General features: G+C 38.6%; 2 protein-coding genes across 2 annotated transcripts; one reads left to right on the top strand and one right to left on the bottom strand.

The window, feature by feature from the left end:
• The first annotated feature begins 100,724 nt into the window (after window positions 1–100,724).
• On the top strand, window positions 100,725–973,255 carry LOC134543156 (uncharacterized). Its single transcript, XM_063388061.1, has 5 exons — window positions 100,725–100,795; window positions 675,304–675,353; window positions 945,468–947,751; window positions 948,223–948,464; window positions 972,749–973,255. Exons 3-5 carry the CDS (start codon window positions 945,531–945,533, stop codon window positions 973,253–973,255), a joined length of 2,970 nt encoding a protein of 989 aa, XP_063244131.1. The 5' UTR covers window positions 100,725–100,795; window positions 675,304–675,353; window positions 945,468–945,530.
• LOC134529766 (uncharacterized) lies at window positions 661,330–663,754 on the bottom strand. The gene is made up of 3 exons (XM_063364183.1): window positions 663,697–663,754; window positions 663,168–663,330; window positions 661,330–662,975 (listed from the first exon to the last, which is right to left on the bottom strand). Exons 2-3 carry the CDS (start codon window positions 663,280–663,282, stop codon window positions 661,351–661,353), a joined length of 1,740 nt encoding a protein of 579 aa, XP_063220253.1. The 5' UTR covers window positions 663,283–663,330; window positions 663,697–663,754; the 3' UTR covers window positions 661,330–661,350.
• Window positions 973,256–1,074,590: the final 101,335 nt, after the last annotated feature.

Genomic DNA, 1,074,590 nt, shown 5'->3' with positions numbered 1-1,074,590 from the left:
ATTTATATTTTATTAAAATAAGAAAACCTGTGAAATGAAACATTTACTTAAGTAAAACCATTAATTAATAAAATGATTAACAATAATTTAAATTACAATACAGTGTTAATTTAAAACAAGACACTAGTATTCATCCCGCAAATGCAGCTAATACAAACAGTATTGATCAGCACAAAAAACAAATTGAAAAATAACCAATCATGTTGGAATTAATTAAACTTCAACTATTCAGTCTTTGATATTGTCATTGCTGGATCTTGAAACTACAAGATAAAACTATTCAGTCTTCTTCCTCGTCAGTGGCTTCCCATGGCACAACATCTCTTGCTTTTTTTGCTGCAGGTATGTCTTCAATGAATGACTTGTCTTCTGTAGGAATTATACCTTTTTGAAGGAGGTAGATCAAATCCTTTTTCTTGGCTTCAGAAACTTGCAGCCTTCGTAGATACTTCTTTTCAAGTTCAATGGTATTCCACGATAGGGTGATTTCTCGTCTTCCTTTGTGCAAGACATTTATTTCTTGAAATGTTACATCGCTGAGTTTGTATTTGAACCGAATTGTAAAAGGCAGTTTTTTCTCAAACCTCAACCACTTTATCTTCAACCAATTGACCCTTTGTCCACCACTGTCTTGATTCGTGTTGAGCATGACTTGAGAAGCCAGAGACTGCAAGTCGAACATGTTATGGAATGCTAAAAGTTTAACGTTGTAGGGTCCAGGTTTCTTGCGAGCCATCTGGATAAGTAGACTCCATTCTCTAGTCGTATAAACAGTTTTGTGTTTACGAGCACGTTCTATTGTTGCGTGCATTGAATCTGCTTCTAAGTAGGAGTGGCCAGGCTCCATAAATTTCATGTCAATTACTTGTAGGTGCTCCGACTTGTTGACACAATACAACATAGCAGCACTAGTGAACTTGTTCCGGTTTTGTCCTATGCAAGTGTCGGAGAAACTGGAAACTTGCACAACACTTTCAGGTAGTCTGAGTAGATAATCCAATAAACAGGTACCAATTTCCGATGCTCCCTTGGCACCATTGGTTTCATCCCAAAGGTAGCAATGACCGTCTCCTCCAGTTGGTTTGTGGCAGTCATAAATTGTGAAGTTGTATACCGAAAGTTTCCGTTTGTAGTAAATTTGGGCATCACCAGCAAAGGGAACTGTCAATATTGCTTGCAAGTCAAAAGAGATTGCCCTTCTTGAGACTCCATTGTCTTCAATTGCTTGTCTTTTATCATCCTCTTTCATCTTCATTGATTCAGCTTCATTTTCTTTGTGAACTTTCCATTCATATTCAATGGCAGTTTTATCAGTAGCACTATAATATTGATTACATTTTGAGCACTGATCCTTCTTTGGTTTATGAAAGCTTAGTTGTGGATCGAAACTGTTGAATATTTCCCTGTATACAAAGAGGGATGCAGGCTTCCCATCACATGACTCTCTGTAGAGACGATACATAGTAGCAACATTCAAATCAGCAGGAAGGTATAGCTTCCTAGAGTCTTTTCGACAATAATGAGATTGCAATTTTGGAAAGCTTTCTATATGTTTCTTGATGTTGGTTTTCATTTCATCTGTTGTGGCATTTGATGGTTTTTGTCCAACTCTTCTGTCAGTACCAGTGTAAGTACCACCTTCTCCTTTGAATTTCAGTGCTAAGTCTATAACTTGAAATGAGATTGCAAAACTGCTGCAAAAGAATTTCAAACATACTCTTTGCTTTTGTCCATCGTCATCAGGAAGTGTGTAAATGCGAGATTTTGTTTTCTGATGCAAGGAATCTGGATCTCGTTTCCTGCTTCTGGCAATGACATTTTCTGTCACAAGTGAACATATAAAAGACTTTTGTTTATGAGGGTGTGCAAGGGACCAATATTCCTTGCACAGGATATTTCTCCTTTCAGTAGAAATTTTGTCTGAACAATGGAATCTGCATTTGGAGCAGTTCACTTGAGTTGATTTCTTTGATGGCATTGTTCTTCCCTTTCTATCTTTATATTCCATTCCTGATGCACGTAACCTCTTTCGGATGTTCCTATTCCAAGTTTCTGGATCTGCTTTTCGCTTTCTTCCTCTTTTATTTTCTTGATGTGCTAGTTGTTCTCCTTGTTCATTAATTTCTAGTTCTTGACTATTTTCATTTGATTCTGTGCCATTGCTTGTAACTTCCTTGGACACAGAGGGTTTTGGAAGATTTTCTGATTCTGTTTTATTCATGTTTTCCACTCTGTCTGACTCGACTGTTGTAAGCATCTCTGTAAAGACCTGGTCAAAATGAGAAACATCAGATAACTGGGTATTATTTTCTACAGTGCTAGGTGTATATTGGGACTTCATTCCTTTATTAAGTGTAGTGAATTCTTCAAGTATAGGTGGATTTTTATATAGTTGTCCAATACTTGTATCCCCATACACATTTCTTGCATCTTGAACAGTGTCAGGCTTAAGTTCTGATAGTTTTGCATACCCTAGTGTGGCTGACTGATCTAGTGTGTCTGGTGTTGTGTACACCTCAACTTCTTGGAGATCACAGGAGATGATGTCATTCACCACTGAAAACAAACATTGTACCTGTAGGTTTTACAATGGCAATGTGATATGTACATACAATTGTCTATAATAATGAATTTTTGAGAGATTAATTTTACTTTCAAAAAATAATTATATGGCAGCAAAATTAGTATAACTCACTATACAATGGTTTTTTGTTAAGACTGTTATTGAAATATTTATACATTTTGTAGTGCCTTTTTTGGACCTGAGGCCATTGATTACACACATAGTTCCTAAAATTATTGTTCATTTTGAAAACTAATTACAGGTAGGCCAACACATGCAATGAAATTGAAAATTTATATTAAGAACAGGTAAAGAATTACTTACATAAACTTGAAGAGGTCATATCCCCAGTCTCTACTCTTTCTGTGCTGGTGGACGATTCATCCGATGTCAAAGAAGTTTTATCTGCACTTTCAGCAATTTGTGCTGTTTCAGTAGCAAGGTCAGACTCATTATACACCAACAAAATATTTTCCATATTGTCTGTCCTTGGCATAGGCTCAAAACTTCTTTCTGCAATATAAAAATCATAAATTTTACATTAACATTATATTTATTTTTTAATATTTATTACAGATTTAATCCTTTACTAAACTACCAAAACATTACAGTAAATACAAGTAATCACTTTGTTTAGAACAGTCATATTATTATTCACATTAATAAAAATTATTTATTAGTAGTTTTACCTACCTGTTTTATTTTTGTATCCTGTTAAGATTTCTGTTGGCCTTTCATTTCTGCTGGATTCCTGCTGTTTTTTATCCTTTTCTTCAAGAAAATTTAATACTATCCTTTTTCCTCTGTTATGTGCCATGTTTGGCATTAAATCCTTTGTAATTCACAGTACATTAAGATATTATTCTCAAACCATCCAAATAACAAGCACCACTTAGGTAAAACATCAACACCAGTAACAAAACACCAATATTAAAGCCTAGTCACATACTTGTATGTCCACAAGTACCAATAAGAGATTGTTTTGAAAGCACAGATATTATAGCACAAATGTTGCATGTCCGGACATACTATGTATGTGCGATGCCATCAAAGATCACGAATATTGTATGTGCAGTTGTAGCTGACATTAAACATGATGGCTGAAATCATAGTAGCACAAATGTTGTATGTCCGGACATACAATATCTGTGCTTCATGAATAAAAGCAACTTCGTGCAAGTTGTTACTACATTGTTTATACAACATCTGTGCACTATGACATCCTTTTATCTTTGGTTCATACTACAATATGACCCTGGATTTTCAATACTTCCAGTTTTTTTGGACATACTATATTTGTACACAAGATAGAGTAAGCTCTGACGATTCTAAATATGTATTTACCTTAAAATCAGCCAAATATGGACATACAATATTTGTGCGCTAAGCCATCGAAATAATGAATTTACTTCGAGTAAGGTAGCTTAAGAAATAGGCCTATTTCTGCAACCAGTGTCCCTGGCCTTTTAGAATTTTCTAATTGATTTTACTGACTTTAAAGTAAATATTAAAGAACTACAAAAATTTAACCGTACGATCCTCAAAGAAAATTCTAGGTGTCAATTTCAACTTGGTTGACAAACTTTGATGTTTGATCTAACTTTTACTTTTTCAAAGTTGTGAACAAATAATTTTAGCTATAAAAACAAGCTTGTAGCTTGGACATGTGTGGAATTTTTGAAATGTGTTTTTGTTATAAATGTGGTTTTTTATTGAGTTGTTATGAATGTTGTTTTTTGCTTTAAATTTTGTTGTTATCATCTTATACTGTACAAAATTGGTGCTAACAATAAGAAAGTGGCAGTCAGCTTTGCTCTAAGAGTTCAGCAGTTAATTAGGTGGCACACAAAAATCCGCACCACTCACCTTTCCTCCCTGTGTTTTCCTACAAACTGCTTTGTTTACCACAGTGGATCCCATAATGGATAGCATCTCCTTGCCAACCTTCGTCCTCATACATAGATTCCTTACTTGTGAGTTGTATCCACTTCATGTAATGTTGGGTTTTCCGTTTATTAGAGGTCGGCGGGTACCCGTCTTTCCAGGTATTTTTCGGGTAGTTAAATTACCCGTGGCTCGGGTCGGGCACTTTTTATACCCGAAAATTTTCGGGTCAGACGTCAAATAATGAAAAAAAAAATTAAATCTTGGTTAACTTGCCATTGCCGTGTCATGCTGCCACGGGAAATGACCTGCCGTGTCTATATATTATGCTGAACACACAATATATTTGCTCAAATAAAAAAAAAATACCGTGGGTACTTTTAAGTCTAGATAAAATTAGCTAGTAGGCCTAAAAACATTGTGAAAAACGTAACGTTTATAGTCAGCAATGAACATTTTAAATCGCAAAATATACATATTTTATAACATGGAAAGTTGCTTTTATTTCTAAACATATAATAATTTAAGTTTAGGCGTGTAAAAGTCCGAGTAATTATAGCAGCAGGAGACAATCTAAAATGCACGAGGGAAAAACGTAAACTCACGAATGTATAAACGTAACAGGAATGTCGGGAATATTACGTGGCTGCTTGTCTGATACTGTTTTTATGTCACAACTTAGCCGAAAAATACTGGTACGAGACATAAACTTCACAAGATAAAATGAGTGGAGTCTTGGTAACTGTTTTATACGTATTTTATAATTTCGGAAGTATTGTACAGTTGACGCATATTTTTTATACTAACCATTTATTTCTGGGATCGTAAATAATTAATTATTGGTATCAAGACATCAAGATGAACGTAAACTTGAACACGTCACGGCAGCGAGAAAACTGGTGCGTATACCAATAAACTGGTACTATATAAACTTAAATGTTCCTGCTTAAGAATATGTGTAAATAAGTGAATTTTAAAATTGCAAAACGAGGGTTATTATTACCGGTAGGTACCTATAAAATGCGTGTTTTCGTGGAAGTTGTAACTGTGAATTTTTATTCGTAATACAGTGGACATATGCCGGGAATGAAATGCACTTCATACGACTTCAGACGTGGTTATAATTCAATGAATACAATTGAATGTGAAAATAAATGTTACCCAATTATCCCTTCCCTATCTTACAAACCATTAGGTACTTATTATCTACCTTCCACACAAGTGCAAAACGAAAACAGCACTGGAATTATTCTGTTAACCGTATCCAAGTTTATCCCTTGATCCTATCGGCATGACCCTTTATATGTGGGTCTTGTTTTACATTATACTTGCTGTTTTAATTTAGAATGTTGAAAAATCCTGTACACAACACAAAATACCTAACATATCACGATGCAAACAAATTATGTCAGGTCTTGTAAAAATATATTTCTTTCGTATACATTTTACAATCATAATTATTTCCCCAGTGAATATATCTAGGATCTCTCGACCTACTAAATTAAAACAGCAAGCATCCTATACCACAAACTAATTCCATCAGGATCGGCTTAATTTGGATACGTGATACGAAACTATTAGTACAAAAATGAAACCTACACCAATGAAATGAAAATCGGCAAGTATTTTCCCGAAACGGGGTCTATATTATTTGATTATGAAATAAATTTATGAAAGAAATAAGTGTTCTCTAGCAAAAATGTCATCCCTATTTATTTGTTGGTATATAATTACTTCGTTAGTTTTGGCTTAATATATAACCTAACAAAATCATGAGTTCCAATACAAGAGTAAAGTTGAAAACACACGGTTTTGAATCGTAAATTGTAATTTTATGGTTTAATACAAAGCAGGTTTGACGTCAAAGTAGTTTTTGGTTAATTTAATTATATCTGTTGCAAGATAAAGTTTGCGGCATATTTCTTTACTGCAGCTGTAAATATTCCGAATCACAATACAAACAAACAGCTGACTAACATTCTACCAGAAAAAATAACTGTCTTGCAACAAAAGTTACCAAATTCTGTTTTATTTCATTACCAACACACCCATTATTACACCACACGCTTCGTCAGGTTCCGGTTAGCCAACCGCAGGCTAAGTATGAGTCATAATACACCCCTCTTTCGTTAACCGGAGGCTAGCTAACCTGAGGATTTAGCCGGAGGTCATAATATCGGCCCTAAGAGAAAATTTAAGAAAAACATGGTGTAAATATGGGCCCCCTTTAAATGGAGGCCCGTATTTACACCAGTGAAGGGTGCCCATATTTACACCATCATCACCAGAGAAATATGGCCTCTACCTCACATAACCTAAAAGCATGCTCGACTAGAGGGGTGCTTCTAAAGGTAGCTTAGGATCTCTGATTACCTAATACCACTCTGAAATTATTTTAAACTAACACAAAGTACATGAAAATAAAATGATTTCACATACCTGCCAAAGGTTTGCAGGCCAGAACAAACACCAATTCACACATTAACTGAAACTGTTTCCACACTTCTTGAAAGAAAGATTCCAACTGATTGCTGCTATCATATAGCAACAATGGCCGCTGTTTACATTACTGGCCGCCAGTCTGCAGCACCTCCCATATCCTCTTCTTGAGGGGTGTCCATATTTACACCTGTGCCCATTTTTACACCTTCTCCTCTACTAATTTTACTTTATTTTCGTCACATTGTAAATCTGCTAGGTTTCTTATTAGGTACCTACTGTTGTTTTTAATCATTTTTATAACACGGAAAATAATGCACATTTCAGTACTTTTGTAGGTTAGGTTAACCGTTTTAGTGAGCAATTAAAAACGAGCCTTATTTGACTTGCATTGTTTGTTTTTTCGGGTTAAACCTTAAGGTACCTACGATTCCACCGGTGTGCAGTTATTCTCAACGAATTGAGAGGCAAAGTCGGGAATACATAATAATGTCATTTCAGTGACAATGCAATTGTTTGGTATAATTGAGCAGATTATGATGTATATGTAAGTATAGGTACCTACTTAATAATACCGACGTATTTGGGCTCTTTTGATACATCTTGAGTAGTAGATACTTTTACCGTCATTCCCACAGCTGGCCATAGGCCTCACAAATAAAAGCTTGTCAAAACAATACATTTTTATTATCCTTAAGATAAGGTATACATGTAATACATAAGGTATACATAAGATTATACCTGTCTGTAATATCACTAAGACTTTGTTTTCAGGAAAATGCCACCAAAAAGAAAATATGACGACGACTATATTAAGCTGGGATTTACTTCAATAGAAATTAATGGAGAAACTAGACCGCAATGTGTTTTATGTGCAACTGTTCTTTCTAACGACGCTTTAAAACCGGCAAAGTTGGAACGTCATTTGAAGGCCGTGCATCCGAAGTTCTGTAACCATTCGCGAGAATTCTTTGAAGGCAAACTAACAAATCTTAAAAAAATGAAACTTGGACCCAGTGGAACAAGTTATTCAACATCTGCATCATTTGAAGTTTCAAAATTGATTGCGAAATCGAAAAAAGCACACACAATCGGCGAATCTTTAATAAAGCCCTGTATGCTCAAAGTTGCACAGGAGCTTTTAGGCGCGGAAGCTAAAAAAAAAATTCGTGAAATACCGCTTTCTAATGACACAGTTAAGTCACGCATTCAAAAAATGTCAACTGATATTGAAGACCAAGTTATTGACAAGATTAAAAACAGGCCTTATTTTGCATTACAATGTGATGAGTCTACTGATGTTTCGCAATGCTGTCAATTACTTGTATTTATTCGATTTTTGGAGGACAATAAAATGTTTAAAGAAGAGTTATTATTTTCTCATGAACTTAAAACGACGTCGCAAGGTGCAGATGTTATGAATGCTATAAGCCAATATATGGAGGAACATGGACTTATGTCGGAAAGGCTTGCCGGGTTTTGTACTGACGGTGCTCCTGCTATGCTTGGTTCTCGCTCTGGTCTTGCAGCATTGATAAAAACCAAAAATCCCTCCTCAATTACAACGCACTGCGTTATTCACCGTCAAGCATTGGCTGCCAAAACGCTCCCGGAATGTTTCACTATGGCTCTGAAAACTGCTATAAAAGTAGTTAACTTCATTAAAAAGAGCGCACTCAATATTCGTCTATTCAAACAGTTGTGTTCTGACATGAACTCTGAAAACGAAACTCTGCTTTTCCACACAGAAGCTCGTTGGCTTTCCAAAGGAAACATGCTGTGGAGGCTGTACGAACTAAGAGAAGAAGTACAAATATTCTTAACTAACAAGGAAAACATTGCTAGATCAGTTCTGCTAGCCCGAATATAAGGTTCGTTTTGCTTATTTGGTCAACTTTTTTGCGCAAATAAATAAATTGAACCTTCAACTGCAAGGGTCAGGAAATTTGAAGTTGCAAGGCATGAGCAACATATTTGCATATGAAGATAAAATCAGGGCATTTATTGCTAAAATCGAGCTATGGATCAATAAGGTCGAAAGAAAAAACTTTTCTGCATTTGATACGCTCAACCAAATTATTGACGGACTAGGTGCAGATATTAAAGAAGAAATTCAGAAGAACATGATGATCCATTTGACTAATTTAAAAAGTGAATTCAATCGCTATTTTCCTGACTGTGAGGACAAAAGTATTCAGAAACTGATCCCGAATCCTTTCATTGTCAACGTTTCAGAAGTCTCTGATGAAATTCAAGAAGAAGTGATTGAAATGCAACACGACACGAACTTAAAAGATACATTCGAATCAGGAATAAATCTTGAAGATTATTGGAGCCAAAAAGCAATTTCTTTTCCAAAGCTTCGAGACATTGCTATACGTTACCTAACTTTATTTTCATCGACGTATCTATGCGAGCAGGGATTTTCGACGCTTCTGATTATTAAAAACAAGCATCGAAATCGGTTGGATGCCACTGCCGACATGCGTTTAGCTTTGAGTAGCACTGAACCAAGAATTCAGAAGTTAGTAAAGAGTATGCAGCCACAAAAATCACATTAAATTAAAATCTGTAACTTTTAGATTTTTGCCAAATAATTAAGAAATGAGTGCTAATTATAAAATTGTGCTTGTTTTCTTTATCAAACAACCCTTAATTTAGGTTTTTAGGTAAACCAACTGGGTGGTCCCCGGCAAGACATACATTTGGTAAAATGGTCCCTCATAACTAAAAGGTTAAGAACCACTGCTATAATTGTTTCATTTTTAGTCATTCATCCAATGAAAAAACTATTTTTAAGTAGTGGGGCACACAAGTGTAAATTATGTTTTGTTAGTTTTTTGGGCCTGTAATTTAGAAAAAATATCTTCATAAACAATTTAGCACCAAGATTTATGTACTGCATGTGAATGTAACAGTAACAGAAAAATGAAAAACTTTCATGCAAGCCATTAACGACCAATATGCAAGTTAAAATAAAAATATTGGTAACAAACTAACGTCTGATAGGTATTCTACCATACTGACTGCGTCATTTAATCACTTAATGTTTTGTTATTTCGTAAATATATTAAGGGAAGGTTTTGTAACACTGTACAAAAATAACTGGTAAAAACATATTTCATTACAAAATAAAAATATTGTTCTCGTAAATACTAATATTATTTTATCATATATAGATTATATAAATAAATTTGAACGAGAAGACATTTTCTTATGTACAACAGCATGTCACAACATGAATCAGCACTGGCTTTTCTGAGAAACAGCACACATAGGTGTCATACACACCACAACATGGTTTAAGGTCAGTTAAGTTTTTGGCAATATGGTATGGTCTTTTCTGTATTTAAGCGTTGTTTTTAAGCTTTGTAACACAGTTTAATCATTATTTATTTCTAATACCAATTTTGTGATTTATATTTGTGGCATTGCTGCATAGCGATTTTTCGGCTTTATGGTGCTGTCCCCATGAAAGTAATTTTAATTACTAAAACTAATAACTATGTAAACAAGCTCTCAACCGTTGACTTAATATATTATTAATATATTTTGTACAGAATGATCATGAATTCCACAGACAAATTTCAGCTTTAGCTTCACCTCCAAAAAAATAAGTTGAAAATTTATATTTACGTCTTATGGTCTAAAATTCTTCCAAAGGATGGTATACATTTTTGAAGTTGGAACTAAACAACCAAATTATTGGAAATTAAAGATAAGTATTTAAGATTGGTGCATAGAAGATTAGGCTAATGTTTGCTTGGACAAAGTTTTACAATAACCGCAAAACATTTCACTAAAGTACTATGTTGTCATTTTAAACATTAACGGGTAACATCCTTATCCCAGATACATTTTTCTGATAAATAAAAAGCTATGTGGTTTTTAAAGGTGGATAATAAATATCTATGTCAAAATTAACCTTGCCTTGTATTATTGTTCTAAACACTACTATTTTTGAGATACCATTGCATAAAATTTCAAGTGAAAAACTGCAATGTCTGGCACCTGTTTAACACGCACAACATTAAAAAAGCATTGCTGCTTCTAATCAGGGGCTCTGATTGTTAATTAATGTATGGAAAACTATAACAACTGCAAATAAAATTAAAAACATGAATACATGACACATCAAACATTAATCACCACAAGAGAAAAATAATTTCCCACTTTTACCATTGTTACCTAGATTCAGATTCGAGACATACATTCAGCCACTTTTTGGGATTCCAATTCGAGGAAATTTGGAGTTTACCCATCACTAGTTTACAGTGAACAAAGTAAACTTAAGTACTGCACTTTGCGATTAAATGTAAGAGTATTTACACTCATATGACTGTTGAACAGCGCACCCGATTTTAGTCATACAGCATGACATGGGTGGGGCTAACACCAAACCAAGTGGCCTAAGAAGGCCCATAAATCACTCAAGAGGGAGGTAAATGTGGGATCTAGCTTCACACAGTGGTTAGGAAAGATTGTGTGGTGTCGGTGCAAGTCATAGCAAGCCATCAATACTATGCCATGCAACTTACTGCCTTCATTGTCCTTGACATGGAATGTCAACCACACAACTTATGTTTTGTGCAAGCAAAGCAGCAAACAGTACCTGTTCCGAGTAAGTTTTAGTATTTGGGATTTAGCAAGTAAGACTTCAACCACCCAAGACAGTGCGTGAGTGAGCTCATACTGTGGTCTCGGAGACTTGTACTTTATTTCATCATTCATTGGATGGTGATGCCAGTGCTAAATGTCTAAATAGTATTGTAAATATGTATTTATATTTGTGTTTAAATCACATCAAGCACAGGGTGTAATCGTATCCATTATACGACTATCATACCTTGGGACCCTGTTATAATTGTGACATATCTGGTTGCATAAAAAAAAAGCAATTGGGTCCTATGTAATGTTAAAGTGTTCCTGAGAGCCAGCAGTCTTGACTTGTACCAGATTGACATGTGCGTACGCCATCCAAAGCCCTTCATCACCATGTCGGAAGTGCCCAACCTGAAGATACCCTATTTGTCGGGCTCTGCCGTTAGGTGGTGCATGGCTTTTCACCTAACCCACCACCTGGCACCCACTTCCATTATTATCTCCCAATGCCGACTACCCCACATTCCTCAGTTTCAGGTCCAAGGGTAGTGCACGACAACTCCATTGCATGCTCAAACTGTCTTGAAGTTGACTTGATTTCTTGTACATCAGTCAAGAGGGCTTATGCATCTCTGGCTCACTCAGCCGCACCTCGAGTTTGCAGCTGCGAGGCATGATTGCTCTTGCAGTGTTTCAAGAGCCTCATTTAATTTACTTCCAGGAAATTTTATGCTATGTACCTCTCACGGTTATTCATAATTTAAACTAGTTGTCACTAATCAATATTAGTAATTATATTGAATGTTGAAATATATTTTCCTCAATACACACCCATCTGTAATTATCACATTACATTTTGATGCTTATTTCATATTAGCATTGGTACATTTAGTTACATTTTTGATTACATTTCTGTAAGTAGATATTTAACTTGAAAACTTAATTTAAATTGCAACATAAAATATTATTTATAAAAATACTTGTTCCATCGGATTTTAGGGAGCGAGTGTGCATTTTGTGTGGGGACCCGGCACAGAGAGCACAAGGCTAACCCTTGTGTGGTGCTTGGGAGTGCTTTTTACATTTTATTTCTCTGGCATGAAATGACATCTGGCATATTTCATTATTAAACTGTTCTTATATGAATAATTACAAAGTTTAGACATCTTGAATCAGTCAAAATATCTATTATCAAAACTTACCAAGATCCACAGGGACTGCTGCGATAAATTTAAAGGTACTGTTAACTGGAAAACAAGCTGAGCCAACAGTTAATGAAGAGTATATTTCTGAAATGACAGTTACATCATAAAACTGAAAAATACTTATTTTTAAAATATTTATATTCTTCACATAAATATTTTTTTCAACACTTTGAAAACATAAATCAATATTAAAAAAATTATTTGCTGATAGAAAATAATGAATATTCAACATCCAAACACTTACAAAAGATATGCCTTTTTTATATGAATATTTAACTCATCCCTTTAGTTAGTTACATTAACTGATATTCAAATTAAAAACACAATAATTTGTAAAATAATTAAGTGGAAACAGTAAAAGAAATAAATATGCAAACATAATTATAACATTATATAACATACTCCAACTACACAACAACATGGCCCTCTTTTCTGTAATGAGCCTCTACAAACATCAAAGTGCAGTGACTTACTGCAATAAGTAATTTCACTGCAGAGCTCGACTAAAAGTATCACTTAAGATTTCTCAGTGACACAGCACTAATGTTGAATTAACATAATAGCATAATACAAATACTTTCAAATCACACTGAACCAGAGAAGGTAACAAAAAGGTTTTATGTTGCACTGTTGTTCACAGAACAATAAAGGTAAACCTCATGTTAATTGTTGTGTACACATACACTTAAGAAAATGGACCTCAAAGATCGTGGTGTCCATACCACTTGGAATACTAACTCGGTGGCTATTACACTGGGTAATACCAGAGAATTGGGAACTTAATCCTTGATCATCATATGCTGCACAGAAGTTACAAAAAATAATAAATAAACGGTAGAGGTCTTCGGGTAGTGGATTTTTAAGCCGGGTCGGGTCGGGTCGGATAATTGCACAAAAAAATCGGGGTCGGGTCGGGTCGGGTCGGGTATTGTCTTTCTAACATACCTGATGAAACTGGAAATTGTTATTGCAAAATGTTTTTACTGTATCTTAAATACACTTTAAAAAATTAATAAATATAAGTTAAAACATTACATCAAATTACAAAATAAGCATTGCTCAACATGAATTTTTTTTATGCAATTCACATAAAAAAACAACCCTATCAAACAGTTTTTACTTAGCCTAATTTTTGATTTTGATGCAAAAAACCCAGTTCTTCTACATGTTCTGCTGACAGCCGTTCCCGCCTGTGTGTCACAACATTGCTAGCACTTGAGAACACACGCTCACTGGATACTTCTGTGGCAGATATTCCCAAAAATGATTTGCTGTTTTGGCGATGCTTGGAAAACGGCTTATTGTAGTTAAAAGGTTAAAACGTTATTTTAGCATTTAAAAACGTGTTCAAATCAGCATTACAGTAAAACCTCGTTCGTACGTACACCTCGGTCGTGCGTACAGATTTTCGAAAAAAAAAAAAAAAATTGAATATAAAAAACTGTAAGAACGTTAAAGTTAGGTAATTAAAATACAGTCCCATCCTGCAGCATTCAGAACAAATACAGGCTACATTACACATACGCATTGCGCCACACTAAAAATATTAAAAATAAAAAGGGCGGCAAATTGATGGAAATTACCGTCAATAGCGCGCCGTGCGCGGAGAAAGGTCATTGTACTCGATCAGCTGTTGTTACGGCGCGGCGTGGCCGCCGGCTGGCTCTCTCTGTTCTCTGAGCTGCGCATGCGCAGTACGCTCCGCCCAGACTTGGGACCTTCCATCAGCAGCCAGCCAATAGATGAGAGATTAGCGGAAAAAAATATAAATAAGCTCCACCTCCTGTGTAGCAGTTTTGTCCAGTTCTAATACCTACATAGCATACGTTTATGTACTTCGTGATCAATTAAAGTCAAATAATAATACACGACTCGACGAGAATAGAAAAGCGTGACTACACTTTCATGCCATGTAATTTTTAATAAAACTTTGACGAAAGCGAAGCATTTTACATTTAGTAATAAATTATTCCATCGCATCCTGCAAATATTCAATAGAATTCCTCAACTAGTCATCATCACTAACAACAACTAACCTCGCCTGATACATCGCCATTTTATTTTCTGTTGCTTAGCCTCCGGTTAAGCAGCTAGCGGCCGGTTCATCCACCCGCTAGGTTAGCCGGTACTTTAACTGGAAGGTAGACGTTAACAGGGAGTCATAAAACCGAAATAAGAGCTAGCGTGCGGTTAAATTTTAGCCGGAACTTTAGCCGGAGGTCATAAAACCGGCCCTTTAACAATTATAAGGACATTTAAAGTTCTCCTACCTCAAAGCATTTGTAAGTTTTATTTTATAATATATTGGGTTATGTGTAGCATATAACATTATATACTTTATTTTATTCACTTAGTAACAGCTAAAAAATCAATGTGAGGGCATTGTAGCAGTTTTTCCCAATTGAAATATGCTAGTAATTATTTTCTGGTTGTTGCTGAATGCCAAGGACTGAGAAGCGATATGAATGCAAGAACAAGAGGAATCGGTGGGATAAATCTCAGATGGTACATGCTATCGCATCTGTAAAAGCAAAGGAGGTTTCTGTGAAAGGTGCCGCAAGAAGATTCGGAGTACTACGTAGTACTCTGCAGAGATTTCTTAAACTTGATAAAAGCCCCGAGCAAGTGGTTCAAGAATCAAGGCTTGGAAGGAAACCATTTTTAAATGCAGAGCTCGAAAAACAGTTTCTTACCTCCTTGTGATGGAGCAAAAATGTTTTGGGTGCACTTTGACAGAACTGAGAAGAATGGCATATTTACTTGTCCAGAGAAATGGCTTTCAAAAATGGAGAGGCAGGACGAGCTTGGGCTGACCTTTCTCTTGAGAGACACAAGGATCAGCTATCAATTCGCAAACCCTGTGGAAAATCCAATGCTCGAGGTTTGGGTTTCAATAAAGAGAATGTAGCTGCTTTCTTTGATCTCTTGGCAGATACTTTTAACAAACACTCATTTCCAGCAGATCGAGTGTATAACGTGGATGAGACGGGACTGTCCATTGTCCAGAGCAGAATTCCTAATGTGATAGGGATGAAAGGGAAGAAACAAATTGCAGCTCTAACATCCGCAGAAAGAGGGGCTACAATTACAATTATCGCAAGCATGAGCGCTTCGGGTCAATATGTCCCACCAATGAAAATTTTCCCTAGAACAAATATGACCCATGCTCTGATGTGAGGCTGTCCCGATGGTGCAGTTGGTAGAGCCCATCCTTCTGGATGGGTTAAAAACAATTTGTTCTCAGAATGGTTCACTCACTTCATTGAGAAAACATGCCCTACTGAACAAAGGCCTGTTCTACTCATCTTGGATGGTCATTATAGCCATGCTCGTAATCCAGATGTAATTGACTTGGCAAGGCAGAACCATGTGACCATCATCTCGCTTCCTCCTCATTCCACCCACAAATTACAGCCCCTAGACAAGACTTTTATGGGCCCTCTGAAGTTGTAATACAGCAAGGCAATGAGAGTATGGTTGCAACAGAATGGGCATCCTCTCACACCCTATGATGTTATTGAGGTTTTTGGCAAAGCCTATGTTCGTGCCCAAACGGCTGAGATAGCAATAAATGGGTTCAGAGTAACTGGAATATACCCTATGAATCGCTATATCTTCAATGACGCTGACTTTATAGCTGCTGAGTTGGTAGCAGGAAAAACTTGCTCCATAGTGGCAAATAATGTTTCTGAATTATGTGATCCTCTACTTGCTTTCTCTGGACCATCAACACCATCTGCCTCTCCTTCAAGTTATCCTGATATACAAGTACATCAGGCTCCTTCTATGCCAGTTGATGAGGCTCTTGAAACACCAAAATGTTCCACAGGAACTTCAAATGCAGTTTCACCATTTGACATATCTCCTGTCCCCAACATTAAGAGGAGAACCACCACTCGGGGGTGCAAAGCAGCAGGGGACACCCTCATCACTGGATCACCATACAAGATGCAGTTGACCAAATCGCTTGACGAAAGTGCTCACAAGAAGAGGTCGTTGAGTTTTCCCGGGGCAAGAGACCAGCCAGGAGGTAGGGGCAGAAAGACAAAAGGCCTTCAGAAAAAGAAAATTCAACCCACGAAAAGCTACATTTCATCATCGGACTCATCAGACTCTAGCGACCCTCCCCTTGTCAACAGCGATGACGACTTGAATATAAACGATGGGGATACACCAGACTCGAGCGATGCAACTTGCATCTTTTGCGATATGAAGTTCTCTGAAGACACTCGTGGAGAAGTGTGGGTTAAATGTGTTATGTGCCAGATGTGGGCACACTTAGATTGTGCCGGGGCTGAAAGAGACATTTATGTTTGCGATTTCTGTAAATAATTTTTGGTGTGGTGTTCTGTGTAACATTTTGAATTATTTATCCATTTTTAAAAAGGTTTTAAATATTTTTTTTTGGAGAGTGCCCATATTTACACCCCATTTTTCCAGAGGCCTTTTTTAAAGCTTTCGGTATATCTTTGTTTTGGAATTGAAATAATATATATTAATAATAGTTTTGCCACCTATAATGTCGTAAATATGTAATAGTAGTTCATGAAAGTCAATAATCTAGAATATTTTTAAAATAAATTAACTTTAAGACAATAAATAAATAAATATGGTGCCCATATTTACACCTTTTCCTCTAATCCGCAATTAGTTGTGTGGCATACCTAAACCAAACAAATAGATAATATTTATTTTACTTACCTACGTAGTATTTATATCTGGAGTAGTTATTTACTTTAACTACCTTCGTGCACTAAGGAAATTTGCTTTTTGCTGACGAACTTTAAAAATTAAACCAAGTAGTACTGTAGTAGGTAGGTACTCGTCACTCTCTCAAGGCCACGTTACAAATCCCTACCGCTCATTACATCGTCGACGCTACAAGTGACGATCGGCAACCCGCGCCGATAAAACAAAGAACGAATGGAACGAAACCGCCACCCCCCGCCCTCTTGCACCGCATTTCGCCTTCGGACTCGTGCCACGCGCGGCTCGCGTTGTTTCGACTCTACTCATTACATCACATATTATTAGGATGGCTTCGCGGACCACTTGGAATGCCTCCAGGGACCACCAGTGGTCCGCGGACCACCGGTTAAGAACCACTGATTTAGAGGTATAAGATTAAATAGCATATAAGTCTAAATAACATTTATTATACATTTTTTTTCAGTATTACTCCATAGCCACAATGCACCCTGCAGCCGGCTCGTGATCAGATCTGCATCGGGCCGACCTCTTTGATATTGTTCGTGATGAACCCTTGGTGACCCTCAGTTGCCCGCACACCGCTCTCTATCCCCACCATCGGGGGTCGTATACTTCTTGCTGGCACCAATGGCAATGCGCCTCTCCCAGCAGCTAGCCTGTGAAGATTACTCGCTCTGGCTCAGCTCCAGTGCTCGTCTATCTCATGGCAGTCTTCAGACTAGAGCTGGCTGCTTATCTTGTTCCTCAGTTTTTCAGCTTCTTTCGGTTCTGGGTTGAAACTCTACCTCATATCTGGCAGGGCGCACTTCTGCCGCAATTCCAGGACCTGGGAGTGACTCTGACTCGCCCTTCAAACATGACGTCACTGCTGCCTCGCGTTGCTCAGTATCAAGTGCTTAATGAAGCACCCCTTCAGCAGACTCTCGTCTGACTGATAAAGGGATAACATCATCGCCGATGAGGGCCGCGGGGCCCGAATGCCGCAACTTGGCATCGAACTCCGCGACCCTTTAGGATTATCAGGTGGCTTCCTGCCGACCCATAACCTCCTGTTTTGCCTACTGTGAATTCGGTTTTGACTTTATGTGAATGACTTTCTAAATAAGCTGCGAAGCTGTGTTCTGTTGCAAATGACCTGGTATAATCTACTTTAATTTCGTGTGGTGACTCTACTTTAAACTCGTGTGTTGTCCAGCCCTCCCTTTAAGTTTAAAATTTAAATTCAAAGGGGGGGAAGGGGGGTGAATATTAATTTAAGCTGAGCAGTTGGCCTTAGCTGCTCAGTTTGTTTTGATTTTTATTTACTTGCTTGAAGAGCGTGTTGATTTATTTATTTGCGTGTGGGCAAAGGCTGGACTGATTTACTGTGTTAGCTAGTGTGTTGTGTGTGTGGCGAGGTTCCTAGACCGTGGGCTGCTGACCCCCTCCCTTTAACGGGAAGAGGGGCTAGGCCGGCGGAGGGGACAGTCGTGACTCGTCGGTACTCAGCCCTCGGTTGAGGCTGACTACTTCATGACTGACTACGATTTGCATTTTGGTGTTCCTGCAGAGGCTGCTTGAACATTATTTTCACTCGTAGGATGTTGAATACTGGCTCTCTTAAATATTTCATCAAATACTTACTGACTCTATCCAATATATACCTTGTCGAATAATGCATCTCTCCAATATCTGATCTGTCCAATACTGCCTCTGTCTTATATTACCTGACCAATACTGCATTTGTCCATTAATGCCCCCGTACAATATTGCTTCTGTCCAATACTGCCCCTGTTAATTCTGCCTCTGTCAAATTAATACAAGTCCAATACTGCCCCTGTCCAAAAATTAATCCAACCAATATTATCACTGTTCAATACTGCCTGCATTCAATATTGCCTCTGGCCAATTCTGCTTCTGACTAATGTGAGAATATAAAATGTCCGATTTATATACATCTGTGTGGGCCACGATAAAGGATTCTATTTTATAATCTCTGAGATAGGTTGTGTTTCATATTTACGAGACTGGTAAGTATGAAAATTAACATGGCCTTAAATCTCAACTAAGTTAATATTGAATCTGCAGGGGTTTAAAATTTAAAAGTTTACTGGATTCGTTGATTTGAACTAAACATTAGAAAATTAAAATGAAACACCACAATAGGATAGAAGTTAATGTCAGAATTGAATTAATATGTATTATTTACAATCTATCCATCATCAAATTTCACACTAGACTCCTGGCATTTTTCCTAAAATTTTGCACAAACTTCACTAATGTTTCCCCTTCTCTTTAAAATCGGAAACATTTTCCTACACTAATTCCTCTCTCAACCACTTTGGGCGAACCTTCTCCTATACACCCTATCTAACTTCTTCCCATAAGTATATCACGTGCAAACCCATTTTATCATGACCTCTAGTACTAACCGTGAACATTTAATGGTAGGTATCACATTGAATTAACTCAGACTCATCAACAAATATTTTTGGAACATAGGTACTTTGAAAACATGGTTAATTTGTAAACTCTTGCACATTAATTTATCTTGCATATTAGAAACCAACCAATTCTACAGGGTGTCCCAAAAGTAGTGTACCCATTTGAAACTCAAATAAACTGGGAACCATAGTAGTTATAATTGTTTTGTTTGTTGCCGATTGTTGCTGTGATATTGGAGATTTATCATGAATAGATGGAGCCCGAATGAACGTGTGTCCATAGTTGAACTTTACTTCACGCATGGGCATAGTTTTGTGCAAGCTCAGCGGGCGTACAAACGAAAATTTAATTTTCGCGCCGCACCATCAAAACACGTCATAAGAAGATGCATGAAACATTTCCGAGATAATGGAAATGTTGCTGATAGACCCAGAAGTGGACGTCCAAGATCGACGCGAAATGCAGCCAATATTGACAATGCCCGCACATCAGTGACAAACAGTCCCAAGAAATCGCTTCGTCGTCGTTCTCAAGCACTTGGCATATCAAAATCTTTGTTACACAGAATCTTAACTGCTGACTTACACACATATCCATACAAAATTCAAATCGTCCAACGATTATTGCCTACCGACCTGCCCAGAAGACTGCAGTTTGCGAATGAATTTCTTCAACTGGCAGAAGAACCCAATTTCCACATGAAACTTCTCATGAGTGACGAAGCCCATTTTCACCTGAGTGGCTTTGTCAATAAACAGAACTGCCATATTTGGGCAACTGAACACCCGGAAATGATTCATGAAACACCCCTCCATGAGAAACGTGTTACAGTGTGGTGCGGGATAATGGCACATCGTGTTTTCGGCCCTTTATTTTTTGAAAACCTTGACGGGGTGGCCTTCACTGTGAATGGTGAACGCTACCGTGACAATTTGAGCACATTTCTCAGACCATTATTGGCTTTGGAAAATGACGAGGTCTGGTTTCAGCAAGACGGTGCAACCTGCCATACCGCTCGGCTGACCATGACACTTCTTCAGGAGATGTTTCCAGTACGGGTCATGTCCCGTAATGGAGACATTAACTGGCCGCCGAGGTCACCGGATCTCACCGCCCCCGATTTCTTTCTGTGGGGTTTTCTCAAGGACAGTGTCTACAGAAATAAACCACGGACACTTGCTACCCTCAAAGACAACATTCGCATGGCAATCCTCGACATTTCCCAAGAAATCTTGGCGAAGGTCATGCAATATGTAGTGCTAAGGATTCATCACTGCCAAGATGTGAATGGTGGGCATATGCCCAATGCTGTTTTTCATGAATAAACCCCTGACTATAAGCTGCAAAGTGATATAAACATTTCCATTGTAACTGCATTATTAACTATAGTATCTGTATTTTAAATGGGTACACTACTTTTGGGACATCCTGTATTACCTATACTCCCCCTACTCACTTGCTCCAGCGATTCGTCACTTTTTTAAAAAATAAAAGCTGAAAATTTCTTTTCCATGGTGCCCATTGTATCAAAACCCGCTGCCTTTAAGTTAACCATCAGTTTCTCTTTGCATAACCTATATATCCAAGAACAGGCCATAATACCTTAAAGTAACAAAGTGGTAACCTGTCTTAACGACTAAAATCTTTAGCAGAGTGGTGCAGTGTCCTTTTGAACAGGCAGCACACACATCAAAAACTATGCCCCGGTTCGGATAATAAGCAAATAACATAAAACAGCAACTGAACAACTAATTACCTCACCTGCGAATTGTATCTGTACCATGAAGTAGGTACCTAGCATTGCTCTTAAAGACTAATTCATTAAGTAAACAAAATTCAGGAATTGAGTCGTACCTACTGAAAAACGAATGCAGAGAATACATTAATCCCAAAATATAAAAAGTCGCCATAAGTTGCCACTTTATTAACTTACTGACGTGTCCCAGGCAGAGGGGAGGAGCGGGAGCAGTCCCCGAGCAGGGGTCGCTGCCGAAGAGCAGGGAGAGGTAAAAGCGGTCCTCCAGAGAGGTCGCTGCCTACTAGATGAGGTAGGAGTCTTAGTGGTCCTCAATATTTGGTCGCTGCCTAACTAACACAGCTCAAGTAGGGTAGATGGGGGCACAATGAAACAAGGGGCACAATGAAACAGTGGTTGTTTCCTCCATATTTGAAATAACAGACTGGTGGCACTGTTGGTGGTTGGGATTAGTACTACAACATAGAACATTGGACCAAGTACAAGATGCTATCATGTATACTATGGATAGCACGTGACTTTAGTTGTTTTGGTAGCTCAAAAGTAAAAATTTTGTATTTATGTTAATTTTATATTACAAATATTGTTTTGAAAGCATGTGTTTGTTGAAGAGACTGTTGGAAAGGGTGTAGATCACTTTTTAATCAATGTAAGTATCAGAAGTGTGTGTTTATATTAATTTAGAGGTTAGGTGTGTTTAATAGTAGAGTGTTTGGAGGGGCACAATGAAACACTTTATAATTGTTTTGTTTCATTGTGCCCCAGTTGCAATATGCTTGTTTTTATATTTATAGTAGGTAAATTTAAAATCAATATCTAATTCATGTAAAATAGTACATATTTACCAATGGCAATAAAACAAACCTGGTATGTTTCAGATTACATCATGGTTCGAAACAGAGTGAGAAAAACGGAAAAGGGAAACTTTTCCGAAGGTAACATGTGTGAAGCTGTGGCATTAGTTCAAAATGGTTTCAGCTTGCGCAAAGCTGCGACTGCCAAAGGACTAAAATATGCAACACTTTGTCGGTATGTGAAGAAGAAAAAATTAGCTGGCCCAGAGGTAAGCGTTAGGATGTGCCCACATTATGACTGTAGAAAGGTTTTTACCAAAGAGCAAGAAGACGATTTAGCGAAATATTTGTTGACATGTTCCAAGATGTATTATGGCTTGACAACAAAAGACTGCAGACATTTAGCTTATGAAATGGCAAATGTAAATGGAATAACCTGTCCAAAGAATTGGGAAGAGAAAAATTTAGCAGGCATAGACTGGTTTTCAAATTTTATGAAGAGGCACCCTGATATAAGTCTTCGGTCTCCAGAAACATGCAGCTTGTCAAGAGCTACTTCTTTCAACCAAATGAATGTGAATTTGTTTTTTGACAACCTTGAAAAAGTGTACAAAGCACACTCTGAATTTGCTGATGGAACTAGAGTGTTCAACCTCGATGAAACAGCTACATCTACAGTCCAAAAACCGCAGAAAGTCTTGGCTGAAAAAGGGTCGCGGCAAGTAGCAAAATGCACGAGTGCTGAAAGGGGCACAACTGTTACTACTTGTTGCATTGTAAGTGCTAGTGGAAACACAGTTCCTCCTGTAATGGTATTTCCCAGGGTGCATTTTAAACAACACATGATAAAAGATGCTCCAGCTGGTACATTAGGACTTGCCACACCCTCAGGGTGGATGAATTCAGAGCTTTTCATTGAAGTCATGAAGCATTTCGTTCGCCATACTAACAGCTCTAAAGATTCTCCTACACTACTTTTATTTGATAATCATGAGAGTCACTTGTCTCTTGAAGTGATAAATATTGCCAGGGACAATGGGGTAACAATTGTAACCTTCCCTCCCCATTGTTCCCACAGGTTACAACCTCTGGATGTTGCTGTATACAAAGCATTCAAGTCGTTCTACAATGCAGCGGTTGATACCTGGATGATGCAACACCCTGGTAACACACTGACACTATATGACATGGCTGGCATCGTGAAAATCGCTCACGAAAGAGGCTTGACACCAGGAAACATTATGTCAGGTTTCCGAAAATCAGGAATTTACCCTTTTGATCGACATATCTTCACAGACAAAGATTTCCTCTGCAGTTTTGTCAGTGACAGAGCCCTACCTGAACAGGAACAACGTGAGCAAACTCTACCAACAACTTCTCTGCATTCTACAGAAATGGACCCATCAGCATCCCTTCAGTCTACAGAAATAGTTGAGCTTTCAGTGAATGAAGCTACAGATAATTCAGTTGTTTCTGAAGCTGCAAAAGAGGAACTTGCATGTAATTCTTCTGAGCAAAGAATCACACCTAGCAAAAATGGCAATTGGACAACTTACAAAAGCCCAGAGTTGTTCAAGGGTTATCCGAAAGCTGGCAACCGGAAACGAAAATGTAATCAACTTAAAAAACAAAGCATGATTGCCACTAGTACTCCAGAGAAAAATAAACTTATAGAAAAGAAGAAGCTGCTTGAAAAGAAAAGGAATGTGACAAAAAAGAAAAGTAGAAAAACTCTGTTCAAGGCACATCCTACTGAGTCCACAGACGAGGATAGTCCAATGGAGGTTCCTTACGCAGATTCTGAAAATGATGAAGAACATATTGATGATCTGAGAGAAGAGTTGTGTCCTAAAAGTTTTGAAGACATTGAGTGTAAACCCATCATTGGAAATTTTGTTCTCGTCGAATATGATATTCCGGGAAAGAAAAGTAATTTCTACATAGGAGAAGTGATGAAGGATAAAAATACTGAGAATGATTATGAAGTCAGTTTTCTTCGTAAAAGCAACAAAATGGCCAATAAGTTCATAAAACCTCAAATCGAAGATAGAGCAGCAGTCAACATCTCTCAAATACGATAAGTTTTCTCACAACCCACATGCTATGGGCAGACAAAGAGACAAAAGGGTTATCTTTCTTTTGATTTTGAGTTTTCACGTTTGAATATTAAGTAGGTGAATTGAAGGCGAGGTCTTCTAAGGACAAATATTTAATTTAATTTTGCTGTAATGTGTACATATCTTGTAGTAGTGTCAAAATGTTTTTCTACTGTTTATTGTATTCACAGAAATAATGTTTCATTGTGCCCCTTAATGTGTTTCATTGTGCCCCTATCATGGGGCACAATGGAACAAATGCAATGGGTTAGAAAATATTATTTTGCTAAACTGTTTGTGGCCTTATCTTCAATTTTGTGTTTTAATTTGATAACCTATTCATACACATGTAGTGTAAAATTTTTCTGTTAATATCCATGCATAAAACTTTGTTCTTTTCAGCTTTGTAACTTTATTGTTTCATTGTGCCCCTATCTACCCTACTTTGCCACTTTTATTTACCCAGAAATTACTGGGAAGAGCTTTCTGCCTGGCTTAGCTCAGCCAGAGTAAATATACAATGTATGTACATATTCATCAGGGAGGGCACATCTGTACCCTTTCTGTGCATACATATTCGAATTACAATACTATTTACATTCACTTGTATAATTTAAAGGCTTTTTGTTACAACACTGTCTATTTACATATTTGTCCTGAATTAGGCTGGGCAGGTAGACAAAGTTTCCTTAATTTACATTCCCCTTTGTCTGCCATCTAGGGGCGGTTGGCGAACTAACTTTCCTTCCCATAGATTATGTAGTATGGGTGGCGCACTTGGGGCTTGTGCTATCATACCAGCCGAGGCCAAACTGGTGGACATGACAAGTAGATAATGTTGTTTGTGTAGTGCAAAGTGGCCACATTATCTGTAGTGTGTGATAAAATGAATGTATTCCATGGTTATTTTGAAGAAAAATTATAAGAAAATGTAAGCTACCCAGGGAAAATTGGATAAAAGAATAATTTTGGTAGACAGCCGTATATATTCCAATTAAATAGTCTTTTAAATCAAACTTTTGCAGGAAATACAGGAATTTTTGATATAAGTGACTTTGGAGTATAACAAAACAAAAAAAAATAAAAAATATAAAAATCTATTTCGACCCCCGAGAAGGGGTGCAAAAAATCAAAGTATGCAGTAATATGCTGTCAATTCGTGTTAACAACCTGCTACAACGATTACAGCTTAACATGTTGCGTAGTGGGTTTTTAGCACAATCATTCCTTCTCATGACAAAATTCTTGCCACAGTATCTACAGCGGCTTCCTTCCGATTCAGCTGCAGATAACAAACCATGATCCATGGATACTTGTTTACAACTGGAACCATTTCTTAAATAGAATTTTTAAATATTTCATCAGCGAGAGTTTAGTTATCTAATGCAAAGCAAATAAATGCAAGTAGTTCTGGCTGTCATCAACAGATGTCGCCACCTGTTGCTTGCAGGTAAATAATATCTATTTCATTAATGCGGGATGCGGAATGCTCACTATCGATCGCAAAGGAAGGTTGGCTTCGCTAGACTCCAAGGAGAAGGATGTTCGTCCTTCCTGTTAGTGCTTCTTAGATTTCTCAGAGATTATTATTATTAGACTGAGTAATGATATTTTTTTTTTTAAATTTCCACCTGATAAAAATATTACAAGTGTTGATTAAGTAGCAGAATTTCACTAATTAAATGCAACCTTGAATAAAATGACATGCCTCATTAAGTAAAAATCCTTCATGCAGAGATCAATTTATCATCAGTAACCAGAAGCACTCGGAGAAAACCATCAGATGTCTAGTCAGGAATAATCAGAAGCACCCAGAGAAAACCATCAAAATATTTTCAAGAATAAGCAGGAGCACATGGAGAAAACCACCATAATATTGTCAAGAATAATCGGAAGCACTTGGAGAAAACCATCAAAGTATTGACAAGAATAATCAGGAGCACACGAAGAAAACCACCATAATATTGACAAGAATGATCAGGAGCACCCGGAGAAAACCACCATAGTATTGACAAGAATAATCAGGAGCACACGGAGAAATCCACCATAATATTGATAAGAATAATTGGAAGCACACAGAGAAAAACCACCACAGGTTTTCTATGATATCTTAAAATTACAAAAAAAAAATTAATAAAAATTTTCAAATTCAAAATGATAAAAAATACAATTATTCTGCTAGCTTGTGAACTTCTCTTTGATGTGCAAAGTTAGAGTTCTAGTACAAGCCAGAATTTAATTTTTTTTATCGTTTTTATATTAAATTTTTTTTTTATGTAATTTTATGATATCAAAGAAAACTTGTGGTGGTTTTTCTCTGTGTGCTTCGAATTATTCTTATCAATATTATGGTGGATTTCTCCGTGTGCTCCTGATTATTCTTGTCAATATTATGGTGGTTTTCTCCGGGTGCTCCTGATCATTCTTGTCAATATTATGGTGGTTTTCTTCGTGTGCTCCTGATTATTCTTGTCAATACTTTGATGGTTTTCTCCAAGTGCTTCCGATTATTCTTGACAATATTATGGTGGTTTTCTCCATGTGCTCCTGCTTATTCTTGAAAATATTTTGATGGTTTTCTCTGGGTGCTTCTGATTATTCCTGACTAGACATCTGATGGTTTTCTCCGAGTGCTTCTGGTTACTGATGATAAATTGATCTCTGCATGAAGGATTTTTACTTAATGAGGCATGTCATTTTATTCAAGGTTGCATTTAATTAGTGAAATTCTGCTACTTAATCAACACTTGTAATATTTCTATCAGGTGGAAATTTAAAAAAAAAAATATCATTACTCAGTCTAATAATAATAATCTCTGAGAAATCTAAGAAGCACTAACAGGAAGGACGAACATCCTTCTCCTTGGAGTCTAGCGAAGCCAACCTTCCTTTGCGATCGATAGTGAGCATTCCGCATCCCGCATTAATGAAATAGATATTATTTACCTGCAAGCAACAGGTGGCGACATCAGTTGATGACAGCCAGAACTACTTGCATTTATTTGCTTTGCATTAGATAACTAAACTCTCGCTGATGAAATATTTAAAAATTCTATTTAAGAAATGGTTCCAATTGGAGAAAACTGATAGTTTGTATCTAACATTAGTCACAGAAGCTACCATGGATCATGGTTTGTTATCTGCAGCTGAATCGGAAGGAAGCCGCTGTAGATACTGTGGCAAGGATTTGGTCATGAGAAGAATGATTGTGCTAAAAACCCACTACGCAACATGTTAAGCTGTAATCGTTGTAGCAGGTTGTTAACACGAATTGACAGCTTAAAAAGACATGGTAGAACATGTAAAGCCAAGCCTGCTTACGGCATAGAGGACATCAATGGATCCACTAGACTAAAGAAGAGTGATCTGCATTACGACAATAATTTTCCTTGTCCTGAGCGTGATGGTATTAGCTCACCCGATCGTGACGAAGAACATAAATTGAAGGATGATGATGTTATCGGGAAGACTGAAACTAATGGAAGTATCAACACCGTGAAAAGTGAGAATACATTCAAGCCTATATTCAGTAGATCCTCCATACTTTGTAAAAATGATGGACTCCTAAAAAGGAAGCATGAAGATGATGAAGACACTTCGACATCAACGATATCGAGTTCTTATGGAAATCTGGGTGAATATGATGCCTTCTACGGTGATTGCTATAGTGACTCTGAAACTGGTGACGTGATCGAAGACTGTGCTGAAGCATTTAAAGCAGGCAAGATCGAAGACTGTGATGGTGTACTGAGACCGGAACGATGGAAACATCGTGTTATAATAAATAAATCTAATCAAGCTTGTGATAACTGGCTCGATGATGAAAGTTACCCTGAGGTTGGTGTTAAAACGGAAGACACCAGAGATCATAATATTTATTATAAACATGCAAGGAAGATGGTGGTAGAAGAGATTGGTTACACATCATGGAAAGATCCAAACATATTGGTTGACCGGCTAAGACTGTTGGTAGCATCTGTTCGTAGAGGAAACTACTCACATATCGAGGAAGTATCGTCCATACTTAAAGACCTGCGGAAAGCTGGCTACATACAATAATCATTTGTTTAACTGCCATGTGTGTACTATTGAAAAATAAATGAATTATTTATATTAAAAAAGTATGTTTTATTTATTGTATTCTGATTTTCCAACTAAGCCTGTGTGTTTCCACAACTGTATGTGTGATCATTCCGTTTCCTGTGTGTTCGTTCCGTTTCCTGTGTGTACTGTGTGTACGTTCTGTTTCCTGTGTGTACGTTTCGTTTCCTGCGTGTACATTCCGATTTCTGTGTGTACTGTGTGTACATTCCGTTTCCTGTGTGTGCGTTCCGATTTCTGTGTGTACTTTGTGTACATTCTGTTTCCTGTGTGTGCGTTCCGATTTCTGTGTGTACGTTCCGTTTCCTGTGTGTACTGTGTGTTCATTCCGTTTTTTCCTGTGTGTACTATTTCTTCATTTCGTTTCTTGTGTGTACTGTGTGATAATTACGCTTATTGCACGTAAATTGCATGTATTGCACGTACATTGCGTGTTGGAGCTGATGGAGCTTTTGGAGCCGAGTAGACTTGTATTCTTGTAGCTTCAAAGACATGTAGTTTCTGAGCCACGCGGTCTTTTAGCTATGCAGTCTCGTAGCCACGAATAACTCGTAACCATCTAGATTTTTTAATACTCGTTGCCTTGTGGCCTCATAGTCTCTTAGACTCGTAGAATTCTAGCCGAATATATTTGGAGTTGATGAGACAAAAGACAGTTGGAGTCTATGACTGTAGGAGCCAATGACTGATGGAGTCACTAGACTGATGGAATCAATAGACTGATGGAACCAATACATATTGAAGCCAATAAATATTGGAGCCAATGAATATTGGAGCCAATGACAAATGTGCTGCCTTTTCGATGATGGTGCTGCCTTTTCGTTGTCGGTGCTTCCAAATGTGCTGCCTTTTTGTTGATGGTGCTTCCAATTGTGCTTCCTTTTTTGATGGTGCTTCAAAATGTGCTGCCTTTTTTATTATGGTGCTTCCAAATGTGCTGCCTTTTCGTTGGCGGTGCTTCCAAATGTCCTGCCTTTTTTTGTTGGATTCTTGGTCCTCTTATAAGCGTAAAAAACATGATCCGTTGGTTCAATTGAATATAATTAGCTGACAATGAGGAAGGTCGTGAGGTTCGTAAATAACTGGTCTATACGTCTGACATTGATTATGACCCGGTCTCTCGGTCCGGAGACGCTTGGTATATATGTATGGCTTTGTACATGAACGGTTTATAGATTATTCAGATTATCGAAAAACTAGACTTTTATGTTAGGCTTATCGACAACGTATTTAATTCGTTGAACATTGTCGTACATTGACTTGAGTTGTTTTTTGTAGAGTGAATAGTAGTAAATAATAGGGGCGCCGAGCGCAGGGTACAGGGTGTGGTGCATGGTGCTAGTCAGCCATGTTGAATTCTGACGTCACGGCGGCCATCTTGGATGGTTGTGACCTTGACCTTTGACGTTGACCTTGACCTTTGACCCTCAAAATTCGCCAAAATTAGGCAAGAATTGCCCAAAATTCCTCAAAAATCGCCAAAATTTCCATTTCTGTGGAAAAAAATTCCGCCAAAAAATTTCAAAAAATGCCTCAATTCAAAAAAAGGATTTCGAAAATCCTCAAATGCTAATTTGTCTTAGAAAGAACCCAAATGCCTAAAAGCGGCTTAAAACTCCTAAGAGCTAGCCGCTTTAAGCCACCAACCTTGAAAATAAGAATGTCACGGCAGCCATTTTGAAATATGACATCATAGTTGCAATTAACGTTACGGTCGCCATCTTTAACTTTTTTATTTACTATAAAATTTTTATGAAAAAAAATTTAAAATTTATAAAAAAATTCACTTAATAAAATTTTTAATAAAATATATTTAAAAACAAACATTTACGACACGGAGCTCAGAGTCCCCGGTTCGAAACCGGTGAGGGCAAAAAAATAAAAATATCGACAGGCTCCTTCCTCAATGGTGGATGCTGGCAGACTGACTCCCACCACTTTTTTTTCAAAGCATATACATCGCCAATGAGCATGAAGTCATGTCCGCCATCTTTAAAATCCGTAATTTTAATGCTTGAGATTCGGGAAAAAGTTAAAAATCATTAAAAAAATAATCAACCTAATTAAATAATAAAAAAATCCTTAAAACCACCGTTGCACTTTTCGTCACGGCCGCCACCTTGTCATCATCTGCTGGAGATCACCATCTTGTTTTCGTCCGCTAGAGTGTGCTGATACCATGTTAGTATAATTATCTGGTCACCACACCTTTGAGCTTGTCATTGAAATTTACCTTGACCTTGACATTTGTCCTTGAACTTGAAATATCCCATTGACCTTGAACTTTGACCTTGACCTTGAACTTTGACCATGACCTTAAATGTTGACTTTGACCATGAAATTAGACCTTGACCACGAACTTTGACCTTGACCTTGTACTTTGACCTTGATCTTGAAATTTGACCTTGACCTTGAAATTTGCCCTTGACCTTGAAATTTGACCTTTACCTTGAAATTTGACTTTGTCCTTGAAATTTGACTTTGTCCTTGCCGACCATCATGGATCCGACATTTTATGTTCAGTAAACGCTACCAGGAGGTACCACCTGCTGGAGTACACCATCTTGTGTGTGTACTCGTATTATAGAGTACATTTCCATCTGGATAATTTTATTCTAACCCGCTACAGTGCAGTAATCATTTATTACCGAGGTGCTTCCGCCATCTTGAAATTCGGCCGCCATCTTGAAATCGTGTAATAATGTAGCTAGAAAAGCAGGAAAAAAATTCTAATTCATCAAAAAAATCACTCATTAACTTACATATTGATTCGAGCCGCTCCAGTCCTTGGTTCGATACTCGATCGATGCAATAATATTTAATTTTATGAAAAAAATAATAATTTAAATAAACCACATTCAACATTCTTAAAGAGTCTTTAAATCCTCTACTACCATCATCCTATCAGTACATCAAGACCAACATCTTGGAATATTCGTAATAATTAACCTAAAAATTCAGGAAAAAGTTAAAAACTCATTAAATAAATGTGCAAACAATATACTGATTAATTAGGTCGACTAAGGTCCTTGGCACGATCCTGGACGAAGCTAAAATAAATTTAATTTAAATACCAGAAAAGTGTAAGGTTCGAGAAATAAAACACCACAAAGTCTTTTACAAACATAATATTTATTACACAATTTCTATCCTACTACAGGATCACTTGCGAAAGCCAGCAATCTTATAAACATTTAGCCCTGCATAGACGTGCAACGACTACTTCTTAGCTCCAACAGCTCCAACTGCTCCAACAGCTCCAAATGGCTCCAACAGCTCCAAAAATGCTCAAAATTCTCCAAAATATTCCAAATGGCTCCAAATACTTCAAAAGGCTCCAACAGCTCCAACAGCCTCCAAATGCTTAACACAGCTCCAACAGCCTCCAAATGCTTAACACACAGCTCCAAATGCTCCAAATGGCTCTAACAGCTCCAAATGGCTCCAAATGCTCCAAAAGGCTCCAAATGCTCCAACAGCCTCCAAATGCTTAAGACAGCTCCAAATGCTCCAAATGGCTCCAACAGCTCCAAATGCTCGTGCTAGTGCTAAAATTACTGATCTAAATCAAGATAATAATTTAAAATTTAAAACAAACGAAGGAAGTTGTAACCACATTAGAAATGAAAAAATATTTACTCCAATATCTAGTCATCTCCATGAAAATGTGAAAGATGGAGAACCACCCGAAGCTTACAAGGACGAAGACTTTGATGAATCATCTGAAGCGGGCATGATTGAAGATTGTGGTGACACATCTGAGGCTGACATGATTGAGTACTGTACTGAAGCACCTAAAGCAGGCAAGATCGAAGACTGTGATGGCGGTCTGAGACCAAAACGATGGAAACGACGTAATAAAATAAATTATCCTGATCAAGTTTGTGATGCTGACATGATTGAAGACTGTGGTGACATCTTAGAAGCTGGCATGAACGAAGACTGTGCTGACACATCTAAGGCTGACATGATTGAGTACTGTGCTGAAGCACCAAAAGCATGCAAGAGCGAAGACTGTGATGGTGGCTTGAGACCAAAACGATGGAAACGTCGTAATAAAATAAATTATCCTGATCAAGCTTGTGATAATCACTGGCACGATGACAAAAGTGACCTTGTGGTTCATGTTAAAACGATAGACACCAGAGATAATAATATTTATTATAAACATGCAGGGATGATGATGAACGCAGCAGAAGAGATTGATTATACTTCATGGGAAGATCCTAACATATTGGTTGACAGGCTGCGACTACTACATGGATCTCTTTGTGCAGGAAACTATTCGAACATTAAAGAAATATCCTTCATACTCAAAGAACTGAGGGAAGCTGGCTACATACAATAATGGCTTAAATTAAATGTATGTGTATAAACTTGAAGATAAATAATATATTTTCTTGCCAGATGGTATCTACCATTTATCGAAATCTGATTTCTAAATAAAAGTTATAACTGAAAGGTGTAAAAAACGTTACCACTGCCAGTCAAAATGTATACTAATAAAGTCATGTCAGTAATCATGCCAAGTTCGATAAGAAAAGTAATTGGAATCAGTTGGAACCAATTGAAGATGGTGCTGTTGGAGCATTTGGAGCTTTTTGAAGCATTTGGAGCCTCTTGGAGCTGTTGGATCCAATTGGAGCATTTTGAGCTGTTGGAGCCATTTAGAGCATTTTGAGCTGTCTTTAGCATTTGGAGGCTGTTGGAGCCATTTGGAGCATTTGGAGCTGTGTGTTAAGCATTTGGAGGCTGTTGGAGCTGTGTTAAGCATTTGGATGCTGTTGGAGCATTTGGAGCCTCTTTGGAGCTATTGGAGCCTTTTGAAGCATTTGGAGCCTTTTGGAGCTGTTGGAGCCATTTGGAGCATTTGGAGCCTTTGGAGCATTTGGAGGCTATTGTAGCATTTGGAGCCTTTTGGAGCATTTGGAGCATTTGGAGCTGTTGGAGCCATTTGGAGCATTTGGAGCTGTGTGTTAAGCATTTGGAGGCTGTTGGAGCTGTGTTAAGCATTTGGAGGCTGTTGGAGCTGTTGGAGCCTTTTGAAGTATTTGGAGCCATTTGGAATATTTTGGAGAATTTTGAGCATTTTTGGAGCTGTTGGAGCCATTTGGAGCTGTTGGAGCAGTTGGAGCTGTTGGAGCTAAGAAGTAGTCGTTGCACGTCTATGCAGGGCTAAATGTTTATAAGATTGCTGGCTTTCGCAAGTGATCCTGTAGTAGGATAGAAATTGTGTAATAAATATTATGTTTGTAAAAGACTTTGTGGTGTTTTATTTCTCGAACCTTACACTTTTCTGGTATTTAAATTAAATTTATTTTAGCTTCGTCCAGGATCGTGCCAAGGACCTTAGTCGACCTAATTAATCAGTATATTGTTTGCACATTTATTTAATGAGTTTTTAACTTTTTCCTGAATTTTTAGGTTAATTATTACGAATATTCCAAGATGTTGGTCTTGATGTACTGATAGGATGATGGTAGTAGAGGATTTAAAGACTCTTTAAGAATGTTGAATGTGGTTTATTTAAATTATTATTTTTTTCATAAAATTAAATATTATTGCATCGATCGAGTATCGAACCAAGGACTGGAGCGGCTCGAATCAATATGTAAGTTAATGAGTGATTTTTTGATGAATTTAGGATATTTTCCTGCTTTTCTAGCTACATTATTACACGATTTCAAGATGGCGGCCGAATTTCAAGATGGCGGGGCACCTCGGTAATAAATGATTACTGCACTGTAGCGGGTTAGAATAAAATTATCCAGTTGGAAATGTACTCTATAATACGAGTACACAACAAGATGGTGTACTCCAGCAGGTTGTACCTCCTGGTAGCGTGTACTGAACATAAAATGTCGGATCCATGATGGTCGACAAGGACAAAGTCAAATTTCAAGGACAAAGTCAAATTTCAAGGTAAAGGTCAAATTTCAAGGTCAAGGTCAAATTTCAAGATTAAGGTCAAAGTTCAAGGTGAAGGTCAAAGTGCATGGTCAAGTTCAAAGTTCAAGGTCAAGTTCAAAGTTCAAGGTCAAGGTCAAAGTCCAAGGTCAAGGTCAAAGTCCAAGGCAAAGGACAAATTTCAAGGTCAACGTTCAAGTTCAAGGTCAAAGTTCAAGGGCAAGGACAAAGTTCAAGGTCAATGGGATATTTCAAGGTCAAGGGCAAATGTCAAGGTCAATGTCAAATTTCATGGTCAAGGTCAAAGGTGTGGTGACCAGATAGTTATACTAACATGGTATCAGCACACTCTAGCGGACGAAAACAAAATGGTGATCTCCAGCGGATGATGACAAGGTGGCGGCCGTCACGAAAAGTGCAACGGTGGTTTAAAGGATTTTTTTATTATTTAATTAGGTTGATTAATTTTTTTAATGATTTTTAATTTTTTTCCCGAATCTCTAGCATTAAAATTACGGATTTTCAAGATGGCGTACATGACGTCATGCTCATTGGCGATATATATGCTTTGAAAAAAAAGTGGTGGGAGTCAGTCTGCCAGCATCCACCATTGAGGAAGGAGCCTGTCGCCATTTTTATTTTTTTGCCATCACCGGGTTCGAACCGGGGGCTCTGGGCTCCGTGTCGTAAATGTTTGTTTTTTAAATAAATTTTATTAAAAATTTTATTAAGTGGAATTTTTTATAAATTTTAAATTTTTTTTTTATTAAAATCGGATTGTAAATAAAAAAGTTAAAGATGGCGACCGTAACGGAAATTGCAACTATGACGTCATTTTTCAAAATGGCTGCCGTGACATTCTTATTTTCAAGGTGGGCGGCTTAAAGCGGCTAGCTCTTAAGAGTTTTAAGCCGCTTTTAGGTATTTGGGTTCTTTCTAAGACAAATTAGCATTTGAGTATTTTCAAAATCCTAATTTTTGAATCGAGAAATTTTTTGAGATTTTTTGGCGGAATTGTTTTCCACTGAAATGGAAATTTTGGCGATTTTGGAGGAATTTTGGGCAATTTTTGCCAAATTTTGGTGAAAATTGAGGGTCAAAGGTCAAGGTCAACGTCAAAGGTCATGGTCACAACCATCCAAGATGGCCGCCGTGACGTCATAATTCAACTTGGCTGACTAGCACCAAGCACCACACCTTGAACCCTGCGCTCGGCGCCCCTATTATATTCTACTGTGAATGATTAATAAATTCCGCGAAAGGTAATGGAAAACAGAATATAAAATTTATTTAATTTTAGTTACAATTGTCATTGTTCAAGTATCGAATCGAGGGCAGGAACTGATCTAATCAATTTGAAAATTAATAAGTGATTTTTTCGGTGAATTTTGGAATTTTTCCCGCATTTCTAGCGCCCAAATTTCAAGATGGCAGGAACCTCAGTAATAATAAATTATTACCGCACTGTAGCGGGTTAGAATACAACTAGCATGATGGTAAGACGAGTACACACGCAAGATGGTGTCCTCCAGCAGACGAAAACAAGATGGTGGCAATGACCACTAGCAGGCGGTAGCTCCTGGTAGCACGTACTGAACATAAAATGTCGGATCCATTATGGTCGTCAAGGTCAAAGTCAAAGATCTATGTAAAGGTCAAATTTCAAAGTCAAGGTCAAATTTTAAGGTCAATGTCAATGTTCAATGCCAACAGCTGAGGTCAAAGGTATGGTGAACAGAAAATTATACTAACATGGCATCAGCACACTCTAGCTGACGTAAACAAGCTGTTGGTCTCCAGCGGATGAAGACAATATGGCGGACATGTCGTCATACCAGCTGACGGTATATACCTTGTTATTGTTGGTGGCGGTTGATCAGTCTGTAGGTGGCTTCTGTGAAGGATGGATTTTTTTTGCCCTTAGCGGTTTCGAACCAATGACATGGATCGATCGAATCAATCAGTATATTTATTGTAAATTTATTTAATGAATTTTGAACTTTTTCCCGCATCTCTAGCATTAAAATTACGGATTTTCAAGATTGCATCCAAATGACAATATGGTCGGTGTCACAGTAATAATTAATGATTACTGCACTCTAGCAGATAAGAATCAAACTAACATGGCGTCAGCGCACTCTAGCCGACGATACAATGATGATGGCTTCCAGCAATGAAGACAAGATGGCGGACATGATGTCATACTACCTGACGATATATATACTTTGACATAAGGGGTGGGGGTCAGTCTGCCTGCAGCCACCACGGGGGAAGGACCGGTCGCCATTTTTATTTTTTTTGCCCTCACCGGGTTCGAACCGAGGACTTCGAGCTCCGTGTCGAAAAAGTATGCTTTTTAAGTTTTTATTCAAATTTTATTATTTAATTTTTTTAATAATTTTTAAATTTTTTTCATTAAAATCGGATAATAAATAAAGATTTTAAAGATGGTGGCCATAACGGAAATTGCAACGGTGATGTCATAATACAAAATGGCTGCCATGGCATCCTAATTTTCAAGGTCATGACCTCGGCGGCTTAAAGCGGCTAGCTCTTAGGACTTTTAAGCCACTTTTAGGATTTTGAGTACTTTCTAAGGCAAAATGACTTTTGACGATTTTCGAAATCTAAATTTTTTAATTGTGGAATTTTTTGAGAATTTTTGACGGGATTTTTTTTACAGAAAAATGGAAATATTGGCAATTTTTGAGGAATTTTGGGCAAATTCCGGTCAATTTTGGCAAATTTTGAGGTTCAAATTCAAGGTCAAGGTCAAAGGACAAGGTCACATCCATCCAAGATGGCCGCTGTGACGTCTCAATCCAATATGGTGGTCGGCTTCTCTGGCTCCTCCTGCGAGCGCCTGTGGCCGGACATACATTTACATACTACTTACTTGGAGTAGAAATTGGTCATGCCAATGAAACGAGCAATGCCCTTGTGGTCTTTAGGGGGTTGAAAATCCATGATGGCCTGTGTACGGTTGGGATCTATTGTAACTCCTTTGTTTGAGAATAAATGTCCTAAGAAGGAAATTTCCTGAACTGCAAATATTACTTTTTTGGTATTTACTCTCAAACCTGTTCCACATAACCTGTGGAGTACTTCTGTCAGGTGGTTAAGATACTCCTCAAATAATTCAGAATATACCACTACATAATCCAAGAATACATCCATCACTACATCATTGAAAACGAACTTAAATTTTAAATCCCCTAGTACGTGGTCAAGCAGTCATGTTAGTACTTGTGCTCCGGTGGCCAGGCCAAAGGGAACTACTGTATATTGGCAGATTCCAGGGTACACAAAAACCAGTGATAGGTTTGGAATTTTGTGTCGGTGGAATTTGGTGATAGGCTGAATTAAGGTCGAAAATACTGAAATATTTTGCTGAACCAATGGCAGGTTGTTTTGAGGTCTGGGAGAGGAATGGCCTCTAAATTTATTTGCTGATTCAGCTTACGGTAGTCGACCACCAAACGGTGATCTTGACTTTTAGGTACCAGAAATGTGGGCGAAGAGAAACTGGAGGTTGAGAGCTCGATCACCCCCTCATCCAAGAGGTCCTGAATGTGGTCACGCATGATTTGCATTTTGGGACCCAGCAACTGATATGAGTGGCATCTTACAGGAGTTGGGTCCAAAAGGTTTATATCGTATTCCATTAAGTGGGTGCGTCCTACATTTTTTGTTAAAAATCTGAAAATTTGTCGCACAGATTTTTAGTCGCTGATTGCTTTTCATGGCTAAGATGTTCCAGAACTAAATTACCTGCATGCTCAACGCTTGTTGTTATATTGTTGGTGTGGCCTTGGAGTACAGATTATGGGCTAACCAAAGGGATGATAACATACTTATGAAATTTAAATTTAATATTTTGTGCATGTAGGTCAATCACCAATCCTGTTTTAGCAATAAAATCTGAGCTAAAAATATGTTCTGTTGCTAAATCATTACACACAAAGAATGGGAATGTCCATGAAAACAACTCAATTTTGACTTTGATTACCGCAGCGGTGTTAACGTGTAAGGGTTGCTCAGAGGATGTAAAACACCTCACCTTTGTTGATTCAACTCTCTTAATTAAATTTTTTTCCTGCAATTTTCGAAAAAGAGTTCCTGAAATAAGGCTGCGAACAGAACCTGTGTCAATTAATCCAGGTATTTTATGTGTGCCAATCAAGGTGCTGGCATAAGGAGGCGCAGTAGGGATTTTACCAAAAATGTTATGACAAGTATGCTTTCCTGGAACCTTCGGACAAATACAGGTTTTGCACTGAGTAATGTTAGGGAAAATGCTCATTGTGCTTCTTGGTTGAGCAATGTTTTGATAATTTTGTTGATTTAAAACCCTTTTCCCTTTTTGGAAAATTTTTCCTGTTCTACCCCTGTTCTGATTGTATGTTCCAGAATAATGACCTTTATTCTTGTTAAAATCTTTGTTAGCCATTAGGGGCTTCTCTGTCATTAAAGTGTAGGTAATGTTGGAAAGGCGATTCTCCTGGGCATATAGCTTATGTGGCGCAGAGTACTTATTCTCTGGCCACCGGGTTACAGGGTTTTTGAAGTTTTTGAAATCTGGTAGTTTTTGGTTCTGTTTTTCGTACGACATTCCTCAACTACATGCCCCTGTCGTTTGCAGAATTTGCAGAATAGGGTTTGTATTTGGGGGTAGTTGTATCTAACCTGTTGGTTGTTGTGAGATGACTGTTTGGATTTGAAATTGGTATTCATGTTTTCGTTCCTGGGCCCTTGCGGCTCCGTGTGAATTACTTGCCGACACCTTTGGTAGTCGGCATACTCGACATTTATTGACTGAATACACCATCGGTCTAGCTTTGCAAAATTCTGTGGTCGATTCGGGAAGACCGATCGTGAACGCACCGCTGGAGTAATTCCATCAATAATGTTAGTGATAATCTCGCATTCTGAAACTCCTAAACGAAGGACTTTGCGGCCAGCCTAATGTCTGATATGTAGTGGGGTAATGCTTCGTTTTTGTGTTGCAATCTATTGTACTACTATAGTCTCTGGTTTGTGATCATGCGAGCTGGAATAAAAAAACTCAGTACATCAGCATGATACTGGTCAAAGTTCCAATTATTCTCTATAGCCATAGAAGTTCGCTCACTCAGTGGGGGTTGAATCAATGGGAATATTACCTCAAACAGATGTTTATCTGGTATGTTACCCTTTTGGTGCCATTTGAGCAGGTGTCATAGAAATTCGATTAGTTTTGTTGGCTCTAACCCGTTGATTTCCGGGAAGCCTGTTAATACCTTTCTACTGGGTGGACAATTTTACCATAGACCTGATATTCGTGACCTGGGGTTGCGGGTGTTTGGACCTGTGTTTGTACAGGGGTGGGATTGATATTCTGTGTCTGTGAGAGATGGGGGTTGTTTCGGGGGAAGGAGGCTACTGGGGCTAAAGGAAGGTAGGTTGTGGAAGGACTGATCTGTGGCAGCTGCTGGTCTGCCTTAGGAACGGGTGGTACAATTACTGGTGGTGAGACAGTGGCTTCCAAGGTGCACGGGAAAGGCTGGGTTAGGGGTGAGACTTGGGTGCCGAGAGCCAAAGGGGAAGGACGATGTTCAGGGGTAGTTTGGATCGAAGAGAAGGCAGAAGGAAACTGTTGGTAGGGGTTGTAAGTGGTGGGGGAGGTGAGGGGAAGGTGCATCTGTTGGGAGGGATGAAAGGCAAAGCCTTTAATGGGGTGAGTTTAGGTTACCTTGGTAACTGGGTGGGATGCAGGTGCCATGACAGTTGCGGAAGGGAACAGCGTACAACCGGGAGGGATGGCTCATGAATGGAAGGGAGGGAAAGGAAACTGGTAGTGGGGGTGGAGAGTGCACGGGTGGTGATGCTGGTAAGGGTGAAGCCAGAGAGAGGATAGGCTGCAACACCTGTGGCCCTGTTCTTGGGACGTTGAGGGGTGTTGTCCTTGGATTGGGTTATGTGTTTGTATTACTTCGAGGCATTTGCAGCTGGGGACTGGAAATTAGATTTGCAGGCTCGGGAAATTTCTGTTCTAATAAGATAAGCTTGGTTTTTAACCTAAAGGTGAGCTTTGGAATTTTTGCCGACACTTCTCTTCTTCCTTGCAGGAAACTTCATTCAATTTACCCGGGGACAAAATTACTAAATTTGTGAGTCTGGTGGAGACTTGTGAAAGTCGTATAAGAACATGCAGTATGTTATTTTTGTTTGTTTCCGCATCCAAGGTATTGGTATAACTAGCAATGTCTTGGAACTTGCTAACCGATGTATTAAATTCGTCTAGGGCGTCCAGTGTCAAATTCGTCACTGATGGCTGTATTTGATCATGAAAAGCGGCCCTAAGTCGTTTTCTTAGTAATTGGGCCCACCTCTAATTCCGACACATTATGCTGCCAGCCTGGGCATTTTCGCCGCAAGACGTGGTCAGAATCCTATTGGTTAATATTAATGTTATAACTTAATAGTAATATTCTTTAAATTAAATTGGACGGGCTGACAGAAATACGAGTGTCTCTGTGCGTGCTACAGCATTTTCTCGCCAGTTCGCAACCGCAGTACTCGTCCTTCAACAGATACTCTGGTGTAATCATCTTACATTAGTTTCGGTACAACTTGATATAAAAAATTAGGGTGTAGAAACACCACTCATAACATATACTTAACCTGAACTTAAACCTAAGGACACTCTTAAACTTATAAATTACTTATTTTAAGTCTTACACTAATTTATAACAGAAAGCTCTTGTTGTTTACTCTGAACTCTGCCAGGAGTAAGGGGATTAGCAGATATGTTTGGGTGGTATATCAAAGTTAAAAAGGTTTTGATTTTATTAGTAGCTTATATAGCAAAAGGGGAAATTTTCTTAACAAAATTTACTGTTATAGGCGGAAACCATTGGGTACCTGTAACGATGGGCGATCGTAATAATCTGCGCCGATGTATCTATTGTAGTGAGACCCTTAGCAGGCCTCGAGTCGCGTGCCCGAGATAGCGGGTCTGCGACGTGTGTTATCACGGCAGGCGGACGTACTCCGCTTGGCATGAGGGGGGCTTGTTCTGCCGGGACAAGGTCGGTTGACGTCACAAGGGCGTTGGCCTTGCGAGGTCGCTGAGCGACAAGCGGTGAGGGGGAGGGTGGGTAGGCTAATGCGTGATAAGGCAGTCACGGGCGGTCCGATTGGACACGCTAGTTAAAGGGGAGTGGGTGTGTCAAGCAGCTGGGTGGTCTGTTAAACATAATATCTAGAAACTCTCTGGGGAAGAAAAAGAGTAGGGAGAGCGTGCCGACTCTGGAACATAGGCGAGGGGGGAGCAGGGTAATCCGGGGATTATCCCATTTTTTTATGGTTTTTACACATTTTTTATGGTTTTTTATGCATTTTTTTATGGTTTTTTATGTGCAAATCCAGTTTTTTATGCGCTAATCCAGTGGCTAATCCGGAGATCCGCAAATCCGCAAATCCGCAAATCCGCATATCCGCAAATCGCAAATTCGCAAATCCGCCATTTTGTATTTCTAGAAATTTCCACCAACTTCGAATCGTGACGTCATGATTCTGTGTCGTCTGCTGGAGGCCGCCATCTTGATTTCTTCTGGCCACCATCTTGTTTCGTCTGCTGGAGGCCGCCATCTTGTCTGACGTCATATAGTTCTGTTGGTCGCCACCAGGTAGCAGCAGGTATTATTTTTCCTTTAACTAAAATATTTTCAGTGCCGAGGCTGGGATTCGATCCATGGGACGTGAAAACAATGATGATGTCGAGGTTAGAAAGCAGATACGCTAACCACAGGACCACGAGACCAGTTGGGATATAGTGGAATAAATAATCTATATATGCTACGTACTGATGTCAAGTTTATGATAAAAGGGGGGAGGGTATTTTTGACTTCGTTAATGCATACCTAAGGTGCCACATTTGAAATTAAAATCATTATACAGCCGCCATCTTTAATTCCAGCACAGACTACCAGATGGCGCCAAAATCAAAAATTAGTTGCCAGAGGCGCCGCCATCTTGATTCTCAAGTTGGCTACCAGAGTGTGCCACCGTCGCCATCTTTTAGTTCATATAATCGATACCAGATGACGCCACCATCGCCATCTTTATTTCATATTTCAGCTGCCAGGGCGCAGCACCATTCGATAGGTCGAATGCTAATCGATATATTTACTTTTATTTCATATTTCAGCTGCCAGGGCGCAGCACCATTCGATAGGTCGAATGCTAATCGATATATTTAGTAACAAGTGTTGCTACCAGAGGGCGCGATATTTAAATTTAAAAAATATTAACAATTCTCCGCCATCTTGGATTCAATAGCCCCACCATCTTGGAAGCACATGATACACACAAGGACTCGTTCCAATACATGCACAGAGTGCACCGAAAAGATTGTTCCCTTACATGCACAGAGTGCACCATATTGAATGATCATGATATGTATTCCTTTATATGCATCAGAAGCAGGCATAAGAAATTTTTTCTTATAGGCATACTTTAGTGTTAGCTTTCCTGTAGTGCATTTAATAATAGTGTAAGCTCATTATTATTATTTAGTGATAGTGAATTTATAACTATGATGTGTAGTCTCATTCTCTTCGTCTCGACGTGGCGGAAGATTCTCTGGAGTGTAAGCTGAAAATAAAAATAAAAAAAACTTGTGTTTGTATTTATAGTGGTATGCTGCTTTCCACATCACCTTAGAGACTATGTCTCAGGAGGTACAGCATTAGATGCGTTAACTCCTTTTTTTTATACATGGTGAGTTTCCCCGAGAGGCCTATTTTCCATGTTTAACAAGGGCGCAAGCATTATGCTTCACCGTCACTCTCTCCGAAGCCGCTGTCCACTCCATCATCTGGCTCCACTTGCTCTTGAGCCTCCATTACAGCTTCAAGGCATGCTATAATACCGTTGTAAAGGTATGTTAGAAACTCGTATTCCTCTGGAAATGCAGCGAACAAATTGATCGCGGAGACCTCTAGATGGTGTACTATCGCATCTATATTCATGCCGATGCAAGCATGAAGCGCATATTCAATGCAATCGCGAATTTCCTCAAAAGCAGCCATGTTCATTATGGAATTGTCAGAGACAGAATGAAGACTATAGTTGCCCGGGTCTTGACGGAAAGATGACATGCAACAAAGTTTAACCACATTAGCATTTAAAATCAGGATAGACTGAAATTTACTTTAAATTATTAAACAGACTAGCATTTAAAGAAAGCTATCAGATTCACTATCTGAACCGTGTAAATAAGATGAGTGCAATCTCTACATGTTAAACATACCGATGGTTTTATCTCCACATGCGCAGTACAGTAGTGCATGAGTTCTGTCCAACATTCTTAATGAATCGAAGTTGGTTGCCATCTACCCAGTTGGCCACTCCGAGCGGAGGAGGAGTCTGGAGCGCTGTTGTTTTCCTACAACTCGATTCGGAGCAGCAATGCTTATTGAGCGTACCAAGGTTTGAGGATAGTACAAAAAAAAAATAAACTGGAAAATTATAAAATAAAAAAAAAAGTTAGAATCTCTTATTATGTGGGGAACTCAGGTTCAGGGATCTAGACGGTAATGTCCCCATGGAATCGTGCTAATTCCATCATCGGAAATGCTCCGCTTGTCGTCACCTGATGACAACGCCACCTTAGTCACGCATTCAGTACAAACAATGTGATTTCGTGAACGAAAATGATATTGAGTCCCCCAAACCCGTGAATTTGTTTGCAAGCAATCCAGATATTGCTCAAAAAGTAGCGAGCTGAGCACACTGGCCTTCACACCCTTGGCTTTAAGCGTAAAAGCACCATCGTCCATCTTGTATGCATAAAGTTTGGGGCGATGACCAACATACTCAGTAATGATGCATCCAGCGGCTTCATCCTTCATGACACCAGTCATGCCGTGGTTGACTGATGGAAACCTTTGAGCATTATCTGGAGCATAATTCGAAGTGTCGAATCGAGAAGCCAAATCGGGGAGAATCGAAGAATACACATTGCGACACTCGATGTGGTACAGAAGAGAATCGGTATCTGAGTAAAGCAGGTGCAGAGATGGAAAGGGAAACTTAACCTACATATAGTTATAGTGGAAATCATAGAGATGCAATTTGGATAAATCTAAGATGGCCACACCAGTGTAAAGGGTTTTGTTGAAGGTTACCGAACATTTGGCTAACTCAATGAGGACCAGATTCTCATCGACGATCCGCCTTGCCTTAAATGACGGACGACCTATCAACTCTGCCGCACCATATATGGTATCGTACCGCGAAACCACACGTATGTCACGCTCCCTACGCGGCGACTGCAAAGATTTGCCAAAAACGGAATTATTCATTAATTTATAGAAGGATTTCTCAAAGGGGTTCGCTGCCTGAGCACGGCAATTCAGATTATACCGTACGTACGACGCCATCCAGGATTTTTGTTCAAAGCGCAAAACACGATGAACATTGTCAAGAACGGCCCCGTACGTAAGGTAGTGCTGCAGTGTTTTTGCATGTAAAACATAGTTCTTTCGCGGTTCAAGTGTCAATAAGAGCTTTGACATATTGCCGTTCACCGGTACACCATTCACGGGTGCAAGCGGCAGGTCTGATAGCCGGTCATGACATTCACGCGGAAAGGATAGATCCACCTCTATAAAACACGAGCAGTCACCATCGGTGTCCATGGTGCTAAAGTTCCAGTTTGCATATTCGAGTTCCTGCACCCACTGGAAGTTGCCCACCGGAAGCTTACCAAGCATCGTATGACCATAGAGAGAATTTACATCGAAATACCAGGTGTAGGAAGACGGCAGGCTGGAGTCAAAATCGCTCATGTAAACATTGTTAGCCTTCGCATAGCGCCGACTAACGTTGGTGATCCAACCCCGAACAGCATTTTCCAAGAAAAGATAGATATCTGGATCGGTGACTAATTCCAGACACACCTCAGACTTGCTCAACAAACCGTCCCACGCAAGTGATGGGGCTGTAATGTAGTGCGTCGGATCTAAGCCATAGGACTGGCAACAAACTGAACGGAAATTCTCGAACACGTCAGCCAACAAACACGTATCCACCTTCAAATACTGCAACGCGTAATCGTTCAAAGTCTTACAGCGGAAAACGTTCCATGCAGATCTAGCGTGAGCATAGTCCATGTCACTCACGTCAGTCCCACTAAGAGCATTATGAAATGCTTCCCTAGGGGGTAGTGAGGTCGTCTGCAGTTCTGCCATACTAGTGACGAAATCGTATGGGAACACCCCTTTCCTACGAGCTAGATCAAACTGTGCATCTTCTGGAAACTGGACACGAGTGAGGCTCAGCTGAGCAGGCGAGAGATTACCTGCCAGAGTATCCAGAGATGAAGTTAGGAAGTTAAGGGAGTCAATGAATCTTAAACGCACTGTTCGAGTACCTCCTCTCGCATCATTACCGGTAATCGGTATGTACTTTGTTATGCTCTTGTAACTTTCAAGAGACGTGCCTATAACCCTGACCTTCCCGGGGTTCTCCAAAATGGAGAAACCGTCAGGTTGTGCAATATGACGTGAGACTAATGGTCTCATCAAAAAGTGGGCGTCATAATTCTGAAGGTTGTGGAAAATAGCCACCAGTTGGTTCTTCTGCAGTCTAAATGCAAGATTACACTTAGAATGCGCATAGCCACGAATCTCACCGGTCAGGTGGTCATGGTCCAACACTGACTTGTCACCTAGTGTCTTATTACATATATGGCAATGTGTCTGACTCGCCAACCGCGCAGCAACAGCAGGAGTCTGGGCTTTCATGGGAACGGTCTTAGCATAAATCGCGCACACCCACTTAGTCATATCAATCAAGGTAGAGACCATGTCGGCAACACAATTCTCCCCTTCAAAGTGCGCATATCTGGTAAGCGAAGCATCGTACGAACAAACTAAGAAAATGCTACATGCATAAGGCACGTGCTCGTTCACCGTCGTGGTGCTGGAGGCATCGGCCTCCGGTAAACAGGTGGACATCGGTTTCAAGTAGGTCTCTGTATCGCAATAAGCGACAAAGCCCATACGTTCCTTCTTGGATACATTTGTGAACTCGAGCCATTTGGTCTCCTCAGTCGGGAATACTGACCGAACAGCCGTGTGTTGGATGCACAAATCAGTGTGGGAGTTCAACTTGTCCGCAGTATGGAAATACTGAAGACAGCGGTCGCAAACCCACTTTGTATGTTGATCACGCGAGAGTTGAGAAGAAAGCAAGCGGGACAAATTCTTAATAGTCACGAAATGGAGATGAGCGGGAGCACCAGACGCACGAATAGCCAAAATATTCACATGGCGATCACATCGCATAGAGGTAATGCAAATCGGCTGGATACTTGCATCAGTGGGTTTGTTAAAATCCTCGTCAATAATCGTTCCCTGATCACTCACGCAAGAATAAATGTTCACGGAAATATTATTGAGACTCTCAAAGATCTTAACCTGATGCAGTGTCATGGGGAACGTCATACCGGTCAGTAGTATAGGATAGCCGGAGCTGGGACTGGCTTCTGGCTGTGGAGCCTGTGGAGCCGACCGCCATCTTGGATTGTGACGTCACGGCGGCCATCTTGGATGACCTTGACCTTGACCTTTGACCTTGACCTTGACCCTGGCGGCCATTTTGGATCCGCCATCTTGGATCCGCCATCTTCGATGACGTCATTTTGTTTTCTCGAACTTTCCACCATTTTGTTTTCCGCCATTTTGAATTATGACGTCACCGTTACAATTTCCGTTACGTCCGCCATCTTTAACTTTTTTATTTATTATCCGATTTTAATGAAATTTTTTTTTAAAATTTATAAAAAAATCAATTAATAAAATTTTAATATATTTTTTTAAAAAATTGTACTTTTTAGACACGGAGTTCGGAGTCCTCGGTTCGAACCATGTGAGGTCAAAAAAAATTAAAAATGGCGACAGGCTCCTTCCCCCGCGGTGGCTGCAGGCAGACTGACTTACCCCCACCACTTTTTTCAAAGCATATATATCGTCACCTAGTATGACGTCATGTACGCCATCTTGAAATTTGGATGCAATCTTGAAAATCTTTATTTATTATCCGATTTTAATGAAACAAATTCCAAAATTCATCAAAAAATTAACGTATTTGAATTCTGTTTGATTATATCGATGTACGTCCTTGGTTCGATTCCCGGCGAGAGTAAACGATCTATCCTTCCTCCATGAAATCTACCTAGACTGATCTACCACCAACAATACCAAGGTATATATCATCAACTGGTATGACATCATGTCCGCCATCTTGAAATCACCTGCTGGAGACCACCATCTTGTTTTCGTCCGCTAGTGTGTGCTGATACCATGTTTGTATAATTATCAGGTCACCATACCTTTGTCCTCAACTGTTCACCTTAAACATAGACCTTGACCTTGAACTTTGACCTTGACCTTGAACTTTGACCTTGACCTTGAACTTTGACCTTGACCATGAACTTTGACCTTGACCTTGAACTTTGACCTTGACCTTGAACTTTGACATTGACCTTGAAATTTGACCTTGACCTTGAAATTTAACCTTGACCTGGAAATTTGACCTTGACCTTGAAATTTGACCTTGAACTTTGACCTTGACCTTGAAATTTGACTTTGTCCTTGAAATTTGACTTTGACCTAGTCGACCATCATGGATCCGACATTTTATGTTCAGTACATGATACCAGGCACGACCACCTGCTGGAGTACTCCATCTTGTGCGTGTACTCGTATTATAGAGTACATTTCCATCTGGTTAATTTTATTCTAACCCGCTACAGTGCAGTAATCATTTATTACCGAGGTGCCCCCGCCATCTTGAAATTCGGCAGCCATCTTGAAATCATGTAATATTGTAGCTAGATATTCGGGAAAAAATCCAAAATTCATCAAAAAATTAACTCATTAACTTACATATTGATTCGATCCGCTCCAGTCCTTGGTTTGATCCCTGAATGATGCAAAACATTTAATTTTATATAAAAAATAATAATTTCAATAAACCATGTTCAAAATTCTTAAAGAGACTTTAAATCCTCTACTACCATTATCCTATCAGACATCAAGACCAACATATTGGAAATTCATAATTGTAATGCTAGAGATTCGGGAAAAAGTTCAAAATTCATTAAATAAATTTGTAATCTATATACTGATTGATTAGATCGACGAAGGTCCTTGGTTCGATCCCTGGCCGATACAAATCAACTTTAATTTAAAAAAGTACCAGAAAAGCGTAAGGTTCGAGAAATAAAACACCACAAAGTCTTTTACAAACATAATATTTATTACACAATTTCTATCCTACTACAGAATCACTTGCGAAAGCCAGCAAACTTATAAACATTTAGCTTTGCATAGACGTGCAACGACTACTTCTTAGCTCCAAATGCTCCAACAGACTCCAAATGCTCCAACAGCCTCCAAATGGCTCCAACAGCTCCAAATGCTCCAACTACCTTTTCTTTCAACAGCTCCAATGATATTGGGCTACAATGCTACGAGTCTAAGAGACTACGAGGCTACAAGGCTACGAGTCTAAAAGGATCTAGCTGGTTCCGAGTTATACACGGCTGAGAGACTGCATGACTAAAAGACCGCATGGCTACGAAACTACATGTCTATGAAGCTACATGGATACAAGTCTACTCGGCTCCAACACGCAATGTACACACAGTACACACAGGAAAACGTAATGTACACACAGGAAACTGAACGTACACTCAGTACACACAGGAAACTGGACGTACACACTGGAAAACGAAATGTACACACAGGAAATGGAACATACACACAGTACACACAGTAAACGGAACTTACACACAGGAAAACGGAACGTTTACACAGTACACACAGGAAACAGAACGTACACACAGGAAAATGGAACGTACACACAGTACACACAGGAAACGGGACGTACACACAGGAAAACGAAATGTACACACAGGAAAACGAAATGTACAAACAGGAAAACAAAATGTACAAACAGGAAAACGAAATGTACAAACATGAAAACGAAATGTACAAACAGGAAAACGAAATGTACACACAGGAAAACGAAATGTACAAACAGGAAAACGAAATGTACAAACAGGAATACGAAATGTACAAACAGGAAAACGAAATGTACAAACAGGAAAACGAAATGTACAAACAGGAATACGAAATGTACAAACAGGAAAACGAAATGTACAAACAGGAAAACGAAATGTACACACAGGAAAACGAAATGTACACACAGGAAAACGAAATGTACAAACATGAAAACGAAATGTACAAACAGGAAACGGAATGTACACACAGTACACACAGTAAATGGAACGTACACACAGGAAAACGGAACCTACACACAGTACACACAGGAAACGAAATGATCACACATACAGTAGCGGAAACACAGGCTTATTTGGAAATCAGGATACAAGAAATAAATCATACTTTTTTAAAATATAAATAATCCATTTTATTTTTCATTGGTACACACATGACAGTTAATCAAAAGATTATTGTATGTAGCCAGCGTTCCGAAGTTCTTTAAGTATGGTTGATACTTCCACGATATGCGAGTAGTTCCCTCTACGAACAGATGCCACCATCAGTCTTAGCCGGTCAACCAATATTTTTGGATCTTTCCATGATGTGGAATCAATCTCTTCTGCCACCATCTTCATTGCTTGTTTATTATAAATATTATGATCTCTGGTGTCTTCCGTTTTAACACCAACCTCAGGGTTACTTTCATCATCGAGCCAGCGATCATCACAAGCTTGATCAGATTTATTTATTATAACACGACGTTTCCATAGCTTCGGTCTCAGAACACCACCACATTCTTCGATCTTGTCAGCTTTAGGTTCTGCATCACAGTCTATGCCTTTGTAATCAGCCTCAGAGTCACTGTAGCAATCACCGTAGAAGAAAACGTCTTCACCCAGATTACTGCAAGAACTCAATAACCTTGATGTCGAAGTGTCTTCATCGCCTGTATGCTTCCTTTTCAGGAGTCCACCATTTATACAAAGTATGGAGGATCTGCTAAATATAGGAGTAGTATAGGAATGGGCATCCGACGGCAGGCGCAGGCGCGTGGATTGTGATTGTCGGTCCGCCATCTTGGATTGTGACGTCACGGCGGCCATTTTTGACTCAAAATTCCTCAAAATTCCTCAAAATTGACTCAAAATTCCTCAAAATTGACTCAAAATGACTCAAAAATTCCCGTTTTAAGAAAACATTTCCCGTTTTCGAGGGAAAAATTCCCGATCCGAGGGAAAATTAGGATTTCGAAAAACCACAAATGTCTTTTGCCTTAGAAAGAACACAAATTCCTGATATAGGCTTAAGCATCCTTAACTCAAGCCTCAGTTAAGCCTCTTTTAGGATTATGACGTCACCGTTGCTATTTTCGTTACGCCCGCCATCTTGAAAATCCGCAATTTTTATGTTAGAAAATCGGGAAAAAATTTAAAAATCATTAAAAAAATTATTTGTTCGAATTAAAAAAAATATTAAAAACCACTGTTGAAGTTATCGTTACGGTCGCCATCTTGGATTATATAAATGTTGCATATTTCGTTACACCCGCCATCTTGGTTGAGTACCATGTCATTCTTACACTTTACGTTACGACCACCATATTGGATCCTATTAATGTTGCAATTATCGTTATGGTCGCCATCTTAAAACTTAGACGCCATCTTGAAAATCCGTAATTTTAATGCTAGAAAAGCGGGAAAAAATCCAAAAATCATTAAAAAAAAAAATAACTAATCGAATTAAATAATAAAAAATCCTTAAAACCACCGTTGCACTTTTTCGTGACGGCCGCCATCTTTAAATCACCCGCTGAAGGTAACCATCTTGTTTTCGTCTGCTAGAGTGTGCTGATACCATGTTAGTATAAGTATCTAGTCACCATACCTTTGTCCTCAACTGTTGACATTGAACTTTGACCTTGACCTTGGACTTTGACCTTGAACATTGACCTTGACCTTGAACATTGACCTTTACCTTGAACATTGACCTTGACCTTGAACTTTGACCTTGACCTTGACATTTGACATTGACCTTGAAATTTGACATTGACCTTGAAATTTGACCTTGACCTTGAAATTTGACCTTGAACTTGAAATTTGCCCTTGACCTTGAAATTTGACCTTGTCCTTGAAATTTGACTTTGTCCTTGAAATTTGACTTTGTCCTCGTCGTCCATCATGGATCCGTCATTTTATGTTTAGTACAGCTACCAGGAGCTACCGCCTGCTAGTGGTCATTGCCACCATCTTGTTTTCGTCTGATAGAGGACGCCATCTTGTGTCATCTTACCATCATGATAGTTTTATTATAACCCGATACAGTGCAGTAATCATTTATTACTGAGGTGCCCACCATCTTGGAAATTCGTAATAACTAACACATAAATTCGGAAAAAATTCCAAAAGTCTCCGAAAAAATCACTCATTAATTTACAAATTTGATTCGATGGATTCGTGTCCACGGTTAGATTCTTGACCAGTGACAGTTGTAACTAATTATTAAATAAATTTTAGATTCTGTTTACCATTACTTTTCGCGGAGTTTATTGTCCATTCACTCCTAAATTCACCTAAAAAATCACCCATTCAAGTAATGATTGATTCGATACTTGGTTCGATCTATGGTCGAAGCTAAAAATAAATTTAAATACCAGATAAGTGTAAGGCTCGAGAAATAAAACACTGCAAGTTCTTTTACAAACATAATATTTATTTCATCATTTCTATTCTACTACAGGATCACTTGCGAAAGCCAGCAATCTTATAAACATTTAACCCTGCATAGGCGTGAAATGACTAATTCTTAACTCCAATCGGTTTATACTAGACAGAGACCAACCAGAACCTTTACTAACATAGTTCTCCTCTTCTTGACAGAGTTTCTGGATACCGTTTTTAACAGTTTGCTTCACATCGTCAGAACTGTAAATTACTGCAGCCGATGTCTTGAATGCACATTTCTTCAATTTGTTATCTAACGGATATGGCATTCCATATATACAGTCCAGCCACAAGTTATATTTTAATGGTCCGTTTGTTGCTACATCATCAGTAAGCTGATTGATTATGTCCTGTCTGATTTAATCATCGAGAAAAGTACAAATGTCCTTCGACTCACCGAACGTATTTAAATAATAGTAGTCTTTCAACGTTCCACGAAATGCTGACTGCGCCAAGTAGAAGCCATTATCATTCACCTGTAGAGCACCGACCACAGTCTTAGGTTTAGTTCCATGTCCAGATACCATAGCAATCGGTTGCTGCACATCTGTTTTTTTGCCTGTACGCTCACGAGCCTTCAACCTAAACCGAGGAGTTGAAATTTCTGCAGGTACTTCTGCAGTAGGCGCACGGACTTCACCTTTACATTTTTTCACATGTCGTCGCAAATTATCAATTCGAGTAAACCATTCATGACACTCATCACAGCGAAACTTCATGCGAGAAGGATTCTTCATGCATTTGCTCCGTTCATGTCTTCGTGCATCATGGGAAAATGCGAACGACGTATCACAGTAGCTGCAAGGATACCGTGGTGATGAAGACGAACCTTTCAGACCTGATCCAGATGTCGATGTTACTACGATTTTACCATCTCCAGGCATACTCTTATGAACATCAATGCATCGTTGTTGCACCGAAACCTTTACTTTCTGCCGCACAGCAGGACCTTTGCATGCCTTCATGTGCGTTTTCATATTATCTTTTCTAGCAAACTGCTTATGACATTTCTCACAACCAATCATTTTACGATAAAGGTTCTTAGCACATTCTCTCTTCTCGTGTCGTCGAGCATTGCTGTTGTTTGAGAAAATCTTGTCGCAGTAACAGCACCGATGTTCGTTAGTTGTCAAATCAGCATCCATTGAAGTCTCCATCGAGGTCGAATCGTCGTTCGTCGTGGTTTCCTGCACAGACAGCTCTGTAGTCATTAAGCTCTCTTCTGCTGGTGGTACCACGACTGATGAGGTCTCCTCCAATGTTGTCGTTCTCGTTGCCAACGGGATCTGCACCTTCTTCGTCGTCGCTGACGTCAAGGTTCCCGTAGACGATGGTACAACGTCCATCATGTTCGTCGTTAAAGTCGGTAAAGATGCCATCAAGTTCGCAATATCATGTAATTACGCGACTTATGCACCAGATGAATCAAATTAGGTGATCCTTGCAACGTCGTCGTCAGTAACAAACTGAGCGACCAGATGTCTAGGACTCGCTTATATACAAGCACCGGATGGAATAATACGCTAGTCAAATCAAGATCAATTTACTATAATACTAGAGTCAAATCATCATTAAAAATAGAAGCACCATCAAAAAGGCAGCACATTTTGGACGCGCCGTCAATAAAAAGAGAAGCACATTCTACAAAACGAAAGCTCATTTAACGAAAAGGAGGTACATTCGCACTTACATTAAACTCGATAGGATGCGATCGTCAGTGTTAAGCTAGGATATAATGTCTCCATCAGTCTATGAATCAACCAGTTTGTAGTTCTATAAGTAATTGGCATCAACAGTCTTTTGACTCCAATATTCATTGGCTCCAATTTTCATTGGCTCCAATATTCATTAACTCCAATATTCATTGACTCCAATATTCATTGTCTCCAATATTCATTGACTCCAATATTTATTGGCTCCAATATTCATTGGCTCCAATTTTCATTGGCTCCAATTTTCATTGGCTCCAATTTTCATTGGCTCCAATATTCATTGGCTCCAATATTCATTGGCTCCAATTTTCATTGGCTCCAATATTCATTGGCTCCAATATTCATTGTCTCCAATATTCATTGGCTCCAATATTCATTGGCTCTAATTTTCATTGGCTCCAATTTTCATTGGCTCCAATATTCATTGACTCCAATATTCATTGACTCCAATATTCATTGGCTCCAATATTTATTGGCTCCAATATTCATTGGCTCCAATAGTCATTGGCTCCAATAGTCATTGGCTCCAATAGACATTGACTCCAATAGTCATTGGCTTCAATATTCATTGGCTCCGACAGTATTTTGACTCCAAAAGTCATTGGCTTCTAAAGTCATAGGCTCCAACTGCTTTTTGTCTCATCAGCGCCAAATATATTTGGCTAGAATGCTACGAGTCTAAGAGACTATGAACCGCAAGACTACAAGTCTAAAAGGATCTAGCTGGTTACGAGTTATACATGCCTGCGAGGCTACAGAGCTACGAAGCTTCTAGAACTCAAGTTTAAGTGACCGCGAGGATACAGGACTACAAGTCTGCATGAGTACTTGACTACGAAGCTACTCATCTACAAGGCTCCAATTGACGCATCTGTCTTCGTCGGAATTTTCTCTTTTGATCCATCTGCTCCAACAGCATTATGTTATAAGAATTACAAGGCTACTTGATTACGTAGCATCAAGTCTACAAGGCTCCATTGCATCATTACTACGAGAATACAAGCCATGAGGTTACGAGACTATGCGATTGCAAGTCTTAAAGGTTACGTGATCGCGAGGCTATAGGACTACGAAGCTTCCAAAACGCATGGTCACGAGACTGCATGACTAATTGGCCGCGTGGCTACGAAACGTCATGTCTCTAACTGACTACAATAGCAATATTTAGTGGTGAGAGTTAATTTATCTCATGCAAAGGTACTTGGTGCAAGTAGTTCCGCTTTTCAACATTAGATGACGTCACGTGTTGCTTGCAGGTAAATAATATTTCCTTTATGCGGAATGCGGGATGCTCACTATCGATCGCATAAGAAGGATGGCTTCGATAGTCTCCAAGGAAAAGGAAGTTCATCCTTCTTGCTAGTGCTTCTCAGATTTCTCACGGTCCGCCATATTGGAATGCAACGTCACGACGGACATATTGGATGGATGTGACCTTGACCTTTGTCCTAAACCGCAAGATTGATCGCAAGCACACGGATTAACCATTAAAATATTGATAAGAATAATCAGGAGCACACGGAGAAAACCATCATAAAATTGGCAAGAATAATCAGGAGCACACGGAGAAAACCACCAAAATATTGTCAAGAATAATCAGGAGCACACCGAGAAAAACGACACACATATTCTTTGATATCATAAAATTACAGGAAAAAAATATTTAATAAATAACAAATAAATTAATAAAAAATTAAAATGACAAAAAAAATACCAAAAATACATAAAATTCTGGCTTGTACTAGAACTATATCTTTGCTCAACAATGAGAAGTTCACAAGCTAGCAGAATCTGTTTATGTATTTTTGGTATTTTTTTGTCATTTTAATTTTTTATTAATTTATTTGTTATTTATTAAATATTTTTTTCCTGTAATTTTATGATATCAAAGAATATGTGTGTCGTTTTTCTCGGTGTGCTCCTGATTATTCTTGACAATATTTTGGTGGTTTTCTCCGTGTGCTCCTGATTATTCTTGCCAATTTTATGATGGTTTTCTCCGTGTGCTCCTGATTATTCTTATCAATATTTTAATGGTTAATCCGTGTGCTTGCGATCAATCTTGCGGTTTAGGACAAAGGTCAAGGTCACATCCATCCAAAATGTCCGTCGTGACGTTGCATTCCAATATGGCGGACCGTGAGAAATCTGAGAAGCACTAGCAAGAAGGATGAACTTCCTTTTCCTTGGAGACTATCGAAGCCATCCTTCTTATGCGATCGATAGTGAGCATCCCGCATTCCGCATAAAGGAAATATTATTTACCTGCAAGCAACACGTGACGTCATCTAATGTTGAAAAGCGGAACTACTTGCACCAAGTACCTTTGCATGAGATAAATTAACTCTCACCACTAAATATTGCTATTGTAGTCAGTTAGAGACATGACGTTTCGTAGCCACGCGGCCAATTAGTCATGCAGACTCGTGACCATGCGTTTTGGAAGCTTCGTAGTCCTATAGCCTCGCGATCACGTAACCTTTAAGACTTGCAATCGCATAGTCTCGTAACCTCATGGCTTGTATTCTCGTAGTAATGATGCAATGGAGCCTTGTAGACTTGATGCTACGTAATCAAGTAGCCTTGTAATTCTTATAACATAATGCTGTTGGAGCAGATGGATCAAAAGAGAAAATTCCGACGAAGACAGATGCGTCAATTGGAGCCTTGTAGATGAGTAGCTTCGTAGTCAAGTACTCATGCAGACTTGTAGTCCTGTATCCTCGCGGTCACTTAAACTTGAGTTCTAGAAGCTTCGTAGCTCTGTAGCCTCGCAGGCATGTATAACTCGTAACCAGCTAGATCCTTTTAGACTTGTAGTCTTGCGGTTCATAGTCTCTTAGACTCGTAGCATTCTAGCCAAATATATTTGGCGCTGATGAGACAAAAAGCAGTTGGAGCCTATGACTTTAGAAGCCAATGACTTTTGGAGTCAAAATACTGTCGGAGCCAATGAATATTGAAGCCAATGACTATTGGAGTCAATGTCTATTGGAGCCAATGACTATTGGAGCCAATGACTATTGGAGCCAATGAATATTGGAGCCAATAAATATTGGAGCCAATGAATATTGGAGTCAATGAATATTGGAGTCAATGAATATTGGAGCCAATGAAAACTGGAGCCAATGAAAATTAGAGCCAATGAATATTGGAGCCAATGAATATTGGAGACAATGAATATTGGAGCCAATGAATATTGGAGCCAATGAAAATTGGAGCCAATGAATATTGGAGCCAATGAATATTGGAGCCAATGAAAATTGGAGCCAATGAAAATTGGAGCCAATGAATATTGGAGCCAATAAATATTGGAGCCAATGAATATTAGAGTTAATGAATATTGGAGCCAATGAATATTGGAGCCAATAAATATTGGAGTCAATGAATATTGGAGACAATGAATATTGGAGTCAATGAATATTGGAGTTAATGAATATTGGAGCCAATGAAAATTGGAGCCAATGAATATTGGAGTCAAAAGACTGTTGATGCCAATTACTTATAGAACTACAAACTGGTTGATTCATAGACTGATGGAGACATTATAGCCTAGCTTAACACTGACGATCGCATCCTATCGAGTTTAATGTAAGTGCGAATGTACCTCCTTTTCGTTAAATGAGCTTTCGTTTTGTAGAATGTGCTTCTCTTTTTATTGACGGCGCGTCCAAAATGTGCTGCCTTTTTGATGGTGCTTCTATTTTTAATGATGATTTGACTCTAGTATTATAGTGAATTGATCTTGATTTGACTAGCGTATTATTCCATCCGGTGCTTGTATATAAGCGAGTCCTAGACATCTGGTCGCTCAGTTTGTTACTGACGACGACGTTGCAAGGATCACCTAATTTGATTCATCTGGTGCATAAGTCGCGTAATTACTTGATATTGCGAACTTGATGGCATCTTTACCGACTTTAACGACGAACATGATGGACGTTGTACCATCGTCTACGGGAACCTTGACGTCAGCGACGACGAAGAAGGTGCAGATCCCGTTGGCAACGAGAACGACAACATTGGAGGAGACCTCATCAGTCGTGGTACCACCAGCAGAAGAGAGCTTAATGACTACAGAGCTGTCTGTGCAGGAAACCACGACGAACGACGATTCGACCTCGATGGAGACTTCAATGGATGCTGATTTGACAACTAACGAACATCGGTGCTGTTACTGCGACAAGATTTTCTCAAACAACAGCAATGCTCGACGACACGAGAAGAGCGAATGTGCTAAGAACCTTTATCGTAAAATGATTGGTTGTGAGAAATGTCATAAGCAGTTTGCTAGAAAAGATAATATGAAAACGCACATGAAGGCATGCAAAGGTCCTGCTGTGCGGCAGAAAGTAAAGGTTTCGGTGCAACAACGATGCATTGATGTTCATAAGAGTATGCCTGGAGATGGTAAAATCGTAGTAACATCGACATCTGGATCAGGTCTGAAAGGTTCGTCTTCATCACCACGGTATCCTTGCAGCTACTGTGATACGTCGTTCGCATTTTCCCATGATGCACGAAGACATGAACGGAGCAAATGCATGAAGAATCCTTCTCGCATGAAGTTTCGCTGTGATGAGTGTCATGAATGGTTTACTCGAATTGATAATTTGCGACGACATGTGAAAAAATGTAAAGGTGAAGTCCGTGCGCCTACTGCAGAAGTACCTGCAGAAATTTCAACTCCTCGGTTTAGGTTGAAGGCTCGTGAGCGTACAGGCAAAAAAACAGATGTGCAGCAACCGATTGCTATGGTATCTGGACATGGAACTAAACCTAAGACTGTGGTCGGTGCTCTACAGGTGAATGATAATGGCTTCTACTTGGCGCAGTCAGCATTTCGTGGAACGTTGAAAGACTACTATTATTTAAATACGTTCGGTGAGTCGAAGGACATTTGTACTTTTCTCGATGATATCAGACAGGACATAATCAATCAGCTTACTGATGATGTAGCAACAAACGGACCATTAAAATATAACTTGTGGCTGGACTGTATATATGGAAAGCCATATCCGTTAGATAACAAATTGAAGAAATGTGCATTCAAGACATCGGCTGCAGTAATTTACAGTTCTGACGATGTGAAGCAAACTGTTAAAAACGGTATCCAGAAACTCTGTCAAGAAGAGGAGAACTATGTTAGTAAAGGTTCTGGTTGGTCTCTGTCTAGTATAAACCGATTGGAGTTAAGAATTAGTCATTTCACGCCTATGCAGGGTTAAATGTTTATAAGATTGCTGGCTTTCGCAAGTGATCCTGTAGTAGAATAGAAATGATGAAATAAATATTATGTTTGTAAAAGAACTTGCAGTGTTTTATTTCTCGAGCCTTACACTTATCTGGTATTTAAATTTATTTTTAGCTTCGACCATAGATCGAACCAAGTATCGAATCAATCATTACTTGAATGGGTGATTTTTTAGGTGAATTTAGGAGTGAATGGACAAAAAACTCCGCGAAAAGTAATGGTAAACAGAATCTAAAATTTATTTAATAATTAGTTACAACTGTCACTGGTCAAGAATCTAACCGTGGACACGAATCCATCGAATCAATTTGTAAATTAATGAGTGATTTTTTCGGAGACTTTTGGAATTTTTTCCGAATTTATGTGTTAGTTATTACGAATTTCCAAGATGGTGGGCACCTCAGTAATAAATGATTACTGCACTGTATCGGGTTAGAATAAAACTATCATGATGGTAAGATGAGTACACACAAGATGGCGTCCTCTATCAGACGAAAACAAGATGGTGGCAATGACCACTAGCAGGCGGTAGCTCCTGGTAGCTGTACTAAACATAAAATGACGGATCCATGATGGACGACGAGGACAAAGTCAAATTTCAAGGACAAAGTCAAATTTCAAGGACAAGGTTAAATTTCAAGGTCAAGGGCAAATTTCAAGTTCAAGGTCAAATTTCAAGGTCAAGGTCAAATTTCAAGGTCAAGGTCAAAGTTCAAGGTCAATGTTCAAGGTCAAAGTCCAAGGTCAAGGTCAAAGTTCAATGTCAACAGTTGAGGACAAAGGTATGGTGACTAGATACTTATACTAACATGGTATCAGCACACTCTAGCGGACGAAAACAAGATGGTGACCTTCAGCGGGTGATTTAAAGATGGCGGCCGTCACGAAAAAGTGCAACGGTGGTTTAAAGGATTTTTTAATATTTAATTCGATTAGTTATTTTTTTTTTAATGATTTTTGGATTTTTTCCCGCTTTTCTAGCATTAAAATTACGGATTTTCAAGATGGCGTCTAAATTTTAAGATGGCGACCATAACGATAATTGCAACATTAATAGGATCCAATATGGTGGTCGTAACGTAAAGTGTAAGAATGACATGGTACTCAACCAAGATGGCGGGTGTAACGAAATATGCAACATTTATATAATCCAAGATGGCGACCGTAACGATAACTTCAACAGTGGTTTTTAATATTTTTTTTTAATTCGAACAAATAATTTTTTTAATGATTTTTAAATTTTTTCCCGATTTTCTAACATAAAAATTGCGGATTTTCAAGATGGCGGGCGTAACGAAAATAGCAACGGTGACGTCATAATCCTAAAAGAGGCTTAACTGAGGCTTGAGTTAAGGATGCTTAAGCCTATATCAGGAATTTGTGTTCTTTCTAAGGCAAAAGACATTTGTGGTTTTTCGAAATCCTAATTTTCCCTCGGATCGGGAATTTTTCCCTCGAAAACGGGAAATGTTTTCTTAAAACGGGAATTTTTGAGTCATTTTGAGTCAATTTTGAGGAATTTTGAGTCAATTTTGAGGAATTTTGAGGAATTTTGAGTCAAAAATGGCCGCCGTGACGTCACAATCCAAGATGGCGGACCGACAATCACAATCCACGCGCCTGCGCCTGCCGTCGGATGCCCATTCCTATACTACTTATAGGCTTGAATGTATTCTCACTTTTCAAAGTCTTGATACCTTCATTAGTTTCAGTCTTCCCGATACCATCATCATCCTTCAATATTTGTTTCTCGTCACGATCGGCGTGCTACGGCTTCCATCTTTTCTATATTAATAATATTATTTGTCGTAAAATCTCCGCATCCGTGTCACCATCACAGATGTAAATCATCATAGCTGTCATCAATATTATCATGAGCTGCATCAATATCACTCATTTTATGATATCGTTTCCACATTTCAGTTGTCAGTGATTAACCACAATCTATGATCTTGTGAGCTCCATTCTCATTTTCTTTAAAAGCCTAAGTGTCCAGTTTTATTGTTTAATCTGTCAACCCATCATCACAAACTCAATTAAATCATCTTAGTATATATAGAAAAAAAAATCATCAAAGTTCCTTTCATTTAATCTTAGGAACCGCATCATCCTTTCCACCTATAGTGTAGTTTCTTGAGACCAAGAGTCTTTCATTATATATACCATGCAGTGTTCTTCAAGAGATGTGGTATACTAACAGTTCTACATAAAAATCCATCCTATTAATGATTTGTTTACACATAAAAAAAAAACCTTCACGCTATTTTTTCGTGTTTTACTAAATTATTTCTTCGTCTAAAATAATTACCACACATAGTAATTTCTACAAAGGACACTTTGTCCAAGTCATTTTAACCATCATCTGTCTGAAAACAAACATGTCCCATCTATATCACAAAGTAAACGAGGGTTAGTGGAGATAGGTCAAACAAGTGCTAGTCACTCATAGGGTAAGAACCATGTGTTCGATACCTATCTCAGTCAATGTAGCATCTATGTATTTTTCTTACCTCATGTAGAACAATATCTTACAATGCATACGAATTTAAACTTATTCACGTGCGACTTGTCAAAAGTACATAAATTCAAGCACGTCAACCTCAAAAAAAATTCTCAAGGATAGAGACAGAGACTACACGATCGAGACACGCCTACTGTCACCCGCAAATGAACATTGACCCCTCGCGCGGGAGTTGCAAGCTAGCAGAATACTGCGACAGTCATATGTTTGCTCAAGACATGCATACATCACGTCGCTAGCCTTCCAACCCATTTCACGTAAAACTCCAGTGAAATCGTAATCCAGCATACGTAAAGTACTTGCTGGAACCACTTCAAAGTATACATCACTGAACCAGAGCAGAAAATTAGCTTACACATGTATAACTTGCTACCAAAAAAAAAAAATTTGTAGCACATATACGAGAGGAGTCGAACCCTTCATACCATACTGTGAAAGTCGATACACCGATAATTATAAGCGGCAAAATATTTTAAATCAAGACCCCGGCCAGTATATATTATTTTTTTCATGTTTTAAAAATTCATGTTAGTAATCAGCAACGAAGGAATGAGTAACTTGGACGAAGAACCGTTTACCAAGTATTCGGAATCTTACTGATACAACCCATCCAGTTCACCAGCATACCCCGAAGTGTGGTCAATTAATTGATTAACATTATTCATTTTTTTTAATATCACGTCCGTAGTGTACACCAATATAATACAGGTTACGATTTAAGACCATACATTTCCCTCAAGTCTGTTAGTTTTATTTCGGGGAGTAATAAATTATTTCTGTGAAAAAATAAATCAAGTTCCTATCAGATTTTCTCTAATGTTTCGGTATTACCTGTACCTGCACATTACCAAAACATCTCCCATAAAAAATCTTAAGAATGCAGATGGCATACTCAGACAAAAATAATTTTAACAAAAAAAAACAGTCTTCAGCATTATCGATAAAAAAATAATACACACAAACAAGACAAAACGGACATTTCAAATCCGACCTAAATTTCCTGTCAAATTTAGTTTATTGCATTAAGATAAACGTTGTAGGTTAGGGAAAAATATATAAAAAATTCTTTAATTCTATAATTTATTTAAAATTTTACATTTATACACATTAAAATCTGACATGGTATATATATCGTATACATTTCTCAGTCCATGCGACATTCATTTTTATTAAAATAAATTATTATAGTTCGTATTAAGAGTGACAAAATAAAATTAATTCATACAGATCACGATACATCAGTTCGAGAGTGTAACACATCAGAGGGCCAGAAATTATGCTAGAAACCCGTCTTTACAAAATTTATAATGTTTTTTCAAGTAAAATTTTCGTGTAACCTGTATTCCGCACTTCTCACACAGAAATTTTACAAGGTCAAGATTTCTTCTGCAGCCATGCTTTTCATGGATGCGTGTACTTCGTACTCGTTCAAAACGTTTACCACAGTAGCGGCACTGATAGAGATACTTATCGCAATTACCATCGCTTCCCCGATGTACAACTTGCAAATGAACTTTGCTTTTACAATGCCTAATCAAATTACTTTTGTTTGTGAAATGTACACCACATGACTCACACGGAAATGTCAAACGATTAACGTTTCTTCTACAGACATGATTTTCATGTCTTCTTGCATGTTGTCGGTATTTAAAACTTTTACTACAGTACGTACACAGATGTCTCATCGTTAGACCGTTAGTCACCGACGGCTCGGAAAGTATATTACTTTCAATGTGCACTGCTGTTGTAGGCGACGAAGCCCCGTATGTTGCATGAGCTGGAGATTTCCCAGTCAACATTGACAGATCATCTGTACTGGATGCCAAAGAATCTGAAGTATACACGACTGATGCAGAAGCTGGGAATTGCTCACAAAATGTTTTATTTACGAAATGCGGTGTATTTGCAGGTATCGGAGTCTCCTCTGCGTTCGATAATGAACACATTGAAGTCTCTTGGAGTGAAGAGACAGTAGATACAGCCATACATCGGGATCTCTGGAGATGGTAACTTCGTTACCATCGGAATCTCTGGAGCTTCCCTCATCGTTGTCATAGGGATCTGCTTCGTCATCATCGCCTCCGTCGTCAGGGACCCCGGTGAAGACGTGAGACCCTCCGTCAAGATCTCTGCAGTCGTTGACCCCGCTACCATTAGGATTTGTACCGATTTCAACGTTGCTACCATTGAGTTCGGATACACATCAATATTCATATACCAGACTTATATACAGCCAAAGACTCGCTTAAATAACAGTGTCCGCTTGTATAATACCCAAGTCAATTCATCATTCATTGTTATTACTTAAAAAAGTTAGGAATTTCAAGGAATAAGAATTTAAATTATATATACAATCAACTAATCACACATCCTACATACAAGGTTCATTTAGACCTACAAGAGGAGCAAGAGTCTGTAATCAATGGAACTTTCACAATCCAAACAAAATTAAACTACTCAAATGTAAATTTTATTATGTACAGCTACTCATATCATCCAACTGACTCCAAATGACTACAACACATGACTAAAATAATTTATACGATACCAGGCTAGGTCCAAAGTCAAATTTTTTGTACCTCTCATCTACAGTTCAGGGGAGCTTCAGTGCTGATATAGCTACAGCCAAGACATGCTCAGTACCATATATCTTCAAAGCCTTCAAAGTCGATCCTTGTTAAGCCTTACGACAAAAGTCTCCGAAACAAGAGACCTACTCTATAATTTTACTAGACATTTTTAAGCTTTTCATAGCACACATCGATAAAAATCTTCGTAAATAACCCAAAATATTATTAGACCACTAGCATTCGATTTATGCACATACTGTGGGTCACCAACATATTCATAAACATATGATCATTCTACATTAAGCTCCTCACTTACTTATATCAGCCTACTCGACTACACTCAGCACACATAAACTAAAAGAAGTCAAATATCATCCTATTATTTATTTGCATTCGAATATTTAACAGCATGCCGACTGCTAATTTAATAAGCTTGACAGTGAACATGTTAGCAAAGTTTACTTTTATATAGGACCAGGAATCCATTGAAACCTTCAGAACCTAGCTACACATACACAGTGCTGGATGCAAGGAATTCTACACTCATTAGCCATCATCGGCACTCATTTTCCATCATCGTCACTCAATTCAACACTCACTTTCCATCATCGACACTCAATTCAACACTCACTTTCCATCATCGACACTCAATTCAACACTCACTTTCCATCATCGACACTCAATTCAACACTCACTTCCCATCATCGGCACTCATTTCCCATCATCGACACGCAATTCAACACTCATTTTCCATAGTCGACACTCAATTCAACACTCAGTTTCCATATTCGACACTCAATTCGACACTCATTTTCCTTAATCGACACTCAATTCAACACTCATTTTCCATAATCGACACTCAATTCGACACTCAATTTCCTTCATCGTCACTCAATTCGACACTCAATTTCCACCATCGACACCCAATTCAACACTCAATTTCCATCATCGACTCTCAATTAGACACTCAATTTCCATCATCGACATCCAATTCGACACTCAATTTCCATCATCAACACTCAATTCAACACTCATTTTCCATCATCGATACTTAATTCTACATACTCTTTCCTTCTTCGACACTCATTTTCCATCATCAACACCCAATTTGACACTCAATTTCCATCATCGACACTCAATTCGACACTCATTTTCCATCGATGACACTCAATTCAACACTCATTTTCCGTCATCGATACTTAATTCTACATACTCTTTCCTTCTTCGACACTCATTTTCCATCATCTACATACAGTAAAATGGAAACTTTCCACACACACACTCACACACAGAGATATATATATATAAATATATTCATACTCAACTCAATTCTTTAAAGTAGCATACACATGAACTTTATTAGGGCATGAATAACGACACATTTTAATATCAATTTTCAAAATTACATTTATATAAAAAATACAAAAGTATAAAAATTCATCAGTCAATAAACATTACTAACTTATTATATATCCTGAAATTCTAAGTTCATCAAGAATAGTCCACGTTTCTTAGATAACTGATACAATTTCGTCATCTTGCGAAACAAGTAAAAGTCGCAACCTGTTCACCAACACGTTCGGGTCTTTCAACGATATATAATCAATTTCACTTGATGACACCATCTTCTTCGAATGTTTGCTGAACATATTCTGAAAATCGTTGTAATAATGATTATGATAATTTGTATCATCATCATCATCGATGCTGTCCACATCTTTATTAAACACACTGACATCTTCATCTTGCATATCACAGTATTTCGAATTTTTTGACATTGGAGTGCCATCATTGGCAACAAGCTTACTTGCTAATTTTCCAAAATAATATTCCAAAGTCCGTGGAAGTCTACTATAAGATGCCTTGTCACTTTTTCTGGAGATGTTACTTTCATTATCTTCTACCTTACTTATATCTCCAACACCATTTAAGCTATATCCTTTCTCAAGACCTGGAGAGATTTTAACACAATCGCTTTTAAGACTATGTCGATCAATTTCATTGTAAGACATACTGTCCCCGAGCATATCGTCTCCATCTTCGTACTTTACCTCCTGAACGAGCTTGGCTTTACAAGTTTTATAGTGTCTTTTTAAATTCTCTCTTCGTGTCATCCACCTACCACACTTGCCACAACTTAGTATTTGACGGAATGGACTTTTAACTCAATCGGTCTTTTCATGTCTACGAGCATTATAGCTTTTATCAAAGTATTTGCTACAGTATGTACATTGTCCTTCAGATCGAGATCGATATTTGAGTATCGTACCTTCACTAGACTGTATGTACTCCATAATGTTTGAATAGCCACTAAAAGTATTATTTAGGTACTTCGTATTTTTATGTATGAACATTCATCAATTATTTACGAAAAAAGATTTTTTTTTTCTCATTTTGACTAAAAAAACTCATGTTCCACGTAGTTTTACTACCCACCTTCATATTTCCTCATATGTTATGTTGTAAAAGCAACCAGAGTTGGTTGTAGGTTACGGAATGCTCACTCACGATCTCTTGAAAAAGGTGTGCCTCCCTAGATCTCAAGAGGAAGAACATTGACCTTATTTAAAAATTAGTGAATAATATCATGGCCTAGCAAGAATCACAAGATAATCTATTCACATATTAGCAACCATCATGTATCAGTTGTCTGTATATACAGTCTCTGTTGTCTGTATAAGTAGACAATGTTTTGTGTGGGATGCGGGATGCTCCCTAACGATCGCAACAGAAGGAGGGCTTCGCTAGAACTCAAGGGGAAGGGAAATCTTCGTGTGTGATAGCTTTTCCCATTTGTTTCAAGGCATAGTAATCGTCTGATTAATGAACTTTGGTTTTTGTGTGATTTCCACCTGTTAAAATTATTTTTTAAGTGTTGATTTGATAATATGACTTCGGAAATTTATACGAAACTCTGAATAAAATTATCCTGTCTTAGACACCAAGGACAATACAGTTTGTCTTTCATGTTAATGCTTCTCAGCTGTCTCAAAGCATATTATTTGTCTGAGTAAAGTTATTATTTTTTTAAATCCACCTGATAACAATATTGTAAGTGCTGATTTATTGACAGAATTTCACTGATTAAATGTAACTCTGAATAGAAATGACTTGACTCAGTAAGTAAAAAATTCTTCATGCAGAGATAGATCTCTCACAAATAATCAGGAGCACTCGGCGAAAAACATCAGATGTCTAGCCAGGAATAATCAGAATCACTTGGAGAAAGCCATCAATATAATATCAAGATTAATCAGAAGCACTCGGAGAAATCCATCAGATGTCTTGTTAGGTATAATCAGAAGCACACGGAGAAAACCACCACAATATTGTCAAAAATAATCGGAAGCTCACGGACAAAAACCACCATAGTATTGTCAAGAATAATCGGAAGCACACGGAGAAAACCACCATAATATTGTCAAGAATAATCGGAAGCACTCGGAGAAAACCATCAGGGAGGATGTCGTTTATAATCATCATAAAGTACCAATTTTTTTAAAAAGTCCAAATTTAATCCTGCTTAAGCAAAGAGTTCTAGCACAAGCCCGCTTGTGAACTCTTTGCTTAAGCAACATGAGAGTTCTAGCACAAGTCCGCTTGTGAACTCTTTGCTTAAGCAACATAAGAGTTCTAGCACAAGCCCGCTTGTGAACTCTTTGCTTAAGCAACATGAGAGTTCTAGCACAAGTCCGCTTGTGAACTCTTTGCTTAAGCAGGATTAAATTTGGACTTTTTAAAAAAATTGGTAATTTATGATGATTATAAACGACATCCTCCCTGATGGTTTTCTCCGAGTGCTTCCGATTATTCTTGACAATATTATGGTGGTTTTCTCCGTGTGCTTCCGATTATTCTTGACAATACTACGGTGGTTTTCTCCGTGAGCTTCCGATTATTTTTGACAATATTATGGTGGTTTTCTCCGTGTGCTTCTGATTATACCTAACAAGACATCTGATGGATTTCTCCGAGTGCTTCTGATTAATCTTGATATTATATTGATGGCTTTCTACAAGTGATTCTGATTATTCCTGGCTAGACATCTGATGTTTTTCGCCGAGTGCTCCTGATTATTTGTGAGAGATCTATCTCTGCATGAAGAATTTTTTACTTACTGAGTCAAGTCATTTCTGTTCAGAGTTACATTTAATCAGTGAAATTCTGTCAATAAATCAGCACTTACAATATTGTTATCAGGTGGATTTAAAAAAATAATAACTTTACTCAGACAAATAATATGCTTTGAGACAGCTGAGAAGCATTAACATGAAAGACAAACTGTATTGTCCTTGGTGTCTAAGACAGGATAATTTTATTCAGAGTTTCGTATAAATTTCCGAAGTCATATTATCAAATCAACACTTAAAAAATAATTTTAACAGGTGGAAATCACACAAAAACCAAAGTTCATTAATCAGACGATTACTATGCCTTGAAACAAATGGGAAAAGCTATCACACACGAAGATTTCCCTTCCCCTTGAGTTCTAGCGAAGCCCTCCTTCTGTTGCGATCGTTAGGGAGCATCCCGCATCCCACACAAAACATTGTCTACTTATACAGACAACAGAGACTGTATATACAGACAACTGATACATGATGGTTGCTAATATGTGAATAGATTATCTTGTGATTCTTGCTAGGCCATGATATTATTCACTAATTTTTAAATAAGGTCAATGTTCTTCCTCTTGAGATCTAGGGAGGCACACCTTTTTCAAGAGATCGTGAGTGAGCATTCCGTAACCTACAACCAACTCTGGTTGCTTTTACAACATAACATATGAGGAAATATGAAGGTGGGTAGTAAAACTACGTGGAACATGAGTTTTTTTAGTCAAAATGAGAAAAAAAAATCTTTTTTCGTAAATAATTGATGAATGTTCATACATAAAAATACGAAGTACCTAAATAATACTTTTAGTGGCTATTCAAACATTATGGAGTACATACAGTCTAGTGAAGGTACGATACTCAAATATCGATCTCGATCTGAAGGACATTGTACATACTGTAGCAAATACTTTGATAAAAGCTATAATGCTCGTAGACATGAAAAGACCGATTGAGTTAAAAGTCCATTCCGTCAAATACTAAGTTGTGGCAAGTGTGGTAGGTGGATGACACGAAGAGAGAATTTAAAAAGACACTATAAAACTTGTAAAGCCAAGCTCGTTCAGGAGGTAAAGTACGAAGATGGAGACGATATGCTCGGGGACAGTATGCCTTACAATGAAATTGATCGACATAGTCTTTAAAGCGATTGTGTTAAAATCTCTCCAGGTCTTGAGAAAGGATATAGCTTAAATGGTGTTGGAGATATAAGTAAGGTAGAAGATAATGAAAGTAACATCTCCAGAAAAAGTGACAAGGCATCTTATAGTAGACTTCCACGGACTTTGGAATATTTTTTTGGAAAATTAGCAAGTAAGCTTGTTGCCAATGATGGCACTCCAATGTCAAAAAATTCGAAATACTGTGATATGCAAGATGAAGATGTCAGTGTGTTTAATAAAGATGTGGACAGCATCGATGATGATGATGATACAAATTATCATAATCATTATTACAACGATTTTCAGAATATGTTCAGCAAACATTCGAAGAAGATGGTGTCATCAAGTGAAATTGATTATATATCGTTGAAAGACCCGAACGTGTTGGTGAACAGGTTGCGACTTTTACTTGTTTCGCAAGATGACGAAATTGTATCAGTTATCAAAGAAACGTGGACTATTCTTGATGAACTTAGAATTTCAGGATATATAATAAGTTAGTAATGTTTATTGACTGATGAATTTTTATACTTTTGTATTTTTTATATAAATGTAATTTTGAAAATTGATATTAAAATGTGTCGTTATTCATGCCCTAATAAAGTTCATGTGTATGCTACTTTAAAGAATTGAGTTGAGTATGAATATATTTATATATATATATATCTCTGTGTGTGAGTGTGTGTGTGGAAAGTTTCCATTTTACTGTATGTAGATGATGGAAAATGAGTGTCGAAGAAGGAAAGAGTATGTAGAATTAAGTATCGATGACGGAAAATGAGTGTTGAATTGAGTGTCATCGATGGAAAATGAGTGTCGAATTGAGTGTCGATGATGGAAATTGAGTGTCAAATTGGGTGTTGATGATGGAAAATGAGTGTCGAAGAAGGAAAGAGTATGTAGAATTAAGTATCGATGATGGAAAATGATTGTTGAATTGAGTGTTGATGATGGAAATTGAGTGTCGAATTGGATGTCGATGATGGAAATTGAGTGTCTAATTGAGAGTCGATGATGGAAATTGAGTGTTGAATTGGGTGTCGATGGTGGAAATTGAGTGTCGAATTGAGTGACGATGAAGGAAATTGAGTGTCGAATTGAGTGTCGATTATGGAAAATGAGTGTTGAATTGAGTGTCGATTAGGGAAAATGAGTGTCGAATTGAGTGTCGAATATGGAAACTGAGTGTTGAATTGAGTGTCGACTATGGAAAATGAGTGTTGAATTGCGTGTCGATGATGGGAAATGAGTGCCGATGATGGGAAGTGAGTGTTGATGATGGAAAGTGAGTGTTGAATTGAGTGTCGATGATGGAAAGTGAGTGTTGAATTGAGTGTCGATGATGTAAAGTGAGTGTTGAATTGAGTGACGATGATGGAAAATGAGTGCCGATGATGGCTAATGAGTGTAGAATTCCTTGCATCCAGCACTGTGTATGTGTAGCTAGGTTCTGAAGGTTTCAATGGATTCCTGGTCCTATATAAAAGTAAACTTTGCTAACATGTTCACTGTCAAGCTTATTAAATTAGCAGTCGGCATGCTGTTAAATATTCGAATGCAAATAAATAATAGGATGATATTTGACTTCTTTTAGTTTATGTGTGCTGAGTGTAGTCGAGTAGGCTGATATAAGTAAGTGAGGAGCTTAATGTAGAATGATCATATGTTTATGAATATGTTGGTGACCCACAGTATGTGCATAAATCGAATGCTAGTGGTCTAATAATATTTTGGGTTATTTACGAAGATTTTTATCGATGTGTGCTATGAAAAGCTTAAAAATGTCTAGTAAAATTATAGAGTAGGTCTCTTGTTTCGGAGACTTTTGTCGTAAGGCTTAACAAGGATCTACTTTGAAGGCTTTGAAGATATATGGTACTGAGCATGTCTTGGCTGTAGCTATATCAGCACTGAAGCTCCCCTGAACTGTAGATGAGAGGTACAAAAAAATTGACTTTGGACCTAGCCTGGTATCGTATAAATTATTTTAGTCATGTGTTGTAGTCATTTGGAGTCAGTTGGATGATATGAGTAGCTGTACATAATAAAATTTACATTTGAGTAGTTTAATTTTGTTTGGGTTGTGAAAGTTCCATTGATTACAGACTCTTGCTCCTCTTGTAGGTCTAAATGAACCTTGTATGTAGGATGTGTGATTAGTTGATTGTATATATAATTTAAATTCTTATTCCTTGAAATTCCTAATTTTTTTAAGTAATAACAATGGATGATGAATTGACTTGGGTGTTATACAAGCGGACACTGTTATTTAAGCGAGTCTTTGGCTGTATATAAGTCTGGTATATGAATATTGATGTGTATCCGAACTCAATGGTAGCAACGTTGAAATCGGTACAAATCCTAATGGTAGCGGGGTCAACGACTGCAGAGATCTTGACGGAGGGTCTCACGTCTTCACCGGGGTCCCTGACGACGGAGGCGATGATGACGAAGCAGATCCCTATGACAACGATGAGGGAAGCTCCAGAGATTCCGATGGTAACGAAGCTACCATCTCCAGAGATCCCGATGTATGGCTGTATCTACTGTCTCTTCACTCCAAGAGACTTCAATGTGTTCATTATCGAACGCAGAGGAGACTCCGATACCTGCAAATACACCGCATTTCGTAAATAAAACATTTTGTGAGCAATTCCCAGCTTCTGCATCAGTCGTGTATACTTCAGATTCTTTGGCATCCAGTACAGATGATCTGTCAATGTCGACTGGGAAATCTCCAGCTCATGCAACATACGGGGCTTCGTCGCCTACAACAGCAGTGCACATTGAAAGTAATATACTTTCCGAGCCGTCGGTGACTAACGGTCTAACGATGAGACATCTGTGTACGTACTGTAGTAAAAGTTTTAAATACCGACAACATGCAAGAAGACATGAAAATCATGTCTGTAGAAGAAACGTTAATCGTTTGACATTTCCGTGTGAGTCATGTGGTGTACATTTCACAAACAAAAGTAATTTGATTAGGCATTGTAAAAGCAAAGTTCATTTGCAAGTTGTACATCGGGGAAGCGATGGTAATTGCGATAAGTATCTCTATCAGTGCCGCTACTGTGGTAAACGTTTTGAACGAGTACGAAGTACACGCATCCATGAAAAGCATGGCTGCAGAAGAAATCTTGACCTTGTAAAATTTCTGTGTGAGAAGTGCGGAATACAGGTTACACGAAAATTTTACTTGAAAAAACATTATAAATTTTGTAAAGACGGGTTTCTAGCATAATTTCTGGCCCTCTGATGTGTTACACTCTCGAACTGATGTATCGTGATCTGTATGAATTAATTTTATTTTGTCACTCTTAATACGAACTATAATAATTTATTTTAATAAAAATGAATGTCGCATGGACTGAGAAATGTATACGATATATATACCATGTCAGATTTTAATGTGTATAAATGTAAAATTTTAAATAAATTATAGAATTAAAGAATTTTTTATATATTTTTCCCTAACCTACAACGTTTATCTTAATGCAATAAACTAAATTTGACAGGAAATTTAGGTCGGATTTGAAATGTCCGTTTTGTCTTGTTTGTGTGTATTATTTTTTTATCGATAATGCTGAAGACTGTTTTTTTTGTTAAAATTATTTTTGTCTGAGTATGCCATCTGCATTCTTAAGATTTTTTATGGGAGATGTTTTGGTAATGTGCAGGTACAGGTAATACCGAAACATTAGAGAAAATCTGATAGGAACTTGATTTATTTTTTCACAGAAATAATTTATTACTCCCCGAAATAAAACTAACAGACTTGAGGGAAATGTATGGTCTTAAATCGTAACCTGTATTATATTGGTGTACACTACGGACGTGATATTAAAAAAATGAATAATGTTAATCAATTAATTGACCACACTTCGGGGTATGCTGGTGAACTGGATGGGTTGTATCAGTAAGATTCCGAATACTTGGTAAACGGTTCTTCGTCCAAGTTACTCATTCCTTCGTTGCTGATTACTAACATGAATTTTTAAAACATGAAAAAAATAATATATACTGGCCGGGGTCTTGATTTAAAATATTTTGCCGCTTATAATTATCGGTGTATCGACTTTCACAGTATGGTATGAAGGGTTCGACTCCTCTCGTATATGTGCTACAAATTTTTTTTTTTTGGTAGCAAGTTATACATGTGTAAGCTAATTTTCTGCTCTGGTTCAGTGATGTATACTTTGAAGTGGTTCCAGCAAGTACTTTACGTATGCTGGATTACGATTTCACTGGAGTTTTACGTGAAATGGGTTGGAAGGCTAGCGACGTGATGTATGCATGTCTTGAGCAAACATATGACTGTCGCAGTATTCTGCTAGCTTGCAACTCCCGCGCGAGGGGTCAATGTTCATTTGCGGGTGACGGTAGGCGTGTCTCGATCGTGTAGTCTCTGTCTCTATCCTTGAGAATTTTTTTTGAGGTTGACGTGCTTGAATTTATGTACTTTTGACTAGTCGCACGTGAATAAGTTTAAATTCGTATGCATTGTAAGATATTGTTCTACATGAGGTAAGAAAAATACATAGATGCTACATTGACTGAGATAGGTATCGAACACATGGTTCTTACCCTATGAGTGACTAGCACTTGTTTGACCTATCTCCACTAACCCTCGTTTACTTTGTGATATAGATGGGACATGTTTGTTTTCAGACAGATGATGGTTAAAATGACTTGGACAAAGTGTCCTTTGTAGAAATTACTATGTGTGGTAATTATTTTAGACGAAGAAATAATTTAGTAAAACACGAAAAAATACCGTGTTTTTTTTTTTATGTGTAAACAAATCATTAATAGGATGGATTTGTATGTAGAACTGTTAGTATACCACATCTCTTGAAGAACACTGCATGGTATATATAATGAAAGACTCTTGGGCTCAAGAAACTACACTATAGGTGGAAAGGATGATGCGGTTCCTAAGATTAAATGAAAGGAACTTTGATGATTTTTTTTTCTATATATACTAAGATGATTTAATTGAGTTTGTGATGATGGGTTGACAGATTAAACAATAAAACTGGACACTTAGGCTTTTAAAGAAAATGAGAATGGAGCTCACAAGATCATAGATTGTGGTTAATCACTGACAACTGAAATGTGGAAACGATATCATAAAATGAGTGATATTGATGCAGCTCATGATAATATTGATGACAGCTATGATGATTTACATCTGTGATGGTGACACGGATGCGGAGATTTTACGACAAATAATATTATTAATATAGAAAAGATGGAAGCCGTAGCACGCCGATCGTGACGAGAAACAAATATTGAAGGATGATGATGGTATCGGGAAGACTGAAACTAATGAAGGTATCAAGACTTTGAAAAGTGAGAATACATTCAAGCCTATATTTAGCAGATCCTCCATACTTTGTATAAATGGTGGACTCCTGAAAAGGAAGCATACTGGCGATGAAGACACTTCGACATCAAGGTTATTGAGTTCTTGCTATAATCTGCGTGAAGACGTTTTCTTCTACGGTGATTGCTACAGTGACTCTGAGGCTGATTACAAAGGCATAGACTGTGATGCAGAACCTAAAGCTGACAAGATCGAAGAATGTGGTGGTGTTCTGAGACCGAAGCTATGGAAACGTCGTGTTATAATAAATAAATCTGATCAAGCTTGTGATGATCGCTGGCTCGATGATGAAAGTAACCCTGAGGTTGGTGTTAAAACGGAAGACACCAGAGATCATAATATTTATAATAAACAAGCAATGAAGATGGTGGCAGAAGAGATTGATTCCACATCATGGAAAGATCCAAAAATATTGGTTGACCGGCTAAGACTGATGGTGGCATCTGTTCGTAGAGGGAACTACTCGCATATCGTGGAAGTATCAACCATACTTATAGAACTTCGGAACGCTGGCTACATACAATAATCTTTTGATTAACTGTCATGTGTGTACCAATGAAAAATAAAATGGATTATTTATATTTTAAAAAAGTATGATTTATTTCTTGTATCCTGATTTCCAAATAAGCCTGTGTTTCCGCTACTGTATGTGTGATCATTTCGTTTCCTGTGTGTACTGTGTGTAGGTTCCGTTTTCCTGTGTGTACGTTCCATTTACTGTGTGTACTGTGTGTACATTCCGTTTCCTGTTTGTACATTTCGTTTTCATGTTTGTACATTTCGTTTTCCTGTGTGTACATTTCGTTTTCCTGTGTGTACATTTCGTTTTCCTGTTTGTACATTTCGTTTTCCTGTTTGTACATTTCGTATTCCTGTTTGTACATTTCGTTTTCCTGTTTGTACATTTCGTTTTCCTGTTTGTACATTTCGTATTCCTGTTTGTACATTTCGTTTTCCTGTTTGTACATTTCGTTTTCCTGTGTGTTTATTTCGTTTTCCTGATTGTACATTTCGTTTTCATGTTTGTACATTTCGTTTTCCTGTTTGTACATTTTGTTTTCCTGTTTGTACATTTCATTTTCCTGTGTGTACATTTCGTTTTCCTGTGTGTACGTCCCGTTTCCTGTGTGTACTGTGTGTACGTTCCATTTTCCTGTGTGTACGTTCCGTTTCCTGTGTGTACTGTGTGTACGTTCTGTTTTCCTGTGTGTACGTTCCGTTTACAGTGTGTACTTTGTGTGTGTTCCATTTCCTGTGTGTACATTTCGTTTTCCAGTGTGTACGTCCAGTTTCCTGTGTGTACTGAGTGTACGTTCAGTTTCCTATGTGTACATTACGTTTTCCTGTGTGTACTGTGTGTACATTGCGTGTTGGAGCCGAGTAGACTTGTATCCATGTAGCTTCATAGACATGTAGTTTCGTAGCCATGCGGTCTTTTAGTCATGCAGTCTCTCAGCCGTGTATAACTCGGAACCAGCTAGATCCTTTTAGACTCGTAGCCTTGTAGCCTCGTAGTCTCTTAGACTCGTAGCATTGTAGCCCAATATCATTGGAGCTGTTGAAAGAAAAGGTAGTTGGAGCATTTGGAGCTGTTGGAGCCATTTGGAGGCTGTTGGAGCATTTGGAGTCTGTTGGAGCATTTGGAGCTAAGAAGTAGTCGTTGCACGTCTATGCAAAGCTAAATGTTTATAAGTTTGCTGGCTTTCGCAAGTGATTCTGTAGTAGGATAGAAATTGTGTAATAAATATTATGTTTGTAAAAGACTTTGTGGTGTTTTATTTCTCGAACCTTACGCTTTTCTGGTACTTTTTTAAATTAAAGTTGATTTGTATCGGCCAGGGATCGAACCAAGGACCTTCGTCGATCTAATCAATCAGTATATAGATTACAAATTTATTTAATGAATTTGAACTTTTTCCCGAATCTCTAGCATTACAATTATGAATTTCCAATATGTTGGTCTTGATGTCTGATAGGATAATGGTAGTAGAGGATTTAAAGTATCTTTAAGAATTTTGAACATGGTTTATTGAAATTATTATTTTTTATATAAAATTAAATGTTTTGCATCATTCAGGGATCAAACCAAGGACTGGAGCGGATCGAATCAATATGTAAGTTAATGAGTTAATTTTTTGATGAATTTTGGATTTTTTCCCGAATATCTAGCTACAATATTACATGATTTCAAGATGGCTGCCGAATTTCAAGATGGCGGGGGCACCTTGGTAATAAATGATTACAGCACTGTAGCGGGTTAGAATAAAATTAACCAGATGGAAATGTACTCTATAATACGAGTACACGCACAAGATGGAGTACTCCAGCAGGTGGTCGCTCCTGGTATCATGTACTGAACATAAAATGTCGGATCCATGATGGTCGACTAGGTCAAAGTCAAATTTCAAGGACAAAGTCAAATTTCAAGGTCAAGGTCAAAGTTCAAGGTCAAATTTCAAGGTCAAGGTCAAATTTCCAGGTCAAGGTTAAATTTCAAGGACAAGGTCAAATTTCAAGGTAAATGTCAAAGTTCAAGGTCAAGGTCAAAGTTCAAGGTCAAGGTCAAAGTTCAAGGTCAAGGTCAAAGTTCAAGGTTAAGGTCAAAGTTCAAGGTCAAGGTCAAAGTTCAAGGTCAAGGTCAATGTTTAAGGTGAACAGTTGAGGACAAAGGTATGGTGACCTGATAATTATACAAACATGGTATCAGCACACTCTAGCGGACGAAAACAAGATGGTGGTCTCCAGCAGGTGATTTCAAGATGGCGGACATGATGTCATACCAGTTGACGATATATACCTTGGTATTGTTGGTGGTAGATCAGTCTAGGTAGCTTTCATGGAGGAAGGATAGATCGTTTACTCTCGCCGGGAATCGAACCAAGGACGTACATCGATATAATCAAACAGAATTCAAATACGTTAATTTTTTGATGAATTTTGGAATTTGTTTCATTAAAATCGGATAATAAATAAAGATTTTCAAGATTGCGTCCAAATTTCAAGATGGCGTACATGACGTCATACTAGGTGACGATATATATGCTTTGAAAAAAGTGGTGGGGGTAAGTCAGTCTGCCTGCAGCCACCGCGGGGGAAGGAGCCTGTCGCCATTTTTAATTTTTTTTTGACCTCACCGGGTTCGAACCGAGGACTCCGAACTCCGTGTCTAAAAAGTACAATTTTTTAAAAAAATATATTAAAATTTTATTAATTGATTTTTTTATAAATTTTAAAAAAAATTTCATTAAAATCGGATAATAAATAAAAAAGTTAAAGATGGCGGACGTAACGGAAATTGTAACGGTGACGTCATAATTCAAAATGGCGGAAAACAAAATGGTGGAAAGTTCGAGAAAACAAAATGACGTCATCCAAGATGGCGGATCCAAGATGGCGGATCCAAAATGGCTGCCAGGGTCAAGGTCAAAGGTCAAGGTCAAGGTCATCCAAAATGGCCGCCGTGACGTCACAATCCAAGATGGCGGTCGGCTCCACAGGCTCCACAGCCAGAAGCCAGTCCCAGCTCCGGCTATCCTATACTACTACGGTCGTATCAAAAACCTCGAGAGGATTAGGATACGATCCAGTACGAGTAACCATCCCAGCCGCCGGCGTCACACCTGCCATAACGGCATACAGAAAGCACATCTCACGGTCATTCTCGATGTTTACACAAGCTTTGCGGTTAGACAAAAATGCAGGCAACTTTGTATGCGCGGCCCCCACCGTGAATGGTCGGTATGCAGAGACATGTATGTCGAGATGTTTTACATGACTCAACATCCATCCAGACCCGCGCAAAGCAAACTCACTTACATGCTCCATAAGCACAGAAACTAATGTGAAACTGAAAATTTCTGCTAGGTCCTCACTTAACAAAACAGGGATACTTTTGGAGGCGAAGTGGAAGCTATCACTGATGGGCCCCTGCACAGGATCCTCCTTAATAAATACCGCGGCCAATGTAAGATAAATTTTGAATGGGCGGAGAATGCCACCCACTACGTCCAGAAAGGGTTCCCTGCACCTGGAGAGAAATCTATTAATGTTGGGGTCGGGCTGGGGAATATCATTCGCGATTCTGGAATCAACAAGTCGACCCTGGAATGCGGAATCTAAAGTGACGGGCTTCAGGCTAGGCAAAGAGGGAGGTGGCGTGTCTTCGATCTCTAGGTTGGATGAATCATCAGCCGACGATAAAATCACTGACTGAAATGATGATGAAGATGAAATCAGTGAATCAATAGATGATTCATCGAGCTCAGACATCGAAGGCTTGCTTTCCTCAAATCTAGAACGCTTATTAGAGTATGGAGAAGACATTATTATAAAAGGAATTTAAAAAAAATAAAGAAGGATACGCTCAACAAGTTAGAACCTGAAAAATAAATAAAAGATGCTTGCTCTAATATACTGAAACCAACAGCTGTATCATCACTTATTATTTTCCATAATATGTGTAAAAATTTGTATTGAAAAAATAAGTGTAAATATGAAATAATTGTATGTCATGAGAAAACTTCTTGTAATATTTATTTGTGAAGTATTTCAAGTTGTAAATAATGTAGAAATATTAAATGTTTAAGACATGTAAACAATGTGCAAGAAATTAATTATATGTCGGTATATTCTGAGAATGTAGAGAATTATTATTTACATGGAACATACTGTATTGAAAACAAATGTATATCAACTTCATATCACGTTTAATATTGTTTAAAGTTTGACAAAATTATTTAACTGTTTGCAAGCAAAGAACGAGCTCTGAATGGTTGTTTTTTTTTATAAATCGCGCATAGCATTCAGTAACAGAATGAAAGATGTATTAAAGAAATATTAAATACACGCATCCCGTTGTAAAAATAATTATGAAAACAAGTTGATTCTCAATCATTAATAAATAAGCGAAAACAGGAATAATATTCAAAGTGATATAATCGCAACAAAAAAAAAATAGAGTTTAGTAATTTTTCCGTGATAATACACAATTTAAGTAATATAAATACATGGATTTAGTTATTGCTTAATTTGACCGTTTTAACGTGTTTATTTATTTAAAATAGTGGACATATTGTTAAATAAGAACTGTAAACACAGTGCGCGAACGTGTTTTAACGAAACGAATGTACTCCATCTCGTGTTGTCAGTCAGAACTGACAGGACACATACCTTATCTGGAGAAGAACGTCTCTCTGCGGAGGAGGTATCGAGGCTGGCGAGGGCTGGCTGCGATCAAATGACGTTTCCGACCTCTGTGGCAGGTATATAAATCTGCGTCGGGCGATGACCTGAATTCTCGCGGAATCGCCTACTCTGTGTGTCGGCTTTAGATGACAGTTATAAACTGAAAATTATTAATTTAAGAAAGTTGAGTAGATTATATTTGGTAAAATCATTTAATAATATGGTGATCATGGAAAACTAGTTAAACTATATGTTTTTGTTTTAGAAAGTAGATTTTCTACCATTCACTTTTTTCAGAATTAAAATTTAATTAATTTTTTTATTATAGCTTACTGAAAACATATTTCTGCAATCGTTGTAATGCATTACAACGATTGCAGAAACTGTCAACCAAGTCTGTGACAGCATATAGACACCTCTTAGGTGCGACGACAGTTGTCTGGAAAAACAAATTCCTTTCTCTGAAAATAGAGAGCTTCATCCACGGGCTCGCGCACGTCAACCCGCTGGTCGGCCCAGGAAGGCAGGACGTTTCAATGCTAGCTTTTATTTTATATCAGAGGAATACTTAAATCATAACAATAAATCAGAGGTTACACATTAGTTTTATTGTAGTCAACATACATTTCGTGAACGTGCGGGCGCAGAGACTGATGGATAATTTGAATACATTTTTTTTTAAATTATACTAAACCAGAAAATTATATAATTGAAAAGAGCATTAATAAAAAATACAGTTACCTACACGTTCTTTACTTAAGTTACAAACAGTTTCGGTAATAAAATATGCATTATGCTTTTAACAATTTATTTTAAAACTTTATGCAAAACTGAAATATTACAAGAAAATCACACATAATGTTTGCATACAAACCTGAACATTTACATACAAAGAATATTAAAGTGACGATAAAAAAGATTTGAATGCTGACTTGAACATTTCCTTACACACAAAGAATATTATATTTACGTATTCAGCTGAAACATTTACATACACAAAGTGACAAAAATTCAATTATACTTTGCTTAATAATTCTAAAAGTAATGAGCGCACTGCTACCCGGGCCATCTCGTCAGTTCTTTGTACGGAAGCACTAGACTCTGTTTGAACTCCGACATCTTGACTCACCGGTCCTAAATGACTGAGATCTCTGGTTCGACTCTTGCGAGAGGCAGCAGGCTTTCGCTGTCGTCTGGTGGACTTCGGTGTCGCCTCGGTGGTTGGCTCAGCTACAGGTATGATGGATGTTGGCGAATCAGGGCTGATTTGAATGCATTCAGGGATAACCTGAACCGATTGGGTAGCTGTCTGGTTGAATGCGTGTGCGTAGACGTCTTCACTCGTGGCAGGCAGCACTGTATCGTGTCGAAGCATGTTAACAATACATTGTCCATAACCCGAGCAGTTAATTAATTCAAATGGTATGTCTTGAGGTCCTGGGTCGAGTATTTGTTTCGAGTGAAACATGCCGTCACAGCTTTCCGATATGTGTTTTAAATTGTCTTGACTCCACTCGCTGTAATCAACACTGCCTAGACCAGGATTTACACTCACGTATTTCTTGCTTGAATGAAAGTTAGACATCTTGCTTGGCACAGATCCTCACACCGACACAGTTTCAGCTCGACTGTCGACCCAGGAAGCGGCGATCCTATTTAAAAATATATTGCCCATCCGAATGAATAAATTGATTACGAAATTCCATAGAGTAGAGCATCTCGTAGAACAGTCCATTATCTATATCCCCATAGTTGCTTGCTTAGATGCGTCGACACCGAGAATTTGTTTTCTCGTAATAAACGACCTCTCGACAAGGAACACAAATGAGTACTGCAATGCGTGTCGTGAGGTGGGTTCCACATGCATGTAGCGGGATTATGCCGATAGTGTTTAATTCCGGTACACCATTCGGAGAAAGTACTTTCATAGTCTCTGTCACGGGATGTCTTGAGCTCATCAATAGTACAGGGAAACTTTGCCATTGGATGACTAAGATTTATTACACAGTCTTTATGCTGACAGTCGAAAACAGTCAAGAGAGTCACGGACTTGTATGGTCTATCAGCGTGCCACCTCAGTCGGAAATGAGTATTTTCGCGACAAAGTTCGAAATAAACGTATCGAAGACTACTCAATCCAATATCAAATTCATAGAACTCTACATGAAATTCAACACAGTTCAGACTTGCACGTTTGTAAAGATATCTATTTTCGGTATTGTCAAACAAAGTCGAAGGCTTCATTTCTTTAGATCGTGGATCAGGAGGATAATTAAAATATCTTGTCGCTTCATCCCATGTTAAGATGCTCGGTGCCCACAATTCATCTATTACGGCATCTTCTTGGCTTTGAGTTATATCATGGAATCGCGGTGATAACATGACTGACATAGGTATTGTCTTAGCTCTCAAACTTAAGCAAATGGGGTGAATCGATAAAGTTTACACTGAAGGAAACTACATGTCTCGTAGCAAACACTGTTTTCATAAGTTGTGTAGTGAACATAACCGTCACACTGCTCCTCCCAATGCACAACTGTCTCTGGGTTCGTGCTGCGTCTCAAATCACACCTTACTGCAGAATAATCTGGTTCTGAGGTTATAGTTTCAGTAGCGGCTGCTGCCTTAAGTTCTTCTAAGGTAGTAGGAAATTTACTGTCGGGTCTCAAGTAGTGCACAACACAATCTACCTGATTGCAGGGCGTCTCAATAAAGTCCGGAGCCTCCAGATCGCAATCGGTGCTCCAGTGATGATTGAAGTTGCAGACTATGAGGTGGAACTCTCCATCTCCGGTAAGGTATGCCACACGACGAAAGCCGGGTGACACGTCTGCGTAGCGTGCCGATGGATCGAACGTCATTTTTCTTGAATATATAGTGAGTCTACGCCCCGCACGACCGCGAACTGTACGCTGACTGTCGTACCCCGGGACGATGACCTCAATTTATAGCGCCTCCAGTCCAGACATGTTTACCGTTGCTTCACTTGTTGTTGATTCCATTTCGAGCGCGCCATCCAACATTCCAGGATCGCTGTGTTCTAGCATCCAAGCCCTAAGCAATGCGACGTTACGGCGAGACGATACAGGTCTTATGCTGTCACGATTTTGAGCATACATTATGTCTAATTTTTTGAAAGCCGGGCAGCCATATTCCTCTTGTGCATCCACTATGTGCATGTGTTTGAGACAGTGTTTACCCAACCATCTTTTCTGTTCGCTTCCAGCAACTATTACAGTTCCACTCAAGTGAGTTGTCAAGATGGTGGAAAGACTGTTGTAGGGAAACAATCCGTGTTCCCATTTTAAACCATGGAAATTTTTACTGAGCCACGCATTACTTCTCCGGTATTTACGACTAATGTCTCTCCACTCAAACGGCGGTTTGAATGTTCGCGTAATTATGTTCCCCTCAGAGTCAGCAATGCTAAGTTCCTTGGTAATAAAGCCATACTGAGAGAAAAATCCTTGCAGATTAACATACTTCATGGTGGCTGAGACACGACTGAGCCTCTACTATGCTTAACTCAGTATTTTAACAGCTTTGTCTCGTGGATTATAGGTGACAAGTCTGTCGTGCAATATTATTGCAAATGCTTGTGTTAAGATCGGTAGGTTGGCTGAGCTTGTGATCTCCAACTTGCAATCTATGATATTCGAAGGTATTTTCTCAGCTTGACGGCTTACATCAAACATGAATAACGTAGCCAGTTCCTTAAACTGATGAGGGTCAAGTAAAGGTGCATTCTGCTTTCCATAGTAAGACTCTTGAAAATTTGAATACATATCATATGCGATTAAGTAAAATCCATTGTCGAAGTTTATGTCCAAATCCGTGTACGGATAACTTTCTGAATTCAAGAATAGTTTTATATTCTTTATGTTGCAGTGGTCAAACCTCGATTTATCGGCAGCCATTACATTATGTTTAGCCGATTGAAAGCCGACTATTATGTATCGTGGTTTTTCCATCGAGAAGCTTGTCTTTACTGACCAGCTGACATTTTGTGCTTGTGGCATGCTGGGATATGTTTCAACAGACCAAGATCTAAATGCTATATCTATATTTCTGCCTTTCTCCACAAGCTTAAGCAGTCGCGTGCGTTCCGCTGGAGACACTTGGATGTGTGGTACGGCCCAATCGATAGAGTTTATGGTTAAATTAACTGCTTGAGGCTGCGCACTCGCATCTACGATCGAGTTAATGTACGTATTTTCTAAAACTATAATTAACTCTTGTTTGGAGTTTAGAAGTATACGGTGATAATCCTCAGCAAAGCCGAGGAGATGGCTTAGCGGAACACAGATTTCGAAAACACCATCGGCTGTTAGAGGCAAGCTATAGTTTTCCTCGAGACACCATCCCTCCATTTTGCTGATGGCGTATTCATCATGAGTTCGTGAAAGATAATTCTTCACTGTAGATACCACTCCTAGTGATCTGGTCTGGTCTATAAGAACGCCGTTCAGTTCAAATCCTATCCGATTGATCATATGTAATACACCATTGTTTATAATCTTTGCATGGTCCGGTTTCCGTCCGTCTGCCTTTACGAGTTTTCCACGTATACGCAAAAAGGATTTTGAGATGTTTGTGTATGCATCATGATTTTGAATCACTATACGGATTTCAGAGTTGGGGGCATAGGGTCCATTTAAGTATGGTTTGTAAATATGCAGTTCAGTTTTTGAAATAGAATCCTCAAATTGTGGTGCTTGCTCGACTTCAAGAACGGTGTTCTCCATGAGGATAAACTCTAAATCCAAGTTTTTTAAGGAATCTCACATTAACAGATGTTAGCCGCTTGATGTCTCGTCGTCTACTGGATAAGGACACACCTGAACCGCTCAATTTATGCTTAGAAAAATATTTCACTCCCATTGTTTTTTCAAATGCAGTCTTAGAGTTATTTCTTCCTTTCTTAGGTTAACTAAGCGTCCTTCCTGATCGAATATTTGAATGTCGAGCTCCGATATCGATTGAACGGTAACTGGGACATAAATGAGCGTGGTAGGTCGTTCATTTATCTTATATCCCGGAGGTACTATGGGGGAAAATTCATGAATAGTATTGTTTAATTTACCATTCAAGTATGTGTGTCCCACAGCATTGCTTGTAATTCGTATAACATTCACGGGGAATATATTTACAGGATTTGTCGATTCATGCAGCTCACCTGCTTTGTATACTTGAGAAGAAAATCCAAGCATTTCACCTAATGTATTTTTTCCACTAAAATCCACATGTATATTGTTGCTGAACATTATGCACTGTAAGGTGTTGGGGTTGCCTCGTAATAGAAATGATGAATCTGCAGGTAGGTTCTGTTTTATGTAAGCTTCCATGTCACTTATTTCATATGCACCTGTTGGTAATTGCATTTCATGATGTTCATTGTTTGCGATGTATCGAAAAACTTGATTATTTTCATCAATTATCGGTATCGAGTTATATGTTGTCAGATCGATCAATGCCATTGTCCACTCTCCATCCAATTGCAAGGGAGGGAAGTAGTAGGTTCTCATAATCGAGCTCTTCCCAGTTAAAATTAATGTTTTTGACATTTTGTCTAGTTTACACTACGTCTCGCGTTGTGTGTGGTCTCTCTATAAACACTCTGTCGCATATGTGGCTTATGATAACACTAATGCTTCTTATATATTGATACTAAAAATCTTAAGCATAAGTGACCGCAATTCCATGAATGCAACTTTTGTTGCCTGTCATAATTATAGGTTATGTTGCACTTGTTTAAATATCGTATCAGTTCCACTGGTGGAGGCAAGTCTCCGAAGCTATCGTAATATTCAACGTTAGGACCGGTCTTGACATAAGCAGTCCAATGCGTTCCCGGTCCTTTGGATGAGTCTAGATTCAAAATAGCACTTTCATTACGCAATGGTTTCTTAGGTAGCGAATCGCGCATGTATATTTGTCTAAAGTATGGTATTTTCAATTCTTTTATCGCCTTCATTAACTCGAGGTTTGTAAGAGCTCGCTTTGGTAAGTTTTTTGATTATCGCTTTCTGCTCCCGCGATTTTTCTTTCTTCTTCTTCCTTTTCGCTTTCCCCCACCACCCGACTGTGGAAAGGGGCGTAGATAAAGTCCTGAACCGTCTTTTTGCTGCACGTGCTATCGCTTGCATACGTGCCTGACTCCGGACATCGGAAACAGTTTTAGCAACACACGCAGCTCCACCAATTAAGCTGCCTAATGCAGCGAGTGCTGGAAATATAAATGGTAATAGACCACCCTTCTTCCCCAGGGCTTTCCTGACAGATTTACGGTTTCTCTTCTTTGATGATGAAAATCTTAAACCTGCACCAAGCTTACGTTTCACTCTCATAATCTTGTTAACGGTCCACGCGGATACTCTCTGTCCAAATTTAGTTTCGGGAGACTTTCTAATCTTCTCGGTCGTGTCAGCTAATATTTTATCCGCTTTATGTCTTTCAGCCAAGTTATTACTATTCGCATACGCAATATCGTGAAGACGACACGCCTCGTCTAGTGCATTCACACCACGATCACCTCTTGCTAGTCTCTCGGCTAGTCTCGTGCCAGGTCCACAGAAATTGTAGCCCGGAAGATGTGCCTCGAATGGTAGCTTATTTATAACAGAATTAACTAAGCCTGACCTCTCTTCCGTCTCATACAAGACATATCAAGACACTGAGTGGTTTCACTATAAGGATGACTGTTTTATAGTGTTTAGGTTTAGTATTAAGAATGGAGGTTGTTCAACAACAGCTCGCTTTACCAATTTCACTAATTGATGATGATGTGTTTAGTAAAACTGAAGAACGTCATGGATCTCTGTTACCAAATACCATACGGTGTATAGTGTCAGGTCCTTCGAATTCTGGCAAAACTTGTCTTATTCTTTCACTTCTAGAACACCCCAATGGGATACGTTTTAAGAATGTGTATTTATATAGCAAGTCCCTAGAACAACCAAAATATCAACGTTTAGCCCATGTGCTGGAAAATGTCGGGGGAGTGAAATTTTTTAAATTTCGAGAAAATGCTGATGTTTTAGACCCCAGTCAAGCCCTCCCCAACTCTGTGCTAATCTTCGATGATGTTGCTTGTGATAAACAAAGCATTGTTCAAAAGTATTATTCTATGGGGCGACACCACAAGATCGACTGTTTCTACTTGGTACAAACTTATACCCAAACCCGAAAGCAATTAGTGCGAGATAATTGTAATCTAATAATTTTGTTTAAAATGGACGATCTTAATCTAAAACATGTGTTTTCCGACCATTTCGGTACAGATATGAGCTTTGAGAGATTTAAAACTCTTTGCGGTCACTGTTGGAACAGTCCTAATGAGCATGGTTTCATTGTGATAGCTAAAGATTTTCCTCTACATAAAGGGCGTTACAGATGTGGTTTTGATCAGTTTATTGTGATAGGTTCATGAATCATGATGTCAAAGTTCGGTGGTGGTGGACTTAAACGATCGCACGACTCATACATGACGTTTACTCATGAAGGGGACTGCGACTTAAGCTGGAAACATTTGAAGAGAGTTGGTGATCCTAAACAAGATGGTGATGCTGCTAATAAGAAATATGTTGACGCAGTAAGCGGGGCTTTTACACATGCTTTGCATTCGATGACTGATGGTATGACACGACAAGTTACAGATATCAACAGATCACTTACTGTAACAAGAGATGTGCAAGTGGGGATTATGGAGTTCTTGCGCAATATGGAGGCTAAAGAACAGCATTTAATTGCTCAATTAAATGAAAGTCTTTCAGCTGTGTCGACAAAGTTGGGTGATATGTGCACCTCGTTGGAGAGCAGGTTAGATTTATTCGCACAAACATTTATAGAGGAACTAAATGATGCACTAAATGCTAACATGGTTGAGATGGTATTGAAAATTAATGCTGGAATTGTACAACAGCTTTCACAAATGAATCGCACTGTTGGTGTTTTGACGATTACTCCTGATGAATATTCTCGCGGTGTGTTGTCTAAGAAACCTTCACCTCCAAAACCAGCACCTGCAAAAACAGCATCTTCAAAACCAGCACCTCCAAAACCAACACCTCCAAAACCAGCACCTCCAAAACCAGCACCTCCAAAACCATCAAGCTATAGACATGCCTAGATCACTCACGTATTGATGCTAGTTGTATATAAAAGGGTGATATGCTATCGCTAACTTTGCAGTCATGGCTCTTGAGGCTAGTAAGTTGGAGCGCGTCATAGAAAATGTTCGTGCAAAGTATCTACTTGCCAAACGAGCTCGTTTGGAGAGGGATGCAATTAATGAAGAAATATTCAAGTCTGTTAATTCACGTTTGGATAAACTTGGACCTACTACATCGCTCGCACAGTCTATCGATACTGTGAAGCAGGATTCTGCGGAAGAAGCTACTGTGAAACAATGTTTAGAATCTAGCGACAGTGATGACTCGAACGCTATTCCTTTAAAACATCACGGTGTTCCATATGATGATTCTTTAGGTGGAGTGCAGTCTTATTTGCAGAGCTACAGCCTTCGCTCTGGTGATGGAACCTATGGTGTATCTACGACATAACCGCTGGTTTTTAGGGGACACGGAAGTATTTTTTCACGATAACAATATGATTCGCGTTAAAGATGAACTAATACAACCTGCTCCTGGTTTATTTGAACTTTTATTTCGCAGAGAGCCGCATACGTACTCGGAATCGGCCCTTAAACAATATGGTAATCTACTAGAGCTTACAAATGCTTATTTTAAAAAGAATGATCCTGCAACAAATCTCTATAAAAGCACGTCACATGCGAAATTTGATATCATTAAGCAACTGTTTCCACATATTGGTTCGCAGCAACGAGGAAGTGGATTGTTACATAAAACATTGGATTTAGGTCGTACACGAGAGTTCATTTATTGGAATGATCCGAATGAGATAGTAGATCGACTCAGGTTGTTAATGGCCTCGCAGGCTTCTGGCCACACCGGACACAATAACGAAATCCTTTCGATACTTGAAGAGTTACAAGAATCAGGATACATTGCAAAATGAGCGACGCACAGCGTGGGATTGCATAAGAGCTTCACCGAGGCAAACGTATTATATTTCCTCGCAGAAAGGTTTTAACATATGGACTCCATGATTTACTACAGATTGATTTGGTAGAAATGATACCATACAGTAAAGTGAACAGTGGTTACAAGTACATCCTGACTGCCATAGATGTGTACAGCAAACGTGCTTATGCAGTTCCAGTTAAACAAAAGACAGGTGTGATGGTTACTGCTGCCATGAGAAGTATTTTGAAAGAAGCAGGAAGTTTTAAAAGTATTCAAAGTGATGCGGGAACAGAATTTTATAACTCAACTTTCAGAGCTCTTATGAAAAGAAAAAATATTAATCATTATTCCACTCACAGTGAGATTAAAGCAAGTGTGGTAGAGCGGTTTAATAGATCTCTAAAATCGCTGCTTTTTCGCGAGTTTTCAGCTCAAGGAAATTATAAGTGGCTTAAAATTTTACCACAAGTTCTACGTGTCTACAATAACAGATTCCACCGCACCATTGGCATGGCTCCGAATCAAGTGAAGGATGAATCTTTGCTACAAAGTGTTTACAAATATGTAAAGACAATTGACCCTAGAAAACCTAAGGCTCGTGTGGGGGATCATGTACGCGTGTCACGAAACAAGAAATTTTTTGAAAAGGGGTTTACACCGAATTGGTCTCACGAAGTGTTTAAAGTAACAGCTATGAGAACCAGCTTTCCGCGTGTGTATAACTTGAGTGATATGGATGGAAATGAAATACAAGGTGTTTTTTATGCTTCAGAAATTCAAATTACAAAATACCACGATACATACTTGGTAAATAAAATTCATCGAAAGCGTGGTGAAAGATTCCAGGTGTCTTGGAAGGGGTTTCCCGATACCATGAGGACATGGGTAAAGAGAAACGATATGGGAGTTTAAGATTACATATACACATTTTATTTTACCTTATTGCTTGTTCTCAATCGAAGCATATTCTATGGAATCGTTTGTGTGGGCTGTTGTTGAGATTCTATTCCTGCAATGTATTTATAATGTGTGGACTACTTCCTGAACACGACCCAGCACTCTGCAGCTTGGGATCAACAAGCTGTGACGTCAGCCCGCGCTGGGCGCCTCATTGGAATGTGTAGCGCGACATCGGGGTTGTTGTCATCTTTCCATCAAGACCCGGGCAACTATAGTCTTCATTCTGTCTCTGACAATTCCATAATGAACATGGCTGCTTTTGAGGAAATTCGCGATTGCATTGAATATGCGCTTCATGCTTGCATCGGCATGAATATAGATGCGATAGTACACCATCTAGAGGTCTCCGCGATCAATTTGTTCGCTGCATTTCCAGAGGAATACGAGTTTCTAACATACCTTTACAACGGTATTATAGCATGCCTTGAAGCTGTAATGGAGGCTCAAGAGCAAGTGGAGCCAGATGATGGAGTGGACAGCGGCTTCGGAGAGAGTGACGGTGAAGCATAATGCTTGCGCCCTTGTTAAACATGGAAAATAGGCCTCTCGGGGAAACTCACCATGTATAAAAAAAGGAGTTAACGCATCTAATGCTGTACCTCCTGAGACATAGTCTCTAAGGTGATGTGGAAAGCAGCATACCACTATAAATTCAAACACAAGTTTTTTTTATTTTTATTTTTAGCTTACACTCCAGAGAATCTTCCGCCACGTCGAGACGAAGAGAATGAGACTACACATCATAGTTATAAATTCACTATCACTAAATAATAATAATGAGCTTACACTATTATTAAATGCATTACAGGAAAGCTAACACTAAAGTATGCCTATAAGAAAAAATTTCTTATGCCTGCTTCTGATGCATATAAAGGAACACATATCATGATCATTCAATATGGTGCACTCTGTGCATGTAAGGGAACAATCTTTTCGGTGCACTCTGTGCATGTATTGGAACGAGTCCTTGGGTGTATCATGTGCTTCCAAGATGGTGGGGCTGTTGAATCTAAGATGGCGGAGAATTGTTTGTAATATTTTTTAAATTTAAATATCGCGCCCTCTGGTAGCAACACTTGTTACTAAATATATCGATTAGCATTCGACCTATCGAATGGTGCTGCGCCCTGGCAGCTGAAATATGAAATAAAAGTAAATATATCGATTAGCATTCGACCTATCGAATGGTGCTGCGCCCTGGCAGCTGAAATATGAAATAAAGATGGCGACGGTGGCATCATCTGGTATCGATTATATGAACTAAAAGATGGCGACTGTGGCACACTCTGGTTGCCAACTTGAGAATCAAGATGGCGGCGCCTCTGGCAACTAATTTTTGATTTTGGCGCCATCTGGTAGTCTGTGCTGGAATTAAAGATGGCGGCTGTATAATGATTTTAATTTCAAATGTGGCGCCTTAGGTATGCATTAACGAAGGCAAAAATACCCTCCCCCCTTTTATCATAAACTTGACATCAGTACGTAGCATATATAGATTATTTATTCCACTATATCCCAACTAATCTCGTGGTCCTGTGGTTAGCGTATCTGCTTTCTAACCTCGACATCATCATTGTTTTCACGTCCCATGGATCGAATCCCAGCCTCGGCACTGAAAATATTTTAGTTAAAGGAAAAATAATACCTGCTGCTACCTGGTGGCGACCAACAGAACTATATGACGTCACACAAGATGGCGGCCTCCAGCAGACGAAACAAGATGGCGGCCAGGAAAAATCAAGATGGCGGCCAGAAAAAATCAAGATGGCGACCTCCAGCAGACGACAAGATGGCGGCCAGAAATAAACAATATGGCGGCCTCCAGCAGACGAAACAAGATGGCGGCCAGAAGAAATCAAGATGGCGGCCTCCAGCAGACGACACAGAATCATGACGTCACAATTCGAAGTTGGTGGAAATTTCTAGAAATACAAAATGGCGGATTTGCGAATTTGCGATTTGCGGATTTGCGGATTTGCGGATTTGCGAATTTGCGGATTTGCGAATTTGCGTTTGCGGATTTGCGGATTTGCGGATTTGCGGATCTCCGGATTAGCCACTGGATTAGCGCATAAAAAACTGGATTTGCACATAAAAAACCATAAAAAATGCGTAAAAAACCATAAAAAAATGGGATAATCCCCGGATTACCCCGCTCCCCCCTCGTCTAAGTTCCAGAGTCGGCACGCTCTCCCTACTAAAAAGAATACGTAGGCAAGGGATCTGGTTGGTCTCTGACTACAATAAACCGATTGGAGCTAAGAAATAGTCAGTTAAAGCCAATGCAGAAATAAATGTTTATAAGATTGCTAACTTAAGCAAGTATTCCTGTAATTAATTGGAATGATGTAATTAATTGTATTTGTAAAAAAAAAGTTTTTTTTAACCTGTCACTTTTATGTTAAATTAGTGCAATATTTAGTTAATTTACAATTCTTGCATCGATCATGTATCGAATGGAGGACAGGAGTTGAGTGAAACAATCAGTATATTAATAGCATATTTATTTAATGAATTTTGAAAAACTTCCCGAATTTCTAGCTAAATAATTACGTTTTTCTAAGATTGCGATCATAACAGCTTACTGGAAGGTGGGATATGAGGAACTTAAGTCTATTTTAGGATTTAAAACATGATTTATTGAATAATTTTTTTACATACAATTAATTTTTTGATTCACCCAGTGATCGAACCAAGGACAAGAAGCGATCGAATCAATCATTATAATAATTGCAGATTTTTTTATAAAGAATTTTGGTATCTTCCGGGAATTTCTAGCTAAATAACTACTTATATCCAGATGACAACCAATTTTAAGATAGCTGGGGTGCCACACTAATAATAATTTAATTCTGAACTTTAGAGGGTAAAAATTAAATTAAAATATCGGTAGTGCCCTCTGGCAGACGAAAACAAGATGGCAGCCTCAAGCAGACGAAAACCAGATAGCAGACTTCAGGTCATACTAGCTGTCGATATATATACCTTGGCATAAGTGGTGGGTCAGTCTGCGGGCGGCTTCCGTGGAGGAAGGACATGTTGCCATCTTTTTTTGACCTCATCTGGTTAGAACCGAGGACTCCGAACTCCATGACGTAATTGCAATTTTTTATTAAAATTTTTTAAAATATTATTTATGAAATTTGTTTATTAAATTTGATTAATTGTATGTTATATTTTTAGAATTTTTCGTTAAAATCGGAAAAAAAATAAAAAAATAAAGATGGCGGCCGTAACGAAAATTACAATGGTGAAGTCAAAATTCAAAGTTGCCGAAAATTCTAGAAAACAAAAGGTCGGAATTCAAATTGGCGGATGCAAGATGGCGGTCGTGCCATCCTAATCGTCAAAGTACAGCTTAGAGTGGCTAGCTCTTAGGAATTTTAAGCCAGTTCTAGGAATTTCGATTCCGTTGGAATTTTGAGGACTAAAACGGGAAATTTCCCTTATAACCGGAATTTCTCCCTCGATTTAGGGAATTTCTTTGAGAATTTTTGACAGAATTTCCCCCCCCCCCCCAAAAAAAAAATAAACCCTGGAAATTTGGCTGATTTTGGCGAATTTTGGGCAAATTTAGGCAAATTTGGGGTTATTTTGTGCAAATTTTGATGTTCGAGGTCAATGGTCATGTTCAAGGTCATACAAAATGTCCGTCGTGACGTCAGGTTGGTCGGTTATTGACACTATCCTCAATCCTCGCGCCTGGAGCCTGCGCTTGGACGCTTATTTATATACCTACTGATTACTATAGCTTTAGTTAAAACATTAAGGGTTACTTTCCAATTCCATTTAGGTAGCAGTTTAAACACTTTTAATCCATAAAAAATTGCATTCTTATTTTAACCCATTAGAATTTAAGTTCTAATATAAAGCAAAAATGTATTTAGTTATATATAGTTTAAGCAATTTCAGAGAGTTTCAAGTAATTAGCAACATCTTATTTTGCTTCAAACAAAATGCGAAACCCAATGACACACAATTAAAATTTAAATTTAAAAAAAATCTCCTATGTGACTGCCTACATTACCACACTTTGTCTGAACACTGGTATTCACTCCCCATGTTTAACTATTGCAATTTTTTCTAGGACAACTTCTTCAGTTCTTTCATTGTACAAACACTGCGTTTTGAGTTTGGTAGCAAATTGTGTCACCATTAAATTCTACTGGTTATGTGCTGTTTGTGGAATGCCATGAAAATGTTTATTAGAAATAAATATGCCTAACTGTATCGTGGATACTCCCGAGAAGCTAGTTCGCTGAGTAATTCGTTGGGTAACAGAAAATAAGTTCTTCATAAGAGAAAGCCCAGAACCGTAGCAAACGCCGTGCACAGCCTGTATAAGGCTCCTTGACGGTTCATCAGGGGGTTGTGAAGAGGGTAACCTAAGATTCACTGACATGGGATGACACATAAAAAAATCAAAAAAAAAAGTTCCGAAAATAAAGAACACAAACGAACAGACGTGCGCGAAAAGCGCGGGTTTTTAGTTTAACAATGTCGGCGATAAGAGATAAATTACAAAATTGCGTTTTAAATGAAAGCGAACAGATCGGATACGTGGATACATGGATACGTGGATACGTGGATACCGAAACAAATTATAATAATTTTTTGGATTGGTTGAAGAATGAAGGATATTCCTTTTCTATAAGAGATAGTACCGTGCATGTCAAAGCAGGTAATAAATATTTCTGTTTGAAATGTGTGATTTGATTATAGTTTATATTATGATGTACTTTGTTTATGTAGTATGAGCTGTAAAAAAATTATCTTTAGATTTTTATGGGGCTCATCTCTAGAATGCGATACAAGGGCACAGTAGCAAAGCTAGGATTTCTGTTTGTGGAGGGGGGGGGGAGTGCACAGATAGTTATTCACCCATCCCTTCCAATAAAGCGGGTGGTCCGGGGGCCCTCCCCCGGAAAGAAATATGATTTCAAGGTCCAAATAGGTGCTATTTAAGCCTTTTTCATGCCACATTTCAGAATATATAACTGGCAGAAAATACTATATATTTGTAAGAAAATTGGTTTGTGTGAACAATTTAATTATTATTTAAATGGCCTTCGAAGCTCTTATGCAAAATGCTTGCCAATTGAAACAATCAAACTGAAATGCAGAATCTTGGAATTTAGTTTACCGTCAAAAACAGAATGCTAGAACTTGACTGCTTCAAATTGCATTGTTGTAAGGGTTTTCAGCCTGAATACCCGACCTTGAGCCCTCTGTCATTGTAAGGGGAGCGGGGAGGGAAGTGTCAGCCCTTTGTTTGGGTGGATCGTAGCTTAGCTTGACCGACCTTCCAGACATCTACTTCAAGAATGTTACATGTTGCAGTGGCCAGTATTTTTAGGTAGTGAATTAACTGACTTATTTTTCCCTTTGGAGGGTGGGGGGGGCAGCCCCTGTGGGCCTCCCCCTCGCTAAGCCACTGCAAGGGCGCCCATACCTATGGGCAGGGGAGAGCCGTGTCCCCCCCATCATTCAGGAAAAGGAATAAAATTAGATCTTTTTGAGGATTTTTGCCAAATTTTGAGTAATTTTTGGCACTTTTTGGATATTTTTCAAGGTCTGCCCCCTCCCCTTACGAACTAACATATGTTCTGCCAAGAAATATTTAAGGCCATGTATGTATGTTTACCTGCTATTTTAAGTCTACCTAGAATTTCCAGCCATCTGCCTGGCAGGAAAAAAAGAGATGATGGTAATTGTCACTACCGTTGTTGATTGATGATTTAAAAGTAATATCAGTACTAATTCAATACTCTTAAGGAAATTATAAGACTGTACTAAATTTATTTGAAATATTTAAAGAGCTACTAGAACTTTAAAAAAAGAAAGGTAGGTATCAAAGTTATTTACCTATGTATGAAAAATAAATCACTCATTATATTTAAATAATTTTACTTATGACCTTAATCCAGAGTAATCTGTTGTACTGCAAATGTGTATATTTCCAGCCCAGATTAAGTTAAGAATTTATTTTAATTTATGTTTCTTTGTTCCATGTATATATTTTATTATTTGAAAACTCTTTGGATTTGATATGTAGGCCTATATCTATGTAATTAAAGCTATGTGACTAAAACGAACGTTTGAGAACCAGCAATTGCAAGGACCTCTCTAGGAACAATTGAAATTCAAACGGTAAATTGCTAATTTTACATCGTGTTTATTAATGCGAAATTTTATAACTGTTTTTATTTTGAATGTTATGTGAGATTTTGTGTTCCGCGCTATTTTTGCGCGCGGAATTGATGTATTTCACTTAAATTATTTGTAACTATCATTAGCTCTCGGCCAATCAGGAGCCGTATTTAAAATGTGGCACGCATTGTTAAACTACTTAAATTAAGAAGGTTTTAAAAAAATGTAATGGCCTTTCCATGAATGGACACGTTTCTGACATCATCGAAAATTTATCCTGAAGAATAGCTAATTAGAAATAGGCATCCGCACAAAAGGATGAAATAAACGGATTGTTTGAAGTGTCAGTGAATATTAATAGGGCTTTATCCAAAAGGATAAAGATTCTATGAGTGCATAAACATGTGAGTAAGAAATGACTGTGTCTGTTGCTCCATTTTGTTAGATACGAAACACGTATCACACCCATGCTTAGTTATTTTGCGGCCTGACTTCTAGAAAGACATTGAGAAACTTAAATATTGTAATATTAATTACGTGAATCTAATTTGACACTCGTTTTAACACACAATATTAATTACCCAGTGGTCTGGGAGAGAGAGCATCAAAGCTCTACCGACTTAAATTATTTTGATCTAGCCGAAGTAAAAATATGTTTAAATCATAATTATGTACTGAATCTGTGTATTAGATATTTAACCCGAACAAAAGAGACATTTGATTATTTAGTAAATGTGCGCATCGTCACTCCAGACAATTTCCCATATATATGTGTTCTGCAGTGCCAACAATTATTGAAATTTTGAAAGAAAGAAATATTTTTAATTTGATATAACCCTGAGATATTTTGAACTTCATTAATAAATAATTAAAATTACCGTTGTGTTTTTGTAATATTATATATAATATACTAATTATCAACTGTATCCACACCTATAAATATATGTGTATACCTGTGTATCTGTGTCAATACAAGTAAATAGCAACAAAAGTTAAGCTAGTAACTGTACATAATAATCTGGCGTCACAACTGTAAGAGACCTGTAGTAGGTAGGGTACATATTAAACTGACTACCAGCGTGAGAGACCCATGAGGAGTGGTACACTGTTAATTTTTTAGTTATTAATTTTGATGATAAATGATCAAAAATAGGGTAGAGGACCATTATTAAATTATGTTAAATGCTGTTATGTTGCTTTATTTCAAACCATCTAAATTTGTGGATTTCCACTGTAGACCCAGTTTTGTAAAAGAATCGGAATTGTTTACGACTTTTATAAATGACATTAGTTCAAATATATTTCTTTGTATATAGTGCACTATAATTCAAAACATATTGTACACCATAACGAGATACATTCAATAAATTGAGTAATGATCAATACAGGAAAAAAACATATTTTGTCACTAATTTTTACCATACCTCTATCCATTTCCCTGAGAAGTTATACATACATCCCCTGATACAGTAGTTGTGGAATGATATGGTGTGATATGTATTACATACAAGGGAATAAACTGCTTGAATGGTAATATTTGTATGTTCCTCTCTGAAAGAAATTATCTCAATATATGCAGTAATCTCTGCGAAACAATTTCTACAAAAGTCAGTTTAGTTTCTATGTACCTATACTAAATTGCAAATGTGTTCAGAAGATAATTATCACAATGAAATGAAAATTAAGTGATTTTGCTTAAGAGAATTTATTCACTGTCACATTTCTTCATCTGCTTTATAGCATCAGTCACCTTAAAAAATTATGTAACTTAAGCCTACGTATATTTGACAAGGTTCTTTCACTGAGAGCTTCAGAGTTATTTTGACATTCATGCTACTGAAAAATAACATTGGGAGATCACACATTAAAATATTTCGAGAAACAATTTTTATTTTAAGAAGGTATTTTTTTACATTTTATTGTACATCAGTTGTTCTTAATCAACACTCAATGCAATCAGTTATAAATAATATTGATAAAATCCTTGCCAATATACATGTGCCATCCACTGGAGTTGATGGAAAGCTAAAGTTCATTTCTTCATATGCCTGCAACAAGAAAACTTGATTACAGTAAATTGACCAAGGTTGATTGTTTCACGTGAAATTATAGATCGAAGTGAGTGACAACTTTATGAAATAAGAATGACAATATTTACAAACACTACATATTAGGATGTTAATAATTTAATCCTTTACATACATAAAAATTTCTGCGAAATAATTCTTTAAAATTCATTTACGACAAAAATATATGACATTCATTTTGTGGTGAATATGGTTCTCACACTAAAAACTGAAAACCTATTTAATCTTAAAAGCAGTAACAACATTATTCCAGCATTAACACTTTTCAGCAATTAACTTCAGCCAATCTCAGGTGTGAAGCAAGCAACATTGTATCATGCGCAAAGCACGAACTTCAGGCATTGAGTTTATCAAACATTGCAAGTAAGTATCAAATATACAGTTTTACTTCTTGCCAAAAACAAAGACTTACAAAGATATGTTTTCACACGAAAATAGATGGCAGCATGTTATTTATTGCGAGCTGATGGTACAAGCAATCAGCATCTAATGCATAATTCTAAAACAGGCTAATTGAAGAGTTTATAATTATTGTAATTTGGTTTATTATCCTTCAAAGGTGGGCCTATTACATGTAATTTCTTTTTAATTAAAAATTCTGATTCACTATGCTTTACACAGCATTAATGGAGTAGAAGGTACAGCCATCCACCTGTAGCATTTCATTTATCAATACAGCCATGATTATTTTTGCAAATTTTTGTCACTCCAGGTTAGTATCTTTTGGATAACGTCAAAAGTCACTGCTTATTGCAACAGGCAAATAATTATAATTTCTAGAAAAAATAATTTTTTCTCTCTCTTGTTCTTGGGGAAGTGGTTATAGTGAACAATAATGTATTTTATAGTGATTTTCAAAGCAGTTTTGCATGCTATGGTCTATTTTAAAAATACTTTAACGAAAGAATATCACATTGTTGAACTGAGCAACAAATTTACATTTACCCACTTTAATGAGCTCATTCACTGATACCAGAATCAGAGGCTTCCCACATTTTGGACTTGGTTGTACATGATGGATTCAACATAAATACTTATCACAGTATGATTGTAGCTAGTCAGACTGAATTACTGGTAATTGTTCTGTATCACGTATCTAAGTTTATCAATTGATCCTGATGGCATAATCCTATAAACATTGATCCTATGGTACATGATGCTTGCTGTTTTATTTTAGTACATGGAAAGATCTGCATATACAACCTTTTGATATAACAGTTAATAATGATCTTAAGTTGAATAAACAAGATAATTTCAATTGTGTTCAACTTACAATCATAATTAATTTTTATATAACAAGTTTTTGTTATGTACAGGATCTTTCGACATACCTACTTATTAAATTAAAACAGCACACATTTTATACCATAGAACAAATATTGACTGAATCATGCCATTATGATCACGGGATAAACTTGTATATGTGATATGGAACTTTTACGGAATTACTTAAGTTAATCTTTTATATAAAATACGTTGTTGTATTAGTAAGATGCTAATAATGATGTGTTCGGGGACTTAACACAGGTCCACTCACCTGAGTAATTCAGCTATCTGTGCCGAAACTTTCTTAAATTTTATCTCTTTAAAAAGAAACTAGAAATGTTATTTTTAAAAAAATTTAACTGCCGCAAAAAAAAATTAATTAAATTAAATTAATGCGGGATCTATAAACGGCTGACTTGAGTTTATACCATTTTTTATGTAGGTACCCATATTTTTTTTCTTCTCTCTTTCTTACTATTGAAATGTAAAAGTACTCTGTAATATTTAGTTTTTGTGGTTGTAGGTACATATGTTTGTATATATATGTATATATTTGTATTAATTGACTTGTTCTATATCCCAGAGTCCTTACATCCATATGGGATCTACAGATAAAAAACTGAATAAATAAATAAAACAAACTGGACCAGAAATACCATATTTCCTTACCTAGAAGTTCTTCCAAGTAGATAATAATAACAACTAAATCTTCCCACAATTTATGAATATTCTAAAAAAATGGATAGAATAGAAATCTTTTGCTTACCCAACTGTTGTCTGTTGTTTATTATATATTCGTGGTGAACTTAAAAAAAAAATATATATATATAGAAGATGCATGACTCCACTCGAACAGAATGTCGTCCCATGTCAGTGAATCTTAGGTTACCTTTCTGGAGATAGCTGAGGAGGGGTAGTGCGGGCTGAGGAGGGGAAGGCTGTGCCCGCCCCGCCAGAGGGATGAAAGCTTGGCCGGGGCGGTGTGCGCGCGCATGCGCACCTGCGGAACAGCTGCTCGTGACGTCACGCCCGCCCCGGTGGCCTGGTTCATTCAGAGCGTTGGTTGGTCAGCGCGCGGCGAGGCGGCACGAGGCGGCACGAGGCGGCACGAGGCGACAGGGTGAGTGGCACTGTTCGGGCAGCCTCGCATCGACCTGGCAGCCCCGATACAGGACGTGCAGCGCATGGTCTTAACGTCTTTGATTAAATTACATCTTTTTAGCCATTATTGGCATACGAAAATAATGACAATTCATTTTGAGGTTACTTTTAAATCCATTATACCAATTCAATATTAGATTTTAACATTCCACTGTTAGGTACGGACAGGAATTCAAGACCGAAATGTGCTGCCAGTTTCTCACTTGCCAACACCAGACACAGTAGCCTCGCCTTAATTTGGACGAACAAGCTAAACCTAAGTTTTTGGCTAATTAACACACCCATATTTATGCCAGCAGCGCAATTAAAGCGTGAGGGAACTTTCAAGCTAAAGTAAACATAATCTGAAGCAGCTTGGCTTCTGGTTTGTAGCCGTGTCCTTGAATAATTCACCGAAGTTTCGGTCAACATTGAAGTCGCCATCATCAGGTAGCAGTTACCTACTGAGGTTTTTATTATTTTTTATTTTTTTCCTAACCTAAATTAAAACTAAGTGTATTTGGGAGGGGTCTGGGTTAGGGAGAGACTAAGTGCGTCTCAGGCCGAAGCCTATACGCTCTAATCATGCAGGGGTTAGCCATGCGGGAGAGGGGGCATGCATCGTGTGCTAGGAGGGGGATTGGCCAGCCGCCGCCGATTCATCAAACTGCCATCCGGGGCAGTAAGCGTAGGCGAGGCCAGAAACCGAAGTTTCTATAACTCGCTAAGTGCATAGTAATTCAGGTGCACCCCACACTGGTGAAGAATCATTTGAATCGACGGCGGGGGTGCGTGTCTTTTGGGATAAGTTTGGCACACGGGCCTGTGTGTGCGATGGTAGGTTGTGTAATGCTATAAAAGTTACGTGTACCTAATTCGGCGGGGTAGAGAAGCTCCCCACCAGCTAGATCGGCTAACTGGCGTGATGTAGTGTCGTGTTGGTGTGCATTAGAGGCTTTATAGTGTGCTGTAATTTCAAGTGATCTAGTTAAACTCGGGTGTGGCGTGTAGTGTAAAGTTGTGTGAGCTGCTCCTACGAACTCCTGGGAACACAGAACATGCATGGGTAGTTAGCCCATTAGTGCATGTAACAGGTAGGTAGTTCAGGCCGACACTCGCGCAGGCATATAATCGTGTGGTATCGTTGGTGAACGGTAAAAGAAATTACTTATATTAGTAAACTTCTGGCCGCCTTAGGTACCGAACTATTGCGTTCCAACATAGCTCGGTCAAAGTTAGGCTAGGCCAGTATTGCTGTAGCTAGCCCCCTGGCTGTTGACTGCTTGAACCTGAAAAATAAAAAGTGGAGTTAGTGAATTGTATTTCCCATGTAGGTCGTCCTACATTAATTGGGTGGAGAAATGCCCTTGTCCAATTTTTTTATTTTATTTTTATTTTTTAAATTTTTTTATTTTTTTATTTTTTTAAAATCTGAACTTAAAACTACTGTACATGCCCCCAAAGCCCTGCCCTGACAGGCATGCATGCCTCTCGGCCCGGATTCTCAGCGATGGCTGGGACAGCTCCCTCTACCAGTTCACCTGCATGATTCTGCCTTGACAAGGTGCTACGACGTGTGTGTGTATTGTCGCGCGTGTTGTAGTGGTGCGGCTGTAAAATTTTACGTACCCCGGGGAAGGGAAAATATATTTATTAGGTGATGATAGGTTTACGGAACTAGCTTTGTTAATTCAAAATCCCATGCCTTCCGAAACGCGGCCGGCACTGGAGGTGAAGCCTGCCAGGCGGGTCGCGCCCTTCAGACATAGGGAGTCAGCCCTAACAACACATGCAGTGAACCCGAGGGGGTTGTACATACACCTGCGTGCTTAGGACCATTTTGAATTGTATAGTCAGTGTAAACTTTAAACTTTAAACTGTAGGCTCCGCGCGGTGTGAACACGCCCGAAGCTGGAGTGTGACTGTCCTGGGGACAGACGGAAAAATAGTTTTGTTTGGCGACCCTCGGTGGCCCGACCAATCAGCGCGCTCCAAGGCCCGTGGTCGGTCCCTCGCAGGCCCAAGCACGAGGTGTTCGGAATGCTATTTTATGTGATTTTAAAGTTATTGAAGACTTTTTTAAAAACTGAATCTATGTCGCTTTCGTTTTTAATTTAATTGTTTTAATTTAAACGAGGTTTTTTATGTTTACGTTGCTCGGACGGGTCGTAAATTGCTATTGAATATATCAGTGCGTTTTCGTGCTGTGGTAAATCTAGGTACATTTTATTGTTATTTTTTGATATTATTTCGCGGATGTACGGAATTTTAGGTTCGTTATTCTATAATATTTACACAGCCGACATACCGCACGCAAACTCCTACATACAGATGTATGCGGACGATACAGCCATAATTAAACAATCTGGAAACTTAAAATATGCCATGGTTTGCGTCCAACGACAGCTGACAGCACTTGAGCAATTTTACACTCGGTGGCGAATAAAAATAAATGCAGCAAAATCAACCATTACCTGGGAGGGGGTAGGTCTAAGGTCTAGAATAAGTAAGAATCAATATGTAATGTAATGTTTATGTATGTAAATATAATAGGCATAAGTGTAGAAACAGGGACGACACTTACCAAATTGGTAAAAAGCAATTTATTATAATTAGACTTAGCACACACAAACAAGCAGGCATAAGCCATTTTCAAATTTAAATTAAGTAGTATTATAACCTTGCAATCCCCATAGGCATGAGGTAAAGGTCCATGTGGATCAGGTACTCCATAACAAATTGCAAAGAGTCCCTGGGCGGCACTCAATAGAGTGCTGGCTCAGGGGCTCAAGCAGACAAAAAAAAAACCTCAGTAGGTAACTGCTCCCTGATGATGGGGACTGCAATGTCGACCGAAACGTTGGTGAATTAATTACCAAGGACACGGCTACAAACCAGAAGCCAAGCTTCTTCATACAATGGCCGTGAAAGCCTGCGAACATTATTAAACATAATCTGACAGTTTAAAAAGCCGCACACACTTTAATTCTACCCGGGAACAACCCTGGCACGGCAACTAGTATGTAACTGTTCACTGCGGTGACTATGAGACTATACGAGTCTGGCTGACTGAGCCAGTGGGGACGTCAAGTGCCCGAGAGGTCATATTGAGTGAGGATGTGACTCACAGCAAGGCAGCAGTGGACCAGCTCTCGGCCATACTGTTAGAAACTGCCGTCCGTGTAAGAAAGTACCTCCAATAAACGAAACGAAGAGTTCTTAATTCGTAAGCTGTAGATTGCTGCATTTTCGTTAAAACGGCGCCGTATTGCACTACTGAGTTATATGTCCCTTTTTAAACAAAGCACGTAGCAGTAATATGAGCAATTAAACAAGTTTGTAAAGGTTTTGTCAATATTTTTGCGATTTCATGTCCAAAATAAAGTGATTACAAATTTACGAATGTATCCTTAAATAAACTAATATATTTGGATAATTTGTAAGCAATGTCGTTCGCGATCCTAGGCGAAGATATGCAGCGATGTAGGCACAGTGTGGTGGAGGCTGGCCTGCTAGCAGAGGTCCGCTGCCAAATGGCCTGACCTCCAGCGAGGACACAGGTTCACGAACACTCCTCGTGGCAACTGGCCGAACGACTTGTTTGCGTGCGCCAATCGAGATAGCACTGAGCTGCTCGAAGCACGAACTAGTTACTACATTCACAGATAGTATGGCAATGTGGGCCACATAAACGAAAAAAAAAAATGTTTTCATTTAAAACCCTTTTTAAACACAATAAAAAAATTAAATAAAACTCTAATAATATGTAAGTAGTGTTGTAAAATTACTTTGTATTGCTGTTTATCAACAAGAATGTTTTTGTACCAGTGAGACTACCTTAAATGGAAAACCCAGAGTTTGCGAAATATTTAAAATGTTTTTCTCCAACTTGTTTAGTTCAGCGAGAGCTTAAAAAGGTAATTTTGTTTACCCAGTGTTGATTTGGTCGCAGGTGGATGTATGGAAAGTGATAACCTTAGGAGAATATGTTGCTAAGTAAATGTGAACCAGTTATAAATGTTACTAACATGACACCATTACTGGAGAATCATACCACATACGGTTTAAATTTAAATTAATAAAAACTTTGATATCTAAACAGTGTTAATATAATGATCTTTCAAATTCACTACTTTTCAGCACTTTAAATTTAGAATATTGTCAAAAAGCATTTTAGGAAATATTTGTACTGATAAGCTATTAGAAAAAAGCCGCACACTCGCTGCAGACGGTGGCACTAGTGCGGTCCAGTCCAGCTGTTCTCACTCGGCGGCGGGAAGCTTGACAGCCCGGTGTACGCGGCGTCGTGCCCTGGTCGATGAAACGTCTCAAAAAACAAGCGCGGCATTTTCCATTCAAAACGACGGACTCTTCAAGCTCTGCTTTGCGTCCGCAAGTAACTGACAGAATTTACTCATGCGAAAACACGAACTACAATGTGCCCGCCTGTGACAACACGGGGCTGCAATCTCATTGGTGGACATCGAGCTTTGCAAACTTCAGCGAAACTTCCTGAACCAGGTTTTTCCAATGAAAATATTTAATTATAATAAATATTAGTTAATGTGATTTATTTAAAATCTTTAGTGTGACGTTGACTTTACTAGAAATGACTTAAAGAGCTGGTTTTTACCTTTGCGAAGTTTGTATTCTTTTCAGAAACATATAAGTAGTAATATTTTCTATAATTTTGTCTTAAAAAGTATGTTATTATTTAAAATCTTTGTAGTAATGGACTTTCATAGCAGTTATTGATAAATTCCCAAAATATTTTTAACAGCTAAGTTATTCTCGAAATATCATTAGCTCTAGTTTATTTCTTCCAAAGCACCATATAAAGCACGAGTTTCTCATATTGTTGTGCTTGACTTGGCATTTGTAAATGGAATTACATGTGCTACCTCGACGTCGTTCTCTAGCATTAAAAATGAATAACTGTCTATTTTTTTCATTTTACCGATGGATTAGTGAAAGTATCATATACTGTACTTATAAGATAAATGTTAGAATAATATTAATAGGTTCCGCATGTATCTATATCTAGACAAACAGTGTTTTACCGATTGCGAGACAAATTGAATGAATGGCAGGGAATTACAAAATAAGTAACTTTTGTAATGGAACGATACAGGCGCAAAAAGAAGCTCGCAAATGTGATCTTGGCGGCCTCCAGGGGACACTACACTGGATGAGAGAAAGCGCGATTGCAGCGCAGTGGTGTTAAAACGCACCAATAAGCATGCAGAATAGGCTTTAGCTGCCAGAGAATTGAATAGTCTGCTCAGAATGTCTCTGACCAGACTAATTTGTTCAGCCTCTTGTTGACGGTATAGAAATAAGTATTTGGCGCAATCTTTGTCCTTCACATCAATTTGAACTATTCTGTACCTACTCAAACTAATTAAGTATAATTATAAACTCTGGAACAACCAAAAACGTTTTATGCCTCTATAGTTTATACCGACCGAATAAACCTATTTACTAACCACACGATCCTTTAACAAAAGTAAGTAAGACCTGTGTTCAAATAATTGAAGTAACACCGCCGTTTATAAATCCTTGAAGTCTACCTTGCTGCAGAATGAATACACGAAATCCTAGTGTCTCTAGTTCTGTATTTCAACCTGAACGGCCACTGGGGGCTGTGATTCACTCCAGACTGATTCCAGCAATGACTAGAACGAAGCTGGCCTTCGAGCTGAAGCCACGCACACTTACACGAACACACATTAACGTGTGTTTCTCCAATATTGCAATTGTGCGTGGTCAACACTTTGGAAAAGTCACTGTCCGCAAGGAAAGGGTATTGCACTGCACAAATATGCACATAGGCTTAGGGTATTGTGACATCCGGGAACAGAGCAGGGGCACATCCACTGGGAACCGGCTCTGTGTTCATTGTGTCGGTGATGTTGGGAATGGACATCTAACCCATGACCCTCAAAACACGGGTGCGAAGTTTTAGCGATTTCTTATATCGAGGAATCCATTAAAATCTTAAGGTTCACATTATCATTTAACATTTTGCCTTTTAATTAAATGTTACGAAGAACGTAAGCAGCTAAAACAAAACGTAAATTTCCGAAGTTCTTCTTTTACTGTGAACACGTAGGTTCCACACGTTAACGTTCCTATCTTATATGTTACCACACATGGCACTTATGGGGTAGTGTGAACCGTGGATCTCGAGAATCACAGAGAGCCAATGCACGGTTGGAAATGTAATTGAGGTCAAGACTTTTTGGGACAAGACATTTGATTCTATTCCTTGCTATATATCGCAAAATCTGTTCGTGAGCAATTGCTTCAAATATATATATATATATATATATATATATATATATATATATATATATATATATATATATATATATATATATATATATATATGATATGATCACTGCAACGTTCTTTCGATCCACCAACAGGTTTGAATCCTTTTATATTATTGTTATTGTATTTGAAACGTCGACCGAGCGGTAGTTTTCTATGCACAAGATGGCCGCCCAAGCCAGCTCAACAGTGTCGCGTCCGTGTAGAAGTCAGTAACATCTTGAAACAATTAAGTCCATGGGTGATAACTTCAAAAACTAAGTCCAAACTGCAGTTGAATATTTGTAAGTCTTCTGGCCTTAAGAAAATAATCAACATCTCACTGACAAAAAAAAATTCTATCACCAAAGATGATTCTTTCATGAATTATTCTAAGTCCGACTTTTGCAGGAAATATTCAATGACCAAATTATCTTTCCTCAGTTTCACATATTCTTCGTTAAACTTCTATCACCCAAGTAAAAATACCCAAAGGTTTTCATGGCGGCAGCATAAATTCGGAGCGTCGACCTGGAGCGTGGCAGCAGCCCCAACTCTTCCACTCGAAGACTGCGCCGGGGTCACTTACCGGGCTTATATACTCAGGTCACGGCGATTTTTGCGAGCCATAATAGGTAAACATGAAGTGTTATGGTGGCTTGTTGGTAGCCTACCTATTATGTACAATACTTGGTCACAAAGTGGAGTATCAACTAAAGCCTAGCTACAGGCGTCAAAAAAAACAAATTGAAGTTATGAAGAGAAAAAATAAAATATGGAAAGAAGGGGATGTGGTGCTATCAGGCGCTATAATGTGCAACAACCCACCAGAAGATAATTATTTCACGTATATATTAAGCAGTTTGCAAATTTTCAATAATTTTTTGTGTCAAACTTTGTTTCGCGTATTCCATTATTTTTATCTTTATTTTAGTTTATCATGGAAATAAATTTGGGAAAATGATAGACTCAAGATGATCAGACGAAAACCATGGATAGTGTTTTAAAGGAAAAAAGTTGGTAAATGCGCTGCCATCACGCACGGCATTCCTAGAAGGGCCCTGCGAAATCATCTCTTGTTAGGTGGTCGTTAGAAAATCGCAGGTGTGATGGATGTTCGTTCTATTGACGTGAAGCTAGCATTGAGCAAGCGCATCCTCAGATTATTTAATACAAAAATGCTGTTCACGCTAAAATTCTTAAAAAGAACTGTGTTAAAGTTTTGTCCAACTTGTGGGATAAAAAAATTCATTCAATTCCAACTCAGCATCTACTAAGAAAAAAATTGTTTTTGCAGTTTTTTTCAAGCCACTCAACAGTGTCCATAATAAGGTCACTAAAGTCAATTTATAACTAAGATGAAAAGCGAAAAAGATTTTTTATTGACGTGACAACGTCTAATAAATCGATGAACGCCGGCTGCACGCACGAAAAAGTGTCCCGTAACGCACATTGTCCCACTACGATTTGTCCCGTTACGCTCATTGTATTCCGCGACAACCAGGCACTCGTTAGTACATATTTTCCCTTGTTTATCGCGAGGGGCGTTATTATTAATGAATTTTATAAATAAAATTTCGTGCCCGAGGCCATAATTTCATATCATTTTGAGCACTGGAAGACATAAAAACGTAAAATATTCTCGACGAATTTTAATCTCGGCCCCAGCGCACCACGAGGATCTGGGTTGGAGACTAAAGCCAAAATTCTTTCTTAAACTTACTAATACTTATTTTATTAACTGCAAGGGAATTTTTATTAAATTCCACGTTTAATTTCACGACGAACAAACTTCGTCGTTAAATGTGTAATTGCGAAAAATCGTAAAACCTTCTCGACGATCTGGAAGTTAGTATAAACATGGAGGCCGACTAGCAGCCGACAATATATTTTAAATTTCCTGCCTACCACTATAAGAAATAAACATGGTGGACTACAGTAGTATAGCTTGGCCGGTCCGAGATCAGGATGCAGGATGTGGAGCCGAGAGCCGATCCACATCTCTGACGTCTCGTCCATCTCTGACGTCATGGCGACCATCTTGGATAAGCGTAACGGGACACAGCGTAACGGGACACAGCGTAACGGGACATATCGTAACGGGACATATCGTAACGGGACAAGTAGATCACGGCGGCCAATTTGGATCCGCCATCTTGGATCCGCCATTTTGGATGACGTCATTGTGTTCTAGAAAATTCTGGTGATGTGTTTTCCGCCATATTGGATGATGACGTCACCGTTGCAATTTTTGTTACGGCCGCCATCTTGAAATTTGGACGCCATCTTGAAAATCTTTAATTATTATCCGATTTTAATGAAAAAAATTCCAAAATTCATCAAAAAATTAACTTATTCGAATTCTGATTGATTATATCGATCACCGTCCTCGGTTCAAACCCGGTGAGTCCAAAAAAAAACTAAAAATGGCGACAGGCTCCTTCCTCAACGGTGGATGCAGGCAGACTGACTCCTAGCACTTTTTTTCAAAACATATATATCGTCAGCTGGTATGACGACATGTCCGCCATCTTGTCTTCATCCGCTGGAGACCACCATCTTGTTTTCGTCTGCTAGAGTGTGCCGATAACATGTAGTATAATTATCTGGTCACCATACTTTTGTCCTCAACTGTTGACATTGAACATTGACCTTGACCTTTGTCCATGACCTTGAACTTTGACCTTGACCTTGAACGTTGACCTTGACCTCGAAATTTGACCTTGAATTTAAAATTTGACCTTGACCTTGAAATTTGACCTTGACCTTGAAATTTGACCTTGACCTTGAAATTTGACCTTGACCTTGAACTTTGACCTTGACCTTGAAATTTGACCTTGACCTTGAAATTTGACCTTGACCTTGAACTTTGACCTTGACCTTGAACTTTGACCTTGTCCTTGAACTTTGACCTTGACCTTGAACTTTGACCTTGACCTTGAAATTTGACCTTGGCCTTGAACTTTGACCTTGACCTTGAAATTTGACCTTGACCTTGAAATTTGACCTTGACCTTGAACTTTGACCTTAACCTTGAACTTTGACCTTGAAATTTGACCTTGACTTTGCAATTTGACCTTGACCTTGAAATTTGACTTTGTCCTTGTCGACCATCATGGACCCGACATTTAATGTTCAGTACATGCTACCAGGAGCGACCAACTGCTGGAGTACGTCATCTTGTGTGTGTACTCATATTATAGAGTACATTTACATCTGGTTAATTTTATTTTAACCTGCTACAGTGCAGTAATCATTTATTACCGAGGTGCCCCCCGCCATCTTGAAATTCGGACGCCATCTTGAAATCATGTAATAATGTAGCTAGAAAAGCGGGAAAAAATCCAAAATTCATCAAAAAAATCACTCATTAACTTACAAATCGAATCGATGGATCCCTGTCCACGGTTCGATTCTTGACCAGTGACAGTTGTAACTAATTATTAAATAAATGTTAGGTTCTGTTTTCCATTACCTTTCGCGGAGTTTATTAATCATTCGCTCTACGAAAAACAACTCAAGTCAATATACCTGACCAACGAATTAAATCAGTGCCGATTAGCCTATTATGAAAGTCTAATTTTTCAATAATCTGAATAACATATAAGCCGTTCATGTACAAAGCCACACATATAGATCAATTGTCTTCAGTCCATAAGACCGAGTCATGACATTATCAGACGTATAGGCTAGTCATTTCAGGACCACATGAACTTCGTCGTTATCTAATTATATTCTATTAATCCAACGTGACATTTTTTAAACATACTAAAGGACCAAGTAACCTTGAAAAATATTTTAGTAACACCAAGAGGTTTTAAATTAGTAAATATTCAATCACTACATTTTGTACTACGCGCAATCAACAAAAGGGAAGCACTGACAACGAAAAGACAGCACCACCAACGAAAAGGCAGCACATTTGGAAGCACCGACAACGAAAAGGCAGCACATTTGGAAGCACCGTCATCGAAAAGGAAGCACATTTGGAAGCACCGACAACGTAAAGGCAGCACATTTGGAAGCACCGACAACGAAAAGGCAGCACATTTGGAAGCACCGACAACGAAAAGGCAGCACATTTGGAAGCACCGACAACGAAAAGGCAGCACATTTGGAAGCACCGACAACAAAAAGGCAGCACATTTGGAAGCACCGACAACGAAAAGGCAGCACATTTGGAAGCACCGACAACGAAAAGGCAGCACATTTGGAAGCACCGACAACGAAAAGGCAGCACATTTGGAAGCACCGACAACGAAAAGGCAGCACATTTGGAAGCACCGACTACGAAAAGGCAGCACATTTGGAAGCACCGTCATCGAAAAGGCAGCACATTTGGAAGCACCGACAACGAAAAGGCAGCACATTTGGAAGCACCGACAACGAAAAGGCAGCACATTTGGAAGCACCGACAACGAAAAGGCAGCACATTTGGAAGCACCGACAACGAAAAGGCAGCACATTTGGAAGCACCGACTACGAAAAGGCAGCACATTTGGAAGCACCGTCATCAAAAAGGCAGCACATTTGGAAGCACCGACAACGAAAAGGCAGCACATTTGGAAGCACCGACAACGAAAAGGCAGCACATTTGGAAGCACCGACTACGAAAAGGCAGCACATTTGGAAGCACCGACAACGAAAAGGCAGCACATTTGGAAGCACCGTCATCGAAAAGGCAGCACATTTGGAAGCACCGACAACGAAAAGGCAGCACATTTGGAAGCACCGACAACGAAAAGGCAGCACATTTGGAAGCACCGACAACGAAAAGGCAGCACATTTGGAAGCACCGACTACGAAAAGGCAGCACATTTGGAAGCACCGCCATCGAAAAGGCAGCACATTTGGAAGCACCGACAACGAAAAGGCAGCACATTTGGAAGCACCGACAACGAAAAGGCAGCACATTTGGAAGCACCGACAACAAAAAGGCAGCACATTTGGAAGCACCAACAACGAAAAGGCAGCACATTTGGAAGCACCGACAGCGAAAAGGCAGCACATTTGGAAGCACCGACTACGAAAAGGCAGCACATTTGGAAGCACCGACAAAAAAAAGGCAGCACATTTGGAAGCACCGACAACGAAAAGGCAGCACATTTGGAAGCACCGACAACGAAAAGGCAGCACATTTGGAAGCACCGACAACGAAAAGGCAGCACATTTGGAAGCACCGACAACATTAAGGCAGCACATTTGGAAGCACCGACAACGAAAAGGCAGCACATTGGAAGCACCGACAACGAAAAGGCAGCACATTTGGAAGCACCGCCAACGAAAAGGCAGCACATTTTGGATGCATCATCGAATAAGGAAGCACATTTGGAAGCTCCATCAACTAAAAAAGGCAAAAAGGAAGCACAAGTTACGAGATCTAAGTCTTAGTAAGAAATCATAATACAAGAAATAAAAACATTACATTCTTATAATTTAAATTATTTATTTTATTGCTTTACATTATACAAATGCAAGTAAAACAAGTCAATATTGTATGTAGCCAACATTCCTCAGTTCCTTGAGTATGAAGGATATTTCTTTGATGCACGAATAGTTTCCTGCACAAAGCGAACCATGTAGTAGTCTTAGCCGGTCAACCAATATGTTTGGATCTTTCCATGATGTGTAATCATTCTCTTCTACCACCATCTTCCTTGCACCTTTATAATAAATATTATGATCTCTGGTGTCTTCCGTTTTACCACCAACCTCAGGGTAACTTTCATGTTTGAGACGGTGATCATCACAAGCTTGATCAGATTTATTTAACATATTACGTTGTTTCCATCGTTTCGGTCTCAGGACACCGCCACATTCTTCGATCTTGGCAGCTTTAGGTGCTTCATCATAGTCTATGTCTTTGTCAACAGCCTCAGAGTCACTGTAACAATCACCGTAGAAGGAATCGTCTTCACCCAATTTACCGTAATAATTCGATGTTGATGATGTTGAAGTGTCTTCATCGTCTTCGTGCTTCCTTTTTAGGAGTCCATCATTTTTACAAAGTAGGAAAGATCTACTTGAATTCGGCTGGAATATATTCTCACTTTTCACGTTAAGGATTCTTCCATTGTCTTCATTCTTCCGTAAATCATCAACCTTCTTCAATTTAAGTTCTTTGTCGAGATCGGAAGAGCCAAGAAAATTATTGTCGTAATGCAGATCACTCTTCCTTAGGCTAGTAGATTCATCGTTGTCCTCTAGCTTGTACGCAGGCTTGGCGCTACAAGTTCTGCCATGTCTTTTTAGGCTCTCTCTCCGTGTAAACGACTTGCTACATCGAACACAACTTATCATATTGCGCAGTGAATTTTTAACACAGTCATTCTTCTCGTGTTGTCTTTTATTCTTTCTCAAGATAAATTCTTTACTGCAAAACTTACACCTATGTTCTTTTGAAACAGCGTCAGATCCCAAATCGGAATTCATATTAGTTACTGAGACTAATGCCAGATACCAATTGAGTGTTTTAAAATTAGATTCAATACTTAAATAGAAATTTTTTCATATTTCATCAGCGAGAATTAATATATCTCATGCAAAAGTACTTTATGCATGTAGTTCTGCTTTTCAACAACAGATATCGCCACATGTCGCTTGCAGGTAAATAATATTTAGTTATTTTATGCGGGATGCGGGATGCTCACTAACGATCGCAAAAGAAGGATGGCTTCGTTAGACTCCAAGGAAAAGGAAGTTCGTCTTGCATGTTGGTGCTCCACAGATGTCTCATGGCGTAATATTAATTTGACTGAGTAATGATATTTGTTAATTCCACCTGATAAAAATATTGCAAGTTTTGATTTAGTAGCAGAAATTATCGAATTAAATGTAACTCCAAATAAAATGACATGTCTCATTAGAACAAAAAAAAATCCATGCAGAGAGCGGTTTCTCAGAATAGTCAGAAACACTTGAAGAAACCACAGGAATGATTGCAAGAACACGGGAAAAACCATCAAAATATTGTCAAGAATAATCAGGAGCACACTGAGAAAACCACTATAATATTAACAATAATAATCGGAAGCACACGGAGAAAACCATCATAATATTGGCAAGAATAATCAGAAGCACACGAAGAAAACCGGCACAAGTTTTCTTTGATATCATTAAAATACAAAAAAAAATTAATAAAAAATAAAAACGAAAAAAAATTCAAACATTCTGGCTTGTACTAGAACTCTATCTTTGCTCAACAATGAGAAGTTCGGGTCCATGATGGTCGACAAGGACAAAGTCAAATTTCAAGGTCAAGGTCAAATTTCAAGGTCAAGGTCAAATTTCAAGGTCAAGGTCAAAGTTCAAGGTCAAGGTCAAAGTTCAAGGTCAAGGTCAAATTTCAAGGTCAAGGTCAAATTTCAAGGTCAAATTTCAAGGTCAAGGTCAAAGTTCAAAGTCAAGGTCAAATTTCAAGGTCAATGTCAAAGTTCAAGGTCAAGGTCAATGTTCAAGGTCAAGGTCAAAGTTCAAGGTCAAGGTAAAATTTGAAGGTCAAGGTCAAATTTCAAGGTCAAGGGCAAAGTTCAAGGTCAAGGTCAAATTTCAAGGTCAAAGTTCAAGGTCAAGGTCAAATTTCAAGGTCAAGGTCAAATTTCAAGGTCAAGGTCAAATTTTGAGGTCAAGGTCAAAGTTCAAGGTCAAGGTCAAAGTTCAAGGTCATGGACAAAGGTCAAGGTCAATGTTCAATATCAACAGTTGAGGACAAAAGTATGGTGACCAGATAATTATACTACATGTTATCGGCACACTCTAGCAGACGAATACAAGATGGTGGTTTCCAGTGGATGAAGACAAGATGGCGGACATGTCGTCATACCAGCTGACGATATATATGTTTTGAAAAAAAGTGCTAGGAGTCAGTCTGCCTGCATCCACCGTTGAGGAAGGAGCCTGTCGCCATTTTTAGTTTTTTTTGGACTCACCGGGTTTGAACCGAGGACGGTGATCGATATAATCAATCAGAATTCGAATAAGTTAATTTTTTGATGAATTTTGGAATTTTTTTCATTAAAATCGGATAATAATTAAAGATTTTCAAGATGGCGTCCAAATTTCAAGATGGCGGCCGTAACAAAAATTGCAACGGTGACGTTATCATCCAATATGGCGGAAAACACATCACCAGAATTTTCTAGAACACAATGACGTCATCCAAAATGGCGGATCCAAGATGGCGGATCCAAAATGGCCGCCGTGATCTACTTGTCCCGTTACGATATGTCCCGTTACGCTGTGTCCCGTTACGCTGTGTCCCGTTACGCTGTGTCCCGTTACGCTGTGTCCCGTTACGCTTATCCAAGATGGTCGCCGTGACGTCAGAGATGGACGAGACGTCAGAGATGTGGATCGGCTCTCGGCTCCACATCCTGCATCCTGATCTCGGACCGGCCAAGCTATACTACTGACTACATACGTTTTTAAAACTTCCACAACACAAAACAAAATTTTTATAGGCACATGTACAACATCTGAAATCATTATTTCCAAGATGGCCTCGTGGCTTGCGGTTAGCATAATAAAAACCTATTGAATTGAATTGGATTGACTACCAATCCAAAGGTTGATGGATCGAATCCCCGCCGTCGCGATACCTCCCATTTTTGTACTTGTAAAAATAAATACGGCGCGCGTGACACTACAAAAGTAATAAACATATTTGAATCAATGAGTGTAAATAAAAGTTAATTTATCAATTAAATTGTAGATTTCATTTCACTCCTTCTTTGTATCCATACAGAATAGTGATAAATGAATAAAAATGATTCACTTTCATTCATAAAAGTATGATTAAAAAAAAAATTACATCCTCAAAGAATAACATATTTTTAATGTCTAAATGGTTTGGTTGCAAAAACCTATTACGGCTCAGTCTCAGGCAGAATTGGATATTTCATTTTCTTCTGGATCAATCATTTCATCAATGTTTTGTTATGACGTTGTCACGTTAAACTATCGTCCGTAAATCGAATTTACAGACAACCAATTTTTTTTAAGTACGAACTGTTTTAGTGAAAAATTTAGCTAGAAGTAGTATAAAATAGCTGGTCCTACGCCGGGGTCCTGAGTGCAGATGGTTGATTGCCAAACGCCATATTGGATTGTAATGTCACGGTGTCCATCTTGAATAATGACGTCACCGTGGCACTTTCGTTACCGTTGCCATTTTGTATTATGACATTGGTTGACCTTGACCTCAGCCACCATCTTGAATTCTAGAAGTTTCTGCTATATTGGATTTCATTACGGCCGCCATATCGGATGTTTATGTCTCCATTGCACTTTTCGTTATGGCCACCTTCTTGAAAATCTGTAATTATTATCAGATTTTAACACGAAATTAATTTATATTTATAAAAAAATAATAACACTTTGATAAAAAAAATATACCATTTTGAGAATCCATAATTTGAATGCTGGAAATTCGGAAAAATTAAAAATGATATAAAACACTTATTATTTTATAGATTTTGAAACTTAACTTTGACATTGACCTAGACCTTTGATGTGGACCTTGAACTAAACCTTTGCAACTGACATTGGCCATGACCTTGAAATTGCCTTTGATTGACTTTGATTGACTTTGACATTGACCTAGACCCCAGCTGCCATTTTGGATTTTAAAAAGTTGCAATTTTCGTTAAGGCCGCTATCTTGAAAATTCGTAATTATTATCCGATTTTAATGGAAACAATTTAAAATTAAAAAAAAATTACCCAAAATTTTAATATTAGAACATTCACAATTTTTTTTAAATTGTCCGTCATATCAAAATTTTGTAAATATTATACAATTTTAAATGAAAAAAAAATCGATTGAATTCTTAAAAATTTTGGAGCAAAGACTGTTGGAGACATTTTAGCCTACTGTAAATTGAGGATTGCATCCTACTGATAGAATGTTTGTGAAAACGGGACATACTTTTAGTTACGTGTACATAATCAAGCCTGTATTGTAATATCCTACTTATCGTATCCATGTGTTGAGATCGTATTCCTGCTATGAGGTCGTATTATACCGAGTTGAATTATTGACCAAATCTGCGACCTTTTCGTTAAATGTGCTTCCTATTTGACGAATGTGCTTTCTTTTTAGAATGTGCTTCCTATTTAACGAATGTGCTTCCTATTTGACGAATGTGCTTCCTTTTTGTCGAATATGCTTCCATTTTGACTATTGTGTTTCATTTTGGTCAAATGTGCTTCTAAATGTGCTTCTTTTTTTGTCAAATGTGATTTTTTTTTGTATAAAGTGCTCCCAAAAGTGCTGCCGTTATGTAGAATGTGTTGTCTTTTTTTTTAATGTGCTGCCTTTTTTGTAGAGTGTGCTTACAAATGTGCTGTCTTTTTGTCCATTGTGCTTCCTTTTTTTGAATGTGCTCCAAAATATGCTGTCTTTTTGGTCGAATCTGCTTCCTATTCGATGAAGATAGAGTATCGATAAGTTTGTACTCAGGTCATGATTGACCTCGTGGATCAGTGACGACTGGTCTATATGCATGTCTTTGAACACGACTTGTTTGTAATGTCGGTCGCATATAAATGAATAATACCTTTTGGTTCGGAGATGATTGGTCTATGCGTATAATTTTGTACATGAATTGTTTAAAATGTTCGCCGAGTATTGACGAAAAATACCTCTTGGCTACCGACTGGACGTGTTTGACCACGTACTTGATGTGCCTGGCTACCAACTGGATGTGGTTGGCCACCTAATGGACATGATTTCCTGGCCACTGAATAGACGTGCCTGGCTACCAAATGGACGAACCTTGCCACCAACTGGACCAGCCTTTTCAGCCGACTGGTCGTGCGTGTCTGGCCAACCTACTGATGTGCATGGTCACCGACTGAGCGTACCTTACCAACAACTTGAAGGGTTAACCAGTCAAATCGACTGGTTCTACCTGGCCACCGACTGAATATACCTGGCCACCGACTGTATGTACTAACCAACAACGGTTGCTCCTAACCAAATACTGGATGTGCCTTACCAATTACTGGACATGTGTGACCACTGATTGGATGTAGCTGGTTAATCGACTTTCGACTTTCATGATGAAATGCCCTGAAAAAACATTACAAGACATGCAAAGGACTCGCTTCTCTTCTATGAAGACTGTACACATAAAGAAAATCTCGTATTTTCCTTGTTTTTTTTTGTACTTGTAGAATTTATGTAATAAATTTTTTACATGTAACTTTGCTGTTTTTTCTAGAACCTATTTTTTTATAATGTTAAATAAATTAACTTTTATTGCACCAAGCGAGGATCGAACAGAGAAAGCTATCGATGGAATCAATCATTATTTTAAAAAGAGTTTTTTTTAATGTTTTTGGAGTTTTTCCAAATTTATAGCTTAAAATGTACAAAATATTAAGTTAGCGGCCAAGACGGATAACAAGTTATCGGACGCCACAGTAATAAGTACTACTGCATTCTGATAGGCATAGATTAAACTAATAGGTCGGTAGTGACCTATAGGAGACGAACATTAGATGACGACCCCAACAAACATCAACAAGATGGCTGCCATGACATCGTACTGGCTGACGAAATATCTGCCTTGGAATTAGTGGTGGGATGTCAGTCTGCCGGTGACTTTCATAAATGAAGGAACCGTCGCCATTTTTAATTGATTGACTTCACCAGTTTTGAACCGAGGACTCCTAACTTCATAATGTAAGCGTGTTTTTATTAAAGTTTACTTAAGTAAATCATTTATGAATTTTATAATTTTTCTTGAATTTCTTGCAATAAAATAATTATTTTCAAGATTACGGGTAAATTTCTAAATGGCGGAGTTTTTTTATTTAAAAAAATTTATGAATTATTTTTTTATAAATTATAAATTTTTTTCCTGTTCTTCCGGGCTCAGGGTTCAGGGTGCAGAGCCAGAGCCATGGTGCGCCATCTTGGATTGTGACATCACGACGGTCATCTTGGATGACTTTGACATTTGACCTTGACCCTGGCGGACATATTGAATCCGCCATCTTGGATCTGTTACCTTGGAACCACCATTTTGTTTGGTTGAACTTTCAGCAATTTTGGCTTGTACTAGAACTCTATCCTTGCTCAACAATGAAGTTCACAAGCTGGCAAAAGTTTTTTTGTATTTTTTAGTTAATTTTTGTTTTTATTAGTTTTATAATTATTTTGTAATTTTTTATTTTTAGTAAATATATTTATTTTTAAAATTTTGTATGATATTTTTGTGATATTAAGGAGACTTGCGTTGTTTTTCTCCGTTTGCTCCTGATTATTTCTGCCACTATATTGTTGGTTTTCTCTGAGTGCTCCAGATTATTCCTGTCTAGACATCTGTTGATGATCTCCGAGTGCTTCTGGTTATTTGTGAGGAATCGATCTCTGGATTAAATAATTTTTACTTAATGAGTAATGCAATATTATTCAGATTTACATTTAATTAGTTAATTTCTTATAATATATCAGAACTTACAATATTTTTATCAGGTGGAATTCAAACAAAAATATCATTACTCAGTCCAATAATGTGTGATAAGATGGTTGAGAAACACTATAATTCAGAACGAACTTCCTACTCCTTGATGTCTAGCGAAGCCCTCCTCTTGCGATCACGAGAGATCATCCTGCATCCTACATAAAAACGAATAATATTGACCAATACGCAACACGTGGTATCATTTGTTGATAAAAAGCAGAACTACTTGCAACAAGTTACTTGTATGAGATAAATAACTCTCACTGACGGAGTTAAAAAAAAATTATATTTAAGTAGTGTTCCAATTGAAAACTCTCAATTTGCATCTAACATTAGTCACAGAAGCTACCATAGATACTGATTTGTTGTCGGCGGCTGAATTGGAAGGACACCGCTGAAGATCCTGCATTAAGGATTTTGACCTAAGAAGGAATGCTAGACGTCATGAGAAAAATGTTAAGCTATGGGCGTAGCAGGTTGCTAACACAAATTTACAGCTTAAAAAGACACGGTAGAACATGTAAAGCCAAGCCCACTTTCGGGATAGAGATCATTGATAAAGATACTACACTAAGGAAGAGTGACGTTATTAACTCTCCCGATCGCGACGAAGAACTTAAATTAAAGGATGATTAAGGTTTAAGGAAGACTGAAACCAATGGAAGTATCATCACTGTGAAAAGTAAGAATATAATGAAGTCCATATTCAGTAGATCATCCAAACTTTGGAATAATGATGGAAACTTAAAAATGAACATTTTAGACAATAAAGATGCTTCTACGTCAGTGATTTTGAGTTCTTAAAGTAATTCAGGTGAAGATGCTGAATTCTATGGAAATGTCGACAGTGACTCTGAACCTGGTGACGCGATCGAAGAATGTGCTGATGCACCTAAAGCCAGGGGCGTAGGAACCGGGGGGGGACAGGGGGGACGTGTCCCCCTGAACTTTTTGGGTGGAGGGGACTGTCCCCCCCCCCCAAACTTTCTAGACCGTGATATTTTTATTTTATAATATTATTCTGCCCAACTTTATTTGTAATTTCTTCACTCTCAAATTTTATCTTAAGGAAACAATAATAATTTTAACATCGATGTATCCAATGGTAAGATACAAAAAATGCTTAAAAAGCGCTATTTTGCACTTTTAAAATCAAAATTTTCCGGTGGAGGAACCCCCCCCCCCCCCCGACTTAGTAAGAGGGGAATGGGTTTACATGACATCAAAATCATTATTTGTCCCCCCCAACTTTATGAACACAGCTACGCCAATGCCTAAAGCATGAAAAATCGAAGACTGTGATGAAGCCATGAGACCAAAACAATGGAAACGTTGTAATAAAATAAATTATTCTGATAAAGTTTACGTTGATCGCTGGGACAACAGTGATATTAAAAGTATTTATAATAAACATGTATGGAATATGGAAGCAGAAGAGATTAATTACTTATCATGGGAAGATACTAACATATTAGTTGACACGTTAAGACTTCCACATGCTTCGCTTTGTGCAGGAAACTATTCGCACATAAAAGAAGTTTCCCTTATACTCACAGAACTGAGGGTAGCTAGCTACATACTAAATGACATATTTTACCTGCATTTTTTTTATATAAAATAATAAATAATATTAAAGATTTTAAAAGTTATTGTTGTTATTTCACGAGTTATTATTTCTAGGCCTGAGTTCACGCTACTGCATGTTCAATGTTTGCATTAAATACCCATTGCATGTTCTGTGTGTGTGAATGTGTGTACTTTGTGTTTATTCCGTGTTTGTCTGCTGTATGTACTGTGTGTTCATACCGTTTCCTGTGTGCACAGTGTGTTCATTTCATTTCCTGTGTGCACAGTGTGTTCATTCCGTTTCCTGTGTGTACTGTGTGTACATTTAATGTGTACTGGGTGTACTGTGTGTTCATTCAGTTTCTTATGTTCTGTATGTTCGTTCAGTTTCTTGTGTGTACTGTGTGTTCATTCAGTGTACTGGGTGTACGGTGTGTTCATTCCGTTTCCTATGTGTTCTATGTTTACTGTGTGTAAAGTGTTTTCATTTGGTTTCCTGTGTGTACTGTGTGTACTTGGTGTTCATTTCGTGTCCTGCATGTTCAGTGTGATCTTTTCTTTTGTTCAGTATGTATCTTGTCGTTAATTGCGCGTAGTCAAATCTGTAGTAGCTCTGTAGTAGCTCTGAATATTTACTAGTCAAAAACCTCTTTGTCTTGATATAACATTTTTCAAAGATTCTGGGTCCCCTTGTAAGCGTAAAAACATGATCTGCTGGTCTAAACACTTGTAATTGATTTTATCCATACTTTAAGTCTGACATTTCTAAGACTTTGTCTTTACTGGCAGAAACATGTTATATTAGCTATCGAAGAAGATGGTCATGAGGTATGTAAATGTCTGGTCTATACGACTGACATTGTTTATGACATGGTCTTGTGGTCCGTAGACACTTGGCCTATACGTGTAGCATTTTACATGAACTTTTCGAAATGTATTTTAAGTATTGAAAAATTAGACTTCCATGTTAGGCATAGCAGCAACGTATTTAATTCGTTAACGGTTATTTTGTCTAGTGATGATTTCCATAGAGTGAATGATTTATAAAATCCATGATAGTTAGGTAATGGGAAACAATATAAAATTTACTTTAAGCTTTAGTTATCCTTTTCACTGGCCGAGAAAAAAACCAAGGACAGAAAACAATCGCACCAATCATAATTTTATTAAGTGAATTTTTAAGGAATTTTGGCATTTTCCCAAATTTCTAGGTCAATAAATGCAAACTTCGAAGATGGCGACCTTATCGGCTTTTGGAGGCTGGTATTAGACGAATTTAAGCTGCTTTTAGTATTTCGAACATGGTTTATTAAGTAAATATTTTTTACACATATTTAATATATTTGCATCTGTCAAGGATGAAGCATGGTCAGCAATCCATCAATTCAATCGGTAAATTAATGAGTGATTTATTTGTTGAATTTGGAATTTTTCCCGAATTTATAGATTAATTATTACGCTTTCTCAAGATAGTGGACATAACGACGTACTGAAGGCTGGTAGATTAGGAGCTTATGCTTCTTTTAGTATTTTGAACATGATTTATTGATATAATTTTTTACATAAAATTAAAATTATTGCATCACCCAGGGATCGAACCATTGACAGGAATCGTTCGAATCAATCAGTAAACTAATAGTGTTTTTTTTTAATGATTTTTGATATTTTCCCGAATTTATGGGTCAATAATTACGAATTTCCAAGATGGCATCCAAATTTCAAGATGACAGGCGCCTCATTATCTAATAATAAATGAATACTGCACTCTAGTTGACAAAAATAAACTAAAATGATGGTATCGCATTCTATCATACGAAAACAAGATGGTGGCTTCTAGCATACGAAAAAAGATAGTGGAAATGACGTCATACTAGCTGGCGATGTATGTATATATATATATTTATATATATATATACATTGGCATAAGTGGTGGGAGGTCAGTCTGCCTACGAATTCCGTGGAAGTAGGGTCTGTTGTCATTTTTAATTTTTGCCCTCACCAGGTTCGAACCGAGGATATAAGTGCACGTTTTAAATAATATTGTATTAAATTTCAATTAATTAAAATTTTTATAAATTTTAAAATTATTTACACATATCTAGCAAAAAAATTACGGAATTTCAAGATGGCGTCTGTAACAAAATTTTCAATGGTTACATCATAACTCAAAATTGCGGAAAGTTCTAGTAAACAAAAATGAATGTTTAAAAATGGTAGAAAGTTCGAGAAAACCAATTGGCGGATACAAGATGGCGGTTCTAAGATGGCCGCCGGGGTCAAGGCCAATGCCATCCAAAATGGCCGCCTTAAGATCGCAATCCAAGATGGCGCACATTGCTACGGCTCCGCATCCTGAACCCTGGACCCGGAGGAACATTTATACACTACTACGGAATTATATGGTGGCGGTGGTAACGAAAAATGTAATAATGGCATCTGAGGTCAAGGTCCGGATATCAGTGGTTTAGTGCGGCTTGTTTTTAGGAGTCATAAGCTGCTTTTAGGAATTTTCAAGCTGTTGATTCAGTAATAAAATGGGAAATGTTCCCTCAAAACTAGAATTTTTCCCTCTAAATACGACGGAAATTGCTATTTTTCTGATTTTTGAGACTTCTTGGTGGAATGTTTTCCCTAAAACCGGGAATTTTGGTGAATTATATGAATTAGTGAAAAATTTTAGCAAATTTTGAGTAATTTTGTCAACTTTTCGTAAATTTTGAAGGTCAAGGTTAAGGTCAAAGGTCAAGTTCTTCCATGATAGCCGCCGTGATGTCACAATTGAAAATGGCGGTCTACTCCTTGACGTGACCCGGCTCCTAGCTTGAGATCTAGACGCAGGATATATAAAATTAAAATAATTAAATTTAACATAGTTTATGGTTACAATATATTTTTCTACAATTTATGATTACGACATTATTTTATTTTCACGAAAATAAACGTTGCAGGTTGGGTTTCAACGAAATATGTTGTAGTATTTATAAAACTTATATTATTATCAGATTATACATGCGGTACATTTCAGATATCTATTAAAATATAAAAAAAGGCAATATTGAAATTAAATATATATACAATAAGATTTACAAAAACCTAAAGTAACAACCTCGTGTTTCAAAAACGTGTAAAGATTGAATTTTTTTTGATATTATATATACCCATAATCTTTGTGTCTAAGTAAGTTTCGAAAATTTTAAATAGTGTATTAATTTTAGTTGCATAAACGGAAACGGTCTGTGCAAATAAAAATAATTTATTCCAGATATTTTTCAGGCACTCCTTTTTCTACCGTAAATTGTATCATAACATCCAATTTAAAGTTAAAGTGTCCGTGAAGTGGTTGGTTCGTACAATATATCTGAAAATTGCACACATAACCAACTGAAGTCGCAGAATATGTAGAACGTTCCTTTTGGTAGCCAAGCACGAAAATAACCTAACCGGCGGGTCTTAGTTCATTGTTTGCCTGGGTTCATGAGTTTGCCGTAAAAAGGAAACAGACGTTTCGGTTCCTTCAGCATCCATCTGTTTTCAGATTGATCAATTGTAGGAATACCGCGTTGCACTCTTCATACATATCAATTACACGTTAATTTCAAAAGTAAAATATATTCATAAAATTTGAATTTTCAAGGATACTTTTTGCAATGTATTAATAAATGTTACTTAAGGACTTTTAAATATGTGTTATTTTTAATTATTTGTTATTTATCGTTTACGTATACGTGACTCAGAAGCACTGTGGTTTTTGTAATTGTGGCACAAATGGTTCTTGGTATTGGCTTCCATATTTTAAAGGCGTTATAGTTCCCTGTTAAAGGGTTTCTTCAAGGTTAAATATAAGTGGTGAGTGTAGAGCATAATTTGTTTGCATCTTTAAATTGATAAAAAAATTATATTTCTGTATGCATATATTTTGATTAACACTACGTATAGGCTACTGATTTCTGAAAAAAATAATTAATTAATCAATTACAATTGAAATATATTTAACGCCTGTAAAAGGTTTTTTATACCATTGTATGTTTCAAGTATTTTTTTTTGTTAATATACACGTATTATTATGTTCAGAATTAAGGTCACATATTTGTTTATTTTTAAGATATTAGTGTTTAACCGAGTTCCTTTGACATCCCACACCGACAGAAAAACGCATAAAGAATTTATATAGTTTTTCCCACAGCAGGTATAAAATCCTGATGTTAGAAAAAAATTAAAGTGTATTTTATGAAGAACTAGATGACCCGGCGAACTTCGTACCGCCTAACAGTCAATGAATGTCGTGTTAACTTTTGGCTAAACTTAATTTAGGATTTTATTAATGTAATAAAATGAATACTAAAAATTCAATAAAAGTACAAATATCAAGTATTTCAATAGCGTGTCAGTAAGACGTTTGCTTTAATGAAGTTATGTATTTTGCTGCATGGGTTGCACTCGTGTTGATTCTCTTCAGTGAAGCACTTTGTGATATACAAAAATTTTCGTTTTGTTATCAGGCGCAAGAACAAATAAAGCGGCTGGTTTGCCAACACGTGAATCGGAAATTGAATTTGTTTAAGATCAAAGGGCATATCGGTTGGGATCATCGGAATCCTTGGAATGAGAACGTCCACACCTTTAAATTTTCCTTTGAGTATCATTGCGTGAATCACATTGATCATCAGTTTTATCACTAAACGCGTTAAATTGCATAGTTTTGGTTGGTTTATATTTCGAAGCATGATAACTACCGAGCCAACCTTCAGTTGTAAATTGTGTGGTAGTAAGCCAGGCACATGCAAAAAGTTTAAAAAGTCAGTTGGATAGTTGGTGGCTTCGTCTTCGTTTGTTACACAGTCAATAGATTTGAATGAATGCCGAACACCAACGATTTGATTTTGAATTCCGAAGTTTAAATCATCCACATATTTGTTCTTAGCCACCAAAATTTCTCGCTCACTCAACCATTTGTTATTTTTGTGGTTAGCAATGATGTTCGGGAACACTTTGTTGATGAGCTCGTCTTTCGATGAGACGAAATTGCAAAAATTCGGAGGAAATGAAATCAATCCGCTCGATTGGTAGACAGGAACACTGCCATTATCGATAGTCAGCAATTGCTTGGATAAATCTTCAACAGATAGATCTTTCAGCAATGTAACTCTCATGTTTGCTGCCAGCTGAAGTTTTTTCACATAGCGGCACAGATTGGGTGATTGGCGGCAAGCGTTTATTTCATCGGCAGATGTCGATCTTGGAATGATTGGCAGTGTTTGGCGAAAATCGCCAGACAGTAAAATCATTGCGCCTCCAAAACATTTCGAGTCATTCCGCAAATCTTTCAATGTTCGGTCAAGTGCTTCCAATGCGCTTTTGTGCGCCATTGTGCATTCGTTACAGATGATGATTTTAGATACTACTAAAACTTTGGTAATTGCGTAGTGTTTCGCAAAGTTCCATGTCAGTTGTTCAGTAGTTTGAAGGTTTAACGACAATTTTAACGCTGAATGAGCCGTACGGCACCCTTCTAACAATTTGGCCGCTATTCCAGAAAAAGCAACTGCTACCGCAATGTCGGATCTCGCACGAACAATGGTCAAAATCAGTTACACCGGGGACATCCAGGAAAAATAAGCACCATTTCCGTCATAAATTGCCTTCATTAATGTATCATACACTTTCTTCTGTTAGGGGTTCAACAGGGGTACATTTGTTTGAACCGATTGGTCTAATTAATGTCGATCATGTTCACATTCAATTTCCAACTCTCGATTAAATGCGTCATTCATTCCACGATCTGGCGCTGGCATTCCGAACATGAATAACAAACTGCCGCACATGAGGTAACACATGTATTCGATCAAGATCAAAGCCTGGTTATGCAACTCCTCATTCGCCTCATTTCTTGAACTTACACGAATTCGATGAAAAATATTATCTGACATATTATCCTTGTATTTGTTCCACAGGTCACGTGAATTCGATGTGAAGCATGTCAAAATGATGATAGCAAATAATGTGCGTATCTGACTTAAGAGATGCTGTAATAATTGCTTTAGCGATTGTTGTGACCCAATGAGTATTGTTTTCAATCAAATTGAGCTCTTGACATGCAGCACGAAATGTTGTGCATACTATACCATTAACAATTCGTAGTGATTAAAATGACGTTGGCCTACGAACATTCACCAGCAACAACCGGAAATAGAAGCATTCATCATTCTTCGGATGAACTGTGTAAATACGACCAAGAGCATCAGTATAGCGCACACCCGTATGAACAGGAATCACATCGCCTTGCTTCCGACGTTTAAATTTTTTCGTTGAAGCGTTCCAATTGTAATAATGTGGCATCTCCGAGTAAAGCAACGTTCGTGCAAACGGATCGCTTTGGCAATTCGCAAAGAAACTGGTCAATGTTGTCGCTGGAGGTGATTCAGCATGTTGAGCAAAATTCTACGCGGTGAAATAAACTCGTTGACCATCCTCCAGATGCACCGCCAAATGTTCAACAGAGGGATGGCGTTTGTGAATAGAGAATGAAAATCTACGCCAAATCGCCTCATTGCAGTTCACATATCGACCAACTTGATAGCGCGTAATTTCATCGTTGGTGGATGATTTGGTTGCCAAAAACCGCCATAACGCTGCCTTTCGCGATGCATTTGATGAACTTCACTGAATTGCAATACTCAACGTTGCAATGTTTCTTGAATGTTTTTGGAAAGAAGTGGCGAATATGGAATAATCCAACTGTTGTCGACCATGAAATTATTTCCTTTCACTTTCATGAAATTTCAAGAAATTTAATTAAATTTAATGATAAAAGTAAACAATACACCACAAAATGGGTAAAAACAATTGTCCCAAACATGGCGACGACAAACGGTATAGAGCTTTAGTTTTTCTTACTCTCTCTAATTTATTCGTTAGAATAGCTTCGCGGCAATTGCTTAGAGGACATAGAGAAATAACACTCACAGTTTGTACATCTGTAACTTTGTATGTCTATGGCCAACCTGCGTGACATGAGCTGTCAATTGCGGAATATGGTGGAGTTCCAAACCTAATTTATTTAAAAATTATTTATTTTTTAATTCTATCAATATTTTAATAGTTATTCTGCTATTCAGGGCGTAGACGAATTCAAAAAATCATAAAACATTAAAATCGGTCCAGTCGTTCTTGAGTTATAAATGGTGTAACTAACCCGACTTCGTTTTATATATAAATTTTTTCCCCGGGAACAGGATAAAAATCATCCTATGTCCGTCTCCTGGTTCTAAGCTACCTCCCTACCAATTTTCAGCCAAATCGGTTCAGCCGCTCTTGAGTTGTAAATGGTGTAACTAACACGATTTTCTTTTATATATATAGATTAAAATATATATACATATATTTATGCCAACTTAACCAAACATTGGTATGTTAAAAGAAAACTTTTTTCACGTGCACTTTTAACCTTCTTTATTTATGTTCTTAAAATAGTCTGTGTGTAAGTAAACTGTCAAATAAAATAACATGTATACTTTTGATTAAATCAAAATTAATTAAGGGTTACGGTAACAGCTTCAATGAAACGAACAATTTTACTGTATAGTTTTAGTTTGGCAACGTTTATAATGTTAGGAACAGAGCTTAGATCTTTCTAAAATAATTTATAAAAACTGACGAAAATTAGTCTTACACAATATAATCTTGTCGTTTCTATTGATATTATCTAGAATCTTGATATTCATTAAGAACGCTCAATAGAGACATTTAATATTATAATTTTAAGTTTCTGTGAAACACTGTCTTGTTCATCAGTTTTATAAAGAAAAGTTTTAACAGAATTTCCGTGTTTCTAAATTCTTAGGTCTTGTAATTTTGTGACCAATGGTTACATGAGGATAGACAGTAAACAAATTTAGGAAATCGAAAGTTGCAAAACATAATTTGTAGACATTAAATTAGTGTATAATAATTGTTAGCACTATAAAGTAGAAATTGTAATTATTTTCCGATGTTTAGAAATATATCCTTTTCGAGTGTAATAAAATAGAAGGTATAACAGAAAATGGGCTTCATGTAGGGTGCTATTAAGGGGCCCTTTTAATGAAAATACACGTCTTGTTTTAATACAAAATTTATGTTATTTCATTTGTTTTTTTCTCTAGTGCAATAAATATTAGTATAATTGGATGATTTCTGTAACTTTTTATTTAGCAAATCATATCCCATATTACTGTACCATGTATGAGAACGCTAGGTAAACGTATTTATTGTATGGAAAATATTTTGTTTTTACAAATAAGGTAGTAAAATAGTAATGAAAGTGTGTTATTTTTAAATATAAATATATTTTATAGAAACTTTACTAAATGAATGTCAACTTAATAATATAATATCCGTAAAGCTAAGTGGTTAATATCAATAATTGGATATTTTTAAATATTTATTATATGGGATTTTATAAATTTACAAGCACACAATACCAGACCATTCCAAATCAAGTGTTACACTTTTAAATAATTTATCTCCTTAATAAATATTTTTACGTTGTGTATCAACACAGAATGTGTTTGAATTTAATTTTACAAAATAGATGCTGAAAAGGATATTATTTTGTATTGACAAAATAATTTTGATAGGAGTAAGTTTCAACAAACTATTTTATGGTGATCATATTGTTTACTTAAGGTTATGAATACACTAAATGATTGAATAAAATAACTTTAACTGCATAGCAGACCCCATTGTTATTTTTTGTTCTGAACCAAATTCACCTTTGAAGGAATAATCACTGAAGAACTTTTCGAAGCAAGACTTTTTTTATCTTAAGGTGATCATTATCATGGAGATCTGCAATTAACAGCTATAAAAGTATAAATTAAAAGTTTATTTTTAAGATCCAGTCTGCTACAACTTTTAAGTAATATTTTTATGTCCATTCAATTTTACTTCTCAAAATAATATTGACGTATATTATTTTATGTAATTTAACGTAGTGTGGGGTTTGAGTAACAAATAGGTTTTATTAGGTTCACTACAATACTTGAAGAAATATGAGCTACATTTGAGTAGGTTTATAAAATAATAAGTTATCAATTTTTTTTAACATTTGATGGTTTAGACCTACTCATCGATATTCGCACAAATTGTCCGAGATAAGTAATTTTAACACTCATCACGGAAGCACTTATCAATGAAAAATCTATTCAAAAACACGATAAAAGATTCACATGAAGACAACCAACACTGATCTTCAATAGTGAAATATATTGTTCCTTATATATAAACGTAAATTTTTAAGTGCTGTAATTTGAATGTAAACGTACATTGGAAATATTAGATTTAATGTATCACAATTCAGTAAAACAAAAGAAAATCAGAAAATACAGGGTGTCCTATAGAATGTATCAGTTTTAATGGTATATTATATAAGTTTAATTTAGACTATTTACAACAAATCGTACTTCAAGTTGAAGGTAAATTTACCTAATGTTTCTTACAAATGTTCAATTTATACACCTATAGCTATACGACACTCATCAAAACTAAATATCAATTATTCCCACAGTATGATTAACACGTTCCGAATAACGTAGCCTCTTCAATTATTTGTCTGAACTCTGGTAATTCATTAAGTAGCGGCGGAATATAGACACGATATTGTATAGAGCCCTAAAAAAAGAAAAATCGCATGGTGTTATATCAATTGAACGTGGAGGCCAGCGAAAAAATATCGCTGTCGTCACGACCATTACGACCAATCCAACGGCCAGAAACTTTGACGTTCAACCATTCTTGTACAAAAAAAAATCCAATGGGGAGGGGCGCCATCCCGTTGTCAGATAATTTTACAGTTCCACCCTCTACTAATTACGCCCATGAGTAGCAATTTTACGTAGGTGATGCTGTAAACGAGGAAACAAAATAACGGTATTCGCACATGCACTTATCTAAAACGGTTTGAGTTACTCTTTAATTGTGACCTTGAACCAACACTCTACAACGCTTACAATTAATACTATTAAAAAAAAGACATTTTTTTATGAACGTACTGTACAAACAGTACTTCACCAATACGAAACAATTTAAAACACTTCGTACACAGCGAAAATAAGCAACGAACGGCGCCAAAACTGAGAATTTTAAACTAAGTATTATTTTCATTACAAGGTCGTAATTTATGGCAATTTTTTTTTCATTTTTTGTAAAACAGAATTTATTATTTTGATTTTATTTTTCATTTTAGGATAAACTCTATTCACCTCGTTTTTTGTGAACTTTTTCGTTTTTGATTAATTTTTCCCGCACAATTTTTAGTTTTTTAAAATAGTTTTTGCTCGTCAGTGTTCGTTCATTTCGTTGATTCATATATTGGCAGCGGAAAACATGAAGACAAATGGCTTTATACGATGTTCCCTCCAATACTATAAGAAGTGCTGGTATATAACTTCGTTTGAAATATGTGCTCATAAATAAATATGAGCTTAGCCAGGGTAAATGATTGAATCTGGAATGCTTTGGTGAGCACGGCCACCAATATACCAGCAGTAGAGAAGTATTTCTAGCTTGCGTGATGAGCTATGAGACCCCTGGCCTAGTTATTGTCATTAGTTCTCTCCCATTACAGTCTGCAATTTTTGTTACTACTAGCTAAGTACAGCAGATTTTGCTAAATGATTGTACGATAACAACGTTTTTCGTTCAGATTTTGTTTATTTATTTTTGTCAAATTAATTGTTATATTTTAAGATTTTATTATTGTAATTTCAGAATTATATTATATTGTTGAATACGTGTCTATAAGCTACAGCCACGAACAATAGAAACTCTGAGTTATAATTTCATCAACAATAGACATTACATCATTTACATCTTCTTAGTTTGCAATATATCATGAACTGGATTTATTTGAAATTGTTTTATGTTATTTTGGTATTTAACTGTAATTTATTGTTAGTTTATTTATTTTTCTCACTTACCTGTATCTTGCTGCGTACATGTGTACGAAGGCCTCCTGTTATGTTTTTACAGCAGCCAATCAGCAATCTGATTTTTAAGCTAACAATAAGACTTTTGTACAACAGGGAGAAATTGGAGAATAGAAAGAAAAAATGTTTGAGGCGTCCTTCATAAGGCTTAGCCCGATGCCGATGTGTAGAAATTTTTATATTATTTAACATATTTATTACATGTGGTGATAAGAAATAGTGCATCAGATTCTACACGATACCGGGGCGTGCCGTGAGTAAATGTGGCAGGAAATACCTACGTTGTACTTAATTATTTCCATAATTAGAGGGAAGCCTAATCATCGACATTATAGCCACACTTATATTAGTAATGCTACATAACGATTCAGTAACTTCGTTGGAAATTTTGTTTGAATTACGAGCTGTGCTACATGTCAAGATAATAGTAATTAATTCCATTATAGCATTTGCTAATTGACATTTTTCGAGGACATATTTAAGCTGGAATAATAGACCAGTGGTCTGCGTGTCAAGCTATCATTGCTCTCACTGAATTATCTAGCCGTGGTACATTTTAAGAGTTCATTTGTGATACAACTGCATAAAACTAAAGTAGTAAACATTTAAAGCTGAGTTAATCGTTTCCGGACCTATTTTCGTTTGAATGCAAGCAACGAACTTTTGAATAATCTATCACACCATAAATCCCGTCAGTTTGATCCAGTTATACATCACCAGGTCTGCCCTAATCACACCAAATAATATCTATAGTTTTTTTATTTTAACTTCCGTCAATACTAAGTCAATTGCATCTATGAGTGTGTTCTTGTGTATGTTTAGTATTAGTGCAGTGTAAGGGTATATGTATGTGTAATTTCAGTGTTAGTACTATATTAAATGTGTTTTGTGTCCTGTGCCCCAAACCATTAATATCTTTTTATTACAGTTTTACATATTTACTTTATACATTTCCACAATCTTCACACATATTACAATATTCTCAGTTTTTCTCAGTTTTATTTGTGTTTATTTCAAACTTATGTCAGTTGCATCCATCTTCTGGAAGTTATCTCCTGGGTATCTTAATACTAGCACAATATGACACTATCAGAAAGTCTTTATTAATACAAAAGAAGAAAAAGGCGCCCAATTATAATAATACTAGTAACATAGTTTCCAGTGAGAATAACAGTACAGAATACAAGTGAAAAAGCAACGTGTGGTGCTGTACAGAGAGTACATACAGCCATACACAAGCTGTGTTACCTCTACATGATATATTTTTATTGCTTAATTGAGTTCCATTCCAATACGTTTTATTATTTTTTGAATTCAAACTAAACAAAGTTTTAAATATTTTACACAAATTTGAAACTAACAATTTTACCACTAATATGAAGCTACATTTGTTATGTTTCTGCCTACCTCTTTGGCTAAAGTTTAGTGTGGCTTCGTCATATCTGATGTAAAGTGTCTTGCGCTTGTATTCTCTATGAGAATTAAATAATAATTAAATTGATAAATAAACACGGTGTCAGAAGTGCAAGGGTTTTTAAAATAATAATAATAATAATAAGGATTACTGTATAACCTTCGGAGCACAAAAGAACCTGCTGTTCCCAATACTTCAAAGACCATTGCCGATATGTACAATAATAATAATACAGGTCAGTTTAGAGTGTTTAGACTAAGCCCTTTGCAATTGGTCCAGACTCACCCAACGCGTTGGCAGAAATGGAGGACGATGTTTGTCTTAAATCTTAAGGCTACCGGGAAGAGGGACGAGGAAACTAAAATACGTTTGCAGATGAAGATAAAAAACTAGTTAGCTAAAACTCTATCAGCTGTCGACAAACATTGTGTACCACCTGTCAACTAAGAGATTGAGATCTATAAATTTAATAAGATTAGGCATACTTAGGGAGAGCCTTTTGACAGTTATCTCACTAAGCTAAAAACACAGGCTAACAACTGTGATTTTATGCGTTCTAAGGAAGCTTGTAAAACATCATTCGCTGATAGGATGATAGTAGGTCACATAGTGGCTTATATTAATGACGCCGAGGTACAACAGGGTTTATTTAAAGAAACTAAGCACCCTTGTACTAGACGAAGTTACACAAGTCTGCCGAGCTGCTGAAATGAGTAAGACCTATGAGAGAGAAATAAGTAATAATGTTAGTTCTAAATATGTTAGTGGTGAAGTAAACTACACTAAGAAGAAATATAACCAAAAAGTTAAACCTAGCAGAAAGGACACAAATGTCAAAGATGATGTTTTTGATGGTAAAAAATTTGGAACTTCACATGGACCGAGTTCGTGCCCAGCCCATGGTAAAATTTGTTCCTATTGTAAAAGGCCAAATCATTTTATGATTGGTTGTTTTGTAAGAAAACAAAAAGATAAAAATAAGAAAAGACAAATTAAAGTTAATGAAATTGATAAAAGTTCTGATTAGGATGACTCACTCTTTAACTGTGAAAGTGTTGAAGAGGTGTTCAAAGATTGTAATAATCTGTCAGAGCTATTATGGCCCTTATCGACATATTAATAATAGCTCTGGTAGGTAACGGAACTCTACCTTATGTGATGAGTCAGAGCGACGCTGGCGCTCTCTAGGTGTAAGCAGAGGAAACAAAGACATCGGTATCCAAGATGGCGGTCTCCATCGGAGCAGAAATAACCATTTTGGTGGACGTGACGTCATCCAAGATGGCGGCTTCCAGCAGACGAAAACAAAATGGCGGACATGATATCAGAAACGAAAATTGCTTTGAATTCAAATCCAAGATGGCGGACATGTTATTAGAATTCAATATGGTGACATAACGAAAATTGAAACGATCTATACTCCAAGATGGTGGCCGTAACGAAAAGAGAAATGGTGACACACATGTCTAAGATGGCAGGCGTAACGAAAAGTGATGCATTAGTGAGCGGGGCGCTCGATTTAAATATGGTGGATCCAAAATGGCCGTCGGTGTAAAGGTCAAGGTCAAAGGTTAGGGTCAAAGTTCAGGGTCAATGTAAATGGTCAAGGTCGTCTAAGATGGCCGCCGTGACGTCAGAGAGGTCTGTCATTTATCTATCCCAATCCACACCCTGCATCCTGTCACCGGAGCCCCATTTGTATACTACTTACGTTTAACTATATTCTAAAATATAATTATATAAGTAAGGTTATGTTATCATATTTGTATAAAAATTCAGCGACCATATGTTTGTTCTTGCATTTCAATACGCGAGTGTTTTAATAGTAAAAGTTTCAAAAAATCAAATATTAAAATTAAAAAATTTTCCGGGAAGTCTGTAATTTTCAAAGTAAGGAGCATGTTTTGTATTTATGGTATTTGGTTGGAAATAAACATATAAGGGTCTGAGGGTTTTTGGAAGAGAAAAAAATACGTTTTTAATTGATTTTTATAGGTTTTATTCACATTATTCTTATATGTAGTTCAGAACCTCATTATCTCTGGAAAGTATAGTGAGAAAGGAGATTAGACAATTCACGGAATTAATATATTCTCTTTTGAATGCACGCGCAAAAAAAAACTATTAATACCATCTTTTCTTTTCGCTTGACATAATACGCGTTTTACGAGATGGCTCACAAGAACTCATTGGAAGCATTAGGCGATACGTTGAAAGACTAGAGAAATAATGAGATTAAATTTGGTGGAACATTAGTGTTACCATCCTGTGACCTCAGGCAAACGCTTCCAGTAATACCTCGCTAAACACCAGTTGATGAACTGAATGCCTGTCTTAAATATTTAACCTTTTGTAGTAGAGTCAAAAAATTCATTTAACAACAAATATGAGAGTTCAGCTTCTAACCGATCCAACGGCTGACATATTTTCAAGAAAATTACTTTATGTCGACAACGGCACTGTACCTACAAATCCACAAACAGAAAAAATCAATTTTATATTTAATTTTTTTCAAAATCATGAATTCAAAAAAAGAAATAGTAGACACTTTTTCCAAAGGATCCAAAAAAAAATTATCGAAATCACGAATGGTTAAGCGAAAGAGCCATTCTAGCGTCTAAAAATGTCGACGTAAACGAAAAGAACAACATCATTCCAAACAGAATCGCAGGAGAAACAGTCACATACAAATCCATTGACTCCGTGATAAACCAAAGAGAAGTAATAAATTCTCCAACGGGATTTCTTAATTCACTCGATGTTACCAGATAACCGTCACACATTCTGGATTTGAAAAATTGTGTGACAATTATATTACTCCGAAACACGAATCAGCCAAAGTTATGCAACGCCTTACCATTAACAGTTAAAAAAAAATTGTGAAAAATCTAATTGAAGCAGCAGTTCTGATTGGACCTCATAAAGGTGAAAACATACTACTTCCAAAAATACCACTCATTCAGACCGACGTAGCGCTCAAGTTCAAACGGCTTCAATTTCCAGTACGCCTTGCGTTCGTTATTACTATCAATAAAGTGAAAGGGAAATCTTTGCAAGTGTGCGGTTTGAATTTAGAATACGAATGCTTCTCTCAGGGCAATTATATGTCGCATGCTCAAAAGTCGGTAAATCATGTGATATTTATGTTTATGGAAAAAAAAACGGACAAACGAAAAATTAAATCAATCCAGTAGCTTTAAAATAAAAACTTTTTTTATGTAAAAAACATTTTTTCCACTTCTTTTTCCTTTCATTCCACAGCATAGCTACAGCAACGCAAAGCAGTTTATTAAATTAAATGATGTGTTTTTTTTTCCGGTAAATATATGTTCGCTAGAATACGATTAACTTTCCTATTCATTTAATTTCAGACTGAGTCACAGCGAAGTGTGGACGGGTTTAGCTAGTATATAATATATCTATTATAAATACCTGTACAACGATTACACTATCAGGATATGTTATAAACAGCCGTAATACTAGTCAGAGCGCTAACTACCAAGCGAGTTGCCAGAGTAGCAACCCAGTATTTAACGCTAGTTGGAGGATCCAAGCGAGTGGCTAGTAACGGGCTCGGCCGCTTGAGAGCCCTAGCTAGTCAAGCTTATGCACATTGACCGCGCCTGACCCCTCCGCAACCCGGCACACTGGTGTGCTGCGGGATGCGGCCTGCGCCCGTGGTGTGCGGGCAGAGCCGTGGCTGAGGTATATCAGGTCCGATGTAGCACAGCGGAGCGCACCACGCTGCCACAAGTTATACAACACACAACATAGTTTATATTATCAAACATTTCTGTTACCTAAGCCTTCGCTTTTTAATTTAAAAAATAAATTTTTATACAAAAATATGAAAGTCCCACGAAATAGTGAAAAATAATCAGTTAAGTCTATAATACTTACATTGAAAGCTCAAACTTCGAAGCTGAGGCCGGTACATTTTTTGCATTTAGAAGGAGAAGGATAATGGTGCTTTGGACAGGCAGATTTTCAAACACATTTTAAAGCTGTGGTTTCGAATTATAATTGTAAGGGGCTAGTTTAATATCAAAAATAAAACCACAAACTGATACACAATACCAGATGGTAACTATTTTTGAGGGGAAAACAATGTATATAATAAACAAAAAGAATTAAATCAATATTGAGGTTAGCTGTGAGAAGATTTACTACATTACTATTACTATTTCTGAAGGAACCTCATAGTTTCCTCCCTCTACGGGAGTTATAGAGTTATAAATATATAATACTCTTTAATGTTTAAATAAAATAATTAATCTAAATAATTTCAAACTTAATTATAAAAAATAAACATTTACATAAACAGAGATAATGCTTTATAAAACATAAGTCAAATACGTTTCTGTTTCAGATGTCAACATTCATTACGTTATCGATAACGGGACCAGTTATGAGTAAGGGACTACCAGAACTTTAGTAAAGTAGACATTGATAAACTATTCGCTTAGAGAGACTTAAAACTATATACTTAATTTTGAAGTTACTACCGACTGAGTCTTAGATAAAAATTTAACTAACATGAACTAGAACTCCTGGTATGTTCTGAGGCCTCCCAGCCCTTTTTCTCATTGTAGATTAGATTGGCAATTTCACATCTAAACACTTATAACAGTGAATTTAAACGAAATAGATACCTGGGTGGCCGATGCTCGCCCAGTCAGTCTAAAACTTTACATCATGAAACGCGAACTCATTTTGCCCTAGGATTAGGCCGAACAGTTACATCCCTGACTTGTAAGCACTAACAGATTCGTTACCAGGACTGGCAGGAGTTTGCCCAGTGAGCCCCGAGCTCACTTTAAATCCTCCTTAAAAACCCTTGGCAACTCCTACTTTCCAGAAGGTTTCGGGCCAGCTGACCCCAAATTTCGTAATCAGGGTACAAACTAGCTGAGTTGACACCCTCGTGCCACGAGGAACATTACCCTAAGTTTCGCTACAGAGCGACCCAGAAACGTCAGCACGAAACAGCGCTGGACGAGTGGTCGGACTCACGCCACACATCGGTATGTGCGACGGCAGCACAACCACCACCCAGGCCGCCGCATGCTCCCTTTACCGAGTTGCGCCACCGTTCAGCTGTGGCGACACCCAACCAGCCTGACCCTTAACGGAAAATAAATAACTTACAACAAAACGGTGCCAAAGACGAAATTACATAAACCTAAAATTAAAAGATGTAATATAAAATGATTTTCGCACTATCATAAAGTGCTTCTCATGACGTCTGACCTTTCTGACTTCGGACCAAGAAAGACAGAAATTTTAAGACGGCTACGATGTAAAGTTCAGGAACGCGACCAAATAATTCTTTACTGAATATTGATTATTATAATATGATCACTCAAGATATACAGTTACCAGTTGACTGTAACAAACTGACGACATTGCAAATCACAGCAAATAAAATTTACCACCAGATGAAGACATTCAACTACGTGAAAATACAAACAATTAAAAACATATTCTAACATGAATTAAAAATGTTGACTTTACGAAACCAGGGACCATAGGTGTGATACTAGGATTCGAACCAAACATGTACGTTGCAGAAAAAACATACGACCAGTCAACTTTTTGCTCGTAAATGTTATAAGGATAAATGGCAATTTGGAAAGAAGTGAAATGTATCTCAATGGCATTCTTAACCACATGCTACACGAGTTTTTATTAATGCTTCAGCCAGTATCATTTAAGTTCCAGTCGTCGTGAAGAGTGCACATTAAATCGCCGCCCGAATCGTTGACCAGCGAGGAAGCTTGGTGAATTTTAGAAACGAATAATAATGTTAAGTCTTCACTTGAAGCGATGGACATAGCGTTTGTGGGATTGGACAGTTGTAAAATAAATCTCATTATTGTGCAGAAGACTAGTTATCTACCAGACGTTGGTGCATTAACACCTGTCAGAGTAAAGTTTCTTCTCAGTATAGGACAAGCGCTAAATAAATATGTAAGACGGAAGACCCGGTAATGTTTGATGACAATATTACGAAAATGGAACTGTAAGCGTACCTGCCTTACCTTCTTGGACCATACGTGCTAACATCTGAAGAACACATCGCTGTACAGTACCAATATATCTGTATTTTACCTTCGCAGTAGTTTCTACATACGAGAGAGACACTGACAAAGGCAGATAGTATGGTAGACATCCGAATACGATGAAAATCTCATGCAATAGTATTCTTCAAGCGCATTACATATGTACTAAATGGCATTGAGGTAGACCAGACGAGACATGTGAACTTAATATCCGCTATGAAAAATTACCTTTCTCTCACGCCGAACGAACTGTCTGCGGCAAAGAGGGCTGACTGGGGCCTCGAGGATGAATACAAGCTACGTATTTATGCCGAATGAAAGTTCGAAGTATATATTCTCTGTCCATGCTGCTCGTATTCACTGAAGACTACAAGCATGTTATCATTAATTTGAAACAATAGCTCACACTGCTTATAGCCAACACGCACACGAATACAATAGTCGCTGCTATAGATAATCTACAGGATGTCTCTCCAATACTACAGTCAAATCATTTGGATGCTGCCTCACACCCTAGTTAGCATGGTCGAAATTATCAAATGCATAGGTATAAATACATAGAAAATAGCAATTACATTGACGTACTATTCCGATCCTATAGAATCGAAATGTATCCTGGCTTGCCCCAGAGCCAACGTGTCAGTTGGGTAGTAAAATCCAGCTTCGCTATGAAAAAATCAAATACATCATCGTCAGGCTTCAGCAGGTGTGAGACACTTCGTCGTAAATAAATGTCAAATACATAATGTAAAAATATTTTTAATCAGTGAAAGCTATCCGTACCTGTACATGAACATAAACTTTAAAAATTGAATATTTTTTCTCGTATATCAAATATATGCCAAGTTACAGCAAACGTGCTATGGTCGCGGACATTAGCTGATATGGAGACCCCACATTTTAAGCAGCAATGTTTCGTTAACGATGTTTGATGTTTCCAAACAGGATAATCGAATAAATTCAAACATCATTGACTGTAGGACTGAGATATCGCCGAGCAGATATATTCCATCTAAAACACAGGCTTTCTGCCGTATATTTCACGATCGAATTGTATCGTAAATTGTCGATACAAGATTGCTTTCATTCCATCATAAATACTGATGAGTTTGCGAGGTTATTTTAGTTATGATCGAGCATTGCTAGCATCAAGATGTACTGCAACCTGCTGGGTATCCAGAGCTAAAATTGTTTCGTGCTCAAAGAGATTGCCATCACCTATGAAGATGATGGCAGTACTCGAACCCGCACCTTTTGGCTTCCATAAACTTGAAAACTAATAGATGAAAAATGTAAATAGAACTAAGAATGACATATACATATTACCACGGCCTGGAATGGTACGTAGGTAAAAGACTGCACTACCAAGTGAAAAAACACTCTTTACGGTTTACTACTGCAGAATCCGCGTGGCATCATTTACGTCGCTGGACCCAAGCAGTAGAAATAGATGAATAAGTTTTGCGATGGAGTAGATGAAATTACCTTCGTGCATCCTCCAACTAATTGCGCTCTTTCTTCGAAGAGTTGACTCCTCGCACTATACCACTTGTAGCACCAATGAGGCCACCGAGGACACCCAATGCAATCAAATGTGTAAATTTTCCAACAATTTTATTATTTTGTGTTTGTAAATTTTTCTTGATCATTCACACATCTGTAACAGTCTTGCGCGAGTAAGACATAGTCTTGCGGATCCCGGCCGCGACTTTTTCTCCTAGTCCTGCGTTTGGCGATTTACTAATAGCTTCGGCTTTCTGTGCCAGTATCTCGTCCGTCCTAAGCCAAGATTCCGTGTCCTTGCTTACGTAATAGGAATTATCGTGCTCATTTCACTAATCGTTAAGAAAATTTTTGCCCACATCACTGCCAGCTAGTCTTATGGCTGCAGACGGACTAAGGCTGTTTTTTCCCTGCACAAGCTTAGTGCAATGTATCGTGAGCAACCTAGGGTTTGTTTCAAGATTAAACGCTAATGGACATGTGCCTGTCACAACTCGCAACTAATGCGGAAATTGTTCTCTGAGTGAGAATATACTTGTTTGAGCTTGCATATACAAATGCGTGCAACAGTTTGTACTTTCATTTTTCATCCCACCTGGAAGATATTTCAGTTCCATCCTGCCAACGTGTATGTGAGCATAAAACCTAGCTCCAGCATTGTCGAGTAGAGCTACTGGGATGCTGGATATCTATGCACATATACGGAAACATACGGTGGATGCGCTCAGCACTGGCAGTTTGAGCACTTTTCTCTGATAGTTTACGGTGAATCTGGAAATTGTGCCATCTATCACACGAGACTCCATACGATCCTTCCAGCTGGCATCATGGAAGTAGTTGCTTAGTCTGTAAATGCAACACCAAACTGTACAGATTAAGACTGTTGCAACTTATTACGATCTACGTTGCATCTTCGCAGAAGCCCAAACGACTGGGGACACGTGCGTCTAGTTAATGCTCTGAAAGTGTTTCTTTACATAAACAAGATGCACCTGAGATCAGCAGTGGCCCAACTAGCCCCGAGTCAGTCATGTCACAGCCATAGTCTCAGGCGTCGTCGACCATGTCTCACTGAGGTATTCATCTACGATAGCAATGCCGAAGATGACTAGTCGGATATCTGTACTCATGAGCCTGCGATCAGCGAACCAGCTGGAACTGGTGTTGACGAAGGAGTAACTAGATTCAACGAGACAGTAGTTATAGTTGACGAGGCAGTCTGTGTAGAGTTAAAGACTCTGTTTACAAAAATGCTTATTGCATTAACTTAAAATGCATTTGTGACTTGTGTATCTTTTAAAATAAAACTAAACTTTTTGTGTTTTATTTCTAGAGTGTAAAGGTACCTGCAGATTAAATAAAAATAGCATCCTTAAATACAGTTAATTAACTTAAACCGAAAACAAAATTAAAATTGTTGTTGTTTTGACTTGCATATTATACCAGCGACTGTGCTTATACATATAAGCAGGGGCAAGAGGCAGTTTCCTCAGTTTGTTACTCGTTACGGTGGTGTGAGGATAGGCAAGTTTGACTCGTCTGACATATATTTTCCACATTTGGATATGCTTGTGGATTTGATGGTGTCTTTATAATCATTAAAACCAACCGATCTTGAAAGAAATTGTACCATCGATGGCGCAGATCCCGTTGACAACGACGTCATTAGTTGCAGAGATTCCGTTGGCAATGACGTTGACAACTCCAGAGATCTCCATTGAAGGCTTATCATCGTAACCGACAGCACTAGAAATGATTTTAACTCGTGCAGTGTCTGAAGAAGCAGTGAAATCAATAACCACGGAAGCAACAACTGCAATTTTTCATCACACAACGACACATATTGTGACAACATCAAGAATTGGAAGATTCGTGAGTATGGTATTCAATATTGTAACAATAACTCTAAATGTTTTTATTATCAGTGCAAAAGGTGTTGTAACCAATTCATACAATACAGAAACTTATAAAGGCACACCAAGAATATTAAAGGACTGATGGCACATTCACTAGGATAACACATCACTGTCCCTTTAACGAAACTGAGAACTCTCAGCTGTGTTCTAAATATGGTCATTGACTTTAATGTGGGACAGCCTCAAAATTACATTCCATAACAGTTATAGAACTCACGTCGCACTTAAGGAAGGCTGAAGGAATCGAGAAATGATAAAGTCTTTAATAATTGGTTTGTATGTATTTTTAGTAAAGTAGAATTTACATAATAAAATTTAGATTGTAAAAAATTGTTTTCTTTCTCAAACATGGTACTTTATGGTATAATTTTTAATTGAGGTGATATTTAATTAAATAAATATTTTAAAACTAAATAATTTTTTTTAATCGTCCAAGGATTGAACTGAGGACAGAAATGGATCAAATAAATCTATATATTAAGAGATCCATTTTTTAAAAATGATTTTTAAGTTTTTTCTGAATTTATAGGTTAATAATTACAGATTTTTAATATGGCGGACAATTTGGCTGACAACATGGCGTATGCCACGATGGTCTGGCGATTGACACTACTGAACACTACTGGGTAAAATATAAACCTAGAGAGTGGTAGCCCGCTCTGTCAGGCAATGTGTGCACTACATGACAATAGTGCTCCTAGTAGCTAGCATTTAATACAAATATAATACGTCAGATCGACCCCCATCCGGTACTGCTATTATTACTTAATATTAAAACAAAAATTGCAAGTCCGAATATGTGTTAAATTATATATAACTTATATAGTTCTTAGTCGGGTATATTTCTCGATGGACATGTAGTCAAAGGCGTATGTTTTCCGTGGCAGAGGTCCGAGCTGTCAGGGTTCGAATTACCTCGCTTCCAATATATTTCGTACAAAAAATTTAATTTTATGTCTATAAGGGTCATAACAGCACTAATAGGTAATTGCAACATCGACCTTACGTGCATGAAACTGAGTGACGTTAGCACACTTTAGGAAGAAACAGAACCATGATGGGAACCTCTGGCAGAAAAAAAATGACATATTTGAAATCAGAATCATACATGGTGAAAAGTTCTAGAAAACCCAATAACTGCATCCAAAACCAATATTACATCTATATATTATGATAAAAACATTAATTTTAATATCATGAAAGTCAGAAAACAAACAAAAATAAAAGTAGAGCATCCAGGCTGTTCTAATTTGTGTCTTGTTAAATCATCAGGAAAGTTATGTTTAACACATCTAACAAATGTCTTTGCAAAATATAATGTTTTAGAGGTTTTAATATTGTTTTAAAAACAATTTTAATATGGAAAAGGAATTTAAAATATATTTTAAAAACAAAACGCTTCTTTTTAGCAGTCCGTAGAAATGCATGAGAATTCCTCACAACACTTCTGGTTTAAGAGTTATGCTTGACATGTCTAACAGCAATCACCAATAATTATAGTTATTTTGATTAAATTTATATCATAGTAGTATATAATAGGGGCTCCGGGCACTGGGTCCTGGGTGTGGATTGAAGATTGTTTACATTGTGAAGTCACGGCGGCCATCTTGGATGGTTGTGACCTTGACCTTGACATTTGACCCTCAAAAATGATCAAAATTTGCCAAAATTGGGCAAAAATTGCCCAAAATTCCTCGAAATTCGCCAACATTTCATTTCTGTGGAAAAAAATTCCGCCAAAAAATCTCAAAAAATTCCTCAAATTAAAAATTTCTCTTTTCAAAGGAAAAATTCCCGTTTCGAGAGAAAATTTCCCGTTTTTAGTCATTAAAAAATCCCAGCAGCTAGAAATGTCCATATGTAGGCTTAAGCATCCATGTCTACAGCCTAAGATAAGCCTCTGACGTCATCATGGATTACGACTTCACCATTTAAATATCGGTTACGCCCGCCATCTTTAACTTTTTTATTTATTATCCTATTTTAATGAAAAAAATTTTAAAATTTATAAAAAAATCCAATTTGTAAAAATCTAATAAAAATATTGAAATAACAAACATTAACGACACGGAGTTCGAAGTTCGCGGTTCGAACCCGGTGAGGGCAAAAAAATTAAAAATGGCGACCGATCCTTCCCCCGTGGTGGCTGCAGGCATACTGACTCCCACCACTTTTTTCAAAGCATATATATCGTCAGGTAACATGATGTCATGTCCACCATCTTGTCTTCGTCTGCTGAAAGCCATCATCATTGTATCGTCGGCTAGAGTGCGCTGACGCCATGTTAGTTTAATTCTTACCCGCTAGAGTGCAGTAATCATTTATTACTAAGGTGCCCGCCATCTTTAAATTTGGCCTGCATCTGGAAAATCCGTAATTATTCAGCTAGAAATTCAGGAAAAGTTCCAAAATTTATTAAATAAATCACACATTAATTGACATATTTATTCGATGGATTCCTGTCCTCGGTTCGATACCCGATCGATGCAATAATGTTTAATTTTATGTAAAAAATAAAAAATTTCAATAAAACATGTTCAACATTCGTAAAGAGACTCTAAATCCTCTACTACCATCATCCTATCAGACATCAAGACCACCATATTGGAAATTCGTAATTTCAGTGCTAGAGATGCGGGAAAAAGTTAAAAATTCATTAAATAAATTTCCAATCAATATACTGATTGAATAGATCGACTAAGGTCATTGGTACGATCTAGGATGATGTAAAAAAATTAAATATAACATCAATTTAACATAATAGTAACAGGTTCGAGGAATTAAACACTGCAAGTTCGTTTACAAACATAATATTTATTACATAATTTCTATTCTACTACAGGATCACTTACGAAAGCTAGCAAATTTATAATCAATCATTTAGTTCCGCATCGGTGTGAAATGACTAATTCTTAGCTCCAATCGGTTTATACAAGACAGAGTCCAACCAGATCCTTTACAGACATAGTCCTCCTCCTCTTGACAGAGTTTCTGGATACCTTGTTTAACAGTTTGCTTGACATCGTTAGAACTGTAAATTACTGCAGCCGATGTCTTGACTGCACACTTCTTCACTTTGTCATCGAACGGATAAGGCTTTCCATATATACAGTCCAACCACAAGTTATATTCCAAAGTTCCATTTGTTGCTACGTCATCAGTAAGCTGATTGATTATGTCCTGTCTGATATCATCAAGAAAATTACAAATGTCCTTCGACTCACTTAACGTACTTGGATAATAGTAGTCTTTCAATGTTCCACGAAATGCAGACTGCGCCAAGTAGAAGCCATTATCGTTCACTTGTAATGCTCCGATCACAGTCTTAGGTTTATTTTCATGTTCAGATGCCACAGCAATCGGTTGCTGCACATCGGTTTTTTTACTTGTACGCTCACGAGTCACTAATCTAAACTCAGGAGTCGTAATTGCTGCAGGTAGTTCAGCAGTAGGCGCACGGACTTCTCCTTTACAGTTTATCGCATAGCGGCGAAAATTATCAATTCGAGTAAACCATTTATGACACTCGTCACAGCGAAACTTCATGCGAGAAAGATTCTTCATGCATTTGCTCCACTCATGTCTTCGTGCATCATGGAAAAATGCAAACGTCATGTCGCAGTAGCCACAAGGATGCCTAGTTGAAGACAAACCCGAACCAGATGTCGCTGTTACTGCAACTGTACAATTTCCAGGCATACTTTTATGCACATCAATGCATCGTTGTTGTATAGAAACCTTTACTTTCTGCCGCACTGCAGGACCTTTACATGTCTCCAAGTGATGCTTCAAATTAGCATTTATTGTAAATTGCTTGCGACACTTAATACAACCAAACATTCTACGATAAGGGTTCTTGGCACATTCTCTCTTCTCGTATCGACGAGCATTGCTGATGTTTGAGAAAATCTTGTCACAGTAACGACATCGATGTTCGTTAGTTGTTGACGATTCGCCATCCATTGAAGTCTCCATCGAGGGTGAAACAGCGTTCGTCGAGGGTTCCTGTACAGCCAGCACTATCGGCATTAAAAACTCTTCTTTTGGTGGTATCATGTCTGTTGAAATCTCCTCCAATGTTGACGTCGTCGTTGCCAACGGGATCTGCACCTTCTCCGTCGTAGCTGTCGTCAAGGTTCCCGTAGTCGATGGTACAACCTCCGAGTTCGACGTTAAAGTCGGTAAAGATGCCATCGAGTTTGCAAGAACAGGTAATTACGCGATTTATGCACCAGATTAAACAAACTAGGTGATCCTTACACCGCCGACATCAGTAACAAACTGAGCGTCCTGCTGTCTAGGACTCGCTTATGTACATGCACCGTATGGAATAATACGCTAGTTAAATCAAGAACCATCTACAATAATACAAGAGTCAAAGCAACATTAAAAATAGAAGGACCATCAAAGAAAAGGCAGCACATGTGGAAGCACCGACAACGAAAAGGCAGCACATTTGGAAGCACCGACAACGAAAAGGCAGCACATTTGTAAGCACCGACAACGAAAAGGCAGCACATTTGGAAGCACCGACAACGAAAAGGCAGCACATTTGGAAGCACCGACAACAAAAAGGTAGCACATTTGGAAGCACCGACAACGAAAAGGCAGCACATTTGGAAGCAGCGACAAATTCAAAAACTGATTCTGGCTTGGACTAGAACTCTATCTTTGCTCAACAATAAGAAGTTCACAAGCTAGCATAATCAGTTTTTAATTTGTTGTGTTTTTTTTCATTAATTTTTTTAATTTTTTTCTGTAATTTTATGATAACAAAGAAAACTTGTGGCGGTTTTCTCCGTGTGCTTCCGAATATTCTTGACAATAATATGGTGGTTTTATCTGTGTGCTTCTGAATATTCTTGTCAATATTTTGATGGTTTTTTCCGTGTGCTCCTGATTATACTTGACAATATTTTGATGGTTTTCTGCAAGTGCTTCTGGTTACAGATGAGCAATTGATCTCTTCATGAAGGATTTTTTTTATTTAATGAGTCATGTTAATTTATTTAAGGTTATATTTAATTAGTGAATTTCTGCGACTTAATAAACACTTGTAATATTTTTAAAAGGTGGAAATTAAAAAATATATCATTTCTCAGTCAAATAATAATTATCTCTGAGAAATCTAAGAAGCACTAACAGGAAGGACGGACTTCCTTCTCCTTGGAGTCTAGAGAAGCCATTCTTCTTTTGCGATCGTTAGTGAGCATCCCGCATCCCGCATAAAAGAACTAAATATTATTTACCTGCAAGCAACACGTGGTGACATCTTTTGATGACAGCCAGAACTACTTGCATCTATTTGCTTTGCGACATCTGTTGTTGAAAAGCAGAACAACATGCATAAAGTACTTTTGCATGAGATATATTAATTCTCGCGAATGAAATATGAAAAAAAATTCTATTTAAGTAATGGATCTAATTTAAAACACTCATTTGGTATCTGGCATTACTCTCAGTAACTAATATGAATTCCGATTTGGGATCTGGCGCTGTATCGAAAGAACATAGGTGTAAGTTTTGCAGCAAAGAGTTTATCTTGAGAAAGAATAAAAGACAACACGAGAAGAATGACTGTGTTAAAAATCCACTGCGCAATATGATAAGTTGTGTTCGATGAGGCAAGTCGTTTACGCGGAGAGAGAGCCTAAAAAGACATGGCAGAACTTGTAACGCCAAGCCTGCGTACAAGCTAGAGGACAACGATGAATCTACTAGACTAAGGAAGAGTGATCTGCATTACGACCAGTGGCGTAGCGTGGGTGGGGCGGAGGGGGCGGCCCGCCCCGGGCGGTAGCCCGCGGGGGCGGGTCGCCGGTGAAGCGGGTTGAGATCTGATCTATGATTCATTCATTACATGTGTCAGACACACAATAATGTTCCATTTTTATCTAACATTTTGCGCACCAACTATTTTTTAATATTTATTTAAAAGAAAAACTGCGAAATCACTGACAGAGCTCTTTATAACGTTTGTTTGTTTACATACGAACGACAACATCGCATCGCGCCGCGCCGCCCGGCGCGCGCGAGCCGAGTTGAGCGGCACTCCTTATTGTGTTCATTACTAATACAAAATCTTTTGTTTCACGCGTCGGCCCGTGTCGATGCCTCTCTTTCGCACTCATTGAATTTAGTACTACGCATTGTACTGTAAAGTTTGACCTTAACCCAGGGCAAACCAAACAACTTCCGCAAACCGGGACACAGTAAAACTCCTATATTGCCCCGTACCGCGAGCGCAGGTGAACCCAAAAAAATATTAAAACCCAAACTAATAGCAGGCTTAAAAAATACTAATAAGTTTGCGAACAGTGAGAGGAGGCAGCAAGTTAAAAAGACGCAAAATTTATATGACAACATTTAATAAATATATATATATATATCATAAAATCGTTTCATCACAAATACATAACCTACTACTACTTGTAAAAAAATTGATATATAATAATACTAAAAAATAATTTAACAATTCCCCCAAAAAATTATAATTTGATCATATACTTCAAAGCTCCGAAAATTAAATATAATTACCAAAAAGGCATTAAAAATATATAAGAACATATTGATACAAATACAAATACAAATATAGATACGCACCGGGCGTATCACCGCTGTAAATACCAATTAACATAGTCTAAATCTAGCAAAAAATTGACACACCTTAACATGCAAATAAATATACCAAAAATTTAGCAAATTACAAATTATGGGTTTACAAGCCCTTCTCAGTTAAGTCATTTTCTAACGGTCGACGCCTTTTTTCTTCTAGGTCTGGCAGGGATTGGGTGAAACACGCTGAACGTAAAATCCCAGTTTCAGTTTTATTAGTCCGTTAATTTAAATCCCAAAAATCCACAAATTATAGTTTCGCACCAGGGGTCAAAGGGGTCAACGGGGCAGTGACACGGCTGGCACTTACTTGCTTTTTGACGTCGTGATGTCCGGTCACCAAATACACTCGTTTGCTCACGAGTGTTTTTAATGGCAAACCCTTGCCATTATACATTACCGTAGCTGCAGGTAATTAATTGTACGGATATGACGAATCCTTCGCCATACCGTCTTGGAGTTTATTTTGGCGCACATAATTCATCCTTGGAAAATCCTCGCGATATTCACACACGCCTCACCAACCACTCGCGTTCATCGTACCAAAGCGTTCTAAATTATATAAATGAACCCCGTTCATATTCAAAAAGGAACACTCGTATACAGTTACTTCGATGTGGAACCATCACCATGGCCAACCCGCGTTTTACTTCACGTGCGCGCCCGCCTGGGCCTACCAGGCGACTCCGCTCGCCCGTCTCACCTGACGTCACACAATCAGCTGTTCTGCTCGCGCGCCGTCTAGCGCAGCGATTACCAACATATTCGGTAGTGTCCTCGAACTTTCCAGACCAATTTAATAACTTAAAATCTTAAACTTAAAAATAATAAGACTAAACAAGAATTACAAATTTCTTTTTTAAAACAACATATAACAAACTTAAATCCAAAATAACTCGTATTACCAGGGCATCCGAAAGATTAATAAAATACGTTAACCATTTCTGCCAACATAAACATTATCAAAGGTAGCAGCTGTAGCACACATGCTACAGTACTGATATTTGTTTGTTTTAGTGCATCGTGAAGTACCGTTACGCAATCACGCTTTACTCGTATGTTTGTTTCGCGAGATTTTCGGATACGGAACGAAAGTCATTTTGATTGTGTTTCGATCTTTTAAATACTGTTGAATCTTCTAAAACTAAACATTTAGAACTTTACCCAATCTTTGAACTAGTTTTTGAAAATGAAAAGAGTCAAAGAAAGCGGTGCGGAATTCCGCAAAAAAAGGCTAAGAAAGAAGCAGATGCGAAGAAGTCTCAAGGTGCATTACTGAAATATTTTAGTTCCAGTTCTGGTTCGAAAGCCACGTTAACGTCTTCGGTGGTATCCTGCAGCAGCGGAAGTGATTCCAGTGTAAGTAGGTATATGATTCCTCCATCTAGAATCATGCATGGCCTAGAATTACTCCAGTTATTTATTATTATTATTTATTTATTTATATATTGTTTACAAAAGTTACAATATTTCTTACATTAGTCTCGCAAAACCTATTCACCTAGGTATGTCTGCGAGTACGGAGTCACACTCGTTCATTAAATCTTATTTTATAATACACTTAAAATTGCTCTAATAGCTGTTTGAACATTGATTATTGTTTAAAAAGTATGGAGTATATTAACATAAATTACTTTGAGTTAAGGTACATCTTTTTAAGTTTACGACTGAATTTTGTCCTGCTACTTGAATTTAAAACTTCAATAGGGGATGTTTTGTAAATCTAGTAGTAGTCTAGGAATATTTTATTTTTATTTTTTTGTTTTTGGATAACTTGATTATTTGTGGTACCTGTCATACAAAGAAAACATAATTTTTCATTTAGCTCAAAAATGGCGCCAACGATTTTTCTCAATTTTCTCGTCATTTTATCTTTTAATAACATCTATAACATGGCTTACTCAGTCAGTTTTTACCGGGAAACTCTAAAAAAGGTAGCTGCCATACAAAATCATTTTTGTTTGTAAATTTTCCTATAAGCCCGGCAAACCGCGCCGTCACCAAAACCACTTTTGTTTTGTGATAGATAAAATACTTATTTGAAATTCGAACGTGTCCTCCGGCCAATATTCATGGGAATACATAACTTATTTTACAGGTACAAGAAGAAGACGTACCTGCCGTCGCAGTGGGAAGTAGTTCTGGTTCCACCACAGAGCAGGGTCAAGACGAAGTCGACTCATCAAAAGTACCTCAAGCATCTAGTCATAAGCCTGCAGAAAAGGTGAATGTTGCCAAAGAAGACATAATTGAAATCGTTCCTTCTGCTCCTGCCGAAATCAAAGATGTGAATCTCGACGATGTAGGTTGCTGGCCTTCTCCTATGACCAACGAAGTAAGAACGCTTCTAGTACGTCGCGGATCTGACTCAGTACAGCACATCGATTCCAAATTTGCCGATGTTGTTCGCTCAGGGACTTCAACGAAAGGCGGTAAAACTAACCAAAGAGTGGTTCTACAAACCATTATCTAACGGCGAAAAGATTCTCCGAACATGGATGGTGTACTCGCCTTTGAAGCAATCCTTGTATTGTTTTTCTTGCAAGCTGTTTGGCAATTCCGGCTCTAACTTCGCATCTGAAGAAGGATTCAACAAATGGTGTAAGCTAAATCCAAGAATAGGAGACCATGAAAATAGCCTGGGCCATGAACAGAGCTTCTTGAAATGGAAGGAGTTGGAAGTTCATCTGAACTGTAAAGCAACCATCGATCAGAAACAACAAGAAGTTTTCGAAAGTGAGGAGAAGAAGTGGAGGGATGTACTGTACAGGTTGCTGAATATTATCCAGTTCTTAGCCAAACTGGCCTTCAGAGGACATCGAGAAGACATTCGAGGAGATGATAGTGGCAATCGCGGGAACTTTCTGGAGTTAGTGCACCTCCTAGCTAAATACGACCCTCTTCTAATGGAACACCTGACAAAGATAAAGCTGGGAGCAAGAGTCTCAGTTTCGTATCTATCTCCAGAAACCCAGAATGAATTTATAAACTTACTGGGACAGCAAGTTCGATCCACCATCATCCGTCGTATTCAAGAAGCTAAATATTATTGCGTAATCTTCGACAGTACACCAGACATCTCCCACAATGACCAAATGAGCCAAGTTCTGCGATACGTACATATCGAAGGAGAAAATGTCGCCGTGGTAGAATCTTTCATTGACTTCTTCGAACCAAAAGGAAAAAAATGCAGAAGATCTCAGCAACGCTATAATCGCGAAGATAACATCAGACGGACTGGACATACAGTTTCTGAGAGGACAGGCTTATTACAGTGCTGCCACAATGTCAGGGATCCACAATGGAGTTCAAGCCCGGATTAAAGCACTGAATCCGAAAGCTATATTCGTTTCATGCACAAACCACTCACTAAACTTGGCTGGGGTACACGCTGCTTCTGAATCAGTGGATTCCGTGACGTTTTTTGGAACTCTGGAGAAGCTGTTTGCCTTCTTTTCCGCATCAACTGTTCAATGGAATGCTTTGGTTGCCGTCACAGGTCAAGCAGTAAAACGAGTCACTGAAACGCGCTGGAGCGCTAGACATGTAGCTGTCAAGATGCTTAAAAATAAGTTTGAGGTAGTTCTTGAGGTACTGGAACAATTAACAGATTCATCTCAAACTTCCGAAACAAGATCGGGAGCCAGTCTTCTCCTGACAGCCATGCAGTCATTTAACTTCGTAACTTTGCTTGGCTTTTGGGCTGCAGTGCTACCTGAAGTAGATGACGCACAGATTTACCTGCAGCAACGAGGACTAAGTGTGGATAAGTGTGCTCAGAAACTCTGCCCTTTGAAAACCCTCTTAGTGGAAAGTAGAGACCGTTTCGTGCAAGAAGCAATTGACTTTGCTAAGACTATCTGCGAAAAACTCGGAATCGAACTCAAAACGAGAAGAATTCGCAGGAAAAAACGCATGCATGGCGATGAATCTTCTGAAGATGCAGCTCTGTCTCACGAACAGGAAATCCGCCGAGAGATTATCACATCATTCGACAAAATCATTCAAGAAATGACGACTCGATTCCAGCAAATTCAAGAAATATCGGACAAGTTCTGATTTTTGATGCCAGCGAAACTTTTGGACAGCAAGTTCGAGTGTGATCTTTCCCATGTATTAGAAGACATCGACAAGGACGAGTTTCAGACGGAGCGGAAGCGTCTTCAGCAGTTTGTTGTTGTTGCCTGTTCTGAATCAGAGGAATATACAAGTGGTAAAGGACCACTGGAGCTCCTCCAGTTCATTCAAAAACTGAATCTCGGAATTTCGGTTCCAAATATAGTCATCTTGATTCGTATATATTTGACTTTGGCGATTAGTGTTGCAAGTTGTGAGAGAAGTTTTTCGAAGTTGAAGCTAATAAAAAATTACCTCAGATTTACTATGAGCTCCGCTAGACTATCAAACTTGGCTATATTGTCGATTGAACAAGAATTGGCTGCTAATATTGATTTTGACAAAAATATTTCTGACTTCGCTGCTCATAAGGCCCGTAGAATCTGCTTGTAAAACCGCTCATCCTATTTTAACTTCAATAAAAGGTACCTCATTACATGTGAAATTTAATTTTAATGAAGCACCTATAGAATGGGGGCGGCAAAATGGGTCTCCCGCCCCAGGCGCCGAGATGGCACGCTACGCCACTGATTACGACAATAATTTTCTTGGCTCTTCCGATCTCGACAAAGATTTTAATTTGAAGGAGGTTGATGATTTATGGAAGAATGAAGACAATGGAAGAATCCTAAACGTGAAAAGTGAGAATATATTCCAGCCGAATTCATGTAGATCTTTCCTACTTTGTAGAAATGATGGACTCCTAAAAAGGAAGCATGAAGACGAAGAAGACACTTCGACATCATCAACATCGAATTATTACGGTAAATTGGGTGAAGACGATTACTTCTTCGGTGATTGTTGCAGTGACTCTGAGGCTGTTGACAAAGACATATACTATGATGAAGCACCTAAAGCTGACAAGATCGAAGAATGTGACGTTGTCCTGAGACCTATACGATGGAAACGACGTGATATATAAAATAAATCTGATCAAGCTTGTGATGATCACCGTCTCAAAAATGAAAGTTACCCTGAGGTTGGTGGTAAAACGGAAGACACCAGAGATCATAATATTTATTATAAACGTGCAAGGAAGATTGTGGTAGAAGATGATGATTACACATCATGGAAAGGTACAAACATATTGGTTGACCGGCTAAGACTTCTTCATGGTTCGCTTTGTGCAGCAAACTATTCGTACATCAAAGAAATATCCTTCATACTCAAGGAACTGAGGAAAGCTGGCTACATACAATAATGGCTTGTTTTACTTGCATTTGTATAATGTAAAGAAAAAAAAAATTAAATATTAAGAATTTAGTGTTTTTATTTCTTGTATTCTGATTTCTAACTAAGACTTAGATCTCGTAACTTGTGTTTCCTTTTTGCCTTCTTTTTGTTGATGGAGCTTCCAAATGTGCTTACTTATTCGATGGTACTTCCAAAATGTGCTGCCTTTTCGTTGGCGCTGCTTCCAAATGTGCTGCCTTTTTGTAGTCGGTGCTTCCAAATGTGCTGCCTTATCGTTGTCGGTGCTTCCAAATGTGCTGCCTTAATGTTGTCGGTGCTTCCAAATGTGCTGCCTTTTCGTTGTTGGTGCTTCCAAATGTGCTGCCTTTTCGTTGTCGGTGCTTCCAAATTTGCTGCCTTTTCGTTGTCGGTGCTTCCAAATGTGCTGCCTTTTCGTTGTAGGTGCTTCCAAATGTGCTGTCTTTTCGTTGACGGTGCTTCCAAATGTGCTGCCTTTTCGTTGTCGTTGCTTCCAAATGTGCTGCCTTTTCGTTGTCGGTGCTGTCAAATGTGCTGCCTTTTTGTAGTCGGTGCTTCCAAATGTGCTGCCTTTTCGTTGTCGGTGCTTCCAAATGTGCTACCTTTTTGTTGTCGGTGCTTCCAAATGTGCTGCCTTTTCGTTGTCAGTGCTTCCAAATGTGCTGCCTTTTCGCTGTCGGTGCTTACAAATGTGCTGCCTTTTCGTTGTCGGTGCTTCCAAATGTGCTGCCTTTTCGTTGTCGGTGCTTCCAAAAAGTGCTGCCTTTTCATTAATGGTCCTTCTATTTTTAATTTTGCTTTGACTCTAGTATTATTGTAGATGGTTCTTGATTTGACTAGCGTATTTTTCCATACGGTGCATGTATATAAGCGAGTCCTAGACAGCAGGACGCTCAGTTTGTTACTGATGTCGGCGGTGTAAGGATCACCTAGTTTGTTTAATCTGGTGCATAAATCGCGTAATTACCTGTTCTTGCGAACTCGATGGCATCTTTACCGACTTTAACGTCGAACTCGGAGGTTGTACCAACGACTACGGGAACCTTGACGACAGCTACGACGGAGAAGGTGCAGATCCCGTTGGGACGACGACGTCAACATTGGAGGAGATTTCAACAGACATGATACTACCAAAAGAAGAGTTTTTAATGCCGTTAGTGCTGGCTGTACAGGAACCCTCGACGAACGCTGTTTCACCCTCGATGGAGACTTCAATGGATGGCGAATCGTCAACAACTAACGAACATCGATGTTGTTACTGTGACAAGATTTTCTCAAACATCAGCAATGCTCGTCGACACGAGAAGAGAGAATGTGCCAAGAACCCTTATCGTAGAATGTTTGGTTGTATTAAGTGTCGCAAGCAATTTACAATAAATGCTAATTTGAAGCATCACTTGGAGACATGTAAATGTCCTGCAGTGCGGCAGAAAGTAAAGGTTTCTATACAACAACGATGCATTGATGTGCATAAAAGTATGCCTGGAAATGGTACAGTTGCAGTAACAGCGACATCTGGTTCGGGTTTGTCTTCAACTAGGCATCCTTGTGGCTACTGCGACATGACGTTTGCATTTTTCCATGACGCACGAAGACATGAGTGGAGCTAATACATGAAGAATCCTTCTCGCATGAAATTTCGCTGTGACGAGTGTCATAAATGGTTTACTCGAATTGATAATTTTCGCCGCTATGCGATAAACTGTAAAGGAGAAGTCCGTGCGCCTACTGCTGAACTACCTGCAGCAATTACGACTCCTGAGTTTAGATTGGTGACTCGTGAGCGTACAAGTAAAAAAACCGATGTGCAGCAACCGATTGCTGTGGCATCTGAACATGAAAATAAACCTAAGACTGTGATCGGAGCATTACAAGTGAACGATAATGGCTTCTACTTGGTGCAGTCTGCATTTCGTGGAACATTGAAAGACTACTATTATCCAAGTACGTTAAGTGAGTCGAAGGACATTTGTAATTTTCTTGATGATATCAGACAGGACATAATCAATCAGCTTACTAATGACGTAGCAACAAACGGACCTTTGAAATATAACTTGTGGTTGGACTGTATATATGGAAAGCCTTATCCGTTCGATGACAAAGTGAAGAAGTGTGCAGTCAAGACATCGGCTGCAGTAATTTACAGTTCTAACGATGTCAAGCAAACTGTTAAACAAGGTATCCAGAAACTCTGTCAAGAGGAGGAGGACTATGTCTGTAAAGGATCTGGTTGGACTCTGTCTTGTATAAACCGATTGGAGCTAAGAATTAGTCATTTCACACCGATGCGGAACTAAATGATTAATTATAAATTTGCTAGCTTTCGTAAGTGATCCTGTAGTAGAATAGAAATTATGTAATAAATATTATGTTTGTAAACGAACTTGCAGTGTTTAATTCCTCGAACCTGTTACTATTATGTTAAATTGATGTTATATTTATTTTTTTTACATCATCCTAGATCGTACCAATGACCTTAGTCGATCTATTCAATCAGTATATTGATTGGAAATTTATTTAATGAATTTTTAACTTTTTCCCGCATCTCTAGCACTGAAATTACGAATTTCCAATATGGTGGTCTTGATGTCTGATAGGATGATGGTAGTAGAGGATTCAGAGTCTCTTTACGAATGTTGAACATGGTTTATTGAAATTATTATTTTTTACATAAAATTAAACATTATTGCATCGATCGGGTATCGAACCGAGGACAGTAATCCATCGAATAAATATTTAAATTAATGAGTGATTTATTTAATGAATTTTGGAACTTTTCCCGAATTTCTAGCTGAATAATTACGGATTTTCCAGATGCAGGCCAAATTTAAAGATGGCGGGCACCTTAGTAATAAATGATTACTGCACTCTAGCGGGTAAGAATTAAACTAACATGGCGTCAGCGCACTCTAGCCGACGATACAATGATGATGGCTTTCAGCAGACGAAGACAAGATGGTGGACATGACATCATGTTACCTGACGATATATATGCTTTGAAAAAAGTGGTGGGTGTCAGTATGCCTGCAGACACCACGGGGGAAGGATCGGTCGTCATTTTTAATTATTTGCCCTCACCGGGTTCGAACCGCGAACTTCGAACTCCGTGTCGTTAATATTTGTTATTTAAATATTTTTTATTAGATTTTTATAAATTGGATTTTTTTTATAATTTTTTTTTTTCATTAAAATAGGATAAAAAATAAAAAAGTTAAAGATGGCGGGTGTAACGGATATTTAAATGGTGACGTCGTAATCCATGATGACGTCAGAGGCTTATCGTAGGCTGTAGACATGGATGCTTAAGCCTACATATGGACATTTCTAGCTGCTGGGTTTTTTTAAGGACTCAAAACGGGAAATTTTCCTTTGAAACGGGAATTTTTCCCTCGAAAAGAGAAATTTTTAATTTGTGGAATTTTTTGAGATTTTTTGGCGGAATTTTTTGCACAGAAATGAAAATGTTGGCGAATTTTGAGGTATTTTGGGCATTTTTTGCAAATTTTAATCATTTTTGAGGGTCAAATGTCAAGGTCAAGGTCAAAGATCAAGGTCACAACCATCCAATATGGCCGCCGGGATTTCACAATGTAAACAATCTTCAATCCACACCCAGGACCCAGTGCCCGGATCCCCTATTATATACTACTTATAATATATTGTAATATGGGTGTTTTGTAAGCATCAAGTATTGAAATAAAATGACAAGGAATGACGCAAACAAAAAAACTGGAAGTTTTAGTACTTACTGAGACTTTTCTTTAGAATATACACTTCAATATACAATAATCCCTTTTGGGACAACCATTATAATTTATTGATCAACAATTTGCTTTTAAAGTCTACAATAAAACATATGAATGACTCTGAATTACATAGATCACCTCCAAGTCATTGAAACATATTTATTACCGGTATACAATAGTTCATCGTAGTAGCTCCATACTGACAATGTCTTATTTAATTTCTTAATTTATTCATGAAATGTGTCCTGATAGGTCCAATTTTAATAGTACAGAATAACCTAGAAATATTATACATAAAATACATAATTCACATTACCCAACATTAATCCATAGAGTGAGTTTCCAATACCAAAATAGTCAATAGTGTATGGTGAACACGAACCATTTGTTTATATGATAATGCAGCATTGTTATCATGCTCTAATAGACATAAAATATCAATCGTGGCTCCATGTTCTTAGAGTCACTGACCTTTGGAACTGTCCAATGTTAAACTACCATTAAATTACAAATAAAAATCAGAGATAATAATCCAAGTACAGTTAATACTTTGGCACAGAATGACAACCATGCTAATGTAAAACTAATTAAAGTTTGTCACTGTTATATACCGTAATTGAGTCTTTGATATTTTTTTTACTAGCCCACTACTAAACGGATTACTCGTCTAAACTCATTAGGGTTGCAATGATGATTATGTCTATAAAATGGCGCACGTACTTGGAACATTCTTGAAAACACATTCGGCAGGATGGCTACAAGGGATGGGTCAACAAGGTAACGACTAGGACTGCTTGGCATATATTCTTCTTTCTTCTTCACTTCCATGATGAACACTACGGCGAAGGCAGATCCCGGTGTCGGTAGTAGCTTGGATTGATGCGTGCGTGCCTCTCCTGGACCTCTGGCAGCCTGTATCACACCGCCTAGGTGTGGTTACTCCAGCCAAGCGTCTTACGGTGCGTGATCCTGACCTGGTCGCAGCCTCCGTGACAGAGTCCTGTTATCTTGGCTACCGTCGTAATGGATAGCAGCAACTCTTCTTCCCACCTCCGGACAGCTCCACGCGGTCCGTGGCGGTTTGCTGGTGGTAATTACTGTGGCCGTGGCAGGTGAGAGTGGGCCTGACTCTGCGGGGAAGGTGATTTTCGCCTGAGGTGTTGGAGGTGTTGTCGACCCTAGTTATCCGAGACATGATCCAACAGGTTTACAGAATGGGTGCATGGAAGCAAATATATAACCTCTCCACTCCAATGTCAATCCTCTCGTGGCACTGCTGTTGGTGGTGTGGCAGTGGGTATGCTGAGATGGGTTTCCTTGGCCTCTGGTCATAGCTGCATCTCTAACTAAAGAGTACTCTGCCGGGCGTAACCCCGCCTCACACTTCAATTGCTTGGCTGGGACCAGAAATGGTGAATGAGCTGAATCTGCGGAACAACAGATGTGATTGAAACCTTTCTGGGGGGTTCGACTGTCGAGCCCTGGTGTCTGGGTCCCAAAGGTTTCTCATAGTGAATGAGAAAATTACCACGCTATTGGTAAGGACTGAGAGTGCCACTGGCGTGAATGGGGGCACCCGGGCCTAAAGGGCTGTAAACTGTCTATGCTCCGCCTAGCAGTCGGGGAAGGTACCGAAAAACCTTCGAGGCCCTTCTGCTCTTTTACACAGCTAGGTGGTTAGTTCTAGCCACGGCTTTCGTAGTCACCGTCGGAGGAGTCCAGGCATGTCCGGGCCTTAATCGTCTGTAAGCCCGCCGGGCTGAGGTACGGTGGGTTGGAGGGTCATCCAAGGAGACGACATAGACCCAGTGGAGTCACTCCGATACACAGCTGGTCGGCTTGTTGACGAACAGTTCATGCCCAATAAAGACACCGAAGTTTGTGGTAGTACGGGAACGATCTGTGAAAGTGAAAGGTTTCCTGTTGAGGTTTCCTCTAAGGCCCTGGATATGATTGGGTAGGACACGTACTTGATGGTGGTGCTCCGATCACTTGGAGCAGACTATGAGGGCTCCCTAGCCCTTTGACATGTCGACTTTGTGAGTGACGACACAGCTTTGGTACTAGCCTGGATAGCTAGGAGAGGGTGGATAGGCCTCCACCGGACCACAGGTTCACTGGGTGTTTTGAGTAGTCCCAGTGTGATGTGGTAGATCGGGGTAGACGCCAGCAGTGTTGATAAAGTCAAAGGGCTAAGAACACAGCTAACTGTCTGGTTAGCTGAGTAAGGCAGGGGGCCGAGGTAGTGACTATGCTGGGATGGGAAGCCCTAGCCTATGATCATATCTAAATCTCCAAGAACTTTCCCGATTCGTGAATATGGCCTAATTCGTACTCTCACCTATGGGGCCCCCAGGCCGGTAGAGCTAAGGCTAAGATGGCTGGGTTTATAAACCAAAATGGGAGCAATCCCCTAAGACATTTTACTGTGGTCGTGGTCTAACATACGATGGTGGTAATATATAATAATAGGTATGATGCTAGGAGTACGAAAGTAGATTGTGTATGGGTCCGCCATATTGAATTTAGACATCACGGCAACCATCTTGGATGACCTTGACCTTAAAAATTTGCCAAAATTTACTAAAAAAAGACTAAAAATATACCCAAAATTTGCCTAAATTCACCAAAAATAGCAGTTTTTTAGGCAACAATTCCACTAAGAAATATAAAAATATATTTTAATTAAAAATACCATTTTATAGTAAAAATATATAAAACTTAATAATTAAAAAAAACAAAACCTCACAATATTTTTGCCTTTGAAAATACTAAAAATCCCCGAAGTGGCTTAAATAATTCATATACAATTTTCAAATAAGCCGCATAAGTCATGAATTAACCATTATGATGTCATGACCATTATTTTAAATTGTGGCATTTTGCAGCTATTTTCATTATAGACACCCTCTCAAAAATCGGTAATTATTATTAGAAAAAGTTGCAAAAAATATTAAAATATATAAAAAATAATAATTCTTATTTAAATAAAATTTTTCCATCAATTTAAAATTATGACACCATGACCGCCCTCTTGAAACCGAATAATTATTTAGCTAGATTCGGGCTAAAATTTAATGTTATAAAATAACTTAAAAATTGTTTTAACAACATTAAAAAAGAGCACTTAATCATTATACTTGGAAACCTCGGTTAGAACCCGAAGAAGATAAAATAAAAATTGCCACAGATCCTTCCTCCACGGAGGCCAAAGACAAACTGACCTCCCACCACAAATGAATAAGTGTATATTGCCTCAGCCAGTATGATGTTACGTTCGCCATCTTGTTTTCTTCTGCTGAAGGCCACCATCTTTGATTCGACATGTTGTTTTCGTCTGCTAAAGGATGCTACCTCCCATATAGTTTAATTTTTACCCGATATTGTGCAATAATTATATATTGTCTGGGCACCCGCCATCTAGTCGGCTGTCTTGGTCGCCATCTAGGAAATCTGTATACATTAAACTAAAGATTCGGGGCAAATTCCAGAATAATTAAAACAATCACTTATTAAAATAATGATTGATTTGAACGATATCCATCATCGTTTCAATTCCTTGTCGGGACAAAAGGTAATTTTAAGTAAATATATATTTTTCAGTTAAATAAGGCGAAAATCCTAAACACCATACAGGTTCCAAGTATACCAGCCTCAAGTAAGCCAAGGATGACATATTGGCAGCCATAATAGAAAATCGTAATAATTAACCTAGGAATTTGAAAAAATTCAAAAAATCATAAAAAAATTATTGTCTATTAATGTAAGTTTGAATAGATATAGATATATCCGTTATTTTTTGTTTCTCAGGTAGTGATATGAGTATGTATAACTTCAAAATGAAATTTAAATTCTGTCCCCATTATCTTTCGTTGAGTTTAATAATCATTCTCTCTATGAAAAACTACAGTATACAAGATACCTGTCTGACGAAATAATTACGTTGTTGGCATGCCTACCATGGAAGACTAATTTTTCGATAATTGGGATAACCTTCCATATCAGGTCTTGTACAATGTTAAGCGTTAGGCCAAGTGTCATCAGACCACGAGGTACTGACACGTACAATGTCAGGCGTATAGAGCAGACATCTATAACCACAATTCATTCTTCATCGCTATAGTTGATGTATATTAGTAGGAGTGACAAGCCATTACTGTATCAATGTAAACATTGAAATGTAAACATCGCGCCAGTACCAGCCTGGGGGCCGCCATCTTGTTTCGTGGAGGCCGCTATTGTTGTTGACATTGGCTACCAGGGCGCGCCACCGTCGCAGCCACTGGGGGCCGCCATCTTTTTTCATGGAGACTGCCATCTTAGTTCAGCCTTTAGTTACTGGAGCGCGCCACCGTCGCTCCGAAGGCGGGAATTGTATACAAAAAATCCCAGGCGGCGGGTGGATTCGATCCCTGGGACGCACCAACATCGTGGTTACGAGGCACATGCCTTGACCACTAGACCACGGGACCAGATGAAGTATGGGGAATTAAATAACGTACATATGCTTAAAAGAAGCTATGCTTCAAAGAAGCTATGTTTAAATTTCGAAAAATATGCAACCATACTAGCTATGCCTAAACCATTAAATTTCGAAAAAAAATATGTCTATAAACCCCTGCCATTATGCTTAACCACCATGTCTTTAAATTAAAAAAAAAATATGCTTAAAAGAAGCTATGCTTAAAAGAAGCTATGTTTAAATTTCTAAAAAAGATTTAACACTAGCTATGCCTAAATTTCGAAGAGCAAACCCCCACCACTCCACAACCACCATGTCTTTAAATTTCAAAAAAATATACTTAAAAGAAGCTATGTTTAAATTTCGAAAAAAAAAACATGTCTATAAACCCCACCCCAAGTATGCCTAAAACCTCCGCCATGTCTTTAAATTTAAAAAGTATCCTTAAAGGCCCTGCCATACTAGCTATGCTTAAATTTCGAAAAAAAAGGCTTAAATAATACAGTCATTCTAGCTATGTCTATAAAACCCCACCACCATTTTAGCTATGACTAAACCCCCTCCACTACAAGTATGCTTAATCGCAATACTTAATTCTCAACCGCCATATTTTAAAATTTCCAACAGCCATATTTAAATTTCGAAAAGCAAACCGTCATGTTTCAGTATGCTTAAAAACCCCACCCGCCATATTATCTATGACTAAATAAACAAAACCTCAAAAATCCAGCGCAGAGAGAGCGAGATGTTGCCCGCTGGAGCGTCACTCATAAACTGCGCAATTATAATCCCCACATCATATTATAAGCATTATAATGTCTTTAAAAACAACACTGTGTGTGTGTGCAACACGCCAAGTAATAAGCATAGTTAAAATTACAATATTGTGCAAGCAATGTGTTAAGCATAGTTAAAATTTATAATATTAAGCAAAGTTAAATTTTTATAATACTGTACAAACACTGTGTAGTAATTTGCTCTCGGCCAATGTGTTAAGCATAGTGGCTATTACTTTACGTCGAGTTACAAACACCGTGCTGGAAACCTCGCGTTTACCACAGAGAAACAAGGTCAGGCCATCGCTGCGTACAGGAAAGGAGCAAGCACAAGTAATATACAGAGGTGGAAAAAGAAATAATGTAGACAACACACGGGTAAAAAAGAATGTTGGTTTTATTTAATTTTAGGTATAAAACATGTGTGACGGACGACCCCAGGGACACGTCCCCGAGGGCCCCGCCAACTCTTCAACTCCCTCGGCCGCAGCGAACGCGCGGTCGAGCCATCGCTGCGGCCAACTTCAGGCTCACGTTCCCGCGGTGGCTGTGGCTCACCCTCCACCACCTCCTCCATAAAAAACAGCTCGGCTAGCTCTCTCGGTATAAGGGCCGACAAATCATCACGTGGTGACACAGCCATCTCGTGTTGGGGAGATCTGCAGAACAATACATACGCAGTAGCTACAGCATAACCCAAGTGTGAAACAATTACGCTAAGATTTGTAAAGAGAGAAAATAAATATGGGGTAATATAAATTACGTTAAGATTTGTAAATAGAAAATATGTTAACGTTTGTATAAATTACATTAAAGACATTCTAGCTTTAAATTAAAAAAAATCGTTAACGTTTGTATAAAATATGTTAACATTTCTTTTTGTAAAATAAATAACTTGTGTAAAAGAAATTACGTTAAGATATTTTAAAGAGAAAATAAATATGTGTAAAACAATTATGTGTGTAAATAAATTATGTGTGTATAAATTACGTTAAAGTAACTCTAACTTTAAATTAAAAAAAACTATATAAACGTGGTTAAATTACATTAAAATCATTATAGCTGTAAATTAAAAAAACATGTAAACAATTATACAAATTATGTTAACATTTCTTTTTGTAAATTAAATTACTTGCGTATTGTGACATACCAATAGGTTATTCTCCACGTGCAATGGTGGGAGGATCGGAGCGCTAGGCCACCCCTCACTCGGGGACGACAGCTGAGCTGAACGTAACAATGGGAAAGGGCTAATCGTGTTCCGGGGAAAGGCGTAGGAGTTTATGTCCCCAAGGTAGAGTGCTGACACCGTCTTCAGAAAGCCAACGCTTATCATCTCCTGAAGACAATGCTACCTTGGTCACACGCTCCGTAAACACAGTGTGGCCTCGCGATCGGAAATGGTGTTGAATCGCGAGAACCCGTGAATTTTGAAGCAAGCATTCCAGGTATTGAGGAAACAGGAGTGAACGCAGTGCGCTGGCCTTGATTCCCTTGGCCTTACGTGTAGAAGAACCGTCCTCCATCTTAAACGCGTAAAGCTTCGGGCGAAGACCAACAAACTCCGTGATGATATTGCCAGCGGCCTCATCCTTCATCACCCCCATTACACCCTTATTAACCAAGGGGAAGCGTTGCTCATTACCTGGCGCATAATTAGAAGTATCGAAACGGGAAGCTAAATCGGGGTGAATCGAATCGTAAATGTTGTCACACACAACATGGTAAATTAACGAATCCGTATCAATGTACAGGAGATGCAGAGACTGTGGAGGGAATTTCTTTTGCATGTAATTATAGTGAAAATCGTAGAGGACTAATTTTGATAAATCTAAAATGGCGACACCTGTGTACAACGGTCTATCAAAGGTAATCATCCCTTTTTGCATCTCTATGAGGACTAAACTCTCATCGATGATTCACCGAGCCTTGAATGTCGGACGACCAATCAGCTCAGCCGCCCCATAAATGGAATCGTATCGTGAAGCAATGCGTATATCCTTATGCTTTCGCGTATTTTTCAAACTTTTTCCGTAAACCGAGTTCAACAGTAATTTAAAAAACGATTTCTCAAAGGGGTTCGCAGCCTGGGAACGACGCTCAGCATTAAAGGCTATATAATCCCTCATCCAGGCCGCCTGCACAAACCGCAGCACGCGGTGAACCTGGCCGATGACCGCCCCATACTGAACGTAGTGCCGCCGTGACTTGGCATGGACAACATATTTAGTACGCGGTGCGAGAGTTAACAGTAATTTACTCATACACCCGTTTGGCGGTACGCCATTCACAGGGGCCAGAGGCAGATCTGATAGGCGATCGTGACAATCATCGGGAAAGGTCAAATCTACTTCCGCGAAAAATGATGTATCACCATCGATGTCAATGGTGTTGAAATCCCAACTCGTATACTCATCCCTGGGAACCCATTGGAAATTACCCACAGGATGCTTATCCAACATTGTGTGAGCATACAGTACGTTAACATCGAAATAACAAATGTACGAAGACGGAAGGCTCGAGTCGTGACTGGACATGTAAACATTGTTAGCTTTCGCGTGACGTCGACTTACGTTTGTAATACCTCCACGAACGGCAGACTCTAGGAAGAGGTATGTGTCCGGGTAGGTCACAAGTTCAAGACACACACCGGTTTTAATTAATAGTGCATCCCATGCGAGCGAGGGAGCGGTAATGTAATGAGCGGGATCAAGCGAATAATGCTGTAGGCAAACGAAACGAAACGACTCGAATATATCGGCCAGCAAACAAGTATCCACCTTAAGGTAACTAAGTGCATACTCTTTCAATGTGGCACAATGGAATACGTCCCAAGCCTTTTGAACGTGAGTATAGTCCAGATCACTCACGTCCGTGCCACTCATTACGTTATGGAACACATCCCTTGGTGGTAGCGAGGCAGTCTGCAAATGTTCACTAGACTTAACAAAGTCATAGGGAAACACACCTTTACGCGTAACTAACTGAAACTGTGCGTCATCTGGAAACATTGAACGGGTGAGTTTCAACTGATCCGGCGTGAGATTGCCAGCGAGAGTTTCCAGAGATGAATTTAAAAAGTTAAGTGAATCAATAAATCTAAGACGCACAGTGCGCACGCCTCCTTGCGCATTACCTGAGACAGGTATGTATTTAGTAATACACTTGTAACTCTCTAGAGTTACGCCTAATACTTTGACCTCACCAGGATTCTCCACAACAAAGGAGCTGTCCGGCTGTGCAATCTGCCGCAAAACTAAATGCTTCATTAAAAAGTGGGCATCATAATTTTGCAAATTATGGAATACCGCGACAAGCTGTTTCTTTTGCATCCTGAAAGCCAGGTTGCATTTCGAATGGGCATAACCACGTATTTCACCAGTCAAATGGCAGTGATCGAGCACCTTCTGCCCAGCCAATACCTTCTTACAGATATGGCAATGTGTTTGACTCGCAAGCATTGCCGAGATGGCTGGAGTCGGTGTCTTGATATGAATGGTCTTTGAATAAATATCACATACCCACTTTGTCATTGAAACTATTTCGGCGACCATTTCAACAATACAATTATCACCCTCAAATTGCACATACCTGGTCAAAGAGCTATCGTATCCACACACTAACAAAATGCTGCATGCATATGGTACATGTTCGTTTACCCGTGTGGTATTAGATGTCTCATCACTGGGTAAACAGGTGGATATCGGCTTAAGGTATGACTCGGTGTCACAGTATGCAATAAAGCCGAGGCGATCCTGTTTTGCAATATTTGTAAACTGTAAATATTTGTTCTCCTCTGTAGGGAAACAGGAATGCACTGCTTGATGCTGTCTGCAGAGAACAGTGTGTGAAGTTAACCTGTCTTCACTTGTAAAGTATTGAAGACAGCGCTCGGAAATCCATTTCTTACCATTACCTCGGGATATTTGTGAATACAATAATCTGGACAGACTCTTAATTGTTACAAAGTGTAGGTGCTCTGCCGCGCCACTAGAATGAATCGCTAAAATATTTACATGTCTCGCTCTTCGCTCAGAGGATACACGAAGAGGCTGGATAGAGGATTCAGACTTGCCACTAAAACATTCATCAACAATACTCCCCTTACTGTCTACGCAAGCATAAACGTTAACGGAAATATTATTGTTCCTCTCGAATGTCTTAATCTGATGGAGAGTGGACGGGAAACTCAAACCAGACGTATTGAAAGCCACAAGTGGATACGGATATGAACTGGCTCGGTTAACATGGGCTTCCGCCGGCATCACACCTGCCATAACGGCATACAGAAAGTAATGCTGCTCGGGACATTCAATATTGACACAAGCTTTCCTATTGGATAAAAACATTGGTAATTTCGTGTGCGGCGCGCCAACAGTGAAAACCCTATAGCTTGAAACATGTACAGCCATGTTAATCAATCGCTGTAGAGCCCACCCACTGCCACGAGCAGCGAAATCGCTAACGTTCCTTTTGACTTCCAGAATAAATACTGAATCATAGGTTTCCCCTACCTCATCAGAGAGCATTACCACGGCTGAGTGGGTTGTAAAATGAAATGTCTCACTCTCGCCTCCCTCCACAGATTCCTTAACAAATGAAGCCGAGAGTGAAATGTAAACTTTAAAAGGGCGTACCAAGACGGAAGTTAAGGCCAGAAAGGGAACCCTACATCTCTGTAGAAACCGGTCCAAATCGGGATCGATAGACTCAACATCATTTCCGATCCGAAAGTCCACTATCCGGTTAGCAAAAGCGGAGTCCAAGATAACTCTCTCCAGGGGAGGCAAGTCGCCAGCTTCACGCGGCTCCACCCCAGACGCCCGCGCGCTGTCGCGAGTGTCCGACGTGGAAGCCTCACTGGGAAGGGGTCGCTTTGCCTCGGGGGGAGTAGACATGGCGAGGAGGGGATAGACGGGAAGTTACGTTCAGAGGTACAAATAACATTCTGGAAACATAAACATCATTTGTAAATATTAAAGGAAACGGTCTTGTGTATACTGAGTGAAGCCTAAGCTACTTAAGCGTGACTGAGCGCAAACTATATGAACTTGTTACTCTGCGCGTGCCGTAAACGCGACTGAGCGCACTCCCCTCCGCTCCGCGCTGTGTTGTCATGGCAACGAGCCTTTCCCCGCCCCGCAGTCGGGAAGGGGAGCCTGCCCCGCGGTCGGGGAGGGAGTCCGCCCAGCCAGCAGTCGGGGAGGGGGTTACGCCCCGCGTAGAGACGTAGAGACGTAGAGATGTGATTAATAGAAATTGTGTAATACAACTAACACTAGCGGATGAGACTTACCTCACGTAGCATGCGCGGACATCAAATGCAAGCAATCACCTCCCGCCGGCGGTATTTATACATGCCCAGCTAGGTCAGTCCGGGTTGGACACACTTTCACCACACGTCCGTAAACATGTACGTCACACGGACGTTTTCCGTCTGAACACATTTATAAAAAAAAATTAATGTGGTTTTCAAGGTCAAGTGTGAACACATTAAAAAAAAAATATTTATGTGGTTTGCAAGGTCAAGAGTGAACACATTAGTTATTTATGTGGTTGTCAGGGTCAAGTAGAAAGAAAAATACATCGAGACATTTTTATGTTTTTAATAACCTACACTCGGAATAGAGTTACAAACCAAGTATTTTTTTACAAACTTATTACATATAAACAATTTATGTATAAACAATTTTTACGTAGAAATGATTTTTTTTTACGTATATACAATTTTTATGTATAAATGATATTACACGGAAAGTAATTTTTACGTATAAAAGTTACATTACATTGAAATTAATAAAATAAAAGTTACACTGAAAACAATTTTTACATATAAAGATATTACATTGAAATTAAAAGTTACATTGAAAACAATTTTTACGTATAAAATAAAAGTTACTTTTTACATATAAAATAAATTATATTTTATTTAAAAGGTCTGTAAGCAATTTGCGCAGTGCGGTTCTGGCAATGTCTAACACTCTTTCGTCCAATGCTTGGTCATTGCTCACCGCTAGACCCAGGTCGCCCTCATCACGGCCCCGCGCTCTGCGGGAGGAAGGGCGGCATCGGCGTAACGGCTCTACCGACGGCGGTGAAGTCTGGCTGCAGGCGGGCAATGGCAGCTGCGTCTCGAAGGCGTGTGCGTAGACCTCTTCACTTGTTGCGGGTAGAGTTGTATCGTTGAGTAGCAAACTAACGCAGCACTCGCCGAAGCCGTGGCAGGGAATCACTTCTAGAGGCAGGTCTTCCGGTCTTGGGTTGTGTATATGTTTCGAGTGCGCGGTAGAGTCACATTCTTCCGTAACATGTTTCAACGCTCCCTGGCTCCACTCGCTATACTCTACACTGCCTACGCTTGGAGTTACATCTGGATACGTGTTCCGGGGATTAAAGCTAGCCATCTTTACACTGTCACTGTTTCCGCATGACTGTTCACGCACGGACCTGCGTGTCTATTTAAAACAATATTTACCAGATGAATTATTTAATGTATTATGCAATCACAGCACTCTGAACAGTTCATTGCATGAGGAGGAGTGGCATCAAACGGCAACATTTTGGTGCACGACCTGTTACTTGGGTATTTAGGTACGAAGGCACTGAGAAGTTGTTTAATTTTAATATGTAGGCTCACCCCACCGGACACAAATGGTGACTACAAGGCGTGTTATGCGTTTGTATCCATACTGTTGGTAATTGCATGTCATAGCGAGAATGAGATTATCCGGCACACGTCTCGACATAACCGGATTCTTCAGAAAGTATTCTGGATGTTTCGAGGTCGTGACACATGCATGGGAAGCGTGCATGCGGATGGCTCAAATGGACAATACAGTCTTTATCCTCACACTGAAACACGCTCACACGCCGCATAGTATTATATGGCCATTTCGGTTCCCACCTCAATCGGAAATGCGTGTTGTCTCTGCAGTACTCGAGGTATGTGAAGACTTTGATAATGTTTGGATTGTTTTTATCAAAGAAGCGTATTCTGTATTCTAAACTATGCAAACCCGCATGGGTAAGCATGTATCTTTTTTCGGTAGGGTCAAACAGAGTGCATGCCTGCCTTTCACAATGTGTTGGGTCCGGCGGTAGATGCCACAGCGGGTAGAATACAGGATCATCGTGTATGTCTATAGCGTCAGGTATATAGTCTTCATCCCAGCGCCCAACATTATGTCTTGCTGCGATCGCTTCGCTCAGAGTACTTGGTTTGCAGTTAAGTAACATTGTTACACGAGAGGTTTGAAGCGGAGGAGTCTACACTGTAGGAAGCTGCACGATGTGTACCATCTACGATTACCATATATGGTATAGTGAATAAATCCACCGCACCTCTCTACCCAACGAATGATAGTCTCTAGCTTCTTGATGCGTGTCAGTTCACACGTTACGGAGGAATAATCCGGGACTGAACTTATAGTTTCAGTGTCGGCTGCTGCCTTAAGTTCTTCTAGCATTGTGGGGAAAGTAGTATCTGGCCGTATATGGTAAACGACACAGTCTGACAGCTTGCAGGGCGTCTCGAGGATGTCTGGGTTCTCCTCGTCGCAGTCACTCACCCAATGATGATCAAAGTTGCATATGTGTAGCTGAAAATGACCGTACGGGGTGACACACTGCACGCGGCGGAAGCCCGGCGTTACCTCCAGGTAGTGTGCTGTTGGGTCAAACGTCATTCCCAACGCGTGTGGGCTACCGTTTACTGGTTAGCTCTGGACCACCGAGCTATATTTATACAGACATCTCGTTTTTGTTTTTTACGTTCTCGCCACTTGCTGCGACCTTGGAGCCTACCCCTCCTCCTCCTCTGACATTTCCGCTTTCTCATCGCTCTCGGCAATGTTTTCAATCATCCATGCTCTGAGCAGCGCTGCGTTGTGGCGCGACGATACCGGTCTTGTGCCTCTGCGGTTGTTGCTGTACGTTTTATCTAATAACTTTAATGATGGGCAGCCATATTCACTTTGAACGTCCACTATGCGCACATGTTTGCGACAATATTTAGTTAGCCAACGTATCTGTTCTGCCCTGGCGACCATTATAGTTCCACTCAGGTGTGCCGCCAATATGTTTGGCAGACTTGTGTAGGAAAATATTCCGTCTTCCCATTTCAGATTGTGGAAGTTGTTGGTGAGCCACGTGCTTGTTTGTTGATGTTTTCTAATTAAATGTTCCCATGCAAATGGTGGTTGAAACGAGCGCGTTATCACGTTCCCTTCAGTGTCTGCGATGCTAACATCCTTAACGATAAACCCGTGCTGTGAGAAGAAGCCTTGGAGGTTAACACACTTCGCCCTGGCGGCTGAGACACGACTGAACATACATCGCGTTTAGCTCATTATTTTAATACTTTGATCCCTCTGGTTGTACGATACTAATCTATCGTGTAGAATAATTGTGTATGCCTGTGTTAGCGGCGGTATATTGTTTGCTGCGGTAATGTCTATTTTACAATCTATGACGGTTGAGGTTAGTTTTTCGTTTTGACGTGACACGTCGAATACAAAGAGAGGGGCCTTATCTTTAAATCCCTCCGGCTTAAGTAGAGGCGTATTTAGTCTACCGTAGTAGCTCGCTTGAAAGTCCGAGTACATATTATATGCAAGTAGGTAGTAACCATTCGTAAAGTTTATTGCTAGGTCCGCATATGGATACGCCTCGGAATTAAGATAGACCTTGATATTTTGTAAATTACAATGGTCGAATTTAGATTTGTTTGCGGCTAGAACATTATGCCTGCCGGTTTGAAATGCCACTACTATATAACGAGGGCGTTCGCTGGAGAAGCTAGATTTTACAGCCCAACTGACGCTCTGTGATGGTGATAAACTCGGGTAGACTTCTACTCCCCACAATCTGAAAGCCATATCGATGTCGCGGCCTTTTTCAACCATTTTCAACAGCCTTGTGCGCTGGGCGGGGCTTACCGTTACATGCGGAACAAGACAGTCGATAGATTGCAAACTTAATGTCACTTGCTGTGGCTGATCGCTTGTGTCCATTATTGCGTTAATATAACTGTTTGTGGTGATTATAACGAGCGTTTGTTTACAATTTATTAATATTTGTTTATAGTCTTCTGCAAAGCCTAGCAACAGGTTCAACGGAACACATATTTCAAACTCGCCTTGCTCTGTAAGTGGTAAACTGTAATCACCGTCCGGACACCATCCAGTCATCTTACTTACGGATTTTTCATCACGTGTGCGCGATAAATAGTTTTTCACCGTTGTCACAATTCCAACTTCGCGTACCTCGTCGATTGTCACGCCGTTAAGTTCAAATTATATTCGATTTATCATATGTAGTATACCATTGTTTACGATTTTTGCATTGTCTGGTTTCTGCCCGTTTGGTTTCGTGAATGCACCGCGAATTCGCAGAAACGATTTAGCAATGTGCGTATACACATCAGAGTTTTGGATTGCTATAACTATCTCGGAGCTTGGCTCGTACGGTCCCGCAATGTATGGCTTGTATGTGTGAATTTCACATTTTGAGATTGCATCGTCAAACTGCGGTGATTGTTGCACATCGAGTATACTATATTCCATTTGGAAATACTTTGAAACCTAATTTTTCTAGGAACCTCACGTTGGCAGGTGTTAACCGCTTGATGTTTGCTTTTGTACTGGCTCTATGCTTGCTCACCCCCGCCCCTTTATGCAAACCAAAGTATTTTACCCCCATACTTTTTTCAAATGTAAGTGTAGTGTAATCACCTCGTTTCTAAAGTTGATTAATTTACCGTTCTGGTCTATTATTCAAATAACCAACTCTTGTATTTTTTGCACGGTAACCGGACTGTAAATGAGTGTTTGAGGCGTATCACTGAGCTTATATCCTGGAAGAACGTTCGGGGAAAATTCGTGTATCGTACTGTTTGGTTTTCCATTAAGGAAGCTGTGGCCAATGATATTCGCTGTGATTCTAATCACATTTACCGGCATCACGTTTATGGGCTGGGTCGACTTGTGAATTTTATTCGCCTCGTAGACTTCCGGTTCGAATCCAAGCATCGGGGCTAGGGAACAGTCGCCGGTGCAGTCGATTTGTGCATTGCTATGCAATACGCATTGTAGAGTGTTTGGATTACCTTTCAACGAAATTATTACGTCTGTGGGTAGGTGTTGTTTAATAAACGTTTCAATGTCTAAGACTTCGTAGGAACCTATATGTAATTTAATTTCTCGCGTCAACTCTTCGTTCTTCAGCTTGTACCTAAACATCTGGTTGTTTTCGTCCACGTTTGGTATGGAATTGTATACGGTAAAATCCACGAGAGCGAGCTGCCATAACCCGTCACTTACGTCGATCGGTGGGAAGTGTGTTGAACACAGTTCCGATGTGTTTCCACTTAGTATTAGCGTGATGGACATGTTCTTTCGAAGCCGGTTCTATTATATACCGAGATGAGATACTTTATGCACAAGTGTCCGCAGTTGATTGAGTTTAACTTTTGCTGTCTTTCGTAATTATATGTTATTTTGCAGCCTCTCAGGTATCGCTGCATTTCTAAAGGGGGCGGCAGGTCTCCAAAACTATCTTAATACCGAGCCATACGACCGGCCTTGGCATACGCTACTCAATGAGTTCCAGGCCCCTTACTCGTATCTAAATTAAAAATACCGCTCTCGTTGTGATATGGTTTTGTGGGTAATTTATCCTTCATAAACACATTTCTAAAATGTGGAATTTTTTATTTCCTAATTGCTGTCTTTAAGTCTGTGGTGGTAAGAGCTCGCTTTGGCAGGTTACTCAGTATCCTCATTTCCTTTTCCCACCCCTCTTCCTTCTTCTCTGCTTGACCCCTCCCCCTGACTTTGGGTAGGGTTGCAGGTATATGCCAAAACCGTTTTTTGCAAGCGCCCACATTTTACTATTGTGCTGTGCGTTGTTTACGGTCTTGGCTATACCCGCCGCTCCGCCAATCAGACTGCCTAGCGCTGCCAGCGCTGGGAAAATGAAAGGTAGTAGCCCGCCTTTTTTCGCGCGGTTTTTCTTTGTTGAGACACCGCCGCAAATCTTTCATTTTACTCTCATTATCTTATTGACTCCCCACGCTGCGATCTTTTCACCGAATTTCGTTGCGGGATTCTTTGCTATTTGTGCGGCTTGTTTCGTTAATATACAGTCGGCTATATGTCTGTCACTTAGGTTATTACTTTTAGAATAGCTAATATCGTGGAGACGACACGCCTCGTCAAGGGAATTGACTCCTGTATCTCCGTGTGCTAGCCTCTTGGCGAGTTTCGTTCCCGGACCGCAGAAATTATATCCTGGCAGATGTACTTCTACTGACAGCTTGTTAATAACAGAGTTTATTATTCCTCCACCTCTTTGTACCTTCTTTCGTGTACAATGCATAAATAACACTTTACTGATTTGAGTTGGTATAAGTATGCGGTTTTTATAGTTTTCTGTTTAGTTGCGTAATGGAAGTAGTGCCACAGCGCGAGTCGCTGCCTGTGCGGATTACACAGGCTGATGAAGCCAGTGCTCACGAGTCGCGGCAAAGTTCGTTATTACCTTCGACAATAAGATGTTTGATTGTCGGTCCGTCCAAATGCGGAAAAACGTGTGTCCTACTTAGTTTACTCGAGGACCTGAACGGTCTTCGGTTCGAGAATGTGAATCTATATTCAAAATCGCTGCACCAACCAAAGTATAAACGGCTGGCTACGGTTCTTAGAGCGGTGGAAGGTTTAGGATTTTCCCGTATACGGAAAATGCTGATGTGGTACCTCCTAGCGAGGCCAGGGCCAATTCAGTGTTTGTGTTTGACGATATCATGTGTGAGAAACAAGGAATCATACAGCAGTATTTTTCTATGGGTCGACACGCACATGTTGATTGTTTTTACCTAGGTCAAACTTATGGCAGAATACCTAAACATTTGCTTCGTGATAATACGAATGTTATCGTGCATTTCCGCATGGATATGCTTAATTTGCGACATGCCTACGATGATCATGTAAACAGTGATATGGAGTTTCGCGCGTTTAAGGATATGTGCTTCTTGTGTTGGAAAAATGAACATGGTTTTCTTGTTATAGTAAAGGATTATCCTTTACTTAATGGCAGGTATCGTTGTGGTTTTGATCATTTTATTGTAGCGAGTCATTGAAGGATGTCCTACAGCGTATCAAAGTTTGGAGGTGGTCCTCTGAAACGTCAGCTTGACTCGTGTATATCTCGCGATCTTGATGGGAATTGCGATTTGGGCGGAACACTTTTAAAGTGTGTGGGTATGCCAAAGGATGCTGGGGATGGCGCGAGTAAACATTATATCGACTCGGTCGCGAGTGTATTCACTCGCACGGTGACGGAGGAGCTGTTGCGTCGGTTTACGGAGCTCAATTCGTCGTTAGTCAATGTACGGTATGTGCAGGTTGGTATTATCGAGATTTTACGTAATATGGAGGTGAAGGAGCAGCGGTCTGTGGATCAAATCAGTTCTCATCTGTCAGTACTGCCGACAAAGTTGGGTGATATGTATGTTACTTTGTTGGAGAATAAACACGATCTATTTGAGAATACGATTATAGAAAAGGTAAACGGTATCTTGGCGGAATTGGTAATGAAACTTACTGCTAGTGGCGCTGACATTTCACAACGTGTTTCTCAATTGGCTCGTACTATTGGTGTTGTTAAGAATGGTGTTGATGGACTGGTTTCTGCATCGACTGCGAGGACTGTTACTAAGCGGCCCACACCTCAGAGACCGCCTCCTAAAACTTAGACATTTTGTATATAAAAAGGCTTTATGCTGTATGGTTATCTTCAGTCATGTCTGCCGAGGCAAACGCTTTAGATCGTGTCATACGGAACATACGTGCCAAATATATTTTGACTAAGCGAGCGCGAATGGAGAGGGATGCCATTAATCAGGAAATGTTCAAGTCTGTTAATTCGCGTTTGGATAAACTTGGACAGTCGTTCGTGCAGTCTATCCCGCAACATGATATTGTTCCGAAACAAGAGTCTTCGAAGGTGAAGCCGGAACCGGTAATGAGTGATGGTTATGATTCTGACACTAGTATACGTCGCAATGTTATGAATGATTCATTGGGTTAATTACAGTCTTACTTACAGAGCTACAACCTTCGCTCGGGTGATGGGACCTACGGTCTCTATAAACGCAACAACCATTGGTTCTTAGGGGATACAGAAGTATTTTTTCACAATAATTTAATTCACGTCAACGAAGAATTGATACAGCCTGCTACCGGCTTATTCGAATTATTGTTCCGCCGAGTGCCGCACACCTACTCCGAGTCTGCCTTAAAACAATACGGACATTTACTAAATATTACAAATGCTTATTATAAAAGAAATGATCCTACGGCAAAACGTTATAAAAGCGAAACGCATGCAAAGTTTGATATCATTAGGGGATTGTTTCCGAATATTGACTCATCTCAGCGAGGAAGTGGCTTGTTACAAAAAACATTGGATTTGCAACGCACAAAGCAATTTATCTATTGGGACAACCCGAGCCAGCTTATTGCTCGCCTCAGATTACTAATGGCCTCGCAAGCTGCTGGCCATACCGGACATAGCAACGAGGTGATATCTATTCTTGAAGAGTTGAAGGAAGCTGGATATATCGCGAAATGAGTGTTGCACAATGTGGGATTTCTAATGAACTGCATCGCGGAGTTCGCAGAATTTTTCCTCGTAGACCTGTGTTGACCTATGGGCTTCGCGAATAATTACAGATTGATTTGATGGAGATGATTCCGTACAGCAGGATAAATAGCGGTTTCAAGTACATCCTTACTGCTATAGATGTTTATAGCAAACGTGCTTATGCGGTTCCAGTTAAACGAAAGACGGAAATATTAGTCACCGCGGCCATGAAGAGTATTTTAAATGAGGCGGGAAGTTTTAAGAATATTCAAAGCGACGCTGGAGCGGAATTTTACAATAAACATTTTCAAGCCTTAATGCAAAAGTATGCAATTAATCATTACTCTAGTTATAGCGAAGTCAAGGCGTCTGTTGTAGAACGTTTTAATAAAACTTTAAAGTATATGCTTTACCGTGAGTTCTTGGCACAAGGAAATTATAGGTGGCTTACACTTTTACCGAAATTACTTTCTGTCTACAATAATAGGTTCCACCGCACTATAGGCCTGGCTCCGAATGCTGTGAGGGAAAACTCTTTGCTATAACCAGTTTACAGATATGTTAAGAAAATAGATTCTAGACGGTTAAAGGCTCGCGTGGGTTCATACGTACGTATATCAAAACACAAGACGGTGTTTGAGAAAGGATTCAAACCGAGGTGGTCGCACGAAGTTTTCAGAGTGGTCAAAGTTACGAATAATTTTCCACGTGTGTTTCATTTGAGTGATTTGGACGGTAATGAAATTAAAGGTGGATTTTATGGTCCCGAGATTCAAGTAACAGCATATCCCGATACTTATTAAGTGAATAAAATTCATAAAAAGTGTGGCGAACGTTTCCTAGTGTCGTGGAAAGGTTTTCCCATTTCCGTAAAGACCTGCATTAATTACCGTGACGTTCGACTTTAGGATGTGGCTCGCCCGTCATTTCCCTTCCGGATTTGTTTTTCGACCTCGCTGCCAGTGTCCGATATAACAACTTTCCCGTCCTGAACCCTCCGGCGTTCGCGAGCGAGTCCGGGACTTGAGCTTTCACCTCCCCCCCTCCGGCCAGGCGCCGCATCGGTAAACACTTTCACTAGCGTCAGGCGTTTTGTAAACAGGTCCCCGCAGATGCAGCGCGGCCACCGGTGTGAGACCATGCTTGCAGCTCCCTACACAACATTTAATTTATATTTATTTTGTTACAGGTCGCCGGGGTGGGTGGGAGTGCGTTCGGGTGAGTTTTTTTTTATGTATGTTTATTTGCTTCATGCCGCATCTCCATTTTATTTTTAATTACTTAACGCTTCGTGTTAACTAGAGGGGTCCTAACTATGCTTAATACATTCCTGGTCGTACGAGCGAGGTTTCCAGCATGGCGTTTGTACTCGACGTAAAGTAATAGCCACTATGCTTAACACATTGGCCGAGAGCCAATTACTACACAGTGTTTGTACAATATTTTAAATTTTAACTTTGCTTAGTATTATAAAATTTTAATTATGCTTAACACATTGTTTGCACAATATTATAAATTTTAACTATGCTTATTATTTAAAGCATTTACACACACAGTGTTGTTTTTAAAGACATTATTATGCTTATTATATGATGTAGGGATTATAATTGCGCAGTTTATGTATGACGCTCCAGCGGGCAACATCTCGCTCTCTATGCGCGAGGTTTTAAAGTTATGTTTATTTAGTCATAACATGCTTATAACTTAAAGCATTTCCACACAGTGTTGTTTTTAAAGATATTATAATGTGATGCTCCAGCGGGCAACATCTCGCTCTCTCTGTGCGGGATTTTTGAGGTTATGTTTATTTAGTCATAGCTAGTATGGCAGGTGGGTTTTTTTTAAGCATACTGAAACATGGCGGTTTGCTTTTCGAAATTTAAATATGGCAGTTGGAAATTAAGCATTGCGATTAAGCATACTCGGTGTGGGGGGGTTTAGTCATAGCTAATATGGGGGTTGGGGTTTTATAGACATAGCTAGAATGACTATATTATTTAAGCATATATTTTTTTTAAATTTAGGCATACCTAGTATGGAGGGGCCTTTAATCATATTTTTTTTAAAGACATAGTGGTTAAGCGTAATGGCGGGGGTTTTAGGCATACTTTTGGTGGTGGTTTATAGACATATTTTTTTCTCGAATTATACGGTTTAGACATAGATAGTATGGCGGGGCCTTTAGCATTTTTTTTAAAGACATGGCGGTTGTGGAGTGGTGGGGGTTTATAGAAATATTTTTTTTAGAAATTTAATGGTTTAGGCATAGCTAGTATGGTTGCATATTTTTCGAAATTTAAACATAGCTTCTATTAAGCATAGGTTCTTTAAATTTGTACGTTATTTAATTCTCCATACTTCATCTGGTCCTGTGGTCTAGTGGTCAAGGCGTCCGCCTCCTAACCACGACGTTGGTGCGTCCCAGGGATCGAATCCACCCGCTGCCTGGGATTTTTTGTATACAATTCCCGCCTTCGGAGCGACGGTGGCGCGCTCCGGTAACTAAAGGCTGAACTAAGGAAAAAAGATGGCAGCCCCCAGAAGCTTCGATGGTAGCGCGCCCTGGTAGCCAATGTCAACAACAATGGCGGCCTCCTCGAAACAAGATGGCGGCCCCCAGGCTGGTACTGGCGCGATGTTAACATTTCAATGTTTACATTGATCCAGTAACTGCTTGTCACTCCTACTTATATTTCAAAGAACTTCTGAAATAGGATGCCATGACCAACACATGGTATTAAGAAGTAACAGTTGCAATTCTTGTTACGGGCTCCATCTTGAAAATCTGTAATTAATATAGTAGGAAATCGTGAAAAATAGTAAAATTCATAAAAAATTGATTAAAAAATTTATAATAAAATATTATCAAACACAGTTGCACATTTGTTTATGGACGCCATCTAGGGTTCTAGAAACATTGACAATTCGTTACACCAGTCGTATTGGACGTGTACAACATAATCGTGACACGTTTCGTTACGGACACCATCTTAGATTCTAGATCGTTGCACTTTTAGTTACGCCAATCATCTTGAAAATCCGCAATTATTTGATACTTGATGTATATTTAAAAAAGTTTAAAATTTTTCAAACAGTTTATAAAAAGTCTCTTAACTGACGAACGTATAGTTTCGATTGATTTAATTGCAAGCATATTTTCACAGCGTGTTTTTTTAACGGTTGTTTATTTTCCCATTTTTAGTAGTCGGTATATTTTTGGCAGCTTCTTGAGGGTTTATTGCTATATTTTCGTGTAAGGATAGTTGTGTCCAGGCGGTAGCTGTCCGGTAGTTGGTCGAGCTGGACTCAATGCTTCACGTTGCACTCTGCTATCAAGTGATCGGGGATAGCTGTTGCTTCAGCCCGGTTGGCATTCGACCGTGCATTGCTGCATACGCTCGTATCCGGTTGAACCGTCGTCTGGCAGCGGCGACTGCTGCGCTGCCGATACCGTTGATAGACGAGGGGAGCGGGACGCGGTTTGCTGCGGCAGCGCGTCCGCCTCCTTGTGGGGCAGCTGTGACCTGGCCGCACCGCGTTTTTAGTCAGGCATGTCAGTCGGGAGTGGTCTGCAGGATGAGTCTGCTGGGGAGAGTCAATCTGGAGTAGGCTGTCGGGGCATCGGTTATGAGGGTAGAGGAACCTCCAGAAGACCCTGAAGAGGTAGAGATTTGAAAGATAAGTATCCGTCCCCTTTTCGATGTAAGTATATATTTAAATGTTAATATATTGTTGGCCGACCCACTGTGAACTTTTTCATACCGTAAATTGTAGTGCTTGATAAGATTTAAATTAGGCCTTATTTACGATAACATTTCAATGATTAGATGGTTTTAAGATAAAGTAATCCAGTGAATTAATGAACTGGTGGTAATTGCCTTCTCAAGTTAAGGAGCTGGGAGTCCTCGTTTACAAATAACGTTGTTACAAAAGTTATTTGTTCGTTCACTTTTATTATTTTGATAAAAATTTATGATTGAAATAAATAAGGTTTAGAGTAGTATAGTTTGGGGGCGCCGGGCACAGGCTTCAGGCTGTGGATTGTGTGGAGTAGGATTGTCGGTCCGCCATAGTGGATTGTCACGTCACTGCGGCCATCTTGGATGAGTGTAACGGGACACCGCGTAACAGGACACAGCGTAACGGGACATAACGTAACGGAACAAGTAGATCACGGCGGCCATTTTGGATCCGCCATCTTGGATCCGCCATTTTGGATGATGTCATTGTGTTCTCAAAAATTCCGGCGATGTGTTTTCCGCCATTTTTAATGATGAAGTCACCATTGCAATTTCCGTTACGGCCACCATTTTTAACTTTTTTATTTATTACCCGATTTTAATGATTTTTTTAAAAAATTATAAAAAAAAATCCAATAATAAAATTTTAATAAATTATTAATAAAAAATATACTTTTACGACATGGAGCTCGGATTCCTTGGTTCAAACCCGACGAGTGCAAAAAAATAAAAATGGCGACCGATCCTTCCTTAATGGTGACTGCAGGCAGACTGACTCCCACCACTTTTTTAAAGCATATATATCGTCACCTAGTATGACATCATGTACGCCATCTTGAAATTTGGACGCCATCTTGAAAATCTTTATTTATTATCCGATTTTAATGAAAAAAATTCCAAAATTCATCAAAAAATTAACGTATTTGAATTCTGTTTGATTATATCGTTGTACGTCCTTGGTTCGATTCCCGGCGAGAGTAAATGGTCGATTTTTCCTCCATGAAAGCTACCTAGACTGATCTACCACCAACAATACCAAGGTATATATTGTCAACTGGTATGACATCATGTCCGCCATCTTGTCTTCATCCTCTGGAGACAACCACCTTGTTTTCGTCTGCTAGAGTGTGCCGATAACATGTAGTATAATTATCTGGTCACCTTACTTTTGTCCTCAACTGTTGACACTGAACATTGACCTTGACCTTGAACCTTGACCTTGACCTTGAAATTTGACCTTTACCTTGAAATTTGACCTTGACCTTGAAATTTGACCTTGACCTTGAATTTGACCTTGACCTTCAAATTTGACCTTAACCTTCAAATTCGAACTTAACTTTGAAATTTGACCATGACCTAAAAATTTGACCTTGACCTTGAAATTTGACCTTGACCTTGAAATTTGACCTTGACCTTGAAATTTGATCTTTACCTTTGAAATTTGTCCTTGACCTTGAAATTTGACTTTGTCCTTGTCGACCATCACGGACCCGACATTTTACGTTCAGTATTTGCTACCAGGAGCTACCACCTGCTGGAGTATGCCATCTTGTGTGTGTACTCGTATTATAGAGTACATTACCATCTGGATAATTTTATTCTAACCCGCTACAGTGCAGTAATCATTTATTACTGTGACACACGCCATTTTGAAATTTGGACGCCATCTTGAAAATCCGTAATTTTAATGCTAGAGATTCGGGAAAAAGTTAAAAATTCATTAAATAATTCACTCATTAAAGTAATAAAAGATTAGATCGATTCCGGTACTTGGTTCGACCCCTGACCGATACCAAACAACTTTAATTTTAAAAATTACCACAAAAGCGACAGGTTTGAGATAATAAAAACACAGCAAGTTCTTTTAAAAAATACTTTTATAACATCCATACTACACTACTACAAGTACATAAAAAACACAGACAAAGTACTAAAGTCTTGTGGATTCCTCGATTCAAACAGTCTTCTTATTGTACGGACTAAGCCTTTTACATGACTTTAAATGTCTATCCGATCCGTTCATCACCGCAGCCAGAGACGGACTGAAGTTCATATCACCAAGGTCCCACTTATATATTCTCATTTGCTGGTACAACACACGAGTCAAAACAATAACCATGTTCATTATACTTCTCGGAGCATTTTTTATAATGAAGATGTAAGCTATCAAGACGTGAAATTAGTTTTTTGTACTTATTGCACTGAAATTGTATTGTTTTAACATTATTAGAACAACTGCTTCTTTCATGTCTGCGAGCATTTGAGGTAATAGTAAATGATGCGTCACAGTATTTGCACCGACGCAATGTACGCTTTTCATTAGCGGAAGAATCCATTGCTGACGATGAAACTTCGGATGATGGTGGTATCACATCTGTTGAAATCTCCTCCAATGTTGACGTCGTCGTTGCCAACGGGATCTGCACCTTCTCCATCGTAGCTGTCGTCAAGGTCCCCGTAGACGATGGTACAACCTCCGAGTTCGTCGTTAAAGACGGTAAAGATGCCATCGAGGTCTCAAGAACAGCTAATTGACACGACTTATGCACCAGAAGAAACAAACTAGGTGATCCTTACACCGCCGACGTCAGTAACAAACTGAGCGTCCTGCTGTCTAGGACTCGCTTATATACATGCACCGTATGGAATAATACGCTAGTCAAATCAAGAACCATTTACAATAATACTAGAGTCAAATCTACAAATTAAAAAAGAGGTTCATTTGATCGAAAAAAAAATTCGATCTCTCCAATATACGCCAGGTTCCAAGAGCTACAATTCACGTCATCAGATCCATCTACATTTTGCTCCTATGCTTCAATTGACCATTAGCTGCAAGTGCTCCAACAGCTCCATCAGCTCCAACACATAATGTACGCAATGTACGCACAATACATACAATTTACATGCAATAAATGTAATGATCACACAGTACACACAGGAAACGGAACGTACACACAGTACACACAGGAAACGGAACGTACACACAGTACACACAGGAAACGAAACGTACACACAGTACACACAGGAAACGAAACGTACACACAGTACACACAGGAAACGAAACGTACACACAGTACACACAGGAAACGGAACGTATACACACAGTACACACAGTAAACGGAACGTACACACAGTACACACAGGAAAAGGAACGTACACACAGTACACACAGGAAACGGAACGTACACACAGTACACACACAGGAAACGGCTTGTACTAGAACTCTATCTTTGCTCAACAATGAGAAGTTCACAAGCTAGCAGAATGTTTGAATTTTTTTTTGTTTTTATTTTTTATTATTTTTTTTTGTATTTTTATGATATCAATGAAAACTTGTGGCGGTTTTCTCCGTGTGCTCCTGATTATTCTTGCCAATATTATGATGGTTTTCTCCGTGTGCTACTGATTATTCTTATCAATATTTTGATGGTTAATCCGTGTGCTTGCGATCATTCCTGCGGTTGCGGTCAAAGGTCAAGGTCACACCCATCCAAAATGGTTGCCGTGACGTCGCAATCCAAGATAGCGGGCCGTGAGAAATCTGAGAAGCACTAGCAGGAAGGACGATCTTTTTTCTCCTTGGATACTATCGAAGCCAACCTCCCTTTGCGATCGATAGTGAGCGTTCCGCATCCCACATTAATGAAATATATATTATTTTACCTGCAAGCAACACGTGGCGCCATCTGTTGACGACAGCCAGAACTACTTGCATCAATTTGCTTTGCATTAGATAACTTAACTCTCGCTGATGAAATATTTCAAAAACTCTATTTAAGAAATGGTTCCAATTGGAGAAAACTGACAGTTTGTATCTAACATTAGTCACAGAAGCTACCATGGATCGTGGTTTGTTATCTGCAGCTGAATCGGAAGGAAGCCGCTGTAGATACTGTGGCAAGGATTTTGCCATGAGGAGGAATGCTAGACGTCATGAGAAGATTGATTGTGCTAGAAACCCACTACGCAACATGTTAAGCTGTAATCGTTGTAGCAGGTTGTTAACACGAATTGACAGCTTAAAAAGACATGGTAGAACATGTAAAGTCAAGACTACTTACGGCATAGAGGACACCGATGGATCCACTAGACTAAAGAAGAGTGATCTGCATTACGACAATAATTTTCCTTGTCCTGAGCGTGATGGTATTAGCTCACCCGATCGTGAGGAAGAACATAAATTGAAGGATGCTAATGGCTTCGGGGAGACTGAAACTAATGGCAGTAACAACACCGTGAAAAGTGAGAATACATTCAAGCCTATATTCAGTAGATCCTCCATTCTTTGTAAAAATGATGGACTCCTAAAAAGGAAGCATGAAGACGATGAAGACACTTCGACATCATCGATAGCGAATTCATACGGTAATCTGGGTGAAGAGGATGTCTTCTACAGTGATTGTTACAGTGACTCTGAGGCTGTTGACAAAGGCATAGACCATGATGAAGCACCTAGAGCTGACAAGATCGAAGAATGAGGCGATGTCCTAAGACCGAAACGATGGAAACGTCGTGTTATAATAAATAAATCTGATAATGCTTATTATGATGACTGGGACGATTGTGATATTAACAGTATTTATAATAAACAAGCAAGTAAGATGGTGGTAGAAGAGATTGATTACACATCATGGAAAGATCCAAACATATTGGTTGACCGGCTAAGACTTCTACATGGCTCGCTTTGTGCAGGAAACTATTCGTGCATCAAAGAAATATCCTTCATACTCAAAGAACTGAGGAAAGCTGGCTACATACAATAATGGCTTCTTTTACTTGTATTTGTGTAATGTTGAGAAGTAATTAAATATTGAAAGTAAAAATTTAATGTTTTTATTTTTGTATTCTGATTTCCAACTAAGCCTGTGTGTTTCCGCTAATGTATGTGTGATCATTCCGTTTCCTGTGTGTACTGTGTGTATAAGTTTCCTTTCCTGTGTGTACTGTGTGTACGTTTCGTTTCCCGTGTGTACGTTCTGTTTCCTGTGTGTACTGTGTGTACGTTCCGTTTCCTGTGTGTACTGTGTGTACGTTCCGTTTCCTGTGTGTACTGTGTGTAAACGTTCCGTTTCCTGTGTGTGAACTGTGTGTACGTTCGGTTTCCTGTGTGTACTGTGTGTACGTTCCTTTTTCTGTGTGTACTGTGTGTACGTTCCGTTTCCTGTGTGTACTGTGTGTATACATTCCGTTTCCTGTGTGTACTGTGTGTACGTTTCGTTTCCTGTGTGTACTGTGTGTACGTTTCGTTTCCTGTGTGTACTGTGTGTACGTTCCGTGTACTGTGTGTACGTTCTTTTCCTGTGTGTACTGTGTGTACGTTCCGTTTCCTGTGTGTACTGTGTGATCATTACCTTTATTGCATGTAAATTGTATGTATTGTGCGTACATTGCGTACTTTATGTGTTGGAGCTGATGGAGCTGTTGGAGCACTTGCAGCTAATGGTCAATTGAAGCATAGGAGCAAAATGTAGATGGATCTGATGACGTGAATTGTAGCTCTTGGAACCTGGCGTATATTGGAGAGATCGAATTTTTTTTTCGATCAAATGAACCTCTTTTTTAATTTGTAGATTTGACTCTAGTATTATTGTAAATGGTTCTTGATTTGACTAGCGTATTATTCCATACGGTGCATGTATATAAGCGAGTCCTAGACAGCAGGACGCTCAGTTTGTTACTGACGTCGGCGGTGTAAGGATCACCTAGTTTGTTTCTTCTGGTGCATAAGTCGTGTCAATTAGCTGTTCTTGAGACCTCGATGGCATCTTTACCGTCTTTAACGACGAACTCGGAGGTTGTACCATCGTCTACGGGGACCTTGACGACAGCTACGATGGAGAAGGTGCAGATCCCGTTGGCAACGACGACGTCAACATTGGAGGAGATTTCAACAGATGTGATACCACCATCATCCGAAGTTTCATCGTCAGCAATGGATTCTTCCGCTAATGAAAAGCGTACATTGCGTCGGTGCAAATACTGTGACGCATCATTTACTATTACCTCAAATGCTCGCAGACATGAAAGAAGCAGTTGTTCTAATAATGTTAAAAGAATACAATTTCAGTGCAATAAGTGCAAAAAACTAATTTCACGTCTTGATAGCTTACATCTTCATTATAAAAAATGCTCCGAGAAGTATAATGAACATGGTTATTGTTTTGACTCGTGTGTTGTACCAGCAAATGAGAATATATAAGTGGGACCTTGGTGATATGAACTTCAGTCCGTCTCTGGCTGCGGTGATGAACGGATCGGATAGACATTTAAAGTCATGTAAAAGGCTTAGTCCGTACAATAAGAAGACTGTTTAAATCGAGGAATCCACAAGACTTTAGTACTTTGTCTGTGTTTTTTATGTACTTGTAGTAGTGTAGTATGGATGTAATAAAAGTATTTTTTAAAAGAACTTGCTGTGTTTTTATTATCTCGAACCTGTCTCTTTTGTGGTATTTTTAAAAATTAAAGTTGTTTGGTATCGGTCAGGGGTCGAACCAAGGACGGGAATCGATCTAATCAATCATTACTTTAATGAGTGAATTATTTAATGAATTTTGAACTTTTTCCCGAATCTCTAGCATTAAAATTACGGATTTTCAAGATGACGTCCAAATTTCAAGATGGCGTGTGTCACAGTAATAAATGATTACTGCACTGTAGCGGGTTAGAATAAAATTATCCAGATGGTAATGTACTCTATAATACGAGTACACACACAAGATGGCATACTCCAGCAGGTGGTAGCTCCTGGTAGCAAATACTGAACGTAAAATGTCGGGTCCGTGATGGTCGACAAGGACAAAGTCAAATTTCAAGGTCAAGGACAAATTTCAAAGGTCAAGATCAAATTTCAAGGTCAAGGTCAAATTTCAAGGTCAAGGTCAAATTTTTAGGTCACGGTCAAATTTCAAGGTTAAGTTCAAATTTGAAGGTTAAGGTCAAATTTGAAGGTCAAGGTCAAATTCAAGGTCAAGGTCAAATTTCAAGTTCAAGGTCAAATTTCAAGTCAAGGTAAAATTTCAAGGTCAAGGTAATATTTCAAGGTTAAGGTCAAATTTCAAGGTGAAGGTCAAATTTCAAGGTCAAGGTCAAATTTCAAGGTCAAGGTCAAATTTCAAGGTCAAGGTCAAGGTTCAAGGTTAAGGTCAATGTTCAGTGTCAATAGTTGAGGACAAAAGTAAGGTGACCAGATAATTATACTACATGTTATCGGCACACTCTAGTAGACGAAAACAAGATGGTTTTCTCCAGCGGATGAAGACAAGTTGGCGGACATGATGTCATACCAGTTGACAATATATACCTTGGTATTGTTGGTGGTAGATCAGTCTAGGTAGCTTTCATGGAAGAAGGATCGACCGTTTACTCTCGCCGGGAATCGAACCAAGGACGTACATAGATATAATCAAACATAATTCAAATACGTTAATTTTTTGATGAATTTTGGAATTTTTTTCATTAAAATCGGATAATAAATAAAGATTTTCAAGATGGCGTCCAAATTTCAAGATGGTGTACATGACGTCATACTAGGTGACGATATATATGCTTTAAAAAAAGTGGTGGGAGTCAGTCTGCCTGCAGTCACCATTGAGGAAGGATCGGTCGCCATTTTTATTTTTTTGCACTCGTCGGGTTCGAACCGAGGAATCCGAGCTCCATGTCATAAAAGTATATTTTTTATTAATAATTTATTAAAATTTTATTATTGGATTTTTTTATAATTTAAAAAAATAATTGCATTAAAATCGGGTAATAAATAAAAAAGTTAAAGATGGTGGCCGTAACGGAAATTGCAACGGTGACATCATCATTAAAAATGGCGGAAAATACATCGCCGGAATTTTCGAGAACACAATGACATCATCCAAAATGGCGGATCCAAGATGGCGGATCCAAAATGGCCGCCGTGATCTACTTGTCCCGTTATGCTGTGTCCCGTTATGCGGTGTCCCGTTACACTCATCCAAGATGGCCGCCGTGACGTCACAATTAACTATGGCGGACCGACAATCCCACTCCACACAATCCACAACCTGAAGCCTGTGCCCGGCGCCACCAAACTATACTACTGTTTAGTCCTCATAATTATCACGACTCGCTTTTATTTACAGAGTAATACCTTTTCAGTGTCTTTCAGTAAACTTTTACAAGGTCTGATAATGTTTAAACGTTCATGATTAAATCAGCTAGAGTTGAGAAGTTTCCACACTTTTAACAAAGGTCTTGGTTCCCCTTTTGCATACGCCCCTATGCTAGAGATGTTTGTAGGTTTCCCTGAGAGCCTGGATAGGTAGGCCTCACTGAATTCCAAGGTTTTGGAGGCTTTTATTTTAATTTTAAATTGAGTAGGAAAGTTTACAGTTGGTGAATTCACTAATCACAAATATAGCTACGTCACAATATAGACCAACTAAACATACTAAATGTCCAAATATCCTGAAAACGTTTTTATCAAGACCAAGAGTTTCGAACCAGTGAACATTAAAAGCTGTCTACGACTTGATTTCGAACATTTAAAGAAATCGACACATTTACAACAAAAAAAGAACACACAATACATACGCTGGACACGCAATAATTATACATGACCACAATGAAGACACTACACACACAGTGAACACACATGTCACACAATGGATACACAATACACACACTGGACACGGAATTGACATGCAATACACGAACTGGTCATGCAATAGATACACAGTAAACACTGGACAAGCAATAAACATACATGGCTGCAATAAAGACACTATACACACTGGAAACGTATCACACACACTGGACTCACTTTACACACACTGGACACACTGCAGACACGCAATATACACACAGTACACGTAATTGATATAAGTACACACTGGACACGCAATACACACACATAACCTCAATAAACACACTATACACACAGCAATTACAAGTATGACACATGCTGGACATGCAATACACATCCTGGACACGCAATACACACACTGAACACACAATGAACAGCCAAGGGATAAGCAATACACATATAAGACTGCAATGAATACACAATACACATATCAATGGACACATTGTACACCCACTGGATCGCAATGGAAACACAGTACATATTGAACACGCATTTCACAAACATGACAGGCAATAAAATCACAATACAGAACAGGACACTCAATGGACAAACACTTCACGCTGGACACATATTACACACACTTGATGCAGTGCATACGGGATACACACATGACACCCAATGGACATGAAATACATACACAGATCACACAATGGAAACATAATACACACACCGGATACCGAATTGACATGAAATACACACACAGAACACACACAATGGACTCACGATAAACATATTGGAGAAATAATGGACTCGTAATATATGTACTAGAACAATAATGTATACACAATACGCACACCGAACACTCAATGAACATGATAAGTACATATTTAAAACGCAGTCACGAGAACTCTGTCTTAGTTAGAATTCAGAAACCGAGGAATATGACTATCATTTTTGAAATCCAAAAATATATTTTATTTTTTTAATTTTAAACAAATGAATTGTAAAATAAGTAATTTTTGTATGTGGCCAGCTTTCTTCGGTTCTTTGAGTATGTGGATAGTTTTGTTGAGGAGTGATTAGTTTCTCTCAATAATCGATGCTATCAGTAGTCTCAGGCAATCGAACATTATATTATCATTTTCCTATGATGTATAATCAATCTCTTTTCGCTATAGTTATCTTCCTGGAATGTTTGTTGTAGATATTTTTACGATTGTTTCACTGATCTTCGTAATCTTGATCAGATAATTTATTTTATTAATTAGTGTCCATCATTTTGGTTTCACGGCTACATCATAGACTTCGGTCTTGCCAGCATTAGGAGCTTTATTGCTGTGTTTTGTCTTGTCTCAAGTTTCAAAGTCACTGTCGCCAACATCGTAACAGTCAACGTCTTCGCCTGGGTTAAAGTAAAAATTCGTAATCGTTTATATCGAATCTTTGTCATCATTTAAAGATGCTTTTTTAAGTGACTTCATTATTCCAATTATTAGGGCTATACATGATATGGTCTTCAAAGCGATTATACTTCCTTTTTTTCAGCCTTCCTTAAACCGTCAGCATCCTTACATTTAAGTTCTTTGTCGAAATCAGAAGCTATGAACAAAATCAAGTTAAAAACAAGGAAAATTATTTACACAATGCAGCACACTCTTCGTTAGTGTAGTGGCTTTTTCGATGTTCTCTGTCTCGTAAGTGGGATTGGCTTTTCTAAGGTATGTCGTGACTTTATAAGCTATCAATTAGTGTAAACAACTTGCTAATATAATCACAGTTTATCATTATGCATAGTGGTATTATAACTCAATCATTATTCGCGTGAAATATAGCATTTCTTCTCAGGACAAATTCCTGGCTGCAATATTTACGATGATGGCGAATGTGAATTTTTAAAATTGAGACTAGACAAAACACAGCAATAATGCTGGCAAGACCGAAGTCTATGATGTAGCCCTGAGACCAAAATGATGGACACTAATTAATAAAATAAATTATCTGATCAAGATTACGAAGATCAGTGAAACAATCGTATAAATATCTACAACAAACATTCCAGGAAGATAACTATAGTGAAAAGAGATTGATTATACATCATAGGAAAATGATAATATAATGTTCTATTGCCTGAGACTACTGATAGCATCGATTAGTGACAGAAACTACTATCTCCTCAACAAAGTTATCCACATACTCAAAGAACCGAAGAAAGCTGGGCACATACAAAAATTATTTATTTTACATTCATTTGTTTAAAATTAAATAAATAAAATAAATTTTGGATTTCAAAAATGATTGTCATATTCCTCGGTTTCTGAATTCTAACTAAGACAGAGTTCTCATGACTGCATTTTAAATTTGTACTTATCATGTTCATTGAGTGTTCGGTGTGCGTATTGTGTATATATTATTGTTCTAGTACGTATATTGCGAGTCCATTATTGCTCCACTGTGTGTATCGTGAGTCCATTGTGTGACCTGTGTGTGTATTTCATGTCCATTCGGTATCCGGTGTGTGTATTATGTTTCCATTGTGTGATCTGTGTATGTATTTCATGTCCATTAGGTGTCCTGTGTGTATCACATATGCACTGGGTCAAGTGCGTGTAATAGTATGTGTCCAGCGTGAAGTGTTTGTCCATTGAGTGTCCTGTGCCTGTATTGTGATTTTATTGCCTGTCATGTTTGTGAAATGCGTGTTCAGTATGTACTGTGTTTCCATTGCGATCCAGTGGGTGTACAATGTGTCCATTGATATGTGTATTGTGTATTCATTGCAGTCTTATATGTGTATTGCTTATCCCTTGGCTGTTCATTGTGTGTTCAGTGTGTGTATTGCGTGTCCAGGATGTGTATTGCATGTCCACATGTGTCATACATGTAATTGCTGTGTGTATAGTGTGTTTATTGAGGTTATGTATGTGCATTGCGTGTCCATTGTGTACTGTATATCAATTACGTGTACTGTGTGTATATTTCGTGTCTGTAGTGTGTCCAGTGTGTGTGTAAAGTGAGTCCAGTGTGTGTGATAGATTTCCAGTGTGTGTAGTGTCTTCATTGTGGTCATGTATAATTATTGCGTGCCCAGCATATATATTGTGTGTTCTTTTCTTTTGTTGATAATGTATCGTTTCTTTAAATGATCGAAATCCAGTCGTAGACAGCTTTTAATGTTCACTGGTTCGAAACTCTTGGTCTTGATATAAACGTTTTCAGGACATTTGGACCTTTAGTATTTTTAGTTGGTCTATATTGTGACGTAGCTACATTTGTGATTAGTTAACTCACCAACTGCAAACATTCCTACTCAATTTTAAATTAAAATAAAAGCCTCCAAAACCTTGGAATTCAGTGAGGCCTACCTATCTAGGCTCTTAGGGAAACATACAAACATCTCTATCATAGGGGCGTATGCAAGAGGGGAACCAAGACCTTTGTTAGAAGTGTGGAAACTTCTCAACTCTAGCTGATTTAATCATGAACGTTTAAACATTATCAGACCTTGTAAAAGTTTACTGAAAGACACTAAAAATGTATTACTCCGTAAATAAAAGCAGGTCGTGATAACTCTGAGGACGAAACCTTATTTAATTCAATCATAAATTTTGATCAAAATAATAAAAGTGAACAAACAAATAACTAATGTGACAACGTTATTTGTGAACGAGGCCTACCAGCTCTTTAGCTTGAGAAGGCAATTACCACCAGTTTATTAATTTACTGGATTACTTTATCTTAAAACCATCTAATCATTGAAATGTTACCGTAAATATGGCCCAATTTAAATCTTATCAAGCACTACAATTTACGGTAAGACAAAGGTCACAGTGGGTCGGCCAAAAATATATTAACATTTAAATACATACTAACATCAAAAAGGGGACGGATACTTATCTTTCAAATCTCTACCTCTTCAGAGTCTTCTGGAGGGTCCTCTACCCTCATAACCGATGCCCCGACAGCCTACTCCAGATTGACTCTCCCCAGCAGACTCATCCTGCAGACCACTCCCGACTGACATGCCTGACAAAAAACGCGGTGCGGCCAGGTCACAGCTGCCCCGCAAGGAGGACGCGCTGCCACAGCAAACCGCGGAGTCCCGCTCCCCTCGCCTATCAACGGTATTGGCAGCGCAGCAGTCGCCGCTACCAGACGAGTGTTCAACCGGATACGAGCGTATGCAGCAATGCACGGTCGAATGCCAACCGGGCTGAAGCAACAGCTATCCCCGATCACTTGATAGCAGAGTGCAACGAGAAGCATCGAGTCCAGCGCGACCAACTACCGGACAGCTACCGCCTGGACACAACTATTCTTACACGAAAATATATTAATAAACCCTCAAGAAGCTGCCAAAAATATACCGACTACTAAAAATGGGAAAATAAACAACCGTTAAAAAAACACGCTGTGAAAATATGCTTGTAATTAAATCAATCGAAACTTTACATCCGTCAGTTAGAGACTTTTTATTAACTGTTTGAAAAATTTTAAACTTGTTTTAAATATACATCAAGTATCAAATTCCTAGCATAATAATTGCGGATTTTCAAGATGATGGACGTAACTAAAAGTGCAACGATCTAGAATCCAAGATGGTGTCCGTAACGAAATGTGTCCCGATTATGTCGTTCACGTCCAATATGGCTGGCGTAACGGAATGCGCAATGTTTCTAGAATCCAAGATGGCGACCGTAAACAAATGTGCAACTGTGTCTGATAATATTTTTATTATAAATTTTTTAATAAATTTTTTATGAATTTTAATAATTTTCCCGATTTCCTACTATATTAATTACCGATTTTCAAGATGGAGCCCGTAACAAGAATTGCAACTGTTACTTCTTAATACCATGTGTTGGTCATGGCATCCTTTTTGAGAATTTTGCGGTTTATAGTGGTTTATCGTTAAGAAATTTAAGTCGTTTTCAGGAATAATGAAACCCTTGCCATTTGTATGAACTAAAACGGGAAATTTTCCCTTCATAACAGGAGTTTTTCCGCGAAATAGGGAAATTTTGAGGTATATTGTATCATTTTGAGTGATTTGGAGTAATTTTTGAGTCCTAGATGGCCACTGAGTTATGTCATAATCTACAATTGCGCACAACGGCACCGGCATGACAAACCGAAGCCAGGGCCCGGAGCCCTTTTTCTACACTACTCGGAGCGAAAGACAGTTGGAGTCAAAGAAAGACTGTTAGAGCCAAAACATTCTTGGAGCTAAATTCTTTTGGAGCGATAGACTGTTGGTGCTAAAAGGTTTTTGTATACGAAAGACAGTTGGTGCCAAATACTGATGTAGCCAAAGTTTGATTAAGCCAATGACTGTTCGAGCCAATGAATTTAGTAGCCGAAATACTGTTGGAGCCAAAGACATTCTGAAGTAAAAGACAGTTGGAGCCAAAATACTTTTTAAAGCCAAAGACGGTTGGAGCCAAAGACTGATGGGGACAAAGACTGATGGAGCTAAAGACTGATGGTGCCAAAGACTGATGGAACTAATGACTTTTGGAGCCATATACTGTTGGAAACATTATATTCTGTTGTAAATTGCGATTGCATCCTACTGACTTGAATGTTCGTAAAAAAATAGGCCCTTTTCTTTTAATGTACGTAGTGTGCTGAAACACCCCCCGTGCCTCAAAATTATATCATTTAAAATTGATAATAAAAAAACCTTTGAAACTGCTGGGTTCAAAAATATTGAGGAAATTAAAGTTATTTACCAGAGGGGGCACGATGTGGTAAACAAGACAAATTTAGACTCCCTGCATGCAAGCAACTTGGGAGCTAGTGGATCGTTAAATAGAATAAGGTACATAATAAATAAATAAACACCACATAAGTAGCTTGGTCTATAGGTTCCTTGTTTTATTTAAAAATGTAAATAATTAATTCGGTTTTCCATTTGTTTTGGCATTTGTAAGTTTCCCATTTAAGGGTATTAAAAATATATTTAAGTTATTTTAGAATGGGCCGGCCCGATATTATTAAAACAACACATATTCAACTTTAACAAATGACGATTACATAAACAAAAATTTGAAGTAAATTATCACACCAAAATTTGATTCGTACAATGATTACATAAATAATTAGTTTCCTTGATTCTACATGTTCTTGAGGATTAAGTTCTTAAGTCACTGCTTGCTGGTAGGCTATTCATTCGGTAAATGTAGTTCGTAGATAGAAAGGGGGGGAGATGTTTATTTTATATTATCACCCGGGTCTTCAAGGTAAGACATCGGGCCGGGAAAGATCTCTTCTAAAGGGACTCCGATCTCGAGGTCCAGGACAACAAGCTGGGAGCAATTTGTCTCCTCAGCACTTGGACCCTGTCTGAAACACAAGTGAAATTCCAAACGAATTAGACCTGCTTCTAGACAGTCAAACACAGTCGGCGCGAAGGCCAACAAACGGGAATTTGGGGAGGAAAAAGATCGAATAAACTCACCAAACAGGACTCAGGAGGTGTCTCGCGCCGACATCAGGATGGCGCGCACCGAGAAATCCGCGGAAGACAAGGCAGAAATCGAAATTTTTATTAAAATAAAAAAATAATAAAATTTAACTAAACATGGCTTTTTCTAATGATTACATCTGACTGGCTACTGTACAACTGGGATCACATCCCTAAACACAGCTGACTACATTTTTATTCGAACGAGTACGTCGTTGCCGAAAAGCCTCTTAGTGCAGAGGATGCCGAGAAGACGTGGAAGGTAGCCGAGGTCAGAGTACTAAGTGCGGGCGATGGCGGACAAAGCTCCTAATTAAAACGGGCGCTAAGGCCCTAGGGAAAAGGAGGGGGAAAGTTCGGTTTTGGACCGAACATTTCCGAAGGAGACCGAGGCGGGCGTGACAACAACACGACATGCGCGCTCTCTACCGGTGGTAACAGGAAGCTACATACAATCGACTATAACAGGCTGCGAGGAGGAAGCATAGGGCCTTATGGCATAGCTGGTGGTGCACTCTGGTGGCCTAAAAGGGGAACTAACAGAGGTGGTGAACTGAACCGCCGCCAGGTGTCACTGGCGTAGTCTCTGCTCGCTGGCCACCAGGGCCGAAGTTGCTTTTTCTGCCACTAGATGTCGTGGAGGTCTCTGTAGGATAAGGGAGAATGTCCTTGGAGTAGGCCATCATCTTGGCGAGGTTCACATCAGGTCACTGCTCCTAGCATAATTTCTCAGAACTAAGGGAGGGTGGAGAGAGAGGGGAGAGTGGACAGAAAACGCCACTAGACTGGGAACGGAGGTCCACTGGAGACTCGTTCGTGCCGAGACTCGCTACTCTCAGCAGGCCTCTAAGAAGTAGCAGCTTGCAGGCCAGAAGCTGCTCTCTGCGATTTTCGTCATGCAGGGAATTAATATTACAAACCCAGGACGTGACTGCCGGCGAGAGAAATTTCAACCGGGCTGCCCACGTCCACATTAGACTAGCAAAATATCAGATAGGCCCCTGAGAAAGGTGCTTCGGTCCAATGGCAAAAAGTTTAAATATTTAGCGTACACCAGCCTAAGAAAGTGTAAATCACTCCTTTAGTAACCAGATTATAATAAAAATAAAATTTCCAAAATAAATTTAAAAAAGGTGTCGAAATGCCTAATTTCCGGCACAGTGCTGGGGATCTTTAAATTTCACAAGGATATGAGAAATGAACAGAAACAAGGTGTGATTCAGTCTGAATATAATTATGTCAAATTTATATACGGATAATTTATAATAGATATAAAAGGTATTAACACACAATTTCAAATACATAATTAAAGAGCTTTTAGATATATTAAAAAGTATGGGCCGACCCTAAATTAGATTATAAAAGGCTTCATTAAAATACATAAACCAATAAAAAATACAAATATGTTCTAAATATCCCATTTAATATTTCTAAAGTCCAAAACAGATGCTTATATGATTAGTTTCTTCAGACGTCTTAATTTAAAGAATTTTCCAAAAAAGAAAAGGTTTATAAATACGGTAGCACTGGAGGTCGGTGCTTCGCTTCCCGGAGATCAGTAGTCAACATGCTGCCAGGGCGCCTGTTTGTTGAAGAGGAAGAGTGTGAAAATGCCAATTCGGTGTCCGGCTCTTGGACCCTGTCTGTGAACAGTCCAAATCAAACCTGATCAGAACTAGTACACAGACAATTAGCAAACTGGGCAGAAAATTCCCGCAAAAGATAAGGGGAGGTTGGGGAATAACGCCGATAGCAACTCACCAGACAGGGAAGTTGGCTTCTGGTTTCTGATGCGTCGCCAATCCGGATCTGGAGCTCGCGAATACGCAGCAGGCGCGGATGTTTCCATCATTTCAAAAATAAATTATTTAAAGAAAATTAGTGCTATTCTTTGTACTGTACAGACGGACTAAACTACTTAAAGAAATTTACAGGAATCGCATCCCTTGTCTAATCGACTACATTGTCGGTTGCGGCCGGATGGAAGTCTTGTAGTGCGTTTCGTCGATCAGCCGATAATCTCAAACAGTCCGTCTGCAATCGCGACGCGAAGTGTTCACGGAGGAGCCGCGTCTCGTAATTAAAAGTAAATGTTCAATCAAAAGTGGAAGGGAAGACTGGGGCGTCCGGACCGAAAGGTTACGAAGTTCCCCGAGTGGGAATCATAAAAAAACTCTGACTTCGATATCTCGAAGTTGGTAGCACTGGCCGATTTTAGCGCTACCTGTTGAGGGGTGTCTGAAATAAAAAAAATCGACTCTCCCAAGACTTTTGCTATAGCCTGGGGCTAATGGCGCAGTCGGTGCTGCATTCTGGCGGCCTACAGGGGAGGTAGCTGTGTGGTTAGCCAAGTCGCCACCAGATGTCGCGGGCGTCAGCTCTACGACCACGGCCGCTAGATGTCGTGTGTGGTCCATCGTTACACATATTATTTCAATGGCAAATCGTCCTTGAAGTCGGCCAACACTTGGCGATTCTGGGCTAAATTATTAGAATGAAGGGGGTTGAAGGTGGAGTAAGGGGGGACAGAAAACGCAACCAGGCTGGGAACGAGCCTCCTAACGTGACTTTCGAGGAGTGAAATTAAGACGTATGCGTGACGGTAAAAGCTATGGTAAGCTCGTCTCTCAGAAATGGTAACAACTCGTCCAGAGCTGTTGCAGGCAAATTTAGTCATGCAGGGAAATAATGTTACAGGCCGGGAACGTGACTGTAAGCGGGAGAAATGTCAAAGTGGCTGCCAACGACGTTTTAGACTTGCAAAAGATCAGATTGGTTCCTGAGAAAAGGTGCATCGGGCTACTGCAGAAAAGTTTAACTACGTAGAGTACACCAGCCTAACAAAGTGTAAATCACGCAATATAACCAAATTATATAGAAAAAAAATTTTAAATTAAATAACAATAAAAAACGTGCCGAAATACCTAATTCCCGGCACAGTAGTCAAGCCTGTATTATGGTATACTACTGACTATATTGTATCACACAAAGTGGAGTTTCTGGTATATGTGCTTCCTTTTAGTCAGATGAGTGTCCTGTGTGTGTTGTGTGTTCATTGCATGTACTGTGTGACCATGCGTGTCCATTACATGTCCTGTGTGTGGAATGTGTGATAATTGCGTGTCTCTTGCATGTCCTGTGTGTGTAGTGTCCATTGTGGGTCCAGTGTGTGTACATTTTATGTACTGTGTGTCCAATGTGGGTACAGTGGGTACTTTGTGTCCAGTGTGTGTAATGTGCATGTGTAATGTGTGTCCAGCATGTTTATTGTGTTCTTTTCTTTTGTTTAGTTTATTGCGTTTCGTTAAATGTGCATTGTCAAATCTGGAGTAGCTCTGATTATTTACTGGTTCAAAATCTCTTGGTCTTGATAATAAGTTTTTAAGGGTTCTTGGTCCTTTAGTAAGCGTAAAACATGTATCGTTTGTCTAATTTATTGTAATTGATATTATCGATACTTTAGGTCTGACAGTTGGGCGATTTTGTCTTAAATAATTGAAATATGTTACATTTTTATCGACGAAGAAGACATTGAGGTTTGGAGACGTCAGAGCTATACATCTGACATTGTTTATAACCTGTCATTGTGGTCCGAAGACACTTTGCCTATATGTCTAGCATTTTACGTGAACTTATTGGAAGGCTACTATGCATTCAAAAATTAGACTTTCATGATAGGAACAGCGACAACATATTATTTCGTTAGGCGGATATCTTGTCTAAAGTTGTTTGGCAATAAGTAGGGAACTTATTAATAAACTCAATGAAAGATAATGGAAAACTGGATTTAAAATTAGTTTCAAGCTTTAGTTACACCTATCACTGTGTGAGAATCTATTCAAAATTGTTATCGAATGAGTCTATAATTATTATAAGTGATTTTTTTTAATATTTTGGAATGTTTTCCGATTTTCTAGGTCAGTTAATGCACATTTCCAAGATGGCTTTCATATTTGCTTAAAGACTGCTGTTACATAAGGAAAATAAGTTGTTTTAGAATTTTGAATATGATTTATTGAATATTTTTTTTTGTTTATAATAATTTTTTTTTCATCATCCAGTTATCTAACCAAGGACAGGAACAGAAGGAATCAATAAGTATGTCAATGAGTGATTTGTGATGAATTTTGGTATTTTTCCCAATTATATAGTTAAATAAATACAGATTTTCAAGATGGAGTCCAAATTTCTAGATGCCGGGTGCCACATAATAATTAACGATTTCTGCACTCTTGAGGGTTAAATTTAAACTAACGTGGCGGCAAGGCACTCTAGCAGATGAAAACAAGCTTGCGGCCTCCAGCAAACGAAAACAAGGTGGCGGACGTGACGCCATACTAGATAGCGATGTATATATATAAATATAAATAAATAAATAAATAAATATATATATATATATATATATATACACCTTTGGCATTATTGGTGGGAGGTCAGTCCGTCGGTGGTTTCCGAAGAGGTAGGATCTGTTGTTATTTTTTTATTTTGCCCTCACCAGTTTCTTACCGAGGACTCCATGATGTAAGAGCGTTTTTTAAAAGAAAAATTTGTTTTATTAATTTTTTTTTATAAATTTAAAATTTTTGTATAATAATTACTGATTTCAATATGGCATTCGTAACGAAAATTGTAACGTTCTAGAATCCAAGTAGGCAGCAGTAACGAAACGAGCAACGATGACGTCATGCGCAATCAAGATGGCGGAAATAATGAAAAGTACAAAATTTTTAGAATCCAGGATGGTAAACGTAAATAAATGCGCTACGGTGATATTCTTAATTCAAGATGGTTAAATTTTTATTAAAATTTTATTAATTAAATGTTTTATGAGTTTTAATTACTTTCCGAATTTCTAGAATAAAAATTACGGATTTGCAAGATGGTGGTAATAACCATAATTGTAACGGTTACATCAGAATTACAGATGGAGGGTGGTACGTAAAAAGTTTTAAGAATTTTTATTAACAAGAGTAACATTTTTAAAAAGTGAGAGCCTTTCACGGAAATGCTTTGTGATCACAGGGTACAAAGTCGTAGACACTCATATTGCGTGTAAAATCTGGGGGTGCAATAGGATACATGAAGTAAGAAGTCAATGCTGAGGTTCCCGCAGACATTCACATGTCATACAAAATTGGTTGTCTGTAAAGTCGGTTTACGGACGATAGTTAAACGTGACGTCATTACAAAACATTGATGAAATGATTGATCCAGAAGAAAATGAAATATCATATTCGGCCTGAGACTGAGCCGTAATAGGTTTTTGCAACCAAACCATTTAGGCATTAAAAATATGATATTCTTTGAGGAAGAATTTTTTTTTTTTTAAATTTTTCTATCTTTTGTATGATAAAATATAAGTACCTCTGCATACTTTTATGAATAAAATTGAATCATTTTTATTGAATTATCACTATTTTGTATGGATACAAAGGAGTGAAATGAAATCTAAAATTTAATTGATAAATTTTATTTTATTTGCATTCATTAATTCAGATATATTTATTACTTTTGTAGTGTCTCGCGCGCAGTATTTATTTTTATAAGTAAAAAAATGAAACTATTGCAGCGGTCGGAATTCGATCCGTCATCCTTTGGATTGGCATTCAGCGATGCTAACCACATGGCCAGGAGGCCATATTTGAAACTATTGTTTCAGATGGTATATATACATTTATAAAAATTTCGTTTTGTGTTGTGGAAGTTTTAAAAACGTATGTAGTCCGCCATGTTTATTTCTTATAGTGATAGACGGGAAATTAATAACCGTACCGATTGTGCTGAAAATCGGTGGACGATCGTTAAATTACATAATATTACCTAATAATTCAAACGACGAAAATATGATTGAAAAGTCAAATCGATGGTTGTTCCAATCGAGTGGAAGAGAGATGCCACGCTTGCGTACAATGAGCATAACAGGACACATCCGTAGTCGGACATCCGTAGTGGGACAATGTGCGTTAAGGGAAACTTTTTTCGTGCGTGCAGCCGGCGTTCATCGATTTATTAGACGTTGTCACGTCAAAAGGACACTGTGCTTAAAAGCTAATTTTAAATATTCTGGGATCCAACTTTTAACAATCTATACCTGTTTAGAACTACACATTTTTAAATTATTACGAATTAATTGATATGTTTATGTTAACAGCAGAGCGAAAAAACCCGTAGAGTAATTACACAGGTCTGCGATGAAAAAGTTTTTAAAATAAATTTATCACAAACATTTAGAAGTTGGTCTGTATAAAGCAAATATAAACATTGTATTAACGTATCACGTCACATTCTTTTTGCATATATATACTAAATATATAATAGTTCGTTAGATCGGTAAATTCGTTTTTTTTTACAAAATTGATTCCATGATCTATATTTCTATTCTGTACTCTATGACCGACCATCCTATAGTCTGTTGTTACTAACCTGCCTTTCCCCTGTGAGAAAAAGTATAAAAAAGTTTTATGTAGTCTATTACTAATCATATTGGATTAAACTGCAAAAAAAGTGTTATAAAAGATTGTTTTATTAAATCTGTAACTATGGCTCCTCGGAGTTGCAAAAATAATCCAAATGCATGGTGCTATATTTGCGGACAATATACAATAGTTAAGCAAAGATTAAAAATAACAGACTTTGTAAAAAATGCTTATTATGCTTACTTCGGAATGAGGTTATGTTACCAAGAGAAACAGAGTGTTCCGCATACAGTATGCTGGCTATGTGTTGAAGTGTTAAGACAGTGGACTTGCGGTAAATAAAAATCATTGTCATTCGGTATTCCTATGTTGTGGCAGGAACAAAAAAAAATCAAACAAATGATTGTTATTTTTGTTTGACCAATGTATCAGAATATATTTCTAAAAACTGTGCCAAAATTGTGTATCCTGATGTTTCGTCTGTAACAAAGCAAGTTCCAAATGGACCCGAATTACCCATACCAGTTCCTACTAGCACTAACAGCTTCGAAAGGCCTTTATCACAACACTGAGAACAATGTGATCATCTGCAAAGCACCCTACAAATGACCCTCGACCTTTAAAACAGCAAGAACTGAATGGTTTGGTACGGGATCTTGGATTACCTAAGGACGCTGCAGAACTTCTCGGTTCTCGACTAAAAGACAATTTATTAGATGCTGCAACTACGCTCTACTGGTATCGAAGCAGAGAAAAAGAATTTGTGGAGTATTTTAAGAATGAGGATAATTAAGTATTTTGCTGTGATATTGGCGGTTTAGTACCAAAATTCAATATCGAATACAATACACAAGAATGGCGACTCTTTATAGATTCTTAAAAAATAAGCTTAAAGGCTGTCCTTTTGTATATCGGCAATTAATTTGCATCGATACCGGTAGCTCATTAGATTTATCTTAAAGAAACTTACGAAAACTTGAAAAATGTTTTGGAGTAAATAAAATACATCGAACACAAATGGTTAGTTTGCGGTGACTTAAAAATCATATGCATGCTTCTTGGTCAACAGCAAGGCTACACAAAATTCCCCTTTTATATTTGTGAATGGGACAGTAGAGCAAAAATAAAACACTGATTGGGAAATTAGAATGGAATTGAAAGTTGGAGTAAAAAGTATCATCAATCCGAGCTTGATGGATACCGAAAAAATATCGCTTCCACCACTTCACATCAATGGTTTGATCAAACAGTTCGTAAAGGCATTACCACAAGATGGAAATACTTTCAAGTATCTTTTTTCAGGTTTACCTAGCTTATCTGATGCGAAGTTGAAAGAGGGAATATTTAAGGGACCTGACACCAGGAAACTGATTAGGGATACAGAATTTGAAAAAGTGATGACAACCTTGGAACGAAATGCCTGGAATGGCTTTAAAAATGTATCTAAGTTTCTAGGCAACACAAAAGATTCTGCGTATAAAAATATTGTTCAGGAAATGTTTAACGCCTTTAAAAATTTAGGCTGTAATATGAGTCTGAAAATTAATTTTTTGATGTCTCACATTGATTGTTTCCCAAAATATCTAGGCGACTACAGTGAAGAACAAGGTGAACGGTTTCATCAGGACATAAAAGAGATGGAAAGAAGATATCAAGGCCGTTAAGACATTAATATGATGGCGGACTATTGCTGAATGATTCACAGAGATGAAATAAAAATCATAAACGAAAACCAACAAAACGCATCCTTTTTTCAAAAAGAAAACGTTTTTATTAATTGTTTTCTTCATGTATACCTTAATGTTGTATTTTAATATTTATACACTCAATAAAACTTTATAAAATATTCTAAACTGATTCTCATTCATTTTATTAAATTTTTGTTTTGTTCTTTTTCGTATTAAAATACTATATAATCTAAATCTGATAAATGTGACGTGGTATATATCATATGAATACGGTTTTCTATTACTTTTAAGACAATTAAAACAAATATTAACCATTTAACAAAAAACTTTTCAAAAAAAAATTCGCAGACCTGTGTTATTAAAGTCCTATCACACGATCAGTCAAGCTCACATTTAAGACTGCTCAGCCCGAACTGACAGTTTGGACTGAGTTGAGGCCCCTACACACATGATCAATCCACGTACTCAGTTCGACCGAACAGTCTGAATTGTCAGTTTGGACTGAACTGAAGACTTCCTCACACACTATCAGTATTGTGGTTACTGATGCTGTTGGTTCTATCGTTTCATCATAGAATATGGAAGACATTTTTGATGTTGCAATTGCAGTTCCATTTTTATTAGAGAAAGAAAAAAGCAAAGCAACCAAAGAGTATAAATAAAGATTTCTGCCAGGATGTTCAGCTTTTGGATTGATTCTTTGGACTGAGAGTTTGGACTGGCAATATGCTTTTCCACACATGGCAGTTCGAACAGAGGGCTCTCGAGCTCACACTCCAATTTAATTAAAAGTCATCAGTTCGTCAGTCCATCAGTCCCGACTGATTAGTCCACCGTAATTTCTCAAACACGTCAGTTCCAACTGTGAAGTTACAATTGTAGATAAGTCCGAACTGACAACTCAGACTAATCGTTTATGGGGCCCTTAGGATTAACTGCACACGAGAGCCGTGTAGTAACAAATTTGTGGGTGGATTAATCCATCCCTGCATGGCTTATTGCCAATAGACGTCACATTATTGCCTGTTAAGGGCATGGAATATTTTAGCCCTTTGTATGCCTGACAGTCAGTGACTTAAGTGTAGATAGAATACATGAAAATACGTCATGTTAAAAAAATTTACGTAAGATAATGGTTGGAATACCAATTATCACCAAATTCGCGAATTAATGTTCTTATCAGCTGATTTCAACAGTGTTAAATTAACGAATCGTAAGTCTGTCGTAATTCAATGTTAACCTTCCAGCTAAAGATGAAAATCATTCTGATTGCAGTTGCAAGAATGTATTTTGGGGGAGATGTTATGCAATAAGTCTTACTCATGTTTAAGCCTATTGTAATATTCCATTATTGAGGTTGCATTTGGAAATCAGTCGCGCGGGGAATGCCATGTCATCGCCGGAGCCTCAGACATCTCTAAGTCCTCATAGCGCCCTGAGAGCGCCTCTGAGCGCACATACAGGGTCTCACGAGGAAGAACTAGAGAACAGTTTCGTAACAAATTTAAAAATAAGTACCAGCCACAGAGTGATACATAGTTCATAACAGTCCCAAGTTTTGCAGAAACAGTTAGGATGTAGTACCTCCAACCCAGTTTCAAGGAATTGAGGATACCGAATTTTGGTTCCTTCAATCAATTTGGATTTCACTGCGTGCGCTACAAACCATTGGATGTCGCCTCGGTTCTGAGAGAAGTCGCGGTGACGGAGTCCGGTACATCATACGCCGCTCAAGTGTTACGCGTTATTGCGTCTGATCACTGAGGACCGATACGTGTGTATTTTTATAGAGAACAGAACGGACGTCGCTGGCGTATCGCAACTTTACTCCTTCCTGTTTTTACAAACGCCTACAGGAATATCAACATAATGGGATTGTCGCGCCATCCACCCGCGATGTGGTGGCGTGTCCAAACGGGTACGGGAGAAATATGTCCTCTCCGGTTTCATATCGAGCCCTCCGCGAGCCGTACGGTGATTTGCGACCGCAATTCGAAAAAAAAAAAGGTTTCGCGTGGGCGAGCAGAGTGCCGTAGGAGAGAGAAAGAGAGAGAGAGAGAGAGAGAGAGACAGACAGAGGATGGGAAGGAGTGCGCAAGGCAATATTTTCTGATCCGATATATTCCGATGAAAACAACCCTTCCGCTGCGGGAGCAGAGATCGAATGAATAAAATTCCCTCGCCCCTCGTCATCCTTCAGACTGCATCGAAGGATTATTTCATCCGGAAAAAGAAGGTGTCTATGTCCAGACACAGTATCCCAGGAACCACCACTGCTCAGACGGTAAATAAGGGAACTGGGTTAGAGATCGTGCTGCTGGCAATGCAGGCCGCATTAAGGAACGACGAGGGAGTGTCTGATACTACAGAATGTTTTGAGGAGGACTTAACGTCGTGCGACAGTGAGGGCGTGCAAGCAAAGAACAAGAGTGATGCTAGGAGTCCAGGGAGAACTGCAGGACTTATTTCACTATAGCCAAATAAAAAATGGCTTTTTCTCCAATTAGAAAAACTTTTTGTTACAAAAAATGACGTAGGCTTAAAAAAGATTTATTAAATATTTATGCAGATAATATATTAAAAATTTGGGCCGCTAAAATTGTTTGAGATTGGTTTTATATAATTTTAATAGACCATAACAATTGGCGTAGATAAATAATAGACTAGCTCATTTTTAAATTGCATTGTTTTTAATAATAATAGACGCGTGGACACAAGTGATTAGACTTGCAGGAATGTTAGATTAAAATCGCGGAGGAAGGATACACAAGAAACAGAGCGGGACTCCCAGAGAAGATCTGTGCCAGTGTGTCAAGCTGTCTTTCAGGAGGGAAGAATGCATTAACAAAACATTTTAGGACGAATAACTAAAGTAATTGAATGTATGTTAACTGTAGCAATCATAGAATCAAATTTTTATTATAATAATTTGAAATTGGTAAGATTTTTGCAAATTTTTTTGTATAGCTAATGCAAAATAATTCTTCCCCATTTTAAATTTTAAAGTAAGTAATTAAAATAAAATATATTGGTATTGTTTAAAAAAAAATCACTACAATTTGCTACCCTGTACCAATTGTTGACGAGAATATATTGTTTTTTTTTGTAAGTGCGTCTATGCACAAAAATTTTTTATCGTCATTTCTTACAGTTTTTTAAAAATAAAAATACATAACTCCATGTATGAATTTTTAATGGTAGTTGTATGATTTTCATGTATAATTAAATTACATTTTATGTTCAATAACAGCCTGTTTTTAACCTATGTTAGATTTGCTTGGGTATAAATAAAGTTTTTCATTGTTAAGATTATTTCACTTATTTATCACTAGCATAAATTATTTTGTAAGTATAACGATATATCAAGAATTTATCTTTCAAAATTAAGAAACTAACTTTGGCAATTTTAAATATTTATATTGAGAACATTCTACATAGCCAATTTTATGTGCAATCATAATTTTGCATATATGATATTTTTTTTGAAACTACAGTGCACTAGTAAGGTTAGATTTATTTAGTGCCGCAAAAATATCATTTGAAACATAATGTATGACTTTACGTACCTTTTGCTTCATGAGGATTTTTGTCAATGCATCCACAAGTATGGCATGGAGGTGAGTACAGACCTTGAATCAGGTCTGGTGCGCACCATCTTGGTATGCCATGTGCTGGGCAGTGACGACTTCTGTCATTAGGCACTGGGATCCTGTCTGCTGCCACATGCAGACTAGGGACCTCCTACTGGAGGTAAAACAGGTGTCTCACAATATGTTTTTCCTTCTCGTGCAAACTGGATAATGCGATTGTACATACATAGGAGAGGTGTTTATGGTTTCATAAATTGAAATGCATAACATCTTTTTTCTATACACCTAAAAATGTTTGATAAATCTCAAATGTTGATAGTGTTTCAGCATGAAGCACATTCTCAAACAAACCATTTCTTGTTACCTAAATTTAAGATGCAACAGATGGGGTTATAAATTCACAAGCGGGCGTAATATACCAGAGTTTTTATTCACAGAAATTTCAAAATCAAAATATGATACATGCCCATAATATTAAACGACGGGGATGTGATTGCTCGATTTGAGACATGATCTTAGAACTTGGAAGAGCTGTGAACACACGAGGTAACTGGCATTAATCATTATGTATGCTGAATAACAATTGTATAACATTTACAACTCATTCTGGTCCACACGAATTGAAAGAAGTTACACTGGTAAACAAAAATGAGCCTTCCAAACAAACTTTATTAACGTTACAAATCAACATCAAATAACGGCTAATGATACCTAGTTAAAGTCAGTCAAATATTACTGTTAAAAATGTAACGAATACCATGTTGTAATGGTCAGTGACGCGTAGCAGACAACGTGTACCTAAGGTGTAAGTCTTTGTTTTTGGTATGCACCAAATTCTTCGACAACCTCACTACCGCACTCGCCTCACCTATGCCATGGTGCACAGCTTGCCTTCTTTAAACTCGTCACACGAGTTGGAATATTTATAGCATCTCGACGAGCAATCCTTCTGACGTCACACTTACGTGACGTCTGCTCGTGAGTCTATTTCTAAACGGGAGTGCTCAAGTGCATCGTCCGTCAATTCTGGCGATGGCGGCAGTGGAGTCACGTGCGTCGTCTTTGGTGTCCATGCTGCTTCTCTCTTGCCAACTCCAAGGCAGGGGTTTTAATAAACCCTGCACACCAACAATCGTCTAGGCCTGAAATTTTCTTTACAAGGCTGGCTATAAAGGAACACATCTTCCGGCTACATAACTGTCAAATTTAACTGGACTGTTCTGTACGTTACCCTTCTTAGCTTTGCCTCTACCTCCCAGGCTTGCCTCGGGGCATCGCTAGTTGCAGCATCCTAAGGGGCCAATCACAAAGGCAGAGAAAATATATCTATTCAATACACTTACGAGTGCGGAGAGCCCACCCTGTTACAATTGTCTCAAAAGTCTACATGTCTAATCAAAATTAGCAGCACTATTTCACAGAATCATTGCCAGGCTCGATGCTCCCGTACATGGTTCTTGGGCGATAGCTGCACATCGTGACTTGCTATGCATTGGCTGATGACTGAACAAACATTTATACTGAGAACTTGTTTTTATTACATATCGACACAGGTAGTAGGAGTTGGTTTTTACAGGCCTCAGTGGAATATATTACCCAATAAGCTGTTTTATTCTTTAATTTATTTGCGAGGGTGTTCTTATGTTTATGTAATATTATACTCATGAACATAAAACGCCTTTTCTATACACAAGGCGTCTTATATTTAGTATAACAAAACATGTTAGAAATTTCCATTTACGATTTGACACAAGCTGTGTTTTCACCATAAAACTAAACCTCGAACGTTACACAATTACCATCCGATTTCCGGAGAGGGTTCTGCCCTGACAGTTTTGATGGCTGCTTGTGGTCAGCGCACTGTTTGTAAGCTGCGATTTAATATTTTCCACCAAGCTTGAGAAATTATTGGCTGACACAGATATACGGCACAATTCTTACTCTGTTACAAAAACAGATTCTGTTAGCTTGTGAACTTCTCCACCTGTTGAGCAAGGACAGGGTTCTAGAAAAAGCCAGAATTCTTTGTAATTTTGATTCATTTTTTTAAATTTTAAATTTTCGTTACTTTTTTCCTTTGATTTTTTGATATTAAGGAAATCATGTCTTTGTTTTCTCTGTGTGCTTCTTGTTACTTGTGTCATCCTGCCTCCAATGGTATTGTGGGGTGAATGCACAGACAGCTCAAGGCCGCGATACATTGCCATATAACACAGCACTGGGTGTAAGTCTTACCCACCATAATCTTAGGAATCAGAGCAGCATGGTGTGAGGATCTCCATGCTTCTGCAGCAGATTTGGTATATGGCTTACCCATACACCTACCTGGAGAGTTTCTTGTCGCCCATCCTGTTGCAGGACAACTCGAGGCCCCAGGCCTCATTCAAGAGCTTCGGCAGCACTTCCGTGAACTACACCAGTTGGTGTCACAATACATTATAAGCCGAGAAAATTCGTGTTCAAGGATCTTGCCACACCACCGAGGTCTTTGTACACTGCGGCGACCCAAAGGGTGCTTGCAACCTCCTCATGAAGAGCCTTTCCCCGTTGTTAGTCGCACAGGAAAAACTAAGACTCGCCAAATGCATGGTAGTCAGGCTAATGTTTCCTTAGTTCGCCTCAAACTAGTATACACCATCCGATACATCCTTCCAGAGGACCACGACCAGCCAAGTCCTGCTGCTGGGATGGCCGCTCCAACGAATCGTCCTGATGTCGACATCGTGCCTCCCCAATCTACACCACGTCAATCTGGCCACCAAATTAGTTTTGCCTGGCTGCCTCCAATGTGGTTTCTCGTAACTTATGAGCAAGTCACTGACGGTATGTCGCCAATACTTCTGTTGCGCTACGCCCACCTCATGGCTATCAGCAGGAGCTGTCATGTTGGTGTGTGTGCACATCCCCAGAGCTAGAATGCGGGGCACCCTCCAGGAGTCCCGTTAGCCCCGATGCCAAGGGGATTATCACCCCTCCTCCAGGGGGCTGCCAGGCCTGCGAGGAGAAAAGAAGCACCAGTCCTGGTCTGTCATTTATCAGGAGTAGGAGGAGTCGCTCGCTGTAAATAAATGCTACATTGTTAGCGCACTTGACGGCGCAAATAAATAGTGTACAGCAGTAGACAGATTGTTTAATTTAGGGTGTCCTACCTGCCCCTCCCGAATAATCAGTAGCATCACGGCTACACCTTATTATTTTCATTATTTATTAATTTAATTTTATATGCAACTATTTTTAATTTTGCTAAAATTTTTTTATTGATACTAGAGTTCGATCTTGAGACACTCAACAACAGCTTTGTATTATAAATATAAAACACTAACCTGAGGGTATGACATAATAATATAATTCACAAAAAATTAATACACTTTACCTTAAATATATATTAACATAGTGAAGTTACCAAAAAGAAAAAAGAACCTACGTGACGTTCAGTTTGCCAAACAAAAATATAATAAAGTTAATAAAACCGAGCATGCACCACACAACAAATGTACAATGGCAACTTTGATATTGACTATGACGTTTGATTTGTGTATTTCAAACATAATAATGTACCAAACTAAAGTTTGTGTTTCTAAGAAAATTATAAAATTAATTTCCATAATTAGCTACGAGAACTATCACTTTAAGTTTTAATGTACTTGGAATGGGCGCCTTATTTTAAAGTATAATGCAAACTTATCACAAATAATTCAGATGTGACATTAGTTATTTCGTAATGTTTTTCATGAACAACATTTTTTCCATTCATTGTATCACAAAGGGATTTCCAACAGAAAATACAATGCATTAAATTGTAAATAGTTACTGCTTATGTCAGAAATACTAATGATTCCAAGCGTAGCACGATTCTGCCAGGGTAATAAAAATATAATCGCAAATAGTTCATTCTTCAATTGTTAATTACTTACTCAGACACTTCTTTTCAAAAATAAATATAATTACTTGCTCTGGCTTAACTCAATGCTTGAATAACTGAACTTATGACTCTAAATTACTCAAATTCCTGTATACAATTAAATTAAACAGTATGTGATTCAACATGTAAGGTAAGCTAATTTAGCTAGGTTAAATAGTTATATGAATCAGTTGGCAATGTTTAGTCTAAAAATGATTTGAATCAAACATGAAGTTAAGTAATACCAATTCAATAAAATTAAAAGACATGGACACCAGGATAGTGGTGCAATAATACCCTTAAGAAACTGACAGTACCTTTAGCATTGTGATATCAAACAGAACTATTAAACGCTCCTGAAGAATAATCGATGTATCATACAGCTTTCAGCGGCAATTAGTACTCGCCACGAACCACAATCTCATTCTGATTTCTGGGTTTCAGCTGGTGACTCAAAGAATGGGGTCTTTGGTTGTATTCGGCTGTAGATGGCCTCAGAATGGTCACACAATGGCACTTCCTTCCTTACTTTGGTCGACGTAGTGGACTCATGCTTAACTAATGTGCTGAATGTCTTGATGTTATAGTCATTATTTTAAACAACACTACTAATCTTAATGTTCTTGTTGTAATTAATTCATTGTAGGATTAGTAGTTATATTGTGTCTTGCTGTGAACTATACTATCGAAGAAATATTCTGGTCTTCTTACAAATTCTTGCGATGAATCAAAAGTTATATTATTTTATTACAATTCATGAAAAATAATATTAAAACTCTTCACTAATTATCATAAAATTATTTAGTAGAGTCTTGTAGAACATGTATTTAATAGTTTACCTATCCTTAAATATGTTTATTACAATTAAATACAATCATTCATATATACTTCTGACATACAGAATGATTTATTATAGACTGAATTAGTTGTGGGACCTTTCTTGTTGATATCACATCAAACATAAACTGCAACAAAATTATTTCCTTGTACAAACTGTTTTCTTTACAATAAAATATAAATATGTATAATTTATGCACAACTTCCTATTTGATCATAGATATAGAAAATCATATATTTTACTATAAAAAAACATATGAAAATAAACAAACATTTAACATAAATTTTAATCTATTATTGAGAACACATGAACAGATAGTAATTATTACCAGTACAGCTGTTTTGGAAATTTAGCTGTTAAAATATTTTTCGCAGTAACCTCCTACAGAATATTTCTAATTTGTGATACATTAAAGAATAAGGATATTCTCAAATTCACAGTTTACATAAGGCAAAACAATTCTTTGTCAAAAATTATTTATAACATTCAATATATCAGCAAAAAAAAATTCTCCATATTTATCATTGATTAACTAACACAGTATATTTATGACATGGTATTTATTTTGGTATGTCGTTCAGGATTTAAAAGGTTGTTTGCAAATGGTTCTTAAACACTTAAATCAATAAATAAATGTCATTGATGACTAAAATAATTTAAGTTTTAACATAATCTACATAAGACATGAGTTCTGACATATCAAATGCAAACACAAATATACATTGTTCATGTAAAACGCTCTGTTATTAACAACTAACTGGAGTTTAATAACACTGTCATTAATTAATATTAAAATTATGTTATGTTTACAGTCCAAAAAACTTTGTATTTCCAATGTAACATTGCAATGGTTACGTAAGTCAAAAATCAATCTGTCCAAATTTGTAATCAAGGCGGTCTCGGAACCTGCCTCATTTCCTGCTGCCAGGGCAGCAACAAAATACACATACATATAAATATTCTTGTATCATTCAACATAATCATTCTGCAGTATTCCTCATACCGTCGGCCGAACGTCTGCGTATTTTCTCTGCAAAACAATATTATGTCTAATTTCTGCCGCTTCAATTCCGAACTAACCATGTTTATATCTTGAATGGCTACCATAGTACTATATAAATTAAATGCAGGTTTTTTCTTTTCGCGTAAAGGAAATGCACTTGTCCGTATTTTGCCATTTTTCTGCAATCACTAACATTCCCTGGTCGTCTCTTGCAGAAACCTTCCATCCACTGAAATCTAGGTTATTCTTAAACTTGGTAAGGAAATCTATTCCTCTTAGGATATATTTCACCAGACCGTTCACAACCAGTGCTGTAACTTGTTTCGTGTTTCCTAAACAATTTTCAATAAGGCCTGTTTATAACTGGACTAGATCGTGACGTCACTCCGAGTATCTTCGAAGCTGAAATCTGGAGTAAATGTAATTCAACTCCAGTACTTTCTATCATCGTTACACAATCAGAGCTGACACAAGATACCTTAGCTCTACTGTCTAACAAAACTGGAACTTTAATGCCATTTAAATGTGACTTCTAGACACAACGATTCGTGAGTTTTACAGTGATCATCAACCGGTTCTTCCATTAAAAATTCTCGTTCATTTTTATCCGGGAATATTGTACATATCCTTATGTCATTCACTCCAGGAATAGTGTCGATAATATTTTTCTTATTTAGGTACGTGTTCGTTTTGGAATGGCGTCAGGAACCTCGTTCCGCCAATTCCCTCTAGTTTTCCTGATTCTGTTGTGCATGGTTCATGATATGTGGCGGCCATTTTGTCGAAGCTGTGTCGTTATGCGTTTGCATGCCCGCGGCAGTGTTTCCTTCTTGTATTAACTTTTCTGGTGGGTAATATATCATATTATCATTATCATATTATTTGGATAAGTAATCCATACCGGTGAATTTTACTGCTGGGTCATGAGTCCGCAGCCAAAGCCCACCGCCATCTTGAATGACGATGTCACCGTTGCAATTTTCACTCCGGTCGCCATCTTGGATTGTAATGTCACGGCGGCTATCTTGAATGATCATCACCTTGACCTTTAACCTTGACCTTCCAAAATTTGCCACACATTTTCAAACAATGAATCAAATTTTGCCAAAATTCGCCAAAATTTTCAGTTCGTAGGGAAAAAAGTAAAATATAAAAAAATATCAACATTAAAAAAATTCCATTTTCGAGGGAACAACTTTTAAAAAAATCATAAAATTGAAAGTCGAAATGCCTCAAAATATAATTTCCTTAAAAAAAAATTATCATTTGAAGCTAATATTCTATGTTATCAAGCCTGCAATAAGCCTCTGTCGGGAAGCTTTGACTTCGAACTTGAACTCGGCCGTCATGATGATAGGGCCGTAATTTGTAAGCTAGAAAATCGGGAAAATTAGTACAATTTATTAATAAAATTACATAATTAATTTTTTTTTTAAATGTACTTATGCCACGAAGTCCTCAGCTCAATACCCGGTGAGGTTATTCTATTAAAAAGAGTGACGGATCCTTCCTCCACGGAAGCCACCGGCAGACTGACCTCCCACCACCAATGCCAAAGCAGATATTTATTCAGCCAGTAAGACGTCATGGCAGCCATCTGGTTTTCTACTGCTGGAGGGCACTGCTACCATATTGTTTTCGTGTGGTAGAGGGAGTTCCCCTCATATTAGTTTATTTTTTAACCACTAGGGTGCAGTAATATTTATTAACAAACAGTCAACTGTCACGAAATCTGCAATCTTGCCGGCCGCCTTTACCACCATCTAAAATCCGTAATTGTTAAGCTATAAAATAAAATAAAAATTAATTCATAAAAAATCGCTTAATACAATAATGATTGATTCGATCGATTCATGTCCTTGGTTTGATACCAGGCAGTACAGAACTACTTTAATTTATTAATTATATATGTAACAGTCTAAGGTCCAGGATTAAATGACTAAATAACATCAATATCACTTGAAACAGCAGGACAGAGAAGAGTAAGCACATACCAAGTGTCGGTCACCCATATGATAAGGACCATGTCATCGATACCCACCCGCCAACTTTGTATTATTTTTCTTACCTCATGCAGAAAAATAACTTCCAATACATATGAAGATAAAAGTATTCATGTACGATTAGTCAAAGTACCTAAATTCAAGATAGTTTGCCACAAAAAGTTTTTAAAATTCTCATGGCTAGAGATAGACGCTGCCCAAAGTAAGCCCGTCTGTCGCTGCGTGCCGCGTGTTAGGGAAAGATTTTCAAGCTTGCAGAAGTGTCGCGTGGCCGTCCAGCTGGCCGCTCGCTCGAGGCACGCGAAGCACTGACCATCACGGCAATACGTTAAAACATAACTCGGTACTTAAAAAGTAAGTGTTGGTTTGGCTTCAAAGTACCAAAAACGGAATGAGAATAGACAGTAGTAGTATATAGTGGTATGTTATGCGACAAGAATCGAAGTTAGGTGTGATGTGGGGTCGATGACCGAACATCCTACGTCATGACGGCCATCCAAAATGACCTTGATTGTGACCTTAAAAATTTGCCAAAATTTGCCAAAAAGATTCAAAATTTGGCAATAATTCGACAAAATTAACCAAAATTTCCAGTTTTTAGGAAACAAATTCCGACAAATTTTTTTTTTTTAAATATCTCGAAACTCAAAAAAGCTTTATTTCGAGGAAAAATTCCCTTTTAAATTAAAATTTCCTTTTTAATACTACAAAAAAAAAATCGAACTGTCACCATTGAGGCTTAAATTCCGCTTCCAATATGCCTCTTTAGGGGAGCTTTGACCATGACCTTGGCTGTTACATTAAAATTTTCGTTACTGTTACCATCTTCAAAACTACAATTTTTATGCTAGAAATGAAGTAAAAATTAAAAATAAATCATGAAATTTTTTTAAATAAATTAGCAATAAAAATGCTTCCTCCATTTTGAAATTGTTCCGCCAAATTCAAAATCCGTATCTATTTATTATGATATAAAATCGAGGAAAGTTTTAGAATTCATAAAAATTTACTTAATTAATTTTTTTTTCAAAAAAAGTCAAACAACATGGAGTCCTTGGTTCGAACACGGTAAGAGCAAAATAAATGGCGACGGATCATTCCTCCACGGAAGCCACCGGCAGACTGACCTACCACCACCAATGCCAAGGCATATGATAGGCCAGCAATAATGATGTCATGGCAGCCACTTTGGGTTCCCAATCTTGATGTCCTCTCTAGGTGGTCGCCAACTCATTTTCGTATGCTAGAGGGTGCTGTCACAATATTAGTTAAATTTTTGACAGATATATTGCTGTAGTATTTACTACCGTGGCGCCCGCCATCTTGTCAGCCGTCTTGGCCGCAATTCTGAAATTATAGAAATTTTAAGCTAGAAGTACGGAAAAAACCCAAAATCATTTAAAATTCGCTTGTTAAAATAATGATTGATTCAATCGATATCTTTTCTTGGTTAGATCCTTGCTTGAAGCAATAAAATATAATTGAATTAAAATTAACAAAAAATCACAGTTTCCAAAAAAACAAATACAAATAAAACATTTCGCATCTAAATTCTACAAGTACGTAAAAGAAGCACATTACAAGCGGTTCTTGATGTATACAGTCTTCTTAGAAGGCGAAACGAGTCCTCTGCATGCTTTGAAATGCCTTTTCAGGGTATACTACATGACGGACGACTAACCGTCACATCCAGCTGGTAGGCAGGCGAATCCAGTAGGTGGTAAGGCACATCCATTAAGTGAACAAGAGGTATTTTTCGGCGATACTTGTACATAAGCCAAGCGTCTAAGAACCATGGGTTATTTTAATTAATACTCCACCAAAATATTACAGAGGTCATGTTCAATTTCATGGTTTACAGACCAGACGTCACTGAACCATGAATCCAATTATGTTCTGAGTACAGACGTTTTGATGCTCATTCGTCAAAAGGAAGCACATTTGAAGCACAATCAAAAAGGTACCACATTTGGAAGCAAATTCTACAAAAAAGGAAAAACATTGGGGAGCACATTCGATCAAAATGAAGCACAGTTATAAGCACAATAAAAAAGGAGCAATTTTAGAAGAACAATCATAAAAAGGAAAGATATTCTAAAGCATAAATAAAAAAGGAAGCACAACCGGAAGCATATTCGACAAAGAGGAGGCACATTTTGAAGTAAAACCAAAAAAGGAAGCACATTTAAAAACACAATAAAAATAACATAATCAGAAGCACAATCAAAAAAGGAAGCATGTTTGGAAGTACTATCAAAAAAGAAAACACACTTAAAAGCACAATAAAAAGGAATCACATTAGGAAGTACATTCAAAAAATGCAACACCTTTGGTAGCATATTTGACCAAAAAGAAGCACATTTGCAAGCCCAATAAAAAAGGAAGCACATATAAAAACGGAAGCACAATTGGGAGCATATTCGATAGAAAGGCAGTACATTCGAAAGAAGATTCAAGAAAAGTAAGTAGGCTACACATATAAAAATTAAGGAAGCAAATTTAATAAAAGGAAGAATATTTAACGAAAAGGATACACATTTGTACGAAAATTCCACTTGGTTGGATACCATCGATCTCGTCGCAGGGGTATGGTACAGGGATACGATCTAGACACAGGAATACTATCATGCCACAGGAATACGATCCTGCCACAGTGATACGATCTCATCCCAGGGATAAGTTCTCGTGTAAGGGATACGGTCTCGTCACAGAGATACATTATCATCTCAGAGATACGCTCTCATCGGAGGGATACACTCTTATCGGAGGGATGGAAACCCATAAGAGGGATACGTTTTTGTCAGAGGAATACATTCTCTTTGGAGAAATACATTCTCGTCAGAGGAGTTCGTTCTCGTCAGAGGGTTACATGCTCGTCAGAGGGTTACATTCTCGTCAGAGTGATACAATCTCGTCAGAAGAATATGCTACCATCATTAGGTTATGTTATTATCAAGGGATACATTATTGTCAGATGTGTATGGCTCGTCAGAGGGATACTTTCTCGTCAGCGGAACTCATTCTCGTAGGAGAAATACCTTCTCTTCAGAGGAATAAGTTCTCGTCAGAGGATTATGTTCTTTTCAGAGGGATACAATATCATCAAAAGGATATGATCTTAACAGTAGGATACTTGACTACGCTTATGTAACGAAAATGGCTTACATTTACACGAACATTCAACTCAGAAAAAATGCGATTCTTTCAGTATGATATGATCGCTAATATACGGTAGGCTCAAACTGCTGCAACTGTCTTTGATTTAAACTGTCTTTGGCCCCTTCAGCTACAACGACACTAATATGCACGAAGAATTTCGTCTTCATTGATGTATAGCGAATATTTCCTCTTGCAATAGTGAGTGAGCATCACCCATCCCACATGGAAAATATTGTTTACCTCCATGCAACAAGTGGCGACAACTGTTATTGAAAATCAGAACTACTGGGTCATTAGTATTTAAAATCTGGCAATTATTTCTTGCTGTTGGATTACTCAAATTCGTATTTAAGTAATTGTTTGTAACTAAAAATCTCAGTAAACATATAGTCTTACTTGCAGAAACTATTTCAAAAGTGAGAGTATTCAACACTCTTTGAATCAGTTTCTTTTTGAGGTATGTAAGATGATTTTGATGTCACGTCAAAAACAGTCGGCATGATTTCTAAAGCTGTAGTGTTATTGACGGCATATATAAGACATTGCTGTGGTATTTCGTTCACTAAACCAAAAAACATTCGACGTCATGGGAAGGGCAATGTGTGCAAAACTTTATTTGCAGAAAGTGCTACTTTGCGTTCATTACGGTTTTAAATTGTGAAGGAATGATAAATTAAAAAAATATATATACATATGAAAACCTGTGAGGGTACTTTTTTTTCGTCTACTGAGAAAACGTGTGTTTTTTAACTGAATGTATGTGGTATTGGCAAAAACCAAATACTTGGACACCTGCACTTCTTGCATTGAATTGTATTGAGGTAACAGCACCAAAAAAACGGCACAAATATACAGTACTAAAGGAAATAAATGATGATAAGTTTTCTAAAATTAGTCATGAAGGATTTGATCCATTTACATAATTTTTTGATGGATTTGCTGTTACTCAAGTTGAAGGATTAAATAATATTGCTGAAAACCATGACTGCAACAAAAGCTATACAGAAAATGAGAAAAATTAGAGATATTTTAAGCTAGCAATGATGATGCACTGAGGCAAAAATGATGAAAACGACACGTTAAACTAAATTATTTTATTTAAACTAATGATGGTCACTATGGCAATGATGAAAGTGTCTGTTAGGCTGGTGTTAGAAAGGGAGATTTTAGAGATCATAAAAATCTGATAGTAAAAGTATAAGGAATATGAAAGCTGCAGAAGAAATTAATTACAATACATGGGGAAATCATAACATAATAGTCCACAGGTTTAAAGTCTTATTCGCTTTTCTTAGTGAAGTAAACGATTCATGCCTCAACGAAGTAGACAACATAATCAAAGAAATAATAACTACAGGCTGCATACAATAAAAACCTGTTTTGCCTGCTTGTGTTTAAAACTAAAAAAAATATATGGAATTATAATAATTTCCAAAATTTATTGTTATATTTCTCGTAATCTGATTTCTAACCAAGACTGAGTTTTTGTAGTAATATGCAAGTCGTATCCTACCAGTCATGACCCAATGTTGAGATCGTATCCCTGTGGCGAGATCATATTCGAGCCCTATCCCTGTGATGTATATCTCTGTGAAGAGAACTTATCACTGTGACTATTACATATACCTGTGATGAGATCGTATCCCTGTGGCGAGATCGTATCCCTGTGACAAGATCGTACCCCTGTGACGTGTTGGTATCCTTGAGTCGATATCGTTTCCTTGTGCCGTATTCCTGTGATGAGATTATATTTCTGTGATGAGGTCATATCCCTGTGACATTAACTTATCCTTGTGGCGAGATCGTATCCCTGTGCCATATCCCTGTGATAAGATCATAACCATGTGATGAAATCGTATCATTGTGACTAGAACGCATCCCTGTGAAGAGAACGTATCCATGTAGCGAGACTGTATCCATGTTTTGTGAATGTATCCCTGTAGTCAGTAGTTTCCCTGTGGCCATAATGTTTTTCTGTGACGATATCGTATAGCTGACTTGAGATCGTATCCTTGGGCGAGATCTTATCCCCATGGCGAGAACGTATCACTGTGCCGTATCCCTGTGACATGATCATATCCCTGTGATGAGATCGTATTTCTGTAACGTGAATGTATTATTGTGGTGTCTCTAACCTTGCGAATATTAAAAAAAACTTTGTGGTTAACGAGCTTGAATTTCTCTACTTTGGCTAGTCTTACGTGATTAAGTTTAACTTTATATGAATTCGAAATTATTTTTCTACACGCGGAAATAAAAAAAAATACAAAGTAGGCATGTGGGTATTGATCACATGGTCCTTATCACATGAGTGACTGGCACATTGTGTGTGCTAACTCTTTCTCTGTCCTGCTGTTTTGTGTGATATTGATGTTTTTTTTTAGTTCTTGTATCTCGGACCTTACACTGTTTAATATATAAATAATGCATTAAAGTAACTCTGTACCACCTGGTATCAAACCGCGGACATTAATCGATCGAATCGATAATTATTTTAAGAAGTTTTTTGTTGTGATTTTTGGATGTTTTACTTAATTCTAGCTTATTAATAACAGATTTCCCAGATGGCGGCCAGGACAACAAACAAGATGGCGGATATTGTAACAGTTGACTTAATAAATATTAAAATCTCTAGGGGTTAAAAAATAAACTAATATAGGGGAGTGTCCTCTAGCATATGTAAACGATATGGCAGCAGCACCCTCCAGCAGACGAAAACAAGATGGTTGCCATGATTTCATACTGGCTTTGTTATTAGTGGTGGGAGGTCAGTCTGCCGGTGGCTTCCGTGGAGGAAGGATCTGTCGTGATTTTTAACCGAATTACCTGAGAGCTCTGTGGTATAAGTACATTTTAAATTTAATTAAGTATTTTTTAAAAATAAATTGTAAATGTTTCTCGATTTTATAGCCTAAAAATAATTTATTTTCAAGATGGCGGCCGTAACGCCAATCAAGATGCTGGCCATGGTCAGTTCGAGTTCAAAGCTTCTCTCCAGAGGATTATTGGAGGCTGGATAACTGTAATTTTAGGCTCAATTTGGAATATTTTATTTTTAAAAGGAAAAAAATATATATCTTGAGGCAATTCGAATATCAAATTTATGATATTTTTAGTCGGTTTTTCCCTTGAAAATGGAATTTTTTAAATTTAAGAATTTTTTTCTAGATTTTTAATTTATTTTTCTTTGCCTAAGAACTGGAAATGTTTGCAAATTTTGAATCAAAGATCAAGGTAAAAATATTATGTCAAGGTCATCCAAGATGGCCACCGTGACGTCACACTTCAAGATGGTGACCGTAACGAAATATGCAACTGTGACGTTATATTTTCGGAGGAAAATAACTATTATATTTGCGTTCGTTTCCTTTATTAAGTATGTTAATAATATCTAAATTTTCATATCTTTAATACGTCAACAGTTGCTCGTTAAAATCTAAAATATTATGAAACTGCCTGTCCGTGAGTTGCAAATGGTACTTTATTGGAAGTTGCGATAAAATCATAGCGAATAATTCTTCATCCTCCATGTTTGCAGTTTATTTACCTTCTACTCTCGTGCATTTCACTGTTTTGTGCTTCTAAACTTTTATTTTTTTAGGGTCGAATTTCTCAGCGTAAAGTTAGTAGTATTTATATATTTGTATGATATGGCGATGGAACCGGAGCGTGGAGCGTCAAGCTGGTAAATGACTGACCACCCTGAAATTACGGTGGCCATCTTGGTTTCAAAATTCCTGAAAATTTACTTAAATTTCCTATAAATTCCTAAAAAAAATTATATTTTGAAGGAAAAATTCCCACTTTCATGGCAAATTACGAGGGTTATTTACAAAAAAAAAATCTGAAGAGGCCAAAATTCCTCAGAATCCTTGACCGTAAACTTTAAATCTTCAATTTTAAAACGAAATTTTCCGAAAACATTCCATAAAATATAAAAGAAAATTGCTTACTTCAAATGTTTAGTTACTTAATCGATTTCGGTCCTAGGTCGATCCCCTGCGAGAGTAAAAATGTAATTTATTAATAAAAAGTTTAAAAATGTTTAAACACAATTAATTAAAATTATAAAAATTGTTTTTTATTTAACACCCGCCATATTGGATTTTAGAATCGCTGCAATTTTCGTTACGGCCGCCATATTCTAATCTGTATTTTTATCCAATTTTTATGAGAAAATTTTAAAAATAATTAAAATTAATAATTTTTTTAAATCATTAGTGCACTAACACATGGAGTCCTATTTTTGAACACTTGAGGACAAAATAAAAATGGCGATGGATCCTTCCTTCACAGGATCCACCGGCAGACTGACCTCCCACTTCTAATGCCAAAGCAGAAAGTATGTCTTCGGTATGACGTAATGGTAGCCATCTTGTTTTCGTCATCTGGAGAACGCCATATTGTATCTGAATTATTGTTTTTAATATGCCAGAGGGGCGCTGTCGCCATATGAGTTTTATTTTTAACAGCCAAAGTGCAGGAATAATTAATCATTGTGGCGTCTGAAATCGTGACATTTGGGCGCCATCTTGGAATTCTCTATTTATTAAGATACAAGTTCGGAAAAATTCCATTAATCATAAAAAAACACTTGTTAAATTATTACCGATATTATTATATCGATATTGATTATATATCGATCGATATCCTTCCACAGTCCGATCCTTGACTGATTTACTAAATTTAATTTTACTTTAAAAAATATTATTTAATTAAAATTAATAAAAAGTGACAGGTTCAAAAAATAAAAATACCATAAAATTGCAAATAAAATTTTATTACATATTTTCTGCAAGTATAAAAACAAGGAAACTACTAAAAATTCTCGATTACTACAATCTTTTTACAGTACGAAATAAGTCGTTCGCATACCTTGGAATGTAATTTCAGGCCATATCTCATGACAGTTGATTACCACATATAGCACACAGTACAGAGTTCTCAGTTTCATTGAGAGGACATTAATTTATTTCATGATGTCTCGCACTGAACATGTACACAGACGCACCATAGTATTTGCACTGGCGGGATAAAATTCCATCATTCATTGTAGTCTACTAGTTTGCTAATGAAATTTCAATTGATGGAACAACACCTTTTGATGCCTCCTCTGCAGTTTGCATCTGGTATTAGTCACAACATAAGCTAACATGGATCCTGATTAATTTTTCGTAGCTGTATAAAAAGGAGACCACTGTAGATACTACAGCAGGGAGTATACCTTGTGAAAAAATGCTAAACGACATGAGAGGACCGAGTGTATTTTGGGTCCTTGCCAAAAAACCATTTAGTTATAGTCAGTGTCAGAAATACTTTGGTCGAAGATATGTCTTGAATAAACAGCGCAAAACCTGAACAACTAGGGTGACTAAAGGTAACGAGGACAGGTCTAAAACACCAAGGAAGTGGAATTAAGGTAAAATATTAGACGACTATAACGATGACGAAGAATATAAAAATGGCAAATGCTATAACTGCTATCACAGATCCTGCTAATAATTTAAAATTGAAAACCAACGAAAAAAGTAGCATCTTTATGGGAGATAAAAAGATTTTTCACCAAATTCTAGTCACCTCCATGTAATTTTGAACAATAGAGAACTACCAGAAGCTGACTAGATAGAAAACTATGATGAAGCAAGATCGAAAAATTCGAAGAAGCCCTGAGACCAAAATTATTGAAACATGGTGATAAAATAAATAATTCTCTTAAAGCTCACGATCACTAGGACAATAGTGATCTTAAAAATATTTATAATAAACATGTAAGAAAGATAACAGCAGCAGAAGAGATCAATTGCACATCAGGGGAAGATCCTAACATATTGATCGATCGTCTGACTACTGATGGCTTAGCTTAATGCAGCAAACTATTCACACCTCAACAAAGTAGCCATTATACTCCAAGAACTTAGGGAATCTGGCTAAATGCAATAATGATTAGTTTTACTTGGATACGAATAAAATTAAAAAATTAATTATATTTTGGATTTTAAAAGCAATTGTTTTATTTCACGATATCTGATTTCTAACTAAGTCTGAGTTCTCAAAATATAAATTCTAACTTAATGAAATGGAGAGTAATAATAGTCATTCCCGCAATCAGATCAATTTCTATCTAAATTAAATTGAATTCATTTGGTGCCAAATGCAATTAGAGCTGTTGGAGTACTTGGATAACTTGGATCTGTTGGAGCAATTGGATAATTTAGAGCTTTAGAGCACTTGGAGCAATTGGAGCGTTGAAGAACTGAGAGCACTGGTGCTTTGGAGCACATCGAACATTGGAGCAATTGGAGCACTAGGAGCAATTGGAGCATTTTGATAATTTGGAGCTGTTATATCAATTGGATAAATTAGAGCTTTGGAGCACTTGGATAAATTGGAGCAATTAGAGCATTGGATCAACTGGAGCATTTGCGCACTTGAATAAATTGGAGCACTTGGAGCATTTGGTGCTTTGGAGCACTTAAAACATCTGGAGAATTGGAGGAATTGAAGCTTGGGAGCATTTGGAGCTTTTGAGCAGTTGTAATTTTGGAGCAGTTGGAGCATTTGTAGTCATGGAGCATTTATAAGCTTGGAGAAATTTGAAAACTGGAGTAATTGTAGCATTAGAATACTTGGAGCAGTTTGAGCATTTAGTCTTTTTCGTTGAATTGGATCGTTAGGTATGTAGTAAGGTAGATTGGCCTTGTAGTTCGGGAGCGTTTAGTCTCTACGTTTGACGTCTTACAGGACCTGTTTGAAATGTATGCTATGTATCGAAAATAAGACATCTTGGCTACTGACTTTATGTACTTAACCACCAACTGGAGGTGGCCGACCACCAACTGGTCAAGTTAGCCTGACCAAGCGGTTGGTTTTGTCTGGTTATCTAACTGTTGGTCACTGGATGCGCCTGGTTAATGGACTGTCATGTAGAAATGCCCTGAAAACACATGTCAATGCTTGTAAAGGTCCTGTTTCACCTTCTAAGAAGACTGTAGAAAACGAGAATAATTTGTAATTTGCTCTTTTTGTTACTTGTAGAAATTACATACATTCTTTTATTTGCTATTTTTATGTTTTATTTATTGAACCTGTCATTTTAATGACAATTTTAATTAAATTAACGTTTTTGCATCCATCAAGGATCGAACCGAGTACATGAAGAGGTCGAATATATTAGTATATTAATAAGTGTTTTTTTTGATGTTGTGTTCGGAATTTTTCCGAATTTATAGCTTAATAATTACGAATTTTCAATATGGCAGCCAAAATGCCATCGGTAGCCTATTGGCGACTGGTAGAAGGGGAATTTATATAGTTTTTATAATTTATAACCATGTTTTATCAAATAGGTTTTTTCTAATATAAAATTTTTGTATTTATCTAGAATCGAACTAAGAAAACAATTAAAAATAATCAATAATTATTTTAATAAACGAATTTTTTGAGGATTCTTAAGATTTGTTCCGAATGTATAGTTAAATAACTACAGATTTTTAAAAATATGTATTCCAATGTGGCAGTTGTGGAATAATCTAAAATGGCTGCCAACCTCGTTATCATAGTCAACAAGCAAACATGTCCTAAAATGGCCGAATCTTTACGTTTGAAAAGCCAACAAGCCAACAAGCCATCAAGCCATCAAGCCGTAGTTCCATAAGAAATAAATAGAATAAATAGAAAATTCTTCTATATACTACTCATGTTGTTCGTTCTTAGTTTGTATCTACTAGTTCATGTAAATTTTGATGTATGGCTTGTTAAAAAAAAAACTTAACTTTTCTCTTTCACACTCCATAAGGGTAAAATGGTAAAATAGTGATAACAGTAATAAGTTTTTTATAATGTTTACTATTGTTACACACTGTTTTATTTTCTGCTATTTAAATTTTGGTGAAACAAATTTTTAAATTAAAACCAACTTTTCTCCATTTTTAACCCCGTTACGTCGACTTATATAAAAAAAACTAGCTGTACCCTGCCACGCTTCGCTGTGGCACATTGTGATTGAATAGTTGAGAAATGAGAAACAAAACGAAGAATACCTTTCATATAAGTTTAATTTTGCAATACTTGTGGATATACAATATTTGTTGTTTTTCCACTGTATGCGTAGATTAAAAGACCATTTGGTTTTCCGACTCGGGAACACGCAACATACAGTTGTCCATGTGAAAAGCAATCCGCATCTAAATCTAAAGCACACAATTATAAATATTGACCTTGAGATTTATTGATTGTTATTGCAAATGACAATCGAATTGGGAATTGCAATCTTTTAAATTGAAATGGTGTATCGGTCGGGATCATGGGTATTCAAGGAATGAGGACATCTTCACCTTTGAAAGGCCCCGTTAAAATCGTTGCTTCCACTACGTTATTCATTAATTTCCTAACTGAAAGTCGCGTGCCGTTGCAGAGTTTTGGCTGATTAATATTCCGCAAGAGGATAATTGGCACACATATTTTCAATTTAAGTATGTGTGGTGGTATCCCTGGCAGATCAAGTGAGTTTAAAAATTCCGTTGGATAATTAACTACTTTGTCTGCTTCCACAACGGTGTCTATCGACTTATATGTAATTTCAACACTTTGAATACTGGATTGAATAACATTATTAAGTTGATAGACATCTTTATTCTTTGCGGCAAGGATAGCTATTTCACTGAGCCAATCGTGATTTCTATGATTTTTTTGAATGTCAGGAAATACTTTTTCAATCAGTTCTTCTTTCGATGTTACTAAATTACAAAAATGATCGGGAAATGATATTCGTCTAGACGTCTCATGGACTGGCAGCTGTCCGTTTCCAATTTCCAGTAACTGTCGTGAGAATACCTCAGCTGATGGATCATTCTGCAACTGGACACGCATATTCGTAGTCAACTGCAATGTACGTACGTGCCGCCATAGTGTTGAATATTTCAGGCAAGCATTTATTTCGTCTGCTGGTGTTGATCGAGAAATTACAGGCAATGTTTGCCTAAAATCTCCTGCGAGCAATATCAATGCATTCCCGAATGGTTGAACGTTTCCACGCAAATCTCGTAACGATCGATCAAAAGCTCCAAGCGATTTTTTATGTGGCATCGTGCATTCATCTCAAACAATTAGTTTACATTTTTGTAATACTTTTCCTATACCGGATGCTTTGGAAATATTGCACGTAGGAGTCTCGATGATTTGCATGTTTAATGGCAACTTTAGAGCTGAATGCGCAGTTCTTCCACCTGGTAACAATGTCGCAGCTATTCCAGACAAAGCAAGAGCTAAGGTTATGCCATTTTTTAATCGAACCGTTGCTAGAATCAATCTAATTAGGAATGTTTTCCTAGTTCCCCCAATTCCGTAATTCATCATTTGCATTATGCGATCATAAATGCCTTTCTGTTCACGCGTTAATTTGGGAATGTTCGATTGGACATATGTCTGAAGATCATCAATGTTATAACTCTGTTCACGGCGTAAATCTACATCAAATGCAGCAGTCGCAGTTTGGGTTGGTGCTGGCATTCATAATTGACTAAGAACTTTATTTGTCTTCAATATTTATAAATGCTTCGTTTAAATGCATTCTGTTAATTCTAAGGTCATTTTGGCATTTTCAAGGCGTACTCTATGCAAAATATCCTCAGCCATATAAGATCGATATTTTTCCCATAAGTCTGTGGGAGATGAAGGAAAGCAAGCGGTCAATATAATTGCGAATAATGCGCGAATTTGGTTTGGATGCAATAACCATCTACACGCAATCCCACATCAAGTGGTGATAGATCCATACAAAACATAACCTCTACTTACGATTGATGCAATTGTTGTTATTGGCGATAGAAAATATTAATTAAATAAAAAAATAAAAAAATGGTATAGGGTCTAAGGAGTTCAAAAAATGAATAGCCTAGAACCATGTACATGCAATCCCACATCAAGTGGTGATAGACCCATACAAAACATAACCTCTACTTACGATTTGGATAACGGCGCAGCTCAATCGAGACACGATCACACTAAAGTACCTCATTCATATTGTATAATTAGTCCCATACCGGTACGCTTAGTCATTTTTTTAATTATTGCACCTCACAATAAAAGCATTCTCATTGTAATAGCCAATTTCCGCTCGCTTCACTTGACGTAGTTTTTTCCATTGCTAAGAGAAATCCTTTGGCATGGAGAAACGTTTCCATAACAGAAAATGCATGTTTTTTTGTTTTTAATGGTGAGAAAACACATTAATAAAATGGCGCAGTTACTTTTTCGCGGTCGCTGGTATGTTGCTGACGTGAAAAGTAGATAAAAAAAATCCTTGATGCGGGTTGTATATAATGGTAAAATTTCAGCTTGATGGGTGCAGAACTTTTTGAGTTTTTGAAGCGTACACAAACCAACATAACATTTATATATATATAGATGTACAGTACGTAAGTATCTTTATATGATCGTTGTTTCTACTCATTTTCTTATCTGTTGTTATAGAAGATTCGGAACTTTTCATTTTCATCTTTAAAATTAAAAGGTGTTGGTAATTGTACTATAATGAAACCGAATATACTTTCTTATGTTTTATTAGTCTCAGATATATTAATTATTATTTTTAAAAAATATTTACCTCTTTTTTGTTCCTTTTCCAAAAGGTTTTCCATAATTTTTTACAATGTAAATGTTTTACTACCATTAGGGTAAAGGCAGGTAAGAGTGCGCAGTCCCTAAGAGCGCGCAGTATAAATATATTTAAGTTGGTAGCACTGGCCAGAGAAGTCGATAGGTGGCTCCTTGAAGCTTGTGTGTGTGTGCTTTACTGCGCTAAGAAAATTTGTAGAATCGGTTTATTTCGTATGTAAGAGGTAAGAATAACATTTGCTTTCTCCTGATGTAAATATGAATAAGAGTATAATAGTCTTTATAAGTAATACATCAACCAGGTACCGCGAATCATATTATGGTAATCTCAAGCTTAGAGTCTATTGTTTACGATAACGTGGTAACGGGCGGCCAAAGTGAAGGTCTGCTGCTATCTGTTGTACAAACGTTGCACTTGTGCGGGTGCCTCTAAGAGTGCGCAGCAATGCGTTCTCTTAGAGGCCGAATTGTCTACTGCGTACTCTTGGAGGCCGTTTCTGCATGGCAAAATATTACTTTTACATTTAAACGGTTTCTTGTTGCAGAATTTATTTCACTGACGAAAATGACCTCCAAAAAGTATACTAGAAAATCAGACAGGAAATTGATTTTTACTGAAGAATTAATTGATGATGCTAAGAGACAAATAGAAGCCGGCGAGAGCAAGAAGAAAGTCGTTGCATCTCTGGGCGTGAATGAGTCAACACTTAGGAAAAGACTTAAAGCAGTAAGAATTATGTACACTTATTTTTTAGACACATGATAATTTCATGCATAATTTAATTTTTGTCGGAGGATCATTGGTGTGAAAGGGTAATAAATGTTGCAAACAGATGAATAATAACTATTTCACCAAATTTTACATTATTTTATGACTTAATAGTTTTAATGCCAGAGTGAGAAATCTATCAACTATTTAGGGCTACCTACTTTCATTTTTTATACATAAAAGCGTTTAATTAAAAAAAAAAGCATAAACATCTTGTGAACAGCAGCACTGCCAAGATTTATTCATTTATCGGCGAGATAAGGTTTTACTGTCCTTTAACAGCGAGATCTTAGGAGCGGGTGAGGGTGAAGTGAGGTGAAGGGACATCACAACATCCATGATCGAGCTAGGATTCGAACCTACCTAGGACTTCTCGCACCATAGAATGGCAACTAACCGATTATACTATTATGTTTGTTTCAAGGGACGGTGCCCACTTCTCTTGGGCGTCACTAACAAGTTTTTACTCCAGAGATTGAGAAAGAGCTAGCTGATCACATAAGAGAACTAGACAAGAGATTTTATGGTATTGGTAGGAAACAGCTCATGCTTTTAGCGTTTGAATTCGCGGAAAAAAATAACATTGATCACAGGTTTTATAAAACAATAAAACAGGCTGGTAAAATTTGGGTTCGTGCCTTCTGCAAAAGGCAAGTTTTGGCACTACGTACTCCAGAGAAATGTAGTTTAGGGAGAGTCATTGTATTTAACAGGGTCCAGTGCAGGAGATTTTTTGTTAACTTGGCCAGTGTTTGTGCTTAAAATAATTTTCCGGCTCATCGAAAATTCAATATGGACGAGTCTGGTATTTCCACTGTACCCAATCACATTCCAAAAGTAATTTCTCCTAAAGGGAAAAAGGTAGTTTGTAAAGTTTCTTCAGCTGCATGAGCTCCACTGGTACGTTTGTTCCTCCAGCCATGATCTTTGCCAGGAAGAGTATGAAACCTGAACTGTACACAAATGCACCAGAAGGAACATTGCCTATGATTTACATGAACACGGAATTTTTTGTAGAGTGGCTGAAACATTTCTATGATTTTTTGAAGCTAACAGAGAAAGATCCAGTGCTACTGATATTGGATAGCCACGTATCACACTGCAGTATTGAATCCGTAAATTTCTGCAGAGAACACTTCATAACACTGCTGTCATTACCACCACATGCTAGCCACAGACTACAGCCACTAGACGTCGGTTTATTTGGGCCTTAAAAGAAAGCCTTTGCTCAAGAAGCAGAAAAGTGGTTGGTGATTCATCCAGGGAGGGCAATCACCCAGCATGACATTGCAAAAATTTTCACATGTGCTTACACGAGGGTAGCAACGATGGAAAAGGCAATAAATGCTTTTAGATCAACAGGTATACATCCTTTCAATCCCGATAACTTCTCTGATGAAGACTTTGCACCTGCTGAAGTGACAGACCGTCCTCAAGAGCAACTGTACGTTACTGAAGAAGACCCAAACTCACCAGAAAATTCAACAAGTCTTGAAACTGATGAACCCCTCACTCAAACTTATGATCTGGCAGAACACGATTCCGTTGCGTAACTACAGCGAGTTCCACCCTCAATGATAACACCACTACCAAAGTGTGTCATTTCAAGGAAACGAAAAGTGGCAGGTAAGAAGTCTGAAATAATGTCTTCATCGCCATTTAAAAACTCTCTTCTGATAAGCAAGACGGCTAAGAAAATTCAAACAAGAAAACAAGTAAAGAAGGCAGTACAGTTCGACAATCCCGCTGTACCATCAACTTCAGCGGTAGGCCTACATGCAGTTGAAGAAGAAACTGATGTCAATGTTTTTTGTCCAGGTTGCGATGAACGTTATCAAGAACCGATTTTAGAGGATTGGGTACAGTGCGGCAAATGTAAACAGTGGTGGCACGAAGATTGCTCAAGCTATGAAGGGTCTGGACACTTTAAATGTGATGGGTGCTGATGCGTACTCTTGGAGGACACTGTGTGCACTCTTAAGACACCAGTCCTCCAAGAGTTCGCAATTTCAATTTATGCAAAACTTAAGTTTTTCAGTTGCAAAGGATTTCATAACTGCTTGTCTTATATGTTTCGTAAAATATAAGTAATAGTGTTTCATTTATAATAATCACTTTTTGTGTAATACTTAATATCTTAAGTTTACAATTAAAAACAACTTAAGTGCGTACTCTTGAGTGCCTTTACCCTATACATAAAAAATTGGCTCATGTAAAATAAAGTTGTAAATACGTGCAAAGATGAAAGTTTATCTCAGAAGACTTTCGAGGCAGATTGAAACACGCTAAAGGAGTTTACAGAAATTCTTGATATTATTAATTTATTTCACCTCGAGAAAGAACGGGAAAGAGAGAGAGAGAGTGAGAGAGAGACGGGGAGAGTTTTCTCTATGGGACAGAGCGTGGACAAAGCTCTGTGGAACAATGAGTTGTTTGCGAGCAGGATGAGTGCGCAGCGGTGTTGTAACTTGATAAGGGCGGGTACGTGCGTTGGCAACAATGGCCCCAGATAGACGGCACGGAGAAGAAAACCTATTCTATGGGGTGGGTAAAATAAAGCAAATGTCACCTCCATGACATAATCACTCGCTGTTTAAACAGCCAAAGATTACTCACTTGTGTCCGGAATATGATTAAGATTTGAGTCTTGATTTCCGAGAGAAAATTTTAACTTACTCTTTAAGCCAACGAGATTTTAAATACTATTTACAATATAAAATACACCAATAAAAATTTTTATGTTCAAACTTTTAACATAAATTTTAATGTGAAACAAAATTTATCTACTGTAATATATAAATTATAACATTACCTAAGATGCGTTTATCTGGGCTATATTATTATTTTTTTAAAAATAAAAATGTAAACTATAATAAAAAAACTGTAACGTTTATAAATGAAATTTTTACATTTAGTATGAATGGTAAACATTTATGTTATGTTAGGTAAAAATCTTCTATACTTACTTGTTAGGATATATGTTGCTGTTTGGAGACGGAAACAAATACTAATTCAAAAGCATTTATGCTAAAAAGTTCTACTTCTTGTATATCGAAACAACGTTCTGTGAAACCAAATTCCAACTCAGTAGCTGAAGTGGGTGCTTTTTCATCTTCAGAAGTATCGTCTCTTATGTACTGAACTTCGAAGCTTTCAATTAGTAACGGCTGGTTGGAAATATAACAAGGCGTTCTGGAGAAGTATTGGAGCTTTAACGTCTTTCTCTACTTATATAAGCTTGCGTCATGTTTGTGAAGAGACCATTGAAACACGGTTCCTTACTGAGGCATAGGGCATCTTACAGTCATATGACCATCTTGAATTAAGTGAGTTTAAGTTGCCAACTTGCCGTATACAGAGGCCAAAACTCTGTGGCAAAATGACACAAACTAAATTTAGAAACGATTTTAACAAAAATGTGTTTTAGTATATTTATATTTAGACATTGTTCTGAAAACTGAAAATTTTGGTTCCTACCTTTTTCAAATGTAAGAATTATGAAACAAAAATACATACATTAATTTTTTGTAATTTTACTTATAGTTTATCGGAATTTCAGGTGAAAATGATTTTACTGTGCCATTTAGACTCTAAAAATGCGCAACAAACTATTCAATACAACTCATTCATGGCCTTTCATTTAGAATGCTACAAACATCCGTATCTCAGAAAAAAAAGTTTAAAGATTAAAAAAAAAATTAAATGGATAAACCAAACAACTACAATTTGTTTATATAATTTTCAGGTAAAATATAGTGTAAACTCAATGACAAGAATTGAAAGTTTCAATGAATTTAGACTCGTAATAAAGTTATCTTTAGTTAAATAACGTAAAAAAAAAAAAAACTTCACAAAAATTTTTTAAAATAAAAATGTGGATAAACTTTTCTTTGAAATTGTCACTAATCTTTCCCATCTCAAACCTTTACGTTTTCTTACGTGTTACAAATGATATTTCTTAGAGAATGAATGCTATAAATGCTACCACCATCATAAGAATGTTGCTCTCAGAAAGCACAACTATTTCTTCATTATTGTTTTAATCAATATATTCAATTATATTTTTGTCAGCCAGAATATTCCAATAGCCATATAAAGGTATAAAAAACCCGAAGAAATTCAAACGATAGAAATTTTTTCCCTGCAGAAGAAATAAAAATAATTAAAAAAGGTATGGTCTCAAGAAACTTCTATCAAATTATAACTGAACTTCTCATAATATCTTATACGTTTCTCTAGCATGTGTTATCAAAACAGAAGCCAATGTAAAGTCGTGAGAAATATCTTACAGATGAGAGCGACTACTTTCTGATATTTAGAAGTCTTTCCCTGCTATCTAGACATTTTTTTGACCTGCCAGTTTAGAGACGGCCATATGATGCTGATATTGCTTCACACAGTGTCTCACGAAGCAAAGTGTTTTCAAAATATTTTATATTATGAAGATTTTCGAATTTTATGTATTTAAAATTTTAAGGTCAAGGCCAAAAGTACCTTAAGTTTTCTGTTGCTGTAGAGTTGTCATTACTAATTATCAGTAAGACGATCAGCTTATAAACATTTTTACTGCTAGCAGTTCGGCAAACAGAACTTCGCAGGAATTAAATCAAGAGCTGAAGAAATACGATTAAATACCATTCTAAGCCGTTAAAAACAAGAAAATATTGCTTAATAGGTAAAAAACTGACATAAAATGGATATATAATTTATTAAGTATAAAACTACCCTCAACGCTACATGCAGACTGCTGGACACTCATTTGTATTTTCACATACAGACTTCAAAAGCGCTTGCAATTAACATAACACGTTACTTTTGTTAGGGTCGTTACAACTGGAAATGCAAAATATTCTGGAAACCTAAAACGTTATTCTTGCGTGGCTGTCACACCCCCATTCCGAAGCTCTGCAGAAAAAAGGAAAAAAAAAGGCTCTTTGTTTAGTTCCACCTTCTCGCTGCCCCTGACTTTGTTGTCAATGAATAATAGTCTACACACTGCGGTGTTCGCTCGAAGAATGTCTCCGTTTTATCAGACGTGGTTTAAAATAACAGACAACGCGGTGGATTATATTTGAACAAAAAATAAACAATAAATACTATATTGTTGTGGTTAAAGTAAAATAATAAATACCTCTTGGCATGTGCCAGGCATTTCTGTACCTACTGACACATTTTATTATTTCATAAACACAATGAAAGCAAAAAAAAAAAAAAAGGTATAACATTTTACGATTGTGTCTCGTGTGGTAGAGGTGTTTGGATATGCAATCAGTGTATGCGTTCAGTGCACCTTAACTAATCCCTATTTTACATTGAATTATATAATTATAAACCTTTTTTACTTTGAGTTTTATATATATAGTACCGCTACAGTGTTATAGATGTTTATTTTATTGTTATGTAGTATGGCGACCATAATGTGCTTGTAATAAGATGGCGGCATAGAATTCTCCAAGTAAGTTCTTGCAGCTCAGTTCCACAGAATAGTATTCTCTTTGCATAAGAGGAAAATCAATTTATTTAAATCCACATTTGTGTGATTTATTAGAGTATTACCAAACAGTGTACTCTATACAATAAAAAAATTTCAAAGCAGTCAAGAGGACTGCCTAAAGTGAAAACTTAAAACTATAAACAAGCAGTTGTTATTTTTGGATATCCAAATTAATTATGACACACCAAATTTGTTTTGATCACGTTAGTAAAATAAATCCCGAATTACTATAAAATACGCATTGCATAGTACTTGTAGGTATTAAAAAAATAAATGAAGCTGTTCTTAATTTTAAGGTTATATTGCTACAAAGACTCCGTTTTTCACACAAAATCGAGGATCTAAAAATTATATTAAAAGTAGATATTTAGAGAGAATATCAATATACTTAACGTAAACAACATTTTTTCCTAAACTTCAAACGATATAATTAGTAATAATATAAGTTTCTATTATTAATATTAATAATAGAATTAAGAAATTACAAATATAATTTGAAATAAGAAATATTAATTTTGTAAAATATAATTGTGTAAAATTAGAAAATATTTTTTGATAAAAATCAGAGAATTTTTCTCAATTCTCAATTTTTACGAAAAAATATTATTACACAACAAATTTGTTTTATCACGTTAGTAAAATAACTCCTAAAGTACTATAAAATACGCATTGCATAGTAAATGTAGGTATTAAAAAAATAAATAATGATATTCCTTATTGTTAGGTTATATTGCTACAAAGACTCCGTTTTCTTCGTTATTAAAACTATATATATATATATGAATATTAATATATTTTATACTCACTTTTTACTGCAGAGTAATCTTATACTTAAGATTAAAAATAAAAATCGAACAAAAACACAATTTGAACTTTGTATACACACATTCAATTCACATATGCACATCACTGATGTACAGGTACTGAAGACGTGCACTGGCTGCGTGCGCACCACTGAGTGTATATATATATATATATATATATATATATATATATACACACACACACACACACACGTTCATGTCACGTGACCATGTCGGTGACGACTTACATGAATTTACTCCCTATCCAAACCTTCCTATAGAAGTTTTCACTTCGAAAATGTTCATTATAATAATAAGGGTCCTCTAATAATTAATAGATATTGTACTAAGTTGAGTTTTGAGATCATTTATTTATTGAATGTCGTTAAAATGTTTCCAAGTTTCTAACATAAGTAAATAATATTTACCATCCTAACTATGTGGTCTTAAATTGAACACAAAAGAAACAAGACGATATGTTATAACATTTTATTACATGTAGCACAAATTCTGATTTCAACAGCACAAATAAACACTAATGGAGGACTAATTAAAAAAGTAGTTTTTAGTTATAAATACTGATATGTGGTCCCTAGCTGCCTATTTGCTATAAAAATATCATCTTATTTGTTTACTTAACAAAAATTTCCAAATTTTAGCTGTAAGTGGCAATAATTGTGCACTAATGTGTAAAATAGAATTAATTCTAAATATTTAATTTTTTTGATTATTGGTCTCCAACCAGATGTAAATTTGGCGATAAATATACTAAATACTAAAACTTTTTATGAAATATAGCACAAATTCTGTTTTCTGCAGCACATATTAGCACTAATGAACACTAATTTTTTTTACAAAGTTTCAGTTAGAGTTTTTGTGTAGTCGCCAGCTGTCAATTTGGTATTAACATATCAAGGGCCATATATTTGGTGATTACTTAGCATAATTGTTATAATTTAGGCATTAAGTGGCACTAATTGAGCACTAATTCTTGAAATATAATTTTAAAGAAATATTAGTTTTAAGGTTGTTTAAATAAGCATGTTACTATCAATTAATGTAAAATTTTAAAGTTTACTACTCACTTAATACGAAAATCATTATGCTGTGTCTCAAGATTTACAGAAAAACTAATCGACAGTAAACATTTTGTAGCTAAAGTTAAAATAACTTAATATATTTAAATCACATGATCTGTAGTATTTCATTGTGATTTAAGAGCAAACCCTGGGTTTGTAATATTTTGGACTACCAGTTTCGACATCTTGTGTCGTTATCTATGTGCGAATTACTTGTTTGAAGGTGACCTTGCTGTTGCTCTTCTCCCGTGGTCAACCATCATGTAAACATCGTAGTTTAGTTTGTTATTTCAAACCCACTTGATTATGTGGTAATTTTTTGCCCCATGCCGCCTTTTGGGTGAGTTTTGTTGCTTGATTCCTCCTTTTAGGAATCGTTTTAAGTAACTTATTTTTGAATGATGTCTTATATTTTTTGCCATTCATTCTAGTGGTTCTTAGAAGCTTTGAGACTTCCAGGCCCATGGGTAACTAATTTCCTTAACTTTTGGAACAGGAGTGAGTCTTTCTCCTCCTCCTCTTGTGGACTCAAAATGCTGCCAGCAATGTTATGAAAATCTGTGAAAAAAAAAATTATTTTCCGCTTCAAGAACGTTTGCGCATGAATTTCCCTTTTTTTCACCTCTACACAGCAATCATTGCATCGAAATTATAATTGATTTAACATAAATTAAGGTCATTTTATCATAAAATTTAATTGTTTTCAAAATTGTGAAACGAAGTCTTTTCTAATTTGGTGTTACTCCTAATTAAGTGCAATTTCCACATTGGTGTAACATTTTGCTTAGAAAAAAATTGTTATTGTAGTAATTCGGTTTTCTTGGAGGGCACCAAAACTAAATTATATAAGTTAAATTGAAGTCATTATGTGACATAAAATAATAATTCAAAATATAAATATATAATACGATAGAGATACTCTATTTAATAATAAACGATAGTATGACCACTAAGTTTTTTTTTAAAGAAGCATAACATTTTTTTCCTTTTAGTATTAATTTAATAACACTGGTTGAAATTGTGCTCTGTTGTTTGAGCCAAGTGTTAAGTCAGTCGGCGAATTTATTTATTCTGATACTTATCTCTCCACACGTAGGATGGAATGCTTTTGAGCCAATATTTCGAGGCTTCACTCTAGTGTCTTTTATGAGGTAAATCTAGCCAAGCAAGGGTACTGGCAGAGTGGCAAAATTCTGGTTTCTGCGGCACAAAAAATATTAATGGAACACAAAGTTTGACCGTGTTTCATTTCGGAATTATAATGTGAGGTCACCAGCTTTCAATTTGCTATAAATATATTAAGGGATATATCTTTTAAGTTTACTTAAAACAAATTTTAAAATGTTGGTATTAAGTGGAAATAATTGAGCACCTATTGTTGAGATAGAATAGATTCAAAAAAATTAGTATTTTCTTTGAATGTTTGCAAACAGATGTCAATTTGGCGACTTACCGGTATATACTATATGCTTTAAATTTTCCTTTAAGGTAGCACAAATTATATTTTCTTCGGCACAAATAAGCACTAATGGAGAAATAATTTTAGACAATGTTTGATTAAAAAATTTTTATGTGTGGTCGCCAACTGTCAATTTGATATAAACATATTAAGGGCTATATCTTTTTTTTTAATTTAGCAAAAATTTTGAAATTTGGTCTGTAAGTAGCATAATTTGAGCAATAAATCGTGATATAAAATTGATTCCAAAAATTGATACTTTCAATTATGGTCACCAATTTGATGATCCTACTATGTGCTATAACTTTTTATGTAATGTAGCACAAATTCTGTTTTCTACGGCACAGATTATCACAAATTGAGCACTAATTTTTGAAAAATTTTTAAACTCTAAATTCCAATCGCCAAATTGACACACCGTCGTTGGGTCAGGTTTTCGTCACCTGCTGCAGTTGATAGAGGTATCACCATACAGTGAAGGTCTCCGGAACATAAGAAACAGCTATCCAGACGTCACTAGAACGAAAAGTGCCAAGTCTCACAGCAAACTCTGAACTGCAAACATGTCTGTGTGGCGGTTAGTAAACAATTCCATACGTATGCAGGTACTCATAGCCCCTGGAAACTGCTGGATAGGATATCCTCCGAGTTTTCTCCCTTTTTTGATGTCACACCACGCACACCACAAGCCATGCGGGAAGATTATGCAGCCGAGGTGCCAGACACCACTCGTCCGGTAGCTGCGTGTCGTAGCCGCTCTACCCAAGGCCTGCGGTAAGGCTAGACGTCAGTCCTCGGCTCTGCCTGGCTGCCGGAGACCTTCTCTGCGTCATCTACTGCCTCGTGCAGTAGACGATGTCTGAGTAGATGGCACCACGGTCCGTGCAGTTCGCCAACATTCGTAGGAATACCGTAGTCACACGCTCAACAGATGTTCCCTTACCCTGCTAAATCACTCGCGCGCTATCACATATGGCATCAATAATATTAAAAAATTCCTTGTGCCATAACAGGATCTGGATCCTATACCGAAAACCTTAACTTAAACGGATGGTTCACCGAGCGAAAATCTTCACATATACAAATCTTAATTTCGTTGATACATTATCGTAGAGGGGTTGAACTCTACATCCCCCACCACTCAGCTGGTGTGTATATAGACTGGATTGGCCGTAGGAAGCGGTCAGTGGCGAGTTGTCTTTCAGAGAGGGGGGTATATCGCTGCAATCTGTAAGGCAAACACGTTTTTAAAGCCTCCCCTTCCTTGGCCTACCCCACGCTGGGCGAAGACATTTTGGAGTGACAGCGTTGCCAAATGTACTGGATTTTCCCCCGCCCCTCGCACTCCTTCAGCTTGGTGACCAAGCCTGCCACGAGTGACTCTACTGTCCGAGCCACGGAGGGGCAGCTGCTCTGCTGTCCCGCGGACCTCCGAGCACGTCTCGTAAAAGCAATATGTGCGTAAATTCAAAACAAAACTCTTCCTAATGAAATTCATATATTAACTTCATCAAAATATAATAGAATTACGAGCATTATTTATTGTCACTTGTTATTGCTATTTTTCGGCTACGTGTAAGGATTTTTGTTTTTGTATCTGAACATTTAGGGAAATGGCAATGGGAGAAATGATAAAAATTCACAAACCATGACACGTAATTTAGAATTCTATTTGAACATAATTGAAATGTTTTTATAATAACATAAATCAGAAACATGTTCAGATGAAAAAGTTCATTTTATTTTTTTCATATCTTAAAGTTTTAAATATATACAATTCCGAACATTTTAATATTATTTTATTTATAGTTGATTGAACTTGAAAAAAACGTGCGTCGTAATCTATATTATTACTTGATGGTGAGTAACTTCGTTGTATTGGAGCAATGGATAACTTTATCATTATTAATAATTACGTTGTTCAGCAATAATTATAACGACCAATAATTTAAAGTGTCAATGAACATGCGCTGTGCTGATAGCTAGAGTACCTACTGGAGTTAAACAATTTAATAAAAATATAAGGTTCACGGAATGTTTCTAATTATAAAATATGAAAATGATAGCATTAAAGCCAATTATTGTTGACTGTCGTATTTAAGAATTGGAAGATGAATACAACATATATTTTCCAGTGATTAAAGTATAAAACGCTTATGTATATTTAAAGTAACAAAACCAGCTATCTGGAGCTGTAACTTATGTAATTTATTAATTTATCTTTCAATAAACCTTTAGAAGTAAGTGCCGCGGGATATGCAGATGCCTACATTACTGAAAATAGAATACCGATGGTGATATTTATAACCACTTGTACACAAATAAAATATACATTCGTAGATGTAATTTATAATGATTGGAAGCTAGTTTCATTTAAGTAAAATGAAAATAATTATAACAATATTTTTTAAAACTAAACTAATTACAAAGTTGAATGAATTTTACATCAGAAGGTTTCAATAACTTAATTTTTCCACACATAAATTAACACTATTAGGGAATGTTTTACACTGCAGAATCCTTGTCTTTCAAGAAGAGTAAAAATAATGTAAAATTCTAAACTTTCTTAATGTATATTTTTTGGCAATTTATGTATATGTGTACATATTCATGTATATAATGAAAAAGTACATTTATAACGGTAATGTCAATGGCTATGTTCGTTCCAGAAACATTTGTGTGGTATTAGTATCTCTGTAGTAATTATAGTAAGTTTAATGTTTTGTAACATTTATGAACGTAAATAAATGGCAGACCAGTACATAGTTGCTTATGATGAAGTCATGAATCTTAAAACAAAACAAAAACAATGTCAGTGTTTTTCAAAAGCACAGTTAAAACAGCTCATAATTTTACGCGTATTGTTTCAGTAAACATTACCTGTGATAAAAACTAGTACTACGTATACAGCAATTGAAATATTAAAGAAACTATACTAGTATAAACACACTTTTTTATTATTCAACATGCATAAACATATAGTTTCTACTTATTAGGAACTGCGGTTCCACAACGTGGAACTATGTTGGTACTACAAGGTGTAGCTGGAAAGCAATGAGCGAATAACATTTTTTCTCTATTTTAGTGGTTTATCTTTTATTTTAATAATCTAGAAGCCAACAGACAGATACTTATTCAACAGTTCACGGCATATTTATTCCAATGACAGAAATATTACAATAAATAATAAAACGTTAGCGTAATCTATATATAAACTCTTAATGTATATAATCATAAAAACCATTTAGGCTTACCTAAAAACGTTTGAAATCAGCTTTTTAAAAATTAATTGCTCGTAATCTGAAAATGAAAGAAGGTGTTCGCATTTTGGTATACACAGAGTTTGGTAGGTAGTATATGATGAAAAGAATTTTCTTAACTTATCATATTTAGAAAATCTATGTTTTTGAAACTGGTTGCTGTTAAAATTTATTTATTTACTTTTATGTCCACCATAGAAACATTTATTTTTTTATATATCCAACATTGTAACAGTTTCTCTTTGTTTTACGAGTGCACACAGTCAACTAAGTTATTTTGACATGTAGCGGAAGATATTAAAAGCACATAGAGGTTAACCACGCCTCTCGAAATAGTTCATTTAGGACGAACCAGTGTAATTATATGACTTGGAAGGCCCCCTTAAAAAAACATTCTTGCACATAGGTTTTAAAAATTGCAGTTGTCAACATTTTTAGTCATTACAGAAAAGAGGCTGTGGACATGTAGTGAAACCACGAACTGTTTGGTTGATGAAAAGACCATAAACTACTCTAATGCCACTAAAATGTCTTAAATGACGGCAAGGTGAAACTCGCACTTAAATTAAATAAAATATTGCTTGACACTCCACTAGAATTGAAGATTTCGTTTCAAGCAGAAACACTTGGAGAACTGTGCCCATGCATGATGCTAAAGTAGTATATTTTAGGGGCGCCTGGCACAGGGTCCAGGGGGAGGTGCGAGGTGCCGAGCCACATCTCTGACGTCACGCCCATCTCTGACGTCACGGCGGCCATCTTGGATGAGCGAAACGGGACACAGCGTAACGGGACATAACGTAACGGGACAAGTAGATCACGGCGGCCATCTTGGATCCGCCATTTTGGATGACATCATTTTGTTTTCTAGAAAATTCCGGCATTGTGTTGTCCGCCATATTGGATGATGACGTCACCGTTGCAATTATCGTTATGGTCGCCATCTTGAAATTTAGACGCCATCTTGGCAATCCGCAATTTTTATGTTAGAAAATCGGGATGGATTCCAAAATTCATCAAAAAAATAACTTATTCGAATTCTGATTGATTATATCGATCACCGTCCTCGGTTCGAACCCGGTGAGTGCAAAAAAAAAACTAAAAATGGCGACAGGCTCCTTCCTCAATGGTGGATGCAGGCAGACTGACTCCTATCACTTCTTTTCAAAGCATATATATCGTCAGCTGGTATGACGACATGTCCGCCATCTTGTCTTCGTCCGCTGGAGATCACCATCTTGTTTTCTTCTGCTAGAGTGTGCTGATACCATGTTAGTATAATTATCTGGTCACCACACCTTTGACCTTGACCTTGAACTTTGACCTTGACCTTGACCTTTGACCTTGAAATTTGACCTTAACCTTGAAATTTGACCTTGACATTGAAAATTGACTTTGACCTTGAAATTTGACTTTGACCTTGAAATTTGACTTTGTCCTTTAAATATGACATTGTCCTTGTCGACCATCATGGATCCGACATTTTATGTTCAGTACATGCTACCAGGAGCTACCACCTGCTGGAGTACGCCATATTGTGTGTGTGTGTACTTGTATGATAGAGTACATTTCCATCTGGATAATTTTATTCTAACCCAAACCAGTGCAGTAATCGTTTATTATGGAGGTTCCCCCGCCATCTTGAAATTCGGCCGCCATCTTGAAATCATGTAATAATGTAGCTAGAAAAGTGGGAAAAAATCCAAAATTCATTAAATAAATTTGTAATCCATATAATGATTGATTGGATCGACTAAGGTCCTTGGTTAGATCCCTGGCCGATACAAAACAACTTTAATTAAAAAAAAACAACAAAAAAAGTTTTAGGTTTGAGAATTTAAAAACACCACAAGTTCTTTTAAAAAAATTGTATTACATAAATTCAATACACTACTAAAAGTACAAAAAAACACTGACAAATTACCGAAGCCTTTTGGATTCCTCGATTCAAACAGTCTTCTTATTGTACGGAATAAGCCTTTTACAGGACTTTAAATGTCTTTCAGATCCGTTCATCACCACAGCCAGAGACGGACTGAAGTTAATAGCACTTATATAGTCTCATTAGCCGGTACAACACATGAGTCAAATCAATAAACATGTTCATTATACGTCTCGGAGTATATTTTATAATGACGATGTAAGCTATCGAGACGTGAAATTAGTTTATTGCACTTATTGCACTGAAATTGTATTCTTTGAACATTATTACAACAACCGCTTCTTTCATGTCTGCGAGCATTTGAGGTGATAGTAAATGATGCACCACAGTATTTGCACTGATGCGAAGTACGCTCTTCATTAATTGAAGTATTCAATGCTGATAAAACTTCAGCTGATGGTGGAACAGCACACATTGAAGTCTCCTCCAGTGTTGTCAGAGGCGTTGCCAACGGGATCTGCTCCAACATCGTCGGCGCCGATGTCATGGTTCCCGTAGTCAATGGTACATCCTCCATCGAGTACGACGTTAAAGTCGGTAAAGATGCCATCGAAGTCTCAAGAACCGGCAATTACACGACTTATGCACCAGAAGAAACAAACTAGGTGATCCGTACACCGTCGAAGGCAGTAACAAACTGAGCGTCCTGCTGTCTAGGACTCGTTTATATACATAAACCGGTTGGAATAATACGCTAGTCAAATCAAGAACAATTTACTTAAATACTAGAGTCAAAACATCAAAAAAATAGAAGCACCATCAACAAAAAAGGAAGCACATTTGGAAGCACCGACTACGAAAAGGCAGCACATTTGACAGGACATACAACGAAAAGGCAGCATATTTGGAAGCACCGACTACGAAAAGGCAGCACATTTGGAAGCACCGACAACGAAAAGGCAGCACATTTGGAAGCACCGACAACGAAATGGCAGCACATTTGGAAGCACCGACTACGAAAAGGCAGCACATTTGAAAGCACCGACTACGAAAAGGCAGCACATTTGGCAGCACCGACAACGAAAAAGCAGCACATTTGGAAGCACCGACTACAAAAAGGCAGCACATTTGGAAGCACAGACAACGAAAAGGCAGCACATTTGGAAGCACCGACAACGAAAAGGCAGCACATTTAGAAGCACCGACAACGAAATGACAGCACATTTGGAAGCACCGACTACGAAAAGGCAGCACATTTGGAAGCACCGTCATCGAAAAGGCAGCACATTTGGCAGCACCGACTACGAAAAGGCAGCACATTTGGAAGCACCGACTACGAAAAGGCAGCACATTTGGAAGCAACGTCATCGAAAAGGCAGCACATTTGGCAGCACCGACTACGAAAAGGCAGCACATTTGGAAGCACCGACTACGAAAAGGCAGCACATTTGGCAGCACCGACAACGAAAAGGTAGCACATTTGAAAGCACCGACTAGGAAAAGGCAGAACATTTGGAAGCTCTATCAACAACAAAAAAATTCAAAAAAGAAGCACAAGTTACGAGATCTAAGTCTTAGTTAGAAATCAGAATACAAGAAATAAAAACAATAAATTCTTATAATTTAAATTATTTATTTTATTGCTTTACATTATACAAATGCAAGTAAAACAAGCCATTATTGTATGTAGCCAGCATTCCTCAGTTCCTTGAGTATGAAGGATATTTATTTGATGCACGAATAGTTTCCTGCACAAAGTGAACCATGTAGAAGTCTTAGCCGGTCAACCAATATGTTTGGATCTTTCCATGATGTGTAATCATTCTCTTCTACCACCATCTTCCTTGCACCTTTATAATAAATATTATGATCTCTGGTGTCTTCCGTTTTACCACCAACCTCAGGGTAACTTTCATGTTTGAGACGGTGATCATCACAAGCTTGAACAGATTTATTTAATATATCACGTCGTTTCCACCGTTTCGTCCTCAGGACACCGCCACATTCTTCGATCTTGGCAGCTTTAGGTGCTTCATCATAGTCTATGTCTTTGTCAACAGCCTCAGAGTCACTGTAACAATCACCGTAGAAGGAATCCTCTTCACCCAATTTACCGTAATAATTCGATGTTAATGATGTTGAAGTGTCTTCATCGTCTTCATGCTTCCTTTTTAGGAGTCCATTATTTTTACAAAGTAGGATAGATCTACTTGAATTTGGCTGGAATATATTCTCATTTTTCACGTTAAGGATTCTTCCACTGTCTTCATCTTCCGTAAATCATCAACCTTCTTCAATTTAAGTTATTTGTAGACATCGGAAGAGCCAAGAAAATTATTGTCGTAATGCAGATCACTCTTCCTTAGGCTAGTTGATTCATCGTTGTCCTCTAGCTTGTACACAGGCTTGGTGCTACAAGTTCTGCCATGTATTTTTAGGCTCTCTCTCCGTGTAAACGACTTGCTACATCGAACACAACTTATCATATTGAGCAGTGGATTTTTAACACAGTCATTCTTCTCGTGTTGTCTTTTATTCTTTCTCAAGATAAACTCTTTACTGCAAAACCTACACCTATGTTCTTTCGATACAGCGTCAGATCCCAAATCGGAATTCATATTAGTTACTGAGACTAATGCCAGATACCAATTGAGTGTTTTAAATTAGATCCAATACTTAAATAGAAATTTTTTTCATATTTCATCAGTGAGAATTAATATATCTCATGCAAAAGTACGTTATGCATGTAGTTCTGCTTTTCAACAACAGATGTCGCCACATGTTGCTTGCAGTTAAATAATATTTTGTTCTTTTATGCGGGATGCGGGATGCTCACTAACGATCGCAAAAGAAGGATGGCTTCGCTAGACTCCAAGGAAAAGGAAGTTCGTCTTGCATGTTGGTGCTCCACAGATGTCTCATGGCGTAATATTAATTTGACTGAGTAATGATATTTGTTAATTCCACCTGATAAAAATATTGCAAGTTTTGATTTAGTAGCAGAAATTATCGAATTAAATGTAATTCCAAATAAAATGACATGTCTCAATAGACCAAAAAAAAAAAAAAAATCCATGCAGAGAGCGGTTTCTCAGAATAGTCAGTAACACTTGAAGAAATCACAGGAATGAATGCAAGAACACGGAAAAAACCATCAAAATATTGACAAGAATAATCAGGAGCACACGGAGAAAACCATCATAATATTGGCAAGAATAATCAGGAGCACACGGAGAAAACCATCATAATATTGACCAGATTAATCAGAAGTACTTGGAGAAAACCACCACATGTTTTCTTTGATATCATAAAATTACAGGAAAAAATATTTAAAAATAAAAATAAATTAATAAAAATATAAAAAAACAATAAAAAAAATATAAATTAAAAAAATGCATAAATTTCTGGCTTGTTCAAGAACTCTATCTTTGCTCAACAATGATAAGTTTACAAGCTAGCAGAAACTGTTTATGCATTTATTTTAATTTTTTAATTTTTTTATTAATTTATTTTTATTTTTAAATATTTTTTCCTGTAATTTTATGATATCAAAGAAAACATGTGGTGGTTTTCTCCGAGTACTTCTGATTAATCTGGTCAATATTATGATGGTTTTCTCCGTGTGCTCCTGATTATTCTTGCCGATATTATGATGGTTTTCTCCGTGTGCTCCTGATTATTCTTGTCAATATTTTGATGTTGTTTTTCCGTGTTCTTGCAACCATTCCTGTGGTTTCATCAAGTGTTTCTGAATATTCTGAGAAACCGCTCTCTGCATGGATTTTTTTTTTGGTCTATTGAGACTTGTTATTTTATTTGGAGTTACATTTAATTCGATAATTTCTGCTACTACATCAAAAATTGCAATATTTTTATCAGGTGGAATTAACAAATATCATTACTCAGTCAAATTAATATTACGCCATGAGACATCTGTGGAGCACCAACATGCAAGGTGAACTTCCTTTTCCTTGGAGTCTAGCGAAGCCATCCTTCTTTTGCGATCGTTAGTGAGCATCCCGTATCCCGAATAAAAGAACAAAATATTATTTACCTGCAAGCAACATGTGGCGACATCTGTTGTTGAAAAGCAGAACTACATGCATAAAGTACTTTTGCATGAGATATATTAATTCTCGCTGATGAAATATGAAAAAATTTCTATTTAAGTATTGGATCTAATTTAAAACACTCAATTGATATCTGGCATTAGTCTCTGTAACTAATATGAATTCCGATTTGGGATCTGACGCTGTATCGAAAGAACATAGGTGTAGGTTTTGCAGTAAAGAGTTTATCTTGAGAAAGAATAAAAGACAATATGAGAAGAATGACTATGTAAAAATCCACTGCGCAATATGATAAGTTGTGTTCGATGTAGCAAGTCGTTTACGCGAAGAGAGAGCCTAAAAAGACATGGCAGAACTTGTAACGCCAAGCCTGCGTACAAGCTAGAGGACAACGATGAATCTACTAGCCTAAGGAAGAGTGATCTGCATTACGACAATAATTTTCTTGGCTCTTCCGATCTCTACAAAGAACTTAAATTGAAGAGGTTGATGATTTACGGAAGAATGAAGACAATGGAAGAATCCTTAACGTGAAAAGTGAGAATATATTCCAGCCGAGATCAAGTAGATCTTTCCTACTTTGTAAAAATGATGGACTCCTAAGAAGGAAGCATGAAGACGATGAAGACACTTCAACATCATCAACATCGAATTATTACGGTTAATTGGGAGAAGACGATTCCTTCTACGGTGATTGTTACAGTGACTCTGAGGCTGTTGACAAAGACATAGACTATGATGAAGCACCTAAAGCTGCCAAGATCGAAGAATGTGGCGGTGTCTTGAGACCGAAACGGTGGAAACGACGTGATATATTAAATAAATCTGTTCAAGCTTGTGATGATCACCGTCTCAAACATGAAATTTACCCTGAGGTTGGTGGTAAAACGGAAGACACCAGAGATCATAATATTTATTATAAAGGTGCAAGGAAGATGGTGGTAGAAGAGAATGATTACACATCATGGAAATATCCAAACATATTGGTTGACCGGATAAGACTTCTACATGGTTCGCTTTGTGCAGGAAACTATTCGTGCATCAAAGAAATATCCTTCATACTCAAGGAACTGAGGAATGCTGGCTACATACAATAATGGCTTGTTTTACTTGCATTTGTATAATATAAAGCAATAAAATAAATAATTTAAATTATAAGAATTTAAGGTTTTTATTTCTTGTATTCTGATATCTAACTAAGACTTAGATCTCGTAACTTGTGCTTCCTTTTTGACTTTATTTTTTTGTTGATGGAGCTTCCAAATGTTCTGCCTTTTCGTAGTCGGTGCTTTCAAATGTGTTATTTTTTCGTTGTCGGTGCTGCCAAATGTGCTGCCTTTTCGTAGTCGGTGCTTCCAAATGTGCTGCCTTTTCGTAGTCGGTGCTGCCAAATGTGCTGCCTTTTCGATGACGTTGCTTCCAAATGTGCTGCCTTTTCGTAGTTGGTGCTTCCAAATGTGCTGCCTTTTCGTAGTCGGTGCTGCCAAATGTGCTGCCTTTTCGACGACGGTGATTCCAAATGTGCTGCCTTTTCGTAGTCGGTGCTTCCAAATGTGCTGTCATTTCGTTGTCGGTGCTTCCAAATGTGCTGCCTTTTCGTAGTCGGTGCTTCCAAATGTGCTGCCTTTTCGTTGTCGGTGCTGTCAAATGTGCTGCCTTTTTGTAGTCGGTGCTTCCAAATGTGCTGCTTTTTCGTTGTCGGTGCTTCCAAATGTGCTGCCTTTTCGTTGTCGGTGCTTCCAAATGTTCTGCTTTTTCGTTGTCGGTGCTGCCAAATGTGCATCCTTTTCGTAGTCTGTGCTTCCAAATGTGCTGCCTTTTCGTAGTCGGTGCTTCCAAATGTGCTGCCATTTCGTTGTCGGTGCTTCCAAATGTGCTGCCTTTTCGTTTTCGGTGCTTCCAAATGTGCTGCCTTTTCTTAGTCGGTGCTTCCAAATGTGCTGCCTTTTCGTTGTCGGTCGTGTCAAATGTGCTACCTTTTCGTTGTTGGTGCTTCCAATTGTGCTGCCTTTTCGTAGTCGGTGCTTCCTATTGCTTTTCCTTTTTTGAAGGTGCTTTCAAATGTGCTTCCTTTTTTGTTGATGGTGCTTATATTTTTTTAATGTTGTTTTGACTCTAGTATTTTAGTAAATTGTTTTTGATTTGACTAGCGTATTATTCAAACCGGTAATGTATATAAACGAGTCCTAGACATCAGGACGCTCAGTTTGTTACTGCCGTCGACGGTGTACGGATCACCTAGTTTGTTTCTTCTGGTGCATAAGTCGTGTAATTGCCGGTTCTTGAGACTTCGATGGCATCTTTACCGACTTTTACGTCGTACTCAATGGAGGATGTACCATCGACTACGGGAACCATGACGTTCGCGCCGACGATGTTGGAGCAGATCCCGTTGGCAACGCCTCTGACAACACTGGAGGAGACTTCGATATGTGCTGTTCCACCATCAGCTGAATTTTCATTAGCATTGAATACTTCAATTAATGAAGAGCGTACTTCGCATCAGTGCAAATACTGTGGTGCATCATTTACTATCACCTCAAATGCTCGCAGACATGAAAGAAGCGGATGTTCTAATAATGTTCAAAGAATACAATTTTTGTGCAATAAGTGCAATAAACTAATTTCATGTCTCGATAGCTTACATCGTCATTATAAAATATACTCCGAGACGTATAATGAACATGTTTATTGATTTGACTCATGTGTTGTACCGGCTAATGAGACTATATAAGTGCTATTAACTTCAGTCCGTCTCTGGCTGTGGTGATGAACGGATCTGAAAGACATTTAAAGTCCTGTAAAAGGCTTATTCCGTACAATAAGAAGACTGTTTGAATCGAGGAATCCAAAAGGCTTCGGTAATTTGTCAGTGTTTTTTTGTACTTTTAGTAGTGTATTGAATTTATGTAATACAATTTTTTTAAAAGAACTTGTGGTGTTTTTAAATTCTCAAACCTAAAACTTTTTTTGTTGTTTTTTTTTAATTAAAGTTGTTTTGTATCGGCCAGGGATCTAACCAAGGACCTTAGTCGATCCAATCAATCATTATATGGATTACAAAATTATGTAATGAATTTTGGATTTTTTCCCACTTTTCTAGCTACATTATTACATGATTTCAAGATGGCGGCCGAATTTCAAGATTGCGGGGGAACCTCCATAATAAATGATTACTGCACTGGTTCGGGTTAGAATAAAATTATCTAGATGGAAATATACTCTATAATACAAGTACACACACACACAATATGGCGTACTCCAGCAGGTGGTAGCTCCTGGTAGCATGTACTGAACATAAAATGTCGGTCCATGATGGTCGACAAGGACAAAGTCAAATTTCAAGGACAAAGTCAAATTTCATGGTCAAAGTCAAATTTCAAGGTCAAGGTCAAATTTAAAGGTCAAGGTCAAATTTTAAGGTCAAGGTCAAAGTCAAGATCAAGGTCAAGATCAAGGTCAAGGTCAAGTTTCAAGGTCAAGGTAAAAGTTCAAGGTCAAGTTCAAAGTTCAAGGTCAAGGTCAAAGTTGTGGTGACCAGATAATTATACTAACATGGTATCAGCACACTCTAACGGACGAAAACAAGATGGTGATCTCCAGCGGACGAAGACAAGATGCCGGACATGTCGTCATACCAGCTGACGATATATATGCTTTGAAAAAAGTGGTAGGAGTCAGTCTGCCTGCATCCACCATTGAGGAAGGAGCCTGTCGCCATTTTTAGTTTTTTATGCACTCACCGGGTTCGAATTGAGCACGGTGATCGATATCATCAATCAGAATTCGAATAAGTTAATTTTTTGATGAATTTTGGAATTCATCCCGATTTTATAACATAAAAATTACGGATTTCCAAGATGGCGTCTAAATTTCAAGATGGCGACCATAACGATAATTGCAACGGTGACGTCATCATCCAATATGGCGGACAACACAATGCCGGAATTTTCTAGAAAACAAAATTATGTCATCCAAAATGGCGGATCCAAGATGGCCGCCGTGATCTACTTGTCCCGTTACGTTATGTCCCGTTACGCTGTGTCCCTTTACACTGTGTCCCGTGACGCTCATCCAAGATGGCCGCCGTGACGTCAGTAATGGGCGTGACATCAGTGATGTGGCTCGGCACCTCGCACCTCCCCCTGGACCCTGTGCCAGGCGCCCCCAAAATATACTACTTGCTTACGTAGTTATTTAGTTTTCAAGACATATTAAACTGACATAAGTTATTTATGGTCACCATCGCATACTCTCTGCATTAAGAGTTTGAGTAAACCCTAAAGTTAACTTTATTTATTCCTTGCTTTATTCAACCATTGGCATAAAGTAAAGAACCATACCACCATACCTTCTACCTGTCATGAAAACCCATTGTGCTATCATATTCTTATGATGATGAACAAGTTGTCTTTATCCTCTCTTTCAACTTTCAACATTGTTAATATACCTACAGCAATAACAATACATACACATTGTCAGAATTCAATGTAAAATAGTGAAACATTGTAAGTTGTAAAAATAACTTTGCTGAGATGATAGTAGTTTCAAAAAACGGATGATAAATTGCGTTCATATCTACATGATTAACGATATTATCATTACTATCGCGTAAGCTAATATTAAAAAAAAAAACTACGTTTCGTCATTATATGTTAAATGAAAATCATTTATTATTTTAGATTATTTCATATTTTGTTTATTACGAAACATAAAGACCATTATAAATTACTATAGGAATATCCGAAAGTTATTAATAACATTTAATAAACAACATAATAATAAAAAGTATATTGTAAAAACATTTTGTTCAATATGTGCCTACATGATGAGTATATAAGTATATATGTTGTGGTATAGCTCAGCGTACCCCAACGAAGTAGTCACACATGAAGTGACACTTGCACCTGAAGTGACTGCCACCCGCGCTAAACTCATGTGTAGCAGGTGTATAACCCAACAGCCGCTCCAAGTTGTACCCAGTCCGCTCGCGCCCCAGCCAGAGCCGCACAGTGGATCGGGTAACCACGTGACTGAGGAGTGGACACGTAACTGATCACTAGACATCCTTCCCTTCCGACCGTCCAGAGCGAAGTATGAGTGACCACGAGGTTCTGGATGGTCGGAGAACGTAGGGGAAGGCGACCCGAGGGGTATATAAACCCCCGATCTCGGACTGCCGGCAGACCATCAGGCGACGACTGCAGCGACCAGCGAAAGCGCTGCACCGCCGCAAGAGGAACTGACGCCGTCCTGCCTGGATCACCTAGAAGACCGCCACACTACCCGAACAAACACCGAAGTCCGTTATGGTACGTAGCCTCCATGAAGGGTAAGCTGGACTTAGTAATTTTTCGTCGTCAGTCGGATTTAGCCCACTTCGGGAGGAGGACGCCGGAGCGCAAAGAGGTAGTCAGAGACTAAGTGTCAAGGTATTCAAAAACGAGTAGAATATCGCCTGTGTGGCAACCAAGAGACTCGTTGGAAAATTTGTTATGGAGGGCACTTTGTTTTCGCCTGTGCGAGACCGAGTCGGACAATAAAATTGGGGAGCGATACGGGCAAGTGCATGTAGATGACAGTGTGGTCAGACCGAGCCGGTTAAAGCAAGGGCAGTGAGAGACCACTACCGATTTTGGCTGGAGTACACCAGCATTGACACGCACATCATATAGGAGTGTGCACTTTGAACTTACGAGTCACTAGAAAGGTTTGTGCCAGGGGCGGACAGATCGACAGCTCAGCTCAGAGGATTCGTGGCCTGTCCTTCGCAACTCTCTCCGTAGTCATCAAGGGAACTTCAGGTTTCGAGACTAAAGCGCACCAACGAAGTCCATTCAGGGCGTCGTAAGGGAAGCAAGGCGCTGGATGGCCGGTGCGTAACCTACACTGGCGACTCGGTTAGCGACGCCCGGGACAGGACGACCCAACTTGTGTTGAGGCAAGTATCCGGGCGTATTGGACCCGATAAAACGAGGGGTTTATTTACAAGTACATTTTGTTACAAGTCACAAGGCGGCTCTGAACTTAAGACTTTGAACACACAATGATATTTTGGGAAAACCAAGATTTAATATTCTTTTGTAATCTTTCTTCTTTATATTTATATTTGATGTATTTTGACTCGCTATTGGTACTTAGAGGAAAGCGAGCTAAAGAACTTAAGAGATTTTCTATTCTTTGTAACAGTTAAATATGCTGTCATGTTTTGTATAATACTAATAATAACTATTTTTTGTGTTGACAGCCAGAAGTCATACTCAAGTGTGACAAGTCCAAGAAAGGGTGATTCCATTACCAGACAACCTGAATGTATCGTATTAACATGTTTATTGTTTTATTGCATTCTTTCTTCATATTAATAAAATTTGCTACTCTCACAATACAGTTTTTTTGGTGTCACTCTAATTAACTCCATTGTTTCTCCAACCCGGAGGCAACATATGCATACTAACTTCATGTGTTATGCAAAATTTTGTTCTTAATTAATAGTACTATGTCAAACAAGAAAAAATAATGAGCAAGTGAATTCTAGGTAAGCTTTGTATCATTGATACCAGATTTATTATTATTATTATTATTTATTTCCTCTAGTCTCCTGGTGATGTAGACCTACGCCGGACGTATATCCTCGACGCTACCTTTCACGAGTGTTGGACACGGGTAATACAATCTGGTCAAATAGAGAACCCAACTCGTAGTACAAGTAATGGGGTGCCTGCTCCCGGTTTTTTTTTTTTTTTTTTTTACCCTGATCTCGCTGTGATTTAGAACGCTCCAAACTCCCCCTTTCCTCTCTTTCAACCTGTTTCCTCGCCCTTCCTTTTCCGACGTACGGTTTCGTCCTTACCCCATAAGCGTTTCCAACCCTCTCCACGTTCCTCCCCCCCCCCCCCAACCTAGGAAATTATGTAGGCTCTAATATAAAATCAAAGTATAGGGGATGAAAAGTAAATTCCTATCGAGTTACTTTAAATGTAAGCACAGGTAAATGTTATGACTATTTGAAGGGAATGAAAATTTAACATTTAAAAAAGAAATTAGGATTTCTTATATCTTTCGTGCATTTATTTTCTCTTTTGTCGTTGAAATGTACCCTGGCTCTCTGGCTTGCTCTCCTTCTAACTACTCGTTTATCAACTATTTTTGGTACTAAACACTCTTTATAGAAACGCGTAAGCTAGACAGCATTTAATTTCACCAAAAAACTCATTCTGCTTTATATTTTAACGAACAAAACTTGATTTGCACAGTTATCACAAACTAGACACCTGAAATATATGTTGTTATATTTAAAGTTATCTTTATATGATAAAACTCACGAAGCGTGCTTTCCAGCTATAACATATGTTTGCATTTTATTGGAAGAATAATATTTTATTAGTTTTGGATAATTAATGAAGCCTATTAGCTATGTCTGGATTAAACATACTTTTCTTCAAATGTAACATATTCTGAGACCACCACAATTTACATATTTTGGTATTAGACGTGCTGGCCGCACTAGGACCAACTCATGAACTCTTTTCACACGAGCGACTTCTCGCCCATAATGTACTTACTTTGGTGATGACTGTGCTCAGCTAGTTGCTGTGTAAATTAGCATTCATAATAGATGAACACAAGTAATCTCCCCCTCTTTTTAAAACGGGTCGCAAGCTTTGAGGAGAATGCTTTAAGGCATTCTCTGTGTGAAAATCCTACTCTTGTTTGCTTGACTTACCAAAATAGGCTGTGACCAGACCAATTTTAAATACTCTTTCAACTTCAGTGAGCACAATAGATAATGCGGTATTCAGAATTCTAGCAGTTATTAAAATTGAGTTTTATTTATATTGTTGATTTTATAACCGATCACATAACCGGGAACCCAGTTAATCCAAATGGCTGAATGCTGCCAGAAAGAGGAGAGTATTTGCACCATCTAGCAACTGAAAGGAGCTTAGAAATCGGAATCCCAGTGTCCGATTATGCAGTGAAGTGTAATGGCTTTATGCTGCCATTTCGCTACATTTCACAGCGAATAGGTTGCGCTTCCTAAGAGGGAGCAACCCAACGAGAATTGCTTCCAATTATTTTCGGTCTTTGAACTTCATTTAAACCGTACTCTGGTAATGGCTCCAGATCTCCAATACCGCGATGCGGCATCTGCCCGAGGCCAGCTCTGCTGTGACCACGCCGCGGAAGCCCGGATCCATCTTCGTTTGTTCTTTACATATCGCAACTTGGTTCGTACCTGAAAACATCTCGCAAACTAAGAGGAATTGGGAAAATAGCATCACACCATTTTTAAATTTATTTTCAAATTTTGAATTGTTAACTTAAGCCACCAAAAATATTTTATCATAAAAGGCCAGATTTGAATAATTGACAATAATGTTAAGTCCCCTAAAGTAATGAATCAATTTTGTTTTAAAAAGTGAGATTGTCTTTCAGTACTCGCCAGTGATGTTTAAACATATACCCACGGTACCTAGCAATTCCTAATGTTCTCATGTTATTCATATTGCAAATAAACTTATAATACGAAATTCGGACACGAAATTTAAAAGTAGAATTTTTTTTAAATATTGGCGAGCGTGATAAATGTACTAGACAATAAAATATTCCCTTTTCAAACAGATATGAAATTTTCTAGACGAAAATCACACATTTACTTTCTGCGCCCATCGCTAGAATTCGCTTCCTGAATCGTAAATATTGCTTGTCACCTTCACCCGCAGATAGCAGCATGAAACAATGGAAACTTTAAACTATTAGAAACTCAACTCATAAAAGAAAAAAGAAAACATGAAAAAACCTTAATCCCGGCTTTGGACCTGATTTTCGACAAGGAATTTTATTAAAATACGGTCCATCTGGTTCAAATTAACTGAAAAGTTAATACAATAACTTTTCCGCATACGTTAGGAGTTATATTTATATGAAATTACTAAATAATTTAAACACACATTTAAAAAAAACATTTTAAAACACATTTTATAACACTAAAATTGTGTTTTTGTATTTTTGATTTTACTTAAACGAATAAAATAAGTCTGTAAATAATTACTACAAACAAACCTGTATCTTAATGAACTGATTCAAAATTATTATTTTATAATATTATAAAACAATTTCTTGAATTTATTATAAAAGTTAAAACAAATTGCAGTGACGAAATATAAACCACATCCCTCGCAGTTATTAAGCCGCTGTCTACCGCTGTGTTGCCGATCCCGACGACATGTATCAATGAGAATACGTATTACAATAATTGTAACGATTGTTTATTTAGGTATATTTAAACTTGAAATTACTTTTTATCATGACTATTTTGTTTACCAAATAAATTCCGGGGTAATTTCACTATTATAAAGATTCATTTGGCGCACCAATAAGTTTGGTATTCACCTTAATGTTTATGAAAGTGACTATTTACGGGTTTATGTTTCTACATGTAAGTCCATCATCTTTTTGTCACACTTCCGTTTATCGACTTACATTTTGTTTTCACTAAATTACTCCTCCCAAATGCTGTGTACCGAGCGCTAAAATGTTTTCACATCAAAAAAGCAGTGAATTGTATCTGTGACAATGCAAACCAAAATTCAGTGGCCCCATTGAAGATTGTCAGTGTTTTGATCAGCAGGGCTCGTTGAAGGTTTATCGGCCCTCACTACAGGCTGGTGGGAAACACTGTAGGCGTGGCAGAGCTCGTCTTACAGGCGGGGGAGGCTCCGACACCCGCTCCACGCGACTCTGCTCGGCAGAGGGAGCAGTCCTGTGGCCGAGTGCTTCTCAGGCGCAACGATACACTTAATCACAACAAACTGCTATAAAGTGACATGTCTACATAGAGGTGATTAGATACGATGAAAGACGGTGACTAGGGCTAGGTAATTTTCGGTAATAAATCTGAACGTTTATTAGACAGCAGCGGTTTCTTCCTTGTGATTGGCGACAGTCTGCAAGAGAAGCCATTGCCATATTCGGCCGAGCCATTCAGGGCGCGTTCGCTTCCCCACAGAGCGGCTGTGATTGGCGGGCTAACAGCATATTGGCACCTGACAGAAACTCAACCAATAGCGAAACACAGCCGATGCTACGGTTTCGTAAAACCTAACTTGTCTCAAAAGCATTTCGCGAAAAGTACATATCCCTAGGGATAACTAGAGACCTACTAAATTTGGGATATTTTTTGGGGCCAGGTATAGAAACCACATAATTATAAATTATTTAGTCAGTGTCGTTCTCTAATTGGCCGCTACCACATTGTACCTTATGCCCTGATTATTCTCGATCAGGTATAATGTTCCTTGTAAGTTTGAGATTGGTTTATAGTTCTTCAGGCTGTATCAGGTATCACATAGAAGGTATTGATTGATATGTATAATAGTTTGCAGCCTGGACTGTTTCTTAATGATTAGGCAACTTCTGCAGGTCCCTAGTAATGTCATGCTAGTGCAGCGTCCAGAATGAACAGATGTGGGAAACGGGAGAACCTTGAGAAAACTCACTGGCCCGTGGCATCGTCCGCCTCGTTTCCTCCTTGTGAACAATCCGAGTGACCCCCGGGAGGCGAGTGTCTCAGCTCTCCAGACCGCGGCGTCAACTGCTGCTGGAGATCAGGGTTTGTTCTTTACCCAAAATAAAATAATACATTATAATTTAACACATTATGTTCTCTTTTGAAAAGCCCTGATTATATTCCACACACTAAAATATTCTATACGATCTATTCTATACGATCCTGTAAAATAATAGTCATATTTGAGGTATGTTTGTGTTTATAAGCCTAGCAAGAATACAGTGTAGCTGGAGTGTAAGGGTACACTAAGATTTAAGAATAGCTGGCCGTTATTTTCGCTGTTGCATAAAAAATCCGTTTATCTCCTTTAAGTTTCATGGAGCACCACAATATGACGACGTTTTTTGGTGAAACTGTAGCGCTTGCCTGTTGAGATCTTATTAGCTGTCCCTTCATCTCTCTTAGCCACACAGTGAACATAGATCTAGAGCGCATTTGGGATATTAACTAGAAGCCAAAGTGTAGAAACAAAACTTCATTTTCACCATACTGGTGTAGGTGAATTCTGAGGCCAAGTATGTGAACTTATATTTCCATAGCTAGTTTAATTGATATTTATTAAACGGTAAATATTTCTTTCTCGTATTGAAATGAGAAAAAAGATGAAAAATTGAGTTTTAAATTGTTTATTATGTACATGTTGATTTGGGTTGCTATAAACATAATTTCACAGAAAAAGGTTCGTTTACAACAACTTTTAGGGTACAAATACTTAAGGTGGGTAATCAACTACATGTTGATATTTTTAAAAAAAGTTTTCGTCATAACTATAAGCTATGTATGTTCATTTAACGGAATAAATTTCTTGCATTTGTTGTTCTATTACAAAAAACTTTCAATAAACTTTTTACTGCGTGTGATATAACTGCTGTAAAAAGTCGCCAAGTGATAGTAATTGGAAATACGTGCGCGAATTTTAACATTCATTATATAAAACTAATTAAATATATGCGTCTTCACTACGTCATCACAATTGCCGAGTCAAAAGAACTTGTCCAGTACGTGCCTGGCTTGTGAAGCCTCCTAAAGACCAAAGGCTTGCCTTCTTACTTCCTGTGAGCATAGCCTTAATAAAAACAGGCAAATAGAAGATACAAATGAAGTAGTGTACAAATGTATGTTCTGGCCGTGGCTCTTGGCTGGAGGTGCTGGTGCTGGCATTCAGTCTGTGTATCCCGACGTCACGGCAGCCAGCTTAGATGACCTTGACCTTGACCCATGACCTTAAACTTTAAAATTTGCTCAAATTAGCTAAATTCGCAAAATATTTCCAGTTTTTTGAACAAAAATCATAAAAAAAAGTCTCAAAATAACTGAAAATAGCTAAAAAAAAATTATTTCCAGGAAAAAATTACCATTTTGAGGAAAAATTTCCAGTTATAGTCATCGATATTTCAAAAATTCGGAATTAAAAACCTTCAAAGGAGTTTTGCCTTAGAAAGAAAACAAACTCCATAATGAGGCTTAAATTCCCCAACGACAAGCCACCCTAAGCCTCTGTCGGCCATCTTGGATGACAGTGGCCTTGATCATATCATTAAAAATATTTAATTTTTTTACCAAAAAATTTCGAAAAAAATCCAAAAAAATAATTTGAATAATTGATTACTTCAAATTTTTAGTTACTTAATCGATTTCGACCCTCGGTTCGATTCCCGGCGAAAGTATACATATAATTTATAAATATATTAAAAACATTCTTAAGAAAAAAAATAAAAGTAATAACAATTTCTTACGTCACACCCACCATCTGAAAAAAAAAAGTAATTTTTATGCTTGGGTTCCAACAGTCTTTAGGCTCCAATAGTCTTTTTGGCTCCAAAAAACATACGCCTAGGTGCTATTTGGCTAATAGACTAGGAGGCTACGAAGCTACGACACTACAGGAATACAAGAGTACTACGCTACAAGACTACTACGCTACAAGACTACTAGGCTACTAGTCTACGAGGCTACAAGTCTAGAAGTCTACATGGCTACGAGACTACATGACTCTGTCTTGGACTCCATTCAGCTGAGAGATAATTTATTTATCTCATGCAAAGGAACTTGTTGCAAGTAGTCCCAATTCTTGCCAACAGATGACGCAACGTTTTGCATGTAAGTAAATATTATTTATTTCTATTATGTGGGAAACGGGATTCTCACTAACGATCGCAAAAGAAGGAAAGCTTCACTAGACATTAAGAAGAAGAAAGTTCATCTTGCATGTTAGTGCATCTCAGCTGTCTCAAGCATATTATTTCACTTAGTATAGGATGTATCTTTTTGAATTACAACTGATTGGTAGCAGAAATTCACAATTTAATGAAACTCAGAAATAAAAAATATTGCCTTACTAGGTAAAAAATTTTGAATTCGCACATTAATTTCTCATAAATAACCAGAAGCACGTGGAGAATCCACAGGAATGACTAGAAGCACTTGGAGAAACCACAGGAATAATCAGAAGGACATGGAGAAAACCATCAAAATATTGTCAGAAATAACCAGGGGCACATGTTGAAAACTAAAGCACGTTTTCCTATACATCAGAAATTTACAGATAAAAAAATAAATTGAAAATAATAAAAAATAAAAAAACTCAAAATGAATGAAAAATTACAAAAAACAGCTACAGGCATTTTGTGAACTTCTCCGTTTATGAGCAAGGATAGAGTTCTATAACAAGCTCCTGGTAAATTCTGACAATATTTTGATGGTTTTCTCCGTGTGCTTCTGATTATTTTTGTGGTTTCTCCAAGTGCATGTTTATCCAAGCGAGACATAGAAAAAATCACTGCTTGTGACAAGTTATGAGGATCTCTCCTCCTTATTGATAACCCAGCATTCATATCCTATAAGGATTTCCAGGCTGGGGCCCCCATGGGCACGGATACGGATACGCCGTATACGCAAATGGAAAGCCGTTAGAGGTGCGGCAATGCCCAGAGACTGCTTATGACAGTAGCAGTGCCCTTCCTGTGCGTGGGGGCTTCGGGAGGCTCTAGGCCGCGCGCGACGGGAAGGCAGGTTCGCGACCCAGTTGCCGCTATACAGTCCGAGCAGAGGAAACCACTCACGACTAATTAGATTGAACTGAAATCGCCATGGTCTTCAATTTAATCACTGAGATTAGATTTGATACTCTAGTGATTTACTTTAATTAATTTGTGGAACAGATATTCGCAGTTGGTGCTTACACAAAAATTTCCTTATTTTTTTTTTTAAATATCTTGCCTGCGGGGAGGGGAATGGATAAAATGACTTAGCCCGATGTTTGCTTTCGAATTATTTTATTTTTTTGGTAAGAATTATATATATGTGTGTGTGTGGTTTCAGGGGGATATATCTTCCCCCATCACCGCTACCCCCCTCTGGCCACATGCATATACTCTTAATACGCAGTACAACTCAGCTTTCATGAAGTGGAACCCCCCCCCCCCCACTCTAGTGTATTACTTTGTCACTGGCATGATGGTTGGAGTGTCTGATTTTTAAAATTGCTTTGTTGGCCAAGCACTTTCCGGAAGAGACTTACAGTAGTGTTATGAACGCAGACCGGCCCACGACGGGCGCCAGGTTCGGAGATGGCTGGCTGCTCCACACGGCTACTGAAGTCACGCGCCATCCACTTACGTAAGGCATGCCACACGTGCCTGTCTGAATTACGAGGGTCCTCGCTACCCCCGCTGCCCCCTTTGGCACCCTGGCACCGTCGCGCCTCAGGCCACTGTCAATAACACTTTTAATGTCCTGGGAATTCCGCAGGTTTCCCGAGGCCGCCGCGTGGAGTGACACGAAAAAACACGGCCTTTATGAACTTTTCGGGCGTCGGTTTGGCCTAAGGTGATGCGACATTTCCAACACCCCCAGTCGGTTCCCGAAAGTCTGCCAAGAGTATAAAAGCAGTTACGCCGGCATCCGCGAGAGTTTCGAGCGAAGATAGTGGATAGTCTCCTCCTCGGGGACTGATACTTGTAATACCCGTGCGATCAGCGACAGGTGAAGAGGGCAAGTGGCCCTTGCTAAGCGAACCAGACCTATCGGGAGGCGATACCTGCGAGTGAAGGCCTGGTGAGCCAGTCGGCTGCGACGAGCGCTAGTTGGGGTCAGTACTGCGGTGCAGTGTGGGTAAGTTTGCGAAGGAAGCGGACAGAAGTGGACAGAAGAGCGAGCCACTGTCAAGCCAAGCTCCAGTGGAAAGTGTTAAAGTTTCAATGATCAGTGCAAGACTAATTGTTGTGGAGGGTAATCTTGAGTGCATTAATTAAATTTATGGTTTAAACATTAGTAATATATAAAACTGAACCCATTAATTAAACTTTACCTTACAAACCCACATTATAATCGTAACAATATAAATATTTAAGTTCAGTCATAAATATTGTAATTTTGATTCCTGAGCAAAATGTATGCTTTGAAAAATGTTTACTTACGAAAAGAATAAAAATGTGTAGTTATTTATATTAATGTAACTTTTCTTAAAAATTATTATGATTGTATAATGCCGATAGTGAATAAAGAAAATTTACAAGTTAAAATAATTTATTTTATTTTCAGTGCAAGCTGATTAAAAAAAAAATAATTTTTTCCAGTGTATTATCTGATAAAACTGAAGTGTAAACTATTGCTAAATATAAAAACAATTAAGGAGATAATTTAAAACTCGCAGTTAAATTAAGTTTATTGCAAACTTTTAATAAGCACACAAATTAGGAAAATATATGTTAAGAAAATTAAAAAAAACCATCTGATAAAACAGTTATTAAATATAATTTTGAATATTTCTTCTTAGTTGATGTAAAATAACCCCGGCAAGAAAACAGTTAAACCAAAACTCCCACAGCTTCAAAGTATTTTTTTGAACACTAAAACAAGACAGTAGTATAGAGAAGTATTACCTGGGACACGGGTTCTGGGTGAGGTGCGAAGTGCTGACCGAGCTCTGACGTCACATCCATCTCTGACGTCACGGCGGACATCTGGGATGACCTTGACCTTAGACCTTGACATTCAAAATTATTCAAAATTAGCCAAAATTTAGCCAAAAAACGCCAAAATTCGCCAAAATTTCCATTTTTTTTTTGGAAAAAAATCCCGCCAAAAATTCTCGGAAAATTCCACAATTATAAAATTAGGATTTCGAAAAACCTCAAAAGTCATTTTGCCTTAGAAAGAACACAATGTCCTAAAACTGCTTCAGAATCCATGTATAAAGTCTCCGATAAGCCGTTTATAGGAATTAGGATGCCATGACCGCCATCTTGGATTATGACATCACCTTTGCAATTTACGTTACGACCGCCATTTAGTAAATCCGTATTTTTTATGTTAGAAAATCGGGAAAATTTTTAAAATTCATAAAAATATTAAAAAATCAAATTTAATAAAAAATATTTAAAAAAATTAATGTACACTTACATCATGAAGTCCTCGGTTTGAACCCGGTGAGGGCAAATAGTAAAAATAACGACCGATCCTTCCTCCACGGAAACCGCTGACAGACAGACTGACCTCCCACAATTTATGTCAAGGTATATATATATCGTTAGCAAGTATGACGTCATGTCCGCCATCTTGGAAATATATATTAATTATCCGATTTTGAAGATAAAAGTTTTAAAATTGATAAAAAATAATCAATCAAAATTCGATTAAAAGAAAAACAGTTGCATGTTTGTTTCGTTACGGCTACCATCTGGAAAATCCGTATTTCAATGCTAGAAATTAAAAAAATAATCCCAAAAATTTTTAAAAATTGCCTACATCAAATTTTAAGTTACAAAACGAATTCGGTCTTCGGTTCGATTTCCGGCGAGAGTAAACCAGTAATTTATTAATGTATTCAAAAAATTGCTATTAAAAGTAATAAAAATGTCTTATGTCACACTCGAAATTTTGAATTGTCACCACTGTATCAAATATCTTTACGGACGCCATCTTGAAAATCATTAATGAAAAAAGTTCAAAATTCATAAAAAAATAACTTATTATACTACTGTCTGATTAGATCGATTCCTGTCCTTGGTTCGAATCAGGTAAGAGCAAAAAATATTAAAAGAACGACAGATCCTTCTTATATGGAAGCTACCTAGACTGACCTCACACCACCAATAACAAGGTGTATATCGTCAACTGGTATGACGTCATGTCCGCCACCTTGTCTTCGTCCGCTGGATGTCGCCATCTTGTTTTCGTCTGCTAGAGTGTGCTGATGTCATGTTAGTATAATTTTCTGTTCACCATACCTTTAACCACCTTTGACATTGAAATTAGACCTTGACCTTGAAATTTGACTTTGACCTTGACGACCATCATGGATCCGACATTTTGTGTTCAGTTCATGCTACCAGTAGCTACCACCTGCTAGAGGACATTGCCACCATTTTGTTTTCGTCTGCTGGAGGACACCATATTGTGTGTGTACTCGTCTTATAGAGTGAATTACCATCATGCTAGTTTTATTCTAACCCGCTAGAATACAGTAATAATTTATTATTACTGGGGTGCCCGCCATCTGGAAATTTGGGCGCCATCTTGGAAACGTGCAGGGTGTCCATAAAGTCTTTCCCTCATTACAAACATTAATAACATGAAAACTACAAATGCTAGCAAACTGCAGTTTGGACGAACCTTTTTTGTAACTCATAAAGTTTATTTTACAGACTAGACTAGACAACTTCTACATGTGCACCGTTGGTGGCCCGCAGAACATCAAGGCGATATTCGATTTCTTGCCACGTTTTCTTCAACTTTTCGTCTGAAACAGAAGCGACTGCCTCTGTTATCCGTTGAACCAGTGTTCTAACATCAGGCACACGTGTTGCATACACTTTATCTTTAACAAATCCCTAAAGAAAAAAGTCGAGGGGGGTAACATTAGGTGATCTCGGTGGCCAGGATGTTGGTCCATCGCGTCCAATCCAACGGTCTGGGAATGTTTCATTAAGGAATTCACGGACATTCAATCCCCAATGTGGTGGTGCACCATCCTGTTTGAACACAACCCAAGGCTGAAACTCTTCGTAGCTGAGGTGCTGCATAGAGTTCCAACATGTCTAGGTAGATGTGCGCTGTTATTGAGCTCTCTGCAAAAAAAGAACGGCCCAAGGACTTTGTTTTGCAGAAGAGCGCACGAAACATTGACTTTTGGGCTATCCCTCTCATGTTCCACAATTGAATGAGGATGTTCGGACCGCCATATACGCACGTTATGCCTATTCACTGTACCAGACGTATGAAATGTTGCTTCATCGGAGAAACACACACGCTGTAGATATACATTATCATCGTTAATACGATGCAACTTTTCTGTCGCAAATTCAGTGCGACGTTTGTGGTCATTTGGTTGTCTTTTGTGTAAGATTTTGTGCACTGTTGAACGTGCAATACCAAGTTGACGGGAAGCCTGACGTGTCGATTTGGAGGGGCTTCGTTGGAATGCTTCTTGAACAGCGTGGACAGTGTCATCTGTTACAGAAGGATGACCTGTTCGCGAATGGTGGCCCACACTACCTGTCTCATTAAATGTCTCATACCAAGCTTTTATGCTCTTGTGATCAGGTGGTAGACGTCCATACTCCCTTCGGAAATTGCGCTGAACCGTAACAGGGGACCTGCTGTCGTGATACCACAGAACACATTGAGCCTTTTCTTGCATGGAGGTCATTGTGCCTTTCACTCTTCACACACGACTTACCAAAAACATACACACAAAAAAACTTAGCACACTACACTACACGTTCTTCCATACCGCATTTCGCTAGAATTTGTAGTTTTCATGTTATTACTGTTTGTAATGAGGGAAAGACTTTATGTACACCCTGAGTAAATATTTAGCTAGAGATTCGGGAAAAAATCCAAAATTCATCAAAACATTCACTCATTAAAGTAATGATTGATTCGAAACTTGGTTCGATCACTGGACGATATAAAATTAATTTAATATAACATCAATTTAGCATAATAGTGACAGGATCGAGAAATAAAACACAGCTATTTCTTTTACAAACCTAATTTATATTACTTAATTTCTATTCTACTATAGGATCACCCTGCGAAGATTAGCAATCTTACAAACATTTAGATCTACATAGGCGTGAAATGACTAAATATTAGCTGCAATAGGTTTATACTAGACAGAGACCAGCCAGAACCTTTACTGACATAGTCCTTCTCTTCTTAACAGAGTTTCTGGACACAATGTTTAACAGACTGCTTCACGTAGTCAGAGCTGTAAATGACTGCAACTGATTTTTGAATGCACACTTCTTCACTTTGTCATTGAACAGATATGACTTTCCATATATAGAGTCCAACCACACATTATATTTTAAAAGAACATTTGTTGCTACATCATAAGTAAGCTGATTTATAATATTCTGCCTGATACCACTAATGAAAATAAAAATGTCTTTGTCTCCAAATGCTCAAAGACTCCAAATGATGAATCAGCTCTAAATTCTCCAACAGAGAAGCTCCTCAGCTCCAGAGCTCCAAAGCTCCAAAAGCTCATAAACTCCAACAGCTCCAAAATCTGAAAGCTCCAAAGCTCCAACAGCTATAAAGCTACAACAGCTCCAAAGCTCCAAAATCTCCAAAGCTCGAACGCTCCAACGGCTCCAAATGCTGAATCAACACCTAATGCTCAATCGGCTCCAAATACTGAATCAGCATCATTTGCTCCAAGAGCTCCATCAGCTCCATTTGCTCCAACAAGAAATGTTTACGCAATGTACACGGAATGAACGCATAGTACACACAGTACACACAGTAAACGGAACGAACACGCAATGTTCACACAATTGACACGCAATGTACGCGCAATACACGGAATGAACACACACAGTACACACAGAAAACGGAATGTACACACAGTACACACAGTAAACGGAACGAACACGCAATGTTCACGCAATTGACGCGCAATACACGCAATGCACACGCAATTTACGCAGTGTACACGCAATGACTACGCAACGTTCACGTAAGTCAAGCATTTAATGAAAAGGAAGCACATTTGGACGGAAATTCTACAAAACGGAAGCGCATTTAACGAAAAGGAGGTGCATTCTCACGTACATTCAACTCGGTAGGATGCGATCGTCAATGTTAATTTGGGATATAATGTCTCCAACAGTCTATGAATCCAACAGTTTTTTGTTCCAAAAGTCATTGGCTCCAATAGTCATTGCCTTCATTAGTCTATGAATCCCACATTCTTTTGGCTCCAACAGTCATTTACTTCAACAGTCTTTGGCTCCATCAATCAATGACGTCAAAAGTATTTGACTTCAAATAGTCTTAGACATAGCGCTATTTGACTACAAGACTAGGAGTCTACGAAGATACGATACTACAGGACTGCACGTCTACATGAGTACTTGACTACGCAGCTACAAGTCTAAAAGGCTCTAATTGCTGCATCTGTCTTCGGCGGAATTTTCTCTTTGGCTCCAACTGCTCCAGCAGCATTATGTTGTAAGGTTACAAGGTTACTTTGTTACGTAGCTACAAGTCTACGAGGCTCCAAGGCATCAAGACTACGCGACTACGACTCAAGGTTACGAGACTACGAGTCTACAAGTTTACGCGACTACGAGCCATGAGGTTACGAACCTACGCGATTACACGTCTACAAGGTTACGAGACTGCGAGGCTACATGACTACGAAGCTTCCAGAACACAAGGTTACGTGATTGAGTGGCTACAGGACTACGAGGCATCTAGGACACAAGGTTACGTGGCTACGAGACTACTTGGCTCTGACTACAATAGCACCATTCAGTGGTGAGAGTTAATTTATCTCATGAAAAATAACCTGTTGTAAGTAGTCCCTATTTTTGTCAACAGATGACGCCTCGTCCTGCTTGCAGGTAAATAATAATTAGTTATTTTATGTGGGATGCGGGATACACACTAATGATCACAAATGAAGGAAGGCTTCGCTAAGCATCAAGGAGAAGGAAGTTCGTCCCTCCTGTTATTTTGTTTCAATTCCATCTGATAAATTTATTGCAACATTGGAAGTGCTGATTTAGTAGCAGAAATTCACTAATTAAATGTAACCTTGAATAAAATTACATGACTCATTAAGTAAACATGCCTTCATGCAGGGATCGGTTTCTCAGAAATAATCAGGAGCAAACGAAGAAAACCATCTTAATATTGACAAGAATAATCAGGAGCACACGGAGAAAACCGTCACACAAATAATTATAAAAAAAAATGCGCGGTTTCGATGGCCTTCAGGATAGTCTGCACATATCCCTGTACACTCGGGAAAATAACGCCAGTTCATTGGCTGCCGACTTGTAAGTCGTCTCAGCTGGTTTGTCTGTGATTCAACTCTTATTTGGTTGAGGGTTTGTAACTGGTTGAGATTCGTCCAGATGAACAGTAAGCCAATAGCAAAATTATCTAAGAGGTATATGTGTTTGAATTCTAGCCTATCACCGAATGAATCCGCGAATTTTGTCAGGTCTCTACAAATGAGAAGTTCACAAGCTGACAGCATCTGTTTTGTATCCTCGTTGCCTCGTAGACATTTAGCCTCGTAGCCAGTTAAAGTTTTGTAGTCTTGTAGTCCTGTAATATCGTAACTTCGTAGCCTACTTGTCTAGTAGCTAAATAGCAGCTATGCATAATACGTTTTGGAGTTAAATACTTTTGTCGACAATGACTGATGGAGCTAAAAATACTTTTGGAGTTAAACTAGTGTTGGAGATATAGACTGTTGGAGACAAAGACTGATGGAGCCAATGAATGTTTGACCAATGGCTTTTTGAACGAATGACTGTTGGAGACAATGATCGTTGGAGCCAATGACTATTGGAGCCAATGACCGTTGGCGGCATTATATCCTATCGTAAAATTGACGAACGCATTATACTGAGTTGAATGTTCGTGAAAATGTACGTCGTTTTCGTTAAATGTGCGTAGACAAGACTGCAGTATCATATCGAACTGATGGGACCGAGTCATGCTGATGAGATAGTATTTAACCAAGTTGAATTTTTGTCCAAATATACTTAGGTACTTTTTTCATGTTCTTGCTTTTTTAATGTAATTCCTCTATTTTACTAATGTGCTTTATTTTTAAAAACTGCTTCCTTTTAGTCGATGAATGAGCATAGACAAGTCTGTACTCAGGAAATGATTGGCCTCATTGTTCGGAGACGAATGATATAACAGCGTGATATTAAACATGACCTTTTTAAAGTTATGGTGCATATAGGTGAATGAAACCTCTTGGTTCGGAGATGCTTGGTCTATGCGTATGATTATCTACATGAACTGTTTAAGATGTTCGTCGAGACGAAAAAAATACCTCTTGACTACGTTTTGGATATATTTGACCACCTATTTGATGCACCTGGCTACCAACATGATATGACTTGCTACCTAATGGTCATACGTTCGTGAACGCTGAATAGACATTTCTGGCTACCAGCTGGGCGTGTATTGCCACCTACTATACGTGCCTAACCACCGAATGCATGTCTGGCCACCAACTGGTCATGCATTGTTGCTGACTGGACATGCCTAGCTGATAACTGGACATGTCGGCCACAAACAGAATGCGCCTGAGTAGGTATATATAGTTCATCCTGGGGCAGGGGAGGAGGGAGGGGGATTTCGGGGATTATGTCACTTCCTTCGACCATGCACACACGAAAAAGTGTCACGTTACGTTCATCAGCCATGTACGCACGAAAAAATGTCCCGTTACAGTAGTAGGATATAGCCGTTTCTGGGACAGGCGCAGGATCCAGGATCCGGCGGGAATCTTGGATGACGTCATCGGCGACCATCTTGGACTCAAAAATTCCCTAAAATTCCTTAAAAATGACTCAAAATGACTCAAAAATTCCCGTTTTAAGAAAAAAAATTCCTGTTTTCGAGGGAAAAATTCCCGTTTCGAGGGAAAATTTCCCGTTTTATTCCTTAAAAATACCAGCAGCTATAAATGTCCATATGTAGGCTTAAGCATCCATGTCTATAGCCTCAGATAAGCCTCTGACATCATCATGGATGATGACGTCACCGTTGCAATTTCCGTTACGGTCGCCATCTTTAAATTTACTATCCGATTTTAATAAAAAAAATTTAAAATTCAATTAATAAAATTTTAATAAAAAATATTTTAAAAAAACATACATTTACGACACGGAGCTCGGAGTCCTCGGTTCGAACCCGGTGAGGGCAAAAAAAAAATTGGCGACCGATCCTTCCTCCACGGAAGTCACCTACAGACTAACCTACCACCACCAATAACAAGGTCAACTAGTATGATGTCATGTCCGCCATCTTTCTTCGTCTGCTGGAAGTCATCATCTTGTTATCGTCTGCTAGAGTGCGCTGACGCCATGTTAGTTGAATTCTCACCCGCTAGAGTGCAGTAATAATTTATTATTGATGTGTCACCTGCCATCTTGTCATTTGGCCGCCATCTTGGAATTGTGTAATTATTTAGCTAGAAATTCGGGAAAAATTCCAAAATTCATTAAATAAAACACTCATCAATTTACATATTGATTCGGTCAGTTGCTGTCCCTGGTTCGATACTTGATCGATTCAATATAGTTTAATTTTATGTAAAAAATAATAATTTCAATAAACCATGTTCAACATTCTTAAAGAGACTTTAAATCCTATAAACCATCATGTCCGCCGTCTTGGAAATTCGTAATTATTTAGCTATAACTCGTGAAAAAGTTTAAAATTAAGTAAATAAAATACAATCAATATACTGATTAATTAGATCGACTAAGGTCCTTGGTACGATTTAGGATGATGCAAAAAAAATTAAATATAACAACAATTCAACATAATAGTGACAGGTTCGAGGAATTAAACACCGCAAGTTCTTTTACAAACATAATATTTATTACATAATTTATATTCTACTGCAGGATCGATCACTTACGAAAGCTAGCAAATTTATAATCAATCATTTAGTTCCGCATCGGTGTGAAATGACTAATTCTCAGCTCCAATCGGTTTATACTAGATAGAGTCCAACCAGAACCTTTACAGACATAGTCCTCCTCTTCTTGACAGAGTTTCTGGATACCGTTTTTAACAGTTTGCTTCACATCGTCAGAATTGTAAATTACTGCAGCCGATGTCTTGAATGCACACTTCCTCACTTCGTCTTCGAATGGATACGGCTTTCCATATATACAGTCCAACCACAAGTTATATTTTGATGGACCGTTTGTTGCTACATCATCAGTAAGCTTATTGATTATGTCCTCTCTGATATCATCAAGAAAAGTACAAATGTCTTTTGACTCACCGAACGTATTTAGATAATAGTAGTCTTTCAACGTTCCACGAAATGCAGACTGCGCCAAGTAGAACCCATTATCATTCACTTGTAATGCACCGAGCACAGTATTAGGTTTATTTTCATGTCCAGACGTTATAGCAATCGGTTGCTGCACATTTGTTTTCTTGCTTGTACGCTTACGAGTCTCCAAACTAAAGCGAGGAGTCGAAATTTCTACAGGTAGTTCTTCAGTAGACACACGGACTTTACCGTTGCATTTTTTCACATGCCGTCGCAAACTATCAATACGTGTAAACCATTCATGACACTCATCACAGCGGAACTTTATGCGAGATGGATTCTTCTTGCATTTACTCCTCTCATGTCTTCGTGCTACATGAGAAAAAGTGAACGACATATCGCAGTAGCTGCAAGGATACCTTGCTGATGAAGACAAGCCTTTCAGACCCGATCCAGATACTGACGTTGCCGCAGTTGCGCCATCTCCAGGCATACTCTTATGAACATCAATGCATCGTTGTTGAATAGAAACCTTTACTTTCTGCCGAACAGCAGGACCTTTGCATGTCTACATGTGCGTTTTCATATTATCTTTTCTGGCAAACTGCTTATGGCATTTCTCACAAACAATCATTTTACGATAAAGGTTCTTGACACATTCTCTCTTTTCGTGTCGTCGAGCATTGCTGTTGTTTGTGAAAATCTTGTCACAGTAACAACACCGATGTCCGTTAGTTGTTGAATCACCAGCCATTGAAGTCTCCATCGAGGCTGAAACGAAGTTCGTCGTGTTTTCCTGTGAAGCCAGCACCACCGGCATTAAATTCTCTTCTGCTGGTGGTACCACGACTGTTGAAGTCTCCTCCAGTGTTGTCAGAGGCGTTGCCGTCGGGATCTGCTCCAACATCGTCGGCGCTGACGTTAGAGTTCCTATAGACGATGGTACAGCCTCCATCAAGTTCGACGTTAAAGTCGGTAAAGATGCCATCGAGTTCACAAGAACAGGTAATTACGCGACTTATGCACCAGAAGAAACAAACTAGGTGATCCTTACACCGATAACGTCAGTAACAAACTGAGCATCCTGCTGTGTAGGACTCGCTTATATACATGCACAGGATGGAATAATACGCTAGTCAAATCAAGAACCATCAACAATAATACTCGAGTCAAAACTACTTTAAAAATAGAAGCCCACTCAACGAAAAAGGCAGCACATTTGGAAGCAAATTCGACATATGAAATGGACACGCAATGCACGCACCTGCAGATTTTATCACAAAGTTAACATTTAAATTTCATTCAAGCGAAATAGCAAGCCAATGTCACATCATCATATTAACATCCTATTGGTCATACTATCCTCAAAATTTCACAGTATTATAAATCACACCAGTTATAGACGGACTTATGGTTTCTAACACACAACAAATCAGTCATTTTTCTTTAATAAATTCATATTTTAAAATGCAGAATATACATGGTAAACGAAGAACCAGGTACGTAAATATTTTATATACTTTATGCACACTGTAGACGCCAAGAGCTTGAAAGTACATATGTAAGAAAGATATTTAATAAAACTCATATTAAATTGTATATTTATTCCCATTAATACACATCAGATCAAAAAAAGTAGGTTTTATTATATAAACCTCGCATTTCTTAGTTCATGTTTCTTTGAGGACGTATAAATTTTCAGCATTTCGCGAACCAAGTAGAAGTTTTAACCTATTCTTCAATCATTTGGATTGTCTCTCGATGAACAATTGGTCTCATGTTCTACGGCTTCCATCTTCTTTACATATTTGTTATTATTAGTCTTAAAATCCACGCATCCGTGTCACTATCACAGACGCAAAGTTATCATCATCATCATCGTAGCTGTCATCAATATTATCATGAGCTGCATCAATATCACTCATTTTATGATGTCGTTTCCGCATTTCAGTTGTCAGAGATTTACCACAATCTATGATCTTGTGAGCTTCACATTATTCTCTATTGTTTTGTAGACATGGTTAGTTACATTCTCGTTTTCTTTAAAAGCCTGTGTGTCCAGTTTTATTATTTAATCCTTCATCCCATCATCCCAAACACAATTAAATCATCGTAGTATACAGAAAAAAAAATCAACAAAGTTCATTTCATTTAATCTTAGGAACCACATCATCCTTTCCACCTATAGTATAGTTTCTTGAGCCCAAGAGTCTTTTAATATATACCATGCAGTGTTCTTCAAGAGATGTGGTATACTTCTAGTTCTAAATACAAATCCATCCTATCATTGATTTGTTGACACATTAGAAAAAAACCTTAAATTTAATTTTTACGTGTTTTATTAAATTATCACTTCGGCTAAAAATAATTACCACACATAGTGTGTTATTACATTTCCTTCTTCATCTGCAATGCTAAGTTCCTTGATAATAAATCCATACTGACTAGAGAAGCCTTGGAGGTTTACACATTTCATCATGGTGGTCGAGACGAGACTAAGCCGGTAATGTACTGTCAGGTCTTAGATAATAGACGACACAATCTACCTTTTTGCAGGATGTCCCGATTATGTCCGGAGCCTCCTCGTCACAATCACTGGTCCAGTGATGACCGAAGTTGCAGACCTCTAGATGGAAGTAACCATCCTCGGTGACGTAGTGCACACGGCGGAATCAGGGCGTTACTTCCGCGTACTTTGCAGACGGATCGAACGGCATTTGCTTGAATTTGTAGCAGCAGCACTATACCCACACGACTATGTGTTGACTGCTGTGTCTAGGGTGTCGACCTCAATTTATTCCGCTAGGACCACCCTCCAGTCCAGTCACATGTACCGTTGCTTCCGTTGTTGTCCCCCGCCTTGCTGGCGACCTCCAACATTCCAACACGGTGATCAACCATCCAAGCCCTAAGCATGCTAGCATTGTGTCTTGAGATCGGACCTGGACATCCAAGTTACATAGAGTACAATATACTCTGAAATACATAATAAAGAGAAAATTGATATAAATAACATTATACTTTGCTTAATAGTTCCAGAAGTAATGAACGCACTGCTTGACCAGTGACCGGTGTAACTAAATATTAAATATATTTAATATTTTATTTTCCATTACCTTTCGTGGAATTTATTAATCATTCACTCTACGAAAAACAACTCAAGACAATAAACCTGGCCAACGAATTAAATACAGTACCGCTATGCCTTACATGAAAGTATAATTATTCGATAATCTGAATAACCTATAAATCGTTCATGTACAAAGCCACACATACAGGACAATTGTCTATGGACCATGAGACCGAGTCATGACAATATCAGACGTATAGGCTAGTCATTTCAGGACCGCAGGACCTTCTTCGTCTTTAGATATTAACAGTCATTTAGACCATCATGAAATTTTAATACATACTAAAGGACCAAGTGACCTTGAAAAATATTTTAGTAACACCAAGAGGTTTTGAACTAGTAAATATTCAGTCACTACATATTTTACTACGAGCAATCAACAAAAAGGAAGCACCATCAACGAAAAGGCAGCACAATCAAAAAAGGCAGCACATTTGGAAACACCATCAACAAAATGGAAGCACATTTTGGAAGCACCATCAACGTAAAGGCAGCACATTTTGGAAGCACAATCAATAAAGGCAGCACATTTGGAAGCACCATCAACAAAAAGGAAGCACATTTGGAAACACCATCAACAAAAAGAAAGCACATTTTGGAAGCACCATCAACGTAAAGGCAGCACATTTTGGAAGCACAATCAATAAAGGCAGCACATTTGGAAGCACCATCAACAAAAAGGAAGCACATTTTGGAAGCACCATCAAACAGGCAGCACATTTGGAAACACAAGTTACGAGAACTAAGTCTTAGTTAGAAATCAGAATGCAAGAAATAAAAACATTAAATTTTTACTTTTAATATTTAATTTATTTCTTAACATTATACAAATAGAAGTAAAATAAGTCATTATTGTATGTAGCCAGCTTTCCTCAGTTCTTCGAGTATGAAGGATATTTCTTATATGCACGAATAGTTTCCTGCACAAAGCGAGCCATGTAGAAGTCTTAACCGGTCAACCAATAAGTTTGGATCTTTCCACGATGTGTAATCAATCTCTTCTACCACCATCTCACTTGCTTGTTTATTATAAATACTTTTAATATCACAATCGTCCCAGTGTTCATAATAAGCGTTACCAGATTTATTTATTATAACACGTCGTTTCCATCGTTTCGGTCTCAGGACACCGTAACATTCTTCGATCTTGTCAGCTTTAGGTGCTTCATCACAGTCTATGCTTTTGTCAACAGCCTCAGAGTCACTGTAACAATCACTGTAGAAGACATCCTCTTCACCCAGATTACCATATGAATTCGATATCGATGATGTCTAAGTACCATTATCGTCTTCATGCTTCCTTTTTAGGAGTCCATCATTTTTACAAAGTAAGAAAGATCTACTTGAATTCGGCTGGAATGTATTCTCACTTTTCACGTTAAGGATTCTTCCATTGTCTTCATTCTCCCATAAATCATTATCGTCCTTCAATTTAAGTTCTTCGTCGAGATCGGAAGAGCCACGTACATAATCTCTCTCAAGACAAGGAAAATTATTGTCGTAATGCAGATCACTAATCCTTAGTCTAGTAGATCCATCGTTGTCCTCTAGCTTGTACGCAGGCTTAACGTTACAAGTTCTATCATGTCTTTTTAAGCTCTCTCTCTGCGTAAACGACTTGCTACATCGAACGCAACTTATCATATTGCGTAGTGGATTTTTAACACAGTCATTCTTCTGGTGTTGTCTTCCATTCTTTCTCAAGATAAATTCTTTGCTGCAAAACTTACACCTGTGTCCTTTCGATACAGCAACAGACACCGAATCTGGATTCATATTAGTTACTGTGACTAATATTAGATACAAAGAGACAGTTTTCCATTTGGAACCATTACTTAAATATAATTTTTTAAATATTTCTTAAGCGAGAGTTAAGTTATCTCATGCAAAGGTACTTGTTGTAAGTAGTTTTGCTTTTCAACAACAGATGACACCACGTATTGCTTGCAGGTAAATATTATTTCTTTCTTTCATGCGGGATGCAGGATTCTCACTAACGATCGCAATAGAGGGATGACATCGCTAGACTCCAAGGAGAAGGTAGTTTGTTCTCCCAGTTAGTCTTTCTCAGATTTCTCAGGGTATATATTATTATTTGACTGAATAATGATTTTTTTTTTAAAATTCCACCTAGTAAAAATAAAATAGAAGCACTCAGAGAAAACCATCAGGGATGATGTCGTTTATAAACATCATAAATTACCATTTTTTTAAAAAAGTCCAAATTTAATCCTGCTTAAGCAACATGAGAGTTATAGCACAAGCGGGCTCCGAGCTCCGTGTCGTAAATGTATGTTTTTGTAAAATATTTTTTATTAAAATTTTATTAATTGAATTTTAAATTTTTTAAAATTAAAATCGGATAATAAATTTAAAGATGGCGACCGTAACGGAAATTGCAATGGTGACGTCATCATCCATGATGACGTCAGAGGCTTATCTGAGGCTGTAGACATGGATGCTTAAGCCTACATATGGACATTTCTAGCTGCTGGTATTTTTAAGGAATAAAACGGGAAATTTTCCCTCGAAACGGGAATTTTTCCCTCGAAAACGGGAATTTTTTTTCTTAATACGGGAATTTTTGAGTCATTTTGAGTCATTTTTAAGGAATTTTAGGGAATTTTTGAGTCCAAGATGGTCACCGATGACGTCATCCAAGATTCCCGCCGGATCCTGGATCCTGCGCCTGTCCCAGAAACGGCTATATCCTACTACTGTAACGGGACATTTTTTCGTGCGTACATGGCTGATGAACGTAACGTGACACTTTTTCGTGTGTGCATGGTCGAAGGAAGTGACATAATCCCCGAAATCCCCCTCCCTCCTCCCCTGCCCCAGGATGAACTATATATACCTACTCGCCTGGACACTGATTACTTGCTTGGTTTCTGAATAGAAAGTCTTAACTTCCAACTGGATACGTCTTGTCACCTACTGGATGTGCTTTTCTAGCCACTCAATATACGTGCCTGACCATGGACTGCAGGTGTCTAGCCAACAACTACTGGATGTGCCTGGCCACCGACTGGATATGCCTGACCATTAACTGATCGCGTTAGCCTTACCTTAATATGGAAGTGCCTAACCAACTGGACGGGTCTAGCCAACACCCTGAATTTGGCTGTATGCTAAATACATGCCTGACCACTGTATATACAAGCCTGGCCAACGACTGTACACGCTTTGCCACCAACTGAACGTGCCTGTCCGTCAAATACGTGCCTGGCCATAGATTAAATGTGCCTAACCACCGACTGGATTTGCCTGGCCGCCTATTATGTACCTGTCTACCTACTGAATAGACATGCCTGGTTAAACAACTGATATGTATAACTACACGAAAACACATGTCAAGGTGTGCAAAGGACTCGCTTCGCCTTCTAAAAGACTGTCAAAAAATCGAGTAACACTAGTGATTTACTTGAATATATTTGTAGAATTTATGTAATAAATTTTTTATTGAATATTTTACTTTTTCTCGAATATTTAACGTTTAAGAAAATTTTAATAATATTAGTATGCTTTTAGCTGAAATTATATTGTTTTGCATCAATCAAGAAAAGAACGTTCAAATCAATAATTATTTTAATAAATTATATTTTTTATAAATTTTGCTTTTTGTACCAAATTACTAAGTTACTAATAACGAATTTCTAAGATGGCGGACTTATCGGCATTTAAAAGGCTGGTAGTAGAGGAATTTAAGTCACTTTTAGAAATTTTCATCATATTTTATTCAATAAATTTTATTTTTACATAAAATTAAAATATTTTTATCGGTAAAGAATCGAAACTAGGACAGAAATCGATCGAATCAATCAGTATATTAACGAGTTATTTTAATTATTTTTGAAAATCTTTCCGAACTTCTAGCAATATAATTACGAATTTCCAAGATGGCTCCAAAATGTAAAGATCGTGGGTACCACAGTAATAATAATGATTACTGCACTCTAGCAGGTAGAAATTAAACTAAGATGGCGGTAGTGCACTCTAGCAGACAAAAACATGGTTGTGGCCTCCAGCAGACCGAAACAAGATGGCGTATATGACGTCATACATGCTGATTATATATATACATACATAATTATATATACCTTAGCATTATGTCAGTCTGCCGGCGGCTTCCGTGGATGAAGGATCTGTAATCATTTTTTTTGTTTATGTTCTCGCCAGGTTCGAACCGAGGACGTAAGTTCGTGTTTTAAATAATAATTGATGCATTTTGATTAATTAATTTTTTTATACATTTATATGTTTTACATTAAAATCTGAAAAAATTACGGATTTTAAGATGGCGGTCGTAACGAAAAGAGCAACGATCTAGATTCTAAGATGGTGTCTGTAACGAAACGCACAAATATTATGTTATACACCACCCAAATGGCAGGTGTAACAATATGTGCAATGTTTCTAGAAAACAAGATGGCGACCATAACGAAATATGCAACGGTGATTATATATACTATTTTATCAATTAATTTTTTTAAATAATTTTAGAATTTTTCCTGATTTTCTAGCATAATAATAAAATATATTTAAGAGGGTGGCTATAACGACGAATGCAGCAATTAGGTCAAAATTTAATATGGCGGGTGGGTTTTTAGAAATTGTTATTATTACTTTTATTTTGTTAAGAATTTTTGTTAGCTTATTATTTATGAATTACATGTTTACTCTCACTGGGAATCTAACAAAGGACCGTAATCGATTGATAACCAAACAATTGAAGAAAGCAATTTTTAAAATATTTTTTTTGGAATTTTTTCGAATTTCTAGGCCAAAAATTAAAGAATTGGAATTTTATAGTCAAGGTTAAAGTCATCCAAGATAGCCCTCAGAAGCTTAAAGAGACTGTAGATATATATTCTTAGGTCTTATAATTGAATTTGTGTTCTTTCTATTGAAAAGGTCTTTTGAGTTTTTCCCAAATCAAAATTTTTGAATTTTCGAGGAATAAAACGGGAAATTTTCCTTCGAAATAGTGACATTTATGGAAATTTCGAGTCAATTTGAGCTATATTTGGGTCGTTTTGAGTCCAAGATGGCTGCCATGACGTAACAATCAAATATGACGGTCACACCAAGCATCGCACCCTGCAACCCTGTCTCAGCTGCCCCATTTATATACTACTTTATGTGCAGTGAATAACCTGTCTCATTGTTGGTTGTTGGGTTGGATAGTAGTTTCCAGTGTGGTTGCGTAAGCTTCTGCCTTATCGCGATGCTGGAAAGATATTCCCGTGTCAGTTTGGAGTGGAAAAAAATTTTTACGATTTTTTCAGGAAACGTCTAGTCATGGTCCAGGCTTGGTGTCCTGGATCTCGAGTCTCTCGACTTTAAGACAAGGGGGTTCCATAGTCCTAGGCAGCGATGGTTGACTTGGCCAAGAAAATACTAAACTTCGCTGGCCGAAGCTAAAATTTTGAGAGTGAATCATTACGATGCGCGCGTACAATGCAAAAAAAAAATGTTGACAGGAAGATGGTGGACCCAAGTGAATGAAAATAAACTCGTATATAGTTACTCTCATAAAAATTAGGGGCATACCAAACGAATTTTTGTGGTAAATGACACTTTATTACAGTGAAAATACCATGCAATATATTTGGCAAACTAGAATAGTCATAGTAAAGAGTAATTTAAAGTTTTAAAAAACCTAAGGTTACTGGTATTACAACATTTATAATTCATATTCTCCTCACAATATTCTGTCAGACTTCGTAGCGCAGTTGTTGTAGTGGGTGGTTACCATGGTGAAGGAACGTGGTTGTAAGCTTGGTAGAGGATTTTTTTAAAATTTTAAATTATAGATAACTAGATTGTAAAAGTTTGCTTTAAGTAAATATATATAAATACATTTCATTTATTTATCATATTTATATAATATTATTAAATACATAGTTAAATTCATTGAAATGATTATTTCATACTTGGTAAGCCTATATCCTGTATTTTAAATTAAAGTAATTTATTTAATTACTTTTGTTAAAAAATCAATTTTCATTAATTCGCATGGGCAATAAAATTAAACGTTAAATAATTCTACTATAATTAAATACATAATAATGTATAATCATATAACGAGTGAGGAAACAATATAGTATTAACTTTTAAAATTATGGCTGGCAGTATTTTAATAAAATTCCTGGTGAAAAATCAGTTCCAGGCCAAGGTTTGGTATTCTTTCAAATATTTTTCTTTTTTTATCGGAGAAGTTTTATAATATAATTCAACATTTCCCTCTACAAATTGAATGATTCGATATTCGACGTAGCTGCTCCAGTAGCGATTTCTAGAGATGGATGTGAGTAGTGTTCAATAATTTAGTGATTGATATTGAATAATGGTCCATATAAATAAAAATAATTATTTAATATGAATGTTTGTGATAGAAATTGTGTTTATAATTTATTTAAGTATATTTTCAAGTGTTTTATATAAGTTATATTATAACATATGTACAGGTGCTTACTGAAACTTTCTATTTAATATTTTATTCCAACTGCATAAAGCAAATTGAACACATTTCTGCACTAAAGACTTGTAATACCTACCTCTTTGGAACTGTATATCTGTGAATTTTCTTTTAGTGTCATGTTTAACAATCTTTTATCTGTGTGTTCATGGTTATGATCAATATTGCAGTAATTGGTGTTAGAGATGACATTGTGCTAGCTCTGATAAAAAAAACCCTTTAAGCCTTTAAGTTTCTTTTAATCACTACATCCTAGGTACACTATCGTACAAATTTAAGAACAATTCCAGCTAATAACATGAGTTAACATACCATTCGAATAGTGTGCCAAACAAATAGACAACAAATCTGGTTGCTTAACTTAACTGGAGGCTTAAAGGGTATTTGCATCACAGCTAGCACAATGCCATCTCTAACACAAATTACTGCAAAATTTATCATAACCATGAACACACAGATAAAAGATTGTTAAACATAACACTAAAAGAAAATTCGGTAAATATGTAGTTGGGCGGTATTTGCAAAAAAATGTTAAAAATCCGAAAATAATTTTATTCTATGCTCTTTAACCTTCTCGTTTCATTAAACCCAGCGGTGATAAGAAATTTCAAATACTTTAGGATATATAGAATTTTTAATTTTCTTTGTAGGGCGATATTTGTTTAAAAAAAAAATTTGAAATTCCAAAAATACTTTTATTCTATGCTCTTTAACTTCCACTTTTCATTGAATCCGACGGAGATAAGAAATTTCAAATACTTTAGGAGATATCGAATTTTTTAATTTTCATCACAATACCTGTGCATTCATGCGGCGTTAAATATTGTTTCTTGTTTACGAGTGTACATTTTTTTTTCGCGACGTAGGTTAACTACTACATCATTTTCTACGAATGGCAAAGGAATTGTACCCACCTCTAACTTAGGTGAGTTTTTAACGTTTCAAATTTTAATATTTCATTTGTTATTTGGATATTGTTGCGCAAGTAATAAGTAAAAAAAATTACGTGAGTACCTACTGTTCATACTTTGTCCCGGTTTGTTTGCTCAGGTCAGTTACATTATAAATACTTTAAAACCAAACAAACATTAAAATTAATTAACATTTTTTTTAATGTCCGCTTGGTTTGAAAGTATTTGTAATTTAACAGACATGACATAATCGACCATTTTAATTAATTAGGCATTCACGAACACACGGCAAAATAAAAAAAAATGGCTAAGGTCGAATGATTCTACAGGTCTTGTATTGCAAAATAAGAACGGCGATATCTCCTAAAGTATTTGGAATTTCTTAACTCCGCCGGGTTTAATGTAAAGAGGAAGTTAAAGGGCATAGAATAAAAGTATTTTCGGATTTTTAACATTTTTTTCGCAAATACCGCCCAACTACATATTTACCCGGAAAATGTCTCCGCAAAACAGGAAGTTTTTCCTTCGAAACCGAGAATTTTTTTGACGTGACAACGTCTAATAAATCGATGAACGCCGGCTGCACGCACGAAAAAGTGTCCCACTACGGATGTCCCACTACGGATGAGTCCTGTTTGCTCATTGTACGCATGCGTGGCATCTCTCTTCATGCTCATTGTACGCATGCGTGGCATCTCTCTTCCACTCGATTAGAACAACCATCGATTTGACTTTTCAATCATATTTTCATTGTTTGAATTATTAATATTATGTAATTTAACGATCAACCACCGATTTTCAGCACAATCGGTACGGTTATTTAAAAGTAATGTTGAATTTTCAAATACGTTTTGAACCAACAATGGTGTTTTACAGTTACACATAATAATTCAAATTACACCCGGGATCTTTTGAACAATGTTTTAAAAAATGTTGTAACATATTATAAAAAGGTTTGGTCTATTTGGGATGCGTATTTGTTATAAAATCGTGTTATAAAAACGAAATAATATTATTCCCCTAACGTGAACAAAATTTTTATAAATAGGTATGTACAATCTGACACTATCAATCTAAGCAAGGCTTCGTGGCCTTCCGGTTAACGTTGCAAACTTCCAATCTGAAGGTTGTCGGTTCGAATCCCAGCAGTTTTTGAAATTTTTTTTGTACTTGCAAAAATAAATACAACATTTCAAAAGTAATAAATATATTAGAATTAATGAATGCAAATAAAAGTAAATTTATTAATTAAATTGTACATTTCGTTTCACTCCTTTGTATCCATACAAAATAGTGTTGATTCAATAAAAATGATTAAATTTTATTCATAAAAGTATGCAGAGGTAGATTTTATCATACAAAAGATAGAAAAATTAAAAAAAAATCTTCCTCAAAGAATATAATATTTTTAATGCCTTAATGGTTTGGTTGCAAAAGCTATTACGGCTCAGTCTCAGGCCGAAAATGATATTTCCTTTTCTTCTGGATCAATTATTTCATCAATGTTTTGTTATGACGTTGTAACGTTAAACTATCGTCCGTAAACATACTTTACAGACAACCAATTTTTTTTTTCAAATTTTTTTTTAGATTTTCATCACAATACCTGTGCATTCATGTGGCGTGAATGATTGTTTCTTGTTCACGAGTATGAATTTTTTTTCGCTACGTAGGTGAACGACTACATCATTTTCTACTAATGGCAAAGGAATTGTACCCGCCTTTAACTTTGGTGAAATTTTAACGTTTTAAATTTTAATGTTTTATTTGTTATTTGGATAATTTCTTAACTCCGCCGTGTTTAATGAAAAGAGGAAATTAAAGAGCATATAATAAAAGTATTTTCGGATTTTTAACATTTTTTTTTTCGCAAATACCGCCCAACTACATATTTACCGAAAGGCTTTTCTATCATTATGGAGGAATGATAGATATAATTAAGCATGGCCCATTTTATGGCCTCACATATATTCTTAGTATATATCCAAGTTGAAGACTCTTTAGAATTAAAACCAAAAGAAGCTAAAAGTATTTCTGATATATAGTTTGTGCGACAGGAGTGTTACTCCGAAGATATTCAATTATATAAAAATCAGTGCTTGATATAGTAATTTGCCACAGCCGTTGTGGTATCTTCTGGGTGATTTTAACTGCTGACAAATTGAAATTATATAACTATTTTTGATAGTATCTATTAATCAGCAATCTATGATTAGTAATTTAGACGGCAATAGTTAAAAGCTAAAAGTAGTATATAAATGTTTTTCCGGGGACAGCGTTCAGGGTGTGTTGTCGGTATCAGTGACCGCCATCTGGGATTGTGAAGTCACGGCTACCATCTTGGATGATCTTGACCATAACCTTTGATCTTGACATTTAAAAGTTGCCAAAATTTGCAAAATCTGCCAAAATTCTCAGTTTTTGCAAAATAATTCTATCAAAAAATCTAAAAAAAAAAAAAAAAAAAAAAAAATTGTAAAATAAAAATTTCTCCGTTTCGAAGGAAAAACTTCCTGTTTTGAGGAGTTAAGAAATTCCAAATACTTTAGGAGATATCACCGTTCTTATTTTGCAATACAAGACCTGTGGAATCATTTGACCTTATCCATTTTTTTTATTTTGCCGTGTGTTCGTGAATGCCTAATTAATTAAAATGGTCAATTATGTCAGGTCTGTTACATTATAAATACTTTCAAACTAAGCGGACATTAAAAATAATGGGAATTAAATTTAATGGTTGTTCAGTTTTAAAGTATTTATAATGTAACTGACCTGACGAAACAAACCGGGACAAAGGATGAACAGTAGGAACTCACGTAATTTTTTTTTTACTTATTACTTGCGCAACAATATCCAAATAACAAATAAAACATTAAAATTTGAAACGTTTAAAACTCACCTAAGTTAGAGGTGGATACAATTCCTTTGCCATTCGTAGAAAATGATGAAGTCGTTAACCCACGTCGCGGAAAAAAAAAATGTACACTCGTAAACAAGAAACAATATTTAACGCCGCATGAATGCACAGGTATTGTGATAAAAATTAAAAAATTCGATATCTCCTAAAGTATCTTGAATTTCTTATCTCCTTCGGGTTTAATGTAAAAAGGATGTTAAAGGGCATAGAATAAAAGTATTTTCGGAGTTTTAACATTTTTTTCGCAAATACCGCCCAACTACATATTTACCGTTTTTGTTTTTTGGGGGCCACCATTTTGTTTTCTTGTACAAGAGTGTGTTACCACCATGTTACCTTAATTTTTGCCCACCAGAGTCCAGTAACCATTTATTATTACTGTGGCGTCCGCCATCTAGAAATTTGGGTGTCATCTTGGAAATCTGTTTTTATTTAGATATAAACTCTGTAAAAATTACAAAATTTATTAATAAAATCTGCCTTTAATTTAACGATTGATTTGAGTGATACCTGTCCTTGGTTAAATCCCTATATGACGAAAAAAATTAATTTTATGTAGAAAAATAATAATTTCAATGAATATGTTGAAAATCCTAAAAGAAGCTTAAGTTCCTCATATATCAGCCTCCACTAAGCCGTTATGACCACGAACCTGGATATTTTAACTTATTTACATAAAAATTCGAGAAATATTCCCCAATTCGTCAAAAAACCACTCATTAATTTTCTTATTGATTCGATCGATATCCGTCCTTGGTTCGATACTTGGTCAATGCAAAAAAGAGATTTTGTAAAAATAATACTTAATAAATATGGGGAATATTGCAAATCCAGCATCGTTTTCTTACCAATCGGTCTCGAGGAAGCAGTTATGACCACAATATTGGAAATTCGTAATTAATTAGCTATAAATTCAGGGAAGAAAAATAATTTACAAATAAAAAATTTATTTTATCATTTCTATTCTACTACAGGAACACTTCCTTAAGTTACCAAACTTATAAACATTTAATTCTGCACCGGCTTGAACTGACTAATTCTTAGCTCCAAACGGTTTACTGAAGAAAGAGACTAGCCAGATCCTTTGCTTCAATAGTCTTTTTCTTCCCGACAGAGTTTCTCGATACTATTAGGCCAGCCAACAAGAGGCAAAGTAAGCACTTTTTACCAGCAGACCTGCAAACTTGATATATGGGTAATTCGAGGACGCTGAATCGAATGGAGCTATTTTTTTTTTGAAATTGGACGTGAAGTTTTTGGAGAAAAGGGTTAAAAAAAATTGTCTCAGTTTTTTCCAGAATATAGGCGTTTAAGCGAAAAAAGTTTCAAACAAAAGTTGTGGAGAATTAAAATATACTTTAAAAAGGCTCCCAGGTCCATCTGCGTATTTGCAAATACGAGCGAGAAATATTGGAAGAAAGTAGTAAAGCTGTTAATTGTAAAAGTGGGGCTAGTGTACGTGCGAGCGTACGTGTGAACTAAACACAAACGACTATTCTCGGGCCTCTCCGTCATGACTAGCCAGTGCGAGTGAGACAGAACCAATTGAACTCTCTTTTTATTATTTCACGCGTTAGCGAGTATTTTTCGTCTTTGGCCATCGAGTGCCGAGCGTTCTATAGTTATCCTTATTAATATTATAATTGCGAATGTGAGTTAGTTTATTTGTTTTGTTTTTTTGTTTCACTTTCACGCGGAAACTACACAACCGATCATCATGAAATTTTGTGTGCATATTTTCAAGGGTATAGTAAAGGACAGAGAACACTTTATATATGAAAAAAAAAACATTATTTTTTTCCGAAGGGTAAAAAAATTAATATTGGTAGGCTATGTATGAACGTCCGATTGTGATTTTGAGTAATTTTAAGCAAATTTAACGCCATCTGGTGTTTCGATAAGTAAATTAAATAATTTGCCAATTTAATAATATCATTCCTGTGGTCAATTCACTATTCATTTTTATTTTTCTGTCACCACCAAGCAATACTTAAACTTTTTTTTGAGGTTAGGTTTTTGTTTATTTTCATCGGTGATTGTTGTTTGGACATTTTTGCTGAAGGTTATGTTTACTTTCAATCGAATTTTGTAATTTAGTGAAAATGATGTGGATCTAATTACTCAAGTTTTCCCGGACTTGCAGCAAAATTTTAATAGTGATCGGTGGTTGTACGCAAGATCAATATTGGCACCAAAAAATTTATATCGTTTATAAAATGTACACTTATATTTTAAAAGAGGTTCAAGGCAAATTGAAGGAGTATTTGTCAATATATACAATCATGGATACAGAACAAAGCACTTCATATCCTGCAGAGTTTTTAAATTCACTTGAACTTTCGGGTGTACCCTCACGTAAACTTCAAATGAAACTAAATGTACAAGTTACGCTTATACGAAATCTAGATGCTCCTCGACTATGTAATGGAACGAGTTTTCGTATCACACAATGGGGGCAGAATATTTATTTATTTATTTATTTATTGTACGTTAATACTTTGAACTTTTTAAAATTTAGAATTTGAAAAAAAATCTTGTAATAGATAAATATATTTCAATAAAGCTTGTTGACAGTTTTTAAATCTCAATTGTATGTTAGAATTTTTAAATACTGATGATTCCAGTCACGCAATAAAAAAAATTGGTTGTCTGTAAAGTCTGTTTACGGACGATAGTTTAACGTGACAACGTCATAACAAAACATTGATGAAATGATTGATCCAGAAGAAAAGGAAATATCATATTCGGCCTGAGACTGAGTCGTAATAGGTTTTAGCAACCAAACCATTTAGGCATTAAAAATATTATATTATTTGAGTAAGAATTTTTTTTTTAATTTTTCTATCTTTTGTTTGATAAAATCTACCTACCTCTGCAAATTTTTTTGAATAAAATTGAATTATTTTTTTGAATTATCACTATTTTGTATGGATACAAAGAAGGAGTGAAATGAAATGTACAATTTAATTAATAAATTTACTTTTATTTGCATTCATTAATTCAAATATTACTTTTGAAATGTGGCGTGCGCCGTATATATTTTTACAAGTACAACAATTTTTTTGCAGCTGACGGGATACGAACCGACCACGTTTAGTTTCGAAGTTTGCGATGATAACCGCAAGGCCACGAGGCCATACTGGAAATTAAGTGTTTCAGATGTTATATATATTTATAACAATTTTGTTCATGGTAGGGGAATGATATTATTTCGTTTTTATAACACGATTTTATAACAAATACGCATCCTAAATACACCAATCTTATTAAAATGTGTTACAATATTTTTTAAATCATTGTGCAAAAGATCCCTGGTGTAATTTGAATTATTATGTGTAACTGTAAAACACCATTGTTGGTTCAAAACGTATTTGAATATTCAACATTACTTTTTAATAACCGTACCTATTGTGCTGAAAATCGGTGGACGATCGTTAAATTACATAATAATAATAATTCAAACGACGAAAATATGATTGAAAAGTCAAATCGATGGTTGTTCCAATCGAGTGGAAGAGAGATGCCACGCATGCGTACAATGAGAAAACAGGACACATCCGTAGTGGGACATCCGTAGTGGGACACTTTTTCGTGCGTGCAGCCGGCGTTCATCGATTTATTAGACGTTGTCACGTCAAAAAACAATTATTATATTATTTTATTTATTGCAAGGATCTTTGATAATTATTTAAGGACATAACGCGAGCGAAGCCGTTGGTAAAAGTTAGTATATATATACGTACAAACGCGCTTTCTAAATCGAATCGTGATGCTTATGGCACGTCGTTTTATTATTTATTGTCAAAAATAGTGAACCATATATAAATAAAAATAAAACAATATTTCATTTTAACAGAAACCAATAGTTTCCGGAACCATTTTAATAATTATTTATTAATTTATAATTATTATTTAATAATTTTTAATATCCCTTCATTGATTATTTGAAAATTTGTAGTCAGTCATCAACTGTTACTAATATTGTGTTAATTATAACTCATTATAGTTCGTTTATAGTTATCTTAGCGTTCAAATAATTAATGTTATACTTTTATTTTCGTTGAAAGTGTTTACTAATTTTGGTCAAGTCTTTCCTTAATATATTTGAAATTATTATTTTAATGTATTTTCTCTTACTATATACATACATAGTATAGAATTAAGACGTAATGTTTTAAGAGTTTCAAACTATACTTGCTTAGATAAGCGCAACTGTGTCTAAATGTCTGCTTAATAATTTTGCTTATACATCAAAAATATTTACCCAAACATTTCAACATATCTTTAGAAGTTTTTTTTTTGAAACTTTAAGATTTCTAAAATAAAAGAAATAGAAATAATGAAATGTCTACGCTAGAATATTGTGGACATAACAGAATATACAAAGGTCCCGCCTACAATATAAAAACATGTACGTACAGCAATTGTTTTGGGAACCACGTGACAACCTCATGTAAAATAGAAGCGGAGCAAATTGTTTCCATGTTCCCAAAATATTAACAAAAAAATAGCTCATAGAACGTTCAACTTCGTGCAAATTTTGTAATGAAAAATTCATTCCTTACAACAGAAATTTTTAATATAATTTATTATAATCATAATTATGTTACAATTTTAAAAAATTAAAAATCATATATTTATCAATAATACATTGATTAACAATTAGTAAATATTAATTTATATTTCTTAATTTTAATAAATTGAAAATACACTATCAATCAATAATTATTATTGAAAAGTTAATTGATAAACAATTATTAAATGATAAAAAATTAATTTCATGAATTTATTAACCAATGATAAATAAATGCTAAATGAAACAGAATTATTAATAAAGAATAATAATAAATAATAAAAAAAAATTAATCAATAACCGAAAATTTACAGAAATTCTAAGTGAATATAATATGTCCGAGTTCTTTCGATTACAATTATAATTGTATATGAAAATAACATATGCGAATATTGAACTTACCTAGATACATATAGTTAAAAAAAAAGTTTGAAGTGCGTAGATGCAGCATACCAAATTCACACAGCACAACACGTTTGCAAACCGAGATATTTAACGTTCAAACAAAGTTTCTGCTCCGAATCGTCCTAAGGCTCAATACACAATTCAACAAAAAAAATGTAATAATTACAACAGTAATAACAATCTGTACACGAAACGAACACAATACTATACACGAATCCGGAGCGCCCCGTTTTTGACGTAACAACGTCTAATAAATAGATGAACCCCGGCTGCACGCACGAAAAAGTGTTCCGTTACGTACATTGTCCCGTTAGGCTGTGTCCCGTTACGCTCATTGTACGCTTGAGCCACATCTATCTTCCACTCGATTGGCCTATGAATTTACTATTTTATTAAATAGGTTAAGGCGGGCTTTTCAAAAGTAGCTTTTAATTTTAGTACTTTAACTAAACTAAAATATTTAAACTTTAATTAAACTTCTTTGTATCCATACAAAATAGTGATAATTCAATAAAAATGTTTCAATTTTATTCATAAAAGTATGCAATTATTTCATCAATGTTTTGTTATGACGTCACGTTAAACTATCGTCCGTAAACCGACTTTACAGACGACCAATTTTTTGATCAGTCACCTTGTTCATAGAACTATCACTTTTTTTATTCATAATATTTTCAATAATTTTAATTTGGGAATTAAAATTATGTACATAACTGAATGTCCCAAATTTTAATGTGAGAATTAAAATTATAAATATAATTTTTTACAGTTTTAATTCTGTATATAATTTTGAATTCTGAATAAAATTTCGTGGAATTAAAAGAAAGCACCTAATTTGATTTTAAATATTTGCTTTATTCACATCGTGAAAATTGGCAATGACTATTTTGTGTGGGCCAAATACAAATTACGTGCGATATAAAAGTTATTTTAATTAATTTAATTTTTGTAATAGAAGAATTGAAATTTTTAGTTTGAATTAGCACGCAGTCGTAGTATAATTTTAATTCGTCGAATTTAAATTCCAATTATTTTGTGATACAATAATATTTTTTTCCTGCAATTTAAACGACTTTGAAGCTGAAAAAATGCATCAATGTTTTCTTATACCATAATTAAAATTAACTAAAATTATATCGAAACAAAAATCAATTCTAGGTTTTTAGTATCCTTTCCTGTATATTTAAAATTAATTTTATGTATAGACATAAAACTATACTTTTGAAAATTTGTATACAATTTGATATACAAATTAATATTTTATGCGGCAAAAAATCTATAAATAAAATTTTATAAAATGCAGTATTTACTAAGAATATTTTATAATTTTTTTATTTCATCTTAAAATAATACGTAATCAACATGAAGAACAAATAAATTTTTGTGAGGCAAAAAATTTATATCATTTAATTATATCAATTAATTTTATGTCCAGACACAAAACAATTTCATTATTTTTACTCTTGACTGAAAAAAAATGGTTTCGAAAACTATTAGTTTCTGTTAAAATGAGATACTGTTTTATTTTTATTTATTTGTGGTCACTATTTTTGACTATAAATAAGAAAACGACGTGCTATAACCATCACGATTCGATTTAAAAACGGCGCTCTCATACGCTGATATATATAGATATATAGAACGCTCGACACTCGATGGCCAAAGACGAAAAGTACTCTCTAACGCGTGAAATAATAAAAAAAGAGGTCAAATGGTCGTCGCACTCGCACTGGCTAGTCATGAAGGAGAGGCCCGAGAATAGCCGATGACCCTTCGTTTGTGTTTAGTTCACACGTACGCTCGCACGTACACTAGCCCCACTTTTACAATTAACAGCTTTACTACTTTACTTTCTTTCCAATATTTCTCGTTCATGTTTGCAAATACGCAGATGGACCTGGGAACTTTTTTTATGTATTTTTTAATTCTCCACAACTTTTGTTTGAAACCTTTTTCGTTAAACGCCTATATTCTGAAAAAAAAACTGAGTCTAATTTTTTTAACCCTTTTCTCCATAAACTTCACTTCCGATTTAAAAAAAAATTAGCACCATTCGATTCAGCGTCCTCGAATTACCCTTACATCAAGTTTTCAGGTCTGCTGGTAAAAAGTGCTTACTTTGCCTCTTGTTAACCGCTGTTGCAGATAAACCTTTATTTTCTGTCGTACAGCACGACCTCTGCAAGTCTTCAAGTGCGTTTTCATATTATCTTTTCTTGCAAACTGCTTATGACATTTCTCACAGCCAATCATTTTGCGAGGAAATTTCTCGTGTCGTCGAGCATTGCTGTTGTTTGAGAAAATCATGTCACAATTACGGCATCGATGCTCGATAGTTTTTCGAATCACCAGCCATTGAAGTCTCCCTCAAGGGCGAAAAGTCGTTCACCGTGATTTCCTGTGCAACCATCACTGAAATGATTGATCTAATTTCTGCTGGTGGTACCACGCATGTTAAAATCTCCTCTAGTGTTGACTTCGACGTTGCCAACGAGATCTACACCATCATCGTCGTCGCTTACGTTAGGGTTTCTGTAGACGATGGTTCAACTTCCATTGAGTTAGACGTGAAAGACGGTAAAGATGCCATTGAGTTCACAAGAACAGGTAATTACGCGAATTATGCACCAGATGAGACCAAGTGGGTGATCACTACACCGTCACCTACGGTAATAAATTGTTAGTCCCGCCGTCTGGGGACTCGCTCATATATACCCGCAACCGTAGGAATAATAAGCTAGTTAAAACATGAACTTAAACTGGAATAAAAGAGTCTAAACAACATTAAAATGGGAGCACATTAAATAAAGATAAAACATTTGGAAGCCAATTCGTCAATTTAAATGGTCACGAGTAGTATGTGAATGGGGCTCCGGCGCCAGGCGCCGGCGCGTGTATTGTGATTGTCGGTCCGCCATTTTGGATTGTGACGTCACGGCGGCCATCTTGGATGACCTTGACCTTGACCTTGACCTTGACCTTGACCTTGACCCCGGCGGCCATTTTGAATCCGCCATCTTGGATGAGCATAATGGGACACAGTGTAACGGGAAACAGCATAACGAGGCACAGTGTAACAGGACACAGCGCAACGGGACACAGCGTAACGGGACATAGTGTAACAGGACAAGTAGATCACGGCGGCCATCATGGATCCGCCATCTTTAAATCGAGCGCTCCACTCATTATTATGAAATTTTCATCACGACAGTATATTGATTTTTTTCTGTTCCACTGGAGGCCGCCATCTAGGATACCGTCGACTTTGTTTCTGTTGTTTGTTCATAGATAGCGCCAGCAGCGCTCTTGATTTTTTCTGTTCCACTGGAGGCCGCCATCTTGGATACCATCGACTTTGTTTCTGTTGTTTTTCCTAGATAGCGACAGCGTCGCTCTTGATTTTTTTCTGTTCCACTGGAGGCCGCCATCTTGGATACCGTCGAATTTGTTTCTGTTGTTTGTTCCTAGATAGCGCCAGCGTCTCTCTGTCTCATCACATAAGGTCTATGTTCCATTACCTACCAGAGCTATTATGGTCCTTATCGACATATTAAATTTAATTTTTTATGCAAAATACATTGGAAGCGCTGTCATTCGAACCAGCGCAGCTCTGATCTCTAGGTTGGAAAACAAACACCATTGACCGCTCGGCCATCGAGACATTTACTAGGCTGAGAATTAAATAGGGTATATAAAAAAATAACATGCATATTCGGACTTGTATTTTTTTTTTAAATTTTAAGTAATAATAGCACTACCTGTTCGAGACAGAACCACCATCTTTTTTTATGATGTCGACGTTGCAATTTCCGTTACGCCCGCCATCTTGAAAATCCGTAACTTTAATGCTAGAAATTCGGGAAAAATTTCAAAATTTATCAAAAAATTCGATAATTAAGGAAATTATTGATTTCTGTCCTTGGTTCGATCCCTGGCGGATACAAAACAACTTTTATTTAAAAAATACTACAAAAGTGATAGGTTTGAGAAAATAAAAAACACCGCAAGTACTTTTAAAAAAAACTTTTATTACATCAATTATAACCTACTACAAGTATAAAAAAATAACTAAAGTCTTGTGGATTTCTCGATTCAAACAGTCTTCTTATTGTATGGACTAAGCCCTTTACATGACTTGAAATGTCTATTTAGTCTTTCAGGTCGACATATTGGTACACCACAATTTTCACACAAAGCCGAATTATCGACTTCATTAAAAGGACAGTGATATATTTCATGTTGTTTTGCACTTCGAATAGTTGCTAATGTTTTGTTACAAAATATACAGCTTGATTCTGATGAATGTACACCGAGACTATCACAATTCCTGAGGTGACGTTTTAATCTTCCATAGTGTTTAAACTTGCTTAAACACCTGTTGCACTGATATTTAATGCTATCAGAGTTATTACTACAATTGTGTATTACATAATCACGTAATTTCAAGTTTTTAATCTTGTCACAAAACATACAGTTGGGCGATGGAACACCATTGGATGCTCCTTCCTTTATCAATGACACTGGAACTGTTGACAACCATTGTAACACTGCTGACATGTTAACTTCTGAAGCCTTTGAGGTCTGCTCTGCGGAAGATGTTGCACGCGTCAAAATCTCCTGCTGTGCTGAGAGAGCAGGTGTAGTTGTAGACGACGTTGTCATCGTGCTCTGTACGTATGATGGTAGACCTACGATCCAGGTCGGTGTTGATACTGGTAATGATGCCATCAAGTTCTCAAGAATAGCTAGATACTGGTCTATTACGTTAGCCAAGTCTGACTATCCGATCCGTTCATCACCGCAGCCAGAGACGGACTAAAGTTCATATCACCAGGGTCTCACTTATATATTCTCATTAGCTGGTAAAACACATGAGTCAAAACAATAACCATGTTCATTATACTTGCACTTAACTTTCTCGGAGCATTTTATATAATGGCGATGTAAGCTATCGAGACGTGAAATTAGTTTACCGCACTTATTGCACTGAAATTGTATTCTTTTCAGTAAATTATTCGGACAACTGCTTCTTTCATGTCTGCGCGCGCTTAAAGTGATAGTAAATGATGCGCCACAGTATTTGCACTGATGCGATGTACGCTCTTCATTAGTTGAAGTATCCTCTGCAGTCGGTATCGGGATCTCCACAGCTGTCGACACCGCAGCCATTGAGCTCTCCGTTGTCATGGTCTCCTCTGCATCTGGTATCGGAATCTCCGACTCCATCATCGTTGCTGTCAACGAGGTCCCTGCTGCTGACGGTAAATAGTCTATCCCGGTCGACATTGGAGCAGTAACTAAATCTCACGAAACTTACTGAAGAGAGCAGGTCCGTACTGCACCGCGGCCAGAGGTAGACTGAGGGTCCTGTCGTCTGAACCTCACTTATATACCCGCGGTCTTCTGGAATACTACATGAGTCAAAATATTGTCTGTATTTAAAATTAATTTTTATTAGGTAACTAAAAATTATAGAAATAAAAACACACAAGTTCAGGTATTACACATTTATTTATAAAAATTACACAAGTGCATGTTAGGTTCAGTAATTAAGAATTTTCGCAAGCAAAGTTTTTAATGCCGCACGAACTGCCTCTTCGACTCCGGTTCCAACTGGTTCGCAGGTCATGGGATCAGGAACACAGGTTTCCAGCTGGCCATGTTCTGCGATGTCGTCATCTCGAGCGAGACATTGTCGATGGCGTCTGTGACCGCGTCTGCGCCTTGGCTTTACTGCAGTGCTAGTTGGGACAGATTCACTGCTTGAACTTCGACGACGAGACGAACGTCGTTTGGACGTCTGCGTAGAAGCATCACAGGTCGCAACAGGTTGCAACACGCTCATGTATGGTGTTGCACGTGCAGACGAGGCGACTACCTCAGCGATGCTAGCAGGAAGGATTGTGTGCGGTCTCATGTGATAGACGGCACAGTTTCCAGGTTCGCAACAATCTAATAGCTGCTGAGTCGGTTCGTAGGACACAGGAAAGTGCGCAAACCGCCAATGCTGAGCGCCTCCATCACAGGTTTCTGTATATGTACGTAGATACCCGGCATCCCAGTAGCTGTACTCGACACTGCTGAAGCTAGGTCGCACGCTCACGTACACGTTAGCAGGATGAAACGTAATCATCTTCTTACAGGTCGAACGATAACTGAAGGCACGAATGGATGTATGACATTTATATATGCGGGCTCCTACTAACACTGTATGTGCCATTTCTGCATTAACTGCGAGTATGTACAGGCACAGACACGTTCAAACTTGTCACGTGGCTGCATGTCGTATAATGCAATAAGCTTGCGTAGGGGACAGCCATATTCATCCTGCAAATCTACAATTTCAACAGGAGCTTCACACACATCTCGTAGCCATTTCCTCTGTTCAGGTCCGGCAACGTATATTGTTTCGTTTTGAACTAGTAAATCTTGCAGTGTGTTTTTCACTTGGTGGTATGGGATTTTACCTTCGTCCCACTCTAGTCCGTGATAATATTTATATAGCCATTCGCTCGACCGTTTACTTTTTTCGTCTAGTATTTTCCAAGGATGCGGAGGTCGGAAGCTGCGAGTTCGAGTCTTGTCTCCAGAGGTGACGCTAATTTCTTTGAGAACAAAGTCGTTTTGGCTCTGGAAACCTTGCAGGTTGCAGTACATATTGACGCTAGCAATGCTCGGTCGTAACTGAATTACTATCGCAAACGAAACAGTATTTAAGTCAGAATTTTCACAGGTTTGTCTCGACAATTGTACGATGCAAGCCGATCGTGAAGTATCAGACAAAAAGCATAGGTGTTTGGTGGAATATTTCTGCTAGTCGTTATCTCGATCCTACAGTCGATGATGTTTGAATTTAATCGATCATCCTTTTTGGAAACGTCAAACACCATTAACGGAGCCTTGTTCTTGAAACTGTCGGGACTCAGTATCGGTGACTGTCTCCGCCCATAGTAAGCTTGCTGAAACTTGACATACATTTGATATGCGAGAAGAAATCTTCCACTTTCAAAGTCCATGTTCATATCAACGTACGGATAGCTTTCGCTGTTTAAAAATATTTTTACATTACTGAATTGACAGTTATCGAATAAGGAGCGACTTACTCCTGCATTGAGCTGTCTTCCAGTCTGAAGCTCGACGATGATATATCTTGGTAAGCCAGGATACATTTCTAGGCTCCAGGATCGGAATGGCACATCGAAGTTCTTGCCATTTTCTATGTTCTTTAACATCTTGACTCGTTCAACGGAGCTCACTTGGATGTGGGGCAGCATCCACTCGATAGACTGTAGTTTTAGCGAGACATCTTGATGGTTTTCTGCAGCGGCGACAATTGCATTAATGTGCGTGTTGGCTAGAAGCAGTACGAGCTTTTGTTTCGAATTAATGATTATATGCTTGCAGTCCTCAGCGAATCCAAGAAGCATGGACAGAGGAACACAAACCTCGAACTTTCTTTCGGCATAAACCAGAAGCTTATATTCATCCACGAGAGCCCAACAGACCATCTTTGCAGCAGTCAGTTCATTTGGCGTGAGAGAAAGGTAATTTTTCATAGCAGATGTTATGCCTACATCTCTCGTCTGGTCTACCTCGACGCCATTGAGTACATATGTAATGCGCTCGATTAGGTGAAGAATACCATTGCAGGATATTGACGTCGTTGTCGGATGCGTACCATCCGCTTTTGTCAGCGTGCCTCTTATACGTAGAAATGACTGCGAAGGTAAAGTACAAATATCTTGGTGCTGTGCAGCAATGCGTACTTCTGATGGTAGTGCGTACGGCCCGAGCAGGAAAGGCTGGTAGTTGTGCAATTCCATTTTCGTAATGCTGTCATCAAAAATGACCGGATCTTCCACGTTGAGGATTTCGTCTTCCATATTTATTCGGCACTTGTCCAATACTAAGAAGATACTTTATGCTGTCAGGTGTTAATGCACGGATGTCTGGTAGAGAACTGTTCTTATTCACGGTAATTCGATTTCTTTTATAACTGATCGGTGTTATGAACTTTATGCCCATCGCTTCAAGTGCAGACGTAATGTAATTTCCTCGTCTTGAAAATTCACCATTCGTCCTCGCTGGTCAACGATTCTGACGACGACTTCATGTGCGCACTTTGCGACGACTGGAACGTAAATGATACTTTGCGGTACTTCGACCAGTTTATATCCTGGCGGGACCATCGGTGAAAACTCGTGTAGCATGTTGCTTAGTCTTCCGTTGAGGTACGTTCCACTTGCCAAATTACAGTTTATTCTTATGACATTCACAGGCAAAATGTTTACTGCGCGTGTAGATTTGTACGTTCTTCCTGTATCATACACCTTTGATTCGAATCCTAGCATCGAACCTATGGTCCCAGGTTTTGTAAAGTCGAAAATTTCACTGCATGTTAGAATGCTTTATTGAGTGTTAGGATTTCCACGCAGTTGAAAGTCTATATACTGTGGTAACATATCCCTGATGTAATTTGCAATGTCGTCAATTTCGTAAGATCCAACAAGTAACTGTATTTCATGAGCGGTCCCATCACTTTTCAGGAAGCAGATCTTGCAATTTTCTTCGTCGATATTCGGTATGGCATTATACGTTTGAAAATCTTCGAGTCCGATACACCATTCTCCGTCTAAATCCAGAAGCGGGAAATGAACCGCCCGAAGCTCAGATGTGTGACCTGTCAAGGTAAGTGTTATCGACATGACTAATAATATATCATCATTGCACAACCTTTAAGTAGCAATTTTTTTGTCCGCTAATTTTTTTTAGTTAAAAAGCGAAGACACAAGTGTCCGCAGTTTGTTTGATTAGGTTTCTGTTCAGTTTCGTAATTGAAGAACAATGTAGTGGTCCGACCCAGGTACCGTCTAAGTTCAGGCGGAGGTCTAAAATTACTGAAACTGTCGTAGTACTCGGCCATTTTTCCAGATTTTATGTACGCCACCCAGTGCGTTCCGTGACATGCCGACGTGTCTAAATTAATTATGGCGCGTTCGTTGGTTTTTGGTTTGCTGGGTAAAGTGTCTCGCATAAACATGCCACGGAAATTTGGTATTTTCAGTTGGCGTGCGTACTTTATTAAATCTACGTTGGTGAGCGGATGTTTCGGTAGAGAACTTAGGATTTTAGTTTCTTTCTCATGCCAAGACCAGATTTGTGAGGACGTAAGTACAGTCCTGCACCATTTTTTTTACCCATGGCAATGGCTTCCATGCTTGCATTATGTCGCTGTGCTTCTTTTAACTGCTTGCGCTCATTCTTTGAAGTGTTGACTGCCCGCACTATACCACTCGTTGCACCGATGAGGCCGCCGAGAGCACCCAATGCAGGCAAAAGCGGAGGAAGAAATCCTCCTATAATCTTCTTGTCGAGAGTCTGTAATTTTTGCTTGGCTTTTTGTACGCCTGCTCCAGTCTTGCGTTTGGTCTTGCGTGAGTTAGTCTTTGACTTGTTGGAGCTGGTTCAACGAGCACCCAGTCCTAATTTGATCTTTGCCTTCATGATTTTAGATACGCCTCAGGCCACGATTTTCTCCCCTAGACCCGCGTCCGGAGATTCACTTATTTCTTCGGCTTCCTGTACCATTATCACGTCGGCCCGGTGTCTGGATTCCAGATCCTTGCTGAGCGAGTAGGCAATATCGTGCTGCTTGCACTTTTCGTCGAGAGAATTAATGCCAACATCACCGCGAGCTATCCGTTTCGCTAGTTTAGTGGCGGGGCCGCAAAATCTGTAGCCGGGAATGTGTAGCTCGAATGGTAAATTATTTATCAGCAAGTTTACGAGTCCTGCACCGCTGTGTTTTTTGTTCTTACCTCTTCGAGTCATTGCGCGCAACTGACCAGAAAGTATAAATACGCTTCTTTTATACAATTTTTTGTCAGTACAGTGCAAGTCGTGAAGCAAGATGTTTGTTTGCACGTGCGCATTACGCAAGACGATGAAACTAGCGGTCGTGAATCACGACATGGTGTATTATTACCGTCCACCGTACGTAGCATCATAGCAGGACCGTCAAACTGTGGCAAGACGTGCGTTATACTGAGTTTATTAGAGGAGCCAAACGGTCTTCGGTTCGAGAACGTTTACTTGTATTCCAAGTCGTTGCAACAGCTAAAGTACCAGCGCTTGGCCACTGTTATACGCTCGGTGGAAGGACTGGAGTATTTTTCGTTTAGCGATAATACTAATGTGGTACCTCCAAGCGAAACCAAAGCTAATTCTGTATTTGTTTTCGACGATGTAATGTGCGAGAAGCAAGGCATTATACAAGAGTACTTTTCCATGGGCAGACACGCCAAGGTAGACTGCATATACCTGTGTCAGACGTACAGTAGTAATCCAAAACATCTCATACGAGATAATGCGAATATTAAAGTGCTTTTTCGCATGGACGAACTTAATTTACGACACGCCTACGACGACCACGTATACACTGACATGTCATTTCAGGAATTTAAATACATGGGCTCCTTGCACTGGAAAGACGAACACGGATTCATAGTCATCGTAAAGGACTGGCCTCTATATAAGGGCAGGTACAGACGAGGTTTCGATCAGTTTATCGTCAAACATGAGTCATAGCATTTTGAAATTCGGTCGTAGCAGCAGACATACTGTATGCCACGACTTTGATATCCGCAAATACACTATACTACTGGCTCAAAAAGTAGAAAGTGTGAAAAACTAAATAAAAGAGTATCTCGTTGCCATCGACCAGTGTGTTGAAGCCTCGGATTCGCGAATTCGCGACATGATCGAAGTATCGAATGCACAAAGACGTGAGGAATGGAGGACTTTACAAAGTAGTCTGAAAGCATCACTATCGCACTTGACAACTAATTCAGATTTTACCACACAAAAAAAGAAGTTTCTGCGAATGAATAATAAAGTATAATTGGAGGACTTGCAATATGTTTTCAGCCGGTACAATGTCGGACCTGGCCAGTGACCTTCATCGAGCTATACAGTCTGTTAGTGAAAAATATCTACTTGCTAGACGAACCAGACTTGCACGTGAGATGTAAAATGAAGAGATATTTAAGCTAATCACTAGTCGCCTCGACGAACTTAAAAATAAGGAAGAACCAGCCACCATTGTGAAGACAGAAGTTTAAGATGAAATGCCATCTGTAAAGAAGAGAAAGTATAAACCAGATCGAGAAGAAGAGGACTTAACGAGTACAGAGACCATGCACAAGAAAAAAATACCGAAAAAGGGACACCAAGTTAATTCAATGGTTCGGCCATACCTGATATCTTTTACGAGTCGGAATAATGACACGACCTACGGAGTGTACAGAAAACATAATAAGTGGTTCCTCGGTGCTAAATAAATATATTTTCTACCAGGAAATATCGTTCGCGTAGAAGAGTTCAAAACGCGCGGGACTCCGGGTCTGTAAGAATTGCTGTTTCGCAGGGAGCCTAAAGGATATTCTCACAAAGACTTACAAGAGTACAAAAAGCTGCTAGAGCTAACCAATGCACATTTTCGCGATAACGATCCAGATAGTGGTGTATATAAAGACGACGATCATGAAAAAATCGACATTCTCGCTAATCTCTTCAGTGAACTAACAATACATGGAGAAGGTTTAAAATAGTTAAAGTGGTCAGATATTTGACTGTGTATATTGGGACGACCCAAATGAATTAGTTGATCGCCTTATAATTCTACATGCTTCGCTAAGTGTAGGAAACTATTCGCACATCAACGAAATAGTCTCCATACTTGAAGAACTGAGGGAAGCCGGCTACATACAATGAGTCGAACCGGAATCGCTCACGTACTTCATGTTCCTGCTAGACGAAAATACCTTCGTCGCAAAGTCATAGTTCGTGGAATAGATGATTTATTCCAGGTGGACCTTGTTGAGATGATACCATATTCCCGATTGAATAAAGGTTTCAAGTACATGTTGACAGTCATCGATGTTTATAGCAAGTTCGCTTGGGCTAGACCTGTCAAATCAAAGACTGCAACTGAATTAGCAAAGGCCATGAACAATATTTTGCGTGATGGACGTGTACCGTCGCACCTGCAAACGGACCTCGGGAAAGAATTCTACAATGCAACCTTCAAGGCTTTGATGAAGAAGTATGGCATCAAACCTTACTCTACATTTAGTAACGTCAAAGCCTCCGTTGTCGAAAGGTTTAACAGAACTTTGCGTTCCAAGATGTGGCAGCAGTTCACGGCTAACGGAAATTACAAGTGGCTTGACATCTTGCCGAAACTAATAAGCGAGTATAATTCCAAGGTGCATTCTACCACGAAAATGAAGCCAAAGGACGTAACGGACAATCGCCTGCTTCAAACAGTGTTTTCCAACACGAAGAAGAAAGATCCACGAAAGCGTAAAGCTAACGTCGGTGACATTGTGCGAATCTCCAAGCAGAAAGGTATCTTCGAGAAAGGTTTCACTGCGAACTGGAGTCCCGAACTTTTACATGTGACACATGTTCGTGAATCAGAGCCTAGGACCTACTTCCTCGAAGATTTGGACCACAAACCTATCCATGGCGGCTTCTATGCCGAAGAGATTCAGCCTACGTTGTATCCCGATACGTACTTGTTGGAGAAGATTATAAAACGAAGAAATGGACTGTCCTACGTCAAGTGGTGGGGCTTTCCACCTCGTTTTAATTCGTGGGTGGCAGATGCAGACATCGAGAAATCCATAAGACTTTAGTAATTTGTCTGTATATTTTTTGTACTTGTATTGTGTAGAATTTATGTAACACAAGTTTTTTTTAAAAGTAATTGCACTGTTTTTTATTTTCTCAAACCTGTCACTTTTGTGGTATTTTTTAAATTCAAAATTGTTTTGTATCGGCCAGGGATCGAACCAAGGACAGAAATCAATAATTTCCTTAGAGCGAATTTTTTGATGAAATTTGAAATTTTTCCCGAATTTCTAGCATTAAAATTACGGATTTTCAAGATGGCGGGCGTAACGGAAATTGCAACGTCAACATCATAAACCAAGATGGTGGTTCTGTCTCGAACAGGTAGTGCTATTATTACTTAAAATTTAAAAAAAAATAATTCAAGTCCGAATATGCATGTTATTTTTTTATATACATTATTTAATTCTCAGTCTAGTAAATGTCTCGATGGCCGAGCGGTCAAAGGCGTATACTTTCCAACCTAGAGATCAGAGCTGCGCTGGTTCGAATGACAGCGCTTCCAATGTATTTTGCATAAAAAATTAAATTTAATATGTCGATAAGGACCTTAATAGCTCTGGTAGGTAATGGAACATAGACCTTATGTGATGAGACAGAGAGACGCTGGCGCTATCTAGGAACAAACAATAGAAACAAAGTCGACGGTATCCTAGATGGCGACCTCCAGTGGAACAGAAAAAAATCAATATGGCAGTCGTGAAGAAAATTTCATCATAATGAGTGGAGTGCTCGATTTAAAGATGGCGGATCCAAGATGGCCACCATGATCTACTTGTCCCGTTACGCTGTGTCCTGTTACACTGTGTCTCGTTACACTGTGTCCCATTACGCTGTGTCCCGTTACACGCATCCAAGATGGCAGATCCAAAATGGTGGATCCAAAATGGCCGCCGGGGTCAAGGTCAAGATCAAAGGTCAAGGTCAAGGTCAAAGGTCAAGGTCAAGGTCATCCAAGATGGCCACCGTGATGTCACAATCCAAGATGGCGGACCGACAATCACAATCCACGCACCGGCGCCTGGCGCTGGAGCCCCAGTCACATACTACTGTCACGCAATACACACACTGGACAAACAATGGATACAAAATACACACAGAGGATATGAAGAGTACACACAATCACGCACACGACACGAAGTGTTCACACAATTACACACACGACACACAATGCACACGGACACACATTGGACAAACAGTACACGCAATGGACGAACTGAACACACCAGACACACAGTACACACACACTGGACACACAATGTACACGCAATTACACACACACTGGACACGTAATGAACACACAATGTACGCACTGGACACACAATGTAAACGCAATGACCACGAAATATAAACACCAAACTCGCAAAGTATACGCATTTACCACGCAAATGCAACGCAATGACCATGCAATGTACACACCAAACAGTACGCACTGTACACGCAATGTACACGCAATGACCACGTAACGTACGCACTGGATAAACAATAATCACGCAAGTACTAGGCAATGTACATATCAAACACGCAATGAACACACCAAACACACACAATGTACTCACCAAACACATAATGTACACACAGGAAAAGCAATGTACACGCAATGACCACGCAATTTACACACCGAACACAAAATGCACTGAACCGAACATGCAATGTATAGACAGGACACGCATTTAGTAGTAAGTAAATGGGGTTCCTGGCACAGAGTTCCGACCGCCCTATTGGATTTGTGATGTCTCGGCGGCCATCTTCGATGACCTTAACCTAGACCTGTGACATTAAAAATTTGCCAAAATTTGCCAAAATTTACCCAAAATGAGCCTAAATGTCCAGTTCTTTAGAAAAAAATTTCAAAAATTTTTCAATTCTAAAATTAGGATTTCGAAAACCTCAAAATACTTTTTGTCTTAGAAATAATACAAAATCCTAAAAGAGGCTTTAGCATCCATATCTGCGGCCTTCGATAAGCCTCTGACTTCATCTAGGATTATGATGTCCTCTATATTGTACACAGGCTTGGCATTACAAGTTATATCATGTCTTTTAAGACAACTATGGATCTACTAGTCTATAGAAAAGTGACCTGCATTACGTCAATAATTTTCCTTTTCTTGGAAGAGATTATGTTAAGGGCTCTTCCGATCTCAAAAAGAACTTAAATTGAAGGATGTTGATGGTTTATGGAAGAACGAAGACAATGGAAGAATACTTAATGTGGATAGTGAGAATACATTCAAGCCGAATTCAAGGAGATCTTTCCTAATTTTAAAAAATGGCGGAATCCTAAAAAGGAATCATGAAGACGAAAAAGAAGCTTTGACATCAACGATATCGAATTCTTACAGTAATATGGGTGAAGACGATGCCTTCTACAGTGATGGCAACAGTGACTCTGAGGCTGATGACAAAGGCCAATACTGTGATGAAGCACCTAAAGCTGATAAGATCGAAGATTGTGGAGGTGTCCTGAGACGAAAACGATGGAAACGTCGTAATAAAATAAATCATCCTTATCGAGCTATTAATGAACACTGGCTTGATGAAGATAGTTACCTTGAGGTTGGTGTTAAAACGAAAAACACCAGAGATGATAATATTTATTATAAACATGCAGAGAAGATTAACGTAGCAGAAGAGATTGATTATACCTCATGGGAAGATCCTAACATATTGGTTGACAGGCTAAGACTTCTACATGCTTCGCTTTGAGCAGGAAACTATTCACACATCAAATAAATATCCTTCATATTCAAAGAACTTAAAGAGGCTGGATACATACCATAATGACTTTTTTAACTTGACGTGTATAATGTTGAGAAATAAAATAAATATTTTAAATATAAAAAAATTAATGTTTTTTTATTTCTTCTTTTCTGTTTTCTAACTAAGACTTAGTTCTCGTAACACGGCTTTTTTTTTCATTGTGCTTCCAAATGTGCTTCTTTTTCGATGATTGAGCTTCCAAATGTGCTTCATTTTGATAATTGTGCTTCCAAATTTGCTTCCTTTTTGATGATTGTACTTCGGTTTTATGATTGTGCTCCTAACTGTGATTCCTTTTCTATGATTGTGCATCCTCTTTGTCGAATGTGCTTCCGATTGTGCTTCCATTTTATTGATTGTGCTTCCGATTTTACTTCCTTTTCTATGATTGTGCTTCCGATTGTGCGTCTTTTTCTATGATTGTTCTTCCTTTTTCGTTGAATGTTCTTCCAAATATGCTTCCTTTTCGATTATTGTGCTTCCGAATGTGCTTCCTTTTTGTTGATTGTGCTTATTAGAATCTGTAGTATCTCTGAATGTTCACTAGTTTAAGGTCTCTTGGTCCTTTAGTATGTATAAAATATGTAACGATGGTCTAATTGGCTGTAATTTGCAAACGACGAAGGACATGAGGTTCGGAAATGTCTAGCCTTTACGTCTGACATTGTTCATGACCCGGTCTCTTGGTCCGAAGACGCTTGGTCTATATGTATGGTTGGCTTTGTACATGAACGTTTTAGAGGTTATTCTAAGTATCGATAAACTACACTTTCATGTAAGGCTTAGTGACAACATATTTAATTCGTCGTACAGGTATATTGTCTTCAGTTGTTTTTCGTAGAGTGAATGATTAATAAACTTCACGAAAGGTAATGGAAAACAGAAAATAAAATTTATTTAATATTTAGTTATACTTGTCACTGGTCAAGAATCAAACGAAAGACATGAATCCAACGATTCAATATATAAATTAATAAGTGATTTTTTCGGTGAATTTTGAAATTTTTCCCAAAGTTCTAGGTCAATAAATACAAATTTCAGAGATGGCGGTCATAACGGCTTACTGGTGGCTGGTAGTAGATCATTTTAAGTCTATTTTAGGATTTTGAACATGATTTATTAAAATTATTATTTTTTACACAAAATTAATTTTTTTTTTGCGTTGCCTGGGGATCTAACCAAGGAGAGGAACTTGTCCAATGAATCAGTATATTGATTGCACATTTATTTAATGAATTTTGATTTTTTCCCCCAAATTTCTAGGTCAATATGTATACAATTCCAAGATGGCACCCAAAATTACGATAACGGTTGCAGCAGTAATAATAATTTATTACTGCACTCTAGTGGGTAAAATTTTACTTAAAATAATGGTAGCACACTCTGGTAGACGAAAACAAGATAGTGGTCTCCAGCAGACATAAACAAGATGGCGGACATGACATCATACCAGCTGATGATATATACCTTGGTATTGGTGGTGGGAGGTGACTTCTGTGGAGAAAGGATCTATCGAAATTTACTTAATACTGCTTTAACCCTGTTTGAACCGAGGACTTCAAGGTGTAAGTACATTTTTAAAAAAGTATTTTATAAAAATGTGATTAATATTTTTTTTTAATTTTTGAAATTTTTTTCCAAATTTCTATCATAAAAATTATGGTTTTCCATGGTGGTGGCCGTAACGAAATGTGAAATTGTTTTTTTTTTTAATATTTTTTATTAGAATTTAATTAATAATTTTTTGTTAATTTAAATTTTTTTCCGTATTTCTAACATTAAATTTACGGATTTTCAAGATGGCGGAAATGATGTCATACTAGCTGACGATAAATATTTACCTTGAAACCATTTTTCTTTTTTTTTGCTCTCACTTGGTTCGAACCGAGGACTCCTAGTTCCATGTCGTAAGTGTACGTTTTTTCATAAAATTAAAACAAATATTTAATTTTTATTAATAAATTTGATCGATTGAATTGTTTTTATGAATTTTAAAATGTTCTCCGATTTTCTAACATAATAATTACTGATTTTCAAGATGGCGGCCGTAACGGAAATTGCAACAATGGCCTCATTATCTTAAATGATGTCAGGAGCTTATCGGAGGCTGTAGACATGGATGCTTAAGCCTCTTTTCGGATTTTGTGTTCTTTCTAAGGAAAAAACTATTTTGGTGTTTTAGAAATCCTAATTTTCAAATTAACAACTTTTTTTTTAATTTTTTGGTGGATTTTTTCCAAAACCTAGAAATTTGGGCGAATTTCGGGTAAATTTTGACAAATTTGGGCAAATTTTGAAGGTGAAAGGTCAAGGTCAAGGTCAGCCAAGATGGCCGCCGTGACGTCAAAAATCCAAGATGGTGGTTGGCACCAGGCACCTCACCTTGAACCCTGTGCCAGGAACTCTATTTATAAACTACTCACGCATTTAACGAAAAGGACGCACATTTGGACGAAAATTCTTAAATAAAGGAAGAATATTTAACGAAAAGGACGCACCTTTGAATATAAATTCGAGTATAAGAATTACATCTAAATAAAGGACGTACATGTGTAAGCATTCAAATCATTAGGATGCGATCGTCAATTAGCGATAAGATATAATGCTTTAAACAGTCATTGACTCAAACGCTTATTGGCTCCAACGGTTTTAGGCTCCATCAGTCTTTCGGCTCTTAAAGTCATTGGCTTCATCAATTATTGGCTCCACCAGTCATGAGCTCCATCAGTCATTTGCTCCAGCAGTCTTTTGTTTGGCTCCATCAGTCATTGGCTTAAACACTCATTGGCTCCACCAGTCATGGGCTTCATCAGTCATTTGCTCCAGCAGTCTTTTGTTTGGCTCCATCAGTCATTGACTTAAACAGTCATTTGCTCCAACAGTCTTTTGGCACCAGAAGTCTTTTTGGTTCCATAACGTCTTAGGCCTACCTGCTATATGGCTATTATACTAGGATGCTGCGAAGCTACCACACTACAGGACTACAAGGCTACTAGTCTACATGACTACTAGGATACAAGTCTACGAGACTACAAGTCTACAAGTCTATGTGGCTACGAGACAAGTTGACTCTAAGTGTCTTGGACTCCATTCAGACACGAGTGTTAATTTATCTCAAGCAAAGGTTATTTTTTTAAGTAGTCCCAATTCTTTGCAGCAGATGACACAACGTGTTGCATGTAGGTATATATGATTTACTAGCCGAACCCGCCCGCTTCGCTGGACGTGAAATAAAGTAACTGCATTGAAGGCAAATAATTTAGTAATGACTGTTATATGCAAGACCCCATTAAAATTCGTATAGTAGTTGTGTAAAAACCGCGTACGAACAGACAGACAGACAAAAAAAGAACTACTGTTTTACTATAGTAAGATAGATAGATTATTCTTACATGTTCGCATCCATGCAGTATATGAAAAATCAGCATACATAGCCCTAAATATAACTATACGTAGCTGCTGCCCACGACTTTTTCCGCATGGAATTTTGTATTATCTTGCACCATTTAGAAATTTAAACATTATAACATAACAGTTGATACAGTTGTAGTAGTTTTCTTATGTTCACAAATGATAATTTTTCTCACCTCTATTTCAGTCTTTGCAATAAAAATATGTTACTACCTAATTTTTGGGTAAATATGTTTATACTTTCAAATATAATGTCGGGAAGACACTTCATAAAATTTCTTTGTAAACCACACTTACTGTTTTCCCGTCTTGAGCTAGAATGTAAACATTTTCTGCAGTACTGACCCGCGAGCAAGCCACATACATATGGCCGTGGGAAAAACAATCAGACCTTAAGTCTACACCAGCTGCCTTAAGGCTCTGACCCTGAGACTTATTTATTGTCATCGCGAAACAAACTGCTATTGGAAACTGTGTGCGCTTGAACCCGAAAGGGAAGTTATTCGGGATGATCGGTATGCGTGGTATGAAAACAGTTTCACCTGAGCCACATCCAGTAAGAATCTCAGATTCGATTATATTTCGGTGTAGAGCAGTTACTTTAAGTCGGATTTCATTGCACAATTTTGGGGGAGTAAGGTTCTTTAGAAGCATTATTGGAACAACGACTTTGAGAACAATTTTGTGAACAGGAATACCACTTGCAGTGAGAGAACTCAAAAACTGAACTGGATAATTTGTGGCGTCGTCCTGATTAGGGATGCTGTTAAACGATGTGTAAACCACTTCAGGCCCATTCAATTCGTTAAAAATTTTTTCATTGAATGCAGCAGCTTGGTCATTTCTTGGAGTGAGTATGGCACGTTCACATAACCACGTATGTTCCTGATGTTGTATGTTTGACAGATTCCCGAGTGTGTTTGACAGATCCCCGAATACCGAACGTATGAGTTCGTCTTCCGAAGATACGACTCTGCCAAGTATTTCTGGAAGCGTCACCTGACCGTGTTGCTCAGGGAGGGGACCTTCTCCAACTTTTAATAGAACACCGGAAAATTCTTCCGCATGAGAATTACCACCCAGCTGTGCTCTCACGTTAATTGTTAATTGCAGTTTCTTTATTTGAGGCCAGAGGTAAGAATTTTTCAGTGAAGCTTTGATTTCATCGGCTCTAGTCCCTCGACTTACAACTGGTAGAGTTTGCCGAAAATCTTCAGAAAAGAGTAGTGTGACATTCCACATTGGACTTTCATCGCGCCTAATGTCCCGTAGTGTCTTGTCCACAGCTTCAACTGCTTTTTTATTCGCCATCGTGCATTCATCCCAAACGATTAGAGAGCAATCTTGTAACACTTTTGCCATATCACAATTTCTTGTTATCTTACATGTTGGGGTTTCATTAGTGTCTAAATCAATTGGAATTTTTAACATAGCATGAGCTGTTTTTGCACCAGGGAGTAAAGTAGCTGCAATTCCTGATGAAGCCACTGCCAGGGCAATCTTACCTTGTCGCCTGATCTCAGCGAGAATTGCTGTTGTCACGAAGGTTTTTCCAGTACCACCAGGGGCGTCCAAAAAAAATAGCTTCCCTTCATTATGAAGTACGCTTCGTATGACTGTTTGAAATATATCCATTTGTTCTAGATTGAAACGACCACACTGGTCATTTACTGTGGTGGTCAATGCTGCAGTATTGTAGCTAGTCTCAGCAACATATTCGCGATTGAGGCGTGGTTGATCGGGTAGAATTTGGGGAACAGGAAGGCCATATTCACTTACGGAGTTGCCCCCAATCGAAAACACAATATCTTGAATGGAACAGAAGCAACTTGATTGCTCTTTCGTCATTCGTATCAATTTCCTTGTCTGAATTGTGTTGTAGGAGGCATATGAAGTCTTCAGAAAGATATGTCTTGTATTATTGCCATAATGCCAAAGGATCTGAAACACCACAGAACTCCAACATCACAGCGAACAAATGACGCAAGTGTTTGGGACTATCGCTGACACAGGCCTCTTCAAGAGTTTCGTCCCAATGTTGGTCTCCTTCAAGCAAATGGAGTGCCCTGCTAGCTGTTTGAAATGTTGCATGCTCTTCGCCATTGACTTTTCAAAAAGGTAAATGAAGTGGGCCCTCGAATAGTATGCAACAACATGCGCAAGTAATAGCATTCACCATTGTTGGGGTGAACGGTGTAAACTCACCCTAAAGAAGCATCTCTACACACTCCTGGAAATACCTTCACCAGCTGACCATGTCGTCGACGATTGAAAACACGTCTTCGCTTGTCAAAAGTGTAATAAGATGGTACTTCTTCGTAGGTTAGCGTTTTTGCAAAGTCATCTTCTTGACACAGCTTGAAAAAAACCAAAAGTGAGGTTTGCCTAGGATTTTCCACATGGTCTCTTACATTTCCAGGGTCAAATTATATGCGCTGACCATTTTGCAGATGAACATCCAGATGCATGACCGTGGGATGTCGCTCGTGTATAGAGAATCCTAGTATTCGCCATATGGCTTCAGAGGTACTTATATAGCGTCCGGTTTGGTACCTGGTAACTTCGTCTCGGTCGGTTCCTTGCAGAGAAAATGCCGCTTGGTCGCTCCCTTTGTTTACATATTTACAAATGTACTTTATTGCTGAAACACTGTTGCAAATTTCCACATTGATGTGTGCACAAAATGTTTTAGAGTAAGGGCGAGTAAGGAACAATCCAGCTTTTATTGATTGTAATTTACTGTCCGCATACTCTACTTTCTCCAGTGAACCCACCCTGTTCTGGGGAACGACGTCGATACATGGGATATCCATTTTCACCTGTTAGTATGTGCTCTGTAAGTGCGCGGGGATACATTTTCGTACAGTGGCCACCTTTCATGCAGGGAGAGCTCCTATTTATGGTACCACAGGGGCCATGCACCATATGTGTTTTTACGATGTGGTAAAGCACTGGGTCCTCTATGGGATCAGGAAATTCGGCACTTATCAAACTGTCGATATCAATGGGACATATTTTTTTATGTAACCAGAGTAGGATATGTGCGTGAGGAAGGCCGCGTTTCTGCCATTCGACACTATACATAAAACACAATGCTGACAAAAAACATTTTCTTTAGTGAGTAAATCCACCAATAATTTCAATTTTAAATGGAATACTCTCGTGACCACATCATGACGATCATAAGATGCTTGGCATGTCAAAAGTGCTTGTGTGATTTCAGGCCATTTTGGGTTTGTGGTAAACATGATAAATAGATCTGGGCGGCCATATTTTCGGACATAGCAGAATGCATCTTGCGTACGCTCGTGCATATAACGTGGCTCGCCTGTGAATCTGGATGGAAGGATCACTAAACGGCCGAGATTCTCTAAGTCAGCATCTTGTTGCATAGCATCTCGTAAATGCACATATTCTTCAGCGCGCAATTGTTTTTGGTTGGTCCGTATGTACACTAAGCACTCAGTCTCGATTTTGACATACATATCGACAGTAAACTAACTGAACAACCCCCGAAATCTTTGCAAGTAGACAAAGCTATCGTGTCTTACTTGCAGAAAAAAAGCATAAAACTGTTGCGCTGATACTTTTTTATTCAAATTGGGCTCTCTTGTGCTGGGGTTAAATTGAGGTATCCCAAAGTTGTATCCATTTTCGCCATGGCAATACCTATATTAATGGGTACTGCAATGTGTCATAAGCCCGGTGTGTTTCGCAGATGCGTTGAAGGCGATCGTCTCGAGTGCGCAACACGATATCACGACGTTTACATTCTTGATCTACTAAAACAGCTGCAACCTTATTTGTGACTGGAGCATTGTATCTGCCACGATGTTCAGTAGTGGGTCGGTTGTCTGCGTTAATGACAAATTTGTAATCATTGTTTTTTCCTGGAGGTATAGATTCCAATAAGGATTTAAAACTTTGCAACATATGGATTCACTTGATGCAGCATATTTTGAAGAATATTAATAAGGGTACCATTTAACTGTGGAAAGTTTTGGTTCCTAATATTTGCCTGTTCTTTATAGTCTGACACAAAATATATTTGAAGAAACTTTGGCTCATTTTCAGGCAGCAGCGAACCAATAAGATGTCAAACCTGACCCTGAATCTTAAAGGTAGGCATGAAATTTCCCTCTGATATTTGTTTTACTCCAAATGATGTCATTTGAAAGGCACTATTGAATGCTCGAACATTTTCTAAAAAGTTTCGTGATTGTGGATGGTCACCTTTTAGTAGTGCTTTCAAGATCTCAGGGGGGTTGTTAAAAATTTCGATATTCACTTTTCCATTAGAGCAACACATCCCACTTTTTCTTTTTGCCACTTCATAGCTTTACAAAACGGACAGATAACAATCATTCCCCCGATTGAAGCAAAGGTAGCATAGTTAATCATTTCTGTATAAGTAAATGCACTCTTTTCTTTGTCAACCCAAGGACTTCATGCTCCGTAACTGCTTCTTGGGTATCATCAGAGTCTTCAGATGAAAAGGAAATTCTGTTTAGCGAGTACTGTAATTGATCAACATTCAAGTGGCGCTCACAGTGAGTGCTCAACCTGCATTCTCTTTCTGTGAAAGTCTCGGATGCGCGAGACAACCTATGGCGCTCACGGTCAACTGTCAGTCGGGATTCGCGTTCTGTAAATGTTTCCGAAGTGCGAGACAACGTGTGGCACTCACGGTCAGTGCTCAACCTGCATTCTCTTTCAGTAAAAGTCTCGGAGGCGCCAGACAACCTATGATGCTCACGGTCAACTGTCAGACGGGATTCGCTTTCTGTAAATGTTTCCGAAGTGCGAGACAACCTGTGGCGTTCACTGTCAGTGCTCAACCTGCATTCTCTTTCAGTAAAAGTCTCGGAGGCGCGAGACAACCTATGATGCTCACGGTTAACTGTCAGATGGGATTCGCTTTCTGTAAATGTTTCCGAAGTGCGAGACAACCTGTGGCGTTCACGGTCAGTGCTCAACCTGCATTCTCTTTCAGTGAAAGTCTCGGAGGCGCGAGACGATGACTGACGTTCCCGCTGAGAGCTTAGTCGTTCGTTTCTTTCTCCATTAGTTTCTTGAGATCTAATAGTTTTCAATCTTTTTGCTGCTCTAGTATTAGAAGACAGATTAGACATTTTTCAAGTCATTTTTTTTTACAAACCTGCAAAACAAACAAAAAATATGTAAATCCATGTTATCTTAAAAAATATATTACATTAAATCCAAAAAAAATTAACAAAACTACAAAGATAAATTCGTAACCATCCACATATATAGCAAGATTCAGAAGGTATATAGTTTATTGGTGAGATATTATTAAAGTTATTCTCAACATGTACTCGGCAGCTATGCAGATTTAAAGTTTTAAAACAAAATATAAAACACTTAAACATAATGTTTTGGTTGTATCGAATTGGAAAATCGATAAAGTGTAACATTATTGGTGAATATTAAACAATGAAACATACTTTACGTACTCATTCCTTGTGGCCCCCAGGCCACATTTATGTTATTTATTTATTTTAGTTATTATTGATTTTACGAATTATTTCCATTTTAAATTATTTCTTTTTGTTAAATCTTATTTAATGTTATTTTGTATAATAATTTAATTATTGTGATTTTTTCCTTTTATAGTTTTATTCTGATTTGGTGTCATTCTAGTTTTATTGTTTTTCAATATATATATATATATATATATATATATATATATCGATTGTGTTTTCATGGCCGGCTACTGGGAGCGCGGGTTCGTTTCACCAATGACGTCATGAGTGCTCGAGTGCCGGTGAGCCCGGACTGAACTGTGGGCCGTGGTCTGTTGGTTTTTTGGAGTCGCCGCGACCGGACGTGTGCCGCGAGGCAAGCAAAACGGCTTTTCGACTCCGCACCGCCCAGTCCTCGCCGGGGCCTGCTGAGATGGGGACTGGCCCTACCCTGAGGCGTCTTCAGCGGCAAGATATTCGAAATCTACTCTTAGGTAAAGAGGCGACACATAGCTTTGGCAGTAGCGGGTTTTGGATCAAGATTTATTATTAAAAAGAAGCATAGTTTTGCGAGGCGAACTTTTATATGAACTGTGTATAACTGTGCAAGCTTATGGATTAGACCTTCTCGTTCTATAAAATGGGTCAATGCTACTTTGCTGAACTATGATAAATGTGGAGTGTAGAAATTGCTGCTATGCCCTGAAGAGATTTATTATTTAAATTATGTTTACCTGCGAGATTTGCCCTCAGAACTAAAAACATTTTTAGTGCAGCCGCCTCATTGCGACTGAGTGATATTTTGCATGGCGCATTTGACTGAACTATATCTACGCATTTTCTGAAGGTCACGGTTATCAGCTGTTTGATTCTTGGAAGCAAGACGTGCAAATATTCATGATCGTGCACGTGTATAAATCCGGCTCCCAGTAGGACTTTTTTTTGGAACTTTTATAATTAATTGTTTTTATTATGTAGTATTTTTATAGTATTTGTATTTTCTGATTATATAGGTATTTTGGATCTTTTGAAAATGATATTAATATTAAAATTTTGAGAAGCCTTAATCTGTTTGATTGTTGAAATGAGCCAAAGTCTTGCTGTATACGTTTGTAGTTTTTTTCTGCCTTTCATAGCTCGACCGCCCGGGTGCGACTTTTTTTGGAGCGAATTACCTTTTTTTGGTTTTGCCTGTTTTTTTATTGTTAGTTACCCAGGGTGAGTCGGGGACGGGACCTCCCTTCCTATTTGACCGGAAGGCGGGTTTCATCCTTTCAGCTATTATTTCTTATCTTTGTTGGCAGCTTGAAGATATGGAAACCAACCCGAAAACTCACACAATATAAAACACAAACTTGCAGCTAAACACAACCTTACATATTGTTACAATTCTCAGAAAAACACGCAAACACAACAAACAAAGATCCTGATAAGAATAAAGGAAATAAATTTGTAATGATTCATAGATTGATTTTCAGAGAGAGAGCGAGAGAGACACCTATTGCATGTCTATAAAACTAACTTTTTTTTATGAGAGCAGTTTTTAATGAAATAAATCATGAAATCATTCAACGATAAAAGCTGTTTATTTAATTAAGCGAACGGGTTTGCCCGAAGGAGAAAATTGACGCGGCGAGACCTCGTGGACATAGAGAAATGACACACACTCACTATTTATGTGTCTCTGAAACATGATTTTTTTCTGCAATTTAAATTATAATATACAAAAAGGGTATTGAAAGTTGAAACAAATATGGCGACACTACAAACTGTCAGGATCTTTATTTTTTCCTACTCTCCACTTAGTTCCTTACAATAGCAAAACTTAATGGCTTCTTATAATAATTATATTGTGTGTCATAAAATTAAGATTTCTTTTCTTTCCTTGAGCCAATTTTGATGAAATAAAGCTTATATTTCTTTCTCTGCTACGCTCAAGTAAACTTGAAAACCCCATCAAAATTTGTATAGTAGTTTTGTAGAACACCGCGTACAAACAGACAGACAGACAGACAGAAAAAAACTACTGTTTTATTATAGTAATAGATTTTATGTGGGTTGCGGCATGCCCACTAGCGATCGGAAAAGAATAAAGGTTTCGCAAGACATTAAGGAGAATGTAGTTTGTTTTGCATGTCAGTACATCTCAGCTGTCTCAAGGAATATTATTTGACTGAGTAGGTAATTGATGTTATTTTTTGTTTGAAATCCACCAGATAATAATTTTTTTAGTGTTATTTCGAAGCAGAAATTTACAATTTAAATGTACCTCAAAATAAAATTACGTGGCTCATGAAGAAAAAAAAAATCGTGCAAAGATTGGTTTCTCAGAAATAACCAGGTAACACGCAGCATATAAGGAAAAGACTCGACATCATTAATAAGGAGAACACGAAGAATACTATCAAAATATTGGCTGAATTCATCAGGAGCATAAGGAGAATACTTACGCACGTTTTCCTTTAAATCAGAAAATCATAGATAAAATAAAAAATAAAAGATAATAAAAAAAATTACAAAAATAGTTCCTGCCAGGTTGTGAAATCCTCCGTTGTTGAGCAAGGATAGAATTCTAAAGCAAAGCATGATTACTAGAATAGTAGTAGAAACGTAGTAGAATAGAAATGATAAAATAAATTGTTTTTGTAAATAATTTTTCTTCCCTGAATTTATAGCTAATTAATTACGAATTTCCAATATGGAGGTCATAACTGCTTACTCGAGACCGATTGGTAAGAAATGGAAGCTGGTTTTTGAAATATTCCCCATATTTATTTAAAGTATTATTTTTACAAAATCTCTTTTTTGCATTGACCAAGTATCGAACCAAGGACGGATATCGATCGAATCAATAAGAAAATTAATGAGTGGTTTTTTGACGAATTGTGGAATTTTTCTAGAATTTTTATGTAAATAAGTTAAAATATCCAGGTTCGTGGTCATAACGGCTTAGTGGAGGCTGATATATGAGGAACTTAAGCCTCTTTTAGGATTTTCAACATATTTATTGAAATGGTTATTTTTCTACATAAAATTAATTTCTTTTTTGTCATATAGGGATTGAACCAAGGACAGGTATCGCTCAAATCAATTATTAAATTAATGGCAGATTTTATTAATTAATTTTGTAATTTTTACAGAGTTTATATCTAATATAAACAGATTTACAAGATGACACTCAAATTTATAGATGGCGGACGCCACAGTAATAATAAATGATTACTGAACTCTGGTGAGTAAAAATTAAGCTAACATGGTGGTAACGCACTCTTGTACACGAAAACAATATGGTGGCCCCCAATAAACAAAAACCAGATGGCTGATGTGATGTCATACTAGCTTACAAATGTTCCTTGGTATTAGTGGTGGGAGGTCAGTCTCTCAGAGGCTTCAGTGGAGGAAGGATTTGTCTTCATATTGTTACGATTTACCGCGGGTTCGTAAAGGATAGCCCAATTAAAGATTTTATTACACTACACAGTTTTATTTATTGCCACTACTTATGTCACTTAAAGATAATCTTCTAAAATGGTAAATAATTAATTACGCTTAAAGAAATGTCTGTTACCCAGTCACTCGTTCCACACACCTCGCTGGGCCGCACCTCTTGCGCTACTCTCGCCGCAGCACCCCTCGTGGATCTCCGCCGCGGGACTCCGTCACCGCACTGCGCCGCCGCCGACGCACTTGCCTTAGCCGAGGATCCGCTCGACGCCTCGCTCGCAACTTCGCTCGGGACTCCGCCGCACCCGCGGCACTATCGCCCAGAAACGTCGCCGCGGGAAAACTCCCGACTCCACTCACTCACTCACTCCCTGCCATGGAACCTTCGTCCAAGGACTTCGCCACTCTGCCGCACCCGCGGCACTATCGCCCCGGAAGCTCCGCTGCGGGAAGTCTCCCACCTGAACTCTCTCTCTCTCTCTCTCTGAACTCTGACTGACTCTCTCGAGGCCGCCGTCCTCGTTTTATCTATCAGCCGCAATTTCCAGAACTTGCCAGCGCGGCCGGGGCCTGTCGCGTCATTCCGCGCCGACACGACGGCAGCAATCTCTCGAAACACGTGTCGGCGGCTCGCGTAACTCCACAGCTGTCAGGTTTCAGTTACGTGTCAAAGGCACTGGCCGCGCGGGGAGTGTTATGAAGGGGAAGGGGGGGAAGCAACAATCCTTGTGATCTTCCAGGCGCGCGCGGCACATATCATGTTGCAGCAGCCGCCAGCCAACTCTGCACCTGCACGTGTCCCGGCCTTGCTCTCGTTCGTAACATTATTTTATTATTGCCCTCACCGGTTTCGAATCGAGGACATAAGTGCATTTTTAAATAATATTTTATTGCAATTTTTTCTTACTTTTTTTATCAATTTTATATTTCTTCCTTTTTAAATCTGATGATAATTACGGATTTTCAAGATGGCGGGCGTAACTAAAAGTGCAACGATCTAGAATCAGAGATGGTGTCCGTAAGGAACGTCCAACGATTATGTCATACACATCTAAGATGGCGGACGAAATTTAATGTACAACGTTTCTAGAATCCGAAATAGCGACTGTAACAAAATGTGTAATAGTGTTTTTAAGTATATTTCATTAAAATTTTATTAATTAACTATTTTTAAAATTTTTAATTTTTTCCCTGTGTTTATGGAATAAATATTACGAATTTTTAAGATGGTGACCATAACGAAAGTTGAAACAGATACGTCTTAATACAAGATGGCGGCTATGGCATCCTAACTGTCAAGGTGTTGCTTAGAGTGGCTTGTCATTAAGGAATTTAAGCAATTTTTTTTAGGAATTTCGAAGCCGTTGATATTTTTGAGTACTAAAGCGGGAAATTTTCTTTCAAAGCGGGAATTTTTCCCTCGAAAGATAGATTTTTTTTTATATTTTTGAAAGATTTTTTTACAATTTTTTTATAAAAACTATAAATTTTGGCGGATTTTGACGAATTTTGGGCAAATTTAGACATTTAAGGAAATGTTTGCATATTTTGAAGAACAATGTCATTGTGAATGCTAAAAGTTAATGTAAAGGTCATCTAAGATGGCCGCCGTGACGTCACAATTCAAGATGGCGGTCACCGACACCGACATCACACCATGAACCCTGTCTCCTAGGAACTTTTACATACTACTGCTAAATCCAGAGTTATTGAACTGTGATTAAGATACCTCGGCCTCTAACCGATTCCCGACTGAGCATTACATTTTATAAAAAATTTTTTTGCTGTAATCTAGAAAATTAAGAACTTATATTGTTTCATGAACAATTATAACCAAACTTTTAGCTTTTGAAATACTGAACACCTAGCATAATTTCTTAGCTAAGGAATAACTATATTCTTGTTTATATTAACATGGAAGGTATTTTTTTCTAAATAACAAGAATATATAATATTTTTTAAAATTGTATTTCTATTAAAGATAACAAGTGTACTAAAATACATTGTGCATGATTGCTGTTGTTAAGTTTATGTGTTTTTATGTAGTTTAAGAAAATAGAATATAATAAAAACATTAGAGCTGTCAGAACTTTGGGCGTTTAATACTGATTTCATAAAATTAATAAGAATAAATATCACCAAATTTAATGAATGTTATACGACACCATATTATTTAAATACTTATTACTAAATTTTTCACAAACAAGTCATTTAATGTTCGGAACATTCAGGATACACCTAACCAGCCGAAATCACAAGGTTGGCAGAAATGTGAAGAAACGAGAATAGCTATCCATGTCGATATCAAGATGAACCACGCCAAAGTAAATACCAATCATTCAATTCGAAAGGATATCGTTACCACATGAAGCCTAGACAAAACACTTTGTGGGGAAAGGGTAAACGAGCTGATAGAGATAACGAGGAATGGTATCGTTCAGCTCCTAACCATTCTGAGAAGGAGAAAAGGAGGTCAGCAACTCCTGAACATCCACCCATGTCACCATACCATGAAGAAAATCGAAATACGAATAGCACATGCCACCCAAACGAATCTCTGTTCAGATGAGCCCTGTGTAGCAAGCGTTCTGACGCAACACGAAGGCCCCCAACTTCATAATTATCTCTCCATCCATTTAATCCTCAGCAAACAAAAGAAACCAAGAAGGTTAGTTTGTCAGACAGGAGCCGTTGTGTCTTACAGTTCCCATGTTCCAGCTGTCTGAGAATACATCCTTAACCGTTAGCTGGAAGAACAACAACTTTTCATTGGTGCAACAGACCAATGGAGATATCTAGAGGTTACATTAGAGGCGAGTGATATGTAGTTTTCCCGAATGCCAGTTCGTATGCCAGCTAACTCTACACGAATCTTTAAGTCTGGTACGTTCAGTGAAAATTCCACAACCTTATATACCAGGATGTAGAGAAAAAAATTATTACTCTGTCAGACATGTAAGAGTTGATAAGAGAAAAGCTTGTAGCAGAAGCCAAAATCAGACAGAAAATAAAACTTTGCTTCAAGGATCAAGAGCTTCAAAATTTGAGATTTCATGCTGATAAACAAAACGTTCCTGCTAGTAGAAAATGGGAAGATATCACTAGGAAATTAATTTTGTTGTATTATAGTCCCTACCGTGTAACCAATGTACACAGAGAGAACTGTTACACTCTCAAGGAAATTGAGTCAGGGATAAACATAGGTAACTTTTACATAAGTCAATTAAGACCCTATAAATAACCCATAGTTTGATTTGTACAACTACTGATACAGTACTTTATATCTAGGTAAACTAATGCTGTTATAGTAAAAATTTTCAATTATAAATTTAATTCGTATAAAAATCGCTATTACTTAAGAGAGCAGGAAGACCTGTGTATACGACAATGTTGTTGCTGATGTTATTACTAATAATCTTGGGTTTTGGTCGGCGAATGTAAGTTGCTAGCTGATCTCATGCGAAGTGGTGGATAATGATACTTTCGTGTGTTCAGTGCACTAGCGTGTGAGGTAAATTGAGATGATATGCTCCTAATTGTAGCCATTGGGTCCTATCGAATTATATATTTATGCTTTTTGTGTAAGTGTTTTATAACTCAAGTTTCATGTTCACGAGCAAATACGACGTTATGTATATCCATGTTAATAAAATTATTTGAAAGATTTTGGAATTTTGAATGAATGCTATATTATAATACATTTATTGATGACATGGTAATACGGCTGTGTATGTTTAACCATACTCTGAAAATTAAAAACTGTATAAATATGGGTTATTGGTGAAATAAAGGACAAATTTGTTACTATTGACAAACCGAGATTAACACATTAAGGTGCAAAATAAAAACAATTTGTTTTTAAACAACGTCTCCATACATTTATAATATATAAGTGATCTGGCTTTCAAATATTTTAATCCTAATTCACTACACACTTATTTTAATTTCTCTAGGAACTGATAATCTGCTGTGTAGTTGTAAAATCCATCTTTTACAACACATTCAAGTGAGTCATCTTTTACTCACTAACAACAGATGTAAGACTATAACATCTAAAAATAACAATTGAGAAAAGAAAATTAAATGAGATTTAAAATTTAAATGATAAAACTTAAGCTTTATAAATTATAAAAATATAAATATTAGTATTTTTATTGTATGACATAAAACTGCATGTTACTCACTACAATTAAGTTTAGGTAATTTCATACAGAAACACTGGTTTGTATTAGAATATAAAAGATAATTTTTATTAATTGTAATTATATTAAGGATAAGGTGGTACTTAACTACATAAATGCAAGTTTGTTGCTCAGTTTATGTGTTTTTATGTTGTTAAGAAACATAGAATATATTAAAAATAATAGATTTGTGTCCAATCTTTGGACGTCTAAAACTGATTTTATAAAGTTAGTAATACTAACTACCACCAAAGTTAATGAATGTAACATGACAATACTATTTATGTACTAATTAGTATATTACTCACACCAACAATATACTTATAATACAGTCTATTGATAGATATACAGAGTTAGATAGTTACGTACTGCAACAACATCCAGGGTGATAATTTGAGAGTTGACAGTAGATAACATAATAACAATAACCACTTCTCAAAGCAAGGTTAATTTCCTTTATAAGTATGTAAATAATTATATTTATAAATTATTACATTCATTTTAAAAATAATTAAAATTAATTATTTTAAATAAACACTAAGCATATTAATTGGTTTTCATTGTTAAATAAAATTCATCTATGTTATTTTACTAAATTAAGTTATTAAGTTTTACACTTCATTACAATAATATTGAATACTGAATATATTTAGTTATAAGTTTAAACGCGCGTACGTAAGTACAAACATCTTTTCTCTATCTTTTTTTAAGTTCTTCGCTGGTTGTCTACCCCCAGGCTCCGTAGCTAGTTCAGGCGCCGCAGGCATGCGCAGCTTACGTTTCGTCACCGCAACGTAGAGACGTAGAGGCCAAGGATGAGGAGGGGGGAAGGTGCAGATAGCAACAAAGTGTTTAAAAGATTGGAACTAAGAATGGATAACGACATATTAAATCTAACCGCCTACAAAAGTTGTGGATTCCATAAACTCTTAACACGGTGCAGAACCTTACATCGCGAGATTATAGACCTTTCAGCCAGACTTTCCAGGCTCAGTGCAGTTCACAGGCCCTGACAGGTGGTGGCATGGGTTGCAAGTCCAGCCAGCTGGTTCGCTTCTAGCGCGTTTCAAAACTGGATAATATTTTCCCGGGCACAGGACCTAGGGTTGTTGTGTCCATTCACCTCAATGGCACGGCAGTATCTACATGCCAGGAACACCTCAGAGAGCTCACGTTTGTCAACCCTGCGGCTTTGCCTGGGCTATCAGTGTTGTGCGACAGACATAGTTTAACAATGATTATGAAAAATAACAAGTTACGATTTTCAGATATTATAGTTTTAGTCGCAGGTGTAGACCAGATATAAAATAAGCTCTAACATTCTTGTAAGAATACAAAAGTCAAAATAGCAAAAAATTTCAATTGTGATTATGTTTCCCACATATTTTAGTAAAAACATGATGTAACGTTAATATCTGGGCCCATAAATTTTCGAAACAAAACTTTAACAAATAATACAATAGTATTGAAACCTGAATCAGAATTTGGTCTTAAATGTAATTCGTTTGAAAGAAATAATAGCTATATGTGAGACTCAGACTTAATTCTAACACCTATTAGCTAACAATGACTGCAGAATATCAGGAAATAGTGTGTTTGATATACAGGCATGGGCGTGGATCATGACGAATATAATAAACACGTGCAATTAAACAAGGCCAACAAACAACTTGCTGATACCTCACCCCTAACGCTGACCCCTAACAACTATCGAAGGAGCTGGGTACGACGAGCAAGTCCAGCTCTCTGTTCACCCACCTTCTTGAGTTGCTCCATTATCATGCCATTATATTTTCCAACACAGGTTTAACACATGTTCATATATAAAGGCCAATGTATTTCATGGTTTGTAGCCAATTTCGTCAACACCTGAGCTCCATGATATTATCTTTTTTTTTTTAAGTTAAGAAAATTTATCAACTAAATTTTTTCTATGAAACTGCGTCATGATGAATAGGTTTGGAAGTTTATTTTCTGAGCTTACACCATTCGAAAAATATAAACAATTTCTGATAAATTTAAATTTTTTAAAGATTTGTTAAACATTTAAAATAAGAAAATGAAAAAAAAAATTGAACAGGCTATGGCTTCAAACATACAGAAGCTGCTGGAAGTTTAACACGCAGCGAGCATCGACTGTGGATTCAAATATTGGAGCCACCCAGGACTGCCCAGGAGCAAAAAAAAAAAACGGCTAGATGTCTCGAGGTTACAGCGAGAAGCGCAAAATATGCTGGGCAAGCACACTGAGGTCACAGTTCGGAGTGCAAGTTCTTGTAGGGCAAACAGCTAAGGTCACAGAGCGTAGCAGGAGTTGTGCTGGTGAAAGCACAATGATGACACATTGCGGAGCGTTTGTTGTGCTGAGGCAAGTAAACGTAGGTCACAGGCCGGTGTGGAGGTTATGCTGGGGCAAGCACTTTAAAGTCACAGTGTGGAGTAAGAGTTATGCTAGGTAAGCACACCTAGGTCACAGTGTGGAGCAGGAGTTATACTGAGGCAAGCACACTGAGGTCACAGTGCGGAGCAGGATTTATGATAGAGCAAGAACACTGAGGTCACAGAGTGGAGTAGGATTGGTGCTGGGGCAAGCACACTTAGGTCACAATGTGGAGCATGAGTTTTGCTTGGGCAAGCACACAGAGGTCACAGTGCGCAGCAGAACATGTGCTGGAGAAAGCTAACTGAGTTGACAAGTCGTCACGTGATACGAGTCTTCAGTCGGCCGGGGATCCGCTGTCTGTTTACAAATGAGGTTTGACGCTTGGGTTGGCTTGACATTGTTTGATTCACTTAACCATACTTTGTCTTCATGTTATGTGTCCGGAAGTGTCACTTCAGTTTCCTTTCATCTTGTAATTGATTAAATATATTTAATATCCAATGCAGGACAGAAGCTATTACTCAGGTAGGCAAGTAGGCAAAAATTTTCCCCCTCCTCAAGAGTTTAAATTTATTTTGTCAAGCACCTAAATGTATTCTTGGATAATGTCTGACAGAATATAAAGCATGCTGGTAGTAAAAATTATGCTTATGGGACAAGAACTATTCACTTTTATTTTTAGTTAATGATAGTAATTCATAGAATAGTTAATTGTGACTCACAATGATTCCGGAACGCAGGGGCGTGTAGAGTGACTCGACCAGGTTCTAGTGGACGTGTGACAGACCCCCTCTCCCTGTGCACAGTGTCCGGCAGAGGACTGGCTGCGAGCAAACAGTAGTGATTGATTGGCTGCCGGCGCGCTGTTGTCTGAGCGCCTCTCCGTGCGGCCGTCTACGCAGGCAGGCGCGTCCTGCCATGGTTGGACGAGTTCAGCGAAGAAGCATATATACCGCTATTACATGTATTGTTTTTTACTGAATTTCACAATAAAACGTAGCATGGATAAAAAAAAAGACGATGGTTTGTCATGGTAAAGATTCAGTGTGTTCTAGGATTTACACACACTATTTATGATTAATCTGGATTTCGTCTAAAAATAACCACTTTTGGAATAAAGATCTCTATCAACCAAAATGGTACGGGGATGTTACATACTTACTTCAAACAAACTATGTTTCTGACTGTAATACCCCAAGTGTCTTAAAGAATAATTAAGTAATTAGATAAAAAGATTTGGAAGCTCTGAATACTGGGACCCTCAATTGATAACTATAAAAGTCAACAACAGAGGCGACACTAGGAGTAAACAAAGAAAATTTAGGGACTCCCTACAAATACTTGGGAGTAAAAGGATCGTTATTAAATATTAAATAAATAAAAACAACTGTTACGTCTATAGACTTCCTTATTTTATTAATCATTGTTCTTTCTTTTTTATAGATTAAATTTTCCTTAGTAAAGTCTGTTTTTCATTGATAAGTGATCTTATTTACATAACTCACAATTACACTTATTATATGATATTCCTTAACGTTATATACGATAGGGCCGGCCCTGAATGTATAACAAAAATTAAAATATTTAAAAACAAGAATGAAATTAACATTGGTAATTTTAAAGGTTGTACATATAGTCCTTCCAAAACATAATATAAATTTCTTCTCCTCGAACTGCTTTTTACTGTCCGCTGTCTTAACTGGGTTACACTATTTTTGAGTTCGTGAATAAAAATATAGAATTATGCGGGTATCACCCGGGGCTGTAGGTAGATAATGATCGAGGTAGTAGGCCTAATGATGTTGGATTCTGCGCAGGAACCGACTCCAGAGGTTCTGGCAGAGGATTTTGGTTGCCCCAAACTTGGAACCCTGTCTGAAACAGAGGTCCAAATTCCAAAGAATTAGACCTGTTTCCAGACAGTATACTTAAATGGCGCAAAAGGCCAATAGAGGGAAATTAAAGGGGGGGAATGACGTCAAGACTTACCAAAACAGGGTGTTGGTCCTGGCGCTCAGGAGAGGGTGTCTCGTCTCCGCAAACTCGAACCACGATTCGCGGTAGCCACGGAAGTCATCACGAATAATTAGAAGATAAATTATATAAAAATACTAAGTTTCTCTACTTTCAAATAAACTACTGACTGGTTAATAATTTTTGCTAGGGACTCCATCCCTCTAGTCTGAGAAGACTACATAATATACGATGTCGATGATTCGCCGAAGATCGCAGATACAAACGGTACCAATCAGTCAGGAGGCGCGCACCGAAGTAAGTTCAGAGCGGGATATCACTAGAATATCATAAGCGCGGGATCCCTAGAGAATGGGAGGGGGGGTAGGCTCTGAGCCGAAAATTACCGAGCCCACCCGAAGGTGTCTGGCATAAAAAAATTAGATCTTACTGGAGTGACTGCGCGACTGAGGCGCTATCTTTTGGTGGCGAGCAGAAGTACTAATAAATCGACGTGTGGCCGACGAGTGTGTCAAGCTAGGGGGTTAATGGAGTAACCAGTGGTGCCACCTAGCGGCCTGAGACATAAGGAGGGGAAAGGTTGTCGTTACCTCCGCGCGAGCGCGGTAGTGTCGGCGCTGCCGACGCCTCACAAGTGGCATTAGTTACCACAGCCGTCGCTAGGTGTCGCTAAAGTCCAGAATCGTAACTGCGGCTGTCAAGCCTGAGATGGCCTTGACTTCGGTTAACGTACCCGTGCGGTCGTCGCTCCTAGCCACACTTCTGAGAAGAAAGTGGTGGGTGAGCAGGAGGAGGAGGATGGCTTCAAAAAATGCATGGTCTGTGGGACACAAGGCCCACGGGATCCTCCTGTCGTGTCTTGCTGCTAGTGAACCTTATACCGATTCGTGACAGAGTTAGCAGGGCTCAGCACTGCTTCACAAGCTGCTGTAGGCAAAAGGTAGTCACGCGAAGAAATAAAGTTACCGGCCCCGACGTGCCTGGAGGCGGGAGAAATATTAGCCAGAATGCTAGCCTAGCATGAGGCTGGGAAAGAGAATCAGCTCGCCTCTGAGAACAGAGGCTGAGGGCCTGGCCATAAAGAAAATAAGATGAGAGAAAAAGAAAAGAAAAAAAATATACTTTCAAAAATATTCAAGATTACAAAATTTTAAATAAAACGTGCCTAAATCCCTAATACACGGCACATACTCCCCCGCGTTAAAGCGGAGCTTAGGGGAAAGCAAAAACAAAAAACAAAAACTTCAGTAGGACGAGTTACCAGGTTCGCCTGTATCCTACTACTTACATGCTAACATACAAAAAAAAGATTAAACACTCTTATGAACTAATGTGCACATTCTTAATGACTAACATGATTAAATTCATTATCTTAAATAAAATTATTAACTTAAGTGGCCACTTAAACTAACACCTTATATTAAGTTTTCTTACAAACTAGTACCATGGATTTTTATTGTTACTTAATGTTACTACCTAGGTTTTGTATTCTTCGGTTAAACTCCTTATTGAGTCTTAAATATATATAACTGTATGGCATGCCAAGGCTTAGAGAAAGTAATCGCTCCTATTTTAAATTCGGATGCGCTTTCTTAAGGTGGGAGATGTGCGCTCGTGTCACATACTCTCCGGAACTGGGGTCGGCTAGACTCACAGTCACTGGGGATAGAAATCGTTGAATCTGTAATGGTCCAGTCCAGCGATACGATAACTTGGCCGATCGCTTATCGATGGCCTTACTCTGCGGGTGTGCTTTGCACATTACCGTGTCACCTACCCTGTAGGGGTTAGGGGAGCGGTACTTATTGTACCTTCTCTGACTTGTTTGGTGAGCCAAATTTAAATTCCTACGCGCCTTTCTCCAAATCTCCGTGATGTCCTTGGGATCATCCGGCAGTAGGTCTTCGAGAGACCAAAGATTGGAAAGGGGTGTGTTGGGCTTATAAGTAAACATAATCTCAAATGGGGTGGATTTGTGTCCTTCATGTCGGGCATAATTAAATGCCATCTGTAACCAAACCAAATTACTGTCCCATTTTTCCTGCGCATTCGCGTGGAACGCTATGAGCGCCGAACGAAGATTTCTATTAAATCTCTCCGCGTGCGAGGGTTTCGGGTAATATGGCGATGTCGTCACATGTTGTATACCATGCGAGAAACACATGTTCTTGAAAGTTCTGGATGTAAACTGTGTTCCGTTGTCGGATACAATTATGTTCGGTAATCCTGAAGTTTTAAAAATGTGATTTTGTAATGCACGCACAGTGGTGTCAGCTGTAGCCTTACGGAGTGGAATAAGCCAAACAAATTTCGAAAAGGCATCTATGCCCACAAGAAGCATAGAGTGTCCGGATTTGGATCGAGGAAATGGCCCTACAAAATCAATAAAAAGTTTTTGCATAGGCCTTTCGGCTACTTCTGAGGCAAGAAAACCGTACTGTGTATTTTGTGCAGGTTTACTTAGTGCACATAGCTTACATAACTTAACTCGCTGTGTAATGTCCCGGTGCATTCCTTCCCAAATAAAATGGCGTCGGATACCTTGAATGGTTTTATAAATACCTAAATGAGCACCGAGAGGTGAACTATGGTAATATGTGAAAATCATATCACGCAGATTTTGTGGAAGGACAATTATAAGGTGCCTTGACTGTTGTGTACGTTTATGTAGAAGACCTTTAGCTAACTTATAAAATTTCGGAGCTGTACCAGTTTTAACTTGTTCAATTATTTTTGCCAAATATGGGTCGGCTTGTTGATGTGTTTGTATGTCCTGAAAAGCTAAGGGGAAATCGGTTAGGAGTGCCTGACACGAAATCTGAGGTTCCTCCTGAGATATTGTTTCGGAGGGGTTCTCGAACATTCGAGAAAGTGTGTCAGCCACAATGTTTTGAGTACCGCGAATAAGTTGAATATTAAATTTGAGAGAAGAAATTTTGGTGATCCACCTTCCAAGTTTTCCTAATTGTTTAGGGTGAGCTAACAGCCAAGCGAGTGCCTGATTATCAGTTTCCAATAGAAATTCCCTATGTTCCAGAAACTGTCGGAATTTATCAATACCAAAAACTACTGCTAAACATTCCAACTCATACACTGAAGATGCTTTCCTTTCCTGAAAAGTTAATGTACGTGAGGCGAAGGCAATGGGTTGCCTGGCGCCATCTATTTCCTGAGACAATACCGCCCCTATAGCAACACTTGAGGCGTCTGTTTGTAAAATAAAGGGTTTACTAAAATCTGCCATGCGCAGAACAGGTGGATTCGCTATAGCTTCTTTCAAGAAATTAAATGCCTTGTCTTGTTCAGGACACCAAATATATTGTGTATTTTTCTTACGTAATGCATTCAAAGGTGCCGCATGCTCGGCGAAATTTGGTATGTATTTGGCATAAAAATTAGCCATGCCAATAAAACGAGCTATGCCCTTTGTGTCTTTAGGTGGTTTGAATTCCCTGATCGCCTGTGTTCGTTCTGGATCAATTGTAACACCTTTGTGTGATACCAAATGTCCAAGAAAATAAATTTCGGAAGCAGCAAATTTTACCTTTTTTGTATTTACAGTGAGGCCTGCCTTGCGCAGTCTTTCAAGGACAAGAGTAAGATGCTGGATGTGTTCCTCAAAACTTTCTGAATAAATTACAAGATCATCTAAATAATTGTAAACAAATTTAAATTTAAAATCTCCTACTACTTGTTCAAGAAGTCGTGTGAGTACTTGAGCACCTGTGGCAAAGCCGAAAGGTACCACATTATACTGGTAAAGATTCCAAGGTACGCAAAATGCGGTAATAGGTTTTGAGTCTTGCGTGAGTGGGATCTGATGGTACGCCGAATTGAGATCGAACACACTGAAATACCTGGCCTTACTAAACCAATGAAAGGCTGAGTTCAAATCTGGGAGGGGTGTTTGCGGTATTTTAATCTGTTTGTTCAGTTTTCGATAATCAGTGACGAAACGTTGTTCCGTGCCCTTGGGCACTAGAAATGCAGGTGAACTTAAAGGAGAATTAGAAGGTTCTATTACCTTATTATCTAACATTTTCTGTACGTGTTTTCTCATAATTTCCATTTTAGGACCTAAAAGTTGATAAGGGTGACTTTTGACTGGCGTGGTATCAGTCAATTCAATTTGATATTCAATTAGGTTAGTTCGACCTAATTTCTTAGTTAGCACATCTGAAAATCCATTACACAAATCTCGAATAGCAACTTGTTTACTGGGCTCGAGATGATCCAGGGACAAAGAATTTCTCTCGTCAGTGTTGGTAGAAACATTAGTAATTTGTCCTGACCTTTTATTTTCAGGTTCCACGAATGATATGACAAAATTTTTATTAAATTTAAATACAACACTTCCTGCTTGTAGATCAATTAAAATACCTGTTTTAGCGATGAAGTCGGAGCCTAGAATAAGCTGCGTGGCTAAGTTTTCTGCCACAAGAAAAGGGAAATTCCAAGTGAATAATTCTATCCTGATTTTCACTATAGCCACTTTGGATATACTAATTGGTTCGTCCGCTGCAGTAAAACAGCGCACATCCGTGACTTCTGTTTTCAGAACCTGCTTGTTCTTCTGTAATTCCCTAAACAAATCGCCTGAAATAAAACTACGAGTAGCTCCTGTATCTATCAGACCAATAATTTGATTTTTGCCAAACATTGCTTTAGTGTATGGTAATACAGTTCGGACGTGGCCGAAAATGTTGTGACACTTACGTTTTCCTTTGTTAGTCAGGCTAACACATGTTTTGCAAATTCTTGTGAATTTCTCAGAATTTTCTTTATGATTAATTTGCTGTGTTATAATCTTCTGTTTGTGTTTTCTGTCTTTTTCTGTGTATTTCTTTCATTTATTTTTCTTGTGTTTTTGTTTTCCTGTGTTATACCTTTTTTGATTTTCATCTTGTTTTTGTGATTCGTTAGTATGCACATTATGAACAGAAAAATTCCTCTCGGATGAAGTTTTAGGTGGACCAGGTAGAAATTTGCCTGGCCACCGCCTTACGCGTTTTTTGCCTTGTTGAAATTTGGTTTGAAATTTTTGTGGTTACATTGCTCAATGTAATGTCCTGTTTGCTTGCAAAAATTACAGAAAGGTGTTTGTTGTTGTATGTTCTTGTTTGAACTATACTTATTATTTCTGTAGTAGTTTGTTTTCTGTTGTGGGTGGCTATTCTGTTGTTTCGTGTATGGAAAACTATTTGCAGTTTCTGCCTGAGAATCATGCTTATCCACGGACTTCGCTGACCTGTTTCTCTGAGTGTCTGCATATTCGTAACTCATGGCCTGTATACAGAGTTGATCTTGTTCTACAAAACTCCGTGGCCTAGCCTGAAAAACAGCGCGTGAGCGCTCTGCCTGATTTAGTCCGTCTACTATGCAACTAACTATTTCGCTCTCTGATACGCCCAATCTGAGAACCGCCGCGGCTTCTCTGATTGATGCTACATAGTGCGGCAATGCTTCATTACTTCGCTGTAGCCTGTTGTACCATTCCAAACGGTAATTTGTCAAAAGTCTGGCAGGTATAAAAAAATTCAAAATTTCTTCGTGGTATTTGTCAAAAGAGTAACTATTTTCTATAGCTTGACTCGTTCTTTCACTCAGTGGTGGTTGGGTGTAAGGAAAAACTATCTCCAACAACTGTTTGTCAGGAATGCCCCCTTTCTGTCTGATTTTAAGTAAGTGCCTTATGAATTCGATTAATTTATCTGGGTCAAGACCACTTGTTTCTGGAAAACCAACAAGTAATCTCTCGACTGGATGGGCAATTTTCCCATAACAGCTATACTCAGCCGCCCTTGGAGTAACTGGTAATGTTGTTTCTGGTTGATTCTGCGTTGATGGCGGAGGTGGGGATGAAGGATGTGCAATTTGCGCGGTGGGGATGGTAGGGATCGGAGTTCCTTGCCCGGATGTCAATAAAGAATGAAACTGGGAATATGGATTAAAATATGGCTGGTTTGTGGCGAATGGGAAAAACAAATTTTGTTGTGTTAAAGGATGTGGATTTGCAGGCAAGTTACCGGAAAATGTGACACTGGTGATGGGAGCTGTAGAAGCATGTATGCCTGAGGAAATTTGAATGGTGGCTGCTGAGATGGGAGGGTTTGAAACCGTGATAAGTGATTGAGATGTTGATGTTGATGAAATGGGCGGAACCTGCCTTGTTTGACACAAAGATACTTGTGTGTCGGGTTGCCTTATTTCCTGATGAAATTCCGGATTTTCACTCTGGAGGTCCTGTTGAGTTTCTAATTGAGCTGCCCTAGCTTTCAATTTAATTTGGAAGGCGTTTGTCTGTTGCAGACAACGACCTAGCTCTGTTCGATAAATACCATTGAGCACATCTGCGGAAATTACCACAAGATTTTCCAGTCGTCTGGTGACATGCTCTAATCGCATAATGTGTCGCTTTACATTGGGCAAATTCTCTTCCACATCTGAATAACTTACGAAAGCAGCTATGTCGTAAAATTTGGAGCAAGCTATGTTGAATTCCTCGAGGATTTCTAAATTTAGATTATGTACTGAGGTAGGTAACTTATCACGTACTGCGGCTCGAAGCCTTTTTCACAGCTCTTGCGCATTTCCAGTAGTTGGTAAATTACGCAACTGCAACTCGTAACTTAATTCATCTACTAGTAATAGCTCCGGAGTAATCATCCTGTCCGGATTCATAGTATTACACAAAACAAAACACTACCCTCTTAAAATTATCTCTTACTTTAAACTTATAAATACACTTAAATATAGCTTATGATTAAAACAATTGCTTTATTGCGTGGGAAGTATGTGCCTTCATAATTTATTATTATTATTACTACGCGCGTCGGGAAATGAACAGTGTATTCGGGTGTAACAAGCTGTCAGGTTAGCTTGCACAACATGGTACCTACAATGAACGTCACGTCAGCCGGCAGGACTGACCTTGGCGCGTAGCACCTTTAACAAGGGGAGTGTGGGGGGGGGGGAGTATCTTGTCCAGCGGACACGTCTCTGTTGATAAGCCACGCGCGCGGGCTGAGTCGCGTGGGTGGGCAGCCAACTGCCTCTCGGCGCGCGCTCAGATGTAAACACAGAGACCGACGTGCAACAAAACTTATGATGATTTTAAAATTCAAGGGTCAATTTAGCTACTACGTGTATCAGCGGACAGTTCACAAATTACTTACTACAAAAAGATTCTAAGTGACAAAAAAAATATAAAAACAAATTTTTTATTCAATTTTTTTTTTAATTTTAATTTTGGGTATGACCTTTCAACTTAGGTATGCCTATAGACGTAACCACGCTCTGCTACCATTTTGTAATACCCCAAGTGTCTTAAAGAATAATTAAGTAATTAGATAAAAAGATTTGGAAACTCTGAATACTGGGACCCTCAATTGATAACTATAAAAGTCAACAACAGAGGCGACACTAGGAGTAAACAAAGAAAATTTAGGGACTCCCTACAAATACTTGGGAGTAAAAGGATCGTTTTTATATATAAAATAAATAAAAACAACTGTTACGTCTATAGACTTCCTTATTTTATTAATCATTGTTCTTTCTTTTTTATAGATTAAATTTTCCTTAGTAAAGTCTGTTTTTCATTGATAAGTGATCTTATTTACATAACTCACAATTACACTTATTATATGATATTCCTTAACGTTATATACGATAGGGCCGGCCCTGAATGTATAACAAAAATTAAAATATTTAAAAACAAGAATGAAATTAACATTGGTAATTTTAAAGGTTGTACATATAGTCCTTCCAAAACATAATATAAATTTCTTCTCCTCGAACTGCTTTTTACTGTCCGCTGTCTTAACTGGGTTACACTATTTTTGAGTTCGTGAATAAAAATATAGAATTATGCGGGTATCACCCGGGGCTGTAGGTAGATAATGATCGAGGTAGTAGGCCTAATGATGTTGGATTCTGCGCAGGAACCGACTCCAGAGGTTCTGGCAGAGGATTTTGGTTGCCCCAAACTTGGAACCCTGTCTGAAACAGAGGTCCAAATTCCAAAGAATTAGACCTGTTTACAGACAGTATACTTAAATGGCGCAAAAGGCCAATAGAGGGAAATTAAAGGGGGGGAATGACGTCAAGACTTACCAAAACAGGGTGTTGGTCCTGGCGCTCAGGAGAGGGTGTCTCGTCTCCGCAAACTCGAACCACGATTCGCGGTAGCCACGGAAGTCATCACGAATAATTAGAAGATAAATTATATAAAAATACTAAGTTTCTCTACTTTCAAATAAACTACTGACTGGTTAATAATTTTTGCTAGGGACTCCATCCCTCTAGTCTGAGAAGACTACATAATATACGATGTCGATGATTCGCCGAAGATCGCAGATACAAACGGTACCAATCAGTCACGAGGCGCGCACCGAAGTAAGTTCAGAGCGGGATATCACTAGAATATCATAAGCGCGGGATCCCTAGAGAATGGGAGGGGGGGTAGGCTCTGAGCCGAAAATTACCGAGCCCACCCGAAGGTGTCTGGCATAAAAAAATTAGATCTTACTGGAGTGACTGCGCGACTGAGGCGCTATCTTTTGGTGGCGAGCAGAAGTACTAATAAATCGACTTGTGGCCGACGAGTGTGTCAAGCTAGGGGGTTAATGGAGTAACCAGTGGTGCCACCTAGCGGCCTGAGACATAAGGAGGGGAAAGGTTGTCGTTACCTCCGCGCGAGCGCGGTAGTGTCGGCGCTGCCGACGCCTCACAAGTGGCATTAGTTACCACAGCCGTCGCTAGGTGTCGCTAAAGTCCAGAATCGTAACTGCGGCTGTCAAGCCTGAGATGGCCTTGACTTCGGTTAACGTACCCGTGCGGTCGTCGCTCCTAGCCACACTTCTGAGAAGAAAGTGGTGGGTGAGCAGGAGGAGGATGGCTTCAAAAAATGCATGGTCTGTGGGACACAAGGCCCACGGGATCCTCCTGTCGTGTCTTGCTGCTAGTGAACCTTATACCGATTCGTGACAGAGTTAGCAGGGCTCAGCACTGCTTCACAAGCTGCTGTAGGCAAAAGGTAGTCACGCGAAGAAATAAAGTTACCGGCCCCGACGTGCCTGGAGGCGGGAGAAATATTAGCCAGAATGATAGCCTAGCATGAGGCTGGGAAAGAGAATCAGCTCGCCTCTGAGAACAGAGGCTGAGGGCCTGGCCATAAAGAAAATAAGATGAGAGAAAAAGAAAAGAAAAAAAAAATGTTTTCAAAAATATTTAAGATTACAAAATTTTAAATAAAATGTGCCTAAATCCCTAATACACGGCACATGACAAAGGATCATATGTAAAATTATAGTGAAATAATAAATAGCGGGGTAAGGCGAGTAGAGCGCAGAGTCCAGGGAGAGGTGCGAAGTGCAGGTCAACGACCAGCGACCATCGTAGTAAGTGACGCCACGGTGGCCATCTTGGATGACCTTGATCTTTGACCTTCAAATGCTACAAAATTTACCATGTTTTACAGTTTGAAACCAAGTTTAAGGCTGAGATGCCTGAGGTGCCGACCGCAATTTTGGATTCTTACGTCACGGCGGCTATCTTGGTTTACACTGACCTTGACATTTGACCTTGACCTTCAAGGTTTGACAAAAATTACTAAAATTTTGCCAAAATTTCGCCACAATTCGCCAAAACTTCCATTTTTGAAACAAAGTCACTTATAAAAAGCTAACAAAAATTGTAAATGATAAATTTCTTTAGTTCGAGGGAAAAATTACCATTTTGAGGACAAATTTGCCGTTTTGTTCCTAAAAAATGTTAAAAGCTTGAAAATTCCCCCAAACGGCCCAAATTCCCCGCAGACTAGCCGCCCTAAGCAACCGAGGTCATGAACACCATCTTGGTTTCTAGAACACTCCTTCATCTTAAATGTGATGTCACTGTTGCAATTTTACCTACGGCCGCCATCTTGAAAATTCATAACTATTATTATATTTTATTGGGAAAGATTTTAAAATCGATAACATATTATTAATTAAATTATTATACAAAAAAGCTACCTACATTTGGAAAATCATTCGACATATGGAAAATTCGTAAGTTTAATGTTAGAAATTCGGGGCAGTTCCTGAATTAATTGAATAAATCATTCATTAATGTTCCAATTAATTTGATCGGTTTTGGTCCATGGTTTAAAATCTGGCAGTACAGAGTTAATTAAATGTATTTATTATATATTAAACCGACTAAGGTCCAGAATACAATAACCAAAAATATTGTCAATATTACATGAAATAACAGGAAAAGTAGTTCGTAGACACGACAACTGCCAGACACTCATGTTGTAAGGATTGCGTGTTCGTTACGTAACAATAATCTCAGTATTTTTTTCTTGCATCATAAAAACAATTCAATTCCAATATAGGCAATGTTAAAAGTAATCTCTTAAGGCAAGTCAAAGTACCCAATACAAGCTAGTTTACAACAAAAAAATTTAAAAATTCTCAAGGCTAAAGACAAAGGCTGTGCAGACGAGAACCGTCAACTGGAGCGCGGGGAGGGATTCACAAGCTTGCAGAAGTGTCAGGTGCCCGACCACCTGGCCTCAACGCAAGGCGCACAGGCCTCGGTCCCAAACCATTTCGCTTACATTTATAAACCTCTGCTGAAATCATAGCCCGGGACATGAAAAGTACTGTTTGACTCTCCTCCAAGTACGAAAAAAAGGAACGAGAGTAGAAAACGAGCCTGACAAAAAACATTTGCGCCCAGAAAATTTTTCTAGTGCATATACCAGAGACGAACCCAGGCCATGTGCCACAAAAAATACATCGCTACAAATAATAAGAAACAACAAATCTTCATACAGGCCAATTAAATCAGAACCACGAGACCTTCTGTTTTCAATACTAGATGTACATTTTAAACAGGATATGTACAAAGTCATCCGCATAGGCTAAGCGTCTCCGAACCGAGAAACATGGTTCGACGATACTTACGAATATTTTAAACAGGTGATTTTCAATATCAGGCGTATATACCAGGTGTCTCAGAACCACGAAATTAATCTGGACCTGACTCAGTCTTGACTACACACATTTAACTAAACGATACACATTCAACAAAAGAAAATAACACACAATACACACAATGAGCATCCAATGAAGACGCAATGCATACACCGAACATGCAATGAACAAGCAATACACAAACCAAACACGCAATGGACACGCATTAAACACACTGGATATGCAATCGACACGCAATTAACACACAATGCACACACTGTACACGCAATGGACACCAAATAATTGCAATGACCATGCAAAAAATCACAATACACACACTTGACACGCAATAAACACGCAATGTACACAACAAACACGCAATGAACACGCAATTCACACACCGAACACGCAATGGACATGCAATACAATTAATGAACATGCAATACACAAGCTTGACATGCAATGAACACGCCGAACAAACATGCACACACCAAACACGCAATGGACACACAATGAACACACAATACACACACTAGATATGCACAAAATTGCAATTCACACACTGGACACACAATGGACATGCAATACACACACTTGATACGAGATGAACGAAACAGCTGCATGGAGAGACATATGTTTCACTGCCCGAGGGTTACTGAGCGGGAAACAGTTGCATGAAGAGACAAGTGTTTCACTGCCCGAGAGTTCCTAAACGGAAAGCAGCTGCACGGAGAGACACGTGTATCAATGGTAAAGGATTACTAAGCGGAAAACAGTTGCACAGTGTAACACGTATTTCAATGTCTTAGAGTTGCCTTGTTGCGGAGAGACTATGTATTTGGTTATTAAGTTGGTGATCCTGCCTCGGATGCTAGTCATTACCATAGTTCCGACACCTCAAATGATAGGCAACTTCTCCCGCAGGACACAGCACCACTCCAAAGACTGAGCAGGAAACAGATGCACGGAGGGACACGTGATTTTAACGTCCGCCGTGAGCACGGGACACTATGCAATGTCTCTACGATTGACCGAGGAATGAGAATGATTTGCGGAACCATTCACATCGCTCGGAGCGGTGCTAAAATGAAAAACAACGTTCGGGCGTCACGTATCTGGGGTCGAGCGATCTCGCATTTCCTTCGAACCTGGGCGCGTAAAATGAGCACACTGGTGATGTTTACGAAAGCAGGGGAGGAACGAATAATATCTTCCAGAGTCTCGTTAATAATTTACATGAATTAAACGTGCTACATTGCGAATTCCGTTTGCAGCTCACTCATGGGGAAAATTAATAATCGCTCCGGTGTCTCTAAGTTGTATAGAGCGAAACATCGGCTAGAGTTACATGTGTGCGGTCGTGGTAACCAAGGGCAGAGGCGGGCATCTGTAATAAACCTTCCCAGCCGGCTTTGCACTCCTTGCTGGGTAAACACGCAGCCTTGCACTTGTGGCGCTATCAAAAACAGGAATTAATAAAAAACGTAGACCGCTTTATCCGCCCATATAATTTGGCGCTCACTGGTCGGCCTGCTCGATTCGGCAAACAGAAAGTGTAATTAACGAGAAATAGAATGCCGAAGAAAAATTGCAGGTTGACTGTTTATTTTAATTACAAATCTACGAGCAACTCCGGTTCAGGATGAGAGTGCGGAACGAAGCGAGCTCTTGTTCCAAGAGCAGAACTGAGGGCAACGCCTCTCAGTCCTCAGACGGGCCTTGACCTCTCACTCTGACGTAACCCGAGACCGCGGCGGAGCGACGGGACTGACAGAAGATCGATTTTCGCATCTCGCACTGCTACCGCGACAGGCGAGCAGAAGCAAGAATGAAAGTTACTGAAGCATAATAAACTTGTATACTTGTAAACATGTATACTTGTTGTTTTAAGCTAAAATCCTCTTGAGTTGGACAAGTGCAAAAACAAGAATTATTCAGAGAAATATATACTTAACTAATGCCCCTACATATTTTAAAATAATATTTTTCAATAAATAAATGTTATACAAGACCAATTCCTAATAAATTACTTCCTCTTTTATCTAAGTAAAACTTTTTTTTCATGTAGTAACACTTTTCCACCCTTCACGTTGATTCAATAGAATTTTTGTACGGTACGTGTTATTGAGTTAATAATGTGCTCGTTTTTGTTTTAGCACTCCATAACTCTACTAAAGTGACTAATATTTATAGTTCTAAATGTTTTTACTATTTACGAAAACATTCTGAACACATTATTTTACAGGCGAATTTTATCCTTAGGTTTTGAGTTAGGACTAAATTACTACATAATAACGTTCCTGTATATTAAAAACTAATTGGTTCTTGATATATTTCTGAAAAGTTTTCGAACAACATAATATGACATTAATACACAATCATAACCCAAGTTCAACCCTGAAATTTTATTTCATTCTATATTTACAATTCATTTGTATGTCAGAGATGGATCTATATTTTATGTGACCAATGCTGGCGTTAGTTAACAAGAAATAATTTTATTTAACTTTTCTTTTTAATTACTTTATTTTTTATTTAATGGATTGTAAAATAACTTAGTGGATTATGAATTGAAATAAAGAACTTACTGTAAATAAAACACGCTATATTTGTACCTAAACCTGGCCATATCTTCCATATGTCAGGGAGAAATGACTTTGCGATGCAGGGACAACTTGGGATCTTTTAACCACACGTACATATTAGTGAAAAAGTCACAGAAAAATATTTTACTAAAACTGTTGCTTCTAGAATTTTAATATCAATAAACGATATTGCGTATCCATTACTGCTACAAATATTTAGCATTTCCACATAACTGCATGGGAAGGGAGTCACCAAAAATCAACAACAGCTGCCTCTAGAGTATGACATTTTGATTTTAACCCATCAAAGAAATTAGTCAAGTAGACCATTTTTGATCGTTCAGACATAACAACGTGCCTGATGGCACGTTTTCCTCCTAAACTTGTTACTTGTAAATTTCATTTCTTATTGAAATTGTAGAGACACGTCTGATGCTTTGCAACGTGCAGCTTTTCCTGAGATAGTCCATACTTTTGCTCTGACACCCGTAATTATATTGAGATATGTACAGTCGTTCTAAGTTATACTCCTAGTATATTGTTTTTGTATTCAAACGTATTTATTTACATTATAAGATATAATATATTATATAAGGGTAGTTTGTTTTTATTAGTAGGAGCTCTGGGGAAATGCTTACGCTCTGTGCTGGACTTAGTTCTGTAACGAGTGACGTCATTGGTGGCGGCTAGCAGCGAATAAAGTGGGCTTACCGCTGCTTGTGGCAACCGATGGAGTTGGATGAGCAGCTGAGATCATGATGTAAGCGAGCCCAGACGTTTAATCTGAGCAGTTAGAGGTGGGCGTGCCACTGGTTGTAAAACTCGCAAAGCACGTCGTATCCGACATGACTGTTGATGTCGACACAGCATGGAGTAATGTGGGAGTAAAGAGTTTCAGGAAGGGTCACGGGATCAGGATTATTCATGTGCGCGCAGTTACAGAGGTAGAAACGGATTAGCGAGCTACATAAAAGTGGCTTTCAAGCACGTCTTTGCTTGACCAGGTATGGGTGATTGACAAATTGCAAGCTTAAATAAAATAATTAAAATGAGAAACGAATTGCTATAGTTAAAAACCAATGGCTCACAACAAACTGTGCAGGGACGGACGCGTTCTTTTGTCCAGTTGTGAAATTACAACCAATGATCATCCCTTTCTTATGATTTTACATATATCACGTATTTAACCTACACTTTCACACTGCCCCTAACCTTTAACACTGACATTTATATTTTACTTCAATTTATACTTTTGATTTAAATCTATATCCTGGACATAGGTTTCATATTTTATGTTATCCAGGTATCAAAATAATGTAATAAACTTTTTTGTTCTCTTTGGTATTGTGGACGATATAAATATTAAGACATAACATAAACAAAGAGTTTTCGCACAATCTACACTGTGAATAGTCTTTTACACCAACATTTTATTGATGTTGGTTTATTTTCTAAATCTTTAGGATTATACGATACGGGAGTTCAGAACTTACAAGCACTAAAGATCGTTACCATAATATTTTTTAATACAAGTTAATAACCCACGGCTTCGCTCGCGCAATTTATGATTATTGCTAAAATATTACCATTGAAAGTAAATTATGTGATTAATTCCATACATTTTTACTAAATAAATTGAAAAAATATATTTTCGGGTGCATAAAACATTTATTTCATAACAAAACTGTATAAGAATAGTACTTTTTAATTGTTTATGCGTAGTTCTTTTTATTTTTAATAAAGATTATGTAAAGAATTTTAAAACTTATTTTTTTAGAGCGTTTGAGGAATTATTTTACATTGATGAAATCACACCTACGTTTTTTATTCATTTCATGAGGAAGACAATAAAAAAAATATTGAACATAAACCCATTCAATTAAAAATAATTTTACACCATCGTTTACACTAACACTTTCATTCAGTATGGTTAAAGCTAAGATTCAAATAATTAAATAATTCCACCTTATTAAAAATACCTTCCATTATTTAAGGATATAAGTTATTATAAAATCGAATCTTTATTTGGAAAATAAAAGAGGTATTAAATTTTACAATTTAACATTTGAGTAAGTTCTTGGTTTCCTTAGCATTACTTTAACAAATACCCATAATTTATTACCCCTCTCCTCATTTCCCACACGGGTGCAAACGTAAAAATTCGGAAATACGTAAATATAACTATATTCGTTAAACTAAAACAAACTAAATCGATCATGTTTTTTGCTTTTTAAGCGGATGGGAACACCAAAATAAATATAATAAACTTATATTTATATTGATTTATTTTTTTTATAATACATTCCTTCACCTTTTCATTTTTTAAGTAATTATTCTTCCTGTTACAACTTATAAGACGATATTTCGGAGAACTTCAAATAGATTGAATACATTTTATCAGAATAAAATGGTAAGGTTAAATCATAAAAATATATTAAACATTTAAATAGTATCCCTACTTCAGCGATATGGAAAAAAAAGAGTTCGCAGATTTTACATGTTTATAAATTATATCACATAACTTACATCCCACTTGATAAGCTTCAGAGATACGACTTTTATAATAAAAAAAATTGGTTGTCTGTAAAGTCGGTTTACGGACGATAGTTTAAACTTGACAACGTCATAACAAAACATTGATGAAATGATTGATCCAGAAGAAAATGAAATATCATATTCGGCCTGAGACTGAGCCGTAATAGGTTTCTGCAACCAAACCATTTAGGCATTAAAAATATTATATTCTTTGAGGAAGAATTTTTTTTTTTTAATTTTTCTAATTTTTGTATGATACTTGTATCATACTTTTATGAATAAAATTGAATCATTTTTATTGATTTATCACTATTTTGTATGGATTCAAAGAAGGGGTAAAATAAAATGTACAATTTAATTAATAAATTTACTTTTATTTGCATTAATTAATTCAAATATATTTATTACTTTTGAAATGTTGCGTGCGCCGTATCTATCTTTACAAGTACAAAAAAAATTCGCAGCTGCCGGGATTCGAAGCGACAACCTGTGGATTGAAACTCAGCCATGATAATCGCACGGCCACGAGGCCATATTGAAAATAATTGTTTCAGATGTTATAAATTAATAATATTCCACGCACGATATTTGTTTGAATTTCTTTTAACTAGCATATTCTCTGTTGGACCCGAAATATTTACACGCTCGTGGGCTCATAACTATAATACGGTGTGTGATTTAGTTGATCAAATAATAACTCATGACAAATAATTACCAATGTCAACTAAAGTGTGAAAAGTATCATACCAGCAATAAATACACAGCTAAAACAATACTCATACAACACTGTTTAAATATACTTATTTACACTAGTAATTAAAATAATCCGTACTTGTAAGAACGCCATTTCCTTGCGAATATACTCCCGTGGCACACTGCACAACAATAACCTGAGCAGTACGCCGGCACATGCCGGCAGAGTTCTCTGTACCGTCCGCAATATACCAGAGAGATGCCACGCATGCGTAAACATCCAGACGGAGTTCCAGCTGCGCCTTCGTGGAGGACAGACGTGTCCCGGAGCAGCTCCTGCAGTCTCGCTTGTTTTGTTGTTGATAGCACTTCTCAGTGCTATCACAGCCGACAGCAGACAATCTAGAAAGGTCCCTGTGTGCCTAGTGCGCACAGGCGGTAACAGTTGTAGCTGTACAGGTGAAGGTATAGACGACCGACGAACTCAGCGACACCCGGGGTGTTAGAACCCCTATAGCCTAGCCACGAACCCGGCTAACTAGCCCCGGGGGAGTGGTCAGTGGGTGCAACTGAGCGTTAGGACTGAGTGACCACTGACATCAGCGACATGGACGAAGGCCCTTCAGGCAGTGGCGAGCAACCAGGCTGGACCACAGTGTCCAACAAGAGGGCAAAGCGTGCCCACAGCGATCGAAATGAGGACAGCAGCGACGAGGAGGGCCCCGCCCCTACTCCCGCCCCCCAAGCGCCATCAGCGCAAGCGACCAAGGCTCCAAAAGTGAAGCCATTATTTGTGTTCCTCGATGCAGGCCACCAGTATCCGAGGGTCAACCACGCCCTGAAATCAAATCTGGCAGAGAAGTTTGTCTGTCAGAACCGCGGCCGCGATGTACTCATGGTCCACACGGCCAATATTACAGAGTACAAAAGCGACAAAAGCGACAAAAGCAGCCAAAGAAAAACTGAACAGGCCACAAAAATGGCAATGACAAACAAAAACACCAACAACCGACCCCAGCTGCCCCAGCTGCCCCAGCTGCCCCGACCAAGGAAAAACCCGCCGCGGCCCCACGACGAGTGACGTTACCTGCAGCTGCCCAGACCATGGTTGTCGACACAGCCCCTGTGTCACCACCTCCCCCACCATCACCCGCCACCGACACGCAGGTGCCACTCCTGGAGGATGTCCAATCCTTCCTCCTCAACAATAAGGCCTTGAGGGCCAACACGCAACTGCGCGGTGCCATCGGCCTACTCTGCCAACTGATGGCAATCTGGCTCGACCCAGCGAAATCCATGGCCGATAAAATCCGTGCAACCATGGATTGCGTGTGTGCGCTCGCCGACACCATCCATGGCGGCGACGAATAATGCGGCCCCGGTTCACAACACAAACCCGGCCAGTAGTTTTAAGTTAAATTCCCTCCTATTCTGGAATGCACGTGGCATTAAAAATAAATTAAAGGAATTAATAAACCACCTGGATAAATATAAAATAAAAATTGCTGCGATAAGTGAAACGCACTTAAAACCGACAGATAGACTAACCATTTTAAATTATGTAATATACAGGCGCGACCGCGATGCCAGAGGCGGCGGAGTCGCCCTGGCAGTACACAACAGTATCAGGCACTCTGCCTGCCAGCTCCCCGATTTTCAAAATTTAGAAGCAATAGGTATTAATTTGACTATTAACCGCCAACAAATTAAACTCATTTCAATGTATGCGATCCCTGGTAGGTCCCTCAGCGTGGCGGATCTGGACGCTCTGTATGGGGCGGCCCCGAGCTTCCTCGCTGTAGGCGACATAAATGCAAAACACATAGAATGGAACTGCAGGCGTGCTACAGCGAACGGCAGATTACTCTACACTCACCAGCTTAATAAAAACTACCACGTACATGCTCCCTCAGAGCCCACACATGACTCTGGTCGACTGAATAGCATACCCGATATATTAGATATCGCCCTAAATAAGCGTGTCAACACGGGATTCGAACTCGAGGTTGTACACGACATGTCATCAGATCATTTCCCTGTTCACTTAATCTTTGATGACGCAACTGTAGATAAAAACCCACCGCGCAAAGTTAGGGATTACAAGAACGCAGATTGGCAACGATTTAAACATTACTTAATGATTAATCTCCCTGACGCGGCCGAAATTAATATTGAGAATAGCGAAAATCTAGATTCCGCGATAACTGAATTAACTGTAAAAATCCAGGAGGCTAGATTAGCGCATGACTAGCTGCCAGAGTACATCCGCAGCTTGATCGCACAAAAGAATCGACTGCGGCGCGAATACACGCGGCGCCGTACACAACAGACGAAACGCCGAATCAATGAACTCAAAACAGTCATATCCGATGAAATCTCACTCTGGCGCAGCAGCCAGTAGGAAACAAAAATGTCAAAACTCAAGACCCAGGATGGCAGTACCTGGGCCCTGACTAAAAGAATTCTAAACAAAACGGATACAATCCCGCCCCTGCAAACAAACAACGGCGTAGTTTTTCAGCCCCAACACAAGGCACAGGCCTTTGCCGACACACTAGAAACAGCCTTCCAGCCTAATCTGCAGCCCTGCGATAGGCAATTCACCGCACAAATTTACCGCGAACTTCGTATTAAATTGCGACAGCCTACAGTCTCCGAGCCCTTGCGAACACAAGCACACGAAATAATGCGAGCAATCAGAAAAATGAAGCCGCGCAAAGCTCCCGGAAACGATGGCATACAAGCTGTTGTTCTTAAACAACTCCCAAACGAAACACTTGAATACTTAGCGGAATGCATAAATGCAATGTTTCGATTAAATACTTTCCCCTCTCAGTGGAAAGAAGCACAAGTTATAGTCTTCCACAAGCCGGGTAAAGACAAAACACTACCACAAAACTACAGACCAATCAGCTTATTAAGCACTGTGTCGAAAGTCGCAGAATGCATTATACTAAATTGTCTCAACAGATACATTTGCGATAACAACATACTGCCTAACGAACAGTTTGGCTTCCGCAGTACTCACTCAACAGTACACCAATTAGTGCGTCTCACAGAAGAGATAACAAGTGCATTTAACGCACACGATTATATAGTCGCAACGTTTATAGACGTAGAAAAAGCCTTCGACAGAGTTTTTCATGCGGGGCTGATTTATAAACTCTATCAAACAGGATTTCCAGACTGCTACATCAAGCTAGTCGCGTCCTACCTAGCAGACAGAACATTCAGAGTATTCACAGAAGGAGCTCTATCAGACATCAAACAAATACGAGCAGGAGTACCACAAGGTAGCATTCTAGGCCCTGTCCTATTTAACATATACGTAAGCGATATGCCACGCCCAACACACCGACTTGTCAAACTAGGCTGCTATGCAGACGACACGGTGCTGTATAGCAGGTCTCACAACCTCCAGCTAGCCACAGACAGACTACAAGTCGCACTCACAGAGTTCCAACACTGGTGAACGACCTGGCGAATCAAAGTAAATACAACAAAGTCAGAAGCAATTGTGTTTACCCGCAAACGCATTACTCCTGCCGAAAACAGGCCACACATTAGTTTGTTTGACGAAAACATCCCTCACAAAGACGTAGTTAAATATCTAGGCGTATATATGGACAGGAAACTGCTTTGGTGCAATCACATAGACGCCAAACGAACGCAAGCGCTGGCTAGAATCAGTGCCCTATACCCAGTCATGAGTAGGCGACGCGGCAGCAGTCAAAAATGGCTTGCTGCTTTACAAAGCTCTTATACGCCCTATCATAACATATGCAGCCCCTGTCTGGGCAACCGCAGCTCGCACACATTTGTTGAAACTCCAGCGAATTCAAAACAAATGTATTCGAATCGCTACAGACGCCCCAGTGTACTGTCCTGTAGAAGCTTTGCATCGCGAAACGGAATCGGAAACTTTGCAAGACTTTTACATTCGTACAACACAAACATTTTACGATAAATGCATAAACAGCTTAAATCCGCATGTTTCATCACTTGGGAATTATGATCCAGACATAACACAAAAATACAAACGCCCGAAATCAATCCTCGCGCATCGCCCCCCGTAGCGATGCGCGATTGGCTGAGCAGCCGGCCAATCACAGCTGCCTGCGACGGCCGAGGCCAGACCCCAACTACGTGGTTGCGGACTGGTGGGAAAATTTCGCACATACACTCGTGCTGCTGGCAGTTCGTCATAGATAGATTTAGTAACTAGCTGTAATCACACTAAAAATTTCGCGTTAAACATGCGAAACTCCTCCCCTACCCCTGAACAACACACACAATTTAGATTATAGGTGCCAAAAAAAAAATACATATATATATATATATATAGTAATACAAAATATATAGTTTTAGTCATTTAGCTTTAAGTACATAACATTCTGCGTTAAACATGCGAATTCACACCACAACACCACCAGCGATAATAAGGACACACAGTGCCAATTCAAAATAGTGCGAAGCACGCAGGTGTATGTACTAACCGACCTCTGGGTTCACTGCCTGTCGTGTTAGTGCTGACTCTCATGTCTGATGGCATCGCCCGCCTGGCAGGCCTCACCTCCAGTGCCGGTTGTGTTCTGAAAGGCATGAGATTTTGAATTGCAGCTTTAATAAATTAACAAAATTTCCTTCTTCGTAATATTAAGTGGGCTGGCTGGCAGCCTGGCGGGAAACGACTAAAGTCGCCCCCGAAACAACCAGTGCCACCCAAAACAATGCGGACAGCAATGTCCAAGCCCCCAACCCCCCCCACATGGTAGACTCTTTTCTACTCTGTCCAACTATTCTTCCAGATCCATCCTTCTGTTTCCCGTAAGCCTCCTGCTTGATATTAATGCATTAAATTTTGCATCCCGCATGTCTGAGCCCAGGGTTTTCCCTGTGTCTATGCAGGTTTTACCTGGGCCCAACTTATCTAGTTTTAGTCTAGTATAGTCAGTGAGGGGAGTTAGTCATGGCGCCAATCGCTGCCATGGCTGGCCAATCCCCTCCTAGCACATGATGCATGCTACCCCTCCTGCATGGCTAATACCCTGCATGATTAGAGCGCATGGGCTTCGGCCTGAGACGCACTTAGTCTCCCTCCCTAACCCGGAACCCTCCCCAACACACTAGATTTAATTTAGGTTAGGAAAAAAAAACATCCAGACACCGTTGAAGCAGACCTGGCCATCGAGTGGAATGCTACTGGCTGGCGGTGCCGAGTGCCGGGCAGCAAGGTAGCTCAGCTAGAGGCCGGGTCTAGACCTAGCACCATTATTATTTTTCTCTTTCTTCTAGTTTAAGGCTGGCTGACTGGCAGCTTGGGAAACGACATAATGTCGCCCTAAAAACCAGTGCCACCAACCCAAAAAGTGGACAGAAATGTCCAAGCCCCCAAATTGCTTAGTAGATACTTTCTATTCCGTTCAACTCTTCTTCCTGAACCATCCTTCTGTTCCTGTAGCCAACCTGCACTAATAATGCATTAAATTTTGCATCCCGCATGTCAGTGCCCAGGGTTTTCCCTCTGTCTATGGAGGTTTTACCTGGGCCCAACTTAACTCTAGTTATAGTCTAGAATAACCAAGTGAGGGGAGTTAGTCATGACGCCAATTGCTGCCATGGCCGGCCAATCCCTCTCCTTAGCATATATGCATGTTCCCCTCACCGCATGGTACCCCCTGCATGTTTAGAGCGTATAGGCTTCGGCCTGAGACGCACTTAGAGTCTCTCCCTAACCCAGACCCCTCCCAAACATACTTAGTAATTAATTAGGTTAGAAAAAAAAATACATCCACAGCTTAAATCCGCATGTTTCATCACTTGGAAATTATGATCCAGACATAACACAAAAATACAAACACCCGAAATCAATCCTCGCGCATCGCCCCCCGTAGCGATGCGCGATTGGCTGAGCAGCCGGCCAATCATAGCTGCCTGCGACGGCAACACCACCAGCGATAAGGACACACAGTGCCAATTCAAAATAGTGCGAAGCACGCAGGTGTATGGTCAGTCCCCTCGGGTTCTCTGCCTGTCGTGTTAGTGCTGACTCTCATGTCTGATGGCATCGCCCGCCTGGCAGGCCTCACCTCCAGTGCCGGTTGTGTTCTGAAAGGCATGAGATTTTGAATTGCAGCTTCAATAAATTAACTAAAAATTTCCTTCTTCGTAATTTTAAGTGGGCTAGCTGGCAGCCTGGCGGGAAACGACTAAAGTCGCCCCCGAAACAACCAGTGCCACCCAAAACAATGCGGACAGCAATGTCCAAGCCCCCAATCCCCCCTCATGGTAGACTCTTTTCTACTCTGTCCAACTCTTCTTCCAGATCCATCCTTCTGTTTTCCCGTAAGCCTCCTGCTTGATACTAATGCATGAAATTTTGCATCCCGCATGTCAGAGCCCAGGGTTTTCCCTGTGTCTATGCAGGTTTTACCTGGGCCCAACTTATCTAGTTTTAGTCTAGTATAGTCAGTGAGGGGAGTTAGTCATGGCGCCAATCGCTGCCATGGCTGGCCAATCCCCTCCTAGCACATGATGCATGCTACCCCTCCTGCATGGCTAAAACCCTGCATGATTAGAGCGTATGGGCTTCGGCCTGAGACGCACTTAGTCTCCCTCCCTAACCCGGAACCCTCCCCAACACACTTAGATTTAATTTAGGTTAGGAAAAAAAAAGAATAAAAACATCCGTAGTGGGACAATTTTTCGTGCGTTCAGCCAGCGTTCATCGATTTATTAGACGTTGTCACGTCAAAAACATTGGCAGCCTTTTCACCCCTTTTGCTGTCGAATAAAAAAAAATCAAACAGTATTTTAAATCACAATTTTGCACGTTATTTTGGATCAGTTTCTTTTCTTCATCTTAATTTTTGACGTGACAAAGTCTAATAAATCGATGAACGCTGGCTGCACGCAAGAAAAATTGTCCCACTACAGATGTCCCACTACGGATGTGTTTTTTTTCCTAACCTAATTACTAAGTGTATTTGACAGGGGTCTGGGTAGGGAAGACTCTAAGTGCGTCTCAGGCGATTTATTTTTTTATTTTTTTCCTAGCCTAAGTTAATTCTAAGTGTGTATGGGAGGGTCCAGGTTAGGGGAGGACCTAGGTGTGTCTCAGGCCGAAGCATATACACTATACCATGCGGGGTTTTAACCATGCAGGACAAGGGCGCGTGCATCGTGTGCTATTGGGGTTTACTGGCCAGCCATGGCTGCGATTGGCGCCATGACTGACGCCCCATTGGTCGCCTAGCTTAAAAGCTAGCTAATGTGACCCAGGTAAAACCTGCATGGACACAGGGAAAACCCTGGGCCGGTTCATGCGGGGATCAATTATCATGCATTAAGCAAGCAGGTAACTACTGGACAAGAGGGAAGAAGGGTCCAGGTAAGAAGAGTTGGAGGGGCTGAAAAATCAACCATGCTGGAGTTGGGAGCTTGGGCCTTGCGGCCCGCATTTAATGTTTGGGAACTCCTGGGTTCTTATTAACCAGGGGCACAAGCGTCCCCAGGGGCGGGCGACTTCACTCGTCAGCCCAGCCACAGCTGCCCAGGCAGCCACAAATAAAACAGAAGTGGGCAGACGAGCCAGTAAACCGGCTCGAACTGCAGGCGCACGGAGCGAAAGGCAGCCTGACGTTGCGCCATCTTCATCTTCCTTCTTCAGGTTAACAGTAGTACTTTTCAAGCCAGGGTGGGGGAGGGAACCAACCTCGCCACCCAAAATCCCCGAGACAGTTGAAGGTCGCGCTGCTCGAGGCTACTACTGCCACAGCTACACCAGCCCCAGCTGAAGGTTCCTGATGTCTTCCTTCAGAGTTCCGATGCATTTCAATTCCGTTGTGCGCGCAGCAGTTCACAGCTCCGCAAGTTCCAGCCCGCAGTTCGTCTACACTTCGCATCCAGGGCACATCGAGCTCCCCTGCGGTGCCTTCGCCGACGAAGCTGCTTCCTGCCACGCGCCGAGCTGCATTCAGGCTACCTTTCAACCCGATAGCCGTCATAACGACTCCACAGGCCGGCCATTGGTCCGCGGACTGCTATTGGTTATTCGCAGCCACCCCAGCGAGATTGCAACTCTCGAGCTGGGATCCCGTATCCGCCACCCGCGGGACGCGGTCGGTTGCAGTTGGCACTGCTAGGCCGCCCCCAGTACGCCCACAAATTACCCACGCACTGCCAGCCTTCGGTTACCCCAGGGGTTCCCAAAGTGTGCGCCTCGGCGCCCTGGTGTGCCGTAGAAAGTTAAGAAGGGCGCCGTGAAGCGATTCTCTTTAGCATTCTCCGAAACCTCACCTTAAGATGAGCTTGTTGTCTCACAAGACCTGTTGACCCTTTTCACAGAACAACTTTCGAAGCTCATTGAATGGTTTTCAAAATACTTTGCCGAAGACGATGTCGATAAATATGCGTGGATCCAAGACCCATAACATGCACAAGCTCCGCCAAAATATACATCGGAAGAAGAAGAAAGTCTCATTGAACTCTCTTGCGACAGCAGCCTTAGAACTAGATTCTCACATGTTCCGAATTGGTGGAGTTTTGGATATCGGTTCAAAATGAATATCCCACTTTAGCTTCAAAAGCTATAAGAATTTTCATTCCTTTTGCAACATCTTATTTGTGCGAAGCTGGATTTTCAGCTGTAGCTGTACTCAAAAGCAAATATCGCTCAAAGATCAATGTGGGGCAAGAAATGCGAGTAGCAGTGTGAAACCTTATTTCATGTTTTGAAAAAATTTGTGAAGATCACCAAGATCGCCCATTACATTGACTAGCTAGGTATTTATTTTTGTTGTTCTTGTAGTCTCTCTTGAATGTTTTTGTGTTAATTTTATATTCTTATAAATATAAATATACAGTTCAGATTCATATCGTGGATATTTTAATTTTTGCTCTTATCTACCTAACTAGTATCATTGTACCTATCTATTTCGACGAGCCAAATAGGTTAGGGCGCCGAGACCAAATAGTAAACATGTATGTGCGCCGCGGACTGAAAAAGATTGGGAAACCCTGGGTTACCCAATAGGGCGCAGGGAACTCCCAGCCGACAGCCCGCGAGAGAGATGCGCACGCCCCGAGAGACTACCGCCGACGCGTCTCTGGCCGCCGCCAATCCATCATATTGCCATCCGGGGCAGTTAGGGCCGTATTCCAAGACACAAAAATAAGGGTTTAGGTGTTGAATATGCAATACCTGTACCCTAACCATATTCCAAGTGCACGATAGGACACGGCCAGTCCCTTATTTTTAGGGCACTGATTTTTGGTGTCCTATCTGTTGCCGATTTGATCCAAAACTGTACATATATATATATCCTTTTTAATGAACTTTAACGGAACTTTTACGATTACAATTTGCCCCCACCCCCTTAATATCTTAAATAACAGCAAACATAAATACGGCCAAAAATTCATCGTTTATTCTAGTACAACCAAAATTAAATATTTTATTTCACATTATAAGGTAAGTTGGTGTAACTGGGCCCATGGGGTAACTGGGCCATCCCCTCCCAGATTTTCCCTGAACATATAAGAGGGAAATTGAACTCTGTTGTGGCAACACTGGTAAGCAGAAGTATACAAAACAACAGCCATTTGGTCTCCAGCTTGATTGAAGAATGTTTTATGGCTGCTAATGTTTTTTGTATTTGTGATCGCAAAACATGTCTCTACAAAGGTGAATTCAAAAATTTTTGGTAAGTATTTTTTTATCTCTTGAAAATCGAATGTAAGAAATTTTAGCTCAGTTAATGTCAAAATAACATTCCGTGTAGTGTTTTAACCTATCGTGCATTTTATAGGTCTGTGGAGTGTTATGACCCAGTTGCCCCATCATATTTAGTGATTTGGGGTAACTGGGCCATACATTCAGGGAAACTGGGTCCATGTATGGCCCAGTTACCCCACACTGAACCACTTATGCTTATATTAAATAAGTTGCTACTAACCTAACCTAATGTAAGTAACTATACTATTTATGTTATTTTAATAAGTTGCAATTAAGTTAATCAAGATGAAGGCCTGTTTAGGTAGAATTTTGTTGGAGAAATTTATTCTTTTAAAGCTTGTAAAAATTAAAAAAAAAAAAAGAGTTTTTTCTTACAACTCATCCAAGAACTAAATTATAACTTAATAAGTTACTTTTTATGTTATAAACCATGGTAAGGAAGTACTACCGGAGAACAACCAAGGGTGCAGACCAAGAAAATTCATACTCCCGAGAGGTTTTAGAGTTGGTGCTTGCAGATGTGAGGAATGGAAACCGCACACAAAGAGAAGCAGCGACATTTCATGGCATTACAAAAAGTACACTGCGTCACTACATCCATGGTTTGAGAGGTTCAGGGTCTATTTCGAGAGATGGGTTTGGGGGAGGTGGAAAACTTTCAATTCCACATGTGTATGAGGTTCAACTTGCAGATTGCCTAAGAGTGTTAGAAAAATGGGGATTTGGACTGTCAAGAGATGAAGTCATGGACATGGTGCAATCATTTGTTCAACAAAACAACATAAAAACCAGATTTAAAGAGGGTAGGCCAGGTCCGGATTGATTCATTGCTTTTAAGAAAAGGCATAACCTATCAATAAAAAAACCACAAGGAGTAGAATATGTCCGCATGTCTCAAGAAAACCCATTTGTAATCAATGGATTGTTTGATTTGCTTCAGAAAACAATTGAAGAGAATGTTTTGATCAACAAACCACACTTGATATTTAACTGCGATGAAACAGGGTTTGGACACGACCCAAGCAAAACCAAAGTTGTAGGTGGCAAAGGTGTAAAGTGCACTAGAACAATAAGCTCTGCTGGGCGTGAAAATACCACTTTTCTTGCGTGTTGTTCTGCTGCAGGAGACAAGCTTCCTCTCCTTTGTGTCTTCAAAGGGAAGAATGTAATGGAAAGCTGGATTGACACAAACTCTGATGCCCGTACTGGTTATGCAGCTTCAAAAAGTGGGTGGATGGATGGAGAGATTTTTTTAAACTGGTTTAAAAAAGTGTTTCTGCCCAACATACCAGAAGAACGGCCTGTACTTCTTATCCTTGATGGGCACAAGTGTCAATTAAGTCTCCCTATGATTTTAAAGGCAGTGGAACATCAGGTAGTGCTCGTAAAATTGCCACCTCACACGACACACGTCACTCAGCCCATGGATGTTGGAGTATTCAAAGGTTTGAAATCAGATTGGGATAAGAAGCTGACCAAGTGGCAGAGACAAAATCCTAGGAAAAAAATTCCTAAACAGGAATTTGTAAATATTTTGACATCTACATTTTATGATGTTAACAAACAGAATATCACAAATGCCTTTAAAGCATCTGGAATTTATGATGAAGAGACAGGGGGCCCAAACAGGCAAGAAGCAATAAAAAAGTGCAAATTCAAACCTTGTGAAGTACAGGCTTACAACAAAGCACAGCTCAAAAAGGTTGCAGATGCCAACGAAATTCATGATGACCAGACAGATGCCGACAAGATCCCTGATGCCCACACGGATACGGAACACACTCCTTATGACTCGGCTGATGTTGGAAAGACTCCTGATGCCCAGGCAGATGCTGACAAGATTACTGATACAGACAACAGTACTCATGACCATCCTGATGCAGACAAGACTCCTGATGGCCAGGCAGGTGCCAACAATACGCCTAATGCTCATAGAGTATCTGACAAGAGCTCTGATGTTGAGATGCCCAACAATGTAAATGTAAAACGAAGTTTTGAAGACATCATTGTCGAAATTTTCCACAAAAACAAAACTCGAGAAGATTCTGGCAAGGAATCTGTCAAGCCAAAAAGGAAAAAAGTAAGCTCGGGAGCTGAAATTATGACTGCATCTGAGTACATAGAAAAAAGACAGGAAGAAAAGAGATTGGAAGATTTGGCTTTACAGCAAAAAAATACAAAAATAGAAGAAAAGCTCCTTAAACAAAAGAATAACATTGTGAAGAAAAAACTCAAAGACAAACTGGAAAGTAAAAACAAAAAGGGAAGCAGCAAATTGAAGATGCAATGCGAGGAAAAAAATCAGTAAAAGAAAAGAAAGATTGTATCTAAGCCACTGACTTCAGTACATTTAGAAAACCCATTGCCTTCAACTTCTGGCCTCTGTAAGTTTAAAAAGGCGAGACCTTCAAGTGTGAATTCAGACTCTGCTTTGATGATGGCTCATCAGGTATGAGCATTGCGGACTGTGAATCAGACGAAGTTGTGCCCGGTATCTCTGTTATCAAAGATGACTATGTTATTGTATTGTATAATGGTATAAAATATCCTGGACAAGTTGTCGATTTAGATAGAGACCAAGTGCAAATAAAACACATGAAGAGTGCTGGTTTAACTTACTGGCGATGGCCAGAAGAGGAGGACATTTTGTGGTATGAAGAAAAAGATATTTTAAGATTGATTAGACCCCCAATCCCTATGAACAAACGTGGAATTTTTAGTGTTCCTGAGTTAAAAGGTTGTTTATTTGAGTATGAGTAAGTTTACTTATTTTACATTATATTTTTTAACTGTTTTTGTATTAATTTATAGCTGATGTTCACAAAAATCAGTCTTGCAACATTGGTAATTGCTTTGAAAAATTATTTCTAAATGGGGGTAAATTTTTATTTTTATTTGTACATTTGCAAGCATTGGACCCAGTTACCCAGTCACAGATTCTGTAGTTTCTTATAAGAAATAGACTTGGGTGGTCCACTTACCCCCATTATCAGGGTAACTGGGCCCACCTGTATTTAAAAATTATATAAAATATTTATATATATAATAAATATAATAAAAATAAATATCACAGCTTAATCAGACTTCCTAAGAATTACTAACATACGTGTCATACATGGATTTTTGAAAACTATACATTTTAGTAAAATTATAATGTGTTAAAAGTATAGTATATGAAAAAAGTTGAAAATCTATGGCCCAGTTACCCCAACTTACATTCCATAGTTTTAGAAAATAAGCTAAAATTACGGTGGATTCCACGAAGTACAACTGTTTATACCTCGCACAAGTCCTCGTTTATTAAAACGGCTGCCTATCTGATACCTTACAGGGGTTCAGTTAGGATACGTTTTGGAATATGACCCGATAGTTAGGGTACGGCAGTTGCCCAACAAGGCAGTGCATATTCGCTACCTTACTCAAACGTCTTAGAATACCGCCCTTAGTGTGTGCGAGACCAGAAACCGAAGTTTCTATAACACGCTTAGTGCATTGTAAATAAGGTGCACCACACACTTTTGTAAAATCACATAGATCAACGGGCGGGGCGCGTGTCTTGTTGGATAAGTTTGGCACACGGGCCTGTGTGTGCGCTGTTAGGTTGTGTAATGCTATATAAATTACGTGTACCTAATTCGGCGGGGGAGAGAAGCTAACCACCAGCTAGATCGGCTAGCTGGCGTGATGTAGTGTCATGTTTGTGTGCATTAGAGGCTTGATAGTGTGCTGTATTTGCAAGTGAACTAATTAAACTCGGGTGTGGCGTGTACTGTAGAGCTGTGCGAGCCACTCCTCCGAACCCCTAGGAACACAGAACATGCATGGGTAGTTAGCCCATATGTGCATGTAATAGGTAGTCCTGGCCGACACTCGCACAGGCATATCATCGTAGAGTCGTGTTGGTGAACGAAAAAAGAAAATACATAGGTTAGTACTCTACTGGCCACCTTAGGGACCGAACTATTGCGTTCCAATATAGTTCGGTCAAAGTTAGGCTGAGCCAGTATTGCTGTAGCAAGCCCCCAGGCTGTTGTCTTCTACACCTGAAAAATAGAAAGTGAAATTAATAAATGAAGGTCATCCTATTCTATTATTGTTCGAGCAGAGAGATGCCCTCGTCCAGGTTTTTTTTATTATTTAAATTTTTGAATTTTTTTATTTTTTATTTTTATTATTTTATATATTTTTTATTATTATTTTATTTCTTTTTGTAGTTAAATCTTAATTAAAAACTACTATACAAGCCCCCTGCACCACACCTTACCACCCTTTACAAATTTTTAGGTTATGAACAGAGGCAGGCGGATGCTGAAAGCTCGTGGACCAAGGCTCATGAAGTGTTTTGATGTGCGGAGAGGTTAGTTTCAGTATAAACAGGGCTGACTGGTCATGCACACTTACAATACACTATGAGAGTATTACTCAATGATTTAAAAAAGGAATTTTCAGATAAATAATTTATTTGAATAAATTATTTTAAGTAACACCATGACTCGATAATCTCAATTACATTTTAATTCTTTTGTTAACATAATACTGATTTTATTATATTTAAATTTTATCTTAACTGGGGCCCCTTTACAAAAAAAAAAATTCACACAACCTTTTTAAAACAAAATAATAATTACATGATGAATTTCATAAATAACATATTTTTTTTTTTTTTTAGTTTATCAAAATATCTTTAGTCCATGTTACATTGTTTCGTTGTTTCAAAATTATATATTAGATAAAACGTTGTTCCGTTGGTTCGAATAAATTTCTTTAAAATAGAAGAGAAAACATGTCTGACGAGAAGTCCGATGAGGTTAAGTCCACGAAATTTTTCACATAGGTAGTGTTGAAGAAAACAAAAAAGGTTAGTAATTAATGCCAAAAATAATAAAATAGCCGTCGGCTTTCCTGATTTAGGTGCGGTCACTTCATTTTGCTTCCGGGCTGTCGAGGACAGGCCCCAACACCACAGCACAAGTTGGCTCAAGTTAACCGCATGGCCGGTATCGTGGAACCGCTAATTAACATAAAAATAACAAAGAATATTAACACGCCCGGTGCTACAAACATTTCCCTAGGTTCTTAAGAAATAAGACAACAAAACTTACTACTTAGTGCGGTTGAAGATGCTTAATGCATCTTAAAATCTCAAAATCTCACAAGAAAGAATTTGGCGTTACGAAAACATGGTTCAAGGTGCTGGAAAAGACCATTTGTGGTCGGCAAATGCAAGACGAAGAAGGACATTGAACATGGCACTCGTAGAGAGTACTTTTTTGAAAAAACAAAAGCTCGATAATTACTGGGGTATTAATTCTATTACAAAAAAAGATTGACTTATAATTCCTTAAATACACCTTCACATATTTACTGTAGTATTTTAATTGTGAACACATTATTCATAATAGATTCAAAAAAAATACATGGACACAAAAAACTTGATGTGTTCAAACATTTAAATTACACATAATTATAATTATTACAACTTCGTTCAGAATTAACTTTTAAATATTTAAATAACACATTACCATTAACAAATACCAATATAGAATACTGAAAACGTGTGGAAACCAGTTCGCCCAAAAAAAAAAGAAAAATAATTATAAATAAATAAGTTGAGCAAGTGCCACCAACATTACAATGGCACATACTCCCCCCCTCAAAGCAGACACTACCGGGAGGCAACAACAAAACTACACCATATATCCCACAAAAATTAAAACTAAATCCTTGACCACAAAAACCCATTACATACATATCATAATAAAAAAAATATTACAAACTACTCCACATTGGAGGATGAAGCTACGGGTATTAAGATGGTTCCAGAAGGAATGGGGGGTGAGGGATTAGAAGAGGTGGTCGAGATAGACCTAAACTTGAACCATAGAGTAATACATAGGATAAAAATGCAAAGGAAAACGAAGACTGACAAAATCAAAGCAATGACATTAAAATGAGAATTAGTTTCAACATACTGGTGAGGACGTAAAAGCTTAACAATGTCGTGGAATGGAGCACCACTAGGCTGAGAAATCAAAAGTTTGTTAATATCTTCCACAATTGAAGAATTGAAGGATACATTTGGTAACTTGGAAAATATCAGCTGACTTAAATTGACATTAAATTTAGGTACATGTACAATGGGTAGAGACATATAAAAGGTTAGAGAGGAACTGACTGAACCAAAGGTTTTAAAGAAAGGACTAACAATGTCACAATGAGATGCATTACTTATGTAACCACTACCAGTTATTGAAATAGTGAAAGGTACAAATGTCTCCTTAGTAGATTTACATAAAAAGGTTACATCAATGGAGAAATTCGTTGCAAACAACCAGAGTGTGTTGCTCTTCTGAAAAAAAGGTAGATTTAAAGGTACAACTGAGTTATCACAAAACTCAAAATTAGGTTTTCCAAGAAAAATATTGAACTCACAACTATTTATATGAGATTCAAAGAAAGGAAAGCTGGATGGGCACAAAGTAATACTGTGTTTTACACAACCAGATAATAGGTTAGAATTAATAGATGCAAAATGTTTCCTGTCAGGACTAATCAACAACACATCGTGAATCTTAAGTAATAGATAATGTTGCAATTTAGGGAAGAAGAAAGGGTTAGCAAAAACTTTGTATGATTCGAAAGTACTATCCTTATTAGATAACGGCACATTGACAATGACTTTTAGTGAACAATTATAAATGACTGCCTGGACTGTGCTCAGACCATAAAACATATGAAGGTTTTCAAAAGTGACTGGTGCTAACATGTATAATGGTAATGAAATTAAATGTTGAATATTATCCAACAAGGTAAGGAATGTGTTAGGTGGTAACAAGATTGAACTTAATCTGCCGTGAACACTATTTTCGATAGACTGTCTCAAATCAGATAATTCTAAGCGGGCACTGGATAAAGATTCACTTATTCTAAACAAAAGTGTATTCAAATCAATTCTCAAATTCATTAGCATTATTTTGTCCCAAATCTCATGTAGTGAACTATTCAAAAGTTTATAAAATTCATTATGACTGGCCAAATAGTGTTTTGCTAGGTTACTCATCAATTTAGTGTTATTGAGAACTCTTTCTTCCAAACTGTTAACCACAAGAATATGGTGTAGGACATTGCCAGAAATTTCATCTTGGTTTTCTTCCACTGATTTTAAACGTCTTTCCAAAATGTCTAAATCCTCACTGTCCAGAGTACCGAAAACAGTTTTCAAAATCTTGCCACCAAAATTAAAAATACCACGTTTTATTCTCCTTGAAGATTCTTCAGGTAACAATGAAGTTAAAGCAATTGTCTCTGATCTATAGGCCACAAAATTTTCCTTGAGTTGATGAATTACGAAGGCGAAGTTTTGATTCCAAGAGCTGTTTTCACTGAGAATGACATTGTTGACCTGAATTACTTTATTTAAATCTGATTCTAACTCCTTGTTTGCATGTTCCAACTGAAGCAAATTTTAATTCAATACGATAGAATAAAAATTGTCTGAAAACAGAAGATCATCTTCTTTCTCAAAGAGAACACCAGTATGAGTTGTTACCGTAATGTTAGCTGAAGTTAAGGTGAAGACACAGAGAAGAATACCAAGTGGTCCAAACATGGAGTATAGACATCAATCAACGGAGTGGACCAAGAGAGCGGACCGCTGCACTAAAACATAAAACATAAAGAACAAGTGCGGATAGCATTTCATTAGCACAAAAAAATTTTTTCTAACATCCTCCTCTACCAATGATTCAAAATAGAAACCTACAAACAAATGAATACTTGAACATAACACTTCAAACTAGGAAAACCCTACAACCAAACTTATTCCCCAAAACTAACATACAAACAATTAAGACTTGTCGCGACAACTTAAAACTAGGTACCATGGATTTTATATTTTTATATTTTATGTGCACATACATGTTATTACATTACTTTTACTTTTCTTTACTCAACTTTATTAATTTTCTTGTGTAGATATGTATATTATATATATATAGGCCTATATTGATTTATTTAAAAAAAAAGTTTCTTGGGACTCAAAGACTAGGATCGGTGGGTGATCAGGCCACGATCGACTGAGCCAAAGGCCCAAACGAAACTGGGGTGCAAATTCCCCTAACTTACTGAAGACGACGAATGATATTTCTTTAAATGAGAAATGTGGGCTCTGGTAACATAGGATCCAGTGTCTGGATCGCACAAACTTGCCGTAACTGGGGTTAGAAAACGCTGTATCTGGTAAGGACCTGACCAGCGAAACGATAACTTTGCCATTCTTTTATCTACTTTCTTACTGATTGGGTGTGCTCTGCACAAGACGAGATCACCTCGTCGAAAAGGATTATCAATTCTGTTCCTGTTATATTTGACTCTATATCTCTCATGAGAGCGCTTGAGATTTCTGAGGGCGGCTGCCCAAACTTCCTTTATGTTTTTTGGGTCATCTGGTAACAATTCATTAAAGACCAAAGATTTGCTAATGGATTATTAGGAGTGAACGTGAACATAAAATTATATGGTGTAGACTTATGTGATTCATGGCGTGAGTAATTAAAAGCCATCTGAAGCCAAACTAAATGTTTGTTCCAACTATTCTGATCTTCGGCATGAAAAGCGATTCACGCTGATCGGAGGTTTCGATTAAACCTTTCCGCATGCGAAGGTGGCGGATAGTACGGAGACAGACAAATGTGACGTATACAATGGGTGAAACACATATTCTTAAATACTTTAGAAGTGAATTGAGATCCGTTGTCTGAAACAATTGAAACAGGTATACCAAAATTTTGAAAGATATTGGTTTGAAGAGCTTGTATTGTTGAGAGTGCATCAGCTTTCTTTAACGGGATCAACCAAACAAATTTTGAAAATGCATCTACACAAACTAGCAACATATTATTTCCTTTTTTACTTCTTGGTAATGGTCCCACAAAATCAATGAATAATTTCTGCATTGGTTTGTCCGAAACTTCTGAAGACAACAAACCTAAATGTGTATTTTGAGCTGGCTTACAGAGGGCACAAAGTTGGCATCGCTTAACTCTCTCTGCAATTTCACCATACATGCCTTTCCAAACAAATTTTCTTCTGATAGCCTCAATTGTTTTATAGGTACCCAAATGTGCACCAATAGGTGATGAATGAAAATACTGGAAAACAACAGGTTTCAAGACTTGAGGTAACACAATACGTTTCTGATGATTTAGAATTCTGGAATATAAGACACCATTAGATAAAAAATAAGGTTTTTGGGGTATACCAGATTTTAAATTCTGAACAATCTTCCGTAATTCTTGATCCTCTTCTTGATGCAATTGAATGTTTTTGAATGTTAAAGGAAAATCTGTTAGAAGAACTTTACATTTGTTTTCCTCTAATGAGAGATTATGTTGTGTCTTATCAAACATACGTGAAAGAGCATTTGCAACAACATTTTGAGATCCTCGGATACGTTGAACCTTAAATTTTAGTGAAGAAATCCTCATTACCCAACGACCAATTTTGCCCAACTGGCGGGGATGTGCAAGAAGCCATGATAATGCCTGATTATCCATTTCTAAAAGAAATTCAGCATGTTCTAGATAGGGCCTAAACTTGTCAATACCGAAAACTACTGCCAAACATTCTAATTCATAAATTGATGATTTCTGTTCCTGCTGAGTGAGGGTTCTAGATGCGAACGCTATGGGTTGTCTAACACCGTCAAATTCCTGTGCCAAAACGGCTCCTATTGCTGAACCAGATGCATCTGTTTGCAAAATGAAAGTTTTAGAAAAATCCGCCATACGAAGAACTGGGGGACTTATTATGTCTTGTTTCAATGATTCAAAAGCCATTTGTTGGTCATCACCCCATTCAAACTTTGTGTTTTTCTTACGTAGCTTATTAAGTGGAATTGCTTTTTCCGCTAGGTTAGGAATGAATTTGCCAAAAAATTGTATCATACCAATAAATCGTGCAACACCTTTTACATCTCGTGGAGGAGGAAACTCTCTAATAGCTTTTGTTCGTTCAGGATCAATGGATATTCCACGTGAAGAAATTTTATGTCCTAAAAATGAGATTTCTTGTACTGCAAACTTAACTTTCTGTGGATTAACTGTCAGACCAGCTTTTTCAAGTCGAGACAGAACTTCCTTTATGTGTTGGAGATGGTCATCAAAATTTTCAGAGTAGATGACGAGATCGTCTAGATAATTGTATACGAACTTGAATTTAACATCATGAAAAATTTGGTCGAGTAAACGGGTAAAAACTTGTGCGCCTGTTGCAAGACCAAAGGGCACACGAGTGAACTGATATAGGTTCCACGGTACACAGAAACTTGTAATAGGTTTAGATTCATGTTTTAGAGGTATTTGGTGATAAGCTGAGTTTAAGTCTATAGTAGTGAAGAATTTGGCCTTGGAAAACCAGTGAAAGGCTGAATGCAAATCTGCCAATGGAACTGATTCGATTTCGATTTTTTGATTCACACGGCGGAAATCAACTACCCTGCGTTGTTTACCATTGGGTTTTGGTACTTAAAATGCAGGACTGGCATACTGAGATGTGGATTGTTCAATTACTCCTTTATCTAATAATTGTTGTACCTCTTTTCTTAGAAGATTCATCTGGGGTGGTGCTAAACGATAAGGATGACTTTTAACGTATCCATTGTCATGGAGTTTAATTTCATACTCGAGAAGATTTGTAAGTCCTAAATCAGAAGTGAGAACTTTAGGAAATTTTTCACAAAAATTTTTGGTGGCATTACGTTGATGCTCAGGTAGATGACTCAAAGAATCAGAATTTTCATCATAACTTTGTTTAACACTAATTTCAGCAAGGCTATTATTCAACTGGGATACACCTACAAAAGGCACCTTGAGGTTAGGTTGAAATTTGACAAAAATATGTTTCTCCTGCATATCAAGAATAAGACCGGATTTTGTCATGAAGTCAGCGCCGAGGATGAAGTCTAAACCAACATTTTTCGAAACTAAACAAGGGAACATCCACGTGAAATGTGCTATTTTCAACTTTATGACAGCACAACAAACGATAGGCAAAATTTCATTAGATGCAGTGTAACACCTAAATTGACCATTGTCAATAGATCAAACAAGGTTAGCTTCTTTTAGTTTATTCAACAATTGATAAGAGATAATGGACCGTGTGGAACCTGAATCCACAAGAGCTTGTTCTCCAAACGTACCAAAAGAAATACTGACACGAAGAACTGGAACAACATTGGATCCTACTAAATTAGGTGAACTAGAATGATTAACCTGATCTGGAACTTTTCTCCTTTTTATTGGTGTACCAAAATACTTTTGAAAAAAACGTGCTACTTTCATCTGCTGAAAAATGTGAGCATTATATTGAGAGTTTTTGGGTGGGCCAAATTTGCAGGGGGAACCGCTCACCTTAAATCCCTGCTCCAGGTGTTTTTTTTGTTGCAAAAATCTACAATTACTAACAACATGATTATTTCTTTTACAATTTGTGCAAAACAAGTTCTGAGGTGAACCTCTTGAGTTTGCTGGCAACTGAGCTCTGTTATGTAAATTCACATTACTGTTAGGGTAGTATCGGTTAGGTTGTGTCGTGTTGCAGGTACTTGTGAAATGTCTAGCTGGTTTGTAACCTGAAAAATGGGGAGATTGCATATCTCTGTTTCTGTCAGCAAATCTTATGTTCTGTGAGTGAATACACATCCTGTCAAGTTCAGCGAAAGAACATGGCTTATTCAAAAAGACTAAACGTGATCTTTCTTCAGGGGAAAGTCCATCAAGTATATTGTTTACTATTTCCAGTTCAGTGACTTTAAGACGAAAAATAGCCGCGGCTTCCTTAACATCATTAACATAAACAGAAAGGGTTTCACCAGGCTTCTGTAGACAACTGAAGTGTGTTTGTTGAAGTTGTGTGAGCAATCGTGATGGAATGAAGAATGTAAGAATGTCATCATGGTAACTATCAAACGAAAGATTTTGAGAAATAGCCGCTCGAGTTCGTTCGGCCAAGGGACCCAACGTAAAAGGGTAAATTACCTCCAAAAGTTGTGTTTCGTGCACACAATGACTCTGTCGCAACCTGACAATGTTTTTTAGAAAATTTAACAGGGGTGTAACATTAAGACCATCTGTGACTGGTAGTTCCTTCAACATATTTTCAAGAGGGTGTGTAATCTTGCCAAAAACATTAGGAAGAGAAAAGCTACTTGGTGTCGTTACCGGCTGTGACGTTCCAGGTGCTGTACAAAATACTACACGAGAATTAGAGCTCCTGGGTGGTAATGATGTAGTGTTGGTTAGGTTCGTGAAATCCACAACTTGATTAGTGGTACTTGGAACAGGATCCAAATTCAACATGGAAGGCCCTGGGACTGGTTTATAAGGAAGGTTTTCATTATTGGAAGTGGGCAATGCTAAACCCGCGAATTGGTCACAAACTTGTGCCATAGTGGCTGAAGGGGTAAGATCTCGCAAGAGTGAAAATTCTGTTTCTGACTTGTTTACAATATCTAACAGTCTCTTAACCTCAATTATAACATTTTGTAAGGAGGCAACTTGGACCTCAGACAATACAGAGGCATGAACCTCTAAAAGCAATTGAACACGTCTGTGCAAATGAGATAAACGATTTCTGACTCTGGGCAAGGTAAGGGCAAAGTTTTCATCATCAGTCAAATTAGTGACTATCTCCTGTAAAACTAAAATTTTACTCGAGCACACATTGAATTCTTAATGGGGTCAATACTTTTTAAATAGTCTTGAACAATAGGTACATCATTATTAATTGCTGTACGAAGTTTCTTACGCAAAACAGCTGCTGTGGTTTCTTGGTGCTGAACACCACGCAAATGACACTCAAATGTCAACTCATCCTTTAAAAGGAATTCTGGGACTACTGTCGAAGGCATGATAAAAAAATACAAAATATAAACAAACAACAAAATAAAACAAATTAATCCGAAATTGTTGTCACCTCCAGAATAGCACCGCTGTTGAGGTAGGGGCACATGCAAGACCAAAATCTACACATGCACAAATGCACATCAAAACAACTTCAGAAACACAGGCTCTGCTACCATTACTGCACCACACCTTACCTCCCTTCACAAATTTTTAGGTTATGAACAGAGGCAGGCGGATGCTGAAAGCCCGTGGACCAAGGCTCATGAAGTGTTTTGATGTGCGGAGAGGTTAGTTTGAGTATAAACAGGGCTGACTGGTCATGCACACTTACAATACACTATGAGAGTATTACTCAATGATTTAAAAAAGGAATTTTCAGATAAATAATTTATTTGAATAAATTCTTTTAAGTTACACCATGACTCGATAATCTCAATTGCATTTTAATTATTTTGTTACCATGATACTGATTTTATTATATTTAAATTTTATCTTAACTGGGGCCCCTTTACAGAGAAAAAAAAATTTCACACAACCTTTTTAAAACAAAATAATAATTACATGATGAATTTCATAAATAACATATTTTTTTTTTTTTAGTTTATCAAAATATCTTTAGTCCATGTTACATTGTTTCGTTGTTTCAAAATTATATATTAGATAAAACGTTGTTCCGTTGGTTCGAATAAATTTCTTTAAAATAGAAGAGAAAACATGTCTGACGAGAAGTCCGATGAGGTTAAGTCCACGAAATTTTTCACATAGGTAGTGTTGAATAAAACAAAAAAGGTTAGTAATTAATGCCAAAAATAATAAAATAGCCGTCGGCTTTCCTGATTTAGGTGCGGTCACTTCATTTTGCTTCCAGGCTGCCGAGGACAGGCCCCAACACCACAGCACAAGTTGGCTCAAGTTAACCGCATGGCCGGTATTGTGGAACCGCTAATTAACATTAAAATAACATAGAATATTAACACGCCCGGTGCTACAAACATTTCCCTACGTTCTTAAGAAATAAGACAACAAAACTTACTACTTAGTGCGGTTGAAGATGCTTAATGCATCTTAAAATCTCAAAATCTCACAAGAAAGAATTTGGCGTTACGAAAACATGGCGTCAAGGTGCTGGAAAAGACCATTTGTGGTCGGCAAATGCAAGACGAAGAAGGACATTGAACATGGCACTCGTAGAGAGTACTTTTTTGAAAAAACAAAAGCTCGATAATTACTGGGGTATTAATTCTATTACAAAAAAAGATTGACTTATAATTCCTTAAATACACCTTCACATATTTACTGTAGTATTTTAATTGTGAACACATTATTCATAATAGATTCAAAAAAAATACATGGACACAAAAAACTTGATGTGTTCAAACATTTAAATTACACATAATTATAATTATTACAACTTCGTTCAGAATTAACTTTTAAATATTTAAATAACACATTACCATTAACAAATACCAATATAGAATACTGAAAACGTGTGGAAACCAGTTTGCCCCCAAAAAAAGAAAAATAATTATAAATAAATAATTTGAGCAAGTTCCACTAACATTACAATGGCACACCCCAGAGCCCTGCCCTGACAGGCATGCATGCCTCTCGGCCCGGATCCCCAGCGACGGCTGGGGCAGCTCCCTCTACCTGTTCACCTGCATGATTCTGCCTTGACAAGGTGCTACGATGTGTGTGTGGCCTGTCGCGCGTGTTGTAGTGGTGCGGCTGTAAAATGTTACGTACCCCGGGGAAGGGAAAATAAATATTTATTAGGTGATGATAGATTTACGGAACTAACTTTATTAATTCAAAATCCCATGTCTTCCGAAACGCGGCCGGCACTGGAGGTGAAGCCTGCCAGGCGGGTCTCGCCCTTCAGACATAGGGAGTCAGCCCTAACAACACAGGCAGTGAACCCGAGGGGGTTGTACATACACCAGCGTGCTTCGGGACCATTTTGAATTGTATAAGCGGTGTAAACTTTAAACTTTAAACTGTAGGCTCCGCGCGGTGTGAACACGCCCGGAGCTGGAGTGCGACTGCCCTGGGGACAGAGGCCCAGGTCAGTTGATAATGCTGACATCACAGTCTGCAACATGTGCGTCGCGGAACTGATTTTGTCATCATTGCCGTTGGCGATCCGCCGCGCCGGCCCGAGTGCCTGTCTTTGGCCTCAAACCAGGGGCTCACTAAGAGTCCGAGGCGGCGTTCTGCCCCCTTCTTACCTCTTGTTTTGTGTTTGTGTATTATGTTTTGGCGTTTTTGTGAAATGGTTTTGCTCCCTGTGCGGGATTTAGCTTGCTGCATGCTGTGACGTTTGAGTGTGTGTGTGAGTGACTGTGAGTGTGTGAGTGAGTGATTGTGTGTGTTTGTGTGAGTGATATATATGAATGATGGTGGGTTGTGATTTATGTGGAGTTGTGATAATGCTGCGCTTCTAGGTTCCGCCATGAGTGCCTTGAGTGCTTCGAGTGCCTCCCCCCCCCCCCCCGCAGTTGTTACACTCCTGCAGAGGGGGGGACACACACTTCCCGCACCTGTGCTTCTTCTGCCACCAGTCGCTGCTGGTTTTTGTATTTCACTTCGTATGGGTCTGTGAGTCGAGTTGCGGCACACAGGGGGGGCACCTACATGGGGGCGCGGTAGGAGGGGCCAGCCAGGCTGGTTCCTCCCCCCCCCTGCCACACCTCCCACGCGGGCCCAGGAAAGGCCCACGCTGACGTGATTTAGGCTGTGACACCCCTATTCCCTCAGGACTTAGTTTGGTTTTTATAAATGGCGCTGGCCGGTCCGGTTATGAAGCGAGCCGCCCGCGCCATAGCCGCAGCTGCCTGGAGTTGCGTCCGCGGCAGAATTGTGCTGTGGAGGGCACGCCTCGGACGCCCTCGCGGGTACCACACGTGGCACAGGAATAGTAACAGGGGTGTCCAGTCGTTCGGGTCTTTCCCTGCTGCGTGCTGGTCGCCGGGCCCCCGCGGCGGGGGACAGCCGCCCCCCTGTGCTCTTGCGTGATGCGTTGTGTCGCCCTCTGCCCTCTGTGTTGTTCTGTGTCCTGTCATTTTGTTGTCTGTCCTGTTGCATCTTTCTTAGTCAGGGGCTGGTAGTCGTAGTCTGCGGTAGGATACTTCCTCGTCTGGGTCGTAGTCTCCAAGCTCTCGCACCAGGGCGTTTCTGTGGGCCTCTGCGTTCCCGTAGAAGCGTGCGTTTTGGGTGACAATGGTGTGTGCTATGGTATGAATGCGGGTGATTTCATGGAGTGTGGTGGTACGTCTGTATCGGCTGCACCCAGTGATGCGTCGCAGTACTCTGTTCTGCGCTATTTGAACTAGCTTTATGACGTGGTGGGCTGCGTAGCCCCATGTTTCTACGCCATAAAGCATAGCTGGGCGGATGATGCCTTGGTATACGCGGGCCTTCGTCCGGAAGGGCAGCGACCTCCCCTTCAGGAGGAGGTACAGCGCGCCCACCATCTGTCGGCACCGCGCAACTTTGCCCTGAATGTGGTTGTACCAGAGTAGCTTTGAGTCCAGTGTGAGGCCCAGGTATTTGGCCGTCTATGCCACAGGAATGGCGGTGTCAAATAGTGTGAGAGGTGCGGGGAGCTGCGGCCTGCGATGGGTGAAGAGGACTGAGACTGACTTGTCGGCATTGGCCTTAATTCGCCAGCGCTCCAGCCACTCTTCTAGGACGCGCAGGTGGTCCTGCATGATGTCACGGAGGCCCCCGACGTCCCCCCCCATCGCGTATATGGCAGTGTCATCCGCGAATAGCTGCGTCATGCTGTCAGGTGACGTTGGAATGTCTGCGACATACAGTGCGTACAGGAAGGGACTGAGTCTCACCCCTTGGGGCACTCCGCTCGTGATGGGCCTGGGCTCTGAGAGGGCCTCCTCTACCTTCACTCTGAAGGACCGTCCCACTAGAAAACTGGCAACAAGGAGGACGTACCTCAGTGGGAACTGCCAGTCGAGCAACTTGGCGAGGAGGCCCTCGTGCCAGACCTTGTCGAAGGCCTTCTCAACGTCCAGCAAACACTGCGAGCATGTGTTCTCTGGCGTTGAAGACCTGGGTGGCTGCTTCAGTGAGCCTAGCCAGCGGGTGAGCCGTGGAGTGCCCTTCCCGGAACCCAAACTGAAAATCCGGGATCACTCCCAGCTCCGTCGCGTGGCACTTCAGCCGAGTGAGGATCGTCTTCTCAGCCAACATGCTGAGCGCACTCAGGAGGCCGATTGGCCTGCGGTTCTGCGGGAACACCGGGTCCTTCCCAGGCTTTGGCAGCGTGATGACGTGGGCCTGTTTCCAGGCCAGCGGGAAGTACCCGGTGCGCAGCATCGCCGTGAGCAGCGCCACCAGGAAGGTCACCGCCTTGTCAGGGAGTTTCTTCAGCATCATGTTTGACACTCTGTCCGCTCCCCGTGCCTTCCCCGGCGGCAGCTCCCTGAGCGCGTGACTCACCTCGGCTGAAGTGACGTGCTCTTGCTCGTCAAGGGGCGCCGCCACCAGTCTGCTGAGCTGTCTGTGGACCATCCCCTCGGTCTCGTCAGTGAAGTCGTCGTCTTGTGGGTTATCGTTGGGCATAAACTGTCGCACTAGTGTCTCTGCTAATGTCTCTGATTTGTCCCCTGGAGAGTAGGCCATGCCGCGCACTCCATGGATGTCGGGGATTGGCCGGCGTGCCTGGTCCCCTTTGAGTGACGCGGCTAGCCTCCACACCCCTCCTTTGCTGTTGTTCAGTGAGCGTAAGTTTTCATCCCATTCAGTCACTCTGAGTCTGTGTGACAGCTGTCTCAGTTTTGTCTTTAGTCGGTTGTACGTATTTTTGTGTACTGGCAGTCTGGTGCGTTGGTACTCGTGTCTCGCCGCGATCTTGTGGCCTATCAGTATCTCCACCTCCGGGTGTTCCTCTCTGAGGCGCACCCGGGGTGGTGCCGCTGTTGTGGCGCTCTTTTCCGTCTGTTTGATTGTGGTCGTGAAGCATCCCACGGCCGCGTCCACAGAGTCCTGTGTCACTATGTCCGTCATGGGGTAGTCAATGTCATCCAGCAGCATCTCGTACATAGTCCAGTCCGTTTTGTGTATTAGTCTGGGCATTCTGTTGAGTATTGCGTGCGTTTGTGTGGTCATTTCGCACAGTACCAGGTTATGGTCGCTGTCCAGTTCACTGAGTGACGTCAAGGTGAAAGTGTGACTCGTGATGTTAGTGATTATTATGTCTAGTACGTCACCGGGTCCCCCCTGGTACAGGTAGTGCGTGGGTGTCTCGGGGGCCAGTACTGTGTAGCCGTTGGTAGCAGCGTAGTCATCCAGTCGTCTGCCCGCGGTGTTTATGCTCCGGGAGTGCCAGTTGGTGTGTTTAGCGTTTAAGTCACCCGCTAACACGAAAGTGTGGTAGCGGGATGTCATTTATGTCAGGTCCTCGTCTTGCAGTGGCTTGCCTGGCGACTGATACACCGCTGCCAGCAGCATTTCGCCCCCGGCCAGTGGCGGATCCAAGATTTTGGTTTGGGAGGGGCTTGACCCAGCTGAGGCTAGGCTTTATCAAGGCAAACACTAAAACAATAGTGGACCCAGATGCTTTTGTAGGGGGCTTGAGCCCCTTAGCCCCCCTCTGGATCCGCTACTGCCCCTGGCTGCGGGCATAAGCACAGCCAGGCACTCCATGCTGCGCAGCTGCGGTCGCGGCGCCTGGTAGTGTCTTAGTCCGTGCTTCACTAGCACCACCACACCGCGCCCCGAATCGTCCCTGTACGTGGTGTACCCGGGGAGGTTGGCGTGTCTTTTCTGCGTAATCACTGTCTCTGTGATTAGTGCCACTGCAACAGCGAAATAGTTTTGTTTAGCGGCCCTCGGTGGTCCGGTCAATCAGCGCGCTCCAAGGCCCGCGATTGGTCGGTCCCCTGCAGGCCGCCGCGGGATGCTAATTTATGTAATTTTAAAGTTATTGAAGACTTTTTAAAAACTGAATCCATGTCGCTTTGGTTTTTAATATTTATCGTTTAAACTTAAACTAGGTATTTTATGTTTACGTTGCTCGGACGGGTCATAAATCGCTATTGAATTTATCAGTGCGTTTTCGTTCTATGGTAAATCTAGGTACATTTTATTATTATTCTTTGATATTATTTTGCGGATGTACGGAATTTTAAGTGCGTTATGAATAGTTTCGTTACTCGTAAATCTATTGCAATCTAAAATGGCCCTTAGGAAATTATTCTGTTTAACTTGTAGCCGATTTATATGGTGATTTGCAGCATAGCCCCAGACCTCGCACCCATACAGCAACTGCGGACGTACAATTTGAGTGTAAAGTTGGACTTTTTTCCTGCGTGGTAAATTAGACGCTTTTAACATTGGGTACAGGCTTCTTAAGGATCCTGTTGCAATGTTTGTTGCTCGAGCAATGTGTTTGCACCATAGTAGTGTTCTGTCTAGTGTGAGTCCTAGATATTTTGCCTGTGTAACATTAGGAATGGGTTGATGAAAAATTTCTAGCTCCCTGTCTGGTCAGCCTCTACATTTTGAAATTACAAGCGTGGTTGATTTTGCTGCATTTATTTTTATTCGCCACCGAGTGTAGAATTGCTCAAGTGCTGTCAGCTGTCGTTGGACGCATCCCATGGCATATTTTAAGTTTCCGGATTGTTTAATTATGTCTGTATTGTCCGCATACATCTGTACGTAGGCGTTTGCGTGCGGTATGTCGGCTGTGTAAATATTATAGAAGAAAGGAGAGAGAGGGGAGCCCTGCGGCACCCAAGCTGTGAGTTCGCGAGTAGTCGATTTAGCCCCGTCCAGAGCAACATAAAAATTACGACGCTATTAATAGTGGGCCACCAGGTATATATATGTGTCTGGGAAATGAAAGTTTATGAACTTTTGAATAAGGCCCGGAATCCAGACTTTGTCGAAACTTTTTCTGCGTCGAGCATTGTCATTACAGTGTAAGTTTTAGATGTGTTATTAAATTCGTCCGTAGCAGCTTCTACGATATTTATTAAGGTGTGGATTGTTGAATGACCTTTCCTGAAACCAAACTGAATGTCTGGAATCATGTTGTGTTCCTCTGCATGTGCTTGGAGGCGCGAGAGTAATGCTTTTTCAAAAATTTTACTCATGCTGTTTAAAAGGCTTATGGGTTGCCTGTTTTCTGGAATGGCTGGGTTTTTCCTTGTTTAGGTATTGTGATTATTTTTGCTAGTTTCCAGGAGTAAGGATATGTTTTATGTGTTCGTATAGCGTTGAATATCGCCAGTAAATATTCAAGTGCCTCTATAGGGAGTTTTAAAAGTGTTTCTTAATTCATTGTGTCCGTGCCGCCTGATTTGTTGTTCGGACTGACTTTAAATTGCTTTAAATGTTCCCTTAATGTTATTGGTTGAGGGACAGATTGCGTGCCTGTTTTTAGAAAGTTATTTACCCCTTGTGTTGTTGTTAGGGTGAACTGCCTGTCATTAACGTCTGTGTTCGGGGAGAATTGTTTTTCTAGTAGGTCTGCGTTGCGTTGGCCTTGTCCTCTGCGATGTATTTAGCCCTGGTGGCTGTTATAATAGCTGGAGTTGAAATAAATTTTTTGTTACTGCAAAGCCAGGAAGATAGTCTCCACATTTCCTGCGGTTTTGTGGCTACTTCGTTTATTAAGTTTCCGAATTGATTCATTTTTTCCTGTTTTTTTATTTATGCTGTACGTGATTATTTAGTCTTTTGAATTCGTTTCTGGCTTCTGGTGTGCGGAGTCTTTGTGCTCTGTTTCTGGCTTGCCGCCTAAGAGATATGTGATAATCCAGATCGGGGTAGTGTGTTCTAGTGAACTGCCTTTTTGTTTCAAAGCGGGAGTGTTTTTTATGGCATTTTTTACTGTGCCTGTGAAAAGTTTTACGTGTGGATTTATTCCGTCAGTTGAACTTATTTGGGGGGGCTAGTTTAGCGTGTCTTTGAGTTCTTCCTTTAACCCGTCCCAATCTGTGATATTTAGGTTATTATTAAAGAGCTGAATGTTGGAGGTAGCATTGAATGTTAGTTGTGCTAGCACCGGTAAGTGATCGGAGTTTAGTTCGTCCAGAGTTTCTATGTTTATCTGAGCGTTTGGTATGTTTGTTAGGGCTATGTCTAAAATTTCTGGTGTGCCGCCGTTTACTAGATAGCATGTCGGGGTGTCAGGCGCAAGAATGACATAGTTTCCTGCTACTGCGTGTCCGTGAAGAATGTTCCTGTTTGCGTTTGTTTGTGTGCAGCCCCAGTCAGTGTGTTTGCTGTTTAAGTCTCCTGCAATAAAAAATTGATCCTCAACTTCCATTAATTTATTGAGGTCCTGTGGTGTGAGTGGGTCTTGTGGCGTCTTGTATACCGCAGACATGCAAACATGTGAGTATTTTTACGGACGTTTATGCTAGTGGCCTCAATATGTTCTAGTCCATTTATAGTTACCGGGTGGTGGTGAATGCCGTGTTTAATTAGGATGGCTGTACCGCCGCCGCGGAGTGTGGTGCAGTCTGTTCTGTATATTGTGTAGCCGCATATGTACGCTCGCATGTGTGGTTTTAGAAAAGTTTCAGAGAATAAAGCGACATCGATCCCGTATACAAAAAGTATCTGTTCCAGTTCATAGATTTTATTTTGGAGGCCGTTTGCATTAAATATTAAAACCTGTAAAGACTTCCCCGGGTTCTGTTCCATTTAAGGTTGTAGCGAGAATCATGAGTGCAGACAATATTATAAACTGTTTTTCTTGTAGATATGTCGCAGCTCGGATTTTGTCGAAAAGTGGTTTCAGTTGTGCGATGAGCTGTGTAAAGTTGCAGAGTTTTAGAATTTCTGCCAGCTCGAACATGTCACTAAAGATGTTACCTTCAGTTCTGTTTTGTGATGGGGTGTGTGTGTTTGGTGCGGGCCCAGCCAGCGTTTCCGAGAAAGTCTTTCGGGTGTGCGCGAGCTCTGTTGTTGTCTGCGGGTGCTGCTGTGGCTTGTTAGTTGTTTGTGCGCGTGGTTGCACGTGCACGGGTTCAGAGGGGGGGAAATCCGCCTGACTGAGAGTGGGTGCCGCCTGTTTGGGTGTCTGCGGTGCGCTGGCTAGTCTCTGTTCCCTGCTTGCCACGATTTTCAGGAACACGGGGCACTGCTTCCATGCTGCGGTGTGGCCTTGAGTGTTGCAGATAAAGCAGAACTTGTCTGCATGGTCGTACCTCTTACAGTCCCCCCCTCGTGTGTTTCTTCCCGCACCTAACGCATTTTGGTGGGTTATTGCAGCGGGACTGTGTGTGGTCTAATTCACCACAGCTTTTGCATTGTGCGATGTCTTGTGGGCGGGATTTATATTTCTGTACCACTACAGAGGTGCAGTACAGAGTTTTCAGCGACGTGATGTTCTCCGCGGGGGCCGCGAGTGTCAAGCAGAATGTCCCGGATCGGATGGCTGATTTCGAAGTTTCGCATATTGATAACTGTGAACCCCTTATCTGTTAGTTCGCATTCGATTTCGGCTTCCTCTACTGCGGGGTACAAACCCTTAATTACTACTTTGGTGTTTCGCTTCTCCGGATGTGCGAAAGTGTGATGGTGAAAGTTGCTGTTCTTTAGGAAATTTAGGGCTTTTGCGTACTCTTCCTTGTTCTCAAAACTAAGCCGGATCTCCCGCCTGCGCGTGGTATTGTTTTTGAACGGGACTCTGTGCAGGTTCAAAAACGTCGAGATTTCTTTTAGTTTGTGAGTTTCTCTGACCATGATAGGCACACCTTTGTACCTATTCGGTGTTGCGGAGTGTTTTGGAGTAGTTTGCGATGGTGTTGTACTTTCCGGCTGTGGTTTTTCCAGGGGGGCGTTCCTGTTTGACGTACTGACCGTGGCTGTGACTGAACTGTCTGCACTTTTGTCGTAGTGCACGCTTTCGTTGTTGTTCAGCATGACTTTCCTGCTTCCCCTCCCCCTGTCGATTGAGCTGCATCGTGGAGCTCGCTTCCCTCCGACCTGCCTGAAGTCGTGTTCGTCGTCGTCCGCTAAGTCGCGTTTGAGATTCGCACTCTGCGCCTCCATTGGTGTGTGTGTCTGGTTTCCCTTACCCTGTGCGTCCGCCATTTCCTTGTCGCGAATTCGCGGGCTATCCGACCCGCCGGTCGCCTAATACCTAAGGGCAGTGGTGGCTGACAAACACTGAATATGAATCAGCGAAGCTAGGTATACGAGAGGCTGTCCTCTCTGCACCACTGCCTGGTGCGAAGTGCGCATGAGTCTCAGGCCGCCGATCCATCATATTGACATCCGTGGCAGTAAGTGTGTGCGAGACCAGAAACATAAGTTTCTATAACTCGCTAAGTGCATTGTAAATCAGGTACACCCCACACTTTTGTAAAATCACTTGGATCAACGGGCGGGGCGCGTGTCTTGTTGGATAAGTTTGATACACGGGCCTGTGTGTACGCTTGTAGGTTGTGAATTGCTATATAAATTACGTGTACCTAATTCGGCGGAGGAGAGAAGCTAACCACCAGCTAATTCGGCTAGCTGGCGTAATGTAGTGTCATGTTGGTGTTCATTAGAGGCTTGATAGTGTGCTGTGTTTGCAAGTGAACTAATTAAACTCGAGTGTGGCGTGTACTGTAAAGCTGTGTGAGCCTTTCCTCCGAACCCCTAGGAACACAGAACATGCATGTGTAGTTAGCCCATATGTGCATGTAATAGGTAGTCCTGGCCGACACTCGCACAGGCATATCATCGTGTGGTCGTGTTGGTGAACGAAAAAAGAAAATACATAGGTTAGTTCTCTACTGGCCGCCTAAGGGACCGGACTATTGCGTTCCAATATAGTTCGGTCAAAGTTAGGCTGAACCAGTTTTGCTGTAGCTAGCCCCCAGGCTGTTGTCTTCTACAGATGAAAAATAGTAAGTGAAATTAATAAATGAAGGTTGTCCTATTCTATTATTGTTCGAGCAGAGAGATGCCCTCGACCAGGTATTTTATTACAATTATTTTTGAATATTTTTTTAAATTAATTTTATTTTTTTATTTAATTTTTATTTTTTTATATATTATTATTATTATTTTATTTATTTTTGTAGTTAAATCTAAATAAAAAAACTACCATACAAGCCCCCAGATCCCTGCCCTGACAGGCATGCATGCCTCTCGGCCCGGATCCCCAGCGAGGGCTTGGGCAGCTCCCTCTACCAGTTCACCTGCATGATTTTGCCTTGATAAGGTGCTACGATGTGTGTGTGGCTTGTCACGCGTGTTGTAGTGGATGACTGTAAAATGTTACGTACCCCCGGGAAGGGAAAATAAATATTTATTAGGTGATGATAGATTTACGAAATTAGCTTAGTTAATTCGAAAACCCATGTCTACCGAAACGCGGCCAGCACTGGAAGTGAAGCCTGCCAGGCGGGTCTCGCCCTTCAAACATAGGGAGACAACCCTGGCAACACAGGCAGTGAACCCGAGGGGTTTGTACATACACCTGCGTGCTTCGGACCATTTTAAATTAGCTAGGAGAGAGATTTGCAGAGAAGTTAAGATAATTAATTGGCTATTATTAAGTGGTAAGGTAGGTGTGTATTTTATTGTTATGATTCAAAATCTCATGCCTTTCCGAAACGCGGCCGGCACTGGAGGTGAAGCCTGCCAGGCGGGTCTCGCCCTTCAGACATAGGGAGTCAGCCCTAACAACACAGGCAGTGAACCCGAGGGGGTTGTACATACAACTGCGTGCCGCGGACCATTTTGAATTGTATAGGCCGTGTAAACTTTAAACTTTAAACTGTAGGCTCCGCGCGGTGTGGACACGCGCGGAGCTGGAGTGTGACTGCCTTTGGGCCACCGATCCATCATATTGCCATCCGGGGCAGTTAGTGTGTGCGAGACCAGAAACCGAAGTTTCAATAACTTGCTTAGTGAATTGTAAATCAGGTGCACCCCACACTTTTGTAAAATCACTTGGATCAACGGGCGGGGTGCGTGTCTTGTTGGATAAGTTTGGCACACGGGCCTGTGTGTGCGCTGGTAGGTTGTGTAATGCTATATAAATTACGTGTACCTAATTCGGCGGGGGAGAGAAGCTCCCCACCAGCTAGATCGGCTAACTGGCGTGATGTAGTGACGTGTTAGTGTGCAATAGAGGCTTTTCGGTGTGCTGTAATTTCAAGTGACCTAGTTAATTTCGGGTGTGGCGTGTAGTGTAAAGCTGTGAAAACCGCTCCTACGAACCCCTGGGAACACTGAAACATGCTAGGGTAGTTAGCCCATTATTGCATGTAACAACAGGTAGTTCAGGCCGTCACTCGCACAGGCATATCATCGTGTGGTAGTGTTGGTGATACGGTAAAAGAAATTACATAGATTAGTAAACCCCTGGCCGCCTGAAGGACCGAACTATTGCGTTCCAATATAGTTCGGTCAACGTTTGGCTAAACCAGTATTGCTGTAGCTAGCCCCCAGGATGTTGTGTTCTAAACCTGAAAAATGGAAAGTGAATTTAATAAATGAAGGTCGTCCTATTCTATTATTGTTCGAGTAGAGAGATGCCATCGTCCAGTTTTTTTTAAAATAATAATAATTATTTTTTTTATTTTTTTAATTATTATTTTAAATCTAGACTTAAAGCTACTGTACATGCCCCCAGAGCCCTGCCCTGACAGGCATGCATGCATCTCGGCCCGGGTCCCCAGCGAGGGCTGGGGCAGCTCCCTCTACCAGTTCAATTGCATGATTCTGCCTTGACAAGGTGCTACGACGTGTATGTGTATTGTCGCGCGTGTTGTAGTGGTGTGACTAAAATGTAACATACCCAGGGGAAGGGAAAATAAATATTTATTAGGTGATGATAGATTTACGGAACTAGCTTTGTTAATTCAAAATCCCATGCCTTCCGAAACGCGGCCGGCACTGGAGGTGAAGCCTGCCAGGCGGGTCTCGCCCTTCAGGCATAGGGAGTCAGCCCTAACAACACAGGCAGTGAACCCGAGGGGATTGTACATACACGTGCGTGCTTCGGACCATTTTGAATTGTATAGGCCGTGTAAACTTTAAACTTTAAACTGTAGGCTCCGCGCGGTGTGAACAAGCCCGGAGCTGGAGTGCGACTGCCTTGGGGTCGGGCGGAAAAACAGTTTTGTTGGAGGCCCTCAGCGCCCCGACCAATCAGAGAGCTTCTAGGCCTGTGATTGGCTGGGGCCCCGCAGGCACCCGCACGAGGTGTTCGTAGAGCTATTATATGTAATTTTAAAGTTATTGAAGACCTTTTAAAAACTGAATCCATGTCGCTTTTGTTTTTTATATTTATCGTTTTTATTTAAACGAGGTTTTTTATGTTTACGTTGCTCGGACAGGTCGTAAATAGCTATTGAATTTATCAGTGCGTTTTCGTGCTGTGGTAAAACTAGATACATTTTATTATTATTCTTTGATATTATTTCGCGGATGTACGGAATTTTTATTGCGTTGTGAATAGTTTCGTTACTCGTAAATCTATTGCAATCTAAAATAGCCCTTAGGAAATTATTCTGATTTACTTGTAGACGATTTATATGGTGATTTGCAGCATAGACCCAGACCTCGCATCCATATAGCAACTGCGGGCGTACAATTTGGGTGTAATGTTGGAGTTTTTTCCTGCGTGATAAATTAGGTGATTTAACATTGGGTACAGGCTTCTTAAGTATCCTGTTGCAATGTTTTTGCTCGAGCGATGTGTTTTCCCCATAGTTGTGTTCTGTCTAGCGTGAGTCCTAGATAGTTTGCCTTTTTTTATTATTAGGAATGGGTTAATGAAAAATTTCTAGCTCCCTGTCTGGTCTGCCTCTACGTTTTGATATTACAAGCGTGGTTTATTTTGCTGCATTTATTTTAATTCGCTACCGAGTGTAAAATTGCTCAAGTGCTGTCAGCTGTGGTTGGACGCAAACCATGGCATATTTTAATTTCCGGAATGTTTAATTATGGCTGTATCGTCCGCATACATCTGTACGTAGGTGTTTTCGTGCGGTATGTCGGCTGTGTAAATATTATAGAAGAAAGGAGAGAGAGGCACCCCAGCTGTGAGTTCGCGAGTAGTCGATTTAGCCCCGCCCAGAGCAACATAAAAATTACGACGCCATAAATAGTGGGCCACTAGGTAAATATATGTGTCGGGGAAATTAAAGTTTATGAATTTTTGAATAAGGCCCGGAATCCAGACTTTGTCGAAAGCTTTTTCTGCGTCGAGCATTGTCATCACAGTGTAAGCTTTAGATGAGTTATTAAATCCGTCGGTAGCAGCTTCTACGATTTTTATTAAGGGGTGGATTGTTGAATGACCTTTCCTGAAACCAAACTGAATGTCTGGAAACACGTTGGGTTCCTCTGCGTGTGCTTGAAGGCGCGAGAGCAATGCTTTTTCAAAAATTTTACTCATGCTGTTTAAAAGGCTTATGGGTCTGTTTTCTGGAATGGCTGGGTTTTTCCTTGTTTAGGTATTGTGATTATTTTTGCTAGTTTCCAGGAGTCGGGGTAAGTTTTATGTTTTAGTATAGCGTTGAATATCGCCAGTAAATATTCATGTGCCTCTAGAGGGAGTTTTTTAAGTGTTTCGTAGTTTATTGCGTCCGTGCCGCCTGATCTGTTGTTCGGACTGGCTTTAATTAGCTTTAAAAGTTCCCTTAATGTTATTGATTCAGGGACAGATTGCGTGCCTGTTTGTAGAAAGTTATTTACCGCCTGTGTTGTTGTTAAAGTGAAATTTCTGTCATTTACGTCTGTGTTCGGGGAGAATTGTTTTTCTAGAAGGTCTGCGACTGCGTTGGCCTTGTCTTCTGCGATGTATTTAGTCCCAGTGGCTGTTATAATAGCTGGAGTTGAAATAAATTTTTTGTCACCGCGGAGCCTGCGAGATAGTTTCCACATTTCTTGCGGTTTTGTGGCTACTTCGTTTATTAGGTTTCCGAATTGATTTATTTTTTCCCGTATTAATTTGCGCTGTACGAGATTATTCAGTCTGTTGTATTCGTTTCTGGCTTCTGGTGTGCGGAGTCTTTGTGCTCTGTTTCGGGCTTGCCACCTAATAGAAATGTAATAATCCAGATCGGGGTAGTGTGTTTGAGTGAACTGCCTTTTTGTTTCAAAGCGAGAGTGTTTTTTAATGGCATTTTTGACTGTTTCCGTGAAAAGTTTTACGTGTGGATTTATCTCCTCAGGTGAATTTATTTCGGGGGGCTGATTTAGAGTGTCTATAAGTTCTTCCTTAATCCCGTCCCAATCTCTGATTTTTAGGTTATTATTAAAGAGTTGCATGTTGGATGTAGCATTACAAGTTATTTGTGTTAGCACCGGTAAGTGATCGGTGTTTATTTCATCTAAGGTTTCTGTATTTAGCTGAGCGTTTGGTATATGAGTTAGGGCTATGTCTAAAATTTCTGGAGTGCCACCACTTACTGGATAGCATGTCGGGGAGTCAGTCACAAGAATGATGTATTTTCCGCTGCCGTGTGGCCGTGTAGAATGTTCCCATTGGCGTTTGCTTGTGTGCAGCCCCAGTCAGTGTGTTTGCTGTTTAAGTCCCCTGCTATAAAAAATTGATCCTCGACTTCCATTAATTTATTAAGGTCCTGTGGTGTGAGTGGGTCTTGTGGCGTCTTGCATACCGCAGACATGCAAACATGTAAATTTTTATTACGGACGTTTATGCTGGTGGCCTCAATGTGTTGTTGTCCATTTATAGTTATCTGGTGGTGTAGAATTCCGTGTTTTTTTAGTACTAGCTGACCCGGCGAACTTCGTACCGCCTTAGCGTAGCAATGATGCACTACTTTATTTTGTATAGCTGACCTATCTTAGGTATGAGTACCTATTCAATTTGAACTGGAATCTATAATATCCTTCATATAAAAATGAATCCATAATTCCCTGGTATCACTATAACTGAAAAGGACTTTACTAATTTAAGTAAATAAAAAACAAAATATATATTGTCAAAATAGTGTTTATTCCATAGGATTCAATAATTCCACTAATGTTTTTACAAATTGTTATTGAACAACTTGGCATTTTTAAGTAAACAATGAGCTCAATACCACGCGCGCTCTATAAATCAACTAATAGTCTCTGTACCCCTCACTGCTTCTCTCTACTCTAATGCTTTTTGATAAACTATATTTTTAGTTTTATGTTCTGGCGCGTAAATAAATAATGTTGATGGTTTTCCGACACGGGAACAGGCGACATATAATTGGCCATGTGAAAAACATGGATTTTCTAGGTTGATGCCACATACACTTAGCGACTGCCCTTGCGATTTATTTATTGACATTGCAAATGCAAGCCGCACTGGAAACTGTAAACGCTTAAAGCTGAATGTCATAAGGTTACTTTAAAAATATTTATATTGTAAAAAGTGTTGGGTTAGTTTGGAAATAATTTTATATATGGTAGTTCAGTATTCTTAAATTTTCTAATTTTCCGTTAAATTTTTTCTTTCATAAGAACCTTCTCGTGACAATAACAAACACAACAAAAAAAGAATTAGTGAAATCGGTTCAGTCATTTACGCGTGATAGCGTGACCAAGGGAAATAGGAATTCATTATTCTTAAATTTTCTAATTTTCCGCACAATTTTCTTAATTTTTTCTTTCATAAGAACCTTCTCCTGACCATAGCAAACACAACAAAAAAAAAATTAGTGAAATCGGTCCAGCCGTTCACGCGTGATGCCGTGACCAAGGAAAACGGGTTTCATTTTTATATATATAGATAGATGGCTGTACCGCCGCCGCGGAGTGGGGGGCGGTCTGTTCTGTATATTGTGTAACCACATTTCGCATATGTGGTTTTAGAAACGTTTCAGAGATGAAAGCGACATCGATTCCGTAGACAAAAAGTGACTGTTCCAGTTCATAGATTTTATTTTGGAGGCCATGTGCATTAAATATTAGGACCTGTAAAGACTTCCCCGGGTTCTGTGCCATTGAGAAAAGTTAGTGCTGCCGAGTAGCCCTCTCTGGACTGAAAGCTGAGCCGCAGTTCCCTACGCCGGGTGATGGTGTTTGAGAATCTTACTTTGTGTAGGGTTAGGTTTTCCGCAATCTGTTTGAGCTTTGTGGTGTCTCGAACCATGATAGGCACACCTTTGTACCTGTTTTGGGTTGCCTGTGTCTGTGTCTGTGGTCTTGCCGGTGCTGTGTCGTCTGGTATTTGATTTGCCATATGACTGTTAATTTTGTCATGTGCAGGTATTCCAGACAGTCCTGCCGTATGTGTGAGCGTTGTATCGCGTCTGGTTGTGTGCGCGTCTTCGTTGTTTCCTAGTTCTTTCGGTCGCCTGCTTTGGTGTCCCGTTGATCTGCTGCGCGGAACTTTTTTCCCCACCCCCGCCTGTTGAAGTTCAGTATCCTGGTCTCGAGGTCGTTTGGTGTTCGTGGTTTGTGTTTCCATGGCCGCGCTGGTCTGGATTGTGTTGTTGTTGGTCGCCATCCCTGTCGCGGTTCCGGTTCGCGGGCTATCCGACCCGCCGGTCGCCTAAAAACCTAAGGGCAGTGGTGGCTGACAAACACTGGTATTAACAGCGAAGCTAGGCCTTAGAGAGGCTATCCTTTCTGTACCACTGGCTGTTGCGAAGTGTGAGTCTCAGGCCGATTTTTAAAATTTTTTTTTCTTAACCTAACTAAAAACTAAGTGTGTTTGGGAGGGGTCCGGGTTAGGGAGGGACCTAAGTGCGTCTCAGGCCGAAGCCTATCACGCCTTAGTCAGCTGGATTAGCCATGCAGAGAGAGGGTCACATGCATCGTGTGCTAGGAGGGGATTGGCCAGCCATGGCAGCGATTGTTGCCATGACTAACTCCCCTCACTCTTATCTCTAGTCTAACTACTAGTTAAGTTGGGCCCAGGTAAAACCTGCATAGACACAGGGAAAACCCTGGACACTTTCATGCGGGATGCAAGTTTGCATGCATTAAGTGTAGGAAAGTACAGGAGACAGAGGATGGTCGGGATGAAGAGTTGGCCAGAGTAGAAAGAGTCTACCATGCGGGGGTTGGGTACTTGGACTCGAGGTCCGCCTTGTTTTTGTCGAGGACTGGAATTGGCTGGCCAGGGACGCAGGCGCCCCCGGCGGTGAGGGTAACACGAACCACTCACATCCGCTCCAGACAGCAGCACCTATAACTAAAAGAAAGAGAATTTAACATCCTACAGACTAGACTAATTTTAGTAAATACATGTTCCGCGGGCTAACATGCCTTAACATGTGTTATAACGCATGTATGGGCATTAAATGTTTTCATTACGTTAAGTATCCGCGAGCTGAGACATGGGCCTTACTCCGGAGAAACTATAGCTTCAGGTCGCCTGTCGCCTGTCAATGGCTGTTGGCACTTTGAGAAATTAGTTCGTCCGTCATTGCTTAACCCATTATCACAGCATCTACGCATCCAGAGCTACGAATAATTAACTTAACACAGTGTATCCGCGAGTTGGCGCGCCAGGAAACACTCAGGAAGAGGGGACAGCACTTGTTGCCTATCGCCAGTAAGGGCAGTCGGACGGTCAGCGAAACTATCCGATTCCCTCATCGCGAGCCCTTTAGCCCCAACTTCTACGCTTTATTTTCTACGAGGTTGTGTGCGTGTAGTATTAACTGTAAATGTGTAATTAAAAATAACTAATACTATGTTTTTTATTTTTTTTATTTTTTAGATTTTTAGATATTTTTTTATAAACATATATTATATAACATAATATAGGCTAATATTATTATACTAACGTCTATTCACTAGTTATAGTGGAAGAACTGTCGGCGTATGGGTTTAAGGCGAATGGTGAAAGAGCATTCGAATTTTATTTTTAAGTGAGGTTTTATATGCGTGCCACTTTCGAAGGACGTCGCCCATTAGCATACAGCATTCCACTCGTATCGGTATCCCCAACTCGATCGGTGTTTATTTGCACTGAATGCCCAGGCAGGCGCCTCCAGTCATGGCACGCAATCTACAGTTAGTTGTGAATTTAGGTCTTCAACTCGCACTTTGGCATGGCCATGCCCATTCATACAGACAGCTTGCCACCCTACGGAGCCAGTGTATATTAAAGCCGTCTGCAAAGCAGGCCCATTGCCGTACGAGGCTCTTCATTGCTGAATAATTGCAGCCTACCTGTTTATTTAGTATTTATAGTTAAATAATTATTTTTGAAAGTATTACTCGCGTAGGAAATTTTCCGTTCAGACAGGGCTGGGTTCCGCGCGCGTGAACCTGTGCGCGACGTGATTGGTCAGCGGGCCGGCCAATCACAGAGCAGCTAGGGCGGCCTGTGCGCCAGGATTGAAATAGACATTTTGTATTTGCGATAAAATTCCGGGTCGCGGTCTCCGAGAGAGGAAATATACATATTTGTGCTCAAGTGACTCTTATCATAGAATTTCTGTGCAGTCCTGACATAATAATCTTTCAAGAGTTCGAGTTTAAGCTCCCTGTGCATAGCCCTGACGGGGCAATACACAGGCGCATCTGTCGCGATACGAATGCTCTTGTTCTGTATTCGCTGCAACTTTATTAAATGGCTCTCAGCCGCAGTTGCCCACACTGGTGCTGCATATGTTATTATGGGCTTAATGAGCGCGTTATATATTACTAAGCCATTTTTAACAGAGCTCCCGAGTCGCCTACTAATGACTGGATAGAGTGTCATGAGTCTTGCGAAAGCTGCCTTTCTTTTGAATTCTATGTGATCACGCCATAGTAGTTTTCTATTAATGTGTACTCCTAGATATTTAACTACGTTTTTATGCGGTATTATTACATCAAAGAGTGTTAAGCGTGGTCTATCTTCTAATTCCGGTAGATGTTTGCGAGTGAATGCTATGGCTTCTGAATTTGTCGGATTTAATTTAATTCGCCATTTTGTGCACCAATTTTCAAATAGATATAATGCAGTTTGCAACCTTTCAGCAGCCAAACTTAAATTCCTAGACCTACTAAACAGAACCGTATCATCAGCATATAGTCCTATTGGACATATCTATGTTCAGGTCTAGGCAAATCATAAATGAAAATATTGAATAATACAGGTACTAAGATACTGCCTTGCAGGACTCTGGGTTTGATTTGTTTTACGTCTGACTGAGCTCCTTCAGTCGTGACTCTAAATGATCTACCGCTTAAATATGAGGCCAGTAGTTTTATATAACAGTCGGGAAAGCTTATTTGATAAAGGTTATATTTTAATCCCGCATGAAATACTTTGTCGAATGCTTTTTCGACATCTATAAATGTTGCTATACTGTATTGATTCCAAGTGAACGTATCTATTATTTGTTCAGTCATTCGCACTAGTTGATGTGTTGTGGAATGCTGGCTACGGAAACCAAATTGCTCGTCAGGTAATACATTATTATTTTTAATGTGGGTGTTGAGTCTCTGAAGAATAATATACTCAGCCACCTTTGATAATATATTTAATAAACTAATAGGTCTATAATTTTGTGGAAGAGTTTTATCTTTACCAGGTTTTTGAAAAACAATTACGTTCGCTTCTTTCCATTGCGAAGGGAAGTATTGTAAATTAAATATAGCAGTTATTAGGGCTGCCAGATACTCAATAAATTCTTCTGGCAGCTTCTTAAGTACAATTGCCTGGATGCCATAATTTCCAGGGGCCTTACGAGGTTTCATAAACTTAATGGCTTGTTTAACTTCCTGCGACTGAGTTAAATAAGGCTCTGTGGTTAGGGGTTGATTTAATTTTAATCTAATTTCCCTATAGATTTCGGAAGTAAATCGCGGGTCGCAGGGCTCGAGATTTGGTGTGAAACCTTGTTCGAGTGTATTCGCGAATGGTTGAGCTTTATCTATCGGGGTGAAGGCGACACCAGTGGGGTCTGCAGCGGAGGAATTTTTTGTATTTTGCTGAGAAACCGCTTTGTCATATTCCAGGTGCTGTTATCTTGCACATGGAGTTTCGAAAATTTTTCGTCCCATTGGCTACTCCTCCATAGAGTAATTTCATCGGAAATTACTCTTTGTAGTTCATTAATGCGCCGTTTGGTATCTCGTTGTCGACGCCTGATAACTCGCGCCTTAGTATATTTTTCTGAGAAATTAAGTTGCGAATATACGCCGGTAGTACTTCCTGCTTAAAATTAACCTCCTTTTCTGGAATGCACGAGTTCATCGCAAGCTGTATTTGTTCTGTAAGTTCAATTACTGCTGAATCTATATTTTCTTTAGTTTCAAAGTTGGCAGCATCGGCTGCAGGTAAATTATCAATTAGTCTGGTCTGGAAACCTCTCCAGTCTGCTTTTTTATAGTCTCTGACTGTTCTCGGCGGATTGATGTCAGTATCCACGTCATCGAATATTAAGTGAACTGGGAAGTGATCAGATGACATTTCATGAACGACTTTGAGTTCGAAACCCGTGTGAACTCGCTTGTTTAGTACAATATCTTATATGTCTGGGGTTTGCCTTATTGCTCCACTATCATGAGTTGGCTCTGAGGGAGCATATATTTGATAATTTTTATTTGACTCGTGCCTTCGCAACACGAAATCATTGGCCGTGTTGCGTCGGCAGTTCCAGTCGCTATGTTCAGCATTAATGTCTCCAACTGCTAGAAACGCAGGAGCTGATTGATATAAGATATCTAAATCTAACTCTGTTGGTGTTCTGCCTGGTTTTGCATACATAGAAAGTAGGATTATGTTTTGATTATTTATTTTTAAATTTATGGCTACTGCTTCGAGTTCATTAAATACAGGTGCTGTACTCCGGTCACTTCTAGGGCCTTCACTGCCCTGTGGTACTCTGCCACTGTGGCGGTGTGTACCATGAGTTGGTCGTGCCCCCTACTTATGCACGACCACTTTTCAAGCAGGGCTGCATCTAATGCAGCTTTTATGACCGGGTAACTATGTGCCTGGTCGACAAACACAAACAGGGGTTTAACATGCATCTTATTGGGTGCCTGAGGGGCTGGTTCTGCTGAGGCAGGGCACGAACCTGCACTCGGGCTGGGGGCCGGCTGGCTCGCCGGGTCTTGTGTTCAGCGTGCCCTGCTTGGAGTATGCCGGTTTCGCATGATGAGGGGGGGGGGGGGCGGATCCTGCTCGTTTCCCCCGTTTTTGATTTTTTGCTAGCGACAATGGTGAAGACATCATCGCTAGTCGAGCCATCTGCACTTTGCATCTCCGCCTCATCGTCGGAGGGCAGAGGCACATCTACACACTCTCTCTCTAAGTCGCTTTCCTACATCCTGCAGCCACGTGACATACCCACTGACCAACAAAACCCGGACGAGTCCGGGTTTGCGGCTAGGCTATAGGGGCAGCTGCTCCCCAGGCGTTTCAAGCGCTCACTCTATTAATACACTCTCTGAATACCACCTCTGGCCAGTGCACTAGTGCAATGGCATTTACCAAGCGCGGAGCTCCTCTTCGCACGTCCTTCCTCGGCCAAGGCTCAAGGCAAACTCCTCGTCTCAGGCCGCCGCCGATCCATCATATTGCCATCCGGGGCAGTAAGTGTGTGCGAGACCAGAAACCGAAGTTTCTATAACTCGATTAGTGCATTGTAAATCAGGTGCACCACACACTTTTGTAAAATCACTTGAAAAAACGGGCGGGGAGCGTGTCTTGTTGGATAAGTTTGGCACACGCGCCTGTGTGTGCGCTGGTAGGTTGTGTAATGCTATATAAATTACGTGTACCTAATTCGGCGGGGGAGAGAAGTTTCCCACCAGCTAGATCGGCTAGCTGGCGTGATGTAGTGTCATGTTGGTGTGCAATAGAGGCTTGATAGTGTGCTGTATTCGCAAGTGAACTAATTAAACTCGGGTGTGGCGTGTACTGCAAAGCTGTGCGAGCCGCTCCTCCGAACCCCTAGGAACACAGAACATGCATGGGTAGTTAGCCCATATGTGCATGTAATAGGTAGTCCTGGCCGACACTCGCACAGGCATATCATCGTGTGGTCGTGTTGGTGAACGAAAAAAGAAAATACATAGGTTAGTTCTCTACTGGCCGCCTAAGGGACCGAACTATTGCGTTCCAATATAGTTCGATCAAAGTTAGGCTGAGCCAGTATTGCTGTAGCTAGCCCCCAGGCTGTTGTCTTCTACACCTGAAAAATAGAGAGTGAAATTAATAAATGAAGGTCGTCCTATTCTATTATTGTTCGAGCAGAGAGACGCCCTCGACCAGGTTTTTTATTATTATTTTTGAATATTTTTTTAAAATTAATTTTATTAATTTTTTATTTAATTTTTATTATTTTATATATTTTTATTATTATTTTATTTATTTTTGTAGTTAAATCTAAATAAAAAACTACTATACAATCCCCCAGAGCCCTGCCCTGACAGGCATGCATGCCTCTCGGCCCGGATCCCCAGCGAGGGCTGGGGCAGCTCCCTCTACCAGTTCACCTGCATGATTCTGCCTTGACAAGGTGCTACGACGTGTATGTGGATTGTCGCGAGTGTTGTGTTGGTGTGACTAAAATGTCACGTACCCCGGGGAAGGGAAAATAAATATTTATTAGGTGATGCTAGATTTACGGAACTAGCTTTGTTAATTCAAAATCCCATGCCTTCCGAAACGCGGCCGGCACTGGAGGTGAGGCCTACCAGGCGGGTCGCGCCCTTCAGACATAGGGAGTCAGCCCTACAACACAGGCAGTGAACCCGAGGGGTTTGTACATATACCTGCGTGCTTCGGACCATTTTGGATTGTATAGGCCGTGTAAACTTTAAACTTTAAACTGTAGGCTCCGCGCGGTGTGAACACACCCGGAGCTGGAGTGCGACTGGCTTGGGGATTTTTTTTTAATTTTCCTAACCTAACTAAAAACTAAGTGTGTTTGGGAGGGGTCCGGGTTAGGAGGGACTTAAGTGCGTCTCAGGCCGAAGCCTATACGCTCTACTCATGCAGGGAGTACCATGCAGACAAGGGAGCATGCATATTGTGCTAAGGAGGGGATTGGCCAGCCATGGCAGCGATTGGCGCCATGACTAACTCCTCTCACTTGACTATTCTAGACTAACACTAGAGATAAGTTGGGCCCAGGCAAAACCTCCATTGACAGAGGGAAAACCCTGGGCACTCACATGCGGGATGCAAATTTCATGCATTAATAGCAAGCAGGTTGGCTACGGGAACAGAGGGATGGTTCAGGAAGAAGAGTTGGAAAGAGTAGAATGTCACTACTAAGCAAGTTTGGGAGGGAACTTGGACTTTTTGTCCGCATTATACTTTATTTGGTTGGGCGCTGATCATTAGGGGGCGACTTCGTCGTTTCCCACCAGGCTGCCAGCCAGCCTAGATTTAAAAAAAAATTCGTTTACGCTGTTGTATTTAAACTAATGTAAAGTAACATTAAATTAACTTAAAATAAACATTTAAGATTATGTTCATTTGGTAGCTTAATTTAATCGTGCTTTTTCGCGAGCTGATGCATTGAGCCAGCACTCAGGAGTGGATATAGCCTCAGATTGACCGAAGTCGGTTAATGAAATTATCCAGTCCTTCATCGCGAGGCTCCAGCCTAAGCTTCTACGCATTCGTAGGCTACGGAGTGTGTATAGTAGACTGTCACGAGCTGGTGCATCGAACCTACACTCAGGAGTGGATATAGCCTCAGGTTGACAGAAGTCGATTAGGGAAATTATCCAGTCCTTCATTGCGAGGCTCTAGCCTCAGCATCTACGCATTCGTTGGCTGCGGAGTGTGTATAGTATACTGTCACGAGCTGGTGCATCGGACCTACACTCAGGAGTGGATATAGCCTCAGGTTGACCGAAGTCGGTTAGGGAAATTATCCAGTCCTTCATTGCGAGGCCCTAGCTTCAGCATCTACGCAATAGTGAGCTATGGTTGTGTGAAAATATTAGGGCCGCTGGGGGGGGGGGGGGGGGGGGAAAGGCCTTAAGTTAAATAATTATAATATGGTTTAAGATAATATAACTTAAACTAAATGAGCTGCCAGCCTACATGCGTGTGGTGCGCGTGTCATTTTGTGGTACAATATGGGCGCACACTGCCTGTCTTTGTGAGGAGACATAGGCAGATTTGTTTCCGCCAGTCCGTAACTATTATGTTTTGACTGGCGTGGAACTGCCGCGTGTGCACGCGCCCAGGCGCGGGAGGCGAACTAGTTTTGTTGGAGTGGGGTCGCGCGCTGATTGGCTCTCAGTCGCGGCCAATCGGAGGGCGTCTCGCCCGCAGCTACGGCGGGCGGTGCGCGAGGATTGATTTTGGGCGTTTGTATTTTTGTTCTACGTCCGGATCATAATTTCTGAGAGTAGAAACTAATGGGTTTAAACTATTTATGCATTTATCATAAAAAGTTTGGGCTGTACGAATATAAAAGTCTTGCAACGTTTCCGTGTCTGTTTAGCGATGCAAGGCTTCTACTGGGCAGTATCTCGGGGCGTCTGTAGCGATTCGGATGCATTTATTCTGAATTCGCTGCAGTTTTAATAAGTGCGAGTTTGCTGCAGTGGCCCATACAGGGGCTGCATATGTTATTATAGGGCGAATGAGTGCTTTGTAGAGCAGGAGGCCTGTTTTTACCTTGCTGCCACATCGTCTACTCATGACTGGGTACAGTGTGCTAATTCTAACCTGAGCTTGTTGGCGCTTGGTGTCAATATGATGACGCCAGAGCAGTTTTCTGTCCATGTGGACACCTAAATATTTTACCACGTCCTTGTGCGGGACATTTTCCGCAAACAAACGCAGCTGGGGCCTAGTGTCTGTGGGCGGGAGATTTTTTCGTGTAAACACGATAGCCTCTGACTTGGCTGTGTTTACCTTAATTCTCCAGGTCGTACACCACTGCTCGAACTCAGTGAGTGCTACCTGAAGTCTGTCCGTGGCTAGTTGGAGGTTATGGGATCTGCTATACAGCACTGTGTCGTCTGCATAGTAGCCTAACTTTACTAGGCGATGTGCTGGGCGTGGCATGTCGCTGACATACATGTTAAATAATACAGGGCCTAAAATGCTACCTTGTGGCACTCCGGCTCTGATTTGTTTGATATTGTATGTAGAACCTTCTGTTGTTACTCTGAAGGTTCTGTCTGCTAGGTAGGATGCTATTAATTTGATATAGCAATCCGGGAAGTTAGTTTGATAAAGCTTGTAGATTAGCCCCACATGTGTCAAAGGCTTTCTCTACGTCTAAAAATGTTGCTACTACGTAATCTTTTACATTAAATGCACTGGTAGTTTCCTCAGTGATTCGTACAAGTTGGTGTACTGTCGAATGTGCTCCGCGAAAGCCGAACTGTTCGTTTGGGAGCAGGTTATTTTCGTGAATGTGTACCTTAAGTCGATGTAATATAATACATTCAGCGACTTTGGAAACGGTGCTTAATAGACTTATTGGCCTGTAGTTTTGAGGCAGTGTTTTGTTTTTGCCCGGTTTGTGGAAAACAATTACATTAGCTTCCTTCCACTGGGCGGGAAAAATATTTAGTCGGAGCATTGCATTAATGCAAGTGGCTAAATATTCTAGGGCTTCTTTACGTAGCTGTTTCAGGACTACAGCCTGAATACCATCGTTACCAGGGGCTTTGCGTGGCTTAATTTTTTTGATGGCACGCTTAACCTCCTGTGCTTGTGTCAGTAGGGGTTCTGATGTAGTGGGCAGGCGCAATTTTATCCTAAGTTCGCGATATATTTGCGCTGTGAATTGCCTGTCACAAGGCTGCATGTAAGGTTGGAAGGCAGTTTCTAAGACGTCAGCGAAAGCTTGTGCCTTGTCTTGTGGTTGGAAGGCCAGTCCATTGTTTGTTTGGAGTGGCGGGATTTTTTCCGATTTATTTAAAAATCGTCTGGTCATATTCCAGGCACTTCCGTCCTGAATGCTGAGTTGGGCTATTTTTTCTTCCCATTGGCTACTGCGCCATAGGCTTATTTCGTCAGAAATAACCGAGTTTAACTCGTTTATTCTGTGTTTTGTGGCTCGTGTGCGTCGCCAGGTGTACTCACGGCGCAGTCTGTTTTTTTGCGATATAAGATCGCTGATGTATGCTGGCAGCTCGTCGTGTGCTAACCTAACCTCTTTTTCTGGGATTCACTTGTTTATACCGGCCTGGATTTGATTAGTTAATTCGGTTACTGCGCGTTCTAAGTTTTCGCTATTTTCGATAATAGTTTCGGCCGCGTCCGGTAGGTTTATTGTAAGGAAATTTTGAAAACCTTGCCAGTCTGCATGTTTATAGTCTCTGATTTTGCGAGGTTGTTGTGAGCTCGTGGTTGTGTCATCAAAAATTATATGCACGGGAAAATGATCAGAAGACAGATCGTGCACAACTTCAAGTTCGAAACCTGTATTAACTCGTTTATTTATGACGATATCTAAAACATCGGGTAGAGTATTCAGTCTCCCTGAGTCGTGAGTGGGCTCAGAAGGAGCATGAACATGATAATTTTTATTTAATTGGTGGGTGTAGAGTAGTCTTTCATTTGCAGTTGTGCGCCTGGAATTCCACTGTAGATGCTTTGCATTTATGTCCCCGACTGCGAGGAAGCTGTGGGCTGCATTGTATAGGGCGTCCAGGTCCGCAACAGTGAGGGACCTGCCTGGGATTGCATACATTGAAATTAATTTAATTTGCTGCCGATTTATTGTGAGATTTATGCCTATTGCTTCTAAATTAGGGAAGTCCGGGAGCTGACAAGTGGTATGTTTAATGCTATTATGTATTGCCAGAGCTACGCCGCCGCTTCTGGTATTTCTGTCGCGTCTATAGATAACATAATTTAAAATTGTTAATCTATCTGTCGGAATTAGGTGCGTCTCGTTTATTGCCGCGATTTTAATTTTATATTTATCCAGGTGGTTTATAAATTCCGGTAATTTAGATTTAATACCGCGTGCATTCCAGAAGAGGAGGGACTGCAACCTAAGACTATTGGCCAGGGCTGGTGTGAATCCCGGGACCTGGTTATTCGCTGCCAGTGAGCTCGTCAGCGAGCGCAACGCAGCAGTCCATGGTCGCACGAAGCTTGTCGGCCATGGACTTGGACGGGTCACACCAGATGGCTATCAGTTGGCACAGTGGTGCCAGAGCCTGCCTAATGTGACTGTTTGCCTGAAAGGCCTTGCTCGTTTGGAGGATATTTTGCATATCCTCCATTTGTAGGGGCTGGGCGCTGGGGGCGGGAGCAGCTGGGGCAGTTTGCACCACTGGAGCTGCGTCCACGGCCATGTGCTCGGCCGCGGGAGACGCAGGCTGCCTCTGGGCGGGCTCCGCCTGTCGCGGGGCGGGCCGGGGGGCCTGCTTGGGCGGGACTGCAGCTGCATCCTGTGTGGCCTGCAGCTTGTCTTGGGCGGGCTGGCGTGGCTTGCCTTTGCCATTTTTGTGCCCAGTCCAGTTCTTTTTGGGCTGGGTCTGGCGCTGTCCGCGGGGGCGGGGGTTGTTGGCCAGGGCAGGGTAGGCCATGTCATCATGACTGGCCTCCCAGTGCTGCTGCAGGGGGGCGTAAGTGTTGACGCTTGCTTGCAGCATGTAGTCCCCGAAGGTGGGGGGCGGGGGGTGCCTCGGGCCCCAGGGGTTCTGCCTCGGGGGTCCTGGGGGGTGAGAGGGGCCTGGTTGGGGGGCCTGAGCCTACGCCTCGGCTCGCTTGTTGGCCCGGATGTCGCGGCGAGACTGCTGCTCGCGCGCCTTGCGGACGTCCGGGGAAAGGTGCCTGCGGGTCTCCTTCTTATACTCACTGCACCCCCTGTAGTTGGCGCAGTGCTTGCCCTCACACAGAGCACATTTTTTGTACTCCGGGTTGCCACCATTTGGGCAATCAGTGGCCTTGTGTGGGCCGCTGCACCATCGGCAGACAACATTTACAGCGCAGCCCTTGCCAACGTGTGTAAAACGCTGGCAATTGCTGCACTGGGCAGGACCTGACGGGCGTCGGTAGTCATCGACGCGGATTCTCATGCCTGCGAATTCCTGCAGGGCTTGAATTGTCTCGGTCGGGCATGACTGGGGCACTTCTATTACGAGTGCGTCACATTTCTGGCGCCGCTGCCGGTTCTCCAAGAACCAGCAGTTTTGCACAGGGAGGCTCAGTGCAGCGAACTCCTGCTGCAGGAAGTCCTGAGGCGTGTCGTGGTGGATGCCAGGCAACACGAATTTTTTGGGCACTTCGTCCCGCTGAAGCAGGACGGAGTGCTGGGCGCCTATGGCTTGTAGGGCTTTGACTGCCCGATGGTAGTCAGTAATGGACCCTGTGTGGACCATTAACTCGTTCCGGCCGCGGTTCTGGCAGATGAATTTCTCTGCCAGCGAGTCCTTCAGTGCCTTGTAGACACGAGGGTATTGGTGCCCCTGGTCTAAGAAGACGAAGAGGGGCTTGATATTTCGTTGTTTGGTCTCTGCCGCAGGTGGCTCTGTGGGGCCTGCTTGGTGGGGGGAAGGGGGGGGGCCCACCTCGCTGTCGCTGCCTACAGCGTCCCCGTGAGTACGCTTCTGGCGCTTGCCGGCGGTTTGCCAGCCGCCTTGGTCGCTCTCCATCGTTACTTCGCCTGTAGCCATTTGCTGGCCTTGGGCGGACAACCTATGTTCACACAGGCTCGCCCGCTAACCAAATCAGCCCGGTAAAACCGGGCTGCCGGTTGTGCTGCAGGGGCTGCTACGCCAGCCGAGCTGCCTGTGTGCACCCTTTATACTCTTAACCTGCACAGACAACTGTTACCGCCTGTGCACCCAGGGCGCACAGGCTCTTCGCTTGCTGGCTGTGTTAGCACTTAAAACTGCTAACACAACTTGTAGATTCTCTTCAGCACTTCTGCGCACGTCTCCACGCCGGAGCTGCTCCGCTGCCAACCTTCCTCCGCGAAGGCAATCGAGCAACCTCCCTTTTCTCTCCCTGCCTTGGGGTCGGGCGGAAAAACAGTTTTGTTTGGAGGCCCTCAGCGCCCCGACCAATCAGAGAGCTTCTGGGCCTGTGATTGGCCAGGGCTCCGCAGGCCCCCGCACGAGGTGTTCGAAGAAGCTATTATATGTAATTTTAAAGTTATTGAAGACCTTTTAAAAACTGAATCCATGTCGGTTTTGTTTTTAATATTTATCGTTTTAATTTAAACGAGGTTTTTTATGTTTACGTTGCTCGGACGGGTCGTAAATCGCTATTGAATTTATCAGTGCGTTTACGTGCTGTGGTAAATCTAGATACATTTTATTATTATTTTTTGATATTATTTCTCGGATGTACGGAATTTTAAGTGCGTTGTGAATAGTTTCGTTACTCGTAAATGTATTTTAATCTAAAATGGCCCTTAGGAAATTATTCTGTTTAACTTGTAGCCGATTTATATGGTGATTTGCAGCATAGCCCCAGACCTCGCATCCATATAGCAACTGCGGACATACAATTTGAGTGTAAAGTTGTAGTTTTTTCCTGCGTGGTAAATTAGGTGCTTTTAACATTGGGTACAGGTTTCTCAAGGATCCTGTGGCAATGTTTGTTGCTCGAAAAATGTATTTTCCCCATAGTAGTGTCCTGTCTAGCGTGAGTCCTAGATATTTTGCCTGTGTAACATTAGGAATGGGTTGATGAAAAATTTCTAGCTCCCTGTCTGGTCTGCCTCTAGGTTTTGATATTACAAGCGTGGTTGATTTTTCTGCATTTATTTTAATTCGCCACCGAGTGTAGAATTGCTCAAGTGCTGTCAGCTGTCGTTGGACACAAACCATGACATATTTTAAGTTTCCGGAATGTTTAATTATGGCTGTATCGTCCGCATACATCTGTACGTAGGCGTTTTCGTGCGGTATGTCAGCTGTGTAAATATTATAGAAGAAAGGAGAGAGAGGGGAGCCCTGCGGCACCCCAGCTGTAAGTTCGCGAGTAGTCAATTTAGCCCCGTCCAGAGCAACATAAAAATTACGATGCCATAAATAGTGGGCCACCAGGTAAATATATGTGTCGGGGAAATTAAAGTTTATGAATTTTTGAATAAGGCCCGGAATCCAGACTTTGTCGAAAGCTTTTTCTGCATCGAGCATTGTCATCACAGTGTAAGCTTTAGATGTGTTATTAAATCCGACGGTAGCAGCTTCTACGATTTTTATTAAGGGGTGTATTGTTGAATGACCTTTCCTGAAACCAAACTGAATGTCTGGAATCACGTTGTGTTCCTCTGCATGTTCTTGAAGGCGCGAGAGTAATGCTTTTTCAAAAATTTTACTCATGCTGTTTAAAAGGCTTATGGGTCACCTGTTTTCTGGAATGGCTGGGTTTTTCCCTGGTTTAGGTATTGTGATTATTTTTGGTAGTTTCCAGGAGTCGGGGTAAGTTTTAAGTTTTAGTATAGCGTTCAATATCAGAAAGTAGATATTCTAGTGCCTCTAGAGGGAGTTTTTTAAGTGTTTCGTAGATTATTGCGTCCGTGCCGCTTGATTTGTTGTTCGGACTGGCTTTTATTAGCTTTAAAAGTTCCCTTAATGTTATTGATTCAGGGACAGATTGCGTGCCTGTTTGTAGAAAGTTATTTACTGCCTGTGTTGTTGTTAAAGTGAAATTTCTGTCATTATGTCTGTGTTCGGGGAGAATTGTTTTTCTAGAAGTTCTGCGACTGCGTTGGCCTTGTCTTCTGCGATATATTTAGCCCTGGTGGCTGTTATAATAGCGGGAGTTGAAATAAATTTGTTGTTACCGCGGAGCCTGCGAGATAGTTTCCACATTTCCTGCGGTTTTGTGGCTACTTCGTTTATTAAGTTTCCGAATTGATTTATTTTTTCCTGTTTTAATTTGCCCTGTACGAGATTATTGAGTTTGTTGTATTCGTTTCTGGCTTCTGGTGTGCGGAGTTTTTGTGCTCTGTGTCTGGTTTGCCGCCTAAGAGAAATGTAATAATCCAGATCGGGGTAGTATGTTCGAGTGAACTGCCTTTTTGTTTCAAAGCGAGAGTGTTTTTTAATGGCATTTTTGACTGTGTCCGTGAAAAGTTTTACATGTGGAGTTATTTCCTCAGGTGAATTTATTTCGGGGGGCTGATTTAGGGTGTCTATAAGTTCTTCCTTAAACCCGTCCCAATCTATGATTTTTAGGTTATTATTAATGAGTTGTATGTTGGATGTAGCATTAAAAGTTATTTGTGTTAGCACCGGTAAGTGATAGGAGTTTAGTTCATCTAATGTTTCTGTATTTAGCTGAGCGTTCGGTATGTTTGTTAGGGCTATGTCTAAAAATTCTGGAGTGCCACCACTTACTGGATAGCATGTCGGGGAATCAGGCGCAAGAATGATGTAGTTTCCCGCTGCCGCATGGCCGAGTAGAATGTTCCCGTTGGCGTTTGTTTGTGTGCAGCCCCAGTCAGTGTGTTTGCTGTTTAAGTCCCCTGCTATAAAAAATTGATCCTCGACTTCCATTAATTTATTAAGGTCCTGTGGTGTGAGTGGGTTTTGTGGCGTCTTGCACACCGCAGACAAGCAAACATGTGAATTTTTATAACGGACGTTTATGCTGGTGGCCTCAATGTGTTGTTGTCCATTTATTATTATCTGGTGGTGGTGATTTCCGTGTTTTATTAGTATGGCTGTACCGCCGCCGCGGAGTGGGGGTCGGTCTGTTCTGTATTCTGTTTAACCGCATATGTAAGCTCGCATGTGTGGTTTTAGAAAAGTTTCAGAGATGAAAGCGACATCGATTCCGTATACGAAAAGTAACTGTTCCAGTTTATATATTTTATTTTGGAGGCCATGTGCGTTAAATATTAGAACCTGTAAAGACTTCCGCAGGTTCTGTGCCATTTTATGGTGTAGCGATATTCATGAGTGCAGATAATAATATAAACTGTTTTTCTTGTAGAGATGTTGCAGCTCGGATTTTGTCGAAGTGTGGTTTCAGTTGTGCGATGAGCTGTGTAAAGTTGCAGAGTTTAAGGATTTCCGCCAGCTCGAACATGTCACTAAAGGTGTTACCTTCAATTCTGTTGTGCTGGGGTGTGTGTGTTTGGTGCGGGTCCAGCAAGTGTTTCCGAGAAAGTCTTCCTGGTGTGCGCAAGTTTGGTTGTTGTCTGCGGGCGCAACTGTGGCTTGTTTGTTGTTTGTGCGCCAGGTTGTACGTGCGCTTGGTGGGAGGGGGGGGAAATCCGCCTGGCTGAGAGTGGGTGCCGCCAGTCGGGGTGTCTGTGGTGCGCTGGCTTGTCTCTGTTCCCTGCTTGCAACGAGTTTAAGGAACACGGGGCATTGCTTCCATGCTGCGGTGTGGCCCTGAGTGTTGCAGTTAAAGCAGAACTTGTCTGCATTGTCGTCCCTCTTGCAATCCCCCCTCGTGTGTTTTTCCCCGCAACTAACGTATTTTGGTGGGTTATTGCAGCGGGCCTGTGTGTGGTCGAATTCACCACAGCATTTGCATTGTGCGATGTCTTGAGGGTGGGATTTATATTTCTGTACCACTACAGAGGTACAGTACAGAGTTTTGAGTGACGTGATGTTCTCCGCGGGGGCCGCGAGTGTCACGCAGAAAGTTCCGTATCGGATTCGTTTCGGTGTTCCTACAGCATCGGGCCGGCTGATTTCGAAGTTTAGCACATCAACTACTGTAAACCCCTTATCTGTTAATTCTTGTTTGATATCGGCTTCCTCTACTGCTGGGTACAAACCCTTAATCACCACTTAGGTGTTTCGCTCCTCCGAATGTGCGAAAGTGTGATGGTGAATGTTGCTGTTCTTTAGGAAATTTAGGGCTTTTGCGTACCCTTCCCTGTTCTCAAAACTGAGCCAGAGCTCCCGCCTGCGCGTGTTTGTGTTTTTGAACGGGACTCTGTGCAGGTTCAAAAACGTCGCGATTTCTTTTAATTTGTGAGTTTCTCTGACCATGAAAGCCACGCCTTTGTACCTATTCGGTGTTGCGGAGTGTTGCGGAGTCGTATGCGATGGTGTTGTGTTTTCCGGCTGTGGGTTTGCCAGGGGGGCGTACCTGTTTGCCGTACTGACCGTGGCTGTGAGTGAACTGTCTGCGCTTTTGTCGTAGTGCACGCTTTCGTTGTTGTTCAGCGTGACCTTCCTGATCCCACTCCCCCTGTCGAGTGAGCTGCATCGCGGAGCTCGCTTCCCTTGGACCTGCCTAAGTCGTGTTCGTCGTCGTCCGCTCGGTCGCCTTTGAGTTTCACACTCTGCGCCTCTATTGGTGTGTGTGTCTGGTTTCCCTTACCCTGTGCGTCCGCCATTTCCCTGTCGCAAATTCGCGGGCTATCCGACCCGCCGGTCGCCTAAAACCTAAGGGCAGTGGTGGCTGACAAACACTGATCTCAACAGCGAAGCTAGGCCTTAGAGAGGCTGTCCTCTCTGCACCACTGCCTGGTGCGAAGTGTGACTGTCCTGGGGACAGACGGAAAAATAGTTTTGTTTGGCGACCCTCGGCGGCCCGACGTATCAGCGCGCTCCAAGGCCCGTGATTGGTCGGTCCCCCGCAGGCCGCCGCACAAGGTGTTCGGAATGCTATTTTATGTAATTTTTAAGGTATTGAAGACTTTTAAAAACTGAATCCATGTCGCTTTCGTTTTTAATATTTATCGTTTTGATTTAAACTAGGTTCATTATGTTTACGTTGCTCGGACGGGTCGTAAATCGCTATTGTATTCATCATTGATTTTCGTGCTGTGGTAAATCTAGGTACATTTTATTATTATTCTTTGATATTATTTCGCGGATGTACGGAATTTTAAGTGCGTTGTGAATAGTTTCGTTACTCGTAAATGTATTGCAATCTAAAATGGCCCTTAGGAAATTATTCTGTTTAACTTGTAGACGATTTATATGGTGATTTGCAGCATAGCCCCAGACCTCGCATCCATATAGCATCTGCGGGCGTACAATTTGAGTGTAAAGTTGGAGTTTTTTCCTGCGTGGTAAATTAGGTGCTTTTAACATTGGGTACAGGCTTCTTAAAGATCCTGTAGCAATGTTTGTTGTTCGAGCGATGTGTTTTCCCCATAGTACTGTTCTGTCTAGCGTGAGTCCTAGATATTTTGCCTGTGTAACATTGGGAATGGGTTGATGAAAAATTGCTAGCTCCCTGTCTGGTTTGCCTCTACGTTTTGATATTACAAGCGTGGTTGATTTTGCTGCATTTATTTTTATTCGCCACCGAGTGTAGAATTGCTCAAGTGCTGTCAGCTGTGTTGGATGCAAACCATGGCATATTTTAGGTTACCGGATTGTTTAATTATGGCTGTATCGTCCGCATACATCTGTACGTAGGCGTTTTCGTGCGGTATGTCGGCTGTGTAAATATTATAGAAGAAAGGAGAGAGTGGGGAGCCCTGCGGCACCCCAGCTGTGAGTTCGCGAGTAGTCGATTTAGCCCCGTCCAGAGCAACATAAAAATTACGACGCAATAAATAGTGGGCCACCAGGTATATATATATGTGTCTGGGATATTAAAGTTTATGAATTTTTGAATAAGGCCCGGAATCCAGACTTTGTCGAAAGCTTTTTCTGCGTCGAGCATTGTCATTATAGTGTAGGCTTTAGATGTGTTATTAAATCCGTCGGTAACAGCTTCTACGATTTTTATTAAGGGGTGTATTGTTGAATGATCTTTCCTGAAAATAAACTGAATGTCTGGAATCACGTTGTGTTCCTCTGCGTGTGCTTGAAGGCGCGAGAGTAATGCTTTTTCAAAAATTTTACTCATGCTGTTTAAAAGGCTTATGGGTCGCCTGTTTTCTGGAATGGCTGGGTTTTACCCTGGTTTAGGTATTGTGATTATTTTTGCTAGTTTCCAGGAGTCGGGGTAAGTTTTATGTTTTAGTATAGCGTTGAATATCGCCAGTAAATATTCAAGTGCCTCTAGAGGGAGTTTTTTAAGTGTTTCGTAGTTTATTGCGTCCGAGCCGCCTGATTTGTTGTTCGGACTGGCTTTAATTGGCTTTAAAAGTTCCCTTAATGTTATTGGTTCAGGGACAGATTGCATGCCTGTTTGTAGAAAGTTATTAACCGCCTGTCCTGTTGTTAAAGTGAAATTTCTGTCATTTACGTCTGTGTTCGGGGAGAATTGTTTTTCTAGAAGGTCTGTGACTGCGTTGGCCTTGTCCTCTGCGATGTATTTAGCCCCGGTGGCTGTTATAAAAGCTGGAGTTGAAATAAATTTTTTGTTACCGCGGAGCCTGCGAGAAAGTTTCCACATTTCCTGCGGTTTTGTGGCGACTTCGTTTATTAAGTTTCCGAATTGATTTTTTTTTCCCGTATTAATTTGCGCTGTACGAGATTATTGAGTCTGATGTATTCGTTTCTGGCTTCTGGTGTGGGGAGTCTTTGTGCTCTGTTTTTGGCTTGCCGCCTAAGAGAAATGTAATAATCCAGATCGGGGTAGTGTGTTCGAGTGAACTGCCTTTTTGTTTCAAAGCGATAGTGTTTTTTAATGGCGTTTTTTAATGTGTCTGTAAAAAGTTTTACGTGTGGATTTATTTCCTCAGGTGAATTTATTTCGGGGGACTGATTTAGGATGTCTATAAGTTCTTCCTTAAACCTGTCTTAATGTGTGAATTTTAGGTTATTATTAAAGAGTTGTATGTTGGATGTAGCATTAAAAGTTATTTGTGTTAGCACCGGTAAGTAATCGGAGTTTAGTTCATCTAATGTTTCTGTACTTATCTGAGCATTTACTATGTTTGTTAGGGCTATGTCAAAAATTTCTGGACTGCCACCACTTACTGGATAGCATGTCGGGGAGTCAGGCGCAAGAATGATGTAGTTTCCCGCTGCCACGTGGTCGTGTAGAATGTTTCAGTTGGCGTTTGTTTGTGTGCAGCCCCAGTCAGTGTGTTTTCTGTTTAAGTCCCCTGCTATAAAAAATTGATCTTCGACTTCCAATAATTTATTGAGGTCCTGTGGTGTGAGTGGGTCTTGTGGCGTCTTGTATACCGCAACATGCAAACATGTGAATTATTATTACGTACGTTTATGCTGGTGGCCTCAATGTGTTGTAGTCCATTTATAGTTATCGGTTGGTGGTGATTTCCGTGTTTAATTAGTATGGCTGTACCGCCGCCGCGGAGTGCGGGGCGGTCTGTTCTGTATATTGTGTAACTGCATATGTACGCTCGCATGTGTGGTTTTAGAAAAGTTTCAGGGATGAAAGCGACATCGATTCCGTATACGAAAAGTAACTGTTCAAGTTCATATATTTTATTTTGGAGACCATGTGCATTAAATATAAGAACCTGTAAAGACTTCCCTGGGTTCTGTGCCATTTTAAGGTGTAGCGAGATTCAGAATTGCGGATAGTAAGATCATCTGTCTCTTCGATACGTCTTTTTCAGCTCAGATGGCAGTGTAGTGTAGAGAGAGTGTAGCGATGAGCTGTGAGAAATTGCAGAGTTTCAGAATCTCTGCTAGCTCAAACAGATCACCGACGGTGTAACCCTCTATTCTGTTCTGCGCTGGAGTGTGTGTGGTGCGTGGTTCTTTCACGGCCTGCGAGTTTTTGCGCTACGGTCGTGTCAGCTCGGTGGTTGTTGTTGTTGTTTGTGGCTTGTTGACCACCTGGGCGCGCCGTTGTGCTTGAGCGGGGTGGGGGGGGGGGGGGGGGGAACTCCACCTGTCTGTGTGTGGCTGGCGCTTGTTGTTGTGTTTTTTCCTGCACGGTTTGTCTTTGCGGTCTACTCGCCACCATTTTGAGGAAAATTGGGCACTGCTTCCAGGCTGCAGTGTGTCCCCGCACTTTACAGTTATAGCAGACTTTATCTGCGTCGTCGGACTTCTGGCAGTTCTTGCGAGCGTATTTTTCGCCGCACCTGACGCAGCGCGGTGGCTTGCTGCAGCGAGTGTGTATGTGGTCGAATTCCCCACATCGTTTACACTGGGCCATATCTTGTGGGCGGGATTGGTAGTTTTGAATGTTCACTGACATGTAATGAAATTTTCACATGGCGAGTATGTTGTTGTTAGAGGCCGCGACGGTCGCGCAGAAAGTCCCCGACCTGAAACGCTGTGGCTGCCCCCCCCCCCCCCCCCCCAAAGACCGGGTGATTTCAATTTCAAAGTTTCTTACATCGTGCACCACGAAACCTTTCTCGGTCAGTTCCGCGGCGATGTCTGCCTCGACGACCTCTGGGTACAGTCCCTTAATCACGATTTTTGTGTTGCGCTCGTCGGGATGCGCAAACGTGGGGTGGAAGATGTCATGGGTTTTCAGAAATGCGAGTGATGTGTGTAGCTCTCCCTGCCCTCGAATGTGAGTCGCAGTTCTCTCCTGCGTGTTATTGTATTTTTGAACGCGATGCGATGCGCGTTTAGGAAAATTGCGATCTCCTTGAGTTTCGCAACCTCCCTGACCATGATTGGTACTCTCCTTGTACAGGTTGCCGGCCGCGGTTGTGGGCTGTGGGTGTGTCTTTGACTGCGGTTGAGTATCAGCGGGCAGGTTGGCCAGTGCGTTGAAACTGTTGTGGAGCGGGATCGCGGATATCCCTGCTGTCTGTGACTGTGCGGAATCACGCCTGGCTGTGTGCGCATCCTCGTTGTTACCCAACACCGTCTCCCGTCGCCTGCCGAGTGAGTGACTTCGGTCACATGGTTGTTTGTTCCGCAGGGCCTTTTTCCCCCCAACCTGCTCGAACTCGGTGTCGTCGTCAGATCGCTCGCGTTTGGCGTGTGTTTGCTGCGTCTTTATCATGTCGGGTGTTGTGTTCGTGCTCGCCATCCTTCCTCTGTCGAGGTTCGCGGGCTATCCGACCCGCCGGTCGCCTAAAACCTAAAAGCAGTGGTGGCTGACAAACACTGGTATTAACAGCGAAGCTTGGCCTTAGAGAGGCTGTCCTCTCTTCACCACAGCCTGGTGCAAAGTTTTTTGGCCCTGGGGACAGACGGAAAAATAGTTTTGTTTGGCGACCCTCGGTGGCCCGGCCAATCAGCGTGCTCCATGTCCAATGATTGGTCGGTCCCCCGCAGGCCGCCACCTTTTTTTTGTTAGTTCGTCATTCGCCATGATATAGGTGACCGCACTAAAAGCAATATCACACAATCACACTAAAGACTTCAACAAGTATAGCATAGCTACTTGTACTTGTAACAAAGTTTCTTCATCAATTTTTAAAATTATTCAGCATTATAATAAAAATAATTTGCTTTGAAAATACTCCGCTAAAATAAGTAGGATATTTGTTTGACTCGCAAGGGTTGACTTGCTGGCACCATGTTGTGTTTAGTGGTAAACAACAACTTGCAGCTGGTAAATTAGAAATCATTTTAAAATATTTGGTTGGAAAGAAAACGTGAAAATATAAAAATGTCTGGACGATATGCCTATGAGCGAAAATGTGCTGTAAGATGCTGTCGTTCAAAACCAGAAGAGCAAAGATTTTTTCTAATGAGTTTAGTGAATATTTTTATAAAATAGTGCATAAACAACTCCGTGTTCATCAGATTATTAATAATAAAGTGTACAATACAGCCTCCATTTCTGGCACAACCTATACATCGTCTTCTATTTTCATATTTCCTGTAAATAAAATGGAGTTATTGTCTGTAGTTCATAAATCAAAAGGTAAACGTTCATCAGGTTTAGATGCTGTACCTGATTTTATTATTTAAGACTTGTATTGTTTATATAGTTGACCCATTGTTATATCATTATTATGAATCTTTTATGCAAGGTTATTTTCCTACCTTATGGAAGTGTTCAAAAGTTATTCCCTTGCATAAAAAAGGTCCTCGTGACGCCTGTCAGAATTGTAGGCCAATATATCTTCTGTCCTCATTCTTAAAAATATTAGAATTATTAATGTTTAATAGATTAATGTCATTTTTTGAGAAAAATAAAATTTTAGTGGACAGTCAACATGGATTCAGGTGTTGTAAATTGACGATAACTGCACTTTATGAATTTATCAGCAATATAACTATGGACCTACACAGAATGAATCATCCTGTTGGGCTATTTTGTGACCTAAGTAAGGATTTTGGTAGTGTTAACCATAAAATATTAATTAAAAAGATAAGCACATATGGTGTAAGAGATACAGTGCTTAATTGGTTAACATCTTACTTGTCTCAGCGTTCACAAGTAGTCGTAGTACAACATATAGATCCCTTAACCAACATAAAATATAATGTTCATTCAGATAGGCAAAACATATCTGTTGGTGTTCCTCAGGGTTCTGTACTAGGACCTTTGCTTTTTCTTATATACGTTAACGATTTGCCTAAAAATGTTAAGAGTGGGAAAATTGTATTATATGTTGACGACACTAATATATCTATACATGGAGATAACCCTTTAAGTTTAATTGCAAATATTAAAATTTTAACTAGGGACATCATAGATTGGTTTAAGCCTACAGAATTAATTCTTAATAACACAAAAAAACGTGGCTGCATTTTAAACTTAATAACTTATACAATTGGCAAGACCCAACTGTATCGATTAATGGTGATAGTATATCTGAATCAAATTCAACCAAAATAATAGGTAAATATATTGAGAAGAACCTTAATTGGAAATCTCATATTGCTCATTTAACTAAAATAAATGAGCTCAATATTATTTTCTATGAGAACATTTTCAAAACGGACTAATCTAAATGCTTTAAAAATTATTTACTTTGGTTATGTTGAACCTCACGATATGGAATAATATTTTGGGGTAATTCCACGGACTCATCTACAATTTTTCAAATACAGAAAATATTTGTACGTATAATAATGCATGTAAATTATCGTACCTCATGCAGACAACTTTTCAAAAGCTTAGGTGTCTTAACATAACCATCGTTATACATTTATGAATTACTTATATTTGCTCATTCACAATTGAATGAACTGCAGAATTTCAATTTACATAATTATTCGACTAGAACAAATAATAATTTTCATATATGACAACATCGTACAAAATGTATTGCAAATAGTCCGAGATACTCTGCTATATGTTTTTATAATAAAACTTCCACCACATATTAAATCAGAAAACCAACTTTGTGTATTAAAAAAAAAACTGAAAGATTTGCTTTTGGAATTCAGTTTTTATTCTATTAATGATATTATGGAAGCAAAACTATGCTAAAAATGTATTATTATTATTATATAGTGTAAATTATTTGTTTTTTACTATTATTTGCGTTTATGTCTATATTATTGTACTTATATGTGTATTCATAATGTTTAATATTCTTGACGAGTCCTATACTACATGTACAATATAATTGTATATTTTTGTAGTCGACTTGGACATTTTAAAAAATAAATAAATAAAATAAAAACTTTTCTTCTTCTCGCCGCTGAAGAGTGTAAACATTTCTTCATATATTGGTTGATTTTTTGGTCATCATGATATTTAATGTATAAAATTCACTTGTCCAATATGTGTGTAAAAAATTGTACTCTGAAATGATCTGGCGAATGTAATAAACTAATTAGTAGAGTAAATTATGTTGTTTGACTCAGGTAAACTAGTAATACATATAAATAGCCTATTCAGGTTACCTTTGCATGGCATATATTCTGCATTTGAAAATAATCTGGCCCAAGTAGGTCATACCCTGACTTTGGAGCTTTCAGTATACCCTGTGACAGTTATGGCACTACAGCACCACAAAAGTGAGTGGGTGAAACCCTATCAACTGGAAAAATTACCTTGGTACATATTTACACTATTATACAGCATGAATTTGTTGTAACAGTGTTGTTTTTGATTGTTGAAATATAATTTTAACATTAATTTTGTAAATATAGGAAAACAAGACAACTATATTTGCAAATTTTATTGGCACCAGTAAACATGGGTTTAGGTTTTGTGTCTTGTGAACAGTGAACCTTTTAATTTGTTATCTTGAATGAAATTTAAATATATTGGTATAACATGTCTGAAGGTACATTTTTTATTTACAGCAAATTCAAGTTCCCCTATCCTTTTTTCAGAAAGTATGGCACATAAATGAGACATTCATTAATTCATTCATTGAAATAGGTTTCATATCAAACATCAGAGTGATCATGGCTAACTGTTTTTGCCAACTTTTGGACAGTTGTTTTGACATCTTGATCTACTAGGGCTCCCAGAAGCCAGATTTTTGCAAAACAGAGTACACAGCATTATTGATCCGTCTGGATAAATGTATGCTCATGACTTAGGCAAAAACTGCTATATTTAATTATTCTGCATTAGTTTTCTATATTCTGATTAAAAACCTGAATAGTTCAACAAATATTAACAGTGTTGATTATGGGTCACTGTTAGCCTACATTATATCTCAACCTTCAACATGCTTCTTATTCTGCAAAAAATATTCTGAGAAGTGGCGACTGGCAATGCAGTGCAACAGCACAATTTCACTGAGTAGTTTGTAAAGTATAAACATATTCTCGCTTATCAATATGTTAATGTATAGTCTGTATGGCTACACTGCTTCTCCGCCTGAAAGATTGTTTACCTACCTAGCTACTGCTGCCTTGTGAGGACCTGCCAAGCAGGGGTTTGGTCGGGCTTGCAGTGTGCAGAAAGATGTCATGGTCTGTAGGAACGCCACATAGTTTGTGGTGAAACTCTCCCTCCCACCTCCTTGCGAAGCCAGCTGTATGCGCTGGCCAACATTTAAGGCCCATTCTATAAGTGAGAATCTATTACAAAATGCAATTTTGGCCTATTTGTCTACCATGTAATTCAACATTTTGAGGTAGGTAATATGTTATTAATGTTTAACTGTGTATAAAACCATTTGGGGGGGGGGGGGGGTTGAAACTAAACCCAGTTGTGATCAAATTGGTTTTAATGGTAACAAATTAGGATTTAGTCAGGCCTACAGGAGAAAAAAACTTTTGTAACGAACATGATAACTAGATTCATTTCATAACAGAACAATCCTGACCTATATGTCAAAAGTGTAATTAAATGTATTCACACCTGGGTTAGAGGCCTGTATGTTTTTAAAATATAGGTACGTTTTATACATGCGCATGGTAACTTAAACCAAACAAAATGCTCACGAAAGTGATTCCATTCTGGCAATATATTTATTATGGTTAACATGACAGATGTTGGGGTTTCGTATGGTACAAACCAGATAATATCAGGCACCTTTTATTTATGTATTTATTTATTTACCTTAAAAATAATATTAGCCTTTCTTTGCAATTCAAAGCTTAAAGAAGGTTAAGTATTAAACGAGTGTAACTTTTAGAAATAAACATGCAGATATGCAATAGGTACGAGTTACGCCTGTTTAGATTTAGTACATAATTATTTTCCGAGAAAATTAATTACAAGCGTTTTATAAGGCAATATCAAAGTAATTGACCAATCTAGTTTAGAAAATAATATAAAGTAACATCCTTTGTAAATAAAGTATTGCTTCTCTGCATCTTTGGTTACAAACAAATCGTTAATTTTCTGTATGGCGGGAAAAACAAGCACGTGACAGATAAAAAAAAGGGCTTCTAATGAGCATGCGCCGCACGCTCGTTAGTTCAGGTTTCGCCACGACACACATTGCATCGCTGCGGTCGCTCCATGGCAGTCTGCTTATTGCGACACGCATTTAACATGAAAGTTACCACTCTTTCCGTAAGAGTAATGCTCGTTGGTTCGGACTATTATATTACTTGAAATAAAAGCTATTGAAGACCTTTTAATAACTAAATCGATGTCACTTTCGTTTTTAATATTTATTGTTTTAATTTAAACGCAGTGGCGAGGCGTGAGGTTTACATGAGGGGAAGCAATAACTCCGTTCACACCAAAACATGATGAGGTTGGGGGGGGGGGGGGGGTCTGGGGGCCCTCCGCCGGGAAAATATGGATTTCAAGGTACAAAATGGTGCTATTTAAGTAGTTTTCTTAACTGAACATTGACTATTCCACAGGTAGAAAAATTGACATTTTTTTTAAATACATTATTTTTGAAAAATAATGATTGACTTACATTATTCTGATAGTAAAATACCTACTCTACATTACTTATATACTAAGTGGGAGTGGAGTATCATCGTACGCCCACAAATCCCCCACGCAATGCCAGCCAACAGCCCGCGGGAGAGATGCGCGCGCCCCGAGAGACGACCGCCGACTGAAACGCGACATCGCCACCTGCCCTGCCGAACTGTGGCGGACATAGCCGAAGCAGTCGGCGGAAAAATTCCACAGTCTGCTTCGGCCATGTTCGCTCCAGTTCGGCAAGAAAGCGTTACCTTCGTAGCTTCTACCGCGTATTTTTCCAGCCAGAGGGAGAACTGGCGTCACCTCCCGCAACAGGAGCGGAAAGACAGAGAGCTGCAGTCCAAACGCGCATTGCGCGAAAACAAGCGAGCAACAGCCGCGGCTCAAGTCCGCCCGCCCCCACAACAAGCCGGCCCCTCAGGCTACTGCCCCCAGCCCCCAAGGCAGCCGTGGCGAGCCCCGAGCTACCCCGCCCCCCCCGCAATGGCAGAGCCCTAACCAATATTCAGTGCTGAGCGATAGGCATGAACTGGAGTATCCTGTCTTGGCAAACCCACCCAGACCTAGAGGCCAGCCCCTGCCCCAGAGGCCCCCGAAGAAACACCATTCGGGGCACAAAAACTGTAAAGGCCGGGCGCAAGGTCAAGTGACGGATCAGCCAGGTACTAAGGCGCCACCCAACTCCACCACTCCCCCCAGTGATTCCAAGAAAGTCGCGCCTGGGCAACAACAAGCCAGCCCGTTGCAGACTGACTCACCAACAGTAATGCCAACTGCTTCACCGCAGCTAAATCCCGCGGAGAAGCCAGCGATGGACGCGAGCCATTTTCTGAAGCTCGTAGGCCAATCGGATGCCATTACACAGGACCCTAACCTGGCACACGTCCTGGAACCAATGTGCATTTTAATGGCTATTTGGTGTAATCCGTCCAAGTCAATAGAGGACAAAATAAAAGCCACCACGGGCTTCGTGACAGCATTAGCGGCCAGCTTTAATGCCGCACACCCTTAATTTAGGTTCTGCCATTAATACTACCCCCGTAGACAGTAGATTAAATACCATCCTTTACTGGAATGCACGAGGAATTAGAAATAAAATAATCGAATTTACCGATCATTTAATTAAACATAATATTAGAATCGCGGCGATAAACGAAACACACTTAATTCCAACAGATCGTCTAACTATCTTAAATTACACTATTTATAAGCGCGACCGCGATACCAGAAGTGGAGGGGTTGCCCTACTAATCCACAGAAGTATACAACATAGTGAATTTCATTTACCTGAATTTAATAAATTAGAAGCTGTGGCAATTACTTTTAAAGTCAATAAACAACAAATTGTGCTTATTTCGATGTATGCACCACCGGGCAGGTCACTAACTGAAAACGAGCTGGACATCTTATATGGCTCAGCTCCCACATTCCTAGCAGTCGGCGATATTAATGCCAAACATAAAGACTGGAACTGTCGGAGCAATACAGCCAATGGCCTACTGCTGCAAAGACACGAGTCTAACAAAAATTATCAAGTACATGCTCCCTCAGAGCCCACTCACGATAGCGGAGTACTAAGGCACAACCCCGATATTTTAGATATTGCATTAAATAAGAGAGTTCAAACGGGATTCGAACTCAGAGTCTTTCACGAAATGTCGTCTGACCACTTTCCAGTACATCTACTATTCGATGACGTGGACACTGACATCAGTCCTCCGAGAAAAATTAAAGACTACAAGAAAGCCGACTGGAGAGGCTTTCAGACGTATTTAGTCGATAATTTGCCTGCAGCCGATGCTGCCAACTTCGAAACAAAAGATAACATCGAATCAGCAGTCACTGAACTTACAGTTAAAATTCAAACTGCAATTAACTCGTGCATCCCAGAAAAGGTGGTTAGATTTAAGCAAGATGAACTGCCGGTGTATATTAGGGATTTAATTTCTCAGAAAAATAGATTAAGGCGCGAATATACTCGACGTAGGCAGCGCGACATTAAAGCGAGAATTAATGAATTACAGAAAATAATTTCCGATGAAATAACTCTATGGAGGAGCAGCCAATGGGAGACGAAAGTCTCTCAGCTACAGGTGCAAGATGGTAGCACCTGGAGTATGACAAAGCGATTCCTTCATAAGATAGATAAAATACCTCCGCTACAAACACGCACTGGGTTCGCTTTTACACCGACAGACAAGGCACAAGCCTTCGCGAATACCCTTGAATTAGCCTTTCAACCTAATATCGAACCCTGTGACCCGCAATTTAATGCCAGAATATACAGAGACCTTACAATTAAACTTAATCAGCCTTTAACCTCAAAACCTTACTTAACTCAATCTCAGGAAGTTAAACAGGCTATCAGGCGTATGAAACCACGTAAGGCACCGGGAAACGATGGCATTCAGGCAGTAGTACTTAAGAAACTGCCCGATGAAATTTTGGAATACCTAGCTCAATTAATAAATGGAATACTTAAACTACAGTATTTTCCATCGCAGTGGAAAGAAGCGAATGTGATAGTTTTTCATAAATCCGGAAAAGATAAGACACTGCCCCAAAATTATAGGCCCATTAGTCTGCTGAGTACATTGTCAAAAGTAGCTGAATGCATAATTCTACAGCGACTAAATGCTCACATTAAAGAAAATGACGTACTGCCGGACGAACAATTTGGTTTTCGCAGCGCGCATTCAACAACGCATCAACTGGTCCGTATGACAGAACAAATAATAACTGCGTTCAATCAGAATAGCTATAATCTCGCAGCGTTTTTGGACATAGAAAAAGCCTTTGATAGAGTACTTCATGAAGGCTTAATTTATAAATTATATAAAACTGGCTTCCCCGATTGTTATATTAAATTACTGGCCTCGTATTTAGAAAATAGATCGTTTAGAGTCACGACAGAAGGAGCACAGTCCGATTTAAAAATAATTAAAGCAGGAGTCCCACAAGGCAGCATTTTGGGGCCGGTTTTATTCAATATTTATATCCACGATATGCCTAAGCCCGCACACCGATCAGTTCAGTTTGGCTGCTACGCGGACGATACGGTATTGTTTAGCAGATCTAGTATTCTAGAACTCGCAGCAGACAGATTACAAACCGCGTTAAATTCAATAGAACAGTGGTGCACAAAATGGCGAATTAAGGTAAACCCTACTAAATCAGAAGCTATAGTTTTTACGCGTAAACATCTCCCGCCACTTGAAGATAGACCACGACTAACACTTTTCAATGAGCAAATTCCTCACAAAAATGTGGTTAAATATTTAGGCGTACACATGGATAGGAAACTACTATGGCGCGATCACATAGAGGCGAAAAGAAAAACAGCTTTCACTAGGCTCATGACCCTCTACCCCGTCATGAGCAGACGTTTAGGTAGCTCTGTTAAAAACGGAATAATAATTTATAACGCACTAATAAAACCAATAATCACGTATGCAGCGCCGGTGTGGGCAACAGCAGCGGAATCTCACTTAATCAAGCTACAGAGAATTCAGAATAAGAGTATTCGTATTGCGACAGATGCGCCTGTGTATTGCCCCGTAAGGGCTATGCACAGAGAGCTCAAACTCGAACTTTTAAAACATTATTATTTCCGAACTGCGCAAAAATTCTATGATAAATGTGTCATAAGCAGAAACCCATATATTTCATCACTGGGCGAACAAGATACAGAGTTGAATGGAAAATATAAAATGCCAAATTCAATCTTGGCTCACAGACCTCCGTAGTGTGCTGTGGCTGGCTGAGCGATCGGCCAATCAGTCTCCCGCGAGTTGAAACTTAAATTATAGACATTAACGAATAATTTGCTTATTCAAAATGGTCCGAAGCACGCAGGTGTAGGTTCGGCTCCCGGGAGTTCACTGCCTGTTGTGTTAGGGCTGACTCCCTATGTCCGATGGGCATGGCCCGCCTGGCAGGCTTCACCTCCAGTGCCGGTTGTGTTTCTGAAAGACATGGGATTTTGAATTACAAGCTTGCAACAAATGCCAGAATGCGAATAGGTCTTGACTTAATTCACCTGTAACTTTATACACCGACAGTTCCTCTATATTTAACTAGTATTATAGTAGTAGATATTAGAGATTTGTAAATTAGTAATAAGTCCTAGATACTAAGTAATAGCCATCAAAAATATATATATTTCTAAAATAATAATAAAAAATCTATAAAAAAAATTTAAAAAAAATAAAAAAAATATATATATATTTTTAGTTCTTATTTTAGTTTTATCTTAAGCACTGCACGTCCATCCCTGATTTGGGTGTTTGCATATTTCGTAACGAAATGCCTAGTTTGTAAGTCATTTATCTTTTTTCTGTTTTAGTTTCTTAGTTTTTTTAGGTGCTGACTGGCGGCGGAGTGAGTGGTCAGTGCAACCACTCACCACCAGGGGCGCTTGCGTCCCTGGTCACTAAATCCAGTCCTGGATAAAAAACAAAGCGGACTACTAGTCCAAGTGCCCAACCCCCGCATGGTAGACTCTTTTCTACTCTGTCCAACACTTCATCCAGACCATCCTCTGTCTCCTGTAAACTCCTACACGTAATGCATGCCAATTTGCATCCCGCATGAATGTGCCCAGGGTTTTCCCTGTGTCTATGCAGGTTTTACCTGGGCCCACCCTATCTCTAGTTATAGTCTAGATTTAAGAGTGAGGGGAGTTAGTCATGGCGCCAATCGCTGCCATGGCTGGCCAATCCCCTCCTAGCACATGATGCATGCGACCCTCTCCTTGCATGGCTAATCCCAGCATGACTAGGCGTATAGGCTTCGGCCTGAGACGCACCTAGGTCCCTCCCTAACCCGGACCCCTCCAAAATACACTTAGTTTTAGTTAGGTTAGGAAAAAAAAAAAAAAAAAAGATAAAAATTTTCCAGCCAATCCCCTCCCTGAACCTTTGTACCATGCCACCCCCCCTCACGAAAGGAAACTACTGCGGCAGCCTTCCTGCTGAAAGCGGTCCTGCCAGCGCTTCTAAACCTAGCAACGCTTCTAAAACAGCATGTTTTTGTGTCAACGAGTTCTTTTTTTATAGCGCACAGCGCACAGTATTGGGTCCCAAGAAGATAGTGTAAAAAATACATACACCTAACTGCACGAGCCAAAGTAAAATACTATTCTGAATAAAATATTTATTTAAAAAATACAATGTCTGGAAACTGCCTGGGCAAGCACTGCTTGCCTTGCTTGCCCTGACGAGACGCCACTGTTTAAACGAGGTTTTTTATGTTTACGTTGTGCTCGGACGGGTCGTAAATCGCTATTGAATTTATTAGTGCGTTTCTCGCTGTGGTAAATCTAGGTATATTTTATTATTATTCTTTGATATTATTTCGCAGATGTACGGAATTTTAAGTGCGTTGTGGATAGTTTCGGTACTCGTTAATCTATTCAAATCTAAAATGGCCCTTAGGAAATTATTCTGTTTAACTTATAGCCGATTTATATGGTGATTTGCAGCATAGCCCCAGACCTCGCATCCATATAGCATCTGCGGGCGTACAATTTGAGTGTAAAGTTGTAGTTTTTTCCTGCGTGGTAAATTAGGCGCTTTTAACATTGGGTACAGGCTTCTTAAGGATCCCATTGCAATGTTTGTTGCTCGAGCGATGTGTTTTCCCCATATTAGTGTTCTGTCTAGCGTAAGTCCTAGATATTATGCCTGTGTAACATTAGGAATGGGTAGATGAAAAATTACAAGTTCCCTGTCTGGTCTGCCTCTGCGTTTTGAAATTACAAGCGTGGTTGATTTTGCTGCACTTATTTTTATTCGCCACCGAGTGTAAAATTGCTCAAGTGCTGTCAGCTGTCGTTGGACGCATTCCATGGCATATTTTAGGTTACCGGATTGTTTATTTATGGCTGTATCGTCCGCATACATCTGTACGTAGGCATTTTCGAGTGGTATGTCAGCTGTGTAAATATTATATAAGAAAGGAGAGAGTGGGGAGCCCTGCGGCACTCCAGCTGTGAGTTCGCGAGTAGTCAATTTAGCCCCGTCCAGAGTGACATAAAAATTACGACGCCATAAATAGTGGGCCACCAGGTATATATATATATGTTTCGGGGAAATTGAAGTTTATGAACTTTTGAATAAGGCCCGGAATCCAGACTTTCTCGAATGCTTTTTCTGCGTCGAGCATTGCCATTACAGTGTAAACTTTAGATGTGTTATTTAATCAGTCGGTAGCATCTTCAACGATTTTAATTAGAGGGTGGATTGTTGAGTGACCTTTCCTGAAACCAAACTGAATGTCTGGAATCACGTTGTGTTCCTCTGCGTCTGCTTGAATGCGCGAGAGTAATGCTTTTTCAAAAAAATTACTCATGCTGTTTAAAAGGCTTATGGGTCGCCTGTTTTCTGGAATGGAGGGTTTTTCCCTGGTTTAGGTATGGTAATTATTTTTGCTAGTTTCCAGGATTCAGGATATGTTTTATGTGTTCGTATAGCGTTGAATATCGCCAGTAAATATTCAAGTGCCTCTAGAGGAAGTATTTTAAGTGTTTTGTAGTTTAGTGCGTCCGTGCCACCTGCTTTATTGTTCGGACTGGCTTTTATTAGCTTTAATAATTCTCTTAAGGTTATAAGTTCAGGGACAGTTTGCATGCCTGTTTGTAGAAAGTTATTTACCGCCTGTGTTATTGTTAGGGTGAAATTTCTGTCATTTACGTCTGTGTTCGGGAGAATTGTTTCTCCAGTAGGTCTGCTACTGCGTTTGCCTTGTCCTCTGCGATGTATTTAGCCCCGGTGGCTGTTAAAATAGCGGGAGTTAAAATAAATTTTTTGTTACCGCGAAGACTGCGAGATAATTTCCACATTTCCTGTGGTTTGGTGGCTACTTTATTTATAAAGTTTCCGAATTTATTTATTTTTTCTGTTTTAGTTTGCGCTGAACGAGATTGTTTAGTCTGTTGTATTCGTTTTTTGCTTCTGGTGTGCGAAGTCTTTGCGCCCTGTTTCAGGCTTGTCGCCTCAGAGATATGTGATAATCCAGATCGGGGTAGTGTGTTCTAGTATACTGCCTTTTTGTTTCAAAGCAGGAGTGTTTTTTAACGGCATTTTTTACTGTGTCCGTGAAAAGTTTTACATGTGGATTTATTTTGTCAGGTGAATTTATTTCGGGGGGCTGGTTTAGCGTGTCTTTGAGTTCTTCCTTAATCCCGTCCCAATCTGTGATCTTTAGGTTATTATTAAAGAGCTGAATGTTGGAGGTAGCATTGAATGTTAGTTGTGCTAGCACCGGTAAGTGATCGGAGTTTAGTTCGTCCAGAGTTTCTAGGTTTATCTGAGCGTTTGGTATGTTTGTTAGGGCTATGTCTAAAATTTCTGGAGTGCCGTCGTTTACTGGATAGCATGTCGGGGAGTCAGGCGCAAGAATGACATAGTTTCCTGCTACTGCGTGTCCGTGAAGAATGTTCCTGTTTGCGTTTGTTTGTGTGCAGCCCCAGTCAGTGTGTTTGCTTTTTAAGTCTCTTGCAATAAAAAATTGATCCTCAACTTCCATTAATTTATTGAGGTCCTGTGGTGTGAGTGGGTCTTGTGGCGTCTTGTATACCGCAGACATGCAAACATGTGAGTATTTTTACGGACGTTTATGCTAGTGGCCTCAATATGTTCTAGTCCATTTATAGTTACCGGGTGGTGGTGAATGCCGTGTTTAATTAGGATGGCTGTACCGCCGCCGCGGAGTGTGGGGCGGTCTGTTCTGTATATTGTGTAGCCGCATATTTACGCTTGCATGTGTGGTTTTAGAAAAGTTTCAGAGAATAAAGCGACATCGATCCAGTATACAAAAAGTATCTTTTCCAGTTCATAGATTTTATTTTGGAGGCCATTTGCATTAAATATTAAAACCTGTAAAGACTTCCCCGGGTTCTGTGCCATTTTAAGGTGTAGCGAGATTCATGATTGCGGATAGTAGTATTATCTGTCGCTACGACATGTCGGGTTTGGCTCGGATGGCGGCTTAGTGTGGTGCGATTGTAGCAATAAGCTGCGAGAAGTTACACAGTTTGAGGATTTCGGCTAGCTCCAAGAGATCACAGATGGTGTTTCCCTCAATCCTGTTCTGTGCCGGTGTGTGTGTGGTGTGAGGTTCCTTCACGGCTTGCGAATATTTACGCTGCGGATGTGTCAGCTTAGTGGTTGTTGTTGTTGTTTGTGGCTTGTTGACCACCTGGGTGCGCGGCTGTGCTTGAGCGGGGTGGGTGGGGGGAACTCTGCCTGGCTGTTCGTGGCTGGTGGTTGTTGTTTTGTCTGCGCCTGTGTCTGCGCGGCTTGGCGCTGTGTCCTACTTGCAACCATTTTCAAAAATACTGGGCACTGCTTCCAGGCTGCAGTATGTCCCCGCACTTTACAGTTAAAACAAAATTTCCCCGTGTCATCAGACTTGGGCAGTCCTTGCGGGCGTGGTTTTCGCCGCACCTGACGCAACGCGGTGGCTTGCTGCAGCGAGTGTGGGTATGGTCGAATTCCCCGCAGCATTTACACTGGGCGATGTCTTGTGGGCGGGCTTGATACTTTTGAATACACACTGACGTGTAATGAAGAGTCCTGACTGCCAGTATGTTGATGTGTGAGGCCGCTACATTCGCGCAGCAAGTTCCTGACCGAAAACCCTGTGGTTTTCCTGTGGCGTCTGTCCGGGTGATTTCAAATTTGCGGACGTCATGTACTCAAAGCCCTTCTCCGTCAGCTCTGTGGCGATGTCGGCCTCGGCGACCTCTGGAAACAGTCCCTTGATGACTATTTTAGTGTTGCACTCGTTGGGATGCGCAGACGTGTGGTGGTGTATATCGTTTGATTTGAGGTATGAGAGAGCTTGAGAGTAGCCGTCTCTGTTTTCGAAAGTCAATCGCAGCTCTCTCCTGCGCATGATTGTGTTTTTGAACGCGATGCGATGCGCATTCAGGAAAGATGCGATATCCTTGAGCCGCGCCACTTCCTTGACCATAATCGGTACACCCCTGTACCTGTTACCAGCCGCGGTGGTGGTTTGTGTGTGTGTTTCTGTTTGTGGTTGAGTGTCAATGGGCAGGTTTGCCAGTGCGTTGAAGCTGTTGTGGAGCGGGATCGCTGATGTCCCTGCTGACTGTGACTGTGCGGAATCATGCCTGGCTGTGCGCGCATCTTCGCTGTTTCCTAACACTATATCCCGGCACCTGCCGAGCGAGTGGCTTCGGTCACGTGGTTGTTTTTTCCGCGAGGCTTTTTTCCCCCCAACCTGTTGGAACTCGGTGTCGTCATCAGCTCGCTCTCGCTTGGCGTTTGTCTGCTGTGTTTCCATAATGTGCTGTCCGGACGTACTCGCCATCCCTGTTCCCTGTCTTGAATCGCGGCTCGCAGGCTATCCGACCCGCCGGTCAACCTAACTCCCAAAAGCATAGGTGACTGACCAACACCTGGTGACAGGAGAGGCTATGCCTTAGGGAAGCTGTCTTCCCTGCACCGCTGCCTGGTGCGAAGTGTGTAGCGTCTCAGGCCGTCGCCACCGCCGATCCATCATATTGCCATCCGGGGCAGTTAGTGTGTGCCAGCCCAAAAACCAAAGTTTCTATAACTCGCTTAGTGCATTGTAAATCAGGTGCACCCTACACTTTTGTAAAATCACTTGGCTCAACGGGCAGGGCGCATGTCTTGTTGGATAAGTTTGGCACATGGGCCTGAGTGTGCGCTGGTAGGTTGTGTAATGCTATATAAATTACGTGTACCTAATTCGGCGGGGGAGAGAAGCTCCCCACCAGCTCGATCGGCTAGCTGGCGTGATGTAGTGTCATCTTTGTGTGCATTAGAGGCTTGATAGTGTGCTGTATTTACAAGTGAACTAATTAAACTCGGTTGTGGCGTGTACTGTAAAGCTGTGCGAGCCGCTCCTCCGAACCCCTAGGAACACAGAACATGCATGAGTATGTAACGTTTTGGCCCTGACCCTAGCCAACACGTACAACTCCCGCGCCTCGCCACACCGTCAAAAGACTCTAATGACTCATACCGCGAGCGCAGGAAAACCCCAAAAACAAATATTTGAATCCAAACCGATAGCAGACACAACAACACTACTAGTAAGATTTTGAACAGTGAGAGGGGACAGCAAGTTATAAAAAAAATGAGAACTTTATATGGCACCATTTAATAGTTAGATAAATATATCATAAAAGGATTTCTCACAAATCGCCGCGAACCACTTCCAATACATACTGTATCATATAAAAAATGTTTTATTAAACTATACACAAAATACTTCATTAATTACTACCAACGGTATACTCTGATCTTATATTTCGGAGCTCCGAAAAATTAATATAAGTACCCCCAAAAAAAATATTAATTATAAATATATATATATATATAACATATTAAAAACAACCTCTGACGCGCCAGGCTTAGTACAACTATAAATATTAAAGGATAAACTTTTGCATCTGATAAGCGTAATGTAACAACATATTAACACATATTAACATCTCACTAAATATCTTAAAAAATTTTATCTAGTTCCAAAATTTTGGCTTAAAACAAAAAAAGGGCCTTTCACAGTTTAAGTCATAGTCTAACGCTGACGGTCTTTTCACTTTAACGTCTGTCGAGTATAGTTATTTTTGCACGCGGAAGGTAACCAACTGCTGAACAATCAGGTTGCGTAGTAAGTTATTTAAATTTGCAAAATCCCAGCTTTATCATTTCTTGCTGCGACTAAAAAGGGTCAATGGGGCGGTGGCATGGCTGGCACTTACTTGCGTTCCACGTCGAGAAGTCCGGTCACCTGGTACACTCAGTTACTCACGAGTGTAAAATAATGGCGAACCATCACCATTAGACGTTGCCGTAGTTGCGATTTTCTGCTGCGACGATTTCCCGTCATGCTGGTTCGGAGGTGTTGTCGACGCACGTATTTCCTCCTTAATACATGCTCGCGATATTCACCAACCTCTTCACCGCTCACTCGCGTCCTACGTATACGGCTTCCCCAACCTTTTTCAAAAAGGCAAGCCGTTCATAATCGCTTCGTAGTGGAAGCATCACCACGGCCAACCCGCTTTATTTCGACACGTCCGCCGCCGGCTAGGCCCACGGGCCGACTCCCGATCGCTCGTCCTCTGACGTCACACCCACTCCATCTGTCCGCTGACGTCAGACACACAGCTCTTCCGCCACGTGCGTTCGCCGCGGAGCGATACAATCGATGATGTTCTCGAACCTTCCAGACCAATATCATAACTAAAGTCCATTAAAATTAACAAATTAAGAAGACTAAATAAAAATTACAGTTTCATCTATTTTTAACGTTAAACCAAAAATAACAAACGTAAATCAAAATAACTTCTATTACCAGGGAGGCCAAAAAAATAAATATAAAAAATCTACCATTTCTGCCAACATAAATCTCATCCAGGCCAGAGCTGTAGCAGACATGCTACAAATCACCCCGCTCAAAAAAAAAATTGAAGCAATTAAAGTAAAGGTTTTATCCGAACCATTATCGTTCTAGCGGTAATCATCCTAGGACCGAATAGCCTAACAAAATGTAACAATTAATAGGGCAAGTAAGAACAAGAATAAAGATAAAAAGGAGAGAAAACTACACAAAGTCACCTAACAAAGGAACAAAGTATTGACAAGATAGCACCAACAATTAACAAAGGTACAAAGACTAACCGCTATAACCGACAGTACTTAAAAAATAACAAAAAAATCATCATAATTCCTCTGGTACGTTCCTATTACTATCCACCTTTGCCTTATAACAAAACCTTTCCACATGGCCTTTTTTCCCACAATAATTACACTTAACCATACTATTGCCGCTATTCGGACAATTTACCTTATAATGCCCTTCCAAACCACATTTAAAACAAATCCTCTTATTCCCCCCAGGCCCCCTTTCTGCTTTATCATTCTTAAAGTTCCCTGAATCACGCCGGGCTTGCCACACATTTTCCACTTCTATAGCCCAGGTAAACAAATCCCTTACAGTTGTAGGCCTCTGTACAAATGAGCATTCCCTTCTTTTGCTGGCGTACATATTTTCAAGAATTATTTCTATTAATTCTTTATCAGTAAGGCCGGTCCCAAATACTCTATTCATGGATAATATACTTTCAACAAATACCCCTGTGTTTTCTTCCTCCCCTTGAAAACGGTACACTTTCTCTTTAATCAGTTTTTTCCTTACTCTACGAGGGAAAAGATTCTCCCACAAACAAGACTTTGTATGCTCCCAATCCATACAATTTTCCAAACAACGAACCATTATCTGTCTAGCTACCCCTCCACACTTTCCTACTAAACACCTTAACAAGTCCTTATCTTGGTCTAATATACCCAATTCCCTCACTTTTTCAGTTTCCACACAAAACTCGATCAACTCCCCAGCGTCCCCCCTTATAATTTTCGGAATATTGTTTATGTATTCTACCAGTTGATTTTTCTCAATTTGATTCACCCAACCCATTCTGTCACTGATCGAGCCACTAATGCCCGGTACCTCCTCCTCTCGGCCTTCGGGAAGTTCCACACGCAATTTGCTTTTTAAATGGGTTGAAAAAATTTTTCTGAGCCCGTCAATATCCAGGTCCTCGGCCGCTACTAAACCTGCCGCTCGAATATTAGCCAGCAATTCAGCTTTTCCTAAATTATATAACCAGCTTACGGCCATAGCTAGGCTGATGGTTTCAAGGATACTCAGACGCCCTATCAGTAAGGACCCACAACAACACTTGCCCCAAGCAGAGTGGCGCACTTTGTAACGTTTTGGCCCTGACCCTAGCCAACACGTACAACTCCCGCGCCTCGCCACACCGTCAAAAGACTCTAATGACTCATACCGCGAGCGCAGGAAAACCCCAAAAACAAATATTTGAATCCAAACCGATAGCAGACACAACAACACTACTAGTAAGATTTTGAACAGTGAGAGGGGACAGCAAGTTATAAAAAAAATGAGAACTTTATATGGCACCATTTAATAGTTAGATAAATATATCTTAAAAGGATTTCTCACAAATCGCCGCGAACCACTTCCAATACATACTGTATCATATAAAAAATGTTTTATTAAACTATACACAAAATACTTCATTAATTACTACCAACGGTATACTCTGATCTTATATTTCGGAGCTCCGAAAAATTAATATAATTACCCCCAAAAAAAATATTAATTATAAATATATATATATATAACATATTAAAAACAACCTCTGACACGCCAGGCATAGTACAACTATAAATATTAAAGGATAAACTTTTGCATCTGATAAGCGTAATGTAACAACATATTAACACATATTAACATCTCACTAAATATCTTAAAAAATTTTATCTAGTTCCAAAATTTTGGCTTAAAACAAAAAAAGGGCCTTTCACAGTTTAAGTCATAGTCTAACGCTGACGGTCTTTTCACTTTAACGTCTGTCGAGTATAGTTATTTTTGCACGCGGAAGGTAACCAACTGCTGAACAATCAGGTTGCGTAGTAAGTTATTTAAATTTGCAAAATCCCAGCTTTATCATTTCTTGCTGCGACTAAAAAGGGTCAATGGGGCGGTGGCATGGCTGGCACTTACTTGCGTTCCACGTCGAGAAGTCCGGTCACCTGGTACACTCAGTTACTCACGAGTGTAAAATGATGGCGAACCATCACCATTAGACGTTGTCGTAGTTGCGATTTTCTGCTGCGACGAGTTCCCGTCATGCTGGTTCGGAGGTGTTGTTGACGCACGTATTTCCTCCTTAATACATGCTCGCGATATTCACCAACCTCTTCACCGCTCACTCGCGTCCTACGTATACGGCTTCCCCAACCTTTTTCAAAAAGGCAAGCCGTTCATAATCGCTTCGTAGTGGAAGCATCACCACGGCCAACCCGCTTTATTTCGACACGTCCGCCGCCGGCTAGGCCCACGGGCCGACTCCCGATCGCTCGTCCTCTGACGTCACACCCACTCCATCTGTCCGCTGACGTCAGACACACAGCTCTTCCGCCACGTGCGTTCGCCGCGGAGCGATACAATCGATGATGTTCTCGAACCTTCCAGACCAATATCATAACTAAAGTCCATTAAAATTAACAAATTAAGAAGACTAAATAAAAATTACAGTTTCATCTATTTTTAACGTTAAACCAAAAATAACAAACGTAAATCAAAATAACTTCTATTACCAGGGAGGCCAAAAAAATAAATATAAAAAATCTACCATTTCTGCCAACATAAATCTCATCCAGGCCAGAGCTGTAGCAGATATGCTACAAGTAGTTAGCCCATATGTGCATGTAATAGGTAGTCCTGGCCGACACTCGCACAGGCATATCATCGTGTGGTCGTGTTGGTGAACTAAAAAAGAAAATACATAGTAAAGTACTCTACTGGCCGCCTAAGGGACCGAACTATTGCGTTCCAATACAGTTCAGTCAAAGTTAGGCTGAGCCAGTATTGCAATAGCTAGCCCCCAGGCTGTTGTCTTCTACACATGAAACATAGAGTTAAAATAATAAATGAAGGTCGTCCTATTCTATTATTGTTCGAGCAGAGAGATGCCCTCGTCCAGGTTTTTTTATTATAAATTTTTAAATAAATATTTTTTAAATAATTTTTTATTTTTTTTTTAAATTTTAATTATTTATATATATTTTTATTATTATTTTATTCCTTTTTGTAATTAAATATAAATTAAAAACTACTATACAAGCCCCCAGAGCCGTGCCCTGACAAGCATGCATGCATCTCAGCCCAGATCCGCAGCGAGGGCTGGGGAGGCTCCCTCTACCAGTTCACCTGCATGATTCTGCCTTGACAGGGTCTACGACGTGTGTGTGGCTTGTCGCGCGTGTTGTAGTGGTGTGGCTGTAAAATGTTACGTACCCCGGGGAAGGGAAAATAAATATTTATTAGGTGATGATAGATTTACGGAACTAGCTTTATTAATTCAAAATCCCATGTCTTCCGAAACGCGACCTGGACTGGAGGTAAAGCCTGCCAGGTGGGTCTCGCCCTTTAGACATAGGGAGTCAATCCTGGCAACACAGGCAGTGAACCCGAAGGGGTTGTACATACACCTGCGTGCTTCGGACCATTTTGAATTATCTAGGAGAGAGATTTGCAGATAAGTTAAGAGAATTAATTGGCTATTATTAAGTGGTGAGGTAGGAGTGTATTTTATTGTTGTGATTCAAAATCTCATGCCTTTCCGAAACGCGGCCGGCACTGGAGGTGAAGCCTGCCAGGCGGGTCGCGCCCTTCAGGCATAGGGAGTCAGCCCTAACAACACAGGCAATGAACCCGAGGGGGTTGTACATACACCTACGTGCTTCATACCATTTTGAATTGTATAGGTCTTGTAAACTTTAAACCTTAAACTGTAGGCTCCGCGCGGTATGAACACGCCCGGAGCTGGAGTTCGACTGCCCTGGGGCCATCATCATATTGCCATCCGGGGCAGTTAGTGTGTGCGAGACCAGAAACCGAAGTTTCTATAACTCGCTTAGTGCATTGTAAATCAGGTGCACCCCACACTTTTGTAGAATCACTTGGATCAACGTGCGGGGCGCGTGTCTTGTTGGATAAGTTTGGCACACGGGCCTGTGTGTGCGCTGGTAGGTTGTGTAATGCTAGAAAAGTTACGTGTACCTAATTAGGCGGGGGAGAGAAGCTCCCCACCAGCTGATCGGCTAACTGGCGTGATGTAGTGTCGTGTTTGTGTGCAATAGAGGCTTGTCTGTGTGCTGTAATTTCAAGTGACCTAGTTAAATTCGGGTGTGGCATGTAGTATAAATCTGTGCTATCCACTCCTACGAACATCTGGGAACACAGAAACATGCTAGGGTAGTTAGCCCATTATTGCATGTAACAGGTAGTTCAGGCCGTCACTCGCACAGGCATATCATCGTGTGGTTGTGTTGGTAATATGGTAAAAGTTATTACATAGATTAGTAAACCACTGGCCGCCTTAAGGACCGAACTATTGCGTTCCATATAGTTCGGTCAAAGTAAAGGTAATCAGTATTGCTGTAGCTAGCCCCCAGGCTGTCTTCTAAACCTGAAAAATAGAAAGTGAAATTAATAAATGAAGGGCGTCCTATTCTATTATTGTTCGAGCAGAGAGATGCCCTCGTCCAGAATTTTTTGTTATTTATTTATTTAATTTTTTTTAAATTTTATATTTATATATTTTTTTTAAATCTAGACTTAAAGCTACTGTACAGGCCCCCAGAGCCCTGCCCTGACAGGCATGCATGCCTCTCGGCCCGGATCCCCAGAGAGTGCTGGGGTAGCACCCTCTACTAGTTCACCTGCATGATTGTGCCTTGACAAGGTGCTACGACTTGTGTGTGGATTGTCGCGTGTGTTGTAGTGGTGTGACTGTAAAATGTTACGTACCCCGCGGAACGTGAAAATAAATATTTATTAGGTGATGATAGATTTACGGAACTAGCTTTGTTAATTCAAAATCCCATGCCTTCCGAAACGCGGCCGGCACTGGAGGTGAAGCCTGCCAGGCGGGTCTAGCCCTTCAGACATAGGGAGTCAGCCCTAACACAGTAGGGAGGGAACTTTCGGGAGCCACTATACCTGCACCTGCGTGCTTAGGACCATTTTGAATTAGCTAGGAGAGAGAAATGCAGAGAATGTAAGAGAATTAATTGGCTATTATTGTGTGGTGAGCTAGATGGTTATTTTATTATTATGATTCAAAATCCCATGCCTTTCCGAAACGTGGCTGGCATTGGAGGTGAAGCCTGCCAGGTGGGTCTCGCCCTTCAGACATAAGGAGTCGGCCCTAACATCACAGGCAGTGAACCCGAGAGGGCCGCACATACCTGCTTTCTTTGTACCATTCTGAATCGAAAGAAGTGGCGTTAATGATGCTGAAGTTATTTTGTAGCTTGTATTTTTTTTTAATTCTTATTATTATATATAGAAATTATAATTTTTTCACAATTAAAAATCCCACGCCCTTCCGAAACGCGGTTGGCACTGGAGGTTAAGCCTGCCAGGCGGGTCTAGCCCTTCAGACATAGGGAGTCAGTCCTAACACAGCAGGGAGGGAACTCCCCGGAGCCGCTATACCTGCACCTGCATGCTTAGGACCATTTTGAATTGTATAGGCAGTGTAAACTTTAAACTTTAAGCTGTAGGCTCCGCGCGGTGTGAACACGCCCGGAGCTGGAGTGAGACTGCCCTGGGATTTTTTTTTTCCTAACCTAACTAAAACTAAGTGTATTTGGGAGGGGTCCGGGTTAGGGAGGGACCTAAGTGCGTCTCAGGCCGAAGCCTATACGCCTTAGTCATGCTGGGATTAGCCATGCAGGGAGAGGGTCGCATGCATCGTGTGCTAGGAGGGGATTGGCCAGCCATGGCAGCGATTGGCGCCATGACTAACTCCCCTCACTCTTAACTCTAGACTAAACTACTAGATAAGTTGGGCCCAGGTAAAACCTGCATAGACACAGGGAAAACCCTGGGCACTTTAATGCGGGATGCCAAATTTCATGCATTAATTTCAGGCAGGTTCAATACGGGAGAAAGAAGGATGGTTCAGGAAGAAGAGTTGGTCAGAGCAGAAAGAGTCCACCATGCGGGGTTTGGGCGCTTGGACTTAAATGTCCGCATTGTTTGTTGTTCTGCAGTTCTGGATCTTCTGACCAGGGACGCGAGCGCCCCTGGTGGTGGCTGGCCACACCGGGCCACCCACTCCGCCTCCAATAGCACCTAAACTAAAAGAAAATTAGAACACCTTACTTACTAAATATACACAAACAGAACATATTTCACAATGTGTACGCTCTGCTAGTGCGGAGCGTAGGCTACATTATTTAAGATATTTATAGCTAATTATTTAATATGAATTAAACTATTATATTTTTGGTATTTTATTTGATTTTTTTTGTTTTTATTATTTTTAATTTTTCTCTCTTAGCCTAATATATTATATTACTTTATTTAGTATATTAATATCTACGCACTTAAATATAGTGGTAGAACTGCCAACATATACAGTCACAGTCGAATGGGAACAGAGCACTCGTATTATTGTTTTAAATATTCAAAATTTTAAGTATCCATGCCCTGCAGCAGTGGTACCCATCGGAAAGCAGCATGCCACTCGTATCGGCATCCCCAGTTCAATCGGTGTTTATTTGCACTAACTATCCGGGCAAACACGTATCACAGGACACGACTTCTACCACTAATTTTAAATTATATCGTCGCGACGCACCACAGGCCTACCATGCCCGGCAGCAAGCAGCATGCCACTCGTATCGGCATCCCCAGCTCGATCGGTGTTTACTTTCACTGAATGCGAGGGCAGAGGGCAGGTTCAATGCAGTACGACACTCTTTGTCGCTACGTTTGGTAGCCTAACTATTTATTATTGTAATTAAGTATAAATTAACTTGAAGTTACATTTTAATTCACGAGTAGTATTTTCATTGGCCGGACTAGTCGGCCAACCACAGCGCAGCTACGGGGGCCTGTGAGCCAGGATTGAAACCGGCATTTTATATTTCCGATGCAAATCCGGATCTTTGTCGCCAAGGGAGGAAATAAACGGATTTGCACTTAATTTACATTTATCATAGAATCTCTGAGTAGTCCTAACATAATAATCCTTTAATAATTCGAGTTTTAGCTCCCTATGCATGGCCCTGACGGGACAATACACAGGTGCTTCAGTCGCGATACGAATGCTCTTGTTCTGTATTCTCTGTAGCTTTTTCAGATGGGATTCTGCTGCTATTGCCCACACTGGTGCCGCATAGGTAATAATGGGTTTAATTAGCGCGTTATATATGGTTAATCCGTTTTTAACTGAGCTACCTCGTCGTCGACTCATGACTGGATAGAATGTCATTAATCTCGTGAATGCCGCCTTTCTTTTTGCTTCTATATGGTCGCGCCATAGTAATTTACGATCCATATGTACGCCTAAATATTTTACTACGTTTTTGTGCGGTATTTCTGCATTGAATAGCGTTAATTGCGGCCTATTTTCTAGTGGCGGGAGATGTTTCCGCGTAAAAACAATGGCTTCGGACTTTGTAGGATTAACTTTAATTCGCCATTTCGTGCACCAATTTTCTAGTGAGTTTAACTCAGTTTGAAGCCTTTCTGTTGCAAGATTTAAGTTGCGTGACCTACTAAACAATACTGTATCGTCGGCGTATAGGCCAAACTGTACTAGGCGATGCTCAGGTTTATGCATGTCGTGTATGTAAATGTTAAATAAAACGGGCCCCAGTATGCTACCTTGCGGAACGCCTGCTCTGATTCGTTTCTCGTCTGACAGTGCCCCCTCTGTAGTGACTCTGAACGAGCGATTGGCTAAATACGAGGCTAATAATTTTATATAGCAGTCTGGGAAATCGGCTTGGTATAGTTTATAGATTGAGCCTGCGTGGAAGACTCTATCAAAAGCTTTCTCTACATCTAGAAACGTTGCTACATTATAACTGTTCCATGTAAACGCTGTTACTATTTCTTCCGTCATGCGTACTAGTTGTTGCGTAGTGGAATGCGCGCTGCGAAATCCGAATTGTTCATTCGGCAATATGTTGCGTTCTTTAATATGAGTATTGAGTCGTTGCAAAATTATGTACTCAGCTACCTTTGACATTATACTTAGTAAGCTAATTGGCCGATAGTTTTGTGGCATTGTTTTATCTTTACCAGGCTTATGAAATACCATTACGTTGGCCTGTTTCCATTGTAAAGGGAAATATTGCAATTTAAACATGGCATTTATTAATTCAGCTAAGTACTCTAGAATTTCATCAGGCAGTTTCTTAAGGACAACTGCCTGTATGCCATCTATTCCCGGAGCTTTACGCGGTTTCATACGTTTAATAGCCTGCTTAACTTCCTGCGATTGAGTTAGATAAGGCTCTGAAGTTAAAGGCTGATTTAGTTTTATTCTTAATTCCCTATATATCATTGCACTAAATATTGGGTCGCAGGGCTCGATATTAGGTTTTAATGCTTCTTCTAATGTGTCCGCGAATGCCTGTGCTTCATCTATTGGTGTATAAGCGACTCCAGTATGGGTTTGTAATGGAGGAATTTTATCTGTCTTGTGGAGGAACCGCTTTGTCATACTCCAGGTGCTACCATCTTGCACCCGGAGCTGGGAGACTTTCGCCTCCCATTGGCTGTCCCTCCACAGAGTTATCTCATCGGAAATTATTCTTTGTAATTCATTAATACGCGCTTTAATGTCACGCTGTCTACGCCTAGTATGTTCGCGCCTTAGTCTACTTTTCTGTGATATTAAGTCCCTTATGTATGCCGGCAGCTCTCCCTGCTTAAACTTAACCTCCTTTTCTGGGATGCACGAGTTTATTGCAGTTTGTATATTTACTGTGAGTTCTGTTACTGCTGTTTCAATACTTTCTTTAGTTTCTAGGTTGGCAGCATCGGCTGCGGGCACGTTATCTAATAGATGCGTCTGAAAGCCTCGCCAGTCAGCTTTTTTATAGTCTTTGATTTTTCTCGGTGGATTGTTGTCAGTGTCCGCGTCATCGAATATTAAATGTACTGGGAAGTGGTCAGACGACATTTCATGGACGATTCTGAGTTCGAATCCCGTTTGGACTCTCTTATTTAAAACGATATCTAGTATGTCGGGGGTTTGCCTTAGTGCTCCGCTATCGTGTGTGGGCTCTGAGGGAGCATAAACTTGATAATTTTTATTAGACTCATGCCGTTGCAGCAGGAAGCCATTGGCTGTGTTGCTCCGACAGTTCCAATCCTTATGCTTGGCATAAATATCGCCAACTGCTAAAAATGCAGGAGCTGAGCCATATAATATGTCCAGCTCATTCAAAGTGAGAGACCTACCCGGCCGTGCATACATGGAAATAAGTACTATGTGTTGGTTGTTGATTTTAATATTTATTGCAACAGTGTCTAATTCATTAAATGCAGGTAAATAAAATTCTGTGTGCCTAATGCTTCTGTGGACCACTAAGGCCACCCCTCCGCTTCTGGTGTCACGGTCGCGCCTGTAAACATTATAGTTTGATATCGTTAATCTATCTGTTGGTATTAGGTGAGTCTCATTAATGGCCGCGATTTTAATCTTATATTTTAGTAAATGATCTGTAAACTCGATTATTTTGTTTCTAATTCCTCGTGCATTCCAGTAGATGATGGTACCTAAACTACTGTCTACGGGATAAGTGTTCGCGACAGGACCTAAATTAGGGGTGTGCGGCATTGAAGCTGGCCGCTAGTGTCTGCACGAAGCCCATGGTGGCTTGTATCTTTTCCTCAAGGGACATGGCCGCGTCGCACCAGATGGCCATGAGTTGGCACATCGGCTCAAGGGCCTGGGACAGGTTTGGGTCCTCAATAAATGTTTTGGACTGGCCCACGACCTTTAGAAATGCCTTAGGGTCGGGACCTGGCTTACGAGTGGAGCTGGGCTGCAGCGGAGCAGTTGGCAACACTGCAGGCGCTGACTCGATCTGCATTCCAGTGTCCTCGTGCTCGTGATTCACCCGGGGCGCCACTGGAATTGGTTTCGTGCGTGGTGCGATGGGGGGAGGGGGGCGGGGTGCGGCGGGGCAGGCTGTACCTGCCTTGGAGCAGGCTGTTCCTCCGGGGCCCTCTTCCCCTTTCCATTTTTATGTCCCGAATGGTGTTTTTTCGGGGCTCTCTGGGGCTGTGGCTGCCCTCTGGGCCTCCAAGAGTTGGCCACAACAGGGTATTCCAACTCGTACCTGTCGTCCAGCACCAAGTGCTGGTTGGGGCTCTGCCACTGTTGAGGAGCAGGACAGCTGGGGCCGCGCCATACCTGTCTGGGGGGCTGGGGCTGGTAGCTGGACGAGCCAGCTTGTTGTGACTGAAAGTGTGTTTGCGCCGCAGCTGCATCTCGCTTGTTTTCGCGAATTGCACACTTTGACTGCAGCTCCCTTTCCTTGTGTTCCTCCTGCGGGAGATAGCGCCAGTTTTCACGCTTGTAAGCCTGGCACCCTCTGTAGTTGGCGCAGTGCGGGCCCTTGCAGCTCGCGCACTTTGCCTTGTTCCTGTCCCCTCCCTCGGGGCAATTCTCTGTTTTATGGCCCTTGCTGCACCAGCGGCACACAGGGGATGCTCTGCAGCCTTTCGTGGGATGCCCAAAACGCTGGCAGTTGCCACACTGCATGGGACCTTTCGGGTGGCGGTAGTCCTCGACACGAATGCTGAGGTTACAGAATGTTTTTATGGCTTAAATCCTATCTGAGTTTACGGCCTTCGAGAGCTCGACCACAAGTTTATTTATTGGGCGCCTGGTTTGCCTGTTGCATAGGAACCAGAAGTTCTGTACGGGCAGGCCCATTTTTACGAACTCTGCCTGGATAAATTCTTTGTCGATGCTGCTGTGCACCCGACAAAAGACGAATTTATTAGGGATCTCGTCTGGCTGCAGAAGAACAGAGTGCTGCACACCTGCCTGCTCTAATGCCTGTACTGCACGATGGTAGTCCTCTATCGTGGCAGTGTGGATCATTAATTGATCGTGGCCTCGACTTACGCACGTCCATGTCATATGGAGAGCTGCGTCCAATGCATCTTTGATGACCGGGTAGCTGTGGCCTTGGTCTACAAATACAAACAGGGGTTTTACCTGTACTTTCTTTGCCTGAGGGGCAGGGTTTTGTGGCGCAGGGATCGTGCCTGTATTTTCACTCGCAGTCGGCTGGCTGGCTGAGGCGCCACCCTGTCGCCGCGGTTGTTTACGCGGACGCTTAGCGTGCTGGCGCGCGATGGCGGGGTTGGTGAGGGGGCGACGCAGCCTGTCACGGTTTTCCCCTGTTTTCACCTTCCTGCTCGAGACAGTGATGAATCCGTCATCGCTGCTCATCTCTGCCTCGTCCTCACTCGGCAAGGGCACATTAATTCCCTCCATCTGTATCTCTGTACTGTTATCTCTCTGTACAGTAGACATCCTACAACACACTCGCACCCACTGACCAACAAACCTGAAATTAATCGAGGTTGCGACTAGGCTGTAGGGGCAGCTACGCCCCAGGCGTTTTGTGTGCTTACACTCTTAGCCTATATTCTCTATACCACCTCTGGCCTGTGTACAAGTACACAGACTATAATAGTGCGCGGAGCTCCTCTTCTCACGTACGTCCTCCCTCGCGTTCCTGAAGCGACTCCCCTGCCCTGGGAACATACGGAAAAATAGTTTTGTTTGGCGACCCTCGGCGGCCCGGCCAATCAGTGCGCTCCGTGGCCCGTGATTGGTCGGTCCCCCGCAGGCCGCTGCACGAGGTGTTCGGGATGCTATTTTATGTAATTGTAGAGTTATTGAATACTTTTTAAAAACTGAATACATGTCGCTTTGGCTATAATATTTATCGTTTTAATTTAAACGAGGTTTTTTATGTTTACGTTGCTCGGACGGGTCGTAAATCGCTATTGAATTTATCAGTGCATTTTCGTGCTGTGGTAAATATAGGTACATTTTATTATTATTTTTTGATATTATTTCGCGGATGTACGAAATTTTAAGTACGTTATGAATAGTTTCGTTACTCGTAAATATATTGCAATCTAAAATGGCCCTTAGGAAATTATTCTGTTTAACTTGTAGCCGATTTATATGGTGATTTGCAGTATAGCCCCAGACCTCGCATCCATATAGCAACTGCGGGCGTACAATTTGAGTGTAAAGTTGGAGTTTTTTCCTGAGTGGTAAATTAGGTGCTTTTAACATTGGGTACAGGCTTCTTAAAGATCCTGTTGCAATGTTTGTTACTCGAGCGATGTTTTTTCCCCATAGTAGTGTTCGGTATATCGTGAGTCCCAGATATTTTGCCTGTGTAACTATAGGAATGGGTTGATGAAAAATTTCTAGCTCTCTGTCTGGTCTGCCTCTACGTTTTGAAATTTCAAGCGTGGTTGATTTTGCTGCATTTATTTTTATTCGCCACCGAGTGTAGAATTGCTGAAGTATTGTCAGCTGTCGTTGGACGCATACAATGGAATATTTTAAGTTTCCGGATTGTTTAATTATGGCTGTATCGTCCGCATACATCTGTACATAGGCGTTTGCGTGCGGTATGTCAGCTGTGTAAATATTATAGAAGAAAGGAGAGATAAGGGAGCAGTGCGGCACCCCAGCTGTGAGTTCGCGAGTAGTCGATTTAGCCCCGTCCAGAGCAACATAAAAATTACGACGCCATAAATATTGGGCCACCAGGTATATATATATGTGTTCGGGAAATTAAAGTTTATGTACTTTTTGATAAAGCACGGAGTCCAGACTTTGTCAAAGCTTTTTCTGCATCGAGCATTGTCATTACAGTATAAGCTTTAGATGTGTTATTATATCCGTCGGTAGCAGCTTCTGCGATTTTTATTAAGGGGTGGATTGTTGAATGACCTTTCCTGAAACCAAACTGAATGTCTAGAATCACGTTGTGTTCCTCTGCGTGTGCTTAAAGGCGCGAGAGTAATGCTTTTTCAAAAATTAAACTCATGCTGTTTAAATAGCTTATGGGTCGCCTGTTTTCTGGAATGGCTGAGTTTTCTCTGGTTAAGGTATTGTGATTATTTTTGCTAGTTTCCAGGAGTCGGGGTAAGTTTTATGTGTTAGTATAGCGTTGAATATCGCCAGTAAATATTCAAGTGCCTCTAGAGGGAGTTTTTTTAGTGTTTCGTAATTTATTGCGTCCGTGCCGCCTGATCTGTTGTTCGGACTGGCCTTAATTTTCTTTAAAAGTTTCCTTAATGTTATTGGTTGAGGGACAGATTGCGTGCCTGTTTGTAGAAAGTTATTTACCGCTTGCGTTGTTGTTAGGGTAAACTGCCTGTCATTTACATCTGGGTTCGGATAGAATTGTTTTTCTAGTAAGTGTGCTACTGCCTTGGCCTTGTCTGCTGCGATGTATTTAATCCCCGGTGGCTGTTATAATAGCTGGATTTGAAATAAATTTTTTGTTACCGCGGAGCCTGCGGGATAGTTTCCACATTTCCTGCGATTTTTTGTGGCTAGTTCGTTTATAAGGTTTCCGAATTGATTTATTTTTTCTGTTTTAATTTACGCTGTACATGATTATTTAGTCTGTTGTATTTGTTTCTGGCTTCTGGTGTGCGGAGTTATGTGCCCTGTTTCTGGCTTGCCGCCTAAGATAAATGTGATAATCCAGATCGGGTTAGTGTGTTCTAGTGAACTGCCTATTTGTTTCAAAGCGGGAGTGTTTTTTATGGCATTTTTTTACTGTGTCTGTGAAAAGCTTTACGTGAGGATTTATTTCGTCAGGTGAATTCCTTTCGGGGGGCTGAACTAGGGTGTCTATAAGTTCTTCCTTAAACCCGTCCCAATCTGTAATCTTTAGGTTATTATTAATGAGTTGTATGTTGGATGTAGCATTAAAAGTTATTTGTGTTAGCACCGGTAAGTGATCGGAGTTTAGTTCATCTAAGGTTTCTGTATTTATCTGAGCGTTTAGTATATTTGTTAGGGCTATGTCTAAAATTTCTGATGTGCCACCACTTACTGGATAGCATGTCGGGGAGTCAGGCGCAATGATGATGTACTTTCCTTCTGCCACGTGGCCGTGTAGAATGTTCCCATTGGCGTTGGTTTGTGTGCAGCCCCAGTCAGTGTGTTTGCTGTTTAAGTCCCCTGCTATAAAAATTGATCATCGACTTCCATTAATTTATTGAGGTCCTGTGGTGTGAGTGGGTCTTGTGGCGTCTTGTATACCGCAGACAAGCAAACATGTGAATTATTATTACGTACGTTTATGCTGGTGGCCTCAATGTGTTGTAGTCCATTTATAGTTATCGGGTGGTGGTGAATTCCGTGTTTAATTAGTATGGCTGTACCGCTGCCGCGGTGTGTGGGGCAGTCTGTTCCGTACATCCTGTAGCCACATATGTAAGCTCGCACGTGTGGCTTTAGAAAAGTTTCAGAAATGAAAGCGACATCGATTCCGTAGACAAAAAGTAACTGTTCCAGTTCATATATTTTATTTTGGAGGCCGTGTGCATTGAATATTAGGACTTGTAAAAGCTTCCCCGGGTTCTGTACAATTTTAAGGTCTAGCGAGATTAAGGATTGCGGATAGTAAAATCATCTGTCGCTTCGATACGTCTGTTTCAGCTCGGAGGGCGGCGTAGTGTGGAGAGAGTGTAGGGATGAGCTTTGAGATATTGCAGAGTTTCAGAATCTCTGCCAGCTCAAACAGATCACCGACGGTGAAACCCTCCATCCTGTTCTGCACTGGAGTGTGTGTGGTGCGTGGTTCTTTCAAGGCCTGCGAGTATTTGCGCTCCGGTTGTGTCTGCTCGGTGGTTGTTGTTCTTGTTGTTTGTGGCTTGTTGACCACCTGGGCGCGCGGCTGTGCTTGAGCGGGGTGGGTGGGGGTTAACTCCACCTGGCTGTGCGTGGCTTGCACTTGTTGTTGTGTTTTTGCCTGCACGGTTTGTCTTTGAAATCTACTCGCCACCATTTTGAGGAAAATTGGGCACTGCTTCCAGGCTGCAGTGTGTTCCCGCACTTTACAGTTAAAGCAGAATTTATCTGCGTCGTCGGACTTCTGGCAGTTCTTGCGAACGTGGTTTTCGATGCACCTAACGCAGCGCGGTGGCTTGCTGCAGCGAGTGTGTGTGTGGTCGAATTCTCCACATCGTTTACACTGGGCCATGTCATGTGGGCGGGCTTGGTACTTTTGAATGTTCACTGACATGTAATGAAGTGTTCGCACGGCGAGTATGTTGTTGTTTGAGGCCGTGACGGTCGCGCAAAAAGTCCCCGACCTGAAATGCTGTGGCTGCCCCCCGCAAGAGTCCGGGTGATTTCAACGTTTCTTACATCGTGCACCACGAAACCTTTCTCGGACAGTTCCGCGGCGATGTCTGCCTTGACGACCTCTGGTACAGTCCCTTAATCACGATTTTTGTGTTGCGCTCGTCGGGATGCGCAAACGTGGGGTGGAAAATGTCATGGGCTTTCAGAAATGCGAGTGCTTGTGTGTAGCCCTCCCTGTCCTCGAATGTGAGTCGCAGTTCTCTCCTGCGTGTTATTGTATTATTGAACGCGATGCGATGCGCCTTCAGGAAAGTTGCGATCTCCTTGAGTTTCGCAACTTCCCTGACCATGTACGGTACTCCCCTGTACCGGTTGCCGGGCGCGGTTGTGGGCTGTGGGTGTGTCTTTGACTGCAGTTGAGTGTCAGCGGGCAGGTTTGCCAGTGCGTTGAAACTGTTGTGGAGCGGGATCGCGGATGTCTCTGCTGTCTGTAACTGTGCGGAAACACGCCTGGCTGTGTGCGCATCCTCGTTGTTACCTAGCATCGTCTCCCATCACCTGCCGAGTGAGTGGCTTCGGTCACGTGGTTGTTTGTTCCGCAGGGCCTTTTTCCCCCAAACTGCTGGAACTCGGTGTCGTCGTCAGATCGCTCGCGTTTGGCGTGTGTTTGCTGCGTCTCCATCATGTAGGGTGTTGTGCTCGTGCTCGCCATCCTGCCCCTGTCGCGGTTCGCGGGCTATCCGACCCGCTGGTCGCCTAAAACCTAAGAGCAGTGGTGGCTGACAAACACTAGTATTAACAGCAAAGCTAGGCCTTAGAGAGGCTGTCCTCTCTGCACCACTGCCTGGTGCGAAGTGTTTCCTGTCCTGGGGACAGACAGCGAAATTGTTTTGTTTGGCGACCCTCGGCGGCCCAGCCAATCAGTGCGCTCCAAGGCCCACGATTGGTCGGTCCCCCGCAGGCCGCCACACGTGGTGTTCGTGATGCTATTTTATGTAATTTAAAAGTTATTGGAGACTTTTTAAAAACTGAATCCATGTTGCTTTTGCTTTAATATTTATCGTTTTAATTTAAACGAGGTTTTTTATGTTTACGTAGCTCGGACGGGTCGTAAATCGCTATTGAATTTATCAATGCGTTTTCATGTTTGTGGTAAATCTAGGTAGGGGAGAGTTGGGTAAAACAGGGTAGTTGTGTAGAACGGGGTACCACTGTTATTTTCCGTACACGTGCTGCTATCTTTGTGTACGTTTGGTAAGTTACTGCTGTATACGTCGTCACTAGAGTGAGGTAGTATGAAGTGTCGCACAGTATTCTTTCGTGCGTAATAATGGAAATTACAAATTAATGATGTTTCACCAAAAATGTTTAGCGTGTATTGGCTATAAAATATTTTTCAGTGGTTGCAGATATATTTTATGGTAAGTTGTATTCAAGTAAAGTATAATATTTGCTCTGTTGTGCCATATTAACCGATGTAATTGACGGGTGTTAAGATTTTCTGTTGCCGTTTTTGTTGAGATCCTGCATGTAGGGTAAAACAGGGTACACAGGTAATGGGTAAAACGGGGTAGTACCCCGTTCTGCCCACCCAGTTTCCTGTTTTAACCATCTTTTCGATCAATTGTGCAAATGACTTTAAAAATTAAAAACAGTTTTGTTATGCATGCTAAATGTTATACAGAGTTACCTACAGTACATTTATACAGTCACCCAAAAGTCTTGTATAGGTGAGAAAAAATTTGGAAACGTAAAAATGTTGTAGGCCCATGTAGGCTAATTAAATTGTAATTTGACTTTATCATTTTTTATATATTTTATAAATAAAGTGATTTATGCTATTTATAAAATATTAATGCAATGCAACTCTTGAAAGAGTATATATATATATATAATAAACACAAGAACGAACTAGCTGAGAGACATTATTAACTTAATAAAATTTCTTATGAATTTCAGGAGTTTTCATTATAATAGATTAAATATTTTCTTTTCGATTTTAACAGGTATAACGATGGGTAGAAATTATACCAGAAATACTAAGAGGCAGTCCTGGCCAGAGGATAGTATGGAAATAGCTGTCAGTGAAGTCATAGGTGGTACGATGGGATATACGAAGGCTGCAAAGACATATTGTGTTCCACAAAGTACACTGGAAGCAAGAGTTAAAAAGGCCCGAATTTCAGGCTCTTTAACCAATGTGGGGAAAAAAATGTGTGTTAAAATTTGGTACAAATTTAATTATAAAATACATATAATTGCAGCTTTATAATTTTTTTTAAATACCTTCTTGCATAACATCATTGTTTTACTAACAAGGGTAGTAGGTATTGATGACTAGGGCGCCGGTGCTGTAGATTTATACATTCAAAACTTTTATTAGGGTTCGCTGAGAGCATGGGAAGAAAACCAGGGGCTAACGCTTTCAACATTTTTGACAAAGCATAAACATTTATAAAGATTGCAGTTACTTAATATTTTGAGGAATGTTTCTTACGGTTATGAGACGTATTTGTTTGCAGGAATGGGAAAGTTGCCTGTGTTCACATCAGCTCAAGAGAAAGAACTTGTCGATCATATTGTGGAAATGGAAAACCGATTGTTTGGTATTACTATGAATGAACTGCGTGCTTTTGCTTTCGAGCTAGCGGATAAGAACAATATTACCAAAAACTTTAACAAAGACTCAAAAATGGCTGGGAAGGATTGGCTTTATGCCTTTCTGCAAAGGCATCCAGACATTAAACTGAGAAAAACCGAAGCAACATCATTAGGGCGAGCAATAGGATTTAATCAGGCATCTGTGAAAATGTTTTTTGATCTCCTGACCTCGCTGTATGATAAATATAATTTTACTGCAGGGAGAGTGTTTAATGTTGACGAGACCGGGATCACTACAGTTACAACAAAGCAATCTAAAGTTCTTGCTCTGCGTGGGAAACGACCGGTAGGTGCTTTGGTTTCAGCCGAACGGGGAACACTAGTAACTGCAGTAATTTGCATGAATGCAGCTGGAACTTATATGCCAAGCATGTTTATATTCCCAAGGGTGCGAGCCAAGCCATAGCTATTAGATGATGCTCCCTCAGAGAGCACAGCTGAGTTCCATCAAAGTGTGTGGATGCAGAAAGATCTATTCATCAAATGGTTTCAGCGTTTCATTGCTTTCACAAAGCCATCAGAGTCAGACCCAGTTCTATTGCTCCTCGACGGGCATGCTACTCACACAAAGAGCCTGGAACTAATTGAAATGGCTCGAAAAAACCATGTCCAAATAAATGGGTTCGTTTATATCCTGGACGTCCCATTACAATTAACCAGATCGGGAAACTCTATGGCGCTGCATTTATGAAGGCCGCTTCTATGGAAACTGCGGTAAATGGTTTCAGAAGAACTGGAATATTTCCCCTTGATGCAAGTATCTTCCCAGATTGGATGTTTCAGCCAGCTGCAACAACTGACTGAGCTAACTCCAGGCCTTCAGAACCGAGTGGAAATGACACTGTCGGTAATATTCCACTGACTGCTGCAACGACTGACCGAGCTAACTCCAGGCCTTCAGAACCGAGTGGAAATGACAGTGTAGGTGATATTCCAGTGACTGCTGCAACAACTGACCGAGCTTACACAAGGCCTTCAGAGTCCCATGGAAATGTCAGTGTTGGTAATATTCCTGGGACATATGGTTTGGTATCTTCACCAACTGAATCTCGTTTAGGCCTATCTGATAAAAACAATTGAAATGCTTCATCAAACAGTAGCTTCACAATTCCGCCGACTATAGTGGTGCCGATTACCCATGCCAAAATAAATCCTGCAGAAGGAAGAGGAGGACGACGTGGCAAGCCAGCTTCGCCAAAATCTTTAAAAAGTAGAAATGCCGGTGTGTCTAAATCTCAAAACAGTTCTAAAAAACATAAGAATAAAGAAGACAGCAACAAATCCATACCAACAGTAACTTTGTGTGTGTCTGATGATGATGACATTCCTTGCATGTATTGCGCTAAACAGTTCTCCACTTCAAAATCAGCCAAAATTTGGGTGCAATGCTTAAAGTGTCATTCTTGGAGCCATGAAGGATGTGCTCGTGTAGACACAGATGACTGTAGGCCATTTGAATGTGATTTCTGCCAGTTTGGAATATAGCCTCTGGCCTTATTTTGTGTTCTGATGGGCCTACTATGCACTTTAGGCTAATTAAACAATCATGTTTTGTCAGATATTTGGGTTAACCGCATATGCAAGGTTGTATTATGCATAATTAGATTATGCTATTAGACTAACCACTTCCTCAAAATTAACAGTGTTGTGTTATTGTTGTTCAAACAATGTTTGTGATTTTCCGCAAAACTAATGATTTTGTGAAGTTTTACTGCAAATACAGAGGAACATGTAAGGTGAAGGCTTATAATTGAATTTTTTTTTAATTCTGATATTTTTACTGACAGTTGTATTTATTTGTCATACAACATGTTGTTCAGAATTTTTTTATAATGTACATATTTAATCATTTTAAAATCTGCTTTCTGTAACCCGTTTTACCCAACCAGTTGGGTAAAACAGGGTAGTGTGCATACATTCAAATAATGAAAAATCTCTGCAATAATAATATTTCAGAAGACACGGTACTAGTTGCAGAATTAAACTCACATTCTAATCTACGCATGCTGATGGTTTCAGACAGATACAGCAATATTAAAACAATTAATTAAAGCGATTTATACTAAGTACCCCGTTATACCCTACTCTCCCCTACATTTTATTATTATTCTTTGATATTATTTCGCGGATGTACGGATTTTTAAGTGCGTTGTGAATAGTTTCGTTACTTGTAAATCTATTGTAATCTAAAATGGCCCTTAGGAAATTATTCTGTTTTACTTGTAGACGATTTATATGGTGATTTGCAGCATAGCCCCAGACATCGCATCCATACAGCAACTGCGGGCGTACAATTTGAGTGTAAAGTTGGAATTTTTCCTGCGTGGTAAATTAGGTGCTTTTAACACTGGGTACAGGCTTCTTAAGGTTCCTGTTGCAATGTTTATTGCTCGAGCGATGTGTTTTCCCCATAGTTCTGTCTACCGTGAGTCCTAGATATTTTGTCTGTGTAACATTAGGAATGGGTTGATGAAAAATTTCTAGCGCCCTGTCTGGTCTGCCTCTACGTTTAGTAATTATAAGCGTGGTTGATTTTGCTGCATTTATTTTTATTCGCCACCGAGTGTAGAATTGCTCAAGTGCTGTCAGCTGTCGTTGGACGCATACCATGGCATATTTTAAGTTTCCGGTTTGTTTAATTATGGCTGTATCGTCCGCTTACAACTGTACATAGGCGTTTGCGTGCGGTATGTCGGCTGTGTAAATATTATAAAAGAAAGGTGAGAGTGGAGAGCCCTGCGGCAACCCAGATGTAAGTTTGCGAGTAGTCGATTTAGCCCCGTCCAGAGCAACATAAAAATTACGACACCATAAATAGTGGGCCACCAGGTATATATATATGTGTCTGGGAAATTAAAGTTTATGAACATTTAGATAAGGCCCGGAATCCAGACTTTGTCAAAAGCTTTTTCTGCGCCCAGCATTGTCATTACAGTGTAGGATTTAGATGTGTTATTAAATCCGTCGGTAACAGCTTCTACGATTTTTATTAAGGGGTGTATTGTTGAATGACCTTTCCTGAAACCAAACTGAATGTCTGGAATCACGTTGTGTTCCTCTGCGTGTGCTTTGATTCGGGAGAGTAATGCTTTTTCAAAAAATTTACTCATGCTGTTTAAAAGGCTTATAGGTCTCCTGTTTTCTGGAATGTCTGGGTTTTTCCCTGGTTTAGGTATTGTGATTATTTTTGCTAGTTTCCAGGAGTCAGGGTAAGTTTTACGCGTTAGTATAGCGTTGAATATCGCCAGTAAATATTCAAGTGCCTCTAGAGGGAGTTTTTTAAGTGTTTCGTAATTTATTGCGTCGGTGCCGCCGGATTTGTTGTTCGGACTGGCTTTAATTAGTTTTATAAGTTCCCTTAATGTTATTGATTCAGGAACAGATTGCGTGCCTGTTTGTAGTAAGTTATTTACCGCCTGTGTTGTTGTTAGGGTAAACTGCCTGTCATTAACATCCGTTTTCAGAAAGAATGGTTTTTCTAGTAGGTCTGCGACTGCATTGGCCTTGTCCTCTGCGATGTATTTAGCCCCGGTGGCTGTTATAATAGCTGGAGTTGAAATAATTTTTTTGGTACCGACGAGCCTGCGAGATAGTTTCCACATTTCCTGCGGTTTTGTGGCTACTTCGTTTATTAAGTTTCCGAATTGATTTTTTTTTTCTGTTTGAATTTGCGCTCTACGAGATTATTTAGTCTGTTTTATTCGTTTCTGGCTTCTGGTGTGCGGAGTCTTTGTGCTCTGTTTCTGGTTTGCCGCCTAAGATAAATGTGATAATCCAGATCGGGGTAGTGTGTTCTAGTGAACTGCCTATTTGTTTCAAAGCGGGAATGTTTTTTATGGCATTTTTTTTACTGTGTCTGTGAAAAGTATTACGTGAGTATTTATTCCGTCAGTTGAACTTATTTCGGGGGCCTGATTTAGTGTGTCTATAAGTTCTTTCTTAAACCCATCCCAATCTGTAATCTTTAGGTTATTATTAATGAGTTGTATGTTGGATGTAGCATTAAAAGTTATTTGTGTTAGCACCGGTAAGTGATCGGAGTTTAGTTCATCTAAGGTTTCTGTATTTAACTGAGCGTTTGGTATATTTGTTAAGGCTATGTTAAAAATTTCTGGAGTGCCACCACTTACTGGATAGCATGTCGTGGTGTCATGCGCAAGAATGATGTAGTTTACTGCTACCGCGTGGCCGTGTAGAATGTTCCCGTTGGCGTTTGTTTGTGTGCAGCCCCAGTCAGTGTGTTTGCTGTTTAAGTCCCCTCCTATAAAAAATTGATCCTCGACTTCCATTAATTTATTGAGGTCCTGTGGTGTGAGTGGGTCTTGTAGCGTCTTGCATACCGCAGACAAGCAAACATGTGAATTATTATTACGGATTGTTATGCTGGTGGCCTCAATGTGTTGTAGTCCATTTATAGTTATCGGGTGGTGGTGAATTCCGTGTTTAATTAGTATGGCTGTACCTCTGCCGCGGAGTGCGGGGTGGTCTCTTCTGTATATTGTGTTATCGCATATGTACGCTCGCATGTGTGGTTTTAGAAAAGTTTCAGAGATGAAGGCGACATCGATTCCGTATACAAAAAGTAACTGTTCCAGTTCATATATTATATTTTGGAGGCCATGTGCATTAAATATTAGAACCTGTAAAGACTTCCCCGGGTTCTGTGCCATTTTAAGGTGTTTTTAGATTCAGAATTGCGGATAGTAAGATCATCTGTCGCTTCGATACGTCTGTTTTAGCTCGGAGGGCGGCGTAGTGTGGTGAGAGTGTAGCGATGAGCTGTGAGAAATTGCAGAGTTTCAGAATCTCTGCCAGCTCAAACAGATCACCGACGGTGTTACTTTCTATTCTGTTCAGCGCTGGAGTGAGGTGGTGCGTGGTTCTTTCACGGCCTGCGAGTATTTGCGCTCCGGTCGTGTCAGCTCGGTGGTTGTTTGTTCCGCAGGGCCTTTTCCCCCCAACCTCTTGGAACTCGGTGTCGTCGTCAGATCGCTCGCGTTTGGCGTGTGTTTGCTGCGTCTCCATCATGTCGGGTGTTGTGCTTGTGCTTGCCATCCTACCCCTGTCACGGTTCACGGGCTATCCGACCTGCCGGTCGCCTAAAACCTAAGAGCAGTGGTGGCTGACAAACACTGGTATTAACAGCGAAGCTAGGCCTTAGAGAGGCTGTCCTCTTTTCACCACTGCCTGGTGCGAAGTGCATCGTCTCAGGCCGTATTTTCATGTTTTTTTTCCTAACCTAACTTAAAACTAAGTGTGTTTGGGAGGGCTCGGGGTTAGGGAGGGACCTAAGTGCGTCTTAGGCTGAAACCTATCACGCCTTAGTCATGCTGGGATAAGCCATGCAGGGAGAGGGTCACATGCATCGTGTGCTAGGAGGGGATTGGCCCGCCATGGTAGCGATTGTTGCCATGACTAACTCCCCTTACTCTTATCTCTAGTCTAAACTACTAGTTAAGTTGGGCCCAGGTAAAACCTGCATAGACACAGGGAAAACCCTGGGCACTTTCATGCGGGATGCAAGTTTGCATGCATTAAGTGTAGGAAAGTACAGGAGACAGAGGATGGTCTGGATTAAGAGATGGCCAGAGTAGAGAGAGTCTACCATGCGGGGGTTGGGTACTTGGACTCGAGGTCCGCCTTGATTTTTGATTTTGTCCAGGGCTGGAATTCGCTGGCCAGGGACAGAGGCGCCCCTGGCGGTGAGGGTAACACGAACCACTCACATCCGCTCCAGACAGCATCACCTATAACTAAAAGAAAGAAAATTAAACATCTTACAGACTATACTAATTTTAGTAAATGCATGTTGCGCGGGCGAACATGCCTTAATAGTACTTTAATTAATTATAACTAAAACTATGTTTTTGTTTTTATTTACTTTTTATCTTTTTTAATTATTTTTTATTTTTTTTATTTTTTATTTTTTTATCAATATATATTATATAACATAATATAGGCTAAGATTAGTATGCTAACGTCTATTTACTATATATAGTGGAAGAACTGTTGGCGTATGGGTTTAAGGCGAATGGTGAAAGAGCATTCGTGTTTTATTTTTATTAATTGAGGATATATATATGCGTGCCACTTTCGAAGGACGTCGCCCATTAGCATATGGCATTCCACTCGTATCGGTATCCCCAACTCGATCGGTGTTTATATGCACTGATTGCCCAGGCAGGCGCCTCCAGTCATGGCACGCAATCTACAGTTAGTTGTGAGTTTAGTTCTTCACCTCGCACTTTAGCATGGCCATGCCCATTCCTGCAGACAGCTTTCCACCCTACGGAGCCGGTGTAAACTAAGCCGTCTGCAAGGCAGGCCCGCCGCCATACGAGGCTCTTCATTGCTGAATAATTGCAGCCTACTTGTTTATTTAGTATTTATAAGTTAAATAATTTGTTATTTTTGAAGTATTACTCACGTAGGAAATTTTCCGTGTAGGCAGGGCTGGGTTCCGCGCGCGTGAACCTGTGCGTGACTTGTTTGGCCAGCGGGCCGGCCAATCAGAGAGCAGCTAGGGCGTCCTGTGCGCCAGTATTGAAATAGGCATTTTGAATTTGCGATAAAATTCCGGATCGCGATTTCCGTGAGAGGAAATATACATATTTGCGCTCAAGTGACTCTTATCATAGAATTTCTATGCAGTCCTGACATAATAATCTTTCAAGAGTTCGAGTTTAAGCTCCCTGTGCATAGCCCTGACGGGGCAGTACACAGTCGCATCTGTCGCGATACGAATGCTCTTGTTCTGTATTCGCTGCAACTTTATTAAATGGCTCTCAGCCGCAGTTGCCCACACTGGTGCTGCATATGTTATTATGGGCTTAATGAGCGCGTTATATATTATTAAGCCATTTTTAACAGAGCTCCCGAGTCGCCTACTCATGACTGGATATAGTGTGATGAGTCTTGCGAAAGCTGCCTTTCGTTTGAATTCTATGTGATCACGCCATAGTAGTTTTCTATCCATGTGTACTCCTAGATATTTAACTACATTTTTATGCGGTATTTTTACATTAAAGAGTGTTAAGCGTGGTCTATCTTCTAATTCCGGTAGATGTTTGCGCGTGAATACTATGGCTTCTGAATTTGTCGGATTTACTTTAATTCGCCATTTTGTACACCAATTTTCAAATAGATGTAATGCAGTTTGCAGCCATTCAGCAGCCAAATTTAAATTCCTAGACCTACTAAACAGAACCGTGTCATCAGCATATAGTCCTAATTGGACATATCTATGTTCAGGTCTAGGCATGTCATAAATGAAGATATTGAATAATACAGGTCCTAAAATACTGCCTTTCGGGACTCCGGCTTTGATTCGTTTTACATCTGACTGAGCCCCTTTAGTCGTGACTCTAAATGATCTACCGCTTAAATATGAGGCCAGTAGTTTTATATAGCAGTCGGGAAAGCCTGTTTGACAAAGTTTATATAGTAATCCCGCATGAAATACTTTGTCAAATGCTTTCTCGACATCTATAAATGTTGCTATACTGTATTGATTCCAAGTGAACGTATCTATTATTTGTTCAGTCATTCGCACTAGTTGATGTGTTGTGGAATTTTGGCTACGGAAACCAAATTGCTCGTCAGGTAATACATTATTATTTTTAATGTGGGTGTTGAGTCTCTGAAGAATAATATACTCAGCCACCTTTGATAATATATTTAATAAGCTAATAGCTCTATAATTTTGTGGGAGTTTTATCTTTACCAGGTTTTTGAATAACAATTATGTTCGCTTCTTTCCATTGCGAAGGGAAGTATTATAAATTAAATATAGCATTTATTAGGGCTGCCAGATACTCAGTAGTTTCTTCAGGCAGCTTCTTAAGTACTATTGTCTGAATGCCATCGTTTCCAGGGGCCTTACGAGGTTTCATACGTTTAATGGCTTGTTTGACATCCTGCGACTGAGTTAAATAAGGCTCTGTGGTTAGGGGTTGATTTAATTTTAATCTAATTTCCCTATAGATTTCGGCAGTAAATCGCGGGTCGCAGGGCTCGAGATTTGGTGTGAAACCTTGTTCGAGTGTATTCGCGAATGCTTGAGCTTTATCTATCGGGGTGAAGGCGACACCAGTGGGGTCTGCAGCGGAGGTATTTTTTTCTAATTTACTGAGAAACTGCTTTGTCATATTCCAGGTGCTGTTATCTTGCACCTGGAGTTTCGAAACTTTTTCGTCCCATTGGGAACTCCTCCATAGAGTAATTTCTTGGGAAATTACTGTTTGTAGTTCATTTATGCGCCGTTTGATATCCCGTTGTCGACGCCTGATAACTCGCGCCTTAGTCTTTTTTTCTGGGTAATTAAGTCACGAATATACGCCGGCAGTTCGTTTTGCTTATAATTAACCTCCTTTTCTGGAATGCACGAGTTCATCGCAGGCTGTATTTGCTCTGTGAGTTCAGTTACTGCTGAATCTATATTTTCTTTAGTTTCAAAGTTGGCAGCATGGGCTGCAGGTAGATTGTCAATTAATATAGTCTGAAAACCTCTCTAGTCTGTTTTTTTATAGTCTCTGACTGTTCTCGGCGGAATAATGTCAGTATCCGCGTCATCGAATATTAAGTGAACTGGGAAGTGATCAGATGACATTTCATGAACGACTTTGAGTTCGAAACCCGTGAGAACTCGCTTGTTTAGTACTATGTCTAATATGTCGGGGGTTTGCCTTATTGCTCCACTATCATGTGTTGGCTCTGAGGGAGCATATATTTGATAATTTTTATTTGACTGGTGCCTTCGCAACACGAAACCATTGGCCGTGTTGCGTCGGCAGTTCCAGTCGCTATGTTTAGCATTAATGTCTCCAACTGCTAGAAACGAAGGAGCTGATTGATATAAAATATGTAAGTCTAATTCTGTTAGTGTCCTGCCCGGTTTTGCATACATAGAAATTAGTATTATGTTTTAAATATTTATTTTTATTTTTATGGCTACAGCTTCCAGTTCATTAAATACAGGTAATTAAAATTCTGAGTGCTGAATGCTTCTGTGGACCATTAAGGCAACCCAACCACCTCTAGTATCACGGTCGCGCCTATATATAATATAGTTTAATATCATGAGGCGATCGGTTGGTTTTAAATGAGTTTCATTGATGGCCGCGATTTTAATATTGTTTCTAATCAAGTGGTCTGTAAACTCTATTATTTTATTTTTAATTCCTCGTGCGTTCCAGTAAAGGATGGTGCTTAGTCTATTGTCGCCGGGGTTGAAGTCAACGACAGGGCCTAAATTACGGTTGTTGGCCATTGAAGCTGGCTGCTAGAGTGGTCACGAAGCCCATGGTGGCTTGTACTTTGTCCTGAAGGGACATGGCCGGGTTGCACCAGATGGCCATCAGTTGGCACATCGGCTCTAGGACCTGGGCCAGGTTCGGATCCTGGGTGAAGGTTTTAGATTGCTGGACAACCTTCAGGAATTCACTAGGGCCAGGGGCTGGCTTTTTTACGGGGCAGGGCTGCAGTGGAGCAGTTGGCTGCACTGCTGGTGCCTGCTCCACCTGCATGTCGGTGGCTGCAGGCGCTGCCCGCGTGATTGGCTGCTTTGGAGCCGTGGTAGGGGGGGAGGGGGCCATGTCACAGGCTGTTCCTGCCGCGGGCCGGCTGTTCCGCCGGGGATTTTCTCCCCTTCCCATTCTTATGCCCCATTAGGTTTTTCTTCGGGGGCCTCTGTGGTTGGGGCTGGAGTCTAGGCCTCCACTGATTGGCGACGACTGGGTACTCGAGCTCGTACCTGTCGGCCAATACTGCATACTGATTGTGCAGTTGAGGGACTGGGTAGCTGGGGGCTTGCCACTCCTGTCTGGGGGGCTGGGGCTGGTACCAAATGGGGCCCGCGTGTTGCGGGGGAGGGGGGACAGGAGCTGCGGCTGCATCTCGCCTATTGTCGCGCATTGCGCGTTTGTATTGCAGCTCGCGTTCCTTCCTTTCTTGCTGCGGGAGGTGGCGCCAGTTTTCTCGTTTTTAGGCCATGCATCCTCTATAATTAGCTGAGTGCGGGCCATCGCATCGCGCGCACTTCATTTGTGTTTTGTCTCCTCCCTGGGGGCACACCTCTGTTTTGTGGCCCTGGCTACACCAGCGGCACACAGGGGAGGCTCTGCAGCCTTTTCCAGAGTGGCCAAATCTCTGACAGTTCCCACATTGCAGAGGGCCTTTTGGGTGGCGGTAATCTTCAACGCGGATGTTGAAGTTGCCAAAGGTTTTCAGGGCGTAGATCCTGTCAGGATTTACAGCCTTTGGGAGCTCAACAACCAGCTTGTTAATAGGCTGCCTGGTCTGCCTGTTTTGCAAGAACCAGAAGTTCTGAACGGGGAGTTGCATTTGCGCGAACTGCGCCTGAACAAATTCTTTATCGGTGCTTCTGTGCACTCTGCAGAATACATACTTGTTGGGGATCTCGTCCCTCTGGAGGAGCACAGAGTGTTGCACTCCTGCCTGCTCTAGGGCTCGCACTGCCCTGTGGTATTCCGCCACAGTGGCAGTGTGCACCATTATTTGGTCGCGGCCTCTGCTGACACACGACCATGGCTCTGTCAGTGCTGCGTCCAGTACAACCTTAATGCGAGGGTAGCTGTGGCATTGGTCCACGAACACGTACAGGGGTTTAACCTGTATTTTTCTTGCCTGAGGGGCGGGTTCTGCTGTGGCAGAGCTCGAACCTGCACTCGTGCTGGGGGCCGGCTGGCTCGCCGGGTCTTGAGTCCGGCTTGCCGGTGTTTTACGCGCGCGCGCGTCCTGTTTGTTGTAGGCCGGGTTCGTGAGAGGGGGGCGAATCCTGCATGTTTCCCCTGTTTTGGTTTTCTTGCTAGCGACGACGGTGAAGCCGTCGTCACTAGACATCTCTGCCTCATCTTAACTGGGCAGAGGCACATTCATGTGCTCCTGTTCTGCATTGGTACACTCGTGGTCAGACATCCTGCAGCAGTACTGCTCACCCACTGACCAACAAAACCCGGACTAGTCCGGGTTTGCGGCTAGGCTGTAGGGGCAGCTACTCCCCGGGCGATTAGTGCACTCACTCTATTTGCTAACAACTGCTCCGCCTGCGCACTCTGGGTGCACAGGCTAACTTTCAATAAATTCGCTGGGTAGCACTGAAAAGTGATACACACAGCTTCAGTAGCGGAGCTCCTCTTTACGCGTCCGTCCTCGGCCAAGGCTCAAGGCAAACTCTGTCTCAGGCCGATTTGTATTTTTTTCCTAACCTAACTAAAAACTAAGTGTGTTTGGGAGGGGTCCGGGTTAGGAGGGATTTTTTTTTTCCTAGCCTAAGTTAATTCTAAGTGTGTAGGGGAGGGTCCAGGTTAGGGGAGGACCTAAGTGTGTCTCAGGCCGAATACTATACACTCTACCATGCGGGTTTTTAACCATGCAGGACAAGGGCGCGTGCATCATGTGCTATTGGGGTTTACTGGCCAGCCATGGCTGCAATTGGCGCCATGACTGACGCCCCATTGGTCGCCTAGCTTAAAAGCTAGCTAATGTGACCCAGGTAAAACCTGCATAGACACAGGGAAAACCCTGGGCCGGTTCATGCGGGGATCAAATAACATGCATTAAGCAAGCAGGTAACTACTGGACAAGAGGAAGAAGGGTCCAGGTAAGAAGAGTTGGAGGGGCTGAAAAATCAACCATGCTGGAGTTGGGTGCTTGGGCCTTGCGGCCCGCATTTAAAGGTTGGGAACTCCTGGGTTATTATTAACCAGGGGCGCATGCGCCCCCAGGGGCGGGCGACTTCACTCGTCGGCCCAGCCACAGCTGCCCAGGCAGCCACAGTTAAAACAGAAGTGGGCAGACGAGCCAGTAAACCGGCTCGAACTGCTGGCTCTCGGAGCGAAAGGCAGCCTGACATTGCGCCATCTTCATCTTCCTTCTTCCAGTCAACAGCCAACGACCTTTCAAGCAAGGGTGGGGGTAAGTCGTTCAGGCGAATGAAATATCTTGCGAGTAGGACCCTCTTGCCCCCCAAATTCCCGGGTCGGTTGAAGGTCGCGCCCCCCAGGCTACCACTGGCTCCAACAGAGCCCCAACCTGAAGGCGCCGCCATCTCTTCCTTCAGAATTCCGATGCTCTTCAGTTCCGTTGCGCGCGCGGCAGTTCACAGCCCGCAGTTCGTCTACACTTCGCATCCAGGGCACATCGAGCTCCCCTGGGGTGCCTTCGCCGACGAAGCTGCTTTCTGCCGCGCGCCGAGCTACATTCAGGCTACCTTTCTCCCCGACAGCCGTGATAACGACTCCACAGGCCGGCCATTGGTCCGCGGACTGCTATTGGTTATTCACAGCCACCCCATGAGATTGCAACTCTCGAGCTGGGCTGCCGTATCCGCCACCCGCGGGACGCGGTCGGTAGCAGTTGGCGCTGCTAGGCCGCCCCCAGCATGCACACAAATCCCACACGCACTGCCAGCCTTCGGTTACCCAATAGGGCGCAGGGAACTCCCAGCCAACAGCCCGCGAGAGAGATGCGCACGCCCCGAGAGACGACCACCGACTCCTAGGAGGGATTTTTTTTTTCCTAGCCTAAGTTAATTCTAAGTGTGTAGGGGAGGGTCCAGGTTAGGGGAGGACCTAAGTGTGTCTCAGGCCGAAGCCTATACACTCTACCATGCGGGTTTTAAACCATGCAGGACAAGGGCGCGTGCATCGTGTGCTTATTGGGGTTTACTGGCCAGCCATGGCTGCGATTGGCGCCATGACTGACGCCCCATTGGTCGCCTAGCTTAAAAGCTAGCTAATGTGACCCAGGTAAAACCTGCATAGACACAGGGAAAACCCTGGGCCGGTTCATGCGGGGATCAAATAACATGCATTACGCAAGCAGGTAACTACTGGACAAGAGGAAGAAGGGACCAGGTAAGAAGAGTTGGAGGGGCTGAAAAATCAACCATGCTGGAGTTGGGTGCTTGGGCCTTGCGGCCCGCATTTAAAGGTTGGGAACTCCTGGGTTATTATTAACCAGGGGCGCATGCGCCCCCAGGGGCGGGCGACTTCAAGTCAGCCCAGCCACAGCTGCCCAGGCAGCCACAGTTAAGACAGAAGTGGGCAGAAGAGCCAGTAAACCGGCTCGAACTGCTGGCTCTCGGAGCGAAAGGCAGCCTGACGTTGCACCATCTTCATCTTCCTTCTTCAGGTCAACAGCAGTACTTTTCAAGACAGGTCGGGGGGAGGGAACCAACCTCGCCACCCAAAATCCCCGAGACGGTTTAAGGTCGCGCCGCTCGAGGCTACTGCTGCTACAGCTACAGCAGCCCCAGCTGAAGGTCCCTGATGTCTTCCTTCAAAGTTTCGATGCATTTCAATTCCGTTGCGTGCGCAGCAGTTTACAGCTCCGCAAGTTCCAGCCCGCAGTTCGTCTACACTTTGCATCCAGGGCACATCGAGCTCCCCTGCGGTGCCTTCGCCGACGAAGCTGCTTTCTGCCGCGCGCCGAGCTACATTCAGGCTACCTTTCTCCCCGACAGCCGTGATAACGACTCCACAGGCCGGCCATTGGTCCGCGGACTGCTATTTGTTATTCACAGCCACCCCAGCGAGATTGCAACTCTCGAGTTGGGCTCCCGTATCCGCTACCCGCGGGACGCGGTCGGTAGCAGTTGGCGCTGCTAGGCCGCCCCCGGCACGCACACAAAACCAACACGCACTGCCACCCTTCGGTTACCCAATAGGTCGCAGGGAACTCCCAGCCAACAGCCCGCGAGAGAGATGCTCACGCCCCGAGAGACGACCACCGATTCCTAGGAGGGACAATTTTTTTTCTTCCTAACCTAACTAAAAATAAGTGTATTTTGTTTGGGAGGGGTCTGGGTTAGGGAAGACTCTAGGTGCGTCCCAGGCCGAAGCCCTTACGCCTAATCATGCTGGGTTTAAGCCATGCAGAAAGGGAGGCATGCATCGTGTGCTTTGCTCGGGGATTGGCCAGCCATGGCAGCAATTGGCGCCATGACTAACTCCCCTATCTTAATTCTAGACTAATTTCTAGATAAGTTGGGCCCAGGTAAAACCTCCATAGACAGAGGGAAAACCCTGGGCACTTTCATGCGGGATGCAAAAATAGCATGCATTATTAGCAGGCAGGTTGAGTACAGGAAAAGAAGGATGGTCCTGGAAGAAGAGTTGGGCAGATAGAAAAATTCTACTAAGCAATTTGGGAGCTTGGACCTTTTGTCCGCATTTGTTTTGGTGGGCACTGGTCTTTAGGGCAACATGTTGTTTTTCCCACCAAGCTGCCAGTCAGCTCGCGTACCTAAAATAAGGAAGAAGTGTAATATGTTGTGTACGCACGATGTTGTTCATTGCATTAATTAACCGCGAGTATTGGCACTGGGTCATGCTCCGGAACAGATACAGCCCATATCGCCAGTCGCCAGCAAGGGCAGTCGGCAGTTAATGAAACTATCTGATCCGTCATTGCAAGACCCTAGCCGCAACACCTACGCTATGAAGCTACGAATAATTAATTTGTATTGTGTTACCCGCAAGTTGATGTGTCGGGACACACTCTGGAGAGGACATAGCTTCAGATCGCCTGTCGCCAGCAAAAGGCAGTCGGTCGGTTAGAGAAATTGCCCACTCCTTCATCGCGGGTCCCTAACAACAACTCCTACGCTTTATTTCTAACGGTGTTGTACGGGCTGTGTGAGAGCTTGATGTAAGTGTTTGAGCTGCCAGCAGGCTCGTGTATTGTGCCCAGCGGCATGGCCACCCATTACAGTATAGCCACACTCGGCGCTGGACGGAATTCTCTGAACAGTCCGCAACCATTTGGTCGGGGTCCGGACTCTGGGCGCGCGCGCGCTGTGATTGGCCGGAGGGTCCGGCCAATCACAGCGCTCTACGGTGGTCGGTGCGCAAGTACCATTTTCGGTCGCTTAAATTTAATTATTTCATCTGGATCATATTGTCCTAGTGATGAAACAAGTGGATTTGCGTGTGTTGCACATTTGTCATAAAATGTCTGTGTGGTTCGGACGTAAAAATCATGTAATGTTTCTGTGTTCGTTTCCCGATGGAGAGCCTCGACTGGGCAGTATCGGGGAGCGTCTGTGGCGATGCGAATGCATCTGTTCTGTATTCGCTGTAGTTTTGCAAGGTGTGATTTAGCTGCTATAGCCCACACAGGGGCTGCATATGTAATTATTGGGCGGATGAGGGCGTTATAGAGCAGCAGTCCGTTTTTAACTGTGCCTCCGAGGCGCCTACTCATTACTGGGTACAATGCACACATTCTGCCATGTGCCTGTCCCTTCTTCGAATCTATGTGAATCCTGTATAGTAGTTTGCGGTCCATTTGAACACCTAAGTATTTAGCAACGTCTTTATGGGGAATTTGGTCGCCGAACAGGTTTAATTCAGGCCTGCGATCGTGTGGTGGTAGATTTTTACGCGTGAAAATTACAGTTTCTGACTTTGTAGTGTTTATTTTTATGCGCCATTTTGTGCACCAATCTTGCATTGAGCTGAGTGCGGTTTGTAGCCTATTTGTGGCTAATTGTAGGTTATGTGATCGGCTGTACATGACTGTGTCGTCTGCATAGCAGCCTAGTTTTACGAGGCGGTGTGCGGGTTTTGGCATGTCGCTCACGTATATATTGAATAAAACAGGGCCTAAAATGCTGCCTTGTGGTACGCCTGCATTAATAGGTTTGATGTCTGATTTAGAGCCCTCTGTGGTGACTCTAAATGTCCTGTTGGCCAAGTATGACGTAATTAACTTGATGTAACAGTCAGGGAAGCCTGTTTCATACATTTTATAGATTAGGCCTGCGTGAAAAACTCGATCGAAGGCTTTTTCTACGTCCAGGAAAGTAGCTACTACATAGTCCCGGACATTAAATGCGCTAGTTATTTCTTCCATTAGGCGGACTAGCTGTTGTACAGTGGAGTGTGCACTACGAAAACCAAATTGCTCATTGGGCAGAATGTTGTTTTCTCGTATGTATGTTTTAAGTCGGTTTAATAGTATACATTCTGCTACTTTAGAGAGTGTATTTAGTAAGCTAATTGGCCTGTAATTTTGCGGTAAGGGTTTATCTTTCCCTGGCTTGTGAAATACTATAACATTTGCCTCTTTCCATTGTGTCGGAAAGTAGTGTAGTGTTAGCATTGCATTTATGCATGCAGCTAAGTAATCAAGTGTTTCGTCGGGAAGTTGTTAAAGGACGATAGCCTGTATACTATCATTCCCCGGGGCTTTCCTAGGTCGCATGCGTTTAATTACTCGCTTGACCTCTTGCGCGAGTGTAGGGACTGGTTCAGTGGCGTCTCGTCAGGGCAAGCAAGGCAAGCAGTGCTTGCCCAGGCAGTTTCCAGACATTGTATTTTTTAAATAAATATTTTATTCAGAATAGTATTTTACTTTGGCTCGTGCAGTTAGGTGTATGTATTTTTTACACTATCTTCTTGGGACCCAATACTGTGCGCTGTGCGCTATAAAAAAAGAACTCGTTGACACAAAAACATGCTGTTTTAGAAGCGTTGCTAGGTTTAGAAGCGCTGGTAGGATCGCTTTCAGCAGGAAGGCTGCCGCAGTAGTTTCCTTTCGGAAGGGGGGTGGCATGGTACAAAGGTTCAGGGAGGGGATTGGCTGGAAAAATACGCGGTAGAAGCTACGAAGGTAACGCTTTCTTGCCGAACTGGAGCGAACATGGCCGAAGCAGACGGTGGAATTTTTCCGCCGACTGGTTCGGCTATGTCCGGTACAGTTCGGCAAGGCAGGTGGCGATGTCGCGTTTCAGTCGGCGGTCGTCTCTCGGGGCGCGCGCATCTCTCCCGCGGGCTGTTGGCTGGCAGTGCGTGGGGTATTTGTGGGCGTACGATGATACTACACTCCCACTTAGTATATAAGTAATGTAGAGTAGGTATTTTACTATCAGAATAATTTAAGTCAATCATTATTTTTCAAAAATAATGTATTAAAAAAAATGTCAATTTTTCTACCTGTGGAATAGTCAATGTTCAGTTAAGAAAACTACTTAAATAGCACAATTTTTTACCTTGAAATCCATATTTTCCCTGCGGAGGGCCCCCAGAACCTCCCCCCCCCCCAACCTCATCATGTTTTGGTGTGAACGGAGTTATTGCTTCCCCTCATGTAAACCTCACGCCTCGCCACTGGACTGGTTCTGCCACTACAGGTTGTTGTAGTTTTAGGCGCAGTTCCCTGTAAATGTGGGCTGTAAATTGCCTGTCGCACGGTTGATTGTGTGGCTGAAACGCAGTTTCAAGTGTGTTCGCAAAGGCCTCAGCTTTATCACGGGGTTGGAAGGCAATACCAGTGTCTGTTTGTAGTGGTGGTATTTTATCTGTTTTATTTAGGAGACGTCTGGTCATAGTCCAGGCACTATTGTCCTGGATTTTGAGCCTAGATATTTTTGCGTCCCATGTGCTCGCTCGCCAAAGGGCAATTTCGTCTGATATTACTATTCGTAATTCATTTATTCGGCGCTTGGTTTGGGCCGTTCTACGTCGTGTGTATTCGCGGCGCAGTCGACTTTTTTGTGTGATTAATTGGCCTATGTATGCTGGCAGCTCGTCATGCATTAACCTAATCTCCTTTTCTGGAATGCACCTGGTTACTCCGGTTTGAATTTTTGTTGTTAATTCAGTGATTGCTGCCTCTAGATTTTCACTGTCTGTTATGTTTATTTCGGCCGCGTCCGGTAGATTATTTCGGAGATAATTTTGAAAACCCCCTTAGTCGGCTTTTTTATAATCTTTGATTTTACGAGGCGTGTTTGACTCTGTTTTTGCATCATCAAATACAATGTGTACCGGAAAGTGATCGGAAGACATTTCATGTACAACTTCAAGTTCAAATCCGGAATTTACTCTTTTATTAAGTGCAATATCTAAGATGTCTGGTCGTGTGTTTTGTCTACCAAAATCATGCGTGGGCTCTGAGGGAGCATAGACATGATAGTTTATATTTAATTGGTGCATGTAGAGTAGTCTACCATTCGCTGTTTGGTACCTACAGTTCCACTCTATATGTTTCGCATTTATATCGCCGATAGCTAAAAACGAAGGGCCTACATCAAATAATAAATCTAGGTCTGCTATTGCTAGTGATCTGCCGGGTCGCGCGTAAATAGAAATTAATTTAATTTGCTGCCTGTTTATTACCAGATTTATTCCTACTGCTTCTAAATTTGGAAAGGGAGGAAGCTGGCATTCTGAGTGTTTTATACTCTTATGCACCGCTAAGGCCACACCTCCTCCTCTATTATTTTGCCTATCGCATCTGTATGTGACGTAATTTAAAATTGTGAACCGATCGGATTGTTGCAAGTGTGTTTCATTTATTGCCGCAATATTTATTTTATATTTGTCGAGATGATGAATAAATTCGTTCATTTTATTTTTAATTCCATTTGCATTCCAGAAAAGGATTTTGTGTAAGTTGGTATTGTTGGTCGATTGTGTTGTGTCGTGTGTCTGATTATTTGCTGCCATTATGGCTAGCAATAATTACTTGGACAAAGCCCATGGTGGCTCTGATCTTTTCTTTGAGCTCTGTGCCTGGGTTGCACCATATTGCCATGAGTTGGCACATGGGCACGATGGTCGCGGCCAGAATGGGGTCGGCCTTAAAGGTCTCTGACTGTTCCAGGACCTGGAGGAACTGGGACATGTCTGGGGCAGGTGCAGGTTCGCTGTGTGGCGCAGCCTGAAGCTCGGTCGCTGGGCCAGAGGCCAGGTCTACTGCCATTGTTTCGGCAGGTGCTGGGGCGGGGGGAGCTTGAGTCTTGACCCGCGGAGTCGGTTTTGGTGAGGGGGTAGGTGCCGCGGGTGTGGCCGGCTGCCTGTCTCGCTCTGGGTGTTTCGAGTGGGAAGCACCACCGCCATTTTTGTGGCCACTGTGGTGCTTCTTGAAGTGCGGCTTTGGTTGTCCCTGGTACTGCCGGCGTGGTCTGTAGTCGTTCGCGATGGCCGGGTAGTCTAGCTCATTGTAGGTAGGCCCCTGCGTAAGTGGGGCATACCGGTTTTGCAGTGCTGGAGCCAGGTATTGGCCGAGGTACTGCGGCTCCGGGTACCTGGGCGGGCCCCATGGGTTGGGCCTCGATGGTCCCTGTTGGCCTGACGGGCCTGGATGCTGGCCAGAGGGGCCTGGGTGTTGAAGCTGCGCCTGTGCGGCAGCCGCAGCTCGCCGATTCTCTCGCATGGCCAGTTTGGACTGGCGTTCGCGTTCCTTCCTCTGCTGAGGGGGGAGATGTCGGCGAGTCTCGGCCTTGTACACCGAGCAGCCGCGGTAGTTGGCCGCGTGAGGCCCGCCGCAGTTCGCGCACCTCACATGGTCGCGGTTGCCTCCGTGGGGGCAGTCGGGAGCGCGGTGTGGCCCGCTGCACCAGCGGCACACTGGCTTGGCGCTGCAGCCTCTGCCGACATGGGAGAACCGCTGGCAGGTGCTGCACTGTGAGGGACCCGCGGGGTGGCGGTAGTCCTCGACTCGTATCCGCATCCCCGCGAATTCGTTAATCGCGAGGATCGTGTCAGTGTTGCAGGTCTGAGGGACCTTGACGACCAGCTTGTCGCACTTCTGGCGAGTTTGTCGGTTTTCCAGGAACCAGAAGGACTGGACTGGAAGCTGCAATCCTGCGAACACGTCGGTCAGGAATTCGGCCGGGGTTTCTCGGTGTATGCCGCGGAACACGAATTTTTTGGGAATCTCGTCCTTCTGGAGAAGGACGGAGTGCTGGGCGCCGATCGCCTTGAGGGCCCTAATCGCGGTGTGGTACTCAGCAATGGATGCCGTTTGTACCTGGAGTTGGTCGTGGCCTCGGTTATACACCGACCATTTTTCCTGAAGGGAGTTCTTCAGGGCGCTGAAGATGGTCGGGTAGTTGTGCCCTTTGTCCAGGAAGACAAAGAGCGGCTTGATCTGTTGTTTTTTGCTTGCCTGTTGTGGCTGTGCGGGCGCTGCGGGCGCTGCGGGCGCTGCGGGCGCGCCAGGCGCTGAGGGCGCTGCGTATGGCGCGGGGGGTAAGGGGCAATCGGCCACGCCTACCATGTCGTCGTGATTGCGTTTCGGCCGCTTGCCCTGGACCGTTTGCCATGGGCCGTCGCTCGTGGTGTCGCCGGAGGGCATGGGAGCCATCGTCATAGAGTCCATCATGGTGCTCTTTGTCTTAGTCCGTCACAGCCTATCTACACCGATTCACCCACTGACCACAAGCGGCTAGGCCAAGGGGGACTAGTCCCCGGGTGTAACCAGTGTGTTGGGCGCTGTTTAGTCTGAGTCAAGTTAACAGCAACTTAAACCTTTCGCCTGTGCGCACTGGGCGCACAGGGACTGAGTTTGGTGGCTGTGTAGCACTACTAAGTGCTAGCACAACTTGGCGAGTCTCTTCACACGTTACTCCAGTGCAGCTCCTTAAAGGTCTCGAAGGTCTGGCAGAGCAGCTCCGTCAGACGTCCTCTCTCCTCGGCAGCGCAGCTCGGAATCCTCCTTTCCCCTCCTTTCAACTCTTTCTGATGCGCACGCCCCGAGAGACGACCACTGACTCCTTCATCCGGGAATTTTTTTTTTCCTAGCCTAAGTTAATTCTAAGTGTGTAGGGGAAGGTCCAGGTTAGGGGAGGACCTAAGTGTGTCTCAGGCCGAAGCCTATACACTCTACCATGCGGGTTTTAAACCATGCAGGACAAGGGCGCGTGCATCGTGTGCTTATTGGGGTTTACTGGCCAGCCATGGCTGCGATTGGCGCCATGACTGACGCCCCATTGGTCGCCTAGCTTAAAGCTAGCTAATGTGACCCAGGTAAAACCTGCATAGACACAGGTAAAACCCTGGGCCAGTTCATGCGGGGATCAAATAACATGCATTACGCAAGCAGGTAACTACTAGACAAGAGGAAGAAGGGTCCAGGTAAGAAGAGTTGGAGGGGCTGAAAAATCAACCTTGGTGGAGTTGGGTGCTTGGGCCTTGCGGCCCGCATTTAAGTTGGGAGCTCCTGGGTTATTATTAGCCAGGGGCGCATGCGCGCCCAGGGGCGGGCGACTTCACGTGAGCCCAGCCACAGCTGCCCAGGCAGCCACAGTTAAGACAGAAGTGGGCAGACGAGCCAGTAAACCGGCTCGAACTGCTGGCTCTCGGAGCGAAAGGCAGCCTGACGTTGCGCCATCTTCATCTTCCTTCTTCAGGTCAACAGCAGTACTTTTCAAGCCAGGGTGGGGGGAGGGAACCAACCTCGCCACCCAAAATCCCCGAGACGGTTAAAGGTCGCGCCGCTCGAGGCTACTGCTGCCACAGCCACAGCAGCCCCAGCTGAAGGTTCCTGATGTCTTCCTTCAGAGTTCCGATGCATTTCAATTCCGTTGCGCGCGCAGCAGTTCACAGCTCCGCAAGTTCCAGCCCGCAGTTCGTCTACACTTCGCATTTTTGCAGCACATCGAGCTCCCCTGCGGTGCCTTCGCCGACGAAGCTGCTTCCTGCCACGCGCCGAGCTGCATTCAGGCTACCTTTCACCCCGACAGCCGTAATAACGACTCCACAGGCTGGCCATTGGTCCGTGGACTGCTATTGGTTATTCGCAGTCACCCCAGCGAGATTGCAACTCTCGGGCTGGGCTCCCGTATCCGCCACCCGCGGGACGCGGTCGGTAGCAGTTGGCGCTGCTAGGCCGCCCCCGGCACGCACACAAAACCAACACGCGCTGCCAGCTTTCGGTTACATATTGTCCGAGCATCTCTCTGGTATGTTGCGGACGGTATAGAGAACTCAGCCGGCACGTGGCGGTGTACTGCTCAAGTTTCACCCCACCATGCTGCAGGGATAGGCGGGTCGCGCCGGTTGGATCACGCCTGCGCATGTCGCCACACACGGCTTGGGGCAGACGACAACATAGCGGGGTTTAAGGTTATTTTTGTGCACCGCGCCACGGGAGTTTATTCGCAAGGAAATGACGTTCTTACAAGTACAGATTATTTTAATTACTAGTGTAAATCAGTATATTTAAACAGTGTTGCATGAGTATTGTTTTAGCTGTGTAACTAAATATTTATTGTTGGTATGATAATTTTCACGCTTTAGTTTGACATTGGTAATTATTTATCATGGGTTATTATTTAATCAACTAAATCACACACGGTATTATAGTTATGAGCCCAAGAGCGTGTAAATATTTCGAGTCCAACTGAGAATATGCTAGTTAAAAGAAATTCCAACAAATATTGTGCGTGGAATATTATTAATTTATAACATCTGAAACAATTGTTTCAAATATGGCCTCGTGGCTGTGCGGTTATCTTCGCTAGTTACCAATCGATTGGTTGGCGGATCAAATCCCTTGCGGCTGAAATTTTTTTTGTACTAGTAAAAATAAATACGGCGCGCACGATACTTCAAAATTAATAAATATATTTGAATTAATGAATGCAAATAAAAGTAAATTTATTAATTAAATTGTATATTTCATTTCACTCCTTCTTTGTATTTATACAAAATAGTGATAATTTAATAAAAATGATTCAATTTTATTTTTATAAGTATGCAGAGGTAGATTTTATCATACAAAAGATAGAAAAATAAAAAAAAAATCTTCCTCAAAGAATATATTTTTAATACCTAAATGTTTTGGTTGCAAAAACCTATTACGGCTCAGTCTCAGGCCGAATATGATAATTAATTTTCTTCTGGATCAATCATTTCATCAATGTTTTGTTATGACGTTGTCACGTTAAACTATCATCCGTAAACCGACTTTACAGACAACCATTTTTTTTATTCCTATATATTTGATTCATTACTATAAAAACTAACATGCCCACGTTGTATGACTTTGGGATCGACAATCAAGAAATGGTAAAAGTAATCTACGTAATCATTTATTTACGTTATTCATGCTCAGTTTCTTACATATAACGTTATTCGCTATTGAGATATATTTTTTTAATGATAAAACCAAACCTACTCCGTATTCACACCCTTAAAAAACAATCCGAAAGCTTAAAATATACAATACGGAAATATAAATACGTGATGTTCTTTCTTAATTTCTAATTATTATATCTAGTTGATTAGTAAATATTCATTTTTTTCTTTAGGCTAATTTTAATCGCCGTACACCCGTTAGGTGTGGTATCATGGAAATATGTAAAATAAAATAATTTTAGTTTATTGTTTTTACCAGTACATTTACGTCTTCCTTAATGTGTATCGGAGGTACGATTTTATATAATAAATGTAAACTTACCTTTTTACATCCCCATGAAAAGACGAATTTTAATGAAGGCAATAAAAAAGCAATAACTAAAATATATGCCATTTTATTTTAGTTTATTACGTAGGCTACAGTCTTAATTTAATTGGAGGTTTTTTATTGAATTTTTTTGCTATACCTACCTACCCATTTTACGAACCTCGAGGTTTGAATTTCGCAAAATGTTAAAATTTGGTTGTTAGTTTTAGTTTGTTTATTATTAGAACCCAATGTTCTGTAATTCGCTTGATTACATTCGAAGTACATATTATTTATCTTGAAACTTTACTTACCCCGTTAACACAATTTATTGCTGGACATTCACCTAATACAAGTATTTTGGTTGGTAGTTTTTGTGTATTTATTATTAGTACCATTTAAATTTTGTTAATGCTTCGTTAGCTTATAATCTTAAAACCCTATTTACCTCTTTATAACCCCGTAAGGGTTAAATTTCGCAAAATGATAAAATTGTGTTTGGTAGTTTTCGTTTGTTTATTATTGGTACCCAAAATAATTTATTATGCTTGATTTCATTCGTAGATGTAAATATTAATATTTGAACCATACATACCTACTCTTTTTCACCCCTTAGGGGTTGCATATCGCAAAATAAAATAAATATGATAAAATGGTGTTCGTTAGTTTTCGTATGTTAATTATTGGTACCCAAAATAATTTATTATGCTGGATTTCATTCGTAGATGTAATTATTAATCTTTTAACCATACATAGGCCTACTATTCTTCACCCCTTAGGGGTTGCATATCGGAAAATAAAATTGAGGCCGGTAGTTATCGTATATTTATCATTGGTATGTACCCTATACCACTTATTTCTCTTCATTAAATTCGGATACATTTTTTAATCATCCAAATATATTTTCCTTTTTTTCACCCCTTGGTTAGAATTCCCGAAATATAAAACTCGTGTCCGGTAGTTATTATGGTGGAGATACAAACAAATCTCATTAAAGCGTTCCTCAAAAATAAGATACTTTATTAATTAAAGAAATATAAAATTTTTAAAGAGTTACTTAAAATAAATAACTTTAATTAAATAGATGTATCGTATTTTATCAAAATTTCCTAAAACAAAGTTTCTTAAATTCAAAAAGTATATCTTACACCAGTACGGTTACAGTCTCTAGTTCATATAATTATTTCTTTTTAAATTCAAATTTCAAATCGAGATTTCAAACAGCTGCCAAGTAAAGAGGCTCACTCCTAAGAAACGACTCGCATTCTGTCGTGCATATGTCCCGGCTAGTCGCGCTGTCTGCCCGCCCACGGACGACACCGCTCGCTGACTCGCCCGCCGCCGCACAGTGGTCCCAAATCCCAAATGGTTGGCCAAAAATAGAAAGTATTGTTGAATCGCTACGAAATTCGGTACTGGGTAGTTTTTGAGGTCGCTGAACACGAATATGAAATCAAAATTTTACATAAACAAAATGGCGGCCTAAAATTGGCGGACACTTTTTTCTAAATTTCATTCAATCGCTACGAAATTTGGTTCTCCAGGGTTTTTGAGGTCACTGAACACGATTATGTTGTGATGGAACTAAATAGTGTGTGTATGTGTATATCTATATATATAAAAACGTTATGTTGGTTTGTGTACGCTTCAAAATCTCAAAACGTTCTGCACCGATCGAGCTGAAATTTTACCATTATATACAACCCGCATCAAGTATTGTTTTTATCTACTTTTCACGTCAGCAACATACCCGCGACCGCGAAAAAGTAACTGCGCCATTTCATTAATGTGTTTTCTCACCAATAAAAACAAAAAAACACGCATTTTCTGTTATGGAAACATTTCTCCATGCCAAAGGATTTCTCTTAGCAATGGAAAAAACTACGTCAAGTGAAGCGAGCGGGAAATGGCTATATACAATGAGAATGCTTTCATTGTGAGGTGCAATAATTAAAAAATGACTAAGCGTACCGGTATGGGACTAATTATACAATATGAATGAGGTACTTTAGTGTGATCGTGTCTCGATTGAGCTGCGCCGTTATCCAAATCGTAAGTAGAGGTTATGTTTTGTATGGGTCTATCACCACATGTAGATGGTTCTAGGCTATTCATTTTTTGAACTCCTTAGACCCTATAACTTTTTTTTTAATTTTTAATTAAATTAATATGTTCTATCACCAATAACAACAATTGCATCAATCGTAAGTAGAGGTTATGTTTTTTATGGGTCTATCACCACTTGATGTGGGATTGCATGTAGATGGTTCTAGGCTATTCATTTTTTGAACTCCTTAGACCCTATACCTTTTTTTATTTTTTATTTTATTAATATGTTCTATCGCCAATAACAATTGCATCAATCGTAAGTAGAGGTTATGTTTTGTATGGGTCTATCACCACTTGATGTGGGATTTCGTGTAGATGGTACTAGGCGATTCATTTTTTGAACTCCGTACACCCTATACAATTTTTTTTATTTTTAATTTAAATTAAAATGTTATATCGCCAATAACAACAATTGCATCACATTCATAGCACAAGTGCGAAAATACAGATTTTTACCTATTAGCTGTGTACCAGTGACCGCGCCATCTGCCGTAATCGAGGAAAACACTCGCTGACAACCGCAATAGTAATGGCGCAGTCACATGACAAACAATATTCGTTTCCAATTACATGATAGGTGTGCCAATTATCCTCTTGCGGAATATTAATCAGCCAAAACTCTGCAACGACACGTGACTTTCAGTTAAGAAATTAATGAATAACGTAGTGGAAGCAACGATTTTAATGGGGCCTTTTAAAGGTGAAGAAGTCCTCATTTCTCGAATACCCATGATCCCGACCGATACACCATTTCAATTTAAAAGATTGCAATTCCCAATTCGATTGGCATTTGCAATCACAATCAATAAAGCTCAAGTTCAATATTTAGAATTGTGTGGTTTAGATTTAGATGCGGATTGTTTTTCACATGGACAAATGTATGTTGCGTGTTTCCGAGTCGGAAAACCAGATAGTCTTTATATCTACGCATACAGTGGAAAAACAAAAAATATTGTATATCCACAAGTATTGCAAAATTAAACTTATATGAAATGTAGTCTTTGTTTTGTTTCTTATTTCTCAACTATTCAATCACAATGTGCCACAGCAAAGCGTGGCAGGGTACAGCTAGTATATATATATATATATATATATATATATATATATATATATATATATATATATATATATATTAGATTGGGAATTTATGTAAATACAAATACACTCCGCATATTAATACTAATATATAGAAACTAACATTGAATAAGTATTACTTTTGTTTAAAACAAATTACGAAAAGATGGTAAGACTTAACTACAGAGTCCAATTGCTGTCCGAATCACTATCGTTATTGTCGCTAGAGTCGCAGTCATTCAATCTGAGTACTTTTTGGTTGTTCACAGTTGGCAGTATCAACAACGCCATTGCTTCACGTGATAATGATTTGCTTGACTTTGCTGGCAGCTTGCGTAAACTTGAGATAACAGGGTCAGACGCAATCAAAAGTCGTGCGAAAAGATCCTCCATATTCTGTTTTCTACAAAATTTCCGGGAAAGTCTTGTCTAAATGATTTTATGTATTTATTACAGCATTCCTGGGCTTCCTCTGACATCTGTCCTATTGGGAGCATCGAAAACCCTGTTATTTTCGCACCGTGAATTAAAAGTTTGTGCACAGTAGTGGGCATGTAATACCAAGGATAAAGTAGCACATATCTATGGGCTGTATCTACAGCCACACGATATCACTTGTAAGATCACGTGGAATCTTTTGATTAAATCTTCATATAGTCCCGTTATAAATGCGGAAACACTGGAATTTTGAAAGAAACGACGAGCTGTATTACCGTCATTCGTGCTACCAAATCCTTGTTTCGTCTGGTCAATCAAAAGTCCCAGTTGTTCACGGAAACCTTTTTGTATGGCCGTTTTACGACTTTCAATGCTTTTTTATCTGTTTGCCATTTTTTTATTTCTAATCTGTATGAAATATGTATAAGGCACTCGAAAAAACGAATCCACGCGTGCAGTGATGATAACCCATATTGTACATGATCTTCATTTATCTTTCTTTCTCTTCGAAATCTTGTCTATGTCATTGAATTCTTTGGATGTAGCATCGCAAATATATCATCGTTGACTTGATGCAGTATATGTCAGTGAATTACAAATTTACCATCAACCATTGTTAAGGCTAATTTGTAGGATATTGTGATTTATTTTCCGTACACAATCGCATGAAATGGTTGAAGCTGTTTGTTCTTTGATGTCATTCACTTCAGTGTGTGTTCCTTCTGCATTCTCTTTCAAAAACTCTATTTTTATCGACCTACAAAATCGAAGGGAAGATGGTCGTGGATTTTTCCACACGATTATCACTTCGTTATTTCCTTCAACAACAAAAATGAGCCGTAGTGGCACAAGCGATGTGAAGAAAATAGTTGCATCTGTTTTATCCCCTTCGTCATGATCGAATTATTGTTTGAAAATACTTTGCGCCAATGTTCCGTCACACCGCCATTTGCAAATCAAATCCAATTTATAAATTTCTTTGGATGGGAGGAAATTAAAAACTTTACTTTGCACCGTCAATATGCGATCTGCTGTATGACCTAACAGTGCTTGAAGTTTTACCGCAGCTTTACTTTCGGTGATAGTTATGTCATCTTTGTGCGGATAACATTTTTTTTTCGCCCCTAGCACAGATTTGTACGATGGATAAATTTTCGAATTACGTTCCAGTGCTACAGAGTGTATTCCCTGATAAACATGTTTGGACATACGGTATTCAATTATTAGAGAAAGAGCAGCATTAGCGGAATAACAATCGTGAGTATCGTTTGTGACAGTGTGTAAAGCTTGCTTATATTTGGACGCTCTGGTAGGACTGCCCAGCGCAGCGTCTTTCACTGCTTTTGCGGAGTCTAATTTCCCTGCACCTCGAAGACTCATGTGGGTGGCAAAGGCAAGCTCTTCGGCACTGGACTGGTTACGAATATCTGCACTTTTTCTTCTTTTCGACCGGTCACTGTAGTCTTCGAAGCTCTGCGAACGACGACCACGTCCAAGAACTTCAGCCGTATCCTTATTTTATGTTGAGACTTCCTTATTGATCCCAAACGCGAGGGCTGTGCTTAGCAAATCCATATTTTTTTTAGAAACCTCGCCTTAATTCTTTTAGCTATTTGCCATTTGTCTTGCAACTCACATAATAACTTACGAATGTTTTGTTTTTCATCTGAGGATAACGTGTAAGGACTATGGATTTTTTGGACAACGCAAACTCAATGACTTTGTACACTTCATTCGCATTATCATTTAAATGATTTGCCAGTAAATCGAACAGCTCCTGTCGCGTGAAGCCAATTGCAACCCCTTCACTGCTTATCCGAGAGCCTGAAAAAAATCAGTTCAACAGTGTAACAAATCTAAATAATTTGCAAGAATCAATAATGGTTTTGTTAATGAAAATAACATTCAAATTCTGTAGAATAAAATTATTTCTACACGAAGAAAGAAAAATGGTAACCATTACATTTAATTGCAGCCTACACATGTTACATATTACTTGCTTGACAAATTTTATGTATAAATGCGTGAAAAAATATTTTGACAATAAATCTTAATTTAATACATTTCAAACATTTTTACGATGCAGAACCATATTTTTTGGGTACAACACGATACAACTAGATTACTATACTGAACTGCAATTATTTAAATTATTTTCTCTTCGGGTATGAGAAATAAATCACTCAACATCACAGCATGTGCGCCGAAATTGCCGCACCTGAATTCTTGCATATATTTACAAAAACAGTCACTGTAACCAAAGGGGCAGTTTGGAGTAGCTAATTTTTTTAAAAGTTTGACTAAAGAATGTAAATAATGACGTGATATTTTATTCGTCACTGAATTATGTAGAATTATTAACTTTTACTTAATATCACAAAATTTTTTTTCGCCGCGAGCACAAAAATTTACAGTAGAGGTTCTCTTTTGTTTTTATTGGTGTGTGGTTTAAATGAACAATCCCAATGATGTAATAATAATGTACTTACTTCCAGAAGAAGATTCCATTTTGAAAATTTCAACTTGCTCAATTCCACTACACGTTATTTCACTTCAAATGCAACATAATTTTTACACCATAGCGCACGACCGATGCTACCTGCACGAGCAATCCGGTTCGACTGGCATTTCAACGGCTCAGTGCAACATCTGCCACTTCCCGTGCCTTGGAAGGGACGCCAGAAATACCCCTCTACCTGGCTCAACAGTTAGAATTCTTCAAATGTAAACTTCATTTTTCTATTTTTGGCCAGTTATTTGGGATTTGGAAGCACTGTGCACCGCCCGCCTTTGCGGATCAGAGCTCAGCTAGCGATGTTCTCTGGCGAGTCATCAGGACTACTCGACGATGGCTCCTGAATCTTACTCTTCACTGAAAGATGACACTCGCTCTGCGAGTACCCAGCCGGTGTTACTGGATCCCAACTAGCAACTCTCTGCGGTCTTAACGATAATCCTTGTGGTCGTGCAAGTGTAGTGGTTCTAGGATCCCTCTACTCCTTCAGCGAATAGTCACTCGTTTGAAGTGGACTCCAACCCGGGTCTTTTGCTCGTCGCTTTGCGGTAGAATTTCGGTCCACTCGTTTTTTATCGTCCACTCGCCCAGCGAGTGCTGGGTCGTGGCTAGTGGACTATAACCCATTTATTGTGCTGTGGTGTTGACGATATCTTCACCGATGACATCAGGGTTACTCGCTGTCAAGCCCCAGTAGATAGATTTTGGGACACAGGCTCCAGTAGTATACGAATGACGGTCCGAGATCAGGCTTCAGGCTGTGGTGCTGTGGTGCCGACCGCCATATTGGATTGTGACGTCACGGCGGCCATCTTGGATGGTTGTGACCTTGACCTTTGACCTTGACCTTGAATTTGATCCTCAAAATCCGCCAAAATTGGGCAAAATTTGCCCAAAATTCCTCAAAAATCGCCAAAATTTCCATTTCTGTGGAAAAAAGTTCCGCCAAAAAATTTCAAAAAATTCCACAAATTAAAAATTTCTCTTTTCGAGGGAAAAATTTCCCGTTTCGAGGGAAAAATTCCCGCTTTTAGTCCTTAAAAATCCCAGCGGCTGAAAATTCCTAAAACTGGCTTAAGCATCCTTAACTCAAGCCTCAGTTAAGCCATTTCTAGGAATAAGGATACCATGACCGCCATCTTGGATTATGTCGCCACCGTTGCAATTTTAGATACGGTCGCCATCTTTAAAATCTTCATTTACTATCCGATTTTAATGAATTTTTTTTTAAAAATTATAAAAAAATTCAAATAATAAAATTTTAATAAAAAATATTTAAAAAGCATACATTAACGACACAGAGCTCGGAGTCCGCGGTTCGAACCCGGTGGGTGCAAAAAAAATTAAAAATGACGACAGATCCTTCCCCCTAGGTGGCTGCTGGCAAACTGACCCCCACCACTTTTACCAATGCACATATACCATCAGGTAGTATGACGTCATGTCCGCCATCTTGTCTTCGATGCTGGAAGCCAACATCATTGTATCGTCGGCTAGAGTGCGCTGACACCATGCTAGTTTAATTCTTACCCACTAGAGTGCAGTAATCATTTATTACAATGACACCCGCCATCTTGTCATTTGGCCGCCATCTTGAAAATCCGTAATTATTTAGCTAGAAATTCGGGAAAAGTTCCAAAATTCATTAAATAAATAACTTATTAATTTACATATTGATTCGATCGATTCCCGTCCTCGGTTCGATACCCGATCGTTGCAATAATGTTTAATCTTATGTAAAAAAAATAATTTAAATAAACCATGTTCAACATTCGTAAAGAGACTCTAAATCCTCTACGACCACCATCCTATCAGACATCAAGACCACCATATTGGAAATGTGTAATTTTAATACTAGAGATCCGGGAAACAGTTCAGAAATCATTAAATAAATTTCCGATCAATATACTGATTAATTAGATCGACTAAGGTCCTTGGTACGATCTAGGATGATCCAAAAAAAATTAAATATAACATCAATTTAACATAAAAGTAACAGGTTCGAGGAATTAAACACCGCAAGTTCTTTTACAAACATAATATTTATTACATAATTTCTATTCTACTACAGGATCACTTACGAAAGCCAGCAATCTTATAATCATTTAGTTCCGCAGCGGTGTGAAATGACTAATTCTTAGCTCCAATCGGTTTATACTAGACAGAGTCCAGCCAGAACCTTTACAGACATAGTCCACCTCTTCTTGACAGAGTTTCTGGATACCGTTTTTAACAGTTTGCTTCACATCGTTAGAACTGTAAATTACTGCAGCCGATGTCTTGAATGCACACTTCTTCACTTTGTCATCGAACGGATATGGCTTTCCATATATACAGTCCAACCACAAGTTATATTTCAAAAGTCCGTTTGTTGCTACATCATCAGTAAGCTGATTGATTATCTTCTGTCTGATATCGTCAAGAAAATTACAACTGTCCTTCGACTCACCGAACGTATTTAGATAATAGTAGTCTTTCAACGTTCCACGAAATGCAGACTGCGCCAAGTAGAAGCCATTTCGTTCACTTGTAATCCTCCGAACACAGTCTTAGGTTTAGTTCCATGTTCAGACGTCATAACAATCGGTTGCTGGGCATCTGTTTTTTTGGTTGTACACTTTCGTGTCTCCAATCTAAAGCGAGGAGTCGAAATGTCGGCAGGTAGTTCAGCAGTAGGAGCACAGACTCCACCTTTACATTTTTTCGCATGATGTCGCAAACTATCGATTCGAGTAAACCATTCATGAAAATCATCACATCGAAACTTTATACGAGAAGGATTCTTTTTGCATTTGCTCCGCTCATGTCTTCTTGCATCATGGAAAAATGCGAACGACGTATCACAGTAGCTGCAAGGATACCGTGCTGATGTAGACGAACCTTTCAGACCCGATCCAGATATGGACGTTGCAACAGTAGTACCATTTCCAGGCATACTCTTATGAACATCGATGCATCGCTGTTGCACCGAAACCTTTACTTTCTGCCACACAGCAGGACCTTTACATGCCTTCATGTGCGTTTTCATATTATCTTTTCTGGCAAACTGCTTATGACATTTCTCACAAACAAACATTTTACGATATAGGTTCTTGACACATTCGCTCCTCTCGTGTTGCCGAGCATTGCTGTTAATTGAGAAAATCTTGTCGCAGTAACAGCACCGATGTTCGCTAGTTGTCAAATCAGCATCCATTGAAGTCTCCATCGAGGTCGTATCGTCGATCGTCGTGGTTTCCTGCACATCCAGCTCAGTAGTTATTAAGCTATCTTCTGCTGGTGGTATCACATCTATTGAAATCTCCTCCAATGTTGACGTCGTCGTCGTTGCCAACGAGATCTGCTCCACCATTGTCGTCGCTTACGTCAAGGTTCCCGTAGACGATGGTACAACATCCATCGAGTTCGAGGTTAAAGTCGGTAAAGATGCCATCGAGTTCTCAAGAACAGGTAATTACGCGACTTATGCACCAGATGAAATAATCTAGGTGATCCTTACACCGTCGACGACAGTAACAAACTGACCGACCTGCTGTCTAGGACTCGCTTATATACATGCACCGGATGGAATAATACGCTAGTCAAATCAAGAATCATTTACAATAATACTAGAGTCAAAACAACATAAAAAATAGAAGGACCAGCAACGAAAAGGCAGCACATTTGGAAGCACCGACAACGAAAAGGCAGCACCGACAACGAAAAGGCAGCACATTTGGAAGCACCGACAACGAAAAGGCAGCACATTTGGAAGCACCGACAACGAAAAGGCAGCACATTTGGAAGCACCGACAACGAAAAGGCAGCACCGACAACGAAAAGGCAGCACCGACAACGAAAAGGCAGCACCGACAACGAAAAGGCAGCACATTTGGAAGCACCGACACGAAATGCAGCACCGACAACGAAAAGGCAGCACATTTGGAAGCACCGACAAAGAAAACGCAGCACCGACAACGAAAAGGCAGCACATTTGGAAGCACCGACAACGAAAAGGCCGCACCGCCAACGAAAAGGAAGCACATTTGGAAGCACCGACAACGAAAAGGTCGCACCGCCAACGAAAAGGAAGCACATTTGGAAGCACCGACAACGAAAAGGAAGCACCATCAACGAAAAGGCCGCACCGCCAACGTAAAGGAAGCACATTTGGAAGCACCGACAACGAAAAGGCAGCACCGCCAACGAAAAGGAAGCACATTTGGAAGCACCGACAAAGAAAAGGCAGCACCGCCAACGAAAAGGAAGCACATTTGGAAGCACCGACAACGAAAAGGCAGCACCATCGACGAAAAGGAAGCACATTAATTTGTCATTGACTCCAATATTCATTGGCTCCAATATTCATTAGCTCCAATATTCATTGGCTCCAATATTTATTGACTCCAATATCCATGAGCTCCAATATCAATTGGCTCGAATTGCTCCAAAAGGTTCCATCAGCCTTTTGGCTCCAACAGTTTTTTGGCTCCGATAGTAATTGGCTCCAATAGTCTTTGGCTACAATATTCATTGGCTCCAATAATCATTGACTGCAATATTCATTGGTTCCAATATTCATTGGCTCCAATATTCATTGGGTCCAATATTCAATGGCTCCAATATTCATTGACTCCAATATTCATTGACTCCAATATTCATTGGCTCCATCAGTCATTGACAACTACAGTCTTTTGGTCCCAAAAGTCTTTTGGCTCCAAATATATTAGGCTAGAATTCTTCGAGTCTAAGAGACTATGAGACCACATGGTTACAGAACTACGTGACTACGAATCTTCAAGTTTACGAGACTGCGAGGCTACAGAGCTACGAAGCCTCTAGTACACAGGTTTACGTGACTGCGAGGATACAGGACTACCAGTCTGCATGAGTACTTGACTACGAAGCTACTCGTCTACAAGGCTACAATTACAGCATCTGTTTTCGTCAGAATTTTCTCTTTTGCACCAACTGCACCCCCAGCATTATGTTATAAGATTACAAGGCCGCCTGCTTACGTAGCTTCAAGTCTACGAGGATACTTGGATACGTAGCTTCAATTCTACGAGGTCCTAAGACTTCATGACTACGCGACTTCGAGCCATGAGGTTACGAGACTATGCGATTGCAAGTCTTCAAGGTTACGTCATCGCGAGGCTATAGGACTACAAAGCTTCCAGAACGCATGGTTACGAGAATGCATGACTAATTGACCGCATGGCTACGAAACTTTATGTCTCTAACTGACTACAATAGCACTATTCAGTGGTGAGAGTTAATTTATTTCATGCAAAGGTACTTGCTGCAAGCAGTTCCGCTTTTCAACATCAGATGACGTCATGTTTTGCTTGCAGGTAAAATAATATTTATTTATTTTATGCGGGATGCGGGTTGTTCACTATCGGTCGCATAAGAAGAATGGCATCGATAGTCTTCAAGGAGAAGGAAGTTCGTCCTTCCTGCTAGTGCTTCTCAGATTTCTCACGGTCCGCCATCTTGGATTGCGACGTCACGGCTGCCATCTTGGATGGGTGTGACTTTGACCTTTGACCGAAACCGCAGGAATGATCGCAAGCACACGGATTAACCATCATAATATTGATAAGAATAATCAGGAGCACACGGAGAAAACCATCATAATATTGGCAAGAATAATCAGGAGCACACGGAGAAAAACGACACATGTTTTCTTTGATATCATAAAATTACAGGAAAAAAATATTTAAAAATAAAAATAAATTAATAAAAAAATTTAAAATAAAAACAAAAAATACATAAACTGATTCTGCTAGCTTGTAAACTTATCATTGTTGAGCAAAGATAGAGTTCTAGTACAAGCCAGAATGACTGATGGAGCCAATTAATATTGGAGTCAATGAATATTGGAGTCAATGAATATTGGAGACATTGAATATTGGACCCAATGAATATTGGAGCCAATGAATATTGGAACCAATGAATATTGCAGTCAATGATTATTGGAGCCAATGAATATTGTAGCCAAAGACTATTGGAGCCAATGACTATCGGAGCCAAAAAACTGTTGGAGCCAAAAGGCTGATGGAACCTTTTGGAGCAATTCGAGCCAATTGATATTGGAGCTCATGGATATTGGAGTCAATGAATATTGGAGCCAATGAATATTGGAGCTAATGAATATTGGAGCCAATGAATATTGGAGTCAATGACAAATTAATGTGCTTCCTTTTCGTCGATGGTGCTGCCTTTTCGTTGTCGGTGCTTCCAAATGTGCTTCCTTTTCGTTGGTGGTGCTGCCTTTTCTTTGTCGGTGCTTCCAAATGTGCTTCCTTTTCGTTGGCGGTGCTGCCTTTTCGTTGTCGGTGCTTCCAAATGTGCTTCCTTTTCGTTGGTGGTGCGGCCTTTTCGTTGATGGTGCTTCCTTTTCGTTGTCGGTGCTTCCAAATGTGCTTCCTTTTCAATGGCGGTGCGACCTTTTCGTAGTCGGTGCTTCCAAATGTGCTTCCTTTTCGTTGGCGGTGCGGCCTTTTCGTTGTCGGTGCTTCCAAATGTGCTGCCTTTTCGTTGTCGGTGCTGCCTTTTCTTTGTCGGTGCTTCCAAATGTGCTGCCTTTTCGTTGTCGGTGCTGCCTTTTCGTTGTCGGTGCTTCCAAATGTGCTGCCTTTTCGTTGTCGGTGCTGCCTTTTCGTTGTCGGTGCTGCCTTTTCGTTGTCGGTGCTTCCAAATGTGCTGCCTTTTCGTTGTCGGTGCTTCCAAATGTGCTGCCTTTTCGTTGTCGGTGCTGCCTTTTCGTTGTCGGTGCTTCCAAATGTGCTACCTTTTCGTTGTCGGTGCTTCCAAATATGCTGCCTTTTCGTTGTCGGTGCTTCCAAATGTGCTGCCTTTTCGTTGTCGGTGCTTCCAAATGTGCTGCCTTTTCGTTGTCGGTGCTTCCAAATGTGCTGCCTTTTCGTTGTCGGTGCTTCCGAATGTGCTGCCTTTACGTTGCTGGTCCTTCTATTTTTTATGTTGTTTTGACTCTAGTATTATTGTAAATGATTCTTGATTTGACTAGCGTATTATTCCATCCGGTGCATGTATATAAGCGAGTCCTAGACAGCAGGTCGGTCAGTTTGTTACTGTCGTCGACGGTGTAAGGATCACCTAGATTATTTCATCTGGTGCATAAGTCGCGTAATTACCTGTTCTTGAGAACTCGATGGCATCTTTACCGACTTTAACGTCGAACTCGATGGATGTTGTACCATCGTCTACGGGAACCTTGACGTAAGCGACGACAATGGTGGAGCAGATCTCGTTGGCAACGACGACGATGTCAACATTGGAGGAGATTTCAATAGATGTGATACCACCAGCAGAAGATAGCTTAATAACTACTGAGCTGGATGTGCAGGAAACCACGACGATCGACGATACGACCTCGATGGAGACTTCAATGGATGCTGATTTGACAACTAGCGAACATCGGTGCTGTTACTGCGACAAGATTTTCTCAAACAACAGCAATGCTCGGCGACACGAGAGGAGCGAATGTGTCAAGAACCTATATCGTAAAATGTTTGTTTGTGAGAAATGTCATAAGCAGTTTGCCAGAAAAGATAATATGAAAACGCACATGAAGGCATGTAAAGGTCCTGCTGTGTGGCAGAAAGTAAAGGTTTCGGTGCAACAGCGATGCATCGATGTTCATAAGAGTATGCCTGGAAATGGTACTACTGTTGCAACGTCCATATCTGGATCGGGTCTGAAAGGTTCGTCTACATCAGCACGGTATCCTTGCAGCTACTGTGATACGTCGTTCGCATTTTTCCATGATGCACGAAGACATGAGCGGAGCAAATGCAAAAAGAATCCTTCTCGTATAAAGTTTCGATGTGATGATTGTCATGAATGGTTTACTCGAATCGATAGTTTGCGACATCATGCGAAAAAATGTAAAGGTGGAGTCTGTGCTCCTACTGCTGAACTACCTGCCGACATTTCGACTCCTCGCTTTAGATTGGAGACACGAAAGTGTACAACCAAAAAAACAGATGCCCAGCAACCGATTGTTATGACGTCTGAACATGGAACTAAACCTAAGACTGTGTTCGGAGTATTACAAGTGAACGAAATGGCTTCTACTTGGCGCAGTCTGCATTTCGTGGAACGTTGAAAGACTACTATTATCTAAATACGTTCGGTGAGTCGAAGGACAGTTGTAATTTTCTTGACGATATCAGACAGAAGATAATCAATCAGCTTACTGATGATGTAGCAACAAACGGACCTTTGAAATATAACTTGTGGTTGGACTGTATATATGGAAAGCCATATCCGTTCGATGACAAAGTGAAGAAGTGTGCATTCAAGACATCGGCTGCAGTAATTTACAGTTCTAACGATGTGAAGCAAACTGTTAAAAACGGTATCCAGAAACTCTGTCAAGAAGAGGTGGACTATGTCTGTAAAGGTTCTGGCTGGACTCTGTCTAGTATAAACCGATTGGAGCTAAGAATTAGTCATTTCACACCGCTGCGGAACTAAATGATTATAAGATTGCTGGCCTTAGTAAGTGATCCTGTAGTAGAATAGAAATTATGTAATAAATATTATGTTTGTAAAAGAACTTGCGCTGTTTAATTCCTCGTACCTGTTACTTTTATGTTAAATTGATGTTATATTTAATTTTTTTTGCATCATCCTAGATCGTACCAAGGACCTTAGTCGATCTAATTAATCAGTATATTGATCGGAAATTTATTTAATGATTTCTGAACTGTTTCCCGGATCTCTAGCATTAAAATTACACATTTCCAATATGGTGGTCTTGATGTCTGATAGGATGGTGGTCGTAGAGGATTTAGAGTCTCTTTACGAATGTTGAACACGGTTTATTTAAATTATTTTTTTTTACATAAGATTAAACATTATTGCAACGGTCGGGTATCGAACCGAGGACGGGAATCGATCGAATCAATATGTAAATTAATAAGTGATTTATTTAATGAATTTTGGAACTTTTCCCGAATTTCTAGCTAAATAATTACGGATTTTCAAGATGGCGGCCAAATGACAAGATGGCGGGTGTCACAGTAATAAATGATTACTGCACTCTAGTGGGTAAGAATTAAACTAGCATGGTGTCAGCGCACTCTAGCCGACGATACAATGATGTTGGCTTCCAGCATCGAAGACAAGATGGCGGACATGACGTCATACTACCTGATGGTATATGTGCATTGGTAAAAGTGGTGGGGGTCAGTCTGCCAGCAGCCAACTAGGGGGAAGGATCTGTCGTCATTTTTAATTTTTTTTGCACCCACCGGGTTCGAACCGCGGACTCCGAGCTCCGTGTCGTTAATGTATGCTTTTTAAATATTTTTTATTAAAATTTTATTATTTGAATTTTTTTATAATTTTTAAAAAAAAATTCATTAAAATCGGATAGTAAATGAAGATTTTAAAGATGGCGACCGTAACTAAAATTGCAACGGTGGCGACATAATCCAAGATGGCGGTCATGGTATCCTTATTCCTAGAAATGGCTTAACTGAGGCTTGAGTTAAGGATGCTTAAGCCAGTTTTAGGAATTTTCAGCCGCTGGGATTTTTAAGGACTAAAAGCGGGAATTTTTCCCTCGAAACGGGAAATTTTTCCCTCGAAAAGAGAAATTTTTAATTTGTGGAATTTTTTGAAATTTTTTGGCGGAACTTTTTTCCACAGAAATGGAAATTTTGGCGATTTTTGAGGAATTTTGGGCAAATTTTGCCCAATTTTGGCGGATTTTGAGGATCAAATTCAAGGTCAAGGTCAAAGGTCAAGGTCACAACCATCCAAGATGGCCGCCGTGACGTCACAATCCAATATGGCGGTCGGCACCACAGCACCACAGCCTGAAGCCTGATCTCGGACCGTCATTCGTATACTACTGGCTCCGGGTGGGTATTCGGAAATTTACGCTGGCTATTTGGATTACATCATTTCCGATCGCCATGATGGAATTAAATCATTTCCAGCTTGTATGAGCTTGATCTGAGTGGAGCTCCATTGGTACTCCAAATCTGCAAATGAAGTTGTTAACTATTTCATTCACAATGGTAGTGGCTTCTTGGTTAGGAAGTGGATAGGCCTCTGTCATTTACTGAAGTAATTCATTGCTACCATAATATACCGGTTACCATTTTAAGTCTACGCAAATGGTCCAGCGATTTCGATGTATATCCTCTCAAAGGTGACTCCTACATTGTAGGCCCTCACTTCCCCACGATTACAGTGTTGTGGACCTTTTTTAGTCTAGCATGCATCGCATTGTCTACAACAAGATTTCACGTCCTGACGACACCTCAATTAATAGTAGCATTGATGAGTCTTAGCTAGAGATTTAATCACCCCTTGATGACCACCAGATATACAATAATGGATTTCTTTCAACACCTTTGCCACAAGATGTTTTGGAAGGAGTAGTTGAATTGTAACTACTTTTACATTTGTACTTTCCCATGCTCTCATTAGTAGCTCATTCACCTTCTTCAAAGAATCCCACTGTGCCCAGTAAGCTTCCACAGCCCTTCTGTCACTGTAGATCTAATGCCATATTGGATGTCCAGTAGTACTCTCTAGCCAGCTTATAATAGGTGTCCGGTCAGGACCTTGCCACTGCTCTGCTTTCAAGCTGGCATTATACCAATTATTTTTCCTGTTAGTTATTGTTCGCTAAACATCTATTATCCCATCAGTTTTCTCTGCCCTATTGCAATTGCTTCAGTCCACCTATCAGCAAGGTCTTCGGGTGAGAGCATCGGATTTGCTGTAATTCGCCTCTTCCTGTGTTCTATCTGACGATCATATATTATTTTATCTGTTCAATTCACCTATCAAGTTGTCCTTCTGGATTCTTGAACTGTAATAACCACTTAGTTGCAGCATGCTCAGTGCGTAAAAGGAATATTCTCCGATATAAATATTTGTAGAAATGTTGTAGAGACTTCACTACAGCCAAGAGTTCTCATCTTGTGACGCAATAGCTGCGTTCCGGATTAGATAAAACTTTGCTGTATGATATTACACGTTCATTTGCAACTGGAATCTAGTAAGTACAGCACCCAAACCATACATAATTGCATCTGTGTCGAGAATTTAATCTCCGTGTTAAATCGTGTAGGCAAGTATGGGGCTAGTACATAGATTCCTTGAGGTCTTGAAAGGGAGTCTCACATGTTGAAGTGCATACCAATTGTATTTTATCCTCGGTCACCTGGTGCAATAGATTAACGATTGTCGAGAACTCGGGAGTAGTATAACTATAAAAGGGGCTCCGGACACACACTTCAGGCTGTAGTGCCTGTGGTGCGGCCCGCCATCTTGGATTGTGATGTCACGGCGGCCATCTTGGATGCTCGTTACCTTAAACTTGACCTTGACCATTGACCTTCAAAATTTGCCAAAAATTTGCCCAAAAGTAAAAAAAAATCGCCAAAATTTCCTTTGTTTTGGAAAAAAATTCGGCCAAAAAAATATCAAAAATTTACACAATTAAAAAATTAGTATTTCGAAAAACCTCAAAAGTCTTTTTGCCTTAGAAAGAACTCAAAAACCTAAAAGTGGCTTAAAATTCCTAAGAGCTAGCCGCTTTAAGCCGCCATCATGACCTTGAAAATTAGGATGCCATGGATGCCATTTTGAATTATGACATCACCATTGCAATTTCCGTTACGACCGCCATCTTGCATATTTTAATTTATTATCCGATTTTAATGAAAACAATTTTAAAATTCATAAAAAAATTCAATTAATAAAATATTAATAAAAAAATATTTAAACAAAACATACATTTACGACATGAATCTCGGAATCGTCGGTTAGAACTCAGTAAAGGCAAAAAAAAATGGCGAATGATCCTTCCACCACGAAAGCCGCTGGAAGACTGACACTCCCACCACAAATATAAAAGTATATATATCGTCACCTAGTATGACATCATGTACGCCATCTTGAAAATCCGTAATTTTAATGCTAGAAAATCAGGAAAATTTTTAAATACGTATTTATGAAAAAAATTATGATAAATTTAATAAAGAATCTTTTAAAACTTCGTTGCACTTTTCTTTACGGCCGCCATATTGGAAAACAGTAATTTTTATGACAGAATTTGGAAAAAAATTCAAAAATTATAAAGAAATTTTAATAATCACATTTTATTAAAATACTATTTAAAAACGTACTTACCCCTTGAAGTCCTTGGTTCGAACCTGGTAAGAGCAAAAAAAAATGTCGATAGATCTTTCTTCCATGGAGGCCACCTGTTGAATGGCCTCCCACCACCAATACCAAGGAATATATATCATCAGCTGGTATGGCGCCGTGCCCGTCATCTTGCTTTTGTCTGCTAGAGGCCACCACCTTTTTTTCAGCTATTAGAGTGCGCTGATGCCATGTTAGTGTAATTTTTAACGACTGAGTGCAAAATTCTTTTTTTATTACTGAAGCGCCTGAATTTTTGACATTTAGGTGCCATCTGGATAATGTGTAAATAGATAGAAATTAGAGGAAAAATCGAAAATTCAACAAAACAAATTTGCAATCAATATACTAATTGATCCGATCAGTCCCATTCCTCGGTTCGATCTCTGGACAAAGCTAAAAATAAACTTAATTAAAATACTAGAAAAGTGTCAGGTTATAGGAATAAAACACAAGTTATTTTACAAACATAATATTTATTACATAATTTCTATTCTACTACAGGAACACTTACGAAAGCTAGCAATACTATAAATATTTCGCCCTGCATAGGCGTGAAATAACTTATTCTTAGCTCCAATCGGTTTATACTAGACAGAGACCAACCAGAACTTTTACAGACATAGTCATCCTCTTCTGGACAGAGTTTCTGGATACCGTGTTTAACAGTTTGCGTCACATCGTCAGAACTCTAAATTACTGCAGCCGATGTCTTGAATGCACACTTCTTAACTTTTTCATCGAACGGATATGGCTTTCCATATATACAGTCCAACTAGAAGTTATATTTGAAAGCTCCATTTGGTGCCACGTCATCAGTAAGCTGATTGATTATGTTCATCCTGATATCGTCAAGAAAATTACAAATGTATTTTGACTCACTAAAAGTATTTAGATAATAGTAGTCTTTCAATGTTCCACGAAATGCAGACTGCGCCAAGTAGAAGCCATTATCATTTACCTGTAGAGCACCGAAAACAGTCTTAGGTTTAGTTTCATATCCAGATGTCATACCGATCGCTTGCTGCTCATCTTGTTTTTTTTTGTCTGTATGCTCACGAGTCTTCAACCTAAACCGAGGAGTCAAAATTTCTGCAGGTAGTTTATCAGTAGGCATACGGACTTTACCGTTGCATTTTTTCGCATGTCGTCACAAAATAGCAATACGTGTAAACCAAACATGACACTCATCGCAGCGAAACTTTATACGAGAAGGATTCTTCTTGCATTTACTCCGTTCATGTATTCGTGCTACATGGGAAAATGCGAACGACATATCGCAGTAGCTGCGAGGAAACCGTGCTGATGAAGACGAACCCGAACAAGATGTCGATGTTACTGCAATTGTACCATTTCCAGGCATACACATATGCACATCAATCATTCGCTGTTACACCGAAAACTTTACATTCTGCCGCGCACCAGGACCTTTGCATGTCTTCTTGTGCATTTTCTTTTTATCTTTTCTGGCAAACTGCTTATGACATTTCTCACAAACAAACATTTTACGATAAAGGTTCTTGGCACATTCTCTCTTCTCGTGTTGTCGAGCATTGCTGTTGTTTGAGAAGATCTTGTCGCAGTTAACAGCACCGATGTTCGTTAGTTGTTGACGAATCACCAGCCGTTGAAGTCTCCATCGAAGGCGAAACGAAGTTCATTGAGGTTTCCTGCGCAGCCTGCTCTGTAGTCATTAAGTTCTCTTCTGCTGGTGGTACCACAACTGTTTAAGTCTCCTCCAGTGTTGGCGTCATCGTTGCCAACGGGATATTTTCCTTCAACGTCGCCGCTAACGTCAGGATTCCCGTAGTCGTTGGTACAACCTCCATCTAGTTCGTCGTTATAGACGGTAAAGATGCCATCAAGTATGCAAGAACAGGTAATTACACGACTTATGCACCAGATGAAACAAACTAGGTGATCCTTACACTGTCGACGTCAGTAACAAACAGAGCGGTTTGCTGTCTAGGACTTGCTTATATACATGCACCCGATGGAATAATAAGCTAATCAGATAAAGAACTATTTACTATAATATACGAGTCAAAACGACATTTAAAAAAGAGGAACGTATGATCGAAAAAATTCAATACGGTGTGATATGTTTTTGTCTCATGAGTTCGATCCCACCAGTATACGCTAGGCTCCAACAGCTCCAAAAATACAAGGCTCCAATGCACTAAATTCTACAAAAACTCCAAAGCTCCAGCAGCTCCAAATTACCCATAGATCCAATGCTACAAAGCTCCAACAGCTCCAAACCTCTTACAACTCCAAATCTCCAATGCTCCAACAGCTCCAAATGCTCAATCGGCCACAAATGCTGAATCAGCTCCAAATGCGCAAACAGCTGCAAAGCTCCAAAGCTTCAAAGCTCCAAATGCTAAATGAGCTCCAAATGCTCGAACAGCTCCAACAGCTCCAAAAGCTCCAAAGCTCCAACAGCTCCATCGCTCCAAATTCCAAAGCTCCAACAGATCCAAAGCTCCAATGCTCCAATAGCTCCAAATTCTCAATACCTCCAACAGCTCCAAATGCTCAATCGGCTCCAAATGCTGAATCAACTCCAAATGCTCCAACAGCTCCAACAATCCAAAGCTCCGGCAGCTCCAAATGATCCAACAGCTTCAGAGCTCCAACAGTGCCAAAAGCTTCAATGCTCCATTGCTACAATGCTCTAACATCTCCAACAGCTCCAAATCTCCAACAATTCCAAAGCTACAATTCTCCAACAGCTCCAAATTCTTCAGAGCTTCAAACTCGAAAGCTTCAACAGCTCCAACAGCTCCAAATGATCCAACAGCTCCAGAGCTCCAAGGTTCCGTCAGCTACAAATGCTCCAACTGTCTATGGCTCCAACAATCAATGATGTCAAATGTATGTGACTCCAAATAGTCCTATGCCTTGCGCTATTTGACTACCAGACCAAGAGACTACGAAGCTACGATACTACAGAACTGCATGTATACATAAGTACTTGACTACGAAGATACATGTCTTCAAGGTTCCAATTGCCGAATCTGTCTTCGACGGAATGTTCTTTTTGGCTCTGACTGCTCCAAAAGCATTATGTTATAAGATTACAAGGTTACTTGGTTACGAAGCTTCAAGTCTACGAGGCTCCAAGGCATCATGACTACGCGACTACGAACCAGTGGTTACGAGACTACTCGACTTTTCAAGGTCATGATCTCGGACACTTAAAGTGGCTAACTCTTTGGACTTTTAAGTCACTTTTAGGATTTTGAGTTCTTTCTAAGGCAAAAATACTTTTGAGGTTTTTCAAAATACTAATTTTTGAATTGTGGAATTTTTTGAGATTTTTTGGCTGAATTTCTTTCCAAAATAATGTAAATTTTGGTGATTTTTGGGCAAAATTTGGCAAATTTTGAAGGTAAAAGGTCAAAGTCAATGTCAAGTTTAAGGTCACGAGAATCCAAAATGGCCACCGTGACGTCACAATCCAAGATGGCGGGCGGCACCACAGGCACCACAGCCTGATGCCTGTGCCCGGAGCCCCTTTTATATACTACTCTCGGGCACAAAATGTCTATGGTAAGTACAGAGTCCAGAGAAACTTCTTACTTCATGCTTATTCTTAGGTTGAGTCTACTCCTTAACAGAACGGATGTTCTCATGAATCACTTTGCACCCCATCCTGTGATACAATATGCCCCAGGAATGTTTCTTCATGCGAATAAAAAATCACTTCTTAGGATTAAACTTTAGTTGGGCATGGTGAAGCCTGTCGAATACATTTTGGAGATTTCGCAAATGTTCATGCACTGTTATTCCCACCCCAATAATGTCGTCAAGTTATACTAGGCATGTTTTCCAAGTTAAGCTATACAGGACAGTTCCCAAAACTCTCTCAAAAGTTGCAAAAAAGCATTACATAACTCAAATGGTAACACAGTGAACTGGAACAGTCCACTGCCTATAGTGAATGCAGTCTTCTCCTTATTCTCGGCGTGCAGCTCCACTTGCCAGTAAACAGTCTTCAGGTCTAGTGTAGAGAGACGTGAGAGTGTATCCAGTGTGTCAACGATACATGGGAGGGGGTAGCCGTCCTTCTTGGTGATGTAATTTAGCTTCTGGTAGTCCACACAGAACCTCAGTTGGCCATCCTTCCTCGTCACACAAACAACTGGGAAAACCCAAGGACTCGCTGATGGTTATAGTACACCACCCACTATCGTACCTGTGATCAACTATTCTTCTTCTTCCGGTTTTGCTAGAGGCAAACGCCTTAATATTTGTCATATTGGCTTTACATCACCTGTCTTGATGTGATGGTAGACCAGGCTTGTTCTCTCGAGGTCAGTATCCCCTAAGGAAAATACATCTTGGTTTCTTACCAGAAAAGCTGTGAACTATTCTATTTCTTCATCTGTTAGACTATTTTGGCATCACTTAAGTTAATGTTATAGATTTAGGTTCAGTGGTTGTACATCACATCTTATATGCAAGGAAGACTCACACTGGCCTAACCAAGAGAATGGTTCGTAGCTAGCTCTTGGGTTTCCCTGTTTAACAACCCTTAATCGAGTATTGTGTTTGGTTATCCTGAATAGTACAACCTCGCTGAATCTTGTAATTCTTCGAGTGATCAGGAATGTCTTTAAACCAAATGTCATAAAATGCTCTATCAAGTAGTTCATGTTGCCCCTAGGGTCTCCCATAATCCTAGCTTCTATTTCCTGCTCACTGTTTTCTGTAATTGAAACATATTCGGTAACTACCTCAAGCAATTGTTAAAAGTAGTGTACAGTATATGTCCGAGCACAGGGTTCTGGGTGAGGTGCTTGGTGCTTACCACTATCTTGGATCTGTGACATCACTGTGGCCATTTTGGACACAAAATTGACTTAAAATTACTGAAAATTCTTAAAATGTTCATGCATTTGAAGGGAAAATTTCCCGTTTTTGTCCTCAAAAATGCCAAGGCTTGAAAGGTCCATATTGAGGCTTAAGAATCCACATCTACAGCCTGCGATAAACCTCTGACATCATGGATTATGATGTCACCATTGCAATTTTCGTGACAGCCGCCATCTCAAACATATTTATTTATTATACAATTTTAATTAAAAAATTCTAATATTAAAAAAATTAAGGAATAAAATGTAATTTAAAAAAATATTAAAAAACACACGTACATTATGAAGTCCTCCTTTCAAAACCAGTGAAGGCAATAAAAAAATGGCGACCTTCCTCCATGAAAGCCACCGACAGACTGACCTTCCACCACGTATACCAAGGTATATTTATCGCCAGCTAGTATGACATCATGTCTGCTATCTTGAAAATCAGTAATTATTATGCTAGAAAATGGGAAATTTTTTTAAAATTCATAAAAAATATAAAATAATAAAATTTTAATAAAAATATTTAAAAACACTGTTGCACATTTTGTTATGGTCGCCAGTTTGGATTCTAGAAATTTTGCAAATTTCGTATATCCGCCATCTTGAATGTGTATGACATATTCGTTGCACATTTTGTTATTGACACCATCATGGTTTTATATTGTTGCATTTTTCGTTACTCTCTACCAACTTGTAAATCTGTAATTTTTGTGCTAGAAAATAAAAAAATAATTAAAAACTAAATAAAAAATAATTTAGTTAAATTTTATTTAAAACACACATTTACGTTCTCGGTTCGTAGGAAGCGCGTCGTTTGGCCTAAAATATTTGGCCTAAAACTGTTTCAGAACATTCACTTGGCCTAAATTTTTTTTACCTAAAGTCATTAGGCCTAAAATTATTTGGCCTAAAGACGTTTGGCCTAAACATATTTGGCCTAAAAACATTGAAGGCATCCATGAGATTCATAGGAAAGTGTCAGCAGTTGAAGTACTTTCACGAGAACCTTCAACCGCGTGTAACACAATCATTAAAAATTAATAAAATAATATGAGCTGAGTAAACAGTGTTCAAAAGTGTAATCCAATTAATAATAAACAACGATAGATGCAAAAGTTAAATCAGCAAGTATTTAAATTAACACATTTCGTTTTAATCGTGGGCAAAAGCCTCATGTTAGATCCTCATACAATTACACAAACCTTTTACATAGAAATTAATACTGGATAATTAGCAAAGGAATACAATGAAAATTATATAAAATTAAGTAATGTTCCCATAGAACAAGAGCACTAGTACAATTGTCACGGCGTGTGACCATTAATGTGAAGGCAAAATACGTGAACGTATTTTCAATATGACAAATACAATTAGTAATGGATAGTATTCAATAGTAAAGAATAATCTCGCGTTAAATTAACATCAACAAGTGCAAAAGAGAGACAACTTTCAATCATCGCAGCGACCGAGAATTACGTTAATACAGACAAATGCCTCATTAGACATTACAATACCCGTAAATGTTAATGCGGGCGACCACGGCCTAACCTACACTAGGCAAATTGCAACTTAAATCAAATGCATAAGATATCAAGAGAAAACCCACAATATGTAACAATTTAACACTACGTGATTACATACATTACGCAAAGGCGAAACACAAGCCTAAACACGAGTAACGACATGACGGGGAGAAACGTCAGACAAAATACGAGTAGCAATGCAAGCTATTAATAAAAAAAACGAAAAGGGTAATAATGCCAAAAGTAATTTCAAAGGTTACGGCCGAATAAACAATTTAGAATACTTTAAGAGTTTAGCTGTTACAAGTTACATGAATGTAAGGGTCACCACCTTACAAGCACTTACATGAAGTCTCCTCGCTGTCACACTCACTACATTTAACTATCTGACCTACATACTGAATTCAGTATGTACCAGCACCGACTGGCTATAACAACCTATCTACATGATATGCTAACCAACAAGAAGAGCCTTCAAGGCAATACACGTAGTTTTAAGTAAAACCGAAGGCGCCACGCGCATGCGCGGACACCTCAAGAGGGGAAGTCAAGCACAGCACTAGACGCAGGGAGGGGGTAAACGAGGAAGGGAAGGAGCGCTAAAGCCCACCGCGCGGCGCGAAGTTCAAACACAGCGCACCGACCACTTCACCATTTGACATAAATTTGTTTGGCCTAAGTCATTTGACCTAAAATAGTTTTACCTAAATTCGTTTGGCATAAAGTTATTTGGCCAAAAGTCATTTGACCTAAAATAGTTTGACATAAAGTCACTTGGCCTAAAATAATTTTGTGACACTTATTTGACCTTAAATTATTTCCTTTAAAGTCGTTTGGGATAAATATTTAGCTTGAAGGTATTTGGCCTAAATCTGTTTTTAGAATAATTACCTCTGATCTTTTAACAGGTAATTCTAGCAAATAGTAGAATGTTTTAGTTACTTCCAGCTATGATATATGTTGAGCTGTAGCATTTTTAGAGCAATAATTTACAACCCTTTATTTAGACATACAAAAATGTATAAAATGCACACAGAATTGCAGTTTACAAGATTATTATAGCTGTAAATTGCAAATTTGCTCACTAATATAAAACTTGTTTTGCGTTTGTAAAAAAAAAATAATGTAAGTGATAGCATATTGGTAGAGACGATGTAAAATAGCATTTATAAATGAGACTAATAACACCTTTTTAATTAAATAATATATGTAAATTACAAAAATTTATTATACTGAGCAATAAATTAAACAAAAAGCAATTTATTTAGCGAACAGTTGAGTCAGTTTTGGAAGGCCATTATTTGCACAAATTCTTTGTTATTTTTAAGTACTATCTTATACTGTGTTTATATAGATTATTATTATTTTGGTTACAAGAAAACACAAATTAATGTGAAATTACTAGTGCGTGCATAAAATACATTTCCATTAAATCTAAAAGAAATTATTTTCGAGATGCTTTGGGTTAAATTATAGCTGGTAATGTTTGCAGTTAATAATTGTACTGTCATTTAGATGAGACTATTATTTCGCTTCTCTGTTGTATTTTATTCTTCCAATTATCGCTGTTACATTGTGTGCACAACAGAACATTTGGATTACCGACATAAGTAACAAGGTATATTTTCTGTGCCCTACAGTTGATAATGGCAACATGCATTTTAACAACCGCTGCTGATGAAACCTACGTGTCGCTTAGAAAGTAGCGCCAGTTTGTTATCTTTGTCACAAATGGTTCCCATTTACGTGTTAAATGATTTGTCGAGTTAAGCAAATAGTGCATGCACTCAGTATGACGAAAAATTTAAATACACAAAAAAATACTGGATGAGTGAAAGTTTTTTTATTAAGTTGGTGCATCTCACTTAAGAAAAAAAGTTGCCTACAATTACTGACATTTTATTGGAAAATGTTTTTGATATCTACAACAATTTTTTGCAGCAAGTCATTTTTGTGTGGCAATAAAATTTTTCTGCTTAAAGCCTATTTGGAGCATTTTATAGCTAATTAGCAGAACCCGGTAGATATAGTTATGGCAGTGTAAGACAGAAGTTAATGCGCTGCAGCGCCATCTAGTTGATACACTACTAAACTTGACAGGATCACCCGCTGGACCGAACCCGAGATCGCCAGATGGTAGACAAAGATAGTTTCCGTGTGATTTATTGATGTTATGTTTACAGTTGGTTTTATGTATTCATTTAGGTACTGGATAATGATACTGATACTGTTAGTTCTTTATTAGGGAAATTACCTATCACCTAAGTAAAATATAGTTAAACAAGTTTTACTCATGTTATTTATTAATTTATTCTGGTTCACTCAACTCGAACCAAACAATTGTGATAAGGACAGTATGACAAGACACTCACATAAAACATGTGGTGCACATTATTGGACTTTTCTAGGGACGGGGTATTTATTAAACGAATTAACCTGAAAATAAAATAATCATTCACTAATTTCGCTTATTAAAATAACCGCCAGAAAATCAATATGTAAATAACAAGCAAACAAAAAACTTGCGAACAGAAAAGTTCATCAGTGTTTAATTCGATAAACTTATTTTAAGTTTTCTAGCCATGTTGAATGTTCGAAGAGTGTGGTAGATAGATAGAGATAGAGAGAGCTAAATGTGTAAGCACTACCTTTTGCCAGAAATAAAGTTACTTTCTACCATATGACCAAAAATTGTTTGGCCTAAAGTCATTTGACCTAATATTGTTTAGCATAGTCACATGGCCTAAAAATATTTAGCCTAATTTTAGGCCAAATTATTTTAGGCCTACTGGCGTGTACCCGGTTCATACGCAGTGAGGACAAAAAAAATGACAATAGATCCTACCTCCACGGAAGCCACTAGCAGACTGACCTCCTATGCCAGGATTTATATATATATTTATATACATCACCAGCTTGTATGAGGCCATGTCAGCCATCATGTTTTCGTCTGCTGGAGTCCACCATCTGTTTTTGAGTGATATAATGCACTACTATCATGTTAGTTTAATTTTTACCTGCTAGAGTGCAGTATTAATTTATAATTACTGTGGCATCGCCATATTGTAAATTCGTAACTGTTCAGCTATAATTTCGGGAAAAATTACAAAATTCATTTAATAAATTTGCAATAAATATACTGATTAATTCGATTTGTTCCTATCCTTGGATCGTTTCTTGACCGATGCAAATATTTTAATTTTAGTTTAAAAAAATACTTTTTTAATAAATCATTAGAAAAAAACCTAAAAGTAGCCCAACTTACACAAAAACCAGCCTTCAGTAAGTTTTTATGTCCACCATCTTGGATATCTGTAATTATGTAGCTAAGAATTCGGGAATAATTCCAAAATTCATCAAAGAAATCACTCGCTAATATAATGATTGAATCGAACGATTCCTGTAATTGGTTCGATCCTTGGTCAATACAAAAATGATAAGTAGCCTACAGTTATATTTAAATAATGATAAAGGTAACAGGTTCGAGAAATAAAGCAACACAAACTAAAATAAAAAATGTATTACATAAATTCTACAAATACAAACAAGTAAATGACTACCATTTCTCGATTACTACAGTTTTCTTAGAAGGCGAAGCGAGTCCTTGGCATGCCTTGACATGTTTTCTAATCAGTTATGTATAACAGTTGATTAACCAGGTATGTCTATTCAGTAGCAAGACATGTAATCAACGACCATGTGCATTCAGTTTGTGGCCGTCATGACCAGTTATCAGCTAGGCACATCCAGTCCATGGCCAGGCACGTATTTGACGTTAAGGCACGTCCAGTAGGTGACAATACGCGTGCAGTCGGAATGTCTATTCAGCGTTCAGGTACTAACGACCATTACGTGGCAAGTCATATCTAGTTGGTAGCCAAGCGCATCCAATAGGTGGTCAAACACATCCAATCAGCAGTCAAGAGATATTTTTTCGCCAATACCTACTCGACGAAAATTTTAAACAGTTCATGTAAAAACACATACTCATAGGCCAAGTGTCTTCGAACCAACAGGATTTATTCACCGAAATGCGACCAAAATTTTTAACATGCTATGTTCAATGTCACGACAATACACCAGTCGTCTCCGAACCATGAAATCAATCATGTGCAGAATACAGACTGAACGATCAACAATAAAATACTATGCACAATCGGAAGCACAATCAACGAAAAGGAAGCGCAATCGGAAGAACCTTTGACAAAGAGAAAGCATAATCGGAAGCTCAATGATTGAAAAGGAAGCACAATCGGAAGCACAATCAGTGAAGAGAAAGCACAATCGGAAGAACAATCAACAAAAGGAAGCACATTTGGAAGCAAAAAAAAAAGAACGGAAGCTGTATTACCTGAACTTAGTCTTAGGTAGAAATCAGAAGACACTAAAACATCAATATTTGAATTTTTTTTAAATTTAATTTTTCAAAATTATACACGTCAAGTAAAACAAGTGAATATTGTATGTAGCCAGACTCCCTCAATTGTTTAAGTATGGAGGCTACTTCATCGATGTGCGAGTAGTTTCCTCTACGAAACGATGCCACAAATGATCTCAGGCGACTAACTAATAATTTTAGGAACTTCCCATTCCATATAGTTTAATAAATTTCATCTGCTATCGTAATTTTCCTGGGATGCATGTTATTAAAATTTTTAAGATCAATTTCGTCCCAGTGTTTATCATAAGCTTGATCAGAATTATTAATTTTAACTCGATGTTTCCATTGTTTCGGTTTCAGGGCTTCATTACTGCTTTCGATCTTCCCAGCTTTAGGTGCTTCATTACAATCCTTGTTTTTGTCACCAGACTCAGAGTCACTGTCACCATTATCATAGAAGGCATCGTCTTCCAGATTACTGTAAGAATTAGAAATCGTTGATGTCGAAGGTTCTTCATCGTCTTAAAGCTTCCTTTTTAAAGGTCGCCATTTTTACTAAGTACGGAGGTTCTACTTGAATTTGGCCATTACTAGTGAATAAACTTGTGCACTGGATGGACTGTATCAGTAAGTTTCTGAATACCTGGTAAGCGATTCTTCGTGCAAGTCACTCACACCTTCTTTACTTATTACTAACAAGAATTTTGGGAACATTAATGTATACTAGCAGGTGGCTTGTTTTAAATATTTTGCTGATTATAATTTTCAGAGCGTCGACTTTCACAGTATTGTACGTGGCTTCAAAGTCTCTCGTACATGTACTAATAATTTTTTTGCAAATTTTTTTTGGCAAGTTTTAAATTAGTAGGCTTATTTTCTGGTCTAGATCCACGTTTCGTACTTGTTACTGATTCCGTCAAGTAATTTACCTTAGATTGATTATGATTTCAAACATTTTTTAATGTAATGGCGTAATGGCTAAGTGAGTAGTGCTTGTGTCTCCATCGAACATCTGGCTACCGAGGCATTCTGATAGCATGCGAGTCTCTCCCCGCACGTAGAGGGATCAATATTCATATGCTGCTGCCTCGTTCCGCAGCCTCTGAATCTAGCCACGGGAATTTTTAATTTTCTTTGAGGTAAACGCGCTTAAACATGGGTACTTTGACTATTCGTTTTTTAATACTTTTAACTTCTCGTGTATTGAAATTTATGTTTCTACGTGAGTCAAACAAATACAAAAACGTAGACCAACATTATTGCAGACGGACGACGGGAAATAATATTTTAAAGCATCATACAAAGTATTGATTATAAAGTACGACATCAATCACTACTGTACGTTTATCGGCGTGAAGGCATCGATAGCCGAACACACCACTCGTATGACAAAGAATAAACTGTAAGATAGAAAATTACAGCGAACGGAAATAACAAGTAGTTGGAAATCTTGCCGAAAGTAATAAGCGAGTGCAATTCTACAATACATTCTTCCACGAAAATGAAGCCAAAGAACGTTATGGAGAATAAGCTTATTCGAACCGTGAGTCTGATGTAAAGAGACTGGTTCCAAGAAAGAAGAAGGCCAATGTCGGCGACGTTATGCGCATAACAAAAAATCGAGGAATATTATATAGTCCCCATAAGGGAAGCTGGACTGGTGAATTATTTCGTGTTTTTGAAAAAAAGAAAACGTACCCTCGAACGTATTTTCTGGAAATCTTGAAAGACAAGAAAATTTCAGGCGTGATGAAATACAAAAAACCAGATTCCCAGACACTTTTATAATCCAAAAAGTGTGAAAATGTAAAAAGCGAAGGGTCTTAATTCTCTGGCTCTTCTATGGACCTGAGATTGATTCGTGGAATAATGACAAATATATTTTAAAACATTAAATTATTATACAAATAATTTTTTGTGTAAATAAAATTCATGTGTAAATTCAATATTAGAGGTTTTTTTTCTTTTCTGTAAACTGTGTGCATGGGCGGAACAGTGTCCCACGAGCATCGCTCCGTGTCATCTCTAATGGAGTGTTCATAGTTTCACCCCATAATGCGGCCCAGTAAGAGGCGTGGCTAAGGCTCTGATGTAGCAGCGCTCTCTCGTCAGTCAACGCACGTGCGCTTGCAATTTCTTCCCCTTCGCCACGGGCACACACGCTCAGTGTGTGAACTGTGTGTTCAGTGTGTGTACTATGTTTACTGTGTGTGTACTGTTCGTCCAGGTTGTTTGCTGTGTGTTCAGTGTGTGTACTGTTTGTGTACTGAGTGCGTACTGTGTGTCCAGCGTGTATTGTCTTTATAGTGTGTGTACTGTGTATACTGTGTGTTAAATTTGTGTAATTTGTGTACTGTGCGTCTAGTGCGTGTACTCTGGATATACTGTCCATCCAGTGTATATACTGTGTGTTCAGTGTGTGTACTCTGTGTACTGTGCGTCCATTGTATATACTAGGAGATCTTTTCTTTTATTGAATGTTTGTTGTTTCTTTTAATTTGCGTAGTCAAATACTTACTAGTTGAAAACCTCTTGGACCTATTGAAACCCTTTTATCCAGGGATTCTATGTCCTTAGGAAACGTAAAACATGTTGCGTTGGTCTAAATTCTTTTAATTGTTTTTATCGATACTATAGGTCTGTCCGTAGCGAGTCTTTCTTTTGACTGTTTGAAATATGTTATATTAGCAATCGACGAAAAATATTTTTTTTTGTCGAAGACCTCTGGTATAGCCTATACGTTTTTCACTGTACATTACCTGGTCTCATGGTCCGAAGACACTTGGTCTATACGTATAGCATTGTACATTAACTGTTTGGATATATTTTATGCATCGAAAAAAAAATTAGATTACCTTGTTAGGCAGCGCGTCAACATATTTATTTCATCGAACAGGTATCTTGTCCAGAGTTATTATTAGAGTGAAAGTTAAATAAACTCTATAAAAGGTAGTGGTATAAAGATTTAAATTTATTTCAAGCTTTAGTTATCCTTATCACTGACCAAAAATCAAACCAAAGATGGAAAACTATCGCTTTCATTATTATTTTAATAAGTGCCTTTTTGATGAATTTTGGAATTTTTTCAAATTTCTAGGTCAAAAAATACAAAGTTCCAAGACGGCGGATATATCGGCGTAAAGGAGGCTTGTATATTATGAAATTAAGCCTCTTTTAGTACTTTTCAACATATTTTATTAATTTCGAATTTTTTTTACCTGAAATTAATTTTTTTTTTTTGCGTTGACCAAGGATCGAAGCAAGAACGGAAATCTATCGTTAATCAGTATATTAATTGCAGATTTTTTTAAAATGAATTTTGGAATTTTTTCCCAAATTTGTAGGTTGGTTATTACAGAATTTTAAGATGGCAGACATATCGGCTTACTAGAGGGTGGTAAAGAAATTTAAGTCTCCTTTAGGACTTTTCACCATATTTTATTGAATACATTTTTATTTACATAAAATTAAAGTATTTGCATTACTCAGGGATCTAACCAAGGGCATGAAACCATCAATTCAACCATTAAATTAATGCGTTATTTATTTAATGCATTTTGGAAATTATTTTTAAATTCTAAGTTAATTACTTTAAATATTTAAGATAGTGGCCTGTATGTCATCAATGGCTTTCTAGAAGATGGAAGTAAAGGAGTTTAAGAATCATTAAGGACTTTCCACCATATTTATTGAAATTATTATTTTTACAAAAAAAAATTTTTTTTACACCAACTAAGTATCGATCCAAAGAAAGAAAATGATCAAATCAATCAGTATATTAATTGGAAATTTATTTAATATATTTTGGAATATGTCCTGAATTTCTAGCACAATATTACCAATTTACAAGATGGCGTCCAAATTTCAAGATGGTGGGTGCCACAGTAATAATAAATTATTCTTGTACTCTAGCGGGTAAAACATAAACTAATATGGTGGTAGCGCACTCTAGCTGACGAAATTAAGTTTGCGGACATGATATCGTACTAGCTGCTGATATTATATATATATATATATATATATATATATATATATATATATATATGCCTTGGCATTACTGGTGGGAGGTTAAATTTACAGCATCCTCCATGGGGGAAGGATAGTTCACCATTTTAATTGTTTGCCCTCACCGGGTGCGAAACGATTACTTTATGATGCTAGTGTTTTTTTAAGTAACAATTTATTAAAATTTGATTGATTAATTTTTTAATTTAAAATTTTTTCTAATTTTCTAGTATAAAAATGACGTATTTAGAAGAAATCGGCCGTAACGATAGTTGCAACATTAGGGAGGAGATTGTTTTAGGGCGGAAAGTTCTAGAAAACAAAATTGTGGAACAAAAAATGGCGGAATTCAAAATTGTGGTTTTCAAGATGGCGGATACAATATGGCCGTCGTGGTCATGGTCAAGGTCAAATGTCAAATACAAGGTCATCCAAGATGGCTGCCATGACGACACAATCAAACATGGTGGACCGGATTCACGGCTCCACAGCCTGAAGCTTGGGCTCGGAGGAACATCTAAAAACTACTATCCTTTTCCATTTTAGGGTATAACACATTAATTTTAGGGTATAAACATTTATGTTAATTGTTTTATATTCTTGAAATAATAATTCTGTAAATATCTTTTCTCTTGCCTTTTTTTCATTGAAATCATGAGAATTTTGTGTCTATGAAAATTATATTATCGTTTCTTCATAATTTCCCGTTATTTGGACTATTTTCTAGTTGGATGTAGCTTTAAAAAAATAAGATTAAACCATAATGATAAAAATTATTATTGCAGTAATTCAATCCTTCATTTCACAAATATAGTTCTGTTAAAGTTTAAAAAATATTTAAATTTTTAAAAATAATTTCTACCTAATAAATTTGTGTAACTTAGGAAATAAATAATATTTAAAAAAATTCAATGCCTGTTAAATAATTAAGAAGTCCCAAGGATGTGATTTAATTATATATAACTTCCTTAAATGATCACTCAAGTACATCTGAAGGACGCAAAGCCAAACTGTGAGGTACATAGCAAAAAAAAAAAATCAGAAAAAAACCCAATAAAAATACCATTTGAAATATTAAGTTAATTGTTTATAATAGCAAAATATACAAAATGTTTACAAAAAACCGACTTAAAAAATTACAAAATAAATTTATATGCACTAAAAAGTAAAAAAAATAATTGCGTACCTATTCTTCTACAACTTTATAATCAACTTACTTTTTCTACTCATCAATATGTAGGTACGATCTATGTGTTTACCACGCAATAAGGTAGGTAGGTACCTACCCACTTCAAAACTAACTCATCACATACCTATGAATAACAAACAATGACAACGTCTACTAAATCGATGAACGCCGGCTGCACGCACGAAAAAGTGTCCCGTTACGCACATTGTTCCACTACGATGTGTCCCGTTACGCCCATGCCTTTCCGCGGAAACCAGGTACTCGTTAATACATATTTTCCTTTGTTTGCCGCGAGGGGCGTTATTATTAATGAATTATAAATAAAATTTCGTGCCCGGGGCCACAATTGTATATCATTTTGAGCACTGGAAGACATTAAAACGAAAAATATTCTCGATTAATTTTAATCTCGGCCCCAGCGCACCACGAGCGTCTGGGTTGGAGATTAAAGCCGAAATTCTTTCTTAAACTTACTAATACTTTTTCATTAACTGCAAGGGCATTTTTATGAAATTCTACGTTTAATTTCACGACGAACAAACTTCATCGTTAAATGTGTAATTGCGAAAAAGTGTAAAACATTCTCGACGATCTTGAAGTTAGTATAAACATGGCGGCCGACCAGCAGCTGACAATATATTTTAAATTTCCCGCCTACCACTATAAGAAATAAACATGGTTGACTACATATGTTTTTAAAACTTCCACAACACAAAACAAAAATTTTATAAATATATATATACATCTGAAACTATTACTTCTAGTGTGGTATCGTGGCCGTGCGATTAGCATCGCTGACAACAAATTCAAAGGTTGATGGATCGAAGCCCCACTGCCGCTATACCTTTATTTTTGTACTTGTAAAAATAAATATGGTGCGCGCGACACTACAAAAGTAATACACATATTTGAATTAATAAGAGCAAATATAAGTAAATTTATCAATTAAATTGTATATTTCATTACACTCCTTCTTTGTATCCATACAAAATAGTGATAATTCAATAAAAATAATTCAGTTTTATTCACAAAATTATGCAGAGGTAGATTTTGTCATACAAAAAATAAAAAAAAAATAAAAAAATTACTTCCTCAAAGAATAACATATTTTTAATGCCTAAATGGTTTGGTTGCAAAAACATATTACGTCTCAGTCTCAGGCCGAATTGGATGTATCATTTTCTTCTGGATCAATCATTTCATCAATGTTTTGTTATGACGTTGTCACATTAAACTTTCGTACGTAAACCGACTTTACAGACAACCAATTTTTTTTATTTTAATAATAAAGAATAATAACTTGAAATTATACTAGTAATCAGTTTTTTGTTAAAATTTCTGTTAATTTTTCGATTTTTAATGAATATGACGTACACTAACTAAATGTCTGAATATGGGTAGACATACTAAAGGTGCTGCTCATATGAGACAGCGCCGTTAAAAGAAACAAACGAAGTCAGGAGAAACGCCTATATCAACAGAGGAAATCAACCTCGTGGACAATTTTAAAAGATACTTGCGAAGAGCGCAAAAATACACTTTCGAAAATGCGACATACGTTAAAAAAATTTGAACAGGTAAAATATCGAAAAACGTAGTCAGTAGTATGTAAATGGGGCTGCGAGCTAACGCTTCTAGGCTGTGGTGCTTGGTGCCGGTCAATGACCGACCTCTATGACGTCACGGTGGCCATCTTGGATGGATGTGACCTTGACCTTGACCTTGACCTTGAATTTTACCTTCAAAACTTGTCAAAATTCGCCAAAATGGGCAAAATTTGCCCAAAATTCCTTCAAATTCGCCAAAAGTTCCATTTTTTTTTGGAAAAAGTTCCGCCAAAAAATCTCAAAAAATTCCACAATTCAAAAATTAGGATTTCAAAAATCCTCAAAAGTAGTATTACCTTAGAAACCACGAAAATTCCTAAAACCGGCTTAAAAGTCCTAAGAGCTAGCCGCTTTAAGCCGCCGAGTTAATGACCTTGAAAAATAGGATGCCATGCCAGCCATCTTGGATTATGACGTCATCGTTGCAATCATCGTTACACCCGCCATCTTTAAAATTTTATTTACTCTCCGATTTTTATAAAAAAATAAAAAATTATAAAAAATTCAATCCATAAAATTTTAACAAAAAATATTTAAAAAACAAACATTTACGACAGGGAGCTCGGAGTCCTCGGTTCGAACCCTGCGAGGGCAAAAAAATAAAAATGGCGAACGATCCTTCCCCCGTGGTGGCTGCAGGCATACTGACCCCCACCACTTATGTCAAAGTATATATCGTCACCTAGTATGAATTCATGTCCGCCATCTTGAAAATCCGTAATTTTTATATTAGAAAAACGGGAATTTTTTTAAAAATCATTAAAAAAATTAACTTATCAAATTAAATAATAAAAATCTAATGAAATATTTCTTATAAACCACTGTTGCACATATCGTTATGGTCGCCATCTTGGATTATATAAAAGTCACATGTTTCTTTATGCCCCGCCATCTTGGTTGAGTACGATGTCATCGTTACACTTTACGTTACGGCCGTCATATTGGATCCTATTAATGTTGCTTGTTTCATTACGGCCACCATCTTGAAAATCTGTAATTTTAATACTAGAATTTCCGGAAAAATTCCAAAATTCACCGGAAAAATCACACATTGCATTATTATTGAAACGATATTTAATTCGATAAATGAACGAAACTAAAAATAAATTCAATTTAAATACCAGACAAGTGCCAGGTTCAAGGAATTAAACACCGCAAGTTCTTTTACAAACATAATATTTATTTCATAATTTCTATTCTACTACAGGATCACTTGTGAAAGCCAGCAATCTTATAATCAATTATTTCCGCATAGTTGTGAAATGACTAATTCTTAGCTCCAATCGGTTTATACTATACAGAGACCAACCATAACCTTTACTGACATAGTTCTCCTCTTCTTGGCAGAGTTTCTGGATACCGTGTTTAACAGATTGCTTCACATCGTCAGAACTGTAAAATTGTAACGGTTAATGTCTTGAGAGGACTTCTTCTCTAGGTCCTCGAACAGATACGATTTACCATATAAACAATCCAGCCACAAGTTAGAATTTTAAGGTCCGTACATTGTTACTTCATCAGTAAGCTGATTGATTAAGTTATACCTGATATCCACAAGAAAAATTAAAATTTTATTAGATCCAAATGCTCCAAATGGCTCCAAATAGCACCAACAGCTACAAATGGTTCCAACAGCTCCAAATGGTTCCAACAGCTCCAAATGCTCCAACAGCTCAAAATGCTCCAACAGCCAAATGCTCCAACAGCTCCAAAGAACTCCAAATTCTCCAAAAGGCTCCAAATGCTCCAAAAGGCTCCAAATGCTTAAACAGCTCCAAATGCTCCAACAGCTCCAAAAGGCTCAAAATGGATCCAACAACTACAAATGCTCCAAAAGGTTCCAAGAGCTCTAAATGCGCCCAAAACTCCACCAGTCACTGACTCCAACCGATTTCAATTACTTTTTTTTATCGAACTTGGCATGATTACTTGCATGTCTTTATTAGTATACATTTTGACTGGCAGTGGTGACGTTTTTTACACCCTTAAGTTATAAGTTTTATTTAAAAACCACATTTCGAGAAATGGTTGATACCATCTTGGAAAAAATATTAATTTTTCTTTCAGTTTATACACATACATTTAATTTAAGACATTATTGTATGTAGCCAGCTTCCCTCAGTTCTTTGAGTATGAGGGATATTTCTTTGATGTTCGAATAGTTTCCTGCACAAAGCGAACCATGTAGTAGTCTTAGCCTGTCAACAAATATGTTAGGATCTTCCCATGAGGTATAATCAATCTCCTCTGCTACATTCATCTTCCTTGCATGTTTATAATAAATATTATTTTCTCTAGTGACTTTAGTTTTTACGCCAACCACAAGGTCACTTTCGTCATCGAGCCAGTGATTTTCACAAGCCTGATCAGGATAATTTATTTTATTATGTCGTTTCCATCGTTTTGGTATCAAGCCACCATCGCAGTCTTCGCTCTTGCATGCTTTTGGTGCTTCAGCACAGTACTCAATCATGCCAGCCTTAGATATGTCAGCACAGGCATCGATCATGTCAGCATCAGATGTGTCACCACAGTCTTCAATCATGTCAGTATCACAAACTTGATCAGGATAATTTATTTTATTACGTCGTTTCCATCGTTTTGGTCTCAGTCCGCCATCACAGTCATCGATCTTGCCTGCTTTAGGTGCTTCAGTACAGTACTCAATCATGTCAGCCTTAGATGTGTCAGCACAGCCATCGATCATGCCAGCCTCAGATGTGTCACCACAATCTTCAATAATGCTAGCTTCAGATGATTCATCAAAGCCTTCGGCCTTGTAAGCTTCAGGTGGTTCTCCATCTTTCACATTTTCATGGAGATGACTAGATATTGGTGTGAATATCGTTTTATTTCTAATGTGGTCGCCACTTTCTTCGTTTGTTTTAAATTTTAAATTATTATCATGATCTAGATCAGTATTTTTAGCATTAGCTTTTTCGCCTTCGTTCCTCTTCCGCGATGTTGTAGCCCTGTCTTCGTTATATTTATTAATCTCAGTTGTACAGGTCTTGCAGTGTCTATCCAAGTAATATCCTCTACCAAAGGATTTCTGAGACTGACTGCAATGAAATGGTTTTTGACAAGGACCCAAATTACACTCGCTTCTCTTATGTCGTTTAGCATTCTTTCTCAAGGTAAACACCTTGCTACAGTATCTACAGTAATGGCGTTTTGATACAGCTACAGACATCGGACCAGGGTACATGTTAGCTTCTAGGACTAATGACAGATGCAAACAAAGAGTTTTAAATTTAATCCATTACTTAAATAGAATTTTTTAATTATTTCGTCAGCTAGAGTTAAGGTATCCCATGCAAAGGTACTTTTTGTAAGTAGTTCTGCTTTTCAACAACAGATGACGCCACTTGTCGCTTGCAGGTAAATAATATCTATTTCTTTTATGTGGGATGCGGATATTCACTAACGATCACAAAAGAAGGATGGCTTCGCTAGACTCCAAGGAGAAGGAAGTGTGTTCTTCCAGGTAGTGTTTCACAGATTTCTCAGAGTTTTTTATTATTTGACTGAGTAATGGTTGTTTATTTTTTTAATTTTACCTGATAAAAAAATTGCAGGTGTTGATTAAGTAGCATAAATTCACTCATTAAATGTAACCTTGAATAAAATGACATGACTCATTAAGTAAAAAATCCTTCATGCAGAGATCAATTGCTGATCTGGAACCAGAAGCACTAGGAGATAACCATCAAAATAATGTCAAGTATAATCAGGAGCACATGGAGAAAACCATCAAAGTATTGACAAGAATAATCAGGAGCACACGGAGAAAACCACTATAATATTGTCAAGAATAATCGGGAGCACACGGAGAAAACAACCATAATATTTGACAAGAATAATCAGGAACACACGGAGAAAACCACCATAATATTGACAAGAATAATCGGAAGCACACGGAGAAAACCACCACATTTTTTCTTTGATATCATAAAATTACAGAAAAAAATTAATAAAAAATTAAATATACAAACGAAAAAATACACAAACAGATTCTGGCTTGTACTAGAACGCTAACTTTGCTCAACAATGAGAAGTTCACAAGCTATCAGAATCTGTGTATTTTTTCGTTTTTATTTTTAAATTTTTTTAAATTTTTTTCTGTAATTTTATGATATCAAAGAAAACATGTGGTGGTTTTCATGGATAGACATTTCAAGACCTGTACAGCTAAGATAAATAAAGATAACGAAGACTGGGCTACAACATCGCGGTAGAGGAACGAAGGCGAAAAAGCTAATGCTAAAAATACTGATCTAGATCATGATAATAATTTAAACTTTAAAACAAATGAAGAAAGTGGCGACCACATTAGAAATGAAAATATATTTACACCAGTATCTAGTCCTCTCCATGAAAATGTGAAAGATGGAGAACCACCTAAAGCTTACAAGGCCGAAGGCTTTGATGAATCATCTGAAGCTAGCATTATTGAAGATTGTGGTGACACATCTGAGGCTGACATGATTGAGTACTGTACTTAAGCACCTAAAGCAGGCAAGATCGAAGACTGTGATGGCGGACTGAGACCAAAACGATGGAAACGACGTAATAAAATAAATTATCCTGATCAAGTTTGTGATACTGACATGATTGAAGACTGTGGTGACACATCTGAAGCTGACATGATCGATGACTGTGCTGACACATCTAAGGCTGACATGATTGGTTACTGATCTGAAGCACCAAAAGCATGCAAGAGCGAAGACTGCAATGGTGGCTTGAGACCAAAACGATGGAAACGACATAATAAAATAAATTATCCTGATCAAGCTTGTGATAATCACTGGTTCGATGACGAAAGTGACCTTGTGGTTGGCGTTAAAACTAAAGACACCAGAGATAATAATATTTATTATAAACATGCAAGGAAGATAAATGTAGCAGAGGAGATTGATTATACCTCATGGGAAGATCCTAACATATTGGTTGACAGGCTAAGACTACTACATGGTTCGCTTTGTGCAGGAAACTATTCGAACATCAAAGAAATATCCCTCATACTTAAAGAACTGAGGGAAGCTGGCTACATACAATAATGTCTTAAATTAAATCTATGTGTATAAACTTAAAGAAAAATAATATTTTTTTCAAGATGGTATCTACCATTTCTCGAAATCTGATTTCCAAATAAAACTTATAACTTAAGGGTGTAAAAAACGTCACCACTGCCAGTCAAAATGTATACTAATAAAGACATGCAAGTAATCATGCCAAGTTCGATAAAAAAAAAGTAATCCAAATCGTGTGGAGTCAGTGACTGGTGGAGCTTTGGCCAATTTGGAGCTCTTGGAGCCTTTTGGAGCATTTAGAGCTGTTGGAGCCTTTTGGAGAATTTGGACCCTTTTGGAGCTGTTGGAACATTTGGAGCTGTTGGAACATTTGGAGCTGTTGGAGCATTTAGAGCCTTTTGGAGCATTTGGAGCCTTTTAGAGAATTTGGAGCCCTTTGGAGCTGTTGGAGCATTTGAAGCTGTTGGAGCATTTGGAGCTGTTGGAGCATTTGGAGCTGTTGGACCATTTGGAACTGTTGGTGCCATTTAGAGCCTTTAGAGCAATTGGAGTCTTTTGGAGCTGTTGGAGCATTTGGAGCATTTGGAGCTGTTGGAACCATTTGGAGCTGTTGGAGCCATTTGTAGCTGTTGGAGCTATTTGGAGCCTTTTGGAGCATTTGGATCTAATAAAATTTTAATTTTTCTTGTGGATATCAGGTAGAACATAATCAATCAGCTTACTGATGAAGTAACAATGTACGGACCTTAAAATTTTTTCTTGTGGCTGGATTGTTTATATGGTAAATCGTATCCGTTTGAGGACCTAGAGAAGAAGTCCTCTCAAGACATCGACCATTACAATTTTACAGTTCTGACGATATGAAGCAATCTGTTAAGCATGGTATCCAGAAACTCTGCCATGAAGAGGAGGACTATGTCAGTAAAGGTTATGGTTGGTCTCTGTCTAGTATAAACCAATTGGAGCTAAGAATTAGTAATTTCACAACTATGCGGAAATAATTGATTATAAGATTGCTGGCTTTCACAAGTGATCCTGTAGTAGAATAGAAATTATGAAATAAATATTATGTTTGTAAAAGAATTTGCGGTGTTTAATTCCCTGAACCTGACACTTGTCCGGTATTTAAATTGAATTTATTTTTAGTTTCGTTCAGAGATCGAAACAAATATCGATTCAATATGTAAAGTAATGTGTGATTTTTTCGGTGAAGTTTCGAACTATTCCCGAAATTCTAGCATTAAAATTACAGATTTTCAAGATGGTGGCCATAATGAAACAAGCAACATTAATAGGATTCAATATGACGGCCGTAACGTAAAGTGTAACGATGACATCGTACTCAACCAAGATGGCGGGGCGTAACGAAACATGTGACATTTATATAATCCAAGATGGCGACCATAACGATATGTGCAACAGTGGTTTATAAGTAATATTCTATTAGATTTTTATTATTCAATTTGATAAGTTAACTTTTTTAAAATTTCCCGTTTTTCTAATATAAAAATTACGGATTTTCAAGATGGCGGACATTACGTCATACTAGGTGACGATATATACTTTGACATAAGTGGTGGTGGTCAGTTTTCCTGCAGCCACCACGGGGGAAGGACCGGTCGCCATTTTTTATTTTTTTGCCCTCGCCAGGTTCTAACCGAGGACTTCGAGCTCCGTGTCGTAAATGTTTGTTTTTTTTTAACATTTTTTATTAAAATTTTACTGATTGAATTTTTTATTATTTTGAAAATTTTTTTATTAATATCGGATAGTAAATAAAGATTTTAAAGATGGCGGGCGTAACGATAATTCGAACGATGACATCATAATTTAAGATGGCTGGCATGGCATCCTAATTTTCAAGGTCATTACCTCGGCGGCTTATAGCGGCTAGCTCTTAGGACTTTTAAGCCGCTTTTAGGAATTTTCGTGGTTTCTAAGGTAAAAATACTTTTGAGGATTTTCTAAATCCTAATTTTTGAATTGTGGGATTTGTTGAAATTTTTTGGCGGAATTTTTTCCCAAATAAATGGAAATTTTGGCGTATTTGGAGGAATATTGGGCAAATTTTGGCGAATTTTGATAAATTTTGAATTTCTAATTCAAGGTCAAGGTCAAAGGTCAAGTTCACATACATCCAAGATGGCCATCGTGACGTCACAGAGGTCGGTCATTGACCCGGCACCAAGCACCAGAGTCTAGAAGCCTGCTCTCGCAGCCCCATTTACATACTACTGTAGTCACCATCTCGACTTGATCAACGATCCTCTATCGAATGAGACGGAGGAGCAACGTGCCTACCGTCTCGGCTTAGTTTACTATCGTCTATTTAATAAGATGGAGGAGCTACGTGCTTACCGACTCGGATTGATTGACGATCGCTTATCAAATGAAACACCTGAAACTCGTTCACTTCGACTTAGTAGAATACGACAAGTCAGTCATGTTTGTAGGGAAATCGCAAATGAACAAACTGTTGAAGCTGCTATGAATATTTTCGCTGATGTACCATGTGCCGTTTGCAAATGAACTCTTTATCCACAACAGTGTTTTAATTTACGAGCAGGTTTGTATAGTAAGCTGTTACCTGAAGAAACGATTAATTTAGGTACAATAATCACCTGCACTGGCTGTTAAAATAATATTAGAAAAAGGAAAATTCCAGCAACTGCATATTGGAATAAAATGATGCCTGCAGAAGTACCGCCTTAATTAGCCAATTTGACAAACGTTGAAGAACGTATTTATGTCGCATTAAACCATTTTTAAAGATTGTTAAATTTAATAACGTTTTCAGTCAAAATTGGTGCAAATGGCAGGTCATTTTATATGCAAAAGATGTTGTGGAAATTGCTGAACAGTTACCACGGACACCACATCAAGCGGGTTTAGTTTTGGTAGTGGAAAGTCTCGAGAACCTTTCGTGTTCTAAAGAATTCTTCGTGGATATACAAAGACTGAATCGAGCATTAACTTGGTTAAATACCAATAACCATCTTTACAGAGATGTTCAGGTGCATTTTGAAAGTAACTTAAACATACCGTACCTCATTTAGTCAAATAGCTGAAAATTCTATTCCTGAACAGGATGCTGTTACTTCAGAATCATCTTCGAAACATTATGTCACTTTAAATAACAACCAGGCAATATAACGCGGATTATTTAATCAAGGTGATTTACGATTTAATTTATCTCTAGGTAAGCAATGCACTGGGATAGCGGCTGTTGCTTGTGCAGCATTCACTGTATTAGATCCAAGCACGTGGTCCAAAAGTAATATTGAATAAATTGTAATCATTGGCGATAAATACTAAAATGACTGGATTACTGCTAGAGAAAATCCTGCGCCCGGCGAAGTAAACCCTGAGTACCTTGCTGTAACAGATCTTAGTCCAAGACTTATATACAATAAAGAAAATTTATTGATCACTGTAGTCGAGGGAACAAATTATTATGGTCATATAGACAATGACAATAGTTCTGATGGATTCCCTAACATGAAAAATGCATCATTAAGTTTTTTTCAGAAAACACTCGAATGGTATACTTACAGCAAAAGCTATTTCGATAGCAGTATATTGCAAAACTTTGGGTGACAATCAAACTTACTTTTTGTTTGATTCCCACATGCGTGGTCCCAAGGAAGCTTCTGCTTCCATAAATGGCACCGCTTGTTGCATGTGATTTAGTGATCTGGACGATTTGCATGCCATTTTATGTCGCAATTTATTTATGTCCCAAAATAAAGTGCCAGAAGGAAACTTTCGGGATAATATTAATGTATTTTCGTTAAAATCATTAGTTATAACTCGAGACACCCAAATACAATCGTTTGCACCCATATTGCAACAATCGACAATAGTAAGGGCACAGAATCCAGCATGTACACCAAACGATTCCCTCCGATCAATAATACTAACTAGTAATCCCCTCCAAACAACAACACAAGTCATTCAGTCACTCCCAAGAACAATTCCAGTTACATCAAAAATTTTCAGTTACCAGTCAATGATTCCTCGGGCACCATTTATATCGAATCAACAAGTATGCTCCAAAACATAGATGATAATGTACCTAATTTTGAAAGTGTTGTAAATATGAATAGCCTGTAATACCCCAAGTGTCTTAAAGAATTATTAAATAAGTAGGTAAAATGATTTAGAAACTCTGAATACTGGGGCCCACATTTAATAGCTATCAAAAGTCAACATCAGAGGTGACACTAGGAGTAAACAAAGAAAATTTAGAGACTCCCTATGTACACTTAGGAGAAAAGGGATCGTTATTAAAGATTAATTAAATAAAAACAAAAGTTATGTCTATAGACTTCCTTATTTTATTAATCATGGTTCTTTCTTTTTTATAGATTAAATTTTCCTTTGTAAAATCTGATTTTCATTGATAAGTGATCTTACATAAATTCCTCACAATTACACTTATTATATTATATTCTGTGCTGGGGATCTTTTAAGGTTTCACAATGATATTAGAAATGAACAGAAAAAAGGCGTGATTCCGTCTGAAAATTAATTACTCCATACTGAGGAAAGTTATAACAGATAGAACGTACAATATAAATAACATTCTTAAACAACTCTCAGGTATATTCAGAAAGAAAGAAAAACTATGGGCCGGCCCGACATTAAAATATAAAAAGGTTTCATTAAAAAAATATACATAAACCAATTAAAAAATACAAATTTGTTAAACCATCCCAGTATATATTATTGAAGTCCAGAAATAATGTTTATCGAATGAACTTCGTCTGACGGTGTAGTTTAAGATAGTTCAGAAAAAGGTTAAAAGATACAGGAGCACCGGAGGTCGGGGCTTCGTTTCCTGGAGAACAATCGGGAACATGATGCCAGGGCAGTGGCGTAGCGTGCCATCTCGGCGCCTGGGGCGGGAAACCCATTTTGCCGCCCCCATTCTATAGGTGCTTACTTAAAATTAAATTTCACATGCAATGAGGTACCTTTTATTGAAGTTAAAATAGGATGAGCGGTTTTACAAGCGGATTCTACGGGCCTTATGAGCAGCGAAGTCAGAAATAACTTTGTCAAAATCAATATTAGCAGCCAATTCTTGTTCAATCGACAATATAGTCAAGTTTGATAGTCTATCGGAGTTATGTTCTTATATATTTTTAACGCCTTTTTGGTAATTATATTTAATTTTTGGAGCTCCGAAGTATATGATCAAATTATAATTTTTCGGGGGAATTGTTAAAGTATTTTTTTAGTATTATTATATAGCAATTTTTATAAGTAGTAATAGGGTATGTATTTTATGATGGATGCACCGATTTGTGATGAAACGATTTTATGATATATATATATATATATTAAATGTTGTCATATAAATTTTGTGTCTTTTTAACTTGCTGCCTCCTCTCACTGTTCGCAACCTTATAAGTATTTTTTAAGCCTGCTATTAGTTTGGGTTTTAATATTTTTTTGGGTTTACCTGCGCTCGCGGTACGGGGCAATATATGAGTTTTACTGTGTCCCGGTTTGCGGAAGTTGTTTGGTTTGCCCTGGGTTAAGGTCAAACTTTACAGTACAATGCGTAGTACTAAATTTAATGAGTGCGAAAGAGAGGCATCGACACGGGCCGACGCGTGAAACAAAAGATTTTGTATGAGTAATTAACATAATAAGGAGTGCCGCTCAACTCGGCACGCGCGCGCCGGGCGGCGCGGCGTGATGCGATGTTGCCGTTCGTATGTAAACAAACAAACGTTATAAAGAGCTCTGTCAGTGATTTCGCTTGTTTTTCTTTTAAATAAATATTAAAAAATAGTTGGTGCGCAAAATTCTAGATAAAAATGGAACATTATAGTGTGTCCGACACATGTAATGAATAAATCATAGATCAGATCTCAACCCGCTTCACCGGCGACCCGCCCCCGCGGGCTGCCGCCCGGGGCGGGCCGCCCCCTCCGCCCCACCCACGCTACGCCACTGTGCCAGGGTGCCTGTGTATTGTTGAGGAAGGGTGGTCAAAATGCCAATTCGGTGTCCGGCTCTCGGACCCTGTCTGGAACAGTCCGAATCAAAACTGATCAGAACATGTACACAGGCAGTATACTGGGCAGAGAATGCCCGCAAAAGTTAAGGGGTGGTTGGGGGGAAGTCGCGGATCGTAACTCACCAGACAGGGATGTCGGCTTCCATTTTCTGATGCGTCGCCAGCCAGGAACTGGAGTCCGCGAATACACGGCTGGCGCGGACGTTTGTACCATTTAAAAAAAAAAAAAATTTAAAAGAAAATAACTGTTATTCTTTATACTATGCAGATGGGCTAAACTACTTGAAAAAGATTACGGGGATAGCATACTTTATTTAAGCGACTACATGGTCGGTTGTGGCCGGATGAAAGTCTTGCAGAGCGTTGATCCGCCGATAATCACAAACGATCCATCTGCAGTCGCGACGCAAAGTGTCTCGCGAAAAACCACGTCTCGTAATTAAAAGCAAATGTTCAACCAAAAGTGGAGGGGGGACTGGGACATCCGGACCGATAGGTTCCGAAGTTCCCCGAGTGGGCATCATAAAAAACTCTGACTTTATGTCTCGCAGTTGGTACCACTGGCCGACTTTAGCGCTACCTGTTGCGGGGTGTCTGAAGTAAAAAAGAATCGACTCGCCCAAGACATCCTGCTAAAACCAGGCGCTAAAGGGGCAGTCAGGTGCTGCACTCTGGCAGCCTACCGGGTAAGTTAGCTGGGGGGTTAGCGAGTTTGCCACGAGATATCGTGGGGTCAGCTCCACAGGCTCGCCACAAGAGAAGAAGTTGCTATGTCCGCCGCTATATGTTGTGTGTGGTCCATCTTGGAACACACATTTTTATGCCAGTCGTCTTTGGATTCGCTCGCTGCCTGGCGAGGTGTACGACCGGTCAATGATCTTAGACAAATTCCTAGAACCGAAAGGGGAGGGGGTGGACAGAAAGCACAACGACGCTGGGAACGAGCGTCCAGTGGCGTAGCGTGCCATCTCGGCGCCTGGGGCGGGAGACCCATTTTGCCGCCCCCATTCTATAGGTGCTTAATTAAAATTAAATTTCACATGTAATGAGGTACCTTTTATTGAAGTTAAAATAGGATGAGCGGTTTTACAAGCGGATTCTACGGGCCTTATGAGCAGCGAAGTCAGAAATATTTTTGTCAAAATCAATATTAGCAGCCAATTCTTGTTCAATCGAAAATATAGCCAAGTTTGATAGTCTAGCGGAGCTCATAGTAAATCTGAGGTAATTTTTTATTAGCTTCAACTTCGAAAAACTTCTCTCACAACTTGCAACACTAATCGCCAAAGTCAAATATATACGAATCAAGATGACTATATTTGGAACCGAAATTCCGAGATTCAGTTTTTGAATGAACTGGAGGAGCTCCAGTGGTCCTTTACCACTTGTATATTCCTCTGATTCAGAACAGGCAACAACAACAAACTGCTGAAGACGCTTCCGCTCCGTCTGAAACTCGTCCATGTCGATGTCTTCTAATACATGGGAAAGATCACACTCGAACTTGCTGTCCAAAAGTTTCGCTGGCATCAAAAATCAGAACTTGTCCGATATTTCTTGAATTTGCTGGAATCGAGTCGTCATTTCTTGAATGATTTTGTCGAATGATGTGATAATCTCTCGGCGGATTTCCTGTTCGTGAGACAGAGCTGCATCTTCAGAAGATTCATCGCCATGCATGCGTTTTTTCCTGCGAATTCTTCTCGTTTTGAGTTCGATTCCGAGTTTTTCGCAGAGAGTCTTAGCAAAGTCAATTGCTTCTTGCACGAAACGGTCTCTACTTTCCACTAAGAGGGTTTTCAAAGGGCAGAGTTTTTGAGCACACTTATCCACACTTAGTCCTCGTTGCTGCAGGTAAATCTGTGCGTCATCTACTTCAGGTAGCACTGCAGCCCAAAAGCCAAGCAAAGTTAGGAAGTTAAATGACTGCATGGCTGTCAGGAGAAGACTGGCTCCCGATCTTGTTTCGGAAGTTTGAGATGAATCTGTTAATTGTTCCAGTACCTCAAGAACTACCTCAAACTTATTTTTAAGCATCTTGACAGCTACATGTCTAGTGCTCCAGCGCGTTTCAGTGACTCGTTTTACTGCTTGACCTGTGACGGCAACCAAAGCATTCCATTGAACAGTTGATGCGGAAAAGAAGGCAAACAGCTTCTCCAGAGTTCCAAAAAACGTCACGGAATCCACTGATTCAGAAGCAGCGTGTACCCCAGCCAAGTTTAGTGAGTGTTTTGTGCATGAAACGAATATAGCTTTCGGATTCAGTGCTTTAATCCGGGCTTGAACTCCATTGTGGATCCCTGACATTGTGGCAGCATTGTAATAAGCCTGTCCTCTCAGATTCTGTATGTCCAGTCCGTCTGATGTTATCTTCGCGATTATATCGTTGCTGAGATCTTCTGCATTTTTTTTCCTTTTGGTTCGAAGAAGTCAATGAAAGATTCTACCACGGCGACATTTTCTCCTTCGATATGTACGTATCGCAGAACTTGGCTCATTTGGTCATTGTGGGAGATGTCTGGTGTACTGTCGAAGATTACGCAATAATATTTAGCTTCTTGAATACGACGGATGATGGTGGATCGAACTTGCTGTCCAAGTAAGTTTATAAATTCATTCTGGGTTTCTGGAGATAGATACGAAACTGAGACTCTTGCTCCCAGCTTTATCTTTGTCAGGTGTTCCATTAGAAGAGGGTCGTATTTAGCTAGGAGGTGCACTAACTCCAGAAAGTTCCCGCGATTGCCACTATCATCTCCTCGAATGTCTTCTCGATGTCCTCTGAAGGCCAGTTTGGCTAAGAACTGGATAATATTCAGCAACCTGTACAGTACATCCCTCCACTTCTTCTCCTCACTTTCGAAAACTTCTTGTTGTTTCTGATCGATGGTTGCTTTACAGTTCAGGTGAACTTCCAACTCCTTCCATTTCAAGAAGCTCTGTTCATGGCCCAGGCTATTTTCATGGTCTCCTATTCTTGGATTTAGCTTACACCATTTGTTGAATCCTTCTTCAGATGCGAAGTTAAAGCCGGAATTGCCAAACAGCTTGCAAGAAAAACAATACAAGGATTGCTTCAAAGGCGAGTACACCATCCATGTTCGGAGAACCTTTTCGCCGTTAGATAATGGTTTGTAGAACCACTCTTTGGTTAGTTTTACCGCCTTTCGTTGAAGTCCCTGAGCGAACAACATCGGCAAATTTGGAATCGATGTGCTGTACTGAGTCAGATCCGCGACGTACTAGAAGCGTTCTTACTTCGTTGGTCATAGGAGAAGGCCAGCAACCTACGTCGTCGAGATTCACATCTTTGATTTCGGCAGGAGCAGAAGGAACGATTTCAATTATGTCTTCTTTGGCAACATTCACCTTTTCTGCAGGCTTATGACTAGATGCTTGAGGTACTTTTGATGAGTCGACTTCGTCTTGACCCTGCTCTGTGGTGGAACCAGAACTACTTCCAACTGCGACGGCAGGTACGTCTTCTTCTTGTACCTGTAAAATAAGTTATGTATTCCCATGAATATTGGCCGGAGGACACGTTCGAATTTCAAATAAGTATTTTATCTATCACAAAACAAAAGTGGTTTTGGTGACGGCGCGGTTTGCCGGGCTTATAGGAAAATTTACAAACAAAAATGATTTTGTATGGCAGCTACCTTTTTTAGAGTTTCCCGGTAAAAACTGACTGAGTAAGCCATGTTATAGATGTTATTATAAAATAAAATGACGAGAAAATTGAGAAAAATCGTTGGCGCCATTTTTGAGCTAAATGAAAAATTATGTTTTCTTTGTATGACAGGTACCATAAATAATCAAGTTATTCAAAAACAAAAAAATAAAAATAAAATATTCCTAGACTACTACTAGATTTACAAAACATCCCCTATTGAAGTTTTAAATTCAAGTAGCAGGACAAAATTCAGTCGTAAACTTAAAAAGATGTACCTTAACTCAAATTAATTTATGTTAATATACTCCATACTTTTTAAACAATAATCAATGTTCAAACAGCTATTAGAGCAATTTTAAGTGTATTATAAAATAAGATTTAATGAACGAGTGTGACTCCGTACTCGCAGACATACCTAGGTGAATAGGTTTTGCGAGACTAATGTAAGAAATATTGTAACTTTTGTAAACAATATATAAATAAATAAATAATAATAATAAATAACTGGAGTAATTCTAGGCCATGCATGATTCTAGATGGAGGAATCATATACCTACTTACACTGGAATCACTTCCGCTGCTGCAGGATACCACCGAAGACGTTAACGTGGCTTTCGAACCAGAACTGGAACTAAAATATTTCAGTAATGCACCTTGAGACTTCTTCGCATCTGCTTCTTTCTTAGCCTTTTTTTGCGGAATTCCGCACCGCTTTCTTTGACTCTTTTCATTTTCAAAAACTAGTTCAAAGATTGGGTAAAGGTCTAAATGTTTAGTTTTAGAAGATTCAACAGTATTTAAAAGATCGAAACACAATCAAAATGACTTTCGTTCCGTATCCGAAAATCTCGCGAAACAAACATACGAGTAAAGCGTGATTGCGTAACGGTACTTCACGATGCACTAAAACAAACAAATATCAGTACTGTAGCATGTGTGCTACAGCTGCTACCTTTGATAATGTTTATGTTGGCAGAAATGGTTAACGTATTTTATTAATCTTTCGGATGCCCTGGTAATACGAGTTATTTTGGATTTAAGTTTGTTATATGTTGTTTTAAAAAAGAAATTTGTAATTCTTGTTTAGTCTTATTATTTTTAAGTTTAAGATTTTAAGTTATTAAATTGGTCTGGAAAGTTCGAGGACACTACCGAATATGTTGGTAATCGCTGCGCTAGACGGCGCGCGAGCAGAACAGCTGATTGTGTGACGTCAGGTGAGACGGGCGAGCGGAGTCGCCTGGTAGGCCCAGGCGGGCGCGCACGTGAAGTAAAACGCGGGTTGGCCATGGTGATGGTTCCACATCGAAGTAACTGTATACGAGTGTTCCTTTTTGAATATGAACGGGGTTCATTTATATAATTTAGAACGCTTTGGTACGATGAACGCGAGTGGTTGGTGAGGCGTGTGTGAATATCGCGAGGATTTTCCAAGGATGAATTATGTGCGCCAAAATAAACTCCAAGACGGTATGGCGAAGGATTCGTCATATCCGTACAATTACCTGCAGCTACGGTAATGTATAATGGCAAGGGTTTGCCATTAAAAACACTCGTGAGCAAACGAGTGTATTTGGTGACCGGACATCACGACGTCAAAAAGCAAGTAAGTGCCAGACGTGTCACTGCCCCGTTGACCCCTTTGACTCCTGGTGCGAAACTATAATTTGTGGATTTTTGGGATTTAAATTAACAGACTAATAAAACTGAAACTGGGATTTTACGTTCAGCATGTTTCACCCAATCCCTGCCAGACCTAGAAGAAAAAAGGCGTCGACCGTTAGAAAATGACTTAACTGAGAAGGGCTTGTAAACCCATAATTTGTAATATGCTAAATTTTTGGTATATTTATTTGCATGTTAAGGTGTGTCAATTTTTTGCTAGATTTCGCCTATGTTAATTGGTATTTACAGCGGTGATACGCCCGGTGCGTATCTATATTTGTATTTGTAATTGTATTAATATGTTCTTATATATTTTTAATGCCTTTTTGGTAATTATATTTAATTTTCGGAGCTCCGAAGTATATGATCAAATTATAATTTTTTGGGGGAATTGTTAAATTATTTTTTTGTATTATTATATATCTATTTTTTTACAAGTAGTAATAGGTTATGTATTTGTGATGAAACGATTTTATGATATATATATATTTATTAAATGTTGTCATATAAATTTTGCGTCTTTTTAACTTGCTGCCTCCTCTCACTGTTCGCAACCTTTTTAGTATTTTTTAAGCCTGCTATTAGTTTGGGTTTTAATATTTTTTTGGGTTCACCTGCGCTCGCGGTACGGGGCAATATAGGAGTTTTACTGTGTCCCGGTTTGCGGAAGTTGTTTGGTTTGCCCTGGGTTAAGGTCAAACTTTACAGTACAATGCGTAGTACTAAATTCAATGAGTGCGAAAGAGAGGCATCGACACGGGCCGACGCGTGAAACAAAAGATTTTGTATGAGTAATGAACACAATAAGGAGTTCCGCTCAACTCGGCTCGCGCGCGCCGGGCGGCGCGGCGCAATGCGATGTTGTCGTTCGTATGTAAACAAACAAACGTTATAAAGAGCTCTGTCAGTGATTTCGCAGTTTTTCTTTTAAATAAATATAAAAAAATAGTTGGTGCGCAAAATGTTAGATAAAAATGGAACATTATTGTGTGTCTGACACATGTAATGAATGAATCATAGATCAGATCTCAACCCGTTTCACCGGCGACCCGCCCCCGCGGGCTACCGCCCGGGGCGGGCCGCCCCCTCCGCCCCACCCACGCTACGCCACTGCGAGCGTCCATGACGTGACTTTCGAGGAGTGAACCGAAGACGTATTCGTGACGGTAAAGGCTATGGTCAGCTCGTCTCTGAGAAATGGTATCAACTCGTCCAGAGCTGTTGTATGCAGTTTTAGTTATGAAGGGAAATAATGTTACAGGCCTGGGACGTGCCTGCAAGCGATAGAAATGTCAAACGGGCTGCCAACGAAGTCTTAGATTTGCAAAAGATACGATAGGTCTCTGGGAAAGGTGCTTTAGTCTACTGGCACAAAGTTTAACTACGTAGAGTACACCAGCCTAACAAAGAGTAAATCTCCCTTTAGTAACCAAATTATAATAAAAAATAAAATTTCCAAAAATAATATAAAATTATAATAACAAGATTAAAACAAAATGTGTCGAAATACCAAATTTCCAGCACAATTCTTTAACTTTATTTACGAGAGGGCTGGCCCTAAATGTTTAACAAAAAAAACAAATTTTTAAATAAATTAATGAAATTAACATCGCTAACTTTACAGGTTGTACATATAGTCCTTGCAAAACATCACATTAATTTCCTCTTCTCGAAATGCTTTAACTGTCTGCTGTCTTAACTGTGTTAGACTATTTTTGAGTTCGTAAAGAAAATGAGAGAATGATGCGGGTATCACCCGTGGCTGTAGGTTATCGGTGATCGAGGTAGTAGGCCTAAAGATGGTGAATTCTGCTCAGGATCCGACTTTAGAGGTTCTGGCAGAGGATTGTGGTTTCCCCAAACTTGATACCCTGTCTGAATTAGAAGTCCAAATTCCAAAGCATCAGACCTCTTTCCAGACAGTATAATTAAATGGCGCAAAAGGCCAATAGAGGGAAATTAAAGGTGGGGATGACGTCAAAACATACCAGAACAGGATGTTGGTCCTGGCGCTCAGGAGAGGGTGTCTCGTCTCGGAAAACCCGAACCACGATGCGCGGTAGACACGGAAGTCTTCATGATTAAGAAAAAATATATTTAAAAATACTAAGTTTCTCTACTTTTTCTAAACTACTGACTAGTTAATCTAAATTTTCCAGATAAGGACTTCATCCCTATAGTCTGAGAAGACTACATAATCCAAGAATCTATGCCGATAATTTGCCGAAGATCGCAGCTACAAGAGGTACCAGTCAGCCAGGAGGCGCGCATCGAAGTCCCTTCAGCGCGGGATATCGTCAGTATATCATAAGCGCGGGATCTCTAGAGAATGGGAGGGGGGTTAGGCTCTGAACCGAAAATTACCGAGCCCACCCAAAGGTGTCCGGCATAAAAAAATTATATCTTACTGGAGTGACTGCGCCACTAAGGCGCTATATTTTGGTGGCGAGAAGAAGCACAAAGAAATCGACTTGTGGCCGACGAGTGTGTCACTGCTAGGGGTTTATGGAGCAACCAGTGTTGCCACCTAGTGGCCCGAGATATAATGATGAGAAAGGTTGTCGTTACCTCCGCACGAAAGCGCTGGTGTCGGTGCTGCCGACGCCCACAAGTGGCATTAGTGACTACAGCTGTCGCTTGATGTCGTTAAATTCCAGAATCGTGTCTGCGGTTGTCAACCCTGAGATGGACTTGTATTCGGTTACCATCCCCAGGAGTTCACAAGCGGTCATCGCTCCTGGCTTCAATTCTGAGAAGAAAGGGTGATGAAGCAGGGGGGGGGGGGGATGGCTTCAAAAAATGCATGGTCTGTGGGAAGCAAAGCCCACGGGATCCTCCTGTCGTGTCTTGCTGCTTGTGAATCTTATACCGATTCGTGACAGAGTTAGCTGGGCTCAGCACTGCTTCGCAAGCTGCTGTAGGCAAAATTAGACATGCGGAGAATTTAAGTTACCGACCTCCGACGTGCCTCTAGGCGGGAGAAATGTCAGCCAGACTGCTAACTTAGCATTAGGCTGGGAAAAATAATCAGCTCGCCTCTGAGAACAGAGGCTGAGGGCCTGGTCGTAAAGATATATGATGAGTAAAAAAAAATTTCCAAATATATTTATGACAAAATTTTAAATAAAACGTTCCTAAATCCCTTATTTGTTGATGTGTTTGTATGTCCTAAAAAGCTAAGGGGAAATCGGTTAGGAGTGCCTGACACGAAATCTGAGGTTCCTCCTGAGATATTGTTTCGGAGGGGTTCTCGAACATTCGAGAAAGTGTGTCAGCCACAATGTTTTGAGTACCGCGAATATGTTGAAAATTAAATTTGAGTGAAGAAATTTTGGTAATCCACCTTCTAAGTTTTGCTAATTGTTTATAGTAAGCTAACAGCCAGGCGAGTGCCTGATTATCAGTTTCCAATAGAAATTCCCTATGTTCCAGAAACTGTCGGAATTTATCGATACCAAACACTACTGCTAAACATTCCAAATCATACACTAAAGATGCTTTCCTTTCCTGAAAAGTTAATGTACGTGAGTCAAAGGCAATGGGTTGCCTGGCACCATCTATTTCTTGTGACAATACCGCCCCTATAGCAACACTTGAGGCGTCTGTTTGTAAAATAAAGGGTTGACTAAAATCTGCCATGCGCAGAACAGGTGGATTCGCCATGGCTTCCTTCAAGAAATTAAATGCCTTGTCTTGTTCAGGAACCCAAATATATGGTGTATTTTTCTTATGTAATGCATTCAAAGGCACCGCATGCTCGGCGAAATTTGGTATGTATATGGCATAAAAATTAGCCATTCCAATAAAACGAGCTATGCCTTTTGCATCTATAGGTGGTTTGAATTCCCTGATCGCCTGTGTTCGTTCTGGATCAATTGTAACACCTTTGCGTGATACCAAATGTCCAAGAAAAGAGATTTCGGAAGCGACAAATTTTACCTTTTTTGTATTTACAGTGAGGCCTGCCTTGCGCAGTCTTTCAAGGACAAGAGTCAGATGCTGGATGTGTTCCTCAAAACTTTCTGAATAAATTACAAGATCATCTAAATAATTGTAAACAAATTTAAATTTAAAATCTCCTACTACTTGTTCAAGAAGTCGTGTGAGTACTTGAGCACCTGTGGCCAAGCCGAAAGGTACCACATTATACTGGTAAAGATTCCAAGGTACGCAAAATGCGGTAATATGTTTTGAATATTGCGTGAGTGGGATCTGATGGTACGCCGAATTGAGATCGAACACACTGAAATACCTGGCCTTACTAAACCAATGAAAGGCCTAGTTCAAATCTGGGAGGGGTGTTTGCGGTATTTTAATCTGTTTGTTCAGTTTCCGATAATCAGTGACGAAACGTTGTTCCGTGTCCTTAGGCACTAGAAATGCAGGTGAACTGAAAGGAGAATTAGAAGGTTCTATTACCTTACTATCTAACTTTTTCTGTACATGTTTTCTCATAATTTCCATTTTAGGACCTAAAAGTTGATAAGGGTGACTTTTGACTGGCGTGGTATCAGTCAATTCTATTTGATATTCAATTAGATTAGTTCGACCTAATTTCTTTGTTAGCACATCATAAAATTCATTACACAAATTTCGAATAGCAACTTGTTTACTTGGTTCGAGATAATCCAGGGACAAAGAATTTCTCTCGTCAGTGTTGGTAGAAACATTTGTAACTTGTCCTGACCTTTTATTTTCAGGTTCCACGAATGATATGACAAGATTTTTATTAAATTTAAATACAAAACTTCCTGCTTGTAGATCAATCAAAATACCTGTTTTAGCGATGAAGTCGGAGCCTAGAATAAGCTGCGTGGCTAAGTTTTCTGCCACAAGAAAAGGGAAATTCCAAGTGAATAATTCTATCCTGATTTTCACTATAGCCACTTTGGATATACTAATTGGTTTGTCCGCTGCAGTAAAACAGCGTACATCCGTGACTTCTGTTTTCAGAACCTGCTTGTTCTTCTGTAATTCCCTAAACAAATCGCCTGAAATAAAACTACGAGTAGCTCCTGTATCAATCAGACCAATAATTTGATTTTTGCCAAAAATTGCTTTAGTGTATGGTAATACATTTCGGACGGGACCGAAAATGTTGTGACACTTACGTTTTCCCTTATTAGTCAGGCTAACACATGTTTCACAAATTCTTGTTAATTTCTCAGAATTTTCTTTATGATTAATTTGCTGTGTTATGATCTTCTGTTTGTGTTTTCTGTCTTTTTCTGTGAAATCTTTCGTTTTTTTTTCTTGTGTTTTGGTTTTCCTGTGTTATGCCTATTTTGATTTGCATTTTGTTTTTGTGATTCGTTAGTATGCACCTTATGAACAGAAAAATTCCTCTCGGATGAAGTTTTAGGTGGACCAAGTATAAATTTGCCTGGCCACTGGCTTAAGCGTTTTTTGCCTTGTTGAAATTTGGTTTGTAATTTTTGTGGTTACATTGCTCAATGTAATGTCCTGTCTGCTTGCAATAATTACAGAAAGGTGTTTGTTGTTGTATGTTCTTGTTTGAACCATACTTATTATTTCTGTAGTAGTTGGTTTTCTGTTGTGGGTGGCTATTCTGTTTTTTTTGTATGGAAAACTATTTTTAGTTTCTGCCTGAGTATCATGCTTATCCACGGACTTCGCTGACCTGTTTCTCTGAGTGTCTGCATATTCGTAACTCATGGCCTGTATACAGAGTTGATCTAGTTCTACAAAACTCCATGGCCTAGCCTGGAAAACAGCGCGTGAGCGCTCTGCCTGATTTAGTCCGTCTACTATGCAGCTAACTACTTCGCTCTCTAATACGCCCAATCTGAGAACCGCCACGGCTTCTCTGATTGATGCTACATAGTGCGGCAATGCTTCATTACTTCTATGTAGCCTGTTGTACCATTCCAAACGGTAATTAGTCAAAAGTCTGGCAGGTATAAAAAAAATTACAAATTTCTTCGTGGTATTTGTCAAAAGAGTAACTATTTTCTATAGCTTGACTCGTTCTTTCACTCAGTGGTGGTTGGGTGTAGGGAAAAACTATCTCCAACAACTGTTTGTCAGGAATGCCCCCTTTTTGTCTGATTTTAAGTAAGTGCCTTATGAATTCGATTAATTTATCTGGGTCAAGACCACTTGTTTCTGAAAAACCAAAAAGTAATCTCTCAACTGGATGGGCAATTTTCCCATAAGAGCTATACTTAGCCGCCCTTGGCGTAACTGGTAATGTTGTTTCTTGTTGATTCTGCGTTGATGGCGGAGGTGAGGATGAAGGATGTGCAATTTGCGCGGTGGGGATGGTAGGGATCGGAGTTCCTGGCCCGGATGTCAATAAAGAATGAAACTGGGAATATAAATTAAAATATGACTGGTTTGTGGCGAATGGGAAAAACAAATTTTGTTGTGTTAAATGATGCGAATTTGCAGGCAAGTTACCGGAAAATGTGACACTGGTGATGGGAGCTGTAGAAACATGCATGCCTGAGGTAATTTGAGTGGTGGCTGCTGGGATGGGAGGGGTTGAAACTGTGATGAGTGATTGAGATGTTGATGTTGATGAAATGGGCGGAACCTGCCTTGTTTGACACAAAAATACTTGTGTGTCGGGTTGCCTTATTTCCTGGGGAAATTCCGGATTTTCATTCTCTAAATTTCCTAGTGATTCCGTTCCTAGGTTTGCTGCCTGGGCAATGTTGGCCCGAAGGTCCTGTTGATTTTCCAATTTGGCTGCCCTAGCTTTCAATTTAATTTGGAAGGTGTTTGCCTGTTGCAGACAACGATTTAGTTCTGTTCGATAAACACCATTGAGCACATCTGCGGAAAGTACCACTACATTTTCCAGTCGTCTGGTGACATGCTCTAATCGCATAATGTGTCGCTTTACATTGGGCAAATTCTCTTCCACATCTGAATAACTCACGAAAGCAGCTATGTCGTAAAATTTGGAGCAAGCTATGTTGAATTCCTCGAGTATTTCCAAATTTATATTATGTACTGAGGTAGGTAACTTATCACGTACTGCGGCTCGAAGCCTCTTTCGCAGCTCTTGCGCATTTCCAGTAGTTGGTAAATTACGCAACTGCAACTCGTAATTTAATTCATCTACTAGTAATAGCTCCGGAGTAATCATCCTGTCCGGATTCATAGTATTACACAAAACCAAAACACTACCCTCTTAAAATTATCTCTTAAACTTTAAACTTAGGTATACACTTGAATCTAGCTTATGATTAAAACAATTTTTTCATTGCGTGGGAAGTATGTGCCATTATAATTTATTATTATTATTATTACTACGTGCATCGGGAAATGAACAGTGTACTCTGGGTGTTACAAGCTGTCAGGTTAGCTTGCACAACACGGTACCGACAATGAAGGTCATGTCAGCCAGCAAGACTGACTTTGGCACGCAGCGCCTTTAACTGGGGGTGTGGGAGAGTGAGGCGTATCTCGTCCAGCAGACACATCTCTGTTGATAAGACAAGCGCGCGGCCCGAGCTGTGTGGGCGGGCAGCCAGCTGCCTCTCGGCGCGCGCTCAAATGTTAACACAGACACCGAAGTGCAGCAAAACTTATGATAATTTTAGAATTCAAGTGTCAATTTAGCTACTAAGCATATCAGCAAACAGTTCACATATTACTTACTACAATAATATTCTAAGTGACCAAAAAATTTAAAAAAAATTTTCAATTTTATTTTTTTATATATATTTAAATTTAAGGTATGACCTTTCAACTTAGGTATGCCTATAGACCAGTGGTTCCCAACCTTTTTTTGATCAGGGACCACTTTAATTTTATTATTATTAGCAGGGACCACAAGGTTAATAAATAATCTGTATCAATCTAAAAATAAAATAATCGTTCAATGTTAATCGAAACGTTAAACATAAGCAATCTAAAAAATCAAAATAAACATTAATTAACAGTGTTATGATTGAAAACATATATTTTTATTACAAAATTCAGTTTGCATCAATGAGATTTTTGAGCTTGCATCTTCTGTACAAGATCTTGAATTCTTGGGGTAATATTTTTGCTCAAAGCTACACACATATCATCACTCACTTTCAGTCGATTCCTGGATTTGTTTTAAATTACCAGTAATGCAGAAAATCCTTGTTCGCATAAATAAGTTATTGAGAAAAGCATAAGATAGCGCAAAGCGATTTCTCGAATTTTAGTATATGAAATTGCTTTCTTACACCAAAACGTCTCCAAAGAATCAGATTCAAAAGCGTCCTTACAGTTCCTGTCATTTTGTAATTCAATAAGTTCTTCTTGGATTTCTTCTGCAACTTCTCTAGCGTTAGTGCCAAAAGGGTTGCGTATCAGTTTTCGGTCCACATTTGCTTCTGTATTGTTATATTCTGGGAAGTAACGGTTGAATTCATCAACCAACATTTGCAAATGACATTTGCTGTTTTTTTTGTATGCTTTCCCTAAACATAACATACTTTTTGTCGTCAAGGAGTGCCTTCAATGTTGCAAACGCACTATAATTGCCCTCGCCAACTTGACTAATCTATAACTTAAGATTGCAAATAAAAGCAGGAAGTTTATCTTCAAAATTAAAAATATTTGCAACGCCTTCTAATTGTCTGTTTCCTGAACCTTGCATTTGCAAGTTCAACTTATTTAAGTGTGTAAAAATATCCACAAGATATGCCAAATGCATCTGGGATGTCAAATCAGAAAACTGTACTACTAAGTCTTCCATTTTTTTCTCACCTAGAAACAGCTCGTATAATCTTTCCAGCATATTGCATTTCGACAACCAATGGTTGGATTCCATTTCATCAGTGCACAGTTTTTTAAAAAGGCGTGAATTTAAGGTACTGCTTTTAATGACATTTACTACTTTTGTGGCCAATTTCATTGTATCATTAAGGCATTTAGGAAGAGTCTTGGAAGCTGACGCCTGGCGATGTAAGATACAATGCGATGTTTATGTTGACGGATTCCTCTGTTTGATTCACGTTGCTAGACCGGAATGTAATCCTAACATCGCAGGAGCACCATCCGTACAGAAACCGACTAGCTTTTCCCACATAATGCCATATTTCTGGAAATATCCAGTTATTATATTCATGATGTCGATACCTCTTGATGTCATTTCCAGTTCCTGAGAAAACAACAGTTCTTCTTTGATTATGTTGTCGTCGTCTAAAAAGCGGACAAAAACAAGTAACTGAGCACAATTAGAAATGTCAGTGGATTCATCGCACTGTAAAGCGATGAATGGCGACATTTTAATTCTTGAAACAAGTTGCTCCTCGATATCATTTGACACGAGTTCAATTCTAGCTTTCACTGTATTGTTCGTCAAAGATATATCTTGTATTTTTTTTTTTGCTTCTAACCCTAAAACTTCTTCGACGGCTTCAATCAAACAAGGTTTCACAAGAGTTTCTCCTATTGTGTGAGGCTTTTTTGATTGTGCTATTAATTTCGATATCTCAAACGATGCTACTATTTTTTTTTTTTTAGATGATGCATACCTAGTACCACTAGGCCCGAGTTTCCTTTTTTTAAATTCTCCAATTTTCCTTGAAATAACTCTGGTGGTCGGTCAGAAAAATTTGTATGAATCGTTTCTAAGTGACGTTTTAATTTCGCTGGCTTCAAGGCTTCGTTCGCGAGAACAGTTGCGCATATAACACATTGTGGTTTTATTTCTCCATTACTTTCTATCGAAGTAAATCCAAATTTAATGTAACTATTATCATATTTTCTTATAGGCGGCATTTTCTGAAAACAAACCAAAATGCAATAGAATGTACACTGTTATGCTTATATAATGTTTTATGCCAAGTAAAAGAATAAAAAAGAATAAAGCAAATTTTTTTCATAATTCATAAAATAAATCATTAAATAAATAAATATAAACTGGCTTCCAACAAATTCTAACCTCGCTATTATTATTTTACAAACTTAAATATTTACTACACAATTTAAATAATAATGTTGTCTAATCGTTAAACACAAGGGTCTTGGTAGGTACCTTAAATTTCCCTTAACCCTCTTGGTGCCAGCCTCAAATTGTCTAATTCTATGACGGTTATACTTAAAGTGCCAAGTCATTTTTAAATGAATTACATATCTGGAGTTAAAAATTAATAACTTTTTTACCTTTATTAACTTTTTACCTTTAATTACTTTGTTACCTTTAAGTATGGAAGTATAAATTTTTTACATCTTATAAATAAATTATTCTTTGTCAATTTTTTAAGATTAAATAAAAACATAATGCATTTGATATTTATTTCATTTTAAAGTTCTCGTGAAAAAGTTATATTATTTTTCATGGATTGGCGTGCGAATAGAGCAAGGTTATTAAAGTAATATTCTTGGCCCTAAGAATTTCGTGGGAAAATATAATCACTACAACTATTACAAAAATGATTTTCAACGCACAATAAACAACAATAAAGAATAGCTGGCAATTTATAATATCCAAGAAACTGCTTATTATTTTTTGATAAAGCAACTTAATTATTTGTTTGCCAGAAATATATAATTTTTGTAAATATTTGCAAAATAAATTTTTATAAGCAGAAACACATACTTATGTAGAAAATAATTAACACTTATTATTTACAAAAGAATCAAAATATAATTTTTTAAAAATAAAAGTTGAATTTCTCACAACGGAAAGTAAAATTCAAAATGAAGTAATGCGCACATACGCAGTACCAATCTGTTTCACATGCTGTTCGAAAATAGCATGAGAACCCTGCTCTCTATCAGGGAAGGAAGACAGAAGCGTGACAGCTCTGCTCTCTATTTTGAGTAAAAGCAACTCAATAGTAGGGCGAGTCAAACCGACAACGGTAGAGTGCGCTGCAAGTGACGGAAATGCGTTTTTTAAAAGAAAAAATATTTAGTCCGATTTTTCGATCCTCCAATTTTTCGTACGACACAGAAAAGGCGATCTATCCGACTTTGGCATTAAAAGAGTAAACGGTGTTTTTATTTCGTTATGAAAAACCTAAAACAGCATAATAACAATTCAACAATTTTATAGCATATTTTTAAGAATTTTTGTGGCTGGCTCCACTTTTTAATTTGGGAGGCCAGTGTTCTTTTACCATCTTAATTTTTAATTTCAAATCGGTTAATTTTAATATAATTAGGTTTTCAACTAACTGTACCTAACTGTTGTGAACATTTGTAATACATAAGAACAAGACTCGTACGTAAACTAACGTCCACATTCTGTTTTGTAATTGCATGTTTTTATTAAAAAAGTTTAACAGAGAAAAATGCGTAGCCTACTTACCCTGTTCATATTTTATAAAAATATCCATAAGAATATCGAGGAGTTACAGATGTTTACCCACTAAACAGCTAAACTGAATCACTAACACAACACTGCTGAGCAAAACAAAAGAAAGTGTACGATTGACTGACCGGCTTGCACCATAATGTTTAGTCAGTTGCTTGCCCTTCCCCCGGTCGCCTGCGCGCCGCGTTCGCTTTTGTTGACCAACGCGCGTTCATTCAAAGTTTGAAATCTTTCACGGACCATATTTTAGCTCTCGCGGACCACTGATGGTCCGCGGACCACTGGTTGGGAACCACTGCTATAGACGTAACCATTCTCTGCTACCATTTTGTAATACCCCAAGTGTCTTAAAGAATAATTAAATTAGTCAGTAAAAATATTTGGAAACTCTAAATACTGGGGCCCTGAATTAATAACTATCAAAAGTCAACAACAGAGGCGACACTAGGATAAAACAAAGAAAATTTAGTGACTCCCTATGAACACTTGGGAGAAAAAGGATCGTTATTATAGATTAATAAAACAAAATCAACAATTACATCTATAGACTTCCTTATTTTATTAATCATTGTTATTTATTTTTTATTTTTTTTCCTTTGTAACATCTGATTTTCATTGATAAGTGACCTTACATAAATTCCTCAAAATTATACTTATTATTTTATTTACGAGAGGGCCGGCCCTAAATGTTTAGCAAAAAAAATAATATTTAAAGAAATGAATGAAATTAACATCGCTAACTTTACAGGTTGTACATATAGTTCTTGCAAAACATCATATGAGTTTCCTCTTCTCGAACTGCTTTAACTGTCCGCTGTCTTAACTGGGTTAGACTATTTTTGAGTTCGTAAAGAAAATGAGAGAATGATGCGGGTATCACCTGGGACTGTAGTTTGACGGTGATCAAGGTAGTAGGCCTAAAGATGGTGGATTCTGCTCAGGTTCCGAGTTTAGAGGTTCTGGCAGAGGATTTTGGTTGCCCCAAACTTGGAACCCTGTCTGAAATAGAAGTCTAAATTCCAAAGAATCAGACCTGTTTCCAGACAGTATACTTAAATGGCGCAAAAGGCCAATTGAAGGAAATTAAAGGGGGGTATGATGTCAAGACTTACCAGAACAGAGTGTTGGTCCTGGCGCTCAGGAGAGGGCGCCTCGTCTCGGAAAACCCGAACCACGTTACGCGGTAGACACGGAAGTCTTCATGATTAAGAAAAAATATTAAGTTTCTCTACTTTTTCGAAACTATTGACTGGTTAATCTACATTTTCCAGATAGGGACTTCATCCCTATAGTCTGAGAAGACTACATAATCTAAGAATATATACCGAAAATTTGCCGAAGATCGCAGCTACAAGAGGTACCAGTCAGCCAGGAGGCGCGCACCGAAGTCCCCTCAGCGCGGGATATCGTCAGTATATCATAAGCGCGGGATCTCTAGAGAATGGGAGGGGGGTTAGGCTCTGTGCCGAAAATTACCGAGCCCACCCAAAGGTGTCCGGCATAAAAAAATTATATCTTACTGGAGTGACTGCGCGACTTAGGCGCTATCTTTTGGTGGCGAGAAGAAGCACAAAGAAATCGACTTGTGGCCGGCGAGTGTGTCACTGCTAGGGGTTTATGGAGCAACCAGTGTTGCCACCTAGTGGCCCGAGATATAAGGATGAGAAAGGTTGTCGTACCTCCACGCTACCGACGCCCACAAGTGGCGTTAGTGACAACAGCCGTTGCTAGATGTCGTTAAAGTCCAGAATCGTGTCTGCAGCTGTCAAGCCTGAGATGGCCTTGAATTCGGTTACCGTCCCCAGGAGTTCACAAGCGTTCATCACTCCTGGCTTCAATTCTGAGAAAAAAGGAGGGGTCAACAGGGGGGGTAAAGCTTAAAAAAATGCATGATCTGTGGGACGCCAGGCCCACGGGATCCTCCTGTCGTGTCTTGCTGCTAGTGAACCTTATACCGATTCGTGACAGAGTTAGCAGGGCTCAGCACTGCTCCACGAGCTGCTGTAGACAAAATTAGTCATGCGGAGAAATTAAATTACCGGCCTCCGACGTGCCTATAGGGGGGAGAATTATCAGCCAGACTGCTAACCTAGTATTAGGCTGGAAAAAAAAAACAGCTCGCCTTTGAAAACAGAGGCTGAGGGCCTGGTCGTAAAGATATAAGAAGAGTAAAAAAAAATTCCAAAAATATTTATTATAACAAAATTTTAAATAAAACGTGCCTAAATCCCTAATTTCCGGCACAAGCCCTTCAACAGATGATACAATGAGATTGACCGCCATTACAAGGAAAACTGCACCACCATTGAATTTGGAGCGTGAAAGCCATATGGAGGAATTGTGTCGATATTTTCTTTTTTAAAATGGCATAAATGGCTTTGGCGAGGAAAGAGATAATGCGTGAACCCCCCTTGACTATTTCCAAAACCGGGTAATGAATGTTGACAAGAGGTTCAACAGAAATGATAAGTTATTTTATGCTCTATCCATTGTTGAATATTTTCGTACCAAATCAAGTGTATCTGTATCATGTAAGATGCGAAAAGGTCATGGAGAGCAAACACCACGGGGACTTGTGGGTAACATGCATCTTACTATGAGAAATATTCGAGGATCATCATTATATTGGCAGAAATGTTATTTGAATGAATTGCAATGGTTAGAACTTTAGGGCCTCCCACATGGTTTTTAAAATTTTTCTGCAATGATTTAAATTGGTCAGATATGATAAAAGCCTTGCTAATCGCCGATGGAGGAAACATCGATGTGCCGAACGCCTGTCATTCTCGGAGTTCTTAAATCTAGTACAAAAACATCCGGTAGTGGTAGCACGACAGTTCACACTGCGTGTTAACGCTCTCATGCGATTCTTAAAGATAAATAATGTTTGCTTGGGTGGTCCTATTGAAGACTTTTGGTACCGAGTGGAATTTCAAGACCGCGGTAGCCCACATCTACATATTTTGGTCTGGTGTAGTAATGTTCAGGAATTCTCTACTCCAGAAGGAATTGCCATAATTGAAAAGGTGGTTTCATGTTCATTAAATCCTAATGACTCTACGTTGCGTAAATTAGTCCAGGATTTGCAAATTCATAAACTCACAGCGACATGTAAAAAAAAAAACCGCCAAGCTGATGGTTGTCGATTGATTTTCCAAAGCGAGCAAGTGATAACACAGTTTGTCTAGGGCCAGATGAAGCACTTGCTAACAACGGTCGATTCTGTTTTTTGAAAAGAACCTCAAATCAAACCATGGTCAACAATTACAATCCAGTTCTTTTAGGACTATGGAAGGGAAATATTGACGTCCAACTGTGTGGTAGTTTCACCGCTGTTGCGTACTACGTCGCAAAATATGCGAGTAAATGCGAACCACATGATACAGGTGATGTAAGTCGAGATGCTATTTCGAATGCTAAGAGACAAGGTGGTGATGTTTGGAAACAATTGTTATTAGTATCAATGACTATTTTAAGTCAAAGCCTGGTGAGTGCGCCCGAATAGGCATACAGATTTTGCCATTTGCCATTGAAAATGTCGTCGCGAAAGACTGTTTTTATAAATAGTTGCAGGCCGGAGGAACGTTTCAGACATCTGAGATTCGACAGTGATGAAACTAGTATTTATAAAAACAATTTTTATCATTATGTTTTACGCCCAAACGAGCTGGAGAATTTAACCCTTGCGTAATTTGCCATCCGTTTTGAAACTGTCTCTAACATGACATGGTCAGAGGACAATTGAGATGCAGAACTGAGGGACGAAGATACTACGCCAGTGAGGTATATCAGATTGCCGGACAACACTAGAATGCGTGTAAGAAATAGACTGGCAGTATTACGTACCCGCTATTATACAATTAATAGTGACAAAGAAGCATACTATTACAGTTTAGTAGTATGCCACATACAATTTTGTAATGAAGGCGAGTTACTGTTCGAAAATGAAACCGCTGAAGACTGTTTTATAAGGCGTCAAAGTGATCTTCTACCGTTGCACGGCAATGTCAGCGCAGAACAATTCGGTTACAGCAGGCTGTAACTCAAGCTACCGCACTTAATACTGCGCGTGGTACCAATGTCGGCAATGCACCCATGTTATGTGTTGGTGAACAAATTGTACATGACGATGATAACTTTTGTGAAGACATGGAAGAACGAGCCGTCATGACAGATTAATTGTTCCTGGGAAGCATTCGCGGAATAAATGTACAACACAGGAATTTATTTCAGAAAGTTTCAACGGCAATCGAAAACGATTTGCAAAGACAAGAAAGTCAGAAGTTACTTTCTATCACGGGCGGTGCAGGTAGTGGTAAATCATTTCTGTTGAAATTAATCGTGGAGTATATTAAGCGTTGTTACGCACCAACAGTAGATATACTACTGAAGCCTAACTTTGTGGAAGTTGGGTCCTTAACCGGAGTTGCTGCTCGTCAAATATTTGGCATAACACTGAATAGTATTTTCTTGCTCCCGATAAAAAAAAAATACTATGAAAACAAAAAAAATTATAGGTCAAAGACTCGAGAACGAAAGGCGTAAATGGCGCTATATAAATTGGCTAATCATAGACGAAATTTCTATGGTCTCTTATGAGAAACTAAGAATAATCCACCTAAGACTTCAAGAATATAAAAACAACTACAAATTATTCGGTAGAGTCAACATTTTGGTATTCGGTGAAATATTTCAGCTTCCTCCGGTGAAAGGGAATTGGTGTTTTCTGCAGCCATCGTGGTTTTCAGCGGAGGTTAATTTGTCGCATCAGTTTTCTTTTTGTGAACTGACCATTAACATGCGACAGCGCGATGATAGCGAATTCATCGAATTATTGAACAGTTTATGGGTACCTAGGTGAATTGACGACGGCTCAGCTGGAATTATTATGCGAGCGGTGCCACGTGCCTTTAAATGGTGAATTTGTGGATGGAGCTGCCGTTCGTATTTTCCCCACGGTGAGGCAAGTCGATGATTTCAACGAAAAAAATTAGCAAGGAAAATGTAAAGCTGCACCGAACTTATCAAATCAATGCAGTGGATGAGTCTCGTGAAGTAGCGACATATGGTAGAACACCACCAGAGAACGTAATTCCCAAAGATGTCAATAGCTGTGGTGGTTTTCTGCCATAAAAAAAAATTAAAATTGGCGTCGAATCCCGAGTGATGTTGAGACGTCACATCGCCCTATCAGAAGGACTAGTGAATAGAGCTATAGGTATAATAAAATCAAATGGCCGGCCTTGAGGAGAGATCAACTGGAGGATGAAGAGCTACCAGATTTGATGACGAATCTATTGGGCTTAGGCTAAACGATAGTAATGGTTGCATACCCATACCTCCATCTAGTACTACGTTTCAGGCATTAAGAGGTTACGGATATGTGGAGCGCCGTATGCTGCCTCTAATATTAAGCTGGGCGGTTACAGTCCATAAACAACAGGATACCACCCTCGAAAGAGCTGTAATCGACCGTGGTAAAAACACTTTGCAAAAAGGCAAATATATTTTGCACTAAGCCGTGTCAAAGTTTGGAAGGCAAAGCTTTATTATATTTGTACGCAAACAAATTATTAAATAGACCACACAACGATAGATCGTTGGCGGAAATAACGAGACTACGAAATCTGTCTTCCGACAATGAAGGTTACACATATTACACCTTAAGTAATGCAATTAGAACGCTTGCGTCATGTTGCAATGCAGCAAAGAACGTAAGCGCATTGCAATTTGATTACAGACAGTTAGAAATTCTGCAACAGATCACACCCTCAGGAGCGGAACCAGGGGGGGAGGGTGTTTTAGGAGTTCTAACCCACTACCCCCTTAGCCCCAATTATATTTTCTTATCTGAAAGCAGGTTAGCTAAACGCCTGGGTGTCTTACTGCTATCACCGGCCACTGCTCTGTAGGGGAAGAGTAAGCAAGCTTTACCGATTTTCCTTCCCTTCCCCTACCCTTGTCGCGAGCAGAAGCTATAACAGTAAAATAGAATAGGGGCTCCGGGGACTAGGTCCTGGGTCCGGTGCCAGGTGCCGAGCCACATCTCTGAATGTGACATCACGGCGACCATCTTGGATCCGCCATCTTGGATTACGTCATCGCAGACATTTTGTTTTATAGAAAATTTAGCCATTTTATTTATGCCATTTTTAATTATGACTTCACTGTTACAATTTATGCTATGGCCGCCATCTGGAAAATCTTTATTTACTATCCGTTTTTAATGAAAAAGTTCAAAATTCATCAAATAATTAACTTATTAGAATACCGATTGATTAGATCGATTCCCGTCCTTGGTTCGAACCCAGTGAGGGGAAAAAATAAATTAAAATGTCGACCGAACCTTCATCCAAGGAAACCGCTGGCAGACTGACTCCCTCCAACACTTGTGTCAAAGAATACATATCGTCACCTAGTATGACGTCTTGTCCGCCATCATGAAAATCCGTAATTTTAATGATAGAAAATCAATATAATTTTAAAAATTAATAAATAAATTAAACCTTCGAATTGAATAAAAATAATTTTATAAAATATTACTTAAAAACCACTGCTGCACTTATCGTTATGGTCGCCATCTTGGATTATATAAATTTTGCATATTTCGTTACGTCTGCCATCTAGGTTGAGTATGATGTCATCGTTAAGCCACGTCCAGACGATGCGATTTTTCGTCAAACTTGCGCTGTGCGCTGCACGCATGCAATAGCGCATGGCAAGCGCAAGCAGCCTGTGCGTCGAGCGCATGCGCGTTTACCTGGAAATCAGTAGCGCGTCTGGTAGCGCACGTGTTCCCGTTGTCAGTGGGTATCATCGGCCATTTCCGTGCGCTACGCCATGCTTGTCTACACAAGTGTGCATGTTTTAGTAGTTAAGAGTTGTTAGAGTTCAGTTAATTGATACTGTGATTGTGCATTGTGTATAACATAATGTCAGATAGCCAGGAAAGCACATTGCAGTTCATAGAAGACTACCGATACCGTAAACATGAACTCCTGTGAAACACTAGCTTAAAAGAATACAAAAACAAACAACTTCGTAGGGATGCCATCATTGAACTAGGACAAAAGTGTGGACTAAATGAAAAAGCTGTGAAAAATAAGATCAAATGCTTACGTTGTTTTAGCAAGGAGCATGATAAAGTCCGTACTGCTAAACGTGGCATGTCAGCGAATGCAAAGGAAGTGTCGTCATGGTTTTCATACAAAGCACTGTTGTTTCGGAAAGACACGGCCGTACCATTTTAGACTATGGACAGCATTGATAACATAACCAACAATGATGACAACAATGAGATGAATGAACTATAATGTAATGTTTTTGTGTTGTTATACATGATATATTTGTGATTGCTGACAAATATGTATCTGCACAAATATGCACTGTTACATTGCATCTACCACATGATGTGAGAATATTTGTAAGTTAAGGACTATGTCTACTGTGCTTGCAGCCACAGAGGGTAATAGGGGACTCAAAGTTGCAATTAATTATTTGTCAATGTATCTAATTTAAAGATAACTACCAAACAAAAAGTATCCCACTTGTACTGTCCTGTCTGTTAACATATTTCCGTACAATATATATTTAAATTCTCAATAATCATACTTTATTTGAAAATGTAACTTACCAATTGGTATTTCACAAAACTAAACGAGCAACATCGTGAATCAAGGTATCGCAAAATTGTTATATGAAATGTTACACATAATTCGCTTCGGGGATGATAAAAGTTATCGTCAGTAACTGTACATCCAGAATTTGTCTACTGTAGCTAAGTATGATTACTAATTTAAATACAGAAAGCGGTTATCAGAGCCCTAAATATTCAATTCTGATATATCATTACCTTCTAGTCTCATTTATGTTCTTTGTTGAAAGAATGTTTATACGTGTATCACTATGGATGAAAACATGAATCCAAGACAATCTGCTGAAACATTACACATCATGAATGGAAACGACACAATTACTTTGCAACGATTACAAATACTGGTGTTGCCAAGGAACAGACCCCACTCTTGACATAAAGTATTCGCGAAATTCGTTCCTGATGTCGTGAGCCCTCACGGAAGGCTTACGTGCCCAAGCCTGCAGGGGCAAAATACCGGTATCAGATGCCACTGTTTGCCTCCACAAACCATCAACAACATTGCCGGTACTAGCATCCTCACTATCCAGGGATCCGAATGGCACATACAACGTCCGGGAAGACTTCTGTTTTCGCAGAAAATTATGCAGATACACACAGCAAAGTACAACATATGCAACATTTGAAATAATTTTAATTTCTATTGGTTTCCTAAAAATTCTGAAAACTGATGGCAGCAAACCGAAAGCATTCTCAACAGTACGACGTGCCCTAGACAGTCGGTAATTAATTTGCAAATTCCGAATGCTTGAACACACCATCGTCTAAAATTTTCCCTTCGCATCCTACATTACAATATATAAAGTTGTAGTCTGCGTCCACAACTCCTAACAGTACTATACTATAACATCCTTTGTAGTTGTAGTAGTCGGTTGCACTACCTTCTGGACACTGTATCACGTGCTTTCCGTCAACAGCATCACAGCAGTTAGGATGGTTCCATTTTGCTTCAAAGGTACTCACAATTTCATTCCACTCTTGTTCACTTGATGGCATCTGAAATAAATTTATACTATTTATGCTATAAACGTACACATTTGCGTATATGTTAGTAGCAAATTTCCGCATGAATGTGTTGTGTTTATACTAGGTTTCGGAAGTAAACGAAGAAACGAATGCAGTGCACGATGTTCTTCTTACTTCTCATCTCGAATCTCCGATAGAAGGAACGTGTAAAGTTGTCAACACTACGAGTTCCAAATGAACAAACGAAAGAGTACGGTGACCAGAGCATTCAAGATCATGAAAAGTGTGTGTACGAACATGAAATAAACTATGTGCATGCTTCCTTTGCGGAATTTGTTGCTCACAAGATATGGAACCTACCATCTACTCGATTACAAAACATTGCTCACAACCGTATCACTAACATTCTCTTAGAGATCGAGTTCCTGGATGTTGTTCAATCAGTCATCTCTCCATTCCAACCACTTAATTACCTGCCAAGCACAAGTTCCACAGGTTCTTCATCGTCAGAGCAATATATAGAGCTGCGTGTGCCTAATCATGATGGAGCAGTTTATGGTTTCGGCAACAGCAGTGGTAGCAATGTGTATGTGCCTGACTAATATGTTCATAAATGTATTGAATGCATCCCGGTATTCTTATATTTTGTATCTCTATTTCCTTTTCATATATTTAACATCGTTACTTCAAACATCGTTACGTCAAAATCCTGTCGCGACATTCGCGTAAAGTTACTAAACAGCACTTCTCCGTCCCATTGAAGCTCTCGCAACATGTTATTTTATCTGCTTTTAAAGAACATTTTTGCCATAGTCTTCTTCTTATTCTTCTTCTTCTTCTTCTTCTTCTTGAACGAGACACAAACTGCAGCAACCACTGCACTATCGATGAACATTATTTCAACTGCACACCTTACATCCAGCGCAGCGTGTAGACAGGATCGAGCATTGCGTCTAAGCATGTGCGTCTTGCATTTTCATCGTGCAATATTGCATGCGCTAGAGGCAATAGCGCACAGCGCAAGTTGCACGAAAAATCGCATCGTCTGGACATGGCTTTACACTTTACGTTACGACTGCCATATTGGATCCTATTAATGTTGCATGTTTCGTTACGGCCACCATTTTGAAAATCTTTATTTATTATCCGACCTTAATAAAAAAAGTTCAAAATTTCATCAAATAATTAACTTATTAAAATAACGATTGATTTGGTCGTTTCCCATCTTGGTTCGAACCCAGCGAGGGCAAAAAAATTAAAATGTCAACCGAACCTTCTTCCAAGGAAGCTGCTGGCAGACTGAATCCCCCCACCACCAATACAAAGGTATATATCGTCAAATGGTATTTCGTCATGTCCGCCACATTGTCTTCGTCCGCTGGAGGCTACCATCTTGTTTTCGTCTGCTAGAGTGTGCTAGCACCATGTAAGTATAATTTTCTGTTCACCATACCTGTGACCTTGACCTTGAACTTTAACCTTGACCTTGAACATTGAATTGAACCATGAAATTTGACCTTGACCTTGAACTTACAACCTTGAACTTGACCTGGAATTTTGACTTTGACCTTAAAATTAGAACTTGACTTTAAAATTTGACCTTGACCTTGAACTTTGACCTTGAAATTTGACATTGACCTTTAACTTTGACTTTGTCCTTGACCATCATTGATCCAACATTTTATGCTCAGTACATGTTACCAGGAGCTACCACCTGCTCGAGGACATTGCCACCATCTTGTTTTCGCCAGCTGGAGGACACCATTTTGTGTGTGTACTCGGCTTATAGAGTACATTAACATCATAATTGTTCAAGTTTTACCCGCTAGAGTGCAGTAACCATTTATTATTACTCAGGTGCCCTGCCATCTTGGAATTTGAGCTCCATATTGAAAGTGTGTATTAATTGACTTATAAATTTAGGAAAATATCAAAAATTCATCAAAGCATTTACTCATTAAAGTAATGATTGAATATATCGATTCTTGTTCTTGGTGCGATCTTTGGACGATGCAAAAAAATTAATTATATGTAAAAAAGTAATAATTTTCATAAATCTTAATCAAAGTCCTAAAAGAGATTTAAAATCATCTCCTACCAATATCCTTTAAAAAATTAAGAACATCCATCTTAGATACTTGTATTTATTGAATTATTAGTATGGTAAAAATTCCAAAATTCACCGACAAAATCACACATTACTTTACATATTGATCGATACATATTTCGATCTAGGACGAAACAAGAAACAAATTTAATTTAAATACCAGAAAAGTGTCAGGTTCGAGAAATAGAACACCACAAGTTCTTTTACAAAAGTAATATTTATTATATAATTTCTATTCTACTACAGGATCACTTGCGAAATCATGTAATCTTATAAACGTTTATCCCTGCATAGGCGTGAAACGATTATATTCTTAGCTCCAATCAATGCTCCAACAGCTCCAAAAGCTCCAACAGTTCCAAAGCTTCAACTGCTCCAAAATCTCCAACAGCTCCAACAGCTCCAAATGCTCCAACAGCTCCATCTGCTCCAGGCAGCACATTTTGGCAGAAAAACAAAAAGTCAGCACATTTTGGAAGCACAAACAAAAAGTCAGCACATTATGGAAGCACAATTAAAAAAGGAACAATATTTAGAAACACCATCAACAAAAAGGCAGCACATTTGGAAGCACAAGTTACGAGAACTAAGTCATAGTTAGAAATCAGAATACAAAAAATAAAAATAAAAACATTGAATTTTTACTTTTAAAATTTAATTTATTTCTCAACATTATACAAATGCAATAAACAGGCCATTATTGTATGTAGCCAGCTTTCCTCAGTTCTTTGAGTATGAAGGATATTTATTTGATGAACGAATAGTTTCCTGCACAAAGCGAGCCATGTAGAGGTCTTAGCCGGTCAACCAATATGTTTGGATCTTTCCATGATGTGTAAACAATCTCTTCTACCACCATCTTACTTGCTTGTTTATTATAAATAATTTTAATATCACATTCGTCCCAGGATCACAATAAGCTTTATCTGATTTATTTATTATAACACGTCGTTACCATCGTTTCGGTCTCAGGACACCACCATATTCTTCGACTTTGTCAGCTTTAGCTGCTTCTTCACAGTTTATGCCTTTGTCAACAGCCTCAGAGTCACTGTAACAATCACCGTAGAAGGCATCGTCTTCACCCAGATTACCGTAAGAATTTGATATCGATGATGTCGAAGTGTCTTCATAGTCTTCATGCTTCCTTTTTAGGAGTCCATCATTTATACAAAGTAGGAAAGATATACTTGAATTCGGCAGGATTGTATTCTCACTTTACACGTTAAGGATTCTTCCATTGTCTTCATTCTTCCATAAATCAGCAACGTCCTTCAATTTATTTTCTTTGTAGAGATCGGAAGAGCCACGAACAGAAACTTTCCCAAGACTAGGAAAATTATTGTCGTAATGCAGATCACTCTTCCTTAGTCTAGTAGATCCATCGTTGTCCTCTAGCTTATACGCAGGCTTGGCGTTACAAGTTCTGTCATGTCTTTTTAAGCTCTCTCTCCGCGTAAACGATTTGCTACATCGAACACAACTCATCATATTGCGCAGTGGATTTTTAACACAGTCATTCTTTTCATGTTGTCTTCCATTCTTTCTGAAGATAATTTCTTTGCTGCAAAACTTACACCTGTGTCCTTTCTATACAACTTCCGACACCGAATCAGGATTCGTATTAGTTACTGAGACTAATGCCAGATGAAAAACTGAGTGTTTTAAATTAGATCCATTATTTAAATACAATTTTTTTCATATATCATCAGCGAGAAATAAGTTACCTCATACAAAAGAACTTGTTACTATTAGTCCCAATAATTAGCATGAGATGTCGTCACGTGTTGTGTTTTGTTCTTTTGTGTGGGATGCGGGATGCTTACTAACGATCGCAAAAGAAGGGTGGCTTCGCTAGACACCAAGGAGAAGGAAGTTCGTCTTGTATGTTAGTGCTTCACGGATGTCTCATGGTATATTATTTGACTGAGTAATGTATGTTTAAATTTTTAATCCCTCATGGTAAAACAAATGCAAATGCGGATTTAGTATCAAAAATTAACGAATTAAATGTAACTGCAAATAAAATGGCAAGACTCATTAGGTAAAAAATCCTTCATGCAGAGAGCTGTTTCTCAGAATAGACAGAAGCACTTGAAGAAACCACAGGAAATGTCAGGAGCACACGGAGAAAACTATAAACATATTGAAAAGAATATTTAGGAGCAAACGTATTGACAAGAATAATCGGGAGCTCACGGAGAACCTATCAACATATTGACAAGAATAATCAAGAGGAAACGTATTGCCAAGAATAATCGGTAGCACACAGAGAAAACCATTTCACTTTTCTTTGATATCATAAAAATACAGATTTTTTTTTAATAAATAGAATAAAATAAATAAAAAATTTAAAAAGAACATAAATTACAAAAAAAAAAAAAAAAAAAAACTTCTGGCTTGTACTAGAACTCTATCTTTGCTCAACAATGAGAAGTTCACAAGCTTGCAGAATCTTTTATGTTTTTTTTTTACGATGAGACATCCGTGAAGCACTAAAATACAAGATGAATTTCCTTCTCCTTGGTGTCTAGCCAAGCCACCCTTCTTTTGCGAACGTAAGTGAGCATCCCGCATCACACACAAAAGAACAAAATAAATTATTACTCAACACAACATGTGACGACATCTAATGCTAACGAACGGGACTAACAGTAACAAGTTATTTTGTATGAGGTAACTTAATTCTCGCTGATGATATATGAAAAAAATTGTATTTAAATAATGGATCTAATTTAAAACACTCAGTTTTTCATCTGGCATTAGTCTCAGTAACTAATATGAATCCTGATTCGGTGTCTGAAGTTGTATCGAAAGGACACAGGTGTTAGTTTTGCAGCAAAGAATTTATCTTGAGAAAGAATGGAAGACAACATGAAAAGAATGACTGTGTTAAAAATCCACTACGCAATATGATAAGTTGTGTTCGATGTAGCAAGTCGTTTATGCGGAGAGAGAGCTTAAAAATACATGACATAACTTGTAACGCCAAGCCTGCGTATAAGCTAGAGGACAACGATGGATCTACTAGACTAAGGAAGAGTGATCTGCATTACGACAATAATTTTCCTTGTCTTGGGATAGTTTCTGTTCGTGGCTTTTCCGATCTCGACAAAGAACTTAAATTGAAGGAGGTTTCTGATTTATGGAAGAATGAAGACAATGGAAGAATCCTTAACGTGTAAAGTGAGAATACATTCCAGCCGAATTCAAGTAGATCTTACCTACTTTGTAAAACTGATGGACTCCTAAAACGGAAGCATGAAGACGATGAAGACACTTCGACATCATCGATATCGAATTATTATGGCAATCTGGGTGAAGACGATACCTTCTACGGTGACTGCTACAGTGACTCTGAGGCTGTTGACAAAGGCATAGACTGTGATGAAGCAGCTAAAGCTGACAAAGTCGAAGTATATGGCTGTGTCCTGAGATCGAAACGATGGTAACGACGTGTTATAATAAATAAATCAGATAAAGCTTATTATGATCCTGGGACGAATGTGACATTAAAAGTATTTATAATAAACAAGGAAGTATGATGGTGGTCGAAGAGATTGATTACACATCATGGAAAGATCCAAACATATTGGTTGACCGGCTAAGACCTCTACATGGCTCGCTTTGTGCAGGAAACTATTCGTTCATCAAATAAATATCCTTCATACTCAAAGAACTGAGGAAAGCTGGCTACATACAATAATCTCTTGTTTTACTTGTATTTGTATATTGTTGAGAAATAAATTAAATATTGAAAGTAAAAATTTAATGATCTTTTTTTATTTTTTGTATTTTGATTTCTAACTAAGACTTTGTTCCCGTAACTTGAGCTTACAAAATGTGCTGCTTTTTCGTTATGGTGCTTCCAAATGTGCTGCCTTTTCGTTGATGGTGCTTCCAAATGTGCTGCCTATTCGTTGAGGGTGCTTCCAAAAGTGCTGACTTTTTTGATTGTGCTTCCAAATGAGCTGTTTTTCCGTTGATGGTGCTTCCAAATGTGTTGCCTTTTCGTTGATGGTGCTTCCAAATGTGCTGTCTTTTTTGATTTTGCTTCCAAAATGAGCTTCCTTTTTGTTGATGGTGCTTCCAAATTCTGCTGCCTGGAGCTCTCAGTTGGAGCTGTTGGAGCATTTGGAGCTGTTGGAGCTGTTGGAGCATTGATTGGAGCTAAGAATTAGTCGTTTCAGGCATATGCAGTACTAAATGTTTATAAGATTGTTGGATTTCGCAAGTGATCCTGTAGTAGAATATAAATTATGTTAAATATTATGTTTGTAAAATAACTTGTGGTGTTCTATTTCTCGAACCTGATACTTTTCTGGAATTTAAATTAAATTGGTTTTTATCTTTGTCCATAGATCGATCCAAGTATCGATTCAATATGTAAAGTAATGTGTGATTTTTTCCCAAACTAATAAGTCAATAAATACAAATATATAAGATGGTGGTCGTAATTGTTTAAAGGATAATGGTAGTAGAAGATTTTATGTCTCCTTTGGGATTTTGGTCAAGATTTATTAAAATTATAATTTTTTTAAAATATTTTTTGCATCGTCCAAGGAACGAACCAAGAACAAGAATCGAAGTAATCAATCATTACTTTAATGAGTAAATGCTTTGATGAATTTTGGATTTTTTCACGAAGTTATAAGTCAATAAATATACAATTTCAATATGGCGCTCAAATTCCAAGATGGCGGGGCACCTCAGTAATAATATATGGTTACTGCACTCTAGCGGGTAAATCTTGAACAAGTTTGATGGTAATCGAGTACACACACAAGATGGTGTCCTCCAGCTGGCGAAAACAAGATGGTGGCAATATCCTCTAGCAGGTGGTAGCTCCTGGTAGCATGTACTCAGCATAAAATGTTGGATCCATGATGGTCAATGACAAAGTCAAATTCAAGGTCAATGTAAAATTTCAAGGTATAGGTCAAAGTTCAAGGTCAAGATCGAATTTCAAGGTCAAGGTTAAATTTCAAGTTCAAAGTCAAAGTTCCAGGTCAAGGTGTAAGTTAAAGTTCAAGGTCAAATTTCAAGGTTCATTCAATGTTCAAGGTCAAGGTTAAAGTTCAAGGTCAAGGTCACATGTCAAGGTCAAAGTTCAATGCCAAAATTCGAGGTCACAGGTATGGTGAACAGAAAATTATACTAACATTGCTTTAGCACACTCTAGCAGACGAAAACAAGATGGTAGCATCCAGCGGACGAAGACAAAGTAGCCGACTTCACGACATGCCATTTGACGATATATACCTTGGTATTGGTGGTTGGGGGATTCAGTCTGCCAGCGTCTTACTTGGAAGAAGGTTCGGTCGACAATTTAATTTTTGGCCCTCACTGGGTCGAACCATGGACGGGAAACGATCGAATCAATCGGTATTTTAATAAGTTCATTATTTGATGAGTTTTGAACTTTTTTCATTAAAAACCAATAATAAATAAAGATTTTCAAGATGGTGGCCGTAACGGAAATTGCAACGTTGCCTTCATAATACAAAATGGCGTAAAACAAAATGGCGGAATGTTATATAAAACAAAATGTCTAAGATGATGTCATCCAAGATGGCGGATCCAAGATGGTCGCCATGAAGTCACATTCAGAGATGTGGCTCGGAACCCGGCACCGGACCCAGGACCCAGTCCCCGGAGCCCCTATTCTATTATACTTATAAGGTTGTGACGCCGTGACGGGTCCCAAGCCTTCAAATATCATACACCTACTGTATTTATCCAGTGCGATAATTATAAGCCGGTGTTGACTGGGCTTCCAAAAGTGTAAGGATCGCTGTGTGTGTATAGAATCGAGACGACGACATGGTGTCATGTAACTCTTCAAGCTAAAGCTAATTGTTTCCAGGAATAGTTCAGTTCTGCCGAAACCAAACCCTTTTTATTCCTCTTATTTTTGTATTGTCGACCTTCGAGCATGATTTATGATTTTGAGTTGACGTAAACAAGGCATTTAGATCGATAAAAATATCTTTAATTAATTTCTTACTTCATCACTCAAACAATTTTTTTATTAAAAAATTCATAATATTTTTGCCATTACAATATTTAAAGTTAAGTACCTAAAACTGCTAAAAAAGCACTATTTTACACCTTAAAATCCAATTTTTTCCGTGGGCGGACCCCCGGACTCCGCCGTTTTAATAGAGGGGGGGGGGGGCGTACTTCTTAATTCCCCCTATACACAAATCCTGGCTACGCCACTGTGGCACCCTTACTGTGAGCCGTTAATGAGTTCCATTGATCATCATATTCGACTACGACAATTACTTGACTATAACGACGTTACGGTAGGTGATTCAAATATCCTGATAGCTTATAAAAGATTCGGCCGAGTATCGTTAATTTGCTCCTAAGAATTGAAGAGTTCCGTTACTTTGCCATGGATCGCATTATCAGAACCTAACCAAACTCTCATCAAACTACCCTTGAAGTACATCATTTCCAATAAAAAAAGAATAATCGAAATCGGTTGGCATGATATTGAGTTATTCGTCGCGCACATACTTAATGCAAATTTAAGACATATGGTTTTCTCATGGATGTCATTGTCAGAACTGGACCAAATTGAAATGAGACCACACGGAAAGCACCAGCTTTCAAATAAAAAACTAATGCTCAAAATCGGTTCACCTAGTCGAAAGTTCTGAGGTAACAAACATGAAAAAAAAAAAATTCAGTCGAATTGAGAACCTCCTACTTTTTTGAAGTCGGTTAAAAACCATTATTGTGTCGAGATTTAGATGCTTTTTAGCTAAATATCGTAGCTTTCCCGGACGTGATTAGAGTTTAAGTGATATGATTGTTGTATGTGAGAGAATAGGAGGTAAAGGAAGATGGTTATCACGTGCGTTGATATAATGATATTCACCTGCTTTCCGTAATCAAACAAACTCTGTCTGAGCTATTATCAAATATTTGCGTAGGCTCGTGGTACCACAGCAAGACAAACACATCAAATTGCAAAACGTTTTAGAATTATTGAGTCAAATAAAAACAGTATTTATTTGGATACTAATAAAAGAATCTTTTTAATAGCAATGGCATGCGCATGCTTTTGAGTTCCTTACATTATCTATATTGTCTACATTTTAAGCACTTACAAAATTTAATACAATTTCTTGGACATTCGCCATTGCAGTTTTGCACTTTTTGTCATGGGAAAAATTCAAAATACAAAATAAGAATTAAAAAATGAAAAACATATACCCACATAAAACAAGCCTTAATCAGCTAATATCTAGCAGATAAACCCAAAGATGAACCTAAAAAGGGAATTATGAAACACAAGACGACAGCACAGACAAACACACTCAAAACTTAAATATCAGACAGCACAAGAATTGCGTAAAAGAAATTTAGTCATGACAAAAAAAAATAGCACAGATAAAAATATTTGGCTAACAACAGCGCGACAGTTTCAATAATATCAGTAAATGCCGACAGACAACAAAACCTGGACAACGCAGCAAATAAAATAACACAACAATGTGGATAATAAGATATTATGGACAACGACGAAAACACCGACGAAAACAGTAGGTTTTCTATGACAAAACAGTTAACGACGTTTACAGAACTGGAATCTGTTCCCGTAATCAGGCACAAAAAGACTGCAAACTGTGTAAAACTGCAATGCCGTATGTCCAAGATATTGTTTTAAATCAAAATTCCCCATTGCGTGAAACATTTAAAGAAAGTAGCAATTACTTAATTATTACACATTTGTTAATGGATATAAACATTAATAATTGTATCGTCAGTATAAACTTTGGCTTATTTACTAAACGTTAAAAGAATTATTAGACAGTCTTTATTTTATATTTATCTTCAGATAGGCCGATAAATACATTAAAAATCCAAATTATTTAGGCAAAATATATTTTCGCAGAGTTTCCTTCAATGGTAAAGACCAAGATAGGACAAAAATTATTTATAGTTTAATAGTTAGTACAATATCAGTTCGAATCAAATTTATTGTTTACGTTCTGAAACTTTTTGTTTGAATTTTCTGCATTAATGTTTTCAGTTTCTATAAAAAATTATTATTGATGCTTAACTCTTAAAGATAATTTTAATTGCGGTTTTTTTGTTCCGATTTCATAATAACATTAAAACCATGTGTTATTAAAAAAATGCTTCATTGATATGTTAAGGAAGAAACGGACAGTCTGCAGACATACTCCAGGGATATCAAGCTTGTGTACAACTCCTAACTATCTTGTACAATCCTGTCCTAGCAGTTGCCTGGGTCACACGTGTGGGTTGGTTCATCCCGTCTCAATTAGTTCTGCACCCGAGTATCCAAACTATCGCCACTAAAATTGATATCGGATTATGTTCTGGTGGTTTTTATACTCTATGAGCTTAGAAACTCTGTAAACTTTGGTAAGTTTAGAATTGTATAATTGGTTTTATGTTAAAATAAGTGAATTAAGTTTATCTAGCTATTATTTATTCCTCAGTTGTTTTTAATCTTATTTATAAAAATATAATTTATAGTGAGTTCAAATATGTTTTTGAGGATACAGAAAAATATATGTTTATTCAAATACCAAAAACAGTAAACCTCTCGTGAGAAAAGAATAAATGCTGTCGAAGATTCTTAGTGTACCCGCAATCACCACGAACCTCTTAATTCTCTTAAACACTTTGAGCTCGAAATTTCACAAAAATTAAAAATGTAATACTTTATACTCTCATTAAGTTGGCATAGTGTAGAATAAGTGATATAATTTCCTCGATTTTTGGCGCCGTGTTAGTCGAACTCAGCCCAATGTGCAACGATCAGTCAGATAGTGTCATGATAGTTCTCGTACTTTAATATAGCCGGCTTTTTAAAGTTTGCTAAAGTTAGTGCCTTGACAAGTTTGTATACTTTCCATTTATCGATACGAGTTGTGCCAAATCTTCAACACAAAATTTTAAAATAATTCGAATTTTTATTATATATAGCTAATATTCAACCAGATTTTGTTGTTTGTTTAGTCTCTAAAAGAAATGAGATTCACACACAAATATCAAATTATTTTAGCACTTGAACACAATTTATAATTTCTTTGCCTCTTAAACTGAAAATATCAATGCCTAACAGTCAAATATAATTTTAAATAAAGATAAAAAATTTCAGACAAATACTGATTTGCGTAAATATCAGATTCTGTCCTCTTTTCAGGATTTTTGATTCAGGGCGAGTGAGTACTCATTTTATACTGGAAATAGTTCTGTAAGGGTGTGATTTCAATAGGTAGATGAACATTCTCTTTTGAGTGATTTTAGATGCAAGTAATTCTAAAGTTCGTAGGAAGACAGTTTAGTGGTAAAGTAAAGTGGTTACATAAAATTTACATGGAATGGAATGAAAACATGAATCACATTAAGACACATGTTGGTAATTACACATTTAAGTAATTTAAGGATGTATTTAAATAAGTAAAGCACACACAGTCGATAAATAAAAGAAACAATTAAAAGTGTTCCGTTTTTTTGGCACTGATTGCGAATTAAATTGGAAATTTCTCAAGTAAATTTTTCTTAAGTTTATATGAAAAGAATTAGCTTATTATATGATTATAGTTTTCAGTGTAAATGCAGGTGATGATGTATTAGAATATAACTTCAAAACTAAACCTATGATGAGAGCACATTATATAGAATTTGAAGCTATGTATATAAAGCAAATTAATAATATTATAATCAGTTTTATTACTTTCTCTTCCTGGTTGATCATATTAGTTTAGAACCAAAGAAATGTAAACTGATTTATCACGATATTCAATAAATAGTTTTCAGCTACAAGCCAAGTTGTTTGGAGCACGGGTCTGTAAATAGAGAGGACCTTTGGGGCTGTAATTTTAACAAACTATTACGTTCGGACTAACATAAGTGTGTCATTCACATTCAAAGTTATGTATATTTTTTAAATGACGTAACTAGCAATAAAATTGCACTGTTACGATATTAGAGTGATTAATTTAACACGTACAGAGATTTTGTTTTGACAAAAACATTACAAAAGTTATATAATGAAGATGCCAATAGCCAAATGTCACACGTGCAGGTTCGTGTACTTGTTTATTTAAATTACGTTTGTCAAAGATTTTGCAAGTGTCTGTCTGGTGTATTAAAAATTTTAAGTTGTTTGCATTAAGATTTAAGAGTGGTGGGCCTCGGTAAAAGTTTACGTTCAAACTGAAACATTTATGTGTATTTGTCTGTGCACATGTGTTTGATTTTAACAGTTGGTTATTCAAAGATACAATTTTTAACCAAATTTATGTACAAATTTTGCGTTGTTTATAGCCAAAAATTAAAGTAAACCAATTTGTGTGTATTCTATAAGTTAGGTATTAATATTAATATATGAACCAAAATTGTTTATCATGAAATAAATAAGTTGACCTGACATTCTTAGTTTCGTATCATTAACAAATACAAATTTAAGTGTTTAATAAAACCTTACAAACATCATATTTGTCCATTTTTATTTTAAATAAGGAATTACAAATTACAAAATATTTTTTTTAACAAGTTTACATTTATTATTTAGATCTATATTCTTAACCTAAAAAATTATCTAGCCTAATATTATTTACTGAAATAGTGTGCATAAACTCTATAAATACATTTTGTTTCAGGCAATGTGTTTGGTAGCCAGAATCGCTTGTGGCTGATTAAAAAAATGATTTGTTTAACATGGTGGAGCTTACTGTGATCTTGGAAGATCTGTCTTATTTTGCCTTTGTTCCAATCCGTGAGACGCAAAACTACATTTAAATTAACTTTAGCGCTATGTCTTGCATTGCGAGGTAACTACACACAGTTGCAAAATGAGGCACGTTTCTATGCCAGTTTACTTTAAGATGTCATATATTTGTTACAGGTGTAAGCAGAAACCCGTAACTTTATTCCTACCCCACCTGTTTAAGCAGTAGTTTACGCCTGGTTGTACACCAATCGACATGCAAACATGTTTGTAAAGTTGCATGCATAGTCTTTTGCAAGGGGTAAACCTTTCCGACTTGTTCCACGTCAACATACGTGGCCGGCAGTCGACAGCCGACAGCGTGTCATCACACGCGGCCGTAACGGACCAGGTTAGCCGGACTACGATACATTGTTCTGGGAGGTCCTGTTCGGCGAAGTTCGTTGGAGCCGAGCGACTATATGTATGTACCCCTTTGGGGACTCCTTCAAGCATAGTACTCTGCTATCGCTACCAAATACCATATACCGAGAGCTAAGATGTTTAAACTTAAAAATTATAACTTCTTTTATTACATTATTTATATCTTCTAAACTATGTTTACCGTTCCTTAGTGCTGGTGCAAATAGCACATATTTGATATGCTGAAAAAATTTCAAACATTTAAATTTTTTTGTGACTCTAAGGCAAATTAACTACAGGATAAATCATACATTGATTGCCTTCAAATCCTTATTAGAGAGAATGTTGACCATTTATAGGATCTCACAAAATTTACCCAAAACTTTTAATATTTTTGTAATATATAAACATTAAAAGATTTTTGATAATGTAAAAATAATTTTATTCCCCCCTAAAAAAATTAAGTTTCCTATCTTTGTCTTCGAAGTTTAACTATAACTTAGCCGCCGTCAGTTATAAAAACAGGATCTAACTCCTTCCTGGACGAAGAAAAGCCGCTTGTCGTAAAGTGGCTCTCCCATCCGTGTTTACGGGCGAGTCGTGCCGCGACACCAACCGCACAAGATCAAAAATTGTTTGTATGGAAGGGCTGCCGGCTGCAGCGCCGTGGGGATGAATGGGGGCTGCAGAGCCCGCCGGACGCAGTGGGTGTGGTAGGGGTAGCATTTTGTTAGGGCGGGGAGGGGCTGGAGGGGAGGGCAGGCCGGATTAAGAGCGCTGCCGCGACGTGAATGGTTGGTTGCCGCCTCCAGGGGCTCGGCAGGAGAGATGCTCCTGTGTATCGATCCTAGCTGCGGGCACAACATGTACATCGTATATGTTCGCGCGCCAGGCGCAGCGCGCAGTTATCTCACAGCGCTGTCAGACACGCAGTCGACCAGGAGAGTTCGAGAGAGGCATATGCATGTACTGCGCTTTCTACTTCGGGGTGTATAAGATTTTTTATGTGTAAACATCTAAGATCTAGACATACGGCACTTTGTTGCAGTAATTTCGTGAATGATACGGAAGCCGATTAAACGAAAATTTGTAAACATGGTACTGCCATTTATACAAGTCTCAGAAGTTGCGGAACCGTATTATTCATCGGTATATATTAGGTTTTTGCAAACATGGTGGATGTACTAAGTGAATTGGCATGTGAAAGTAAACTTTATAATAGTACAACTAACCTTTAAAACATGATGTTATATATATATAAGCGAAATACCACTCACTGACTCACTCACTCATCACGAGATCTCCGAAACAATACACCCGATTGACTTGAAATTTATCATAGTTACTCATTTTGTGATGTAGACGCTCACTAAGAACGGATTCAGCGGAAATCCGGTCCCAAGGGGAGTTTCGGGGGACGTTAAAGATCATAATTCCAGTTTTTTTGTATAAAATCACCATGTTGTTGATGCTTCATTCGTCTCCATGGCAACGGATATCGCATTGTTGATGCCTTCTGCGTCTCCATGGCAATGGGCTCTGCAGTGGGGCACTCACAAGTGGCGCTTTTATAATTTCAATTTACTTCCGTTGTGTTGGTGAGTTTTAATGACACTTTTTTTCAATTCATATTGATATTTATTTGTTTGGATTAAAATAATGAAAGTAGAATATATTTTAATAGAAGGGAAATATATCCTTTTCCGAATTGTCGAGATTATAGGTGACGGAGCGTGTTTATTTTCTACTCTGTCCCTACTGATGTACGGCAACGTTTCAAAGGCTGACGAAATTAGAAACGAAATTGTTAAGCATGTAACAAATAATTGGACAAGGTTTCACTGCGTCACCCAAATGCCATCTGGCGCCCCTTATGATACTCAAGGTATTTACTGTACAGAAATGTCTAAGCATAACAGGTATGGGTCCATTTGCGAAATTATGGTAGCTGCAGAATTATTTCCTTATCAATTTCAAGTGTATCAAGGTGGCAGCCTCATGGCTTCCGTTGGAGAAGCGAAACAGGGTATAAAAAGACTACGATTTACGGGAAATTTAAAAACGGTTATTTCTATACTTTGATTGATGGTGGAGAATATATGTATGGTGGTAATGTTCATGTAAGTAGTGATAATAATGTGCAAAAAAGTAAAGAAAATGTGTCATTCATAGTGTCTCAGACTAACGAAGATGTGTTAGTGGAAGTTATACAGCCTTAATCAATATAAAATTAATTTATCAGGTTCAAGCGAATCTATTAGTAATAATGTAATACCTATTCAACCAAATAAAGGAAAAAAGGAGGAAAATATTTACAAATTCAATTAGGAATAAACAATTGAGACAAGCTGCTTCAAAATATTCTCAAAGTCATCCTGAAGTAAATAAAGTAGCTGCTGCGAAATATACTAAAAGTCATCCTGAAGTAAATAGAGAAGCTGCTTAAAAATATACTAAAAGTCATCCTGAAGTAAATAGAGAAGCTGTAAAAAAATACGTATCTCAAAACCAACATGTTCATCAGTCAACTATAGTTAAACACAACCAAATAAGGTCACCATATAAACTAGCACCTTGGCAATCTAAGACTTTGTCTGGCTTTCAATATAAAACGAATATCAATTATACAAATGATAAACGATTACCCTGTATTTATTGTCGTGCTTTAAAATGGATGGATGAACCTCAAGGCATGTGCTGCAGTGGTGGCCAAGTCCAGCTTCCTACAATTGAGCCCTACCCTGAACCTTTGTACAGTTTCCTTATCCATCAAGATCCGCTTTCAGAACATTTCCTTTCCACGATTCGAAAGTAAAATGGATGTTTTCAGATGACGTCATTTGGAGCAAAAGAAGTGAAGGAGGGAAATTTTATGCCAACATTTAAAATTCAGGGGCAAGTCTACCACAGAATAGGTAGCCTTATGGTTGAACCTCATCAACAGCCTTCGTTTCTTCAGTTGTACTTTCTTGGGGATGATAAACGTGAGAATGAAATCGGTTGTGGAATTTCTCCTGGTGTTAAACCAGAATTTGTCAGCCAAATACAGAAGTCTCTTCATAAACATAATAAATATATTTTGGATTTCAAGGCCGCTATCGATTCAGTTCCTAAAGACCAAAAAGAGTTCAAGGTTGTAATTAATGCCGATATAAAACCGCAAGGTCAACACAAGGGTCGTTTCATTGTTCCTCAAACTAATGAAGTAGCAGTTGTTATTGTCGGTCAGGCTTTTGAAAAAAGAGATATAATTCTTTACAGCATAGACAATAAATTAATACGGATTAGTGAAACAAATCGTGCATGCGATGCTCTCCAGTACCCTTTGATGTTTTTCCGTGGAAAAGATGGTTATTACATAAACATAATTAAATGTGACGCAAAGACTAGGGCTCCTCTCAAGAAGACTGTCTCTGCTTCTGAGTTCTACAGTTATAGGTTAATGGAGCGTGTTAGTGAAATATGCCATTTATTACTCTTTCGTAATCTCTTTAATCAGTTTTTAGTTGACATGTATGCTAAGATCGAAACTGAAAGTTTCAATTGGATTCGTAATAATAAAAACAAACTTAGGAGTGAGGAATATATCCACCTAAGAGACGCTATGGCAAAAAGAGATGGACAGTTTTCAGAACTTGGTAGAATGGTTGTATTGCCGTCTTCGTTCACTGGTGGACCCTCTACATGCATGAACGAACTCAAGACGCTATGACGTACATACGTCATTTCGGACATCCAGATTTATTCATTACATTCACATGCAATCCCAAATGGTCAGAAATTGAAGATCTTTTGAGACAAGGACAAAAATCTTATGATCGACACGATATCATTGCGAGGGTATTTTGATTGAAAGTTAAGCACATTATTAATATTCTGACAAAAGGATGTATCTTTGGCAATGTATGGTGTAACATGTATACTTTTGAATGGCAGAAGCGTGGACTTCCACATAATCATATTCTTCTCTGGTTGGAAGAAAAAATAAGACCTGACTCTATTGACGAAGTTATAAGGGCTGTATTACCTGATCCCGATCAGGATCAAACACTTAATGAAATTATTAAATCAACGATGAATCATGGCCCGTGTGGAGTCGTCAACTTCAATTCACCTTGCATGGTGGCTGGTGTTTGCACTAAACGATACTCAAGGCCTTTCTTAAAAGGAACTCAAACAGCTAAAGATGGATATCCTTAGTATCGAAGGCGGTCTCCGGAAGACGGTGGAATAACAATAAAAATTAATGGAAATGTTATTGATAATCGATGGGTGGTATCATTTAATCCTGTTTTGTCACATACTTTCAAAGCTCATATTAATATTCAGTATTGTAATTCAGTTAAATCTATCAAATACATCTGCAAGTACGTAAATAATGGTTCCGATCAGGCAGCGTTTACCATTGAAAATTTAAATGAGGTGTCTAGGTATGAAGCAGGACGATACATAAGTTCTGAAGCAGTCTGGCATATTTTTGGTTTCCACATTCACGAGAGATATCCTCCTGTTGTTCATCTTGCTGTTCATCTAGAAAATGGTCAAAGAGTTTATTTCACAGACGAGAACATTGTTAATAAAATCGAGAATCCAAAGAAAACAACGCTTATGGTTTTTTTTAGTCTCTGTAAAGTAGATGGTTTTGCGCGAACTCTTTTATATAGTGAAGTTCCAAATTATTACGTTTGGAGAAACAACGAATTTATAAGTAGGAAAAAAGGAAAGGTCATGACAGCTTTTCCAGAAATGAAAAAAATATAATATGTTGGGTAGAGTGTATTTTGTCCATCCCGATAATGCTGAATGCTACTATTTACGCCTTCTCCTACATGAGATTCGTGGTCCTACTTAATTCAGTGAATTAAAAACTGTAGAATGAGTAGAGAATCTGACTTTTCAAGCAACTTGCAGAGCACTTGGATTACTGGAAGACAATATTCACTGGGATCGTACTTTAGAGGAAGCTTCCATTTTTGATTCTCCTTACAAAATTAGAGAGTTATTTGCGATTATGTTGGTTTTTTGTCAAGTAGGAGATCCGATAAAATTTTGGACAAAGTACCTGGAAAGTTTAGCAGAAGATATCAAAAGACAAATGGAGAGAGAAAGTAGAGAAGTTTAACTGGTCGTTGATATCGTTTACAACCAATGTCTTATCCTTCTTGAAGATATTGTTACATCAATGTTAGGTAAGTCATTGTCAGAATTTGGGCTTCCAGTGCCATTAAGAGAGCAAAGCAACGTTTTTACTGAAGCAGTGCGGGCACTGCTTAGCATTCCTTCCCTTCCTTTCCCCTCCCTCTCCAACCACCCCTTCCTACCCCCCCTCTTCCTCCCTTCCCCGCCGTGCCACCAGCGCACTCTGACGTGTATTGTTCCCGGCCTATATAACCTCGGCACCCAGGCTATTTGCCGCAGTCTATCGGTCGTCTGACTCGAAGGCTGTCACTTGGGGCTGGCGTCGCGTTGGTATGTACTCGGCTGTGAAACTTAGCTACTGTAATTTTCTGTAATTAGTATGTTCTCTTATTCTTGCTTGCGCGTTGTGGCCGCGCTTTCATCTTTGCTTGTTTACCATGAGTTGTAATGTTTGTAAGCCATCTTGGACCCTTCAGGTCATTGCTTAATTTAATTCTTTGCCTTAGTTTCTTTTGCTCACGCCGAGTACTATCTGTAGCTTATGTAATATTGTTTTTCTGCGGTTGTATATGGGCACGTCACGATGGCTTTGGACACTTCTTTTCAAGCCGCATCGTAACAGTAATGGTAATTGTATGTAATTGTAAGTGTAATTTATTTCTTTCTTGTTGTTGCCTAGCGGCCCATATCATATGTGCTATGTCAAATGCGTCGTCAGTTGGCCCCATTTATCTCAACATTATTTTAACTTGTATCTGTATGAATGATTCCCGCGGGAATGCTTGATAAATGCATAGTTATTGCCTGTAATCAACTTATATATGTTTTGCCTCTATATAATTTATGAATAAATTATTGTTACGATTGTTACGATTGACTTTACTTCTTGCAGCTCCAGCAAATATCTGCCGTCGGTCTTAATGGAAAGACCCCTTGTCGTTATTTCTCCATTTAAGTTGTATCCCAGTTACCGCGGCTATGATGTATTGGAGCCTCGTAGACTTGTAGCGTAACCAAGTAGCCTTGAAATCATGTAACCTTGTGTTCGGGAAGCTTTGTAGTCCTGTAGCCTCGTAATCACGTAAGCTTGTGTTCTGGATGCTTCGTAGTCTTGTAGCCTCGCGATCACGTAACCATGTAGACTCGCAATCGCATTGTCTCGTAACCACATGGTTTGTAGTCATGTAGTCATGATGTCTTGGAGCCTCGTAGACTTGAAGCTACGTAAACAAGTAGCCTTGTAATCTTATAACATAATTCTGTTGCAGCAGCTGGAGCTAAAGAGAAAATTCCGTCGAAGACAGATGTGGCAATTGGAGCCTTGTAGAAATGTAGCTTCGTAGACAAGTATTTGGAGTATTTGGAGTCAAATACTTTTGACATCATTGATTTTTGGAGCCGAAAACAGTTTTAGCATTAGTAGCTGATGGAATTTTGTAGCTTTTGGAGCTGTTGGAGCTTTGGAGCTTTGAAGCATTTGGAACTGTTTGAGCTTTGGAGCATTTGGAGTTGTTGGAGCATTTGAAGCTGTTGGAGCATTTGGAGCTGTTGAAGCTTTTAGCATTTGGTGCTGTTGGAGCTATTAGCGCATTTGGAGCATTTGGAGCTGTTGCAGCATTTGGAGCTGTTATAGCATTAATGCTTTGGGAGCGTTTGGAGCTGTTGGAACATTTGGAGCTGTAGGAGCTTTTGAGAATTCGGAGCGGTTGGAGCTGTTGGAATCAATGACTGATGGAGCCAATGACTGTTGGAGCCAATGACTTATAGAAGTAAAAACGGATGGATTCATAGACTAATGGAGACATTATATCATAACTTAACAATGTCGATCGCATCATAGCGAGTTGAATGTATGTGAGAATGTACCTCCTTTACGTTAAATGAGCTTTAATTTTGTAGAATGTGCTTACTTTTGATTGACAGTGCGTCCAAAATGTGCTTCCTTTTTGTTGATTAAGCTTCCGAAATGTGCTGCCTTTTTTGATTGTGCTTCCAAAATGTGATGCCTTTTTGTTGATTTTGCTTCCAAAATGTGCTTTTTTTTGTTGATGGTGCTTCCAAATGTGCTACCTTTTTCGATTGTGCTTCAAAATGTGCTGCCTTTTTTTGTTGATGGGCTTCCAAATATGCTGCCTTTTTGTTGCTGGTGCTTCCAAAATGTGGTGACTTTTTGTTTGTGCTTCTAAAATGTGCTGCCTTTTGTTAATGGTTTGCCTTTTTGATGGGATTCTTGGTCCTCTTGTAAGCGTAAAAAACATGTTTCGTTGGTTTAATTGGATATAATTAGCTGACATCGAAGAAGAAGTTCGTGAGGTTCGGAAATAACTGGTCTATACGTCTGACATTGTTTATGACCCCGTCTGGCGTTCCGAAGACGCTTTCTCTTTATGTCTGAAAGGATTTGTACATGAACGGATTAGACGTTATTCTAAGTATCGAAAAACTAGACTTTCATGTTAGGCTTATCGGCAACGTATTTAATTCGTCGAACATTGACGTATATTGACTTGAGTTGTTTTTCGTAGAGTGAATGATTGATAAACTGCGTGAAAAATAATGGAAAACAAAATAAAATTTTATTTAATATTTAGTTACACCTGTCACTGGTCAAGAATTGAACCGAGGACAGGAATCCATCGATTCAATATGTAAACTATTAAGTGATTTTTTTCGGTGAATTCTGGAATTTTTCCCGAGTCTCTAGCTAAATAATTACATGATTTTAATATGGTACCCAAATATCAAGATTCCGGGCACCTCAGTAATAATAATTTATAACTGCACTCTAGCGGGTTAGAATAAAACTAGCACTATGGTAATGTACTCTATAAGACGAGTACACACACAAGATGGTGTCCTCCAGCAGACGAAAACCAGATGGTGGCAATGTCCTCTAGCAGGTGGTAGCTCCTGGTTTAATGTACTGAACATAAAATGTTGGATAAATGATGGTCGTCAAGCTCAAAGTCAAATTTAAAGGTCAAGGTCAAATTTCAAGGTCAAGATCAAATTTCAAGGTCAAGGTTCACTGCCAACATTCGAGTTCAAAGGTATGGAGAACAGAAAATTATACTAAAATGTCGCCAGCGCATTCTAGCAGACGAAAACAAGATGGTGGCATCCAGCAGAAGAAGACAAGGTGGCTTACATGACGTCATACTAGTTGACGATATATCTACCTTGGTATTTGTGGTGTGAGGTAGCTTCCATGGAGGAATGAACTGTTTTTTTTTTGCTCTTATCGGTTTTGAACCAAGAATGGGGATCGATTTATTCAATCAGTATTCAAATAAGTTAATTTTTTGGCGAATTTTGAATTTTTTTTATTAAAATATGATAATAAATAAAGATTTTCAAGATGGCGTCTTTAATGATAATTGATACAGTGGTGACCTAGTTTAGAATGTCGCGTGTGATGTAAGATGTATTTATTTCTTTTTATTGAGAATTTTATAAATATATTAATAAATTACTGGTTTACTCTCTTCGGAAATCGAACCGAGGACCGAAAACGTTTAAATATCTAAATATTTAAAGTAGGCAATTTTTTAAATATTTTTTGGAATTTTTTCGGAATTTATAGCTAAATAATTATAGATTCTCAAGATGGCAGCCGTAACGAAACATGGAACATTAATAGGATGCCATATGGCGGTCGTAACGTAAAGTGTAACGATGACATCGTACTCATCCAAGATGGCAGGCGTAACGAACAATGCAACGTTTTTATAATCCAAGATGGTGACCATAACGATAAGTGCAACAGTGGTTTTTAAGAAATAATTTATTAAAGTATTATTCAATTCGATTTAATAATTTTTTATTAATTTTTTTAAAATTTTCCCGAATTCCTAGCATAAATATTACGGAATTTCAAGATGGCGGACATGATGTCATACTAGGTGACGATATATATACTTTGACATAAGTGGTGGGGGTAAGTCTGCCAGCAGCTTCCTTGGAGGAAGGTTTAGACACCATTTTAATTTTATTTTTTGCCCTCACCGGGTTCGAACCGAGGACTTTTTATTGTGTCTCTTATATACACAAATTATTAAAATTTAATTAATTGTTTTTTTCAATTTTAATTTTTTTTCATTAAAATCGGATAATAAATAAAGATTTTCAAGATGGTGGTTGTAACCGAAATTGCAACATTGACGTCATAATCCAAGATGGCGGTCATGGTATTCTTATTCCTAGAAATGGCTTATCGGAGGCTGTAGACATGGATGCTTAAGCCGTTTTTAGGATTTTGTATTCTTTCTAAGGCAAAAGTACTTTGAGGTTTTTCGAAATCCTAATTTTCGAATTTTTGTGGAAGAAAAGGAGAAAATTTTCCTCAAAACGGTAAATTTTGAGTCATTTTGAGTCATTTTTGTGTAATTTTGAAGAATTTTTGAGTCCAAAATGGCCGCTGTGACGTCACATTCAGAGATGGTGGTTCATCTCCCGGCTCCGGACCCAGGACCCAGTCCCCGGAGCCCCCAAACTATACTACTGCGCCATATCACCAAGATTCCTGTAAGAATTAGAAATCGTTGACGTTGATGCTTCTTCATCGTCTTTAAGCTTCATTTTTAAGAGTGCAACATATTTTCCAAGTGCTTAGGGTCTATACTTGAATTTGGCTTGAATGTATTATAACTTTTTATGTTATGTATTTTTCCATTGTCTTCATTATTCTTCTATAAATCAACATCCTTAAATTTACGTTCTTTCTCGAGATCGAAAGAGCTGTTAACATAATCTCGTACAAGACAAGGAAAATTATTTATGTAATGCAGAAAACACTTTTTTAGATAAGTACAACAAATGTTTCCTCTAACTTGTAAGCAGGCTTGGCGTTGCAAGTTATGTTGTGTCTTTTAAAGCTCTCTCTTTGCGTTAAAGACTTGCTACAACGAACACAACTTATCATTTTGCTTAGCGAATTTTTAACAAATTCATTCTTATCGTGTTTTCTATCTTTTTTTTTTCTGAAGATAAATTCCTTGCTGCAAAACTTACCTCTGTTTCCTTTCGATACAGCAGCAGACATCGAACAGGGATCTATAGTAGTTACTGAGAATAATAGCATATGTTTACTAGGAGTTTTAAATTGGAACCATTATTTGAATATATATTTTTTTTATATCTTTCATAAGTGAGAGTTAATTTTTTGTTATAGGTACAAGAAACTTGTTGCCAGTAGTTCTTATTCCCGCCAACAGATAGCAGCCCGTGTTGTGTTGAGGTAAATATAATTTTTTTTTTATGCGGGATGAAGGATGCTCACTTTCGGCCATAATAGAAGGAATGCTTCGCTAGACATCAAGGAGAAGGAAGTATGTCTTGCATTATAGTGATTCTCAGTTGTTTTCAATCTTACTATTTGACTGAGTAACCGTTCTTTCTTTTTGTTTGAATTCCACCTGATTTAAATATCGCAAGTGTTGGTTTCGTAAAACGAATTCAGCAATTTATACTAAACTAAAAATAAAATTTCATGCCTCATTAATTTTTTTTTTCATGCAGAAATAGATTCCTCAGAAATAACCAGAAATATTCGGAGAACATCAGCATGTCTCGACAGCAATAATAAGGATCATACAGAGAAAAAAACGCACATATTTCTTCATCAATTTCAACATATTACAGAAAAAAATTTGAATAAATTAAATTATAAATGAAAAAAAAATTAAAAATTAAACTAAAAAAATTAAAAATTAAAAATAACTAAATAATATAAATTACACAAACAGCTTCTGCCATATTGTGAATTTTTCCTTTCTTTGTGCAGGGATAAAGTATTAGCACAAGACAGTATTTTTTTTAAATATAAATAAATGATGAGACAGCGATTTTGACGTTATCTAGGAGTAAACAGTAGAAAAAATGATTACGGTATTCAATATGGTAACCTCCAGAAGACGAATACAATGTGGCGGACATGATGTAAAAATCGAAAAAAGTGGCTGTGACATCATATCACAGATGGCAGACATGATATTAGGTAGAATTCCGGATGGCAGCCAAAACGAATATTGCAACTTGAAAATAATACATATCCAAGATGGTGTAATGGCAGCCATCTTGTATGACTTTGACTTTTGATATATGACCTTGAAATTGCGCTTTGACTTTGGGAACTTTACCCTAGTAGCATCTTGGATTCCGCTATATTGGTTTATGACGTACAAATTTTCCTACATCCTGTCGTAATTCGGGCCAAAACAAGTATTTAGAAATTCGCTGTGTGGTTTTCTCAATCCCTAAGTGACAAACAACTACTGATGTGTGAAAATAATTCAAAATCATAGGTTGTAGAATTTTCGGAACTACAGCTCTTCTTGCCCTACCAGATTTTCCAGTAAAATAGAGTAAACCACATTCCACTATGAAGGGAATTTCCATCTTATTATTTAAATCCTTAATGATGCTCATACAAAAGGGATCTTCCTGTTGGCACACCTGTACATTAAAATACGACTCTGGGATTAACTTAAATGCATTAATTTGTTCAATGTTAAGGGGAGTAATATCTTCTATGGCTTCAAACTCGTGTGGATTATACATGCGCGAGAGTGTATCTGCGACAATGTTATCTTTGGCCGGGACATGATGTATATTGAAGCGAAATTTAGATAAACGCAGAATCCACCTTCCGAGTTTTCCTAATTGCTGGGGATGGTTAAACAGCCAACTTAAGGCCTGATTATCGGTAAATAACTCAAATTCACGGGAGTCCAGATAACTTTCAAACTTCTCCAATGCGAACAGACATGCAAGGGCTTCCTTTTCATAAACACCAAGACGCTTTTTGGACTCCGCTAAGGTGCGACTTGCAAAGGCAATAGCTTTAATTTTACCCTCCTCTAAGTGTCCGAGAACAGCGCCTAATGCAACGCCAGAGGCATCCACTTGAACAGCAAAGGTTTTATCGAAATCAGGAAATATGAGTATTGGCGGAGAACTAAGGATTTTTTTTAACTCTTGAAAAGCCTCCTCCTGTTCAGGACCCCAAACAAAGGTTGTATTCTTTTTGCGAAGCGAGTTTAGCGGTGCACAAATGGTTGAATAATGCTTTATAAACCTAGAAAAATAACCTTTTAGACCCAAAAAGCGTTGGATTCCCTTAATATTTACTGGCCTAGGAAATTGCACGATAGGAGCTACCTTGTCGGGGTTCATCAATAATTTACCCTGGTTTATGACATATCCTAGGAATACCACTGAATTTTGTCCCCACTCCACTTTTTTGGGATTAATAGTTAAGTGTGCGGCCCTAAGCCTGCTCAAAACGTCTGTTATATGCAAGAGGTGGTCCTCAAGAGAATTACTATATATAATAATATCGTCAATATAGTGAAAACAAATTTATATTTTACATCAGCTAAAATATGATCTAACACTCTACTCATAGCTTGAGTACCCCAGGAAACACCCTTGGGGATCCTGTTAAATTCAAAATGACCGAAAGGGGTAGAAAAGGCCGTTTATTTTCTGCAAGAAGGATCTAAAAGACATTGATGAAAACTGTTGTTTAAATCTATCACGGAATAAATTTTTGCCTTTCCAAGGTGTTCTAGAGCACACTCTACTGTAGGTAACGGGTATACGTATTCATAAGCTATCTTCTTGTTGAGCGGTTTATAATTATGAGCTAATCGCCAATTAATGCCGTCTTTCTTACGGACTAAAAACGTCGGTGTGCTGAAGTCAGACGTAGAGGGCGAAATAACACCAGATGCTAATAAATTATCAATGATCTTCTGCATGGCTTGGAGCTTTGGTGGTGAGGGTCTGTATGGATTACTACGAACTGGGTGTTCGTCTCGCAAATAAAACTTGTAAGGTAATATATCGCATCGACCAATTTTTTTGGTGACTATATCCGGAAATTTTTCAACAACAGCTTCTACAGCACCCTTAATAGTTACGGCATCCATGTTACAGCATTTAACAACTATTTTACTATTTGTGTCAAACACAGGGGTATCTTTACCTTAGGATCAAAATCAAAATGCATATCATAACGACTCAAGTCAAGAACACAACGAGCTCTATTAAAAAAATCTAGACCTAAAATAAGATTAGGGGTTATTCCGGGTATTACCGCGAAACTCCACGACCAGGAGAAATGCTTTACCTTGAAGTGTATAATCACAGACACGTTCGACACCAAACAATTGCCATTCGCGACGCACAAATTAATAGGCTCACAAGCAAAGACTGATGCAGGAAACATTTTCGGATACATTTTCTTTAAACTTTCTAACAAACTTTGACTTATCACAGAGCGAGTCGCTCCAGTATCTACCAGGGCTGGGAAAAATTTATCTTTTATGCCAATCGGCAAATAATGCAAATAATTTTGATAAGAGGCTTTACGTAACAACCGACGGCGACGGCCCCTTTTCCGCCCCGTCACGGTCCTTTTCCCTGACAAGTAGCACGATAATGTTCTTTCCCATGACATTTAAAGCAAGTACGATTAGCCGGTTCAATATATGGACTGGTACAGTTCATGGCCGCTTGACCAAAATAACTACAGTTGGCACAACGTAGGTGAGTATAATTTGACTCACCCTGTGTTTGTTGACACGTCTGAGCGTCGACCTGCCGCGGCGCGCGAACAATGGCTACAGGTTGAGTTACCCTAGCCGCCGCCGGAGGCCCCCGCGAGGAGGACACACCAGCTGTATCCATAGCAGGTTTAACTACCATGCCAAACTGCTGACGGCGACTTTCCCTCCAATTACCGTAATGTTTAACATCCTTATGTCTATGAATTGCCCCACGCTGATCACTGGTATTAAAGGTCTGCTTAAATTTATATTTGGCCGCCAAACGCGTATCAACATCACTCGCCCACTTACGCAACGTATCAAACGTAACCGGTTGAGGTAGCATGCTAGCCATGCTCATCCCTTCTGGGGAGACGTTACCCAACACGAGATCTACTAATTCTGCTTCCTTAGTATATATTTCCAAGACAGAAGCATAGGCCACACACTATCGACGTACTGCGATACAGTTTCATCGGGACGTTGTAAACGTACGACATGATCACGTTTGCATTGCTCCATGACCTGAGGGGGACAAACCATACGCAAGACCGACTGTTTAAATGCAGGATAGGTTAACCCCTGTACAATGGCTTCTGTGAGGCTATTAACATATATGCCTGTACACTTAGTAATCCTTTCAACAAGGATGCATTGGGGACTAACTTTAATTTAAATATCCTATCAGCCTCCAGAAAAAATTTCATAACTATGTTAGGATCATTGGATTCTAAATTTGGGAGTTTCTTTATAGTGGTAAAATATAATTTATGGGCAAAAGGATCGGGAGTAACACTCACTTCCGGCTCGTTATGCCCGTCGCTGACCCCAGCTAGGCTGCTCGCCGCTTCCTCGAGTGACTCACAAAGGGAACGAACCAAACGAGACCGCATTTCAGCGACAGTGTCACGGCCCTCGCCGCTTAAACCATTTTCTTCAAGGTATTGGGTGAGTTCACCTTTATGTAGGCGATAAACCCACCCAACACCATCTCCGCGTCCGCTCGCAGCCATGAAACACAAAAACAAACACTCTAACTCTGCTGCCTAAGCAGAGTAGCGCAGAACTTGTAACCAATCCTCTACTGCAAGGATTGACTACACATATTACGTAGCAGGAGAAAACATGAAATATCCAAGATATTAAGGCAACAGTCAGAAGTGTTACAATGAGAAGTGTAACTGGCTACAAAAAGACATGAGGCTAGGTAACGATAGTGTAATATATTTTCTTGATATGAAATTTACAATCATCACAGCTGAAGTACAATAAAGAACGAACATACGATAACAGAAAGGTATCTTTATAAGAGATTCACTGCCATCTTTAAATATATATTCAATGCTTAACAAATGATGGCAAGAGACTAACATCACAATTTTCCCTAGTGAAACATCCCACGTATATACATAACCGTAACGCTTCAATATTCGTAAGAAATTGCGTGTACACAATATGTCTAATAAATGTGCCTCCTGAAATAACGTAAGGCTATACCAAATTCACGACTGCTTATAAAAGGCTTTACGATAATCATACATGATTATATAAACATGGACAAATACATATATTTATACTAGAGCTCTCAAGAAGTATTCTTAGGCCACCAGCTCTTAACAAGAATATATATATATATAAATATATTTACACCAACAATAAGCAGGTTCAATAGTACATAAAATATTTTTACTTGCGAGTAATATGGCAGCTCTACCAGTAGGTTAACTTTCATCATACGGATTAAAATATGTAGTAGTTTAAGCCATTCGGCGAACACGCGCATTTGTCACCTATGCTAACACGTATTATTAAATGAGTCAATTTACATGCGCCCAGTGTAACAGCGCCGCACAAGGACCACCACAAGCGACTCATGAATCGCCCTGAACTTTAAGCACCATGACTGAGGAAGTAGTTACACTGACTATTTACACTCGGCTGCGGGAAAATCTACGTGAGCATAACGTAAGAATGAGCATGAGCTAGACTAAGATCGTTCACTGACATATTCATGCGACGCGAGACTAAGACCGAAAGTTTAGCAACCACACAGGGTGAGTAGAGACCATATCAACAGCCTAACGACAATAGTAACCGCGCCGAGTGGTCAACCATGGTAACATTTGCTCGTCTCGACGGACAGCCATTCCCCTTATGAGAATGAACTGCGAGGAGGCCACGCAGAGGACACCCTTATATACTACTTAAAACACTAGGCCACTAGGGGCGCAAAATGTCGGCGGCGGGGAAGGAAGTTGAAAAGGATAGCTGGAAACGGGTGAGGGAATAGGGGGGGATCAAGGGGAAGGAGCGCCGTACCAGGGGCCATGCTGACTAGCGGTGCAATTCACTCACCCTAAGCTCCTCTAACCTGGGGACCTCAATAATTCAGTCACAATCTATAATACTTTTTCTTAAAATGGAGATCTCCCTAAGGCATCTCAAAACGTAGCTAAGAAAACAACATGTTCAACTCCACTGAGCAGGCTCCGGAACACCTCTTGAGAAGGAAGGCTGAAGTGCAGCTCACAGTCCCACTGGTACCGATCTTGAGCCCTCGCAGACTCATTGCCGCAGACGTCGCCGCTTCCAATAGGACCACTCTCCAAGATTGTCACACGAAACATACGCAGAGCACGGCGCATGGGGTGCCCCATGCATCATCTCAAGAACCCCTCCTCGGAGTATCGAACAATGGAGTGCAGAGGGCTGAGGTCACCCACAGGTGAGGTACACCCAGGGAGGTCTTCCGCAGATCTCGTTGGGCGTCTCCAAGGAATAATCACGGTAGTGACCCGCGAGTCCCACGAAGAAGGCCCCCGGCGAAGCAGCGAACAAAGGGCAGGATGGGAAAGAGATCGCGATCATACTGAAACAAGGAAGTAGAGCCGCACAACCAAACCAAAAACAAAACGGAATCAGATACACCAAAATATCCTACTTCCCTAATACACCCTACTGAATATAAGGCTTAACCTGAGAGTAGTGAGCCTTCCTAAATTTCCTAGCTGATTTACAACTTTTTAGTAACAAGGAATTTCTACCTAGAACACGGTCAACAATAAATGGACCCTCATAAAGAGGAATAAGCTTAACATTCATATGTGAGGCCAAATTAGGCAACTTGTAATGTCTACATAAGACCAAATCACCAACCTTAAACTCCTGCTCAACTCTATCCTTATTGTATTTACTGGCTACAGCGTCACGTGCCTTTTGTAAATTTCCCTCAACTGAATTAAGCACAGAATCAAGTTCATGGGCATCCAAGCTGGAGTCAATCGACGGCAAGCCCCACTGATTTAACAAAGGATGGGAGATTTCTCTTCCCAGGAAAGGTATACTGGGAGGGAATCCAGTCGAGGAGTGAGGAGTGGAATTCAACCCAAAGTTAATAAATGCTAAGTCAACATCCCAGCAAGTCTGCTCATCCCTATAGTAAGCGGTAAGAATTCCCTTTAACACCTTGTTAACTCTTTCCACCATATTGCCTTGGGGAAAATAGGGCGAACTAAAAATGGGTTATACAGACCATTGAAATAAAAAATTTTTATACACGGCTGACTGAAAGTAAGGAACGTTATCCGACACAATTAAATTCGGCGGGCCAAATAATTTATACACATGGTCAGTTAAGGATTTTACAATAGTTTCTGCCTTCATATTCCTAAGTGGTAGCAATAATACAAATTTTGAAAATATATCTATGACTACCAATAAACAAATGTTCCCCTTTTTTGAACGAGTGAGAGGTCCAAAAATATCAATGTTTATACAATGCCAAGGGACGGTGGTGGGGGGGGGGGGGTGGGGAGAGGGGTTTGCAGCAATGAGTCCTACATTTGAATTATGAGGAGGTTTTGAAATTTGGCAATCGTTACACAAACTTACAAATTTTCCTACATCCTGTCGTAATTTGGGCTAAAACAAGTATTTTAAAATTCGCTGTGTGGTTTTCTCAATCCCTAAGTGACAACCAACTACTGATGTGTGAAAATAATTCAAAATCATAGGTTGTAGAATTTTCGGAACTACAGCTCTTCTTGCTCTACCAGATTTTCCAGTAAAATTGAGTAAACCACGTTCCACTATGAAGGGAATTTCCATCTTATTATTTCAATCCTTAATGATGCTCATACAAAAGGGATCTTCCTGTTGGCACACCTGTACATTAAAATACGACTCTGGGATTAACTTAAATGCATTAATTTGTTCAATGTTAAGGGGAGTAATATTTTCTATAACTTCAAACTCGTCTGGATTATACATGCGCGAGAGTGTATCTGCGACAATGTTATCTTTGCCAGGGACATGATGTATATTGAAGCGAAATTTAGATAAACGCAGAATCCACCTTTCGAGTTTTCCTAATTGCTGGGGATGGTTAAACAGCCAACTTAGGCCTGATTATCGGTAAATAACTCAAATTCACGGGAGTCCAGATAACTTTCAAACTTCTCCAATGCGAACAGACATGCAAGGGCTTCCTTTTCATAAACACCAAGACGCTTTTTGGACTCCGCTAAGGTGCGACTTGCAAAGGCAATAGGTTTAATTTTATCCTCCTCTAATTGTCCGAGAACAGCGCCTAATGCAACGCCAGAGGCATCCTCTTGAACAGCAAAGGTTTTATCGAAATCAGGTAATATGAGTATTGGCGGAGAACTAAAAATTTTTTTTAACTCTTGAAATGCCTCTTCCTGTTCAGGACCCCAAACAATGGTTGTATTCTTTTTGCGAAGCGAGTTAGGCGGTGCACAAATGGTTGAAGAATCGTTTATAAACCTAGAAAAATAACCTATTAGACCCAAAAAGTGTTGGATTCCCTTAATATTTACTGGCCTAGGAAATTGCACGATAGGAGCTACCTTGTCGGGGTTCATCAATAATTTACCCTGGTTTATGACATATCCTAGGAATACCACTGACTTTTGTCCCCACTCCACTTTTTTGGGATTAATAGTTAAGTGTGCGGCCCTAAGCCTGCTCAAAACTTCTGTTATATGCAAGAGGTGGTCCTCAAGAGAATTACTATATATAATAATATCGTCAATATAGTTGAAAACAAATTTATATTTTACATCAGCCAAAATATGATCTTACACTATACTCATGGCTTGACTACCCCAGGAAACACCCATGGGGATCCTGTTAAATTTAAAATGACAGAAAGGGGTAGAAAAGGCCGTATATTTTCTGCAAGAAGGATCTAAAAGACATTGATGAAAATTGTTATTTAAATCTATCACGGAATAAATTTTTGCCTTTCCTAGTTGTTGTAGAGCACACTCTACTGTAGGTAACGGGTATACGTCATCATAAGCTATCTTCTTGTTGAGCGGTATATAATTATGAGCTAATCGCCAATTAATGCCGTCTTTTTTACGGACTAAGAACGTCGGTGTGCTGAAGTCAGAGGTAGAGGGCGAAATAACACCACATGCTAATAAATTATCAATGATCTTCTGCATGGCTTGGAGCTTTGGTAGTGAGGGTCTGTATGGATAACTACGAACTGGGTGTTCGTCTCGCAAATAAAACTTGTAAGGTAATATATCGCATCGACCAATTTTTTTGGTTACTATATCCGGAAATTTTTCAACAACAGCTTCTACAGCACCCTTAATAGTTACGGCATCCATGTTACAGCATTTAACAACTATTTTACTATTTGTGTCAACACACAGGGGTATCTTTACTTTAGGATCAAAATCAAAATGCTTATCATGACGAGCAAGTCAAGAACACAACGAGCTCTACTCAAAAAATCTAGACCTAAAATAAGATTAGGGGTTATTCCGGGTATTACCGCGAAACTCCACGACCAGGAGAAATGCTTTACCTTGAAGTGTATAATCACAGACACGTCCGACACCAAACAATCGCCATTCGCGACGCACAGATTAATAGGCTCACAAGCAAAGACTGATGCAGGAAACATTTTCGGGTACATTTTATTTAAACTTTCTAACAAACTCTGACTTATCACAGAGCGAGTCGCTCCAGTATCTACCAGGGCTGGGAAAAATTTATCTTTTATGCTAATCGGCAAATAATGCAAATAATTTTGATAAGATGCTTTACGTAACAACCGACGGCGACGGCCCCTTTTCCGCCCCGTCACGGCCCGTTTCCCTGACGGGTAGCACGATAATGTCCTTTCCCATGACATTTAAAGCAAGTACGATTAGCTGGTTTAATATAGGGACTGGTACAGTTCACGGCCGCGTGACCAAAATAACTACAGTTGACACAACGCAGGTGAGTATAATTTGACTCACCCTGTGTTTGTTGACACGTCTGAGCGTCGACCTGCCGTGGCGCGCGAACAATGGCTACAGGTTGATTTACCCTAGCCGCCGCCGGAGGCCCCCGCGAGGAGGACACACCAGCTGTATCCATAGCAGGTTCAACTACCATGCCAAACTGCTGACTGCGAGTTTCCCCACCAATTACCGTAATGTTTAACACCCTTATGTCTATGAATTGCCCCACACTGATCACTGGTATAAAAGACCTGCTTAAATCTATATTTGGCCGCCAAACGCGTATCATCATCACTCGCCCACTTACGCAACGTATCAAACGTTACCGGTTGAGGTAGCATGCTAGCCATGCTCATCCCTTCTGGGGAGACATTACCCAACACGATATCTACTAATTCTGCTTCCTTAGTATCTATTTCCAAGACAGAAGCATAGGCCAACACACTATCGACGTACTACGATACAGTTTCATCGGGACGTTGTAAACGTACGACATGATCACGTTTGCATTGCTCCATGACCTGAGGGGGACAAACCATACGCAAGACCGACTGTTTAAATGCAGGATAGGTTAACCCCTGTACAATGGCTTCTGTGAGGCTATAAACAAATAAGCCCTTACACGTAGTCAGTAATCCTTTCAACAAGGATGCATTGGGGACTAACTTTAATTTAAATATCCTATCAGCCTCCAGAAAAAATTTAAAAACTATGTTGGGATCATTGGATTCCAAATTTGGGAGTTACTTTAAGGTGGTAAAATATAATTTATGGGCAAAAGGATCAGGAGTAACACTCACTTCCGGCTCGTTACGCCCGTCGCTGACCCCAGCTGGGCTGCTCGCCGCTTCCTCGAGTGACTCACGAAGGTAGCGAACCAAACGAGACCGCATTTCAGCGACAGTGTCACCGCCCTCGCCGCTTAAACCCATTTCTTCAAGGTATTGGGTGAGTTCACATTTATGTAGGCGATAAACCCACCCAACACCATCTCCGCGTCCGCTCGCAGCCATGAAACACAAAAACAAACACTCTAACTCTGCTGCCCTAGCAGAGTTGCGCAGAACTTGTAACCAATCCTCTACAGAAAGGATTGACTACACGTGTTGCGTAGCAGGAAAAAACACGAAATATCCAAGATATTAAGGCAACAGTCAGAAGTGTTACAATGAGAAGTGTAACTGGCTACAAAAAGACATGAGGCTAGGTAACGATAGTGTAATATATTTTCTTGATATGAAATTTACAATCATCACAGCTGAAGTACAATAAAGAACGAACATACGACAACAGAAACGTATCTTTATAAGAGATTAACTGCCATCTTTTTTACTATATATTCAATGCTTAACAAATGAAGGCAAGAGACTAACATCACAATTTTCCCTAGTGAAACATCCCACGTATATACATAACCATAACGCTTCAATATTTGTAAGAAATTGCGTGTACACAATATGTCTAATAAATGTGCCTCCTGAAATAACGTAAGGCTATACTAAATTCACGACTGCTTATAAAAGGCTTCACAATAATCAAACATGATTATAATAACAGGGACAAATACATATATTTATACTAGAGCTCTCAAGAAGTATTCTAAGGCCACCAGCTCTTAACAAGAATATATACATATAAATATATTTACACCCACAATAAGCAGGTTCAATAGTACATAAAATATTCTTACTTGCGGGTAATATAGCCGCTCTACCAGTAGGTTAACTTTCATCATACGGATTAAAATATGTAGTAGTGTAAGCCATACATCGAACACGCGCATTTGTCACCTATGCTTCACGGATTATTAAATGAGTCAACTTACATGCGCCCAGTGTAACAGTGCCGCACAAGGACCACCACAAGCGGCTCATGAATCGCCTTGAACTTTAAGCACCATGACTAAGGAAGTAGTTACGCTGACTATTTCCACTCGGCTGCGGGCAAATCTACGTGAACATAAAGAAAGAATGAGCATGAGCAAGACTAAGATCGTTCACTGACATATTCATGCGACGCGAGACTAAGACCAAAAGTTTAGCAACCACACAGGGTGAGTAGAGACCATATCAACAGCCTAACGACAATAGTAACCGCGCCGAGTGGTAAACCATGCTAACATTTGCTCGTCTCGATGGACAGCCATTCCCCTAATGAGAATGAACTGCGAGGAGGCCACGCAGAGGACACCCTTATATACTACTCAAAACACTAGGCCGCTAGGGGCGCTAACATCGCGGCGGCGGGGAAGGAAGGAGAAAAGGAGGGCTGGACCTGGAGAGCGAAGAGGGGGGGATCAAGGGGAAGGAGCACCGTACCAGGGGCCATGCTGACTAGCGGTGCAATTCCCCCCTCCCTAAGCTCCTCTAACCTAAGAACCTCAATAATTCAGTCACAATCGATAATACTTCTTCTTAAAACGGTGATCTCCCTTAGACATCTCAAAACGTAGCTAAGAAAACAACATGTTCAACTCCACTGAGCAGGCTCTGGAACACCTCTTGAGAAGGAAGGCTGAAGTGAAAATCACAGTCCCACTGGTACCGATCTTGAGCCCTCATAGACTCAGTTGCCGCAGACGTCGCCGCTTCCAATAGGACCACTCTCCAAGAGTGTCACACGAAACATACGCAGAGCACGGAGCATGGGGTGCTCCATGCATCATCTCAAGAACCCCTCCTCGGAGTATCGAAGAATGGTGTGCAGAGGGCTGAGATCACCCACAGGCGAGGTACACCCAGTGAGGTCTTCCGCAGATCTCGTTGGGCGTCTCCAAGGAATAATCACGGTATTGACCCTGCGAGTCCCACGAAGATGGCCCCCGGCGAAGCAGCGCACAAAGGGCAGGATGAGAAAGAGATCGCGATCAAACTGAAACAAGGAGGGAGAGCTGCACAACCAAACCAAAAACAAAACGGAATCAGATACACCAAAATATCCTACGTCCCTAATACACCCTACTGAATATAAGGCTTAACCTGAGAGTAGTGAGCCATCCTAAATTTCCTAGCTGATTTACAACTTTTTAGTAACAAGGTATTTCTACCTAGAACACGGTCAACAATAAATGGACCCTCATAAGGAGGAATAAGCTTAACATTCATATGTGAGGCCAAATTAGGCAACTTGTAATGTCTACATAAGACCAAATCACCAACATTAAACTCCTGCTCAACTCTATCCTTTTTTTATTTACTAGTTACAGCGTCACGTGCCTTTTGTAAATTTCCTTAACTGAATTAAGCACAAAATCAAGTTCATGGGCATCCAAGCTGGAGTCAATCGATGGCAAGCCCCACTGATTTAACAAAGGATGGGAGATTTCTCTTCCCAGGAAAGTTATACTGGGAGGGAATCCAGTCGAGGAGTGAGGAGTGGAATTCAACCCAATGTTAATAAATGCTAAGTCAACATCCCAGCAAGTCAGGTCATCCCTATAGTAAGCGGTAAGAATTCTCTTTAACACCTTGTTAACTCTTTCCACCATGTTTCCTTGGGGAAAATAGGGCGAACTAAAAATGGGTTTTACAGACCTTGAAATACAAATTTTTTATACACGGCTGACTGAAAGTAAGGAGCGTTATCCGACACAATTAAATTCGACGGGCCAAATAATTTAAACACATGGTCAGTTAAGGATTTTACAATAGTTTCTGCCTTCATATTCCTAAATGGTAGCAATAAAACAAATTTTGAAAATATATCTTTGACTACCAAGAAACAATGTTCCCCTTTTTTGAACGAGTGAGAGGTCCAAAATATGAATGTGTATACAATGCCAAGGGGCGACGGGGGGGTCTGCAGCATAGAGTTCTACTTTGGAATTATGAGGAGGTTTTGAAATTTGGCAATCGTTACACGAACGTACAAATTTTCCTACATCCTGTCGAAATTCGGGCCAAAACAAGTATTTTAAAATTCGCTGTGTGGTTTTCTCAATCCCTAAGTGACAACCAACTACTGATGTGTGAAAATAATTCAAAATCATAGGTTGTAGAATTTTCGGAACTACAACTCTTCTTGCCCTACCAGATTTTCCAGTAAAATTGAGTAAACCACGTTCCACTATAAAGGGAATTTCCATCTTATTATTTAAATCCTTAATGATGCTCATACAAAAGGGATCTTCCTGTTGGCACACCTGTACATTAAAATACGACTCTGGGATAAACTTAAATGCATTAATTTGTTCAATGTTAAGGGGAGTCATATTTTCTATGGCTTCAAACTCGTCTGGATTATACATGCGCGAGAGTGTATCTGCGACAATGTTATCTTTGGCCGGGACATGATGTATATTGAAGCGAAATTTAGATAAACGCAGAATCCACCTTCCGAGTTTTCCTAATTGCTGGGGATGGTTAAACAGCCAACTTAAGGCCTGATTATCGGTAAATAACTCAAATTCACGGGAGTCCAGATAACTTTCAAACTTCTCCAATGCGAACAGACATGCAAGGGCTTCCTTTTCATAAACACCAAGAAGCTTTTCGGACTCCGCTAAGGTGCGACTTGCAAAGGCAATAGGTTTAATTTTACCCTCCTCTAAGTGTCCGAGAACAGCGCCTAATGCAACGCCAGAGGCATCCACTTGAGCAGCAAAGGTTTTATCGAAATCAGGTAATATAAGTATTGGCGGAGAACTAAAAATTTTTTTTAACTCTTGAAATGCCTCTTCCTGTTCAGGACCCCAAACAAAGGTTGTATTCTTTTTGCGAAGCGAGTTTAGCGGTGCACAAATGGTTAAATAATCCTTTATAAACCTAGAAAAATATCCTATTAGACCCAAAAAGTGTTGGATTCAATTAATATTTACTCGCTTTGGAAATTGCACCTTGTCGGGGTTCATCAATAATTTACCCTGGTTTATGACATATCCTAGGAATACCACTGACTTTTGTCCCCACTCCACTTTCTGGGTTTAATAGTTAAGTGTGCGGCCCTAAGCCTGCTCAAAACTTCTGTTATATGCAAGAGGTGGTCCTCAAGAGAATTACTATATATAATAATATCGTCAATATAGTGAAAACAAATTTATATTTTACATCAGCCAAAATATGATCTAACACTCTACTCATAGCTTGACTACCCCAGGAAGCACCTATGGGGATCCTGTTAAATTCAAAATAACCGAAAAGGGTAGAAAAGGCCGTATATTTTATGCAAGAAGGATCTAAAAGACATTGATGAAAACTGTTGTGTAAATCTATCACGGAATAAATTTTTGCCTTTCCTAGGTGTTGTAGAGCACACTCTACTGTAGGTAACGGGTATACGTCATCATAAGCTATCTTCTTGTTGAGCGGTATTAAATTATGAGCGTATCGCCAATTAATGCCGTCTTTCTTACGGACTAAGAACGTCGGTGTGCTGAAGTCAGAGGTAGAGGGCGAAATAACACCAGATGCTATTAAATTATCAATGATCTTCTGCATGGCTTGGAGCTTTGGTGGTGAGGGTCTGTATGGATTACTACGAACTGGGTGTTCGTCTCGCAAATAAAACTTGTAAAGTAATATATCGGATCGACCAATTTTTTTGGTGACTACATCCGGAAACTTTTCAACAACAGCTTCTACAGCACCCTTAATAGTTACGGCATCCATGTTACAGCATTTAACAACTATTTTACTATTTGTGTCAACACACAGGGGTATCTTTAACTTAGGATCAAAATAAAAATGCATATCATGACGACTCAAGTCAAGAACACAACGAGCTCTACTCAAAAAATATAGACCTAAAATAATATTAGGGGTTATTCCGGGTATTACCGCGAAACTCCACGACCAGGAGAAATGCTTTACCTTGAAGTGTATATACACAGACACGTCCGACACCAAACAATTGCCATTCGCGACGCACAAATTAATAGGCTCACAAGCAAAGACTGATGCAGGAAACATTTTCGGATACATTTTCTTTAAACTTTCTAACAAACTTTGACTTATCACAGAGTGAGTCGCTCCAGTATCTACCAGGGCTGGGAAAAATTTATCTTTTATGCCAATCGGCAAATAATTCAAATAAATTTGATAAGAGACTTTACGTAACAACCGACGGCGACGGCCCCTTTTCCGCCCCGTCACGGCCTGTTTCCCTGATAAGTAGCACGATAATGTCCTTTCCCATGACATTTAAAGCAAGTACGATTAGCCGGTTCAATATAGGGACTGGTACAGTTCACGGCCGCGTGACCAAAATAACTACAGTTGGCACAACGCAGGTGAGTATAATTTGACTCACCCTGTGTTTGTTGACACGTCTGAGCGTCGACCTGCCGCGGCGCGCGAACAATGGCTACAGGTTGAGTTACCCTAGCCGCCGCCGGAGGCTCCCGCGAGGAGGACACACCAGCTGTATCCATAGCAGTTTCAACTACCATGCCAAACTGCTGACTGCGAGTTTCCGTCCAATAACCGTAATGTTTAACACCCTTATGTCTATGAATTGCCTAACGCTGATCACTGGTATTAAAGGCCTGCTTAAATCTATAATTGGCCACCAAACGCGTATCAACATCACTCGCCCACTTTTGCAACGTATCAAACATAACCGGTTGAGGTAGCATGCTAGCCATGCTCATCTCTTCTGGGGAGACGTTACCCAACACGAGATCTACTAATTCTGCTTCCTTAGTATTTATTTCCAAGACAGAAGCATAGGCCAACACACTATCGACGTACTGCGATACAGTTTCATCGGGACATTGTAAACGTACGACATGATCACGTTTGCATTGCTCCATGACCTGAGGGGGACAAACCATACGCAAGACCGACTGTTTAAATGCAGGATAGGTTAACCCCTGTACAATGGCTTCTGTGAGGCTATTAACATATACGCCTGTACACTTAGTCAGTAATCCTTTCAACAAGGATGCATTGGGGACTAACTTTAATTTAAATATCCTATCAGCCTCCAGAAAAAAATTTCAAAACTATGTTGGGATCATTGGATTCCAAATTTAGGAGTTACTTTTAGGTGGTAAAATAAAATTTATGGGCAAAAGGATCGGGAGTAACACTCACTTCCGGCTCGTTACGCCCGTCGCTGACCCCAGCTGGGCTGCTCGCCGCTTCCTCGAGTGACTCACGAAGGTAGCGAACCAAACGAGACCGCATTTCAGCGACAGTGTCACCGCCCTCGCCGCTTAAACCATTTTCTTCAAGGTATTGGGTGAGTTCACCTTTATGTAGGCGATAAATCCACCCAACACCATCTCCGCGTCCGCTCGCAGCCATGAAACACAAAAACAAACACTCTAACTCTGCTGCCCTAGCAGAGTTACGCAGAACTTGTAACCAATCCTCTACAGAAAGGATTGACTACACGTGTTGCGTAGCAGGAAAAAACACGAAATATCCAAGATATTAAGGCAACAGTCAGAAGTGTTACAATGAGAAGTGTAACTGGCTACAAAAAGATATGAGGCTAGGTAACGATAGTGTAATATATTTTCTTGATATGAAATTTACAATCATCACAGCTGAAGTACAATAAAGAACGAACATACAACAACAGAAAGTTATCTTTATAAGAGATTAACTGCCATCTTTTTTACTATATATTCAATGCTTAACAAATGAAGGCAAGAGACTAACATCACAATTTTTCCTAGTGAAACATCCCACTTATATACATAACCGTAACGCTTCAATATTCGTAAGAAATTACAGGTACACAATATGTCTAATAAATGTGCCTCCTGAAAAAACGTAAGGCTATACCAAATTCACGACTGCTTATAAAAGGCTTTACGATAATCATACATGATTATATAAACATGGACAAATACATATATTTATACTAGAGCTCTCAAGAAGTATTCTTAGGCCACCAGCTCTTAACAAGAATATATATATATATAAATATATTTACACCAACAATAAGCAGGTTCAATAGTACATAAAATATTTTTACTTGCGAGTAATATGGCAGCTCTACCAGTAGGTTAACTTTCATCATACGGATTAAAATATGTAGTAGTTTAAGCCATTCGGCGAACACGCGCATTTGTCACCTATGCTAACACGTATTATTAAATGAGTCAATTTACATGCGCCCAGTGTAACAGCGCCGCACAAGGACCACCACAAGCGACTCATGAATCGCCCTGAACTTTAAGCACCATGACTGAGGAAGTAGTTACACTGACTATTTACACTCGGCTGCGGGAAAATCTACGTGAGCATAACGTAAGAATGAGCATGAGCTAGACTAAGATCGTTCACTGACATATTCATGCGACGCGAGACTAAGACCGAAAGTTTAGCAACCACACAGGGTGAGTAGAGACCATATCAACAGCCTAACGACAATAGTAACCGCGCCGAGTGGTCAACCGTGCTAATATTTGCTCGTCTCGACGGACAGCCATTTCCCTAATGAGAATGAACTGCAAGGAGGCCACGCAGAGGACACCCTTATATACTACTTAAAACACTAGGCCGCTAGGGGCGCTAACATCGCGGCGGCGGGGAAAGGGAAGGAGCGCCGTACCAGGGGCCATGCTGACCAGCGGTGCAACCTTGATTCCGTCATATTGTTTTCTAGAATTGTTCATCATCTAGGATTGCACTATCTTGAAACCGATTGCCTTATTCCCAAACCAACCTTCCGCCAGTTGAATTCTAACATAACTTCCAACATCTTGGATTATGATGTCACCACTACCATTTGTATTATGAAATTTTTTTCCCGCTGGCTGGGGAACAATAGGCAGGTAGTTTTTGATTTGAGAACAAGAATTTACGAAGCAAGCAATTTTTTCCAAAAATGTTGTACCAACTTTGGGGAATAGTACAAGTATTTATCAATTAATTTAAATGAAACAGCAATAGAGCATTAAATAAGCAAGGTGCCTAATGAAGGACATCTAAACTCTTACCAAAATAATACGTTCCAAAGGATTTACACAAGTTCGTTAAACAAATTTATTCGTTCAAAACAAGTAACATGCAACTAAGAAAATGACAGCGAAAATAACGAGTGAGTACAGTACCAATAGCAATGATACATCTTGAAATCATGCAGATACAATAACGTTTCCTGCATATCATGATCAAACAAAGCTTAACAGCACTAAATAAGATTCGTGATTACATTAGCAATAGCAATGACTAACCTTTAAATCATGCAGATGCAAAATACTGAACAATTCAGGCAATACACTAATGTTTCCTGCATATCATGATCAAACAATTAAAGCTTAACAGCCCTAAATAAGACTCGTGATTACAGTAGCGATAGCAATGATTAACCTTTAAAATCATGCAGTTGCAAAATACTGAACAATTCATGCAATACAATAATTCGCTAGATTCATGCAAGAGCGATATCAAAAGCAATTAATACACTGGTCAAAATTTAAACCGAAAGAGAGAAGCCTGATACAATTACCGCATCTGACAAAGGTTACAACAAATATTTTACATGACGACCTAACCTAACCGAACCATGTCATAGATTCACGAACCATCGTTAGTGCAAACTGCAATACAATTAAACAAATATATGACTAACAGTACATATTTACGACACCGCGGCGTCGGTAAATGCACCACATATATAGTTACATTAAAGCATTTAACTCGCAAAATTTATATAACTCCTTTTACATAGAGTGTGCCATGCACCGACCACTCGTGAACATTTAAAGTTTACCTATAAAATAGATAATACTGGGCAAAGGCAACACAGCCAATCAAAACGACTGAGCGACATTATGAAACAAAATGATTCCTACACGTAAGTAATGATAAGCAAAACAAAATTTCCAAAGGCAATCCGAAAACCAATTTAGAAAAAACCTAATCCAAAGTAAATCAATCACATACCCTCTTCGTGCTGCCCACACACGTCGGAGACCTGCTACCCTATTATTTACATGTTACCTCTTTCAAACCTGAAATATGAAGAACGTCAAACAGTCGTTGCAACTACCAGGGAGACCAAACGCTCGAGCGCATGCGCAGAGAGAAGACTGGAGTAGGGGAAAAGGAGGGGAGGCAGCACAGACCACCAGGGAGGGGACAATAAGAAGGAGAGGAGTATGGAGGGAAGATTCTTGTTTGTCGATGACGTCACTCAAATTTCTTCTTGCTGCCGGCACAATGTCAAACATAAGCGATACACTAAACTGATGGCATTCCACATATTATCTTATTTGCGTTTACAAATTAAATACTTCTTCAACAACTAAACTGCACTTGCTGGCAGCTGGTGACAGTTAACAAATAATTTCAATTATACTCATATTTAACATTAAGAACCATGTAGTCAGCAAAATCTACCAAAGCACAGAAACTAATTATTGTCTCGAAATTTAACAACTATTTTCTTTCATATTTAAGGTAAAAATAAACTATTTATACATTTATCAGGAATTCTGAAAAAATAACCAATTTTATTAAAGTCCATCTTATAATAAAAAAACCATGCAACATTATAAGCATCAGATAAAAAAACTGTAAGACCTTTTTATTACAAAACTACTAAATACACATATAGAGCAAACAAAAGTTATGACTACAGCATCTGTCCTTTCAAAGCTAAATATTTATTATTTAAATCATGATTAAGGGCTCTTCTTCCCGAAGCGGGACCCTCGACCGCCAGTGTATTTAGTGGTTAGTCACTCGCCTTAAGGTGAATAGCTGTTGGGGTGAATCCAAAGCGAGTTACTTTTGTCACCTGCTCGACTGCCGAGTGACACCCTTCTTTCCTGCGGTGCTGCACATGGATTTCGCTGACAGTGGCTGCTGGCTGGGCCCAAAGGCGACTTGGCATCCAGGACATGGATGTTATACGAACTTCACTCGTAGTCTCCAGACCACTGCTACTCGGGTCGTGGGCTAAGGAGTCTGGGTCCATGCGTGGAATGATTGCTGACCTATGACGTGTTGGAGCTGTAGCTGGCTCTAGTATCTGAGTGATGCTCTCGCCAGGACTCCATAACGGTTGTGTGATGCGAATATATAGCCTCTCCCGCTTACGGCAACCCATAGCCTTCTCGTGGCGCCATTGTTGACATAACAGATTTAGCCAATGCCGGGGTTGCTCACTCCTCTGACTTCCTCGGTGTGTTGGAACGAGTATTCTGGTAGGCTAGTAGGATAAGGAAGGGTGGCTACACCCATGGACCATCCAAAAACCTATCGGGATGTTTAAGACCCCAAACACTGGGTGGTGTCTCAAGGCATCGGGCTCACAGTGACGAACCCAGGTTGCGAATGGAATAGCGAAGAGTGGTTGTGTGGCTTGGCCACTGGGCCAACCCAGGCCTTAATGGCTGTAACACTTTGGCGGGGAGAGTCTGAGGTGAGTAACTAAGGATAACCCTGAAACTGGGACAGCACTCTTCCTGAATATAAATGGTGCCACGGTACTGAACCTTTACTAGAAGAAAGGTATTTTCCGATGAGGTTTCCTCAGACACCCCTGGATCGGTGTTTGTGATGGACTCGTAATGACAGTGGTAGCTCCTATGCTTGGAGCACACTCAGAGGAGTCCCAACTCTGATGACGAGTTGAATAGGTTAGCTATTTAACGCTCAGATACTAGCCTGTACAGCTAGTAGAGGTGGATGGCTTTGGCTGTATCACGAGCAACTGAGTGACCAAGGGGTCCCAGGGATGTGAAAGTTTTGGGTCCTTGTCAGTACCATTGGTTCCTCAGTGGGGGCTTGCACTGAAGGTGACCTGGGGTTATACGGTGGGTTTATGGTTGGTTCGGTGGCGCCGATGTTGGGATGGGTCTCCTCAACCTCTTGACAGAGCTGTTCGACTGTCAATAACCATACTTGGTTTGGAAACTGCGTACCCGTTTCTCGGCTGCCGGAGCCCATGCCAATGATTGGAATTTATTACAATTTTGGACAAGTAAAAGATACATCCTTCACTCCTTATCGTTTTTTTTCTCTGGAATAGTTACCAGGGGAGTGGATGTGCACGGCCTTGTAGACCGCGAGAGACTTGCTACTTGGTTCGACCTCGGACACACTCAGTATGTCTCGCACAAGTTCTGGAATTTACCGTCTAAATATTTATTGTCCCTGTCAGTAAGATTCCCCTCAGAATAACCTAGGAATAGATGGCAGTCGTAAACGAGCGATGTCAGTATCTCAGGCATACACGCACACCACTTACGATGCCATTGTGTATAAACAACCTGCTGTGCTACCAATTAGTACTTTTGGCACAACTATAAATTTGAATTTTTGAAAAATAATGTCGCCAGGCAATCATTTTCCGTCTAATGTTCACATACATTTAATCTTTGTCAGGCCTGTCTTCTCAATTATTGTTCCCAGCATAAATATCATTTTGTCTACTATCTAATGACCCAGCAAGTCCTATCGTATTATCCCCGCCTTTGCACACATTCCATCGCCTGTAATTCTTCCCCGAGCCGTGATAAGAATTGCTATGTCCAGCAAGCTATTAGGGCAGCTAGGTTCTGAGAGCCAGCCTTATGCGAGCGATTTCAGGCACACCCGCGGCTCATCTTAACTTACGTTTTTCTGTGTTTTTCTGGTATTAAGGGTAACTTGCGTTAGTTTTTTCAGTGTGCTCCTGATTAATCCTCCTAAATTCTGATGGTTTTCTCCAAGTAGTTATGATTATTTCTGAGGAATCTATCTGTGCATGAAGAATTTTTTACTTAATGAGGCATATAATTTTATTCACAGTTATATTTAAATGGCGGAATTTCTTTCAATAAATCAGCACTTACGAAAGTTAAATCAGTTGGAATTCAAACAAAAAAATATAATTACTCAGTCCAATAATATGCGATAAGATGGTTGAGAAACACTATCATGAAGAACAAACTTCTTTCTCCTTGGTGATTTCTTTCTTTTGCGATCGTAAGTGAGCATCCCACATCCCACATAAAATAAATGCATACTTTAAACCTCAAACCAACATGTGGCGTTCTCTGTATTACAAGAATCGGTACTACTAAACACAACTTCATTTGCAAGAAATAAAATAACTCTCGCTGCTGAATGGAGATATTTTAGCCTGTTGAAACCATGTATACTCGAAATTTATAGTCTCGTAGCCACGCGTACTTGTGTTCAGGAAGCTTTGAAGTCATGTAGCCTCGCAGTCTCGTAACCTTGTAGACATGTTTTCGCGTAGTCATGTTTCCTTGGAGCCATGTAGACTTGTAAGTAGTATATAATAGTTCCTCCGGCGCCAGGCTCCAGGCGCGGGTCAGTGACCGATTGCTCTGACGCCACGGCAGCCATCTTGGATGGATGTGACCTTGACCTTTGACCTTGACTTTGAATTTAACCCTCAAAACTTGTCGAAATTTGCAAAATTGGGCAAAAATTGCCAAAAATTCTACAAAATCCGTCAATATTTCCATTTCTTTGGAAAAATAATTCCGGCAAAAATTCTCAAAAAATTCCACAATTCAAAAATTAGGATTTCAAAAATCCTCAAAAGTCGTTTTACCTTAGTTACGACGAAAATTCCTAAAAGAGGCTTAAGCATCCATGTCTACAGCCTCCGATAAGCCTCTGACGTCATCTAGGATTCTGACCACCATCTAGGATTATGTGATCACCATTGCAATTATCGTTACGTCCGCCATCTTGAAAATCTTTATTTATTATACAATTTTAATGAAAAAAAATTAAAAATTAATAAAAAAATTCATTTAACAAAATTTTAATAAAAAATATTAAAAAAACATACATTTACAACATGGAGTTCGGAGTCCTCGGTTCGAACCCGGTGAGGGCAAAAAAAATGACGACCGATCCTTCCCTCACAGTGGCTGCAGGCAGACTGACCCTCACCACTTTTTACAATGCATATATATCATCAGGTAGTATGATGTAATGTCCGCCATCTTGTCTTCGTTTGCTGGTAGCCATCATCATGTTATCGTTGGCTAGAGTGTGCTGAAGACATGTTCGTTTAATTCTTACCTGCTAGAGTGCAGTAATTATTTATTACTGTGACACCCGCCATCATGAAATTTGGCTGCCATCTTGAAAATCTGTAATTTTTATGCTAGAAATTCGTGAAAAAATTTCAAAATTCAATAAAAAATTAACTCATTAAAGTAATGATTGATTAGATCTATTCCCGTCCTTGGTTCGATCCCTGACCGATAGCAAACAACTTTAATTTAAAAAAACTACCACAAAAGTGTCAGGTTTGAGGAAATAAAACACCACAAATTCTTCTAAAAACTTTTATTACATAATTTATATTCTACTACAGGATCAATTGTGAAAGCCGGCAATCCTATCATCATTTAGTTCCGCATCGGTGTGAAATGACTAATTCTTAGCTCCAATCGGTTTATACTAGACAGAGACCAACCAGAACCTTTACTGACATAGTCCTCCTCTTCTTGACAGAGTTTCTGGATATTGTGTTTAACAGTTTTCTTCACATCGTTAGAACTGTAAATACTGCAGCCGATGTCTTGAATGCACATTTTTTCACTTTGTCATCGAATGGATACGGCTTTCCATATATACAGTCAAACCACAAGTTATATTTCAAAGGTCCGTTTGTTGCTACGTCATCAGTAAGCTGATTGATTATGTTCTGTCTGATATCGTCAAGAAAATTACAAATGTCTTTAGACTCACTAAGCATATTTAAATAATAGTAGTCTTTCAACATTCCACGAAATGCAGACTGTGCCAAGTAGAAGCCATTATCATTCACCTGTAGAGCACCGAACACAGTCTTAGGTTTAGTTCCATTTCCAGATACCATAGCAATCGGTTGCTGCACATCGATTTTTTTGCTTGTACGCTCACGAGTCACCAATCTAAAGCGAGGAGTCGAAATGTCTGCAGGTAGTTCAGCAGTAGGCCCACAGACTTTACCATTGCATTTGTTCGCATGTCGTCGCAAATTATGTATTCGAGTAAGCCATTCATGACACTCATCGCAGCGAAACTTCATGCGAGTTGGATTCTTCTTACATTAACTCCGTTCATGTCTTCGTGCATCATGGGAAAATGCAAACGTCATATCGCAGTAGCTGCAAGGATACCGTGGTGATGAAGACGAGCCTTTCAGACCTGATCCAGATACTGACGTTGCCGCAGTTGTACCATTTCCAGGCATACTCTTATGCACATCAATCATTCGCTGTTGTATAGAAACCTTTACTTTCTGCCGCGCAGCTGGTCCTTTGCATGTCTTCATGTGCGTTGTCATATTATCTTTTCTGGCAAACTGCCTATGACATTTCTCACAAACAAACATTTTACGATATAGGTTCTTGGCACATTCGCTCTTCTCTTGTCGTCGAGCATTGCTGTTGTTTGAGAAAATCTTGTCGCAGTAACAGCACCGATGTTCGTTAGTTGTTGTCAAATCAGCAATGGCTACCAGCAAACGAAGACAAGATGGCGGACATGACGTCATACTACCTGTTCATAAATATGCATGGTAAAAAGTGGTGGGGGTCAGTCTGCCTGCAGCCACTGTGAGGGAAGGATCGGTCGTCATTTTTTTTGCCCTCACCGGGTTCGAACCGAGGACTCGGAACTCCATGTTGTTAATGTATGTTTTTTAATATTTATTATTAAAATGTTATGAAATGAATTTTTTTTTAATTATTAATTTTTTTTTCATTAAAATTGGATAATAAATAAAGATTTTCAAGATGGCGGACGTAACGATAATTGCAACGGTGACAACATAATCCAATATGGCGGTCATAATCCTAGATGACGCCAGAGGCTTATCGGGGGCTTTAGACAATGATGCTTAAGCCTCTTTTAGGAATTTTCGTGGTTTATAAGGAAAAACGACTTTTGAGGTATTTTGAAATCCTAATTTTTTAATTGTGGAATTTTTTTAAGGATTTTTTCTGGATTTTTTTCCCAAAAAAATAGAAATTTTGACGTATTTTGAGGAATTTTGGGCAATTTTTGCCCAATTTTGGCAAATTTTGACAAGTTTGTGGATTAACTTCAAGGTAAAGGTCAAAGGTCAAGGTCGCATCCATCCAAGATGGCCGCCGTGATGTCAGAGCAATCGGTCATTGACCCGGCACCAGCATCTTGCGCCTGGAGCCTGGCGCCGGAGGAACTATTATATACTATTCTTGTAGCTATGTAACCATCCTTGTAATCTTATAACTGAATGTCGCTGTAGCAGTTGGAGCCAATGGCAATTTAAACCGAAGACAGATGTAGTAATCGGAGCTTCTTAGACTTGTAGCTTCGTAGACACATTCTCTTGTAGTCATGTAGTCCTGTTGTCCTGTAGCTTCGTAGCCTCATAGTCTTGCAGCAACATAGCAGCTATACCTAAGACTGTTGGGAGCCAAATACTTTTGGCACAATGGGACCAATTAAAGATAGAGCCATATACCGTTGGAGCCAATGACTATTGTATGCAATGGGTGATGGAGTCAAAAAACTAATGGATCCAGTGTCCGTTGGAGTCATAGATCGTTGGAGTCAAATGACTGTTGGAGTAAAGACCATTGGAGTCAAATGACTGTTTGACGCATTCTTTCCTAACTTAACATTGACAATCGTATCCTACTGAGTTGAATGATCGTGAAAATGTACCTCCTTTTCGTTAAATGCTTTTCCTGTTTGTTGAACTTCCGACCAAATATGCGTCCTTTTATTTAAATGCTTGACCTGCGTATACATTAAATTTCGTTGTGTACATTGCGTGATACTTTTGTGTTCAGTGTGTACAATGCGTGTACATTGCGTAGTCATTATGTGTCCATTACGTGTCTAGTGCGTAGTCATTACGTTCCCAGTGCGTACATTACGTTTTCATTGGGCCCATTACGTGTTCAGTGTGTACATTGCGTGTAAATTGCGTGTCCAGTGTTTTCATTACGTGTTTGGTGTGTACATTGCGTGTATTGCTTGTACATTGCGTGTATAGACTGTTCAGCGCGTGAATTGCATGGTCACAATATTTGTCGAATAACCTTACAAATGTGTTACCTTATTTTAGTGTGTTTCGTTTTTATATGATGTTTCGACTTACGAATTATAGTAAATGGTTCTAGATTTGACTAGCATATTATTCTGTCGGTTGCATGTTTACAAGTAAATCCTCAGACAGTGGAACTTTCAGTTTGTTACTATCGTCGACAGTGTAAGGATCACCTAGTTTGTCTCATCTGGTGCATAAGTCACATAATTACCTGTTCTTTAACACCAAACTCGATTGAGTTGTACCATCGACTACGGAAACCCTGACGTCTGCGACGACGACAATGGAGCAAATCATGTTGGCAACGTCGCCTTTAATACTAGAGGAGACTTCAAAAGTGGTGGTACCACCAGTAGAAAAGAGGTTAATGACTTAAGTGTTGGCTGCATAGGAAACCAAGATGTACGACGTTTCGCCCTCGATGGAGACTTCAATGGCTGGTGATTCGACAACAACTAACGATCATCGATTTCGTTACTGCGACGGGATTTTCTCAAACAACAGCAATGCTCGACGACATGAGAAGAGAGAATGTGCTAAGAATCCTCCTTGAAAAATGATTGGATGTGAGAAAAATCATAAGAAGTTTACAAGAAAAGATAATATGAAAACGCACATAGAGACATACAAAGGCCATGCTGTACGGCAGAAGTTAAGGGTTTCTATACAACAGCCAATATTTGCTGTGCATAAGATTACACCAGGAATTGGTACAACTGCAGTAACATCGGTATCTGTTTCGGGTTCATCTTCATCAACTAGACATCCTTTGGCTACTGCGATATGACGTTTGCATTTGCTCTTGATTTACGGAGACATGAGAGGAGTAAATGTACAAAGAATCCTTCTCGCTTGAAGATTCGCTGCGATGAGTGTCAAGTTTAAGTAGTATAGGATAGCCGGTCCGGAAACATGGGTTCTGGGTGTAGAGCCAGGAGCCGAGCCACCATATTGGATTGTGACGTCAAAACGGCCATCTTGGATGAGCGTAACGGGACACATCGTAACGGGACAAGTAGTATAGTGACTTTGACCTTGACCCCGGCAACCATCTTCGATCCGCCATCTTTAAATCGAGTGCCTCACTCATTGTAATTTTTCTGTTCCAATGGAGACCGCCATCTTGGACACCGTCGACATAGTATCTGTTGTTTGTTCCTAGACAGTGACAGCGTCGCTCTTTATTTTTTTCTGTTCCATTGGAGACCGCCATCTTGGATACCGTCGACTTTGATTCTGTTGTTTGTTCCTAGATAGCGCAAGCGTCACTCTTGATTTTTTTCTGTTCCACTGGAGGCCGCCATCTTGGTTACCATCGACTTTGTTTCTGCTGTTTGTTCCTAGAGAGCGCCAGCGTCGCTCTGTCTCATCACATAAGGTCGAAGTCCCATTACCTACCATAGCTAATATGACCCTTATCGTCATATTAAAATTAATTTTTTATTAAAAATATATATTGGAAGAGCTGTGATTCGAACCATCGCAGCTCTGATCTCTTGGTTGGAAAACATACGCCTTTAACCGCTCGGCCATCGAGACATTTACCAGGCAGAAAATTAAATAAGGTACCTATATATAAAAATACAGTAACATTCATATTCGGACTTGTAATTTTTTTTATTTAAAGTAATAATAATATCACCTGTTCGAGACGGAACCACCATCTTGTATTAAGACGTAACTGTTGCAATTATCGTTATGGCCGCCATCTAGAAAATTCGTAATTTTAATGTTAGAAAATCGAGAAAAAAAATAAAAACCATTAAAAAATAATCAAACGAATTAAATAAAAAAATCCTTAAAACCACCGTTTCACTTTTCGTGACGGAAGCCATCTTGAAAATCCATAATTTTAATGCTAGAAATGCGGGAAAAAGCTCAAAATTCTTTAAATAAATTAGCAATAAATATAATGATTGATTAGATCGACTAAGGTCCTTGGTTCGAAACCAATAAGAGCAAAAAATAAAAATACAACATATATTTTCTCCACAGAAACCACCTACAGACACATCTACCAAGGTACATATATCATCAGCTGATATGACGTCATGTCCGCCATCTTGTATTCATTCTTTGGAGACCACCATCTTGTTTCCGTCCGCTAGAGTGTACCGATACCATGTTCGAATAATTTTATGGTCACCATGCCCTTGTCCTCAACTGCTGGCAATGAACTTTGACATTGAACTTGAACTTTGAACTTGACCTTGAACTTTGACCTTGGCCTTGAATTTTAACCAAGACCTTGGTCTTGAAATTTGACCTTGAACTTTGAACTTGACCTTGAAATTTGACCTTGAACTTGAAATTTGACTTTGTCCTTGTCGACCATCATGGATCCAACATTTTATGTTCAGTACATGCTACCAGGAGTTACCACCTGCTGGAGTACACCATATTGAGTGTGTACTCGTCTTATAGAGTACATTTCCATCTGGATAATTTTATTCTAACCCGCTACAGTGCAGTAATCTTTATTACCGAGGTGCCCCCACCATCTTGATTATTTGGGCGCCACCTTGAAATCATGTAATTATTTAGCTAGAAATTCGGGAAAAAAATCCAAAATTCTTAAAAAAAATCACTCATTAATTTACATATTGAATCGCTGGATTCCTGCCCTCGATGTGATACTTGAACAGTGACAAGTGTAAATAAATTTAATATTCTGTTTTTCTATTACCTTTCACGGAGTTTATAAATCACTCTCTTCAAAAATAAAACACAAGTCAATGTACGACAATGTTCGACGAATTAAATACGTTGCCGATAAGCCTAACATGAAAGTCTAGTTTTTCGATTATCTAAATAACCTCTAAACCGTTTATGTACAAAGCCATACATACATATAGACCAACCGTCGTCGGACCGAGAAACCGGGTCATAATCAATGTCAGATAAACAGACCAGTTATTTCCGAACCTCACGACCTTCCTCATCGTCAGCTAATTACATTCAATTGAACCAAGGAACCATGTTTTTTACGCTTACAAGAGGACCAAGAATCCAATCAAAAAGGCAGCACATTTGGAAGCACCATAATAAAAAACGAAGCACAATTGGTAGTTCCATCAAAAAAGGAAGCACAATTGGAAGCACCACCATCAACAAAAAGGAAGCACATTTGGAAGCACCATATCAAAAAGGCAGCACAATTGGAATCAGCATAATCAAAAAGGCAGCAAATTTGGAAGCACCATAAAAAAAGGAAGCACAATTCGAAGCACCATAATCAAAAAGGCATCCCATTTGGAAGCACCATCAAAAAAGGAAGCACAATTGGAAGCACCATCAACAAAAAGGCAGCACATTTGGAAGCACCGCCAACGAAATGGCAGCACATTTGGAAGCACTGCCAACGAAAAGGCAGCACAATTGGAAGCACCGACAACGATAAGGCAGCACATTTGGAAGCACCGCCAACGTAAAGGCAGCACATTTGGAAGCACCATAATCAAAAAGGCAGCACATTTGGAAGCACCATCAAAAAAGGAAGCTCAATTGAAGCACCATCAACAAAAAGGCAGCACATTTGGAAGCACCATAATCAAAAAGGAAGCACAATCAACAAAAAGTAATGTATCTAATTTAAAACATTCAATTGGTATCTGGCATTAGTCTCAGTAACTAATATGAATTCCGATTTGGGATCTGACGCTGTATCGAAAAAACATAGGTGTAAGTTTTGCAGCAAAGAGTTTATCTTGAGAAAGAATAAAAGACAACACGAGAAGAATGACTGTGTTAAAAATCCACTGCGCAATATGATAAGTTGTGTTCGATGTAGCAAGTCGTTTACGAGGAGAGAGAGCTTAAAAAGACATGGCAGAACTTGTAACGCCAAGCCTGCGTACAAGCTAGAGGACAACGATGAATCTACTAGACTAAGGAAGAGTGATCTGCATTACGACAATAATTTTCCTGGCTTTCCGATCTCGACAAAGAACTTAAATTAAAGGAGGTTGATGATTTACGGAAGAATGAAGACAATGGAAGAATCCTTAACTTGAAAAGTGAGAAAATATTCCAGCCGAATTCAAATAGATATTTCCTACTTTTTAAAAATGATGGACTCCTTGAAAGTAAGTATGAAGACGATGAAGTCACTTCGACATCATCAACATCGAATTCTTATGGTAATCAGGGTGAAGACGCTGCCTTCTACGGTGATTGTTATAGTGACTCTGAGGCTGTTGACAAAGACATAGACTATGATGAAGCATCTAACGCTGACAAGATCGAAGAATTTGGCGGTGTCCTGAGACCGAAACGATGGAAACGATGTGATATATTAAATAATTCTGATCTAGCTTGTGATGATCACTGTCTCAAAAATGAAAGTTACCCTGGGGTTGGCGGTAAAACGGGATACACCATAGATCATAACGTTTATTATAAACATGCAAGGAAGATGGTGGTATAAGAGAATGATTACACATCATGGAAAGATCCAAACATATTTGTTGACCGGCTAAGACTTCTACATGGTTCGCTTTGTGCAGGAAACTATTTGTGCATCAAAGAAATATCCTTCTTGCTCAAAGAACTGAGGGAAGCTGGCTACATACAATAATGGCTTGTTTTATTGCATCTGTATAATGTAAAAAACAAAAATAAATAATTTTAATTATAATAATTTAATGTTTTTATTTCTTGTATTCTGATTTCTAACTAAGACTTAGTTCTCGTAACTTGTGCTTCCTTTTTGCCTTTTTGTTGATGGTGCTTCCAAAATGTGCTTCCATTTTGATTAATGTGCTTCCAAATGTGCTGCCTTTTTGTTGATGGTGCTTCCAATTGTGCTTCCTTTTTTGATGGTGCTTCCAAATGTGCTGCCTTTTTTAATATGGTGCTTCCAAATGTGCTGCCTTTTCGTTGGCGGTGCTTCCAAATGTGCTGCCTTTTTGCTGAGGGTGCTTCCAAATGTGCTGCCTTTTTGATTATGGTGCTTCCAATTGTGCTTCTTTTATTTTATGCTGCTTCCAATTGTGCTGCCTTTTTGATTATGGTGCTTACAAATGTGCTCCCTTTTTGTTGATGGTGCTTCCAATTGTGCTTCCTTTTTTATGGAGCTTCTAAATATGCTGCCTTTTTGTTGATGTTGCTTCCAAAATGTGCTTCCTTTTTGATAATGGTGCTGCCTTTTTGATTGGATTCTTGGTCCTCTTGTAAGCGTAAAAAACATGGCCCATTGGTTCAATTGAATGTAATTAGCTGACGATGAGGAAGGTCGTGAGGTTCGGAAATAACTGGTCTATACATCTGACATTGATTATGACCCGGTTTCTCGGTCAGACGACGCTTGGTCTATATGTATGTATGGCTTTGTACATAAACGGTTTAGGGGTTATTCAGATTTTTCGAAAAACTAGACTTTCATGTTAGGCTTATCGGCAACGTATTTAATTCGTCGAACATTGTCGTACATTGACTTGTGTTTTATTTTTGAAGAGAGAATGATTTATAAACTCCGCGAAAGGTAATAGAAAAACAGAATATTAAATTTATTTACACTTGTCACTGTTCAAGTATCACATCGAGGGCAGGAATCCAGCGATTCAATATGTAAATTAATGAGTGATTTTTTTTATGAATTTTGGATTTTTTCCCGAATTTCTAGCTAAATAATTACATGATTTCAAGATGGCGCCAAAATATTCAAGATGGCGGGGGCACCTCGGTAATAAAGACTACTGCACTGTAGCGGGTAAGAATAAAATTATCCAGATGGAAATGTACTCTATAAGACGAGTACACACTCAATATGGTGTACTCCAGCAGGTGGTAGCTCCTTGTAGCATGTACTGAACATAAAATGCAGGATCCATGATGGTCGACAAGGACAAAGTCAAATTTCAAGTTCAAGGTCAAATTTCAAGGTCGAGGACAAATTTCAAGGTCAAGGACAAATTTCAAGGTCAAGTTCAAAGTTCAAGGTCAAGGTCAATTTTCAAGGCCAAGGTCTTGGTCAAAATTTAAGGTTAAGGTCAAAGTTCAAGTTCAGGGTCAAAGTTCATTGCCAGAAGTTGAGGACAAGGGTATGGTGACCAGAAAATTATTCGAACATGGTATCGGTACACTCTAGTGGACGGAAACAAGATGGTTATCTCCAGCGAATGAAGACAAGATGGCGGACATGACGTCATATCAGCTTATGATATATGTACCTTGGTAGATCAGTCTGTAGGTGGCTTCTGTGAAGAAAATATCTGTTCTATTACTATTTTTTGCTCTTACTAGTTTAGAACCAAGGACCTTAGTCGGTCTAATCAATCATTATATTTATTGCTAATTTATTTAATGAATTTTCAACTTTTTCCCGCATCTCTAGCATTAAAATTATGGATTTTCAAGATGGCTGCCGTCACGAAAAGTGAAACGGTGGTTATAAGGATTTTTATTATTTAATTAGTTTGATTAATTTTTTTAATGGGTTCTAAAATTTTTCTCGATTTTCTAACATAAAAACTACGGATTTTCAAGATGGCGGCCGTAACGATAATTGCAACAGTTATGTCTTAATACAAGATGGTGGTTCTGTCTCGAACAGGTGATATTATTATTACTTTAAATTAAAAAAATTACAAGTCCGAATATGAATGTTACTGTATTTTTATATATACCTTATTTAATTTTCTATCTGGTAAATGTATCGATGGCCGAGCGTTTAAAGGCGTATGTTTTCCAACCTAGGGATCAGAGCTGCGATGGTTCGAATCACAGTGCTTCCAATATATTTTTCATAAAAAATTTAATTTAATATGACACTAAGGATCATAATAGGTATGGTAGGTAATGGAACATCGACCTTATGTGATGAGACAGAGCGACGCTGGCGCTCTCTAGAAACAAACAGCAGAAACAAAGTCGACGGTATCCAAGATGGCGGCCTCCAGTGGAACAGAAAAAAAATCAAGAGCGACGCTGTCGCTGTCTAGGAACAAACAACAGAAACAAAGTCGATGGTAACCAAGATCGTGGTCTCCAGTGGAACAGAAAAATTAGAATGAGTTAGGCGCTCGATTTAAAGATGGCGGGTCCAAGATGGCGGATCGAAGATGGCTGCCGGGGTCAAGGTCAAAGTCACTATACTACTTGTCCCGTTACGCTGTGTCACGTTACGCTCATCCAAGATGGCTGTCGTGACACTACAATCCAACAACATTGTATCGGCTCCCGGCTCCACACCCAGAACCCGTGTTTCCGGACCAGCTATTCTATACTATTAGTTTAGTTTGCACGTATCGACAGTTTGCGACGATATGCGAAAAAATGTAAATGTGTATTCCGTGTGCCTACTGTTGAACTACCTGCAGAAATTTTGGCTCCTTTTTATATATTGGGGACTAGTGAGCGTACAAGCAAAGAAACAGATTTGCAGTAACCAATTGCTGTGACATCTGGACATGACATCAGTGGCGTAGCGTGGGTGGGGCGGAGGGGGCGGCCCGCCCCGGGCGGTAGCCCGCGGGGGCGGGTCGCCGATGAAGCGGGTTGAGATCTGATCTATGATTCATTCATTACATGTGTCAGACACACAATAATGTTCCATTTTTATCTAACATTTTGCGCACCAACTATTTTTTAATATTTATTTAAAAGAAAAACTGCGAAATCACTGACAGAGCTCTTTATAACGTTTGTTTGTTTACATACGAACGACAACATCGCATCGCGCCGCGCCGCCCGGCGCGCGCGAGCCGAGTTGAGCGGCACTCCTTATTGTGTTCATTACTCATACAAAATCTTTTGTTTCACGCGTCGGCCCGTGTCGATGCCTCTCTTTCGCACTCATTGAATTTAGTACTACGCATTGTACTGTAAAGTTTGACCTTAACCCAGGGCAAACCAAACAACTTCCGCAAACCGGGACACAGTAAAACTCCTATATTGCCCCGTACCGCGAGCGCAGGTGAACCCAAAAAAATATTAAAACCCAAACTAATAGCAGGCTTAAAAAATACTAATAAGGTTGCGAACAGTGAGAGGAGGCAGCAAGTTAAAAAGACGCAAAATTTATATGACAACATTTAATAAATATATATATATCATAAAATCGTTTCATCACAAATACATAACCTATTACTACTTGTAAAAAAATAGATATATAATAATACTAAAAAATAATTTAACAATTCCCCCAAAAAATTATAATTTGATCATATTGTCGCGTAGCTCAAAATTATCATTAATTTATTTAATTAGTTTATTTGTTGAAAATACAATTTTAAATTCTTTTCGCTAGTTCGGGACTTGGTTTCCCTCACGCTAAGATGGGGTAACACCTTTGTTTGATTTGGATCTTCGGGGGGCTGGAAGAGTGCGAGTCTTGCACGTCTTTGTCTGGGAACGCAGGCGTGACCGCGTTTCAGCCAGGCCAGCTGACACGTTGTTTGCTGCAGTTCCAGAGAAACGCGGCGCAGACTTGTTTGTCGTTTTTTTTTGAGGCCAGCTGAGAGCGCAGATTGTGCGCAGTCGCCGTGCGCAGGCGAGTGTCGCAATCTAGCGGCCGGTTTTCTGACTACGTGGGCAACCTGGCGAGGCCGACCGCGCGGCCGGCTTGTTGTAATAACTTTACGTGTTTGTAAAACACAGGAAAACTTCCCGTCAGGATGTTTTCCCCGTAGGGGTTTTGCGGCCAAGAAAATAGCTTAAAAGAGATGTAAAATGTTTTCGCGGGGCTGTAATCGAGTGGAAGGCTGTCATGCTGCCCGGCCGTGCGGCGACTTGGTAATGGTTAGGTGAGTGCTATCGGAAATGGCACCTGAGTGATGCCGGACTCTTAGCCTTCAGTGTTTCTTCGTAGTTAACTTTAAAAATTCTCGTTTGGTGTATTATTTGCTCTTATAAATAATTTGTTCTTAGAAACTTAGTGGTTTTAACGTGTAATAAGTTGAGCACTACAGTTCCCATTTTTATTTTCAAGTATAACTCGGTAATTTGTTTGCATCACGATCCTTGTCTTTTCTTGTAAATGATGACGTTATAAACTTAAACTAAATAATTTCTAAAATCCGTTTCGAGGTAGTGGATGTTCTTAATAAATTTTAAAAATGAAGTTGTGGAAGAGCTAATGAAGCTTGGTATCACTGGGTGGCCTGGAGGAAATTATTAGGATAATGTTAATGTGTTAGTACTACTAAGAAAATCTTATATGGTTTATTGTTTTTTATGTCGGAATATCTATAAGGCTGGTAGCGGACATGGAAGGTGCCTCCTTAGTTGTCAGCTCTATTTAATTGTTATAAATAAATGTGATTGTTCTATTGTTTTTAGGTTTCTCTTATTTTTTTCTCAGTATCCTGATTTTCTATTCTTGTATAAGAATACACCTACTAAGATTCAATCCTCAGTGAGATGCTCTATGGCTAGTTAATGTTTTGAGTTTCTTATGTTCTGAGCTACATTTTTGAAGAATTGAACCCCCCTCTGAAAGTGAGACGTGACAGAAATGGTGGAGATCGCCGGTTAGTAGGTATAAAGAATTTTGGGATACTGAAAAATAAATTAAGATAAGAGTGTTATGTGTGGTCTAACATTTTGATTTATTTTAGTGAAGAAGAAGAGCATGCAGTGCAGGTGGTGTATTAAGATTGATGTGTTTATAGGATTAATTGTTTAATGATAATAAAATTTATTTTAGGTTATTTCAGGAAACCAGTGGGAGACCAGGGATGGCTGTATTTGTCTAACAATAATTAATTTAAGGTGAAATGTGAAATGTATGCTTAAGTTAAGGACTAATGAAAATAATTTAAGGTGGAGTCTATTAGGGATGGCTAGTAAATACACAATTGAAATATTGGATGACAAAGTAAAAAACCCTGAGAACAGTGATAGTAGTTCTTCGTCAGATGATGAATCATTGAAAGTGTTAAAAGATAAATTAAGCGACATAAAACCAGAATTGAAAGATCAGAATTTAAACATGGAGACAGGCAGGTGTTTTGTGGACCCGGGATATTTTTTTGGAAAGAGATGTGAGGAGGTTGAGGAATTTTTAAAACAGTTTCGCAGAGCAGCCAAGGTAAATGGGTGGAATGAGCAAAAATGTTTGTCATACTTGCCTACATTTTTGAGAGGGCCTGCTTTAAAATGGTATGACAGCTGTGAGAGCACATTGGAGAATTTAACTACATTTGAGGAATTAGCAAATAAATTAAGGGATGCGTTTGTGAGAGTGGGTCACATAGAGGACTTAGAGTTAAGATTGCAGGCGCGAGTACAAGCAGTAGATGAACCTTTCGAGTCATTTGTGTACGACATATTGAATCTTTGTAACCGACTTGATGCTAAGATGAATGAAGCTAGTAAGGTTAGATATGTATTGCGTGGGTTAAGGCCAGACATTGTAGAGAAAGTTATGCTTTTCCCAAACAATACTGTGGAACAGTTACTAGGTAATTTGAGGAATATTGAGGCAGGTCTGTATTACGCTAAAAATCATGAGAGGACACAGTGGGTAAATTCGAAACAGGAACAAGTACCTATCAGAAATCTTAAAGAAATTCAAACACCAGAAAGAGAATTGTCATCTATCAACACGAGAATTGAGGACAGTTTGATAGAGTTTAATAAACAATTAAAACAATTACGCGGGGAACTGGATACCATGAGATTACAGGCACAACCAAAGTCACAGTTTAGAACTCAGGGAGGAAATTACAAAAATAACAGTACACTAACACAATACCATCGAAATCAGAACAACAATTTTTTTTTTAGGCAGACCCCAAGTAATTCATTTCCAAAAATAACTGACAGACCACAGTGGACCTCAGATGGTAGGCCGATTTGTTTAAAATGCAAACGACCAGGTCACTTGATACGAGATTGCAAAACATCACAACAGGGAAACTAAATAGGGCGAGAGTCGGTCGGGGTGACAACTCGTCCCTTGTTAACCAAATGTCTCTTTTACAAAATGACGGTATTTTAAGTCAGAAGACAAAAATGTTCGGAAAAGAAATCCCCGTTTTTATCGATACAGGAGCTGCGGTATCACTAATTGAGGATAGATTAGTACCGAAAAGTTGTTGGAAATCCGCAGAACCAAGAGGTTTTACAGGAGTCTCAGGAAGAGTTCAGAAACTTAATAAGATGGCCAAATTAATATTTAAATTAGGACAGTATGTTTATTCACATGCGGTAGGTCTGGTGGAAGCCCCAATAAAAGGGATCATTTTAGGATGTGATTTTTAAACCAAATATGGAGCAGAAATTTCTTGTAAGGGAGGCCAGAAAATGTCATTGACCATAACACGTCCTGATTGCTTCGTAAATACCACAAATACCGAAATAAGGGAGGTTAAAAGCCAAACCAAAGTAAAAAGAGACAAAATTCAAGTAGATCAAAACCAAAATCTGGTTAATCATAATGTAGGTCAGGATGGAACACAGGAGTTAAGCCAAATCGAGCCAGAAAATATTTTCAGGTTAGAATGTGTGACAGTTCACAATCATGTTAGAGTAGAGCCAAGGATGCATCATCTTATCGAAATTAATTTTGAAGGAAATAATTTACCTGATGAGGTGCTGATAGAGCCTAAGGAGGATATTTACAACAGATATTCTGTACTTGTACCTAGGAGTATTGTAAACAGAAAACAGCATACTCACATTTGGGTTACTAATACTACTAACCAGTCAGTTACTCTTCATAAGGGAATGAAATTAGGATATTTAAATGAGTTTGAGGAAACACCCAGTATCGAGAACAAAGAAGTAACTAAGGTATTACAAGCTAGAGATAAACATAATGTCGATTTTGATGTGTCTAAATTAAACATTAATCCAGAGTTACCAGAGGAACAAAAAAACAGACTGGTAGAGTTGTTGTATAAATATCAAAATGTTTTCAGTTGGGACCCCAGCCAGATAGGGAGAACAAAAGAGGAAGTAGTTTTTCTGGATACAGGGGACAGCACACCCATATCATCTGTACCTTATCGAGTTTCTCCTGGGGAACGGGAAATTATTCATAACATAGTACAAGAACACATTAAAAATGGGATTGTGAGACCCTGTGACACGAGTTGGTGTTCACCAGTTGTTCTTGTTAGAAAAAAAGACAACGATTATAGGATGTGTGTGGACTACCGTCGTTTTAACACTATTCTTAAGGATAATAAATACCCCCTTCCTCGAATAGATGATTTCTTAAGTCACTTGACTGGTGCTAAGTATTTTACTCACTTGGATATGAATTCAGGATACCACCAATTGAGAGTAGCTGAACAGGATCAGGAAAAAACTGCATTTGTTACCACCGATGGTACTTTTTGTTTTGAAACCCTTCCTTTTGGTTTGAAAACCGCTCCGTCAATTTTTCAGAGATACATGGATAAGACTTTGGCAGGGTTAAAGTGGGGTTCATGCTTAGTCTATTTGGATGACATTCTAGTAGTGGGCAGTACGTTTAATCAACATCTTGACCGATTAGAACAAGTTTTTAAAAGGATGCAAAATGCTAATTTAACCTTGAAACCGTCAAAATGTACCTTCGGTTATTTTGAAACCGATGTGTTGGGACATTTGGTTAACCATGAAGGGATTAGACCCCACCCCGATAAAGTAGTAGCAGTGAAACAATTTCCTACACCTAAGGACCAACGAGGGGTGAGAAGCTTTTTAGGCCTAGCTTCTTTCTATCATAAGTTTATAGCAAATTTCTCTCAGATTGCGAAACCCTTGTCGACATTGCTAAAGAAAAATGAAAAGTTTATCTGGACAGACAAGCAAGAACAAGCATTCCAAATTTTGAAAGAAAAGCTGATTTCTTCCCCCGTGTTAGCTCACTTCCAGGAAAACCAGCCCATTGAAATACATACAGATGCTAGTACCTTAGGGATAGGAGCCACATTGTTACAAAGAATTGATGGAAAATTACAACCTATTGCCTATGCCAGTCGAACTCTCACGTCAGCTGAGACTAGATATCCTTTAACTCACCTTGAATGTTTAGCCTTGATTTATGCTTTAGACCAGTTCCGGCCTTACATTTACCTGAAGCCATTCAAAATTGTAACCGATCATCATAGCCTATGTTATTTGAATCGTTTGAAATTTAATGCTCATAGCGCAGGAAGGTTAACCAGGTGGGCATTGAAATTGATGGAGTATGAGTACACTGTATGTTATAGTAGTGGAAAAACTCATGTACATGTAGACAGTTTGAGTAGAAATGCTGTCAACACAGGGACAGCCCTTGACGAAGAAAAATCCCTTGAGTTACCTGTTTTTGTGATGCATGATGTGGATTTAGCTAAGCTGCAATATTCTGATGTGAGTCTAAGACCTTTAATTTCTGAGTTGACTCAACCGTCAGGAATCGATAATAAGTTAAGCCGACAAGCGAAAAATTTTTCTTTGCTGAATGGTGTTTTGTACAAAAATAACTCTAACCCAAGTGGTAGAGACAAGCTATTAGTAGTCCCAGAAAGCTTAAAGGCTGAAATTTTGAGGGAAAGTCACGACAATCCCACTTTTGGCGGTCACTTAGGAGTAGTTCGCACCGCAGACAAAATCATACGTCGTTATTATTGGACCAATATGCTAAAAGAGATTCAGGCCTATGTTAGGAGTTGTAGGGGATGTCAGGGGAAAAAGGGAGTTCCTCAAAAGAAAGCAGGGTTATTAGAACCATTACCTATCTGTGAACCTTTCGAACGTATTGGTGTCGATATTTTAGGCCCTTTTCCAAAAACCGTGTCGGGAAACAAATACATTCTTGTTGCTATCGATTACGGTACTCGATGGGCGGAGACTAAAGCCACCCCCACTAGTAACGCCAATGACGTAGCTAAGTTTTTACTAGAAAACATAATTTGTCGCCATTCTGTACCATGTTCCATATTGACAGATAGAGGAAAAGTTTTTACTTCCAAAGTCGTTAATGAATTACTTAGGTTAATGGATGTACAAAGTTTGAAAACCTCAGGATACAGGCCAAACACAAATGGATTATGTGAAAGATTAAATGGAACAATAGCAATGATGCTATCTCAGTATGTGGCATCCTCACAACGTAATTGGGATGAATATGTACCCTTGGTCACTTTGGCATACAACACGGCGAGGCAGGAAACATTAAAATTTAGCCCATTTGTGCTCATGTATGGTAGAGAACCTGTATTACCCTCAGATGTTCAATTAAGTCAGCCTGTAGAAGATGAGGACAGCCTTCGACTGCGTACTCGTTGGAAGGAGATCCTGCGACAGTCCAGAGAGAATTTAAAGAGACAACAGGGTATCGATAAAAAAAGGTATGACCGCAGACGACGAGCGGTGACCTATAAGATAGGACAGGAGGTTATGGTGTACACACCTGTTCGAAAAAAGGGTTTGTCAGAGAAACTATTGCATAAATGGTTCGGTCCTTATGTTGTGGTGGACAAATTGTCTAATAACCTGTACAGGTTAAAGAAGACGAGTCGAGGCAGAGATGTTTACGAAGTTACAAACGTAGAGAGAATGAAAAATTTTTACAGTGTATAAGTTATGATAAGTTATGTAATAGAGATTTTTTTTTTGTGGTTGTGGATAACTAAATAAAACAAAGAGAGAGAGAAAAAAAAATAATTCGAAAGTTTTGTAACACTTGAAAACAAAAATCGAGCCTGTCTAATATTTAGTTTTGTATAGAATTTTTACAGAGTCTTAAGGCGTGATCATCTTCCGTACTGACGATGAGGATGCTACACATCGTCCTGGTGCTCCTGCAGCTGGGAAGCAGCAGACAACATCGACCACTACCTGAAGGAGCAGTGGGGGTGGTTGCGGGAGCGCATTTCGAGCCGATACCTCAGGTAACATTGTACACTTCATCGGTACCAGTAAATTTTAAGGTTGCTTGGCCAATGCAATTAGATGACATTCAGGATAGTATCAAAGAAATCACTTCTTGTCCCTCCAATAGTTCAAGTGAATGGTGTGTTATTTTCAAAGAATTAAAACATAGCTTAATTTATACTGACATGCTAATTAATAAGGTAAACGAAGCAGCAGGGGATGACGTATTGGATTTTCAGTCTCAAGTTCGGGAAAGACGAGGGTTAAATTTCATTGGAGAGTTTTTTCATTGGTGTTGTGACATTGCCGTCAATAGTCAATTGAATAATCTTTTCCTAAATGAACAACAAATGTCAGAACACATAAACAAGATGGAATCACAAATTTTAAACACTCATGAGGCACTGGCAAATATGAGCAACACTATTTTTGTTATAAACGAGGGAATGACCGGAATTCTAAAAAGAGTACAATCAAAATTCACAAATTTGTCTGATTACTTAAAAGACCTCCGAGAGACTATGATGACTAAGTTTTCAGGAATGGCTCAAGACATAGGACATTCATTCCAGTTTCAGGTACTGTTGGCCTCTCAATTAGCCAAACAAGCGCATACATTTACAAGATTAGAGATTCTGGACCAGTGCCGGTCAAATAAAATACCTGCCATTGTAGTTACACCAGCTCAATTGAAAGAGAAATTAAATATGCTAAATGAAATTCTTAATAGGGATGGTTATGTGTTGTCCATAAGTGTATCAGAAGTTCAGAAATATTTTAATTTACCCATTTGTAAATGTCAAGTTCACAAGGAAAATTTATACCTTCAAATTAAAGTACCAATTGTTAAACTAAATTCCAATTGGAGATTGTTTCAGTTCGTCGCAGTCCCATTTCAGTGGAAGAACTCAACTTGTCATTTGGATCATGCTCCAAATTTTCTGGCAGTGGATGGAGACCATCTAATCACTATTCAGGGTAGAAATTTATTAGATTGTAGACCATTTGAAGATAAATTGTGTTTTGTTCCCAGGTTCTCCGGAGACACCCTAGGTAGTGCTTTGTGTCCAAAGGCTCTTTTTCAGGGGATTACCGTTGAAAATCTTAGTACCACATGTGCGTTTCGATGCCATTCCGGAAACCAACTGATGATCACCCAGGCTGGACCAGAGCGGTACTTCCTAACAAACCCGTCAGGAAAATTAGACTTGCAATGCATGAAACATAACAATGAATCTTTATTTTTAGGAAGTGGAGACATCCTCGGAGCTTTAGATATAGAAGTACCGTGTGATTGTCGTTTGTATTTAAACCAAGAACTTAAAATTAACGAGTTGTATCCATGTGATGCGTTAACAAAATCTAAATTTCAATTGGTACATGTAATACCAGCTGCTTGGACGAAGTTACGTAAATTGAAAATTTTCCCTCATCCTACGTCAACACATACAGTTTTTCCATCCTTAATGGATTGTTTAGATGAAAATTGGCCAACTCTAATACCACATTTAAATTTTTCTTTGACAAAGTTTGAAACCCCTTTAGACCCGATTCATTTAAGAGAACCAGAAAACGTACCAAGATTTGTAATGAAAAACTTACAGAGTATTGCGCTTTCCATTGTAAGTAGTGTATTATTATTTATTATTATTAAAAATCCATATCTAGTAGGTATTGGAACGCTACCAAGAGTATCCGCCTTGGACAATGTTACTACCCTTGGCATAGAAATAAGTGTAACTGTAATTACTATATTGGTAATAGTTGGAATGTTTTTAGTTCTGTTATTAAAATATCTGAGAAATCGGAAACCCCTCAGTATGTCTGTAGAAATCTCGACTACAGTAGAAAATGCTGTTCCTTCTACCAGTGGAAAGGTAGAATTAAAAGACATACTAGCCAGAGATAATGGTTGTGTAGCTAAGTTATCCAGTGAAACTGGGGAGGAATTGAAAGTAACCATTTCCGTTTGTGATGATCAGTAGTGAATGAATTTTGTTCAATGTAAAGCTTTACCTACGATTAGAAAAATTAGAATTTGATTAATGTTTATGTGAAGGGGCATGCGCCCATAAATAATTTTTATAGAACCAAATAACGATGGAGGGAGAATACCAGGTTCAATAAGGGGAATTATGACGTCAGGACTATTCATTGAGAATGTAGCTGGGATCCTTTCCGTATTCCCATTTTCCACCATAACCCCCCCCCCCCCCCCCCTTGTGTTTTTATTATTCAAGAAGTGACATTGATAGTTTTCGTCAATCGAAGAGAATGACTTTTGAGGCGGACTTGTTAAGTGCAATTTCGAAAGGAGTGCTGTGGTGCAGCTCCATCCAGAACACTTGTCCCTTCTCGAGTTGGGAGAAGGCGCGTCGTTAAGGGTCAGCCAGATACCACGTGGGCCAGTTGGGAGAAGAGGATCTTCTTCTACCCATTGCTGCGGGCTGGTGCCCGTATCGTCGAATCGTGTGGTGATGCACGATTACCAGGAGTATCAGCGGTTTGGGAGTGGCCATGTCCAAGGACAGTGATTACGCATCGTGATAGGGTGTGGCCCCCCAAACAACAAATTTATCGAGAAGACTAGAATTATCCATCGTTTGAAACTACTGACCTGACGTTCAAAACAAAGTGTATAGCAAGACAAGGCCAGTGTAGTTATAAACTTTCAACCTACACGTGGACACAGTCAAGTTTTTGTTGTAAATTTTCCTATTAGGTACCTTACCTTATCCTTCCTCTACGAAATGTGGGGGGTAGGCTTTTCTTCAAGATGTTGAATATTGCAGATGAGTTACGAGTTTAGTTTTTGAATAGTTACTTGTTTTAAGAATCTTTAAAAGTTATTTTTGTGTTGATACCTGGTATGACCCTCCTTGGTTAGTTGTGTTGATCTATGTTGATCTCATGAATACTTCTTGATAAACACATGAAAATACGTCATTAACTTAAGTAAGATAATTTAATTGTTTGATTTGTTCACTATTATTTTGATGTTTGAGAGTTTTTTTTTTAGTTGTTTGTAATTGTATGACTCCTGATGCTGCTCATGTATTTTGTGTAGGAATGGTGTTGTGTACCGTGGATGACGAGCAGTTGGGATGAACGACGTCGGGATGGACCGGCTGGGAGAGGCAGAAGTTGGAGTGGGGTGTGATTCTGCAGCTCACAGTTCCGCTGGCTGTTCCTGTCTCTGCCCTGAGTTGGTGCATCTCTTCGCCGTATCCCTCCTGGCTGCTTGCTGTCCCAAGCAGTGCTAACATGTGAAATTTTGTAAAACACACTTGTCCTCCGAGAGGAAATTGTCAATAAGTGCTAGTAGAACTTAGAGTTGGTATTTATACCTAAACAACAACCACTGTAATCACTAATTTAAATTTGTAACTGGATCACATAGAAATGATAGGGACAATTGGTTTTTTTTTGAAGCAAACTTAAATATTCCCCAAGCATTGTTGTAAGCTTGTGGGGCACAAGCTCCTGCCGCCCGGGGTGATGTCGCGTAGCTCAAAATTATCATTAATTTATTTAATTAGTTTATTTGTTGAAAATACAATTTTAAATTCTTTTCGCTAGTTCGGGACTTGGTTTCCCTCACGCTAAGATGGGGTAACACCTTTGTTTGATTTGGGTCTTCGGGGGGCTGGAAGAGTGCGAGTCTTGCACGTCTTTGTCTGGGAACGCAGGCGTGACCGCGTTTCAGCCAGGCCAGCTGACACGTTGTTTGCTGCAGTTCCAGAGAAACGCGGCGCAGACTTGTTTGTCGTTTTTTTTTGAGGCCAGCTGAGAGCGCAGATTGTGCGCAGTCGCCGTGCGCAGGCGAGTGTCGCAATCCAGCGGCCGGTTTTCTGACTACGTGGGCAACCTGGCGCGGCCGACCGCGCGGCCGGCTTGTTGTAATAACTTTACGTGTTTGTAAAACACAGGAAAACTTCCCGTCAGGATGTTTTCCCCGTAGGGGTTTTGCGGCCAAGAAAATAGCTTAAAAAAGATGTAAAATGTTTTCGCGGGGCTGTAATCGAGTGGAAGGCTGTCATGCTGCCCGGCCGTGCGGCGACTTGGTAATGGTTAGGTGAGTGCTATCGGAAATGGCGCCTGAGTGATGCCGGACTCTTAGCCTTTAGTGTTTCTTCGTAGTTAACTTTAAAAATTCTCGTTTGGTGTATTATTTGCTCTTATAAATAATTTGTTCTTAGAAACTTAGTGGTTTTAACGTGTAATAAGTTGAGCACTACAGTTCCCATTTTTATTTTCAAGTATAACTCGGTAATTTGTTTGCATCACGATCCTTGTCTTTTCTTGTAAATGATGACGTTATAAACTTAAACTAAATAATTTCTAAAATCCGTTTCGAGGTAGTGGATGTTCTTAATAAATTTTAAAAATGAAGTTGTGGAAGAGCTAATGAAGCTTGGTATCACTGGGTGGCCTGGAGGAAATTATTAGGATAATGTTAATGTGTTAGTACTACTAAGAAAATCTTATATGGTTTATTGTTTTTTATGTCGGAATATCTATAAGGCTGGTAGCGGACATGGAAGGTGCCTCCTTAGTTGTCAGCTCTATTTAATTGTTATAAATAAATGTGATTGTTCTATTGTTTTTAGGTTTCTCTTATTTTTTTCTCAGTATCCTGATTTTCTATTCTTGTATAAGAATACACCTACTAAGATTCAATCCTCAGTGAGATGCTCTATGGCTAGTTAATGTTTTGAGTTTCTTATGTTCTGAGCTACATTTTTGAAGAATTTAACCCCCCTCTGAAAGTGAGACGTGACAATATACTTCGGAGCTCCGAAAATTAAATATAATTACCAAAAAGGCATTAAAAATATATAAGAACATATTAATACAAATACAAATACAAATATAGATACGCACCGGGCGTATCACCGCTGTAAATACCAATTAACATAGGCGAAATCTAGCAAAAAATTGACACACCTTAACATGCAAATAAATATACCAAAAATTTAGCAAATTACAAATTATGGGTTTACAAGCCCTTCTCAGTTAAGTCATTTTCTAACGGTCGACGCCTTTTTTCTTCTAGGTCTGGCAGGGATTGGGTGAAACACGCTGAACGTAAAATCCCAGTTTCAGTTTTATTAGTCCGTTAATTTAAATCCCAAAAATCCACAAATTATAGTTTCGCACCAGGGGTCAAAGGGGTCAACGGGGCAGTGACACGGCTGGCACTTACTTGCTTTTTGACGTCGTGATGTCCGGTCACCAAATACACTCGTTTGCTCACGAGTGTTTTTAATGGCAAACCCTTGCCATTATACATTACCGTAGCTGCAGGTAATTGTACGGATATGACGAATCCTTCGCCATACCATCTTGGAGTTTATTTTGGCGCACATAATTCATCCTTGGAAAATCCTCGCGATATTCACACACGCCTCACCAACCACTCGCGTTCATCGTACCAAAGCGTTCTAAATTATATAAATGAACCCCGTTCATATTCAAAAAGGAACACTCGTATACAGTTACTTCGATGTGGAACCATCACCATGGCCAACCCGCGTTTTACTTCACGTGCGCGCCCGCCTGGGCCTACCAGGCGACTCCGCTCGCCCGTCTCACCTGACGTCACACAATCAGCTGTTCTGCTCGCGCGCCGTCTAGCGCAGCGATTACCAACATATTCGGTAGTGTCCTCGAACTTTCCAGACCAATTTAATAACTTAACCCTTTCACTCCTGGTGTCCACTGTAATGGACACAAACTTTGAACGAAGTTTTATTTCAAACTAAGCGGCATTTTGCTCCACACAAGTATTGGAACGCACCCTTATTCAACCCAGCGCACTACCTGCTGTGTGGTGCTATCTTGTGACGAAGGTTGGAACTGCCTGGCCACTCTATCTCTTGCATGTCGTCATGGCGCGCAATAGACAAGGTATCATCATTTTGTCCTTACATTTTTAATATTATTTTTAAGTGGTTTTAAATGTTTTATCATTTGTGATTGCATTGCTAAGATAGAATGAAGTTGTAAAAATATGTATACCACTGTTAATCTAAAGGTTTTATCATAATATGACTTCAAATTGTTTGTCCATTAGAATGGACATATCGTTTGAAGAGTTGCAAATCGCCTTCAAGCCTTTTAAATACTTTTGTCCACTGGAATGGAAATTTATTTGATATACATGCAAATAAATATTATAAAACTTTACATATATGTATGAATAATGTATAATTAATAATTACACCTGTTTACAAAATAAATTCTAGTATAAATTTCATTTTAGAAACAGGAATAATTTGTTTTACTACATTTTGAAGAGTTAACTTTATGTTTACTTGTTTTTCAGAACGTTTCAATCTGTCGGATCCTAAAGACGTGGCACGTATTTTCGATTTATTGGAGAATGCCTACAACACTCTTGAAGAAGATATTCCTCAGAGAGATTTTACATCTCCTACAAACAACTTACCAAAACAAAGGATATAGGGTGGAGGCGAAGACCTTTCGACCCACCAAGTATTGAGTGGAATGATTCCGAGGTGTGTGATAGTGGAATATCAGAATTGACCCCTGTTCAGTACTTTAGTAGATACATTTCAGATTAAGACATTTCGACTATTTCATCCATGACCAACATCTTTGCTCTCCAACAAGGGACTTCTTTTATTCCAACAAATGACTTGGAGATACGAGCTTTTATAGGGTTGCACGCAGTCATGAGTTGTCTGAAGTATCCCAGGATAAGCATGTACTGGGAAAAATCACTACAAGTAAACATTTTTCCAGATACTATGACAGTAGATCGGTTTTACAAACTACGTTCACATATTCACATTGTAAACAATTTGCAACGACCAAACGATAATACTTACAAATTCTATAAAGTCAGGCTGATTTATGATGCAGTACGTTGTCGTTGCCTAGAGTTGAATGTGGAACAAAATGTTTGTGTAGATGAGCAAATGATTCCATTTCGAGGAACACTCCAGACAAAACAGTTCATGCGAGGAAAGCCAAATCCTTGGGGGATAAAAAACTTTGTTCTTTGTGTGAAAAGTGGCTTATGTTATGGTTTTCTTCTTTATCAGGGTAGTAGCACTGAAATCGACCCAAATGTGCTGAAAACATTTGGTTTTTGTGCAGCAATAGTGATACACTTGTCAATAAGACTGACAAAAGAGCATCACATTCTCTTCTGTGATAACTATTTTCATACCTACAACTTAGTTGAACAACTCAGGCAGCAGAAGTTACACATTGCTGGAACTGTTCGTGTCGCTAGGTTTGGTAAGCCTCAATTTTTGAGTGACAAAGAGTCAGCCAAGACAGGGCGTGGATTTTGAGAAGAGCTTGTGAGTCGAGATGGAGAAGCAGTTCTCGTGAAATGGACTGATAACCGCAGTGTACACTTGGCATCCAACTTCATCGGCACTGGTGAATGTGATGAAGTCAAGAGATGGGACAAAACTAAAAAATCTCATGTAAATGTGAAACGTCCACAATTTGTCAAAATGTACAATGAAAGCATGGGTGGGGTTGACAAATACGATATGTTAGTTTCACTCTACAGAATTTACTTGAAGAGTAGAAAGTAGACCCTACGTATGTTTTCCATGCAATAGACATGGCTATCGTGAATTCATGGCTCGAGTACAAGCAGGACAACAAACACATAAATGACAAGAAATTACTTGATCTTTTACATTTCAAGTTGAGGTTAGGCGAGTCACTGGTGAAAATGTACAGACCTACTTCAGGTTCTGCAAAAAACCGAGGGCGCCCGAGGCAAAGTGATAGTCCAACAGTAAAGTGCAAATCTCTTGAAAAGCGACCACTGGAAGAAGTTCAAAAATAATTGACAGATCATATGCCAGAGTATGATGATGCCAAAGAAGCAACACGTTGTAAAGAAAAGAAATGTCTTGGAAAAACACATGTTTATTGTGATAAATGTAAAGTTCATTTGTGTTTCGTGTAAGGAAGAAACTGCTTCAAGAATTTTCATATAAACTTGACTTCAAATTTACAGAAAAAATCTTCAAGTCAGAGTGTAATTTTCTTGAAAGATATATTCAGTGTGCATATCATCTGCTACTGACAATAATTCTTTGGCTAAAGAATTTTTTGTGATAAGTGTAAATTTATTTGTGCCAAATATGTGTTTGAAGAAATTTCCACAGACGTTTTCCATGGATCGTGTATCTAATGACTGAAAAAAAAATTTTGTTGTACAATTATCTTTATTTTTATACATTACAAGGGTAATAAATGTAATTGTAATAAGTGTACAGTTTTGTATGCTCTGTAAAAGACGGGACATGTTTCAAATCAGCGTTCACGGTCTGAAGCATAAAAACCTTTGTAAATGGAATTATTATAAACATGTAATTTCCTCAATTTGAGGATCAATATCACTTATAAATGTCTTAAACAGTGTTTATGCTAATATATGACTTGAATTTTCTGTGTCTGTAACAAATTTGGTGTATGTTTACTGATTTTATTGTAATTTTTTTACTTGCAGCATTAAAAATAATTTCACTCTAAATTGTCACGGTTGACTCTATATGTCCACTACAATGGACGTAATCAAATTGTATAAAAAAAATTAAATATTCGTTTTTATGAAACTATTTCTAGGGTAAATAAGTCATTTTAAAAAAGAATTTCATAGCCAATAATTTTTTTACCCAATAAAAAAAATTTTAGAGTGAAAGGGATATAATCTTAAACTTAAAAATAATAAGACTAAACAAGAATTACAAATTTCTTTTTTAAAACAACATATAACAAACTTAAATCCAAAATAACTCGTATTACCAGGGCATCCGAAAGATTAATAAAATACGTTAACCATTTCTGCCAACATAAACATTATAAAGGTAGCAGCTGTAGCACACATGCTACAGTACTGATATTTGTTTGTTTTAGTGCATCGTGAAGTACCGTTACGCAATCACGCTTTACTCGTATGTTTGTTTCGCGAGATTTTCGGATACGGAACGAAAGTCATTTTGATTGTGTTTCGATCTTTTAAATACTGTTGAATCTTCTAAAACTAAACATTTAGAACTTTACCCAATCTTTGAACTAGTTTTTGAAAATGAAAAGAGTCAAAGAAAGCGGTGCGGAATTCCGCAAAAAAAGGCTAAGAAAGAAGCAGATGCGAAGAAGTCTCAAGGTGCATTACTGAAATATTTTAGTTCCAGTTCTGGTTCGAAAGCCACGTTAACGTCTTCGGTGGTATCCTGCAGCAGCGGAAGTGATTCCAGTGTAAGTAGGTATATGATTTCTCCATCTAGAATCATGCATGGCCTAGAATTACTCCAGTTATTTATTATTATTATTTATTTATTTATATATTGTTTACAAAAGTTACAATATTTCTTAAATTAGTCTCGCAAAACCTATTCACCTAGGTATGTCTGCGAGTACGGAGTCACACTCGTTCATTAAATCTTATTTTATAATACACTTAAAATTGCTCTAATAGCTGTTTGAACATTGATTATTGTTTAAAAAGTATGGAGTATATTAACATAAATTAATTTGAGTTAAGGTACATCTTTTTAAGTTTACGACTGAATTTTGTCCTGCTACTTGAATTTAAAACTTCAATAGGGGATGTTTTGTAAATCTAGTAGTAGTCTAGGAATATTTTATTTTTATTTTTTTGTTTTTGAATAACTTGATTATTTATGGTACCTGTCATACAAAGAAAACATAATTTTTCATTTAGCTCAAAAATGGCGCCAACGATTTTTCTCAATTTTCTCGTCATTTTATCTTTTAATAACATCTATAACATGGCTTACTCAGTCAGTTTTTACCGGGAAACTCTAAAAAAGGTAGCTGCCATACAAAATCATTTTTGTTTGTAAATTTTCCTATAAGCCCGGCAAACCGCGCCGTCACCAAAACCACTTTTGTTTTGTGATAGATAAAATACTTATTTGAAATTCGAACGTGTCCTCCGGCCAATATTCATGGGAATACATAACTTATTTTACAGGTACAAGAAGAAGACGTACCTGCCGTCGCAGTTGGAAGTAGTTCTGGTTCCACCACAGAGCAGGGTCAAGACGAAGTCGACTCATCAAAAGTACCTCAAGCATCTAGTCATAAGCCTGCAGAAAAGGTGAATGTTGCCAAAGAAGACATAATTGAAATCGTTCCTTCTGCTCCTGCCGAAATCAAAGATGTGAATCTCGACGATGTAGGTTGCTGGCCTTCTCCTATGACCAACGAAGTAAGAACGCTTCTAGTACGTCGCGGATCTGACTCAGTACAGCACATCGATTCCAAATTTGCCGATGTTGTTCGCTCAGGGACTTCAACGAAAGGCGGTAAAACTAACCAAAGAGTGGTTCTACAAACCATTATCTAACGGCGAAAAGATTCTCCGAACATGGATGGTGTACTCGCCTTTGAAGCAATCCTTGTATTGTTTTTCTTGCAAGCTGTTTGGCAATTCCGGCTCTAACTTCGCATCTGAAGAAGGATTCAACAAATGGTGTAAGCTAAATCCAAGAATAGGAGACCATGAAAATAGCCTGGGCCATGAACAGAGCTTCTTGAAATGGAAGGAGTTGGAAGTTCACCTGAACTGTAAAGCAACCATCGATCAGAAACAACAAGAAGTTTTCGAAAGTAAGGAGAAGAAGTGGAGGGATGTACTGTATAGGTTGCTGAATATTATCCAGTTCTTAGCCAAACTGGCCTTCAGAGGACATCGAGAAGACATTCGAGGAGATGATAGTGGCAATCGCGGGAACTTTCTGGAGTTAGTGCACCTCCTAGCTAAATACGACCCTCTTCTAATGGAACACCTGACAAAGATAAAGCTGGGAGCAAGAGTCTCAGTTTCGTATCTATCTCCAGAAACCCAGAATGAATTTATAAACTTACTGGGACAGCAAGTTCGATCCACCATCATCCGTCGTATTCAAGAAGCTAAATATTATTGCGTAATCTTCGACAGTACACCAGACATCTCCCACAATGACCAAATGAGCCAAGTTCTGCGATACGTACATATCGAAGGAGAAAATGTCGCCGTGGTAGAATCTTTCATTGACTTCTTCGAACCAAAAGGAAAAAAATGCAGAAGATCTCAGCAACGATATAATCGCGAAGATAACATCAGACGGACTGGACATACAGAATCTGAGAGGACAGGCTTATTACAATGCTGCCACAATGTCAGGGATCCACAATGGAGTTCAAGCCCGGATTAAAGCACTGAATCCGAAAGCTATATTCGTTTCATGCACAAACCACTCACTAAACTTGGCTGGGGTACACGCTGCTTCTGAATCAGTGGATTCCGTGACGTTTTTTGGAACTCTGGAGAAGCTGTTTGCCTTCTTTTCCGCATCAACTGTTCAATGGAATGCTTTGGTTGCCGTCACAGGTCAAGCAGTAAAACGTGTCACTGAAACGCGCTGGAGCGCTAGACATGTAGCTGTCAAGATGCTTAAAAATAAGTTTGAGGTAGTTCTTGAGGTACTGGAACAATTAACAGATTCATCTCAAACTTCCGAAACAAGATCGGGAGCCAGTCTTCTCCTGACAGCCATGCAGTCATTTAACTTCCTAACTTTGCTTGGCTTTTGGGCTGCAGTGCTACCTGAAGTAGATGACGCACAGATTTACCTGCAGCAACGAGGACTAAGTGTGGATAAGTGTGCTCAGAAACTCTGCCCTTTGAAAACCCTCTTAGTGGAAAGTAGAGACCGTTTCGTGCAAGAAGCAATTGACTTTGCTAAGACTCTCTGCGAAAAACTCGGAATCGAACTCAAAACGAGAAGAATTCGCAGGAAAAAACGCATGCATGGCGATGAATCTTCTGAAGATGCAGCTCTGTCTCACGAACAGGAAATCCGCCGAGAGATTATCACATCATTCGACAAAATCATTTAAGAAATGACGACTCGATTCCAGCAAATTCAAGAAATATCGGACAAGTTCTGATTTTTGATGCCAGCGAAACTTTTGGACAGCAAGTTCGAGTGTAATCTTTCCCATGTATTAGAAGACATCGACAAGGACGAGTTTCAGACGGAGCGGAAGCGTCTTCAGCAGTTTGTTGTTGTTGCCTGTTCTGAATCAGAGGAATATACAAGTGGTAAAGGACCACTGGAGCTCCTCCAGTTCATTCAAAAACTGAATCTCGGAATTTCGGTTCCAAATATAGTCATCTTGATTCGTATATATTTGACTTTGGCGATTAGTGTTGCAAGTTGTGAGAGAAGTTTTTCGAAGTTGAAGCTAATAAAAAATTACCTCAGATTTACTATGAGCTCCGCTAGACTATCAAACTTGGCTATATTGTCGATTGAACAAGAATTGGCTGCTAATATTGATTTTGACAAAGTTATTTCTGACTTCGCTGCTCATAAGGCCCGTAGAATCCGCTTGTAAAACCGCTCATCCTATTTTTACTTCAATAAAAGGTACCTCATTACATGTGAAATTTAATTTTAATTAAGCACCTATAGAATGGGGGCGGCAAAATGGGTCTCCCGCCCCAGGCGCCGAGATGGCACGCTACGCCACTGCATGACATTATACCTAAGACTGTGTTCGGTGCATTACAGGTGAATTATAATAGGTTATAATTGACACAGTCTAAACTTCGTGGAACTTTGATATAATATTATTATCTGAATACGTTCTGTAAGTCGAATGACATTTGTACTTTTCTTGACGATATTAGGTTGATCAAAATCAATCAGCTTACGGATGACACAGCAACAAACGGTCCATTAAAATATAACTTGTGGCTGGACTGTCTATATGGTAAACCATATCCCTTCGATGACAAAGTGAAGTGTCTTTTCAAGACATGGGCTGCACTAATTTACAGTTCTGACCATGTGAAACAAGCCGTTAAGCACATTGTTCAGAAACTCTGTCAATAAGAGGAAGACTATGGTAATTAAAGAATCTTGTTTATCTCTGTATAGTATAACCCGATTTGAGCTTAGAATTAGTCATTTCACGCCGGTGCAGGACTAAATGATAATAAGTTTGCTAACTTTCGCAAGTGTTTCTGTAGTAGAAAATATATTATGCAAATAAAATGTATTTTGTATAGAACATTCGGTGTTTTATTTCTAGAACCTGATACTTTTGTGGTATTATTAATAAAATTTATTTTACGCTTCGCCCAGGGATCGATCCAAGAACAGGAATCGATCTATTTAATTAGTAAATTTATTACAGATTTGTTTGATGAAGTTTGGAATTTTTCCCGAATTTATGGGTTAATTATTACGAATTTTCAAAATGTTGGACTTAACGGCTTACTGGAGGCCTTTAGTAGAATATTTTAAGCCTCTTAAAAATATTTGAACATGATTTATTGAATGCATTATGTTTCACATAAAATTAATTTTTTTTTCATCGCGCAGGTATCAAACCCAGGACCGGAACTGTTAGAATAAATTAGTAATTTGATTGCAAGTTTAATTAATGAATTTTGGAATTTCTCGTAATAACTAGCTAAATATTTACACAATTCAAAGATGGTGTCCAAATTTCAAGATGGCTGGTGTCACAGTAATAATAAATGATTACTGCTCTCTGGGGGGAGGGGGGCTAAAATTTAACTAACATGACGTCAGCGCACTCTAGCAGACGAACACAAGATGGTCTCCAGCAGATGTAAACAAGATGGCGGATGAGGTCTTACCAGCTGATGATATATACGGTGTTTTCATAAGATTTTTTATTAAAATTTAATTACCTAATTAATTTTTTTATACATTTGAATTTTTTTCACTATAATCGGATAGTAGAAAGAGATTTTCAATATGTCGGGGTTAACGGAAAGAGCAATGGTGACGTCATAATTCAAAATGGCTGCCATTGCATCCTAATTTTCAAGGTCATGACCTCAGCGGCTTAGAGCGGCTAGTTCTCAGGAATTTTAAGTCTCTTTTTAGGAATTTGTGTTCTTTCTAAGGCAGAAAGTCTTTTGAGGTTTTTAAAGGTCTTAATTTTTTATTTATCATATGCTTTGAGATTTTTTGCGGAATGGTTTCCAAATACTACTGGAAATTTTGGCGAATTTTGGGTGAAATTTTGGAAAATTTTGAAGTTCAAGGTCAAAGGTCAAGGTCATTCAAGATGGCCGCCGTGGCGTCAGAGCAATCGGTCTTTGACCACATCCACAATTCACACCCAGAATCCTGTCCCAGGAACCCCTATTACATACTACTGCTGTGTAATCTAAGTTGAATTAACACCATCTAGCCTATTAACGCTGTAGAAAAAATATATTATTGATAAAATATATACACATAAACGGTATTTACTTATTTGTTAAAAAATTTATTGCGTTAGTAAATTCTCTGCAAATGTACACACATCTTGTTCAGATAGTGACTTGAGACTAAGTTCCAATAAAAGGTTAACTTCTTACCCTCGCAGCTGAGAGGACGTCAACGAAATTCATCTCAGGTGTTGCTGCCAGGTTTCAGGGTTCGACAGTTTGATAGGGACCTATGGTTTAGGCAACAAAAGAAATTATTTATATGATATTTTTCCCACCCAAAATTCTGTAAGGGTCCAATGCAAGTTCTTTTTTTTATTCCTGAGAAGGTGGTCTTTGTGAACGTTGTCATCGTAAGCACGTGAATAGACGAGGCAACCAGAGAAATAGACTTTAGAGATAAGTGAATTGCCAATAGTTTCCCCATATAATTTCAAAAGGAGTTTCGAGACGCCTAAGGCAAAAAAGTGCCTGAAGAGAACATGAAATGTCAGGTTCCCTGCATTGAAGTAATGCAGAACATGTAAGTAATGAAAGTAATGAAAAATAAAGAAATGCGTTGGTCACTTACTTATAGTCAGCACCAACGTTTCATTATAATTACCCAGAAGTATACTTTACCTTAGTGGTAGAAGCTCACCGAAGAAAATTTAGTAATTAAAAGAAAATTTACTGTTTATTTATACATAAATAATACATTTTGTCTTGAAAAATTGATGAATTCTGTACGCTTTTGAAATAGTAAATACTGTTTTGAGAACGCAATTATACAAAAATAAATTTCATTGACAATAAAAAGTTCAAACTGAATTTAAAAACATACCTCAAACGGTGGAATACAGAATGAACACAGCAAGCATTAAAACAAGTATGCAATTGAAAAGTTTATTTATTTTCAGTGAAAAAGGATAATTTTTCTACAAACATTTAAGGCCAAAACCTTAATTTATATCCAAGTCTACTGAAGAAGAGATTAAAGCATATTGCGGTTATTTAAATATTTTGAATTCACGTAAAAAAATAAATTGTTTAATAATTAATTATATTTAGTTATAGTACGATCTAATTAAGAAGTCATAGAAAAGTATGATTTTAATTTTAATTATTTTTTTTTTAATTTTCGTACATACAGAATCTTACTTAATGTTTTATGGTTATGTTAAAATGCTTGAAGGACTTCTACATAGGTATTGGTACCAGCCACCGTATGTCTTAAAAATACGCATCCAACTTAGGCTAAAATATTTATTCGCGCTAAAACAGCGTTTCATTTTTGTCTGTAGAAAGGTGTATTTAAAACGCCTTCATCGAAAATGTTGCCACTCCAGCTGCCCGCTTCAAGCGCTATACACCCGGAGTAAGTGATTGATAGGAACGACAATAGCTTGTGTACCAAGTGTCATGTCACTTTTACTCGCCAGTGACTGAGCAAGTTTGCGATATCTCCGTCATCCTGTAACTATGGGTATTCAAGGCGTGATGGCAAAACTGTTTTCACGCAAAAAATGACGAAGATTTGTCCTAGTTACGAAATGATTTTTAATGTTTCAAATTCAAAACTTTATTGCTATAAATTCATTATTACTAACTATTCTTGTACCCATAACAAATTTCAAACGCAAAGACATGTAACTTGTCTTACCCGTATTGAAGGGTTTAGAAGTTGCGAAATGACTAACAGAGTACTGAATTTCTGCCCTTACTATGCTAGAGCGTAATTTCTCTTTTAATATCAGGTCTTTAAACTCCATGCTGAAGCTAAGTAAAAATGAAGAGTAAAGTAGGTTTATGAACGCCACGAACATTATAGAAAAAAACTATAAATATTGTAATAGGAAACAAATACCTTAATTTAAGATTGAAAAAGCTAGTACTAGCAATATGTTTTCTAAAACAATAATCTTTAGGCAACAAACATGCTGCTCCATAAAACTCGGTACTTGGTCACCAGGCCGCAGTTGGCCCCCGACTCTGCGCTACCCACACACCCCAGCGCGACAGTGTGCCTACCCCGCGGGGGCGGCACCGTGTCGTTGAGGGGGGTGGGTGGGAACCGCGGAGTTGCCATGGCGACTACCAGTGACGTCACGGCATCCGCCCGGCCGCGGGGCTGCGCACCTGGGCACAACTCGCCTCCCCCCCTCCGGAGTGAGAGGGTGCAAGAGACGAGCCACCTCCAGGCATGCGACAAGCATATTAGCTAGCATTACCTACTATTGCACTCTACTGATTACTTCATACAGCTCACTGAAGATAAATACTTTACGGTTTTTCAAATGGCGTGTTATTTTGGTTTTCATTTTAATGAACTCTTTCATATTTCATTGTATTTACGACGTTATTGTCCAATTCGGCTTCTTCCTTTGTAACTGGTCAAATTAGGCTTCGTTTAAATTTAGAAGCAAAATACTTATGATATTAATTAATGTACGACTTTGGTTAAAAGTAATAACATTATAATTGAAACCAGATATAAATTTTTCTTTAGTATTTTTCGAGTCAAGTTAAGAGTTTAATTAAGATACATTTTTTCCCCCAAAAAACCAGTAGAAGGAATGTTTTCCACTTAGTAATTTTTATATCAAAACAGAAACTGTGAAATAAAAGTAAAAAGATGTGAAGTTATTGGTGGAGTAGCAGATAGCAAAAATAAGTAAGCGACCACGAAAAATACTTCGGGTAACTTTTGTGAGACTTACGTTTTCTGAGTCAGGCGCTGCTGAGGCAAGACGCTCTGATTACTCGTCGATGAAGTCTCAATATTTCTTTGGACACAAAAAGTACGCATGACTTTACAAACAAATATATTTGGTTAAAATATGCTCGATGGTTTCAGTATTCAAGGTTGAGTGTATGTCACTTGAGATATTTAGTCTCAGATTTGAATCTGTTCCCGGCAATAAGTATTTTCATTGTGAGTCAATTGGCAAGCAACCCCGTTGCCACTAAAGTATGTGTATTTTTGTATGGGGACACCAGCGGGTAATGGGGGAGCCAGAGGAGCAACAGCGGCCATCTTGGTTAACGTCACTTCCGTTGGCCATTATTGATTACAACACTTCTGGTGGTTATCATGGCTTAAATCTCTACCAGCAGCCATCTTGTATTCAGCATTTTTATTTTTCAAGAACTTTTCGCCATTTGTTTTCTAGTACTTTTCATCATGGGATCGAACACCCCACTCATATGCTTTACACTTTTCGTTATGATGGCATAATCATCAAAAGCCTTACTATTGAGTTCCACTTTTCGTTACGATGAAATCATCATTGAACGCCCCACGTCTAAGCATTGCAATTTTCATTACGACGACATCTTGGAACGCCCCACTCCAGTGCATTGAACATTACATTACAGTGTCATCAATTTGATTCCGTGTGCTGGAGGCAGCCATGTTGTTTTCGCCTGCTGGAGACCGCCATCTTGATTTCATCTGGTGTATGTCGCAATTTTTGTTTCTGGTGTTGACTCCTAAAGTACGTCAGTGTCGCTCTTCCTCGTGCATGTAAGGTCGAGTATTTATTTTTTAGCAGTGTCAGCCTTATAGACCAAAATATCCCCCATTTTAAAATATCCTTAGCCATGTTGTTTATGTTGAAGGTTGTGAGCACCATTTTTCTTAAGGATAAACAATTTATCTTAAATATATGATAATTTTTATTACCTACATGATATAGGTATATAAATTAATAAACATTATTTAGGTTACATATTATTAACTGAATTATCAAAAATAACCTTTAAACAATTCACTTCACATTAAAATCTTAATAAGAAATCTTTATATACAAAAATAAAACTAAATACAAATATCGAAACTATGTAAGTAAATGAAACTATTTACACCAAACAACCAAAATATTTACAGAAAACATAAAAATTACTTATTCGTCGTCCCCAACTCATCAGTGGGAGAGAGCGCATATCCTGCGCTTTTCACCTTCCCAAGTTATACCAGCTTTTTTGTGCTCTCACTGTTGAGAACATGCTGCCTTGAGCATATAGCCCTAACTGCGACCCTCTTTATGTGGTGGTTCTTCAAGGCATCCAGGCAACTACTAAAGGCAATACAGTATTTGACCATGCAGCGCTGGGAACCCTTTGCCTTCTTCTTGATCATGATATCACATATTTAGACGTACAGTTTAGCTTGCATGCCAACCAACTTGCTCATCACTTGCTTCTCACATTCGTCCTTAAATTTTCCAATGACCCTTTTGGTGATGGGGGAGAAACAAGTGTGGTTGGGAGGTTAGCAGCTGGTGTCTAACTTTGACATAAATTTAGGGTCAGTTTGGAGGTCTGAATAGAAGTCTTCTTTCTGGATCTCGTAAAAAAAAGTGTCTGCGTCCATGCAGACCAGTTTTATGTTTTCTTGGTACCAAGTCTTCATAGTGGTATTATGAAAGTCGTACATGAGAGTCTTTGAAAGATAAATTATGCGAGCCCTGCATAAATTGACTTTCCACAAACGATGTTCTCATGGTTCAGGTGGATAAGAGCCAAATTATATTAATATATCGTGCGGTCCTTGAAGGACAGGCGGCATACCATTTTATTCAGACGTTTCTCGGAGCACACCAACTCCATTTTGAGCATACTTATTTTGTTGTTACAAGTTTTTCCAAACGTGGAGTTCACAGTGAGCTTATAGAACTCCTTTTCGAACTCGTTGGCTACGGACTGGCGCCTGGTGGTACGTTTGTAATCATGCCGACTGTTCAAACTGGAGGACTCGGTGTATTTAAGTTACTCTTAGTCCAAGTTTTATTGCTTACTAGAGGTTTAGGTAGTGAACAATATAGTGTTCTTTATTGTCCAGTGTGGTAATCAATTTAGATTTATTTGAACCCGGCGGGAATATTACCGTCAGATGCTGTCTACAGAAAATTGAGGATGTACGATTTTGCTGGACTGGGAGAAAGGCTTGACTTAGTGCAAGAAACTTTTAAAGCTATATGTAATAGTCTCGAGCTTGAGCTCGCAAACTTGAGCGTCTAGTTATGCCTCTTAAAACTGTTCTTGCATAGATTTTTGGCAGGGATTGAAGTTTTTATATATTTTGAGGAAATGTATATATTTTGTGTTTATTAGGTATTAATAACTTTAATTTATTTTCCTTCAATTTATTTTTAAAGTAAATAATTCAAAATTAAAATCTGAAAAGTTTATTTTTGTTGGAAAGACTGACTTAAATATAGAATATTATATGATTTAAGTGTAAATATAAAGCAAATATTAAAAATATATTTTTCTATGCATCTTTTTAAACATGAATACGCCAAAACGATCATGCTTAAAATATGTATCAATAACTATATTGTTTGTGAGCTAGGAATTTGAAAAATTTCTGGTACTGAATCGTGTAAGACATAGGATGATGAGGTCACATGAAATTTAATGGAAGAAAATTTGTTAATTTGCTAAGAATTCCTAAATTAAAAAAAAAAACTTTAAAATTTATGTAATCATCGCATCGGCAATGACGGTACGATTAATCTAATATATATAATATATTTCTGAGTATATACATATATATAAATATTATATAAAAATATTAAATGTATATAAATGATAGTTATATAAATTAAACATATATTTATATATCAAAAATTAACATAATTATTTACTAAATTAAATAAAGTTAATAAATATTTCAAATAATTTTTTATTTAAAAAAATGGTATATCTTTAAGAAAACTGATGGTAGGAAATAGAAACATAACCTGTGCACGAGGAAGAGCGAAACTGATGTTCTTATAGGAGCTAATACCAGAAACAAAAATGGCAACATCAATAAAATAAAATAAATATAGCAGTATCCTGCAGACGAAAAAAAGATGGTTGCCTCCGTCAGGCGAAAACCAAATGGCTGTAATGCAAAATGCAATGCACAGGAGTAGGGCGTTCGAAGATAATGTCATCGTAATGGAAATTGTAATGCTTAGGAGCGGGGCGTTCGATGATGATTTCATCGTAACAAAAATTGGAACACAGGAGTAAGGCTTTCGATGATTATGTCATCATAACGAAAAGTATATAACACATGAGTGGGGTGATCGATCCCGTGATGGAAAGTACTAGAAAACAAAATGACAGAAAGTTCTAGAAAAAGAATATGGCGGAATCCAGATTGGCTGCCAGCAGTGACGTAAGCCAAGATGGTCACCGGAAGTGAAATAAACCAAGATGGCTGCCGGAAATGACGTCATTCAAGATAACTGTCGGAAGTGTCGATACAAGATTGCTGCCGTGGCTCCCTGGCTCCCCCACCTGCTAAATATACCTACTCACACAGAAGTACCAAGAGAAAGGGCGAATACATCTGTGTCCTCTAAACTATGCGCAGCCCCACCTTATCACCACACTTTCACAATGACGTATTCGCAGTGGATGTTCAGTTTCATTGTCACCACGGTTACAGAAATTGCACCTATTGGACAATTTTTGTGAGCAAATACTTATCCTGAAAAATTGGAGGATGTTCTTATCGTATCGGGTAAAGTACTGGACACACAACCGAACTTGAAGCACACTGGCACATTGGCGATTTAAACAAGTTGGAGAATAAAGTCAGAGCCTCTTGTTACTGACTGACAATATGGTATTCTGGTTAATTTTTTGGCGGAATTTGAACGTAAATCCGTCACCACGTGTGAACCTTTCTCAACCTCCGTTGTCACACAGCGATAATTTGAAAAATGATCGGTGTCGTGTCTCGTACAACATCCTAAGTGTGGCCAGTGTTGTTTCGAATCGCAGGGTCAGGTAATATAAACCAATGTAAAGTTTATTGAAATTTGTGACCATATCATGTAGACTAAACCCAAAAGAGGAAACGCAACCATCCCCGGTACATAGAGCAGTGCAAAGAGGAATATCCGGGTCAGAACTGATGGCACTCAGATCGCGCGCGACACTGAACAGCGATACGCGATCGATGCAAGACGGTGTGGACAGTCTGTGACGTCTGTCACTGCCCGTCTGGAGCACGCAGCGTTCTGCTGCACCAAGGATTTGTACCACACGCAAGCAAAATATTGGTGGTCTTAACATAAATAGGCTTATTTGCAAACAGAACTGTCAAATACCTGTGTCACAGTGGACATAGAGACTATAATGTCCCGGGGAAATAATGTGGTCCTAATTTAAATCAATTAAGAGTTTCATAGTTCGTGAAAAGTAAAATTAAATGTTTACTGTGCTTGAATACAATTAAAAGTTAGAATTTTTTATAAAAGAACTTGTTCATATGTACTATTTGTGAACAAGCGCTCATGCTGCTTTCATATAAGCTACATATTAACATTTTTATAGGTAAATCTATAACCGAAATTAATGTAATGTGCCAGTACATAAATCGGTGTTCATTCGGCAAAACACTATGAAACCCAATACGGGACAAACTATGGAAATCAGGGAAACCACTGTCTTCAGTGCTCCTAGTGATAATATTTTCGTAACTATCATTGCAGTTTATTTATTACGGTCGTGAAATTTAGGGAATATCAATACAGAAACTCACTCATGGAGTGAGAAGTAAGTAAATCGATGTTTCCAAGTTGTCTTACATTACTTGTGTATGTTTGAGCTGGGATGATAAATAACAGAGATTTATATTTTATGTGATATTTAAGATTACTCACATTATGTGAGTAATCTTAAATCTATATTGTATTTTTATTTTTATGCAGCATCACTGTGAGTGAATTACATTCGTTCCAAGTTCGTTGTTAGTTCCAATGTCACCGATAGATAGTAACATAGCAGTAAAAATAATAAATTTGTATACGTACATAAAACAAAACTTCTTACAATTGTATTACGTCTCACGTAAAATTAATACTCAACGTAGTAAACCAACAGCTGTAAATGATTTTATGAGCTATAATTTTAGTTTAACTTCTAAAACGATTATATAAAAAATAAACAATAACTCACTTAATCATGGGAGATACGAAGTTACCCAACAGAGAACCTTTCTGTGTATGTACGTACACATAAAGGTTCTCTGTCTGTGGGTAATAATGGGATACGGGAACAGCATAAGTAAAGCTTACAGAAGTGACATTAGACAGATTTTTCATTGTTTTTGTACCAGCTCTCGGGGCGTGCAGAAATTAAATGTAAACACGGCCGCCCACATGTTCTGTAATATATCTATCCCGAAATAATTCTTTTGAAAATTGTATGCGTCATAATACTTACTTGGTAAATGTTCCCTCAAAAACTTGAAATAAGCAAAAAATTTAGTATAACCTAACATCCGCATTCAGTCTAATCCAATTTGGTGCTATGGCAACAAAGAAATAAACGAGTTCGTTAAAAACCACACCATGTCGCTTCTGTTACTTGTTAATTCTGTGACACAGGTCAAAACATTGAAAGTGAATTACCCAAAAAAAATTGTGGTATGTGTCAATAGTACGTCATAACATTTCAATGTAATACACATTAAAATTATTTCGGTCAAGCATGGGGGGGGGGGACAAAGTGCACTATTTATCACTTTCCCTCGTTTGTCCCATGTCTCATTACTACCGCTCCTTACCCTATACCTATTTTTTTTTGTTTTGTACTTTCATACTGCCATAATAACCAAAAGTTTTTGACAGAATCACAAAACCACTGAATTTATGCTTGTACTAAACTGTCATATAAAGTATTTTTATGTAATTTTTTATGTTATGTTAAGTCGGTGTGTTTATATTTCAAGGCTCAACTAAAAGGACAGAGTTCACTACTGTCTTTTTTTGGACCACCCAGAAAGAAGAAGCGAAATGAGAGCTGGCAGCAAGAAGAGGATGAGACATCTGATTCGTCTTCTCATCAACTACCTGCTCCTTGCTCTCACTTGAGTGACCATGCTTCTTCGTCTAGGGCTGAATCTGTTTTCAAACGAGATGTTTCCGCTTTTTGTACTAAAGACTACGCTTGTGTGCCTGACCAATTACTCAGAAACGAACGTGATCCCTGTCATCATCCATCTCTAGCTATGAAATACTTCAAAGAGGGTCCATTTCAGCCGGACAAGTTAAAATTTCCTGTTACGGTTGGTCGGAAATTTAGGGCTGAGTGGTACAAAACATATACTTGGCTGGAGTATAGCCCACTGAACGACAAAGTCTACTGTTTCATATGCCGACTATTTCACCAATCAGAAATGGTAACAACATCTGAAGATGCTTTTACAGTCACCGGATTTTCCAAGGTGAAGAAGGCTACTGCAGCTTTCGAGAACCATCAGAAGAGTAACTAACACACATATCAGAAACAAAGAGAAATTTGCTTCACGTCAGCAGGCCGAAAAAGATGGAAGCATTGCCGAAAGGGTTATTGATAAATATTCCAACGACGTTCAAGAAAACAGACGGTATCTACAAGTAGTGTGCGAAACCTTGATATTTTGTGGAAGGCAGGCAATTGCCTTAAGAGGTCACGATGAGACCACTGCTTCAAAAAATAAAGGGAATTTTTGGGAGTTGATGGAGCTTCGCAGCAAAGACAGCATATTAATAAAACAATTCTTCACTGATCGACACAAAAACTTCCAGTACACAGATGGAAAATTTCAGAATGAACTGCTAACCATTATGGGAGAGCAAATGAAGACTCAAATCACTGATAAAATAAGACAGGCAAAAATATTTGCCTTGATTGCTGATGAAAAACAATTTATTTCCAGACTACAGCAAGTAGCTGTTGTGTTAAGATATGTGAACGACAATCTAGATGTTCATGAATCGTTTGTAGGATTTTACTATACAGAAAAAACTGATGGTGAATCGTTAGCAAATCTATTGAAGGATGTTTTAACTTCATTAAATTTGGAAGTACAAAACATACGAGCTCAATGCTACGATGGAGCATCAATTATGCGAGGGCCGTACAAAGGAGTTGCGGCAAGAATCCAGAAAGAAAACCCTTTGTCAATGTTCATTCACTGCAATGCACACATTTTAAATCTCTGCATTGTAAGTTGATGCACAGGGGTAACATCAATAAGGAATACTATTTCCGCTGTACAAACTTTGTACAACTTCATCGAAAAATCAGGCAAACAACACGGAATTTTTTAAAAAATTCGCAAAAGCACAAGAGTTTTCAGTGGTGGAACAAAAACATTGAAGTCTCTGAGTGACACCAGATGGTCCTTTTGCGTTGAAGCTGTACGTTAATTACTTGACAATTTTGAAACTACATTGACAGCTTTGAGCGAAATCGCAGCAACTGATCATACCTTTGGTGGCGAGGCCAGTGCCCTACTTAAATGCATGGAAGATTTAAATTTTATGTTTGATCTTTTGTTGTTAAGAAGAGTTCTTTCTCAGTGCAGCATCCTATCTAACTCCCTCCAAAGTGGTAGTGTGAGCTATGAAACAGTAAAAAGTGTGGCGAACAGCACTATTGATGTTTTGCTTTCTTTTAGGACAGATGCCTTTTTCACTCAACTGTTCAATCACTGCACTGAGGTAGCCGAACAGTATGGTTTCCAGCCAGCACAGTTACCAAGAAAAGGCAGAATACCACGAAAAATAGATGGTGGTAGTAAAACTCCCTTTGAAACTGTGGAACAGTTTTACAAAATTACTATACATTTCCCTCTTCTTGACATTCTTGTCCAGAAATACGAGACTGGCTGGATGAAAACAATTTAGATGTCCTAAATCACCTGAGTAACATTCTAGGTGAAAATAAAATTAACGCCTCTAGTGTAAATGTTGTTTGCAACTACTACAACATAGACAAGGAATGCCTCGTGGCAGAACTAGTGTTTTTATAAAATGGAAATTATTAATAACAAGTGCATTTAAGAAAGAGTGGTTGCATCTGCATGTGTAGGAAATAATGTGAAACATATTTTTCCACTAATTTTCGAGTTGTTTCGTTTGTATCTTACCATACCTATGAACTCGGCTTCTTGTGAACGATCCTTTTCATGTTTGAGACGGTTAAAAACATATTGCAGAAATTCCTTAGGATAAGAAAGGCTCTCTTCTTTGGCTATGTTAGCCATTGAAAGAGACATAAAAATTGACATATCGGATGTGATTACTGCTTTTAGTTCAAGTCGAAAGCGAAGATTACATTTCCAGTGAATGAGAAAAAGATGAAAAACTTAACTGAAATTGTGTGTTTTTTACAGTAAAATTACTACATTTTTTGTTACTAATGTCACTATACTATGTTTTCTGTAAAAAAAAACCTTCGCATTAATAAAGCTTCATATATTAATTATAATAGAGTCCGTGTTAAAATCATTTTTTTTTTATTGAGATTAAATCCCTCTCTTTTCGTCTACAGTAACTTATTCATAAATGCGGCCGAAAACTGCTTAAATAGCACCATTTAGCACCTTTGAATTCAAAATTTTTCCGAGAGAGAGTCCCCGGACCCCCCCCCCCCCCCCCGCTTTATTCGCTGGGTTGGTGTTACTTCATTTTCCCGTTGCCCCCCCCCCCAACCCCCCCCCCCGCAACAAAAATGCTGAAATCCCGCCCCTGGTTATGAGTGCATAGTCAAGAGGAATGTTTTACTTGTGGCCAGTTTCGGGAATATTTGTGGTCTTGCGGTGTACATATTAATTATTTAAAATTCACATTAAAATCGATTGTTATATCTTTTAACTAAACAGGTGAACGACAAATCGAACAAAAAATACAATATATAACTGTTATAAATATTGCGTCTAGAAGAATTTAATACCTCATTGTTTTGTGAAAGCAATCGCGTCGTATGTACCAGAAATACTGTCTGACGGATGGTTTTAATAGTGAAAATATTGTATGAACAATAGGCGGTACGTTACGTTTTGGAGGATAAATAAGTATTAGTTTTGTAACATCACTGTTTATGATTTTTTTTATTCCTAAGAGGTTAGCAATGTATAAATAATTTTGTTAAAATTCCAGAAAAACAAAATTTACAATATTTTGCCTAGATATATATAAGTATATTTTTATTTAAGCTGAAACTGATTTTTACCAAAAGTTTGAAGACATTTCAATTTAAATAGCAGAATAACTTTGCTAGCATAAAAAAGTATTTTAATAGTTATATTTAATATATATTTCTTACAGTGTTTCACTGTGAAACATACATCCTTGCAATGATAGTGGTAATAATATTTATAAACACTCATAGAAAGTAATTAACTTTAAATAATTTATCCCAATTTTTTAATCTTGAAACTTATTTCCGATATGTTTTATGTTTTGGAAAGTTTACAAAACCTAACTAAAACCGGTAATAAAATATACCCGTAATAAATATTTTTGTTTAATTGTAATGTACTGTTACAAATATAATGTGGGGAGAACTGGTTTCGTAAGTGATAGCCCAATTAAGTTATATTACTGCTTTATTAATTACTAATATTAACATTACTCATAAATTGTTATAATTGAAAATATCCGATCACCAATCACTCGCATTTAAACATGTTTATTCGCAAATGTCTGTCAAGTTCCACAGATTGTACTCCTCTCTGGATATAGGCTCAAAAGTGATTCGCCCCTTATCTCACGTCTGTCCACACACGCAGTATCGCGCCACTCAGTCCCACTCTCTCGATCCCGCACCACTCTCGAGGGGGTCTCTCACCCTCTTCGCCGTTGTCGCACTTACCTTCACTCGCGGACTCCCAGAAATCGGAATTGTCACAGAAATCCCGCGGAGCCCGGCGTCGCTGCTTAAATACTTGTGGCACACTTCTCGAAGGGACGAGAGTGACTGTGACATGTCGCTTCATACCGGGACGACCCCACGCACGGAACACCCAGAACAGTGATAGCAATTAACGCCACACCTCGCGGCGGCCACTGTAAGCCCGAAATTCCCAGGCCGCTAAATGTGACAATAGCTCAATGAATGATGGTGCGCGGGGAGCGGAGGGGGTGGGTAGCAAGAACTCTATAGTCCGGCCAGGCATGCATGGCATGCCTTAGATCAATGGTCGGCACATGACGTCAATGGCCATGCGTGGCCGCCAGCCAGCACCAAACCTGGCGCGTATCGTGGTCATGTGTCTCGCGTTATTTACATGGCCTCCTCCTTCAACCTGTTCGTCCCAAACAGGTAACACGGTCTTTTACTGGACAATGCTGCGAAGCCATCCTATGCATCAAGCAAGTGTACTGGATATGGCCCACTTCTTGACAGATGTAACATCACGCCCATCCTCCGACAATTCAGGACCATAGGTCAGTTTTGCGATTACAATGGGTCTCACTTTTCTTTACTTGCTGTAGTGACACTTCCGTTTCAATCGGGCAATCCCCCTGGGCATGTTCCCTTCCGGGCATCTCTATTGAATATGACCTCGTCGGCACGAAGAACATCGTATGCGACTTCCTGCTCCTTTAACCCGCAAGTTGTCACGCTCCTTATTCCCATTGTCACATCGATGTCCTTCCTCATTCGTTTTCCTTAAACGATTCATGTCATGCTGGAAATGCCCTTTTTCTCGACAAGTGAAACGTTGTGGGCGACCCCTTATTCGTCGGACCAGTAGATTCTTCTCTTATTCAATCACTGCATTACAAAATTGTCCTTCTCTCTTGGATTTCCTACCAATATTCGGACACGCGCGCCGGATATGTCCTAGTTCTTTGCAGACGAAGCACTGCTGTCGTCCCCTTGTTCTTTGAAACTGCAATCCATTCATCAGCTTTCTTAGGGTCTCGAGTATAATCTCTTCGTTGGTACTCGAGCAACCATTCGCTTTGAGGTAAGGTTCTATCACATCCTGTCTCACTCTGATACTCATGTTTCTTGAGGCAATGCAGGCACATTCAATTTGCAGGGCTTGAACAAGAGCATTGCGGATATTTTTGTGGCCGGCGAAACGAAGAGTTTTCTGAACCTCCACATCTCTGAGTCCATCTATAAATGCACTGGTGGCTAGCTGCTGGAGTACCTTTGTAGGTGTTTTCTAGATAGGTGAGGTGCACGAGTCGCTCAATGTCAGCTTCGAAATCTTGTAGTGTTTCTGATGATTTATGTTCATGTGTATTCAGGGCTGTTCTGTACACCTCGCCCATGTGTCGGTCCCCATACCTCAGCTCAAGGGTCTTACTAATACTCCATAGTCTAACTAATACTCCATAGTCTTTCTAGTCATGAAGTGGTATGGTATGTAGTAGCTCTAGTAGATATCCTTACAGGGCTAAAATGAGTGCCGCAGACTTTTCTTCCTCGTCCCAGCCATGCACTTTAGCAGGTGCTTCTAACTGTAGACAGACCATGACGACTGTCCATCAAAGTTGGGTGGCTTGAATTTTGATTGACCAGTTGCACCTTTTACGTTCATGTCTCCAGAAGAACTACTCCATCTCATAACATATGTAGCTTCCTTGATCATCCGATGGCAGTAGAATGTAAAAGAAACTCCGGGCACAGTCTTCAGGCTGTGGAGTCGTGTAGTCTACCGCCATCTTGGATTGTGACATCACGGTGGCCATCTTTGATGACCTTACCCTTGACCTTCAAAATTTGCCAAAATTCGCCAAAAAATTCCAGTTTTTTGGAAAAATATTCCGCCAAAGAATCTCAAAAAATTTGGAAAATAAAAAAAATTCTCTTTTTGAGGGAAATGTTCCCGTTTTGAGGGAAAATTTACCGCTTTTAGTCCTCAACAATACCAGCAGCTTGAAATTTCCCCAGAGCGGCTTAAATTCCCCATGGTCAAGCTGCTCTAAGCCGCTGGTGGGGAAGTTTTGACCTTGACCCCGACGTTTATATTAGATCCTATATCGTTGCACTTTTAGTTATGGCCGCTATCTTGAAAAACAGTAATTTTTATGCTAGAAATTTTATTAATTTTATTAATCTTATTTTAATAAAAAAATATTTCAAAAACGCACTTACGGCATGAAGCCTCGGTTCATCCCGGTGAGGGCAAGAAAATATGGCGATCGATCCTTCCCTCATGCTGGCTGCTGGCAGACTGACCTCCTACTACTTATGTGAAGGTATATATATCGTCAGCTAGTATGACGTCATGTCCGCGAGCTTGAAAATTCGTAATTTAAATGCTAGAAATTCGGGAAAAAATTTAATATTTATAAAAAAATTATTTAAATATTAATAATTTTTTTTATAAAACATCGTTACACTTTTCTTAGCAGCCACAAAATTGGATTCTAGATCGTTGCACTTTTCGTTAGGGCCGCCATCTTGTAAAACTGTAATTTTTAGGCTAGAAATTTGGAAAAAATTTAAAAAAATGTAAAAAAAAAATTATTAAAAAAATTATGATAAAATATTTAAAAAAACGGAATTACTTCTCGAAGGCCTCAGTTAGAATTTGGTAAGAGTAAAAAAAAGTAGATGGATCCTTCATACACGGAAGCCACCTGTAGTCTGACCTCCCATCACCAATACCAAGGTATATATAATCAGCTGGTATAACGTCATGTCCGCCATATTGTTTTCGTCTGCTGGAGGCCTCCATCTTGTTTTCGTCTATTAGAGTGCGGTACCATCATATTAGTTAAAAATTTAACCTTCTAGAGTGCAGGAATAATTTATTATTACTGTGCAACCACCATCTTGACATTTGGGCACCATCTTAGAATTGTGTAATTATTCGGTGGTACGACAAGTGACCGCAGCGACAAGCGACCGTACTCTTTTAAACCACACCTCAGGTAGAAACTCCGGCCAACCACAGGTTAGCACCTCCCACCACATTGTTTCCTCGGGGCGAATACCGTGGACACTTCACAGGGATTAGGGAGGAACTGGTTCTTGCTGTTTTCGACCAATGGAAATGACAGATCGAGGGCTGCCTCTAAACAGAAAGGACGATGAATACAGAAGTAAAAAGGCCTAAGTCGAATAAATGGTCGGGAAACACGCGGGCTACCTGAGTATAGTCCCGGACGGTTGCTGTGTGCGTCATATGGCCATGACGTCAACTGGCCGTGCTGGGCACATATCACACAAAAGTACGTAGTGAGTGAAGTCTATAAAAATAAGCATAACATTTTAACTGTTGTAGACGTAAGGCGTAGGAAAATTAATCATTACGTTTTGTACTGAAATAGTTTTCAAGCAATTAGCCTACTTTTGATTCCGAGAATAACGATATTTACATCTATAATATATATTCCTACGGCCATTTTGCAGCTGATAATAATTGTTCAAAAAAAAATTAACGTGTCGTAGAGGATAATTTTCTTAAAAAAAAGATACAAATAAACAAAATCAAATTTTAAAAATTGTTCTTATTTGCTTCTTTATCGCTTGGATATTTACAAAGTACCACTAAATCTGAATTCCAGACTTTAATTTCAGACAAGTAGATAATATTGTATCACTTTGAATTTCATTCCATCATCTACAAAGCGTTAGGGCTATCAGTTATCAGCCCTTTACTCTGTACGCAACACACAACTTAACAGTGACAAGTAACTGATTGTTAAATTAATTTTAAAAACAATTTATAACTCCTTTACTTGGTCGCGTGAATAAAATATCCAGATGCACAAATCAACGGTTTAGTATATACCCCCAATATAAAAGTGAAATGATATTACTATCTTTAATCAAATAAAGTTTGCTTATCCCTTCATTATGTATTCTGATACTCGCACGGAGTTAGGTACCTACAAATCCGGATAGTCATTTACGGCATTGTTTTCCTTCCATGCTGTTTGGGGCGATACATATTTATTTAGGGCCTACCAATAGCGCTGGCCTAAAATATAGCACCTAATTTAAAACCTTCGGTTTTGGTTTTTCATAAATAGCTATGGTCAATGTTTTTGACATGACGTGCATTTTTATTTGTTAAGATTATTGTACAGCCCAATGAAATGTAATATGGTTAATAACAAGTATTTTTGAAACTATAATTTTGAAGCACTGCTAAAGTGAGGGTATATGTTTTAGATAGTCTTGCTATTTGCAATGTAAATAAATAAGCGACACACTTAGGCTGTTGGGACCGAAGTAACTATTTATCTTTAAAAGAGCACTGTGTCATAATTCCATGAAATCACGTTATTACATTATGTACATTAACTATGCCTATTTAGTTTAATGAGTTCACCACCATGCTACCTTTCAATGCTTATAATTTTACCATTGCAATGAAATCGGCTAGCATGTATAGTGAAACGTACGTGGAGTGAAATTACGTTTTTTTTCTTTTACTTCAGAAACTCATTTCATTGTCGTTTTCAGCTAAGCACGAAACAACCTTAATTGCATACTCTGTTGCATACGATTCCCATTGTAATAATAATAATTGCATACTGCATAAGTCACAATTGTTAACTTTTCATACAAACGAAACTCGACAACTCTGCGTGCTTGGCTTACGATTTTCAAAATAAAACATTTGTTTTGCCATATTGAAACTAATCTTTTGTTGGTACAAGCCAATCTCTTAACGCGAAAGGGTAAAGAAGGGGTGGACAAAAATCTTTTCTCTCAAGCTATAATTCTGCTCTGAAAATAAAAGTTTTATGATAATTAGTGTAAAATACATAAAATAGAGGCTATTTATGCCTATTTTAAACCAGATCTTTAGTAATAATTACTTCAAAACTTGGTACACGAGTATCATAGCTTTTATTTGATTAGGTATATCTTAAATTGGCATTCATCTACTCAAATTATAGTATAATTAACTTATTGTTAGGCCTACGCGGTTCGTATCAGTTTCATTCACGATTTTAGTCGTATTAACTTAGAAGATAGTTTTTTTGAGATATCTGCGCTAAACACAGTAATTCTTGTGCATATTTGAAAAGTCGATAACCCCAGAATGTACGAGTCTTTACTTATATTTGTCGTGTAAGCGTTAGCTTTTCGAGAAAGTGTAGCATAAATATCTGTTTGCCTAATTTCCTTTCAGTTAAGATAGTTATAAAATGGGGCCTCGTCAGTTTTGGTACTGCGTACCCCCGTTTCAACTTTTGAAATATCATACACCTATTTTTGACAAAATTTCATTGCGGAAAGTAGCTATGTGGAACTGAAGGAAATGACACTGATACGACATATTTGGAGTAGGTACTACAGCCAACCAACCGATAAGTTTATGAACTGATGAAAATGACACAAGATGTAGTATAAAATTTAAATGCACGAAAAAAAAAAATAAGTTCATTTAAAAACTCGAAAGAAAATATGACTGCCATAAATGGAAAATTTTCATATTTTGTTGCATTTGCATTGAGGTATTCATAACTAATTATTAACAATTTTTGAATCCAATTAATTAGGCATAGCCTATATGATACTTTTGCGACAGCCAGTATTTCTGACATTATTTTATCGAAAATTTATTCCTAACTTACATAAAAAACTTTCAAATTGTTTTAATAATTTGACACCAGTGTATAAGCTCATTGAGGTGTATTTGTCCCAGTAGAAATAAAAATATTGCTTTAGTTTATTCTCTTCCGCACCTAAAACTGTTTCACTTTCAAAACTTTAATTCAATTAATCTTTAGAGGGAATATTGATATCAAACTTTCTTTTTTTCCCTTTCGGTAGTCTGAGATGATATAGATAACGCAACATTACTATAAATTATTGTTATATTTATTTATTTCCTGTTATAGGTATAGCCTATATACACCCAACAAAATAAACAAAGGCGGCAAAACCAAAAAAAAAAAAATTAAACTCAAAGAAAACTCTTCTAAATATATTAAAAAATGTATCACACGTAATGTAAAGTCAGTTGTAAAGTAAGAAAACTTTAGCCTTGCAATGTGGTAACCTTACTATTAATAGATACCAATCGTCATTCGGATTATTAAAAAGGTGCATTTTTTAGACATGACAATGTATCCATATGATAATTAACTGAGAGACTAAAAACTATTATTATATGAATTATAAAATATAATTTAATCCTAATATATTGAGCAATATAGTCTGAATTTATTATTAATTTAAGGCAAATTTTGCATGTATTACATTCCAAAGTTTGCTGGAGATGTGTGTAAATAGTGTGCTCCCGTATAAGTAATGATAAAACTTGTGAGAATTTTTTCAGCGTAATAAGTTGTAGATGATAGAACTCCATATTTGATAAAATTAGTTTATTTGTTAGTCACCAGAGAATTAAAAATTTAGATGGATACAAGTTTTCTGTTTAGTATATAAGTGATAAAGCAAGTTAATTAAGTAAAGAATATTTTATGAATGACTATTGCGAAGAGTGTAAATACTCAGAATTTATTTATTTTATTAATATTATCATTATTATTTTACTGTGTAGTAAAATTGTTAAATTATTTAGATATGCAGACATTATCAGACTCATCTGCAGATTTTATGCTCTATGTAAGTAAAATGTGAAATATGTATCGTGCGTTCCCAAGAAGACTTGTTTGTTTATTCATGGAAAAAATCTGCAGGAAAGGAAAAAATATTTGAATTATCATGGGTTTCCTTTATTGGGTTACAGAATTTTATTGATTTTTTTTTGTATTCCTACATTGTTGTGCATAAGAATGAAATCCTTCTATATTGTAGTGATGTAGTTTAATAATAAATGTTCTAACAATCTGGAAATCGTATTTGGTAATAGCCTTGCCTTGATGGCGCATTCGTTTTTATTTTCTCCACCATTTGTAGTGTACTAGGATTGCCTAATCATACACGCAGAGCTCAGAGACAACTAACGCCTTATGCAATCCAAAGGAGTTTAAAGGAAAAAGTTTTATTTAATATTTACATAATTTTTTGTTTGTTTTCAAGATAAGTCCTAGCGCCAATGTTCTATGAAACGTGAACCTTATATATATATATATATATATATATATATATATATATATATATAGGGTAAACTGAGGATTGGGTGCTTGTAATACTTGTGTTAGAATTTTTTTCCCTAACCTAACTAAAAATAAATTGGTTGTCTGTAAAGTCGGTTTACGGACGATAGTTTAACGTGACAACGTTATAACAAAACATTGATGAAATGATTGCATACTTTTATGAATAAAATTGAATAATTTTATTGAATTATCAGTATTTTGTATGGATACAAAGGAGTGAAATGAAATCTACAATTGAATTGATAAATTTACTTTTATTTGCACTCATTAATTCAAATATGTTTATTACATAACTAAGAGATTATTTTAACTATAACTTGTATACATGTTTGCTATTTAACTTCTTCCAATCTGTGTTATTCTATTAAGGATAGGACGATGATAGGAAAATTAGGAAACGAATGGGAGTGTTTTGAGCTGGGGATCTTTAGGTTTCACAAGGATATGAGAAATTAACAGAAACAATGTGGGATTCTGTCTGAATATAATTACGCCAAATTTATTTAAGGAAAATTTATAACAGATATAAAAGGTATTAACATACAATTTCAATTACATAATTAAATAGCTCTCAGATATATTAAAATATATGGGCCGGCCCTAAATAAGATTGTAAAAAGGTTTCATTAAAATACATAAACCAATAAAAAAATACAAATATGTTCTAAACATCCCAGTTTATATTCTCAAAGTCCAAAGCAGATGTTTATATGATTAACTTCTTAGAACGTCCTAATTTAAAGAAAGTTAAAAAAAAAAGTTTATAAATACGGTAGCACCGGAGGTCGGTGCTTCGCTTCCCGGAGATCAGTAGTGAACATGATACCAGGGTGCCTGTTTGTTGTTGAGGAAGGGTGGTGAAAATGCCAATTCGGCGTCCGGCTCTTGGACCCTGTCCGACAGGGAAGTTGGCTTCTAGTTTCTGATGCGTCGCCAATCCAGATCTGGAGCTCGCGAATACGCGGCAGGCGCGGACGTTACCATTATTTCAAAAATAAATTATTTAAAAGAAAATAACTATTATGTTGATTACTGTACAGACGGACTAAACTACTTAAAGAAATTTACAGGGATCGCATACCTTGTCTAATCGACTATATTGTAGATTGCGGTCGGGTGGAAGTCTCGTAGTGCGTTTCGTTGATCAGCCGATGATCTCAAACAGTCCGTCTGCAATCGCGACGCGAAGTGACCGCGGAGGAGCCGCGTCTCGTAATTAAAAGGAAATGTTCAATTAAAAGTGGAGGGGGAGACTGGGGGTGTCCGGACCGAAAGGTTCCGATGTAGTCTAAATGGAAAAAAAATGTTTTTATTGTATTTACAATAGGTTTTTTCCACATAGGCCTATATAATATATATACGTACATAAATAGGTATGTTCATTTTTGGTAGAATTTGTCTGATAGTGGTTACCTTCCTTACTATAAATTTTATAGGATGCCATCTTAATATAACAATATGTGCTTATGCAATCAGGGCAGTCTTTAGCCTATTGGAGGCCCTGGACACATTAGGATAATAGAGGCCCCTATGACTTTGATGAAGCACAACTCTGTTAGAATAGACAAAGAAAGTATGTAAGCGAGGTTCTAGATTTATTATTTTTTCTTTACAGTCATAGTAAATGTTCTGGATGCCTCAGAAAAGTCATAATATTTATTTTTAAAATACACAAGTTCCTTATGAATCAAAATTGCCAGATTGTGAGACATTTCTTCTCAGACAGAAAACTGTTGTAGCTCAACTGACACAGTTGTCGGTATTGGTGAAGTCACCGAAGTTGCACTTTCGTCATAGGAACGGTCGCTTTCTGATTCAGTCTAACAAGTTGGCAGATATTGGTGTAGAACATGAAGATTCAGAAATTCCCGCAATTTGTAACTGACCCGACTCATCAAGTGGAAGATTTATTATTTGATTGCTACTTACTGAAGTTTCTCCAGTATTAGTAGTCCTAGTAAAATATTATGTTAATTTTGGTAAGTTTCTAATTACTTCCTTCTGATGTACAGCTTCTTTTTTTTTCAGGTCCACTAGATATGACCGTTTCGATATCTTATATTATGATTCAGTATTTATTTTTACACCGAAAATAGTCGCTAACACAAAACAAAAACAGGTAAACGACGATTTAATTAAAGAATACATCAGAGCACAGTCAGCAACAACTACAAAACAAAAGTCACAACACTAGGGATGTTCGATCCAATCTGATACTTATGTGTTGTGCCGGAAATTAGGAATTTCGACACGTTTTTTTAATTGTTTATATAATTTTAAATTTATTTTTGGAAATTTTATTTGCTCTATAATTTGGTTACTTTAGGTGATTTTCAATTTGTTAGGCTGGTGTACTCCCCTAATTTAAACTTTGTGCCAGTGGACCGAAGCCCTTTCCCAGGGGGCCAATCTGATATTTTGCTGTCTAATGTGGACGTGGTCAGCCCGGTTGAAATTTCTCTCGCCTGCAGTCACTTCCCGAGTTTGTAATATTATTTCTCTTCATGACCAAAATTGCATAGAGCAGCTCCTGGGCTGCAAGCTGCTACTTCGTAGAGGCCTGCTGAGAATAGAAAGTCTCGTCACGAATGGGGCTCCAGTGGCCCGGTGTTCCCAGCGGAGTGGCGATTTCTGTCCACCCTCCTCTCCGCCCCCTCCCCTTTAGTTCTGAGAAATCAAGTCGGGAGCAGTGACCTGACGTGAACTTAGCCAAGACGATGGCCAAATTCAAGGACCTTCTCCCTGGTCCGACAGAGAAGTCCACGACATCTAGCGGCGAAAAAAGTAACCGCGGGCCTGGTCGCCAGCGTGCAGAGATCACCCTCGTGACACCTGGTGGCAAGTCAGCTCACCGCCTCAGTTAGTTCCCATTTACGCCACTAGAGAGCAGTGCCGCGGCGCCATATGGCACTATGCTTTCTTCTCGCGGCCTGTAGAAGTCGATTGTTTGTTGCCTTCTGTTCTGGCCGGTGGAGAGCGCGCAGGTCGTATTGTTGTCACGCCCGCCTCGGGCACCTCCGCATGTTTTCGGCTTAGAACCGAACCTTCCCCCTCCTCCCTAGGGCTTTAGCGCCCATTTTAATTAGAAGCCTTGTCTGCCATAGCGGGACTCAGTACTCTGACCTCGGCTGCTGACCACGTCTTCTCGGCATCCTCTGTGCTAAGAGGCTTTTCGCGGGAACGGCGATTTTCGGTTGCATAAAAGATGTAGTCAGTTGCTTAAGGGATGCGATCCTTTTTGTACAGTAGCCAGGCAGATGTAGTTTTTAGGAAAAAGTCATGCGTAGTTAAATTTTTTTATTTATATTTAATTCTTTAAATCTGGTTTCCTTCGCGCATCCGCGAATTCTCGGTGCGCGTCATCCTGATGTCGGCGCGAGATACCTCGGAAGCCCTGTTTCCACACCCTGTTTGGTGAGTAATCCGGTTTCCCCCCCCATATTCCCTTTTGTTGGCCTTTCGCGCCGACTGTGTATGACTGTCTGGAAGCAGGTCTAATTCGTTTTGAATTTGGCTTGTGTTTCAGACAGGGTCAAAGTTTCGGAGGAGAGAAATTGCTCCCTGCATGATCTTCGGGACCTCCAGCTGATTCCCCCCTTAGAAGAGTTTTCCTCTCGGTCCGACGTCATCCTGGGAAGACCCGGGTGATATGAGCTATATATATATATATATATATATTCTACTTGCATACAAGGAACTAAATTCATTAAAAAGATACCAACGAGCAGTGCTTTAAGATAGTAATCCTCAAGAACATGTAAAATCAAGGAAACTCATATATATATAATCGTTGGGAGAATCAAATTTTGGTGCTATACTTAAAATTTTGTTAATGTAATCATTTGTTTGTTATGGTGTAATGTGTATTGTTTTAAATAATGTAGGGGCGCCCCCTTAACTTTGTTAATTACTAAGATTTTTATTATCATGTCGAAATAATGCTAAAACAAAACCTCTTAAAAATAAACCAGGAAAACCTATAGACCAAGCTGTTTATATAGCGTATTTATTTATCATATACCTTCTTCTACATAACGATCCACGAACTCCTAAGTTACTAGTGTGCAGGGAGTGTAAATTTTGTCTTGTTCACCGCCTCGTGTCCCCTCTGGTAATTAATTTTAATTTTCTTAATATTTTGCCCAGCTGTTTCCAAGGTGTTTTTAATTAATTTAAAATAATATAATTTTTGGGCACGAGGGGCGTTACAGTGTATCGATACAAAAATCGATTGCATCGTATTTCATTGTCAACTTATATTTCAATATACTGCACCTAAACACTTTATTCTATACGAATATTATGATTAAGTTATTATTATTATTTATATTTTTAAAGATAGTAATAATTATAAATAAGATGAGAACATCCAGTCTCACAGTGTTTCAAATGAACTATCTAGGTGGACAAAATTATTTTTCGGCATTTTTGCATTTATATCGATCGGTTTGGTAATATTATAACAATATAAAGTATTTTTGTTAATAATAAACTTTATTATTGAGGTTTTATATAAAGAATTAAACATTTAGGAAAACAATGACAATATTTCATACAAGAATCCATTAATGAGGTAAAAATACAAATAAATGATAAAATAATTAAAAACCTGTGTTTTAAAAGAAATCAAACCACCAATTACACATTTATGCCACATAAAATACACATTATTACACACTGAAACAGAAAAAAATAGTTCTATAGCTAATCCTCATCAGAATCTTCCGAGGTATCAGTTATGTCATAATCGTTCTTGTTTTGTGGCGTGAGGTTTGAACATTGCAGAGGTCGAGGCTCTATCATAGGGGCTATAATCAGCTTTAATACTTCTGAACACAATTTACCTGTCTTCTTTTTAGGAACTTCTCGGAGGCTGTTGATTAGAGGATCAGATGTTATGATCAACATGGAAAGTAAGTCTCCATTTGTGGCAATACGTAAATGCTTTCTGGAACACGTTCATAAGTAGTGTTCACCCGAATTCATCATTTACTCTCATAAGTAAATGGGGGTGTGATGGAAGTTCTGGCCACAGTGCCTATAAACAAAAATTTGAATCCAATGAGAATAATGACGAGTATCTATTCGTATTTTCATTTGTTACACGTTCTCTCTGAGCTTCTACTAAGCGCTCAACAGTTTTACCGGTATCTACCACGGCTTGCAACTTGACTTCAGCACGAGTTACTGTCACTATAATGTGCTCCTCTGAAGGGTAACAGGTTTTTTTTAGCTTCCATAAAAAACCTAAATTAAGTCAATGACTATGCTACAAAAAAAGCAACCCTACCTTGTGTATTTTGTTTGCCTTTCACTGTAGAAAAAATATCCTCTTCCATCATGGTATATAGTAGAACTCTTGGCACTGCCGGGTAAAATTTCTGAATGATGTGTTTCATCTGTTGCCACATGTACTAGTGGCTGTAGAAGTTCATCAGTCTCTTCGTTAGCAGCAATAACGTCCTGATGTATGATGGGCTCGAATTCTACTTGAGGTTCTTCGCAGTGTAAACCATGCTCGTGACCATTCATGCTGACACTAAGCGATCTGCGACGCTACTTAGTTTTAATGATGAGAGTAGAGTACCGTTTTAATCCCGTGCAATGTGTCAACGCATTGTTGGTCTGCGCTAGTGGTACTGTTCAGGTATGAAAGATCACTCGTATTTCTGTCTCTCTCCCGTGTTGGACCTCTCTTTCTATTAGGCGTGGGTTTTCCCGCGTAAGATAATCTCCAAAGTCTCGTGACAGGATGAGGGTTGGGCTGCCATGTTACCAAACGTAAGCTATCAGGTAGATCCATTCCTGGAAGCGATGTGATCGCCTATTTCAATATGACTAGCCCGGTTATTGGCAGACCAACAAAGAAAGTAATTTGGTTACTATCAAATTTGAAAAACTCTAAAGAACATATATGATCTCTGAGTATATGTTTATGATTATTGGTGGTGAATCAATAACAATCAGTAACACTTTGCGTTAAGGTGATCCACGGTGTTATTAATAAACACAAAATTATACTTATCATTAATCTTAATTTTCACTCCAATTCAAAGAATAACACAAATTATTCACTTTTGTAATATTACTTGTTGTATTACTGGAAATGAAATTGTTTTCACATTATAATGTGGATTTTTACAAGAATAACTATATTCAGTAGAATGGTTTAAAGATTAATATTGCACAACCTGTGTAATAGGACACCTCTTCAAATAAAAGTTTAATATTTATATTGTAATAATATCTTGGAACTTGATATTACAAATATTGCTATATTCCAATGCAGCAAAGTTTTAACTTATTTTAGCTCAATCGGCACTCTTCAGTTAGTATGTCAGGTTATATGGGTGTAAGTAGGTGAATCAGAAATAAGATTGATAAACTGCTACCGAGTTATGTACTGCTACTAATTAGAAACTTGTGGAGTTGGAAAGATGTAACCAGTTCTCGTATTTCATAGTTACCTCAGGATATGCCGCAAGTTAAGGACAATACAACCTTAAGATAGGGTATTTCAAGTATACCGTGAACTGCGCATCTCAGTGACTACATTCGTACTGACGTAGTGATGTCATAGTTCTCGATCTTCACGATGATGGCTCCACAGGAACAGCGGCCCTCGGTGTGTACGGCTTGGTGTTGAACAGGTTACGATGTGGACAGCGATTGGTAGTTGATGGATCTCCAAACCGGTGATTCTTGATGACGACGAAGGACAGTTGTTCACATTCTTGATAATCATGTAGTTCTTTATTATCCTCGATGACGACTATGTAGTTCTTGACTATCTTCGATGACGACTATGTAGTTCTTGACTATGTTCGATGACGACTATGTAGTTCTTGAATATCTTCGATGACGACTATGTAGTTATTGACTACCTTCGACGACGATTATGTAGTTCTTGATGAATATTGGCAGCGATGAACTATAAGTTTTATATAAATTTTAGAATCGTACATCTCAAAGTCTCCGTCAAGTCTGCTGCTTATTTTTTTTATGCTCACTCTTCGAATTCACCATTCCTAATAAAAACCCTCCATCGACCTTGTAATTCAAAAGCAAGAATAGAAGAAATAGGCAAATAAGTATTTACAATCCAAAGATATCATTGCTAAAATTTACTATCAAGTATAATGAAAAGAAAAAGAAGAAAGTTCCCCAAAACACAAGTTGTGGCAATACTTCACAAATAAATATATACAAATTTTGAAATTAAATAAAATTTTCAATTACTATAAACTACTGGTTGGTTTATAGCGAGGTCATTTATCCCTGGTTTTCTGTTGCTTCAAGACATAAGCTGTCTGCGTTACTCTTCGGTGCTAGACGAGTCATACGCTGGCTTTCAGTGTAAAGCACAACAGCTTTTGGAACCTGGTAAACATGTAAGCAATAAGAAAATGATTGTAACTCTCCAATATAATTTTTTTACGAAAGGCGCAACGTTTAACCGAATTTAAATTAGGGACTAATCGCCCAAGAATCAAATATCATGGAAAAGACTCATTAATTGAATAAATGACTTTCGGCGAAGAATTTTATTTCACTATGATTCAAGCGGAACTTTATAGTGAATGGATGTTATCTAACATAATAATTTAGCCACGCAATTCGTATTTCGATTAAACAATAAAAAAGTATTATCATGGTATCAAGTTATTTGAGTAAGAATTTTTTTTAATAAAGTTCACTTCAGAACTTTAGTTTCTGTTCATAATTGTCAAGCTGAAAATGGTTATATGCTTTGATTTGTATATAAGCCTAACAATAAATCATATACACATGCTAAACAAATAGTTTTAAAATCAGTTCTAAAAAAATAGTCACAGAGAAGTAATTTTGTTTTTGTGATGATATTCCGTCAATTTAATATTAATTGAACACGTTTGAAATCATTTCTTGAAAATAACTCTGCCCATTATTGTATGATATAGTGTAAAATTGTCCAGTAAACTCCCAGCCAAGTTGGCAAAGCCAGCTCAAAAGTATAGTTTAATGCTTTAACAACTTATAAAAGGTGTAGCCTAATATTTTAATTGCCTGCTACTGTAATTGGTTTGTGTTTGCTTTATGTCAAAATTGAGTAATAAAATTAGTAAGTTGGCAGTCTTTAAGTTTGTAATGTTTTTACTTTTGTCATGATAGATGTTTGAAAACAAGTCGCTACGTCAAGTACAAAGTCTGTTTCGCTATTGAGCAGAATGATACAAAACAAGACAAATAAGATAGTAAGCAAGACTTTCAAAGGGTTCATATTAATCTTTACAATGTAAACTTATTACTTAGTAACATTATAAAATACACAAAATTGCACACTAAGAAAATATAGTGTGTTCTAAATATAACCCATGCCACATTGCGTGTTTTTAAACCCAAGCAAAGTTATGGATATTCCACATTTGCATACTTTGTAAGAAATAAACTAGTTTCAAAGAATTTTATATCCAGTGACAAATACCCAAAACCAATGTAAGAACAAGCTATAGGTACTTATTATTTGAAACAACTCGAGATAGGTAAATTTCTTCTCAGATTTGTCTACCAGGAATATTTATGTACTGAATAACATAATTTTGGGGTTTGGAGTGTAAGCCACTAAGTACACTAATACATAAAAATAATAAATAATCCGAGAAAGATAGAAACTCACTTTTATTTGGAAATTATTTTTATTTCATAAAATACATTAAATTATCAATTACTGAGACAAGGAATAACCTCGGAGACTTATTTTGACACATCTTTATATTATAAAAAAACACGGATCAGTTTCAATGCTTTTAGGGCCGAATTTCGAAAACCTGGTTTTAACATCCTTCTAAATTAATTGTTTGAGTTATCGATGCTCAGTTTCTTACATACAGATATATTTCCTACTGATATATAAGTTTTTTTATAGGTTTATAGGTAATAAAAATATAGCCTACGCCCTTTTTCCAACGTTAAAAGTTAAAATCCGTAAACTATGCTTTTTGATCATTCTTAATGCCTTACCCATTCATCTAGTAAATTTGAAAATAAGTATTTTTTAAAACAAACTTAACACTTACACATATCTTGGAAAAGTACTATAATTAAAATTTTTAATCTTTTTACTGCATAATTTACGTCATACTTAATTTGTTTTGGATACAACGATTTTCTTAAATCAAACTTTCCCAGTTTTCATCACCTTAAAAGGCAAACATCAATAAATGAAAAAAATAATGCAATACGTAACTCTACATAGATGAAAGTTGATTTCCTTTGTTTCTTCCCACTAGTTCTAATATAATCGGATTTTTTCTTTAAAAAAATTCATAAACCTTTTATCTACCTTAGGTTTTAAATTTTAAAAAAATACTAGTCTAACAGTGGTTAATAATTTTTGCACAATTATTATTGGTCTCCGATGTATTTTATAGTGCGTAATTTATTTCTAAAATAGGTATATCTAGTAGGTAATAGGTAATTTTAATAACAATTTTCATCCCTTTGCCATCCATTAGAGGTTGATTCATCAAAATGGTAAAATTGTGCTTGGTACCTAGTTTTCGTATGTTTATTATTGGTAACTTAGATACCTTACATTTTTTGGAACGCTTAATTAGTTTCAGAGTATCTTTAAATGAAATTTTATCCTTTTTCACTCCCTTAGGGGTGGAATTTCGGAAAATAGTAAAATTGTGGTTAGTAGTTTCTTTATTTTCATTATTTGTACCCAATACCTTTTTTATGCGTGATAAATATATAAAGCTGTTAACCCTTTTCTCTCTTAGGGGTGGTTAGTTGCAAAATTGTAAAATTGCGTTTGGTATATACGTAATTTTACTATTGGTAACCAAAATTTCTTCTTATTCTTTAATAGCTTAAGACATAAATAATATCTAATCTTAAAACAGTAATTACCCCTTTTAAGCCCATTATAGGTGGAATTTCGCAATGTGGTAAAACTGTGGTTGGTAGTTTTCTTGTGTTTATTACAGGTAGGTACCCAATATCGCTTCATATAGGGACTTGATTACCTTTAGAAGTTAATAATCATTTAAAACCATTTTTTGCCCTTTTTCACTCCTCAGAGGTAAGCATATATTTTGAAAAAAATTAGCAGTATTGTTGGTAGTTATGTATTGTTACCCAATACCTCTTTATATTATTGAATAGCTTTTGATGTTTATTGGCTAAATAACTTAAAACAATACTTACCTTTTTTCACTCTCTTAGGGATAGAACTAGGGGAATAGCTTTTTTCAATAGTTTTTTTTTCATTTAAGTGAATTTACAGACTTTTTTTAATCTTGAACAGTTTAATTTTTATGTAGAGACATCTAAAACTAACAGAAACGTTTGTAGCAATTAATATGATAAACTGTGTTGTAGGTACTCAACAAGGCATTCTCTAAGGCTGTAAGGTGAGATATCTCTATAGTAGTACCTACATGTTACCATTTTAATGTTTATTTCAGTTTATCTTCAAGTAATTATATTTTTATTGAACAGACAACAAACAGACACGAAAAAGTGTTAAGAAAGTGTTAAAATAGGCCTACGCACTAAAAAAAAGTTATGTACCTATGTTTCCGTTTCAAGTGCAATTGACAGGCGAAACTAATAAGATTATTTAAGAGAACTAACGGAAAAAAAATTTGTTAACCTAGAAAAATGGCATGGCACACACAAAAGACTTGCACTTAAAGTATTCAATAAAAGCGTAATTTTATTCGTTGAGATCTACTTACACCTATGCTTTCAGTTCAGAACTGGTTCAATTTATGTCATTGACACCACCTCACTTTCTGACGTGTGTTATGAAGCAGTATATTACCAAAGAGTACTTTTAATTTAAGATTCACGGAAAGCCAATTGATGTCTCTTAACTTCTTATGCGAACAAAATATCTTCATATTCGCGAGAGCCATACTGTTTCAAACGAAGCCCGTTTAGCCACGTGCATTATGATTTCCAAATGTAGTGTATAGTTTTAATTAATTATTAAACTAAAAAAAATACCTATTTTTCTAAGGAAAGGCATTTAAACCCAGCTATTACCTGTAAAACTAAAAGGAAAAGCTTTGTATCTACCATTCGTAATTTTACAAATCTTTGTCTTGCAGTTTTACTTGTGATATTTTTGGCCACTGGGTTTCCAAAGATTTAACATGTAAAAAGCACAAAAATATTTTAGAGTGTATGTTGGTGTTAGCAAATTTGAAAATTTTTACAATTTTACATATTTAAAACCCAAACAAATTATTGCGTTGTATAATTTTTTTAAAAAAATTACAATTGTGATGTTAATATTCTATGAACGATCTTTTTTTAGATTGACTATAAAATTAGGTATTTTTAGAATGTAATTTATACGTTGTTGGCGTTAACATAACCTTAGTCCAAGTCTAAAATTGCTTCGAGATTTTATGGCCTACAAATTGAAATTAATACCTAGAGTTGTGAGTTTTCATGAACAGGAATGCCGGCATATCTAGGTACCTGCGCGCGTAGTCTTCCCTGAGACAGCGAGCCTCAAGCGCGCGAGATATGGTTCAAGGTGTAGCTGCAACCTTGTGACGGGATATTTTTCTGCGCCTCCACCAAGATTGCTACTTGCGTTTATGCTGTTTTTACCCGCAGCTCTCAGAACACCCTTACTGAAGTACTCTTCCACAATTGGCCGACAAAATAGATGGGCGGTCATATAACGAGCTCTTAATCTTCTTATTGGTCAAACCTTCGAAGCAGGTAGACGGGCAGGCTATTCGCGCAGGGCCTGTGCGTGTGGAAGCCAGTAGAAACTGGTACGGTCAATTGTCGCTACGGACAACTTGCAGCCCCCATAATTATTCAACTAAAAATTCGCGAAAAATTCCAAAATCCTTTAAATATAAATTTGCAATTAATATACTGATTGATTCGATCAGTTCCTGTCCTTGGTTCGATCACTGGACGATGTAAAAAAGATAATTTAACTTATAATACTATAAAAGCGACAGGTTCGACAAGTTATTTTACAAAATAAATTTTAATACATAATTTCTATTCTACCACAGGAAATCTTGCGTAAGTTAATAATCTTATAATCACTTAGTCCTGCATCGACGTGAAATGACTAACTCTAGGCTCCAAACGGTTCACACTAGACAGAGACCAACCAGAACCTTTACTGACATAGTCCTCTTCCTCTTGACAGAGTTTCTGGACACCGTATTTATCAGTTTGCTTCACAGCGTCAGAACTATAAATCACTGCAACCGATGTCTTGAATGCACACTTCTTCACTTTGTCATCGAACAAATATGACTTTCCATATATAGAGTCCAGCCACATGTTATATTTTAAAGGAGCGTTTGTTGCTACGTCATCAGTAAGCTGATTTATAATATATTGCCTGATATCACCAAGGAAAGTACAAATGCCTTTGGCTCCAATTGCCCAATCAGCTCCAAATGCCCCAATAGCTCTAAAGCTCTAAAGCTCCAACAGCTCCAAATGCTTTATCAGCTCCAAAGCTCCAACAGCTCCAAAACTCCAAAGCTCCATTAGCTCCAAAGCTCCAACAGCTCCAAAACTCCAAAGCTTCAAAGCTCCAACAGCTCCAAAGCTCCAACAAATACTGTTAGCGCTCTTCCGTTATAGATGCATTCTTAATATTTTGATAGATGTTTCTCCAAACACTGAACTATCCCTATAACTAATTACTGGTTTTATCCATCTTCTTTTTTAGTTCTTCTTGAGTAGCCACGAGTTCATTACGCATATATTCCTGACACTTCATCTCATCTGGGTTCTTATTCATGTTTTCGATTTCGGTCTACATGAACATACTTAATCTCTTATTGGCCGTTCTTTATTTCACTCTTTATTTCATTTTTCATCTCTGCTTAACAATTTTTCATTTCACTCTTTATTTTATTTTTCATTTATGCTTAACAATTCTCCATTTCGCTCTTTTTCTCTTCTGGCCTATTATCAGTTTTTTTTCTTCATAACATCTTGGTTACGCTCCATTTTATAATTAGTTTCCTCTTGGGCCCTTTTCATTTCACTCAAATCAATTTTCCACTCGTCATTACATTCTTAAGCTCGTCGGTAGCCTTCTTTCTTGTCCACATACACTACCAATCTGTCACTATCAAGTCTGTCCTAAGATCTACAGTGTAATTTGACCTACTATATAAACTAAAATTCTTCCTAAAAGAAACACTAACTTTAATAACACTACACTCAATTTAACTCCAGTTCCTTACACTAATTTCAATCCCAAAAATCTAAGATTATATTTTTTTCTAACTCTCTATTAACTTTAAGACAATTATTTAATTAGGTCTATCCCACTCGACACCAAAAATGTTACGAGTATAATGTGAGGAGAACTGGGTTCATAGGTGATAGCCTAATTAGGTTGAAGGGTGCTTGCTGGGTTCGATTCCGTGCGATAACCGACCCAAACACCTCCAACTTGCCCCGCAAGGCCAGAAGGAAGCAAGCGCGATGTTAAGATAAGTATATATATATATATATATATATATATATATATATATATATATATATATATATATAACCTCTGTTCCTTTCCAGATATCAAAACTGTGTGTGTTCTGAACAAAACAATAAGGGGTAAACTAGTCCGATGCTACATATTAAAGACGAAAATAAATTTTCTTACATCCATCAAAAATATGTATACATAATATAATCAGGTTAACAAGGCCTTAGGCAATATGAATTAGACAGAAAATAATGACACTATAATGTAATCCTAACATATTCAAAGGTATAATATACATAAATGGGTTAATAAATATAGATATAAAATGTATATGAACTGCTTGCTACCACGTTGAACGCATTACAAGTGAAGCTAACACGATCATCTACCATCTAATCAATTAGGCAATGCAAGCCTCAAAATAGTGGTAAAGCAAAAAAAAAAAAAAAAAAAAAGCTACAATCATACAGCTTGCATTTAACTCCATCGGGCTTACGCAATGCGAAGGGGCCATACTAAATACAAACGGGAGGAACGCACGTACATGTTACGAAAATTAATTCTGGATCAAACAAAGAATTAAGCATTTACGAAAACAACTGACCATCGCAATATACATGCAAATAATCTAACGCAAACTAGGATAAGAAAGGTTACTAAGAAACCCTAGCCCACGCGACGAGGTACGATGGGACATGGTTTAAACAAACCTTATAAACTATCAAATGACACTATAACAGTTAAATAAAAGAGAATTTCAAGGCGGCCGCTAAAAACTAATAATTTATAAAAAAACTATTAACCAAATCGAGACCAAATAACATACGAGTACCTACCATGTCTCGTGGTCCGTACACGTTGCACATTTACCATCACGAAATTATGTGAACGTAAAACTACATGATCAGAGCAAGTTACTACCTAAACCAAGCTGAAAATATAAATGAAATCTAAGAAGTAAAAAGCTTGAAGGAGAGGTCTGGAAACCTTATATGGTTACGCCCTGAGTCGGGCGTCCATGCTCACCGACTGGAGGAGGGAAATTGAAACAAGGAGAAGGGAGATGTGCCTCTAAGGGGGGCGGAACACATGGGCCGAGGAGGGGGGAAGGAAAAGACGTCCGTTCCGCGCCAGTTTGAATTGCTGCGATATGGTATTACAACTAAGTTTTATTACAGTTTTCTTTATTACTAATATTTATATAACTGATAGATAATCGTACTTAACATTATATCCGATCACTAATCACTGGCACTTAAAAATGTTTATTCGCAAATGTCTGTCAAGTTACACAGCTCGCACTCCTCACTGGATCTAGGCTCAACAATGGTTCGCCCCTTACCACGGGACTGTCCACACACACACACACACACACACAGTCTCGCACTACTCAGTCGCGCCACACTCGAGGGGATCTCTCACTCTTTGCCGATGTCGCACTTCCCTTCACTCACGGAACTCTCCGAACTCTCCGAACTCGGAACTGTCGCGTAACTCCCAGGGAGGCCGGCGTCGCTGCTTAATAGTTGTGGCACCCTTCTCGAAGGGATGAGAGTGGCTGTGACTCCCGGGACGTCCCGATGTATGAAATACCCAGAGCAGCGACGCTTATTCAAGTCATTCCTCGCGGCGGCCTCTGTAAGCCCGGAATTCCCAGGCCGATACAGGTGACAATAGCCCGAGGCGGGACGTTGAGCGTTAGGCGGACGGAGGTGGGTATTGAGGATCCTGGTTATCCGGCCAGGCACGCGTGGCATGCCTTCCGTGATGGACGGTGCGTGACGTCAATGACCGTGCGTGGCCACCAGCCCGCTCCGAACCTTGGTGCGCATCGCGGTCTTGTCTCTCGCGTTCGTAACAGTACTAACCAGTATTAAGGCCTACAAACTTATACTGTAACCCCCCCCCCCCTTGTTTTATATATATGACACCTAAGCATCAAACTACGTAGTAACATGCGTTTAATTTATATTAGTTGGGAGATAAGGCCATTCTTTAGAATAAATGTGAGCTGTGTGCTTTAAAATTATTTTCTTTGCATCAAATATAGCATATTTATCAGAATAATTCTTGTCAATGCTGTTACCTCTGAACTGTAAACTTGATATGCCCGTTATACCAAAATAGTTCACTTTAATACAACTAGTTTTCCCTCCTATATTTTACGAAAAAAATAGACTTACTAGTATTTTTGCCAATTAAATTAAAATTAAGTTTATCATCACTAATTTCTTTTTCAAATTTAGATATAAAAATTAAAATGTTTCCGTTAATTGATCCTACAGTTTCTAAAACTTCCTGTGTATTTTAAATAATCTCGGTTGGGTCTAATTCATCTTTCAAGTGAATTTGCTTTACATGCTTAACAATTTATTTAATTTTTTCGCTTATGTCGAAGTCTCAACTTTGAATTTATTAAAGTAAAAATAAATCGAAAACGAAATGAAAATAACTGTAGCATAAATATTAAATATATAATAAATATGTTAGATTTAAACACATTGAAATTAATTCATGCATGGTCCCATCATTTTTTAGTTGTTAAAGCATTTTTCTCCATTTAAACCCGTGAAAGAATTGTACTAGTGTAATTCATGCAATTATCAGCTAGCAGCAATAATTTATTTACAAAAATGGTAAAAGGGACTTTAATTTACATAAAACAATATTTATCTTTACTTAATAAGTCCGTGAAAATATTTTTAACCACGTGAAGCAATATAAACCTGTCATAAGAGGCAAGGTTACATTTAAATTTCTCGCTACTTTTCTGAATAGTTTAGAACAACTCAAGTTAGTAAGCTTTTTTGTCCAGAGTTAAAAGTTTCTCTACGCTCCACATACTACGTGTCCGGTTTTGAGTTCTTTAGTATTAACATTGGTCGTTTCTCTATGACTACACCTGAGGGTTAAAAAAACCAGCGTTAAAGTAAAGACCATTTGGCTTAAGCAATTCATTAAAACACTTCAGAAAAAAAAATTTCATCATTACCTCTAAAATCTACGGCAAAAATTTGTCAATTGTTTTCAATATAAGAATATATTGCTACACAATAAATTAACGGACAGGAGCGATATGTTTTACTTGATTCTTTCAAGCGTGTTTACTTAATTATGAAGTTCGTTGAGAAACATCTGATTGGTCCCTTCAGGCTTTGAAAGATCGGGCGTTAGCAAGTTGTACCACATGCCAAAACTTTTCTTGGTCACTGACTGGCAGCTTGTGTACCAACACATTTCTGGCAAGTGCAGACATACTTATGGTGTGTGCTGCTGGTGTTCACGATTCAAGTCGGAGAATAACTTCTGCATGCTTACGTCGTACAGTGGCATTTTTATGATGACCTGCGTGGTAGCAAAATTTTATGTGTTCTCTCTATAGAAATAAAAATTTACTTATGTGATGTCCGTTTAAGTGACAGAAAAAGCGCAAATAACACAAAAATAAATATCGTATGATACTCTTTTAACTTTTATTTATTTGGGCTTTAAGGTAAACTGTTAAAGAAGGTGAAACAAATTAAATTCATTAAAAACTGTGTATCATTGATAACTGTCAAGCATTTACATGCTGTGACCACGACACTAACTCACAACTGGAGCCTGAATAACGGACAGCTGCTACTAGCTTACTTGTATAATTTCAAGTATTTATTCTTTTATTATTAAAAAAAAGTAGCATCTGTCAGCGAGTGCAGTAATAATAGGAATATGTAATAGTTCCTACTGGCACCGGCTTCAGGCTGTGGTGCCTGTGGTGCCGACCGTCATCTTGGATTGTGACATCACGGTGGCCATCTCGGATGAGTGTGACCTACACCTTTGACCTTGACCTTGATGCGGGCGGCAATTTTATATCCGCCATCTTGGATCCACCATTTTGGATGACGTCATTTTGTTTTCTCGAACATTCTGTCGTTTTATTTTCTGCCATTTTGAATTATGACTTCACCTTTGCTATTTCCGTTACGTCCGCTATCTTGAAAATCTTTATTTATTATCCGATTTTAAAGAGAAAAATTTCAAAATTCATTAAATAAATTTGTAATCAATATACTGACTGATTCGATCGATTCCTGTCCTTGGTTCGATACCTGGGCGATGCAAAAATTTTAAATTTATGTAAATATAATAATTCCAATATAACATGTTCAAAATTCTTAAAGAGGCTTAAAATCCTATACTACCAGTCTACAGTGAGCCGTTATGTCCACTATCTTGGATTTTTTGTATTTATTGACCCATAAATTTATAAAAATCAATCATTAATCCACATATAGAATCGATAAATGGACAATAAACAAAAATAACTTTAATAAATAAACTGTCACAAAAGTGACAGGTTTGAGAAAATAAAAACACTGCAAGTTCTTTTAAAAAAAGAAAAAAAAATTACATAATTTCTACACTACGACAAGTACAAAAAAACACAGACAAACTACTAAAGTCTTAGGATTTATCGATTCAAACAGTCCTCTTATTGTACGGATTAAGTCCTTTACATGACAGTAAATGTCTTTTCATTTTAGCAGGTCGACATATTGGTACACCACAATTTTCACTCAAAGACGAATTATCGATTTCATTAAAAGGACAGTGATATATTTCATGTTGTTTTGCACTCCGAATATTTGCTAATGTTTTGTTACAAAATATACAGCTTGATTCTGATGAATATACAGCCAGTCTATCACAATTCCTGAGGTGGTGTCGTTTTAATCTTCCATAACTTGCTTAACACCTGTTGCATTGATATTTAATGAGTTCAGAGTTATTATTAAAATTGGGTATTACATAATCCCGTAATTTCATGTTTTTGATCTTCTCATAGTACGTACAGTTGGGTGATGGAACACCATTGGATGCTCCTTCCTCATTCAATGGCACAGGCACGGTTGACAATCATTGTAACATTGCCGAAATGTTAACTTCTGAAGCCTTCGAGTTCTGCTCTGCGGAAGATGTTGCACCGTCGAAATCTCCTGCTGTGCTGAGAGAGTAGGTGTAGCTGTAGATTACGTTGTCATCGGGCTCTGCACTGTTGATGGTAGACCTTCGATCCAGGTCGGTGTTGATAGTAGTAATGATGCCATTGAGTTCTCAAGAATAGCTAGATACTGGTCTAATATGTAAGTCAAGTATGACTATCCGATCCACACGACAACGCGGTCAGAGACGGACTGAAGTTCTCATCGACAGGGTCTCACTTATATATTCTCATTAGCTGGTACAACACATTATACAAAACAATAACCATGTTCATTATACTTGCACTTAACTTTCTCTGAGCATTTTTTATAATGTCGATTTAAGTTATCGAGACGTAAAATTAGTTTATTACATTTTAAACACTCAAACAGTATTCTTTGAGCATTATTCGGAAACTGCTTCTTTCATGTCTGCGCGCATTTGAAGTGATAGTAAATGATGCGCCACAGTATTTGCACTGACACAATGAACACTCTTCATTAATTGAAGTATTCAATGCTGATGTTGAAACTTCAGCTGATGGTGGAACAGCACATATCGTTGTCTCCTTGGCAGCCGGTATCGGGATCTCCAACCCCATCATCATTGCTGTCATCGAGATCCCTGCTGCTGATGGTACACATTCTATCCCGGTCGACATTGGAACAGTAACTAAATCTCACAAAACTTACTGAAGAGAGCCGGTCTGTACTGCACCGCGTCCAGAGGTGAACTGAGGGTCCAGTCGTCTGAACCTCGCTTATATACCTGTAGTCTACTGGTATACTACCTGAGTCAAAAAATTGTCTGTATTTAAAAATAATTTTTAATTGGTACCCTAAAATTATAGCAATAAAACACACAACTTCAAGTTTTACACATTTATTTATAAAAATTACACAATTACATATGAGGTTACATATGAGGTTAGGAATTAAGCATTTTCGCAAGCAAATTCTTTAATGCCGCACGCACTGCCTCGTCGACTCCGGTTCCAACTTGTTCGCAGGTCACGGGATCAGGAACACAGGTTTCCAACTGGTCATCTTCTGCGACGTCGACATCTCTAGCGAGACATGGTCGATGGCGTCTGTGGCCATGTCTGCGCCTGGGCTTTGGCTCAGTGCTAGTTGGGACAGATTAACTGCCTGAACTGCGACGACGAGACGCACGTCGTTTGGACGTCTGCGTATAAGCATCACAGGTCACAACAGGTTGCAACACGCTTATGTTTGGTGTTGCACGTGCAGACGAGGTGACTACCTCAGCGATGCTAGCAGGAAGGATTGTGTGCGGTATTGTGACATATTGTTTTGACTGAAAGGTATTCATCTGCTATAGCATCCTACATAACCTCAATGTGTGGCATTGGAAGTTACCCAAGGACACTATAACACATGAAAGTTTCAGATATGTCGGATCGTTTACATTTACTGTACTATGTTATTATGTATTAACCAAAGGATTAGTATAAATTACTATAGAGACATGAGAATATATTTTCTTTTAGATTAACTTGGGGGTAATATTTAAAAATAGAAACTAACTCATTTTCAGACCATCAGTTATATTTGATATAAAAAAAACTTTATGAGTATTACAGTATTACTTAGTTATTTATAAATCTTCATAAACAATAAATAGAATATCACTTGTTACATTTGTTACTTGTTACATTTGTTACTTAAATTAAAAAAAGAAAATAAAAATATGGGACCCCAGAATATTAAATAAATATTAACGTTACTTTAATTCATAAATTTATGTTAGCAAAACAAAATAAAAAAACAAACGATGAAAAATTTATAAAATGAATTTAGGTAGGTTGTCCACATTTATTGCCGAACACATGCTTCATGCGAAGTATGAAAACGAAGAATCACTTTCCTGAATTCATGAGTGAGTGAATCCCGTAGCCGTCAGAAAAGAGAGGAGAACATCCTCTACTCCAAACAAAGGGTTACAAGTAGTTCATAGCATGGCAGGCATAGGGAAGGACTCCAGATCCATGACTCGTGGGCCGCTATAAAAACATTTCAAAAGACTAATTACATGGTGAAATATTTAAAAATAAATGTCCAGCATGATTTCCAGAGAAATCTGCGAAAACTCACCCAATAGGCGGCTACCCAAACTTGAAACTACCGCATGGATGCGGTGGATAAATAAAGAGCAGAAATTAATACAGTTTTTCACATGATGGTCACCAAGAAGAAGGAAGTGACCATAGATGGCATAACACAGTTAGCCAAACATAGTTACAAATGCACAATTTAAAGAATAGTTCCGAAAACTGAATAGCACACTGCCTTGACGAAAATATAATTAATTAAACTTTAAAATAATTAAATTTGTTCAGAGTTCTTTTCTTTGATTCTTGATGCACTTAAATTGGATAATAATTATGTGATAATAAAATACAATACAAATAGTTAGAACAAAACATACCTTCACTTAAAGACAAAATTACAAATAAATTACCCCCATAACAGAAATTCTTAAAAAAAAAAAAAATAAACCAGCGTTCAGTTTGCCGAAACAAAAAAAAACAACACACACAAAGAGTTAAGCAAAAACGAGTGTACGCCCAGCTGAATGCTGCAATGGCACACACTCCCTCCCTCAAACCAGACGCTACCGTCTTAAAATTTTTTTTTAAGTTGCCATCAAAAACAATTCAATTTACCAAAAAAAAGAGACATAAGAATTAATGATGTCAAAACTACAAAGACTGTATTAGATATAGAAATCAAGAACTTAAATCATTATACTGCTGAAGAAACAAACACCACAGACACAAGCATAAAACCCCTATATATTTACTGAGAAACAACAAAATATTATCCTTATAAACTCCATACTCAATGAGGAATATACACCTCTTCATACAAGTATTAAAACAAAATGGGGACTATACACCCCTGCATAATAAATATTTTTAAATGCTCGCTCAAGTAAGCTAAACAAAAAACTCTGTCTCGGAATCAACATAAATTAGCTGAACGTAGGATGCTCTCATACCTACGAGAGACAAAACTCAAAGCTAATGTGTAAATGAAATCGAAGATCAAAATACCAAAGGACAAAAAAATTCAGTGTGTAATTGTAGAAACAAGACAGGACAGAATGGTGGTACAAGTACCCAGGACAGCCAGCGTATGCTACAACAAAGAGGGACAACACCTCAAACAAAATGCCCGTCGGCTTAAAAAAAAAACTGGGAGGTGCCAAAATACAACAGGTCACACTCCCGATACTGGTCACTAAGATCCTGATCATAAGATACCGCTCTGAGTACTGCAGTTCATACAACACATCATGATAAAATTTAAAAAAATTTCCAAATAGAAGAATACCTAATCAAAGTTTAACAAAACTTAAATTGACAATACTGATCAAATACGAAAGAAATTTGAGCCACACAAAAAAAGAAAACAAAATTCTAAAATGCTTATTCAAAACGACAACACAAAATTTAAAAATGAAAAATAAGAAAATGGTCGTCTAAAGATGAATGACTAAGTCCCATACCTTAGACACTCAAGAGATAATTTAGCACCTGCAAAAGCAAGCTTGACCACTAACGCAAAATGTAACATGAACAAATTTAAGATTCAGCAAAAGGGAAGTGAATAAAAAACTGCCTGTAATTAATCTAAGAAAATGTTATAAGAAGAAATCAAAGTAGAAACCATACCTTACAATGAAGAATGTGCCACTATACGACAGTCTCACCAAGCGGAACTCCACTACACGAAATTCACCAGAGATGGCTGTAACGGTGAGTCGCAGCAACACCGAGCCGAAGCCGCAACCACCCTAGCAAACTCCATGCAGCAGACACCCCACCGGAAAGATGTCATACAGCAACAACCTAGTACACAAAATTAAAACAAAAGGAACATCTAAATTCAAAACAAAAAACTTGAAAAATAAAAAAAATGAAAAAAATGATTAAGTTTATGACACTACGCGGTGTAATGTGTGGAACACATGTGAAACAGCTGTATCGTGTGGAGAGATGTACAAGACACACAACACCTACACAACACACCACATCCCCACATGAACTAACACACACATAACCTATAAAACAGAAATTTCAAAAAGAGTATATGTTTTGGATGACAAGACAAGAAACAAAACGGATATATTAAAATGTTATTTTAAAAGATGACCCTAGCAAGACAAACAAAATAGAAAAGCAACAAATCAAGGTTAGCACTAAAAAAAATTAATTATTCAAAAAACAATAAAATCACAAAACAAATTATTAACCTAAAATGAAACTATTATTAAAATGAGTGATTAGATCTTCCATGGCAGACATAAAATTTAAAACATGACAGAGGTCACCAAAAATAAGTGTTGGTGAAGCCTAACACTTAGAGAATTGTCCGGGCTCAACAGCTCTAAGGACCACCACAAGAAAAATTAATTTAGCAAAAGTTTGCCCACGGGCTAAACTTGACCAAAGTCAACAAAACATTTAAACAAAATCTAATGTCGTCTGGAAGTCACTTACTCCAGACAATACAAAATTGTAAACATGCAATGCATTAAAACTAAGTATAAAACTTTCTATATTAGTGCTTAAAGAAAAGATTCAAAAGAGAAACGACAAAATTCTAACAGAAGAAAACCACTGACCTTTTACTGCATCTTACTGAAACAAAATAATTAAAACAAAACAAAGCAAAATAATGAAATTTAAATGAAAAAAATTAATAGGCTCAAGAGAAAAAAATTTAAATGATGATCCAACACAATTTAAGACAAAAAGAATATATTACCCAATTACTTGATTCAAAGATACTGCAGATTAAATACTTATAAAACAACATCATAACCTCAATTATTAACTTGTGCAATGAAAAGCACTAGAATACACATTAAATGAACATATGAAGAAAACGACAAAATGTCTCTGAAAAAAAATTAGATAAAAAACATACCCAAGATGACCTACAACAAAACATGGGCAAAGTAAACAACATTAAAATGATTAAAACAACCAGCTGAAAAAAGAACTTATTGAATGATGGCAACAAAAACAAAAAATACCTATCATGGTTAGGTTACGAAAAACGTGCCCCAATTGGTGATACACGAAAAGTAAACAAAACAACCTCAATTAAAAAAAATTCCCTGAAGTAACAACAGTAAACCACAGACCACTCAACACATGAAAATCTGCAAAATAAGATATTAAAAAAAAATTAAAGTATCATGAAAACGGGAAATAATAAGTATTCAAAAACTTCTCTGAACAAACAAAACTTGCATCAATATTTAAACAGAAATACCATTTAGAATTATGTTAATAAAGAATATGCAAATAATATTATCTATCATTAAAACAATTACAGTTTTGTACTTTAAAATATTAGCTAAGAGATTACAAAAAAAAATTAGTTTACCAATATTAAAAATACAATTAAAATTCATAAAAAGAATTATTTAAGATTGCAAAAGGTAAGAGATATCACACAAAAGAGAATGTTTATGAGTTATTTTACACAACAAAATATTTAAGGTTATAAAATCTTAAAATTAAAATTATGATTTAGTTTCTTCACAATTATATATAAAACAAAATAATAACATAGTAAACAGCAAACCCAAGCTCTGCTACCATTTTGTGACATATTGTTTTGACTGAAAGGTATTCATCTGCTATAGCATCCTACATAACGTCAATGTGTGGCATTGGAAGTTACCCAAGGACACTATAACACATGAAAGTTTCAGATATGTCGGATCGTTTACATTTACTGTACTATGTTATTATGTATTAACCAAAGGATTAGTATAAATTACTATAGAGACATGAGAATATAATTTCTTTTAGATTAACTTGGGGGTAATATTTAAAAATAGAAACTAACTCATTTTCAGACCATCAGTTATATTTTATATAAAAAAAACTTTATGAGTATTACAGTATTACTTAGTTATTTATAAATCTTCATAAACAATAAATAGAATATCACTTGTTACATTAGTTACTTGTTACATTTGTTACTTAAATTAAAAAAAAGAAAATAAAAATATGGGGCCCCAGAATATTAAATAAATATTAACGTTACTTTAATTCATACATTTATGTTAGCAAAACAAAATAAAAAAACAAACGATGAAAAATTTATAAAATGAATTTAGGTAGGTTGTCCACATTTATTGCCGAACACATGCTTCATGCGAAGTATGAAAACGAAGAATCACTTTCCTGAATTCATGAGTGAGTGAATCCCGTAGCCGTCAGAAAAGAGAGGAGAACATCCTCTACTCCAAACAAAGGGTTACAAGTAGTTCATAGCATGGCCGGCATAGGGAAGGACTCCAGATCCATGACTCGTGGGCCGCTATAAAAACATTTCAAAAGACTAATTACATGGTGAAATATTTAAAAATAAATGTCCAGCATGATTTCCAGAGAAATCTGCGAAAACTCACCCAATAGGCGGCTACCCAAACTTGAAACTACCGCATGGATGCGGTGGATAAATAAAGAGCAGAAATTAATACAGTTTTTCACATGATGGTCACCAAGAAGAAGGAAGTGACCATAGATGGTATAACACAGTTAGCCAAACATAGTTACAAATGCACAATTTAAAGAATAGTTCCGAAAACTGAATAGCACACTGCCTTGACGAAAATATAATTAATTAAACTTTAAAATAATTAAATTTGTTCAGAGTTATTTTCTTTGATTCTTGATGCACTTAAATTGAATAATAATTATGTGATAATAAAATACAATACAAATAGTTAGAACAAAACATACCTTCACTTAAAGACAAAATTACAAATAAATTACCCCCATAACAGAAATTCTTAAAAAAAAAAATAAACCAGCGTTCAGTTTGCCGAAACAAAAAAAAACAACACACACAAAGAGTTAAGCAAAAATGAGTGTACGCCCAGCTGAATGCTGCAATGGCACAGTATCATGAGATAGAAGGTGCATTTTCTAGGTTCGCAACAATCTAATAGCTGCTGAGTTGGTTCGTAGGACAAAGGAAAGTGCGCAAACCGCCAATGCTGAGCGCCTCCATCACAGGTTTCTGTATATGTACGAAGATACCCGGCATCCCAGTAGCTGTAATCGACACTGCTGAAGCTAGGTCGTATGCTCACGTACACGTTAGCAGGATGAAACGTAAACATCTTCTTGCAGATCGAAAGTCAACTGAAAGCACGAACGGATGTACGCCTTTTATATATGAAGGCTCTTACTAACACAGTGTGTGCCATTTCTGTATTAGCTGCGAGTTTGTACAAGCGCAGACACGTTCAAACTTCTCGCGTTGCTGTGCATCATATATTGCACTAAGCTTGCGCAGGGAAGGAGAGCCATAGTCGGTCTACAATTTCAACAAATGCTTCACACCACTTGCTCAGCCATTTCTTCTGTTCATGTCCGGCAACGTAAATTATTTCTTTTTGAACTAGTAAATCTTCAATAGTGTTTTTCACTTGGTGGTATGGAATTTTACCTTCGTACCACTCCAGGCCATGTTAGTATTTACATAACCATTCATTCGTGCGTTTACTTTTTTCGTCTAGTAGTTTCCAAGGATGCGGAGGTCGGAATGTACGAAATAGAGTCTTGTCTCCGGATGTGACGCTAATTTCCCTGAGCACGAATCCGTGTTGGCTCTAAAAAACTTTGCATGTTGCAGTACATCTTGTCGCTAGCACTGCTCTGTCGTAACTAAATTAATATCGAAAACGAAACAGTATTTTTGACAAAAAGCATAGGTGTTTGGTGGAATATTTCCGCTAGTCGTTATCTCGATCCTACAGTCGATGATTTTTTAATTTATTCGATCATCCTGTTTGGATACATCAAACACCATTAACGGAGCCTTGTTCTTGAAACTGTCGGGACTCAGTATCGGTGACTGTCTCCATAGTATGCTTGCTGAAACTTGGTGTACATTTGATATCCGAGAAGAAATCTTCCACTTTCAAAATACATGTTCATATCAACATATGGATAGCTTTCGCTGTTTAAAAATATTTTTACATTATGTAAGGTCCCTGATGGTAATATGGCCATGTTGGTAATATGGCCATTTGGCTGCCATTGACGTAGTTCGCGCGGATACCGATAGAATGTGCTTGCATGTTCTTCGGAATTTCATTGTCCAGAGTTTCCGGGTCTGGGCAGCACGCACACCACCTGGGAGACGCCATTTTCATGGGTTTTTGCTGCGAGCAGAGAACTCTTCTTATTTTACTCCGGTAAGTTTATATTTTGTTTTAATAGTGTACTACTAGATATTGTCAGAAATTTGATGTCTCAGTGCGTAGATTTCTATGCTTACTTAAATGTATTTTAAAAAGATTTATTACCTTCAACCATTTAAAAAATATAATCGACTTTTTGAATTGTCACCCAGGTTGTTGATATGGCCAACCATGTGGCCATATTAGCTGCAGTTGGCCATATTAGCAACCTTTTGTGAATGAAATGGTTTATACATAGGGGAGACCGGGGCTGGTTGTAACAGTTTCGCTATTTTATTTTTTATCTGATCATGGATAACATAAACGGCACTTCTGACTGAGCTAACTTATTCAGTAGTTATTCTACTTTTACAAAACAATTTTTACATAAATTTTCCTCTAGCATATTTTTCTGTACAAATCTAAAACCTCGGAAGTGTAAAGTGTTACAACCTGCCCCGAGGCGGGGCTGGTTGTAACACACATTGGGGTAGGTTGTAACAACATTACTACAAGGTAAAATATAATTTTTACTAGGATTACTTATAACAAATTACTACTTATACAATATATTTCAACAAAAATTATTATTTTTTCAATTGTTTAACTTCAGTTTGTCAAATATTAAATGAACAGTGGTCCTCACTCAGAGATTTCATCTGATTGGCAATTATGACAAATATACATTTTAGATTTTTTTGCACAAGAAAAATGCGACCATAACTGGCAGTTTAGACAACGAACCCACTCCTCTCCTGGTTTGCTTGTAGAGAATGATTCCAAACACACTAAACAAAAGCACTCGCTTTCTTCCTCTGATGAGCTGCACTCTGCTGATCTTCGTTTTAGAGAACGTTTGGGCGTGGATTTTGCAGGCATGCGCGTTTGTGATACATTCCCTTTTTTCTTAATCAAGCCTGGTGTTCCTCGTTTCGCAAATTCTTCTTCAATGGCTTTCTTCTCTGGAGTATCCGTCAAAATGGCACTTTTCCTGGTCTTTCTTCCTCCTTTCCTTTTCCTTGGAGCGACTTTAGGAAGAGGTAGAACCACTTCTGGAGAAAACTTCTCTGGTGTGTGGGAACAGTTAGAAAATGATTGAACTGGTGTTCCTTGTGAATCCCTGGACACATCGTGTGAACAACTTGGTGCTAAGTCTGGATCAGGCCTGTCTGTCACAAACGAAGGAGCGAAATCGGCATCCTGAAATATTTCCCTATTATAAGGATGTATTCCACATTTCTCAAATCCTTGTTGGATATTTCTTGGCGTTGTGGCAGTGGGAAAAGCTATCTTTAAGATTGAGGGAATATCATAGATTGACATAGGCTTAACTGTGCTCTCTGGTGTTTTGTTGTTCCTCAACCATGCATCCATTGCCGTATTGATCTGTTTTTTGAGTGGGGCAAAAACACTTCGATCAAGTGGCTGAAGGCGATGAGTGCAGTGAGGTGGGAACGATAACATTACAATGCCATTTTCTTTGGCAAAATCTAAACAGTCAGGAGCTAAATGCGACTGATGATTGTCTAGAAGGAGGAGGATAGGTTTCTCTGGGCTCGAACGAATACAAGAAACAAAATGCTTAAGAAAAAGCAAGAACTCTACCTCCGTAGTCCAGCCAGACTTATTTGCAGCACCTATACATCCAGTTGGACCATCTCTGATGAAGTGATCATAATACCTTACCCTAGGAAAAATAAACATAGGAGGGATAGCATTTCCAGCAGCATTTACTGCTACAGTTAGAGTAACTAACTGCCCTCGTTCAGATGATGTCATTGCTCCAATTTTTTTTACCCCCTTTCTTGCTACGATTTTTGAAGGATTCTGGACAGTAGTGACCCCGGTCTCATCTACATTCCAAATGTCATTAGCTGTGAAAGAATGGCGATCATAAACTTCAGAGAGTTTGTCAAAAAATTTGGAAACGTTGGCACGATTAAAACTAGAAGCCCTTCCCAAACTAGTTGCCTCTGGAGTCCGAATGGAAAGGTCTGGGTGGCGCTTTAAAAAGGAAGAGAGCCAATCTGCACCTGCTAGTTCTTTGTCACTCCATGTGTTTGGCATGGGAACATTATACTTCTTCCCACATAAGAATGCAAGATGACGTACATCACGTGGAGTGAGTCCAAAATATATGTCAGAACATGTTTTTATGTAGGAAACAAGAGCGATCTCTTGCAAAGGTGTAAATACCTGTCTGTTCCCATAATAACCAGCCAAAGGTTTCCACTCCTCTCGAAAATTAATATCGACTGCATTTAAACCTGAAACAATAGAAAAACCATACAGGCCTATGTTAATTTTGCTCCTGTTTTCACATAAGAAAATCTAAACTACGCAAAACCATATTTTTGTACTAATACAATAAAAAACGTTTACAACCCATTGTTGAGACGTATTTATGTTAGAAATCAAGCAGATGTAATCAAGAAAATTCATTAATGAATGCAACTTACGTTTGTTTTTCTTTTTTATGTACCTCCCAAGTGTCACATGGCAGATGTTGTACGTTTTCGCAGCATGCCTAACAGATCTTCCTTCTCTTACAACTTCAGCTGCTTTCTCCAACATGTCAATAGAATATTTTCCTTTGTCGGTTTTTCTTTTGTAGTTACGCGTCTGAAATTAAAATTTGACTGGAAGTTATTAATTACATCTACAAGATAAAACCGTTTAAAATGTATTTTTTTTCTTTCATAAAAGACTTAAAAGGAACAATAAATTAGGTAAACGTGGTCACGGGGTAGGTTGTAACAGTACGTGGGGCAGGTTGTAACAGATTAATTTCGCTGTTACAACCTACCCCATGTGACATCATTATAGAACACATTTAATTTTACCATATAGTTTGTATTTGTTTCCAATGCCAACAGAACATATCAGAACCTAAAGCTTAGGAGATTATTTTGCCCCGAAGACATTTTCTAAACTCCCTATACATTACGTACAATACGCATGTCAGTCTAACAAACAATATTTACTTACCTCGTCCAAAAACAAAATTTTCCTTCTTGTCGCCAGTGAAATCGTCCGACTGCCACAGTGTTACCACTCGCACTGAAGGCATCATAATGTGCCTTGATGGCTGAAACGATGATAAGCTCTTGTGGCTGGTCGTGGAACTATTCGCCCTGTTACAACCTGCCCCTGTTACAACCAGCCCCGGTCTCCCCTACTGTATGGCCCCTCGTAGGTAAATTGTTAATAGTGTATGTGATTTTATTATTTATTACGAGTTTATTTATTACTGGAATTAATATATACCTTTACAGAGACAAGTAAAAAAAAATTACAGAAAAATGTGTACCTCGCACAGGGTACCTAGGTATGTACCTAAAATGACAACTAAAAAAAAACACCTCAGATGCCATCACTGGGTATATTAAAATTGTTTCTGTCTGGTGCATTTTTGCCGGAAAATGTTTATTAAAGTGCACAATGGAAAATATATTTTTAAGAATAATATGTAAAAATGTAATGAAATGAAAATATCATGAAACTTGTTTTGCAGGAAAATATTTATTGAAAGAGCACACTGGATATTATATTTTCAATAATTCTATATAAAAATTAATTAAATTACATAAAAAAATCACGATACATTAATTATAGCGCCAAAAATAATAACTTATAATTAAATTGTAACTAATATTAATTCTTTGTTTTTGGTTTCAGAAATGAATCCCTTCAACCCACAAAAGAAGCGGGGTAGTTGGACACAATATGGACTCAGCAAGGCAGTAGATGCTGTAAGACTTGGCAACCTATCTGTTAATGCAGCAAGTAAAAGGTATGTCGTGACTAGGCGAACCCTTCGCCGTTATCTTTCCAATAACCAAGATGTTAAATCAAAATTGGGTTGTAAGGCAACACTCAAAACTGAGGAAGAGAGGGAACTTAGCAGGAGAATAATTCGTCTAGCAGATGTTGGTTATCCACTCACATCGAAGATGCTCAAGTTAAATGTTTTTAAATACTGCCGTGAAAATGGGATAACTCACCGATTCACTAAAGAAACTGCAGGTCGCTACTGGTTGAATGGCTTTTTGGCCAGAAATCCTGAAATTAGCAAACGAAAAGCTCAAAGGATAATCCTGCCCGAGCTCAAAAGCTTAACAAATTCATAGTTGGAGACCATTTTGAAAAATTAAAGAATGTCCTTGCTGAAAACAAGTTTTTAAACTTCCCTGAAAAAATATTCAACATGGATGAGAAGGGTTGTAGGTTACAACTGCACAAAGATCCAGAGGTTTTGGCGAAAAAGGGGTCAAAGCGCGTCCATATTGTTGCAAAGGAACGTGGCGAGAGTGTTACTGTTGTAGCCTGTGGAAATGCTACTGGAAATGTCATTCCCCCAATGATCCTATTTCCTGGATTAAGAAAAAATCCAGCTTGGGAAAAAAAATTACCTACAGGTTCAACAACAATAATGACTCGAAAAGGTAGCATGACAACCGAATCTTTTGTGTCCTTCCTGAATCACTTCTCTAGGTTCAAGCCAAGTGGGCCTTGTCTTCTGATATTTGATGGGGCTAAGTCACATTTAGACTACAGCATATGTGAAGTTGCAGACCAGAATGAAATTATTTTGTACTGTCTTCCGTCAAACACGACTCATGAGTTACAGCCTTTAGACAAAGGTTGTTTCCGAAGTTTTTAGATTTTTTGGGATCAGCACACACTCCTTTATTTTGATATGCACAAAGAACAGCAAGACATTTCCAAATTGAACTTTGCTGATGTTTTTACACCAACATGGGAAAAGTCCATGACACAAGCAAACATGAAAAGTGGATTTAAGGCTACTGGCATTTTCCCCTTCAATCCGTTCGTGATTCCAGAAGAGGCCTTTGCACCCAGCATAGCTACTGAGCTTCCGCCACCTAACACAAAAATGGCAGACGAAACTGTAACCACTTCTGCGTTGCAGGAACAACATAATGCCAATGACGACCATTTATTGGCAGGTCCGTCTGGTCTACAGACAAATGTTAGCCAGCTTGGTTCTAGACACCGCACCAGTTCATCATCTGATTCAGATATCACAGGAGACTTGGCACAACCTTTAAGTTCTTCAGATAACTCTGATAGTTTGCATATTCCCGAAAGTACTGCAAATCTGTCCAGGCGTGGTTCCATTGGAGAAATGCTACCTACACCAAAGAAAAAAAGGAAAACCACACGGGTTATGAAACCTGCTATAAACAACAGGGGTGTTGTACTGAATAAATCTTTATTTGAAGATAACAAGGATGTAAAGATAGATACCAGCAAGAACAGTGGAAACAGAAAAAAATATAATACAAAGTCTGTTCGCCAGATGACTGCTTCAAAGAAGTCTGAAAGTTGGTACTGTGCAATTTGTTGCAATGACGAAGTGAAGGATATGAGACTGTGCGGAGTTTGTGAAATATATGTCCATGAAGAATGTGTTAGCCTCAACAAAGAAGACAAAGATTTTTTTATTTGCCCGAAATGTTTATTATAGTGTGAATATTTTGAAAGAGACCAATATGTTCCTTGTTAATTTCATATTTTATCTACAATCTGACTTTCATTATCAAAAAATAATAAATCTGTATTTTTTATGTTTTAAAAAAAATATTTGCTGTTTATTCTTATGTATGTATAAGTAAATATTAGTTAATATTAATCAGAAATTCAATTTCTTTATGATTTGTGCTAATAAACATTAATTTTCAGCTTCCTATAAATCATTGGCCATATTAACATCACATGCTTTTAATATGGCCAAAATACATTTATTTATTATTTTGCAGTTATTTTATAATGACATGTATTAAAAAATGTTATGTTAATGGCTTTTGACAAGAAAAACCCTAGATATTATGTCCATCAAACACTTTTGGGGATTTCCCGAAAACGAGATAAAATAAAATTAAACAAAGCTTAACATGGCCATATTACCATCAGTGACCTTATATGTCATTTATCGAATGAGCGACTTACTCCTGCATTGAGCTGTCTTCCGGTCTGAAGCCCGACGATGATGTATCTTGGTTTTTCCGTAGCGACTATGAGGCAAGCCTGGATAAGTTTCCAGGCTTCAGGATCGGAATGGCACATCGAATTTCTTACCATTTTTTATGTTCTTCAACATCTTGACTCGTTCAATGGTGCTTACTTGGATGTGAGGCAGCATCCACTCGATAGACTGTAGTGTTAGCGAGACAACTTGAGGGTTTTCTGCAGCGCTGACAATTGCATTAATGCGCGTGTTGGCTAGAAGCAGTACTAGCTCTTGTTTCGAATTAATTTTATATGCTTGTAGTCCTCAGTGTATCCAAGAAGCATGGACAGAGGAACACAAACTACGAACTTCCCTTCGGCATAAACCGGAAGCTTATATTCATCCTCAAGAGCCCAACCGACCATCTTTGCAGCAAACAGTTAATTTGGTGTGAGCGAAAGGTACTTTTTCATAGCAGATGTTATGCCTACATCTCTCGCCTGGTCTACCTCGATGCCATTGAGTACATATGTAATGCGCTCGATTAGGTGAAGAATGCCATTGCAGGATATTGACGTCGATGTCGGATGCGTACCTTCCGCTTTTGTCAGCATGCCTCTAATATGTAGATATGACTGCAAAAGTTAAGTTTAGATATCTTGGTGCTGTACAGCAATGTGTACTTATGATGCGTACGGTCCGAGCAGGAAAGACTGGTACTTGTGCAATTCCATTTTCGTAATTATGTCATCAAAAATGACCGGATCTTCCACATTGAGGATTTCGTCTTCCATATTTATTCGGCACTTGTCCAATACTAAGAAGATACTTTATGCTGTCAGGTGTTAATGCACCGATGTCTGGTAGAGAACTGTTATTATGCACGCCAATGCGATTTCCTTTATAACTGTTCGGTGTTACGAACTTTATGCCTATCGCTTTAAGTGCAGACGCAATGTAATTTCTACGTCTTGAAAATTCACCAATAATCCTCGCTGGTCAACGATTCTGACGACGGCTTTATGTGCGCACTTCATGACGACTGGAACATAAATGATACTTTGCGGTACTTCGACCAGTTTATAACCTGGCGCAACCATCGGCAAAAACTCTTGCAGCATGTTGCTTAGTCTTCCGTTGAGATATGTTCCACTTGCCAAATTACAGTTTATTCTTATGACATTCACAGGCAAAATGTTTAATGCACTCGTGGATTCGTACGTTCTTCCTGTATCATACACCTTTGATTCGAATCCGAACATGGTACCTATGGTCCCAGGTTTCGTAAAGTCGACATTTTCACTGCATGTTAGAATGCTTTTTTGAGTGTTTGGATTTCCACGCAATTGAAAGTCTACATCCTGTGGTAACATATCCCTGATGTAATTTGCAATGACGTCGATTTCGTAAGAGCCAACAGGTAACTGTAATTCATGAGCGGTCCTATCGATTTTCAGGAAGCAGATCTTGCAATTTTCCTCATCGATATTAAGGTATGGCAAGATACATTTGAAAATCTACAAGTCCAATACACCATTCTCCTTCTGTATCCAGAGGTGGGAAATGAACCGTCCGCAGCTCAGATGCGTGACCTGTCAAGGTAAGTGTTATCGACATGACTAATAAATTATCATCACTGCACAATCTTTAAGTAGCAACTTTTTTGTCAGCTAATTTTTTTTTAGTTAAAAAGCGAAGACACAAGTGTCCGCAGTTTGTTTGATTAGGTGACTGTTTGGTTTCGTAATTGTAGAACAATGTAGTGGTCCGGCCCAGGTACCGCCTAAGTTCTGGCGGAGGCCGTAAATTTCCCAAACTATCGTAAAACTCGGCCCTTTTTCCAGACTATATGTACGCCACCCAGTGTGTTCCACGACCCGACAATGTATCTAAATTAATTATGGTGCACTCACGTGACTTTGGCTTGCTGGGTAAAGTGTCTCCCATAAACTCGCCTCGGAAATTTGGTATTTTAAGTTTTCGAGCGTACCTGATCATATCTATATTGGTGAGCGGACGTTTCGGAAAAGAACTTAGCATTTTTTCATGCGTTTCTTTCTCATGCCTCGACCTGATTTGTGAGGTTGCAAGTAGAGTCCTGCGTCGTTTTTTTACTCATGGCAATGGCTTCCATGCTGGCGTTGTGTCGTTGTGCTTCTTTTAACTGCTTGTGCTCATTCTTCGAAGTGTTGACTGCCCGCACTATACCGCTCGTTGCACCGATGAGGCCGCCGAGAGCACCGTATGCAGGTAAAAGCAAGGGAAGAAATCCTCTTATAATGTTCTTGTCGAGAGTCTGTAATTTTTGCTTGGCATTTTGCACGCCTGCACCAGTCTTGCGTTTGGTATTGCCTGAGTTAGTCTTTGACTTGATGGAGCTGGCTCGACGAGCTCCCAGTCCTAATTTGGTATTTGCCTTCATGGTTTTGGAAACGCTCCAGGCAGCGATTTTCTCTCCTAGTCCCGCGTTCGACGATTTACTAATATCTTCGGCTTCCTGTGCCAATATCTCTTCGGCCTGGTGTCTGGAATCCAGATCCTTGCTTAATGAATATGCAATATGGTGCTGCTTGCACTTTTCGTCGAAATAATTAATGCCCACGTCACCGCGAGCTAACCTTTTCGCTAGTTTAGTGCCGGGGCCGCAGAATCTGTAGCCGGGAATGTGTAACTCAAATGGCAGATTGTTTATCAGCGAGTTAACGAGTCATGTACCGATGCGCTTTTTGTTCTTACCTCTTCGAGTCATTGCGCACAACTGACCAGAAAGTATAAGCGTGTTTGATTATATACAATTTCGTCAGTACAATGCAAGTCGTCAAGCAAGAAGTGTGTTTGCCCATGCGCATTACGCAAGACGAAGTATTTAGTGCGCGTGAATCACGACATGGTTTACTGTTGACTTCTACTGTACGATGCATAATGGCGGGTCCGTCCAACTGCGGTAAAACGTGCGTTCTGCTGAGTTTATTAGAAGAACCAAATGGTCTTAGGTTCGAAAACGTGTACCTATACTCCAAATCGTCGCAACAGATAAAGTACCAGCGCCTAGTTTCGGTTCTACAATCGGTGAATGGTCTGGAGTATTTCCAGTTTAATGATAATGCGGATGTGGTACCTCCAAGCGAAAGAAAAACCAATTCCGTGTTTGTTTTCGACGATGTAATGTGCGAAAAGCAAGGCATAATACAAGAGTACTTTTCCATGGGCAGACAAGCCAAGGTAGACTGCATTTACCTGTGTCAGACGTTCAGTCATCTTCCAATACATCTCCTACGAGACAACGCGAATGTCATAGTGCTTTTTCGCATGGACGATCTTAATTTATGTCACGCCAATGACGATCACGTAAACACCAACATGACATTCCAGGAATTCAAAAACATGTTCTCCTTGTGTTGTAAAGACGAACACAGATTCATAGTTATAGTCAAAGACTGGCCTCTATATAATGGCAGGTACATACATGGTTTCGACCAGTTTATCGTCAAATATTAGTCATAGCATATCAAAATTCCGTCGTAGCAGTCGAGACTTATGTACTGCTCTTAAGTCTCATGACGACGTTATCAGCAAATACATTTCGCTACTGGCTCAAAAAGTAGAAAGTGTGAAAAACGAATTACTAGAGTATCTCGTGGAAGCCTCGGATTCTCGCATTCGCGACATGATCGAAGTATCGAATGCAAAAAGATGTGACGATTTGAGGATTTTTAAAGTAGTCCGAAAGCATCACTAACTTACTTGTCAACTAATTCAGATTTAGCCAAACACAAGGAAGAAGTTTCTGTGAACGAATAAAAAAGTATAAAAGGAGGTCTTGCAATATGTTTTCATCTAGTACAATGTCGGGCCTGGCCAGTTACCTTCATCGAGCTATACAGTCTGTTCGTGAAAAATATCTACTTGCTAGACGAACCAGACTTGCACTTGAGATGGATTATGAAGAGATATTTAAACCAATCACTAGTAGCCTCGACGAACTTAAAAATAAGGAAGAACCAGCCATCTATGTGAAGACAGAATTTGAAGATGAATTTCCAACCAGATCGAGAAGAGGTCTTAACGAGTACAGAGTCCATACACAAGAAAAAAATACCGAAAAAGGGACACCAAGTTAATGCAATGGTCCAACCATACCTGATATCGTTTATGAGTCGGAATAATTATACGACCTATGGAGTGTACAGAAAACATAATAAGTGGTTCCTCGGTGCTAAAGAAATATATTTTATACCAGGAAATATCGTGCGCGTAGAAGAGTCCAAAAGGCGCGGGACTCCGGGTCTGTACGAATTGCTGTTTCGCAGGGAGCCTTAAGGATATTCTCACAAAGACTTACAAGAGTACAAAAAACTGCTAGAGCTAACTAATGCACATTTTCGCGATAGTGATCCAGATAGTGGTGTATTTAAAGACGAAGATCATGAAAAAATCGACATTCTCGCTAATCTCTTCAGTGAACTAACAATACACGGAGAAGGCTTAAAAAAGTTAAAGTGGTCAGATATTTGACTATGTATATTGGGATGACCCCAATGAATTAGTTCATCGTCTTAGGGTTCTACATGCTTCGCTTAGTGTAGGAAACTATTCGCGCATCAACGAAATAGTCTCCATACTCGAAGAACTGAGGAAAGCCGGCTACATACAATTAGTCGAACCGGAATTGCTCAAGAACTTCATGCTCCTGCTAGACGAAAATACCTTCGTCGCAAGGTTATAGTTCGTGGAATTGATGGTTTATTCCAGGCGGACCTTGTTGAGATAATACTGTATTCCCGATTGAATAAATGATTCAAGTACATATTGACAGTCATCGATTTTTATAGCAAGTTCACTTGGGCTAGACCTGTAAAATCAAATACTGCAACTGAAGTATCCAAGGCCATGGACAATATTTTGCGTGATGGCCGTGTACCGTCGCACCTGCAAGCGGACATCGGGAAAGAATTCTACAATGCAACCTTCAGGCTTTGATGAAGAAGTATGGCATCAAACACTACTCTACATTTAGTAACGTCAAAGCCTCCGTTGTTGAAAGGTTTACAGAACTTTACGTTCCAAGATGTGGCGACAGTTCACGGCTAACGGAAATTACAAGTGGCTTGACATCTTGTCGAAACTAATAAGCGAGTATAATTTCCCGGTGCATTCTACCACGAAAATGAAGCCAAAGGATGTAAAGGACAATCGTCTGCTTCGAACAGTGTTTTCCAACACAAAGAAGAAAGATCCACGAAAGCTTAAAGCTAACGTCGGTGACATTGTGCGAATCTCCAAGCAGAAAGTTATCTTCGAGAAAGGTTTCACTGCGAACTGGAGTCCTGAACTTTTCCGTGTGACACATAATCGTGAATCAGAGCCTAGGACCTACTACCTCGAGGATTTAGCCCACAAACCTCTTCGTGGCGGCTTCTGTGCCGAAGAGATTCAGCCTACGTTGTATCCCAATACGTACTTGGTGGAGCAGATTAAAAAACGAAGAAATGGTCGATCCTACGTCAAATGGTAGGGCTTTCCACCTCGCTTTAATTCGTGGGTGGCAATGCAGAAATCGAGAAATCCACAAGACTTTAGTAATTGACTGTGTTTATTTTGTACTTGTTGTAGTATAGAATTTATGTAATAATATATTTTTTATTTTTTAAAAGAACTTGCGGTTTTCTATTTTCTCAAACCCGTGACTTTTGTGCCATTTTATTAATTAAAGTTGTTTTTGTTTATTGTCCATTTATCGATTCTATAGGTGGATTAATGATTGATTTTTTATAAATTTATGGGTCAATAAAAACAAATTTCTTATGATGGTGGACATAACGGCTTACTGTAGGCTGGAATATAGTATTTTAAGCCTCTTTTGCGAATTTTGAACATGATGTATTGGAATTTTTATACTTACATAAATTTAAAATTTTTCGCATCACCCAGGGATCGAACCAAGAACAGATGTCGATCGAATCAATCAGTATATAGCTTGCAAATTTATTTAATGAATTTGGGAATTTTTCTCTTTAAAATCGGATAATAAATAAAGATATTCAAGATGGCGGACATGGTGTGATACTAGGTGACGATATATATGCATAGTAAAAAGTGTTGGGGGGAGTCAGTCTGCCAGCAGCTACTGTGAGGAAAGGATCGCTCGCCATTTTTATTTTTTTGCCCACACCGTGTTCGACCCGAGGATTCTGAGATTCGTGCCCTTAATATTTGTTTTTTAAAATTCTTTATTAAAATTTTATTAATTGAATTTTCTTATAAATTTAAAACTTTTTTCATTGAAATTGGATAATAAATAAAGATTTTTAAGATGGCGGACGTCACGGAAATTGCAACTGTGACGTCATAATTCAAAATGGCAGAAAATAAAATGCCGGAATGATCGAGAAAACAAAATGACGTCTCTCAATATGGCGGATACAAAATGGCGGATTCAAAATAGCCCCCGGGGTCATGTCAAAGTCAAAGGTCAAGGTCACACTTATCCAAGATGGCCGCCATGAAGTCACAATCCAAGATGGCGGTCGGCACCACAGGCACCATAGCCTGAAGCCTGTGCCAGTAGGAACTATTACATACTACTAATAGGTTATGTTACAATTGACTAAAGAATTACCTATGGTGATTCATATAATTAATGATAGATATTTGATTACAGTTTATTTATATGAATACTTGTTCATAATTATATTTAAACTTTATAGCTAAACGCCAGTTAAAAAAATTAATTACAAGTCATCTACACGTGAACTGTTTCGTTGACTGTTTATAAAGTGAAGTGTAAAGTTAATGTGGTTTTCATTGCATATTACAATAACAATTTCGGCCATAAAGGTTAATTTTTCTTGCATTTTAAAAATCTGATTACTAGTATAATTTCAAGTATTTATTATTTTATTATTAAAATAAAAATGATTCAATTTTATTCATAAAAGTATGCAATCATTTCATCAATGTTTTGTTATGACGTTGTCACGTTAAACTATCGTCCGTAAACTGACTTTACAGACAACCAATTTTTTTGGCATTATAATATTTTGTGGTAGGTGCAATAACAACCCACTGCAAGGCAGTTTCAGTCTGCGTACAATAAGTTGTTGCTGATTTCAAAATATTGTAGGTAGACAGCAAAAGCAACTGCATTCCTTTGGAAAACATTGCTTTGCTACAAGTCCAAGTGCTGGCATAGCCCTTCCACCGGAACATGTAATAAACATATCATGCAGTAGAATGTAAGCTACTGATGAAAATCTTTTTGATTTTGTATTACATGGTCATGACTATTGGTTACCTAATAATGTTATCCTATTGTCTGCATTTGCTACACAAGTTGTTATCTATACAGCAGGATATGTTTTAAGAGCACTACAGAAGATCATGAAGTGTGAAGATTGTATTATTGTCCTTCACAGTGATTACACAACAGTTCGCATGAAACAAACTTTAATTTATAGAATAAATCAAGGTGGTTTGATATTTCCTTTGTCGAGTTTTTTACGAAAGGTTGCACATTGAAAGGATCTTTGCAAATATTCTGAAAGTCAATAAAAAAAAGTCTGAAATCCTTTAAGGTGCACTTTTAAAGTATTCCATAGGAAATTAAGGGTCCTTTAATAATGTAGATAAAACATAAAAAGATAATTTGTAATGTTACCAAAGTTTCGTTATGTAACTTATTCTACACAGCACAACATTTAACGTCACGTAATAGTTTAATATTTGAATGAAAATGCTAGAAGTGATATTTTCAAGTCATACGTTCTTACAATTCTCTGCGTTCTACTATATTTTTAAGTTATTTAGTGGAGGATGTTGTAGAAATTACCCAAGATTGAGAACCTAATTACACAATAATAATGACATATTTGAATCTCAGAGATTGTAATTAACTCAGACCTACTCTGTGCTCATAAATTTGATTCACGTCTATGCAGGCTATCGAAATTCCAACCCTAGCCACTTGAACATGAAGCCTAAGCGGCTACTGAAAAATACAATATTTAAATTGATTGATTTTCGTAACATATTTGAGTGCAAAAATTCATTCTTGATCTAATTACATGAAAGCAGTTTTTTAATACTGAAAATATTTTTATTACATTTTTGTTTCTTAGTTATTTATCCGAATCCATGGTTGACAATACATAAATTATGTGTTCATAAATTGGTTTTGAAATACATTGTTAAAGAATCTTGTTAATAAAATGCATTATTTCTGAGCCCGCCGCGATATTAAAACTAACTATTTAACTTGACCAACTACATCTTTCAATAATACCACACTATTACTTAAATATTTACTAAAGATAAAAATTCACCCTATAACCTGTCGACCCACTAAATGTAATACGTAAGCTGTAGTGTATCGTCTTGCAAAGTAATTCAAAGTTTAAATTGTCGGGGACTAGTTCCCCTATAAATATTGCAATTGCAGTCAACCTAATCCAAAAAAGTTTATTAAAAATTATTTTCGATGTTGGTGGAAGAACATTTAACATATAGACATTATCAAACTAAATTTGTTATGCAATTAGACGTTATATGCATAGAAGTTTAATTGTTTTATGATGATATATTTCAAAGTATTATGTAATTATATTTATTTATTTTTATTTCAGGAGAGCCCCAGCAATATTTAAGCTCGAGTTCAGCTTTTCTTCAACCTTCTGTGAGTAATATTATTTTTATATTTTAGCTATAGCAATAAGTTTTATCGAACCTTACTATACCTTGCCTAGTGTAAGTGGATTTAAAATTAATTTGTAGAAAAAATTCACTTTTTTTACTTCAGTATGTCATAATATATTGATTTTTATCCGTGTCACTTATAAGACATTGAAATGCGAACACCGAAATAAACAAATTATGTTTCTTGGTGCTCCTTTTCGGAACGAAAGAAGCTATAAAACAGAGATCATTTGGAGGGCAGCCAGCGCTAGTCTCAACCGATACTCGTCATGCCATCCATCATCGCATTACTGGCCGCCAGTTGGCAAGCCTGCTATCTCCATGCACGCCTCTGGTTGCGGTGGCCCGAAGCTGAGGCCACTTGGCAGGGCACTACAGTACTACCAACCGTAGCATGGGGGTTGCTGAATATTATTAGCACATTACGGACTGCCATTTGAAGTGCCTGCTATCTTAGGGCACGCCATTGGTAGCGATGGCCTCGAGATGAGGCCACGTGGCAGGGCACTCCAGTACTGCCAACCGTGGCGTGGACTTTGCCGCTTTTAAGAAACACATTTCTTTCAAAAATTAGGTACTTGATTTTATATCATTTTTTCAAAATTTAAGAACAAATCCATAAAATCCTTAGGTTTCATTTATACGTAACATTAAAAAAAAGATAAAATAATGGATTTAGGCTTCAATAATAACTATCAAATTAGATTTAAGCTTTTACTATTGGAGAAGAAATTTTGTGATAATTACTCACATAATTGGACAAAGGTCACATTGAAATGTACAAAAAGTAGTAGTGTAAGAATTGTGTTCCGAGCCCTCGGATATTGGATGTGGATTAATAATTGTTTACAATGTTCCTCCGAGCGCATATTCTCGGGAAGTATCGGTGTTCGTCATATTGGATGGTGACGTCTCGGCGGCCATCTTGGATGACCTTTCCCCTTGACCTTAACACTGGCGGCCATCTTGAGTTCGACATATTGGATCCACCATCTTTTCAAATGGAGCACCCCACTCACTAATGCTGCACATTGGTTACGCACAACATATTGGATGTGTATAACGTCATCGCAATTTTCGTTATGGCTGCCATCTTGAATTATAGAACATTGCAATTTTCGTTACGGTCGCCATAATGAATTCTAATAACACGTCCGTCATCTTGGATTTGATTTCATTGCCATTTTTCCGATTCTGAATTAATGTCCACATTTTTTTTCGTCTATCAGTGGCCACCATCTTGTATGACGACACGTCCGCTATCTTGGTTTTTTTCTGATCTGCTGGAGGCTGCCATCTTAGATACCGACATCTCTGATTCTTTTGTTTACTCCTAGAGAGTGTCAGTATCTCTCAGTCTAATCACATAAAGTCGATGTTCCATTACCTACCGGAGCTGATATGGTCCTTACCGACATATTATTATTTTTTTTTTTTGCAAAACACATTGGAAGTGCCGTGATTCGAACCATCGCAATTCTGATCTCTAGGTTGGGAAACAAAGAAGACCACAAGGAAAGAAGGGGGAATATTATGGTTTTATGAAAAATTAGTTAATAGTCCAAAATAGTAGTTTCACAGGGGGGTTATACTATAACATCGTGTACACTGCAATACAGTGAATGGTCAGAGCGCTATCATGCTGTGAACAAGTTGTGTACTCTGTAAAAAAAGGGGAATGTCTTCGTTGAAATACACAATAAGGGGGGAATGTCAGAGGTAAGATACAGCAAGGGGCAATGTCGGTTACAATAAAGTTTTCTTCGGGTTTGCAGCCATTTATATGGTTCTCAGTTTTTGTGTTTTATGTTTGTTTTCTCTGGTTTTCTGTGATAAGTTAAAAAAAAGGGGAATGTCTTCGTTGAAATTCACAATAAGGGGGAATGTCAGAGGTAAGATACAGTATAGGGCAATGTCGGTTACAATAAAGTTTTCTTCAGGTTTGCAGCCATTTCTATGATTCTCAATTTCTGTGTTTTATGTTTGTTTCTCTGGTTTTCTGTGACATGCTATTTGCTGCAATAGTGTATGTCCAATGTAATACTGTAATTAGTATCTCTATGGAGTTGACTGCATTATAATGTACTCCATGCAATAGTTTAGTTTGAACAAATCCGATAGGTTGCAGCAATCACAAAACAGAGACTATAGAGGAACTGACAGTTCATTGTTAATATTTTTTCTGTGTGGCCATTACTGAAGTGTTTACTAACAGTTAATGCAAGTTGTCTCAATTTTTAAGGTTGTTGTTTATAGGTTACCTCTTATGGTAGTTGTGTAAAATAATCTATTAAATATGTCAGGTAATGATGAAGATTCAGAAGAGGTGTTGAAAATGAACACTACAAATAAAAAAAGAAAGTGCTACGGACATGTTAATGATGTAATGAAGAAATTGCGTCTTTCATCCCACGAAACAGGACCAGAATGTAAGTGTTCAAGGTTTAATTGTTTTCCTGCAATTCCCTCTTGTGAAGTGAGACGACTTATCAAGGAATTTAATAGTATGGGGTCTGTAGACGAACAAAACAGTTACTTGTGTGGTATGATATCAGTTCATGCTATAAAAATCGCTGCCCAAGGCAACCAGAAGAGTCAGCTCGACTGCATGATAAAGCCTACACATATAAGGTAAGGATTATTCAAGATGGACAAGTTAAAGAGATGCCTGTGTGTTATAAAGCATTCATGTCACTTCATGGAATTTCAATGAAAAAAGTAGAAACGCTTCAGAAATAGCTGAAGCTAACCGGGCAATCGCCGAAAGATATGAGAGGAAATTACGACCACAAGCACTGCAGAATGAGAGATGATGTTACAGAATGTGTTGTAAATCATAGGTTCATTCAAAGGAAGAGAAAGCCATTACAGTAGGAAAAAGAGTAATAGAATGTACCTTCCAGAAAGCCTGAATATAAACAAATGTATGGCTTGTACTGTTATAAAAGGTATCCTTCAGTTTCATATAAGTTTTTTAGAAGAATTTTCACAACCAGGTTCAATATATCGTTTGGTTACTCTCGCAGTGACACATGTGGTATTTGCGATAAGTATCAGTCAGATAAAAAAAGTTACAACAAGAACTACTTTCACTGGTATCTTTAGAAGATAAACGATCAATAGAACAGAAAATGCGAAACATATAAATACAAAATGAAGTACACAAGACAAAAGCCCAATTTTATATGACAGAAAGAAGGCAAGATTTGAGAGCAAGAACAGTGTTAGGCCTACATATGAAGCTATCACAATGGACTTTCAAAAAACTTACCAGTTCCTAATATTAGCACAAATGATGTTTACTATCGGTGACAAGTAGTATACAAATGTTGGTCCTGCGCCTGGGTCCGGGGCGTGGAGCCGGAGCCGATCCACATCTCTGACGTCACGTCCATCTCTGACGTCACGGCGACCATATTGGACGAGCGTAACGGTACACCGCATAACGGTACACAGTGTAACGGGACATAATGTAATGTGACAAGTAGATCATGACGGCCATCTTGGATCCGCCATTTTGGATGCCGTCATTGTGTTCTCGAACATTCCGGCGATGTGTTTTCCACCATTTTGGATGATGACGTCACCGTTGCAGTTTCCGTTACGGTCGCCATCTTTAAAATCTTTATTTATTATCCGATTTTAAAAAAAAATTCAAATGATAAAATTTTAATAAAAAATATTTAATAATTGTACTTTTACGACACGGAGCTCTGAGTGCTTGGTACGAACCCGGTGAGGGCAAAAAAAATTAAAAATGGCGACCGATCCTTCCCCCATGGTGACTGCTGGCAGACTGACACCCACCACTTTTTTTTCAAAGCATATATAACAACATCTAGTATGACGTCATGACCGCCATCTTGTCTTCAATGCTGGAAGCTATCATCATCATTGTATCATCGGTTAGAGTGCGCCGACGCCATGTTAGTTTTATTCGTATCCGCTTGAGTGCAGTAATCATTTACTACTGTGACACCCGCCATCTTGTCATTTGGCCGCCATCTTGGAAATCCGTAATTTTAAAGCTAGAGATTCGGGCAAATTTCCAAAATTCATTAAATAAATCACTCATTAATTTACATATTGATTCGATCCGCTCCTGTCTTCGGTTCGATCCCTGACGATGCAAAACATATTAATTTTAAGTAAACTATAATAATTTTAGTAATAATAATCATCAAAGTCCTAAATGAAGCTTAGTTTCCAAATCAACCATCATCCTATAAGTCATTATGGTCACCATCTTGGAATCGTGTAATTATTTAGCTAGAGATGCGGGAAAAACTTCTAAATTCATTAACTTAATGTGTTATTTATATACTGATTGATTAGATCGAATAAGGTCCTTGGTTCGATCCCTGGTCGATACAAATCAACTTTAATTTTTAAAAATACCACAAAAGCGACATTTTTGAGAAATAAAAACACAGCAAGTTCTTTTAAAAAATTCAATACACTACTACAAGTACAAAAAAAACACTGACAAATTACTAAAGCCTTTTTGGATTCCTCGATTCAAACAGTATTCTTATTGTACGGACTAAGCCTTTTACATGACTTTAAATGTCTATCCGATCCGTGTATCACCAGAGCCAGAGACGGACTGAAGTTCATATCACTTATATAGTCTCATCATCTGGTACAACACATGTGTCAAATCAATAACCATGTTCACTATACGTCTCGGAGCATTTTTTATAATGACGATGTAAGCTATCGAGACGTGAAATTAGTTTATTGCACTTATTGCACTGAAATTGTATTCTTTGAACATTATTAGAAGAACCGCTTCTTTCATGTCTGCGAGCATTTGAAGTGATAGTAAATGATGCACCACAGTATTTGCACTGATGCGAAGTACGCTCTTCATTAATTGAAGTATACAATGCTGATGAATCTTCAGCTGATGGTGGAACAGCACATATCGAAGTCTCCTCCAGTGTTGTCAGAGACGTTGCCAACGGGATCTGCTCCTACATCGTCGGCACTAACGTCATGGTTCCCGTAGTCGATGGTACATCCTACATCGAGTTCGACGTTAAAGTCAGTAAAGTTGCCATCGAAGTCTCAAGAACAGGCAATAACACGACTTATGCACCAGAAGAAACAAACTAGGTGATCCGTACACCGTCGATGGCAGTAACAAACTGAGCGTCCTGCTGTCTAGGACTCGTTTGTATACATGAACAGGTTGGAATAATGCGCATAGTGAAATCAAGATCAATTTACTAAAATACTAGAGTCAAATAACATTAAAAAAATAGAAGCACCATCAACAAAAAAAAGGAAGCACATTTGGAAGCACCGACAATGAAAAAACAGCACATTTGGAAGCACCGACAACGAAAAGACAGCACATTTGGAAGCACCGACAACGAAAAGGCAGCACATTTGGAAGCACCGACAACGAAAAGGCAGCACATTTGGAAGCACAGACAACGAAAAGGCCACACATATGGAAGCACCGACAACGAAAAGGCAGCACATTTGGAAGCACCGACATCGAAAAGGCAGCACATTTGGAAGCACCGACAACGAAATGCAGCACATTTGGAAGCACCGACAACGAAAAGGCAGCACATTTGGAAGCACCGACAACAAAAAGCCATCACATTTGGAAGCACCGACAACGAAAAGGCAGCACATTTGGAATCACCGCCAACGAAAAGGCAGCACATGTGGAAGCACCAACAACGAAAAGGTAGCACATTTGGAAGCACCGACAACGAAAAGGCAGCACATTTGGAAGCACCACCAACGAAAAAGCAGCACATTTTGGATGCACCATCATAAAGGCAGCACATTTTGGAAGCACCATCGAATAAGGAAGCACATTTGGAAGCACCACCATCATAAAGGCAGCACATTTTGGAAGCACATTTTGGAAGCACCATCGAATAAGGAAGCACATTTGGAAGCTCCATCAACAAAAATGGCAAAAAGGAAGCACAAGTTGCGAGATCTAAGTCTTAATTAGAAATCAGAATACAAGAAATAAAAACTTTAAATTTTTATAATTTAAATTATTTATTTTATTTCTTTACATTATACAAAAGGAAGTAAAACAAGCCATTATTGTATGTAACCAGCTTTCCTCAGTTCCATGAGTATGAAGGATATTTCTTTGATGCACGAATAGTTTCCTGCACAAAGCGAACCATGTAGAAGTCTTAGCCAGTCAACCAATATGTTTGGATCTTTCCATGATGTGTAATCATTCTCTTCTACCACTATCTTCCTTGCACGTTTATAATAAATATTATGATCTCTGCTGTCTTCCGTTATGCCACCAACCTCAGATTAACTTTCATTTTTGAGATTGTGATCATCACAAGCTTGATTAGATTTATTTAATATATCACGTCGTTTCCATCGTTTCGGTCTCAGGACACCGCCACATTCTTCGATCTTGTCAGCTTTAGGTGCTTCATCATAGTCTATGTCTTTGTCAACAGCCTCAGAGACACTGTAACAATCACCGTAGAAGGAATCGTCTTCACCCAATTTACCGTAATAATTCGATGTTGATGATGTTGAAGTGTCTTCATCGTCCTCATGCTTCCTTTTTAGGAGTTCATCATTTTTACAAAGTATGAAAGATCTACTTGAATTCGGCTGGAATATATTCTCACTTTTCACGTTAAGGATTCATCCATTGTCTTCAGTCTTCCGTAAATAATCAACCTCCTTCAATTTAAGTTCTTTGTCGAGATCGGAAGAGCCAAGAAAATTATTGTCGTAATGCAGATCACTCTTCCTTAGTCTATTAGATTCATCGTTGTCCTCTAGCTTGTACGCAGGCTTGGCGTTACAAGTTCTGCCATGTCTTTTTAGGCTCTCTCTCCGCGTAAACGACTTGCTACATCGAACACAACTTAACATATTACGCAGTGGATTTTTAACACAGTCATTCTTATCGTGTTGTCTTTTATTCTTTCTCAAGATAAACTCTTTGCTGCAAAACTTACACATATGTTCTTTCGATACAGCGTCAGATCCCAAATCTGAATTCATATAAGTTAGTGAGACTAATGCCAGATACCAATTGAGTGTTTAAATTAGATCCATTACTTAAATATAATATTTTTCATATTTCATCAGCGAGAATTAATATATCTCATGCAAAAGTACTTTATGCATGTAGTTCTGCTTTTTAACAACAGATGTCGCCACATGTTTCATGCAGGTTAATAATATTTAGTTCTTTTATGCAGGATGCGGGGATGCTCACTAACGATCGCAAAAGAAGGATGGCGTCACTAGACTCTAAGGAGAAGAAAGTCCGTTCTTCCTGTTAGTGCTTCTTAGATTTCTCAGAGATTATTATTATTTGACTGAGAAATGATTTTTTTTTAATTTCCACCTGATAAAAATATTACAAGTGTTGATTTAGTAGCAGAAATTCACTTATTAAATGTAACCTTAAATTAACATGACTCATTTAATAAAAAAAAACCTTCATGAAGAGATCAATTGCTCATCTGTAACCAGAAGCACTTGCAGAAAATCATCAAAATATTGTCAAGTATAATCAGGAGCACACGGAGAAAACCATCAAAATATTGACAAGAATATTCAGGAGTACCCGGAGAAAACCACCATAATATTGACAAGAAAAATCGGAAGCACACGGAGAAAACCGCCACAAGTTTTCTTTTATATCATAAATTACAAAAAAAATTATTAAAAAATTAAAAATAATAACGAAAAAGATACAAACATTCTGGCTTGTACTAGAACTCTAACTTTGCACATCAAAGAGAAGTTCACAAGCTAGCAGAATGTTTGTATTTTTTTCGTTATTATTTTTAATTTTTTATTAATTTTTTTTCTATTTTTATGATATCAAAAAAAACTTGTAGCGGTTTTCTCCGTGTGCTTCCGATTATTCTTGTCAATACTATGGTGGTTTTCTCCGGGTGCTCCTGAATATTCTTGTCAATATTTTGATGGTTTTCTCCGAGTGCTCCTGATTATACTTAAAAATATTTTGATGATTTTCTGCAAGTGCTACTGGTTACAGATGAGCAATTGATCTCTTCATTAAGGATATTTTTTATTTATTGAGTCATGTTAATTTAAGGTTACATTTAATTAGTGAATTTCTGCTACTTAATCAACACTTGTAATATTTTTATCAGGTGGAAATTAAAAAAATATCATTTCTCAGTCAAATAATAATAATCTCTGAGAAATCTAAGAAGCACTAACCGGAAGGACGGACTTCTTCTCCTTGGAGTCTAGTGACGCCATCCTTCTTTTGCGATCGTTAGTGAGCATCCCCGCATCCTGCATAAAAGAACTAAATATTATTTACCAACAAGCAAAATGTGACGACATCTGTTGTTAAAAAGCAGAACTACATGCATAAAGTACTTTTGCATAAGATATATTAATTCTCGCTGATTAAATATGAAAAAAAATTATATTTAAGTAATGGATCTAATTTAAAACACTCAATTGGTATCTGGCATTAGTCTCACTAACTAATATGAATTCCGATTTGGGATCTGACACTGTATCGAAAGAACATAGGTGTTAGTTTTGCAGCAAAGAGTTTATCTTGAGAAAAAATAAAAGACAACACGAGAAGAATGACTGTGTTAAAAATCCACTGCGTAATATGTTAAGTTGTGTTCGATGTAGCAAGTCGTTTACGCGGAGAGAGAGCCTAAAGAGACATGGCAGAACTTGTAACGCCAAGCCTGCGTACAAGCTAGAGGACAACGATGAATCTAATAGACTAAGGAAGAGTGATCTGCATTACGACAATAATTTTCTTGGCTCTTCCGATCTCGACAAAGAACTTAAATTGAAGGAGGTTGATGATTTACGGAAGAATGAAGACAATGGAAGAATCCTTAACGTGAAAAGTGAGAATATATTCCAGCCGAATTCAAGTAGATCTTTCCTTTTTTGTAAAAATGATGGACTCCTAAAAACGAAGCATGAAGACGATGAAGACACTTCAACATCATCAACATCGAATTATTACGGTAAATTGGGTGAAGACGATTCCTTCTACCGTGATTGTTACAGTGACTCTGAGGCTGTTGACAAAGACATAGACTATGATAAAGCACATAAAGCTGACAAGATCGAAGAATGTGGCGGTGTCCTGAGACTAAAACGATGGAAACGACGTGATATATTAAATAAATCTGATCAAGCTTGTGATGATCACCGTCTCAAAAATGAAAGTTACCCTGAGGTTGGTGGTAAAACGGAAGACACCAGACATCATAATATTTATTATAAACGTGCAAGGAAGATAGTGGTAGAAGAGAATGATTACACATCATGGAAAGATCCAAACATATTGGTTGACTGGCTAAGACTTCTACATGGTTCGCTTTGTGCAGGAAACTATTCGTGCATCAAAGAAATATCCTTCATACTCATGGAACTGATGAAAGCTGGTTACATACAATAATGGCTTGTTTTACTTCCTTTTGTATAATGTAAAGAAATAAAATAAATAATTTAAATTATAAAAATTTAAAGTTTTTATTTCTTGTATTCTGATTTCTAATTAAGACTTAGATCTCGCAACTTGTGCTTCCTATTTGCCTTTTTTGTTGATGTAGCTAACAAATAAGCTTCCTTATTCGATGGTGCTTCCAAAATGTGCTTCCTTATTTGATGGTGCTTCCAAAATGTAGTGCCTTAATGATGGTGGTGCTTCCAAATGTGCTTCCTTATTCAATGGTGCTTCCAAAATGTGCTGCCTTTATGATGGTGCATCCAAAATGTGCTGCCTTCTCGTTGGTGGTGCTTCCAAATGTGCTGCCTTTTCGTTGTCGGTGCTTCCAAATGTGCTGCCTTTTCTTTGTCGGTGCTTCCACATGTGCTGCCTTTTCGTTGTCGGTGCTTCCAAATGTGCTGCCTTTTCGTTGTCGGTGCTTTCAAATGTGTTGCCTTTTCGTTGTCGGTGCTTCCAAATGTGCTGCCTTTTTGTTGTCGGTGCTTCCAAATGTGCTGCCTTTTCGTTGTCGGTGCTTCCAAATGTGCTGTCTTTTCGTTGTCGGTGCTTCCAAATGTGCTGCATTTCGTTATCGGTGCTTCCAAATGTGCTGCCTTTTCGTTGACGGTGCTTCCAAATGTGCTGCCTTTTCGTTGTCGGTGCTTCCAAATGTGCTACCTTTTTTTTGTTGATGGTGCTTCTATTTTTTTAATGTTATTTGACTCTAGTATTTTAGTAAATTGATCTTGATTTCACTAGCGCATTATTCCAACCTGTTCATGTATACAAACGAGTCCTAGACAGAAGGACGCTCAGTTTGTTACTGCCGTCGACGGTGTACGGATCACCTAGTTTGTTTCTTCTGGTGCATAAGTCGTGTAATTGCCTGTTCTTGAGACTTCGATTCGATGGCATCTTTACCGACTTTAACGTCGAACTCGATGGAGGATGTACCATCGACTACGGGAACCATGACGTCAGCGCCGACGATGTTGGAGCAGATCGCGTTGGCAACGCCTCTGACAACACTGAAGGAGACTTCGATATGTGCTGTTCCACCATCAGCTAAAGTTTCATCAGCATTGAATACTTCAATTAATGAAGAGCGTACTTCGCATCAGTGCAAATACTGTGGTGCATCATTTACTATCACTTCAAATGCTCGCAGACATGAAAGAAGCGGTTCTTCTTATAATGTTCAAAGAATACAATTTCAGTGCAATAAGTGCAATAAACTAATTTCACGTTTCGATAGCTTACATCGTCATTATAAAAAATGCTCCGAGACGTATAGTGAACATGGTTATTGATTTGACACATGTGTTGTACCAGATGATGTGACTATATAAGTGATATGAACTTCAGTCCGTCTCTGGCTGTGGTGATACACGGATCGGATAGACATTTAAAGTCATGTAAAAGGCTTAGTCCGTACAATAACAATACTAATTGAATCGAGGAATCCAAAAAGGCTTTAGTAATTTGTCAGTGTTTTTTTTGTACTTGTAGTAGTGTATTGAATTTATGTATTGAATTTTTTAAAAGAACTTGCTGTGTTTTTATTTCTCAAAAATGTCGCTTTTGTGGTATTTTTAAAAATTAAAGTTGATTTGTATCGACCAGTGATCGAACCAAGGACCTTATTCGATCTAATCAATCAGTATATAAATAACACATTAAGTTAATGAATTTAGAAGTTTTTCCCGCATCTCTAGCAAAATAATTACACGATTCCAAGGTGGTGACCATAATGACTTATAGGATGATGGTTGATTTGGAAACTAAACTTCATTTAGGACTTTGATGATTAATTATTAAAATTATTATTGTTTACTTAAAATTAATATGTTTTGCATCGTCCAGGGATCGAACTGAGGACAGGAGCAGATCGAATCAATATGTAAATTAATGAGTGATTTATTTAATGAATTTTGGAACTTTTCCCGAATCTCTAGCTTTAAAATTACGGATTTCCAAGATGGCGGCCAAATGATAAGATGGCGGGTGTCACAGTAGTAAATGATTACTGCACCCAAGCGGATACGAATTAAACTAACATGGCGTCGGTGCACTCTAGCCGACGATACAATGATGATGTTGGCTTCCAGCATCGAAGACAAGATGGCGGTCATGACGTCATACTAGATATTGTTATATATGCTTTGAAATAAAGTGGTGGGAGTCAGTCTGCCAGCAGTCATCACGGGGGAAGGATCGGTCTCCATTTTTAATTTTTTTGCCCTCACCGGGTTCGAACCGAGGATTTAGAGCTCCGTGTCGTGAAAGTACAATTTTTAAATATTTTTTATTAAAATTTTATAATTTGAATTTTTTTTATAAATTTAAAAAAAAATTCATTAAAATCGGATAATAAATAAAGATTTTAAAGATGGCGACCGTAACGGAAACTGCAACGGTGATGTCATCATCCAAAATGGTGGAAAACTCATCGCCGGAATGTTCGAGAACACAATGACGTCATCCAAAATGGCGTATCCAAGATGGCCGCCATGATCTACTTGTCACATTTCATTATGTCCCGTTACACTGTGTTCCGTTATGCGGTGTCCCGTTACGCTTGTCCAAGATGGCCGCCGTGACGTCAGAGATGGACGTGACGTCAGAGATGTGGCTCGGCTCCGGGTCCACGCCCCGGTACCAGGCGCAGGACCGACATTTGTATACTACTGTGACAGTTATCGCTTTATTCATTTAACATACACATTTTATCATCCGGTTATTCTGTATTTTATTGTTACCCAGAAACTGTTGGCGGCAAGGCATCTAACAAAGTAGCATCAATAATTCATCATTTCCTTTATTAGATACTGGATCCTGCAGTACAAACACTGGAGATTTTCTGCGACTCGTGTACTGGACAGAATAAAAACTGGACCATTTTCAGATTTCTGCATTATGTAGTATGTTTTGCAAAACGATTGAAACGAATCAAAGTTACTTTCCTCATACGTGGACATTCCTATTTGGAGTGTGACCGTAATATGGCATGTATTAATCAGAAATGCCCTGCTGAAACACCTGAGGATTGGATTGTTGAATTTGAATCAGCTCATTGTAAACCTTTTCCATTTCACGTTGTTGTGGTTGGTCAGTCTTTACTCCGAAACTGGTCTCAGTTTTTGACACCAATGTATAGATATAACTGTACATTTGCTACAAGACCCACATCATCCTCGAACTGTGGAGCATAGGGACACGTTCAATGGATACTGGGAGTCCTATGTCATAGTTCCTGCCAATATGCCACATTGTCATCAGTCACTGCAGAAAGGTGAATTCATCATGCCATAATACCTTCGTGAAGGTAAGAATGTTATATGATTGAGTGTAACTAATAAGAATGTGTTTCACACCTAAACTTTCGTGTGTTATGTATAACTACATACCGTAGATAACAAAATGAAAGACTAATTCTACTGTTGTCAGAACCAAACACCGCACATATTCCACCTGCCAAATCACAAAACTGCATGGAGGTCTACTATAAGACATAGTGTTGCCCTAAAACTGTCTCTGAATCTTATATTGTTCTGTAATGTATTTGGTACAAATAAGAAATTTAATAATATTTATGTACTATTTCCATAATATTTCTTTTTGTGGCAGATATGATATTAATATCATTGGAGAAATTTGAAGACCTCCATCACCTGAAACAATTTTGTAAGCCTGTAGGGAAGGAATACCTCGAAAGTAGTATGTTTTGAGGGCTTCTAGATCAGGCTTCAGGCTGTGGTGCTTGGTGCCGGGTCAATGACCGACCTCTGTGACGTCACGGCGGCCATATTGGATGAGCGTAACGGGACACATCGTAACGGGACAAGTATTACCTTGAACTTTGACCCTCAAAACTAGTCAAAATTGGGCAAAATTTGCCCAAAATTCCTCAAAAATCGCCAAAATTTACATTTCTTAGGGAAAAAATTACGCCAAAAAATCTCAAAAATTTTGATAAATTTAAAATTCCCGTTTTCGAGGGAAAAATTTCCCGTTTCGAGGGAAAATTTCCCGTTTTATTCCTTAAAAATACCAGCAGCTAGAAATGTCCATATGTAGGTTTAAGCATCCATGTCTACAGCCTACGATAAGCCTCTGATGTCATCATGGATTATAACGTCACCGTTGCAATTTCCGTTACGACCGCCATCTTTAAAATCTTTATTTATTATCCGATTTGAAAAAAAAAATATTTAAAATTTATAAAAAAATTCATGTAATGAAATTTTAATAAAAAATATTAAAAAAACACAAATTAACGACATGGAGCTCAGAGACTTCTGTTTGAACCTGAGAGTGCAAAAAACAAAATTTGCGACCGATCCTTCCCCCGTGGTGGGTGCTGGCAGACTGAACCCCGCCACTTATGTCAATGTATATATCGTCATCTAGTAAGACGTCATGTCCACCATCTTGAAAATCCGTAATTCTTATGTTAGAATATCAATAAAAAATAAAAAAATTATTAAAAAAATTAATCAACCGAATTAAATAATTAAAATCTTTAAAACCACCATTGCACTTTTCGTTACGGCCACCATCATGAAAATCCACAATTTTAATGCTAGAAATTCGGGAAAAAATACAAAATTCATAAAAAAAATTCACTCATTAAAGTAATGATTGATTCGAAACTTGGTTTTGATCCTTGGGTGATAAAAAACAACTTTAATATAAAAAAATACCACTAAAAGGCAGGTTTGAGAAAATAAAAACACTGCAAGTTCTTTTAAAAGAACTTTAATTACATAAATTATACACAACTACAAGTACAAAAATTACACAGAGTAATTACCAAAGTTTCGTGGATATCTCGATTCAAACAGTCTTCTTATTATACGGACTAAGTTATTTACATGACTTTAAATGTCTATACAGTTTATCAGGTCGACATATTGGTACACCACAATATTCACACAAAGACGAATTATCGACTTCATTGAAAGGACAGTGATATATTTCGTGTCGTTGTGCACTTTGAATATTTTTTAATGTTTTGTTACAAAATATACAGCTTGATTCCGATGAATGTACAGCCATTCTATCACAATTCCTGAGGTGCCGTTTTAATCTTCCATAGAGTATAAACGTGCTTAAACATCTGTTGCAATGATATTTAATGCGTTCAGAGTTATTACTACGATTGTGTATTACATAATCCCGTAATTTCAAGTTTGTGATCTTCTCACAGTACGTGCAGTCGGGTGATGAAACACCGCTGGATGCTCCTTCCTTCATCAATGGCACTGGAACTGTTGACAACCATAGTAACACTACTGACATGTTAACTTCAGAAGCCTTTGAGGTCTGCTCTGCAGAAGATGTTGCACGCGTCGAAATCTCCTGCTGTGCTAAGAGAGCAGGTGTTGCTGTAGACGTCGTTATAATCGTGCTCTGCACTGATGATGGTAGACCTTCGATCCAGATTGGTGTAAAAAAGGTAATGATGCCATCGAGTTCTCAAGAATAGCTAGATACCGGTCTATTATGTTATACAAGTCTAACTATCCGATCCGTTCATCACCACAGCCAGAGGCGGAATGAAGTTATTATCACCAAGGTCTCACTTATATAGTCTCATCAGCTGGTAAAACACATGAGTCAAAACAATAACCATGTTCATTATAATCGCACTTAACTTTCTCGGAGCATTTTTATAATGAAGATGTAAGCTATCGAGACGTGAAATCAGTTTATTGCACTTATTGCACTGAAATTGTATTCTTTTCACATTATTAGAACAACTGCTTCTTTCATGTCTGCGAGCATTTGAGGTGATAGTAAATGATGCGTCACAGTATTTGCAATGATGCAATGTACGCTCTTCATTAGTTGAAGTATCCATTTCTGATGATGAAACTTTGGATGATGGTGGTATCACATCGGTTGAAATCTCCTCCAATGTTGACGTCGTCGTTGCCAACGGGATCTGCACCTTCTCCGTCGTAGCTGTCGTCAAGGTTCCCGTAGACAATGGTACAACCTCCGAGTTAGACGTTAAAGTCGGTAAAGATGCCATCGAGTTCGCAAGAACATATAATTACGCGATTTATGCACCAGATTAAACCAAATAGGTGATCCTTACACCGCCAACGTCAGTAACAAACTGAGCGTCCTGCTGTCTAGGACTCGCTTATATACATGCACTGGATGGAATAATACGCTAGTCAAATCAAGAACAATTTACTATAATACTAGAGTAAAAACAACATTAAAAATAGTAGCACCATCAACAAAAACGCAGCACATTTGGAAGCAACACAATAAACAAGGCAACACATTTGGAAGCACCGCCAACGAAAAGGCAGCACATTTGGAAGCACCGACAACGAAAAGGCAGCACGTTTGGAAGCACCGACAACGAAAAAGCAGCACGTTTGGAAGCACCGACAACGAAAAGGCAGCACATTTGAAAGCACCGACAACGAAAAGGCAGCACATTTGGAAGCACCGACAACGAAAAGGGAGCACATTTGGAAGCACCGACAACGAAAAGGCAGCACATTTGGAATAACCGCCAACTAAAAGGCAGTACATTTGGAAGCAACACCAACGAAAAGGCAGCACATTTGGTAGCACCGACATCGAAAAGGCAGCACATTTGTAAGCACCGACAACGAAAAGGCAGCACATTTGAAAGCAGCGACAACGAAAAGGCAGCACATTTGGAAGCACCGAAAACGAAAAGGCAGAACATTTAGAAGAACCGACAACGAAAAGGCAGGACATTTGGAAGCATCGACAACGAAAAGGCAGCACATTTGGAAGCACCGACAACGAAAAGGCAGCACATTTGGAAGCACCGACAACGAAAAGGCAGCGCATTTGGAAGCACCGCCAACGAAAAGGAAGCACATTTTGGATGCACCATCATAAAGGCAGCACATTTTGGAAGCACCATCGAATAAGGAAGCAAATTTAGAAGCTCCATCAACAAAAAAGGCAAAAAGGGTGCGCTAGTTGCGAGATCTAAGTCTTAGTTTGAAATCAGATTACAAGAAATAAAAACATTAAATTTTTATATTTTAAATTATTAATTTTATTTCTTTACATTATACAAATGCAAGTAAAAAAGCCATTATTGTATGTAGCCAGCTTTCCTCAGTTCCTTGAGTATGAACGATATTTCTTTGATGCACGAATAGTTTCCTGCACAAAGCGAACCATGTAGAAGTCTTAGCCGGTCAACCAATATGTTTGGATCTTTCCATGATGTGTAATCATTCTCTTATACCACCATCTTCCATGCACCTTTATAATAAATATTATGATCTCTGGTGTCTTCCGTTTAACACCAACCTCAGGGTAACTTTCATTTTTGAGATGGTGATCATCACAAGCTTGATCAGATTTATTTAATATATCATGTCGTTTCCATCGTTTCAATCTCAGGACACTACCACATTCTTCGATCTTGTCAGCTTTAGGTGCTTCATCATAGTCTATGTCTTCGAAGAATGTGGTAGTGTCCTGAGACCGAAACGATGGAAACGACATGATATATTAAATAAATCTGATCAAGCTTGTGATGATCACCATCTCAAAAATGAAAGTTACCCTGAGGTTGGTGTTAAACGGAAGACACCAGAGATCAAAATGTTTATTATAAACTTGCATGGAAGATGGTGGTATAAGAGAATGATTACACATCATGGAAAGATCCAAACATATTGGTTGACCGGCTAAGACTTCTACATGGTTCGCTTTGTGCAGGAAACTATTCGTGCATCAAAGAAATATCTTTCATACTCAAGGAACTGAGGAAAGCTGGCTACATACAAAAATGGCTTGTTTTACTTGCATTTGTATAATGTAATGAAATAAAATTAATAATTTAAATTATAAAAATTTAATGTTATTATTTCTCGTATTCTGATTTCTAACTAAGACTTAGATCTCGCAAATTTTGCACCCTTTTAGCCTTTTTTGTTGATGGAGCTTCTAAATGTGCTTCCTTATTCGATGTTGCTTCCAAAATGTGCTGCCTTTATGATGGTGCATCTCAATGTGCTGCCTTTTTGTTGGCGGTGCTTCGAAATGTGCTGCCTTTTCGTTGTCGGTGTTTCCAAATGTGCTGCCTTTTCGTTGTCGGTGCTTCCAAATGTGCTGCCTTTTCGTGGTCGGTGCTTCCATATGTGCTGCCTTTTCGTTGTCGGTGCTTCCAAATGTGCTGCCTTTTCGTTGTCGGTGCTTCCAAATGTGCTGCCTTATCATTGTCGGTGCTTCCAAATGTGCTGCCTTTTCGTTGTCGGTTATTCCAAATGTGCTGCCTTTTCGTGTGCGGTGCTTCCAAATGTGCTGCCTTTTCGTTGGCGGTTATTTCAAATGTGCTGCCTTTTCGTTGATGGTCCTTCTATTTTTATTGTTGTTTTAACTCTAGTATTATTGTAAATGGTTCTTTATTTGACTAGCATATTATTCCATACAGTCCATGTATATTAGCGAGTTTTAGACAGCAGGACGCTCAGTTTGTTACTGACGTCGACGGTGTAAGGATCACCTAGTTTATTTAATCTGGTGCATAAATCGCGTAATTACGTGTTCTTACGAACTCGATGGCATCTTTACCGACTTTAACGTCTAACTCGGAGGTTGTACCACGTCTACGGGAACCTTGACGACAGCTACGACGGAGAAGGTGCAGATCCAGTTGGCAACGACGACGTCAACATTGGAGGAGATTTCAACCGATGTGATACCACCATCATCCAAAGTTTCATCATCAGAAATGGATACTTCAACTAATGAAGAGCGTACATTGCATCATTGCAAATACTGTGACGCATCATTTACTATCACCTCAAATGCTCGCAGACATGAAAGAAGCAGTTGTTATAATAATGTGAAAAGAATACAATTTCAGTGCAATAGGTGCAATAAACGAATTTCACGTCTTGATAGCTTACATCTTCATTATAAAAATGCTCCGAGAAAGTTAAGTGCGAGTATAATGAACATGGTTATTGTTTAGATTCATGTGTTGTACCAGATGATGAGACTATATAAGTGAGACCCTGGTGATAATGACTTCAGTCCGTCTCTGGCTGCGGTGATGAACGGATCGGATAGTTAGACTTGTATAACATAATAGACCGGTATCTAGCTATTCTTGAGAACTCGATGGCATTTTTACCTTTATCTACACCAACCTGGATCGAAGGTCTACCATCATCAGTGCAGAGCACGATGATAACGACGTCTACAGCTACACCTGCTCACTCAGCACAGTAGGAGATTTCTACGCATGCAACATCTTCTGCAGAGCAGACCTCAAAGACTTCAGAAGTTAAAATGTCAGCAGTGTTACAATGGTTGTCAACAGTTCCAGTGCCATTGATGAAGGAAGGAGCAGCCAGCGGTGTTTCATCACCCAACTGCACGTACTGTGCGATGATCAAAAACTTGAAATTACGGGATTATGTAATACACAATTGTAGTAATAACTCTGAACGCATTAAATATCATTGCAACAGATGTATAAGCAAGTTTATACTCTATGGAAGATTAAAACGGCATCTCAGGAATTGTCATAGACTGGCTGTACATTCATCGGAATCAAGCTGTATATTTTGTAACAAAACATTAGCAAATATTCCAAGTGCACAACGACATTAAATATGTCACTGTCCTTTTAATGAAGTCGATAATTCGTCTTTGTGCGAAAATTGTGGTGTACCAATATGTCGACCTGATAAACTGAATAGACATTTAATTCATGTAAAGGACTTAGTCCGTATAATAAGAAGACTGTTTGAATCGAGAGATTCACGAAACTTTGGTAATTTGTCCTGTGTATTTTTTTGTACTTGTAGTTGTGTAGAATTTATGTAATATAAGTTTTTTTAAAAGAACTTGTGGTGTTTTATTTTCTCAAACCTGCCACTTTAGTGGTATTTTTTCTTAATTATAGTTGTTTTGTATCACCCACGGATCTAACCAAGTTTAGAAACAATCATTACTTTAATGAGTGAATTTTTTTTATGAATTTTGTATTTTTTCCCGAATTTCTAGCATTTAAATGGTGGATTTTCAAGATGGTGGCCGTAACGAAAAGTGCAACGGTGGTTTTAAAGATTTTTATTATTTAATTCGGTTAATTAATTTTTTTAATTTTTTTTAAATTTTTTTACCGATATTCTAACATAAAAATTACGGATTTTCAAAATGGCGGACATGTCCTACTAGGTGACGATATATACTTTGACATAAGTGGCGGGGGTCAGTCTGCCAGCACCCACCACGGGAGAAGGATCGGTCGCCATTCTTTTTATTTTTGCTCTCTTTGGGTTCGAACCGAGAACTCTGAGCTCCATGTCGTAAATTTATGTTTTTTTAATATTTTTTATTAAAATTTCATTACATGAATTTTTTTATAAATTTTAAATATTTTTTTTCATTCAAATCGGATAATAAATAAAGATTTTAAAGATGGCGGTCGTAACGGAAATTGCAACGGTGACGTTATAATCCATGATGACGTCAGAGGCTTATCGTAGGCTGTAGACATGGATGCTTAAACCTACATATGGACATTTCTAGCTGCTGGTATTTTTAAGGAATAAAACGGGAAATTTTCCCTCGAAACGGGAAATTTTTCCCTCGAAAACGGGAATTTTAAATTTATCATAATTTTTGAGATTTTTTGGCGTAATTTTTTCCCTAAGAAATGTAAATTTTGGCGATTTTTGAGGAATTTTGGGCAAATTTTGTCCAATTTTGATTAGTTTTGAGGGTCAAAGTTCAAGGTACTACTTGTGCCGTTACGCTGTGTCACGTAACGCTCATCCAAGAATACCGCCGTGACGTCACAGAGGTCGGTCATTGCCCCGGCACCAAGCACCACAGCCTGAAGCCTGATCTAGAAGCCCCCAAAACATACTACTCTCGAAACCCTGCCCCATAAGACTACCCCAGCAGCAAACAACAAGAACAAAAGGAGAAGCAACATTAAATAGATTTACCCAGTTAACTGAATTGAGGTTCCTTGGACTGTATTACTGATAAATTTTAATGTTTTTATAATTTGAGGTGTTCGTGTGCTCTGTAAGGTTTGATTAAGTGTTGTTTTCAACAAACATGTGTAATTGTTTTCTGTGACATACCTCTTTCTTGTCGATTTTGTACTTGACATTCCTCTTTTTTGTTAACTGTTATATGTAGTTATGAGACAATCATTATAAATATCATTACTACAATACTATTAAGAGATATATTTTATATAGTTTTATTATCTGCAATGTTCACCAATTGTGGCAAAAAAGTTTCATTATGCATCAATAACATTATCGCACTAAACATACAGTGCTAAAACTTTAAATAGCTGTAGCCAAAAATTCCATTAACTTGAAATTCCTCTTTCTTGACTTGTGGTCTTTGCCTTTAACCAACCAGCCGTTGTGACAGTTACCAGACTAAGAATTAAATAAGGTTTATAAACGATACACACATATTGGAAAATTGTAATTTTTTTAATTTGAAGGGATAATAGCATTGCCTGTTCTAGACCGAGCCACAATATTTATTTTGAGTACTCGTTAGCAGGAGCGCTAGATAATGCACATCACATGCTAAAGAGCGCTGTCGCCATCTTGTTTTCAATACTTATTACTAGGAGCGCTAGTGTCACATAGTATACATACATGTTATCTGCTATATTGTGTTGCCTTCATATTAGTTTAATTTTTTAGCCACTATTAAGCAGTATTATTTATTAACAGAGACTGATATCTCACGGTATCCGCCATCTTGACATTTGCACAACATCCTAAAAAATTCGTAATTATTGACCTATAAATACGGTAACATTTCCAAAATTCATAAAAAAAACTACTTCTTAAAATCATGATTTATTCGTACGATATCCGTACTGAGTTCTATCCTTGATTGATGCAAAACTATTATATTCAGGTAAAGGCATTCTAATTTAATTAAAATTATCATAAAAGTTACAGGTTCGAGAAATAAAGCAACACAAATTCAAATAAATAATTATTACATAAACTCGACAATCACAAACAAGTAAAAAACTAACGTTTCTCGATTACTACAGTCATCTTAGAAATCGAAACGAATCCTTTGCGTGCCTTGAAATTGGTTTTCGATTCAGTTATACATAACAGTTGATAAACCAGGCATATCTATTCAGTAGCCAGGCATGTAATAGGCGGACAGGCACATCTAGTCGGTGGTTAGGCACATTCAATCCGTAGCCAGGCACATATTCGTCGGACAGGCACATTCAGTAGTTAACACGGCATGTCCAGTCATTGGAAAGGAATGTATATTTAGTGGTCAGGCATGTATTTAGTGTACAGCCATATTCAGGGTGTTGGCTAGACACTTCCAGTTGGTTAGGCACATCCATATTGAGGTCAGGCTAACATTATCAGTTAGTGGGCAGGCACATACAGCCGGTAGCCAAGCACATCCAGTAGTTATTGGCTAGACACCTCCTGTCTGTGGCCAGGCAAGTATATTCAGTGGCCAGGAAAGAACATACTGTATGTGACAAGACTTGTCCAGTTAGTAGTTTGGCCTTTCTATTCAGTTGTCAGGCACATAATCGACGTCCAGGTGCATTCAGTTTGTGGCCGTCATGACCAGTTGTCAGCAACAAGATACGACCAGTTGGTGGCCAGGCATGTATTCGGCGGTCAGGAACGTACGTCCATTAGGTTGCATGTCATAGTTGGTAGCCAGGCGCATCTATTGGTGGTCAAACACATCCAATCAGTAGTCAAGTGGTATTTTTTCGTTGATACTCGTCAAAAATTTTAAAAAGTTCATTTACAAAATCATATGCATAGGCCAAGCGTCTCCACACAAAGAGTTTTTTATTCACCGATTTGCGACCACCATTTTAACAGGTCATGTTCAATGTCAAACCAAAATACCAGTTATATCTGAACCATGAGGCTAATAATGCCCCGAGTACAAACTTATGTATGCTCATATATCGACCAAAAGATAGCAGTTTCTATAAAGAAAACACATCAGTAAGAAAGGAATCACAATCATAAAAAAGGAAGCACAATCAACGAAAAGGAAGCATGATCAAAGAAAAGGAAGCATTATCGGAAACACATTCGACAAATAGGAAGCACAATCACAGAAAAGGAAGCACATTTGGTACCAAAATCAACGACAAAGAAGCACATTTTAAAACACAATCAACGAAAAGGAAGCAAAATTGGAAGCACACCAAAAGAAAAGGAAGCACAATCAGAAGCACATTCGTCAAAAAGCAATCATAATAAACGAAAAAGACGCCGATTCAGGAGCACAATCAACGAAAAGGAAGCACAATCCGAAGCGTATACCACAAAGAGGAAGCACAATAATAGAAAAGGAAGCACATTTGTAAGCACAATTTACGAATAAGGAGCGCAATAACAAAGTAAGTACATTTAGAAGCAAAAAAAGGAAATACATTTACGATAATGTTTCAAATTTGAACTAAGACTCAAATCGGTAAAATAAAATCTCACTTTAATGAATCTGTCCTATCAATCGGATATGATACTACAGTCTTGTATATACACATTTAACGCTAATGACTTGCATTTACACGAACATTAAACTCATTAGGATAACTTTTCATCAGTAGGGTACGATCTCCAATCTACGATAGACCTCAACTGCTCCAACGAATTTTGGCTACATGGCTACAGGACTACTTGTCTACGAGGCTACAAGTCTACGAGGCTACAAGTCTACGTGGCTACGTGGCTCTTAACTGCCTTTGACTCCATTCAGCGGCGAGAGTTAATTTAAGTATTTGCAAATAAACCAGATGCAAGTAGTTCCTATTCTGGCCAACAAATGTCTTTACGTGTTGTGTTGAGATAAAAAATATTTATTTATTTTATGTGGGATGTTGGATGCTCACTAACGATCACAAGAGAAGGAAGACTTCGCTAGACACAAATGAGAAGGAAGTTCGTTCTTCGTCAAAGCATATTATTTGACTGAGTAATGGATTTTTTTTATTCTACCATTAAAAAGTATTTTTCGAAATAATTTGTTAGCAGAAATCACAATATATATATAACTAATAATAATATTGCGTGACACTTTAAGTAAAACATTTATCCGTACAGAGATATAATTCTCAGAAATAACCCGAAGCACTCGCAGAATATCAGCAGAAGTCTCGACAGGAAAAATAAGAATCACACGAAGAATACCATCAAAATATTGGCAGGAATAATCAGGAGCATACGGATAAAACTAACACGCGTATTCCTTAATATCAGAACATCACAAAAAAAAAAGCAAAAAATAAGAATAGTAAGAATTTAAAAATACATAAACAGCTTCTGCAAGTATGTGATCTTCTCTGTTGAGCATTGATAGAGTTCTAGTACAAGCAAGAACGTTTTTGTAAATTTTTGATTATTTTTTTTTATTATTCTAACTTTTATTTTATTCTTTTTTTTCTGTGATTTTCTGACATAAAGAAAAAACCCGTGTTGGTTTTCTCCGTTTGCTTCTGATTATTCTTGCCAATATTTTGATGGTATTCTACGTCGTGTGCTCCTTGTTATATCTGTCGATACTACTGCAGATATTCTGTGCGATCTTCTGATCATTTCTGGGAAATCGATCTGTGCACGAAAAATTTAATTTCTTAATGAGTCACGTAACTATGTTTTTAATTAAATTTAAATTTTGAATTTCTGCTACTAAATTATCACGGTGGAATTAAAAAGAAAAAACATCCAATATTAAGTCAAATCATATGTTTTGATGCTGCTCAGAAGCACGATCACGAAGTACGAACTTCCTTCTCCTCTTTGTTGTTTAGTGAAGACGTTATACTCTTACGATCTTAAACTAAAATGGCTGAATCACAATGAAGCAGACCAAACAATATGTAGGACGTGACGTCATACTAGAAGACGATACATATAAGGCTTTAGTGGTGGGAGGGTAGTCTGGGAGTGATTTCCGTGGAGTAAAAATATGTCATCATTTAGTATATTTGTTGTCCTCACCAGGTTCGAGCCGAGGACACCATGATTTAAGTGCATTTTCTATTAATTTTTTTTATAAATTGCAAAAGGTTTTCCAATTTTTTTGGAAAATGATTATTGATTTTCAAGTAGGTGTTTATGACATCATAATCCAACAAGGCGGAGTTTTTAATGTAAATTTTTATTAATTTGAATTTTTTAAACTTTGGTCTGATAAAAATTATGGATTATCAAGATGGCGGCCATAACGAAAATAGTAATGATCTAGGATTCACAATGGCGTAAGTAAAAAAAAATCATGAAAGCTAACACATCCAAGATGGTGGGCGTAAAGAAAAGTGCAATGTTGCCTAGATTCCAAGATGGCAACCGAAAAGTTATGTGCAACGTTTTTCATACTATTTTATTAAAATATTTACTATATATATTTATTTATTTCAAATAAAAATAACGGATTTTCAAGATCGCGGACTTAACGAAAATTGCAGTGAACTAGGATTCAAGATGGCGGACTTAACTCAACATGAAACAATGATGACATACACATCCCAGATAGCGGGCGTAATGAAACGCGTAACATTTTCTGGAATCCTAGATTGTGACCATAATATATGAAACGGTGTTTTTAAATCTTTTTTCATAAATTTTATTTTTTTTTATAAATTTTTAAAGAATTTTCTCCCATTTTCTGATAATAATTACGGTTTTTCAAGATAGCTAGCGGCAGAAACGAAAATTGCAACTTTGACGTAAATTACTTGAGGTCTGTAACGGCACTGTATCTAGAAATCCAAAACAGTAAAAATCACTTTTCCATTTAATTACTTCAATATCGTGTTTCCAAATAAATAATTATTAGATAGAGTTTTCCAAAGCATAGAAACAATTATAAAAATCACTTATGGTTAGATGGAAGAACCATTCAAGCGGATACAACTGTCAACATAAACGAAATAAACAATATCATTCTAAACAGAATCGCAGGTGAAACAATGACATACAAATCCATTGACTCTAAGAAAGCAAAGTGAAGAACTACATTTTCCAGCAAAATGTTTTTCATTCATTCGATGATACCAGATTACCTTCACACATTCTGTATTTGAAAATTTACATGCCAATTATATTACTCCGAAACATCATTCAGCCAAAGTTTTGCAAAGCTATTCGATTGGTAGTAAGAGAAATTATTAATAATATAATTGAATCAACAATTATGATTGGTCCTCATTAAGGCGAACACATATTACTTCGACGAATACCACTCATTCCGACCGACATAGCGTTCGAGTTCAAACCAATTCAGTTTCCAATACACCTTGCGTTCGCTATGACTACCAAGCGCAAGGGCAATCTTTGCAAGTGTGCGGTTTGAATATAGGAAACTAATGCTTCTCTCAGAGCAATTATAGGTCGTGTGCTCAGGAGACGGTAAACCATCTGATCAAAATGTTCATGTAGAAAACGGACAAACAAAATATGTCGTCCATCCACTAGCTTTAAAATAAAATAAAAATATTAGTGAAATGTTTTTCTTTCTTTCCTTTCATTCCACAGAATGGGACAACAACGAAAAGCAGTTTATTAAATTCATGGTGTGTTTTCTCGGTGAATCTATGTTTGCTAGGATATTTTGATTTACTTTCCTATTGATTCATTTCAGACAGAGCCACAGCGATAACGTGGACGGGTTTAGCTAGTGCTGACGTAATAAAGCTGAAGAGTTGGTTTGTTTGAAAGCGCTTGCAAGTCTTATTTAATTTTTTTTTTTTTAATTTGATTGCCCAAGTATTGAGGAAGGTTATAAGCCCTTCAAAATCTCGCTACGACTTTTAGGAGCCAAACGAAAATATGAAAAGTAAGAAACAACGGTAAGCGAAACCACTTTATTGCGCGAGTTTGTGATGCGATGCGGTGTGAGTTAGGAAACAATACCGGTAGTTATATAGATAGATTTTTATGAATATTTTTCTTAACAAAATAAAGCTGGTTGTTTCAAAATTTGTTGACAAACTTTAATATTCTTCTGCCAAGAAAACAGTTCTTGAAGTGAAATGAAGAGTTGATATTTAGTTTTATTCAAATTGCCTGGAAGAAAATCTCAGTTTTTTCGGCAGTCTGCAACATCAAAGCATCTGAGACTTTTGCGTGGAAATGAAACGGAAGATGAGCGTATGGATAGGTTGGACAGTAAACATAACATAACCGAACAAAACCGGCTCAGGTAATTGAGTGTTGAATGTTCTCAGCATTTGATCGAACAGAATGTAGATACCAACTTCCGCAAACCATGCTCGAGAATCAAGCGTTTAACTTTCACAGAGTTTAACCCAAGAAAGAGTGAGGACAAAAAATGTTATTGGAGCACGTAGTCAAATCTAATTACTAAATTTGACTTTTATTACTCAAACGTAGATTATTCCGATATATACGACGTTGACATTGGCAGATTGAATAATATTTGCAACAATTGCCAAGCATATAATTGGAAAATTGAAGTGCCCCGTTTATGTTGCATCAGCGATAAATTAAATATCCCTAAAACTCCGGAACCAATAACAGTTTAGAAAGAATTATTGTTAGGTATACGTTCAGACTAAAAAACATTTTAAGTCATACAAGAGTATTTAACACTCAATTAAAAATGACTTCATTTGGTGCCAAAGTATTCCATGCGGGGAATGTTATGTTAACATTTAAGATAAACTGGCAAGTTTACTACTTTTTGGGAAAATTCATTCCTGCTCAAAGTGCGCAACCCCATTTTTTGCAAATATATTTTGTTTCCCAAGCTGATCAGCTATTTTTGCTATCAAATTAAAATCCATGTCTACAAATTGACCTTATATACCATTTACAAAAATATATCGATCGTTAAACTTATAATATTAGATTTAAATATAATCTGAAGCCGATTGGAGACAAGTCCAGTCGACTACAGCTAACATAGACAAAAGAAGCAGGGGGGGTGGGGGGGTTAAATTAAAACCCAACGACAGTGGGGAGCTGGTTTTCTAAGCAAAAATGTTAAACTTTAGAAAATACCATTACAATTTTATTCACAATAAAATTGCCTCTAGAGCAAAAATGCAAAATTAAATGAAAAACAGTTTATAAACAGTTTATAATTCTCATTGGGGCAAATCCTAATGCGCTCCCGCGGGAAGCCAAAAACACATACAATCATACACACAAATACAAGGTGAGCAGGAGTAAAGCGGACATGGTGGCAAAGCGCTCAAAAGTGGCAGAAAAGGTAATATGGGCCGCCAGGCGAAAATACTGAAGGCAAAATCAAAAAGACAACTTACAATGCGGCTTGACAAGAAGTGTCCAATGCCATCGTGGCATGCCCAAATATAGCCGCAGAGACGTTACAAACATGCTACAGGAAGTACTCGGCGTGAGCAAGACAAACCCAAACCAAATGACCTGAAAGGTCCAAACATAGGTGGCGATTACATTTAACAGGGCAACAAATAAAAAATGAAGGCGCGGCCACGACGCGCAAGCAAGAACAATACCTTAATACAGACGTTAAATTTCACAGCCGAGTACATACCGAGACGCAGAGCCACCGCCGCAGTGACAGCCTTCGAGTCCAGAGACCGAACGACTGCGAGGAGTACGATTTTTTTTATTATTTTTTTCCTAACCTAACAAAAAACTAAGTGTGTTTGGGAGGGGTCTGGGTTAGGGAGGGACCTAAGTGCCTCTCAGGCTGAAACCTATCACGCCTTAGTCATGCTGGGATTAGCCATGCGAGGAGAGGGTCGTATGCATCATGTGCTAGGAGGGGATTGGCCAGCCATGGCAGCGATTGTTGCCATGACTAACTCCCCTCAATCTTATCTCTAGTCTAAACTACTAGTTAAGTTGGGCCCAGGTAAAACCTGCATTGACACAGAAAACCCTGGGCACTTTCATGCGGGATGTAAGTTTGCATACATTAAATGTATGAAAGTACAGGAGACAGAGGATGGTCTGGATGAAGAGTTGGCCAGAGTAGAAAGATTCTACCATGCGTGGGTTGGGCACTTGGACACGAGGTCCGCTTTGGTGTCTTCTCCGGGACTGGAATTTGATGGCCAGGGACGCTAGCGCCCCTGGCGGTGAGTGTAACACGAAACACTCACATCCGCTCCAGACAGCAGCACCTATAAAAAAAATTCTAGGAGTACACTAGGGGCCGGGCAATATACAGAGTGTATCAAAATTCATGTTACAACACTTGAGGGTAGAAAGCTCTTATTATTTGCAACCATTTTTGCCAGTGAACATGTTGCCGGAAACGCGTAGTTAAGCCCCTGTAGCCCCAGAAAGATTCAGCGTAGGCAACCAGTTGTAGAGTGTTATGTTGTGGATGTGCGGGCGTTCGAGTAGAGAAATAACCTTTTTAATCATGGCACAGGGCAAGGAGGGGAAGGAATGCTGTACAGTGCCAAAAAACGATGAAGGAGGAAGCAAATGCTTCAAATCTTTAAAACAGACCGGAAGACAATCTAAAACTAATTATCAACGCTGATCTAAAACGTCCCCACGATCACCGTGGTAGGTATAGTGTGCCGATTGTAGACGAAGTAGCTATTATTTTGGTAGCTTAAGATATAGGTTTGAGAGATTTCGTGTTAATAACTAGAGATGGTCGTCTTCAAAGATTTTCTGAGTTACATAGATCATATGACCTACTACAGTATACCCTGCTCTTCCCACGGGGATATGATGGGGACTGCATCAACATTGAACAACAAAATGGTGTGGCACGTCCTACCATATTTTCATGTAGGTATGTAATTTTATGCTTTTAGGCTTATGGTAAGAACAAATGTTATTAACAGTTAACATTATATCAGAGGATTGTTTAATCTATATTGTGCCGATATGGCAGCCAAAATTATATCTGAACGGCTTGAATTTATAAGAATGAATTCAAAAATTAATAGCTGATGAACATATACATCTACGAGATGTTGTTTTAAATTATCAAAATGTTAATGCTTCAAATATAGGTCAGTATGCTACATTCCCTTCTTATTTTACAGTGTCTCCCCGATATATAAATGAAAAGAGACCAGACTCCGTTATGTATATTAAAAACTTTGGGGTACCATAATTTTTTTATCACCACCTGTAATCCAGAATTGTCAGAAATTAAAATTAAGTTATTTCCATATCAAAAATCGCAATACCTAATTTGATTTCAAGAGTTTTCCTTTTAAAATTCCAAAACTTAACAGACGTCCTAACAAAGAAATTTATTTTTGGACCAACTGAGGTATTTGTTTATAGCGTTGAATGGCAGTAAAGAGGTTTACCGCATGTTCACATTTTGCTATGGCTAGGGACCGGAAAAATTCGCGGATTCAATGACCGCTAGGACAGCCTCCATTATCCTCTGCACTTCTCAAGTAAACAGGCGTGTTCATTGGTTACTAAATTTAGAGTCGTCTCCAGTGGCTAGCTTGTGATTCGACGCTTCTTAGGTCGATAGTCTCTTATTGGCCCAGGGGGCTCCAGTTAAACCACGATCCAATAGCAGAACCAGCAGAATTATACACATGTTTGAATTTCAGCCTATCACGAAATGAATCCGCGAATTTTTCCGGTCTCTAGCTATAGCTTACAAACATAATGTAACCAAATTCCATAGATGACGTAATATGGGCTAAAATACCCGATAAAAAAAACGATCCTAGACTTTACAACATTGTAATGTAAAACATGATGTATGGCCATTGTGGATCAAATAACAGAAAATGTTTTCCAAAATATACCCAAGGAGATTTATATCTGGTCACAAACTGGTGATGATGGTTACCCAACCTATAGACGTAGAGCTAGAGATATCGGGGGAAATATAGGTGTATTGCCTGTAAGGGAAACTGAAATTAATTTAGACAGTTTGTGGGTTATCCCTTATAATCCAGTTTTATTATCAATTTTGAATGCAAACATTAACGTGGAATTTTTCCAACTAGTCAAAGCTATAAAATATATGTGCAAAAAAAATTCCGATCAATCCACATTCACTTTACACAATAATAACAATGAGGTACAAAAGTATCTTAATGGACGCTGTATTAGCACTTCTGAAGCTATTTGTAGACTTTTTATGTTTCTTATTCATGAACACTTCGCAGCAGACGTTCATTTAGCGGTAAATTTGCAAAATGGACAAAGAATTTATTTTAATGATAAAAAAACCCTTCAAGATCGCGTTAATAATCCTCCTGCATCGACTCCCACTGGATTTTTCGAGCTCTGCAGAAACGATGATTTTTAAAAATTTTGTTATACCATAAAGAGGCCTAATATTCCGCCTGTGAAATGAATACACTTTCTAGGAAAAAAAGTCCAAGATGTTAATGGTTAGTTACCCTAGTGTAAATAAAGACGCAGCTTTAAGCCATTTTTTTTGTGTTCATCCAAATCAAACAAAATGTTTTTACTTAAAAATAGTATTAACTAGCTAAACCCGTAAACGCTTTTCTATTCCCTAAATTCAAACAGCACACATGCAATGATTGCCCTTGCGCTTTATTGATAATAATAGTGAATGCAAGGTGTTTTGGAAACTGAATTTGTTTGAACTCGAACGCTAAAACGGTCGGAATGAGCGGTATTCGTAGAAGTTGTACATCTTCACCTTTATGTGGTCCAATCAAAATTGTTGCTTCAACTATATTGTTCATCATTTCTTTAACTAACAATTGAATGGTATTGCAAAAATTTGGCTGAATGATGTTTAGCAGTAATATAATTCGCATGTAAATTTTCAGATACACAATGTGTGGTGGTTATCTGGTAACATCGAATGAATTTAAAAAATTATGTTGGAAAATTTAGTCCTTCACTTTGGTTTATCATGGAGTCAATGGATTTGTATGTCATAGTTTCACCTTCGATTCTGTTTAGAATGATATTGTTCATTTCATTTACGTCGACAATTTTAACCACTAGAATGTCTCGTCCACCTAACCATAAGTGATTTTTAAAGGTAATTGTTTCTATGCATTGTAAAACCCTATCTATTAATTCTTCTTTTAGAATACTTGATATTGAAGAAATTAAATGGAAAAGTGCTTTTTCCTGTTTTGGATTTCTAGTTACAGTGTCGTTACCGACCTGAATTAATTGTCAAGAAAATATGACTATAATGTATAAATGTATATATTGTATTGTTGATTACTGATATTTAATATATAATTATTAAATTTTCAATGATATTTTTTAAAATAAAAAAGCCTGTAGCACTCAGATATAATTTAGCTACCTATAAGTGAAAGAATTACCAGAATCGGATCAGTAGTTAAAGAGATTATATACTGCATACATGCTAATACTTCTTTATAAAAGTAGTGTAGATTTGTGTAGATAATAAAAGCGGTGTTGATGATTGTGCGAGGACCAACTTCTTTCGAACATCATAGAACTGTTAATGGCAATATTTTGGCAAAATATGAAAGCGCTTACAAGGGATTGGGATTATTAGAAGGAGATGAAAAATTGGGAAATTTATATTTCACATGCAGATAATTTTTAGTCAGCAAAAAAACTTAGAGAGTTATTTGTTATCATCTTAATAATTCACCATCCATGAAAGCTAACCAAATTATGGAAAAAAATAATTATATTTTATGTGAGGATATATTAAACAGAGTTCGAAACTAACATCATGACCCGCTAATGCAATACAATGATAAAATATACAGTGAAGGAGGATAAAATTTATGTAATATGCGAATAAACTGTAACAGATTTCGGACTTCCGACACAAATTTGCAATAAAACTAATGAAATGGACCCTCCAAAAGATATTTTGCAGAGGTCATCTGATTGAAATAAATTAAATATATTGTGCCGTGTATTAGGGATTTAGGCACATTTAATTTAAAATTTTGTAATCATAAATATTTTTGGAAATTTATTTATTTTTACTCATCTTATATCTTTACGACCAGGCCCTCAGCCTATGTTCTCAGAGGCGAGCTGATTTTTTTTCCAGCCTAATGCTCAGTTAGCAGTCTAGCTAATATTTCTCCCGCCTGTAGGCACGTCGGTGGCCGGTAACTTAATATCTCCCCATGACTAATTTTGCCTACAGCAGCTTGTGGAGCAGTGCTGAGCCCTGCTAACTCTGTCACGAATCTGTATAAGGTTCACTAGCAGCAAGACAAGACGGGAGGATCCCTTGGGCCCTGCGTCCCACAGACCATGCGTTTTTTGAAGCCATCCCCCCCCTGCTCCCCCACCCTTTCTTCTCAGAATTGAAGCCAGGAGCGATGACCGCTTGTGAACTCCTGGGTACGTTAACCGAATTCAAGGCCGTCTCATGCTTGAACGCCGCAGATATGATTCTGGTCTTAAATGACATCTAGCGGCGGCTATGGTCACTAACGCCACTTGGCGTCGGCAGCGCCGACACTAGCGCGTTCGCGCGGAGGTAACGACAACCTTTCTCCCCCTTATATCTCGGGCTGCTAGGTGTCAACACTGGTAGCCCCATAAACCCCTAGCAGTGACACACTCGTCGGCCACAAGTCGATTTCTTAGTACTTATTCTCGCCACCAAAAGATAGCGCCTAAGTCGCGCAGTCACTCCAGTAAGATCTAATGTTTTTTATGCCGGACACCTGTTGGTGGGCTCGGTAATTTTCGGCTCAGATCCTAACCCCCTCCCATTCTCTACAGATCTAGCGCTTATGATATACTGACGATATTCCGCGCTGAGGGGAATTCGGGGCGCGCCTCCTGACTGACTGGTACCTTCTGTAACTGCGATCTTTGGCGAATTATCGGCATCGCATCTTTTATTATGTAGTCTTCTCAGACTATAGGAATGAATTTCCTAGCTGGAGGATTCAGATTAGCCAGTCATTAGATTAGTAAAACAGTAGAGAAACTTAGTATTGCTTTATATATATTTTTTCCTAATCATGAAGACATTTGTATCTACCATGCATCGTGGTTCAGGTTTTCCAAAACGGGACGCCCTCTCCTGAGCACCAGGATCAACACCCTGTTCTGGTAAGTCTTGACATCTTCCCCCCTTTCATTTCCCTCTATTGGCCTTTTGCACAATTTAAGTAAACTGTCTGGAAACAGGTCCAATTCTTTGGAATTTGGACTAGTGTTTCAGACAGGGTTCCAAGTTTGGGGCAACCAAATTCCTCTGCCAGAACCTCTAGAGTCGGTTCCTGAGCAGAATCCAACATTTTTAGGCCTACTACCTCGATCACCGTCAACCGACAGCCCAGTGTGATACCCGCATCATTCTATCATTTTCTTTACGAACTCAAAAATAGTCTAACCCAGTTAAGGCAGCGGACAGTTAAAGCAGTTCGAGGAGAGGAAATTCATATGATGTTTTGCTAGGACTATATGTACAACCTGTAAAGTTAGCGATGTTAATTTCATACATTTCTTTAAATATTTTTATTTTTGTTAAACATTCAGGGCCGGACCTCTCGTAAATAATGTTAAAGAATATAATATAATAAGTGTAATTGTGAGGAATTTATGTAAGATCACTTATCAATGAAAAACTGTTGTTACAAAGGAAAATTTAATCTATAAAAAAAGAAAGAGCTATGATTAATAAAATAAGGAAGTCTATAGACGTAACTGTTGTTTTTATTTAATTAATCTATAATAACGATCCTTTTTCTCCCAAGTGTTCGTAGGGAGTCACTAAATTTTCTTTGTTTACTCCTAGTGTCGCCTCTGATGTTGACTTTTGATAGCTATTAATTGAGGGCCCCAGTATTCAGAGTTTCCAAATCTTTTTCCCTACTTATTTAATTATACTTTAAGATACTTGGGGTATTACAATATTAATTTTAAAATATAATCCATGTTAGTATATGATCAAATAAACGCTTATAATTCTGTTTTAAAAAGTGTTTTCTTTGACGAATGAAAAAAAAAAATTTTAGATGTTTCAGCTTGTATTTGCAAAACTTTTGGGACCAATTTAATATAAGCGAAAGTTAGGTCACAAAGAAAAATAGCCATAGCCATTGCGTCGTCAGGTATTGCTGCCATACTATTGTCAGAAGGAAGGACGGCTCATTCCACATTTAAAGTACCCCTTACAGTATTACTTTGAAGAGACTGTGTGTGCTCTATCAGTAAAAAATGGCTCATTGGGCACCGTCTTGCAATATGCAAGCCTAATAACATGGGATGAGTGCACTATGACTCATAGAGCTCACGTGTATGTCTTAGACATGTTGCACACACAGCGGATTTATCCGAGCGTACACCCCACCATCGCTTATGGTCGGATATTTTACCGTCGCTAATGGCCGGATATTTCACCGCCGGCAATAGACGGAAAAATTTACGTCGGTACCAGCAGTTGTAGTTTTGGAACCAATTTCAGTTCAGTTGTGTAGTCTGAAATGAACCAAGAGCAGCTCCTAGCATTGTTGTTATTCCGTCGTGGAATGAGAAGACGAAGAAAATTTCCACTGTTGTGGGTTCATCCAATTAATGAACGAAGAAATGAGGTTGGCGCATTCTACACATTGTTCAAAGAGTTAAGGAAAGATGACAAGTAATTCTTCAACTATTTCAGGATGTCAATGACTTTCTTTGACGAACTTCATGGTCGGCTAAAATATACCATTCAGCGCAGAAATAAAAAATGAGAAACTGTATTTTACCAGTAGAAATGCTAGCTATAACACTAAGGTAAGGTAAGGTAAGGTAAGTTGAAAATAATACGGGGTAATATAAAAAAAACATCCGTGCCAGAGACTGTATAAACTGTTGTAATAAAAAACATACAGTACCTATAATATAAAGAATAAATATGTAAGTATAAATTAAATAAAAGTACATCAATTTAGAATTAGAAATTGATGTCCATGGTATTTAAAGAAAGTGATCTTGGTGTAGAACATCTTCCACAAACTTCATCGCCAACGAACTCGGCAAAATGTTCAGCTGGTGAGGCTTGTGGTTTGTGCTGTTGTGATGGGTAGGAAGCCAGATCAGTGATAGTTCGAGATGTTTGTCTCGGCTGGCATGGTGGTTTAGGTGGTTCGTCTTGTGGGGGAATTAATGATGGAACGTAAGGTGGCACTTGTGGAAGATGGGAATATTGTGGGATCATAGAAAAATGTGGCTGAGTTGGCTGTGGAAATTTCTGAGGTTGGGGATCATAGTGTGGTGGGCGGAAATGATGCTGCTGGTGAGAAACGCGTTGCGTTGAGCATCCCTGATAGTAAGGCGTGGCAAAGTTCTGATTTTTAATATTGGAAATCAGGCGAAAGAAGTGTGTAATAGTATATCCTGCGCCAGGATTCAGAATGTGGAGCCGGGAGCCGAGCCACCATCTGGGAATGTGACGTCACGGTGGCCATATTGGACTCAAAAATTCCTCAAAATGACTCAAATATTCCCGTTTTGAGGAAAAATTTCCCGTTTTCGAGGGAAAAATTCTCATTGCGAGGGAAAATTAGGATTTCGAAAAAAAAAACCAAAAGTCTTTTGCCTTAGAAACCACGAAAATTCCTAAAAGAGGCTTAAGCATCCATGTCTAAAGCATCTGTTAAGCCTCTGACCTCATCTAGGATTATGACGTCACCGTTGCAATTTCCATTACGCCTGCTATCATGAAAATCTGTAATTTTACTTTTAGCAAATAGGGTAAAATATTAAAAATCATTAATAAAATTAATTAACCGAATTGTTTAATAAAAAATTAATAAAATTATTACTTAAAAACCACTGTTGCACTTATCGTTACGGTCGCCATCTTGGGTTATATAAATGTTGCTTGTTTCGATACGTCCCACCATCTTGGTTGAGAACGATGCCATCCTTACACTATACCGCCATTTTAGATCCTATTAATGTTGCAATTATCGTTACGATCGCCATTTTTAAAATCTTTATTTATTTTACAATTTTAATGAAAAAAAGTTGAAAATTCATAAAAAAAAATTAACTTATTAGAATTCTGATTTAATAGATCGATTTCCATCCTTGGTTCGAAACCGGTGAGAGCAAAATAAACCCATCAGATCTTTCCTCCACAGAAGCCACCTACAGACTGACCCCCGCCACTTGTTTCATAGCATATAAATATATCATCACCTAGTATGACGTCGTGTCCGCCATCTTTAAAAATAGTCGCCATCTTAAAAAACTTTATTTATAATCCGATTTTAATGGAAAAAATTCGAAAAATTCATCAAAAAATTAACTTATTAGAATTCTCATTGATTAGATCAATTTCCGTCCTTGGTTAGAAACTGCTAAGAGAAAAAAAATATCATATCATTCCTCCACAGAAGCCACCTACAGACTGACCTACCACCAATACCAAGGTATATATCGTCAGCTGGTATGACGTTTTGTCCGCCATCTTGTCTTCGTCCGCTGGAGACATCATCTTCTTTTCGTCTGCTAGAGTGTGCTGGCGACATGTTTAGTAAAATTTTCTGTTCACCATACCTTTAAACTCTTCTGTTGGCATTAAAACTTTGTCATTGACCTTGGACTTTGACCTTGACCTTGAACTTGTTATTTGACCTTGCCCTTGAAATTTGACCTTGACCTGGAACTTTGACCTTGACAATGAAAATAGACGTTGACCTTGAAATTTGACCTTGACCTTTATCTTTGTCTTTGACCTTGACGTACAACATGGATCTGATATTTTATGTTCAGTACATGCTACCAGGAGAACCACCTGCCAGTGGTCATTGCCACCATCTGGTTTACGTCTGCTGGAGGACACCATCTTGTGTGTACTCGTCTTACCATTATGCTAGTTTTATTATAACCTGCTACAGTGCAGTAATCATTTATTATTACTGAGGTTCCCGCCATCTTGAAATTTGGGCGTCATCTTGAAATCATGTAATTATTTAGCTAGAAATGCGGGAAAAATTCCCAAAGTCACCGAAAAAATCAATTATTATTTACAAATTGAATCGATGGATTCCTGTCCACGGTTCGATTCTTGACCATTGAAAGTTGTAGCTAATTATTAAATAAATATTAGATTATGTTTTCCATTACTTTTCGCGGAGTCCGTTATCATTCACTCTACGAAAAACAACTTAAGACAATATACCTGACCACAAATTAAATACAGTACCGATTAGCCTAACATGAAAGTCTAATTTTTTCAATTATCTGAATAACCTTAAAGGTGTTCATGTAAAAAGCCACACATACAGACCAATTGTCTTCAGACCATGAGACCGAGTCATGACAATATCAGACATATAGGCTAGTCATTTCAGGACCGCATGACCTTCGTAGTTAGCTAATTATATCCAATAAGTCCATGGTGACATTTATTTATACATACTAAAGTAGCAAGTGACCTTGAAAACATATTTTAGTAATACCAAGATGTTTTCAACAAGTAAATATTCAGTCACTACATTTTGTACTACGCGCAATCAACAAAAAAGTAAGCACCGTCAACAGGGCCGCAACTAGGGGGGGGGGGGGGGGGCAAGCGGGGCATACGCCCTGGGCGCAAAGCTTTGGGGGCGCCGAAATCGCTTGCATTGTAATTCCTACTACAACTGGTAAATGGTAAAAAGTTTTTTAACTTGAATGCCAGGAATGTCTAATATGATTTACAATATAACGTCTCAACATATTTAATGAACAAGTCTAGTGATTATACAGACTACTTTATGGACATAATGGGTTCATGCATGGAAGTTACAGTATCACAAAGACTGTTACATTTAGGTAGGGAAAATGCTTAAATGGCACCATTTTTCCGTGAGAGGGCCCCCAGACTCCCCGCTTTATTGGTGTGGTATGTGCAAAAAAAGAGGGGGGGAGGGGAGGCGCATGAATCCATTCATGCCCCGGGTGCCAGAGACTCTAGTTGCGGCCCTGACCGTCAACGAAAAGGCAGCCCATAAGAAGCACCGTCAAAAAAAGCAAGCACATTTTGGAAGCACTGTCAACGAAAAGGCAGCAAATTTGGAAGTACTGCCAACGAAAAGGCAACAAAATTTGGAAGCACCGACAATGAAAAGGCAGCACCATCAACGTCATTGACTCCAATTATCATTGGCTCCAATATTCATTGGCTCCAATATTCATTGGCTCCAATATTTATTGGCTCCAATATTCATTGGCTACAATATTCTTTGGCTCCAATATTCAGGGGCTCCAATATTCATTGGCACCAATTGCTCAAAATGCTACAACATTCTCCAAAAGGATCCATCAGTCTTTTGGTTCCACCAGACTTTTGGCTCCAATAGTCATTGGCTCCAATAATCATTGGCTACAATATTAATTGGCTCCAATATTCTTTGGTTCCAATATTCATTGGATCCAATATTCATCAGTCTAGTGACTATATTAGTCATTGGCTCCAACAGTCATTGGCTCCAACTGTCATTTGTCTCATCAGCTACAAATATATTTTGATAGAATTCAACGAGTCTAAGAGACTATGAGGAAACAAGGATACGATTCTAAAAGGATCTAGCATGTTACGAGTTATACATGGCTACGAGACAGCATGGCTAAAAGACCACGTGGCTACGAAACTACGTGTCTTTGAAGCTACAAGAAAACAAGTCTAATCGGCTCCAACTAATCAAGCACTATGTTATTAGGTTACATGACTACTTGTTTACGTAGCTACAAGTCTACGAGGCTACTTGGCTACGTATCTACAATTATACGTGGTCCCAAGACATCATGACTATGCGACTACGAGCCTTGAGGTTACGAGACTACGTGACTACAAATCATCAAGTTTAAGAGACTGCGAGGCTACAGAGCTACGAAGCTTCTAGAACACGAGTATACGTGACTGCGAGGATAGAGGACTACAAGTCTGCATGAGTACTTGACTACGAAACTACTCGACTACAAGGCTCCAATTGCCGCATCTGTCTTCTTCGTAATTCTCTCTTTTGCTCTAACTGCACCATCAGCATTATGATATAAGATTACAAGGCTACATTTGTGACCATGTGTGGTCACGAGACGTTAAATTAAATTTCCACCACCAAACATTTAAGAACATGAAGAAGCTTACCTTTCATGTTGACGTGTAGGAATAAACTGACATCTTGTGACGTCACGACTCATAGATAGGCAACGGCTGTGTGCGGCAGAAGACAGTGCACTTTCAAACAAAATACAATAGACAAAGTGGAGACTTCATTCCTACACAACATCGAATTCAGTGTTACCAACTCCGGATTTAGCAAGAAGAAGAATAAATCCTGGAAATTGGTTGTTTATCGATTATGTGAACTGGTATGAAGATCCTTCTAGAGCATTCGAAAATCATCTTTAAAAATCCCGAGATTTGGAGGGCAATAGGAGGGAGGGGGGGGGGTGATAAATTGGTATATAAGCTCGGAATTTTGACCAGTTAACGATGGAGCAGCAGGACCATCACCCACATCATCATGAGGCATTAGAGAGAGAGAGAGAGATTGACAGAAGGCAAGGTGTTTTGGAGAGCTAAATATGAGTGTTGTAATTATTTGTTATTATATGGCCAGTAGAGTTTAAAGTTTTGATAATGATGAAAATAACTTTGAGTAGTAACCATTGGACTTGTGTTTTGTGCGAATATGGTGCACCTGTTTAAACTTAGTGTTTCTTTAGGTGTTCATAATGTGGATTGGCAGTTGGTAAAATTTTGCTGCCCTCCTGTTCATTTGCATGTTGTTGGCGGCCATATTGCTTTCAATAACTTTTTTTAGCTCTCCAAAGACCTTTTCCTTGCGAGTTGTAATAGTTTGTTTATGTTTGGTCTAAAGACGTGAAGCATAATAAATGTTGGCTTTTCCAGCCTAGAGTTTGAAAAAAACCAAAGAAAGCATTAAAGTCAGATATATTTATTGTGTGTAAATTATAAAATATTTGTTATTTATGAGATCAAACTATTTGTTTACTATTTATGAGATATCTCTAGTCAATTATAAAATATTTGTGATATATTTATGAGATCTAACTATTTTTGTTCTATTTATGAGATATAAAGATTAACAATAAACTTGGAAAATATATTTGTGTTCGCTCAATGTTTTTGCCACCTTAGATTTTTCAGCATAGGTTTTGATTTTGGTTTTCATTTTGAATTTAATATGCAGGTTAGGCCCCATCTGGGAAAGTGTTACCTTGTGGAAGGAAACAAGAGTATGTGCTTGCAGTGGGAGTTGGGACTCTGATGGGGCCCGGCCTCATTTCCTACGCTACTCTGCTTACCTTTGCTCTTCCTCTTTTATAAGTGTGGCATAACATTGGGGAAGTGGTGATAATTGTTTCTTTGTGTGTGGAAAAGTTGCTGGGTGTTTGCCACAATGTCCACAGGACCTCGTACTGCATGGATCCAGTCCCTTAGCAAGGCTTCCCTGATCGCGTTACTCACAGATGCAGGGATAACCTGCCAAGAGAGTGACTCCGTAGACAGTCTACGAAGCGCGGCCCGCTGGTTAGTCAGAAAGGACAATGAGGCAGTTAGTGAACCGGGTGAGTCGATTCTGAAAAAGTTAAAATATCTCCCCAGTAGTGTGGTAGAAAGGGTTCCTCTGCTTAAAAGTCTTGGGTTGTCTTTGGTAGTAACATTTCTGGTAGAGATTCTGAAAGTAAGCAAACTTGGAATATGTAGTGACAAAGTAGTGTTTGCTTCGGCATTGCTAAAAGTTCCTGAGTTACTTCAGCCTATTTTCAGTGAAACTATTCACAAGAGCTGGGATTTTGCAAAATTAAGTCAGGAAGTTTTGAGGAATGTGGGATCTAGTGTGGCGATTCGGAAAATCCGAATGCAGATTCTGGATAGGAGTCAAAGTCCCCATCAATCCATGCGTTCATTTGTTTATGAAACAATGTGTTCAGTGGAAGTGTTAGGTTTTCCCTGTGAAGAAAGTTATTTAGTTGAATTGGTATTTCATAATCTGGCCCCAGCTTAACAGTCGTTTCTTCGTTTTTTCTAAGAAACCAGCTACATTGTCTGAGTTGCTTATATTGGTCACCCAAGTAGAATTAACCGATGCTGACAGTAGTTTGAGTATTGCTCCTAAACCTAAGGTCTCAACACTTCAGAAGTGTGAATTTTGCCATAGAACTAACCATATCACAGAGAACTGTTTTCGGCTTCAAAATTCTAAGCAGGTTGAAACCGAGAAAGGGAAAGTTTTTAATGTTAAGTAGACTAACATTTCTAAAGAGTCGAGCTCCCAGGCAGAGGTTCAGGCAGTGGATAATGTGAGACCCGAAAATGGGAATGGTTCGAATAGGATTGAGGAAAATAAGCAAATTAAATGTTTTTTGTGTGGTAAAGAAGGGCACATTCAGTATTATTGTCCGATTAAGAAAAAGCCGCAAGGTTTGAATTATGTTAACCAATACAATGAATCGATGAAATATGGTTTACTATATGTAAACACTGATATTTTTGGTAATGAGGTTCTTGGATTAATTGATTAGGGGCGTCTCCAAAAACAACTGCATCCACCTCGGCCTTGTAGCCACGCATCCGCAGCTGGTCGAGGAGCCCCTGGTAATTCATTGCTGAATGTCTCTTGTTGTAACCATTTGCTACGTATTTCCCCAACCGGGTCAGTTAAGGTATTTAAAAATGAGGTAATGTCATTCTCCCTTGCCGATGGAGGATTAGTAAAATCTGGTGCCACAGTTAAAGTTAAAGTTTAAATTGCAGGGTTCTCGTGGATCGTTTGTTTTCGGCTCTTGGAAGCTTTATCCCAAGATATAATATTAGCAATTGATTTTTTGGCTAAGACTCAAGCAAGGGTTGATGTTCGCAACACCAGTCTGGAATTTGGTTTTTGCCCCGGGATGCCGGTATCATTAGTGACAAAATCTTTTCATAATAGAAATGTTCAAATTTCTAGTTTAGATGAGTTTCAGGATCAGGAGATTGAAAATCTCAAAAAAGAATTTTCAGATGTACTTACTTCAAGTTTGGGGTACTGTAACAAATATCCGATAGTTTTAAAATTGAAGGATGATAATCCAGTAGCGTCAGTCCCCTACAGGGTAACACCCCCTAAGGTAAAAATATTGAAGAAAATAATTTCTGATTTCAAAACCGAGGGTGTCATAGAGGATTCAAACAGTGTTTACGCTAGTCCTGCATTCTTAGTACCTAAAAAGTCTCCAGGAGAATACCGTTTAGTTTGCGATTTCCGGAAAATTAATGATAAGATTGTTTTGGACACATATCCCATTCCATTGATAGATTCAGTGTTTCAGTATGTTGGTCAGGCCAAGTACTTTACTATATTTGATTTAAAATCTGCTTTTCATCAGTGTGAACTTCATCCAGATTCTCGTAAACCTTTAGCTTTTTGTACTCCATGGGGTCGGTATCAGTGGACTAGGCTGTCTATGGGAGGGACTTGTGGGCCTCAATCTATGTCCAGAATCTTGTATAAAGTGTTGGGAAAGTATGTGCATGATTTTGTTTTCACTTATATTGATGATGTATGCATCTATAGTTTAAATTTTGAAGATCAAATGAATCATATTCGTCTAGAAGCATTAAGGGAAGCAGGACTGACTGTAAATCCCAATAAGGTTGCTTGGGCAGAGAACCATGTGCGCTATTTGGGATTTATTATTTCCAACGGAGAATTGAGGACTGATCCTGACAAGGTGAAGTCAGTTTTAGCTTTCCATCCTCCTAAAAATTTGAAAGGAGTTAGGCGTTTCCTAGGGATGGCTGCTTTTTATGCCAAATTTATTCCTAATTTCGCTCAGCTAGCAGAGTTGCGCAGGAAATGAGGCCGGGCCCCATCAGAGTCCCAACTCCCACTGCAAGCACATACTCTTGTTTCCTTCCACAAGGTAACACTTTCCCAGATGGGTCCTAAGCTGCATATTAAATTCAAAATGAAAACCAAAATCAAAACCTATGCTGAAAAATGTAAGGTGGCAAAAACATTGAGCGAACACAAATATATTTTCCAAGTTTATTGTTAATCTTTATATCTCATAAATAGTACAAAAATAGTTAGATCTCATAAATATATCACGAATATTTTATAATTGACTAGAGATATCTCATATATAGTACAAAAATAGTTAGATCTCATAAATAACAAATAATTTATAATTTACACACAATAAATATATCTGACTTTAATGCTTTCTTTGGTTTTTTTCAAACTCTAGGCTGGAAAAGCCAACATTTATTATGCTTCACGTCTTTAGACCAAACATAAACAAACTATTACAACTCATAAGGAAAAGGTCTTTGGAGAGCTAAAATAAATTATTGAAAGCAATATGGCCACCAACAACAAGCAAAACGAACAGGAGGGCAGAAAAATTTTACCAACTGCCAATCCACATTATGAACACCTAAAGCAACACTAAGTTTAAACAGGTGCATCATATTCGCACAAAACACAAGTCCAATGGTTACTACTCAAAGTTATTTTCATCATTATCAAAACTTTAAACTCTACTGGCCATATCATAACAAATAATAACAACACTCATATTTAGCTATCTAAAACACCTTGCCTTCTGTCAATCTCTCTCTCTCTAATGCCTCATGCTGATGTGGGTGATGGTCCTGCTGCTCCATCGTTAACTGGTCAAAATTCCGAGCTTATATACCAATTTCTCACCCTTCCCTCCTATTGCCCCTCCAAATCTCGGGATTAATAGGGATGATTTCGAATGCTCTAGAAGGATCTTTATACCAGTTCACATAATCGATAAACAACCAATTTCCGGGATTTATTCTTCTTCTTGCTAAATCCGGAGTTGGTAACACTGAATTCGATGTTGTGTAGGAATGAAGTCTCCACTTTGTCTATTGTATTTTGTTTGAAAGTGCACTGTCTTCTGCCGCACACAGCCGTAGCCTATCTATGAGTCGTGACGTCACAAGATGTCAGTTTATTCCTACACATCAACATGAAAGGTAAGCTTCTTCATGTACTTAAATGTTTGGTGGTGGAAATTTAATTTAACGTCTCGTGACCATACACGGTCACACATTATTACGTAGCTTCAAATCTACGAGGCCCTAATACATCATGACTACATCACTATGAGCCACGTGGTTACGAGACTATGCGATTGCGAGTCTTCAAGTTTTTGTGATCGCGAGGCTATAGGACTTCGTAGCTTCCAGAACGCATGGATACGAGACAGCATGAATCATTGGCCGCGTGGCAACAAAACCTTTTTGACCCTAACTGACTATAATAACACCATTTAGTGGTGAGAGTTAATTTATCTCATGCAAAGGTACTTGTTGCAAATAGTTCATCTTTTCATCAAAAGATGAAGCCACATGTTTCTTGCAGGTAAATAATATTTATTGCTTTGCTGCATGACTAATTGGCAGCGTGGCTACGAAACTTCATGTCTCTGAATACAATAGTACCATTCAGTGGACTACCTGACTACGAATCTTCAAGTTTACAAGACCGCGAGGCTACAGAGATAAGAAGCCTCTAGAACACGAGTTTACGTGACTGCGAGGATACAGGAATACAAGTATGCATGAGTACTTGACTACGAAGCTACTCGTCTACAAGGCTCCAATTGCCGCATCTGTCTTCGTCGGTATTTTCTGTTTTGCTCCAACTACTCCAGCAGCATTATGTTATAAGAAGACATGACTACTATTTATTAAGCTACAAGTCTACGAGGCTACTTGGATACATAGCTACAATTATACGAGGTCCCAAAACATCATGACTACGTGACTACGAGTCATGAGGTTACGAGAATACGTGACTACGAGCCATGAGGTTACGAGACTACGTGACTACGAATCTTCAAGTTTACGAGACTGCGAGGCTACAGAGCTATGAAGCTTCTGGAACACAAGTTTACGTGACTGTGTGGATACAGGACTACAAGTCTGCATGAGTTCTTGACTACGAAGCTACTTGTCTACAAGGCTCCAATTGCCGCATCTGTTTTCGACAGAATTATCTTTTTTGCTCCAACTGCACCATCAGCATTATGTTATAAGATTACAAGGCTACTTGCTTACGTAGCTTCAAGTCTACGAGGCTCCAATGCATCATGACTACGGACTACGAGCCATGAGGTTACGGGACTATGCGATTGCATGTCTTCAAGGTTATGTGATCGCGAGGCTATAGGACTACGAAGCTTCCAGAACGCATGGTTACGAGACTGCATGATTAATTGGCCGCGTGGCTACGAAACTTCATGTATCTAACTGACTACAATAGCAATATTCAGTGGTGAGAGTTAATTTATTTCATGCAAAGGTGCTTGCTGCAAGTAGTTCCGCTTTTCATCAACATATGACGCCACGTGTTGCTTGCAGGTAAATAATATTTATTTATTTTGTATGGGATGCGGGATTCTCACTATCGATCGCATAAGAATGAAGGCTTCGATATTCTCCAAGGAGATGGAAGTTCATCCTTCCTATTAGTGATTCTCAGATTTCTCACGGTCCGCCATCTTGGATTCTGATGTCACGGCTGACATATTGGATGGGCATGACCTTGACCTTTGTCCGAAACCACAGGAATGGATGCAAGCACAGGGAAAAAACCATCAAAATATTGATAAAAATAATCAGGAGCACACAGAGAAAACTATCATAATATTGGCAAGAATAATCAGGATCACACCAAGAAAACCAACATTATATTGACATGGATAATATGGAGCACAAGGAGAAAACCGCCTCACATATTCGTTGATAACATAAAATTAAAACATTAAAAATAAAAAAAATTACAAAACATACAAAATATTCTGGCTTGAACTAGAATTATATCTTTGCTCATCAATGAGAAGATCTCGAGACAGAATTTTATGTATTTTTTGTTATTTTTTTATTTTAATTTTTTTAATTTTTTTTTAATTTTATTTTATCAGATAAAATGTGTGACGGTTTTATCCTTGTGCTCCCGATTATCCATGTCAATATTATGATGGTTTTCTCCGTGTGCTCGTGATTACTTTTAGCAATATTTTGATGGTTATTTCCATGTGCTTGCGATCATTCCTGTAGTTTCGGTCAAAGGTCTATGTCACGCCCATCTATAATGGCAGCCGTGACGTCTCAATCAAAGATGGCGGACCGTGGGAAATCTGAGAAGCACTAATAGAAAGGACGAACTTCCTTCTCCTTGGAGACTATCGAAGCCTTCCTTCTTATGCGATCGATAGTGAGCATCCCGCATCCCGTATAAAAGAAATATATATTATTTACCTGCAAGCAATACGTGGCGTCATCTGTTGATGAAAAGCGGAACTACTTGCAACAAGTACCTTTTCATGAGATAAATTAGCTCTCACCACTGAATAGTACTATTGTAGTCGGTTAGAGACATGAAGTTTCGTAGCCACGCGGCCAATTAGTTATGCAGTCTAGTAACTATGCATTCTGGAAGCTTCGTAGTCCTATAGCCTCACAATCACGTAACCTTGAAGACTTGCAATCGCATAGTCTCGAAACCTCATGGCTCGTAGTCTCGTTGTCATGATGCATTGGAGCCTCGTAGACTTGAAGCTACGTATGTAAGTAGCCTTATAATGCTGATGGTGCATTTTGAGCAAAAGAGAAAATTCCGTCGAAGACAGATGCGGCAATTGGAGCCTTGTAGACGAGTAGCTTCGTAGTCAAGTACTCATGCAGACTTGCAATCCTGTATTCACACAGTTACGTACACTTGTGTTCTAGAAGCTTCTTAGCTCTGTAGGCTCGAAGTCTTGTAACCTTGAAGATTCGTAGTCACGTAGTCTCGTAACCTCATGGCTCGTAGTCGCGTAGTCATGAAGTCTTGGGAGCTCGTAGAATTGTTGCTACGTATCCAAGTAGCCTCGTCGACTTGTAGCTACATAAACAAGTAGTCATGTAATCTTATAAGATAATGCTGCTGGAGCAGTTGGAGGAAAAGAGAAAATTCCGACGAATACAGATGCGGCAATTGGAGCCTTGTAGACGAGTAGCTTCGTAGTCGAGTACTCATGCAGACTTGTAGTCCTGTATCCTCGCAGTCACGTAAACTCGTGTTATAGAGGCTTCGTAGCTCTGTATCCTCGCATTCTCGTAATCTTGAAGATTCGTAATAGCGTAGTCCACTGAATGGTGCTATTGTAGTCTGTTCGAGACACGAAGTTTTGTAGCCACGCGGCCAATGAGTCATGCAGAAAAGAAATAAATTTAATGTACCTGTAAGCAACAAGTGGCGTCATCTGTTGATGAAAAGTGGAACAACTTGCAACAAGTACCTTTGCATTAGATAAATAAACTCTCCCCATTGAATGGTGCTATTGTAGTCAGTTAGAGACATGAAGTTTCGTAGCCACGTAGCCAATTAGTCATAAGGTCTCGTAACCATGCGTTCTGGAAGCTTCGTAGTCATATAGCCTCGCGATCACGTAACATTGAAGACTCGCAATCGCATAGTCTCGTAACCTCATGGCTCGTAGTCACATAGTCATGATGCATTGGAGCCTCGTAGAGTAAAAGCTACGTAGGCAAGTTGCCTTGTAATCTTATAACATAAAGCTGATGGTGCTGTTGGAGCAAAAGAGAAAATTCCGATGAAGACAAATGCGGCAATTGGAGCCTTGTAGTCGAGTAGCTGCGTAGTCATGTACTCATGCAGACTTGTAGTCCTCTATCCTCGCAGTAATGAAAACTCGTGTTCTAGAAGCTTCTTAGCTCTGTGGCCTCGCAGTCTCGTAAACTTGAAGATTTATAGTCACGTAGTCTCGTAACCTCATGGCTCGTAGTCGCGTAGTCACGATGCCTTGGTAGCTCGTAGAATTGTAGCTACGTATCCAAGTAGCCTCGTACACTTGTTGCTACATAAACAAGTAGTCATGTAATCTAATAACATAATGCTGTAGAAGTTGGAGCCGAGTAGACTTGTATTCTTGTAGCTTCAAAGACATGTAGTTTCGTAGCCACGCGGTCTTTTAGCCATGCTCTCTCGTAGCCATGTATAACTCGTTACCAGCTAGATCCTTTTAGACTCGTAGCCTTGTGGTCTAATAGTCTCTTAGACTCGTTGAATTCTATCCAAATATATTTGGAGTTGATGAGACAAAAGACAGTTTGAGCCAATGATTGTAGGAGCCAATGACTGATGGAAACAATAGAATGATGGAGCCACTGACTATTGGATCCAATGAATATTGAAGCCAAAGAATATTGGAATATTGGAGGAAATGAATATTGGAGGAAATGAATATTGGAGGAAATGAATATTGGAGCCAATGAATATTGGAGCCAATTAATATTGGAGCCAATTATTATTGTAGCTAATGATTATTGAAGCCAATGAATATTGTTGCCAATGACTATTGGAGCCAATGACTATTGGAGCCAAAAGACTGTTGGAGCCAAAATAATGATGGAGCCTTTTGGAGCCTGTTGGAGCATTTGGAGCAATTGGAGCCAATTAATATTGGAGCCAATGACAAATGTGCTGCCTTTTCATTGATGGTGCTGCCTTTACGTTTTCGGTGCTACCAAATGTGCTGCCTTTTCGTTGGCAGTGCTTCCGAATGCGCTGCCTCTTCGTTGATGGTGCTTGCAAAATGTGCTTCCTTTTTTTGACGGTACTTCCAAATGTGCTGCCTTTTCATTGACGGTGCTTACTTTTTGTTGATTGTGCGTAGTACAAACTGTAGTGACTGAATATTTTTTTAGTTGAAAACATCTCGGTGTTACTAAAAATTTTTTCAAGGTCACTTGCTCCTTTAATATCTATAAAAATGTTACTATGGTCTAATTGAATATAATTAGCTAACGACGAAGAAGGTCATGCGGTCCTGAAATGTCTAGCCTATATGTCTGATATTGTCATGACTCGGTCTCGTGGTCTGAAGACAATTGGTCTGTACGTGTGGCTTTGTACATGAACGCCTTATAGGTTATTCAGATTATTGAAAAATTAGACTTTCATGTTAGGCTAATCGGCACTGTATTTAATTCGTTGGCCAGGTATAATGTATTGAGTGGTTTTTCGTAGAGTGAATGATTAATAAACTCCGCGAAAGGTAATGGAAAACATAATCCTAAATTTATTTAATAATTTGTTACAACTATCACTGGTCAGGAATCGAACCGTGCACAGGAATCCATCGATTCAATTTGTTAATTAATAATTGATTTTTTCGGAGACTTTTGGAATTTTTCCCGCATTTCAAGCTAAATAACTACATGATTTCCAGTACTTATTATTGCACTGTGGCAAGTTAGAATAAAACTAGCATGATGGTAAGACGAGTTCACAAGATGGTGTGCTCGAGCAGACGAAAACAAGATGGTAGCAATGACCACTAGCAGGTGGTAGCTCCTGGTAGCATGTACTCTACATAAAATGTCGGACCATGATGGACGTCAAGGTCAAAGTCAAAGATCAAGGTAGTCAATTTTCAAGTTGAAGGAAAAATTTCAAGTTCAAGGTGAAGGTCAAATTTCAAGGTCTAGGTCAAATTTCAAGATCAAGGTCAAATTTCAAGGGCAAGGTCAAATTTCAAGGTCAAGGTGAAAGTTCAAGGTCAATGACAAAGTTAAATGCCAACAGACGAAGTTAAAGGTATGGTGAACAGAAAATTATACTAAACATGTCGCCAGCACACTCTAGCAGACGAAAACAAGATGATGTCTCCAGCGGACGAAGACAAGATGGCGAACATTACATCATACAAGCTGACTATATATACCTTGGTATTGGTGGTAGGTCAGTCTGTAGGTGGCTTCTGTGGAGGAAGGATCTAATGGATTTTTTGTTCTTAGCGGTTACGAACCAATGACGGAAATCGATCTAAACAATGAGAATTCTAATGAGTTAATTTTTTGATGAATTTTGGATTTTTTTCCATTAAAATCGGACAATAAATAAAGATATCCAAGATGGCGACTAATTTTCAAGATGGTGGACATGAGGTCATACTAGGTGATGATATATATGCATTAAAACAAGTGACGGGGGTCAGTCTGTAGGTGGCTTTTGCGGAGGAAGGATCTGCTGTTTTTTTTTTGCCCTCGCTAGTTTCTAACCAAGGACGGAAATCGATCTAATCAATCAGAATTTTAATAAGTTAAATTGTTTGATGAATTTTCAACTTTTTTCATTAAAATCGGATAATAAATAAAGATTTTAATGATGGCGACCATAACGATAATTTCAACATTAATATGATCCAATATTGCGGTCGTAACATAAAGTGTAAGGATGGCATCTTACTCAACCAAGATGGCGGGATGTATCGATACAAGCAACATTTATATAATCCAAGATGGCGACCGTAATGTTAAGTGCAACAGTGGATTTTAAGTAATATTTTATTAAAATGTTATTAAACAATTCGATAAAATATTTTTTTTAATGATTTTTAAAATTTTTCCCGATTTTCTAACATAAAAATTACAGATTTTCATGATGGGCATTACGGAAATTGCATCGGTGACGTCATAATCCTAGATGATGTCAGAGGCTTAACAGAGGCTGTAGACATGGATGCTTAAGCCTCTTTTAGGAATTTTCGTGGTTTCTAAGTCAAAACGACTTTTGAGGTTTTTCGAAATCCTAATTTTCCCTCGCAACAGGAATTGTTCCCTCGAAAACGGGAAATTTTTCCTCAAAAAGGGAATATTTGAGTATTTTTAAGTCATTTTTGAGGATTTGTGAGGAATTTTTATTCCAAGATGGCCGCCGTGACGTCACAAATCAAGATGGTGGCTCGGCTCCCGGCTTCACATCGTGAATGCTGGCGCAGGACATACTATTACACACTACTGGCGAAGAACCTTCACTTGGAATTAAAGCCACTCATTGCTATTGAAAGTTTGTGTGTTGTGAAGTAGACTATTAACGAAGTACATTTGGTGGTCAGGTTGTTGCTTTTTCTCTAAAATCTTCAAAATTTTCAAATCTACTTCATCCATCTTTTTTTTATTTTTGTTTTTTTCGTGGTTGAGAAGGAGGAGCGGATTCTGATGCTCTAATTCCGCATTATTGTACAGTGCTTTCAGTTTGCAACGTACCGTTGGTGTCATTATTGTTATTTTCTTCAATAAAACTCTCTGCTGTGTCTGCATTAGTGTATATTTTCTTCAGGAACTGAAGTTCGTCATAAAATATGTTTTTTCTTTTCTTGTTAGCTCCGGAACGAGTGATTTAGTTTTCTTTAATATTCTTCTCGGCCTTGGCAAAAGCATCACGTAGATATTTCAAAAGGTTCATCACTTCCTTTCCTGCGGAAAAAGAAAAAAGAAAGAAAAATGCTGTCTCTGTTGTACAGAATAATTTGGTACCTAGCAATATTTGAGTGGCCTTTGTTTGCGCATGTGCAGCAACTACTAATGTTTCTATTATGTTAGAATTTTATAAACGAATCCCAGGCTTATTTACTTTCAGAAGTGACAAATAAAAAATAACACTCTAATTTATTTATAGTTAATTTATGTTTTCTTAAATAATAATATTTACTACGCTTTTGTGATGATTTTTTTTTTTTTTGCGTTTTTCAGGTATATAGCAAGTGGAAGAACTTTCGGCGATCTTCATTATTCCTTTAGAGTAGGAATCTCAACACCAAGAGTGTTAGTTAGAGATGTTTGTCAAGCAGTGTGGAGGGACATGAAAAGTGAGTGCATACCATCCCCTACAAAACAAATGTGGGAATCAGTAGGAGACGGATTCGAACAAATAGCAAACCTTCTCATTGTATTGGGGCAGTAGATGGAAAACACATCCGCATCGTGAGTCCAATATAAAGTGGATCTAAGTATTTTAAATATAAAGACTATAATTCAATTGTGTTGATGGGCATTGAAGATAGTAAGTACCGATTTATTTTTGTGCATGTTGGTAGTTATGGCAAGGACTGTGACTCGTCATTTTCAAACAGACTCAGCTGTGGAAATCAATAGAAAGAAGTTAAAAAATGTTACCTGATGAGAAGTGCCTACCAGGTACAGGAAGTCCGAAAGTGCCATATATTTATTTTTTGCTGGTGATGCAGCATTTGGGCTACACAAACACCTGTTAAGGCGATTATGTCGAGCAAGAAGGTACATAGAGTGTGCTTTTGGTATTCTCAGCAACAAATGGAGGATCTTCCATCGACCTTTAAATTTTAAACCACAGTAAACTAATGATATTGTTAAAGCCTGCATTGTTCTTCACAATTATGTTAGGGATAGAGATGGTTACATAGTTGAGGATGCAACATTAATTGTAGGGATGGAGGAAATACCAGGAGAGAACACGATAATAGGAGGCCTGATAGCTAACAATGTGAGAAACATTCTTTGTGAATATTTGGTTTCAAGTGTAGGAAGGGTTTCCTGGCATATGTCCAAAGTGTAAATTGTTTAAACAATTTTCTTGTCATACTGTGTCTAATTTGTGAAATTTTTAAATAATGTAATATTTTCAATAAAAAAGGTAATATATTAACTTCACTTTTTTTTCAATTAAATATATTCCATTCCATCCCAAAATGATAGAAAGGCACAAATTATTAATGAATTGAATTATAAAAGGAATATGGACTTGACTTACCAAAATTGTTCGTTTCATTTTCTGGCATATGGTCGAAATCACTTCGTAATTCCACACACACAGCATGCCAAGCGATTTTCGTGGCGTTTCGGTCATTAAAAATGTCCAGAGTTTTATCCCATAGCACAGACTTTGCTTCCACTAATGAAATAAGGATTTCATTAAAAATTTCGTCACTCATGATAACAAAACACACGGGGGAGAGGATACGCGATGCGGAAACAGAAACAGTACGGTGCATGCAAGAGAGTTCAAATTATACTGCCCAAAACAAGAGCGGTAAAATCCGCTGTGTGTGCAAACGTGCATTTGGTCACGTAGGCCACTACTTTGAAGCGACAGTAAACCTTCCGTCGGCTCCAGTGGCACCGGGCGGCTGCACAGCTAACGCCGACGATAGACTTACCGATCGTTTTTTTTTTTTCGTAGAATGTGCAAGCTCCAATGTACTACAGTGGGCTACTAGTGGAACGGCGGCGACGGTAAAACATCCTCTGAGAAAAATCCGCTGTGTGTGCAACGGGCCTTAGATACAACTCTCAGAGACATAAGAAGCTCAAATAAATATATGGGTGGAATTACTTTGATGTTTTCTGATGATTTCAGACAAACATTGCGTCTAATAGTTAGGGAAACTAGAGCAGATATTATTAAATCTTGCTTAAAATCCTCCCCATTGTGGAAGTCGGTTGAATTCTTGAAGCTGAATACTAACGTCAAGAGTCAGGTGAGGAAAGTACAGATTTCCTAATAAAGCTCATTTTTATTTGTAATAGGAAAGTACCTGAATCAGACATTAATATTGAAATTGATAAAGACCTTGGTGATATCGTAACCAACATTGAAGAACTTATCTTTAAAGTGTATCCGAATGTGGCCAATATTCATGAAAAAAATTATATATGGATGTGTGAGAGGTCAATTACTTTAGCTGCCATGAATATAAGTGTTGACGCCATCAACGACCAAATAATGCCTAAATAGCAGGCAACTTCATACGCTACCTTGCCATTGATACCGTCATGGATCAAGAAGACGCCGAACATTAAACCATAAAATTTTTAAATTCATTTAATCCGTGAGGACAACCCTCACATTCTTTGAAACTAAAAACTGGCTTTCCAATTATTTTATTACGTAACCTTTGACCACCAAATTTATGTGACGGAACCAGACTTCAATTGAAATTTCTTAGAAACAATGTCATAATAGCTATAGTTTTGACTGGGCCAGAAGTTGGGCAAACGGTACTAATACCTCGCATTACGATGATACCCACAGAATTAAGATTTAGTTTAAAAATGTTACAATTACCCAGTGGCGTTTATTCAATAGACGCTAGGTAAGCAGTGCTTACCCTGTTGTTATGTTGCTTAGCGTAATGTAATAATTTTTGCTATCTGGTAATTTCATCTCGTGTGCCAATGCGATCTGATCACCGTAGCGGGCGCGTCGGGTAGCGTGTCACCCGGTTGTCATGGTAACGTGAAAGCCGGGCGGTTTATGCTGGCGGGCCTTTGGATGTGGGGGGGGAACGGTTCGCGTATCTTCGTGAGACTACTTCGGTAATGTTCGCTCAAGGCCCGCTCGACCAAGAGCAGCTGGCGTTGCGCTGTGTGCGCGCGCGTCGTGCAACAAACAAATACCGGTAAAAAAAATTATTTTTACAACTAATAACAACTTATAATGCAAGTTTTCATTGCGTAACAGTGTCCGTTTTAAGAACATTTTATTCTGTTTTGGTCTTTACTGTTTTCGTTTTAAGTGCTAGCCAGTGAGAATGTAAACTTAATCTGCGACTGCCGTCCATGTGCCAACCATAGAGTACCTCTATGGTGCCAACAAGGTAAGCTGTGAGTTCCGCAGCGTATGCTGTCCGGGATGGAGCAGGACTCTCAAACTGGCCCCAGCCGAGAACACAGTCACTGCGTTGTTTGCAATTTTTTGAGTACTGATTTTAATTCTTTTTCTTTTGAAGATAAAAAAGTGTTTGGCATTGGGGAGACCGACTCCTGATTTAGACATAAAAACAACAGGAAAATCTTTTGTTAGACATTTTAATTGTAATTTATATTCGAAAAATGAGTGGTTAACAGGCTGCCCATTACTTTGAAAACTTTTTTGCTGGCCAAGTGCATTTTATATTTCTAGAAATCCAAATTTTTCCGGGGGAGGGCCCCCGGACCCCCCGCCTTAAGGTATGTATGAGACAGCTCACCCACACAATAACTCCACAACACGCCACTGCAATTTCCTTTGAAGGTATCGTTTGCAGTCACTATAAGTAAAGCGCAGGACTTACTCTTAAGTATATCGGAATAGATCTGAGAGATTAGTGTTTTTCCCACGGACAGTTATGTGTCGCTTTATTTAGATCAGGTTGCGGAGAAAAATAGTATATAACATTACCACACGAAAGTATGAGTTAAACTATTGTATATGCTGAAGTACAATAAATAATTCTTAACTAATAGGATTTATTTTAAATAATTTAGTATGTATATAATATTTATGTTAACTTATTATTTAAAATTTATATGTAAAATATTTTAAAACAATTATTTGATATAAGGAAATATTTAATCAAATTGTATAAAAAAATTGTATTACAAATAAATAAATAAATAAATACCAAAAAACACCCGCGAAGTTGGTACATGCAGCAAGTTAGTATACTTACACTTGCTTCAGCGTCTGATTATGGGTTAAGGAGCGAGGAGCTGGTCATATACTCCGGCCGACAACTTGGATTGTGACGTTACGGAGGCCATTAGGGATGACCTTGACCTTTGACCTTGACTAACAAAATTGCCAAAACATTTATCGAAATTGCCAAACTTTGCCAAAAATTCGCCAAAATTTGACAGAATTCCGGTTTTTCAGGATAAATTAAAAAAATCTGAAAATTAAAAAATTCAATTTTCGAGGGGAAAACCCATTAAAGAATCAAATATTTAAAATTTGAAAAAAACTCAAAAGACTTTTGCTCGTGATAGAACAAAAATGTCTAAAAGTGGCTTACATTCTTTATCGGTTAGCCACATTTATGAACTTATGACCGCCATTTTGGATTATGTCACCCATGCAATTTTCGTTACGGATGCCATCTTGAAAATCTGTAATTTTATCCTATGTTAAGCGGAAAAATTTAAAATTATTAAAAAATTACTTAGTCAAATCTTAATATATATAAATCTCGTGTTACAATGTTTGTCCTCAATGGACTCCTAAACCACTTAACCGATTTCGATGAAAATTGGCATTTATGTGTAATTTTTTCCAACTTGAGAGATAGGATAGTTTTTATTTCGATTAATGGTCTTAATCTGATAATTTTAGAGTTTTCTAATGTGATGTATGTATGAGTTGGCAGAAAATCACCACGGCAACGGCTGTAGCATTGTTGATGCTTCATTCGTCTCCATGGCAACGACTATTTCATTGTTAGTGTAGTCCTCATCACTCATTAAATACAGACCACCAATTTTTAGATATATACAGGTAAATAACTATACACTGGTAGAACAAAGTCTGTCGGGATTTGAAAGTGATATAAATTATTCAAATTAAGAAGACAATTACTAACTACATCTGATTTCTAAAAAGGTCCAGTGAACTCTTTACCAAGTCAACCGATTTCGATGAAAATTGGCATTTATGTGTAATTGTTTCCAACTTGAGAGATAGGGTAGTTTTTATTTCGATTAATAGTCTTAATAATTTATAATTAATAATAAACTGATTATCAATGTTGATTGGTGTTTAAGCCCGGGAAACAGTGGGTACTTCGTTTCCATGACAACGTTGCGTGCTTGAGAGTCGGGAAACCATCGGTGCTATTCGTTTTTTCTTCGGTACATTACAAAGCATTGTATTAAGTTTTTGTCAAAATTAATTAATTTTCATTTTATTTCATTTATTATAACTGTAAATAGGAGATTTGGTCTCATTTCCCCCCCCCCCTTAAATACAACCGTGCGAAGCCGGGTCGGGCAGCTAGTTTTAACTATAAAATTTTTCTAATTTTTAAGTAGGTCCGCCATATTGGATACCCGTATATTTATGCTAGAATCGCGAAAAAGTTTACGATTCATTAAAAAATTAATTAGTTAAACTTTGATAATCTAAATTTTAAAAAGATACTAGGTTAGAACCCGGCGAAATCATTCGATTAAAAATGGCGATATATCCTTCCTCCAAGGAATCCACTAAAAAACTGACCTCCCACCGCTAATTCTAAGGAATATTTTACTTCAGCTAGAATAACGTCATGGCGACAATTTTTTTTCTGCTGGATGGCAGTGCGGACATTTTTTTTGCCTGCTATAAGGAACTACCACCTAATTAGTTTAATTTTTAACTAGTAGAGTGGAATAATAATTTGTTTAAAGGGCACCCCACCATCTTGTTAGTGATATTGGCAATCATCTTGAAAACATGTTATTTTAAGCTAGAAATTCGAAAACAAATTCTAAAAAAACATGAAAAATAACACCTAATAAAATAATGAATAAGTCAATATATTGGAGTACTTAATTAGACCCTTGACTGATGCAAAAATGTTTATTTTTGATAAAAACCACTTATTTAATAAATTATGTTCAAAATCCTCAAATCGGCTTAAGTTCCACATCTACCGGCCTCCAGTAAGCCGATATGGCCGCCATATTGGATATTTTTATTCAGTGACCAAGGAAAACGGAAAAAATTAAAATTTTTTTATCACTTGTTAAAATATGCATTAATTTATGTCCATTGTTTGATACCAGGCAGTATAGAGTTGATTAAACTTAATAACCAGGATATCATTAATAAAAAAACACATCAAAACCACATGAAAATTAGTATAGCTTAGCCGGTCCGCCACCAGGAATAGGTGCTTAGAGCCCTTACCGATGTCCGCCATCTCTGAATGTGACATCTAGGTGACTATCTTGGAAGACAATCTTGACCTTTGAACTTGATATGGACCCCGGCTGCCATCTTGGATCAGTAATCTTCGATATGCCATTTTTGATACCACCATTTTGAATTCTAGAACTTTCCAACATTTTCAATTATTAAAAAACAATTATTAAAATAAATTTTTATTATGGCTGCAGTCTTAAAAAATATGTCATTACCAATGAAAAAAATTGGGAATGGGTTTGTTGATTGGTAGTGTTGTTGCTGTTGCACACTCTCTTCTTGTCGGGCTTCGTGTAAATGGCAGATTTCGCACTCCCAGACGTTCTCGCGGACATCTTGGGTCGCCCCTGGCCAGTGGTAGTGTTGGCTGACTGCTTTACGGGTCTGATCGGTAACCGGGTGTCCCGCGAGGTCGTGGTCGTGATAGAAGCGTAGCACTGCTTCGCGGTCCTCGGGGGGCACATAGGTCTTCAAGCCGGTTACTTCCCCGGGTGACTCGCTCATCAGCCTCCCGTCCTGATTCTGCCACGTCGCGTAGCCCTCGCCCTCCACCCAGCCTAGGCGTCTCGTGACATGGGGGACAGCTGTGGTGCTTCGAGCACACAGCAGTCCAGATCGATTGCCATTTTCGGGGGCGTGTCTGCCTCGTCTATGTTCGCGGTGATGCGAGTGCACTTCGGGCATGCCGGCATGTGTTGGGGGGGGGGGGGGGGGATGTTTTCCCATTACTCTGTTTTGAGTGCCTCGCCTCGAGTGTCCGGCTCGCGCGACAACAGATCGGGCAATTGATATTCTGACCCCAGTATGTGCTCTACTCAGAAATCGAATGACTGGTGGAGCAATGCTCAGTGAATCAATTTGACTTTTAGTCCCTGCATGGTTTGCAGACACGTCAAACACCGACTGTCTGTTCGGAGTGTAAATTGTCTGCCTTCGAGTAGGGGCCAGTACACTTCACTGCCCAGATTACCACTTGGCACTCTTGTTCATTACTGTGGTATCGCCTCTCGGCTGGTCCGAATTTTTCACTGGCAAAATCCATTACTTGTCTGTCTCCTTATGCATCCACGTGGAATAGAACTGCACTCACTCCCAGTATACTAGCCTCTGTTTATAAGAACTGAGGGTACTCAGCATTTCCAATTTACTGCTCAGAATAAAAACAGTTATTGATTATACACTTGTGTTTGACTAGCAATAAATATTTATCACTGTTAAAATACACCCACAATAAAGAAAAACTGCACGTTTTACTTGTTATTCAAACGATTGTTCCATTTGGAAAATGCCAAATATATTAATTAAATATGAAATGTCTAACAGGTTACATTGGGTGAAGGCCAGTTTAACTCAATCGAATGCCCATTGTGCCATGGGGCCCCAACGGTAGCGTGCTTGAGGTGAGAAAATTTGTGAGGGGCGAGATTATTTGAGAAAAGTCTGGGATATAGCTGTATAGCCAGATTATTAAGCCTATGATTATTTGCAAGTTTTTTTGCGGATTTGGGGAGCTTCAGCTTCTGCGATTTTCTACAGTGGCCTAACTGGGGACAGTTCCCAATCTCGCTGACGATGTGGCCGAGGAAGTATACTTCGCTGGCCCCTATGAAGCATTTAGGGTGTTTGGCTGTAAGATAGTGGGTGGCCAACCGCTCCATCACTAGGGCCTGGTGAGAGCAGTGATCCTTCCATGTTTCCGAAGAAAACGATTTCATCATCGAGGTAGGCTATCGTAAACTGCCATATGTAGCTCTCTTGGACCCGGGCCATCGTGGAAGGTTGCCAGGACACATTTAAGGACGAACGACCTCGCTCGGAACTGGAAGCGCCTGCTATATGGTATGGTGAACTCCATCTTTTTCCTATGTTCCCATATGATCGGCACCTGCCAGTAACTGGACTTCAGTTCCAGGATGCTAAACACTCGATCCCCACCCAGCCCTGTTACATCTGATGGTAACCACACTCAGCGGCTGGAAGTCCATGCAGAACCGGAGGGACCAGTACTTTTTTGAGGGTAGTACTATGCCAGCATTGTATTGACTATTCGATGGCTCTATGATGTCATTCTGAGCATTTACATTACTTGTTCGCAGATTAATTGTTGTTTGCGAAAACCATACCCGTGTAGGGGGTCGTACAATGGTTGGTCTGTGGTGGTAGGGATAGAGAGCTCGATCTCTGTAGTGCGCCTGAGCGAGTCGGGCACAGCGAACATGTCCTGCCGCTCATGAAGAGCACTGTTTACCTGGTCTGGAAACTCCAGGGAAACATTGTAACTTGAGGTCGCCAGTTTGTGCGGGTGCTTGTCCCATGGCATACACTGTGAGTTGCTCTGTCAGGCCTATATGGATGCAGGTGGCTCCCATATCCAGCACTGCATCGTGTTCCGCCAACCACGGTTGACCCAACATGAACTGTTAGTGTAATTCCTGCATGACCACAGCAGTGAAATGAGTAATGAATTCCCATAGGCTCACCTTGACATCCGCATACCCGATAATATGGCTGGTATGGGTGGTGGTGTCTAGGTGCAGGTCACCACAGTGTGGGCTAAGTGCTCCGGGTGGCACCAGGGAGGGGTGAACAAACAAATGGCTCACCCCTGTGTCAACCAGGGAGGTTGTCAATCGATTGCTCACTTCCACTGGAATACTGAGTATGTTGTCCTGGGTTCAACTGATCTGTTCCAATATTGATTGTGTGTTGCTTCCTGTGGGGAAGGGCAGTTATACTACTGCTCCCCATCCGACCCATTTCGTGAAGGCAGTTTTTTTGGTTTTTGTCACTGTTTTAGTGGTTGCGCAGTTCCAGCATGTGGGTCGGCTGGCATCCGCGGGCAGTCGCTATGCCAGTGGCATGTCCCTTTGGGGGCAACCTTGACAACAGAGCGAGGGGTGATTGAAGTATCCTTTCCCCGGTGATGGGGCCCCTGGAATGTGTTGGGCTGCCGGTAGCGGTAGTGCCTCGTCAATTGCCCAGGTGCGTCGTGGTTGGAAAGATGGCCGGGCCTGCAGAGTGGGTTTTCTCCAGCTACTGGGTGGTCCATGGTCTCACCTGTGTGCTTCAGCTGGTTGTTGACACCAGATCTTTTAAAGGTTTTGTTCAGTTGCTACCTCTTACTGGATGTAGTATTCTATTGTCGGCATGTGGCTGACAGATAGGAAGGGCTTTAAGTCATCCAGTAGTAACATAATGACCATGGTTAGTGTGTGGATGTGGATATCTGGTGAAATTCGTCAGAACAGTAGCAGGTTGCTCGCAATGAAGTTCTCGACCAGATCTCCATCTCTCTGTGGAGTGCTGTAAAACTGTGATGCGCATTGTACTAGAGACGCCCCGGTTTTGATCCGGTGCCTGAACGTCTCTGTAAACTCCTGCCACGTGATGTCGAACCTTTTCCACAGGTTCCACCAGTTTCAGGTGGTAACACACAAGTCTTCGCTGGTCCTCTCCGCCCACTCGTCCTGTGGTACCCGCACCATGCCAGTCGAGATTCACACTGTTGAAAGTATGTCTCCGGGTCCTTGTGTGGGGCTCTGCCAAACTATGATAGTGTTAGCTGGCTCATCAGGGTTTAGGGTGGGGTTGTTCAACCCAGGTGGGTCGAGGTCAGCAGCTCCCTCATGTGTATCGTCCTCTCCATGACGTGGCAGGCGAGGTAGGGTGTTGCTTCTAATTCGCTGTTGGTCTGCATTTCAGATTCGCGCTTCATGGAGTCCATGGACTGCGGTTAGGTTTCGGGTTTAGGGACAATGTTAGTTACGTTTCTAGTTTTCCTTTCCAGATGTTGTCACAATTAATATCCCACTGTTGTGTTACTGGTTCGCTTTTACCTTGCACATGGCTTGACTTCGGTGGACATGTGCATGTGTCCCGACATTGCAAGGGCCCCGTCAGTATATCGACGTTCTGTGGTCTGAGGCATTGTGGACACATCGCCGGCAGCATTCTGTATATTTACACAGGGAATTAGGTTGCACGTGGATGCTCTGCTGACGTCGGTCAGCTGTTCACTCGCCAAGTCGTGGCCTCAAAGGCGGGGAACTGAGGGATGAAGGGCGATACGCGAAGGAGTGAAATGCGGTGGTTGGGGGGGGGGGGGGGTTTCAAAGCGATGTAGAGCGTGAAAGCGCGAGTAGAAGGGGGTTATGCATGAAGGTGGTGCGTTAATTGATGAGGGAGTTTGGGGTGGGGAAGGGCTGTGTTTCAAAATGTGGGAGAGAGAGATAAAACGTGAGAATGTACAAGAAGGGGGGGGGGGGGGGGGAGATCATTTCTACCCCTCGTTTCGGCGCTGTTTTGTCTGGTCTCGATTCCCTAGAACATCAAAAATGGCCGTTTTATTGCTCCTTGACCATTTTGTGTTGAATTTACAAAAAATTGCTTGATTTTGTTCTTGCATTTTTGCCCCACGTCAAGGGCCATTTGCCTTCGCCCGAGGTCTTGGGTCGGGACCCGAGATGAACCCAATTATTTCTGTCGGGCATTATTTTGTGGAGTTCGTTATCAGATGGTGTCAGGCTAGCTATTGAGGTTGTGTGTCTCGTCAGACCCAGTGTAGATCACTGAACTCACTGAGATGATATAAATATTAAATTTAGGCAGCGAAACAAATTTACTGGGTAAAAAGGTAAAAATAAAGCCTACTCATGTACACTATTCTTAAATGGTAAGCATAATTCTTCTCCCAGAGAATCACATGTTCTTTGTTGTGTTAGCTGGAACACTGGGGTGGATTCCACCACACACTTCATATAGTTGTTCACCACCAAACACTATTAATATTTGTCACATGTTTACATGCACTGTGGAGCACAATCATGAATGCAGTCATCATCATAATCAGGGCAAACCGTTTGCTTTTTGTTTTGTGTGTCCATCTTAGGCCGCATTCTGTTTTATACTGCCTGGAGACTGCGTCACGAACTTCCTCCATGCGGGCTGTGCGAGGGGTGCGTTCCGCCAGTAAGATCTGGTGCTGACGGGGTGGGTACCAGGCTTTACCGCTGCAGGAGGTACGACATCAGCTGGATATAGATTTTCGCTATTGAGCTGGTCTTAGCTGTAGGTATATACAGTCTGAAGGTCTCCTGAAATGGGGATGAGCGGTACAATAAATTGCATTTGGTCTTAGCTTGGTATCGGATAAAATATTGTAGTCATATGTTGTAGTCATATGTTATGGTCATTTGAAGTCAATTGGGGGTTATGGGTAGTTGTGCATAATTAAATTTATATTTGAGTAGTCTAAGTTAAGTGTGAATTCTGAAGGTTCCATTGTTTAGACTCTTGGTCCTCTACTAAGCTTAAATGTACCGTGTATGTATGTGGAGTGATTAGTTGATTGAATATAATTATAAATGATCTATTCCTTATATTTATAAAAATAATAAAATATTTTAAAATCAAATATTTACTGGAAGTTCAACAAACAATTCTTAAATATTTTGTCGTAATTTTTCTTAAATAACTATCACAGAGTAAGCTTGCCTATCGAAACACCTGAATGTTATCGACTACTGTATCCATGTTACTCCATATGATTATCTAATTTTTATTCCAAGAAGAATAAAATTCCATGTGTACATAAAATAATTTCCTTTTAATTTAGATATATCTCTGAGAAGGTAAAACCGCAGATTTTTTTCACAATCCGGTTTCTCGCAAAGAGTCAGTCAGTTAGGCTTGACTACAAAGGGAGATTTTACAGTTGCCAACATAGTTCAAACAGAACGTTACTTTAGACGAAATAATATTCGTTATTGTACTTTCAAGGAATATATCACACTAGCTGCAATACCCGGCGTTGCCCGGGATGAACACAGGGTGTAATTAGTAAATGTCTTCTTAATTTGAATGTCAAATGTGAAAATTAATTTATATCACTTTCAGATCCCGACAGACATTGTTCTGGCAGTTTAAAGTTGTTAACCTGGTCTGTAAGTAATTTAAACTTTATAAAGAATTATAGAAAAAAGCTGAAAAATAAGAGATTACTAATACTGAAAAGATTCCATTATCTAGCTAATGCTCGACCTGCATTGCAATGCCTCATTCAGTTTTGTTTTGTAATATGTTTGAAGTAGTTCCACATATATAAATAATCTATCCATTTCTCTATATATATTTATCTCTATCTACATATATATACATCTATGTATCTCTCTATCTCTATTTATCTCTTTATATCTACATACATACATCCCACTATCTCAATATCTTCTATATATAAGTCTCTGTGTAGCTCTATACATCTATAGGTATATCTCTTTATCTAACCATTTCATTCTTTATACCTCGCTCTATCTCAACTTATCTCTACGTCTCTATCTCACTCTAAATATATATCACTCTATCTCTGTCTCTCTTTATATTTAAATCAATTGTGTCATGCGTGCGCACTTATACAACAAAAACAGACGAAGTGCCGCTATATAAAATGAAATAAACACATTTTTTGACACGATTAGTGCTCGAACTATTGAAAAATAGCTATACCGTCTCAGTAACCTTCATGGGCATGCGCATAACCAATCACCGAAATTTCATCGCAATCGGATGAATGGTATAGGGACGCATACGGCACAAACAAACGAAAATTAAAGACATGACTAACGCATCAAACGATGGTGTGTTTAAAATTCAAGGAAACTATCTATTGACGAAGTTAAGAACAAAACTGTTATTAGCGCCTTTATTTTGCTAGCCGCTGCAAGCTCCACTAAGTGGACTGGTCTCACTAAGGAGAAAAATATTAATTTGCCAGACCTTACTATGTGTATTATCGTGTGTAAGACATAGAGAAATGACAATCACTCACTATATGTATGTCTATGACCTATGATTTTTGACGTGACAACGTCTAATAAATCGATGAACGCCGGCTGCACGCACGAAAAAGTGTCCCACTACGGATGTTCCACTACGGATGTGTCCTGTTTGCTCATTGTACGCATGCGTGGCATCTCTCTTCATGCTCATTGTACGCATGCGTGGCATTTCTCTTCCACTCGATTAGAACAACCATCGATTTGACTTTTCAATCACATTTTCGTTGTTTGAATTATTAATATTATGTAATTTAACGATCGTCCACCAATTTTCAGCACAATAGGTACGGTTATTTAAAAGTAATGTTGAATATTAAAATACGTTTTGAACCAACAATGGTGTTTTACAGTTACACATAATAATTCAAATTACACCCGGGATCTTTTGCCCAATGTTTTAAAAAATATAGTAACACATTATAAATAAGTTTGGTGTATTTGGGATGCGTATTTGTTGTAAAATCGTGTTATAAAAACGAAATAATATTATTCCCCTACCGTGAACAAAAATTATTTAAATATGTATATAACATCTGAAACTATTATTTTCAAGTATGGCCTCGTGTCCGTGCGGTCAGCATCGTTTACTTCCAAACCAAAAGTTGTCGGTACGAATCCCGGCAGTTGCGAAATTTTTTTTGTAGGTACTTGTAAAAATAAATACGGCGTACGCAACATTTCAAAAGTAATAAATATATTAGAATTAATGAATGCAAATAAATGTAAATTTTTTAATTAAATTATACATTTCATTTCACTCCTTCGTATCCATACAAAATAGTGATAATTCAATAAAAAGGATTAAATTTTATACATAAAAGTATGCAGAGGTAGATTTTATCATACAAAAGATAGAAAAATTAAAAAAAAATTCTTCCTTAAGGAATATAATATTTTTAATGCCTAACTGGTTTGGTTGCAAAAACATATTACGGCTCAGTCTCAGGCCGAATATGATATTTCCTTTTCTTCTGGATCAATCATTTCATCAATGTTTTGATATGACGTTGTCACGTTAAACTATCGTCCGTAAACCGTACAGGCAACCAAATTTTTTCTGTTATAAAATAAAATTATTACTTTTTCACTCCATTAGGGATGGAATTTCATATGAATATGGGGTCTATGTGTTAATCCAGGTTATAAGCTAGCTGTAGGCCAAATTTCATTCAAATCCATTCAGTAGTTTTTACGTGAAAGAGTAACAAACATCCAATCATACTTGCAAACTTTCGCGTTTATAATATTATTAGGATTATCTTTATATATATATATATATATATATATATATATATTTCTTGTGTGCGTGTGTATGTCACTGAACTCCTCCTAGATGGCTGGACCGATTTTGATGAAAATTTTTGTGTGAGTTCACGGGGATTCGAGGATGGTTTAGATTCACAATTTGATATTTTATCTCGATTCTGAGTTAAGAAAAAAACTTAAAAAAAAAAAAACACGCTTTAAAAGCAAAAACCTAAGCATTGTTGATAATTAGCCTCCATGGCAACGGGCTTTTGCATTGTTGTTGCCTTCTGCGTAATCATGGGAAAGGTTTTTGGTAACGGCAGTGGCGTGCCCAACAGGAGGGGTATGTATAATGAGAAGATACAAAATGTCCAGCGTAGAAATACTTAGCGCCATATCCATATCTCACAAAAAGTACATTTGGGCAGGACAATGTCTGTCGGGTCCGCTAGAGAGATAAAGAGAGATGCTTAGTATACGTTTAAAAAATTACATTATTAATAAATTAAAAAATTGATTGAGGCATTGCAACGCATGCCGGGCATTATCTAGTATTAATATAAATATTTCCGGGCCACATACAGATACAGCCTGCGCAATGTGTCCGTGTAGTGCACACACAAGTTTTCATGGATCAGTTTTCTTTTAGGTCGGTGATGGGGGAGAGTGTGTGCAAGCCAGTTCAAGCACATTCTGTTTCCTCGCTCACAGCTCTCAGCGAGCACATGTATCGTGTCTGTGCGTGTGTATGCATACGCAGTGACGTCGTTGGCCTTGAATGTGTCTCGTATCGATTCTTCCTTTCCCGCAATCATTTTTTAAACCGTTCCTTCGGTGGTGAGCGAGCGACGGGGTGAGAAAGGAGGAAGCGAGAAGACTTTGGGGGGGGGGGGGGGGGGGGGGGTTAACCTCTCAATGTCACCGCCGGCTCAACTCTGACCTTTCCGTACCAGAGCGTGCAGAACTGCCCTCGGCTGGGACTAGGTCCCTTTGCCGCCGCTCTGACGAGACACAGCAAGTCAGCGAGCACCTGTCATGACGCACAAGTATGCGAGCAAACTTTCCTTGTACTACCATACTGCATTTGGTCAAATCTTAGAATAAATAAGAAAAAAATTGTTTCTACATTGTTTGAGACACTTAAGTTTTACGCGAATAAACATATAGATTGGTGAATTATTTTTAAAGTTGATTAAATTCAAAGTGTTTAAATTGCAGTAAAAGCGATATTTATATAAATTAATAAAGAAATATTATTTAACTTGGCATGTTTTTAATTAACTATTAACCTGGAGCCAACTATTTTGGAGTTGAGTTTCATTACATTAGCAGTAGCAGCACAAAAGCTATATTCATTGATAAAGTATTCTACATAAATGGTTGAATGATTTCTTAAAGTTTTGGTATGGATGTGTTTACATTAAACAAGTGCTCTTTACGTTCGGTACGCATCCTAAGGCTTATCAGGATCAGTGAAGCCAACGGTAGCCCGTGATTATAGGCACTATTCAGCTGCAGTGTTGGCTTCGCAAGGAGCACGCCAGCCTTGCAGCGCGACCTCGTAGGTTCCATGTCTGTGGCTCACTCCGTGCTGTGAACAGTGCGGGCGTTTCATTGCAGGCGAGCCTTCAATGGATGAGTGTATCTCACCTACTTACAAGTTACGCCACTGCGCCTTTACAAATCATCGTTCAATATAACCCCTTAAAGAGTGTCTGTCGTTTATGGCACCAACATGAAGGTACATTCAGCCCTTAGACTCACATTTCGTTCGTGAAACAATGATTTATTAATAATACATATATGTGTGTGAACAAAACATCCAATTTATTTTATTTACTGAACTTATACAAGTAGCCAAACATGCAGGAGCCAGTACATACAAGTAATTTATCAGAAACGACAAGCAATTATCTTGTCGCACCAATGCAGTAACAGAACTAACCAGTGCTCATCACGCAGAAAAACAGCAATGAAATTAGTCCGTGTTCAGGTGAGGTGGTCTAGCGGAGCTGGTCCTTGACTCCAGTCTGAGTCAACAAACATTTATTTTATGTCATTTGACATTTGATAAATTAAGTATACTAAAATACCTTCACTTTTGGCTGATATACAATATTATGGCAAGCAATTCATATTATCGGATTTTATTGATGTTATAAAAAAATCTTAATGTGTATGAATAACACTAAAGAATCATATGTTCTAGAAAACTGAGGAGTCATCTTTTGCTAAAATTCACACAATGTAAGTTTCGGACACATTTTAATGAGCGTACACTAGTTTAAAACATTATTTTATATTTTTTAATGTTTTGAAATATTAAAAGTAAATAAATCCTGTGCAATAGAATTTTAGTTTTGCAATTATTTACATCACATTTAAAGTGCTAAACAAAAGTATTATTTACTCTGTCTCTTTCTCCAGCAATTACTGAATAAACTGTCCGCGAAACTGAAAATTGTAACTTTGACTTGAAACTCTGATTTTCTCATTTACTCGTAATAATTATCAAGGCAGCCAAACAAAATGTAAAAATTAATGTCCTACAGTAGCTGTGATGAAAATTCAAACTTACTTATGTATATTATTTTTGCATTAAAGTCAAGTTAAACTATTGTACTTGCCAGCACACTTAAAATAACCGGAGTCTTAAATTTATAAATGAAATAAACGCACGATAAAAATGAAATTTGGCCATACAACAAGCTTGAAAGCGAACCAGTAGAGCTCTAGAGTAGCAACTACAAAGACTGTTCTTTCTGTAGCATTCCCATCCACTATTTTATTCTTCTAGCATCGTTAAATTTAACAACAAAGTGTCACTGTTCATATCGATGGAAACATATTTTAGTTACAGAAACCAGCAGCCTGTCTCTACTTCAAAAACGATACATGACTACATTCTGTGGGCTTTTCGAGGGTTTGTCACGTTCCCAGAGCCCCATCTGCGTGAAGTATAGCATTACAGGAAGCCGTTCTTTTTCAGATATTTGAGTGTTAAGTCAGGAATATGATGACACACATATTGGAGGGCTACGAGACCTTTCCTGGTTGGGACCTTGCAAGTATATAAACGCAGAGACTGACCTGCGAGAGAGTGAAGTGAAGAGGGTGAGTGACTACTTGGTGAGCTATCATGGACGGCGAGCGGCGGAATTTGTGTGTGAAGATTGTTTCATCGGGGAATGAAGCATCCGAGTGTTCTCTGTGTGGCGGAAGGTTGAATAGTGGGAGGCAGTGTGTTGAGACAGAGTTATGTGATAAGAGACGCGCAATAGAGAGAGACACTGTCGAGACGAGCTACAGTGGGGAGAGTCCATTGTGGCTTTTATGAATGTATCATGAAAAAGTTTTCAGACAGTTAAACTGTTATAACGAAAAGAATAAGTATTGGGGTAAAAATAAAATTCTTTTTAATTAATTAGGTTATCTTTTCTGGACATGTTTACTCACTCGATACAATATAAACAAGTCAATAATTTATATTTTACAACATAATAAACCATGGATTTAGAAAATTGTCAGGAGACGGAATGCTTTTACATAGGTGATGTCACTTTATAACCTCGCCTTCGCCATATTGTATACGCTCAAAACTTTGCGGAAATAGTGATTGACCACGCGGGATTATGATTAGTAAGTATGAATTAGAATCTCTGTCGTTACAAACAGTCTCTTTCAAAAAAAAAATTAAAACTGTTTCCAAACTGAAAAAACAACACTTCAGTTAATGTTTTGGGCGTTTTACCAACATGGAGCGACATTGAGCTGAAGGAAAATAAACGGCTCCAGGCAGATAGCATGTAATAATGCAGACATGCCCACCTCCCGTAATAAACCACACTAAAAAACAGTTGCAGAGAAACCTCTGAAAAACTTAACAGTTCGAGGCCTCTTTTTTTTAATAATTGAAGTTCATTATAAAGTTAGTTGACAAACGCAAAACCCCGGGATGTCTTAGACCAGACTATAAGGAGCAGAAAAAAATTAGGATCGTAGGAGCCGCCAACACCAATCACGAAAACTGTTTCAATTCGATCAAAAGTAATATCAACATAGCTACAGCATTTCATTCATGCACACAAACTGTCTGTCTTACACACAGGTATCTATTAGCCTGAACGCTTTCATGGTCGTGTAATACGCCAACAAAAAGTTACTAAAGCCATATACGAAATCTTTATAATACTATAGAAATGGGGCTACGGGAACAGACTGTATGCTGTGGTGCCAGCCGACATATTGGATTGTTATGTCATGAGTGCCATCTTGGAAGAACTTGAACCCTTGTGCCATATTTTATTCAAAAAATTTGGAATTTGCCATATTGGATTCTGACATCACAGTCGCCATCTTGAATCATAATATCAATGTCACCATGACTTTGCCAATGTTAATTATCATGTTATCTTCCAAGAAGAGAAACAAGGAATATTTTTTTATAGAATGGGAGATATACATGCAATATACATTTATTTTTAAACTTAGTATAAATTATACAGAAGATGTATGACTTTACACATGTTTCCTTGGTAACAACGAGTGTTCTTTCTGTACAATGCTGTTCTCGCTCTCGAAGCACAACTGCTGTGAACACAAAAGATGAAATAATTAACAACCAGAGAAATAAACTACATAAAACATTAATAATGCTAGCTTATATAATGATAATTAAAATATCAATAAACAAAAGAAAAATTATTTACACTCTGGTCAATCTGTCAATACCTGGCTCTCAAAATCATTTCACATGCCAAGTTAAAATTATTATCAAAAATTAGTTAAATGCAAAATATAAAAGGTCATCACAAATATATAATTACTTAAACCAAATTATTTCTCATACAAGTAGTATATAATAGGGCATACTGGGACACGGGTTCTGGATGAGGTGCCTGGTGCCAAGTCACATCTCTGAATGAGACGTCACGACGGCCATAATGGATGTGCGTAACGGGACACAGCGTAACGGGACAAGTAGTACCGTTACTTTGACCTTGACCCCGGCGGCCATCTTGGGTTCGCCATATTGAAATCGAACGCCCCACTCATTATGATGAAATTTTCGTCTCTGTCGCCATATTGATTTTTTTATGTTCTGCTGGAGGCTGCCATCTTGGATACCGTCGACTTTGTTTCTGCTGTTTGTTCATAGATATCGCCAGCGTCACTCTTGATTTTTTTTCTGTTCTACTAGAGGCCACCATCTTGGATACCGTCTAGTTTGTTTCTGCTGTTTGTTCATAGAGAGCGCCAGCGTCGCTCTGTCTCATCACATAAGGTCGATGTTCCATTACCTACCATAGCTATTATAGTACTTATCGACATATTAAATTAAAATTTTTATACAAAATACATTGGAAGTGCTGTGATTCGAACCATCGCAGCTCTGATCTCTAGGTTGGAAAACATCCGCCTTTAACTGCTCGGCCATCGAGACATTTACCAGACTGAGAATCAAATAAGGTATATATAAAAATAACATGCATATTCGGACTTGTATTTTTTTTAAATTTTAAGTAATAATAGCACTACCTATTCGAGACAGAACCACCATCTTGTATTAAGACATAACTGTTGCAATTATTGTTATGGTCACCATCTGTAAAATCCGCAATTTAAATGATAGAAAATCGGGAAAATTTTTAAAAATAATAAAAAAAATTTAATAATTGAATTAAATAATAAAAATCTGAAAAACCGCTGTTGCACGTTTCATGACTACCGCCATCTTGATAATCTTTATTTTTTATCCGATTTTCATAAAAAAAATCCAAAATTCATTAAAAAATTAACTTATTACAATTCTGATTGATTATATCGATTCCCGTCCTTGGTTCGACACCGTAAAGGGCAAAAAACATATTCTTCCTAAACAGAAGCCACCTACAGACTGATCTACCGCCACCAAAACCAAGCTATACAGTTATATACCGTCAGCTGGTATGACGACATGTCCACCATCTTGTCTTCATCCGCTGGAGACCACCATCTTGTTTTCGTCTGCTAGTGCGCTCATACCATGTTAGTATAATTTTCTGGTCACCATACCTTTGTCCTCAACTGTTGACATTGAACTATGACATTGACCTTGAACTTTGACATTGACCTTGAACTTTGATATTGACCTTGAACTATGACCTTGAATTTGACTTTGACCTTGAACTTTGACCTTGTCATTGACCTTTGAACTTTGACCTTGAAATTTGACCTTGAAATTTGACCTTGAACTTTGACCTGAACCTTTGACCTTGACATTTGACCTTTACCTTGAAATTTGATATTGACCTTGAAATTTGAACTTGAAATTTGACCTTGACCTTAATCTTCGACTTTTACCTTGTCGACCATCATCGATCGGACACTTTAAGTTCAGTATATGCTACCAGGAGCTACTGCCTGCTAGTGGTCATTGCCACCATATTGTTATCAATTGCTAGAGAGTGCTGATGCCATGTTAGTTTAATTCTTACCTGCTAGAGTGCAGTTATCATTTACTATTATTGCTGTGACACCCGTCATCTTTTTATTTGGCCGCCATCTTGGAATTGTGTAATGAATTAACTAGAAATTCAGGAAAAATTCCAAAATTCACCAAAAATTTGGCAATAATTCTACAGATTGGTTCGATCCGCTCCTGTCATAGGTTCGATAATCGATCGATGTAATAACATTTAATTTTATGTAAAAATATATTAATTTCAATAAACCATGTTCAAAATTCTTAAAGAGACTTTAAATACTTTACTATCATCATCCTATAAGCCATCAAGACCAACATCTTGGAAAATTCGTAATAATTAACCTATAAATTCAGGAAAAAGTTCAAAATTCATTAAATAAATTTGCGAACAATATTCTGATTAATTAGGTCGACTAAGGTCCTTGGCAATATCCTGGAAGTAGCTAAAAAAATTTAATTTTAATAACAGAATAGTGTAATGTTCGAAAATAAAACACTGTAAGTTCTTTCTCAAACAGAATATTTATTACATAATTTCTATCCTACTACAGGATCACTTGCGAAAGCCAGCAATTTTATAAACATATAGCCGTGCATAGACATGCAACGACTACTTCTTAGCTTCAACAGCTCCAACTGCTCCAAATGCTCCAACAGCTCCAACAGCTCCAAAAGCTCCAAATGCTCCAAATGCCCCAACAGTTCCAAATGCTCCAACAGCTCCAAATGCTCCAACAGCTGCAAATGCTCCAACAGCTCCAAATGCCATATGCGCCAACAGCTCCAAATGCCAAATGTGCCAACAGCTCCAAATGCTCCAAAGACTCCAAAAGCTCCAACTGCTCTAAATTCCAAATGCTCCAACAGCACCAAATGCTCCAAAAGCTCCAACAGCTCCAACAGCTCCAACAGCTCCAAATGCTCAACAGCTACAAATGCTCCAACAGTTCCAAATGATCCAAATTCTCCCACAGCTCCAACAGCTCCAAATGCTCCAACAGCTCCAAATTAACCAACAGCTCCAATTGCTCCAAATGCTCCAACTGATTTGAATTAATTTTTTTTCATTATCGAACTTGACATGTTTACATACATGACTTTATTAGTATACATTTTGGAAGTCAGTGGTGACTTTTTTTACACCTTTAAGTGATAAGTTTTATTTAGAAATGAGCTTTCAAGAAATTATAATATCCATTTTGAAATATATATATATATATAATTTTTCTTCAAGTTTATACACATGCATTTAATTAAAACCATTATTTTATGTAGCCAGCTTCCCTCAGTTCTTTAAGTGTGAAGGATATTTCTTTGATGTTCGAGTAGTATCCTGCACAAAGCGAACCATGTAGAAGTCTTAGCCTGTCAACCAATATGTTAGTATCTTCCTATGAGGTACAATCAATCTCTTCTGCTACGTTCATCTTTCTGGTATGTTTAAAATAAATATTAGTATCCCTGGTAGTAGTATGTAAATGGGGCTCCGGAAACTGGGTTCTGGGTGTGGTGCCGGTGCCGGTGTCCGCCATCTTGGATTGTGACATCACGGCGGCCATCTTGGATGGTTGTGACCTTGACCTTTAACCTTGAACTTGACCCCGTCGGCCATTTTGGATCCGCCATCTTGGATCCGCCATCTTGGATGACGTCATTGTGTTCTCGAAAATTCCGGCGATGTGTTTTCCGCCATTTTGAATGATGACGTCACCGTTGCAATTTCCGTTACGGTCGCCATCTTTAACTTTTTTATTTATTATCCGATTTAAATGAAATTTTTTTTAAAAATTATAAAAAAAATTAAATAATAAAATTTTAATAAAATACTTATAAAAATCATACAATAACGACACGGAGTTTGGAGTCCCCGGTTCGAACCCGACGAGGTCAAAAAAAATTAAAAATGGCGACAGGCTCCTTTCCTCACAGTGGACGCAGGCAGACTGACCCCCACCACATGTACCAATGCATATACGAACTTACACCCCCCCCCTCATCCACCCTCCCCCCCTCCACCCCCCACCACTCCCTTCCTAAAAAAATTATTTTTCTCGCACATGACGACCAACCCCTCACCTTTTTTAATTTATTATTATTTTCTATCGTAATAGCCACCCTCCTCCACCACTCCCTCCCTCACCTTAACGTCATTCGCACCCCTACCCTCCTCCTCACCCCTATTCTACCTTTTAGCCTATAAATACCGGCCGCAGGACCCGGGAGCCTTCAGTTTTTTGCCTCAGTTCCTCCTCCGCTACCGAGTACTTACTTCGTGCGGCGGAGACGTCCGTCGACGCCGAGTACTTACTTCGTGTCGCGGAGACGGATTTTTGTTTTTTTCACGTAATAAATATAATCATGGTTTCGCTTGCTGAAATGCATGATTTCATCGGTGAACTAATCGCAGGTTATGAAGGGATGTCGTTCGATCAAATTCGCCAGTCACTAACTGCAACCATCATAAGTACCCTCGAAGCATTTCCCGGATGCGGGGAATTCATCCTGTATCTACACCACCGCATCCTGTGTACGGTGGAGGCGGCCATAGAGCTACAGCAGCAGCAGCAAGACGCACAAGACTCCGGCATCGAAGAGTGAGGCGCCATCGTCGCGGCATCCTCGTAACAAATCCAGCAATACCAACATGTCGACGTCGGGTGACAGCGTCGACGAGGGCCATCGTCGAAGCCCATCGATGTCGCCATCGTCCGACACGTTTTGGACATCTTTCGCAGAGGGACCGTGGCAGCCACACGTCCCAAACGAGGACGTCTCAGCCGTCGTGACGCGACAGCTGCCCCGGAGATCGTCAACGTGGTTCGCCCAGAGGACATCTTCTATCAGGTACCCAGACTTTGTCGACCACGCCGACGACGTCGACGACGTCGACGACGACGATGACGAAGATGTCATCACGTGGTGCTGGGACCTCTGTCCGGACCCACGCCCTCACGAGACTGAAAAGTGTGCCTTGTTCGACATCGGCCAAGAAAACTATTCTTTCGTACGATCAGGAGAGCAGTGTGTTCAATATCAAATGTTTTATCACGGTTCCACTACCGACGTGTTCGCCACGAACATTACGTATTTTGAATCGTGTCGCGACGACATGCACTTTAGGCTTAAATGGGATTCCAAGGATCCCTTCGGTACCGTGAAACCTATAATTGCATATGACTGTACGAACCCAAATTGTGTAATCAAACTATGCCATCCGCAAGCGTATTTTCCGTGTTCGATTGATGAACTAAAGACATCGAAAATCGGTAATCGTAAATATCGCTACAGTGAACAGTGCGGTGGACTAAAACATTGTAGGTACATGTACCACGATGATTTAGGTTATTGTTCAAAGTTTGAGACACCTTGCTGTCGTGAACTGTGTCCCGTGGCCAGATCAAAACTATTGTGCGACGCTAACTTTAATGCGGCAATGCATATTCATAGGCAATGCAAAATTCAACCGTCATATACTTTATAAAATATTATTATTATTTGAAGTTGTATATTTTTTACGCAGTGAATCTTTTTAATCAAAACGTGAACGAAGAAAAAAATTGACATGTTATTACAATTATTTTTGTTTTTTGCATCTTTGTAAAAAAAAACTTTGTAATCAAGAAATATTTTTTTAAAAATGTATATCTACAAAACTAAATTAAAATTCTTATAATGTTTTTGATGTTAAAGTATGTATAAAAAAAACTTGTTAAACAAATGAATATAAAAAAAATAATTCTATGTCTAAACGGTACGAAGAAGGTACTTGGTAGAGGGAGGGGGAATTGGGGCAAAAACTAATGTGTGAGCGTTTGTATGTATGAAACGCAGAGAAAATAAAATGGAAAAAAAAAATTTTAATGTTTGTGTTTTATCGTAATAATAAATCCCCCAAGTCACTATACACACATTGTTTTTAAAAACAAAAAAAAAATCTCTTCATGTTTATACTTGAAAAAAAAATACTTAAAAAAAATTATACATCATTATACTTGGAAAAAAAATTATACATATTTATACTTGTAAAAAAATGATACATATTTATACTTAGAAAAAAAAATTATACATCTTTATACATGTAATAAAAATTAATTCTTTTCATTTTTATACGTGTAAAGAAAATAAATTCTTTATTACTTTATACTTGGAATAAATATTAAAAGTTATTCTTTATAAAATAATTTTTGTAATATATTGTTAGCACGTGGCGACCAGCACACGAGTCCTTGAAGAGGACGTTAGGTCTCTGCCCCCAGCGCCGGGTCCCACGCTCCGGCGAGCCACATGGAGGGGGAAGATGCACCTGCATGGTCCAGGGGAGAGGAGGGAAATTTTTGCAAACTAAGATCTTCACCACCTCCACCCCACCTCCACCGCCGCGGCCAGGGGGACGCTAGGCCCCCACCACCGTCGCGGGCGCTGTGAAGGGGGTAAAAGTCGCCTCACTGTCCGGCCGACCGCGTAACGGAGCAGCCGCGCTTCATGCACGCACCCCGCATGACGCATTTATACACGTACAGAAATTAAAAAATTACAATTTATTACATACAAAGTTTTATTTATACAAAATATGTTTTACACACACAAGTATTTACACAAACTCATTGTTTTAAAATATCCTTTTCATCAATCCACGAGTCAAACTCTGGTCCATGATGCAACCATCGTATTAAGACCTTACCCTTCTTACGCCGTAACACTTTTTCAACGAGAAAAGTATCTGGATATTTAGTTTTCATAATCTCTTCTCCATAAAACGCCCCTGTTATACGTTTTCCCTTCAGATCCTCGAGAAAATAAGTACGCGGATACGTATTTTTTATTCTACATACACGAAATAGTTCACCAGTCCAATTCCCCTTGTAAGGTCTGTGAAAAATTCCGCGATTTTTCGAAATCCGCACAATGTCGCCGATATTCGCTTTTTTCTTTCGCGAATCTAGTATATTCGTCTTGGAGTACACAGTTCGAAGCAGTCGATTGTCCCTTACATCCTTCGGCTTGAGTTTCGTTGTAGAATGCACAGTAGAATTGTATTCCCGTACAAGTTTAGGAAGTAAACTCAGCCACTTGTAATTACCGTTCGCTGTAAAATTCCTATACAGTTTATTCTTCATCGTACGAATCACACGTTCTGCCATTGACGCTTTGACACCGCTAAACGTAGAATAATGCGTAATGTCAAACTTTTTCATCAATGCCTTGAATGATGCATTGTAGAATTCTTTCCCGTCGTCAGTCGGCAGTATCGAAGGTGTTCGTTTATGTTTCAAAATATTCGCCATGGCATTCGTAACTTCCACGGCGGTTTTTCGTTTTAAGGGTCTAGCCCACAGGAACTTTGAATAGGTGTCTATGACTATGAGAATGTACCTGTAGCCCTTGTTCACACGCGAATACTCAATCATCTCGAGCAGGTCAGACTGCCAATTGTCGTCCAATCCTTTGATTTTTATTTTTCGTCGCGGATAATTACGTCTTGCGGGTTTATGCAACTCGCCCGCAATGGCAAACTTTGACATGATCACTATTCAATATAACCCGCTTCCCGTAATTCTTCAAGTATGGAAGTGATTTCGTTGGTGTACGAATTATTTCCCACGCTCTGAGATGCCTGTAGCAGTCTAAGGCGATCAACTAATTCGTTCGGTTCGTCATAATATACATAGTCCAATTTTCTACCAGTGTCGAGTTTATAAAGTCCGGCCTCTTCGATGTCTAAGAAAAGACTAGCTATCAAGGGATATTTCTCATGTCCATAATCTTTGAACCGTCCCGTTTTCGGATCATTTTTCGCGTAAACGGCGTTGGAAGCATCTAGCAATCTTCTATATTTTCGCAAATCCACCTCTGAATATCGTCGCGGTTTTTTACGAAACAAAAGTTCGCATAATCCGCGAGTAAGTTTTATCACCTCTTTTCCACATTCAATATTATCGCCGGACACGAAATGTACTTCCTTCGAACCAAGGACCCATTTACTACCTCGTTTATGCACGCCATACGTCGCGTCGCTGTTTCGAGGCACAGAGGAGGCCAGGTACTCGCTAGCGAGAGGACCGACCTCGAATCCTTTTTTATTTCGCGGTTTCTTCCTAAGAGTTCGACCGACACGAACTTCGTCTTCGCTAGTAGATACGTTGGTATCGTCTGTTAATTGTGGACTTCGCTTTCGTTTGCCCGCGGACGTAGTTGACGGCTCCTCTTTTATTTCGATTTTAGTCGGTTTCTCGTTTTCGACGCCCCCTCGCCTGGCTATGAAGCTATCCAGACGCGCACTCAAGGGCTTCAATTTTTCCTCTCTTCGAACCTCGTCGCTTAATCTGTGTTGCTTGGCGAGCAAGTACTTTGTTCGTATGGCCTCGATGACTTCGTGCAGTTGCTTAGCCAAATCGGTGTTAACATCCATACTGTTTATTTCGAAGCACCTTTAGACACCAGACGTGAATTAAGTTTTGACAGAAGAGACTTTAGGTCGTCGCGTCTTTGTGCATTCGAAACTTCGATCATGTCGCGAATTCGAGAATCCGAAGCTTCCACGCGCTAGTCTATGGCTACGAGGTACACGATTATTTCGTCCTTTACGCGTTTTATTTCCTGGTCGAGTAGCGAAATGTATTTACGTATTTCATCATCATGTTTCACGGTGCATAGTTCGGTACGCGGAGCTCGACTGCTACGTCCAAATTTCGAAATGCTATGATTCATGTTTGACGATAAACTGATCGAAACCCTGTCTGTACCTGCCCTTATATAGAGGCCAGTCCTTTACGATGACTAGAAATCCGTGATCGTCTTTCCAACACAAGGAACACATGTCTTTAAATTCCTGAAACGACATGTCGGTGTTTACGTGATCGTCGTAAGCGTGACGTAAATTAAGTTCGTCCATGCGAAACAAAACTATGACATTCGCATTATCTCGCAGCAAATGGTTGGGTATTCTACCGTACGTCTGACACAGGTATACGCAGTCTACCTTGGCGTGTCTGCCCATGGAAAAGTACTCTTGTATTACGCCTTGTTTCTCACAAGCCACATCATCGAACACAAACACGGAATTAGGCTTTGCTTCGTCGGTAGACACCACATCGGTATTATCGCTAAACGGAAAATACTCCAGACTATCCACCGAGCGCAGAACGGCGGCCAAGCGCTGGTACTTTGGCTGTTGCAACGACTTGGAATACAAGTAAACGTTCTCGAACCGAAGACCGTTTGGCTCCTCCAGTAAACTCAGTAAAACACACATCTTGCCACAGTTTGACGTTCCCGCTATGATGCAACGTACGGTGGACGGTAATAATATACCATGTCGTAATTCACGACCGACAGTTTCATCGTCCTGCGTAATGCACACTGGCAAACAAACATCCTGCTTGACCACCTCCATCGCTACTGACGTAAATTCTATAAGAGCAATCGTATTTATTGATTTTAGGTCAGTTGCATGTAATGTCTCGAAGAGGCAGGAACAAACAACACATTGGCGCGGGACTCGTAAACTCGCTGATAAACACCATTCGAGCTACACATTCCTGGCTACAGATTTTGCGGCCCCGGCACGAAACTAGCGAAAAGTTTAACTCGCGGTGACGTGGGCATTAATTCTCTCAACGAAAAGTGCAAGCAGCACGATATCGCATATTGATTAAGCAAGGATCTGGAATCTAGGCACAGAGCAGATCAGATATTGGCACAGGAAGCCGAGGATATAAGCAAATCGCCGGACGCGGGACTAGGAGAAAAAATCGCGGCCTGGGGCGTATCTAAAATCATGAAGGCAAAGACGAAATTAGGAATGGGTGCTCGTCGCCGGACCAGGTCTCGCAAGACCAAGAAGCGCAAGACACAAAGATTCAATAAGAAAAAGGGCGTGTTTTTACCGCTGCTGGTGCCTGCTATAGGTGCACTAGGCGGGATCGCAGCGGCCGCGGCAAATATCGCTAGAGCAGTCAACACTAGCAAGAACCAGCTAAAGCAGTTGGAGGTAGCACGTAGACATAATTCAAGCATGGAAGCCATTGCGATCGGTAAAAAATAAACGGCGCAGGACTGTACTTACGACCTCACAAGGCAGGCCGAGGCATGAAAAAGAAACGCGTAAAGAGAAAATCCTAAGTTCCCTACCGAAACGACCGCTCACCAACGTAGATTTAATAAAGTACGCTCGAAAACTTAAAATACCAAATTTCCGCGGCGTGTTTATGCGAGACACTTTGCCCAGCAAGCCAAAGACACGTGAGTGTGCCATAATTAATTTAGACACGTCGGCGGGTCGCGGCACGCACTGGGTGGCGTACATAAAGTCTGGAAAAAAAGCTACTTACTACGACAGTTTTGGTAATTTACGTCCTCCGCCCGAACTTAGGCGGTACCTGGGTCGGACCACTACGATGTTTTACAATTACGAAACGGAACAGAGGCCTAATCAAACAAACTGTGGTCACCTGTGCTTGAGATTTCTGACCAAATATGAATTATATAAAATAAACGTACAGTAGCGAAAAACAATCAGTCATGTCCGTAACACTCATATTGACAGGTCGTAGCTCACAGCTACGAGTCACATTCTACCCGCCTCTGGATTTAGTCGGAGAATGGTGTATCGGACTCGTAGATTTTCAAACTTATAATGCCATACCTAATATCGACGAGGAAAACTGCAAAATGTGCTTCTTGAAAAGTGATGGAACAACAGCTCGGGAAGTTGTCATACCTACCGGCGCATACGAGTTGAGCGATATTACAAATTACATCAAGCAAGCCCTGTCTCCAAACACAATTTTCGAATTGCGAGATAATCCAAACACGCTACAGTGCGAACTTTACTGCAGTGAAAATGTCGACTTTACGAAACCTGGCACCATAGGTAACATGCTCGGATTCGAACCGAAAATATACGCAGCCAAGACTTTGCACGTCTCCACGCGACCTGTAAATATCATGTCGACAAATGTAATACGCATATACTCTAATTTGGCAAGTGGAACGTACCTCGACGGAAAACTAAACAACATGGTACACGAGTTTTCGCCAACGGTTTCGCCCGGATATAAACTGGTCGAAGTACCGCAAAGTATCATTTACGCCCCTGTGCTCGCCAAAACAGTACACGAAGTGGTAGTGGACATTGTCGATCAAAACGATAAACTAGTAAATTTTAGAAACGAAGAAATTACACTAGGTTTACACTTAAAGCGATGGGACTGATTTTCAAGACCTATAAATCAAAGAAGCGACACGAACCCAGGACCAGTCTGTTGCGAGGCCGCGGCGCGTTAACACCTCTTAACGTTAAGTATCTCCGCAGTTTAGGCTACAAAGTTCACAAGCATGGAAGATTATTTAAACGTGTCAGAAAAAGCTCAGTATAGCGACGATGTAAATAAATTTGAATATCACTGCTACGCACCCTACCTCCAAGGGCCGTACATGCCCGGTAGGGAAATACGCATCCCGGTACAGAAACAAGACGTATATACTCTACCCTGCCAGTCGTTTATTCGTATAAGAGGCACGCTGACAAAAGCGGATGGTACGCACCCGACAACTGCATATTTCGGACGAAACGGAATATTACATTTATTCGAACGAGTTATTTTCGAATTGAATAATATTGCGATAGATGAATCGTGGGACTTGGGCATTACCGCCACGATGAAAAATTACCTGTCTCTAACACCGAACGACCTGAGCGCGACCAAAATCGCAGGGTTTGGAATGGAACCCGATTTCAAAATTCCCATCTACGAATCTGGAAAATTCGAAGTTAGCATACCGCTTTCGATGCTTCTCGGCTTCGCAGAGGATTACAAGAAAATATTAATTCAAGCCCGCCAAGAACTCGTGTTAATTCTAGCGACATCGCACCTGAATGCCGTCGTGGGAGCACCCGGAAACGACCCCCAGCCGGTCGCAGTCACCGTCACGAGCACCGAGTGGTTTGTTCCGCACATAACCGTCAGCACGAAAGAAAGAGTCAGACTTTTAAGTTACGTCAAAAAGGACAAGACGGTCGAAATTGCGTTCAGGAGCTGGAATCTCGTAACGTGCCCCTTACTGACCCAGAATAGACGCAATCACTGGGTCGTCAAGACGTCGAGCAGTACGGAAAAACCTAGATATATAATATTAGCTTTGCAGACAGACAGACAAATGAACTTGAAAGCCGACAGGTCGGTGTTTGACCACTGTTTTATGGAAAATGTAAAATTATTTTTAAACAGCGAAAGTTACCCGTACGTGGACATGAACATTGATTTCGAAAATGGCGGTATTTCATTACCGTATCACATGTACACGCAGTTCCAATCTTCGTACCACGGACGAGAATCGCACCCGATTCTGAGTCCAGACACCTATAAAACATTAGCTCCGCTAATCGTATTTGACGTGAGCAATCAAGACGAATCGATTCGCAGTACTATGATTGATTGTCGATTGGAAATTTCCACGAAAGATGACGTACCGCCACTCACAACGGCGTACTGTCTAATCCTACACGACAGAGTAATTAATTACGACGCGTTTTCAGGTATCGTGAAAATATTGAACTAGATATAAATACGTCTGCATGTATCATCCCATCATCAGTCGGTTTCAGAATGTACTGCAACCTGCAAGGTTTCCAGAGCCAAAATGGATTCGTGCTCAAGGAAATTGGCGTCACTCACGACGGTCGGACTCGAACCCGCAGCTTCCGACCCCCGTATCCGTGGAAACTACTAGACGAAAAAAGCAAACGGTCGAACGAATGGCTATGTAAATATTATCACGGACTAGAGTGGGACGAAGGAAAAATTCCGTACCACCAAGTCAAAAACACACTTCAAGATTTACTACTACAAAACGAAATAATCTACGTTGCCGGACCCGAACAGAAGAAATGGCTACGAGGGCTGTGTGACGACGGAGCAGCTGAAATCGTAGATATACAGACCGACTACGGCTGTCCTTCCCTGCGCAAACTCTGTGCAATGTACGACGTTAAGCATCCAAACGACAAGTTTGAACGTGTCTGTGCCTGCACAAACTCGCAGCTAATGCAGAAATGGCACGCGCAGCAGTGCGAATAACTTTTTTTGTCAAATATTGGCACACCTGAATTTTATTTTTTTACTATAAATAGCTCGAAAACCGTGCTCTATCAATCAGTTGACGTTCGGACACGATGACGACGTTTAACCCGGAAACCGAGTACCTGAGTGCGAAACCAGACTACAGCTGTATTGAATACAGTTTCCTGGACGAAGAAGAAAATTTACGCACATATACGGAAATATGTTACGGTGGAGTATTACATTTCCTAATGGCTCATTCGCCACACAGTTATGAGCCATCCCAACAACAAATAAACTGTTGCGGGGCGGAAAAGTGTGTCGTGTTTAACCTCAGACCAACAACCGTTCTTCCATGCACCAAGGAAGAAATTCTCGGTACAACTCTACACGCATCCGACTGCACGCCAGAAGACTGTAGCGGTATCGACCCCGGCACCCCGGGCTGCAGTGAGCAGTCCAAACCCGAGGTTTCGAAGCGCAGCGACCTGTCCAAACCCGTCGCTTCGAAGCGCAACGACCAGTCCAGACCTGAACTCAAGACTAGGACTCGTCGTCGGCCCTCTCCCAGACTCGAACCGGCAACTCGACGCCGCAGCACCAAGAAACGTGGATTCAGCGTCGACACACCGCAGATCTACAGTGATAATGCTACGGACTTTTACGAATTTGATTCTGTAAAAACCATTCGTACCGCCCTGTGTTCTGTACTCTCTGCCTTGCTAGATGTTTTGAAGTAATAAAAAAATTAAAATAACTATTGTAATGTGTTTTACATATTTATTTATCCTTCCGTTTAAAAAAATAATAATGTGGGATTGAAAAGGTAATCGTAAAATTAAATAAAAACAATAATGTTTTACAGCCGGTTATGTAAATATGAAAGTGATGAAAATAACCTAATCTATACAGTGTCATAATATATAAATTTTCAATAAGTTGGTAATTATTTCGTCTGGAGCAAAGTGAGTATCGTGGTGAATCTTCCAGCTGCCAGGAGCTGAGTGAATCTGATTGGCCAGTGGATATCCCCACCATGCCGTCGGCCCTAGGCGGGGATTGTCAGCCGCCCTCCCGATTCCTGCAACATTCGCTCCGCCCACTTTTCCCCATCCCTTACCCTGATTGCAAAAAATCGTCCTGACCATGCTGCAGTTTTCGCAGCGCCTGATTGGCTTGGACCTGTAACCAAGGGGGGAATTTACCTATAAATTGCAGTGTGAGACGTCAGGGGCTTCACTTTTAGTCTCGCCGCCGTCACCGTATGTTCCCGTTTGAGCTTCGTTGCGACTCCTTCCGCCTCTTCAACTCCAGCAGCTTGGTAAGTACAACTTCTCCGTAAATTTTAACTTTGAAAATTTTGACGTAAATTTTAACTTTGAAATTTTTTCGTAAATTTTAACTTTGAAATTTTTCCGAACGTTTTCAACTTTGAAATTTTTCCGAACGTTTTCAACTTTGAAATTTTTCCGAACGTTTTCAACTTTGAAATTTTTCCGAATGTTTTTAACTTTGAAATTTTTCCGAACATTTTTCAACTTTGAAAATTTTTCCGAACGTTTTCAACTTTGAAATTTTTTTGAACTGTAATTTTTTTTAATCTTTTACATTACGGTCTCGCGTGTGTGTACGCCTTCGCTACGTCCTTCACTCAGTCAGCAAGCCTAACAGCTGGAAGATTCACCACGATACTCACTTTGCTCCAGACGAAATAATTACCAACTTATTGAAAATTTATATATTATGACACTGTATAGATAGGGTTATTTTCATCACTTTCATATTTACATAACCGGCTGTAAAACATTATTGTTTTTATTTAATTTTACGATTACCTTTTCAATCCCACATTATTATTTTTTTAAACGGAAGGATAAATAAATAAGTAAAACACATTACAATAGTTTTTTTAATTTTTTTATTACTTCAAAACATCTAGCAAGGCAGAGAGTACAGAACACAGGGCGGTACGAATGGTTTTTACAGAATCAAATTCGTAAAAGTCCGTAGCATTATCACTGTAGATCTGCGGCGTGTCGACGCTGAATCCACGTTTCTTGGTGCTGCGGTGTCGAGTTGCCGGTTCGAGTCTGGGAGAGGGCCGACGACGAGTCCTAGTCTTGAGTTCAGGTCTGGACTGGTCGTTGCGCTTCGAAGCGACGGGTTTGGACAGGTCGCTGCGCTTCGAAACCTCGGGTTTGGACTGCTCACTGCAGCCCGGGGTGCCGGGGTCGATACCGCTACAGTCTTCTGGCGTGCAGTAGGATGCGTGTAGAGTTGTACCGAGAATTTCTTCCTTGGTGCATGGAAGAACGGTTGTTGGTCTGAGGTTAAACACGACGCACTTTTCCGCCCCGCAACAGTTTATTTGTTGTTGGGATGGCTCATAACTGTGTGGCGAATGAGCCATTAGGAAATGTAATACTCCACCGTAACATATTTCCGTATATGTGCGTAAATTTTCTTCTTCGTCCAGGAAACTGTATTCAATACAGCTGTAGTCTGGTTTCGCACTCAGGTACTCGGTTTCCGGGTTAAACGTCGTCATCGTGTCCGAACGTCAACTGATTGATAGAGCACGGTTTTCGAGCTATTTATAGTAAAAAAATAAAATTCAGGTGTGCCAATATTTGACAAAAAAAGTTATTCGCACTGCTGCGCGTGCCATTTCTGCATTAGCTGCGAGTTTGTGCAGGCACAGACACGTTCAAACTTGTCGTTTGGATGCTTAACGTCGTACATTGCACAGAGTTTGCGCAGGGAAGGACAGCCGTAGTCGGTCTGTATATCTACGATTTCAGCTGCTCCGTCGTCACACAGCCCTCGTAGCCATTTCTTCTGTTCGGGTCCGGCAACGTAGATTATTTCGTTTTGTAGTAGTAAATCTTGAAGTGTGTTTTTGACTTGGTGGTACGGAATTTTTCCTTCGTCCCACTCTAGTCCGTGATAATATTTACATAGCCATTCGTTCGACCGTTTGCTTTTTTCGTCTAGTAGTTTCCACGGATACGGGGGTCGGAAGCTGCGGGTTCGAGTCCGACCGTCGTGAGTGACGCCAATTTCCTTGAGCACGAATCCATTTTGGCTCTGGAAACCTTGCAGGTTGCAGTACATTCTGAAACCGACTGATGATGGGATGATACATGCAGACGTATTTATATCTAGTTCAATATTTTCACGATACCTGAAAACGCGTCGTAATTAATTACTCTGTCGTGTAGGATTAGACAGTACGCCGTTGTGAGTGGCGGTACGTCATCTTTCGTGGAAATTTCCAATCGACAATCAATCATAGTACTGCGAATCGATTCGTCTTGTTTGCTCACGTCAAATACGATTAGCGGAGCTAATGTTTTATAGGTGTCTGGACTCAGAATCGGGTGCGATTCTCGTCCGTGGTACGAAGATTGGAACTGCGTGTACATGTGATACGGTAATGAAATACCGCCATTTTCGAAATCAATGTTCATGTCCACGTACGGGTAACTTTCGCTGTTTAAAAATAATTTTACATTTTCCATAAAACAGTGGTCAAACACCGACCTGTCGGCTTTCAAGTTCATTTGTCTGTCTGTCTGCAAAGCTAATATTATATATCTAGGTTTTTCCGTACTGCTCGACGTCTTGACGACCCAGTGATTGCGTCTATTCTGGGTCAGTAAGGGGCACGTTACGAGATTCCAGCTCCTGAACGCAATTTCGACCGTCTTGTCCTTTTTGACGTAACTTAAAAGTCTGACTCTTTCTTTCGTGCTGACGGTTATGTGCGGAACAAACCACTCGGTGCTCGTGACGGTGACTGCGACCGGCTGGGGGTCGTTTCCGGGTGCTCCCACGACGGCATTCAGGTGCGATGTCGCTAGAATTAACACGAGTTCTTGGCGGGCTTGAATTAATATTTTCTTGTAATCCTCCGCGAAGCCGAGAAGCATCGAAAGCGGTATGCTAACTTCGAATTTTCCAGATTCGTAGATGGGAATTTTGAAATCGGGTTCCATTCCAAACCCTGCGATTTTGGTCGCGCTCAGGTCGTTCGGTGTTAGAGACAGGTAATTTTTCATCGTGGCGGTAATGCCCAAGTCCCACGATTCATCGATCGCAATATTATTCAATTCGAAAATAACTCGTTCGAATAAATGTAATATTCCGTTTCGTCCGAAATATGCAGTTGTCGGGTGCGTACCATCCGCTTTTGTCAGCGTGCCTCTTATACGAATAAACGACTGGCAGGGTAGAGTATATACGTCTTGTTTCTGTACCGGGATGCTTAATTCCCTACCGGGCATGTACGGCCCTTGGAGGTAGGGTGCGTAGCAGTGATATTCAAATTTATTTACATCGTCACTAAACTGAGCTTTTTCTGACACGTTTAAATAATCTTCCATGCTTGTGAACTTTGTAGCCTAAACTGCGGAGATACTTAACGTTAAGAGGTGTTAACGCGCCGCGGCCTCGCAACAGACTGGTCCTGGGTTCGTGTCGCTTCTTTGATTTATAGGTCTTGAAAATCAGTCCCATCACTTCAAGTGTAAACGTAGTGTAATTTCTTCGTTTCTAAAATTTACTAGTTTATCGTTTTGATCGACAATGTCCACTACCACTTCGTGTACTGTTTTGGCGAGCACAGGGGCGTAAATGATACTTTGCGGTACTTCGACCAGTTTATATCCGGGCGAAACCGTTGGCGAAAACTCGTGTACCATGTTGTTTAGTTTTCCGTCGAGGTACGTTCCACTTGCCAAATTACAGTTTATGTGTATTACATTTGTCGACATGATATTTACAGGTCGCGTGGAGACGTGCAAGGTCTTGGCTGCGTATATTTTCGGTTCGAATCCGAGCATGGTACCTATGGTGCCAGGTTTCGTAAAGTCGACATTTTCACTGCAGTAAAGTTCGCACTGTAGCGTGTTTGGATTATCTCGCAATTCGAAAATTGTGTTTGGAGACAGGGCTTGCTTGATGTAATTTGTAATATCGCTCAACTCGTATGCGCCGGTAGGTATGGCAACTTCCCGAGCTGTTGTTCCATCACTTTTCAAGAAGCACATTTTGCAGTTTTCCTCGTCGATATTAGGTATGGCATTATAAGTTTGAAAATCTACGAGTCCGATACACCATTCTCCGACTAAATCCAGAGGCGGGTAGAATGTGGCTCGTAGCTGCGAGCTACGACCTGTCAATATGAGTGTTACGGACATGACTGATTGTTTTTCGCTACTGTATGTTTATTTTATATAATTCATATTTGGTCAGAAATCTCAAGCACAGGTGACCACAGTTTGTTTGATTAGGCCTCTGTTCCGTTTCGTAATTGTAAAACATCGTAGTGGTCCGACCCAGGTACCGCCTAAGTTCGGGCGGAGGACGTAAATTACCAAAACTGTCGTAGTAAGTAGCTTTTTTTCCAGACTTTATGTACGCCACCCAGTGCGTGCCGCGACCCGCCGACGTGACTAAATTAATTATGGCACACTCACGTGTCTTTGGCTTGCTGGGCAAAGTGTCTCGCATAAACACGCCGCGGAAATTTGGTTTTTTAAGTTTTCGAGCGTACTTTATTAAATCTACGTTGGTGAGCGGTCGTTTCGGTAGGGAACTTAGGATTTTCTCTTTACGCGTTTCTTTTTCATGCCTCGGCCTGCCTTGTGAGGTCGTAAGTACAGTCCTGCGCCGTTTTTTTTTTTACCGATGGCAATGGCTTCCATGCTTGAATTATGTCTACGTGCTTCCTCCAACTGCTTTCGCTGGTTCTTGCTAGTGTTGACTGCTCTAGCGATATTTGCCGCGGCCGCTGCGATCCCGCCTAGTGCACCTATAGCAGGCACCAGCAGCGGTAAAAACCCGCCCTTTTTCTTATTGGATCTTTGTGTCTTGCGCTTCTTGGTCTTGCGAGACCTGGTCCGGCGACGAGCACCCATTCCTAATTTCGTCTTTGCCTTCATGATTTTAGATACGCCCCAGGCCGCGATTTTTTCTCCTAGTCCCGCGTCCGGCGATTTGCTTATATCCTCGGCTTCCTTTGCCAATATCTGATCTGCTCTGTGCCTAGATTCCAGATCCTTGCTTAATGAATATGCGATATCGTGCTGCTTGCACTTTTCGTCGAGAGAATTAATGCCCACGTCACCGCGAGCTAACCTTTTCGCTAGTTTCGTGCCGGGGCCGCAAAATCGGTAGCCGGGAATGTGTAGCTCGAATGGTGTTTATCAGCGAGTTTACGAGTCCCGCGCCAATGTGTTGTTTGTTCCTACCTCTTCGAGACATTACATGCAACTGACCTAAAATCAATAAATACGATTGCTCTTATAGAATTTACGTCAGTAGCGATGGAGGTGGTCAAGCAGGATGTTTGTTTGCCAGTGTGCATTACGCAGGACGATGAAACTGTCGGTCGTGAATCACGACATGGTATATTATTACCGTCCACCGTACGTTGCATCATAGCGGGACCGTCAAACTGTGGCAAGACGTGTGTTTTACTGAGTTTACTGGAGGAGCCAAACGGTCTTCGGTTCGAGAACGTTTACTTGTATTCCAAGTCGTTGCAACAGCCAAAGTACCAGCGCTTGGCCGCCGTTCTGCGCTCGGTGGATAGTCTGGAGTATTTTCCGTTTAGCGATAATACCGATGTGGTGTCTACCGACGAAGCAAAGCCTAATTCCGTGTTTGTGTTCGATGATGTTGCTTGTGAGAAACAAGGCGTAATACAAGAGTACTTTTCCATGGGCAGACACGCCAAGGTAGACTGCGTATACCTGTGTCAGACGTACGGTAGAATACCCAACCATTTGCTGCGAGATAATGCGAATGTCATAGTTTTGTTTCGCATGGACGAACTTAATTTACGTCACGCTTACGACGATCACGTAAACACCGACATGTCGTTTCAGGAATTTAAAGACATGTGTTCCTTGTGTTGGAAAGACGATCACGGATTTCTAGTCATCGTAAAGGACTGGCCTCTATATAAGGGCAGGTACAGACAGTGTTTCGATCAGTTTATCGTCAAACATGAATCATAGCATTTCGAAATTTGGACGTAGCAGTCGAGCTCCGCGTACCGAAATATGCACCGTGAAACATGATGATGAAATACGTAAATACATTTCGCTACTCGACCAGGAAATAAAACGCGTAAAGGACGAAATAATCGTGTACCTCGTAGCCATAGACCAGCGCGTGGAAGCTTCGGATTCTCGAATTCGCGACATGATCGAAGTTTCGAATGCACAAAGACGCGACGACCTAAAGTCTCTTCTGTCAAAACTTAATTCACGTCTGGTGTCTAAAGGTGCTTCGAAATAAACAGTATGGATGTTAACACCGATTTGGCTAAGCAACTGCACGAAGTCATCGAGGCCATACGAACAAAGTACTTGCTCGCCAAGCAACACAGATTAAGCGACGAGGTTCGAAGAGAGGAAAAATTGAAGCCCTTGAGTGCGCGTCTGGATAGCTTCATAGCCAGGCGAGGGGGCGTCGAAAACGAGAAACCGACTAAAATCGAAATAAAAGAGGAGCCGTCAACTACGTCCGCGGGCAAACGAAAGCGAAGTCCACAATTAACAGACGATACCAACGTATCTACTAGCGAAGACGAAGTTCGTGTCGGTCGAACTCTTAGGAAGAAACCGCGAAATAAAAAAGGATTCGAAGTCGGTCCTCTCGCTAGCGAGTACCTGGCCTCCTCTGTGCCTCGAAACAGCGACGCGACGTATGGCGTGCATAAACGAGGTAGTAAATGGGTCCTTGGTTCGAAGGAAGTACATTTCGTGTCCGGCGATAATATTTAATGTGGAAAAGAGGTGATAAAACTTACTCGCGGATTATGCGAACTTTTGTTTCGTAAAAAACCGCGACGATATTCGGAGGTGGATTTGCGAAAATATAGAAGATTGCTAGATGCTTTCAACGCCGTTTACGCGAAAAATGATCCGAAAACGGGACGGTTCAAAGATTATGGACATGAGAAATATCCCTTGATAGCTAGTTTTTTCTTAGACATCGAAGGGGCCGGACTTTATAAACTTGACACTGGTAGAAAATTGGACTATGTATATTATGACGAACCGAACGAATTAGTTGATCGTCTTAGACTGCTACAGGCATCTCAGAGCGTGGGAAATAATTCGCACACCAACGAAATCACTTCCATACTTGAAGAATTACGGGAAGCGGGTTTTATTGAATAGTGATCATGTCAAAGTTTGCCATTGCAGGCGAGTTGCATAAACCCGCAAGACGTAATTATCCGCGACGAAAAATAAAAATCAAAGGATTGGACGACAATTGGCAGTCTGACCTGCTCGAGATGATTTAGTATTCGCGTGTGAACAAGGGCTACAGGTACATTCTCATAGTCATAGACACCTATTCAAAGTTCCTGTGGGCTAGACCCTTAAAACGAAAAACCGCCGTGGAAGTTACGAATGCCATGGCGAATATTTTGAAACATAAACGAAGACCTTCGATACTGCAGACTGACGACGGGAAAGAATTCTACAATGCATCATTCAAGGCATTGATGAAAAAGTTTGACATTACGCATTATTCTACGTTTAGCGGTGTCAAAGCGTCAATGGCAGAACGTGTGATTCGTACGATGAAGAATAAACTGTATAGGAATTTTACAGCGAACGGTAATTACAAGTGGCTGAGTTTACTTCCTAAACTTGTACGGGAATACAATTCTACTGTGCATTCTACAACGAAACTCAAGCCGAAGGATGTAAGGGACAATCGACTGCTTCGAACTGTGTACTCCAAGACGAATATACTAGATTCGCGAAAGAAAAAAGCGAATATCGGCGACATTGTGCGGATTTCGAAAAATCGCGGAATTTTTCATAGACCTTACAAGGGGAATTGGACTGGTGAACTATTTCGTGTATGTAGAATAAAAAATACGTAGCCGCGTACTTATTTTCTCGAGTATCTGAAGGGAAAACGTATAACAGGGGCGTTTTATGGAGAAGAGATTATGAAAACTAAATATCCAGATACTTTTCTCGTTGAAAAAGTGTTACGGCGTAAGATGGGTAAGGTCTTAATACGATGGTTGCATCATGGACCAGAGTTTGACTCGTAAATTGATGAAAAGGATATTTTAAAACAATGAGTTTGTGTAAATACTTGTGTGTGTAAAACATATTTTGTATAAATAAAACTTTGTATGTAATAAATTGTATTTTTTTAATTTCTGTACGTGTATAAATGCGTCATGCGGGGTGCGTGAATGAAGCGCGGCTGCTCCGTTACGCGGTCGGCCGGACAGTGAGGCGACTTTTACCCCCTCCACAGCGCCCGCGACGGTGGTGGGGGCCTAGCGTCCCCCTGGCCGCGGCGGTGGAGGTGGGGTGGAGGTGGTGAAGATCTTAGTTTGCAAAAATTTCCCTCCTCTCCCCTGGACCATGCAGGTGCATCTTCCCCCTCCATGTGGCTCGCCGGAGCGTGGGACCCGGCGCTGGGGGCAGAGACCTAACGTCCTCTTCAAGGACTCGTGTGCTGGTCGCCACGTGCTAACAATATATTACAAAAATTATTTTATAAAGAATAACTTTTAATATTTATTCCAAGTATAAAGTAATAAAGAATTTATTTTCTTTACACGTATAAAAATGAAAAGAATTAATTTTTTTTACATGTATAAAGATGTATAATTTTTTTTTCCAAGTATAAATATGTATCATTTTTTTTACAAGTATAAATATGTATAATTATTTTTCCAAGTATAAAGATGTATAATTTTTTTTAAGTATTTTTTTTTCAAGTATAAACATGAAGAGATTTTTTTTTTGTTTTTAAAAACAATGTGTGTATAGTGACTTGGGGGATTTATTATTACGATAAAACACAAACATTAAAAATTTTTTTTTCCATTTTATTTTCTCTGCGTTTCATACATACATATATATACATCGCTCACACATTAGTTTTTGCCCCAATTCCCCCTCCCCCCTACCAAGTACCTTCTTCGTACCGTTTAGACATAGAATTATTTTTTTTATATTCTTTTGTTTAACAAGTTTTTTTTATACATACTTTAACATCAAAAACATTATAAGAATTTTAATTTAGTTTTGTAGATATACATTTTTAAAAAAAATATTTCTTGATTACAAAGTTTTTTTTTACAAAGATGCAAAAAACAAAAATAATTGTAAGAACATGTCAATTTTTTTCTTCGTTCACGTTTTGATTAAAAAGATTCACTGCGTAAAAAATATACAACTTCAAATAATAATAATATTTTATAAAGTATATGACGGTTGAATTTTGCATTGCCTATGAATATGCATTGCCGCATTAAAGTTAGCGTCGCACAATAGTTTTGATCTGGCCACGGGACACAGTTCACGACAGCAAGGTGTCTCAAACTTTGAACAATAACCTAAATCATCGTGGTACATGTACCTACAATGTTTTAGTCCACCGCACTGTTCACTGTAGCGATATTTACGATTACCGATTTTCGATGTCTTTAGTTCATCAATCGAACACGGAAAATACGCTTGCGGATGGCATAGTTTGATTACACAATTTGGGTTCGTACAGTCATATGCAATTATAGGTTTCACGGTACCGAAGGGATCCTTGGAATCCCATTTAAGCCTAAAGTGCATGTCGTCGCGACACGATTCAAAATACGTAATGTTCGTGGCGAACACGTCGGTAGTGGAACCGTGATAAAACATTTGATATTGAACACACTGCTCTCCTGATCGTACGAAAGAATAGTTTTCTTGGCCGATGACGAACAAGGCACAATTTTCAGTCTCGTGAGGGCGTGGGTCCGGACAGAGGTCCCAGCACCACGTGATGACATCTTCGTCATCGTCGTCGTCGACGTCGTCGACGTCGTCGGCGTGGTCGACAAAGTCTGGGTACCTGATAGAAGATGTCCTCTGGGCGAACCACGTTGACGATCTCCGGGGCAGCTGTCGCGTCACGACGGCTGAGACGTCCTCGTTTGGGACGTGTGGCTGCCACGGTCCCTCTGCGAAAGATGTCCAAAACGTGTCGGACGATGGCGACATCGATGGGCTTCGACGATGGCCCTCGTCGACGCTGTCACCCGACGTCGACATGTTGGTATTGCTGGATTTGTTACGAGGATGCCGCAACGATGGCGCCTCACTCTTCGATGCCGGAGTCTTGTGCGTCTTGCTGCTGCTGCTGTAGCTCTATGGCCGCCTCCACCGTACACAGGATGCGGTGGTGTAGATACAGGATGAATTCCTCGCATCCGGGAAATGCTTCGAGGGTACTTATGTTGGTTGCAGTTAGTGACTGGCGAATTTGATCGAACGAGATCCCTTCATAACCTGCGATTAGTTCACCGATGAAATCATGCATTTCAGCAAGCGAAACCATGATTATATTTATTACGTGAAAAAAACAAAAATCCGTCTCCGCGACACGAAGTAAGTACTCGGCGTCGACGGACGTCTCCGCGGCACGAAGTAAGTACTCGGTAGCGGAGGAGGAACTGAGGCAAAAAACTGAAGGCTCCCGGGTCCTGCGGCCGGTATTTATAGGCTAAAAGGTAGAATAGGGGTGAGGAGGAGGGTAGGGGTGCGAATGACGTTAAGGTGAGGGAGGGAGTGGTGGAGGAGGGTGGCTATTACGATAAAAAATAATAATAAATTAAAAAAGGGGAGGGGTTGGTCGTCATGTGCGAGAAAAATAATTTTTTTAGGAAGGGAGGGGTGGGGGGTGGAGGGTTGGGAGGGTGGATGAGGGGGGGGGTTGTAAGTTCGTATATGCATTGGTACATGTGGTGGGGGTCAGTCTGCCTGCGTCCACTGTGAGGAAAGGAGCCTGTCGCCATTTTTAATTTTTTTTGACCTCGTCTGGTTCGAACCGAGGACTCCAAACTCCGTGTCGTTATTGTATGATTTTTATAAGTATTTTATTAAAATTTTTTTATTTAATTTTTTTTATAATTTTTAAAAAAAAATTCATTTAAATCGGATAATAAATAAAAAAGTTAAAGATGGCGACCGTAACGGAAATTGCAACGGTGACGTCATCATTCAAAATGGCGGAAAACACATCGCCGGAATTTTCGAGAACACAATGACGTCATCCAAGATGGCGGATCCAAAATGGCCGACAGGGTCAAGGTCAAAGGTCAAGGTCACAACCATCCAAGATGGCCGCCGTGACGTCACAATCCAAGATGGCGGACACCGGCACCGGCACCACACCCAGAACCCAGTTTCCGGAGCCCCATTTACATACTACTCCTGGTGTCTTCTGTTTCAACACAAACTACAAGGCCACTTTTGTCATCGAGCCAGTGATTATCACAAGCTTGATTAGGATAATTTATTTTGTTACGTCGTTTCCATCGTTTTGATCTCAAGCCACCATCACTGTCTTCGCTCTTGACCGCTTTAGGTGCTTCAGCACAGTACTCAATCATGTCAGCATCACAAGCTTGATCAGAATAATTCTTTTTATTATGTCGTTTCCATCGTTTTGGTCTCAAGCCACCATCACAGACTTCGCTCGTGCATAATTTTGGTGCTTCTGCACAGTACTCATTACGTCAGCATTAGAGGTTAGATCAGGATAATTTATTTTATTACGACGTTTCCATCGTTTTGGTCTCAGGCCGCCACCACAGTCTTCGATCTTGACTGCTTTAGGTGCTTCAGCACAGTACTCAATCATGTCAGCCTTATATGTGTCAGCACAGTCAACGATCATGTTAGCCTCAGATGTGTCACCACAATCTTCAATCGTGTCAGCTTCAGATGTTTCATCACAGTCTTCAGTCTTGTTAGCTTGAGGTGGTTATCTATCTTTCTAATTTTCATTGAGTCGATTAGATATTGATGTAAATATATTTTCATTTATAATGAGGTTGCTACTTTCTTCGTTTGTTTTTAATTTTAAATTATTGTCTTGATCTATATCAGTATTTTTTGCATTAGCTTTTTTACATTCTTCATAATCATTATTGTCGTCTAATATTCTGCCTTCGTTCCTCTTCCACTATGTTGAATCACAGTCTTCGTTAACTTTATTCATCTTAGTTGTACAGTTCTTGTAATGTCTATCCAAGTAATATCGTCTACCAAAGGATTTATGACACTGACTGCAATTAAAAGGTTTTTGACAAGGACCCAAACTACACTCGCTTCTCTCATGTCGGTTAGCATTCTTTCACAAGGTAAACACCTTGCTGCAGTATCTACCGTGATATCGGTTTGATACAGCTACAGGTAATGAACCAGGGTACATGTTAGCTTCTGCGACTAAAGGCAGATGCAAACTATTAGTTTTAAATTAAAACAATTACTTAAATAGAACTTTTTAAATATTTCGTCAGCAAGATTTAAGTTATCTCATGCAAAAGTACTGGTTGTAAGTAGTTCTGCTTTTCATCAACTGATGACGCCACGTGTTGCTTGCAGGTTAATAATATTTATTTCTTTTATGCGGGATGCGGGATGCTCACTAACGATCGCAAAAAAAGGATGGCTTCGCTAGACTCCAAGGAGAAGGAACTTTATTCTTCCAGTTAGTGTTTCTCAGATTTCTCTGGGCTTATTATTATTTGACTGAATAATGATTTTTTTTAAATTCCACCTGATAAAAATATTGCAAGTGGTGATTTAGTAGCAAAAATTCACTAATTAAATGTAACATTGAGTAAAATGTAATGTCTCATTCAGAGTAAAACTCCTTCATGGAGAGATCGGTTTCTCAGAAATAACGAGAAGCACTTGGAGAAACCACAGGAATGATCGGAAGCACACGGAAAAATCCATTAAAATATTGACAAGAATAATCAGGAGCACACGAAAAAAAAACCATCATAATATTGACATGGATAATCGGGAGCACACGGAGAAAACCACAAAACATTTTCTTTGATAAATTACAAAACAAATTATAAATATTAAACACAAATTACAAAACATACAAAAAATTCTGGCTTGGACTAGAACTCTATCTTTGCTCTATAATGAGAAGTTCACAAGCTGGCAGAATCAGTTTTTGTATGTTTTGTAAATTGTGTTTAATTTTTTTAATTTGTTTTAAAATTTATCAAAGAAAATGTGTGGTGGTTTTCTCCGTGTGCTCCCGATTATCCATGTGCATATTATGATGGTTTTTTTCCGTGTGCTCCTGATTATTTTTGTCAATATTTTAATGGTTTTTTCCGTGTGCTTGTGATCATTCCTCTAGTTTCTCCAAATGCTTCTGGTTATTTCTAAGAAACAAATCTCTCCATGAAGGAGTTTTACTCTTAATGAGACATGTCATTTTATTCAACGTTACATTTAATTAGTGAATTTTTGCTACTAAATCACCACTTGCAATATTTTTATCAGGTGGAATTTAAAAAAATCATTATTCAGTCAAATAATAATAAGCCCTCAGAAATCTGAGAAACACTAACTGTAAGAACAAACTTCCTTCTCCTTGGAGTCTAGCGAAGCCATCCTTCCTTTGCGATCGTTAGTGAGCATCCCGCATCCCGCATAAAAGAAATAAATATTATTTACCTGCAAGCAACACGTAGCGTCATCAGTTGATGAAAAGCAGAACTACTTACAACCAGTACTTTTGCATGAGATAACTGAACTCTTGCTGACGAAATATTTAAAAAATTCTATTTAAGTAATTGTTTTAATTTAAAATTAATAGTTTGCATCTGCCTTTAGTCGCAGAAGCTAACATGTACCCTGGTTCATTACCTGTAGCTGTATCAAACCGACATCACGGTAGAAACTGCAGCAAGGTGTTTACCTTGAGAAAGAATGCTAAACGACATGAGAGAAGCGAGTGTAGTTTGGGTCCTTGTCAAATCCTTTTAATTGCAGTCAGTGTCATAAATCCTTTAGTAGACGATATTACTTGGATAGACATTGCAAGAACTGTACAACTAAGATGAATCAAGATAACAAAGACTGTGCTTCAACATCGTGGAAAAGGAACGAAGGCAGAATATTAGACGACAATAATGATTATGAAGAATGTAAAAAGCTAATGCTAAAAATACTGATATAGATCAAGACAATAATTTAAAATTAAAAACAAACGAAGAAAGTAGTTACCTCATTAGAAATGAAAATATATTTACATCAATATCTAATCGACTCCATGAAATTTTGAAAGATGGATAACCACCTCAAGCTAACAAGACTGAAGACTGTGATGAAACATCTGAAGCTGACACGATTGAAGATTGTGGTGACACATCTGAGGCTGACATGATCGTTGACTGTGCTGACACATATAAGGCTGACATGATTGAGTACTGTGCTGAAGCACCTAAAGCAGTCAAGATCGAAGACTGTGATGGCGACCTGAAACCAAAACGATGGAAACGTCGTAATAAAATAAATTATCCTGATCAAACCTCTAATGCTGACGTGAATGAGTACTGTGCAGAAGCACCTAAATTATGTAAGGGCGAAGACTGTGATGGTGGCTTGAGACGAAAAGGATGGAAACGACGTAATAAAAAGAATTATTCTGATCAAGCTTGTGATGCTGACATGATTTAGTACTGTGCTGAAGCACCTAAAGCGGTCAAGAGCGAAGAAGGTGATGCTGGATTGAGATCAAAACGATGGAAACAACGTAACAAAATAAATTATCCTAATCAAGCTTGTGATAATCACTGGCTCGATGACGAAAGTGGCCTTGTAGTTTGTGTTGAAACAGAAGACACCAGGGATAATAATATTTATTTTAAACATACTAGGAAGATGAACGTAGCAGAAGAGATTGATTGTACCTCATAAGAAGATACTAACATAATGGTTGACAGGCTAAGACTTTTACATGGTTCGCTTTGAACAGGAAACTACTCGAACATCAAAGAAATATCCTTCATACTTAAAGAACTGAGAAAAGCTGGCTACATAAAAGAATGGTTTTAATTAAATGCATGTGTATAAACTTGAAGAAAAATTAATATTTTTTTCAAAATGTATATAAGTATTTCTTGAAAGCTCATTTCTAAATAAAACTTATCACTTAAAGGTGTAAAAAAGTCACCACTGACATCAAAAATGTATACTAATAAAGTCATGCAGGTTAACATGTCAAGTTAGATAATAAAAAAAGTAATTGAAATAAGTTAAAGCATTTAGAGCATTTGGAACCTTTGGAGCATTTGGAGCTGTTGGAGCATTTGAAGCTGTTGCAGCATTTGGAGCTGTTGAAGCTGTTTTAGCATTTGAAGCCTTTGGAGCATTTGGAGCTGTTGGAGCATTTGAAGCTGTTGCAGCATTTGGAGCTGTTGAAGCTGTTTGAGCATTTGGAGCCTTTGGAGCATTTGGCATTTGGAGCTGTAGGAGCATTTGGAGTCTTTGGAGCATTTGGAGCTGTTGGCACATTTGGCATTTGGAGCTGTTGGAGCATTTGGAGCTGATGGAGCTTTGGAGCTGTTGGAGCATATTGATCTGTTGGGGCATTTGGAGCATTTGGAGCTGTTGGAGCATTTGGAGCAGTTGGAGCTGTTGGAGCTCAGAAGTAGTCGTTGCACATCTATGAAGGACTACATGTTTATAAGAATGCTGGCTTTCGCAAGTGATCCTGTAGTAGGATTCAAATTATGTGATAAATATTATGAGTAGTATAGGAATGTTCCTCCTGAAACAGGCGTCAGGGTGTGGATTGTGTGGATTGTGATAGTCGGCCCCGCCATTTTGGATTGTGACGTCACGGCGGCCATCTTGGATGACTTTGACCTTGACCTTTGACCTTGACCTTGAATTTTATCCTCAAAACTTGCCAAAATTGGGCAAAAATTGCCCAAAATTCCGCCAAAAATCTCAAAAATTTTGATAAATTGAAAATTCCCGTTTTCGAGGGAAAAATTTCCCGTTTCGAGGGAAAAATTCCTGTTTTTAGTCCTCAAAAATCCCAGCGACTAGAAAGTCCTAAAAGATGCTTAAAACTCCTAAGAGATAGCCGCTTATAAGCCTCTGATGTCATTTAGGATTATGACCGCCATTTTGAAAGATGACGTCACCGTTGCAATTTGCGTTACGCCCACCATCTTTAACTTTTTTATTTATTATCCGATTTTAACGGGAAAAAAATTAAAATTTACAAAAAAATTCAAATAATAAAAATTTAATAAAAAATAATAAAAAACAAACATTTACGACACGGAGCTCGGAGTCCTTGGTTCGAACCCGAAGAGGGCAAAAAAAATAAAAATGACGACCGATCCTTCCCCCCGCGGTGGGTGCTGGCATACTGACTCCCAATACTTTTTTTTTTTCAAAGCATATATATCGCCACCTAGTATGACGTCATGTCTGCCATCTTGTTTCGTCTGCTGGAGACCACCATCTTGTTTTCACCCGCTAGAGTGCGCTGACACCATGTTAGTTAATTTCTTACCCGCTAGAGTGCAGTTATCATCTATTACTGTGACACACGCCATCTTGTCATTTCGACGCCATCTTGAAAATCCATAATTTTAATGCTAGAAATTCGGGAAAAGTTCCAAAATTCATTAAATAAATCACTCATTAATATACATATTGATTCGACCAGTTTCAGTCCTTGGTTCGATAACCGATCGATGCAATAATGTTTAATTTTATGTAAAAAAATAATTTCAATATACCATGTTCAACATTCTTAAAGAGACTTTAAAACCTCTACTACCATCATCCTATAAGCCATCAACACCACCATTTTGGAAAATTCGTAATTATATTGCTAGAGATTTGGGAAAAAGTTCAGAAATCATTAAATAAATTTCCGATCAATATACTGATTAATTAGATCGACCAAGGTCCTTGGTACGATCTAGGATGATGCAAAAAAAAAAACGAAATATAACATCAATTTAACATAATAGTAACAGGTTCGAGGAATTAAACACCGCAAGTTCTTTTACAAACATAATATTTATTACATAATCTCTATTCTACTACAGGATCACTTACGAAAGCCAGCAAATTTATAATCAATCATTTAGTTCCGTATCGGCGTGAAATGACTAATTCTTAGCTCCAATCGGTTTATACTATACAGAGTCCAACCAGAACCTTTACTGACATAGTTCTCCTCTTCTTGACAGAGTTTCTGGATACCATTTTTCACAGTTTGCTTGACATCGTTAGAACTGTAAATTACTGCAGCCGATGTCTTAAATGCACACTTCTTCACTTTGTCATCTAACGGATACGGCTTTCCATATAGACAGTCCAACCACAAGTTATATTTTAATGGACCGTTTGTTGTTACGTCATCAGTAAGCTGATTGATTATGTCCTGTCTGATATCATCAAGAAAAGTACAAATGTCCTTCGACTCACCGAACGTATTTAGATAATAGTAGTCCTTCAATGTTCCACGAAACGCAGTCTGCGCCAAGTAGAAGCCATTATCGTTCACTTGTAATGCTCCGAACATTGTTTTAGGTTTAGGTCCATGTTCAGACGTCATAGCAATCGGATGCTGCGCATCTGTGTTTTTGATTGTACGCTCACGAGCCTTCAATCTAAAGCGAGGAGTCGAAATGTCTGCAGGTAGTTCAATAGTAGGCACACGGACTTCACCTTTACATATTTTCGCATGTCGTCGCAAACTATCAATTCGAGTAAACCATTCATGACAATCATCACATCGAAACTTTATACGAGAAGGATTATTTTTGCATTTAACGCGCTCATGTCTTCGTGCATCATTAAAGAATGCGAACGACGTATCACAGTAGCTGCAAGGATATCGTGGTGATGAAGACGAACCTTTCAGACCCGATCCAGATATGGACGATGCAACAGTAGTAGTACCATTTCCAGGCATACTCTTATGAACATCGATGCATCGCTGTTGCACCGATACCTTTACTTTCTGCCGCACAGCAGGACCTTTACATGTCTTCATGTGCGTTTTCATATTATCTTTTCTGGCAAACCGCTTATGACATTTCTCACAAACAAACATTTTACGATATAAATTCTTGGCACATTCTCTCTTCTGATGCCGTCGAGCATTGCTGATGTTTGAGAAAATCTTGTCACAGTAACAGCACAGATGTTCGTTAGTTGTTGTCGATTCGGCATCCATTGAAGTCTCCATCGAGGGCGAAACGAAGTTCGTCGAGCTTTCCTGCACAGCCAGCACTACCGGCATTAAAGTCTCTTCTGCTGGTGGTATCAAGTCAGATGAAGTCTCCTCCAATGTTGACATCCTCGTTGTCAACGGGATCTGCTCCATCATCTTCGTCGCTGACGTCAAGGTTCCCGTAGTCTTTGGTACAACCTCCATCGAGTTCGACGATAAAGTTGGTAAAGATGCCATCGAGTTCGCAAGAACAGTTAATTACGTGATTTATGCACCAGATTAAACAAACTAGGTGATCCTTACACCGACGTCGTCAGTAACAAACTGAGCGTCCTGCTGTCTAGGACTCGCTTATAAACATGCTCCGTATGGAATAATACGCTAGTCAAATCAAGAACTATCTACAATAATACTAGAGTCAAAACAACATTAAAAATAGAAGGACCATCAACGAAAAGGCAGCACATTTGGAAGCACCGTCAACGAAAAGGCAGCTCATTTGGAAGCACCGACAAAGAAAAGGCAGCACATTTGGAAGCACCGACAACGAAAAGGCAGCACATTTGGAAGCACCGACAACGAAAAGGCAGCACATTTGGAAGCACCGACAACGAAAAGGCAGCACATTTTGAAGCACCGTCAACGAAAAGGCAGCACATTTGGAAGCACCGACAAAGAAAAGGCAGCACATTTGAAACCACCGACAACAAAAAGGCAGAACATTTGGAAGCACCGACAACGAAAATGCAGCACATTTGGAAGCACCGACAACGAAAAGGCAGCACATTTGGAAGCACCGACAACGAAAAGGCAGCACATTTGGAAGCACCGACAACGTAAAGGCAGCACATTTGGAAGCACCGAAAAAGAAAAGGCAGCACATTTGGAAGCACCGACAACGAAAAGGCAGCACATTTGGAAGCACCGACAACGAAAAGGCAGCACATTTGGAAGCACCGACAACGAAAAGGCAGCACATTTGGAAGCACCGACAACGAAAAAAGGCAGCATATTTGGAAGCACCGACAACTAAAAGGCAGCGCATTTGGAAGCACCGACAACGAAAAGGCAGCACCATCATCAAAAAAGCCACACATTTGTCATTGGCTCCAATATTCATTGGCTTTATTATTCATTGGCTCCATTATTCATTGGTTCCATTATTCATTGGTTCCATCAGTCTATTAATTACATCAGTCTAGTGACTCCATCAGTCATTGGCTCCTACAGTCATTGGCTCCAACTGTCTTTTGTATCACCAACTCCAAATATATTTGGCTAGTATTCTACGATTCTAAGCTACTATGAGGCCACAAGGCTACGAGTCTAAAATGATCTAGCTGGTTACGAGTTATACATGGCTTGCGAGGCTACAGAACTATGAAGCTTCTAGTACACAAGTTAACGTGACTGCGAGGATAGAGGACTACAAATCTGCATGAGTACTTGACTACGAAGCTATTCGTCTACAAAGCTCCAGTTGTCGCATCTGTCTTCGAAGGAATTTTCTCTTTTGCTCCAACTGCTCCATCAGCATTATGATATAAGATTACAAGGCTGCTTGCTTACGTAGCTTCAAGTCTACGAGACTACGACCCAAGAGGTTACGAGACTATGCGTTAACAAGTTTTCAAGGTTACGTGATCGCGAGGCTATAGGACTACGAAGCTTCCAGAACGCATGGTTACGAGACTGCATGACTAATTGACCGCGTGGTTTCGAATCTTCTTGTCTCTAACTGACTACAATAGCACTATTCAGTGGTGAGAGTTAATTCATCTTATGCAAAGGTACTTGCTGCAAGTAGTTCCGCTTTTCAACATCAGATGACATCACGTGTTGCTTGCAGGTAAATAATAATTATTTCTTTTATGCAGGATGCGGGATGCTCACTATCGATCGCATAAGAAGTTGAGCTACGATAGTCTCCAAGGAGAAGGAAGTTTGTCCTTCCTGCTAGTGCTTCTCAGATTTCTCACGGTCCGCCATCTTGGATTGCGACGTCACGGCGGTGATCTTGGATGAGTGTGACCTTGAACTTGGACCAAAACCACAGGAATGATCGCAAACACACGGATTAACCATCAAAATATTAGCAAGAATAATCGGGAGCACACGGAGAAAACCACCATAATATTGTCAAGAATAATCGGAAGCACACGGAGAAAACCATCAGGGAGGATGTTTTTTATAAACATCATAAATTACCAATTTTTTAAAAAGTCCAAATTTAATCCTGCTTAAGCAACATGAGAGTTCTAGCACAAGCCCACTTGTGAACTCTTTGCTTAAGCAACATGAGAGTTCTAGCACAAGTCTGCTTGTGAACTCTTTGCTTAAGCAACATGAGAGTTCTAGCACAAGCCCGCTTGTAAACTCTTTGCTTAAGCCACATGAGAGTTCTAGCACAAGTCAGCTTGTGAACTCTTTGCTTAAGCAACATGAGAGTTCTGGTACAAGTCAGCTTGTGAACTCTTTGCTTAAGCAGGATTAAATTTGGACTTTTTAAAAAAATTGGTAATTTATGATGTTTATAAACGACATCCTCCCTGATGGTTTTCTCCGTGTGCTTCCGATTATTCTTGACAATATTATGGTGGTTTTCTCCGTGTGCTCCCGATTATTCTTGCTAATATTTTTATGGTTAATCCGTGTGCTTGCGATCTATCCTGTAGTTTTGGTCCAAGTTCAAGGTCACACTCATCCAAGATCACCGCCGTGACGTCGCAATCCAAGATGGCGGACCGTGAGAAATCTGAGAAGCACTAGCAGGAAGGACGAACTTCCTTCTCCTTGGAGACTATCGTAGCTAAACTTCTTATGCGATCTATAGTGAGCATCCCGCATCCTGCATAAAAGAAATAATTATTATTTACCTGCAAGCAACACATGATGTCATCTGATGTTGAAAAGCGGAACTACTTGCAGCAAGTACCTTTGCATAAGATAAATTAACTCTCACCACTGAATAGTGCTATTATAGTCAGTTAGAGACAAGAAGATTCGAAACCACGCGGTCAATTAGTCATGCAGTCTCGTAACCAGGCGTTCTGGAAGCTTCGTAGTCCTAAAGCCTCGCGATCACGTAACCTTGAAAACTTGTTATCGCATAGTCTCGTAACCTCATGGGTCGTAGTCTCGTAGACTTGAAGCTACGTAAGCAAGCAGCCTTGTAATCTTATATCATAATGCTGATGGAGCAGTTGGAGCAAAAGGGAAAATTCCTTCGAAGACAGATGCGACAACTGGAGCCTTGTAGACGAGAAGCTTCGTAGTCAAGTACTCATGCAGACTTGTAGACCTCTATCCTCGCAGTCACGTTAACTTGTGTACTAGAAGCTTCGTAGCTCTGTAGCCTCGCAAGCCATGTATAACTCGTAACCAGCTAGATCATTTTAGACTCGTAGCCTTGTGGCCTCATAGTCTCTTAGAATCGTAGAATTCTAGCCAAATATATTTGGAGTTGGTGAGACAAAAGACAGTTGGAGCCAATGACTGTAGGAGCCAATGACTGATGGAGTCACTAGACTGATGTAATCAATAGACGGTTGGAACCAATGAATAATGGAACCAATGAATAATGGAGCCAATGAATAATAAAGCCAATGAATATTGGAGCCAATGACAAATGTGTGGCTTTTTTGATGATGGTGCTGCCTTTTCGTTGTCGGTGCTTCCAAATGCGCTGCCTTTTAGCTGTCGGTGCTTCCAAATGTGCTGCCTTTATTCGTTGTCGGTGCTTCCAAATGTGCTGCCTTTTCGTTGTCGGTGCTTCCAAATGTGCTGCCTTTTCGTTGTCGGTGCTTCCAAATGTGCTGCCTTTTCGTTGTCTGTGCTTCCAAATGTGCTGCCTTTTCTTTGTCGGTGCTTCCAAATGTGCTGCCTTTTCGCTGTCGGTGCTTCCAAATGTGCTGCCTTTTCGTTGTCGGTGCTTCCAAATGTGCTGCCTTTTCGTTGTCGGTGCTTCCAAATGTGCTGCATTTTCGTTGTCGGTGCTTCCAAATGTTCTGCCTTTTTGTTGTCGGTGCTTCCAAATGTGCTGCCTTTTCTTTGTCGGTGCTTCCAAATGTGCTGCCTTTTCGTTGACGGTGCTTCCAAATGTGCTGCCTTTTCGTTGTCGGTGCTTCCAAATGTGCTGCCTTTTCGTTGTCGGTGCTTCCAAATGTGCTGCATTTTCGTTGTCGGTGCTTTCAAATGTGCTGCCTTTTCTTTGTCGGTGCTTCCAAATGAGCTGCCTTTTCGTTGACGGTGCTTCCAAATGTGCTGCCTTTTCGTTGATGGTCCTTCTATTTTTAATGTTGTTTTGACTCTAGTATTATTGTAGATGGTTCTTGATTTGACAAGCGTATTATTCCATACGGAGCATGTATATAAGCGAGTGCTAGACAGCAGGACGCTCAGTTTGTTACTGACGACGTCGGTGTAAGGATCACCTAGTTTGTTTAATCTGGTGCATAAATCACGTAATTAACTGTTCTTGCGAACTCGATGGCATCTTTACCAACTTTATCGTCGAACTCGATGGAGGTTGTACCAACGACTACGGGAACCTTGACGTCAGCAATGAAGATGATGGAGCAGATCCCGTTGACAACGAGGATGTCAACATTGGAGGAGACTTCATCTGACTTTATACCACCAGCAGAAGAGACTTTAATGCCGGTAGTGCTGGCTGTGCAGGAAAGCTCGACGAACTTCGTTTCGCCCTCGATGGAGACTTCAATGGATGCCGAATCGACAACAACTAACGAACATCGGTGCTGTTACTGTGACAAGATTTTCTCAAACATCAGCAATGCTCGACGGCATGAGAAGAGAGAATGTGCCAAGAACCTAAATCGTAAAATGATTGTTTGTGAGAAATGTCATAAGCGTTTTGCCAGAAAAGATAATATGAAAACGCACATTAAGACATGTAAAGGTCCTGCTGTGCGGCAGAAATAAAGGTATCGGTGCAACAGCGATGCATCGATGTTCATAAGAGTATGCCTGGAAATGGTACTACTACTGGTGCATCGTCCATATCTGGATCGGGTATGATAGGTTCGTCTTCATCACCACGGTATCCTTGCAGCTACTGTGATACGTCGTTCGCATTTACTCATGATGCAAGAAGACATGAGCGCAGCAAATGCAAAAATAATCCTTCTCGTATAAAGTTTCGATGTGATGATTGTCATGAATGGTTTACTCGAATTGATAGTTTGCGACGACATGCGAAAATATGTAAAGGTGAAGTCCGTGTGCCTACTGTTGAACTACCTGCAGACATTTCGACTCCTCGCTTTAGATTGAAGGCTCGTGAGCGTACAATCAAAAACACAGATGCGCAGCATCCGATTGCTATGACGTCTGAACATGGACCTAAACCTAAAACAGTGTTCGGAGCATTACAAGTAAACGATAATGGCCTCTACTTGGCGCAGACTGCGTTTCGTGGAACATTGAAGGACTACTATTATCTAAATACGTTCGGTGAGTCGAAGGACATTTGTACTTTTCTTGATGATATCAGACAGGACATAATCAATCAGCTTACTGATGACGTAGCAACAAATGGTCCATCAAAATATAACTTGTGGTTGGACTGTCTATATGGAAAGCCGTATCCGTTAGATGACAAAGTGAAGAAGTGTGCATTTAAGACATCGGCTGCAGTAATTTACAGTTCTAATGATGTCAAGCAAACTGTTAAAAATGGTATCCAGAAACTCTGTCAAGAAGAGGAGAACTATGTCAGTAAAGTTTCTGGTTGGACTCTGTCTAGTATAAACCGATTGGAGCTAAGAATTAGTCATTTCACGCCGATGCGGAACTAAATGTTTGATTATAAATTTGCTGGCTTTCGTAAGTGATCCTGTAGTAGAATAGAAATTATGTAATAAATATTATGTTTGTAAAAGAACTTGCGGTGTTTAATTCCTCGAACCTGTTACTATTATGTTAAATTGATGTTATATTTCGTTTTTTTTTTTGCATCATCCTAGATCGTACCAAGGACCTTGGTCGATCTAATTAATCAGTATATTGATCGGAAATTTATTTAATGATTTCTGAACTTTTTCCCGAATCTCTAGCAATATAATTACGAATTTTCCAAGATGGTGGTGTTGATGGCTTATAGGATGATGGTAGTAGAGGTTTTAAAGTCTCTTTAAGAATGTTGAACATGGTATATTGAAATAAATTTTTTACATAAAATTAAACATTATTGCATCGATCGGGTATCGAACCAAGGACTGAAACTGGTCGAATCAATATGTATATTAATGAGTGATTTATTTAATGAATTTTGGAACTTTTCCCGAATTTCTAGCATTAAAATTACAGATTTTCAAGATGGTGTCGAAATGACAAGATGGCGTGTGTCACAGTAATAGATGATAACTGCACTCTAGCGGGTAAGAAATTAACTAACATGGTGTCAGCGCACTCTAGCAGGTGAAAACAAGATGGTGGTCTCCAGCAGACGAAACAAGATGGCGGACATGACGTCATACTAGGTGGCGATATATATGCTTTGAAAAAAAAAATAGTAGTGGGAGTCAGTATGCCAGTACCCACCGCGGGGGGATGGATCGGTCGTCATTTTTATTTTTTTTGCCCTCTCCGGGTTCGAACCGAGGACTCCGAGCTCCGTGTCGTAAATTTTTGTTTTTTATTATTTTTTATTAAATTTTTATTATTTGAATTTTTTTATAAATTTTAATTTTTTTCTCGTTAAAATCGGATAATAAATAAAAAAGTTAAAGATGGTGGGCGTAACGGAAATTGAAACGGTGACGTCATTTTTCAAAATGGCGGTCATAATCCTAGATGACGTCAGAGGCTTATAAGCGGCTATCTCTTAGGAATTTTAAGCCTCTTTTAGGACTTTCTAGTCGCTGGGATTTTTAAGGACTAAAAACGGGAATTTTTCCCTCGAAACGGGAAATTTTTCCCTCGAAAACGGGAATTTTCAATTTATCAAATTTTTTGAGATTTTTTGGCGGAAATTTTTTCAACAAAAATTGAAATTTTGGCGATTTTTGAGGAATTTTGGGCAATTTTTGCCCAATTTTGGCTAGTTTTGAGGATAAAATTCAAGGTCAAGGTCAAAGGTCAAGGTCAAAGTCATCCAAGATGGCCGCCGTGATGTCACAATCCATGATGGCGGGGCCGACAATCACAATCCACACAATCCACACCCTGACGCCTGTTTCAGGAGGAACATTCCTATACTACTATTATGTTTGAGAAAGAACTTACAGTGTTTAATTTTCGAACGTTACACTTTTCTGGTATTTAAATTAAATTTCTTTTAGCTTCGTCCAGGATCGTGCCCAGGGCCTTAGTCGACCTAATTAATCAGTATATTGTTTGCAATTTTTTTTAATGAATTTTGAACTTTTTCCTGAATTTATAGGTAAATTATTATGAATTTTCCAAGATTTTTGTCTTGATGGCTTATAGGATGATGGTAGTAGAGTATTTAAAGTGTCTTTAAGAATTTTGAACATGGTTTATTGAAATTATTTTTTTTTTACATAAAATTAAGCGTTATTACATCGATCGAGTATCGAACCGAGGACAGGAGCGGATTGAAACAATCTGTTGAATGATTGCCAATATTTTGGTGAGTTTTGGAATTTTTCCCGAATTTCTAGCTAAATATTACACAATAAAATATAGCAGCCATATGAAAAGATAACGGGTGTCACAGCAATAATAGTAAATGATTACTGCACTCTAGCAGGTAAGAATTAAACTAACATGACGTTTGCACTCTCTAACAATTGATAACAAGATGGTGGCAATGACCACTAGCAGGCAGTAGCTCCTGGTAGCATGTACTGAACTTAAAATGTCCGATCCATGATGGTCAAAGATCAAGGTCAAGGTCAAATTTCAAGGTCAAATTTCAAGGTCGATATCAAATTTTAAGGTAAAGGTCAAATGTCAAGGTCAAAGGTCAAATTCAAGGTCAAAGTTCAAGGTCAACATCATAGTTCAATGTCAACAGTTGAGGTCAAAGGTATGGTGACCAGAAAATTATACAAACATGGTATGATCGCACTAGCAGACGAAAACAAGATGGTGGTCTCCAGCGGATGAAGACAAGATGGTGGACATGTCGTCATACCAGCTGACGGTATATACCTGAATATCTTGGTTTTGGTGGCTGTAGATCAGTCTGTAGGTGTCTTCTGTGGAGAAAGGATCTGTTTTTTTTGCCCTCAACGTTGTCGAACCAAGGACGGGTATCGATATAATCAATCATAATTGTAATCAGTTAATTTTTTGATGAATTTTGGAACTTTTGTTTCATGAAAATCGGATAATAAATAATGATTTTCAAGAAGGCGGTAGTCACGAAAATTGCAATGGTGTTTTTTAAGATTTTTATAATTTCATTCAATTATTTAATTATTTTATGATTTTTAAAAAATTTCCCGATTTTCTAACATATAAATTGCGGATTTTAAAAATGGTGACCGTAACGATAATTGCAACAGTTACGTCTTAATACAAGATGGTGGTTCTGTCTCGAACAGGTAGTGCTATTATTACTTAAAATTTAAAAAAAAATACTTGTCCGAATATGCATGTAATTTTTATATATATATTATTTCATTCTCAGTCTGGTAAATCTATAGATGGCCGAGCGGTTAAAGGCGGATGTTTTCCAACCTAGGGATCAGAGCTGCGATGGTTGGAATCACAGCACTTCCAATGTATTTTGTATAAAAATTTTAATTTATTATGTCGATAAGTACCATAATAGCTATGGTAAGTAATGGAACATCGACCTTATGTGATGAGACATAGCGACGCTGGCGCTCTCTATGAACAAACAGCAGAAACAAACTAGACGGTATCCAAGATGGCGGCCTCCAGTAGAACAGAAAAAAAATCAAGAGTGACGCTGGCGATATCTATGAACAAACAGCAGAAACAAAGTCGACGGTATCCAAGATGGCAGCCTCCAGCAGAACAGAAAAAATCAATATGGCGACAGAGATGAAAATTTCATCATAATGAGTGGGGCGTTCGATTTCAAGATGGCGGATCCAAGATGGCCGCCGGGGTCAAGGTCAAAGTCACGGTACTACTTGTCCCGTTACGCTGTGTCCAGTTACGCTCATCCAAGATGGCCGTCGTGACGCACATTCAGAGATGTGGCTCGGCACCAGGCACCTTACCCAGAACCCGTGTCCCAGTATGCCCTATTATACCTAATACTCATACCCAACAAGCGATATTATTTCACTATATTTCTGTCAAAATCAAAAAATAAATCATTTTCAAGTGTTATACACAAATATTATTCTTTTTTAAAAATCCAATAATATAATAGTGATTGAATACATACACAAATAAAATCATGATTGAATAAATAACACGTGAACTTGAAAATAAATATTTTTATCCCAACAAAACCTATATCATTCAAACAACTGATCGTTTTTTTTTTTTAGAAATGCAACATCACGACGAGTATGACCACCTCTGCAAATAAGGCAAATACAGGGTTGACACTCGCATCAATGTCCTGGTTGATATCCGCGGACCGCCAACACAGTGTGTCGCACACTCGCTCCCGTGAACCACTGAGCGCGGTCTCCCCATCGACGGCTCGCTTCTGTCCCAGGAGCGAACCACAAGCACGACGAGTGCGGTGAGGGCTTGCCACTTCTCTCCTAAACACAGACACACACATATAAACATGTTACATCATTTATATAAAATTGCAGGAAATAAGTGCCGATTATAATCTACAAATAAAACTATAAATTATGAAGTACACTTTAGAGGTGGAAGTAATGAAACGAAGGAAATTATACGGCTACTACTTTTTAATCAGGTCAGCAACTTGTGGATCGTAAAACTAAGAGGAATAAATAATTATTGGTAAATAACAACCAGGTATCTGATGGTTTGTCTGTTTTCTTTTAATAGGTATTTGAAACATGTTGATATTATATATTCTTTTATTTGGTATTCCACATTGTGGTGATCACTGAAATTTAAACTACTGTTTTTAATTATCCAAGTCGTGTTAATCCTGTAGTTCCTACACTTTAATAAAATGATGTATTTTTATGTCAGTGTAAGTCTCAATAAATAAAATGCCCGGTAAGGTAAAATATTACTGCTAAGAAATTACTGTTCTGGCAAAATAATCACTGAACTGAAATTAGCGCCAAATTGATTTAGTTGTATTTCCTAAAACCTTCAAATTAAGTAATACAATATTGAAAAGAAAAATATTTCAAGAAAAATCCTTACATTTTAAGTAAATTTCAACTTATTAATTAATTGTATCCAAAACTAGTTACTGGTAGATACTTAAATTATATGAACATTCAAAAGAAAATAAATTAATTTTGCAAAACAGTAATTCGCCTCAGTAAACAAAAAAAATTAACTTTATCAAACTAGATCATTTTAATAGCACTAAGAATCATTTAAAATCTTTCAGGTTTAGTAAGGAAAAATGCTAAGTTTATCTGGAATAGTTAAAAAGTATACGAAATTAATGAAAGTTAAATTTAAATTATGAATTACAAAAACTTTAACAGAAATCAATGAAAATAAGTAGAATATTGAATACAACTAAATATTTCACAATATTACTGTATTACAAACTAAAACATACATATACCTGTAGCAACACTATATCATTACCATACATACATTTGGAGAAATATCTTGTCAATACAATATCTTCAAACATAATATCTGTATATAGTCTTTCCGAGTAGTTAGACGAAACTGGTGTACTAGAAGAATGATAATACTGCTACTGAAGGAAAACTATCTCAGTCCAGATAGTACGCAGCGAAGTATCAGATGCAGTCTTGTAGTAGTATGTGGTAGAATTAGTTTAAAATCAGCGACTCTTCATTTAACTAATCCCCTATTAATGTCTTTTCTAGTGTCAACTTCACATTCACTAATCTTGCTTCGTAGATAGTCTTTAAAACTTTGGTGTAGGACTTAAATAATTAATAAATATATTAACACATACAAATTGACAGTCCTTTTAAGTCTTGTTCATTCAATATTTTTTTCAAAGCTAATGTTCTTAATAAAACCTTCACTTTTTTGTCCCCCTGCGCTTGTTTTAAAATTAAAACATTTGATTACAAAAAGTATTTATTCTATAGAACAAAACATAACAGTTTCCAGAGAGATGTTATGAACAAGCAGAGAGTAATGCTGTAATTTAGAATAAAAATAATATAACTGGTGTTATTAAAAATAATACACTAATTAAATTGTCTATTAACAGAATTCAGTATAATTTCATTACAGAAATTAGTCTCCCGAAAATGGTCACCTATGTTGAAAAACAATAAAGTGTGGGCATTTTCATTAGGTACAACTGACAATTTAATTATAGACAGTATCTATATCTTAAATATATAAAAGTATGATTATTTAAAATAAAAATTTCAATGTTTAAATATAAACTTTCTATGACTTGTCCCGAAAAATAACAAATATTTCTTATAGATGATAATATTACATGAATTAACTCATGATAAATCAAATTCGTTACCTGTTAACATTCAAATCTCAAAATAGTTAAAATTATTCACACAACTTACTATGGGAAAAGGAAATGCCTGTCAGTCAAGTGATTACCGGTACTATTTTGCCATAATGAGTGTAAGTATATAACAATATATGATACATGATTTCATAAAATAAATAATAAATTACTTAATTGGACACTATATGTTATACGAAAAATTCCAGGCTATATAAACAAAATGCACTCCAGCATAGTGCGACTGATGCACAAAAATAAATTAGTACTCTATTATAAGTTGTAACATGGCACAGGTAAATTAAAACCTCGCTACAAATACATGAAATAGCGCACAACAGGCTGCTACAAATCAGATAACCCAAGAACTAGTTACACAACAAAATTTTTCAAGTGTACCAAACAAACACACTATCTATGAAATAGTCTATTTTTTTTTTGCGTAGTTTATGGTGTTTCAATAAAATAAATCTGAACATATACAATTCAAGAACAAAAATATATATAATTTCTAATACTTTACATTCGTTGGTCAACTAACGGCTTGAACCGGAAATAAGGCATTTCGTCACCTTTTTTTAATTTTTCTATAATTTTAAATTTTTTTTTAAGAATTCTTACTTTTTTAATTTATCTGGTTGTTAAGGGGGTGATTTACTTTTTGTTAGGCCGGCGTACGCCACGTGTTTAAACTTTGTGCCAGTGGACCGAAGCCCCTTTCTCAGGGGGCCAATCTGATATTTTGCTGTCTAATGTGGACGTGGGCAGCCCGGTTGATTTTATCCCGCCTGCAGTCACGTCCCGAGTTTGTAATATTATTTCTCTTCATGACCAAAATTGCATAGAGCAGCTCCTGGGCTGCAAGCTGCTACTTCTGAGAGGCCTGCTGAGAATAGCAAGTCTCGTCACGAATGGGGCTCCAGTGGCCCGGTGTTCCCCGCGGAGTGGCGTTTTCTGTTCACCCTCCCCCCCTCCACGTTAGTTCTGAGAAATCAAGCTAGGAGCAGTGACCTGACGGGAACTTAGCCAAGACGATGGCCTAATTCGGACATTCTCCCTGGTCTTACAGAGACGTCTCCGACATCTAGCGGCGAAAAAAGTAACCGCGGGCCTGGTCGCCAGCATGCAGAGCTCACCCTCGTGACACCTAGTGGCAAGTCAGCTCACCGCCTCAGTTAGTTCCCATTTACGCCGCTAGAGAGCAGCGCCGCGGCGCCATATGGCACTATGCTTTCTTCTCGCGGCATGTAGAAGTCGATTGTTTGTTGCCTTCAGTTCTGGCCGGTAGAGAGCGCGCATGTCGTTTTCTTGTCACGCCCGCCTCGGACACCTTCGCATGTTTTCAGCCCTGAGCCGAACCTTCCCCCTCCTCCCTAGGGCTTTAGCACCTGTTTTTATTAGAAGCCTTGTCCACCATAGTGGGCAATCAGTACTCTGACCTCGGCTGCTGACCACGTCTTCTCGGCGTCCTCTGTGCTAAGAGGCTTTTCGCGGGAACTGCGATTTTCGGTTGCATAAAAGATGTAGTCAGTTGCTTAAGGGATGCGATCCCATTTGTACAGTAGCCAGGCAGATGTAGTTTTTTTTAGAAAAAGTCATGCGTAGTTAAATTTGTTTATTTATATTTAATTCCAAAAATCTGGTTTCCTTCGCGCATCCGCGAATTCTCGGTACGCGCCATGCTGATGTCGGCGCGAGACACCTCGCGAGACCTGTTTCCACACCCTGTTTGGTGAGTAATCCGTTTTTTTCTCTCCCCAAATTCCCGTTTGTTGGCCTTTCGCGCCGACTGTGTATGACTGTCTGGACGCAGGTCTAATTCGTTTTGAATTTGACATGTGTTTCAGACAGGGTCAAAGTTTCCGGGGAGAGAAATTGCTCCCCGCATGATCTTCGGGACCTGCAGCTGATTTCCCCCTTTAGAAGAGTTTTCCTCTTGGTCCGACGTCATCCTGGGAAGACCCGGGTGATATAAGCTATATAAATATTCCACTTACATAGAAGGAACTAAATTCCTTAATAAGATATCAGCGAGCTGTGCTTTAAGGACGTAATCTTCAAGAAAATGTAAAATCAAGGAAACTCATATATGTAATCGGTGGGAGAATCAAATTTTGGTGCTATACTTGAAATTTTTGTTAATGTTATCATTTGTTTGTTAAGGTGTAATATGTATTGTTTTAAATAATGTAGGGGCACCCCCTTATCTTTGTTAATTACTAAGATTTGTATTATCATGTCGAAATAATGTTAAAACAAAACCTCTTAAAAATAAACCAGGAAAACCTATAGACCCAGCTATTTATATAGTGTATGTATTTATCATCTACCTTCTTCTACATAACGATCCACGAACTCCCAAGTTACTAGTGTGCAGGGAGTGTAAATTTTGTCTTGTTCACCGCCTCGTGTCCCCTCTGGTAATTAATTTTAATTTTCTTAATATTTTGCCCAGCTGTTTCCAAGGTGTTTTTAATTAATTTAAAATAATATAATTTTTGGGCACGAGGGGCGTTACAGGCTTGACTTGCACTGACTGAGAAATAACGCATGAATAAAAATAACGCATGAATACCTAAGCATATGTAATTATTCAATTTCTGCATGTGCTCCTCGAGTACAATATGCTAGCAATTGTGTGATTTTAAAATTGCCTACTAACTGATTGTTTTCGAGATCCAATAATTTGTAAAAATTTTCTCGTACAATATCTGAAATTTTGTAAGGTCTGTCGTAAAGTAGAAATAATTTTCTCGTGACATGTTCCCAACTCTTAATGATTGGATTAGTCTTCTTTAGTACTAAATCACCATTGTTGAATTTGCTAAATTTCTTCGATTATTGATGTTTCTTCCTTTGTTTGGCTGCGAATACCAATCGAGATTTAACTAAGGCACATAGTTCGTTTAAAACTTCACATAATTAAAACTGAATCAGAAACCATAAAAAATAAAGGTTTACAATCCCATCATTAGCGCTTAGAGCGATTAAAGTCCCGAAAGAAAAATTTCTGGTATTCCGATCTTTTCAACTTCATGATCTAAAGGTAATTCTGAAGACATTAAAATAAACTGGAGGACTGGGGTTTTGACTTTTGCTGGCCGAACTTACTGTTAACATAGTGTCAGGGCGCCTTACTTGTCCTGTTTGCTGGAGGAAGGACCCGAGGGTGGTGTAGTTAGGTCCACATCCGGCCCTTGGACCCTGTCTGCGAAAAAGCCCGAATTAAACGTGTTCAGAACTGATTCACAGACAGCAAAATAGGCAGAGATTGTCCACTTAAAAAGATGATGGTCGGGGAATAATGTTTGTCAAAAACGCACCATACAGGGAGGTGGCTTCTAGCGTTAGCCAGAGTGCGATGCTTGCGAACACACAGTTGTCGCGGATGTTTCCATAAATAAAAATGATTAGAAAATATTATTATTAAGTATTATTAATGAAGTATGACTATTTATATAAGGTACGCAGACTGACTACTGACTAATTACTAATTACGAAACGAGTAGTAGGAACAACATCCATTGCCTAGCCGATTACCTATTTAAACAACGACCGGAGTAAAGTCTTGTTCTGCGGCTCACCGACAATACTCTTTGAAGGGCAGAAATTTTGATCGAAAAAATACCTGTGAAGGGCGGAAATGGCGAGCAAAAAAATACCTGACAGGGGCAGAGAAAAAAAAATTCACGAATTAATTTCAACTGACTTATATTTAAATATTTATTACTTTTTATGTATACTACTGTGAAACATTCTTAAAATAACTTGTAAACAATCATAATCTATGATCATGAAAAGTGGTTAGACAACTAACCACAGCCCCACTAGGCAATCAAATGTAACAAACAGTACAGTAATGTTTTGTTTATAACCAACACTTTTCCAAGTAACTTTATCCTTCCATAACAGTTAAGCTATTTACTGTGATAACTTCTAAAACATTCCTTTCCTGCTCTAAGGCATAGGGGCACTTTACATACAGTGCACATCCACACAGTACGAACTGGTTTCTTCCTAGAACTGCAGACTGCACATCTCCTTGATGTTGAATGAACCGGTTGGTGCCCGCTGCTTTCATGGCGAATACTCTTGTCTACAAATGGTTTATGTGTCTTGATTGCGACTGGAGACATTCCTTTGCTTCCAGATGGAGTGGATGCTATCACAGCAACTATTCTTGGAGCTAGCAACCCTTTGTAAACCTCCCGACGAAAATCTTTGTTTGTAAATTGTTCTACAGGAAGTTCCTTGTGCATTATAAATGCGTTCGTAACACAACAGTCGATGAAATGAAAAAACAACCTCATCCACCACTTCTTACTTTTCCTGTTGATCGCATAATCTGATTTGAGTCTATCAAAGTTATCGACAAAATTCATGTGTGAGTTGTAGTCTTTCAAAACCTGAGGGCACTTGATGGTTGTTACAGTTCCATCTTTCATTTTGCGGTTGACAGAAGAAACATCCAGTGGATCATGGCATGTTGAAATCAAGTTCACTGCCTTGTTGTCCTTCCATCTGTACACAGCCACTCCATCTTCACTAACACGACAATCAAATTCACCCCTTTCAAGTTGTTTCTCATCCTTCAGTGCAGGTAGGTGTTTTCTTCTAGGGTTTATTGTTCCACACGCATATATTTCACTTTTTGACTTCAGGTTGCTGAACAGATCATAAGAAGAAAAATAATTGTCCATGAAAACAATGTGATGACAACCTTCGAGACCACTTAACAAATTTTGAACAACTTTTGCACCTAACCCTACTTCTGTTGCCCCTAATGTCTTTCCTGTGTAAATGTCAAACTTCAAATTGTAGGATGACTCATCGCACAACATCCATGACTTATAGCCCCGTTTTATAGGCTTATCTCGCATATACTGCTTGAGGGACGACCGCCCCTTGAACTTTACCATCGACTCATCAACTGCCAGTTTCTGGTGAGGTTGGTAACATTCAAAAAATCTTTTCGAAAGATGATCCAGCAAAGGCCGAAGCTTGTATAATTTGTCATAGCTTACACTATTTCTGTCTGGAGCTACGGTGTTGTCATTTAGATGCAGATGGCTCAAAAGGAAGCTAAATCTTTTCACAGTCATTAGTTTAGAAATGTAATTCTCACCGAGGTCAGGTTCAGAACTCCAATAGTCTCTATAGCTTGGTTTTTTGGTTATGCCCATGTATAAATTTATCCCAATAAATGTCCTGATTTCACATGCATCAGTAGGGACAAATTGTTTTCCTGTTTGGGTAGCATAAAGGTTTGTCTGAAATACAATATGGTTGATAAGCGTTTCATCAAAATACTCACAAAAGAGGTCCAATGGCTTGATATTTGCTTTGTTCTTTATTCTTGCTGCTACACCACTTTCTTTTGTGAAGGGAGGCACTGGAAGAACACGAGTATCTTGGGTCCATGTAACTGCGAAGCTGGATGAAGCTGTACGAGAGAGTACTTTAGAAACATTTGGCACATCACTGTCACTTTGTTCAGATTCACTGCTGCTTGACACTGTGTTGAAAACTTTTTCTTTGTTCAAATTCTTATTTATGTAAGTAGGATCAGATGAACTGTCATCGGAGTCTATGACACTATCTTCTTCTGAAGGTATTTCTTCAAACAGTAAACGGTAAATTTCATCCTCCGATAAACCTTTTTGCCGAGGCATATTAGATCTGTTATTTATGCTGAAGTTCTGGGAGGGCAGTGGTTAGCAGCACTAACCACATGCAAATACGCTGTCTGGAATAGAAACGAACATTTGTAAGTGCCCAAATACTATTAAAACATTTATATAAACACATTAAATATAAAAGCAAACACTTACCACACATATAATAGTAAAATTCCTAGTAAAAAGCACTATAATACGTAGCAACGCAAGAAACAATGGCGAGTCTGAGTAAAGTGGTGGCTCGAGTAATAAACAGGACATATAAATGTGGCGCGGTACTGTTCCTGCCATCTGTTGGGTCGCAGGACAACTACAACGTGTGGTTAGAGAGAATCGCCGCGACCCGTAAAAGGGAGCACACGAAAATAATGTGGTTAGAGGAAGTAACCACCGCCCACATAACGACTTTATTTTTGTGGTTAGCTACAGTAACCACCACCCATAAAACAGTATCATATTGGTGGTTAGTTGAGGTGACCCGCACCCTTCAAAGAGTTAAGACCTAACTGTTGCAATTATCGTTATGGGCGCCATCTTGAAGATCTGTAATTTTTATGCCAGAAATTCCGAAAAAATTACAAAAAATATTTTAAAAATTGCCTACTTCACCTTCAAATGTTTAGTTATTTAAAGGATTTCGGTCCTCGGTTCGATTTCCTGCCAGAGTAAACCAGTAATTTATTAATATATTAAAAAAATTCTCAATAAAAAGAAAAAAAAATTTCTTACACCATACCCGACATTTTGAATTATGTCACCACTGTATCATTATCATTATTGCCGCCATCTTGAAAATATTTATTTATTATTCCATTTAAATGAAATAAATTTCCAAAATTCTTTAAATAAATCTTTTATCTATATACTGATAGATTCAAACGATTGTCGTATTTGGTAAGAAACCAGTAAGAGCAAAAAATAAAAAAAACTTCAGATCCTACCTCCACAGAAGCCACCTACAGACTGACCTACCACCACCAATACCAAGGTATATTTATATCGTCAACTGATATGACACCATGTCCGCCACCTTGTATTCTTCCGCTGGAGGTCACCATCCTGTTTTCGTCTGCTGGAGGACACCATCTTGTGTGTGTACTCGTCTTATTATCATTACCATCATGCTAGTTTTATTCTAACCCGTTAGAGTGCAGTAATGATTTATTACTACTGAGATGCCCACCATCGTGAAATTTGGTCACCATCTTGGATTCGTGTAATTATTAACCTAGAAATTTGGGAAAAAATCCATAATTCATTAAATAAATCACTCATTAATTTACATATTGAATCGATGGATTCCTGTCCTCGGTTCAATTCTTGACCAGTAGCAGGTGTAACTAAGTATTAAATATATTAAATATTTTATTATCATTACCTTTCGTGAAAATGATTCATCATTCACTCTACGAAATACAACTCAAGACAATATACCTGACCAACGAATTAAAAACAGTACCACTATGCCTTACATGAAAGTCTAATTTTGCGATAATCTGAATAACCTATAAATCGTTCATGTACAGAGCCACACATACAGGCCAATTGTCTCCGGACCATGAGACCGAGTCATGACAATATCAAACGTATAGGCTAGTCATTTCAGGACCGCAGGACCTTCTTCGTCTTTAGATAATTACAGTCAATAGACCATCATTAAATTTTTATACATACTAAAGGACCAAGTGACCTTGAAAAATATTTCAGTAACACCAAGAGGTGTTGAACTAGTAAATATTCAGTCACTACAGATTTTACTACGCACAATAAACAAAAAGGTAGCACCATCAACAAAAAGGCAGCACATTTGGAAGCACACTTAAAAAAGGCAGCAGATTTGGAAGCACAATAATAAGTCAGCACATTTTGGAAGCACAATCAACAAGGCAGAACATTTGGAAGCACCATCAACAAAAAGGCAGCACATTTGGAAGCATAATAAGAAAGGCAGTACATTTGGAAGCACCATCAACAAAAAGAAAGCTCATTTTGGAAGCAAAATCAAAAAAATACAGCACATTTGGAAGCACCATCAACGGAAAGGCAACATATTTGGAAGCACCATAAACAAAAAAGCAGCTCATTTGGAAGCACAATCAATAACGTCAGCACTTTTGGAAGCACCCTCAACGAAAAGGCAGCACATTTGGAAGCACCATCAACGAAAAGGCAGCACAATTGGAAGCACCATCAACGAAAAGGCAACACATTTGGAAGCACCATCAACGAAAAGGCAGCACATTTGGAAGAATCATCAACAAAAAGGCAGCACATTTTTGAAAATCAAGTTACGAGAACTAAGTCTTAGTTAGAAATAAGAATACAAGAAATAAAAAAAAAATTAAAATTTTACTTTCAATATTTAATTTATTTCTCAACATTATACAACAACAAGTAAATTAAGCCATTATTGTATGTAGCCAGCTTTCCTCAGTTCTTTGAGTTTGAAAGATATTTCTTTGATGCACGAATAGTTTCCTGCACAGAGCCAGCTATGTAGAAGTCTTAGCCGGTCAACTAAAATGTTTGGATGTTTCCATGATGTGTAATCAATCTCTTCTACTACCATCTTACTTGCTTTTTTATTAGAAATACTTTTAATATCACAATCGTGCTAGTGTTCATAAAAGCGTTATTAGATTTATTTTTTATAACACGTCGTTTCCATCGTTTCGGTATCAGGACACCACCACATTCTTCGATCTTGTCAGTTTAGCTGCTTCATCACAGTCTATGCGTTTGTCAACAGTCTCAGAGTCACGTTAGCAATCACCGTAGAAGGCATCGTCTTCACGCAGATTACCGTAAGAAACAGATTCTGCTAGCTTGTGAACTTCTCATTGTAGTGCAAAGTTAGAGTTCTAGTACAAGCCAGAATTTTTGTATTTTTTCGTTTTAATTTTGCATTTTTTATTAATTTTTTTCTGTATTTTTATGTTATCAGAGAAAACTTGTGGCGGTTTTCTCCGTGTGCTCCTTATTATTCTTGTCAATTTTTTGGTGGTTTTCTCCGTGTGCTCCTGATTATTCTTGACAATATTTTTGATGGTTTTCTCTTAGTGCTTCTGATTATTCCTGACTAGACATCTGATGGTTTTCTCCGAGTGCTTCTTGTTACAAATGAGAGTTTGATCTCCACATGAAGATTTTTCACGTAATGAGTCATGGCTTTTTATTTGGAGTTACATTTAATTCGTTAATTTCTGCTACTAAAGAGTCAATATTTTTATAAGTTAGATTAAAAAAAACATTACTCAGTCAAATAATATACCATGAGACATCTGTGAAGCACTAACATACAAGACGAACTTCCTTCTCCTTGGTGTCTCGCGGAGCCATCCTTATTTTCGATCGTTAGTGAGCATCCCGCATCCCACATAAAATAAATAATATTTAACTGCAAGCAAAATGTGTCGTCATCTGTTTTTTCACAAGCAGAACTACTTACATCAATTTGCTTTGTATGAGGTAACTTAATTCTAACTGATGAAATATTTAAAAAATTCTTTTTAAGTAATGGATCTAATTTAAAACACTCAGTTTTGCATCTGGCATTAGTCTCAGTAACTAATATGAATCCTGATTAGGTGTCTGACGTTGTATCGAAAAAACACATGTGTAAGTTTTGCAGCAAAGAATATATCTTGAGAAAGAAAGTAAGACAACACGTGAAGAATGACTGTGTTAAAAATCCACTACGCAATATGATAAGTTCTGTTCGATGTATCAAGTCGTTTACGCGGAGAGAGAGCTTAAAAAGACATGGCAGAACTTGTAACGTCAAGCCTACGTACAAGCTAGAGGACAACGATGGATCTACTAGACTAAGGAAGAGTGATCTGCATTACGACAATAATTTTCCTTGTCCTGAGCGTGATGGTATTAGCTCACCCGAACGTGACGAAGAACATAAATTGAAGGATGGTGATGGCTTCGGGAAGACTGAAACTCATGGAAGTAACAACACCGTGAAAAGTGAGAATTAATTCATGCCCATATTCAGTAGATTGTCCATACTTTGTAAAAATGATGGACTCCTAAAAAGGAAGCATGAAGACGATTAAGACACTTTGACATCAACGATATCGAATTATTACGGTAATCTAGGTGAAGACGATGCCTTCTACGGTGATTGCTACAGTGACTCTGAGGCTGTTGACAAAGGCATAGACTGTGATGAAGCAGCTAAAGCTGACAAGATCGAAGTATGTGGCGGTGTTTGAGACCGAAACGATGGAAACGATATGTTATAATAAATAAATCTGATAACGCTTAATATGAACACTAGGACGATAGTGATATTAAAAGTATTTCTAATAAACAAGCAAGTAAGATGTTGGTTGAAGGGATAGATTACACATCATGGAAAGATCCAAAATTATTAGTTGACCGGCTAAGACTTCTACATAGTTGGCTTTGTGCAGGAAACTATTCGTGCTTCAAAGAAATATCCTTCATACTCAAAGAACTGAGGAAAGCTGGCTACATACAATAATCTTTTGTTTTACTTGTATTTGCATAATGTTGAGAAATAAATTAAATATTGAATGTAAAAATTTATTATTTTTTTATTTCTTGTATTATTATTTATATGACATAGTTCTCGTAACTTGAGCTTACAAAATATTCTGCCTTTATGTTGATGGTGCTTCAAATGTGCTGCCTTTTTATTGTGCTTCCAAATGTGCTGCCATTTTTGTTGATGGTGCTTCCAATTGTGCTGCCCTTTTCGTTGATGGTGCTTCCAAATGTGCTGCCTTTTCGTTGATGGTGCTTCCAAATGTGCTGCCTTTTCGTTGATGGTGCTTCCAAATGTACTGCCTTTTCGTTGATGGTGCTTCCAAAAGTGCTGCCTTTTCGTTGATGGTGCTTCCAAATGTTCTATTTTTTTATTGAGCTTCCAAAATGTGCTTCCTTTTTGTTGGTGGTGTTTCCAAATGTGCTGTCTTTTTAATTGTGCTTCCAAATGTGGTGCCTATTTTGACTGTGCTTCCAAAATGTGCTGCCTTTTCGTTTTTGGTGCGTCCAAATGTGATTCCTTTTTTGATTGTGCTTCCAAAATGTGCTTCCTTTTTGTTGATTGTGCTTCCAAAAGTGCTGCCTTTTTTTATTGTGCTTCCAAAATGTGCTGCATTTTTATTGTGCTTCCAAATGTGCTGCCTTTTTGTTAATGGTGCTACCTTTTTTTTGATTGTGCGTAGTAAAATCTGTACTGCCTGAATATTTACTAGTTAAAAACCTCTTGGTGTTATAAAATTATTTTTTAAGGTCACTTGGTCCTTTAGTATGTATAAAAATTTAATGATGGTCTAATTGACTGTAATTAGTTAAAGACGAAGAAGGTCCTGCGGTCCTGAAATGACTAGCCTATACGTCTGATATTGTCATGACTCGGTCTCATGGTCCGGAGACAATTGGCCTGTATGTGTGGCTTTGTACATGAACGTTTTATAGGTTACTAGCTGCAGTACCCGGCTTTGCCCGGGCTGAACACCGGGTGATATATTGTCCGCGAGTTACAGCAAAATGGATAGTGGTGGACATTAAGAAATGACACACAATTACTGTTTGTGTATTTGTGACCTATGGTTATCTGTTTACCCATGGCGATCGGTTGAAAGGTTTAGAAGTTGATGCGCTACAGCGCCATCTAGCGGCGAGTTTCAAAAAAAATGGTTCGCATAAAAACCTTCTCCATGATAAAAACACTTCGATGTGCCATCTTTCATGGCGATCGGTCAAACGGTGTAAGAGTTTATCGACGTCATACATGCCAACATCCAATTATATATTATTAGATTTCGAAATTTTGGGGCTTTCAGTTTTGAGGAGGTGGGGGGGGGGGGTGGTTGGGGGGGGGGGGGGGGGGTTTGGATGTTCAGGACCTCGAATGGTTTGGAACACTCCATCTCGAAAGAATAGATATTTGAAGTTCCTGAAATTGTTGTAATTTTGGGGCTTTGTTCCCAGAGGGGGGCGGGGGGTTCGAAGACCCTGAATGGCTCGAAAACACTTAAAATCGAAAGAGATAGATTTTTAAAAAATTTTAAACTTTCGAAATTTGGGGGCTTTAACCACCTATGGGGTGGGGGGGGGGGGTGTTATGTTGGGTACCCCGAATAGCTCGGAAACACTCCAAATCGAAAGAGATATAAAGGAGAATATAAGAATGTAGGCATTTACTGTACTCCTATCTACCATTATAACAATATTTACAAATAGAAATCTTATTACCTACCTATGAATAATTATCTAAATAAATTAATAAATAACTGTATGTTTAAGAATTTACGTACATACATAATAATATACTTCAAAGTATAAACGCCAAAAAAAAACTAAGGATGTTTGTGAAACTATTTTTTATTTGTCATAATGTTTAAAACATTTGTAGGATTTGTTTATATGTAAAACTGTGGTGGCAATATTCCGCTTATCCTAAGGAGTATAGAAACAATAGAGATATCACTCCCTGTACACACCACAAATCTTAGAATTAAGTAAAAAAAAAAAAAAAAAAAAAAAAAACATAGTCCAAAATGAAACAAAAAGTATAAATAACAACTAATTTGACAAAAAAAAATTATACAACTGTAATGACAATGTTAACATCCGCCTGCAATTTAATAGAAGTATGTAGGTAAGAATATATATATATATATATATATATATATATATATAAGAAATTAAATGAAAATAAAACATACATAAATAAAATTATCTCAAACTCAACCAAACACAATGTTTAATATGAAATAAAGGAAGATGGCAATTACACGTAACTATTATAATTAATAAAAAATAAACTTCCCTGAAATAGTAAAATTCAAATTTTTCAACAATATATTACATAATTAATAAATATTTCTGGTCTTCGGTCTCAGCAGCCCTAACACTCTTGACGCTCAGCAGATAAATTATAAACACTAAACCAAACTCCTTGCAAATAAGTAGGAACTGTAAAAAAAAAATAACAATATTTACAAATAAAAAATATTAGTAGGCCCTACCTATCTATGAATAAATTTCGAAGAAATTTATAAGTTTAAGAATTTATGTACCTACATAATATTAAACTTGAAACTATCCACACAATAAAAACCTAAGAATGTTAGTGAAACTAATTTTATTTATTTGTCACAATACCTAAAATACGTGTGTATCCAAAATGAAACAAAGTACTATAAATAATGACCAATTTGAAAAAAAAAAATATTGTACAACTCGAATGACATTGAAAACATACACGTGAAATGTAAAAGAATTATGAGTGCCCTAGGTAAGGAGAAAAAAAATATATATAGAAGAAATTAAATAAAAAAAATGGGTGCGTGTACATAGGTACGTGCATGAGAAGTTATACTTCTTTGGCATCATTAAAAATAGTTTTTAATTGCATGCAAAAATATTGCGTGGAGTCCCTCCGCGTGGAAGAAGTGAAACTTCGCAATGTGGAAATGAAAATAGGAAGGGGTAGAAATTGATTTTTAGTGAAATCATATTGTATCAAATCAAACTAAAAAATAAAGGAAATAAATTTGTAATGATTCATAGATTGGTCTTCAGAGAGAGAGAGATAGAGAGAGAGAGAGAGAGAGAGAGAGACACCTATTGGATGTCTATAAAACTAACTTTTTTATGAAAGCAGATTTTCATGAAATAAATCATGAAATCATTCAACGATAAAAGCTGTTTATTTAATTAAGCGGACGGGTTCGCCCCAAAGAGAAAATTGACGCGGTGAGAACTCGTGGACATAGAGAAATGACACACACTCACTATTTATGTGTCTATGAAACATGATTTTTTTCTGTAATTTAAATTGTAATATACAAAAACGGTATTGAAAATTGAAACAAATATGGCGACACTACAAACTGTCAAGATCTTTATTTTTTTCTTACTCTACTTACTTCCTTACAATAGCAAAACGTAACGTAATGGCTTGAAAGCTATTGCTCGGCAGACATAGAGGAATGACACTAACAGTTTGTATATCTATGACACACATTACATTAAATTAAGATTTATATTTTTAACCCGTTTAAAATTTTTTTTTAGACAAAAGATAGCCTATGTCCATCCCCAGAATATAATATATCTCCTTGCCAAATTTCATTACGATCCGTTCAGCCGTTCAGCTGGGAAAAGGTAACAAACAGACAGACAGACAGACAGACAGAGTTACTTTCGCATTTATAATATTAGTAAGGATACAGATTATCAAAAAATTAGACCATCATGTAAGGCATAGCGGTACTGTATTTAATTCGTTGGTCAGGTATATTGTCTTGAGTTGTATTTCGTAGATTGAATGATTAATCAATTCCACTAAATGTAATGGAAAATAAAATATTAAATATATAGTTACACCTGTCACTGGTCAAGAATTGAACCGAGGACAGGAATCCATCGATTCAATATGTAAATTAATGAGTGATTTATTTAATGAATTATGGATTTTACCCAAATTTCTAGGTTAATAATTACACGAATCCAAGATGGTGACCAAATTTCACGATGGTGGGCACCTCAGTAGTAATAAATGTTTACTGCACTCTAACGGGTTAGAATAAAACTAGCATGATGGTAATGATAATAAGACGAGTACACACACAAGATGGTGTCCTCCAGCAGACGAAAACAGGATGGTGACCTCCAGTGGACGAAGACAAGGTGGCGGACATGGTGTCATATCAGTTGACGATATAAATATACCTTGGTATTGGTGGTGGTAGGTCAGTCTGTAGGTGGCTTCTGTGGAGGAAGGATCTGAAGTTTTTATTTTTTATTTTTTGCTCTTACTGGTTTCTAACCAAAGACGGGAATTGATGGAATCAATCAGTATATAGATAAAAGATTTATTTAAAGAATTTTGGAAATTTTTTTCATTAAAATCAGATAATAAATAAAGATTTTCAAGATGGCGGGCATAATGATAATGATACAGTGGTGACATAATTCAAAATGTTGGGTGTGGTGTAAGAAATTGTTATTACTTTTTATTGAGAAATTTTTAAATATATTAATAAATTACTGGTTTTGCTCTGGCCTGAAATCGAACCGAGGACCGAAATCCTTTAAATAACTAAACATTTTAAGTAGGCAATTTTTAAAAAAAATACATATATTTTTTTTGGAATTTCTATCATAAAAATTACAGATTTTCAATTTGGTGCCCGTAACGATAATCGCAACAGTTACGACTTAATAGCCTACACGATGATGGTTCTGTCTAGAACAGGTGATGATATTATTACTTCAAATTAAAAAAAATTACAAGTCTGAATATGCATGTTATTTTTATAAATACCTTATATCATTTTCAGTCTGGTAAATGTCTCGATGGCCGTGCGGTTAAAGGCGTATTTTTTCCAACCTAGAGATCAGAGTAACTTTGGTTTGAATCACAGCGCTTCCAATATATTTTTTATAAAAAAATAAATGTAATATGTCGATAAGGTCCATAATAGCTATGGTAGGTAATGGAACATCGTCCTTAAGTGATGAGACAGAGCGACGCTGGTGCTCTCTAGGAACAAACAACAGAAACAAAGTCGACGGCATCCAAGATGGCGGCCTCCAGTGGAACAGGAAAAAAAAATCAAGAGCGATGCTGGCGCTCTCTAGGAACAAACAACAGAAACAAAGTCGATGGTATACAAGATGGCGGCCTCCAGCAGATTAGAAAAAAAATCAATATGGCACCCATGACGAAAAATTTCATCAAGAGTAAGTGGTGCGCTCGTTTTAAAGATGTCGTGTCCAAGATCGCGGATCCAAGATGGCGGATCCAAAATGGTCGCCGAGGTCAAGGTCAAGTCAAGGTCAAGGTCCCTTTACGCTGTGTCCCGTTTCGCTCATCCAAGATGGCCGCCGTGACATCACAATATAAACAATCTTCAATCCACGCCTGGGACCCAGTGCCAGGAGCCCCTAATTTATGCTACTTATACCTCATCAGTTATACAAAATTAACTAATTGCAATATGTGGTAATACTATTCAAACGCAAGTGATTAAAAGGGTTGGAGATGCAGGTTATTTTACTGTTTTAGCAGATGAAACTCAGGACATATCCCGAAGAGAGCAATTAGCGTTGTGTTTACGATATTTTGACTGCTCGACTGGAAAATCTGTCATCCGAGAAGATTTTCTAGAATTTATCAACGTAGAAAATGTTTCTGCTCAAGCGTTAGCGAAGACTATTAAAACGCATCTCTTAAGCTATAATTTATACATGGATAAATTTATTGGGCAAGGGTTTGATGGTGCTGCAGTGATGATTGGTCGCTTATGAGGCGTGAGAACAATTATCGCAGAACAATACCCAAAAGCGCAATTCGTACACTGTGTGGCTCACGTTCTGAATTTGGTTAAAGCGCATTCAAGTGAGGTACCTATGATAAGAAACTGTATCGGAACCAAAAAAAGTATAGTAAACTTTTTTCGTCAATCTCCACTTAGAGACAGTCTTATGAAGAAAATTGCGGATCAAAATAACTCATCTCATTCAATGCTTATCTCTCTTTGTGAGACGCGATAGACAGAAAAAACATGTGGCTGTATAGATTCGCAGAAATTCTTCCAGTAGTACGTACAGCACTTGAAACACTTCAGGATTCTGCTAATAGAAATGTCAGCACTGAAGCATACCAACTGCAAACAGTTATGGAAAACAGCCAATTCATCGTGTCATTTGTTGTACTGAGAAAAGTATTTTCATATTTAGTAATTCTAAATAAGGCAATGCAAAAGATCAAAGTAAATTTGATTAATATTTGCAGTTATGTACAAACAATAAAAAATACTTTACAAAATATTCGGAATAGAAACGAGTTCGCGATCCTTTTCGAGCAAGCAAAGAATATAAACGACATAAATGTTACAAGAACGACTGGAAGGCAAACTCAGCGCAGTAATGTTTCAGGAAAAACTGCTGAGATATATTATTGTCGAAATGTATTTTACCCTTTCATTGACCATGTGATTACAGAACTAGATGCACGCTTTAAAATATATAAAGAAACAATAGAAGGGATTCAAATGCTTCTGCCTGAGAAGATCAATAAAGACTCCAGGATAAGCGAAAGGCTTAAAAAAAATAGCACTATTATTTTTGGGAGAAACTGAGGCAAATAATTTTTCAAGTAAGTATGAAATATGGCAGAATCATTGGGAACATATGGCGAAAAAACCATCCACCGCACTAGAAAGTCTAGATCAGTGCGAGAATCAATTTTTTCCTACTATAAAAAAGCTGCTCACTATTTTGGCCACACTCCCAGTATCCACAGCAACCCCAGAAAGATGTTTTTCAACCTTAAAGAGGTTAAAAAACTGCCGGAGAAACAGTATGGGAGATGAACGACTAACTGGGCTTGCGTTGATGAGCGTTCATCGTGACATAACTGGATTCATATGAAATCATAAATATGTTGGCCATAAGACGTAAAAGGCTAAATTAAATACTTTGAAGTTTTCAATTTATTAACTTTTTTCCTCTAATTTATTATTTTATTTCCAAAGGTTTTTATGCCAAATGTTTTAATTGATTGTAGTTTTTTTTTATGTCAAAATGTTTTATGTTGATTGTGCAATATGGAAATAAATAAAAGCCGAAGCATCACAAACAAAGACAGAATAAAAATAACTATGCAGTTTTAAAATAAATATTGATATACAATATTATGTTTATGCTATATATCTTCTACTTTGTTACGTTTATTATAGTTAAATAAATTATTTTCAGACAATACTTACAAATTTTATTTTAATCTACTTAAAGTAACTATTGTTTGTATGTAGCTTAATTGTATCTAGCTGAACTAGTGTGTACCCATTTCATGTTTAAGTAATTGCTAAATGACTATTATTTGAGCGTTTATATTTTTAGCTTTTACCCGCGGAAACCACCAACCCCCCCCCCCCCCCCGGAAACATGTGAATGCTATTGCTACGGCCGTGAATCCGGGCTCCCATTCCTGTCGCACCAGACATGCAATGTGTGGATGTGGATTAAGTTTACTTAAGCATGGATCTCATTCTATGCCCGCCTTAACTTTTCTCGCCACGACATCGGCTTAATTTACCACTTCTCTCCTCTCTTCATAGTGTTCCTTGTAATCTTGTCGCCTGCCCCCTTTTTTTCTTACTGACAGGACTTAGAGACCACTACCCATGCTGTGGATTCTGTGCAACACCTTTCGGGCATTCCTCGAACTAAATTATAGCCTCTGGTAGTCCTGGATTTTGCCACCAGGGAGCATCACCTCTTGGCACCTCTTCTAACTCTAATCAAACCCCTTTCCTTGGGTTTTACTTATTTAAAGCTGTATTACACCGCTCTCTAGCACAAAGCCCTCTGTGTCAGAAAAAGTTGAAAACATAAGGCTTTATCCCCCCTCCTTATAGGCTCTGAGACGGATCTTAAATATGCTACCCACCACCTCTTTCCAGGGAGACTCTCGGTAACCTCACACATGGTCTGATCTGTGTTGCTTGTTTGCATTTTTGCTGTGACAGAAGTCACTCTTGAAATAACAAGGTTTGTAGTCCCTAGAGAAAAAGAGAGTTAGTTACTCTTTTTATTTTATTTCATGTCAAGATGTAGTAATTAAGAGTAATTTTCTGTGCTAGTATCTTTCACCTTGTTGCTAATGATACAGTGCTTTCTCGGCCTACCAGGAATATAGCTTCTGGATTTTCCCCACAGTGGTAAGTATACCTGTACTCTCCATGCTAAACCTTGAAATTCAGGCTTGTTTGCTTCATTTTGCCACTTCTGTTTATTCGTTAATTTCCTTGTTTTCTACCGCTGCTTGGTTTGGTCTTTGGCATTGGGGTTTACCCAGTATATGAAATGGCAGCCTCTTTTCCCGTCAAATTTCTCCCCTTCTGGGCTGATTTACCATGTCTCCTTCATGGAATCATGATATGCGCCCCTTAGCTACCAGCCGCGATTGCCTTGCACTGCTTTGAAGCCCCGCTGAGGACGCCCTCGCACGGGCCAGCGCACAGCAGCCAAGTGGCATTAAATGTGGTTTTTGCATCACCTTAAAGAACAGTTTAAATTCATTTTGTACTCTCTTACTTAAAAAATTAGAGTCAAATATAAAGTGCCGCCAATTAGCATTTATCAGCACAATTCCAAATTTGAATTTTTGAAAAATAATTTGGGCAGTCATTTCTGCAAAAAAAAACTTACACTTTTTCCACCTCCTGTACACTCCAATTTAATCTTTTTCAGGCCAGTCTCCCCAAACTGTTCCCAGAGGGAGATCAGATTGTGACCGAGCCCTGGCAACCTAGCAAGGGCGCTCGTCTTCTTTTCGCTTTGATGCATGGCCGTAGATTGTAATTCTTCTCCTTGCCGTGACAAGAAGTGCTATGTCCTGCAAGCTATTAGAGCAGCTAAGTTCTGTGAGCCAGCCTTACACGAGCTATTTCAAACACTAACACGGGATTTTCCTCAAGCCCTCAGCACACCTCGGGCCTCTGTCGAGAGAGTTTCCTTCTACCTCGAGCATATTTTCCACCCAACCTCTCTCCAGCATTTCCAGGGAACCAGGCCCAGTTCACTGGCCGGTCACCAACCCCGGACTAACCTCAAGGACACCCATCAGTCTGCGAAGGCACTGCCTCTGCCTTCTCATGGCAAATTTGCGAGTTATTTCCCCTGGGCTTTGGCACGCCCACTAAACGCCTGCCTCCTTGTGCCTCACGCAACAACCAGTGTCCTGTAATTCATTTCCAAGACACAGAAGAACTGCACTAGTACCCTCCATAATCTCTATGCATCTCGTGAGAGAGATAGGCGAGTCGATCTCTCCTTGTTTCGGACACCTCTCAGTAGATCGTGCTGACATCGGCCAGTACCACCAACTTCGATATATCGAAGTCAGTACTACTCGACCACCCCCACCCCCACCCCTCGGAAATCTTCAGAACCTTTCGGTCTGGAACCCGAAGTCTCCCCGCTTTCATTTGATTGACATCGCCTTTTTAATTACGAGCCACTGCCACCCCGAAAATACTTCACACTGCGAGAGCAGACTGACAACATCGTATTGTCGGTGAGCCGCAGAACAAGACTTTACTCCGGTCGTTGTTTAAATACACGATGGTGGTTCTGTCTCGAACAGGTAATGATATTATTACTTCAAATTAAAAAAAAATTACAAGTCTGAATTAGCATGTTATATCATTTTCAGTCTGGTAAATGTCTCGATGGCCATGCAGTTAAAGGTGTATGTTTTCCAACCTAGAGATCAGAGTAACGATGGTTTGAATCACAGCGATTCCAATATATTTTTCATATAAAATGAATTTAATATGTCGATAAGGTACATAATAGCTATGGTAGGTAATGGAACATCGTCCTTAAGTGATGAGACAGAGCGACGCTGGTGCTCTCTAGGAACAAACAACAGAAACAAAGTCGACGGCATCCAAGATGGCGGCCTCCAGCGGAACAGGAAAAAAAATCAAGAGCGATGCTGGCGCTCTCTAGGAACATACAACAGAAACAAAGTCTACGGTATCAAAGATGGAGGCCTCCAGCAGAACAGAAAAAAAATCAATATGGCGCCCATGACGAAAAATTTCATCAAGAGTGAGTGGGGCGCTCGATTTAAATATGTCGGGTCCAAGATGGCGGATCCAAAATGGTCGCCGAGTTCAAGGTCAAGTCAAGGTCAAGGTCCCGTACCTCTGTGTCCCGTTACGCTCATACAAGATGGCCGCCGTGACGTCACAATGTAAACAATCTTCAATCCACGCCCCGGACCCAGTGCCAGGAGCCCCTAAACTATACTACTGGTAGTACATGGCTCTGTTCTGTTGGTTTTGTGTAATTTAATGATTTTTGAGTGCTTCATCGCCAGATAGTGAACGAAAACGAAGAAGCGTGCGGAAATTTCCGTCATCAGGCATGGGTTCGTTTATTCCAATTTCTCCAGAATCTCGTGTCCCTCTTAACGCCATTTCCAGCCGCCCACAAAGAAGAATTGTTTCTATAATAGCTTTCGATCTTTTCTATTTTCTGCAGCAATCTTGTTATTTTCTACATTAATACACTGACTTACACCAAGCACCTTGCCTTCCGTAATCTTCATGAAATTTGCTGCTTGTTCGATAGCGAACTTATGATACTTCGTATCTGCATGGTGATCAAAGCTCTCTAAAGCTTTATTCCAGTTAGTAAATGGCTTACTAACAAAGGCTCCAAGTTCTTGGTGACCACGATCGCCTTGCATTTTTCCAAGTAAAACTCATACTTTAAAAAGTGCATGACATTTGAATAAACAAGCCACGAATATTTGGCAATCCAATGACGTTGAAAGGACAGATTCTTTTTACCAGTGACTGGAAACTTGAATGTATCCGGTGGAATCCAAGGTTCTTTTAATACTCTTAGTTTTTCCTCATCATTGTTTGGAGGATGACATACATATCTCCCAACATCATAATTCATGGATATATCCGGAGACAAATCTACCTTGGCTGTAAAAAAAAAATAAAAAAAATAAAAATCTACACAAAACACAACACTGTTTACATGAATATTAGACATGCATCAATGTTAAATATTTGAGTAAGTACATATATAGTGAAATTAATTGACTAAAAGATCAACACTTCACGTTTGCGTGTTAAACAAGTGTCATTCATGTGAAGTTCGTGGGATGGAGATCGGCTGTTGTTTTTGTTAATAAAATAATGTATCATAAATAGAAGTAATGTCATATTTATGATATTAATTTGTATGATGAAATAAATAGTTTACTGAAAATAAAACTAATTAACAAATTTCAGGCTTTGAGATATTTAAAATATCATAATAACCTTCGCTCCAAAACCCGATATTACCAATTTTGGATATCCGGCACCGGCAAGCCAGAGACAATGTTTTCTTACCTACATTACTGATGCAGTAGAACCTCTTTTTTACATATTTCAAGGGACCGGGGGGAAAAAAATGTAAAAACTGGAAAATCTTAAAAAAAAGGGAATTGTTAAAAAACTTTTTTTTATTATCTCACTATAATAGAAACAATAAGAAGCAAATATATCGCACTAAATAAAATGTCAAAAATGCTTATATTATTTATATATTTAAAAAAAATTATTCACACAGTAAAAATTTTATCCATTCAATCTTCCAATTCTTAATGATTATGCCTATTTAAAGCTGAACATGAAATTTCCAGTTCTTGAGTAAGAGATCTGATTTTGAAGCTACCCAAAATGTCCACTTATTTTTTTGATATTTCCTCCCTTTTTTTGGAGGGATTGGGGGGGGGGGGGCGGCTTTGTGTGTGTGTATAATCACGTATTGAACATTTAATTTATTTCGGATGTTTATTGGAAACAATTATATTTAACAAAAATAAAAGTCTTTCAAAAGATTGTTTACGTCTAGAAGTAAAAAGGTCAGTGGTTTCCTTTGAAATGTTTGGAAATTCAGTGCTGCGAACTGCCGTTTCAATAATATATCAAATCTAAACGATAATTGCCGAAAATGCACGAAGACACTTATTTTCAGGAATATGGTAAATTTCATAAAATTATTTCAAAAATGGCCCAGAAATCCACTGTTTAAGTTAAAAAAGTATTGACCATTTATTTCATGCAAAAGTTTTAGTTCATGGCTGTATGGTTTACCGTGGCACAAAAAGAAAAGTTTGTTGTTTACAAACAGCGAACAAAGAAGCATTTGACCAAACACAGAAACGTTTGATACATTAACTTGAGAAGCCTAAGATGTACAGCAAGTTCTGTTCCTGCCCGAACACGCCCGAATATTCACCTTCGGCCAACCTCGGGATTTATTTTAATTTGCGCAGAAAAAATTAATTCAAATATTAAAGTGGTCGGTTAGGTTGACTAAATTAAAACACTTTAAAACACTATGGACAGTTAGTAAGGTTAGTATAGCTACATTAAAATAAACAGAGAAATATAAATAGATATAAATAAACCCGAGGTTGGCCGAAGGTGTATATTCGGGAGTGTTCGGGCAGGGACAGTGCTTGATGTACATCTTAGGATAACACATTAACCCCTTTCAACTTTTATTGTTTATGTTTAGTATAAACTTTTCTGGTGGTTTGCTATTAAATGCAGCGCTGTTGCAACGTAATTTGCGAGAAATTATTTCGCATAAAACGGGAAAATAATGCATTAATATTATAGGGAAAATTACGATGTAAATAAAAAAGTTAATTACGTGAATTCGTTAATCCCAGGAACATAAAAATTAGGTTGCACTGTATATACTTAGGTGTTAACTGTTATTATTACAGATAAATATTACATAGCTACAACGGTAAGACTTACCTTTCTTCGCTTCATCGTTAATGTTTGTGGACGGGCCCGCGTCCGCTCCATCTACTTCTTTAAAACCCTTTATAGGTTGGTGGTTACCATACTAATCACCAACGTTTAAGGTCAATATCTCCTAAATGGCATATATATATTGGACGCTACTGCTGCCTTTCTAGTGCGTAGATGGTTGGTGATCAGTTTTATAACCACCTTCGCATTTATCCCTTTTACAGCAGTTGTGAGCAAAGTTTTTCCATTTAGGTGGTTACAAAACTGACCACCACTTGTTCAGGGCAGCCATTTTGAGGATATTTTGTCGCATACTTGTCAAACTTGTATTTGTTTCGTAAGTTTGTTCTACTCTGAGCTTGTGCGTTATATTTATAATGTATGCTGTTGAAAAATAATTTGTCGGCATTTCTCTTTATTCATAAAATTTTTTTACCACTCATAATATTGGCCAGTGTGAATATATATGTATGTAGTTATATTAATTATTTATTTATTTATTTTATAATTTGATGTTGGTAGAGTTTACCATCAGGTCATTATGGTAGAGTAATAATAAACATATTTATGCATAAGCACATAATATATTTACAATGAAGCGCTAAGATGATATTTAACATTTTTTGCCACTAATTGCATAGTTTTTGGAAGTTGTTTACTAAATGAACCACTATCGCCTTGAAGACTGGACTGATCAGAAAGGGATTTCACTCTCTCCTTTTTGCAAAAAAAAATCCAAAAGTGATACTTGGTTTGATGACCGTTTCATAATCATTTTTTAATTCAAGAGTAGACATTTAATAGCAACAATAGATGGCTTGAAAAAACATGTTGGCTAGCAATGGCGCGTGGTTCTATAAAGGTCGCGAGACTCGACTATTCAAATAGAAACTGTAAATAAATTTAAAATTATATTAAGGCAAAATAGCACTGAATGCTGAAGTGTCCTGTTGTATATACCAAAACTGTACAGTGCAAAATATGTATTAATAAAATACTTCAAACTGAACTGAAACTGACTGTTGTGCGCATGCGCAGTAAGCGCGTCGCGCGGGAGGCGGGAGCGGCGCATGCGCAGTATGAATGGTGCGCAGAAGTCGCGAGGGGGGATGTGCAAGGCGCAGTGTCCACGTAGCATTTATAGGTAGTTCATTGTTGTGACGCATGCTCATATTTTGTAGCACAGATAATATTATCCGTCATCAATATTCTACTAATTTTAATTATGTCGTATGCTAAGGGGGGGGGGGGGGGGGGGAATTCCGGACCCCCTGAACCCCCACCCCCCTTATATACGCCCATGCACGGATGTAACAAAATACGCAGTGCCTGCACCGGGCTTTAAAACCAGATGTGATAGCAGGCGGGGAAAATCTGACACACTGCTTATGTGGCACTACTGCCAGCATAACATGGTAGCACTAGGAGTGGACCAACCAACTTAATAATGCTTTATAAATAAAACAATTAAAAATTAAAAAGATAAAGAATATGGCCTCGATGCTGAACAAAAGTATAAATAAAAAAACATCAGATGGTGCCGAGAAAATCATATATCTCTTACTTACCTTGTGTTGTTAAAGAGAGCTCAATTTTAGTTTGGTTATAAAAGCCCTAAAAGCTGCTTTAAGTGGGGAATGACTCTACCGTATACTCAGAGGTAAACAACGGAGAAACATTTTAAAAAAGAAATATATTTATCACAATGGATTGTATTTGAAGATATTAAAAACAAAAGGTTTGTTTCAATCTTACATTTTTGTTAATTATAGTTTCCTTGATTTTATTTTGATAGTTTCAAGAATCAAAAAATTACACAGAGCAAAGTAACTGAGGTTCTATCTGTCGAAACTTATCGATTACAAATATATTATTAATTTTTCTTGGAACACCAATTTAACATTTCTCTTTGACCAACTAAGATTTTTCATAATCAAGCTTTCACAAAAAACTAACATATACCATTTAACTAGGAAAGTTAACACTAAAATTATTTGTAAGCCCAACCATTTCTGGACTATGTAAGATTTAAGTAATTATTTCTGATTTAACAATATCTTATTTCTTTGACTGTTTACTTGAGGTGACTAGAAGCGATTAGAAGAGGTTATGGCCCACAGGTTAGCCAGCTGGATAGACACATAGATTTCATGTTCATTTAAGAAGGAAGAGGATGTTAATTTAACTGAATTAAGAAATAGAATCGAGCTGCAGAAAAGGCCGAATTCTTGGACCTTCTCTCGGACCATCTCCTGGACCCCACTGGAACCAAACGAAAAAGGAGATTCAATGATAAAGAATAAAATAATGGTGACAAGAAACGGAGATCATGAAATCAGGGAAAAAGTTAAGAAGAAAGTCAACTATAGGCAAAAAGGAGTAGAATTACCCAATTACCATTCTGGTGGTAGAATGATGAAAATCACTCCCTCTTGAGATGTACGTTAGTCGCTGCAAGACTGTTGCATGAAAGACCAGAAAGAAACGACCACGGTGGTGACCAAAGGATGAAGCAATCGTCCCTTTAGGCGGCATGTAGTTAAAATTCTCACTCGGGGCTGAAGCTTGCGGTGGTGAGAGCGCTACACATACAAAAAGAAAATAAATAACCAAGGAGTTTGGTTACTTAAATAAAGGGGTATAAGAGGTAACTAGCTGCGCTTCGAAATCAGCATGCACCATCGAAGCACAGTCGAAACCGACTCGGGATTTGTTCACATAAGTCCTGCAAGAAGGACTAGTGTAAGCCTGCCACTAATAGGACCAAGATGTCCAGTGGCTGCTGCTAGGGGCCTCACTACTCGCCGAACTAAAGTAAAGTAGTTGGCATCTTCACCACGAGAGCGAGATGTCCATGATTTCGGCTCGCCAAGAGCCAAGTTTAGGGCCCAGTCAATACTTTCGGTGAAGTTCCTGGAAAAATGAATGAGCGGTTCTGCTAGCTCATGAGAAATAATTTGGGATGGTGCTGTTATGTGCCCGTCAGCCCTAAAACATTAGAATGGTTGTTACACATAGTAATAACCGAGCAAACCCAAGTTGTTACCATTTTGTCTCACTTCACTTTCTGTTGATGACTTATGTAACTAGTGAATCTTTTAGTTTCAAAGGGCTAAATAAACACTTGTAATTTCGTCTGGATATAAGTACCTCATTATTTATTTAACTTTTAACTACTTTCACATTAAAATAAAATTTGATAAATTAATTGAAAAATATATTAAATTATATTACAATGGATTTAAAATAACTTTATCTAAAGAATGGGCCTGCCCTTATTATAAAATTACCATTAATCATTAGACAAAATTAAAATATTATCAGAAACAATAAACAGGTTAAGTTTTTTACAATCCCATTACGCTTAGAGTGATTAAAGTCGTAAAAGAAAAATTTCTGAAGTTCCAATCTTTTCAACATCGTGATTTATTGTTTATAGAGAAGACAAAAAACTTGAGTACTGGAGGTTTGACTTTCGCTGGCTTAAGTTGAGCCTGCTAACGAGGCGTCAGGGCTCCTTAGTCATTATGATTTCTGGATGGAGGACTCGAGAGTGGTGTTATTAGGTCCGCATCCGGCCCTTGGACCCTGTCTGTGAACAAGTCCGAATAAAACATAACAGAACATGATCACAGACAGTTAGCAAAATAGGCACAAATGGCCACTAACAAAGATGATTGTGGTCGGGGAATAAGGTTTGTCAAAAACTCACTAGACAGGGAGATGGCTTCTAGCATCAGTTAGGTTGCAGAGTTTGCGAACACGCGGTTGTCACGGACGTTTCCATGATTCAAAAGATAGAAAATATTATGAAATATTATTAACGAAGCATGACAACTTCTACGAGGTACGCATACTGACTAATTACTAATTAATAAAGTTGTAGGAATCACATCTCCTGCCTAGCTGATTACATCTTTAAACAACGACCGGAGTGATTTCTTGATGTGCGGCTCGTCAACGATTTGGTGTGGTCAGTCTGCTGTCACAGCACGAAGTAAGTTTGGGGTGGCAGTGACTCGTAATTAAAAAATGAAGCCAATCAAAAGAAAGAGGGAGGGCCACTGGCTTCTGGACCGAAAGGTTCCGAAGATTTTCGAGGGAGTGGTCGAGAAATACTAACTTTGATATCTCGAAATTGGTGGTACTGGCCAATGTCAGCGCGACCTACTGAGGGGTGTCCGAAACAAGGATAGATGGACTCACACTTGGCGTCTGCTAAAGTATTGGTATTATGGAGGGGGCAAGTGCAGTGCTCTGGTGGCTTGGAAATGAACTACAGGTCACTGTTTGTTGCTTGAGGCACCAGGGGGCAGGCATTTAGCGGGCTTTCAAAACATCCAGGGGAAATAATTCGCAACTCTGCCACTAGAGGGCATAGGTGGTACATTCTGAGACTGGAGTCGTGGCCTCGAGACAGTCAGGAATATTGGCCGGGCATTGAACTGGCCCAGGTTCTCTGGAAAGGCTGAAAGGGGGGGATGGAAAGTGTGCTGCTGCCAGTGGGGAATTAAGCTAGCAATGTGCCGAAACTTAAGTAAAGACGAGCTGCGGGTGTGCCTGAAATCGCTCGCATAAGGCTGGCTCTCAGAACCTAGCTGCTATAATAGCTTGCAGGACATAGCACTACTTGTTGCGGCACTGGAGTGTTTTTCAGAACATGCAAACACTTCTTATCACAAAAAATGCAGTGAATTCGCGGAAAACTTCCTGAAGGTAACACAAGGGCAACAACCGCCCATACTAAATCAAATCAGAAAGGAGCATGCCCGACAAGATGAAGAAAACAGAGTAATTCTTGGTTCCATCGTTGAAACAATAATTCTATGTGGAAGGCAAGAACTTGCTCTTAGAGGTAAGCATGATGCAGGAAATGTTATGACACAATCCACAGACATCAGTGATGGAAATTTTAGATCTCTTCTAAGATTCCGTGTGCAAGCAGGGGATTCTATATTGGAAAAACACATGGTAAGTGGTGCAAAAAATGCAATGTATACAAGCCCAAAAATTCAAAATCAAATTATTGATATTTGTGGTGATATTATTCAAGAGGAAATCGTTCACAAAATAAACAAAGCCAAGTGTTTTTCAGTCCTTGTAGATGAAACTACAGACATAAGAACAGTGGAACAGCTGTCATTATGTGTCCGATGGTTGGATGTTTATGAAAATAAAATTCATGAAGATTTGGTTACTTTTACTCCTGTAAAAGATTTGACTGGACAAGGGCTTGCAGAAACAATTACTGCAGCACTGAATCATCACTGCATCCATGATGAGTACCTAATTGGTCAAGGCTACGATGGTGCATCATCTAGGAGTGGTTATTTACACGGTGCTCAAGCCTATATAAGGAAAGATCACCCAATGGCTTTGTATGTTCACTGTAGCGCTCATTCTTTAAACCTGGCTCTTGCAGATTCATGTTCTCTGCCTACAATTCGTAACTGTATAGGTACAATTATGTCAGTTGGTTCATTCTTTAGAATGTCTGCAAAAAATACGACCATGCTTAAAGATACCATTAAAGAACTTCTGCCTTCATCTGCACATTCTAATTTGTTGGCAATGTGTAAAACTCGATGGGTTTACAATCATGAAGCAGTGCTGCGTTTCAAAGAACTTTATGAACCAATTGTACAGTCTCTTCTAAAGATTCAAGAATTCGTCAACAGAGAAGCATCCTAAAAAGCCCATCATTTGTACTGTGCAATAATTCAAAGTGAATTTGTTGTAGCTTTGAATACCTTGAGCAAAATATTTTCATACACTTTAGTTCTTTGTAAATTTCTACAATCTGTCAACTCCGATCTTGCAGCAGCCCTAAGATATGTTGACGATGTTGTGACCACACTTGATGAGCTAAGGGAAAATACACATGAGTTCAATTATATTTACACATCATCATATTTGATGCTAGAAAAAGTGGGCGAGGAAATTAGGAGTCCCCGTATAGTTTCCAGATCAGCTCACAGAGCTAATATTGTTACGGAATCCACACAAGATCATTTTAAGAACTTGTAACTGCCTTTTCTTAATCATGTCCAGACTCAGTTAAAAGAGAGGTTCCAAAAGCACAAATCTCTCTTAACATCCATTCAGAAGATTATCCCATCTTACAGCAGTGATGCAAATGTAGAAGAGTTGAGGACGTGTGTTGAATTTTATAAGACGATTTTGCCCGAACACAGCATATTTGATGCAGAATTTTCTATTTGGAAAAACAAATGGATGAAGGAAGACCCCAAGTCAAGACCAGCCAATGCATTGGATGCTACTTGTAATAAACATTTTTTTCCAAATGTGAACAAGTTACTGCAAGTTCTAGCGACACTTCCAGTATCAACTGCAACCCCAGAACGGACTTTTTCAACATTAAGGAGGTTGAAGACTTATTTGAGAAACTCTATGGGCGATACGAGATTGACTGGACTAGCACTTCTTTCTGTGCACCGCAGTATACAGGTGAAAACAGAAGAAGTTGTCTCGAGGTTTCTGAAAATGCCCAGGCGCATTTCTGTATCAACTTGATTTTTATTTTGTTTCTGCGAATAATTGATCACATTTGCTGTCTTAAATATTTTTATTATCTGATTGAGCATATTTCTAAATAGTTCAGTAATTATTGTATACAATAATTGAAATTATTACGACTGTAATTTGTAATTCCTACTTAACATTAACATGTTATCTTTTGTGTGTATGTTTTAAATGTAAAAAAAAATATTTGATATTTTATCTTTGTAAGCTATAATTGTAATTTAATGAGGTCAAGTAAAATGTGTCCTAAAATGTTTTAATTTAACGTATTTATTTTGCTCATTTGTAAAGTTAGAGCTTTTTGAAAAGCAATTAACCTCAAGCTTAACTTGTTATGCATAAATATAACATTGTAGTAAAAAATACACTTTCGTTGTTGTCAATACTTTTATTATATCTGTATTAGTTGGCTAATTCTCTGTTTACTGGTTCAGGTGCTGAACATAGTCATGTCAGTGTGTATGAAGGATTTTCTGCACTGCACTGTAAAGTCTGTAAGAAACTATATTTCAATACATGCTTTATATATTTAAGAGAGCTAAAAAAAAAAAAAAAAATGAAATCAGGGTTGAGATCAAGGCAAAGTGGTAAGCTAAAACTAAACATAAATTGTGTATAGTAAATGAAACCAAATTTGAAAATAACTCTTCATACAGATAAAACAGTTTTCGTACGAAAAAAAAGAACCTTTTGTTCTTGAGTTAATTGACTGTCTTATTAATCATAATTGTGACCAGTTCAGATAAAATACTATTACATAATCAGGAACTACAAATATGCAGGTAGGTTTTCATTTAACAAATTATGGGAAACCCCAACCCCCCCCCCCCCAACCACCGAAAAACATTTCTGGGTACGCCCATGAGCGATGGTAGAACTTTCACCAAAGTCGACATTCGAAACACCGAACAAAACTAAGTCTTATATAACTTACTGAATAGAGATTGTATGCACTGCACAACAATTAGAAGAGGACTGAGGATCCGGTTGTCTTGGGGGCGCTTATTTTTCTTACAGTTGCTGGTATAATATATGTCAAAATAAAGACTATATTGTTAGATTTTCATTGTAATTATAATGTTGTGTTTGATTTCATATTTTTAGTAAGTTAATTTCAAGTACCTTACAATGCCAGAAATAAAGCACAATATTCTAAATGTATAAATTGGTTATTTTCAGCGCCATGGTATTATGGCACCGTGGTGTTAAGATGACATGGAATATGGCTTTATGGTTTTGTGACACTATTGTGTAATGGCACCATGTTTTACACCAACCTGGAAATTTATGGCGCCATTGTGTTCAGCACCATGGTTTTTTGCAATGGCTATGTATGTAAAGTATGTAAATGGCGGTACTGGCACTGGGTCCTGGGTGTGGGGCCTGGTGCCGAGCCGCCATCTTGGATTGTAACGACACGGCGGCCATCTTGGATCTCCGTGACCTTGATCTTGTCCTTGACCTTTGACCTTCAACTTCCCAAAACTTTCCTAAATTTACCCAAAATTCCTCAAAATTCACCAAACATTACTTTTTTTGGGAAAAAAATTCCCCCAAAAATTCTCAAACTATTCAGCGATTCAAAAAATAGGATTTCGACAATCCTCAAAAATCGTTTTGCCTTAGAAACAACTGAAAATCCTAAAAACGGCTTAAGCATCCATGTCTACAGCCTCCGATAAGCCATTTTTAGGAATAAGGATATCATGACCACCATCTTGAATTATGACGCCACCATTTCAATTTCCGTTACAGCCGCCATCTTGAAAATATTTATTTATTGTCCGATTTTAATGAAAAAATTTAAAAATTTATAAGAAAAATTAACTAATAAAATTTTAATAAAAAATATTTAAAAACATACATTTACGGCACTGAGCTCGGAGTCCTCGGTTCAAACCCGACAAGGGCAAAAAAAATAAAATAAAAAATAAAAAAGGCAACCACTCCTTCCCGCACTGTGGCTGCTGGCAGACTGACCGCCACCACTTGTTTCATAGCATATATATCAGGTAGTATGACATCATGTCCGCCAAATTGAAAATCCGTAATTTTTATGTTAGAAAAACAGTAAAAATTAAAAAATCATTAAAAAAATAATCAACCGAATTAAATAATAAAAATCATTAAAAACACCGTTGCATGTTTCGTTATGGCAGCCATCTTGAAAATTTGTAATTTTAATGCTAGAAATTTCGGAAAAATCACAAAATTCATTAAAAAATTCACTCATTCAGGAAATGATTCATTCGAAACTTGGTTCAATCCCTGGGCGATACAAAAAATAGTGTAATGTAAAAATACTCCAAAAATGACAGGTTCAAAAATAAAACACCACAAGTCCTTTCACAAACATCATATTTATTCCATAATATATATTTTACTACACGAACACTTGCGAAAACCAGCAACCTTATAAACATTTAGCCCTGAATAGGCATGAAATGGCTAATTCTTACCTCCATGCAGTTAATACTAGACAGAGACCAATCAGAACCTTTACAGACATAGTCCTCCTCTTCTTGACAGAGTTTCTGGATACCGTTTTTAACATTTTGCTTCACATCGTCAGAACTGAAAATTACTGCAGCCGATGTCTTGAATGCACACTTATTCACTTTTTCATCGAACGGATATGGCTTTCCACATATACAGTCCAACCACAAGTTATACTTCAAAGGTCCGTTTGTTGCTACATCATCAGTAAGCTGATTGATTATATTCTGTCTGATATCGTCAAGAAAATTACAAATGTCTTTCGGCTCTCTAAACGTTTTTAGATAATAGCAGTCTTTCAATGTTCCACGAAATGCAGACTGCTCCAAGTAGAAGACATTATCGTTAACTTGTAATGCATCGAACACAGTCTTAGGTTTATTTTCATGTTCAGACGTCATAGCAATCGGTTGCTGCACAACTGTTTTCTTGCTTGTACGCTTACGAGTCTCCAATCTAAAGCGAGGAGTCAAAATTTCTGCAGTTAGTTCAGCAGTAGTGCGCACAAACTTCACCTTTACATTTGTTCACATGATGTCGCAAACTGTCAATTTGAGTAAACCATTTATGACACTCATCATATCGAAACTTCATGCGAGAAGATTCTCCTTGCATTTGCTCCGCTCATATCTTCGTGCATAATGGGAAAATGCGAACGACGTATCACAGTAGCTGCAAGGATACCGTAGTGATGAAGACGAGCCTTTCAGACCTGAGCCAGATACTAACGAGGCCACAGATGTACCATTTCCAGGCATACTCTTATGAACATCATTGCATCGTTATTGTATAGAAACCTTTACTATCTGCAGCACAGAAGTACGATTACATGTCATCATGTAAGTTTTCATATTATCTTTTCTGGAAAACTGCTTATGACATTTCTCACAACCAAACATGTTGCGAGGACGATTCTTAGCACATTCTCTCTTCTCGTGTCGACGTGCATTACTGACGTTTGAGAAAATCTTGTTGCAATAACGACATTGATGTTCGTTAGTTGTTGACGATTCTCCATCCATTAAAGTCTACAACAAAGGCAAAACAGCGTTCATCAAGGTTACCTGTAACACAAACACTACCGGAATGGTAAATGTAACAGTGGTACTCACTGGACAGCATATGTGAAACGCGGTAAACAGCTATTTACTTTGATATTTTCGGGGATTTAAAGCCTCCAAGAGAACTCGTAATTTATTTAAAATGTGTTAACATTTCATACAATTACAATAGGGAATAAAACATTAACTCTGAACACTGTGGAAACTATTATTAATATTTCTGTCGAAATATTCGTAAAATATTTCTGGTAGCCGTCACAGACAGTCACCAGTATACAGTCACCAAACCTGGCGTGAAACGACCACGCGAGAAATGACGTCTGTTCGAACACACATTTCTCAGTACCGACGTCATAACATTTCAGGAAGCAGTTCGACACACTGTGCCGGAAATAAGGCATTTCGACACCTTTTTTAAATTTGTTATTATAATTTAAATGATTTTTTTCATTTAAATTTTTTTCATTTTTTCTGGTTACTAAAGGGGTGATTTACTCTTTGTTAAGCCGGTCTACGCCACGCGTTTAAACTTTGTGCCAGTGGACTGAAGCACCTTCTCAGGGGCCTATCTGATATTTTGCTAGTCTAATGTGGACGTAAGCAGCCCGGTTGAAATTTTTCTCGCCTCTCACATCCCGGGTTTGTAATATTATTTCCCTGCAGGACCAAAATTGCATAGAGCAGCTTGTGGGCTGCAAGCTGCTACTTCTAAGAGGCCTGCTGAGAATAGCGAGTCTCGTCACGAACGGGTCTCCAGTGGACCTCCGTTCCCAGCTTTGTAGCGTTTTTCTGTCCACCCTCCCCTCTCTCCCCCCCACCTGAGTTCTGAGAAATTATGCTAGGAGCAGTGACCTGACGTGAACTTAGCCAAGACGATGGCCTGCTTCAACGACATTCCCCCGGGTCCTACAGAGACCTCCACGACATCTAGCGGCAGAAAAAGCAACTTCGGGCCTGGTTGCCAGCGTGTAGAGCACACGCTCGTGACACCTGGTGGCAAGTCAGCTCACCGCCTCAGTTAGTTCCCCTTTACTCCGCTAGAAAGCGGCACCGCGGCGCCATAAGGTCCTATGCTTCCTTCTCGCGGCCTGTAGAAGTCGATTCTTTGTAGCTTCCTGTTACCGCCGGTTGAGAGCGCGCATGTCGTTTTGTTGTCACGACCACTCGGGCACCTCCGCATGTTTTCGGCCCTGAGCCGAATCTTCCCTCTCTTTTTTCCTAGGGCCGACCGCCCGATTTAATTAGGAGCGTGGTCCTCCATGAGGGGACTCTGACATTGGCTACTAACCGCGCAGCAGTTCGGGCGAAACTTCTCTCCGTCTCTTGTCGCGGCTACGAAGGAAACGCTTTCTATGAAGAATGTAGTCAGTTGCTTTAAGGGATGTCATCCTATTTGTACAGTAGCCAGTCAGGAGTAGCCATTAGAAAAAGTAATGTTTTGTTAAATATATTTTTTTTTATTTTTACTAAAAAATATTTGGTTTCTTCCATGTCATCCGCGGTATCTCGGTGCGCGCCATCCTGATGTCGGCGCGAGACTTTTCGTGAGCCCGGAATATACACCCTGATTAGTGAGTAATCCGGCCTTTTTTGTTTTCCTCCCCAAATTCCCGTTTGTTGGCCTTTCGCGCCGACTGTGTATGACTGTCTGGAAGCAGGTCTAATTCGTTTTGAATTTGACTTGTGTTTCAGACAGGGTCGAAGTGCTGGGGAGACAAATTGCTCCCAGCTCGTGGTCCTGGACCTCGAACTCCGAGTCACTTTAGAAGAGATCTTTCCCGACCCGACGTCTTACCGTGAAGACCCGGGTGATATTATAAAATAAACATCTCCTCCCTTTCTATCTACGAGCTACATTAAAAGAATCAGTAGCCTACCAGCAAGCAGTGATTTAAGAACTTAATCCTCCAGAATATGTAGAATCAAGGAAACTAATTATATATGTAATAATTGGACGAATCAAATTTTGGTGCGATACTTCTAATTTTTTAATTTTTGTTTATGAATCGTTCGTTGTTAAAGTTGAATATGTGTTGTTTTAAATAATTTCGGGGTACCCCCATATTTTTTGTTACTTACTAAGATCTTGATTGTGATATAGAAATAATGCGAAAACAAAATCTCTTCATAAAAAACCAGGGAAACCTATAGACCAAATTATTTATGTAGTGTATTTTTTTATCATGTACCTTCTTTTATATAACGATCCACGAACTCCCAAGTTGCTTGTGTGCAGGGAGTGTCAAATTTATCTTGTTTACCACCTCGTGCCCACTCTGGTAAAATATCTTTAATTTTCTTAATATTTTGCCCAGCAGTTTCCAAGGCCTTTTTATTAAATTAAAATAATATAAATTTTAGGGCACGAGGGGCTTTACAACACGAGCAATGACGCGCTCCCGCACGAAATACGCACTCGTTCCCCGACGAGCTGTGACACGCCAGGAGGTTTGGAACATTTAACAATTTCTCTAACGACTTTCTGCAACCGCAGTTTGCTTGCAGATACTTTCTTTCCTAGCGAGCTGTGATACTTTGAAAACTTTACAGGTAAAACTTTTCTCGTGTAAAATGTATATAAACAGATGCATGTAAATTTATTAGCCAGTCAGTTGTTAACATGAGTATTACAGCAATATTGTCAGGTGCTAGCATCGAATTAACTTCTATGTTTTTTCCTCCAATACAACTGCAGGGGAACTGGTCAGTTGCGCTTACGGATTTACAAACTTTTAATTCTATAGCTAATGTTGACGAATCGAATAATGTTTTCAGATACAGACAGTCTGATGAAAAAAATTATAAGAGGTAAAAATACCTGTTGGATGTAACGAAATTAGTGATAATAAAGATTAATTAGAAAATATTTTTCAACCGGATAAAACAATAATTCTTGCCAGGAATATAAATACCATGAAAAGTATTTTAGTTAGCAGTTGCGATATAGATATTAAATGTGACAGTAGCATAGGATTTCCATTCAGTTTTGAGCCTAGAGTATATGAGACAGGGAAAGTTCATGAATCTGTTAAGTCGATAAATATTTTACCGATAAATGTAGTTCGTGTAAATTGTAATTTGGTAGGATCTTCATTTTTAAATGGTAAACAATCTACAACAATTCATGAGTTTGGAATAAATGTTCCTCCAGGCTATCGTTTGTTTGAAATACCAAAAACCGTAATCTACATTCCTGTAATAGTAAAATCAGTTAGTGAAATAACAGTTCAACTTGTATATCAACACGGGAAGCTAGTTAATTTTAGAGGAGAAGAAATTACTTTGAGACTGCACTTGAAGAAATATGGGAATTAATTTTAACAGAATGTATAAAAGCAGGTTCATAACTAAAAAAAAGTTAGTTTGCGAAAGGTCAGAGGGTTAACAACTACTAATCAGACTTTTGTACGCAGTCTAGGATATAAAGTAAGAAAGTATGGAGTTGGAAATCCTCAATCTTAATGAGGGAGTTAGCTCTGATAATTCAATCACAAAGTCGGAAGTACATAGCTACTCTCCTTATATTTCCGGTCCGTACTTACAATCTTCCGAATTTATAATAACTATTCAGAACGAAGATGTGCATACTCTGCCGAGCCAGTCTTACATAAGAATAAAAGGTGTCCTTTTAAAGAATAATGGGAAACACCCAACAACTACGCGGATTATTCGAAATTGTGTTCTACACTTATTTTCTAGAATATCTTATAACTTAAATGGAATCGAACTGGACTCTGTTAAAGACCCCGGAATTACATGTACAATAAAAAAAAGTATTTAAATCTTACGAGAAACGAATTACCTGAAGATAAGAGGGCGGGGTTAGGTATCGAAGAAGATTTTAAAGTATCTCTATATGAAGGTTTGAAATTTGAAATTTGCATACCGCTAGCTACGAACCTAGGATTCGCAAACGACTACAAACATATAATAATCAACTCGAAACAAGAACTAGTATTTTCTCTAGCAAACACATGGAATAATAGCGTACTAGTATCTGAAGAAAATCCTGAAGATATAATATTATCTTTATTAACAATCGAGTGGATGGTACCACACATTGAGGTTAAAACACAAGAACGAATAAAACTGCTTAAGTTTATAGAAAAAGGTAAAGATATTGAAATTGCTTTTAGATCATGGTCACTGGAAAGCTACCCTTGTTTACCTCAGTCACATAGCATAAATTGGAACGTAATATCTCTATTCGGATCCGAGAGGCCTTGATTTATTATATTAGGTTTTCAGAATGAAAGACAAAACACTATAACAGCCGATAAGTCTATTTTCTACCACGTTAATCTAAAAATTGTTAAAGTATTAATTTCTCAATAGTCGCGCATACCCGTACTTGGATTTAAATGCTAATTTGAATAGTGGTTTGTTCCTAATGGCCTATCCAATGTATTCGAGATTCCAACAAGCTTATTTTGGTCGGCAAGCATCTGCTACACTCGACCCGGAAAATTATAAGTCCATGGCACCTCTTCTCGTGTTTTATGTTTCGGCACAAGACGATCGCATTAACTCAAATATAATCGACTGTAGGATTGAAATTACAGCCTCTGAAAATATAGGAAAAGACACAAAAGCGTACACTCTCATAATCCATGACCGCTTAGCAACTTACAATTCTAGGGACAAAATGGTTAAGATATTAATGTAATTATGTCAGTCGTGTCTTAACCTTCGAGCTAGCATGTACTGTAACATTCAAGCCGTCCGGTCCCAGTTTGGTACTGTAGCGAAAGAACTTAACGTAACTTACAGCAATGGAAAATAAATTACTTATGTATTCAAGCCTCCATTTGCATGGAATGACTTGGACAAAAAATCAAAGTCTACAAACAAATGGTTAACGAAAAATTTACATGGTCTCAGGTGGGACGATGGTAAAATTTCACATAAAGAAATTAAAAACTATTTCAATGATATATTATTTGGTGATGTGTACGTGGCGGGGATCGAAAAAAATTGTATGTTAATAAGTATTGTAAACCGGAAATCAAAATAATAGAATTTCAGAAGGAGTATGACTGTCCCTCACTTGCGCTACTTCGAAAAGAATACTATGGTCCATTTTAAACAAGCACGCGGATAAATACATGGCTTATGTGGAAATGGAGCCAAAAAAAGTCCCCGAAGCTATATTAGGAAGCAAATTCAAAGCAGATGAGTCAGAATCAGAATAACGTGTAATGTGCAAGGATTAAACTCGCAAAATGGGTTCGTTCTTAAAGAACTTGCATTTACTGGTAAAGACGGAGTAACATTATTAAAAACATTCAAACCACCATATGACAGGAATTACCTACAGCAGCAATGCAAGAAAACCAACATTCCACTAGCCTGCACTCAACATGAGCTTCGATGTCATCAAGGTGAACTTCCATTCCACAAGATCGGTAGTACCATTAAAGAGATACTGACTGGAACAATCTACGTCGCCGACTGTCAAGTTTTGAGGATCTCTCCTCCTATTTGATAACCCATCCTTCATCCTCAATAGGATTTTAAGGCTGGGGCCCCCATGGGCATGGATGCGGATACGCCGCATACGCAACCAGAACTCAGCTGACCAGAAAGTTGGATGCTCCCTTAGCCCTCTGAAGTCATCACTTCTGGTGCCTGCCCCAGTCTCCTGCATCACCCTGGGACCCCTCAATCACCCAGTGAACCCACGGTCCGGTGGAGGTCTACCCAACCTCTCCCAGCTGACCAGGCTGGTAACCGGAGCAATTCTCGTCGCTCAACACATCAGCACGTCATCGGGCTAGGGAGCCCTGATACCTACCCCTAAAGCACTCGGGGCACCACTCCCAAGTACGAGTCCTTCCCAACAAGAATCCTGGGCCTATAAGGAAACCTCAGCGGGGTGCCATTGAAACATGGTGGATTCTCCCCGTACTACGACCAACTTTTGGTCTCGTCGGCAGACTGATCGCCGGTAGCCTGACTGGCCCTACACGCGTCAGAGTGCGGCCGCGGGGTGTCCTTGTCGCCTCGGAAAACCCTCTGACCCGCCGTACCTCGGCCCGGCAGGTTTACAGCCGATTAAGGCCCGGATGCGACTGCACTCGTCTGGCGATGACCACCGTCAGCCCCAGCTGGAAAATGGCAACCACAGTGTCCGGGCCGAATGACCAACATTAAGTACTGTAAAAAAGGAAAGGTACCTATAAATTCAATTCGTGATACCATTTAAATTGCTATAATTAAATTTAAGGTACGTTTGTGACATTTGCATACAAACACTCTTACATTATACTCAAAATAAACTAAAGTCTCATAAAGTCTATTACGGAGGAGGGGAGGGTGGAAAAACGAAATAGTGACGTCTAGATAGTTCTGCCAACGATTTCCATCGCCGCACTCTGTTTTTAAACACGTTGCCCGCAAGTCAAACCAGCCGAACCAAAAGTACAAATCCAGTTCTCGCACTTACTTGTTCTAGAGGCATACCTCTGTAGTCGGTGTCCGCCGGGGTCGGATGTAAACCCCGCTCACCTTTTAGCGCCTGTAGCATCGCGCTACATTGATGACCAGTGCACTAGACCCACGATATCGCATTCCCATACACCACCACTGGTGTTACTTCGCCGAGGGTATCGAGGCATTACCGTCATCTTCAATATTAATCACGTAACGTCACACTCGTAGCTCATCGCTGAAAAACCAATTCTCGTCTCTCCCCGGATAGTTCCGCGGCCCGCGGTCAACACACACTCCACGTCCAAACAGCTGGCCGCCGCCTCCCCTTCTCACGTCAGCTGACGTCACCCCCCTCCTCTACTGCCACCCCTCACTCCTCTCGATCGTTCTGGTTATTTCTAGCGGTTGCCACTACCGAATAAGAATAATAAGCGTACAATAAAACAACAAATAAATAATTTACATACACCATTAACTAGTCTTAATATATATAAATCTCGTGTCACAATGTTTGTCCTCAATGGACTCCTAAACCACTTAACCGATTACAATAAAATTCGCACACCATGTGCAGTTCGATCCAACTTGAGAGATAGGATAGTTTAAATCTCAAATTATAGTCGCAATTTTAATTTATTGCTATTTATTTGTCTGTTATTATTTGACAGTCACAATTATCTGTTAACTCCAAATGATTCTAACAGATGTCGATACCTTTCGACTGGGTTGAGTAAGTAATCAATAGATGGCGCTGCTATGGTAAATCTACGAACGTGTCATATAAGCTACATTTTAACAGCATAATTACCACGTGTTGTAGACGCTATAAAATTAATTAAATTTATTTTGTAGTGAACGAAATACCGTATAATTCAATTATTTCCACTTTTTAAATTTTTGGTGTTAGCATGTTACTTAGACTGAAGTGTAAATTGAATTCATATTATAATGAAGATAATACAGTGAAATTAATCCTGTTTTTTACTTATTTGTGCTTCATTGATCAAAACTTTATAATTTAATTTGAATATATGTATGTAAGTATTATCACATAATTATAAAATTTAATTAAAATGTCAATGCAAAAATGATACACAATTTCCTACATTATCTGTTAACTCCAAATGATTCTAACAGATGTCGATACCTTTCGACTGGGTTGAGTAAGTAATCAATAGATGGCGCTGCTATGGTAAATCTACGAACGTGTCATATAAGCTACATTTTAACAGCATAATTACCACGTGTTGTTGACGCTATAAAATTAATTAAATTTATTTTGTAGTGAACGAAATACCGTATAATTCAATTATTTCCACTTTTTAAATTTTTGGTGTTAGCATGTTACTTAGACTGAAGTGTAAATTGAATTCATATTATAATGAAGATAATACAGTGAAATTAATCCTGTTTTTTACTTATTTGTGCTTCATTGATCAAAACTTTATAATTTAATTTGAATATGTGTATGTAAGTATTATCACATAATTATAAAATTTAATTAAAATGTCAATGCAAAAATAATACACAATTTCCTACATTATCTGTTAACTCCAAATGATTCTAACAGATGTCGATACCTTTCGACTGGGTTAAGTAAGTAATCAATAGATGGCGCTGCTATGGTAAATCTACGAACGTGTCATATAAGCTACATTTTAACAGCATAATTACCACGTGTTGTTGACGCTATAAAATTAATTAAATTTATTTTGTAGTGAACGAAATACCGTATAATTCAATTATTTCCACTTTTTAAATTTTTGGTGTTAGCATGTTACTTAGACTGAAGTGTAAATTGAATTCATATTATAATGAAGATAATACAGTGAAATTAATCCTGTTTTTTACTTATTTGTGCTTCATTGATCAAAACTTTATAATTTAATTTGAATAAATGTATGTAAGTATTATCACAAAATTATAAAATTTAATTAAAATGTCAATGCAAAAATGATACACAATTTCCTACACTTTTTCAATAGTTGTACAAATATTTTTTTTATTGTTTTTATTTAACCTCTATTAAAAAATATTTAGCACTTATTATTTCAATGTGCTATGATAACAAGTTTTTCAGATTTTTTTTTTATATTTAAACGATTAAATTAGTATTTCAATTCTTATTGAAATTATTAATTAAACTCTATAATTTAAATATGTACATGTCAGTATTATCACATAATTATAAAAGTTAATTAGAATGATTTTCAATTTTTTTTTCAAATATTTAAACGATTAATTTATTATTTTCAGACAAATGCCATGGAAAAAATCTAACCTCAACAACGCGAGCAGCAAAGGTTCACGACGCAAACGTGTTGAAAGAGCTCAGCAGTTGGCAGAACAAATCGAAACAAGAAATGCCTTTCGACTGGGTTGAGTAAGTAATCAATAGATGGCGTTGCTATGGTAAATTTACGAACGTGTCATATAAGCTACATTTTAACAGCATAATTACCACGTGTTGTTGACGCTATAAAATTAATTAAATTTATTTTGTAGTGAACGAAATACCGTATAATTCAGCTACTTATTTGTCTGTTATTATTTGACAGTCACAATTATCTGTTAACTCCAAATGATTCTAACAGATGTCGATACCTTTCTACTGGGTTGAGTAAGTAATCAATAGATGGCGCTGCTATGGTAAATCTACGAACGTGTCATATAAGCTACATTTTAACAGCATAATTACCACGTGTTGTTGACGCTATAAAATTAATTAAATTTATTTTGTAGTGAACGAAATACCGTATAATTCAATTATTTCCACTTTTTAAATTTTTGGTGTTAGCATGTTACTTAGACTGAAGTGTAAATTGAATTCATATTATAATGAAGATAATACAGTGAAATTAATCCTGTTTTTTACTTATTTGTGCTTCATTGATCAAAACTTTATAATTTAATTTGAATATATGTATGTAAGTATTATCACATAATTATAAAATTTAATTAAAATGTCAATGCAAAAATGATACACAATTTCCTACACTTTTTCAATAGTTGTACAAATATATTTTTTTATTGTTTTTATTTAACCTCTATTAAAAAATATTTAGCACTTATTATTTCAATGTGCTATGATAACAAGTTTTTCAGATTTTTTTTCTTATATTTAAACGATAAAATTGGTATTTCAATTCTTATTGAAATTATTATTTAAACTCTTTAATTTAAATATGTACATGTCAGTATTATTACATAATTATAAAAAATAATTAGAATTATTTTCAATTTTTTTTTTCAAATATTTAAACGATTAATTTATTATTTTCAGTCAAATGCCATGGAAAAAATCTAACCTCAACAACGCGAGCACCAGAGAGGCACGACGCAAACGTATTAAAAGAGCCCATCAGTTGGCAGAACAAATTGAATCAATAAATCCAGCTCAAAGAATCAGGACAGCAGAAGGTCATGCACAAGAATCTCAAGAACAGTGTAACGAACGTCTTCAAGAGAATATCATAAGAACAAGAGCAGCAGGAGAACGAGACATAGCCACAGTAGGAGCACAGGAACAATAATTTCAATTTATAAATGTAAGTAATATCACATAGTTTTATAAAAGTTAATTAATATATCAATGAGAAAATGGCACAAAGCTCCCCACACTTTTTCAATAATTGTACAAATATTTTAAATTATTTTTATTTAACATCCATTGAAAATTATTTTGCACTTATTATTTCAATGTGCTATGATAACATGATTTTCAGTTCCTCTTTCTAATATTTAAACGATTAAATTATTATTTTCAGTCAAATGCCACCGAAAAAATCTAACCTCAACAACGCGAGCAGCAAAGGGTCACGACGCAAACGTGTTGAAAGAGCTCAGCAATTACCAGAACAAATCGAAACAAGAAATGCAGCTCAAAGAATCAGGACTGCAGAAAGTCGTGCACAAGAATCTCAAGAACAGCGTGACGAACGTCTGCAACAGAATATTACGAGAACAAGAGCGGCACGAAAACGAAACATAGCTACAGTACGAGTACTAGATCGACAAAGGCAACGGATCAGCCGCTCATTAACACGTGCATCATTCGTTCGGCTTGCCTTTGAATATGCACCAGATATTAACTACTTAGCGCATTCAAAAATTGCTATCGGTGAAATGGATAAAGTATGTCAATATTGTCAGGCATTGAAATTTCGGAATGAAGCAGCCGGCATGTGCTGCGCATCAGGAAAAGTTGTGCTGTCACCTCTACCCGCTCCGCCGGAGCCTTTATTATCCCTTCTTACTGGCAATTCAGATGATTCCAAATTATTTTTGCGTAAGATACGCAAATTTAATTCTTGCTTCCAAATGACGTCATTTGGGGCAACTAAAATTTGCGATCGTGCATCCGATGGACGTAATTTTGAAACTACATTCAAAATTCAAGGCCAGGTGTACCATAAAATCGGATCACTGATGCCAATGCCTGATAACAATCCGAAATTTCTTCAAATTTATTTTATGGGCGATTGTGAAGAGCGCGTGACGACTCGGTGCCTGTATAATTTTATTGAACAAGCAGAGGAAAGAGCAATTGTGATATTATTGGAAAATTTTTTAGAAGATCACAATCAACTAATTCAATTGATCAAAAGAGTTTCGCCACGACTGCAAAATGACAATTATCAAATCGTCATAAAAGCCGACAAAGTACCATTATGTGAACATGCTGGTAGATTCAACGCTCCAACTGTTGATGAGGTTGCTGTTATCATGGTTGGTGGTCCAGTTGACAAAAGATCTATAAAAATTACACGGCGAGACAACACTGTCAGTACGATTTCGGATCTACACCGTTCATATGACGCACTACAATATCCATTGATATTTTGGCAAGGACAAGATGAATATCACCTTAATATCAAACAGTATGATCCAAATACCGGTAAGTTTGACAATTATCTATTTACTTTCTTACTGTATGTATAGATTTTAATTTCGTATTGCATTTTATTTTTTATTTTTTTAGGTGATTACAGAAATAATAAAGTTAGCTCAATGATCTACTACGCACACCGAATAATGGTTAGACAACATCAAGACAATTATATCCTTTGATATCGTCAGCTGTTCCATCAATACATTGTTGATATGTATGCTAAGGTCGAAAGCGAACGCTTGCGATTCCTTCGATTCAACCAGGCAAAACTACGATCGGAAGAATATATTCACTTACGAGATGCTGTTGCTGGAAACATCGATGGAAATTGAAATCCCAATGACATCGGTAATGCTTTCATTTTACCTTCAAGCTACATCGGCAGTCCACGGAACATGCAGGAATACATACAAGATGCGATGACATACGTACGTCATTACGGCCGACCGGATTTATTTATTACATTCACATGTAATCCGAATTGGGAAGAGATACAAACTTTACTATTGCCAGGACAACAAGCCATTCATCGTCATGATTTAACTGCACGTGTGTTTAAACAAAAATTGAAATCCTTAATTGATTTTATTGTTAAATATTCAATTTTTGGTATCACACGTTGTTGGCTGTATACGATAGAGTGGCAAAAGCGAGGTTTGCCTCATGCCCACATTTTGGTTTGGCTTAAAGATAGAATCTGTCCTGAAGAAATCGATCAAATAATTTCAGCCGAAATTCCAGACCCATTAATTGATCAAGAATTATTTGATATTGTCACCAAACACATGATCCATGGGCCATGCGGTGCTTTCAACATGACGTCACCGTGCATGGAAAATGGAAAATGTAAAACAAACTTCCCAAAGCCGCATACGAATGACACGATCACGGATATTGATGGTTATCCAATGTATCGCCGCAGAAGTACTGAGAATGGTGGCCACACATTTACAATGCGACTGCCGAACTTTCCAAATCAAGTTGAGTTTGATAATCAGTGGGTGGTACCATACTCACCACTACTTTCAAAAACTTACAAAGCTCATATCAATGTTGAGCTTTGCAGTTCTGTTAAATCAATTGAGTATATTTGTAAATATGTAAACAAAGGCAGTGATTTGGCCATATTTGAAGTACAAAACATAAATAAAAATGACGAAATAGCACGATACCAAATGGGCAGATACATTAGCAGCAATGAAGCTATTTGGCATATTCTCAGCTTTCCCATCCACGAAAGAGATCCTGCTGTCCAACATCTGGCAATACATCTTGAAAACGGTCAACGTGTATACTTCACTGAAGAAAATGTTCTCCAAAGAGCGTTCGAAGCTCCGAAAACGACTCTAACTGAATTTTTTACATTGTGTCAAAAACCTGATGTTTTTGGCCAATTCGCGAAGACATTGGTGTATGGTGATGTTCCACGTTATTTCACATGGAACAAATCCAGTAAAAAATGGGAGCCACGGAAACAAGGAAAACCACATCCTTCCATTACAGGCATATTCAAAGCTAAGACATTGGGGAGACTTTACACGGTACATCTAAAGCAACGTGAGTGCTTCTATTTACGTTTGTTATTGGTGAATGTTCCCGGACCAACGTCTTTTGAATTTTTACGAACAGTTAATGGTCGATTATTCAATACATACCAGGATGCATGTCGTGAACTGCAATTGCTAGAAGACTATAACCATTGGGACTTAACGCTTGCTGATGCTGCGTTGACATCAACACCGAATAACATTCGTCAGTTGTTTGCAATTATTTTGACGACATGTTATCCCTCGCAAGCACAAACTTTGTGGGAAAAATATAAAAATTGTATGACAGAAGACATCTTGCACCGAATTAGACAAACAAATCAATGCCAAAACATAGATTATACACCAGAGATGTACAATGAAGCATTGGTCTTGATCGAGGATTTATGTGTTCTTATTTCAAATTTACCACTTAATCATTATGGTATGCCATCACCTAATCGTCCAGCCACCGACTTAGTCAATACCGATTTACAACGAGAAAATCAATATGACCATGGAAGTTTAGCAACAATTATCATGAACAGTGAACCATTACTGACAGCAGAACAAAAAATTATTTATGATCGGATTATGCTGGCTGTTGCTGCTGAACAAGGCGGTTTTTTTTTCTTGGCTGCACCCGGTGGAACCGGTAAGACATTTTTAATATCGTTGATTCTTGCCAAAATACGGTCGCAACAAAAAATCGCATTAGCAGTAGCATCGTCAGGCATTGCGGCTACTTTACTGGATGGTGGGCGAACAGCACATTCAACATTCAAGCTGCCATTGGACGTTCATAATAAACCAGATGCAATGTGTAACATCAAAAAGAATAGTGGAATAGCTGCAGTGTTGCGGAAGAGTTCTATAATAATTTGGGATGAGTGCACAATGGCACACAAATATTCACTTGAAGCATTAAACAGAACTATGCAAGATTTAAACAGCAATAATAAACTTTTCGGTGGTGCTATCTTACTTTTGTCTGGTGACTTCCGGCAGACCTTACCGGTTATACCTCGCTATACTTTCGGGGATGAGATTAATGCATGTTTGAAACAATCATTCTTATAGCGAAGTGTTGAAACACTTCGATTGACCATAAATATGCGAGTACAATTGCAAAATGATCCATCAGCACAAATATTTTCCGAACAACTACTAGATATTGGGAACGGTAAAATAGAACTGCAACCAAATACGCAATGCATTAAACTACCAGACAATTTTTGCACTGTTGTTCAGGATAAAAATGAATTGATTCAGAGTATTTTCCCGGATATACAGAATAATTATTTGAATCATGAATGGCTTAGTCAACGGGCGATTTTGGCAGCCAAAAACGTTGATGTTGACGAAATTAACTTCCAGATACAACAGTTGTTACCAGGCGATCTGATGTCTTTTAAATCAATCGATACTGTTGTTGATGAAAATGAAAGTGTAAATTTTCCGATTGAATTTTTAAATTCATTAGATATCCCTGGAATGCCACCACATAATCTTCGATTAAAGATTGGTTCCCCTATTATTCTCCTCCGTAATTTGAATCCACCTCAATTATGTAACGGTACGCGTTTGGTCATCAAAAAGATCACCGGAAACATTCTTGAAGCAACCATTTTGGCTGGGAAGTTTAAAGGAAAAGTGGTCCTGCTGCCACGTATTCCGATGATACCATCAGATTCTACCATACCCTTCAAAAGGCTACAGTTTCCAATTCGTTTAGCTTTCGCCATGTCTATAAATAAATCTCAAGGTCAAACAATGTCCATTTGTGGTTTAGATTTGGAAAATCCATGTTTTTCTCATGGGCAACTATATGTTGCGTGTTCACGTGTTGGGAAACCGTCGAATCTATTTGTGTTAGCTAAAGACAGGTTAACCAAAAACATTGTGCACCGATTGGTGTTAAATTAAATTGAAATTGAAAGTATTTATAATTCAAAAAAATAGATATTAATGTTTAAAAGTTTAAGACTGTCTGCCTTGCCTACCTCATTCATGAGTTTAAGCGTCACATGTTATTTACTGTATTATACTGTAATATACTTATATTTGTTATAAAATTAAATGGAAATAATAAATCTGATAAATTTTTATTTTGTACCTATTGATTTCTGCTTAATATCAAGTGTAAGAACATTTTAATTAATTGTGTTCAACGTACTTCTCCTTCAAATCTCAATCCAGTGAATTTGTTTACCAACATCAACATTTTCGTCTTTGTTCGTAAATAATTTCATTGTACTAAAGGGTTATAGTAGTAGAAAGTCAAATAAGGATATCACCATATTACACATTCTCTTATTGTTCCTCTTAGATTGTTTACTATAATGTAATATAACAAAAACTAAAGCCACAGCAACGTGTGGCCGGGTCAGCTAGTATAATACTATAAAAAATATTATAAAACAATTTACTCATCTTAAAACGCACTTTACGCACCATAAAAGTTATAATAAAAATCAAGACGACTGAGGCCGCCACAAATGGCCTCAACCAGCTGGCGTGTCACAGCTCGTCGGGGAACGAGTGCGTATTTCGTGCGGGAGCGCGTCATTGCTCGTGTTGTAACGCCCCTCGTGCCCTAATATTTATATTATTTTAATTTAATAAAAAGGCCTTGGAAACTGCTGGGCAAAATATTAAGAAAATTAAAGATATTTTACCAGAGGGGGCACGAGGCGGTGAACAAGACAAATTTCACACTCCCTGCACACAAGCAAGTTGGGAGTTCGTGGATCGTTATATAGAAGAAGGTATATTGTCACGTCTCACTTTCAGAGGGGGGAGAGAATCGTAGCTCTTTAGTCACTCGCTTGGCATCAACTACTCTTAACTTCATAAAATACTTTACTGTACCTAGGATCATAGGTTCGTCATCCCGTACAGGATGTCTGGTGAGAGCTGAACTAAGGAGATTTTGCAAAATAACATAATACTAAATTAAAATAATTTTATTCTTAACATCAAATAATCAACATCATTTTTAAAGAACATTTAAATAGCGGGATTACAATTTAAAACAATAATCTCTTCATTACTTCCTTAACTACTGAACGATCTTTACAAGAGAGAAAGAGAGAACTTCACTAAACTCTTCCCTAATCCTTCCGAATACATCAAATCATAATTAATACTTAAAATTAAAACAAAGATAAGTCCATACTCACATTTTCCGAAAAGCCTTTCTTGATCGATTACTTAAAACTAACGTAGGGGCCTCTCCTGCCCTTGAAAACCCGAACGAACATTACATTTTAAAAATTAGAACTATACGGCTAGTGACGAGGGCCATAGCCTCCGCCCGAAAGCTTGAAGACGACTACATTAAGACCTAACTTAAATTACTTTACGACCTAAGTAACTCATTGCCTCTGGCGTCGGCCATAGCTTCCGCCAGAGTGAGCTTCGAGCTACCAATCACTTGCGCTTAAATTTGCGCGCCCTGCCGCGCCTAGCATAACAAATCTCTCGTTATTGAAGCCAAATTTACTAAACAACTAACTAGAACATATGGGAAGGCTACCCCCCTCTACCCCGACGTGCAGGCCACACCGCACGGCTTGTTACGACAGCGCGCCCCAGTAACTGCGGCCTGTGGCTGCTCCAGCGCGCGGCCAAACAAACAAACAAAATTCTGCAAGCCCGCAGCGCGCCGCGCCGGCCCCGTGCCCCAATTACATGGTCACGCCACTTGCGCTGACGAGTGAACAGAGCAGCCAGCCCAGAGTCCCGTCAGTAAAGTCCCTAAATTTGATTTCAACAACCCTGCAAAATTTCAACCCGCGACATAACCCTCCCCTCACAGAGCTCGATCCCCATCGAGCTACCTCAAAATTACAAATTTTCTTTTTCCATTAAACCATAATTATAAATTCCTCATTTCACAAAAATAAGATTTTTCTTAGTTCCTTACTGTCTGAACATACATTTAGATTCTGCACAAGATCATTTAAAACAACAAATATTCATTAAACTAAAAATGTAAAACTTTTATCTGGTGTTTTCTCACAGGGACCTTCAGAGGCTCGAGTTCTCAATACTAAAATAAATTGTTTGTTAGTGAAGCTCTCTTTACAAATTAAATTAATTTACTTAGTTTCTCAGTATTCGTTAAACAATGTGCAAATTCTTGATAATAATTTTTTTTTTTTCAGTTTCCGTTTATCACAATACTTCTTTCGTTCTTCAAAAAAATTAAGTGTCCTTACAAAATTATCAGTGTTCCAAATTAATTTTAACTCTTATCTGGTGAAGGTTGGTGCAACTCCTCGAAGTCAGTGTTGTAGAGAATAGTAGCTCCCTGGGCTGGTCATAAACAAACACCAATAAACTCCAACAGCTACTGGACTGGCTTCCAGGGCAGCTCACATCTTCTCCCCACATCTGCTTCGGAGTTGAGCCATCCTCATCACGAACAGATTACAATTCTGAAACATCATCAACAGGCATTACCATCACGCCTGACAAATACAAAACTAACTACTAAACTGCAATCGATGGGCAAGGATGCAAACACACAAAAAAAATAAAATTAATTAATTCAACTGCTAACATAAAGTATCCCACCCTTAGCATAATCTAATCAGGAAAATTATTTCATAGGAAAAACTTAAGGAAGGGAAACATGACCTCCAATGATTTTCCCTAACTCTTGAGTCTTTATCTTCTCTATACAGCAAATAGTTGCCACAAAGTAACTGGGTTGAAGGTCACTTCACATGACCCACCCATAACCTCTTCTACTATTATTTTCTTCTGGGGGCAACCACAATGCCCACCAATCTCTCTCCATGCTGCCGAACCAGCTATCCCATGAGAGTAAAACACGAAGTCAATAATAGAAGCTCAGAGGGGAAACACCACTCTCTGGCTTGTCGAGCAATAAAACAGCTTTATCTTCTTCTTCTTCCAAGTAAAACATCTGATTAATCTTGCTACTACTCTTCCAAAAAATAATTAAGTAACTTAATCAATTATCTTCATGAAAACAGTGTCTAACTTAATAATTCTTCATTTTCTTCTGTTTTTCATCTGTTATTTGTAATAGAAGGCCATGTTAGGGAGGTTATACGGAAAAAGAGTGGCCAATTCCCACCCCATCACCCACCTAGATCATGACTAACTAAAATTTAAATTTTTTTTTCTTTCAAACCAGTAAAAACTATTTTTATTCAAACTTTTAAATTATAGATACTTTTCCTTCAAAACCTCAAAAGCAAATCAATAATTCTAACTGTAACTGTGATTTACTGCATCCTTGTTCCATCCGATCAGTTTGTTTATAACTTTTCTTGTAAAGTATAAAATTATCCAAACATTACTATTAAAAAAAAATTAAATTCTAGTATCCTTTGAGTTAAAATTAAATTAAAATTTCTTAGATTGAAATAATTAAGGTTTTCAGAACCATTTCATTGTCTAATCCACAACACTTAAAATCAACTCAAAAACAAATCATAAAAATCAGTAAGATCCTCTGACCTACCTATCAGTACTGTGAACTCGAAATGTTAAAATTCCAAAGTAAACAAGGTTTAATAACAACTCCTAACCCCTCTGTAAATACAGAAAATTAACTTTAAAATTAAACTTAAGGTATTCTTTGACATTATAACTTAAAAAGTTCTATAAAGAATGTTTATCACAAAAAAAACTCCAGTTACTGTCTTCCATAAAAAAATAAAATTTTACATGACCTTATTAATCTTCAAGTCCATGGCTGCCAGCTTTCTCTTATCTTGAATCTTCAGTCTTGGTTCTTGTTTCAGTGATCTTGTATCTTGTCTCTCGAACTCTTGTCATCTTGTAAACTGGACTGCTGCTCAGCTCATCTTAAGGAATCTGTAACAGTTTCAAAAATACATGTTGATTTAAGTTACATAATTCCTGTTCTTTGGTCCTAAAAAAAAATTGTATTATTAGTACACATTACCCTGAAACAACATTATTATTAATTGTTTATTATTAAAAAAAAATTCTTTACCATAAAATCTTTTTTTTTTCTATTTAGGCCTACTTATTTTCCTTCTTCTCAATTACATTCTGCTTCAAAAGTTAATCCTAACTTAATCCTACCATCTATTTATTATTCATTACCTACATTATTTATGTTACCCTAAAATTCCCATAAGTTTCCAATACTTCCTATCAAATACATTCTCTCTTAAAAAAATTTACTTATGACTCTTAACTTAACAAACTTAAAAAAACTTTTACACTAGACTTAACTTATTATTCATTCTTAGTTACTAAATTTCTATAGGGCTATGTAAACTTTAGTGCTTTAAAAAAACATTACCTATTACTCTCTACCTCTTAATCTCTTTCAATTATTACAATAATAATGTTACCTTGCATCTTTAAACTTTCTTCTTTTCAATTAAATTAGACATCTCATAACAATAAAAATTCTGCCTATACTCTTCTTATGGGTGTACAACCCAACAACAAAATTTCAAATTCTCAAGTTTCCTGATATTTAAATTATGCAATACAAATAACCTCTGTGGTGCCTGTACCCTTTAGGCCTACCACCTTCCCCTCTCACAGCATGACAACTCTTATTCCTCGGGGTCTGTATTCACTGTTACAAATCAAATTTCTAAAAAAACAAATTTATTATTTTAAGAAAACAAAAATTTACATTGAATTTACTATGGAGCCTGGAAATCTTAATGTCCCACAGCAGCTAACATGACTAAATCCCATGGAACCCCAGGTTTACCTAACCTGTGCCCAAAAAAAAATTTAAGCATACGAGGCTTTCCCTGCACTGGTTTTACAGCATCACACACTATTTAGGGCCCCTGATCTGCCATCAGTCCCAAGGAGTTTTCCCCCAACCCCTCTCTACACAAGCGCCTACCGCATTCCTCTCAATTGGCTATCGGTTTTACGGCATTCTTTTGAGATCCGACCATCAAGTTAGGGCTAATCGAACACTAAACCTCCATACTTCCAAACTAATGTAAATCAATTAAATTTTCTCTGTAATTTCTTAAAATCCATATAAAAATTATTCAAATATGCCAAAGAAAATTAAAAAAATTCATAATCTTATCTTCAAACCATTTAAATAAAAATAAATAGATACTCTGTTTTCCACTTAATAACTGTAAACAAATATCATGTCATAAATGTAACTATGCTTACTGACTCTTAATCATAAAATCTCATTCTTCCTAATTACTAAACAACCGATTTCCTTAAAATCTCACTGTATCTCTCACACTCAAACTCCACTGGCTGAATATCTCAATATATTCAAAAACAATTATCTAAACTCTTAAAGAAACTCCTCCCCAATTATTCAAACTTACTTCACATTATTTTATTTCATTACTTAAAACACCTTACTCAAAAAAATTAATTAATTATCTAGCTATCTTCCATTATCATTTGACCAAAAAAAACTTTCTCATTAATTAATTTATTACAATTCAATTTCACATTAGGCAAGTACACTAACTCTCTACAGCAATGTTTCTCATTTCCCTCCTTCCTAACTGAATCCAATCTTACTTAACCTCCAGGGAATTTACCTCACAAAATAACCAAAAATTTCGCTGTAGTGCCTATCGGCTATAGGCCCACTACACAGGGGACTCTAACCCCACCAACAAAATTCATTGAAATGGTACCCTATCCCATACAGGATAGCCACTTCGGTACTACCATGGGGAACTCCTGCCCCAAACTACTCACAACTCTCAGGATTCTCCTGACCCTTAATTCACGTAGCCAGCCCATCTCCTATGGGTCTGCTCTACAATCCCTACTTCCCAGGGACACAACACCTCACCTTAGGGTCCCTCGCCCTAATGAAAACATTAATTTTGTCTCTCTGTTCCCTTGGAGTAAATTCCCTCTACACACAAAAACTATCCTTCCCACTTTTCTCAATGCTTATCGATTTTATAGTGTACCTCCTTACTAACTGTTTACAAATCCCAAAAATTATTTTTTTAACCGAGGTAGAATTTAACTAACAAAAACATAAACAACTTACAACGAAACACTTCTAGCCTATACATCATATCCTTCTAAAAATAAAATACTTACATACTGAAAGTTCCTCTTCTCCTAAAACACACTTAAACTTAAATTATTAAATAATAGTCTATTTTCTTATCGCTAAGTTACCGTACAGCTGATCACAACAAAGTCACGGCCGTCCACGTCTCTATATGAGCCCGTGACGTCACCGAATTCCATCAGGTGCGCCAACCCTCGCTTGTCAGTTGTTCCGTTTACCGCTAGGTCTCAGCACCTCCCGGTCACGTGTTCATTCTGCCACGTCCACTGACGTGTCGTTCTAAAAAAAACTCTCAACATTTTTCTAATTAAAACAAAACATCACTATAAATTCTATAACTCTCTTTTAAATAAACTCTCGTTTTCTCTTTAATTCCTTTATAACGTCTATCTTTTCCCTCGGCTGATTTAATTCGTACGTCTCGTCTCCTACGCGAAAACAAAACCATATTCCCTTGAATGCAAAAATCCTATTTACGAAAAAAAACTTTATTTTAAATTTTAACTCTCTTAACCTACATTCTTACAATTAACTTCACTTAAATTAAACCACTTGCATTATCTCTAATAAGCATTTAAATTATAACGTATTCTCCTCACGTAATAATCCCCGATATAAATCTACAATAAACTCAACGACTTAAAACAACTTATCACTATAAACTTTATCCTTACAAGTATCCTCAAATAAACATCGGTTACGTCAAAAAAAAATCTCAAAGACTTCCTCCACTTAGACTAAAATCCGTAATCCTCTCCTCAAGTAAACTCTTATTAATCTGCTATCAGAAGCTGAAACTAACTTAATAATAAACATAAAAAATCTCCCTCTCTCTCCAGAAAAAGAACCTACCCGGCGCCTCCACCATTTCTGTCACGTCTCACTTTCAGAGGGGGGAGAGAATCGTAGCTCTTTAGTCACTTGCTTGGCATCAACTACTCTTAACTTCATAAAATACTTTACTGTACCTAGGATCATAGGTTCGTCATCCCGTACAGGATGTCTGGTGAGAGCTGAACTAAGGAGATTTTGCAAAATAACATAATACTAAATTAAAATGATTTTATTCTTTACGTCAAATAATCAACATCATTTTTAAAGAACATTTAAATAGCGGGATTACAATTTAAAACAATAATCTCTTCATTACTTCCTTAACTACTGAACGATCTTTACAAGAGAGAAAGAGAGAACTTCACTAAACTCTTCCCTAATCCTTCCGAATACATCAAATCATAATTAATACTTAAAATTAAAACAAAGATAAGTCCATACTCACATTTTCAGAAAAGCCTTTCTTGATCGATTACTTAAAACTAACGTAGGGGCCTCTCCTGCCCTTGAAAACCCGAACGAACATTACATTTTAAAAATTAAAACTAAACGACTAGTGACGAGGGCCATAGCCTCCGCCCGAAAGCTTGAAGACGACTACATTAAGACCTAACTTGAATTACTTTACGACCTAAGTAACTCGTTGCCTCTGGCGTCGGCCATAGCTTCCGCCAGAGTGAGCTTCGAGCTACCAATCACTTGCGCTTAAATTTGCGCGCCCTGCCGCGCCTAGCATAACAAATCGCTCGTTATTGAAGCCAAATTTACTAAACAACTAACTAGAACATATGGGAAGGCTACCCCCCTCTACCCCGACGTGCAGGCCACACCGCACGGCTTGTTACGACAGCGCGCCCCAGAAACTGCGGCCCGTGGCTGCTCCAGCGCGCGGCCAAACAAACAAACAAAATTCTGCAAGCCCGCAGCGCGCCGCGCCGGCCCCGTGCCCCAATAACATGGTCACGCCACTTGCGCTGACGAGTGAACAGAGCAGCCAGCCCAGAGTCCCGTCAGTAAAGTCCCTAAATTTGATTTCAACAACCCTGCAAAATTTCAACCCGCGACAATATGATAAATAAATACACTACATAAATAATTTGGTCTATAGGTTTCTATGGTTTATTATGAAGAGATTTTGTTTTCGCATTATTTCTATATCACAATCAAGATCTTAGTAAGTAACAAAATATATGGGGGTACCCCGAAATTATTTAAAACAACACATATTCAACTTTAACAACGAACGATTCATAAACAAAAATTAAAAAATTAGAAGTATCGCACCAAAATTTGATTCGTACAATTATTACATAGATAATTAGTTTCCTTGATTCTACATATTCTGGAGGATTAAATTCTTTAATCACTGCTCGCTGGTAGGCTACTGATTCTTTTAATGTAGCTCGTAGATAGAAAGGGAGGAGATGTTTATTTTATATTATCACCCGGGTCTTCACGATAAGACGTCGGGTCGGGAAAGATCTCTTCTAACGTGACTCGGAGTTCGAGGTCCAGGACCATGAGCTGGGAGCAATTTGTCTCCCCAGCACTTCGACCCTGTCTGAAACACAAGTCAAATTCAAAACGAATTAGACCTGCTTCCAGACAGTCATACACAGTCGGCGCGAAAGGCCAACAAACGGGAATTTGGGGAGGAAAACAAAAAAGGCCGGATTACTCACCAAAAAGGGTGTAGATTCCGGTCTCACGAGAAGTCTCGCGCCGACATCAGGATGGCGCACACCGAGATACCGCGGATGACACGTAAGAAACCAAATTTTTTTTAGTAAAAATAAAAAAATTTAAATTTAACGAAACATTACTTTTTCTAATGGCTACTCCTGACTGGCTACTGTACAAATAGGATGACATCCCTTAAAGCAACTGACTACATTCTTCATAGAAAGCGTTTCCTTCGTAGCCGCGACAAGAGACGGAGAGAAGTTTCGCCCGAACTGCTGCGCGGTTAGTAGCCAATGTCAGAGTCCCCTCATGGAGGACCACGCTCTTAATTAAATCGGGCGGTCGGCCCTAGGAAAAAAGAGAGGGAAGATTCGGCTCAGGGCCGAAAACATGCGGAGGTGCCCGAGTGGTCGTGACAAAAAAAGACATGCGCGCTCTCAACCGGCAGTAACAGGAAGCTACAAAGAATCGACTTCTACAGGCCGCGAGAAGGAAGCATAGGGCCTTATGGCGCCGCGGTGCTGCTTTCTAGCGGCGTAAAGGGGAACTAACTGAGGCGGTGAGCTGACTTGCCACCAGGTGTCACGAGCGTGTGCTCTACTAGCTGGCGACCAGGCCCGAAGTTGCTTTTTCTGCCGCTAGATGTCGTGGAGGTCTCTGTAGGACCTGGGGAAATGTCGTTGAAGTAGGCCATCGTCTTGGCTAAGTTCACGTCAGGTCACTGCTCCTAGCATAATTTCTCAGAAATCAGGTGGGGGGGAGAGAGGGGAGGGTAGACAGAAAAACGCCACTAAGCTGGGAACGGAGGTCCACTGGAGACCCGTTCGTGACGAGACTCGCTATTCTCAGCAGGCCTCTTAGAAGTAGCAGCTTGCAGCCCACAAGCTGCTCTATGCAATTTTGGTCCTGCAGGGAAATAATATTACAATCCCGGGACGTGAGAGGCGAGAAAAATTTCAACCGGGCTGCCCAGGTCCACATTAGACTAGCAAAATATCAGATAGGCCCCTGAGAAGGTGCTTCATTCCACTGGCACAAAGTTTAAACACGTGGCGTAGACCGGCTTAACAAAGAGTAAATCACCCCATTAGTAACCAGATAAAATGAAAAAAATAATTTAAATTATAATAACAAATTTAAACAAGGTGTCGAAATGCCTGAAATGTTATGACGTCGGTACTGAGGAATGTGTGTTCGAACAGACATCATTTCTCGCGTGGTCGTTTCACGCCAGGTTTGGTGACTGTATACTGGTGACTGTCTGTGACGGCTACCAGAAATATTTTACGAATATTTCGACAGAAATATTAAACATAGTTTTCCACAGTGTTCAGAGTTAAAGTTTTGTTCCCTTTTGTAATTGTATGAAATGTTAACACATTTAAAATAAATTACGAGTTTCTTGGAGGCTTTAAAACCCCGAAACTATCAAAGTAAATAGCTGTTTTACCGCGTTTCACATATGCTGTCCAGTGAGTACCATTGTTACTTTTACTATCTAAATTAACAATTGAATATTCGTTAACATTAGGTTTTTCTGGCATTCCATCTCTCATAAACACACCTCTAAAATTATTTATTTTTAGTTTATGAGCATATTTTATTAATTCCGTGTTTGATAATGCTCGAGTCGGCATTGAGTTTATAACTTCTTGTTTTTCAGATGTTTTTTCTTTATTTTTCCCCCTCCTTTTGCATATGGACGTAGAAATATTCCCTTTCCGTTTTTTGAACTTATAGCAAGTGCCTTTATCTTCTCGTTGTGACGTCTAGCTTCTTTCAAGTTTTTTTTATTGATCTTTGCCGAATTAATTGCTCTAACTACACCGCTCCCTGCACCGACCAATCCTTCTAGTGCAGCAATAGCAGGTAGAAGTGGTAAGAATCATCCCTTCTAGACTCATTTCTTAATAGTTTTCTTGACTTTACGATTTTTTTTAAGCCCCATACCTAATTTCACTTTTGAATTCATGATTTTTGAAACGGAAAATGAAGCTAGCTTTTCACCTAGTTTCGTACCCTCTGCCTTGTACAAATTCTCTGCTGCCTGCGATAGGATTTTGTCGGCCTCGTGCCGGTCTTTCAGATATGCGCTTTTACTATAAGCGACGTCGTGGTTTTTACAAACATTATCAAGTTTGTTTATACCTTCATCTCCTCGTCTAAGTCTCTTCGTGCCCGGACCACAGTAGTTATAACCTGGAATGTGTAATTCGAATGGTAATTTATTTATCAAACTATTTACTAATCCGCCACCAATTTTAGACTTACTCTCACAAGTCATTAAAGCTTACTGAGGGAAACATAAATACAGCTTCTTATATATCTAAGTACCTCCGTTGTAAACTGAACGTTGAAATAGTTACATCGAGTGTGTCCATATGTTTAACTTATGTAAATACTGCAAGAAATGTTTTGGTTTAAAACAGAATGCTTCTCATCATGAAAAACACGTGTGTTTAAAGAATTATTCCTACCACTTGTTTCACAGTCTTAAATGTCCTCTCAAATTAAAGAGAGTTAGTAACTTGCGAAAACATTAGTATTAATTGTGTGGAAATGCAAAATCAGTGTAGTATTTCTGACACTGATAATCATGTCTCAAATACTAATCATCATATTTAAAAAAAAAATTCATACTTGTTGAATGATGATTCAAACACCGATCACGTAATAAACTAATAGTTTAGGTTGTGGTATTAAAATTATAAAACCTGATTTAACTTTACCTGTGAAAATATCAGAAGTGTACAAAAGATACTTATAGTTCTCTAGAATGTAGATACGGAAGCTTACTACCGAATACTGTAAGATGTATCATTGCAGGGCCATCTGGGTCTGGAAAAACGTGTGCGCTTTTGAGCTTGCTCGAGCATCCGAATGGTTTAGGTTTTGAAAACATATTCATTTACTCGAAATCCTTACAACAGCCTAAATATGTACGACTTGAATACATACTAATATGTATTGATGGTATAGGATACTATCCTTTCAGCGATAACGATGCAATCATACCTCCAGAAGAAGCTAAACATAATTCTACAATCATATTCGATGAACGTCGCTAACGAAAAACAGGGTAATATTCAAATATATTTTTAAATTGGTGGACACTCATACGTGGATTGCATATACTTATGTCAAACATACTCGAGAATACCGAAACATCTTGTACGTGATAATGCAAATGTCATTATTTTATTCAAAATAGATGACCTAAATCTTAAACATGCGAGCGATATGACATTAACGAGTTTAAACAAATGTGTTCCGTGTGTTGGAACGATAGGTTCGGTTTCATCTCGATTTTTAAAGATTTTCCACTATATAATGGACGTTTCATAAGGCAGTAGGATCAGTATATCGTTAGAGATGACTGACTCCATAAGTAAGTTCAGTGCCTTGAAACATACGCGTGAAAAAAGCAATATCACAGAAATGCGTGATGGGAACTTGTCGGTAAATGGAAAAATTTTACGTAATTTAGGACAGGCTACACATTCTACAGATGCTAGCACAAAGCAGTATGTGCAGGAAATAAACTCGCAAACATTACAAAATTTGAAACTAGTTGTGGACTCTGTAAGTGAAAAACAAAATGAAAAATTTGAACGTTTATTTACTAACATAAGAAATGTGTTTGATGAAATTCTTAACAGCAAACTAGGAATTGTGTTGGATGATATGAATGAGAAAATTTTGGCTGTGAGTCATGATTATGAGTTATTTAAACATTGTGAACACATGCGTGAATCTTTATTAAAACAAAGTGAGGGAATTAAACTGGTAGTTGAAAAAAGTTTTACTAATTTACATAAACAGTTCCTGACCGAAACGAATGCTCGCATGGATGGATTAGAAGAACATATAGTTATTAAACATTTACAAGATCCTAAAACTTTACCGCAAAAGGGAAGAAAGTAGGTCTCACAAAGGTATATAAATACATGATGATGGAGTTAACCGTCATTTTATTAACATGTCTGAATCAGCAAAAGAGCTGCATGACATAATCAAAAGTATTCGTGATAAATACTTACTCGCGAAGAAGGTAAAATTAGGGTGTGATATTGTCAACGAAAGAATATTCGAACCAATTACTTCACGTCTAGATAATTTAAAACATGAAAATGTTTTTCCTACACTTGTTAAAACTGAAAATGTTTCTTCTGAAACGGAAGAAAAGAATCCTACTAAATCCTACCGTAGAAAGCGACGTATCATATATGTAAACGAAGAAGATGTACCGATTTCTTATTTACTACAGCATAAAAAATTACGTTCCTCAGAAGTTGAGCCGGAAACTCTTGCTTCTACTTACTTGTCTTCATACTCGTCACGCAAAGGAGATCCTATTTACGGTGTTTTTTAACGTAGCAAAAAGTGGTACATGGGTAAATTGGAAGTATATTTTTTACCTGGGAATGTCATACGAGTAGGTGGATTTACCATGACTGGGACACCTGGACTCTATAATTTGCTCTTTCTTATAGATCCTCAGCGATGTACAAATATAGATTTAGAACAATATATGCTAATGTTAAAAACTACAAGTGCTCATTACAAAAACAACTGTTCGAAAACTAACTTGTTTAAAGATGAGCATCATATAGAGTATGATATTATATCCAAACTGTTCCCTGAAGTAGGTGTTTCAACAGAATCCGGTTTAGTAAGTAAATTATTTGATAATAAAAGACTGTCATACATATTTTGGAGTGATCCGAATGAACTTGTTGATCGGCTTCGCTTGCTGCTTGCTTCTAAAGAAGCAGGGAATACTTCACATCAAAACGAAATAATATCCATACTTGAAGAATTACAGGAAGACGGATACATCTCGAAATGAGTCGTCGAGCTATTGCAAAAGAATTACATAAGCCGGCGAGACGTACTTTTCCTAGACGAAGTGTTCTGACATTAGGGCTTTAGATTTATTTCAGGCGGATTTGGCTGAAATGATTATTTATTCTACAGTGAATGGTGGGTACAAGTATCTGCTTACTGTTATAGACGTCTATTCTAAACAAAGTGTGGGCAGAGTCTGTTTAAAGTAAAAACTCGAATGATGTGGCTGTAGCCATGGAACGTGTTTTTAATTTAGTTCATCACCTAAGAATTTGTAGACGGACGCAGGAAAAGAATTATATAATAGTAAATTCCAGGCTCTTATGAAAAAACATGCAATAAACCATTATTCCACATTCACCGAGATAAAAGCTGGGGTTGTAGAACGTTTTAATCGTAATTTAAAGAAAGTCATGTGGAGGGAGTTCACAGAAAGAGGAAGTGATAAGTGGATTGATATGTTACCGATATTATTAAATGACAATAACAACAGAAAACAACGAACAATCAGTATGGTACCTGATAATGTAAAATATGACTAACTCCTTAAAACCGTTTATTCTAATATGAATAAACTAGAGGTAAAAAAACCTAAAGCACAATTCGGAGAATTTGTACGCATTTCAAAATATAAACATACTTTTAAAAAAGGGGATACACCTAACTGGTCTACATAAATATTCCGTGTTGTTAAAATACGTAATTTACGTCCGAGATGTTACTTCTCGGAAGATTTACGAGGCTCGGCGATACGTGGCGGATTCTATGCGGAAGAAATTCAGCCTACCAAGTACCCGAATGATTATTTGGTAGAGAAAGTGTTGAGACGAAAATATGATAGGTTGTTTGTAAAGTGGTTAGGATTTGATAAATTTGAAAGCAGCTGGATAAAAAATACTGATGTTTTAATGTAATGTGATGTAATTATGTTATTATTTAATAAATACAATTTGTAAAATTAAGCTAATAAATGTATGACTTAAATAAATGTTTTTTTATTTATTTCCGTACTGTATAAACCTTTTTCTTTAGCGTCGGAGCACTTGTGGGTGGTACTTAAAATGATATTTGGAGGCTAGGATCTTGTGGCGACAGATCCGGGCTATTAGGGTCGGGGAGGGCCGGAGTGTAGAGGGTATGTGCGTCAGAGGTTGTACGTCACGGGGAAGCGCGCGCTTGGACATGACTGTCAAGGAGGGTGGGGAAGGGATAGCATAAATACCGTAGACGGTTGGAAGCACGCTTCACTTTGTTGTAGGATACTGATAAATATTTGTTTAAAAAACCGCTACCTATGTCTTTTCACGGAAGCGACTTCGCGCATGGCTGGTCGAGTGCGGAGGAGGGCGAAATAATAACCATTTCTAGTAGTGGAGGAGAGGACTACGGCACCATAAGCGAGGAGACCTATCTTCATAACTGGTCGGGGATCGAGCGGTGTCGTCGCCAAGGCCGCCGCTGGACACGGGAGGATCCGTGGGGGCGGACTCCTGAGCGGGACCGCTCACCGCTGGACCTCTCGTCATACGGTCGGCTCGGCTGGCTTTTGGGGCATGCGGACCACCACCACCACTCATCCGCCCACCACCAACATCAGTGGTGTCAACACCGCCACCGACATCGCCGCCGCCAACTCCAAGTTCTGCTGGAACCCCTACCACACTGTCACAGTGTGGGTGGGGCACATCACTGCCGGATGGGGGACGCAGGCAAGTGTGTGGGTGTGCCGGACTGGGCGAGAGACTAGCCCTGATGGAAGAGGGCTTCAATGAGCGTACAAACAGCCTAGAGTATGTGCTCGGTGGGTTGAGTGTTGAGGTGTAGCTCCTGAACATGTTTTGCGAGCGATTTGGGAGTTAAATTGTTTATATTTTTGTGATTTGTATTTTTGTGTTATTAAAAATTATTTTCATTTATTTATTTCTTTGAATTTATGTTTCAAGGTAACTGCCTATTGTTTCCAAGATATTTTTACGTTGAAGAGTTAGTGAAAACATGTACGTAAACAGTAGTATAGCATAGGGCATCCGAGGACAGGCCTCAGGCGGTGGTGCCGGTGCCGGTGTCCGCCATCTTGGATTGTGACGTCACGGCGGCCATCTTGGATGGTTGTGACCTTGACCTTTGACCTTGACCTTGAATTTGATCCTCAAAATCCGCCAAAATTGGGCAAAATTTGCCCCAAAATTCCTCAAAAATCGCCAAAATTTCCATTTCTGTGGAAAAAAGTTCCGCCAAAAAATTTCAAAAAATTCCACAAATTAAAAATTTCTCTTTTCGAGGGAAAAATTTCCCGTTTCGAGGGAAAAATTCCCGTTTTTAGTCCTTAAAAATCCCAGCGGCAGAAAATTCCTAAAACTGGCTTAAGCATCCTTAACTCAAGCCTCAGTTAAGCCATTTCTAGGAATAAGGATACCATGACCGCCATCTTGGATTATGTCGCCAACGTTGCAATTTTAGTTACGGTCGCCATCTTTAAAATCTTCATTTACTATCCGATTTTAATGAATTTTTTTTTAAAAATTATAAAAAAATTCAAATAATAAAATTTTAATAAAAAATATTTAAAAAGCATACATTAACGACACGGAGCTCGGAGTCTGCGGTTCGAACCCGGTGGGTGCAAAAAAAATTAAAAATGACGACAGATCCTTCCCCCTAGGTGGCTGCTGGCAGACTGACCCCCACCACTTTTACCAATGCACATATACCATCAGGTAGTATGACGTCATGTCCGCCATCTTGTCTTCGATGCTGGAAGCCAACATCATTGTATCGTCGGCTAGAGTGCGCTGACACCCTGCTAGTTTAATTCTTACCCACTAGAGTGCAGTAATCATTTATTACTGTGACACCCGCCATCTTGTCATTTGGCCGCCATCTTGAAAATCCGTAATTATTTAGCTAGAAATTCGGGAAAAGTTCCAAAATTCATTAAATAAATCATTCATTAATTTACATATTGATTCGATCGATTCCCGTCCTCGGTTCGATACCCGATCGTTGCAATAATGTTTAATCTTATGTAAAAAAAAAATTTAAATAAACCATGTTCAACATTCGTAAAGAGACTCTAAATCCTCTACGACCACCATCCTATCAGACATCAAGACCACCATATTGGAAATGTGTAATTTTAATGCTAGAGATCCGGGAAAAAGTTCAGAAATCATTAAATAAATTTCCGATCAATATACTGATTAATTAGATCGACTAAGGTCCTTGGTACGATCTAGGATGATGCAAAAAAAAATTAAATATAACATCAATTTAACATAAAAGTAACAGGTTCGAGGAATTAAACACCGCAAGTTCTTTTACAAACATAATATTTATTACATAATTTCTATTCTACTACAGGATCACTTACGAAAGCCAGCAATCTTATAATCATTTAGTTCCGCAGCGGTGTGAAATGACTAATTCTTAGCTCCAATCGGTTTATACTAGACAGAGTCCAGCCAGAACCTTTACAGACATAGTCCACCTCTTCTTGACAGAGTTTCTGGATACCGTTTTTAACAGTTTGCTTCACATCGTTAGAACTGTAAATTACTGCAGCCGATGTCTTGAATGCACACTTCTTCACTTTGTCATCGAACGGATATGGCTTTCCATATATACAGTCCAACCACAAGTTATATTTCAAAGGTCCGTTTGTTGCTACATCATCAGTAAGCTGATTGATTATCTTCTGTCTGATATCGTCAAGAAAATTACAACTGTCCTTCGACTCACCGAACGTATTTAGATAATAGTAGTCTTTCAACGTTACACGAAATGCAGACTGCGCCAAGTAGAAGCCATTTCGTTCACTTGTAATGCTCCGAACACAGTCTTAGGTTTAGTTCCATGTTCAGACGTCATAACAATCGGTTGCTGGGCATCTGTTTTTTTGGTTGTACACTTTCGTGTCTCCAATCTAAAGCGAGGAGTCGAAATGTCGGCAGGTAGTTCAGCAGTAGGAGCACAGACTCCACCTTTACATTTTTTCGCATGATGTCGCAAACTATCGATTCGAGTAAACCATTCATGACAATCATCACATCGAAACTTTATACTAGAAGGATTCTTTTTGCATTTGCTCCGCTCATGTCTTCGTGCATCATGGGAAAATGCGAACGACGTATCACAGTAGCTGCAAGGATACCGTGCTGATGTAGACGAACCTTTCAGACCCGATCCAGATATGAACGTTGCAACAGTAGTACCATTTCCAGGCATACTCTTATGAACATCGATGCATCGCTGTTGCACCGAAACCTTTACTTTCTGCCGCACAGCAGGACCTTTACATGCCTTCATGTGCGTTTTCATATTATCTTTTCTGGCAAACTGCTTATGACATTTCTCACAAACAAACATTTTACGATATAGGTTCTTGACACATTCGCTCCTCTCGTGTCGCCGAGCATTGCTGTTGTTTGAGAAAATCTTGTCGCAGTAACAGCACCGATGTTCGCTAGTTGTCAAATCAGCATCCATTGAAGTCTCCATCGAGGTCGTATCGCCGATCGTCGTGGTTTCCTGCACATCCAGCTCAGTAGTTATTAAGCTATCTTCTGCTGGTGGTATCACATCTATTGAAATCTCCTCCAATGTTGACGTCGTCGTCGTTGCCAACGAGATCTGCTCCACCATTGTCGTCGCTGACGTCAAGGTTCCCGTAGACGATGGTACAACGTCCATCGAGTTCGACGTTAAAGTCGGTAAACATGCCATCGAGTTCTCAAGAACAGGTAATTACGCGACTTATGCACCAGATGAAATAATCTAGGTGATCCTTACACCGTCGACGACAGTAACAAACTGACCGACCTGCTGTCTAGGACTCGCTTATATACATGCACCGGATGGAATAATACGCTAGTCAAATCAAGAATCATTTACAATAATACTAGAGTCAAAACAACATAAAAAATAGAAGGACCAACAACGAAAAGGCAGCACATTCGGAAGCACCGACAACGAAAAGGCAGCACATTTGGAAGCACCGACAACGAAAAGGCAGCACATTTGGAAGCACCGACAACGAAAAGGCAGCACATTTGGAAGCACCGACTACGAAAAGGCAGCACATTTGGAAGCACCGACTACGAAAAGGCAGCACATTTGGAAGCACCGACAACGAAAAGGCAGCACCGAAAACGAAAAGGCAGCACATTTGGAAGCACCGACAAAGAAAAGGCAGCACCGACAACGAAAAGGCAGCACATTTGGAAGCACCGACAACGAAAAGGCCGCACCGCCAACGAAAAGGCAGCACATTTGGAAGCACCGACAACGAAAAGGCAGCACCGACAACGAAAAGGCAGCACATTTGGAAGCACCGACAACGAAAAGGCAGCACATTTGGAAGCACCGACAACGAAAAGGCAGCACCGACAACGAAAAGGCAGCACATTTGGAAGCACCGACAAAGAAAAGGCAGCACCGACAACGAAAAGGCAGCACATTTGGAAGCACCGACAACGAAAAGGCCGCACCGCCAACGAAAAGGAAGCACATTTGGAAGCACCGACAACGAAAAGGTCGCACCGCCAACGAAAAGGAAGCACATTTGGAAGCACCGACAACGAAAAGGAAGCACCATCAACGAAAAGGCCGCACCGCCAACGAAAAGGAAGCACATTTGGAAGCACCGACAACGAAAAGGCAGCACCGCCAACGAAAAGGAAGCACATTTGGAAGCACCGACAACGAAAAGGCAGCACCGACAACGAAAAGGCAGCACATTTGGAAGCACCGACAAGGAAAAGGCAGCACCGACAACGAAAAGGCAGCACATTTGGAAGCACCGACAACGAAAAGGCCGCACCGCCAACGAAAAGGAAGCACATTTGGAAGCACCGACAACGAAAAGGTCGAACCGCCAACGAAAAGGAAGCACATTTGGAAGCACCGACAACGAAAAGGAAGCACCATCAACGAAAAGGCCGCACCGCCAACGAAATGGAAGCACATTTGGAAGCACCGACAACGAAAAGGCAGCACCGCCAACAAAAAGGTAGCACATTTGGAAGCACCGACAAAGAAAAGGCAGCACCGCCAACAAAAAGGAAGCACATTTGGAAGCACCGACAACGAAAAGGCAGCACCATTGACGAAAAGGAAGCACATTAATTTGTCATTGACTCCAATATTCATTGTCTCCAATATTCATTAGCTCCAATATTCATTAGCTCCACTATTCATTGGCTCCAATATTCATTGACTCCAATATCCATGAGCTCCAATATCAATTGGCTCGAATTGCTCCAAAAGGTTCCATCAGCCTTTTGGCTCCAACAGTTTTTTGGCTCCGATAGTCATTGGCTCCAATAGTCTTTGGCTACAATATTCATTGGCTCCAATAATCATTGACTGCAATATTCATTGGTTCCAATATTCATTGGCTTCAATATTCATTGGCTCCAATATTCAATGGCTCCAATATTCATTGACTCCAATATTCATTGGCTCCATCAGTCATTGACAACTACAGTCTTTTGGTCCCAAAAGTCTTTTGGCTCCAAATATATTAGGCTAGAATTCTTCGAGTTTAAGAGACTATGAGACCACATGGTTACAGAACTACGTGACTACGAATCTTCAAGTTTACGAGACTGCGAGGCTACAGAGCTACGAAGCCTCTAGTACACAGGTTTACGTGACTGCGAGGATACAGGACTACCAGTCTGCATGAGTACTTGACTACGAAGCTACTCGTCTACAAGGCTACAATTACAGCATCTGTTTTCGTCAGAATTTTCTCTTTTGCTCCAACTGCACCCCCAGCATTATGTTATAAGATTACAAGGCCGCCTGCTTACGTAGCTTCAAGTCTACGAGGATACTTGGATACGTAGCTTCAATTCTACGAGGTCCTAAGACTTCATGACTACGCGACTTCGAGCCATGAGGTTACGAGATTACGTGACTACGAATCTTCATGTTTACGAGACTGCGAGGCTACAGAGCTACGAAGCCTCTAGAAAACGAGTTTACATGACTGCGTGGATACAGGAATACAAGTCTGCATGAGTTCTTGACTACGAAGCTACTCGTCTGCAAGGTTCCAATTGACACATCTGTCTTCGATGGAATTTTCTCTTTTGCTACATCTACACCATCAGCATTATGTTATAAGATTACAAAGCTACTTGCTTACGTAGCTTCAAGTCTACGAGGCTCCAATACATCATGACTATAAGACTACGAACCATGAGGTTTCGAGACTATGCGATTGCAAGTCTTCAAGGTTACGTCATCGCGAGGCTATAGGACTACGAAGCTTCCAGAACGCATGGTTACGAGAATGCATGACTAATTGACCGCATGGCTACGAAACTTTATGTCTCTAACTGACTACAATAGCACTATTCAGTGGTGAGAGTTAATTTATTTCATGCAAAGGTACTTGCTGCAAGCAGTTCCGCTTTTCAACATCAGATGACGTCATGTTTTGCTTGCAGGTAAAATAATATTTATTTATTTTATGCAGGATGCGGGTTGTTCACTATCGATCGCATAAGAAGAATGGCATCGATAGTCTTCAAGGAGAAGGAAGTTCGTCCTTCCTGCTAGTGCTTCTCAGATTTCTCACGGTCCGCCATCTTGGATTGCGACGTCACGGCTGCCATCTTGGATGGGTGTGACTTTGACCTTTGACCGAAACCGCAGGAATGATCGCAAGCACACGGATTAACCATCATAATATTGATAAGAATAATCAGGAGCACACGGAGAAAACCATCATAATAATATTGGCAAGAATAATCAGGAGCACACGGAGAAAAACGACACATGTTTTCTTTGATATCATAAAATTACAGGAAAAAAATATTTAAAAATAAAAATAAATTAATAAAAAAATTTAAAATAAAAACAAAAAATACATAAAATTCTGGCTTGTACTAGAACTCTATCTTTGCTCAACAATGATAAGTTTACAAGCTAGCAGAATCTGTTTATGTATTTTTTGTTTTTATTTTAAATTTTTTTATTAATTTATTTTTATTTTTAAATATTTTTTTCCTGTAATTTTATGATATCAAAGAAAACATGTGTCGTTTTTCTCCGTGTGCTCCTGATTATTCTTGCCAATATTATTATGATGGTTTTCTCCGTGTGCTCCTGATTATTCTTATCAATATTATGATGGTTAATCCGTGTGCTTGCGATCATTCCTGCGGTTTCGGTCAAAGGTCAAAGTCACACCCATCCAAGATGGCAGCCGTGACGTCGCAATCCAAGATGGCGGACCGTGAGAAATCTGAGAAGCACTAGCAGGAAGGACGAACTTCCTTCTCCTTGAAGACTATCGATGCCATTCTTCTTATGCGACCGATAGTGAACAACCCGCATCCTGCATAAAATAAATAAATATTATTTTACCTGCAAGCAAAACATGACGTCATCTGATGTTGAAAAGTGGAACTGCTTGCAGCAAGTACCTTTGCATGAAATAAATTAACTCTCACCACTGAATAGTGCTATTGTAGTCAGTTAGAGACATAAAGTTTCGTAGCCATGCGGTCAATTAGTCATGCATTCTCGTAACCATGCGTTCTGGAAGCTTCGTAGTCCTATAGCCTCGCGATGACGTAACCTTGAAGACTTGCAATCGCATAGTCTCGAAACCTCATGGTTCGTAGTCTTATAGTCATGATGTATTGGAGCCTCGTAGACTTGAAGCTACGTAAGCAAGTAGCTTTGTAATCTTATAACATAATGCTGATGGTGTAGATGTAGCAAAAGAGAAAATTCCATCGAAGACAGATGTGTCAATTGGAACCTTGCAGACGAGTAGCTTCGTAGTCAAGAACTCATGCAGACTTGTATTCCTGTATCCACGCAGTCATGTAAACTCGTTTTCTAGAGGCTTCGTAGCTCTGTAGCCTCGCAGTCTCGTAAACATGAAGATTCGTAGTCACGTAATCTCGTAACCTCATGGCTCGAAGTCGCGTAGTCATGAAGTCTTAGGACCTCGTAGAATTGAAGCTACGTATCCAAGTATCCTCGTAGACTTGAAGCTACGTAAGCAGGCGGCCTTGTAATCTTATAACATAATGCTGGGGGTGCAGTTGGAGCAAAAGAGAAAATTCTGACGAAAACAGATGCTGTAATTGTAGCCTTGTAGACGAGTAGCTTCGTAGTCAAGTACTCATGCAGACTGGTAGTCCTGTATCCTCGCAGTCACGTAAACCTGTGTACTAGAGGCTTCGTAGCTCTGTAGCCTCGCAGTCTCGTAAACTTGAAGATTCGTAGTCACGTAGTTCTGTAACCATGTGGTCTCATAGTCTCTTAAACTCGAAGAATTCTAGCCTAATATATTTGGAGCCAAAAGACTTTTGGGACCAAAAGACTGTAGTTGTCAATGACTGATGGAGCCAATGAATATTGGAGTCAATGAATATTGGAGCCATTGAATATTGGAGCCAATGAATATTGGAGCCAATGAATATTGGAACCAATGAATATTGCAGTCAATGATTATTGGAGCCAATGAATATTGTACCCAAAGACTATTGGAGCCAATGACTATCGGAGCCAAAAAACTGTTGGAGCCAAAAGGCTGATGGAACCTTTTGGAGCAATTCGAGCCAGTTGATATTGGAGCTCATGGATATTGGAGTCAATGAATATTGGAGCCAATGAATATTGGAGCTAATGAATATTGGAGCCAATGAATATTGGAGTCAATGACAAATTAATGTGCTTCCTTTTCGTCGATGGTGCTGCCTTTTCGTTGTCGGTGCTTCCAAATGTGCTTCCTTTTCGTTGGCGGTGCTGCCTTTTCTTTGTCGGTGCTTCCAAATGTGCTTCCTTTTCGTTGGCGGTGCTGCCTTTTCGTTGTCGGTGCTTCCAAATGTGCTTCCATTTCGTTGGCGGTGCGGCCTTTTCGTTGATGGTGCTTCCTTTTCGTTGTCGGTGCTTCCAAATGTGCTTCCTTTTCGTTGGCGGTGCGACCTTTTCGTTGTCGGTGCTTCCAAATGTGCTTCCTTTTCGTTGGCGGTGCGGCCTTTTCGTTGTCGGTGCTTCCAAATGTGCTGCCTTTTCGTTGTCGGTGCTGCCTTTTCTTTGTCGGTGCTTCCAAATGTGCTGCCTTTTCGTTGTCGGTGCTGCCTTTTCGTTGTCGGTGCTTCCAAATGTGCTTCCTTTTCGTTGGCGGTGCTGCCTTTTCGTTGTCGGTGCTTCCAAATGTGCTTCCTTTTCGTTGGCGGTGCGGCCTTTTCGTTGATGGTGCTTCCTTTTCGTTGTCGGTGCTTCCAAATGTGCTTCCTTTTCGTTGGCGGTGCGACCTTTTCGTTGTCGGTGCTTCCAAATGTGCTTCCTTTTCGTTGTCGGTGCTGCCTTTTCTTTGTCGGTGCTTCCAAATGTCCTGCCTTTTCGTTGTCGGTGCTGCCTTTTCGTTGTCGGTGCTTCCAAATGTGCTGCCTTTTCGTTGTCGGTGCTTCCAAATGTGCTGCCTTTTCGTTGTCGGTGCTTCCAAATGTGCTGCCTTTTCGTTGTCGGTGCTGCCTTTTCGTTGTCGGTGCTTCCAAATGTGCTGCCTTTTCGTTGGCGGTGCGGCCTTTTCGTTGTCGGTGCTTCCAAATGTGCTGCCTTTTCGTTGTCGGTGTTGCCTTTTCTTTGTCGGTGCTTCCAAATGTGCTGCCTTTTCGTTGTCGGTGCTGCCTTTTCGTTGTCGGTGCTTCCAAATGTGCTGCCTTTTCGTAGTCGGTGCTTCCAAATGTGCTGCTTTTTCGTAGTCGGTGCTTCCAAATGTGCTGCCTTTTCGTTGTCGGTGCTTCCAAATGTGCTGCCTTTTCGTTGTCGGTGCTTCCAAATGTGCTGCCTTTTCGTTGTCGGTGCTTCCGAATGTGCTGCCTTTTCGTTGTTGGTCCTTCTATTTTTTATGTTGTTTTGACTCTAGTATTATTGTAAATGATTCTTGATTTGACTAGCGTATTATTCCATCCGGTGCATGTATATAAGCGAGTCCTAGACAGCAGGTCGGTCAGTTTGTTACTGTCGTCGACGGTGTAAGGATCACCTAGATTATTTCATCTGGTGCATAAGTCGCGTAATTACCTGTTCTTGAGAACTCGATGGCATGTTTACCGACTTTAACGTCGAACTCGATGGACGTTGTACCATCGTCTACGGGAACCTTGACGTCAGCGACGACAATGGTGGAGCAGATCTCGTTGGCAACGACGACGACGTCAACATTGGAGGAGATTTCAATAGATGTGATACCACCAGCAGAAGATAGCTTAATAACTACTGAGCTGGATGTGCAGGAAACCACGACGATCGGCGATACGACCTCGATGGAGACTTCAATGGATGCTGATTTGACAACTAGCGAACATCGGTGCTGTTACTGCGACAAGATTTTCTCAAACAACAGCAATGCTCGGCGACACGAGAGGAGCGAATGTGTCAAGAACCTATATCGTAAAATGTTTGTTTGTGAGAAATGTCATAAGCAGTTTGCCAGAAAAGATAATATGAAAACGCACATGAAGGCATGTAAAGGTCCTGCTGTGCGGCAGAAAGTAAAGGTTTCGGTGCAACAGCGATGCATCGATGTTCATAAGAGTATGCCTGGAAATGGTACTACTGTTGCAACGTTCATATCTGGATCGGGTCTGAAAGGTTCGTCTACATCAGCACGGTATCCTTGCAGCTACTGTGATACGTCGTTCGCATTTTCCCATGATGCACGAAGACATGAGCGGAGCAAATGCAAAAAGAATCCTTCTAGTATAAAGTTTCGATGTGATGATTGTCATGAATGGTTTACTCGAATCGATAGTTTGCGACATCATGCGAAAAAATGTAAAGGTGGAGTCTGTGCTCCTACTGCTGAACTACCTGCCGACATTTCGACTCCTCGCTTTAGATTGGAGACACGAAAGTGTACAACCAAAAAAACAGATGCCCAGCAACCGATTGTTATGACGTCTGAACATGGAACTAAACCTAAGACTGTGTTCGGAGCATTACAAGTGAACGAAATGGCTTCTACTTGGCGCAGTCTGCATTTCGTGTAACGTTGAAAGACTACTATTATCTAAATACGTTCGGTGAGTCGAAGGACAGTTGTAATTTTCTTGACGATATCAGACAGAAGATAATCAATCAGCTTACTGATGATGTAGCAACAAACGGACCTTTGAAATATAACTTGTGGTTGGACTGTATATATGGAAAGCCATATCCGTTCGATGACAAAGTGAAGAAGTGTGCATTCAAGACATCGGCTGCAGTAATTTACAGTTCTAACGATGTGAAGCAAACTGTTAAAAACGGTATCCAGAAACTCTGTCAAGAAGAGGTGGACTATGTCTGTAAAGGTTCTGGCTGGACTCTGTCTAGTATAAACCGATTGGAGCTAAGAATTAGTCATTTCACACCGCTGCGGAACTAAATGATTATAAGATTGCTGGCTTTCGTAAGTGATCCTGTAGTAGAATAGAAATTATGTAATAAATATTATGTTTGTAAAAGAACTTGCGGTGTTTAATTCCTCGAACCTGTTACTTTTATGTTAAATTGATGTTATATTTAATTTTTTTTGCATCATCCTAGATCGTACCAAGGACCTTAGTCGATCTAATTAATCAGTATATTGATCGGAAATTTATTTAATGATTTCTGAACTTTTTCCCGGATCTCTAGCATTAAAATTACACATTTCCAATATGGTGGTCTTGATGTCTGATAGGATGGTGGTCGTAGAGGATTTAGAGTCTCTTTACGAATGTTGAACATGGTTTATTTAAATTATTTTTTTTACATAAGATTAAACATTATTGCAACGATCGGGTATCGAACCGAGGACGGGAATCGATCGAATCAATATGTAAATTAATGAGTGATTTATTTAATGAATTTTGGAACTTTTCCCGAATTTCTAGCTAAATAATTACGGATTTTCAAGATGGCGGCCAAATGACAAGATGGCGGGTGTCACAGTAATAAATGATTACTGCACTCTAGTGGGTAAGAATTAAACTAGCATGGTGTCAGCGCACTCTAGCCGACGATACAATGATGTTGGCTTCCAGCATCGAAGACAAGATGGCGGACATGACGTCATACTACCTGATAGTATATGTGCATTGGTAAAAGTGGTGGGGGTCAGTCTGCCAGCAGCCACCTAGGGGGAAGGATCTGTCGTCATTTTTAATTTTTTTTGCACCCACCGGGTTCGAACCGCGGACTCCGAGCTCCGTGTCGTTAATGTATGCTTTTTAAATATTTATTATTAAAATTTTATTATTTGAATTTTTTTATAATTTTTAAAAAAAATTCATTAAAATCGGATAGTAAATGAAGATTTTAAAGATGGCGACCGTAACTAAAATTGCAACGTTGGCGACATAATCCAAGATGGCGGTCATGGTATCCTTATTCCTAGAAATGGCTTAACTGAGGCTTGAGTTAAGGATGCTTAAGCCAGTTTTAGGAATTTTCAGCCGCTGGGATTTTTAAGGACTAAAAACGGGAATTTTTCCCTCGAAACGGGAAATTTTTCCCTCGAAAAGAGAAATTTTTAATTTGTGGAATTTTTTGAAATTTTTTGGCGGAACTTTTTTCCACAGAAATGGAAATTTTGGCGATTTTTGAGGAATTTTGGGGCAAATTTTGCCCAATTTTGGCGGATTTTGAGGATCAAATTCAAGGTCAAGGTCAAAGGTCAAGGTCACAACCATCCAAGATGGCCGCCGTGACGTCACAATCCAAGATGGCGGACACCGGCACCGGCACCACCGCCTGAGGCCTGTCCTCGGATGCCCTATGCTATACTACTGTAAACATTAAAATATCTGCTTCCATGCAGCTTTTAAAACACGAGTACGCAAACATAAACTTGTTTAGGAATGTAATTATACGCAGACATTAAAAATATCTGCTTCCATGCAGCTTTAAAACACGAGTACGCATACATGAACTTGTCTAGGAATGTATATATACGCAGACATAAAAAATATCTGCTTCCATGCAGCTTTAAAACACGAGTATGCAAACATTAGAAGAGAATATTACTTGTGAGTTAGGACTCTGAAAAATTTCTGGTCCGCTAAGATGGAGTAATAAAGGTTTTTTAAAATTATCATTACCTTAACTATCACATCCACAAAGATAGTATTGATAACATATATTTTAGTTAAAATGTATAAATGATAAGACTTTAAGAAATAATTGTGGTTACAACAACGAAATGACTGTGGATTTTGTGGATTTATGTCTATAAGGGTCATTAATGCTGGTGTGGGATAGGAACTCGACCTTACATACACTAATGTACTTTAGAAACCTGCACCCGATGATAACATCCATCAGATGAAATCAAGATGGTGGTCTCAACTGAATAAGATGGCTGCCTCCAGCAGACGATGGTATATATATTTTATTTTTTTAATAAATTTATTTTAAAGAATGTGGTGTAACGATGACGATATCATTGTAACAGAGGAGTGGGGTGTTCGATGTGTAGGTATTTAATTAAAATTTTATTAAATAAAATATTTTTTTATTTTTCATTTTAAAATTTTAATTATTTAATTTTTTTATAAATTTTTAAAAAAATTCATTAAAATTGGATAATACATAAAGATTTTCAAGATGATTGACGAAACTCAAAATGGCGGAATGTTCTAGAAAACAAAATGTCGGATAAAAACAAAATGGCCGCCGGGGTCAAAGGTCAAGGTCAAATCCAAGATGGCCTCCGTAAGTGACGTAATCCAAGATGGCCGCGGGAAATAACGTAATCCAAGATGGCCGCCGGAAATTACATAATCCAAGATGTCCGCCGGAAATTATGTAATACAATATGTCCGCCGGAAATTATGTAATCCAAGATGGCCGCCGCGGCTCCCCGGCTCCCCAGCCATGATCCAGTGTCCCAGGATTAACCAAATACACCTACTGACATCTTACTAGGTGTTGATATATATACTTTGACATAAGTGGTAGGGGGAGTCAGTCTGCCAGCAGCTTCCCTGGAAGAAGGTTTGGTCGACATTTTTTTTTGCCCTCACTGGGTTCGAACCGAGGACTCTGAGCTCCATGTCGTAAAAGTATGTTTTTTTTTAATATTTTAATTAAAATTTTATTAGTTGAATTTTTTTATAAAATTATTTTTTTAATTAAAAATAGATAATACATAAAGATTTTCAAGATGGCGGCCGTAACAGAAATTGCAACTGTGACGTCATACTCCTAGATGACGTCTGCGGATAAGAGCGGCTAGCTCTTAGGACTTTTAGGCCGCTTTTAGGAATTTGTGTCATTTCTAAGGCAAAAGTAGTTTAAGGTTTTTCAAAATCCTAATTTTTGAGTCATTTTGTGTCATTTTTGAGGAATTTTGAGAAATTTTTGAGTCCAAGATGGCGGAAAAACACCACCACCACCGCCTGGCCTGTGCCCAAAGGAACCAAAACATACTTACTACTTATAATGATTGGTAGTATTACACAACAGAGTAAAAAGCCTAATAAATATAATAATATATAATGGGTATTACTTATTTTATCACTGTTCGCAGTTTTAGTTACTTACACTTTTTTTTGGAATATTTTAACAAAAATGTAATATGCTGAAAAAAGTTAAAATAACAGAATATTTATCATTAATTTACGTAGAAAAATTATAAATAGGTTTATAAAACTATTATTCTGTCCAGAAGCGTTAAAAATGTTATTAAAAATTGTTATTAATTTTAAAAAAGAATTAGGTTTTTAAATTGCATTAATTTATTGCAACATGCCTATTAATAAGATAATTTTTTTACGCTCAGAGGAACTTACATGTTGAACTTATATCACCAGAAAGGGTCTCCCCCCAACCCCCGGGACGTTCCAACAGTTTTGGCTTCCACTTTTATTTAGAGTAGTAGAAGGGGGCGAACACGGATGGTATATCTGTGCGTGCAGCCAGCTCAAGGCCTGAGTGAAGGAGGGGGGAAGCGAAGAGAAGGATTGTTTGCGTTGTGCTGGGTGAGGTAGGCTTAGAGGCGTGTCGGGAACCTGCGCTGAAAGCCAGAAAGCTTCGCCGAAAAAGGCAAACCACTTCTGCATGCATATTAATGAGGCAACCTTTGACTGCGACCTGTTGACTCGCACACGATCGGCTTTGTGCCCATTACCCATTTATTCTTGCTCTCGGAAAAGAGACAGCGAAAGAAGAATATCGTGCAGCGAAGATTATTTTAGTCTACCTTTCCCTGAAAACGAATACTGATAGAAGGACATTTGTCTGAGGGTGGGAATGAATTATTCTGCCCTAACTCATCTCGCCGTCAAAAAGAAAAATAATTGAACCTTATTTCCAACGTGAGCTTGGGTCATATTGGCAGTAAAAACAATTGAGCTTAATACAGGGAGTGCTTCAGTCTTTAAGCTCACCAGGTTTTAACTTCTTTCCAATGATAAAATGGCTTAAGAGAGAGCCTTCCTTTCTGTGGAACTGTGTGTGTAGCTTTAAAAGTGTGTATATCTGTCTACATGATCCAAGAACACTCGACCTCCACAGTCATAAAGAATTAAAAATAAACATTCACCACAATGTTTAGTTTCACCGGTAAATTTGAAAAGGTTGGCTTTCAAAAAAAATTTAGTTAAAAATCAATGCAGCATTTAGCCTATGCAAAATAACAGGTTCAATGAATATTGGTTTTCCATAATTATTTAATAAATAAATATTAATAACAATGCTAATACCAAGACAATGTTGAGACATTGGTCGGTTAAGACTTGTGCAGTCGGAAGTGTTTAGCAGACTCGCCGGTTGCATATGTGAAACAAGCCATACTTATCATGTTGATTTCTGAGGAGAAAAGAGAGATGCACACTGGATTAACACATAATTTTGAATTAAAATATTACATTATCAATATGCCTGCAGCGTTATCAAATATTTAAGTATTCCAAGAATGGGTCTCAGCGCCAAGGTTCAATGTTGTAGTGGTGGTGACGATTTCCACCATCTTGGATTGTGACATCATGGTGGCCATATAGGACGACCTTGACATTTTACATTGACTTTGACCCAGCCGACATACTGGATGATGTCACATGTCCATATAAAATTCCATCATCTTGGAATCGAGTGCCCCATGTTAATAATATACTGTAATTATATTTACGGTATGACTTTCCACCATCTTGCATTCTAATGCGAAAGCTACCATTTTTAATTATGACGTCATGCTCGCCATCTTGAAAAGTGACATCGCAACCTCATCTCTTTTTCGTCTGCTAGAGGATCTTAATTTTGAATTACATTACATCCACCATCTTGTTTTGGTCTTCTAAAGGACGTCGTCATTAATTATGTTACAGCCGCCATCTTGTATATTGTTCTACTGGTGGTCGCTATATTGGATGACATAATGTACACCATCTTTGTTTCTGCTATTTGTTAAGAGAATGTGTCATAATTGCTTTGTCTCATGCACATAAGGTAAACATTCCTCACCTATAAGTGATGTTATTGAAGGTTGTTAACATATAAAATTTAATTGTCTATTCAAAACACATTGCAAGTGAGGTGATTCGAACGATAACAGCTCGGACCTCTGGTTTACAAAACACACACAGTAGTATGTATTGGCCCATCCGTGTGCAGGAGTAGGAGTGATGATTAGGATGGGGTCAATGACCTACCACCTCTGACGTCACGGCGGCCATCTAGTAAAACCTTGAACATTGAACTTGACCTTCAAAATTTCGAAACATTTGCCTAAATTTTCCAAACATTGGCTAAAATTACCTCTTTTAGATACAATATTCTGCTAAAAATTAAAAAAAAAATAACAGTTCTATTTTTGAGAGAAAAAACCAGAAGAATGTAAAAACCTAAATTCAAAAAACCTCAAAAATTTTGGCATTAGGAAAAACCAATAATATCACATCGAGCTTAAATTCCTCGTCGCTAAGTATCCAATAAACCATTAAGGTCATTACATCAACAATTAGGATGTCATCATCACAATTTTAAATTTGATGCCATCCTTGCAATTTTCGATACGATCGTCATCTTGATATCCCGTAATTTTTAAGATAGGAAACCGGGAAAAATTAAAACATATAAAAAATTAATAATACAAATTTTAACAAAAAACTTACATCATGGGGTCTTCGGATCTAACCTGGAGAGGGAATTAATAAAAAAAATTGGTTGTCTCTTAAGTCGGTTTATGGACGATTGTTTAACGTGACGTCATTACAAAACATTGATGAAATGATTGCAAACTTTTATGAATAAAATTGAATAATTTTTATTTTAATAATAAAAGAATAAATACTTGAAATTATACTAGTAATCATATATTTAAAATGCAAGAATAATTATTCTTTATTGCCGAAATTGTTGTTGTAATAAGCAATTAAAACCACATTAACTTTTTACTTCACTTTATAAACAGTCGACGAAACAGTTCACGTGTAGATGACTTGTAATTAATTTTAAAAACTGGCATTTAGCTATACAGTTTAAATATAATTATGAACAAGTTTTCATATAAATAAAGTGTAATCAAATATCTATCATCAATTATATGAATCACCATAATTTTTTAGTCAATTGTAACATAACCTATTATTACTGCACCCGCTGACAGATGCTACTTTTTTAAAAATAAAAGAATAAATACTTGAAATTATACTAGTAATCAGAATTTTAAAATGCAAGCATAATTAACCTTTATTGCCGAAATTGTTGTTGTTATAAGCAATGAAAACCACAGATTAAAATTCATCGAGAATATTTTACGTTTTTATGTCTTCCAGTGCTCAAAATGATATGCAATTGTGGCCCCGGGGCACGAAATTTTATTTATAATTCATTAATAATAACGCCCCTCGCGATAAACAAAGGAAAATCTCTATTAACAAGTGCCTGGTTGCCGCGGAAGCGGATAGATTGCACGATTCATTCGGTTCGCGTCCGTCACCGTAGATGGCAGCACCGTAGGGGAATATTATTATTTCGTTTTTATAACACGATTTTATAACAAATACTCATCCCAAATACACCAAACTAATTTATTACATGTGAAAATATTTTTTAAAACATTGTGCAAAAGATCCCGGGTGTAATTTGAATTATTATGTGTAACTGTAAAACACCATTGTTCGTACAAAAACACATTTGAAAATTCAACATTGCTTTTAAATACCCCTACCGATTGTGCTGAAAATCGGTGGACGATCGTTAAATTACATAATATTAATAATTCAAACGACGAAAACATGATTGAAAAGTCAAATCGATGGTTGTTCCAATCGAGTGGAAGAGAGATGCGGCGCAAGCGTACAATGATCGTAACGGGACACATCGTAGTGGGACAATGTGCGTTATGGGACACTTTTTCGTGCGTGCATCCGGCGTTTATCGATATTAGATGTTGTCACATAAAAAATGGTGACGGTTCCTTCCTCCACGTAAGCCACCAGCATACTGACCTAACACCACTTTTACCAAGGCAGATATTGCATCAGCTAATATTTTTGCCATGGTGGCCATCTTGTTTAAGTCTGCTGGAGGAAGCCATTTTATTTACGTCTGCTAGAGTGCGCTGCCACCATATTAGTTTAATTTTTACCATAAGAGTGCAGGAATAATTTATTTCCAGAATTAACAAGATGCACATGTAAAACATCCTCAGAAGTTTCGCCAAGAACAACCAGGAACACACGGAATAAACTAACAGAAGCGTCACCATGAATTACCAGAAGAACTTGGAGAAACCAAAAAATATTGGCAGGAATAATCAGGAGCACATGGAAAAATCCATCAAAATATTGGCAGGAATTATCACAAGCACACGGAGAACTTACGCTCGTTTTCCTAAATCAAGTTCAGTGATAAACAAAAACAAAAAATTAAAAATATATAATATTATTAAAACTGCTTATTCCAGCTTATGAACTTCTAATTTGTTCAGCGAAGATAAAGTTCAAGCCATATACAAAAATTCTGTAATAATAAATTTAATTTTTTTTAATTTTTTTTAATTTTTTTAAATTCAATGATCTTAATTTAGGAAAACGTAGTTAGATTTTTTTCTTTCCTTGTGCTTCTGATGATTCCTGCAAACTTTAGTTTTGTTTTCTCTGTGTGCTGCTATTTATTCATATCAACAAGATGTGGCTGTGTCTTTCCACTGAATGGACATGCCTGGCCACCAAATGCTTGTTCGTGGCAGCCGATTTCATTCCTGGCCACTGACTGGAGGTGTCTAGTCAACATCTGGATGTGCCTGGTCAATCCATCATGTAGAACTCTCCTGAAAATAAATGTCAAGGCATGTAAAGGTCTCGCTTGGCCTTCTAAAAAGACTGTAGAAAACGAGAAAGGCTAGTGATTGGTTTGTTTTTGATGTAGAAATAACATTATAAGTTTTTTTAATTTTTAACACTTCACTTTAATGCCAATTTTAATTAAATTAACTTATTTTTATTCATCAAAGATCGAACCGAAGTGGTCCAATAAATTAGTACATTAGGTGAATTTTTTGATAATTTTTTTGGAAAATTGTTCCGAATTTTTAGGTCAAATACTAGTAATTTCATATATGGTGGCCATATCGTCTTAAAAACTGATACAAATTACGTATTTTCAAACTGGCAGACAATTAAAAAAAAATGAAGGTTTTTACATTAAAATTTTACAATCCGGACCCTGCCACAGGACTACTTAAAAAAAGCACATATTATATAAATAGTGATGGGATGCACATTTTCCGCCTTTAACGCCATTAACGCCGGATACTTCTGGGATATACACCAGTCCAGTCAGGAGGTACGACATCAATGAAAGTTATCCTTTATGGGACATGAACATTGACTGAAAATGAACGAAACATTACGGAATACCTTATGTATAATTTCCAGCAAGTATAGGCCTATAATGTTCACAGTCCACTCATTAAAATTAACTCCAGACCATTTCAGAGACAAAGAATATTTCAGCAAACGTTTATTGATTCTGCCTGATATGTTACAATCTACTTGATTTGTACACTTTCCCATCAAAGATATTTAAATCTTTTTAAAATACTGGTGTAGGTACAAATGTCAATTAGTTAAAATGAAGTATTTCTAGCATAAAAATGTACTGTCCTTGAAGGGTTTCCACTGAAATTACCACTTCGTGTTGAAGGAAATTGTGGCCCTTAACAAGACATTGGCAGGACTTTAACCCGCAGCTCTCGGCCTTTGTACCCAAAAGAGACTTCTCTACGAAAAATCCATTAGGACCAAATATATGCTTACAAGGTAGGCTACTACCATGGTCAGGAATGGGACTAAGGAATTACTCAATACAACCAAGCAAATTGTTGAACAATTTTTTGCGATAAAATCGGTGACCTGGAATCCGACTATGGCTGTCCTCCCCTGCGCAAGCATTAAGCAATGTATGGCAAGCAGCCTCGTGTTTCCGAAAAGCTTGAACGAGAATGCGTATGCGCTAGGAGCATATCGCAGGTTTTGTGCAGAAAATTATCGGAGTGATAGTAGATTTTTTATAAAACAGCTTTGATTCCTGTATTTAAAAATTTCGATTTCCAACCATATGTACAGTTATCGTCTGGCCTGTCGGATTATGTGTTCATTGTACACTGGTTGTATTTATGTAAGTATAAAACTTGAGTTTAGAAGTGTCGAATACACTGGAGGCAGCCATCCTGTTTAGTGGAAACCACCATTTTGATTTCATCAGATGGATATCGTCATTGAGTTTAGGTACGTTCCTAAAGTACCTCAATTTATTTATAAATGTAAGGTAGAGTTTCTATCCTCTAGCAGTGTTTTTATGAACCTTATAAACAAAAATTCCACAAATTTTTAAAAATCCACACAAAATCTACAACATTTACAAAACCCTACGTCATTTTTGTTTATCTTGATGGTTGTGACCAATATTTTTGTTAAAGACATACATACATATTTATGACACAAATATATGTTTTCATATATAAAATTAATCGTCTCATAATTGTGAATGCAATGGTTACTTTTAATTTAAAGTTGTTATACATTAAAAAACTAATACTTAATAACTTTACTTCCAAAAATATTGTTTATTTACTTCATCATATATGTCACAGGACCATAAATATTTTTGAGTTCCAACTCACAGTAATATAGTTTTTTTTACTCTTTTAAACAAGTCAATGTTTGTGTATTTGTATTTAAAAGCTGCATGAAAGCAGATAGTTTAAAGATTGCACGTATATTTTATTTATTTTCTAAGCATGATCACGTTTGCGTACTCATATTTAAAAGCTGCATGGAAGCAGACATTTTAGTCGTTGCATATAATTACACTTTACTCTTTTTTATGTGATCTAATTTACTCGCTCTTTCATGTCAAATAACTATTAATCTATAGGTCGATACCTTTAAAGATAAATTCAAAGAAAAAATTAATAAAAAAAATTATTATCACTATATATTTAATTAATATAATTAATAAAAAAATTAATATATTTATATATATATATAATGTTGGTGGCCCGAACGCTACAGTCCAGGCGGCCGTAGCAGGCTGCTTCCGGAAAGTAACACTTGGAATGAGGGGTGGCGGTGGTCATCACACCGACTCCCGATAGGGGAACTGTTGGGTGGTCCCTCCCAAAAAAACTTGATGTGCCGACACTAGTATAGTTTGGGGGCTCCGGGCACAGGGTTCAGGGTGTGGTTTGTGGCGGTTTCTGCTGCCTTGGAACCTACATCTCTGATGTCACGGCGGCCATTTTGAATGACCTTGACCTTGAACTTTGACCTTGACCTTAAATTAGCCTAAATTAGCCCAAGTTTAGCCAAAAATCACCAAAATCTGCATAACATTCCTCAAAATTTGTCAAAGTTTCCTTTTTTTTTAAAATTGCGCCAAAAATTTTCAAAAATTATGATTTCTAAAAACCTCAAAATATGTTTTGCCTTAGAAAGAACACAATGTCCTAAAAGAGGCTTAAGCATCCACGTCTAAAGCCTCTGATAAGCCTCTGACGTCATCTATAATTATGACCGCCATTTTAGATTATGACGTCACAGTTGCAATTTCCGTAACGGTCGCCATATTGAAAATCCATAATATTTATGTTAGAAAATCGGGAAAAATTTTAAAATTTGTAAAATAAATTAAATAATCGAATTAAATAAGAAATATTGAATAAAATTATTTAAGAAAATAAATGTACACTTACCTACACCATGGAGCTCAGAGTCCTCAGTTCAAACCCAGTAAAGTCAAAAATAAATAATGACGACCGATCCTTCCTCCACGGAAGTAACAGGCACCACTTATGTCAAGGTATATATTTTGTCAGCGAGTATGACATCATGTCCGCCAACTTGGAAATATTTAATTTTTTCCGATTTTAATGAAAAAAGTTTTAAAATCAAAAAATATATAAATAATTTTTAATTAAAAAATAAAAACGGTTGCATGTTTTGTTACGACCGCCATCTTGAAATTCCGAAAAAATTCTAAAAATTATTTTAAAAGTTGCCTTATTGGAATGTTTTGTTACTTAAATGATTTCGGTCCTCGGTTAAATTACCTGCAAGAGTAAACCAGTATTTATTATTGTATTTAAAAAATTCTCATTAAAAAGTAATGAAAACGTCTTACGGCAAACCCGACATTTGAATTATGTCACCATTGTATCAATTATCGTTACGGATGCCATCTTGAAAATCTTTATTTATTATCCGATTTTATATAAAAAGTTCAAAATTCATCAAAATTTTAATTTATTAGAATAATGATTGATTAGATCGATTCCCATACTTTGATCGGAACCAGTAAGAGCAAAAAATAAAATACGACAGATTCTACCTCCAAGGAAGCTGCCTAGACTGACCTCTCACCACCAATAACAAAGTTGATATCATCATCTGGTATGACGTCATGTACGCCACCTTGTCTTCGTCTACTGGAGGCCACCATCTTGTATTCGTCTACTATAGTGTGCTGATGCCATGTAAGTATAATTTTCTGTTCACTATACATTTTACCTCGACTGTTGACATTGACCTTGACCTGGGTCTTTGAGCTTGGCCTTTTAAACGGTCCTTGACCTTGAAATTCGACCTTCACCTTTAAATTTGATGTTGACCTTGTAATTTGACCTTGACCTTGAAATTTGTCTTTGACTTTGACGACAATCATGGGTCATACATTTTGTGTTCAGTACATGCTACCAGGAGCTACCACCTGCTAGAGGACATTGGCATAATCTGGTTTTCGTCTGCTGGAGGACACCATCTTGTGTGTGTACTCGTCTTATTGAGTGCATTACCATCATGTTAGTTTTATTCTAACCCGCTAGAGTGCAGTTATAATTTATTATTACTGAGGTGCCCACCATCCGGAAATTTGGATGCCATCTTGGATCCATTACATAAAGAGAATGGATCCAATTTAAAACTCTCAGTTTACATCTGGAATTAGTCTCAGTAACTAATATGAATCCTGATTCGGTATCTGTCGCTGTATCGAAAGGACACAGGTGTAAGTTTTGCAGCAAAGAATTTATCTTGAGAAACAATGGAAGACAACACGAGAAGAAAGACTATGTTAAAAATCCACGAAGCAATATGATAAGTTGTGTTCGATTTAGCAAGTCGTTTACGCGGAGGGAGAGATTAAAAAGACAAGACAGAAATTTTAATGCCAAGCCTGCGTACAAGCTAGAGGACAACGATGGATCTACTAGACTCAAGAAGAGTGATCTTCATTACGACAATAATTTTCCTGGTCTTGGGAGAGATTAAGTTCGTGGCTCTTCTGATCTCGACAAAGAACTTAAAATTCAAGGACGTTGATGATTTATGAAATAATGAAGTCAATGGAAGAATCCTTAAAGTTAAAAGTGAGAATATATTCAAGCCGAATTCAAGTAGATCTTTTCTACTTTGTAAAAATGATGGACTCCTATAAAGGAAGGATGAAGACAATGAAGAAACTTCGACATCATCGATATAGAATTCTTACGGTAATCTGGATGAAGACTATGCATTCTACGCTGATTGCTACAGTGACTCTGAGGCTGTTGGCAAAGGCATAGACTCTGATGAAGCACCTAAAGCTGACAAGATCGAAGAATGTGGTGGTGTCCTGAGACCGAAACGATGGAAACGTCGTGTTATAATAAATAAATCTGATAAAGCTTATTATGATCACTGGGACGATAGTCATATTAAAAGCATTTATAATAAACATGTAAGGAAGATGGTGGCAGAAGAGATTTATTATATATCATTGAAAGATCCAAACATATTGGTTGACCGGCTAAGATTTCTACAAGGCTCGCTTTGTGCAGGAAACTATTCGTGCATCAAAGAAATATACTTCATACTCAAAGAACTGAGGTAAACTAGCTACATACAATAGTGGCTTGGATTAAATGCCTGTGTATAAACTTGAAGAAAAATTAATATTATTTTTCAAAATGGATTCTATCATTTCTCGAAATCTGATTTCTAGATAAAACTTATAACTTAAAGGTGTAAAAATCGTCACCGCTGACAGCCAAACTGTATATGTACTAAAAAAAAGGTCATGCGAGTATCACTTCAAGTACGATAAAAAAAGTAATTGAAATCAGTTGGAGCCAAATGAAGATGGTGCATATGGAGCACTTCGAGAAATTGGGGCACTTGTAACAATGGGAACTTAGGAGCTCTTTGAGCATTCGGAGCTTTAAGGCCAAAAGACTGTTGGAGTCATAGACAGATGGAGCCAATGACTATTAAAATTTGGAGCTTTGGAGCTTTGGAGCTGTTGCAGCATTGGAGCATTTGGAGCTTTGTAGCCTTTGGAGCTTCGGATCTTTGGAACATTTGGTGTTGTTGGAGCTTTGGAGCTATGCCACTGTTGGAGCTTTGGTGCTGCTGGATCTGTGGAGCTGTTGGAGCTGTTGGAGCTATGGAGAATTTGGAGCTTTAGGAGAATTTGGAGCTATAGGAGAATTTGGAGCTATAGGAGATTTGGAGATGTTGGAGCTTTGGAGCTGTTGGAGCTTTGGAGCATTTTGAGCTGTTGGAGCTGTTGGAGCTTTGTAGCTTTAGAGCTGTGGGAGCTTTGGAGCATATGGAGCTGTTGGAGATTTTGGAGCTATGGAGCTTTATAGCTGTTGTAGCTTTGGAACTTTGGAGCTGTTGGAGCTTTGGAGCTGTTGGAGCATTTGGAGCTGATTCAGCATTTGGAGCCAAAGACCTTTTATTTTCCTTGGCGGTATCATGCAGAATATTTTATATCAGCTTCCTGATTATGTAGCAACAAACATTCTTTAAAATATAACGTGTGTCTGGACTCTATATATGGAAATTCATATATGTTCGATGTAAAAGTGTAGAAGTGTACATTCAAGACATTGGCTGCAGTAATTTACAGTTATAACGATGTGAAGCAAACTGTTAAGCACGGTGTCCAGAAACTCTGTCAAGAAGAGGAGAACTATGTCAGTAAATGTTCTGGCTGGTCTCTGTCTAGTATAAACCAATTGGAGCTAAGAATTAGTCATTTCACGCCTATGCAGACCTTAATTTTTGTAAGATTGCTAAACTTCCCGGTGATCCTGTAGTAGAATAGAAATTAAGTAATAAATATTATGTTTTTAAAATAAATTGTGATGTTATATTTCTCAAACCTTTCACTATTATGCTAAAATGATGTAATATTAAATTTTATTTTATATCGTCCAGGGATCAAACCAAGTTTCGAGTCAATATGTAAATTAATGAGTGAATGTTTTGATGTCTTTTGGATTTTTTCCCGAATCTCTAGCTAAATAGTTAAACAATTCCAAGATGGCATCCAAATTTCCAGATGGTGGGCACTTCAATAATAATAAATGATTACTGCACTCTAGCGGGTTAGAATAAAACTAACATGATGGTAATGCACTCTATAAGACGAGTCACACACAAGATGGTGTCCTCCAGCAGACGAATACAAGATGGTGGCAATGTCCTCTAACAGGTGGTAGCTCCTGGTAGCATGTTCTGAACACAAAATGTCAGACCCATGTTGGTCGTCAAGGTCAAAGTCAAATTTCAAGGTCAAGGTCAAATTTCGAAGGTCAAGGACCGATTTCAAAGTCAAGGTCAAAGTTCCAGGTCAAGGTCAATATCAACAGTCGAGGTCAAAGGTACGGTCAACATAAAATTATACTAACATGGCATCAGCACACTATAGTTGACGAATATAAGATGGCGGCCTCCAGCGGACGAAGACAAGGTGGCAGACATGACGTCATACTAGCTGACGATATATACCTTGTAATTGGTGGTTAGAGGTCAGTCGAGGCGGCTTCCGTAGAGGTAGTATCTGTCGTTTTTTATTTATTGCTCTTACCGGTTTCGAACCAAGGATGGGAATCGATATAATCAATCAGTATTCTAATAAGTTAATTTTTGATGAATTTTGAACTTTTTTCTTTAAAATCAGATAATAAATAAATATTTCCAAGTTGGCGGACATGACGTCATACTCGCTGACGAAATATATACCTTGACATAAGTGGTGGGAGGTATGTTAGCCGGCGGCTTCTGTGGAGGAAGGATCGGTCATCATTTATTTTTTATTTTTGACTTTACCGGGTTTGAACTGAGGACTTAGAGCTCCATGGCGTAACTGTACATTACATTTTTAAAAATATTTTTTTTAAATTTTTTGTTATTTAATTCGATTATTTAATTTATTTTACAAATTTTAAAATTATTCCTGATTTTCTAACAAATTATTACGTATTTTCAATATGGCGACCGTAATGGAAATTGCAACGGTGACGTCATAATCAAATATGGCGGTCAGAATCATAGATGATGTTAGAGGCATATCAGAGGCTTTAGACATGGATGCTTAAGCCTCTTTTAGGACATTGTGTTCTTTCTAAGGCAAAAAGTATTTTGAGGTTTTTAGAAATCCTAATTTTTGAATTTTTGAATTTTTAGAGAATATTTGGAAGGATTTTTTTCCAAAAAAAGGAAATTTTGCCAAATTTTGAGGAATTTTAAGCAAATTTTGGCGATTTTTGGCTACATTTCGGCTAATTTTGAAGGTAAAAGGTCAAGGTCAAAGTTCAATGGCAAGGTCATCCAATATGGCCGTCGTGATGTCATCGGAGATGTAGGTTCCAAGGCAGCAGAAACCGCCACAAACCATACACTGAACCCTGTGCCCGGAGCCCCCAAACTATACTACTGCGGACTTCAGCGGTGAGCAGTCTCACTCAGAAGTCCACCCCCATGGCTCCTTCTATGTCCCGCTACGACCCTGGCACCTGCAGTTCTTTATTGCAGTCCAGTTGTGGAGGTTTTTGTTTCTTGTCTTCCTCTCCATTATTTGAAATGTGAACTATAAGTAGAGACCTCGCCATTTTCTATACTTAATCTGGTGTGGTGAAGTCACTATCCTACACCAAAGACATAATAGCATGCTGAAAACACTCTCTGTATCTAACATACAACTGAAGATTGTTTTCAAACATGCGGTGGTATATATGTCACTGTATAACCCTTACCACTCCTCCTCCTATCATTGCCAGTCCTTTCCATGCATACACAATTCTGATGCACATCCTATGTTGTACCTACATCCTCCCCCACCCGACCGTTTCTGGACCTAATAGCCTGGTGATTTACATCTGTCACCACATGCTCCCATCCTCCTAATACCATTTTAAGTACTTCCGATTATCATCCCAGTCTCGTAGATAGTGTAAAGATTTAAACAGTACAGACATAATTAAAACCATTATTTATTTATGAATTATATTTATTAACGTAGCATTTACAACACATCACAATACATAAAAATTTACAACATTACAATAGAATTCAATTTATATAACATCAGTAGTTTTTATCTAACTGTTTTCAGATTTATCGAAACCCAACCACATCGCAAACAGTTCATTTTCCCGATGTATCACATTTTTTACTTAGTAATCTGTTGGGTACTTGGTAGGCTGAATTTCTTCTCCGTAGAATACACGAAAATCGTGGAACCTCGTTAATGATTCAATTAATATTTTGGGCAGTACTTACATATTTTTGCTACATTGTAATATTTCAGTTGACCATTTAGTCGTATACCCTTTTTCTAATGTATGTATACATTTTGAAATATGAACCAATACTCGAAATTTAACTTTAATTTTTACCTCTATTTTATCTGAATTAGAATAAAAAGTTTTCAGGAGCTGACATCGACCCAAGTGCCGCCCTGGCTTCCTACAGGCCGTTCGGGCGCGCCGACGCCCCTCTTGCCAGTTACGCGTGTGCACCGCAGTGTAGCCATGGACCGGCCGTTGGGGGGGGGGGGGGGGGGGGGGGCTGGCAAGGAGCGGGCGCGCGGCGCAGGAGTCGGCCACGAGCGAGCAGAGCGAGTGGTTGTGCAAGTGTGCGAGGTGGAGTTGGGAGGACACGGCCACATGACTCGTACCCCTCTACCCCAGAGCAGCCGGAGCACCTAGTACGCCACAGGGGCTCAGCCTGGACGACGACAGAGCGAGTTATATTTTACATTAAAAGGTGCCATGCAAAACTTTTGGTGTTTTTTGTTTTTATAGTTATTTAATAATGTCGGAATAATATCAATCCATTTGTAAGTCCCTTTTGCTGTGAACTCCATCCACATGGCTTTCTTTAGAGTACGATTTAATCGTTTGACCACAGATACTTTTATCTCGGTGAATGTAGAATAATGATTTAATCCATGTTTTTCATTAAATCCTGAAATTTACTATTTTAAAATTATTTTCAATTATCATTCTGCAAGTTCTTAGGTGTTCAACTTAATTTAAAAAAAAAAATAACATGTTCCTGGCTAAAGTCATTAAATTATAATTTTTACTTTTAACATGCTATGCCCCTGCATATTTAGTATAAATATCTGTAACAGCAAGCAGATATGTGAACATGCATCTCTCCCATGCAGGCAGTACTAAGTTCAAGGGACAGGGATGGGAGACGAAACACGCTATCTTGGTTTCGAAAGTCATCATGGAATAAAATGGTTTATCGTTTAATTTTAAATATTCTCTTGGTTAGAGTACAGTATACAATTTTAATGAGATATCTGACCGGCTTTACGCATAGTTCCCTCTGTGAAGTCATTCGCTTTTTAGAACTTAATTTTTGGTAATGGAATAAAATTTGTATAATAATAGGCTACAAATTCTGCCTTAAATAAGTCTAAAAGCCCTAATGTCAGAACAATTTGTCTAGGAAAAGTACATTGTGCAGAGTTATGTAACTCTTTTGAAATAGCTCGATGACTCATTTAGTGATGTATTCTTCTTCCTGTAATTCTTCAAGTATGGATATTACCTCGATTAGTTGTAGTTGTTCCCTGATCCTTGAGGAAGCTAACATCAAGCGAAGTCTATCTATAAGCTTATTTGGATCATTCCAAAATATGTAGACAGTCTTTTATCATCAAATAATTTACTAAATAAACCACATCCTGTTAATATTTTAGAAAAAAAACATGATACTTTATATTATGCTTATCTTTAAACATATTAGTCTTCGAGCAGTTGTTTTTTAAATGAGCACTTGTAGTTTTTAACATAAGTTTATATTGTTCTGAATCAGCTTTTGTATATCGATGAGGGTCTCTAATAAACATCAGATCATAAAGTCCAGGTGTGTCAGTCGTAGTAAATCCACCTACTTGTATGTTATTATCTGATAAAAAATGTACTTCCAATTTACCCATTACCACTTTTTGTAATGTTTAAAACCACCATAACTAGGATCTCCTTTGCGTGAAATGTATGAAGACAAGTATGTAGCAGCAAGATTTTCTGCTTCAGCTACTGATGAATTTAATTTTTTATTCGGTAATACATAGAATATAGGAAAATCTTATTTGTTTACATGTACTATATGTACTTTCTACGATAGGTTTTAACAGGAACATTTTATTTTAACTTCAGAAGAAACCTTGTCACTTTGAACATGTGTAGGAGAAATATATGCATGTTTTAAATTTCTATATGCGAATTAATTTGTTCACTATTCTTTCATTGCCAATATCGAAGTCAACTTTACCAATTTTGCAAGTAAATATATATCGGGGATACTTATAATCAAGTCATGCAGCTCTTTCACTGATTTAGACATAATAGTTAAATGCTGGTTAAGTCGATCATCGTGCATTCATATAACTTTATGAGACCTACTTTCAGCATTTTTCAGGTAAGTTTTTGAATTTTATAAAGGTTTAATAACCACATATTCTTCCAACCTATCAATGCTCAAGAACTGTTTATGTAAATTCATAAAACTTTTTTCAACTAAGTACAAACTAGTTTAATTTCCTCACTCTGTTTCAGTCAAGATTCACATATGTTTTCACAGTGTTTAAATAACCCATCAACACGACTCAGAGATAATAATGTAGAAATAACAGACATAATTGTCTCATTAATTTCATCCATTTAAATTTTAAGTTTGTTGTTTAGGATGTCATCAACAACATTTGTTACGTTAGTAAATAATGGTTCAAAATATTTTTTTTTACTTGTTGATTCCACAACTAGTTTCATTTCTTGTTGAGTTTGAGGGTTTTTTTCATTCATATACTGTTTTGTGATAGCATCAGTATCATGTACTGGCTGACGTAGATTACGTAAAATTTTACCATTCGCTGACAAGTTCCCATTGCGGTTTCTGCGATATTACTTTTTTAAGGCACTATGTTCGAACATGTTTAATGGAGTCAGTCAGCTATATCGATATGCTGATCCTGTAACAGCCAGTATATAGTGGAAAATCTTTGAAAATCTAGAGTAAACCGAAATGAATACCCCAACACATGGAACACATTTGTTTAAACTCGTAAAATGTCATATTTCTCGAAATATGGTCTTCGTATACATGTTAAATATTTATGTCATCCAATTTTAATAAAATATTAACATAGGCATTATCCCGTCAAATAGTTTTCCGTATTTTCGAGTATGTTTAACACTAGTAGGTATATACAATCCGCGTATGAATATCGTAGGTACTATAGAAAAATATTCAATATCGCCCTGTTTTTATCATTTGCGACATCATCGAAGATAAACACAGAATTATGTTTTGATTCTTCCGGTAGTATGACTGCATCATTATTATTATAAGGATAGTACCCCATACCTTCTACACATTTTAGAATGTGACCAAGTCATACGTATTTCGGCATTGTACTGATTTTGAGTAAATGTTTATGTTTTTAAAATGCAAACCATTCGCATGTTCAAGCAATCTCATGCGCACACATGTCTTCATGCACCCAGAGGGCCGTGAAATGATAGATCTTACAGTATTCGGTAGTAAACTACCATGTATACATTCTATAGCACTTTATGTTTTTATCAATTTCCGATATTTTCACTGGTAAAGATAAATTATGTTTTATAATTGTCATGCCACACTCCAAATTGTAATTATTACTTGATAAAAATTTTCATTATAACCCCACAAGCACGGAGTTGTGTTGGAAATATGTATAACACTGTTTGAAATATGTGGATTAGGTGAATTTGTGTTGTAATTGTGTGTATCACTATTTGAAATATGTGGATTAGTGTTTTATATGTACATTGAAGTTTAAAATAAGTGGATTAATTATTGAAATAAGTGGTTTAATGTTTGAAATATGTGTATTAGTGTTTTAAATATTATCTTGCTCTTCCCTTTCCATACTAGGCTTACATGCATGCTATCAACTCTCTTAAATTCATGGAAACAGTTAAGAATATGAAATATTTTATTGGAATAACTCTTTAAACACTCGTGATTTTCATGACGAGTAGCATTCTGTTTTAAAATAAAAATTTTCCTGCAGTATTTACAAAGGTAAAATATTCTGACTCAAATTGAGAGTAAGTCTAAACTTGGCTGTGGTTTTAGTAAATAGTTTGAAAAACAAATTGCCATTCGAATTACATATTCTAGGATATCAATTTTGCTAACCGGGTACGAAATTATATAAGATACTGAAGCCTGGTAAGAGGAATAAATAAACTTGATGGGTTTTCCAAAAACCACGATCTTGCTTATAGTAAAAGTGTCGATATAAAAGACAGACACGAGGTAGACAAAATCATATCGCAGGCAGCAGAGAATTTGTAAAATACAGCAGATACTGAACTAGGTAAGAAGCTAGCTTCATTTTCCATTTCAAAAATCATGAATCAAAAGAGAAACTATGTATGGGACTCAAGAAAACTATTAAGAAACCAGTCAAGAAGGTTGGATTCCTTCCACTTCTCCCTGCTATTGCCACACTCGCAGGATTGGTTGATGCGTGAAGTGGTGTAGCTAGAGCAATTAATTCGGCAAAGACAAAAAAACTCGGAAGAAGCAAGACATCACAACGAGTAGATGGAGGCACTAGGTATAGGTTCAAAAAACGGAAAAGGCATGCTTATACTTCCATATCAAACAAAAGAGGCAGGAAATATAAAGAAACAAAAGAGACATCGGAAAAACAATAAATAAATAAGTCAATACCGACTAGAACGCTATCAAATTCAGAATAAATAAAATTTTCTTATAAACTTTAAAGTATGTACTTTAGAGGTGTGTTTATGAAATATGGACTTCCGAAAAAATTGTACGTCATCGAATCTTCAATTGTTAATTTAGACCGTGAAAGTAACAAAAGTACTCATTGGACAGCATATGTGAAACGAGGTAAATATAAAATTTACTTTGATAGTTTCGGGGATTTAAAACCTACTACAGAACTTTTAATTTATTTGAAGGTGTTAAAATTTCATACAATTACAACAGAGAACAAATATTTAACTCTCATAATTAGAAAAAACTACGTTTCATATTTTAATCGAATTATTCGTTAATAAATTCTGCTAGATTATTTCCGCGAGAAGTCAGACGACTGATTTTCATGTCAGTGTGTTGACACCGAATGTCTGCACCCAAAATGAAACATCCCCGCAACTAATGACATCCTGTCTCCTGGTCGGGCGCGCATTCTTCAGCGCTGACGCACACACTTTGTTTACCAACGACCTGTGACATTTTGGATAGATTGATACACTAACGACACTAATGACCAGTGGCGAAGGGTGAATTTCAAAGTGGGGGAACCAAGTATGTTCACTGTCACCCCCTATTAAGGTGGGTGGTCCGGGAGTCCTCCCCCGGAAAAATTTGATTTTAAGGTGCAAATTGGTGCTATTTAAGCGGTTTAACGTATTTCTTTTGTAGGATATTTTATGTTCTTTAATTTTGTATCAAAAAAAATTTTTTTTTGCTAAAACTCATAGTTTGGAAAATACTTAAGCAAAAGCGATGAATTGTACCTTTAAACAGCCCTCCCACCTCCCGTTCACCACCAATGGGTCTATTAGTATGTTTTTCATCTATTTTTCTTTTGTTGTCTCGACTAATAAGGCGGCTTCCGCAGCAAAACAATTTTAAGTGTCGATGAAAGCCAGGCCTAAGAGTTTCTCTACAAAATGTTAAGTCAACATTTCCTATATTATAAGAAAATTAAAAAGCTGGTATGACTAAAACTTGAGCAATCGTCGTTACACGAAGCAAGATTTTTTAATCAGTGAAACAGTGAAAGATACGCTCGGAAACATATCACCAGCATATATCAAAATTCACGAAATTATGATTTTGGTAGTAAATGCAATACTTGTTAAAGTCACACAGAATTTAATAATCTTAACTCTCACTTTCAAGCATGAGCATGTGTGGTCGTTTTGTTAGGCTATTTCGCTTAAGTAATAAATACATACAAGTCAGTCTTAAGAAATCTCAATATATATACTGCCAAAATGTTAACAAATCTGTGCATACATAACAATTTTGAAACTAAAATATTGAAGAAAGCTCTGTAATTTAGGAAATCTCCTACTCACCATCCTGTCAGCTTATAGAAATTATTGGTGGAGTGGAGAGATTTGGGCAGCGCTTAACATTTGTGGACTTGAGAACTGATGCAGGTGAATGAGGTGGGGTGGAGCAGCACTGGAATGCAAGAGCGGGGAATGCAGGAGATCTTGAGTAAACTTGCTGACCAGCAACATTGTCCGGTAATATCCACATCCGGGGAATTGTTGAGGTGGGCTGCTACTTAGTTATTTGTAAACCAAGTCTAGTCGTCGTGTCTTGCGAACAAAATTGTCAATTACATCACTGTATAAAGTTTTACTTTGTTTCAGGGAAAGCAATAATTTATGTTCAATTGAAATGAGTCCAAGATTTGACAGTCTTTCTTGTTTCTGGGCGTTTCTGATGTAGGTCTTAATTCGTTTCAGTGAGGTAAACGAGCGCTCGACAGATGCACTTGTTGCTGGAATTGTAGCTACTAACGAACACAATTTATACAGCTCAGGAAAACCGTCAACACTTAAACCCGACTGTCTCAATACCTGCAGTATCTCATAAATTGATTTTGATTTAAACTCTGCTAAACTGAATTTTGCAATTAATTCACTCCTTAAACGAGGTAAATCGAAGTAGTTGCCATAAGAAGATTTTAAAGAGGCGAATGCTTCCTTGGGAAATATTTTTGCATTTTCCTCGTTTTTATTTGGATCCATTAAACCCAGGAACTTCAAATTTTCGAGTGAGCTGAATCGTGTAACAGCTGTACTAGAATATTATCAATAATTTCAAAATACAGTTTTCTGTAGCTAGTTTCTGGATCATTTTCCTCAGATGTACGCTTCTTAGTGGGAGGGTCATCTTTGAAGGCGGACCAAATTGTTGAACTGAATGTGTTTCTCTTCTCAGATATTAATTTTTCTGTTTATTTCAGTTTTTGAAGGCAATAGCTAATGTCGAAAGTTTTTGCTTGTTTAATCTGAAACAATGCATCTGTGATGGAAAATAAATCAGAAAACACATGTATCATAAAATTAAAATTGAATTATTTTAATGCAGCTAGGAAGCCACGCGCAGCAATGTAGGTTTCGGTTATGTTTTCGAAAAGGCTTATCAGATCTGATTTGTTTTCAAAAATCGTATGAACTAAGCGGGAATTATAATTCCACCTTGTAGGACATACTTTGGGAAATCGTTTGCTCACAAATTTGTCTAATGCCTGTTTTCGTTTGGTAGAATGAGAGAAGAATGAGACAAACCCACTTAATGTTTTGAAAAATATCTTACAATCTGTAATGTTGTTGAGTGATTGCGAAAGCACAAGATTAAGTCTATGCGCACAACAATGTATGAATATAGCATTATCATATTTTTCTCTCACTAATTTTTTTAGCCCATTCAGATGACCAGCCATAACAGCAGCTCCATCGTATGTTTGAGATACCAATTTTTCGCCACATTTATACTCATCTACTAACTTAAAAACGTGCTCTGCCAGTGCTTTTGCTGACCTGTTAGAACGTTTGTAAAACCGAGAAATCTCTCTTCGATGTTACCCTCGTTCGTTACATACCGCAGTACAGATGCAAGCTGCGACATTTTGGCAACATCAGACGTTTCGTCAAGGATTAGTGCTACAAAAGGTGTCTGACTAACTTGTGTTTTAATTTCCGTTACAATCGCTTCGGCAATACTTTCTATTATATCATTTTGTATGTTACTAGACAAACCTGTGAAAACCTTAGAAGTTTCCAAATGTGAGGCTAATACTGAATCGTAACTGCTTAACAATTACACTAATTCTATGCAATTACCGCGGTTTGAGGAACATTCTTTTTCATCGTGACTTCGGAACGCAAGCTCTTGTCGCCCGAGAAACATAGTGACATCAATCAAACGTTTCAAAACTTCTCTGTTTCGGTCCACAACTTCATTGTGTTTTTTGACATCAGCGTGGAGTTGTTCGTTTAGATCCAGATCAACACGACTGAATCCAAACATCTTTAGCTTACAGACGGCCGATAAATGTGTCTGCGAGAGTTCATGTCTCTGAGCTGCTTTATGATTATTGTTCATGTCACTAAAATTGTTCTTATTCCAAACTACTTTCTCATTAGTAAACATTAAACAAGGCCAACAGTACAGTTTTAAAGTTTGTTTACAAGCAGTAAGCCATTTGTGCGAACTGTAAAAATTAGATTTGAAGTGTCTTTTGCACTGCACACCGCTTGATTTAGCATTTATTACCATACACGACATATCTGGCGTGGGTCTACCTTGCAAAATTAGAACTCGTTTTTGTTCAAAACTTTTAGCACAAAAAGATGAAACAAGTAAATTTTCTACCACGCAGTCACAAGCGTGTCTGTTTCCTGCCGCTCCCTCCCCTCCTGCGGCAGCTTTGTCCCTCCGCACAACCCTTAAACCCCCTCCATGGCCAGGGCCCGCAGAATAGACTGTTGGTTCCCTTGGCCAAGCCTACCGCAATGCTGTAGCTATGTGGCCACTTTTGAATTTGACGAAACTCTTCACAATAAACTTGGGACATAATGAAGTATTATAAAGCACGTATTTTTACCGCAGTAAATCTGCTTTCAGGCTGTCAGGCGAGTTATTTTACGCAACGCGAAGCACACAATTTCTTTAGAGAATACGCCACACGGCACGCGATGGAACCAGCCGTCTGGTTTGGTTACCCAGGTCGGCACCAAAGCCGAGTGCTCACGTAAACACCCGAAGACGAAGGTGGAGAGATCCGATAAGCAGTCGGCCACCAATGAAGGCGCAGAAGGCATGGAAGCTCCCGAGATTGGGGGGGGGGGGTGGGGGGGGGGGGGGTGGAGAGGATGTTGGAGCAGGGAAGGCAGAGAGAGAAAGAGAGGCGTGAGAGAGACAAAACTATAGCTGAAGAGGTTCTACGCACGAACGCGCCTACACAAAGTGTTACGGCGATCTGTTCAAAAAATGCAAGTTGAATTATTTACGATAGTAGACAAGTAGTAATATATTTATTTTATTTATTTGTCAGCAGTAGGGAATTAATGGAATATTCGCCCCTGCTAATGACATTCTGCACCCACAGTTTGGGTGTGTGTTTCGCATATGCGACGCACTTAATTTCCTAACGATCTGTAGCACTTGTGAAACTAAACACGTTAAAATTTACAGCCAAAACATTTCTCATGTAATAAACTACAACATAAGAATTTATAAATTATTTAGCAGTTAAATGTAAACATGATTATTACTACAATATTGTCAGGCAAGAGCAGCGTATTAACTTCTTTATTTTTTCCACCAATACAGTTTAAATGTAATTAGTCTGTTTCGCTTACGGATTTATACTATAGCTAATTTTGACGAAACAAATATTTTTTTTTCAGATACAAGTTGTCTGACAGAAAACTCACTTCAAAGTCATAAAAATACCATTTGGATATTACGTAATGGGATATATTGAGGATTATTCAAAGAATATTTTACAAATGAATGAAAAATTTATTCATTCAGGGAATTCATATACCATTAAAATATTTTAGTTAGCAGTTGTGATATAGAATTTAAAGACACCAGTAGCATAGGATCGCTATTCGGTTTCGAGCCTATAGTATATAAGTCGGGGAAAGTTCACGAATCTATTAAGTCAATAAATATTTTACCGATAAACGTAGTTCGTGTAAATTGTAATTTGGTATGAACATTTTAAAATGGTAGACCGACTCCATCAATACATAATTTGTGAATAAATGTTCCTTAAGGTTATCGCCTGATTGAAATACCAAGAACCATGATCTACATTCCTGTTATTGTAAAGTCAGTCAGTGAAATAACAGTCCAACTTGTAGATCAAAACAGGAAGCTAGTTAATTTTACAGGCGAACAGATTACTTTGAGACTACATTTGAAGAAAGATGGAAATAAATTTCCCAAGAATGTATGAAAGCAAACAATAAATAAAATAAGTGTAGTTTGGGAAAGAAGTACAGAGGGTTAAAAACTACTGATCAGAATTTTTTACATAGTCTTAGGATATAAAGTAAGAAATTATAGAGCCAAACATTCTCAATATTAATAAATAAGCTTTGATTATTCAATCATAAGTTCAGAGATACATAGCTACTCTCTATATAATTCAGAATTAAATTTACAATCTTCCGAAGTTATAATTACTATTCAGAATGAAGAAGTATTAACCCATCCAAGCCAGTCTTTGATATGAATCTGAGGTGTGCTTTTAAGAAGTAAAATCAACATCTGATAACTACACGAATTATTCAAAATGGTGTTCTACACTTACTGTCTAGAATATATTATACCCTAAATGGAATCAACCTTGACTCTTTTAGAGATCCAGGAATTACATGCTCTATAAAGAATTATTTAAATCTTACGAGGAATGAATTGCCCATAGCGAAGATGGCTGGTTGGGGTATTCAAGAAAATATTAATGTGTGTGTTTATGAAAGTGGTAAATTTGATATTTGCATACCACTAGACACCATCCTAGGATTCGCAAACGACTACAAATATATCATAATCAACTCGAAACAAGAACCAGTATTTGCTTTTGCAAACACACGGAATAATGCTGTACTAGCAGCTGAAGAATATCCCGAAAAAATGATTTTATCTTTATTAGCAATCGAGTGGATGATACCACATTCTCAAGAGCGAATAAGACTGCTAAAGTCTGTAGAAAAAGGAAAAGACATTGAAATAGCTTTTAGTTCATAGTCGTTGGAAAACTATCCCAGTTTGCCCCATTGGAAAGGATAAATTAGATCTTAAAATCCACGTAGGGATTTAACAGGCCTCGAATCATTATACTAGGTTTTCAGAAAGAAAATCAAAACTCAATTACAGCCGTTAAAACTCTCTTTCATCATGTTAGTACAAAGCATGTTAAAATGTTTCTCATTTCTCAGGCATACCCATACTTGGTTTTAAATACAAATCTTTATAATGGTTTGTTTCTTATGGTGTATCAAATGTATTCAATATTTCCACAAGCATATTTTAGTCGGCAAGCTTCTGCTACACTCGACCCGAAACACTATAATAGCATGGGAACTCTTCTCATTTTTGTTGATTCTGCACAAGATGACTCTTTTATATAAAATATATTTGACTGTAGGATTAAAATTACAGCCACTGGAAATAATCCTAAAGACACGAAAGCTTTTTCTCTCATTATCGACAATCGCTTATCTACATATAACTCGAGGGATAAAATTGTTAAAATATCACTGTAATTATGTCAATCAGGTCTTAACACTCAAGACTACATATCTCAGTTTGGTGTTGTCGTGAAAGAACTTAGTGTGACTTACAGCAACGAAAAATCAATTTATTGTTTATTTAAACCTTCATTTGCATGGAATAACCTTTGACAAAAATTATGATTCCACAAACAAATGGCTTACAAAGAATTTACATGTTCGCAGGTGGGATGATGGTAACATTCCGAAAGAGGAAATTGAAAAGTTTGTCAAAAGCTTTTAATTGATAATGTGTATGTGGCAGGCATCGAACAAAAACATTTGTTAAAAGAGTATTGCAGACAAGAAATTAATGTAAGAGATATTCAAGATGAGTATGGATGTCCCTCTCTTGCACAAATTCGAAAAGAATGCTCTGGGTAAGTTCAAACAAGCTCGCGGATAAATACATGGCTGCTGTGTAAATAGTGTCAAAAAATATTTCCGAAGCTATAGAAGGAAGGGAATGCAGCGGATATGAGTCAGTATCAGGATGAAGTGTAACATGCAAGGATTAAACTCGCAAAATGGGTTCATTCTGAAAGTACTTGCATTAATGGGTAAAGACGGAGTGATTACAGTGAAATCATTCAAGGCTCCTATGACTGGAACTACCTTCATCGGCAGTGTAAGAAAACCAAAATTCGTTTAGGCTGCACCCAAAATGGACTTCGCTGGCACCAAGATAAACTTCCATTCTGCAATATAAGCAGCGCCATGAAATAACTAATAAGTGGAACCATCTACATCGTCGAGTCAGCAGAATTTCTGGCAAAAATAATTTGCAGAGGTACTGTAGACCGTGTTAATATTGCTACGAATGCAGACAGGACCACTACACATGCTATGTTCGGAGCTGGCTGGTGGTCCCGCACGGCCACTGATGCCATGTGCCATTCGTTCATTGACGTAAGGCATGCCACACGTGCCTGGCAGGAATATAAGGGCCGCCCCACACCAAACACTGTTATCTATCGCTGAGTAGCCTTGGGATTTCCGCAAGCCAGGCGTGGAGCAGCGTCAATCGACGCCGCCCTTCTGGACTGTTCAGGTGTGGGTCAGTCATGGGATCACGTGACTCGTCACGGCTGCTCTTGTTACGGCTGCTTTCTTCAGTTCGAGAAGGGCGCCTCAAGTACTTAAGTAGCGACGCTACCTCCGTGGGAGTGCCGTGAGTGCCGTGAGTTCGGCGACAGCGTACCATGGAGTGCCGTGTGAGTACCGAGTTCCAGGCGAGTCCTGAGCGAGTTCCGCAACAGTTCCCGAGTTCCGAGCGGATTCCATGCTGAAGGAAAGTGAGACATCGGCGAAGAGGGTGAGAGACCCCCCATCCTGATAGTGACGTGATGCAGAGTTCTGTAGGAACGTGAGAGTGCAGCGATAGTGTGGAGCGAGACTGTGTGAGTGGACAGGCACTTGTTATAGGGCGAACTACTGTTGAGCCTTGCTCCAGTGAGGAGTGAGAACTGCGGAACTTGACAGACATCTCTATACAATTTTAAGTGCCAGTTATTTATTATTGGACATTTTTAAGTACAATTGTTTACTATTAATGTAAATATTAGTACGTAATCAATAAAACTGTAATAAAATTTAATCATACTATCCCTTATAAACCCAGTTCTATACGACCTGCAAGTTGAATTTTGTTGAATTGCATGAATTTCACCGACGTAAAATAAGTTTGCAGTGTGCTGAGTGCAACTCGAAAGCTTTGGACGAGTGCTTAGCCGATAAACCAAGCTGGGCTGTTTCCAGTGATGAGGATGACTCCAGTTCCGACAGTTCCATGGATGTGACAGATTAACTTGGTTGTGCAAAGACAAACAAATAATGTGCTGCGAAATTAATAATGTCGGCCATTTTAGCATTTGGTAAGTGTGGTATGCTTTGTATGCTTACTGAACTCGACAAGACAAAAGAACGACCCTTCCTACATAAAGATTTTTTGCTGTTTTGTGCAGCCAATCAAATAAAGTGATTATTCAACTATTTACCTACCAACTTAAATAATGATCCTGATACAGTGTATTTTCTGCCATGCCCCAAATGTTTGACTAATTTTGGATCTGAAAAATACATACATTCAACACCACACAGTGGGGCTTGGTGGAAGAAACTTCATGAACTGGTTTAAATAATGTGTATTATTGAATAATGTCTCAGTTTGTAATATTTTTGCCACAGTGAGGACAAAGGCAATGTTATTTTATTAAAGAGTCATAAAACCATTACTTATAGATTTATGGATATGTTGTGCTCTCTGAACAGTGCCATGATGGCTATTTTTAAGGTGAGAAATCAGTAATAAAAATATTTTAAAAAATTGTGATTCTTCAATATATCCAGTTTTCAATATTAATCCTTTAAATATTGACTCTAAGCCTCAAGTTCCCAATACAGAAACAAATTATACCGATATTAAATGAGTTTGTAATTGTCATCACCATTACCATGGTTTCTTCAAATGTATTTGCCGACTGCTTGCCTTTATTTTCAAGTGATGAGTCATACAGACCGGTTTTAAACAGCCATGTTTACGTAAAAGCTGATCAGTTTTCAGTATGAGTTTGGATTCCTTAGCATTCAGACGTTTCATTCTGCTAAACCGTACATCAGTGTGAAACAAGCTTTATCCCAAGTAAGCTATTCTTATTGTAGTGGTGGGGACTTCAAAAGCTATACGGAGACATGTGTAGGGCTATTGCATACTTTGTTTTCCAACGACATGTAATTACGAGTGAAGTGGGTATACAAACCGCGCAAAAACAAACTTCCAATACACGAAAATTGTACCAGAGAGAAAAACGTCCTTGCAAGACTGCTAAAAACAATTTAAATATATGATTACTTCCTACAGCTTAGAACTAATGTGTCTACATAATTTTACAGTGAATGTTTGCCAGCTTGTATGCAATGAAATACAGAATATTTTATAAATAATGTCGGAGATAATAAATGTAGAATAAATATATATTTTTTGTTTCTAAAATAAAAGTTTTTAAAAATGATATGTCAGTATATGGCTGTGTTTTGACATCAAAATAAATGTATTAATCGAATCCGATTTATTTTTATTTTCTTACATATCTATTCAATTATTACCATGTAATTTAGCTGTATGTTCGCCTAGCACATTGTGGAGACACAATGTCAGGAGTTACCAAGCCTATTACAACAGGTTTACAATACAGTTATTGCTGCAGACACAGTGCCTTTTGATGCGACTTTAACAAGCCTGCTGTGACCAGCTCATGGTCTCAGATATTCTTGGGTGCGGACCTGACAGTTCCTAGCTACCTTATATTTAATCACCTAGGTCATTAGTGGCTGTACTTGAACCTCGCTAGTGGCTAGTCATGTTAAGGCTGTCACGTCATTGTTACATTTCTACTCCCACCCCTCACAGACTTTCTATGACCTACACATTATTCATGCTGTGTTTTTTCCGGAGGTGATGGTACTGCGCTACCGACACATTTCTGTCCCCTCCACATACTTTTTTTGCTATTGGTGGTTTTGTCAAATATACTCTGTCATATTGACTGTTCTAAAAAACAATGTCATGACTATAAAATAAGAGGATTAGCTGCCCAAGCTTCGTTGTGTTTGTGCAGTTGTGTGAGATGATTATTTTGTGAGTATCGCTGTGCAGGCAACCGAGATTTCTACTGCCAACACTACGTCGTCTTCTACAGTTACATTTCAACTTTTTCTGAGGTATGACATGTGTATTAAATATTGAATGTTTATCAGCTAGCTTCTTTCTGTGTGTGGTTTCATGTGGATTATGTTGAGCCGAAAATCAGTAATTTCTTGGCTCAATTTTTCAACTTTTATTTATTAAAATATTTTTACTTTCCCATAAGCTATAGTACCTCATCAAAATTAATTTTCTCATCTATACCACCCAGGGCTATAGCTACATATTAAAACTTTACTAGTGGGTCTCAGAGAGTCTCAACGTCTCAGCAGAGACATGCAGACGCTTACACGCAGCGTAAGCTAGCCAAGTAAAATTTATTTCGCCGGCATGCAGGAACAGGCATGATAACTCTCCCTGCCTAACGTCAGGCGATCCTAGCTCGCTTTCCCAGGCTCGAGGCCCTGGCGAGCAAAGCGGATGTGCTGGTCTCGGCATAAAACAAGCACTTCCCCGCCACTCCTGGCCCTCTTAGGTTTTCTGCTATGCTTCCAGGAACCACGACCGAGGCAAGGACCATGCCCCTTCCCTCGTCCACCCCTTCTCTCCTTTAGGAACAAGCCACGTCTATGCTTGCGCTCCACGCACGAGGCTTGTGCTCCACGCACGAGGCTTGTGCTCCACGCACGAGGCTTGTGCGCGATCTCTCGTGCACAACCGAAATTAAGCATGCTAATGTCAGTTTTTCCCGCCAGGGAGCACCACCTTCCAATCCCCCTTTGCCTTAGACGGCATACAGTAACACCACCGCTCGGTGCGCTATCTCATGGCGCCTGTGCCAACTAAAGATGGCGCAGCTATAGAGAGTTTTAGATTTTTTTGTGGCACTATGACGCCCACAAGCCCTGACGAATCCCAAGGCACATTTCCTCCCATGGCCCCCTCTCCACTTTTCGGTTTTGAGCCCATGCAGGAACTAAGGGACTCTCTCAAGTAAAAAGAGTCGTTAATCAACTGTGGTACAGGGAGCATCCTACATCTGCCGCGCTACTTCTACCGCAACCGCGTCTCTCCTCCTGAGAAGTCGGACATCAAAGATTATAGGATGTAGTCACGACGACCAGGGGAAAACCCCCTTACAATTTTAAAGTTTAGATTTACTTCATATTAGTGTTAGTGTTTTTCTGGTGAATTAAATGAGTGCAACCGCGCTAGTGGACGTCTACCATCACATGGATAGATAATAACACCGACCTACCCCACAATTTGGTGAGTAGAGATTTTAGTGCCCTTTTTATTTCCTGTTTTCTTGAGCCCTTTGTGGCCGAGAACTTTCCCGCTGGCTATAACCACATAATAACACTGTGTGAACTTTTGTTTTCACAGTGGGGTTTTCCATCCCCAGTGATGGGTAAACAACCACATCTACCCGCACTGAGTTCCTGATTTCGGCCATCTAAATTCCACGCATCGTGCTGTCAACTTTAGTCCGCTATCCGCCCCGTCACGCCGTTCGGATGTCAGCACTTCGCATGCAGCTAAGTCTATGTTTGGAAGACACAATGTAAGAAATCTTAAAGTTTTAAATTCTCTACGAAAAATTTGCGAACTACTCAACTACCATTTGAAGAAAAAGGTATAAAATATAGTAATGAAAAGTACTGGTCAATCCAAAATAATGGAAAGTTGTTTATTTTTGATTTTATTACTATGAAACATTGTTTGTGCAACTTGCTTTAAAATAAATGTAATCTGTAAAGTAAATTTCAAAGTATCCGCGACCGGCCGGCGTGTAGTGAAATTTAATTCTATTACAATTTAATGTACTAAATTTTGAGTTTACTGACCCTGTGAATTTTCATAAAAATATTTATTGTCATTAGTTTGTAAGTCATTAAAGTGGCAACCAAAAGTATTAACTTCCGCACTATGATAAATCTGGCTTGTCCAAAATAAAATAAGTTAACTATTAAAATAATCTAGAAGTAACCAGATTTCAGAGTTTTATTTATATTTTTATATATTACGATCCACCTTAACACCCACCAACCTTTTGGGGTGTTAACACCTAAATTCTTTGTTTTTTACCAGTGTTCCGCCTCTGTTCTCTGTTCATATGTCTTTTTGACGTATGCCATAGTCCGCACGTTTCTAGGCCTTTTTGTTTTGAAGTACCGACTAAGTCTATAGGGACACAGGTTTATTACAATGTGTGGAGTGTTTGTGGAGTGTGTGGATTTATTGTTGATAGGGTGTGAATTAAGTGTGGATTAGGTGTGGATTATATGTAGAGTGTGTAGATTAAGTGTGGATTATATGTGTATTGAGTGTGGATTATGTAGGTTTAGTGTGCATTGTGTATGGACTATGTAAATTATGTGTGGATTGAGTTTTGATTATGTGTGGATTGAGTGTGGATTGTATGTAGATGGTGTGAATTAAGTGTGGAATAGGTGTGGATTATATGTAGAGTGTGTAGATTGAGTGTGGATTATATGTGTATTGAGTGTGGATTATGTAGTTTTAGTGTGCATTGTGTATGGACTGTGTAAATTATGTATGGATTGAGTGTTGATTATGTGTGGATTGAGTGTGGATTGTATGTGGATGTGTATGGGTTTTTTGTGAATTGTGTGAATTATGTGTGGACTGGGTTTGGATTGGGTGTGGATTGACTGTGGATTGTGTATATACTATGTGTGGATTGGTTGTGGATTCTGTGTGGATTAAGTGTGAATTTATTGTGTATTGATTATGAATTTTGGTGTGAATGATTGTGGATTGTATGGATTAGTTTAATTGTTTTTATTATGCAGGTTTGAGTTTATGTGTGTAAATTTTTCTTGTAACAGCCAGCTACATTGTTTTCTAAACCCTTTTGTTAAAGTTCTCCATACATCAAGCTTCATTTGCATGTTCCGTGTATCGAGATCAGACAATGTACTGTTTTGATGGCATCTACCATGCAGAAATGCCATTTCTATCTTGCTACATCTACAGTGGAAAATAACCACTACCAGCATGTATGTCAGTGTTCCGACAACATGCAGCGTTACCTCCAGCCACTTGTGTGGCAGGATAGTTGCTCGCAGTGATAAGATGCAGCAGCATCTAAGAAAATGTACTGGTGCTGTCCCCACAACATCAACCACCTGGTGTTGCTTCTGCTACAAGAACTTCAAGAACTCCAGCCATGCCATACATCATGAGATGACATATTGCAGTCTCAACCATAACTGCAAAGTGCATTCATTCTTGTGAAAACTGCTCTAAAGTGTTCGCCTGGGCTGACAATTTGAAAGCACATACCATAGTGTGCAAGACACATATTCCATCTTTATCCAAGAAGCAGTGGATGGCAGCACTTAAGCTTGCAGCTACACCTAAACCCAGCACCAGTCAAACCAAGGTTGTGACTGGGTCAGGTTTGGCCAGCACCCATGGCTTCATAATTGCAGAAGTGGGGTTTTGAGGTTTTTGAAGATTTATGTGGCAGAAAAATAATTCCATTTTGGCAAAGGACATATATTCATACCTCAGCTCTATCAATGCTAAACTAACAAACCCACTTGTGGAGGAGATTGAGGAGAATGTACAACATTGTGCTTGAGTGAGATTATGAAAAGCCAGTGGATGCCAGTGAAGGCAAGGGGGCCTAAAAACCACGAATGTTCCCCTCTATGCGGTTCATAATGTGGAGTATGCCATTACTGAATCCATCTTAAATATCTGCAAGGAGGAAGACTACATGGGGAAGGGGTCCGATGGACTTTATCTACTGTTAAGCGACATAAACTAGAATAAATTAGCTTGATCCACTACGTGCCAGCTCCTACATTGAAATATCTACCTGCATAAGTGTTAAGCGACATAAACTAGAATAAATTAGCTTGAACCACTACGTGCCAGCTCCTACATTGAAATATCTACATGCATAAGTGGTCTATATTGTCAAAGGGGAAAAAAAAGAAAAGGAGGATCGTAAGTAAGAATAAATCGTAAATAAGACGTAAATAACTCGTAAGCATCAAAACTTACGGGGGGGGGGGGAGAAAGTCGTAGCTCTTTAGTCACTCGCTTGGCATCAACTAGTCTTAACTTCATAAAATACTTTACTGTACCTAGGATCATAGGTCCGGCATCCCGTACAGGATGTCTGGTGAGAGCTGAACTAAGGAGATTTTACAAAATAACATAATACTAAATTAAAATGATTTTGTTCTTAAAGTCAAAAAAAATAAAATAAGTCTTGACGAACATTTTACAAAGCGGGATTAAAATTTACAACAACAATCTCTTCATTACTTCCTTATTTACTGAACGACCTTACAAGAGAGAAAGAGAGAACTTCACTAAACACTTCCCTAATCCTTACGAGTACATCTAAACTTATAATTAAAGTCAACACAAAGATCAAGCATACTCACATTTTCCAATAAGCCTTTCTTGATCGATTACTTAAAACTAACGCAGGGGCCTCTCCTTTCCTTAAAAACCCGAACGACCATTACATTTTAAAAACTCTGACTTATAAAGACTCGTAACGAGGGCCATAGCCTCCGCCCGAAGGCTTGAAGACGACTACATGACGATCTAAACTTAAACTACATTACGAACTAAACAACTCGTGGCCACAGACGGTGACCATAGCCTCCGCCTGAGTGAGCCCCGAGCTACCATTCACTTGCGCTTAAATTCGCGCGCCCTGCCGCGCCTAGCATAACAAACCCTCGTTATTGAAGCCAAATTTACTAAACAACTAACTAGAACATCTGGGAAGGCTACCCCCCTCTACCCCGACGTGCAGGCCACACCGCGCGGCTTGTTACGACAGCGCGCCCCAGGAACTGCGGCCCGTGGCTGCGCCAGGCGCGGCCGAACAACAAACAAAAATCTGCAAGCCCGCAGCGCGCCGCGCCGGCCCCGTGCCCCAATTACATGGTCACGCCACTTGCGCTGACGAGTGAACAGAGCAGCCCGCCCAGAGCCCCGTCAGTAAAGTCCCTAAATTTGATATCAACAACCCTACAAAATTTCGAACCGCGACATAACCCTCCCCTCACAGAGCTCGAGCCCCATCGAGCTACATCATATCTACAAATTGTATGTTTTTTTTTTTTTTTTCATCAAACCATAACTATAAATTCCTTATTTCACAAAAATAATAATTTGTCTTATATCCTTGCTTTCTGAACATACATCTAGATTCTGCACACGATCATTTAAAACATCAAGTATTCATAAAAATAAAAATGTAAAACTTTTATCTGGTTTGTTCTCACAGGGACCTTCAGAGGCTCGAGTTCTCAATACTAAAAAAATTGTTCTGTTAGTGAAGCTCTCTTTACAAATTAAATTAATTTACTTAGTTTCTCAGTATTCGTTAAACAATGTGCAAATTCTTGATAATTATTAATTTTTTTCCAGTTTCCGTTTATCACAATACTTCCTTCTTTCTTAAAAAAAAAAGTGTCCTTACAAAATTATCAGTGTTTTAATTTAATTTAACTCTTATCTCGTGAAGGTTGGTGCAACTCCTCAAAGTCAGTGTTGTCGAGAAGAGTAGCTCCCTGGGCTGGCCATCAGCAAACACCACTCAACTCCAACCACTACTGGACTGGCTTCCAGGGCAGCTCACATCTTCTCCCAACATCTGCTTCAGAGTTGTGCCATCCTCATCACGAACAGATTACAATTCTGAAACATCATCAACAGGCATTACCAACACGCCTTACAAATACATAACTAACATCTAAACTGCAATCGATGGTCAAGGATGCATACACACAAAAAAAATAAAATTATTCAATTCAACTGCTAACATAAAGTACCCCACCCTTAGCATAATCTAATCAGGAAAATAATTTCATAGGAAAACTTAAGGAAGGGAAACATGACCTCCAATGATTTTCCCTAACTCTGGAGTCTTGATCTTCTCTATACAGCATCAAATAGTCGCCATAGAGTAACTGGGTTGAAGGTCACTTCACATGACCCACCCATAACCTCTTCTACTCTTCTTTTCTTCTGGGGGCAACCACAATGCCCCCCAATCTCTCTCCATGGTGCCGAACCAGCTATCCCATGAGTGTAAACAACGAAGTCAATAGAAGCACAGAGGGGAAACACCACTCTCTCGCTTGTCGAGCAATAAAACAGCTTTATCTTCTTCTTCTTCATCTTCTTTCGAGTAAAACATCTGATTAACCTTACTACTATTCTTCCAAACAATAATTGAGTGTTCATCAGGTATCTTCATGAAAAAACATTCTAACTTATAATAAGTCTTATTTTTCTTCTTTTTTTTCTGTTAGTTGTAATAGAAGGCCATGTTAGGGAGGTTATAGGGAAAAAGAGTGGCCAATTGCCACCCCATCACCCACCTAGATCATGACAAATAAACTTTTAAATGTTTTTTTTGTTTTATTCAAACCAATAAAAAAACTATTTTTATTCAAACTTTTAAATTATAATTACTTTTCCTTCAGAACCTCAAAAGCAAATCAATAATTCTAACTGAACCTGTGATTTACTGCATCCTTATTCCATCCGATCAGTTTGTTTATAACTTTTCTTGTAAAGTATAAAATTTTCAAACATTACTAATTCAAAAAAAATTTAATTCTAGTGTCCTTTGAGTTAAAATTAAATTTACTATTTCTTAGCTTGAAATAATTTAAGTTTTCAGAACCATTTCATTGTCTAATCCAAAATACTTAAAATAAACTCCAAAAAAAAATCATCAAAATCAATAAGATCATCTGACCTACCTATCCATTAAAATTCCAAACTAAACAAGGTTTAATAAAAACTCCTAACCCCTCTGTAAATAAAGAAAATTAATTTTAAAATTAAACTTAAGGTATTAGTTCTCTTTGACAGCAACCACAACACACTAGTTCAATTACATTATAACCTACAAAGTTCTGTAAAGAATGTTTATAACAAAAAAAACTCCAGTTGCTGTCTTCCAAAAAAAATAAAACTTTACATGACCTTATTAATCTTCACTTGTAAGTCCATGGCTGCCAGCTTTCTCTTCTCTTGAATCTTCAGTCTTGGTTCTTGTTTCAGTAATCTTGTATCTTGTCTCTCGAACTCTTGCCATCTTGTAAACTGTACTGCTGCTCAGCTCATCTTATGGTATCTGTAACAGTTTCAAATACATGTTAATTTAAGTTACATAATTCCTGTTCTTTGGTCCTAGAAAAAATTGTATTATTAGTACACATTACCCTAAAACAACATTATTATATATTGTTTGTTATTTTAACAAAAATTCTTTACCATAAAATACTCTTTTTTTTCCATTAGGCCTATTTATTTTCCTTCTTTTAATTACATTCTGCTTCAAATGTTAATCTTAACTGAATCCTACCATCTATTTATTATTCATTACATACATTATTTATGTTACCCTAAAATTCCATAAGTTTCTACTATTTCCTATCAAAGACATTCTCTCTCAAAAAAATTTTTCTTATGACTCATAACTTAACAAACTAAAAAAACTTTTACACTAGACTTAACTTATTATTCATTCTTAGTTACTAAATTTCTATATGTAAAACTTTAGTACTTACTGTAACACCCCTCGTGCCTTAAAATTGAATTATTTGGAATTAATTAAAAAAGAGCCTTGGAAACATGCTGGATAAAAAAAACATAAGTTAAATAAATTGATTTACCAGAGGCGACACGAGGTGGGGAACAAACAAAATTTAGGAACTTCCTGTAACAAGCAAGGAGGAAGTTGTGGGATCGTTAAAATCGATAAATAAAAACTACACGATTAACTTGATCTATATTTCCCTGTTTTATTTGCCCTGATGAAGTATTTTGTTTCCATTATTTTACGCACAAAAGGTTTTAACAAGTTTCAAAGATTAACAAAAAGAGAAACGAAAATGGGCTAGCCCGCGATTATTTAAAACAATTTCCATTCTTAGTTTGAAATATAAACATTTGCATTATAAGTATTACACACAAAAATAGATGGATCCGATGATTACATTGAAAATTAGTTCTATTTGTTCTACATGTCCTTGAGAAAAACACTGGTCGCTGGTGGGTTGGTCATCCGCCTAAGATAGTTCGTAGCTAGGTGAAGGGGAAATTTTGAATTTACATTACCAACCGGGGTCTTCAAACGATCACGTCGGGTAGTCGAAACGTTTCTTCTAATGTGACCCAAGGAACAGAAGGGGGGGGGGGGGCCACGAGATGGGAGCAATCAATCTCTCCCCGTCATCGAACCCTGTCTGCAACAGTCCAAATCAAAACTGATTAGAACTTGTATACAGGCAGTCTATGGGGCAGAAAATGCCCAAAAAAATTTAAGGGAAAAAAAAGGGGGGGTCGCGAATTATCACTCACCAAAACAGGGGAGTTGCCCAGCACGCTGCCATCGTGGAGTCAGCCAGGGTCTGGAGCTCGCGAATTGCGCGGCAGGACGCGGATGATTTCTTCATTTAAAAAAAAAAAATAAAAGCTAAAAAAAAATAACTATTACATTGCAGACGGACTAAACTACTTGAAAAAGATTATAGGGATAGCATCCCTCAATTAGGCGACTACATAGTCGGTTGCGGCCGGATGGAAGTTTTGCAGAGTCTCGTCGACTCGCCGATAATCAAACGGTCCATCTGCAGTCGCGGCGCGAAGTGTCCCGCGGAGAAACACGTCTCGTAATTAAATGTAAAACTTGAATCAAAAGTGGAGGGGAGGACCGGGAGTCCGGACCGAAAGGTCCCGAAGTTCCCCGAGTGAGGGCCATAAAAAAAAAACACTGATTGAAGTCTCGAAGCTGGTAGCATTGCGTCGACTTTAGCGCTACCTGTTGGGGGCTGTCTGAAATAAAAAAAGAATCGACTCGCCCAAGGCGTCTGCTTAAACCAAGGGTTAAAGGGCGCAGTCTAGTGCTACACTCTGGCGGCCTATAGGGTAAGTTGGCTGGGTGGTTAGCGAGTTTGCCGCTAGGTGTCGCGGGGTGGTCCATCCTGGCACACACATTTTTTATGCAAGGCATCCTGGGAGACGGTCGCTGTCTGCTGGGGTTTCTGACCTGTCATTGGCCTAAGGCGAATTCTTAGAACCGAAAGAGTAGGGGGGGGGGAGCAAAAGTCCAACGACGCTGAGAACCAGCGTCCATGACGTGCTTTTCGAGGAGAGAACCTAATACGTATTCGTGACCAGACTTACTTCTCTCAGCAGCTCTCTGAGAAGTAGCAGCTTGCAGCCCAGAAGCTGCTCTATGCAGTTTGGGTCATGCAGAGAAATGATATTACAGGCTTGAGGCGTGACTGAAGGCGGGGGAAACGGTAAGCTGTCTGCCAGTCAGGGATTAGGCCAGCAAAACATCCGATACGCCGATGGGAAAGGGGCTTCAGAGCACCGAGACAAAGTTTAACTCAGAGGAGTACACCAGACTAACAAACCAAAACTACACTATAGTAGAGCAAATAAAATTTCCACACAAAAATTCAAAATCATAACAAAAATCCAAAATATATCGTCTCGAATGTACCAATTAACGGCACATACTTCCCCCCTGAAAGACGGAGTCAGGGTGGCCCACTTCAGCCACCAAAAGCCTGGGTTCCAGAAACTTACCCTGTACCAGGATCTACTGTAGTAAACTACTTACATATAAAAAAATAACTTGATCAAATCGAAGGTATATTATAATTAATTAATTAACACTTAACGATGAATGATGTAATGAGGAAATTTGATCTCAGATGTTGGGAATGGTGTCACGTGACAAAACTCTAAAGATGGGCACTGTGATGCGGGCCGAAAAGCACTGAGGCCGAAACAAGGGAAATGCGTCCTTGAGCACTCAGTGACTGATGGGGATTGGAACCCCTGTAAATGGGTATGGTAACCCGTAACTTACAAAATATATTTGGGAATAGAACCCCTGTACAATTGTCTTTCCATAAAAGGCCGAAGGCATTGGGACTTTGCCCTGCACAATCAGGCCATGGAGAAGACGGTCAAATTTGCTGCTTCCCCGAAGGTAAAACAGATCCTCAGTCCCAGAGTGACACAGGGCCTAAGGGTAAGATTCCCTTGGCGGGTTTTTAAATTATTGGGGTTGGAACCCTAAAAGATCAACAATCCGTATGAATGAATGAATTTAAAAAAAATTAAATATTCGACAAATTTAGAAATTTTAGCGCATACAACTCTGATGTTCAATATAACTAACTAATATTTATTATTTAAAAGTTTTCTGCAAACAAAACAATAAATTAACGACTCTTCGCACTCAAATTTAAATTATTTAAAGAAAGGTAAAATGCAATAAACCAACAATTATCAATCAAAAGGGATAAATTATAATGGAGCGGTTAGATCTTCCATGACTGCTGATAGGTTTCACACTGCCTGAGAGGGGGTTTGAACATAGGCCGTCCAAAGGTGAGTGCTGGGGATCTAACCCAGTAACACTCTATGGTCATAGGATTTTTCACCTAGAGGACCGAGTCTCGGCTCGTTGGCTCGTAGGACCCTTCTTTTGCGCTGCTCGTTGGCTAGCTTGACCTAGCTCCTATTTTAGAAAAACACATAAAAGAAACCAGTTTGCCGTCTGGAAGTCACGTAGCTCTTACTTAAATAAACAATATCATCGATAAAGATGTAAAAGAAATACAGCTTTGGGGGTAGAATGCAAAGGAAACAAAAAAAAATGGCTAGATGTGACAGCTTCTGTGCTCAGAATCTATGTACGTCGCTGTACATCACATGTACGTACAAGGAAAATAAAGAAATAATCACATAAAGGTTTTAACGCTAAATCAATTTAAAACAAACTACAAACATTATTCTTGCTTAATCTACGAATTATGATTATTAAAAAAAATTGAATTTAATCAAAAATTAAATAAATAAAATCGTCGAATAAAATTCATGAAGATTAAAAAAACTGTCAGAGAAGTATTAATAAGTTAAAAAAAAATAAAACAATTTACGTCAAGCAGCTTGTTCAAGACTGAACTTACATATGGAAAAATTAAAAATTAAAGTATCTTAAATTACATAGAGTGTGCTAGCCTAGAGACGGGATGCTTAAACGTACCCAAATTAATTAAGTGGACCTCTCGTTGGAGGTTGAAAGGATTTCACCACTCTCGGTTATTACTTTAAACATTACAATGAGGCTAGTCACCTCGTAGGTACTTAATTTCGGGAAATACTTATTTTAATATGCATGATTATATTATTATTATTTTATCACTATATTATGTTTTCAAGTATTATTACTTTAATAATGTAAGACGTGAAATTCTTATAAGGCAAATGTCTTTCAGTATAGTTTGAAATCATTATTATGATGGGGGGGAGCCCTTGATATGTAAATTAAAATCTATATTTAAATATTATGTGCGTGTTTATTAGTAATGGCGTTAGTAGCCTAAAAAATGTACTCTTAACTTATAGTTATTTGTTCATATGTAAACATATTAATTAAATTTAAACACATTTAGCTGACTACTGCGGGACAACAGTGGAAAACTATAAACTTATTTGACTCTCAGTCATAAAGTAACTACGGCGGGCGGAGATAAACAGAGCCCGGCGTCACGACAAAGACGTCAGCTGTGGTCACCCCTCGAAGATAAGCGGGCGGCAGAGGCCGCTCAAAGAAGAAGGGGGGGGGGGGAGGAAAACAAACATGACAGCTCCCATGTGGCTGTCGGGAAAAGGATGTGAGCGGAACAGTTGCTCACGTAAAAATTTGCTATGGTCCAGGATTAATTGGACAAAAACAAAAAAAATATACGTCGCGGACATTCGTCTCGCGCTACTGGGAAAGTAAGGTTCCAGGTGAGATTACAGTTGGACACCCCTACGAAGGTCGTACAGGGCGGTGAACTGAACATGAAGCCACGGACGTGCCCCGTGAGAGATAACCGGCACGTGGAGACAGGGGAGGGGTGTCTGTGACCTTGTGTGTGTCTGCGGCTGCGCCGCGGTCGGGACAGCTGGGGACTGCTGAAAGACGTCTCGCGCGCTACGCGCTAGCCTAAGTCCACACAGGAATTTAATTTAACTCAAGATAAATTTTTAAAAATTTTTTTTTTTACTCAATATAACTACGGGGTGTACCAGCGATCAGTTTACAATATTATTACAAAATTGCTATTATCAAAAATTAATTTAAAAAAAAATTTTTGTACTTTTATTTTTTAGTTTAGATATGCTTATATTATTCAGGTATGCCTTTAGATCAAGATAACCATGCTCTGCTACCAAGTTGTAACACCCCTCGTGCCTCAAAAATGAATTATTTGGAATTAATTCAAAAAGAGCCTTGGAAACATGCTGGATAAAAAAACATAAGTTAAATAAATTGATTTACCAGAGGCGACACGAGGTGGGGAACAAACAAAATTTAGGAACTTCCTGTAACAAGCAAGGAGGAAGTTGTGGGATCATTAAAATCGATAAATAAAAACTACACGATTAACTTGATCTATAGTTTCCCTGTTTTATTTGCCCTGATGAAGTATTTTGTTTCCATTATTTTACGCACAAAAGGTTTTAACAAGTTTCAAAGATTAACAAAAAGAGAAACGAAAATGGGCTAGCCCGCGATTATTTAAAACAATTTCCATTCTTAGTTTGAAATATAAAAATTTGCATTATAAGTTTCACACACAAAATTGGATGGATCCGATGATTACATTGAAAATTAGTTCTATTTGTTCTACATGTCCTTGAGAAAAACACTGGTCGCTGGTGGGTTGGTCATCCGCCTAAGATAGTTCGTAGCTAGGTGAAGGGGAAATTTTGAATTTACATTACCACCCGGGGTCTTCAAACGATCACGTCGGGTAGTCGAAACGTTTCTTCTAATGTGACCCACGGAACAGAAGGGGGGGGGGGGGTGGGGCAACGAGATGGGAGCAATCAATCTCCCCCCGTCATCGAACCCTGTCTGCAACAGTCCAAATCAAAACTGATTAGAACTTGTATACAGGCAGTCTATGGGGCAGAAAATGTCCAAAAAAAAATTAAGGGAAAAAAAAGGGGGGGTCGCGAATTATCACTCACCAAAACAGGGGAGTTGCCCAGCACGCTGCCATCGTGGAGTCAGCCAGGGTCTGGAGCTCGCGAATTGCGCGGCAGGACGCGGATGATTTCTTCATTTAAAAAAAAAAAATAAAAGCTAAAAAAAAATAACTATTACATTGCAGACGGACTAAACTACTTGAAAAAGATTATAGGGATAGCATCCCTCAATTAGGCGACTACATAGTCGGTTGCGGCCGGATGGAAGTTTTGCAGAGTCTCGTCGACTCGCCGATAATCAAACGGTCCATCTGCAGTCGCGGCGCGAAGTGTCCCGCGGAGAAACACGTCTCGTAATTAAATGTAAAACTTGAATCAAAAGTGGAGGGGAGGACCGGGAGTCCGGACCGAAAGGTCCCGAAATTCCCCGAGTGAGGGCCATAAAAAAAAAACACTGATTGAAGTTTCGAAGCTGGTAGCATTGCGTCGACTTTAGCGCTACCTGTTGGGGGCTGTCTGAAATAAAAAAAGAATCGACTCGCCCAAGGCGTCTGCTTAAACCAAGGGTTAAAGGGCGCAGTCTAGTGCTACACTCTGGCGGCCTATAGGGTAAGTTGGCTGGGTGGTTAGCGAGTTTGCGGCTAGGTGTCGCGGGGTGGTCCATCCTGGCACACACATTTTTTATGCAAGGCATCCTGGGAGACGGTCGCTGTCTGCTGGGGTTTCTGACCTGTCATTGGCCTAAGGCGAATTCTTAGAACCGAAAGAGTAGGGGGGGGGGAGCAAAAGTGCAACGACGCTGAGAACCAGCGTCCATGACGTGCTTTTCGAGGAGAGAACCTAATACGTATTCGTGACCAGACTTACTTCTCTCAGCAGCTCTCTGAGAAGTAGCAGCTTGCAGCCCAGAAGCTGCTCTATGCAGTTTGGGTCATGCAGAGAAATGATATTACAGGCTTGAGGCGTGACTGAAGGCGGGGGAAACGGTAAGCTGTCTGCCAGTCAGGGATTAGGCCAGCAAAACATCCGATACGCCGATGGGAAAGGGGCTTCAGAGCACCGAGACAAAGTTTAACTCAGAGGAGTACACCAGACTAACAAACCAAAACTACACTATAGTAGAGCAAATAAAATTTCCACACAAAAATTCAAAATCATAACAAAAATCCAAAATATATCGTCTCGAATGTACCAATTAACGGCACATACTTCCCCCCTGAAAGACGGAGTCAGGGTGGCCCACTTCAGCCACCAAAAGCCTGGGTTCCAGAAACTTACCCTGTACCAGGATCTACTGTAGTAAACTACTTACATATAAAAAAATATCTTGATCAAATCGAAGGTATATTATAATTAATTAATTAACACTTAACGATGAATGATGTAATGAGGAAATTTGATCTCAGATGTTGGGAATGGTGTCACGTGACAAAACTCTAAAGATGGGCACTGTGATGCGGGCCGAAAAGCACTGAGGCCGAAACAAGGGAAATGCGTCCTTGAGCACTCAGTGACTGATGGGGATTGGAACCCCTGTAAATGGGTATGGTAACCCGTAACTTACAAAATATATTTGGGAATAGAACCCCTGTACAATTGTCTTTCCATAAAAGGCCGAAGGCATTGGGACTTTGCCCTGCACAATCAGGCCATGGAGAAGACGGTCAAATTTGCTGCTTCCCCGAAGGTAAAACAGATCCTCAGTCCCAGAGTGACACAGGGCCTAAGGGTAAGATTCCCTTGGCGGGTTTTTAAATTATTGGGGTTGGAACCCTAAAAGATCAACAATCCGTATGAATGAATGAATTTAAAAAAAATTAAATATTCGACAAATTTAGAAATTTTAGCGCATACAACTCTGATGTTCAATATAACTAACTAATATTTATTATTTAAAAGTTTTCTGCAAACAAAACAATAAATTAACGACTCTTCGCACTCAAATTTAAATTATTTAAAGAAAGGTAAAATGCAATAAACCAACAATTATCAATCAAAAGGGATAAATTATAATGGAGCGGTTAGATCTTCCATGACTGCTGATAGGTTTCACACTGCCTGAGAGGGGGTTTGAACATAGGCCGTCCAAAGGTGAGTGCTGGGGATCTAACCCAGTAACACTCTATGGTCATAGGATTTTTCACCTAGAGGACCGAGTCTCGGCTCGTTGGCTCGTAGGACCCTTCTTTTGCGCTGCTCGTTGGCTAGCTTGACCTAGCTCCTATTTTAGAAAAACACATAAAAGAAACCAGTTTGCCGTCTGGAAGTCACGTAGCTCTTACTTAAATAAACAATATCATCGATAAAGATGTAAAAGAAATACAGCTTTGGGGGTAGAATGCAAAGGAAACAAAAAAAAATGGCTAGATGTGACAGCTTCTGTGCTCAGAATCTATGTACGTCGCTGTACATCACATGTACGTACAAGGAAAATAAAGAAATAATCACATAAAGGTTTTAACGCTAAATCAATTTAAAACAAACTACAAACATTATTCTTGCTTAATCTACGAATTATGATTATTAAAAAAAATTGAATTTAATCAAAAATTAAATAAATAAAATCGTCGAATAAAATTCATGAAGATTAAAAAAACTGTCAGAGAAGTATTAATAAGTTAAAAAAAAATAAAACAATTTACGTCAAGCAGCTTGTTCAAGACTGAACTTACATATGGAAAAATTAAAAATTAAAGTATCTTAAATTACATAGAGTGTGCTAGCCTAGAGACGGGATGCTTAAACGTACCCAAATTAATTAAGTGGACCTCTCGTTGGAGGTTGAAAGGATTTCACCACTCTCGGTTATTACTATAAACATTACAATGAGGCTAGTCACCTCGTAGGTACTTAATTTCGGGAAATACTTATTTTAATATGCATGATTATATTATTATTATTTTATCACTATATTATGTTTTCAAGTATTATTACTTTAATAATGTAATACGTGAAATTCTTATAAGGCAAATGTCTTTCAGTATAGTTTGAAATCATTATTATGATGGGGGGGAGCCCTTGATATGTAAATTAAAATCTATATTTAAATATTATGTGCGTGTTTATTAGTAATGGCGTTAGTAGCCTAAAAAAAGTACTCTTAACTTATAGTTATTTGTTCATATGTAAACATATTAATTAAATTTAAACACATTTAGCTGACTACTGCGGGACAACAGTGGAAAACTATAAACTTATTTGACTCTCAGTCATAAAGTAACTACGGCGGGCGGAGATAAACAGAGCCCGGCGTCACGACAAAGACGTCAGCTGTGGTCACCCCTCGAAGATAAGCGGGCGGCAGAGGCCGCTCAAAGAAGAAGGGGGGGGGGAGGAAAACAAACATGACAGCTCCCATGTGGCTGTCGGGAAAAGGATGTGAGCGGAACAGTTGCTCACGTAAAAATTTGCTATGGTCCAGGATTAATTGGACAAAAACAAAAAAAATATACGTCGCGGACATTCGTCTCGCGCTACTGGGAAAGTAAGGTTCCAGGTGAGATTACAGTTGGACACCCCTACGAAGGTCGTACAGGGCGGTGAACTGAACATGAAGCCACGGACGTGCCCCGTGAGAGATAACCGGCACGTGGAGACAGGGGAGGGGTGTCTGTGACCTTGTGTGTGTCTGCGGCTGCGCCGCGGTCGGGACAGCTGGGGACTGCTGAAAGACGTCTCGCGCGCTACGCGCTAGCCTAAGTCCACACAGGAATTTAATTTAACTCAAGATAAATTTTTAAAAATTTTTTTTTTTACTCAATATAACTACGGGGTGTACCAGCGATCAGTTTACAATATTATTACAAAATTGCTATTATCAAAAATTAATTTAAAAAAAAAAAATTTTGTACTTTTATTTTTTAGTTTAGATATGCTTATATTATTCAGGTATGCCTTTAGATCAAGATAACCATGCTCTGCTACCAAGTTGTAACACCCCTCGTGCCTCAAAAATGAATTATTTGGAATTAATTAAAAAAGAGCCTTGGAAACATGCTGGATAAAAAAACATAAGTTAAATAAATTGATTTACCAGAGGCGACACGAGGTGGGGAACAAACAAAATTTAGGAACTTCCTGTAACAAGCAAGGAGGAAGTTGTGGGATCATTAAAATCGATAAATAAAAACTACACGATTAACTTGATCTATAGTTTCCCTGTTTTATTTGCCCTGATGAAGTATTTTGTTTCCATTATTTTACGCACAAAAGGTTTTAACAAGTTTCAAAGATTAACAAAAAGAGAAACGAAAATGGGCTAGCCCGCGATTATTTAAAACAATTTCCATTCTTAGTTTGAAATATAAACATTTGCATTATAAGTTTCACACACAAAATTGGATGGATCCGATGATTACATTGAAAATTAGTTCTATTTGTTCTACATGTCCTTGAGAAAAACACTGGTCGCTGGTGGGTTGGTCATCCGCCTAAGATAGTTCGTAGCTAGGTGAAGGGGAAATTTTGAATTTACATTACCACCCGGGGTCTTCAAACGATCACGTCGGGTAGTCGAAACGTTTCTTCTAATGTGACCCACGGAACAGAAGGGGGGGGGGGGGGGGTGGGGCAACGAGATGGGAGCAATCAATCTCCCCCCGTCATCGAACCCTGTCTGCAACAGTCCAAATCAAAACTGATTAGAACTTGTATACAGGCAGTCTATGGGGCAGAAAATGTCCAAAAAAAAATTAAGGGAAAAAAAAGGGGGGGTCGCGAATTATCACTCACCAAAACAGGGGAGTTGCCCAGCACGCTGCCATCGTGGAGTCAGCCAGGGTCTGGAGCTCGCGAATTGCGCGGCAGGACGCGGATGATTTCTTCATTTCAAAAAAAAAATTAAAAGCTAAAAAAAAAATAACTATTACATTGCTGACGGACTAAACTACTTGAAAAAGATTTTAGGGATAGCATCCCTCAATTAGGCGACTACATAGTCGGTTGCGGCCGGATGGAAGTTTTGCAGAGTCTCGTCGACTCGCCGATAATCAAACGGTCCGTCTGCAGTCGCGGCGCGAAGTGTCCCGCGGAGAAACGCGTCTCGTAATTAAAAGTAAAACTTGAATCAAAAGTGGAGGGGAGGACCGGGAGTCCGGACCGAAAGGTCCCGAAGTTCCCCGAGTGAGGGCCATAAAAAAAAAACACTGATTGAAGTCTCGAAGCTGGTAGCATTGCGTCGACTTTAGCGCTACCTGTTGGGGGCTGTCTGAAATAAAAAAAGAATCGACTCGCCCAAGGTGTCTGCTTAAACCAAGGGTTAAAGGGCGCAGTCTAGTGCTACACTCTGGTGGCCTACAGGGTAATTTGGCTGGGTGGTTAGCGAGTTTGCCGCTAGGTGTCGCGGGGTGGTCCATCCTGGCACACACATTTTTTATGCAAGGCATCCTGGGAGACGGTCGCTGTCTGCTGGGGTTTCTGACCTGTCATTGGCCTTAGGCGAATTCTTAGAACCGAAAGAGGAGGGGGGGGAGCAAAAGTGCAACGACGCTGAGAACCAGCATCCATCACGTGCTTTTCGAGGAGAGAACCTAATACGTATTCGTGACCAGACTTACTTCTCTCAGCAGCTCTCTGAGAAGTAGCAGCTTGCAGCCCAGAAGCTGCTCTATGCAGTTTGGGTCATGCAGAGAAATGATATTACAGGCTTGAGGCGTGACTGAAGGTGGGGGAAACGGTAAGCTGTCTGCCAGTCAGGGATTAGGCCAGTAAAACATCCGATACGCCGATGGGAAAGGGGCTTCAGAGCACCGAGACCAAGTTTAACTCAGAGGAGTACACCAGACTAACAAATCAAAACTACACTATAGTAGAGCAAATAAAATTTCCACACAAAAATTCAAAATCATAACAAAAATCCAAAATATATCGTGTCGAATTTACCAATTAACGGCACATTACAAACAAAAACTGCCTATTTATCTCTACCTCTTAATCTCTTTCAATTATTAAAATAACAATAATGATACTTTGCATCTTAAAACTTCTTATTTTTTTCTTTTCATTAAATTAGACATCTCTTAACAATAAAAATTCTGCCTATACTCTTTCTTATGGGTGTCCAACCCAACAACAAAATTTCAAATTTCTAAAGTTTGCTCATATTTAAATTATGCAATGCAAATAACCTCTGTGGTGCTTGTAACCTTTTAGGACTACCACTTTCTCCTCATCATGACAACTACTATTCCTCGGGGTCTGTCTTCACTGTTCCAAATCAAATTTCTCAAAAAAAAATTAAAAACAACTTTATTATTTTAAGAAAATAAAAATTTACATTGAATTTACTATGGAACCTAAAAATTCAAATGTCCCACAGCAGCTTACATGACTAAATCCCATGGAACCCCACTTTTACATAACCTGTGCCCAAAAATTTAAGCATACCAGGCTTTCTCTGCACTGGTTTTACAGCATCACACACTATTTAGGGCCCCTGATCTGCCATCAGTCCCAAGGAGTTTTCCCACAACCCCTCTTTACACAAGCGCCTACCGCATTCCTCTGAATTGGCTATCGGTTTTACAGCATTCTTTTGGGATCCGATCATCAAGTTAGGGCTAATCGAACATTAAACCTCCATACTTCCAAACTTATGTAAATCAATTAAACTTTCTGTCTATTTTATTAAAATCAAAAAAAAAAAATATCCTAACATGCCAAAGAAACTTGAAAAAACTTCATAATCTTCTCTTCAAACCATTAAAATAAAAATAAATAGATTACTCTGTTTTCCCCTTAATAACTGTAAACTGTCACCAAATATCATGTCGTAAATTTAACTATGCTTACTGACTCTTAATCATAAAATCTCATTCTTCCTAATTAATAAACAACCGATTTCCTTAAAATCTCACTGTATCATTCACACTCAAACTCCACTGGCTGAATATCTCAATAAATTCAAAAACAATTATCTAAACTCTTAGAGAAATTCCTCCCCAATTATTCAACTTATTTCACATTATTTTATTTCATTACTTAAAACGCCTTACTCAAAAAAAAATTAATTCAATTAGCTCTCTTCCATTATTATTTGACAGAAAAAAAAAACTTTCTCCTAAATTAATTTAGTATAATTCAATTTCACACTTAGGCAAGTACACTAGCTCACTTCATCAATGTTTCTCATTTCCCTTCTTCCTAACTTTTAACACATTCTCTAACTTAACCCAGGGACTTTACCTCTAGAACAACCAAAAATTTCACTGTAGTGCCTATCTGCTATAGGCCCACTACACAGGGGACTCTAACCCCACCAACAAAATTCATTTAAGTGGTACCCTATCCCATACGGGATAGCCACTTCTGTACTACCATGGGGAACTGCTGCCCCAAACCACTCACAACTCAGGGTTCTCCTGACCCTTAATCACGTAGCCAGCCCATCTCCTATGGGTCTGCTCTACAATCCCTACTTCCCAGGGACACAACACCTCGCATTAGGGTCCCTCACCCTTATGAAAACATTAATTTTGTCTCTCTGTTCCCTTGGAGTGAATTCCCTCTACACACAAATAAACAACCCTCCCACTTTTCTCAATGCTTATCGATTTTATAGTGTACCTCCTTATTAACTGTTTACAAATCCCAAAAATTTATTTTTAAAACAGAGGTAGAATTTAACTAACAAAAACATAAACAACTTACAACGTAACACTTCTAGCCTAGACATTTACCTTCTTAAAATAAATTACTTACATACTGAAAGTTTCTCTTCTCCTAAAACACTCTTAAATTTAAATTATTAACCAATAGTCTATTTTCTTATCGCTAAGTTACCGTACAGCTGATCAAAACAAGGTTACGGCCGTTCACGTCTCCGTTCTCCGTACAAGCCCGTGACGTCACCGAATTCCGTCAGGTTCGCCAACCCTCACTTGTCGGTTCCTCCGTTCTCCGCTAGGTCTCAGCACCTCCCCGTCACGTGTTCACTCTGCCACGTCCACTGACGTGTCGTTCTGAAACAACTATCAACATTTTTCTAATTAAAACACAACATCACTATAAATTCTATAACTCTCTTTTAAATAAACTCTCGTTTTCTTTTAATTCCTTTCTAACATTTATCCATCCGCTCGACTGATTTAATTCGTACGTCTCGTCTCCTACGCGCACGAAAACAAAACCAACTTCCCTTGAAAATAAATCCTATTTACGAAAAAAAACTTTATTTTAAATTTTAACTCTTTTAACCTAGAATCTTAAAATGATCTTTAATTAAATTAAACCACTTGCATTATCTCTATTAATCATTTAAATTATAATGTATTCTCCTCACGTTATAATCACTATAAACTTTATCCTTACAAGTATCCTCAAATAAACATCTGTTACGTCAAAAAACTCGCAAACTTCCTCCACTTAGATTAAAATCCGTATTCCTCTACTCAAGTAAACTCTTATTAACCTTCTATCATCTGAAACAACACTTAATAATAAACACTAAATCTCCCTCTCTCTCTCCAGAAATAGAAACTATATGGCGAACTCCACCATATGTCAAAGGGGAAAAAAAACAAGGTAGATAGATCGTAAGTAAGAATAAATCGTAAATAAGACGTAAATAACTCGTAAGCATCAAAACTTACGGGGGGGGGGGGAGAAAGTCGTAGCTCTTTAGTCACTCGCTTGGCATCAACTAGTCTTAACTTCATAAAATACTTTACTGTACCTAGGATCATAGGTCCGGCATCCCGTACCGGATGTCTGGTGAGAGCTGAACTAAGGAGATTTTGCAAAATAACATAATACTAAATTAAAATTATTTTATTCTTAAAGTCAAATAAAGTAAAATCAGTCTTGACGAACATTTTACAAAGCGGGATTAAAATTTACAACAACAATCTCTTCATTACTTCCTTATTTACTGAACGACCTTACAAGAGAGAAAGAGAGAACTTCACTAAACACTTCCCTAATCCTTACGAGTACATCTTAACTTATAATTAAAGTCAAGACAAAGATCAAGCATACTCACATTATCCAATAAGCCTTTCTTGATCGATTACTTAAAACTAACGTAGGGGCCTCTCCTGCCCTTAAAAACCCGAACGACCATTACATTTTAAAAACTCTGACTTATAAAGACTCGTAACGAGGGCCATAGCCTCCGCCCGAAGGCTTGAAGACGACTACATGACAATCTAAACTTAAACTACATTACGAACTAAACAACTCGTGGCCACAGACGGCGACCATAGCCTCCGCCTGAGTGGGCCCCGAGCTACCATTCACTTGCTCTTAAATTCGCGCGCCCTGCCGCGCCTAGCATAACAAACCCTCGTTATTGAAGCCAAATTTACTAAACAACTAACTAGAACATCCTCCCTCTACCCCGACGTGCAGGCCACACCGCGCGGCTTGTTACGATAGTGCGCCCCAGTAACTGCGGCCCGTGGCTGCGCCAGGCGTGGCCGAACAACAAACAAAAATCTGCAAGCCCACAGCGCGCCGCGCCGGCCCCGTGCCCCAATTACATGGTCACGCCACTTGCGCTGACGAGTTAACAGAGCAGCCAGCCCAGAGTCCCGTCAGTAAAGTCCCTAAATTTGATTTCAACAACCCTGCAAAATTTCGAACCGCGACAATATGTGGAGGGCAAGAAACCTGAATAAGTCAATCAGCACTATAACAACTTGAAGGGGAAGTTCAACTTCACAAACATCAAGTTTCCTACTCTAATCTGTCAAACACCTCTGTTCTAAAATTCCATATCCTGGTGTCTCCATCAACGTCTACAGCATAGACGAGAACCAGAACATTGTACCAGCACGAGTTGCCCCAGAAGAAATAGAACATAATTTCGATATTCTGCTATTGGTTACTGATAATTCGGGGCATTTTACCTTTCCACCATGGTGGTTCCCAACTCACTACACATCATGATGTTATTCGTGTATGAAAAATTTGCTTCAAGCATTATGATGATCAGCAAAGGGTTGGTGGGCTCACTGGTCTTCGGTGTTTGTAAAAACAATTTAGTCCTGCAAACATGCTGCTGTTTGAATGGAAATGCCGCAGTTTGATGAAAATGGTCAGCCTCCTGTTCTTAAGTTCAAAAATTTCCACCATGCCAGATTAAATGCAAATTGTGGTGTATTATTATTTTAATGCTCTATCTGAGAAAATTTATACCTGCCTGCAGAATCCTGAAGAGCCTCATATGCTGCAGTATCAAAAACATAAGGCCTACAGCTATTCCCTTTCCAAATCCTATAACATCATCATTCCTGAAAATATTACATCTTCACTTCCATTCCAACCTAAAGTGTATAGAGGATGTGGTGAAAAGGACAGATTTATTTTTCACATTGTTAAAATCGGTAAGATGTACAGAGAATATTTTCTATGTCTGTTCCCATGACTCTGCTTTTGCATGTACAGTACACTGCTATCCTGCAAGCTTAAAAGTTTTGTTACTGCAGTGGTAAGTTTGGAGAAATTGCAAAGATGATTCGTCATTACAATCACTTCAATGGGGAATATCTGGAGGTGGCATGTAAAGACCGCAACCTTCTCATGTGCAGACCAAAGAAGTTAATAGCATTCTTCCACAACCTGGCATATTACCAAAATTTCATTTTCAGGCAGTTGGAGTATGACAGTACAAATATTTTCATCATTCCTAACTCCGAGAAAAGGCTAATAACTTATTCCAAGAAGTTGTGTGATAAGTTCCGTAACCAATATGTCGATACATTTAACTTCATGATTCGTGGTCTCGCTTCTCTTGCCGAGTTTTTTCCTGCAGACAACTTTATAAGTAATCATAGACGTGTGCAGGACTTCAGTAGTGGTGGTGCCAGATTACACTTCAGCCCTATCATTCACGGACCCGAGCCTAAAGCGGGGGGTCCGGGGGAGGACCCCCGGAAAAATTTCGATTTGAAAGCGCAAAATGGTGCTATTTAAGGTGTTTCCGAACAAAAACATTAAATACACAGATGTAAAAATTTTAACATTTTTTTTTGACAAATTATGGCTTTGAACGTTTTAATCGCCAGGAAAAATACTATACTATTTACAGTTTTAATCTTTGTTGAGCCATAAAGTAAATTGTACAAATTATTTACACGGAATTCATGCTGGTGGCTTTGAAAAACCGTACTTACATGTTTTCTGAAGATGCCAAATAACGTATATACAGCAATTAACGAACAATAACAACTGTCAACTAGTGAAAATAAAATGATAATTAATTAATGAGTGATCCACGTAACAAACACAGGCTGTACTCGTGTACTCATTAGAACAGTAAACTGATGAGTAAATAGTAAGAGTAAACACTACACAGTAGTGCTACCTGGCGGACGGCGGCTACTAATCCGTGCGCCTGCCGAGTGGAGTGAACAGTGGACACCGAGCGTGCATTCTATGTAATTCGAAGAGAACTAGGATAAGTATTTACATTTCAGAAGTTTCGTAGCCGCGGCCCGCGTGTACAACATAAGTAATTGCACCTGGCTTGTTTCCGTGTGTATATAGTTGGTTCGATTGATAATTGATATACTGGTAGTGTTATGAGCACATATCTGTAACTCGACACGATTGGAAAACATATTTTTTTGGAAATAATACGGTTTTTTGTAAGTATGTATTATTTCTGCTTGTAAAAAATAAAATAACGTTAACCCTAATGGTGGTGCCAAGGCACCTGTGGCACCTACCGTGCGCACGCCGATGTAAGTAATACTGAGTTATTCGCACCTGATGAACTAAAGTTGGTTACCTGCAAGGGGTTCATCCTGTACGACTTCGTTGATTTTACTGTTCGATTAGATTATATGAGTCCTCCATCCATTGATGAGTTTTACAACATTCTGGCTGTTTCTGGGATCTCCGAGGCAGATTATGCACACACACAAAGAGTCTGGCACAAGTTTCAATGTACTTATTTGAGGGATTGTGCTGACTTGTACAAAAATACAGATATCCTGATCCTGCAGATATGTTTGAGAATTTTTATAGTCTTTGCTTGGAGACAAACAGTCTCGAACCCTCACACTACATTTCATGTCATGAGATCCTTTTCGATGAGATACTTCGCACCACAGGTGTAAACATAGAGCTTCTGGTTGATTATGACATGTATAATTTTATGGAAGTAGGAATTCGTGGAGGCATAGGGCAAATTATCAAGTAACATTGTGTGGCTAACAAAACACATACCAATGCTAAAAACAGACTCAGACGATCATCCTTTATGTTATGATCTATCCATGAATTGTAATCAATCTCTTCTGCTGCTCCTGCTTCTGCTACTGCTTCCATCTTCCATGCATTTTTGTTGTTTTTAAGATTTCTGAAGTCTCCCGTTTCAACACCAGCCTCAAATTCATCATCATCGTCCCAGTAACCATAAAAAGCTTGATCCGAATAATTTAGTTTAATGCATCGTTTCCATCGTTTTGTCCTCAATGCAGCATCACAATCTTCTGTCTTGGAATCTTCAAATTTCCCTTCATTGTTCTCATTTCTTAAAAAGCTGTTTCTGCTGTCATTGTTTCCAGCAATATATATATATTTTTTTCATTATTCAGTCCGAGTAACAGATAACCCATTAGATAATTCTGTGTGATGATCAAATCATGGATGACTCACCTTAATAAACTTGTCATTATTTTTTTCCTGCAGTATGATATCTTGTTTCTGTTTCTTCGAAGCTGTAATCTCATTACATTTCAATGCAGGCGATGCAGATGCCCAAGATTGATTATTTGTGCCAAATATACACACATTTGGTTTAAACACTACTTGTTCTCAGTCGACGAAAAAAGAGGTCATACACAGATTTTTGTATTTTTTTTTATTTATCACCACGTACCAACGGAAATCCATAATTTTCCTAACGTAAATTTTTCCGCAAAGGAATCTTTGCACAATTTCCTTTCTAATGTCGTATTGCATTGTTTTATTTATGAAAGAAATTCTATAGTACCACCACTTATATACCGACGATGAAAATAATGTTTTTAGAACAACGCTTACTCATATTAATATGTCATAAAAATGACTGCATAATTCAAACAGTAAATGATTTAACCAGGGTCAAACAAGCTCATTTTTGAAATATTTTAACCAATATTATCGCTCTTATATGTATGAATTTAAATGTTTGGTCAGCGGGTGTAAATTTATCTCATTCAAAAAATTTTTGCGAGTAGTTCCTATTACTGCCAACATGGAGCCACGTGTTTATGTTGAGGTGAATATATTGTTTTATCTGGATGTGGGGTGCTCTATTATTGTTGCAAAAGAAGTAGGTGTTCGCTAGACATCAAGGAGAAGGAATTTCGCCTTGCATTATAGTGTTTCTCAATTTTTTTAAGGCATAGTATTTTTTCATTTATCTAAATTTTTTCCCAATATTTTCCGGTAACAATAACGGAATTTTAAGATAGCGGATGTGAAGTCATAATTTTAAAATGGTTAACATTTTATACTAAAAATTTTATTAAATAATTTTTTATTATAAAATTTTACCAAAATGTACTGATAATTACTGATTTTCAAGATAGAGGCCGTAACTAAAAGTGCAACAGTTAAGTAACAATTAAAAATGGCTACCATGGTATCCTAATGGTCAATGTTATGAGATAAGTGGCTTAGGACGTCTTGTTGATGAGGGCTTTAAGCACCTTTGAGGACATGTTTTTTAAGGCAAAAGTCTTTCGAGGTTTTTTACATTTATAATTTTTGAATTTTTGTGGGGTTTTCCCCTGAGATAGAGAAGTTTTTTATTTTTCTGATTTTTTGAGTTTTTTGTCGGAATGTTTTCCTTTAAACTGGGAATTTTGCCGATTATTGGCTAATTTTGTGCAAATAAGGATGGTCAAGGTCAATTTCAAGTGTAAGTTCAAGGTCAAGGTTCAATGTTAAGGTCATCCAAGTTGACGGCCACTATGTCACAATCCATTATTTCCGACCCCATCCTCCATCCTCAATCCTATTCCTGGGCCAGTCGGATCCAGACCTAACTACTTTTATAGTAACTTTAAAAATAGCAAGTAGACTTCATATATAAATAAAATAATACTTTCTCCCCACGCCTACTTTTGCGGTTCCTTGTTACCCTTATTCAAAGATTGTGTTTGGATATTCTTTTTTTTACGAAACTATGGTTTTTACGGAATTTTAAGTTTTCCATGTTTTATAAAATTAATGGTCTATATCTACTCTCTTAATTTATCAATCTCGTCTTAATAATAAAAACGTAATTAAATAAACATCCAAAAATTCATATTTTTATATAATTACGTACACAGAATTCTTTACACACACATATATAATAGGATTTTGGGATGTATGTTTGACGTTGATAAACTCCGACACTGTTTGACTGATCGCCATGACACTAGGCACATAAAAGTGTTTGTTTTTTTTTTTTCATGGAGAAAGTTTTTATACTATCCATTTTTTTGTAACTCGCCGCTAGATGGCACTGCAGCGCATCAATTTTTAAACCGTAAATCAGAGGTCATAGACATGAACACATAAATTGTGTGTCTATGTCCACCACACTATAAAATAGCGTTATCCATTTTGCTTTAACTGACGTACAATATATCACCTTGTGTTCTGCCCGGGTAACGCCGGGCACTACAGCTAGTACACTATAATAATTACTTCTCAAATTTGTTCATAGAAAATTTTTTGACGTGAATACGTCTTTAAAATTGCTTCCATAGTGGGAGGCAATTAAAAAAAAATGATGGTAACAAAATCGAGGGATATAGTCTGGTGTTGCAGCTACATATCTATCATCCCCAGCAAAAATTTAATTACACCTCTGGATAGCTGAAAGATCAAAACATTCCTTACAGTACGCTAAGTGAGGACTGTGACTCGTCGCGCGCGGAGGAGGGGGAAGCGCCGCCATATTGAGGTCATTTTGCTGCGTTTAGATATTTCCATTTTGAATAACTTTTGACTCTTAGAAGCTACGGCGTTCGTTTGAGTTCTAATCGTCATCTCTCGTCCAAATCTATTGATTGCATGTATAAAACATTGCTGTAAAATAGTTACAGCGAATACATATCGTGTTAAAAAAATATATATTGTCGGCCTATACGCGTCAAAAAGACAAATTCAAATGCAGATATTGTATACAGTTCGAAAGGGCTTCCCAAAATCAATTTAATGATACCAATTTAACCCCCTATTTTGCCTGACCGGGCCAGAAAACACTAATAGGGACCAAGCAGAAGGCTGGATTACAATAATAATAAACCCAGGCTGAGGGTATTATTTTATAATATTCAGTTCCAAAAAGAAAAATATACACAGTAAATATTCCACATCAGAAGAAGGCATTACTTCAGTTATAGACTCCAACAGTCTTAAAATCATATAAAGACACCTAAAATAGAATAATCAATGGGGGTCAAGGTCTCTAGCAAAGGGGGCATACAGGCCGTTCCCCTCCAATACAACCTCCAGGCTCACAAATTCTGAAACGACCTGCCCCCGTCGGCCGGTGCACCGGTTACACCAGACCACTTAACCCCACTAAAAATCTCATAAAAAATGTATATATATATATATAGCAACATAGCATATGTAAACAATTGATATAAAAATATTTAATATTTTAAAATTTCTCTGTTCAGTTACTATTACAGACATCAATATCCTACACATTACGTCACTGGCCTATTCACAATAATAAATACATTTTTAGCACCAAGACAGAGTTACTGAGTATTTAAGAATGTAACTACACTTGTGCTTAAACAAATTATAATAAAACACCTATTTTGGTAAAATGCTTCAAGCTGGACTGACAATAAAGTCTATACCTACTATGTAACTTGTAATCACAATATAATGCCACAAAACATTTATAAAATTAATAATCACCTAACAAGTATTATAGTAATACCTAACCAAGAATAAAAGTTTCCTCAGTTCACTATTTCCGTTACGAATTTACTTTATGAAGATAAACAAGGTGTGCACCAATAAATATAACAAATATAATTTAAATTCCAACGGAATAAACTCAAGTTTACTCTAGCAGGAAGGGAAGATTTTTTTTATTTTTTTTACAAACTACTCATCCTATTTGTGTGGCAAACCTGACTAAGCCTCAGCATTTACTAATCGCCGGAATTTACAGCCGAATAGTTAGTCGGCAGCAAAAAAGCAACAACGAAAGAAAAGCGACACAACATAGCAGTCAATCAGAGCACAACTCCACGAGACAAAAAAAAATATTAAATCTGAGGAAAACCTACACATGCATTGACTCCTAATTAAGAGAGAAATAAATCTTCGATACATCTACAAAAAAATAAAAATGTCAACACTTACAGTTTGAAGGAAAACTGATCTATGAAGAAAAATCAAATTGCCCCTAGCAATTTACAGAAGTGTCGGAGGAGCGGCAGCATTCTCTCCAGCCGCTGACGTGCCTTGAAGTCACCGCGCTGACGTCATCACTGCTGCACTGATTTCACAAAACTTCTATTCGTAGACTCCAGCTTCTACTTCAATATCCAAGCAGGTAAAACATGGCATCCTCGTAGCAGCACTCTTCATATCTTCATTCGCCATGAAAAACTATCTCTGCAGTAAACTTCCTTCTTGTCCTCGGCAAAAAATATTATTACAACTTCTAGCACCCCGACGTGTAGATTTATGAGAGAAAAACGTTTTATTCTCGTGATCAGTACAATACTCCGACGCAATTCGGCTTCATTTCTTTCTCCACTTGCTTACTCATCGTCACAATCCCTCGTGAAACTAATGCTGATTGAATTCATAACTCTCGTTAGCTAATCGATGAAAGGTGAGCCTCTATTCCGTTGTACCGTTGTCTCGGGCGCGCAGCTGAATTATAATTTTAACATCCAGTCATTGTTGCGAAGGCTTCCCCACAGTTAACCCTCTTTTACTCCTACTCCAACCCTTCTCTTCAGTAGGTACGACATTCCTCGTTCAAGCGACTCACATCAACTCACACCACCAGCTGGCTCCTCTCAACTGCCTAACGCACGCCCAATACTACCAATTCCTTCACCCGAGTGCTAAATTCCCTCGCGTACCAACAGCACAAAAACTAACGCTCGCACGTCAAACACACCAGATCGCAGTGCCGCGCGACAAAACCCGCAACTAACCAGATCGCCGCGTGCGCTTGCACACAGATAGCGTGCACGATTGCGCCCGCACCTCGATCACACACAAAACCTAAGCAAACACAACGTGGCACTCACAGGAGGGTCACAGCCACCCCTCCTAAACACTCCCCCTGGCAGACAACAAACAGACCAAAACCGAAGAGAAAGACGACAGCAGAACCCCCAAACTCCAAGAGGAGAACTAAATCACCAAGACAATACCAACGATTACAACAAGGAACAACATCCTCTACAAACCAAAAGGATCTCACCCAACTAAGGAAAAACCCAAGAAGAAAATTCAAACACTTTTAACCCACCAAGAAACTGACAAGACACCAAAATTCACGATACCTCTAAAACCCACCAGACAGAACCTCTAAGATGGTATAAACTTCTTAACAACTGAAATGTGAGCCTTCTTCACTGAATGCCCTTTCTCCGGATCGCCAAGGTTGACTGTAACAGGAGTCAGAAAAGATAGCACACGAAAAGGACCCTCATATGCTGGACTCAACTTGCTAGAAATGAAATCCACTTTCTTACTCAAGACGACTTTCCGACACACCACCAGATCACCTTTCTTGATGTCTGAGTCAATCCTGTCCTTGTTGAATCTTTTCGCCATCACAGTGTGTGCTTTCTCTAACGCCTTCTCTGTTTCCAACCAAACCTCCTCCAACTTTTTCCCAGTGCTCTCGAAACAACCTGGTGGTATTCCCCACACACTCAGTAGGGGATGCGGCAACTCCCGTCCAAACATGATCATGCTAGGAGATTTACCAGTAACTCCATGTACTACAGAATTCAAGGCAACATTGAGTGAAGGAAGTTCAGTATCCCAACCTCTTTGATTTTGATGATGGAAAATCGTCAATGCAACCTTTACCGATTTGTTTACCCGTTCGACCAAATTGGGGCAGGGATAATATGGACTCGTATGCACTTTCTTGATGCCCCACTGGAAGCACATGTTTTTCATGGTGATAGACGTGAAGTAGGTGGCATTATCAGAAATTAATATCTCAGGACTCCCAAAAATCATCCAAACTTCATTCTCAAGCTTCGAGCTCACAGAAGTCGCCTTCATGTCTCGGAGCAGGAGTAGAATAACATACCATGAAAAAGCATCCACCAATATTAATATGCAACTCATCCCCCGGCTCGATCTAGGCAAAGGTCCAAATATATCAATAAACACTCGCTCCCATATCCTTTGTGTTGTCTGGACAGAGTACGCTCCCACTTTTGTATTCTTAGGTTGCTTGGCGAGTTAACACTCCTTACATTTCCTGATGTAATCCCTCACATCTTCATGTAGGTTATCCCAAAAAAATTCTTGTCTAATTTTACTTTCCGTTTTATCTATTCCCATGTAGCTCCCACAGTAGAATCATGGAAATACCGCAACAACATTTCTCGTACCGCTTTTGGTACCCAAACACGTTTTTTTCCTTTACGATTGACTTTATGAATGATATTGTCACGTCTCACTTTCAGAGGGGGGAGAGAATCGTAGCTCTTTAGTCACTCGCTTGGCCTCAACGTCTCTTAACTTCATCAAATACTTTACTGTACCTAGGATCATAGGTTCGTCATCCCGTACAGGATGTCTGGTGAGAGCTGAACTAAGGAGATTTTGCAAAATAACATAATACTAAATTAAAATGATTTTATTCTTAACGTCAAATAATCAACATCATTTTTAAAGAACATTTAAATAGCGGGAATACAGTTTAAAACAATAATCTCTTCATTACTTCCTTAACTACTGAACGATCTTTACAAGAGAGAAAGAGAGAACTTCACTAAACTCTTCCCTAATCCTTCCTAATACATCAAATCATAATTAATACTTAAAATTAAAACAAAGATAAGTCCATACTCACATTTTCCGAAAAGCCTTTCTTGATCGATTACTTAAAACTAACGTAGGGGCCTCTCCTGCCCTTGAACTCCCGAACGAACATTACATTTTAAAAATTAGAACTAAACGACTAGTGACGAGGGCCATAGCCTCCGCCCGAAAGCTTGAAGACGACTACATTATGACCTAACTTGAATTACCTAACGACCTAGCAACTCGTAACCTCTGGCGTCGGCCAAAGCTTCTGCTAGAGTGAGCCCCGAGTCACCACTCACTTGCGCTTAAATTTGCGCGCCCTTGCCGCACCTAGCATAACAAATCGCTCGTTATTGAAGCCAAATTTACTAAACAACTAACTAGAACATTTGGGAAAGCTACCCCCCTCTACCCCGACGTGCAGGCCACACCGCGCGGCTTGTTACGACAGCGCGCCCCAGGAACTGCGGCCCGTGGCTGCGCCAGCGCGCGGCCGAACAAACAAACAAACAAAATTCTGCAAGCCCGCAGCGCGCCGCGCCGGCCCCGTGCCCCAATAACATGGTCACGCCACTTGCGCTGACGAGTGAACAGAGCAGCCAGCCCAGAGTCCCGTCAGTAAAGTCCCTAAATTTGATTTCAACAACCCTGCAAAATTTCAACCCGCGACATAACCCTCCCCTCACAGAGCTCGTGCCCCATCGAGCTACCTCAAAATTACAAATTGTCTTTTTCCATTAGACCATAACTATAAATTCCTCATTTCACAAAAATAATAATTTTCTTAGTTCCTTACTGTCTGAACATACACCTAGATTCTGCACAACATAATTTAAAACAATTATTCATTAAAATAAAAATGTAAACCTTTTATCTGGTGTTTTCTCACAGGGACCTTCAGAGGCTCGAGTTCTCAATACTAAAAAAAAAAATTGTTTGTTAGTGAAGCTCTCTTTACAAATTAAATTAATGTTCTTAGTTTCTCAGTATTCGTTAAACAATGTGCAAATTCTTGACAATTATTAATTTTTTTCCCAGTTTCCATTTATCACAATACTTCCTTCTTTCTTCAAAAAAATTAAGTGTTCTTATAAAATTATCAGTGTTTCAATTAATGAAACTCTTATCTCGTGAAGGTTGGTGCAACTCCTCGAAGTCAGTGTTGTCGAGAAGAGTAGCTCCCTGGGCTGGCCATCAGCAAACACCAATAAACTCCAACAGCTACTGGACTGGCTTCCAGGGCAGCTCACATCTTCTCCCCACATCTGCTTCGGAGTTTTGCCATCCTCATCACGAACAGATTACAATTCTGAAACATCATCAACAGGCATTACCAACACGTCTTACAAATACAAAACTAACTACTAAACTGCAATCGATGGGCAAGGATGCAAACACACAAAAAAATAAAATTATTTAATTCAACTGCTAACCTAAAGTATCCCACCCTTAGCATAATCTAATCAGGAAAATTATTTCATAGGAAAAACTTAAGGAAGGGAAACATGACCTCCAATGATTTTCCCTAACTCTTGAGTCTTGATCTTCTCTATACAGCAAATAGTCCCCACAAAGTAACTGGGTTGAAGGTCACTTCACATGACCCACCCATAACCTCTTCTACTCTTCTTTTCTTCTGGGGGCAACCACAATGCCCACCAATCTCTCTCCATGGTGCCGAACCAGCTATCCCATGAGAGTAAACAACGTAGTCAATAATAGAAGCTCAGAGGGGAAACACTACTCTCTGGCTTGTCGAGCAATAAAACAGCTTTATCAACATCTTCTTCTTCTTTCGAGTAAAAATATCTAATTAACTTTACTACTAATTTTCCCAACAATAAAAAAAAAGTTCATCAGGTATCTTCATGAAAAAACATTCTAACTAATAATAAGTATTCTTTTTCTTCTTTTTTTCTGTTAGATATAATAGAAGGCCATGTTAGGGAGGTTATAGGGAAAAATAGTGGCCAATTCCCACCCCATCATCCACCTAGATCATGACTAATTAACTTTTAAACTTTCTATTTCAAACAAATTAAAAAAAAAAAACATTTTTATTTAAACTTTTAAATTATAGCTACTTTTCCTTCAGAACCTCAAAAGCAAATCAATAATTCTAACTGAAATTGTGATTTACTGCATCCTTATTCCATCCGATCAGTTTATTTATAACCTTTCTTGTAAAGTATAAAATTTTCAAAATTACTAATTCAAAAAAAAAAATTAAATTCTGGTGTCCTTAAGTTAAAATTAAATTTACTATTTCTTGGCTTGAAATAATTTAAGTTTTCAGAACTATTTCATTGTCTAATCCACAACACTTAAAATCAACTCAAAAAAACAAATCATCAAAATCAATAAGATCATCTCACCTACCTATCAGAACTGTGAACTTGAACTGTTCGTACACATTTATAATAAGCTGTTGTATTTAAATTCCAACCTAAATAAGGTTTAAAAAAACTACTAATCCCTCTGTAAATTAAGAAAATTTATTTTATAAATTAAACTTAAGGTATTAGTTCTTTTTGACAGCTATCACAACTCATTATTTCCATTACATTACTATAACCTAAAAAGTTCTATAAATAATGTTTATAACAAAAAAAAACTACAGTGGCTGTCTTCCAAAAATTAAAATTTTACATGACCTTATTAATCTTCACTTGTAAGTCCATGGCTGCCAGCTTTCTCTTCTCTTGAATCTTCAGTCTTGGCTCTTGTTTCTGAAATCTTGCATCTTGTCTCTCGAACTCTTGCCATCTTGTAACTGTACTGCTGCTCAGCTCATCTTAATGAATCTGTAACAGTTTTAAATACATGTTAATTTAAGTTACATCATTCCTGTTCTTTGGTCCTAAAAAAAATTGTATTATTAGTACATATTACCCTGAAACAACATTATTTATTCATTGTTTATTATTAAAAAAAATTTCTTTACCATAAAACCCTCTTTTTTTTTTCATTAGGCCTACTTATTTTCCTTCTTCTCAATTAAATTCTGCTTCAAATGTTAATCTTAACTGAATCCTACCATCTATTTATTTTCATTACCTACATTATTTATGTTACCCTAAAATTCCCATAAGTTTCCAATACTTCCTATCAATGACATTCTTAAAAAAAAACTTTCTTATGACTCTTAACTTAACACACTTAAAAAACTTTTACGCTAGACTTAACTTATTATTCATTCTTAGTTACTTACTTAAAAATTATTACCTATTTCTCTCTACCTCTTAATCTCTTTCAATTATTACAATAATAATGTTACTTTGCATCTTTAAACTTTCTTCTTTTCAATTAAATTAGACATCTCATAACAATAAAAATTCTGCCTATATTCTTCTTATGGGTGTCCAACCCAACAACAAAATTTCAAATTCTCAAGTTTCCTTATATTTAAATTATACAATACAAATAACCTCTGTGGTGCCTGTACCACTTTAGGCCTACTACCTTCTTCTCTCACAGCATGACAACTCTTATTCCTCGGGGTCTGTATTCACTGTTACAAATCAAATTTCTAAAAAAACAAATTTATTATTTTAAGAAAACAAAAATTTACATTGAATTTACTATGGAGCCTGGAAATCTTAATGTCCCACAGCAGCTAACATGACTAAATCCCATGGAACCCCAGGTTTACCTAACCTGTGCCCAAAAAAAAATTTAAGCATACCAGGCTTTCCCTTGCACTGGTTTTACAGCATCACACACTATTTAGGGCCCCTGATCTGCCATCAGTCCCAAGGAGTTTTCCCACAACCCCTCTCTACATAAGCGCCTACCGCATTCCTCTCAAATGGCTATCGGTTTTACGGCATTCTTTTGAGATCCGACCATCAAGTTAGGGCTAATCGAACATTAAACCTCCATAATTCCAAACTAATGTAAATCAATTAAACTTTCTATCTCTATAATTTCTTAAAATCCAAATAAAAATTATTCAAACATGCCAAAGAAACTTAAAAAAAACTTCATAATCTTCTCTTCAAACCATTAAAATAAAAATAAATAGATTACTCTGTTTTCCCCTTAATAACTGTAAACTGTCACCAAATATCATGTCGTAAATTTAACTATGCTTACTGACTCTAAATCATAAAGTCTCATTCTTCCTAATTAATAAACAACCGATTTCCTTGAAATCTCACTGTATCTCTCACACTCAAACTCCACTGGCTGAATATCTCAATAAATTCAAAAACAATTATCTAAACTCTTATAGAAACTCCTCCCCAATTATTCAAACTACTTCACATTATTTTATTTCATTACTTAAAACACCTTACTCAAAAAAAATTAATTCAATTACCTAGCTATCTTCCATTATCATTTGACAGAAAAAAAACTTTCTCATAAATTAATTTAGTAAAATTCAATTTGAAACTTAGGCAAGTACACTAACTCACTTCAGAAATGTTTCTCATTTCCCTTCTTCCTAACTTTTAACACATTCTCTAACTTAACCCAGGGAATTTACCTCACAAAATAACCAAAAATTTCACTGTAGTGCCTATCGGCTATAGGCCTACTACACAACAGGGGACTCTAACCCCACCAACAAAATTCATTGAAGTGGTACCCTATTCCATACAGGATAGCCACTTCGGTACTACCATGGGGAACTCCTGCCCCAATTATTCACAACTCTCAGGATTCTCCTGACCCTTAATTCACGTAGCCAGCCCATATCCTATGGGTCTGCTCTACAATCCCTACTTCCCAGGGACACAACACCTCACCTTAGGGTCCCTCGCCCCAGGGACACAACACCTCACCTTAGGGTCCCTCGCCCTAATGAAAACATTAATTTTGTCTCTCTGTTCCCTTGGAGTAAATTCCCTCTACACACAAAAACTATCCTTCCCACTTTTCTCAATGCTTATCGATTTTATAGTGTACCTCCTTATTACTGTTTACAAATCCCAAAAAAAAATATTTTTAAAACTAAGGTAGAATTTAACTAACAAAAACATACACAACTTACAACGAAACACTTCTAGCCTATACATCATACACTTCTTAAAGTAAATTACTTACATAGTGAAAGTTCCTCTTCTCCTAAAACACACTTAAATTTAATTTTATTTAACCAATAGTCTATTTTCTTATCGCTAAGTTACCGTACAGCTGATCAAAACAAGGTCTCCTGTCCACGTCTCCGTATGAGCCCGTGACGTCACCGAATTCCATCAGGTGCGCCAACCCTCGCTTGTCAGTTGTTCCGTTCTCTGCTAGGTCTCAGCACCTCCCCATCACGTGTTCACTCTGCCACGTCCACTGACGTATCGTTCTGAAACAACTCTCAACATTTTTCTTATTAAAACAAAACATCACTATAAATTCTTTAACTCTCTTTTAAATAAACTCTCGTTTTCTCTTTAATTCCATTCTAACGTTTATCTTTTCCCTCGACTTATTTAAATCGTACGTCTCGTCTCCTACGCGCACGACAACAAAACAAACTTCTCTTGAAAATAATTCCTATTTACGACAAAAAAATTTATTTTAAATTATAATTCTCTTAACCTACAATCTTAAAATTAATTTCACTTAAATTAAACCACTTGCATTATCTCTAATAAGCATTTAAATTATAACGTATTCTCCTCGCGTAATAATCCCCGATAAACTCAACGACTTAAAACAACTTATCACTATAAACTTTATCCTTACAAGTATCCTCAAATAAACATCTGATACGTCAAAAAAAACTCGCAAAGACTTCCTCCACTTAGCTTAAATTCCGTAATCCTCTCCTCAAGTAAACTCTTATTAACCTGCTATCATCTGAAACTGAATCTTAATAATAAACTAATAAACATAAAATCTCCCCCTCTCTCTCCAGAAATAGAACCTACCCGGCGCCTCCACCATTTCTGTCACGTCTCGCTTTCAGAGGGGGGAGAGAATCGTAGCTCTTTAGTCACTCGCTTGGCCTCAACATCTCTTAACTTCATAAAATACTTTACTGTACCTAGGATCATAGGTTCGTCATCCCGTACAGGATGTCTGGTGAGAGCTGAACTAAGGAGATTTTGCAAAATAACATAATACTAAATTAAAATGATTTTATTCTTAACGTCAAATAATCAACATCATTTTTAAATAACATTTAAATAGCGGGATTACAGTTTAAAACAATAATCTCTTCATTACTTTCTTAACTACTGAACGATCTTTACAAGAGAGAAAGAGAGAACTTCACTAAACTCTTCCCTAATCCTTCCTAATACATCAAATCATAATTAATACTTAAAATTAAAACAAAGATAAGTCCATACTCACATTTTCCGAAAAGCCTTTCTTGATCGATTACTTAAAACTAACGTAGGGGCCTCTCCTGCCCTTGAACTCCCGAACGAACATTACATTTTAAAAATTAGATCTAAACGACTAGTGACGAGGGCCATAGCCTCCGACCGAAAGCTTGAAGACGACTACATTATGACCTAACTTGAATTACCTAACGACCTAGCAACTCGTAACCTCTGGCATCGGCCATAGCTTCCACCAGAGTGAGCCCCGAGTCACCACTCACTTGCGCTTAAATTTGCGCGCCCTGCCGCACCTAGCATAACAAATCGCTCGTTATTGAAGCCAAATTTACTAAACAACTAACTAGAACATCTGGGAAAGCTACCCCCCTCTACCCCGACGTGCAGGCCACACCGCGCGGCTTGTTACGACAGCGCGCCCCAGTAACTGCGGCCCGTGGCTGCGCCAGCGCGCGCGGCCGAACAAACAAACAAACAAAATTCTGCAAGCCCGCAGCGCGCCGCGCCGCGCCGGCCCCGTGCCCCAATTACATGGTCACGCCACTTGCGCTGACGAGTGAACAGAGCAGCCAGCCCAGAGTCCCGTCAGTAAAGTCCCTAAATTTGATTTCAACAACTCTGCAAAATTTCAACCCGCGACAATATTCTTATGCATTACGAAGTCCTTACAACTCCCTCGCACGATCTTGTCTCTGAGTTCTTGACCCTCCTCATCATCTTGCTGTTATCTTTCAATGTTGATGAAGGATTCAGGAATGGTGTTGATGGCCAAAACAAATTCTTCTTTTTTCCTTCCTCTTTCTTCTCTACCTCGAATTCTCCAGGATCATACATTCTTGATATGGCATCTGCTACCTCATTATTACAACCTTTAATATGAGAGATATTAAAACTGAACCTTGACAATCGCATTATCCAACGGCCGACTTTACCTAACTGTCTCGGGTGAGAGAACAGCCAGGTGAGTGCCTGATTATCTGTAAGCAGATTGAACTCGGCATGTTCCAGGTAGTTAGCATACCGCGCCATACCAAAAATACAAGCTAAAGCCTCTTTTTCATAGGTGCTATACATTTGTTCACGCTGTGTAAGCGCCCTTCCCGCATAAGCTACAGGCCTCATGTTCCCTTCATCTCCCTGTAACAGCACTGCCCCTAAGGCTAAACTGCTAGCATCTACTTGAAGGGTGAAAGGCTTCTGAAAATCTGGTAAACGAAGAATAGGGGGATGAGATATGGCATACTTCAGATCTTCAAAGGCATTCTTCTGCTCATTTCCCCAAACAAATTCTACATCTTTCTTCTTGAGCTTATTCAGCGGCGCACAACACTCAGCATAGTTAGGAATGAACTTCGAGAAATACCCCAACATGCCAAGAAACCGCATGTCTCCTTTAACATTCTTGGGAGCTGGGAAATTCTCGATTGGGGCAATTTTCTCTGGATCCATAACCAAATTTCCATCCGCTACCAAAAATCCCAAAAACTTAACCTGTTGTTTAGCCCACACCACCTTGTCTGGATTGACGGTGAACCCAACGAAACGTAATTTCTGCAGAACCTTCTTCACATGCTCTAAATGTTCCTCGAAAGTCTCAGAAAACACAAGGATGTCATCCAAGAAGGAGACAACAAAATCAAACTGAAAATCCTCCAAGAGTGTATGCAGGATTCTGGATAAACACTGACCTCCAAAATTTACTCCGAATGGTACTCTTTCCCATTCAAAATGGCCCCAAGGTGTGACAAAGCCTGTGTATTTACAACTCTCCTTATCTAATACACACTGGTGAAAGGCTGAATTCAAGTCAAATACTGTAAAATATTTTCCTTTACTCAAATACTGAACAAGAACCTCAATATTAGGTAAAGGGAAAGGGTCAACCTTTACCTTCTTATTGAGTAGACGATAGTCCAGTACAAGCCGGTATTTGCCAGGTTCCTTTTTCTTCACAAGGAAAGCAGGTGAAGCATAGGGGGATAAGGTTCGCTTAATGATCCTCTGGTTTTCCAACTCCTTAATAATCCCCTTGAATGCCATCAACTTGGGTGGCGAACACTGGTAGGGCCTACATTTGACGGGCTCTTCATCACAGACCTTGATCTTATATGGCAGCATATCACATCTTCCTAATTTACAAGTTAACACATCTAGGAACTCTTCAATTATTTCTTTAATCTGATTTTCCTGCTCTTTAGTGAATTTCCCTTCCTCTACTTGAATTCTTGAACAAACTTCTTCTCTATTTTTCTTTTCCAATAACGGAACTTCAAAGTTATCTTGAAACCCAAACACCAGTTTCCGCTCTGCGCAATTGAGGATGGCCCTCGTCTCTTCCAGAAAATCAAGACCCAATATCACATCTCCTATAAGGTTGGGTAGAATCCAAAATTTTCTTGTCCACGAAAACTTCATAATCTTGAAATGCATCAAGAAGAAAACTTTCACCTGGCAGCTGGCACCATTTGCAACTTACAAACTGAAACCTTCCCCAATACATATCCTACTCTTCAATTCAGGTCTGTTGTTTACTAGTTGACTCACAAATCGTTGACTGACAAAACTGCTATTAGCGCCAGTGTCTACCATGGCTTGAAAATTCTCTTCACCCACTTGCATGTTCACCCTAAAACTTTTATACTTCTTGCCCCCCTATTTAGCTCTAATGACAGCTACTTGACCCGCAGCATCTTTATCAAGTTCCCTCCCTTTTCCGACAGTCCCACTGGAAGTTTTGGCCTGGCAAGATTTAGCAATATGCCCGCTCTGACCACACTGGAAACATTTTCTATAATCAGGTCTTTGATCCCTACATCTGCTAGCGATATGTCCAGATTTATTACATCTATAACAAAAAACCTCGCTCTTCTGATGTTGAGAGTAATTTGTAGCGGACACCCTAAACTCACTTTTGCGCTGGTAATTCTCTTTACGTTTCAATTTTTCTTGGGCCTCGTAAACACGACAGGTGTACACAAGATTATCCACTTTTATTGCCAATCCACATAACTCCTCTTCATTACTAGGACGCTGAAGGAAGGCACATTGTTGCCGGATTCCAGGATCCATATTGTCTAAAACCCGGTTGATAAGTTCCTCAGTAGTCAGTATCTCCCCCAAAGCAGAAGCATTTTCCTTTAGATGTTGAATATACTCCACCATGCGTTCCCCCTTCCGTTGAAAACGATGGATGCAATTCCTAATCAAATCCTCTTTTTCCCTCACAGGACAAATGACCTTCCAAACTTTAGATTTTATACTCTCCCAGGTGTTCCCTTTCTCAAGGCCTTATAATAACACTTCCAGGACCACCCCTGAGCACTTAGTTAACAGCCCTTAAATTAATTCGACATCTGAACTCAAAAGGAAACTGCGCTTGAGTTTATCTACCTCAACCATTAACTGCAATACAGCCCTAGCTAGGATCATAGCTGTACAACTGTGGGATATTCTTAAAAGATGATAATACCAAAGAAACTTTCATTTCAGCCCCCCTAGAGCTAGTGCTGCCCTCTCCAACATTCTCATTTACACCTCCCTTATTACCTTTAAGGAAATTGATCATCTTCTTACGCAATGACTCTATATCCTCAGATTCCTCAGTCATAATCCCCGCTGCAGATAAATTAATTTTTAACTCGGCCTTGCTCAGCCGCTGAATCCAGGCGGTAGGCATGATGTCGATCAAGGTTTGCCACAGCAATACAACAGAAACAACAACACTGACAACTAACACCACAGCTCTAGGAGCAGAGTGGCGCAGCCTGTAACCCCCTCTTTTGCCTGACCAGGCCAGAAAACACTAATAGGGACCAAGCAGAAGGCTGGATTACAATAATAATAAACCCAGGCTGAGGGTATTAGTTTATAATATTCAGTTCCAAAAAGAAAAATATACACAGTAAATATTCCAACTCAGAAAAAGGCATTACTTCAGTTACAGACTCCAGCAGTCTTAAAATCATATAAAGACACCTAAAATAGAATAATCAATAGGGGTCAAGGTCTCTAGCAAAGGGGGCATACAGGCCGTTCCCCTCCAATACAACATCCAGGCTCACAAATTCTGAAACCACCTGCCCCCATCGTCCGGTGCACCGGTTACACCAGACCACTTAATCCCACTAAAAATCTCATAAAAAAATTATATATATATATATATATATATATATATATATATAGCAACATAGCATTTGAAAACAAATGATATAAAATATTTAAATATTTTAAAATTTCTCTGTTCAGTTACTATTACAGACATCAATATCATACACATTACGTCACTGGCCTATTCACAATAATAAATACATTTTTAGCACCAAGATAGAGTTACTGAGTATTTAAGAATGTACCTGCACTTGTGCTAATAAAACACCTATTTTGGTAAAATGCTTCAAGCTGGACTGGCAATAAAGTCTATACCTACTATGTAACTTGTAATCACAATATAATGCCACAAAACATTTATAAAATTAATAATCACCTAACAAGTATTATAGTAATACCTAACCAAGAACAAAAGTTTCCTCAGTTCACTATTTCCGTTACGAATTTACTTTATGAAGATAAACAAGGTGAGCACCAATAAATATAACAAATATAATTTAAATTCCAACGGAATAAAATCAAGTTTACTCTAGCAGGAAGGGAAGAATTTTTTTTTTTTTTACAAACTACTCATCCTATTTGTGTGGCAAACCTGAATAAGCCTCAGCATTTACTAATCGCCGGAATTTACAGCCGAATAGTTAGTCGGCAGCAAAAAAGCAACAACGAAAGAAAAGCGACACAACATAGCAGTCAATCAGAGCACAACTCCACGAGACAAAAAAAAATATTAAATCTGAGGAAAACCTACACATGCATTGACTCCTAATTAAGAGAGAAATAAATCTTCGATACATCTACAAAAAAATAAAAATGTCAACACTTACAGTTTGAAGGAAAACTGATCTATGAAGAAAAATCAAATTGCCCCTACAATTTACAGAAGTGTCGGAGGAGCGGCCCTATTCTCTCCAGCCGCTGACGTGCCTTGAAGTCACCGCGCTGACGTCATCACTGCTGCACTGATTTCACAAAACTTCTATTCGTAGACTCCAGCTTCTGCTTTAATATACAAGCAGGTAAAACACGGCATCCTCGTAGCAGCACTCTTTATATCTTCATTCGCCATGAAAAACGATCTCTGCAGTAAACTTCCTTTTTGTCCTCGGCAAAAAATATTATTACAACTTCTGGCACCCCGACGTGTAGATTTATGAGAGCAAAACGTTTTATTCTCGTGATCAGTCCAATACTCCGACGCAATTCGGCTTCATTTCTTTCTCCACTTGCTTACTCATCGTCACAATCCCTCGTGAAACTAATGCTGATTGAATTCATAACTCTCGTTAGCTAATCGATGAAAGGTGAGCCTCTATTCCGTTGTACCGTTGTCTCGGGCGCGCAGATGAATTATAATTTTAACATCCAGTCATTTGTTGCGAAGGCTTCCCCACAGTTAACCCTCTTTTACTCCTACTCCAACCCTTCTCTTCAGTAGGTACGACATTCCTCGTTCAAGCGACTCACATCAACTCACACCACCAGCTGGCTCCTCTCAACTGCCTAACGCACGCCCAATACTACCAATTCCTTCACCCGAGCGCTAAATTCCCTCGCGTACCAACAGCACAAAAACTAACGCTCGCACGTCAAACACACCAAATCGCAGCGCCGCGCGACAAAACCCGCAACTAACCAGATCGCCGTGCGCGCTTGCACACAGATAGCGTGCACGATTGCGCCCGCGCCTCGATCACACACAAAACCCAAGGAAACACAACGTGGCACTCAAAGGAGTGTCACACTAATAAAACTCCATATGACCGAGTGAATCAGTGCCGGGAACGTAAAAGAATGAATGCTGCTGAGTGGATCAACGACGGTGCCAGTACATCTGCAGGTGGGGCGGTTGAAATTATGCATGTGGATAATGAAATCGCTTTCATATCGATGCCGGACTGTGTAGTCATCGTTTGTGTACGATCGTCGATTATGAAACCACATTGGGCAGCAGCTAGTGCACATTTTATTACGACGTTTGTCAACAATCCATTCGGACATAAGCTTGATGTGTGTGATCCTGTATGGTTTCTGCGCTCATTGAAACCAACAAAATATGGCCTTTTACGTACACGTATTTACGTACAACACATGGCCGTGTCCATGACACAGATACACCCGCTTTTTATTACAAAACATTACCTTTCTTGTGAAAGTTTGAATAATAAAAAAACACTTAGTAGTTTTTGTGTTTTTAATTCATGCTAAATTTATTTCTTGACTCTTAATAGATTCGGTAATATGGATCTTCCGTTTTATAACATACACAACCGATTTTCACCCTCTTAGACGCCGAGTAATCGAAAAATGTTAATGATAGTTTAGTAGATTTATGTGATTATATTCATACTAGAGTTTTAAATCTTATCTCGATTATACTCGAGGATATTATTTTTATTATAAAACCTAACTTCACCTTCGTTTACCCCTTAATGAGTGGTATTTCAGAAAGCGGCAAAGAGCAGTTTATAGTATTTGTATTTAATTTTTAAGGGCATTCTTTTAAACACCTTAATGATTACTTTCTAAATAATTATTTCTTCTTATTACACCAAACGGACACCCTTTTCACCCCATTTGCAGTATGTATAAAAAATTACTAATAACATGAGATTACTCTTTATGGATGCAATTCATTATGAGATTCTTAGCTATATCTTTTTAAAACTAAACATTCTACTATTTTCAATTATTTAAAAGTGAAAGTAGGTAATAATATTGTCACATCACACTTAAATAAGGGGGGGGGGGTTAGGGTAAGACGATTCTCAGACTATAAAAATTAACATAATTTAAGATCAGTAGAGCTTATCTGTACCAGAACTCTGAAGTAGGGTGACCCCTGTACAGGAATTGAAGACCAGGATACTGTTACGAAACAAGTCACTTAAAAACATTAACATAGATTTTTTATTATAACAATAAAACAAACAACAATAACACTAAAATTATACAACCTTCAAAACTCATAAATAAGTAATAAATAAATGGGGCCTCATCACGACAAATACCGTATACCAATACTCCTCTTAAAACAACCATATGACCAGCCAGTACAAGCAGAATAATAATTGTCATCATAGGGTGTAAAATTACTATCACATCTCAATAATAAAATTCACGTACCAGGGAAAATACATAAGACCATCGTGAGCAAGTTAACCAACATTCAAATAAATCTTTACTTTTATCCAAGGTTTTGATTCGATCAAAACAAACTTTTCAAAACCGAAATCACGTAAGTTACGATTCTTTATTAATATGTTACATTATAATTTACTATTTCAATGGTTTTTGCACCATGTGGACTCTGCAAAGTCGTTAGATATTCCGAATTTCATAGTGAAGTTATTATCAACAGTCACTCTCGTTTAAGGAATACAGAAGAATGCAACAGATTTGGTAGTTTAAAATCAAACTTTAATAATCAATATTTTACTGAAATGTCATGGAGAGATTAAACAACTGGATAGAGTTCACAACATCAAAACTTATAGAGATACATTGCAGTTAACTACTAACAGCATAAAAGTTTTAAAGGTGACCTTTTCAAAAGTAAGGTTAACATCGCTCACTATTTATAGAAAACTTCAGCTCCAATATTGAATTTTACATTTACGAAAAACATTTTGTGCGAAAAACTAAATGTAGACATCATCAGGACACCTTTTCACTCACCATTAATCGCCGTTCACCGCGCCATCGGGCAGCATGACAGTCTGTCTCGGGATTACGGCCTCGAGGTTACATTTAGAGCCCCTTTTATACCAATTCCTTGTCCCCAAAACTATTACGGGAAAATTTCCTGACAAGAAGTTTTAAAACACGATAAGTTTATCAAACAGCCACACCTAGGATGAACGGGTGGTCACGAATCCGTCCACCAGATTGCGACACTCGCTGGTGCAGACGGTTGCCTGCGCAAAACGGGTACGCAGAAAATGAGTCCTCAACTGGCCTCGATAGGAAGGCAAACAATGCTTGTGCCGGATATCCCCAGGCCGGTAGCACACAGCGCGTCAGCTGGCCGGGCTGAAATGCGGTCATGTCCCGCGCCAAGACAAACACGCGCAAGGCTCGATTTCCTTACAGCCCAGCGGAGACCCACATTTTATCACTGATGTTACATAACCTGCGCTTGAGGGAAACCGCACCACGGACAAGAGAAAAAGATTAACTGTCAACAGTAATGAGAGAAAATTTGAAAATGCTATCTCTAATTATTACTTCATAAAATATATATAACTGACATTTTAATGGAATTCCTTAGCTAACTGATTAAAATTTTTATACAAATCGGTTATGAAATAAAATCATGTTTTAGATACAAACATTCAAAATTTAAATCTATACGTTTTAATAACATGAGTGAATATACTCTATTGCAATAATATTATGTGAACCACAGATCTTCCCTCAGAAGAATATTTTTAAAAACAATGTTGCATAAAAATTATTTATACTTTCATTTAAAAAAATATGTTACCTATTGAAAAAAGGAAAAAAAAACTTTAAACAAAATCAATTCGATTAAAAACTAACATTTATTTTACCGACAACGAATGTTGTTTAATTCGCTGTTAGGATATTTGGTAAATGGATGTCATGAACGTTTAGTATCTAGTAAATACGCGTTAAGTATAAGTTATTCATAAACATTAATGTGAATGTTTCTCACATTTAATGAAATAAAAAATGATTTAAATTCTTTCGCTTTTAGTGAAATGTATGCTTCTGTATGAAAAATGATAAAACAAACGATTCTATTTTGATGAAGCATGTGAAGGAAGGACATTAGAAGTGACACCTATTTCAAAGTTTTACGATGTGGGGGAAAACTGGGTTCGTAAGGGATAGCCCAATTAAGTTTTATTTGAGTTTTATTGATTACTTATATTTACATCACTAATAAATAATCTTACAAAAAACCTTATCACTAATTACTCGCCCTTAAAAATGTTTCTTCCGCAATCACTCAATGTCTGTCAAGTTCAGCAGTTCTCACTCCTCACTGGAGCTAGGCTCGACAGTGTTTCGCCCCTTATCTCGCGCCTGTCCACACACACAGTCTCACGCCCTTCTGTCGCACTCTCGCGATCCCGTCGCTCCGTGACCTGCCACTCTCGCCAGGGGTCTCTCGCCCTCTTCGCCGATGTCACACTTCCCTTCGCTCGGAACTCGGCACTCACGCGGCACATGTCGTGGAACTCCTCGCCAAACTCTGTCGCCAAAACTCCGTCGCTGAACTCTCACCGCACTCACGGCACTCACCGATCCTCACCATCGCGAGTCTCTGTCTCCCCAAAAACTGTCACGGAGGACTACGTCACTGTTTAAGTAGTCTGTGGTGCCCTTCTCGAATCAACGAGGGCAGCTATGACGAGTCGCGTCATCCTGGGCCAACCCGAAGCCCGAACAGTCGAGAATAGCGTCGCTCGCTCACGCCACGGCCCACGGAATTCCCAAGGCCACTCAGCGATAGGTAAGGGTGCCAAGGCAGGACGATGCGTGTGTTTTGGAGAGGGGAGGGGCGTAGTGATGACCCTTGTAATCCGGCTAGGTGCGCGTATCATGCCTTACGTCAGCACGGCGCGTGACGCCAGTGGCCGTGCAGGGCTGCCAGCCAGCTCCGAACCTGACATCGTGTTCTGGTCTCTCGCGTTCGTAACAAGATGTAGAGGGATACGAAATATTGCATGGTATATAAATATTTGTAAACATTGTGAAAATTTTATGATATTAGGGCACATGTTTTTATAATTTTTTAGAAGTTATACTTCTTTAGGCGCGTTATGAAAAAATGATGAGAGTTAAATTTTAAGATGCGCGCGCATCACTGTAACACAAAATTAACAGGTTGAAGCTGCTTACTAAACCGCTCATTAAGTCTCGAAAAAAAGCTACTAACAAAATAAAAATAGAACCTCTATTAGTCGTGCATGTTGGCACGCTCGACGCCTCTGATCACTGTTTTCATATTTATAATATTTATCCACATGTTTCTAGTTTCTACATTCACAACACATGTTTTAGTTTCATACAAGTGTGAATTATATATGTGCATATAATTAAATTCTATTCAGTAGTGGTTTAAATTGAATATTTTGAATAAAATTATTTTCTATTCGTAAATATTAGTAAAACATTGTGCCTTTATACACTTTCAAGTGCTCCAATATAATTGAGATTAACTATACGTATGTATTATTTATTTATATAAATTGAATTATTATTTTTTAATATAATTCATACTAAATATTATTAAATTATTAATGTTAAATATTTATTATTGGTTATTTAATATTTACAAAATAAAGAAATAATTTTAATAAAACAATTAATTTAAAATTGTGATAAAAATTAAAATCAAACATCAAATTAAAATATTTATTTTATTATTTTTTATTATATTAAATAAATAAAAAATATTTATAAAAATAAATGAACAAATTTAATGAAAACATTTTGGTAAAAATGAAAGTGAATATTAAATTTAAAAAATGTTAAATATGTAAAAAATGAATAAACTTAAATTAATTTTTTTTCATTTATTATTAAATTTAGTTATTTTCTTTAAAAATATTAAATAATCAATAATAAATATTTAAAATTAAGAATCTTATAATATTTAGTACAAATAATGTCATATATATTTATTATTCTCTAAATTTTCTTAATTTTATTTTTTTAATTTAAACTGAACTTTATTGACTGTTTTGACTATCTTTTTCCAGATTTTTTATTATTTTAATGTAATTAATTATTTGCATGCAATTAAAAAGTATTTTTTAATGATGCCAAAGAAGTTAATTTTCTCACGCGCGTACATAAGTACACGCGCCCATTTTTTATTTATTTATAATTTTACATGGTAATACTAATTTATATATTTTTATTTCCTTTTTTTCTTCAAGCCTTTCGGCCTGAAAGGCTTAGGCGGGTTTCTATATTTAACTAGTTTACCGTTGTTAGCCACTGATAGCTCATGTTTATGTCTCGCCAGTAATGGTCTGAATATATCCTGTTGTTCTTTCCACCCCGGCATCACGCCACTTTCGCGTTATTTTTTCGCCACTACAGTGATGGACTTAAAACTTTCCTTGCTTCCCGCCCCTAGATCCTTTCCTCCTAGCCTGCACCGTCCTTGCATTGTTCTGGGTGTCGTAACATCGTTTCTCTCTGTTTATTCACTCGACTATAGCTCTCGTCAACCCTTCTCAATGGAGCTAGAACTTCCAAAGTAAAGTTGCGCATGCGATTACGCGGTGACTTCGCTATTACACTTGTGCATCATTCCACTGTTCCGCGTCCCCGGTGTGCCACGACTCCGCCACGACCTCTCGCACCGCTGCTCTCGTTGGTCGCTATCATCTCTGTCGGCGTCTGTTCTTTTTGTTCGGTACAAGAGCTGCGATACCAATGTAGCTGCATAGGACGAAAATAGTTCCCAATAACTATCGTGTAGTGATAGTTACCGGTCTTTCGTTCAAATTATCCTGCAGCCTAGTGCAAGCTCTACTCGCCGAAATACCTATTTCAGTGTATATATATATATATATATATATATATATATATTTTAGGTGTACCTCATAATTTTTAATGTGTAACATGATAGCTCTTTGGTATACGGCCGTGGGAGTAATTTCGTGAATGCGACGGAAAATATTAAAAAGAATTAGGGAGAAGCACGCGCCATTCAATTGTTCGGTACGGTTAAAGTTGGCGCTTGTGCTTCAGCGTGTCAGCGAGCGCTAACATTCACATTGCGTTAGAAAAGGAAAGAAGGGAGAAAGAGAAAGAAGAGAAAGATGTTTACCATTTGAGATTCATTCCTTTTAATTCTTTGTTAGTAAATACTTATAAATTGTTACATAAGAAACTGGTATAATATTAATTAACTATAAATCAAATAATTTACTAAATAATAATTTCCTGAATCGATTATATATATATTTTTTTTAATTTACAGGGATGGATAAACTAGGAGCAGACACATACGAGAATACAGCGCGAGGAAAAATTGTAAACTGGAAGAGTAGGGTCAAAAAAGGTTTCTCGTAACTCTACTCAATGTAACCGGGATTTTGCTTGTTACCGAGGTTAGATGTTAGAAATCATTGGCGAGTACTGAAGGACTCGCTCACTTATTTTCTTAATTTCTCACTTAATTTCTGCTGTTTTAGTTGCAAATCTGCCACCCTTCTTCCCTAGAAGAGAATAACACTGCCCTCCTCTCATCTACCTGCGGCTATTTATTCATATTGCGTTAATTATAAAATTATTGAAAAACGTTCCCTTGAGTTAGATTTAGACTTACTATACCAGCATTTGGTACCTTCGAGCTTGCAATTAGATTTATTTTTGTGTTATGGTTATGTGGATACATTTTCCTTATTTATTTAGGGATAACTTTGCAACACTTTTTTTATTTATTAACCTATTTGTACAACAAAAGAGATATTTACTATGGTTTCTAATTTATGTGATTTGTTCCAGGCAAAAACTTACGGATCACTCTTCAGTCTCTTGTGCAAGAAAATAATTCAAGAACAATAAATAATGGAATGTGCAGAAACAGTAATAAAAGACGAAGAGAAGGAAGACAGTAAGAATAAAGTAGGAGATTTAAAGGATTCAGATACTAAATCTGGAGCTGAACTAACTTTGGAAGAAGGAGGCGATGAACACACAAATGAAAATCAAAATAAACAAGCGCATGGTGGAGATGATTCAAGCTCACAAGGTGTAGAAGAGGTAATGAGTAAATCGCAGAACAAAACAAGTGATGCGAGTGAATTTTCAGAGAAAGGAGGGAGCTTAGGAAATACTGTACAGCCAGTTAACACGAATGCAATTGAGCCAGCACATAACATCGATAAAGATCAATGTGAAAAACCTACAAAACGATCGCAAGATAAAAGTGGGCCTCCAATTGTCTCCACATTAGATTCAGGCACAATCAAATATACTAAAGGAGCTGAAACAATTCCAGAAGAAGAAAATAATTTAAAAAAAGAGCAACTGACATGTTTAGAAAGCGATGTACCTAAATTGACAACAGCAAATAAACAAGAAAAAATCAATACCAAAACACAGGATGATGTTCAAAATGAAGCAAGTAGATGTAATGAATTTGCAATACAAAATTTAAGAACTGACAATAAAAAACCTGAAGAAAACAAATGCAATATTGAAATTGAAAAGTCTCCAACTGTTAACATCAACGATGTAATACCTATTAAAGATGAGGGAGAATTATTTCTTCAGCAAAAAGAATACAAAATACCCAACACTGGTGACAATGTGGAAAAAGAAGAAACTAAGACGGTCAAAACCGAGCAACAAATTATATCCAAAAATGTAGAGGTTGATACAAAAAAGAAACATTTAAAGCTTGGCAGTGGAGCCATCGCAAAGCGAAGAGCAAATGAAACACAGGTGTTTAAGAATGCTAACTTAAGCCAAGCGTTGCAGAAGAGTCCCACCACTACAACTAAAGCCAAAGATTCGACAGTGTGGTCTCAGCTATCTCCAGGCAAAAATCTGAACGTTAACACAGGAATCAAAGGCAGTCGAAGTGCTGATGAGCTGCAGAGAGGGGAAATAACACAATCAGCTGTAGCAAGAAGAGTGAGCAGAGAGTCCACCCTAGAAGCTAGGAGGTACTCAGTTGTGAAGGATTCTCCAATCAAAATGAGAGTAAGTTACCGGAGAAAATCAGAAACCCTCCCTCGATTTAAATCAGATGATAAGACTAAAATTGAAGTAAATGATTATACTTTAAAGGCTAAATCTTCTCTGCACACCAAACCACAGTCGGATATCCAGGAACAGACAAAGAAGTTAAAAAATAATTCAAGTTCAGATCCAGAAAATGAAATGAATCTAAAATTACTTAAATATTTTGATACTGCTAACCAGAGCTGCGAAGAAAATGTGACACGAAAAGAAGCTACCACAGGCAAAGTAGAAAATTATTTGGAAAGTCGAGATTTTAAGACTCAACAAAATATGAAATTCGCCAGTGCTGTAATGGTATCAACAAACAAAATACATGCAAATACATCCCCAAAAATACAGGTTCCTGAGAACAAGCCAGAAGCAGGTGCTCACAAGAGCAGTATGTTCTGTTCAAAAAACTCTATCACTAAACAAATGTTTCCAGATGAGGATGTAAAGCAGAGTGAAAATACATTTGCTCAAAAACAAATAGACGAAATGATTCAAATTCAAAGAAGCATTATACCTAGCCCCGAAGCTGCAAACGAAAATGCGAATACAAATATATTTAATGAGCACAGTATAAATGAAATGGATAATCTGTCCAACAAACCAAATACACGCGACTGTGAAAATAAAAGTGACTCCGTTAATCCATTATCTTTGGCATCAGTAAATTTGAATGTGAGGAAACATATAGATAAACAAAAAATAGACAAATGCAAATCGGAAGATATTTCCGCATTCAGTAAAGACAGTAAAACACAAAAAACCACGAATGAAAACGAGAATAATGTTTCGAGTCCTTTAATTCTAACTATCAAGGCTGAAACAGTTACCGAAAATAAATTATCTTTAATTGCAAAAGAAATGAAACCGGAAACAACAAATCAGAATATAGATAATGATGATCCTCCCAAATCATCGTATGAATATGATCAAGGTAGTGAAAATGGCTTAAGTGGCAAAGAAAGTTATATTGTTAAAAATAAACCACAGCCAAAATCACATGGAATATTGTTAACAACTAATCAAGTCCCAAAATATGAATTAAATAAAAGCCCATTGAAAACAACTGTAAACAATATAAAAATGTCACCAACCAACACTCATAATGCATCTGTGGAAGAACCAAAAGTACAAATGCACGAGAACCCTGTATTGCACAATCATGAGGAACTGGACCAGTTTATATCCTACCAGATACAAGCAGAACTCATCAGCAACTGGGTTAAGAATGGCGAGGGCTCATCACCCAGTTCACCAAATGATATATCAGCACCACTGACTACCTACCCGGCCGGAACGGTGATTCTGGATGACACCGTTGCACAGAGTGAGGTGGTGCATAAGACATTTCAAGGGCAGCTTAGTGGTCCGACATTGGTACAGGATCAACTACAGAGGAACTATTATGAGCAAAGCACTACTAAAGGGCACCAAGAGAAAGTGCATGCAGATTCGGGAGTGAAGAAAGGCTCTGATGCAAAGCCTGGTAAGAACAAAGCTATAGCGGGTGTGCACTCGCTAGCCGTTCGAGGAGGACATGGTAGGCTAGCTCCCATCCAAGACGAGGAGGAGAGTAAGGAGTACATCCTGGATTCTCAAGATCATGTGCCTCTGGATGGACTGGATGAGGATGTGGGGCGAGGATGTGGTAGCATGAAGAGCACAAGCTGCAGACTTTACTTTGGTGTCAAGAACTACCTGAACCAGTTCTACGATCCCAACTCCATTGATAGCACGCAGGGGCAAGGGTATTACTACACTGAGGTAGGTGACTTGAGTATTAGTACAAAAGGAAATCATAAGCTATTTTGCTGGCTAGTTTGGGTCCGGCTTTTATCTTTGTATTGTTACTTATTAAATATGTATAAAATATAACAAATTAAACGTTTGGACATGAAAGATATAATTAGAAATTTTTTCGTCATAATTAAACAGATTACATTTCATCTTAAACATATAATTAAACTATAAATGAACCTGCAAAATAAAATTTCAGAATGTTTTATCAATTATTAAATAAAATTCATAATATAAATACATAATAAAATAAAAATATAAAAAATACCGACAACAATTATGGCTGCACATTACTAATAAAAAAAGAGTTTCATTCAAAGAACCACTTTATAAGCAACAGTTGCAGTTTTATAAACTTAAAACCATATAAATTGTAGGTTATACAAGTATATAAACACCCATATATTTCCCATTAATTTTTAATTAGACAATCTGACCAGCCCACAAACAAATAATTAAAAGGTAAATATTTTAGACAGAAATGTTTAATATGTATTAATAAACCAAAATCGGAATTTTATTTATTTCGTTCTATTGTATGTACCTGTTATGTCCATTGCTCTAATAATGAAGGGAAAAAAACCATATTGTATTGTAAAAAAAATTATGACTCGCATAAGATTTTCCAAATATTTTATTCGTAATATTATATTTATCATTCTTATAATCATATTAGTAGTGTATAACAGGCTCCGAGCCTTATCTTCTGGCAGTGGTGCTTGGTGCCGACCGCCATCTTGGATTGTAATGTCACAGCAGCCATCTTGGATGACCTCAACCTTGACCTTTGACCTTAACCTTGACCTCGGTGGCCATATTGGATCCACCATCTTGGATCCACCATCTTGGATCTGCCATTTTGTTTTCTAGAACTTTCTGCTATCTAACACCACACTCCCTAATGTTGCAATTTTTACATTTGAAAATCTATAGCAGATCGGAATTTTTTTTTTAAATTTATAAAAAAAATATTAATAAAATGTTATTTAAAAAAAACACTTACATCATGGAGTCCTCGGTTCAAAACCAGTGAGATCATTATTTTAAAAATGGCGATGGTTTCTTCCCCCCAGCAGCTGCAGGCAGACTGACCCCCACCACTACTACCAACGCATGCCTTAACTACCCCCTCCCCTCTTCTACCAACTCTCCATTTCCCAAAAAAAAATATTTCTTTGAATTTTTTCCTCTCCACCACTTACCAACACCCATCTTCTCTAATTTTTTTTTCTCGCATTAAACACACACACCTTTTTCTCCAAGAAATCATCACCTCTTCTCTTCCTTCTCTCCTTTCCGACATTCCCTCCCAATTTTATGATCCCCTAGCCAACTTTTCCACCTTTTAGGCTACAATACCTACCCGATAACACAGAAGCCTTCAGTTACCTGCAGTACCTCGCCCGCACCAGTCGTCTACCGAGGAGTCAATGTTTGCTTGTTGTGCGAGTGGGGCGAAGATCATAACGACGATCGTTGTGTACGGTAATGTCCGCGCGCTAGTGGCTCTGGATGATGACACAGAATTAGTATACCTGCCCAAAGAGTATCGGCTTGTTTATTCTTCGAAATAAATTAGATACGTTTACAAACCCCTGCCAGTGTACCTACATCAGGATGTGGAAATTAAAAACTACCTGCAATGTACGGAGTGTGAGAGAGGAATGTCTTCCGTACCTGACACACCACACATGAGGTCGTGGTGCAGGAAGCATCCAGAAGCTAGAAGCTCCTGAGCACCGTACCACTTTTGTCACGAGAATCTAGGCGTCCGACCCCATCAAGACTAGCCTCGCAGCCTTGTAGAGTCAGCACTCCAGCCTCATAGAGCCGTCATCGTAGTTCTGTCACGCCAGTCTCGCTTTATGTGTGTGTAACTGTGAGTGCTGATAATGACCTTGTTCCTGTGCAAAGTCCAGTGTTTTACGTCTGAAGAGGGTCTCCTAGTGAAACAACTTTCCATGACGTCCTTGATCGGTTGTGACGAAACCCAAACCTTACGAATAAATTTTTAAACCACCTTGCGAGTGGTCTGATCTAGAGAGACAATTATAAAAAGATAATCGAAGACTGACCTATGAAGTGCACAAGATATCGTGGAATCATGGTGATGTGAACTATGACCAAGTGGTAGCGGTGCTCTTGGACCTAGTCGACCCTGAAAATGACGTAGTCTACTTCCTCGGAGGCCACCAGAAAACTTTAGTGAGCAAACTATGCAGTGCCAAAATCATTGATTTACATAAACAAGTGAACTGCCCTTCCTTCAACAGCATTGTCAAGATGTATGGCAGCCCAATAGGTTTCCACTTGTTACACTCCTCAGTCTCTCTTGATGACTGGGGGTAACTAGTTGATCTTTTGGTTTCAGAAAGCAAAATAATTATTTCGTCTAGATATAAGTATCTCTGTTTTTATTTTACTTTTGATAATTTTCACATGATATTTTATAAGTTAACATTTATATATAACATTGACATTGATTTAAAATTACCTTATTAAAGGAATAGGCCGGCCCTTATTAGGCAATTGCATGGATAGTTAAATCAATTTAAAAAAATTGTAACAATAAAAATGTTCATTAGTAGCATTACCAGAATATGTTGGATATTTAAGTCCTAAAGGAAAATTTATGGCTGTCGGATCTCTTCAACGTCATGATTCAATGCTAGTCCGAAAATGTTATAAAAAACTGATACGCTAGTGGTTTGACGATTGCTGGACGAAGTGAAACAGCTGACTGGACGTCAGAGGGCCTTAGTCATCCAGCCCTTGGAAACTGATCTGGTCCTCGGAATGTGTCTGGTCCATGGAAACTATTCGGTACTTGGACCCTGTCTGTGAACAGATCCGAAACAAATATGTTCAGGACTGATTCACAGACAGTTGGCAAAAGTAGGCAGAAAATGCCTTCTAATCACGATGATGGTCGGGAAGTAAAGGTTGTCAAAACTCACCAAACAGTAAGATGGCTTCCAGGACAGCCCAGGTGCTGGGCTCGCGAACTCGCGGTTTTTGCGGACGTTTCCATGATTCTATAAAAAAAATTAATAAATTATGATGAATAAAACATGACTACTCCTACGAGGTATACCTACATGGACCTACTAAAAGCTAATCACTACAGTTGTGGGAATCATATCCCTTTAAAAAGCATATTAAATCTTAAAAGACAAATTGAGACATGTCCTGATGCCGGAGATATGGAGAGGCCAGTCCATAATCGTGGCGCGCGGTGAATTTGGGGCGGCAGCCACTCGTAATTATAAGGCGTATTTAAAGAAATGAAAAGGGGATGGCTTCGGCTTCCGGACCGAAAAATTCCTTTGATTACCAAGGACCTTGTCAAGAAATACTGATTATGATATCTCGAAGTTGGTGGTACTGGCCGATGTCAGCATGTTCTACTGAGGTGTGTCTAAACCAAGTAGAGGTCGACTCACACGAAGAGACTGCTAGCAGCATGGGGCTTATGCAGTGGACTAGGACAGCTCTCTGGTGACCTTGGAAGTAACTACGGGGTACTGTTTATTGTGGGAGACACCAGATTGCAGGCGTTTAGTGGGCGTTCAAATACCCTGGGGACGTGATTCGCAAAACTACCGCTGGAGTGCATGAGCAGTACTTTTTTGGGACTGGAATCGTGGCATTGAGACAGGCCGACCCTTGCCAGGGTTAGTGGCCGGTCTGTGCTCTGGCCAGTGTTCCCAGGAAAACTTGGAGAAGGAGGGTGGGTTTAAAACAGCGATGGCAGTGGGAACGAGGCGTTACTGAGCCCGGAGGCGTGTGTGTACGTTGGTGGAAATGATTCACATCACTGTGTGTTTTGTATGGCATGCCGAAGATTTTTAATGAACTCTCCTAATAGGAGTATAAAAAGTACCTAATTCATGTTAGGATGCACTTTCTTTAGGTGCGAAATGTGTGCGCGCGTTATGTATGCACCAGAACTTGGGTCGGCTAGTGCGATCGTTACTGGGGTAAAAAATCATTGGATTTGCCACGGGCCACTCCAAAAATAAGCAAGTTTGGCCTATCGATTGTCGATAGCCTTACTTTGTGGGTGTCCCTTGCACAACACTATATCACCTACCCTGTATGGATTAGGTGAACATTTCATATTGTATTTCTGCCTGCTTGCCATGTGGGCTAAGTTCAGGTTATGTTGAGCTCTTCTCCAGACCTATTTTATGTTGCATGGGTTATCAGGGAAAAGCTCTTTTAGAGACCAGAGATTAACAAGTAGATTTATGGGTTTATATGTGAACATGCGTTTAAATGGTGTGATTTCGTGTCCCTTATGTCGGGCATAGTTAAATACCATTTACAGCCAGACCAAATTGGTATACCATTTATCCTGCGAGTTCGCATGATACGCTATTAAAGCGGATCGGAGATTCCTATTAAAATGCTCCGCATGTGAAGGCTGTGGATAATAGGGAGACGTGGTTACATGCTGAATGCCATGGGAAAAACACATATTCTTGAAAAGTCTGGATGTGTACAGTGATGTGTTATCTGACACGGTTATTGAAGGTAAGCCTGATATTTTAAAAATGTTAGTTTGCAATGCTTGTATCAGAGTTTCTGTGGTGGCTCGCCGGAGGGGAATGAGCCATATAAATTTAGAAAAGGCATCAATAGCTACGAGAAGCATATATGTCCATTTTTATATCGGGGAAATGGGCTTACAAGATCTATAAATAATTTTTTTCGGCCACATCTGATGTTAAAAATACAAATTGTTTTTTCTGTGCTGGTTTACTCACAGCGCAAAACTTAGATCATTTTACCCTCTTAGCAATGCCTTAGGCATTCCATCCCTAATAAAATGTCGGCATATGCCCTCAATTGTTTTGTATGTGTCCAGGTGTGCTCCAATGGGTGAACTGTGATAATACTTAAATACCATGTATCTTAAATTTTGAAGAAGAGTTATTCTGTAAGTTTTACATTGTACTGTTCGTCGATAGAGGAGTCCTTTTGAAAACTTACAATACTTGGGCGGTGAACCTGATTTTATTTGCTGAATAATCTCTGAAATGTAAGGATCTGAATTTTGTCGAGACTGCAAGTCTGAAAAAGCTAAAGGAAAATCTGTAAGAAGGGCGTGGCATGAAATGGGAGGTTCCTCCTGAAGATTAGATTTGGAGGGATTCTCGAACATTCGAGAAAGAGCATCTGCCACGATATTTTTTGAACCTCTGATATGTTGATTGGCAAATTTAAGTGAAGAGATTATTGCTATCCATCTTCCCATTTTTCTTAGTTGCTTGGGGTGAGGAAAAAGTCAAGCGAGGGACTGATTGTTGGTCTTTAATAAAAATTCCCTGTGCTGAATGTATTGTCGAAATTTGTCGATTCCGAACACAACTGCTAGAGACTCGAGTTCATAAACAGAGGAAGATTTTCTCTCTTGATAAGTTAGAGTGCGAGAAGAGAAAGCTATTGGTTGCCTGTGGCCATCGAACTCTTGTGATAGAACTGCGCCAATGGCTACACTCGATGCATCTGTCTGTAGTATGAATCGTTAAGTGAAATCTGCCATCTGTAGAACAGGTGGGCTGGCGGTGACTTTTTAAAAATAATTATAACGCTTTGTCTTGTCAGGACCCCAACTGAATGATGTGTTTTTCTTTTGAAGTGCATTTAACCGGGCTGCATGTTCTGCAAAATTAGGGATAAATGTAGAGTAGAAATTAGCCATTCAAATAAATCTTAAAATTACTTTTGGATCTTTACGTGGTTAGAAATCAGCTATGGCATGTTTACCGCTTGAGTCAATTGTAACTCCTCTACTGGAAATTATGTGTCCCAGAAAATAAATTTCGGAAACTGCAAAATTATCTTTCTTTGTATTGACTGTTAGACCTGCTTTAAACAGTCGGGTGAGAACTTCAGATAAATGAGCTATGTGTTCTTCAAAAGATTCAGAATACACAATACCACTTCGTCAAGGTAATTAAATACGAATTAAAAATTTAAATCACCTAAAACTAGGTCAAGGAGGCGAGTTAATACCTGGGCGCCTGTGGCTAGACCAAAAGGAACTAATTGGTATTGATACAAATTCCAGGGCACGCAAAAACCGGTGATTGGTTTTGTCTTCGGAGTTAGTGGTATTTGATGATAGGCCGAATTGAGATCAAAAATTCTAAAGTACTTGGCTTTGTAAACCAAAGGCAAGCTGATTTCAAATCAGGTAATGGTACAATTTATATGTCTATTTGCTGGTTAATTTTTCTAAAGACCACCACTAAGCGGTGACCTTGACCTTTGGGGGACAAAATGCTGTAGAGGAAAAATTGGAAGTCGATGGTTCAATTACATCCTTGTCCAATAGGTCTTGTATGTATTCGCGCATGATTTCCATTTTGGGGCCCAATAATTTATAAGGGTGACACCTGACTGGGGATTAATCCAAAAGTTTTATGTCATTTGAACTGAGTACGACCTAGTTTTTTTTTTTTGTAAAAACGTATGGGAAGTTATGACATAGATTTTCCACTGCTTTTCTTTGCGATGTGTCGAGGTTTGTCAGGGAGAACTTACATCCATCCTCAACTGCAGACTAGATTTCATTAACATTTCTCTGATGCTGAGTTTTAGGAGAAACAAATGGGATCATCATTATTTATTAAATTTGAAATTGAAATTTCTTGCCTGCAAATCGGTTACTAAGCCTGTTTTAGATATAAAATCATATTCTAAAATGAGGCCAGTTGCTAAGTCCTGTGAAACTAAAAATGTAAACATCCGGGTAAATAACTCAATTTTAATTTTAATGAAGGCTATTGTGTTAACCTTTAATGGTTGCTCTGATGCGGTGAAACATTTTATCTTTATTGGTTCAGTTTTCTGAAATAATTTCTCATCTTGTAAAACATGAAAAAGATTTCCTGAAATAAAACTTCGGACTGAGCCAGTATCAATCAGTCCTAGAATTTCGTGTTAGCCAATCAAGGTAATACTGTTGGTTGACTTGCAAAAATATTGTGACAAATTCTCTTGCCGGGATTTTTAGGATCAATGACATTTTTACAATGTGCCTTGGCATCGATAGCATTTTTTATATTATTTGAAACTGTGGCAGTTTTGCATTTTTGCCCTCTACGAGACTTGTTTGACTTTTGTGTGTTTTTGTTGTTGTTTTGCAGTGTAATTACCTTTTGGGTGGTAATTGGCTCTGTTATTTTATTCTCTCAATGCATGTGAAGTAGTGATTGCACTGATTAAATTACCTGAATATGATTGCTGTTTAGGTGGCGCAGACAAACCACTTGCTGGCCACCACGTTATTCGTTTTTTTTTTTGTTATTGTTGTAATAATATTTTCTCTGTCTGTATTTTGTGCGGCATTCGTCAATTACATGCCTGGGTCTTTTATAGAATTTACAAAATGGCATCTGTTCCTGGTAATGGTTCTATCCACTCTGGTGATTACTGTAATATTATTGTTTTGTTGTGAAATTGGTGTTCATGTATTCCTTTCTCTGTTGTGGTTGTGACACTGAAAGAATGGGGTGTCTGTCAGGGAAACTCGGGTACCGGTTCCTTTGGTAGTCGGTGAATTTTACATTTGTGGCATGCATACACAAATGATCCAGCTCGGCAAAAGTTCGTGGTCAAGTCTGAAAAACTGCTCACGATCACTCTGTAGGACTAATTCCATCCAGGATGTTTGAAACAACTACGCACTCTGAAGCTCCTAGACGACGGACTCGAGCAGCCTCATTAATGTCAACAATGTATTTGCTTAATGGTTCGTCTTTCTGTTGAAGCCTGTTGTACCAATCAAGCCTCAGGTTTGTGATCATGCACGCGGGAATAAAAAACTTAATGTGTCAGCGTGGGACTGATCAAAGGTTAAGTTATTTTCTATGGCCAACGAGGTTCATTCACTCAAAGGTGGGTGGGTAAGGGCGAAAACTTTTCAAATAACTCCTTATCGGGTAGGTTGCATTTTTAATGTAATTTGAGTATTTGCCGCAAAAACTATATTAGTTTTTTTCGGATCCAATCCGTTGGTTTCTGGGAGATTGGTGAGTAGCCTTTCCGATGGGTGGGCGATTTGGCTATAGTAATGTGCTTAATGACCTGGCACAGCTGGTGTCGTGAGGTGATTTGGCACAGGATCGGGGTTGTGCCGCGGGAGGTGTGCTGCATGTGCCAGAGGGAGGTAGTTGGTTGAGGAGCTGACTTGCGGAAGTGGTAGGCCTGGTTAGGGAATAGTTGTCATGGTGGTGGCCTGTGCGAACGTAGTCGCCTAGTTGGATGTGCTGGCCTGAATTAGGGGTGGGATTTTCATTCCAATGGCCGCAGGGGGAGTGTGGAGTTCTGTGGTGGTCTGGAGCGATGAAGATGCTGATTGCAGTTGGTAGTAGGGATTGAAAATGGCTGCCAAAGTCGGTGGAAGGTACATTGGTTGGGTGAGGTGGGAGGTGTACGCAATGAGTTCGAGTGTAGGTGACCTTGGTGACTGGGTGGGCTACCAGCCTCGTGGAGGTCTTCCATATGTTGGGTGGATGGGTAACTGATAGTAGGTATTGCACGAGGACTCTGGAATGGAAATGAGGAGAAGGAACCTGGGAGCGTCGATGATACTGGTGATACTGGTAATGGAGGCACCAGAGTGACCTTGTGCTGGGGTTCCGGTATTTGTGTTTGTGAAACTTCAGGTTGTGTATTGGGATTGGCTGCTAAACTAGCATTTGTTCCCGGCATTTGTTCCTGGGGATATGGAAATATTTCAGTACTCTCAGAGGGTGTTTCTCGTAGTGTGGCGAGTTTGTTGATCAACCTAGTTGTGTAGTTGGGAATTTGTTGTCAGCATTTTTCTATTTCTTTCCTGTAGACACCGTTCAGTTTACCTGCTGATAATATGGACAGGTTGTTGAGTCTAGTGGTGACGTGGTTGTTTTGCGTGAGGATTTGTAATACATTTGCTTGGTTTGTCTTGTTTTGCACTTCATTAACGTAAGTTGTAATGTCCTGAAATTTACTGCTGTTCCACCTCACTCTCACCTGTTTACTGAGGGGATCGAGTGAATCTTTTGGTTTCAGAAGGTAAAACAATGATTTTATCCAGGCATGGTTTTCTATGTTTTTATTTTACTTTTGGATGATTTTTCATAATATAGAGCTACATCATGTGAGTTAATTAACAGGAAGCATATACAACATGGAATTAAAATAACATTAATACAAAAATGGGCTGGCCCTTATTATACAATTCACACAAATTAAAAAAAGTTCGTGACAATTAAACTTTTTTAAGTAATCGTAGTGAGGTTCTTGATTTCAAATCGGAGAAACATCGTGGTTAGATGCTAGTCCGAAAAAGGTTTAAAAAAATTTGCAAGGCTGGCATTTCGGATATTGTTGGATGAAGTGGGACAGATGACGAGACGTCAGAGGCCTGGGTCATCCGTCCCATGTAGACGGATCTGGTACATGGCAAAGTACCCGGGTCCGGTTTTCGGTGCCTGGCATTTGTACTCTGGCACGAGTACCATGTCAAACAGGGTCATGTCTTCCAGGGCCTGCCCGCTGGTATAACAGACGAGCGCGACGCGAATGATCCATTATTTAAAAAAAAAAATCTACGATGACTTATACATGACTACTTTAGCTAGATTTACATGGAATGAATAACGCCTAAACACTACTACGTTGGGAAACATCCTTTGTCTAATCTGATCACATCTTAAGAGAACAACATGGCGAGGCGTCCCGATGATATCTGGTTCTATGCAGTCAGTCCAGAATCGCGGAGCGCAGGGAGTTTGGGGCGGCCGAAACTCGTAATTAAAAGCCATGTTAATGGAAGGTCTTCGGCTTTTGAACCCAATGGTTCCGAACATTACCGAGGTGCTAGTCGAGGAAGGCAGACTTCGATATCTCGAAGTTGGTGCTGCCCGATGTCAGCGTGACCTACTGATGTGTGGCTGAACTAAGTAGAAATCAACTCGCGCAGGTCAGCTGGTAGCCGTATGTAGTTTATGGAGAGGACTGAGCCAGCGCTCTGGTGCCCTAGGGAGGAACTACATTACTGGTTACTGCAGGAAATGCCAGAGAGCAGGTGTTCCGTGGGCGTTAAAACTCCCAGGGGAAGTGATTCGCAAAACTACCGCTAGGTGGCATAAGTATGTACTTCGTGTACTACTGTCGTGGCCTTGGGGACAGGCCGAGCCTGGCCGGGGTTAGCGGCCAGTCAAAGACCCGGGGCGGTGTTCCCAGGAAAGCCTGTAGAGGGGGGAAGGGTAAAACTGCGATGCCAGTGGGAAAGGTGGTCTACAATACCCAGAGGCATGACTAGACTTTGGCGAAGATGATTCGCGATCATGCCAAGAAGTGCTAGCGTCAGGCGAGGTCTAGGAACTGGCCGGTCCTAAGAGCTTACAGGGCCTAGCAGATCTCGTCACGAATTGGGGACGAATTACAGGAGACATCCGTGCGCCAAGGCGGGAATGAAAAGGATCGCCCTGCTAGGTCATTGAAATGGTAACACTGGGAAAACTTGGGGAGACAAGTCTGCCAAAGGTTTTATGGGAGTGTACAGGAGGAGGAACAAGTTTAAGCTCTTGCAGCAGAAGAAGGATTGGAGTCATTATTTAAGTTGAAAAAAAAAATCAAATTTAAATTGTGCCAAAAATACTAGTTGGCGGCACGCTGCATTCGATGTTAAATTATTCTAGGGAGTCAAAGCTTAAATTCCAAGTATCTGACTGCAGTTGCGACAGACAAACGGCTCTAAGTCGTTTCCTCAGCTCTTAGGCATCTCCTGAGGTGGGTTGACCACGAAAGGCGAGTTCATATGCTACCTCGTCCTTAAGAAGACATTCTGGAGTAATCACAATTAAACTTATTTTAACTTATTTTAAGAACTCTAAAGAAACATGTAACTCTTATTCCAGTCTTACATACTGTGCAAGAAACACTGTTAGTTTTAACTTAAATTATAATATATCTTATTCTAAATGCTCAATGGATTACGCACATATACGACGTAGAATTCCCGCCAGAATAAAAGGAAAAATGCCCTCTGAAGAGACAGGCGGGTGTGGGGGGAAAGTGTTAGCGTGTGAGCACACACGGGTGAGATAACACTGGGACAGCCAAGCACCTGCTGGCGAGGCGATGAGAGGAGTTAGGGGTGATGGTCGGATGTGACTGCCACGCGATAACACTTCGCGTGGAGGTCGTGGCAGCTGTCTGTCTCTCGCGCTGAAGTACAAAGACGTCTTAAAATAAACTAAGATGAATCTCGCATTGAGATTTTACACAGGAAATGTTACAAATAATCACGTCACTACATTCGAATGGTGCCAGCTTAAAATTCGTATCAAAAAAATTATGTAATTCGACCATTAAATATATATATATATATATATATATATATATATATATATATATATATATATATATATATTGTTTTGTAATATTACTGAGATTACTTACATACAAAATCACACACTACCTATAACTGAAACCACACTCTGTTACCATTTTTTTACACTCCTCAGTCTCTCTTGATGACTGGGGGTAACTAGTAGATCTTTTGGTTTCAGAAGGCAAAATAATGATTTCGTCTGTTTTTATTTTACTTTTGATAATTTTCACATGATATTTTATAAGTTGATTAACATTTATATATAACATTGACATTGATTTAAAATTACCTTATTAAAGGAATAGGCCTGCCCTTATTAGGCAATTTCATGGATAGTTAAATCAATTTTAAAAAAATTGTAACAATAAACATGTTCATTAGTAGCATTACCAGAATATTGTGACAACCGGTTGTTTTTATTATTATTAGTTGATTTTGATTTGACTTGTTACTGCTACCAAATTATAATGAAATAAATATTGATATTATAAAATTATTTGTTTATGTAAGTTGAATGCTTGATTGGAAACGTGTCAGGATAAACCAGCCTCACAACAGAATACACCTCATCAATTATAATTACGTAAGTCCAGAGTAACTTAGTTTAGTAAATGACAACATACGTATCTTCATCTATTAGTGGTGATATATTTAGTTAGAAAATACATTTAAACTAAACAAAAAACAATGACTCATCTGAAGAGGTAAACAAAAGCCATAAAATTATCATTAAAATGGAATGTTTGTTATCAATAGTAAACATAGGGTGCACCCAAATTACAGGCTAATAATGTTAAAAATTACTTTATATTAGTTATTTAGTTTTTATAATAAATTTAAATATCATGTTATATCCATAATTAGGATTTTACTAATTGAGTCTATAACTTTAAATAAAGATTAAAAACTCCTTCAGGAACAAAACAAAACATATTACAAATATACTTCATTTAAGTAATTAAAGTCCTTTTTTGGAAACATTAGGTAATTAAAATCTTTTGCCCAACATTAGGCGACGAAAGTCTTTTTCTTTTGTAAGCGTTAGGTGACGAAACGTTTGGACGACAAGCAAAAATAAAAATTCATTAAAAAAAAAGGAACGGACTTAGCTGAAGATGAGAAATATCCGTGGCATGTTCAAGACGAAAACTTGTACAGCAGCCGGCGCAGAACCGTGCTTCCCGGGCCGACAGGACGTAGATTCAATTCATAATTTTAGAAGGTAGGTTAAAGAATAACCCAAAACGTAAAGAACTTGAAGAGGATCCAAAACGTTAACCTCCTGCAACATAAGGTTGCAGAGAAACAAAAATTAAATTAAAAAAAGGCAACAACAAAAAAAACTCTCTCTCTCATGCTTTCTCGTGACTTACCGAAATAGGAGGCTAAAGAAATTTACATTGAACTTCACGTCATCTTTTAAAACCAATAAAAACACCACTTCTACAAATCCTAAGTGAAATGTCTAAAAAAATACTATGGTGGGAATAAGTACATGAATCAACCACCATCACTGACTGGAGCCATCTTGGCGAATGCCGAGAACAACGGACGAAGCGGGTAAGTAATTATAAAACAATGGAGCATCGGAAGCTTACCGAACTGCCACCAGGTTGCGTGGACGGTACTAAAAAAAATAATCCAGGAAAAGAAATGGTCTAGAGTACAGATTTTTTATATGAAATCACGTGAAGAAGCGAGGAGAAACTGCAAGCAACTGCTGACAATCACGTGGACAGCACGCCGGGACACGGCGGACAGGCGGGCGTTACTAAAAACTCTTAGGCTAGCACAGAACATCCGGCGAAGAAATGGAAGGCTTTGACTGAAGCCAAACGAAAAATAGAATTATGTGCTTAATGGAATATAATACAAAAATTTAAAGTAAATATCATTTATAAAATTAAAATTAAAAAAACTAAATTAAGTTTAAAATGTAATTTAACACAAGTAAACATTATAAGACTCAATATAAAATAATTATTAGGTACAGAAAATAAAAATATTTTTACTATTGTACGAGTGCCGAAACTTGAAACGGCACAATATGTTGGATATTTAAGTCCTAAAGGAACATTTCTGGCTTTTTGATCTCTTCAACGTCATGATTCAATGCTAGTCCTAAAATGTTATAAAAAACTGATACGCTGGTGGTTTGACGATTGCTGGACGAAGTGGAACAGCTGACTGGACGTCAGAGGGCCTTAGTCATTCGGCCCTTGGAAACTGATCTGGTCCTCGGAATGTGTCCGGTCCATGGAAACTATCCGGTACTTGGACCCTGTCTATGAACAGATCCGAAACACATATGTTCAGGACTGATTCACAGACAGTTGGTAAAGGTCGGCAGAAAATGCCTTCTAATCAGGATGATGGTCGGGGTTTAAAGGTTGTCAAAACTCACCAAAAAAGTAAGATGGTTTCCAGGACAGCCCGGGTGCTGGGCTCGCGAACTCGTGGTTGTCGTGGACGCTTCCATGATTCTATAAAACAATTAATAAATTATGATGAATAAAACATGACTACTCCTACGAGGTAGACCTACATGGACTGATTTAAGGCTAATCACTACAGTTGTGGGAATCATATTCCTTTTCTAGCTGATTAAATCTTAAATGACAAACGGAGACATGTACTGATGCCGGAGATATGGAGTGGCTAGTCTATAATTGCGGCGCGCGGTGAATTTGGGGCGGCAGCCACTCGTAATTAAAAGGCGAAGTTAAAGAAATTAAAGGGGGGAGGCTTCGGCTTCCGGACCGAAAGGTTCCTATAATTAGCGAGGGCCTTGTCGAGAAATACTGATTTCCATATCTCGAAGTTGGTGGTACCGGCCGATGTCAGCGCGACCTACTGATGTGTGTCTGAACCAAGTAGAGGTCGACTCACACGAGGAGACTCCTAGCAGCATGGAGCTTATGGAGTGGACTAGATCAGCACTCTGGTGACCTGGGAAGGGACTATGGGGGACTGGTTATTGCGGGAGTTGGCAGAGGGCAGGCGTTCAATGGGCGTTCAAACACACAGGAGAAGTGATTCTCAAAGCATCCCACATAAAATTAAAATAATATTTTCCTGTAAGCAACATATGACATCATCTGTATAGCAAGAATTGGGACTATTTACAACAATTTATTTTTCTTTAGATTAATTAACTTTCGCAGCTGAATAGAGTCCAAGACAGTTAAAGCCAAGTAGCCTTGTAGCCACATATCTTTGGTCCTGGATGCTTCGTAGTCCTGTAACCTCGCAATCATGTAACCTTGTGTTCTGGAATCTTCGTAGTCCTGTCGGCTCGCAGTCTCATATCCTTATTAGTATAGTCATAATGTGTGGTTAGAGGGAAGTAATTTTTGGAAAGCTAATTTTTGCTGGAAAAGATCCTGTATGTTCACCTTTATCTTTGGAAGGAAATCACCTGAATTCCGCAATGGGGAACATGCCGCCATCTTGGAAAAATGGCGGATAAAATAGGTTTTTCTTATTTATCTCGTAAACCGTTGCTTTTACAATAAAATACTAGGGAAGTAAAAGAAAGATAATTAAAGTTGAGATAAAAAGGGTTTCTTTCAAAGTTTCTCTATCTTTTACAGTTGAAAAGTTATAGTCAATTTAAGCTAATGAGTAAGTGCGAAAGTCTGCATTTAGTAGGTTCATCCTTAATCGCGCCTAAACAGTACGACTGATATATGTGAAGTTTTGTCAGCAGACAGACAATGACCTGAAATAACATATTGTTAAATTTTTAAATCAATAGGATAACTCTGTGAAGAAGGTAACCACCATCAAGAACAAATATGGGATTTTCCGGTAATGCACAGCTGCTACTACACATCACTTCAATAACAAGTTTCATTTCTGACTTAGTGCCCTTTCGGAGAGTAATATTGTCAAATAATGCTTGTGGGAGAGGTGCCAGTTCGTAGCGCAAAAATTCTTTCAATTCTTGTTCGGTTTTTACAACACATGCAATCCTGTGAAATAGTTTATTTGGATTTACTTCAACAGGTTCTCCTGCGAACAGCAAAGTTTTTCCCATGTTTGCAAAAGTGAATACTTATTCTTTGCGTTTGAGAGAGACACTTTGAAAGTTTTTACCCACAACTTTCTTTATTGCAGCTTCGCCTATTTCTTTGACATTATCGCAATTCACCCTATTATCTGCAATTACCCCTGAAGCTAATGACACAAGGCGGTCGTCTATTTGATCGAATGGAGAGTGAAGTCTCAATAAGTTTATTTGCATCAACTTTTTCACGAATCTTGCACGATCTTGCACGATCTTGACAAGTCTGTATGTTTCTCAGATGACATGTATGAAACACTAGCGAATGTCTCCATTGCTTCACTTGCTTTAAGTGTTCCTGGCATAGCATAATCCATCGGGCAAGAACATTTTCTGTCAACCCACATCCACGTGTAAGGCCTCCTGCTGTCTTAATTCCTTTCATAAGCACCTGTTCTATAGTGAGGTCATACCAAACACCAGACCAAAATTTGTCCGATCTTCGAATTGTAAAATATCCTAGCTTCACGAATCTTTCTAATTCGTGTGAGGGAAGAACAGATTAAATTTTAAGCATGGTTTGGAGGTACAAGTGCGCAGATTTCGCATAGTGAACATGTCCAGCAGCATGAAGGTGACACAACATGCACTGAACAGCATATAAGTGTAGCCTCCAATCCCCAGTTCGTTCAGCTCTGATAAAGTCGTGGATAATTTCTACTTAATGAATATATTGTATCCAAAGTCTTGCTGTGCGACTTGCCTTTTCAAGCTCATTGAAGGTCTCTTTCATTATACAAAGAATGTTCTCAATGTTTTGTATATCTACCTGTTTCAGATCATCTTGCTTTTCCAATACATCCATGTATAAATTTTTCAAGATGTCGGTACTTTCCTTGGTAATTTTACCTTAATTTAAACAAAGCTCATACAGAAAAGTGGCAATGCAGTTCGGGTAAGCGTGTGTGCTCGAATAGCCCGGGCATATGCATGTCCAGACAACATGTGTATGATAGAGTTTTTGGCAAACACTTGCTACCAGAGTTCTTCAATGCCACTGCTTGCCATAATTTTGACAATGGTTCCCATATAGCTCATTAACAAATGAAAGCCTCCTAAACGAACTACAATAGAAGAAATAATATCATCATCTTCAGCACCAGCGACAATATCCATAGCTTTTATGAAAAGAGGTTGGTCGAAAGTAACAATACATGTTTGATTTAGTATATTTGCACTCTTCAGCAGAAAATCTGAGGCATGTATAAATTGTGGTCATGTTACTTGCTTCTAGATTTATGAATGGAAGAGGCATCACAGTTGATGTTTCAAATGCAAGGGATTTTCCTGAAGCTACTGACATAAACCCACTCCAACCTGTTTGGGAGATATTTACTTCACAAACAGGCCCAGCCATCCACAATAAATCAAGGCAAAGAACGATGCTTGCACTTTCCGGTTTCAACTGCAAAATTAAAACATCTCTCATTTCCATGTGTCTGAGACCAATATTTCTTTCTTTCTCATACACGACAATGGGAATATAAGCAAAAGATCCTGTGTATTTTGCCGAGGGCATTGTCTTTGGCCTAGGTATTCGAAGTTCATCATTAACAGCCGACTTGGGGGTCACACACTTAAAACCTCCCATGACATGAAATGTACCATAACCATCGACAGTGCAGGTATTATGATCCGCATTATCGAACACAAACTGAACAAATCCATTTCTCTGTATTTATGTGTGAGTATTTACTGTCACTGAGGATTCATACTTCAAGACATCATTGTAGGGTGCGCATAGACCCAAGCTATGCATTAAGTCGATTAAATTTCTTGATCGTAATTGTCTGTGTGTATAAACGGCAAGACCTTTTTGTAAAGCAGACAAAAACGATTTGGTTGAGCTGCAGACATGACTGCATGTGCAACAGTTAGTACCTTTTTTCTTCTGCTTTTACTCTCCTAGGTTTCATTAACCCTTGAAGTAATTAGATACATTAAAAAATGACCAATTTGATCCCTACCACCTTTTTGTATGTCGTTCGCTGAGGGGTATGTATCACAATCGTTGATCTGTGAAAATATTTCTTCTTGTATAATTAAAATTGCTGCATCTAAGATTCTTTTCTTTTCATCTATTCCATTTTTTTCTATACCTTTGTGCCATTTGTCAGTAATAGCATGAGATGCCAAAGGACGAAAACAGATGACATTACCAAACATTTTTCGGCTGGGCGACATAACAACTGTTTCACCATAGTGTTCTGATAACTTATGTTTCAGGTACTTATCAATAAAATATGACCCTCGTTGGTTTAGCTCACGCATTTTTTTCGTAAGATCTGATAAAAAGTGCTGGCTTTCATCGTTGTCATCAAGATAATCACAGAGCTTGCTGAATGTCACAGCTCTATCATTCTCACAAGGTCTTCCTCGTTCATCGGCAATGATACCGGGCATACTGGAACCAATAACTCCAAATTTAGAGTAGCATATCTTATGATATTGTGCTTCAGAAGCTACAAGATCATTTTCCACATTAATTCTGGTTGCAACTATACTGGCCCAACTATCAGCCCTTGTTTTACATGTCGATCTTATTGATTCAATTTTTTTAACGTCTGTACATGACATATTCGAGGATATCGTTCTGGATGCTTCTTTTTTCTATTCAGATCAATGGGGTCCCCACAAAACAAGCAACATTCTTTGAAGTTGAAGTAACAACTTTTCTTCCGAAGTAGAAGATCAGCAGGTGGTTCATCCAATGACTTGCATTCTCTATTAGGGGGACCCGTATATCGTTTTCTACAAGACGTATGTACTATCACAGAGTTCAAGCTTTCAATTTTGTCTGAAATGGAGTCACTTCTAGTTTTACTTATTTCTTTGATTTTATCCAATCCTTTGGTGACATTTACAGTTTGAAACTTATTCAAATCTTCACCGCACAAAACACATTTCTTGGATGCATCCATTTTCTGCTATGTCTGTTGTACACTGCTCAGCACTGACTATTATAGTTAATTGCTGTACCAAACCCCCTGAAACATAAATGAAACAATGTTACGTGCAAAGTAGCAGTGGTTGCATATTTACACAAATATGAAATTTCTCACAAACACTGATAACAGGCAATGCCCAGTTTACTTATTAACTAGCAATAAAAAAATTGCATTTTTAAACGTACGTTTAACTGTAGACATTAAATAACACATATAACACATAAGGGAGTTTCCAAAAGGAGGAAGCAGATCAAACTGCTGATTGAGTAAATACCATGAGACAGGTAAGGTTTTCAATGACATTACTCATAGAAAACTCACCATAACTTTTCAACTGTAAAATATAGAGAAAAGTTTAATAGAAACATTTTTATGTAAAATTTAATTATCTTTCTTTTACTTCTCTATTAATTTTCTTGTAAAAGCAACGGTTTACGAGTTTAATCAAAAAAAACCTATTTTGTCCGCCATTTTTCCAAGATGGCGGCATGTTCCCCATTGCGGACTTCAGGTGATTTTTTCCAAACATAAAGGAGACCCTACAGAAAATTTACTGCCAAAAATTAGCTTTCCAAAAATTATTTCCTTCTACAGCCATTTTTTACATATGAATAATACTATATAGACTCGTACTTGCGTAGTTTCGTAACCTTGCAGACTCGTAGTCGCGTAGTCATGATGCCTTGGAGACTCGTAGCCTCACAGTTTCAAACCTTGTAGACTCGATGATGCAAAGTCACGTAAACTTGTAAACTCGTAGTCGCGTAATCCTGATGTTTTTGAGCCTTGTAGACTTGTAGCTACATAACCAAGTAGCCATGTAATCTTATAACATAATGTCGTTGGTGCAGTTGGAGCCAAAGTGAAAATTCAGCCGATGACAGATGCAGCAATTGGTGCCTCGTAGATGTGTAGCTTCGTATCCAAGTACTCTTGCAGTCATGTAGCCAAATGTCTTTGAATCAGTTGAATTCAAAAGACTGTTTGAGTTGGAGCAGTTCAGATCTACCGTAGATTCTAAATCGTATCCTACCGAAAAAAAGGCATATTAATGCTTTTAATACATGTGAAAATTAGCGTTCTTTACGTTAAATGTGTGTAGACAAGACTGCAGTATGATATGAGATTGATTGAAAAACTAATTCTGATAACATATTTTACCAAGTTGAATTTTCGTCCAAGTGTGGTTCCTTTTCTTGAGATGTGCTTCCTTTTACGCGAATTCACGTTTAAATGTGCGTTCTTCTCGTTTTTTATATTCGGTTTCATTGATTGTGCTTTCTCTTTTATGAATGTGCTTACTTTTCGTTGATTATGCTTACATTTAATTTATTGTTATTCCGTTTCATTACTTGTGCTTATTCTTTGTAGAATGTGCTTCCGCTTGTGCTTTCTTTTCGTTGTTTGTGCTTTCATCTTTGTAGAATGTGTTTCCGCTTGTATTTCCATTTCGTAGAATGTGCTTACGCTTGATTTTCCTTTTGGTCGATTGTGTTATTTTTTGGTCGAATGTGCTTCCTTTTCGTTGATTGTGCTTCCATTATTTATTTGTGCTTCCGCTTCATTGATTGTGCTTTCTCTTTGACGAAAGTGCTTTCTTTTCGTTAATTGTGCTTCTTCTACATCGAATGTGCTTTCTATTCGTTGATTGTGCTTCCTCTTTGCAGAATGTGCTTCCGCTTGTGTTTCTTTATCGTTTTTGTGCTTCTGATTGTTTTCCTTTACGTTGATTACACTTACTTTTCATTTATTGTGCAACATTGTTTTACTAATGTGCTTCCTTTTCTATGACTATGCTTCTTTTTTTTCGATGAATGAGAATAGAAATATATGTATTCCAGACATTATTGAACTCATGGTCCGGAGACGACTGATATATTGGCGTGACATTAAACATGACATGTTTAAAATGATTGTCGCATATAGGAGAATGAAATCTCCTGGTTCGGAGACGCTTGGCCTATGTACATTGTTTTCTGCATGAACTGATTAAAAAGGTTAACCGATTATAGACGATAAATATATTTTGGCTACTGATTGGATGTGTTTTACCACCTAATGGATGCGCCTAGCTACCTACTGGATGCGTCCGGTTACTTACTAGTTATGACTTACCCCGTAATGGATGTACATTCCTGAATGTTTAATTGGCATTCCTAGCTACCGACCGGGGCGCGTATTGACACCTACTGATCGTGTCTGACCGTCGAATACATGCTTGGCCACTAACTGTTTGCGCCTTGTTGCTGACTTGACATGTCTAGCTGATAAGTGAGCATGTTGGATACAAACTGAATGCACCTGGACACTGATTACATGCCTAGCAACTGCATAGAAAGGCTTAACTACCAACTGGATACGTCTTGTCACCTACTGGATGTGCATTTCTGTCCACTGAGTATACGTGTCTGGTCACAGACTGGAGGTGTCTAGCCAACAACTACGGTATGCGTCTGGCTACCGACTAGATATGACTTGTCACCTAATAAACGTACGTAGCTGAACGTTGAATAGACAATCCTAGCTATCGACTGGGTGCGTATTGATACCTACTTGACGTGGCTGACCGTTGATAACATGCCTGGCCCCAGACTGAATGTGACTAACCACCGACTGGATGTGCCTGGCCGTCTATTACGAGCCCAGCTACTGAATATACATGACTGGTTAATGAACTATTATGTATAACTGACTTTAAAACACATGTCAAGGCATGCAAAGGACTCGCTTCACTTTCTAAGAAGACAGTAGAAAACGAGAAACGCCATTAATTGACTTGTTTGTGTTTGATGAATTAATGTAATATTTTTTAATTTGAATTTGAGTTGCTTTATTTCTCGAACCTGTCTCTTGTGTGGTATTTTTAATGAATTTTTTTTGCATCGCCCAGGGATCGAACCAAGGACGGATATCTAAAGCAACAATCATTATTTAACGAGTGATTTTTTTTGATGAATTTTTGAATTTTTCCCGAATCTCTAGCTAAATAATTACAAATATCCATGATGACATCCCAATTTAGAAATAATGAGCGCCTCAGTAATAACAAATTATTACTGCACTCTAGCGGGTAAAACTTAAACTAATATGACAGTAGCGCACTCTAGTATATATAAACAATATGTTGGCCTCCAGCAAACGAAAACAATATGGCGGGCATGACATCATACTATCTGGCGATGTGTATATATATACCTTGGAATTAGTGGTGGGAGAATAGTCTGCCAGCAGCTTCCATGGAGGATGGATTTGTCACCATTTTTTATATATTTTTGATCCCACCGGGTTCGAACTGAGGACTATGTGCCGTATGTTTGTTACGTATATTTTTTTTAAATTTTGATTAATTTATTTTTTTTATTTTTTTTTATTTATAGCATTTAAATTATGTATTTTCAAAATGGCGGCCATAACGAAAATTGCAACGTTCTAGAGTCCAATATGGTGGACATAACAAATTGTAACGATGATGACATAGTCATTCAAAATGGTGGGCGTAATGAATCAAGTAATGTTTATAGAATCTAAGATGGCGACCATAACGAAATGTGAAACGGTGATTTAATTTTTTATTAAAATGTTATTAATTAATTTTTTTATAAATTTTAGAATTTTTTCATAAATAAATCTAATGATAAATAAAGATTTTCAAGATGGTGGCCATAACGGAAATTGCAACGGTGACGACATAATCCTAGATGACGTCAGAGTCTTATCGTAGGCTGTAGACATGGATGCTTAAGCTACAATATGGATTATGTGCTCTTTCTAAGGCAAAAGTCTTTTGAGAATTTTTTAAATCCTAATTTTTGAATTATTGGTGAAGAAAACAAAAATTTTGAGTCAACTTTGAGGAATGTTTGAGACCAAAATGGCTGCCGTGACGTCAGAGAGGTCGGTCATTGACCCCATCATAAATCTACACCCTGAACCTTGTGACAGTAGCCGCTATTATACACTACTGCCATGGAGGTAGGATCCTTTGACATTTCTAAACGAATTACCTCACCAGGGTTCAAACAGAGGACACCATGAAATCAGTGCGTTTTTAAAATAATATTTTATTAAAATTTCATTCATTAAATTATTTTATAAATTTTAATTTCCTTTCCAAATTTTTTGGATAACCATAAGGATTTACAAGATGGCAGTCGTAACGAAAATTTAAATGTTAGGAAATGGGGTTTAAGATGGCGGAAAGTTCTAAAAAAACAAATTGGTGGACCCAAGATAGTGGATCCAAGATGATTTCTGGGGTCAAGGTCAAGTTTAAAGGTCAAGGTCGAGGTCATCCAAGAATGCCGCGGTGACGTCACAATCATAGATGGCGATCGACACCAAGCACCACAGCCAGAAGCCCAGGCTTGGAGCCACGTTGTTGGCATCAGTTTAACATACACGCAATTCTTATTTAGAGTCTTGCCATACTAACCAATTGTAACTGAATAGATATCTAATACATCACGTACAGGCTTTACTCAAAATTTTCATAATGACGCCTACAGTGCTTCTTTCACTGAACATTATTTATACAGGATGTAGTACTGGGAGAAAAGTATAAGACACAGCTTAGAAGACCACAGAGGTGTAAGCACTGTATGGTTTTTAAAATTTTGTAACCTTTGACATTTTTTAAATTGTCTCTTCTTGTGAATCGTTGATTGCAAAAAGGAAATGAATATAGTAATATAAAAGTTTTTTTTCTGGTTATTCGTTGGCTTCAAATAGTTTCCAAGAAATAACAAATTCAAAGAAAACGTGAGGTTAAAGAACATTTCAAACATAATGGTTACAGTATTACTGGCACCTGGTAAAGCTGTAAAGAAACAAACATTTTGAGCATTTTACAAACTAATTTTAAGCTATGAAAATTTTGTGATATAATTTTTGATTAAGGACTTTTCCTTTATATTTTTTTTTAAGTCCGGAGATCCTTTGGACACATTATATATGGTGAAATGGCAGATATATCACGAACTTGTGGGAGCTTGTGGCAACTACACAAATTGCCCCAGACGGTGGAGACGAAACCATTATTGGGAGGGAAAGACTCCAAAATGTAGATTGTTGAACATATGGGCATTTGAAATTGTGAATATTTGAAAAGGGTGGAAGTTGAACCCGACAAAAGTAAAGGAAACGCAATGATGAAAAGGTAACAAGAGCAGAAGACGCAAATTTTCTACATGTCATACAGAATACAAAGCAGATAACACAACAAACAAAATATGTAATATTCCCTGAAGTGGCTGGACTACATCCCGATGACTATGGTAAGATTCAAAGTTTCAAAATCTTGTACCCGAACAGCTTGTAGCTGTAAATCAAGATGGACCGAATGTTGAACAAAGACTCATTGGTGAGAATAAAGGACGAGCTTAACTGAAAGCCCTGAGAGAAAAGGCAAATAATAAAAAAACACAAGATGGCAACAGTGATAGTTCCTATTAGGAAAAATAGATGTTGTGCATGGCACGAAACAGAGATTTAAAAGGACTGTGGTAGTACTCGAAAGGGCCGCAATAAAGGATGAGAGGGTGTTTTGGACTGCTTGCGCTAGGTTTAAAGTGTCTTAAGGGGGAGTGGGGGTAATATAGTACTCATCAACATACATGTAATAGGTCGAATGATAACTCATTGTTACAATCTTATCAACTACAGTGACGCCACTTAAAAACTAACAACCGTAATGCTAACATATTTACAATTAGTACAGTTGATATTTGGTGAACTTAATACTATAAACTAAGTATTTTAGAGAGACCCTGCTACAGGCTTTGTAATGTATTCCATCCCCAGTTCCTGTATTGTTTCGCTGTAAGACATCGCGAGGGGTTGCTTGCAGGACGACGACTTCGAGTACCTGATGGACCCCGACAAGGAGCAGCGACACCAGCGCTGCTGCAGAGGATTCTGGTTCCGCGCAGGCGTGTGGAGCGGCGTGAACCTGCTACTGGTGGGAGTGATCGCTCTGCTCGTGGGCTATCTGACGCCACCACGCGATATGGTTGTGGGGTACCAGGACAACCTGGAGATCCTGGACCGCTGGGCCATCGCCTTCAACCACCGCCTGGAGCTGTGTCGCCTGGCCGGGCTTACCGTGTTCTGCTGTGGTGGCCTGGTGCTGCTCGTCACACTCGCGCTGTCCAGCATGTTGGCCGGCCGGCGGCACGGCGCGGAGTGGCGTCCAACCGTGGGGCTCACGCCACCCAGCGAGCCCTTCGTCGTCGGCGAGTCTGGCCTCGCCGCCGGCAACATACCCGTCACCGAACAGATCAAGTCAGTGCAGCCGTCGGCTTGGCCCGAGCCAGCCCGAGGCACGCAGGGCGATCTCTCGGTCCAGATGCCGTGAGCGTTCTCAGGGACGCTTCTACAGCTTCCCTTTCTTTCCATTCAGTTGTAAGTCTTAGGAGTATCTCGCTGTTTTGAAAATCTATGTATAAACACGCCAAAGAATAAATTTCCACTTCACCTGAAGTGGTAATATGCATTGTATCAAAACTAGGTTCTTGTTTTAATATGATATATATTTGGATGAAATTAGATAATTTCTCTGACTAACCGTCAAGAATTTAACCCACTGTGAAATTTTACATAAAATGTATTTTCTGTGTAACTTGTGTTTATACTATACAATGAAAAATTAAGTGTAAGTTAGTGTGTATAATATTATGTCGTTGAAGCTATTTGGTCGGTTGAAGTTTGAGAGACTCAAACGCAATATAGTTTTCCATGTTGTTCTCCAAGCTTTGAAAGGGTGTCATCTTTTAATGTTTACTCTGACAAATAACTAATATACAGAAATATTGAATCTGTATCATGCATGTCCCAACTATATGTGATAACTGTTATTGATTGTAAGAATGTATGGGTACTGAATATTTTAGGAGATATTTATAAACTGTAGATTCAGTAAGAGAATATATTTTCAATTGTTATGAAATTTTAGGAAATAGTTTTTATTTTTACATTGATTCATATGTTCACACTATGCATTTTATTTTATGGGAGTGGAAGAGATATTCAAAGATATATGGTTTTTAAAAATATACTTACAAATAAAATCAATAGGTTTAGGTTAATGAGAGATTCAATTAATAACTATGCAATGTATAGCATTTAGAGAATTTAAATAGGTATATGGTGTAAAGTAAAATTTTAAATGTATATGGGCAATTTTTATTATATTAAAAAGTTCGTAATTTGTAAAATAGTTAATAATATTTAATATTAATGTTTTTTTAAAATAATTTATGTTTTAATATATCGATTGTTTTGTCACTACTTTAGTCATAGGAATAATTTCACGAATAGTATTGAAATCATTTTCTCAAAAGTTAATGTAAAGATTGTAAAATAATCCCAAACTAATATGTGGCTGGCCTAGTGCCTCATTAAACCAAATTTCCATGTTTAAAAATCGCAATTATTTTATCAAAAGATATATTTATACCTAATTATACTTTTCAAAAAATTTTCTTTAATAGTGCATTATTATCACAATCGAAAAGATTAATTTAAGCTGAGTAAATTACACACCACGAAAAATTTCGTTGTGGCCATTTGTAAGGACCAGAAAATAAAAATATAAGAACAGGTAGTGTACAAACGGGGCTCCGAGCCCTGGCTTCGGCTAATGGTGCAGCTGCCAGGGTTCAGTTTGTGGAATGTGACTTCACGGCGGCCATAAGGATGACCTTGGCCTTGACGTAGACCTGAGATCTTGACCTCGAACATTTACCTTCACCTTTAAAATTGATCTTGAAGTTTAGCTTGACGTTAAACATTGAGCCATAAATGTTCATATTCTCCTGGCTCATCTTTAGACTTAGCATAATTTAAATAAATATTTTAGGTATTTTTTCTGTAGAATGTTACAGCCTATCAAAATTTTATCCCAGTATTGAACTCTCCTACTTAATTTTGTCTCCGGCTGTTTCATCCACGGGCTCCCACATCTCTCAGGTCTTGATTAAGCAGGCGCATAATGTCTCCTTGCTCCTCTGCATGTACACGAGTGAAATTTCGCGCCCATTCAGTGCCCCGTGCACATCCTGCCACATGCTACCTTAGCTTCCGTAAGCTCTCTTAGGCACACCCGTAGCTCAAGCTACAGTTCACCGAAGCAACTTTTGTCAGGTTCACCGGCACAGGTTACGGTCGGTCCCGACACGCCTCGGGAGTCCTGCAGGCAGCCGTTCCCACTACACAGCATTACCACCCCCCCCCCTCCTTTCACCCGTCTATACATTCCAGATCCTTCCATCTGGATAAACTACCTCCCGGTCTCTATAACAGGCCCCAGGCCAGCAAACGGACAGCTTACGCCATCTCCCGGCGGCACGGCGAACTAAATTACCTTCTTTAGGCATCGGAGCGAGCGCTCTGGCAGTCGCGACTCAACTTAATCTAAGTTCCTTTCCTCCCCGACAGAGCTCTCACCAGTAGGCTCCATAGGGTACAAGCTTTCGCTAGTTACACATCTCCCCCCCCCCCGACTCTTGTGTACCAACACAGAATCGGTTCCTGTTGTCCCCAACAGAGTGCTCTGCTTTGCACCTCTGAGGCCCCTTTAAGTTAGGCAATTAGCCCTCTTCATAACTTTTTTTGGAGAGCAGAGCAAGTACTCCGCCGGGCTTATTCTAACCAATCAGAGGCCATTTCTCCCACTCCCTAAAACTCCGGGCCCTTCCTTCGAACTTAATCACATGTCACCTGGAAGAGAGGGAGATTCTTCCTTCGGCGGTCACCACGATAGCGTCTCGCGCCGGAACTTCATCGGTCACGCCTTTTACATATTCTGCCGCCGCAACCTAGTTAAGATATCTGATCTCTCAAGTTCGGGAGTGTTCCCTAACGTTTATTTTTTGTTTCTTCTGGTTGGCTATTTTCCATTAGTTTAGCCAAGTAGTAATTTCGTATAATGTCTCGCGATGGTTCACCACGACCACCCGCGCCGCCTCCCCTCGGGGATTGACTTCACTTCACTTCACTTCAATTCACTCCAACCCCAGATCGGTAAGTGGAAAAGTCAACGTCCTGTTTGACTATTGTTGCCTTACCATTATCCTTTTGCCCTAACTTAATTAGTTTACTATTCTTGACCACTGGATTCCCTTTTGGTTCCAGTGGGGTTCAAGACTTGGTTCAGGATGCGTTCAAGACTCGGGTAAAGTTTCCTTTCAAGACTTAGTCTACCAAATTTACGCCGATCCTTCGGAGATTGAAGCACAGAACCTCCTAATTATGCTGCCCCAATGAACAGTCCGCTATGGGTCATGATGAATATGTACTCCAGCACCAATCAGAACAATTAATGTTAAATTTATTATGGTTATTTTCATAGTCTCATTTATAAAATGTATCATAAAATTGTAAGTAATGACTTCAAATCATCCGGGCCCCCTTTAAAATAATTAATTATTAATTCCAATAATTGTAATTTTGTAATTTCAAAGTACATCAAAATAAGATAATGCAAATTTTAATTAACAATAAAAAGGGTAAACTTTAAGCAAACATGTTTGTTTTTCACTTCAAATACGATCCTCCTTTCTAGTTCCCATTGTGAGAACTAACTAATATTTTTTGTTGCTCCCTTGTGTCCTCTGAGTATACAGTAGTTACTGTTTCACACACTTGGTGCAGCTTCCAGAATTTTCATAACTATGGATAAAGTTTCTTTAACTACACAAGGGGCACAGATTGGTAGCAGAGCATTGGTTTTAAATGCATTTAGAATGGTTTGCTTATAAGTCTACCCTAGTGTCGAAGTACTACACAAAAATAATAATAATATTAGTAGTATGTTTTGGGGGCTCCAGCACCAGGCTTCAGGCCGTGGTGCTTGGTGCCGAATAACATCTTGGATTGTGAGGTCACGGCGGCCATATTGGACTCAAAAATTCCTCATAAATCCTCAAAAATGACTCAAAATGACTAATTTCTAGTTTTCTTCCACAAAAGTTGGAAAATTAGGTTTTCGAAAAAACCTTAAAAGTCGTTTTGCATTAGAAACCACAAAATGTCCATATAGATGCTTAAACATCCATTTGTACAGCCTCCGATAAGCCTCTGATGTTTTCATTGATTATTACATCAACATTGCAAATACCGTTACGGCCGCTATCTTATAAATCCGTAATTTTTATGTTAGAAAAATGGGAAAATTTTTAAAAATCATTTAAAAATTTTTATAAAAATCGAATTGAATTATAAAAATTAAATAAAATATTACTTAAAAACCACTGTTGCATTATCATTACAGTCACCAAATTGGGTTATAAATGTTGCATGTTTCGATACGCCTCACCATCTTGGTTGAGTACGATGCCATCCTTACACTTTACGATACGACCGAAATATTGGATCCTATTAATGTTGCAATTATCGTTACGACCGCCATCTTGAAAATCAGTAATTTTAATGCTACAGATTCGAGAAAAATTCCAAAATTCATCAAATAAATCACTCATTAATTTAAATATTTGATTATATCGATTCCTGTCCTTGGTTCGAAACTACTAAGAACAAAAAAACAACAAAACATCATATCCTTCCTCCACAGAAGCTACCTACAGACTGACCTACCACCACCAATAACAATGTATATATCGTCAACTGGTATGAAGTCATGTCCGCCATCTTGTATTCATGTGCTCGAGACCTCCATCTTGTTTATGTCTGCTAGAGCGTGCTGATGACATGTTAGTATAATTTTCTGTTCATCATACCTTTGATTTTGACTGTTGACATTGTGATTCAACCTACACCTTTAAATTTGACATTGACATTGAAATTTGACCTTGACCTTGATATTTGTCCTTGACATAGATATTTGATCTTGACCTTGATATTTGACCTTGACCTTGACCTTTGATATTGACCTTGAACTATGACCTTGAACTTTGACCTTGCCCTTGAAATATGACCTTGACTTTGACCTTGACCTTTAAATTTGAACTTGACTGTCCTCGACCTTGAAATTTTTAACTTGACCTTGAAATTTAACTTTTACCTTGATGACCATCATGGATCCAGCATTTTTTGTGTTCATTATATGCGGTCAGGAGCTACCACCTGCTAGAGGTCAATGCAATATATCTTGTTTTCGCCTGCTGGAGGACACCATCTTGTGCGTGTATTTGTCTTAAAGAGTACATTACCATCATACTGGTCTAAGTGTTTACACACTATAGTGCAGTTATCATTTATTATTACTGAGGTGCCTGCCATCTCGAAATTTGTGCGCCATCTTGGAATCGTGTAACTATTTAGCTATAAATTCGGGAGAACATCCAAGATTCATAAAAAAATCACTCATTAAAGTAATGATTAATTATATCAATTCCTGTTCTTAGTACGATCCTTCAATGATGCAAAAAAATTAAATATAACTTCAATTTAACATAATAGTGACAGGTTCGTAAATAAATCACCACAAGTACTTTCACAAACAAAATATTTATTACATAATCTATATTTTACTACCGGATCACTTGCGAAAACCAGCAATCTTATAAATATTTAGCCTTGCATAGGCGTAAAATTACTAACTCTTATTTCTAATCGGTTTATACTAGACTGAGACCAACAAGAACCTTTAAAGGCATAGTCCTCATCTTCTTGACAGAGTTTCTGGATACCATTTTTAACAGTTTGCTTCACATCGTCAGAACTGTAAATTACTGCAGCCGATGTCTTTAATGCACACATCTTCACTTTTTCATCGAACGGATATGACTTTCCATATAAACAGTCCAACCACAAGTTATACTTCAAAGGTCCGTTTTTTGCAAAGTCATCAGTAAGCTGATTGATTATGTTCTGTCTGATATCGTTAAGAAAATTACTATTGACTTTCGACTCACTAAACGTATTTATATAATAGTATTCTTTCAATGTTCCACGAAATGCAGACTGCGCCAAGTAGAAGCCATTATCGTTCACTTGTAATGCTCCGAACACAGTCTTAGGTTTATTTTCATGTTCAGACGTCATAGCAATCGGTTGCTGCACACCGGTGTTTTTGGTTGTACGCTTCCGTGTCTCCAATCTAAAGCGAGAAGTCGAAATGTCTGCATGTAGTTCAGGAGTAGGCGCACATACTTCACCTTTACAGTTTTTCACATGTCGGTGCAAATTATAAATTCGAGTAAACCATTTAAAGCCTTCATCACAGCGAAACTTCATTCGGAAAGGATTCTTCGTGCATTTGCTCCGCTCATGTCTTCGTGCATTATGGGTAAATTTTGAACGACATATCACAGTAGCTAGAAAAGATACTGTGGTGATGAGGACGAGACTTTAAGACCTGATCGAGATACTGGCGTTTCAACAGTAGTATAATTTCCCGGCATACTCTTATGAACATCAATGCATCGTTGTTGCACCGAAACCTTTACTTTCTGCCGCACTGCAGGGCCTTTGAATGTCTCCAAGTGATGCTTCAAATAAGCATTTCTTGTAAATTGATTGAGACACTTATTACAACAAACATTTTACGAAATAGGTCCTTGGTACATTCTCTCTTCTCGTCACGTAGTGCATTGCTGATGTTTGAAAAAACCTTGTCGCAGTAAAAGCACCGGTGATCGTTAGTTCTTGACGATTCTCCATCCATTGAAGTCTCCATCAGGTCGAATCGTCGTTCATCGTTGTTTCCTGCACAGCCAGCACTACCAGCATTAAAGTCTCTTCTGGTGGTGGTACCACGACCGTTGAAGTCTCCTCCAATGTTGACGTCGGCGTTGCCAACAGGATCTGCACCTTCTTCGTCGTCGCTGACGTCAAGGTTACCGTAGACGATAGTACAACGACAACTAAGTTCGTCGCTATAGTCGGTAATGATGCCATCGAGTTCGCAAGAACAAATAATTACGCGACTCATGCACCAGATGAAACAAATTAGGTGATCCTTACACCGTCGTAGTCAGTAACAAACTGAGCGGTCTGCTGTCAAGGACTCGCTTATATACATGCACCGGATGGAATAATACGCTAGACAAATAAAGAACAATTAAATATAATACTAGAGTCAAAACAGCATTGAAATAGAAGCACCATCATCAAAAAGACAGCACATTAAAGACACACCGTCAATAAAAAGGAAGAAAATTCTACAAAACGAAAGCTCATTTAACGGAAAGGAGGCACATTCTCACTTACATTCAACACGGTAGGATGCGATCGTCAGTGTTAAGTTAGGATATAATGTCTCCTTCAGTCAATGGATCCATCAGTTTGTTGTTCCATAAGTCATTGGCTCCAAAATTCATCGGCTCCAACATTAATTGGCTCCAAAAGTCATTGGCTCCATCAGCCATTTACTCAAACAGTCGTTTGGCTCTAAACGTATTTGGCTCCTACAGTCATTGGCTCCAACTGCCTTTTGTTTCAACAGCTCCAATGATATGTGGCTAGAATGCTACGAGTCTAAGAGACTATGAGGCCACAAGGCTACGAGTCTAAAAAATGATCTAGCTGGTTACGAGGTACACATGGTTGCGAAACTACATGGTTAAAAGATTGCGTGACTACGAAACTACATGTCTATGAAGCTACAAGGATATAAGTCTACTCGGCTCCAAATGACTGCAAGGCGACATGGCAACAAGACCACTTGGATACAAAGCTTCAATTCCACGAGTCTAAAAGTCTCCACCAACTACCTTCGTGTTAATATAGCTGCAACTACTCCAGCAACATTATGTTATAACATAACATGACTACTTGTTTACGTAGCTACAAGTCTACGAGGCTACTTGGCAATGTAGCTACAATTCTACGAGGTCCCAAGACATCATGACTACGCGACTGCGAGCCATGAGGTTACGAGACTATGTGACTACAAATCTTCAAGTTTACGAGACAGTGAGGCTACAGATCTACGAAGCTTCTAGAACAGAAGTTTACGTGACTGCGAGGATACAGGACTATAAGTCTGCATGAATACTTGACTACGAAGCTACACGTCTACAAGGCTCTAATTGCTGCATCTGTCTTCGACAATTTTCTCTTTTGCTCCAACTGCTCCAACAGCATTATGTTATAAGATTACAATGCTAATTGAAGCCACGTAAGCAAGTTGGAGCCTTGTAGACTTGTAGCTTCGTAGTCAAGTACTCATTCAGACTTTTAGTCCTGTATCCTCGCAACCACGTAAACTTGTGTTCTAAAAGCTTCGTAGCTCTGTAGCCTCGCAGTCTCGTAAACTTGAAGATTCGTAGTCACGTAGTCTCGTAACCTCATGGCTCGTAGTCGCATCGTCATGATGTCTTGGGACCTCGTAAATTGTAGCTACGTAGCCAAGTAGCCTTGGAAACTTGTAGCTACGTAAACAAGTAGTCATGTAATCTTATAACATAATGCTGCCGGAGTAGTTGGAGCTTTTTTCACTCGAAGGTAGTTGGTGGAGCCTTGTAGACTCGTAGAATTGAAGCTTTGTATCTAAGTGGTCTTGTAGCCATGTCGCCTTGCAGTCATTTGGAGCCGAGTAGACTTGTATCCTTGTAGCATCATAGACATGTAGTTTCGTAGCCACACTGTCTTTTAGCCATGTAGTTTCGCAGCCATGTATAACTCGTAACCAGCTAGATCATTTTTTAACTCGTAGCCTTGTGGTCTCATAGTCTCTTAGACTCGTAACATTCTAGCCAAATATCATTGGAGCTGTTGAAACAAAAGGCAGTTGGAGCCAATGACTGTAGGAGCCAAATACTTTTAGAGCCAAAAGACTGTTTGAGTAAATGGCTGATGGAGCCAATGACTATTGGAGCCATTTAATGTTGGAGCCGATGAATTTTGGAGCCAATGACTTATGGAACAACAAACTGATGGATCCATTGACTGAAGGAGACATTATATCCTAACTTAACACTGACGATTGCATCCTACCGTGTTTAATGTAAGTGAGAATGTGCCTCCTTTCTGTTAAATGAGCTTTCGTTTTGTAGAATTTTCTTCCTTTTTATTGACGGTGCGACCTAAATGTGCTGTCTTTTTGATGATGGTGCTTCTATTTCAATGCTGTTTTGACTCTAGTATAATATTTAATTGTTCTTGATTTGTCTAGCGTATTATTCCATCCGGTGCATGTATATAAGCGAGTCCTTGACAGCAGACCGCTCAATTTGTTACTGACGACGACGGTGTAAGGATCACCTAATTTGTTTCATCTGGTGCATGAGTCGCGTAATTATTTGTTCTTGCGAACTCGATGGCATCTTTACCGACTACAGCGACGAACCTAGTTGACGTTGTACTATCGTCTACGGTAACCTTGACGTCAGCGACGACGAAGAAGGTGCAGATCCTGTTGGCAACGCCAACGTCAACATTGGAGGAGACTTCAACGGTCGTGGTACCACCAGCAGAAGAGACTTTAATGCTGGTAGTGCTGGCTGTACAGGAAACCACAATGAACGACGATTCGACCTCGATGGAGACTTCAATGGATGGAGAATCGTCAACAACTAACGATCACCGGTGCTTTTACTGCGACAAGATTTTCTCAAAAATCAGCAATGCACGACATCACGAGAAGAGAGAATGTACTTATAACCTATATCGTAAAATGTTTGTTTGTATTAAGTGTTTCAATTAATTTACAAGTAATTTTAATTTGAAGCATAACTTGGAGACATGCAAAGGCCCTGCAGTGCGGCAGAAAGTAAAGGTTTCGGTGCAACAACGAATGCATCGATGTTCATAAGAGTATGCCGGGAAATTGTACTACTGTTGAAACGCCAGTATCTGGATCAGGTCTGAAAGGCTCGTCTTCATCACCACGGTATCATTGCAGCTACTTTGATACATTGTTCGCATTTACCCATGATGCACGAAGACATGAGCGGAGCAAATGCAAGAAGAATAATTCTCGTATGAAGTTTCGCTGTGATAAGTGCCTTAAAAGGTTTACTCGAATTGATAATTTTAACCGACATGTGAAAAACAGTAAAGGTGAAGTCCGTGCGCCTACTGCTGAACTACCTGTAGACATTTAGACTCCTCGGTTTAGATTGGAGACACGGAAGCGTACAACCAAAAAAACCGGTGTGCAGCAACCGATTGCTATGACGTCTGAACATGAAAATAAACCTAAGACTGTGTTCGGAGCATTACAAGTGAACGATAATGGCTTCTACTTGGCGCAGTCTGCATTTCGTGGAACATTGAATGACTACTATTATCTAAATACGTTTAGTGAGTCGAAAAACATTTGTTATTTACTTAACGATATCAAACAGAACATAATCAATCAGCTTAATGATGACTTAGCAACAAACGGACCTTTGAAGTATAACTTGTGGTTAGACTGTTTATATGGAAAGCCATATCCGTTCGATAACAAAGTGAAGATGTGCATTCAAGACATCGGCTGCAGTAATTTACATTTCTGACGATGTGAAGCAAACTGTTAAAAATGGTATCCAGAAACTCTGTCATGAAGAGTAGGACTATGTCTTTAAAGGTTCTGGTTGGTCTCAGTCTAGTATAAACCGATTATAACTAAGAATTAGTCATTTCACGCTTATGCAGGGCTAAATATTTATAAGATTGCTGGTTTTCTTTAATTATCTGGTAGTAAAATATAGATTATGTAATAAATATTTTGTTTGTGAAAGTACTTGTGGTGATTTATTTACGAACCGGTCACTATTATGTTAAATTGATGTTATATTTAATTTCTTTGCATCATTGAAGGATCGCACCAAGAACAGGAATTGATATAATTAATCATTACTTTAATGAGTGATTTTTTTATGAATTTTGGATGTTCTCCCGAATTTATAGCTAAATAGTTACACGATTCCAAGATGGCGCACAAATTTCGAGATGGCAGGCCCCTCAGTAATAATAAATGATTACTGCACTCTAGCGTGTAAAAACTTAGACAAGTATAATGGTAATGTACTCCATAAGACGAGTACACGGACAAGATTGTGTCCTCCAGCAGGTGAAAACAAGATGGTGGCAATTACCTCTAGCTGGTGGGAGCTCCTGATAGCATGTACTAAACAGTCAAAATTCCCTATCTGTGATGGTCTTCAAGGTAAAAGTAAAATTTCAAGGTCAAGGTCAAAGTTCAAGGTCAAGGTCAAGGTCAAATTTCAAGGTCAAGGTCAAATGTCAAAGGTCAAGGTCAAATTTAAAGGTCAAGGTCAATTTCCAATGTCAATACACAATATACACAGTACACACACTGTACACACAGTACATACAATGGACGCTCAGTACACACACATATAACACACACAGGGCCCACAATACCCACAGTACACGCACTGGATGCACAGTACACACAGTACACTTGTTGCACTCACTTGGCATACATTACACACAGTACACACACTGTATGCACACCATACACACACATTACAAACCACGGACTCACAGTACACACAGTAAACATACAGTAAAAACACAGGAGATTCATTTGACTAAAAAGGAAGAATTTTTGTGGACAAAGATACAACTTATATAAAAATATCTCATCAGTTTGATACAATCTCATCAGTATCATATGATAATACAGACTTGACTACGTTTATTTAACGAAAAGGACGTACATTTGCACGTACATATCACTCAGTAGGATGCAATCTACAATTTATGGTAGGATACATTGCCCACGTCAGTCTTTTGGTTCCATCAGTCATTGGCTTCAACAGTCATTAGCTCTCAGTCATTAGTCTTTTTCCTCCAACAGTCATTGGCCCCATCAGTCAATAGCTCCATATAATTTTGCTCCAAAAAAAAAAGGTATTTTTGCTCCAAGGCTTAGGCTTATCGGCTATTGTATTACTAGACTAGGAGGCTATGAAGCTACAAGACTAAAGGACTACAAGACTACAAGTCTAGGAAGCTACATGGCTCGTAACGGTCTTTGGCTCCATTCAGCAGCGAGAGTTAATTTATCTTGTGCAAAATAACTTTTTGCATGTAGTCCCTATTCTTGCCAACAGATGTCTTCACGTGTTTTGTTGGAGTAAAAAAATTATTTATTTCTCTTATGTAGGGTGCGGGATGCTCAATATCAATAGCGAGAGAAGAAAGGCTTCGCTAAACTCCAAGAGAAGGACATTTGTCATTCATGATAGTGCTTTTCAGATGTCTCAATGAATATTATTTGTCTTAGTAATCGATGTTTATGTATGAACTCCACATGATAAAAAAAACTTCCTTCTCCGATCGTTAGAGAGCATCCCGCATCCCATATGAAATGAATAAATATTTTTTACCTCACACAACATATGACGACATCTGTTGGCAAGAATCGGGACAGTAATATATACATGTTTCTCCGGGCTCAAGCTTCAAGCTGTGGTCCTGTAGTGCCGACCGCCATTTTGGATTATGACGACACGGCGGCCATCTTCGATGACCGTGACTTTAAACTTTACCTTGACCTTTGACCTTCAAAAAGTGCCAAAATTAGTCAAATGTTTACAAAGTTTAAACAAAATTCCTCAAAAATCGCCAAATTTTCCATTTTTTTTTAAATAAGTTCGTCCTAAAATCTCAAAAAATTTGATAACTCAAAAAAAAAAAAGGATTACGAAAAAACTCAAAAGTCTTTCTGCATTAGAAAAAAATAAAAATCCTAAAACTGGCTTAAGCATCCATGACTGAAGCCTCCGAAAAGCCATTTCTAGAATTAAAGATACCATGACCGCCATCTTTGATTATGACGTAGACGTTGCAATTCCCGTTATAGTCGCCATCTTGAAAATGTAATTTTTATGTTATAAAAACAACAAAAAATTTAAAATTTATAAAAAATAATTAATTAATAAAAATTAAATAAAAAATCATTAAAAAAATTAAATGTACACTTACATCATGGAGCTCAAAGTCCTGGGTTCGAACACGGTGAAGGGAAAAAAATGGCGTCTGAACCTTCCCTCACGGTGGCTGCTGGCAGACTGACGCCCACCACTTCTGTCAAAGAATATATATCGTCACCTAGTATAAAGTCATGTCCGCCATTTTTAAAATCCGTAATTTGTATTTAAGAAAATTGGAAAATTTTTTAAAAAAATCTTTAAACTAATTAATAATCTAATTGAATGATAAAAATACAGTAAAATATTTTTAAAAACCACAGTTTCACTCATCGTTACACACACCATTTTGGATTACCTAGATATTGCCATTTTCGCTACGCCCGCCATCTTGGTTAAGTACGATGTCATCGTTACACTTTACGTTACGACCGCCATATTGGATCCTATTAATGCTGCAATCATCGTTACGCCCGTCATCTTGAAAATACACAATTTATATTCTATAAATTCTGGAAAAATTCTAAAAACAAATTTTTTAAAATAGCCTACTTCAAATTTTTTGTTCTTTAAACGATTTCGGTCCTCGGTTAGATTTCCGGTGAGAGTAAATGACTGATCCTTCCTGCATGGAAGCTACCTAGACTGACCTCACACCACCAATAGCAAGGTATATGTAGTCAAAAGGTATGACATCTTGTCCGCCATCTTGTCTTCGTCCGCTGGACATCTTGTTTTCGTTTGATAGAGTGTGCTGATGACATGTTAGTACAATTTTCTGGTCACCATACATATGACCTTGACTGTTGGCATTGAAATTGACCTTGACCTTGAACTTTGATCCTGAAATGAAATTTAACCTTGACCTTTAAATTTGACCTTGACCTTTAAATTTGACTTTGACCTTGTCGACCATCATGGATCCGACATTTTGTGTTCAGTACACACTACCAGGAGCCATCACCTCCTAGAGGAAATTGTCTCCATCTTGTGTGTGTACTTATCTTACCATCATTACCATCAAACTTGTTTAAGTTTTACCCGCTAGAGTGCAGTAATCATTTATTATTACTGAGGTGTCCGCCATCCAAATAATTGGGCGCCATATTGAAATAGTGTAAATATTTAGCTGGAAATTCGGGAAAAAATCAAAAATTGATTAAATAAATTTGAAATTAAAAACTTATTGATTCCATCGATTAATCGCCTTGGTTCGATCTTTGGCCGATACAAAAAAAATATAATTGAAATACCAGAATAGTGTCGGGTTCGAGAAATAAAACACCGCAAGTACTATCACAAATATAATATTTATTACATAATTTCTATTCTAATACAGGAACAATTGCGAATGCCAGCAAACTTATAAATATTTAGCCCTGCATAGGTGTGAAATGACTAATTCTTAGCTCCAATCGGTTTATACTAGACAGAGACCAACCAGTACCTTTACTAACATAGTCCTCCTCTTCTTAACAGAGTTTCTGGATACCGTGTTTAACAGTTTGCTTCACATCGTCAGAACTGTAAATTACTGCAGTCGAAGTCTTGAATCCACACTTATTCACTTTTTCATCGAACGGATATGGCTTTCAATATATACAGTCCAACCGCAAGTTATATTTGAAAGGTCCATTTGATGCTACGTCATCAGTAAGCTGATTGATTATGTTCTCTTTGATATTGTCAAGAAAATTACAAATGTCTTTCGACTCACTAAACATATTTAGATAATAGTATTCATATCAATGTTCAACGAAATGCAGACTGCTTCATGTAGAAGACATTATCATTCATTTGTAATGCTCCGAACACAGTGTTAAGTTAATTTTCATGTTCAGACATCATAGCAATCAGTTGCTACTCATCGGTTTTCTTGCTTATACGCTTACGTGTCTCCAATCTAAAGAGAGGTGTCTAAATGTATGCAGGTAGTTAACAGTAGGCACACAGACTACACCTTTACATTTTTTCGCATGATGTCGCAAACTGTCAATTAGAGTAAACCATTTAAGGCACCCATCACAACGAAACTTCATGCGAGAAGGATTCTTCTTACATTTTCTCCGCTCATGTCTTCGTGCATCATGGGAAAATGCTAACGACATATCACAGTAGCTGCAAGGATACCGTGGTGATAAAGACAAGCCTTTCAGACCTGTTCCAGATATTGGCATTGCCACAGTTGTACCATTTCCAGGAATACTCTTATTCACATCAATGCAACGTTGTTGTATAGAAACATTTCCTTTCTGCCGCACAGCAGCACCTTTTCATGTCTTCAAGTGCATTTTTATATTATCTTTTCCGGAAAACTGCTTATGACATTTCTCACAACCAAACATGTTGCGTGGATGGATTCTTAGCACATTATCTCTTCTCGTGTCGACGAGCATTGTTGATATTTTAGAAGATCTAGCCGCAGTAACGACATCTATGTTCGTTAGTTGTTGACGATTCGCCATCCATTGAAGTCTCCATCGAGGGTGAAACAGCATTCGTCGAGGTTTCCTATATAGCCAACACTACCGGCATAAAAGTATCTTCTGCTGGTGGTAACTCGACTGTTGAAGTCTCCTCCAGTGTCAACGTCGACGTTGCCAAAGAGATCTGCTCTACCATCGTCGTCACTGACTTCATGGTTCCCGTAGTTTATGGAACAACCTCCATCGAGTTCAAAGTTAAAGATGGTAAAGATGCCATCGAGGTCTCAAGAACAGGTAATTGACATGACTTATGCACCAGCAGAAACAAACAAAGGTGATCCTTACACCATCGACGTCAGTAACAAACTGAGTGACCTGCTGTCTAGAACTCGCTTACATGCTCCGGATGGAATAATGCGCTAGTCCAATCAAGAACCATTTACTATAATACTAGAGTCAAAACAAAATTTTAAAAAAGCCCATTCAACGAAAAAGGCAGCTCATTCTGGAAGCACCAGCAACAAAAAGGCTGAACATTTTGTAATCACCATCAACAAAAAGGCAGCTCATTTCAGAAGCATAATCAAAAGGCAGCTCATTTTGGAAGCACCATCAACAAAAAAAACAGCTCATTTTGGTAGCACGAACAACAAAAAGGCAGCACAATCATAAAAAAGAAAGCACATTTTGGACGTTCCGCCCATCAAAAGGAAGCACATTCTACTTTACGAAAGCTCATTAAACCAAAAGGAGGTACATTCTCACATACATTCAACTCGGTAAAATGCGATCTTCAATTTTAAGTTAGTATATAATATCTTTATTAGTCTATTAATCTATCAGTTTTAGTTCCTTAAGTCATTGGCTCCATCAGTCATTGACTACATCAACTCCAACCACTCCAAATGCTCAATAGCTCCAACAGCTCCCAATGCCCCAAAAGCTTCAATGCTCCAACAGCTCTTAATGCTCCAATAAGTTTCAATGCTACAAATGCTCCAAATAATCAAAAGCTTCATCAGCTCCAAATGCCCCAAATGCTTCAATGCTGAAACAGCTGCAAATGCTCCAAAAGCTTCATGCTCCAACAGCTCCAAAGGCTCCAAATGCACCAATAATAATGCACCATAATAAAAAATTTAGAATGAAAAAAATATTACATAAACAGATTCTGCTAGCTTGTGAACTTCTCATTGATGAGCCAAGATAGATTTCTTGTACAAGCCAGAATCTGTTTGTGTATTTTTTGTAATTTTTTTCTAATTTTTTTTATTTATTTTTAATTATTACATTTTTTTCTGTTATTTTATAATATCAAAGAAAAGTGTGATAATTGTCTCCGTGTGTTCCCGGTTGTTCTTGTCAATACGTTTGCTCCCGATAATTCTTGTCAATATGATGATGGTTTCCTCCGTGTGCTCCTGATTATTCTTGTGGTTTCTTCAAGTGCCTGTCTATTCTGAGAAAACACTCTCTGCATGAAGAATTTTTTACCTAATGAGACATTACATTTTATTAGGAGTTACATTTAATTCGTGAATTATTAAATCAGCACTTCCATTTTTTTTACCAGGTAAAAAAAAAATAAACAACCATTACTAAATCAAATAATATACCATACGACATCTGTGAAGCACTAACATGCAAGACGAACTTTCTTCTCCTTGGTGTCTAGCGAAGCCATCCTGCTTTTGCGATCGTTAGTGAGCATCCCGCATATCACATAAAATAATTAAAAAATATTTACTTGTAAGCAACAAGTGGTGTCAAATGTTGACAATAATCGACACTATATAAACAGTTTATTTTGCATGAGATATATTAACTCTCACCACTGAATGGATCTATTGTGGTCAGTCAGAGTCGTGTAGTCTCGTAGCCACGTAGTCTCGTGTCCTGGAAGCTTCGTAGTCCTGTAGCCCTGCAGTCTCGATCTTTTGATGCTTTTTGATGTTTTTCTACTTCATTTTACTTATTTAACTACATTTGGGTTCAATCATATCATTTATATTGTATCAAGTCATTTTTTTTGGATGTATTAGGTTTCCAACTAATTTCGTTAATGAGAATTTATTTCATTTCCTTTGGTATCGTTTACGATTATTCCGGTAATTTCACATTAATATGTTCAAGTAGATAATGTTTCCACACATTTTAAGTCCTTTACTTTGACTTATTTCGTTATAATATATGCATTTAATCATTGAAATTAGTTTTTATGAAAGTACACTTATTTCGTTATAAATTGGTTCTTTTGATGTTTTTCTACTTCATTTTACTTATTTAAATACATTTGGGTAAAAATAATTTCATTTATGTTGTATCCAGTGATTTTCTTTGGTGTATTATGTTTCCGACTTGTGTTTTGGAAGCTTTGGAGCTGCTTGAGCTTTGGTGCTTTGGAGCATTTGAAGCGTTGGAACATTTGGAGCTGTTGGAGCTTTGGAACAATTTGGAGCTGTTAGAGCTATGAACCTTTGGTGCATTTGGATCATTTAAGGCTGTTGGAGCATTGAAACTTTTGGAGCATTTGGAGCTGTTGGAGCATTGAAGCTTTTGGGGCATTTGGAGCTGTTGGAGCATTTGGAGCTGATGGAGCTTTTTATCATTTAGAGCACTTGGAGCATTTAGAAATATTGGAGCATTGAAGCTTTTGGAGCATTTGTAGCTGTTGGAGCATTGAAGCTTTGGGGCATTTGGAGTGGTTGGAGCTGATGTAGTCAATGACTATTGAAGCCAATGACTTATGGAACTAAAAACATGCATTCGTAGACTGATGGAGACATTATGTACTAACTTAACATTGAAGATCGCATCTTACCGAGTTAAATCTATGTGAGAATGTACCACCTTTACGTTAAATGAGCTTTCGTATAGTAGAATGTGCTTCTTTTGATTGACAGAGCGTCCTAAATGTGCTTTCTTTTTGATGATTGTGCATCCAAAATGAACTTTTTTTTTTGTTGATGGTGCTTCCGAAATGTGCTGCCTTTTGATTATGCTTCTGAAATGAGCTGCCTTTTTGTTGCTGGTGCTTCCAGAATGAGCTGCCTTTTTCGTTGAATGGGCTTCTCTTTTTAATGTTGTTTTGACTCTAGTATTATAGTAAATGGTTCTTGATTTGACTAGCGTATTATTCCATCCGGTGCATGTAAGCGAGTCCTAGACAACAGGTCGCTCAGTTTGTTACTGACGTCGACGGTGTAAGGATCACCTAGTTTGTTTCTGCTGGTTAATAAGTCATATCAATTACCTGTTTTGAGACCTCGATGGCATCTTTACCATCTTTAACTTTGAACTCGATGGAGGTTGTTCCATAAACTACGGGAACCATGACGTCAGTGACGACGATGGTGGAGCAGATCCCTTTGGAAACGTCGACGTCAACACTGGAGGAGATATCAACAGTCGAGATACCACCAGCAGAAGATACTTTTATGCCGGTAGTGCTGGCTGTATAGGAAAACTTGACGAATGCTGTTTCGTCCTCGATGGAGACTTTAATGGATGGCGAATGGACAACAACTAACGAACATCGATGTCATACCTGCGACAAGATTTTCTCAAACATCAGCAATGCTCGTCGACACGAGAAGAGATAATGTGCTAATAATCCTCCTCGCAACCTGTTTAGTTGTGAGAAATGTCATAAGCAGTTTTCCAGAAAAGATAATATAAAAACGCAATTGAAGACATGTAAAGGTGCTGCTGTGCGACAGAAAGTAAAGGTTTCTATACAACAACGTTGCATTGATGTTCATAAGAGTATGCCTGGAAATGGTACATATGTGGCAACGCTAGTATCTGGATCAGGTCTGAAAGGCTCATCTTCATCACCATGGTATCCTTGCAGCTACTGTGATACGTCGTTAGCATTTTCTCATGATGCACGAAGACATGAGCGGAGCAAAGGCAAGAAGAATCCTCGATTGAAGTGACGCTGTGATGAGAGCCTTAAATGGTTTACTCGAATTGACAGTTTGCGACAGCAAGCGAAAAAATGTAAAAGTGAAGTCTGTGTGCCTACTGCTGAACTACCTGCAGACATTTAGACTCCTCGCTTTAGATTGGATACACGTAAGCGTACAAGCAATAAAACCGATGAGTTGCAACCAATTGCTATGACGTCTGAAAATGAAAATTAACCTAACACTGTGTTCGGAGCATTACAAGTGAATGATAATGTCTTCTTCTTGGTGCAGTCTGCATTTTGTGGAACATTGAAAGACTACTATTATCTAAATACGTTTAGTGAGTCGAAAGACATTTGTAATTTTCTTGACAATATCAAAGAGAACATAATCAATCAGCTTACTGATGACGTAGCAACAAATGGACCTTTCAAATATAACTTGTGGTTGGACTGTATATATGGAAAGCCATATCCGTTCGATGAAAAAGTGAATAAGTGTGGATTCAAGACATCGACTGCAGTAATTTACAGTTCTGACGATGTAAAGCAAACTGTTAAACACGGTATCCAGAAACTCTGTTAAGAAGAGGAGGACTATGTTAGTAAAGGTTCTGGTTGGTCTCTGTCTAGTATAAACGGATTGGAGCTAAGAATTAGTCATTTCACGCCTATGGAGGGCTAAATAATTATAAGATTGCTGGACTCGCAATTGTTCCTGTAGTAGAATAGACATTATGTAATAAATATTATGTTTGTAATAGAACTTATGGTGTTTTATTTCTCGAACCTGAAACTTTTCTGGTATTTTAATAATATTTTTTGTATCGGCTAGAGATAGAACCAAGGCGAGGAATCGATCGTATTATTATATGTATTTAATTGCAAATTTATTTAATAAATTTTGGATTTTTTCCCGAATTTCTAGCTAAATATTTACACTATTCCAATATGGCGCCCAATTATTTGGATGGTGGACACCTCAGTAATAATAAACGATTACTGCACTCTAGCGGGTAAAACTTAAACAATTTAATGATTATGATGGTAAAATGAGTACACACACAAGATAGGGACAATGTCCTGTAGCAGGTGGTGGCTCCTGGTAGTGTGTACTGAACACAAAATGTCGTATCCATGATGGTCGACAAGGTCAAAGTCAATTTTAATGGTCAAGGTCAAATTTCAAGGTCAAGGTCAAGGTCAAATTTCATTTCAGGGTCAAAGTTCAAGGTCAAGGTCAAATTTAAATGCTAACAGTCGAGGTCATAGGTATGGTGACCAGAAAATTGTACTAACATGTTAACAGCACACTCTAGCAGACTAAAACAAGATGTCCAGCGGACGAAGACAAGATGGCGGACATTATGTCATACAAGCTGACGACATATACCTTGCTATTGGTGGTGTGAGGTCAGTCTAGGTAGCTTCCATGGAGGAAGGATCAGTCGTTTACTCTCGCTGGAAATCGAAACGAGCACCGAAATCGTTTAAATAACTAAACATTTGAAGTAGGCGATTTGAAAAATAGTTTTTTGGTTTTTTTTTCGGAATTTATAGAATAAAAATTGTGGATTTTCAAGATGGTGGGCGTAACGATAATTGCAACATTAATAGGATCCAATATGGCGGGCGTAACATAAAGTGTAACGATGACATCGTACTGAACCAAGATGGCAGGCGTAGCTAAAGGGTAATATTTATATAATCCAAGATGTCGAGCATGACGATGTTCAACAGTGGTTTTTAAGTAATATTTTATTCAATTTTTATCATTGTATTCGATTGATTAATTTTTTTTGAAAATTTTTCATAATTTACCGATTTTCTAACATACAAATTACATATTTTCAAGATGGCGGACATAATATCATTCTAAGTGACGATATATTTACTTTGACATAAGTGGTGGGTGTCATTCTGCCAGCAGCCACCGTGAGGGAAGGATCAGACGCCATTTTTATTTTATTTTTTTCCCTCGCCGTTTCCAACCGAGGACTCTGAGCTCCATGATGTAAGTGTACATTTAATTTTTTAAATAATTTTTTATTAATTTTTATTAAATAAATTTTTATATAAATTTTAAATTTTTTCCCGATTTTCAAACAAAAAAAATTACAGAATTGCTAGATGGTGACCTTAACGGGAATTGAAACGTATTCATCATAATCCACGATGGCGGTCATTGTATCCTAGAAATGGCTTATCGGAGGCTTCAGACATGGATGCTTAACCATTTTTAGGATTTTGAGTTCTTTCTAAGGCAAAAAAAACTGTTGAGGGTTTTCGAAATCCTAATTTTTGAGTTATCAGTTTTTTTGAGATTTTTTGGACAAGTTTTTTTTCAAAAACATGTAAATTTTGGGGATTTTTGAGGAATTTTGGGTAAATTTTGTAAAATTTTGACTAATTTTGGCATATTTTGAAGTTCAAAGGTCAAGGTAAAGTTCAAGGTCACGGTCATCCAATATGGCTGCCGTGACATCATAATCCAAAATGGCGGTTGGCACCACAGGCACCACAGCCTGAAGCCTGCGCGTGGAGAAACATTGTATACTACTCGGGACCACTTGCAACAATTTATTTTGCATGAGATATATTAACTCTCACCGCTCAAAACAGCTAAAGACAATTCAGAGCATTGAAGACCCGTGGACTTGTAGTCTTATAGTGCTGGAATTTCGTAGCCTCTTAGTCTAGTAGCCGTAGAGCAGCTAAGCCTGAGACTTTTTGGAGCCAAAGACTGTTGAAGCCAAAAGACTTTTATTTTGGAGCCAAATACGTATGTAGTTATTGACTTTTGGCCAATGACTGATGGAGACTACAGACTGATGGAGGCATTATATTATATCATTAATTGTCGATCTCATCCTTCTGAGTTGAATGTACGTGAAAATATACATCCTTTTTGTTAAATGACTGTAGTCATGTATGTATTAATGTATGCTACTGATGAGATTATGTGCGTACAGTGCGCCACTGTGTGCGCTGTGTTTGTATGCTGTGCGTCCAGTGTTTGTACTGTGCGTCCAGTTCATTTACTGTGTGAACTGTGCATCTAGTGTGTGTACTGTGTGTACTGTGTGTTCAGTTGTGTACTATGTGTCCAGCGCATGTACTATGCGTCCAGTATATGTACTGTGTGTTCAGTGTGTGTACTGTATGTACTGTGCATCCAGTGTATGTACGGTGTGTGCTGTGGTCAAGTGTGTGTACTGTGTGTGTGCTGTGTGTGTGCTGTGGTCAAGTGTGTGTACTGTGTGTGTGCTGTGTGTGTGCTGTGTGTGTGCTGTGTGTGTGCTGTGTGTGTGCTGTGTGTGTGCTGTGTGTGTGCTGTGTGTGTACTGTGTGTGTACTGTGTGTGTAATGTGTGTGTACTGTGTGTGTACTGTGTGTGTACTGTGTGTGTACTGTGTGTGTACTGTGTGTGTACTGTGTGTGTAATGTGTGTGTACTGTGTGTGTACTGTGTGTGTACTGTGCGTCCTGTTCGTGTACCGTTCATTGCGTGTACTGTGTGTACCTACTGTGTGTCCAGTGTGTGTACTGCGTGTGTAAATGTGTACTGTGCAACCAGTATGTGTTTGTACTTTGTGTACTGTGCGTCCAGTTTGTATACTGTATGTTCTTTTCTGTTGTTTAATGTGTATTTTTTTGTAAAATGTGCGTATGAAAATCTATAGTAGCTCTGAATAGTTACTAGTTTAAAACCTCTAAGTCTTGATGAACTTTTTTAAAGGATTCTAGGTTCTTCTGTAATCGTAAAACATGTTTTGTTGGTTTATATTCTTGTAATTTATTTTGTTCATACTTAAGGTCTACCAGTTTGAAGACTTTGTGTTGAGTGCTTGAAGTATGTTTTATTAGTTATTTACAAAGAAGGTTTTGAGGTTCGGAGACATCTGGTCTATACGACTGACATTGTACATTTCCTGGTGTTGTGGTCCGAAGACACTTGGTCTATACATATAGCATTGTACATGAACCGTTGAAATGTATTTCATGCATTGTAAAAATATATACATCCAAATTAGACATCGCAATAATCTATTTATTTCATCGTGCATATATTTTGTCTAGAGTTGCTTTTTGTATAGTGAATGATTAATAAACTCCAAGGAAAACAGCATTTGAAATTTACTGTAAACATTAGTAATCCGTATCACTGGCCGAGAATTAAAACTAAGACGAAAATCGATCGCGTCAATTATTATTTTTATAAGTAATTTTTTTGATGAAATGTGGAATTTTTCTCATATTTATAGGTCAATAAATACAAATTTTCCAAATGGCTGTCATAATAACTTTCTCCTGGCTGTTTGACTAAGAAAATGAGCTGGTTTTATGACTTTTCACCATATTTCATTGAATATGAGTATTCTTTACATAAAAAAAATATTGTATCAATCAAGTATCGAACCAAGAAGAAAAATCGATCGATTCACTATTATATTGATTGCATAACTTTTTAAAAATAAATTTGGAATTTTCCCGGAATTTATAGCTAAATATTTACGAATTTCCAAGATAGCGTCCAAATTTCAATATGGTGGATACAGTGAGAGATGACTGTCAATATGTAATACTGCACTCTAGTGGTGACGACCTAAATCCATATGCAGATGCAATCTAGCAGATGGCATGTGTACTACGTGACACTAGCACTCCTAGTAACAAGTATTGAAAACAAGATAGTGGTGACATCCTCTAGCAGGCGATATGGTGTCTTAACTAGAGCTCCAAGATGGCGGTACTGTCCTTGGCGTGATTATGCTATTATTCTTTCGAATTAAAAAAAATACAATTCCGAATATGTGTGTTACTGTTTATATACATTATTTAATTCTAAATCTATTAAATGTCTCAGTGGCTGTGCGGTTGAAGGCGGATTTTTTCCAACCCAGAGTTCAGAGTGGCCATGGCTTGCATTAGAGTGCTTCCAGTGTTTTTTTTTTGCATAAAATTAAATTTTAATACATTGATAATGACCATAACAGCTCTGGTAGGTAATGGAACATTGACATTATGTAATGAGAGAGAGCGACGCTGGAGATCTCTAGGAAGAAACAGCAGAAGCAAAGACGTCGGCAGCCTCCAGCAAAGCAGAAAGACAGCCAAGATGGCGGCCGTGTCGTCATCCAAGATGCGGCCTCCAGCAGACGAAAACAAAATGGTGGACATTATGTCAGAGTTAAAGATTACGATCATTATGAAAAGTGCAGCATTAGTGAGCGGGGTGCTCTAATTAAAGATGGTGAATCCAAGCCGGCAGATCCCAAGTCATTGTCAGCGTCAAAGGTAAAGGTCAACGGTTAAGGTCAACGGTTAATGTCAACGGTTAATGTCAACGGTTAAGTCCAAAGTCAAAGTTCAATATTTAGGTAAAGGTCAAGGTCATCTAAGTTGACCGCCGTGATTTCACAATCCACAGACTGAACCGTGGCAGCGGCACCACAAGCTTAAGCCAGCGCTCGGAGCCCCATTTATACACTACTTAGAACATTTGTATTTAATTCGTGAAAGAAGTATAGAAATAAAATTAACTCTTACCTTAAGGAGTCATGCAGAAAACCTATGACTTTGTAGGCCTAATGCTATGTTAACTTTCCGCAAGTATTCATTATTAATTACATAAGGGTATCAAAGTGACAGGTGAAGAATCATGCCAAGTTAGGGAAGTCTTCGCTGATATCGATTGTCATCTGTGTACAGAAAAATGAAGAACATTCTAGAAGCTGTTAGATGCATATCGGACGTTTGTTTCCTATGGCATTTGGAAGGCATTAGGAGGGAAGAAAGGAGGTTAGTGAGGGTATTACACAAGTTGAGAGTTAGCAAGAATGTGGAGACAGGGAGATGAGAGAGATTGCAAGGATGAGAGCTAAGTACTATATTTGTTGTAATAGATATAACTTAATAGTAGTAGTGTTGCATGTTTGTTTATGTAAAATTTTCTTCCACAGTATGTGTGATATGGTATTCCGTTTTGGTAATTTTGTGCACTGTATGCTTGTAGGGGTTTTAAAGTGTTGTGGGCAACTTGAGTTTCTGATTGTGAGCTTCGTGCACTCTACGCATGTAGGTCTTTTTTATGCTAGATAATCCGAAGGTTTCCTTTCAATAATAAATGCATCATGGAAATTAAATGCTAATTATTAACTACAGTTTACTAGTAATGGTCTTGGTACGGTTTGTTTACTGTGTTAGCAGTTAGTTATGAAAGTACTTAGTTTTTAACAAAAAAAAATGGGACTTAATCTTCTTCAATTGATATCTAAATATAATATATATTCAAATGTTTTTATTCACTGTTATATAAAATATGTTTTGGTATAGTTGGAAACATTTCAATTTATGCTAGTTTGTTCGGTTTGTAAATGTGTCTCATATATATATATGTGTGTGTATATATATATATATATATATTAATATATATTTATATATATATAGATAACACGTATGTTTCTGATATTCTGCAGGCTTGAAACATCACTACGTAGGTTATTTATATTGGCTGTTTGTTGTTTTGTATCAAGCTCACACACTCAGGTCGGTTCGCTCTGGGCATGCAATGCCTAGTTGTGGTTGAGAGCTGATGCAGTGAGTGCCTGGGTCTAGTGGGACCGACCTCATCGTTGTAGGTTTTGATTAGTTAAGTGTTCATAATTAGTGTACGTTGAACTGAAATAATTTTTTCATCGTTGCTTCCACATTTAAAGTTAAAAAATCACAGATCTTCCGTTTTGATAGCATACTTAAATTTAAAGAAGTATACATATATGTGACAATACTACATTAGGAGTAAGAAATAATTTTTTTAACATTACGAAAGGTGTGATAATGCTGTATAGTCTTGTTCTGCAAGTTATATGAAAAATAAATTGTATATATACATACTGACGTGAAAATTCACACTCATCACGTTAATATATTACGTATAGCGTTTTCCAGAAATTATCGCCCGTAAGAATTACGCAATAGATGTTCATGCTTTTAAAATACGTGTGATATTATATTTGATAATTCTCAAGAGAATGTTGCAGACAGTAACTAAACAGCGTTTTCAAATGCATATTCAATTGCTGATGACACATAACTATTTTTTTATTAAGACACAATAATTGTCCAACTGAAACAGTGCAGTAGGACAACAAATTAAAAGAAGATTTTGCGTAACATAGATAACTATTCTACTAAAAAAAAATTCTTACTATTGTTGGAATAAACGTTAGTTCTGAAAGTATAATTGATTTCATTTTAGTGTACTTACTTCTCAGTTTTAAGTTTACTTAAATTATTAAGACAACAGTAGTATTGCAGCTAAGAAGCAGACAATCTACATCTGATGCCGAGTTTGTTGCACAAATATAAATTGTCTTATAAAATCATATGGAATTTAATTCGTCTATTTTAACGAGTTATTATAGAATTTAATTTTTTTAATCTTTTACGACAAAAGATGTGTATTTATTTTATACTAAACATAAAATGTATGTATATCTAGCTGAAACATGAATGGTGCGCTACAATACATACATATTAATAGGCTTAAATTATGCATCAATTTCCTATACATATGTATTCAAATCGATACGATGCACAATTATATTCATTAATTTCACTAGGGATTGTAATCACCTAAACAACAAATTAAAAATATACCAAATAATATTATTATTCTACAAACTGTTTTGAGTCCCTTTAAAAAAACACAAATTTTTCAGTAATACGATTACAAAACATATACCTAATTTTTTTAAGTTTTACTACCAGTGAATTGCCTTTTTGTTAATATATTAAACACTAATCACGTGGAAAAAATTTTAACCTATTCGTTGGGCCGTAGAAATAAAAGAATTAGTACTCACCAATTCCAAAGGCCACCGATGAAATGTCATCAAACTCCGAAAATTGCTGCTTGGTAATAAAAAAACCTATACGTTCCTACGAATGTTTCTGTCAATTGCGTTTATGTAGCAACAGACTCAATACCCTTCGATCGAAGAGTTGTGGCATGTGTGGTGTTGGCACTAAGCCTCAGCTAGAAGAATGCCATGTGGCATCACAGCTGCGGACACGAGGCGCGGTACGACTGGTGAGCTTGCACCCATGCACAGTCGCTGGCATCTCAAGACAAAGAACAGACTCTCCCGCGGTAACTGAAAGATATGGTTGATCCTTTAATAATAACATTTCTGGACCTTTCAAATTGAATCTTCTTTACATACGGTAGGGTTAATCAGGACGATGACTTCACCATGGCGTAACCACAAGTAGCGTAACGAAAACGTGTAACGCTCAGAGCGTTATGGAAAGCACAACATTTAAAAAAATAGCTGTGTAACGTAATTGATTTTTGGCACCATGTTTGTTCCAATTTCACTTCTATGGCGACATCGAGCAACTGCATGTGACGAGGCCTTGTGTCTGCGGATTCGTCAATTTCAATTACACATTATTCTGAAGCCCCTTTACACTACTACAAACTGAATTCTCAGGTTTATATAATTTTAAAACTAGTTGCCTGCAGCACCACAAGAAAGCTGACATAGAACTAAAAACAAACTGTACAGTTTCACTTCCCACGCAAATGGCTGCCAAGCACTCCTTGAGGTTATTTCTGCTGCGTGAGTCCTCAGAAACGGTGTTGTATATGATTAGCCACAATGTGCGGAGTGAAGTGTGATTAGCTCTGTGCTATGTCACATGTGATTAGTCACTAGTATATTGTTACGAATAATGTGCAGGAACCTGGGCTCGAAAGGGATAGCCCAATTAAATTTTATTACTCTTTTATTAATTAATTACTTAAAAATGTCCAATCACCAATCACTGACAATTAAAACTGTTTATTCGCCAGTCACTCAATGTATTTCAAGTTACACACTTCGCACTCCTCACTGGAGATAGGCTCGACTGTGATTCACCCCTTACTACGCGTCTGTCCACACACACAGCGTCCCGCCACTCAATCACACTGTCATGGTCCCGTCACTCGTCGTCGTGCCACTCTCTAGGGGGTCTGTCACCCTCTTCGCCGATGTCGTACTCCGATGTCGTACTTCCCTTCACCCTCGGAACTTTCCGAACTCGTGGAACAGTTCCAGAACTGTCGCGGAACTCCCGCGGAGGCCGGCATCGCTCTGTTATACTAGTGGGTCGTCTTTCCAGAATGGACGGGAGCGACTGCGACATGTCACATTATCCCAGGCCGACCAATGCCCGAACACCCAGAACAGCGAAGTCTATTCACGCCACTTCATGCGGTGGCCGGAGAGTTCCCAAGACCGCTCAGCGATAGATAACAGCTCCTAGGAAGGATGACGCTGGGGAAGGGGGTGGGGTGGGGAGTTCGAGCCACGTTAATGCACGCATAAAGGTCAGTGTCTTTGTGAGATGCCCCGAGGGAGACTACCGGTGGAGGTACCGCTCAGGTATATGGTACGCGTCGCGGCGCTGCTTCCCAGATCGTAAACAATAAAATAGGGGCTCCAATTCCAGGGTGCAGGGTACAAAGCCAGTGCCAACCGCCATCTTGGCTGAAGAAGAAACCATTTTAATTTTTGTTACGGTAGCCATAATGGATTGAGAACACCTTAAACATTTACCTTGACCTTAACACCGGTGGCCATTTTGGATCCACAATTTTGATTTTCAGCCATTTTGGATATGCTAATTTGAAAATTATGACATCGTCTATGCATATTTTTGTTCTGACCGCCATTATGAAAAAAACATAACTTTTACTCGATATTAATAGGAAAATTTTTTTTAAATTTTTTAAACAAATATGTAATGAAAGAACTTCGCCAATTTTGAAAATGGTCCACAATAATGTATTTCCATAATAATCATTGCTTATAAAAATAAAAAGTTTATTTTTAAAAAACTTTAATTAATCAATTATTAATAAAAAATATAACTGCCATAAAGTCCTCGGATCAAACCCGGCGAACTCATTCGATTATAAATGGCGATATATAATTTCTCCACGAAAGCCACCGGCGGACTGTTTTCACACCACTATTTAAAATGCAGATATTACGTCAGCCAGTATGACATAAAGGCAGCCATAATTTTTCATTTGCTGGCGACCGCCATCTCAGTTCCGACATTTTTTCCGCCGTTTATAGTGCACTGACTATATATATGTTTAATTTTTACCCAATAGAGTGCAGTTATTATTTATCAACATTCAACTGTCACAACTTCTGGCATCCTTAAATTCTGTATTTATATAGCTAGAAATGCGAGGAAAATTACAAAATTCATCTAAAAAATCACGCATAAATTTATTGATTGATTCGATCAAAAACAGTGCTTGGTTTGATCCTTGACAGAAACAAAATAATAATTTATGTTAGATATTTATTATTTTATAAATGTTACCAAAAATACAGGTTTGAGAAAAAAATTACAAATAATAATTGTATAACACAATTTTTACTCTACTACAAGAACAAAAAAAAATCACCTGCATTTCTAGATTCCTACGATCACCTTAGAGTACATAGCAAGTCCTTTACATGTCTTGGCATGTCTTTTCAGAGCAAGTTTTACATGACAGTTGATTCCACATTTTTCTACAGCACAGAGTTCTGAATTTCGTTAAAAAGACAGTGATATATTTCATGTTGTCTCGCATGTTTAATGCATATAAATATCTTGCCGCAGATTATACAGTTTGATTTGGGTGAATTTATAATTGGTCCTTTGCAAAACCACATGTCCTTTTTCAAGTTTCCGTAGAGTATAAGCTGTCTACAACATCTGATGCACTGATATTTAGTATTTTCAGAGATATTATATAAATCATATATTATTTAATCATGGATTTTCAAGTTTCTAATGTTGTCACAATACGTACAGTTAGATGACCAAACACCGTTGTTTACAGCATTATTTATCAATGTCAATAACACTGTTGACATCCATTGTTTTACTGGTGAAGACACTGCAAGCGTTAAAATCTCCTGCTCTGCTTTAACAGTAGGTGCCAACTTTTGACGTAGTTTCCAACAATATCTGCCTCGTTGTCGCCATCAAGATCTCTGGAACTGTCAGTAAAGTTGCCATCCATGTCAGCGTTAATGATGGTAATGATGCCATCGAGTTCTCCAGATTTCTCAAATACCAGACTAACATGTGAGATGAGTCAAACAAGACGATCATAACTGCACCACAGCCAGAAGTGGACTGTCTCTCTCATCAGTCATTCCTTACTTATTAACTCGCAACAACTGGCATGAGATTTGAATCAAAACAACACCCAGTTTATTTTTTACAAACAGGTTCTTGCTTGCTCTAAACTGACCGAGTGCCGATTTCATACTGTCGTTTTAGACCATTTAGCCGTAAATTTAGTTTACCACATTTGATGCATTTTTCTGACATCCACCTTTTTAATGCTTGCGAGCATTTGAAGTGTAAATGAATAACGTACTACAGTATTTGTACTGGTGCTTTGAAAGTCCATTATTTATTAAAATATTCAGGGTTGCTGGCGAAACTACAGCCCATTCAACAGCCTCTGCTGATTAATGTTCTTCAGCTGTTATCACAGATGACATCGGGCTTTGCGCTGCCGTCGGCGTTGCTGCCATCAAGGTCTTCAGTGCCATCGAATTTTCCACTGTCTTCGACGTGCCATGAGGTTCTGCACTGCTGATGATAAACTTATCATGAAGGTGGACATTCAAACACTAATTAAATCTCAGGAAACGTACTGAAGAGAGTCGATCCGCACTGTACCGCGGTCGGAGGAGAACTGTGGGCCCCCTCGTCTGGTCATCACATAAATACTCGCAGTGACTGGTATAAGACGCGAGTCAAAACATTTTCCATTAAAACATGAGTCAAAACTAGAGTTGGTGTTAAATCATTTTTAAATGGAATAATAATTGTATTGTCTATAAATCAAAGATCAACAAATAAAATTAGAACTTTGCTAAATGGTTACGAAGCTCCAATTGCTCCAACTGCTCCAAATGCAACAACAGCTACAAATACTCCAACAGCTCCAAGAGCTCCAATAGTTCCAATTGCTCCAAGTGTTTGTATACTTTGAGCATTTTTACATATGATAAAAATTATTTTTAACAAATCATATTGCAGCTAGAGTAATAAGTTGGTTATATTTTAATTTTTTTTTGGAGTATCATCTACATATTTATTTGGTTGAACATTCCGTTTTAGAAAAGTTATGCACCAAGCACAGTTTATTTGATGGTTTTATTCCTCCAATTTGTTATAAATTCAGTTTTTAGTATGTTCTCTTATCGGCCTTGGTCCTTGGTTCCCACAACAAAATTAATGATATAAGGTTCTTTTAGAACGCAATAGGGTGTGAAGAGGTCCACCCTTGAAGGAGAGAAGGCGTCGTACGTGTATTCTCCGAATCCTCGGAGTCCTGCATGAGCGACAAGAAGATTCGTACCTAACGCACCATAAATAGATATTTACTAGTATTAAAAAATTAGAAACATCTGATTCACTTTATGTCAGATTCAGGGAGTCAGTTCGAACCCGGTGATTCCTGTCGCGTCGGTTGAGAACATTATATAGTGCTTCAAGATAAAGACTAAGCTGAGCAGTTACTACGAGTACGACACTGTGAGAATGTTCCTGTCAATAGGATTTTGTAGCTCCCAGGAATTCACTGAATTCCGGTCCCTGAATCGGAAGCTTTGAGCCCTAGTATTACAACATATCTATCAGCTAAACCGTTGTGGTTCTTTCATTAGGACCTTACCTAGAGGTTCTGGATACGATGGTCTATCTGCAAACCTACCGACTGAAATTCAGCTAGTTATCAACTTCTGTGTTTGTGTCATAAGTTCTACTACTAGAAACATCCACCATTATTTAGGTGGATTATAACTAAAAGAGGCTCTTGCCATATATACTTGATTGTCTCTAGCTTCACGATCAATTATTCTACGTAATATAATTTTGTTTAGAGAAAGTATTGGTACTGATATTCATATTATGTGTATGATTAAAAAAATGGATAGGAGGCGTCCAAAAATTACGTGGGATGTTTAGGGGCGTGGAGGGGTCGAGCCGAATCTCACCTAAACTCACGTGGGGGAGAGAGGGTTCTTGGCAAATATCATGTTTTTTTCCCTGCAAGAAACAGTGTATAATTGCGAGAAAAATGGGTTAAATGAAGTAAATCATGTTTATTCACTAAAATATGGCTAAATTCTACACAATAATATTTATCGCGGTTATACGAACGCCACAAAGTCACTCTTGAGATCATAGGTATGATGGCAGTGCACTCTAGCAGACGAAACTAAGATGGCGCCGTCTCCAACAAATAAAAACAATATTTTTGCCTTTATGTCATACTGGCTGACATGATATTTGCATTTGCAATAGTGGTGTGAAATCAGTCTGCCGGTGGCTTCCATGGAGAAAATGATATATTGCCAATTATAATCGAATGCTGTTGTCTAGTTAGAACTGAGGACTCTATGCAAAGATATTTTTAATCAAAATTGTATTTAGTAATTTTTTTAAACATTTTAAACGTTTTCCTGTAAAAATCGGATAAAAATAACGTATTTTATTTGACGGTGACCTAACAGTTAGGGCATCGTTGACATCATATTTTAAAATTTGGCGGACTCAAAATGATGGGTCCAGTATAGCTAAAAAAAATAAATGGCAGATGTAAAATGGCAGATACACACTGTCCACAGATGTCAAGGTGAAGGGCCAAGGTTATGGTCAAGTTCATCCAAGATGGCCACCATGATGTCACAATCAAATTTGGCGTTGGTTACGAAAAGTGCAAAATTGACGTCATCAATAAAAATGGCGGTGGGCACCTGCACCTGCACCGCACTCTGTACCCTTGTGCCTGAACCTCTATTATATACTACTTTCACTCTGTGCTGTCACTTGTGATATGCCACTCTTTGTCTTTGCCAACTGATTTACTTGATTTTTTATGTAATTCCTTTGTTACTTTAACTGAATTAAAGAATTTTTTGTTTAAGTAGAAATATAACATAACATTCAATTTATTTTTTGAATGTCAATAAAATTGTACCATTAGAAATTCTCTTAACAGAATTTAGGTAGCTTTAAGTATTGCTATATTGAAACTTAAATATTAACTATTTATTTTTGTAAATATTTTACCATATGTTTAAAATAGTGAAAGAAAATAAATTCCATAACAATTGTTTATTAACTGTGATGTTTTATTATTACGTTCTAAAAAGTCAGGTAAAATAAATTAAATAAAATCATTTACAATATACTTAAACTTTGTTCATATTTTAGTATCAGATATTTAAACTTTTACAGTTTAACATATTGGAATTACTTTTTTTAGTGCAAGTTAGTACAGGAAGCTATTTTCCAGCCAAAGCATTAGGTCGGTTTTAAATTTTCACCACAAAAGCATAAATAGTGTAAGTTGTGGCATGCTGTGTTTCTGCACCCAAGCCCAACCACAGTTCCCCACATCCACCAGGAACAGTCAGGCCCCTCGGAGACGGAAACCGCATTACTGTTTAAATAAACTTTCTCCAATACCAAGGTCTCCTCGAGGCACATCTCACTGATCCTAAAATCTTTAAGATGTAGAGCCAAATAATTTTGTAAATATTAATAAAAAAAATAACGGAACAACCAGCATTTATAAAAAAAGGTGACTAATAAAAAAAAACTATTTCGGCAGCTTGGTACATATTTTTTTCTAACTAAGAAAACAAGCATGGTGTAGGTACACTAATTCCATTAATATGGTAAATAAATTTATAAATTTATATAACGGTAAAACAACATTACAATACTATTATAAATCCTTTAGAATACGCGCGTCGCCCGGCCGAGCTAAAAACAAGAGTTAACATAAATTTAGGCTAAATTAGTAATTAACACACAAGGAATCTTAAGCTATAATTAAAACAATTCTTTAAATATTAACCAACAGTCTATGGACCTATCATTGTTCAAATCCGGATATTGTTTATCTGGGCAGCCCACTATGAATTAAAATTCCAACTCTTGCTGGTTAAACTCCTTGTAGAATCTCCGAATTAAATAAATTGTTACCGCCAGCCCACTAAAGAAATACTGCATGTGCCGTGTTCGCCGCGCTGTTTACGTAAAAAAAAAGTATCGTAAACGCAGTTGTTTCTTGTACAAAAAAACTTCTCACTTAATCACAATTCAGTTGGTACGATGAATATCAGGTGATTCAGTACTTACGTTGCGGTGTCTTGAATTGCGGCGGGGATTGAGGGCAAAAATTGCAACATCACAATTTTACTAGTCGGGATGTCTGCCGCACTTCTCGACCAACCTTAAAGCCGATAGGCGCAATACCTCATACAGGTGAGCGGACATTGACCTTGGCCGCTGCTTAAAGGTGACGTTCTGGTAGCACTGGTTGTAGCGGAATAAATCAGCGAAGCAGCCAACACTTGTAACACCGGCGTGTAAATTCTTCAGCGATATAAACCTTGGTAAACTCTTGGTTAACCTTCACCAGTTTATCGCTTACCGTTCGAAAACCAGCCTCACATTTAGGCTAAATCGAACTAAAACAAAATCCCCGGCGACTTCATATTCGTTCCACCAACTGGTCTACTTGTCCCGTGCGAACACACACGCACCACCTCCCAGCCCCGGTGGCGGTTCGCGGCTCATTTTTTCTTCCGCGCCGATAAACTGTGTCCACGGCGCGGCGCTGTGCGGCACCACCAATGTGACGTCAATGAAGGTAGTTCGTCACTTCAAAGTTTATTTTAACAACCCCACTCGTAGGCTCGCCCAAAAATATATTAGTCTCTCTGCCCTTTTAAATATACATTACTTATTAAACATCGTAATTATCTCTCACATGTATTGGATTGTTCTGGATAACTAACGGCCTTCGGCAATCCCGAACCTGGCAATGACCAACAATAAATTTCCTAAACGTTTGAAATAAATTTAAAATAATACAAACTTTAAAAGAACAAAACAATTAAACTTAACTAACAAAAATTACCATAAATTACTTTAACGAACTTAACCATAAAAGCAAACGGAAATACCTTAAAGAAAATTGGCACGTGGTCACAATCACCCCTCACAAAAAAATTAATAAACAGCTTATTAATTTTGAGCCAAATAACTAAACAAATAATTAAACTAAACTAACAACTAAAAATTACAAAAGTTTCAGATTGTAAGACCCCAGCTGAAAGATACACGACATCCAAAGAAACATCAATAAAAAAGAGTAAGTAAGAAAAGTTTACAAGAGAAAAACAGAATTAGATAAACTCGAAGACACCTTAGCAATTTTACATAAAAGCACCAACATTTAAAGGCGTCAAATCAGCTTTAGTGAATAACAAAAAAAAACATATTACTAATAATTACAACAAGATCCTAAAAAAAATTTACAACAATTATCCACCTTTAGTGTACTTCTTAAGATGGCTAATGTGGGCTTTCATTAACCTCAACGGATTATTTACTTCTTCAATCAAAGCAGTTACGGGACCCAAAAAACTTTTCACAATATATGGTCCCCCATAGGCGTATTCCAATTTGCTTAATTGAAATTTGGCTTTATCACTCTGAACATACCGCCTACAAAGAACTTCCTGCCCTACTACAAAAGGGGTTGGGACTCCGTCCTTTGTCATATTGTTCTTTGACTTTGTTCCTGGCCTTATCCAGGTTCTCGGCTGCACTTACCCAATTTTTTTTCAAACTGCGGGGCTACTAACCTTTAAGTTTTCTGCATCAAGACTCCAAATATTTAACAGCGGATGGCTTATCTCTCTCCCTAAAAATAACTGAGCCGGGGTGAACTTACTTGCACTATGCACCATCATATTAAAACCCAAGTTCAGAAAAGGTAAACATTCATCCCATCTTCTCTGATCCTGCTGATGGAATACAGGCAAAGCCACCTTAATATTTTTGTTAATTCTTTCAACCAGGTTGGGATTCGGATAATATGGACTGGTGAAAATATGTTTTATTCCCCATGATAGACACATATTTTGAAATGTAGCACTTACGAAATATGTAGCATTATCGGATACAATTTGTTCGGGACTCCCAAACAGGTACCACACTTTTTCAGCTAACGCCCTGATGACCTGTACACTCTTAATATCTTTAAGGGGAAAGAAAATACAAAAACTAGTAAACCTGTCAAGTAAAACCAATAAACAGTTATTTCCGCGCATAGACCGGGGTAAAGGGCCAAAAATATATATGTACACACGTTCCCACGGTCGGCTTAGCTGCTCAACAGAGTGTAACCCTATCTTGGTATTTGCCTGCTGTTTCGCCAACTGACACAAATTACACGATTTAACGTACTCGGTGATATCCTGTTTCATGCCTGTCCAATAAAATTTCTCCCTAATCTTCTCAAGGGTTTTTTCCAACCCACTATGAGCACCAATTACAGAATCGTGAAAGTATCTTATGACCATATCTTTTACCCATTCCGGAACTACAACTTTCCTTACTCCACCCCGAACAACATAAAGCACCCCATTGGAGGTTTCATAATTTTCAAACCCTGGTTCTCCCAATTGACCTCTAATCTCTTGAATACCCTCGTCCTTACTCTGCCACCTTTGCATACTCGTGAAACTTTCTGGGAAATCCTTTAAGACATTACAAATGTTACTTCTCCCTGCCCCTCATCATCAATGCTCTCTCCCCTACCTTCTACCCCAGTAGCCTCCCTAACCTCTTCTTCACCCCAATCCCCTGGTTGGTACATCCGAGATAAAGCGTCAGCCACCACATTCTCTTTCCCTTTAACATGTTTGATGGTGAACTTAAACCACGTTAGCCTCATTATCCATCTCCCGATCTTTCCTAATTGCCGATGGTGGGAGAATAACCAGGTTAGCGCCTGATTATCTGTCCATAGTACAAAGGAATCATGTTCTAAAAAGTTCTCAAATTTCTCTAGGACATAAATACAGGCTAGAGCCTCTTTCTCATAAACGCTATATTGCTGCTCGTGATGATTAAGGGTTCTACTGGCATACATCACCGGGCGCAATCCTCCTTCGCCTTCTTGTAGAAGAACCCCCCCTAAGGCCACACTAGTCACGTCAACTTGGACATGGAATGGTTTTTCAAAATTGGGCAAAGCCAAAATGGGAGGCTGGGAAATAGCCCTTTTCAACTCGTTAAAAGATTGATTCTGCTCCTCCCCCCAGACAAACTTGACTCCCTTCTTCCTTAAGGCATTTAAAGGCACACAAATACTGGCATAATCAGGGATGAACCTACTGAAGTAACCCAGCATCCCAAGGAAACGCATACCTCCTTTTACGTATTTAGGAGGGGGATATCTGGTAATAGGTAAAATTCTTTCAGGGTCCATATGCATACCTCCTTCTCCAATAATAAATCCTAAAAATTTAATTTTCCTTTGAGCCAAACACACCTTACTGGGGTTCACGGTAAATCCTGCTTTCCTCAATGCCTTAAGCACTAACCGCAGATGTTCTATATGTTCTTCAAGGGAATTTGAAAACACACAAATATCGTTAAAAAACTTAAAGTAAACTTGTATTGAAAATCCTGTAGAATCGTACTCAAAATTCTCGAGAGACACTGAGCTCCGAAGTTCACTCCAAAAGGTACTCGACGCCATAATGCCCCCAGGGCGTAACGAAACCAGTGTATTTTTGACAACTTTCCTCGAGCACACATTGATGAAATGCGGCATTTAGGTCCAATATGGTAAAGAATTTTTCTTCACTCATATATTGAAATAATACCTCTATCTTGGGTAACGGGAAGGGGTCGAGCCTTATCTTATTATTCAAAAGACGATAATCCAGAACCAAAAGATATTCCCCTGGGTTTTTCTTTTTCACCAGAAAGGATGGAGAGGCATACGGAGAGGTTGAAGGCACAATAATCCCATGTTCTTCTAAATCCCGAATTATTTCTTTAAAAGCCTTCATCTTAGGCGGGGCACACTGATATGGGGTACATCTTACTGGTTTATCATCGGTAAGCTCTATTCTATAGGGCAATAACTCACGTTTTCCCACCCGAATAGTAATCACATCTGAAAATTCGTTTATTACCTCATGTATGCTTTCTATTTCCTCTTCTCCCAACCTTTCCTTAGCTCCTTCTATTCCCCCACAAACAACCCTCACTTTTCCTTTGGGTCTCTCCAAACGCAACCTGACCTTAGATTCAAACAAGAACATCAGCTTTTTATGTTTACAGTCAACTATGGCTTTTGTGTGCTCTAAAAAATCCATTCCCAAATTAATTTCACAAATCAAATCTGGGATTACCAAAAACTCTCGATCCCAGGAAAATTTACCTACCTTTATGTGGAGTTTTACCACCAAACTACATGTGCGGAATTTTCCATCAGCTAATTGCACTTTTACGGCCTCCCCTTTAATTAATCGCGATTTCAACTTTTTATTTTTCTTAACTAACTCACTCAAATATCCCTGGTTCACAAAGCTACGAGTAGCCCCTGTGTCAATCAAAGCCTTTACTTTCCCACCATATAGGAATGTTTCCACACAAAATGTATTGGCCTCACGCATAACCGCCAATCGATGTTTATCCCCAAACCTCCATTTTTTTGTTCACGCCATTTCCTACAATTTTTTGTGCGATGACCCCCTCGCTCACAGTACCCACACCTGGGTATCTTGCCTTTTCCCTACCTGCACTGATTCCTTAAAAGCCCTACGATACCACACTCAAAACACCTTTTAATATTGTTTTGGGCCTCGCTTTTTCTTTTTCTCATCAAATTATTTTTATTACCAACCCGATTCAACCCTAACTTGTTTATATTAAAATCGTCGAGCACCATGGCACACTTTTCCCTCACTTCCTCCTCGGATTGAAGGTCACACTTGACCTTGCCTACTGCAACCTGTTTATTACCTAAACGTTCACAATCATTTCGAGCACCTACAAATGTATCCACTTCTACCGCCCACGATAGTAAATCCCTAACTCTCGAAGGCTTGCTGACGAAAGCGCACTCCCTTCTATTTTCAGGACGCATATTTTCGAGAATAGTATCAATCATCCCTTGCTCATATAATTGACTCACAAACACTTTAGCCATAGTTAAAATATTATGTACAAACAAAACTGTACTCTCTCCCTGTCGCTGGAACCTAAAAACCTCTCGTTTCTCCAACTCCTCCTTGTTTCTCCGAGAAATAACAACTTTCCAAATTATTGTCATTACCTCATCCCAACTTTTTCCATCATCCGCACCTCTCACCAGCAACTCGCGTACAACCCCCTCGCATTGCCCTGCCAAAAAGCGTAAAAAACTCGCCTCCATTTAAATTTGGGGTAAAATTCGAAAATATTCTACTTCAATCAAAAAATTTATCCATTGACCAACCTCCAAACTTTTTAACTTAGGGATCCTACTCAGACCTTCTTACCACCCAAAACTCTCTAATTGCGTCATACAATCCCGATCTGCAATAGGGCAGGTAAACTTAGTATTCACTTCTCTAGGTAGAACACACGTTTTCAGATGGCCCATTAATTTTAATTTTAGCAAATCATCATCTGTTTCGCTAAATTCTACTCCCGCAGCCTGCAAATTTGTCAACAGTTGATCCCGTTGCAAATACTCTACCCAGTTCACCGCCATCTTGATTACCAAGCTGCTTACTATTAATACAATAAAGAATGCAAGGCTATTCCGAGGAGAGTGGCGCACTTTGTAAGTTGTGGCTTGTCGTGTTTCTGCACCCAAGCCCAACCACAGTTCCCCACATCCACCAGGAACAGTCCGGCCCCTCGGAGACGGAAACCACATTACTGTTTAAATAAACTTTCTCCAATACCAAGGTCTCCTCGAGGCACATCGCACTGATCCTAAAATCTTTAAGATGTGGAGCCAAATAATTTTGTAAAAATTAATAAAAAAAATAACGAAACAACCAGCATTTATAAAAAAAGGTGACTAATAAACAAAACTATTTCGCCAGCTTGGTACATACATTTTTCTAATTAAGAAAACAAGCATGGTGCAGGTACACTAATTCCATTAATATGGTAAATAAATTTATAAATTTATATAACGGTAAAACAACATTACAATACTATTATAAATCCTTTAGAATACGCACGTCGCCCGGCCGAGCTAAAAACAAGAGTTAACATAAATTTAGGCTAAATTAGTAATTAACACACAAGGAATCTTAAGCTATAATTAAAACAATGCTTTAAATATTAACCAACAGTCTATGGACCTATCATTGTTCAAGTCCGGATATTGTTTATCTGGGCAGCCCACTATGAATTAAAATTCCAACTCTTGCTGGTTAAACTCCTTGTAGAATCTCCGAATTAAATAAATTGTTACCGCCAGCCCACTAAAGAAATACTGCATGTGCCGTGTTCGCCGCGCTGTTTACGTAAAAATAAAGTATCGTAAACGCAGTTGTTTCTTGTACAAAAAAAACTTCTCACTTAATCACAATTCAGTTGGTACGATGAATATCAGGTGATTCAGTACTTACGTTGCGGTGTCTTGAATTGCGGCGGGGATTGAGGGCAAAAATTGCAACATCACAATTTTACTAGTCGGGATGTCTGCCGCACTTCTCGACCAACCTTAAAGCCGATAGGCGCAATACCTCATACAGGTGAGCGGACATTGACCTTGGCCGCTGCTTAAAGGTGACGTTCTGGTAGCACTGGTTGTAGCGGAATAAATCAGCGAAGCAGCCAACACTTGTAACACCGGCGTGTTAATTCTTCAGCAATATAAACCTTGGCAAACTCTTGGTAAAACTTCACCAGTTTATCGCTTACCGTTCGAAAACCAGCCTCACATTTAGGCTAAATCGAACTAAAAACAAAATCCCCGGCGACTTCACATTCGTTCCACCAAGTCGTCTACTTGTCCCGCGGGAACACACACGCACCACCTCCCAGCCCCGGTGATGGTTCACGACTCATTTTTCTTCCGCGCCGATAAACTGTGTCCACGGTGCGGCGCTGTGCGGCACCGCCAATGTGACGTCATTGAAGGTAGTTCGTCACTTCAAAGTTTATTTTAACAACCCCACTCGTAGGCTCGCCCAAAAATATATTAGTCTCTCTGCCCTTTTAAATATACATTACTTATTAAACATCGTAACATAAAATAGCCTTAATAATTAAAATACCCTAGGATAAATTATCTCTCACATGTATTGGATTGTTCTGGATAACTAACGGCCTTCGGCAATCCCGAACCTGGCCATGACCAACAATAAATTCCCTAAACGTTTAAAATAAATTTAAAATAATACAAACTTTAAAAGAACAAAACAATTAAACTTAACTAACAAAAATTACCATAAATTACTTAAACGAACCTAACCATAAAAGCAAACGGAAATACCTTAAACAAAAGTTGCACATGGTCACAATAGGTACTGTCATGACGATTACAAAAAAGTTGATTATTGTCTTATATAGCTGAAAATATTAGGAAACTACGTAATTAGCTCAACTTTTTTCAAGTGTAATTTAAAAAGAGCACTTTAATTTAATAAAAAATGTCAAACATTCGAATATGATACATATCATCTTTTAATGTAAGGAAACCAAACTTTTGACTTATTATATCTTGAGTGAGAATAATTTAATATAAGGTACCAACAAACTCTTAAAATGCAAGGGGCCACTGAAAAAAAATATTGGTTCCTATATTATCGGGTAAAACTTTATATCATTGCTAGTAAAACTGTTAAAGATAAAAAGTTAACTTACATGAAGAAAAGTCCAATAATTTTACATTAAAATTTTATCACTGTACACATATTCCCAAACTATAGTAGTATAGTTTGGTTCCTCCATCGCCAGAATTCTGCAGGAGGTGCCGGTGGTGCCGACCGCCATTTTTGGATATTGACGTTACGGCGGCCATCATGGATGACATTGACATTGACCTTGACAACGGTGGCCATCTTGGGTTCGGAATCTTGGATCCGCTATCTTTAAATCGAGCACACATCTCAGTAATACTGCACTTTTCGTTTCACAAGCCACCTTGGAAATGTATGACGTCTAAGGTTCACTTTTCGTTACGACCGCCATCATTGATTATATAACATTGCAATTTTTGTTACGGTTACCATATTGAATTATAATAACATGTCCGCCAACTGGTTTTCGTCTGCTGGAGGCAGCCATCTTGGATGACAACATGTCCGCCGACTTGTTTTTTCTAGTCTGCTGGAGGCTGCTTTCTTCGATACCGACATCTTTGTTCCTGCTGTTTGTTCCCAGACAGCGCCAGCATCGCTCTGTATCATCGCATAAGGTCGATGTTCCATTACCTACCACATCTTATCGACTACCATATCGACATAATTAATTTAGTTAATTTTTTATACAAAATACATTGGAAGCGCTTTGATTCGAACCACCGCAGCTCTGACATCTAGGTTGGTAAACATACACTTTTAACCGCAAGGCCACCTTTTTTTTAAAGATGGGTGGCACACTGGCAAGTTTGGCATTTATCAGTGTGTCAATCATGCTCCCTCCTTAATGTTGTATTTTTATGTCATCCCGAGTCATTGTGAAATTGTAATTGTGGTTGTTGGTGTATTAATACAACACAAATTACAACCATGTCTTACCCGGGATTCAAACCCAGAACCCCGAACCGTAGCCTGGTGTGTTGTCTACTGCGCTACGGAGGCCGACTCCATCGAGAATATTACCAGACTGAGAATAAAATAAGGTTTTTAAAAATAACAAAAATATTAGAACTGGTAAAAATTAAATTTTAAATTTAAATAGCATCGTATGTTCAAGACCAAGCCACCATATTTATTTTAAATACTTGTTACCGAGAGCGCAAGTTAACGCACATCACATGAGAAAAGAGCGCTGTCGCAATCTTTTTTCAGTAATCGATACAAGTAGTGTTAATATCATGTAGTACACATGCCATATGTTAAGAGTGTGTTACCATCATGTAAGTGTAATTAGTAACTGCTAAAGTGTAGTAATAAATAATGATTACAGTGGCACCCGTCATCTTGACATTTGGGAGCCATCTTGGAAATTCGTTATTATTAAGCTATAAATTCGGTAAAAATTACAAAAATCATTAAATAAATATGCAATTAATATACTGATTAATTTGACTTTTGTTGTCCTTGGTCCTGGGTGATGCAAAAACTTAATTTTATGTTAAATATAACATTTTAAATAAATCATGTTCAAAATCCTAAAAGAGACTTAAGTTCCTCATATAGCAGTCTCCATTAAGCCGTTATTCCCACCAACTAAAAAATAAACGTAACAATTAACTTATTAACTCGGGAAATAGTTCAAAATTTATCAAAAAATCACTTATTAAATTACTGATTGAATTTTTGGATTCCTGTCCTTGCATCGATCCTTGACCGATGCAAATAGTTTAATTTAATTTTAAAAAATACTTATAATAATGAATTTTATTCCAAAACCTAAAAGAAGGATAGGTTCTAAGTCTACCATCCTTTGGTAAGTCGTTATGTCAGCCATCTTGTAAATTTGTCAATATTGACATAGAAAATTCCAAAATTTATAAAAAAATTGACTTATTAAACAGATGTTTGGCACGAAAGAGTTCTGTACTTGGTTTGATTCTCGGCCAGTGATAAATATAACTTAAGTTTAAAATTAATTTTATATTTTGTTTGCCATTACCTTTCGTGAATTTTATTAATCATACACTGTAAGAAAAACAACTGTAGACAAAATAACTGTACAACGAATTAAATACGTTGTCTCTATGCCTAGCATTGAAGTCCAATTTTTCGATACTTAGAATATATTCCAACCAGTTAATGTAAAATTCGTTATGTATAGGCCAAGTGTCTTCGGACCACGAGACCAGGCCATTAACAATGTCAGTCGTATAGACCAGACATTTTGAACCTCATGATAGCTAATACAACATTTTGCAATCAGTCAACACAAAGTCATTGAACTATCAGACCTAGAGTATCAAAACAACAATTACAATCAATAAGACCAATGGAGAATGTTTTCAGCTTACTAAAGTACCAATAATTACTGGAATTTTTATTATCAAGTACAAGAGGTTATTAATAAGTAAATATTTAGAGTCACTACAGATGTAACTGCGCACTTATAACTCACCAACACAAACAACTATAAAGAACACACACAATTGACACACCGGACACACAATTTACATGCAGTACACACAGGACACGCAATGAACACACAGTACACATGCAATGAACCCACATTACACACACTGTACACACAACTAACACACAGGAACACACGTTTAAGTAAAAGGACGCACATTTGGAAGCACAGTCAAAGAAAAGGAAGCACAATCAGAAGCACATTTGAAAAAAGAGGAAGCACAATGAACGAAAAAAAGGCACAATTGGAAGCACAATCTACGAAAAGGAAACACAATTGGAAGCATATTCGTCAAAGAGGAAGCACAATCAACTAAAAGAAAGCTCAATTGGAAGCACAATCATAGAAAAGGAAGCATATTTAAAAGCACAATTAACGACATGGAAGAACAATCGGATGCACAATCAACGAAAATTAAGCACAATTGGAAAAATAATCAACGAAAAGGTTGCACATATGGAAACATAATCTTCGATAAGGAAGCATAATCTTCGAAAAGGAAGCACAATTGGAAGCATATTCGTCAAAGAGGAAGCACAATCAACGAAAAGGAAGCACAATTAAAAGTACATTCGTCAAAGAGGAAGCTCAATCATAGAAAAGGAAGGACATTTCGAAGCAATATCTACGAAAATGAACCACAATAAAAAAGGAAGCATAATCGACGGGACAATAAACAGATATGAAGCACAATTGGAAACATAATCAAGGAAAATGTAGCACAATTCGAAGCACAATCAACGAAAAGGAAGCCTATTGGAAGCACAATGAAAAAAAAAAGGCTGTTTTACGATAACTAAGTCTTGGGTAGAAATAATATTACAAGAAATAAAACCTTACAATTTAAAATTTCAGTTTCTATTTATTTCACAAAATTATGCACATGCACGTTAAACAAGTGATTATTTTTTTCGTAGATTTTGCTTCCATTGTTATTCATTTTCATTGATTGTGCTTACAATTTTGCTCCCTATTTCATTGATTGTACCTTAAATTGTGCTCCATTTTTGATGATTTTGCTTCCTCTTTGTGGAATCTGCGTCCTTTTTGTTAAATGTGTGTTCCTGTGAGTTCGTTGTGTGTTAAGTGTGTGTACTGTGGGTCCATTGCGTGTTTGTACTGTGTGTTCATAGCATGTACTGTGTGTGTGTACTGTGGGTCCATAGCATGAGTATACTGTGTGTTCATTGCGTGTCCTCTGTGTACTGTGTGTCCAAGGTGAGTCTGTGTGCATGTGTGTCAGTTTTGTGTCCAGTGTGTCAATTAAGTTTGTTCTTCTTTTGTCGTTTGTTTGTGAGTGAGACGTTTCGTTAAATGTGCGTAGTAAAACTGTAGTGACTGAATATTTTCTGGTTCAAAATTTCTTTGATTTGATCAAACATTTACAGGGATTCTTGGTCCTTTAGTAAGCAGAAAACATTCTCCATTGGTATAGTTGATTGTAATTTTTTTTATATACTTTAAGTCTGTTAGTTAAAATACTTTGTCTTGACTGATTGAAATATGTTACATTAGCTATCGACGAGAGGTTCAGGTTCAGGTCTAGACGACTGACATTGGTCATGGCCTGGCCTCGTGGTTCGAAGACACTTGGCCTATACGTATAGAATTTTACATCAACTGGTCGGAATGTATTCTAGGTATCGAAAAATTAGACCTCCATGCTAGGCATATCGACAACGTATTTAATTCAATGTACAGTTATTTTGTCTACAGTTGTTTTTCTTATAGTGGATGATTAATAAACTACCCTAAAGACAATGGGAAACAGATTATAAAAATTATATTAAGCTTAAGTTATCCTTGTCACTGGCCGAGAATCAAACCAAGACGGAAAACTTCTAGGTCAATTTTCTAAAACTTCTAGGTCAATATTTACAAAAATTACATGATGGCTGACATAACGACTTACCAAAGCCTGGTAGAATAAGAACCTGTGCTGATTTTATGTTTTGAATATAATTAAGAAAAATATTTTTTTACATAAAATAATAATATTTGCATCGGTCGAGGATTGAAACTAAGACAGGAATCCATAAACTAAATCAATAAATTAATGAGTGATTTTTTGATTAATTTTGAATTTATTCCCGAATTTCTAAGGTAATTATTACGAATTGTTTAGATGGTGGCAATAACTGCTTACTGGAGGCTTGCATTGGGGAACTTTAGACTCTTTCAGGATTTTGAACATGATTTATTTAAAATTGTTTTATTTACATAAATTAATTTTTTTGCCTCACCCAGGGATTGAAGCAAGGACAGCAAATAATCAAATCAATAAGTATATTAAATGCAACTTTTTTTAAATGATTTTTTTAATTTTTATCGAATATACAGCTAAATAATAACGAATTTCCAAGATGGCACCCAAATGTCAAAATGGTGTGTGCCACAGGAATAATAAATGATTAGGGGAAGGCGGGGTAACTGGACGCAGTGGGTAATGGTACGAACGCCAGTATTTGGCTAAAGAAGAGGAGACACACGCGAGAACGCTGGTGCTACTATGTGGCGAAAGGAGTATTTTCGTTCTAGTCGAGTGGCAATGGCGTGAGGCTGAAGTTGTGTCGGATATTCGTGTTTTTTTAAATCGGAGATTTTTCCAATTAGATCCTCCATTCATTGCATTTCAGGTAAGGAAACAACTGTGTACTTTTGTAGGATTTTAGATGTTTATAAATAATTAGTGGTGTTTTTGCTATAACTTAACGCTGTAAGGGCCTGTACTTTGTGATCGTTTCAACTGTGACTGTCAGTAAACTGACATGGCGTCGTTTGGGGTATTCGTACGCAGGCATGCGTACCAGTTCCCCATCTGCGTTTCATTCATCCGTGCGAAATTTGGTAACTGTTTTGTTTAAATAGATCACATCAATGGTTATGTACATTGCGAAAATAACAAACAAATATATTATATACCAATTTCCCCAGTTACCAAACTATCGACATCAAGGACTATAGGGACCAGGCAGGCGCCGAGACGAAAACGGCGTTTGGAAATTTTAACAGACACTCCAAGAAAAAATGTTGTCAGAAGTGGATACAAAGAGGAAAAATAAAACGGAAACACAAGCGAAACATGATATAGGGAAGCCAAAAAAAGAAAAAGAAAAAAACATTGAAAAATATTTTCAGCGATTTGTACGTTTCTTCTAGCGAAGACGAAGGAAATACAAACGATTTTGTCAAGATGATGACATTGAAGATTTGGATATTTTGGCTTCATCTTTGACACAAAAAATAGCACTAATGAGATCTGTATGTTTTGTGGAGAGTTTGGTTAGGCCAGAGAACTATGGTACCGCTGTGGCAGGTGTTCTGACTAGGTCCATTCAGACTATAGTGCTGTAGAAAATCACTATAATTTTGTATGCGTTTTTTTTTTCAAGCCAAAGTATAATTATTTCAATAACTTTGTTGCTGAAATAGTATACTCCTTTATCATATAAAAAACTAGGATTAGTTATTTTGACGAAAATTTAATTTTTCCATACATTGGGAACTATGGTTTGTCAGTGTGTAAATGTGTTGTTTTTTGTTAGCTTTCCCTACTTGTACATTAACAATGCAAATAATGAGTAAGCTACGTACTAAACTATGTATAATTTCATCCAAATACCTACATAAATATTTTAAAAATATTATACTGCAATTATGAACTAGAGCCAATGAAATTTAAAAAAAAAAACTTTAGATAAAAATAAACTCATGAATGTATTTAATTTGAAAAGGAAAGAGAGAAAAATTATGTCATCTTAATAGTACAAAAAGTGTATTTTGTTATTTAGGTACATTGTCATATTTAAAGTATTATGTGTGCTACATGACATCAGCACTCCTTGTATCGATAACTGAAAAAAGATAGCTACAGCGCGCTCTATCATGTGATACCTATGCGTTAACTAGCGATCCTGGTAGCAAATATTGAAAATAAATATGGCGGCTCGGTCTCGAACAAGTGATTCTATTATTCCATCAAAATAAAAATCATTTACAAGTTCGAATATATTTGCTATCTTATTATATACCTTATTTCATTATCTGTCTTTTAATTGTCTCGATGGAGGAGATATGGGCATTACCTTTTTGTGTTTTGAAAATATGTAAGGGCTCGTGTTGTTTTGTTGGTGTATGTGATGGGGTGGGACTATTTAACCAATAATTTTGTGTAAAATTACTCTGTTGTGTACTGTAATGAGCATGTACTAGTCTTCAATAAACAAAAAAAAAATGGCCGTATGGTCAAAGGTGGTTGTTTACCAACCTAGACGTCAGAGCTGCGGTGGTCCGAATCACACCGCTTCCGATATATTTTGTATAAAAAAATTAAATTAAATATGTCGATAAGTTAGTCGATAAGATGTCGGTATCCAAGAAAAAAGCCTCCAGCAGACTAGAAAAAAACAAGTGGGCGGACATGTTGTCATCCAGACGAAAACCAGTTAACAAGATGGCAGAATCGACAAAAGTGGCTGTGAAACCAGATACAAGATGACGGACATGTTATTATAATTGAATATGGCGGCTGTAACGAAAAGTGCAATGTCCAAGGTAGCTTGTGTAACGAAGAGTGCAGTATTATTGAGCGGGGTTTTCCATTTAGAGGTAGCGGATCCAAGATTCCGAACCCAAAATGGCCACCGGAGTCAATGTCAATGTCAAAGGTTAAGGTCAGTTTCATCCGAGATGGCCGCGATGATGTCAAAATTCAAGATGGTGTTCGATACCTCTGGCACCTCCTGCAGAAGCCTGGCACCGGAATAACCAAAATATACAACTAACCATAAATAACTAATATTTTCTTCTGGTTATAGATCTTTATTAATAATAGGCCTTTTTTTTATCAAAATAAGTTATATTTTAAACTCATTGTTTTAAGCAGCAGAAGTGATATTGTTGAAAAGTTGCAAATATTTAGCGACAGAATAATAGTTTTAAAAAAAATTATTTTAAAGGAGATAAAATTAAAGTTTATTACTTGTAATGCATGTTATAAAATATACCTGTAAACTCAACAATTAATATGATTCAGTAATGCTGATAATAACGTCCTCATTATTTTTTAAAGTGTTTGAAATTCAATAAACAATGTGCTACTCTTTGGGAATGGTAAAATCAAAGTCATTCTTCAATGTCGTTTCAATGTTATTGTAAAAGATGTTTAATGGTAATAATACCGCTAGGTATCAGAAACAGCTATAAATGTTTGTCACTGGTTTCATATTATAGTTGTTCATGTATTTTGTATTACCCCGTTGAATAACTAAGAATAATACAATGTTCGTGAAAAGTTATCAATGTAAGGTAATTTTATTTTTCATAAATTGTAAATTTTAATGCTAAACAAGACGTGATTCTGCATTGTAACAACCAAATTTTGTTAGATGTTTTGTACATATTGTTTTTTGTTACCGGCTACTGTCCAGAAAATGTGTTGCGTTATAATATAACAGACATGTTTACTGGTTGTCCTGGAATATATATGTTCATCTTATATCATGTTCGCTCATGAACTGTGGTCTTTAAACACAAGGACACGGTACCCTCTACAGTGGTGGCTCCAGCGGGTAGGCCGGTAGGTCCGGTCCTAGCCAAAATTTTAAAAAATGAATATTGAAAATAAAACTTTTTTTAGAAAAACATAAATATTAACAATTGATTTTGTGACCTTTATAGGTATTTAAGTGTATTTTGTTGACACACAATTATAAGTTTTTTATAATTCTTATAATTACCATACCTACTGGAATTACGAGAGCAAAAAATTACCCTCAGAAATTCACAAAATTCAACATTTTGCATCTTAGTTTGAAACCTTTCCCGGACTCCCCTTCTGATTTCATACCTCCTAGACCCTCCGGTAGAGTCCAGGCTCCTAAAACTGTGCTTACGCCACTGCGGTACTATACGGGCCTACCCAAAAATCAATCTTGGAGCCACCCCTGCCTCTGTAATTATTTTTGTGTACTCAATTCACTTGAAAATTGTTGTTACACTTACTTAGCAAATATTGGGATTGTCGGAAACACGAGGGAAAGTTATTTATTAAGACACAACAAATATCAAGTACTTTCCGAGAAGTTTTATAGCTCGTGAATAGTGCAGCTTTATAATACTAATTACAAATTTACTAGGTACCGGTAGTATTCGTACGAATTTTTCATTTGGTTTAAAATTGGTGATTGTGCTCGATGATTGGACGTGGCGGTGACAGCAAGCTAAAGAATTATTGTCTGCACTTGTATGTGGGCGCTGATAAAACTATGGAATGGGTGCATGAATATTGATGGAGAAATTGTTTGGAAATAAAAATATTTTTTGAGTTATCACTATTTTTAATTATGTATTGTGACTTAACGAATGACTTTCATTCGCACAATGTTTTATTTATTTAAATTTTTTGCCATGAATGTTGTAACGTAGACAGCGTTGCACTATGTTTTGATTGATGTATATTAATATCGGTTCTGAGCAAAATTTTGATTTAACAAGAATATTTGTAAATCCTGTAATACAACATAAGGATTATAATGTATAAATTTTATTATAAAATTATTTTAAATACTTCGCTAGATGGAAAATTATACGTGTCATTAAAATTGTTACGCATATATGTACTATAATTTTGTGTATGTAGATTAAATAAGTGAAATTTTTTTCAGTTTTAAATTAACATGAGTGAATAAATAACTTATTTAAGTAAAATGCTTCTAATAAACTATTTATTAATAAAGTAGTGTTGCTGTCCCATCATGCAAACGAAAAAAGTGTCAAAACTTCAATGGAAGTAATCATTTATAAATGTCACATTCAATAATTCTGACGGAAAGGTAAACCCACACGTTTGAAACGTGTAAAACGTAATTCGGAGTAATATAACATTCAGCAATGTGGCAAAACTTTTAAGAATTTTTGGTAATATGAAAATATTATTTTGTGGCCCAATTTAATTAAAACCAAAACAATTAATAAAAACATAATTTATTGAAATTTTGTTGCATGATTTGCCTAGACTTCAATTATGATTTCACGAAAAGTTAAAGGCTGAAGGCATTTTTTGGACCATAAATGCCATTAAAAAATATATATAATTTCAAAAAACATTTCTGTGACTTCAAGAAAGATTTTCAGTGAATTTTAAAATTATTTTTTTTGGTTCCTTACACAAAAAAAAATTTCTGCTATTTTTACATAAAATATTTTTTTTTGCTTTGACATGTTTTGTATTCTCTTTGCATAAGGGTCAAACAGAATAATTTTTTAATAACTATTTATAATAAAGATATATTGAAAATTAATGGAAATTTAATCTTATAGATGCATTAATAAACTTCATTTTTAAGAGTCAAGTTACTCAAATCAAGATCACATCAGCATTGTCGTTGGGTGATTTTCTTCTAGAGTGCTGATAGAAATTAATTTTATTTACCTTCATTATCTTTCCCATTTCCTCTAATCCTTACACATTGAGGTAATACTTTTGAGGCTCATCTTCCTTGAGTTAGAATGTTTTTGAAATTTAAACACAAACGTTATATGACACACACGAACCAAGTCATAGCCCAAGTGAGGTTAAGTAAGTAACTAGTTAGAAGCGACGTTTTTCAGTGGATTTAGTTTGGAATGTTATCTGAAATCAACGATAGGCGACGATACATTCCATGAGCTAAAAATCATAAATATTGGTACACTAAATTATAATTAAGATCTTAGAATGTAAGGTGAATAAAAAATATATATATGCATTTTAGTTTATCGTTGTATAGCACTCAACTGATGGATATCATTTAAACAATATTTATGGTATACTAACTGTGGTACCCGTCGTTGACAGATACGCTATCCGTTGCGTCCCAAAACATTCTGATGTATGTGACACTAATTCTACTCTCTGGTGACACGACTTCAATATATATATACATATAAGTAGTATGTATTGGCCGGTACTTGCACAGGATTCAGGATGTGGAGCCGGAGCCGATCCACATCATTGATTCTGACGTCACGGCGGCCATCTTGGATGAGCGTAACGGGACACAGCGTAACAAGACAAGTATATCACGGCGGCCATCTTGGATGACCGTGACCTTGACCTTTGAACTTGTCCTTGACCCCGGCAGATATATTGGATCCGCCATCTTGGATACCGTCGACTTTGTTTCTGCTGTTTGTTCCTACAGAGTGCCAGCTTAGTTATTGATTTTTTTCTGTTCCGCTGGAGGCCGCCATCTTGGATACAGTCGACATTGTTTATGTTGTTTGTTCCTAGATAGCGACAGCGTCGCTCTTGATTTTTTTCTGTTCCACTGGAGGTCACCATCTTGGATACCGGCGACTTTGTTTCTGTTGTTTGTTCCTAGATAGCATCAGTGTTGCTCTGTTTCATCACATAAGGTTGATGTTCCATTACCTACCATAGCTATTATGATCCTTATCGACATATTAAATTAAATGTTTTACGCAAAATACATTGGAAGCGCTGTGATTCGAACCAGCGCAGCTCTGATCTCTTGATTGGATAACATACGCCTTTAACCGCTCGGTCATCAAGACATTTACCAGACTGAGAATTAAATAAGGTATATAAAAAATAACATGCATATTCGGACTTGAATTATTTTTTTAACTTTGGGTAACAATAGCACTACCTGTTCAAGACAGAACCGCCATCTTGGAATATGACTTCACCTTTGTAATTTCCGTTGCGACCACAATATTAAAAAATTTGATGTTAGAAAATCGGGAACAATTTTAAAAATCCTTAAAAAAATAAATCAACCGAATTAAATAATAAAATCTATAAAATCACCGTTGCACTTTTCGTTACGGCCGCTATCTTGAAAATTCGTAATTTTAATGTTAGAGATTAGGGAAAAATTCCAAAATTCATCAAAAAATTAACTCATTAAGGAAATGATAGATTCCTGTCCTTGGTTCGATCCCTCGACGATACAAAACAACTTTAATTTAAATAAAAACCACAAAAGTGACAGGTTTGAGAAAATAAAAAACACAGCAAGTACTTTTATAAATTTTTATTACTTAAATTATACACTACTACATGTACAAAAAAACACAAAGTACTAAAGTCTTGTGGATTTCTCGATTCAAACAGTCTTCTTATTGTACGGACTAAGTCTTTTACATGTTCGTAAATGTCAACTCAGTTTATCAGGTCGACATAATGGTACACCAAAATTTTCACACAAAGACGAATTATCGATTTCATTAAAACGACAGTGACATATTTCATGTCGTTTAGCACTTTGAATATTTGCTAATGTTTTGATACAAAATATACAGCTGGATTCTGAGGAATGTACAGCCAGTCAATCACAATTCCTGGGTGTCGTTTTAATCTTCCATAGTGTATAAACTTGCTTAAACACCTATTGCACTAATATTTTATGCCTTCAGAGTTATTACTACAATTGTGTATTACATAATCCCGTAATTTCCAGTTTTTGATCTTCTCACAGTACGTACAGTTGGGCGACACAACAACGTTGGTTGCTCCTTCCTTCATCAATGACACTGAAACTGTTGACAACCATTGTAACACTGCTGACTTGTTAAATTCTGAAACCTTTGAGGTCTGCCCTGCGGAAGATGTTGCATGCGTCGAAATCTCCTGCTGTGCTGAGAGAGTAGGTGTAGTTGTAGACGACGTTGTCATCGTGCTCTGCACGTATGATGGTAGACCTACGTTCCAGGTCGGTGTTGATACTGGTAATGATGCCATCGAGTTCTCAAGAATAGCTAGATACTGGTCTATTACGTTAGCCAGGTCTGACTATCCGATCCGTTCATCACCGCAGCCAGAGACGGACTAAAGTTCATATCACCAGGGTCTCACTTATATATTCTCATTAGCTGGTAAAACACATGAGTCAAAATAATAACCATGTTCATTATACTTGCACTAAACTTTCTCGGAGCATTTTTTATAATGAAAATGTAAGCTAGCAAGACATGAAATTATTTTAATGCACTTATTGCAATGAAATTGTAATCTTTTAACATTATAAAAACAAATACTTTTTTCATGTCTGCGCGCATTTGTGGTGATAGTAAATAATGCGTCACAGTATTTGCACTAACGCAATGTACGCTCTACATTAGTTGAAGTATCCATTGCTGATGATGCTACTTCGGCTGATGGTGGTATCACATCTGTTAAAACCCCTCCAATGTTGTCGTCGTCGATGCCAACGGGATCTGCACCTTCTCCGTCGTAGCTGTCGTCAAGGTTCCCGTCGACGATGGTACAACCTCCGATATTGACGTTTAAGTCGGTAAAGATGCAATGGAATTCAAAAGAACAGGGAATTACGCGATTTATGCACCAGATTAAACACTCTAGATGATCCTTACACCATCGACGTCAGGAACAAACTGAGCGTCGTGCTGTCTTGGACTCCCTTATATACATGCACTGGATGGAATAATACGCTAGTAAAATCAAGAACAATTAACTATAATACTAGAGTCAAAACAACATAAAAAATATGAGCACCATAAACCAAAAATGCAGCACATTTGGAAGCACCGCCAACGAAAAGGCAACACATTTGGAAGCACCGACAACGAAAAGGCAGCACATTTGGAAGCACCGACAACGAAAATGCATCACATTAAGAAGCTCCGACAACGAAAAGGCAGCACATTTGGAAGCACCGACAACGAAAAGGCAGCACATTTGGAAGCACCGACAACAAAAAGGCAGCACATTTGGAAGCACCGACAACGAAAAGGCAGCACATTTGGAAGCACCGACAACGAAAATGCATCACATTAAGAAGCTCCGACAACGAAAAGGCAGCACATTTGGAAGCACCGACAACGAAAAGGCAGCACATTTGGAAGCACCGACAACAAAAAGGCAGCACATTTGGAAGCACCGACAACGAAAAGACAGAACATTTGGAAGCACCGACAAAGAAATTGCAGCACATTTGGAAGCACCGCCAACATAAAGGAAGCAAATTTGGAAGCACCGCCAACGAAAAGGCAGCACATTTGGAAGCACCGACAACGAAAAGGCAGCTCATTTGGACGCACCGGCAATGAAAAGGCAGCACATTTGGAAGCACCGACAACGAAAAGGCAGCACCATCATCGAAAAAGGCAGCAAATTTGGAAGCACCGACAACGAAAAGGCAGCACATTTTTCATTGACTCCAATATCCATTGGCTCCAATATTCATTGGCTCCATTAATTCGCTCGCTCCAATATTCATTGGACACAATATTCATCGGCTCCAATATTCATGGGCTCCAATATCAATTGGCTCCAATTGCTCCAATTACTCCAACAGGCTCCAAAGGTCTCCATCAGTCTTTTGGCAGCAACAGTCTTTTGGCTCTTATAGTCATTGGCTCCAATAGTCATTGGGTACAATATTCATTGGCTCCAATATTCATTGGCTCCAATATTCATTGGCTCCAATATTCTTTGGCTCCATCAGTGATTGACACCAACAGACTTTTGGTTCCAAAAGTCTTTTGGCTGCAAATATATTTGGCTAGAATTCTTCGAGTCTAAGAGACTATGAGGCCACATGGCTATGAGTCTAAAATGATCTAGCTGGTTACGAGTTATACATGGCTTGCGAGGCTACAGAGATCCGAAGCTTCTAGTACACAAGTTTACGTGACTGCGAGGATACAAGACTACAAGGCGGCATAAGTACTTGACTACGAAGCTACTCGTCTAGAAGGCTCCAGTTGCCGCATATGTCTTCGACGGAATTTTCTCTTTTCTTCTTGCTCCATCGGCATCATGTTATAAGATTACAAGGTTGTTTGCTTACGTAACTTCAAGTCTACGAGGCCCAATGCATCATGACTACGAGACTACGAGCCATGAGGTTACGAGTCTATGCGATTGCGAGTCTTCAAGGTTACATGATCGCGAGGCTATAGGACTATGAAGCTTCCAGAATTCATGGTAATGAGACTGCGAGACTACAATTCAACGAGGTCCCAAGACATCATATCTACGCGACTACGAGCCATGAGGTTACGAGACTACGTGACTGCAAATCTTCAAGTTTACGAGACTGCGATGCTACAGAGCTACGAAGCCTCTAGAAAACGAGTTTACATGACTGCGAGGATAGAGGTCTACAAGACTGCATGAGTTCTTGACTACGAAGCTACTCGTCTACAAGGCTCCAATTTCCACATCTGTCTTCGTCGGAATTTTCTCTTTTGCTCCAACTGCACCACCAGCATTATGTTATAAGATTACATGGCTACTTGCTTACGTAGCTTCAAGTCTACGAGGCTTCTTGGATACGTAGCTACAATTCTACGAGGTCCCAAGACTTAATGTCTACGCGACTTCGAGCCATGAGATTACGAGATTAGTGACTACGAATCTTCAAGTTTACAAGACTGCGAGGCTACAGAGCTACGAAGCTTTTAGAACACATGTTTACGTGACTGCGTGGATACAGGAATACAAGTCTGCATGAGTACTTGACTACGAAGCTACTCGTCTACAAGACTCCAATTGCCACATCTGTCTTCGACGGTATTTTCTCTATTGCTACATCTGCACCATAAGCATTATGTTATAAGATTACAAGACTACTTGCTTACATAGCTTCAAGTCTACGAGGCTCATATAAATCATGACTACGAGACTACGAGCCATGAGTTTACGAGACTATGCGATTGCAAGTCTTCAAGGTTACGTGATCGCGTGGCTATAGGACTACGAAGCTTCCAGAACGCATGGTTACGAGACTGCATGAATAATTGGCTGCATGTCTACGAAACTTCATGTTTCTAACTTCTTCAATAACACTATTCAGTGGTGAGAGTTAATTTATCTCATGTAAAGGTGCTTGCTGCAAGTAGTTCGGCTTTTCAACATCAGTTGATGTCACGTTTTGCTTGCAGGTAAATAATATTTATTTATTTTATGCGGGATGCGGAATTCTCACTATAGATCGCATAAGAACGATAGCTTTGATAGTCTCCAAGGAGAACGAAGTTCGTCCTTCCTGCTAGTGCTTCTCAGATATCTCACGATCCGCAATCTTGGATTGCGACGTCACGGCAGCTATTTTGGATGTGTGTGACCTTGACCTTTGACCGAAACCGCAGGAATGATCACAAGCACACGGATTAACCATCAAAATATTGATAAGAAAAATCAGAAGCACACGGAGAAAAACGACAAACGTTTTCTTTGATATCATAAAATTACAAGGGGAAAATATTTAAAAATAAAAATAAAAATATAAAATTTAAAAAAAAATACTTTAACAGATTCTGCTAGCTTGTAAACTTATCATTGTTGAGGAAAGATAAAGTACTAGTACAAGACAGAACTTTATGTATTTTTTATTTTTTTAAAAAAAAATTATTATTTGTTTATTTTTAAATTTTTTTCCCCTGTAATTTAATGATATCAAAGAACGTTAGTCGTTTTTCTCCGTGTGCTTCTGATTATTCTTGTCAATATTATGGTGGTTTTCTCTGTGTGCTCCTTATTATTCTTCCCAAAATATTATGATGGTTTTCTCCTTGTGCTCCTGATTATTCTTATCAATATTTTGATGGTTAATCTCGTATCCATGTGGCCTCATAGTCACTTAGACTCGAAGAATTCTAGCCAAATATATTTGGAGCCAAAAGAATCTTGGAACCAAAAGTCTGTTAGTGTCAATCACTGATGGAGCCAAAGAATATTGGAGCCAATGAATATTGGAGCCAATAAATATTGGAGCCAATGAATATTGTACCCAATGACTATTGGAGCCAATGACTATAAGAACCAAAAGGCTGTTGCAGCCAAAAGACTGATGGAGACTTTTGGAGCCTGTTGGAGTAATTGGAGCAATTGGAGCCAATTGATATTGGAGCCCATGAATATTGGAGCCGATGAATATTGTAGCCAATGAATATTGGAGCGAGCGAATTAATAGAGCCAATGAATATTGGAGCCAATGAATATTGGAGTCAATGACAAATGTGCTGCCTTTTCGTTGTCGGTACTTCCAAATTTGCTGCCTTTTCGATGATGGTGCTGCCTTTTCGTTGTCGGTGCTTCCAAATGTGCTGCCTTTTCGTTGTCAGTGCTTCCAAATGTGCTGCCTTTTCGTTGTCGGTGCTTCCAAATGTTTTGCCTTGTTTATTGTGTTGCTTCCAAATGTGCTGCGTTTTTGTTGATGGTGCTACTATTTTTAATGTTGTTTTTACTCTAGTATTATAGTAAATTGTTCTTGATTTGACTAGCGTATTATTCCATCCAGTGCATGTATATAAGCGAGTCCTAGACAGCAGGACGCTCAGATTGTTACTGATTTCGACGGTGTAAGGATCTTCTAGAGTGATTAATCTGGTGCATAAATCGCATACTTACCAGTTCTTGCGAACTCGTCATCTTTACCGATTTTAACGTTGAACTCGGAGGTAGTACCATCGTCTACGGGAACCTGGACGAAAACTTCGACGGAGGAGGTGCAGATCCCGTTGGCAACGACGACGAAACATTGGAGGAGTATTCAACAGATGTGATACCACCATCAACCGATGTTTCATCATCAGCAAAGGATAGTTCAACTAATAAAGAGCTTACATTGCGTCAGTGCAAATACTGTGACGCATAATTTACTATCACCTCAAATGCTCGCAGACATGAAAGAAGTGGTTGTTTTTATAATGTTAAAAGAACACAATTTCTGTGCAATAAGTGCATTAAAATAATTTCATGTCTTGCTAGCTTACATTTTCATTATAAAAAATGCTCCGAGAAAGTTTAGTGCAAGTATAATGAACATGGTGCTCCTGATTATTCTTATCAATATTTTGATGGTTAATCCGTGTGCTTGCGATCATTCCTGCGGTTTCGGTCAAAGGTCAAGGTCACACACATCCAATATGGCCGCCGTGACGTCGCAATCCAAGATTGCGGACCGTGAGAAATCTGAGAAGCACTAGCAGGAAGGACGAACTTCCTTCTCCTTGGAAACTATCGAAGCCATCCTTCTTATGCGATCTATAGTGAAAATTCCACATCCCTCATAAAATAAATAAATATTATTTACCTGCAAGAAACACGTGACGTCATCTGATGTTGAAAAGCGGAACTACTTGCAGCAAGCACCTTTGCATGAGATAAATTAACTCTCACCACTGAATAGTGCTATTGTAGTCAGTTAGAGACATGAAGATTCGTAGCCATGCGGCCAATTAGTCATGCGTTCTGGAAGCTTCGCAGTCCTATAGCCTCGCGATCATGTAACCTTGAAGACTTGCAATCGCATAGTCTCGTAACCTCATGACTCGTAGTCTCGTAGTGATGATTTATTGGAGCTTCGTAGACTTGAAGCTACGTAAGCAAGTAGTCTTGTAATCTTATAACATAATGCTGATGGTGCAGATGAAGCAAAAGAGAAAATTCCGTCGAAGAGAGATGTGGCAATTGGAGTCTTGTAGACGAGTAGCTACGTAGTCAAGTACTCATGAATACTTGTATTCCTGTATCCACGCAGTCACGAAAACATGTGTTCTAAAGGCTTCGTAGCTATGTAGCCTCGCTATCTCGTAAACTTGAAGATTCGTAGTCACGTAATCTCGTAACCTGATTACTCGAAGTCGCGTAGACATTAAGTCTTGGGACCTCGTAGGATTGTAGCTAGGTATGTATCCAAGTAGCCTCGTAGACTTGAAGCTACGTAAGCAAGTAGACTTGTAATCTTATAACATAATGCTGGTGGTGCAGTTGGAGCAAAAGAGAAAATTCCAACGAAGACAGATGCGGCAATTGGAGCCTTGTAGACCAGTAGCTTCGTATTCAAGAACTCATGCAGACTTGTAGACCTCTATCCTCGCAGTCACGTAAATTCTTTTTCTAGATGCTTCGTAGCTCTGTAGCATCGCAGTCTCGTAAACTTGAAGATTCGCAGTCACGTAGTCTCGTAACCTCATGGCTCGTAGTCGCGTAGATATGATGTCTTGGGACCTCGTTGAATTGTAGCCTCGCAGTCTCATTACCATGCGTTCTGGAAGCATCGTAGTCCTATAGCCTCGCGATCACGTAACCTTGAAGACTCGCAATCGCATAGACTCGTAACCTAATGGCTCGTAGTCACGTAGTCATGATGTATTGGAGCCTCGTAGACTTGAAGCTACTTAAGCCAACAACCTTGTAATCTTATAACATGATGCTGATGGAGCAGTTAGAACAAAAGAGAAAATTCTATCGAAGACATATGCGGCAACTGGAGCCTTGTAGACGAGTAGCTTCGTTGTCAAGTACTCATGCCGCCTTGTAGTCTTGTATCCTGGCAGTCACGTAAACTTGTGTACTAGAAGCTTCGTAGCTCTGTAGCCTCACAAGCTATGTATAACTCGTAACCAGCTAGATCATTTTAGACTCGTATCCATGTGGCCTCATAGTCACTTAGACTCGAAGAATTCTAGCCAAATATATTTGGAGCCAAAAGAATCTTGGAACCAAAAGTCTGTTAGTGTCAATCACTGATGGAGCCAAAGAATATTGGAGCCAATGAATATTGGAGCCAATGAATATTGGAGCCAATGAATATTGTACCCAATGACTATTGGAGCCAATGACTATAAGAGCCAAAAGACTGTTGCAGCCAAAAGACTGATGGAGAATTTTGGAGCCTGTTGGAGTAATTGGAGCAATTGGAGCCAATTGATATTGGAGCCCATGAATATTGGAGCCGATGAATATTGTAGCCAATAAATATTGGAGCGAGCGAATTAATAGAGCCAATGAATATTGGAGCCAATGAATATTGGAGTCAATGACAAATCTGCTGCCTTTTTGTTGTCGGTACTTCCAAATTTGCTGCTTTTTCGATGATGGTGCTGCCTTTTCGTTGTCGGTGCTTCCAAATAAGCTGCCTTTTCGTTGTCAGTGCTTCCAAATGTGCTGCCTTTTCGTTGTCGGTGCTTCCAAATGTGTTGCCTTGTTTTTTGTGGTGCTTCCAAGTGTGCTGCGTTTTTGTTGATGGTGCTACTATTTTTAATGTTGTTTTTACTCTAGTATTATAGTAAATTGTTCTTGATTTGACTAGCGTATTATTCCATCCAGTGCATGTATATAAGCGAGTCCTAGACAGCAGGACGCTCAGATTGTTACTGATGTCGACGCTGTAAGGATAATCTAGAGTGATTAATCTGGTGCATAAATCGCATAATTACCAGTTCTTGCGAACTCGTCATCTTTACCGATTTTAACGTCGAACTCGGAGGTAGTACCATCGTCTACGGGAACCTGGACGACAACTTCGACGGAGGAGGTGCAGATCCCGTTGGCAACGACGAAGAAACATTGAAGGAGTATTCAACAGATGTGATACCACCATCAACCGAAGTTTCATCATCAGCAAAGGATAGTTCAACTAATGAAGAGCTTACATTGCGTCAGTGCAAATACTGTGACGCATAATTTACTATCACCTCAAATGCTCGCAGACTTGAAAGAAGTGGTAGTTTTTATAATGTTAAAAGAACACAATTTCTGTGCAATAAGTGCATTAAAATAATTTCATGTCATGATAATTACATTTTCATTATAAAAAATGCTCCGAGAAAGTTTAGTGCAAGTATAATGAACATGGTTATTGTTTTGACTCATGTGTTGTACCAGCTAATGAGAATATATAAGTGAGACCCTGGTGATATGAAATTCAGGCCGTCTCTGGCTGCGGTGATGAACGGATCAGATAGTTAGACTTGACTAACGTAATGGACCAGTATCTAGCTATTCTTGAGATCTCGATGGCATCATTACCAGTATCAACACCGACCTGGATCGAAGGTCTACCATTATACGTGCAGTGCACGATGACAACGTCGTGTACAGCTACACCTACTATCTCAGCACAGCAGGAGATTTCGACTCGTGCAACATCTTTCGCAGAACAGACCTCAAAGGCTTCAGAATTTAACATGTCAGCAGTGTTACAATGGTTGTCAACAGTTCCAGTGTCATTGATGAAGGAAGTAGCAACCAACGTTGATGTGTCGCACAACTGTATGTACTGTGAGAAGATCAAAAAGTGGAAATTACGGGATTATGTAATACACAATTGTAGTAATATCTCTGAAGGCATAAAATATTAGTGCAATAGGTGTTTAAGCAAGTTTATACACTATGGAAGATTAAAACGATACCTCAGGAATTGTGATAGACTGGCTGTACATTCCTTAAATCCAAGCTGTATATTTTGTAACAAAACATTAGCAAATATTCAAAGTGCTAAACGACATTAAATATATCACTGTCGTTTTAATGAAATCGATAATTCGTCTTTGTGTGAAAATTTCGGTGTACCATTATGTCGACCTGATAAACTGAATATACATTTACGAACATGTAAAGAAAGAGGTCCGTACAATAAGAAGACTGCTTAAATCGAGAAATCCACAAAACTTTAGTATTTGTATTTTTTTTGTACTTGTACTAGTGTATAATTTATGTAATAAATTTTTTTATAAAAGTACTTGCTGTGTTTTTTATTTTCTCAAACCTGTCACTTTTGTGGTTTTTATTAAAATTAAAGTTGTTTTGTATCGTCCAGGGATCGAACCAAGGACAGGAATCTATAATTTCCTAAATGAGTTAATTTTTTGATGAATTTTGGAATTTTTCCCGAATTTCTAACATTAAAATTACGAATTTTCAAGATGGCGGCCGTAACCTAAAGTGAAACTGTTATTTTAAAGACTTTTATTATTTAATTCGGTTGATTTATTTTTTTAGGTATTTTATAATTGTTCCTGATTTTTTAACATTAAAATGTTAAAGATTGTGGTCATAACGGAAATTACAAAGGTGACGTCATATTCCAAGATGGCGGTTCTGTCTCGAACAGGTAGTGCTATTATTACTTAAAATTAAAAAAAAAATTCAAGTCTAAATATGCATGTTATTTTTTATATACCTTATTTAATTCTCAGTCTGGTAAATGTCTCGATGGCTGAGCGGTTAAAGGCTAATGTTATCCAACCTAGAGATCAGTGCTGCGCTGGTTCGAATCACAGTGCTTCCAATGTATTTTGCATAAAAAGTAAATTTAATATGTCAATAAGGATCATAATAGCTATGGTAGGTAATGGAACATCGACCTTATGTGATGAGACAGAGAGACACTGATGCTATCTAGGAACAAACAACAGAAACAAAGTCGCCGGTATCCAAGATGGTGACCTCCAGTGGAACAGAAAAAAATCAAGAGCGATGCTGTCGCTATCTAGGAACAAACAACATAAACAAAGTCGACTGTATCCAAGATGGCGGCCTCCAGCGGAACAGAAAAAAATCAATAACTAAGCTGGCACTCTGTAGGAACAAACAGCAGAAACAAAGTCGACGGTATCCAAGATGGCGGATCCAATATGTTTGCCGGGATCAAGGACAAGTTCAGAGGTCAAGGTCACGGTCATCCAAGATGGCCACCGTGATATACTTTTCCCGTTACGCTGTGTCCCGTTACGCTCATCCAAGATGGCCGCCGTGACGTCAGAATCAGAGATGTGGATCGGCTCCGGCTCCACATCCTGAATCCTGTGCCAGTACCGGCCAATACATACTACTCATGTATACATATATTTATACCCAATTAAAAATATTATTAATATAATATACTTCCATATATATGTAAGTATATTATATATAAGACTACAGGGAATCATTCTGGATAAAGCTAACAATTAAGACTTGTAATTATCAAGAACACCTCAAAGGTATTAATAGTGGAACGAGGTAATATTTAGAAATACCGACTCTTATTCAGGTCAGAAGGTTGTGGATTGTTAAACAGTAAGTAGAAATTACTAAATAGTTATTAACAATCAGGTTTGTCTGGTACCCTTATCATAACTGAAGGTTTGAAACATTTTTTAAGTTAATTAGCGTGTTTGCAAGAGAGTTGTTTTAAGTAAATTGTTTAAGCCTATTCCAGAAAAAATATATAAGTATAAATTTCAGGAATTATCAAATTTCAAATAGGGTTAGGTATACCAAGAGAGAAGCCGCCCATTTTGAAAATAATTTGTAGGAAATAATTATTAGATTAAAATTTGACATACACAATGTTACAAACACTACATTATATCCTTTACCAGAAAATTATGTGTATTTATTAACATAACATTATGTCTTGAAATAACTAAATAATTTCTATGGCTTGTTTTTTTTATGCATAATGTTATTTATAGGAGAGAAGCCGCACTTATGAGGATAGAAACCGCACTTAATTGATTTATCTTTGATTGATATTTGATATTTTCTTCGCTTCCACATTCATTACACTATGTGCCGTACAAAGTACATCATGAAGCGACTTAGCACAAAATCTGCACTGAATACAGTCTACCTTGTAAGTATGTAATTTTGTAGTAGTTCTTTCAACATTCAAAACAAATATTTTCTGTGTCAATACTAGTTAAAGCAATAGTAACACTTTGATTTTTGACGTGACAACGTCTAATAAATCGATAAACACCGGCTGCACGCACGAAAAAGTGTCCCACTGCGGATGTGCCCTGTTTGCTCATTGTACGCATGCGTGGCATCTCTCTTCCACTCGATTGGAACAACCATCGATTTGACTTTTCAATCATATTTTCGTCGTTTGAATTATTAATATTACTTAATTTAACGATCGTCCACCGATTTTCAGCACAATCGGTACGGTTATTTAAAAGTAATGTTGAATATTCAAATACGTTTTGAACCAACAATGGTGTTTTACAGTTACACATAATTCAAATTACACCCGGGATCTTTTGCACAATGTTTTAAAAAATATTGTAACACATTATAAATAAGTTTGGTGTATTTGGGATGCGTATTTGTTATGAAATCGTGTTATAAAAACGAAATAATATTATTCCCCTACCGTGAACAAATTTTTTATTACAAGTATATACCATATGAAACTATCACGTTTCAAAATAGGCCTCGTGGTCTTGTGGTTAGCGTGGCTAAATTCTGATCTGAAGAATGTCGGTTCAAATCCCAGCCGCTGCGAATTTTTTTTGTTCTTGTATAAATAAATAAGACGTACGCAACATTTCAAAAGTAATAAATATATTTGAATTAATGAATGCAAATTAAAGTAGATTTATTAATTAAATTTTACACTTCATTTCACTCCTTTGTATCCATACAAAATAGTGATAATTCAATAAAAATGATTCGATTTTATTCATAAATATATGCAGAGGTAGATTTTATCATACAAAAGATAGAAAAATTAAAAAAAAAATTCTTCCTCAAACAATATAACATTTTTAATGCCTAAATGGTTTGGTTGCAAAAACCAATTACAGCTCAGTCTCAGGCCGAATATGATATTTCCTTTTCTTCTGGATCAATCATTTCATCAATGTTTTGTTATGACGTCACGTTAAACTATCGTCCGTAAACCGACTTTACAGACAACCATTTTTCTTGTAATAATCTGTTTGAGGTGTTTTAGTCCTTTTCTATCCTTTAGAAGAAGCCATAGGTTGGGTTATTTAAGGTGATGCTGATATGGGTTTGCTTTACTTTTTCTCTTATTATCTTTCTAAATTCTCTGTCATGGTAATAATCTATGCACACTTTTTTAATCTTCGTTTCTGATGAGGGGGTAATCGTGTGAGTAGGCTTATATGATATAGATATTTTTTGTTGTAGTTTATTTAGATGTGGAGCGTGTGGAATCTGTTTTAGTCTAGTTTTTACCCTGGAAAGAGATTTTAATTGGAACTGTAGATGACTCTGGTGACTAAATAGTTATATTTGGGATAGTAGGAGCATTAGTAGGGCTGTGTCCATCAAGTACTTCAACATTCTTAGAAACAGCATGATTACATCCGGTTTTAGGAAGCCAAAGATGCATTATAAATTGAATAAAGATGGTCAGGAATTGCATAAGGATTTAAAGGGAAGATTACAGTTACCTCAAATTCTGAAACAACATTACCAACAGTGGCAGCTATTTTCCATGCATTACCAATGAGTAGCTTTATATCTAGTATATTCTGGCTTGAATGCTCTCGCATCCACATGCTGCCTCTCTGTTGCCTTCAAAGACCCAAAAAACCACTGTTCAAGTGGTCGGAGTGCTTGAGTTGTATGGCTGGGCAAACAAACTATAACAACATCTTCTTTTTCAGCTATTTCCAAAATATCTAGGGCAATTACATGAGAAGCATATCCATTAAGAATGAGAAATATTTTCCCTGTTAGTTTTATTGGTACAAAATCATAGGCGTGCCCAGACATTTCCATTAGGGGGGGGCCCTGCTAAATTTTTAAATCAGAAGTTGAATTTAGAATGTTAAATAGCCTAAATACATTCATTCATTACTGTGTTTATATTGTTGTGCAGTATCGAGATATGTTTACTAGTTAATATTTATATCCGTATAATTTTAACAATCTTGAAAATATGTTTTTTTTTCCATAGATAATGTTTAAAGGGTAGGTACCTACTTAAACATTTTTCCCTCTCGAATTTTCCAATTGCTTGGTCCAGATCTACCTTGAAATGAACTTCTTTTTAGTGAATGCAAACACAGCAATTCAGACAACAGAACTTTAACAAACCTTTTAAAAAAAAATTATTGCTTGGCCATTTTAAGGGACCTCGTGTTTTAAATAAACTAAGGTGGCTGTATTTCCAGAACGATAAAATGTTTAAAAATATTGTTAATTAGCACGCTGCAACACTGAAAAAAAGTTTGAGTGTCACAGTGCCAGGAATATACGAATATTAACGAACGCATTAGAGAAAATGCCGATCTGAGTGATTACATTAGGGGGGGCCATGGCCCACCTGGCCCCCCCTTGTAGGCACGCCTATGTACAAAATGTTCTAAAAACCACCGAATAAATAATTCAACACTTATGTGGGAAGATTTTGGTTTCATATATACATCTTAACCAGCAGGTAGCCCATCACAGAACTCCTATTTTTGACACTGCGGCATCTCTCTTTTATTTTCGCGCAACTACTTTATTAATGCTGAAGGATAGATGACGCACATTTAAGGACTTGAGTAAGGAAACAGTTCTTTTATCATGCTTCCAAATCACAAGATTCACAACACAACAGAGAAGTAAATAAACCCGTATTAAGCAATAAAATTATGAACACAAATAATAAGGCTTTATAAAATATTTATTAAAGTTTTTCGGAGCAAAAATACTTTCTTTAAGTGAAAAAAATAAATTGGCTTTCACAAGCGTAACGAAGAAGCTTTCTGGGAATACTAACATGACGTCGCTGTGAAGGATACAAAAAGCACGTTCTGCTCGACCGGTGCTGTGATCTGTGTGGGAGTGCAATAATTACCACGGGTGTGGCATCTTACCTGCCGCGGCATTTCTCCTGGAATTACCTATTGCCCGTTACAGCGAAGTTTTAATTTAAAACGACTTAAAGCTCCATTCTTTAATATCCTTAAAATAAAGCTTTTGTAGATTAAAAAATTCTGAAAGATTAAACAGAATCACATTCCCTTGGGACCTAGCTGCTGCGCGCCGGCCGAAGCGAGGGAGTCCACAGAGGAGTGCCAGGGAAGGGCACTAAGTACATCGGCACGCAATGGCGCGCATCTCAGTAGTCCGGGAAGGAGAATCGAGAAAGGCAGCCCAGGCGCAAAGAAAGTTGATGTGAAAATAAGCTGCTAACCCCCATATGGAGACCACTGAAAAAAAACCAAACTGAGCACTAGTAAAAAAATATATAATTAAAGTCAGAAGTATACAAATGGGTGCCTGCGCCAGGGTCCAGGGGGAGGAGCGATGAGCCGAGCCACAATATTGGATTGTGACGTCACGGCGGCCATCTTGGACTCAAAAATTCAAATAATTCCTCAAAAAAAAATTAAAAATGACTCTAAAATTCCCGTTTTGAGGAAAGATTTCTCGTTTTCTTCCACAAAAATTCGAAAATTAGGTTTCGAAAAGCTCAAAAGTCGTTTTGCTTTAGAAACCACGAAAATTCCTAAAAGAGGCTTAAGCATCCATGTCTACAGCCTCTGATAAGCCTCTGACGTCATCTAGGATTAAGACGTAACTGTTGCAATTATCGTTACGGCCACCATCTTGAAAGTCCGTAATTTTTATGTTAGAAAATCGGGAAAAATTTTAAAAATTATAAAATATATTTATTAATTGAATTTAAAAAATTTAATCTTTAAAATACCGTTGCACATTTCATTACGGCCGCCATCTTGAAAATCCGTAATTTTATGCTACAAACTCGAGAAAAATTACAAAATTCAAAAAAAAAAATACTTATGAGAATACTGATTGATTAGATCGATTATCGTCCTTGGTTCGAAACCGGTAAGAGCAAAAAAAACAAAAAACATCAGATCCTCCCTCCAAGGAAGCCGCTGGCAGACAGACTCCCCTCACCCCCAATAAAAAGGTATATACCGTCAACTACTATGATGTCTTGTCCGCCATCTTGTCTTCATCCACTGGAGACCACCATCTTGTTTATGTATGCTAGAGTGTGCTGATACCATGTTAGTATAATTTTCTGTTCACCATACCTTTGACCTCGTCTGCTGGCATTGAAATATGACCTTGACCTTGGACTTTAACCTTGTCCTTGAAATTAGAACTTGACCTTTGAACTTGACCTTGAAATCTGACATTGACCTTGAACTTTTACCTTGACCTTGAACTTTTACCTTGACCTTGAACTTTTACCTTGACCTTGAACTTTGAAATTGACCTTGAACTTTGACATTGACCTTGAACTTTGACCTTCACCTTAAAATATGACCTTGACTTTGAAATTAGACTATGTCCATGAAAATTGACCTTGAATTTGAACTTTGACTTTGACCTTGTCGACCATCATGGATCCGAAATTTTATGTTCAGTACATGCTACCAGAAGCTACCGCTTGCTAGTGATCATTGCCACCATCTTGTTATCAATTGCTAGAGTGCGCTGACGCCATGTTAGTTTAATTCTTACCCGCTAGACTGCAGTAATCATGTATTATTATTACAGCGACACCCATCATCTTGTGTTTGGATGCCATCTTAAAATTTGGTAATTATTTAGCTATAAATTCGGAAAAAATTCCAAAATTAAACAAAAAAAATTGGCAATCCTTCTACAGATTGATTAGATCCGCTCCTGTCCTTGGTTCGATACTCGATCGATGTAATAATGTTTAATTTTAAGTAAAATAATAATAATTTCAATAAACCATGTTCAAAATTCTTAAAGAGACTTTAAATAATTTACTACCATCATACTATAAGCCATCAAGACCAACATCTTGGAAATTCGTAATAATTAACCTAGAAATCCAGGAAAAAGTTCAAAATTCATTAAATAAATTTGCAAACAATATACTGATTAATTAGATCGATTAAGGTCCTTGGCACGATCCTGGACGAAGCTAAAAGAAATTTAATTTAAATACCAGAAAAGTGTAAGGTTCGAGAAATAAAACACCGCAAGTTATTTTACAAACAAAATATTTATTACATAATTTCTAACCTGTTACTGGATCACTTGCGAAAGCCAGCATTCTTATAAACATTTAGCCCTGAATAGGCGCGAACTGACTAATTCTTAGCTCCAATCGGTTTTATACTAGACAGAGACCAACCAGAACCTTAACTAACATAGTCCTCCTCTTCTTGGCAGAGTTTCTGGATATTGTGTTTAAGAGCGTGCATCAGATGGAGTTAAACTTTCTAATACAGTCATCCAGGATTCGGAAGATTACTACTATACTTTTACACGTTTAGCATTTCTGTTGACGCATTAAAAGAATTTAAATGTTGGTGAACATTTTAAATGCATAACATTTTGAAAATATCAATTGAAAGTTGCTTTAAAAGCATACTGTAATTGCCATTTTTAGCCATTTTCAAACGACGTTGTAGCCAAGAAATATAGGCACATCTACATTCTGTTTTAATAGGCAAAAACTGTATTTCTTCGCCAGAAACTTTGTCGCTTTGTCCCCCATTGTCACCGCGACAAATCTCGAGTAATCTTCCTAAACCGAAGGCACTGCACGCGTTTATAGCATACTGCTGGGCGCGCCGGACTGCCGTGTATGTGTGAGAATGGAACAAGAGATACTCGCGGTTCCTATCTTGGAATGCGAAGAAGCGTCAAAGAGGAGACGAAGATAGATTTCTACCTGACCCGGCGCGCCGCGGCATTGCTGCGTAAGCTCAGATTACCAGGAAGTATTACCACCCTCGTAAATAACCAAAAGAAAATTTTTTTTGTTGTAAATTTGTAAATGTACTATTTTCCTAATTCTGATCATTTAATGTGTTTTAAAGGATAACTATATAAGAAAATAAGCTTAATTAAGTTGTAAGTAAGTTTATTCAAAGTTAATTGCAATTTTGAATGCATTAATAAGCCACACGATGACTGGTTGTTAGACTGTAAGGTATAACTAAGTGTCTAAATTTTGGCTGTTAGGGTGTACAGAGAGTTTCAATCCTCCAATGAATACATAAAAATGTGTTTAGATGTAGCACCAAGACTTGGTGACCAAGTACTAAACAGCTATATCGTATTTGTTAGCACTTCGAAAATTCTAATTCATAGATAGTGTTGATGATTTTGGTGGTTGCTACCAGTGTAAAAAAAAATTAAGTACTTAATTATTTATATCAATTACATCATATTTCTGCACGAATTAATTATTTTGAACTGATTTTTGCTACAAGTTGACGCTTCATTTTCAACGAATATCCAAAAACTTATTCCACAAAGTATTTTTTTGTAAAACCATTTCTAGAGTTCAACAGTTTAATGGTAAACGATAGTTTTACCATTATAACTAAATTTATGTTATTTATTTTAAAGGTCCTCTGATTCATAATGGTTCGTGTCAAAATAATTATATAACTATCTAAATTAATTATAGGTTAAACCCGACATTCGTTTTTATGAATTTTATTGTCAATGTAATTAAATTGATTATAACTAAATTTGCTACTTGATTATAGATAAAGAGTTGATTTATTCAACCTGTGAAGTTAACTCGCCAATACATTTTTTTTTTTTTGATTGCTTGAATTGATACATTTTGCTTAAAACTTCACACCATTAAAGTATTTTATAGTCTGAAGTTAATTTGAAACCAACAATTGAGAAGGTCATTTGCAATAAAACCTGTGTTCAGAAATTAGTTCAATTGCAATTATGTAACTTTTAAGTTACAGAAAATATTTAAATTTTAACTGGACAAATATGTGAACAATAACTTTTACATTCAAATTCTGGAACACATTATTCCTTATTTTTTTTTTTTTTTGTACTTTGTAGGACTGTATCAACTTTAAATGTACACTACTGTATCTTATTTATGTTCACGTCGTTTGTTATATTGTGTATATGTTGTATATGTGATTGTGTTACTGTATCTTGACCAGTGTTCTTTGCCGTGTGTTCTTGTTAGCCTACATTGATAAAAATAAAACCACTGTAACTTATGTACTGGTACTTAATCATGCAATTATGTAAATTAAAATTGTTTTCATAGGATAAAATGTCTGTGCTATACAACAGAAAACCAAGAACAATCTCTGTGTTGCTGTAGTTTATGTAATTTTTGTTTTTCATTGTCCTTCTGTTGGTGATCGTTGTGGAAGTAACTGAGAAATCGAGGTCGAAGTAACTCACAGGAATGACTATCGCTCGTTACTAACGCACTAATTACATAATGTATAAAAATTGTGTGCGTGGGTGCCACGCGTATTACAAGTGACATTTAGTTCCGTACTAAATGTCATTTTGTTTACGAAATGCGAACTGTGTTGCTATCAACACTACGTATTTTTTATTTGTACTTGTGGCTGAAATTGGGTATTACTAATTTATATATGAGAAACAAAATTGTTTGTTTGAAACGCAAAAAATTTGGTTCTTTTTTGAAAGAAGTAAATACATCAATGTTATTTTATACACTAAGATTGTATTATGTACGGTGATTATAATTTATTAAAATTGTGATCCATATATACTTAATCGTATAAAATGTGAACTAAGCTACTACGGAGATTGAAAAAAGAACTGTTGGCGACTTCAGCGTGTATCTTAGAGTGAAAACTACGAACTTATAATTGTCCTGCGAAATATCTTGCTTCGACTATTATGCTGGACCACGAACTTCAGGACGAGGGATAACTAAATCAAGAACCCCATAATTCAAATTTCATTATACCTTGAAGAACCTGGGTATACATGATGATAGTCAAACTCCGAATATAGAGTTGATGTCTAAGGATCTACTGGTTATTTCTACTGCTACCTACCAACAAACGCCGTGACAATGAAGACATTTATGGAGTGTCATGACTATATGTTATGGTTGGACGAATAACACCACGATATCCTTTGACTTATGTTTGGAACTACAGAAGGATTAAAGTGGTATGGAGTTACTGTTAATTGACAGTGTAAATATGTATGTGAAGTGCTTTGAAATATTAGTAGGTAATCCAAACGACGTGCTGATCTGTAGATTTATTCCTGATTAATTAATGTAACATCAATATTATAATATTCAATTTGCTGCACCAATTATTGTGAAGTAATTTTCCATAACTATCATCAATTTAGAAAAGTTTATCGTAAAGTGCTTTACCATAACTGACAAGCCTGTACCAGCTATATTTTGTTTTATTTAACTTTGAGTTCTCTATAATTGATTATGCTAGTCTAGAGTTGGTTTGTATTATCCCAGATAAAGCAAATTAAATGAATTTAAACTAATTTGGAATGTTAATATCTCCGACTTTGATTTTACATTGTTTCTCATAGAGGAAACTGAACCTTGTAATTTGGCGACATGTACTTCATGTTAAATTCAGTGTCACATCCAGAGATTAGAGAAATATACAGATGGAGAATGTCTGACTTTTGACGAGGGGGTTTAGATTATCGTATTTTGTCCGTAGTATTTAAAGATCATCAAAAAAAAAATTGGTTGTCTGTAAAGTCGGGTTACGTACGATAGTTTAACGTGACGTCATAACAAAACATTGATGAAATGATTGCATACTTTATGAATAAAATTGAATCATTTTTATTGAATTATCACTATTTTGCATGGATACAAAATGAAATGTACAATTTAATTGATAAATTTACTTTTATTTGCACTCATTAATTCAAATATTTTTATTACTTTAACGAACAGATTATTTTAACTATAACTTTTTGAATGAAAGTGATTGTTTAATTGGAATGTCCAATTGGCTCCATAAAATAGTATATTCCCTTGCACGTCGGTTAGGCGGTTCAACTTGATATTAAAATTTCTAAATATTTTTAAAATTCTCTTTTATGTTTCTTTTTGTTTATTGCTCTTTATTTTGGAAAAATGAAAAAAAACCAAAAAAATTAATTAATAAAAAATAGTTTAGTTAAAGTACTAAATTTAAAAGCTACTTTCGAAAAGCCCGCCTTAACCTATTTAATATAATAGTAGATTCATAGGCCAAACGAGTGGAAGATAGATGCGGCACAAGCGTAGAATGAACGTAACGGGACAATGAGTCATGCTTTTTCGTGCGTGCAGCCGGCGTTCATCGATTTATTAGACGTTGTTACGTCAAAAAATTAATTAATAAAAAAATTTGGTTGTCTGTAAAGTCGGTTTTCGGACGATAGTTTAACGTGACGTCATAACAAAACATTGATGAAATGATTGCATACTTTATGAATAAAATTTAATCATTTTTATTTTAATATTAAAAGAATAAATACTTGAAATTATACTAGTAATCAGATTTTTAAAATGCAAGAATAATTAACCTTTATTGCCGAAATTGTTGTTATAAGCATTGAAAACCACATTAACTTTTTTCACTTTATGAACAGTCGACGAAACAGTTCACCTGTAGATGACTTGTAATTAATTTTAAAAACTGGCGTTTAGCTATAAAGTTTAAATATAATTATGAACAAGTTTTCATATTAATAAACTGTAATCAAATATCTACCAATTATATGAATCACTATAATTTTTTAGTCAATTGTAACATAGCCTATTATTACTGCACTGGCCGACAGCGTAACGGAACACAGTGTAACGGAACAAAGAGCATAACGGGACACAGCGTAACGGAACAATGAGCGCAACGGGACACTTTTTTTGTGCGTGCAGCCGGAGTTATTCGATGTATTAGACGTCACGTCAAAAATAGTTTAGTTAAAGTACTAAATTTAAAAGCTAATGATTAATTAATTAATAAAAAAATAGTTTAGTTAAAGTACTAAATTTAAAAGCTACTTTTGAAAAGCCCGCCTTAACCTATTTAATATAATAGTAGATTCATAGGCCAATCTAGTGGAAGAGAGATAGATGCGGCGCAAAGGTACAATGAGCGTAACGGGATAATGAGTCATCCTTTTTCGTGCGTGCAGCCGGCGTTCATAGATTTATTAGACGTTGTTACGTCAAAAATTAATATTTGCACTTATAGAAATTATTAACTAATTTGGAAAATTTTCTATCATAGTTCCTAGTTTCCCATTACAACTATTCGAAATGTATTCAAGTTAAAGTGCGGTATGTATTATAACACCATTTTTACTTTTGTGATTATAATATATTAATATGAACAAGACTAAATAGGATGAGTGAATCGCTGGAGTGTACATATATACGTATGCGTAGCACTGTGGCTGTGGCTCGCATCGGTTGTTGTGCGTCCGTGGCCTTGGGAAGGGTTTATCTTGACAAGGGGCCCGAAAGGTGGGGGGAAGAAAGGTAACACCTCCCGAATGGTGTGGAGAAGACAGTACGAGAGCGATAACCGACACTTTTTTTGTCTCCTCCTTTTGCTCTCTTCGCGGTCACACACACACACACCCAAATGCAGATGCCAGGCGCGAGCTGAGAACTTGCTGCTCTGATGAACGCTCTTAATAGTTAGCTTCACATCGTCAGATCTGTAAAATTGTAACGGTCGATGTCTTAAGAGGACTTCTTCTCTAGGTTCTCGAACGGATACGATTTACCATATAAACAGTCCAGAAACAAGTTATAATTTAAAGGTCTGTACCTTGTTACATCATCATTAAGCTGATTGATTATGATCTACCCGATATCCTCAAGAAAAATTAAAATGTCTTAAGCTCCAACAGCTCCAAAATGCTCCAACAGCTCCAAAAGGCTCCAAATACTCCAACAGCTCCAAAAGCTCCAAAAGGGTCCAAATGCTCCAACAGCTCCAAATGCTTCAAAAGGCTCCAAATGCTCCAACACATCCACATGCGCCCAAAGCTCCATCAGTCATTGACTCCAACTGACTTCAATTACATTTTTTATCAAACTTGGTATGATTACTTCCATGTCTTTATTAGTATACATTTTGACTGGCAGTGGTGACTTTTTTTACACTTTTAAGTTATAAGTTTTATTTTGAAATCAGATTTTGAGAAATGGTAGATAGTATCTTGAAAAAAATATTAATTTTTCTTTAAGTTTATACACATACATTTAATTTAAGCCATTATTGTATGTAGCCTGCTCCCCTGAGTTATTTGAGTATGAAGGATATTTCTTCAATGTTCGAATAGTTTCCTGCACAAAGCGAACCATGTAGTAGTCTTAGCCTGTCAACCAATATGTTAGGATATTCTCATGAGGTATAATCAATCTATTCTGCTATGTTCTTTTTCCTTGCATGTTTATAATAAATATTATTATCTCCGGTGTCTTTCGTTTTAACGCCTACCACAAGGTCACTTTCGTCATTGAGCCAGTGATTATCACTAGCTTGATCAGGATAATTTATATTAATATGTCCTTTCCAACGTTTTGGTCTCAAGCGACCATCGCAGTCTTCGCTCTTGCATTCTTTTGGTGCTTCAGCACAGTACTCAATCATGTCAGCCTTAGATGTGTCAGCACAGTCATCGATAATGTCAGCTACAGATGTGTCGCCACGGTCTTCAATCATGTCAGTATCACGAACTTGATCAGGATAATTTATTTTATTACGTCGTTTTCATCGTTTTGGTCTCAGACCGCCATCACAGTTTTCGATCTTGCCTACTTTAGGTGCTTCAGTACAGTACTCAATCATGTCAGCCTTAGATGTGTCAGCACAGTCATTGATCATGCCAGCCTCAGATGTGTCACCTCAATCTTCAATGATGCTAGCTTCAGATGATTCATCAAAGTGTTCGGCCTTGTAAGCTTCAGGTGGTTTTCCATCTTTCACATTTTCATGGATACGACCAGATATTGGTGTAAATATCTTTTCATGTATAATGTGGTCGCAACTTTATTTGTTTGTTTTAAATTTTAAATTATTATCATGATCTAGATCAGTAGTATAGTTTGGGGGCTACTAAAACATGGCGCTGGCGCATGGAGCCGGAGCCGGTGTCCGCCATATTGGACTGTGACGTCACGGCGGCCATCTTGCATGAGTGTAACGGGACATAACGTAACGGGACAAGTTATTACGGCGGCCATTTTGGATCCGCCATTTTGGATCCGCCAAGTTGGGTAACGTCATTGTGTTCTCGAACATTCCGGCGATGTTTAGTCGGCCATTTTGAATGATGACGTCACCGTTGCAATTTTCGTTATGGCCGCCATCTTTAACTTTTTTATTTATTACCTGATTTTAATGAAACTTTTTTAAAAAATTATAAAAAAATCCAATAATAAAATTTTAATAAACTATTAATAAAAAATAAAAAGTTACGACATGGAGCTCGGAGTCCTCGGTTCGAACCCGACGAGTGCAAAAAAAAAATGGCGACCGATCCTTCCCCCGTGGTGGGTACTAGCAGACTGACTCCCACCACTTTTTTTAAAGCATATATATCGTCACCTAGTATAACGTCATGTCCGACATCTTGTTTTCGTTGCTGGAGACCACCATCTTGTTTTCGTCGTCGAGAGTGCGCTGACGTCATTTTAGTTTAGTTCTTATCCGCTAGAGTGCAGTAATCATTTATTACTGTGACACCCGCCATCTTGAAATTTGGCCGCCATCTTGAAAATCCGTAATTATTTATCTAGAAATTCGGGAAAACTTCCAAAATTCATCAAATAAATCACTCATATTGATTCGATCGATTCCCGTCCTCGGTTCGATACCCGATCGATGCAATAATGTTTAATTTTATGTAAAAAATAATAATTTCAATATACCATGTTCAACATTCGTAAAGAGTCTCTAAATCCTCTACGACCATCACCTATCAGACATCAAGACCACCATATTGGAAATTCATAATTTTAATGCTAGAGATGCGGGAAAAAGTTCAAAATTCATTAAATAAATTGACAATAAATATACTGATTGATTGGATCGACTAAGGTCCTTGGTTCAATCCCTGGTCGATACAAAACAACATTAATATTTTAAAAATTACCACTAAAGTGCCAGGTTTGAGAAAATAAAAAAACACGGCAAGTTCTTTTAAAAAAACTTTTATTACATACATACTACACTACTACAAGTACAAAAAAAATACACAGACAAATTACTAAAGTGTTGTGGATTTCTCGATGTCTGCATCTGCCACCCACGAATTAAAGCGAGGTTTGACGTAGGAAAGTCCATTTTTTCGTTTTATAATCTTCTCCACCAAGTACGTATTGGGATACAACGTAGGCTGAATCTCTTCGGCATAGAAGCCGCCACGGATAGGTTTGTGGTCCAAATCTTCGAGGTAGTAGGTCCTCGGCTCTGATTCACGAACATGTGTCACACGGAAAAGTTCGGGACTCCAGTTCGCAGTGAAACCTTTCTCGTAGATACCTTTCTGCTTGGAGATTCGCACAATGTCACCGACGTTAGCTTTACACTTTCGTGGATCTTTCTTCTTCGTGTTGGAAAACACTGTTTGAAGCAGGCGATTGTCCGTTACGTCCTTTGGCTTCATTTTCGTGGTAGAATGCACCGTGGAATTATACCCGCTTATTAGTTTCGGCAAGATGTCAAGCCACTTGTAATTTCCGTTAGCCGTGAACTGTCGCCACATCTTGGAACGCAAAGTTCTGTTAAACCTTTCGACAACGGAGGCTTTGACGTTACTAAATGTAGAGTAGTGTTTGATGCCATACTTCTTCATCAAAGCCTTGAAGGTTGCATTGTAGAATTCTTTCCCGAGGTCCGTTTGCAGGTGCGACGGTACACGTCCATCACGCAAAATATTGTTCATGGCCTTGGCTACGTCAGTTGCAGTCTTTGATTTGACAGGTCTAGCCCAAGCGAACTTGCTATAAACATCGATGACTGTCAACATGAACTTGAAACCTTTATTCAATCGGGAATACGGTATCATCTCAACAAGGTCCGCCTGGAATAAATCATCAATTCCACGAACTATGACTTTGCGACGAAGGTATTTTCGTCTAGCAGGAGCATGAAGTTCGCGAGCGATTCCGGTTCGACTCATTGTATGTAGCCGGCTTCCCTCAGTTCTTCAAGTATGGAGACAATTTCGTTGATGTGCGAATAGTTTCCTACACTAAGCGAAGCATGTAGAATTCTAAGGCGATAAACTAATTCATTGGGATCATCCCAATATACATAGTCAAATATCTGACCACTTTCTAGCTTTTTTAAACCTTCGCCATGTATTGTTAGTTCACTGAAGAGATTAGCGAGAATGTCCATTTTTTCATGATCTATGTCTTTATATACACCACTATCTGGATCGTTATCGCGAAAATGTGCATTGGTTAGCTCTAGCAGTTTTTTGTACTCTTGTAAGTCGTTGTGAGAATATCCTTTAGGTTCCCTGCGAAACAGCAATTCGTACAGACCCGGAGTCCCGCGCGTTTTGAACTCTGCTACGCGCACGATATTTCCTGGTAGAAAGTCTATTTCTTTAGCACCGAGGAACCATTTATTATGTTTTCTGTACACTCCGTAGGTCGTGTCATTATTCCGGCTCGTAAACGATATCAGGTATGGTCGTACCATTGCATTAACTTGATGTCCCTTTTTCGGTATTTTTTTCTTGTGCATGGACTCTGTACTTGTTAAGTCCTCTTCTTCTTTGATCTGGTTCATACTTTCTCTTCTTTACAGTTGGCATTTCATCTTCAACTTCTGTCTTCACAATGATGGCCGGTTCTTCCTTGTTTTTAAGTTCGTCGAGACGACTAGTGATTGGTTTAAATATCTCCTCATTTGCCATCTCACGTGCAAGTCTGGTTCGTCTAGCAAGTAGAAATTTTTCACGAACAGACTGTATAGCTCGATGAAGGTCACTGGCCAGGTCCGACATTGTACTGGCTGAAAACTTATTGCAAGACCTCCTTTTATACTTTTTTATTCGTTCGCAGAAACTTCTTTCTTGTGTTTGGCTGAATATGAATTTGTCGACAAGTGAGATAGTGATGCTTTCAGACTACTTTGAAAAGTCCTCAGATCGTCCCGTCTTTGTGCATTCGATACTTCGATCATGTCGCGAATGCGAGAATCCGAGGCTTCCACACGCTGGTCGATGGCAACGAGATACTCTAGTAATTCCTTTTTCACACTGTCTACTTTTTGAGCCAGTAGCGAAATGTATTTGCGGATATCGCCGTCATGAGACTTGAGAGCAGTACGTAAGTCTCGACTGCTACGACCGAATTTTGAAATGCTATGACTCATGTTTGGCAATAAACTGATCGAAACCTCGTCTGTACCTGCCCTTATATAGAGGCCAGTCTTTGACTATGACTAGAAATCCATGTTCTTCTTTCCAACACAAGGAGCACATGTCTTTGAATTCCTGGAATGTCATGTCGGTGTTTACGTGATCGTCATAAGCGTGGCGTAAATTAAGTTCGTCCATGCGAAACAAAACTATGACATTCGCGTTGTCTCGTAGGAGATGTTTTGGAATACGACTGTACGTCTGACACAGGTAAACGCAGTCTACCTTGGCGTGTCTGCCCATAGAAAAGTACTCTTGTATTATGCCTTGTTTCTCGCACATTACATCGTCGAAAACAAACACGGAATTAGGCTTTGCTTCGTTTGGAGGTACAACATCGGTATTATCGCTAAACGAAAAATACTCCAGACCATCCACCGAGCGTAGAACAGTAGCTAGGCGCCGGTACTTTGGCTGTTGCAACGACTTGGAATACAAGTAGACGTTCTCGAACCGAAGACCATTTGGCTCCTCCAGTAAACTTAGTAAAACACATGTTTTACCGCAGTTGGATGGACCCGCCATTATGCATCGTACGGCAGAAGGCAACAGTAAGCCATGTCGTGATTCACGCGCACTAAATACATCGTCTTGCGTAATGCGCACGGGCAAACACACGTCTTGCTTGACAACCTGCATTGTACTAAAGTAATTGTATAAAAGAAGCGTATTTATTCTTTCTGGTCAGTTGTGCGTAATGACTCGAAGAGGTAAGAACAAAAAACACATCGGTGTGGGACTCGTAAACTCGCTGATAAACAACCTACCATTCGAGCTACACATTCCCGGCTACAGATTTTGCGGCCCCGGGACTAAACTAGCGAAAAGGTTAGCTCGAGGTGACGTGGGCATTAATTCTCTGGACGAAAAGTGCAAGCAGCACGATATCGCATATTCATTAAGCAAGGATCTAGAATCTAGGCACAGAGCAGATCAGATATTGGCACAGGAAGCCGAAGATATAAGTAAATCGTCGAACGCGGGACTAGGAGAGAAAATCGCAGCGTGGGGCGTTTCCAAAATCATGAAGGCAAAGACGAAATTAGGACTGGGCGCTCGACGAGCCAGCTCCATCAAGACAAAGACTAACTCACGCAAGACCAAACGCAAGACTGGTGCAGGCGTGCAAAAGGCCAAGCAAAAATTACAGACTCTCGACAAGAAGATTATAGGAGGATTTCTTCCTTTGCTTTTGCCTGCATTGGGTGCTCTCGGCGGCCTCATTGGTGCAACGAGCGGTATAGTGCGGGCAGTCAACACTTCGAAGAATGAACGCAAGCAGTTAAAAGAAGCACAGCGACACAATGCCAGCATGGAAGCCATTGCCATCGGTAAAAAAAAACGGCGCAGGACTGTACTTACGACCTCACAAGACAGGCTGAGGCATGAAAAAGAAATGAGTAAAGAGAAAATCCTAAGTTCTTTGCCGAAACGTCCGCTCACAAACGTAGATTTAATAAAGTACGTACGCAAACTTAAAATACCAAACTTCCGTGGCGTGTTTATGCGAGACACTTTGCCCAGCATGCCAAACACACGTGAGTGCGCCATAATTAATTTAGACATGTCGGCAGGTCGCGGCACGCACTGGGTGGCGTACATAAAGTCTGGAAAAATGGCCTAGTACTACGATAGTTTTGGAAATTTACGGCCTCCGCCAGAACTGCGACAGTACCTGGGCCGGTCCACTACGTTGATTTACAATTACGAAATGGAACAGAGACCTAATCAAACAAACTGCGGACACTTGTGTCTTCGCTTTTTAACAAACAAAAATAGCTGACAAATAAAAATTGCTACTTAAAGGTTGTGCAGTGACGATAATTTATTAGTCATGTCGATAACACTTACATTGACAGGTCACGCATCTGAGCTGCGGGCGGTTCATTTCCCGCCTCTGGATTTAGACGGAGAATGGTGTATCGGATTCGTAGATTTTCAAACGTATAATGCCATACCGAACATTGACGAAGAAAATTGCAAGATCTGCTTCCTGAAAAGCGATGGGACCGCTCATGAAATACAGTTACCTGTTGGCTCTTACGAAATTGATGACATTGCAAAGTACATCAGGGATATGTTACCACAGGATGTAGACTTTCAACTGCGTGGAAATCCAAACACTCAAAAAAGTATTCTAACATGCAGTGAAAATGTCGACTTTACGAAACCTGGCACCATAGGTACGATGCTCGGATTCGAATCAAAGGTGTATGATACAGGAAGAACGTACGAATCTACGCGCGCAGTAAACATTTTGCCTGTAAATGTCATAAGAATAAACTGTAATTTGGCAAGTGGAACGTATTTCAACGGAAGACTAAGCAACATGCTGCACGAGTTTTCACCGATGGTCCCTCCAGGATATAAACTGGTAGAAGTACCGCAAAGTATCATTTACGTTCCAGTCGTCGTGAAGTGCGCACACAAAGTCGTCGTCAGAATCGTTGACCAACGAGGACGATTGGTGAATTTTCAAGACGAAGAAATTACATTACGTCTGCACTTGAAGCGATGCGCATAAAGTTCGTAACACCGAACAGTTATAAAAGAAATCGTATTGTCGTGAATAAGAACAGTTCTCTACCAGACATCGGTGCATTAACACCTGACAGCATAAAGTATCTTCTCAGTATTGGACAAGTGCCGAGTAAATATGGAAGACGAAATCCTCCACGTGGAAGATCCGGTCATTTTTGATGACAGCATTACGAAAATGGAATTGCACGAGTACCAGCCTTTCCTGCTCGGACCGTACGCACTACCATCGGAAGTACGCATTGCTGTACAGCACCAAGATATTTGTACTTTACCTTCGCAGTCATTTCTACGTATAAGAGGCACGCTGACAAAAGCGGATGGTACGCACCCGACAACGACGTCAATATCCTGCAATGGTATTCTTCACCTAATTGAGCGCATTACTTATGTACTCAATGGCGTCGAGGTAGACCAGACGAGAGATGTAGGCATAACATCTGCTATGAAAAATTACCTTTCGCTCACGCCAAATGAACTGTCTGCTGCAAAGATGGCCGGTTGGGCTCTCGAGGATGAATATAAGCTTCCGGTTTATGCCGAAGGGAAGTTCGAAGTTTGTGTTCCTCTGTCCATGCTTCTTGGATTCGCTGAGGACTAAAAGCATAAAATCATTAATTCGAAACAAGAGCTCGTACTGCTTCTAGCCAACACGCACATTAATGCAATTGTCGCCGCTGCAGAAAACCCTCAAGATGTCTCGCTAACACTACAGTCTATCGAGTGGATGCTGCCCCACATCCAAGTGAGCACCGTTGAACGAGTCAAGATGTTTAAGAACATAGAAAATGGCAAGAACTTCGATGTGCCATTCCGATCCTGGAGCCTGGAAACTTATCCTGGCTTGCCTCATAGTCAGCGTATCAATTGGATAGTAAAGTCCAGCTTCACTACGGAAAAACCAAGATACATCATTGTCGGGCTTCAGACCGGAAGACAGCTCAATGCAAGAGTAAGTCGCTCCGTATTCGATAACTGTCAAATACGTAATGTAAAAATATTTTTAAACAGCGAAAGTTATCCGTACGTTGACATGAACATGGACTTTGAAAGTGGAAGATTTCTTCTCGCATATCAAATGTATGCCAAGTTTCAGCAAGCTTACTATGGGCGGAGACAGTCACCGATACTGAGTCCCGACAGTTTCAAGAACAAGGCTCCGTTAATGGTGTTTGACGTTTCCAAACAGGATGATCGAATAAATTCAAACATCATCGACTGTAGGATCGAGATAACGACTAGCGGAAATATTCCGCCAAACACCTATGCTTTTTGTCTGATACTTCACGATCGGCTTGCTTCGTACAATTGTCGAGACAAACTTGTAAAAATTCTGACATAAATACGGTTTCGTTTTCTATGATAATTTAGTTACGACCGAGCATTGCTAGCGACAAGATGTACTGCAACCTGCAAGGTTTCCAGAGCCAAATGGGTTCGTGCTCAAGGAAATTAGCGTCACCTCCGGAGACAAGACTCGAACACGCACTTTCCGACCTCCGTATCCTTGGAAACTACTAGACGCAAAAAGTAAACGGTCGAATGAATGGCTATGTAAATACTACCATGGCCTGGAGTGGGACGAAGGAAAGATTCCGTACCACCAAGTGAAAAACACTATTGAAGATTTACTAGTTCAAAACGAAATAATCTACGTTGCCGGACCTGAACAGAAAAAATGGCTGAGCAAGTTGTGTGACGACGGAGCAGCTGTAATTGTAGACCTACAGACCGACTACGGCTGTCCTTCCCTGCGCAAGCTTAGTGCAATATACGACGTGCAGCCACGTGACAAGTTTGAACGTGTCTGTGCCTGTACAAACTCGCAGTTAATGCAGAAATGGCACACTCAATGTTAGTAGGAGCCTGCATATATATAAATGGCGTACATACGTACGCACCTTCAGTCGACGTTCTACCCGCAAAAGATGTTTACGTTTCATCCTGCTAACGTGTACGTGAGCGCAAGACCTAGCTTCAGCAGTGTCGAGTACAGCTACTGGGATTCCGGGTATCTACGTACATATACAGAAACCTGTGATGGAGGCGCTCAGCATTGGCGGTTTGCGCACTTTCCTGTGTCCTACGAACCGACCCAGCAGCTGGTAGATTGTTGCGAACCTGCAAACTGTGCCGTCTATCGCATGAGACCACACACAATCCTTCCTGCTAGCATCGCTGAGGTAGTCGCCTCGTCTGCATGTGCAACACCAAACATGGACGTGTTGCAACCTGTTGCGACCTGTGATGCTTCTACGCAGACGTCCAAACGGTGTGTGTCTCGTCGTCGCAGTTCAGGCAGTGAATCTGTCCCAACTAGCACTGAGCCAAAGCCCAGGCGTAAACGTGGTCACAGACGTCATCGACCATGTCTTGTCGGAGTTGTAGACTTCGAAGAAGATGACCAGCTGGAAACCTGTGTTCCTGATCGCGTGACCGGCGAACCAGTTGGAACCGGAGGCAACGAACCAGTTGGAACCGGAGTCGACGAGTCAGTTCGTGCGGAATTAAAGACTTTGCTTGTGAAAATGCTTGATTCCTTAACCTAATATGTATTTGTGTACTCTTTATAAATAAATGTGTAAAACTTGAACTCGTGTGTTTTTTATTTCTATAATTTTTAAGTACCTAATAAAAAAAATTTTTAATACAGACAATATTTTTACTCATGTAGTATACCAGTAGACCACAGGTATATAAGCGAGGTTCAGACGACTGGACCCACAGTTCACCTCTGGCCACGGTGCAGTACAGACGTGCTCTCTCCAGTAAGTTTCGTGAGATTTAGTTATGTTGACGGGAATAGAATGTTTACCGTCAGCAGCAGGGACCTCGATGACAGCAACGATGATGGAGTCGGAGATTCCGATACCAGATGCAGAGGAGACTACGACAGCGGAGAGCTCAATGGCTGCGGTGTCGACAGCTGCGGAGATCTCGATACCGACTGCAGAGGAGACTTCAATTAATGAAGAGCATTTATTGCGTCAGTGCAAATATTGTGACGCATCATTTACTAGAACTTAAAATGCGTGCAGACATGAAAGAAGCAGTTATCCAAATAATGTTAAAAGAATACAATTTCAGTGCAATAAGTGCAAAAAACTAATTTCACGTCTAGAAAACTTAAATTAACATTATAAAAATTGCTCCGAGACAGTTAAGTGCAAGTATGGTTATTGTTTTGATTCTGTGTTGTACCAGCTAATGAGAATATATAAGTGAGACCCTGGTGATATGGACTTCAGTCCGTCTCTGGCTGCGGTGATGAACGGATCAGATAGTTAGACTTGATTAATGGACCAGTATCTAGCTATTCTCGAGAACTCGATGGCATCATTACCACTATCAACACCAACCTGGATCGAATGTCTACCATCATCAGTGCAGAGCACGATGACAACGATGTCTACAGCTACACCTGCTCTCTCAGCACAGCGGGAGATTTCGACGCGTGCAACATCTTCTACAGAGCAGACCTCAACGGCTTCAGAAGTTAACATGTCAGCAGTGTTACAATGGTTGTCAACGGTTCCAGTGTCATTGATGAAGGAAGAAGCATCCAGCGGTGTTCCATCACCCGACTGCACGTACTGTGAGAAGATCAAAAACTTGAAATTACGGGATTATGTAATACACAATTGTAGTAATAACTCTGAACGCATTAAATATCAGTGCAACAGGTGTTTAAGCAAGTTTGTACAATATGGAAGATTAAAACGACACCTCAGGAATTGTGATAGACTGGCTGTACATTTATCGGAATCAAGCTGTATATTTTGTAGCAAAACATTGGCAAATATTCAAAGTGCACAACGACACGAAATATATCACTGTCCTTTTAATGAAGTCGATAATTCGTCTTTGTGTGAAAATTGTGATGTACTAATATGTCGAGCTGATAAACTGAATAGACATTTAAAGTCATGTAAAGGACATAGTCCGTATAGTAAGAAGACTGTTTGAATCGAGAGATCCACAAGACTTTAGTAATTTGTCTGTGTATTTTTTTTGTACTTGTAGTAGGGGAACTTGCCCCAGTACCGGACGATCCCCAGTTCCGGACAGTACAAGGTTACAAGTTTCTCCGCTAGATAACAGCACTTGACGGTCATAGGCAGGTAGAGTTACACAAAGCAATTGTATAGATAGCGCTACTTGGTCGTATCTCTTGCCGTAGTTGAGTTATTCGTTGGAAAGTGTGGAGGGCTTGTTTTTCATACTACACAGTTAATTTTTGAACCAATTTTTCACCTTCTTTAGGTAAGTAAATTGTGTTTATCATATTTTACTTGAGATTCCACATGTTTAGAGATAAAAAAGCAGTATTGACATTGAGATAATTTCGCTTAGGTTTTAGTCATTTGCAATGTTTTGTAAACTATCGCGTGGCCCCAGTACCGGACAGTGGCTATGTTCCCAGTACCGGACAGAAATAAAATATCGTAAAAAAACACATTATAAGTATTGTTTGTTTTCAGGAGTATTTTGAACGATGGCAGCAGCCAAGAAAGGAAAATGGGATGAAGATAAAATGAAAAAAGCTTTAGATGGTGTTTTGGCGGGCATTTACAGTATTAGAGAAGCAGCTGGACATTTTTCTGTGCCTAAAAGCACATTAGGAGAGCGTGTCTGTGCAATCAAACAAGGTAATTCTGTTAAACTCTCACCTTCAATGGGTAGATTTCGAAACACATTTAATGACAGTTTAGAAAGTGATCTCGTTGAACATCTTAAACACCTGGACAGTTGTTTCTTGCCAGTTAATAAAAAAGAACTGTTAACCTTGGCATACGATCTAGCTGAGCACTTGAAATTGCCACATCAGTTCAACAAAAAGAAAAAGACTGCAGGAAACAAATTTTATCGTGGATTCATTAAACGCCATCCTGAATTTTCTCTGCGCTGTGCTCAATCCACAAGCCTACAGAGAGCTCATGGTTTTAACCAGGAGCAGGTGAACAACTTTTTTGCCAAATTAGAAGAGCTGACAAGAAAGTATTCTTTTCCTCCAAGCAGAATTTTCAACTGCGACGAAACTGGTGTCAGTGTTGTACATTCTAACACATTGAAAGTTTTGTCTCTTAAAGGGAAAAAACAAGTTAGCAAGCTCACATCGGGTGAACGTGGAAGGAACATAACTGTGATGCTTTGCATCAATGCTGCAGGGGATCTGTTTATCCCCCCTCTTTTTGTGTTTCCCAGGATTCGAATGAACACAGTATTGACAAAAGATGCACCAGATGGAAGCACATTTGATGCTCAAGAAAGTGGTTGGATCTCAGTATCAGGATTTCTGAAATGGCTGAAGTCATTTGTTGAGAAAGTTCACCCATCAGAACAGAGTCCAGTTCTGTTGGTATTGGATGGTCATAGCACTCACAAAAACCTGCAAGTCATTCTGTATGCCAAGGAACATAATGTTCATATGTTGAGTTTACCCCCACATACCACACACAAGCTCCAGCCATTGGATAGAGCAGTCATGAAACCTTTCAAAAATGCATTTAATTCAGCATGTGAGACATGGATGTCCAAGTATGGAAGAAAAGGTTTGAAAATCACTGAACAAGATATCTGTGGATTGGTAGGAAATGCTTTCTCAAAAATATGCAGAATGGATCTAGCAAAATCAGGATTCGAATGTACAGGGATCTACCCATTGAATCAAAATATTTTCACTGAGCAAGATTTTCTCCCAGCATCTAACATCAGTGTAGGTCCACTGACAGAACCAAAAAAAAAAGTAGGCCATTGTGATGTCTCTGGCCAACATCTTGAAGAGACTAGAGCTTCAACTTTCAACATGCAAGTGGCCAAACCACCTCAGCACACACATTTGGTTGACATGGCTGTTCCCTCCACTTCCAAGGCCTTCCAAAATGCCATTCAGAAGATTTCTCCAGTTGCTGATGATTTGAAGAGGAAGATCATTTCAAGGAAAAGGAGAGGAGAAAAAAGTGAAATTTTGACTTCTACACCCAATAAAAAACTGCTGGCAGACAAAGAAGGAATTAAGCGACTGAAAAAACTAAAAGAAGAACAAAAGCAGAAGAAACTGAAAGATAAGGAAGGACAACTATTCAATAAAAAGAATGAAACAAGTGAGGCCAACAGAATGTCGAAAATGAAGTCCAACTCAGAAAATACAATCGCAAAAAAAAGACTTGATTTCAACAGAGAAGTTAAGGAAAAGAACACAACGGATGATGGTTACGAAAAGACTGTGTGTGTTCTTTGTGGAGAGAATTTTGAAGAGGACTGGGTTCAGTGTTGTACCTGCTGTGGTTGGGCTCATGTTGCATGTGCTGACAGTGACCAAATAGCATATTTTGTGTGTGAACACTGCCAACAATTACAAAAAAAATCACTTTGAAGTAAAACTGTTACTTAAAGTTATGTATTTTATGTCTATATGTAATGTATGTTGACTTTATATAGTATTTTTGTGTTAAGAATAATGTGTCCGGTACTGGGAACAGGTTTTTGAAATATCTTGATTAGCATGGTATTTGTAATCTTAAAATAACACTGTTAAAATTTTTTTTGATCGGGTTATTTTGGTATAAAATTGTACCTCATATATCCACCTATCGCTAGTAATATAAATTTGTTTCATCCGTGTAAAGGTTTTAAGAAATCAATTTTTTTGCCTTAGGTGTCCGGCACTGGGGCAAGTTCCCCTAGTGTAGTATGTATGTAATAAAAGTTTTTTTAAAAGAACTTGCGGTGTTTTTTTATTTTCTCAAACCTGGCACTTTAGTGGTAATTTTTAAAATATTAATGTTGTTTTTTATCGACCAGGGATTGAACCAAGGACCTTAGTCGATCCAATCAATCAGTATATTTATTGTCAATTTATTTAATGAATTTTGAACTTTTTCCCGCATCTCTAGCATTAAAATTATGAATTTACAATATGGTGGTCTTGATGTCTGATAGGATGATGGTCGTAGAGGATTTAGAGACTCTTTACGAATGTTGAACATGGTATATTGAAATTATTATTTTTTACATAAAATTAAACATTATTGCATCGATCGGGTATCGAACCGAGGACGGTAATCGATCGAATCAATATGAGTGATTTATTTGATGAATTTTGGAATTTTTCCCGAATTTCTAGATAAATAATTACGGATTTTCAAGATGGCGGCCAAATTTCAAGATGGCGGGTGTCACAGTAATAAATGATTACTGCACTCTAGCGGATAAGAACTAAACTAAAAAGATGTCAGCGCACTCTCGACGACGAAAACAAGATGGTGGTCTCCAGCAACGAAGACAAGATGTCGGACATGACGTCATACTAGGTGACGATATATATGCTTTAAAAAAAGTGGTGGGAGTCAGTCTGCTAGCACCCACCACGGGGGAAGGATCGGTCGCCATTTTTTTTTGCACTCGGGTTCTAACCGAGGACTCCGAGCTCCATGTCGTAATTTTTTGTTTTTTATTAATAATTTATTAAAATTTGATTATTGAATTTTTTTTTATAATTTTTAAAAAAAATTTCATTAAAATCGGATAATAAATAAAAAAGTTAAAGATGGCGGCCATAACGAAAATTGCAACGGTGACGTCATCATTCAAAATGGCGGACTAAACATCGCCGGAATATTCGAGAACACAATGACGTCATCCAAAATGGCGGATCCAAGATGGCGGATCCAAAATGGCCGCCGTAATAACTTTTCCCGTTACGTTATGTCCCGTTACACTCATCCAAGATGGCCGCCGTGGCTCCACGCGCCAGCGCCATGTTTCAGTAGCCCCCAAACTATACTACTTAGATCAGTATTTTTAGCATTAACTTTTTCGCCTTCGCTCCTCTTCCATGATGTTGTAGCACAGTCTTCGTTATCTTTATTCATCTTAGTTGTACAGGTCTTGCAATGTCTATCCAAGTAATATCTTCTACCAAAGGATTTCTGACACTGACTGCAATGAAATAATTTTTGACAAGGACCCAAATTACACTCGCTTTTCTCATGTCGTTTAGCATTATTTCTCAAAGTAAACACCTTGCTACAGTATCTACAATGATGGCGTTTTGATACAGCTACAGACCTCGGACCAGGTTACATGTTGGTTTTTACGGCTAATGGCAGATACAAACTAAGTGTTTTAAATTTAATCCATTAATTAAATAGGATTTTTTAAAAATTTCTTCAGCGAGAGTTAAGTTATCTCATGCAAAGGTACTTTTTGTAAGTAGTTCTGCTTTTCAACAACAGATGACAACACTTGTCGCTTGCAGGTAAATAATATTTATTTCTTTTATGCGGGATGCGGGATGTTCACTAACGATCACAAAAGAAGGATGGCTTCGCTAAACTCCAAGGAGAAGGAAGTTTGTTCTTCCGGATAGTGTTTCACAGATTTCTGAGTTCTTATTATTATTTGACTGAGTAACGGTTGTTTATTTTTTTTAAATCCACCTGAATAAAATACTGCAAGTGTTGATTAAGTAGCAGAAATTCACTAATTCAATTTAACCTTGAATAAAAAGGCATGACTTATTAAGTAAAAAATCCTTCATGCAGGGATAAATTGCCCATCTGTAACCAGAAGCACTCGGAGAAAACGATTAAAATATTGTCAAGTATAATCAGGAGTACAGGGAGAAAACCACCGTAATATTGTCAAGAATAATCAGGAGCACACGGAGAAAACCACCATAATATTTGACAAGAAAAATCAGGAACACACGGAGAAAACCACCATAATATTGTCAAGAATAATCGGAAGCACACCGAGAAAGCCGCCACAAGTTTTCTTTGATATCATTATATTACAGAAAAAAAATAATAAAAAATAAAAATAAAAATGAAAAAATACAAAAACAGATTCTGGCTTGTTCTGGAACTCTACCTTTGCTCAACAATATGCAGTTCACAAGCTATCAGAATCAGTTTTTGTATTTTTTAGTTATTAATTAGATTTTTTATTAATTTTATTTTCTGTATTTTTTAGATATTAAAGAAAACTTGTGGCGGCTTTCTCCGTGTGCATCCGATTATTCTTGACAATATTATGGTGGTTTTCTCCGTGTGTTCCTGATTAATCTTGTCAAATATTATGGTGGATTTCTCCCTGTGCTCCTGATTATACTTAACAATATTTTGATGGTTTTCTCCGAGTGCTTCTGGTTACAGATGAGCAATTATACCTGCATGAAGGATTTTTTACTTAATGAGTCATGTCATTTTATTCAAGGTTACATTGAATTAGTGAACTTCTGCTACATAATCAACACTTGCAGTATTTTTATCAGGCGGATTTTAAAAAATAAACAACCATTACTCAGTCAAATAATAATAAGAACTGAGAAATCTGTGAAACACTATCCGGAAGAACAAACTTCCTTCTCCTAAGAGTCTAGCGAAGCCATCCTTCTTTTGTGATCGTTAGTGAACATCCCGCATCCCGCATAAAATAAATAAATATTATTTACCTGCAAGCGACAAGTTTTGTCATCTGTTGTTGAAAAGCAGAAATACTTACAAAAAGTACCTTTGCATGAGATAACTTAACTATCGCTGACGAAATATTTAAAAAATTATATTTAAGTAATGGATTAAATTTAAAACAGTTTATATCTGCCATTAGTCGTAAAAACCAACATGTAACCTGGTCCGGTGTCTGTAGCTGTATCAAAACGCCATCATTGTAGATACTATAGCAAGGTGTTTACCTTAAGAAATAATGCTAAACAACATGAGAGAAGCGAGTGTAATTTGGGTCCTTGGCAAAAACCAATTCATTGCAGTCAGTGTCAGAAATCCTTTGGTAGAAGATATTACTTGGATAGACATTGCAAGACCTGTACAACTAAGATGAATAAAGATAACGAAGACTGTGCTACAACATCGCGGAAGAGGAGCGAAGGCGAAAAAACTAATGCTAAAAATACTGATCTAGATCATGATAATAATTTAAAATTTAAAACAAACAAATAAAGTTGCGACCACGTTATACATGAAAAGATATTTACACCAATATCTGGTCGTCTCCATAAAAATGTGAAATATGGAAAACCACCTGAACCTAACAAGGCCGAACACTTTGATGAATCATCTGAAGCTAGCATGATTGAAGATTGTGGTGACACATCTGAGGCTGGCATGATCAATGACTGTGCTGACACATCTAAGGCTGACATGATTGAGTACTGTGTTGAAGCACCTAAAGCAGGCAAGATCGAAAACTGTGATGGCGGTCTGAGACCAAAACGATGGAAACGACATAATAAAATAAATTATCCTGATCAAGTTTGTGATACTGACATGATTGAAGACCGTGGCGACACATCTGAAGCTGACATGATCGATGTCTGTGCTGACACATCTAAGGCTGACATGATTGAGTACTGTGCTGACAGGGGCGGATCCAGGGCCGGGCGACCCGGGCAATCGCCCAGGGCCCGCGCCTAGTGGGGCCCCGCGTCTGCCCTCACCCTAGCACCTGTCATGTAAGGTGTTCGAAATTAAGTTGTACGCCCCTTACGTTTATTATAACTTCCTTTATATGTATTACCCGCAACATGCAGGGGACGAGTGTCAGATAATCGGGTTGGCAATATGGGACACTTGTTAACCGGCGATGCTGATTAGTGTTTGCTTCAGGTTACAGTTATCACAGATACGGCGACAACAAGGCATTGCTCTGAGTGTCTTTTTCCTCTGATATATATCTGGGGAAGGGCGGTGAAAAGTACACACAGTTGTGCTTTTTTTTGTTATATGTTTATATTACTGCTGCCAGTTATCAAAGGAATTGAAAGTATAGGATGCTATGTATACCCTAAACTTCTTCTCAACAAGTGGAAGGGGTGTGAACGTACGCGTTACAGACAGATGTTACTGCAGTGTCGCCAGATCAGTGGAAATATTATGTCATCTCTATTCGTTCGTCCTGTTTTTTGTTGTAACTACTTTCAATGATATTATTTTATTAATAACTAGTTATTTTTAATTAGACAGTTTTATAATCAAGGCTGAAATTTTCATTTGTTAGTTTCAGTCAGATTAATATACAATGACCTCTCGTGATCGTGACTTTGGTAGGAAATATGATTCTGGCCGTTCCAAACGGAAATAAAAATTTAAAAACGCAAAGAACTTGAAAATAAATTAAGTGGTTATTTTACAAAATATTTAAAACTATTAAAATTACTGGAGATAAGGAACAGTTGTGCGTTCAAGATTCAATACAATTAACAGAAGTTAAAGACATAAAAATACCCAGTAGCCAAAGTGAATCTCCCTGAAAAACCATGAAGTGTTGTGTTCCGAGTATATGTCTGCGTCATCTGAACATCTGTGCGTGCGAGATTCAACGATGGCAGATGAAGACCCATACAGCACAAAATGTTACAGATATGTTTCAGAAATATAACTTTTGAAACATTGTTACATGTTTGAAACATTTCGCAACCTACCTGAAACATCTCGGATATATTTCAGAAACGTCAAAATGTCCGCCCTGTGAAATATTTCAATGAAACCTCCCTGCAACATCAAATGGTAATGTTTCTGAAATGTTTCAATGAAACCTCCCTGCAACATCAAATGGTAATGTTTCTGAAATGTTTCCACTAATGTCCCATCAATATTTCTGAAACATTTAACCGAAATATTTCCATAAATGTTCTGAAATACATATAAAATGTATCATGTGACCCAAAATACCTCTGGAAATTAGGATGACTGAGGGTATATTTATAATTTAAAATAGTATTGCACTTTAACAGATACCATAATGTTACAGCTGCATTGGTCAGCTAGTTGCAGTGAAGTGCAGTGACTGTGTTCCAATTCATCACAGCATTCCTTCGTACACTTCCTCTTGATCACTTTTTGCATAATGCCCCTTGACCACACCCTTAGAAAGTGTTAATCGGTGGATTGATATGATCTTGTTCGTATCTTCTTGTTTTCGTCAAGTTTTGCTTGTCCATAGTAATGTGTCATTTTTTGATTATATAAAAAAATAGATATTGTAATATTATTTTGTTTGAAATTATTTTAAAGATGTGCTCTGGTAGGGCATAGAATGTAAATTTTTGTCGTTTTTAATGTAATGATAATTGATTATATTACTTAATAATTTGGCTTGTACAATAATTAAAAATTTACTTATAATTTCTAATGTAAGATTAAAAAGGCCTGCCGACAAAATCCAACAATTCAGGTAAATTAATGAAACCATATTCTCCACCCTACTGAGCTTAATTTATAATTTTTATATATATATATATATATATATATATATATGAACCAAGTTAAAGAAATAATTTAATTAATAAAGACATCAGATGTTTTCCCAGGTCAGCGTACCAGACTTGCCTAACATTAATTTTACAAACTATTTTATTATTCTAAAAACAAATTATGGTTATAAAAGTAAAATTTAAATAAGTCTTCAGTATGCTTCCAAAGTGAATTAAACTTACATGAATGTAATAGGTAGCCCAGCATTGGTGTCCATGGTTCCTGTCCATTGCATTTTATTTTAATGGGGAATTTGAATGTGATATAGTGGCAGGCAGGCATGCATCTACATCAGTACATGGGGAAAAAGGGACAAGCTAATGCACAAAGGTTCCATTATTAAATACAATGACAATGTTATCTTATAATGAATAAATTAAATTGAGGCTCCCCAAGCTATCTGGATGTGATCTCCTTATGCTCAGCACAGAAAGTATGCTAATATTTACTTAATCCATAACAACCAAACCCCACTTGCATAGGAGACATGATTACTGAGCATTTTAAAATATAATTTTCACAACCAAATGTGTTATGGCCACTTCAAGTTTGTTTTTGAGTATCATAAATGAGCACTTGTCCATCGATGTCTTTATCTGTATTTGAACAATGTCTTGAGAATTTGGGTATGGTTTTCTATTGCATTCCAGATGTTGACATTCTCAAAAATCACGACACTATTATTGTGTACGGTATCAGTGGTCTAGAAAATCATGTGGTATTACATTAACTTAAAATACTTGATACACACAAGAAAAAAAATCGCATTCAACCTCAAACAAATGTTATAGAAATAAAAAAATAATATACCTATATACAATACACTAACATATTATAATAGAAAATTCTTACTTGTATGTTGCACAGGAAACCGGTATTAACATAATGAACAGCCATGAGACTTGACCTGTGCTCGTATTGTGATGTACTTTTCTCCTTATTTAATGCTATAGTAAGTATATATGGCTGGTGCTTGTTTTTTGGACATTTGCAAGAAAAAAATGTGCGCTTGAAAACCCTCAAAAGACATGTAACAATTGTATGTTATAATTAATGTCTTTTTCTTCTTAAACACACATATACTAATTTACAGAGGGTCTAAATATGAAACAATGCAGTCTTAATACAATTTCATCATATAGCTTTATAATCGACATATTGTTTTCCATTTCACACAAGCTCAACATAAATGAGACTGGACTAGAATCGGCTGTCCTCACTAAACAAAAAACTTGTCTGACCAGCCTAAATGAAGTGAGATGGTGGTGTAGTAGTGGAATATAAATGGGAATGAAAAAAATGTGCAATGAGAAATACTCTTTAACATTGCAATGTCACTTTCCGTAATTGAAAGACTTATTGTATCAGACAAGAGCTCAAATTGATCCAGCTTCCCTAACATTGAGTGGCCAGTGACTTGCTGAAGATACAATAGTGGCAGTCCATAAAAAATCTGGTTTCCTTAATTTTTTCTATAGATAGCATGTTAATCTACCTAAAGTTCGTGGATTAAGCTAGGTTTTATATTTGTATTTTAATACTACCAAATTGACTAAATAGACTAAGGATAAAACAACAAATACAATATGGCAATAGTATATAGGGTCTCTAAAATCCAAATTTTCAAAGTAAAAACACAAAATAATATTAACACAACAGTACTTCCACACAAACTATATTCAAATGAGATCACAAATTTATTGTAAACAAATAATATAAATAATTTTGTAATATGCAGTACAAAATTTTAAAATAATATGAATGGCGAGTTATACTTTGTACAAAATAGAAGGTAGCTAGTTTGGCCTAACTCGTCAACAATGAAGTCATTAGAGATAGAGAAACTTATTCAAACAGACAATAGGGTTTTGGATTGTAACTTCTATGATCTATGTTATGAAACCAGCCAAGAATGCACCTGAAGTAAGTTAAGAACCATGTATAACCATAATCAGAAAGCCACACCAGGTCAAACCAGGTTCTTTCCATTTGAATACTTAACAATAGAGGCAAAGATGCAAAGGGGTATTTTCAATAACAAATAACAACATAGTCTGAGAAGTAGACTTTAATAAAAAAAACTATGTATAAATATATATAAATAATATATACAATACATGAAACTTTTAACTGACTCTCTATGCAGATGTTTTTGGAGATTTTTGCTGGAAAAAAAAGAAGGAAAAACAATTATTTTTAACTTGTTTCAGGTCAATTATGACATGTATGTGATATTTTTAAACATGTAGACACTAAGTTGTTACATTATTTATTTTTAAATTATTATGCAAACAGAAAAAAAAAGTTTCTGATGCCAATGATAAACTTAAAAACTAAAAGCATCTTAAAATGGACAAATTGGTATTGCAACCTATTCATTTTTTTTTTCAAACTTATTAAGCAGGAATACTTCTTCACTGGGAATTTCTTAACATGCTATTTACATTCCTAATAATCAATTTAATGGTGTCTGGTTAATGCAAAGAGGCCCATGACATTGTATAATAACACATTTTAAGCAAAGTTTTAAAAGAAAACTTAAATTTAAATCCTAATGATTTCCTAATAAGTGTCTGTGTGAACAGTGCCTGTGATGTTACATCATTACAATTCAGCCCATGTTTTTGTGCAATAATATTCTAAAATTTCTAGTAATTTTTTGAGCAGATTCTCAATATTATCCTTTGTAGTGCACATTTAATGTTTATTTTCATTATTTAAATTGCTACCACTACATAACTATACACATGTAATCTAATAAATCATAATTTAATGTGTTTGCTTTATTGTCATATAATGGATGGAATTAGGTTTTGTCAAACTCTCCAAATCAAACATACTTGGTTACTACCATAATTTAGCATAAGAAAAACTAATTTAAATAGAAAAACCAATGATGCTTATGCTTAGTACAACACAACTAGTAGACTTCTACCTTCTCTGCGGTAAAGGACAAGATTTATTTCAATTATTTTGCGCTGCAATTCCAGCCCACCAATAAAATGAAGGCCAGATTGCAGAAATAACTTTGTTAAGCGAAATGGCAATTAATGAAACCGCTGTCTAATTATATGTGTAGGCCTAGTGCACTCACTTACAATAAATTACATTTATGACAAGCCAGATATAATAGCAGGCTTTATTAAATTTCCGTTAATAGTAATACGTAGGCCTACAACATACGATGTAAGTACTACAGAGTGCAGAACGTGATTTTTAACTAAAGATAATAAATAACCCATACATTAGCATTCGTGTTCTACAGTCAACAACCATATATAGCTACAGTAAGTAGAAAACTCATTAGATGCTTTCGCAATTTTATTAAATCGCGAATATCCTGTTAATGCATCACATAAATTAAAAAATCAGACTGAAAACAGCGCACATATAAATATGGCACGGGAATGTTAAGCATACCGACAAAAAAAGACATTCCTTAACCTACAGCTTTACACATTTCGAAGACGCATAAAAGAATGTTTCTATACCGGTACTTGCTTAAGTGCGAAAGTAAAAACAAAAAAAAGTAAACTAACATGAAATAAATAATGTTAAAACTTACAATTTATTCACCACATATAAAAATCCAAGTACCAAAATACTGCGCCAAAACAATAAATAATACACAAAGACAAAGATTTCTAAACTTCAGTGCCAACAAGCATGATGGGAAGTTTCAATATAATGTCTCAGATACATTTCAGAATCAACCACAATGTAATATTGCCAAACGAATCTTGCTGAAATGTATCTGAAACTTCATTTATAGACATGAGTACTATGTGTCCAATGAAATGTTTATGAAATATTCCAGAAACATGACAGATGAAATGTAATCTATTCGAAACATAGTAATGTTACTGCAATATCACAGACATGTTACTGAAACATTGTGTGCTGTATGGGGAAGTTACTGTCGCTGCAGAGGTAGGACTCAGTAGCCACAGTGATACACCTTTCGGAAGCAACGAGGTGATGTATCCTGAGTCAACGTCATCATCATCTGCACATGTACCATTAGAGGATAACGATGCGGACTTCGACATCCATGAGGAAATCGATACCTTACCTACCAATGTAACTGTGAGTGACCCTTTTTTATGGCCTAAACAATTAAGTGTCTTACAAATAACTAGTATAGTTCAAAACGGCCATGTGAGGGTATACAATAAATCTTACCCCAAAAATGAAAGTGGTCGACATTTTACAGACACACATTATATAAAAAACACTTATAAACGGTGAAGAGCAAGATAGGCGATGGTTAGTTTATTCCAAGTCAAAAGATGCTGTTTACTGTTTTGCATGTGGTTTATTCTCTCTAAGACCTAATCCCAACAGTGCCCTTGGATCTAATGAAGGTATGAGTGACTGGAAGCATCTATCCGAGGTGCTCAAGTCTCACGAAAAGAGCAAGTGTCACAAAGAATGCATGATAAAATGGCTTAGTTTAAAAAACGGCCTTTCTTGTGAAAAAACTATTTATTCACAAACCCAGGCCCAGATTCGAGCTGAACAACAACGCCGGAGAGACATTTTAGAAAGGCTATTAGTAGGGGCAGGAAATTTTCGCGAAAAAATCTGAACACCTACTAGACTGCAACAAGGTATACCCACACCAGCGGTTTCTTCCTTGCGATTGGCGGCCGTCTGCGAGAGAAGTCATTGCCTTGTTTGCCACTAAGGACGAGTTTGCTCCCGCACTGAATTAGTGTGATTGGTTGTTGTAACAATCGACGTGCACCTCAAAATAACTCACCCAATCACGAAACACAGACGATGCTACAGTGTTTTAACTTCCATCTACTCTCGGGATCTTTTCGCGAAATTTTCATGGCCCTAGCTATTAGCCATCGTACAGTTTTTGGCTAATCATAAGTTGGCTTTCAGAGGGCATGAAGAGAGGTTGTCCAATTCGAATATTGCGAGAGCACTTGCACCAAACTATAAATAAGACAGTTGCCAGAAACCACTACCTGAGTAAAACTATTCAGAATGAATTTATCGACATAATGGCCAATCATGTTAGAGCTAAAATAATAGATAAAGTATTAAAAAATAAGTACTTTGCAATCATTTTAAACTGCACTCGAGATATAGCTCGGATTGAACAATTGTCAATAATTCTAGGAATAACAAACCAAGACACTGCAGAAATTGAGGAAAATTTAGTTGAATTTTAGCTGTAGAAAAACTACTGGTGAAAAGCTGGCCGATTACATAATGAACAAATTGGAGGAGTTAGGCTTGTCCATTGTAAACTGTAGGGGTCAAGGCTATGACAATGGTGCTTACATGCGTGGGGAAAAGAGCGGTGTACAAAGAAGGCTACTCAACATTAATCATCTTGCATTCTTTGTACCGTGTGGAAGCCAGAGATGAAACTTAGTATTGGGAGACGCTGCTTCATCTTGTGCTCAAGCGCAGACATTTTTTGGTCTTTGGCGAAGACTGTACTCCGTTTTCTCTTGCTCAAGTGAACGATGGGGTATTCTGAAGTCGTATGTCAACATTTCTCTCAAACCTCTTTCCGAAACCAGATGGGAGTCCAGAATTGAATCGGTAAGAGCTGTGAGGTATCAGCTAAGCAATGTTTGTGATGCTTTGTCAAGTCTTCGTAAGAGTAACACATACTGTGGTTTAATAAGTGAGTGTCAATTGTTAGAAAACGAAATTTTTACATACGAGTTTGTTGCAGGGGCGTAGCCAGGGGGGGGTTTTAGGGGTTCAAACCCCCCCCTTAGCACCAAATCTTTAATTAATTTCTTATTCATCACTCAAACAAATTTCATATTAAATTAATAAAAACAAATTTACCGTTACAATATTTAAATTTAAGTACCGAAAACTGCTAAAATAGCACTATTTTACACCTTAAATTCCAAATTTTCCCGGGGGAGGACCCCCGGACCCCCCGCTTTAATACGGGGGGGGGGGGGGTGAGGCCATGCTTCTTAACACCCCCCATACACAAATCCTGGCTACGCCACTGGTTTGTTGCATCTCTTTTGGTGTGGTACGATATTCTTGTCAAAATAAACACCATCAGTAAGGTATGGCAAAACATAAATGTGCATTTAGGTGTGGCAGTTAAGCACTTAGAAACATTTTTTCAAGTGGTTAGATAAATATCGTCTAAGTGGCTTCAATACGGCATTGGTAACAGCAAGAGAAGTAGCAAAAGAAGTTGGCATCAATAGCGTGTTTAAGAACAGCAGAAGACGGCGTAAAAAGAAAATGTTCTTCTATGAATGTGAAGATGAAGCTCACGAGCTTCCACCTGAAGATAATTTCTAAATAAACTATTTTCTGGTTGTAGTAGATTCAATACGAATGAGCTGTCAGCCAATATTTGCAGCTTTGAAGACCTATAAAAGCAAGTTTGGCTTTATGTATCAAATCAAAGGCCTACAGAACATGAGTGATGAAGATCTGATGAATAATTGTCAAGAGCTACAAATTTCATTGAGCGCCAGAGATAAAAGTGATATTGACTTTGTGGCACTCTATGAGGAATTAAAAATGTTGGCCCTTATCTACAATGGAGAACAAGACGATGTATTTTCAGTTCTTAAGTACATTGTACAAAATAGCTTGATAGAAGTATACCTACCCAAACATTTTTGTAGCATTGAGAATAATAGGTACAATTCCTGTGACAGTAGCATCTGCAGAAAGGAGTTTCTCCAAGTTAAAGCTTATCAAGACTTATATAAGAAACTTCATGACACAAGATCGATTATCATCTTTAACCCTCCTCTCCATAGAAAACGAGTTGGCAAAGTCTATATTACAATGATCTCATAGAAGACTTCAGCCGGAAAAAAATGTCGCAGGGTTACATTTTAATGAAATGCAGTAAAAGCAAAAAGTAACAACAGCTTGTATTGTGAGATGA

The sequence above is a fragment of the Bacillus rossius genome, chromosome 1, assembly GCF_032445375.1.
Source record: "Bacillus rossius redtenbacheri isolate Brsri chromosome 1, Brsri_v3, whole genome shotgun sequence".
In the NCBI taxonomy this organism is placed as follows: Eukaryota; Metazoa; Arthropoda; class Insecta; order Phasmatodea; family Bacillidae; genus Bacillus; species Bacillus rossius.
This window is presented reverse-complemented; position numbering and strand designations above follow the sequence as displayed.

Excerpts from the sequence above, each read along its gene's own strand:
- LOC134529766 (XM_063364183.1), bottom strand. The coding sequence starts at position 663,282 with ATGTTGGAGAAAGCAGCTGAAGTTGTAAGAGAAGGAAGATCTGTTAGG. Across the intron at positions 662,976-663,167 it reads CATAAAAAAGAAAAACAAAC|GTTTAAATGCAGTCGATATT; the intron begins GTAAGTTGCATT and ends CTATTGTTTCAG.
- LOC134543156 (XM_063388061.1), top strand. The coding sequence starts at position 945,531 with ATGGAATGTGCAGAAACAGTAATAAAAGACGAAGAGAAGGAAGACAGT. Across the intron at positions 947,752-948,222 it reads AAAATATGAATTAAATAAAA|CCGTTCGAGGAGGACATGGT; the intron begins GCCCATTGAAAA and ends TGCACTCGCTAG. Across the intron at positions 948,465-972,748 it reads AAGGGTATTACTACACTGAG|GACGACGACTTCGAGTACCT; the intron begins GTAGGTGACTTG and ends GGTTGCTTGCAG.